The sequence below is a fragment of the Cydia splendana genome, chromosome 10 (genome assembly GCF_910591565.1).
Source record: "Cydia splendana chromosome 10, ilCydSple1.2, whole genome shotgun sequence".
Lineage (NCBI taxonomy): Eukaryota > Metazoa > Arthropoda > Insecta > Lepidoptera > Tortricidae > Cydia > Cydia splendana.
The window spans coordinates 21,041,195-22,142,808 of NC_085969.1; the positions used below are offsets into that span (position 1 = coordinate 21,041,195).

General features: G+C 37.8%; 26 protein-coding genes, 1 long non-coding RNA gene, 1 other non-coding gene and 1 pseudogene across 31 annotated transcripts; 15 read left to right on the top strand and 14 right to left on the bottom strand.

Annotated features, from left to right (window-relative positions):
- Window positions 1-22,000: 22,000 nt before the first annotated feature.
- On the top strand, window positions 22,001-62,200 carry LOC134794459 (calmodulin). Of its 3 annotated transcripts, none has more exons than XM_063766274.1 (4): window positions 22,001-22,279; window positions 30,413-30,587; window positions 57,680-57,922; window positions 61,324-62,200. In XM_063766274.1, the coding sequence occupies exons 1-4, from the start codon at window positions 22,277-22,279 to the stop codon at window positions 61,350-61,352; spliced, it is 450 nt and encodes a 149-aa protein (XP_063622344.1). In that variant the 5' UTR covers window positions 22,001-22,276; the 3' UTR covers window positions 61,353-62,200. The 3 variants fall into 3 exon arrangements, with proteins under 3 accessions (XP_063622344.1, XP_063622346.1, XP_063622343.1); XM_063766276.1 differs by lacking the exon at window positions 22,001-22,279 and adding an exon at window positions 22,707-22,839; XM_063766273.1 differs by lacking the exon at window positions 22,001-22,279 and adding an exon at window positions 28,817-28,928.
- A 459-nt stretch (window positions 62,201-62,659) lies between these two features.
- Window positions 62,660-82,785, bottom strand: LOC134794445 (cytosol aminopeptidase-like). Its single transcript, XM_063766260.1, has 13 exons — window positions 82,534-82,785; window positions 81,253-81,362; window positions 80,524-80,656; window positions 79,744-79,877; window positions 78,291-78,453; window positions 76,971-77,170; window positions 76,137-76,242; window positions 72,959-73,066; window positions 71,990-72,095; window positions 69,125-69,274; window positions 65,714-65,787; window positions 65,055-65,228; window positions 62,660-63,778 (listed from the first exon to the last, which is right to left on the bottom strand). Exons 1-12 carry the CDS (start codon window positions 82,678-82,680, stop codon window positions 65,055-65,057), a joined length of 1,605 nt encoding a protein of 534 aa, XP_063622330.1. The 5' UTR covers window positions 82,681-82,785; the 3' UTR covers window positions 62,660-63,778.
- Window positions 82,786-83,291: 506 nt separating this feature from the next.
- LOC134794638 (alpha-ketoglutarate-dependent dioxygenase alkB homolog 6) lies at window positions 83,292-84,154 on the bottom strand. 2 transcript variants are annotated; one of them, XM_063766441.1, is made up of 2 exons: window positions 84,022-84,154; window positions 83,292-83,938 (listed from the first exon to the last, which is right to left on the bottom strand). In XM_063766441.1, the coding sequence occupies exons 1-2, from the start codon at window positions 84,052-84,054 to the stop codon at window positions 83,300-83,302; spliced, it is 672 nt and encodes a 223-aa protein (XP_063622511.1). In that variant the 5' UTR covers window positions 84,055-84,154; the 3' UTR covers window positions 83,292-83,299. The 2 variants fall into 2 exon arrangements, with proteins under 2 accessions (XP_063622511.1, XP_063622512.1); XM_063766442.1 differs by having other exon boundaries at window positions 84,096-84,123.
- Window positions 84,155-84,696: 542 nt separating this feature from the next.
- Window positions 84,697-108,746, top strand: LOC134794455 (ubiquitin domain-containing protein 2). The gene is made up of 6 exons (XM_063766270.1): window positions 84,697-84,919; window positions 84,996-85,276; window positions 95,533-95,622; window positions 96,170-96,277; window positions 96,976-102,963; window positions 105,006-108,746. The coding sequence occupies exons 1-5, from the start codon at window positions 84,835-84,837 to the stop codon at window positions 97,120-97,122; spliced, it is 711 nt and encodes a 236-aa protein (XP_063622340.1). The 5' UTR covers window positions 84,697-84,834; the 3' UTR covers window positions 97,123-102,963; window positions 105,006-108,746.
- Window positions 108,742-131,406, bottom strand: LOC134794466 (cytochrome c oxidase assembly protein COX15 homolog). The gene is made up of 10 exons (XM_063766283.1): window positions 131,255-131,406; window positions 130,687-130,850; window positions 128,121-128,253; window positions 126,911-127,043; window positions 121,935-122,121; window positions 119,294-119,478; window positions 118,616-118,689; window positions 113,552-113,707; window positions 111,332-111,444; window positions 108,742-110,423 (listed from the first exon to the last, which is right to left on the bottom strand). Exons 2-10 carry the CDS (start codon window positions 130,843-130,845, stop codon window positions 110,283-110,285), a joined length of 1,281 nt encoding a protein of 426 aa, XP_063622353.1. The 5' UTR covers window positions 130,846-130,850; window positions 131,255-131,406; the 3' UTR covers window positions 108,742-110,282.
- A 1,151-nt stretch (window positions 131,407-132,557) lies between these two features.
- LOC134794450 (tubulin alpha chain-like) lies at window positions 132,558-134,411 on the bottom strand. The gene is made up of 5 exons (XM_063766265.1): window positions 134,270-134,411; window positions 133,987-134,200; window positions 133,424-133,896; window positions 132,989-133,345; window positions 132,558-132,903 (listed from the first exon to the last, which is right to left on the bottom strand). Exons 1-5 carry the CDS (start codon window positions 134,276-134,278, stop codon window positions 132,646-132,648), a joined length of 1,311 nt encoding a protein of 436 aa, XP_063622335.1. The 5' UTR covers window positions 134,279-134,411; the 3' UTR covers window positions 132,558-132,645.
- Window positions 134,412-134,684: 273 nt separating this feature from the next.
- LOC134794419 (3-oxoacyl-[acyl-carrier-protein] reductase FabG-like) lies at window positions 134,685-135,858 on the top strand. Its single transcript, XM_063766229.1, has one exon. The coding sequence runs from the start codon at window positions 134,872-134,874 to the stop codon at window positions 135,634-135,636; it is 765 nt and encodes a 254-aa protein (XP_063622299.1). The 5' UTR covers window positions 134,685-134,871; the 3' UTR covers window positions 135,637-135,858.
- A 1,857-nt stretch (window positions 135,859-137,715) lies between these two features.
- Window positions 137,716-165,485, bottom strand: LOC134794457 (protein takeout-like). Its single transcript, XM_063766271.1, has 6 exons — window positions 165,327-165,485; window positions 142,955-143,183; window positions 142,195-142,325; window positions 139,558-139,695; window positions 138,793-138,947; window positions 137,716-137,891 (listed from the first exon to the last, which is right to left on the bottom strand). Exons 1-5 carry the CDS (start codon window positions 165,382-165,384, stop codon window positions 138,796-138,798), a joined length of 708 nt encoding a protein of 235 aa, XP_063622341.1. The 5' UTR covers window positions 165,385-165,485; the 3' UTR covers window positions 137,716-137,891; window positions 138,793-138,795.
- On the top strand, window positions 147,447-509,020 carry LOC134794442 (solute carrier family 22 member 3-like). The gene is made up of 8 exons (XM_063766255.1): window positions 147,447-147,456; window positions 266,125-266,348; window positions 266,843-267,059; window positions 267,754-268,009; window positions 268,305-268,922; window positions 269,364-269,545; window positions 271,258-271,465; window positions 509,001-509,020. Exons 2-7 carry the CDS (start codon window positions 266,185-266,187, stop codon window positions 271,450-271,452), a joined length of 1,632 nt encoding a protein of 543 aa, XP_063622325.1. The 5' UTR covers window positions 147,447-147,456; window positions 266,125-266,184; the 3' UTR covers window positions 271,453-271,465; window positions 509,001-509,020.
- On the top strand, window positions 178,187-191,415 carry LOC134794420 (protein takeout-like). Its single transcript, XM_063766230.1, has 5 exons — window positions 178,187-178,321; window positions 184,351-184,570; window positions 188,887-189,014; window positions 190,231-190,383; window positions 190,995-191,415. The coding sequence occupies exons 1-5, from the start codon at window positions 178,267-178,269 to the stop codon at window positions 191,144-191,146; spliced, it is 708 nt and encodes a 235-aa protein (XP_063622300.1). The 5' UTR covers window positions 178,187-178,266; the 3' UTR covers window positions 191,147-191,415.
- Window positions 207,709-217,470, top strand: LOC134794639 (uncharacterized). The gene is made up of 5 exons (XM_063766443.1): window positions 207,709-207,841; window positions 212,943-213,162; window positions 214,658-214,788; window positions 216,548-216,703; window positions 217,304-217,470. The coding sequence occupies exons 1-5, from the start codon at window positions 207,787-207,789 to the stop codon at window positions 217,453-217,455; spliced, it is 714 nt and encodes a 237-aa protein (XP_063622513.1). The 5' UTR covers window positions 207,709-207,786; the 3' UTR covers window positions 217,456-217,470.
- Window positions 241,511-250,299, bottom strand: LOC134794640 (organic cation transporter protein-like). Its single transcript, XM_063766444.1, has 6 exons — window positions 250,068-250,299; window positions 244,484-244,700; window positions 243,625-243,880; window positions 242,770-243,393; window positions 242,296-242,477; window positions 241,511-241,809 (listed from the first exon to the last, which is right to left on the bottom strand). Exons 1-6 carry the CDS (start codon window positions 250,232-250,234, stop codon window positions 241,603-241,605), a joined length of 1,653 nt encoding a protein of 550 aa, XP_063622514.1. The 5' UTR covers window positions 250,235-250,299; the 3' UTR covers window positions 241,511-241,602.
- Window positions 258,420-263,545, top strand: LOC134794532 (organic cation transporter protein-like). The gene is made up of 7 exons (XM_063766344.1): window positions 258,420-258,579; window positions 259,326-259,563; window positions 260,522-260,781; window positions 261,254-261,661; window positions 262,276-262,556; window positions 262,783-262,964; window positions 263,333-263,545. Exons 1-7 carry the CDS (start codon window positions 258,434-258,436, stop codon window positions 263,543-263,545), a joined length of 1,728 nt encoding a protein of 575 aa, XP_063622414.1. The 5' UTR covers window positions 258,420-258,433.
- LOC134794644 (GS homeobox 1-like) lies at window positions 295,725-297,025 on the top strand. Its single transcript, XM_063766445.1, has one exon. It carries the CDS (start codon window positions 296,153-296,155, stop codon window positions 297,023-297,025), a length of 873 nt encoding a protein of 290 aa, XP_063622515.1. The 5' UTR covers window positions 295,725-296,152.
- LOC134794467 (uncharacterized) lies at window positions 308,316-667,883 on the bottom strand. The gene is made up of 3 exons (XR_010144672.1): window positions 667,767-667,883; window positions 361,619-361,896; window positions 308,316-308,416 (listed from the first exon to the last, which is right to left on the bottom strand). It is a non-coding gene; the product is annotated as an uncharacterized LOC134794467 (long non-coding RNA).
- Window positions 422,527-429,194, bottom strand: LOC134794421 (uncharacterized). Its single transcript, XM_063766231.1, has 3 exons — window positions 428,982-429,194; window positions 423,901-423,988; window positions 422,527-422,802 (listed from the first exon to the last, which is right to left on the bottom strand). Exons 1-3 carry the CDS (start codon window positions 429,177-429,179, stop codon window positions 422,588-422,590), a joined length of 501 nt encoding a protein of 166 aa, XP_063622301.1. The 5' UTR covers window positions 429,180-429,194; the 3' UTR covers window positions 422,527-422,587.
- On the top strand, window positions 443,808-443,881 carry Trnav-gac (transfer RNA valine (anticodon GAC)). The gene has a single exon. It is a non-coding gene; the product is annotated as a tRNA-Val (tRNA).
- A 41,471-nt stretch (window positions 667,884-709,354) lies between the features above and the next one.
- On the top strand, window positions 709,355-742,225 carry LOC134794422 (uncharacterized). Its single transcript, XM_063766233.1, has 7 exons — window positions 709,355-710,373; window positions 712,978-713,081; window positions 720,512-720,695; window positions 721,496-721,555; window positions 735,518-735,707; window positions 741,289-741,469; window positions 741,884-742,225. Exons 1-7 carry the CDS (start codon window positions 709,542-709,544, stop codon window positions 741,923-741,925), a joined length of 1,593 nt encoding a protein of 530 aa, XP_063622303.1. The 5' UTR covers window positions 709,355-709,541; the 3' UTR covers window positions 741,926-742,225.
- A 23,602-nt stretch (window positions 742,226-765,827) lies between these two features.
- On the top strand, window positions 765,828-780,970 carry LOC134794434 (formin-binding protein 4-like). Its single transcript, XM_063766247.1, has 10 exons — window positions 765,828-766,127; window positions 767,658-767,792; window positions 768,065-768,221; window positions 768,750-768,996; window positions 770,053-770,874; window positions 773,318-773,451; window positions 776,693-776,810; window positions 777,115-777,267; window positions 779,918-780,097; window positions 780,814-780,970. The coding sequence occupies exons 1-10, from the start codon at window positions 765,953-765,955 to the stop codon at window positions 780,907-780,909; spliced, it is 2,217 nt and encodes a 738-aa protein (XP_063622317.1). The 5' UTR covers window positions 765,828-765,952; the 3' UTR covers window positions 780,910-780,970.
- A 10,901-nt stretch (window positions 780,971-791,871) lies between these two features.
- Window positions 791,872-793,296, top strand: LOC134794533 (uncharacterized). The gene is made up of 2 exons (XM_063766345.1): window positions 791,872-791,921; window positions 792,380-793,296. The coding sequence occupies exons 1-2, from the start codon at window positions 791,903-791,905 to the stop codon at window positions 793,294-793,296; spliced, it is 936 nt and encodes a 311-aa protein (XP_063622415.1). The 5' UTR covers window positions 791,872-791,902.
- Window positions 793,297-799,798: 6,502 nt separating this feature from the next.
- On the bottom strand, window positions 799,799-855,658 carry LOC134794423 (uncharacterized). Its single transcript, XM_063766234.1, has 5 exons — window positions 855,468-855,658; window positions 828,974-829,060; window positions 808,630-808,780; window positions 801,929-802,050; window positions 799,799-801,030 (listed from the first exon to the last, which is right to left on the bottom strand). Exons 1-5 carry the CDS (start codon window positions 855,540-855,542, stop codon window positions 799,879-799,881), a joined length of 1,587 nt encoding a protein of 528 aa, XP_063622304.1. The 5' UTR covers window positions 855,543-855,658; the 3' UTR covers window positions 799,799-799,878.
- A 95,145-nt stretch (window positions 855,659-950,803) lies between these two features.
- Window positions 950,804-959,957, top strand: LOC134794426 (uncharacterized). The gene is made up of 4 exons (XM_063766236.1): window positions 950,804-950,947; window positions 955,222-955,355; window positions 955,729-955,863; window positions 959,162-959,957. Exons 1-4 carry the CDS (start codon window positions 950,945-950,947, stop codon window positions 959,334-959,336), a joined length of 447 nt encoding a protein of 148 aa, XP_063622306.1. The 5' UTR covers window positions 950,804-950,944; the 3' UTR covers window positions 959,337-959,957.
- On the bottom strand, window positions 959,893-966,348 carry LOC134794424 (uncharacterized). Its single transcript, XM_063766235.1, has 3 exons — window positions 966,199-966,348; window positions 963,800-963,872; window positions 959,893-961,051 (listed from the first exon to the last, which is right to left on the bottom strand). The coding sequence occupies exons 2-3, from the start codon at window positions 963,870-963,872 to the stop codon at window positions 960,309-960,311; spliced, it is 816 nt and encodes a 271-aa protein (XP_063622305.1). The 5' UTR covers window positions 966,199-966,348; the 3' UTR covers window positions 959,893-960,308.
- An 8,193-nt stretch (window positions 966,349-974,541) lies between these two features.
- Window positions 974,542-976,241, bottom strand: LOC134794534 (uncharacterized). The gene is made up of 4 exons (XM_063766346.1): window positions 975,973-976,241; window positions 975,750-975,800; window positions 975,279-975,674; window positions 974,542-975,021 (listed from the first exon to the last, which is right to left on the bottom strand). Exons 1-4 carry the CDS (start codon window positions 976,096-976,098, stop codon window positions 974,542-974,544), a joined length of 1,053 nt encoding a protein of 350 aa, XP_063622416.1. The 5' UTR covers window positions 976,099-976,241.
- Window positions 976,242-992,525: 16,284 nt separating this feature from the next.
- Window positions 992,526-999,503, top strand: LOC134794428 (superoxide dismutase [Cu-Zn]). Its single transcript, XM_063766238.1, has 4 exons — window positions 992,526-992,733; window positions 993,499-993,549; window positions 998,127-998,297; window positions 998,765-999,503. The coding sequence occupies exons 1-4, from the start codon at window positions 992,668-992,670 to the stop codon at window positions 998,942-998,944; spliced, it is 468 nt and encodes a 155-aa protein (XP_063622308.1). The 5' UTR covers window positions 992,526-992,667; the 3' UTR covers window positions 998,945-999,503.
- A 338-nt stretch (window positions 999,504-999,841) lies between these two features.
- Window positions 999,842-1,000,957, bottom strand: LOC134794427 (ribonuclease P protein subunit p40-like). The gene has a single exon (XM_063766237.1). It carries the CDS (start codon window positions 1,000,864-1,000,866, stop codon window positions 999,847-999,849), a length of 1,020 nt encoding a protein of 339 aa, XP_063622307.1. The 5' UTR covers window positions 1,000,867-1,000,957; the 3' UTR covers window positions 999,842-999,846.
- A 60,400-nt stretch (window positions 1,000,958-1,061,357) lies between these two features.
- Window positions 1,061,358-1,063,018, bottom strand: LOC134794536 (sucrose-6-phosphate hydrolase-like). The gene has a single exon (XM_063766347.1). It carries the CDS (start codon window positions 1,062,948-1,062,950, stop codon window positions 1,061,358-1,061,360), a length of 1,593 nt encoding a protein of 530 aa, XP_063622417.1. The 5' UTR covers window positions 1,062,951-1,063,018.
- A 1,878-nt stretch (window positions 1,063,019-1,064,896) lies between these two features.
- Window positions 1,064,897-1,078,443, bottom strand: LOC134794537 (organic cation transporter protein-like; annotated as a pseudogene).
- A 2,191-nt stretch (window positions 1,078,444-1,080,634) lies between these two features.
- LOC134794449 (organic cation transporter protein-like) lies at window positions 1,080,635-1,090,037 on the top strand. The gene is made up of 6 exons (XM_063766264.1): window positions 1,080,635-1,080,804; window positions 1,081,766-1,081,988; window positions 1,086,370-1,086,625; window positions 1,087,108-1,087,731; window positions 1,088,758-1,088,939; window positions 1,089,825-1,090,037. The coding sequence occupies exons 1-6, from the start codon at window positions 1,080,698-1,080,700 to the stop codon at window positions 1,089,984-1,089,986; spliced, it is 1,554 nt and encodes a 517-aa protein (XP_063622334.1). The 5' UTR covers window positions 1,080,635-1,080,697; the 3' UTR covers window positions 1,089,987-1,090,037.
- The last annotated feature ends 11,577 nt before the right edge of the window (window positions 1,090,038-1,101,614 follow it).

Below are 1,101,614 nucleotides of genomic sequence, written 5' to 3' on the forward strand. Positions count from 1 at the left end.
GGATGCCAGTTGCTCGAAATAGCGCAAATATTCTCGTAATTATGTTTTATTGCAACTTTATGCGAATGACAAGTAAGAAACTCAATACTATTATACTTACTTATATATTGTACTAGCGACTCGCCCCGGCTTCGCACGGTTTACACAAAACCTTAACAAATTGTACACCTAAACCTTCCTCAATCACTCCATCGATAGGTGAAAACCGCATGAAAATCCGTTCATTCGTTTTTGAGTTTATCGCGAACATATAAACACACAAACAGACAGACGCGGCGAGGGACTTTGTTTTATAAGGTGTAGTCTTCGAGCAACACGGAAGGCGGCATTCGCACTATTTCCCCTCTGCGTAGGTACAAGATGGACTGATCTAGCGCGGGTAATAAAACTAGTTGCGCTCGGATTTTCAACTAGACCGAGTCCAGTCACGCGAGTGAACACAGCAGCAGAAAAAATGCCTAGTTGCTAAGATATCGCTTGGGCCCCTCCCTTCCGACGTGTCGGAAGCCGCGCGGTGTTGCTCGAAGGGTGTAGTGATCGTTTATATTCTACTTTATAAGGGTCTATGTTCAGCAGTAGATTAGGCAAAATGAAGTGAACACGGGGAATGCTTGGAACGGTTTTTAATAGCTCACTGAAGCGGACCATTAAGGCTCCATCTTCACAAATAACGATAAGGGTGGAGCCATATACATGGCGATATGACATTTTTACACGTCATTCTTATACTGTAGACTGTAGCACAGAATAAATAATAGTACTAGGTACAGAAGACTCACTCTCTAACAAAACGCGTCTGTTAGGATCAGCACAGATATGGCCGCTAGGTGGCGACAGCGCCACGCGCGGCTTATGGCTTTCCCCAAAATTGGTGTGGAACGGATGTACTTTTAGCTACCTGTAGCAAAGCGACCTGCGCGAACTTCGAGTCAGCAATTGGCGAGAGGTCGCACAGGACCGAGAAAAGTGGCGCTGTCTTGTGTCGGAGGCCAAGTCTCATTTTGGGTCGCTGAGCCAACGGAGTAAGTAAGTAAGTAAATTGTGGTAAAGGTCACTTTAGTGGACTAAACATCAAAAGTTAACGACCCGCCTCAATGTTATCCATTTTATTATTATTGACAACGACGGGACTTAATTGCGTAAAATTAAGTTTTAATTGTAAGCTAATAAACAAGACCAAGTGCGGGTAGTTCGAAACGCCTGATGTTAGATGTTAACTTTAGCCAGTCTTCTCCGAGACCACGGGGACAACGCCGTCCTCAAAACGTCGGACTTAAATTAAAAACTTAATTTTACGCGATTAAGTCCCGTCGTTGTGAATTAAGGATGACTCACGTTAGACCGGGCCGTGTCCGACCCGGAGCTTCCGGAGCTTCGTTTTCTATGGAAAGCATCACGTGATCGCCTGTCATGTCATAGAAAAGTAAGCGCCGGAAGCTCCGGCCCGGACACGGCCCGGTCTAACGCGAGTCATCCTTTAATGAGTAAAAATCGTGAAAGTTTAAATCAGTATCCCTTTTACTTTATAGTAAACGAGCAACAGCCGCTTCGCTTATCGCTGACAATACGACCACCGCCTTAGCTAAGAAATTAACACTCAAAGGGGGATGATTAAACAATTCACTGTGAGTAAACAAGGCACAAAGTTACTAATTTACATACATATTTCATACCCCCGGAGGTGAAGTTGGTGAAAAGCCTGTAAATTGTAAAATATAGGGGTTTCGGGCGAAATTGCCAACTTAACCCATAACTGCGGGTACCTACCCTTTCCAGCCGCGAGGGAGTTTACTAAAAGATGACAAAAAAATCAAGATTCGAATCGATTAAGTTACTAAAGAATTTAGAGAAAGGCCTCAAGATTGCTAATTAATAAAAAATTTTGGCAACCGTAACCGATTTCTAAAAAGCGCTACGATTTTTCAAAAACTCTGCTAGCTTAACCTACTGGCCCCGTGGCCCTAAACCACTCTCAACCCAGATGATACCAGTATTTAATAGGGGATATTACTGCAATGTTCTGCCGCCAGAGTGCAGCACTAAGCTAGCTAATAAACCATAGAGTAACTTATGCATACCGTGCTTTAAACTGATTTTTGACAAGATTTCACAGACAATAAAATCTGACATTTATGTATCAAGGCGGTTAGCGGTGTTAACAAGGGCCTACCGGGAAACGCGAAAATCGAAATTTAGTTAGAGTCAGACCGTGAATAGTCTGCAGCGATTTTGATAGCCCACGCAGTGCACGTGTCATTTTAAACGTCAAACTTCTATGAAATTATGACGTAGAAATAACACTTAGACATCGGTTACACGCTAATTCTGGCGTCAGTTCAGTCCATCAGTCTGGTCAGACTGACGGGAGAATTATCGTGTAACACGCGGACTGATGGACTGATGGTCTGGACTGATGAAAATTTAAATTTTTAGATAATTTTCGTCAGTCCATTTTGAATGACAGAAAACTGATAGGAGACTGATCGTGCAGATCGTGTAACCTGTTTGTGTCAGTCACCATATTAGACAAGACTAAATGACTGTGTTGCGTTCTGTGTCCAAACGGCGACTGTGTCGTAATTTTATCAGTCTGGACTGATCGTCTAACCGTGTCCATTTTCCATCATTCTGGCATCAGTCGAAACTCGAATGGACTGATGGACTGAACTGACGCCAGAATTAGCGTGTAACCGATGTCTTACACTGCGTGGGCTATCAAATCCGCTGCAGACTTTTCTTGGTGCTACTCTATCTGCCTTTTTATCGCTCGAATATGCAAGAGTGATAGAGAGGTTAATAGTTAACGAAATTTCGATTTTCTTGTTCGCGAGAGACAAGATTGTGGTAGTAGCGCTCCCTACGCAGAGTTTCGCGTAATGTTCCCTATTGTCCACTCAAAAGCAGTGAAAAGGTCTCTTTGTTACAGTAATTGACCCGAAATTACCCCGTTTCTATTGCGAATTACTACTGAACCATGTCCCCTTGATCATATCGAATACAGGCCCCAAATTACATTTCGATTTAAGACAAAACCAAAATGTCCGGTCCCCAGGCGAATCCTACACAAACTACTCCCGGAGTCCGATTCAGATGCAACGGTTTTCGATCGATATTCGTGATATCGATCACAATCATCAGTGCAGGCGAAATGTAGTGAAAGTAGTAGTAGTTCTACTCTTTATTGTACAAAAATACATACTAGTAGCTCGCCCCGAACTGAGAACTCGCAGTTAACCAAAAATTATTATAAAGCGATTGACTTTGTTGCACCTACTTAGGTATCGTATAGTGCGTCATAAAATAGCAGAAAATAAATGAGAGCACCACTTTCTACGTAACTGACACATTTTTGTCGTAAAATGGCAACAATTTAGTATGGACATTTTTGAGTTCCATTTTATTAAATTTCTACTATTTCATGTCGCACTATATAGGCTGCAATGGATCAAAAATCGGCTGGATTTATTGCAAGGTCTGTGGAGCCCTTGACTGATAGATTTAAGCAAAGAGTAGTATGTACATATAATATATAGGATAAAGAGAGCCCTCTCGTGGAACTTTGCATCCATTTTGAAGTGCCATCTGTAATTCTTAACCAGAAATCAACGTCAATATCAGGGGGGGAGAAGTATAAATAGCGTCTAAGTATGTTGCGAACGTAAAAACCTTTGACTTTCAAGAAAGGCTTCAGGATATTTATTAATACACGAAAACAGATTAGATACTTTTGACTGTTGATGTAAATAAATTACCTATCATACACGGCTGGAATAACAAACAATTGACCACGAAACACAATTACACGCAGCAGGTTGTGAATCTACCCGCCATAATTTTTCTAAATTTTTTGGTAATAAAGTTCTCAACTGTCAACTGTGATGGCGTATGAAAACTTTGTTTCTTTTGACATTGTAAAACTGAAAGGATTTTTATTTATCTGAATTATGTCGTAGTACAGACAATAAATGGGGTGTTTTAATAACAAAACTTCCGTGAGTGACCCGTATTAATATATTTAATAAATGGGGTGCTATAATATTTTGAGTTTTATTTGACAAAGTTGTTTTTTGTGACAATCGCCTCCATGGCAACGATGTCCATAAATAATCTGTTCTAACAGATGTTTTTTTGTTTGATCCATGCCTTAGATACAAGACTTTTAAGACGTTCTGACGAATTAAGTGAAGCCATATTAAAAAAAAGTTTAGCGTTAAGTAATATAGATGTCGCTATTTTTTCGAATAAAGTGCTTTATATACGACTGTCCCTCCCCTGCATTTAAGTCATCATAGAAATCATAGAGATTAAAATAAACTGTATCTGTGCTAAGCCGAAATATTTCCTATCAAATGTCAAATGTCAAATATTATGTTATCAAACTACACAACGGGAAAAATCGTCAGGTGAACAAGTCTGCCGTGGCTGAGCATTTGCTGGAGTCAGGACCAAACCACTGGATTGAGCTGCATAACCCTAAAATCCTTTCCAAGGATCGCCATTTCTACAGTAGAAAAGTGCGAGAAGCCATTGAAATCAAAAAACATTGCAATTTTAATCGGGACGAGGGTTTTAAGATCTCATCCACATGGAATCCAGTCATTAGCAAATGTAAGCGGAAACGAATATCGACAGTCGATAAATCGAATATCGTTAGTGTTGTGTGTCGACAGAGTAACATCCCTAGTGCGCAAAACGTTCAAACTGATAAACAAGACCAAGTGCGGGTAGTTCGAAAAACTCGCGCGGCTAGAAGATGTTGATGTCAACTTGAGCCAGTCTTCTCCGAGACCACGGGGACAACGTCGTCCTCGAAACGTCGGAGGTAAATCTTAAAACTTAAATACGCGATTAAGTCCCGTTGTGTAGTTTGATAATGTTTAATAATCGTAAAAGTTTAAACCTATATTATGTTTATATTATTTTATTTTTATCTTGCTAATTATATCAAAAAGGTAAATTTAACCCTTAATCAAATAACGGGAAATTATTTTTCACCTCAGCAGCTCGAACAAGGGTACTTTGCTTCTTAAAAACAGTGAGCAAAATGCGATTTTGCTCACTGAGTCATTTTGTCTCACTCAGTGAGCAAAATGCGATTTTGCTCACTGAGTGTGTCTCACACAGTGAGCAAAATGCGATTTTGCTCACTGAGTGAGACAAAATGACATTCAAGTGACCTTTAATGTCATTTCAACATGCGGGGTCTAATACAAGTTCGATATACTTGGGTTCTATTATCTCTGTCCCTCTAGGTATGTTCTCACTGCTTAGGGTGAAAAATTTTGTGTACTACACGAGATCAAAGTTATTTACATCTCGTGCGCTTTTGAATCCCTTACTACGCTCAAGATTCTAAATTAGATTCACTCGCTACGCTCGTGAATCTATTATAGAATGTTTCGCTTGCACGGGACTCAAAATAAGCACTCGAAGAAATATCAAACTTTGATCTCTTGTTGTACAAATAACTATTCCACTTCATTCTAATTTTATGAAATATTTTTTATCTTTTTAATGGCAGCACTCAGCGATACCAACCAAACAGATTTAAAATTTTAGTAACATTTAGAATTTAAAAAATGGTAACACTTTTCTAATGGCCGCCATTTGTGACCATACCTCAAAGTCAATGTCAGTTGTCGTGATTTTTTTTGCAATAACTACAGTTTTTTTAGTGTTTTGAGGTTAAGTGCGAAAAATATCTGGTAAGTGCATACACTGAATACTATCATAAACTAGACTTATTTTCCCTGTGTTTTTTCTCGAAAAGCATTGTGACAACGATATGATTTAAGCCAAGATTTTAAGGTTTTAGTAAGTGGGAAATTATTTCCCATTGTTTGTTCCTGAACTTACGATTTACAAAAAATTGGTAGGTTTTTATCAAGTGGGAAATTATTTTCCAGTGTTTATTCTCCACCTAAATTTTAATTTGTTTCTATGTATAAAAATATATGCTCGTTTGTCTGTTACACAAAAAATCTGTCTTCTTTTTGTTTTCTTTTTTCTTCCATTTATTTCTTTGATTTTTGAACATAACGTTAAAAATCATACTTGAATTCCAGGCAAAGCCGGGGGCAGCTACTAACTAGTAAAAAGTTCGTAAACGTATCGGACAATGGGAAACTATTTCCCACCTCAATCAAAATTTTGCTATTCCGTAACGGATAACGGGAAATTATTTCCCACCGCAAAACCCCCCTTTCCCCCCACTTAAATTTTTTAAACATATTTTTTCGTAATCTACGCACCCAAATTACCTAAAAACCATTCTTAGTTTTCAAAAATCTCATAAAAAGTGTTCCGTTTGATTAAGGGTTAAAAACGATATTATAAAAGTGCAAACCGAGCACTTTCATTTGATACTAAATTCGACCATGTTTTTTGCAAATAAAATGACCAGAAGGCCTCTCACAAACAGCTTTTTGGCCTTCTAAGCTCTTCTACCTCAATAATCCCTTGATCGGGCCTGCTCATAATTTAATGACTAAAATATAATGCCCTCAACTACACGTTTACCCAATTTCATTTAAATTAGAACAAATTTACTTAAGTTATTGAGTATCAAACTATCTTCTGACAGTTCAGCTTAAAAACATCGAAATGCCGGGACGTGCCGCTAGCCAGCCGCGTGATCCAAGTCGAATGTAAGAACTTCGCTTCGCTTCGCTAGCTCGTTCGATTAAAGATAACATAAAATCGGTAAGTACAAACGCGAACTTATCCCTTTAAGGGATCTCTTCCAGTTAACCTTTGAGTATATGAGAGGAGAGTGAAAAGAGGATGACAAATGTAAAACAAGGTACCAGAAAGATAAAGGATATAAATACATACAAAATTTATAGGATAAACATATATTACACAAAAAGGAATGGGTAAAATACACTAAAAATTAGAAAGATTTATAGCAACTATATACAATAGAAATATAGACAAATTAATCAGTCAGTTCAGATAACCATAGCTTCTTTAACCTCTCCTTGAACGACGCAACCGACCGCGACCGAACCGAAAGTCGCGCGTGAGATGCGCGCCAATTATCAAGGTCTTATCAAAACCAACGGGTCTTGAACTCAAAACCATAACAAATTGTAAATTAGAATCGATTTCCTTATATTTAACGGTCCCGATATTTAACAGTAGGTACTTAACATGTAAATACACCTATATCTGTACAAAGTTTCAAACTCCCCGCAGCATTAAGTCATTTTACTTTCATGACTTGTTAAGCGATCACTCTTCTAATTACCCCGTCCGTTGCTCGCTGCGTTTGCCTACGTGGCAGGGATAGGTTTTCGAGAGGAGATGTAAGGTGAAATTTGGGTTGGGTCGATTGGGGGGTTGAGGCCCAGAGGAGGGGTGTGGGAAAGCTTTCGATGGCAAATAGTCGTGCGGTGCAAAGCACAAGCATAGTTTTTTATGTACGTCAGCCGACAAGAAGACAAGCCTGATGGGAGGCGGTCACCATCACCCATGGACATAAGCAACATCGGAGGAGCCACTTAAGCGTTGCCGACACTTGAGATCCCTGAATACCCGCTTCTTGAATAACCCCTTGTCGTAGCGCAAAGGAATACGTCAGGAGGCAACAGATCCTAGTAGGTTAACGATACATCCATCATCAGGATGAGTTTATTTGGCTATAGATATATGGCAAATTGGCCACCAAAGTAAAGTACATGTTGTGCAAACAGCAATCTTACTCTTAATTGTCCATCGGTGGACCTTATGCCGTTTGTAATAAGGTTTACGAGCTGTCAGTGAACAGTGTGAGCGATGGTACTTAAGGTGGCCACTGACGAGCCTTCCAACAGTCCAAATAGCGTGGCTGCAATACAAAATCGGTCCGTGAATGTCAAAAACGTACAATGTTTAATATTAGGATGCCGTCCATTTGGATGAATCCATTGTAACGGCATCCATTTGGAAGGCTCGTCAGTGGGCTGCTTTAGTGATAGGAGACGGTGCCGACTTATCTGCCTAATATTATATTACTACCGTAATGGCAGAAAATTTAAATTTTAGCCACGTTTTCTTTTGTTTAATCTATTTTTAAGACCTTTTAAATGAAATTTTATTGTATTTAATACGCTTGCCGCTCAACACTCGAGGCCTCCAGTAAAGGACTATGAAAGCGAATATTATTGAATTTGAAACGTCCGTTTTAAAGTTACCGCTGCATCGATCGAGCTCTTCTGCAAAGTTTGAGGAGTAAAGGATGACTCACGTTAGACCGGGCCGTGTCGCCGTGTCCGGGCCGAAGCTTCCGGCGCATCGTTTTCTATGTAAAGCATGACGTGATCGCCTGTCATGTTATAGAAAAGTAAGCTCCGGAAGCTCCGGCCCGGACATGGCCCGGTCTAACGTGAGTCATCCTTAAGGCAGAAGTTAGGTCGTGTAACTTGAACCTACACAAGGTAGGTGAGGCGTATTAAGCCCGGTGGGTAGCAAGGCCCAGCATTAAAAAATAACAGTTGCACCAGTATTATTCGTTCAACACTTTACGCACACATAGAAGTAGCAGATACAAAGAGCTGGCAACAACGACTTGCTTCGGATGCGTCGCTATGTTGTCAGCAGCGTCCATACGGCGTCCACAGTCAGAACGGGACGTCGCGACTGCCCTTGATGTAATTTTGTTACAAAAACAAAGTTTGTATTTGTTGTTTCTTGATTTATTTATTTTTATACCTAAACAGGATATATTTTATATGAAGTAACAGATAGGTACTTCAATTTTGGAATATTTCTTTTGCTCGGGTTAAACAATAACTTTACGCCCCTGTAAAACAAATAACTATTCTTCTATTCTAATAAAGAGTCTTTATACGAAGTTCAAGTCTCGGTTATCAAATCATTTCCGTTGCAAATTGTCATCTAATTTAGATCCCATCAGGGGATGAACTTGCAAGGACACTGAAATCACTCTTTTTGTGGGGTCCCTAACCAAAATAAATTCGTTCCCGATTCCCGATACAAACTACTTTTACTACCTTAAGGGGAAAAAATTCTTAAACGCTGGAATCACTTTGCTTGTATTTTAATAAAATGCAATCAAATTCCAAGGCACAATTACAATAAAGTGGAGACGTTCACCTAATGCGATCGAATCAAAGCGTTGGGTTTATTTTGATGTTATTGTTTGATGCAAACAACCCGGATACGACGCAGTGTAATTGCCGCCATAACACTATAGGTAATTACGCTGAAAATTGTCTTCATTTTATCTGACAAGCCAATTCGACCGTACACTCCTGTACACTCACATTCGAATGACATATATCACTACCTTATAAAATAAAGTACCCTGACGCGTCTGTCTGTTTGTGTGTTTGTATGTTTGTTCGCGATAAACTCAAAAACTACTGAACGGATTTTCATGCGGCTTTCACCTATCAATAGAGTGATTCTTGAGGAAGGTTTAGATGTATAATTCGTTAAATAATACGTAATAATTAAGAATTAATCATAATTGTTTAGTTATCGTGCGTCTGGCCCACTCTAATAGAGGTACATGTTCTGATTGTACGGATAACTATGACCGAAATACACGATATTTGATTGACATCAGTTAGATGTCAGTCTGGTATCAGTGTACGTTCGAATTGACCTGTAAGTCGAGTGAGTTGTCATACTTCAGAGCGCATGCGTGGGGGGGGGGGGGGGGGAGGCGCTAATAAAATAAGCTACTTCCCCCCGGCCGAGCAAACTTTGAGAAGCTATGCATTTTAATACTTTGCATCATGCTTTAAATGCAAACAGTTTTAATATACCTTTTTGTTTTTTTTCTCAAGTCGTTTTATGCACGCAGTTCAGACTGCAGATTCTAATAGAATAAAACCGGCCAAGTGCGAGTCGAACTCGCGCACGAAGGGTTCCGTACCATCACGCAAAATATGGCAAAAAAACCACGTTTGTTGTATTGGAAGCCCCAGAGGAGCCCCACTTAAATATTTATTTAATTGTTTTTAGTATTTGTTGTTATAGCGGCAACAGATATACATCATCTGTGAAAATTTCAACTGTCTAGCTATCACGGTTCATGAGATACAGCCTGGTGACAGACAGACGGCCAGACGGCCAGACGGACAGACGGACAGCGGAGTCTTAGTAATAGGGTCCTGTTTTTACCCTTTGGGCACGGAACCCTAAAAACAGCTTAAGTAGGTTGTCACGTTAAAACTAACATACGGTTTGTAATAAAAGTCCATCAGCAAAATAAAGTTATATTAAGAAAATAAATTCTACACTAACCTCCACTTAGCGAGCTTAACTGCGTCGTTTAAAACGGTTATTACTTCTTAAAACCAAAGATTCACTGATTCTTTAAGATGTGTAAAATGTCCGTGCTTCGAATTCGACAGCTTCTTTATGGGGGCCTAGCCAAGGTGATAATCGTACAGTCAGCTGCAGAGAAAAGGTAACAGCATAGAAGTTTGTATGCAAAGGTGTTAAGCGAATCAGATGCTACCAAAAATCCATACTAATCCATACATTATTTAAGTTTTTATTGGCATTTTCTATCAACGATTGTCATCTTGGCTAGGCCCCAGTTCTAGTCTTGCTCGAAGGGGTGAGTTTTTCCTTTTCTCCTTAATTTTGAAAAACATTTTTAATAATATCACCCGCAGACGCTTGGTACAAAAATAGTTTCTAAAAAACATATTAGATAGGTTTTTTAGTCAATTCAGATTATGTTTTTTTTTTTTAAATGGCGGAGCTCGCAATTTACAGAGACACTATTTCTTAGAGTTTACACTTCTTTTACAATCAATGCATCTTTGTTAAAACTAACGCCCCAGAGTAACTAATGGGGGAACCGTGTAGAGCAACGGATTTATGGGCCAAGTTCCAGATCCTGCTCCTAGCGGGATACCATGGAATTATGCTGTTAAGGAAAAGTATGGTTAAAATTATGAAAGTACTTAAGGGATTTAAAAACACCGTGACGGGATTAAGGTTGATTCTAATTTGGTTTTTCCTTTGTTATAATTAAGGGTTTTTTTAATGTTAACGTTAATCCTCGGCTTGCACTGTCACAAATGTTTCGCACCAATGAATAGGGGGCTTCTGTGCTGCCGTCTACAGTTCACGCACGCTCCCTACAGAAATTCCCAAGATCATAGAAGCCCAACAATCGATGGTGTGCATGCCGCGGCCGCTGCTGGAAATAGGAACCATTGCGAACGCGGACTTCTGGCCGAAGGGTGTGGTATTTCGGCGGTTCCGTGGAAATCTGCCGAATCCTACACAGAACAGGTGACGCAGCAAAAAACAAAAAAAGCAAAGTTTTGTCGCCAAAAATATTTTTTGATGATTAGTTGTTCAATGTTGCTGCTAGTTCCATTCCATTATATAAAACATACTTAGTTCAAGCCAGCCATTTCCGTCAAAAGAAGAGTTGACTTTAAAAAATGTAGGAGCGATTGTTTTCGCTTCTTTTTCTACTGACAAAGTGAGTTTGCCAGAATATATTTCGTAATTTGCTCATGTGAAGTAAATATAACATGCACCAATTAGGCAGAAAGCTGGAATTAGCGTAATTGCAGGCGCGGCCGGTGACGCCAATCTCTCAAACGGTCGCGAGACATGCGTGCCCAAATATTACATGACTAACGTAAACCCGCGGCTTCGGCTGCGTAGGGTTCTTCAAAATAAGAAACTACTTGTCCGGTTTTCCGGTACTAACTCTTATAAGAAATAATCTTCTATTAGGCCCAGCCATACAAATGAAAATGCAAATTTGCCACTGAAATGTGAACCTATAAATCAACTATAGTGTAGGAAATAGTTGATTTTGCGTTATTAAAAAACTTAACGAAACAAAGCAAAAGCAACTCTGTTCCAATTGAATATGATTTAAATTTCATTGAACTGAATAAGTACTTTAGGACCTTGGACCTTAGGAGGATAATACCTTAGACACTAGCCTAGGAAACACTAGTTTTCGCAGAGTACCTAATATCTTGCGCAACGAAGCGTGCCATGACAATAATATATTTTTATATGATACTTTGCAAACAAGCAAACAAACGAGGCGCCTTATGGAAAGCGGTCACCGTAGCCCATGCACATAAGCAATAACAGAGGAGCCATTTAAGCGTTGCCGACCCTTGAGATCCCTGAATACCCGCTTCTTGAAGAATCCCATGTCGTAGCGCAAAGGAAATACCTCAGGATGTAACTCATTCCACATTTTGCATGTTCTGGGAAGAAACGAGCGAGATGCCTGCAGCTAATAGGTACTTCTTATTTTAATGAGTAAGATATTATTGTAGGTGACCAAGATGAGTCTTCGCCGAGTCATAGGGCGCGGAGGGCTGCGGCCCGCAGTCTGCGCCGGTCCGTCAACGCAAGCTCCTGATGATACTCCTCGGCACGGAGTGAAACATGCAGTCGAGCGTTTTTCGACTAAAATACGTGAGTGAACCGTTTTAAATATATCTTTAATACGATGGGTAGTTGCAACGATTTTGATAACACACACACATGTGTTATTGTATCATAATTTCATAGAAGATTGACGTTTAAAATAACACTTGCACTGCGTGTACTATCAAAATCGTTGCAGACTTGTCTTGGTCTAACTCTATTACATTATTATTGTTTGACCTAGGAAAAGCGTAAGAATAATCGTATCATACGAGTTAGTGTAAACAACAAGCGAGACGGATAAGTGAGGGCAAAGGAGCGAACTAACAAAAACAAGTTGGTAAAGTTACCGCCAAGTCCGGGGACAGCTTGCTGTCGTGAAGCTTTGCAGCCATGTTTCTACCAATCAATTTACTGTTTTCCTGTGATTGTTTTATTTGCTTTTCGTTTATCAACTGTGTGTCGTTGCATAATAGTTGTCGTACCGCAATAAAAGACTACACACTAGTATTTTATAAAATCGTTATACAATGGAGAGCTTTTCAGTCGAGTACCGTGTTAAGACCACGAAACTTGCTGAGTGCTGGTCTTAATGGGTACGAGATTGAAAAGCTTGATTATATCACTATTGTATACTATACTTTTTCTACGAGTCAACCAAAATAATACTTTAAACTAGTAGGTACTATCATAATATTTAGATAAACAAACCAAAAGTATACAGCTAAGATACTCGAGCAGCCGCGATACCTTCATTTCATACTCGTACGCGCCCCGGCCGTCCTCTTTCGTCCTCTTGACCACGGCGAGCTGTGTTTGGTCAATTACATTATAGTTGACTAAACCGTTTCGAAATGAATATTATAGACATTATAGTTGAGTTAGCCCATACATTAAAAGTACCCAATGGTATACGAAATCTTAATTCAAGTATTACAGTCGACGAGTAGAAAAAACCTTTTCATATCTCATGCTCTGAAAGTGGGTCGTTGTTGTTCTAAAAGGTGCGCAGAAAGTGATACGTTTATGCTCTAGCGCAGAAAAGTAGTGTACTCCTCTGCGTCCCCGTCCCACGAACAACTGGGTGGAAACAAAATGGAAAAATAGTGTCTTTATTTCCTCGCTTGGAACAATTGGTAATTGTTTAATTTTACTAATCCCACGTTGATCCTTTTTTTATAAAAAATGATGTAAGTAAATTGTTAAAAACAATTTTTTCTTGTTTCTTTCGTTGAACTTTCATAACAACTGCATGTTCGGAACCTGAATACATTATGTTTGCTGACGACACATGCATAATAATTAACGCAGACAATTTTAATAATTTAAAAATAAAAGCCAACAAAGTTATGCATAAGATTGCCCAATGGTTCTTATCTAATGGCATGCAACTGAATATTGACAAAACTAATATTATGCACTTCCAACTGCGTAAAAATGTCGAAAGTCAATTTAATATTGTTATAAATGACGTTAACCTACCTCAAGTTGATCAGGTGAAATATTTAGGTTTCACGATGGACTCAGGTCTAACATGGTCACCCCATATAGACGCAATTTGTGACAAGCTAGCATCTGCTTGTTTTGCTTTATCTAGACTTGCACCCACCCTCACACCTGACAACCTCAGAACCGCCTATTTTGGGTACTTTCACTCAATATTAATCCAAGGTGTTGAGCTATGGGGTACGTCAGCAGACTGCGACAGACCGTTTAAACTACAGAAGCGGGCTCTTAGAATATATCACCGTTTACGATCTAGCTGTAATCTCACGCTTACTATTCCGCCTAATAAGACGCGAACATATGCAAATTCTTTTACGGTGCGCGCTGTGAAGTTGTGGAACGAGTTGCCCCTGTCGCTCAGGCGGTCCCAGTCTGTGGCGTCACTCAAGGCTAATCTGAAGAAGCTTTGGCTTTCCAATCAGCGTGATCTGGTTAAGTACTAAACCTTTATTTCTACTTTAAACTTGTATATATATATATATATTGTATTGTATGTATGTATGCTAGTATGTATTTTATGTATTTTTATTCTATAATATTATTTATGTATTTTATGAGTTGACAATACGTTAGTTTACTTTTTCTAAATATTACTGTACATCCCGTAAGTTTGTCTATCTGACCTGACTGGAGTTTTCCTCTCATCTAATCGAAGGTTAGCTGGAAGAGATCCCTTATAGGGATAAGTTCGCCTTTGTACTTCCATTACTGTAATTTATTTTTGTAAACCTGTGTTGTGTACAATAAAGTGATTACTACTACTACTACTACTAATATCTGGTAAGGCCTACGATCATCCAGCTCAAGCATTATTTAAGGAGCATAAAATCCTCACCCTGCCTTGTATCTTCATATTGATGGCCTGCCAGCATGTGAGGTCCAATCTGGACCAATACACAACGCGCGGTCAGTGTCATGGTAGAAATACCCGGGGTGCACACCTGCTACTTGTCCCGCACCGCAGACTCGCTAAAGCCCGAAAGTCACTCGCTGTCCTAGGTGTCAAGATCTATAATACCTTACCTAGTGACTTAATTACCTCAGCGAGCGATAAAATATTTCTTTATAAACTTAAAAAAATGTTGATTGACCTGTGTTGCTGCAGTGTGAATGAATTTATTTTAAGAAAGTGTGAAAAATAACATTAGATAAAAAACTGAGAACTTAATGAGTAAATATAATAATTGTATTCATGATAATTAAAAAATTGAAATTCTATTTACTCGATTTCGTAAGGCGGGAACCAACAGGAATACACCAAAAATATTTTTTTAAACCTTACACTTGCGTAAATTAGCAAAGGCAAAATCTTATACAGCCACAGTTAAACCTTTGTACGATATTAAATTGGTTTTTAAAGTTATTTAGCACTATATTCATGAAAATAAAATAAAATACAAGATAAAAATTTTGTTATATTATTAATGAAATAGTTATTTAATATTTAAAATACTTTTATTATGTTATTACGTGGTGCGGTGCGGTCCGGTAGCCTGTTGCGGCTTTTAGAACGAAAAAGTATAAAATTAAAAAGTAAGAGGCAATCTCGCTGATTTTCATACTATAATGTACAAACCATTTTAAAATTACTGCAGTGTGTTAAAAAATGTGTATTTTCGTAAATATTGCAATCTAAATGATTTTCGCTAGGGGTTATTAATCTTTACACTTGTAAAGTCTCCGATTGCAAGTAAGTCCTAATGAAAAAAATCATGGCCGTAGGTCTATTAGGTACTTCAAGTGCTGATTTTCCGAAATTGCCTTGTCTTGTTTGGTTTCCTCGCATTCGATATGAAAAGTAGAGTGTTTAACTCGGGTGAAAGGCACCATTTCCGTCTCGGACTATTGGCGCTCTCACTGCGTTCGAGCGCCAAACTACCTCGACAGAAATGGGTGCCTTTCAACCCTTGGTTAACAATCTACTATTGACAGTTGCCAATCCCATTCTTATTGGCGCTGCAATATTTTGCCGTTGCCAAATCGATGTAGAGTTACTCCTCCTCCTGACACCTGTCTATGTCTAATGTTACTGTTCTATGTAAATTGGAAAGTGTGTGAACCGCCTTGTGGAACGAAGGTCGACACACCCTCGAGTACATGTAATTATTAATTATGTATTGTAATTTGTACGTACCCGTACGTGGGCGTTTGTGGGGCGTAAATAGAACACAGCACCTACTTGGTGGCCTTTTTAAGGATCCGTATCCGTAACTGTTTAACACAGCAGACAGATACCGCCTTGTTAAAGAAATAGGGCCCGAAAAACATTGTACCTAGTAGTCTAAAACACGTTTGATCGCTTGTCTGGCGAGGCTCCCGACCGAGCTGCCAGCGACCATTTGGCCGCGAGCCTTCCCTAACAGACTTGGCCACCAGAACTATGGAATTGACAAAAAAATATTCTCATATTGTAAACTGGTACTTAGTACATTTTGCATTTGGTTAACTTTGAGAGCGGAATAATTTAGAAAATGGTGAATATCTACTAAACTAGAAAAGCACTTTCTACTGTAGCAACGGTAATATTATACTTGCAGTAGTGTAAGTGTTGCTAATAAAGTGGATATGTAGTGCTTCAGGTTTTATACATACACGGTCATTTTTGGACCGTTAGCCATATTGTGCGAGGTGATTAGGTAGGCCATACTGAACAACTTTTTCTATGGGACCAACTCTCTCATAGATTTTGGTCGAGTGGATGTCGACGTTTTTTATGGGAAGGCAAAATTTTTTTTTGGAATTTAGGGGTTGGTCCCATAGAAAAAGTTGTTCAGTATGACCAACCTAATCACTTCGCACAATATGGCTAACGGGTCAAAAATGACCCTGTATTTGCCATTTTCAAAATGACCCCGCTTTCGAAGTTACCCCAAACATCGTATAAGTACCTATGCATGTTTAAAAGTAGGTACCTAATCATCGGATATGAATATAAACAAAGATATAACTTTTCAAAACAATAGGTATAATGTCTTATTATTTCGTAAAATAAACTTTGTTTGAAATCTATTTAACCTAAATAAAAACTAAAAAGTTATAAATGTTTTTACTTTAATCTAAGAAATTCCTATACAGAACTCCCAGCGGAAGGCCACAAAAGCCCAAATCTTCGCGAACATTCATCAGATTCAAAATCAAACTTGGCCGAGCCGAGGGATATCTACTCGTAGTGCTGAAAAACTTCGTCGTCTGCAACATTCATTAGGTACGTTTATTCAAATACTCTCTTTTATTTGTGTTCACTTCCATAGACTCCGTATCTTGAAGAATCAGTAAACCGCATACGTTACATGAACACCCCACTGTCCTCCTTAGGGTTGTGTTTTAATTTATCGCCACTCGTTGCAAATTTCCTATTTTTCCCACTTGTATCGTCTTTGTTCTGCAGAAGATGGCTATTCGAGCAATATACAAAATGAACCATAGAGACTCACTTAGAGATAAATTTAAGGAAATTGACATAATGACAGTGCACTGTCAATACATTTATGAGAATATTCTGTATGTACATAAAAATATTGTAAATTTTAGGAAAAATTGTGAAATTCATAATATTAATACTAGAAATAAACATAAGCTCGCAGTGCCCTTCACTCGGCTCCATAAAATTAAAAAATCATTCATGGATAATTGTGTAAGATTTTATAATAAACTTCCAAACCATATTACTGAATTATCTATTCATAAATTTAAGAATTATGTAAAGCGTAAACTTATTTCTATAGCATATTATACCACACAAGACTACATGAATGATATTACAACGTGGGATTAATTGTTATTCGAAATGATTATTTATTTATTAGGTATATTTGATTATTGACGAGGAAATGGATATTCCGATGTAATACTATCTACTTCTTTTGTTACTTATGCTTTTTTTTTGACATTTAGATTTTATTCTAGAAATTCTAGACTAGTATTTTTTTTATACAATCTTTTTAATGTTTGACGATCCTTTTGTGAAATTTTTAGTGTTAAATTTGATGATGATGATGTATAATAATCCAATTTTATTATGGAATAATATTAACATCAATAAATTGCTCTGATAATTAGATTAAGATTAATTACGATTCATAAGAGCTTGTTGCTAGGCCTACATGAATAAAGTAAATTTTGTTTGTTGTTTGTTTGTTATACTATTTCAATACAACGCGATGTTTTGACTAACTTTTTTAAACTAATACTTCATGTGTAAAATTGCAATTTATCCTGCAAGGACCAATGACCAAGGACCTACTTTAAATTCTTGTAGACTTTAATTTCTTGATACCTATTTAAGATCATCTCAAAAAGCAACTCAACTCAAAATTTATGGTTATTGAGATTTAAAAAAAGTACCTATCCTTTAATTTTTTTTTTCAGATGCGGCCGAATTGCAGGCACCATGCGAAGTGGTCTGTGTTTCTATTATATCCAATGCCGCATTTGAAGGCGTGTCACGTGCGTCAGGGGTAAATAAAATTACATACACGAATAAATTTTATTTACTACATCGCTGCAGGCCTGAACGCTTTTCTAAACTTTCCATACATAGCTCTCAATGTATCGTGCATATCACGCAGCCTCACGTCTTAGAGGAATGTCTACGTCAGGGACTAGGAAATAATGAAGACTGGTAGCTCGAGGCGGCCTCTAAAGCGGAGGCCGTGGGTTCTAAATTTAAATCTGAAAATCTTTATTTCAGGCAACTAGTGGCCCATACTTAAATAGGTACCTTAAAACTAGCATACATATTATAAAAATATATTTTAAAATTAAACACCACAAATCACATTATGCTTGCGATGCATACGCAACCCCGCAGTGTCAAGGAGCCGAAAAAGAAAAAGTAGAAAAAAATGGCGCGGAATTCATATTTGTTACGGGAGGACAATCCTTGGCGTCTACATTTTTTAAATTTGCCGCCTTTTCCTACTGACGGAAACGGCTTGCCAAACTATATTTCGTTGTGAAAGCTGCAATCCCTTGTATATACCATCACGCTCCGCGATTGTTGCGCCGTTTAGGGTCCTAGCTAAATTGGTTGTTCAATACTTACGCTATAGAATTTCCAATTTAGCAAAAACCCTATATGGCATAACAATCCCGTGTGGTGACTGTACATACAATTTTAGGAGGTAGTACATAAATGGGCATATAAATTTTCTCTATTAGTACATATAAACTAGTTTTCCTAAATGCCTTGGTTAAATATAATTTTAACTGAGTTTTTCAGTCAAAACTAGCAGACAGTAGGTACATTAAATATTGATAGCTCAGTATTAGTACCTACTGTAAATGATTACGGTGTGAGGAAATCAAAAAGTTATACCAAATTACCGGTATGCAATAACTATAACTGGGTGCGTAGCCAATATGCCAATCGTTTACGCTCCGTAGCGAACGAAACGCAACTGTCACTGTCGCAGTAATATGGAGGAATGAAAGAGAGAGATGACTACGCTACGCTACGGAGCGTTAACGGTTGGCATGTTAACTAAGCACCCTGACCTCATGTTAGCCGGTCTGGTGCTATGCTGCAAGATTTTGTCAATTGAACGTTCTTAAACTAACTTGTCTCTGTCCTACATAATACATTATGTCTGTGTATAAAAGCTAGGAATTCCAATATGGTGGAATGCCTTTCGTGCAACGCTAAATTGTTCGGCTGCGGCCTACAAACACCACTATTGCGACACCATGTTTCAAATATTGAACGGTAGTTATATAGCCCGCTCCACACTCGTCCGCGAATCGCGGCGCGAAGCCGCGAACGCGAGTGTGGAGACTGTGGAGTCTAATTCGCAGATCTGCGAAATCATTATAGTTTTATTATAAGTTATAGCACTAAACAGAGAAGAATCGAATGGAAAAAGAGGGGGGAGGTCTTCGCCCAGCAGTGGGACACAGTGGGTTCTGAATAATAATTATAAATTACTAAGAAAAAAAAACGTAATTTTTTCACAATTAAATGATTTTCGTATTGAAATCTTTAAAAATCGGACTTATATTTACCCGGGTCTAATTATTCGGTTTCTTCTGCCATTTTCGATATATAATTGATAAATAATTTTATATGATAAAGCACATTTTTGAATTAGTATCTGAAATTACTACTTTTGATGAAATGAGTAATTACTGACACCTATTAAGTCATAATTATGTTTACTCAATCAAAATTATTTATACGTAATAAAACGGTCGAGATTCGCAATTATAATTGCTATAGCAGCACCTAAAAAATCTAATATGATTTTAAACCAATAATGTTTATAAAATGATACCACATAATGGAGTCTCAATTACCTACTGATCGTCTTGGCTGATCTTAGTCTTCGGCACGTCGAAGTAAAAAAATAAAAAAACTATGCGTTTTCTAAAAACGAATTGACTCTCTTTACGTACTGAAATATCCCTCACAATGGTTATAAATCACATTGCAATCGCATGAGTAGAGCCGGAGCAGCTAACAACTTTCGGATCAGCCCTCGTATGTTTTAACCCGTGGAGCGCCCTAAACAGACACGTGTGCTGGTAACTAGTATAGGAGTTCCATACTACGGTAATTCTGGGGCGCTCCAGGGGTTAATTAAAAAGTTTACGAATCAAAAACTTAAAACGTAATTTGTTACAAGAGCCATCTATTGGTGAATAGTAAAGTTAATCTGCAGCTGTCAATGCAAGCTGTTTCTACTCGCCGACAGAGTGCACTAGCAGTAACACCACTAAACAAAACAAACTTATGGCGGTTATAAATAACGTCATTAAGTGTCAATGTCAATAGAGTTGTAAATATCGATTGAGTTAAACTTTGTTTATTGACTTATCGATTATTTTTAGTAGCCGGTTCAAATCGATTTCAAATAAAATAAATATATAATAATCACATTTACAGATTTTTTTTTAGGTAATGACTAATGACGTAAAATTTCGAAACTGTTTTAATTAATAAATAGCTGACTTAAGGCTAGTATCAGCTATATATATGCATCATCATGTCGACCAATAGATAGATCTTGATCGATAGGCATTCATTCCCTGGCCCTGGACATATACTTAACCTCTAGCTTGGCTTGGTCTGACTCTAATCTCTTCAACGCATCGAATACGTTTACAGCTTTATAAAACATGTGCGCTGAGCTAACGTTTGCATATTAACTTTAGTATGGTTTTCGTTACTTTTAAACTTTCGTACAGCCATTTCAAAAATGTATCGTAATTTTCGAGCCACTATCTGTCACTCTAATTACGCCTTAATTGGAGTAAAAGAGAAAGATGCTCGAAATTCGCGAACTTCTGTGATCGCGGTAGGCCCTCTGATGACCGTCTCGAAGATGCGGGCTGTGAGCAAAGTGCGTGGGTGTGGGTGGTAGGTAGGTGCGACGTATTTATTCGCGTATGTAGGGAAAAGTTTTCGAGTTTACAACCCGCACGTGAGGTTCCTAAGTTTCACGTTGAATAAAACGTGACATACCTACAGCAAAGATTCCATTGGGATATATTTTATAAGCTGAATCCTTAATCTTTTGTTTAAGTAATATTGAGAATCGTTGATTTCAGCAAGTATACATTTAAGGAATCTGCCAAAATAAGCTTACAAGTAAGGGTGATATCAAGGCTAAGGGTGCCGTTGCGTCGGCGTACAATATTATTCATTAGATGAGGGTATAAGAATATATTATGCCGTCGCGCGACAAAAGCTTTACGAGTAATTGATTGAGTGAAGACGCGGCGTCATAACAGTCGTAACATACGGCGCGGCATTAATGGGGATGTAATGTCGGCCTCGGCCGGCTGCAGGGTGCAGGGTGCAGGCCTCGGCGGCGGGTGGCGGTGCGTTATCTCGTTAGCTCACTGCGGCGCTCGGCGCGCCCTCGGGCCGCGGAAGTAGGGCAGCTCGGGCCGGGCGCCGCCGCTGCCGGCGGAGTGGCGGAGTGGCGGAGGTCCCGCGCTGGCGCTCGACACTCGCTCGGTGCCGCACGTCCCGCTCGAGCCCGCAGTGACGCATTGCAGGTGCGCCCCGGCCGATCGGCGCGCGCCGCTTGCCCGTCCGACCCGCACCCGCCCGATATAAAACCGACTATCCTTTGCGGATCAAAACTAATCCCGTGCCGTGCGTCCCGAGACATGGACTTCCACGTTCGCGAGATCCGCATCTGAAAGGAAATTACTATAGTGATAGTGCAGTGCGAACGATTCCTAGGAAATCGGATATGAAAATACGGTGAATCGAATACGATATTCGGAACGATTCGCGGCCGAGTTCGGAGCGCGCCGTCGGGAGTTTCTCGGCGCAGCCGCTCGCGCGAAAGGGGGCGGCAGTATCGTTTCAACCGTCGGTCCGTGCGGTCGCTTTTGCGGCGTAGTCTGTGATTTTTTTAGTGTAGCTCCAGATAATCCAAGTTAATCTACAATGGTGAGTGTTATTTTCACTCGGAGGTGTATAAAGTGAATTCGGGGGATCTTTCCGCACCAGGATCAGGGTATATTTCGGGGATGTGGTGTATCGGTGTTTATAGTGATGACGGCCTCCATTATTGTGACGGCCGTTTTTTACCGCATTGCGGATCGCCGATTTCGCCGGGCTGGCGGCCGGTTCGGGAGCCGGTCTGGAGCGAACGGGAGGCCTGGCCCGGTCAGGAATCCGGGACGTTGGTCCGCTAACGACCGTTACTGTCTCGAGAACTGTCGCCATAGTTCCGTAGGTGGTGCCGGTGTCGTGACGTCGCACTCTGTCAAAACTGGTCAACAGCAGCTCTAATATGGCGTTCGCGGTGTGAAACAAGTGGTTCCGTGCAAGAATCTACGAGGCTGCGTCGCGCCCTAGCGGCGGATCGATCGGACGGCCCAACTGTCAAACGCCCGTTGACTCATCGCTCGCACTGTTCCAACCGATATTTTCATACGCAATTCGTTATTAAAACTAGTTCTGCTGTGTATCTTCGTCGTCCGAGCGAACCGCGGCTCTGAACAATGGTAATGTTTATGGAAATGTTGTTTTGTGGTTAATTGCGTTGACGTTTGGTTGTCATGCGAGGCGGCCGGTTTCCTGCCACTAAACCAAACCGTTTCGTATTGTTTGGAGCTTTCTCTGTCATGGAAAGTCGTTGACAGCTCCTCGTCCATATTTTACTCTTAAAAATCCATAACAATCCCTAAATCATGGTCATTTAACTTGCAATCCAAGGTAAACTTGTTTTGTCAGTATATAGACGGCTTATTTGGAAACATGATTCATATTACAAGTTGATATGTAGAATTGGTTGAAGTTTCCTACTTAAAACTTACTCTGCTAGGCTCTAGTTGTCATATTCTTATTTACAAGTAAATATATTCAAAGGATATCAGTACATTGTTGTAGGAAGGTCACAGAGGATTGTTATGCATTCATGGCGGTCGTGAGAGTCAGATAGAGCTAGTTTTTGTTGAGCTAACAATGATTCTAGATGGTTGTAATTGTTGGGCTGATAATTGTACTGGTTGTAGATTTGTTGACGGACTTTTTGTATTGGGAGTCTTCGACAATTCTATTGTCATTTTACTTATCGAAGCCAAAATTGAAGGATTGATATCCCTTTCCTGTTTAATTCACTGTAGCGTGAACCCTACTGAGCTGGTTTTGATGAAAAAGGTCTCATTTGAGTAATTATTACACCTCTAGTGGCACAGGCTATATTTTTAATCTTTCATATGTGTGTGGTCAAAAATCGTGAAACTTGGTTGTGCTGTATAGAGCAGAAAAAAGAAATAAATGCTAAAAGATGACTAAAAATTTAGTCAGGAACCTTATTATACATACAAGAGTTAATACACTTCCAAAAAGGAGGAAATAGGGTATTTCATCAATTACTGGCCACACTGGTTATTGAACAGTGGTTCAATAACCAGTGTGGCCAGTTATTGACACCTTATACTAAAATGAATTCTGTTTATAGGTGATTAGAATTCGTTTTTAGTTTAGGGAGTCCAGTTCTTAACCAGTGGGCAGTAATTGACGATTTACCCTAATATGTCTAGTTGAATTATACTTTTGGTCTGGTTTATTTGTTAGGTTCAAATATGTATTTAACGGCTAACAAACATGTTTGTAATTGCAGTGATATCATGCATGATTCAACCACATGAAATTTGTATGTGTGACATTCCAGGATGTTTTCATATTTACACACATATAGTGATTCATTGTCCATTTCTACTGTAATTTTTTTTAAGAATCTAAACACACACTGAAACTGGCCAACAGTTGACAGTGGTTTTAACTATAAAACTCCCATGAGACGAATTATATTAAAACTAATGTGTTAGGGTGGTATTCCACCTGTCCAATGTGTATTTTGCCTCACATTTTGCTTGCTGAGAGAGTGAGATGCAATGACATTGGACCGAGATATTTGATAGATGGAATACCACCCTTGCTCACATATTATCCAGTCAATTAAACGCTCAACACATTTCTACAGTCGCTGATTCTCAAAAGCGGATCAAAACATGTCAATTTCGTTTTTAATAGTTGATAGTAGTATTACATTACTAAAATTTTCCTAAATATTATCATGCTAAATGAAAATATGACATCATTCTAATTTGTTACATTGTTAATCATCTTTTTGGAATGTTTAATCAATTTACTTTTATCAGTGCCAGATAATGGATTGTTGTAATGGAGTTATGAGAATAATATAATATATATAATTTTGGGAATACCAAATTTTTCTGATACTGTAGAGTTGCTAGAGACGAATTAACCCTTTAATGGTCCAGATTCAAGAAAATTCTCGATTCAAGCCTGATTGCCTTTTTAAAGTCCTAAAAATCTTGCATAAAAAAAAACAAAAAAAAAAAATGTTATAGGGTGGTAATTTTTGTCATATAATATCTAAGTGTGCCCCATAAAGGATTAAATGCCCCATTCTGATGTAACCAAGTGTGTACAGGAGACTCGGATTAAAACACTAATACACCCAAGCATAGTAGGAAACAGCTACTTAACAAGAGCCCTGTAGTTGCAAAGAACACTATTAGACGGTGCAATCTGTATAGTGGTATTTTCTGTTTAGAAAACTTACATAGTTATCTGTATGTTTCTGTCTTGTCTTGATTTATGGTACAAATATCATTCAACCTTACTACACTTACCATTCTCATACCATAGCGCACACTGGTAACTGTACATCGGTGGACCTTATGCCATTTAGTAATAGTAGTAGTAATAAGGTCCACCGATGTACAGTTAGGAGTGTTGCTGTTTGTACAACAATCTGCCCAGTATGAATATGATGGTTGTTCTTGTTTATGTGACAGCATGATAAAACAGTGTCCATCACTTTCAATGCCATGGTGTTAAAAAGTGACGGTTAAAGCCTTCCATAATGTCTGCAGTTAATAGTGTTATCTTAACAGACAAGCGTTCATGAGAATATATTTGTGGACGATGTTGTTGGTCTCACACTTTATTATCCTTTGTACTCTATTTCTGTGTTTGAACCCTGTGTGTTACTGTTTTTTGTCCCAAATAAATTAAAAAAAAAATATATAGATTTGTCTATCACATATTCATAGTTTAATGACTTCTCAGTATATTTGTCCAGTAAGTTTTGTCATACAATGACCAACTGTTGCGTTTTGTCAGTGTTTTATCTTGACTGTGGTCTCCTTCTATGAAACTCTTTGTGACTTGAACTTTCAAAGTGGTGGTTGCTTACGCTTTTTTTTTCTAGACTATTGAGTGTCCCACTGCTGGGCAAAGGCCTCTCCCATTGACTTCCACGACTTCCGATTTGGTGTTTCTTCTGGCCAGTTGTTCAGGAAGCTGTCCAGGTCATCCCGCCTTCTCCGTTAACACTTATCTTGAAATAATGATCCTTTCATAACCATGTTGCTAGTCATCATAGCAAGCATATAGGCTTGCAATAACTATAGTCCGTCTGTGAATATTTGCAATTTCAAGCTTATATATCCTCTAGCTTCTAGCTGCACAGGCATCAAAACTTGCCAACACCATTGCAATTTTGATTCATCAATATAAACATTCTAATTAGAATCCTCCCATTCGGGAGACCTTCCTATAGGTCTCTGGGCTATAGGTTTTAAAACTTCTTTTTATAGAATCCCATACTGTATTCTCTTGAGTATATCAAACAGCAGGTAGACCTTATTATTATTACAAAAGGCATAAGATCTACCGATGTACAGTTAACAGTGTAGGTGATGGTACCTTAGACTAGCAATTAATGTAAATGTAGCTTTAGCTTAATAAAGGTCTCGTAACCAGGCCATTAAATTAAAAAATAATGTGCTTATTAATAATATTCAGAACGAAAATCCTAGTTACTATTAAAATGAGGTCATATAACTCATTATTTATGACTAGGTACATAATTATTCCTTAGCATTAATGAAGCTAAACATTCTGGTTAATATTATTATATATGTGACGTTCCACGGGAAAAGGTACCTTATGAGGGTTTCTAGTTTCGGAGATATGAAATGTTTTGTAAAGAGGTGAAAAAATGCTCAATTTTTTTTTATTGTGTGATCTGAAACCTTAATGCGTAACGTTTGTTTACCTGTTTTTATTTTTGTTATAAGTTAGTTATAAGCCTAGTAATGTCGTCTCAGAGTTTAGTAGAAAAGGTACCTTATGGAAAAAAGATTAAAAATTCCCAAAAAAACTAGTCAATACGGGAAAAGAAGTTTGGTAGAGAACTGTATTAGCATTCTGCAAAACTAATTTGATAATTTCAGTTCTGGTTGGGGCGCCTCGCAAATATTATAACCGTACATAGACCGACATCACAAATCCAAGTAGCCTGCTATTATACCAAAGCTACTCTCATCAAGTCTTTCTTAACTAGAATAATCTTCATTTGGTTTGGTCGCATGCAGTAAATCAGCCATTGGTTGGTGCTGAAAAATGCCAATATCCGACGCATTACCTTATGGAATATCTGAGGTCATTGAACCTCAATGCCGCTTATCTTCAATAGCAACCGAAATATATTATTGATAGGAAATAGACGATTTATACCATCTTAACCCCAAAATATTATTAGTTTATCCTAACTGTTCCATCATCATCATGCCTCATCATGTAACTTAATCACAAGGTACCTTTTCATTACATACAAATTATTGGTCTTTTTTAAGATTATTATGACGAAGAACTAATTAAATTTGGGGCAGTTTAATGTAAATTAATATTTTCTATTCATAAAAGATAAACTGTAATATGATTGATATTTTGTAGTGATGTATTATTAGATTTATTTCCATAAGGTACCTTTTCGTAAATGTATGGAGCAAATACTGTTATTGTTATGTAAGTTTAAAGTGGCATAAGGGGTTTAATATAGTATTTAGTTGCGGTTTTAGGATTTATTTCATTTGAATGACAGAATTTCTTTCATATGTGCTCAGAAAAATTGATTGTGTGTCACATTAAAAGTAAAAATATTCAATTTTGTGATTTTATATGAAAAAGTCAGAAAATACATTTTCACCTCTAAATCGGTATTGTTTTTTGCTTAAACTGTCTGTCAGTGTCGTTTTCTAATAGATAAAATTTAAATCTTGAGAGCGCATTGCAATCAATCGTGAAAATTAAATAAAACTTTATTTTCAAGAGATTGGTTAGTATACACATAAATCAGTCGATATCAAAAGTTTCTATTGGCATTACAGAACAAGTCGCAATATTTTTTTAATCTCAGATATATAAGGTATTATTATTTGTAGTCAACTATGTAACTTACTTCAGGAACATAGTTTTTTAGGCGGCTAAACTTAAAACTTCTCTATCGTAAAGTTGCTCATTTCACAACATTATTTTCAAAAAATCATATCTCTGTAACTACGCAACCTAGAAGGTTGATCTTTTGTGTTATCGATAGCTTATTTATTGTAGATTACTGGGGTATGCATAACTCCATACCCGCCATAAGGTACCTTTGACCGTGGGACGTCACATATTACCTACAAAAACATACCCAATTATTTTGTAGGTACCTAATTATTTTAGCCAACTAAATTAAAATAATTGTTAGTTCAACTCTAATAATCAATATAGGTACCTACCTAAGTATGTAACATAATGAATGACTAAAGAGGCAAGAATAAATATTACATATTCCATTTTATATGGTTGGTTAACTAATATTTTTACAAAAAAATTTCCATGTTTATAAATAATGTATTTAAGTTGTCTTTACATTTTGTAACAGCAATTTTTAAACACAGTATGTTGGTTGCATTCAGCTGAAATGTGGCATCCTTATGTAAAATTGGTGACAATATTATACCTGATACGATGATGGAGATGTGGCCACACACATTCGGATGTGGCCATTAACCTTTTGAACGCCAAACGGCGCATCCATTTGCCGTGCCACTGACGCCACGGGTGTGAATGAATAATGCCAACCTAAAAGTGGGGTGTTTTTCAGTAGATTTTCATCAAAAAACGATCGACGTCAAATGCCGTCTTTGGCGTCGTTGTCACGATTTTGCGTTGACGTCAATTGCCGTCTGTGGTGTTCAAAAGGTTAAAACTTGATGAAACAATGCAACCTCATTGAGTTTGAAATCTTAAAATCATTCGTTTTAGACAAATTTTCAATTTATATTCCTCAATAAAGCCGGCAACGCACTTGCAGCCCATCTGGTGTTGCAGGTGTCCATGGGCCACGGCAATTGCTTACTATTGGGCGATTTGTCTGCTCGTTTGCCTCCTAAATCATAAAAAAGTCAATACTAAAGAGAACATAATAGTGTTTTACAGTAAGTAAATTTGTCTTGATGATTAGTAGATGAGAAGCTCAAGTCAATAAATTCCTAAATATCATCCTACCACGTATTCTCCGTAATTCGCAACCTAATCCTGTTCATATCAAAATTATCAAATATATTATAAAATACGATAGTGTTAATAACGATGCAGTGCCCGCTATCAAAACGCCGCAGTGTGACGTGTTGTAATTACCCCTGTTATCTGGTTCTTATCAGATAGCTAGCCGTCGGCTGTGCGGTCTGTTTCAAATACTCCGGTACTAGGGATGGTCGTCATGGTTGTATGTATTTTTCATTATTTTATTGTATTTGTTAACCTCTGTGTGATAATGATAAGGCCGAATTTTTAGTGATCTTTTTGTATTTTTGTCGATATCAAATTTTCCTGTTATACTTTTATATACTACGTCGGTGGCAAACAAGCATACGGCCCGCCTAATGGTAAGCAGTAACCGTAGCCAATGGACGCCTGCAACTCCCAGAGGTGTTACATTCACAGGGCCCATACTTCTCTTACCTACTCGGCGCGACTGAGGTTAGAACTCGCGGTTTTTGACCACCAACACATAGGAAAGATTAAGCCCATTGTATTAGATGCGTAGTCCACGAAAAAATATAGTTTGAAAGCTAAGAGATGGCGCTGTACTGCCCCCATACAGTCTGTGGGGACTGGAATGTCAAACGTTAACTTTTGACAACCGGTGTTAGAACAGCCGTACAGCGCTATCTACATTAGCTGTCAAGTCAAGAGTTGAATTTTACTCATCTAGTACAATCTTTGATTACTGTAATTGGAAACATTCAATTACTTGACAGGATAATCCAAATAGTTTGTTACTTCTATTGCTTGAAATTAAGGTGACAAGTATCGGGACAGTGTCCGAGACTGGGACATTTTTTTTTCCTGTTGTCATATCACTCATATCAGTAGATCGTCATCAGTTTTTAATCTGGAATTCGATTAAAATTCTTAAGTTGTTGTTATCTGTGATCACCTTGAAAATGTCATTATCTTGATATGAATTGCTTTTTCTTGGAATGTTCATCTGCAGTGTTAATTAACCATTATTGTTGACGTGGTCATTCTTGATAAGAAAAACTGTGGAGGAATCTTTGTTGAAGTGTGAAAATTGTTATTGAATGGTCCGGGAAGTTATTTGTTTTTGTCTGTTGTGCTCAGTTTTTCTTACGTACAGTCAGCTGCAGAGATAGTGGAGTTGAGAGTTGATGCGGAGCGGGGGGGGGGGGGGGGGGGGGTCAGTTATCTCTGTAGCTGACTGTACCTTTCCAACTTGTACTTTTAAGGTCTTGTTTCAGTAATATGGTTGTCTAATTTCTGACTTGTTTAAGTGCAATTGACGTATAGCGTTTTTATAAACCTTTGTCTAACAAGCCGTTGATAGTTGTGTGTACCTATCTGTCTTTTTGACATGTGTTTTTTTTGTTACAAAGAGACGCAAACTGAGGTTTGCTAAGTATGGTCAGACTCAGATATGAATAAAGGGGGGTAAACATTAAATTACATACTAAGACTTAGGGATCTACTGTTTCTCTAGATTAATATACTATGCTGATTATTCTAGTTTACTACCAAGCATATGCCTGTACTATTTAAGACACGCAATTCGATTGATCACTTGCGTGGATTGTCATCAAACCTAGTCTGAAGGTGTAAGACAATTTGAAATTAAATGCTCCTTTTTGAATATGAATACTAAATAGACACGTGAACAGTTGAATAACTAATATTATCTCAATTTTCCAGGCTGACCAGCTAACAGAAGAACAGATCGCCGAGTTCAAGGAGGCGTTCTCACTGTTCGACAAGGATGGCGACGGCACCATCACGACCAAAGAGCTCGGCACGGTCATGCGCTCCCTAGGACAGAACCCCACAGAAGCCGAGTTACAAGACATGATCAACGAGGTCGACGCGGACGGTAAGTCTAAATATCATTCGGTAGGACAACGACTAAAGACTCCAAAGAGCTCGGCACGGTCATGCGCTCCCTAGGACAGAACCCTACAGAGGCCGTGTTACAAAATATGGTCGAAACGAGGTTGACGCAGACCGTGAGTAGCTATATAACTATCACAAACACAGCTCGGCATGGTGATCCGTTCTCTGGGACAGAACCCCACAGAGGCCGAGTTACAAGACAATCAATGGATCGACTCGACAGTCGACACCGACGGTGAGTACATTTATCATGACCAGTACGGTTACCATCAGTTTGTCACTGACATAAACGCCGTCGAGAACGTAATTTACTTTCTATACATCCCGTTTGCACTAATATGCGAGTGCGAGCGAGATGTATAGAAAGTAAATTACGTTCTCGACGGCGTTTATGTCAGTGACAAACTGATGGTAACCGTACTGAGCGCTGCACAGTAATAAGCTTGCTACAACAGAACCCCACAAGAGTCCGAACAAGACATGATCATCGAGGTTGACGCAGATGGTAGGTACAACTATCACCACATATAACCACAGCTCGGCGCGGTGATGCGCTTACGAATATATCGTTTTTAAGAAAGAGTCAATAAACTTGCATTTTCCGAGTAGATTAATATGTTCTAGTAGAACGAACCACTCAAAACACAACGGATAGTTAATGCAGCGTTTTTAACCTTCGACAGCTTACTTACCTAACTACTTAATAACGATTTATTATCTACCTTACCTAGTTCCATACTTTATTTTATATTCCGATCACTATCGCGTATTAAGATAGCGACACAAATACGATTCTCAGTAAGCACGTACTTCAACGTACGTGGTGTTAAACACTTATGAATGAGTCAAATACGATATGACAAGTGCTTAATCGATTTAATGTAAAATAAAAATTCCTATCATGTTGCAAAATGATGTTTTGCTTTCTTTACTGACCGGTCTGGCCTAGTGGGTAGTGACCCTGCCTATGAAGCCGATGGTCCCGGGTTCGAATCCTGGTAAGGGCATTTATTTGTATGATGATACAGATATTTGTTCCTGAGTCATGGTTGTTTTCTATGTATTTAAGTATTTATATATTATATATATCGTTGTCTGAGTACCCACAACACAAGCCTTCTTGAGCTTACCGTGGGGCTTAGTCAATTTGTGTAAAAATGTCCTATAATATTTATTTATTTATTTATTTATTTATTTACTTAACTTGCATACCACAAACACCTATCAAATATGTCAAATAGTTAAAATTGAGCGGATGTTATGGATTATGGAACTCAAAGGACGCGTCACATTCGTTTTGCCATTGAATTTTAGTCATGGTTACGACTCATAGGAATGTAAACTTATTTTTATGGCTTTGAACGTAAAAACACTACCTTATTACTTTTTACGGGCAGTTTTCTGTTAAGATTAGCTATTAGAGGTGTTAATACCCGTGACTAAAGTATTCGGTAGGCGTCCTCGATCGCAAGATTGCTTACTCGTATCAACACGATAATTGCTAATGCCTGCAACTTGACAATTATACGTCTGCCACTTATCACCCGGTTGGCAAAGAATTAAACTAAGTAACTAGGTTAGCCCCCAAAATATTGGTATTTGAAGTTGGATGATTGGGTAGTAAATTGGCCAATCAAACCGTCATTATTATATCTTTATAAAAACTATGATAACTGTCCGATAATTATCTTAAGCAGTATAATTTTCTTGATAATTTCAAACTTTAAATTACGAAGGTGGACGTCATGAATAAATTCCTTGTAATTACTATTACATTTCTGACCCAAACAATTGTTTTGAACGTCAAAAATGGCGGCAAACCGTCTTGGGTCCCTAAAGAGCTGTTCCTTTGTTTAGTTCCCTGCGAATATCGAATGATCTCCTTCTCAAGGGTCCAACGATTTTGCATCTGCGTTTCTTAAACCATGAGAAAAATATAGGCCAAAGAATAATTGACCTTTTTCTTAAGCATTAGGAGCTTTTTTGCTTTGGAAATCGTGTTTTGTCGTTGTCTTATTATTCCTATTTGTTAGGGAGCAAACATTTTGAAGAATAACGCTAAACTAGTTTTCAATAACGGCCGATTACACCAGACTGCACAAGCAGTTTGCAAAGTTCGCAATTGTAAGTCGGATGTCACATCGCTTGTGTTTATGCGCTCTTCTTGCGTCTTTTATTACACCGTACCATCGAATTATTCATCAGTTCTTACGAATGAGCAGTCAATCTATTAGTAATACCCTGGTTAGTTAGTTATACTGGTAATTTTCCGCAAATCGACACCATTGTGCATCCTGGTTGACATTTAGCTACTTATTTCCCGGACTTTAAAAAGAGAAGGTGGTTTTATTCCAAAGAAATCGACTACGCATAGTCGGAAAATATCGGCACTACTTTGAAAAAATCTCGTATTTCCACACTGCTGCTACTCAAAGTTGAAAGGCAGTAAGTAACTCTGTATACATTCCCATACATGGATACCACATTTTTTAGGGTTCCGTACCCAAAGGGTAAAACGGGACCCTTTTACTAAAACTCCGCTGTCCGTCCGTCCGTCCGTCTGTCACCAGGCTGTATCTCACGAACCGTGATAGCTAGACAGTTGAAATTTTCACAGATGATGTATTTCTGTTGCCGCTATAACAACAAATACTAAAAACAGAATAAAATAAAGATTTAAGTGGGGCTCCCATACAACAAACGTGATTATTGAGCGAAGTTAAGCAACGTCGGGCGGGGTCAGTACTTGGATGGGTCACCGTTTTTTTGCCGTTTTTTGCATTATGGTACGGAACCCTTCGTGCGCGAGTCCGACTCGCACTTGCCCGGTTTTCTTTTGACTGACAAAATAAGAACACAAGTTTTTTTCAAAGTAGTGCCGATATGTTTCCTTATTGTTATGAAGATTGTAGTTGTCATTTACATTTTGTTATAGCACTACACCTTATAAAACAAAGTCCCTCGCCGCGTCTGTCTGTTTGTATGTTTGCGATACACTCAAAAACTACTAAACGGATTTTCATGCGGTTTTCACCTATCAATAGAGTGATCCTTGAGGAAGGTTTAGGTGTAGAATTTGTTTAGGTTTACCCGTGCGAAGCCGGGGCGGGTCGCTACTTAACACATTCATTGCCACTAAGTGCTACGGGTTACGCTTGTAGCGCGTAACCACGGTTTCGCCGTATGGAGCGCTTAGTCGCTACGAACAGTGTACCCGATAGTCGGGTTCTTGGCCCTGAATGTGTTAAAAACATAAAATCGACACGCGTGTAGTGTAGGTGACACTTGTATGTGACTAAAATCACGTGACACTATACAAATATTGATTCGGCAGCTAAACAAAGAAGACTTAAACCGTGCTGTTGAACCTACGTGATACTCGTACTTAATGTTTGATACACAATGTAATAAAATATACTACGCACTAGTTTTAATACCTAGTTAGGGATTATTGTCATGAGAGATATCATATTACTGTAGCTGCTGATGTATTTTTATATCAAGACAGCAAACGAGCATACTTACGAACCATATTCCTAGATAAAATGACAATTCGGTTGCCCCAATTTGGCATTTCATTACAAAATTGTGACAAAATCAGGATTCGGTCGTCAATTTTTGTTTTTTTGCCAATTCGTAAATTTAATTTGAGTATTTTATAATTACGCAGCTTATAAATTCAATTCACTCGTTTTTGATAGTTCACTTGTTTTTGGGTACACCTTGCAGTTTTCCGAAGTCAATATGTACACACAACACGAAAACCTAACCTTTTGGGCTACTTTTATTAGTTAGATTAGTGTGAGTTGGTACAATAAAAAGCTTGACTAGAAATAGGTACATTTTTACATTTGGTTACATTCTTAATGCTGAATCATCTTATTTTTCCAAACTTTTTATTTTGTGTTAAAGTCTCGGTCACAAACAGGAAAAAATCCGCCATCAACACGCTTCGCCACAGTAAATATTATTAATGCAGGAACTGATATCGTAGTTTGCCGTAGTAAGCCGGCGCACCGTGATACGCCTTATCAGGCGGCTCGGCACTGCTGTAAATATTTAGCCATATGTACATTGTTGGGACGAAAGGTGCCCCGTGTTTGACTGATTATGAAGTGTGAATTACTGCAATGTTCTGCCGCCAGAGTGCAGCACTAATTTGCTTAGTAAACCATAGAGTAACTTATACATACTAGGCCTTAAACAGTTTTTTGACAAGTTTTCACTATGACATTGATGCACCAAGGCGGTTTTTTTACAGGTGGCCTACCGCGAAACGCGAAAATCGAAATATCTTTATCTGCCTCTCTATCGATCAAATAAGCAAAGGTGATAGAGTGGCAGAAACCGAACTTTCGATTGTCGTGTTTCACGGTAGGCCATGTGATTGACCTAGTGACGCATGATGCCGTGTATGATGTCATGATGTCAATGAGGTTTGTTTACTGTATGTGGTAGTGGTGCCACCTACGCAGAGCTTTGTCTAATATTCCCTATTAAATAAAATTAAAAACTAGAACAAAAGTATAACAACGCATGCTAACGAGATGTGCCGTTACCCTACATACCAGTAAAGGGTTTTGAAAATTGAATACGACATTAAATAACTATTTACTTGTTAATATCCTTTATGAATGTCGGTAAAAATAGCACATATGTTGTATTTTGTAAACATTACACCTGAAAACCTAGTATATAGGTAGAGGGCTACTTAGGCACCTACTAATAGCAGGGAGTAGGTACGCTATGGAAGTCAGCACTAAGCAATGTGACGTCTGACTTATAAATCGATAGATTACCACCGGTGTCAGCGCGCACGTCTAAGGCCGGAGCCCCACTGCTGCGCACGCTACATCCACGGCCCACGTTTTAATACAAACCGTGGGCAAGCCCACGAAATTTTGTATAGGAACGTGGGTCGTGTACATAGCGTGCGTAGCAGTGGGGCTCCGGCTAGTGATCCAAAAGACTCGAGCCTTTGGAGCTCTTTTTTTAGGGCTCGCCTCATCTCTTGACGCCTAAAAGGCTAAAAGCCTATTTAGCTCTTTAGCCCCCGAGCCTAGTTCTATTTAAGAGCCTAGACTCTTGGGGCTAATAACCTTATTAAGCCCCTAAAACAAGCCTATTTAGCTCTCGCCCCCGAGCCTAGTTCTATTTAATAATAACCTTATTAAGCCCCAAGAGTCTAGGCTCTTAAGTAGAACTAGGCTCGGGAGCTAAAGTGCTAAATAGCCTTTTAGGCGTCAAGAGAAGAGGCGAGCCCTAAAAAAAGAGCTAAAAGGCTCGAGTTCTTGGGATCACTAGCTCCGGCCTAATGCCATGTTGCATACGCATATCGTGTAGTAGCGTATTCTTAAAACGCGAATAAAATCTCCGCTTGCGTTATTGTTATCAATACTAATTTTTTCCTAGTTCGGTGGTATGGCGTAATATTCAGTAGTAAACAAAATAGTAGCTGCAATTTAAAACTCATTAGTGATTGTATTTGGACTAATAGAGCCCATCAAGCTTACCAGGATAACTGACACAAACAACACTTCTCTTAACTGTCCATCGGTGGACTTTATGCCCATTGTAATAAGGTTTACGAACTGTCAGTTAACAGTGTGGACGATGGTACAGTCGACGTCAAAGATATGTTTACACTTTTGCACCTTACTCCTTTGTAATAAGGCGAAAAATGTAAACATATATCTGACGTCGACTGAACCTACTGCGCATGTTATTTACAAAAATAAAATTTAATTATTAATGACCTGGCTGAAATTCTTCGTCCTTTGCCCTTGACATTTAGAAATGAATAAAATATAATACAATAAAGCAATTGGGAAAACAAATTATGTGCCAGTCTGTCATGCCACAATTTATATGAGTAAAGACGTGAATGTCGACAGGCACATATTCGTGCCAGTTTCGTTTTAAATGATCTGTCTGCTCTCTCTTAACTACACTGAAAAGAAATGATACCGAGTCCTTTTACGCAAATTTTCAAACGATACTGAATTTTCAGTTTCTCACTCTTTCGAAACTCGAGTTCCTTGCACCTTGTAATAGACCCGAGCCTTTTGAGTTGCGCTTAAAAAAGACTATCAATGGCTCGACTCGGGACTTAATAGACTCGGAAGTCTTTTTAGCGCAGTCTCGTAAAAACGAGTAAATTCAAACTCAAAAGACTCGAGTGCCTAACAACACTGTATATGAGTAATATGAGATATAACTTCAGTTATCATTCCGTTTGACGTACCTATGTCACATTAACCGTGATCGTCTCTGTACTTTCTGTATGCACATCACATCTAAATATGTGACGTTCCACGGGAAAAGGTACCTTATGAGGGTTTCTAGTTTCGGAGATATGAAATGTTTTGTAAAGAGGTGAAAAAATGCTGAATTTTTTTTTATTGTGTGATCTGAAACCTTAATGCGTAACGTTTGTTTACCTGTTTTTATTTTTGTTATAAGTTAGTTATAAGCTTAGTAATGTCGTCTCAGAGTTTAGTAGAAAAGGTACCTTATGGAAAAAAGATTGAAAATTCCCAAAAAAACTAGTCAATACGGGAAAAGAAGGTTGGTAGAGAACTGTATTAGCATTCTGCAAAACTAATTTGATAATTTCAGTTCTGGTTGGGGGGCCTCGCAAATATTATAACCGTACATCGACCGACATCACAAATCCAAGTAGCCTGCTATTATACCAAAGTTACTCTCGTCAAGTCTTTCTTAACTAGAATAATCTTCATTTGGTTTGGTCGCATGCAGTAAATCAGCCATTGGTTTGCTGAAAAATGACAATACCCGACGCATTACCTTATGGAATATCTGAGGTCATTGAACCTCAATGCCGCTTATCTTCAATAGCAACCGAAATATATTATTGATAAGAAATAGACGATTTATACCATCTTAACCCCAAAATATTATTAGTTTATCCTAACTGTTCCATCATCATCATGCCTCATCATGTAACTTAATCACAAGGTACCTTTTCATTACATACAAATTATTGGTCTTTTTTAAGATTATTATGACGAAGAACTAATTAAATTTGGGGCAGTTTAATGTAAATTAATATTTTCTATTCATAAAAGATAAACTGTAATATGATTGATATTTTGTAGTGATGTATTATTAGATTTATTTCCATAAGGTACCTTTTCGTAAATGTATGGAGCAAATACTGTTATTGTTATGTAAGTTTAAAGTGGCATAAGGGGTTAAATATAGTATTTAGTTGGGGTTTTAGGATTTATTTCATTTGAATGACAGAATTTCTTTCATATGTGCTCAGAAAAATTGATTGTGTGTCACATTAAAAGTAAAAATATTCAATTTTGTGATTTTATATGAAAAAGTCAGAAAATACATTTTCACCTCTAAATCGGTATTGTTTTTTGCTTAAACTGTCTGTCAGTGTCGTTTTCTAATAGATAAAATTTAAATCTTGAGAGCTCATTGCAATCAATCGTGAAAATGAAATATAACTTTATTTTCAAGAGATTGGTTAGTATACACATAAATCAGTCGATATCAAAAGTTTATATTTGCATTACAGAACAAGTCGCAATATTTTTTTAATCTCAGATATACAAGGTATTATTATTTGTAGTCAACTATGTAACTTACTTCAGGAACATAGTTTTTTAGGCGGCTAAACTTAAAACTTCTCTATCGTAAAGTTGCTCATTTCACAACATTATTTTCAAAAAATCATATCTCTGTAACTACGCAACCTAGAAGGTTGATCTTTTGTGTTATCGATAGCTTATTTATTGTAGATTACTGGGGTATGCATAACTCCATACCCGCCATAAGGTACCTTTGACCGTGGGACGTCACATATAGACGTTGGTGTGACTAATTAAAAAGACAATTACAACTGTCGATGCACATAACACCAGCGGACATAATTAATTGTGACAAGTTATTAACTGGCGTAGGTACGTAGTTGACACATGTCACGGCTTATTACGGTTAGGTTTCAACCCGTACCTATGTTCCTGACATAATGTGTTATGATATTAGTACGTAACAGATCATGTCATATAAACTTATTTTTATTTAGCTTTTATAGCCTAGTCGGTAGTGACCCTGCCTACGAAGCAGGAGGTCCCGGATGTGTTCAGTTCATCATATCATCACAGATATTTATTCCTGAATTGTGGATGTTATCTATGTATTTAAGTATTTTATCTATACATATCATGATATTATATCGTGGTCTGGTACACACATGACAAGCCTTACTGAGCTGACTGTGGGGCTAGATCGATGTCTGCGAGCGAGACTGTCCCATAATAATTCATTATTTATTTTGAAGCTTTTATCCAATCCAATCTTTAAAGCTTTTCACCGGTTTTACCTGTTTGTTTTTATTTCATGTCCGCCGTGGAACATTTTGCTTAAGCACTGCAAATCCATTATCTTGGTCCCTGTTGGTAATGTTTTCTGCGTTAATATTTACTATGTGGCAAGTTGGCAACTGGGACGGTGTTAACATCCTCACAATGCTACGCACGACGTGTAAAATGCAGTGGAAACAATGCAATATTGTGGCCCGAGCGTTTCAACTTGGGAAAATATCTTTCGTATAATAAAATAAACACACACACACACGAAATAGTCTAGACCTAGATGAACCCATGTAAATTAAAATAGAAAAAAAGTTGACCGTAATTTTAGTATGTAGTTCAAATGCAAAAACATATACCTACTCACAAAATATAAAAACCAAAAAGTTTCGTTCGTTCAAAAGATTCGTTCTAGACGTAACCTCTGTGAAGCCAATTTTTCATGGTAATTTTCATTTCTAGAGCCTAATCACGTCCATATCTTGTGCGTATTCAGAACAAGCCCGCTTTACATAATAATATATCATTAACTCGTTAATGTCAACCACATCACACAGTAGCGTGTTATTCCACGAAACTCTAGTTTAAAAACACCTTATTGCTTTGAAATAAGGTATACATTTCTTCTACAGTTGCAGGTTATTAGTTTTGAATCTTATTGTCCAGGGAATATGGTTCAAAATTGCTTGCAAACTGCAAAGCGTCAGTTGCAGAAAGGATGAACAAATGCGGCTTGACGGGGAAGCAATGAATAATAAGTAGAAAGCTTTCGAGCATTAACATGCTTCGTATGTGCTCGTATTGTTAGGCTGCCTTTTCACTGAGGCAGAGATGAGAGACGTGCGGGAATCAACCAGTTGCATGACATCTACATTACATTACAACCAATTACAAGTAAGCCGTTGACTCCCGCATCCCGCTCCCTCTCCAGACAAAGAATGAAGGACTTTGGAGCAGGCTATCTGGAACCAAAGGACTTCAAAACGCTACCCATGAGCTCCATCACCCGGCACATGGATATGGTGGGAAAAGCTCTTGAGAAGTTGACGGATCTTTTCTATACAGGGGGTAATTGCTCAAAAATCCCTATGGGTCGAAGTGTGCAAGGGCCCCCGAAAACAATAAGATAAAAAGATAAGATAAGACTCCTCCTCTCATCTGCGCCTCATCTCATCAGGCAGCCTTAGACGGTCTTTATGCGAATTCGCCCACTGTATGTTATGTACTACAATAAGTCCGGAGTCCGGTCTGTAGCTGACCATAATAACTTACCTATCGGCTCAGTTAAACAGTAGACACTAGTTATGGGGCCCACTGATTAATAGTCCGCCGGACGGTATCGGCCTGTCAGTTGTTCGAAACTGTCAAAATTTTGTTCTAACTGACAGGCCGATACCGTCCGGCGGACTGTTAATCAGTGGGCCCCTTTAGGCTAAATGTCATACTTGTCGCTGTGACAGGGTTGTCAAAATATTGCTGATTTGCTATTTATTTATTCTGTTGTGTTTATTCATTCTCGTAGACATTGTCTGGAGGATACAGCCGGTTGCCAACTGCAACAGACGCCTACGCAACTGATGAGTGTTGTGTTGTTAAGTGCTTGTAATAAATCGTATTGGATAAATTGTCAGCAATGTTCAATCTATTTTTCCAACCCAAACATTACATGTCTTCTTTATTTGAGACATACACAATAAAATGTATTATATATCTTACGTAGGTTTGCCCGACATTTCGTAGAATAATGTTTTCCGTAATAAAAAGTTTGCGCCCAGACTCTTCATTGTCATCTAAAATAATCTAAATCATTTAAGGACCGATACATACTGACTGCAACTTGTATGGGAACCGCACACTGGCGATGCAGTTGGGCGTGCAGTCGCGAAGCGTGTAAGCGTGTAGAGGTACTTAGGAGTACGTAGGACTTTTTCGCTTTTATATTAGTAAGAATTTTCTTGACCTTTCATGTTTGTGGCAGTAAAAAATCGGTTGTGCTGTATGAAGCTAGCAAAAAAAATACCTTGAAAATAAAAATACAAAAAAATGACTTAAAATTCAGTTAGGATCCTTATCATTTACAGACAAGAGGTTAATCCGGACTGACAGTTCAAAAATGACAATCGAACTCATTGAGTATAAAACACGTTTGAAGTGCCGCATCATGTGGTTGCTAAGTCTGATAAGATGATGATTATTACTGCTGGTACCAATCGCAAGCCGAGCGCGCCTGAACGATTGCGTGAAAAAATGCTTTAGATGAGGGTATCTTTTCATCGTTTTTCTCCATACAATTTACACCTTCCACTGACAATTTCCTGTACATTTCTGGGACGGTAAGTAACGACAGCACTTAGCGCCAATGTTTACTTGCTTAACAAGCAATGTGCGGCTTTTCAGCGTTATGAAACAGGCGTGGTGTTCGTGTGATGACCTTCAGGTATCTCTAAAAATCAGTGAAAATACGATTGTAAAATAAAAAGGTCTCGTTTAAGAACATTAGTTTATAATATACTTAACACAAATAAACACTTAAATAACGATAATTATGAAAATAATGCATAAATATCAATCACAAAAAACGTTGCACTAAAACAATTTGCCACTTATGGAAAATAGTGATGTGCGTCTAATTATCGACGCATTTGTCGATATATCGATAACCTAGTAAATGTAAAACTGAAATTTAACTAGTTATGATTGTGGTGAAATAATTCTTTATTCATTTCTCATCTTAAGTTAGGTTATTTTATAATATGAATATAAAAGTAAAATATAAAAACACTTACAAAACCATAAAAAATTATATAAACACATTATAAAAAACCTAACCTAGGGTGCCGCCAGCAGCGGGGCAAGGCCCAAGCTACCGGTGGTCAGGGCTGCAGAGAGAGGAACCGGCGGACTATCCGCGCCGTGTCCAAGATCACCGCCTTCTGCATCTGACCCTTGATCCAACCACCTAGCGAGAGTCTCTCAAGGTGTTGGTCGAGACTCTTCGCTATTAGACCGTTTACTGAAACGACTATCGGGACAATGATCGTCGAATCAACATCCCACATGGCGGTTATCTCGTGAGCCAAGTCTAGGTACTTACTGGACTTGTCCTTCTCGGCCTTCACGAGATTCTCATCATGGGGGATGGTGATGTCAACGAGCACGGCCCGACGTTGCGATCGATCTATTATCACAATATCAGGCTTATTGGCTACAATAGTCCTGTCAGTGATGATAGATCGATCCCAATAGAGCGTGGCACGACCATTCTCGAGAACAGGCGCAGGTAAGTACTTGTAGTACGGTACTTCGCGGTCCACAAGGTCATATAGAAGAGCAAGTTGCTGGTGAATAATCCTGGCTACGAGATTATGTCTGTGCAAGTACTCGCCGTTAGCAAGATGAGAGCAACCGGAAATGATATGCCTGAGTGACTCTCCGGGACGGCGGCATGCCCGACAGATGTCGACCGTACCGTCCTTCAGGATATATTTCCGATAGTTGTTCGTCATCATCACTTCGTCCGCAATTGCACAGGCAAAACCCTCGGTTTCTCCGAAGAGGTCCCCGAATCGTAACCAGTTCACCGACGCGAGCAGGTCCACATCGGGTCCCGTGAGGGCCTTGTAGAACCGCCCGTGTAGCACCTTACTCTCCCATGCCGCCTTGCGATCCGCAGTACTTAGTACCACAGGTTTGCGCCAGTTCTCGTTTGCCAAGGAAAGCGGCGTGAGGTTCCTATTTACTGCCACCACATCACGATGCATCCCACACTCGTTGTTAAGGAAATAGTTCCTGAGATTGTACACCTCGTGGTTGTGGAGATCCTTGGCGTTTAGGAAGCCTCGGCCTCCACACTTCCGTGGGATGTACAATCTCATAACTGACGAGCGTGGGTGTAGCATGCGATGTGCGGTGAGCAGTGATCGGACCCTCCGATCCAGGGCGTCCAGCTCGGTCTGAGTCCACCTTAGTATGCCAAAGGAGTATGTGAGTAGGGGCATTACCCAGGCGTTGAAGGCGCGCACTTTGTTGCCTCCTGACAAAAGACTGTTAAGGACTTTTGTGAGCCGACTGAAAAAGCGCTCCTTCACCGACCGTCTAATACCCTCGTCCTCAATACCCAACGACTGTGACATACCAAGGTATTTATAGGTTTCTGATTCAGAGATAGATCTGAAAGACATTGTCTCAGAAAGTTGTAAATTTGTTGAATTTACAACCCTCCCCCGCTGTACATGCATAACCGCACATTTATCGACACCAAACTCCATGTGGATGGCACTACTGAAGACTTCGGTGGTTTTCAGTAGCTCCAACAAGTCTTGGCTATTGGTGAAATTATTATTAGGTGCAATGGTACCTAATAATGATTTTATAACATGTTAAATTCCAATATTTTAACCAAAAACGGTAAAAAAACACTAAAAATAACACTCCAAACACTCCCCCGCCATACTCTCATATCGACAACAAGTCGATGAAATTTGAAAACAACACTATTGTCCGCCATATTGAATTCAATTATTAGCACCTCTGCAGTACGGGTGTCAACTCCAGTTGCCAGCAAAAAAGCGGTAATTTTAAAATTATGTTAATGTCAGAGCCATCTACCGAAATATTATGATATTTTTTTCTTTGTATCTATACTAATCACAGTGCATAATGTGACCGCTATTACCAAGCCACAAGGTCTCGTTTTGTTTTAAAAAAATGTTGAACACGACCATTACTTCGATCAACTATAGTTGACACCCGTACTGCAGCGGTGTTGCCTTACTGGCAACTCTGGTTGACACCCGTAGGTAAAGGGTTAAATGTCGAAATTCAAGTAATCTTCTGCTACGCTGAAAAACATGAGTATTACCCATGTATTACCTAATACTTTTTTATATGAGACGTGTATTATGACCGGGACAACTTAAATGACTGGTACTGGAGTTACGAGAAGTATGCATCAACGAGGGACGAGATCTATGGAATTTAGTTCCCATTGGTAGTCCCCGATTTCGTTGCTTTTGGCTCCGGTTTTCAGTTGTCACAATCTGAACTTGGATATTTGAGAAGAAATATGGAACTTTTTCGTTTCGGTTTATTGAAATATTACAAAGAATTAAAATAGCGTTATTTAGGACCTGGAAAAACCATTTGCAGAAAGATTGCCTACCCAAGTCCTAACTGAAGTTTTAAGAGAAAGAATAAAAACCTCCACAGGAAGCTGTAGTAGACAAGAAAACTCAAGCAGATCAGACTAATTTACCTAGAACATCGGCCTTGATAAATGTAGGAAGAAAACCAGTTTCACCTCACCGACTCCAACACCGAACTAGATCCAAGACCAAACGCTCAATTACTCTAGTCCTGTATCCGTAGATTCAGCGAAAACCGCGGTAATTGCGTCTATAGTTGAGTCAAACACTCGCTGCTCGCGAATACGTAGTTTGCTCTCTGTCACACCTACTTGTGCCAGGCGGCGTCCTGTCTCTTTTTTACTTGCAGCGGGATTTTAACTCGACTATAGTTCTTTCTGTCGAGTCGTAAAGCGTCTACGAATAGAGTTTAATTAAACAGGTAAATCTAAATTGCTATTGCGGAGATTCGTTCAAGCTGACAAATTGCTTTCTCGCTGTAACTTCGTTCCGACGAATACTTACGGTAACGCTTCGATGAGTTAATATTGAACGATAAATATTACCCCGGGCAAACTTCCACTGGTAATCAACGGCTTGTAATTATTTAATGTTCCCGGAGATTACTCAACTCGCGCCCACAATTTATTTAATAAAACATTGCCACGTTATCGGATTTGTAAACTTTTGTAAAATTCGTCTGTTTGCCTCTAGGTATCATTATGTAAGAGCAAAGACATATGTAACTTCGTATAAGACGAATAAAGTCTAAGGAAAAAACGTGCCTCGGAATTCCAGTAAAAGTCATTCTCGAATAGGTGGCGCACACACCTTTAGCCTATCCTCGGCTAGATGGCGTGACGACACCGTTTCATATTTAACAATTTTAACACATAGATATCAGTGAATGAACATGGATCAAAATGATATAAAAATAATAAAATCATATATACATTTTTTGATAACTTTATACGTTTTCATTTTGAGTTTTAGTCGTGTGTCGATAGATGGCAGTAAATTTACAGTGACTACAAAATTTACAATGACAGGACCCCTCTATACTATCTATTCTTTTTGGTTGTTTTTTTGTTTTGTTTTTATATGTTCTTTATTTTAAAATATATATACAATATACAAAGTAATATGCTGTACATTAAACCAAGCACTTACAAATCACGGATACACAAAATTACTTTCTCAGGCTAAACACCTATAAAAGTTTATAACATACATTTTTGGATATATTTGTTTAACATGGAATAAGTATTTAAAAGAAACTAACTATAATATAAAGGTATGAACTTATTAGTAGTAAGTTCACTTATAGCATGACACTTTATTTCTTATGGATTAATTTACGCAATATAAAAGCAATGCAATAATTTTTACTCATTGACGGTTAGCGAACAAAAATGCACATGCCACGCTACTCGTCCAGTATAAGATGAGCTGCTTCCATTACCACGGTGCTATGCGTGTAGCCGTTGCGAACGGGGGTCTTATTGCACCGGACGTGGCGCGCTAACCCTCGTCGCTACTACAATCGTCAGGCGGGAAGAGAGAATAGTGATGGGGCAAGCGATAAGTACCATACCTTTTTTCTATTCTATTCTTATATATATCTTTATTCTTTTTGGTAAGAGTGAATGAGATGCAGATAAATGGGGCATTATCTATGAAAAGGGTCCTTATTGTCGATGGCGCTTACGCCGCACTGCGGTGCGCGGCATTGTATTTATATCGGAGCATCGTTAATAATGGCGTAAGCGCCATCGACAATAAGGTCCCTTTTCATAGAAAACGTCACAAATATTTACATTTTAGATTCTTGCGGTAGGTTCTCCCCAGATGACCATCAGGCGGACGTCTTCTGTCGCCGGAACGTGACAAATGATCTCGCCTAGAAAGCGCCTGTGCAATGTCGCCAAAGTCAGTTTGACTTTCACACAACCGGCGACGTCACACTATTTATTTTGGTCGCGTTAACAACCAATGATTTTTCGAATTTCGCGTTGGCGTCCGACTCCCACTGACCGATTTCCGCAGAGGCCCAGTTGCAGGCAAGTTTCATTGACCCCTGCAGCGTTTTATGGCGTTTCGAGTGCAGTTTTACGCGAACGCTGAACCGCTCTGCGCAGCTGAGATTCCTGGATGTTAGCTGCGGAATGGGGCCAGACCCGACGGGGTAACTTTATCCGAAATTTACTGCGACAAACCGCTTCCGCGAATGTATCTTTTTTCTACAAGTCCCTGCTCCCTAGTTGGCAAGGTTCTTGCGGTGATGTCACTGCGCGCGATAAGAAGTCGTTCACTCGCGATGCGCGGGCCGGCGCTATTTGTGGATCCCGGGGGACGTTAAACCGGCATCGACAGCTGACCGGGCTCTTCGGCTTAAACACCTAATAAATCCCATGACCTTCGCCGCTAATGACATGTAGGAAAGAATCTGCTGTCCATAATCTCAAACACAAATTACGCTTAAACGACGCCTACGAATCTGTTGATTGAACAGCTCAACTCTGTTCACTGGAGACGTGTAATAAAACGTAGCTAAAATAAAAACGCTTGACGTAATTATGAGCTTAGTAAAGAGCTGTCTCAACGAAGATAACTCTTAACGAGGTGATAAAGCACGAGACCGCGACTCGGGAAACAAGGATTCGTGGATAGCAGGGAGGGGCAGGCGATCAATACTGGCACGTGGCTTGAGCCCTCTCGAGAGCGTGAGGCGCTTCCAGAGGCTTACCGAGATACAAACCAGTATAAAGGTTCGTTCCAGCATAGGTTTTTCGGGGTCACGTTACACTGGTCTTTCGTGACTTGTGGAACAAATGGGAATATACACCTGCAGCCGTGCTCTAGGTAATCCTCTCGCCCAAGCATTGGATTTCTGAGCGGGAATGTAAACTTGAAAACGTGGGGTTGACGTTAGGGAGAATTCTGAAATCCGTTTCGATTTTTCAATGTTCACCTGAGCTCGCTAACGTCTAGTACGTTAATATAAGTTGATTGACTTTAAGGCAAAGTAGGTATTAGCTTTTAAAGCCTTCTGAATGAATTAAACTGAATGTAAATATTTGTAGTAGTAGTAGTAATCACTTTATTGTACACAACACAGGTTTACATAATGTTTACAGAAATAAAGGTACAAAGGCGAACTTATCCCTGTAAGGGATCTCTTCCAGCTAATCTTCGAGTAGATGAGGGAGACTTCAAATTAGATAGACAAACTTACGAAATGCACAATAATACTTAACCTAACCAAAATGACCAAAAGTAAATAAAATACATAAATAATAATAAGTAATATAGTATACTAGTGTAATAAACTAATAAAGTATAGTATAGTAGTGGTGGTACTGGTGCTCGACGCGGTCCCAGTACATGTCATCTTGAAACTTAAGTCATTGTCAATAGAGGCGACAGCAGTCATCTATTGGGCATTAGCATGTCGAGCACTATTACGAGCCCCGATGCACATGTTTTCGTCTAGTGAGACCATTTTTTGAGGTTCTCGCGTTTGTTCAAAAATAATGTTTTAGTTTAAAAAATACTAATATTTGAGGCTTATACTAATGTAATTTAATTTTATATGGTAATACTCTGCAATAACTAAATCCAAATACAAGAAATACCGTTTGTACTGAAAGAAAAAAAATAACGATTTTTTATTTTTTTATTGACGGGTAGGATTACAACATATGTGAAAAGGGCTATTACTAGGGAAAGCAACAGGGCTCTGCTAATGTACTGACAATTTTGTTTCGAGCCCATGCATGCAGCAGTGCTGTGTAGGAGAGGACAATAAGATTTGGACAACGTTTTTAAAAAGTGCGTTTTTTCAGCAAGTAAAGTCTCATGCAATTTTATTAACGAACAAAATAAACTACATTAAACATTACTATTATGGTACCCATTACTGGGTCATTTTATGTTCATGTGTAAAATTTATTAAAATAAACAAAATTGTTGCGTGGAACTAGACGAAATAATTTGCATCGGGGCTCGTAGTTAGGGTTGCCAGATCGAAAGGCGCTATTATCGGGAAACAATATAAATTTTTCGGGATTTTGGGACTTATGTCGGGAAAAAAATACATTCAAATTAAAGTAATTGTATTAAAAACAACGATATTTTACATTATTGGCACTACGTCAGCTCGCTCTCTCGACGACAGGTTCAGAACTTGAAATTATTGTTTTATAACGTGAAGCTGTTTTTCGGGACAGTTTACACTTTGTCGGGAATCGGGAACACCTGCTAAAAATCGGGAGAATCCCGCCAAATCCCGACCATCTGGCAACCCTACTCGTAGTACCTTAGTTGTTAGATTTGTTAATTTCACGCAACTGTCGTCCTAAAGAAGGTTGTCAAACTTGCTAGTTGCTACGCAAACATATTCCAGCGTAAATAATACCTATTTTTTTATATTGCTAGAGGTCAGTCCACCAATGCCAACGTGAAGTTATCCAATTGGAGTCTAAGTATATCTGTGCTCGTCGAAATCTGTCAAACGGCTAATTTATATGCCAATATATCAAGACATCACTCACTCAATGATAAACGTAATGTTTTCTTCATTAACGCCAACTTCAGTAAACCGATTTGCACACCCAACGCGGTTTTGCTATAACCTGAACAACACTTTAAACCCTATTTAAATCTACTCCGATTAACCATGCTAATACGACACACAGCTCCATTCATAGCTCAATCGCCTGCATAAAAATGCAAATAGCCCACAGGTGTGCACCAGTACCTACGCCAATTAGGCTGACTGCGCCGAGTCGGAGCGATCTACTCTGACTTGATTGACCTGAATCGACCCCCATTACTCAAGTCGGGAACATATCGATCGACACTCGTAGCAGGTTGACCGAGTTTACAATTTTCTACCTTTTCACTTAGAAAGTTAACGGGTTCGTTATAATAGAAACTGTTATCGATCTAGGGCGCATCGGACTAGCTAGGTTTTTATTTGTGGACGTATTCAAGAGATAAAATACGAATATTTAGGCAAATACTATCAAATGAGCATATCCGGCCTTGCAACATATTGAAGACTACAATTTAGACGATTTGCTTGTTGATGTCTGAAATTGATTCACATAAGACGCTAAATGTTTGAAGATGTTGACATATAACCAGCTTGGATACCTTTCAATTCCTTTCATACTATAGGCCGACTGCCGTAGATCAGTTTGACAGACTCGTGTGACGCGAACAGCAACGCATGCGCCTGTTTATAGTGTTTATGCTTCTAATCCGGGATCACAATGGAAATAGGTTGTCGGTCAAGCAACTCGCGATCGATCGCCGTCGACTCGGACCGCGAGGCGCTCTCTCAAGCCAGGCCACGCATTTTTAAAACCTGAACTATTTCCTTTGACATTTATCCAACTTTCAAGAGTTTCAAGGTTAATCTCATGTCTGTGTATGATAAGGAGCCTGGAAACTTTTTTAGTCATCTTTCTTTTTTTCGAGAACATTTTTTTGTGCTCTTTACGACACAATCGAGATTTGAACTGACGATTTTTGACCGTCACACGCATATGAAAGGTTAAAGGAACACCCATCATAAATGAGTAACAGTATTTCATAAAGTTTGGCCATGCAACGCCGGATTGACAGAATTTCAGTTCGATTAGCGACGCAGTAACGCATAGTTCAAAATGGCAATGTATTGTGCTGTTGCCTGTCCTAAGAAACTTTTGACATTGCTGCATATCCAGACAGACACTAAAACGTTTTCCGTACTATACTATCTCCACCATGAAAGCCGTGGAAGCACAATTCCAGAGTAATAGCCTTTCGCCTCTCATAAAGAACCTCAGTCAATTTGCTCCGGCTTTATGGAGGCAATGCATCAAGGGTTGACCTCTCATCGGCATTGTTATTCGCGCCCCGATGCCGTCATTTCCTCTGGCCATTCGTTTTCCTAGTGGCTTCATGCCTCCGCTATTTTTCAGGTCCAATTAGTGCCAGCTAGTCAACAGGCTATTAGTTTCCTTCTACAATCATTTACCTTATTTGTTATACTGTTACACTATCCTGTTTGTAGTTGACTTTAATTATTTTACAAGCTTTTATTTTACTTACAATGCTTATACAAATTAGACCTACTTCCCATTATTCGATTAAGCGGAAACTTCACAAACATACCTATGTAACTTGGCTGATCTAATGATGGACACAGGATCAGAACAACGCAACCTAACGCTTGGTTTATTATAATTGTCTCGATGGGTATTAGTTGCCTGATGAAAGAAAATGAAATAAAAAAATACGTATTTATTCGCTAATTGTGTAGGGCTGAGGAATTTTGTAAGCGCTTCTGGTTCATGTCGACTACGATGGTATAAATCAGTCAAGATGGCGGGCGAATGAACGGATAAAATAAAAGCGACAACGTGAAACTTGGAGTAACATTCCTCGCTCGTGTTCAATGTAACCAGAAGCGATCATTGAAATAGACGTTGTGGCGACGCAAAACCGCAATGCGGTAATCAACTAGCACACTGAAACGAAGCCTTCGAACCCATTGAAGCGTCCGCAGTAATTTCACATAACACATTAACATCAGTTGCACCAAGTGTAGCCGTCAGCGGGCAAACTGTAGTGTTAATGGTTAGGATTTGGCCGGCCGCCAAGCTATTTATCGGGCCATCGGATTGTCGCATCGCCCCCCGTGAGCTCGCCTAGATAGCTGACCCATTGTTTGTCCTAATTGCTCCCAGAGTGCCCTTTGAGAAACTGAATCACGGACCAAATTACTCCAACAGACTATTTGGACCGGGGCTTTGGCGACAACCGACGCATACTAATCGCATTGATTCGTAATTCGAGGGAGCGTTCGGACGGAATTCATTCTAATTGAAGCGAATGTACCGTTAAATAAAGGGAACATTCTCCAAGTTGGCAAGATTTGCATAGAAGTTTGGAGATAATCCGCGATAAACATTGTTGACACCGAGCAAAGCGCAGCGTCTGGAATCGCAGATTGCAAATGAATTTGCATATTCCTTTTGGCGTAGCGCCAGTCGCGATCGCGTGGACCAGACTCGTGTACTCGTAATCGCTTGTCGGAGCACCGTCTACTTAATTTGATGTGTTTATTCTTACAACATGGAGACTTGAGCGGTCTTATCTCCATTGCTGGAGCTTGCTTTGATGTTTTTCAGTCGTAAATTCGGCGCATAACGCGAACGATCACCTTTAGACGTGATGTTCCGTTCGCTCTAGCCAAATCTATTGTTATATTTTTAAATCAATAATTAAGATTCATTATTCTGGCATCTTACAATAATTAATAGTTATATAGGTGGCGTTTTAATCTGGTATTCGCTCATCTAATTGCCAGTCTTATAAGGAGTGTGCGCTGACGTTATGTTGAGTCATTGCGGCCTTGTATACCAGTACCACATTATGTGCAAAATACACGTAGCTTATGTATACCATAGCCGTTTACATTACGTGCTTGCTGAAGCGGAGACTATTGTTTCATGTTGCCCTGAATATATAGCATAAAACATTGTACTTTCAGTATACTTTTTGGGTTTGATTTAAACCAAACATCCAGCTAAACAGCCCCTCTTGTCGGTCCTCCTGACCGAATCTTGACTCGTCTTTTTGCATTTTTGCGAGAACAATTTTGACCATCACACACAAGGTAAAAGGTTAAATCATTTTTGACGTTACCTGCCGATATACAAAACACAATTTAAACCCAAGGAGCATCTTAAAAACTCGCGTAAGTACAATTTAAAAGCTGGTTTTGATAATACGCATTTTCCTTTCATTACCATTAATCTATGAGTAATTAACAATAAATCTTAACGCTTGATACAACTTGGCTCAGGGCATAAACTCTGCTGAATAATGTATTTTTCAAGACAATGAGAGTGAGTTCATCTCTCCTTATAGCCGTGATAACGTGCGCGTAGGCGTAACGGCGTATGATCAAACTGATTACACAGGGTCTTACGTCATTTTGGATGTAAACGTTCTATACCTGTGTACGTAATATTCTAATCGTTTTGGACGTAGGCAAGCGATAGCCGCTTTCAAGCCAGCATACACAGTCATCGAGTACGCCTAGTGAACTCAAATCTCAGAGAGACTCCCAGTCTTTTGAGTGTCGGCGACTGACTAGAAAAATGGTGTCGCTGCGCATTTGTGCCAATGTTGCGGCCAGCAGCAGCCATAGAGATGTAGCCATGGGGTCTCTCTTATGGTTCACTGTTTTTTAACCCCCGACGCAAAAAAAGAGGTGTCATAGTTTCGAGTCTTAGGTATACGGCGGGAATAATCGATCCCGAAACCGACTTTCCCCGAAATCGTGTGTTTACAGAGTTGCTTTTAGATTGTCGGTTTGATTGCGGCGGACCGCTTCGTTGCCATTTTAATCGACTCTCGCTAGATTTATGATGATATCACGATGGAGATTGATTTGACAAGCAAAATATTTAGATAGATTTATCTGTGGGATTGAAAACTATTTATAACCTACACACAGCCAAAGTGGCCAAATATATCGTGACACACCTTGTCGTCTATCACGATATGTTTGATGTTGACTGTACAGTAAAACCTGCTTATAAGAAGATTCTAAAGGGACCACGCCAAAAACGCGTTCTAAGCGGTAAAAAGAGAAAAAAAATATATGAAGAAGTCTGTTGAAAACCGGTTGCACCGGCGTTAAATGGCATATCACGTGGTAAATCGTTTTAAAAACATTCTGTATAGGACATTTGACATACTGATTAAACCATGACTATCAATACATTGTAAAGAAGACATCACACACATAGTAACAGAAGAGAAAGTAAGACGGTCGTCATCTAAATAAGGTGCAATAATGAGATTGTACAGAATTGAAGCCTCACCCGGCCGACGTTATTCACGCAGTATCGACCAAGGGAAGCCAAGCGAGTCCGCGGCCTACAAACACACTTCGACCTACGTACGTACAGCGATGACTGACCACTGATGATCCTTTTGTCGTTGCAATAAAGTTTATTATCAGTTAAGTGTTAGTATGAACAGACGTGGACACGGCTACGATGTCAATCGAATCGATTATTCTAGTATTATCTGTACCCATTTTAATAAAGTGCATTTTCATGTTTAGGGGGCGGAAGCCAACGTTCCAAAAATATATTTAAACGCCACTAAGACACTGACAAATAGTATCACCAAATATGTGTACAATGTACAAAACGCGAGACTTTAAATTTAAAGTTTTATACTTACTGACAAAATGGTCAACGGTGGCTTGTAAAATGTTTATGAACTTGACTGTACTTACCAAAATGACACACGAGTTAGTTATTAACTTATTACGTTAATGGCCTAAGATGACTTAAACGTACAACTTAAAATCAAGGTCAGCACCATCAGTTTTCGAAGTACTTACGAGTATCTGCTTAAGCCAAACGTTAGGAATGGTATAGAAAGAGTTTCTGAATATTTTAAACTTTCTGAAACATTACATTTAATTTGCAATATTATATACCCTTACAAAGAGTCATAACGAGCTCGACTACATGAAAACGACATGTTACTCACAGCATGTAATAATTTGCGGTAACTGTTTATATCCTGTTTGTTCACTCGTTTATGATCCCATTATCCTCACTACACCCGGCGGGAATTCCTTAAACAAGTATCCTTAAAACCGCACTTGTCCTTGACTAAACGGGTTTTTCATAAACATTCTGCTTAACAATACAATGTGGTGTTTGTTATTAATAACTACCCGGAGTTTCCAAGGTGTGGGAAACTATGCAGAAACAAACGTTCTTACTTCAAGGCAACTCCATTCCTTCGCCCACCACCCTTAAGAGCACCATATCACTACACCTTATAATATAAAACAAAGTCCCCCGCCGCGTCTGTCTGTGTGTTTGTTCGCGATAAACTCAAAAAACTGAACGGATTTTCATGCGGTTTTCACCCAATAGAGTGATTCTTGAGGAAGGTTTAGGTGTATAATTTGTTAACCCGTGAGAAGCCGAGGCGGGTCGCTAATTACAGGGTAGAGACGCTATAGTATATAAGGAAATCGTTTTAGTGCGCACTGCGCACGACATGTCTGCAAACACGTCGATTTGTGTGTCCTCTAGGTTCCCTAGGGCATGTCAACCGCGATGTTTCTGGACCGATACGACCTTTAAACCATCAAGAAAAGAGCATACTCCCATATTAAAGGCCGGCACCGCACTATTGTAACCCCTCTGGTGTTGCAGGTGTCCATGGGCTACGGTAATTGCTTACCATCAGGCGATTCGTCTGCTTGTATACCTTCTTTTATCATAAAGACGGAGTGGAGCGTCGCCATTCTGTATGAAATTACTCATTCTGTGCCACCGCCCACCACCCTTAAATGGCAACGCCATATCCTGGGAATCGCCTATTGTGTTCAGCGCAAATACTAACGAACTTCACCCGGACACGATAACTCAATTGATAGTTCTTTCCGCGCGCGGAATAATAAAGTGACTTGACTGGGATTGGTTCAGGTTCATCCCTACTGCAGACTTCCATAAACTGAAACGTCAATCGCCCTAAAATTGGTGATGCGAAATGATTCCGCTATATAGAAATAAAGCCTTCCGCTATATAAAGATGACAGGGGGAGGTAATTATGATAGGCTCAGGCCGAAATCGTGATTGTTTGTTAATACAGACGACGGCGACGCGACGAACTTGGCAAAAACAATCGAGTATCACGTTCTCTGCTTCCGCGTATGCATTAAGCTTCCTAAACGTTTTCATTGTGCAATTGATACTGATCTTCAGAAGAGAAGTAAATAGGTTTCAAAGAAATGGTGTTATTTATTAACGAGCCCATAGTGACTTAGTGACCCACTACTGCGTCCCTCCTATCCATCCAGGTATCCCTGTGACGTCTCCTGGAAATGTCTAAAGGCGTCAAACTCGGCTGGGTGATGGATATTCCGGCCCACATGTCATCCGTAGGTGTCCCCTGCTATTATTGCACGCAATGCAATGTTTGTTTACGGATGATAATGACCATTGCCTACCATCTGGCTAAAAGAGCGCGTTGACAAATGATCTGGGCCCAGGTGCTAGAACAAGTGACCGGAATGCGGCTGCATTCTCGAAAGTTCGTATCGCGCGGCCGGTATAAATAGCCCGCGGTCCACCTCGCAAAGGTTAACCCACAATTAGACGCGCCAAACTTAACCCCAACTTATTTTTGCACATTGATTGGAGCGTTCACCCTGATATCAACGCCAGGTACGATCCTTTTGGTCTTATGCAAGAATGTACATGGATATAAACGAGAAACTGGTTTTGTAGAATACAAAACTGCAGAAATTCACTTACCGGAATCAATATAATGTAAAAAGTAACAATTGAACTGAACCGATTGAATTGCGAAGAGGAATATTGCGAGATATTATGGAGGATCAAAAATATATTGGGAAAGGCAGTGTGGATAATTAAATCCTCGTATCTATTTGTTACAAACTAGTAAGTTTTTATTAGTAATAAGCATTTTAGAATTTTAATGAGCATCTAAATCCCTCCCGATCTTGCTCGTAAATTATTCTATTTCGCGGTTTCGCCGAGATGCGGTCGTGCGGATCACGCTCCCCGCCGTATTGTTACGGCTGTGAATTATTCAAACATACGCCTTACACCGGATGCAAATCCGCGGGCTTATCCGAGACGGAATCTGAATTCGGCCCTTGTCGAGACTGTAACCGTAAAAATACGCTCCCAATGTGGAAATTTTCCCCTATGTTAGCATGTTAAAAATGCAACGCGCGTCGCAGATTGTTTGTCCACCATGTGTTGTCCAAACATTTCAGCGCGGAATTTTTAATGGCTGCGCCCTCGACAAGCTTTATGGATGTGTTAACGCTGATAACACTGACACAGCAAACAACTCGCCATGTTCGCCCAAAATTCGGCCGTTACTGTGAGGATGATTTAATCAACGGCCGGCAATGATGTCACTGCCATACCAACATGCTTCATTGTGCAAAACGCTCGTCACTTGCCAAAATTACTCCTTTTAGTAATTTTAGCCCAACGCTAAAGCTTACATAGTCGCCTGTATATATTTTCATGGCGCATTTATGGGCAATTCGAATCATACGCCTTCATAAGTCTTTATTGCGCCGTAAATATAACTCGTGACGTTCCAGAAACCTATTGTTTCCTTGATGCCCATCGGGGCATCCATATTGTTTCCCGGAATCGTCGGCATTAAAGCGATTTGCTGCAGAAATGTCGACATTTCAGAGTATGATTGTTTCCCGGTTTCATTATAGATATAAATTATAATGCTATCGGTGTTTATGAAACAATGGGCCTGTCCCAATTGAAATGGTCTATCCGGTCTAATAGCTTCGGGAGCTATTGAGACACTAATCTATCGTTTGTCTCCGTCTCGCCTGATTGAATAACCCCATCGTATGGCACCTCATTTCCTTATTCTTTCAACTTTATTATGAGTAACTACTTCCCTTCTGTTTCCAATTTTATTAGCATTTATTTCTGGATCGTCAATTAAGATCTCTCATATCCTTCGTTGGCGTAAACAAAGCTTGCTCTAGGAATAATATTTACCGTATGAGAAAATATTCCATTATGCCAGGTGCCAAGGCTGGCTCCGTGAACTTCGATGCTGCTGATGATATTAACATGCGGATTGATTAATGAGTACTAATTAGCGTTGCGTCATCGTTTACGAGAAACGCTCTCCTTGGGTGTTCTGGACTAAATATTGAAAATGTTTTTAAATTTAGGTTATATTTTACAAACATAGAGTAGGTTGACATAGAATTTTTACTTCAATCATAAAACCCTGTGAAATTTAACACGTCATTGATAATATTTTGTCCCTATCTGTCATTGTGACATTTTTGTTTGTTTGAGACATAACTTAACAGAGGTATGCAAAATTTTATGAATGAGGTTAGGCTTTAGGTATACAAGACGGAAGCATATTAGATGATGTCAGTCAGTCAGCACATTGTCTTAGTCATAAAGGCCCCTTCTTTAGGTACGACTTCCGGTGAACATATAATATGACTAAATCGATCGTTACAAGTGAAACTTCAAGGCTGCCTAAATGAAATTGCTTTATTATTATTTCAATGGAAACAATTGATAATAAATAAGTTGACGTGAGTCACGCCAACCAAAACTTGTTATTATGGACTTGGTGAGACTTGGATAAACGCGTGAATTTCTTACTAACATTTCTTACAATACACTTAACTTTTATAGTTAAATCAGTACATGCTGGCGGGAACATGCACAAAGCCGTGACGAGTGGCGAAAGACAGGGGAGGCCTTTGCCCAGCAGTGGGACACAATATAGGCTATTAAAAAAAAAGTTAAAACAGTAATTGAATTGCCCTTCACTAAACTCAATGGCTTGTGTTTTTGGTAGTTAGAAAACAACCAAATATTTGTATTCATCACTCAAAACACTTACCGGGATTCGAATCATTTGATTTGCTTACATATACAAATTCACTATCTAGGCCAGAAAATGTGTTTAACATACCGAACAACATCCAACGAATTGCGAAAGTAACCCTTACTCTTATCGTTTCCAGGCAACGGCACGATAGACTTCCCCGAGTTCCTCACAATGATGGCTCGCAAGATGAAAGACACGGACAGCGAGGAGGAGATCCGCGAGGCGTTCCGCGTGTTCGACAAGGACGGCAACGGGTTCATATCCGCGGCCGAGCTGCGCCACGTCATGACCAACCTCGGCGAGAAGCTCACCGACGAGGAGGTGGACGAGATGATCCGCGAGGCCGACATCGACGGCGACGGACAGGTCAATTACGAGGGTACGTACATACAACACTACTATGGCTCATAGGATATGTAATGCGGGCTGTACACGCTCGCGGAGAGACCTCGAGACAAGTGTGTACATGCTGCTCCCTTCTCGTCTCGCTCTTCCTTGTTTCGTCTCACGCTTCTTCGATTGGATCGACGAGTGTGTACAGCCGACAACAAAATAGGGCAAGCAATCTCCAAACTTCCCGAAAAAGAGCTGAATTCCATGCAATCCGGTCCGCGAAAAGGAAGCGTAAATTGCTCTCGGTTCAAAAAGTTTGGAGATCCCTGGAATAGGGAATGCTCCCGGTACTGATTTTGTGTGGCGAGAACTGATAATACCTGGTTCTGTATAGAAATCGTACTGGGAGTACACCCTGCGACAGAACTGGCACAAGCTTTCCGCTGGTCCTATTTGGTCTCACTGGAAACACTTAATCTGAAATTAAACGTTGAAATTGTAAAACCATAAACTAATAATAAACTCTACTCTCGATTGAGAGCGAGTTGAAATATCAAGGCATTCAAGGAAAGCTTGTGTAATGTGTAAGCACTTGAGCTCTGAAAGATCGTGCTGTACCTTCTGCTTAAATTTGAAGAATTACATAGTTACATATTGGCTGTTGTAACAGGTGTGATATTATGCGATAGTCATACAAGTGAAAATCAACTAGATAAGGCAAGGGGAGATACAGCACGATATTACGGCAAGTGAAATCAACACCCTTCGGACCTGGTGGGTTCAGTGGCGGTTGTTTTTTTGTATTAACACTGAATAAAATTTAAACCGCGCCACTGAAAGAAGAGCTCTGGTCATCTTAAACAGACTTAAATCACGTCATGGTCTTTTTAAATAAAGTATCCCATATCTTTCGCGCATCATTTACAAATAGAAAAAGATGCGGATACTAAAACTGATGCCATAGTAGGTACTTGACCTACAAGTGAATGAAAATATCGTAGAAATGGCTTCGTAAACACAATACATAATATAATAGCGTCTAATATTCTGGCACTTCATTGACAACGCGTCACAACATGCCACATTCATACCATACTGAAATCTATGATAATGTTCTAGCTTGATTTAAGACCATATAGCCATTTGTTATGTCAAAGAATGTATTGTCTTTGTCTGTCAATGTCATAAATGTTTGTACAAAAGATGTCCAGAACCTTCATTTAAATATGTAGTACTGTAAAAATATTACAGCCCTCCCTATAGATGCGATTCAAAAACAATGTTATGGCTGTTGAGGCTCCTCCTAAACTGTGGAATGTCTCTGGCGCCAAGCCTTTGTTGTCTCGATGCTAAGCCAAAATGACTGGAAAATGTGGGTACAATGAAGACCATAGAGGTAGTTTTGGCTCAGCAACATGTATAAATGGTCATAGTATGTGTAAGCTAGGAGAATACCACCCTCTAGGCTCCCCGCATGCCGCGCACTAACCCTGTGGTGGAGCTATTTCCACTCCAGACTCGATAAATTTCCCCCCGCGAAAAGTTTACTCGCTTCCAACGTTTATGATACTCGTGATTTAGGAACCTCCAAAATTTTAAATAATCCGAATCCGTTTGATACTCGTAAATTACCGGAGCGCTTACATACCGTCATTAAGTTCAGAGGAACGAACGTTGATGCTGTAAATATGGCAGCCATGAATGTCATGATCCTCCGTGGGTTGCGCGATATTGCGTATTATTATGGTACCGGTTGAAACCTCGTCACAAAATCGCATCACAAAAACAAGTAAGCGCAGACATGTAACAAAGAACTCGACATGTATACGGGTAAGACGAGCGCTGCATGGATACAGTGTAATGTTTCTGCAATTATAAAAAAGCGTTGCGTTTGGGCGCGCGCCAACGTCACGAGGCGATGCGCCGGTTGTCAACAACGCGTACGAGAGTAGGTAAATGTCGAGTCGAGGCGAATAACACCGTATTCTGAGCAAAATTTGACGCAGTTTTCAAACCCAAAGAGTTTTCAAACAGCGCGAATTCGAATTGACCGTGCAGAGTAAAAAACGCCGTAAGGTCTTGACCTTACAAATTCATATTCATATTCTCTAAATTTAGATTCGTGGTTAGGTAAACAAGCGCTGGTTAGTAGTTTTTTGTTTTCCGCTTTTTATTCGCGGTCTTGTGTTAATTTGAGGCATGAAATTAAGACCAACGAAAACCGAACGAGCATCTTGCAAGAGAGCTTAGTATCATGCAATAATATTCTACACGACGAAACCCGGAAAATATTTAACACCGTCGATTGCTGAGTCATAAGAACGTATATATTTTTAGGAGTTTCGTTGTGTACAAAATTATTTCAAATTCTGTAGAAATCCCTTAAGAATGCGTAGTTCCGTGGTATTCCACTAGTTGATGTTGCCTGTAGTATTCGGGCGGGCCAAGCTACAGCTGGTTTCTCTCTTGCAGACTTCCATGCCCTCGCCAAACTCGTATTCTCGCGAGCCGCCGACCAAACCCCCTCGTAACTAACCGACAATAACGCTGTGATATACCTTGTAGTACGGCCTACGACAATAGGTACCTGTTCTGAATGGTTTGATCTTACTGTGCCTTCACCCTGTTAGCTGCCCCGCCCACCCGCATCTCACTCTTGGGTCCTCACATTACGATCCGGCAACCGCATCTGTTGCTGGCTCTGGATTTTAGTAGAATTGTCGATTGTAACTTTGTCGATTCATTAATACCCCTTGAACGCCACGTCTATCGTGCGCCGTGCGTTATCGTAATATCTTTGATATTGAGCCTTTCGCGTCAGTTGACGTCTTTGCCGGTCAAAAGTTAAGCTCGGATAATGATGGTCGCTTTTATGTTTGGGGATAAAAATAAACCTTCCATCATGTTCTGATAAATTATTAAACTAGTGCAAAGACGTTATAGGGCATTTTCATTTTAACGTGTACTTTAAAGCGCGACTTATATTGTGTGTCATGACAATTGCTAATACACAGTTAAGTGAAAATGCCCTAACAACAAGTTACGTAGCGACAAAGATACAATCGAAGTTCTACAATGGGAAATTTAGGACGTTTTTCTGTTAATACTGGTGCATGTGTCTAATATCTGTATAGCGTTTAGTTGTGGAAATACCACGGAGGGTGGTATTTCTCCCGACCCCGTAGTGGCATGACCAGGCGAATGTTACCGGTCTGTATGTTGTTCGTTTCGTACATCAGCACACCTGTCGTCACTGTCCATCCGAAGGGTTTGAAACTATCGATTTATCTATCTATCGGACTGTCCTTAGCGGCCCTTCTAGTGCATCTCAAATCGTATCGGTTAATTTATCTGTCGTGTTTAATTATTCGTACTAACATGCCTCGCCACGCCGCTCGGCCTCCAAGTCCGCCTCCACTGATGCAATGTTTGTTTGTTTGTTTTCAGAATTCGTCACCATGATGACGTCGAAGTGAGCCGCCGGCTAGTGTGTGTGTAAAAAGCAGAGAATTCAAATATACATTTTGTTTCATGACACACAATATTACCATCGTATCGGACCTGCATTTCTCTAGTGTTTGCGATAAATTTAATAATTGACATCGTTTCAGTCGAATGTTATTTAACGCAGGCGCGGCGCGCCGGCGCCTCCGCCTCCTCTTTATTTAGATTTTAAACTATTCCGTTAATTTTACTATGTAAGAAACAATTTTAACTGTAGCGGTACAAAGGGAAACGAATAGGTGTGAAACGTCGCAATGTGATGGTAGCGGCGGCTGCGTGCAGCGTGTGGCTCGCGTGTGGCGTGCGTGCGGCGTGCCTGTCGCGTGCGTGCGGCGTGCCTGTCGCGTGCCAGCGGCGTGCGGCTCGCGTGCACGCCGGCCGCCGCGTGCGTGCCTGCTGCGTGCTTGTTGCGGCCGGCTGTGTCGCCGCACCCGATACATTTTAATGTCATTTTTTTTTTCAAGTATGAGATATTTATAAAGTACGTGATGAATAAAAACTTTAAAAAAATCCCAAAAAAATATACTATACTGTGCCCGTAAGTCCGTAGCGGCGAGCGCTCGGCTCCCTGTGCGTTCGCGATCATAATAAATGTTTAAATTTAACTAACTCGGTAAACGAAATTAGATTTATTGGTACTGCATTTGTAACTGTAAATGACTTGATAAATATTATATTTCTATTGTTGGTGAAACTTATTCTATCGAAATGGAAACTCCGCTCTGTTATCCTATCGACACACTTGATTCATTCTGTTATTAAATTACTTATACAAAAGACATACTGAAAATAAATGTTTCTTCATTTTTAGGTCAATAAGCATCGGTGTTTCATTTCCAACCGGGTACGAATGATTTCGCCTATTACCTATACATATAACCTTGTTTATAATTTTCAGATACTGAAATGACTATTCAGTGTTGCCTGTGTTTTGCATTGCTTACCTAAATAGTGATGTGATTATATAAACGAGAGTAATCTCATGTGTCTTTAGATCTTAATCGAAAATATACACGTCATTTCCAGTTAATGGTTCTACGAAATAGAAAATATTATTTCATATCGTAGTAACCGAAAACATCATATAAAGCACTATTTGGCTTAAGATCATTGTAAATTTGACATTTATCTGTCATATTAGTATCTGAAATTTAGAAACACTAGTCGCCTCCCGATCACTAGACCTTTTTCTATATACCTCTAATAGAACACAAAACTGTACTTATTGTAGCCTGTCATGTGTACATTTCTCAAATCTATGTAATGAAGTAACACTCTGTTAGTATTTCCAAATTATATTTATTGCATAAAACAATACATTCTGAATGGCTGTAACGTGTGTTGTCATTGTCTGATCCCTGAGAGTACTACTAGTACATACACTTGTGGTGTGTGAAAAGGTTTATATGGTTATATATTATGCTACTTGACAAAGAGAAATGTTAAATTCTAAGCTAATTATGTAACTTAGCAAGCGACAATTTGAATGCGAAACTAAACACGTCAAATTCTTATAGAAGACGTTTTTAGAAGCCAAACTTTTTTGCTACCAATGTTGATAATAATAATTATCTTAGAGCAAGCAGAATTTTAAGCTAGACTTGTTGCTTATGGAGAACAGTGGCACAACTCAAATGCTATCTCATTTAGGTAATATTATATGTTATAACATATAATGGTAAGATTTGAAATCGAATGGCATTCCATTTTGTTTTGTGCCACTGTTCTTATAAGCAGCGTATATTATCAGTTTACGTACCAGCGTTCTAGTTCTAGAAAGGTATTCCTCGTTTCGAGGTGCAAGTTTAATGTAGACTTATCCTTGACTAACAGTTCACTTAGGCTGTTAATCCTTTACCAGGCTAACATTTCAAAACTGACAATCGAATCCGTCAGTCTTACTCATCTAAAATAGAACACATGTTTGAAGTGCCGTATGTGGGAAATAAATGTCCCTTAGCCTGGTAAAGGGTTAAAAACCAAACCAGCCAAAGTTCTCTGAAGCTAAAATATAGAAAGTCTTATGTAATTTTAAAGTAACAAAGCAAACTAGTACAAACAGCAATACTTCTAACTGTACATCGGTGGACCTTATTCCTTTTGTAATAAGGTCCACCGATGTACAGTTAGGAGTGTTGCTGTTTGTACTAGTTTGTTTGTAACAGCGTGGGTGATGGTACGTTGACTGCTTGAGTCTTACTCAAAATATTTATAGATGTTTATTCTCTTGGAGAAGTAGCATAAGACACGTTATGATATCGTTACTTCAAAACTAGCCAGCTATCAAGACAATTTTTCACACATCACAGCGTCAAGTTACAACTACAATACAATTAACATCCATCCTGTAAGAGGTAGATGTGTTGACAAACGAAGGGTGCTTGTGTGTGCCCGAATCCTGTAAAACAATGTACCTTTAGGAAAACCCTATTACTACATTAAAAAATTAATTCTGTTGCGGAAACTAAAGGCCGCATTCGGATTGTACCTACTCGATACTGCAGGAGAGATGTCACAGTCAATTTCCTTGATAAACTACGTTGCTGTTGCCGCATTGCTGTCGACATTGGAAAAATTTCAACTCCTCACTCATTTTGTTAAGGAAATTGACAGTAACCCCCACCCCAGTCACTCATTTTGTCAAGGAAATCGACAATAACCCCACCCCAGTCACTTTTTGTCAAGGAAATTGGCAGTGCTGTCGCCATCCGAATGTAGGTAATTTAAACGTTCACATGCCTCAAGTACTAAAGCTATCAATCGTGTGTATTTAATTTATCAGTTATTTTGAAATGATTGTTCAAAGTGGGAGGCTTGTTAACCGTTCAATGCCCAGTGACATAATTATGATAAGAAAATTATATTATAAATGCCTGGGTTGCAAAGGGTTAAATTTTATCGGAGCTATAGGAGTAGACAAGTTGTAAAATAACAGCGCAATTCATTCCGTGGTTTGGGTTTGCGTAGCGAGTTTGGCATACAAACATACAAGATAACACAAAAAAAAGATATTACTGTACAGTAACACAATTGTTTAGACAAATCCCGATTACAAACCACAAAGTGAAATGACAGCATAACAAAAATTGGTGTTTCGCTTTTGTCAGCTTGCATAGATGGCGCTGTACGTGACATTATGCGGTAGGTAATCCGTTAAAAGTTGATATTTGACAAACCAGGCCGCGTAGCCAACATGCCAATCGCTTCGATCGAAACGCAACTGTCACTGTGTGATAGAGAGACAAAGCGTTTCGTTGATGTAGCTATAGCAAAGAGAATTTGAAATAGAGGAATATTGTCAAAGTAAATTATGTAGTCAGTACATTTACTGCAATCTTTCGACACAAATGATTAACTTTTAGAACGCCATTTGACTTTGATCCTTATTTTTTCATTGATACGTGTTAAATTTGTTAAATGTCAAAAAGTGTCGCCATCTAGTCGGAGAGTAGGCCTAAGGTATGGCGCCATCGCTCGAGAATGGCGCCATACCTTTGGCCTATCGTCGAGTGGCGTTCTAAGTGGTAATCATTTGTGTCGAAAGATGGCAGTAAATGTACTGACTACATAATTTACTTTGACAATATTCCTCTAAATTCTCTTTGGCGATAGCGATTGTCACCTTGGCTAGGCCGGCTGTTAGATTTTAGAAAGAGCAACACTGGTGTACACACCTAGTGACTCTTGGCCCTGCACTCTTCATGCGTGGCTATGTTGATGAGGGTGTGCGTCAACGCTCGTGTGGGCCGGCCGCTCATTCGCTTCGAGCATAAGTATGGCGGCGGGTCGTGTGCCAGTTTACCCACACCAGTGATGTCGAAGTGTAGCCAATCGGTGCACACGAATTGCTGAATAAAAGGATATAGTTTTAACCTGAGAATCAGTAGCCAAGTGGCAATACGTTTACAATACAAAATAAGACCAGCACATGCACATATATCGAACCTTCACTCCTACATTTTGACGCAAATTTCCAACGATAAAATTGGCTTTAGCAAAGAGAATTTGAAAGTTAGAGAGTTACTGTCATGGTAAATGATGTAGCTACAGTACCTACATTTACTGCCATCTTTCTACAGAAGATTAAAACTGTTAGAACGCCATCTACTCGAGAGTATCTAGACTGAAGGTTATGGCGCCATCGCTCGAAAAAATTGCACCATACCTTTGGCCTACAGTCGAGTAGATGGCGTTAATATTTAATAAGTTAACACATATCAGTGAAAGAATAAGGTTCAAAGTCAAATGGCGTTCTAACAGTTTTATCTTCTGTCGAAAGACGGCATCAGTAAATTTACAGTGGCTACATAATTTAGGTGCTAATATTATGTACCTGTAGGAAAGCCGCACCAATGCAAGGCGTCGCTTTTCCTGATCCCCGGTTCCTTAAGTCCACAGATGGATCGTCTGAAACATGCGTAAATTATTTGAAAAGGTATCGTACATTATAGGTAAGCAATAGGACGGACTTGGTCTAAAATAAGAGATCATTCAGACAAAATTGGGGACATTCAAGTGTCATTTTAGTCATGGTATAATAATATACTCCGCCTGGTACTCTCTTCCCGTTTTTTCTAGGTCACCTGACACAAGCCTACGTCATGCGACAGCGCTATATGATAATATGCGATAGCGCTATATATAGCAGCCATGTTATTGTGACCAGGGCCGGATTAAGCATGTCGGGGCCCCTAGGCAGTGCAAGGCTCGGGGGCCCCTTACAGTCAATTCTGCATACAGCATGTTCAGTTACAGGGAAAAAAGTTTGCGTTTTTAATTTCAATCTTCAGCCGAGCCGATCCGAGTCTAGTCAGAACGATGTCTTTTTCGCACTTATTGCTTGGACATAAAGCTTTTTTCTAACACCGACCATAAGACAAAACGCCGAGCCACTTTATTAGGAGCTACATGGTAATAAAGAATTTCCATATGTTAAAATTATTAGTGTTAGACCAAGATAAGTCTGCAACGATTTTGATAGCACACGCAGTGCAAGTGTTATTTTAAACGTCAAACTTCTATGAAATTCATCATCTTCCCCGCGTTATCCCGGCATTTTTGCCACGGCTCATGGGAGCCTTGGGTCCGCTTGGCAACTAATCCCGAGTGCGTAGGCACTAGTTTTTACGAAAGCGACTGCCATCTGACCTTCCAACCCAGAGGGTGAACTATAGGCCTTATTGGGATTAGTCCGGTTTCCTCACGATGTTTTCCTTCACCCAAAAAGCGACTAGTAAATATCAGATGATATTTCGTACATAAGTTCCGAAAAACTCATTGGTACGAGCTGGGGTTCGAACCCGCAACCTCCGGATTGAAAGTCGCACGCTCTTAGCGCTAGGCCACCAGCGCTTCAAACTTCTATGAAATTATAACGTATAAATAACACTTGCACTGCGTATCTTATCTAAATCATTGCAGACTTTTCTTGGTCTAACTGTATTAATTCATCAGTCAAGCTAACATGTAGATAGAGGGCCAACCAAAAAACTTAGCAAAAACGCGAGCGCAGCGAGCGCAATTTTTTTTAACAATATCGCAAATTGTGAAAGCCTGTTAAAAGGCCAGGCCGGGTACCGATCTTCACCTGGGCCTAAAAGTCCGAAGTGCCCCAGTGAGGCGAGCTTTCATGCGAACTCAAAGCCGTTCAGGCTTCGGGATAGGTAGTTGAGCACAGACACGAACCAAATTCCATTGTATTAAAAAGCGAGACCGCTGGCCGAGCTAGCCGCAGCGAGGCCAAAGGCTAAGCTGAAGTAGAGGAGATGAGAAACACATACCAATGGTAAAATGAGGTAAAAAGTGAGGCTGAAGTAAAGGTAGAGCTCAGCAATCTCCGCATTGCTCGACAAGCCCGAAGCGTTTTTTAGCGAAGTGAGCTTTCATGTGAGGCAAAAGGCCAAGCTACTGAAATCAATGTTGATATTTCTTAAAAAGCGACGCCGAAGGCCGAGATGTAAGGAAGGAGCGCTCTAACATGAACCAATCGTCGAAATAGGTCACTTTTGTGACGCATTTTTACATACATACATTTTGTATGGACCGTCACTAAACTGACACCCAAAATTCGTACGAAAAACTGGGGACACTTTTTTTCTTTGTTTTAATCAATAGTCCTCGTGATTCTGAGTCGATATAACCCAGGAGTTGTTCGAAAAAAAGTAAATGTTAACATTTTTTCAGAAAACCTTTACAACAGGGCCCCGTTTCTCAAAAGCTTGTAACTTGTAATACAAGCGGATGTCACTTTTTGACAGCTTTTGTTAGAAAGGGACTTCCACTTGTATTACAAGTTACGCTTTTAAGTTAAGCTTTTGAGAAACGGGCCCCAGGTACGCATATATGCCCCGCAAACTGTAACGTATTGCTTCCATTTTTATTATAGTTTCATTAAATTAAAGAATGGATCGAAAAAAAAACAATAACAAAGCATACTCATTATTAATAAGAACAAAAAATTTACGCGTGAATTTTGACCCTATGAAACATTTTTTTTTGTGATGGTGCGCTCTGAGCCGCCGGGGCCCCCTAGCCGAGGCGGGGCCCCTAGGCAGTTGCCTACTTTGACTTAGGGTTAATCCGGCCCTGATTGTGACGTAGGCCTGTGTCACTCTGGGAAGAGAAGACCATGTTTTATTAGACTATGATTTTAGTATCTGCGATATAAAACATGTCATACTTAGGTAGGCATTGACATAGATATCTAGGGACTGGCTTTACGGACAATAATAATGAGGCATGACAGGGGCCAGTACAGCGGTGCGACACCGGTACAACGCGATTGGTTGATGAGTTCGCACAAAACCGAAGTTTGACAGCGGTTCAGGGACGAATCATGCTGTCCCTCTCTAATGTGTGGCACTATCCCTTTCGGCTATTTAGGGTTGTCAAAATTCAAGTAATTATCTTATCTGTGGTTGTGCACGCAAACGGACGTTAAAGGGGCCCACTGATTAACAGTCCGCCGGACGGTATCGGCCTGTCAGTTAGAACAAAATGTTGACAGTTCCGAACAACTGACAGGCCGATACCGTCCGGCGAACTGTTAATCAGTGGGCCCCTTAAGTCAATAATTGCTCGGAGCAATGCTGACTCGAACGGAGCCGAGAATGCCCGAACGCTCTAGTTTCCTCCCCCTGGTGTAATTGTAAAACGTCTAATTTCAAAGTTTAGAGCATAAGTAGACTAGGAATCCTCTAGACCGAGTTTAGAGCAATTATTTCATGCAACCGATGATGCCAAAAATGCGGGGGTGCGCGGGACGAGGTGAGCGAAGTCCCGTGCCGTGATTGGTCCGTTCAAACGACGAACGAGTTCACGGACGTCACACAAAGACACTTCCGACACAGAATAATTAATAGTACTACCGTACAGAAAGGAAACTTCCTACAAAAACGAAGTTTGACAGCGGTTCAGGGTCGAATCATGCTGTCTCTGTCTAATATATGGCACTATCCCTTTCGGCTATTTAGGGTTGTCAAAAATCAAGTGATTATCTTATCTGTGGTCATGCACGCAAAAGGAAGTCAAGTGGTGCCAACCCTAATAATTGCTCGGAGCAATGCTGAGCCGAGCGAAGCCGAGTTTGACCGAAGTCAGGAGTTTCGCACCCCTGCTTCCGACTCGAACATGGAGTAAAATTACCGTATGCGTGGCAGAGGGGGTAGCGCGACTATGCTAAGTCTGGAGGATGTTTTGTCTGTGGTTTAGAGTTAGCTTAGAAGGAATCTAGTTAGCTACATACCGACAATCTGTCTCTTGTAATAGTCCCAGAGTGGGAACCTCCAGGGCCGGTCGCCGGACGTGGCGCCGGCGCGCTTGGCGCAGTCCCACAGATACTCCTTGTTGGCGAAGCAGCCGTAGCACCCGCCGCCGGTCGCCATCTTGATTCCGTCTGAAAATTACAATCTAATTCAATAATCAAATTACACTATTACGCTACCTCATACGGTATTAAGGGGCCCACAGATTACCAGTTCGCTATGATTATCATTACGATATCAGCCTGTCAGTTGTTCGGAGCTGTCAAATGTCTGATATCTTCCGGCGAACTGGAAATCAGTGGGCCCCTTTACACTAGTAATCACTGTCTATAAAACGGGTGCATTACATTTGTTATAATTACTTTTCATATATTATAGTTTGATATATCGTTATTTTGAATAACGTAATAAGTGGCATACTACCGTAATACCTAATTAACGGTATACATAATGTTATTATTGGTATAATGGTCATAAGGTATATTTACACTTCGTCTAATATACATTGCTATATTTATTTAATACTCTAAAGCATATTATTTGTTATAACAAGTGACATCACATAATTATTTATGTAGCATAATAGTTGCATGACATAAATGGGTTAGGTTAGGTTGGAACTGCGACTCCGCACAAACGAATAACTACCTAACAAAAGGAGGGTTAGGTTAGGTTAGAACTATGACCCTCTGTAGAATAAAATATTCTATCAAAAAAGTGGTTTAGGTTAGGTTTGAACTGCGGTCCCCGCAGAACAAAATCCGTGAAAAAATACGTTAGGTTAGGTTAGAACTGCGACCTCCCTAGAATAAAATAGCTAGCAAAAGCAGTAGGTCTGCGGACTAGTTATAAAAAGTATGTAAAACTTTACGTTATCAGTAAATGAAATATGACAAAAAATTTTATACGATATATGTATTTATACTTGATAAAATTGTATGAAGTATTACGTTATACAAAAATATAATATAACAAATGTCATTATAAAACATGTCTATATACTATTTGAAAATTATATTACATTAGGCATTATATCAATGAAAGTTTAGATGAAATCACTATATAATAAAGGGAACGTATAATAAAAATTACATTATAACATACAATAATATATCAAATGGCGTTATAACAAATGTATGATAGTTTTTTTATAATTATATTAAACATTACACACCCGCGCACCCGAGCTGCATACATCGCCATTCGCCTGTAAGTAGTAGCTCGGTACTACTTACAGGGCTAGCGTGTCTTATTTCAAATGTTTGTGTTGGGTGTAAAAGTCTGTATCGGCCCTAATGTGTTCTAGTGCGGTGTCAGCATTTACGCAAACATCAAAGGCATCGGTCCACTGTTACTTTTTACACTGTAGTGTAATGCGCTTTATCGCACTATGACATTTTTTGACGATCGTCAGAGATTGGTACTTTTGCCGGGTTGGCCGGTCGAAGTATTGTACAAGGAACATGAACTATAGGGGGCAGCACAGGAGCCCCCTGTTTATTGGCGCAAAGTGTAAAGGGCTCATCCATTAATTACGTCACACGATTAGGGGAAGGGGTCAAGAAAATGAGACAAAGGGGAGGGGGGAGTCACAAACTTTGTGAAGTCACCTTAACTACCTACATCTGTAACCGAAAATGGTTTAATTTGATTTTTTTATTCACTGTTAATAGTTAAATAACTAGTTTTTGCAATGATAATCATTTTTAGGGTTCCGTACCCAAAGGGTAAAACGGGACCCTATTACTAAGACTTCGCTGTCCGTCCGTCCGTCCGTCCTTCCGTCCGTCCGTCCGTCCGTCCGTCCGTCCGTCCGTCCGTCCGTCCGTCTGTCTGTCACCAGGCTGTATCTCACGAACCGTGATAGCTAGACAGTTGAAATTTTCACAGATGATGTATTTCTGTTGCCGCTATAACAACAAATACTAAAAACAGAATAAAATAAAGATTTAAATGGGGCTCCCATACAACAAACGTGATTTTTGACCAAAGTTAAGCAACGTCGGGAGTGGTCAGTACTTGGATGGGTGACCGTTTTTTTTTTGCTTTTTTTTTCGTTTTTTTTTGCATAATGGTACGGAACCCTTCGTGCGCGAGTCCGACTCGCACTTGCCCGGTTTTTTTTATATATTTTTATTCCTAATCGGCTTCGTGTTATAAATTTGTCAATAATTATTATTTTTGTTAAAACAAAACTAATTTAAATTGTTGATTTCATTGAAAACAAAATTGTCAAATATGTGACGTCACACCAGGGGGGAGAGGTTAGCCAAATGTGACCAGGTGTGACAAAGAGGAGGGAGGGGTTAAAAAATCTTCAAATTCGTGTAATGTAATTATATAATGGATGACCCCAAAGGTCCAACTTACGTGTGAGCGTAGCGACATCGACGACGATGTAGGGCCTGTACCTGGCCTGTCCGTACACCAGCGCGTCTGCCATCATCAGCCGCCCTTCCATGTCGGTGTCTTCAATATCTAATACTTACGTGTGAGCGTAGCGACATCGACGACGATGTAGGGCCTGTACCTGGCCTGTCCGTACACCAGCGCGTCTGCCATCATCAGCCGCCCTTCCATGTCGGTGTCTTCAATATCTAATACTTACGTGTGAGCGTAGCGACATCGACGACGATGTAGGGCCTGTACCTGGCCTGCCCGTAGACCAGCGCGTCTGCCATCATCAGCCGCCCTTCCATGTCGGTGTCTTCAATCTCTAATACTCACGTGTGAGGGTAGCGACATCGACGACGATGTACGGCCTGTACCTGGCCTGCCCGTACACCAGCGCGTCTGCCATCATCAGCCGCCCTTCCATGTCGGTGTCTTCAATCTCTAATACTTACGTGTGAGCGTAGCGACATCGACGACGATGTAGGGCCTGTACCTGGCCTGCCCGTACACCAGCGCGTCTGCCATCATCAGCCGGCCTTCCATGTCGGTGTCTTCAATCTGCACAATCACAGTCAAAAAAAATTATGTGATAGCAAACGAGCAGACGGGCCGCCTGATGGAAAGCGGTCGCCGTCGCCTATGGACATCGGAAGAGCCACTTATGCGTTGCGAACCCTTAAGAACCCTAAATACCCGCTTCTTGAAGAACCCCATGTCGTTGTGAAAAGTTACAAATAAGATAACATAAGGGCAAAGAGAATTTAGTATAGAGGCGTACGAAAGATGACGGCATACCTTTGGCTTATACTCGTGGAGATGGCTACACCTTTGCACTTAACACATGAGTCTCTTAACTTCAAACTCGGGTAAATCCATCTGTCAGATTATGCGATTCTGGCATTAAGAAAAGGTAATACGGTAGATATTTGCTGAGAGGGTCGAATGGATTTACCCGAGTTTGAAGTTAAGCGACACACTTATCAGTGAAAGAACAAGGATCAAAGTCAAATGGCGTTCTAAAAGTTTTGATTTTGCGTCGAAAGATGGCTGTAAATTTACTGTGACTACAATTTTTGTTTTCATCAAGTTGCCAAAATGGATAACGTTTATTTCATAACAAAAATAACACATAATCTAAACATAAAACTAAACTACTTACATATGTATAAAATAAATTACCTACTGAAGCCCGTCTTGCGCTGGCCCCGACGTAAAGGTGCCCATCACGCTCGCTGCGTTGCCGCGTTGGATTGCGATAAACACCTTTGTATCAGGAAAAACCCGGAGGAAGCACTTACCCTCAGCGCCCCAGCAGCCTGAAGTCTCGATAGCGAGGGGGACGAATATTTAAATACCTGCTCAGCGCCGAGTATTTATTGACAATACGCCTCTGTTTCAAATTCTCTTTGATAAGGGTGTACCTGTATGTTGACCCCGTTGAGCGCGGGCACAATGTCGCCGACTTTCATACACTGGCCTGAGATCATGTTCTCGCAGAGCGGCACCACTAAAGTCACGTTCACTTTTTCCTGTAACATAAGACCTACATAAATAAAATAAAATATTAAATAAATCAGTATAAGGTTTTTATGATGGGGCCGTGTCGTACAGCTGCGTTCGTGACCCACAAATGGTCTCACCGGAAGATCAGCGCTGACTTTTGGGTTAGCATTTATGCTGAGGCGGGACCATTTCGTGGTAAACTATTTATTTATTTTTATGTTTAACTTTCTTTGTTGTTTCTTTACTTGTGTATGTTATAGTTTATCACGAATAAATGAGATGATTTATGACTTAGTTTAGTTTAGTTTATGGATCTCTCAATACAATTTTCATAGTTAATGCAATCGAATACAGAAGCAATTACTTATCGTATAGCGATCGTCAGGATACAAAACAAAGAAAATAATTAAATTACAATTGATATTATAGTTGAAAAGTAGTTACATATATACAATGGTATATAAATATATCACAAAATATTAGTAATGTCAAAATATAAAAAAAGAGCAAATTATACAATGTCAAAGATAATAAATGATAATAATAAAAAAAAAAAACAATTTTAATATAGTACTACAGAGTACCTATCAATAAATAATTTAAATTTTTAAACAATGTCAGACATGTCAAATTAGAAAAAAAAGGGGACATCATAAAACGTTGTTACTTGATCCCGTTCTGCTAAGCGAAAATGTTTATTAACATTTAAATATTTACGAAATAATTATTACATTATTAGCATTACATTTTTTTTTGGAAAAATATGGTACTTAAGTAAGTAGGTATAAGTAATATTTTTTTCACCACACCAGCTGGCAAAGGCTCTCTTGATTGTTCAAAAACTGATAAGAAAGTTTCATTTTATCCACATGTGAGGCAAAGTAATCAAAACCAAATTTTGAGTAGTTTCCTTATGTGGGCTGGTAGAATTGACTGTCTAATGATGATTTTGAGTGATAAATATTTAATAACATTCATTTCAAATGGGTTTGGTTTGATTTTGTTTGATATTTTACTAGTATTTTCCTTGCATTGGTGTGGTAAAATTTTTTTTTTCACGTCACCTATTCGAAAAAGGACTTTTGCTTCCTTACTAGGAGGGACCACAGTAGCACTTTTCTTCCCTGCTAGGAGGGATCAAAGTTAAATTTTTCTGTTCTAGGACACTATTTTTTTTGCACAATGAAAATGAGAATACACATTGAACGTGATTTCCTCACAGCTGATGTGAAGAGCAGTATTGTGTCTAAGGCTTCCAAAATTACGGATATGTCAATTACGTAATTAGTTATTCCGTAACTGACTGAATGTTTTAAAATAAAACAAAAGTTTCATATAATTGGTGATCCTTAATAAGAAAAGAATGAAACAATGAAAGAATGATACTTTTTTTATTAACCGACTTTAAGATCTCAATAGAATGAGGACCTCAATTCGGTTGTACTTATGTTTTTTGTGATGTTTGTAATACACACAGATTGCGACCAGCATTTTGGTCAAAATCCAGTTCCTATGATGGGATCCATATTGGATTCGAGGGAGCTCCTCAAATCTTAAAGGCATACATACTTATAGTACAGTTACAGAAATGTATTTTCATCAACAAATCAATCATTTACATTTAAAAAATGCGACATTTGATGAAGTGGATTTGCGGATTATGATCAGAACGGAACTCTTCAATGACGCATAGTTCAAGTTCGGATATTTATCCTCTTAGTTATGTTTGTTAAGCATGTTCGTTTTTTAAGCTACATTTTTATCAAGCGCGGGCTCTGATGATGGGATCTAGGAGGCATCGAGGGAATTCCTCAAATCTTAAAAGCACACTTATAGTGATTTTTATATTTTCATCGACAAATCAAGCATGTTAAAAAAGTGACATTTGATGAAGTGGAGTTGCTGATGATGATTAGAACGGAAACACAAGTTAGGTATTCAAGTCATATTTTTGTCAAGCTTGATTTCTGATTATGGATTCTATTAGGAATTGAAGGAACTCCTCAGCTCTTATTATCACATTTTAGCGGCTTTTTATTTATGTTTAAATAGTGCTATTCGGTGAAATGGAACTACTCATGAAGACCAGAATGGAACTCCTCTACGACAAAATGTTTATTAAAGTCTTTAGGGTTAACTGGCAGAAGAAAAGGGCCTCTCGGCTTCAATACTTGCGGCTTGCAGGTACAGATAATAAATAATTGTATGCAGCTGTCAAGTAGACTTCTCTTCCACCACCAGTAGACAGTAGTAATATCACCAAATAATAATGCGCTAATTTAAAATGTCGTTTTATGTAAGTCCAGGCTAAAATATCGCACATATCTGATTATATTATTTTATTGATAATAATTCCGTAATTACGGGATTGTTCCTTTTAATTACGTAATTATTTAAAGTTCAATAGTTATTCGGAATTACGTTATTACGGAATTACGTAATTACGGAATGGAAGCCCTAATTGTGTCACATGGTAGCAAAATTATTTCCACCTTGGGCGTTAACACTTGAATTCCTCGCTACGCTCGGGATTCTATTTTAGAATCCTTCGCTTCGTTCAGGATTCAATGTTCGCCCTCGCCGTTAATATGTAATTTTGCTCCCTTGTAACATAATCTCCTATGACAAACGATTCAATGTCTTTCGGGGATCAAAGCTTCATACAAACTTAAGTTAGGTCACAATCAATTTTGTTAGTAAGTAGTAAAATATTGATTAAATGGTGTCCTGTACCATCCCCCGCACTGTTAACTGACACAGTTCGTAAACCTTATTACATGCCTTGCATAAGGTCTGTAGAAGGTAGAAAGGCAATAGAGAGTACTCTCTCCAGGCGGGTGTTATGCCTGGGGACCGAAGTCCGTTGAGAGTTGGTCGGAAGTTATATATATAGAAACTGACATTGTAACTCCGTTAGCGCGATGTAGGTCTCACATACTAATTGCGTTCTAGACGTAGTATCTTCTTAGCAGTTTGTGCGTTCTAGCTTCCTAACGCCATCTGTTAGATTATTATGGCACGACGTTGGCTGTGACAGCTAGAGGAGACGCCACAGGTCCACCGACGGGCAGTTAAGTGTTGCTGTTTGTACTGTACCTTGAGCTCAGCTAAAGCCCGTATCGCACCGAGCGCACAAGCGGCGCCGGCCATACTTCCTCTGTTCTCGATCATATCCGAAGGCTTCTTGAGGCACAGGCCGCCGCTGCAACAAACACGTAGAGGCTGCTTTATTTACAAATCCAAATCATGCACTTGAGTTCCTATTATATCTAATATTGTGATACTTTAATTCAGTGCATAGTTATTTGTACCCAGATTTAATTTTACCACTAGGGGGAAAAAGTTACCTGTATCTACTTTTGAGGTTATAAAATACCTAATCTGAAAAATAAACGGACCAAGTATAGTCTGGCAAACCAATATCTATTAGATATTGATATTATCTAACATAAATAAATAGGTACATGCTTTGAAAATCACACATCTGGCCGCCATGGAAATAACATATTATTACGGCGTTGGCTTTTTTTAATAGTCTACTCGCACTCCAGAAAGATAAGGGGTTCTGAGGAACTCTTTACTAAAAAGAAAGTGCATGTTATTTTAGCCTTTAGCTGCCATAAGAATAACATTGCCGTTATACAATCCTTTGTACTAGAAATGTGGGGGTTAGCAGGAACCCCTAACGTTAGCTTACCTATCAAATGTTACTCCTATAGCCGCCATGAGAATAATATTGTCACTGTCCAGGCAGGAACCCCTGGCCACGGTGAGGAACGCTTACATCTTAGCTTACTTATCAAATGTCGCGCATTTAGCCGCCATAAGAATAACATTCTCACTATCCAGTCCTTTATACTGCACTCGAGAAAGATGGGGGGTTCGCAGGAACCCCTGGCTACGGTGAGGAAGGCTTGAATGTTAGCTTACCTATCAAAAGTCACACCTTTAGCCGCCATCAGAATAACATTGCCGCTATCCAGGCCTTTATACTCGCACTCGAGAAAGATGGGGGGTTCGCAGGAACCCCTGGCTACGGTGAGGAACGCCTGCATGTTGTTGGCCTCGATCCAGTGCTGGTCGTGGGCGGTTACTTTGACGCCCAGTGGGCAAAGTACGTCTATCGCTTCCTGAAAACAATATTACAAATTATACATTGAATGGGTATTAAGTATTGTAAAAATGACTTTACCTTTTTAACTTACGTTAGTAATATAAGTAATAAGAAATTCTTATTTATAATAAAATAATAAAAAATATATATATTATAGGACATTCTTACACAGATTGACTAAGTCCCACAGTAAGCTCAAGAAGGCTTATGGTGTGGGTACTCAGACAACGATATATATAATATATAAATACTTAAATACATAGAAAACAATCGTGACTCAGGAACAAATATCTGTGTCATCAAACAAATAAATGTCCTTACTGGGATTCGAACCCAGGACCATCGGCTTCACAGGCAGGGTCACTACCCACTAGGCCAGACTAGTCGTCAATGTAGTAGTAGCTTTGATAATGTAAGTAGTCGCTTTGATATTAATTATATTCTGTTAAAATAATAGCTGCAACATCAGTATTCGGTATTTTTCTCTAAGATTCCCACGATACAGGCTGAGCCTAGTGTGGGGATCACTGTACTGCTTTTATTGAAATTTCTGTATTTCTTGAAATAAATATATTTTGAATTTGAATTATAATGGCCACATTCCAGCCTGATTGCATAGTGCATACTAACCGAAACAGTATGATGAGCAACGCAATGACAGTGTGTATTGTGCATGTGCAATATTTAAGTATATGGGTGTTTCTCTATTTCAATAAATAATTATAATTCTTTGAAGTACATATTTCGTTTCCGTTGTACCATCACGCTCCGCGATTATTGCGCCATTTAGGATCCTACCTAAATTGATTGTTCAATACTTACGCTATAGAATTTACAATTTAGCAAGTCGGGTAAGTGTGATACATCCATAATTTGGTATCGTCTTGGGTCGTCCCATTCGTTTTTCGTCAAGTTCTTAAATTAGTCCTATTCTGCTTTCGTCATCATACTACATTGAAAGCCACCGACGATTGTGACGAATGTAGAATGAGTGACGAAAGCAGAATAGGACTAATTTAAGAACTTGACGAAAAACGAATGGGACGACCCAAGACGATACCCGTAATTTAAACAAGTATCTTGTTAACTTTAGCAAGAACCGTAAATGGCATAACAATCCTGTGTGGTGACATTACCTGTGCTACGTCAGTAGGAGTCATTTTATTGGCAGGCATGTCTGACAGATAGCGCGCCCAGTTTTGAGCCTGGCCCCGAACCACTCCCATCTTCCCTTCATCAGTGTCGATCGAGGGTTGACCCGCCGGCGGAAGAGGCGGATAGTGTCGGAACTTGTCGAATCTGAAGGTAAGATAAGATATATCAGGCATCAAAGCACTCAAAGCTGTTTATGCAAAGAGTAAAAAGCTATGGAAACATAGCAAAAGACAACTCCAAATTATATAATGAGAAGGACTTTGGAGCAGGGATGTTGCGGAAGCAGATTTTTAGATATCCGCGGATGCGGTTGCGGGTATTTAAAGGCTCACATCCGCGGATGCGGATGTCAAGATTACTTAAAACGTCAAATATTACATTTTATAATTTTATAAAAAAGAATCGTTTAGTATTTGAGCAAGAATATAGGGGCGTTACATTTAATCAACAGTAACTTGGCCGACTTTTCTGGATCAAGACGATTTCGTTATGGGTAATAACGAAATTACCTAGCACTTAAGTCGCCTTATTTTGAAAATAATGCGGAAGTTCCGCGTATGCGGATACGAATATTCGCAACATCCCTGCTTTGAAGCAGGCTATCTGGAACCAAAGGAATTCAAAACGCTACCCATGAGCACCATCATCCAGCACATGGACATTAATGGACATGGTCGAAAAAGCTAGTAGTAGTAGTGTAGATTGACGGATTATTCTTAAGGGGGTTTCCGCAAGGGCTCTCAAAATCATAAGAAAACCGGACAAGTGCGAGTCGGACTCCCCCACCGAGGGTTCCGTACTTTTTAGTATTTGTTGTTATAGCGGCAACAGAAATAGGTACATCATCTGTGAAAATTTCAACTGTGTAGCTACGACGTCGGGTGAAGTGGCGCGACGTTGCCAAACTTCGCACGACATGTCTGACAACAGCGCGCCACATATATAGGCATCTGACTTTTTTATGAGGCAGGTTGTACAGTCAACAACAGAGCTATGAATACAGGCAAAGTGCCAAAAATATGTATACACGACCTTAATGTACAGGCAATAAAGTACTGTAGGTATACATACTTTTGACACTTTGCCTGTATTCATAGGGGCTATTCATAAATTACGTCATTTCAAATTAGGGGGGGGGGGGGGGGGGGTCTGGACATCGGATGACGGTAGCATGAAGTAGGAGGAAATGGGGTCATTTGAAGCATGATTTTTGGATGATTATAGGGGGGGGGGGTCAAAAATCGTCAAAAATCGATGACGTAATTTATGGACAGCCCCATAGCTCTGTTGTTGACTGTACATATATATGCACTCCGAGCATATATATGGCTACGCGAGCCACATGCGAGCACACGAACGTATACAACAACGGAGCTGAAACAGTCGCCGTGGTCGAAACCGGCCGGGAGAGTATATATATATATATGCACTCACTTCCACTCGGCGAGCGTGAGGGCCTCACAGCTGGCGTCCCTGTGCACGCTAGCGTCGTACCACATCTGCCATTTTGCAAAACCGTAAGGATTCAGGACTCTATATCCAGCGCCTATGCCCCAGCGTATGTTCTCCTGCAAAAATACACATTACATTTAACCGATTTGGCCAAACAGCTGGTTGCAGTCACTGGGGACAAAAGAGCTGGCAGCTTCCTCGAATAAGCGTTGCGTTGCGGTTCAGCGAGGAAATGGTGCCAGCATCCTTGGCACTAAAAAAAATCATTTATTCAGGCGAAATAAACCCTATTTGTACAGTTTTTTCTTCTGCCAAACTGAAGGACAGTTTGTTGGCACAGATATAGATTTTTATTTTTTTAGGTACTAGCCGTACTAGTTTTAGTTTTGTAGGTAAGGTAGTTTTAATATTAGGTTAATTTTATTGTAAGTTTGTTTAAATATATCTATATGATATTATTAATTTGTAATAAAAGTTTATTTCTGAAAGATGATTACTCCATCGTAATAAAAACCTACGCGTAAAAGGGAATTTTAATTTTAACTTGCACTTTAAAGCGCGACTTAAGTCGTGTTTCAGTAACGTCTAACCGTTACATTCCTGACAAAATGTATGGGATTTGACATTGACCGTCAGTTTTGTAACGATTGCTAACCGGCCGTTAAAGGTGCACAGTTAAGTGAAAATGCCCTTAAAACAATCTCGGTAAAATTTTAGTTTGGCAAATACCCGTAAAACATGAAACATCAGACAAATCCTTACCCTCCCTTCATGAAGGCCTTCCAGTTCATTCTGTTCGGCGTCCTTGGGCCCGAAGCTGGTGAGAGCGACCGCCTCGAACTCGCCCACGTCAGTGACCACGACCGCTTGGCCCACTTTAAATTCAGGGCCCAGCCTACATAACGAAACAAGACAATATAATATCCCATCAGAAATGTGAAATGAGAGCCAAGTACAATATTAAGAATATTCGTCGTTGTTGACTTCGTTGTTATTTAATGGATTTTGAGTTACGCAGGGGTTAAAAGTGGCTCCAAATGGTTCGTGTAATATATTATATAACACACGGCTGCTCGTCGCCAGTTCTTTTTTCTTTTGAACTTGGCTTGTCACGCATCCGCGTTTTTATATGGCGTATAACAGAAAAGAAAGGCCTAGTGGTAAGCCTAAGAGAAGGTAGGTAGCCTGTGTGGAAGAAGATCTTAGGAGGATGAGGAAGTATACCAACTGGAGGAAGGTTGCCAAGGATCGCTACAACTGGAGGAAGATAGTGGAGACGGCCAAGACCCACATTAGTAAGTAAGTTTTATTTTGGTATTGTCAAAATTCGGTCACGTGTAAATTGTCTATGTGTCCTAGAAAATAGGGCATATTACGCGAAACTCTGCGTAGGGGACGACGCGAGGGAGACGCTAATGTGCGGTGGCCCTAAGTACCTGTTACTGTAATAGAACAAGCTGTACGAGTTAAAATAAGCATGTCAGTCCCTACACGTTGAGATGCTGGGTGAGCTTATTACTGCCCTTCCCATCAACTTCCTGACCATACGAAGTCAGCTCAAACCGGCCGTCTGCAATATACACGCCGCATACTGCCGCTTTCTGAAACCAAAACACAAGATTAGATTAGATTTATTTATTTTATAATATGAAATTACAATATAAATTATTTTGCACTAATCTATACGAATTTATATTATGATCGTCAAGTAGGGTAGGAAAATACAATTGATTATAGTTATAGAAATGTCAATCAATACACAATTTATAACCATTATAAGCAATCGATTAATTAACTAAATTTTTAACAATGTCAAATTAAAAAATTAAAAAAAAAACAATGTCAATACGGCTAAACATGGATATCTCATCTGATGATGATGATTGACATTGATTACACACATATCTTGGGCCCCTGTTTCACCACATGTGACAATAGGCTATTCTACATTTATTTCAAATATATGTATTTATAAATGTTCTTATAGCTTTGACAGCCAACTGGCCCCTATTTCACCACGGTGACAGGTGCGACAATTCGACAAATGTCACTATTGCTGACGTCACAGGCATCCCTGGACTACAGTTACCGCTTACCATCGGGCAGGCCATATTCCTGTTTGCCACCATCATTGTATTATTTAAAAAAACTTTATTATATTGGCAATAAACAGGTATTTCACTTGCGAAGTTTATGATGATGATGATGACAACTGTCACAAGATTTAAAAGAACTGTCGGTAATTCTTGACAGGAAATGAGTTCTGTTTCGGAATTTCGTGACAATTGTCGTGTTTCTTGTGACAATTGTCATTAGCTTCGCAAAATAAATACTTATTTATTGGCGATTATAATGGATTTTTTTTAAATTAAAATATTGGTGGCAAACAAGCACACCGCCCGTCCGATGGTAAGCGGTTACCGTAGCCGATGGAGGCCTGTGACGTCAGTAACAGTGATGTCGACAATTGTGGCTCTGCTCTACATCGGAATAACATCCGCTGTGCTGTTCCTTCATAGTGCCCATAATCACAGATTAGGTACAGAAGGTTCACTCTCTAACAAAACGTGTCCATTACGAGAGATAGGTATAAACGCAAGCACAAGCAGGCGTCCGTTCTGTAGCGGTGTGCTGCAACTACTACTGCTAGACACCAAAATTAGTGTGGGCCGCATGTACTTGTAGCGACGCGACGAAATCGCGCGCATATGCCTGGTATGACATTTATACTGGCCATAATATTGGTATTGTTAATATGCCAAGATTCCTTACCGCATTTACGACACTTTTTCCTGATTCCTTATTACCACTGCTCTCACATGGTGAGTGACCGGCTTCGGAGGCCAACAGCCTTCGGCCCATGTACCCTGCCCCATTCTGCAGATATCTAGAACTAAACAATAATTTAGACAAACCCATGACAAAAAAATATACAAAAATAATGTAAAATAAAAGTTAAATACACATTGTGTATGGTAAGAAAATTGAGCCAACTAGATTTTGGGAAATTGTGGTTTATGTTTTTGTAATTTTGAATCTGGAAGGGGATCATGGAGGATGATTGAATATTAAATAAATAATATTAAGGATTACAATCTTTTTCATATTTGAGTGATAATATAGTGCAATTTGTGGTATTAATTATTCAAACATTTATAAAATACTAACATTTGTTTAAACAGCTTAAGTCTTTTTCATTACAATGAAATAGTTAAAATAAAGTAATTTATCCGTATTTAAGTAATAAAAAAAAAACCACACTTAGTTTTACAACAATGAAATATTATTTATTTAATAACATTATTACAACTTTACAACAAAACACTAAAACTTATAAATAAAAAATTTGCCCTAAGTCTTGGTCCGTCAAATGAAATAACTATTAAAAATAAAATTATGCATGTATTGAAAATGGAAATCAACTTACTTACCTAAATAAGTTTTTAGGGTGAAAGTATTCTGAGTTAAAATAATTAACCAAATTCAACAAATAAGGTTGTAATTGTGTGCAAACTTAATAAAATTAGATATCAAAATGTTATCTTTTATTTCCAATATTAATTTTAAAAGCACTAGTTTTAGGCACATGTCTAATTGTCAGCGATATCCTTGTCTCCCTTTTGACAGCAGATCCTTTTACATATCTATCAGAGCACAGTCCTAAATTTACGACTGAATCATCCAAACTATCCTCATACACCTCCTCAATACAGTGTAAATAAAGGCTGAAAAGCTTGTCTTGAAGAACCAATAAGCTTCTAGGTTCCAATAGGAATGAGAACACAGGTTTAGGAACCATTTCAGCTTCACTGGGTTCCAAGAACTTCAAAACAGTGTGAGAACCTACAGAAATAGTTGTTATAGTTGGGTAGAATAAAGAACCATCTAAATGTGGCATTATTCCTTGCCCTGCTAAATATTCATTTACTAAAACGTGGTTAGGTCTGTGTCCTCCCATGACGTTCAAATTATGAATGGTCTGTAAGCAGGAATCCAGCCACGTTGGAATTGTCTCCGCGATCATGCCTTTACTGTGCGGGATCCCGCCCCAGTTTTGAAGTCTTCTGTTACTAAGCTGCGTCCATTTCGGCTTCGGAGACGCGTAGATGTTTGACAGTATAGACTTTTCTTCATCCTCTGATATGAATTCGTTTATATAGTAAGCGGTAGGAGGAGCCTGGAACAAGATAAGTTTTGATAACTTTTATGTTTTGTCTACATCGTGTTATCGCATGGATATGTAAAACTAGGATGAATTACCGATTTAATCCTGTGCTGTTCCATAACATGCATATCTCGCAATTAAATTGAGGTGTATATTTAATTTATACTACTAAAACCATCCCAAAAATATATTAAGTTTGAAAACAATCCACAAGCCACAATCGACAGATTTAAAATGTCAAATAAATTGGCAATGTCACACACACCGACGTCAAATTTTGAGGTGCCATTAGATACGTGTCAATTCTGCTTGAAATTGGATAAAAAAAATGTGATTATGAGATGCTAATTTCTACAGCAATGGATATTTCACCAGTAGGATTCATCTTTAACTTTTATTGTTATTAACGAATTGGATTCGTATTAATATTTACAATCTTATGAAATAGAATTATGTTTTTTATCGTTGTGATAATTACTTATTTAATATTTAAATTAGAGGTTTATTCTAGTAACTGGCAACACTTTACGTTTCTTTTTATTTGAGATATGGGTAAAAACGCTGTTTTTGAAAATAAATAAATTTAGCACAACGGTAAAAACCTTTGCTTGATATATCGTTGACGATGCGTTTAGATTTATCACAAATTGAGAAAAAAATCAATAAAATAAAGTACAGAATGACATACTACATGACTAAATGTAATAAATGGGAGATAAAGTGTAATTTTAAAAATATTGTTCAATAATAATATTGTTCATAGGTATTTCTTAATTTGTAATACCAATATCCGATGCAATAACAGAACCAATACAGCTATAATCCTTTGACATTAGAAGATAAAATGTTATTTGTTAATATTTTTTTGTAAATATTTGTTAAATGGGCAATTGTAGAATGTGATCAAAATGGGCGGCTGCATCGGAATAACTAGGAGCAGAAGCGGGCCCGTGGGCGAGGAGTCTTCGGGGACTGTGTCTCGGCCTAATTCCGGTCGGTAGTAGCTCTGTCGCCGTGGTGACGGCTAATGCGTGGTCTGAACTGTGACTAAACGGAGGCATTCTTTTAGGTGGTTTAAGGAAGAACCAGTCGCTGTGCCATGAGACGATCAGGTGGAAATCGGACGTGCCGCTCACGGAGGGCCAGTTGCGGAGTAAGCGGGACGAGTTTTGGGACACGGCGCCCGCGTTCGAGGGTCGGAAGGAAATCTGGGATGCGCTGCGAGCTGCGGCCGTGGCGGCTGAGGCGATGGACTTCCAGCTGGCGCAGGCGATCCTGGACGGCGCTAGTGTGTCCGTGCCTAATGGGTATCTCACAGAGTGCTATGATGAGTGGGGTACTAGATATCAGGTGAGTCTAATATTTTTATCCCATTTCGACTAGTGATAGTGTATCTGGCAGACTTTAAAACAGATGTCACTTATATGGACAATAAACAACTTGTGTACATATAAGTAATGATTATTATAAAGTTAATAGAAAAGCAATACCCCTTAAGTTTTGCTCTCTCTACAGAACAGATGGGAACTGAATTGTGTATGACTATGACTTAGGTCAGTTATGATTAGAAATTTATGATAAACTTATAACCTTGCCAGTACATCTGTTGTGCATCATATGTGGCTTTCCATCAGAGAAGGGTCCTTATGCTTCATGTGCAATGAGGACCATACTTCTATTCGAATTTCAGATAAAAAGGTCCTTATTGTACTTGATTGTTAAGGACCCTTTGTGATGGAAAGCCACAAATTATTACTATTTTGGGAGTCCAAAAATCAATTTCTCTCTTTGTTTCTTTTACTATGGTTAATCCAGTGATATCTAATGTTTTATTGAATGAAATTGATCAGGTTGAACTTGCTATGAAAACTACTCAAGAATAACATTTATTTATTTATTTGAAAACATAATATACAGCATTACAGTCGAGACCAAATCACTGTACACATCAGATTACAGAATACATAATGTATTTACACAATTTAGGAAAATCAGATCACATCTTAATTCATGTTAAATGATGATAATGGTGATGCTAACCTTGAAAACATATAATTTCAAGTAATATGCAATTAATATTGACATTCTCTTTTTAAGGTCAAAAACTTGCCCAACTTATAATGGCAATATTTGTACTGTTTTCGGCAAGTAGTGATCTTTATTCAAAAATGATACCTTTTTGCTACTAATCTCTTTTTATTTAGGGTTGCATACCTCAAAAGGAAAAAACGGAACCCTTATAGGATCACTTGTGTGTTTGGCTGTCTGTCACAGCCTATTTTCTCCGAAACTACTGAACCAATTAAGTTGAAATTTGGTACACATATGTAAGTCTGTGGCTGGGACACGGATTAAACATCAGAAGTGCATAGAGATATTTTTTTTCTATGGTGTCTTAAAACTTAATGGATTTATGACCTGATACACCAAATGTTGCAATCATAGTTTATTAGTATTTCCTTGTGTGAAGAGTTGAGTTCTCTTTAGGAAGACACTATTAATTGAATGTTAATTAGATTTCAATTATGCATAGCCTCTTAAGAGTCTTAAGGCCCAAGGTACTACCTATAGTACTTATTCAGTTCAATGAAATTGAAATCATATTTATTTATTTATTTTAAACTTTATTGCACAAGAATAAGTAAAAAGACAAATGGCGGACTTAATGCCTTGAGGCATTCTCTACCAGTCAACCACTGGGCCAAACAGAAATTAGAAACAGAATCATATTCGATCGGAACAAAGTTGCTTTTGCTGTTTTAAACAACGCAAAATCTCTATTTCCTACACTAAAGGTTCAAATTTCTGTGGATAATTTTACATTTTTCTTTTGTTTGACTGGGCCTCAGGAGGATAGTGCAACCCACCTTTAATTGACCGTCGTTATGCAGAAAACGACCAACTCAATTTTTTTATCAATGCAGAAAGCGACCAAAGCTACTGAGTTAGGATGTAAGTCACTTTGACAAAAATAAAAAGTTGGTCGCTTTCTACAGAACTATGGTCAATTTCATGTAGGTGTTGCATAACCGATACACATTAATAAAAATAAAATAAAAAATAAAAATAAAAAAGCCCTTTATTCATTGTAACGTGTTTACATAAAAAATTTAAAATAAAACTATGCCTTATTGACCGAAGCGAAGCGAAGGTCTACGTTTTGACTCGGGCATTTTGCTTTCGTATGTCCGGATGTTCTCCTCTACAGGTCGCAATTCTTAACCGATTCTCGTGAAATTTTGTGACCGAATTTTATGACTAAATAAAATTTTTTTGTCAATCCGGTTTTTGGAAATTTTTAAAAATGGCGGAGTCGTGATACCTGGCGCCTAAACAAATAGTCGTATCGATATCATAAGACTTTTTTCTTTTTGAAACATGTTTACAGAGTTAATAGCAAAAAATGCAGAAAAAAATTATCGCTGGTTTAGGCGGTATTTAGATATTTAATTTTAACTAATTTTAATTTGAGAAGGAGTAGCTAAATTTCGTCAACTCATCTAAGAACTATTTGGCTCAGTTTGTAAACGTTCGCTTTTTCTGTTTGCACAGAGGGTCTGGGTTCGATCCCCAGTAATTGTATGCTGGGATATTATAACTTTTTGTATTTTTTTACACATAAATTTCGTATTGTTTTTCTTTAATTTACTATACACCGTGTTTTTATTGAATTCCGTTAACTTCGGGGTATAGTTAAGTACGTTTATAAGAACTAAATGGCATAGCTAATTTTCAAAAAAAAAAAATTTTTTTGTTTTCTTTTTTGTTTTTTTTTTTGTTTAAAAAGTAATTAAATGTAGCATATAGCGTTGTTGTAACACGGGCATTACATTTAACTCAACCAAACAATTGAAATCTGTGACATATCAATGTCATTTCGTACATCAATCGACCGAGATTGTACTTAAGTTTAGTAGCAAATGTATGAACTCATTCTAAACACTAATCAATATGTAAGCCGGCCCTAAGGCAAGTGTACACGCTTGTAGAGGCCTTATAGTAAAAAAATAAATTATGGATTATCTCCGAAATGGACTTAATTAGAACATCGGTGTCTTTGAGAAAGTTACTTGATTTAAGCTCAGGAATGCACCCTTGAAATTAACGGAAATCAAAAAAAAACACGGTGTATTTAAAGCTCTTAGCACCATGTTATTTCAAGCTCTGCTCGCGAGGTCTACAGCTCACAGAGCCACTAGTACTATGTGTTGTTACTAATGAATCCCTAGTGGGTAAAGGCCTCCTCCATTGCTGCCCATTTGTCCCTGTCTTGTGCTGTCGCCATCCAGTCTGTGCCGGCTGTTCTTTTTAAGTCTTCCTCCCAACGCATTTGTGGTCTGCCCCGGCCTCTTTTGCCAGATACACATTACCAAGGGCTAAAAGCAAGATTGAATTCTAGACCAAAGATTAGATAGTTTGCACTGATCTGTTGAACAACCTGAATGTCGACTTTGGTGCAAATTATATTGTGTAAACTATACTACGCGCAATATTCTGACTGACTCATAATGACAATATCCCATCAAGAACATTTTCATGTAAAATGTTGCCAAGACGAAACCATATGACTCACACTGCCAAAAAGTTATCAGGTCTCTTGTCGAGCCAAGCTTCTAACTCTACAAGCCCGAACTTCACTAACTCTACACCTTAGTCATAAAAATATGTGGATTTGCATATTTGGCAGAACCTGCCCCCTCCCCCTCCCCCTTAACGTATGGTGCACATTAATTAGTAATTGAAAACAATCATCATCATTACCAGCCTAGCACCTCACTGCTGGGCAAAGGTCTTCTCTCAGGAATGGGTTATATAATATAGACCCCAGCACAAACACCTAAAACCTGTGAACTGAAGAAAACTGTAATCTTTTGAGAAAACTAAGCATTGTATCCATCTTAAAATATCAAATGGAGATGTAGATATGCATGTTTACTCACAATGTTTGAAAATAATACTTAAATAACATATTTAATTAGCAATGTAGTTGCAATTTATCCTGTGTTATCTCTCAGTTGCTTGGGGCGAGGTAACACTTGGATAATTAAAGGAAAATTATACTGAAAAATACCAAGCTAAAGGGCATTTTCGGGTGCTTAAAAACTAAGCCGCTTTTTTAGGGTTCTATACCTAAAGGGTAAAAACGGGACCCTATTACTAAGACTCCACTGTCCGTCTGTCTGTCACCAGGCTGTATCTCATGAACCGTGATAGCTAGACAGTTGAAATTTTCACAGATGCCGCTATATTATATAATTTTGCCGCTATAACAACAAATACTAAAAAGTACGGAACCCTCGGTGGGCGAGTCCGAGTCGCACTTGTCCGGTTTTTTATTTATATTTAAGGGGGACTCCTACAAACAAAATAAATATGTATATTAAACCTTTAAATTTTCATAATTATGTGTTAATGGTTAATCGTAGATAACACTCCGACTAATTACCGGATGCTTAAAGCCTACGCCATCCCACTGGCTCCCCATTCTGGGCAACATAGCTCCTGCACACCTCCGTAGAAACAATAGCCTTCACCGAGAAGCCATCAAAACGCACAGGTGCTCTAACCTTCCCATCCACCGAGACCTCAACGAGATGAGTAATCAAAGGCTGAAGTCCAGAAACCCTCATGCTCTACAGATGCCCAATCAACAAACCACTTGGAGTTTGGTGGAGGCGTGGCAAGTAGAATGGGAGCACCATATGGACCAAATAAACCCTCTCATCCATCTCACACCTCAAACACCTCCTACCGGCTTCAAACAGCCCCGCCGCGTATGGTCCGCCGTTAATCGCTTTAGAACCGGAATTGGTAACTGTGCACCAATGGGGTTGGAGCGCCTCTCCTGCCTGCGAGTGTGGACACCCAGACCAGACCATCAAACACATAGTGCTGGAATGTCCCCTCACAAAATATATGGGCAATGTGAATGACTTCAACATCCTGGCTGAAGAAGCGGCTGCTTACCTGAGTAGGGCGAAATTTTAATTATAAGTTGTTAGCATACTTAACAAATGTTTGTATCCAGTGACATGTAACAAAGCCATACGATAAATAAATAAATCGTAGATCAGAAATCGAAAAAAATGCAAAAAATAAATCAAAATTCGGTCAGGAACCTTATCATACGCAGACAAGAGGTTAATTGCAATTGCAAGTGTCCATGGGTGACGGTGATTGCTTACCATCACTTATCGTCTGCTTGTTTGCCTCCTATATCATTAAAAAAAGTGAACACCGCTTATTGCGTTTGGTAGGTATTTTAATCCATCATTGGTGTTCCATTAGTATCACATCCCGTGTCCTTTTAGAGCGGTATGTCGCCATTGTTGTGACATAGAGGGCTCAAAGCGAAAGTGGAATCGAGTTTGATAAAGTCATTGACACTTAATTGACTCATGATACAGTCAAGGTCATAAATATCTAAACATTTCGTCATCAAGCTTAGGTTTTCTTAAGGACTTTAGAGTCAGTATGAGGTTTAACAATCCCACCCACTACACCGTATCATACCATGGCCGTGCTGTGAATGTATCAGGCACGGAATGTAACGCGATACGGATTACTATGCCCACTACACCGTGTCCACATTGTTTCATATCCGTATAGTGTAGCATCTGCCTATAATCCCCGTAGCATCCGCGTTTCATCCCCTTAGTACCCGCGTTTTATTCGCGAGAGCAATACTCGTCAGAAAGAGCGAGCAAATAGTTATCAGACTGGCAAGAGCGAGCAAGAAATATGGCAACGCGTTTATAACGGGCTTAGAACAGTCACCATAAGCGGTTATAATCCGTATGCTCACCGTTTCGCCGCCTGCAAGCACCGTTCTTGCAACGTTGCGTGCCGTGCACGGAGCGTTCCGGTATGGTCGGTGACGGAACGGGCTAGTGGGCATCATAGTCTCATACTTTTGAATACAAAGAATATTTTTTTGCCTGACACGTTCCTACTACGGTCATGGTATGATACGGTGTAGTGGGCAGAGACCTTAACAGATTCTTAAATGGTAGCAATTCGCATATTTCATCCATAGTTTTCATACTCATACACATAATCTTTATTGCATATCACATTGTATCTTAGTTTTAGTGATTTCCGTAGCCGTAAACCATGCTAAGCGCGTACTATCAGGCGGGCTGTATGCTTGTTTGCCACCAATGTGGTGTTAAAAAAACCTTGACTCACAGCTAATATAAAGGTTTGTAATACGAAAATTAATATGCTTGGGTATTTTACCTTATGCGCTTATACACTAAAAATGCTAAGTAAAATTGAATCTCTCTCTCTTCCGGGCTATATATCCCACATGGTGATGGGGTCAGCTTTCCGTGTTATTTGCTTCCACTTCGCCCTATCCTCGACGTCGTTTTCGGACACTTTGCACTCAATCATATCTTTTAGCACTACGTCCTTCCATCTTGTTTTCGGTTTACCTCTGCCTCTTTTACCGGGGATGGAAAGTCGTAGTGCTAAATTTCCGACGTAGTCTGGTGGTCTCCTTCTAACGTGGCCATACCATCGCAGCCTACTCTCCTGCATTTTGTCGGCGATGTCACGCACGCCCAGGCTGCCTCGCACGTACTCTAAGTAAAATTGAATAACATCTATAATATATTCAATATCTATATTTGTTTATTCAATATCTTAATCTTTGTACCCATACTAGCATACTACCCATCAGTATCTGTATTTATCTATATGAATGTACATATCGCGTTTCTTATCTTATCCAAGACGCGTGTATCTAATCTACTTACTAAGAATCTAAGGCGGCCTTTCCACTGAGGAAGAGATGAGCGGATCAGCGGAAATGAGAGACCTGTGTGAATCAACCAATACCATTGGTTGTATTTGTAAATTTGTACCTATTCCTGAAATTGGTAGAGAACTAATTTGATTCCCGCACGTTTCCACTCATCTCTCATCTCCGCATCAGGCAGCCTAGGCTAAATAGGAACCACTGGATTTTGGTAGAACTCAGATTTTGTACTTATATTATATTATTTATATTTTTCTTTTTGACACCAGTTTGAAAAATGCCAGGGTAAAAGCGATGAGAGTTTATGTAGTGTCAGGATGCTCGATGGGGGTGTATTGGTAACTGGTAATTAATTAATACCAAATACAGGATCTGTTAACTATTATTTATTTAATTAAATGTTAAGAGTACACCTTAGTTGTAAACTGTCTATCCCCCAAGAGAGAGAGAGGGCGGGGGGGGACAGCGTTTAGTTACCACACTCTCCCCCAGCCCATTTATAAAAGAACACTTAACTTACAGCGAGCGCTTAAATTACACTAATTACTTAGAGCTAACATTTGGTTAACGTGGCGTTTTATGCTTCGCCCCTCCACATTTACCAAATATGTAACCCCTGGTGTCAGACACTCCTTAATCTCTCCCCCAATCCACTTTCGTTTTTTATCTCTATAATCTCTAACCATGACTTTCATCCCCACATCAAAAGTCACATTTGGATTTCCCTTACTGAACTCTACTAGTTTTTCATAATTAATTTGCAACCTAGCACTTACAGGCTGTGGTCTAAGTAAGGAAAATCTAGTTCTCAGCTCCCGCTGATACATTAGTTTCGAGGGGCTGACACCAGTAGCTCTATTTACACTTGTTCGATAATCAACTAAAAATAAGTTCGTTGCGTCTTCCAGTGACTTTCCACTGGCTATAATTTTCTTTACATGGCTTTTAAAAGTCTGTACAAAGCGTTCGGCGGCTCCATTCGTTGCTGGGTAATAAGGTGGGGCCGCCGAACGCTTCCCATCCTCGTCGCCAGTGTAGTGTCAGGATGCTCGATGGGGGTGTGTTGGTAACTGGTAATTAATTAATACCAAATACAGGATCTGTTAACTATTATTTATTTAATTAAATGTTAAGAGTACACCTTAGTTGTAAACTGTCTATCCCCCAAGAGAGAGCGGGACAGCGTTTAGTTACCACAGTTTATTATTTCCATGTTTGTTTTGTGTAATTCTTTGTAATAAGTTACGCCAGTTACGGTATCGTCTTGGGTCGTCCCATTCGTTTTTCGTCACGTTCTTAAATTAGTCCTATTCTGTTTTCGTCACCCATTCCACATTCGTCACAATCGTCGGTGGCTTTCAATGTAGAATGCGTGACGAAAGCAGAATAGGACTAATTTAAGAACTTGACGAAAAACGAATGGGACGACCGAAGACGATACCTAAGTTACCAAGTAAGTAGTAGTAGTTCGTGTAGTTAGTTAGTGTTTGTGTTTTAAGTTGTTGTGTTAGTTTTAATTACCTAGGTACTTAAAATTTTATTTTTCCCATAAAGTAAGAGTATGCTGATGGTTATGGCGCCATCGATCGTTCGAAAAGATTGCACCATACCTTTGGCTTACAGTCGAGTAGATGGCGTTAATATTAATATTTATCAAGTTAACACATATCAGTGAAAGAATAAGGACCAAAGTCAAATGGTGGTCTAACAATTTAATCTTCTGCCGAAATATGGCAGTAAATGTACAGTGGCTACATAATTTACTTTGACAATCCGCCTCTATACACTCTATTCTCTTTGCTATAACCGACGTTATTATAGAGCTAAGTATTTTGCTCGATTACGTATAATAACCGAGTGATATAAATGAGCAGACTGAATGAATGTGATCGGGTATCGATTTGAGATAATTTGTGTGACGGCGCTGACTCATTGTTGTAAATGTCACGTGGAACGCTTACTATTCCCATCCTGACTTTAATAATATTATACCCACTAGGTCAGACCGGTCGTCAGCCATTCACAGATAAACGTTCCGAGTTTCCTTGGTACAGTCAGCCAAGAAAGTGGTCTACCACTTTTCGACTCTATCAATCAGATAATAGAGTCGAAAAGTGGTAGACCACTTTCTTGGCTGGCCGTACCTTATGTAACCCCGGTACCAATGAGATTTTCGGAACTCATGTACCAAATATTATTTGATATTTCGTACGAAATATCATTTGATATTTACCAGTCGCTTTTCGGTGAAGGAAAACATCGTGAGGAAACCGGACTTATCCCAATAAGGTCTAGTTTATCCTCTGGGTTGGAAGGTCAGATGGCAGTCGCTTCCGTAAAAACTAGTGCCTACGCCAATTCTCGGGATTAGTTGCCAAGCGGACCCCAGGCTCCCATGAGCCGTGGCAGAATGCCGGGATAACGCGAGGAAGATGATGAGGAAGTCACATGGTGGCAGCGACGCAGCCAAAGAGGCGTACTAAGTTATTACAGAAACAAATTTTCATAAGAGTTATCATTATCTCTAAGGGTCGTATTCCACCTGTCCAATGTCATTGCGTCTTACTAACTCATTGAGCTAAATTGTAAGACTAAATACACATTGGACAGATGGAATGGAATTGGAATACCACTTTAAAACCAGTTCGATTTCTGAAAACTTTGTATGACATTTTAGTCTTTAAATGCGGTCAAGAATACACTTTAAAATCTGACGGTTTTTATCAGCCCACTGTGTAGATTGTCCAGCTTGGACAAGACCACGAGTATTCTAATCTAACGAACCCAACCAATGAAATATTTTCGATACCCTAGTTCACACTCGTACGTGCTCGATGCTCGTACTAATTACAGGAAATCTTTGGATTTAATTTGTCAATGAAATAGCTTATAAAATATATAAGTGTGTTGGTATGTACGGGAAACTATTTACACAGAAGATACTTTCTCTTCTATTTTTATAAAATCGACCAACCTCGTTGGGTACCCATTGTGTATGTCGCCATTACAACAGTGTGTGGGTGACCCCCATTCTTATTATTTATAATTCAATCTTTTTTATAGTATATTCCATTATTTCCATTTCCAGGTCAATCGTACAAATAATTTAGTCGTAGGTGTTATTGATTCTGGTAAATTGAAATGGATGACTTATACTCCCTTATTCATAAAACTTAGCAAGCGTTTGTTAAATTTTGTGTAACCAACACAAATGGCTAAGGGGCTATTCATAAATTACGTCATTTCAAATTAGGGGGGGGGGGTCTGGACATCGGATGACGGTAGCATGAAGTAGGAGGAAATGGGGTCATTTGAAGCATGATTTTTGGATGATTATAGGGGGGGGGGGGTCAAAAATCGCCAAAAATCGATGACGTAATTTATGGACAGCCCCTAAAGGACGGACGAACGGACAATTATCAACGGCTTGTTAGATTTGACAAATGCTTACGAAAGAGTTCAACGTTTAATTAATCTCCAATGTTTTTACGCCCGCATACAGTCAGCAGCAGAAGTTGCTAAGCGAGCGAGGTGTTCAAAATTACCTTGCCACGCTCTTATTCTCTTAACAATATAGTCGCGTCAAGATCATTTTGAACACCTGGCCCGCTTAGCAACTTCAGCTGCTGACTGTACATATAGGTAGGGGGTTTTCACATTATAGTCTACCGTTTAACTAAGGCGGTTGGTAAGAAGTTACTTATTATATAAACTACTTCTACTTTTTTTGACCGCTTGAGATAAGTAGTTGAAATACAATACCGAGAGCGTACCCACGTTGACCCAAAGCAGGTTGGAGACTTCATGTACCTTTGAATTAAAAACAATTCTGTATATGTTCCAGGTCCCTATCTACTGCCTGTCGCCCCCCATAAACATGGTGAAGGAGGCGAGTGGACGTGACTCACCCGCAGAATGGTCGGAGCCAGTGGAGGTCAGTATTTACAGCATTTACCCTAAGTAAATTATACTAGAGTGAAAATAAAATTCCTGGATTTTATTGTTTAAATTTTATTTTTTTGAGAAAAACATTAGTGCCAGCCTTGTGTTGCTAAACGGACTCGCATTACTCGCTTGTTTAATCATACTCGCCTGGAAATTATCACTTCCTGGCCTTTGTATCATTTGCGTAAACATATTTGGCGAAACACGATCCCGACCTACCGACCTCCCGGCTAACCGGTACGCGAAATTCAAAGATCCATAAATTATGAAAGGAGTTTAGTTTTAGACGAATTCGTGTCTGAAAATCGACAATAGATGTAGATGGCGCTATACTAACTCTGGATGTCAAAATGACGTTTGACAATTTAGTATTTAGGTTCGACTTCCAAACTAGGGGGTACGGTTTTTTCTTAGATTTTACTTATGTATTACAATCAATAACTTTCACTTCTCAAAAAACTTGAGTCTGCACCTGCAGGTCCGAATTCCCAAGGCCAATAATGATAAAATAACGTGAAACCATTTTGTATTTGCAGGGCGGCGCGGAGGTGGCTCTGCGCTTGCGTCTCTCTCACACATGTCGCGACGTGACGCTCGCAGCCACCGCCAGGCACAGCATAGCGCAATGCAAGAACAAACTACACGTAAGTAAACTGTCGACACTATTTCCTGATTTTAGATCTACCACAGAACTGACACTTCGTTCACATGGTCTCATCAAACATCGAGGATCCACCATATTTTTTTAATCAGGTGAGTAAATCGCTGCTGGATATCGACATCTCTGGCAGACACAGCACCGTCTTTACCATAAGGGCACACGGGGCCCGTGCCGAGGGCCCCCATCCTCAGGGGGCCCCGAAGGACAGACAGTAACAGTATATTTGACTACCCATAATAAATAGATCATAGTAGAAAATGTTGGATTATCTAATTCGGTTTTTTACTTTCCAAAAAGGGCCCCAAATTCTTATGTGCCCAAGGGCCCCAGCATAGTTTAAGACGGCCATGCCGCAGACAATATAAAATACAATAACGTCCACTAATCTTGTCGATTCTCGATCCTCGCACATAAGAATGTCAAGCGTGAGTAGGTTTTAAAAAAAACGTATGTAAGTTGGGTGGCAATGCAATATCGAGCTGGTCTGATGATGGATACAGGAGGTGGCCACAGGAACTCTGTGATAAAACAACACAACCTTATTGTGTATGGGTTTGTTAGAATTGTCTCGATAAGTATTAGTTGCCTGTTGAAAGAAAAGCACAGTCAGCTATAAAAGCTTGTATCAAAAATTAAATTTATGACAAATATGTAGTTTACATCAATTTATTTTGTCCCCAGGCTCAAGAGGACATAGAGCCGTGGCGCCAGCGCTGGTTCTACGGCGGGAAGCTACTCGGAGACCGACTCCTCATCGAGGAAGCCAAGATCACGCCCGGCTACGTCGTCCAGGTCATCGTCAGCACCGAGCCGCAACCGCCGAGCTAGGTCTAGACAGATGCCCTAGGTCTCCTGGGTCAAGTTCTCAAGTTAAGGTAGGGCTCGAACAGTTCCGGTAAATGTAGGGAGACTGAAATGATATTTATCCATTTCAAAATCACCCAAGTATAACAGAAACACACTAAACCAGGGGTCACCAAATGGCGGACCCCGGTCCGGATGCGGACCGCCGACCTACATAATTTTAATACATATTTAATAAACTCAAGTAGAAACGGACCGCGATGGTCACGTTATTTTAAAAAATCGGACCCCTGAAAAAACTAATTGGTGACCCCTGCACTAAACTATAGATGACCTCAGGCGTTTGCTAAAATTTTATTTGATGATTTGTTTAGTAGAAATAGCTGAATTTTGAGCAAATTCTTAGTACAAATTACAGCTTCATGCAGCCAACCCTTCCACCTATCCGTAGCGGGCCGCAATAACTCCTTTACCAACGGTAGTATACATCGATACCCTAGTTAACGATTGTACTAATTAAATAAATAAATAAAAATCATTTATTTCAGAAAACAGGTTCCATAATATGGTTAGTAACTCTTAATTTAAGAACTATGTAATTACGCGGAAAAATTGGTTGTAATAACTTTATGTTTGTGCACTATGGTACTAATTACAACATTTTTCTCCCCACGATTGTGAACTAGGGTATCGATATATAGACCTTATGTTGCGAATGGTCGGTTTGGAGTGTTGAAATTGGTAAATGTTATCGAAGTTATTGTATAGTTTACGAAAATATCTAGCATGATTTTAAGCAACTAAGAAAACTTAATATGCTTAATATTTTCATAATACGTACCGCCATCTACAGAATAAGATGCTAAAATAAAATATCTCAAATCTTATGTGATATGTATAAGATTATCAAAAGAGCTTACATAATCGAACTGCCAACAATACAAATCCTAGAGTTCATTGTTGATGGCTTTTCGAAAGTACAATGCAACTTGATGAGGGTAAGCCTCAGGGGGTTGTTACAATTTGGTGCCCGTGCCCAGGATTTATAACTTTGATGTTGATATTACAAGCTAATTTAGGTAGATATGCGTTTAAAATCATTGCAAATTAATGCGTATTTATTAACCAATAATTATGAAGAAGTTTTGAATTCGATTTGAAAACAGACACTGATATTACAAATGCGGAAGTCCTGTCTTTTACTACCTTTTTCACGGTTATTGGTATGTATCGTTTACCGGATTATCATGAAATTTAGCATTTAAAAAAGAAAGCATAACTCATAGGGATGGACATAGATGCTTTAGAAAACTAGTGGTTTTTAAATGTATGCGCCAACCGTGTAATTTTTTTTTTTTTTCAAATATGTTCAATAGTTGACTGTGACTTCACTGTTTGCAAGCCCTGCGTTAACTTTCAATTCTAGGGCGCTATTGAAACTGTTTCACTGTCCTATTTTGAGCCATTTTACTAATGTTACCATTTTTTTTTCTGATCAATTTTTTCATCATCACGAAGATGTCTTAAATTTGGCCGTGTGTAAAACCGAAGTGCAATACACTTCAAATTATTGCACAAAATATTTTATCGATAGATGTACTGATTCGTACAGGTATGATTTCTGCCTATTTTCTGAGCTAATAAATTAGGCTAGACTAAAAAGCTTATATAAATAAGTGTTCCGTGAACAAAGTTTTGTACGGAACACTAAAAATCACGGTATTCACGGTACTGTATATATCACAACACTTTGCCGATACAATTTGTCATAATCCTTGTAAATAAATAGTATGTTGACAGTATATATGTGTAATTTATCATGGCAATTGTTTAGGCAAATATTGTGATTATTAGACTTATGAAAAATTTATTTTGGAGCTCAAAATATATTAATTTATGGGTCTAACCATGTGACAATCAATTATAGAAAACGCTAATCGAAACTTAAATGCGTGGAAATGATCACGTGACTCTTCGTTCTGTCATATTGATACATATTGCTTCATTGGCGTTTGTCGACGAACGATTGTCTGTAGCCCTTGGCTACGGTCCCAGATGGTTATTTTTCACCTTATTTCAAAGTGTTATGAGCTATTGTCGATTGACAAACTTTGGATTGGTATGAGGTAAATTTTCTTAGCAATACAGTTGGGATACTAGACTATTGTGATAACCAACAATTTTAAGTACTATTTTGAAGGCTTGTACAAAGTCGTAAGACTATTATGCTTACAGGGTATTTCGTTATTATCGTTATGTATAACCATTCTCTGAGAGGTATATATGTAGGTACTTATGTACTTTTACTAAGCGACCAACTCCGAAACCGTGATAAAAAACTGCAATGCCGTAGAAAATCGACGAAACAGCTGATCTTTTCATGTTTTCTGGATTAGCCCCATAGCAAAAGTTGTTAGTATTACCTATTTACATTCTTACCACACGAAGTATGGTTAGATATTTAAAAAATCAACCTGTATAATGATTAGCATTTGAAAGCATTCTACATTTGACTGATTTGGTTTTTTCATCAAAATAGCTAGTATTTCATAATTCTGTAAATACCTTTGACGAAAAGGAATTACGTATGTATGTAAATACAAAATGTGGCTGTCCAAGGCAAAAGGTCCCCTTGGTTTATTTTGCATTGGAACGTTACAAAAACGTTGATAATAATGTATGTATGTCTTTCGTTGTGGATGAATGTCACCAGAGGCCTGAATGTTGGTTGGTATAGAACATTATTAATTTGAATTGTGCTTAGAGTTTAGTACGATTATTTATTAGGGTGGTATTCCATCTGTCCAGTGTGCATTGCGTCTCACTGTCTCATTAAGCAAAATGTGAGACGTAAATACACATTGGACCAATATATTGGATAGATGGAATACGAGGGTGGTTTGAGAAGTAACTTGGTTCCATAGAAATTTAGAATATGGTTTTAGCTGGAAAAAGAATAAAAGTACGCGAATTAGATGAAGCCTGCATCTCAACTGAGTGAGTTCGACTTTTTTCATAATTAATAAAGTACACAACATTCCCCTACACATTTGTTTTCAGGTCGAACCAAGTTACTTATCAAAACGCCCTAGTACCACCCTTAGGTCCTTAAAAATAAAGATTAAATTCGATGTTGCGTTTCGTTTGATTTTTTTCCAAATTATTACGATAACAAAAACTTGAGAAAATGAGTGGTTATTGTGAGAGATTTCGACGCAAATAGAATTTAATAAGGTTTATTTAAAAAAAAGATTTTATTTTTCAAATGAGCTACATTAAACGTAATTTACATAACAGCAAATTTATAGTATATTTTACACAATTTATAACCTTAAAACGCAAAATCTGGCAAAATAGTACTGAGATGACATGTGTCACCGTACCTATGCTGTAAATATACTACAACTTCAATCTTGAATATACATAATATTAGGACTCTGTTGAGTAACTTGAGTACCATTGTCTGTTTTTTCGCTGTCGCATATTAGTAACGCTAAAGCCCCAATATTGTAAAACAATGTTTTTATATCTCAAATGTTAAAATGATAATTCCATTGCACGATCTATTACCCACCAATCTGTCTGGTTTTAGCATAGACATGGCATGGTGCGCCATGAGGGACAGAACATACGCAAAGCGAAGAAGTTAAAAACACGTTTTAACTTTCCTGACAATTAACATACCAAAAACAACCTACGGAATTTAGTCGGGTTATTGTTATATTTGTTACCCACCAGGAACCGGTGGACAACAACAATATGTCTACCGTTGACGTGGCACTTAGAAGTACCTAGGCACAAATGAAAAGTGAGACTATGACAAGGCAAGGACACACAATACTAGATTTGAGCAACACGGAAGAGAGTCTACATTCGCACTATTTCCCCTCTGCCGAGGTTCAAGATCAACTGTATATGCACACAACTCATACGTACACAATAAAGAGATCGAGGCGTGCAAGATTTGTCTTTGAAGTGTGTCATTTTCTTAGTATTTGTGTCATCATTACTGATTGGATTTTGTATGTAGCGAGTGAGAAGTGCGACTGTGTGCACGTTTCCCCCCGCAAAAAATGGCAGAACGATGTGTACGGTAAGATATCGCTTGGGCTCCTCCCTTCTGACGTGTCGGAAGCCGGTGCTACTCGAAGAATAACAGCGATTTCTCTGCTACTCCTAGCTCCTAGACTCCTATTCAAAGCTCAATAAGACTTTCACGTTCGGTCATTTCCCCCCCCACATGGGGTCTTATCTTCTTCGTGGTCGTGACCTCATGTCTGAGGGACGTGACTCCTATGGGTAGTAGTATTCTTCCTACCACTGCTCTCCAGGCCTCTCGATCTTCGGCCATCTGCATCGTTGCCTGGAGCGAAGTCTGGGTAATATTTTGGACCACATCTGACCATCTACTGGGTCTTATCTAGTGACCTATTCATGGGTTTTTAACAATATAATGACAGTTCAGGTTCAGTTGGATGATCGGCAATGTCAATCTGAATTTTAGTATTTGAGATGTAACAAAGTTTAATTTTATTGTGAATTGTATATTATATGAACTGCCACTCTATAAATTGCAGCAATTCTAAATATAATAGACTTAATAAATTTTAATACTGTGAAATAATCATATTGTATATGTATCAATATTAATTTATTAACGTAGTGGTTGTAAATATGGAAAATAAATATATGATAAAGGTCGTTGCAATGTGACTAGAAAATAATAGAAGTGCGTTGGGGTAAGTTCAAAATCGGGGTAAGTTCGAAAATGACGAATATCTACTAAACTAGAAGCACTTTCTACTGTAGCAAGTGTAGCAACAGTAAGGATTGTTAAAGTATGTAGTGCATTTTTAATATTATCCAGCTTTTGAAGCTATCCCCAATGCAAGTTATAGCTTTCGGAAATTTCCTAATTATTTAAATTTTAACTATCACTTATTTAGAAAACTTATATTTTTTAATTAAATTATTTTAATACCGTCAATAAGCAACGATCTCTAACTTGAGGCAGTCTTCACATTGGATCCGACCCGCACGCCGCTCTGGTGTGCAAGCGGGACGTCTATAGCGCAGTCTCGCCTGCACACCGGAGTTGAGCGCTGCATCAGTGTGATAAGGCGCTTTTACTGGTAACTTAGGAAAAATAGCGCCTAAATGACCAATAAAAATAGGTCATCTTAATAGGTCCGTTTGTGTAGGTATTGTTGTGATTCGTACAAAATTACAAATATTTGTATATTTATTTATATTTCTAGTGTGCGTTAGCGGACTATAATAAAGTGTTATCCTGTACAAATGGACATTTTAAAGCTTCAAAATCACCCAATGATATTATTTTTTGTTTCTTTTTTAACTGGCCAGTGACAATAGAAATTCAACTAAGTATTTATTTAAATTTCTTAATTTTGTCACAATAGAGTTTATTTTTGATTAAGTCAGGACATAGAAATTATAAAAACATGATATAACTAAAGGTTTGGAAAGGACTCTATACGTAGTAGTATAGGGTCGAATTTAGATATTTTACTCTATGCCCTCACATATAAATATTCAATATTAGTACAAATCATATTTCAGTTTTTGACATCTAAGAACGGAGTATAGATAACATACCTAACTAACAATAAAAAATACTGGTACAAAATATGGTTTTATATGTTAGTTCACCGCAACCTTACCTAAAATCTATAGATCGTCGATTCTTTATATCGATGACTTCTAGATGTCAAGATTGTCAAGTGATCGATGATTGACCGACAAATCGTTTGGTGGGACAACACCCTTAATTTACTCATTTCATATCATCCATGTTTCTATATTATACCAAAACCTGGCCATTAACAGTGATAGTCGATATAGACGGTCAAGCAAATTTTGTCAGTAAAAAAACCGGCCAAGTGCGAGTCGGACTCGCGTTCCAAGGGTTCCGTATATTACACAATTTTTAACAATCAGTGCCGGATTAAGATATTTTGATGCCCTAAGCATTTCTAGGTGCCCCCTCTCCCTAGGGTCATCAAGATTACATTGATTTTTTGGTAAATTGAGAGAAGTTCATTGCCGCATTACAGCTGAGAATGGAAACCAGTCACATCATTTTATCACGAAAATTGACAGTGCCGCAGCAGTAATGTTGCAACAGAGTACCTAATGCTGTTGCAGTCGCCACCCGAATGTCACCTTTATCATAGCGTAGAAAGTAATAGAAACGCGAGCGAAGCGAGCGCGGAAATTTTTCGATATAAAAACGCAATATGATAGACAGTTGTACATTTTTACTTTTAGTATGGAAATCAGTCACATCATTTTATCACGGAAGTTGACAGTACTGCAGCAGTAACGTTGCAACAGAGTAATGTTGCTGCAGTCGCCACCCGAATGTCACCTTTATCATATATCCTTATAAAGTAATTGAAAACGCGAGCGAAGCGAGCGCGAAAATTTTTCGATATAAAAACGCAATTTTAATTTTAGTCCCAACCAGGCGCGAATCCAGGATTTCATACAGAGAAGGGATGGGACAGTTTTCTATCAGCCTAGCTTCACATAGGGCTCGATATTTAAGGGTCTCAGCGAGGTTGTTTTCATGCATAATATTTGCAAGAAAGCAGAGAGCTTGGAATTGAATTGGCGAAGTGTGAGAAAGGCAGTAGGCCCAGCTGCGAAAGAGGAAAGCTTGGATTTGGATCCACGCCCAAGTGTAATTAAGGCAGAAGATCAACTTTGCCGTAAGGCAGAAGGCCTCGCATAAGACCTAACGCCGAACCGCAAAAGAGTGGGTTGAAATCGAATCTATGCATGTAATCACGACTCTCCTACTGCTACCGATTGTTTCCCAAAGAATTACGCGCCATTATTTTTGCAAATTAGCTTATGGACAGCTAAAAAAATCGCGTGGTAAAAACGATGTGTCTGTCCCTAATTTGTTCACCTTTTTCAACCTGGCATTTTGGTGCCCTCCCTGGACGTGGTGCCGTAAGCACGTGCTTGTTTTGCTTATTGGTTACAAAGTCTTTATTAATTCAACCATTAAAGTCGACGAGTACAAAAAACTTTAAGCTAGCTCTCAATTTAACATTTTTTTAAACATTATTTTTAATTTGACCTTACAATTACTCGTAAGTAGGTAAGACCGTTAAATATTTAAAATGATTATCTTATCAGAAAATTATCACCAATTACTCTAAGAAAACTACTACTCTAAGTAATCCGGCACTGTTAACAATGTATTTTTTATGTGAAACGTGAGTGAAATCTCTTTAAAAAATCCGTAGGGGTCGGATTAAAAACTGTAATTAAGTCCGACTCACGATTGACTGTACATTTCTAATAGGTTTTCCTGTCATCTATAGGTATAGACCTATTTTATGTATTTTTTTCAAAATTTTAGACCTAGTAGTTTCGGAGATAAGGGGGGGGAATGGTCATTTTTTGCCTATTTTCTTGAATAACTTCTAAACTGTTGATTCGAAAATTATAAAAAAAATTATTTGAAATCCTTACAATAAGCTCTTTCATTTGATATGTAACATGATATTCGTTTCAAAATTTTTTTTTTTAATTTTTTCATTTACACCCCAAAAGTGGCCCCCATGTTTAAAATTCATTTGTTTACGTTACATGTCCGTATTCGGGTCACAAACTTACATATGTGTACCAAATTTCAACTTGATTGGTCCAGTAGTTCCGGAGAAAATCGGCTGTGACAGACGGACAGACAGACAGACAGACAGACAGACGCACGAGTGATCCTATAAGGGTTCCGTTTTTTCCTTTTGAGGTACGGAACCCTAAAAAGGCGCGAAATTCAAATTTTGTATGGGACGATATCCCTTCGCGCCTACATTTTTCAAATTTGCCGCCTTTTTCTACTGACAAGATCTGCTTGACCAAGTATATTTTAGAGGCATTTCATTTTTCAATTTATGTTGCACTGCATGCTCCGTAGCCATATTATACACGTCCAAATTTTAATTAGAATTAGTATGATAACTTTACCGAGCATGACTCTCTTCTAAGGTGCTTTGGGGTAATGCTAGATTGGACACCATTTTTTTTCTTTTAAATATTGGTGTCCAGAATAACATTTATACACTGATATTTTATTTTAAAAATATGGACCCCTGTTTCATATTTAATTTATGGTCACCAATAGCGGTGAGCGTGAAATTATCTCATAGTTGACGATTTTAAGAACTACTGAGTACAATAGTGCAAAAGAGATGATTTTCGGTAAACTTAACATGCTAACGTTACATATTAATTATTATATTATTAAACAATATTCTAAATTTTAAGTTGACGGTCTAGGCTATATAAAATTATAGTAAGTGAAATTTTAATATCTAGCTGTAAAATGTTAGGTTAAATTTGTATTCATACGACTATATGATAACACAGAAAGGGAAGAGGCTTAATACAGAATAACAATATATAAGATTTTATACTAAGATTATAATTATGTCACTATTCATTGACATGTGAACAAATACATTGAGCATTTTATGATACAAATATCGGAGTAATATTTTATTTACTGTCTTGAAAAACCATTGAATAAACTTTGCAGTAATACCCATTCAATTTTATTGCTTTCGTGTAGGGTTTAGTGACTGAAAAATTTATTGGCCCCTTCTTAGTGATTGGCCACTCTTTTTTCTACTGCCTTGTTTGTTTCTGCCTTACTTTGGAGTGGCCAATTTCCTATGGAAGGGCCAATAACTATAGCATTCTTTTGGTTTTAATTTTTCAAAATCTGCAAATGCTACTCAATTAAAGTATTGATATGGATTCAGAAATGCTGTTGACTAAATTGTTAATTTAATCTATATTGGTATTGGGTTATGACTTTTCTGGAGTTACCCCAATGCACCTTTTTTATTTGTGACAGTGAATAGTGGCATTTAATATTGTTGAATTCCGCCATGTTTCGTTACCAGTAACTCATTCACATATGTATTTTTTTTTTGTCAAAGGCACATAACATAATCAATTTAAAGTTACTCGCCAAACTGCTTATGCAGTTTGTATGTATATACGTATGCTAACGTTGACTTTACATATGTACTTTACTTTATATCCGTACATTAAACTCATAGTTTAGATATGCAGTAATAAATGTGGACAGATTCGACATAGCTTCATGGTCTTATTGTCATATCATAGACAAATAAATACTAAGGCGCGTAAAATAATATAGTAGCAGCAAGTTTATAAGCTAAAGTAGATGGCGCTGTACGCCCTTACATTTTGTTATGCGTTTGACAATCAATTAATCACAATAAGTAAGTACGTATGGTGTTGAATAAAACCATCTAATTAATATTTGCGGTTTTAAGAATATGTTAGGCTTCTTAGTATTTATATGTCTAAGATTATACAGAATATTGCATGGTGCTAAATGGATATAGCCAAGCGTTCCGCCTCAAATCCTTTAATTATAATTATACATTTGAGTTTTATAACCACTCCTTTTTAACATGTGGTTTTTAATACATAAACCTTATATTTATTTAATACATAAACCTTATATTTATTTACATTCGGTACTCATTTGAAATAAGACATAAGAAAATGCAAAGATTCCACTGATGTAAATTTTGAACATCAATTTGAACTCTATGTAAAGGACGCAAGATTGCTATTCGTCTACTCTTATATAAATAGACTGTTTTGTATCCAAGATACTTAAATGACAGTTCGACTGCTCTGATTTGCCAGATCCATCTGACATTTTTAGTATTTTAGATATAAAAACTAATTAATATGGTGTCCGCTTGGCTATTCTACAATTAATACTTTTGTAACCCCATTAATTTTCTTCATATTCAACAGTTATCTTACCTCCAAATATCAATAATACATAGGTTTGGATTATGCCTGTATTTAATATAGATGTAGATAGATAGATAACAAATTCACTATGAAGTAATACTAAGGATTGTATATGTTGAATGTATCTAGGCTTTCACACACCGCCGTTTGAGTTAAAAAAAATATTATTTTCGCCCAAAAAGTATTCTAAATTACCTACCGGCAAAAATTTCTTGATTGAAGAGATGTTAAGTCTAAGAAAAAAACGTGACCCCGAGTTTGGTAGCTGAAGAAAATGGCATATCGCTCGTAATCGGCTGTCAAATTTGCTTTCCGACCAAATGGGCGTCAAGTTCTTAAATTAGTCCTATTCTGCTTTCGTCACTCATTCTACATTAGTCACAACCGTCGGTGGCTTTCAATGTAGAATGAGTGACGAAAGCAGAATAGGACTAATTTAAGAACTTGACGAAAAACGAATGGGACGACCCAAGACGATACCGTCCGCACGGCGTGATTTAATCGGACAATTTAATCAGATTGGGGAAAAATTGTCCCCGTCTGGAATGGGCTTTATGTGGTAAATGAAAATAGACATTTCAGAGGAGGGTAGAGAAGGAGAAAACTCAAATATCTATAAAAAGTCTGACCGACGACCGGTCTGGCCTAGTGGGTAGTGATAGTGACCCTGCCTATGAAGCCGATGGTCCCGGGTTCGAATCCTGGTAAGGGCATTTATTTATATGATGATACAGATATTTGTCCCTGAGTCATGTTTGTTTTCCATGTATTTAATTATTTATATAATATATATATCGTTGTCTGAGTACCCACAACACAAGCCTTCTTGAGCTTACCGTGGGGCTTAGTCAATTTGTGTAAAAATGTCCTATAATATTTATTTATAAGTTCCAAATCTCTCCAGAGTAGCGCTAGAGTAGCTAAGAATGTAGCCGTTATTGACGGAGTGAAGTGCGCTGTCAATGATTTGAGATCTTTTATCAAAATATTCTAGGTATTGTAGCGACACCTATTTAAGGTTTTTTGATAGACATTATTTGATACATTGTTCTCCTTACCTCTACCCTCCATAGAAATGTCATACGTCAACATTTGACAACCAGAGTTAACGCCATCACAGCGCCATCTGCATAAACTGTCAAATTCGAAGCATGAATTTGTCTTACACATTACTTACCTTATTCAATCATAGAATATTAAAAATGCGTCTCGTTCTAAATTGTTTGCACTCGTTTGCGTACAAAATACCATTGTAATTGTAAATTATGGTGACTTTCATTAATAGTACCATTGCTAGCCGCCTGTGGCGCCACTGTACACGTTTAAGATTTAAATGTTGATTATATATATTTTGCGTCAAATTGAAAGGGACATTTTATTATTTAGAGGGAGATTTGTATACTGTAAACTCTATGAACAGGCCTAAGTACCTCTATAGCAAATTCTGTTGTAAAATGCATATAATTAAGTTCTGTTTTTATCTCTGAAATAAAAAACTGTCAAAAATACTGTTTCTATAGGGAGCGTGCATGAAGTAGGGGGCAGCTGTCAGGTGGCTTGTTTACTGCAAACTGTAAATGCCAAGTTTAAGTTTCCGATTTTGGCCACAAGATGGCAGACCCTATCCAACATGCACGGTCATTAAAGTTAACATTGTATGGTAAAATATTAATCTTGGAATAAATTATCTTTGTTGAACGAATTAACACTAATTTCAAAGTATAAACTGGCAATTTTGTATATAAAGAGTTTTCAGTGTGTAAGCAATATTAGCATTTTAAATTTTCAAATAAAACCACTTGTGAATAATAGTTCGTCTTTTATTCTTAGTTAACGACCTTATGGCATATCTAATAAAGGTGATGCTGTGAAGTGCAAAATAAATGCGTCTTAAATACTGATAATCAATTATGACCCTTAAGTACTTAAATTATACGATAGTATTCTATTTCATGTATGATATTCTACTCATACACATCAGTTCAAATGAATGACAGTCGTTTTGATGAATTTATGAGCGCAAAAAAATATTATATCATATAGGCTTGTGCCTGCTCGGTCACTACAGAGAGCGCTCCGCTCTCGGTCAAACGAACTAGTTCGGTCTTTTACTTCCTTTAGTTCAATTCGGTCGTTGAGAGCTGGAATGAATATGAATCGATTTTACAGTAGTTTTTTTAATCTTTGGCAACTGAATTACGATTCAAGTTGTACGATACTATAATGACGGAAACATTAAAAAGTTTAACACAATAGAAACAATTATTTGATTTTCCTTCATACTTTTCAGGTTTAGGGCAGTCTGTCACTCTTTTATCTCGTTCGCACTCGTGCCAGCGTCATTGTGAACATTTCGTTCAGTCTATTTTCTGTTTCACTCATGTCAAGCGCTCACCAATCCCACTGAACTAAAGGACCTAAGAGCGTGCAAAAAGATTCAGTTCCTTTCGGTCCTTTATGGGATTTCATTCTTAACAGTTCTTCGTTCATGACCGGCACAAGCCTAATATCATATGGACTAGGAACGTAAGGTCTATCATTAAGGCGACGTGGGCGGAGGCCGATACATCATATTATCGACGATTATTTTTGTACAGTCAACGGTAAAAATATGGGTGTACAAATCATCTCAAAAATATGTCCCATAACTCTTATGTCAGTGAATTAAGAACTATGGGACATATTTTTGAGTAAGTTGTCTACACCCATACTTTTACCGTTGACTGTAGTAACCAATAACAATAGGTCAAGATCAAGAGTAAACTTACGAAATTGTTACAAAATTATTCGATAATACGACCACGGGATGTCAGACCAATGAAACAAATATCTGTAGATGTAGTGCATACTCCTTTACAGATGTAGTGCATGATTGTTTTCCTTGGTATTTTCTCGCAAACGTACGTATTTGTCATGCTACTTCAATCAACCTCAGTACTTTTTGTACCGAGACTGCCTGAAATAGCAAGACACATTCGTACGGTTCCGTGAAAATACGAAGGAAAATAATTATGCACTAATGTACCATCGTATTTTCACGGAAACGTAGCAACGTGTCATGCTATTTCAGTCAGTCACAGTACAAAAACTACTGACTCTGACTGATGTAGCACGACAAATACGAACATTTTCGAGAAAATGCGATGGTATCTATACCAGCTTGGTGTTATTTTCAGAATGTTTGCAAACGCAACGTATTGAAATATCTTTCACTAAACTAAGCAAAATTAAAAGATGAAACATCATATTCCTCATGTGTAATTACATTTTCTGTAATTGGTTTTATTTACATTAACTTATGTTTGCCTCTTACTTGACTTATGAACATACCACATGCTTGGCTGTGTTCATTTAGGTATGTATTTGAGTATCTTGACTTCGTGTGTGAGCCAGATAGCTAACGTGAGTAGGAGTAGAGAGCCGGACTGGTGGCTCGCGGCTAGAGGAGTTGGGACGTAGTGGAGTAGTGTGGCGATGCCCAGCCCCACCTGTGGGAACATATTAATAGTCAGTTGACTAACAAAATTCATTCATCGATTGCTATTCTCATCGATGTTTTATTTAAAGTTTTTCGCTTCAAACATGTAGAGATGTAGTGCATAATTAATTTCGTATTTTCACGGAAACGTACGAACGTGTCTTGCTATTTCAGTCAGTCACGGCTCAAAAAGTTCTAAGGTTGACTGAAGTAGCATGACAAATACGAACGTTTGCGAGAAAATACGATGGAAAACAATTATGCACTATGTTATGTTCATCTATAGTCAATTATGTGTCTAATGTTTTCTTAGATTAATTCATCTTGCAGGAAAACTATCAATGAATTTTACCACGGGTGACCCTTTTACCACGTGTTTACGCTGTGAAGTGGATTGGTCAAAAATGTTTGGTTGTTTTTCACATTAAATGTCGAAGTAACATTTTGTAAGGGTTTTTGAAGTGAAAACTTCTTTAGCGGCGCTGTGCACTTTTTGAGGTGGGGAAAAAATGATAAACTCGAGACAGCGTAAGGCGTAACGCGTAAGGCGTCTTTCCTCTCTTTCTACCGCACGGCAAAAATGTATGCCTGAGCCTGCTGTTTCATGTAGGCGGCGCAGGGCGCTTGCGTGACTTATGTTATGTGTGACGGTCAATGTCATTGTTTTTTTATTTAAATGCCATCTAGTGAGTTTCCCAGGGGCGTATTTTGAAATTAGGCGCCCCGGGCCAATACGTTTCGTCGCACTAGAAGTCAGAAAAACAAAATGCAATCCTCCAGGGACGCCACGCCCGGGGGGGTTGGCGCCCCGGGCTATGGCCCGGATGGCCCTAGGGTAAATACGCCCCTGGAGTTTTCCTCGGAGTGCAACCCGTTGTTTTTTTGCATGTGTATGCATGTTTCGTGTGGGTATGTTACCTGCATCCACGCCATAGCGCCGACGGCGTAAGCGACTCTCCTCGCAGCCGGCGACAACGGCGCACGACGACACTTCAGGAACAGCGCCGTCGCCAGCGCTAGCGTCGTCGTACCTGCACGTTAAAGATAAGCTTTAACACATTCACTGCCCCCGACGCACATGTGCGTCCGCCGTCATACAAGTTTGTTCCTAGGCCACGCCCCCTGACAGTGAATGCGTTAAACATTATTAATTTGTACAACGGGACTTAATCGCGTATTTAAAATAGAATTGGTCTTGAATTGGACTGCGCATATATTTACAGTGTTTAACCTTAATTTTTAATTTTTATTTTATAGTTTTAAATTTTAATCTTTTAATAATTAATGAATTTTATTATTACCTATCAATTAATGCCAAGTTATTTTATCAGTTATCATATGTTAAGTTTAATTTGATTGTAATGTCTAGTCATGAATCTTTAATGTTATACCTATACCTAATTTTTATATTTTTAATTTTATCTTAAATGTATACTATGGATCGATGTTGTCTGGAATAAATGATTTATTATTTATTATTATTATTTACTCTTTATTCATTTCTCATCTTAAGTTAGGTTATTTATAATATGAATATAAAAGTAAAATATAAAAACACTTACAAAACAATAAAAATTAATATAAACACATTATAAAAAACCTAACCTAGGGTGCCGCCAGCAGCGGGGCAAGGCCCAAGCTACCGGTGGTCAGGGCTGCAGAGAGAGGAACCGGCGGACTATCCGCGCCGTGTCCAAGATCACCGCCTTCTGCATCTGACCCTTGATCCAACCACCTAGCGAGAGTCTTTCAAGATGTTGGTCGAGACTCTTCGCTATTAGACCGTTCACTGAAACGACTATCGGGACAATGATCGTCGAATCAACATCCCACATGGCGGTTATCTCGTGAGCCAAGTCTAGGTACTTACTGGACTTGTCCTTCTCGGCCTTCACGAGATTCTCATCATGGGGGATGGTGATGTCAACGAGCACGGCCCGACGTTGCGATCGATCTATTATCACGATGTCAGGCTTATTGGCTACAATAGTCCTGTCAGTGATGATAGATCGATCCCAATAGAGCGTGGCACGACCATTCTCGAGAACAGGCGCAGGTAAGTACTTGTAGTACGGTACTTCGCGGTCCACAAGGCCGTATAGAAGAGCAAGTTGCTGGTGAATAATCCTGGCTACGAGATTATGTCTGTGCAAGTACTCGCCGTTAGCAAGATGAGAACAACCGGAAATGATATGCCTGAGTGACTCTCCGGGACGGCGGCATGCCGACAATTATTATTATGTTCTTGTTGGATATCACGGGCCTATAATCCCGGCTTTTTGATAGGCTTGCGTGGGGACACAGATCCAACACGTAGAGGCCCCTTGGAGAGCTTTTATGTCATGTAGAACGCCTGCTGGAACCCGTTCACAGGTGCTACAATAGACACCCATGATTATTATTATTATTAAATCCCAAGAATTACCTCCGACGTTTCGAGGACGGCGTTGTCCCCGTGGTCTCGGAGAAGACTGGCTAAAGGTGACATCAACATCTTCTAGCCGTGCGAGTTTTTCGAACTACCCGCACTTGGTTTGTATAGCGTTAAAAACTAGAGATGCCACGAATAGTGATTTTGGCCGAATACTGAATAGTTGAGAGGCCAATATAGCGTCCGGTATCCGGTTGTCACCCATTTTGTTAGTCATATTTAAATATCCTAAGTATAGTTATAGTTACCTAACACACGACGGTCGAATTTCAGAGGTAGTATTTTCGGTAGTTTCTCGCAGTAGGGGGGTAAAATATCGTCCGGTATCCAGTTGTCACCCATTTTGTTATAGTCGTGTATAGTTGCCCAACACACGATGGTCGAATTGCACAGTGGTAGGATTTTCGGTAGTTTCTTGCAGTAAGAGCGAAGGGCAAAATGTCGTCTGGTATCCAGTGCTCATCTTGTTATAGTTAAATATCTAAGGTATAGTTATAGTTAAGGTATAGGTACCTATGGTTATATGTAGTTAGAGGCACAATCCACCTAACGATGTCGTCATGGCTCCCTGCTTCAACTGCCACAAATGCGGTCGCAAATGCCGGTCCCGCATTGGCTTTTACAGCCACGAGAGACGTTGTTCCTCGCTTACAGCCGCTGCATAAATCATCTGTCAAGATGTTAAAGGCCTGATGAGTTATAGTTACCCAACACGCGATGATCAAACTGCACAGTGGTAGGGTTTTCGGTAAAGTTTCTCGCTGTAGGGGCGAAGGCCAGAATGTCGTCCGGTATCCAGTTGTCTCCCATTTTGGGGAACGAGTTGTAGACCAGGCCTGCGTCTAATCCCGCTACGAAAGCACCTGTAATAAAAAAAACATAATGTATTATGGATAAGTACTTTAAAAACGGGATTTTTTTTATGGGTGGGGTTTTAGAGCTCAAAATGAAACTAATAATCTTCGAAGACCTTTTCTAACTTATGGTGTACTGCCATCTCGCCGAAATATTTTTCGCCTAATTTCACTTCCCAACCAACTTATTGCAGTACTTTTAGTTGGCAAACCAATGCTTAGCATATTATTATTTAGCATAATTTTTATTTGAACACAATTTTATTTAGCAGATGTTCATTTTACCACGATTTATTTAGAAAAATAGTTACTAAGCAAATGTTTTATTATACCTAACTATTTATTGTTAAATAGCGTTTGCCCAAATTGAAATTTCGCATACTTTTTATTGGATCACAACTATATTTAGCATTTTTTTATGACCCGTAAAACGAAACTGCTCCCAGAGGTAGGTAGGTTATGGTTATTTTTTTTATGACCCTAAAAACGAAATTGCTCCCAGAGATTGGTAGGTTATGGTTATTTTTTTTTATGACCCATAAAACGAAACTGCTCCCAGAGATAGGTAGGTTAGGGTTATTTTTTTTAATGACCCTAAATACGAAACTGCTCCCAGAGATTGATCGGTTAGGGTTATTTTTTTTGGTGACCCTAAAAACGAATCTGCTCCCAGAGATAGGTAGGTTAGGGTTATTTTTTTTTTGATGACCCTAAAAACGAATCTGCTCCCAGAGATAGGTAGGTTAGGGTTATTTTTTTTTTGGTGACCCTAAAAACGAATCTGCTCCCAGAGATAGGTAGGTTAGGGTTATTTTTTTTTTTGGTGACCCTAAAAACGAATCTGCTCCCAGAGATAGGTAGGTTAGGGTTATTTTTTTTTATGACCCTAAAAACGAAACTGCTCCCAGGGATAGGTAGGTTATTCACAATATTAGGCGAAAAATAATTTATGCCTATCAATACATTCGACATAACAATAAAAGACATTTTGAAACATGACCAACTAAATATTTTGCCATACAATAATATTGTAAATAATCATTTGCGACATGTTATATATGCGAAACATTGGTCTGCCATCTGATAGTTTTGCCAAATGATACTATGGGAAAAATAGTTTGGGTAGTGATAATTTGCCATACAATTTTCGGCCACATATTAGTAAACCCTAACTTATCAATAGTTGAAAATTGGCATTAATAATTGGTAGGTAAGTAAGTAAGTAAACACTTTATTGTACGAAAAGAAAGGAATAATGAATGAATGAAAATATTTCATTCATCATCATCATCATCATCATCATCATCGAAAATATTTATTTTCAGGCAACTATAGTTTGTTCTTTTTTGCATTAGAAAGAACTTGAAAGAAGGTAAGCGATTTTGACATGTCTTTTAATTGAAAAACGCTTTTTAAAAATCAAAAACTATTACTTATGAAAGCAGAAGAATATAAATGATCATATTAAATTCATAATTGTTACATATTTGCCGTAACTTATTTTTAAAATGTGTTTTTCAATTAAAATACACATCAAGATTATTTACCTTATTTCTAATGCTAAAAAAACGAACTATATTGGCCCATAGATAAATACCTTAAAACTAGCATACATATTATTACAAAATATATCATAACTAAAAACACACAATAATGTAAGCGTCAGGACCCCTGGACCACTTGAGATATTTGATGTTTAGATAATATCAAAATACACTACCTTTTTGCTACTATTTGGTACCTAACTTCAAATAATTAGTACCTCGATTGACAGCGAAAACCCGAAGAACTAAAGTGGCCATACATTCTGACGTCAGGATGTCTGGACCATTTTTTTTCCATGGTTTGTGACAACACAACTACATGACATGTTAGTAAATATTTACTACCTTTTTAGTACCTCAACATATATTTTATTTTTATTTTTTTGGCGACCCAGAAAAAAGATACACTTAAAAAAGAAATCTTATAATACTCATAATTTTATAGTCCCTGGTGTTCACTTAATTATACGGCAAATGATGATGATGGAATTTCCTTTTGAAGAGTTGCTCCTTTTAACTCACAGACTGATTTGGGAAGGGGAGCCAATCGAATTTTTGATGCAAAATTTTGACTTAAAGGGGGGTACCCCCCAAAATTAATAAAAAAAAAAGTTTTGCTATGTGGTCAAGTTTGGTGTCATTTTCGTGTAACACAAGGATGCTAAATTCGTTTCTGATATTTAATTTATACGGTTTCATACAGGGTGTCCCTAGCCATTGGACAAAGCCGAAATGTACATATGCATTAGGGTATTTAGAACCAGTATACAAAGTATCATAATAATCGGTGTAGCGGTTACGAAGAAATTAACAAATTATGATTTTTTTACTTTGGAGCAACCTGTATGTGTTAGTAGATCCTGAGGTAATAAATAGTATGAAATCTTCTTCGACCATTTTGATTATCTTTTTATTTATGACATTAATAAGATTCTGACTTTTGACAAATGTCATGCCGCCCATTGCCCATTGCCGCACATTTTCAAAAAAATTGTCAAAAGCACTGCCAAAGATGTATGTTTCTTTTTGTTGTCGATTATTGGAAATACCTTTTGTTTGATAATTTATCTTTTTATCTTTTGATCTAATTTAAAAAATATTACCGTTAGAGCATTTCTTAGAAGTAACCCTACGTGGGATTTCAGGGTTTCTCCAATGGCTATATCCTGTATAAATAATTAAAAAAAAAATACAAATAAAAATTTGGTATTTTTATTTTTTTCGAATAAACCTGAAAAATAAAAGCCTGTAAAATAAGAATATTTTTATATGCACACAAAAATAAAAATTTCATGAAAAAGCCCAGTAAGGCTATTTTTTTATAACGAGGAATTACTATTCCTCGTTATAAAAAGTATACATATGGCATATTTATGTTACATTAATGTGAACAAAAAAAATAAATATTTGGCAATGACGAGCATAAGCAATGTTAAAGAGTGTTTACAAATATATAGGTAGTAAAATCTTTAAAATACGAAATAATGTAATTATTAGTCTATTTCCCTTTTTTTTCTTTTGATTAACTCGATAATGACTTCAAACTTAATGCAGAAACCTAAACAGATGCTTTCATAAATTTATGATTGTATGGGACAAATCATCCACACCGCACCAAAAATCAAGGTGGCTCCCGTTTCTAAAATGATCGAAGGGTTCTAAGGACTCACTATGCTAAAGGGTATCTCATCATTATGAAACGCCGTAATTCTTATAGCTGTAACTCATCTTTGTATACTATTCAGTGAGCTGGTAGTCCAAAGTAAGTCTGCATTTCATTTTTTTTTCTCTACATTTTTATAAATAAATATGCCATGTGTATACTTTTTATAACGAGAAATAGTAGAGCTTTTTCATGCAATTTTTATTTTATGTGTATATATAAAAATTAGAAAAAATTAGGCATTTATTCGGAAAAAAATAAAATGGCAAATTTTTATTTTTATTCTTTTTATGAAACCGTATAAATTAAATATCAGAAATGAATTTAGCATCCTTGATTTACCCGAAAATGATACGAAACTTGAGCACATAGCAAAACTTATTTTTTTACAAATTTCGGGGGCCACCCCATTAAGTCAAAATTTTGCATGAAAAATTTGGTTGGCTCCCCTTCCTAAATCAATCTGTTAGTCAAAAGGAGCAACTCTGCAAAAGGAAATTCCATCATCATCAATTGCCGTAAATCGCACTTTTTTGTCGTGAACGCCACGGACTATACTTAAATATAAATATAAACTAAATAATAATGACGAACAAAAATTAATTAAACTAATAACTAAAAATACTAAACTAAAACTACCGAAAAAATAAAAAAAACCTACAAATAAAAGGACTATTAATCTTATAAATATCAAGTGACAAGTATAAGTATGTAAACCGCGTTAAAATCACGCCAAGAAATGTGGTTTTTATTATTAAATCATGTACAAACAACAACACTTAACTGTATATTGTTGAACCTTATTACAAAGCCATAAGGTCCACCGATGTACAGTTACCATGCAGTGTGGGCGATGGTACTTACTTTCAATTCTAGTTAATAAAATGATTCTTTTTATTTAAGTGTATGATTTTATAGCCACAATCATAAGTATATTATGTATACTTACCCCAAAAACAAAAGCTATACATAGCAAAAAAAGCCTAATATAAAATTCCTTTTTTGAACATACTTTTTTTCTGGAATACCAAAAAGGATGGAAAAAAATATATGTTGAGGTACTAAAAAGGTAGTAAATATTTACTAGCATGTCATGTAGTTGTGTTGTCTCAAACCATGTAAAAAAAATGGTCCAGACATCCTGACGTCAGAATGTATGGCCACTTTAGTTCTTCGGGTTTTCGCTGTCAATCGAGGTACTAATTATTTGAAGTTAGGTACCAAATAGTAGCAAAAAGGTAGTGTATTTTGATATTATCTAAACATCAAATATCTCAAGTGGTCCAGGGGTCCTGACGCTTACCACAATAATGGTACAACAGATAAAATATAAATGTGAAGTACAAAGGTGTATTGGTAAACGTGTCCTTGTAGTACATTTTCATACATTTATTTTTTAAACAATATTACTTTAGGGAAAGATTCATTGTTTTGATTTTATTAAATGTGTACACATGATTTGGATGGTGTTTAGACTGTTTAGCAATAATGTGTCAATCCACATTAATTACCCAATAAGATGTCAACTCAAAAAAAGACCTTTAAAGTTGACATTCTATTGCAAAATGAATGTGGGTTGACACATTTTTGCTAAACACCATCTATTTATTCGTGACGGTTTATATAGATGGCGCCGTAGCTACACGTAAATGTAATTAAACTTTCTTTCTCTTAATCTCTCTGTCTGTTTTGGCTCTTTTCTTTAATTACCTGATAAAGCAGTGAAGAAAGCCATCGCCTTTACGGAGTGCGCCAAAGCCGTCACACTTTTCAACTCCGTAATCCTGCAATAACAAAAAATCATATTTATTCAGGGACCATACTTTTATATCCGCAACACACGCTTAGTCAGGTGAACACAAACTTACAAACAGCTACAGGCCTCGTCACAAAAAACTACAGCGGTAAAATATGCAACAGGCTTCGTCAACTCACTTACTCTAAAAGTATACATTAAAAAAACCCTACAAATAAAATACACTTTTGACATCACCTATTCGACAAAGGGCTTTTTCTTCCCCGCTAGGAGGGATCAAAGTGGCACTTTTCTTCCCTGCTAGGAGGTATCAAAGTTGTACTTTTCTGTTCTAGGACACATTTTTTTTTCAGTTTTACATACAATTTTATTAGCTTAAATAGTGTTTTGATACATGATTTGATAATTTCCTCATTTATTAATTTTTTATTTTCCTCATAGTTGATGTGAAAAGCAGTATGTGTCACACGGTATCAAAATTATTTCGTCTTGGGCATTAACACTTGAATTCCTTATTACGCTCAGGATTAGGTATTTTCAGGTAAGCGTCGTGCATTTCCTCTAGAATACAATAGAAATTTCGCATTTGATGAAGCGGTACTGCTGTCATTTCTGATTAAAAGTATACCTACTTCTGTAAAGTGCCCGGCGGGAAGGGGCGGAGCACCCTTAAAGCCCCTCCAAGAAGGCCTGTGTATAGAATGAACGCCAGCCCCAAATGTGCCGCGAGCCGGTACTGTGACACCCGGGGCACGTCTGACGGACCTTGGAAACGGTCTTCGAGACCGGAGCGGACCATGTACCAGCCCATCAGACCCTGGAAAAACAATTCAAGTTCATTATCAGTGTATTTACGTATAGTCTGTTCGCTTTTCTAAGATCAAGTATGCCATAGTAAATGTATGGCGAACTTGATCTTAGAAATCGGACAGGCTATAACTATAATTCACGGAGCGCGCCTTTTTAGATGCAAACATTTTAAAATGTAATAAAACTGTTCAGCATCACCCACATGTTTGCAAAATTAGGAAAACATCGTGAGGAAACCTGACTATTTTCAATAGGTAAGCCCTAGTTTCCTCCCTGGTCAGTTCAGATGCGACTGCAATCTTAAAAAAACGGACTAGTGCGCCTCGCCCACCGAGGGTTCCGTAGTGTTTAGTATTTGTTGTTAAATAATTTGTGGCAACAGAAATACATAATCTGTAAAATTTTTAACTGTCTAGCTATCACATGAAGATCCAGCCTGGTGACAGCCAGACAGACGAACAGGCGGACAGTGGAGTCTTATATAGTAATAGGGTCCCTAAAAACTATGGCAGTCACTTCTAAAATACCAATCAAAATGAGCATTTGAGTTTTGAATCCGAAATGAGTATCTATTTGACGCTTAAAATGAGCCTTTTGATGCATCTCCTTATGCCATGGTGTTGGGCTTATCTTATGTACGAAATATCATTTGATATTTGGTATTTCGGTGTAGGAAAACATCGTGAGGAAACCTGACTAATCCTAATAAGGCCTAGTTTCCCCTCTGGGTTGAAAGGTCAGATGGCAGTCGTGCTATGCCTGCCTACGTGCATACGTCAATTCTTGGGATTAGTTGCCAAGGGGTGTCATTCTGAATCCCTAACAACGTTTGTCCTAAAGTCACTTGCCCTAACTGGTTTGTCCTAATGGGCACATGCCCTAACGATAAATTATCATAACGATTATTTTCCATAATGTAAGGTTCTGAAAAATGGTTAGGTTTTAGAACATGCTGCCACAAAAGTAGGTTAGGTTAGGGTTAGAACTGAGACCCTCGCAAAAAAGAAAATATGCTTAATAACATTAAGATAAGTAATCAATAATAGGGAAACCAAAATTAGGGTTTTTAGTGTTAGGACAACTGATCATTATGACAAACAATATTAGGGAATGCAAAGATAGGAGAAAAGACGGGATTCAGATATAGATCCGTTGCCAAGCGGACTCCAGGCTCCCATGAGCCGTGGCAAAATGCGGGACAACGCGAGAAAGAAGATGGTGTTGGCTTTTCTATACAAACAAAAGTTTCCATTAGATATTTTTCTCACCTGAGCAGCGACTAGAGCACAGTACACCCCCACCCTGACCTTCATCCCCTTGTCGAGATACCCCCTCATCCAGAAGAAGGCGGCGGGCAGGAACACGGCCGCCCCTATACAGCGCCCCTATAGTTACTGTTCTCACCTGAGCAGCGACTAGGGCACAGTACACCCCCACCCTGACCTTCATCCCCTTGTCGAGATACCCCCTCATCCAGAAGAAGGCGGCGGGCAGGAACACGGCCGCCCCTATACAGCGCCCCTATAGTTACTGTTCTCACCTGAGCAGCGACTAGGGCACAGTACACCCCCACCCTGACCTGCATCCCCTTGTCGAGATACCCCCTCATCCAGAAGAAGGCGGCGGGCAGGAACACGGCCGCCCCTATACAGCGCCCCTATAGTTACTGTTCTCACCTGAGCAGCGACTAGGGCACAGTACACCCCCACCCTGACCTTCATCCCCTTGTCGAGATACCCCCTCATCCAGAAGGCAGCGGGCAGAAACACCGCCGCCCCTATAGTTACTGTTCTCACCTGAGCAGCGACTAGGGCACAGTACACCCCCACCCTGACCTTCATCCCCTTGTCGAGATACCCCCTCATCCAGAAGAAGGCGGCGGGCAGGAACACGGCCGCCCCTATACAGCGCCCCTATAGTTACTGTTCTCACCTGAGCAGCGACTAGGGCACAGTACACCCCCACCCTGACCTTCATCCCCTTGTCGAGATACCCCCTCATCCAGAAGGCAGCGGGCAGAAACACCGCCGCCCCTATACAGCGCCCCTATAGTTACTGTTCTCACCTGAGCAGCGACTAGGGCACAGTACACCCCCACCCTGACCTTCATCCCCTTGTCGAGATACCCCCTCATCCAGAAGGCAGCGGGCAGAAACACCGCCGCCCCTATACAGCGCCCCTATAGTTACTGTTCTCACCTGAGCAGCGACTAGGGCACAGTACACCCCCACCCTGACCTTCATCCCCTTGTCGAGATACCCCCTCATCCAGAAGGCAGCGGGCAGAAACACCGCCGCCCCTATACAGCGCCCCTATAGTTACTGTTCTCACCTGAGCAGCGACTAGGGCACAGTACACCCCCACCCTGACCTTCATCCCCTTGTCGAGATACCCCCTCATCCAGAAGGCAGCGGGCAGAAACACCGCCGCCCCTATACAGCGCCCTTTAGTTACTGTTCTCACCTGAGCAGCGACTAGGGCACAGTACACCCCCACCCTGACCTTCATCCCCTTGTCGAGATACCCCCTCATCCAGAAGAAGGCGGCGGGCAGGAACACGGCCGCCCCTATACAGCGCCCCCACGAGCGGTGCGCGAACTCCATCCACCAGATCCATTTGAATTCTGACAGGATTATGTGCTGGTTTTTACTGAAACAAGGATATGAAGTTGTCAATGCAGTGTGTACTGATCATCATAGAAAAAGAATCAGAAACTGTTTGTACTAATTAGAGACGACTGCTAGCGAAATTACAATTTAATAATTAACATAAAAGAGTAATAATTCACCGCTTCAAGCAAGATTCGAACTTGCGAGCTTTTGGAACACCGTTTGACCGTTTCTCTCTGACTAATTGTACCCAAGGGAGATATCGACGTTTACTCGATCCTTATGGTGTTTCTTTCTGGTGACTCTTTCCTATTTTACTTCAATAATAAAGAATACCTAAGGTACATATAAAGAAAACAACGGCTCTTGCTACCTGTTGTTTGTAGTCAAGTATTTACACACCTAAGGGCCTGCGTGAAAAACCAATATCGAAATTTTAATAACAAAACTTCCGTGAGTGACTCACTGACACATACATATTAAATATATTGAAAACGGGTCATTCACGTATTTTAAGCAGGGACCGTATAACCGGTTTTATTAAATACCTGTATAAAAACTGCCAAACGAATACCGGTTAAAATGTTAAACCTGTATTTGAATTAGAGGTATTGCTGTCATTCCGTTTTTGTCTTTATCGCTATTTGTACACTATTTGACATAATCAACTACCGGTATTCATTAATACCTCAATAATAACAGGTATTCAGAATACCGGTAATGGTCTTTGTATTTAATACCGGTATTCACTGCACGTGATCAAAGAGTAAAGACCAACAACTTAGCGGTTGTAAAACAAATAATTATTACAAGAGGTTAAAGTTGTTGTTAAGTCCTCATGCTAATATTGTTCGCTGTGCAAGCGAAAGATTTCATAATTTAACCACGAGCGTAGCAAGTGGTCCGAAAACTGTAAAATTGAGCGTTGCGACCGTTTCAAGGCACGAGGTTAAAGGATGACTCACGTTAGACCGGGCCGTGTCCGGGCCGGCGCTCCCGGCGCATCGTTTTCTATGAAAAGCATCACGTGATCGCCTGTCATGTCATAGAAAAGTAAGCTCCGGAAGCTCCGGCCCGGACACGGCTCGGTCTAACGTGAGTCATCCTTTAAACAAACTTTGCTACCGAGTGAAACGACACGCAAGGAAAATACTAACCAAGAAACATTACGAATTAAATCCAAATGAATGAATGAATTAATGAAAATAATTAATATTAGAAAACATTTCCATATGAAATATAAGCGCCGCGCCGGCGCGCCGCCGTCGCCGCCAAAATTTTCGTGCCGCCGCCGCCGACGCTGTGCTATCGGCGTGGCATCGGCGTGACCTTGTTAGATATTAGAGTCTGTCTAAGCCAGTGGTTCCTAACCTTTACAGTCCGGTCACCCCTATGACTAACTAGGGAATCTGATTTACCCCTCCTCCCAATGGTAATAAAAAATAAAATGTGTACGTTTGTTGTATTGTTATATTAGGTTAGCTTATTACCCCCGTAAAATACCAGTTTTACCCCCACGGGGGTAATTACCCCCAGGTTAGGAACCACTGGTCTAAGCTAATTCTGCACCAATTAGAACAGAACAAAGTGAGGGAGTGTTATTAAAATATAAACGTCATATTTTCATAGAAATTTGACATTAACGATGACATTTCCAAGACGTTGGCGTTGCAAATGCTGTGCATATTAGATTGATCGGGAATTTATTGTTTTTATATAAGGTGCTAACAAATTAGCTACCGATATTTTAAGAGATGGTACTTCATATAAAAACAATTAATTTTAAATAGAAATCAAGAAAACTTTTCATATCATATTTTAGTTTTATTTACCGAACAAAAAAATAAATTAAAATTATATCTAAAAATAATCATTATGTGCATTTAACCATAGAGAAAAAAATACATAGAGTGCTCACTCCATACATCAGTTTTGGTACCAAAAATACTATTATTTTCGTAGACAACATCGGCGGCGGCGTCCGATGATTATTTCACCGGCGGCGGCGGCGTGATCGGCGTGAAATCGGCGTAGCAAAATTTTTGATACTGCATGAGAACGTGGCTGTGTAATAGAAACTCTACATTAAAGCCTTCTGAGTATTTACTAGGCTATCCAAAACATATTACGCGTTTTCTAAATTATTGCCGTAATTAAATTACCATCATGTCATTTGGCAACCATTTCTTACCAACCTAACGATTACCAACGGTATGTTTAAATATTACTTGATATAAAAAAGACACTTTAAAACACTACATTTTAGGCAGTATAAAAACTTTGTAATACAAATAAAACACAAAAAGATTTCTTTATAAGTTAGGTCGTACTCAATAAAAAAAAAACTATATTGACTTTTCCCAGCCACTGTCGTGTTGTTTGTCCTACCTATGATTTGTTATGAAATAATGATGAAATACTTTACATTTGTCTGAACTGAAGTTCATTAGAAATGAATTCGTGCGAGGCCAACGGCTGAGCTGCAATGCAGCTAAGATCGGACAAGGACCAATGACCAAGCGTTTTAAAAAGCGAGGCCGAAAGTTGAGTTCCAAACAGGGCCAAAGATTGAGCTGCGAGAGAGCAAAGCTTTGAAATTTGAACAGTGGTTTGCATTTATCATTGATATTTTAGGATTATATGGACCTTTTGAATGCCTATAACCTATTCTGAGTAGCGCCGTTAATGATCTAAACTCGGTTAAATATCTATTATCTGATTCTGATAGTAGTAGTATCTAACAAGGTCACGCCGATGCCACGCCAATAGCGCAGCGTCGGCGGCGGCGGCGCGCCAGCGCGGCGCTCATATCTAATAGATATTATCTTTCTCTTTTTTTTTCTTGATACTTTCTCTTGTCTATGCTGAAGCTAAACAAGTGGCAGTAGTTAACGATTCGGTGGCGAGCCAATAAATAAATAAAAAATGCAATGAAAGCAATGCAATAAATAAGAAATAGGTGATATGGAGCTTAACCTACTACGTCTATTCCAGAACATATCCTCAACAATTGAATGTAAAGGTATGGGCACCGCACACAACAACAAAATAATGTAATGACAGCGAGATTTTGAAATTAATATTCTTTTTAGGGTTCCGTATTTCGTACCGATATCAAGTTGAACCGCCAACTGCAATAAGTTTCTTGAAGGTTTTTTTATAGGCTTTTAATATCGTACGCTTAAGTCACATTCACTCATTCATTAATTCATACTATTTTTGCGATTAGTACTCTGTGCGAGCAGTGTGTGTAATCATTCACCTCGAACCTCGACTCTCCAAGCGATACGTACATATAATAACTATTTTATTTGACTATAGCTACACGCTCCGACTTCGCACGGGTTACACAAAACCTTAACAAATTGTATACCTAAAGCTTCTTCAAAAATCTTTCTATTGATAGCTGAAATCTGCATGAAAATCAGTTGAGTAGGTTTTGAGTTCATAGCAAACATACATTCATATAGTTACAGACAGACGCGGCGGGGGACTTTGTTTTATGAGGTGTAGTGAATTAGTGATAGATTCAATTAACAGTAACCGCCCTTCCACACATCGATTGAAACCCCTTTTTCTACCCTACCTATGTATTATCTAATCCTTTGCCTATGTATTACTTATGATTGCTATAATAAATGCTTGATACTAACAGTAACCTCACAATATAAAGATGTTCATTATGCTGCTTATCTACAGTTCATGCCATGAAAAACTTTTTTCCTACCATAATTCAATATATAATCCTTGAAATTAAAATTTCGCTTATTTTATAATGTTTCAAAGGCAAAAAAACATGTTTTTCCAGCAATTTTTTGGTTTGAATTCTTTTCGCATAAATCAAGTTTTCAAGGCTACGCCGCCGATTCGCCGCCACTGCCAACCAATTTTGACCGGCGCGCCGCCGCCGGCTAAACGCCTATCGGCGATCGGCGCTCATATCTTTGAGATTACAAACTACATATGTACATAATAATATACAATTAAATCAACAAAAAAAAACAAATAATTGAATCAAATTAACGCTATTAAATATTAATAATTCAAAATCATCAACTAACAGCTAATTTCACCAGACAACATGGAAACGGGCATTCTAAGATTCGGATCTTAAGATTCTTAAGTATTTACAAGCGGGCCGAACACGTCCTTGACGAGTAGCGAAGGAACGAATCGTGGTACTACTACAACCGGTATTGGCACTTACTTATTACCGGTAATAGCTTTAGGAGTAAACTATCAAATAGTGGTATTTGTTGTCAATTGGCTAAACCGATAACACAATTGAATACCGGTATTCGAATACCTCTATTCGGAGGTTTAGTGATATAAATACCCAAATTCAAATTACACCGGTTATACCTCAATAATAACCTGTAGTCAGAATACCGGTAACGGTCCCTGATTTTAAGTCGAAATACGCTCGACATGTCGTTTCACTGCGAGAGGCTCTTCGGTACGAAATTTCGATTTTGAAAACGGGTCTTCAAATACGTGAGTGACCCGTTTTCAAAATCGAAATTTCGTAATCTGCCGTTCTATCGATCTTGCTTATTCGAGTCGAGTGATAGAGAGGTAGCTAAAGAAATTCCGATTTTCCATTTTTCACGGCAGAGTTGGTAGACCTACCAACTTGACTAAGCAGTTACTTAAATAAATGATAGGTTCAGATTATTATGCTTAAATACTAATGTGATCTCATTTAATCTTAGAAGGATAAACTATTGTAGTAGTTTGATATTTCATTAGCTATAAGATTGCTGCGCCCTTGCAGGGTCCATATTATGTAACACCATGTAATATGTTCGCATTAAATGCTTTTGACTCACTATTTATATTCTGGGAACTGTTGGTACGTGTTGAACTCGGCCTCCCACTCCGCCTCGGTGGTGGGAAGTTTTTCCCCAAGCAGTTTCCACGTCACCATCGACAAACCGGATTCTGTCAGACGCGTCACACCACCTGTACACAAACCTTATATTAGGCGGAGAGAAAAATCCTTAAAGGTGCAGGGAGACAATTTCGACTGCGGGGTGATTTCAACTAATCGAAATAACTTCCATGTTTTACATTATTAACTGGAGTCACACACAACACATCTTTTTCGCTATCTGGACATATATGGCACACTAGAAATTGTCCCCCTGCACCTTACTTCTTTATGAAGTAGTAATTTTGGAATCATCTTTTAAGGCTCTATTTGTGTAAACCGCAGGGTCGGTAGGATTATGAGCCTAAAAGCCGGTTCAAAATGTTCCACATTACCATTTTATTTACTATAGATTTGATTTTAAATACCCCAGCTGCTTTTCTACCATATTACGGTATCTTACGAAATGCGAACATATAATATAATAGTTCGTTTATAATATTACCCTGCACTTATTATATTGTCTTTACAATATAACCCCCAGGTTGAAAAATTAAAACAAAAAATATTTTTCAACGTTTTTATTAACAATAATTTAAATTTAAATACATGTATCACAGATTATTTTCAAACTTTAAATGATAAACATATTCTTCTAATTCTAACCAGTTCATCTCTAACATTTAGGTACCTGACATTGACTTAAAATCTTATTAAAAACTACTGCTAAAAAATCCAGGAAAGAGTGACCTGGCATTGGTAATAATAGGAATAATGGACACTTTTACTCAAAGCTACCTTTATAATTATCCAAAATTAAATAATAATCAACCAATCAATCAATATTCATTTATTTCGAACAAAAGTCCATAATGCCCAAACAAAAATCCTATTCCATAGACCAAAACAAATCCTATTCCATAGACCAGCTAGACTAGAGAATTTATAAGTAAAATCGTTAATCTCAGCTATCGGTATGCAGTACCATCGCCCACACTGACAGTTCGTAAACCTTATTGCAAAAGGCATAAGATCCACCGATGGACAACGAGTGTTGCTGTTTGTATTACGACCATTCTGTACCTACTTGCTACCATTAGTCCTACTGAGCGCCACATTAACAACATAATAAACACAGTATAGCAATATAATATAACCGGCGACCATACCTAGCACAACGGCAGTGAACACCATTCCCGAACAGCCGAGCAGCCAATAGCCGACCGCCTTGCTTTGTTTGGGCTTCGGTGGTGTGGAGCAGAGGCGGGCTACTATGTTGTTTGATTTCAGGAGCTCACTTATCTGCAATATAAAGGAAATTGCTAGAGTTTGTGATTTAAATCCTCATGTGTCAATGTCATAAATGAGCCATTTGATTTGAGTTTAGGCTAGTGCCCACATTACAAGCCTTAATGCCTATAATATTTATTTATGAAACTAAAAATATTTTTTAAACTATTTTTTTTTTAAATTATTAATTAATATTTCAAGGCTCAAGCGGTTAGGGTTGAAGATGTGGCTCGGCTTAAAGCGGCAGGACAACCTGAATCGGGGGCCTGGTTGCAGGCACTGCCTTCGCCACATTTGGGGACCCTACTCGACAACGACACCCTGAGAGTAGGAGTCGCCTTACGGCTGGGTTCCAAGGTGTGCGAGCCCCATCGCTGTATATGTGGAATGGCGGTGGAAGCGAATGGGCACCACGGCCTGAGCTGCTCCCGGGCTGCGGGGCGGTTCCCGAGACACCATGCGATCAATGAATTAATACGTCGTACCATGGTCTCGGCGAACGTGCCTTGCATTCTGGAGCCTCAAGGCTTGAGCCGTACAGACGGGAAGCGCCCGGACGGCTTAACGCTGGTTCCGTGGGCCAAAGGCCGCTGCTTGCTTTGGGATGCAACCTGCGTGAGTACATTTGCGCCTACTCATCTGGCTCCCACTAGCAGGTTGGCAGGCGCAGCCGCGGAAAATGCCGCGAGGCTCAAACGCGTAAAATACGCCAACCTGGAACCAGCGTACGATTTTGTCCCAGTCGCAGTAGAAACCGCTGGGCCGTGGTGTTCAGAGGCAAAAAAGTTTTTTAGAGACTTGGGGCGGCGTCTACGTGACAGAGGGTGCGATCCCCGGTCAGGCTCCTACCTAGTCCAACAGATATCGCTTGCCATCCAGCGCGGTAATGCCGCTAGTATCTTTGGCACTTTTGGGCTGGGTGGGGGTCGGAATGGGGCTGATAGATTTTAGTAATGTGTTTAGATTTTAAGTTAGGTCATTTATTTTAGGATATATGTAGATTATTAAGTAGATTTTAAGATTGATTTATGTTAAGTTCGATCTGTTATGTCAATTTGTAAAAATATTTGGTAAATAAACGGTTAATTTAAATTAATATTTAAAAGAAAATAGTTTAAAAGTTTAAAGCTCTAAATGAAGAAGCTGGTCACCCACAGGGGAGAAGATATTAAAAAACTATTTTTAACAATTTAGTTTAAATGAGTCCTCATGGTGGATTGGACAAGACACATGTCCATGTTATTCAATTATCTTAAGTAAGACGAAGAGCTTTAGAGTGATTTGTACAAACAGCAACACTCCTAACTGTACATCGGTGGACCTCATTACAAAGGCATAAGGTCCACCGATGTACAGTTAACAGTGTTGGTGATGGTACAGCAATGTACAGCAGGTACAGCAATGAACAATAAACATGTTTGTTTTCCTGGTAAGTTTTAAGTATGAGTATAACAAGCTTGAGGTCTCAGATGAATATTGATCAGTATGGAGTCACACATTACTATTTTTTACAATTATGTACATAAAAATAAGCATGGTTTCTATAAACTTCTTTTAAAACTGGACTTCTGACTCCTTAATGTTAGAAAATGATAGTTTGTTAATATTTACTGTTAGTCTATGCCAGCTACTTTGTTTGTGTAGTAGTTGTAAAAACCCCCTTCACTCAAATAAAAATCGGGCAAGTGCGAGTCGGACACGCGCACGAAGGGTTCCGTACCATATAAAAAAAAAAAACAAAAAAAAAAGCAAAAAAAACGGTCACCCATCCAAGTACTGACCAGTCCCGACGTTGCTTAACTTTGGTCAAAAATCACGTTTGTTGTATGGGAGCCACATTTAAATCTTTATTTTATTCTGTTTTTAGTATTTGTTGTTATAGCGGCAACAGAAATACATCATCTGTGAAAATTTCAACTGTCTAGCTATCACGGTTCCTGAGATACAGCCTGGTGACAGACGGACAGATGGACGGACGGACAGCGAAGTCTTAGTAATAGGGTCCCGTTTTACCCTTTGGGTACGGAACCCTAAAAATTGTAACCCTTATAGCACTGCATATGCATTTCAGGATAAAAATGTGTCCTTTGCTATAGTTCGTTTTTTTAGCATTAGAAATAAGGTAAACAATCTTGATGTGTCTTTTAATTGAAAAACACATTTTAAATATAAGTTACGGCAAATATGTAACAATTATGAATCTAATATGATCTTTTATATTCTTCTGTTTTCATAAGTAATAGTTATTGATTTTTAAAAAGCGTTTTTCAATTAAAAGACATGTCAATATCGCTTACCTTCTTACAAGTTCTTTCTAATGCTAAAAAAAACGAACTATAGGTCCTAAACTATATGGGTGAAAATTTAATAAACATTGTTTTTTTTTTTTTGCATTAAGAATAAATACACAAACTTTAACAAGTATAATATTAGTTGGATACATACCCTAAATACTCTATTTTTGCTGCATCCCAAGGTAGAACTTGTCCGAGCAGGAGCCAGCTGCCGGGCAGCTAACTGTGTGAATCCATTCCGTCCGCCGGCCACCACGAGCGACGGCGCCCGCAGGGCCGAGCACCGGCACAATTGCGCCACACTCCACATTGTCACTGATAAAATTTTAGAAAACATTGAGTTTCCGAATTATATTATGAACTTATATTGAGGAAAACTCATTTATTGTAAAATAAGTGTTATAAAATGAATACAAAACTAAAATTAAGTACAACTAAAAACTAAAGCTAAAAATTAAAAATATTTATCAAAACTTATATTTGTAGGTAAAATCCTTTAAGTTTTTTAGTTAATTGACTAGCACTTAGTCCAATATATGTTTTTTTAGATATTATATTAAATTAATGTTAAGTAAACATTCATGTGTTTAAGGACAATGTATGAATAAATACATCATACATGACATGCATGTATTGACTAGCTAACTTGTAGCAGTTGCAATTGTTAGATAAAGTATAGTAAACATTTTAATAGCATAAAGGAAAATACATTTACTTACGCAAGCGGTATTATCTCGTATTATGAAATATGACTGGCACTTTAACTAAACTAGATCAGCGGTTTGTTCACTACTGATCTGTCAACTTTACTTGCCTTTTTGGACTCGAAAGATGAGAACGAATTTATATTTATCAATAAAAATAAAGAGTTCTTTCGAGTGAATCTCTGAAATCGCAAATGTGTGAAATGTGACATTGACAACTGTCACGTCAACGTCAAATAGAAACACATAGTAGTGTTGCCACATAAAAATATATTGATAATGTTGCCCTTATTGTACTACTGTTATCGATACTCATTTAAAATCGAAAATAAATAAAAATAGGGAATATTACGCAAAGCTCTGCGTAGAGGGCGTCACTAGCACAATCACAGGGCCTACCGCGAAACAAGAAAATCGAAAGGTCGGTTTCCGCCTTTATCACTTGCCTATTCGATCGATAGAGAGGCAGATAACGAAATTTCGATTATCACGTTTCGCGGTAGGCCATCTGTAAACATACCGCCTTGATGCATCAATGTCAGTGAAAACTTGTCCTAGTCAAAGGGCTAGTATGTATAGCCGATCAGACAAGTTTGTCAGTAACAAAAGGCGCGAAATTCAAATTTTCTATGGGTGATTACCGTTCGCGCCTACTTTTTTTAAATTTGCCGCTTTTTTCTACTGACGGAAATGGCTTGACACACTATATAAGTTACTCTATGGTTTACTAAGTACACTAGTTATGCACTAGTACTGCACTCTGGCGGCAGAACATTGCAGTAATACTCCCTATTAGTCGGATTCTTACAACTCTTCTTCTTCTTCTTCTTCTTTATATTTAAGAGCTGTGCTCTTGTCGGTGGAGCAATCTCCAATTCGTCCGGTCCTCTGCCAACTCCTTAACCTTCTGGTATGACACGACCTGAACCTTTTCTTTTATAGCTGGTCAAGCAGATCTTGTCAGTAGAAAAAGGCGGCAAATTTGAAAAATGTAGGCGCGAAGGGATATCGTCCCATAGAAAATTTGAATTTCGTGCCTTTTTTTACTGACAAGATTTGCTTGACCAGCTATATTTGGTTGAAATAATTTATTCTCGGTCTTCCTCTTCCTCTCTTTTAACTCTTACAAGTTGTTATTTTAAATGCCTCTAATATTTTAATTTAGTTATCCAATGAGTTGATGGCTACGGTATCCCACCTATATACAATATATATTTGCATCTTTAAGGGTGTTTACACGCGGGTTGCTCACCCTTACAAAACCAATGATATCCTATGAATAAATCTATTGAAGAACGCGTAATGAAATCTAAGTTAATGCATTTCAACAGTTTATTTACGGCACATAACGCCACCATACAGCATAGGTACATGTAAGATAATCCACTTCAAATCATTAATTATAATCAGCTTTCCATTTCTGCATAATCATTTGACAAAGCTTTAACATTCTGAAGAGCATTTTTTAATTCTCCCTCTTCCAGTCCTTCGCCGACATAATGATGTACGAAGGCTCGTTTAGCGTACATCAACGAGAACTTCTTTGTTATTCGTTCCCAGGCAACTTTGATGGCTGAAGAGTTTGATACCATAACGACTGCTCTTTGCAAGGCCGCTAGATCTCCTCCAGGAACAGTTAACGGTGGCTGATAGTTTAATCCAATCTAATAACAGAACAAATATATTGATTAAGAATACATTCCTTCTTGATTATGACCTTCATCGAAAAAAAACCAGAAGCGCATCCACCTTAAATCCTGTAGGCGACCATGAAACAAATCGAATATTTTTCATGCTTTTTATTTGATTGATAGACGAATTGATATCATTTGGGTTAACATCTCCCCTAAATAACAAACAGCAAGCCATGTACTTTCCAGTCCTGGGATCACATTTGACCATTTGGTTGGCCGGTTCAAAGCAGGCCATCATGAGCTGGCTTGTTGACATTGTCTCGTGGTAAGCGCGCGAAGCTGACACGAATGGAGCAAAAGTAACTAAGGGGTAATGAATTCTAGGATAAGGGATCAGATTTGTACGAAACTCCACCAACTCCACGTTTAAAGAACCTTCAAAACGCATTGATGCCGTCATGCATGAAACCACCTGTAATTCACAAATACATTAAATATTAAAAAGCTCGAGCAGAGTTGTGTCTATCATTTAGTATTTTGTATCAAGCACCTGAGCTATCAGTCTATTTAAATTCGTATATGTAGGTCTCGGCACATCTAAACATCTTGCCAAAATATCATACAAAGCTTCGTTATCAAAAATAAAACAGACATCCTCGGTGTTCATGCAAGCATGAGTCGTTAACACTGCATTGTAGGGCTCCACAATTATAGGCGATATTTTAGGAGAAGGATATATCGCAAATTCGATCTTGGACAGCTTCCCATAGTCTTTGACCAAGCCTTCTAGCAGTAACGCAGTAAAGCCTGATCCAGTTCCTCCTCCGAAAGATCGAAAGATTATGAAGCCCTGGAGATGTTGGCAGTCTTCTGCTACTAAGCGAATCCTGTTCAGAGCCAGATCAATCATTTCTCGACCTACGCCAAAGTATCCGCGTGCAAAATTACTTGCAGCATCTTCTTTGCCGGTAATCAAACTGGTTGGGTGGAACAATTCACGATATGCTCCAGTCCTAATTTCATCTGAAATCAGTAATGATAATAAACGGGTAAGTAGCTAGGCAGTGAGTTAAATGCCAGAATTTTTCGAAAGTAATAATGATTGCTTTCTACCTATAGGAGTTGGCTCCAAATCAACCATGACTACTCTTGGAACAACTTTCCCAGCTCCTGTTCCACTGAAAAATGCATTGAAGCCTTGGTCGTTGTTGTCAGGGTAAGCCATTATGCCGTCAGCTCTAATGCCATGTTCTAAGGAGTACAGTTCCCAGCATGCATTCGCTATCTGCACACCTGCCTGCCCGATGTGAATGTGGATGACTTCTTTCTAAAAACATTGTTGAAGAAAGTACTCATGTTGGGTGCAAGTAAGTCATATTGTTAATCTTCTACTCACAGCTCCCATTGTTTAATTTATTGTTTACACTTGAAATTTGGATTGTAATATTTTTTTTTGTATTTTCTACATTGTTTACATTATAAAAATGCTATCAAATGATATGTCATTGTTAATATGTCAATCTTATCTAATCAAATCAACATCCATTAGGTTATGGCACTTATGGCGAATCTAAAGAGCCTTTGTTGCAAATATGAAATATCGATTCCACTTCTTCAAAAGGTACAATCGATTATGCTTATTCCGATTTCATCAAGTTGCTATTGGTCAAGGTCAGTGACATTTATGACATTTACGTGATTCTAATTGGTTGGTTGTCTTTGCGGCAACTTCTCATGAATAAAGATTTCAACTTTGGATCGACTTTTTAATTGGTTCGAATTAAAACATTGAAAATTATGCTTCTGGTTGATTAGTCAATTTTAAATAAATTTATTTCACATACTTTCTTGTAAATTAGAACGCGCTGAATATGTTATTTAATAAAACTGGAAACAAGTTTTGTTGGTTATTTTCGTGTTATCTATTTATATTCAGATAAGATTACTACTTGATTCGCCGGGCGCGTTTTAAATCAGTGCAGTATTGACTATTATACAATGAATTTCGCCGGTAAAGTTGTGATTGTGACCGGTGCCAGCTCCGGCATTGGCGCGGCAACGGCTGTGTTCCTCTCGAAACTCGGTGCGAAGCTATCCCTCACCGGCAGAAACGTGGAGAACCTTCAGAAAACCGTCAACGACTGCGATAAGGCCGCTACTCCGTTCTCCATCCCCGCCGATTTGACGAAAGAGAGCGATATCGAGAACATTGTGAAGAAAACTGTTGATCATTACGGTCAGATCGACGTATTGGTGAATAATGCTGGTATTATCGAGACCGGAACCATTGAGAATACTTCCCTGGCGCAATACGACAGGCTTATGAACACTAATGTACGCTCACTGTACTATTTAACCATGCTAGCGGTTCCTCATCTTCTAAAAACGAAAGGCAACATCGTCAACGTCTCCAGCGTGAATGGTATCAGATCTTTCCCCGGCGTCCTGGCCTACAACGTGTCCAAAGCGTCCGTTGATCAGTTCACTAGGTGTGTAGCTTTGGAGCTCGCTCCGAAAGGTGTCCGAGTGAACTGTGTGAATCCCGGAGTCATTTTAACTAACCTGCAGAGGCGTGGAGGGTTAACTGAAGAGCAGTATAAGGCGTTTTTGGAGAGGACCAAGGAAACTCATGCTTTGGGAAGGCCAGGGAAACCGGATGAGGTTGCGGCTACCATTGCCTTCCTTGCCAGTGATCTGGCAAGCAATATAACCGGTGCCAGCGTCCCAGTAGACGGTGGCCGTCATGCTATGTGCCCCCGTTAATGTCTAGAGCTGCCATTTTGGTTTTTTAATTGTTGTTAATGTTTAAGCAAAATGTAGTCAGATATATTTTTACACATTTTTATGCATTTATGATACCTACTTGTTATAAAGAGATATTAATTGAAATGATGTTGTTTTACTTGTAATCTCCTGTAATAAATAGGATTTTAATTATAGATGTAGCATAGCACACTTTATAATAGCAAGATATTAAAATGAAAAGCAGCTGTGTTTTTTATAACTTCTCAGACAAAACTGACAATTTGATTGGCCAATTTCCTACCCAATTATCCTGTTTTATACCAATTTTTTACTAAAATGACAGATTGAAGATGAAAACAAAGATTATACATAGATATAATTACACATAAGAGCATACTTTATTAAGAGGTAAATTTGAATGAAAAACGACTTAATTCAGTTGAAATTTTAAATAAAACCAGTTTTTAATTCTTAAAACATTTATTACATAATAATCAATACTTAAAGCCAGACTTACATTAATTATCACATTAAACCCAAAGTTCAAAGTTTAACATTCCTAAACTTAAAAAGGTGCATTGGGGTAACTTCCAAAGGGGGGTAATTGACAACATTTCAAATTTTGTAAAGTGGCTAAATCAAAAACCATTTCGGTAAACATGCTATCTGTATGTAACAAGGCAGTTATTTTATTTTTTCATCCGTTAATTCCTGAGAAAAACGCGAAAAACTGTAAACCGGAAATGTGACGTAGATAGTCCGTACATAGACAATCAACCAGAGACAATATTTAATCTATAAAATTTTTATTGTATCCGGTTGTCCCGTACTGTCAAAAATGACCACTATTTGACAGTGACGTAAGCGTCATGTCAATCAACTGTCACCAATCCATTTTTTTAAAAGCAAGGGGCAAAGGAAAATACGTACTCGTGACGTCATACTGTCGTTTACGACCTTTAAACCATTCACAATTTTTTCACTTGATATTTTTAAATAAAAATTAGCTTTTTAGACAAAATAAAAAACACGTATATCTTAGAATTTGGTCTTCTTTCAACACATAACATAAAATAGCCCACTTGAAAAAATGAAATGTTGTCAATTTTGAAATTGACAAATATCTATAAAACCAGAAGCACTTCATACTTTAGCAACACGTACGCTACTGCAACACTTACCAAGGCATCTTGCTTACCACAGAAATAAGAATAAGGTTATTCTTATTCTTATTTCTGTGTTGCTTACTGTTGCTACTGTATAAAATGCTTGTATTTTAGTAGATATATGCCATTTTCAAAATTATCACGAATTCCAAGTTCCACAAATACCACAATGCCCCTTATATCCAAATTAAGTAGTATATAAAAGCCTCACACCTAAATAAACTCAAGCATCAACAAGTCAATGTGCACTCTAAGTTTAAGGGGAAAAAGTTCCAAATAGATTGTGTGGACTTGTGCGATCCGTAAAATTATGCACTGTGATGCCCATTTATAGACCTGAACTCTGAAGTAATTCATAGGAATAAGGGTTACACATTGCATTCCACATACATACTCGTACTACAACAATTTTATTTTCATACAAATGGAGCTTAAGTACCTACATAAACTTAGTATAAATTTCATGTAGAGTAAATGTAAAAATATAAATTAAATTAATATAATTTAATTTGCGCCCAAATACAGTCACTCATTGGAGACTTGAAGAACTTGGAGAAGCCATACCATAGGTAGGTACCTACTACGAAATATCTGTGCAGGTTCCTAGAATCCACCTAAGCTTTCACTACACTTCATCGAGTGGTGTCAGAGTCAAAGTGGTGTGGTGCCACTATGACATAAGTATTTGACAGAGAAATTTGACGTTTATGGCGCCACTTCCACAGTTTGTAATTGCAGATTAGTCGTGATAAAGTTTAATTTCTAGCTTAGATTTCTTTTCTAAGCGCCTGATAAAGTTGAATAGCAAAATTGCCGTAGTTAATCACATTGTTCGCGCGATTGTTGTGTTGATTGCACGCGCAGGAGACATTAGAGTTGGACTAGTCTAAGTTTTCATGCCAAGTGCTACGTCAAGTAACGAAAAGGAAGTTTTAAATTTAAAATTGAAGAGGAATTAAGGCAGTAGAAGTTTGTCAGCTGGAACAGCGGCGAAGAGTTTCTTGGACTCGTTGACGCAGGCGCGAATGATGTGGTCAAAGCTAACGGTTGCGAAGTCACGGATGACAGCCTCCCAGTGCTCGTTGATCACGCGGTGGATCGTGTCTCCTGCGGAACGACAATTGTTAAAGAAAAGAAATGGTATTACTAGTTAGAGACAGCGATTTAGGATAACTCCACAAAAATGAATTGTCAGAATGACCAAAAGTTGTATGTTTCACCACAAACGATTTCTCATTTATGGCTTTTACGTAAAATGCTAGAAAATAAGTAAATGATAAGGAACGGTTAAGATGCTATTTAGGCATGGAAATGTTAGGATGAAGATCGATGTAATGTAGTTTTTAAAGCAAGTTATTAGACTAGAGTTCATTGATGCACTTCCTGATGATGCTTAATTATAATTATCATTGTTGACACATATCTATGAGGGCCCTCAGAAAGCAAAGGACCAAGACTGCTCCACAAAATTATACGATAAAATGAGTAGAGTTAGTCAAACAGCTTTCGTAAAGAAATTTGATAATAATAGATACATATCTATGCTAGAACGTTGCCAGGATGAAGCGCAATCTAGCATCCCACAGCTCCCAGAGTTATTCTTCAATGATACTGAATGATGGACGTAGATAGTTTAGAGAAATATTAGGACAAAGTAAAGTAGCTTCCCAAGTTTGACAATTTATCCAACGTTTCAGCCTTCAGCAGCTCCGAGCAAGAATAGCAGCGAAAAATTTCTTGACTTCGTCGATGCATTTTCTGGTGACATCGTGATGGCGGGCGGCGCGATTGATGCTCTCGAAACAGGATTGCTCCACATAGTGATACAATGTTAGAATGTTTTAGAATGAAGCGTTATCTGGCATTCACCGTTTGCAGAATGATTCTTTAATGATGAAAGGAATGATGGCTGAATAACGACTTAAAGGCAGTGAGACGCTAAAGGTTAACGTCAGAAATGTTAGGACAAGAAGCTTTCCCCAGTAGGTACTGCCAATTGACTGCCAACCGTTCACGCTTTCAGCAGCTCCGCAGCAGGAATAGCAGCGAAGAGTTTCTTGACTTCATCGATACATTTCCTGATGATCTCCGTGATGGCGGGCGGCGCGATCTCTTGCATGATGATGCTCCAGTTCTCGTTCGTAAACCTGTTTGTCGTTTCCGCTGCAAGTAGAGTGTGAGGTGTGTTTATGTCATGTAAGAGTTATAAACTGGGTGGGGCTTTCTTGAAGGAAAACAGCGTGTGATCCATCGAGGAAGAATTTCAAAGAAATATTTGAAGCCTTCAATTCGTATTGAGCTAGAATTATTGGGATTATAAACTAAGAGGGCGTACAAATTGTTGTAGGTACATATTTTACAATCTATTCTGAATTTTCATAGGGTACCTATGTTGCAAATTTAAAAACAGAATAACTGCTTCTGGGTCTCAGGAGCAATAGTGTACCTAAACGTTTTGTATTAAGGTGATATGTAGGTACCTACAGGCAAAATACCTACCTAATTTTGTTATGATGACGTATTTCAGTCCAACATTTTTAGATTCGGAGATTTGTTTTAGTTCTTATAATCTTACAATACAATACACCGTATTTATTCGAGAAATAAATGTTGTAGTCCAATATTTAAGAAGCGAGATCGGATTAGGCAATTTTTAAAGTTCTATACTTGCTTAGGAAAAAAGTTGAGGTTTTTTACTTGGACACTTGGAGATACCGAAATATCGATAGCTTAGTCATAGTGAATGCGAAGCTCGAGAATGTATTAGTCTTACCTAGCTGTTTGTTTCCCCCGAAGAGATTAGTGAACTTGAACTGGGCACGGTCCATCTTGTACGTGTCCTTGTAACCGGTGACCACCCAGTGGCCCTGCTTGGTCTCGTAGTCGTATTTGATCACGATGTTGAGGTTCGCTGGAATACAAGTATTACATAAACTTTAATGAAACAGTAACACAGACAAAGGTAAGACGGTTGACCTCTTGACCTAACTTCGTTGATGCCCTTTTTTAAGTAGTTCATAAAATCTAGGATTTTTTTTGAAAAGACGCCTTGAATTTACACAATAAAGATCTTTCGCAAAATCTTTCGATAGACATCAAGTAAATCAAGTTCTACCAAGTGTCGCAAACATTTCGACAATGTTGACGCAGATTAACTTCCATTAGAAAGCATTGCGTAACAAAATGCATTGGAATCTAACCTGTTAACCCTGAGCAAAGATGAGACAAGGCATCACACACCGGTGCATCAGACAAGGACACATTTATTTGGTGTAGTTTAAAACTGGTCGGTGACCTTACCGGCCGGCGATTGGCCAACCGGGTGGCTTTGACCTGTCGTCAATAAAGAAAGGCACGTGTGATGCACGATTTCTTGACACGCGACTTAAGTTTGGAAAGGCATTGATCAGGTGTGAGTGACAAATAAATAAAGACGTAGCGCAAAACCGCGCTAGATGGAAATTGAGGACAAGGAAGGCCGACCCGAAGTAAATGGGAAGAGTAGACCTCTTCCCATTTACTTGGACGGAAGAAGAAAAGATGTGAGTGACGAGTGACACAATCTACGGTAAAAGCAGCGGTGCTATTACATGTTATCCTTTCGCCGGAATTTTTTTGCTATCTTACTGCTAAAAGGGACAGGGAAACTACCTATATACCTACTTTTCAACCGACGAAAAAAACGGAGGAGGTTTTCAAGTCGACGCGTATATATATTTTTTTTCAACCGACGAAAAAAACGGAGGAGTTCTCAAGTCGACGCGTATATATATATTTTTTTTATGTATGACCACGCATAACTTTTTACAGAGATGTTCGATTTTGATAATTATTTTTTATTGGAAAGGGTATACCTCAAAGTTGGTCCCATATAAATTTAGAAAAAAAAAAACCAACCTTAAGGGAAGGAAAATAGGGGATGATTGATTTTTTCACTCACCGATTGTAACGTATGACCACGCATAACTTTTTACAGAGTAGTCGTAATAATAATAAAAAATTGGAAAAAATCCTACCCTAAGAGTGGGAAAATAGGGGTAATTTATTTATATTACAGAACAAAATAATAGTTAAAGTAGGATTATTAATTATTAATATAACAGTTAATAGCTAAAGCAAGGTAGGTAGCTATTTTAAAAGTAATTAAAAATTAAGCATGTAATAATTTGTATAAATTTAAAAAATAAAAACTTTTTAACAAAAAAAATAACCGCCGAAAAAAAACTAAAAGGAAATAAAAAACAACCGGCACTAACACGAAACGAGTCGACCAACAAAAACAATAGCGCGCTGAAATGAAAAAAATAATTATTTTGTCTTCAATAACGCAAGTGAATACGGTGCCAGCCTCAAACAAACTTGAGCACCTTAGTGAAGCACCTGCACCGACTCCAAAAATAACAGATTGTAAATATATAAATACGCAGATTTGTGTGATTTATTTCAGAAGTATGTATATACATAGTTCATAGGTAAGTATTCACTTGCGTTATTGAAGACAAAATAATTATTTTTTTCTTTTCAGTGCGCTATTGTTTTTGTTGGTCGACTCGTTTTCTCGGTCCCTCTCAACAGAGTGTCTGGAAAAAGTATGGATTTAATAACGCATTAAAGTTTTTGGCTCTCCTGAACGCAACTACGCTTACGTAACTTGACAATGAGGTATGGGGTTATATTTTGGGGTACCTGCGTATTGTACCAGAGATTTATTGTTTAGAGCTAAAAAATATGTAGGTACAATATTGCTATTTATGTGCTTCAAATTGAATGTGATTCTGTGTAATCCTACTATAATTATTTATAATTGTCAGTATTTGTATCTAGGTAGGTACTTTACAGATTTTTTCCCTTAACTGACACTGAATAGTTTGGCAAAGGGATTGGACGTTTGGGGAATTGGACATTCGAGGCCACAATCCAATTGTCTGTTGTAAAAATAAAAATAATTGAGAGCGCACTATTCGCCAACAAACTGTCTACAGTTTGGCTAAACTTTTGTATACCTAGACATAAGTATATTTTTTGAAATAAATAAATTAATAAATTAATTAAATTTTAAATACTCAAAATTCAAAATGTGTTGCAAATCCAATTTATAAATTTGCCGCTTTTTTTTCTACGGGCTAAGTTATCAGACAATAGGGACCGTGCGCATAGACCCTCCAACGCCATCTTGTGGTCTGAATCGGAAACATATGTGCACATGTACATTGCCAAAGCAAGTGCTACCATCTACCGTTATCGTCGGTACGTTTCCTTGTGCATAGTAGGTTCTGCCATCTTGTAGGCTACACCGAAAGCATAAACGACACATTTACGCCTTGCGCCAAAAATCTGACGGCTCCTATTATGCTGCCCCCTATAGTTCATGTACGGGGGCTATAGTCTAACATTAACTCAATTTACTTACTAATTTTGATCTTGGCCTGTCCGTTGCCCTTGATTGGCAGGATGAGCACCTGTCCGTTCATGTCGTAGTGCGCTTTCAGCGTCACGTTGGCGGTGAAGTCGAAGACCGCCTTGCCCGCGTCAGGGTGCATTCTGGAACAGACGTTCTCACGTTTAAATAGGTTCGAGAAGGTCCAAATCGACCAATTTTGACCGGTGTAGTCGTGATCCAAGTGAGGTGTCCGGCTGGGTGGTATGTAGGTAGTTATGCCGGTTATGGCATCTACCGCAAATGCAGAAGACGCTTGATTCCAGCCCTGGTCCTGGGCCCAGGGCTTATTATTGTAAAACAGTAGCCGCGTGGTTCGGAAACCATGTGGTATACCGTCACGCGCTAAATTATTGTTCAGTCACTTAGGGTCCTAGCTAAATTGGCTGTTCAATACCTACTTACGCTATGGGATGTCCAATTTGTTTCCGAACCACACGGCTACCTACCTACTGTCTTACAAAAAAACCTTCAAGGCCTTGGTTGGCCAAGGGCTCAACAATCACGAAGCGTGACTGTTCTAAAATACTATATACCACCATATTCTACCATATAGTGTTTTAGTTACCAACCTGGACCTGGAAAGTTCTATTAAGTCTATCTTCTTTCAAGACACTTTCTGCTAAGAGACACAGAAAAAGGAACATGTTATTTCCCTGTCACGCTTAGTAAAAAGATAACAGAAAGTGTCCGGCATAATGAAAAATCCCTTATGAAGTGAAAGAAGACTTACTTGAAAGAGTTAACCCTGAACCCGCTCAACCCAGTAACAACAGTCTCGGTAAACGTGATCCTCAAGCTGGGGTTGTTCACCAGCACCGTCCCCAGCTGCACGGGGTCTAGTGGAGCTATGCCCAGCGCTGGGATACCCTGGGCGAACGTTGGGCCGGCCAGGGCGATGGACTTCTCGATGCAGCTGTTCAGGTTCGGGTCTGATGCTGAGCAGGGGTGGATGAAGGACGCTGTAACAAGACGGGTGAGGTGGCGTTAGCTTCATCTTAAGGCCCCAGTACACAGTGGTCAAGAATGGTCCATGACAGGCCATCCTCATTGTGTACAGGGGCAATGGTATACAATGGCGAACGACTGGCCATATCGTGGTGCGCAATCAGGAAGTTGTCGGTTTTTTTTGTAAAGGAATCGTGGCGTACCTAGTATTCACAGTCACACAGTCGCCAATGGCAGTGGCTTGGCATGGCCCATTAGTTAGCCACTGCATGTGTAATGTTGTACTAGCTATAGTCAAAATTACTTTAGGTAAAATTTTCATATTCAATATTCATGTCCATTCATAAACGTAGCTCAATTGGTTAAAAGCGATTGGACTTGTGTTCGAAACGTCGCAAGTTCGAGTCTTGCCGGAGGCGGTAAATTCTTCAATCTTTCCTTTAATATAAAAACCTAAGTAGACGTTGATTTATATATAGGTACAATAAAATTATCGTCTAGACTTCTAGAGTATGACTAACATATGTCATTGAAATTCGCAACACATAATCCTCCTTATAACGCTCCCTGGAAACAATTGACAGTCCATCATGGGCTGCTAATGATCAAGCTTTGCATAGGCTAATTAGCCAGCCTGAATGTAATTAAGAGCCCATCAACTTGCACACTAGCGCCACTGCTAAATAATCGTGATTATTAAAAATTAACGAAAGATATTTTAAAAAGGGGGCCGCTACGTACTGTATTTTGTATTTAAGTACCTTTTGAATACATCAGTTTTTATGTTGCTGGATTCGTCGATCTATGAACTCAAAACAAAAACGGACGTTTTAACATTGGCCGCATAGATTGACGAATCCAGCAACATAAAAACTAGTTTGATGTATTCAAAAGGTACTTAAATACAAAATACAGTAACGTAGCGGCCCCCTTTTTTAAATATCTTTCTATAAATTTAAATAATCACGATTATTTAGCAGTGGCGCTAGTGTGCACGTTGATGCGCTCTTAAACATGTTGTGTGTAATGTGTAATGAATAGGTATAACGTTTAGCTAATAAGGACCGTCTTGTTTGTGTGAATGTTCGGATAGACGTGCCATATTTGAAATGTGACGTAAGGTGTGTAGATTCATTATTTACTTAGCTAACTTTGATTAAGAGTCCTACGAACAGAAAAGGACGCTGCGCTACAATCTAAGAACGCTCTCATTTTAAAACGATTTGCTTAAATTAAGTTAAATGAAACTTGGCATGGACATTTACTTAACATATATACCTATCTGTTATCTACTATAGCAAGGCTCTCCAAACCCCGGCCCGCCGACAGCGGCGGCCCCCGGGAGCCAGGCTCCAGGTGTTCAGCCCTAACAGCAGCAACCAGATCCCTAATAGCATTTTCTTGTAGGGATTTTGTTGGGCCTTTGTTTACGTATTAGTTGGGCAACCGTTATATTTGGCCGTACGATTTGCTGGAGGGCCCTCGACAAAGGCCCTCCCGAAGATTCCCAACAGAGGGCCATAAGAGTAATTTTTTCGTTGGGCCTATTTAAATAAATCATACAATTATTCAACGGTGGTGGTTTTGGTTGGGCCGTGGTTGGGCCTATACACATTTGTTTGATGGTTGGTTAATTGTTACATTTGGCCGTAAGATTTGCTGGAGGGCCCTCGTCAAAGGCCCTCCCGAAGATTCCCAACAGAGGGCCATTAGATTAATTTTTTCGTTGGGCCTATTTAAATAAATCATACAATTATTCAACGGTGGTGGTTTTGGTTGGGCCGTGGTTGGGCCTATACACATTTGTTTGATGGTTGGTTAAGAGCGCTCTTACAAGAAAAGTCGAAATAATGCAAAATTGATGATACTAGTCGACGAAATTCAGGACTTTGCGCTCATTATTAGAAACAATGAGTACTTGTTCCAGTAAAAGCGTCTTCTTATCTTTATAAATATCGTTGTAAATATTAGAAAAAGGACTTATTAAATTAGTAATGATTTTTTTTCTGATGGTCGTTTCCGAAAAACCCCGTGAAGCACTGAATGGCGAGCTCTTATTTGGAAATGTTGAGAATTTTACTCTGCTAAACCTGGCTATTTTGTATTACTAATACCCTGTACTTTAGGCATATCAAACTATATTTTTCCTACATACCTTTGAGAAAGAGAAAATCAAAGTAAAACGAACTCGATTTTCTCTCCGAAACAAGTGTCAATTCCTACGAAAATCTACTTAATATCGAAGTCATTTTCATACTCAAGCAATCTGCAACGTTTGCTTATACTGTTGGTATACATTAGTGTTTATGAAATTCTACTATAATTTTTTGGCAATTTTTTGAAAACTACTCTATATTACCGATGACGCGCGCTGCGCCAGCTCAGTGCCGCGGCAGAGCTTGTAGAGGCAGGACGTGTGTCGGTCGGCTCCGCACATTTTCAACGGCGACGACGAGGTTTTTTATCATTGTGTGCGGCGGGCGCCGTGTAAAACGCTATACTGTGTGCGTGTAAACCGCAACGAGAGACTTTGATCCTAGCACTGTTTTTATAGTATTATAATTTATAATGGTACAGTTTAATAAACAACCGGACAGGATTAAAAATATTTGAAACGACCTGACATTCTATATGTATTTATTTGACTCAAGATAGTACTCAGGGTCTGATGATGGAGCCGGAAGGTGGTCACCGGTACCAATCAACCATGCAACTAAACCACTTCGTGTTTAGGCTCGTTTTATTCGTCTCAACAAGATCTTTGACTTAAGATAGTACTCAGGGTCTGATGATGGAGCCGGAAGGTGGTCACCGGTACCAATCAACCATGCAACTAAACCACTTCGTGTTTGGGCTCGTTTGATTCGTCTCAACAAGATCTTTGGCACAAGATAATACTCAGGGTCTGATGATGGAGCCGGAAGGTGGTCACCGGTACCAATCAACCATGCAACTAAACCACTTCGTGTTTAGGCTCGTTTGATTCGTCTCAACAAGATCTTTGACACAAGATAGTACTCAGGGTCTGATGATGGAGCCGGCAGGTGGTCACCGGTACCAATCAACCATGCCACTAAACCACTTCGTGTTTAGGCTCGTTTTATTCGTTTCTATAAGATCTTTGACACAAGATAGTACTCAGGGTCTGATGTTGGAGCCGGAAGGTGGTCACCGGTACCAATCAACCATGCAACTAAACCACTTCGTGTTTGGGCTCGTTTGATTTGTCGCAACAAGATCTTTGACACAAGGTAGTACTGAGGGTCTGATGATGGATCCGGAAGGTGGTGATCGGTACCAATCAACCATGCAACTAAACCACTTCGTGTTTGGCTTCGTTCGATTCGTCGCAACAAGATCTTTGACACAAGTTAGTACTCAGGGTCTGATGATGGAGCTGGACTCCACCCACGGGTACCAGTCTACCCTGTAACTGAACCACTTCGTGTTTGGGCTCGTTTGATTTGTCGCAACAAGATCTTTGACACAAGGTAGTACTGAGGGTCTGATGATGGATCCGGAAGGTGGTCACCGGTACCAATCAACCATGCAACTAAACCACTTCGTGTTTGGCTTCGTTCGATTCGTCGCAACAAGATCTTTGACACAAGTTAGTACTCAGGGTCTGATGATGGAGCTGGACTGTGGCCACGGGTACCAGTCTACCATGTAACTGAACCACTTCGTGTTTGGGCTCGTTTGATTCGTCGCAATAAGATGTTTGACACAAGATACTACTCAGGGTCTGATGATGATAGACAGGTACCCGTCGCCACCTTCGCGCTCCATCATCAGACCCTGAGTACTACCTTGTGTCAAAGATCTTGTTGAGATGAATAAAACGTGCCTAAACACGAAATGGTTTAGTTGCATGGTTGATTGGTACCGGTGACCACCTCCCGGCTCCAACATCAGATCCTGAGTACTATCTTGTGTCAAAGATCTTGTTGAAACGAATAAAACAAGCCTAAACACGAAGTGGTTTAGTTGCATGGTTGATTGGTACCGGTGACCACCTTCCAGCTCCATCATCAGACTCTGAGTATCACCTAGTGTCAAAGATCTTGTTGAGACGAATCAAACGATCCTAAACACGATGTGGTTTAGTTGCATGGTTGATTGGTAATGGTACCTTCCAGCTCCATCATCAGACCCTGAGTACTGTCTTGTGTCAAAGATCTTGTTGAGACGAATCAAACGAGCCCAAACACGAAGTTGTTTAGTTACATGATAGACTGGTACCCGTGGCCACCTTCCAGCTCCATCATCAGACCCTGTGTATCTTCAGTGTCAAAGATCTTGTTGAGACGAATCAAACGAGCCTAATCATGTTACTACATGGTTGATTGGTATCCGTGACCACCTTAATCATCATCAGACCCTCAGTACCAGTTCGTTTTTAAACCCTCGTTGATACAAACTTTACATCCTATAGGTACCAAATGCAATGACGAAACATGTAAATAAGCGAGTAGGTACCTATAATTTCTTTCGAGTAATATACCTTCATAAGTACGAGTATGGGGCTATTCATAAATTACGTCGTTTCAAATGGGAGGAGTGGGGGGGGGGGGGGTCTGGACATCGGATGATGGTAACATGACGTAGGAGGAAACAGATTCATCCGAAGCTTGATTTTTGGATGATTTGAGGGGTGGGGGGGGGGGGGTCAAAAATCGTCAAAAAAGATGACGTAATTTATGAACAGCCCCTATGTACATTTGCACTGCATTTAGTATTTTCGTACTTACCAAATAACAGTTTTAGAACTTTAAAAGTTAAGTACAGTTAGTGTTGTTATGGTTGATTTCAATATGCTTCGCGAAGGATCAAGAATGTTTAATCCATCATTGTAGTGCGAGTGTGGTAGAAGGGATCGGCGTACTGAGCTCGCACGGCCTGCCGCAGCGCGTAAAATACCTAAACTCGCTCAACGCCGAAATGTAATAGCGCTCTTAATTGTTACATTTGGCCGTATGGCTTGCTGTAGGGCCAACTGCAAAAAAATAAAAAAGGGCAATTTTTTCGTTGTGCTTCTGTTTGCAAATTCAACAATTACCCAACGGCAAGTCAGGTAGGTCGGTAGGTAGTCGTGCACCAGGTTGAAGGCCCAACACAGCTTGTCCCACAAAGGGCCAACATTGTAACTTTAACGTTGGGCCTTGTGTAGGATTCTTACAATACTACCGTAGGTAAATAGTTGTGTAATTTATAGTGTGCCTACAGTCTAATTATGTAATGGGCTTTTGTTTACGAGTCCTACAGTTACCCTACGTTAAGTAAGTGGTTGTGTAATACGACGTTGGGCCTTTGCTGATAAATATTACAATTACACTACGGTAGGCATTGGTTGTATCCACATGAAGGCCCTAGGCTAGGCAGCAGTTGTTGTTAATCTTCTCTGTATCGTTCCAATTTTAGTATATGTACTGCCGAAGCAAGTACACTTACTATACACTCTAATTTGTATATATACTAACCGCACTTCGAAACTTCGTAAGCGAGATTTATGTTTTTTGAGATTTAAATTGAGAAAATGTTGGTAAAATACAATTTTTTAAATTTATGTATAAATTTTATAGTTATAGCTATTAGATTTATAAGTTACTTTTAAAAAATATTATGATTATATCCGGAATAATCGAGAAAATAACTATAACTTCGATGTTTGGAGACAGTAACGCCATCTAGTGACGCCACAAGCAAACTCAATTGGTATTGTTGGGCATCAGTACCACAGCCAATGTTGGTAAATGCGATATTTGTGCTCACTGGGCCAACGAATGTTATCGTTGTTTAGCCACCGGTACCAAAATACACAAAGGCCCATTGTTAGGCGTCAGTGCCACAGCCAATGTTGGTAAATACGATATTTGTCATCATTGGGCCATCGGAAGATATCTTTGACTAGCCAACGTTACCAAAATACACAAAGGCCCATTGTTGGGCATCCGTGCCACAGCCAATGTTGGTAAATGCGGTATTCGTCACCATTGGGCCAACGAATGTTATCGTTGTTTAGCGAACGGTAGCAAAATACACAAAGGCCCATTGTTGGGCCTCAATGCTACAGCCAATGTTGGTAAATGTGATATTTGTCGTCATTGGGCCATCGTATGATATCGTTGATTAGCCAACGTTACCAAAATAAACAAAGGCCCATTGTTGGGCATCAGTGCCACAGTCAATGTTGGTAAATGCGATATTTGTCATCATTGGGCCATCGGATGATATCGTTGATTAGCCAACATTACCAAAATACACAAAGGCCTATTGTTGGGCATCAATGCTACAGTCAATGTTGGTAAATGCGATATTTGTGCTCACTGGGCCAACGAATGTTATCGTTGTTTAGCCACCGGTACCAAAATACACAAAGGCCCATTGTTGGGTATCAGTGCCACAGCCAATGTTGGTAAATGCGATATTTGTCGTCATTGGGCCATCGGATGATATCGTCGATTAGCCAACGTTACCAAAATAAACAAAGGCCCATTGTTGGGTATCAGTGCCACAGCCAATGTTGGTAAATGCGATATTTGTCATCATTGGGCCATCGGATGATATCCTTGACTAGCCAACGTTACCAAAATATACAAAGGCCCATTGTTGGGCATCCGTGCCACAGCCAATGTTGGTAAATGCGGCATTCGTCACCATTGGGCCAACGAATGTTATCGTTGTTTAGCGAACGGTAGCAAAATACACAAAGGCCTATTGTTGGGCATCACTGCCACTGCCAATGTTGGTAAATGCGATATATGTCATCATTGGGCCAACGAATATTATCGTTGTTTAGCCAACGGTACCAAAATACACAAAGGCCCATTGTTGGGCATCTGTGCCACAGCGAATGTTGGTAAATGCGATGGTGGGCCAATACAAAATTAATGTTGGCTACGGAACGAACCTCATCCCAACGTTTTCCCTACCGTTGGCACCGTGGGCCCCAACGAAAATGCTACTAGGGATACACCCCCCCGTGTGCAGTGGCCCGCGCGAAAATTCTGAGGCGCAATATGGCCCTCAGGTAAAAAAGTTTGGAGACCCCTACATCATATATTTTTTTTAGTTTTATCATTCTCTTATTTTAGAAGTTACGGGGTGGGGGGGGGGGACGACACATTTTACCACTTTGGAAGTGCCTCTCGCGCAAACTATTCAGTTTAGAAAAAAAATATATTAGAAACCTCAATATCATTTTTGAAGACCTATCTATAGATACCCCACACGTATGGGTTTGATGAAAAAAATTTTTTGAGTTTCAGTTCTATGTATGGGGAACCCCCAAAATTTATTGTTTTTTTTTCTATTTTTGTGTGAAAATCATAATGCGGTTCACAGAATACATCTACTTACTAAGTTTCAACAGTATATATAGTTCTTATAGTTTCGGAAAAAAAGTGGCTGGACATACGGACAGACAGACATGACGAATCCATAAGGGGTCCGTTTTTTGCCATTTGGCTACGGAACCCTAAAAATATCTACATCAAACGGTCTTTGAAAAAAACGCATTTAACCGATTTTCAAGACCGAACGAAGTGATCCCATAAGAGCTCCGTTAACAGTTTTATGCGGAGTTCTAATAGAGCGTAATTTCTATGTAATTTCAATTTATAGCAACGAAAACTAGTAGGAACCAGATATATTATGTTACTTGAATGTCAAAATGTCAAATGTCATGTTATTTCAGCATGTTCGTGTAAAATGCGACCGTAAAATCTATTTTAGGTTCATTCGACTCTTAATTCATGAAGATTAAACAGAATTGTTGACGTCATTTATCACTTCGTGGTGTCAAATTCTTGGGCAAAAGTAAATTTTGGCAAGGACTATACGCAATAGGAGTAAACTTTGACAAGGACTGAGGCGAAGCTATACATACTCGTATGTAGGTGGTAGATATTTTTTTAACACACTTAAAAAAAGGATTCTTTATTGCTTTTGTTTTGAGGCCTGTTGGAGTTTTATCGAACGAGCGAGCGAAGCGAAGCGAAGTTCTTACATTCGACTTTGAACACGCGGCTGGCTAGCGGCACGTCCCGGCATTTCGATGTTTTTAAGCTGAACTGTCAGAAGATAGTTTGATACTCAATAACTTAAGTAAATTTGTCCTAATTTAAATGAAATTGGATAAACGTGTAGTCGAGGGCATTATATATTAGTCATTAAATTATGAGCAGGCCCGATCAAGGGGTCATTGAGCTAGAAGAGCTTAGAAGGCCAAAAAGCTGTTTGTGAGGGGTCTTGCTATTCTGGTCATTTTTTTGCAAGAAACATGGCCGAGTTTAGTATCAAATGAAAGTGCTCGACTTACACTTTTATAATATCGTTTTTATATTTACCATTTTGAAATAATTAGCAAGATAAAAATAAAATAGAATAAACAATATAAGTATTTGACATTTGACAGGAAATATTTCGGCTTAGCACAGAGATACAGTTTATTTTAACCTCTGGTGGTGACTTAAATCCAGGGGAGGGACAGCCGTATACGAAGCCCTTTATTCGAAAAAATAGCGCCATCTATATTACTTAACGCTAAACTTGTAAATGGCGCTTCAAAATTGATGCAAAAAAGCAAACCTGTCAGTAGAAAAAGGCGCGAAACTCAAATTTTCTATGAGACCATATCCCTTCGCGCCTACATTTTTTCTACTGACAAGATCTGCTTGGCCAACTATATTATACATACTACCCTTTGCTTAAATCTATTAGTTAAGTGCTCCACAGACCTTGCAATAAATCCACGCGATCTTTGATCCATTGCCGCCTATAGAGCGACATAAAATAGTAGAAATTAAATAAAATGGAACTCAAAAATGTCCATACTAAATTGTTGCCATGTCGTGTAAGCATTTTACGTCAAAAATGTGACAGTTACGTAGAAAGTGGCGCCCTCATTTATTTTCTATAAAGCGAGTACCTAAGTAGGTGCAACAAAGTCAATCGCTATATAATTTTTGGTTAACCACGAGTTCTCAGTTCGGGGTGAGTTTGTTACTCAAGTTTGAAATTTGCACTGACTTGGCACTCTTGGATTTGACGTGGACCGTGGACCTACAATTACAATGTAGGTACCTAGATCCAATTGTAGAAGCTAACTCTACATGGCATTTGCATAATTGTCAAACGGCCCGATTAGAACTTTAAGATACGTCAATTAACAGATCTAGAAACGATATGGAATAGACGTCCGGTCTGGCCTAGTGGGTAGTGATAGTCAATCAATCAATAATCATTTATTTCAAATAACAAAGATTCATAATACATAGTAATACATGGTTAGTAACACAATAAACTTATTATCTAGGTTAGTATTCTTATATCTATGGTATTTGTACATTAATAACTAAATAAATACTCCATTGCAACAGTGCGCACATCACTCGACCACTTGTGCATAGTTAGTGATGTGCAAACTGCAGCAATGCCGTATAAATGGACAATCAATCCTATCCGCTATCATGGCCAGGATGCTGTTGCGGCTATCCCGCACCCTCCGCACCAGGGACGCGCATTTCTTTCTAATTGTTGCATAAAAGCAGTCAACTCTCGCCTCTGCAAACATCCCCGATGCGCTGCAGCAGCGGGGCAGCCGCATCAGCATCCTGAACGCATTATTATATTGTACGCGAAGGGCTGAGTACGTTTTTCGAGTGTAGTTTACCCACAGGCTGCTCGTGTAAAAAGATGTGCAATAAGCTTTAAAAAGCGTTTTTTTAACTTCGTTGGAGCAACGAGCAAACCTGCGGGCTAACATATTGGCTCTCACTGACAGCGCCCTACGCTCCCTTTCCATATCACTATCGTCTTTAAGACTCGGAGTAAGTATATGCCCCAAGTATTTAAATTGCTGCACTCTATTTAGTGGAGAACCATACAATTTAACCTCCGGCACACTAGTAGGCACTTGATTCCCCCTGCCAAAAACCATGTATTCGGATTTATTTACATTATATATCAACCCATGATCTGAGGCATACTTTTCACAGGTACTCAGCAATTTCCTTAACCCACACACCGAGGCGCTCAGCAGGACCATGTCGTCCGCGTAACTTATATTGTTGACGGCTACGTCGTCCACATGGCAGCCAACATGTTGACCGCTAAGCTCCTCGATGAGTGAGTTAATATATACATTAAAAAGCGAGGGTGACGTCAGCCCCCCCTGCCTAACACCGCACTCCAGCCTATACCAGTCAGAGTATGTACCTGCCCATCTAACAGCGTTGACCTGATTTCCATACCAGTGTTTGAAAATTTGTATTAACTCCCACGGAACATTAATTTCCTTGAGTTTTTTCCACAAGATATCGTATGAAACCAGGTCAAACGCCTTCGACAGGTCAAGGAAACAGGCATAGATAGGAGTTTCTCGATATGTGTAGTATCTGACGACATGCTTTAAACACAAGATGGCACTTTCGGTGGAAAGTCCGGGCCGAAACCCAAATTGGTTGTCATGCAGCTGCAGGTGTTGTTGCAATCGTGCGTTCAGCATGCCGTCAAACACTTTAGCTATGATAGTGGCCAGGGATATCGGCCTGTAGTTACTAGTATTGGACAGATCTCCCGTCTTATTTTTCACAATAGGCACCACTACCGTGCGTATGAGCTCAGGCGGTAAATATGAGTGGCTTACACAGAGGGTATAGAGCATAGCAAGTGTTCCTGCGAGGTGGGGACCCGCGAACTGGAGGTGCTCGACGCTGAGACCATCATGACCCGGCGATTTTCCTTTTGACATAGATTTTATCACTTGTCTGACTTCAGCCGCAGTAAAACTTGTTCCCAATATGTCACCCTGATTCTCAGCGTCGAGCGTCCCAGCAGTCGGACCCAAAGGTGGCATAACCTTAAAACAATCTTTAAAAATATTAGCTATTCCTCTTGGGTCACTAACCCCCCCCACGCTCATCGGAAGGCCAGGTTTACTATTTAACTTCTCTGTACATTTCCAAAACGCACGAAAATCATGATTTGTATGATGAGCCGCTAAGATGTCCATTTTGATCTGATCTTGGTGGTTTTGGCACCACCTTAATCGGGACTTAAAAATCTTCCTACTCTCACACATTTGATTGAATATGGTACCTGAGGGGGGCTTTCCGTGCAAAATCCATGTTTGGAACTTTATACGAGCATCAGCATGGGCTTGGCTAACGTGCTTATTCCAGCCGACTATCTGCTTTTTCTTCCTACGCCTGCTTACAATTCGACTGGCTACGGCAGATTCACACAAGGCAGACACGATGTTAGTATACATGGTATTAATTATTTTTAAATGTTCAGTTTTATGACATTTATGATCGGAACATTCTCTTAGGGCCGCCGGGAAGTCAATGAGTCTTAGTTTATTATGACATTCTTGCCTATACCTATCAATCTGTTCTTGACTTCTAACCCCCCATAACACCCTATTATCCAAAAGATTATGACTAGTTATTTTTGGCATTAGTACATCTAACTGACACTCTAATATCAAGGGAAAATGGTCCGACCATTGCACATCATACTTAACATACACCTTGATAATAGAATTTAAACAAGATTCCGTCACTACAGCATGGTCCAACCACCTCCTACACCCGTGCACATCTATATCTATACATATAATAAAGCTGAAGACGGTCGAAAGTCTGTACATGGAAGATATTTGAAAAAAAGTTGGCTGGGGATACTTAGAATCGATAACAGAACACGTTCCAAAAGTTTTTAGAATTTTTGACTGTTTGTCTGTTTATCTGTTTATCTGTTTGTCTGTTTATTTGAACGCGCATCACGTGAAAACGGCTGAACGGATTTTGATGAAAACTTTACTAATCTGTCGAGAAAATCCCCGGTCAGGTTATAGGCTATAAAAATTCAACCCCTAAAAGGGGGGGTAGCTACAATACCCAATTGACTTAAGTTTGCCCCTGAATCTTATGGCGCTACTTAGGAAGGAGGGGCAAACTTTTTTCAAATATGTGCTACCACTATTGAGTACCCTGGTAAACTAAAAGATGGCGCTGAATTTAATACGCTGTGGCATGAATAAGCCACAAAGGAAAGATTTTGCCAAATTAACTCTAAGTTTAGAAGACACGGATATCAACAATAATTGAATAATTATGTTGATTTAATAAATTAATAATATATCGAAAAATGTTCGCGCTCGCTTCGTTCGCGTTTTCAATAACTTTCTAAGATATGGCGACTGCAGCAGCATTACTCTGTTGCAACGTTACTGCTGTAGCACTGTCAATTTTCGTGATAAAATTATGTGACTGACTTCCATACTGAAAGTAAAAATGTACAACTGTCTATCAAATTGCCTATTTATATCGAAAAAATTTCGCGCCCGCTTCGCTCGCGTTTTCAATCACTTTCTATGATATGGCGACTGCAGTAGCATTACTCTGTTGCAACGTTACTGCTGTAGCACTGTCAATTTTGGTGATAAAATGATGTGACTGATTTCCATACTAAAAGTAAAAATGTACAACTGTCTAACTGTCTATCAAATTGCATTTTTATATCGAAACATTTTCGCGCTCGCTTCGCTCGCGTTTTTTAACACTTTCTAATATATGGCGACTGCAGCAGCATTACTCTATTGCAACGTTACTGCTGCAGCACTGTCAATTTTCGTGATAAAATGATGTGATTGATTTCCATACTAAAAGTAAAAATGTACAACTGTCTATCAAATTGCGTTTTTATATCGAAAAATTTTCGCGCTCGCTTCGCTCGCGTTTTTTATCACTATCTAATGTATGGCGACTGCAGCAGCATTACTCTATTGCAACGTTACTGCTGCAGCACTGTCAATTTTCGTGATAAAATGATGTGACTGATTACCGTACTAAAAGTAAAAATGTACAACAGTCTATCTAATTGCGTTTTTATATCGAAAAATTTTCGCGCTCGCTTCGCTCGCGTTTTCAATAACTTTCTAAGATATGGCGACTGCAGCAGCATTACTCTGTTGAAACGTTGCTGCTGCAGCACTGTCAATTTTCGTGATAAAATGATGTGACTGACTTCCATACTAAAAGTAAAAAGTTACAGCTGTCTATCAAATTGCGTTTTTATATCGAAAAATTTTCGCGCTCGCTTCGCTCGCGTTTTCGATTACTGTCTAAGTTATGGCGACTGCAACAGCATTACTCTGTTGCAAAGTTACTGCTGCAGCACTGTCAATTTTCGTGATAAAATGATGTGACTGATTTCCATACTAAAAGTAAAAATGTACAACTGTCTATCAAATTGCCTATTTATATCGAAACATTTTCGCGCTCGCTTCGCTCGCTTTTTTAATCACTTTCTAATATATGGCGACTGCAGCACTATTACTCTGTTGCAACGTTACTGCTGCTGCACTGTCACTTTTCGTATTAAAATGATATGACTGATTTCCATACTAAAAGTAAAAAGGTACAGCTGTCTATCAAATTGCGTTTTTATATCGAAATATTTTCGCGCTCGCTTCGCTCGCGTTTTCAATTATTGTCTAAGTTATGGCGACTGCAACAGCATTACTCTGTTGCAACGTTACTGCTGCAGCACTGTCAATTTTCGTGATAAAATGATGTGACTGATTTCCATACTAAAAGTAAAAATGTACAACTGTCTACCAAATTACGTTTTTAAATCGAAAAATTTTCCCGCTCGCTTCGCTCGCGTTTTCAATAACTTTCTAAGATATGGCGACTGCAGCAGCATTACTCTGTTGTAACGTTGCTGCTGCAGCACTGTCAATTTTCGTGATAAAATGATGTGACTGATTTCCATACTAAAAGTAAAAATGTACAACTGTCTATCAAATTGCCTATTTATATCGAAGTTTTTCGCGCTCGCTTCGCTCGCGTTTTTAATCACTTTCTAATATATGGCGACTGCACCAGCATTACTCTGTTGCAACGTTACTGCTGCAGCACTGTCAATTTTCGTGATAAAATGATGTGACTGATTTCCATACTACAAGTAAAAATTTACAACTGTCTATCAAATTGCGTTTTTATATCGAAAAATTTTCGCGCTCGCTTCGCTTGCGTTTTCAATAACATTCTAAGATGTGATAAAGGTGACATTCGGGTGGCGACTACAGCAGCATTAGGTACTCTGTTGCAACGGTACTGCTGCCGCACTGTCAATTGTCGTGATAAAACGATGTGATTAATTTCCATTCTCAGCTGTAATGCGGCAATGAACGTCACTCAATTTACCAAAAAAATTAAATGTAATTTTGATGACCCTAGGGAGAGGGGGCACCATGGTCTAGAAATGCTTAGGGCATCAAAATATCTTAATCCGGCACTGGTCGTTTGCGTAGTCAAACGATTTGGGACTCGCATTTTATACGCATTACCATGCATTCCCGAAAACAATCGAATCATTCCCGAAAGTCTCGCTACGCATTGAGGTTACAAGGGGCACGTGGTCTTCCTCAGGAGTCTGAAGAAGACCACGGTGAGTGGCGGTCTAGCCAGGCAGGCCGCTTCGCTTTCGCTCGCGCGCGTATACCTTACTGTATCGTCCGATATACACCTACTAGGTACTCTGTCGTTTAAATCACGTGTAAAATTTGAATAAGGGCGAAAAAACTAATGACTTTGGAGTTTAGTTTTATTTAGTGGTACCTAATTGTAAAATATTTTATCTGGACTACAGTCCTCTAGCATATCCATCTGTCAACTTTACTTCAAGTTCCGCCTCCAGGGGAGAGGGAGAGAAATTAGGATTAGAAATTAGCCGCTTACTGACACAGACCGAATTACACGCGGGCGGAGCCGCGGGCACAGCTAGTCACTAATAAAAGTGTAGGTATCCGAGTTCAAACCTAATTTCTCCATATCAACACAACTCCATCTCTGGTCGTCACAAAAATTCATGAGTTCACTATAAAAAGGTTCGAAAGGATGAGCGTTAGTGACCCTGCTTGCGAAGCCGATGGTCCTGGGTTCGAATCCCGGCAAGGATATTTATTAGTGTGATGATTGACGTTTCTTCAAACAAAAACGTCACTTTTGACACTGACACATCTAATCCATATCGTTTCTAGATCTATTAATTGACGTATCTTAAAGTTCGAATCGGGCAGAAAGTGTGCAATCAGCGTCATAAATGTAATATTCTCTGAAAATATGACGCTTATAATGACACTCCCCCACTTTGCAACTGGTGCTTAAGGCTGAATTTTAACGGCTCAGTTTTCCACGAGCCCATTGTTCGTCAGTTTTCCTCAAGACCTCGCCACGAACCGGCCAAGGCTCGCGTCCATCTGTCATTTTAATCACTGCGCACACGCTGGCTGCATAGCAATACGGTTCATACAATTATGTATGGCCCTAGGGTATTCGTGACCCTTTGCACGGCAGAAAAATACCACCGCCTAGCCAAGTTACCATCGTTTATGGAAAAAAACAAACGAAATGAGTTTCGTTACCTCTACGACTAACTAAACTAGGTAACTAAAAGACTTAACGAAACTTAGGACTAAAGAAATGATCACGGTCACTTTTCGTTAACAATTTGGACGAATAACTTGTCTATTGTTTGTTGCCGGTCCCAGATTGGGATACCGTCCTCCAATTGAGGGGGGACTTCAATCTTCTCGAGGCAGAGGTGTAGGCAAATAGTATATGGTATATGGTTGGAGCCAGTGTAGCTTTATTTGACGTTCATAAGCGCATTGTGATGTAATATTGGATTTTGACTCTTGGAGACCCTATGCATCTCTAAGGATAATTTGATAAACTATATAATCTAATAGTTCTGTCTGACACCTAGAGACATTTACACCTCTAAATATTATAGATTTTACTTGTGTTTTTGTTATCTGTATTTTTTTTATATTATTATTATAGTTTTTGTTTATGTAATTCGACACTAAGAGACCATATACATCTCTAAGTAATTGTAATACGTTAGTTTGAATTGGTAGTTGCAGTTAGTTGTATTTTATAAAATTGTTGATGTATTCTTATTATTTTTGCTTGTATGTAAATTCAATGTTGACGTGTAAAAGTGCCCTTGTGGCCTATTTGCTGAATAAATGTTGAAGTTTTTGAAGTTTTTTTTTTCAGCTCTGATGACGAATACCTACGATGATACCTGAGCGCCGAAGTAAGAACTTTGATTAAACAGGTGACTTGAATTACAATGATGGCCTTTTCTGGAAATAATTTCGCTATTATTCATGAATTCACAACGATATAAACTAGTCTTTAAATTCGTCCTGTTTATTTTGGTTCGAACGGTGCATCAGAAGCCATGCATCTATTGCAACAGATAGATATACTGAACTAGGCTGGCATTGACCGCACGTTGGTTATCCTTGCGGGTTGCATAACGCCTTAATGTTGGCTGAGGTAAACTACTTCAAAGTGTTTGGCATTTTGTAAGTCACGTATAGTTATTAGTTAGCGGTTATTTTGTACTTACATAAATATACGTAATACTTACTCAACTCAACTTATATTTAGATATGCATAGTGCTCAATTAATACCTACCTAATAAGGAAAATAATAAGTTCTCAAGAATTGCTCAGTAGCTCTGGTCAGTATATGTCGAAGATTCAGACATTACAAAAATTATACATGCGAATGCAACTCTGTCTGTCGGTGTTACCTAACCGATACGATGATATGATTTTGTTATGGAGTGGAGATAGTTTGAGTCCCGGAGAAGAACTTTGTTCAGAACTTTAAGAAGATTTATATTAATGAAACTTAAACTTCCAAGCAGCAGGGACGAAGCCGCGGAGGAGGAGTTAATAAGGTCAATATTTCGTAATTCCGTCCACTAGCGTTTTTCCTCGAACAACGAATAACATTGATAATTTCGTCGACAAAGCAGCGATTACTTTTAGTTCCAGCAATCAAAAGCAAATAGTTTTTCTTCCTACGATTGAAAATCAAAGAAATATACGCTCGTGGACGGAATAGTCCCTACGACGGTATTAGCCACATTGACCTTAATACAATAAAAATAAAGTAGGTACTGTAGGTACCTAAATAACAAAATTAATCATTGACTAAGGCCTCCAGTGCCCGAGGTCGGATACCAACCGGTATCTGCAGTCTGCAAATGCAAGCAGTTCATGACAGTTTCAACTTAATAAACAATTGTGCATAATTCCTTTCAAGTTTTTCCTTTAGTACCGCTCACAGACGTTTCTGCTTGATAAAAAATGGTTTAATAATTCCTTTCGCCTTCACTGCTTCCATGAGTTTTCTAGACTATTCGGTCTAGAAAACGCGATCGCATCCAGTCGGATCGAGTGGCGGGTTGCCTTTACGCGTTGTTGGTTTATTTAGTAACTCATGTTAATATCCTTGTGAAATTATTGCTACAGTTACATGTAACTGTCAGACTGTGTATAATACAGAACAGAATAGGTAATCGTATTTCGTACAGAACGGAATAATGGATACGCTCCATCCAACCTACCTGAATGGAATCACCCGGCGATGGCAGATTGTCTATATATGAATGAATGAATGAATGAAATTAATTTATTCCAGAATGTGAATCCATATGTGATTAAAACATTTAAAACTAATTACATAATAAAATATTATGATTAAATTAAATTAAATTAAAGACGTACACAAACACAACAATTAATTATAAGGACCGGAGTCTCGGGTCACCCCGACCCCGATACGACAGGCTTGTGGTAGGCCCTCCATCGCTCGTGCAGCGGACTGGCGTCCCACTCTCTGACCGCCGACAGTAGAGTGTTGGTGGAGAAGTAGATCGCCTTTCTGGCGGTGGCGCTCCTTACGCGCAGCAGCGCGTCCCAGCCTGGCGCGCGCCCTTCTGCGAACATGGCGCTCGCACTGCACCAGCGCGGCAAACGGAACAGCGCCCGCCACGCGTTGTTGTACTGCACACGGAAGTCTCTGATCGCCGCGCAGGTGTAGTCTGCCCATAGCTCTACAGTGTAGACGCTTGTACAAAAACTGAGGAACAGCTGCCTTTTTACTTCGTTGCTACACTTGGCGAATCTTCTAGCCAGCATATTCGCCCGTACCGCTGTAGCTCGCCTTTGCCTTTCTATGTCATCCTGGTCTTTTAGATTAGACAGTAGAATATGGCCAAGATATTTGACCTCGTGCACTTGACGCAATTGAACCCCATCAAGCAGCAGCGGTGGTATGTGCACGGGCATATGTGCCGCCTCCATAAGCATAAACTCCGACTTGTCAGCATTGTACGTCATATTATGCTGCCTGGCGTACCTCTCGCATTCTGCGAGTAATTCACGCATAGCTCCCACGGATGGCGCTAGTAGGACCATATCGTCCGCATACGCTATGTGGTTGGTCATTATGCCATTGATGGAACATCCGACCCCGGTCCTTGTCAGAGCCTGCGACAGGTCATCCATGTAGACGCTGAAGAGTGCCGGGGACATACTCCCACCCTGCCTTACGCCACAGTCCGCTAGCTGCGGACAGAGTAGATTTCCATCTTACGACGTTCATCTGCTGGGAATACCACTTCTCCAGTACCTTAACAATTAGTGTGGGCGTTTTCCGTTCATGTAATTTATTCCACAGCAGTTGGTGGTCAACCCTGTCGAAGGCTTTGCTAAGATCTAGGAAGCAGGCGTACACAGGCGTTTTTCTAGATTTATAATAGCCTATTATCTGCTTAAAGGCATATATAGCCGATGTTGTTGAGACGTCACTCTTAAACCCAAACTGGTTATCGGCACTGTATAAATATGGAGCTGCGAGTTGATGCAGTACCCTTTCCAGTAGTCTGGCTATTATATAATGAGATAGCAATATCACTTGCTCCCTCTAACGCATAAATGCGTCCCTTGGAGTGGCCGGCGATGGCCCATTGTGTACTGGGGCCTTAACATATTGTTCTACAGATTAGCTAGCCATACACGTACGGATTTGCCCGCCGGATCTGCCTGAAAGATGTGTCTGACGGGCACATCGCGATCCGTTGGTTTTTAGCACGGACAGCGTGCAGCGGACAGACATCCGGCGGACAAATCTGTGTCTATTTCTCGCCACACATTGACGGATGTGCTCGTCAGACACATCTTTCAGGCAGATCCGGCGGGCAAATCCGTACGTGTATGGCTAGCTATTGACTAATTCAAACGTACAGTAGGTAAGCTGGGTTTCTTTTATACCACATCGGTGGCAATCAAACGGCCCGCCTGATGGTAAGCAGTCACCGTAGCCTATGGACGCCTGCAACTCCAGAGGTGTTACATGCACGTTGCCGACCTTTTAGAAACCTGTACACTCCTTTTTTGAAGAACCCCATATTACGTATCAATTGTTCTTTTCTTTTGTATCTTTTTACTGAGGTGTGCCAATAAAAAGTATTCTATCTATCTATCTATCTATCTACGTAGACCCTCGGGAAAACCTCGGAAGGGGGCTCATTCCACATGGGTTAATAACGGGGTTTGTTCATAATACTCTATGGTCTATGTGTGTAATTCCATTAACTCACCTCTTTCTCAAGACTCATATCTATATGGAAAACGCCAATGGAAATATATAGTCACGTTACCTTTTGGCGTTTGTCGATGTCTTCTTGGGTTACCGTGTTGTTGTTGTTATGGAATCACACGCATGCGCGTTAACGTTACGACCTTGACCGGCGCGCGCCGGCCGGCACCCTGAGATTCACCCGTGAGATGAATAAAATTATAAAAAAGTTGTAAGCCTCCGTAAATACATACAGGGTGCTTTTGTTATCATATCACTGACCAAACTCTGTGGGGTGAATATGTAGGTCACACTGAACCACTTTTACTATGGGGCCAAGCTAGAAATCGTGAAAAAAATGAACGAAGACATGCGAGAATCAACCAATAACATATATAACTAGTGGCTCTGTGAGCTGTAGACCTCGCGAGCAGAGCTTTAAATTACATGGTGCTAAGAGCTTTAAATATAGTAAATTAAAAAAATAACAATACGAAATTTAAGTGTAAAAAAATAAAAAAAGTTATATCCCATTCCCAGCATACAAATACTGGGGATCGAACCCAGACTCTCTGTGCAAACAAAAAAAGCGAACGTTTACAAACTGAGCCAAATAGTTCTTACATATGCTGACGAAATTTAGCTACTCATTCTCAAGTTAAAATTAGTTAAAATTAAATATCTCAATACCTCCGAAACCAGCGAAATAAATTTTCTGAAATTTTGGCCATTTAATCTATAAACATACCTATCTCAAAAAGAAAAAAACTCTTATGATATCGATACGACTATTTGTTTAGGCGCGAGGTATCACGACTCCGCCATTTTTAAAAATTTCCAAAATCTGGATTGACATAAAAAAATATTTAATCATATAATCTGGTCACAAAATTTCACGAGAATCGGTTGAGAATTGTGACCTGTAGAGGAAAACATCTGGACGGAATCCGGACGGACATACGAAAGCAAAATGCCCGAGTCAAAACGTAGACCTTCGCTACGCTTCGGTCAATTAACATAGCTTGTAATCCACATTTCTTCTCCCTCCGTTGGATCAATTACTATTACCTACCAATGCTATTAGTCATAGTCATAGTCATAATAGTCATATAGGTATTTAATAATATTTATTCAAAAAACAATACAGGTATTGTGTTTGGATTGAAATACGGTTGATTCCCGCACGTTTCATCTCCGCCGTACCGCCACTTGCACCATCCCACTAAAGCAGGGCTCTCCAAACCCCGGCCCGCGGGCCAAATCCGGCCCGCGACGCGTTCCAATCCGGCCCGCCGACACCCAAAGCGTCCGGCCCGCGGGAGCCAGGCTCCAGGGGTTGAGCCCGTTAGGGTGAGGGTTAGGGGGTATCAGGTTGCTGCTGTTAAGCAGCAACCTGATACCCCCCGGGGCCGACGGTGGCCCGCGCGAAAGTTTCTGAGGCGCAATATGGCCCTCAGGTAAAAAAGTTTGGCATGACTCAAGTCACGTTAGACCGGGCCGTGACCGGGCCGGAGCTTCCGGCGCTTCGTTTTCTATGGAAAGCATCACGTGATCACCTTTCATCTGTCATAGATAAGTAAGCGCCGGAAGCTGTGGCCCGGACACGGCGTGGTCGGCCGGTCTAACGTGAGTCAACCTTAACCCAGGGTTAATCGGTTAAACCGTTAACCCAGTGTCAAATTGTACTGGTAACCATGGTAACTCTAGGTTTAACCGGTTAACCCCGGGTTAGTGAATGGTGCAAGTGGCCCTTAGTGGAGAGGCAGCCATAGGTACCTTTCAGTCCTTCTCAGCAGAAAGTGTCCTGAATAATACCGTCTGATGAAAGTATTCCGCCTACCCGATACACGTACGAGTAACAATCGTGTAGTAACACTGGAAGCGGACGTGTCGTAAGCGACTCCGGCGCATCCAACAGTAAAGGACGCACTACACTATACATTTCCGATTTTTCTACCTATAATTTATTTCGAGGACAGGAAAACTAAGTCAACCAATTTATTCCATTCATTGCCATGGTTAGGGAATGGGGTTGGCCTGTCGAAGTATTTTACAGATGGTGCCAATGCGCCATTTAACCTGTCAATCCTACGAATAGTGTCAAATTCTTGTTTATAAATTTAAATTTTATGTCCTTGATTGCCTTTAAGCCAAATCCCATATAACATATCTAGAAACAGGGGAAATCTATGTTAATGCCATCAAATAAAAAAAACCTTTAATGACAGTTGCCAATAACCTCATTCTGGGTCGCCGTAGACAGGGCGTTCATCTTCAAACACTGGACCCTAAATGGTCGCACAACGTCGGATTCAAAGGAATTTCCTTCCGCTCCGGATGTGGAATAAACTTCCTGTCGAGGTTCTCTCGAGGGATCTTTAAAACAGAGGGCTTACCGCGAAAAACGAAAATGGAAATTTCGATATCTGCCTCTCTATCGCTCTTGCATACCCGTCAACGTCCGTAGGCTATGGACACCGCTTAGGTACTATCAGTGGGAATAGAGTTTTATTGATGCCCCTGCACGTGTTGTGCTTTTAAATTTAATTTAGTCAGTAGCTAAACAAAAATATATATTTATAGGTACTGTCTTTTATTAAACTTTTTCATATCTAACTTAAAAATCCCGTCACCAGAGAAAAAACGAGTTTTTTTTAAATCCTGTCGTCCTTTTAACAAAATAAATAAAAAAAACTCACGCAGCGTATCCGCCCTCACTCCCGCCAAACAACAAACCGCTATCAAAAACGCGCGCATCTTGAATTTTGACACTTTGATTTTTTAAATCGCAGCAAAGACCGATCTCGTCGCATTCAGCCTTCCAACTGCAACGATTTAAGGTCGCGGAGTCTTTTATATGTTGTGCAACTAGTCGCACGTAAATATTACCACAGTTTTATTTGGTCTTTACTCGCATAGGATTTCTGTGGATCAAGGTGTCTAAATTAGTTGGTGTTTGTAGAGTTTGTTAGATGATAATAATTGAGTTGTCCTGTAAGTTCAGGGGTTTGTTCAAATTCAAATTCAAAATATACTTTATTCATGTAGGCCTAGCAACAAGCTCTTATGAATCGTTATTAATCTTAATCTAATTATCAGAGCAAATTATTGATCTAAATATTATTCCATAATAACATTGGATTTTTATACAGATCAAATTTAACACTAAGAATTTCACAAAGAGATAGTCAAACAAAAAAAAAATGTATATAAAATACTAGTCTAGAATTTCTAGAATAAAATCTAAATGTCAAAAACATAACAAAAGAAGTACATACATCGAAATATCCATTTTCTCATAAATAATCAAATATACCTAATAAATAAATAATAACTACGAATAACAATTAATCCCACGTTGTATTATCAATCATGTAGTCTTGTGTGGTATAATAAGCTTTAGAAATAAGTTTACGCTTTACATAATTCTTAAATTTGTTAATAGATAATTCAGTGATATGGTTTGGAAGTTTATTATAAAATCTTACACAATTACCCATGAATGTTTTTTTAATTTTATGGAGCCGAGTGAAGGGCACTGCGAGCTTATGTTTATTTCTAGTATTAATATTATGAATTTCACAATTTTTCCTAAAATTTACAATATTTTTATGTACATACAGAATATTCTCATAAATGTATTGACAGTGCACTGTCATTATGTCAATTTCCTTAAATTTATCTCTAAGTGAGTCTCTATGGTTCATTTTGTATATTGCTCGAATAGCCCTCTTCTGCAGAACAAAAATGGTATTTATCTCTGAAGCACCACCCCACAGTAAAATACCATATGCCATAATGCTATGGAAGTAACTAAAATATACTAATCGAGCTGTTTTCACATCAGTTAACTGACGGATTTTGCTCACTGCAAAAGCTGCAGAACTCAGTCTATTCGAAAGAGTAGCAATATGGGGACCCCACTGGAGTTTAGAATCTAAAGTTATACCAAGAAAAACTGTACTATGAACTAATTCCAATTCCTCATCCTTTATAATGACACTTGTTTGCACATGCCTTACGTTACTGCTGGTGACAAACTTAATACATTTAGTCCTTTTCTCATTTAACAATAAATTATTAACATTGAACCAATTTACTACTTTTGAAATAGCATTGTTTACATCATTGTAAGCTTGTTGCTGTCGTTTGACTTTGAAAATAAGTGAGGTGTCGTCTGCAAACAATACTATATCATGGTGGGTCTTAACAAGGAATAGCAAGTCATTTATGTAGATAAGGAACAGGAAAGGCCCCAATATTGACCCCTGTGGTACACCCATAGATACTAATGACCCAGGTGATCGCTGTCTACTCACATCGACCCTTTGTATTCTACCATTTAAGTAGGACTTAAGTAAATTCAGTGCCGATCCTCTAACTCCATAGTAATGAAATGATAATGAAATTTGCGGAAAAAATAGTACCTACTTCAATTCTATTTTGCATGCAATTATTGTTTTTTTTTTTTAAATCCAAGATGGTTTTTGTTATATTCCAAGTTTGAAAAGGTGACGCATATTAAAACAATACTCTGCTTAACCAGTGTCTATCAATTCAGATCACATAATTTTTTTCTACGATATTGTAAACATTCTCCTTTTTCTCAAAAATATTATGATAACACTTCCACACGCTGTGCTATGAAACGGTGCACGGAGTTAGCTTGGAGCCATGGACTATCTTATTTAAGGGTCATAGGGAGGGCTCGCACACTGTCTTCTTGTACATTTAGGATGTACCACTACCACAGTTATGTTTCCGATCAAACACTTCCAATTAGGGATTTGTCCGGTTTCCTCACGATGTGTTTCTTTCACCGAAAAGCAACTGGTAAATATCAAATGATATTTCGTACATAAGTTCCGGAAAACTCATTGATACGGGCCGGGGTTTGAACCCACGACCTCCGATTGAAAGTCGCACGCTCTTACCGCTAGGCCACCAGCGCTTCAGCCCAGAACATTATCATTCATCAATCGTCCATTTTGTTTGGTTAGTCTTAGCGCCTTCTCTTTTCGAAGAGCAATTTATTATTTAAGTTAGTGAAGTTAATGTATTGGAAGGCATTGGCAGCTTAATAGATAATGATAAAAATACACTTACGAGTAACTAAAACGGATAACTTTATAGACATTTTTAAAAATTTTAGCCAGCCTTCTCCAAACTTTTTAGTACAATTTTTTTAGGACTTACTATGTACAGAATGGGAACTCTTTGGAGATATATAGATATTATTATTCATCAAATATCATCGCACGGCAATAGAAAAAAAAAATTGGTCAACAAGTGACATAAAATTCGGCCTATTTAGGTATAGAAAATTGCACCACAAATAGGGTAATTCGCCTAAATTCGGTATTCGGTAAAACTAAAAATAAATTCTATTCACATATAAACGGAATTCATTTTAGTATTAGGTTTCAATAACTGGCCAGCTTTTAATAACTGGCCACCTTATAATAAAATGAATTCTATAGATGGTCAAGCAAATCTTGTCAGTAGAAAATGGCGCGAAATTCAAATTTTATATGAGACGATATGCCTTCGCGCCTACATTTTTCAAATTTGCCGCCTTTTTCTACTGACAAGATCTGCTTGACCAAGTATATTTATCATCATCATCATCATCATCTCAGCCATAAGACGTCCACTGCTGAACATAGGCCTCCCCCTTGGACCTCCATACGTGCCGGTTGGAAGCGACCCGCATCCAGCGTCTTCCGGCGACCTTAACAAGATCGTCTGTCCATCTTGTGGGTGGACGTCCTACGCTGCGCTTGCTAGTCCGTGGTCTCCACTCGAGCACTTTTCGACCCCATCGGCCATCTTCTCTGCGTGCAATGTGGCCTGCCCATTGCCACTTCAGCTTGCTAATCCGGTGGGCTATGTCGGTGACTTTAGTTCGTCTACGGATCTCCTCATTTCTGATTCGATCACGTAGAGAAACTCCGAGCATAGCCCTCTCCATAGCTCGTTGAGCGACTTTGAGTTTTGAGATGAGGCCGATAGTGAAAGACCACGTTTCGGAGCCGTAAGTCATCACTGGTAACACACATTGATTAAAGACTTTCGTCTTGAGGCACTGAGGTATGTCGGACTAAAAGACATTACGTAGTTTCCCGAACGCTGCCCAACCGAGTTGGATTCGGCGGTTGACCTCTTTCTCGAAGTTGGACCTACCTAATTGGACTACTTGTCCTAGGTAGATGTACGAGTCAACAACTTCGAGTACCGAGTTCCCAACAGAGACTGGGATGGGCACAACATTGGCATTTGACATAAGTTTCGTCTTGTCCATGTTCATTTTCAAGCCCACCCGTTGTGAAACTCGGTTGAGGTCATCGAGCATCATGCTGAGTTCCTCCATCGACTTTGCCATGACTACGATATCGTCGGCAAACCGAAGGTGAGTGATGTATTCGCCGTTGATGTTGATGCCAAGTCCTTCCCATTCCAGGAGCTTGAAGGCGTCTTCCATTACGGCAGTAAACAGTTTCGGAGAGATAACGTCTCCCTGCCTTACGCCTCTTCGCAATGGAATCGCCCTCGTGCTCTGCTCCTGTACTCGGACCGACATGGTGGCGTTACTATACAAACACTTCAACACTTCGATGTACCGATAGTCAATATGGCATCGCTGAAGAGACTCAAGCACCGCCCATGTTGCCACCGAATCGAAGGCTTTCTCATAGTCCACAAACGCTAAGCATAATGGCAAGTTATACTCTTCGGTCTTCTGTATAACTTGCCGCAGCGTATGGATGTGGTCTATGGTACTATAGCCTTTTCGGAAACCGGCTTGTTCGGGAGGCTGGAAGTCATCAAGTCTGTGTTCGAGACGGTTCGTGATGACCCTTGAAAACAGCTTATAGACATGGCTCAGAAGCGTGATGGGTCTGTAGTTCTTCAATAGGTTGTTATCACCTTTTTTGAAGAACAGCACCACCTCGCCTCTACTCCATGTTTCAGGCGTTATGCCCTCGGACAAGACGGAATTAAAGAGCTTCTGGAGGACTTTAAGTACCGGTGTTCCACCCGCTCTCAGAAGCTCTGAAGTGATTCCGTCTTTGCCCGGCGCCTTGTTGTTCTTAAGCTGCTTCAGGGCCATCCTAATCTCGTACAGACTGATGTCCGGGATATCTTCGGTATAATGTCGGGACAGCTTGGCTCTTGGATCTCCTACCAAGCTGTCAACGGGCTTTGCGATCGAAGTGTATAACTGTCCATAGAACCTCTCGATCTCACCTAAAACCTCCGCTTTGCTCGACGCTATGCTGCCATCTTCCCGTTTCAGCTTTGTCAGCTGGCTTTGCCCAATAGACTTGTCCTTTGCGAACACTTTGGAGCCTTGGTTTCGCTCAATAGTCTCTTTAATACGGTTAGTATTAAAGAGACGCAGATCATGTCGCAGGGACTTAGATATACGTCTATTGAGCTGCCTATATGACTCCGCGTCATCGGGAGACTGCAACTGTAGCGAGCGTCGTTCAGCCATGAGGTTCAAGGTTTGCTCGGTCAATTTCTGAGGTCTATCTTTACGGCGGGATCTAAAAAACTTAGACCCTACTGTGTGGACAGTTTCCACTAGCCCGTCGTTGATTTCGTCCACCGAAGCCAAGTTCTCTAGGCAAGCAAAGCGGTTAGAGAGCTCGAGTTGAAAGCTTTCGGGGTTTTGAACATAGGCTCGAGTAGGTCGGAGCGTAGACTTCATCAGGCTGGACCTTTCAAGTTTAATATTGATATTCAGTGTGCCTCTTACGATTCGGTGATCACTACCGGTCTTTACCCTGTTGATCACAGAGACATCACTGAATATCCGTTTCTTGTCGGTCATGATGAAGTCTATCTCGTTTCTCGTGGAACCGTCAGGACTCATCCAGGTCCATTTCCTGTGAGGCGGCTTCTGGAAGAAAGAGTTCATCATGAAGAGTTCCTCTCTCTCCAGAAAGTCGGCCAGCCTCTGACCCCTAGGGTTCCGTTGCCCATACCCAAATTGCCCCACTCTCAACTCATCCCCGCTTCTCTTGCCCAACTTTGCGTTGAAGTCCCCCATAACAACAGTAAAGTAGGTTTTAGAAGTATGTATGTATAGTATATTTATAGGTGAATAGAATTAATTTATAGTTTCGGGCGGCCAGTTACTAAAAGTGGCCAGTTACTCGCGAATTACCCTACATAATATTTGATAATATTAAACAATGTTAACAAAGTACACCCCTCCTCATGTTACTTGTTTTTTTTTCATATTGGCGAGCAATAAATAATATTTATTTTGTATTGTATTGTATTTTACACCCATACACAATAGATTTAGATCAGTTAGATCACACAGGCAAACCTTGGACGTTGGACGTAGGTAGATCATACAATACTAATGGACCAAGAGTAAAAAGTCCTTATTTGATTACTTATTAGTTTCTGCTCGCGACTTCGAGAGCGTGGGGTGATGATGATGATTGATAAAATGAAAAACTATCCTAATGTCTTTCCTCAAATTATATTCATAGCAAATATCATGTAATCAGTTCAGCGGTTTAATAAGCAATTTTACACATTTTTTTATATCGTGAAGAGGTAACAGACAGACAGACATCAGACAGATAGAGAGAGAGTCACTTTTGCATTATAATATTAAGTACTTTATGTAGGGATTGTGGTAGTTTTGGAAGACTTGAAACGGGAGACCAAATTATATTATTGTCATTCCTTCGTGTCATTCCAATTTAAATAATATTTTATTTTATTCCAATCACTATACACTGTCATTACATAAAAGTAAATATGCCGCTAAATCATCAGTTGCCCCGTTTCCCTACCCGCCCTTGGTGAAATAAAATTTCTAACTAATAAAATTTCTAACTAAATGTATGTCCCTCCCAGGTCCCTCCCCGTCCCCTTGGCCATAGGCTTCGAGCAACACCGGCTTCCGACACATCGGAAGGGAGGGGCCCAAGCGATACCTCACCGTACAAATCTTTCTGCCATTTTTCGCGGGGGGCGAAAGGTGCACACAGTCGCACTTCTCACACACTTACATACAAAATCCAATCTGTAATGACGACACAAATACATAGAAAATGACACACGTCAAAGACAAATCTTGCCAACCTCGATCTCTTTTTGTGTACGGACGAGTGACAAGTGTCACATCACAACACGCACACTAACACATTTTCGTTGAAGTATGTTATTGTATTCTGAGAGATGAGAAGTCGGATTTGTCGCTCGACCGATCCGCAATTTGTACTGAGCGAGCAAAATCGATAAATCCAACAATTACATGAGACTAAAATATAATAATTGTGTTTGAATGTAATTAAACGTATGATATGTAAAAAAAAAATTACATGTGAAATGTAACACTTTCTTTTTGTAAATTTGATGTCCCCGACCTCTTTTTAGGGTTCCGTACCTCAAAAGGAAAAAACGGAACCCTTATAGGATCACTCGTGCGTCTGTCTGTCTGTCTGTCTGTCTGTCTGTCTGTCCGTCTGTCACAGCCGATTTTCTCCGGAACTACTGGACCAATCAAGTTGAAATTTGGTACACATATGTAAGTTTGTGACCCGAATACGGACATGTAACGTAAACAAATGAATTTTAAACATGGGGGCCACTTTTGGGGGGTAAATGAAAAAATGAAAAAAAAAAATTTTTCAAACTATATCATGTTACATATCAAATGAAAGAGCTTATTGTAAGGATTTCAAATATTTTTTTTTTATAATTTTCGAATCAACAGTTTAGAAGTTATTCAAGAAAATAGGCAAAAAATGACCATTCCCCCCCCCCTTATCTCCGAAACTACTAGGTCTAAAATTTTGAAAAAAATACATAAAATAGGTCTATACCTATAGATGACAGGAAAACCTATTAGAAATGTACAGTCAAGCGTGAGTCGGACTTAATTACAGTTTTTAATCCGACCCCTACGGATTTTTTAAAGAGATTTCACTCACGTTTCACATAAAAAATACATTGTTAACAGTGCCGGATTACTTAGAGTAGTAGTTTTCTTAGAGTAATTGGTGATAGTTTTCTGATAAGATAATCATTTTAAATATTTAACGGTCTTACCTACTTACGAGTAATTGTAAGGTCAAATTAAAAATAATGTTTAACAAAAATGTTAAATTGAGAGCTAGCTTAAAGTTTTTTGTACTCGTCGACTTTAATGGTTGAATTAATAAAGACTTTGTAACCAATAAGCAAAACAAGTACGTGCTTACGGCACCACGTTCAGGGAGGGCACCAAAATGCCAGGTTGAAAAAGGTGACAAATTTTAAAATTAGGGACAGACACATCGTTTTTACCACACGATTTTTTTAGCTGTCCAAAAGCTAATTTGCAAAAATAATGGCGCGTTATTCTTTGGGAAACAATCGGTAGCAGTAGAAGAGTCGTGATTACATGCATAGATTCGATTTCAACCCACTCTTTTGCGGTTCGGCGTTAGGTCTTATGCGAGGCCTTCTGCCTTACGGCAAAGTTGATCTTCTGCCTTAATTACACTTGGGCGTGGATCCAAATCCAAGCTTTCCTCTTTCGCAGCTGGGCCTACTGCCTTTCTCACACTTCGCCAATTCAATTCCAAGCTCTCTGCTTTCTTGCATATTTTATGCATGAAAACAACCTCGCTGAGACCCTTAAATATCGAGCCCTATGCGAAGCTAGGCTGATAGAAAACTGTCCCATCCCTTCTCTGTATGAAATCCTGGATTCGCGCCTGGTTGGGACTAAAACTAAAATTGCGTTTTTATATCGAAAAATTTTCGCGCTCGCTTCGCTCGCGTTTTCAATTACTTTATGACTACGGTTACCATCAGTTTGTCACTGACATAAACGCCGTCGAGAACGTAATTTACTTTCTATACATCTCGCTCGCACTCGCATATTAGTGCAAGCGGGATGTATAGAAAGTAAATTACGTTCTCGACTGCGTTTACGTCAGTGACAAACTGATGGTAACCGTAAAGGTATGATAAAGGTGACATTCGGGTGGCGACTGCAGCAACATTACTCTGTTGCAACGTTACTGCTGCAGTACTGTCAACTTCCGTGATAAAATGATGTGACTGATTTCCATACTAAAAGTAAAAATGTACAACTGTCTATCATATTGCGTTTTTATATCGAAAAATTTCCGCGCTCGCTTCGCTCGCGTTTCTATTACTTTCTACGCTATGATAAAGGTGACATTCGGGTGGCGACTGCAACAGCATTAGGTACTCTGTTGCAACATTACTGCTGCGGCACTGTCAATTTTCGTGATAAAATGATGTGACTGATTTCCATTCTCAGCTGTAATGCGGCAATGAACTTCTCTCAATTTACCAAAAAATCAATGTAATCTTGATGACCCTAGGGAGAGGGGGCACCTAGAAATGCTTAGGGCATCAAAATATCTTAATCCGGCACTGATTGTTAAAAATTGTGTAATATACGGAACCCTTGGAACGCGAGTCCGACTCGCACTTGGCCGGTTTTTATAACAAAAAACCGAGCAAACAGGCATTTTTGTGCAGCAGTGTTCACGCGCGCGTCTGGACTCGGTCTAGTGAAAAATCCAAGTGCAACTAGTTTTATTACCCGCGCTAGATTAGATTGACGCGCTAATCTTGTACCTCGGCAGAGGGGAAATAGTGCGAATACCGCCTCCCTTCCGTGTTGCTCGAAGGCCATAGGCCATATCGCTGCCCCAATATTACAGTGTTCTATGTTACATTTTCAAGATAGTTGAAATTCGACTTTTATGTCACTATGACAATGTTCAAATTTCAGTTCGATAACAGTGAAACATTGAACCCTGTAATATTGGGGCAGCGATATGCCAACTTTTTAGCATGAGTTAAGGTACCCACAGATTACCAGTTCGCCGGACGATATCAGCCTGTCAGTTGTTCGGAGCTGTCAAATTTTGCTTTTAACTGATAGGCTGATATCGTCCGGCGAACTGGCAATCAGTGGGCCCCTTTAAGGTTTCGCGATTTCCTGATAAAATCACTGCGCCTTTAACTGCCACAGCGGTCGTTAAATACAGACATTTGGACGATCAATGACAATGTTAATGTCAAATTTAAATTAGCTTAATTAAAGTATCAATTAAAGTTTATATGTTAATATAAATCTTATTATATTACTGTAATGTTTATTTATCTTTTCACTTCTCATGCTCAAAAAGTGCACCTTTATGTCGTGCGTAGACGACATAAAATCGCATTTCATGCTCTAGAGCATAAAGTAAAATCATCTATTACGACCCTTATTGACTTAGCAATAAAGTCCAAATTCTGCCATACAAACTGCCAGCCCTGCCGGCGCGCCCCCGACCGGCGCTCTCCCGATCGGCGTGCCCCGCGCCTCCGACCGGTAAAGAACAATTTTCTTTAGTCTTGAATAAATACGTTAAAATAACCTAAAAGTATTTGATTTTTTGTATATTTTCCTCGCAATCGAAGTGAAAAGCAGAGTGTACAACAAGGGCATAAATGTCCATTTTTACTCTCGTCTACTATTTTGTTCTTCGCTTCGCTCAGACCAAAAAATTGCCTCGGGTAAAAATGGGTCACTTTATGCCCTTGTTGTACAATCCATGGTCTTCTATTCCCAGAGTGACACGGGCCTACGTCACAATAACATTGCCACTTTATTTCAACATAACATGTTCCATGGGTACATTATACCTATGGTTAATAAGTTAAAATATTTCTTTATAATTTTATAATTTTCATTTATATGTATTTTATCTTAAATTTTACAATAACACGTCATTTTTAATTATTCGTTAGCATTATCTTCCGATTCACGACAGAAATTTCAGACGTTCGGGTAATTCTGTTTACACTACTGACAACACAGGATAGCGCTGTCACATTTGACAATTCGGATCTAGATAACTTCATGCCCTGACCGTCATCCTTGTCGAACGCGTGTTAATTATTATTTCCTTCTCGCTCAGTGTCAGCAGTCGCAGTGTTTTCCAAACTTTTCACGCCGTAAGCTTGGTAATTAATGTGTAACTATGAATTCGTTTTTCAAACGTTTGTCTTTATTTATCTATACAAACGTTTAATTTAATACATTAGATTTGTTTTATTTTACTATGTTTCTACATGAATAACTTAAAATTAATGCCGTTAAAATAATTTTCACCGTTGGTTAAAATTCTCCCACATTTTAAAGTTTGAGAACCTGTAAACAGCATGATGACGTAGGCCCGTGTCAGTTAGGTCATACGCGAATCTCGGAATAGAGTACCAGGCGGAGTATATTATTATACCATGGTACAATCTACTATTTATTACATATGTATAAAAACGTGCTAAAAACAATAAGAAACAATAAACACATCATAAAAACTTTAACCAAGGATATGGGCAGCGAAGCGAAGCAGCTGCCGTTGGTGAGGGACGCAGAGAAGGAAGCTTTTGGACGATGTCGGTAGTGACCCTGCCTATGCAGCCGATGGCCCTGGGTTCGAATCCCGGTTAGGACATTTATTTGTGTGATGAGTTCCTGAGTCACGGGTGTTTTCTATGTTTGTTATTGCATATTAGTTTTTCAAAATAAAGCGTCAAGAAAGAAATACATAGTACTTATAATATTTAGGATTTGATCGCCTTTGTACAGTCGCCATCAGATATATCGGGGCGGATAAGGCGCTCACAAATATCTGAACACGTCTCTATTGTCAAGGCGTTAGAGTGCGTGTTCAGATATTTTTGAGCACCTCGGACGCTCCGATATATCTGATGGCGACTGTACATATAGGTACTTACATCTTTAACTTATTTTGCCTTTTTTGTGTAGGTACTTGTTTATGTGCATATATGTATACATACATACATTTAAATAATAAAATCTAGTGTTTGTAAAAAAGACCTTTGATGCACTTGGATGCACTGTCCTCTAGATGTGTTTAGATTATGTCAATGCATAAAATATATATACTTAATATGATAAGTCATTCAATAAAATGAGAAAAAATATCCTAGTGTTGTCATCTTAGTGATGTGCCGAATTACTATTAATTTCTGGCAATATTCCGGTAGAAAATATTGCCAAAAATTCTTATGTCAACGACTACAATAGGACTCGTAACATAGTGCACCAGTTTAATAGTAATAGTTTTACTACTACATTTATATAAAAAATAAACTGAAGGGCTTGGTCACTTTTCTGCAGTAAATAACATCTAGGTATTTCAGCTTATAATAGCGATGACCAAAACAAACAAAACCCCTAGATAAAGAAACAGGATCTTATTTTTAGTTGTGTATCTTTTAGTTGACGTATTCTCGTTAAATGAATCTACTAAGAGGCCAATTCGAACGTAGACTGACATCAGAATGATATCTAAATGATATCATTTGCTTATCGTGCATTTCGCTCGTATTTGTTCGTACATGTATCGGCGCGAGCGAGACGCGCGATAACTAAATAACATCATTTAGGGATGTCAGTGTACGCCCTAAGTGGCCTGTAGGGTCAACAATAGGATCATATACAGTCGACGTCAAAGATATGTTTACACTTTTGCACCTTATTCCTTTGTAATAAGGCGAAATACGTAAACATATCTTTGACGTCGACTGTAGAAAAGGCAACGCGTGACATGAAGCTGTTAAATCATCCTCCAACAGATGGAACAAATTGTATGTATGTATGTAAACACTTTATTGTACATAAGACAGGTTAAATTACGATGAAACAAAATATACCTAATATATAGGTAATGTACAAAGGCGAACTTATCTCTATAAGGGATCTCTTCCAGATTGTAACCGATACAAATGATACAATAGGATATATTTTATCATGTACATTGTAGGTCACTGTGACAAGGTAGAAAATGGTATAGAATTCATATTTTTTGTACCTGCGAAATTAATATAAGTCGTTAATTCAAATAATGAAGCGTCTTTTGTCGACTATAAAAAATATAGGACTATCTTTCATAAATCGTCACAGTAAGCTGAATTAGGCTTGTGTTGTGGGTACTAGACGACGGCATATAAGTTAAAAAAACTTACACAAATGATATAAAAAGAAAATGTCCATACCATAAAAATATTCGTGGTAAACACACAAATAATTGCTTATACCGGTATTCGAGCCTAGGACCTGCTGCACACACCTGTGTTCCCATTTGTCCCCGCCCTACGTGACTGCCGCCATACATGAGGCAGGGACAAATAGGAATACACCGGTGGGCAGGGACTAATATCACCTTTGTTAGGTGGCCCTCCCACGCTTCAATTCTAATGATAAACTCATGATTTGTTTTTGAAGTGAAAACTTCTTTAGCACTTTTTGTGATGGGGAAAAATGTTAAACTCGCGACAGGTCACGTGACCGTAAGATTCGTAAGACGTAAGACGGACACGTAACCTGATCGAAACACTGTTACAATGTCATTGAGTTTTTACTTCTGCCGGCACTCCCGGAGTGCAACCCGTTTTTTATCATTACTAAAATTGATAATATACTTTGACCGCTAGCTCTGAGTCTAAAGATCGTCTCGTTACACCTATAATGACAGTAGTTAGCGCCGTATAAAAGCGGCGGCGCGCGCGCAGCCTCCTCGACATTGTTTACTCGAGACGTATCGTTAAGGTGTTAGGCGAAAATAAATAATGAAGTTCCTGATCGTGGTTTGTGTTTTGGCGTGTGGTGCCAGTGCTAATGTTGGTAAGATACAATACAAATATCTACAAAATGTATTTATTGTGGTATGTTAATTAAAAATATAATATAATATCTTATCAGTTCGATATGATCTGATTCGCTGTCTTGCAGCATACTTACAAATAAATGAAATTAATAATATTTAATTAAATTAAATAATTAAATAGGAAAATCCTGATTTTTGGTAATGATATAGTCGATTAAAATTCATCCATGTTTTATTTGAGTCTTATTTCTGTTTTTGTACTATACCTAGTTTTAATTGTACCAAAATTGCAAAATTATAAGGAACTAGCTGTGCCCGCGGCTCCGCCCGCGTGGAATTCGGTCTGTGTCAGTAAGCGGCTAATTTCTAATCTTAATTTCTCTCCCTCTCCCCTGGAGGCGGAACTTGAAGTAAAGTTGACAGATGGATATGCTAGAGGACTGTAGTCCAGATAAAATATTTTACAATTAGGTACCACTAAATAAAACTACACTCCAAAGTCAATAGTTGTTTCGGCCTTATTCAAATTTTACACGTGATTTAAGCGACAGAGTAGTAGGTGTATATATCGGACGATACAGTAAGCCGTAAGGTATACGCGCGCGAGCGAAAGCGAAGCGGCCTGCCTGGCTAGACCGCCACTCACCGTGGTCTTCTTCAGACTCCTGAGGACTCCTTGTAACCTCAATGCGTTGCGAGACTTTCGGGAATGATTCGATTTTTTTCGGGAATGCATGGTAGTTAATGCGTATAAAATGCGAGTCCCAAATCGTTTGACTCCGCAAACGACCAGTGCCGGATTAAGATATTTTGATACCCTAAGCATTCCTAGACCATGGTGCCCCCTCTCCCTAGGGTCATCAAGATTACATTGAATTTTTTTGGTAAATTGAGTGACGTTCATTGCCGCATTACAACTGATAATGGAAATTAATCACATAATTTTTTTATCACGACAATTGACAGTGCCGCAGCAGTAACGTTGCAACAGAGTACCTAATGCTGCTGCAGTCGCCACCGAATGTCACCTTTATCATATCTTAGAATGTTATTGAAAACGCGAGCGAAGCGAGCGCGAAAATTTTTCGATATAAAAACGCAATTTGATAGACAGAGTTGTACATTTTTACTTTTAGTATGGAAATCAGTCACATCATTTTATCACGAAAATTGACAGTGCTACAGCAGTAACGTTGTAACAGAGTAATGCTGCTGCAGTCGCCATATCTTAGAAAGTGATTGAAAACGCGAGCGAAGAGAGCGCGAAATTTTTTCGATATAAATAGGCAATTTGATAGACAGTTGTACCTTGTTACTTTTAGTATGGAAATCATTCACATTATTTTATCACGAAAATTGACAGTGCTGCAGTAGCAACGTTGCAACAGAGTAATGCTACTGCAGTCGCCATATCTTAGAAAGTTATTGAAAACGCGACCGAAGCGAGCGCGAAATTTTTTCGATATAAAAACGCAATTAGATAGACAGTTGTACATTTTTACTTTTAGTACGGTAATCAGTCACATCATTTTATCACGAAAATTGACAGTGCTGCAGCAGTAACTTTGCAATGGAGTAATGCTGCTGCAGTCGCCATACATTTAGATAGTGATAAAAAACGCGAGCGAAGCGAGCGCGAAAATTTTTCGATATAAAAACGCAATTAGATAGACAGTTGTACATTTTTACTTTTAGTACGGTAATCAGTCACATCATTTTATCACGAAAATTAACAGTGCTGCAGCAGTAACTTTGCAATGGAGTAATGCTGCTGCAGTCGCCATACATTTAGATAGGCATAAAAAACGCGAGCAAAGCGAGCGCGAAAATTTTTCGATATAAAAACGCAATTTGATAGACAGTTGTACATTTTTACTTTTAGTATGGAAATCAATCACATCATTTTATCACGAAAATTGACAGTGCTGCAGCAGTAACGTTGCAATAGAGTAATGCTGCTGCAGTCGCCATATATTAGAAAGTGTTAAAAAACGCGAGCGAAGCGAGCGCGAAAATGTTTCGATATACAAACGCAATTTGATAGACAGTTAGACAGTTGTACATTTTTACTATTAGTATGGAAATCAGTCACATCATTTTATCACGAAAATTTACAGTGCTACAGCAGTAACGTTGCAACAGAGTAATGCTGCTGCAGTCGCCATATCTTAGAAAGTGATTGGAAACGCGAGCGAAGCGAGCGCGAAATTTTTTCGATATAAATAGGCAATTTGATAGATAGTTGTACATTTTTACTTTTAGTATGGAAGTCAGTCACATAATTTTATCACGAAAATTGACAGTGCTACAGCAGTAACGTTGCAACAGAGTAATGCTGCTGCAGTCGCAATTTGGCAAAATCTTTCCTCGGTTGCGTATTCATGCCACAACGTATTAAATTCAGCGCCATCTGTTAGTTTACCAGGGTACTCAATAGTGGTAGCACATATTTGAAAAAAGTTTGCCCCTCCTTCCTAAGTAGCGCCATAAGATTCAGGGGCAAACTTAAGTCAATCGGGTATTGTGGCTACCCCCCCTTTTAGGGGTTGAATTTTTATAGCCTATAACCTGACCGGGGATTTTCTCGACAGATTAGTAAAGTTTTCATCAAAATCCGTTCAGCCGTTTTCACGTGATGCGCGTTCAAATAAACAGACAAACAGACAAACAGATAAACAGACAGACAAAAATTCTAAAAACTTTTGGAACGTGTTCTGTTATCGATTCTAAGTATCCCCAGCCAACTTTTTTTCAAATATCTTCCATGTACAGACTTTCGACCGTCTTCAGCTTTATTATATGTATAGATAGATTTAATGTCACCATACGAAACAGTTAATTAGATAAACTCCGTCAAGCTATTTCCGTCAGTAGAAAAGAGCGGCATATTTAAAACATATAGGCGCTAAGGGTTATCGTCACATAGAAAAATTGGATTTCGCGCCATTTTCTACTGACACACTTGTTTGACCAGCTAATATTTGATAGATATTAGATATAGGTTGAGAAAATTTGTGCTGACAATTTGAAAAATTTGGTGAAGGGGCCATATAATCAAAATAAGGGTCCTTTGTGATTTTTGAAGTTCAGTGCAATACCAACAAGTGCTCAATACGATATTACGAGAGCTAAAAATACGACATATCAAAAAAACTCCTGATGTCTAGTCTTAATAAAATAAAAATATTGTAAGTATATAACAGCAACACTCTTAACTATCCATTGGTGGACCTTATGCCTTTTGCAATAAGGTTTACGAACTGTCAGTTAACAGCGTGGGCGATGGGACATATTAACGTTAATTTATGCGCCATAACTGCAAATGTTATGCGGAGACGCTCCCAGAACAATAAAACTATAAAAAACTATAAACTTGTCAACTCCATAACTGACATTCCTGATTGTTTACAATGATTAGGTAATTAAAAAATATCCTCACTAATGGTTATAGTGCTATAAATTTACACAATATATGTATAATTAAGTACAGTTAACTTAGTTTTATTCATCCGCGTAATAGACGTTATTTTTAATACATTTCTATAGTTTGGTAGCTGTGTTTTTGAAATTTATTTTATACCACAATACACAAAGTAATAGGTACGTAATAAAGATTCTTTAAGATTTTATACATAAAGTTTACTCATATAAAATAGTTAGGTACTTACATATGATAGGACTCCATATAGGTAGTCACAGGTAGTGTTAAAGTAGAGTTTACACACATTCGTATTAATTCTACATTTGAATTAAATAATAACAACTGCCGTCTTAAATTAAATTACATCTTACAATTTTGCAAAAAACAAGACAATAGGTGGAAAACTCCTACAGGCATTGCATCACTAAACTACCTATTTACATTAATCAGCAAAGAATGAAGAAAGCCTTCAGTAAGTATTACAGTTATTGCCAATAATACTTGTTCGTCTGTTGAGGTCATTGTTAATAGGTCACCATTGGTTAAGTAGTCTGGAATGTTCTGTATTGTTACCGTTGGCAATATTGTATTTTCCGGGAATATTCCTTTCGGCAATATTTCCGAGAAACTGCAACTTCGTTATGATTATGGAAAATTAACGATACTATGATGTACGATCACATCTGTTTGTTTTCTATAATAATGCCATGCATGTCACAGGTGTAAACTTGTAAAGTACATATTTAACAAGTCATTCGAAAATAATCCATAAAGTACTGCAACGCAGGTTTATAATTTATAAGTCAGTAAGATGTTACGTCTTATAAGGAAATACTTTGGCATCCTTATCCTTAAGTTTAATTTTGGAAATTCGGACGAATTACCACGATTAATTCCCAATGAGATCGACAATTGACATCTCTCATTTCATAACCAACGCCCTACATCACATCTTACAAGAATTATCGGTTTTCTGCTTTCATATCCAAACGTCCCGTAGCCTGATATGGATTTGAATTTTTTGTTCTGGAACTGTTGGGCCCCATACATTCCACGACTCTTCTCTTTCCGCACAGACTCTATAGATTTGATTTGTCAGCTATCAAAAAAAAATTTGTAGATCAGAAATGTCACTGTTGATAGCTGACAGGTCAAATCTATAAGGTCGCGGACCATTTATACTTTATAAATTTGGTCAAATGCATGTCAGTGGTTCCTAAAGGGCTGCACTCACCTTACAACAAATCGCATGCAACTTTTGATACATTCCGGCGTCGATTTGAATTTATTGCACCTAATTAGTCGGTAATGTATCGAATTGCATGCGTAGTTTGCAAGGTCCGTGGAACTCTTAGGCAGACTTGTCATATTTGTGAGTTTTGCTATAAATTCTAGCTTTAACATCAATATAAAGTTTATGTACGTACAGGTATGTCAAACGTAAGCTAAAACGGTCTTGAGAATACTTGTAATGATCTTAGATAAGCCGACCCAGATTTAAGAAAAGGACTATAATAATATGTATAAGGATAATGATGTAATTTGTGCCAGTGTTGTTCCAGTTAGTATTATTTATTTATTTAGTCTTTTCGCACAGGAAATAAAGTACAAACGGCGCACTTAATGCGCGAAGGCATTCTCTACCATTCAACGATTAGACCAAACAGATAATAGGTTTAGGTAAAAGAGGGGTGTATAACAATAAAAAGTTAAAACAACTTAAAATTTGTAATCAAATTAATAAATATACATTTAAGAATACATACAATACATTGTATTACAAATTATTATATAATTTATTTTTATTACGTTCATCACCTTGGGCTCTAGGAATATAGAAAGATTTATTGCACCTTTCTGAATTCAAAAGACTGTACGCTTTGTTACTGCATTTTATGACTTACATACATTAACAACAACGAGCTTTAGAGCTTATAACAAATTACTACTACTCCATATTTACTTCTATAAATATATAATATATCGATTTTAGAATCATATATAAATAAGTCATGTTCCATTTAGCTACGGATATACATACGTATATACATAGGTTTGACTAAATATATAATAGATCTGCGGCAGAGACATATCATGTCTCGCCATCTCGCCATACTAATATTGGCCGACTTTTCCGCAAGTTTATTTATTAATTTAAACTTTATTGCACAACATACGAAAATATTATACAAATGGAGTAATATTTAATGCCTAATGACATTCTCTACCAGTCAACCATCGGGCTAAATAGAGACATAAAAATGGGGCAAGGAGGAAAATAAAGAGATATTTATTAGATACTAGCGATCCGCCCCGGTTAACAAATATTACACCTAAACCTTCCTCAAGAATCACTCTATTGACAGGTGAAAACCGCATAAAAAACCGTTCAGTAGTTTTAGAGTTTATCGGGAACAAACAGACAGACGCGGCAGGCGGGGGACTATGTTTTATAAAGTGTAGTGAAAAACTATCAAAAACAATTGAATAACCTGATAAAAATACATTAAAAATACTGGAATTTAAACCATTAATATTCTTCTACATATTTCATACATACTCAATAATATAATTATATTGATGGACGCTACTCGAACTCTCGATAACTCAAACTCTTCCTTCCAGCACCCTTCCTGACAGCTTGCAAGGCGTCAGACGCAGCCTGCCTGCTAGCTTCAGCCAAGAAGGCTATCCCCTTCGTCACGGCCGGGGTCCCAGAGCTGGGTCTGCAGCCCCTGGACCCCATGACCATCGACAAAGCGGGATCGCGAGAGGCCGGTCTCGAACTTGACATGAGAGACACCACTGTTAAAGGGCTGAAGAACTGCGATGTTCCCAATTTCAAGTAAGTTTTATTTACATTATATTGCAGCTGGGCGTACAGTCAAAGGAATATAATAAAAAATGACATTTATTGCAGATCAAAGATCCATATAATGTTAGTAACAATTTTGACTTAATAACTAAGTTAGTAGGTACAGAAAATATACAAAACATGACAAATTGGCCCGCGTTTGGTCGCGGCCTCATCCTATTTGGCCCTGCCGATGGCCACTTCGACCCAGTATTTAATTTCTATTCAGTGACAATCAAGATGACAGCCGCTAGGGATCTCATAATATAGCTAACTCACAGTTCTCACAGTTAAGGAGGACACGCTAGAACGGTCCGGGTCCGGGTCGAGGAGTCCGAAACTTTATTTCCTATAATGGATGATCGGAGATCACGTGATGGTTTTTATAGAAAATGAAGTGTCGGATGCCTCGGCCCGGACCCGGACCGTTCTGGCGTGAGTCATCCTTTAACTCACAATTCGTAAAGGTGTTAAAGTGGTTAGTAAGCACAATAAATACTAACACGTTCTGTCAACCGTTGTACCTATAAAGTGTCGTAGCTGACAATAACTTTATATTATAGGTACAACGAGACCAACAACTTTCCTTCTTTGTTATAAGAAACATTTTTCAGAAAATTTTCCTCTTGGGAATGTTGCAAATGACTCTAAGCAGGAAAATTATCTGATATCAGAGCGGGAAAAAAACAATTCAGTACCATCAATAACTCATGAAACGGATCTTATAATTTTATGCCAAAGGTTATTTTTTAATATTCGATTAGCAGCAGGTGTCATGACTTTTATACTTATCTTAATATACAGTATTAGTTACACTAATTATCTGTATGGCATTACATAGATCCTAATACGTAATTGTTATAGCGTGTACAGGCCCTTAAGGAAAATGTTTCTTAAATTGGTCTACTATTACCCAATGACAGTGTTTTAATAGTTATGCAACAATGACGTTACGAGGATGCTTAGTGTAAATTGGGTATAAAAAATGGCAGGATTACAATGGCAACTGTTTCTTATTATGCCTCAATTATACTTTATTGCTGTAACCAGTTCCGTGTATTGTTATTAAGTACTTAGCCTTTTTCTATTTCATCCTAGATGGACGAGAACTAATAATAATTGTCATGAGAACTTAGTCATTTGAAAAGAATAAAAAACAATAGTGAAGGTAATTTTGAAAATGAAGAGTAAATGGCCCCGAATACAAAGAACTAGGTAAAATGACTAGGAAAATAAAAGTGTTATGTTTAACGCCAAACTTCTATGAAATGATGACGCTTAAGAGCGTTTTCTAAAATAAATATCGAAAACCTGATTCTCACAGATCCTGGTGTTTTTGGGTTCTTTCAACTCAGAATCACTAGCATATTCAATTCTGATGATAAAATAAAATGTCCCAAAACTTTGTATGAAAATTGTACGTTCCATTGCGTCACGCACATACAAGTGAAAAATTTTTTTTACTAAAACGTGACGTAATTGAATGAACATTTTGGGACATCTTTTTTTAATGATGGGATGGAGAATGCTGTCGATTCTGAGTAGAATGAGCCCAAGAACGTTCATATTTGAAAGAATCAGGTTTTCAATATTTATTTTAGAAAACGCCCTTAAAATACAAAACACTTGCACAGTCTGTGCTATCGAAATCACTGCTAAGTTAGCTTGGTCTGACTCTAGACTAATCTCAGTTATATTTTTGAAACATTTTCTTATTAGTAACATAATAATATTGTCATAATTATTAGTGTCTTGCCATTTTCCTAAGGCCCACCCTAATAAGAAAACAAAAATTAAATTTGCCAGTGTACACCGGTATCCAGACGGGCCTGATCAAATCGGTCGATTTGATCAGGAAAATAATTGGCGCCAATCTCCAATTTTAGATTTATGGTGATATTAGAGCCCTCTAAATTAAAAAAAATGCCCCAGAACGAAAATACTGGCGTCACAAATTGGTATTCTTGCGGCCGCACCTCATTTTATCGGTAATATCGGTCATTATCGGCGGTTGAATTCGGAGAGCCAAATTGGCGCTTGCGTCCGCACGTCCTGATTCGATCGGGAAATATAATCAGATTGGCGAAAAACTGACTATTGACCCTATAGTGTAGGAAATGGAGTTGCTTTTGATTTTGTTTTATTGAACGGATCAAAACAATTGCTTCTAAGTATTCTGATTTTTTGATTGAAAATGATTTTCATCGAATTTAATATAAATAAATACTGTAGGTAATAGGCCCGTAAGTAGGATATTGCTGACAAAATAATAATTTCTAATTATGTACATATGTTGTCACCCTTAAATTAACAAAAAGGAATGATTAAAATAAATGTTGGATTTAGTTTCATTCTTGATGATCGTTAAATTATCAGTAGGTACCAATACAATTAATTTCTTTATATTTTCGTATGGTCATACGATTTAAAAAATGAATGTTCTAAAACAGTTGGCAATATTACCGAAATATTACCAACTATTTCCGTCAATTTACCGGTGACAAAGACGGTGCAGCACTAGTCATATCAATCTGTCAGTCTAATACACGCGATAAAATAACTGTCAATTTTTAACATCGCGGGATAGAAAGTGACGGACACCGTTTTATCGCGCTGTCACGTAGATAAGAATCCATCATATCCGTGCAGTACAAAAATATTATCTTATTTTTATCATTCTAATTAAATGGTTTAAATCGGATTGAGTTCAACAATTATAGAACGATTATAATTATTTTGGGTTTTTTATTACTGACTCAATCTATATTAGTTTTCTATATCACACCCGTTAAGTGTTCCTCTATTCTGGTTAAATTAACGTTACCACAAAATCTTCATCAAAGGATTTAATATAGTTGCGGTTATAATTGGAATTTAATAATGCTCGTTAGGGTTAACACTTGAAATTGACAGAATTAGGTACAACCGGTTTTTTATACCGATAATACAATAAAATTAGGAAATCTGCAAGTTCCGTGGGGAAGACCCATTAAAGTGTAGTTTGAAGGTAGATTAGAAAAAGTAACGCGCGCGTAAGCTCGTGAAAACCAAGTGTAGGGAAATGTAACGCGCGTATAAGTTCGTACTGCCGCTAGTCTGAAACCGCCCGTAGTTTAGAACGAGGGGCAAAGAAAAGTCGCTTTGAAGTTGCCAGATGTTGACAATACACATTCCTGTTCGCCTGTTAGCAATTATGTTAGGATTAAGATAAAAACGTGTAAAAAAAATTGCAACACGAAGGAATAGTTTCAGCTGTTTTGGAGGTCCGAACTCTCCGAAGCAGGAACTAGGAATTAATTCAAATAAAAATATTCTAAATTTTCCAAAAAAGATTTAAAAACATTATGTTGATATGAAAAAAGTTGTTGCAAGAAACGAGGTATCTGATACTTCTAGTCTAATTGTCAGTAATTTAGTTTTCCTCCTAGATAAGTACTTATAGTCATTAGTGGCATGACTATAACATTAAATAGGGGTTAACTCAGGGCTATAATTTTCATGTTGTCGTAATTTTATAAGATAAGGCGGTGTTAGGATTAAAAGTGGCAAAAGCCGTGTATCTAGATAATGTTCAAGATTAAGTCACAAGAACAATTAATAAGATTATAACAATAACAACTACTTAACACACACATACATATTTACATACACATTACATTTGTTTCACACCCTGCATGAAATTTACACTACTAACAAATCGCTAACAACTTCTAAGAGTAGGTAGCTAATTTGACAGTGACGTCGCATGTCTGTCTTTCATTTAAAATAAACACCAATTTTAATAATCGATTCTACAATTCGAAAAATTAAGCTCATTAGACTTATCGATCGAAAAAATTCAATTAAAAGTATCAAAAGACTGCATGTGTCCACATTTATGGTATTTTGAACAGTCAAATAGGTAGGTATTAAGATATAGTAAAGATCCGGAAACATAGTCAAACAGGTGACTCTGCGGTTAGCGGACACCCGGCGTTTTGTCACGTACGTACCTCCACGACGTGTGACAGTTTACGTCTCTGACGCGAATGCGTACGTGACAGTTTGGTGTCAAAAACATGATAATTATGTATGCTAACGTGTATCGATTCTAAGAAAGTGGTTATTTACTAACTCGATTGTTAATTTTTATCATTCATACCTATCTATCATAATCCGATCCGAAACCCATGCGATAATCCGTTAGAAAAAGTTTTAAAGTGAATTGATTCCTTTAGTAAGAATATATGAATAAATATAATAACGACAGCGTAACACGCCCAGTCGCCTATTTATACCCCCCGTGTTAATGCCATTTGTCGTTTCAGACGCAATGGAAGAAGAATGAACCTGGATGTGAAATGCCCCAACCTCCAGCTAACTGGGGACTACACCCTCGGGGGCAAGCTGCTGATCCTGCCCATCGAGGGCAAGGGCAAATACAAGATCAAGATCCGTAAGTGCCTGCCGCTATATGGAGATGTTGTTCCTTATAGAAATCTTTGCTATAAAAATATCGTAGGCGTTTATTTTTATTATTATTATTTTTGTGGTTTTCATATACTTTTACAGTCTGGCAAACACAACTTATCAGTAAGTAAGAATCAGGAAAATTATGCTCTTCCCTTTCTTTTGGGTGCTAGTACTAGCGTAAAACAAAGACAATATGATTATCTCTGTCATGTTTAAAATAAGAATTTATTTATTGACGTATCTTAAAGTTTGAATCGGGCTGAGAGTCCTGGGCCAAACTATATGCAGAAGGTACATGTTCACCTATAGCAAAATTTTTTTTTACACTATACAAATACTATGATTGTTGATTTTTTCGACTTTTTCCGTCATTGAATAAAGCAGAAAAATAAACATACGGGAATATTTCTGATTGGCAATATTTCCCGAAAAATCCAGGAAGGCAGAAATACAAATAATGGCACATCACTAAGAATGTATTGACTTTATTAGCTTTTACAGGGGATAAATTCTACATCTTATCGCTTTTCTCGGCTGTATCCTAGCGGAACCGAGGTCCGAATATGGCAACCTAATCCCAAGAATTGGCATTCGTTTTTAAAGTTCCTTGCTTCTATACTTTGCTTATTTTAACATTAGAAAAAGTGTAAACAATCTTGATGTGTCTTTTTATCGAAAAACGCTAAAAAAAGTAGCTAGGCGTCATTCGTTTATTATCAATTTATCACAGGAGAGGGGGTAGGCAATGACCTTTTATTTATGTAGACGTGTGACGTTCATAGTTGACAAAACTAAAATTTGATCCAACGATTTTGACAACTTGACAGGTTGGCGTTACCCATACGACTAACTAAATATAGGTTCCGGAACCTATATTTGATGGCTCACGATCGTGCGCCTGGTACCCTACCTCTTTTTACTTACATCCATGGGGATAGGCCTATTCTTATTTTTTCTTACATTGGGAGGGGTCCAAAAACTGTCGAAAATCGTCTTACGTATTAAATGAATGGCGCCCTATTACTTATGGAACCAAAAGAATGTAAGTGATCAATGAATGAATAGAAAAAACATGAAAATCCCAAAAACTATAAAAAATTAAAAAACGTAACTAAAACGGCCTAGGTTTGAAAGTTGCTTATGCTTTCCACTAAGCCACCAATGCTTTCACAACGGTCACAATATTACTCCTTCTCCAGGCGACATCCTGGTGAAGATCCAGATCGAGACGGCCGACGTGGAGAAGAACGGAGACAAGTTCTGGAAGGTCGCCAGCTGGAAGTTCACAACCGACGTCCAGACCAACGTGCATTACGCCTTCCAGAACTTGTTCAACGGGAACCAGCAGGCTTGTAAGTGTTTTAGTCTACACATCAGACCAATTTCTATCGCCTGTCGCTATGCCCGTCACTTTCGCACTTACATATACTTGTTAGAACGTGACAGAGGCATGATTGGCGACAGGCGATAAAAATGCGACCGTGCTGCCGTGCTGCGTATCGAGCGCGACTCCATATACATCTAGCGCGACTTCAAGTATGGACCCGCGTGCGAGAACCCAACTCATGCTAGCCGGTCAGTACCTACTGGTAAACCCAGCTGGAAGTATACGTCATGTTTTATACATCTATGAAATTAAACATAATATACGCGTATCAGACATGCCGTAAATTTCCGTTAGTAAGAAACGATTTGACTCTCATTTCTGACATTAATATTATTTTGATAGAATTGGTCGCTCACAAAAAAACAGGATTACTTGATGCCGTCACCACTCACCATTCGTTTTAATGTATAATAATATACAGTTTTCGTGGTATAGGTATGCTACATTTCAGCCAAATCTATTGACTGAGGAACAAATTACGTACTTATATCTAAACGTACATATTTTCAATGTATAAAACAGTAACCATCAGTAATATTAGTATCTCGCCATTGACATAACTATTTCTCTCTCCAGCCGACACCATACACCAATTCGCGAACACCAACTGGAAGGAGATCTACAACGAAGTCGGCACCCCCGTTACCAGCGCCATTGTCAGCAGGATCGTGAAAGCCATAGAAAAGATGTTCGAGAAAGTGCCCGTGAAGGAAATCAACATAGAATAGTTTAGTTACCAAAATTGATGGTAGATGGCGCTGTGACGTCGACTACATTGCGCTGTTAATTTTTCTACAATTCTATGTAAGGTCAAAGAGAATTTTGCGATTTTCTAGAAAACAAGAAAGCGTTTGATTAATGATTACATTTAGTAACTGTAGTAGTTCCTAAACGTATGGAAGGTAAAGGTAAGGAAAACAATCTCCATGTATAAAAAAGTGTCAGTCAAAAAACCTTAAATAGGTGGCGCTACAATACCTAAAATATTTGATAAAATAATTTAAATCATTGACAGCGCACTTCTCTCCGTCAATAACGCCTACGTTCTTAGCAAAGACATATGTAACTTCGTATAAGACGAATAAAGTCTAAGGAAAAAACGTGCCTCGGAATTCAAGTAAAAGTCATTCTCGAATAGATGGCGCACACACCTTTAGCCTATCCTCGGCTAGATGGCGTGACGACACCGTTTCATATTTAACAATTTTAACACATAGATATCAGTGAATGAACATGGATCAAAATGATATAAAAATAATAAAATCATTTATCCATAGGTATATATACGTTTTTTTGATAACTTTATTCGTTTTCATTTTGAGTTTTAGTCGTGTGTCGATAGATGGCAGTAAATTTACCGTGACTACAAAATTTACAATGACAGGACCCCTCTATACTATCTATTCTTTTTGGTTCTTAGCTACTCTAGCGCTACTCTGGAGAGATTTGGAACGTTCTATTATTTACAGCTGACTGTTGGACACTTTTGCAACTGTTCTACCATAAGAGATTTCACTCTTTTTACTCTATACTCCAAACCTAAAAGTTAAATATTGACTAGTTGGGGATAAGGGGTAAAAAAAGAGGCCAAGGGGACCACCAAAACCGGAGAAAAGATGTTCGAGAAGAAAGTGCCCGTCAAGGAAATCAATATAGAATAGTTTAGTTGCCAAATTTGATGGTAGATGGCGCTGTAACGTCGACTACATTGCGCTGTTAAGATTTTTCTACAATTCTGTACAAAGGTCATACATAATTTTGAGTATAGTTTGTGACTTCTTGAGAACTTAGTTCTTAGCTTTTGAATAAGTTTATAACTACGATGTATGAACAGAACAGTCTTAGGGTCGGTTGCACCAAACTGTTCGTATCGTTAAAGAGTTCGCTAAATTTTTATGTATGGAAAGTTTCATAGTAAAGCGCCGGGGCGCGCCGGCTGACGTTGATCAGTCTGTCAAATGTGGTTGGTGCAACTGGCCCTTAGACAAGTCCAGTTTAATATTTTAGGAGCCGTTAAGAAGATCAATTTCACTAGTTTACCTTAGTGACCATTTAGTGACGTTTTATTTGACTTGGGAATATGACAGAAGATGATATATGCCCACATTGCCATACCTACTTAATTTCTACTTTCGTAATAGGGGATATTACTGCAATGTCCTGCCGCCAGAGTGCAGCTCTACCGACTCTAGTAAATTCATAGACTAACTTATACATAAGTACTGTGCTTTAAACTGTTTTTTGACAAGTTTTCACAGACAATAAAATATAACATTGATGCATCAAGGCGGTTTGTTAACAAGGGCCTACCGGTAAACGCGAAAATCGAAATTTAGTTATCTGCCTCTTTATCGCTCGAATATGCAAGAGTGATAGAGAGGCAGAAACCGAACTTTCGATTGTCGTGTTTCACGGTAGGCCATGTGATTGACGTAGTGACGCATGATGTGTCATTGATGTTTGTTTACTGTATGTGCTAGTTGTGCCACCTACGCAGAGCTTTGCCTAATATTCCCTATTATACCTAATTGACTTTACATAGAACTACTTCTCACGCGGGGTTCCACCACAAAGCTTTTTCTTGTAATTAATTATTGTTTGTGGTCGCTATTAATTATTTATCATGCAACGAATGCAAGTTTTAAAGGAGGGATAAATAAGAAATATTTGTTTGTTATAATTAATTGTATGTATTTGTAAATAACCTTGCTAAAGGGACAGATTGCCATAAAATCTAATTAAATAAGATTTTATATTATTAGTTGTATTATTTAGTTATTAAGTTACACGCCACTTACTTTACATTTTAATTACATAACAGATTATAGTCCACATTACTATGTACATACATCGTAAATTTTATATAAATTTTGGTGAAGCAGAGTGGTGTTAACGGAATTGGTATAAACAATTTCAACCCTAATTATTAATTAGCGTTAATTACGTTAATATTAACCTTAATTTACCATTTCATTTGGAATTATCTATACCAATTCCGTTAACACCACCGCTGCACCAAAAATGCTACAAAATTTACGATGTCTGACTATTTACATGTTTTAGAAATGCAATCTACTATAGGTCCCTTATAAAAGTTGTTTCGTGTGACCTACATATTCACAGCATCCCTGTAATTTTAAAGAAATATGTTTTTATTAATTAATTTAAGAAATATGTACGGGCAGCAGCGTCCCTCAAATTCGGTGTACTCGACTGCGATCGCCAACCCGCCTGCCAAGCGTGGCGATTATGGCATACACCCCCCAAAGGGGGAGGCCTATCTTCAGCAGTGGACGTCTTATGGCTGAGAAGATGATGATGATGATGTTTTTATTAGTTAAATGTTACGTTTCTAAATAAATGAATGTGCTAAACTTCCAAAAAATGTCTACAAACATTTTACGTGACAGCTACGCAATATAAAAATTAACTGTCATGTGAGAGGTACAATCAATCAATCAATCAAATTTATTTCAGGCAAAAAATATACCCATACAAAATATTAAAATTAAAATTATTAAAATTAAAATATTATCATATAAAACTTAAAATTAAAAATAAACTTAAAAAACATGTCAACAAAAATTACAATAAACAAAAATTACATTAAAATTAAATTAAAATCTACATATATATTTACATTAAATTATACACTACGCCTCTGGATCCCATATGTAGGTCATTCCAGTGCCTCCAGAGTGTACCAGCAGGATCCCCAGGAATGAGCTGAAGCAGACTGTTGGAACTGTCACGTACTCGGCGCATGAGGGAGGCAGTGCGTTTACGGATTATCGCAATGAACGAGTCCACTCTAGCCTCCGCAAACATCCCCGAGGCGCTACAGTAACGTGGCAGTCCCATCAGCATGCGGAAACCATTATTGTATTGGACACGCAGGGCATTGAGGGTCTTTTTTGTGTAATTTTTCCATAGGCTGCAGGCCTCCAATTTTGCCATAGGTACAGTATGACTACCTATGGCTTGAAAAAATACCATGTCGCTGCTACCCATAGCACGGATATGATGGTCGTTCTTGTCTTCGTGACAACGTGATAAAACGGCGCCCGTCACTTTCAACCGCCCGTTGTTAAAAAGTGACTAGTGACATAGAGAAATATAGTAAGAATAGAGTGCTCACTCCATACATCAGTTTTGATACCAAAACGACTATTATTTTCGCAGTCGACATCTAGCATCGAGTAGCGGAATTATCAGTACCGCTACTTGATACTAGAATTCTCTAGTGTCGCGACTCACGAAAATTGTATTGAACAACAATTTACAAAATCTTAAAAGCAGAAGGAGTTGAAAATAGAGTTCCGGTAAATCCGGTTATAATATTAGCTGAACATTGTTGAGCATGAGACTTTTCGGTCGTCGGAACATCTATTGTCAAGTAGCAGGCCGCGTAGCCAAGATGCCGATCGCTTACGCTCCGTAGCGATCGAAACGCAATTGTCACTGTCGCACTAATATGGAAGAGTGATAGAGAGACATAATGCTTTTCGTTGTCGAAGCGATAGCGATTGTAACCTTGGCTAGGCCGGCTGTACTGATAATTCCGCTATTAGATGTCGACTACGAAAATAATAGTCGTTTTGGTACTAAAACTGATGTATGGAGTGAGCATTCTATGTATTTTTTTCTCTATGTTAGTGACTACGTGCACTTTAACCCTATTGTTTCCGTTCATTTAAGCCTAAACTTCTGTTATATGTAAATATCTTTGTTAAAGAGTAAGCCTCGGGGAAAACCCTCGCAACCTCGACCATGTTTACTTGTTTAACGTCTTTTCACAGAATTCATATGTTTATAGGTAAATATCCGCGATTTTCGCATTCGTTGTCCTTATTGATCCACCTATTATATTAAGTGCATTTATTATGTCATAAATCACATACAACTGATATTTTAAAATTTTAACCAGTGAGTGAATAACCGCAAATTATAAGACCATGAAACACAGTTCGCGCGCTGTTTGGTCACGATTAACATAAGACGTTTTTCCTGGCTTTTCGATTTCTGTTTCACATAGGTAAGTATGTAATTTTTCTTCTGATATAAACGATTCTCGCAATGCTAACCCCCCGGGGCTACATCTATAGACGTGCAAATAGCGATAAGATCAGAAGAGCTAAGATGGCCGGCTCTTTATCATTTGTCACCATACCTCACATGCCTGTCACGTTCTAACAAATATGTAAGTGCGAAAGTGACGCATGACATGACAGGTGATAAAACGCGAGCATGATACCGCTGCAGGAAAAAAATCATAGATAATTAAGGAAACTTTTGTTTTGGGAACGTAAAATTTTGATAACGGAACTTAGGAAACTTTCCGACATCCGTAGTTACATGCTATCACGTTCTCTATCCCTTTTCGGAAATACACACCAGTAAAATTATGTAAGGCACATACTTACATAGTCATAATCATAATGTAGTTGTAGGTATGTGCCTTGCCTTCAACTGGCTTATTAAAGTTATTATACTCGAAGACAAATTGTCGCGACGTCAAGACAAGGCTACTGGTCGCTCGTCACGTAGCTGCGCGACGCATCGCTTGACGTCACCGATCAGATAACTTTTATCAATCGACAAAAAACCGGCCAAGTGCGAGTCGGACTCGCGTTCCAAGGGTTCCGTACATTAAGTCCGACTCACGCTTGACTGCACATTCCTAATAGGTTTTCCTGTCATCTATAGGTAAAGAACTATTTTGTGTGGGGGGGGAATGGTCATTTTACGTCTATTTTTTTTTAAATAACTTCTAACCTATGTATTTTGAAATTATAAAAAATATATATTTGAAATTCTCAAGATGAGCTCTTTCATTTGATATGTAACACAAATAGTTTGAAAAACTTTATTTTTTAACTTTCTCATTTACCCCCCAAAGGTGGCCCCCATGTTTAAAATTCATTTGTTTACGTAAGATGTCCATCTTTGGGTCCCTAATTTACATACGTGTACCAAATTTCAACTTAATTGTTGACAATGACGTTTGACGTTGAATGACGTTTTGCTACAGAAGTTAGCTGGGTTCGGATTCACGCCTAAGCTGATAAATTTTTTTGCAGATTACCTACGTGGTCGTAGTCAGTACGTAGCATTGTCCGGATATCAGTCCCAGCCATATTACACCCGATCAGGTGTTAGTCAGGGCAGCACGTTGGGACCGACTCTGTTTCTACTGATGATCAACGATCTACCGAAGTTCGTCAGTAACTCTAGGTGCCTATTATTTGCAGATGATCTCAAGCTCTTCCTGCAGATTGGTGAACGGGATGACTGTGCCAAACTGCAGAAAGATATTGAGGCTGTGGTAGATTGGAGTGATGCTAACAAACTGCAATTTAACGCATCTAAGTGTAAAACCGTCACTTTTACTAGGGCTCGTTCACCAGTGTACGCTGCATACCATCTTCGAGACGTTCCGCTTGAAAGAGTCAGTGAAATATCTGATTTGGGACTCAAACTGGATGTGGAGCTGGACTTCCGTACACATATAACACAGACGTGTAAAGCCGCTACGAAAACGCTCGGGTTCATAATGAGGGTATCCGCGCAGTTTAAAAACATCAGGGTAGCGATATTGTTGTACAATGCTTACGTCCGGAGCAAGTTAGAGTTTGGAGCCATAGCGTGGGACCCCAGGGAGGAAAAATACCAGTTAATGGTGGAGAGAGTCCAAAGACGATTCGCCCGATACCTGTACAAGAGGCAGTATGGATACTACCCTCTCCTGTATCCTTCGCTTTTCGTCTCGGGTATGGTGGGGCTTCATACGCTGGAGCTCAGGCGGAAACTGTTGTTGTTGTTACACTACTATGGAGTAATAAACAACACAGTAAATAATCCGAGTGTACTGGCTCGACTCGGCCTGTTCGTCCCGGTGTGGCGTCCCTGTCCCCCGGGCCTGAGCGCGCTGCCCGCGCGGCGCCCGGCGCGCCTATTCGCGGGGTGCCCCGCGCGCACCCGCCGCGCCGCTAACTCGCCCACGGCTCGGGCTTTAGAGCTTCTTAATGTCTTGTCCAAGTTTGCCCCGCAGATCGACATATTCGCGGATAGTGTTGGTAGTTTTGACAAAGAGCTCTCAGTATTCCTGAGTCGTTATCTGACCAAAAAATGTGTGACATGAAAAATTTTATAATAATTTTAATTTAATTTTTAATTTAATGAAAAAATGGATGAAGAAGAAGTGTATAGCTAGTTTGTAAGCGATTTAGTGCATCTGTTATGCTTATGAATGTCTAATAAATAAACAATTAAACAATTAATTGGTCCAGTAGTTACCGAGAAAATAGGCTGTGACAGACGGACAGACAGACAGACGCACGAGTGATCCTATAAGGGTTCCGTTTTTTCCTTTTGAGGTTCGGAACCCTAAAAAACGAGTTTAATCAATATTCAAAAAATATTTTATTGAATATTCACTCCTATTGGCGATCGCTCCTTTCTACCTACGTACAGCTTGTACGGTGATATTCGGATGTCTCCTGCGGCGTCACTGTTGCTGGGACAGGAGTAACGAACAACATAATTTGATAATATATTTTATAATATGTCAAAGATACAGTAAGTCAATGATATTTTGAGTAAAAAAAAGAGATCCCTGAAAACTTGTCTGATCCGTTGTGACTCGACACTGCATAGGTACATTTAAGCAACAATCTTCATTCCAAAACAGGCCAGTCCCTATGCAAAAACCACGCAAAACAAACCTTTGTTTCGCCTTTTATTAACGGGACTTCACATTTTATTAATTCTGGTTTTGCATAAACCAACTCGGCAGAGACACAACTTGATGCTGAGCAAAATATTGATGGTATCTAGACACGCAGCAGCGTGTCAAGCCAAGTTCAAAAGAAAAAAGAACTGGCGACGCAGCGGCCGTGTGTTATATTACACGAACCATTTGGAACCACTTTTAACCCGTGCGTAACTCATAATCTATTAAATAAACATATGACCCTTAAGGCTAACTAGAACCTCAAATTTCATGAATAGCTCGACCGGTTGTTAAGATATAAACGTCTAAAAATCGGGATTTTTCTGACTGACTCACGTACGTACGTACCTATCATCAAAAACCTAACCCACTTCCAGATGTTTGTGTTTACATACTAAGCGCCTAACGATTTTGTAATAGCAAAAATAAATTTTAGTTTCGAAATAAACTATGATGAAATACTAATAATTTCCGTACAAAAAGTAATGATATCCCATCAAAAACATAAATGTGACATGAGAGCCAAGTTCAATATTTAAGAATATTTGTCGTTGTTGACTTCGCCGGAAAAAGAATTGAGATCTATATGGGTGCCAAGTTCTAGTTTGCTTGGGGTGTAATTAAAGTTCAGGATTTGTCTTGCCTAGTTTATATACCAAGAAACTAAATTTTAGAGAAGTAACAGGATAAATAATATAGCGTGTACAAGTACATAAAAACTAGCAAAGACAAATCCTGAACTTTAATTACACCCCAAGCAAACTAGAATTTGGCACCCATATAGATCTCAATTCTTTTTCCGGCGAAGTCAACAACGACGAATATTCTTAAGGGGCTACCCGAGGTTTTCATCGATTTTTGACAAGTTTTGAATCGTATCTCCTTTTTTTGCATTACAGATAAAATTATAAGACAAGCGGTTATCGGTTTTTGAATCGTTTATCTCCGGTTTTGTCCACCGGATTTTGAAAGAAATGAATACCGTAAAACGGGGTCAACAGAAATCGCGGAGTGAATAGAGAAATTTTGAACTTTTTCTGTCAAGTTGTTATATTTAAAAACGTACATCTCTAAAATTAGATTTTTAGGAATACGTATTTAGTAGACTATTTATTCTCTATTTTACACTCTATTTTTTTTGACTCTAAAGTAAGGTCTTGCAGAGGTAAGAAATGAAGCCTGTCTGAACTTTGTTCTAGCGGTAAATGTTTTGACATTACCTAAGTAAAAGTTAGCTAACCTGGTAATATAGTATCTGTAGTACTTAAATAATAATACTATCACAAATTTTCTCTATATTGAAGCATTTTTTTGCAAAAAACTATTATAAACAAGCAATTTTACGTGATAAAGGGGTCAGTGGACACGCATATGGGGTGAATAGTTACGCCTTAGGGGGTGATTAGATACAACAAAGGGGTGTAAAGACACGCCTTGGGGGTTAAAAACCACGAAACAATAATTTTGTGTCAAATAGCTGTTTAACAGATATATATACCATTTGCCAATAGAGTATCAACATAATAATGACCAAATTCGATGCCTATGCCGACTAAAACTTAATATTTCTATTCACCCCTTTATTGTTTCTATCGACTCCATTTTAAGGATATGGAGAAAACAGGTAGTTTTCTTTGATTTTCTCTGAATTGGGTAGGTAAAAATTTATTTCACAAATGCAAAATTGAAGAACTAACCAAGACTCATAAAATTATATCAATTTTTTTTACTGTTATCATATGGATTATTGGCGAAAATGGTCCTTGAAGTTGAAAATCGTGTCTTTTCACCCCGTTTTACGGTACTAATTTTTTTATGAATTTTGAAATATTGTCTAAAAAAACACTTTGTTTGTATCTAGTTTGCAGTGAAGATCTTACATGTACGAAATCTACATATACTTATTATTTGGGTTCGTCTTTGACGACTCGAAAAACGTGTCCAGGGTTTTAATTTTAAACTAATTAACACAAAAGTTATGGCCAGAAAACCAGTTTCTTAGCCTAAAAGTGTTCAACTTTGATGCCAAATAATGAACTTTGAGGTAAATATGGGATACTATGTATATTGCTTAAAGCTGTTGCTGTTAATATAATAAGCTACAAAAAACATTAGAAAACTAAGGGATTCAGATCGAAGGTCATTGGCGTGGGGTAGCCCCTTAATATTGAACTTGGCTCTCATTTCACATTTATGTTTTTGATGGGATTACAAATTCTAAATATTATAGATAGTCAGTATTTCCGTTGAAATTAAAGTAGAGTTGGAGTGAGCTAAAAGTTTTTAATCTTATAGGTTCTTCTTGAGCTAAGTTTTCCATTATCAAGGATAAATAACTTGTTTTAAAGAACGTCACATATTTTGCACGTGTAAGACTCGAAAATTGTTGCCAGTCTGGTTTAGTTGGATTACGATTTCCGTAAACATAAAGGGCACATTTGCGAAGAACAAAATATGTTAGTAAGGCACTGCTACTTACTTTAATTGTAGTTAAAATACGGCCCGATTCTAATTTTAATAAACGACAAAAATATGTTCTGTGTCAAAAAAAAAATATCGATATATATTATGGATCGGATCTGTCAGTGTCACAAATTAACGTTTTTGTTTGAAGGAACTTCACTTTTGTCGTGCTTTTAACACAGAGAGATCCGATCTATATCGCGTCGAGATCAAAATTTTGACGTCAATTAATCGGAACCGGGCGGCGCGAGCAGCACGAGGCACGAGCGGTGGTTCGCGTCGCGCGGCACAATCAAAATGTAGGTACCTATGCGTCCAGTTCGCGGCCTCAGCAGGCGTGGCTCACTCCGCGATTTCGTCGCTTTGCTACAGGTAGCTAAAAGTACATCCGTTCCACACCAAATTTGGGGAAAGCCATAAGCCGCGCGTGGTGCTGTCGCCACCTAGCGGCCATATCTGTGCTGATCGTAACAGACGCGTTTTGTTAGTGAGTCTTCTGTACCTAGTACTATTATTTATTCTGTGGCCTCAGTAAGTATCTACTATCGAGTAGCTTGGGCGAAAATCCTATCGTATAAATAATAAATAATAAATATTAGGGGACATCTTACACAGATCAACCTAGCCCCAAACTAAGCAAAGCTTGTACTATGGGTGCTAGGCGACGATATACATACTTATATAGATAAATACATACTTATATACATAGAAAACAGCCATGACTCAGGAACAAATATTAGTGTTCATCACACAAATAAATGCCCTTACTGGGATTAGAACCCAGGACCATCGGCTTCGCAGGCAGGGTCACTATCCACTAGGCCAGACCGGTCGTCAAATCGTATGGCCGGCTGTTCTCCCCTACAGGTCCCATTTCTCAATCGATTATCGTGAAATTTGGCGACCCAGTGTAGTAGGTAAGTAGAAGTTTGCCTATTGAGAAGGATCGGGTTAAAGATTAACCCCCTTATTCATAAAACTTTACGGGCCTGATTTAGTTAAACTAGTAGTTCGCCCCGAACTGCGAACTCGCGGTAAACCGAGCACTTTCATTTGATACCAAACTCGACCAATTTTCTTGCAAATAAGATGACCAGAATAGCAAGACCCCTCATAAATAGCTTATTGGCCTTCTAGGCTCCTCTAGCTCCATAACCCCTTGATCGAGCCTGCTCATAATTTAATGACTAAAATATAATGCCTTCATCTACACGTCTACCGAAATTCATTTATATTAGAACAAATTTACTTATTAAGTTATTGTGCATCAAACTATCCTCTAACAGCTCAGCTTAAAAACTTTTAAATGCCGGGACGTGCCCCTAGCCAGCCGTGTTCCAAGTTGAATGTAAGAACTTCACTTCGCTTCGCTCGCTCGTTCGATTACGTTATATCCTATTCTTACAAATACTAAGTCAAAATGACAAACATAAAGGACACACGATAATTAGCTAATTGCGGTTTGTAGCGTAAATAGTTAGTGATAAATAAAAAAACCGGGCAAGTGCGAGTCGGACTCGCGCACGAAGGGTTCCGTACCATAATGCAAAAAACGGTTACCCATCCAAGTACTGACCCCGCCCGACGTTGCTTAACTTCGGTCAAAAATCACGTTTGTTGTATGGGAGCCCCACGTAAATCTTTATTTTATTCTGTTTTTAGTATTTGTTGTTATAGCGGCAACAGAAATACATCATCTGTGAAAATTTCAACTGTCTAGCTATCACGGTTCGTGAGATACAGCCTGGTGACAGACGGACGGACGGACGGACGGACGGACGGACGGACGGACGGACAGCGGAGTCTTAGTAATAGGGTCCCGTTTTACCCTTTGGGTACGGAACCCTAATAATAGGGTCCCGTTTTACCCTTTGGGTACGGAACCCTAAAAAGTGACAAGTTTAGTGTCTCCGGGCTTTTCTCGGGGGCACTATTTACTTTGCAAAGAGAAATAATGTAATGAAATGACGCTATCGCTAGTATTTTGAGAGAGGAAAACTACACACATAATTTCCTCAAAGTTACCGTCATTCACCGAATTACAGTTTGAATATTAATTAGATTTGTGTTTACATTTGACTACACATACCTACGTAAACAAAAACAAATCAGCCATTGTAGAGGTTATTACTCGCTTGGAGGTCTAGGCCGAATCCCCTCCTTACTTAAAAGAGACGAAGCTTACGAGATTACTGTAATAATATGGGCATTTATATTTAAAGTTGTACACATACGTATGCGAGGGATACTCCAAATTTTATATTAAAGGAAAAATGGACCTATTACGGTTCGGGCAGGACTGTTACTGGTGAATTTCCAAAACAACTTGGGACTCCGGTGCCGTTAAAAGATGTAATCGTCTTTCATTAGATGTCGCTTTACACTACCCCAAAGGCATGTATACATACAAATAATAATAATAATTTCAGCCTGAGAATCTCGTGAAGGCCGAGAAGGACAAGTCCAGCAAGTACCTAGACTTAGCTCACGAGATTACTGCCATGTGGGATGTTGACTCGACGATCATTGTTCCGATAGTTGTGTCAGCGAACGGTCTCATAGCGAAGAGTCTCGACCAACACCTAGAGAGACTCTCGCTGGGTGGTTGGATCAAGGGTCAGATGCAGAAGGCGGTAATTTTGGACACGGCGCGTATGTTTTCCTTCACCAAAAAGCTAGCTAGTGATAAATATCAAATGATATTTCGTACATAAGTTCCGAAAAACTCATTGGTACGAGCCAGAATTTGAACCCCCGACCTCCGGATTGAAAGTCGGACGTCATATCCACTCGGCCACCACCGCTCTCCCAAGCCGCAAGGGCAGGAATGAAATTGGCAATATTTGCGAGGTTCTGGTAGTATTCCGTAGCTCAATTGGTTAAGAGCATCGCACGGGTTGCGGAGGTTGCGGGTTCATGTCACTACCCGCAATCTTCCGAATCTTCTTCTTCCAGTGCCATCTCCTACCGGAGGTCGGCTATCATGAGGGCTATACGAACTTTAGACACAGCTGGCAGCGTGTGCTCTGTTTGAACCATGTTCGGAGATTTTTGAGCCATGAGTTATACGTCTTCGTCCGGATAATCTTCCGAATGTTCGATCCTAATCCTGACCGTACCGAATTTTCCGTACGGAATGACATGTGCAAGCGAGACAGCGCTATACATTTGTAGAGCGACATCCCAGGACCGGGGCAAGTGGTCGTGTACCTACTCGAAGAGAGGACCATGCTCGGCAGGCTGATATGATGATCAGGATCGAAATAGCTCGTGATTTTGAGTGGAAAAAAAAAACAAAATCTAAAATATAAGTTGGGAGTATAACTGTAAATAGAAATGCCCGCCTGTGTCTCTCATATCATATTATATGTATGTAATTGTTACAATTCACTGCATAAAGGCTCCTACGTGCATAGCCGCACGAACCTTTATTTAGTACAAAGTTACCAATACAGTCGGTATTTTTTTAAACTGTCAATCTCAAACTAATGTGTTCTTTTATATAATGAAAGAGTCGCTTTTCACCCGCAAATACAAGTTTGTATTTTAGAGATTCCGTCTCCCAACAAGTTTGGTGTGGATTTTTATTTGAACCAGTTTTTAATGAAAACTACCTACAGGTTATGATGATGAAGCTGCCCTATTTGCATATTGGTCCTACTTGTTTCGGTACTTAACTGCGCCGGTTGATAATTTATTGGTGCGAAGATTTATTTGAAGTTTCGTTGGTACAAAGTCTATTTAGTCTATTATATGTAAGTCCGTACTTGGTCCGTACCTACGTAATAGCAAAAAGAATAGATAGTATAGAGGGGTCCTGTCATTGTAAATTTTGTAGTCACTGTAAATTTACTGCCATCTATCGACACACGACTAAAACTCAAAATGAAAACGTATAAAGTTATCAAAAAATGTATATATATGGATAAATGATTTTATTATTTTTATATCATTTTGATCCATTTCATTCACTGATATCTCTGTGTTAAAATTGTTAAATATGAAACGGTGTCGTCACGCCATCTAGCCGAGGATAGGCTAAAGGTGTGTGCGGCATCTATTCGAGAATGACTTTTACTTGAATTCCGGGCCAAGTTTTTTCCTTAGACTTTATTCGTCTTATACGAAGTTACATATGTCTTTGGTAATAGTAATGTGACTCTGACACATACGTAGTTGTAGCGTGTGCAAGAGGCTTAAGCTCCGGTACTTCACCGATGGACTCTCGATCGAGCTCCCTTAAAGGCCACTCTGATGGACGCTTGGAAGCCCAAGCTGGTCCCGTGAACCACAAAGGATGATCCACTAGCTTAGCAGGCGTCCGTCCACGGGGCAGGCAATGAAATAGAATCGTTCCCATAAATCCACAATATGGGGTAGAGGAGTCTCATCCCAGTCGCATTTAATGAACCAAATAACAAGTCTACGTACGAGATATTTTTATATTAATATTTATTTTAATTGGTATCTTGGTCTGGGATGAAAAATAGCGCTGCAGTGTCACGCATGCTGAGTTGATGCTGTCAGCATTATACCGACGCCCAAACCATTTGCCACAGCAAATGTTTAGTTATTGTAACTAAATAACTAGTCTGGTTAAGATTATAGGTATAATGTTTATAGGTTAAGTAACTTTTTTTTGAATATTTAGTTTTCTGCATTCGCTGTTGTGGCAATAAATATACATCTTTCTTCTTTCTTTTTTGTTCATATATTTTATATTATTATTCTTTTTCGTTATATGTAGCTTTTTTCATGCATTTTTGAAATAATCAAGATGTTAATGTTATGTTTGCACGCTTAAAATAAAGTCACTATGCTAGACAAAATCCTCAAGTTTGCTGCCAATTACATACATTTATTGCAACTATTGTGATCTAAAAAAGCGCTTCTATTTTTCAAAAAATCCTTTCTCTGAACCTAGGGCACCAAAAAGCTTTAAGCACTCGTGAGTCGTGGCAACATTTTATTCGGTCTCTGCCACTTTTGGAGGGATAATTCCTGTCTGACAGCTGTCTAGCATTGCGAATATTGCCATGCTATTTAAGGATTATCTTATCTTTTCTTTTTTCCCTTCGTTTTCCAATAGGTTAAGAGTATCGGAGACTAGTTCTGCGGGTTAGTGTTGACATTGCGATGTTTTTTAACCACGTGCTGGATTGTTGATCGCACGAGTTTGCTGTAGTTTGTTGGTGTGGCTATACAGGGTCAGATGGGACACAGATTAAGAACTGTCGTCCGCGGTATTTCTGGATCGATACTGCCTTCAAACATTCAAAAAAGGAGCGTACTCCCATCTTATGGCTTTTCTACACGATGGGTCACCATACTGGCCCACAAAGAGGAACTAGCGTGTAGAGAGGGTAGTGGTGTCGGTAGGCTTGCGGCGGGGTGGCGATGGGATGGCCACGGTGTTGGATTTTCGTCCGCACATCAAAGGTATAGTGCGTGCTCTCAACCATTGCATGGCCATATCTCTGGACCATCGCTGGGCCATCGTGTAGAGGAGTCATAACCATCTCATGGCCATATCGCTGGTCCAGCGCTGGGCCATCGTATAGAGGAGCCATTAAACTGGCGTCGCACTGGCAACAGTGGCAACCCCTCTGGTGCTGCAGAGTCACCAGATATGGGTGACGGTAACTTACCATCAAACGGCTCGTCTGCTCCTATATCATAAAAATCACCAACTTTTGCATACACTGAAGGCCCGTCTGGTCATTACCAGAATTATACCTGAATAAATTAATATGAATTGTAGTACTTATTGATCGCTGAGTATTGATTGTTGTTCCTTTCTAATTGTAAATAACGATGTATGATTTGTGATGATTTGTGTGTTTATATTATGTGGTTGAAGGAAACTGTTGGCTTGGCTTTTATTATAGTCACGTTGAAAAAGTTCGTAACCTAACCTTTTGACCGGTTATGTGGTCAAGGTTAGGTACTAATACTACCTGTATGTACCATAACCATAACATTATCTACTTATATGTATTTTAGGGTAGCTGATTTGACACTAATATTCTGGCAAGGAAAACATACAAAAAACGATAGATAAAAACAAAAACCATGACGATGTTAATTATGTTAATTAACTACCACTGCTATACCAGCTTAAAAAAAAAGTTCATAGTGCATGTTTCTAAAGGAGTGTTCATAATAAATCATTCGCTGGAGCCACTGGAGGCCTTGGAAATGTTTTCCTGCGTTTATGACATTTATTTTGGTTTGTAATTACAATAGTAGGTATATACCTAGTATGTCTACTTGAAATAACACAAATTAAAATATTTTCATAGAAAATAACTTTATTTGTTTTTGGAGTATTCATAATGTTCATTCATATTTCACCGCACCGTGTGCTATTAAAACCCGACAGATTTTAAAGGTGTATTGGACCGCATTTAGAGACAAAAATGTCATACATATTACGATGTATTTTTTTCAGAAATCGGTCTTGTTTTAGAGATAATGACATTAACAATTCGTATACAAAGTTTGTGTGTATAATAACTTAGTAAAAAACGCTTTTGGCTGGTACTGCCACTATGTGACTTGGTTTAGACAGAGTTAGACCAAGAAAAGTATGCAACGATTTTGATAGCACACGAAGTGCAAGTGTTATTTTAAACGTCAAACTTCTATGAAATTATGACGTATTAAATAACACTTGCACTGCGTATGCTATCAAAATCGCTGCAGACTTTTCTTGGTCTAACTCTACCTACTGACAGACATTAAAGTTTTAAAGGAAACTCGCAAATTTTATCTGTAAGCAAAAAAAAAAACTTATTTATTCGTTGTAATGTTTTTTTTTCCAAGACGTAAAAATAAATATTAAAGTGTCGTGTGGAATTTTTCGGACTTTTCGGAATTATCGGAATACACCTCACAATTACAATTATGTGAGTGTTTTTACACAATTAAATATGGACGAATTAGTGAACTCAATTGAGCCTGGCAAATATGGTAAATGGTTTTTTTTTCTATTCACCAATATCCATCCTGTATAAGCTTTAATATTATAATATATGCACATCTACAAATTTACAAGCAGCGAGGACGCGGCCATAAAAGCTTGCTCTTGGCCTTGTAGCCACCATACCCACTGGACACTTTGGCCACAACGGTCCTGTTTCATTCGTCCTTTTATTTTTATTGTATTCAACAATGTTGAGGTATTTTTGCTTTTTGGCGGTGATTTTGGGGGTGAGATCGGCTTCCGGTAAGTGTAATGTGATTTTTTATTTTTATGAAAATGTTGGTGGACTTTCAGTTTTTTGATATATTTTTTTTATGAAAAATTTGATCAATTCGTTAAAATAATAATATACTACGTTGTGTAAGTAATACTAGTAAATAATTATGGGACAAAAAGTCTTAAGTAATATTATTTATAAAATAAAAATGTTGTCTTGCTAAGTATTTATTGATAATAATATGCAAAAGTGATGATAATAAATTTCTTTTTTGTGCAATAAAACAAAACTATTGGGTAGTAGTAGTTGGTAGTAGTAAATGTAGTAATTCGATAAAAACGACCTAACTTAAATAAATTTCACGGGACAATTTTACACAAATCGTAAAGTACCTAAGCTTAATAAAGCTTGTCTTGTTAATAGGTCTCTCTACTCTAGATCTAGACTACGATATAATATACTTTCCTAAGTTAATAAAATATATTTATATAAAAACTGAAATACATTAAAAGACAACATTATTTTTGGATATTGGGGCCGATTTTTAAATTATTGTGTTTTTTTCGTCAGATTTCGATGAAATTTGGTAAGTAACTAGATAAGAGTTCCCTATTCTAAAATATTAGACAGCAATTTCATCGTATGTCATAAATTATTTTACAGTACATATGGTCCTATTTTCCCGCACTAGTGCGTAAAATAGCACTTTTCGTGCGATGTCAAAAGGTTAAAGGGCCATATGTACCTACTGTAAAACGTTGTACGATACACGTGCGAGTGCGAGTAGGTAATCGCAACTCGTGTCGATTTAAAACACTCCCTTCGGTCGTGTTTTAATTTATCGCTACTCGTTTCGAATTTCCGCACTTGTATCGTAAATAACTATTCCGTTACGAAAACGTATAGATTTTTGTAGATAACACAACATACCTAAATTTTTTCGGAATTGAGATTTTGTGTTTTATTCGCCCAAAATGAAAAGCTATATCACGACACCTTATAAAGCAGTCTCCCGCCGCGTCGCTCTGTTTGTGTGTTTGTTTGTATATTCGCGATAAACTCAAAAACTACTTAACGGATTTTGATGCGGTTTTCACCTATCAATAAAGTGATTCTTGAGGAAGGTTTAGGTGTATAATTTGGTAACCCGTGCGAAGCCGGGGCGGGTCGCTAGTTCAAAACAAATTGAAGAACAAATAATTTGAAGTTTGTTGGTCTAAGCTAGTTGTGTGATCACGGGTCAACATTTTATCGACCTTCTAACCATTGATAATTTCTTTGTCAAAAATCACTGAGTCATACGTTAGGTTAGGTACCTTTACTCACGATCTCAACTTTGTATAGGTAATTCGTACATGATGTGCATATATTATTTGTTTGTTGCTATCTCGACAAGCATTCGTACCAAGGTACGTGGAATTTTTAATCAATAAGTTAAATATGTAGGCAGTAGTATATCCATTCTCTCATTGAGTAGGTCGGTGTACAGTCACCTGCAATAATATGTTACTCTTCGAAGACCGCAAAAATATGTGGCACACTTTTATGGCTCTACAAATAAGATCGTGTCAGATATTTATGCGGCCTTTGCTGTGTAACATATTATTGCAGGTGACTGTAAAGTAAGTCACTAAGTAGATAATATATTCATTGAACGTGCGTATGCGTACGTTACCAAACAAAATAATTTGAATAACGTGATTTTGAATGTCTTTTCTATCCTGATTTAAGAAAAACCTGTTGCATTCATTATAGTGGGGTTTTTTTTTCATTTGTTACGACTACAGTTTGTTAAAAAATACGTAAATACAATATTAAATAACTCGCCAGAGAGCGGTGACTACTTCTTTTACGTGAAGCTCAACCATGCTAAATTTTCAAGCTCTAGGCATGAAAATTTAGCATGGTCGTATTTGTCGGACTCTATATAAATGTCCCTTTCCAGTTTTTAATTTCTTACCGGAAAACGCCATCTGTCAGATCTATAAATGTGCAAGTTGCGGAAATATAAAAAAAAAATGGAAAAGTTCTCGGGTTTTTGTATCGGAAAAATTGGATCTCCATACGAAAATGTGAGAAGTTGCCGATAGTTTATAAATTTCGCAATTTTGGAAAGTTTCCAGCGGCACATTAGTAGTCGGAGCATTGGACTAAGAAAGTAAACAACGTATCCGTACCATGAGTTACAAACAGTGTCAAAACTGACATACGGCGCGATTCGGGAAATGAATTAGAGATTCACTAGATATGAAATAGTAAAGATATGTGACGTTCCACGGCAAAAGTTACCTTACGGCGGCCGCAATAATATTGGAGCGCCGTTAACAATTAAGCGCCAACCTCATAAGGTACCTTTTGCCGTCGAACGTCACATATCTTTACTAATTCATATCTTGTGAATCTCTAATTCATTTCCCGAATCGCGCCGATAAACGCTAACGTCTACGTAATTTACTTTCTATACATCTCGCTCCCACTAATAGGTATGCGAGTACGAGCGAGATGCATAGAAAGTAAGTTACGTTGTCGATAGCGTGTGTGCCAAACTGGTGGTAGCCACACAACACACCAGCTACCACCAGCCATTGTTGGACACGAGCTATTGTTGTGGACAAACGTGTCCGTGTTTGAGTTTGCATCAGCAATGTTTGTTTGCCCAGACGCGGAAACTTACATCTTTTAGCAGAGTGCCAATAATGGAGAGATATTTACAAACACAACATAAATAAGTTAAATAACTGACTATTTGTTGGTTGTATTTTACTGATCCGTACAGAACTTTGTTTGAAGAGCATTTATTGAGATAATTTCGGTCTTAAAAGAGGTGTCAAGAGTGTCCGCTTAGTAAATTGAACAGTACGTCTACAACCAGTTTTTACATCGACATAACGCTCACGTCTACGTAATTTACTTTCTGTACATCTCGCTTGCACTAATATGCGAGTACGAGCGAGATGCATAGAAAGTAAGTTACGTAGACGTGAGCGTTATGTCAATGTCAAAACTGATGGTAGACGTACAGGTCTTACAAATCGGTAAAATGAGTTTTTCCCAGAGACCGTTTGTCTAAAGGGGCCCACTGATTAACAGTCCGCTGGACGGTATCGGCCTGTCAGTTGTACGGAACTGTCAAAATTTTGTTCTAACTGACAGGCCGATACCGTCCGGCGGACTGTTAATCAGTGGGCCCCTGAAGAGAGCTAACATTTGGGGCAGTTAACGCAATCACCATCACAGTTGAAACCACATATTTCATTGAAATTCGTTTAAAGCAGTATCCTGCAGTAACCGTGCGATTTTGTAGGTCTGCTTCCTTGTGACCTAAATAGAAAAAAATAAAACAAAAAAAATCGACATAAAACTGCAGTAATTGTAAGGTAGGCCCTCCATTTTTTAGCCTAACTCGAAAACTTGACGTTGATACTAATACCAAAAAGAATAGATAGTATAGAGGGGTCCTGTCATTGTAAATTTTGTAGTCACTGTAAATTTACTGCCATCTATCGACACACGACTAAAACTCAAAATGAAAACGTATAAAGTTATCAAAAAATGTATATATATGGATAAATGATTTTATTATTTTTATATAATTTTGATCCAAGTTCATTCACTGATATCTATGTGTTAAAATTGCTAAATATGAAACGGTGTCGTCACGCCATCTAGCCGAGGATAGGCTAAAGGTGTGTGCGCCATCTATTCGAGAATGACTTTTACTTGAATTCCGAGGCACGTTTTTTCCTTAGACTTTATTCGTCTTATACGAAGTTAGATATGTCTTTGCTAATACTTAGCACCAATAAATTAGGGAACTCCTCTATTAAATTAAAATATGTTTAAACCTGACATTTTCAAGTAAAATCATAAAATTAAATATTTTCTACATTTAATGTAACCCCAATCAATTTTTCCGAGCACATAGGAAAGAAATTCTTTTATTCAAATGAAATAAATCCTAAAACCGCAACTACAACGAAATATTAATATTTCTTTTTAAACCTTGTTTTTGTACAAATATGAATAAATTAAGAATAGGTAGAGTCATGAACTATGTCACATTTACAAAACCAAAGGTGAACAAAACAATTAGTAATAGATCGGTTACAAACAATACTATTTTCGTGTTAAGTTGGTACAGTCAGTCTACTATAGCAAAGATGTATTGATTGTATGAAATGTTTATTGATTTGATCGTGAAAGTCCAAAATCCGATCAATCCTGCCCGACCTCGCCTCGCTCTCCAACTCTTGAACATGTTTGGGATTATAAAGTATCTACCTATCAGCTGTATCGCGCGGTCAAGGGAAACGGGGGCATTATTGTATTTAATCACACCACACGTATATTTGCCTATATATAATAAACAAACATGATTACAGGAATTATTTTTTTACCTCAGTAGCAATAGTATTGGATGAGATACTCAATTAACTTTTACAAAAAAAGGTTATGTCCATACCCTATAGCCCTATACGTGGAACAACTAGACTGCGGCATATAATATACTTTTGGATGCAAACTTTAATTTTGTATGAACCAACATTACTCTTGAAGAACTAAATCATATTCACTGATTAATCGCGTAAAAAATCATATTCTTCTTATTTAATAGAGTGATAAGGCCAGCCAGCGTAATTTCAACTGTTTATGGGGCAAATGCAACCTATTTAAGTACTCTAAAATACAAAAAATCTAGAGCTAGAGTCACTTTAGCGCATAGCGCAGTTTCGCCAGTCATAAAACTTATAAAAGAGAGATCACCCCATGGTATAATTGACTCTAGTTCTAGATTCACTTCTTTCATTTTTAGAGTAGTTGCATTTGCCATAGTTAAATTTAATAACACTACTTATTTGTCTTGCCTTTTCATAGGTGTCTCATTAGGAGATTAATTAGTACCCATAAAGTCTTTAATTATCAAACTTTCGTGACACTCAGGGCTATAACCGCGAGAATCGAAGTTCGCAAATTGCGGGCATCTTTCTCTGTCACTCTATATAATTACGCCTTCATTGGAGTAAAAGAGAAAGATCCCCGCAATTTGGGAATTTCGGTTTTCGCCCCAGGCATAGTCAAATGTGGTATTAAAACGGGTTTCTCACGGTATTTAATTTTTTATTCCAGCCCCCTTCATCACACCCTGCAAGAAAGGCGACAGTGCCTGCATCATCCGTTCCGCGCAAGCTGCCGTGCCCTTCCTCGCCGCCGGCATCCCGGAGCTCAACGTGCCTTCCGTGGACCCCATGGTGCTGAAGGTGGTCAAGTCTGAGGAGGCGGGGTTGAGGCTCACGCTCAAGAATACTACGGTTACCGGGATGAAGGATTGCACCATTGAGGATACTAGGTGAGGGCACGGAATAAATAATAGTACTACCGTACAGAAAGGACACTTCCTACAAACCCGAAGTTTGACAGCGGTTCAGGGTCGAATCATGCTGTCCCTTTCTAATATATGGCACTATCCCTTTCGGCTATTTAGGGTTGTCAAAATTCAAGTGATTATCTTATCTGTGGTCGAGCACGCAAAAGAAAGTCAAGTGGTGCCAACCCTAATAATTGCTCGGAGCAATGCTGAGCCGAACGGAGCCGAGTTCGACCGAAGTGAGGAGTGTCTCCCCACTGGTGAGGGGTAGAATCTTTCCTGTAGCCTACCCTGTAGGCATCCCGTATTTTCTAATTGTATTCACGTTTGTCTATCTCTCGTACCTACTAGTCGCGACGCACTCGTGCGCAGATCGCTAATTGTTTGCGCGGTGATAGCGGGAAACGAGAAATGTTACTGAAAATGTTCCTGTTAAAATCACAGAACAAGTAATAGTACTACCGTAGGTACAGAAAGGAAACTTCCTACAAAACCGAAGTTTGACAGCGGTTCAGGGACGAATGCTCACCCTTTCTAATGTGTGGCATTATCCCTTTGGGTTGTCAAAATTCAAGTAATTATCTTCTCTGTGGTTGTGCACGCGAAGGGACGTCAAGTTGTGTCAACCCTAATAATTGCTCAGAGCAATGCTGAGCTAAACGGAGCCGAGAATGCCTGAACGCTCATATTAGTTTCCTACTCCTGTTAAAATTTAAAATGAGTGACTGAATTTTGACACTGAGCGCACAGAGAAAGAGAGGGTGGTAATTTAAATGAATGTATTTTAACCCTTCAAGTGGCGCCAGCGAAAACGCGAAAAGTAGTCAAGTGGCGGGGCCCCGGTGGGTGGTCAGCGCAGATTAAGAAAATTTTACAAAATCGTCGTTTTAAGCTATGTTTGAAAGTATATTAAATCACATATTGTTAGAATCAGCGTTATATAGGCTATTTGAATATAGCAATTAAATTATTCTAATGTTTATACATTTGGCCAGACCTAATCAAACTCGGGAAGAATGACAGTTTTCCAGCTTCCTTGTTAAAAATGACTACCACCATAAAACTAATTGATTATTGGAGGTAATTGCTATTTAATCATCAAAGGAAGACTTTTATCTTTAAGATTAAATCAATAAACGGGACATAAGATACAATTTCTTTTACAAAATAACCTCTTAAAAAACGAGACTGACCTCAGACTAGCCCGAATCAATGGTCACCTCACCTACAAATTTTATACCAAGTGTTTTTGTGTTTCTTATGGTATGCTATCCTTCTCTAACTCGCTACCTAATTTTGGGCGCTAGAAGAGCGTAACTATACTTAAATGCGTTCAATTTCACCTCTAAATACGTCAACACCTCATTAACCACTCACTGGTGGATGACAGTTTACTGGTTTTCGCGTCGACCATTCACGGGTTGACCGCCACTTGAAGGGATATACCTTATTGCTTATTGAATGAACTTGTCACTAGGCTGAACGAGGCAACAGACAAGCTGGACGTGGTGGTGCGCTGCTCGGTGGTGCTGCGAGGCTGGTACAAGCTGCGAGGAACCATCCTCGTGCTGCCGATCCGCGGGGAAGGCAAGGACACCATCAAAATCCGTAAGTTTCTCTTAAAACTAGGGAACAATAGTACATTGTGCAACATGGGGCGCAAGTTGAATATTGCAAACGAGAGTAAGTTAAATCGCGACGGCTTGCCGGAGCGATTTATAGACTCGAGTTTGCAATATTATTACGCCCCGAGTTACACACAATGTTTTTCATCAGACTTGCGATACAAAAATTAAGTATAAAGATAAAAAACTGTTAACTATGGCACTAGGAACTTCATAACTCCCTAGGGAGAACTTTCTATAACTCCCGCTATACCTGCGTGCGATTCCACATTTACTGAGCGAGTGTGATGAAAATTATATTAGTTTTGTTAAATATTTTAATTTGTATTTTAACTAATTAAAACGAAGTAATATGTACATTATAAACTGAAATAAATATGATATTATGAATAAAACATTGACACAAAAGTGTACTCCTTAGGCACCATGCGCAGGGTTGACGACTTTAGTATTAAAAACTGTGTGCCTCCCTTCAAACAACAGTAGCTAAGAAGGCCAGGTATCCACAATCATCGGCACATATTGTTGAGCACTTCGCTAGCCAGCTTTTCAAAAGTCAGCAAAAGTTAGTATTTTTTTAATTTTGAAACCTTGCCAGTGGTTTCTACTGATGATAATGTATACACCTGATACACCGTATAGCTTATACCTCAAGTACGCTTTAGTAGGCCTATGTCAGGGTTACGTGAGACCAAGGTCCGGTCGGCTACACACCGGACCGGTCACTTGAGCAATGAATTTGTTTTGAATCGTTTAAGGTGTGATATTCATATTGAGAATTTTATTAATTACATTGACATACCAACACATACCATGCATAAAAGGAACCGAGTATGTATACCATACTACCAATAGAATGTAAGAGGATAGCAAAAAGTTTTATAGCAAGAACAGCAGATGTAGTAGCAACAGTAGGTATTCAGATTAAAAGGTTACAGTGGCATACGTACGCCGTATAGCTTAAACCGCAGCTTTAGTAGGCCTATGCCATGGTTATGAGAAACCAAGGTTCGGTCGGCTACTTAAAAGCGCCAGCTTTAGTAGGCCTATGTCATGGTTACGTGAGACCAAGGTTCGGTCGGCTACTTAAAAGCGCCAGCTTTAATAGGCCTATGTCAGGGTTACATGAGACCAAGGTTCGGTCGGCTACTTATAAGCGCCGGTAACCGGTCACTTGAGCAATGCATTTGAACTTGTGTTTTGAGGTGCTGAAGTTGTGACATTAACATTAACATCTTTAAACTTTTTATCACTACGTAACTACGTACGTACACCTTATAAAACAAAATCCCCCGCCGCCGCGTCTGTCAGTTTATGTGTATGTATGTTCGCGATAAACTCGAACGAATGATGCGGTTTTCACCTTTCAATAGACTGATTTTTGAGGAAGGTTTAGGTGTAGGTATGATTTATTAAGGTTTTGTGTAACCCGTGTGAGTTATGTGGCCAGTTACACTAAACCGTATAGAGCTAAGCTAACCAAGCTAACTCTGTATCGCATTTGCAATAACAAAGTATATTCATAGTTTCTGGCGTTTCTGCTGAGTTAAGCTGGTCAGTTCGTTGATTGTGATTGATGCAACTGACTTCACATAAGTTGAACCTAATTGTGATAAGCACACAAATGTCCTTGCCGGGATTCGAACCCAGGACCTCCATCTTCGAAAGAACCGGCTAGGCTAGGAAGCCGTTAAATTTATATACGCTGAAGTTAGTTTTGACCTTTAAAATTTCTATTCCAGGTGACATAGTGATCACAGCCAACACCAAACTGGCCACAGTGAAGGGAGCCGACGGCCAGGAGCACTGGCACATCAGCAAGTGGGATCATTCCTTTGATGTTCGCACTAAGACCACCTTCGACTTTGAGAACCTCTTCGATGGGAATAAGGCACTATGTAAGTATTATACTTAACTTAATGAAGGAATAGGAATACGACCCTGGCCACAGCGAAGGGAGCCGACGGCCAGGAGCACTGGCACATCAGCAAGTGGGAGAATTTTTCCATGCCCGGACTAAGACCACCTCACTACCTACTAGGCCAGACCGATCGTCAAAATCGGCGTTTGGTGTGGTGGAGCGTCGCACTACATGTGAAACGACGCCATACTTGTGGTTGACCATGAGAATTTTCTGTTTTTCGAGGATAACTTTTTATGATGTTGACAAAGCATAGTAAAATTTGGGTAGGATAGTCCTGAACAAATTCCCAAGATCATAATTTCATAAATTTTGGTTCAGACAGTAAAAAGTTATCGTGGAAAAACTGAAAATTCTTTTCCACATTCGAAAGAAAAACGAATGGGGAAAAAGTGCGTTGTGCAGATTGGCCTTCTCTCTTTACGGTTAGGTCCACAAATTTCCAATCAGAGGGGCGAAAGAAAATTATTTAATTAATGGAAAAGCAAACAAAAATATAACCTTAAAGAGGAAGTTTTTTTGTCACCAAGGGGCAACAAATTTCATATATTTTAAATTTTTTTTATTGCATTTTCAGCGGATCCTGTGGACGCGATAGTAAACGCCAACTGGAAGTTGGTGATGACAGAAATAGCGCCCCCTATCGTCCGCGCCATCACCGAACGCGTCGTCGCCGCGGTGGACGCGTTCTTCGCGGCGGTGCCCGCCAACGAGCTACAGATATATTAATTTGTGAAAATATAGATAGTACATAGTTAGAGGCATTCCAACTTTCAGCCTGATTCAAACTTTAAGATACGTCAAAAAGATAAAGATACGATATGGATCTTTAGCAAATTTTTGACGTATCTTAAATTCTTAATTAAAGTTTGAAACAGGCCGTTTGTCAGTAAAAAAGGTGCGAAATTAAGATTTTCTGTAGGAGGACATTTCGCGCCTAATTTTTTTTGAATTTGTCGCCTTTTTCTACTGACAGAAAAGGCTTGCCAGACTATATAAACACAGGTCTTGTGTAAGCTTAGCAATAAATTAGGATAGCGAATTGTGATAATAAATTATTATTTTTAATTTTTAAAATTTGGTTTTATTTATTGCCTTGCAAATGAATAAATGAATGAACAAAATAATGAAATAATCAATTAATAATTATAAATGACCTGTCTGTAGGTTAGAATGTTTGAATCTCTCGCTTGCTCGGGTATAAACGGGCACGAGGGGTTAAACAACAACTTTGCCCTTCTCAAACAAATAACCATTTCACCAGGATAGTTCTTGTCTGCTTACTTTTCTATATTCAGATATTTCACAAAACTCAGTTCAGTATCGTTACCACGAGTTTGACACCGACATGTTCGCTAGCGACCGCGTAAACTAACTCACAATGCAACTCCCTCGCACTGATATTGGTGCAAGCGAAATGCGCTGCGTTTCAGTTGCGTAGTCGCTAGCGTTTAAGGCCGCGTAAAACTCATGGTGAGGGTACAGTAGTTTAGTCGTGAAGGAAAGATTTCTGTAACCTGTGATGTCATTCAGTTATCGTGCATTTCGCGCATACTTGTCCGTACACGTATTGGCACGAGCGAGACGCACGATAACTAGGTAAGTACATGACATCATTTAGATATATTTTTATCATATCATTCTCGGCGCGATTCGGGAAATGAATATTAGAGATTAACTAGATACATATAGTAAAGATATGTGACGTCCCATGGGAAAAGGTACCTTATGGCGGTTGGCGCTTACGCTACTATTAACGTCGCTCCAATATTATTGCGGCGCTATGCGATGTCAGCGCCAGCCGCCATAAGTAGCTTTTGCCGTGGAACGTCACATATCTTTACTATTTCCTATCTAGTGAATCTCTAATTCATTTCCCGAATCGAGCCGTCTGTCAGTCTACAGACTAACGTCTGTAGTCTCACACTAATTTATGGAGTATTACCCAAATATCAAAATAAAATAATATTTAGGTTTTCAGTGATATTTGCGCCCTCGGGGTTATGCATATTGAAGTTCAAGCAACGATAGAGGTTGCGCCATTTGCTAGCGAGCTGTGGCATAAGTTGTATAAAGATTTCACAGATGGCGTGGTTAAGAGAAAAATATAATATATTTATATTTATAAATTTGTTTTTTGACAAATAATACATACTTAATATTGTTATTTAACAAGGAAATATTTACTTAAATTAATTATAAAATCTTGGTTATTTAATGTCCACAATAAATTGCAGTTATGAAGGAAAATGATGGTGATGAAAATTTCTACATGTAATCCTTTTTCGAAATCCGTATAATACAACTAGGCCAAGAAAGGTACGCTCGGCTAGTATGGCGGAATGGAAATAATTAGTAATAGCTGAAATTTTCGGTGTATGGGACAGATAATAAATCTAGTGATTACGTCGACACATAATCCAAATAAATATATTACATTTAGGTATTTAAAAAAAAATGAAAAAATATAAAAAATCACAGAAAGTTTGTAAAAAATATTAATAATTTTTTTTAAATTTATACTCATAGAGAAATATTTGCTTTATGACATTAAGCATGAATCACACAAAAAATAATTCTGTATCCTACATTTAAAGTAAGTAACCTACGGTTATTATTAAATTCAGTATATTTCCGTCCTCAAAAATGGTAATAGGCTATTTTTTCTCTCATTATTTCCAAATTACAATAAGTACAAGCGTTGCAATTTAATCGTACACTAAATAATACCGTATGGTAGGTTTTATGGGGTTATGCATTAATTGCCTGGTTAAAAATGGTAATAGATCAATATCATATGGGATTTTCATTATGAGTTCTCTTTCGTCGAATACTGTAAAAATCGGCTTGAAATATGATTCGTAACACAAAAAACCATCAAAAACGTTATCGTTGCTTTAAAGTTGCCGCGCACGAGCCAGCGAGCTAACGCGATTGGTCGTTGCATGGAGCGGGGCGACGGAACGATGAAACTTCCATCGCCCCGAGCGCGAATATTTAAAAAAGTATTTAGTATATTTACTATTTACTCGGTCAAAACATATGTACCAGTGAACGTAAAAAATATGGGAGACTAGATTCGAACTAATTATCAGCTTTAATCTGGGCAAGAGTGCTGTAAATAAGAAAGTAAATTTTACGTAATTGCAGGCTTTCCGTCTCTGCGTGCGCGTTAAATTTAATACAATAATAGGCCAATTATATAGGGCTATTATACTGACACACACCCAATTTGATAGCAGAAAAAGACGCGAAATTAAAATTTTCTTAGGGAAATCAAATCTTCGCGCCTATAAGTTTAAACCATTTAAGTACCACCCCTCACCACTAAAATGTAATTATCAAAAACGACAGTTGCTAATGTTCCCCAAAGTAAGCATGTCTAATTATTGCTGCAATACAGTGGTACCGGGCACCTTGCGACGCAAGGCCGAGCAGGAATCGCAAACCTTAAAATATTTGCACTAATTAATTGAGTTAGGATTTTGTTAGTACTCTTTAATTGAATAGCAAAAAATATAAGTTATGTATTAGAAATACCGTTTTTATTCGATTTTTAATTAAGTAATTATTGTTAAACTTATTTTTACCGTGTGGTGTCGGTTAAAATTTCACTAGTAACATCATTTGGCGACTAGGGCAATAAAAGTCGACACCATAACCAACAAATTAACAAACAACAATAACCAACAAATTAACAAACAACAAAAATTTGCAGTAATATTCCAAAACTCGACTGAACGCAAGCGCACCGAACCGTGTCGCTCCCCTGACGCGACTCAGTGTCATAAAACGTAAGGCCGTGGTATTAACGACAGCGGATAGCTGAGCGGCGAGCGGTGACTGCAGGCGGCAATAAGGTGTTCAGTGAATGTTTTTATAATTTGAAATGACTTCGTTTCCATGTAGAAATAACCAAACAGACTTTAGAAGCATTTAATATTTTATTTGTGGCCGTATAAATTATGTTTTATTGGTAAATTAACTACAATTATTCATATTTGTGGATAAAACAATATACATACTATAATTAATACTAAATTAACATTAAATAAATACATTATTTATGACATAAAAATACATTGCGCGTATTTAACTACTTAGCACTGTTTAATTACGATACTTGCAAGTAAGTAGTAAAGTATATGGCTCCATCCTATCCTGTACCACGATATACAAGCGATAACATTTTTGCGACAGTTTTGTATAGATAATGGATTTGTCGCTAGAAAATTACGATATCGAGATAAAAGTCAGGTCTCTAGTCAAGCTGAATGTGTTTCACTATAGAATAGTAATCGAGTTGGTTCAGATTTAACGTTTAATGCATATAAATAACATAATTAGTAAATAACATAATTTTGGACTAAGTACATTATACATACCTACATGACATCAGGCTATGGTTTGGCGCACCGTGACCCTGAACGGCGCGGTAATGTGTTACGGCTGTTAAGTGAAGTCCAGACGGGATGATCAAATCGACCGATTTGATCAGAAATGAAATTGGGGTCAATCTCCAAATTAAACAACTGTACCGATATTTGGAACCTCAGAATAATATACCCGGCCGGATACCAGATAGTAACTTTGCTTGATTTCAGAGTAAACAAATTGGATTTAAGAAACAGTCACGGTCATATTGTACATTACTCGTTTATTATTTCAAAACAATTTAAACATCCACTCACTTGCACGCGTAGGTACCTACTCATTTCCAACATAGAAATGAGTCCGCGCCAACGTTCACCACGAAACAGGTTAAAACCTGCACAATGCGCACCTAAAAACCGAAATGTAGGTATTGTTAAATTTAGTTTGTAGTTAATTAGTTTTTTGGTGTAAGTGTATGAACTTAGGTGTTAGGTCTGAAATAAATGATTTTTTTTTATTGTTCCGCCGGCCGAAGATTCGGCGGTCGGATACCGAATATTTGGCCGACGGTCAGGCCGAATATCCGGTATCCGACCAAACAACTATCCATTGCATTTCCAATTGAGAGTGGCAACACTGTCGTAGGTCGTATTGCCCTTTTCTAGCATATACGTCCCTCGCTCCTACACTCCCACCACACAGGCAGGTTGCTTTGTCAGTTATACAAGGCAAATTTTCAAGTCATTGGCTTGCTGTTTTTCCATCTGGAAGGTCGTGAAGCTAAACTGCTGGTGAGTTTTTGAATTTGTACCTCAGTTTAGATGACTATATTGAAATAGTTATTTATTTTACAAGGGGGCAAAGTTGTTGTTTAACCGCTCGTGCTAATATTGATACTTGAGCAAGTAAAACATTCGAAACATGGAATCTTGAGCGTTGCGAGGGTTTCAAAGCACGAGGGTTAAACAAAATTTGCCCCAAGTGAAACACAAAATGTTTCACCACACCAACCCAAAGCAAATATTAAATGTAAAAATATCATACAAAATCAAACACAAATGAATTTTATTAAATATTTATGATTTAAAAGTCAATTCTACCAGCAAACATAAGAAAACAACTCAAAATTTGCATTTGTTTCCTTTGCCTCACTTGTGAATAAAATGAAACTTTGCTCTCAGTTTTTGAAGTGCAAAGTAAGCCTTTCCGAGCTGGTGCGAAATAAATAATTAAATTTTTCACGCCACTGTTCGGAAATGTGGCACTAGATGGTCTAAAACCAAGCTGGAAAGTAGGCAATAGCTGTAGCACCTGAACCACCACTACTACAATGTTTCATTATTATCATCATCTGTCATTGGTGACAGTTCGCTACAGCAATGAGTATAATTTAAAACATAAAAATCAATAAAAGGTCTTTTTTGGCGCAACTTTTTCCTTCAAAAATAAATTTAGGTTATTTATAGGACCAATTTCTTGTTTAAAAAAAAACGAAATGTCAAACTATTCATTCATTCAGTCAGTTCATTCGATTCACGCTTAAGGCGTTTTTTACTTTTGTAGCTGTTTGTGGTTTTTTTAGCAAAAACGCTTCTAAGTTTAGAGTCGGTTTGAAGCAAACAACATAAAAACGCCTCTTAAATGTGATAAAAAAGAAAAAAGGCGGGATCGGAAAATTCTCACTGAATTGGATAGTACTATAAAATATAAGAAACACGTATCTACGCTCGCTATAAAAATGAGTTCTTCTAGTGAAGAAAATGATATTCTTACGCTGACGCCTACCGAAATTCAAGAGACAGCACAGGCAGTGGCTAGTAATTTGCTACCAGAGAAATCGCGTGCTAGTACTTATAGTTATGCAAATGTTTCCTTATTTCCTCGCAGTAGTCGTGAAAAGCACTATGTAATGCCTCGGCCGGAAACGCTAAAGATGGAGTCGTATTATTCGAGGGCCTCCACCAACGTGTCGGCCCTCAAACTCACTCGTCCATCTTTTAGCGGTTTTCCGTCCTCTCCTACAATGTACTACAGTTGTCCGTTTAATTATTTAGCAAATAAAAACGATCCGGAATAGTGATGTGAAAGTGCAAGAGAATATTAGAAAGAGAGATGCCTAAGAGTAGCATACCATAATGAATACATGTGTCTTAGCTGTATATTGTATTGTTATAAATAATGTTAAAAATGCTTTATGTTGTTAATGTGTTCCAAATTGTGCCGCTTTGGCATTAGCTGTAAGGTGCAATTTGTTAATTTTACAAAATGTACCTATCAAATTGTATACTTTACTAAATATCTCTCTCCTCACAGGTGTTACAATAAAGGGTGTACGTACTACATAATTAATTAAACACTCATAATATAATTATATTACATACACATAATAAGTATATCATAGGATATGTATAATCACATTGGTTTGGCGTCTTCCTACCACCAGGCGATAACAAACATGTTTCAATATTATTCTTAGGTTCCGAATATCGGTACAGCTGTTTAATGACAGCATTTACACAAAAATAAAACGCTAATTAAATAACTTATCATATTCGGAACTACAGATGCAACGGATAGTTGTTTGGCCGCATACAGGATACCGGATGTACGGCCTGACCATAGGCTGAATATTCGGTATTCAGCCGCCGAATATTCGGCCGGCGGAAATATTCAGGTTTTTCAGGTGCGCATTGTGGAAGTTTTGGCCTGTTTCGTAATGAACTTTCGCGCGGTATATAGGTCTATCACTAGGTACGAAATTAGTGCACGAGCTAGTGAATGGAACGTTTAAATTGTTTTAAAATAATAATCGAGTACGATTATATTCCGATATCAAGCATAGTTATTTAGTACCCTTATTTTAGTATCCGGTATCCGTCCGGATATTAAAATAAGGGCGAGATAGGATACCGGATAGTAACCGAATATCCGGTGCATCTCTATTCGGAACCTAATGTTTTAATCCTGCATGGTGCAAATATGTATAATTTTGAGACAATGACTTGAAAATTTGTCTTGTATAACTGACAAAGCAACCTGCCTGTGTGGTAGGAGTGTGAGGGAGAGAGGGAGGTATATGCTAGAAAAAGACAATACGACCTAGGGGCTGTCCATACATGACGTCATCTATTTTTGACGATTTTTGTCCCCCCCCCCCCTAAAAATCATCAAAAAATCATGCTTCGAATGACACCGTTTCCTCCTGCGTCATGCTACCATCATCCGATGTCCAGACCCCCCCTCCCCAAATTTGAAATGACTTAAATTTATGAATAGGCCCCTACGACAGTGTTGCCACTCTCAATATTATTTATTCTTAGGTTCCGAATATGGTAAGTTATTTAATTAGCGTTTTATTTTTGTGTAAAACGCTGTCATTTTAAAGCCGTACTTTTCGCCTTATTGCAAAGGAGTAAGGTGCAAAAGTGTAAACATATATTTCACGTCGACTCTTATTATACTATGATATACTTATTATGGAACTTAGTATGTTATACTTATTATGGAACGTAAACTATGAATTGAAAGAGCACGAAATAGTCAATATAATACGTTTGTTGAAAAAAAAAGTCTACAGACGCTTAGGCGCGAAGGGTTATTGTCTCATAGAAAATTTGAATTTCGCGCCTTTTTCTACTGACAAAGTTGTTGGATAGACGTTAATATCAAATTAAAGAGTGGGCCTACACACTTCGCTGTGACAGAATGTGAAAGTGTCACCAAAACTGTCAAATGACTACGATAATAAGTATTCCTTTTATAATGCCACTCCACACTATGCCATTCTGAAATTAAATAAGAACGATAGATAGTCATGCGCAATTTTTATTTTTGTAGTGGGTCATAATTGACGTATATAATTACGAATATAATTTGAACATCAACCAATAATATTGGAAATGATATCAGTTATTTTTAATCAGCTATCATTCACGCGCGCGTTCATTTTGCTCAGACTTGGCCGCACAAATATTTGGTGCGATCGAGACGCCCGCGCACGTTCGAATTGGCCTGTCACTTGTAGCAACTTGTAGGTAAGTACATACTTACCTACATACTATCCACGCGTCCTTGGCACGAACTCCCGCCACCGCCCCGCATTGAAACTGTCCCCGCGCGCCGCAAGGAAATGTAATCCTTAGCATTAGCGCAAAGAGTTCAAATTTGGTAGTTTCATTTAGCGAATTTGTTAAAATGCACATATTTATTACATTGACCATATTTTTGTGCGATTATGTATTGAATATCACTTTGAACGTTATCAGAACAAAGTCTGCAAGAAATTATATCTATAACCATTTTTTCTAGCATGTTTAAGGCGTAAATATATATACAAGTGATACAAATAATATTGATGTCGGATTCTCGGATAAATAGATTAATGAGGTAGTTTTATGGTAATTCAATCAAAGACCTAATTATTACTTTTTTTTTATATCAAGTTACGACGTATATCCGTGAGGCCCCGCCATTTATTGAATTAGTTATTTTCCGTGTTAATATTTTGACTGATTCCATTGTCGACTCATTATAAATATTATTTTCGTCACGTTTACGAACTAAAAATACTATTACTATTTTTAACAAACAAGAACGGCTCTTTTTTTTTACTATTTTTTTTTACCTACTTCCGGACAGAAAGTTTGTTGGATTCGAAAATAAAGTATCTTAAAATGATCTAAAGAACAGGAATAAAAAAAAAATTGCCTATTACTAATTAATGTTTAACGTAACCGTATCTTTACTGGAGTAAACCTAAGCAAACCGTTCTAATAAATTGCAATTTAAACTACAGAAATGCAAGCGGCTGTTCGGGAAACAAGATAAATTGAATTCGACGCCTCATTGCTATTCGCTGCGGCAGGCGCTGCTTTAATTGTGTTTCTATTACGGCCTGTCGAGCTCACGTCTCTTCTCTTTAAAGAAAGCAAAACTTGATCAGTCTGCTGCAGTTTTCTGCGGTTTAATAATTAACGGTTGAAGCTGTAAAATTGAATAAAGTGTCATTTAGTGTTGGAACGGGACATTAAAACAAGAAAATAAATGTTTTTTCTTTGATCAAAAGCAACAAGTAGCCTTTTTAGTTGTACAGAATGTTAATACTGATAAAAGGGCATTAAAAGAGCTTATCAAAACTGCCAATTAAATTCTAATTTATGCTAACTGCCATTAATACATACCTAATCAAAACCGGTCCGCTCCACAAAACACTTTTCTCTACTTAATGGTTACTAATTGATATTTTGACAAATAAGTACTTATGGACTTTGCGATCAACTATCCATTAAGTTAGTTTAGACTTTGCGATCAACTATCCATTAAGTTAGTTTAGACTTTGCGATCAACTATCCATTAAGTTAGTTTAGACTTTGTGATCAACCATCCAAAAATACAGAAACTTGTCCCAAACAATACCATACTTGTGTTAGGTATTCATTTGAAATGGAGTTATTCCGACGAACTTAAGCCGACCACTGACTAACAGTCCGCCGGACGATATCGGCCGGTCAGTTGTTCGTTACTGTCTAATTTATGTTCTAACTGACAGGCCGATATCGTCCGGTGGCCTGTTAGTCAGTGGTCGGCTTTACGGACAAAAGTTGGGTTATAAAATCCATCCATACTTCCATACTATCCATACTAATATTATAGTGTGTCTGCTGTCTGTCTGTTACATCTTCACGCTTAAACCGCTGAACCGATTTAGTTGAAATTTGGCATACAGATAGTTTGAGTCTCGGGAAGTACAATAAGGACATATCTAGGATAGTTTTTATGTCGGAAATCATCCCTCTTAAAAGAGTGGTGGAATTGAGAGAGTTAATGAATTGCCTGATAATTGATGTAAGTAATTATGATTATACTCAAATAAAGTGATTGCTGTTACACTTTATCCAGGCGCTATACTTACTCTAGCTGCTGTTACTGATTCCACGCAGACGAAGTCGTGGGCAAAAGCTAGTCTTTGATATTCCCAATCATTTCCCAATAGCGCAATCCGGAATATTTACTCAAATTTACTTCCTCTATTTGTGCTGCAATTCCCCTCTCAATTAAATTATCCTCATGCCACGTGTCCAGAGCATCCGAATTATAAACATTTGTGTACTCGTACCTTTCAATAAAACCTATTATTCTTATGTTCACTCACTGAAGTCTGAACCTTATTGACTATGGTAGAAATGTCAATGTTGCTTGATTCGGTTCGATATTCTTGGGCCTTTAGGAAGAAGAGTTAGTAGATTAGCTGTAGTTTGTTATGACGTTGCCTGAGGCGTGACGTCATTGCAATTTATTAAACTACTAGCTTCTTGTTGCGACTTCGTCTGCGTGCAATGATGATGATATAAAACTATGTCCTTTCTCGGGGCCCAAACTATCTCCATATCAAATTTTGTCCATCTCGGTTCAGTTTCAGCGGTTTTAGCGTGAAAAGGTGACAGACACACTTTTGCATTTATAATATTAGTAGGGATATGGATAGTATGGATGTAATAAAAAGCGTCTACCTACCGCGAGTGAATTCGCCGCTAGGGGCGTCACAGTGACCCGAGTCACTGCAAATCATCTTCAGATACCTACATTTCTTACGAAACTTTACGAAAGTTCGTATTTATTTTGCAAATTGTGCATCAGCTATGGTTCTTAGCCTCTTAGGTACAGGATTAAATTTTTGATCACGAGTTTTTAACTTAAATTATAAGCCCGTAAAAGTAGGTACCTGTATTTTAGAGTTATTATCTTTAAACCCGATAGGTTTATAATATACAAAAAAGGCTTTTCTAGCGCCTGTCAATAGTGAGGTAATTCCGGTGATTACCGGGTGATGAATGGGATGAGGGGCAAATCCGTCATCGGTACGATGACAGGTTAAACAGAAAATATGAAAATTGTTGTGAGTAGGTACCATCGCCCGCACTGTTAACTGACAGTTCGTAAACCTTATTTCAAAAGGCATAAGGTCCACCGATGGACAGTTAAGAGAGTTGCTGTTTGTACATGTGCTATACGTATTCATTTACAGTGTAGGTAAGTATTTCAGGTCTTGATACTAAGAGATGTAAAAGGAGTGCTTTTGAAGGGAAAATAATTATGGTTACCAAATTATGCGGCAGTAATGCGGCCGCGAACGTCACTTATTTTATCAAGCAAATTGACAGACAGCGGCGGCCTTAACGCCGCAGCAGTAAAGTCGCAACACTCGCAACAGTATTGCAGCTGTTTAAACACCCAAAAACCGAACGCTTCTAATTTCAAATTTACGTAAATTATCACATTTTTAGGGTTCCGTAGCCAAATGGCAAAAAACGGAACCCTTATGGATTCGTCATGTCTGTCTGTCTGTCTGTCTGTCTGTCTGTCCGTCCGTATGTCACAGCCACTTTTTTGAACCGCATTAAGATTTTCACACAAAAATAGAAAAAAAAAACAATAAATTTTGGGGGTTTCCCATACTTAGAACTGAAACTCAAATTTTTTTTTTTTCACCAAACCCATACGTGTGGGGTGTCGTTTATATGTCTTCAAAAATTATATTGAGGTTTCTAATATAATTTTTTTCTAAACTGAATAGTTTGCGCGAGAGACACTTCCAAAGTGGTAAAATGTGTGTCCCCCCCGCCGTAACTTCTAAAATAAGAGAATGATAAAACTAAAAAAAATATAATTATGATGTACATTACCATGCAAACTTCCACCGAAAATTGCATGGTTTGAACGAGATCTAGTAAGTAGTTTTTTTTAATACGTCATAAATCGTAAACCGCAATTTTATTATCTTACTTGCTGCTACGGAACCCTTTATGGGCGAGTCCGACTCGCACTTGGCCGTTTTTTTAATAAATTCCAATGACGTCACGTCACGCCTCAGTCGACAACTAATTTTAATAAAAAACGACAGCTAATTTTCTAACTCTTCTCTGTAAAGGCCCAACAAGCAACACTGACATCTCTATCAGCTCCAGTTGACTTCCGAATGTCACCTTTACTGCTGCAGTGTTGACGCGGGCGGTGCAGTGTAACTTTTAATCTCCGTGTCAAAATGTGATGACTTGAACGCTGTAGTAAAGCGGCCACGACAGCAACGCAATATATATCATGGCTCCTCTACACGATGGGCCAACGCCGGCCACTCCAAGGGACGCATTTATGCGTTAGAGGGAGCAAGTGATATTGCTAAGGTTTACTCGGATAATTCCGAAAGAGACTTTTATTATGATGGAATTCAGGGTGATTTTCATCTGAATTTCGGAATTATCCGACATTCGGTAATACCCGAATACACCCTATCTCATTCTACCGCATGGCTGCGCCATCAATGAAATTAACAGTGTCGTCCGCGTTAACGCGGCAGCAGTAACGTTGTCACAGTAATATTACGTTGTCATACAAATGTCACCTTTAGGCATCCACTGTCAGTAACGTCACTATGACGTAAACACTAGAGACTTAGGGAATGAGGAATTCAAACCCGGTATTCTGCGGGATTGTCATTTTCAGACCCGCTGGATCCCGGTATTTGCGGGATCCCGCAAGTTAGTATACAATTTTACGAATTAGAACTAAATTTGTAGGATTAAAACAAAAAGTAAAATAAAATTAGAAATACATAGTACATTTTGTAGTAAGGGTAAGATATACGGTATAATTACGGCAACCAAGAATTTACGAACGTGAGTGAAGGCTTAATTAACGCGACTTCGTAATTCCTGTACCGCCCGTGGCACACACAGTGTTTTTTATCACACCTGTGAGGAAAAAAAGAGCAAAAAAAATTAAACTTCTGTCTAATTTCGGACGTACCTACATGACAGCACAAAGTAGGATTTACGGACGGCGTCGCCTACGTGAAATAATACCTTTTACGGGAAAGTGTGATAAGAAAAATATACAAATTCGGGCGAAATGCTCTCCCGTATCATTTCCCCCTTCCTTCATAGATGCAATTAGGCTCTGTGAAGATTTGTCGCCAGTAGGCACGCGCCCCAGCACGTAGAAACATGTCGCTCTCCAATCCCGCAAATACCGCGGGATCCCGCTTAATTTACGAGCGGGATCCCGGTATTTCGGGATCCTGGTATCCCGGTATTGCTTTCCTTACTCGAGACGCCTATGGCTATATGCTATATCATTATTTCGCAGGCTGGATTGGTATTAGCCCAATGGCCCGTGAAATGTGTCGTTTACGGACAAAATACAAAAACGTGCGTCACGACAGCTGTTTATATCGCTATTATTATGAGCTGTAGGAGGCGCGTAAAATTATTGTGCTTATTCAAATTGTATGGGTGGGACAAATTTTTTTTCGTTGTATTGTTTCTGAATATCTTCTATGTTGTAGGTAGGTACTTTACCACAAAATATTATATTTTTACTTATATTTGACTGGTTCTAAGGTGCGCATATTGTGTTCGTGATTTTTTCTATTGAGCGACAATCAAGAAATCTGGTTACGGATCGATGAAGTTACTAGAGAAAGGCCTCAAGATTGCTAATTATTTTTTTGGCAACCGTATTGAGATTTAAAAAAGCGCTACCTACGTGTTTTCAAAAACTGTGGTGGCTGGCTACTTAGCCTTTTCTCCGCTAGCAAAACCGCGCGCGAAGGCTTGTTACTTACCTTAATATTTACCTACGTATAAACTGTATAAAGGGTTTATTTGGACACTGAATCTTAAGAACAATCTCGAAAAGTAACAAAAGGAATCCAATCAAACATCTAGAGCGACTAAACATTCACAATTTCTTCTAAATGAAAATATTATCAATATTTTAACACAAAACAATTCTCCCCGTCCGGGGTGAACGTTCGATTTGAAGAAATCTAGATTTGTTTTATTTCGGACATACTTATTTATCTCCTTGAGGCTGGTTCTGATTAAATTTAACAATCGGTTTGTAAACTTTTTAAAAACATTAAAGAATTTCATGCACACCAATAAGTGCGAGTGAGATGCTTTATGAAGGGGCCCACAGTTTACCAGTTCGCCGGACGATATCAGCCGGTCAGTTGTTCGGAACCTTTTGCGTTTAACCACAGAATGAATAATAGTACTACCGTACAGAATTTAAAGGACACTTCCTACAAAAGCGAAGTTTGACAGCGATTCAAGGACGAATCGTGCTATCCCTTTCTAATGTATGGCACTATCCCTTTCGGCTATTTAGGGTTGTCAAAATTCAAGTGATTATCTTATCTGTGGTCGTGCACGCAAAAGGACGTCAAGTGGTGCCAAGCTGCCAACCCTAATAATTGCTCGGAGCAATGCTAAGCCGAACGGAGCCGAGTTTGCCCGAAGTCAGGAGTGTCTCCCCACTGGTTTAACTGACAGGCCGATATCGTCCGGTGGACTGGTAATCTGTGGGCCCCTTGAGACGTGACTGCATTTCGCGCACAACACAATAATCAGCGCGAGCAATCAGTGTCGTTTCATTATTACCACTAGCTTTTGCTTTCGTATGAGGAGATTAAAAGACTGGCCCAAGAAAGAAATGATTGGCTATTACTCCACCGACAAGAGCAAAGCTCTTATTAAGTAATGAATGATGATGATGCTTTTGCCCGCGACTTCGTCTGTGTGGAATTAATCATTTGGATCCAGTATCTTGTTTATCCAATCTGCTTTTTATTGATTGCTGCACTCGAATCGAATAACCTCTGGTGTCTCTCGAATTTCATCATCATTGGCCTGTAACATCAATAAGATGATGGTATAAACAGCATCCATAAGAGTGCGGCACTTCCGCAAATGACTATTAAGACCAATGAGCGAGCGGCAGCCGCGACCGCATAGCTGGCAGGAGAATGCCATGCCCGGTGACGAAGGTGGGAGAGCGGCGCGCTGGTGTCTCAGTTTTCCCCTAAGTAGTGTGAAGAAGGCTAAACCACGCTTCATCGTGTGCAACTACCCCGAATACATACAAACATAACATTGCTAGTTAAATAATCACTTGTAAAATTCAAAACAAACATTTGAAAGCTTCTAAAATTACAATAAAATCCAATGTAACATTTTCATTTAAGGTCCCTAAAAGAAATTACGATCCCATTCGTAGATAATCGCGGAAAGCGTCGGAGAGACGAGAGCCGTCATTTTATTATTCAGTCTGTAAAGTTCGCGATATTCTCCATGTTTAGACGAGCTTTCAACTCGCAGGCCAATTCGAGTTATTCGATTTGATACTGATCTGTCAGCGTTAAAAGTGACGTTTTTGGTTGAAGAAATGTGAATTTGACACTGACAGATCAGTATTGTATCGGAAACAGATCGAATAACTAAAACTCGAGTGGGCCTGTCAGGAGAATTCATGGGTCCACCGGAATGGGAATCCACCGGTAATATTGCTGCCGAGTGCATTGCTGTCACAATTGGCATTAATCCGGGCAGCAACATTCATCTTAACAATTGCCACAGCAATGCAGTAGGCAGTAATTTATATAGCGCTGCAATACTGGAAATGCAGCCGGCTGCATTGCTGCAGGAAACGTCAAAAATTACATTTTATCGAGTTACTGCAGCAGTATTGCAGCTTGACATTCCTGACGAAGCGTCGAAGAGCCGGCAGCAGTCATTTTATCATTCAGTCAGATAAAGCTCACGACATTCTTTAAATTTACCAACCGAAGTGAGCTTTCGGCTCAGAGGGCCTACCACGTTTACCCAAATACGCAAATTGCAGGCGGCGATACTTGACTCCGGGGCTACTATTATATGATCTGTGCTCCGGGGCAAAGACTGCTACTATATAAATCGCAAGTCAGATCCCATTATGGAATTATGGAGTACTGTTCCCACATTTCAGGAGCACCTGGATGCCAGCTTGGACCCTTCGACTCAGTCCAAAGGCGCACTGTGCGAATCGTCGATGATCCCAAACTCACAAGCGGTATTGAACCTTTAAGTTTAAGGAGGCTGACTTATCTCAAATTGTAGTGTTATAAAACTGTGTAGGTATGTTAAATAGGTATTACGAATGCGGTGGACCGCGGCGATTTTGCCAATGCTCGGTAGCGGTTAGGAATAACATTAGGTACCTACCTATACAGTCTGTAGAGATTAACGTTTACATTCTTACAAGAAATCCTTTATTACGGCACAAGACGGTTATAATGTTGACAGCCCTTCCAGCCAGTTAAGTACGAGTTTAACAAGAATCCTGTTAAAACGATGATAGCTTCTGAGACGATTGATAACCTCGCGACCTTGACCTGAAACTGTATAGGTACAGTCAGCAGCAGAAGTTGCTAAGCGGGCGAGGTGTTCAAAATTACCTTGGCACGCACTTAAGGCTTGCGCAAACCGGCGGAGCGTAGCGCAAATCACTTTAAAATTATCAATGTATTTTCTTCCCTATTTTAATTACCTTCAGGTATAAATTTAAATGCTTTGAGACCGAAGTCGGAGCATCACGGAGGATTGTTACTCCGCGGCATCGAGGAGCATGCTAGAGGATACCGCGGCGGTAGGCGCCGGCATGCCGCGGCATCCCCCGGCATGCGCCGAGGCCTCCCGAGTGCGCCGGAGTAGCGCCGGGACGACGGGGGAGAACTCGTGCACACTAGTCACTAATCCCTTGTCATAGAGTACACGCGGCGGCATGCCACGGCATCCCCCGGCCTGCGCCGAAGTGCTCCTTGGTGCGCCAGCCGCCAGCGCTCGGGCTGGCGGGCGCTCGCGGTATCGCGGGGGATTTTACCTCGCCGGTGTGCGCTGCGCGGCGTAAATCCTCCTCGGTGATCTGCGCTGCGCTCCGCCGGTTTGCGCTAGCCTTTATTCTCTTAACAATAAATTAAGTCGCGTCGAGATCGTTTTGAACACCTGGCCCGCTCAGCAACTTCTGCTGCTGACTGTACGTCGCGCGAGTGACTAACAGGCCAATTCGAACGTGCACTGACATCAAACTGATATTAGAATGATGTTGGAATCATATCAGTTACCTGTCATTCGCGTGGGCGTCTTGCTCACACTAATACATGTTCGGACAAGTCTGAGTGAAATTATTACGGACTCTACTCTAGTCTATTCATTTTCATTTTCATTTCATTTATTTAACCAACTTACATTTACAGCAGATTGCCAAACATGAAAGTTATAGGTCACATTACAAAAATATAAAATTATTAATTACATAAATAGCATTTTGTTAAATTATAAAATAAACACGATCGATAATAAACGCGACGCGCGCGAATAGACGCGACGACGATTTTATAACGTTAATTTAGATTTCTAGAAAATATAGGAGTAAGTACCTAAGTAATAAAAATACTTTAAAAAAGCCAAAGTGCCCTTTTGTATTCCCCCCACACGTAAAACATAATAAACTAATTAAACACATTTTAGATCACTCGGTCAACCAATGGGAAACATGAAAAAAATTAAAAGTTTATTTTCTGGTCGAGTAGCCGCAGGTGGCGAGCTGACGAGTGCGGTTAAGGTATTCCAGTAGCTCGAAGGGCGAGTTGATAGATAGATCAACCAGTATTAATGTCCCCTTTCATTAATTTGTTTCTTTTTAGCCCATTGCGCTCAGAGCTCACGTTACACTGGTTATACTGAGCGTTTGACTAGACGCGCGCGTAAATAATACTCGTCACGTCGGTCACCCCCGTGGGTGATGAGTGTGATGACTGTCCATCGCATGTCGATCAAAGTCATGTCACGGTTTATTGACTGCTATTAGTGTAACGGTCACGTGTGGACGCGATGGCTTTTAATTTTGAGATTAGGGCCGCGTAGTCACTATGTCGTAAAGACAGATCAGATAATTGTCAGTAAATATAAAAGCCACGACAGGACGATTAGGCTAAGCTTACCTATGCTGAGACGCAGGCGACGCAGCGTAGTGCAGAGCAGATTTTGTAAAGTATGGAAGATCCGCAGTGAAACTGCTGCGTCGCCTGCGTCTCAGCATACGCTTAAGACGAAACGGGAGCTGAGCTAAAAGTCAATTTTGAGATTTCAAGCTGAATATACCCGTCGCTCTGACGGGGCGTGAGAGACTGTATTTGTGTGTGTAATGCACGCACACAGATGCGTACGCTTGCACCCGCGCGCGCCTCATTGCCGACACTTTGCAATGTTATTTTTCGTGCGTTACTGCCACGAGGCGTTCACTTATTACTTACTGTGTTGCGATTGAATTTTTTGACCCGGCTTACGTTTACGGAACTCGATAATCTTTCTACTACTGTGACTTGGCTTTGTTTACTTGACTTTGCTGATCAGCTTATTGTTTTGGACTCCGTGAGTTGTGGTTACCTATTGGACCGCACGCAATTCATCTACCTTTATTCAAGTAATTAAGCGTAATTAGCCGAAACCTTTATAAGAGTGTAATTCATAAGAAGTACATAAGATATAATTTATGTACTGGTTTGCTGTTAGCTTTTAATTGTATCACTTTACATATATGTTACTCAAATAACTAACACGGTTACACTGTTGTAAGAACATTATTTTTCAGGTAGGCCTTATTATACCTACTATAGGCCTTATTACCTCCTAGTACCTTAGTAGTACTAGTCCTACTACGGAAATTGATTCAAAGACTCAAGACTGACTTAAGTGGCAGTAGGGTGTAGGGTTTTTTCTAGGCTTAATGAGTTCGCTGAAGCTTATTTTTTATACTTAGCGCACAGAACCACTAGTTTAACAGTATCAGCTCTAACCACATGTCACCATTTTGTCCTTTACGTAACAAGCTCAGGGGCCCAGAATATCCGATGTACCTATCAAATCAAGGTTCTGTACCAAATAAGGCCCGGTTATTATAGTTCGTTATTTTTTAGCATTAGAAAGAAGGTAAACAATCATGACGTGTCTTTTTATTAATAATTATTGAAAAACGCTTTCAAAAATTAGTTTATATTACTTATGAAAGCAAAAGAATATAAAAAAGTATATGATTAATACATACATACATACATACATACAATCACGCCTATTTCCCGGAGGGGTAGGCAGAGACCACGGATTTCCACTTGCTACGATCCTGACATACCACTTTCGCTTCCTTCACATTCATAACATTCCTCATACACGCTCGCCGGTTTAGGGTGCTCTTGCTCATTAATATGATTAATATGATTTATAATTCTAACATATTTGCTATGACTTATTTTTCAATGGTAATTTTTAATAAGACATGTCAAAATCTGTTACCTTAATGCAAAAACTAGGGTTCCGTACATAAGTCCGACTCACGCTTGACTGCACATTTCTAATAGGTTTTCCTGTCATCTATAGGTAAAGAACTATTTTGTGTATTTTTCAATATTTTAGACCCAGTAGTTTCGGAGATAAAAGGGGGTGAATGGTAATTTTTTGGCTGTTTTCTTAAATAACTTCGAACCTATGTATTTTAAAATTATAAAAAAAACATTTCCATCTTTAGGTCACTAATTTACATATGTGTACCAAATTTCAACTTAATTGGTCCAGTAGTTTCCGAGAAAATAGGCTGTGACAGACGGACAGACAGACAGACGCACGAGTGATCCTATAAGGGTTCCGTTTTTTCCTTTTGAGGTACGGAACCCTAAAAACGAACTTTAAGCGTGCTAACTTTCAAAATTTCATTTTTTATAAGATAGTATAAGTAGATGGGCAAAAATTTTGCGTCCATGTCCACCAGTGAGTAAGTGATTGAGATACCTAAACATTTAACTTTATAATGTAAAATGATATAATTTACTAACCTACTCGTTTAATTTCAGGTAGGTTGAATAAGGAACCAAGTAACCATGGGGAGGAGCAGTATTTACTAACATTTTCTTTTTGGGTCTTCAGAGTGTATCGTTTCCTTTTTTTTGCACATATTACACTTAAATATATATTCTCTGTGTAAACCCTTACGTCTTTCAATGACAAAGGCAAGATCAGCAAATGTACAATTTGTATGATCGTGCCTGATATTTGAGATCACAGAAAATAAATATTTTAAATCCACTATTCTGCGACCTTCTAAAATTTTGTTTTATCATGATTCATGATCAAAAAGCTCGGATTCAATAGTCATATCAAACGTCGATTATGCAGTTGATGATGAGCTTGCATTTTCTACCATTGGTGCTGCAAATGCATCAAACGGTGGCGATAAACTTTGCCCTCTTGTAAAACAAATTACTATTGTGATTGTGTCCAGCAAAAGGCCAAAATTCGGTTTACTTTCCTGTTTAAAATATTACTAATTTATTCATATTTCAGATTAGGTACATAGGTAACTGTCTGAATGTTACAATGCCAGCTGGCAAATTCTATCACATTTGTTTGTTTGGTAGTCATGGTAACATTCACTTACATTGATATCCTTATTAAGATCTGTATCTTATTATCCAGACCTTAAAATATTGCCACCGTTGCCCTTTAAAAAAATACTGTTTAAATAATTGGCTACTCAAACAATGCTTCTATAGTATAAATAATGACTACACAAAAATGGGTAGTATTGTATATAATGCACGAAATAAGGCCCGATTCTTAAGCGGGTTTAAATTTTGAGGCCATGTCCGCTAATACTATAGACAAAATATCAAGTTTAATAAACACAAAAAAAAACATTGATGGGCCTTATTTTATAATTTAGGCCTTACTTTGTAATTTAAAGTAGAGTTAGGCCAAGAAAAATCTATAGCGATTTTGATAGAACACGCAGTGCAAGTATTATTTCAAACGTCACTTCTATGAAATTATGACATATAAATAACACTTGCACTGCGTGTGCTATCAAAATTGCTGTAGACTTTTCTTGGTCTGACTCTAAAATATTCTTTATTACACCACAAACATAAAAACAAATTTAAAAAAAACCGGCGAAGTGCAAGTCGGACTCGCACACGAAGGGTTCCGTACCATTATTTATAAAAACGGTCACCCATCCAAGTACTGACCCCGCCCGACGTTGCTTAACTTCGGTCAAAAATCACGTTTGTTGTATGGGAGGCCCCACTAAAATTTTTATTTTATCCTGTTTTTAGTATTTGTTGTTATAGCGGCAACAGAAATAAATCATCTGTGAAAATTTCAACTGTCTAGCTATCACGGTTCGTGAGATACAGCCTGGTGACAGACGGACGGACGGACAGCGGAATCTTAGTAATAGGGTCCCGTGTTTTACCCTTTGGGTACGGAACCCTAAAACCGATTTACAATGTAGATAAAGGTAGCAACAGGCGGTCTTATCGCTGTTAGTTCTTATTCTTCGTTTGTTTAGCATTAGAGTGAAGGTGACGTGTCTTTTTTAAGCATGCAATCGTATAATTATTTAGCTTTTTTTGTAATAGTTATGTACTTAGTGGTTAATATTAGTATTTACTATTTTTTTTTTTAATAATGCTTAAAAACGAAGTATAGACATGACAACCAAATATTAACGCCATATTGTAGGGCAGGATATACAGAACATGAATCATTAGTACTGTCACGCTCCGTGATTGTTGAGCCATTTAGGGTTCTAGCTAAATTGGACATTCCATAGAGCACGAGTAAGTATGGAACAACCAATTCAGCTAGGACCCTAAATTGCTCGACAATTACGAAGCGTGCCTGTAGGTACCTAAAAATGTTGTTAACCCATTTTAACCATGCAATAAAATATTTTTGATTTTGATTTCTAATTTGAAATATTAGAATCAAAAAGTTCATAATAGATTGTATATCATAACTACAAAAATGTGTTCCCTACTCTCAACCCAAAACCCCTTGTATCTTAGGATCTAGATATTTTCACACAAGACGGTTTATCGATAACTTCTTACATCACTAGATTATCGACATTAAATGTCGACTATTGCCCATCACTTTTCTGGCTGTGTACGTATTTAGAAACTTGACTCCGCCCCTAAAATTAGTGCGATAGGGACAACTGCAGCTGAGGCGAAAAATCCTGCGTAAAAATGACAAAAATCGAGGTTTCGTAGTCCTCTTTTTCCTCCCCCAAAACTTAACCAATCGTAACCAAATTTGGAAATCTAAATGATTATGAAATTATCTGTGTCGGACCGTTTTGCTTTTTTGGCTAATTGATATCAGTTTTGAATACCACGCCTCTCATTGCGGCATAGTCTATTAGGCCATTTTGGCCGTTTTTGAAGGGCTCTAGCGCCTTAAAAAACAAAAATATCAAAAAAAGCAAAACGGTCCGACACAGATATTGACAATATTAATCTGTGTTGAAAAAATCATTGCTCTAGCTTCAAAAACCACGGAGGAAAACGAGGACTACGTTTGTATGGAGGAATGACCACTCCTGTTGGCTCTTAAGGTTCCATCAGACAGGCGCGTTTTCCGGGCGGGGTGTGAGCGCGGCGTGAGCATTTTATATGTAAAAGCGGCGCGCCCCGCTCACGTGCCGCCTGCAAAACGCACCTGTGTGACGGAGCCTTTGCCTTACCGTTCTAAGTGACCAGTGACCACCTTCAATTAAATGCACAGGCCACGACGACGACACACGACTATCTGAGTTTACGACATAGTGGGAAGGCGACCTGTTGGTAGTCGCTACGCTGACTCAAGCAAAGTTTTACGTTTTACGTGAAGTATGGCGCGGACAAACAAATAAAAAATACCTACCTATACTATACATATATGAGTATTATTGTCGATGCCAGTTCTGGTTCTGTTGGTCTTAGGGAGCAATGAGTGATTTCTCATATAAACATGCGTCTCGATACTGATGGACCTGATTCCACCCTTAAAAGATTCCGCCCCTAAAATTTACAATTTTAATGCCCTAATTTTTGACATTGGCAGCAATGTAGTCGACAGCAATATCGCTCTGCAATACTGCTGCAGTAATGCTGGTGCAGTCTGAATTCAAACGGTACTTTAAAAAAAGTTTTTAGTGGAATGACCTACAAAGAACCTTGAAGACCTACCTACCTTGAAGAGCGTGGCTAAATGTAGACAAAACATGAAAACACTCTATTCACGTGCATTTTGTTCAAATATTAATTTGTATTATAATCTTAATACAAATTTACACGTCTTTCAAGTTCATTGTCATCACATTTGTGTACAAGTACGTCATTAAGGCGTAAGTACATAATTGTCATACTTGATAAAAACCATATCTAATTAAAAGAATACGTCTGTATGAAATACACTGCGAGTATACTGCGGGTAGATTCAAATGGCTCGATTCGGGAAATGAATTAGAGATTAACTAGATACGATATAGTAAAGATATGTGACGTTCCACGACAAAAGTCACCTTATGGCGGCTGGCGCCGCGATTCGGGAAATGAATTAGAGTTCACTAGATATGAAATAGTAAAGATATGTGACGTTCCACGACAAAAGGTACCTTATGGCGGCTGGCGCTTACGTCGCATAGCGCCGCAATAATATTGGAGCGGCGTTAATAATAGCGAATCGAGCCGAAAGTCGATATTCGATATTTGGTAGGGCGCCTAAATAATTAGTGTTACGATAGCAGTAACGAACTTTTGATACCTATAACTATAATGGTAACATTCCATTTCTAACCGCAGCTGCACTACCGGTACTGAACGCGTCGCTGTCATTGTCAATTTCCATAGTAAAATTGACAGTAATGCAGCTGCGGTTAGAAATGGAATGTTACCGTAAATTATTACCTAGGTTATATGTTAGGTACTAGGCTAAATCATAACATTTTGGTATTGTTGGGCATACTCGTAACTTTTAATTGAAAGGTCCCTGAGATTCTTTCATAAGTAGGTATACAGCTTATTTCATAACTATACGTAATACTTAGTAGTTTTGGTCCTATCCATCGAGTCACTAATTGTGTTATTGAACGTAAAATAAGTGTCAAGAGTTGGAATATCAAAAGTAAAAAAAAAACACGTTTCATTAGAGACAAATCAATACATACAAATCCTCTTTGTTGCACAACCTCAAAATAAATTGTAAAGGAACACATACTTATAGTACATAAAGACAGTAAAAAATAGGCGGCCTTATGGCTAAAGAGCGAACTCTTCCATGTAAACTAGTGCAGAAAAGAAAATGTTAACTAATTAGGAGGTGCAAAAACTAAATTGGAAAGTAAAAGCTAAACTTAATGTACCTAATAGCTATAGTTCTGTCTAAACCGTCGAATAACTAGTTCATAAATAGATAAATACAGTATGTATCAGAACGAAAGGCCAAGAAAGTGACCCATTAATGTTTAGGCCATACTGAGCAACTTTTACTATGGGACCAACCCCGAAATCGCCGAAAAAAAATTGACTCTCCCATAGGAAATTTCAACATCAAGCCAGGAAAATGTATGAAACATCCAATTTTTTTCCGCGGTTCGGGGTTGGTTCCATAGTAAAAGTTGCTCAGTATGACCTTAACATTAATGGGTCTCTTTCTTTGCCTTTCGTTCTGATACATACTGTATATACATAAATAAAGGTACTAATGATAACAGCATCAGGAGTCCAAATTCATAACTTATTGAAATTCTTCTTGAATGAGGCAACAGACTGTGATTTCCTAAATATTACCTAACTAAATAGTCCTTTCTAAATTATTTAATTGTATAACTTTTGCTCCTAAACATTAGCGTCTTCAACCACTGCAGCACAGGAGACTCCTTGCCGAGGTTGGCAGCCTCCTCCATGGAGTCTGGTAAGGGTGCGCCGAGGGTCTCCGGCGCCAGCAGCACCAGCAGGCCGGACACCAGCGCCATCACGCCGAACACCAGGAACGGGAGGTGCACCCACACCACTGCTGCCTGAAACATTGTCAAATTAGCCAAAAGACCTGCCGCAAACCCATAAGTAAATCTTCAAGCTACTGAGAACAACTAGACTTCGCCTAAGCTCAATCTTTATCAATTAATCCCTGCCGCTTCTTTTTCGCTCTTTTGGCTCTTCACCACTTAAATGGTTAGCAGTCCTCAACGGTGCGTTTCTCTAGAAACTTCCTGTCTTACACAAAAAAACTGTGGAATGAACTGCCGTCGGCGGTATTTCGGGAACGATACGACCCTAAAACCTTTAAGAAGAGGGCGTACCTAGGTACTCAGATTTTAATCGCCGGCACGCAATACACTTGCAACCCCTCTCGTTGCAAGTGTTCATGGCCGGCGGTAATTGGTTACCACCAAGGTGCTCGTTTGCATCCTATACCACAAGACCTCTAAACTCTTCTATAACTTCTATTGCACATTTAATGTACCACCAACGTCTAGCATTCCCGAGAAGGTCCTGATACTCACAACTCCAGGCATGAGCGGCGCTAAGATACCCCCAACTCTTCCAATCATGGAGGAATACGCGAAGAGACTGGACCGGTACCGCGTGGGATACAGTTCAGCGGTGTACACGTACAGAGACGTTATCACGCCGGACACGCACATCTTGCCGATCAGGTATACTGTCAGGGAAAGCCAGTAGTTGCCTGGGAAAAAAAAAAATTGAAGTTCAATGCTTGGTCATAATCGTAGAACGGGCATGTCAATTTCGTATTTATTCTTTTACTACTATTATTTTGTATGGGTCATACAGATATTTTAAAACATTATTGTCACTACTGTTGGCAATAGTAAAGTGAATAGATTATAGACAGAGATGTTAACAGGATAATATAAATGGGGCACCCCTTTATGCACTATTTTTAGGCGTGAATTAGGTCTTCATCAAAAAATTGTGTATAATCCATATAAGAAAATAAACAACTGCTTCAAGCTTACCGTCAGATACAAATATAAAGGCAATCTGACAGGCTCCACTTATCAAAAATCCTGCCGCCAACACAGCCTTTCTCCCAATCCTGTTCAAAAGCAGCACGGCGGTCCAATACCCCGGGATCTCGATTGCGTTGCACGCTGAATAGTTGATGTATCTGTTCCCTGATATCCCCACAGAAGATATCGTCAGACCGTAGTACATTAGAATACAAGTGATCCACCACACCGGTGTCACCAAACAACGCAATAAAATTGGTTTATGTCTGAAAACTAGACATATTAACCAAGGTTCCGTTGTATCTTTTTCCTTCGTCACAACATCTTTTAACTCCGAGAACTCTTTCAAAGTCCTTTCTGACAAAGCACTTCCATTCATTTTAGCAGCTTTTTTCAAGATGGTTAAGGCTTCTTCATACCGGCCTTTGCTGATCAGCCATCGAACAGATTCCGGTGCGATCCAAAAGTAGATTACGAAAATGAATTGTGGCAAGTAGAGCATGAGGATTAGATGTCTCCAATAAGGTTCCGTCCAGGCTATTGCACCCAAAAGTGTTTGTCCTACTGCAAGGCAAGTGCTCATAGTGACACCGGTTGCTACACGGTATTTTGGCCCCACATATTCCACAGCTGTAATGATAAAGCATTTTGTCAAAAATACTTTTTAGACGTTTTTATAGCCAAATGTCTCTTTTGCATGCCTGTATCATGTACTCTTCGAAGAGGCACCGGGATTTGGTTCAAATGTAAGTTACAAGAAGAAATCGTTTGTAAAAACTGGCATAATTATTGATTTTTGGTTGACGATGTGAAATATAGAATAAATTTGCATAATGTATAATGCATACTGAAACGTCTTACCTAAAATATAAGCACTGGAAAAAGTACAGGCTCCAAACAGAGCCTCTACAAACGATATAGATATGTAACAGTTGTAGGAGCCAGAGAAATACGCCAGACTTCCGATCCAAACGGAGTTGAAGGTGGTAAGGGCGAGGGCGAGCCGCCGGCCCCAGCGGTCGGAGATGAGACCCATCATCGGTAGGCAGAACATGTAGCCCAGGGTCCTGGCCGAGCCGATCAAAGTTGGGCGCCAGTCGTCGCAGGCCAGACCAAACTGTAATAATAAAATTTGTTGATAAAACTACTGCCTTCATAATGGGAGCATCAACTTTATTTATAAATCTTCACTGTGGTTACGTTTTCTATGCCGCTGTTTAACATTCATTGTTTATATAATTTCAATTCACATTCATCAGTGGTCGTGTACTAAGCATAAACAAATTTACGAGTATAACGTGTTTTCTAACGGTGTTACAGTTGTCTCCTTAAAAACGGAACAAAAATATTTGCTCGATCACCTATTGACATTGCCATTCGCTGACTAAGAAAATAATCGGGCCAATGTTTTATTTGTTGTTGAATTTTATTAGCCAGTTTTTGATAAAATTTGGTAGGTATACCCTAAAAAATCTTTCTCGTATCTTTTTCGTATGTAAATACGAAAATGTAAGGTACTTTCAACTCAGCGGAAAGTTACATACTGACATTTTTACTGAGACAAATTGGGATTTCGTTTTTATTCCACACAGAATAAGGAGCTCTTCAAACCTACCAAATTCTATCCAAATCTAAAGAATAAAAAACCGGTCCAAAAACGGTACTAGAAAGGCCGCGTGAAACAATTACGAGTAGAATAAAATGTTTGAAATATAAATACCTCGTAATAAGCCGAATTCTTATGCTCATAAACATAATCCTCGCATTGCACCGACGTGTTCCTATCAAACAAGTCTGCTGAACAGGATTCGCTGTTCCGTGACATGTTCGTTGTAAAACGATGGCAGTTGTCGAAGGAGTCCCCTGACGACGGCACCGCGTTCAGGATCCATGGCGGGGAGAACAGGGGGGTGTCCACACATTCGGGGATGAGGCATCTGGAATCATTTGGGTGTGTAATGTTTAATATAATTATAAAAAAACTATCATACATTTGTTATAACGTCATTTGATATATTATTATATGTTATAATGTATTTTTTATTATACGTTTCCTTTATTATATTGTGATTTCATCTAAACTGACATTTATATAATGCCTAATGTAATCTAATTTTCAAATAGTATATAGACATATTTTATAATGACATTTGTTATATTATATTTTTGTATAACGTAATACTTCATACAATTTTAACAAGTATAAATACATATATTGTATACATTTTGTTGTCATATTTAATTTACTGATAATGTAAAGTTTTACATACTTTTTATAACTAGTACGCAGCCCTACTGCTTTTGCTAGCTATTTTATTCTAGGGAGGTCGCAGTTCTAACCTAACCTAACCGATTTTTTCACGGTTTTCGTTCTGCGGGGGCCACAGTTCAAACCTAACCTAAACCACTTTTTTTGCCAGAGTATTTTATTCTACGGAGGGCCAAAGTTCTAACCTAACCTAACCCACCTTTTGTTAGGTTGTTATTCGTTTATGCGGAGTCACAATTCCAACCTAACCTAACCCATTTATGTCATGCAACTATTATGCCACACAAATAATTATGTGATGTCACTTGTTATAACAAATAATATGCTTTAGAGTATGTAATAATTATGACAATGTATATTAGACGAAGTGTAAAGATACCTTATGACCATTATACCAATAATAACATTATGTATACCGTTAATTAGGTATTACGGTAGTATGTCATTTATTACGTTATTCAAAATAACGATATATCAAACTATAATATATGAAAAGTAATTATAACAAATGTAATGCACCCGGAATCATTTATATCTTGAACCAGTGTATCTGAATAAATAGGTAGTAAACTGGCTTAAAGTTAAGTATTGGTTTTCGATACAGAAACAGTACTGGAACCGGGAATTCCTGGTTCTCTCCGTACGAATTCAGTAATTCTAATAAAGAACTGCACTCGGCTTATCGTGATGCTGTCTACAAAATAATAAAGTGACCGGGCGTGTTGTATCAGGAAAGGAATAGTCTGGTGTGAGTCATCCTTAAGTCCAGTTACTACGCTTAGAATAAAAAATAATCAATGGTCTTCAGCTGTTTCAAAAAGAGTTGTCTCTCTCCTTCTTCCTTGTCTACTTTCACAACCTACTCGGTATCAGAATATTTTATCTAACTTAACATCAGGCCCCAATTTCACCACGGTGACAGGTGCGACAATTGTAAAATCACTGTTGCTGACGTCACAGGCATCCATGGGCTACGGTTACCACTTACCATCGGGCGGGCCGTATTCCTGTTTGCCACCATCATTGTATTATTTAAAAAAACTGTATTATATCGGAAAAAAAAACGGATATTTCTTTTGCGAAGTTTCTGACAATTGTCAAGATTTAGAAGAATTGTAGGTAATTCTTGACAGGTAATGAGTTATATGTCGGAATTTCGTGACAATTGTAGTGTTTCTTGTGACAATTGTCATAAACTTAGCAAGAGAAATATCCGTTTTTTTTTCGATATAATAAAGTTTTTTTTTAATAATACAATGATGGTGGCAAACAGGAATACGGCCCGCCCGATGGTAAGCGGTAACCGTAGCCCATGGATGCCTGTGACGTCAGCAACAGTGATGTTTTACAATTGTCGCACCTGTCACCGTGGTGAAATTGGAGCCAGGAATTCTTAATTAAAAGGATGAATGCGGTATTTTTAACCGACTTCCATTTCATAGAAGGAGGAGGTTCTGTATTCGGTTGTGGCTATGCTTTTTTGTTTTTTTGACATTGGAAATGTCTTTTCGTTCGCTCCAGTATACGGTCCGATTTCACGAAAAAGTGCGACCCCCTTATATCTCGGAAAGTTGTGAAGATATGATATTAAAAAATAGGCTCAAAAGACGCATAATCACGAGAGCTGTAAGGTGCAAAAATAATTATTCGAGAAAGTCAAAAACAAAAAAAGTTATGGTCGAAAGAGTGAAAATAAAATTCAATTTTTTCCGAATTTTTGATTTTGGTGCTCGATAATTTGGAAACGAAGAATGCTATCAAAAATTTGAGAAAAACGGCTCTGGACAATTTAGTCAGCTACAATTTGAGCCTAAAACAAAGACGATCGGGTTAAGGGTTTGCCCTGTAGCCTAACCTTAAAATAGTCAAAAAGTCAGAACGACATTTTTCACAGGACATTTATGACTTCATGTTTCGCAGAGTTCGTTATCGGTGTTTGTTGAGAATTATCGGGATTATGACGGCAGAATAACACTTGCACTGCGTGGGCTTTCAAAATCGCTGCAGATTTTTCTTGGTCTAACTCTATCTATCCTGTTTGAGACGGGCGTAGATAACGCACTATTCGACAATTTAATCGGAGAGGGAGAGGGAGAGGGAGAGGGAGAGGGAGAGGGAGAGGGAGAGGGAGAGGGAGAGGGAGAGGGAGAGGGAGAGGGAGAGGGAGAGGGAGAGGGAGAGGGAGAGGGAGAGGGAGAGGGAGAGGGAGAGGGAGAGGGAGAGGGAGAGGGAGAGGGAGAGGGAGAGGGAGAGGGAGAGGGAGAGGGAGAGGGAGAGGGAGAGGGAGAGGGAGAGGGAGAGGGAGAGGGAGAGGGAGAGGGAGAGGGAGAGGGAGAGGGAGAGGGAGAGGGAGAGGGAGAGGGAGAGGGAGAGGGAGAGGGAGAGGGAGAGGGAGAGGGAGAGGGAGAGGGAGAGGGAGAGGGAGAGGGAGAGGGAGAGGGAGAGGGAGAGGGAGAGGGAGAGGGAGAGGGAGAGGGAGAGGGAGAGGGAGAGGGAGAGGGAGAGGGAGAGGGAGAGGGAGAGGGAGAGGGAGAGGGAGAGGGAGAGGGAGAGGGAGAGGGAGAGGGAGAGGGAGAGGGACTTATACAGAGAAACATAAAAAAGAAAAAGTGCCATCCCGATCACCACTTCTCCAGTTGACTACGGATTTGCCGTGTAATAATTTTCGTGTACTTTGAACATTAACATTAACATATCCTGCTTATTAATCGAAAAATGAAATATGTACCTATACTTATGCGCCACGGCGACAATTATTCAAACTTGGATACGCGTGTGAAAATTTTGCAATTTGTTTGTTCACATGCGTTATGTCCAGGATACTTGTGTTAGTCTAAGGATAAAGTAATTATCATTCAACGTTGTCGTTCTATTTTGTAACTTTTTCCTTATCCAGACTTTCTCGTCGCTCAGCGACAATATTTTTTCGAATTCCGTAGATTCATTTCCAATGTGCTCGATAGTCGTGTGAGGCACGAAATCTGTGAATTTTTTTTATGTATGTTCATCGATTACTCCGAGACCCATGGGCCGATTTGAGGAATTCTTTTTTTGTTCGAAAGGAGGTACTTCCATGGTGGTCCCACATTAATCTGGTGCTGTTCTGATGATGGGATCCATGAGGAATTGAGGGAACTCCTCAATTTTTAAATGCACATGTAGGGTGATTTGGGTGTTTTCTTAAGCAACTCGAGCATTTTCTCTCGAAAACCATCAATTTGATGAAGTGGACCTGATGATGATGATTGTTTTGCAGATAATCATGACGATTTCTTAAAATGTACGACGTTCAGCGATTATTCCGAGACCCGTGGTCCGATTTGAGCAATTCTTTTTTTGTTTGAAGGGAACTGCCTCCAAGAGCGTCCCACATTAATCTGGTGCTGTTCTGATGATGGGATCCGTGAAGAATTGAGGGAACTCCTCAATTTTTAAAGGCACATGTATGGTGATTTGGGTACTGTCTTAAGCAAATCAAGCATTTCCTCTTAAAAACCACTAATTTGATGGAGTGGACCTGATGATGATGATTGTTGATGATAAATGATGATGATTTTATAAGTGTAGATTACTCCGGAATCGTGGTCCGATTTGAGTAATTATTTTTTTGTTTGAACGAAGTTACCTCCAAGGTGTTCCCATAATATTGTTGGTTATAATCTGGTGACGGAATTCATAAGGAAATGAGGGAACTCCTCAATTTTTAAAGGTACGAGTATGGCGACATCGTTGTTTTTTATAGTAACTCAAACATTTCCTCCCGTTAATAACCCATTTGATGAAGTACAACTGTAACCTTACCACGAGTTTGACACTACATCTTCGGTATCGTCTTCGTAACTTACTTTCTATACATCTCGCTCGCACTAATAGGATGCCAGTACGAGCGAGACGCATAGAAAGTAAGTTACGCACACGCTAAGCTAATATGTCAGTGTTAGACTTATGGTAAGACTACTGAGGAGTCGGGAAATGGATGGCGGTTGAAGGGTTGGTGGTTCAGGCTTCAGGGTCGAGGGGTTCCGTGATCAGGGGTTGATGTCTCACAGCAGTGATCTGGGGGTTGAGGGATTGGGTCAGTGGCGGGGCGGAGGATGGATTTTGTGTTTGTGCACTGTAGTGACAGGAATGAAACCGAATTTAGTGATACGCATCATTATTATTTTCATTCATGCGTCACGCGTCACTCATAAGCTGTTAACAATGCCTTACAATTAAAAATGGAAAAATAAAAACTTTTACAAAAAAAAAGAAAACCGACTTCAAAAAGGATAAAATAAAATATAATCCGTTTTTAAGTATATGCGTTACTAACTGATATGTTTGAAGTCGGTGCCAAGACAAATAGTAACAATACCGGTCAAAAATAATCAGCTTTATGTCTATAAATCACATTACAACTGTACTAATAGGTATTATAATAGTGAAAGTAATTCTGCCTGTCTCTTTGTCACCTTTTCAGCTAAACAACTGCCATGTAAACTGGTGAAATTTGCCATGCAGGTAAAAAGTTAAAGCCCTAGATGGTCCTTGAATTGTTTTATATTTTGAATTCAAGTTCTCTGGATAAGAGGCGGGAAATAACTCAGTCCCAATCCCACACCTGAGTACTATGGACAGTTCGAAAATTAGTAAAAATTGCTGTTTAAAAAACATATCGGCAATCGCATTGGTTTTATACTAGTACCGACAAACATGGTACGGACTGCGCCAAGGTGGATTGACAGTGGGTTCTTAGGTATCTACAGAAAGTATGATAATTGCTGTCGTGTAAGGCAATCTTTGTTATGGCAAACATTGTTACCGGATCGCCCTAAAATCATGGTATGTTTCAAATTTGGCTTGGCACCGACTTCAAACATATCAGTTAGTAACGCATATACTTAAAAACGGATTATATTTTATTTTATCCTTTTTGAAGTCGGTTTTCTTTTTTTTGTAAAAGTTTTTATTACAATCTAATTTGTATCACCTATTTTTTTTTCATTTTCTTAATTAAATATTTAATTGTTCTCAATCAGTAAACTAAGCTTACCTTGTTTTGACCTTCACAACAGTAAACAAATACGCATAGCATTGCACACTCCCTATCAAAGCCACCAGGGCACACAACACCACGGCTCTGAGCTGGAACCGCCCCCATTGACCGATTTCTTCCACTAGGATCCGATCCAGATTCATCTCCCTTTTATCCACAGACATTACGAAGACTTGTACTGAAAAGGTGCGAACTAGCTTACATTTTTTGGCACATTGTCTTGCTAAAGTTATGATTATGACAGGTTTATACACTTGTCAGTACGTCTGACTTTAAAATATTCCGGCCTGCATTTGTTTGTTGTTTCGCAACTTAACGTTTGTTCCAAAAATGACGGATTTTCAGAACGGTCACAAATCTAATGGCTTCAACAGTCGACATCAGATATATCGGAGTGACCAAAGTGCTCAACAATATCTGACCTTTGACGATTATAATAGAGGCTTTGTTTACATGTTTGTGAAAACCTTGGCCGCTCCGTTATATTAACCACCGACTATACAAAAGGCTCTTTTCACAAACATAATATTTTTTTTGAATAATTTTTCGAGATTGCGATAGGATACCGTTACTGCTACGCGTATCGTAAGCTAATGAAAGATTGAACGGAGCTGTAGTCTTTACCGTGACCAACGTTTGAACACTTGTTTTTATTAAAGGGTGATACCAGCTAAGTCAATGATGAATCATAGGTAATTCATAAAGTCTCTCATATAAATATTTTCCATGCGGTTTATTCATAAAAAGATTGCAATTAGTTTCGTGAACTTGCTTTTTAGTTAAGGTGACAAGAAAGTTAATGGTCAAACTGACAAATGAACCCAAAGTCTAAATCTTGCTTCTAACAGTTCTAACTACTAAATTCATTAAATTTAGTAAAGTGACTAACAGTTTAAAATGCTTTTGGCAGGCCGATAAAAATGCTACGTGAATACGATTCAGATTTATTTTTATATTTATGCTTCGCACGGGTTAACAAATTATACACCTAAACCTTCCTCAAGAATCAATCTATTGATAGGTGCAAAACGCATGAAAATCCGTTCAGTAGTTTTTGAGTTTATCGCGAACAAACATACAAACAGAAAGACGGCGCGGGTGACTTTGTTTTATAAGGTGTAGTGATAGTGATTGAAAATTAGTAGAACCATCAAAATAAAAGTAACTTTAATTAGGTACGAAATATTCTTAGTTTTAAATTATCGCGTAAAAATAAAAGTATAGGTAGGTACGCCATAATCATATAAATAAATAAAAGAAAAAGTCATTTATTGTCGCAAACAAAACATACAACAACGAATCAGACAAGAAAAACAGGTTACAATACAAGGTTAAAGTCCAATAGGGTTGTTGACTGTGAGTATATAATATTTCATTTTAACGAGATATAGAAAGAGAACGTGAACGTGACGTCGTGTGTGCGTTTTATATACACTCCATAGTCGCTAGAACCGTTCCGACAGTTCGAAAAAAACCGGGCAAGTGCGAGTCGGACTCGCGCACGAAGGGTTCCGTACCATAATGCAAAAAACGGCAAAAGAAAAAAAGGTCACCCATTCAAGTACTGACCCCGCCTGACGTTGCTTATTTCGGTCGAAAATCACGTTTGTTGTATGGGAGCCCCACTTAAATCTTTATTTTATTCTGTTTTTAGTATTTGTTGTTATAGCGGCAACAGAAATACGTCATCTGTGAAAATTTCAACTGTCTAGTTCGTGAGATACAGAGTCTTAGTAATAGCGTCCCCGTTTTACCCTTTGGGTACGGAACCCTAAAAAAGAGAAATTGATTTGACTTGACAGCCAACCACCCTATAAGGGCAATAAGCGTTAATTACAGCATAAAATACACGCCTAACGTCATTTTACTTTATTTACCTATGTCTGAATATTTTCTTATCTTTCGTGTTACACTAAACTAAAGAGCTCACCTTCACCAAAGGTCGTCAAAACAAAACATTCGCCTCCACACAAATCGTTTTATCTAAACAAGTTCTCCAGAAAAGCAATCTACAAAATAACACATAAATAAAACATAAAACTAATTAAAACGCAATAGTGCCCATAACGCTCGCTGCGTTGCCGCGTTGGATTGCGATGGACAACCTTTACATCAGGAAAAGACCGGAGCGGGGGTCAAGGCCCCTTTCAAGCAGGCGACGATCCAGCTCCCGGAGGAAGGACTTACCCTCAGCGCACCAGTAGCCTGAGGTCTCGACAGCGAGGGGGACGAATAAATACCCGCTAAGCGCCGAGTATTTCTCTAAATGAATATAACTCACCAATATTAATCAATTGTAGAGGTGTAAGTATAGCACTCTCTCTCTTCTCAGCATTATTATTCCCATCTGATTGTGGGGTCTGCTTTTCTGGTCTTTTCTCTCCACTTCGCGCGATCGGACGTGTCGTCTACTGAAACGTCGCAGGCCCTCATGTCTTTTGCTATGGTGTCTGCCCATCTCATCTTCGGTCTGTAAGTATAGCACGTAAGTACTAATGTTTATATGTGTGTAATCTCTAGTATATAAGGCTAACGTACACCAAATAAAGGGAGTTCATCTATGACTTTCGTTGTTATCACTTGTCTCCAACTCCCGTCCCTACATGGCGATCCTGCCAGTAGCCGCGGTGAGCGCGTGTTTTAGTGTTAAATACCGCGGAATAGTTTGGACAATTAAATAAAATGTGCGGGACAAATTCTAAATAAGCTTCTGACATGAAGCAATGGACATATTTTTGTATGTTTGTGTTTTTGTAATAGTTAAATAATTGTTTAATTGACCGACTTACTTATCCCGATTTAGCGAGCTCCACCACAGCCCCAACTGACTTTAATCCAATTTAAATAAACATGGTTAAGGAAGAATTAACGTAAAGCCTTTATCGCCACAATAATCTTGTAATCGGAGAAGCAGTAATAATCCTTTCGCCAGAGGATTACATCGTTATCTCGGAATGAACCTGCTTTTATATTAAGGCCTGCTTTCGAACTTTAAGATACGTCAATTAATAGATCTAGAAACGATATTAATTAGATATATTATGTCAGTGTCAAATGTGACGTTTCTTCAAACAAAAACGTCACTTTTGACACTGACACATCTAATTCATATCGTTTCTAGATCTATTATTTAACGTGTCTTAAATTTCGAATCGGGCAGTAAATCCGATTAATACTGAACCATTTTGTGGATGATACCTAAGTTTTTTCATACAGTTGTCACGGAGCGAGAACTGTAGTTATAATCATATTTTAGTTAGTGCTTGACATAATAATAATATACTTAGAAAATACTTTTATCGATAATTACCTACCTACCACTAAAAGTCTACGAATACGGAACATATTATAAAGTATTCGTTAAAGTAATAAAATATTCATAATATCTCATTAAAGTAATCTCAATGCATTAAAACTGGGAAACTCGTTCCAATTTATTCCTCTTGGTAAATAATCTAAACATTAACATTTTTACATATTTACCTATTCTGGAGTACCTATGTAAATATGTACAGTATATATTCATAAAACTTTACGGGCCTGATTTAGTCAAATTATGTTTTATCCCTTTCTTGCAAATACATAAGTCAAAATGACAGATAAAGACAAACGATTCATAGCTAATTCAGGCCAGTAACGCATTTATGAATAACGCCAGTCTTATAAATTGCTCTTTTATAAATGATATTGAATAACCTACTTTATTTCATTAACATACATTGATTTCACTATATACATATATAATAATGAAATTGGCTACCTATAATATTTTTTATACGAACGTACGAAATATTCCATCTACCTTTACATTGGAACCCTGATTGTTATATAATAATATTTCAAACGTGTCACATAATGTGTTATAAAACGTATAAACTATCGATAAACTCTGAAGTCACTAGCACCTAGTTCGTGCTAGAAAAAGTGTCGATAACACACGTATTTCACATTTAGAGTTGTACATAGCCCAGTAGCATAGTGAGGCATCGTACACGTGCAAATATGTCCGAAGAAATTTATCAGTGTAAGCCAGTGTAAGGCGTACGTGTTTGTCCGCAAGTCGGAAATGGAATGTTACCTTTACTTTATTCCTAAGTTATGTTAATTTTTTATATATATTTAGTCGATATAACGATTGAGGAACATAATGCACTTTTGCTATAACAATACATGGTATATTCGCTCTTTAGCGATAAGACCGCCTGTTGTCTGCCTCTACATTTAATCAATTGTACTTTTCTTTTGTATCTTTTTACTGAGGTGTGCCAATAAAGAGTATTCTATCTATCTATCTATCTATATTCTTAGAGAGTCTAACTATCGTCAAGTATAATGAACTTGTAATATAACAACTTCTAATCTAACATTAACAGCGTATAACGTATATGTGATATAATTATGTTTCATATAACACTCAGTTGGCATAATGTAGTACTGGTATAATTTGTAATATTTACTACTATTATAACAATCTACGTATTCGAACTTAAGGCAGGTCTCAGTTAGGTACGACGACGAGCGAAGCGAGGAGGAGTGTTAGGTAGAACTGCGACCCTACAGCGCGCGAGCCGAGCGAGCGAGCGAGCGTGCCGCGGTAGCGGCCGGCGAAGCGCCAGAACCGACTTTTGACATTGGAAATGTCTTTTCGTTCGCTCCAGTATACGGTCCGATTTCACGAAAAAGTGCGATCCCCTTATATCTCGGAAAGTTGTGAAGATATGATATTAAAAAATAGGCTCAAAAGACGCATAATCACGAGAGCTGTAAGGTGCAAAAATAATTATTCGAGAAAGTCAAAAAAAAAAAAAGTTATGGTCGAAATAGTGAAAATAAAATTCAATTTTTTCCGAATTTTTGATTTTGGTGCTCGATAATTTGGAAACGAAGAATGATATCAAAAATTTGAGAAAAACGGCTCTGGACAATTTAGTCAGCTACAATTTGAGCCTAAAACAAAGACGATCGGGTTAAGGGTTTGCCCTGTAGCCTAACCTTAAAATAGTCAAAAAGTCAGAACGACATTTTTCACAGGACATTTATGACTTCATGTTTCGCAGAGTTCGTTATCGGTGTTTGTTGTGAAGTATCGGGATTATGACGGCAGAATAACACTTGCACTGCGTGGGCTTTCAAAATCGCTGCAGATTTTTCTTGGTCTAACCCTATCTATCCTGTTTGAGACGGGCGTAGATAACGCACTATTCGACAATTTAATCGGAGAGGGAGAGGGAGAGGGAGAGGGAGAGGGAGAGGGAGAGGGAGAGGGAGAGGGAGAGGGAGAGGGAGAGGGAGAGGGAGAGGGAGAGGGAGAGGGAGAGGGAGAGGGAGAGGGAGAGGGAGAGGGAGAGGGAGAGGGAGAGGGAGAGGGAGAGGGAGAGGGAGAGGGAGAGGGAGAGGGAGAGGGAGAGGGAGAGGGAGAGGGAGAGGGAGAGGGAGAGGGAGAGGGAGAGGGAGAGGGAGAGGGAGAGGGAGAGGGAGAGGGAGAGGGAGAGGGAGAGGGAGAGGGAGAGGGAGAGGGAGAGGGAGAGGGAGAGGGAGAGGGAGAGGGAGAGGGAGAGGGAGAGGGAGAGGGAGAGGGAGAGGGAGAGGGAGAGGGAGAGGGAGAGGGAGAGGGAGAGGGAGAGGGAGAGGGAGAGGGAGAGGGAGAGGGAGAGGGAGAGGGAGAGGGAGAGGGAGAGGGAGAGGGAGAGGGAGAGGGAGAGGGAGAGGGAGAGGGAGAGGGAGAGGGAGAGGGAGAGGGAGAGGGAGAGGGAGAGGGAGAGGGAGAGGGAGAGGGAGAGGGAGAGGGAGAGGGAGAGGGAGAGGGAGAGGGAGAGGGAGAGGGAGAGGGAGAGGGAGAGGGAGAGGGAGAGGGAGAGGGAGAGGGAGAGGGAGAGGGAGAGGGAGAGGGAGAGGGAGAGGGAGAGGGAGAGGGAGAGGGAGAGGGAGAGGGAGAGGGAGAGGGAGAGGGAGAGGGAGAGGGAGAGGGAGAGGGAGAGGGAGAGGGAGAGGGAGAGGGAGAGGGAGAGGGAGAGGGAGAGGGAGAGGGAGAGGGAGAGGGAGAGGGAGAGGGAGAGGGAGAGGGAGAGGGAGAGGGAGAGGGAGAGGGAGAGGGAGAGGGAGAGGGAGAGGGAGAGGGAGAGGGAGAGGGAGAGGGAGAGGGAGAGGGAGAGGGAGAGGGAGAGGGAGAGGGAGAGGGAGAGGGAGAGGGAGAGGGAGAGGGAGAGGGAGAGGGAGAGGGAGAGGGAGAGGGAGAGGGAGAGGGAGAGGGAGAGGGAGAGGGAGAGGGAGAGTGAAGATGCCGATCACCACTTCTCGAGTTGACTACGGATTTGCCGTGTAATAATTTTCTTGTACATTGAACATTAATATATCCTGCTTATTAATCGAAAAATGAAATATGTACCTATACTTATGCGCCACGGCGACAATTATTCAAACTTGGATACGCGTGTGGAAATTTTGCAATTTGTTTGTTCACATGCGTTATGTCCAGGATACTTGTGTTAGTCTAAGAATAAAATAATTATCATTCAACGTTGTAGTTTTATTTTGTAACTTTTTCCTTATCCAGACTTTCTCGTCGCTCAGCTACAATATTTTTTCGAATTCCGTAGATTCATTTCCAATGTGCTCGATAGTCGTGTGAGGCACGAAATCTGTGATTTTTTTTATTATAACCTCAACGTATTTTTATACATTTGTAGTAGTAGTAGTAGTAGTAGTAATCACTTTATTGTACACAACACAGGTTTACATAATATTTACAGAAATAAAGGTACAAAGGCGAACTTATCCCTGTAAGGGATCTCTTCCAGCCATTTGAATACATTATACCGTAAATACTTATAACAAATATTCATTATATCCAGTAAACGTTATATCGAATAGCTTTTATATCGATTAAACATTATACCCCATGAAAATAGTTATTTTGTTGTTATATCAAAAGTTCATTATACCGGTTAAGTGATTATACACCACAAAATTATATCAAAAGTTGTTATATCTTTTGAAAATATATCAAAAATTGTTATACGGATCATTACACACCCGGTTTACCACCGCTCTATAACATGAATTAATTACGGTAGGTTCAGAAAACGGATATTAAAAAGTCGTAGCGCTTTTTTGGATCACAATACAACTGCCATAAATATAATTAGCAATTTTGAGGCCTTTCTCTAGGGATTGTAGCGATTCGAATCCTGAGTTTTTGACTTTCGCTCGATAGAAAAAAATTACGAACATAGGTCTAAAATGCACTTTAAAAAATTATAAGAAATTTTGCTCCAAAGCTAAACTTATATATGCTTGACAACTCAGCGATTATTTTTTTTATTTTAAAAATAGGTACACAAAAATATTAAATTAAAAACATAATATCCGTGCTCCCGGACACGCACTTCTATCTCGTTCATGCCTTCGTTCAGTGAGAGTGAGAGAAGAACACGAACTTACTGCACTTTAAATAGCATGTACTCCCGTAAATCTAAGAGCGTTTTCCCATTGTCCGATCCGATATCGGATGTAGGGTCCGACAGCTGACGGGGCTCCGACATGACTATTTTATCGGAAGCGCCTTTCCGATATCTGATGTCGGAAGGCGGCTATGACAAAAACAACTGCAGAGTGCCATTGGCATTAAGTCCGCCTTATATGTGTTGTCTGTCGTTTTTTAGTAGCTAATAATGATTTATTAAATGTATAAATAAATACATAGAAACACATATTTCTTACATTTTACTTCAACAATGTGAAAACGCTCTAAAGGTGACATCCGGTTGCCGACTGCAACAGCGTTTCTAACTCCTGCAGAGGTCCAGGTGTAGGGGTGCAGCATCGGGAAATGGGTGTTGATTTTTTGTTTTATTTTAGAATGGGTATTTTTTATAACAGGAGGCAAATGGGCAGACGAATCTCCTGATCCTAACGAAGCGCTTACCATCCCCCGTGGTCACCCGCAACACCGATCAGCCGTCATAGAAAATGACATATCGGACGCACGGCCCGGTCTAGCGTCATCCTTAATACAGCTGCAGTTGGCATCAGAATGAAACCTTTAAGAGTCACAGAACAAATTTACTAAGTAAATCATGCGTGTAATTTTTTCAGTCCCACCATCGTCGCCGCTACACCCGAAAATTCAAGGTTCCTTATTGTTTCACATTGTAAGAGAAAATTTACATAGCATCCTCACCATTAGTTTTACGTGGCCTTAAACGCTGGCGACTGCGTCAACTCGGACTGCGTCAACTCGCTTAAAAATATGAGAGAACATTTAAAAATTTCCCTCTTACTTAATACATAAGTACAGTGTAAAATACCAGTACCTTAGTGTCTTTCAGGCTAAGATTACAACAATGTCCGTTGACAAAAGAAATATGAATTTAGATCGTATTCTTGTGGAGGAAGTGGGGCAATGGGGAAGATTCCAGCTCAGGGCCGTGGTGTTATGTGCCTTAGTGATCATAATGGGGGCACTCCAGTGTTATGCGTATTTGTTCATTCTTGTCAAAGTCAAAACGAGGTAAGCGGTATGATCAATGTATTGGTTTAAGCAGTGGTCGAGTCTGTGCGGAAAGAGAAGAGTCGTAAAATGTAGGGGAGTGGATAGGTACATTCTACGACTCTTCTCTTTCCGCACAGACCCTATTTTGCTGTTGTTTGGGCACAATCGGCTTAGGGGCCCAGCTAAGATGATGTACAATTAATTGTATATCGACAAACACCAACGGAAATAAAAAATGTATTGGGATGACAGATGCTACGTAAAGTCCGCTACGTGACTCCATTATTATTATTTTTATTCAGGTAATTACAACACAATATCTAAACTTAATTACAAAAGTATCGTTAAACTAGTACTGTTTGTCTCGATACTCCATCCGCGGTAGATTTTATACAACAATAGAATATCTTTTAACAACAACTTAAGAAACTACTTACATATTCATAACATGCTCAATTTAATCTATCATTTAAATTACAACAACCGCCACCACTGCACTGAGCGCTAAATAAATAATATTTTTCCTTATCCTATTGTTCTACCGACTGGCCGCTCTGGCCGGACCGCACTGCACTCATCTGAGTACAGGATAGGTATGTACCTAAAATAATGTTATTTAAGGATCGATTGGCGTTTTCTATTGTTAATGTTATATTGGCTAGGCCTCATGGACTGTTCAACTGGACTGGACATTATAAGTACAACTACATATTAAGGGCCGTTTCAAAAGAAGTTTTTAAGCCATGGTCTGTTTGTGTCGGTTAAACTGATTTCAGGTGCGTTATTCCTGAATGTGAGAACAGTTCCACGGCCACCTTCGCTCCACCTTGGATCCTGGACGCAGTGCCATCGTCAGGTGACTTTCTGGACAACTGTCACCGTTATGTGACAACAAGTATAGCAGGAAATACTTCCGACTGTCCAGCAGAATTGTTTGACACCAACTCGACTTTGCAATGCGAGGAATATGTTTATGAGCACAAAAACTCCGCTTTTTATGAGGTATATCTAGTTAATTTGTAAGCTGAATTTGATTGTTTTCATTACAATTTAACAGAATTTTGGAAGAGAGAAACTTTGATTTGGTTTAAAAGTTAGCTAACATTAACCAGGAAGCAAAAATTAAGCATTGCAGATAAATGGAAAAAACTTAATAAGTTCTTTTTTTTTCTTGAGATTTGGAAGCCGAGATTTTTTTATGTTCATACTAAATTTATTCGGTCAGATCTTGGAAAATTAACAGACAGAAAAGCAAAGAGTAAAAATAGGTGATATCGTAGAATAAAATACAAGATAATATATATACAGTGGTACTACTAAACGAAATTAATAACTAGAATAAGTACCATTGTAGGCATATCTTTTTTTATTTTTAACAAGCAGAATTCTGCTAACGGTGCTATTAAGCTATTAACACTGGAGTATCGATCCAGAGGCCGCGAGTTCAAGTCTTATCCAAGACAGTAATTTTTCCACTTTAAAATTTAAATTTATTAAAAATAAATTCACTGTATATCTTGTATGTAAATAAATGATTTTTACAACTAGTATACAATTAGAAAGTTTATGCTGCCGAATGTTTGGATATAATGACCTTTTTGACGTTTCCTGCAGTCGGCAGCTTTACAGCTGCATTGAAGCGGAGTGGAATTGCTGCCCACAGCATTATTGCCGCAAATGTCAAAATTTCGGGCAGTAACATTGATTTTGACATTTGCAGCAACATTACTGCTGCAGTAAATGCTGGTATAATTAGTCAGAACCCGACCGGTAACTTGTTATAATCTTAAGGCTGTAACACACTATCGCACTGCACCGCGACCTTGGTGCGTCGCACCCATAAGTGAGAGCGAGAAAGAGATAACAGATATCTCTTTCTCGCTCTCACTTATGGGTGCGACGCACCAAGGTCGCGGTGCTGTGCGATAGTGTGTTACCACTTTTAGAACAACTATTACAGTTTAATCTGGCTTGCGACGACTTCCTCCCGACCCTGGTCGGCTCCGTGAACACCCTGGGCATGATGGTCTGCCTGCCTATAACAGGGCTCATCTCCGACCGCTACGGCCGGCGGCTGGCGCTTGCGCTCACCAACTTCAATCTAGCTTGGATTGGGACCTTGACTTATTTTGCGGGCTCCTACACAAGCTACATTTCTCTGTCATTTCTGACCAATCTTTTTGGATCTTGTTATTTCTCCTGCGCTTATATTTTAGGTAAGCTATGAGAAAATAATGTGTATCTAGCCAATCATTTGTATTTGTTTTATTATTTCTTGTTTTGTGTTATTTGTTTGTGTCGTTGTTATTTCATATTTCATTGATTGCATAGTCATGAACATAAATTACATAATAAGATGTTACAGTTAAGTTGGCCAATTCATGACACCCTGTTAGGGCACACAATATTTAACTTACTAGCTAATTTAACCTATTAAACATTTCATTATAATATATCTACCGTATAATTAGCGTGTATAAGAAAAAAAGGGGAAGTCCAGGAGACTTGTTCTGATGGTACTGGTGGTCGACTTGAACCATTCAATGTGGATATAATAAAGAGAAAAATACCGGAATTTTTATTTTTTGGCATGCAAGTGTCATGCCCGAATAGTTATCGTTAGGTACCTAACATGGGAGTGCAGATTTTGTTTATTTTTTTTTAATAAAATGGTTCAAGTCTCCCACCTGAGCAAATTTGCCGTACTCGCCAATCTCGCCATACAGTGTATTATTGTAATAAAGTATATGATTGCAGCCTTGGAATATGTTGGACCCAAATACCGAGTAGTAATTGGTAGCAGCATGAGCACATGCCTCGCTATAGGGAAGATGCTATTGGGCCCGATAGTCTGGATGGAACCTTACTGGAGGCATCTGATCCTCATCATCTATTTACCTCTATTTGTGTTCGTGATTTATTTCTGGATTGCGCCAGAGTCGGTCCGCTGGCTGATAAGTAAAGGCCGTTATCAAGATGCCCTGGACATCTTGATAGGAGCTGCCGAAATGAACAGAAGATCTCTGAGAGAAAAAACTATAAATTATTTCAAGGGCGTAAAAGATATTGAGACGAAAATAGAAGATATTTCTGAACCATGGTTAGGATGATTCACTTTTGTATGGAGAAAAAAAAGTTGTAATATTTTTCCTGACTTTGCTCACCAATGGAGTCTCCCCACACTAAAAACTATCTATTTCAATTTTCAAAAGAATCGAATAACGTTTAGAGGTTGCACAAGTTGAAAAGGTAGAGTGAGAACCCCATACATTGCGTGAAAATGAACTATGTTCTAAAATGACAAAATATAATGATCTAATACTAAAATCGAATGAGAAAACTGAATTTTGCGTCTAAAACACGATAAAAGCACTTTTCCTTTGGAAACAGGTGGAAAAACTGGAAAATCTTAATTAGAACATTTGTCGAGTAACCAAAATCCAAGTTTACTACTAATTTTAAAATTTATTTATATGTAGAAGGTTGAGTATCACACTACTCTCCGCTTTGATGGTAGCCGCTTAAACCATTTTCTACCCTCTGATGTAGAGTCGTTGGTTATTTGAAAAATCTTTGTTGAATTTGTGCAACCTCTAAATGTTTACCGATTTTAATTTTTTTTAACGTATAATATTTTCTTATCAGTTAGAACAAGAATTCGAGCAAAGTCAGATGAAAATCGAAAATTCGGAAAAATGAAACACCCTAACCATGGTTAATTTGTCTGGTCTTCAAATATAAGCCAATATTATTACGTTGTGTAGTGACACCAATATGGTGGATTTCATCAATTTTAATGTATTACGGCTTAACGATATGTTCCATAGGGATATCTGGAAATAAATACCTTAATTATTCTGCTACGATTGCCGTCGAAATCCCAGGTTATTGGATCGCTGTTTTGCTTCTGGATAGAATTGGGAGGAAAGCTGTATTAGTGACAGGATTTTGGATAACTGGAGCCTGTCAAGTTGCATTTATATTTATATCTAAAGGTGAGTTTGCCTCTTGTTAGAATATTAGTTGTATTTTTGGTATAAGAAATACACATAATCTTTAAAATCAAGTGTCCTAAATTTATCAGACTGTTGACTTGTTCTATGGTTAATTACCTACTTTATTTTTGCCACTGGCACAGAAGTACATGACGTGAGATGCGGACTGTACACAGAATGCAGACGACATTTTATCCGTTTATCCAGGATTGGTATTTAATTTTAGGAAATTATTGGCTGTCCTTGTCAGTGTACCTGATCGGCAAGATGTGTATCGCCGGCGTGACGACTTCTCTCTACGTGTACACAGCCGAACTGTTCCCCACACGATACAGATCCAGTCTGCTGTCTTATTGCTCTATGATGGGACGGGTTGGTGGCATATTAGCTCCGCTGATGCCTGGCTTAGTGAGTATAAATTCGGGAAATTTATATGGTATATTTCTGGAGGGATTCGCAGGGGGATCCTGTCCCCTACAGCCCAGACACGTCTTCGTTAGAAAATATGAAAGTATTAAGAATGACTGACACTAGACCGGGCTGGGGCCGGGCCGGAGCTCCCGGCGCTTCGTTTTCTATCGAATCCACCACGTGATCACCGATCAGCCGTCATAGAAAATGACATGTCGGACGCCTCGGCCCGGGCACGGCCTGATCTAGCGTGAGTCATCCTTTATGTGCTCCAGGTGGCTGCCTTATGCGATTGATTGGCTTTATGCGTTCAATCTGATATGCAAGATATTAACGCATTAAGGTGTGTGTTGGAACTGTTTCAGGCAGCAGTGGTGTGGGTGCACCTCCCGTTCCTGGTATTCGGCGTGCTGGCGCTGGGTTCCGGCCTGCTGGTGCTGCTGGTGCCGGAGACTCTCGGCGCACCGCTACCTGATTCCATGGAGGAGGCTGCCGGACTTGGCATGGAGGCACCTGGGGTCATGCAACATTTGAGGACTCTTGTGTTTAGAAGCAAAAGTTATACTATTCGATACTAGTTCTATTTCTATTTATGCCAGTCGCCGGCTAGGACGTTTCCCATAAATCACATAAATTCCTCACGAGTCCCTTTATCAGAACTATATATGCACCTTATCATACATTTTTGAAATGACGGGGTTTGGAAAAATAAATAAAACTGACCATGAAACATTCACCTTAATCTTGTTTTGAAAACATGAAGTCGTTGAATGATAAATAAACCGGCTTTCGATACTGTAACCCTGTACTTAATGATAAACTTTTCACCCGCTGCGATTACGAGTGTACGCACTGAAAACAGGTCACGCCGAAGACTAAATATTATAATTATAAGCATCATAATCATAATAATTTATTAAAAGTTACATTCGAATTAAAACTACACCAGTGTTACTACTGCAGCAATGCGGCGCGACATTACTGCCAACTGCATTGCTGCCTCAAATGTCAAAAATTCTGGCTGCAACATTGACATTGACATTTGCGGCAGCCATGCAGTCTGCAATAATATTGCAGTAATGCAGTAGGCAGCATTACTGCAAGAAACGTCAAACATCATTTTATTGAGAGATTTTGAAATTTGTCGTTGTCTCGGCAGTATTCCTCGATGTTGCTGCCCGGATGTTTGACATTATAGCAGCAATGTCGCGCCGCATTCTGGAGCAGTACTGGTGTAGTTTGTCTCTGAACGGTACCTTATATTCGAGTATATTACAATACAATCGAGCATATCGCTACTGTGGTTCCGCCACCGTTACACTTCCAACAGAAAATTCAAGGTTATATATCCTACCCTACTAATGTAAACAAAAGCCGTAAAAGCCATTGTCATACAAATATGAATTTGGAACTTATTGCCCGGGAATAAGATATGTAATGGAATGCGTTTTCCAATGGATGTTATGTCAGTTTAGCACATCTGGGGCTTATAAGGCTGTTGATACATGTTGCATTTATAACATAATCTAGTTAAATTAGCGTTATCTGTCGTCGCGGCTAATTTTATTTGCAATATGATAAATTAGTCAATTTAAATTAACAGTTATTTTGATTTGAAAAATAATCTGTAATAAACTAAAAATTGGAGCTCAAGTAACGAAAAAAATGTATTAAGATCAACGTTGCGAAGACTGGCATATAGTTTTTGACGTGATAACGTCTTATAAATCGATCAACATCGGTAGCATGCACGAAAAAGTGTCACGTTGTGGACAAATCTCCATGGTAACATTGTGAACGGATCTCCATGGTAACGTTACTGTAATTAATGTAATGGTAATGTTTTCTTATGACGTTATCACGCAAAATTATCCTCCGTAAACCAACTTTACAGACAACCATATGTTCCTCTTTGCTCTATCGACCTTCTGTAAGAGTAGTATGTGTTCAAACGCAAGATTTACATGCGACGAAAGAGCTTGTTGACAGTCTATCTGATAGACTGTCTTCTCCCCAGTGACCTTATACAGGTTGGAACATTTCTAGAGACTGAGCTGTAAGGATTAGTGATCTACAATCGAGTTATTATAAACGCAAAGCAGGATTAAAAAGAAAAACAAAATCATTAAAATTAAATATTGTTGTATCAGTGACCCTACAAAGTCATTAACATTTTAAATTGACACATGTCATGTCATTTAATAGGATCTACTTTCTAGGGTTGAAACAGATTTATGCACTAATGTTTAACAAACCGTATCTAAAAAACGGTTAGAAATATTAACGTCATTAATACCTATGTGAATAATAAAGTACGTAACCTAAACAATTCCCCGTTTGCGTATAAGTCCTTCCTTCTGTTCCACCCGATATACGTAAAAGCTTCCACTACCCATTTCATTTATTTTATTAATTATAGTAATTTAACCATTTGCCCTCGACTCTTGGTACCATTACATTTCACTATTTCATCGCGAAAAACGATTTCCAGAGAGACGATTAATTAAGGGTGATTAAGGTTTATATTACTGTTATTAACCGTAACTCTAACTAATCATTCCAGCTGAAATTGAAAAATTTACGACGTCTGCATATCAGGAAGTTTGTGATATTACCTAACAGTATTTACCATACAATTATGTTATTTACATAGCTAGGTGTTATATCATTATTTTATAAGTTAATTGTATAAAGATTAACTACGCCGAATGACGTTTTAGTTTAAAACATAGTTACTTGATCATTAACGATTGCAAACTGATAACCGTTACACGCGCCGACATAACTATTGTTTTAAATATTAATGTAGCAAATGTGTAAGTGTATTCAATTGTGTTTTAAAGGTCCTATTCGAACAAATTAACCTTTTATTTATGTGATGGTCAAAAATAGTGGGTTCAATCTTCGTGGTGTAAAAAGCGTAAAAAATCGTTCTCGAAATAAATCCAAAAATATGACCTACAAAGTCAAGATTCTTGTCATGCACAGACAAGATGCTAGTATAAGGACCAGATTCAACATCAAAATTGATATCCTCTTTTGATATTTGGTCAAATTTACGTCTTAGAACAAGAACGATTAATGTGTCCAATGTGTTAATGTAATAAAAAGTAAAAAAAAACTGTGTCTTCAGGATCCGATTAGATCAAAGTCAAAGGACTTAACAACAAAATTGATATATTTTGATATTTGGTCAAACTAACGAAGTCTTGTCACGATGACTGAAGATAAAAGGATGAACCTAGATCGGATCCTAGTTGAAGAAGTGGGTCAATGGGGAAGGTTCCAGCTCAGGGCCGTGGTGTTATGTGCCCTAGTGACCATAATGGGTGGATTGCAGTGCTATGCGTATCTATTTACTGTTGTGAAGGTCAGAACAAGGTAAATTGTTTAAGAACCCACTTTTAAAATAAAATATTTGTTATTCAGCAAATAACGTAATTTTATTTAAATAGAAAAGAACGTATTTTTAAATAGAAAAGTAATTTATAGTTATCAGATTTTTCCCAGTACTTGTAGTGTTAGACAATATTACTTGCCAAATTTCATAGTTCTAGGGCAACGGGAAGTACCCTATAAATTTTGATTCCCTTGAGAGTGTCGAAATAATATTTTTTTGCGGCAAAACTTACGTTAACGTAACGTAACGTTAACTTAATAGATTGACTTTTTCACAGCTAAAAGGGACATAGTTTTAATTTCAACTCGATATCTCAACCCGTTCCCGAGATATCGGGTCTTGACAGACGGACGGACAACAAAGTGATCTAATAATGGTTCCGAACCTCAAAAAGAAAAAAAGGAAACCTAAAATTCCAAAATTTCGAACTTCTTGCCTACTCACTCAAATAAACAGATGATATAACTGATTCCAGGTGCCTCATCCCTGAATGTGAGGACACCCCCCAGTTCTCCCCACCATGGATCCTGAACGCGGTGCCGTCGTCAGGGGACTCCTTCGACAACTGCCACCGTTTCCCAGCCAGGACATGGAACTCCTCTGACTCTTGTCCTGCTGACTGGTTTGTGACGAACTCGTCGGTGAGATGCGAGGAGTACGTTTATGAGCATAAAAACTCCGCTTATTATGAGGTACCTACTTATATAATATACTTACTTACTACTTACTTACTTGGTTGGCGCGGTGACCCAAAATGAGTCTAGGCTTCCAACACAAGAGCACGCCACTTTGATCGGTCCAGAGTGGTATCCGCCAGCTTTCGCAGACGCCGAGCTCACGGAGATCTGCCTCCACTCTATCTGCCCAACGGTATTTAGGATGACCAACAGGACGGCGCCCAGTTGGTCGACCCAAGTAGGCCCTTTTGGCTGCCCGATCTTCACCCATCCTTTCGAGGTGGCCAAGCCAGCGGAGACGATGCGCTTTTGTATATTGCCCTCGATCTATTTTCAATTCTATCTTCAGATGCTGACTTGATGACGATGAAATTAACTGGAAGCAAGTTTTGATTGTAATAACGAGTTATGAAATTGTGATATTTCTTCAACCAGAATTTATGCCGCTAAGAAATTATATCCATAAAAAATCCAAATCAAATTCATAACGTATTATTACACTCAGAATACCTACGCTTCATGTTATAATACGAACAAAATTTTATTTCATTCCCGATATATCAGGGAGCATACGAAACACTATCATATGGTATTTACTCGGTATTTATCTGTGCTAGTTGCTTTCGGTAAAAGATACAATAAAAGGAGATCAGACGTATGGTGACTAGTTACTAATGATAAATTGATAAATTAAATATGATAATTTCAGTTCGGCTTGGCTTGTGATGAATGGCTCCCAACCTTGGTCGGCTCCGTGCGAACCGTCGGCTACATGATCTGCCTGCCCATCATGGGTCTCGTAACGGATCGCTGGGGCCGAAGACTGGCGCTATCCTTTACAGCCTTATATGTGGCTTGTGTTGGGTCCTCGACGTATTTTGCTGGATCATATATCAGCTATATAACCCTGTCATTTGCTGAGCAACTGCTTGGAGCGTGGGTGTTTCCGTGTTCTTACGTTTTAGGTAAGTTGATTTTATAAATGCTTGTTTTATTAACTGCAAACAAAATTGCAAAATTTTCACATGGACAAAATTTCGGTAACTTCTGTTATTTTTGTATGAGAGTTGAAGTTTTCTATTTCCAAAATGAATAGCAGTTCCTGAAATTCTTTGAAATTTTGCTTTAAATATTTTTAGTCAGAGGTGTACAAAAAATATGTTTCCTTTTTCATTGTCAATGCGCGACTTAAAAAACATGTAAATTTACTTTTTATTGAATACCTACAATTATGTACAATCGACTACTATTTTATTACAGCTGTGGAGTACGTGGGGCCAAAATACCGAATGTTCACTGGTGCTTCTATCAGCACCAGTCTCGCCGTCGGAGAAATCCTTCTAGGCTTCATAGCCTGGCTGCAACCTTATTGGAGACATCTGTTCCTCATACTCTACGTGCCTGAATTCATCTTCATCATCTACATCTGGATCGCACCTGAATCGGTTCGGTGGCTGATGAGCAAAGGCCGCTATGAAGAAGCTTTGACTATCTTGAAAAAAGCAGCAGAAGTTAATGGCAAAACTCTATCGGAGAAGACTTTAAAAGAATTCTCAGAAGTCAAGGTTGAGACTAAAGAAAAAGTTTCCGAGCCTTGGTTAGTGTGTTTGATTTTCAAACATAAGGCGGTTTTACTACGATGCTTGATAACTCCAATATGGTGGTTAACGTCTATTTTAATGTACTATGGGCTGACGATAGCATCAGTGGGGATATCGGGCAACAAGTACTTGAACTACACGACGTCGGTGGCCGTCCAGGTGCCGGGCTATTGGGCCGCCGTACTGCTGATGGACAGGATCGGGAGGAAAGCTCTAGTGTCTATCGGATTCTTGATAAGTGGAGCTTGTCAAATTACATTTATTTTTATTCCGGATGGTAAGTTTACGTCAATATTCCGTGCCCCAGCAAAGAGCATGACTCATCACGCATTTTTACATTCTTAATCTCATTGTAAAGTTTCATGCGATCTAAAAAATGTATCAAATTAATCCCGGTAACAAATGACTAACAAAAAAATGTTATAAAGTTTTTAATACTTTTGAGGTTCAAGTTTGAATATATTAAAGGTCAGATGAGGTAACAGGTACTCAGGAGAGTCCGGAGACGGAGGAACACATATTGTACTGTATGGATTTTTTGCACTGTATCTCGTTTTCCGGGTTCCCGGAAAAATATTCTGTTTCTCTTACTCCGCCTGATTGTAATTAGTAGATGTGTCTGCTTGCCAGTTATCTTTTACTGGCGTCGTTTAAATATTTGTTCAACCAAGACTCATCTTTAACCAGAAGTTACTAATTAACGATTGTTGTCTTTCAGATAAATATTGGCTATCGCTCTCAGTTTATCTAATCGGAAAAATGTTCATCGCCGGTGTGACGACGTCTCTTTACGTGTACACCGCGGAACTGTACCCCACGCGGTACAGGACCAGTCTGCTGGCGTACTCTTCTATGATAGGAAGAATTGGAGGGATCTTGGCTCCCCTGATGCCTGGATTAGTAAGTATTGCAGTAAAACAATATAATTTGCTGAACACGTATAATTTAAAAACTTTTTATCAAAAAAAAATAAGTTTGCGGTCGCACCCTATATAAATTTTAATTTTTACATAATTCACCAAAAACACTATTTTGATCGTTTAAACTTATTTAAAACACAGTATTAATTGTCTGCCTTCCGCATAAGGGGTAAACAAGAGGAAAAAAAAAGAATTCGGCCGAAAATTTAGCTGGAAAGAAAAATGTATTAATGTGGCGAATAGTATGGACGATGATGGTTGACACGTTGGGTGAATGTTACCTAAATTTTGAACCAATTATTTATACCGCCCGTCAAAAGAGGCTATTTGAATTTTGAGGATTTGTAATATGCGGATAACAGATATTCAACAAATAATTAATGGCAAAACAAAAATATGGCACAAAATACACAACAAATAATTAGCTGGTTATAAACATTTGAATTGGAAAACTAGCGTTAAAATTTTAAAATACTACGGTCTTGAATCTCAGTCAGGAAAGGGGATAGAGGCGGTCTTGAAGTTCAGGGGCAAAAAGGGTAAAGGGGACGAATGTGGAAGCACACGCAAGGGTGCCGGCAGCTGGATTCAAATTCACCTGTGCAACATGGATGGCGCACAAGCCGGTGTCCTCAAACAGGCCGACGAGGCAAGCCTCACTCGCCTGTCGAGCGCGTATGGCAGCAGACCCGAGGTAAGCCTCACTCGCTTCCTGGCGAGCGCGTATGGCAGCAGACCCGAGGTAAGCCTCACTCGCTTCCTGGCGAGCGCGTATGGCAGCAGACCGGGCGGCAACGATGAGGCCCCTTCACTCCACCAGCGACTAGCGCCGACCAACGCACGGCTTTGGCGGCCAACCGTTTACGAGGAGCCTCACCTCTCCGGGCGCCGATTCACGCGCGCCCCTGGCGGCCAACTGTCTACGAGGAGCCTCTCCTCACGTGGATTCCCGCGCACTTTCAAAAACCTCGTATCAAATATCAAACTGGTTATAAATTGCAAATCTGGTTAAAAAAACATCGCGGGAACTCAAAACGACTTTTCCACTCAAAATCCACAAACCATCTGCCTAAAAACAATTTCAATCTTTTCTTTCTCGAACATTCCATAAAAATTTAAATTCAAAATAAGCGCAAATATGCACATTATTTAATACAAACGGCCAGGAATTGTTCGTAAAAAGGTCGGCCTTTTTCGAGTTTTTGATATAAGCGCCATGTACGCGTATTCGCGTGAATCAACAACAGCGAAACACGGCCTGACAGAAAAACTGAAGCCAAGAAGACACGGCGGTAGTTCCACACAGATGTAGACAGATGTAGTAGCGTTTTGCTACAGTATCTACTTAATGTCATTTAAGACATTTGACATGAATATTTGATAAAGTTGTCTATAAGTTCGGATCTTGAAAGCAAATGCTATAAAATACGAAAATAAATATTTTATTCTAAAAAAAGCTAAAAAGTGGCTGCCTCAATATGGATAGCATAGATAGGGCAGGCCCTTCAGATGAAGGGACAATAAAAAGAGATTCAGCAACTGGCTAGAAGAATTCTTGAAGCTTCTGTTATATTGAGACTTGCCACTGGGAGCCTTTGATCATTCGTGGAACACATAGTCTCATTAAAAGCATATTAAGGGTATTTTACATGTCAAGATTTTATGTCATTAATTCGTGTAATATATTTCCAGGCAGCAGTGGTGTGGGTGCACCTGCCGTTCCTGGTGTTCGGCGTGCTGGCGCTGGTGTCCGGCCTGCTGGTGCTGCTGGCGCCGGAGACCCTCGGCGCACCCTTGCCCGACTCCATGGAGGAGGCTGCGGAACTCGGCACGGCCAGCTCGTTCAGTCTGTGTAGGAGTAGGAAAAAGTCTTATAATGTTAATTGATTATTAAAGCTAAGTCTTTTTTTAATTTTTGCTACAAATTACCTGTAAATCAATGTTATGTGGTTAGATTTCAAAGAGCCAAGGTTGAGTTAGTAAGCAAAATGGCTTAGGTGCAAATATTCTAGAGTGAATGGTTGCTAAGGTTGGTGTATAGATTTTTTGGTGTAGATATAACTCAGTTTTAAATCAATCTCAACAACATTGCGCTCTTGCTTATTTTTAGATTAGATAGGTTACAGGTAGGTAGGTATCAACCTGAACACATTCACTGCCAACGTTTTCGTAGCGCTACGCTCGTAGCCGATCCCAGCGTTTTCCCGCGTTGTAGGGGAAAGCAACTGCGAACAGAGAAGCGTATACAATATTTCTGTTACTCATCTCCACCTGATAATAGGGAATATTACGCAAAACTCTGCGTAGAGGGCGTCACTCGCATACTCACAGGCCCTACCGCTAAAATACGAAAATCGAAAATTCGGTTTCTGCCTCTCTATCACTCTTGCTTATTCGATCGATATAGAGGCAGATAACGAAATTTCGATTTTCGCGTTTCGCAGTCGGCCACCTGTAAACAAACCGCCTTGGTGCATCAATGTCATAGTGAAAACTTGTCAAAAAACTTTTTAAGGCCTAGTATGTATAAGCTACTCTATGCTTTTACTCTATGTTTAGTGCTGCACTCTGGCGGCAGAACATTGCAGTAATACTCCCTATTGTTCACAATCTGTTAAAAAGTTAAAAATTACCGTCCCTTTTTAGCACTGGTTGAAAGATACAAACACAGTCATTATCTAATTATCCTAGTAATAAGAAAGTTTTAAGTTTAGTAAGTTTTTTTGTCTCTGGGCAGTTAGTTGTGCCTATTAATTTCGACGGAAACTAGCGAATCCCGCCCCAGGTACCAGGAGAGCATAAAACATGTAGAGGCAACAATCCCATCCGCGCTATTGCTCCCTCGACGCGCGTGAAGCGTTGTCGACTGCATTACTAAACGCACAGTGTGTTGCCATTTTACGTTTGCCAACCGCGTGTGTACTTATACAGGATGATTCATGAGACGTGAACAGGACTAATCCTGCACACTCAGTAACTGATAATTGATCGATCACCGTCGTATTTAGGTGAAACAACCACACTTTTTCCTATTTTTAACTTTTTGGTGAGGGCAAATTTAATTCTCTACAATCGTGGTCACCCTACAAGACCTAATTAATAAACATAAAACCTCTTTAACCGTAATGACAGCATTTTGATTACGAAAAAAATAAACTGTCAAACTTGAGTGAGATACGAGTTTTCAAAAGTAACCAGACCGTGATGACAGTGATGACATTCAATTTGACACAGAATATCGGTAGTTTAGTATTCTAATTGTAGGGTGACCATGCATGTCGTAAATAAATTTATAACTTTTTTTTTCCAACACGACTAGAAAATTAACGTTAACCTCACTAATACTGATACGAAACGGTTGCTTATAATTTACGAAATGCGCAGTGTTAGTCCTGCTCACGTCTCCTGAATCAAAAAAAAATATATTGAGATAGGAAATGCAGAACACAGAAGAGAAAAAGCGCTGGTGGCCTAGCGGTAGGAGCGTGCGACTTGCAATCCGGAGGTCGCGGGTTCAAACCCCGGCTCGTACCAATGAGTTCTTCGGAACTTACGTACCTACAAAATATCACTATGATATTTACCAGTCGCTTTTCGGTGAAGAAAAACATGGTGAGGAAACCGGACTAATTCCTATAAGGCCTAATTTACCCTCTGGGTTGGAAGGTCAGATGGCAGTCGCTTTCGTAAAAACTAGTGGCTATGCCAATTCTTGGGATTAGTTGCCAAGCGGACCCTTGGCTCCCATGAGCCGTGGCAACATGCCGGGACAACGCGAGGAATATGATGAAACGCTATAATTACAAATAAGTACAAATGAAACCGTACCAGTACAAGAAATGTTATATTTCCATACTAAAATATTCTCGTTATTCAAAAAAGGAGAACGTTGACTGAAACTGAACTCAGATCCAATTGCATTTGTCGCAGTATATGAAATTATTCAATCCGTAAACATTGAGTTTAACCAAACGGTAACCTCGTTTCCCCTGCCACACCAAAACAAACCTTATCACCGTTAAGTAAGGTTGAAATGTGTCGAATGTCGTAATGCGAAATTCGTACGCAAACGAGATTGAACGTAATTGGAAAGAGAGGAAATGCAATAAGAAACGGAACAGCGCGATGAAATTGTTTCAGAAGTGGCAAACGTCGGGTTGGGGTCGTTCCTGTTCTGGACCGCGATTTTATGACATACATTAAAATATAGAGTTAGACCAAGAAAAGTCTGTAGCGAATTTGATAGCCTACGCAGGGCAAGTGTTATTTATACGTCATAGTTTCATAGAAGTTTGACGCAATCAAAATTGCTGCAGACTTTTCTTGGTCTAACTCCCCACTACACCTACAACTTATAAAATAAAGTCCTCTGCCGCGTCTGTCTGTCTGTATGAAATCTATATGTATGTATAGTGTATTTTATCATTGTAATAATTATATAAGTGCCTCTGTCCTTATTTTTTGCTGCGCCCAACAGGGTACATAACGTGATCTGTAATTATAATAATATGTATGTATAATGTTCGCGATAAACTCAAAAACTACTGAACGGATTTTCATGCGGTTTTCACCTATAAATAGAGTAATTCTTGAGGAAGGTTTAAGTTAAATAAATAAATATAATGCGTTTATTCGTTTTATTGAGTCGCTGGCTTGCACCGGAGTGGACCTCATTTCGTTATTCATGTAAACGGAGCAGAAAGAAGTCGTTGCAATTTCCTTGTAATGACGTCAATATGCTATGTCGTCTACGTTATACTTATTGAGAAATATTTAATAATAATAATATTAAGTAGGTACTAAATGAAATATGAAACTGTTTGAAATGAGTAAAATATGACCATTAAAACATTTTGTATGACAGCAAAAATCATAACCCTTTTTTAGGGTTCCGTAGTCCGTAAGTTTACTGACTTACTACCACCTTACTACGGTGACGCAACGGCCCAAAGTGAGTCCTGGCCTCCGACACCACATGCCTCTCGGCCTTGCGATAGCTCTCGCTTGTCGCCAAGATCGAGATTGAGCAGAGGGCCTACCATGAACCAGAACCACATTCGACACGTGTTGCCTCTCTGTCGCACTTGTAAATTCGTACGTAAGTGTGACAGGGAGGCAACACGTCGAACGTGGTTCACGATAGGCCCTCAGGTCCTGAGCTAGTAAGGAATTATTTGTATTTATCATAGCAGAGTAAAAAGAAATCTAGGTGTAACTTACTGAGAAACTCGCGCTTTCTCAGTAAGTTACACCTAGATTTCGTCGTTTCAATTCGGACAAAAATGCTTTCATATGTTCAGCTGCCATTCCACAGAGGCGGAGATGAGATGTATAATACAGGGTAATTGGCAAACAAAGATAATTGCAGTATAACGTTACCATACTTAGCTCTTAATTCGACATGACAGGTGTGGACTAGGGTTACGTCAAAATCTATTTCACAACCCTCAATCTATTATAATTGTAATAAACTCCAGTTTTATTAAACCAACTAAGCGTCTAAACACTACAATTCTAATTAGAAACTTATTGCTTTAAACATGAGGTTGAAAATCGATAAGTAGAATTTCTAACTTATACTCTTATTAGATTGAGCGAAGTTCGTATGTGCTGTTATTGGAATTTTAACCTTATCGTCAACTAAACAAAGTTTAATTTTAATCGCTGTATTTTATAAAAGTGTGTTGATATTAGAAGACTAATAAGTTTATTGGTTATGGCAGAAGGGTTATCAATACATTATAAATTACACGCTGAATGGTTTCGTTGTTAAAATTATGGTTGATCGATGGATTTTGGAGAAAATAATGCATTTTAACGGAACTTTACCTTCTCAAAGTTAGATAAAATATGCCGCAACAATGTATTTCGTTTTACATGGAATTTACTAAAAACAATAAATACTATCCGATAATAACTTCAGTTTAAGTTAGTTTATAAGTATAGTAACAATTTACAATCGTATTTCAATACTTATTAGGTACTTATATATGTAGTAGAAATATGTAGTAGTAGGTATCTATAATATTAAATAATATACCTATTTACAACAAATGTAAAACTTATGTTAAATTAGCTAGCTCATGCGTAAGTAACTAATAATGTTAAATTTAAACTACACATTTCAAGAAATAAATAAAATAAAAGGTAGATGGTAGATTATAACGATTCATCATATTAAAAAGCTTTTTAATTTTGAAGATTATTTTCTCAGCATATTATACATAAATTTTGCCTTTGTGTAAGTAAATACATACTTAGTTACTTAGGTAACATAAATAATAAAAAATAACTTGTGTTGTAATAATAAATATAAATCACCTTCAGACAACATTTGCGTTGTGTACTCGCAAAAATAATTGAAATAAAATTACATTTTGCAATATTTTTGAGAACTTTCACGAAATCTTATCTTTCTTTAACTTCCATACTTCAAAATTTCTTGCCACTACAGTATTATTTCTTAAATCTTTTATCATTTGTGTCCAAATGATTGAACACACTATTTTCAAAATCGGTTAAGTGCTCTAAATCTTACACTTACAATCTATCCCATTCTTAAAGAACAATAAATACAAAAGTACAAGCACCAAGACGAATTGCCCATTGAATTACATGGATCTATAGATCCCCGCCATTTTGATCGAGGATCTATGGAGTGACGGTGGGCGCGGGCACATGACGAATTGATCTTTTGTGTCTGCGGGTTGTTTCGGTGTCAATGGATCATTTATCGATCAATAATTTTGATAATGCGTTTAAGTATGTGATTTATGTATAACGCTACGCGTAAATTCGATCGAAACGGAAATTGACTATTTATTGTGAGATAAGTCACAATTTTCACTTCTCAGATTTTTTTCTATACTAGCTTCTGCCTGTGACTCTGTTTGCGTGGAATGATGATGATGATTGTAACAATCTATACCCTATACCCTTCTCCGGGCTTGAAACTATTATATATGTAACAAATTTCATCTGTGTAAAGCGGTTTAGGGGATTAAGTGTCAAGAGGTAAGTACCTATGTACCTAACAGACAGAAAGACAGACAGAGCTACTTTGGCATTTATAATATTATAATATAGTAGAGATATGTACTTACACACAAAATAAATAAGTTAAATAGTAATACTGTTTCAAATACTATCATTCAAGCATCATTCACTTTTATCACAAAAAGTAAAAACCCTAAAAAAATCGATTCTGCTTGAAACTCGTATAAAGCTTTTAATGCGTTTTTTATCTCCACCGCTTTAACACGTGATAAATGTTTATTTTATCGAGGACACCTGTGTCCTGCCGATATAGCTCCAATAGCCTATAACAGGGAATCCGGTCATAAACGTCCCTTTGTACCTTTTAGTGCCTAGTCGCATTAAAATTGATAAGTAAAGTTAATCATGAGTTGGCGCGAGTCGGCCTCCTAGCCCAGTCGGTAGTGACCATGCCTACGGAGCAGGAGGTCCCGGGTTCGAATCCTGGTACGGGCATTTATTTGTATTTATTACAGATAATTTGTTGCTGAGTTATGGATGGTTTCCATGTATGTAAGTATTTATCTATACCTATTAGTTATTGTAATACCTATATATTGGCGTCTAGTACCCACAACACAAGCCTTACTGAGCTTATTCTGGGACTAGGTTGATTTGTGTAAGACTGTCCCATAATATATTTGTTTGAAAAGCGCGACACTTTGTAGGTAAGTCTTTTTCTAAATTAAGTGTTTTAATTACGTATATTATTTTGTCTACGGTTGACAATAACAATGGCGACGTAGAAGATGAAATATAATCCACAACACGTGAAGCACTTCATGTAGATAATTGATCCCAGTGTCATTATCCTGCACAGACAACTGTAATTGGCTTCCATTTCTAATAAACAGGGGTTTGTTCTAGCCTACGGTATGTATCTGTTGCTTAGACGGCATTCAATGAAGAATAAACTCTAAGACAATTTGTTAAGGATGAAAATGAAACAGTGGGTTATGAATGTTATGATACTTATGATAATACAGACTACAGAACCTACTTATGAAATAAAGGGCGGAAAAATAAAAGCCGTGACAAAGGAAAATACACTCTAAAGCATGTAGGGGATGATAGAAATTCAAATGATTGTGGTCATATTGATGGTATTAGATTTTGCAGAAAAAAGAAACTAAAAGCACGTGTAAAAATATGCTTGTAAGAATAATTTATATTATTTCGCACTTCTTTGGGACAAGTGTATCCCAAACGTCGACCAGGAAATGTTATATAATAGCTAATGTACTTATACCCTATAAGGGGTCATCTATTAATTACGTCACACGAATTTCTAGGTTTTTTTACCCCTCCCCCCCTCCTTGTCACACTTGGTCACATTTGGCAAACCCCTCCTCCCGGGTGTGACGTCACATTTCTGCAACGAAATTGACAAATATTTATTTAATATTTTATCGGAATATTTTTGACAAAAGAAATATTAGTAATTTTATAACCCAAAAGTAATTTAAAAAAAATTAAACGAATAAAAACGATTATCGTTTCAAAACCTTGTTATTTAAATGATAATTAGCGTATAAAATAATTTAAATACATTTTCGGTTACTGGTGAAGTTAAAGTGACGTCACAAAGTTTATGACTCCCCCCTCCCCCTTGTCACAACATGTCACATTTTCTTGACCCCCTCCCTCCCCCTAAACGTGTGATGTAATTAATGGATGACCCCTAATGGACGTGGAACCGGTAATGGGACAAAAAACCACAAATCCTCTAAAATAAGTATCTAAAAGTAGTTTATAAACACCGGCTATATTTTATCATAAATAAGAGTCCTAGGGCTGCTTCAGTTTGAATTTTTAATAAATTCGGTTTTTTTTAAGAAATTGGAGTCAACCCAAAAGTTGTCGTGTCACTGAAAAAAAAAATATCACTAAGAATTCTTAACAACTTCGCTAAAAGAGGTGAGTTAATTTATTAAATTTTAATTGATTAATACTTGATGAAAACTAGAATGTGTTTTGTTAATTGCATTTACCATGAGATAAGGTATACAACACACTATGTTGTGACTCCACAGATGTAAAAAATAGTGATATTTGGCCCAATCCCATTATAGGAGCTGTAAAACTGCATACCTCCTATGATGGGACAATTTACATAATGATGCTTGCCATGCCATAATTTCATGTTTAAACAATACAGGAGGTATGCTCGGACTTCGGATAAATTAATATCGTTTTTCCAAATTTTTATTTAACTTGCCCTGTTAGTGTGGGTCAAATCTTGGTAGCTGAATTTGACCCACTTTGACATGACATTTGGATACGTAATTAAGTATGCAAATCGGATGATAATGCAATATTATGATAACATGGACCTGATCTGATGATGGAGACAGGAGGTGGCAATGGGAACTCTTCGAAAACGCTAACTTATTAGTTATTGTGTTTGAGTATATTAGAATTGTCTCGATGGGTCTAATACAATAATAATTGTCTGTGGAAAGCAAAATACATTCAGCGATAAAAGCATATAACAATAATTGATTTTTTTGCCATAACTTACTCCCTATTTCAATATTTTATACTGATAGAGCAATATCCATTATAGGGGGCCCATTACTGGATCCTCGTCCATTACCGGGGTTCCATTACTGGAGCTTTGGTGTCCATGGCTGGAGAAAAAAAACATAGTTTTAATTTCTTAAGTATCTGGAAACTTATTGCAGTATCTTTGATACAACACGCCTGAAACATGAAAGACGGATAGGACATTCATCTTGTAACACGCTAAGCGGTAGACCATTTACATGTATCAGAGAAATATCACAAATACTCCAAATTTCCTCTTAAATGTCCCATGACTGGTGCTGTTACCTTAGGTATGTATATTTACAAATTTAATTATTTTTCATATCACCTCTTTAAAATGTTCACTTTTTGCTGTCTCGGCCACCCGAGGGCTTGGTCTCTTTTTATTTAATATGTGGCATATATTTCACTTTGTATATCGTTTCCACGATTTATAAAGATTTAGTAAAATAACTTGAAATGAATAAGTCCAATCATGAACCTATATCATAATAATATATATGCATATTTAACTGCATTAGACTTCTTTAACTGCATTAGACTTCTATTTAACTGCATTAGACTTCTTTTTATGAAGCGCTGGTGGCCTAGCGGTAAGAGCGTGCGACTTGCAATCCGGAGGTCGCGCGTTCAAACCCCGGCTCGTACCAATGAGTTTTTCGGAACTTATGTACGAAATATCATTTCATATTTACCAGTCGCTTTTCGGTGAAGGAAAACATCGTGAGGAAACCGGACTAATCCCAATAAGGCCTAGTTTTCCCTCTGGGTTGGAAGGTCAGATGGCAGTCGCTTTCGTAAGAACTAGTGCCTACGTCAAATCATGGGATTAGTTGTCAAGCGGACCCCAGGCTCCCATGAGCCGTGGCAAAATGCCGGGATAACGCGAGGAAGAAGAGAGAACACTTCTTTTTATGTTTTTGCTCCTATCAAAATTAAAATAAAATTACAATAAACACTATTTATGTTTGTACTATGCGCATAAAACTATCAAAATAAAATCACCATCGCCGTATCGAATCTGATCAAAACTTTTGCAAACACGAAACAAACTCAAATCCCTATTTATCAAACATCAAACCCGTTCCTTTCGTTACGCCGCCAAATGATATTGCATTGTACTCCGATTCCCATCTGGATATAGCAACACTAACAAATACAGACGTAAGCGCCTAGGCAAAATTCAATGAAGAATCAACTATAAGACAATGTGTTAAGGATGAAATTGAAACACTGGGTTCTGATAATCCAGAAGCTGCTAATAAAGAAAAGGGTGGAAGAAATAAAAGCGGTGGTAATGTAAAATGAACTCTAAAGCTTGTAGAGGATGATAAAAATTCAAATAATGATGATAATCTTGATGGGTGACATAAGTTTTGAGAGCCGTAACCGCAGGCCGTAACCTATTAACAGTGACAAAACACACGGTTGTCAGCATGATGCTGGATTTATTGGATACACGCCTTTGTATTCTGTTGGTCTTTGATCTCGACGTCTTTATTCAAAGTGAATAAAGTTGAGATTTCAATGATTTTTGTTTTGATGATGGTAATAAAATTTGCATTGTAGTTGAATTAAATAATTACTGTAACAAGCACTTAATGGTAGTAGCGTTCGTTATAGCTGACGTTGCATTTACTGTAATATTAAATGGAACTTTATTTAAAATTGGAGAGTTCAGGTTTTGGAACTCGTCAAGCGATAATAATTAAGTTGTAAATATTAAGATTTAAAAAGACACAAATTCGTGCGTGAAGGAATAAAATCGGGAGCAATGCTCTCAATGCTTTTATCATGAAACTTTCTAGGGTCAAGATCTAAATATATTATATGTAGTCTTCAAATGCACTCAAGTGGTAAAAGGTAACTTTATTTGTGTAATACACTCACAAGGATTTCATTGCTAAATAAACACATTAAAGAATAGGTTTCTCAATTTTATTTGTTTTGGGTTCGATGAACATAACATTATGTATTTTCGTTTTAATTCTAATTGCTAAAATGTAGATATATATGTTTTTGTGGGAAGGTAGTTAGCTATTATTGTTTATTGGAAGATGAACTTATTGTAGTACCTTTTTATTTACTTGTGCAAAAACTTCTGAGCATGAAGATTTGATAATGACGGCTCAATTCGAACTCTAAAGTCTATTTCAATAGAACTTGCTAACTATGTAAACAAACAACGTAACTTTGTTTTAGCACTGTTTCTCTTTGAATTTTCACACCACCTCATCAAATACTATTGAAACCATACACATATAAACCATTGAAACGGTCCGTTCCATAAAATACATAAATATATAACAGTATCTTGGATATTTAATTAAAAGTTTAAAATGGGTTCATAAGTTAGGTTATTAGGACCTGAAGGAATGACGGTTTTGTTTCTTTTAAATTCTACAATTGTCTATGATGGGTAGTGTTGTGACTAAAGTTTGTGATATAAACCCGCTACACACTACCCAACCCACGCTCTGTACCTACCGCCGCGGTTATAAAATACATCAATACATCATTCTTAAGTATTCCGTGACCACAGCTGGTGCAACTCAGCTGAAACGTCGGAATTAAAGGTAAAAACAATGAAATTATATCGCAGTAGACCCGTTTGTGTAATTAAATAAGTAACTACTTGTTTTGTACTTTTGGTATTTTATTATTCGATATGGTTTGACATTAGTAAAGTAGTAAGTAGGAGTCTTGCCCATCACTAGTAAATTCATCATTCAGAGACAATTTCAATATGGCGGTTTGTTTACATAGTTAGCAAGTTCTATTGAAATATACTTTAGAAACGATATGGATTAGATTATGTCAGTGTCAAATGTGACGTTTCTTCAAACAACGTTTGTTACTTTTGACACTGACACATCTAATTCATATCGTTTCTAGATATTTTAATTGACGTATCATAAAGTTCGAATCAGGCAGTGAGTGAAGTATTGATTTTAATATCAATCGATGGTAACAAAATATCTCCTATACTCTTTGTAGTGAAAATCAAAGAGAATTAAATCACTACGTTTTAAGAGTCGGCACTTTCGAACAAGCCTTGAACCGAACTATGAATGTACATTGTGCCAACACACCAAATACAGGCTTAAACAAGTCGCATCCAGGCCATAATTGTTAAAAAAATAAACAACGCTAGGGCTCGACCCTTCCAGTACCTACTGTTAATCGATATCGATAAAAGTGCGATACGTGCTGCTGTATTTACTGTACTACTGTAACAGTACATTTTGAGAATCACGTGGATTAATAAAATTGTATTATTCAATTAGGCATATTACAATATGCACGTATGAATTCGCGCGCATTCTTTTTTAATCTGGTCCCTTTTTATTGAAGGCACTGGATGGAGAATGATTTCCACAAATGAACTTGTTTCCTTTCAGCTTTTGAATACATAAATAAATACGCCAATCCTCATTTCCTGTTATTTTTGCCCATAATCGACATCTGAAATAAAGAGATTAACGATAAATTGGTCGTACACTATTCGTGTCTTAGGTTACTTTTTTACTTAAAAAGACTTTATTCACAAAATATTTTCGTTTTCATCATGGATTGTAAACGACTAAAACTAAATCAAACTAATTAAATTAGTAACTGTTAACGATAAAAGTACAAAATGAAAATATTGCATTCTAACATCAGTTTACCGACCTGTTCGGATCAAGTGGAAATCTGACCAAAAATACGTCACTAGTACTAACTACTAAGAAGCTACTTGTAAGAAGACTACTTCTTACACGCCCACCACAAGCTTCACATTTCCTTAAAGATTTGGCCCCCATTTAAATAACAGCTAAAGTTATTTTATCTAAATCACAATAAAAAATAACCACGTATTTACACGTTCACGACAATTTAAAATGACGTTGTTGACGTTTGACTACCGATCATACCAACCTAAAGAAAAGTAAGTATAATACGTCTATGTTAAAAGCAAGTATGGTATGTGCTACCAAAATGCAACAGCAGTCATTTTAATTCGATAAGATTATTTCTATGCCTCAATGTTGGTAACAAGTACGTTCCTAATTTATCATTACTGGAGCTCGATTTAAATTTAACAACTTTTAAAGATTTCGAACTTATTTTAATACGACCTTCAAGATCGATCACCGAGATCACGCAGTCACCGAGACGATCGTGAAGATCGTATGAAAACTGTAACAAGTTGTTGAAATCTGAATTGCGCTCCAGAGTACTCCAGACCAGACCTATAACATACAATAACATATTCTTAAAGCCCCATTTAATTGGCTTGTTAGCGATACAAACATAAATCAACAAACCGTTTCCCACCCCTCTCGAACTCTGACCGAAAATCCTTCAACAAATATCGCAATGATAATAGGAAACACACTTAATGACAGCTCATTCGTAAAGAAGAACTGGCTGATGAAAAACAAATTCAGCATTCGAACGGATTCCAAATTCAAATAGATACCAATGAAAAGAACGCGTGGCGATATGAGCTTTAACCAACTTAACTTTGCTGCTGCTAAAACAGATAACAAACAATTTTAATACTTGTCATCTTAACAATAGGGTGGTAATGTTATTTTTGGGGCAGCAAAATAGTGAAGTTAGATAATATGGCGGCCACGCGGCCGCGCGTCCCTCCATAGATAATAAATGCTTTTAGCAAATAATTACGTTATTTGATTTTAGATGGATGATGGTTGTTAGGCAAACAGCGGATTTCGGGAGTGCGTGGGAAGCCGTCGCCGGCAGACGCGTGAGTTTGAGTCAATAGAGTAATTGCATCGAGGACAGAGGTCAAAGATCTTCGTTTACTGATACTGATAGGGAAATAATTGCGCCATAATTATAGCAGTCTTATGAAAATATTTTCAGTAGTACTTGCAAGATGGCGCGCGTCAGAGTATGTAATCTAATCTAATATTTGATTGAATGATCTCTATTAGTAGAAGTCAATGCACATATAAATGAGTAACTAAAGTTTATGTAGCATGTATAACAATTTTTTTTATTAAAGGATTAAATGTTAAAACTTTGTACTTAATTTAGCACCATTATTTTTGTAGAAAATTGTTCATTGTAGTGTTCACGATAGTTTTGCATTTAAAATGACAGTAGCAGGTTATTAATTCACATTTTAAATCAGTACCAACTCTACCTAACTTTAACCTAACCTATCCCAAGCTACAAGAAATATCTAACTCACCCTAATTAGCTTTTTAATTTTAACCCATAATTAACCGTAAGCCAAACTGTTATAAATTGGATTACAAGCAAAGTTAAATTTTATCTAAATCCTCTCTAAACTTGTTATTTTCTATTTAACACAATTATTTTAAGAACCCATTCTATTCATTGTTGATGTACAACCTACATAAATCGCATATTTCATTCACACAATATTACCTTAAAAATCTTTGCGATTCCGGCTACAGTCAAAAATAAACTGTAACACTAAGCCACTAAAAATTATGTTCAAAAACACTTGACAAGGTATACCATTACAACTTTACAATAGCAATTCATTCATACCGTAGATAAACTATGAATGAACGTAGAATTTTATCAATGGGCACAAGTGGAGCCCGTAGTCAGACGCGCTGGCACCATAGAAACAAAAAAAAACGTTATTTGGAAAAAGAACGTATTTAAAAGTCATCTTTTTGTATGAAAGCATTGTCCACTTGAGTTCGGCAGGTGGGCTTTCATGGTTTAAAGTCATTTCCGTTGCTTTTTGGTGGATGTTAGAATGAAATTTAATTTTAGTTTAGTTGAGTGACCATTGAGTGTTATAGATATGCTATTTAAATAGTATCGAGGGTGTAAGAAGGTTTTGTTAATGCAACGAATTATTTTTAGATTAATGTAGGTATGTAAGTTTTGTACACATATCACACGATCATCGCTTTTAAATCAGTAATGTATGTTGGCATACCTATCTATTCCATTTTATTTGCAATTTTACCTACCTGCAATCTACTGTTTTTTTAATAACAAAAAAATGCAGTTATTAAAAACATAAGAGTTTTAGACAAAAACCTTGTAATAATTACTTATTTGTTAAAATCATTAAGTATCAAACTTCAATACGAAAATACCTAATAAAGAAGTTTTTATAAATTTTAGGAGAAATAAAAGTCTACCTATTGTATATGTACCTGTGATATACCTACAAACTAAGTGTATGTGTAATTGTATATTTAAGTGTAACTTCGATTTCGACTTTAGGATTGCAAACAAAAAATGGTATTTTTTGTTGTACAAACTATTTGTTATAGTTTAAATATAGTTTTCTCAATGCAATTCAATTTTCTATTAAATTATCTCTGCATTGCATTCAGCAAGGTCCCGTTCCCTATAATCCTGAACCTTGGTCGAAGCTAAACATCAAATGTAGGACGCGTCCCACATTCACAAATTGGATCACCTTTATCTTGTACATATAAATAAGACAATTATTCTCATTAAACTTAATTCACGGTTTAGTCCACATGTTGTAGATACTGGAGTGACATGTTTCGGAGAACCTAGGTCTCCATTTTCAAGCACCAACTTTTACACGCACTGCTCATCTCATTTAAATTAAATAATAAACATAATACATATTTTAATTACAAATTTTAGCCTTTTCATTAGAGTTCTAAATAGAATTTTAGCCAGTAAATTAAATTAGTTAAGCATAATATAAAAATAATAGGTATGTAACCTAAAAGAAGAGTGGCGCCACCTAATACTAGTAATATAGGTATTTTCTTGGTTACCGGGTCGCTCCATCGCCTTATTACATTACTAGCTGTGCCCGCGGCTCCGCCCGCGTGTAATTCGGTCTGTGTCAGTAAGCGGCTAATTTCTAATCCTAATTTCTCTCCCTCTCCCCAGTCTCCCCTGGAGGCGGAACTTGAAGTAAAGTTGACAGATGGATATGCTAGAGGACTGAAGTCCAGATAAAATATTTTACAATTAGGTACCACTAAATAAAACTACACTCCAAAATCAATAGTTTTATTCGCCCTTATTCAAATTTTACACGTGATTTAAACTTAGAGAATATAACCAAACGGAGTGGTCATTAACAGGCGTTCCCCTCTGTCGAAAATAGGCGGCCAATGGTCAACCGACGTTTATCTGACATGGCTATGTTTACGTTACGTAGGTACACATTTGATGTGCTCCTCCCCCGCAAAAAATGCCAGACTATATTGTACCGAAAATTATAGACATGGTCTCCGTTGGTTATATTCTCTAAGGATTTAAACGACAGAGCAGTAGGTGAATATCGGATGATACAGTAAGGTATACGCGCGCGAGCGAAAGCGAAGCGGCCTGCCTGGCTAGAGCGCCACTTACCGTGGTCTTCTTGAGACTCCTGACTCTCCTGAGGAAGACCACGTGCCCCTAGTAACCTCAATGCGTTGCGAAACTTTCGCGAATGATTCGATTTTTTTCGGGAAGGCATGGTAATGCGTATAAAATGCGAGTCCCAAATCGTTTGACTCCGCAAACGACCAGTCGGCCGGATTAAGATATTTTGATGCCCTAAGTATTTCTAGACCATGGTGCCCCCTCTCCCTAGGACAGTGGTGGGCAAACTTTCTTCATGGGGGGCCAGAAAGTTCAGGAAATTTAAGTGGAGGGCCAGAATTGTAGCCAAATTTCTTTTTGATTTGTGATAATCGTGAGCCAATGCCATATAGCCCACATACTAATTATTTCATAGGACCGGCGGCGGGCCGGATAAAATACATTCGCGGGCCGCAGATGGCCCGCGGGCCGTACTTTGCCCACCACTGCCCTAGGGTCATCAAGATTGCATTGAATTTTTTTGGTAAATTGAGTGACGTTCATTGCTGCATTTCAGCTGAGAATGGAAATCAGTCACATCATTTTATCACGAAAATTGACAGTGCTGCAGTAGTAACGTTGCAACAGAGTACCTAATGCTGCTGCAGTCCCCACCCGAATGTCACCTTTATCATATCTTAGAAAGTTATTGAAAACGCAAGCGAAGCGAGCGCGACAATTTTTCGATATAAAAAAACGCAATTCGATAGACAGTTGTACATTTTTACTTTTAGTATGGAAATCAGTCACATCATTATATCACGAAAATTGAATGTCACCTTTATCATATGTTAGAAAGTGATTGAAAACGCGAGCGAAGCGAGCGCGACAATTTTTCGATATAAAAAAACGCAATTTGATAGACAGTTGTACATTTTTACTTTTAGTGTGGAAATCAGTCACATCATTTTATCACGCAAATTGACAGTGCTGTAGCAGTAACGTTGCAACAGAGTACCTAATGCTGCTGCAGGCGCCACCCGAATGTGACCTTTATCATAAACATCTTAGAATATTATTGAAAACGCGAGCGAAGCGAGCGCGAAAATTTTTCGATATAAAAACGCAATTTGGTAGACAGTTGTACATTTTTACTTTTAGTATGGAAATCAGTCACATCATTTTATCACGAAAATTTACAGTGCTGCAGTAGTAACGTTGCAACAGAGTAATGCTGCTGCAGTCCCCACCCGAATGTCACCTTTATCATATCTTAGAAAGTTATTGAACGCGAGCGAAGCGAGCGCGAAAATTTTTCGATAATTTTTGGTGCCCCCTAGATCTGGTGGTGCTCTAAGCAAGTGCTTATTTTGCTTAAAAGGGTTAATCCGGCACTGCAAATGACAGAGGTCAATGTTTTTTTTTCAAAGGACCCACCTTCGTGGCCATTATTAAGTGCCTAAGGAGGCGAATATGGATTTGATATGGATGCGATATAATTACGATTAGGTATAATTCATGACGGAGAAAATAAATAATTTTATGCAATTATACGCGTGTTGATATGTGTGTTTATTTTACCACTACGTAACAATCTAAACCCATTTTTAGTTTTCTTGGTTACTTAATGTTTACTCAGATCCCCAAAAGATGGCACTGTGCAATGAGGGGCAATTAATTTATTGTAGTTTAATTTTGTTGTATTATTAAATCAACACAATTATTAAATTAAATTTGTTGATATCCGTACGATTGATTGAAATTTTAGAAGAGGGGTCTTCTAAACTTAGAGTTAATTTGGCAAAATCCTTCCTCGGTGGCTTATTTATGTCACAACGTATTAAATTCAGCGCCATCTGTTAGTTTACCAGGGTACTCTATAGTGTTAGCACATATTTCAAAAAAGTTTGCCCCTCCTTCCTAAGTAGCGCCATACGATTCGGGGGCAAACTTAAGTCAATCGAGTGTTGTAGCTACCCCCCCTTTTATGGGTTGAATTTTTATAGCCTATAACCTGGCCGGGGATTTTCTCGACAGATTAGTAAAGTTTTTATCAAAATCCGTTCAGCCGTTTTCACGTGATGCGCGTTCAAATAAACAGACAAACAGATAAACAGATAAACAGACAAACAGACAAAAATTCTAAAAACTGTTGGAACGTGTTCTGTTATCAATTCTAAGCATCCCCAGCCAACTTTTTTTCAAATATCTTCCATGTACAGACTTTCGAACCTCTTCAGCTTTATTATATGTATAGATAGAGAGTATCTTACGACATAAAATATTTTTTTATTTTTTATTTAGAACTAATCTTAGTGGTTAATGATATACATAATTCGTGCGCTGCGCGGCTAGCAACAGTACTTACGCGGCTCGCGGTCAGACATATACCAAAGTTCTCGATATAAGTACAGCAAAAAGCAGAAACTTAAGCACGATAATTATAAATGAAGAGATCAAAAAAACTATAAATTGCAATGTGCAAGGTTTTTCGTTAAATCGTAAACCTTGGGCGAAGCAAAACACCAAATGTAGGGCGCGTCCCACATCCACAAATTGGATCACTTTATCAACGTGTTTGTGGGATTAGACGATATTTCGCGATACAAACAACAGACAACAGAAAAACGTGGCACAATTTTGAGGCGACAAAATGTGGTGTGAACTTATAATAGATAATTAGGTACCTACAGTCGCCATCAGATATATCGGAGCGGCTAAGGCGCTCACAAATATCTGCACACGCTTTTATGGTCAGGGCGTTATTAGAGTGCGTGTTCAGATATTGTGAACACCTTGGCGGCTCCGATATATCTGATAACGACTGTACGTGTTTCAACAGCTTTCATTTTCCAGTCATATTCGTACAAATGAAAGGTTTTATGACCTATTTTAACGTATTAATATGAAAGTGTTCTCAAAATACACGGTAACACTGCAGAATACATCTTAGTAAGAAAATTTACCTAAAAGCATGTAGGTAGGTAGGTAGGTAGGTACCTCGAATTAAGGCTCTCATTTAAAAAAAAACATGCTTAATTAAAACAGAAATATTACTTTGCTAATCCGCGAAAAGATAATGTGCTTGTCAATCAGTGCTGAACCATTATACTTACTTGCGTATTTTTTGCGTTCTTTTTTATTTTTGCGTTGGTAGGGTGGGAACATTAATTGCATGTAAAAATAAGCAAGTACTCGTAAGTATAACGGGTTAGCACTGATTGACTAGCACATTATCTTTTCGCGGATTAGCAAGTAATATTTTGGTTTTAATTAATATGGATTTCCGCAAAGTAACGCCTGATTCTATTAATTAGACATGCTTAAATTACGTGAAACTTGGCGTGAATATTTACGAAACATATATCTATGTCTGGGCCTAGTTATTGTTTCTAAAAATTGTTATACAAAGAAAATCGAGACTCTACACAGGATAACGAATGAGGAGGTGCTAAGAAGAGTGAATTAAAGGAGAGCTATCCTGAACACCATTGCAAATAGACGCGGAAAAATGATAGGACACTTAATACGTTACGACCACTTCTTTAAAACTATCCTGGAGGGGCGGATAGGACGCAAGCGGGGAAGAGGAAAACCCAGACGCAGCTTTTTGGAGCAAGTGAAAGAAAAAGTAGGGGCCGTGTCGTATCAAAATGTCAAAGAGCTGGCGCTAGATAGAGAAAGCTGGAAGATACTCCACCGACAAGAGAATAACTCTTAAATTGATGATGATGATGACAGACACTAAGGTATAGTCAGCAGAAATAGTAGCGGATAGAACAACGACGATAAACGACATATTATTATCTGACATCCTCAGATATATCGTGTTACATACATAGGTTTCTGTTCAGTTGTATCTACTACAGCCTAATTGTTTATCATAATCATAACTATTATATGTAGAGACATACCGCTTTTAATACAGCAATTAGAGAGCGGTAGATACTATCGGCGAGTAGTCTTATCCGCTACCTAGCTACAAAAGTATAAAGCTTCTATGGTTTCCAATCTGTTTCAAAACACACACCATAATTCGCTCACGCTTTCCTATTATAAATCTGTCTGTTTGCTCGCAAAACGATTGAAAAGGCTTCCAATTGTTAAAAAATCTGACAGACCCCGGAATCATCACGAAATCAACGAACAATATGGACAGAGCAAACAATGGAATAAAAATAACAGTAGCGAAGCTGTGGTGGCTTATTAAAAGGGATGAAGATTGATTTTGGAATGACGCCGCCCTCGCAGAATAAAGGGTTTATTATCTCCGGCCAAGGGATCGTAATTTGCTGCCAGGTGAGATTCTGCGATAATTTCGTTCATTTTGCAATATCGCTCTTAACTTAACCGTATGTTTATGTGTATTATAGTGCTTAAAGGCCTTTTGGTAATGAAATAAGAATGCAGAGGATATTCGCTGATACATAAGTGAAAGGAAGAGATTTTATCCAGATTTAACATTGCTGGGATTAATTTAAGGAAGTAATTTACTAAGTAAATGTTAATTTTAAAGTTGGTGTCTAAAATAGATATGTACTTATTAAGGAAGGCGAGTTGGAAATATGCTATTTATTTTCAAGACAATGAAAGTCGGTGTTTTCCTTCCTTCCATCCTTAGTAAGTAGGTACAGCTAAAGTTCTATTTTCGCAATGTTGTCTCAGGTGAGCCACACTTGTCTTCTTGTTGAACCAATACCATAATACATAATGTTGAAGGTTCTCAATGTAATAGTAGGCACCTACACACAAGGTACCAATAATTTAATCACTTAGTAAAACAACAAGTACTGCACGATATAACGTTTTACAATTATAGCTAAGTATGTACTTACCATTTTATTCAAACCTTAACACTACTTATTTTACTCGGTCTTTGGTTTTTAAAAACTTCGCTAACTGTTTAGTTATTCACTTAAGAGCGCTCTTACAAGAAAAGTCGAAATAATGCAAAATTGATGATACTAGTCGACGAAATTCAGGACTTTGCGCTCATTATTAGAAACAATGAGTACGTGTTCCAGTAAAAGCGTCTTCTTATCTTTATAAATATCGTTGTAAATATTAGAAAAAGGACTTATTAAAATAGTAATGATTTTTTTTCTGATGGTCGTTTCCGAAAAACCCCGTGAAGCACTGAATGGCGAGCTCTTATTTGGAAATGTTGAGAATTTTACTCTGCTAAACCTGGCTATTTTGTATTACTAATACCCTGTACTTTAGGCATATCAAACTATATTTTTCCTACATACCTTTGAGAAAGAGAAAATCAAAGTAAAACGAACTCGATTTTCTCTCCGAAACAAGTGTCAATTCCTACGAAAATCTACTTAATATCGAAGTCATTTTCATACTCAAGCAATCTGCAACGTTTGCTTATACTGTTGGTATACATTAGTGTTTATGAAATTCTACTATAATTTTTTGGCAATTTTTTGAAAACTACTCTATATTACCGATGACGCGCGCTGCGCCAGCTCAGTGCCGCGGCAGTGCTTGTAGAGGCAGGACGTGTGTCGGTCGGCTCCGCACATTTTCAACGGCGACGACGAGGTTTTTTATCATTGTGTGCGGCGGGCGCCGTGTAAAATGCTATACTGTGTGCGTGTAAACCGCAACGAGAGACTTTGATCCTAGCACCGTTTTTATAGTATTATAATTTATAATGGTACAGTTTAATAAACTACCGGACAGGATTAAAAATATTTGAAACGACCTGACATTCTATATGTATTTATTTGACTCAAGATAGTTTGACTCAGGGTCTGATGATGGAGCCGGAAGGTGGTCACCGGTATCAATCAACCATGCAACTAAACCACTACGTGTTTAGGCTCGTTTTATTCATCTCAACAAGATCTTTGACACAAGATAGTACTCAGGGTCTGATGATGGAGCCGGAAGGTGGTCACCGGTACCAATCAACCATGCAACTAAACCACTTCGTGTTTGGGCTCGTTTGATTCGGCTCAACAAGATCTTTGACTTAAGATAGTACTCAGGGTCTGATGATGGAGCCGGAAGGTGGTCACCAGTACCAATCAACAATGCAACTAAACCACTTCGTGTTTAGGCTCGTTTTATTCGTCTCAACAAGATCTTTGACTTAAGATAGTACTCAGGGTCTGATGATGGAGCCGGAAGGTGGTCACCGGTACCAATCAACCATGCAACTAAACCACTTCGTGTTTGGGCTCGTTTGATTCGTCTCAACAAGATCTTTGGCACAAGATAATACTCAGGGTCTGATGATGGAGCCGGAAGGTGGTCACCGGTACCAATCAACCATGCAACTAAGCCACTTCGTGTTTAGGCTCGTTTGATTCGTCTCAACAAGATCTTTGACACAAGATAGTACTCAGGGTCTGATGATGGAGCCGGCAGGTGGTCACCGGTACCAATCAACCATGCCACTAAACCATTTCGTGTTTAGGCTCGTTTTATTCGTTTCTATAAGATCTTTGACACAAGATAGTACTCAGGGTCTGATGTTGGAGCCGGAAGGTGGTCACCGGTACCAATCAACCATGCAACTAAACCACTTCGTGTTTAGGCTCGTTTGATTCGTCTCAACAAGATCTTTGACACAAGTTAGTACTCAGGGTCTGATGATGGAGCTGGACTGTGGCCACGGGTACCAGTCTACCATGTAACTGAACCACTTCGTGTTTGGGCTCGTTTGATTTGTCGCAACAAGATCTTTGACACAAGGTAGTACTGAGGGTCTGATGATGGATCCGGAAGGTGATCACCGGTACCAATCAACCATGCAACTAAACCACTTCGTGTTTGGCTTCGTTCGATTCGTCGCAACAAGATCTTTGACACAAGTTAGTACTCAGGGTCTGATGATGGAGCTGGACTGTGGCCACGGGTACCAGTCTACCATGTAACTGAACCACTTCGTGTTTGGGCTCATTTGATTCGTCGCAATAAGATGTTTGACACAAGATACTACTCAGGGTCTGATGATGGAGCTGATGATGATAGACAGGTACCCGTCGCCACCTTCGCGCTCCATCATCAGACCCTGAGTACTACCTTGTGTCAAAGATCTTGTTGAGATGAATAAAACGTGCCTAAACACGAAATGGTTTAGTTGCATGGTTGATTGGTACCGGTGATCACCTTCCGGCTCCAACATCAGACCTTGAGTACTATCTTGTGTCAAAGATCTTGTTGAAACGAATAAAACGAGCCTAAACACGAAGTGGTTTAGTTGCATGGTTGATTGGTACCGGTGACCACCTTCCAGCTCCATCATCAGACTCTGAGTATCACCTAGTGTCAAAGATCTTGTTGAGACGAATCAAAATCAAACGATCCTAAACACGATGTGGTTTAGTTGCATGGTTGATTGGTAATGGTACCTTCCAGCTCCATCATCAGACCCTGAGTACTGTCTTGTGTCAAAGATCTTGTTGAGACGAATCAAACGAGCCCAAACACGAAGTTGTTTAGTTACATGATAGACTGGTACCCGTGGCCACCTTCCAGCTCCATCATCAGACCCTGTGTATCTTCAGTGTCAAAGATCTTGTTGAGACGAATCAAACGAGCCTAATCATGTTACTACATGGTTGATTGGTATCCGTGACCACCTTAATCATCATCAGATCCTCAGTACCAGTTCGTTTTTAAACCCTCGTTGATACAAACTTTACAACCTATAGGTACCAAATGCAATGACGAAACATGTAAATAAGCGAGTAGGTACCTATAATTTCTTTCGAGTAATATACCTTCATAAGTACAAGTATGGGGCTATTCATAAATTACGTCGTTTCAAATGGGAGGAGTGGGGGGGGGGTCTGGACATCGGATGATGGTAACATGACGTAGGAGGAAACAGATTCATCCGAAGCTTGATTTTTGGATGATTTGAGGGGGGGGGGGGGTCAAAAATCGTCAAAAATAGATGACGTAATTTATGAACAGCCCCTATGTACATTTGCACTGCATTTAGTATTTTCGTACTTACCAAATAACAGTTTTAGAACTTTAAAAGTTAAGTACAGTTAGTGTTGTTATGGTTGATTTCAATATGCTTCGCGAAGGATCAAGAATGTTTAATCCATCATTGTAGTGCGAGTGTGGTAGAAGGGATCGGCGTACTGAGCTCGCACGGCCTGCCGCAGCGCGTAAAATACCTAAACTCGCTCAACGCCGAAATGTAATAGCGCTCTTAAGTATTTGTTAACTCTGCGGATTTAATGAATATTGCTAAAATTAATGTAAAGCTATGTTTATTTACTTTAACAACTAACAAATAATCGTCAAATTTTATATTTTATATTAAAGGAAAAATGGAAAGATTCATCACTTCGGGGCTTTCCAGGCAAGACGCAAACTTGCACACAGTGCAACCTTGGAATACCTGTTGAATATTTAGGTACCTATTGAACATTGCAGTAACGCTCGCATGCGAATCTGCTTGATAATTTTTTTTAAATCGTCAGTATTACAACATAACCTTTTATTACAAAGTCGCCTAATCAAACCTTCAAAACATATCTCCATTAGCTACCACTTAGACTACCCAAATTGATACTGACATGATAATAACATTACGTACAGATCCACAATTAATGTTATTCCCTTTTAATATTTCATAAACTAGTTCGGGGCTCAGATTTAGGGGCGGGGCGAGTGCAAGGGGAGGGTAGCCCCAGCACTGGAGGAGTCACGCGAGTGGCATACGGTGCATATTACGGGGTATTCATACTTAATTGATGCATTGGGGATGGAGCAATCTTGATTGCTGGGTTTTGATACTTGGTCAAGTTTGGAATTTGCTTTTCATATATGCGTGGTGGTCAAAATCGTGGGTTCAAACCTCGGTTGGGCTCTATAGAGTATAGAAAATATCGTACTCGAAAAAAATGCAAGGATATGACTACAAATTCGGTCAGGTCCTTATCATCAAAGAAACAAGATTAAAGAAATTTTCTGAGAATATGTGAATATTGTGAATGGTTGACAGATTAAAATAAGCTTCTATAAGTAAAAATAAAAACTATAAAGAAATCATGGCTGTATTCGCATAGTAACTTACCTTATTGGATATCGATAAAAATAATAAATAGTTTTGATGCTACGATACCGACATACATACGTTTGACACATTACATTTGCACTTTGTCGAAGCAAAATAACCTAGGTAATTGTCACTAAGTGTCACAAATGAAACTAAATTCAACTTTACCCGCAACAAATTCATGTGGCTTGAATTTCTGATTGCTTTAAATCTAATTAGTCCCTCATCAAACAACCAACTAGCAACCACTCACTAATGTATTTCACATTAAAACAGTTTTGAATTAAAATGTCCTTTCAATAAAAAAAACTTACAAAAAACATCTCTACTTATAACCGTCATCTATACAAAATTTAACTTCTATTTTCAAAATCGTTATAAAACCGGTTACGCAACTAAAACAGAAACCAAATTGGTTTTAATGAGATAGACATTAGGGATGTTACCGTCCCATACAAAATTATTCATAGCTACTAAAATACTCGCATTACAATGCGTTTTTTTTCACTAGCACTGGGGATGACGGCCGACAAAAGGGTGGGCCGGGCCAAATAATTGCCAAAACGCTTCGAGAGTCCCATTGTGTTTATTTACAATAGGGTGCACTAAGTGGGGGTAGTTTTTGTAATTGTAACTTGCGGAGCGATCGCCCTTCAATACCAGTTGTAGATCCACCGCCGAGCGACAAACATGTCTCGATCATTCCTAGTTGATACGTTAATCAGTGATACTAAAGACAAGACCAACATGCCTAGTGACAACCCTTACACATTACTGCAGCATATGGACACCAGACCAAAGTTCCTACCGTACCCATACCCGAGCAATTTAAACAATTTGCTGGGCTTGGGTCTGCCGCCGCGGACGCCTGAACTCTTCAGACCTTTCTTAGAGCATCTGAACTTCCGTTATCCTTTAATGCAGCAGCTCCCACAGCCAGAATTATACGAGCGCAGTGAACCAAGACCGTTTTACTTGAAGACTGAAGAGCAGGAACCTATAAACTACGTCAACAGACGGAAGAAGTCAGTGTCACCGTATTTACATCATCCGTACAAGTCTGCGGCAACCTCTCCTTCAAAAAGTCAAGGTCAACGTTCCCCTTCTCTCTCTGGTGACAGCAGAAACGGTACACCAAGTCCGCCGCTTGCGCACCCTGAGGAACTCCTCCCTGGATACTCTAAAGATTTGAAACGTATGCCGTTGAAAGAGGACTCTAGTAAGCGTATCAGGACGGCTTTCACTGGCACGCAACTTTTAGAATTAGAACGCGAGTTTTCCATGAACATGTATCTGTCGAGATTGAGAAGAATCGAGATCGCCTCAAGACTGAAGTTGTCTGAGAAACAAGTGAAGATCTGGTTCCAGAACCGTCGTGTTAAGCTCAAGAAGGAGGAAACCCCGGCCGCTGCCGACGGCAGGGTCAAGAAGTGCTGTTGCTCGAAGGCTTCTTGCAGTTCCAAAACCCAACCGGAGGCGGGTTGTGACAACGACCAAGAACAAATTGACGTAGTCAGTGATAACGATAGTTTTGAAGTTCAAAAGTTAACGCAGTATTCCTAAAAGTTCAATAGTGTTTATTATAACCAGGCTCCAAGTTTTAATTTGTCTTAATCTGATTAGTAAGAACGGGATAATACATAAAATATCTAATAACTGAGGCTTGTAAAGTTTAATGAATTAGGGGATAAGATAATTATGATAATAATGAACAGTTTTATTGACTTGAAGTACAATTTAGCATATTGATCATTCTGCAAAGATGTTATTTGGTAAACAACCCTATTATTATAATTATAAGCATAATTTGAGCCAAGAAGCCGAGGTTGTAACAAAATAATGAAACGTTAATATTAACATAAATTGCTAATTAGGTTGCCAACAAGAAGGATAATTCTGTGAATTAGAAATTAAGGAAAATTGTAGATATTTGTTTGCTTATTGTTAAGAATTGTAAATAATTATTTATGGGAGACGATGTGGAAATATATTTTTGTACCGAATGGAAATTTTGTTAGGCGTAATAAATTTTATATTGAAATATTTGATTTGTTTGATTTCAACACATATTCATAGTCATAGGCATTTTGGAATGTCGATATTATTAGGGGACCAATGTCAAGCCAATGTCATAAGAGGACAAAGAATTTTAAGTCGAGGGAGGAAAATATTTTCATTCCTCGTAACAGCTTTTATTATGGACAAGTTTAAATTAAATAATGCATGGAATTCGTACCAGAGCAAAATTAAATTAATTTATAATTAGGAATGAATTTATAAACTAAGTTAATTAAAAAATTCTGCCGCTAACAAGGTACCTACCAACCTACCAGGCTACCAATGCTAATTTAAAGTATTTTTCCATTTGAGAGTTAAGATGAATTAGCATTCGTTAATAAATTAGAATGTATTCGACTTAGACCAATTTTTTTTGACCCTACTCTAAATTTTTACATACTATAGCGATCCGCCCCGGCTTCGCACAGGTTACACAAAACCTTAACACCGCAAAATTATACACCGTCCTCAAGAATCACTATTATTGATAGGGGAAAACAACATGAAAATCCGTTCCGTAGTTTTTGAGTTTATCGCGAACATACGGACAGACAGACGCGGTGGGGGACTTACTGCCCGATTCGAACATTCATCATCATCATCATCTCAGCCATAAGGCATCCACTGCTGAACATAGGCGTCCCTCTTGGACCTCCATTCGTACCGGTTGGAAGCGACCCGCATCCAGCGTCTTCCGGCGACCTTAACAAGGTCGTCTGTCCACCTTGTGGGTGGATGTCCTACGCTGCGCTTGCTAGTCCGTGGTCTCCACTCGAGCACTTTTCGACCCCATCGGCCATCTTCTCTGCGTGCAATTCGAACATTAGGATACGTCAAATATTAAGTCTAGATACGATAAGGATTAGATGTGTCAGTGTCAAAAGTGACGTTTTTGTTTGAAGAAACTTCACATTTGACACTGACATATCTAATCCATATCGTATCTAGCCGTAATATTTGACGTATCCTAAAGTTCGAATCGGGCCATTAGTTTTATAAGGTATAGTGTCTAATGTCTATCTATTCATTTGAATGAATGAATAAATGAATGAATGAACGTTTATTCACAAGAACATATGGTACAGTACAGTGGATGTTATAAATTTACAATGTTGACCCTTAGTTCTGCCATAAGGCATGTGAAAATTGTTTTTCCATGACATGACAAAGCCATGTATGTGAACATTATCTGCGTGCATGCAAGATCTTAAGTACTAAGCATATTATGCTAATGTAACCCTTAATATCTAAGTAGTAAATGTTGCAAGTCATGCATATTATTATTACATTAACTTTCAAATTACAATTGTCGAATGTCAACGGTTCTATATAGGTATAAAATTATATGGGTAAATACTAAAACTTATAACTAAAATATTCGTCAAGCGTGTAGCGTGCGTTACATAATATGTTTTTGAATGAATTTTAAACTCGGCATCTGGAAGTGACTTAATAGATGCGGGAATATTATTGAAAATTCTGATACATGAACACAGAGAGGTGCCCTATACCGACCCTTTTAAACATTAACAAGGCACCAAGTTAGCACTAATATTAAATCTATTCCATAATGTATGCACACAAAGGGCAATGCAATTTTTACCCTTTTACCAGTTAATGGAAGGCTCACTCCGACATCAAAGCCTAATAAATTGGGAGCCCCAAGACGAAACATCGCAACTCGCTTTTTAGCAATTTTACTAACGATAAAATTGCTTGAAGAGAACATTTTAAATCAAATAGAGGTAATTTAAGTGTAACATCTTTACCCTATATTTAGCTTTAGATTCACTAATGCCTGCCAATTCATTAGTTTTTAGAATTTTAGTTATTCGATCTCTTCACAATATAATAGTTACTGATCTGTCAGTGTCAAAAGTGACGTTTCATTCATTCATTCTTTTAAAATTATGGCTTCAGTCCAGTGGGACTATTTCGCCAGTATCAAGGTATAAGGAGCTATATACGACGACTAAAATTGTACGGTTAGTACAAGACAGTGTACGGTGATTTTATTCGCTCTTTTAAAGCGATAGCTGGACTTTACAAGTAGCACGTGGACTACCGGCCGTTGACTCCAAAATGGTGGTTAAACGCATTTCAAGATTAATTCTTCATTCACTGCACACCACCACATTAGTTTACTGTATAATATTAATAAGCTATCGGTATTACACTTTAAACTATAATTATTAATGACCTAAAAACAAAGCGAAATTTAAATTTTCTATGGGACGATATCCCTTCGCGCCTACATTTTTCAAATTTGCCGCCTTTTCCTACTGACAAGATCTGCTTGACCAAGTATATCAAGATGGCGCTCGAAACGGAAGTCAAAAAGTGACGTTTTTGGTTGAAGAAATTTCACCTTTGACACTGAAAGATCAATATTATATTGGAAACTGATCGAATAACCAAACGAACGTACACTGGCAATATTAGATATTTGAATCATATTATTTAGTTATCGTGCGTCTCGCCCGCGCTAATAGATAAACGGGCAAGTACGAGATAATGCACGATATTTGAACGACATCAGTTAGATGTCAGTCTGATATCAGTGTACGTTAGAATTGGTTTGGCAGTGTCTATCGACTTTCCCTCCTGTAACACCAACAAGTTAATAAAGTGCATTACCAACCCTTGCACGGTGCATGTGCACCCCAAGGGACATTATTAAACTACCTCATACATGTTCCGCACACAAGGGTTGCGCTGTAATCTAATGGAAGTTTGCTAAATGATGCGAATGTTTTTATTTAACTGTTTCGAGTTGATTTGCAGTTTACACGGTGAAAATGAATGTTTGAATCCTTTTTAGATAATTTACTAGTCGAAACATTCTGGACGACCGGTCTGGCCTAGTGGATAGTGACCCTGCCTGTGAAGCCGATGGTCCTGGGTTCGAATCCTGGTAAGGGCATTTATTTGTGTGATGAACACAAGTATTTGTTCCTGAGTCATGGGTGTTTTTCTATGTATACATATAATTATGTATTTATCTATATAAGTATGTCATGTATATCGTCGCCTAGCACCCATAGTACCAAGCTTTGCTTAGTTTGGGGCTAGGTTGACTTGTGTTAGATGTCCCCTAATTTATATACTTATTTATTTATTTATTGAGTTGACTGGCACGGGCACGCTATACCTTGGTATATTATCCAACGAAAAGAGGCGAGGTGATAGCTGAAGTCGCCAATTCAAATCTAGTCTAAGATTTCATCAATGAAGAAGTGATCAAGACTTTCAGTACGGCGGTTCGAACCAGAGTAGTAATTCAGTACCGCTAGTATAAATTTAATTCGATAGCGCGACGTGACATATAATTATGCGTTTGCGTGAAGTATCATTTTGTATAAGATTTTGAGTTTCCAAATCGTCCCGCTTGGCGCGCTGTTCAAAATCCTATACAAAAATAGACATAACGCAAACGAGAACGCCCGTCACGCTATCGGATGAAATGTACACTAGGGATTCAGCTTTTGCGGTTAACACCATAATCTCTGAGATCACCTGGTTTCCTAATTTCTTGAGCCATCATTGAGCTCAGTACGTGTGCACTGTGCAGTGTTATTTGTGCTGTCTTATGTGAATGTAGCTATAATTATGTGAATATGTAGTCACATAATTATAGCTACATGTTTGGGTTTATACTCATATAATGTAGGTAAATATATATTTTTTCCATTAAACAAATTAAATCGTAAATTTACAGTAGCGAGAAAACGTTGACTTTTTCAACATAATTGTGACTTATGCAATTTGTTTTGTACCAACATGTTTGCTTTTGCTGCCATTGCCTTTCGGTGACTGCACAATTTCGTTGGAAAAGTTCAAAAATAAAACCCAGTGGAAAATTATTGTGCCGATAATAATTTACAAACGTTCGGAGAGAAGTCGTTTAAATTCATTTCTGAGTTCCAGATTTTTTATGATGTTCTAATTAAAAGTTTAAAAATAAAATTAATTATGGTGTGTATTCATTTAACGTTTTTTTGTTATTTTTCTATGCCGTCAGCGTTTAAGACAGCAATTGCAGAAGTTGATAGAAGAAATGTGTTTTAACACGGTTGTCCTAGTAACATTCAGTAGAGTACAGGGATGTAGTGCCTAATTATTTTCCATCGTTTTTTGCGGAAACGTACGAACGTGTTTTGATATTTTAGTCAGTCTAGATACAAAAAGTACTGAGGTTGACTGACGTAGCATGACAAATACGAAGGTTTCCGAGAAAATACGATGGAAAACTATTATGCACTACATCTGTACTCATTTTGCAAAGCGACTATGAGAATGGGAAATATAAATTTAAAATGGATACGGTATAACCATAGTAACGAGTGCCAAGAAATAGTCGATTCACTCAATAACGCATTTTAATAGCCAAAAATAAGACTCGCACCGTTTTTTCTCTGGACTCTTTATAAGAGCACTCTTACGTTCCCAGGGTCCATGGACACTAAGGGTTTAAAACCACGATATAATACAGCAGTACAACGCTCTGTCAAATGTGAGTGCCTCTTGAGACCCTTAGGATCGAAGAAAGACCCTTTGGGGACGCCGCGGTTTGAGAAATCAAAATACGAATGGATTTTATAGTTTTATGGAATCTTGGTAACATATAATATTATATAAACGTATTTCGTATTTAATTAAATTAATATATCATTTGTATGTCTTTCCCATCACGGAACAATGGTGTTCCGGACCTTTGGGAGGCGTGCGCGGAGCCGAAGCCAACACGTAGAGGCCCTTTTGACACTTTAATGAAATGTAAGGGGTACACCGAGCGGAGGCTGCCCTTGCCCGTGTCATGGGACGCACGCAGAGGCAGCACCCGCCAGGGTGTAAGGACTATTGAGAGTTGATGGAATCTAAAATGAACTAGGTTATTGGGTGAAAGCGATGGACTAAGAACTGAGCTATGGGGTAAAAAACCGGACGCCTGCCTAATAAAACGGTATGCAATTTTATTTCCGGCAGACGGTGACTCGCCCTCACAAGATGGGCCCCCACAAAAAGCGACATCTAGGATGGCTCAAGGGCAACACCGGTGTGAGCGGCTCAGGGGTGTCGAGAGGTGTGCGCCGCTTTCTACCCAGTGGCTGTTAACAGCCACTGTGCCAACTCGCGTCTTATGCATATTTCACTTCCACCCCTGGAGCTTATAGCTCTAACGACTCCACTCTGGCCGGCCGGCTAAGGCAAGCCAGAGGCAGAGAATCCTGTCCCACCCACCCTCCTTGCGGGTAACAGAACTCCCCAGGAGCACTCGGGTACGTGAGGTCGCTAATCCCCAACAGCTCGCCACAAGCTGCCCTGCGTTGACTGATTGCACTGGTAAAACCAGCGGGCGATGGGGTCGTCACATCCCTACGCCTTTCACATCCCTACGCCTTTGATATTATTATTATTATTCATTTATTTATTAACATAAAAATATACAGCTTATACAAGTACAGTGTCCCACAAAATAGTTTACACAGTTTGACTGTGGGATCGTGTAGTCTCTACTCTCTTATAACAAAATAGTTTACATCCATCATTACTAATAATGCTCAACAATTACTAGACGCGATTTACGAGGTAACTACGCAGCTTTTTACCAAATTTTATTTTATTGGCTTCCTGTCTGATGTCAGAGGGCAGGCTGTTGAGTATGTAGGGAAGGCGTTTATGAAGACATCTATCGCCGTAGTATATACATATTTATTGATAATATAAGTAAGATTTTGCGCGAACTTTTCCCGTTGATATGAATCAGTAGGTATAACAGTTATTTAGCGGGTGTCTATAAAATTAATAATTAGGCATTGTTTTCAAAAATACGATCACATATTTCAAAAATGTATACAACATAAACAAAAAAAACCTAAAACAATACGGGCAATAAATTGAATTGGAATGAGCCGACGGCAAAGGCCGGGATAACGCCAGGAAGATACAGAGGATGACACACTTAAGCAGTTAAACCAGTAACTCAGTGTCAAATTGTACTGGTAACCATGGTAACTCCAGGTTTAACCGGTTAGCCCCGAGTTAGTTGAAAGGCGCAAGTGCATTTTATAAACCAAATACATCTCGCTCCCCATAAACGTATCAGTCACACAATCACGATCAAAACTATTATTTCCATTGTGGTATTCATGTTCCACCAAAACTCGAGTTTGCCTCTTAGCTCCGTTTCTTTTGATCGAGTGTGTTTTATGGTCCCTAATAAAAATCCCTTCATTAGATTGATGTGGTGTTTACTTTTATATAAGTAAGTTGTTTCTGTAATTAAGTATCCGATTGTTTGTTTATTTAAGCAAATTAGTTGGTTTACGAAAAATAAATAACCATACCGTGAAAATAAAGTAATGCCACCATGACTAAATCACAACTAATAGGGTAGGGGATTGTAGTAAAAAAATTTTTTTAAGTATATTAACCAGTAGATAAATAGTAAATACTTATTGGGAAAATCTTACTCAATTCGACCTACAAGCATGTTCTGATTTTAATAACAGGTAACAGGTTTATTAATTAGATATAGATCGGATCTGTCAGTGTCAAAAGTGACATTTCTTGACCAAAAACGTCTTTTTTGACATTGACAGATCAGATCCATTACTAATCGAGATCTTATTCATAACCTGTTATTCAAATACGCCTGCTAGTCCGACGAAACGAGTAACATAAACACTTGAAAATATACACAATTATTAATCAACCATTCACATATTTTGGTGCTTTCTTCGATTTAGTTAATGAGAAATAAGAGTAGGTAGGGATCATTTTAGTACCTACTGTAACTGAAACATTATGAATGCCTGTAGGTCATTCATATAAATGACTGACGGACCGGAGGAACTGAAACTGACGGATCGTTTTTAATATTTAGAAAACCGGCCAAGTGCGAGTCGGACTCGCGTTCCAAGGGTTCCGTACATTAAGTCCGACTCACGCTTGAATGCACATTTCTAATAGGTTTTCCTGTTATCTATAGGTAAAGAACGATTTTGTGTATTTTTTTCAAAATTTTAGACCCAGTAGTTTCGGAGATAAAGGGGGGGAGGGGCGAATGGTCATGTTTTGGCTATTTTCTTAAATAACTTCTAAACTATTCATTTTAAAATTATAAAAATATATACTTGTAATACTTAAAATGAGCTCTTTCATTTGATATGTAACACGATATAATATGTAGTTTGTAATACTTTCTTTTTTAGCTTACTCATTTAACCCCCAGAAGTGACCCTGATGTTTATAATTCCTTTGTTTACGTTACATGACCGTCTTTGGGTTACTAATTTACATATGTGTACCAAATTTCAACTTAATCGGTCCAGTAGCTTCCGACAAAATAGGCTGTGACAGACGGACAGACAGACACACACGAGTGATCCTATAAGGGTTCCGTTTTTTCCTTTTGAGGTACGGAACCCTAAAAAGTACCTGATTGGTCTTGTTACTTATTCCATTTCCCTTTTTTATTTGTTATAACACGAGAAATCAAAGACCAAGTTAATACAGGACGCGTTCCGTGACAATATTAAATATAAAAAGTTACGCTAATGCCTTCAGTAGGTATATGTGATTTTACCTTCCAAAGATTTGCAAAGATGTTAATATGTTTTGTCCAAATCTTGTTACGCGGTGAATAGGATTCCCAAATCAACCGGAAGGATAACCCTATTCCATAGTTACCGAACCCAGAGTCGAACAATAGGATCAACCAGCATAACATGCGACACAACTGACAACCGCCGTGTCGCCGAAATAATTTTTAGCTTGTAAGATTTTTACTACTGTTTGTATGTTAGTTTGTAAGGTATGTATCTATGGGCCTTAGTTGCCTGATAATAAATGATATTTTTTTTTTTATTTTTTTTTTTAATTGTCACCTCGAAAACAGAGAGCCTGCCGCGAAAAACAAAAATAGAAATATTGTCATCCGCTTCTATTCCTTTTATATATATATTCGTGCGATAGAGAGGCACATTACGAAATTTAGATTTTCGTTTTTCACGGCAGACTATCAGACATAATGGAACGCTTATGAAAAGCGTGAGGTCACGCTGTTTTCATTTTGTCTGAGGCATTTTAATTTTAGAAGTTATTTCAGTTGACCTCTTTTACACAACTGCTGCATAAAATACTACACTTAATGACGATCGGTTTCATTAAAAATATGTGTAAGTATTGATGCGTAATAAATTAATAATCACAGTATCAAATACGTGAATTAAACTGTAAAATTAGCCGACCTATTATAAATACATAAACGGGTGAGTTTAAACGTTTCAATTTTATGCGTTAATATTTTTTATGCGGGATTATTGGTAAGCTAGTATGTAATTATGAATTCATAGTAGTTTTACCAGTTACCCGAAAAGTTGGAGTTAATCGACGCGATTCGGAAAATGAATTAGAGATTAACTAGACACGATATAGTAAAGATAATATCTTCACTATTTCATATCTAGTGAATCTCTAATTCATTTCCCGAATCGCGGCACCAGCCACCATAAGGTACCTTTTGCAGTGGAACGTCACATATCTTTACTATTTCATATCTAGTGAGTCTCTAATTCATTTCCCGAATCGAGCCGAATATCAAATACTCGTAGTCATCCCATTTTACTATGCTTTTCACCCAGCGCTCTGAGTGTTGGACTCGCACTCGCCGTCGATTCGGTAACATTTGTAACCTCACCAGGAAGGGATCGCCCTGATCCTAACCCTTTCGGCATCCGGTGCAAATAGCCGAGGGGCTCCGAAATTGCCAGTGACATTAATAGAAAGGAAAAGTGTGTATTCAAAGTCTATTGGTTGTTAAGGTTAGGTTAAGAAGACAGTTGAACAATTTGGTATAACATAATGTAAAGGCGGGAATGCGTGGGGATCGAAGGCAAATAAAACATTTCTAGTAGATCTGTTTGATTTAACGACCGCCACTTTATCTTTTGAGAACTAAATCTACCATGTGACCATTTATAAACTGGGTAAGTATTAGTTTAAAAAAAAAGGAAAATGGAGTTTGTAACAAACATAAATAAGTAAGTCTACCTTTACGGGTGTTTTAAATAAATAAATATTATAGGACATTTTTACACAAATTGACTAAGCGCCACGGTTTTAAGAACAGAGTATGTAGCCAACGTGCAATCGTTTACGCTCCGTAGCGAACGAAACGCAACTGTCACTGTCGCACTAATATGGCAGAGTGGTAGAAAGAGATGACTAAGGGTCTTCCCAGATATGTCGACGCGCATTCGGCAAAATCCGATAGGAAAAAGCTTTATGTCCGCGCAATAAGAGCGAATAAGCCGTCGACGCGTCGGCAGGCGCCGGACGATGCGAGCCTAGCCGAACGACGGCTTTTTCGCTCTTATTGCGCGGACATAAAGCTTTTTCCTGTCGGATTTTGCCGAATGCGTGTCGACATATCTGGGGAGACCCTAAGATACGCTACGGAGTGTTAACGATTGGCACGTTGCTACACGACCAGGGCCCTATTTCACCAACGTGACAGGTCCGACAATTGTCGACATCACTGTTACTGACATCACGGGCCTCCATAGGCTACGGTAACCGCTTACCATCAGACGGGCGGTGTGGTTGTTTGCCACCAACATGTTAATAAAAAAAAACTCCGCTATATCGCCATGTTAACAAGTATTTATTTTGCGAAGCTAATGACAATTGTCACAAGAAATACGACAATTGTCACGAAATTCCGACACAGAACTCATTTGCTGTCAAGAATTACTGAAAGTTCTTTGAAATCTTGTGACAATTGTCATCATTGTCATCATAAACATCGCAAGAGAAATACCTGTTTTTAGCCAATATAATAAAGTTTTTTAAAATAGTACAATGATGGTGACAAACAGGAATACGGCCCGCCCGATGGTAAGCGATAACCGTAGCCCATGGATGCCTGTGACGTCAGCAACTATGAGACTTATCGAATTGTCGCACCTGTCACGTTGGTGAAATAGGGGCCAGGTATTCCTCCATGGCTGTCTACTTCTGACGTCTAATTTGTGGCCACAATAGTTTGAACTACTTTACTCGTCTTCTATTGTTCTATTAATGGCCTCAATATCTATATCAAACAGGTGTCTTTCGCGCACCTTGAGCCTCTTCCATTTAAAAATAAACCCACAATCGATATTCGATACCATTCGTTCCGCCGGCCAAGCGTGACCGTTATAATACTACCCACAAAATTACAAATTTCCCAGCCATTAGGAGTTCCATTAAACTGGCTAATAAAGTAATAATCTTGGTCACTTCCGGTAAAACCGGATGTGCCGCCATTCCGGTGTGATGTGAAATTCATTTAATCCTGGTTTGTCGAGCGTGTAAACTGGCTGTTTTGATGGGAATTTGGTGGTGAAATGATTAGTTTATTTAATGCAGTGGAACCTTGATAATTGGAATCTACTTAATCCATTGGCTCAGTGACCCACAATGAGACTAGGCCTTTGATACAAGACAGCGCCACTTTTCTCAGTCCTCCGCTAGTTCTCGCCATTTGCCTCCACGCGTATGTCGCGTCAATCTAGATAAAGCGGCCAAGTGCGAGTCGGACTCGCCCATGAAGTGTTCCGTAGCAGCAAGTAATATAATAAAATTGCGGTTTACGATTTATGACGTATTAAAAAAAACTACTTACTAAATCTCGTTCAAACCAATTTTCGGTGGAAGTTTGCATGGTAGGTAATGTACATCATATATTTTTTTTAGTTTTATCATTCTCTTATTTTAGAAGCTACAGTCGGGAGGATGGGGGGGGGGGACGAAAAAAAATATTAGAAATCTCAATGTCATTTTTGAAGACCTATCCATAGATAACCCACACGTATGGGTTTGATGAAAAAAAAATTTTTTTGAGTTTTAGTTCTAAGTACGGGGAACCCCCAAATTTTTTTTATTTTTCTATTTTTGTGTGAAAATCTTAATGCGGTTTACAGAATACATCTACATACCAAGTTTCAACAGTCTAGTTCTCATAGTTTCGGAAAAAAGTGGCTGTGACATACGGACGGACAGACAGACAGACAGACAGACATGACGAATCCATAAGGGTTCCGTTTTTTGCCATTTGGCTACGGAAACGTAACAATCTAAAAAAGGCGGAATTCTCGTTGGCACGAAATTAAAAGCCCAAAGCCTATCAGGTCAATTAGAACATACAATATCAAAACGATATCCAAATGATGTCAGTTAGTTATTATTTGCCCGTTCATTTATCTCGCAGTTGTCCGTACATGTATAAGCGCGAGCGAGACGCACGGGCGAATGACAAGTAACTGACATCATTCAGATCGTTTTGATGTCAAGTTTTTGTGCGAATTGGCCTCTCTAATTCGAAATACAACATTGACATTTATCTTGATATTTGTATTATCGAGGTTTCACTGCAGTATATCGCCGTTATTGGATTTAGCAAATACTGCAAACTAGTCCATTGTGATCTCATCACGTACATTAACTAGGCTGATCAATGAATTATACCTATTAGAGTTAGACCAAGCTAAGTAGGCAGCGATTTTGATAGCCCTGGCCCCTACTTCACCACGGTGACAGGTGCGACAATTGTAAAACATCACCGTTGCTGACGTCACAGGCATCCATGGGCTACGGTTACCGCTTAGCATCGGGCGGGCCGTATTCCTGTTTGCCACCATCAATGTATTATTTAAAAAAACTTTATTATATCGGCAAAAAACAGGTATTTCTCTTGCTAAGTTAATGATGATGATGATGACAATTGTCACAAGATTTCAAGGAATTTTCGGTAATTCTTGACAAGATATGAGTTCTGTGTTGGAATTTCGTGACAATTGTCGTGTTTCTTGTTACAATTGTCATTATCTTCGCAAAATAAGTACTTATTTATTGGCAATATAATGGAGTTTTTTTTTTAAATAAAATGTTGGTGGCAAACAAGCACACCGCCCGCCCGATGGTAAGCGGTTACCGTACCCTATGGAGGCCTGTGAAGTCAGTAACAGTGATGTCGACAATTGTCGCACCTGTCACCGTGGTGAAATAGGGGCCAGATAGTGCAAGTGTTATTTAAACTTCAAACTTCTGTGAAATTATTACGTTTAATCTATCTGGCTATCAAAATCGCTCGCTATGAATTCCTCTAATCCGCGAGGGTGCAACAGTATAAAGCGATGATGTTGGTATTATTGGAGCGACCGAGCCACTGTTTAAGCTGATCCACTGTTCCCGCCTTGACCCTTCAGACAAACAGTTGGGCAAACAAAACATCGATTTACAATAACTTATGAAAATATTGACCGCTCACCTTGCACCATCTCTTATGGATAGCCCTAACAGTGAAACTAAAAGCTAGAATAATACCTAGATTCTAATATTAAAACAAGACAAAACAATCGCTTAGGTATATGAATACCTAAAGTACACAACACTTAATACTTCAAATTCTTCTAGTTTTCTCAAAGAAAAGTTTGGAAAATAAATTCTCCCTACTTTGTGGGCTCTAAGGACGAAGTATGAATTATTTATTACGTGTAAGGATATTTTATGGATCGGTTGGGGATTTATTTTGGTGATTTGCGAGATTTGCATGAGGTCTGGGTCAGATATATGCTGCCCTTTTGGTAGGAATTGGATACTAAAATATTGAAAATATAGAATAAAGATCATTTAAGAAGATACGTAATATTATACTAATATCATGACCACTTTGAGTCTATATTACCTTATTAAATGTAATAAAGATTTGAAACACAATCTTTTTTTTATTGATGGGAACTTTTGCACTGAAAACGAAGGAGCAGCCTAATTGATGTTACGTTACATTACATGTTACATTTGTGACTATTTAATAATATTATTACTTTTTTTTTCTAGCCTCAGTACAGTCAACGTCAAAGATATGTTTACAATTTTCGCCTTATCACAAAGGAGTAAGGTGCAAAAGTGTAAACATATCTTTGACGTCGACTGTACATATATCTGATGACCCTATACCGAGAGGTACCTTAAGGCATTGAAATTTAAAACCTACCTAACCAAAAAAGTGGATGTCCTCGCGAACGTAGATTAGTCATATCGATATAGTATAAAATAGACTAGAGTATAAAATAAATTTATTAATAATGATTATTAAAAGACAAACAAGAATATAAAACTAAAACTAACTACAATTAAAATAACTAAAAATTAAAAATACCTATCAAAATTTGGTGCCCTCGGGAGGGTGTCCAACACGCAGGCAGCGTTCCCGCGCTGGATTGCAATTGAAATTCTCTGCGCGAGAAAGCTGCCCGCGCGTGGGTCGCCCGTTGCCTCCCTCAGCCGTTTCCCGAGCGCCTTATTAGACCAGCGGTGGAACAAAAATGGGTTTTGATAACATTAAAGTTTTTTCTTTTTTGATATGTTATTGCATGCATGTTAAATAACATTTATGTAAAATATTAGAAAATTATAGGTGGAGCGTTCGGCCATATTTAAATATTTCAATTTTGCTAAATAACTATGTGTAGCCGAGATAAATTGAGAGCAACTTACATAAATCCAGCAGCACCTTGGCGTACCACGTGGTGGTCTATGTATGATGATTGGGAAATCCTCTGCTTTATCGACAGCTGCATATATCCATAAGGGGCACTGGGTCACTAATTAGTCTCTGGTTGATTTTCACTTAGATCGCAGCGACGGGAACCGATATATGAATTATTTTAATCGGAGCGCGGATCGAACGCGGCCATCTCGTTTTAACGGCAGGTGAAGAGCTTTTTATCCTCGCTAGGTGGCGCGGTTGTGTCGCGCCGGAAGGGCTTTTGAGATAAATGCAGTTGCCAGTTCAAATATCTAGCTACTACACGAAAATATATTCTTTCCTAATTGTGTTGCTTTGTATGTAAGAAAATACCTATTTACATATGCATAGAAAGTAATTAATACTAATCTGTTCCTCTACGGAACATGCCGCTCACCTTAAAAACACGTAGTGTCTTTTAAAAGAACATGCGAAAGTTCAACAAGATAAAGAAACTTATACCTAACTTAAATGCTAACATTAAAAGTCGTAACGATTGTAGAAATTATTCTAAGGGTAAGGGACAGACCTTAACTACGGGTCGTTTGAACAATGTGTTCCCACTTTTTAAAGTTACGACGCGAATAACTTGATCAGTGCCCGGATGGACAGCATGAACGCGCGCGAGTTTCCACTGTAACGGCGGCAAGTGGTCATCGCATACCACAACAACAGTGCCTTCACGGATGGCGGGACCGCGATCTTGAAGCCACTTTGTACTCTGCTGCAGTTGATGGAGATATTCACGACTCCATCTACGCCAGAAATGCTGGACAGCTTGTTGTACCCAGCGCCAGCGCGTAAGACGACTAGGGTTTTCGTCGATCAAAGAAACGTCCGGTAGGGCCGTTAAGGGCTCGCCGATTAAGAAATGAGCCGGCGTAAGAGGTAACGGATCGGAAGAGTCTGAACTTAACACGCAGAGAGGACGACTGTTAAGTACCGCTTCGATTTGACAGGTCAGCGTGTGCATAGAATCATATGTTTGCGGCTGTGTACCTATTACGCGATATAAATGGGTTTTGAAACTCTTAACAGCCGCTTCGAATAGTCCACCGAAATGGCTAGCATACGGTGGCTGAAAATGCCAAGTTAATCCTTGTTTTAAAGTTTGTTGGTTGAGAGCGCTCATGACCGAATCGTTACGTAAGAACGCGTATAATTCTTTAAGGTAATTATTACAACCAACAAAGTTACGTCCGCAATCGGTATATATATCTGTACAATATCCTCGGCGGGACGTGAAACGTCGCAACGCAGCTAAAAAACCTTCTGTGGAAAGTTCGGAAACTAATTCAAGATGTACAGCCTTAACGCTCATACATACGAAAACCGCAACATAACATTTTATTATTTTTGCATTACGAACTTTATTAGCGCGAACGTAAAATGGCCCGCAAAAATCGCACGAAGTTTTACTAAATACGCGCGCGGGGCGCAAGCGGACCGAGGGAAGCATGCCCATGCGAGGTTGCACGCGGGTAGGGCGTGCGCGGAAACATGGAATACAACGATGCACGCGTAGACGCACAATATCGCGAGCTGAAATAATCCAATATCGCTGTAAGAGCGAGTTTTGCACGCACTGCGGACCGGCATGCAATTCGTGTATATGAGTATCGTCAATAATAAGATTTGTAAGAGGATGTCTTTTAGGTAAAATTAATTGATGTTTTGATTCATAAGGTAAAAATGATTTATGAATGCGTCCGCCGACGCGTAATAATCCCTCACTATCTAGAATAGGCGCGAGACGCCGCAAACGTAAGGAAGGGGATTTATTTGACGAGATATTTTTTATGTCGTCTTCGAACACTTGTTGTTGCGTAATCAATATAAGTCGCTTTAATGCAAAGTGGTACTCTGGTACGGTGATGTACTCAGGGAGCGTTTGTTTATGTTTTCTACATTTGTGGTAAAAACGAAATGTTAATGCCGTGACGCGAACTAATTTACCTAGCGACGAAAATCGCGTAATAAGAGTATCATCGTCCGGGAAAGTAGGCAATGTGGAAACACATGCGCAATTAATATTTGTTGATTCAATTTTATTCCGTTTTTCTTCCGTTGTGTTTACTACCGGTTTTTGTATAGGCCAGGAGTCGTGACTTTGTTGGAGCCATGTAGGACCATGGAACCACAAGTCATTTTGTACGAGCGCGGCGGGCAGCAGACCGCGCGACGCCGGGTCAGCGCTGTTGTCAGCTGACGGGACGTGACGCCAGCAGCTCGCCGGGACACGGGACAAAATCTCACTGGTGCGGTTAGAGACAAACGTTTTCCATTCGTGCGGGGGTGACTTAAGCCACGCGAGCGCGACGGAACTATCTGACCACGCGTACACTTGATCGGGGCGAATGCGATCACCGTAAATGCGCATTACTCTTTCTATCAATTTTGACAGGATCACGCATCCCATTAATTCCATTTTCGGAATAGTAAGGCAAATCCGAAGTGGAGCTACGCGGGTTCGAGCTATGACTAAATAAGTTTGAACCTTACCGGTATTGTCCGTAAGACGTATATAAACACAGGCGGCATACGCAATTTGACTTGCGTCTGCAAATCCGTGAATTTCGATTGAATCGAAGTCGTCAGTATTAAAAATATGACGAGGAAATGAAATTTGAGATAAGAGCGGGAGCTCGCTAACAAAACTCGTCCATGAGTTAACTATATCGATAGGGGCTTCGGAGTCCCAAGGAACCTTTGCTAACCATAGCAATTGAATTAAATGTTTGGCAAACAATGTCACCGGAGATAACCCGAGTGGGTCGTAAATTTTTGCAATTTCCGAGAGAATAGCCCGCTTCGTACAGGCCCGAGAAGTACTTTGTACTTTGAAACTAAATGAGTCTGATCCCGGATTCCATTGAAGTCCAAGGACTTTGACCCCTTTGTCATTTTCCATTTCGGCAAAATGAACATTTTCGCGCCGCTCACCATGAGAATCTGGGGATCGCGTAACAGCGAGAATAGCTGGCGAGTTACTTTGCCATTTACGTAATTCGAACCCGGCCGTGGCACAAATACCTATCAGCTCCTGCTGCAGAGCGAGAGCCTCGGCTGTGGTATCTGCACCGGTTACCACATCGTCAACAAAGACGTCATTGAGTAAGACTGGGGAGGCGCGCGGGAAACGCTCACCTTCGTCGTGAGCTAGCTGTTTAATTGTGCGCAAGGCGAGATAAGGGGAACTACTTATACCGAAGGTAACGGTACGAAGCCTATAATCGCGCAGAGGCTCCTCGGGCGATTGGCGCCAAAGGATGCGCTGAAAATCTCTATCACTTTCACGCACAAGAATATTGCGATACATCTGTTTGATGTCGGAACAAAATGCAATGTTATGCACTCTGAATTTTAGAAGAACGTCAACAATGTCTAAGTGTAACTTAGGACCTGTTAACAAAGTGTCATTTAACGCGTGTCCACTTGTCGTGCGACACCCAGCGTCGTAAACTACGCGTGTGCGTGTAGTTTCGGAAATTTTTGACACACAATGGTGGGGTATGTAATAACTCGCGCCAGCGGGGGGGTTATCGTCCGCGAGCTCCATGTGGTTGAGATCCACGTACTCCTGGAGGCAAGTGTGATAATCCGCCTTCAACTGGGGGTTACGTTCTAGACGGTATTCCAATTTATGGAATCGTGCTAGGGCAATTTGCCGAGACTCGCCGAGCGGCGGTGCATCGGGCTTAAATGGCAGAGCGACCACGTATCGCTCTGTTTCATCACGCGTATGCGTCTTTTGAAAAAAGGATTCGCATAGCTTTTCTTCGGGAGTGTAACTCCGCAACTCTGGTACTGACTCCAGCTCCCAAAACTTCTGAAGATTGTCGTTGTCAAACGACGTAAAGCAAGTATGGCGTGGAGTCGAAACATTGGAAGTAAAGTTCACTTTACCTCCTAGCAAATAACCAAACACACTATTAATTGCGGTGGGCGTGCCAGGTTTACCTCTGACAATGCCATCGCGAACAATATCCATGAAAATGTCCTCGCCGAGTATCATGTCGACCGGCTGAGGTTTGTGAAATTCAGGGTCGGCTAAAGCGAGTCCCTGCAAATGAGGCCAATCAGCGAGAGGTGCTAGTGGTACACTAGGCATTTGACGGGTTAACTTCGCCAGAATAGACGCCTCTAACGGAATGATTGGATTTTGTTTGCCCTTAGGCGAAATTGAGCACACGAAGGTACCCCTAGGTTCCAGCGGCAAGTCGCCGACACCGACCAGCGGCTCGCTAACATGTTGTCGCGGTAAATTGAGTCGTTGCATACACGATTCTGTAATCAGAGCTGCTTGTGAACCCCCATCTACCATACATCGAATCGTCGCAACTTTGTTGCCTTCGTAATAAAGGTCAACCAACGCCGTTGATAATAAAACCGTGCTAGGTTGTTTCCCTAAACTACCTAAACTCTGTTCATTCACGCCGTGAACTGCTGACGGGCTGCTAGGGCCGGGCTGCTCCGTAAGAGCGAGCGAGACGGCAACTGATTCCGTAGCTTCATTGATAATCGGCTGCGGAATGTTTGATTCTAAATGAATTAAAGTATGATGTCGTTTATTACACTTACGACATTTAAAACTTGATTTACAATTCCTTAAGTCGTGCCCGGGGCATAAACAATTGTAACATACATTATTTGTTTTAACAAATGCAAATCTATCTTTCACCGATAGGTCTAAAAATTCTAAACATTTATTGAGGGAATGCATTCCTTTACACTTCAAGCAAGATCGAACCTTATTTGTATCGTCGTAAGGTCGACTTTGAGCTGACGCCGTACTTGTTGCAAAAACACGCTTGGGTGTTATTTGATTTGAATTTATATTTGTATTATTTTTACTACTTAAGGAATTGTTTCGAGTGGACTGTGTATGGGAAACTGAAATCATCTGTTCCGCTGAAAGTTCGCGTTCGAGGAAAGTAATTAGGCCCTGAACTTTAGGTATTTCGCCCGGGTTGGTTAAGGAACGTTCATATTCTTTTCGCGTATTCACGGGAATCTTACGTAATAATAAATTTAACAGAACGAAATCCCATTCCTTAACCGGAAAATCCATGACTTCGAGCGCCTTTATATTTTCGTGATAAACATTAAGTAAATTTCTCATGGCAACAGCTGATCGCGCGGAACAAATATCTATATCGAACAACTTATCTAGATGTTGTGATGCAATAATGCGTTTATTGTCATAACGGGATTTTAGAATATCGAGCGCAATTGCATAATTACTTTCCGTTATGGGAATTGACTTAATTAAATTATGTGGCTCGTTTTTGACAGAAAGGAGCAAATACCTAAACGTCTCCGCATCCGTGTAAGCATTGTTATTGTGTACCAGCGATTGAAATAAATCTAAAAAGGCAGGCCAACCAGTCGGTTCGCCGTGAAATTCGGGAAGCGATAATTTTGGTAAATTTCGACGATCGTTGCTAAGCGTTTCGTTGGGGGTAAGCGCGCGGCTCGCGCGACGCCTTTCTACGTCTACCTCCTTTAGGTTATTTAAATGTGTAACTATCGCGTAATACAAGTCATTAAAATCGTTACGAATCTTAATATTGGCTTCTTTGTTGAAGCTTTGCAATTTAATTAACGCTTTTTCGATTTTAGTTTGAATCTTAGTAAACTTTCGCTGATGCACTGTTAAATCTGTCGTTCTTGAACGAAATTGATCTGTATTTGTCGCTGCGAACTGTAACGTTCTCTTTAATTCGTCGAGAATTAGATCTCGTTCGAATATGTCTTGTGTAATACACGATGTGTCGGCTTCAGTATTGCCGTCTGTAGGGTTAGGAACCATTTTGCGAGACAAAGATGGCGACAATGACAATACTAAATTGAACTACAAACGTGTCTAAACAAAAAAACTGGGTACGAAATACCGCAAAAATCGCAAATACAAGAGCAACACAACCAGAGAAAGAAAAATCCGGATCGAACGGATCAAAAAACTATGTAGCCGAGATAAATTGAGAGCAACTTACATAAATCCAGCAGCACCTTGGCGTACCACGTGGTGGTCTATGTATGATGATTGGGAAATCCTCTGCTTTATCGACAGCTGCATATATCCATAAGGGGCACTGGGTCACTAATTAGTCTCTGGTTGATTTTCACTTAGATCGCAGCGACGGGAACCGATATATGAATTATTTTAATCGGAGCGCGGATCGAACGCGGCCATCTCGTTTTAACGGCAGGTGAAGAGCTTTTTATCCTCGCTAGGTGGCGCGGTTGTGTCGCGCCGGAAGGGCTTTTGAGATAAATGCAGTTGCCAGTTCAAATATCTAGCTACTACACGAAAATATATTCTTTCCTAATTGTGTTGCTTTGTATGTAAGAAAATACCTATTTACATATGCATAGAAAGTAATTAATACTAATCTGTTCCTCTACGGAACACTATGTAAATATAAAATTAAAGTTACAAAAAACTGTAACATGTTCAATAACACTTTAATTTATTCACAATATTCGGTTTTTAGAAATCTGGAACAGCTGCTTTCTGGTGAACGTAAAAACACGAATTACTTTGTGAATAAAGAATTAAAGTAGCTGATATTGTAAAATTACGATATTATCTATCAACTTAGTATACTTGTAAAAAGTTAGAAATGTAGACAATGTGCTTGTCTAGATATTGATTTCTGGTTAAGCAGTATAGCCAATATTGAATTAAAGTTTGTAAAGTTAATATTACATGGTCATAATAAAGATCTTAGTTCCCACACAAAATATTAGAAATATAAAATCACGGCGACACTAAATACTGATACGTAAGTATGCATTCCGCGCTTATATTGAGTTACATTTCAAACGCGCGGCGTTTTCGCGCGCCGCGCTGTGCGCCGCGCCGTGGCAGGAGGCAGCGATCGACGGTGGCGGGCTAGCGATTAGCGCGGTGCCCGTAAAAAATACGCAAAACGTTTATAAAATTATTATCAATGGTAAATAGTTTAGTAGGTACAGTAATGGAAACTTACCTACACTTATTTATTTCTATATGTACTAGGGATTGCCCGCGGTTTGGTTTACGTAGAATTCGTTATCGTGTTAAGTATAGAAATAATAGATACATTTGAAAATTATTTTAGGTGCATTGTCATACAGATAACCACCCTTGTTAAAGTATTCTTCAAATTCAATAGACAGGTGTCATTTCAATATAATTTTGCGTAATTTGGCGCTTTTAGGTTATAAATGACTAGCGACATATATTTTTTGTTTAAGAGCGATATCCGATATATATATCTCCGATAATATTTACTTTATCATTTAAATCAATTTCAAACTAACGTTATTCAATATTTATCATTTTAAAGTCAATTTTACCAACCAACTGAGCTTTACGAGTATACCTACGGAAACAACTCAAAATTTGCATCAAATTAAATGCCACTCTTCTTATCCGTTTCGAACAATCAAGAGGGCCTTTACGAGCTGATGTAGTGAAAATTTTATTTAACCCTCGTCCCTTGAAACCTTCACTACGCTCGAGGTTCAACTTTACGAACCACTCGCTACGCTTGTGGTTCAATTTTAGAATGTTTCGCTTGTTTGGGTATCAATATTAGCACGATTAATCAACAAATTTTCCCCTTGTAAAACAAATAAATAAGGTAGGTGAGGTGCAGGCATATGAGGCCCGGCGGGTAACTGGCCCAGCATTCAAAAATAGCAGTTGCTCCCTATTATTCTGAATTTGTACTTGTTGCAAAGAAGATCCACTGTCAGTGCAGGCAAAAAGGTCCAGTCCTGGGCCTTATTGAACGTATGAGATGAAATAATAGATTAAAATATTTTAAGATAATTTTGAATATTTTAAATCTTTCATTAATAAGGCCGATTTGAAGAAACTTCTATGAAATTATGACTTATAAATAACACCTTCACTGCGTGGGCTGTCCAAATCGCTGCAGACTTTTTTTGGTCTAACTCTAATAATTTTTCACTTGCTTTATTGACCTAAAGACGTTTTAAAGAATCAAAAAGTCTAATAACATTTAGACACTTATACTTTTTAAAGGCAGTAACTACTTACTTATATAGGTAACTTTTTTTATTAATACATTGCAAAATTTCTATTTTTCGCACTTCTATCGTAAATAACTATTTACGATAGAAGTGCGAAAAATAGAAATTTTGCAACGAATGACGAATTTTAAAACACGGCCAAAGGGAGTGTTTTAATGTGCTTATTATAGCACCGGTGTCGTAATGTAGCACCAGGGCCCTATTTCACCAACGTGACAGGTGCGACAATTCGACAAGTCTCATTGTTGCTGACGTCACAGGCATCCATGGGCTACGGTTATAGCTTACCATCGGACGGGTCTTATTCCTGTTTGTCACTATCATTGTATTATTAAAAAAAAACTTTATTATATCGGCAAAAAACAGGTATCTTTCTTGTGATGTTTATGATGATAATGATGACAATTGACACAAGATTTCAAAGAACTTTCGGTAATTCTTGACAGTAAATGAGTTCTGTGTCGTAATTTCGTGACAACTGTCGTATTTCTTGTGACAATTGTCCAAGTCCCAGCCCCCCCTTTGCTACAGTCCAACCCGAAAGGCACCTTAGGTCGGCGCTTACGTCATTATTACCGGCGCCCCAATACTAATGCGGTGCTACGCGACGTAAGCGCCGACCGCCATATTCAACGTGGTTTTTGTCACATAGTACCCTGTAAAGGTATGATTCCAGGGATAAAAAATATGTTATAACGTTATCCAGCGTATAATGGAATTCATAAAAGGTAAATGAAAAGTAATTGAGTAATTTAATTACTAATTAATGTAATCACAATTGCAAATTACACAGAATAATTAATTACATGTAATTAAATTACAAACATTTTAATTACATGTAATTAAATTGGTAATTAAATTACACGAGTAATTAATTACGCCCAACACTGGTTGGTGGCAAACAACCACACCGCTCGTCTGATGGTAAGCGGTTACCGTAGCCTATAAAGGCCTGTGACGTCAGTAACAGTGATGTCGCACCTGTCACGTTGGTGAAATAGGGCCCAGATGTACAGTAAAAATCATGTTAAAAGATAATACTAACTGTTACGAATAAATATTTATACTGTAAAAAATTATCCCACCAAAAACATTTTCATGTAAAATGTTGCTAAGACGAAACCATAAGCCTAAGACTCGCACTGTTAAAAAGTTATCAGATCTCTTGTCGAGCCAAGCTTCAAACTCTACAAGCCCCTTCACTAACTCTACACCTTAGTCAAAATATGTGGCTTGGCTGTTTTGCTACCGCCACATGGGCATAAGGTGAAAAACTTATTATAATCATTATTTTTAGGGTTCCGTACCTCAAAAGGAATAAAACTGAACCCTTATAGGATCACTCGTGTGTCTGGCTGTCCGTCTGTCACAGCCTATTTGCTCCGAAACTACTGGACTAATAAGTTGAAATTTGTCTATAACCCAAATACATACATGTAAAGTAAATATGTAATATAAATTTAAATAAAGGGGTCACTTTTGAGATGAGAGATGAGATGATAAATAGAAGAAAAAAAACTATATCTTTGTTATATATCAAATGAATGGGCTCATTTTAGAATTAGAATCTCAAATATATTTTTTTCATAATTTTAAAATAAATACTTTAGAAGTTATTTAAGAAAACAGGCAAAAAAATAACATTACCCTTATCTCCGAAACTACTGGGTCTTTTTATTATGAAAAAAATACACATATTAGCGCTTTACCTATAGATGACAGGAAAACCTATTAGAAATGTGGAGCTAAGCGTGAGCAGGCCTATGGAACTCTCTGCGCGAGCTCGGATTAATACCTACGAATCTGCTCCCGTTCACGGTAGAAAAGAAAGCCAGTTGGTTGCCACACGCGCTCACGTACGCACGTCACCGCGCGCCGCACTGTCAATTTTTACGATAGTTACACGTACGGCGGGATTCGGGAAATGAATTAGAGATGCACTAGATAAGAAATAGTAAAGATATGTGACGTTCCACGGCAAAAGGTACCATTGCCCCGACTGAATATTGGAGTGGTGATAATAATAATAATTCGCGGGGTTGCGAACTGCATCGCAGCCATAATTGTGTTTTTAGTTTTAAGATATATTTGTTGTAATAATATGTATGCTAGTTTTAAGGTATTTATCTATGGGCCAATAGTTGCCTGAAAATAAATGTTTTCATTTCAATAAGCGTAAGCGCCAGCCGCCATAAGGTACCTTTTGCCGTGGAACGTCACATATCTTTACTATTTCATATCTAGTGAATGTCTAACGGCGCGATATCTTAAAGTTCGAATCGCGCGGGTAGTAGGTACCTACCTACTATTGAATTTCTTTAATTAAACATGTAATGTTTAATATGTGTGACAAATGTATAGATTTAGATATCTATCTATTTGAAATAGGCAGTAAATTTTTAATTTATTTTAACGACAGTAAGTTTACACCGGAAAGTGCCTACTCATTTTTGCTCTGGTTAACTTATAATTAATTACCTTTATTCATGGGGTTTCTATTATTTTTCTTTACTATGTAACATTAATCTCTATCTGGTTTTAAATTACACGAAGTTTTAAAACTAATTCTTGCTGGGATTATTGCGCGGTTTATAAAACGGCGTAAACACTGCGGTTACTGCAGGGACATATGACCTTTTAAAATGACTATTTCGCAAACACTAAAGCATAATCGGAATATTAGGTATAATTTAAGATTTAGCTTTCCTTTTATTTCACTCCTCTGTTTAAGTGGGTATTTATTTATCATTTCTAAGCGTCAGCAACCCTAGCGTTGTGCCGGTGCGCGCGGTGCGGGGAGCGGCGCGTTGAAGGTCACTCCATTGTATTTTTGTGTAGGTATCAAAACGGTAGGTATTTGCGTTTTGTTTGAGAGATAAGTATCTGTTCGTAAGAACTATTGTATAATCTGTGGCGTGAGTCGGACTTAAGTACTTAGTTTTTGATCCGATCCCTACGGATTTTTAAAAGACATTTTACTCACTTTTCACTAAAAAAACATAATTATTGTTAAAAATTGTGTAATGTACGGAACCCTTGGAACGCGAGTCCGACTTGCACTTGGGCGGTTTTTTTATTATACATACAATAGTTCTTGTAGAAACGAAACGGCCGAGCCACATACTTTGACTAAGGTGTAGAGCTAGTGAAGTTAGGGCTTGTAGAGTTAGAAGCTTGGCAAGAGTTTGATCTGATAACTTTTTGACAGTGCGAGCCTTATGGTTTCGTCTGGGCAACATTTTACATCAAAATGTTTTTGGTGGGATTTCACTTCTTTTTGTAAGTTGCTTATGACAATCTTCCATCCCCTAATTTAAAGGGTTGGGGGTGATTTACTATTAAAAATCCTGAAATAAGTATCTGGGGGCATCTGTTACACAATGTACTTCTCACTGATTCCCCATATAAACCCTTCACCCCGTAAGGGTAAACTTTGGGGTTGAAATCTGCCTTCAGCCCGTAAGGGTAAACTTTGAGGTTGAAATCTATTCTATATCCTTCCCCATAACAATACCTATCTACATACCAAATTTCAACTAAATCGGTTCAGCGATTATTGATTCCCCATACAAGATTAAACCCCCTCATCATCCCCTTAGGGATTAAAAAATTCAAGTTTTTGAATTTATTTGTTGTTTGTGTACTAAAACTATCTTACATATCAAATTTCAGCTTCTTAGAGGACTTCAGGAAGTACCCTAAAGGTATTGATAATCATCAAGTGAGTGAGTCAGTGACGAATCGAAGTTTTTAGATATGAATAAAATCTAAAGTATAAGAGCTATGCAATTGATATGCTTAATAAGTCAGAGAACTTTGTTTATCTAGTATAATCCAACCCCAAGTTATGAGGGTTCCAAAAAACGACGAAGCGCTTCGAGAAAAGGTAGATAGTGCCCTTGCGCTTTGCTCGTCTTGGCGGGGGCACTGCCGTGCCCCCAGATGTTAAAACATAATAATAATAAAGATTTATGTTTAGTGACTTTAGTTACCTACTATTTTCGCGTAAACTAGACAATTTTTATATCTTTAGTTAATAAGGCCCAAAAGAATTATTTTTAACTTATTATAAATATCCTCTTGTTGCGAAGTACCAAATATTGTTATTTGTATATGTATAACTCTTAAGTTAAAAACAATAAAATCTGTTATTGTCTATTGTCAAAATGATTATTTTTTGCGGGATTAAGTAATACCCTGCTAGTGTTCAATAAGGCCCACAATAGGACTTTTATAAAAGGTATATTTTCCAAGAGTATCGTAATATTTTTATAACTATTTTGGTATAATGAAGAAACTTCAATAAATAAGATACCTATTTGAGTGAGTTTTTCATACTTAATATCCTGTTTATTAAAAAAAAAACATTTTAATTTAAGGTGGGCCGTATATAGGCATATACGGCCGACACGGAATATACAATAAGGTGAGGTCACTTACCTTATTGTATATTCAATATGTATACGTGTAATATTGAGCAGTTGGTTTATAATATACACAATATGATATTGACGTTGAATAGGACAGGACATGACAATAGGAACCAGAAATAGGTATAGTCGGTCAAACCAATTTGTCAGTAAATAAAAACAAAAAACTATATTCATCCTTTTCTTTTGGGTGCTAGTACTAGTGTAAGTCAAAGATAGTATGATGATTCTCTCTATGTTTGAAATGAGACAGTCCTTTGACAAACTATGGTAAAAAATAGTTGTGAATATCATGTACATCTTTATTACAATTTCGAAATTCAAATGTTCTTCCTAATCAACTAGGCCACTAAACTATAGATGGTCAAGCAAATCTTGTCAGTAGAAAAAGGCGCGAAATTCAAATTTTCTATGAGACGATATCCCTTCGACTCTACATTTTTCAATTTTGCCGCCTTTTTCTACTGACAAGATCTGCTTGACCAAGTATAACTGATAATTTGGTATCCGATCCGCTAACTCGGCGAATGAATCGCCAATTCGCCAACTCTCCGAGCCGAGTCAACGCTATCACACTGCTACTAAGGCCATTCAAAAATAAACCTTAATTCGAGAGCCCGAAGGTTCTTATATGACAAACAATACATTATGACTTAAAACTTTATGGGAAACAAAGGGACCCCTTTAATTTCACGTAATGTCCGCATCTAATTTATATATGTCCACAGTAAACAAACAAATGAATGATAAGAAAAGACAGACAGTGCTGTGAGCGGGAGGTGGGGCGAGGCGAGGGGCGAGGTATAGTTAGGCTATGATAGGCTCTCGGGCGCCGCGCCGGCGACACTGACGGACCAGCGCGGCGTATGTATGAATTTCGCGCCTTTTTAAATATATTTTACTATTACAATGCAAGCTACACACCGAAATTTCTTATTTTCCATAATATGGCTGCGTATATTATTTTATAGTAATAGACTTATTTTTACAGACTCTAATTCAATATTAGATATTATAGGACAAAAAACGCATATTAATTCTAAAGCATATATCTTATTCTTCTAAATTTTTAGCTTGCCTATTAACTTAAGAATTTAGATATGTTGTTGTGGATTTATTAAACTTTAATTCAATATCGACAAAATAATAAGCTAATTTGTAGTTTGACTAAGAAGCACGTTAAAAAAATTTCTAATAATTTTACATTATAAAGCGTCATACATATTATAAACGATGGAACTTAAACATTGCACTTTAATTCAATATTAAAAAATCATTACTAAAAATATATAAATACCTAATTTATATCTAACGCTCGTTCTAACTTTTCGTCATATTTTACAAATATGCTTAAAAATATGTCCCATGTCAGATAAGTATCACTTTTTCATCTTTAGAATTATCAAAACTTTTAGTGCAAAAATCCGGTCCCACTATTGGTCTATATGGAGCATCTGTGCGCATCTGCCCCACGAACCAAGCGTCTCGACGCCAAACGCGACGAAGTCGTATTGGGCGCCGAGACAGCTGTACTTGGCTACCTTTTGACGCTCCCGAGTGTCCGCCGCCGCGCCAGCACGCCTGTTGGTCGATGGGACGTAGGACGCCGCTAGCGTGTCAGCGCAAGTGGCGTCCCATACCAATGCACGACCCAAAATAAATGCTCATATAAAACTAAACAAATCGTCAGCGTATCGAGCTAAGGGTTGTCAACGGGGGTGGGCATAATTAAATAGCCGATGTTGTACGCCAAAATAAAATTAGTCGCGCACTCGTTGCGTACTGGCAACTTATGGTAGAGTCCGCCCAAGCTAACTATGCACCGATTTGGACAGAACAAAGTGTCATTATAAACGTTGTATTTTCATTGCAGTATGACATTGCCACACTTTGTCATTGCCGTGCAGATTTAGCTTGGTCCGACACTAGCTGAGAATTTTAATTGGTTTTATAGAAAATAAACTATTTTGTTAAATTTTTCTTCTCTGGTTTTTGCGTGAGCTGTAAATAAGAAAAATAAATAAATGTTGAATTTCTGGCGCCTTTTTCAAAAACTTGACGATTATTGGGTAGGTAAGTAAAACCTAGCATCAATGTTTACTTATGTATTGAATCAGCATGTAAGATACGGTGAATTTGTCATTGTTATGTGACAATTGTTAACGTGGTGAAAGTAGAGTTTGTTGGAAAGAGAAGAGTCGTCGAATTATTGGGCCCCATACATTCCACGACTCTTCTTTTTCGCACAGACCCTATCAAAGCTGATTTTTTTACAAAAAAACTTATTTCTTCTTGTCTACCTGTCATAATGATCCATAATACATCGATACCACAAAGTAAATGCTAATATAAAATTAAATAAATCTACCCCTGATTATCGAGCCAGACCAAAGTGAGGGTGGTAGCAAATTAAATAGCTGATGTTATACGCCAAAATAGAATTAGTTGCGCACACTCGTTGCGCAGTGTCATGTTTAGGGGACAATAATGGTGTTAGGAAATAGGCATTTGAATTTGGCGCGTCATGTCTAATGATAAGTCCATGTTGTCAGCGCCATGATTTGAATGAAAAAAACCGGGTAAGTGCGAGTCGGACTCGCGCACGAAGAGTTCCGTACCATAATGAAAAAAAAAACGGAAAAAAAATGCAAAAAAAACGGTCACCCATCCAAGTACTGACCACGCCCGACGTTGCTTAACTTTAGTCAAAAATCACGTTTGTTGTATGGGAGCCCCATTTAAATCTTTATTTTATTCTGTTTTTAGTATTTGTTGTTATAGCGGCAACAGAAATACATCATCTGTGAAAATTTCAACTGTCTAGCTATCACGGTTCGTGAGATACAGCCTGGTGACAGACAAACGGACGGACGGACAGCGAAGTCTTAGTAATAGGGTCCCGTTTTACCTTTTGGGTACAGAACCCTAAAAAGGGCTGGAAAAATACACTGAAGATTATGTTCGGATTACGACGGCACCAGTAATGGTGTAGCGTTACAGAAGCTGGATATGAGCGAATTTATTGTACATTTTCGTGATAATTAAGTAGCTTTCGAGGTGCAGCAGCACACAGAATGTAGGCTTAACTTTGCCGCTAGAGCCTAATTTTGTCTCTAAAAAAATACATCCCGTTTGATTTTGAAATTCAGGTCTGAGTAACTGAATATTAAGCAGTGCCTTGTAAGTAGCGAATACTTTGATTATGAAACTTAAGAATCACTACAGACATTCACACCGTCCTAACAACAATAAACTTTACAACAATAGTACCTACAATACCCGACATACTCCGAAAATTACTCCAAAGTACCATTTCATTGAATACTTTCGATACGGCCTCTCCAGAACATTCATTCATGATTTGAACGATAGTCAGTTATTCTAGAGTTAGCATGAATGACTGAATGATTTGAATGAGTGAATGGGACAAAGGCAGTGGTGTGTAAAATATCACCGTATTTAGGTAGCGGCATCTTTGACGCGTGAGATGGGTCCTTGTAAATATGTGTGTGGGGCCACGATTTTGGCGACGAGCGATATTGTGCATAGGCGTATTAAAATTCTAGTGAATATTTTGGTTGACTGTAACCAACGTACAGCTTCACTTATTGAATAAAACGTAATATCTATACTTATATAAATCAGTCAAAACCTAATGTCAAACACACTGGTCAAAAAATGCAAAATTATCTGAGCGCTCTTACGTCATAAAAGTTTGTTTACTTTACACATTGTTTACTTATTACCTATCCTACATCTATAATTCATCTAAAAATGGAATACTCCTAGCACCCTGTCAAATTTCAAATTCAATTTTTTCTCCTAACTAGGATCCTAAGCCTTCAAATTATTTACCTTTAAAATTATTTTTTCAATAAATTACACCATTTCTAAATTACAAATCGTACATTTAGTAGCCTCCCAACATTCTTAAATGCAAGTCGTAGTAACAAAGCATCTTCGCGGCAGCCCCGCCCCCTCTAATTGATTGCATAACTGCCGGCTTTCATTCACACATTCATTCATTCATTCAAATCATTTGACACGAGGCGACAAATCGGCTCTGAACTCTATTGTCATACGAATCGCTTTCAACATACAAGCATCGCATTTTATACTTTATAGGTTATATTTTAACCTTGAGATTTAATTGTGTTTGTCAATAGATTCTCAGTTATCTTATAATGTATTATAGAAAAGAATTTCACGCTTGCCTCTTTTTTTGCAAGTTTTCCAGACATATTGTCGCCTTTATATCGTCTAGTGCTACTTGTGTCATTGTCAGAATGAATGGATAACATTTGCTATGGTGAATGGTTGGTATGAGTGAACTTATTTTGGCTATTTAGCGATTTGTGATGTTTTTTCTTTTGAATTTGGAATTTTATAACGTTTGCTTAATGGTGCCTGGAGAATTTTTGGATGACTTTAAAAGGCAATCGCGATACCAGGCATTTCTGACTGCAGTTATATTTAATAAAAATAGTTCCAGGTATAGGTTTACCTTTAGACAGGTGTCATGTCATGTTATATTTCTTATGACAATATTATATAAATTAAATTTAATATTATAATTGTTTTAAAACAATTTAAAGTTAAGTTAATTTGTAGGTAATGTTTGATAGTTTAAATTGACGGTCCATTTTTAATAAATTAAAAAAGTCACATAATTTTTCGTCTTTAGTTGACCATCTTACAATTAAGAAAATTTTAACTAAAATAATGACATCAAATTCAACTGTAAATAATATTAAAAAAAACACTTAAATATTCCGAGATAATAATCAATAGTCAGTCAATTGTGACACTGTCAGTGTCAAAAGTGACGTTTCTTCAAACAAAAAGTACATAGTATAGTGTAGGTACGTAAAGTACCTCATACACTTAGAAAAACAGTTACCCTGCGTCTATTAGAGATTACAAAAGTCAGTTTTCCTATAAATTCAAAATTGAAAAGGAATTTGTCCGCTAAAGTCACTACAATGGCAATAAAACGGCATATAAGCGGAATCTGAAGTCAAAATCAATAAACGTCATATTACGATAATTTACGGCTTATCAATGTGATGTCCAACCACGACCAATTTATACATGCGGCTTGATATTTATCCATATAACTTTGCTTCTAAGTAATATTTCTACAGTCCAGAAGAAAAATGAAAGTAACTGTATGCTTATTTACTGGCTGGTATGACGTTTCGTGTTTAAGAAAAAAGCTTTTTGATACGACGGGTGACAGCAAATGCAAAATGGCGGCTGCGCGCGCCGACCAGCTGCCCGTTTTTGCTCAGACATCATTTGCCGCGTCATTTGCCGTCTCGGCGTCACGCTTTCCACTTATTATCCATTTTTATATCATTTCTACAATAAATTTTATGCCAAATAAAATTCCTGGCCCCTCCCTTTTCCAATAAATAACTGGAAAAAGACAAATTTTTGGACAAAAACAGGTTTTTTGCCGCGCGGACCCCCTTTGCGTGAAATTGTCGATCTTTTGTCACCGGGAAGAGCGGGGAGCTAGTTTTGCGATGAAATTGCGTTTAATGTCAGTTTTTATTTGGATTTGTGGTTTGGTTGGTTTTTTGGAGAGCTTAAGTGCGACATTAAGTGAGCCGGATCATTTGTCGTAATTTGGCGCTCGAAATAAATGACAGGGCTTGGAGTAAGCTTTAAGTGTCCATTTTAATGCGGTTTTGTAGTTTATTGCTTTGAAAAGATTAGTTAAATCTCATTTTTTGAAAGTATGTTAAATTGTAACATCACTCATTAATAATACTGTTTACAATCTCTATAAAAAATAAGGTACATTTCGTAACATTATAAAAAATCTTGCGGGTTCTTTTTTTTTTGTACCTAGTTTATTTTCCAAAGGTCACATACCTGTTATTACAAACAATATACTTACACATAAAGGTCTTAGGTACTTAGATTAGTCCGTATTTATTGATATTATACTGCACATACCTAATAAGAGTACAAAAGGCGGACTAACGCATTTTGGCAATCTATTTAGACATTGTGTAATTGTCAATAATAACTGAACATTACCCGAGAATCAAACACGAGACGCCTCGGGCGACGCCCGCGCTGCGCGTGCGTTGCACGTGGCTGAAGCACTGATTATACGTCATATAATTATTATACTAACTTCAATAATACGCCAAATTTAAGATCATGAACTATAGTTGAATATTTCAAAGGATATTCAACTATGATATCTATTTTAAAAGGAATAATATCGCTTGAAAATTTTCATTGACTTGTTAAATGTGATAAGAAACTCGATATAAATATAACGCGCCTATTAATTATGGAAAAATATACCCTAACTTATGATAACAAGGAATATAATCATGTTGATAGAAAAGTGATAATTTGAATAAATATTAGGATTAAAATACAAATGAGGATGTAGGTAAAGGGATTAGGGGGTATCGTTTTGACAGATGAAGCCTGCGAATGAGTGAATGGGAATGAATGAATTACATTTGGTAGCTGTAATCAAGCAGAATAATAATTAGCCATTTTTATATAGTTTTTGATAAAATTTTGTGAGTTTGAAGGGCGGAATAAACAAAAGACCCTGATTTAGGACAGAAAAAATGTGTTGTGTGTGTATGTAAAAATGTATGTGTGGTTGTGTGTAAATGTGTTGTGTGTATGTGTAAATGTGTAGTGTGTAAATGTATGTCCTGAGTTAGGACATACTTCCGGTGAAATCGCGCTAGCTTATAATGTACAGAATAGGGGACTCTATCTATCCACCCAATTTTCTCGACTGACGAAAAAATAAGACAATAAAATAAACAGAGTTTAGCATTTTCGTTATAACTGAATACTGTTTTCTTGAGTACCTATTACGACCTTAGGAACAGAACTCTTTACCATAATACCTTCAGTTTGGCCTAAAAAGCCATTTCCATTGAGTTAAAAACACTAGAACAATCAAAACAATAACCACTCAACAAACCCATGTTTACACAAACGATTTAATTAACAATGTAAAACTGTCATTTCGAAAACTGTCACTTTAACCCGATTATATAGCCCACTACAAAAAACACAATGAAACAGTACTTACCACAATAACAATTAATTGTATTCATGTACCCTTAGTACTTTTACAAAAGCATTTTCATTACGCGTTAAGTATTCCGCATACTTTTCTATGATTTCAATTCTGTGAGTGTACTTTTTTAATTAACAATCACTTTCCAACCGTAACACATTTGAGTTAGAGTTGAAATTTTATTGGGTTGGTATTGTCTCTTATGATTTTATTCCACTACTATCAAATTACCCTTATGCAATTCTTATGTCAATCGAACTTTAACTTTATTTCGATATACAATGAGTCTATTTTAGTTATCAGAATTGGCATAGGTAGGTTTTGATTCGTGACGCAATTTACCCTTAAAAATATACATTACATTTATTAATGCAGTTGGCTAAATAGTTTCCCGTTCGATTATCGCACTTATCGTTAAGAAAATATAGTCCATATGTTTTATTTTCGGGTGCAAAATGGTTTGTAATTTCATAAAGCTATCGACACACCGCGTCGAATTCAACCAGTTGGTGTTTTTGAATTAAACATTTAATTTGTTTTCTTTATTCTTTGCCGAATGCATTAAGTTTGTGTGGATGGTGACAAAAGTAATGATTTGATACGCCGACGTCGTTATTTTAATTAGTGACAAACAGAAATGGCAGTTACACAGGCATTTGTATTCATTTATTTCGCTTCAATGCCAAATGTGCAATTTCTCTGATATGATATGAAAAAAAAACATTGCCCATGGTATGGCATGGTTAACCGAAAAAAGAAACACTTTAAATGAGTCTGGGATAGCCATAACTATTACAAATTTCACATCGATAGCGGGATATTTAAATATTTTTCGTATTTTACACAATTTGATGTACAAAACGTACTTGTATATTTACAATAATATACCTTACTATTAAACATATTTATTCATTCGGTTTTATCCACTGAACATCAATAATGATATGCCTAAAATGTGTGCAATCTGCCGAACAATTATAGCGTTTATTTCATTACTTATATAATTGTATTATTAATTATTAAATGAAAATTGCATTCAATATTGCTGCCAATTCACTTATTAATATCACAAATTAGGTTTTAATCCATCAATTATCAGTACTTTGTGATACATATAGAGTATTTATTTATTATTACGTACATACGATCAAGGAATTTAATTTCAGTAGGTACCATTTCGTACCTGGTCACATTGAAAATTTACAGTAATGAGGTCCCTAGCCACTGTCATATAGATTGTCACCGTGGCAAGGTACGTAATGGTACTGAAATTAAATTCTGTGACTGTATGTACCTAAATATCATTTGGGACATTCGGGTAATTCCGGATGACTTTCGAATATCGGATCCTTTTTTTTGGTGATTTTCGGAAGTAACTCGGAATATATAATATCTTAATACTAAATATATAGTGGCTCTGTGAGCTATCGACCTCGCGAGCTTAGCTTACAACTGAATGAACTGAATAAATGTATGACTACGCCATTTTTCCCAAGCTGAAACGAACACCTTCGCTAACCTCTCGGTCAATAACTTTCAGTAGAGCATGAGGTCGATTCTAATTAAACAATTTGTTATGGTTTTGATACGACATTGACGATATTTTTGGTGATTGGCGCATATCACGCACGAATTTCACTCCGTTTCGCGTGCACAAATCAGCGTGAGCGATCTTCAAGATCACAACCGTAACAAGTTGTTAAATCTGAATTGCGCTCCTGGCTCGTGCCACTGAGTTTTTCGGAATTGATGTACGAAATATAATTTGATTGTTTTATTGCTTTTCGGCGAAGGAAAACATCCTGAAGAAACCGGGCTTATGCCAATTAAGGTTAGTTTCCGTTCTAGGTTGAAAGGTCGGACGGTAATGCTTTTTATATACAGGGTGTTTGGTACATCGTTTGCCAAATTGAAACGGCAGACAGGTTGAGTCATTTGCTATCTTCCCAGGCCTAGAAATTTTTAATTTGGCGTACGTTTTTTTTTCAGATCTATGCCAGTTTTTCGTAAATTACAATTTTTTTACTTGCGCAGTAGTAAAAAAAACCATGGCCAATTTTTTTTCTAGGCATGAGTAGATAGTAATGATTCAACCTATCTGCCGTTTTAATTTGGCAAACGATGAACCAAACACCCAGTATATTAATACATTTTACGGGACAATCTTACACATATCTGCTGTGCTATCGTAGAAAGTTTAGTGCCTACGCCAATTCTTGAGATTAGTTGCCGCCCCCAAAGTGAGCTAACTCAAATGATGACAAATTTAAGGCAGGAAAACTAAAGGGGCCCACTGATTAACAGTCCGCCGGACGGTATTGGCCTGTCAGTTAGAACAAAAATTTGACAGTTCCGAACAACTGACAGGCTGATACCGTCCGGCGGACTGTTAATCAGTGGGCCCCTTAATAGTATCAGACAAAGACATATTATTATGTTACGTTAATGTTCATGCCAAGTTTTATATGATTTCAGCAATTCGTTTTAAGATGAGAGCGTAACTAAGATTGTATGGCGGCGGCAAATTTTGTGACTCTTAAGTCGAACTATGATTAACACTTGACATTTCCGTCACGGGCTGTCAGTCGCGAGCCAATCAGAATCGAGCATAATTACCGGAATCTGCATTTGAATGTTTGCGGCAGGTGGCGCCTCCATACATACTGATGAGGCCCATTCTGAGTTGACAATTTGGCATGGTTTTGAAATTTATATTGATTTATTTATATATGATCTTGAGTCGTGTCCTTGGTCATCTGAAGCGCACCAATAAGTGTAAGCAAGATGCCTCATTCAGCGACGGAATACGAGCCCCGATGCAAATTAGTTCGTCTAGTTCCATACAACAATTTTGTTTATTCTATTAATTTACACATTAACATAAAATGACCCAGTAATAGTAATGTTTAATCAAGTTTAATTTGATCGTATAATAAAGTTGCATGAGATTTTTATTGCTGAAAAAATGTACTTTTCAAAAATGTTGTCTAAATCATATTGTCCCTTCCTACAACATTGCTGTATGCATGGGCTCGAAATAAAATTGTCAGTACATTGGCAGAGCCGTGTTGCTTTCCCTAGTAGTTAATAGCCCTTTTCACATCTGTTATATTCCTACCCGTCAAATAAAAACAAAATCGTTATTTTTTTTCTTTTTGTACCTACAAACGGTATTTCTTGTATTTGAATTTAGTTATTGTAGAATATTACCATATAAAATTAAATTAGTATAAGCGTTAAATATAAGTGATTTTTAAACTAAAACTTTATTTTTGTACAAACGCGAGCTCCTCAAAAAATGGTCTGATTGGACAACATATGCATCGGGGCTCGTATGTAGGTACGAGTTTGTTGCCGGTCCCATATTGGGATACCCTCCTCCAATTGAGGGGGGATTTAAATCTTCTCGAGGCAGAGGTGTAGGGTTGAAGCCGGTATAGCTTTATTTGACGTTCATAAGCGCATTGTAATATGCCTACTTGAATAAACTATTTTTTATATTTATCTTATCTTATAGACGAAGTATAATAATATTTGTCGTTGGCAACATGCGCGCAGTATACCTAGATCAGTCGCTCGCGGCACAAATGGCACAATGCACGTGGGGTAATTTTTTAGCTTTAGTAAGCACCAAGCGTGAGTCGCTAACGCTGTTTGTACCTACTCACTCATGACACGACTCAAGGTCGTATGAAAATGAGATGAAAACCATATCAAAATGTTAAAATACAATCGGCCCCTTGACATCGTTGGGATTCAGGTGACACGGGAAACTAAAACATACAAATTACAGTACGCTTATTCTGGTCGTACCGTAAAATGGGGTAAGTAGGGTTCGCGGGGAGAGTTGGGTTATGAATGGGGAGAGAAGGGATGAAAGGGGGGTGAGATGGAATTTTAAGGCTACTGCTACAAAAATAATGTATTCTAATTTAAAATGGAGTTATAGTAATACTCATAATAAAAAAGAAATCAATCCAACAATCTTCCAAAATCACTTTTGTATGATAACCCATCTCACCCCTACGGGGTGAGGTGGAATTTCCTGTTTATGCTCAAAGTTATGAAATGGAACTACCCAAAATAAAAACTAAAATACAAACGTCCGGAACACTTACTATATACACCATTTAGTTTACATATGTAAAAATAAAATGTTATCGAGGTTCGAATGTCAGTTTTGCGCCTACTCACCCCATTTTACGGTACCCTAAATTCGCCTTTAGTACATAACTTCGACTAAACTAGAATTAAGACAGAATTCCTGTTTAAAACTTAGGAATTGGAATAGTATAGGTCATTTAAGTCATTTTCATAATGAAAAATGATTATACGGAGTTGGGGGAGTTAGGCGAAGTTAGGACTACCTTAGAATTTTTATTTTATTTACTTTTAAACTATTTTTATGCAACACAGTTTATTGCGAATTAAATAGGTACGTATCTATTTGTTGGTAAAATTATTATTTTAATGTTTTACCTGGGGTTACTTGGGCAAAGTTGGGTACCAATGGTAAAGTTACATAATGTAAATGGTTGCCTACGGTAGACATTTTGGCAACCCTGATTTTCAATTAATTGCAACATTTTTAGCATTGATAACGGGTTTGATGATATTCACCAAATAGGTAGGCTAGTCTCAAGGTATAATTGAGACTCCGGTGCCGTCAAGATAGAAAATTCTTAGGGTCTACCCTTCTACTTCTAAGGTCTACTTCTAAGTCACTCTGCGCCTCCCTAATTCGTGAAAACAAAAGGAAGTAATGAAAAAAATCGTACGCTTCTGGTAAATTTCGGTAGCTCAGTTGGTTAAGAGCGATCGGACCGGCGTTCCAAAAGGTCGCAAGTTCGAGTCTTTCCCGAGGCGGTGTTTGCTTCCATATTTAAATTTAAGAATTTCATAGTGACGCGAGCTAAGTAATTTTAAATCAAGTTCTTAAGCGAGGTTTAGACTAGCAAGAAATGCATGCAATTTTCATTACATTGCGGTATCTGATCAAGCTTTTGAATGCAGTTTACCTTAGTAGCCGGCAATGTAACGTAAATTGCATGAAAGTTTTTGCTAGTCTACGCCTCGCTTTATGAACAATATCTGGGAGACCGAGCTTTGCTCAGAAAAGACATAAAAATTCAAAATGCGCGTTTTCCCGAGACAAGACCTATTAGCTAGATCGATTTCTCGCCTCCCAAAACACCCATATAGCAAATTTCATCGAAATCGAAGGGCCCACTGATTAACAGTCCAGACGGTATCGGCCTGTCAGTTAGAACAAAATTTTGACAGTTCCGAATAACTGACAGGCCGATACCGTCCGGCGGACTGTTAATCAGTGGGCCCCTTTTTTCCGAGATCCCCGAAAAATATACCTATACATACATATGTACGTACAAGAATTGTTCGTTTAAAGGGGCCCACTGATTAACAGTCCGCCGGACGGTATCGGCCTGTCAGTTGTTCGGAGCTGTCAAATTTTGCTTTTAACTGACAGGCCGATATCGTCCGTCGGACTGGTAATCAGTGGGCCCCTTAAAGGTATAAGATTCGGTCCCACTGTATTTGTGTCCAGTGTTTCAGATTGATATTCAAGCCAGCAGGCAGATTACTTTTCCCGGTCTTTCGCTCTACGTATTTTAAATTATTTTAATCAAGCAAAAAGCTAACTCTTACTCTCTAATTACTACGGGAAAACTCTCAGTTTAATTAGATTACGATAATGTTATTTAACCTTGTTTATCATCATCATCATCATATCAGCCAGAGGACGTCCACTGCTGGACATAGGCCTCCCCCAAAGAGTGCCACAATGACCGGTCTTGCGCCACCCGCATCCAGCGGTCTCCCGCGACCTTTACCAGGTCGTCAGTCCACCTTGTTTATACTTAGAATAAATTAAAATTATAAAAACTTGTGCTCAGCCGGCGTATTATGGATGGTTTTTATCCACGTGATAAAATAACTGTCACTTTTAACACCGCGGGATAGAAAGTGACGGACACCGTTTTATCACGCTGTCACGTACTGCCGTATTCGAACTTCAAGATATTCACAAGAGACGACATGTACTAGATCCATTCTAGATACGTTATAGTTTAGATATTAACTAGTTCTCTTTTGCAGCGCAATTCGGGCAACCAATCTCACTTTTAGATAGCGTAAGATATCTATTAGATGTGAATTGGATCTCTAGGTCATATCCTGTGGAAATCGTTCAACAGTATCTCCAGAAACGCGCAAATGTCAAATTTGACAGGTTAGATCTTAAACATATCGTTATCGTATCTTAGTGATGTCTAAAAGATATCTAATAGATGTCTAGTTCAAAATCCGAATCGGGCCCGTAGACAAGAACGACCATCATATCCGTATAGCAATTATCCGTATAGCTTATAATAACTATAATAACTATAATAAGCACTAGTTGATACGGAATAAATTAGTCTGACAGGCCAATTCGAACGCACACTGATATCAGAATGACATCTAACTGATGTCATTCAGTTATCGTGCATCTCGCTCTTACTTCTCCGTATATTTCATATTGGCTCGGGCGAAACAATAAGTAAATAATATGATTCAAATATCATTCTAATATCGGTATACATTTGAATTGGACTGTTAAATCTGTCTGCCAAAAATACCTTTTAATAATAACCCGCGGCCCCTAAAAGTAGAATTACCAAGAGAATAAATTTTCCGAGAGCTACGATCTAGTCATGCGATGCAAACATAAAATATCATTCATTTTCCAGAAAAAGTTCAAATGTTATATTAAAACTGGTGGCCATGACAAACTGTGACAATAAAACACAAAACACAAGCTCGGAGATTCAGCTCACTGAATGAATGAATGAAATTAAATAAAAAAAAGCAATCCTATTAACGAATGGCTGCGCGGAGGAAAGTTATTTGCCTTTGGGGATGTTTGAGTGTTTATGAGATCTTTCGCCTAAGGGAAAAAGACTAGACTGAGACTTTAGTAGGTACCTACCTATGTAGAAACACAAAATTTCGATAGAAAAATCGAATTGAAAATCGGTGCGATAGAAATCAGAGGCTTAAATATCATGTCTAGATGGCCTATTTAAGGATGACTCACGTTAGACCGGGCCGTGCCCGGGCCGGAGCTTCCGGCGCATCGTTTTCTATGGAAAGCATCACGTGATCACCTGTCATGTCATAGAAAAGTAAGCGCCGGACTCTACGGCCCGGCTAACGTGAGTCATTCTTTATTCGAACTTACTGATATCAATGTTTTTATCATTCCTGGGTGCATTTCGCTTGTACTGTTTCGTCTATATGTATTGGATCAAGTGACATCATTTTGACATCAAAATGTAAATTCGGATCGACCTCTAGATTTGCAAAATATGTTTCTAAAAGTCAGTCGATAAATCTACCTGAGAGCTAGAGCCCCCTGCAAACAAGTTTCTACGCAGTAAATAGTACCTAGTTTAATTTTGATGTAAGGTCTGTGATATAACGTTTGGACGTAATCTCTGTGATGAAATGATTCCGAACGTCTATTTTGTTTTATATAGTTGTAGCTCAGAAATAGCAATAATAGAATATTCTCACCATTAAAATACAGGTTGAAATGAGTGAAGAATCGAGGTTCGCAAAGGAAAGCCGCTAGAACATGTCATGAATCAAGTGGGTTCGCAAATGTGTAGCAATTGTAACTAAACTACCTGCCCGACGTAAAGGTGTCATAAATTACTCCACCGCAACACAAAAACTGAGCCTTCGAACGAACGGACAATGAATGAATGAACGTAAATGAATGGACAGTGAATGAATGAAGTCCCAGACACTCTGGCGTCGTTTATTTGATCGTTTGGACCTTGCAGTTTTTTTGCCTGTTATTTTTTTGATAGCGAAAGTCTTTTCATGTTTAGATATTAGTTTTCGGTAGAGGTTTTGTTGCAATTAATAAAATGGCGGCCTATGAGGGCTGTTAAAGCTTGTGTCAATATTTATTGGCTGCCTTTATGAAAAAGAGTGGTTTATATGATTCTTTATAATATGTTGGTATTAAAGTTTTTCGTGTGTATTTTTATAGCCTTTTGAATGTGTGGGAATAGAACATTAATAATTATTCTTAATAACTTTTTATTCCATAAGTTTTTACTTTAAAAACTATGCTCTACAGAAATCTAGGAATATATAAAGTTTTAAATTGTAACTACGTTGCTACCCTAAAAATACTTATACCTAATGAACTGAACTTCCATTTTCGCTCGCGAAATACCGCGGCAACGTTCCTCAAATTGTTTAAAAACTTTCGGCGAAACCTCACAAAAGTTTTTACATCGTCGGCACTTCTGAGAGTTCGCTATTGTCGGCGATATCTTATCTTTCATATCAGATAGATCGATGAAGATCGATGGTCAGATTAACCCTTCAGAGTCAGGCTGTAGTTTGGGAACGCACGTATGACAAACGTAGATCAAAAGTGCCCAAAATACAACCTTATTACTTTAAAATAAAGTTTACAAATATACAGCTAAAACTATTTTTGATACGTGTCAGGTAGAGGTAGGTAACTATTTATGCGATTTTTAGGGTTCCGTACCCAAAGGGTAAAACGGGACCCTATTACTAAGACTCCGCTGTCCGTCCGTCCGTCCGTCCGTCTGTCAGCAGGCTGTATCTCACAAACCGCGATAGAAATGCATCATCTGTGAAAATTTCAACTGTCTAGAAATTTTCACAGATGATGCATTTCTGTTGCCGCTATAACAACAAATACTAAAAACAGAATAAAATAAAGATTTAAGTGGGGCTCCCATACAACAAACGTGATTTTTGACCGAAGTTAAGAGCCAACAGGAGTGGTCATTTCTCCATACAAACGTACTCCTCGTTTTCCTCCGTGGTTTTTGAAGCTAGAGCAATGATTTTTTCAACACAGATTAATATTGTCAATATCTGTGTCGGACCGTTTTTCTGTTTTTGATATTTTTGTTTTTTAAGGCGCTAGAGCCCTTCAAAAATGGCCAAAATGGCCTAATTGACTATGCCGCAATGAGAGGCGTGGCATTCAAAACTGATATCAATTAGCCAAAAAAGCAAAACGGTCCGACACAGATAATTTCATATCCATTTAGATTTCCAAATTTGGTTACGATTGGTTAAGTTTTGGAGGAGGAAACAGAGGAGTACGAAACCTCGATTTTTGAGATTTTTACGCAGGATTTTTCGCCTTGTCCTTATCGCACTACTTTTAGGTACCGCTTCCGTTAGCGAGACGGGTATATTTATATTTACCTAAAATATTTAAAACTCAGCTCCTGTTTCGTCTTAAGCAACGTCGGGCGGGGTCAGTACTTGGATGGGTGACCGTTTTTTGCATTATGGTACGGAACCCTTCGTGCGCGAGTCCGACTCGCACTTGCCCGTTTTTTTTCGTTCTGTTTTGATACCGGCTACCGTTTGATGCGCCGAAATGATGGCAAAAATGGTCGGTTGTGTACAAACTTTTTATTAAAAGATCTAGCCGGCGAGTAATTTGATAAATGTGATTGTATTTGTTCGCGCAGATAGAAGTGAATCCTTTAGTTTAGTTTTTCAAAGATGGGAAAAAATGTGGTGTTTACTGTTTATGCTTGTGAAATTGCAAATTGAGTCACTTGTCTTGGTTGGTCTGAAGGTAAATAATAAAAGATTCTAGAAATAGGCTAATTTAAGGTTGCCAGATCACTCCAAAATTTATGGACACTCAAATAACTTGCAATTCCTATTAAACATTAAAAAAAATTAAGCCTGTCATGTTTTTTGGGTTTAAACAAAGCGGTTGTCATAATTTTTCATAATAAATTTTAACTTCAACATATTTTTAACGCATTCACTGCCAGGGGGCGTGGCCTAGGAACAAATTTGTATGGCGGTGAACGCACATGTGCGTTGGGGGCAGTGAATGTGTTAACAAACGTCGATAACGTAAAGTAGCCAAAAACATGTAGGTACAGTCAGCAGCAGTAGTTGCCAAGCGAGCGAGGTGTTCAAAATGATCTTGACGCGACTTTATTGTTAAGAGAACAAGAGCGTGTCAAGGTAATTTTGAACACCGCGCCCGCTTAGCAATTTCTGCTGCTGACTGTACACAGGTAGTTATCGTACACGCCCTATCTAGATGCCGGTTTTCCCAAACCGTTTTTGACCCATGCAGGGTTTAAGGCCCTTAGGGTCTAATCTTATTTAGATGTGATCAGTCATACACGGGTTGATTACCGACCCTGCGCTTGAACCTAATAACAAAGTGTTCAGGATGACTCATATTAGAAAGGTCCGGGTCCGGGCCCAGGCATCCGACACTTCGTTTTCTATAGAAAGCATCACGTTACAACCGGTCATAGAAAAGTGTCGGTTGCCTCGGCCCGGACCCGGACCTTTCTAGCGTGATTCATCCGGGTCCATATTGGGTTGCATACAAGTTTAAGTCATATCTTTGATGCGCATAACAACTTGTGTCATAATCATCATTGCGCATACAAATTAAAAGCCATATTATATTGTGTCATACATTTTTAGCCATAATATTTGATGACATACTCAGCAGTTTTTATATATTTTTTGTGCATATAGGTTTTGATTATAATGAATCAAATGTCATACAAGCTAAAAGCATATTTATCGATACTTATAAGGTTTTTACGTATAACGTTTTGTTGCATAATAATTTACAACCATAATGATTTACATAAATAATTTAAGAAAATAATTTTAGCCTCTCAACAACTCCTCGAAAAAACCTTTTCCCTAATCTCCGACCAAACACTTAATTCGACGGAGCCCCGCTCACGCGGGGCTCCTATTTCTGCGTATCGGGCATCTAAAGAAACCTAACGAACCTAACCTACCTACTATGATTAGTTTCATTTATAAAACCGTTTCTGCTACTGAACCCGGCTCCTATCCTTCGTAGGTTGCTCACAACCATACATATTTATTACTAGCTGTGCCCGCGGCTCCGCCCGCGTGGAATTCGGTCTGTGTCAGTAAGCGGCTAATTTCTAATCCTAATTTCTCTCCCTCACCCCTGGAGGCGGAACTTGAAGTAAAGTTGACAGATGGATATGCTAGAGGACTGAAGTTCAGATAAAATATTTTACAATTAGGTACCACTAAATAAAACTACACAGAGTAGTAGGTGTATATCGGACGATACAGTACCTAAGCCGTAAAGGGGCCCACTGATTAACAGTCCGCCGGACGGTATCGACCTGTCAGTTGTTCGGAACTGTCAAAATTTTGTTTCTTCTTCAGACTCCTGAGGAAGACCACGTGCCCCTTGTAACCTCAATGCGTTGCGAGACTTTCGGGAATGATTCGTTTTTTTCACGCATGGTAATGCGTATAAAATGCGAGTCCCAAATCGTTTGACTCTGCAAACGACCAGTGCCGGATTAACATATTTTGATGCCCTAAGCATTTCTAGACCATAGTGCTCCCTCTCCCTAGGGTCATCAAGATTACATTGAATTTTTTTGGTTAATTGAGTGACGTTCATTGCCGCATTACAGCTGAAAATGGAAATTAATCACATCATTTTATCACGACAATTGACAGTGCCGCAGCAGTAACGTTGCAACAGTGTACCTAATGCTGCTGCAGTCGCCACCCGAATGTCACCTTAACATATCTTAGAATGTTATTGAAAACGCGAGCGAAGCGAGCGCGAAAATATTTCGATATAAATCGCAATTTTATAGACAGTTGTACATTTTTACTTTTATATAGTATGGAAATCAGTCACATAATTTAATCACGAAAATTGACAGTGCTGCAGCAGTAACGTTGCAACAGAGTAATACTGCTGCAGTCGCTATAGCTTAGAAAGTGATTAAAATCGCGAGCGAAGCGAGCGCGAAAATTTTTCGATATAAAAACGCAATCTGATAGGCAGAGTTGTACATTTTTACTTTTAGTATGGAAATCAGTCACATCATTTTATCACGAAAATTAATAGTGCTACAGCAGTATCGTTGTAACAGAGTAGTGCTGCTGCAGTTGCCATATCTTAGAAATAGATTGTAAACGCGAGCGAAGCGAGCGCGAAATTTTTTCGATATAAATAGGCAATTTGATAGACAGTTGTACATTTTTACTTTTAGTATGGAAATCAATCACATCATTTTATCACGAAAATTGATAGCGCTGCAGCAGTATCGTTGCAACAGAGTAATGCTGCTGCAGTCGCCATGTCTTAGAAAGTAATAGAAAACGCGAGCGAAGCGAGCGCGAAAATTTTTCGATATAAAAACGCAATTTGATAGACAGTTAGACAGTTGTACATTTTTACTTTTAGTATGGAAGTCAGTCACATCATTTTATCACGAAAATTGCCAGTACTGCAGCAGCAACGTTGCAACAGAGTAATGCTGCTGCAGTCGCCATATCTTAGAAAGTTATTGAAAACGCGAGCGAAGCGAGCGCGAACATTTTTCGATATATTATTAATTTATTAAATCAACATAATTATTCAATTATTTTTGTTGCTATCCGTGTCTTCTAAACTTAGAGTTAATTTGGCAAAATCTTTCCTCGGTAGCTTATTCATGTCACAACGTATTAAATTCAGCGCCATCTGTTAGTTTACCAGGGTACTCAATAGTGGTAGCACATATTTGAAAAAGTTTGCCCCTCCTTCCTAAGTAGCGCCATAAGATTCAGGGGCAAACTTAAGTCAATCGAGTGTTGTGACTACCCCCCCTTTTAGGGGTTGAATTTTTATAGCCTATAGCCTGGCCGGGGATTTTCTCGACAGATTAGTAATGTTTTCATCAAAATCCGTTCAGCCGTTTTCACGTGATGCGCGTTCAAATAAACAGACAAACAGATAAACAGATAAACAGACAAACAGACAAAAATTCTAAAAACTTTTGGAACGTGTTCTGTTATCGATTCTAAGTATCCCCAGCCAACTTTTTTTCAAATATCTTCCATGTACAGACTTTCGACCGTCTTCAGCTTTATTATATGTATAGAAGATTAATGCTTTGTAACATTATGAAAAAAAAAAAACAAATTATGACAACTAAATATATGACTTAATTTATGTCTATATTAATACTATGCACTGCAATACTTCGAACAAAAAATACTTATGGATATCAAGCAGCTGACATAAAATTTTATGCAAATTAAATTAATGACTAAAAAGTATGACATAACTCATTTATGACAAAAACTCAGTTATGCTCAGGAATAATTCTGACTAAAGATTTTTATGACTTACAATTTTATGCATAAAGTGTTATGACAATTAAAAATATGACAAAAGTTGTTATGCGACCAGAGGGAGTCCCGATTAATCCTTGAGGAGTCAGTTTCAAATAACAAATGTATATTGTTTCTCGGCTTCAATGATCTTTCTTGATTATTGGGGGCCTACCGCGAACACTGAAGTTCACAAACTGCGGGCATCTTCCTCTTTTCCTCCAAATAAGGCGTAATTAGAATGACAGAGAAAGATGCCCGCTAGTTGCGAACTTCGGGGTTCGCGGTAGGCCCTCTTACCCTGCTCAACGCGTGAATCTAATTACCAAGGGTTAGGGGTCAGTCTCAAATGGCAAAATATATTAAGTGTTTTCTCAAATGCCCTATGCCGACCCTACTCAAATGTGAACCTAATTAGAAGGTACCAGGGATCAGTTGGTCAATAAAGATTAGAGTCCGGGTACAATTTGCTAAATGTCGATTGTATTGAGTGCTTATTGTCTGTAATTCAGTGGTTGTTAACCTTTTCTGTCCAGCCGATAGTCTGGTTTATTTTGTAAGTTGTGTTGGTTTTTACAACTTTAATAGAAAAAATAGGTAAATTAACATGTTTTCTTCTAATCAAGTGTTTCTTGTCTTATAGGAGTGGGTATAGGTATCGTCGTCACGTCCTTTACTAATTAGAATTGATGTAAAAAAGAGAAAGATTTTTTGACAAGATTTTTAAGAGATTTTCAATTCTAAATAATACGATGGAATAAATACAATGGTATTTTAAAACTACAAATTAATTTGTACGAAAAACCAATAGTACCTCGTTAAATTAAGAACTGCAAAAAATACAACTCAATCAAGGCACAGTGTGTAAGCAAATTATTCAAATAGGGGCACGATTTTAGGGACCCGTAAACTACTCTCTCTACTGAAAGGTTTATCTGTAAGTATCCGTACCTAAAGTACATATTTAAAATTGTAAATTCAGTTGCTCTTTAATACTGAATATAGGATCCGCATAAATTTTATCATTTTGAAATTTTATATTTAAGTTGACCGAGATAAATGATTCTTTTTATCTATTATGTCCGCATAATAATGTTATGTATGTATGTTTGTACATTGGGCTAGCGTGGGGACTATAGCCCAAGCCCTCTCGCGCATGAGAGGAGGCCTGTGCCCAGCAGTGGGACGTATATAGGCTGAATTATTATTATTATTATCTATTATGTCACTAACTCTGACATAATATGGAATAAAAAAATCTAAATAAAAACGCCAAAAGAAAGGCTTTTTTGCAATATTTTTGACAGCGTTTGATTTAATAATTTATTTGTATTTTATGAGTGAAATATGAGCCCAGTATTTATGTTGGTCTATCCCAAAAAAATGTGGTTTACATTGCTATTATGAAGATAAACTATGTAACCATGTAGTACCTAACTAATATTTTACGAATTTTTTGGAACGTACAATAAAGAATGTGTGCTATATGTAATTTTATCCCCTTACTCATATCAAAAAAATCAAAAAATCAATCAAAAATATACTTTATTCATGTAGGCCTAGCAACAAGCTCTTATGAATCGTAATTAATCTTAATCTAATTATCAGAGCAATTTATTGATGTTAATATTATTCCATAATAAAATTGGATTATTATACATATCAAATTTAACACTAAGAATAATAAACGCGCTACAAACCTCAATTAGCTAATAATCGTTTGTCCTTATCTGTTATTTTGACTTATTTATTTGTATGAAAAGGATAAAACATAATTTAACTGAATCAGGTCCGTCAAGTTTTATTAATAAGGAGGTTAGTCGTTAAACCTAACCTACCACATCCCGTTTCGCGCTTATCCATTTTCATTTGCACGACGTAAATTCAAAAGCATGCATCACCAACCCGGGCAGAGCGTTGATTGAACGTGATTGTAACTGTTTTATTAAGGGCCAAAGGTTGTCGTCAGCTGGCTGTTTCCCGTCGACAATGTTTCTGCGGAATGGACGGTTGCATTAAAATGTTGCCGATTTCTGGAAAATGAATAAAATGTATTTTGGGAGTGTGAACTGAGAGTTACACTTTTAAAATATTTATAGAGGTAACAGTACGTCTACCATCAGTTTTTACATTGACATATACGCTCACGTCTACGTAAATTACTTTCTATGCATCTCGCTCGTACTCGCATATTAGTGCAAGCGAGATGTACAGAAAGTAAATTACGTAGACGTGAGCGTTATGTCAATGTCAAAACTGATGGTAGAGGCTCAGGTTCGAGTCTCGGGTTGTGTATTGACCTTTATAATTGGTATAAATATTTACTAAATCAGTCAGATATTTTTGCATTGCAAGGCTCACAACAAAGCAGCCTTAATTTAACATAATACTTTACTTGATAAAGAGCGATCTCTTCCAGACAATCTTATATAATTTTAATAAGTTTTAGTTTCTTGGGAGTTTCATAGTTAAAATATTGAACCAAAGTTAAAGTTCCACTTAGGCACGAAGCTTTGAGTTACAAGACCTAGTAATGCTCAATTAATATTCAGGTCACATCTTCTGCTCCTAGTCCTAGGACGTACCTACTAAGATGATATAGGTACTAAGAAATTTTTACTGCGATATATGTATTTTTGGAAGATCCTTTTATATGAGCACTAGTTTTGCCCGCGACTTTATCTGCGTGAAATGATTACACAAAACCTTAACAAATATAGCTTTCTCAAGAATCACTCTATTCTATATACTTCTACAAACAAAGAGACGCGGCGGGGGACTTTGTTTTATAATTATAAGGTGTAGTGAGTGATGTAAGTGAAAGTGAAACTAAGTAGAGTCGGACCAAGAAAAGTCTGCAGCGGATTTGATAGCCCACGCAGTGCAAGTGTCATTTATACGTCATAATTTCATAGAAGTTTGACGTTTAAAATAACACGTGCACTGCGTGGGCTATCAAATCCGCTGCAGACTTTTCATGGACTGACTTTAAAATAGTAAATTAACGAAGATGGCGCCGTAAATGCATAAGATGTAATGTTCTTCAAGATAAATATACAATACTGTATTAAAAAAATACAAGTTAAACTGTATAAAAAGACTCACCTATCACACATACATTCAACAACATGCATGATATTGATATAATGCTAATTCTATACGTACGGCTGAAAACAAAACGCTACAACAGAAATTAACCCCTTTTTAGCAAAAAGGGCGTGTCCGGGTCGCCATGGCAACGCCCCGCCCACGGAAGGGTGAACAGATGCGCAGGAGTTCAAGCGATGACAGATAAGACGTGACACTTTGTATCTGACATTTCGTTGCGTTTCTTTTGTTTGCTTGTTCTTTTTTTAATCGTCCTCCCCAGTCCCTTAACTTAGATGTTTATGTATTCCATTAAAATTAAAGTAAAAATATTTTGCAAGTACCTAGGCCTCAAGTGCTGAATCGCAAGTGGCTTAGAAAAAATTATAAAGTGGAAAAATTACTGTCGTGGGTGAGACTTGAAACGCGACGCAGTCGTTTTTCTGCTTGTTAAAAAATAATTTTGATTATTATATTAGTTTTACAATAGATGTCGCTAGTGCAAGCACGTACTGCTCGCCCTTAGCACAGAATAAATAATAGTATGTACAGTCGCCATCAGATATATCGGAGCGGCCAAGGTGTTCACAATATCTGAACACGCGCTCTAACGCCCTGACAATAGAGGCGTGTTCCGATATTAGTGAGCACCTTGGCCGCTCCGATATATCTGATGGCGACTGTACTACCGTACACAAAGAAAACTTCCTACAAAAGTGAAGTTTGATAGCGGTTCAAGGTCGAATCATGCTGTCCCTTTTTAATATATGGCATTATCGCTTTTGGCTATTTAGGGTTGTCAAAATCCAAGCCCTTATCTTATCTGTGGTCGTGCACGCAAAGAGACGTCAAGTTGGGTCAATCCTAATAATTGCTCAAAGCAATGCTGAGCCGAACGGAGCCGAGTTTGCCCGAAGGTAGGAGTTTCGCACCCCTGTCCTTTAGTTGGTCAAAGATGCCTAGTCTTTCTAAACTTGCTGACTGTACGTAATATGCCATTTACGTACAGTCAGCAAAATTATTAGTAGAGATGCCTCGAATATTCGGTAACTATTCGGTATTCGGCTTATTCGGCCACTTTGCCGAATATTCGGTAAGTATAGTCGCCAAATAACGTCCCCTTTTTGTAAAATTAAAAAAATATTACGAGTAGAGTAATAAATAAAACATCAAACTTTAGGTAAACATTTCTTAATAATCAAAAACTAAATCAACTTACTTTTTCTACAAAAACAGCTTTTACAAAAATTGAAAATATAAGATTTTTATTGGCTCCTAATTACGTCCCGGGGACGATATTGAGATCACAATAATCAGTACGTAAACTTAAATTGTATTTCTAACAATAATTATCAGTAATCATTATTGTAATATCTAATCAGACTTTTATTAATCATCGGTTTAGTTTAAGTAATTTTAATTCTCAAAACCAATCACACAAATAAAATTAGCTCTTGGATTAACACAATCAACACAATCCTCATGCATCCATTGGAAAAATTTTGTGCACCTTATCCATTTCTCTCCCTTTTTATCTCGAGAAAAACTTTTATGACAAACTGGGCATTCAGCGTCATCATCGTCACTATCTTCTTCGTCAGTAGAAACTAAAATTGGGTCGTCATCATCAGACGTATCCTCATCAGAAGATAGATTCTTATGTTGCTTTTTGGTTTTCTTTTTGTTGTTTCCTGTCGTATTTTTTTTTACATTTCTAGCTCTTTTTTTTTCCTGCTTTTCTTTCTTCTTTTTCCTTTTTTTTTGTTTTCTGCATCTATTATTTCTTGTTTATGCGGTGAAGCCGTGACTACCATGGCTTTACCTCGCCTAGTTGACGTTGTAGGTGGCTCAACCACTGTAATAGGTCGTATGTCAGCTGGAACTATAAATGGAGATGAAGAATTGCTTAACCGTGGTGATGCAGTTGGTGTTCTTGGTCTTGAGCTTGTGAAATCCAAAGGAACGGGGAGATCATTTACCACAGATGCCGCGCTGTTTGCATTGGTAGAAAGAGGAGTGTTTGGTGAGTCAAAGAAAATGTTTTCATTGAGTGGAAATATTCCTGTTTTCCGGAAGCCATGTACAACTGTATCAATTTTACATGCTTTTGCATAAGCTCTCCCAAATATTTCCCCAAGTTGGTAGTGAGTAACGACCCGTCCTGGATGGTTTGTTAACCAACGTTCTATTTCTGGGGCATAAAAAGTTTTCAACGGAAACATAAATGAAACGTCCAAAGGTTGCATATGATCAGTTGAATGAGGTGGTAGGCAGACTACAGACACGCCATTGTCACGTGCAATGTCAATCACGTCTAAATTTCTTATGTGGCTGTAATGACCATCCAACACCAGCAAAACAGGGTCCTCTTTTGATGGTTTTACTATAGATACAAAATGTCTCAGCCATTTTGTGAACAACTCAGGCTGAATCCACCCCGACGGATGACATCCACCAATGGTGCCTGGAGGTGCTCCATCAAGTAGTTCCGCTTTCATATTTTTTCTTGGAAACACCATTAATGGAGGAATGAATTGACTTGAAGCTGACATACAAGTCACAATAGTCATTAAGGCTCCCCTTTCAGCAGACGATAATTTGTGAACTGCTTTCTTGCCATGACCGTAAGGATTTCTTTTTTTAAATATCTCAAGACAGGAGCTACATTCCACCGCCAAACTTTTGCAATGGCTGACTGACGTAAGTAACTTTAGATTTCAAGTATTTAAACTAGATGGCGTTACTTAGAAAAAGAGAAACCGATGGGGACGAAATTAGGCTTGGGGACGAAATTTGGCGACTGTATCGTATTCGGCCGAATGTAGCCTACTATTCGGCCGAATACTGAATATCTATTGCACCTACCTAAAAAGAAAAAACCGGCCAAGTGCGAGTCGGACTCGCGTTTCTAGGGTTCCGTACATAAGTCCGACTCACGCTTGACTGCACATTTCTAATAGGTTTTCCTGTCATCTATAGGTAAAGAACTATTTTGTGTATTTTTTTCACAATTTTAGACCCAGTAGTTTCGGAGACAACGGGGGGGGGGATGGTAATTTTTTGGCTATTTTCTGAAATAACTTCGAACCTATGTATTTTAAAATTATAAAAAAACCGGGCAAGTGCGAGTCGGACTCGCGCACGAAGGGCTCCGTACCATAATGCAAAAAAAAAAAACAAAAAAAAAAGCAAAAAAAAAAAACGGTCACCCATCCAAATACTGACCACTCCCGACGTTGCTTAACTTTGGTCAAAAATCACGTTTGTTGTATGGGAGCCCCATTTAAATCTTTATTTTATTCTGTTTTTAGTATTTGTTGTTATAGCGGCAACAGAAATACATCATCTGTGAAAATTTCAACTGTCTAGCTATCACGGTTCGTGAGATACAGCCTGGTGACAGACGGACGGACGGACGGACGGACGGACAGACGGACGGACGGACGGACGGACAGCGAAGTCTTAGTAATAGGGTCCCGTTTTACCCTTTGGGTACGGAACCCTAAAAACATGTCCATCTTTGGGTCACTAATTTACATACGTGTACCAAATTTCAACTTAATTGGTCCAGTAGTTTCCGAGAAAATAGGCTGTGACAGACGGACAGACAGACGGACGCACGAGTGATCCTATAAGGGTTCCGATTTTTCCTTTTGAGGTACGGAACCCTAAAAATTACACAAAAGATAACCAAAAACTAGGTATAGGTATTTAATATTTAAAATGTATTCTTCGAAAGTAGTGAAATACAAAGACACGTTGAGCATTTGTTGATTACAAAATATATTATATTTAACTTGGATCTAATTTGATTGACTCTAACTACATTAATTAATTCTGTTCAACATAAAAATATATCTTAGCAAACGTTGTGCTTAGTTAGCGAACAGTTTTCATAATAATTGTGACTCAAAATATTCGCATGTTATGCCGAATATTCGGTCGCCAGATATTCGGTATTCGGCCGAGCGAGGGGCCGAATATTCGGTATTCGGCCAAATTCACTATTCGGGGCATCTCTAATTATTAGCTTAACACCCCTGCATACAAATCTGAGAAATTGTAATGTGAAATAATAATGAAATTAAAATAATAATGTGTGAAAACCGCGAAAGTTTAAATCAGAACTTAAAAGCAAGCTATTGTTACATCGCCAGGTATTACAAAGTTTTACCAGTTTTTAGTTCGTGATGAAACGCAGATGGAGTCCATTAGCGATAGTTTTAATGGCCATCGTTATCGCCATCAGCAGCCGTCGGCACTTCAAAACAGATTATATTCAACATTACTCTGATCTTTCGTGATTAAGCCAGATATATTTTCTTGCTAATGACTTTATATTCTATAACTATATCATTTGAAGTTTTTATCAATGAAATATAACAACTAGAGGCTCTGTAGCGCCATTATTTTGAAAAACAAAAACTGAAAAAGCCGTATGATAAGCGGTTAAGAAATGACACTTGTAGAAGAGAACAGCCGGACATACAAAACCATTTTTCAAAGTTAAATATATCGAAAATATAGCTGTACCAAAATAATAACAGAGAAACAAGAAATTAACAACTAGATTTTTAATATCGGGAAATCGTGTATTGAGTAGAGATGCACCGGATATTCGGTTACTATCCGGTATCCGGCCTATGCGGCCGTTATTTTAACATCCGTCCGGATACCGGATAGACACCTACTATCCGGCCGGATACAAGATAGTACCTTTGCTTGATTTCGGAGTAAACAAATTGGATTTAAGAAACAGTCACGGAACGGTCATAATCATACTTGTTTATTATTTTAAAACACTTGCACGCGCACTCATTTCGAACCTAGAAATGTTGCTGCGCGAACGTTCACTACCTACTTAAGAGCCAACGGGAGTGGTCATTTCTCCATACAGACGTACTCCTCGTTTTCCTTCGTGGTTTTTGAAGCTAGAGCAATGATTTTTTCAACACAGATTAATATTGTCAATATCTGTGTCGGATTGTTTTGCTTTTTTTGATATTTTTGTTTTTTAAGGCGCTAGAGCCCTTCAAAAATGGCCAAAATGGCCTAATTGACTATGCCGCAATGAGAGGCGTGGCATTCAAAACTGATATCAATTAGCCAAAAAAGCAAAACGGTCCGACACAGATAATTTCATAATCATTTAGATTTCCAAATTTAGTTACGATTGGTTAAGTCTTGGAGGAGGAAACAGAGGAGTACGAAACCTCGATTTTTGAGATTTTTACGCAGGATTTTTCGCCTTGTCCTTATCGCTGTTCTCTGCTGCTCTTATTTTATAAACTGGAGTTTTTCACTACTATAAACCCGTTAGACCCGTAAACAATCGCACTACTTTTAGGTGCCGCTTCCGTTAGCGAGACGGGTATATTTACCTAAAATATTTAAAACTCAGCTCCTGTTTCGTCTTAAGGGTCAAAACCTGCACTATGCGCACCTCAAAATCGAAATACAGATATAGGTATAGTTCCCCCGGCCGAATATTCGGCCAATGGTAAGGCCGATCATCCGGTATCCGGTATCCGGCCAAAATACTATCCGTTGCATCTCTAGTATTGAGTAATATTAAAAGTTGCCGGTGCGGTGGGGTAAGTGTCAGTCATATTATCGTTTGTCGAAGTCAAAAATGTACCGAGAGCTTCGTCTAATACAGTGTGTAAATTCAATACGGGTGAATATATAAACCGTGGCTAGCATAGGACCTAAGAAATATAGTGTAGGTAAAAAAAAATCGGCCCGCTACGCCGCTATACCGACACAAGTTACGAGCTTTTTAAAGTAAGTGTCAAAGTTTGTTGGTGGTTATTATAAAAAGTTCGTATCTCGCAATGTCATGTCATGTTATGTTTCTTAATATTTGCAGTACATTGCTGCTCGGTAAATAAAATATGAGGTCACAATTAAGTATAACTTAAAAAAAAACTTCCTAATTAATGATAACACGCCGGATAAATGCTATATCTGTTTAATTTATCGCCCGTATTGGATTTACACACTGTATATGTATATTCCGTTCCGTCGCTGTACTGGAATCATAAGGCATCCCGGCAATAGCGTATATTTAATTAAAGTCAACCGAGATGGACCATAAAGAAACCATAATGTATTTAAGGCCATTAAAACTTTATGTTAAAGCCATTATAGTAGATTTATTATGCTCTGAACTTTCAATAGTTTTAAACAGCACTATAAAACGCGGTTGGAATCTTATTTCAGTAATTTTATAGATTAGCAAAATATTAAATTACCTGCGTTATATTTATCTATACATATAATAAAGCTGAAGACGGTCGAAAGTCTGTACATGGAAGATATTTGAAAAAAGTTGGCTGGGGATACTTAGAATTGATAACAGAACACGTTCCAAAAGTTTTTAGAATTTTTGTCTGTTTGTCTGTTTATCTGTTTATCTGTTTGTCTGTTTATTTGAACGCGCATCACGTGAAAACGGCTGAACGGATTTTGATGAAAACTTTACTAATCTGTCGAGAAAATCCCCGGCCAGGTTATAGGCTATAAAAATTCAACCCCTAAAAGGGGGGGGTAGCCACAACAAAGAATTGACTTAAGTTTGCCCCTGAATCGTATGGCGCTACTTAGGAAGGAGAGGCAAACTTTTTTCAAATATGTGCTAACACTATAGAGTACCCTGGTAAACTAACAGATGGCGCTGAATTTAATACGATGTCACATAAATAAGTCACCGAGGAAGGATTTTGCCAAATTAACTCTAAGTTTAGAAGACCCCTTTTCTAAAATTTCAATCAATCGTACGGATATCAACAAATTTAATTGAATAATTGTGTTGATTTAATAATACAACAAAATTAAACGACAGTAAATTAATTACCCCTCATTGCACAAATGCACAGTGCCATCTTTTGGGGAGCTGATTAAACATTAAGTAACCAAGAAAACTAAAAATGGGTTTAAACAGTTACGAAGTGGTAAAATAAACACATATCAACACGCGTATAATTGCATAAAATTATTTATTTTCTCCGTGGTGAATTATACCTAATCGTAATTATATCGCATCCATATCAAATACGTATCGCCTCCTTAAGCACTTAATAATGGCCACGAAGGTGGGTACTTTGAAAAAAAAACATTGACCTCTGTCATTTGCAGTGCCGGATTAACCCTTTTAAGCAAAATAAGCACTTGCTTAGGGCACCATGTCTAGGGGGCACCAAAAACTATCGAAAAATTTTTGCGCTCGCTTCGCTCGCGTTTTCAATAACATTCTAAAATGTTTATGATAAAGGTGACATTCGGGTGGCGCCTACAGCAGCATTAGGCACTCTGTTGCAACGTTACTGCTGCAGCACTGTCAATTTTCGTGATAAAATGATGTGACTGATTTCTACACTAAAAGTAAAAATGTACAACTATCTATCAAATTGCGTTTTTTTATATCGAAAAATTGTCGCGCTCGCTTCGCTCGCGTTTACAATAACTTTCTAAGATATGATAAAGGTGACATTCGGGTGGCGCTGGCAGCAGCATTAGGTACCTACTCTGTTGCAACGTTACTGCTGCGGCACTGTCAATTTTCGTGATAAAATTATGTGACTGATTTCCATACTCAAAGTTAAAATGTACAACTGTCTATCAAATTGCGTTTTTTTATATCGAAAAATTGTCGCGCTCGCTTCGCTCGCGTTTACAATAACTTTCTAAGATATGATAAAGGTGACATTCGGGTGGCGCTGGCAGCAGCATTAGGTACCTACTCTGTTGCAACGTTACTGCTGCGGCACTGTCAATTTTCGTGATAAAATGATGTGACTGATTTCCATACTAAAAGTTAAAATGTACAACTGTCTATCAAAATGCGTTTTTTATATAGAAAAATTTTCGCGCTCGCTTCGCTCGCATTTTCAATAACTTTCTAACATATGATAAAGGTGACATTCAATTTTCGTGATATAATGATGTCACTGATTTCCATACTAAAAGTAAAAATGTACAACTGTCTATCGAATTGCGTTTTTTTTATCGAAAAATTGTCGCGCTCGCTTCGCTCGCGTTTTCAATAACTTTCTAAGATATGATACAGGTGACATTCGGGTGGCGACTGCAGCAGCATTAGGTACTCTGTTGCAACGTTACTGCTGCAGCACTGTCAATTTTCGTGATAAAATGATGTGACTGATTTCCACACTAAAAGTAAAAATATACAACTGTCTATCAAAATGCGTTTTTTATATCGAAAAATTTTCGCGCTCGCTTCGCTCGCGTTTTCAATTACTTTCTAACATATGATAAAGGTGACATTCAATTTTTGTGATATGCCTGATTTCCATACTAAAAGTAAAAATGTACAACTGTCTATCGAATTGCGTTTTTTTATATCGAAACATTGTCGCGCTCGCTTCGCTCGCGTTTTCAACTTAGATATATTTGTATACTTAGATATATAACTTTCTAAGATATGATAAAAGTGACATTCCGGTGGGGACTGCAGCAGCATTACTCTGTTGAACCGTTACTGCTGCAGCACTGTAAATTTTCGTGATAAAATGATGTGACTGATTTCCATACTAAAAGTAAAAATGTACAACTGTCTATCAAATTGCGTTTTTATATCGAAAAAATTTCGCGCTCGCTTCGCTCGCGTTTTGAATACCTTTCTAAGGTATGGCGACTGCAGCAGCATTACTCTGTTGCAACGTTACTGCTGTAGCACTGTCAATTTTCGTGATAAAATGATGTGACTGATTTCCATACTAAAAGTAAAAATGTACAACTGTCTATCGAATTGCGTTTATTTATATCGAAACATTGTCGCGCTCGCTTCGCTCGCGTTTTCAATAACTTTCTAAGATATGATAAAAGTGACATTCCGGTGGGGACAGCAGCAGCATTACTCTGTTGAACCGTTACTGCTGCAGCACTGTCAATTTTCGTGATAAAATGATGTGACTGATTTCCATACTAAAAATAAAAATGTACAACTGTCTATCAAATTGCGTTTTTATATCGAAAAAATTTCGCGCTCGCTTCGCTCGCGTTTTCAATACCTTTCTAAGGTATGGCGACTGCAGCAGCATTACTCTGTTGCAACGTTACTGCTGTAGTACTGTCAATTTTCGTGATAAAATGATGTGACTGATTTCCATACTAAAAGTAAAAATGTACAACTGTCTATCAAATTGCGTTTTTATATCGAATAAATTTGTAGCGTTAATTGTTTAAAATTCGAATAGAAATTGTAAAGTTACCTTGCAGACCTCGCATCTAAATATATTTGGTCATGATATTTTGAGTTTTATTCACCAGTACTAGAGTTCACTTTTATTAGCGATTTCATCAAGATGTAGCTTTATTGAATTATATTTGGTGATATAAAGTTAGAATGTAACTGTGAGATCCTCGTATTTCAACCCGTACAAGATTAGAACCTTTTTCATGCAATGTAATTGAGTTTTTCTTTATTGATTTAAATGCCATCTAAAGGAGTGGCCATCTAAACGTTACGGTCACGTGATCGCGTTACGCTGTCTCGAGTTTATCATTTTTTCCCCACCTCAAAAAGTGCCCAGCGCCGCTAAAGAAGTTTTCACTTCAAAAATCGATCCAACAATCTTCCAAAATCACCTTTAACTCACCCCAAATACGAGGGACTACGGGGTGAGGTGGGATTTCCTGTTTATCGTCAAAGTTATGAAATGGAACTACCCAAAGTAAAATAAAAACTATAAAAACTTTTTACAAAAAAAATTAAACCGACTTCAAAAAGGATGAAATAAAATATTATCCTTTTTTATGTCTATGCGTTACCAACTGATATGTTTGAAGTCGGTGCCAAGCCAAATTTTGAAGCATACTATGACTTTGGTGCGATTCGATAAGGATTTACCTACAATAGATTGCCTTACACGGCGACAATAAACGTACTTTCTGTAGGTACAGTCGACGTTAAAAATATGTTTACACTTTTCGCCTTATTACAAAGGAGTAAGGTGCAAAAGTGTAAACATATCATTGACGTCGACTGGACCTAAGAACACACCTCAGAACACACGATCAAACCTTCTTGGCGCAGTCCGTACCATATATGTTTGTCGGCACATTAGTGTAAATATAAATGCATTTTTTTGCCGTCGTATTTTTTAAAGAGCATTTCTTACTAATGCTCGAACAGTCTATAGCACGCAAGTGTGGGATTGGGACTGAGTTATTTCACGTCTCTTATCCGGAGGACTACATTTCAAAATATAAAACAATTCAAGGAATTTACCTTCTTGCCAAATTTCACCTAAAGCGGTTCAGTTGTTTAGCCATGAAAAGGCGACAAAGAGGCAGACAGAATTCTTCACACGTTTATAATAGTTATTAGTACAGTTCTAATGGGATTTATAGCCATAAAGCTGATTATTTTTGACTGTTATTGTTACTACTTGGCTTGGCACCGACTTCAAACATATCAGTTGGTAACGCATAGACATAAAAAAGGATAATATTTTATTTCATCAAGTCGGTTTAATTTTTTTTGTAAAAAGTTTTTATTTTGCCATTTTTAGTTTTAACGCATTGTTAAGAGCGCGACGCATGTAGGGAATGCAAATCGGTTATTTTCGGTTATTTTTTGTATGGAAATTATCGGTTATTAACCGAAACCGCGGTTATTTCCATAAAAAAAATAACCGATTTGCATTCCCTAGACGCATGAATGAAAAACAGGATCATGTTTAACACTAAATTCGTGTACCTATTACTTTAGTAAATATGTAATCAGGAATTTTCTCGAATCCGTCTGGGAAATTATAATTCCTGTCAACTAAATCCATCCGCCCGCCCCGCCACTGACCCAATCCCTCAGCCCCCCGATCACTCAACCTCACAGCACATCAACCCCTGATTCAGGAACCCCTCGATCCTGAACCAGCAACCCTTCAACCGCCATTACCCGACCCCTTAATCCTTGACCCCTTAACTCCTAACCCTAACCCCCGATCAGTAGCCTTACCAGCTTACCACGAGTTTGACATTGATATATTCGCTAGCATGTGTGTAACTTACATCCTATGCATCTCGCTCGTACTAACCTTAGTGTGAGCGAGATGCATAAAAAGTTACATTTAGATGCATAAAACGTTAGCGAATATGTCAATGTCAAACTCGTGGTAAGGCTACAGTTGCAGTACATCAAATTGGTGGTTTTCGGAAGCAAATGCTCGAGTTACTATAGAAAACCCCGAAATCACTTAACACGTGCCTTTAAAAATTGAGGAGTTCCCTCAATTCCTCATGGATTCCATCATCAGACCAGAACCAAAAATAATACGGAAACACCTTGGAGGTAACTTCTTCCAAACAAAAAAAGAATTACTCAAATCGGATCACAGGTGCCGGAGTAATCGCTGAACATACTTACATTTAAAGAAATTATCATCATTATCATCAAAATAATCATCATCATCAGGTCTACTTCATCAAATTGGTGGTTTTCGGGAGAAAATGCTCGAGTTGCTTAAGAAAACGCCCAAAACACCATGCATGTGCCTTTAAAAATTGAGGAGTTCCCTCAATTCCTCATGGATCCCATCATCAGAACAGAACCAAATTAATATGGGACCAACTCGGAGGTAGCTCCTTTCAAACAAAAAAAGAATTACTCAAATCGGACTACGGATGTCGGAGTAATCGGTGAACGTACATAGAAAAAAAAAAAAAAAAAAGATAGCCACAACCGAATACAGAACCTCCTCCTTCTATGAAATTGAAGTCGGTTAAAAATACAAACGTCCGGAACACTTATTATATACACCATTCAGTTTGCATATGTAAAAATAAAATGTTATCGAGGTTTGAAACTCAGTTTTGCACCTAATAACCCCATTTTAACCTCGTAAGGCCCAAGCTATTTTTAGGACGTTTATCATATCTACCCAACGGCCTAATTTTAGGTACTTATACTAGCGGCCCAGACCTTCTACTTGCTATAAAATCTGAAATTGGCATATTTTTAGCTGAAGTCTTATTAAGTACTGTAAATGTAAGTATTATGAATAAAATTAATTTAAAATTACTCGAAAAAAAAATGTCCTATTTTTAGGTCACTGGGATTATATTTTGTGAATATTTGTTATTTTATCTAGTCACTACATTTGCAATAAACCAATGAAATAGCTGTGAATCATTAAATAAAAACGAACATACATATTTCATAATTATTTTTATTTATGTAGGTAGTACATTACAGTTGTACAAAAAATCTAAACTTATGTATTCTAAACATCAACAAAAAGCACTTTCTTCTAAAATATTATCACATCAGCCTCAACTTTGTTTAACAATTGCACTTTAGTCTTTATTAAGGATGAGATCAAGTTTCTCACATTACTTATATAAACAATTAAACACATAAAAAAGAAATTCGGGTCCTTGAATTTCCACGAGAACGGCGTGAAATGTGAGATTCTGCAGGCGTGACATTTTTAGTTCCAACCGAAGCAGTAACCATCTGGGTCTCTGGAGGAACTAGTTCATTTTCATCTTCAGATGACGAAGATGTTGAGGAGTAAGAAGGCTGATCACGTCTCGGGGGTTGAAAATCCGCATCAAATATGTCATCATCGTAATCACTTATTTCTAAGTCGGATTCGATTAGATTTAAATAATTTTCTAATTCTGCATCCCTCAAGCCTGTAACAATGCAACCCTCGGAATAAACGCCCGAAGTCCCAATTTTATGACAAAACAATTATATTGTACTAATGCAATAACATTCCATCGACTTAATTTTAGGACATCGAAATTTGCTCGCATCTCCTGCTCGAAATAAATAATAACGGAAAAACATTTTTAGTGATCGTCATAATACACAGCTTAAATAAGTATTTTTAATTAAATTTAGGTTAAAATAATTTAAGATTCTGGTGAAAAAAACGGATTTACTTACAACGTTTTCGCGAGGACGCCATCTTCCCAACATCCGCGTGCCAAAAGACTGTCATTTGATTGTCAAACGTCAAACTGACAGGTAATCATAATAGCTGCGTTCAGTTCCGCCATATTTAAGAAATAAAGGTTTCTTTACACGCAAAGATTTAGGATCGGTACATGTCAGAAGTGAATGACCTAATTTTAGGACTCTGGGCCGCTAATTGATAAATTAATATAGTTGCTTGGGCCGGAAGGACTACATTTCTCAGTCCTAAAAATAGGACGTTGGGCCTTACGAGGTTAAGGGAAATGCCATCTTGAAACTTAAGTCATTGTCAATAGAGGTGACAGCAGGGTGTCATCTATTTGAGCAATACATGTCGAGCACTAGTACCACCACTATAGTTATTAATGTTATTATTTTCATTTCATACTCAGTTATTGTGTTCTAATGGCTTTTAGCCATGGCTCGCTTTGGAAACCTCGGCACTGCTTGGCGACCTAATCCCAAATCTGATGCCGTATTCTGTCGCCAGGTATCATAAAGTACCTATCTGTATGTACGAGTATTAAATAACAGCTAGATCATCAGACAATAACAGTCGAGCAAACTCACCAACATTTTAAGTATAATAAATACTTAAAAAATACAGCCAAAAGATCCAACATTTTGAATGCTTTTAGATGCAATATTCAACCGCCATTTTGGCTACATAACACGTGCGCTTCATCAAAAGAAGTGTCACTAACTCATTTTTCAGCTAACACTATTGTACATTCCTTGAATACTTTATTTCCTTATCGATAAGGTTCAAATATACTTGGTTCCATGAATAATATAAATTTGTTCCATATTTACTGGAATTCAATCACTTTTTGTGATACGAATACGTTCCTTAAGCTAATAGTAATAAACACGTATTTTGGACAGTAAAGATTGTAGAGTTATGAGAGTGGGTGTGCCTCTTTATGGTTAATTTAGTTTTATTAATGGTTAAAGCCAGGTGGGAGACACGAGTCAATGAAAAAAGTGATCGAAAGGTGATAGTTTTTTTCGTTTTATAACTAAAACATTTTTTTTATATTTGAAAGGTTAAGAGTCAACAAGGCGCAGGCAAAAATATCTACGTTATATTTTAAAAGTTACAAAAACCTAATAGCCGCCTCCTTACAATAGAATTTACGCTCTCATTTTAAAACGACTTTCTGAAATGATATGAAACTTGACATGGACATGGTAGTTTCAGTCAAATCTCACAAAATTTTAGTATGATGTAGGTGAAAGTCTCCTGATATTTTTTTTATAAGGGCGCAACTTTCTCCTCAGGAGTATACTTTCAGAAATAATAAGGTAGTTGTTTTGTTCTCTTTGGAGACCTTTCAAAGAGACTCAGGGACGCAACTGGGGACCCAAGAGCTGGCAGTTACCTCGCTCAACGCTTCAGTCTGGCAGTTCAGCGGGGTAACGCAGCCAGCATCTTGGGGACCTTGCCACAGGGGCCTTTTTTAGATTTAGTTTAGTTTAGTTTAATTTTATTTTAGAATAGTTTGTATTTAGTTTAATTGTAATTTTAAGTTATTTTATTTATTGTTTTTTGACTTGTTTTTGTACCATATATATGAATAAACTCCAATTTCAAAATCCCCATAAGGTTGTTATTGTTCTTTTTCTGTGATGATGTGAAAAAAAAGCGGCCAAGTGCGAGTCGGACTCGCCCATGAAGGGTTCCGTAGCAGCAAGTAACATAATAAAATAGCGGTTTACGATTTATGACGTATTAAAAAAAACTACTTACTAGATCTCGTTCAAACCAATTTTCGGTGGAAGTTTGCATGCTGTAATGTACATCATATTTTTTTTTAGTTTTATTATTCTCTTATTTTAGAAGTTACAGTGGGGGGGGACACATTTTACCACTTTGGAAGTGTCTCTCGCGCAAAATATTCAGTTTAGAAAAAAATGATATTAGAAACCTCAATATCATTTTTGAAGACCTATCCATAGATACACCACACGTATGGATTTAAAGAAAAAAAAAAATTAGTTTCAGTTCTGGGGAACCCCCAAAAATTTTTTTTTTCTATTTTTGTGTGAAAATCTTAATTTGGTTCACAGAATACATCTACTTACCAAGTTTCTTATAGTTTCGGAAAAAAGTGGCTGTGACATACGGACGGACAGACAGACAGACAGACAGACATGACGAATCCATAAGGGTTCCGTTTTTTGCCATTCGGCTACGGAACCCTAAAAAACAGATAAAAAAGGTAGGAAGATCTATATATATTTCGTTTTATTTAAGTGAAAGAAAGGAAGAAAGATTTATTTTCATTCGTGATATTTAGAAATGTATTTTAGGCGACACTCTGTGTAAATAAAATCCACATTACAAAGCTCGTAGGCGGACGTCGCGTTAAGCAATCATCCTGAACAAGATATACACCGTGGGTCTCAATAACCGGACAAACTTGAACTAAATATTATAAACCTCAATAGATGTCTATGAAACACTAGAGAAAAAGTGACCAAGCCCTGGAGTCTTCAGAACCCCTAGTGTAAATGTCATTCGATAGCGAGACGGATTACGTACGCGTTTGCGTTAAGTCTCATTTTGTATGGGATTTTGAACAGCGTGCCAAGCGGGGCGTTATGGAAACTGAAATTTGGACGTTTTGTAATCTGTGTTAAACACATATAAATAAATGCCTCCTGCCTCATATGTAGAGTCATTACAGTTTAGAATAGAGGACCGTTTAAAATAGTTCCTTGTAATTTTTTTTATTACTGGCGGAAGTAAGATGTGTATATTAATATTTGAAAAACCAGTAAGGTTATTTTTTTGAATATAAAAAAACTTTCGACTATCAGAATCAGACCTATGTTGAAATCAAATTATTAAAACGCTTAAAAACTGTAATCAGGTATATCCTTAACCTCTAGGCGCCCAAAATTCTATAAAAAAGGTATCCCCATTCTATTGTAATTTGAAACTTCATTTTGACATGTCAAAATTGCATTTTTACTGGCGAGTTTTGATTCTTAAGCGGCTAGAGGTAAATGTTTGTCAGCTTCTCGGAGTAATTAACAATGGAGCCGCCATTAACAGGCGTTCTCCTCTGTCGAAAAAAGGCGGCCAATGGTCAACCATATGTCAACCATATGTATGGATTGACGTTTATCTGACATGACGTACGTATACATTTGACGTGCCCCTCCCCCGCAAAAAACGGCAGACTAGTTTGTACCGAAGATTTTAGACATGGCGTCTCCGTTGGTTATATCCTCTAAGGTCAGCTTACTTGCGACACGGTGTATAAGCTCGCGCAATAAGTAATATAAAACGTACATTTCTGTAGGGTTACCTAATGGAAGTGTCAGTAAACGTCGCAATACGTAAGATTACGGGCTTACAGACATTTTGTCGCGTAGGTGGGCTTACATTTCATATGACATGTGTTATAAAAGGTTTTTAAGGTAAGCACTTGGAAAAATGATTTTTGGTGATTAATGGTTTTTAGAAAGGTTAACTTATGTTAAAGGTAAGACTTTTCATAAAACTTTACGGGCCTGATTAAGTTAAATTATGTTTTATCCCTTTCTTACAAATACATAAGTCAAAATGACAGATAAGGATAAACGATTATTAGCTAATTGAGGTTTGTAGCGCGTTTATGAATATGGTGGTTACCCTTTTTTATTTTTATTTTTTAGGGCTCCGTACCCAAAGTGTAAAACGGGACCCTATTACTAAGACTCCGCTGTCCGTCCGTCCGTCCGTCCGTCTGTCACCAGGCTGTATCTCGTGATCTGTGATAGTGATCTGAAATTTTCACAGATGATGTATTTCTGTTGCCGCTATAACAACAAATACTAAAAACAGAATAAAATAAGGATTTAAGTGGGGCTCCCATACAACAAACGTGATTTTTGACCGAAGTTAAGCAACGTCGGGCGGGGTCAGTACTTGGATGGGTGACCGTTTTTATAGATAATGGTACGGAACCCTTCGTGTGCGAGTCCGACTCGCACTTGGCCGGTTTTTTTAGTTATTTAGGCTTTTACTACCTGGACGCCGATTCTATTTTTACCAATTTGTTACGATTGTTAACTGGTTTCGTTACGATCTTGACAATCATCTTGTAGACTCGCCCATCTCACACACGTGACACACGACTTTACTGCATCTCTACTTCTCTCCGATCGTAGCGGCTATCCGTTCCTTTGGAACAAGAGGGGTAGGGACAAGAGGGTGCGTCTGTGCTTGCGCGAGCACTTACGCACCATAATATATCCTGCCCAGCGGACTGTTTCTGGCAAATGAACACTACTTTCACTTCGTTTTGCATGCACCAATCAGCATGAACAACCTTCAAGGTCGTATCGAAATAAGATCAAATCTGTAACAAATTGTATCATCAGAATCGGGCCCCCAGGTAGCCCCCAGCTAGGGTTGCCAGATTTTTTTTTGAGTTATATAGTATTTGGCGATTTAAATTTAAAGGATCAAAAAATAAAGTATACACAGAAAAAATAAAGTATTTCTTTATTTCTTACATATTTTTTGCTTGTTCTAGTTTCAGGTTAAAATAAAGTATTTTAGCTATTTTATGTGTTTCGTCTTTCATAAAGTATACGGAGGCCAAATATAGTAAAATACTATATATTATAGTATGTCTGGCAACCCTACTCCCAGCCTAATTGAGCAAGCTCTTGGCAACAGAGCCGTGTGCATTCTGAGCACTTCCCGTAGCTCCCCGAATGTGCCGTTAACTAGTTACCTTCAAATGTCCCGGCGGTGCAAACTGTAGGGGAGGCAGGGGTAATCAAGTTGGAGCGAATAAAAAAAAAAGAGCCGATTATTTTTTCAGATTTCCATAAAATTGCGTGGGTTGATGTTTTGCGTAGCCAAATGGCTAAAAACGGAACGCTTATGGATTCGTCATATCTGTCTGTCTGTCCGTCCGTATGTCACAGCCACTGTTTTTCGAAACTATAAGAACTATACTGTTGAAACTTGGTAAGTAGATGTATTCTGTGAACCGCATTAAGATGTTCACACAAAAATAGAAAAAAAAAACAGTAAATTTTGGGGTTCCCCATACTTAGAACTGAAACTAAAAAATTTTTTTTTCATCAATCCCATACGTGTGGGGTATATAGATACGGATAGGTTTTCAAAAATTATATTGAGGTTTCTAATATCATTTTTTTCTTAACTGAATAGTTTGCGCGAGAGATACTTCCAAAGTGGTAATATGTGTGCCCCCCCCCCCGTAACTTCTAAAATAAGAGAATGACAAAACTAAAAAAAATATATATGATGTACATGCAAACTTCCACCGAAAATTGGTTTGAACGAGATCTAGTAAGTAGTTTTTTTTTAATACGTCATAAATCGTAAACCGCAATTTGATTATGTTACTTGCTGCTACGGAACCCTTCATGGGCGAGTCTGACTCGCACATGGCCGCTTTTTTGTTTAACAGTCACAATCTCACGATGAAATCCCTTCATTCCGTTGATTTTGATTTATTTAACTAAAATATTTGACATAATTAAGGATGTCTGGAAAAGATCGCTTACAGCGATAAGACCGCCTGTTGCTACCTTTATTTACATTGTAAATCTGTTATTGAATTTTTCTTTGTGGTGCAATAAAATGTACATATTTACTTTACTTTAATCATAAGTTTAACTTAATACAGGTCTGTTATGACCAAAATATGATTTAAATGTCCACGTTTCGAGTCAATTTTACCTACTATCCTTTAAGTCTTCCCTTCCTTTTCCATTCCCACTTAGCAATCCTAGATTTAAACTAACGAGAAAAACTCACTTAAATGCATTTTCTTTTAACTAGGACCAGTATTAGCACTTAGAGCTAATTCTCTTATTTCGTTAACCGTACGTTCCGCCCTACTGGGAATAAAACTAGTAAACAAGTCCGTTTCTGCCGCACCTCCCCTTCAACTGTTCCATTGAGGATACTAGAGTTGGTTAGGTGATTCTAGGAATTGCAGTGTGGACTGTGTGTTGTGTGTGTGTGTGTGTGTGTGTGTGTGTGTGTGTGTGTGTGTGTGTGTGTGTGTGTGTTACGGTCGAGCTCACAAACTTCTTTACAAGCCAACGTCGACACGACTGTACTAAATGCACTTGCTTTACTTATAATTTAAAGCGAAGAGAATTTGAGATAGAGACAGATTGTCAAAGTAAATTATGTAGCCACAGTAAATTTACTGCCATCTTTTGACAGAAGATTTAAACTGTTAGGACGCCATTTGACTTTGATCCTTATTCTTTCACTGTAATGGTAATGGTGCAATCTTTTCGAGCGATGGCGCCATAACCTTTGGCCTACTGTCGAGTTTAGTTTAGTTTAGTTTCTTTATTGGTAAAAAATATTTTACAGGTCACACAGGTACAATTGAAATAAGATAGTTATTTTACAATTCTAGATAAAAATAATACATTGGTCAAAGTTTACAAATCTCTAAATAATGAATAATGATCGTGCAATAATTGTTAATACAGTAAAATTTACATATTACAGTAGATGGCGTTAATTTCAATATTTAACAAATTAACACATATCAGTGAAAGAATAAGGATCAAAGTCAAATGGCGTTCTAACAGTTTTAATCTTCTGTCGAAAGATGGCAGTAAATGTACTGTGGCTACATAATTTACCATGACAGTAACACTCTATACACTCTATTTTCTTTGATTTTAAGTATACCTTCAATAAAATATCTTGCATAACGCATAACATTATGCTCATAATTATTGGTATCTATTTAGATTTACAAACCATGCTTATACATGCTTTTTCTTCACTCCTTAGGAATATTGTACGAGGCGAGATTATTATGGCACTCGAAGGTCATAATAATTAATTTTCACTGTTCTGGAATCATTTATAAAACAGTCGGTCTTTATTTATTTAAACTTTATTGCTCAAAATATATATAACAATGTACAAATGGCGGACTTAATACCAAATGGCATTCTCTACCAGTCAACCATAGGGCCAAACAGATACACTTAAAATTGGTGCAGAGCGAAAACAAATCAAGTACCTATGAACAGTAAGTAGTAAGTATGTAAAATGAAGTATGGTCACACAATAAAATCTGTTAATTCATGAAATCATGAAGCAAAATGGCGCTAATTTTTAGCTTGACACGGCATGGCAGTGAAAGCTAGTTATTAAATCAACGTTATGTTTATAGCGACGATCCGATAGGCTTCAATGATTAGGTGCCGGTGCCGCGCACTGTAAGTATAATTGGGAAGCAGTCGTCGGCTCCTGTTACACGCTGTATAATAACTCCGGAGGTGTAGGTTGAGCGATTCAGTTTGAGCGCTCCAGTTTTACAACAACATTAAACGACATTTACATTATTCACAACATTAAACGTTGAAGAGCGATGGCATTATACAATCGTAAATTTTTAGAACGTAGGAATAAAGTGATGTGAGAGATCCGTTTTTAAATATAGAAATAAAATATTCTAGGACGCTATATTCACAGTGTAAAAAGTAACAGTGGACCGACGCCTTTGATGTTTGCGTAAATGCCGACACAGCACAAGAACACAGTAGGGTTGTCACGGACTTTTACATATCAACAAAAACGTCAAATATTTCAAATAAGACACGCTAGCCCTGAAAGTAGTACCGAGCTACTAACAATGGCGATGTATGCAGCTCGGGTGGACGTCAACTTTGTAAAAAGATATTTTATTAAAATACAAGAAAACTGTTTTAAGAGTTTTTGAAAATTCATCCCCAAAGGTGGTGAAAAATGGGTTGAAAGTTTGTACGGAGATTAAAAACTTTTTTGAGTGCGGGACTTGAAACTTTGTACAAAGACATAATTATTATTAGAATAGAAGAAAAGTAATTTCTGCGTTTTTAAAAATTCATCCGGGGTAATAGGGTTAAAAAGGAGATGAAAGTTTTTATGGGGTTCAAGTTTTGAGCTAGGAACTTGAAACTTTGAAAGAAGAAAAGTGATTTCAGCGTTTTTAGAAATGTATTCCCTAAGGGAGTTAAAATGGGTTGAAAGTTTGTATGAATCCCCTACGTTGGTTAAAAAAGGGTTAAAAATTTGCATCGGGAGCGAACATTTTTTTTAATAGTGGACTTCGAAATCTTCTGAGGGGATTGAGACGCATTATAATCGAGAACATTTTTTTTCAGTTAGGAGATTGAAACTTTGTAGGTTGTAACGAACAAATCTCATGCGTTATATAATTATTGACAAATGATTAACCGTCCCCACCGTGCTGTCTCTCTCACTCTCTCTTGCTGCATAATGTTCTATGGTCAAGTAGAATATATAACCACCAACATACAAATCCACGCGTTCGTACGCGGGCAACAGCTCGTAATGGCATATTTATGATGATTTCATATGACACAAAAGTGTGCTCGTAGAGTATGACGTTGATCGGTAGTTGTTTTTAGTAATCTGGCAGCTGGAATTTGCTAATACGATGGATTTCCAGGTGTTGACTAAATAATGGCTATATACACGTTTCAAGAATAATTTTTCATTAGCTGCACACTTCCCTTCCTTCATTTAGTACCTACACCGCATAATATTCATGAGCAGAGAACGAAAAATTATTCTCGAGATGACTTCGCCATTTTAAAGTTAAATCGTAAAACCTCACCCCAAGCACTTATATTTAATGCGTCACTTTACTCCCTAGAAATGACGTTTCGCACCTCTCAAGTTTCAAATGTTATGCCGACGCAATTTGTATGAATGTATGTATGAAAAGGCGTCGAGTTACTCATTGTGTTTGTATGGCGGTAATCGTCGCTTAAACGCCGTTTGATCGCTTATCGCACGATTTTATCGCAATTGTTACAGTAATAGTGTAATAAGAGTAATTGTTGTATAATTTATAGCTCTTTTTATTGGTTTATTCAATTGCTTTACGTGTGTCCTTTGTGTATATTTTAAGTGACTATTTCGTAATAGGTGCCTACCCTTAATTTTATTCGTAAGTATTCATAAAGTAATCATTATTCTCTTTTTGTTCGCCATAATTACTGTATAATATGCTGTGATATTTCCTGTACGCATATTTTACTAGTTTAAGTGAATAATATTGTCTAAGTAGATTTTTTACTTTGGCGATTTGGTGTGACAGAGAAAATCGAACTAAACCATTATCTACTTATTTTGCAAACAATGTATAAAAATAGGTACCACTTACGAGTTCTGCTAATGGATCAACATTTTTTTTACGTAACTCATTATGCTCATACTATTTTTCGCTAACCCGCTCCATGCAACGGCGCCAGCGAGCGGTCGCACATTCTGCACGGCACGGCACAATGAATAGTGCACATCCATCCGGCGCCGGACGCGGCTAATGCACACATCTCCGGCTGCCGGTGGCAGTACCGGGGAGCCTGAAAGCTGTGAGCTATATGTAAGCTCACTGATGTGCTATGTTTACGATTGGCGAGGCATGTAACGTGGCACTTAGGCGTGGAGGCGATTGAATAAAAGGCATGCATGTGTATTCATGAACGGTTATAAATGTTATTATAAGACTGAATTAAAATCTTACTCACGCTCCTATCACAGTGATCGTACATTTTCCAGCATTTTTGGTGCAGCGGAGTGGTGTTAACGGAATTGGTATAAATAATTTCAACCCTAATGATTAATTAGCGTTAATATTAACCTTAATTTACCATTTCAGTTGAAATTATCTATACCAATTCCGATAACACCACTCTGCTGCACCAAAAATGCTGGAAAATGTACGATCACTGCATCACACATACATCCGAGTTAGCTTATACTCGTACCTATATACCTACTCGTACTTATATTATTATCTATGCACACCTCATTACTCGTACTCTGTTGAAATGTTATTTAGTGATGTGTGTGTTTTTGAGTAATGTATGTTTTAGATTAAAGTGCGACATAAAATAGTAGAAATTAAATAAAATGGACTAAAAAAATACCATACTAAATTGTTGCCATGTTTAAGCATACTTCAAAAATGTGACAGTTACGTAGGAAGTGGCGCCCTCTATAATTGTCTACAATTTCTTGTCGGACTATAGGTACCTTAAGTTGAAACCAATTCATTGTAGTACGCATTGTTATTTTCACGTAGGTACCGATTTCCCATTTAATTTCAAATATTTTTAAGATAAAAATATATTTACTAAAAATGTTACAGTGTACACACAATAAAATTCTTTCAAAATGAATCACTTCAACCGTATTTCTCAAAAGTATTTTTTAGGCCAACCTATAAATATGAAACGTTGTAGGTATTATTATCACTTTCTTATCATTTCTTTTATTTTACCACAATTTGTAATTGGATGACTCTGCTACATAAATGTTTATAGGATTTTTTTTCTGTCAAAGAAACCGAAACGGTTTGTCAAAATTCTATAGAAGACAGGTGCACGGTGTATACTCTAGTGATGAATTCGCAACAAAATAAATGATGTTTTAACGAATATCGCGTGTTGCCCAGCCGTTTGCTCATACAAGTAAATACGGAACGCCTCCAACACGTTACATAGTCGATTGTAAAAAGTATTGGTTCACACCTTCCCGGGTTTAATACAGATGGACACGCGAACTGTCGATAAGATGTTTTGCGATCGTAATTTATTTTTATTTTTATTATTTAATTTATTTTATGTTAATTTATTTTGTGACTTCACATACACCTTTGAATTTCTTCGCAGATGTATGCAGGTTTCCTCACAATGTTTTCCTTCACCGAAAAGCTAGTGGTAAATATCAAATGATATTTCGTACATAAGTTCCGAAAAACTCATTGAAATCCGGATTGAAAGTCGGGCGTCATATCCACTCGACCACCACCGCTTGCCCTCTCGTGCTTGAGAGGAGGCCTGTGCCCAGCAGTGGGACGTATATAGGCTAAATTATTATTTTATTTTGTGAACCTCTGGACCTTTATTGTTTGTGTTTTGTAATTTATTTATGTTGTATACCGGGTGTGGCCTGTAACATGAGCAAATAATTAAAACATAGATTGTACTCCTCAAACGGCGACACTTTTGTTCAAAACTTTTAAAAATTATGAAGTATTTAGAGTCCCTATTTTTTATACAAAATAAATATTTTCTTCAATGGACGCCATCGCTACGCCATATCATTGTGATTGACGTTGCTTGTCACGCCTTAAACATAACAAAATTCGCAATACATTGCGTCTTAGAATAAACTATAAAGTGTATTAAAAATCAAACCACAAGTTATTTTTCAAAGTCGCTGAACAAATGTTGGTCAGTATGAGGAGTATAGCTCGTATTACAGGCCACACCCGGTATAATATGGGTATCTTGTCCGAAATAAAAGCTTTTTTAATTATTTTTTTAATTTAGTTTTCACCTCATCAGTTCGAACAAGGGTAATTTGCCACTTAAAAACAGGGAGCAAAATGCGGATCTGACCAAACGTATCAATGTATCATACTACATTTATTGAATGCTGGCTATAATTTCTCTCTGCTTTGCCTTAAGGTTGACTGGTAGAGAATGCTTTTGGCATTAAGTCCGCCTTTTGTACGATAACGTTTCATTTGTGCAATAAAGTTTAAATAAATAATAAATAAATAAATATAATTTGTTTTTCAAAACACACAATTTGACCGAATCGTAAAGGAAGACTACCACTCACGCTACCTGGCACCGGGCCGAGCCATTGTGCCATTGACCATGTCATTTTCTATGACGGCTGATCGGAGATCACGTGGTGCTTTCCATAGAAAATGAAACGCCGGAAGCTCCAGCCCGTCCCCGGCCCGGTCTAGAGTGAGTCATCCTTAACAGATACGGCATGAAACAATTAGGGTTGCCAGACATACTATAATATATAGTATTATACTTTATTTGGCCTCCGTATACTTTATAAATACGAAACACATAAAGTATGCTAAAATACTTTATTTTAAACTGAAACTAGAACAAGCAAAAAATGTGTAAGAAATAAAGAAATACTTTATTTTTTCTGCGTATACTTTATTTTTTGATCCTTTAAACCACCAAATAATATATATCTCAAAATCTGGCAACCCTAGAAACAATATTAATTATATCAGAATGCCGCCCTCTAGAGGCATATTGTACAAACCACTGCTGTCACTTACATGATCTAACAGCAATAGCGACGCTCGAGTGGTCTCGAGTGGTCTCTAGTGGTCTCGAAACTCTCGAGTAATTAGAGTACGAGCCATAAGTGCGGGCATATAAAGCTATCTTAAAAGTATACTTATATTAAATGTAACTATTATCACTAGTGAACAGTCAGGCTGTGATGTTTTTCTTTTTCATTTAATTGATTTTTCGAATATCAATAATTATACCTAGTATTAATCTGCTGTACTAGATTTTATCTAATTCAGCCGAAAAATAAATTTACTTACAACAAAAAAAACAACGGGTGCACTCCGGGAGTGCCGGCAGAAGTGAAAACTCAACGACATTGTAACTCAAAATATTAATAACAGCGCCATCTAGTGCAAAATGCCTGCATCACTATGTATAATTGAGGTTAACGCCATCTAGCGTTATTTCGTCGCATTACTTGAAACCCCTAAGCACATCACTGTGAGTAATAGAGTTATATTAATACCAGTTTGAGGGAAACTCACTAGATGGCATTTAAATTAAAAAAGAAAAACGCAATGACATTGTAACAGTGTCCGTCACACATGACGTCACGCAAGCGCCCTGCGCCGCCTAAACGAAACAGCATACATTTTCACCGCGCGGTAGAAAGAGAGGGTTACGTCTTACGTCTTACAGTCACGTGACACCTGTTACAAGTTTAACATTTTTTCCCCATCACAAAAAGTGCTCAGCGCCGCTAAAGAAGTTTTCTCTTCAAACATCGGCCTAATTAACTTCCGACAGAGGTCTTTATCTTTATCCAGCACCGACTAGACATGAATATTCCGCGAACTGCAGTTTCAAACAAATGTAAATTAAATAGGCAGCCGTACGTTTTCATCCGGTTTTTAGTATGATATTTTGTTGGTGGCCTAGCGGTAAGACCGTGCGACTAGGGATTGCAAATATTCGAAACTTTCAGGTATTCGAATATTCGACTTTTTCTGTCGACATATTCGAATATTCGAATATTATAAAAAATAAGAAAAATAACGAGAAATCGGTTTATTATCGTTTTATTCAAAAGCTTTTTTCACATATTGCTATAACTAATGATATTTTGCAGAAATCCACTTAATTAACTAGATTTTATCATCCTACTATGAGATGCCCACATTTATAAAAACAAGTAAAACGCCAAAATAAGACGTATTCAATATTTCTAGATAAAACTTTTATTATAAATGCGTCGTTGCTTGAAATAATATAACTTTAACCATCCAAACACCTAGGTACCTATGTAAGATATATTTTTTAGTAGTTAATTATTTTCTGATTTAAATTAACTTAGTCACTCAGCCTGTAAAAAGGCCTTTAATTCCATTGTATTTGAAATCTTTATTGACTTTACTTATTTTGGCAAGTTTTTATTCCTAATGCTCGACTTAATTATATAATATTGGAATATTTAAGGGAAAAAGTTGACTACTGGGTGGATTATTCGTCAGCTAAAGGTGCATAGTTAGATTATCTAGTTGGGCAGGTTTAGTATGATCAAATTTGAGAATTGGGATAAGTGCGGGCAAGGTTTTGTCTTCAAAAAATCGCTTAACGTACGCTTACACTGAATAAACAGAATGACCCTTTAACTTAAAACTTACGCACCGTAAAATAACATACTTTTTGATTTCGTTTTCTTCCAAATTGAGTTAAGTTTCACTGTACTCAGGAAGTCTATCGAGAGGAATACAGTAAAAAATATTATTTCCTTCGTATTTGGGTACCTACCGTTCCTCATTCACTGTAAATACCCGGAAAACACACAGAAACTGTAACTACAGCAGCGGATGAAATAGATTTTTTATAGTAATAAAAAATATTCGAATATTCGAAAACTGAGCGGCCGAAAATTCGAATAGCAAAACAGGTCGAATATTCGACAAATTCGAATATTCGAATATTCGAATTGCAAGCCCTACGTGCGACTTTCAATCCGGAGGTCGCGGGTTCAAACCCCGATTCGTACCAATGGGTTTTCGGAACTTATGTACGAAATATAATTTGATACTAGTTGCTTTTCGGTGAAGGAAAACATCGTGAGGAAACCGGACTAATACCAATAAGGCCTAGTTTACCCTCTGGGTTGGAAGGTCAGATGGCAGTCGCTTTCGTACAAACTAGTGACTACCTCAAATCATGGGACTAGTTGTCAAGCAGACCCCAGGTTCCCATGAGCCGTGGCAAAATGCCGGGATAATGCTAGAAAGAAGTTCATGAGAATCATGAGTACCTAGGTATAAAAGACATTTGTTGGAACTTCTAAACAGGGTTCGAATCCCGTTTAGAAGTATGAAGATTTTCAGCTCTTTTCCAAGATGTAAGGCATTTTTGGCATAAAATGGTTTAAAATTTTATGATTAGAGTAGGGGGTTTAATTTTTATTGTAATAGTTATTAAAATATGAATGCGGTTTCTGATATAGTACGGTTATAGTGTATTGTCCTCTTGCCACATTAACAAACCAACTGCTGCACTGCAATTACCGGAGACCACTGGAGACCACTACGGACCACTCGAGCGTGGTTCTGAACCGCATCGTTAACGCTGCACAATCATCATATGGATATGATTATTTTAACGGAACGAGACTAAGTATATCATGAACTTACAATTGTAAATTTGTTATTTTTCGTTTGATTTTCTTTTTTAATTATTTAACTATCTCTTTATTCATCATCCTTCTTAGGCTAGGGTTTTTATAATATGAATATAAAAGTAAAATATAAAAACACTTACAAATCAATAAAAAATACATATACCTAAACACATTATAAAAAACCTAACCTAGGGTGCCGCCAGCAGCGGGGCAAGGCCCAAGCTACCGGTGGTCAGGGCTGCAGAGAGAGGAACCGACGTACTATCCGCGCCGTGTCCAAGATCACCGCCTTCTGCATCTGTCCCTTGATCCAACCACCTAGCGAGAGTCTCTCAAGATGTTGGTCGAGACTCTTCGCTATTAGACCGTTTACTGAAACGACTATCGGGACAATGATCGTCGAATCAACATCCCACATGGCGGTTATCTCGTGAGCCAAGTCTAGGTACTTACTAGACTTGTCCTCGGCCTTCAAGAGATTCTCATCATGGGGAATGGTGATGTCAACGAGCACGGGCCGACGTTGCGATTGATCTATTATCACAATATCAGGCTTATTGGCTACAATAGTCCTGTCAGTGATGATAGATCGATCCCAATATTATAATTATTTTTATTTTTATGGCTGGGCCTAAGGGGTAAATGTTCCTAATTCTTATAATAATTATAAGTTCGTTAAAAACGAACGAAATGTTGAATTATTTCCAGGGTGACCAAGAAAACCTAAAGAGAGTAATTAAATCGCTTACACTGACTTATAAACATCTGATCAAATTATGTTTTTTTTTTATATTTTCTCTATAAAAAAAGCAAAATCCTGTTTGGTCCAGATAAATTAAAATCAGATTCAGTTTTAAACGAAATTCATTAACAAATTTCAGAGTAAACCGTATCCGGCTTTTGCGAATAAAATTATCATTGTGTTCGCTATATTGCGAACTTTCCTGCAACATTTTAATGAGATTTATAAAATTAATTTATTATATTCATATTCAACAACCTTCATTTTGGGAAATTTGTAATTTAATCTCGAAGTTTGTTTAATAAGGGAAGTATCAGTTTAATTATTGTTGTTTACATTACTTACTTTTAACTTATTATTTGATAAGTTTAGTAGGTATTAAAGATAACTTCGCGCTAGAATGGCTTTTTTAATGTCCCTACTATGTTTTATTTTCTGCTAGTAGGTACCTAATGCAGAGACACCAAAATGATTATAATTGTAAAATTATGACTACGCTTAACAAAAACGGTTACAATACTTATAAAACATGCTGTAAACAGAAAAACGCTAAACCAAGCGGAAGCGATTAAACGCAATATTTGACCCGGGAACAAAAAGGCAAAAAATTGCACACGCCAGAGGGCAGGTCCCAAAAATCGCAACAGACAGACAAACATCCTGCCCCTATTATAGGATTCATATTTTGTTTAATGTTCTCACAGAAGCTCTGGAATTATTAAAGTATCTGGTTATATGTGTCGGGGCTGAGAATCAGCGGGACTATAAGCGGAGCGTTTAGCGAGAAAGTTATGGAAAAGGTCAACGAGTAGATAGGTACCTACATAATGTTGAATGCAGTAATCAATAGCAATACACAAAGAAAAATTAAATTAGTTCAAAAATAATGAAAATGACAGGGTTTTTAGAAATCGACTGTAATTACTCGATGATTAAGTGAATACATACCCAGCTGCAAAATTTCATGGTATCATTATGAATGAATTCAATTCATAATGTGTCCATGAAATTGTACAGCTCGCTGTAAGTTCCTAGCTATTTATTTAAAATTAGGTGGATATAATTAGTAGAAATTTTAAACTGATCCAGAAAGTAGTAAAGTTGATTGTTTTATTTATGACAGGCATGTTCAACCGAAAATATTGTATACTACTAAATATTCTGGCACAAATTCGTACCGATAATATTCATCGAAAAGGTTTATTCATTTATCTGCTACTTATCGTAGGAATATATTTGCTCTGGAGTGGGACTGTCAAAAAGGCCAACAAGCATGCACAAAATTAAACTTACACACATACCCAAATCCACCCAAAGGTTATCTGGAAGAGATCGCTTTTTAGCGATAAAACCGCGTGTTGTTACCTAGGTAGTTACAATTTCCTTTTAATTTCTTTGTAAATTTACATGTAAAATGTAATGTTATTGGTGCAATAAAGAATATTTACTTACATAATAAGCGGTTTTATAATCGCTACCTCCCTGGCCCCAGTTCATAAATAGCGGTCATATTTCACTCGCAACATCTCAATTGTGACCCCATTTTAGTTGAAACGTATAATACTCTTTGAATTATGGCAAACATACCCGAATGTTAATACAGTAAAATATTACTCGGTAAATAAAGGATTATAAAGAGTTTAAACCTCGTAAATGGGGTAATACCGTTTTGAAATTGGCTTAACATAATATTAATATGAGATGCATAATATTCTGTCAGATTAGCTACCTTTCAATAGCTTATAATAATTTAACTGATTTTTAAAAGACGTCATAAAAATACGTTACCTATTGCTTTTTACGTCTCATCCCTGAATATTTTTTTATTTTCAAGAGTGTAAATTCTATTATTATCTAATTGCAAACATCTTTGATTTATCCGGTATCTAAATCCGGTCTCCCTGCAAGTGTGGATGGCGTTTGCGAGCCGGTGCATACAGCCAATTTTATGGACCGGTTTAGGGTTCAAAGTCCACTGGGAGATGTGTCGCGGGTGCTCGATGCTGAGGTTATTTCGAATGAGGTGCCTGTCCGGTTCACTTTTAAAGAGGTTAAACGTGTGATACAGTCGATGACGAGAGGGAAGTCACCGGGACACGATGGTCTCAGCATTGAGCATCTGCAGCATGCAGGTGATCACCTACCACGGGTACTCAATGTAAATATTAATTTAATGTAAATATATATGTAGATTTTAATTTAATTTTAATGTAATTTTTGTTGACATGTTTTTTAAGTTTATTTTAAATTTTAATTTTTATATGATAATATTTTTATTTTAATAATTTTAATATTTTGTATGGGTATATTTTTTGCCTGAAACAAATTTGATTGATTGATTGATTGATTTATTATTATAACTGTAAATTTCTGACCTCTGACAAATACTCAAGTCATCCTGATAATAATTAAAATTACATTATATATTATTCACTTAATTTGATTGTAAATGCGATAATAATATTTGCAAATTACACGACGGTACCTACTGTCTCAGATTCAGATTCTTTATTTGTAAACATCCAATAATAAAGTTTACATGTCTCATGTTTGTATATCTTATATTAACTAAGAAGCAAAGTGAGGAAATGCTGCCAGCATCCTTGGCACTATGCCCCAGGGGCCATATTTAGATGTAGATTTTTTGGTTGTTTTTTGTTTCTTTTTTAGGTTTAGTTTTAGGGTTGTAGGTAGTTTTAATTTTAGGTTACTTTTTATTGTAGGTAAGTTTGGTTTTAGAATGTAATTTGAAAATAAATTACATATGTTCTATCTGACGTAGAAGCAAAGTTACATAGAATAATTAGAATTAATTTTGCATGTTTAGTTATTAAGTTGAAATAATACACCATGTTTATATTCAATTGACATAACACAAGTTACATCAAGAGTTAAACTAACTGCCATCAAACTGTTTTGCAGTTTAGCAGTACTATTTCAATGTAACACCTATGTACTTACCGTGTTTTATGAAAATAAATCATTAAACAAATAAAATTGAATTTATCAGTGATGCGTTTATTTACATGTTTACACGAACCAACAGTAAAGTTTCACTCCAAATATGAGTATGAAAATAAAAATTACGAAGGTAAAAATTTACATCATAAAAATCTTTTTTTTATTTAATTCAACCATGATTTTTTGTTACACATATGTGTGACACAAACAGCCATTCTTAAAGCGTCGTTCCAATCAGTTTCAGCACAATAACCTCACACAACCCTATCTGTTACGAGATCAAAACAGCATTCTCACAGATTCGCAACTGTTTACGCTGCTGCCGCAAAAACTTTGTAAAAACTTCCGACCAATTGTTATTGCTCACAACGTATACAAACTAACAGACGAACAACCAGTAGTGAATGAACTTTCTCATATTTTCGATTTACATTAAAGTGACTGAACTAACTGCACTATAATTACTGCTGCAGTACTGCAGCGCGACATTACTGTCGACTGCATTACTACCGCAAATAATGGTAACATTCCATTTCTGACCGCAGCTGCACGACTGGTACTGAACGTCAATTTCCATAGTAAACTGAACAGTAATGCAGCTGTCGTTGGAAATGGACTGTCACCTTAACAAAACCGATGCTGCTGGAATTTTGACATTTGCGGCAACAATGCAGTCCCGTCCGTGGTGTTCGCATTTAGACTGCACCAGAAATATTACTGCTGCAGTATTGCAGCGTGACATTAATGTCGACTGCATTACTAGCGCGAATCACAAAACCGATGCTGCCCGGAATTTTGACATTTGCGGCAACAATGCACTTATCGTCGAAGGTAGGAGCTTGAAATTTGAAAGGCATCAAATATTGTAGAGCTCTACAACATTTTCAATTTCAAAAAACCGTTTCGTCATGACTAAGAAAGGGTTTTTTGATAAAAAATGGGAATGAAAATTGTTAACGAATAATGGTGATGAAGTCTCATTTTATTTTAGATAGCAGTACCGCAGTACGCTCGTTTCTTGAAGGTGTATTGTCATTCAGTATTTTGAACCGCAAGAAAATAACTTTGATGGGTTAAGTAGTTCGCCCAATCTCGCGCAACGTAAACATCGTGGGAAATAACGCGGTGCACGGTCTGCAAAAAATATCGGATTCATATCGCGGAGGGTGTGCAAAAACGCGGTGTTTACGTTTGTTGAATTAGGTAAACGAGTCGAATGTCAGCAGACGCCTGATGTTATCTTTATTCGATTTGAAGGGCTACGGTAACTCTTTTACTGATTTTATCGCCGAAATTGCATATACATACTATGATACTACAAATAAGCATATACAGACGCCATCAGATATATCGGAGCGGCCAAGGTGCTCACAAATATCGGAACACGCCTCTCTATTGTCAGGGCGTTAGAGCGCGTGTTCAGATATTGTGAACACCTTGGCCGCTCCGATATATCTGATGGCGACTGTACATTACTAGCGACCCGCCCCGGCTTCGCACGGATTACACACAACCTTAACAAATTATACATACACCTAAACCTTTCTTAAAAATCACTCTATTGATAGATGAAAATCGCATGAAAATCCGTTCAGTAGTTTTTGAGTTTATCGCGAACAGACAAACATACAGACAGACGGGGGACTTTGTGTAGTGATTTATTCAAATTGTACACATTGTAGGGTTAAGCAGTAAGCACAGATCGATAGGTACACCGCAGCAGCTCGCTGGCCCAATATTACAGGGTTATATGTTTCACTTTTATCGAACTGAAATTTAAACATTGTCATACTGACATTAAGGCCTGTATTCGGATTTCGAGATAATCACAAGATCTTGAGAACGATTTAGAGATCAACTAGATCTACATTAGATATCGACTAGATGTGACTTGGATATCTAAGTCATAACTTGTCGAAATCGTTCAAGAGGACCTCCAGAATCGCGGAAGCGTCAAATTTGACATATCTATCTTACAAATATCTTTAAATTATCCGTATCGTAACTTGTTGAAGTCTAGTAGAAATCTAATTCATTTTCCGAATCGAGCCGTAAGTCGAATTTCGAGTATCTTGAAATTGTAACATAGAACTCTGTAATATTGGGCCAGCGAGCTGGTAATGTCGCAACTAGGGTTACGACATTACCAGAATAACCAACCAGATAGAAAGGCGCTAATATCGGGAAAAAATATCAATTTTTCGGGATTTTAGGACTTAAGTCGGGAAAAAAAAAAACATTCAAATTAAAGCAATTGTATAAAAACAACTATATTTTACATTATTGGCACGAAGCTCGACGTGGGTCACTCGCTCGCTCGACGACAGTTCGGAATTTGAAATTATTGGTTTATAACGTGAAGCTGTTTTTCGGGACAATTTTCACTTTGTCGGGAATCGGGAACACATGCTAAAAATCGGGAGAATCCCGCCAAATCCCGACCATCTGGCAACCCTAGTCGCAACAGTAATGTATAATTGTAGAAAATTATTGAGGGCGCCACTTCCTACGTAACTGTCACATTTTTGACGTAAAATGCTTAAACATGGCAACAACTTAGTATGGCAATATTTTAGTTCCGTTTTATTTCATTTCTACTATTTTATTTCGCAATATAACGTAAACGTACTGGTGCTCGACGCGGTCCCAGTACATGTCATCTTGAAACTTAAGTCATTGTCAATAGAGGTGACAGCAAGGTGTCATCTATTGGGGATTAGCATGTCGAGCACTAGTTCGTTTACTTTATGTTGCCATCCGAATGTCACCTAAGCACTTTAAAAAAGCGCACTGAATTTTGTATGCCGGCCGGTTTTATTATTCTAAGTTTGTACAACAAACATTTGCAACGTACAAGAATGTACGCAGTAATCCAGGAGGTTCCCTCAGCTCTAATAAATAGGCGGTCATATATCACTAGGCTTTGCCCAAAAAAGAGAATTATGGACCTTTGTAAAAATTTAGGTCCTTTAGTGAGCTGCGTAGGTACCTTGTTCTTAATTTTCGTCGTTCTACAACTCTTAGCGCCACTTGCACCATACCACTAACCCGGGGTTAAGCGGTTAAACCGTTAACCCAGTGTCAAATTATACTGGTAACCATGGTAACTCCAGGTTTAACCGGTTAATCCTTGAGACTGGAAAACAACAAGAAATCCATAATCTACCATGACATTTTTTTAAACTAATTTGATCAATCAATACACATTTTTCGATTTCGTTTTTTTCAGTGGCATTTATTAGAAAATAGTTATTTGTTTTACAAGGGGGCAAAGTTGTTGTTTAACCGCTCGTGCTAATATTGATACGGTTTCAAAGCACGAGGGTTAAACAAAATTTGCCCTCGAGTGAAACACAACAATTTTCACCACACCAACCCGAAGCAAATATTAAATGCAAAATATCAAACAAAATCAAACCAAATCAAATTCAAAAGAATGTTATTTAATATTTATCATCAGACATAGAAGTTTTTGTGGCAAAATGAAATATCGACATGTCTGCTATCGATGTTACTTACCTTAACATTATACTTTTTTTTTAAACACACAAATTATAAGCTTTATTACTAGAAACATAAAAACTAGAACATCTACAACTAGGACATTATACTTAGATATTTATAAGAAGATACTGATATAAGAAGCTAGCGCAACACAACACGTTCGATATCTTCTTCTCTTTTGATATACTCGTATTGTTAGTTTTCTATTTTTTCGGCACTGTATACTACGGTTTACGTGCTAAATATATATCGTATTATTAAAGAAATTATGTAGCTACCGCTTTCGAAATTCGAAATTTCCCGGTAACTTACCTACAGCCAGTACGAATTACATATTTTAAATAAATAAAAGATTTATCGATGTTTCATTTTGTCAATCACTAGATTTTCCCACAAAAACTTCTATGTCTGTTTATCATCCAAAATCATCATTTAAAAGTCAATTCTACCAGCAAACATAAGAAAACAACTCAAAATTTGCATTTGATTACTGTGCCTCACATGTGACTGATAGCAAAGTGCAACTTTGCTATCCATTTTTGAAGTGCAAAGTAAGCCTTTCCGAGCTGGTGTGGTGAAAATATAATTAAATTTGTTTCATTTTCAAATCGGACGTAACAAAACAAAGCAACTCTGTTATTTAATAATGATTATTGATTTAAATTTCACTGGAGGTAATTTGTACTAGTAAGTATTAAGCCGACCACTGACTAATAGACCGCCGGACGATATCGGCCGGTCAGTTGTTCGGAACTGTCAAATTTTTGTTCTAACTGACAGGCCGATATCGTCCGGCGGCCTGTTAGTCAGTGGTCGGCTTTAGGACCGACCGAGGGACCCTAGAGGTTAAATAGGCATATTTGTTTTAATAGTAAGAGTTAGCGTTATTCTTCTTCTCTCGTGTCGAGGTTCCTCTAAAACTCTAAACAGTGGATGCCCAGAAAGCAGCGGTGCTGACAGTCCTGACGAAAAGTGTTCTGAAGATGTGCCTGACGATGAAAGCATTACTAAAATGTAATTACCTAAATCGTTTCGCCCGACATCCGAAAAAAAATAATTTCGGAATCTTGACCCATCTACCTGGTTTACTATCCAGTATCTTTGCCGTAAGTTACGTGTTCCATTCAAAATTGTGTGTATAAGTTAATCATTTCGTATTTTGGATAAAAATCAGGTTAAAAAGTTCCCCTAAAGATTCAAAATGCATAAGCCACGTGCTCACAAAATGGGGTGATAATCCATAATCCCTCCAAAAATATCCTATAATTTGGCAAAAAGCCCCAAAATGCGCAGTCCATTGTGATGTTTCCCGAATCACGGAAACTTGACAACAATGTGATAATGATTGACAATTACCCGATAAAGATTGTCAATTACGCGGTAATCATTGGTGACGGACGTTAATCAGGGCGTAAGCTGGATTATCAAATAACGATGGTGACGGAATGACGAGATAAAATAGGGGTTTTTGGGCCGATTGTTATTTTGTTTTAGTTTTTTTTCGACAGAGTTTGACTAGTGCCTACGTCAATTCTTGGGATTAGTTATCAAGCGGACCCCAGGCTCCCATGAACCGTGGCAAAATGCCGGGATAATGCGAGGAAGAAGAAGAGTTTGATAAAGTTTGGTGGATAGAGTTCTGTACAATATATATAAGGCCGTCGGTGGCCGCTATGAAACCCAAAAGTGTACTTACCGGAAACAGATCTAATAAGTAAAACTCGTATTGGTCTGTAGATTAAGTGGCCAATCTTGTGTCGCGGCAGGGGGCCCTGAAGATCTTATAAGAGTCAAGATCACGCAAACCTTAAGTAAAAAGAAATAGTTTTATAGAAAACGCCAAACAAAATTTACACAGACACAAACAATTTTGTATGGAATTATCACGGCACTTTTCTTTGCGTTTGTCATCCCGATGCATTTTAAATTTTTGATTGACGTTTATCGATATACAATTAGACTGGGCCCTGGCATTGAACTATTATTACTACGTATATAATTAGCACTGAGAACCAGTATTTTGCGCCATGAGTTGTTATTGTTTCGACAACAAACCATAGACGCGGAGCGTAAATTCATACGAGTATAGCGACCTAGACGCGTAAGCGGCGCTTGTTGGATTGTGATTCAGATTCAGATTATTTATTGGTAAAAACAGATACAATGCTTTTATACGTCATATATTTAGGCAGGTACATAATTTACATATTGGATTACATTGATATCATATTAATTAACTAACATTCGGAACATTCTCATAGTATAAATTAATTGATATTATAACATGCAAGTTCACTGAGCAAGCTCTTTAACTTTTTAGTGAAAATTGCCTCACTAGTGGAGTTTTTAATATCGTTTGGAACACTATTATACAATTTAGGCCCAAAGACGTCAAAAGATGCACGAGCCTCGGCCAGCCGCCTTCGCGGGGGCGCGAGGAGATTTTTCGCGCGATAGGTACCTTTCGCTTTTGAATCCGTACGCCAAGTATTTATGCTGGTTAGCTCTTACGTACTTGCAAGCCATTAAGATGTATACACTGGGCAGAGTCAAGATTTTATAACGTTTCAACAGGTTCCTTGCGGGGTAATCAGCTGGCTTAATTAATAATTCGCAATGCTCGATTCTGAAGCTTGAAAGGTCTGTCACGGTCAGCAGATGTGGCCCACAGATTCGCTCCTTGTATCAAGATGGAGTGGCTCCAAAATAAGCTTTCTTGAGGTTATCAATGGATAGTGTAGGAGCTAGTCTAGATAGTGCATAACACGCTGAGGCTAGTCTGTTACATACATGGTTGATGTGGGATGCCCACGTGAGTCCGGAGTCTATCATGAAGCCTAGGTACTTAGTCACTTGGACTTGAGGCACTGGAATATTATCGATGGCAATGTTTAACAGAGCGTCCTCTTTATGCTGTTTGGTATGGATTCCCGATAGTAATAAGAACTCAACGGGCCCTGGTGCATGATTCTTATTAGAAATACATTTTCTTCCTATACACAGAATATTCTTATTAGAGTCCCTTAATAAATAAAGAACGGGGCTTACACGATTCAAGGCCCTCGTGGCCTAAGAGTTACATAACTCTTGAATTCGTGACAATAATTACAAATTGTACTTATACGTCATGATGTCAAGCTCACCCTTTCTCGTATCTTAGAATTTAAGGCTCTTTAAGGCCCGGACACACTGTCTTACGCGGTGATCTAGGTAGAGTTAGACCAAGAAAAGTCTGCAGCGCTTTTGACAGCCCACGCAGTGCAAATGTTGGTCTAACTCTATTTAATTTAGTGATTTAGTTTAAGAAGGTGACAAATTATTTTTTTAATCTTTTTTCTTGATGGTTATGGATTCTTAATAGCCTGGATACTAACCCTTTCTCAACCTCATTCTAGCAACACGTATGACCGTAATTTGCCAACAATTCAAATCGGTAAGGATAACGAACGTGACGCAGCCATACAATACAATGCAATAATAAACTACACAGTAAACAGCTGCCACAAACTAACCTTATAATAATCTTATCCTCGTAAGACCCACCATATAAAGTTTTCGATTTTATAATTTGAACCTTATTGAATAAGTAAATTAGAACGAATTTCGTTTGTTTTAAAAAGCAATGAAACAAAAGAAATGCTACTTTATATGGTTTATCAAAGGTTAAAATTAGATTGCACGAATATGTAGGTACATTGTAATGTATATTTAGTCTCAGGAGGTTAAAATGTATTATAAGTAACTTATACATGTTTCTTTTTATCTTATAAGAGGTTAAAATACTTTTTAATAGTTTTTGTTTTTCTAAAATAATGGGGATTAATTTTAGTTTATAAGAAAGCAATTAATTTTAGTTTATAATAAAGGTGAAATGTCTAGATCATCATTCTGGTAAAGAATTGTTGTGTCTTATTTTGACTACATTTTGACGTAGTTCTGCAAAAAAATAATTATTGTTTTAACAGTTATTCTACTTTTTACACTTTTGTGTCATTTTACATTTTTAACCGACTTCAATTTCATGGAAGGAGGAGGTTCTGTATTCGGTTGTGGCTATTTTTTTTTTTTCTATACGTGGGTCGTTCTCTCATTTCGTGCAAATCGTGATGTTCTCTCGATTTGTAAATTTTCTTTTAAATGGTAAATTTTTGGGTTTTCATGCATTGTGGATTCATTTATTGACACTTTTATGCTAAAGGCACCTTCGTAACCTTATTCCTTTTCATTTAATAAGACTGGTGGTAATGAACTACGCGCTGGTAATGAAATGGGCATGGATGGTAATTTTATCAGTGGAGGGTAATGAAACAAACTTATGAAATCGCAATAAAAAAACTTTAGTTAATGAAAATTAACACCATTAATATAATGAACAACATTAAAATCACGTGTCTTAAGCGCTGTGCAGACGATCAAGCCGACTTAACAAATACTCCGGCTTGACAATCGCGACTTATGATTTACCACCTAGCTTGTAGCGATTGTCAAGCACAATTTACGTGATTGAAGACGTATTTCGTATTGTTTATTTATTTAATGATTACACAGCACTACATCAGTCTTGTCACCAACACACTGAGAAACTACATACTTTAATTTAAAATTAACATCCAAATACACTCGACTGCCAATCCATCCACCGTAGCTCCATAAACTCGCAAAATCTCAAGCACTCATGAGTTAACAGGAGATGCACCAGGAGAAGCCTAAGGGTTATATTTCTAATGTCCGGTACAAAAAGTCTTACAAGCCTCTCTACTAGTTCAAGGCAGCCAGAGTCTCCACGAAAAGCCCAACAAGCTAAACGTAGTAGGCTTAAGTTGTGCCTCACCTGACTCACCTCCAAAGAAATGAAGCACAGGGTTCCTAAAATAAATATTTTTAGGTAATACATCCTAAGGAAATTCTTTTGGACCTTTTCCAATAGTAGAATGTACGTTGACTCGTAAGGGATCCAGGCTAATGCTGACGCCTCCAACTTGCTTCTGACCAGAACATTGTAAAAAACTTTTATGGGGCAAGGGTCATGGAATTCTCTGACAATGCAAGTGACAAAGCCTAATCTACTGAAGCTACAGTACCAAGTGCTTTGATATGGTCGTGAAATGTTAGCCGCGTATCGAATATGACCGCAAGATCCTTTACCGAGACGACTCTTGAGCATGTGTAGGAAATAGGGTTTGATTAAAACTACACACTTGACACTTAGCCGCATTGAAAGTCAGTTTGTTACCCCGACTCCATTGGCACAGAGATGATGAAACATCCTCCTGCAGCAACTTACAATCCTCCTCCTTCTCAACTCAATATACCAATTTAAGATCGTCGGCGTAGAGTAGACAACGAGCGTTATGGATAACCGAGGGCAGGTCATTGACCATTATTCTAAATAGGAAAGGCCCCAAGATTGAATCTTGGCTGTCACCAGAACGAGTATGGTACGGATCTGGTACGAAGTGGCCATGCTGGTCGTTGCGTGCTGCGGTTTATCACGCAGATAACTGGCAAAAATGTTAAGCAAATGTGGATTGAACCCAATAGCGTCTAGTTTGTGTAGGAATACATCGTTACCCACAAGATTGAAGGCTTTTCAGAAATCATAATACAGGACGTCTATCAGGATACCCATATCCAGATGCTCTGAGATGGTGTCACTGTCAACCAAGGTCAGGTTAGTTTTCACAGACCGTTTCACTCTGAAACCATGCTGAGTGTTGCACAGGCATAATGGTTTCACTTGTTTCGACAACGTGCCATGGAGTATGGACTCAAACAGCTTTGCTAAAGCTGAAAGAAAAGAATACCTTGACTTTGGGATCGGTAACGTCTTACCCGTGAAATCTTCCAATGGTGATGATATGTACTTGTGGAGAGTAGGTACCAGATTAAGCATGGAGTGTATTGGACCATTCAAATGCTCTAAACACCCCTTTAAGATATATGCAGGTACCTAAGTAGTCTGGACCAACAGTATAGAAGCCCGATAAACTTACTTTGGTGTTAAGACCCCTTATGCAGGTACCTAAGTAGTCTGGACCAACAGCATAGAAGCCCGAAAAACTTACTTTGGTGTTAAGACCCCTTACATTTTGGTAAATTAGATCCAGTGAAGGTTTCAAATCAGGATTCCGAACTAAGTATTACTGGTTGGTTTTTGTCTGACTCCCATTGACGTTGGATTTACGAAATGACCACGATTATCGGGCTACATAGTTGGAAATAAACAGGATTCATACATTGTCGAAGGTACTCCTATTTTGAAAGTCTTGGAGTCCCCTTTGAGCTTAAGTTCATCGACAGTGCACCATGAATAACAGCAGATATGCCCGTATGTCCTCCGATCCTCAAGCTATATTCCACAGATGGATGAACTTGCGATGGTCCACCGCCCTGAGAGGGATTTTACACCGCTTTTTACTGCTGGTATCAGTTTTCTGAGATTTATCACGCACGGATTGGGAATTGTCGCTTTTGACGGCGGAGGCACTATTATTGTTTATCGGCCTGTGTTTATGTTTCTGTAGTTTCTGCCCTTTATTCCAAACATTTGCCCCGTTCTCTACCTTATCGTCGACAGGTATCAGATGATTCCAACTCACTTAGTCTCTTAGTAACGTGTCAAATTTCTCAGCACAGTCCTTGAGTGCGGTCTGGTATTATATATAGAGCGGCAGATTATGTTAATCTACTGCGCTCTAGTTAAATCCAAAAAATCACCAGTTGGGCTCCCCTATATATTATTACATAGTTTTAAATGTTTATACCAACATTCTATTTATAATAACTTAACCCTCTTTCCATGAAATACACTGCCTCATATACATTATCATTACCTTCTAAATTCGTTCATTACCTTCCCTGGCAAAATTGGAAGGAAAAGAAATGAATGAAACAGATATGAATGAAGTTTTGGAAGTTTTCGTCGCCTAGGTCGGTTGATATCAGACCTTGATTTCGCAGAATAAGCTACACGAAAGGCAACTCTAAAACACATCAATTAGGTATAATTTTAATAATGTACAATTGGTACTTACTGTATAAATCACTAGAAGGCGATGAAGATTTATCTGAACCACACTCCTTCCCGACACGAGAGAACGTAGGTATTTTCGTCAAAAGCAACATACGGACGACCGCTGTGGTAGCACGCGGCCAACTGACTGACGAACAATGTGTTGTATCCGCGGGAAGTGCTATATACCCTTGCTATATAGCAAAATATAGCTAATCCATTTCTCGCGTCGGTAATGAAGAAATTGCTTGGACCATCACTTATAAGGCTGTATAGTTTTATTGTTAATTTCTTAGCGTATAATATTATAGGATATAAAACATAACTAAATTACTTGTTTACTGAACCAACAACAAGTTTTCTATTTTTAGTATCTTAAGGTTCAAATGGAGGTCAAAGTTTAACTTCACGCGTTACATGCAGAGAGGAATGAAAATAGTGGGGGTTAATTGTAAATATAAAGAAAATAACCACCTTTTTAGAATTGTTCATGGCGGGCCAATATATTTTAGGTCCTATGTTACAACCTTGCATTAACAGATATTCGAAAACACCATCACATTTTTGGTAAATTGCAAATAATACCGATTTGCACGAAATGCGAGAATGACCCACGTTCACCGATTACTCCGACATCCGTAGTCCGATTTGAGTAATTATTTTTTTGTTTGAAAGGAGCTACCTCCGAGTTGGTCCCATTTTAATTTGGTTCTGTTCTGATGATGGGATCCATGAGGAATTGAGGGAACTCCTCAATTTTTAAAGGCACATGCATGGTGTTTTGGGCGTTTTCTTAAGCAACTCGAGCATTTTCTCCCGAAAACCACCAATTTGATGAAGTAGACCTGATGATGATGATTATTTTGATGATAATGATGATGATTTCTTTAAATTTAAGTATGTTCAGCGATTACTCCGGCACCTGTGATCCGATTTGAGTAATTCTTTTTTTGTTTGGAAGAAATTACCTCCAAGGTGTTTCCTTATTATTTTTGGTTCTGGTCTGATGATGGAATCCATGAGGAATTGAGGGAACTCCTCAATTTTTAAAGGCACGTGTTAAGTGATTTCGGGGTTTTCTAAAGTAACTCGAGCAATTGCTTCCGAAAACCACCAATTTGATGTACTGCAACTGTAGCCTTACCACGAGTTTGACATTGACACATTCGCTAACGTCTTATGCATCTAAATGTAACTTTTTATGCATCTCGCTCACACTAAGGTTAGTACGAGCGAGATGCATAGGAAGTAAGTTACAAACATGCTAGCGAATATATCAATGTCAAACTCGTGGTAAGCTGGTAAGGCTACTGATCGGGGATTAGGGTTAGGAGTCAAGGGGTCAGGGATTAAGGGGTCGGGAATGGCGGTTGAAGAGTTGCTGGTTCAGGATCGAGGGGTTCCTGGATCAGGGGTTGATGTGCTGTGAGGTTGAGTGATCGGGGGGCAGAGGGATTGGGTCAGTGGCGGGCGGGCGGATGGATTTAGTTGACAGGAATTATAATTTCCTAGACGGACTCGAGAAAATTTCTGGTTCAGGGTCGAGGGGTTCCTGGATCAGGGGTTGATGCGCTGTGAGGTTGAGTGATCGGGGCGTTGAGGGATTGGGTCAGTGGCGGGGCGGAGGATGGATTTAGTGTAGTAGTGACAGGAATTATAATTTCCCAGACGGACTCGAGAAAATTCCTGATTACATATTTATTAAAGAAATAGGTAGGTACACGAATTTAGTGTTAAACATGATCTTGTTTTTCATTCATGCGTCGCGCTCTTAACAATGCGTTAAAACTAAAAATGGAAAAATAAAAACTTTTTACAAAAAAAAGCAAACCGACTTCAAAAAGGATGAAATAAAATATTATCCTTTTTGAAGTCTATGCGTTACCAACTGATATGTTTGAAGTCGGTGCCAAGCCAAGTAGTAACAATACCAGTCAAAAATAATCAGCTTTATGGCTATAAATCCCATTAGAACTGTACTAATAACTATCACAAATGTGTAAGTAATTCTGTCTGCCTTTTTGTCGCCTTTTCATGGCTAAACAACTGAACCGCTTTAGGTGAAATTTGGCAAGAAGGTAAATTTCTTGAATTGTTTTATATTTTGAAATGTAGTCCTCTGGATAAGGGACGGGAAATTACTCAGTCCCAATCTCACACTTGCGTGCTATAGACTGTTGGAGCATTAGTAAGAAATGCTCTTTAAAAAATACGACGGAAAAAAAATGCTTTGGATTTCCACTAATGTGCCGACAAACATGGTACAAACTGCGCCAAGAAGGTTTGATCGTGTGTTCTGAGGTGTGTTCTTAGATACAATCTACGTCAAAGATATGTTTACACTTTTGCACCTTACTCCTTTGTAATAAGGCGAAAAGTGTAAACATATTTTTAACGTCGACTGTACCTACAGAAAGTACGTTCATTGTCGTCGTGTAAGGCAATCCAACGTAGGTACATCCTTATCGAATCGCACCAAAATCATGGTATGCTTCAAAATTTGACTTGGCACCGACTTCAAACATATCAGTTGGTAACGCATAGACTTCAAAAAGGATAATATTTTATTTCATCCTTTTGAAGTCGGTTTGCTTTTTTTTGTAAAAAGTTTTTATATAGGTGTAGGTATCTCTTTTCACTTTTTATCACGTTTCACGTAATGGGTGCTTGCCTGAAATAAAATCAATTTATTTATTTTCATTATGTAAAATCGAGTCGAATCTTTAAGACATCCAAAGGCTCGAAACTTTATCAATTATCATGTTCAAATAAGTGTATCCAGACCTTTACCTTGCTTGCTCCGACATACCTACATCACGGGTCTACATTATTCACGGGGCGTCTCATACTGGAACCATTACCTCTATATCTGAACGAGTACGTGTATACCTCATGCGTTAGCTGTCTTCAATATTTTCTACTCAGGGATAATGAGAGATATTTATGTCAAAAATTCATAGGATACGGTTCGCAAGTTATGTTACTGAACTTATTTTAAGCACAAACGTTTAGATTTAGCTACGAAAGAACTATTTTAATAAAACAACGAAAAAAAAATATCACCCAAGCGAAGATTTGGACTTCCAATCTTGACTTCGAACCGAATTCAGTTTTATTAATCAACTGAGCTGCCAGGCGCTCTACTAGCACAATAAGATTTTATTACGCTTTTTGGCGATAAGGCGAATCCATGATGAAAAACGCCAATCAAAATTTTAAATACTATATCGATGTGATGTAGTCACGTGACTTTCCGTAGCATAATTTTATATGGTAGAAAGAAGTCTTTAAACTTTAAATACATTATAAAGTACCTACGTTAGCATTCAATTACTTAACTTAAAATTTAACTACCTACACTTTAACATCGAATTTAACTTCCACGGCTCAAAAGCAAAAGTTATTAACATGAAATCCCGAAATGGTGTTTTTACAACAGACACTTAAACCTGATTTTCGCCGTAAAGCTGCCTTTGCTGAGTGTGTTATTTTATTGCATATTAAATCTAGACGCATAACAACAAAACAAGCAAAATTTTAGGGGCCTGAGAGGTTCAAAATACCTATCTTGTTAAGGATGGCTCACAACTGAACGGTTCGAGCATGGACTTTGTATGAGTATAGCATCACGTGATCACCAATTACCCGTCGAACAAAACGCAGTGTCGGAAGCCTCGGCCCCGACCAGGACAATATTATTCCTACTGCTTGAGTCATCCTTAAGAGATATATTGTGTAGCTCTTATAAAAAAGAATAAGTAGTGAAATAGTAGATACTGCCCTGCTAAGCCAAAAAGCGCTAATCTCAAAAGAAAATTCATTACTAACTTATACTCCCGAGTCACAGGCTCTGACCTAGTTCGGGAGACAGAGGCTCGACCTTGGTGAAACTGTCACAAACCTAATTATGAGCTTTCTGTATCTAGCATAATATCGACACTCTGTACTATGTTAGGTTTTAAGTGAATAAGTGAATAAAGATTTATTATTATTAAATACTTTAGTTTCTATTACTGAGAATTCCATTTTCAAAATCATTTGATTTTGAGATAGCGCTATTCGGCTTAGGAGGGCAAGATAGGTATCATTGTCATAATATCATGAAGTGACTAAGGTAGTGCCCAGGGCTTGAACTGAGACAGCATGTTCTGCATTCGCGGCAGATGCATTCAATAGCCTAATTATATGATAACAACCCCCGCCCCCCTTGACTCCTTAGTTTGTAAGTTCTACTAATTAGAATATGTGTCCATGTGTTACACGAAGTAAAAATATTCAAACATTCATTCCGTCATTCATTCATAACGATTTACCTACATAATGTTGCGTAGCGTAGGTACCTATACCTACAACTTTACTCGGGAATAACTTTACTCGGCGTCACTATGCAACAACATGTATGGGAACTGCACGCCCTTTGCAGTTAGCGTGCAGTTCCCATACAAATTGCAGTCGGGTTGCAGTCCGTCTGTATCGGCTTTTTTCGGTTATCTCTTTTGTCAAAAAGTATGCCTAAAATGGCCTGAACAACTAAGAAGTAAACGCTACGAGTAAGTATAAGTGACAAAAAACGTAAACATTACAAAGCTTTGTACAAATTTATGCTTTTTCTATATTCTCTCGCCATCTTTATTACGAGAAACAAAAGATATTTGCATCTCCGCTTCATTAGAGCGGATGGTTTTAAAATGTAATCAAACAAATATCATTAAAGCTACCGCGACGGGCTGTGAGTTGTGGCCACGAAATCCGAAGTTAGAAAAGTTATTAAAAATTATTACTTGAGGTGAGGGTCATTATTTGGGATCTCATATTTTTATAAAGCATTTCTGTGTGGTTAAAACCAAAATATTAGTTTGCTAATCCGCGAAAAGATAACGTGCTAGTCAATCAGTGCTAACCCGTTATACTTACTTGCGTATTGTTTTTTTTTGCGTTTTTTTTCTTGTTTTTTCTGCGTTATCTTTTCGCGGATTAGCAAAGTAGGTAATAGGTACATATTTTGGTTTTAATTAATATGGATTTCCGCAAAGTAACGCCTGATTCTATTCACTATTTCTGTGTAGAATTTTACATAATCATTATCCCTATTGATGTTTAATGCTACATAACGGTTGTGAAAGCATTGTTGTACATTGAACACTTGTACAGCATTAGAGCAGCGGGTAACGGAAGATGTCACTCTAAATTTACTCGACATGAGGTTGAGGAGTGACGGAGTGAAAAATCGCGATGCGGCAGTTAACATGACATGCGGATAACGACTGCATCTGCGTTAATACTCTTTCCACATTACTGCAGCAGCGTTGAATTGATGTGGGATGTTACTGTTTTTGTTTTAACCGCTCCCACTTCAATAGTTTGACGACCGGTCCCTGTCTGTGAAACCGATGGTCCTAGGTTCAAATCCCGGTAAGGGCATTTATTTGTGTGGTGAACACAAATATTTGTTCCTGAGTCATGGGCGTTTTATATGTATATAAGTATGTACCTATTTATCTATATAAGTATGTACCTATATCGTCACCTAGTAGCCATAGTACAATGGGAGATGTGACATTGAACCATCGCACTGGGAGACTTCGGCACAAGATCGGCCGAAGTGGAGGCATACATTGACTGCAAAAGTGCAAGCCTTTGACGAGCAGAGGCGAGTGGAACTCGACGCGAAGCGTGACGAATTAAGGCCCGACCTGCGGTGAGTGTGGACGTACATTCACCGCAAAAATAGGCTACGTCAGCCACCCGAGAGCTCACGATCGTCGCTCTCACTAGCCAGTGCATACCCAGTCGCCGAGTCCGAAACCGGCTAGGGCAGGATGATAGTAGAAGCTTTGCTTAGTTTGGGGCTAGATTGATCTGTGTAAGATGTCCCTTAATACTGCGGAAGTAGATTTGAAATAGTAGTATTGCTTCTGCAGTCGCCAGCCAAATGTCGCCTTTCAGGTAAGGTTTCCTGTAGCGATGTGCCGTTCTCGAAATTTTCCCGAGAACAGAAATATCTATCGGAAACGTTCTCGGAAATTTCTCGGAAATGTTCTCTGAGAGTTTTACCCTTTCGTCGCAAAAGCGATGAATTCTTTCGTTTAATCGCTTAGTGTAGGAGATGTAACATGCTTAACTGGTATTTACCATGGAAGCTTACAGGCAAATACTTGGCACCAGTCATAGCAATATAAAAAATAATACTGATAAAAAACCAGGAGTAAAACAACACCAAATTTCCCAAACAAATTATTTGAGTCAAAAGGTATAAACTTAACAAAAGTAAATATGTCATTCCATTAAAAAAATTAAGATTGTTCATAACTTATTAATGGGTGCGTAACGGTCCATATAACAACTTTTGATATATTTTTAGTCGATATAACGATTGAGGGACATAATGCACTTTTGCTATAACAATACATGGTATATTCTTAGAGAGTCTAACTATCGTCAAGTATAATGAACTTGTAATATAACAACTTCTAATCTAACATTAACAGCGTATAACGTATTTGTGATATAATTATGTTCGATATAACGCTCAGTTGGCATAATGTAGTACTGGTATAATTTGTAATATTTACTACTATTATAACAACCTACGTATTCGAACTTAAGGCAGGTCTCAGTTAGGTACGACGACGAGCGAAGCGAGGAGGAGTGTTAGGTAGAACTGCGACCCTCCAGCGCGCTAGCCGAGCGAGCGAAGCGAGCGTGCCGCGGTAGCGGCCGGCGAAGCGCCAGAACCGACTTTTTTTAAGATAAATGTTTTTTAAGTACTGACAAACCTCAACTTATTTTTATACATTTGAATACATTATGCCATAAATACTTATAACAAATATTCATTATATCCAGTAAACGTTATATCGAATAGCTTTTATATCGATTAAACATTATACCCCATGAAAATAGTTATTTTGTTGTTATATCAAATGTTCATTATACCGCTTAAGTGATTATACACCATGAAATTATATCAAAAGTCGTTATATCTTTTGAAAATATATCAAAAATTGTTATACGGATCATTACACACCCCTTATTAATGCTAATATGAGAACGTTCTCGAGAAAGTTGGAAAATTTCCGGAAATTTCTTCGGATAGGAATTCTCAGAAACGAGAACGTTCTCATCGGCACAATCACTACCTGTAGGCATACACATACACAACAGGAGCGCGTTTTGAGTGCGACCGCTGCACGCTATTCTAGTGGCCCAAACGAGCGAAGCGCAGACAAACGATGTTTACGCTCTACGGAGCGGAGTTTGCACCTCCCTTTAGTAAGAAACGTACCCGATTCGTTCAGCTCAACACCGGCCAGCAAAGAAAAATAGAAAAATATTTATGGAAGCTTGGAAAGATACCTAGAAAGGATTTATCTGATAATTATGTTTCTAGTTAACTGAATAGTGGAAAAACAGCTTTGCGTGTACAAAGTCTGTTGGAATATAAAAGGGTTAGCAAAGGAAAAATAAATTTTGAAAAACGTCATGAGAGCTTCTTTGAATCGCCTTTGTAATTAGAAAAGGAATAACATTTAGAGGGAAAATCAGAAGTCGCTGGGATAAGTTAAGAAGTTGACTCGAATGATAGATGTATTGATTGGTAGAGAATGCCTACAAATACAAATCTTTATCTAAGTCCGCCTTTTGTGCTTTATTTCCTGTGCAATAAAGTTTAATTAAGTAATAATTAAGCAGGTGGTACAGTCAGCAGCAGAAGTTGCTAAGCGGGCGAGGAGTTCAAAATTACCTTGACACGCTCTTGTTCTCTTAACAATAAAGTCGCGTCAGATCATTTTGAACACCTGGCCCGCTTAGCAACTTCTGCTGCTGACTGTACATATGTTCTTAATGACGCGTCGAGTACTATGCCTTCGTTATTAAATGGCTCGGAAGTGTCCGTGCTTTGATCGTTGTGGGAAATTTGAAATTTGATGTGAAATTTAGCGAAATAATCAAAAGAGTGCGTCTTTGTATTCATCAGAATGGGACTCATTTTGAGCATTTGATAAATTAAATTGATTCATTTTGAATTTAAAATGTTTAAATGTATGGTCTTCCTTTTATTTCTGACACTATGTTATTTATCAAAAAATAATCCTTATGATGAAGCCTTTCGATCGGTATGATAAAGCTACAGGGTAATTTTTTTTCTCGTATAGCGGGCTCGATTCCCGGTTCAACCGTGTAATTATTTAAAAATGTATGAATGTAGTTTAAATTGTTTTTTAAATTAAAATAATGTCTACTTTCAGTAAAATGTTCCATCTACAATATTTAGGGTACTTTTCCTTTATGTGGCCTAGCCGTGGGACGCCCTGCATATTCGTCACGTTCTGACACGTTGTAAGTGCGAGACGACGCTGATGTGAAAGTAAACATATTTGGGTTATTATTTAGGTGTTGAATGTTTATTCTTCAGCCAGCAAATTTTTCAACAGTAAATAAGGAAAGTCGCCTCCGATGGTATGGCCATATACGCCGCAGACCAGTAGACTACGTCGGAAATAGATGCCTCAACCTCACAGTCCAAGGCCCTAGATCACGCGGCCGCGGTAGACCTAAGAAGCGCTGATGGGACATCGTGACAGCAGACATGGAAGAGAACAATCTCACACCTGAGGATGCCGAAGACCGGGCAAAGTGGAGAAGATTAAGCAGGAAATAGACCCTGGCGCTAGCCTAAACGCTAGGTTGAAGAAGAAATAATATTCTAAACATCTGGCATTTATTGCTATTTTGTGGAGATCCTGTTTCTACAAGATAATCGAAAAACACTGTAAATATATTGCAGACGTTTCCACGACTACGTTTACTTTACCTGGGTATCTGCAGAAATGCATATTCTAACTAGAAAAATTAACCCATACAATCGAAGTTACTCTCTCATTTTAAAACGGCAATTAGAAATAACATGAAACTTGTCATGAACATTTAAGGAATATATATATTTATATCTAATTATCTACTTATGTCTGGTATTAGTTTTATGCTAAAAATTGTTGTACAAGTAAAATAAAGGGAGATATCTATATTCGCGGAGACCACACATTTATTTCCCTAAAACGTACGTATTAGTACCTATCTTTATTGTACAATACATGTAAACCTAGCAACATTTAGTTGATAAAAAAATGACGTAACAAGTTATCGCTGATTTGCTGCCAATTATCCCCAGACAAAGTCTTGTTTAATATCAATTATCAATTTATCAGTCATCTAAGATTCAAATCAAATAACCGCAATCTATAGTGCACCTTTATCAAAAGCAAAATCACGTCAAGATCCGGAGATCCGGATGTATAAATAAGGAAATTTGTTTCCAAAAATTAACATTTCATCATGTTCCGTCTACTACTTATAACCACCATTTGCATATTTGCTGTGTTCCAAGATGTTTTGGCCGACGAAGTGTCAGAAGAATGCCGAAGGACCTACAACAACCAACTTAGCAACGACTTTTTAGAAGGCGTTTGGTACGAAGTCGCAAAATACACTTACTTCGGCGGGTTGGGGCCTTCTACCTGGTGCACTACTAATACAATATATAAAGCTACTGAGGAGAGACTAGCAGCTTTCGAATCAGCATACGGCGTTAATATATCGCGAGAAGATAACCCCGTGCTTATAAACTACGCAAATTATGCTCTAAATCTGCTCACTGGGAACGTCGAAGCCAAGGATCATTATGTACAGCCTGGGTTCGCTCTACAGCAGGCGGTTTGGAACTACAGAAGGTTGACTGACGACTACATAATGGTTTGGCAGTGCGCTCTGCGCGGTATGACCATCTGGGTACATTCGCGTATACAACATCCGAGTGATCAGGAGATAGCGTCGGTGACCACTGGCGTTCCTGAGTTATCGAGTTTGGTTATGGAAAGGTATTGTTGGGCTTGAAAATTGGGAAGACAACGGGCATTAAAACCTTAAGGGGCCCACAGATCACCAGTTCGCCGGAAGATATCAGCCTGTCAGTTGTTCGGAGCTGTCAAATTTTGCGTTTAACTGATAGGTTGATATCGTCCGGCGAACTGGTAAATTGTGGGCCCCTTGAGTGCTGCTGGATTTTTACGGAACTTAACCTTATGCATTAAAAATATCAATTACTCAGTGTATTTATCTGTTACGTACTTGATCCTTCTGCTAAAGTTTATTTATAGATTATAGTCGATCGAAACTTGTTGAACGTTAATTCGACTAATTCGTATCCCATTTAAAATCATTTTAATCTTATTTCCTTTTCGTTTATACCCCTTTTTTCTTAAATAGGACTTATGCTTGTTTACAACCGTGGTATAAAGAAACTATATTGCCATTATAAGAGTATAATTTAGCCAGAAGCAATAAAGGTATTAAAGGGGAAGGTGAGTTAACGTGCCATTTTATCTTCCATAGCCATTGGAGCAGACACTGGAAGTCTAAAAGGTCTAGCATGACTGTTGCGCGATTTTTTAGAAACTAAGTAGGCTAAGGGATCCCTTTGAATTTAACAGGGGACCTGATTAAGATTTAAAATTGTTACGGTTTGGAACTGGTGTCTTCTTCTTCTTTCCATCCTGTTACCCTCCTGCTGGGGTGTGGGGCTCGAATTAGGGCACCTTATTTAACGAAATTCCCCGCCGCGTCTATCTGTCCTTATGTTCGAGATAAACTCAAAAATTACTGAACGGATTTTCATGCAGTTCTACTTATCAATAGAGTGATTCTTGAGGAAGGTTTAGGTGTGTATAATTTGTTCAGGTTTTTTGTAACCTGTGCGAAGCCGGGGCGCGTCGCTAGTGCAAAGACTTCAAGCCACGAGGGCATTTTATAGCAGCTGTTTTCTCTCCAAAGGCAACCGACATCCATCCATCGGATCGGACACTATGAAAACGCTCTTAGGCGGAGCATGCTAGGTCCCCAACCCGCTCAAAAACGCTCGTCACGCTCCGGGAACGTAATTAAAGTGAAGCGGTGCCTGATAAATGGCTCTACACGGTAACGTGTGTAACTTCTACAGTTGGAACATTCCTGCCTCCATCATCATCATATCGCTTCAGCAATTCTGACCAAATGGCCATCAGGAAAATGACTTATGTTCGTAAAACTCAATCTCTTAGTTTTTTGCTCAGTCCAGTCAAGTAAATATATTTTTCTACTCGTCGACTGTAATTCCTGAATTAAGATTTCGTATACCAAACTGCATTTGGGTAGTTTTAATGTATGGGCTCCCAGCTCAACTATAATATTAATTTCGATACAGTTTAGTCAACTATAATGAAATATTTTAAACTTTCGCGTTTTGAACACATATTAACTCACATTTATAGACGGGTCTAACGCGAATTTTATTCAATTACCTTGATTTACCGACGTTTCGACACAGGTTTCACTGGTCGTGGTCGCGGCTGACTGATATTTTGCTGGGACATCAGTCAGCCGCGACCACGACCAGTGAATCACAAAACCATAGCTCAAATTAATTAGGTACTTATTTTAGGTTGTATTGTAGCAACAATTGCTTCATAAGTCAGAAACGCGCATGTGACACCCTTAATATAGGAACATCCATAGACTACGAAAACCGCTTAGCGTTACTTGTTAGTCTCCATAGGATACGGTGGCTAAAATCGAGAAAAAGACTGTTTAAAAATTGAATTTAGCAAGGAGCAAGTACCAGAGCCTCATGAGTTACGAGAAGGTGTCGTTGACCAAACCGCCGGGACGCGGCCGGAGAGCGTACGAGTATGAAGGTATCGCGGCTGCTCGCGCATTTTAGCTGTATACTTTTGGTTTGTTTACCCATATGATACTACTATTAGTTAAGAGAGCGTTTCGTAACTTACTGTTGTAACACGCATTTGTTTTTCACACCTCTGCAATGGAAAAAGCCTTTTAACATTTGAACCAGAATACAGGTCTAAGCTTACTTTAGGAAGATAGAGATACCATAAGACTGGGTGTGTAATGCTTAATATAATTATAAAAAAACTATCATACATTTGTTATAACGCCATTTGATATATTATTGTATGTTATAATGTAATTTTTATTATACGTTGTCTTTGTTATATTGTGATTTCATCTAAACTGTCTTTGATATAATGCCTAATGTAATATAATTATCAAATAGTATATAGACATATTTTATAATTATATTTGTTATATTATATTTTTGTATAACGTAATACTTCATACAAATTTATCAGGTATAAATACATATATTGTATAACATTTTTTGTCATATTTCATTTACTGATAACGTAAAGTTTTACATACTTTTTACTACTAGTACGCAGACCTACTGCTTTTGCTAGCTATTTTTTTCTAGGGAGGTCGCAGTTCTAACCTAACCTAACCAATTTTTTCACGGTTTTCGTTCTGCGGGGGCCGCAGTTCAAACCTAACCTAAACCACTTTTTTTCGTAGAGTATTTTATTCCACGGAGGGGCCAAGTTCTAATCTAACCTAACCCTCCTTTTGTTAGGTAGTTATTCGTTTTTCGCTTTCGTTTTTGTTAAGTAGTTCCAACCTAACCTAACCCATTTATGTCATACAACTATTATGCCATATAAATAATTATGTGATGTCACTTGTTATAACAAATAATATATGCTTTAGAGTATGTCATAATTATGGCAATGTATATTAGGCGAAGTGTAAATATACCTTATGACCAATATACCAATAATAACATTATGTATACAGTTAATTAGGTATTACGGTAGTATGCCATTTATTACGTTATTCAAACTAACGATATATCAAACTATAATATATGAAAAGTAATTATAACAAATGTAATGCACCCCATAAGACTATAGGATGTATTAATATTTTGACTGTGTAGGTAAGTAATATGAGTTCAGAATTGGTAGCCTAGCCGTGAGGCATGAGGATACTTTCAAATCCCGGTTCGCATCAATCAGTTGTTCGTAGCCTGTTCGTAACATACCTATTCGATACATTACTCGTATTTGATAGTTACCACTAAACTGAAATAGATGTCATATACCACAGAAAAAGTTACCACCTTCAGTGCCCAGGGCTGGAATCGAACCAGCGTCCTCTGCATTCGCCTAGACCCTCGCCGAATGGGTGAGCGTATGTCGAGTGGTCTAGGCATCTGCCGCGAATGTAGAGAACTCTCGTTTTATAAAAAAATAAAATCCACAAAACAATTTACTTAAAAATTCTGTTTCAATTTAATATACCTTTTCCTGCTCATACCCAAACACCACTTTATTAGTTAAGCATTATTTACCTGTACTTAGGCTACTTCTTATTTTTAAAAGTAAGGAGTCGTCGACATCACTTTTCTCTTATAACAAAATCTTTGCTTGCCGTAACCTTCTAATTCATACAATGGCTTCAAAATCTTCTCCAATTCTTCATCAGTCTGATCCCGTTTCTTCGACATTAAATACTTCACGTGACCTCTCATACTGCAGTCGTAATATATCATATAGTCACTATTCACAGGCTTATATGTATAAACTTCGTACATACCGCTAAGGCGCATTGAAGATTTCGGGTCCAGAAAGTAATATTTTGCTGTTTTGTTCCCAGCAACTATACCTTTTAGTGGCGGGCCGTAGCCTTGATCTTTTGCACTCAACAACGCATCATCGAAAGTGAATGTTTCGTTTTGAAGATCATATTTCGCTTTGTATCTATCCAAATCTTCTTTCGCCGGTAAAGTGAAGTTAGTGGTTCCGCAATTCTCGTATCCGACGCCAGTGAGGCCTTTGACAAACTTGTATATAATATACCAGGTTCCTGTTAAATAATTAACATCTAATGTTTCGTTGTTCATATAAATGCAGTATTTCACATTATGTGTGACTTTATCGAAGGTTGTGAGCGGCGTATGGTAATCGTTGACGTCGACCAAATATTGTGTACAGGAAACCGATTTGATGATCAAGAATAATATGAATAGTTTCATTTTCAATACGTGCACTTGTCTGAGTGAAATGCTTATTACTGAATGTTTTAGTTATCTTGGTAATGGTATCGTTAGGGTTAAATGTCATTGATATGATTGTGGCACAAGTAATAAAAGTAAATATATGCTAATTAAGAAATCAAACATAATATTATTATTTTGTGTTGTTCCCTTATTAAGTTGAATTCAAGGTTGAATATTATTGCCAAATATTGTAAACGCGCTTATGCTCGGGACGATACGAAAAGAAATAGGTAAGTAATCCACATCAATCAGTATCCACGTAAATGCTCATTGACACCACCAGCATTGCCATTCAGCGGCGGCGGCCAATGTAGCCAGCATTATGGGCTCCCTTCCGTAGGGATCAGACCTGGGGGACTATTTTTGTTACTTATAATTTAATTTTTATTTAACTGTAATTTATTTTATAAGGGCAATTTTAGATATTAAGAATTTGTCAATGTGTTGCAATGTATTTTCTGAAATAAACTTTAGTACCTACCGATACTATTTAAAAAAAGTAAATCATAATAAAGCACCCTAAATTGGTATTATCTGGGTTTTACCTGCTGCTAGATTTATTTTTGCAGGGCAAGTGGGCGTAAGGTAGGCAAATAAATGCAAAATGTCAGGAAAACTATTATTCCGGGGCCAACCCGGTCCCGCAGAAGCCGAAACACAGTCGAAACTATGTTAATTTTACTTTGATTTAGGAAAGGACGCGTTATTTGTGGAAAAGTGCCTGTTCCCGTGAAATACGAAAAGTTTTGGGTTTGAAAAATAGTTTAGCTGTTGTTAGGCTGTTGATTTGATTGATGATATAGATACCTCTATCCAAGGCGAGGACTTACACACTACAACATGTAGAAAGTTTTAGGTTGGAAAAAATGCGTACCCAAAACTCGCATTAGTTCTTAATTCCACTATAAATTGCATCATGGGATTCCTAGGCGTGTTCAACATTTGGAGTAAGTTTTAGCATAAATATAAATAGGTATAGATATGATCAATAGGCTGTCAAATAGGTCTCAAATAATCTAAAATAGCCTTAATTTCTTACATACCATTTCATCGAGACTCCCCAAAAGGTAGTCACTTAACTTAATTATTTCCTTGGCATGCAACCGGCTAAAAATAACCGGACTATACCGGATAACGGAAACGGATAGAGTTGTCCCACAGACCACTTCCTGCAACGACATTCAAATTCAAACTGGTTTTCCAGATTTAGCATCCATTAACCACTCATTATCTTCTCCTAGCCGTTTTCAGCCACAGCGACTGCGTTTTACCGCTAAATGCGTTGCTAAATGTTTTCACCCTACGCAATTCCCACACAACCATCAGGTTAAAAATTTCAACAAAAATAGAGTCCCAAGGCGTGGCTCACTCCGCGATTTCGTCGCGTCGCTACAAGTACATGCGGCCCACACCAATTTTGGTGTGTAGCAGTAGTAGTTGCCGCGCACCGCTACGGAACGGGTGCCTGCTCGCGCTTGCGCCACCTAGCGGTCTGTCGAAATAGACGCGTTTTGTTAGAGAGTGAACCTTCTGCACCTAGAGTTAGACCAAGAAAGTCTGCAGCGACTTTGATAGCCCACGCAGTGCAAGTGTTATTTTAAACGTCAAACATGTATGCAATTATGACGTATGAATAACAGTTGCATTGCGTGGGCTATCAAAATCGCTGCAATCTTTTCTTGGTCTAACTCCTAGTACTATTATTTATTTTATTCTGTGGTAACACTAACATTAAAAACGTTTTGGTTGTGGAGTTTACCTCATGGGGAGTCTATTGAATTAATCTATGGTTGACCCAGATGTCGATACGTGCCGATGGCCGGCCTGAATTCCCTGACCCCTCTGACCCCTTTGACCCCTTGACCCCCACTTAGTAGATACAATCACAGCAAACACGGGTAAACACGAGAACAGGTGGCATGTACAGTTTATTGAACAGGTACCTAAATATTAAAAATAGGTAGGTGATCAATCTCCAAGAAAGTCCTACCGTGAGGTCGGGATAAAGCCCTAAATCACTCTGTATGTGTATGAGACGTGAGCAGAATCAACCCTACGCATTCAGTAAATGATAAGCTGGGTACCATTCATCTTTTGTGTTGAAAAGATTTTTGTAGACTTCCAAAACAAAATATTTTAAATAATTTGCGACATTCATGGTCACCCTACAATTTGAATACTTCTGTCTTCGAGCAACACCGAGAAGGAAGGCGGTACTATTTCCCCTCTGCCGACGCACAGGTACAACGGTACAAAGGTACAACTCATCCGTCCACACAAAACCGGCCAAGTTTCAACTGTTGACAGACAGACAGACGGACGGACGGACAGACGGACAGCGGAGTCTTAGTAATAGGGTTCCGTTTTTACCCTTTGGGTACGGAACCCTAAAAAAGATCGAGGTTTGCAAGATTTGTTTTTGACGTGTGTCATTTTCTATGTTCTTGTGTGTGGTTGAAGACTTCTGTCGAATACCGGTACCATTTGCCTTATTCATGACAACTGACAAACCGATTGCCAATTCGGCTACGGAACTCTAGAAATTTTGAAAATACGAAAAGTAAAGTGATTTCTTGAAAGAAAGAGACAGAGCCTTAAGTGAGACGAATGGACGTCCGGCCATGATTAATGTTGGGCCTAAAAACCGATCTCGCTATAACATGGAGATTACTCAATAGAATACCTAAGGCTTTTATTCAATTTTGAAATTTAGTTCGTTAGGTTTTGTCTCATGTTTGAGTTTCATTATTTGCAATTGTTTCATTATTTTCACAACTTTTTTGTTATTTGTTTTGTGAGTCTTTTGTGTTTTGGGAGTTCATTTTTGACTTTCCTTTCAATCCAATTCAATAATTTAAAGTCAAAAACGCATATCTAAAATTACAATAAAAAAAATACACAACTTACACTTAAGTAATTAAAAAACAAACTACATTTAGAATGTGACTGGGGACCGTAGGGCTGGCAGAAGATAATAGTATCTTTACTATATCGTATCTAGTTAATCTCTTATTCATTTCTCGAATCGCACAGACTGTCTTGTACTAAGCGTAAAATTTTAGTCGTATTTAAAGCTTCTAATAACTTGACATTATATAGGAATGTCCCACTGGACTGAAGCCATAATTTTAAAAGAATGAATGAACACGAAAAAAGGATCGATAACCGAGTTACATAATATTAAAATACCTTGACTGTTTTTAAATTTTTCACTTTTAATTCGATACCAGGCGGCTTAGCACGGTCGCGTTTTTATCCCTTGTCACCATGCCTGTCACGTTCTAACAAGTATGTAAGTGCGAAAGGGACGCGCATAGTCATAGTCGATAAAAATGGAACCGTGCTGAGCCCGCTGGTTACAACTCTTAAATAAAATCACCTACTTACAAAATCCAACGCAATTTTGTTGCCTAGCCTATGTCGCCATAACTGACTAACCTTTGGTTTTGATACGACGCGCCAGAAATAACATTTTTTTCTGTTTTTGCCTTCACTTCAGCTATAACCCTTTGAGCGACCTCGTTCCGACGACCATCAAATAAAACGCGGCTCCAGGAACGGCATTTTGATTCCATAAATCATTTCCGGATTTGATATTGATTCATTCGTTCATTGACTATGTTCTCGTAATAAAAAATATTGATTGATTATTATTTTGAGTGCATCCCGGTCGAACAAATATAGAAACGGGTCGATTTTTATTTTGTTGTAAATATTTTTCGTGACATTTCGTTAAACTTTGGTGGTTTGTTAGAGTTCCGTAGAGGTCCGTTCATTTTAATTTTAACATAGGGCCTAAAAATCTTTCACTGCGTTACGTAACCGTATTTTATTTCCGTAACTCAACGGCTAATTAGGTACATACTCTTTTTTCGGGACAGTATTTGAATCCGTTTTTAATTTTATTCCGTCCAGAATGAGTAGCTGTGCAAACCAGCTAAATGACTAAAAAAACTAACGAAAAAAAAAGTTCGAGAATAAAATGCCCATTATTTGCAGTGCATCTCGCTCGAACAAACATATAAATACGAACACGAGGAACGACTAGTAAACTTCATTTAAATATTAAACCAAGATTATATTTATAAAATTCGAATGCCACCCCAGATCGTACCTACGCCATAGAATCACGTGTAAGGTGTCGTATTATGAGTTTGGGCTCAAATTTTTATCAAAAAGTGTAGGTACCTTAATGGGAAGTGAGATTTGGAAGTTGTGTTTTTCTCAAAATTTGTGATAGAGAAAAAATATTTTGTTCCATCGAGAATACCTACTTGCTAATGACGAATGAAGTTTTCCAATGGCTGTTACGGCGATGCCGATGGTATGGGTTGACAGGAACCGCATGTTACGACCGTCATTGCAACATTTGATCACACACTCAATAAAACGTCATCTCGACTGATACTAGAAATGACTATGTTTTTTTGTTGAGATGTTCGAAAGTTGAATGTCATTATTAAATCGTTATCGAGGCTATTATTATGCAATAATGACATTGACACGTAACAGTGTGTTGAGGAAGTATTTGTATTTGTTTTAAAAAAGCGGCGACCCCAGGGTCCGGCGCATATTTAGTCCAGCATATTTCGCTGGTTGTTCAAAGAGGCAACGCCAGGCACATTTACCCGGGTACCTAGGTACCTATCGACCCTAGTCTGTAAATTTCTATAATATTACTTTTTATATTTGTTATATAAATAAAAGTACCTACATTCTGTTTATTTGAAATGTTATTTAATTTTATCTCATCATCATTAGGCCTTGTGCATCTTTACAGATGATTTAAGCAGCATCTATGACTGATATATATGTATGTTGAATAACTTTATAAAATGACTGATGTATGTAATGTGCGCTGTCGCTAGATAATAATATATATATATATATATATATTAATTCTGATAAAAACTAGCCAAGTCAAATCTAACCTACTTTAAGATCTCACATTTTTTTTAATAACAGCAATTGTATTGCATATTTAATTGCATAGAACTTGGCACTCATTTACATCTCCATTCTTTTTGCGGCGAAGCCCACAGCCAAGCATAATTTTTGTATTGTACTTGGCTCTCCTTTTTTACATTTATGTTTTTGGTGGGATATCATTACTTTTTGTAAAGAAAATTAGGCAGGTATTGAGATTTAATGTTTTTTCTTGCGTGTTGGCCGGTTGTTTAGCGCGTATTACAAGTTTTTTGTATGGGGACACCACTTATTTTTTACTTAAATTTATTTTTATATTTCTGTTATATAGCAAATATAATAATACATATGTGTCGCTTAACTTCAAACTCGGGTAAATCCATTCGACCCTCTCAGCAAATATCGACCCTATTACCTTTTCTTAATACCAAAATCGCATAATCTGATAGATGGATTTACCCGAGTTTGAAGATAAGCTACTCATATATTGGGATAGTTTCAAATATCTGCTTGTAACGGTTCCAACGCTACAATTATTTTTTTTTTGTATGGGGACCCCCCTATTTTTTTATTTATTTTTTATTTTTAGATTTTTTCTTACGCTTACACACAATAACCGAGCTGGATTCCAAATTTCATCCTTCTAGATCATCTGGAAGTTGGTTAGGTTTAGGTACTATTTATGTCAGTGACTAACTGCGTGCTAACGTGCTAAAATTTACGACATTTTGACCTTCATATCTTTATAACCGTTTGAGCTAACTTCACGAAATTTGGGCTTCTAGATGTTCTTATGGATATAATTAAACACACGTAGTTTTATGTGTTTACGTTAAAGAGGTTTTGAGTTATAGAAGGGTCAAAAGTGGCACCAAGTGGTTCGTGTAATATTACACTCGGCGCTGGCTAGCCAGTTCCTTTGCTTGAACTTGGCTTGACACGCTGCCGCGTGTCTAGATATGACATTCAAATTCTAGTAACAGTCGAGATGACGTTTTATTGGGTGTGTGATCAAATGCGGTCGTAACAGGCGGGTCCTGAATACACCATACAGAGATTAAAATAAGTGTGTACTTATGTACTTAGGTATATCAGTGTATGTAGCTGTACTTATATTGATAATTATCGATAATACATAACAAGGAAATTCTTACTAGGTAGGTACTTGGAAGTAGGTACTAAATATTTCTCACAGCACATTATTATCTCATTCTCAAAACTCCGCTTCTCTGCTTTCGCTTTTTTGTATTATCCACCTTCAGTTCTATACAACTAAGTAGAAAATACCTTAACATAATTGACTAAGATATGAGTTTGTCAATTTAGTAGGTTTATGCTGCCTTTTGGCTCTTACCTACTGCTCGATTATTTATCTATTGTCCACCTTAAGTTCTATACGACAAGGTCGAAATTACTTCAACAAAAGTGACTAAGATACGAGCTTGTCGATTTAGAGGATACACACTGCCTATCGGGTCTTAAAGGAACTTTTAATGGTCTAAGTTTCTTCCATGAATACGAATTAACATTTTCATTCTTCGTTTAATACAACTTTTTTTGAAATAATATAGGTAAAATTTAACGCTTTTCTGTGAAAGAAAATGACTGAAATAATAAACGAAACGTTTTTTGATGTTTTGACGTCCACCACGACCAGACGTTTAGCCTAGAGTTGAATTCTGATTGTATATCAGGCTGTGAATTTGATCTGGAGGGGTCCAGATATGTGGATTCCTTCCTCGCGCAATATGGCTTAGGTACTTCAGACAACGCAAATTGTGTATGAGGCCAAAAAACCGATCAACCAACAGTCACTATGAAACGGCGCGATTTCGGAAATGAATTAGAGATTCACTAGATATGAAATAGTAAAGATATGTGACCTTCCACGGCAAAAGGTACCTTATGGCGCTGGCGCTTACGCTATTATTAACGCCGCTCCAATATTCAGCCGGAGCAACGGTACCTTTTGCCATGGAGCGTCACATATCTTTACTATTTCATATCTAGTTGTTGCGGACGCAACCTTTATTTGCCGTATAAAACTAATGCAGTAGCTAACATAGATGTAAGTAAATTGTGGTAGATATGGTACCAGGCGCACGATCGTGAGCCATTAAATATAGGTTCCGGAACCTATATTTAGTTAGTCGTATGGGTGACGCTAACCTGTCAAGTTGTCAAAATCGTTGGATCAAATTTTAGTTTTGTCAACTATGAACGTCACATGTCTACATAAATAAAAGGTCATTGGTAGCTAAACGCAGCCGTCGGGCTCGGCTAGTGTTTGGAAGCTTTTTCTAAAGCACCAATAGGAGCGCTCCACATACCATGTATCGCGGCCAATTAGAGGCACTTAAATCTTAACCACCATTTCGGACATTCAAATTATGCAAATCAGCACTCTTTCATCAGCCTCCATACGATTACCACACCACTTCTACATTTAACCGTTTTAGTCAAGAAAGCCCATGGAACCAGTACCTATTGAAAATTATAATAGTTTACTTCAAATCGAAGCTTTTTATTTGAGTCGTCACGATCCTGACCTGCACGGCGGCTACATAGTGATATGAATATCTAATTCATTTCCCGAATCGCGCCGAAAGTCGCTAGAGACCATGGTATAATAATATACTCCGCCTGGTACTCCATTCCCGTCTTTTCTAGGTCACCTAACTGACACGGGCCTACGTCATCATGCGACAGCGCTATATGATAATATTGATAATATGCGATAGCGCTATATATAGCGGCCATGTTGTTGTGACGTAGGCCCGTGTCACTCTGGGAATGGAAGACCATGTTTTATTAGACTATGCTAGAGACCTTATAGGTACCTACTATTGTCACTGTGACAAAGTACAAAATGGGTAGTAAATTAAATTCATTGACTGTCCAATAATAATCAGATTAAACAATTTAGGGTCAATGTGGCTAATGCCGCCATAGGGGCTATTCCGTCCACGTCACTAGGGAAAAAGTGAAATTTTCCTTTGCATTTTGCATTTCTTAAAAAAAACTTCTATGTAGGTTTGCTGCCAAAGGAAGTCCTTTACTTTATTGAACCCAAATAAAACGCAAACCACTTACCTGTATAAACACATGTTCTGAATGGAAGGTATTTTAAACTCTAAATAACGTAATTTTTGTCTTATAACATTATACTTACGGTTGGTTTTCGAATGGCAGTAATATTGTAAATGAACTTTGGTTTTAAAATAGTTTGTTTACAGAAATGATGAAAGAATATAGCAAATATTGAGTTTGTATCGAATCACGTCGGCTGCCCTAAGCAGAAAACAAGTAACCCAGTTTTGACAAATTTTTGAGGAGAGCAAAAAAACGTAATGTGTCAGTTTTGTTAGGTATTTGGTCTAAAATGTAACATCTGTTTATACCATTATGTTAAAGGCTATAAAATTAAGTATATACAGACTTTATTTTTTGTTATTCTTGTATATTAAACTTTGTACAGGCATAAAATGTTTTCTGTGTAGTTTACTCCCCGAAAATCTCCGAACCATTCTACACAAATTCAAGTATCTCGTGTTTAGCTTGGAAATAGCAAGCACTTTAGCTTCTTAAATACTAAACATATTTGGCTCTCCGCTCAATAACTTTTCCAATTTTCATGCAATTCTGAAGGATATGGTACCAAATGAAAGCTAATAACATAAGCTACCGAAAACTGATTTTTATTTCTTTCAGGTTTATCGACTTCAAAATCCCTGTTAGATATTAAACGCTTGAAAAAAAATTATATTTTTTTATATATTTTAAAGTTCTTTTCTATTGGAAAATAGACTGTTTTTAATTAGTGATTGATGTTGCCATCCTCGTACCTTCTGACACATGGTTATTGGTACCTATTTCATCGATTTTATTTATTTTCAGTGATTATTTTGTGATACAATGACCCATTCCTTCAACAAACCCTCTGTCTTCGTGGATGGGTGGTACCTACAGGATCCTGCTTCCGAACTTTTCTTTTATAGGGTTCCATACCTCATAAGGAAAAAACGGAACCCTTATAGGATCACTTTGTTGTCCGTCCGTCCTCCGTCCATTTGTCTGTCAAGATCATTTGTCTCGGAAACGCGTGGAGGAGGTATCGAGTTGAAATTAAAACCATATACTCAGGTCTACATTCCCTTAAAGATGTAGAAAAAAATCAAACATCTACATTAACGTAAAAAAAAAGATACGGTGGTTTATGCCAAAATACGTAAGTATATTTCGACATTCTCAAGAGATTCAAAATTTAAAGGGTACCTAAGTAGGTGGGTAATAGGTAGCTAGGTCAACGAGAAGTCCCGTTGCCCTAGAACTATGAGATTTGGCAAGTAATATTGTATTACATTATAAGTACAGGGAATAATTTGAAAACTATAAATTTGTAGAAAAAAAAAAACAATAACTAAATTTGTAAGGAACGCTCGGTGGGCGTGTCCGACTTGCATTTTTTTATAGTCCTATTTGACAGACGTGTTTGATAGGAATGAGGCAGGTGCATGGAATGGTGAGAGCTGGTGAGTTCATAAAAATCAATATTTGGGGACAATCTTACACTGGTTGACCTAGCCCCAAATTAAGCAAAGTTTGTACTATGAGTACTAGGCGACGATATATACCTACATACGTGTATAGATAAATACATACTTAGGTACATAGTTACTTTATTTACAATTTAACTTTACTTGTAACAAAGTAAAAATCTAACTAAATCCTTCAAGTCAGTTTTAGCTATTTCTTATAAAACCATATCGATCTGAAATTTTGCTGATATACACCTATTAATATGGTAAGTAATTAGTGGATCTCTTTAGTGGCTAGAGTTAAACCAAGAAAAGTCTGCAGAGATTTTGACAGCACAAGGTCAATCTCGAGAAGTCTATTAGTAGAGTTAGACCAAGAAAAGTCTGCATAGATGTTGAGAGCACACCAGTGCAGGTGTTATTTTAAACGTCAAACTTCTATGAAATTATGACATAAATAACACTGGCACTGGTGTGCTCTCAACATCTCTGCAGCCTTTTCTTGGTCGAACTCTACTAATAGACTTCTCGAGATTGACCTCAGATGATTCACTTTACCACATAATAAGTGTCTTTATAAAAATTCAAATTTTGGCATTATTCCTGGATTAAATATTTCCCTTTTGGTCAATTGAATACAGTCAGTTGTTGTTTGTTTCTAATTTTTTCCAAAACCTTTGGCACGGATACGGCATAATTATGATTTCCTCTTTCTTTGGCGTATTCTAGTGTTCTGTTTTCATTACTGTAGAGTCTACAGTATAGACAATACATATATTTTAAATTGTTGTAACAACACTTTTTCTTTAAACTTAAATTTCACAGACTTTTCACCGTTGACAGGAATATTTGCTAAGCAAATTTGTTTTCTATGTATGTCTTTAAACAAAGGTACCTTTTGTATAAACTATGTAACTAATTTCTAACCTCAATCGCAGATTGTGTTGGGAGATACTTGTTTTACCATTGTAATAAACTAACTCGCAGCTACGAACATCTACGCTAAACTCAAGTATCTCGGTCATCTATATGAATTACAAGTATCTCTGTTTAGTTACTTGTCTTTAGCGTAGAAATGGGACATATACTTGAATTTAGCGTAGAATACAGGGTCAAAAAAAGATACTCGGATTTTAAAAACATGAATATTTTGAAAACTACACATTATTTTACAATTATTTTTTTGGTGAAAGATGCGCCTGAAATTGTAGATTCCGAAAATCCAAAAAAACCGTTTTTGAAAATTTTCGAGTTACTTGTTTTCTGCTTAGGGCAGCCGACGTGGAGGCTCTTATGATAAAATAAAATCTTTTGGTTTCAGGGCAATTTAATTTTGTTACACTAGTATTTGATAATTCTGTTTCTTAGAGCATTTAGTAACTGGAGACGCCTTGGCTGACATTTTCTGTACAAAACAGTCTGCCGATTTTTGCGGGGGACACATCAAATGTATGGTTATTTGTAAGTACATGATTTGCACTGCACGTAACGTACAAAATTAAATAGCCATGTTAGATAAACGACAGTCCATACAATAGTTTGCACAATTGTGCAAGGTTTTGGAAAAGGGGTAAGCTCTTTAAGAGACTCCGGCTATTAAATACTCTAAGTTCTGTTTAGATAAGTTTTTCTGTGAATTGCTGTGATTACGAAATAAGTCTTCAATATACAACAGAGAGGTGCCTTAATACACAATCATAATCGTTTACTGCAACCATGGTACCTATTACAAGATGTTCTTTTATTTTAAACCATAATTAATCTAAAACTAAAGATAAGATAAAGATAATAATATAACATAATATTTCAAACAATACACATAAAATTATAACAACTAAGCACCGTCTGAAACTAGTACTTGAGCTATAGTATAAACCATGGTATAATAATATACTCCGCCTGGTACTCCATTCCCGTCTTTTCTAGGTCACCTAACTGACACGGGCCTACGTCATCATGCGACAGCGCTATATGATAATATGCGATAGCGCTATATATAGCGGCCATGTTGTTGTGACGTAGGCCCGTGTCACTCTGGGAATGGAAGACCATGTTTTATTAGACTATGGTATAAACAACATTATTTGCGGTATTTGACACATTATGACTGACGTATATAGAGATGTAACTAACGCAAATCGATTGTCACAGCAAGCGATTACGATTGGATGGCACGTAGACTGAGGTATCGAATTGTGACGTATAATTAATTTTTATTTGAGATTTAAATAAAGCTAAAATTATATGTTTTTCCCGCAATGTAAATGCATTTAATACATCGACCGAGTAGGTCGCACCTATCGTCAATTGCGACCTAAAATGAAATATTCATATCGATTTACTTAGACGACTACCGATTCATAACGGTGGTGTCCGGCCAACCCTAAAACGAAAAAAAAAAAAAGACGTAGAACGTAAACGTTCGCAGTGCAGTTGTTTTCCTTTGTGATTTCGATGTGCAAGACATTTTACGTAGTATTGCTGTTGTGAGTGACAGACGTCAAATACCGCAATATGTTTATACTATAACTGTCCATGAACTCTTGTAGAGTATATATATATGTTTAGTTTAGTTTAGTTTAGTTTAGTTTAGTTTAGTTTAGTTTATTTATTTCATAATGATAAATATATGGACATGGACATTCAATTAAATATTAGGTAGGATTTTAGTTTATTTACGAAGGTTGGGTGGGAAGACAGTGTGACGGCGGATCTGCTTCAGCTTCGCGTCAGTAACTGGCAGGAAGTTGCGCAGGATCGGGACAGGCCGCGTAGCCAAGATGCCAATGTGACACTAATATGGAAGAGTGCAGATAGAGAGACGTAATGATTTTCGTTGTCGAAGCGATAGCGATTGTAACCTTGGCTAGGCCGGCAGGTGGCATGCTCTCGTTTTGGAGGCCAAGATTCTCTTTAGATGGCTGATCCAAAATAGTTAGTTTTACCAAGGTTGGGTAGTTGGTTATGTTCTTTATGTTCAGAGGTATTCCGTTATATTTATTATTTTATTCGTGTTTATTAAGAGATTAGCTGGATGAGATCTTCATCATAACATTTTATCATCGCTTTATCGCCCCTGCTGAGCATAGGCCTCTCTTCCAGTACGCCATTTGTCCCGGTCCTGAGTTAATCTCATCCAGAAGTGACCCGCAATCTTCCGGATGTCGTCCACCCATCGAACCAACGGATGCCATGCACTCCTCTCGTTCTGTTAACGCCACTGTCATCATTTTTGATAGCAGTGGGACTAAATGGCACGGAATGACAAGATTGCCATTTTAGTTTGGTAAGTCATTGCCTGTCCTAACCTACGGTGCTCAAACGTGGTTAACGTGGTCACTCACCGAGGCGCAAAAGACCAAACTGAAGGTTTGCCAAAGAGCTATGGAGCGCAGCATACTAGGAGTAAAACGGATTGACCGAATCCGTAACTAACGCTGCGCTCAAAAACGCGCATTACTGATGTTGGAACTAAGACCGCTAAGCTGAAATGGGACTTTTATATCGAAAAATTTTCGCGCTCGCTTCGCTCGCGTTTTCAATAACTTTCTGACATATGATAAAAGTGACATTCAATTTTCGTGATATAATAATGTGACTGATTTCCATACTAAAAGTAAAAATGTTCAACTGTCTATCAAATTGCGTTTTTTTATATAGAAAAATTGTCGCGCTCGCTACGCTCGCGTTTTCAATAACTTTCTAAGATATGATAAAGGTGACATTCGGGTGGCGATTGCAGCAGCATTAGGTACTCTGTTGCAATGTTACTGCTGCGGCACTGTCAATTTTCGTGATAAAATGATGTGACTGATTTCCATACTAAAAGTAAAAATGTACAACTGTCTATCACAATGCGTTTTTTATATCGAAAAATTTTCGCGCTCGCTTCGCTCGCGTTTTCAATGACTTTCTAAGATATGATAAAGGTGACTTTCAGGTGGGACTGCAGCAGCATTACTCTGTTGCAACGTTACTACTGCAGCGCTGTCAATTTTCGTGATAAAATGATGTGACTGATTTCCATACTAAAAGTAAAAATGTACAACTGTCTATCAAATTGCGTTTTTATATCGAAAAATTTTCGCGCTCTCTTCGCTCGCGTTTTCAATAACATTCCAAGATGTTTATGATAAAGGTCACATTCGGGTGGCGCCTGAAGCAGCATTAGGTACTGTGTTGCAACGTTACTGCTGCAGCACTGTCAATTTTCGTGATAAAATAATGTGACTGATTTCCATTCTCAGCTGAAATGCAGCAATGATCGTCACTCAATTTACCAAAAAAATTCAATGCAATCTTGATGACCCTAGGGAGAGAGGGCACCATGGTCTAGAAACACTTAGGGCATCAAAATATCTTAATCCGGCCGACTGGTCGTTTGCGGAGTCAAACGATTTGGGACTCGCATTTTATACGCATTACCATGCCTTCCCGAAAAAAATCGAATCATTCGCGAAAGTTTCGCAACGCATTGAGGCTACAAGGGGCACGTGGTCTTCCTCAGGAGTCTGAAGAAGACCACGGTAAGTGGCGCTCTAGCCAGGCAGGCCGCTTCGCTTTCGCTCGCGCGCGTATACCTTACTGTATCATCCAATATTCACCTACTACTCTGTCGTTTAAATTCTTAGAGAATATAACCAACGGGGACCATGTCTATAATTTTCGGTACAAAATAGTCTGGCGTTTTTTGTGGGTGAGGGGCACATCAAATGTGTACCTACGTAACGTAAACATAGCCATGTCAGATAAACGTCGGTTGACCATTGGCCGCCTATTTTCGACAGAGGGGAACGCCTGTTAATGACCACTCCGTTTGGTTATATTCTCTAAGTTTAAATCACGTGTAAAATTTGAATAAGGGCGAATAAAACTATTGATTTTGGAGTGTAGTTTTATTTAGTGGTACCTAATTGTAAAATATTTTATCTGGACTTCAGTCCTCTAGCATATCCATATGTCAACTTTACTTCAAGTTCCGCCTCCAGGGAAGAGGGAGATAAATTAGGATTAGAAATTAGCAGCTTACTGACACAGACCGAATTACACGCGGGCGGAGCCGCGGGCACAGCTAGTCTGAAATAAATGTAAGTACATCTTAGTATTTAAGACTAATGCCTTGAGTATAATAACGAGGACCAGCAGCATTATTCAGCACGGCGCGTATAAAAACTAGAGATCTGAAAGAAATGTATTAGCATGTATTAGTAAATGAGACAAAGTAAGTCATAGTACAATTGAACAAGAATGGTATTGTACTAAACAAGCTTCATAGTTGAAATGATTAAACAATTAAGATTCAAATTGAACAATATCTTAGTTCAGGCTAATAAAATGCATAAGTCGGTGTAATCAGGTTCTTAGTTGATCTTATTTGGGTCAAATAGTTAATACAGTAATTTTTCATGTTAACATTGATTTACATCTTAGTTAAACTAACTTGTTTGTTTTAGTTGGTACAGTTACGTATCATGATAATAATTATCAAGCCCTTAGTTGATCTTACTAGGATCAATTAGTTAGTATAATTATTTTGACATTGGAAATGTCTTTTCGTTCGCTCCAGTATACGGTCCGATTTCACGAAAAAGTGCGATCCCCTTATATCTCGGAAAGTTGTGAAGATATGATATTAAAAAATAGGCTCAAAAGACGCATAATCACGAGAGCTGTAAGGTGCAAAAATAATTATTCGAGAAAGTCAAAGGAGAGGGAGAGGGAGAGGGAGAGGGAGAGGGAGAGGGAGAGGGAGAGGGAGAGGGAGAGGGAGAGGGAGAGGGAGAGGGAGAGGGAGAGGGAGAGGGAGAGGGAGAGGGAGAGGGAGAGGGAGAGGGAGAGGGAGAGGGAGAGGGAGAGGGAGAGGGAGAGGGAGAGGGAGAGGGAGAGGGAGAGGGAGAGGGAGAGGGAGAGGGAGAGGGAGAGGGAGAGGGAGAGGGAGAGGGAGAGGGAGAGGGAGAGGGAGAGGGAGAGGGAGAGGGAGAGGGAGAGGGAGAGGGAGAGGGAGAGGGAGAGGGAGAGGGAGAGGGAGAGGGAGAGGGAGAGGGAGAGGGAGAGGGAGAGGGAGAGGGAGAGGGAGAGGGAGAGGGAGAGGGAGAGGGAGAGGGAGAGGGAGAGGGAGAGGGAGAGGGAGAGGGAGAGGGAGAGGGAGAGGGAGAGGGAGAGGGAGAGGGAGAGGGAGAGGGAGAGGGAGAGGGAGAGGGAGAGGGAGAGGGAGAGGGAGAGGGAGAGGGAGAGGGAGAGGGAGAGGGAGAGGGAGAGGGAGAGGGAGAGGGAGAGGGAGAGGGAGAGGGAGAGGGAGAGGGAGAGGGAGAGGGAGAGGGAGAGGGAGAGGGAGAGGGAGAGGGAGAGGGAGAGGGAGAGGGAGAGGGAGAGGGAGAGGGAGAGGGAGAGGGAGAGGGAGAGGGAGAGGGAGAGGGAGAGGGAGAGGGAGAGGGAGAGGGAGAGGGAGAGGGAGAGGGAGAGGGAGAGGGAGAGGGAGAGGGAGAGGGAGAGGGAGAGGGAGAGGGAGAGGGAGAGGGAGAGGGAGAGGGAGAGGGAGAGGGAGAGGGAGAGGGAGAGGGAGAGGGAGAGGGAGAGGGAGAGGGAGAGGGAGAGGGAGAGGGAGAGGGAGAGGGAGAGGGAGAGGGAGAGAAACTTATACAGAGAAACATAAAAGAGAAAAAGTGCCATCCCGATCACACTTCTCGAGTTGACTACGGATTTGCCGTGTAATAATTTTCTTGTACTTTGAACATTAACATATCCTGCTTATTAATCGAAAAATGAAAGATGTACCTATACTTATGCGCCACGGCGACAATTATTCAAACTTGGATACGCGTGTGGAAATTTTGCAATTTGTTTGTTCACATGCGTTATGTCCAGGATACTTGTGTTAGTCTAAGAATAAAATAATTATCATTCAACGTTGTAGTTTGATTTTGTAACTTTTTCCTTATCCAGACTTTCTCGTCGCTCAGCGACAATATTTTTTCGAATTCCGTAGATTCATTTCCAATGTGCTCGATAGTCGTGTGAGGCACGAAATCTGTGAATTTTTCATGTAAATATTGAACAAGATCTTAATTGGTTCAGTTACATAACAATAGTAATAGCAATCAGAATTACCTTGTTTGATGTGTCTAAGTTCTTGTTAGGCTCGTATGGAATCAAGATGCTTGATTACAACTATCAAGATATTGATAGGGCCAACCAAATTTTTTTTAGAGTGCACTGGCTGCTTGTAAACACCACGCACCCCTTCTTACGTTAATAGTAGACAAAGGAATCTGCGGTGGAGACGCATACCTATATGATAGTTGCATTTCATTCCTTAAATCCTCTATCTGACCTTTCGTGGCATAATTATCCTTAATAGTGTTGATTTCATCCTGGATCCGCAAAAGGTCCTTTAAAAGCTTGGAACAGTCAAGATGATCAAACGTCAAAGAGGGTAGTTTTTCAAGCTGGTGTGCCACGAAAGTCGGAATTATGTCAGGTTCCGTGGCTTTAAAAACACGTATTATATCACGAAGGTCTCTTTGATCCTTGCCTTCGCCCTTTCGCTTAATATTCCGCTCATTTGTAGGCAGATAATCGAATAACAATGATTTCGATTTTTGAATTTCGTCAACCGTAAACGATTTTTCACATATTCGCACTAAAGTATCTTCGTCACTAATTGAAATTTTATTTTGAATGTAGGATAACATTTCGTCAATAATAATATTGCACGTATTACACTTTAACGTGTTCGATAACATTTTTAAACGACACAGCGGTGACGCGTATTGAAAGCAGTGCGCGCGCACGAATGAGCGCTCGCGCAAGACTGAGATTAGGTAGGTTAGGTTCGTTAGGTAGCTTCAGATGCCCGAAGGGCAAACTGCCCAGAAATAGGAGCCCCGCGAATCTTGCTAAGTTGTGAACTAAATGTTTTTTGAAAAACAAACTCTAGTGGGGAAAAATGCGACCGGGACTAATGCTACGCGGAACTAACGCGAGTGGGGAAAAACGCGATCGGGACTAATGCTACGCGGAACTAACGCGAGTGGGGAAAAACGCGATCGGGACTAATGCTACGCGGAACTAACGCGAGTGGGGAAAAACGCGATCGGGACTAATGCTACGCGGAACTAACGCGTTTGGGGCACTGATCTAGCTACTCAGGCGTAGTACATTGAAACCTGGATAATTGTAATCTCAAGGGACCGGCAAATTTTTGTCAATTAACCAGATTTTTCATTTAAGCGGGTCGTGCCAATTGACGAGGTTCAAAAATCGTGTCAATTATAGAGGTTTTCATTCATAGAGGTTGCGTTCTGAAAACTTCTTTTATGGAGGTGCAAATAACCATTGAAAGTAGATTTACAAGCTTACGTTCTTGGTTTCTGGTCTATAAGAGTATATTATATAACTTGCACTTTTACACTACATTAATTACTATTTTATTTTCTTATTAATCATTTGGATTAAAAAAAATCCCATTTATCCAGGTGCCAATTAACCAGGTTTCACTGTATGTATAAGTTACTTTATGGTTTACTAAACAAATAGTGCTGCACTCTGGCGACAGAACATTGCAGTAATATTCCCTATTCAAATCAAAGAGAATAGAGTGCATAGAGACGGACTGTCAAAGTAAATTATGTAGCCACTGTAAATTTACTGCCATCTTTCGACAGATGATAAAACTCTTAGAACGCCATTTGATTTTGGTCCTTATTCTTTTACTGATATATGTTAACTTATTAAATATTAATATTAACGCCATCTACTCGACTATAGGCCAAAAGTAGGTTTATTTCAGTACTATCACGTACTATGTTATATTGAACTTCAACAAGTTTCTCAACGGTAAAATTTTGTCGAAGTTCATCTAGCTACAACATGAATATGGTACGTCATATCAAATAAATGAATATAACCTCTTTTTTGTTAGGAATTTAATAGTGATTATTTATTAACTTTTAAGTTAAAAGTGCGTAAAGCACCATATCCAAAAGGTATCATACTACATTCATTGAATGCTGGCTATAATTTGTTTTTCAAAAAACACAATTGGACCTAATCATAGGTAGAAAAACTCCGCGAGCCCTTACAAAGCTCTGCTTTTTGCTAGTATATGCTATTGCAAAATGTGAGAATGGTCTTTACAAAGTGCAAATCGTCTCGAACACGCGTAAGTAATAGTAAACCGAGATCGTCTGAGTCTGCGTCCGCTGGAGATGTCGCGGCGATCGTGGGACTGGGCGTGTGATTTCTCAAGATGTATGGCATCGTTGTCTCGCTCATCTAAAGTCAAGAAGCATGAACCTACTGAAATCAGGTATGGCCAATGGCATTGACTTCAATAACTCTGAGTTCAAACAGTGTATTGCTTGCATTGTAGGGAAACCCCCTAAGTTACCGTTTCCAAAGAAATCGTTTACGAGAGCGACTGAAGTCTTGGGGCTCATACCTACATACTCACGTTTGCGGGCCTATGTTGGTTCGAGATATATGCTACTTTTTGGAGATGACTTTTCGCGTAAAACGTTTAGTTGTTTTATTAAAACGAATAAAAACCGGGCAAGTGCGAGTCGGACTCGCGCACGAAGGGTTCCGTACCATAATGCAAAAAAAAAAAAACTAAAAAAGAGCAAAAAAAAAACGGTCACCCATCCAAGTACTGACCACTCCCGACGTTGCTTAACTTTGGTCAAAAATCACGTTTGTTGTATGGGAGCCCCATTTAAATCTTTATTTTATTCTGTTTTTAGTATTTGTTGTTATAGCGGCAACATCTGTGAAAATTTCAACTGTCTAGCTATCACGGTTCGTGAGATACAGCCTGGTGACAGACGGACGGACGGACGGACGGACGGACGGACGGACGGACGGACGGACGGACAGCGAAGTCTTAGTAATAGGGTCCCGTTTTACCCTTTGGGTACGGAACCCTAAAAATGAAGTTTTTAGTAAAGGACCCCGGACCTAAAGTATGGAAAATATGGTTTCAGTTAAATATCTTGAGATTTTGATATGTTATTTCAGAGTCCTGAACAAAAGTCTCTAGGGGTGCTACCACTGTTTCCGAGTGCATTTCAGAGATTCGACTGATTTTGAACTAGATAACATTATAAACGTCAAACTTCTATGAAATTATGACGTAAGTATTAAATAACACTTGCACTGGGTATGCTATCAAAATCGCTGCAAACTTTTCTTGGTCTAACTCTAGAAGAAATCTTTAAAAGATGCACGTGTAGGAAGCATTCAACAAGGTATTAATAAATGAAATTCACCTGAATTTTAACTTTTTATTATCTATTATTAGCCCTCGTGGTAGGGCTCCCCTCGTCGTCATTCAAGTGTACCGCAGGAGCTCGCTGACCACGCGCTTCTTGCAGACGAAATGTGTAGAATGTAGTTCGCTATAATACCGCGTATCATAAATATCGCTAAAACAAAAGTCGTCATAGTAGTGGACGTCGTACTTGCGAATGGAGCCACATGTCCGATACTGGTGGCCGCTGGGCCGGCCAACCGCCCACGGCGCGAACCCCTCGTCCAGCAACTCGTCTGTAACATAACATACACCGGCTAGGCTCCAGGGTCTCGAGCGATCACTATTACTATGGACACCGGACGATATCGTGGCTTTTTCCTTTTAGTAAAAGGGATTCATGTTAATACTTATATCCAAATGATAAACAGATTGTTAAAATTTTGTAGGCTAAGGCCCACTTGCACCATTCCTCTAACCCAGGGTTAACTGGTTAAACCTGGAGTTACCAGTACAATTTGACACTAGGTTAACAGTTTATCCGCTTGACTCCGGGTTAGTGGGATGGTCCAAGTGGGTCTAAGAGGTGGATGACCGCTTGTCCATACACACGTAATTTATACCGCTAGCACGAGTTGCGTTCTCGCGCGCGAGTCCATACCTACTTACTTGAAGTCGCGCTAGATGTATGGAGTCGCGCGTGAGAACACAACTCATGCTAGCAGGTCTGATCTTCCTCTTTGGATAATGGCATTATGGAATTCCTTTTTCGATTTTTTATAAAGAATTATAGGAGCGAAAAAAAAAAATCGGTAGCTCCTAATTCTTACATAATAAAACAAGTTGAAACAGTCAAAAGAGGACTTATTAACGTACCTACATAGAATTGTGTATTTTTTCCATATTGTTAATATCCAGAGAGGAAAATGGAGACTACGTGCAACGCGCATGTAACACCCCTGTACCTGTAGTTGCAACAGGCGTCCATAGGTTACGATGACTGCTTACCATCTGGGGGGCCGTATACTTGTTTGCCACCGACGTTTGTCCGATTTTTTTTAAATTAAATCAAGTGGGATAAACTGTCATCCATTAGAGAATGGGCCTTATGCTTTAATAGGTACTGACTGTCCGCGGTGTACCACACGCGGTTGGCGTCAGGCTAGAGGCCCACATACAGGAACCTCGTCGCCTCCCCATACTGCCCTCTGTCCTGCCGACACAATAACAACAAGATGCTCGTGTTGGTACTGGTACTGACTGTCCGCGGTGTACCACACGTGGTTGGCGCCGGGCTAGAGGCCCACGTACAGGACCCTCGTCGCCTCCCCATACTGCCCTCTGTCCTGCCGACACAATAACAACAAGATGCTCGTGTAGGTACTGGTACTGACCTTCCACGGTGCTCCACACGTAGCTGTAGTAGTCACGGCTAATGCCCACCCACAGCACGTCAGTTAGCCTATTATAAATATCTAAGTTCTGCCGACACAACAACAATAACATATTTAATAACATATTTTTTAATAATTATTATTTGATCGATTGATTTAATTCGTAGTACTTTTCTGTAGTTAGCTTAGAGGATATAACCAAACGGAGTAGCCATTAACAGGCGCTCTCCTCTGTCCAAAATAGGCGGCCAGTGGTCATACACTAACACATTGTATGGACTGACGTTTATCTGACATGGCTATTTTTACACGTTACGTATATACATTTGACGTGCCCCTCCTCCGCAAAAAACGGCAGACTATTTTGTACCGAAAATTACTGACATGGCGTCTCCGTTTGGTTATATCCTCTAAGGTAGTTAGCAATGTATTGAATATTGCATTGTATTTCTAGCGCTTTGTAAATGGGGGGTTCACCAGCACCGTGGCCTAGCTAGCTAAGTGCAATATTTGCTACTAAATGCAAGTAGTAGGTAAATGTATTTGTTGACATTTGTATTATTAATTAAATTATATTTTAATGTTCATAATTATTAAACAATACAATGTTCGACACAATAATATTATAGGGGTGTTGACAATTTTTAGAACTGTTTTCATTTTATAGGTAGACACGTAATTATTACATAAAAGTACTGACTCCCGAGTCACGACACTCACGTATAGTTGAATTATCGAGAAGATGGAATTGCATTTGTAGTGGTTGTATGCTGATAGTACAAGAAAATAGAAAATTCAAATATAGAATGCCTGTAAACAAACAATACTACTACATATGCAATTCCACGCTCTCGATGATACGACTATAAGTACGTACTGACTGACCTATCATCAAATGCCTAACCCACTTCCAGATGACCTAGCAAGTTTTAATTTGGCATCCAGCTTGTTAATTGTGTGGTTATGAAACTGAGATACTTAAAGAAAGAGTGTATTTTTTACGATTTGTATAATTGACCAAAAATCAGTCTGTCTGTACATACTAAGCGCCTAACGATTTTGTAATAGCAAAAATAAATATTAGTTTCGAAATCAACTATGATGAATACTAATAATTTCCATACAAAAAGTAATGATATTCCATCCAAAACATAGATGTGAAATGAGAGCCAAGTTTAATATTAAGAATATTCGTCGTTGTTGACTTCGCCGGAATAAGAATTGAGATCTATATGTGTGCCAAGTTCTAGTTTGCTTGGGGTGTAATTAAAGTTCAGGATTTGTCTTGGCTAGTTTTTATAAGGTCACTGTGAGCAAGACCGTCTACTAGGCAAGTCCGTCAATACGTTATAACTTTTGAATTTGAAGGCGTATGCCGCTTTGGAGTCCAGTTGATTAAGCAGTTGTTCGCGCTAGTTCCCACACTGTAACACAGATGGCGCTGTGACAACCAACTTCAGAGCAATCCGCCGAAAGAAGTCATTTCAAGTCCGCAGAAAAAAAATAGTTAAAAATAGTTTTTGAAAAGATTGTGCATCAGAAAGTAACTACGTAAGTAGGCATAAGAGCCAGCTATCTTTATTCTGTGTTTAAAATATCAGAAATTGGCTTAGTTTTGTAATTATACGTTCCACCATTTATCACATTAAAATTTGAACAAGTTGGAAAGTCCGTCTATTATCTACAAGGCAACTCCGTCATATCGGACTTTTGTTAAATCAGAGATTACCAACTGTTTTTGCGACTTTAATATTATAACGATTTGATAAGGTGACGCATGATGTTACTTAACTAAAATTTGATCTCAGTAAATTAAAAGAAACGATTAAAATTAATTTTACAATTACTATTAATCTTTTATTTCGGAATTACAAAAAATAATTACGCGTAATTATTTGCCAATAAAGGTTCACCACCCCATTTTCGTAGTATATCGGCATATACTTCGGCTGCCGTGTCACGCCAAACTCCGTTAACTCGAGTTACATGAGTTACGGTTAACCAGTCTAAATCGTCTTAAAAACCATTAAACATATATCTTCAAAAAGTAAATTTTGAAAATCCTCATTATTTACTGAGAAAAGCATATGACTAACTCATGTAACTTCATTTACATTGCCAATGGCGTCAGACACAACTCAGTTAATTTGAGTTGCATGATATAAATGCATGACTGACACAATCAAAATATCACCAACATTTCTTAAGTTATCGGAGCTAGGCATGACTGGCCGAGCGCTTGGTTTATACGACAACAATATTATTTCACTTGATTATGAAAAAATTACACATTTTATCTAGTAAATACGATATGGTTTATGCGCAAGCGGAATTATCCTTTGTGCTTAACGCAGGTATTGGTTATAATCTACCTACTCCAACGCCTCGTGCAGCAATATTCAATAAAATTAGTATGTGACAATTGTAACGGTGCGTAATAAGTGCAACAGTAACTAATGTAATGTAATAAAAAAACAACGGGTTGCACTCCGGGAGTGCCGACAGAAGTGAAAACTCAATAACTAGTCCAAAATGTTTGCAGCACTATGTATAATTGACCCATCCTCCTTTCTATTGAAAAACTTTAGTTCCGAAATTGCTGGCCAGTGAACTTAAATTTGTAGCGTTAATTGTTTAAAATTCGAATAGAAATTGTAAAGTTACCTTGCAGACCTCGCATCTAAATATATTTGGTCGTGATATTTTGAGTTTTATTCACCAGTACTAGAGTTCACTTTTATTAGCGATATTTCATCAAGATGAGACTTTATTGAATTATTGAATTATATTGGAGTGATATAAAGTTAGAATGTAACTGTGAGATCCTCGTATTTCAGTCCGTACAACAAGATTAGAACATTGAGCTTTATTGCTTAATATAAAAGTCCAGTTTTAAATAATTGACCTGATTATGATACGTTATGACTAAAGTTCTTTGGTGAATAACATTGTCCGTCACACATGACATAAGTCACGCAAGCGCCCTGCGCCGCCTACATGAAGCAGCCGGCTCAGGCATACATTTTCGCCGTGCGGTAGAAAGAGAGGAGAGACGCCTTCGCGTTACGCGTTACGCTGTCCCGAGTTTATCACTTTTTCCCCACCTCAAAAATTGCTCAGCGCCGCTAAAGAAGTTTTCACTTCAATAATGTAATTTAATGTAATGCCATAAAGATTCATTTGGAACCTTATCAACAATCGACAAAGTGGTACCTTTTACTAAACTCAAGCACAATTCATGACATTTTATGCGTAACACAAAAGGATCAATTAAATTGTTGACAAATTTGAGTTCGACGAAGACTTGAATCAGGTTGGTAAAGTAATACGTGTCACGTCTGATCACGCGTATGTCATGTAACTTGACTTACATGACTTCGTGTGACCACTATAGTATGGAAGAGTTGATCATACGGAACCATTTAATTCGAATGAAATGAAAAATATTCAATTATGCGAAAAAAAAATTAAAGGGCCTATTCTGTGCCCATATTTCCTACATGTAGATTAGAAAAAAATAACAAATTACTATGAACCGACAACGATAACAGCATTTGAGTCTTTAAAACTTTAAACGTAATTATCTCGAAACTCAACTTTTAAAGTTACATGAGATGCGCGTGACACGGCAGTCGGCGACTTGCCTTTGTTTTAGAAAAATGGTGTTTATTTTGAATCTGAACCCTATATTAACAAATGTTTAAAGTAGGTATACTTTTCATTGTCTAAATTACTAGACGGACTTCCCTTAAACTACACGGGAAGTCCGTCTACTCGCCGAATTTAAAAAATACTATTATTTTTGCTTAATTTGTGATTAAAATGGTCTGTCACTTATAGCTAAACTATTAAGTATGAAATTCTTCATCGTATGCGATTACAAACGGTGACGTAGATGAATGCCGGTCTTGCCCACAGTGAAAACTAAATTTTAGAAAAGTAACAATAGGAGAAATAATATAGCGTGTACGTAAGAACTAGACAAGTCAAATTCTAAACTTTAATTACACCCCAAACAAACAAGAGCTTGGCACCCATATAGATCTCAATTCTCCCCTCCCTGTCCCCCGCCCCCTGTACTGCTACAGCACGTGCGGTAGAGCCCCCTGTCCCCCGCTCCCTGTACTGCTACAGCACGTGCGGTAGAGCCCCCTGTCCCCCGCTCCCTGTACCTGCAGCACCGCGTGCGGTAGAGCCCCCTGTCCCCCGCTCCCTGTACCTGCAGCACCGCGTGCGGTAGAGCCCCCTGTCCCCCGCCCCTGTACTGCTACAGTACGTGCGGTAGAGCCCCCTGTCCTCCCCCCCAGTACTGCTACAGCACGTGCGGTAGAGCCCCCTGTCCCCCGCCCCTGTACTGCTACAGCACGTGCGGTAGAGCCCCCTGTCCCCCGCCCCTGTACTGCTACAGCACGTCCGGTAGAGCCCCCCGTCCCCCGCCCCTGTGCTGCTTGCTACAGCACGTGCGGTGGAGCCCCCTGTCCCCCGCCCCTGTACTGCTACAGCACGTGCGGTAGAGCCCCCTGTCCCCCGCCCCTGTACTGCAACAGCACGTGCGGTAGAGCCCCCTGTCCCCCGCCCCTGTACTGCTACAGCACGTGCGGTAGAGCCCCCTGTCCCCCGCCCCTGTACTGCTACAGCACGTGCGGTAGAGCCCCCTGTCCCCCGCCCCTGTACTGCTACAGCACGTGCGGTGGAGCCCCCTGTCCCCCGCCCCTGTACTGCTACAGCACGTGCGGTAGAGCCCCCTGTCCCCCGCCCCTGTACTGCTACAGCAAGTGCGGTAGAGCCCCCTGTCCCCCGCCCCTGTACTGCTACAGCACGTGCGGTAGAGCCCCCTGTCCCCCGCCCCTGTACTGCTACAGCACGTCCGGTAGAGCCCCCTGTCCTCCGCCCCTGTACTGCTACAGCACGTGCGGTAGAGCCCCCTGTCCCCCGCCCCTGTACTGCTACAGCACGTGCGGTGGAGCCCCCTGTCCCCCGCCCCTGTACTGCTACAGCACGTGCGGTAGAGCCCCCTGTCCCCCGCCCCTGTACTGCTACAGCACGTGCGGTAGAGCCCCCTGTCCCCCACCCCCATGTACCTGCACCAACACTTCGCGCACAATACGCCGCTCGTTCTCGCTATCGATTATTAGCAGTTCCGCGAATGATAGATAGCAGTCATCCCTGGCATATCTCCATGCGTTCACATGCCACGGCGAAACCCAGTAGCAGTTGCCCGTCTCGGCGATTTTGTCCACGTATATTATTCCCGCTGAAGCGATAGGAGAACCATACATTTCATTTAATAATTATATCATGAAATCAGCCCTAGCCGCATCATATACCTTAGTGTCTAAAGAAGAGACAAGTTCCATATAGATTTTCGTATGTTGACATATCTATTGCACTCTCATTATTATACCGGGTGTTTCCTGTAACAGCAGAAATACATTAAACAGTATTAAGCTGTACTCTATAAACTGACCAACATGTGTTCAGCAACTTTTAAAAATAATTTACGTTTTTTATTTTTATTACACTTTAAAGTTTATTTTAAGTCGCAATGTATTGCAAATGTTGTTATGTTTAAAGCGTGACAATAAGGAACGTTAAAACACTGATGTCAGCGTACATTGAAGGCAATATTTATTTTGTATGAAAAAAGGAAGTCTAAAAGATTCATAATTTTTAAACTTTGTTGAACAAAAGTTTTACAGGTTGAGGAGTATCGTGTTACAGGAACACCCGGTATAGCTGACAAGCTCGCACAGTGACATTGACAACCGGCAGCATTGGCGGGACAGCAATATACCTAATTATGCGAGTGCAATAGAGATGTCAACAGACGGGTCAATGTACGAAAATCTATATTGCACGTGTCTATGCTTTAAGAGTAATTCTCAAACAAGTGGCATCTTAACCTGTCATCGAGTTTTTGAATTGAATGTATGCTCATTTGCTCTTTTTCATATGAAACATAAACGTTTATAGATAAACAACAACAATGTTTATCAAGGCCAAGTCATTATTTTTATTTATATTGAATACTTATATTTAAAAAAAAAGTACCACTTTTCACTGTAACCTGTCTTGTCCAAATGCACCGCTCTTCCAGTTTTAGTTATTTAGATTTTATAAGCCCCAATTAATGTTAATAAAATATCATGCTATATAATAACATAGACAATATCTTTTAAAATGTACGTTGCACGGGTTTCATATATAATTTTTGTACAACAATATGCACGCACGAAGATTGTCCAATGATAATGTTCACTGTAACCTGTACATCCGCGGTATCGCATCTCACTCACACACACAAAATTATATCTAGATCATAACTGTGACAAAATATTAGCTATGGGCATCGCCTGAGACTAAAGTGCATGCTAATGACCTTACTCAACCTACTATTAATCACTTGTCTGTCCGAAACTACGACACTTGAGTCATAATGGTTCCTTACGGTCATACGGTGATTAGTCTGATACTTAGCTAATATTTTGTCACAGTTATGATCTAGATATAATTCCTTCCTTACATTTGTGTTCCTTACTAAACCTAATTAAAGACAGGAATCTGAAGTAACAAAATGTTAACTTTTAACTTTTGACTTTGGGCATAGTTCCATTTGTATGGAAATCGTTACCGCCATGCGCTATAAATATTTTTTTTATTACGAAAAAATGTATGAATGCCTACTATAAAGTGATATTTTTTAGAATAAAGAATACATGGGCTACATCGTCCAATTTTTATTTAGTGCAAATCGCCACACGGTGATTGTAACATCCAAAATTGACACAAAAAATTACATACAAGTTTCATTTTTTGTACAAAAATCATTTTTTTTTGTATGGAAAGGTATAATAAATATTTCAAAAATAAATTCCTCGTCCCTAAATTATACGAAAATGATATATAACTTGCCCTCGTTGCTAAGACTAGGAAGGAATATAGCATAGATTGGACCTGGGGAGCCGACCCTTTCACCCCCCCCTTTTTGAGGGGTCTGCATGGTACGATCTCCTGGCTACCGGGCCAGATCAACTTTGTTTGACCTAAGGAACAATCGTGCCAAGCGGCATCGCCTGAGACTAAAGTGCATGCACTTCCATACATTTGTGTTCCTTACTAAACCTAATTAAAGACAGGAATCTGAAGTAACAAAATGTTACCTTTTAACTTCTCTCGATTATTTTACGAAATTGGTATGGGGCATAATGTAATAATATTATTTTAATATTGTATGAAGGTATATATATTCATCTATGCTAAAAGTGAGACATTCGTATTATTATCCGTTTAAGATATAAAATCTAAAAGAATGTATTTTTCACTGTAACCTGCTTTACTTTAACCTGTGATCAATGTAGAGGTTAATGTAAATCTTGACAGGTGATTGTGTCTTCTGACTCGATACATATATGTACAAGACCTTTCAGTCTATATATGTCCGCTTTCACTAGCATAATAACGTCAGCTCGTGCTGGCCGTCTGGATGTTCACACAGGAAATGCAGGACTGATTTTAGACTCTTTCAATTTGATTATAATTAATATTGTATATTAAAACTCACTTTAACATGCTACATTTCCCTCCTAACCTGTGTAGTGTAACTTTAACCTGTAAATCAAAACTTCAACTCGCCATAATTTCGTTCCCTTTTTAACCGACTTCAATTTCATAGAAGGAGGAGGTTCTGTATTCGGTTGTGGCTATCTTCTTTTTTTTTTCTATGTACGTTCACCGATTACTCCAACATCCGTAGTCCGATTTGAGTAATTCTTTTTTTGTTTGAAAGGAGCTACCTCAAAGTTGGTCCCATATCAATTTGGTTCTGTTTTGATGATGGGATCCATGAGGAATTCAGGGAACTCCTCAATTTTTAAAGGCACATGCATGGTGATTTGGGTGTTTTCTTAAGCAACTCGAGCATTTTCTCCCGAAAACCACCAATTTGATGAAGTAGACCTGATGATGATGATTGTTTTGATGATAATGATGATGATTTTTAATGTAGTATGTTCAGCGATTACTCCGGCACCTGTGATCCGATTTGAGTAATTCTTTTTTTGTTTGGAAGAAGTTACCTCCAAGAGGTTTCCGTATTATTTTTGGTTCTGATCTGATGATGGAATCCATGAGGAATTGAGGGAACTCCTCAATTTTGAAATGCACGTGTAAAGTGATTTCGGTGTTTTCTAAAGTAACTCGAGCATTTGCTTCCGAAAACCACCAATTTGATGTAGTGCGACTGTAACCTTACCATGAGCAAGACACTACCTCCGATCAGTAGCCTTACCACGAGTTTGACATTGACATATTCGCTAACGTCTTCGTAACTTACTTTTTATGCATCTCGCTCGCACTAATATGCCAGTACGAGCGAGATGCAAAGAAAGTAAGTTACACACACACTAGCGAATATATCAATGTCAAACTCGTGGTAAGCTGGTAAGGCTAGTGATCGGGGGTTAGGGTTAGGAGTTAAGGGGTCAGGGATTAAGGGGTCGGGGAATGGCGTTTGAAGGGTTGCTCGTTCAGGGTCGAGGGGTTCCTGGATCAGGGGTTGATGCGCTGTGAGGTTGAGTGATTGGGGCGTTGAGGGATTGGGTCAGTGGCAGGGCGGAGGATGGATTTAGTGTAGTAGTGACAGGAATTATAATTTCCCAGACGGACTCGAGAAAATTCCTGATTACATATTTATTACAGTAATAGGTACACGAATTTAGTGTTAAACATGATCTTGTTTTTCATTCATGCGTCGCGCTCTTAACAATGCGTTAAAACTAAAAATGGAAAAATAAAAGCTTTTTACAAAAATAAGCAAACCGACTTCGATCGATTCGACTTTGATCGTGTGTTCTGAGGTGTGTTCTTAGATACAATCGACGTCAAAGATATGTTTACACTTTTGCACCTTACTCCTTTGTAATAAGGCGAAAAGCGTAAACATATTTTTAACGTCGACTCTACAGAAAGTACGTTCATTGTCGTCGTGTAAGTCAACGTAGGTACATCCTTATCGAATCGCACCAAAATCATGGTATGCTTCAAAATTTGGCTTGGCACCGACTTCAAACATATCAGTTGGTAACGCATAGACTTCAAAAAGGATAATATTTTATTTCATCCTTTTTGAAGTCGGTTTGCTTTATTTTGTGAAAAGTTTTTATTGAAATTTGGGTTACCTACTTGAAGTATTAAAAAAATATTTTCTATCTTAAAACTGAAAAAAAAAAACACAAATAATGTTTTTTTCATTAACTTTAACCTGTAGATGCCACTATTTTGAGAATCACTCTTAACATGTCTTAATCAGTTCTAATTAGATACAACAAATTTGACAATAATTAAACCAACAAAATCTCTTCAGTACTCACCGGATTTAGCTGCAACAAAAACAAATTATTTATCTATTTAGGTAGGTTATATAATATAATCCATCAAAAATTCATGCAATATCATCAATCCAACATATCCAAAATATCTATTTAATGCTGACGGTCCGAGATATCAATTATTTTATTTTGCGAAACATAAACTGGCTACTTTTTACACATTTTTAAGGATGGTACTTTAGAATGTCTAGAGCAGTCCGGGTCTGTCTGGGCCGAGCCACCCGACCGATATGATGGGTGACTGGGCCGAGCCACCCGACCTATATGATGGGTGACTGGGCCGAGCCACCCGACCGATATGATGGGTGACTGGGCCGAGCCACCCGACCGATATGATGGGTGACCATAAATAATAAATACTTAATATTCAATTAAGTCTCACAGTAAGCTCAATAAGGCACATAGAAAATACTATACAGAATGATTCATTGAGTCGTGATCAGTCATCAAGATTACATTGATTTTTTGGTAAATTGAGAGAAGTTCATTGCCGCATTACAGCTGAGAATGGAAATCAGTCACATCATTTTATCACGGAAGTTGACGGTACTGCAGCAGTAACGTTGCAACAGAGTAATGTTGCTGCAGTCGCCACCCGAATGTCACCTTTATCATACCTTATAAAGTAATTGAAAACGCGAGCGAAGCGAGCGCGAAAATTTTTCGATATAAAAACGAAATTTTAGTTTTAGTCCCAACCAGGCGCGAATCCAGGATTTCATACAGAGAAGGGATGGGACAGTTTTCTATCAGCCTAGCTTCGCATAGGGCTCGATATTTAAGGGTCTCAGCGAGGTTGTTTTCATGCATAAAATATGCAAGAAAGCAGAGAGCTTGGAATTGAATTGGCGAAGTGTGAGAAAGGCAGTAGGCCCAGCTACGAAAGAGGAAAGCTTGGATTTGGATCCACGCCCAAGTGTAATTAAGGCAGAAGATCAACTTTGCCGTAAGGCAGAAGACCTCGCATAAGACCTAACGCCGAACCGCAAAAGAGTGGGTTGAAATCGAATCTATGCATGTAATCACGACTCTTCTACTGCTACCGATTGTTTCCCAAAGAATTACGCGCCATTATTTTTGCAAATTAGCTTTTGGACAGCTAAAAAAATCGTGTGGTAAAAACGATGTGTCTGTCCCTAATTTTAAAATTTGTTCACCTTTTTCAACCTGGCATTTTGGTGCCCTCCCTGAACGTGGTGCCGTAAGCACGTGCTTGTTTTGCTTATTAGTTACAAAGTCTTTATTAATTCAACCATTAAAGTCGACGAGTACAAAAAACTTTAAGCTAGCTCTCAATTTAACATTTTTTTTAAACATTATTTTTAATTTGACCTTACAATTACTCGTAAGTAGGTAAGACCGTTAAATATTTAAAATGATTATCTTATCAGAAAATTATCACCAATTACTCTAAGAAAACTACTACTCTAAGTAATCCGGCACTGTTAACAATGTATTTTTTATGTGAAACGTGAGTGAAATCTCTTTAAAAAATCCGTAGGGGTCGGATTAAAAACTGTAATTAAGTCCGACTCACGCTTGACTGTACATTTCTAATAGGTTTTCCTGTCATCTATAGGTATAGACCTATTTTATGTATTTTTTTCAAAATTTTAGACCTAGTAGTTTCGGAGATAAGAGGGGGGAATGGTCATTTTTTGCCTATTTTCTTGAATAACTTCTAAACTGTTGATTCGAAAATTATAAAAAAAAATTATTTGAAATCCTTACAATAAGCTCTTTCATTTGATATGTAACATGATATAGTTTGAAAAATTTTTTTTTTCATTTTTTCATTTACCCCCCAAAAGTGGCCCCCATGTTTAAAATTCATTTGTTTACGTTACATGTCCGTATTCGGGTCACAAACTTACATATGTGTACCAAATTTCAACTTGATTGGTCCAGTAGTTCCGGAGAAAATCGGCTGTGACAGACGGACAGACAGACGCACGAGTGATCCTATAAGGGTTCCGTTTTTTCCTTTTGAGGTACGGAACCCTAAAAATATCCCAAATATCTATAATATATAATTTAGCCTATATACGTCCCACTGCTGGGCACAGGCTTCCTATCTAGCACTAATATAGTCCCAAATTTTTTGTTGTACTTTTTATTTTACCATGTTGTAGGCATAATTGATTTTAATATCCACGCCAAATGGTAGCTTTCTAGCACTAATGATAACGGAGCAAAGCTGCGGGCTGACAGACAGATAGACGGCCTTGGCGAAACAATGAGTTACAGCCTGATAGTCAAAGGGCTGGGTCAATTATTGAAGGGGGTGTTTTTTCGACATTTGTATGGCAATTTTTTATTTTTGAATAATCTGATGTATAATCATCGTTTTAGGAAGGGTTCTTAACAACAAAAAATATACAGTACGAGGCACCTCTGTACTTTTTATAGTTAGCTAGATATGGATGTTTAAAGATCGACATTTGTATGCCACTATTTAGCCATTTGTAAGGCGCTTTTGACATGTATAATGCATTTTTTCAACATTATATGGCAGTATCAACATGTATATGCCACTATTTATTATTTTTGTTGCATTTATAAGACCCTGACGACGTTTGTATGGCACCTTCTCAACATCTGTATGACACTATGTCGACATTTGTATGCCACAATCGACATTTTTACGGTCAAAATAGCCGTATAAATGTCGCCATACAAATGTCGCGACATGTCGCTAATAATATTTTTAGCGATATTTCCTACACAATACAACCGATTCACTTATTTATTTTACTATATAGTTGAACACTATATTTACAACTATTATTATAAAATAAACATTTTTATTTCAACTATGTACCAACGTATTAAGCGTCCATACAAATGTCATTGTAGTCGTACCAAAATACATCGAAAGAGATTCTTACCTGTTTTTAAATAAATTAAACTGTTTCCGCGTCTACATTCGATGTCAATCGATACCCAACTAACCGCACTATTGCGTCGTAAATTTAATCTAACCGTTATTCAATAGACAAAGAAGATTATAGGGGGTATATTTAAGTCATAACAAAACAGGTGCCGCGCGGGACAGCGATAAAAAAGCTTCCCTTGTTTTATTAAATAACGCATTAATTTATCAATATGATTAAATCAATTCTCTAGAAAACGCTCTTTATAAAAATACAAAGTTGTTTATAATACGTTGCCTACATCCAAAGTTATGATTTTTTTTTATTGCGCTATGCCGCCACTGGAACACGCGAAAAACGGCAAATTTCGCCGTTTTTGAAACTTCAAATGCGATTTTGTCAGGAACTAATAATATTTTAGGAACATTTGTGTATGATTTTTAAAGCTTATAATACATTGAATGAAAATATATACATACCCAGTCTATTAGTCCTATGGACTTCGAGTTTTAGCCGTGGGACAGCAAAAAATGCCTATTTGAAAATTGACCCGGCTGATTTAGACGGCGCGCGAACTCGCATGCAATTTTAGTTACATTGGGCACTGTTGGTTTCGTCCTATTCAATCGACCGATCAAAAACCGCAATGTAATGATAATGAAACTCGCATGCGCCTTATCGCACCGTCTAAATGAGATATATTAGATACGTTATAATTATATGGCCGACAGTTACCGATGCGCCTGACGGACCGAAACTCATATTTTATGAAAGAAAATATGTTCCTGAACTTAAATAAATTGGGTTGCCTAAAAAAATATGGTCAAGGCTATTTTTAATGATTTTTTGTAAAACCAATATTTTTTCAAATTTCAAGGACTTGTCTGACGAACGAAACAAGTCCTAATGGAAAGTATACAAATTGTACAACATGAATCAATTAGGTTGCCTATCTTTTTCCGGTCACTATATCGAGAACATTTTTTTTTTCAGTTAGGGGCTTGAAACTGCGTATGTTGTGACAGACAAATTCGTTGCGTTGTACAATTATTAATAAATGATTAACTGTCCCTACTCCTGCTATCATTTGCTGCTTAATGTTCTATGCTCATGTAGAATATATACCTAACCACCAACTTACTAATCCACGCGTGGGTACAAAGTTGCGGGCATGCAGTTTATTACTAAATAAACACTGCACATAGGTGCCCCTATGTGCAGTGTTTTAGCTCCGAATTTGTCTCTTCTAGCTCAGAATCAGCGCTACCTATGTCAGCGGCATATGCAGTTCCGAATAATGGCTACTTTCGTCTACCTATACCTACAATGATATCAAAGTTACAGAGATATCCATATCCGCACCGCGCCATAATAGAGAATAATTGATTGTACTAGCGTTTTATATATGTATATTAATAGTTCTATATATATCGGATTAATTTCGGAACTAAAGTTTTTCAATATAAAGGAGGATGGGTCAATTATACATAGTGCTGCAGACATTTTGGACTAGTCATTGAGTTTTCACTTCAGTCGGCACTTCCGGAGTGCAACCCGTTGTTTTTTTTAAGGCGCTCTAGCGTAGAGCGCCAAAATGGCCTAATTGACTATGCCGCAATGAGAGGCGTGGTATTCAAAACTGATATCAATTAGCCAAAACGGTCCGACACAGATAATTTCATAATCATTTAGATTTCCAAATTTGGTTACGATTGGTTAAGTTTTGGAGGAGGAAACAGTCGAGTACGAAACCTCTATTTTTGAGATTTTTACGCAGGATTTTTCGCCTAAGAAGCTGCAGTTGTCCCTATCGCACTAATTTTAGGGGCGGAGTCAAGTTTCTAAATATGTACAGTCGCCATCAGATATATCGGAGCGGCCAAGGTGCTCACAAATATCGGAACACGCCTCTATTGTCAGGGCGTTAGAGCGCGTGTTCAGATATTGTGAACACCTTGGCCGCTCCGATATATCTGATGGCGACTGTACACAGACAGAAAAGTGATGGGCAAGTTATCGATATACCGCCTTGTGTGAAAATATTTAGATCCTCCTAAGACACAAGAGGTTTTGTTTTGGGTTGAGAGGGAACACATTTTTGTAGTTATATATGTCGTAGTCAGATCGTATAATCCGCCGTATTACATTACGGCTAGCCGTTTTCAAAAACAGGGGCGTTTTGAAATGCGGCGGTTCGACGATTAGCCGGATTGTCATTGCGATACGTTCTTCAATGAGGCGGCCTACGTTTAGCCGCATCGTACTACTATTTTAGATTGTAGAGTGACCAGTTCTTTCGGTCGCCTACATAACCGGAGTTTGACAATGTTTGCAATTTAATTTATTTTTACCATGGTCCCACCGCACTACATGTGTTTCTTTTCCAAAACATTTCCTTCACAACTTAAATAGACGGAGCCCCGCTTCGGGGCTCCTATTTCTGGGCGGTTTGCCCTTCGGGCATCTGAAGCTACCTAACGAACCTAACCTACTTACCTACCTACGCTTTTTTCCCCAAAGTGTAATGTTTTCACGGACGTCTCACTAAATCAATAGGTAGGTAGGTTAGGTTCGTTAGGTAGCTTCAGATGCCCGAAGGGCAAACCGCTCAGAAATAGGAGCCCCGCGAAGCGGGGCTCCGTCTAGTTAAGTTGCGAAGGAAACGTTTTTTGAAAAGAAACAGTCCGACGAACTCCAGATTTGATGGACACCCCAGCGTTTGTCAGGCAGCGCTACGGGTGTTAAAAATGGGAACTAAAAACTGTCAAAGCGGCGGCTAATGACTCGCTGTAATACATTACGGCTAGGCGTGTTGAAGAACGTATAGCGCCGAATACATTCCAGCGGATTCTCATTCAGCCGCATTCAATCCGGCTAATCGTTAAACCGCCACATTTCAAAACGCCCCTGTTTTTGAAAACGGCTAGCCGTAATGTAATACGGCGGATTATACGACCCGACTGCGACATATATACAATATATTTTGAACTTTTTGATTCTAATATTTCAAATTAGAAATTAAAATCATAAATAATTTATTGCTTGGTTATGGGTTTACAAAATTTTTAGGTACACTACAGTCACGCTCCGTAATTGTCGAGCAATTTAGGGTCCTAGCTAGGGAATGCAATCTCGCACCAAGATTGGCGATTCGAGATCTCGCACGAAAAATCCGAATCGAGATTGGGTATTTTGAGATCTCGACAGTCAGACTTTCGGGATCGAGAAGACAATGAACTTCAAACACAAGCGCCTGTCGATATAATCTGCCTTACTGAGCACTGGATGCAGTGTAATCACATATCTTTAATCAACATACTTAACTACAACCTGAGAGCCCAGTACTCAAGACAAACTAAGAAAGAAGGAGGAGCCTGCATATACGCCAAGTCGGACATGATCACAATAGAACGCAAGGAGATCACAGACATGTCAGTGGAAGCCCACTTCGAAGCCTGTGCAATTGAGTGTGTTGGATTAGACCTCGTGATTGTGTGTATTTATCGACCCCCCAACGGTAATGTACCCCTTTACTTTTCGAAATTAAATCAGCTACTTACTAAGCATACAGGCAATTCAAAACTATAATGTCAAGGTGACATTAACATTGATTTGATGGCTAAATGTTCTAACTGTAAGTACCTTATTAACACCATCAAACAATATAACTTTAGGCAGTTTGTTATTACACCTACAAGGGTAACAGTCACGTCAAAAACATGTATAGATCACATATAATTATACAAATTTACATAGCAGAATCAGAAAAGTATTCTGTGAAGATAATCACCTATCCGATCATATGAGTGTTAATGTCATCATAAACGTTCAAAATAGTGTATCTCCAGTGATGCATGCATTAAAAAGAACATTTTCGACACACAATATTTCTAGTTTTATATTAAGTATTGAGTCGTACGACTGGGAAAACATACTTGCTAAAAATCAATGTCCAAACAATAGAACCTCATCGGTAATAAACGTTATCAAACATTTTTATTATACTAATTTTCCTATTAAAAGACAACCGATTAAAAACACTGTTAGCACATGGGTCAATGACCGTGTACGTCAGCTGTGATACAATATACGTAGGACTAAAGAGAAATTATCGAATCAACTAAATGACAGCGAGTTACGTTTGAGCTTATCTAAACTTGAAATAGCATTCTGGGCAACATTACGAAGCGAGCGTAAGGACTATGTAAATAACAAAATAGCGTGCTGTGCCGAAGGCCATGTGAGTCGAGCTATATAGAATGTTATTTCTTCTGAGACATGCAAGCGCAGCAACAGCAAAAGCGGCCCGATCAATGTGCTCGTTAGCCGGTCGGCTGGCGACTGCGAGCGCTCCCGTGCCGCGGCCGCACTCAAGCAAATAACACTACATTCAAGCAAATAACATTGCTACACAACCGTGCGCTGATGATGCGCTTGCATATTTGGAACAATACTTAACTAGTTTCCCACCTACATTAGTTTTTGATCGGTTTGAAACGTTAAATGATATGATCAGTGCATGCAAAAACATAAAACGCAAACAGTCAAAGGACATAAAAGACATGTCAACGCATATATTAGACCTTTTTCCACCTGTAGTAATATCATTGCTCCTTTTCTTGTTGAACGAGTGTATTAGCGCCGGCTTGTACCCAGACATCCTTAAGTTGGTGAAAGTGCAGCCTATTTACAAGGGAAAAGGAGAAATGCATTTACCAAAGTTCTACAGACCAATATCGCTCATTCCTGTGGTATCTAAAGTTTTTGAGCGTTTGTTGAGTGCAAGATTGATGCAGCATTTCACCTCAAATAACCTTTTAAATAGGCAGCAATACGCCTATCAGGCGGGCCGGTCAGCGAGGGATGCGGCACGCGATGTGTTCACCCGGGTGATGACGCACCTCGAGGGCGGGCGGCAGGTAGCAGCGATATTCTGCGACCTGTCGCGCGCCTTCGAAATGATCGATCATGCCATACTCTTAAAAAAACTAAATCGCTACGGCTTCGAAGGACATTTTTTGAACACAATTGCGTCATTATTGTCTAATCAACAGCAGAGTACTTCTGTTCTTGGTGCAAAATCAAATCTCGAGCCTATCGGGGGTTGTTCCGTCCCCCAGGGATCCGTAATGGGGAATAACCTTTTTTAACGTTAGTTAATGACATAACAACTGCATGTTCGGAACCTGAATACATTATGTTTGCTGATGATACATGCATAATAATTAACGCAGTCAATTTTAAAAATAAAAAATAAAAGCCAACAAAGTTATGCATAAGATTGCCCAATGGTTCTTATCTAATGGCATGCAACTGAACATTGACAAAACTAATATTATGCACTGCCAACTGCGTAAAAGTGTCGAACGTCAATTTAATATTGTTATTAATGACATTAACCTACCCCAAGTTGATCAGGTGAAATATCTAGGTTTCACGATGGATTCAGGTCTAACATGGTCACCCCATATAGACGCAATTTGTGACAAGCTAGCATCTGCCTGTTTTGCCTTATCTAGACTTGCACCCACCCTGACACCTGACAACCTCAGAACCGCCTATTTTGGGTACTTTCACTCAATATTAACCCAAGGTGTTGAGCTATGGGGTGCGTCAGCAGACTGTGACAGACCGTTTAAACTACAGAAGCGGGCTCTTAGAATAATATCTGGTAAGGCCTACGATCATCCAGCCCAAGCATTATTTAAGGAGCATAAAATCCTCACTCTGCCTTGTATCTTCATATTGATGGCCTGCCAACATGTGAGGTCTAACCTCCTGCCGCCCAAAGACCTATTAAAATACACAGTCAATCTGTGTAACATGATCTGTCAGTTTTGAAGTAATATCCAAAACAATGACGGGGGGTCGAGGACGTGGTAATTTAATCGATGATTTTCTTGGCTATCTCGGCAGATTCCTTATATGTATTTTTGTTGTAAATGGTGTCTAATAAGTTCGTCTTTGTTTTACCACATTTAACTTTGTGTGAACCTAAAAAAGGCCTCTGGGCTAGTATCTCATCTTTGACGAAAAAATTCTGGGCGGCAGGAGGCTAATCTAGACCAATACACAACGCGCAGTCAGTGTCATGGTAGAAATACCCGGGGTGCACACCTGCTACTTGTCCCGCACCGCAGACTCGCTAAAGCTCGAAAGTCACTCGCTGTCCTAGGTGTCAAGATCTATAATACCCTACCTAAGCCTCTACCATCAGTTTTGACATTGACATAACGCTCACGTCTACGTAATTTACTTTCTGTACATCTCGCTTGCACTAATAATACTAATATGCGAGTACGAGCGAGATGCATAGAAAGTAAGTTACGTAGACGTGAGCGTATATGTCAATGTAAAAACTGATGGTAGACGTACTAGTGACATAATTACCTCAGCGAGCGATAACATATTTCATAATAAACTTAAAAAAATGTTGATTGACCTGTGTTGCTACAGTGTGAATGAATTTATTATAAGGAAGTGTGAATACATTAGTTAAAAAACTGAGAACATAAATGTGTAAATATAATAATTGTAATCATGATAATTAAAATTGTAACCAATAGAACTAAGAAGACAAATCTAATATTGTAATGTTACCTATATACTTAAATCTATTTATAATAATATGGTTGACACTGTATAGTTTATTATGTTTTGACGTGTAAAATTTGTACAATTTTATCAAGAAATGTATCATATCTTATCTAGCAGATCGTAAAATCGGGCATATCGAGATATTCCTAGGCATATCATGAAACGCCGCCATTTCATGTTTTATTATTGTGCATTACTTATTAGGTGTCATCTATTAGGCATTAGCATGTCGAGCACTATAGTACGTTTACCTTATAGAAAATAAATTACGTAAACGTTAGCGTATACGTCAGTTCTGACACTGTCAGTGACTCGGTGTACGGATACTGTAGAGAACAGTCGGGCATACAAAAGGATGTTTGCCCAATCTGAAAGTCAGACCTTTCGGTCGCGCTTCGCACTCGCTCGGTCAATAAGAATAGTACTCACCGAATGTTTCGTTCAGGCCGCACTTTCTGGAGTTGGTTAGATCTGCGAAGGAAAAGTTTAATGACACAATATTAAAACCAGCAAACACAAGAACAAAAGTCCAAGGACAATAAAAATGGGTCATCTCTTTGCGGACGATCCCACGAATTGTCTATCGAGTGACATTGCATTGCATTGTAATAGTATGTTTACGATACAAGTGCGAAAAGTAGGAAATTCGCAATGAGTGGCGATAAATTAAAACGCGACCGAAGGGAGTGTTTTAAATCGACACGAGTTGCGAATTACCTTTTCGCTCGTGTATTGTACAATGTTTTACAGTACATATGGTTCCTTAAATTTTCGACATACGCACGTGTAGTGCTTGTTACCGCACTAGGGCGGTAAAGTAGCACCATATGTACTGTAAAATGTTTTACCTTACCCAGCCAGCCAGCCAGTCGATTGACGGATGGCCAGCTGACCAACTGTCAATCAACGCGAATTTAGTATTTGCAACTGTGACAACGTCACCAGCGACATCTGCATGTCCTCAGAGGTGGTCAAGGTTTACACTTAGAATGCAGATGTCGCTAGTGACGTTGTCACAGTTGCAATGCCAAAGTCGCGTTGATTGCCGGATGGTCAACTGGCGGAATTGGTAACGCATTGGACCGACAATATCCAAGGATGTGGGTTCGAGTCCCACGTTGGCCAGAGTTGATCAACGTTCATTTTTTCATTGGCATCTGTTCTGATTGTCATCTGTATTTACAATTTATGGATTGAAAAGTAGAGTTTTAAACTCGGGTGAAAGGCATCATTTCAGCCTGGGACCATTGGCGCTCTCACCTACCTCGGCAGAAATGAATGCCTTTTATCCCTTGGTTAACAATCTACTATTTCATTTCTCATGCTCTGAAAGAGGGTTATTGTAGTTCTAAAAGGTGTGCATGTGCAGAAAATGCTACGTTTCTGCACTAGAGTATTTTACGTTTCAAGTACGATTATTGAAATATTTTTACGATAAGCATTTGAAATTTAGATTTAAATGGATTTGTTATGCAATGACCATTCTGACATTTAACTACCCATTCCATGATTATGGTTATGATTACATAACGATATTTGTGCCTAAATTATTTATTGAAAGTACCCTCAAGAAATACTATAAAAATTATGCTTAGTCATGTTAAAAAAAACAGATGCATTTTAGTAGAGTGTTTAACTCGGGTGAAAGGCATCATTTCAACCCTTGGTTAACAATCTACTAGAGTTAAACCAAGATAAGTCTGCAACGATTTTGATAGCACACGCAGTGCAAGTGTTGTTTTAGACGTCAAACTTCTATGAAATTATGACGTACAAATAATACTTGCACTGCGTATGCTATCACAATCGTTGTAGACTTTTTTTGGTCTAAACTCTGAAGAAGTGCAAAAAGGCATTTTCTAATTCCTGCAACATTAAGTTGGGCATTTGAATTTATACCTACATTAAAATGTCGTCACCAATTACACTGACTAGAGAATACAATAAACCATAACGTACTTATAATAATTATGAATTAGGATTCCACACTGCCTCTCTGAAGATGTTAGGGCGGTTACAGACGGACTGCAAGCCGACTGCAATTTGGATGGCAACTGCAGGCCAACTGCAACGTCGGCGTGCAGTTCCCATACAAATTGCAGTCGGGTTGTAGTCCGTCTGTATCAGCCTTTAGAATTACTTTTGTAGTTTATGGCTCGATCGTATCGAAACCCAGCTAGTAAGCGACATTCTGGTGGAATGCCTAGCAATGAAAACGTTACAATACATATTTATATTAACTATTTACACTATTACAAATTATTAGCTACTTATGACTAATAAGATTTCTCAACACGGGATACTGATATTGATACCTCGCTCCGACTACCGCGGCAGATATGATCTACTCTGCCTATAGTACATCGCATGCGCGGCATTCCGCATTATTTACGAGTGCCTACATAATGCAAGCGATGTAATGCGATTGCATTATGCACACCATGTGTATCGGCCTTAAATCTACAACACGGAACAACACTGTGTGATCACTAAAGTCCCTAATAGCATGTGTTGGCTTCCTCGATGGTCCGGTCGCGATGATTCCCGTCGAGTGTCTTCCGCATCAGTTTCATCTTGAGACGGAGGCTTTTCTTTGGGATGTGTTCGTAGCTTCTTCACATTCATAAGCGCACTGTAATAAATAATAATAGCACAATCAAAATAAGGTGAACCTCGAAATCTCTAGAACAGTCCTGAAATGTCACCATTTGGGAACCTCGAGGAACCGCAGCCATCTTGGAAAGTGTGTACCATCCTGGAGAAGTTCACGTTTTACTCTGAATCTACGGGCTCTATAAAAATATGTACATACACAATGTACATATTTAAAATATCAATAAAAATATAACTTACCTATAAAATGATAAAATAATTCTTAACATAACTGCATCCTTCTCTTTTTTTCTACTAACAATATAATTAAGTCAGTTTTAGTTATTTTATTTTATAAGGTACTTAAGTATTAAGTTTATATTATTTTCGTTAAATAAATGTATCTTAAAGATTACTTCTAAGCGAGCTGTCACTGTTAAGGCCGTAACACACTATCGCACAATGACCTTGGTGCGGTGCGATAGTGTGATATCACTATTACCACTTTTGTTTTGTGTACGATTAACAATGTGGCCCACCTTGCTGTAGCCATGTCGATAAAGTCATATCGATAAACTATCGACATTTCTTGCAATTTTAATTTTACTTCAAAGGTTTAACGATACCTAAAATGAACAAAAACGCTTTTATTCTTTATTAAGTCACGATTGTATGTAAACATTTAACTCAATATTAAGTAAGAGTTGAGTGCGGGGCGCTAACAAACTGGTTACTCCAGTTTGGCGCATTTATTGTACACAAGCTGTGCCCGCGGCTCCGCCCGCGTGGAATTCGGTTTGTGTCAGTAAGCGGCTAATTTCTAATCCTACCCTAGTAGCATTTTCGTTGGGGCCTACGGTGCCAACGGTAGGGAAAACGTTGGGATGAGGTTCGTTCCGTAGCCAACATTAATTTTGTATTGGCCCACCATCGCACTTACCAACATTCGCTGTGGCACAGATGCCCAACAATGGGCCTTTGTGTATTTTGGTACCGTTGGCTAAACAACGATAATATTCGTTGGCCCAATGATGACATATATCGCATTTACCAACATTGGCAGTGACAGTGATGCCCAACAATGGGCCTTTGTGTATTTTGCTACCGTTCGCTAAACAACGATAACATTCGTTGGCCCAATGGTGACGAATACCGCATTTACCAACATTGGCTGTGGCACGGATGCCCAACAATGGGCCTTTGTGTATTTTGGTAACGTTGGCTAGTCAAGGATATCATCCGATGGCCCAATGATGTCAAATATCGCATTTACCAACATTGGCTGTGGCACTGATCGCCCAACAATGGGCCTTTGTTTATTTTGGTAACGTTGGCTAATCGACGATATCATCCGATGGCCCAATGACGACAAATATCGCATTTACCAATATTGGCTGTAGCATTGATGCCCAACAATGGGCCTTTGTGTATTTTGGTAACGTTGGGTAATCAACGATATCATCCGATGGCCCAATGATGACAAATATCGCATTTACCAACATTGACTGTGGCACTGATGCCCAACAATGGGCCTTTGTTTATTTTGGTAACGTTGGCTAATCAACGATATCATACGATGGCCCAATGATGACAAATATCGCATTTACCAACATTGGCTGTAGCATTGAGGCCCAACAATGGGCCTTTGTGTATTTTGCTACCGTTCGCTAAACAACGATAACATTCGTTGGCCCAATGGTGACGAATACCGCATTTACCAACATTGGCTGTGGCACGGATGCCCAACAATGGGCCTTTGTGTATTTTGGTAACGTTGGCTAGTCAAAGATATTATCCGATGGCCCAATGATGACAAATATCGTATTTACCAACATTGGCTGTGGCACTGACGCCTAACAATGGGCCTCTGTGTATTTTGGTACCGGTGGCTAAACAACAATAACATTCGTTGGCCCAGTGAGCACAAATATCGCATTTACCAACATTGGCTGTGGTACTGATGCCCAACAATACCAGTTGAGTTTGCTTGTGGCGTCACTAGATGGCGTTACTGTCTCCAAACATCGAAGTTATAGTTATTTTCTCGATTATTCCGGATATAATCATAATATTTTTTAAAAGTAACTTATAAATCTAATAGCTATAACTATAAAATTTATACATAAATTTAAAAACTTGAATTTTACCAACATTTTCTCAATTTAAATCTCAAAAAACATAAATCTCGCTTACGAAGTTTCGAAGTGCGGTTAGTTTATATACAAATTAGAGCGTATAGTAAGTGTACTTGCTTCGGCAGTACATATACTAAAATTGGAACGATACAGAGAAGATTAACAACAACTGCTGCCTAGCCTAGGGCCTTCATGTGGATACAACCAATGCCTACCGTAGTGTAATTGTAATATTTATCAGCAAAGGCCCAACGTCGTATTACACAACCACTTACTTAACGTAGGGTAACTGTAGGACTCGTAAACAAAAGCCCATTACATAATTAGACTGTAGACACACTATAAATTACACAACTATTTACCTACCGTACGGTAGTATTGTAAGAATCCTATACAAGGCCCAACGTTAAAGTTACAATGTTGGCCCTTTGTGGGACAAGCTGTGTTGGGCCTTCAACCTGGTGCACGACTACCTACCGACCTACCTGACTTGCCGTTGGGTAATTGTTGAATTTGCAAACAGAAGCACAACGAAAAAATTGCCCTTTTTTATTTTTTTGCAGTTGGCCCTACAGCAAGCCATACGGCCAAATGTAACAATTAACCAACCATCAAACAAATGTGTATAGGCCCAACCACGGCCCAACCAAAACCACCACCGTTGAATAATTGTATGATTTATTTAAATAGGCCCAACGAAAAAATTACTCTAATGGCCCTCTGTTGGGAATCTTCGGGAGGGCCTTTGTCGAGGGCCCTCCAGCAAATCGTACGGCCAAATGTAACAATTAACCAACCATCAAACAAATGTGTATAGGCCCAACCACGGCCCAACCAAAACCACCACCGTTGAATAATTGTATGATTTATTTAAATAGGCCCAACGAAAAAATTACTCTTATGGCCCTCAATTGGGAATCTTCGGGAGGGCCTTTGTCGAGGGCCCTCCAGCAAATCGTACGGCCAAATATAACGGTTGCCCAACTAATACGTAAACAAAGGCCCAACAAAATCCCTACAAGAAAATGCTATTAGGGTAATTTCTCTCCCTCTCCCCTGGAGGCGGGACTTGAAGTAAAGTTGCCAGATATACGGCGGACTGTAGTCCAGATAAAATATTTTACAATTAGGTACCACTAAATAAAACTACACTCCAAAATCAATAGCTTTTTCGCCCTTATTCAAATTTTACACGTGATTTAAACGACAGAGTAGGTAGTAGGTTGTATGTATATCGGACGATACAGTAAGGTACGGATCTATATCTGAATCCCTAAAATCTTTTCTCCTATCTTTGCATTCCCTAATATTGTTTGTCATAATGATCAGATGTCCTAACGCGCGTATTCCCTAATTTTGGTTTCCCTATTATTGAATGGGCGATTTTTTTTTGTCCTAATATCTTTTTCCCTAATGACACTTTCCATATTGAGTATTTATCCTAATGTTATGTAGCATAATTATTTTTTTGCCTAATTATTGTTAGGCCTAAAAATTATATATCCTAACCATCATGTTACCTAATTTCACTTAGCCTATCGTTGCTTGACCTAACACTCGTATGCCCTAATTTTGATTTCCCTATTGCGTTTCGTTTTTACAATGGTCGCAGTTCTAACCTAACCTAACCCACTTTTGTGACAGCAGTTCGTTTTTGCGAGGATCACAGTTCTAACCTAACCTAACCCACTTTTGTGGCAACATTTCGTTTTTACAATGGTCGCAGTTCTAACCTAACCTAACCCACTTTTGGGGCAGCAGTTCGTTTTTGCGAGGGTCACGGTTCTAACCTAACCTAACCCACTTTTGTGGCAACAGTTCGTTACCATTCATTATGGAAAGTAATTGTTATGATAATTGATCAATAGGAAAAGTAACTGTTATGACGATTGATCATTAGGGTAATAGCCATTAGGTCAAAACAGTTAGAACATGTTATTTTATGCCAAACATTGTTAGGGATTTCGAAGAATATGGTAAAAAACATTAGGGATCTTGATAGTTATGGTACAAATGCTTAGGGCAAATGAGTCTTAGGCTAACCATTACATTATGGAAAATAATCGTTATGACAATTGATCGTTAGGGCATGTGCCCATTAGGACAAACCAGTTAGGGCAAGTGACTTTAGGACAAACGTTGTTAGGGATTCAGAATGACACCCTAAGGTACGAGTATACGCGCGCGAGCGAAAGCGAAGCGGCCTGCCTGGCTAGAGCGCCACTCACCGTGATCCTCTTCAGACTCCTGAGGAAGACCACGTGCCCCTTGTAACCTCAATGCGTTGCGAGACTTTCGCGAATGATTCTATTTTTTTCGGGAAGGTATCATACCTTACCATAATGGTAATGCGTATAAAATGCGAGTCCCAAATCGTTTGACTCCGCAAAAGACCAGTGCCGGATTAAGATATTTTGATGCCCTAACCATTTCTAGACCATGGTGCCCCCTCTCCCTAGGGTCATGAAGATTACATTGAAATTTTTTGATAAATTGAGTGACGTTCATTGCCGCATTACAGCTGAGAATGGAAATCAGTCACATCATTTTATCACGAAAATTGATAGTGCCGCAGCAGTAACGTTTCAACAGAGTACCTAATGCTGCTGCAGTCGCCACCCGAATGTCACCTTTATCATATCTCAGAATATTATTGAAAACGCGAGCGAAGCGAGCGCGAAAATGTTTCGATATAAAAACGCAATTTGATAGACAGTTGTACATTTTTACTTTTAGTATGGAAATAAGTCACATCATTTTATCACGAAAATTGACAGTGCTGCAGCAGTAACGTTGTAACAGAGTAATGCTGCTGCAGTCGCCACCCGAATGTCACCTTTATCATATCTTAGAAAGTAATTGAAAACGTGAGCGAAGCAAGCGCAAAAATGTATCGATATAAAAAACGCAATTTGATAGACAGTTGTACATATTTTACTTTTAGTCCCAAGCAGGCGCGAATCCAGGAGTTCATACAGAGAAGGGATGGGACAGTTTTCTATCAGCCTAGCTTCGCAAAGGGCTCGATATTTAAGGGTCTCAGCGAGGTTGTTTTCATACAGAAAAAATGCAAGAACGCAGAGCTTGAAATTGACCAAGTGAATTGAATTGGCGAAGTGTGAGCAAGGTAGAAGGCCCAGCTGCGAAAGAGGAAAGCTTGGATTTGGATTCACACCCAAGTGCAATTAAGGCAGAAGATCCACTTTGCCGTAGGTAAGGCAGAAGGCCTCGCATAAGACCTAACGCCGAACTGCAAAAGAGTGGCTTGAAATCGAATCTATGCATGTAATCACGACTCTTCTACTGCTCGCTCTTTGGCTTCACTCGAAAGAGTCGAAAGCGCTACTTGATAGGATGCTTTTAGTTTTCGGCTTTCACGGCTTTGCCCTTATAACACTTTGACAGTTAGGTCTCAAGATCGCGGCTAAGGAGCAACTCGGCTTGGCCGACAAATCTAGCGTGCAAGAGAGCAAAATTCGCTATAAAATCGGTAACCTATGTCGAAAAAATCGGCTGGCCGCAAGCCCGAAAGCAAGATTTTTTTCCATGACTTTAAGGGCCTCCCTCCGCGTAAGGTCAAATCGAAAGCCTACGTTGGAAATGTTCTTACATACCCTCACTCTCTTACTTGATCCCTACAACCCTTCGTTATTAGGTGGGTACTTGTACACGTATAAAAGTTTCATGTAGGTACCTACTCCACGAGACTGCTAATTCTAATCTAATTCTAAAAACTGTTGGAACGTGTTCTGTTATCGATTCTAAGTATCCCAGTCATTTTTTTTTCTAATATCTTCCATGTATAGACTTTTGACCCTCTTCAGTTTTATTTTTCCTGGGGGTTGCAGTTCTAACCTAACCTAAGCCACTTTTCTGGCAACAGTTCATTTTCTTGAGGGTCGCAGTTCTAACTTAGCCTAACCCACATTTTTGGTAACAGTTCGTTTTCTTGGGGGTCGCAGTTCTAACCTAACCTAACCCACTTTTCCAGCAACATTTCGTTTTCTTGGAGGTTGCAGATCAAACTAACCTAAACTACTTTTTTGGCAATTTACATGAATACTGGGTGAAAGGTAATTTAGTAAAAAAATAATTGTTGAAATCAATATTCAATGAACTTTTAAATTAGTGTCGTACAAGTAATACTCGATGAATAATATTGAATAATGACGGCGAGACTCCGCTCGACTAGGTATTGTGAGAGCATTAATGTTTAAATATATCGCGACAAAATCTAAACCATTTGAGTAAATGAGTATTATTCAAATTTTGATATCACATTCAAACGTGACTGAGCTTACTAAACTCGACTAGGTTTTGGCGTGAATAATATTTGAAAATATGTATGCAAAAAGCTAATACATTTCAGTGATTACTTTTTACCGAAACGGTATAGATATTGTCAAGAAATATGCATAAACAAAAGCTCACCTATTAGAATCTGAGTCGTGACTGAAATAGTATGGTTTTTGTAAATTCGCCACCCGGGCGCCGTCTTTACCGGTCACGCACACTAAAATAAACACATACCACACTAAAATAAACACATACACATACCTACGCACACAAACAAATATTATCGGTCTGACAGCTGACGGGGGGCGCCGACATTGGGTGAATTTATCGGAAGCGCTTTCCGATATCGGATATCGGAAGGCGCCTATGACAAAAACAGCTGCAGCTAGGAGAGTGTCATTGGCATTAAGTCCGCCTTTTTTGTGTTGTCTATCGTTTGTTAGTAATAATGACTTATTAAATGTAGGGTAGACCGAGGCGATTCGGATCACTGGGGAAATCGGATCAAAATAAGCATTTCTGTAAAATTTTAAAGATCGCGGTTAGTTACAGCCAGTCAATCAGCGTCCCGCGTTCGCTCTCGCATGTCGCCACAGTTACTGCCATTGGAAAAGACTCACGAGTCGGTCACGGTGACACTTCCCGATGAGTCGCTCGTACAGGTGTATTGTGATTTTACCGCCGATGTAAAAAATGTGCGAATACAGTCCGTGATAAAAGTTAAACGCAAAAGGCTAAAGGTTTGTAATTGTTGTTACTTATTGTTAATGCCGCATAGTGTTTCCTAATTTGATTTTGTTTTTATTGTATTTAAAGGTATATTTCCGTTACGCGAAAATAATTCAAACATATGGTATGGGGTTATTCGGATCATCTGATTGGGGGCGATTAGGATCACATTATAAAACAAGGTTTTCGGACCTTTTTTTTGGCTTATTTAATGTTCGCATGTTTTAGATGGTGCGTACGTATAAAAACTCGGAGTAAGAGTATAAAAAGAAGAGGTATCAGGGGGAATGGTCGGGAGAAAATATGACTACAGCTGCTAATAAGGTTTTAACGACACCGCTGTCCCTACGTAGAGTCTTTTGTTACCAACAACTAATTTTCTCATATGGGGTGAATCGGATATGTGTGATTTTTCATGTTTTGGTTTGCAAAAGTTTACAGTTTTTGTTTATTTTCATTTAAGTTATTCGATTTTGTTGCTAAACGGCCATTAGCATGTTTTGGATTTATTGTTAAAATATATAGTAGCATATAGGAGTGATATTATGTTGCACTTTCTGTAGGTGGCGTGATAAAAAATTGAACTAGAAAGGAGGAATAAAAGTAATGCTCAAATGCAACATTAAAGATACCAATGATAGTTTGATGTCAATTATTTGACCTTTGTGATTCTTAATCATATGATTAACATTATTTATTAAGATTTTATGACAGAGTTTTTTTGATCCGTTTTACCCCTTAAAATGAGGCGAATCGGATTTTTTAAGAGGTCTTGTATTTTATTTTTCATAAATCATATTTAAGTTTGATTTTATGTCTGAACCTTGGATTCTGTTCATTAATAAATAATTTATCCAACTGAATATTAATAAGAACAGTATCACCTTAAAAATTGTATTTATTGACCGTCAAACAAAAAATTACCCGATTCGCCTCGGTCTACCCTATAAATAAATACAGAGAAACACTTATTTAATTACACAAACGGGTCTACCGCGATATAATTTCATTGTTTTTACCTTAAATTCCACACTTATTTCTTACATTTTACTTCCTTCCGACATCCGATATCGGATCGAACAATGTCAAAATGCTCTTACATGCGTTTTTGTGGAAGTGGTCGAAAAACGGCAAAATAGTTTTGTGTTTTAATTGGATTATTTAAGAATACCAGTAAAATTATGCTTTCTTATTGTTTTTTTCCATCCACACAGTTTAGTAGTCAGAGTTCAGTCGACGTCAAAGATATATTTACATTTTTCGCCTTATTACGAAGGCATAAGGTGCAAAAGTTTAAACATATATTTGACTTCGACTGCACCATTACACGACGTGTCTTAAAAGTGTCAAAAATATTTTTCGGGTGACCTGTTCATCAGTTTTCCACCCTTTTTAGGGTTTCGTACCTCAAAAGGAAAAAACGAAACCCTTATAGAATCACTTGTGCGTCTGTCTGTCCGTCTGTCACAACCTATATTCCCAGAATTTACTGAACCAATAAAGTTGAAATTTGGTAGACATAATATTATGTAGGTCCGTGACCCAAAGATGGACCATGTGACGTAAATAAAATACTTACTTTTAAATATAGAGGCCATTTTCGAGGGCAAATAAAAATCAAAAATAAAGTCTTGCAAACTATGTATTGTGTTATACATACGCATATCAAATGAAATGGCTCATTCTGAGAATCACGACTTAAAAAAAATTAAGATAAATAGAGATATTATATGTTATTTCAAAAAATATAGGCAAAATATTACCCCCTCCCCATCCCACTTTATTTCCAAAACTAATGAGCGCAAAACACAGAAAATACACAGAAAATAGAGTTGCCCAAGATAAGTCTGCGAAGGTTTTGATAGCACACACAGTGCAAGTGTTATTTGAAACGGCAAACTTTTTTGAAATTATGACGTATACTATAAGTAACACTTGCATTGTGTGTGCTACCAAAATCGTTGCAGACTTTTCTTGGTCTAACGTTATTTACCTATAGATTTGGTATAGGAAAAACTCTATAAAAAGTCAGCAGTCAAGCGTCAGTCAGTCTTAAGAAAAATTGCAGTTAGGCTGTACCTCCGCAACTACACCTAGTCATGATTTTTGTTAAAAAAAATCTGGGTCATAATGCTCAATAAATAAAAATGTTATTTATAGACCCCTATTTATTTTGAAAGACCTATCCAACAGCACCCCACACTATAGGGTTGAAATGAAAAAAATTGTCACGCACATTTAGTTTCTTTCAAAATGATTATGATATAAAATCCTCTTTAAACACGGCAACCACATAATAGTGACCGGAAAAAGATTGGCAACCTGGTTGATTCATGTTGTACAAGTTGTATACTTTCCATTGAAACTTATTTTGTTCGTCAGACAAATCGGTGAAATTTGACGAAAACAATTTTTTTTTTTCAATAATTAATTAAAAATAGCCTTGATCATATTTCTTTAGGCAACCCTATTTATTTATGTTCTGGAACATATTTCCTTTCATATTTTCATAGTTCCATCCGTCAGACGTATTGGTGAAGGTCGACCATACATCTCGGATCTTAGACTATTATTTGCTACGCTGCAGTCTGCTACATGTGCCGTACTCAGCGGATAAGAATAATATGTAGTTCGTAGTTTATAGATATAGATGTAGTAATATTCGTAGGTTTAAGTACTAATAGATAATTTAGAATTTTTGTTTTACTAACCAAGATATGAGTGTTACCTTACTCGAAATAAATGATTTATTATTATTTATTATTACAAGCAGATTTTCTATAAGAAGAATGTCACGAGTGTCACGACATTCGGTTCGCGCTAATACTATGCAAGATCGGATTCCGCTATACGTTTGCACAGGGAATGCTATCTCGATCTCGCAATTTCAAGATCTCGCGAGATCTAGCACGAATTTTCAAGATTAAATCTCGTTGACAGGAAATCTCGATTTTAGCAATCTCGGTCGATATCTTGATTAATATTTTCGAGATCTCGAATGAGATTGAAAGATTGATCCGTGTGAATTACTTTGTTTTGAGTAATCTTTTTGACCTTAGGTTCATATTGTTCAGGCAGTGCTATTGTATGCGACCGGCTTTAGCTGACAATAATAGCACTGTGGCGCGCTCTGTGCGGAAAAATCGGACGAACTTAACGTACCCAATTATTTATGATTTTTGCTCGCTTACCCTACATTTTTTTGTAAGTTGTTGAGTGCTTGTCAAAAATATTAACTGAGCATGTCACTGCCTCTGCTTACAATTTTGTAATTAATAGGTACTTACTACTTTTTCATAATTACATGCAAATTAGAGCTTCATACATATATGTCGGAGAATGGCTGAAATGTGCCATCTATCGCCTTCAAGAGGCGTTTTGTCATGCAAACCTTGACAAATAGAGCAAACTAGGGTGTTACGTACACTTGAGTGGCGTTCGACGCAGTTCCGCCAAGACGTCATAGAGTGCGCTGTTAAAACAATTGAACTCCAGAACAATTGAAGTTATGCTGTCAATCTATCTTCAGAGAGCACGATGAGAACGAACGGGAGAAGATGACGTCTGTGGCGGCTCCTGGGTCTAATCCACTGGTTTGCTTAAGATAAGAAACGTATCGCGTGCTGTGATTTGTAATGAGTCTTGTGCAGTAAAGATTGTGAGTTGAACAACGTATTTCATTGAAGGCCCTCGTCATCCACGATTGAAGGTTCTGATGTGCTGCCGATAGTATGATACGCCCACAATTCCCGACATATATTATATGTTTTTTTATTAAATGTTGATTAATTTGTTGATCTTCAAAATAAAACATGACGTACTCTAAATAAGTAGTAATATATACGAAATTCTTAGAGATATTTGGTCATAATAATACATTTTTAATTACTTTGTCAAATCTCGATCTCGTCGAGATTAATCTCGATCTCGAAAGTGTGACGGTCGAGATCTCGAAACACTCTATCTCGATTCAGAGTTTTCGTGCGAGATCTCGAATCGCCAATCTTGGTGCGAGATTGCATTCCCTAGTTTGCAGTCAAAGTAGGTACCTACTCCCCTGACGGTGCCGAGGTGATAGTCGTTGATTTTTAGGGTTCCGTACCCAAAGGGTAAAAACGGGACCCTATTACTAAGACTCCGCTGTCCGTCCGTCTGTCCGTCTGTCTGTCCATCTGTCTGTCCGTCTGTCTGTCCGTCTGTCTGTCGGTCACCAGGCTGTATCTCATGAACCGTGGTAGCTAGGCAGTTGAAGTTTTCACACATGATTTATTTCTCTTGCCGCTATAACAACAAATACTAAAAACAAAATATAATAAATATTTAAATAAATAAGTGGCGTACACGAAGAGAGGCCTATGCTCAGCAGTGGGCGACTGAAGTCTAGAATGATGATGATGATGATAATAAATATTTAAGTGGGGCTCCCATACAACAAACTTTATTCTTTTGCCGTTTTTTGCGCAATGGTACGGAACCCTCCGTGCGCAAGTCCGACTCGCACTATAATTTGATCTTATTAAGCACGTATATGAGAAGGGTTCTAGAAAGCGACAAAATTTTACGATAGTTATTTATACATTTTATTCGATTTCAATAAAGAAGGAAGTGCAAGAAAATGTTGTTAACTAACAATTGCCTAACTTCTTGAAAAAATAACTTCTAGTAGTACATTTGTTGACGTGTTTTAAATACACCATATTATTTATACATTTTTCAATGAACCTTTAAAATTATATTTAATGTTACGTAATCGCTTTTTCTCGCCGCGCGCGTTTCCCGGAGATGAGGCGCGGAGGGCTGTGTTCAGCGTTGATTAAAAAGTATAAATAATGGAGATACAGTTCTACATGTATAAAATGTTTTATTCGAAATATCCTCCTCTTTTATAATATTAATTTTAGTTTCTTAAATATTAATACTTTTTGACATATTGGAGAAATAAAAAAAAATCTACCTTTTCCCCTTATTTTTGTTTATAAGTTTTGTTATTTTTTGTGTGCTAAGACACGCTTCGAGCACATTGTTCTATTAGGCATCCTGACGAATCTAATGAGGTATCACACGTATTTTTAGGAGTAGTATCTCTATTTTTCACCGTTTTCAGGTTCTCGAGTAGTCTATGTGTACCTAACTTGTTACTAACATAATATGGGACTTGTTCTGAAATAAATATTATTCATTCATTTATTTTTTCCTCAAAGGCATATAGGACTTTTTGCGTAGAATTTAATGAGCTTTAATGCTTACATCATATTCTCATAGAGCACGTAGATTCAGAGAGAAACAAGAAATTCTCCAGGATGGTACAGATGGTACATCTTGGAATGGCTGCGGTTCCTCCAGGTTCCCAATGGTGTGGATATGACAAAAGGAACTTTAAATGATATAGGTACATACTTACCACATTTCAGGTGTGTCCCAGAGATTTCGAGGCCCGTCCTTTTTCGATTGCGCCATCAATGTAGATCTCTGTCTTGCCTTTGATCTTTGCGCTGCGTACACGCAAGGAGTCCGAGCTATAATGATATAAGTAAGTAGGCACTAGACAGTATCTAAGAATTAATGAAAGTAATTATACATTTTCACGGTAGAGATCATTTAAATCATTATTTTTATTATTCAATCTTCTGATAACATTTTATCTTGTAATCACATTGTTATTGCGTTACATGATCCGATATGGTTATTAAAGGTTCAATTAACTTGGTACAATTTAATTAGATTGGCACGTGGATTAATCATACATATCCGTGGTTACTGTATTATGTAACTTTTAGAGTAGGTACCTACCTGCGCCATTTATGAGAGCTAGGTACTCTTCGACCTTTACCGAAACCCCTTTTTAGGGTTCCGACTTCCGTACCTTAACGGTAAAAACGGGACCCTTAATACTAAGACTCCAGTGTCCGTCTGTTTGTGTCACCAGACTGTATCTCATGAACCGTGATAGCTAGACAGTTGAAGTTCACAGATGCTGTATTTCTGTTGCCGCTATAACAACAAATACTTAAAAATACGGAGCTCTCGGTGGGCGAGTCCGACTCGCACTTGTCCGTTTTTTAACAATTTGTCACGTTATAACATCAAATTCGTACAAAGCGTAGGTAACCAAATTAGCAATAAGATTACAAAATGGCTGTCTGAAAATTGCTTTTAGTGTGAGGGACCTATTAAAACACAAATTAGTTACAAATTAATAAACAAATACTTAGTTAATTTTACGTAGCAGACATAATTTATATTTCTAGACATTTTAATTATTATTTTATTTTCTAATGACATAAAATCCACTTTGTACTTTTGATATGAAATTATAATTCAATGATTTGTTAATAGTTTTATTAATTCTTGTCAATTTATTACTCGTATTTAACATTCAATAGAGTTAGACCAAGAAAAGTCTGCAGCGATTTTGATAGCACACGCATGCGGTGTAAGTGTTATATTATATTATAGACACACTTCTATGAAATTATGACGTATAAATAACACGTACATTGCGTATGCTATCCAAATCGCTGCAGACTTTTCTTGGTCTAACTCTGTATTACCCACAGATTTTTATGTGATGTGGCAATATTGGTATTTGCAGAGTCCGACGGAAAATATTGTTGTATGTTTTTAAAATTAGTATAAGTACCTATTTCATTTTTAGCTTTGGCTAATCCAGTCGCGACATATTTGTATTCGGTATTTCTCTAAGATTCCCACGTTACAGGCTGAGCCTAAAGTGGGGATCACTGTACTGCCTCTCTCGGAATGCTAATTTCTTGAAATAATTATATTTTGAATTTTGACATTCAACCTGATCCTACCCGATGCTGCAACAATTCATCTGCAATAGATGATGTGGAATTTAGTTATTTGTTAATTTTCGTCTCTCGGGGGTTAAATACACCATAAATCGTCTGCAATTCACAAAAGTGCCAATAATTACTGATACCAATTCGGATAATTCATTCAATACCAAACAAACAAAGCTGATTTCAATATAATTTTATAGCGCTCGATCTCATTATAAGACCATTAAATTGACACACTTATGTCGCTAACAAGTCTTAATAGAGAGTCCAATAAAAGTTGTCGCGAGGGAATTTCTTAATTAAAATTATGTCGAGGCGTTGACATTTTGCCGAGGCTCCGGTAAAAATGTTTTTAGACATGCTTATTAAGTTATTTCAGTATAATTACGTTGTCACTTTGATACTTACTCAATTAGTAAGTAGGAAAAATAAAATGTACCTACGTTAACGTTACCTACTACCTATTTTAAGTTTTTTTTTGCTTTTTTTAGGGTTCCGTACCTCAAAAGGAAAAAACGGAACCCTTATAGGATCACTCGTGCGTCTGTCTGTCTGTCTGTCTGTCTGTCTGTCCGTCTGTCACAGCCGATTTTCTCCGGAACTACTGGACCAATCAAGTTGAAATTTGGTACACATATGTAAGTTTGTGACCCGAATACGGACATGTAACGTAAACAAATGAATTTTAAACATGGGGGCCACTTTTGGGCGGTAAATGAAAAAATGAAAAAAAAATTTTTTCAAACTATATCATGTTACATATCAAATGAAAGAGCTTATTGTAAGGATTTCAAATAATTTTTTTTATAATTTTCGAATCAACAGTTTAGAAGTTATTCAAGAAAATAGGCAAAAAATGACCATTCCCCCCCCCTTATCTCCGAAACTACTAGGTCTAAAATTTTGAAAAAAATACATAAAATAGGTCTATACCTATAGATGACAGGAAAACCTATTAGAAATGTACAGTCAAGCGTGAGTCGGACTTAATTACAGTTTTTAATCCGACCCCTACGGATTTTTTAAAGAGATTTCACTCACGTTTCACATAAAAAATACATTGTTAACAGTGCAGGATTACTTAGAGTAGTAGTTTTCTGAGAGTAATTGGTGATAATTTTCTGATAAGATAATCATTTTAAATATTTAACGGTCTTACCTACTTACGAGTAATTGTAAGGTCAAATTAAAAATAATGTTTAAAAAAAATGTTAAATAGAGAGCTAGCTTAAAGTTTTTTGTACTCGTCGACTTTAAGAGCGCTCTTACAAGAAAAGTCGAAATAATGCAAAATTGATGATACTAGTCGACGAAATTCAGGACTTTGCGCTCATTATTAGAAACAATGAGTACTTGTTCCAGTAAAAGCGTCTTCTTATCTTTATAAATATCGTTGTAAATATTAGAAAAAGGACTTATTAAATTAGTAATGATTTTTTTTCTGATGGTCGTTTCCGAAAAACCCCGTGAAGCACTGAATGGCGAGCTCTTATTTGGAAATGTTGAGAATTTTACTCTGCTAAACCTGGCTATTTTGTATTACTAATACCCTGTACTTTAGGCATATCAAACTATATTTTTCCTACATACCTTTGAGAAAGAGAAAATCAAAGTAAAACGAACTCGATTTTCTCTCCGAAACAAGTGTCAATTCCTACGAAAATCTACTAAATATCGAAGTCATTTTCATACTCAAGCAATCTGCAACGTTTGCTTATACTGTTGGTATACATTAGTGTTTATGAAATTCTACTATAATTTTTTGTCAATTTTTTGAAAACTACTCTATATTACCGATGACGCGCGCTGCGCCAGCTCAGTGCCGCGGCAGAGCTTGTAGAGGCAGGACGTGTGTCGGTCGGCTCCGCACATTTTCAACGGCGACGACGAGGTTTTTTATCATTGTGTGCGGCGGGCGCCGTGTAAAACGCTATACTGTGTGCGTGTAAACCGCAACGAGAGACTTTGATCCTAGCACCGTTTTTATAGTATTATAATTTATAATGGTACAGTTTAATAAACTACCGGACAGGATTAAAAATATTTGAAACGACCTGACATTCTATATGTATTTATTTGACTCAAGATAGTACTCAGGGTCTGATGATGGAGCCGGAAGGTGGTCACCGGTACCAATCAACCATGCAACTAAACCACTTCGTGTTTAGGCTCGTTTTATTCATCTCAACAAGATCTTTGACACAAGATAGTACTCAGGGTCTGATGATGGAGCCGGAAGGTGGTCACCGGTACCAATCAACCATGCAACTAAACCACTTCGTGTTTAGGCTCGTTTTATTCGTCTCAACAAGATCTTTGACTTAAGATAGTACTCAGGGTCTGATGATGGAGCCGGAAGGTGGTCACCGGTACCAATCAACCATGCAACTAAACCACTTTGTGTTTAGGCTCGTTTGATTTGTCGCAACAAGATCTTTGACACAAGGTAGTACTGAGGGTCTGATGATGGATCCGGAAGGTGGTCACCAATACCAATCAACCATGCAATTAAACCACTTCGTGTTTGGCTTCGTTCGATTCGTCGCAACAAGATCTTTGACACAAGTTAGTACTCAGGGTCTGATGATGGAGCTGGACTGTGGCCACGGGTACCAGTCTACCATGTAACTGAACCACTTCGTGTTTGGGCTCGTTTGATTCGTCGCAATAAGATGTTTGACACAAGATACTACTCAGGGTCTGATGATGGAGCTGATGATGATAGACAGGTACCCGTCGCCACCTTCGCGCTCCATCATCAGACCCTGAGTACTACCTTGTGTCAAAGATCTTGTTGAGATGAATAAAACGTGCCTAAACACGAAATGGTTTAGTTGCATGGTTGATTGGTACCGGTGACCACCTTCCGGCTCCAACATCAGACCCTGAGTACTATCTTGTGTCAAAGATCTTGTTGAAACGAATAAAACGAGCCTAAACACGAAGTGGTTTAGTTGCATGGTTGATTGGTACCGGTGACCACCTTCCAGCTCCATCATCAGACTCTGAGTATCATCTAGTGTCAAAGATCTTGTTGAGACGAATCAAACGATCCTAAACACGATGTGGTTTAGTTGCATGGTTGATTGGTAATGGTACCTTCCAGCTCCATCATCAGACCCTGAGTACTGTCTTGTGTCAAAGATCTTGTTGAGACGAATCAAACGAGCCCAAACACGAAGTTGTTTAGTTACATGATAGACTGGTACCCGTGGCCACCTTCCAGCTCCATCATCAGACCCTGTGTATCTTCAGTGTCAAAGATCTTGTTGAGATGAATCAAACGAGCCTAATCATGTTACTACATGGTTGATTGGTATCCGTGACCACCTTAATCATCATCAGATCCTCAGTACCAGTTCGTTTTTAAACCCTCGTTGATACAAACTTTACAACCTATAGGTACCAAATGCAATGACGAAACATGTAAATAAGCGAGTAGGTACCTATAATTTCTTTCGAGTAATATACCTTCATAAGTACGAGTATGGGGCTATTCATAAATTACGTCGTTTCAAATGGGAGAGGGGGGGGGTCTGGACATCGGATGATGGTAACATGACGTAGGAGGAAACAGATTCATCCGAAGCTTGATTTTTGGATGATTTGAGGGGTCAAAAATAGATGACGTAATTTATGAACAGCCCCTATGTACATTTGCACTGCATTTAGTATTTTCGTACTTACCAAATAACAGTTTTAGAACTTTAAAAGTTAAGTACAGTTAGTGTTGTTATGGTTGATTTCAATATGCTTCGCGAAGGATCAAGAATGTTTAATCCATCATTGTAGTGCGAGTGTGGTAGAAGGGATCGGCGTACTGAGCTCGCACGGCCTGCCGCAGCGCGTAAAATACCTAAACTCGCTCAACGCCGAAATGTAATAGCGCTCTTAATGGTTGAATTAATAAAGACTTTGTAACCAATAAGCAAAACAAGCACGTGCTTACGGCACCACGTTCAGGGAGGGCACCAAAATGCCAGGTTGAAAAAGGTGAACAAATTTTAAAATTAGGGACAGACACATCGTTTTTACCACACGATTTTTTTAGCTGTCAAAAAGCTAATTTGCAAAAATAATGGCGCGTAATTCTTTGGGAAACAATCGGTCGCAGTAGAAGAGTCGTGATTACATGCATAGATTCGATTTCAACCCACTCTTTTGCGGTTCGGCGTTAGGTCTTATGCGAGGCCTTCTGCCTTACGGCAAAGTTGATCTTCTGCCTTAATTACACTTGGGCGTGGATCCAAATCCAAGCTTTCCTCTTTCGCAGCTGGGCCTACTGCCTTTCTCACACTTCGCCAATTCAATTCCAAGCTCTCTGCTTTCTTGCATATTTTATGCATGAAAACAACCTCGCTGAGACCCTTAAATATCGAGCCCTATGCGAAGCTAGGCTGATAGAAAACTGTCCCATCCCTTCTCTGTATGAAATCCTGGATTCGCGCCTGGTTGGGACTAAAACTAAAATTTCGTTTTTATATCGAAAAATTTTCGCGCTCGCTTCGCTCGCGTTTTCAATTACTTTATAAGGTATGATAAAGGTGACATTCGGGTGGCGACTGCAGCAACATTACTCTGTTGCAACGTTACTGCTGCAGTACTGTCAACTTCCGTGATAAAATGATGTGACTGATTTCCATACTAAAAGTAAAAATGTACAACTGTCTATCATATTGCGTTTTTATATCGAAAAATTTCCGCGCTCGCTTCGCTCGCGTTTCTATTACTTTCTACGCTATGATAAAGGTGACATTCGGGTGGCGACTGCAACAGCATTAGGTACTCTGTTGCAACATTACTGCTGCGGCACTGTCAATTTTCGTGATAAAATGATGTGACTGATTTCCATTCTCAGCTTAAATGCGGCAATGAACTTCTCTCAATTTACCAAAAAATCAATGTAATCTTGATGACCCTAGGGAGAGGGGGCACCTAGAAATGCTTAGGGCATCAAAATATCTTAATCCGGCACTGATTGTTAAAAATTGTGTAATATACGGAACCCTTGGAACGCGAGTCCGACTCGCACTTGGCCGGTTTTTTCTGTTAGTTACGGTCTAATTTTTGTTACCTAAAATAGACTGCTGAGTAGAGATGCAACGGATAGTTGTTTGGCCGGATACCGGATACCGGATAGTCGGCCTGATCATCAGCCGGATATCCGGTATCCGGCCGTCAAATATTCGGCCGGCGAAATTATACCTAAATTTCGGTTTTTCAGGTGCGCATTGTGCAGGCTTTGATCTGTTTCGTAGTGAAAGTTCGCGTGGAATCATTTCTAGGTTCGAAAATGAGTGCGCTTGCAATAGCGGAATGTTTAAAATGTTTTAAAATAATAAACGAGTACGATTATGACCGTCACTGTTTCTTAAATCCAATTTGTTGACTCCAAAATCAAGCAAAATTACTATCCGGTATCCGGCCGGATAATAGTTCACTATCCGGTATCCGGCCGGTTAGTAAAAAGAGGGACGGATAGGCCGGATACCGGATAGTAACCGGATATCCGGTGCATCTCTACTGCTGAGCTCTCGATGACTTTGGTTCTTAGGCGAATCTCCTCATTTACATAAAGTCGGATTCGTACCAAAAACCAGAGTCCACAATACAGCTAAGTTCCAAATTTAATCAAAATTTGAGTAAAACAGCTCTGACATACAGATAGGTGAACATTAAAGTCAGACCAAGAATAGTCTGCAGCGAATTTGATAGCCCACGCAGTGGAAGTGTTATTTTAAACGTCAATCTTCTATGAAATTATGACGTATAAATGACACTTGCACTGCGGGGGCTATCAAATCCGCTGCAGACTTTTTTTGGTCCGACTATACTAAATTTTTGCAATGTTGGCCAGGAATCCTAAAAAAGGAAACGTTTTGATTTATAAACTTTGCCAGTTCTATATTTGAAAACACGAAACCGCTGGTGGTTTAGTTGGCGCCGTAAATTAATAATTGACGTCATGGCTATGGAGTTTAATGAAAAAAAAAACAATATAACGATTGATAATACAGTAAAATTATACATTTTGCGTTTGCGTCAAATCCGGTAGTTCTGATTTTTTGCAGACTTGTTTATGATGTTGGCCGAACGCAACTTTGTCAAAAATCGAATAAACCGAAATATTTTTTAGATTTGGGCGATTATAGAGAGGCAATTAACCTAATAAGGGGCTGTGCATAAATTACGTCATCGTTTTTTGACGATTGTTGTCCCCCCTCCCCCTAAAATCATCCAAAAATCATGCTTAGAATGACCCCGTTTCCTTCTACGTCATGCTACCATCATCCGATGTCCAGACCCCTAATTTGAAATGACGTAATTTATGAATAGCCCCTAAGGTGGAATTTATATATGGCCATTAGAAACCATTTTGAAAAAAATCGATAAACATAATTAAAACTAAATAATAATCAAAACAGCATTCTAAATACGCGCATTGATTTTGCAATATATACCTAAGACGTTAATCTCATTGTTAACTTTTAGGGTTGGTATCTTATTGCAGGGTTCCCCTCTTCTGGCATAATATTGTTTGTCAGAAATACACTTCGCATAACATGTATCGCAGAAACACTTTTAGTAGAATGATAATTAGGCATAAATATTACTTTGCATAATATTACTAAGCATACAATACATTTTGCAGCATATTATTTAGCAGAAGATTACTTTTGCAGACTTTGGTTTAGCATAATTTAATTTTATGTACCATAATCATCCTGCAGCATACTTTCATTATGGCATAATGTTTTTCTACTTGCAGAAAAGTGGATTACGTTAAGTAAGAACTGTGACCCCCAAACAAAATTGAACCTGTGCCAGAAAAGATTATGTTAGGTTGTAACTGCGGCCTCCTGTATAAAACGAACGGCTCCCAGAAAAGTGGGTTAGGTTAGGTTAGAACTGTGACCTCATACCAAACGAACGGCCACCAGAAAAGTGCGTTAGGTTAGGTTAGAACTGCGACCTCCTACAAAAATGAATAACTGCCAGAAGAATTGATTAGGTTAGAGCATAATATTGATATACGTACTGGCTATTATAAATAAATGGAGCAATTTTTTAAAATATTATTTTATTACCCGACAGACTTTATACTGATTCTTTTACCATATACACATCTATACATATAATAAAGCTGAAGAGGGTCGAAAGTCTGTACATGGAAGATATTTAAAAAAAAGTTGGCTGGGGATACTTAGAATTGATAACAGAACACGTTCCAACAGTTTTTAGAATTTTTGTCTGTTTGTCTGTTTATCTGTTTATCTGTTTGTCTGTTTATTTGAACGCGCATCACGTGAAAACGGCTGAACGGATTTTGATGGAAACTTTACTAATCTGTCGAGAAAATCCCCGGCCAGGTTATAGGCTATAAAAATTCAACCCCTAAAAGGGGGGGTAGCCACAACACTCGATTGACTTAAGTTTGCCCCTGAATCGTATGGCGCTACTTAGGAAGGAGGGGCAAACTTTTTTCAAATATGTGCTAACACTATAGAGTACCCTGGTAAACTAACAGATGGCGCTGAATTTAATACGATGTGACATAAATAAGCCACCGAGGAAGGATTTTGCCAAAATAACTCTAAGTTTAGAAGACCCCTCTTCTAAAATTTCAATCAATCGTACGGATATCAACAAATTTAATTGAATAATTGTGTTGATTTAATAATACAACAAAATTAAACGACAGTAAAATAATTGCCCCTCATTGCACAGTGCCATGTTTTGGGGAGCTGAGTAAACATTAAGTAACCAAGAAAACTAAAAATGGGTTTACATAGTTACGTAGTGGTAAAATAAACACACATATCAACACGCGTATAATTGCATAAAATTATTTAAAATTATTTATTTTCTCCGTCATGAATTATACCTAATCGTAATTATATCGCATCCATATCAAATCCATATTCATACGTATCGCCTCCTCAAGCACTTAATAATGGCCACGAAGGTGGGTACTTTGAAAAAAAAAACATATTGACCTCTGTCATTTGCAGTGCCGGATTAAACCTTTTAAGCAAAATAAGCACTTGCTTAGGGCACCAATGGCACCATGTCTAGGGGGCACCAAAAATTATCGAAAAAATTTCGCGCTCGCTTCGCTCGCGTTTTCAATAACATTCTAAGATGTTTATGATAAACGTGACATTCGGGTGGCGCATGCAGCAGCATTAGGTACTCTGTTGCAACGTTACTGCTGCAGCACTGTCAATTTTCGTGATTAAATGATGTGACTGATTTCCATACTAAAAGTAAAAATGTACAACTGTCTATCAAATTGCGTTTTTTTATATAGAAAAATTGTCGCGCTCGCTTCGCTCGCGTTTTCAATAACTTTCTAAGATATGATAAAGGTGACATTCGGGTGGGGACTGCAGCAGCATTACTCTGTTGCAACGTTACTGCTGCAGCACTGTCAATTTTCGTGATAAAATGATGTGACTGATTTCCATACTAAAAGTAAAAATGTACAACTGTCAATCAAATTGCGATTTTATATCGAAAAATTTTCGCGCTCGCTTCGCTCGCGTTTTCAATAACATTCTAAAATGTTTCTGATAAAGGTGACATTTGGGTGGCGCCTGCAGCAGCATTAGGTACTCTGTTGCAACGTTACTGCTGAAGCACTGTCAATTTTCGAGATAAAATGATGTGACTGATTTCCATACCAAAAGTAAAAATGTACAACAATGTCTATCAAAATGCGTTTTTTATATCGAAAAATTTTCGCGCTCGCTTCGCTCGCGTTTTCAATAACTTTCTAACATATGATAAAGGTGACATTCAATTTTCGTGATATAATGATGTGACTGATTTCCATACTAAAAGTAAAAATGTACAACTGTCTATCAATTGCGGTTTTTTATATCGAAAAATTGTCGCGCTCGCTTTGCTCACGTTTTCAATAACTTTCTAAGATATGATAAAGGTGACATTCGGGTGGCGACTGCAGCAGCATTAGGTACTCTGTTGCAACGTTACTGCTGCGGCACTGTCAATTTTCGTGCTAAAATGATGCGACTGATTTCCGTAAAAAAAGTTAAAATGTACAACTGTCTATCAAATTGCGTTTTTTTATATCGAAAAATTTGCGCGCTCGCTTCGCTCGCGTTTTCTTTCTATATTTCGCTATAACTTTCTAAGATATGATAAAGGTGACATTGGGGTGGCGCCTGCAGCAGCATTAGGTACTCTGTTGCAACGTTACTGCTGCGGCACTGTCAATTTTCGTGATAAAATGATGTGACTGATTTCCATTCTCAGCTGAAATGCAGCAATGAACGTCCCTCAATTTACCAAAAAAATTCAATGTAATCGTGATGACCCTAGAGAGAGGGGGCACCATGGTCTAGAAATACTTAGGGCATCAAAATATCATAATCCGGCCGACTGGTCATTTGCGGAGTCAAACGATTTGGGACTCGCATTTTATATGCATTACTATGCCTTTCCGAAAAAAATCGAATCATTCGCGAAAGTTTCGCAACGCATTGAGGTACAAGGGGCACGTGGTCTTCCTCAGGAGTCTGAAGAAGACCACGGTAAGTGGCGCTTAGCCAGGCAGGCCGCTTCGCTTTCGCTCGCGCGCGTTAACCTTACTGTATCGTCCGATATTCACCTACTACTCTGTCGTTTAAATCCTTAGAGAATATAACCAACGGAGACGCCATGTCTATAATTTTCGGTACAAAATAGTCTGGCATTTTTTGCGGGGGAGGGGCACATCAAATGTGTACCTACTTAACGTAAACATAGCCATGTCAGATAAACGTCGTTTGACCATTGGCCGCCTATTTTCGACAGAGGGGAACGCCTGTTTATGACCACTCCGTTTGGTTATATTCTCTTAGTTTAAATCACGAGTAAAATTTGAATAAGGGCGAATAAAACTATTGATTTTGGAGTGTAGTTTTATTTAGTGGTACCTAATTGTAAAATATTTTATCTGGACTTCAGTCCTCTAGCATATCCATCTGTCAACTTTACTTCAAGTTCCGCCTGGAGAGAAATTAGGATTGGAAATTAGCCGCTTACTGACACAGACCGAATTACACGCGGGCGGAGCCGCGGGCACAGCTAGTACACCATAAACACTTTAAAAACGAGCCATCCGATGGCTGGCTGAATTCTTCAATCACATTTATAACTCCGCCACCCTGCCTTCTGTTTTTATGAAATCTAAAGTCATAGCGATTCTCAAGCCTGGGAAAACTCCTGACGATGCAGCAAATTATCGACCTATTACTCTTCTAAGCGTTACATATAAATTGCTGGAACGCCTTTTGTACAATCGGCTGAAGGGTATGGTAGATCAAGAAATACCAATCGAACAGGCGGGTTTCCGGGCTGGTCGCAGCTGTGCAGACCAGGTTCTCGCACTCACCAGCCATATAGAGGCGGGTTTTCAGAGGAACCAGAAAACCCTCGCAGCTTTCGTCGACCTGAGCGCGGCATACGACACGGTCTGGACAGACGGTCTGCTATACAAGTTTAGCGAAGTAATACCATCGGCAAAGACCCTCCGCCTCCTCAAAAGTATGCTAGGCCCGCGCAAAATCAAGGTCCTTCTTGGAGACAGGGAAAGTCGATATAGACTGTTGAAGAACGGACTTCCTCAAGGATCGGTGCTGGCTCCTCTCCTCTTTAATATCTACACCCGGGACCTGCCCGCTACGAATAGTGACAAATTTTTGTACGCTGACGACTTGGCTCTCGCAGTTCAAACAAAGGACTTCGAAACTGGAGAAATGCTACTGACGCAAGATCTACAAACTCTCCACGAGTACTATACCAAATGGAGACTCTGCCCAAACCCCACAAAAACCGAAGTAGCCGCCTTCCACCTATCTAACAGCCTAGCACGAAGAGAAGTAGACGTCACGTTTTGCGGAAGGAGACTCCAGCATAATTTCTACCCGAAGTACCTGGGGGTCACCCTCGACCGATCTTTGACCTACAAACCCCACCTCGAGAATCTAGGTCAGAAGTTAAAAACCAGGGTGAATCTAATCAACAAACTCGCTGGAACAACCTGGGGAGCAAGAGGCCGTGTCTTGCGCACCTCTAGCTTGGCTCTTGTCTACCCTACAGCCGAGTACTGCGCCGCAGTATGGTACAAAAGCGCACACACTGGTAAAGTCGACGTCCAGCTCAACCGTGTTATGCGCACGATAACGGGTTGCTTATTACCAACGCCTATACAATGGCTCCCTGTTCTATCCCATATTGCGCCGCCAGATATACGCAGAACACACGCCGCCTCGAGGGAATGGGAGAAATCTAGAAAAGGAATGCTTCCCATTAACAAAACACTCGATAACCTCCCCAACGCGCGCCTCAAATCTCGTAGACCTATCTGGTCAGATTCCCAAATCCAAGGCCCTGAAAGTTTCTGCGTTAACTCGGAGTGGACGGAAAGCTGGAACTCCTACAGTACACAAACTCAGTTTTCCAATAACAGCGACATCAACCCAATAGAAGAACCACCCGGCCTAGATGAGCCACGTAAGATCTGGGTTACACTCAACAGAATAAGGTCTGACGTCAGCTGCTGTAACCACAACCTCCACAAATGGGGCTACAAGCCCTCACCAAACTGTGACTGTGGCGCGCCAGACCAAACAACTGCGCACATAGTGAAAGAATGCCCCAGGAGACGTTTTCCGGGAAGCATGAAAGATCTGCATGCAATAACTACGGATGCCAGGGATTGGCTGTCAAACCTAGATATTAAGCTATAGATACACAGACACATAATGATAACCTTTGTAAATTTTTTCAATAAAGCCATACGATAATAATAACTTTAAAAACTAGTAAACAGCAATTCCATCATAACTCTGTCCGTCAGTATGTTACCACTTCGCTAAAGAGAATAGATTGAAAGTCCTCAAATTACATAAAAACAATTTCTCAAAGTACAAAATTATTAGGTACCTATTAATTTAAATTATTAATTTCTCAAAGTAGGTAGGTATATTAAAACGTTCATAATAATAACTAAGCTAATTTTAAATTAGCACCTATTGCCTTCAACAAGCCGATTTTTGTGTAATCGTTTCGGTTATTTAGAATTGATTCAATGCGTTGCATTTTATCTAAGACACTCTTTTTTTTCGCCGGCGGCGGGACACCAATGCTCAACTTTATGCTACCTAAATATTATGCAATACATTTATGTGCGAAATTAATACTCGTTTAAAAGACTATTATGATCATCAACAGTATGCCAAAATATGGTTCTGGATTTTAAAACTCTGCGAAATGATTGTATGCTAAATGATATATGGGAAAGGTAATTCTGCCAAACGACATTTCTGCCAAGTAACATTATGCGATACAAAAATATGTCAAAAATCTTTCTGCAACACATTAGTAAACCCTTATTGCAAAATGAATGTGTGATTGAGTATTGCTTAACAGCATTTTATTAAACCTACTCACAAATTTTCACGAGAATTAATTGAGAAATGCGACCAGTAAGTAGGTACGTAAAAGAGAACAGCCGTCCGGCTTTTGTCCATACGAGAGCGTTTTTGAAATGCGACCAGTAAGTAGGTACCTAAAAGAGAACAACCGTCCGGCTTTTGTCCATACGAAAGCGTTTTTGAAATGTGACCAGTAAGTAGGTACCTAAAAGAGAACAGCCGTCCGGCTATTCTCCATACGAAAGCATTTTTGCCCAAGCTGAAACGGAGATCCTTTAATTGTCACTAATAAGGTATTGTTCGGATTAAGACTACACCAGCATTGCTGCTGCAGTAATGCGGCGCGATAATGCTGCAGTAAACGACAAATTTAATAAAAATGTCTGGATAAAATGACCCCTTTGGCGCCGCAGTCGGAGAAAGATTAAAGATTCAGATTAAACGCCAGGTTATTTGGGAAAATATTTCTTTTCCAATAATTTAATCGATCATTTTCAATATAAAGAGAGAAGTCTTCCGTGGAATTCTTGAGGAGCATTGCGTAAAAACTGGAAGGGTCTTTAAGAAAGCTTTTTTTAGCTACGACAAAGCTACGTCGCGTAAGCGTACAAGTACATGCAGCCCACACCAATTTTGGTGTCTAGCAGTAATAGGTAGTTGCCGAGCATCGCTACGGACAACGAACCAGAACTTTTATCTCTCGTATTAGACGCGTTTTGTTAGAGCGAACTTTCTGTACCTAGTGCTATTATTCATTCTGTGCTACGACTACAATTTGTAGATAATTTCTCTTTATTATTTTGTCATAAAAAAGAAAATAGTAATCCTGACAAATGGCATAGGTAGAGTGATATTACCGGTTTCTAATAAGTCGCTAAAATATAGACGGTTTATAAATTATTTTAATTAAAAAAGTGAAATATTTATGTTATGGTCTAAATTTATGACTTTATTATCCTTACTATGCAGTATTGCTGGCGGCAGCATTGCCAGCGGAATTGTCAAAGACATTTGAACATCTAGCGACCTTCACCAAGGAGGAGTTTTGGCCGAATGGTGTCTAGTTTCGGGGTTCCGCGGCCGGCTCCCTGACACTGCGGGGTTGCGTCGCAACCATCATGTGATTTGTAGTGTTTAGTTTAGTTTTAAAATATATAATTATATTTTTATAATATGTATGCTAGTTTTAAGGTATTTATGTATGGGCCACTAGTTGCCTGAAATAGAAAATTTCATTCATTCATTGACATTGAAAATGCTTTTCAATCTTGAATGACGTCTCTTGCGAAAATGTAGCCGATAAACGCTAGCTGATGGGATGCCGCGAGAGACGACGATGGTAGGCATGCCACGAATATTCGGCAACTATTCGGTATTCGGCCTATTCGGCCAGTTTGCCGAATATTCGGTATTTGGCCGAATGTTGCCTACTATTCGGCCGAATACCGAATATCTGTTGCACTTACCCAAAAAGAAAAAATATAGATAAAAATAATTAAAAACTAGGCATAATAAATATTTAAAATGTATTCTCGGAAAGTAGTTAAATACGAAGGCACGTTTTTGCATTGCATTTGTTGATTACATAATATTTTATTTTTATCATGGGTCTGATTTGATTGATTCTAACTACATTCATTAATTCTGTTCAACGTATAAGATATATCTTAGCAAACGTTGTGCTTTGTTGGTGAACAGTTTTCATAATAATTGTAAGTCAAAATGCTCGCATGTCATGCCGAATATTCGGTCGCCGAATATTCGGTATTCAAAATCAAAATCAAAAATATACTTTATTCATGTAGGCCTAGCAACAAGCTCTTATGAATCGCTTGAATGAAGCTCTTATTTATTAGGTATATTTGATTATTGATGAGGAAATGGATATTCCGATGTACGATTACATCGGAATATCCATTTCCTCATCAATAATCAAATATACCTAATAAATAAATAATCATTTCGAATAACAATTAATCCCACGTTGTAATATCATTCATGTAGTCTTGTGTGGTATAATAAGCTTTAGAAATAAGTTTACGCTTTACATAATTCTTAAATTTATTAATAGATAATTCAGTAATATGGTTTGGAAGTTTATTATAAAATCTTACACAATTACCCATGAATGATTTTTTAATTTTATGGAGCCGAGTGAAGGGCACTGCGAGCTTATGTTTATTTCTAGTATTAATATTATGAATTTCACAATTTTTCCTAAAATTTACAATATTTTTATGTACATACAGAATATTCTCATAAATGTATTGACAGTGCACTGTCATTATGTCAATTTCCTTAAATTTATCTCTAAGTGAGTCTCTATGGTTCATTTTGTATATTGCTCGAATAGCCCTCTTCTGCAGAACAAAAATGGTATTTATCTCTGAAGCACCGCCCCACAGTAAAATACCATATGCCATAATGCTATGGAAGTAACTAAAATATACTAATCGAGCTGTTTTCACGTCAGTTAACTGACGGATTTTGCTCACTGCAAAAGCTGCAGAGCTCAGTCTATTCGAAAGAGTAGCAATATGGGGACCCCACTGGAGTTTAGAATCTAAAGTTATACCAAGAAAAACTGTACTATCAACTAATTCCAATTCCTCATCCTTCACAATGACACTTGTTTGCACATGCCTTACGTTACTACTAGTGACAAACTTAATACATTTAGTCTTTTTCTCATTTAACAATAAATTATTAACATTGAACCAATTTACTACTTTTGAAATGGCATTGTTTACATCATTGTAAGCTTGTTGCTGTCGTTTAACTTTGAAAATAAGTGAGGTGTCGTCTGCAAACAATACTATATCATGGTGGGTCTTAACAAGGAATGGCAAGTCATTTATGTAGATAAGGAACAGGAAAGGCCCCAATATTGACCCCTGTGGTACACCCATAGAGACCAGTGACCCAGGTGATCGCTGTCCATTCACATCGACCCTTTGTATTCTACCATTTAAGTAGGACTTAAGTAAATTCAGTGCCGATCCTCTAACTCCGTAATAATGAAGTTTCCTGATTAATGTTTCATGACTAACACAGTCGAAGGCCTTAGATAAATCACAGAAGACACCTAAAGCATCTCATGACTCCTCCCAGGCATTGAAAATATGCTTAATTAGCTCAACACCGGCATCGGTTGTTGAGCGACCCCGTGTAAAACCAAACTGCTTATTATGCATCAAATTATTAACGTTAAAATGTCGTACTAATTGAGAAAGAACTAATTTTTCAAAAATCTTGCTAAATGTTGGTAGCACAGATATCGGTCTAAAGTTAGTGGGGTCAGAGCTGCTACCAGATTTAAATAAAGGAATTACTTTACTATGTTTCATTAGATCAGGAAACTCGCCGCAATCAACACTGTTGTTAAATATAACTACCAAGTCAGGCGCTACAATTTCTACTAAGGATTTGACAGCATGGACAGAGACTCCCCAGAGGTCATTAGTTTTTTTGACATTAATTGATTTAAACGCCTTTATTACATCTGAGGTACAAACATGTTCAAAATGAAGGTCTCCACAACACTCTGGAGCGTTATGTTTTAATAATGTAACACATGAGGGTGATGAATTTAAATCCTTAGTTGTGGATACTGGTACCTCAATGAAAAATTTTTCAAATTCTGTAGCTACTTCTAAATTGGAATCTATAATTTTGTTATCAATGTTTAGTTTAAGCTCTTTAATTGTGTGTTTAGAGCGACCAGTCTCCACATTTATAACTTTCCAGGTTGCTTTAACAATGTCGGAACTACTTTTTATTTTCTGACTTAGATAATTTCGCTTAGCTATATGACAATCTACTTTAAACTTCTTCGAATACTCCTTCACATATTCTTTAAATTCATCACTCTGATTAAACCGCCGTTCCTCATATAAGGCATACAGTTCACGTCTTCTTTGATGTAAGTCCGCAGTAGCCCACTCACTAAAAACTGATGCACCACTAACTACGGCCGATTTTGAGGTGAATATCGCATTATAATGATCCATAAAAGTGTGAAAGAATGAATTATACATACTATTAGGACTCATATCGGAAGACAAAAAGGGTAGCGCCTGAACTAAACTTAGCTTCATTCTTTCCACGCGGTCCGAGGTTACTGGTACAAAAGTTATTTGTTTTCTCATGGTATTTTTCCTTAATGCCTCAAATACCATTCATTGACCTAATTGGTCTGATTCTAAATTGCTGATAACTTTTTTAGCAATAGGAAAAATATCTGTGAAAATATTATCTATACAGGTTGCACTAGTAGCAGTCACTCTAGTGGGCTCCATAAACATGTGGTTGAGATTACAAGATTTATAAAGATTCAATAATCTACAAGACATTGTTGATTTTTCCATAATATTTACATTAAAGTCGCCGCATATAAGCAATTTCTTACTAGAAGATGATATTTTAAGTAGGGCAGATTCCATTATGTTTTCAAATAATTCAAAATTACTTAATGGCGGCCTATACACACAGACAACAATAAATTGCTCTAATTCTACTGCACTTAGTTCTATAGTCCGTTCAACAGACATGGATACAATGTCCTTACGTTCCTTAAATTTTAACTGACTATTTAATATAATTAATGACCCACCATGTATGGAACTAAGTCTGGTGAACGAACTTCCTGCCTGGTGATTATTAAATTGGGGCATTAATTCATTATTATTTAACCAATGTTCAGTAAGACATAAAATATCAATATTAAAATCATTCAAAAAAAGTTCTATCTGTAAATTTTTTCCTCTAATACATTGAATATTTTGATGCACCAGGTGGATATACTTTCCATGTTTGCAGTATTTTTCATTATATTTATTTAAAACTAAATTGCCAGAGACAGAATCTTTTGTCTTAACACCTAGTTTAAATCTATTAAATCATTGGTTATGACTAGAACCAATTCCATGTTCATACTGGGCTGCTCAATAGGAGCAGAATTGTCTGCCAAATTCTTGGCAGAAATGTCAAGTAAATATGATAGCGATAAAGCTATTTGTCTTTTGTAATAATTTGAAAGGCAACACTTGCCTTTAGTCAAAAACACCATAGGCATATGGTATTTACTAACAAAATTGTTAGTGTCAATTATGCTAAACTTACTACTATATGTACAAAGATTATATAGAGATATATTTAACTTATGTCTAGTGGTATTTTCTGCCTCTGACATTTGCTCACAATAGGGGAATGTGAAAAAAATAATTTCATGCACTGCAAGCGAGTTTAACTGTTCAAAGTATTTAATTAAATTATTTTTGTTCACATTACCCCTATTCCCCATAAGAATAAGCAGTGTTGTCTTAGAATTAATATTACTGTCATATTCGGCCGAGAGATGGGCCGAATATTAGGTATTCGGTATTCGGCCAAATTCACTATTCGGGGCATCTTTAGACGATGGGGTTGGCAACTGTCAAAGGTTGCATAGATGGCGCCATCATAGCCTGCCCCTTTTAAAATTTCATTAAAAAACAAAATTTTGACACAATTCGAGAGATTGACAGGGCAATCTATGCTAGCGCCATCTGCTAAATAGTTCGACCGGCCATTTATTAAGGACGTTGACAATGACAATTCGGCTTGATTATTTTACCTAAGTCTCTATATTATCCTTAGAGCATTTAATAACTGGAGTGGCCATTAAGAGCTTACCCCTCTGCCGAAAAACTTGCACAATTGTGCAAACTTTTTTATGAACTGACATGGTAATTATACGTTACGTACAAATCATGTAGAAATAGCAATACATTTGACGTCCCCTCCCTCTCAAAAATCGGCAGACTGTTTCGTAAAGAAAATGACAGCGATGACATAATATATCCTTTCTAAATGCTCTAAGATATTATTCCTTTCCAGTAGTACAAGGAACCTGATTCCTTGTAAACTCCTTGCTAATCTCAGAAACATCCGAGGAGGCATCCTGTTACCGTCGTTCTAAATATAGCTAGTACTGACGTTGTACAATTTCCTGGCGCATTTATTTATCTGTGCCGCGTTTTATAAATGGCTTGTAAATCTGTATAATCACTATTATTTGCTTCACACACATATAGCTTCCATAGTGGCCTTTAAGCTAAAACTACGTAGGTGGCTCCTTGACAACACGTTTCATTCATTGAATGAGTTTCCGAGCTTCCAAGTCAATGAGTTTAATGATTATAACTTAAATTATTGTACGATCGTGATGATATAACATAACTACCTGTACGTATTTTTTTTTTTTTTTAATTTTACATATTTACTTATTATTTAACAAATTATACAACTAAACCTAAACCTGTACGTATTGTACATTATGATTTATGATTCATAATTTATGAAATAGGTACCTAATGTATTTCCTAGGCCTAAGCCTGACCTGTAACTTGGTGTTATAAATAAATTATTTGTATTTGCTCTCTTTCTAATTTGGTGGTTCAATGCGATAAATATGAAGATGAATGAGAAACAAACATAAAAGGCCTTTAACCAATACGTGACTGTACGCAATTAAATCACAATCACATTTTTACGTATTCTAAGCAGGATCTCGGCTCTCGGCGGAAGATTTGATCTAAGTAGGTATTTATTAAACTAAAATAAAGAAGGTTCCAAGTTTACCACAAGAAAAGCTCTGAGAATGTATTGCATAAATACACTTTCTAAACCTTCTCTGGAGGCTACTTCTTCCAGACGCTCTCAAACTCTTCACAGGTCAATGTAAAGCGTAATACCGTCAGTACAGGCTTCAACCATCTTCATGAATATTGATGAAGTTACGGGCTGTATTTAAAATTCAAGTGGGCGATATGCTCGTGTTCTCGTTAGTCGCGCGAGTGTCAAACTATTCGTGAACCAGTGTGACTATGAGATAAATAGGTTATTAGCACTCGCTCGACTGAAATCACACACTAACAGATCAGATCCATAACTAATCAAGATCTTACTGATCTTATTCATAACCTGTTATCAAAATCAGAATACGCTTATTAACTCACATTTATAGACGGGTTTAACGCTAATTTTATTCATTACACTTCCAACTTCCATACACTTTTCGTCGGGTAGTTGCACAAATCTCTGTTTTGACATTTTGCTGGGACATCAGTTAGCCGCGACCACGACCAGTGAAACCTGTGTCGAAACGTCGGTAAATCAAGGTAATTGAATAAAATTCGCGTTAGACCCGTCTATAAATGTGAGTTAATATGTGTTCAAAACGCGAAAGTTTAAAATATTATACAGAATACGCTTGTCAAGGGAACTGACAGTGACATCGCCCGCGTAAATGCTGAAAGTCAAGAGCATCGCCGTTGCATTTCTTTTTTCATTTATTTATTGCATTCCATGGTATTAACAAATGGTATTTTAAATTAAATTGAACAACATGGACCCTGAATAGGGTATGGCAAGTTAACCTTAATAGCTAAATACTTAAAGTTACCTTACAAAACATATTATGTATTGCTTAATATCTAGTTAATTTCATTACAGTAAATACTAAGTAAGTAAGTAGGTAAATAAATACACTTTATTGCACCACAAAGAAAAAATACAATAACAGATTTACAGTGTAAATAAATGTAGCAACAGGCGGTCTTATCGCTGTAAGCGATCTCTTCCAGACAACCTTGACTAATTAACACTAATGATAATCAATACAAATTTAAATGCTATACTTGTTTATATAGTGCAATGATGTCAAATATTAATAATCGAGTTTAAGCTGTCGTGAGTCATACTAGAGTCAGACCAAGAAGTGTCTGCAGCGGATTTGATAGCCCACACAGACGTTAAATATTTATAACACTTTCAATGCGTGGGCTATCAAATCCGCTGCAGACTTTTCTTGGTTCGACTCTAACACTAAGCGATACAATAACTAATAATGTCAATTCTATAATTATATAACCTTTAAGGTGACGTTCGGGTCTCAACTGCAGCTGAATTATTGTTGCGGCGTCGTTGTTACCGCCGCTGTTACTCTATTTCCTTGATAATACGAGTGACGTTTGCGACCACTTCATTGCCGCGATAATGACGTTCATTCTATCACTCATTTTATCAAGGAAACTGACAGAAACAGCGGCAGCAACGAAACCGCAACAGAGCAGCAGCCGCAGCTGTTCAGTTGACACCCGGACGTCATGCAACTGAATTAAAGTTCCAAGAAATAAGTTATTACGTTGGAAAATATGTTACATATTACTGGGAATCTGTTTCAATGCGTTGCTTCTATTTATATACAATACAATGGACCGACGTATTCATTGTTCGTTGGCATCATTATACCTACTGCACAGTATAAATAATACAAATATAGTGAGGTGTATTGGAGTTCTTGTGTTAACTATAAGTCAATAATAAATAAATAATAAATAAATATTGTAGGACATTCTTACACAGATTGACTATAGTATAAACAACATTATTTGCGGTATTTGACACATTATGACGTAAGTATATAGAGATGTAACTAACGCAAATCGATTGTCACAGCAAGCGATTACGATTGGATGGCACGTAGACTGAGGTATCGAATTGTGACGTATAATGAATTTTTATTTGAGATTTAAATAAAGCTAGAATCTAATGGTTTTCCCGCAAGGTAAATGCATTTAATACACCGACCGAGTAGGTCGCACCCATCGTCAAAATTGAAACTAACCGGGGATCTATTTTAAAGTTTAATTATGTTATTTCTCTGTCAAATTTGTTATCTGTTAGGTGACGATAAATATATCCATATTTACAGTTAATTATCCACCTTATCCTTATTTTTATTAAAAGAAAAATGAAAAATTCATATCGATTTACTTAGACGACTACCGATTCATAACGGTGGTGTCCGGCCAACCCTAAAATTAAAAAAAAAAGACGTAGAACGTAAACGTTCGCAGTGCAGTTGTTTTCCTTTGTGATTTCGATGTGCAAGACAGTTTACGTAGTATTGCTGTTGTGAGTGACAGACGTCAAATACCGCAAATAATGTTGTTTATACTATAAGTCCCACAGTAAGCTCAAGAAGGCTTGTGTTGTGGGTACTCAGAGAACTATATATATAATTTATAAATACTTAAATACATATAAAACAACCATGACTCAGGAACAAATATCTGTGTCATCACACAAATAAATGCCCTTACTGGGTGGGATTCGAACCCAGGACCATCGGCTTCACAGGCAGGGTCACTACCCACTAGGCCAGAACGGTCGTCAGATAACACACACACACACACACAATAACTATTAAATAAAAATAAAAACCCTACGCTAATCATAAGACTTGAAACCGTTTTACGTCTTACATCATTTTGGAAATAAACTGATACTCTTCAAACCGCTGAATCGGTTTTTATCAAGCATAGCTAAGAACCACCGCAACGAAACATGTTTTCGTGCAAATAAACCGCATTGAAATCGGTTTTTTGCGATAATGTATAAGTAAACAATTTTGCGGTGCGGTGTACCTTATTCCTAGGAAAAAATGGATTCGGAAAGTGATAAATAGCCCGATTCGAACTTTAAGATACGTCAAATAATAGATCTAGAAACGATATGAATTAGATATGTCAGTGTCAAATGTGACGTCACTTTTGACACTGACACATCTAATCCATATCGTTTCTAGATCTATTTAATTGACGTATCTTAAAGTTCAAATCGGGCAGAAAGAAAATTTATCGTGGTACTGTCAAGTGTAAAAATATGTGTGCACAAATCATCTCAAAAATATGTCCAATAACCCTTATGTCAGTGGATTAAGAACTATGGGACATATTTTTGAGTAAGTTGTCTACACCCATATTTTTACACTTGACTGTACATATAAGATATCTATTGCAAGTCTTCCTTTAGCCAGCGAGCGTTCAAAGGCACATGCCATCCCGTCCAGGCTATCATTCCGGCTCGCTTGGCGCGGACTCGGCCGACGTCCGTGTCTTTATTCATGTTCTTATATTTTAGATGTTCGATATTTTTCTTTCTAGTTCAATGTACCTATAAATATGTTATTGTGCCCATTTAGATACGGTGAAATAAAAACAAAGTTGTATTGCTCTGAAAAGGCGACATATTTTTACAAACAAATATGCATGTTTCATTGAACATTTTATTAAAGGATGACTCACGCTAGACGGGCCCGGGCCCGTCCCGAGGCACACGTCATTTTCTATGACGGCTGATCGGTGATCACGTGATGCCATAGAAAACGAATAGCGGGAAGCTCCGGCCCGGCCCCGACCCGGTCATCTATCTCTTATCTGAAAAGAGATGCAACATGTTTTGAATCTAATATTCCGCGTAAATCTTTACATTTTAAATCTGTTTCAATATTCCGTTATTTGCAGAAAATATTTCCTTTGTCATAACCCTTAAAAGCCACAGGCCACACCGGCTTGCGTGTGCGTGACGTGCGCGTGCGCGTGCGCTAAAATGTTGGAGCCGTACACGCACACGTCACGCAAGCTGTGTGCCGTCTGTCATAAGGATCTGTATACATACTGCATCACCGCACGCGGACGTGCACGTCACGCACACGTACGGCAGCCGGTGTGCACAGGTTTTAAAACAAATTCGCATCTCTACAATAACAATTGCGACAAGACCCGCCTGTTCCCACCTACTTTTATAAATTGGTATGTTTAAATTATTTCACACCATGCACGAAATAAAGCACCAGAAAAATATTAGAAAAACCTAGACCGCAGTTATTTTAAGACACTATTTCTATTTAACAAATCCGAAAGAACTGTAACAAGCGTTTTAGTCTTATTAAGCTATGGACTATTGGTGGTATTCAGGGTTCGTGGGTCTGACGCTCTATTGTCACACTACACGTCTGTGTTATTCCTAAAAATCTATTTTAGTAACTAAATTAATTTTAGAGAGAAAGAGTAAGCAGTAATATTGGGCGCCAGCACGCTATAGAGCGTACAGATAGGTAAGACTAAGATGAGATAAAGAAAAACTATTGTTTAAGCTCGAGACAATTAAATATAATTTCAAAGCTTCACACAAGGAAAACAGTAGTAGTACAGTAAAGCAATACAGAAAATAACCTTATGCTATTAAGTATACTAAGAACACTATGCTATCGGACTGGCTAGGCAGTCTCAGTTAAAGTTTATTAAGTCTATACACTAATTATGCACAGAGCACTTGAAGTTTATTAAGAGGCCACTATTGCGTGAAGCTAATTAAAGTCTATTGATACTAGCACACCTAAATCACGTGTCTATAGTAAAAAGGCAGTCTGGCTGTGTCCACGTGTTACGCCAGAGGCGCATAGGTCGGAGCCAAAAGCCGCGGTGACACGTGCCGAAACCGTCAGCCACGTGTCCAAGTGGCCGCCTATCTACCACGCCAACGTCGCGATGCGCAACAGTAATCACGAGCTCGAAAGAGCCAATAACAAATTAGATCTGACCACACCTGAGTCACGTGTCCATAGCAGAAGACGGTGAAGCCGTGGCCACGCACTGCTCCAGAGGCGCGCAGGGGAACAGCCAAGAGTCGCGGTGTTACATTTGGCGCCCAACGTGGGGCGCCAAATGTAACAAGCGTCTTGGTCTTATTAAGCTATGGACTATTGGTGGTATTCAGGGTTCGTGGGTCTGACGCTCTATTGTCACACTAGACGTCTGTGTTATTCCTAAAAATCTATTTTAGTAACTAAATTAATTTAGAGAGAAAGAGTAAGCAGTAATATTGGGCGCCAGCACGCTATAGAGCGTACAAAATAGGTAAAGCTAAGATGAGATAAAGACAAACTATTGTTTAAGCTCGAGACAATTAAATATAATTTCAAAGCTTCACACAAGGAAAACAGTAGTAGTACAGTAAAGCAATACAGAAAATAACCTTATGCTATTAAGTATACTAAGAACACTATGCTATCGGACTGGCTAGGCAGTCTCAGTTAAAGTTTATTAAGTCTATACACTAATTATGCACAGAGCACTTGAAGTTTATTAAGAGGCCACTATTGCGTGAAGCTAATTAAAGTCTATTGATACTAGCACACCTAAATCACGTGTCTATAGTAAAAAGGCAGTCTGGCTGTGTCCACGTGTTACGCCAGAGGCGCATAGGTTGGAGCCAAAAGCCGCGGTGACACGTGCCGAAACCGTCAGCCACGTGTCCAAGTGGCCGCCTATCTACCACGCCAACGTCGCGATGCGCAACAGTAATCACGAGCTCGAAAGAGCCAATAACAAATTAGATCTGACCACACCTGAGTCACGTGTCCATAGCAGAAGACGGTGAAGCCGTGGCCACGCACTGCTCCAGAGGCGCGCAGGGGAACAGCCAAGAGTCGCGGTGACACGCGGTGATACCGTCAGCCACGTGTCCAGGTGGCTGCCTGCCCGCTTCGCCAACGTCGCGCTGAACAGCACGAAGCTCCAGCCCAAGGTCCACAGCAACGCCCAGCGCCGACACGTGCCCGAAGAAAAAAAAACCCAGGGTAGAGACCGGCATTAAAGCTAAAGGAAAAAAAAAACACATATTGAAACCCAATATCAAAAAAAGATTGAGGTTACGCACATGTCAGACCTTGTCTTTACAAGTGCATTTGCTGCCCTATTTTCCACAGAAACCAGCTAGACCATTAATCAAATAGTTTGCCACGTGATCATTTGCCACACATGGACAAAGACAAAAAGGAAAACTACACTTTCTACAGTAAAATCACAATTGCTTACCCGGATTTTAAGTGAAGCGATTGGTGCTACACTGCTGACATTTAACAAAAATATTTCTTTAACTATCCCCTACAGGAATTTAGTATGGGACGCCATATTGTCTTGCATGCTGAAACAAAGAAATGAAAAATCAGTATAGACGAACGTCATAAAGACCGGGCCATATTTCTCCTGACACTAAACACTTTTACTGTGACATACCTTGCCTTTAGAAATGTAGAAGTGTTTCCATATTATCTGGGGTGGCCCCCGTAGAACAGATGAGACTTGGAAAATATGCTCGCCGCCCGCTCACATCGCTGCAGAAATCCAAGTGACTCGTCACGCTCGACAATCCAATTCCTCTTTTGTTATTTTTTTTTTTAATCTACATCCACGCTTTAGAGCAAAGGAATTTTGCCAGGCATTGCAAACGATGTCCCAAACAATATTTGAAAATTATCATATCAAAAGACTAACGATATTGAGTACTAATATTTTAGAAGAATTAAACCTAAATCTTTCAATCATTAAAGAAAATCTTTAATACTAAATAAGAACCATAAAGTTTCCTAGAGTAACAGCTTGCGACTAAGTGATCAAGTGCCATCTTGTGCGGATAGATGGCGCTGAAGACAATCCTGTGCGGTCTGTTCAACCACAATGCCGCTAGGTGTCGTTGTGAGTACCAAACTAAAAAAAAGAAATTTCCCCTGCTACGTTTGAAACGTAACAGAACTGTAAAGAGTAGGTTAACTTGACCGTGACGTCATTGTTCTATTTCATAGAGATTCCATAGTGGCTCATCGTTTTGACAGTTCGAAAAAAGAAACTGATTTGACTATTTACCCTATTGTATATCTGTTTTTACCCGACTACGGCAACGCAAAAGGAGGGTTATGATTTTTTACCCGACTACGGCAACGCAAAAGGAGGGTTATGATTTTTTATCCGACTACGGCAACGCAAAAGGAGGGTTATGATTTTGACCGGTATGTTTGTGGGTATGTATGTTCATCTGTTCCCTCATAACTTCTAAAGTACTCATTATAATTTAACAAACGATGTGTCATTCGAATCGTCTTAATCGTCCGCTGGTTATAGGCTATATGACGTCACATATAGCCTATAACCTATAAATGAACACGGCGCCCTCTAGAGGTCATAAAGTCACAAACCAAAAAAATAAAAATAAGTAATGATGACGTGTTGTATATCATTTGAAAGAGCTCAATTAGCACATTTCAAATTTGTACATATTGTTAGCTTTTGCACCCGGCTTTGCTTGCATGCACCCGATAAAACATTAAATTATCGGGTAGGTAATTCGAACTACGAATCTACAAGCGCTCTGGATTCTATCTATCTGCGTGTTAGGCGACTACGGCGATACAAGAAGGTTTTTGCAAAAGAAATTTTCATATCTCATGCTCTGAAAGTGGATCGTTGTTGTTCTAAAAGGTGCGCAGAAAGTGATACGTTTATGCTTTACCGCAGAAAAGTGATGTACTGCTCTGCGTCCCCGTCCCACGAACAACTGGGTGGAAATAAAATGGAAAATTAGTGTCTTTATTTCCTCGCCTGGAACAATTGGTAATTGTTTAATTTTACTAATCCCACGTTGATCCTTTTTTTATAAAAAAAGATGTAAGTAAATTGTTAAAAACAAATTATTCTTTTGTTGAATTCTATTTACTCGATTTCATAAGGCGGGAACCAAAAGGAATACACCAAAAATATTTTTTTAAACCTTACACTTGCGTAAATGAGCAAAGGCAGAATATTTTACAGCCACAGTTAAACGTTTGTACGATATTAAATTAGTTTTTAAAGTTATTTAGCACTATAATTATTCATGAAAATAAAATAAAATAGGTACAAGATAAAAATTTCTTATATTATTAATTAAATTGTTATTTAATATTTAAAATACTTTTATTATGTTATTACATGGTGCGGCGCACCAAGGTCGCGGTGCGGTCCGGTAGTCTGTTGCGGCTTTTAGAACGAAAAAGTATAAAATTAAAAAGTAACAGGCAATCCCGCTGATTTTCATACTATAATGAACAAATAATTTTAAAAATACTGCAGTTTGTTAAAAAATATGTGTTTTCGTAAATATTGCAATCTAAAAGATTTTCGCTAGGGGTTATTAATACTTCACACATGTAAAGTCTCCGATTGCAATTAAGTAAGTCCTAAGGAAAAAAATCATGGCCGTAGGTCTATTAGGTACTTCAATTACTGATTTTGCGAAATTGCCTTGTCTTGTTTGGTTTCCTCGTATTCGATATGAAAAGTAGAGTGTTTAACTCGGGTGAAAGGCACTATTTCCGTCTCGGACTATTGGCGCTCTCACTGCGTTCGAGCGCCAAACTACCTCGACAGAAATGGATGCCTTTCAACCCTTGGTTAACAATCTACTGTTAGTTTGAATTGTTAGTTTTATTTTATAAAATTGTTGATGTTATTATTTTTGCTTGTAATTATGTAAATTCAATGATGACGTGTAAAAGTGCCCTTGTGGCCTATTTGCTTAATAAATGTTGATGTTTGATGTACTATTGTTTGGCAGCTATTCAGATGGAGTTTTTTTAATGACCTGCGATATTTTATAACGTGAATAGGTATAGAAGTCCAGATCAGCCTATTTTTTTACGAGATCGGGTTCGGTCCCTTAGTAAAAGTTGCTTAGTATATTCACCTCGTAAAATTTTGCAGGACAAAAAAAAACTCCTTCGCAGTGGTCAGGCGAAGCATACTGAAATGTACCAATGTGACGCACCGGACTCGGTCCAAAAGGCGACACTAAAAGGGACAGGCGCAATCCGACGTACGAGGCACGCCGTATGCGTTCCAATGCCGGGCGCTTTAGGCGCCCTCATACTAATAGAGTCGAGCGTAGCCCGACGTACGAGGTACGCTGTACGCGGTTCAAAACCGGGCGCCTTCGACGCCCTCATATTAAAAATGCCGGGCGTAGCCCGACGTACGAGGCATGCCGTACGCGTTCCAAAGCCGGGTGCCTTCGGCGCCCTCATACTAATAGAGTTGGGCGTAGCCCGACGTACGAGGCACGCTGTACGCGGTTCAAAGCCGGGCGCCTTCGACGCCCTCATATTAAAAGAGCCGGGCGTAGCCCGACGTACGAGGCATGCCGTACGCGTTCCAAAGCCGGGCGCCTTCGGCGCCCTCATACTAATAGAGTCGGGCGTAGCCCGACGTACGAGGTACGCTGTACGCGTTCCATAGCCGGGCGCCTACGGCACCCTCATACTAAACGAGTCGGGCGTAGCCCGATGTATGAACCCCGCTGTACGCGTTCCAAAGCCGGGCGCCTTCGGCGCCCTCATACTAAAAAAGCCTGGCGTAGCCCGACGTACTAGGCTCTCTGCGCTCTACGCGTTCCAAAGCCGGGCGCCTAGGCGCCTGCATACCAAAGGAGTCGGGCGAAGCCCGATATATGCGGCGCTCTGCGTGCATTTCTATACTGAGGACTCCCTCGCAAAAGTAATACAAAGTGACTTCAAATAGTAACGAAATCCTGACCCCAAAATTAATTGAATAAAAAATAAGTTCAAAAACTAAAACCCGACTACTGCAAATCGCGTTCTAAAAAGTATGAAATCAGATTGAATTCTTATCTGAAACTATCATACAGGAAAATTATAAGAGTTATCTTTTTTTTATATATTTACAGAGATTCAGATGATAGCCGTGGTCGTATGCCACTTTACCTTAAAGTTTATAATCGTGGCATACGACCACGGTGATCCTTTGAATATCTCTGTAAATATATATAAAAAAAGATAACTCTTATAATTTTCCTGTATGATAATTTCAGATAAGAATTCAATCTTATTTCATACTTTTTAGAGCGCGATTTGCAGTAGTCGGGTTTTAGTTTTTGAACTTATTTTTTTTAATTGTTTTATTTTTGTGGTGAAATAATAGTATTTAAACACAATCGTGATATAATGGAGAGCTTTTCAGTCAAGTACCGTGATAAGGCCACGAAGCTTGCTGAGTCATATCTTCATAATGCAAAATCATATCTTCTAACCCCCTTATTCATAAAACTTTACGGGCCTGGTTTACTTAAATTATGTTATATCCCTTTCTTACAAATACATAAGTCAAAATGACAGATAAAGAAAAACGATTCATAGGAATATATGATCATTGTCAAGAGGGCGCTATTATTCTTATTTATATGGCAACAGTTCAGTATAGTCTGAACAAAGTGGATTGGCAACTCGTTATTTTGACTTACATACTTTTACTCACTCTAATCATAATCAGTATCCAAATATTCGGTGTTCACATTTTTTTATTGTCGGTTTTTACCGTATAAAATTCATGTAGGTACCTATTTTCTTACGCGTCACACATAGGTCAAAATTACCTTACATAGGGTCTGCTACATTGTCAATGAATAAAATTGATCGTCTCCAAGGCCCATAGCAAAGAGAATAGAGTGTATAGAGAGTTATTGTCATGTCACTAAAAATGAAAATCTATGTTATGTATATCTTTGCCCATAGTAAATATTTTTCAAACACATCTTTGTTACTGTACTTAAGTATTTCCTCGCTTATGTATAACATAACACTACAATGACCAAGTCGTAATAACCAGACTATAATGACATTTTGATTTGTTAACCTGCCAGCTCTGATGTTAATTTGGAAATGTTTCGTAGAAAATAGTTTAATTTCCCGAACGGTTCTTTTCCAGCAGTTTATTATTTACATTATTTACAATGTTTTTCTCTTGATTATGTATAGTTTTGGCCATTTTTTGTCATTTATTATTTAATATTCAACACTTAAGTATTATTCAAGTAAACCGCCACAATGACACTGACAACAGTGACAACCTATCATTAAAATTATTGCCAGTGTAAGAAATTAGTTCCAATGAAATTCCGCAACATGGCGCATGATCATATATTAATTGTCAGGCTTTAATTCAGTATCAGCGTTTATAATAACGCCATTAATGTCTACTTTCTTTGTGTACGCACTCTTTCAACCATTTCCATATCCGGGAAATAAAACCGGCCAAGTGCGAGTCGGACTCGCGCACGAAGGATTTCGTACCATTACGCAAAAATGGCAAATAAATCACGCTTGTTGTATGGGAGCCCCACTTAAATATTTATTATATTTTGTTTTTAGTATTTGTTGTTATACCGGCAACAGAAATACATCATCTGTGAAAATTTCAACTGCCTAGCTATCACGATTCATGAGATACAGCCTGGTGACAAACAGACGGACAGCGGAGTCTTAGTAATAGGGGTCCCGTTTTTACTCTCTAGGTTCGGAACCCTAAAAACTTACGCCTTGAGGTAGGTACTACTTAAGTAAAAAGTCTTTCCATGGTGCAATACCCCTCATTAGCAATTATGCTATTAATTGCATAATTATATGCACGCTTCTCTGCTGGTCAGCGATCTATTACCACTAATTAAGAGGGAAGTATGAGTAGTCCTCCAATTGAGGGGGGATTTAAATCCTCTCGGGGCAGAGGTGTACGGTTGGAGCTGGTAAAGGTTTATTTGACGTTCATAAGCGCATTGTAATATGCCTACTTGAATAAACTATTTTTTATCTTATCTTATCTTGAAGCTACTGACAATAGGTACTTTTTTCATACAATTTCCATTTCGGGAGAAAACGGTTTTATTAAAATCTTAACATATCACTTTGATTTTGATGTCGATCGCTATTGCATAATATATAATGTAATATTGGATATCGTAAATATGCCGCCGGACACCCGTATAAAGGCGATAAATAGCCTTTTCAGTACCGTAGTCTATTTTAAGAACATAACTAGATAATATATCAAAAGTAACCAGCTCCGTAAAGTGTCACAAGCATAACCCATAGCTTGTTACAGCGTTGATAAGACTTTATGGCCTTCAGCGTTGTTCCGCCTCACAGCACTCGTGCAATGCCACCCAGTATACTATCAAACACCGTCATTATTTTTATTATTAAAGGAAAAAACCGGACAAGTGCAAGTCCGACTCGCCCACCGATGGTTTCGTACTTTTTAGTATTTGTTGTTATAGCCGCAACAGAAATACATAATCTGTGAAAATTTCAACAGTCTAGCTTGCACGGTTGATGAGATACAGCTTGGTGACAGACAGACCGACAGAGAGACGGACAGTGGAGTCTTAGTAATAGGGTCCCGTTTTTACCCTTTGGGTACGGAACCCTAAAACGAACGAACGATCTTTCGACTTTTCGGAACACCGGGGCCGATTCCTAACAATGATTCGGTCAAATTGTGTTTTTTGAAAAACTAATTATAGCCAGCCTTTTATGAATGTAGTATGATACCTTTGGGTATGGTGCTTTACACACGCTAGCGTCCCCTTCCCTCCCCCTGCCGCAACCCCCCCCCCTTTTTTGCATGAAATATGTCCCGGTTCACAGTTTTTTCATTTTTTGGGGAAAGTATACCATATAGGAAAAAAGTGTCAATGAAAGAAATAATCCCTATTAAATTCTTAACAAAAAAGGTTATATTCATTTTTTTTATATGACCCACCATATTCATGTTATGGCTAGATGAACTTCGACAAAATTTAACCGTTGAAAAACTTGTTGAAGTTCATTATAGCATAGTACGTAATAGTACCGAAAGAAATCCTACACGGAGAATAACCTTGCAAGCTTATTCTCCGTATAAGATTTCTTTCAGTACTATCACGTACTATGTTATATTGAACTTCAACAAGTTAATACATGAATATGGTGAGTCTTACCAAAAAGTTGCATATAACCTTTTTAGTTTAGAATTTATTAAGGATTATTTCTTACCTTGATACTTTATTATTATTATTTGTATGTCTTTCCCATCACGGAACAATGGTGTTCCGGACCTTTGGGAGGCGTGCGCGGAGCCGAAGCCAACACGTAGAGGCCCTTTTGACACTTTAATGAAATGTAAGGGGTACACCGAGCGGAGGCTGCCCTTGCCCGTGTCATGGGACGCACGCAGAGGCAGCACCCGCCAGGGTGTAAGGGCTATTGAGAGTTGATGGAATCTAAAATGAACTAGGTTATTGGGTGAAAGCGATGGACTAAGAACTGAGCTATGGGGTAAAAAACCGGACGCCTGCCTAATAAAACGGTATGCAATTTTATTTCCGGCAGACGGTGACTCGCCCTCACAAGATGGGCCCCCACAAAAAGCGACATCTAGGATGGCTCAAGGGCAACACCGGTGTGAGCGGCTCAGGGGTGTCGAGAGGTGTGCGCCGCTTTCTACCCAGTGGCTGTTAACAGCCACTGTGCCAACTCGCGTCTTATGCATATTTCACTTCCACCCCTGGAGCTTATATAATAGCTCTAACGACTCCACTCTGGCCGGCCGGCTAAGGCAAGCCAGCGGCAGAGAATCCTGTATTATTGTTATTATTATTATTTTATTTGATACACTAGCAGCTCTTGGAGCTTGTATATCGAAGCACTTGTATTTTATTTTGCACTTTTTAAAGTTCTAAAATGTGTATCTAGTCTATTTTTGAAAGTGTTGACCGATGGTGCACTAACAACAGTTTCTGGTAGAGAGTTCCACACATTTACCACACGATTCGGCAGGAAGTGTTTTCTAGGGTTACTAGCACACGGAGGTTAACAAGTTTTTTAGAGTGCCCTCTCAACCTTACATTCCGGCTTGATGTGTATAGGTCCCCAATATTTGGAACATTTCTTTATTTCTTTATTCCTAATTCTAATACTTGTCTCAAAAATTAATCAAAACCGTCAACCGGGACATATTTCATACAAAAAGGGGGGGTTGCGGCAGGGGGAGGGAAGGTGGGTAAAGCACCATACCCAAAGGTATCATACTACATTCATAAAAGGCTGGCTATAATTTGTTTGTCTTCCCCATACATTAGAACACAACTTAACCGAATTAAAACTGAGTTACCAAAGATTATGCACCTACCAGAAGCGTTCGAATCTTTTCATTCCTTTTTCTTACACGCATAGCGACATCTGCCGTAACAATGCACAAAACTAATTTTTATACAGCAGATTTTTACGTCTGCGGGCGATACACTGACATACAAATATCAGCGTATCAATATTTATCGCCATGTCTGTCTGTTTGTGTGTATGTATGTTCACAATAAACTCGAAAACTACTGAACGGATTTTCATGCGGTTTCCACCTATCAATAGAGTGATTCTTGAGGAGGGTTTAGGTGTATAACTTGTTAAGGTTTTGTGTAACCCGTAGAAAGCCAGAACAGGTCGCTAGTATATAAAACGACACATCAAACAACCCCTTTTCGCAAGTCTATGCTCTAACCGCCAAACCAGCTATGGAAACAATTTGTATTGATAACTGAACGTGCCTGGCATCCTTAACACGGACGACAATCTTAATACAGTTTATAAAACATTTCTCTCCAAGGAATCCAGCGATTCCTTTGTGGTATTTCAACTTACATTTTCTAATAAAAACAACTATGCCTTTTCAAAAATGAACCTTATTTCTTAAGAATAAGATAACTTTTTGTTCTGACGAAGGAAAAAGTAAAGTTATCACACATGGGGAGTTGTGTGAGCTCTTCGCTGTTTCTGATGCATTTTGTGCCGTGTGAATGAGCTTTGGAACAAAGCTTATGAATACGGCCAAATCAAGTTTTATGAACTCAGGCAATATCGATATTACATATATTGTATGATAGCAGAAGGTCATTTTTTGTTTTATTCGGTTAGGAATTCAAATTAAAGCGGCAGCATTTCATTTTTATTATTAAGTCCATGAGGAAAGTTGCTCCATACAAATGTACCTGTACGGTTACCATCAGTTTGTCACTGATGTAAACGCCGTCGAGAACGTAATTTACTTTCTATACATCCCGTTTGCACTAATATGCGCGTGCGAGCGAGATGTATAGAATGTAAATTACGTTCTCGACGGCGTTTATGTCAGTGACAAACTGATGGTAACCGTACTGGTCTAGTCCTCATTTTACTCTCAGGATATTGACAATTATGGAAAATATTTGTACACAATTTGATGTATAATTATGTCGTAAAATGTTTGCTGTTTTATTAATGAATATCAGAGTTACGAGCGAAAAGCTACAACTAAACCAATTATTGGAAGCTCAATACTTTCAGCTTAAAAAAAAAGACGGCTAACTGATATGGTTTCAATAAATCCAATATCAGTTTGAATTGGCCTTGTAAACTATAACCCACATTGTATAAAGGCAGCGTTACAATAAGCCATTTTAAGGATGACACACGCTAGAGCGGACCGGGCCCGGGCCGAGGCGTCCGACATGTCATTTTCTTTGACGGCTGATTGGTGATCACATGCTTTCCATAGAAAACGAAGCGCTGGAAGCTCCGGCCGGCCCCGGCCCGGTCTAGCGTGAGTTATCCTTTATACTACTAATCGAGCCCTATCAAACATTGCTGACTGAGGGAAAGTATAAGGACCCTCGAGGTCAAAATCCATCGTGGCTCACATAAGGGCCCTCCTGATTTAACAGAAGGCAACTTCGGATCCTTAAGATCGACTGAAGGTCAAATTATTGATGTTTTTCCTCGTTTATTTTAAGATTGAAGTAACACAGTAATGTAATAAAATATGTCCATTATCGTAGATAAAAAAATAACACTGATTTAAACTTTCACGATTATTAAACATTATCAAAATACACAACGGGATAAAAAATACGGAACGGGAACGGGATAATGAGAAAAAAATACATAGAGTGCTCACTCCGTAGATCAGTTTTAGTCCCAAAACGACTATTATTTCGTAGTCGACATCTAGCATCGAGTAGCGGGATTATCAGTACTGCTACGCCACCCTGACGAGTGTCGAACACTTTATTAGCCATCTGTCAGTTGACAATTTTCAAATAGTATGAAATTTCAAAGGGCCACTTACACCATTCACTAACACGGGGTTAACCGGTTAAACCTGGTATTACCATGGTTACCAGTACAATTTGATACGGTGTTAACGGTTTAACCGGTTAACCCCAGGTTAGTGAGATGGTGTAAGTGGCGCTTGTTGTACCCAAAAATTTTCAAGGACCAAATTTAGCTCCCAAGATTAAAATAAAACAGACGATATGTCTCAGATATATAAGGTGCTAACAAATTAGTCACGGATATTTTTACAGCTGATATTACTCGGTTCTCGGAGTACATTTAAGTATGAAACATCATTGGTTTTGTTATGTTTTTTCGGAGAAAACTGGGAAACAAATTTGCTACGTGAAAACACCCTGTTAATAAGATAACTAAATGAGACCTCTTTAGACATTCTAGAACCTTTTTAAACTTGACGTGACGTGACATGACAGACAGTGTTAAACATCTTGAAAAGTACATAATAGGGTTGATTATTTTAAAAATTAATTATAATTTTTTTTTTGTTCGGTAAATGAAAACAAAAAAAATATATACAAAGGTTCCTTAATTACTGTTAAAAGTTTAATTGTTTTAATGTAACGTATTATCTCTTAAAATATCCGTGACTAATTTGTTAGCACCTTATATAATTGGCGAATATTTTGGCGGAAAACCTTAAGATTCTATGTGTAAATCAATAATGTAGGCGCCTACCTTATATTCTTGCCTCGTGTCAAGTACTGTATGGGGCCGATTGTGTTGTAACAATTTGATATTTATTTCATCTAATTTTGATACGACCTTCACACCAATAATTATACTTCGTTTTTTAGCATTAGAGAAGGGTAAACAATTTTGACGTGTTTATGTCACAGCTAGCAAATAGGTATGTAACAATTACATATTTTATATTTAATTGTTACATACCTACATATTTTATATTTTATATGATCATTTACATTCTTTTGGTTTTATAAGTAATAGTTACTATTTTATTATAAGCGTTTTCAATAAAAAGACGTTTCATGATTGTTTTCCCTTTTTCTAATACTAAAAAAACCGGCCAAGTGTGAGTCGGACTCGCGCACGAAAGGTTGCGTACCATTAGGTTGTTGTTATAGCGGCAACAAAAGTACATCATCTGTGAAAATTTCAACTGCTTAGTTATCACGATTCATGAGATACAGCCTGGTGACAGACAGACAGACGGACGGACAGCAGAGTCTTACTAATAGGGTCCCGTTTATGCCCTTTGGGTACCGAACCCTAAAAACGAAGTACCTACATAATATAGTATGAGCCGCTAACACTAATTGATATCACGATGTATTAAACTTATGAAAATATAAAAGTATGCCTTGTCCCGCATCCGGCACACACAATTTGGACTGTAATTGACAATTTCTAGGTTATTCATTCAGTAGTACATTTTTGACAAGGGCATACGAAGGGTTAAATTTGAATTGGTCTCAATGAGCAAATATTGGTGCGCTGGTGATGCCTGATTCAAGAACGTATCAAAATATCAAAACCTTATCAAATCTTCAAAACAGAATCGACCCCGTGTTCTCGGGTTGCTTTCACTAATGATAATGGAGGAAGCGGAGGGAATTCCTAATTATTTAGGTTCTCAAAGGTATATCAAATATCTGGGCTACGGGACAAAAGGCTTTGTGAATGGGGAATAGTTATTTACGAAATTACGATACAAGTGCGGAAAGTAGGAAATTCGCAACGAGTGGTGATAAATTAAAACACGATCGGAGTGTTTTATTCGACACGAGTTGCTAATTACCTATTCGCACGTGTACCATATACAGTGTGTTATCGGCATGCGGGCTTTTATTAAAACTGGTAATAATATGATCCATTAGCAGTTGTTTGCGTGTATTAGCAAATCATAATGATGTAAATTAACTGCTTATTTAAATTTCCAAAATTCACGCACGCAATGTAGTGGGTGTACTGCGTAATTGTCGTTAGTCATATCGCTAACGCACGTCGTACAAGGCATGTCGTGGTACGAGGGTAAAAACTGAGACAACTATCGTAAAATTATTGTCGTCCTTATCATTGGGTTCATGTATGGAGGTTTTAATACATTAATTAAAGAGTTTTTTGTCAACTTTGACATGACAATTTCAAAAGTCGTCAATACGTCGGGTTGTCAAAGCAAACCAAAAAATATTAGAAAAACTGGTATTAGCGTTTCTTTAAAATGGGTTACAATGCTCGAGAGTTGTTGATACACGTGGAACTGCAGCTCAAGGCTTAAGGCTTTATAGGAAACACTTCCCAAATTGACGACATCCACACAATGCTCGATTGATAACAGCGGCTTTTCAGCGAGTTCGTGAGAATAGGCCAATCGCCCCTGGTCGGCCTGACAGGGCCATGCACGGGATCATGCCAGTGCAAGTTGAGGAAAGGATTCTCGAGCCCTTCAGACAGGTACCAAACCAACGTCAAGTACTCGTATTATGTGGGGTTAATGTATTATTTTATTAAAATGTGGGGTTTGTATTTAAGTTTAATTTAGTTGGTAGTAAAGTCTTTATCAATGAGACCAGAGTGGCCTCAATTTGGCGTACTTATCTTAAGTGCATTTTGAAATAAACTTCGTGATAAACAAAGTATGAAGAGCTGTCATTAGCACTTACTTGTCAATTTACTGTGCTGTACATTGCCGGCAGTTAAAATTTTGTTAGAAAGTTAATAAAGTCTGAATCTTAGTTTATTAATTAAATTAAAGAACAATGTTACTTTACCCTGTTTTAAAAAAAGCCCACTTGCCGGTAACAGACTGTATACAACATTTTACACGAGGTACATATGATCCTTCAAACTTTCGACATAGTCACGGAAGGGTGGATTTCAAAATCCAGCGAAAACTTATGGTTCGGTCTTTATAAAAAAAACTAGTAGGTTGTGCGAGTTGCAACTTTTTTATATATTTTTAAGAACTATTATCTTCATGTTCCTTCAATTACCATCTCCAATAACTTAATAGTTTTTTTTATATAAAATGTTTTATGTGTCTAAAATCATCACCGTCGACCGGAAAAATCTGAACCTTTTTGTTTGCAGTGAAAATTATAGCATACCTATCGTACGATTGCGATTTTTCTTTTACTTATATCTTTTCCATGTTGTTGTTTAACACATGAAAAAATATGCCGTAATTCCTTCACCGAGAAAGTACATTTAAAAATATTTAAAATTTTGTCACGAATATTCGTCAACACCGTCATGGTAATGTCAATGTGAGCTTATCTCGGTGTATGAACAACGAAATACCGCTAAAGGTCCTTGCCCTATTTTTCACTTTAGTATAGAATGCCAAAAATGATTTCACTATAAAGTCACATCACTGAATCGTGAGAAATATTACGAACAAATTTGTAAAACGTAGTTTGTCACAACAGAGCATCATCACCGTTATGCTTTGGTTTAAAAAAGTTACAAATGATATATTAGAAATAATTACTGAAATGAATGGCAAACTACATGAAGTTTATTGTGTAGCATAGACATTAACTACTATTATTCGTATTCTAGAAATAAAAACAAGAAACTCTCAAATCGTCAACACCATACCCATCATCACCGGGAAAAAATGACGACCGGTGATGATTTCATGTGTATGGTGATGACGGTTCTCAGAAACTTTTCTAGTTATTTTTGCTATAATTCATTATGAAATTAAGCTGTATGTTTGAAAAACGTTCTCTATGTCTTCTAACACTATATAATGTCTACCTTATGTTTTATTTGTAAAGGAAAGACTTGGATATTAATTGGAGTTCTTTATTTTTAGGAAGCCATCTTCGATCACATTCTATTCCAAATTCTAAAACATATTCTAAACATAGACAATATATAAAAACTATAACACCATAGACAATATGGCCAGTATGAATCATGCCCCTTTTTTAATAAAAAATAAAACATCTCATTGACGTTGACGTGACAGGTGACATCTGACATGACTGGTCATACTGTAACATAAATTTACAAGTTGTTTTTAATCGAAACAATCTTTATAATTAAATACATCTGTGAATAAATGTTAACACAAGTTAAGTTAAATATGACATCAGTGAAAAAGTGATAAGTGTAAATTATACCATTGATATTGGACGACAAAGCAATGTTATAAGATGTACGGATTATAGAGTAACCCTGTATGGTTGTAATTCCTATTAAAGTTATAAATCTAATCGTTTTGGTTTAATTACTTGCCTTCCTGTTCTAGTAGTATAGTTACCAGTAGGCACTCTACGTATAACAGTGTCAGTTATAGGAATATTAGGAATATTGGGACTATTGGCACAATTAGGAATATTGGGACTGTTAGGTGCACAATTAGGTGGTGAAGATTGAAATGAATGTTGATTTTTGGAACTATTGGCGTTTGGTGTTGAACATAAAAACGAATGTTGATTTTGATCAGAATTAAAAGCATAAGAATCATGGTTATTATTTTCAAGATCTTTAGTATTATTGTAACTTATACACTCACTGTCAGAATCAAAAGGATAAGAATCATAGTTATCATCATTATTTTCAAAATCTCTAGTATTAGTGCGAGTTACACTTTGACTGTTCTGTGGACAATAAATATGTTGCTGATTGCGTCTATATAAAACATTATCACTATCTTTTATGACATATGAACGAGGATGATCAGCCTTAGATACTATTCTACCTTTATGCCATTTATTATCAGAAGGTTTTTTCTTGAAATAGACAAAATCATTATCATTCAAAGCAACAGACATCCTAGCATGTTGATTGTAGTAAGATCTCGTTTTATCTAAATTTACCTTCTTATGTTCCAAATGTTCTTTAAAGTTTACTATTTTAGGCTTTAAAATGGTGGCTTTAGCCGGTAGCTTTGTTCTTAATTGCCGCGACATTAGTAATTGAGCAGGAGAACTAAGATTTCCTCTCGGGGAATTCCTATACTGTAGTAAACCAATATAGGGATCTGTTCCTGATTCATCACATTTTCTGAATATATTTTTGACAATCCTAACACTAACTTCAGCGAGACCATTAGATCTTGGCAAGTATGGACTTGAGGTAATATGTTCAAATTCCCAATTGATTGAAAAAGCTTTGAAAGCTTGAGAGTTGAATGGTGGACCATTATCGGTAAGAAGTTGTAATGGAACACCATGGCGAGCAAAGATAGACTTTAAGTTAGTAATAACAATGTTACTATCACTGCCTTTCTGTAAATGAGCGACTTCAATGTAATTGGAGTAAAAATCCACAACAAGTAAGTACTTTTTGGACTTATAGTCAAAGAAATCTGCAGCTACCTTTTCCCAAGGATATATAGGTTGTTCATGCGACATCATTGGATCTTTAGGCTTATTACCTATTCATGAACATAAGGCAATGTTCACATTGTTTTATCTTGGACTCTATATCACTATTGATGTTAGGCCAGTAGACTGTACCTCTAGCCTGACCTTTGGTTTTCTCAATACCTAAATGACCTTCATGTAAAATAGAGAGCATTTCAGATCTCAAAGACATGGGAATGACAACACTTTGACCTTTAAAAACTAAGTTATTAATGACATGAATCTCATCTCTGATGTTCCAATATGGGGAGACAATAGGATCAATTTCCTTTTTAGAATTAGGCCATCCATTTTTGAAATAAAGTTTCAGTTTTTGTAAAGATTCATCTTTATTAGTGTGTTCAAGGATTTTATTCAACTTGTCTTTAGTAATAGCCAAATGAGAAGTTAATAAATTGACATGAATTTCTACATCTTTTTCTAAATCATTGAAATTGAATTCACAATTAGACTCATCTTGTACCGGAGCTCGAGATAAGGTATCAGAGATATACATTTCTGACCCTTTAGTATAAGAAACTACTAAATGATATGCTTGTAAGGCAATCATCATGCGTTGTAGTCTAGCAGGAACCTCGGCTAATGGTTTTTTGAATAAGGTCACCAGCGGTTGGTGATCAGTCTCTACATGAACAATGTTACCATACAAATACTGATGGAATTTCTTAGCACCAAATAAGATAGCAAAAAGTTCTTTTTCTATTTGTGCATAGTTTTCTTGAGACTTGGTAAGGGACTTAGACGCATAAGCTATTGGATTTCTCCCATGAAAAATCACAGCACCGACGGCAGACTTTGAAGCATCAACTGACATTCTTATGGGCTTCTTTAAATCAAAATGAGTAAGGACTGGTGCTTTACAAATTAATGACTTTAGCTTACCAAATTGTTTTTCATGAGATTGTGACCATTGCCAAATATTTTCTTTCTTTACCAAATCTCTAAGAATACTAGTTTCCTCAGCTAAATTTGGAATGTATTGACCTAAGTAATTTACCATTCCTAGGAATCGTTGCAGTTCCTTGACATTTGTTGGACTAGGCATTTCGGTAATGGCTTTTATTTTTGACTTATCAGGAGAAATGCCATGTTTGTTAAACATATGACCCACATAATACACTTCAGACATATTAAATTGACATTTTGACCTATTGAACTTGATGTTCACTTCCTGTGCTCTTTTTAAAAGATTGGCTAATCGTTCGTCATGTTCAGCTTGCGTTTTACCAAAAACTAATAAATCATCTATGAATATCTGAACACCAGGTAAGTCACCAAATAATTGGACCATAGTTCTATGAAAGATTTCAGAACTTGAATTAATTCCGAAAGGTAAACGAAGGAATTTGTACCTGCCAAATGGGGTATTGAATGTACATAAATCGCTACTTTCCTCGTCTAAAGGTATCGTCCAGAATCCTGAGCTAGCATCTAACTTGCTGAAAACTGTCGCTCCAGCTATATTTGATCGCAAATCGTTAAAAGTAGGAAACGTATAGTGAGGTCTTTTTATAGCCTCATTCAAGCTACGTGGATCTAAACAGACACGAAGGGTACCATTTGCTTTTTCGACTACGACAATAGAGTTGACCCAATCAGTGGGCTTTTCGATTTTTTCAATGACATTTAATTTTTCCATTTTATTTAATTCATCTTTTAGACGCGTTTGCAAAGCAAAAGGTATTCTTCTAGTGGCACTAATCTTAGGTTTGACACTAGGATCCACATCCAAATGAGCTTTTACGGGTAGACAACCTAGACCTTCAAATAAATTTGGATATTTATCAACGACATTGGGTACTGACCTTGATTTTGAAGATTTTAGACATGACTTTTTAGGATTTTGACCGACCTTTTGTTCTTCAATGTTTAATACCCTTTTGACTATCCCAAATTCATCAATGGTTTGTTGTCCAATAATGGTTCGACTTACAATATCTGCTACCACAAAATAGACCGTTGCTGTTTCATTGTTGGAAAATGTGCATTTTAAGTAGCATCCTCCAACAATGGGTATTTTGTTACCTGTGTAAGAATAAAGTTTATGATTAGCACTAATGATAGGTACATTTTTATCCAAGTCTTCTAGTACAAATAACATTGATTTCAGCACCTGTGTCAATCTTACATGGCACAGTTTTGTTGTTTACTTTTAAGTTCATTGTCCATTTACTTTTATAGGAAGGGTTATCAATGCTTGCTATGATATAAATATCATTATCCCTGCGGATGCTTACCATGTTGACATTCTTGTTGAAGAAACAGCATTTTTCGTAGTGGTTACTTCGCTTGCAAATTCTGCAAGTGACTCCTTTGGCTGGACACCTAAAACGATGTATTTGCCCACAGCGTGTGCATGTGCTCGTACGCGAGTTGCTGGGACTTCTGTTTTCACGACGGTAGTTGTTGCTGGGACTTCTGTTATCACGACGGTAGTTGTTGCCGTTTGACGTTGACGTTCTTCGAGACTGTGACATGCTTCTTCCAGTTGAGCTATTACGACGATGCTGCTGACGGTATGATTTTGAAACTGCATCAACTGTTTGATTTTCATTACTGTTTATCTTAGATGATCGTTCCTGTGATAATTTCATACTCTTTGCAATTTTGAGGCATTTTTCGATTGTTAAGTTGTCTTCTTGTAGCAGTCTTTGTTTTACTTTTTTATCCGATATCCCAATTACAAATTTGTCTTTTATGAGACTATCTTTTAATCTGTCAAATTCACAATAATTACTCAAGTTGGTTATTACCGTGACATACTCTTCGAAATCCTCATCGGAATTTTGCTGTCGTGAGAAGAAGTTATATCTTTCCACGGTTAGGTTTTTAAGAGGATTAAATTTGGCGTCGAATTTTTCTATCACTTCTCTTAGAGTGGCTGTTTTTCTATCTATGGAGAAAGAATTAAATATAGTGAGTCCTTCATCTCCAAGTAGGTTGAGTAATATGGCTACTTTTCTATTTTCTGGGAAGTCGTCGAGCTTGTTTGCTTCCGTGTAAATTTCAAATTTTTGTTTCCATATTCTCCATCTTTCCGGGACTTGACTGTCGATTTTCAAAGGTTTTATTGATCCAATTATTGAAGTATCTTTGGCATGGCGTTCATCTTCTTCATTATCCGACTTCTCATCTTCTGACACCATGTTTTATTTGTAAAGGAAAGACTTGGATATTAATTGGAGTTCTTTATTTTTAGGAAGCCATCTTCGATCACATTCTATTCCAAATTCTAAAACATATTCTAAACATAGACAATATATAAAAACTATAACACCATAGACAATATGGCCAGTATGAATCACCTTATAAATGTAGAATAAATGTAGAAGAAGATATAACTATTTCTTTCACACTAGAGGATGCTTAGTTTTTAATTAACATTTTAACTGAAGTAGGCAAAATTTAGGTCATTTAGAACTTAGAACATACAAATGTTTTTTTTTTATAATCTAATAATGTAAATCGTGCAACTTAGAGTCTGTAATTGCATGTTAGTCGTCATACACAAAGTATTTAAACAAGCAACATATATTAAGTTTTAAGCGACCATAGGCTACTGTACTGGCTCACTATCGTGATGGCTTTATGTTTTTTGATAATATTATATTAATTGATGTATATAATTACAGCAATTAATAATTATACCATTGGGTAGTCACCGGACCCAATACCTAACATTTTGTAACTTATGACATGCATTACAAGTAGGGGTCTTGCAACTTATATAACACTGATTATATATTAATGTTTAGCTATTAAACAACATATATATGGATTTAAATCATTATAGCTATTTTTAAAGTTAATTAATAAAACAACAAAAATACAAACTTGTGCAATGAATCAAACTATCAAAAAAAAGTAATATATCATAATAATTAAGCTCATTGGTAAGCCAGTAATTTTATAATATGACATAAATACCAAGTTATGCAGTAGATAAAAGAAGATGCGGGTTTAAACTGATAATAAGAGTACAATATTGTTAATACGATTTAACATTGAAAAAACCCAAAAAAATAAATGAATACATAAATTGCCTATTTCGGAACATAAATTATTTAAAATGATACAATAAAAATACTTGTTATATATTTATTTATATGAATAAAATGTATTTTTTATAATTTTCTAAAAATAATTTATGTAGCTAGTCTTATAGTGTTCAAAAACATGTTATTTGTAATGTTTATTAAAGTTCTAAAGTCTTACAATTAAAAAAAGTTTTTGTTTTTTTAATACGTTTTTAATACATATGTAAATTAGGTCCCAAATCGTCATTACCGTACATGCAGTGTCATTACCGTCTATAAAAGAGTCATTACCATACCATGGTTGTCATCACCATCTTGCGTTTTTATTTTCCGAAAGCGATAACTTCAAATATAAGCCACAAATGATTGTATAAATACCATACATATCCTCAATATACAGCCCCCCATTACTTTACCCAGCTAGAATCGTGTTAAATTAAAAATTAAAAAAAAAAAAATTTTTTGTATGGTGAAATTTTTTGTGCTGAAATCCACCCGGAAACATGTAAGAATACTAGTATAAGGTACAATGGGGCTGACATAATCATGTAACTGATTTAAGTCCCTAAATATAATAAAAAAGAATAAAAAAAAAAGTGCGCATTAAAGTAGCACCATATGTACAGTCACAGTCACCAGCAATAATATGTTACTCTTCGAAGGCCGCAATAATATGTGACACGCTCTTATGGCTCTACAAATAAGATATTTTTGCGGCCTTCGTTGTGTAACATATTATTGCAGGTGACTGTACTGTAAACATATTTAAAAATATGACCTCCTGAAACAACAATGTAAATAAATTTAAAAGTGGAAAAAACCCAGGGGTCGTGAGTTCAAGTCTCACCAAAGACAGTAATTTTTCCACTTTTAAATTTATTTTAAGCTTAATAGCATCGTTCGCAGACGTTTCTGCTTGTCAAAAATAAAAATTAAAACAATGTAAATCTTGAACGGTCAAAAACCGTTTCCTAACTCAATCCCACATGAACTCACATTCGCCGTATCAAATCGACCGCTATATTTTAGAGGTTCCATTCCCGCACCAGCGGGGTAATTTACGTGAGTGATCTGAGGGCGCAATTACCCCACTTATCCCAGTTACCCCAATGCCCCGCTCTGCCGTTTAACTGGGAAAAAAGGAAGTACTTTCTTGTAACCAGGATGGGTCTAATGAATCGGCGACTATTAGTTAACTTGAGTTAAGTGAAAAAGTTTGAGGTCGCGAAAACATGCACCATCTATACCAATGATATTCGGCGCGATTCGGGAAATGGTTTAGAGATTGATTAGATATGAAATAGTAAAGATATATGACGTTCCACGGCAAAAGGTACCTTATGGCGGCTGGCGCTTACGTCGCATAGCGCCGCAATAATATTGGAATGGCGCTAATAATAGCCTAAGGCCCAACGGCCATAAGGTACCTTTCTTCATACCGTCCTGGCCAGTTTCAACTGGTACCTTTACCCGTGGGACGTCACATATCTTTACTATTTACGACCGGTCTGGCCTAGTGGATAATGACCCTGCCTGCGAAGCCGATGGTCCTGGGTTCGAATCCCAGTAAGGGCATTTATTTGTGTGATGAACACTAATATTTGTTCCTGAGTCATGGGTGTTTTCTAATGTCTATAAGTATGTATTTATCTATATAAGTATGTATATCGTCGCCTAGCACCCATAGTACAAGCTTTGCTTAGTTTGGGGCTAGGTTGATCTGTGTAAGATGTCCCCTAATATTTATTATTATTTATTTATTTATTTCATATCTAGTGAATCTCTAAACCATTTCCAGAATCGCGCCGATTATAACTATAAATAGGTTATACGCGCTATATGCCATTAAGGGCCACCCAACAATAGCGTCTTTTGAGCGTCGGCGTCTAGTCAGCGCTATGGAAAATGGCGTCGATGCGTAGTTGCGCCAACGTTGCGTCGAGCAGCAGCCATAGAGATGATTAGCCGCCGACACTCGGGAGACTCTAGTGTGGGGTGGCCTTAGTAGTTGGATACTCTTAGTAGTAGGACTTCAATGTGACGCGCAAGTGACAAAAGACCTTGAGATTTAAATAGTTATTTGTACAACAAGAGATCAAAGTTTGATATATCTTCGAGTGCTTATTTTGAGTCACGTGCAAGCGAAAGATTCTATAATAGATTCACGAGCGTAGCGAGTGAATCTAATTTAGAATCTTGAGCGTAGTAAGGGACTCAAAAGCGCACGAGATGTAAATAACTTTGATCTCGTGTAGTACACAAAAGTTTTCACCTGAGCAGTGAGAACATACCTACCTATTAGACAACTTGAAAAATTTAATGCTTCATCATCACTTAATACCTGCACTCATGTTTTCTTAAGATATACAAACAATTAAGTTTAATTACCGCAATCGAACACAAAAACAAAACGTAATAATAAATTTCAGTAAAATAATATGGAAATAACGAACATCAACTGACACTTCAATCGACAACTTTTTTTTTGTAAAAAAATACTTTGTAAGATACGGTCCGTATGGCGGATACGTACTATTTGCCAACTATGGTAGAAAGTCTTAAAAGTAAAATAAATATTTTTGCGTGTTAATCTGTGTATTTTTTGTGTTCATTATTTTAATTGTACGATAAAATACCTAAAATAATATAGTATTTTATCAGTTTTTAGCAAATCTTAAACTTTATTTTTATTATTTTTTTTTTTGTTTTTTTTTTTTATTAATTAATTACTAAGAATTCATACTCGTACGTGGTTTGGAACGATGCGTTCTGAAGTTTTTCGGGGGTCTATTATAAACCGTCAATATACCGTTGAAGGTCGTTTTAACTTTTTTTTGTCTGTTTCTTTTTGCTAACAGTGTGAAAGGGACAGAGATAATAGAACCCAAGTAATTCGAACTTGTATTAGACCCCGCATGTTGAAATGACATTTGACTATAAAGGTCACTTGAATGTCATTTTGTCTCACTCAGTGAGCAAAATCGCATTTTGCTCACTGTTTTTAAGAAGCAAAGTACCCTTGTTCGAGCTGCTGAGGTGAAAATATTCTATTCACATCACCTATTCGAAAAAGGGCTTTTTCTTCCCCGCTAGGAGGGATCAAAGTGGCACTTTTCTTCCCTGCTAGGAGGGATCAAAGTTGTACTTTACTGTTCTAGGATACGATTTTTAGGGTTCCGTACCCAAAGGGTAAAACGGGACCCTATTACTAAGACTCCGCTGTCCGTCCGTCCGTCCGTCCGTCCGTCCGTCCGTCCGTCTGTCTGTCACCAGGCTGTATCTCACGAACCGTGATAGCTAGACAGTTGAAATTTTCACAGATGATGTATTGTATTTCTGTTGCCGCTATAACAACAAATACTAAAAACAGAATAAAATAAAGATTTAAGGCGACGGTAGCGGTGGGTAAAATTTCAGATTCTGTCAATTTACCCCATTTCACACACAAGCGCACTTCACGCACACTACCTCACTGTACTGGGACAGGTCAGTGACCCATCATGTTTTTTTTAAGATTGGACTTTTAGTTTAGTATTGACCACTAGCCTCCTTTGAGGGTAAAAGCGTTCCATTGAAAGATGAAAGAGAAACAATGCATTTAATCTTGCTTTCCTTGTCTGTTCATGTCACACGTGACGTACCTATTTAATTCATTTGATTGTTGACTGTTTTACTACCTAATATTGCTTTGTCGAGATACGCGTTTTGTACAATTAAAGCGAATAAAACAAGATGTCATTAAGTCAGATGTAAAATGTTATTTACTACTCTATACGGTTTTTCATAAGGTGCAAAATCCATTCAATAGGAATTTAAATAAATAAAGTTTTAGCAGGGTGGCAATTCCATTTTGGCGGATAAAGCGAAACAGAATAGTTCTATCGAACCTGCTTACAAATTTTCACGAGAATCAGTTGAGAAATGTGATCTGCAAAGGAGAACATACAAAAGCATTTTTGCCCAAGCTGAAACGGAGACCTTTGCTAACGCTCGGCCAATGATGGTTTAGGTACACCTATAAAAAATGGTTGTCCCTGCTGTAATTTTAATATCTTTATATTTCAACCGGTATAGTTTTACCTTCAAAAATAATCGGTATCGCTAAACAATAGCGGTACCTTACTACTTATACGTTCACGAAATCGGTATCTGCATAACTTGATTGTTAGTAAACTAACCTGAAAAATAATCTCAAAACCACCGAAACATTTATGTACAGTCACCTGCAATAATATGTTACGTCATTAGCGCCAACTTTGCCTCCAGGGAAACTTTGCCCAAAACGACAATTTTAAACAAATTCGTTAATGTAGAAAAAAATATAATAGTTATGGCCACCCTGCTATTTTTAGTAGAATATAGGTTATATTTCTGACAAAACTATATACCAAACTTGTGCATAACTTGACTTGGGAATTTTGAGTTTGAGCGAGTTGTCTAATATAGGGTATATTTCGGCGGGCAAAAAATTTATAAATAATAAATGCAAGTAGAAAAAATTGAGAACCCTTTGACAAATATTTCCGGGTTTGAGTTATAACACATGAAGCATAGATTATGTCTATTGAGATTTAAACTAAAAAGGCCTAAATACACAAAAGTTTTAGCGGTGGGCAAAGTCATCCGGTAATTTGGCATCCATACCAACATTGCCCACCACCAAAAACGGATTAGGGTTGTCACTTTCATCTAATTTACCCAACTTCGCAAGTAAAAGAAGGTTATGTTTGTACACTAAAATAAGTTTATAAATATATACTGTATTTAATTTGTCTTATTATCCTTTATTTAGATGTTTTATCCCGTTAACGAATGAAAAACACAACAAAAATCATATTTTGGCCATTAAACTATTGTAACAGATTTTCTCAAAAGTGACAATCCTAGCCTTTGTAAAATGCTTAGGCGAGCCTTATTTGGAAATGGGCAAAAACGGGTAGGCAACATTGCCCAGCAAATTTATTTTAAAGTGTTTACACTTATCGCTAAGTTGTTAACAGGGAATGGTAGGATTGCCCAAAACCTTTAAGTGATCCTTAGACATCATCATCATACGAGCTGTATTTGAATACCAAATTGACGTGGGCAATGTTGGCGAAAACCCCGGATATCTTTGCCCGCCCTCTAAAACGCAAAAAAATGGGTAAAAAATATATTTTTTTCAAATAAACTGATGCGTTTGATCACAATGGACGTGCTGAGCAAAAAAAGTCATATGATGTGATGTTTTATGTTATGAGAAATTCGTTTTAAAAAAAAAGCGGGCAAAGTTGGTGATAATGACGGTACCCTACTCTTCGAACGCCGCAAAAATATGTGACATGTTCTTATGGTTCTACAAATAAGATCGTGTCAGATATTTTTGCGGCCTTCGTTGTGTAACATAAATTGCAGGCGACTGTACATTTGGAATAATTATTTTATTTAGTTTCAACGAAAGTTTCAAGTTTAGTACGAAAATACTTCAGATATGCAATATGCACAAAATGTAGACCTAATCGAAATAAAACATTGTTTTTTATAGGTAATTTATAAAACATTCGATACATAGGTATACATAACAATAACTAGAGCGCCATTGGCCTGTAAGTTTCATCTCGGTCTCCAAAGCCGCAAAAACTCGCTAGTACTTTCAGAGAACAGCACGTACACGCATTATACATATAGACGGAACGAACGGCCTAATCATTATCATTTATTCGGCAATCCATGGTATTACAGATCTAGGTACAAGACTTTCAGGTATTACTTATACGAATTACATAACTCTTCCTGTTAATAGGCAATATTTTAAGATAAAACTTGTATAATATAATACAAGATTACAATTGTCATCAAAATTTATTGACGTACAGAAGTCAAATACGTTTTTAAACTGACGCAAAATGATACCAGCATAATAAAAAATTATCCCAATCAGTAAAGATGAGTCTTTAAACTTTTTTCATTTTAAGCGAGTTTTGAAGGAACATAACTGTAATCGTATTGTTTTAAGATAGTTTACTGCGGTTTTCAACCATTATAACAGCAAATCAAATTTAAATGAGACGCGAGCAGATATTTATGTACCCTATTTTTTGAAATACAATTTATCTACTGGTATACTTTCTCGTGTGCGTATATGATTTAATGTCAATATAATTGTCAAAAGCAAGAAAATCAAGCTGTCATTTTCATTTGAAGAAGTACACGTGTGCTCCGGTGTAGCCCCAACGGGCATCTGACTTGAAGAAGAATTTTGAGTGATGTCGTCAATGTATGGAAATTATTCGAAAGTTTACATTTGAGATTGAATTTCTGTGTTGTCTTTGTGAGTAAAAATATAAATCGATAATAAATTGGTAGCTGAATTATCTAGCTTTCAGAATCATACAATAATTCAATTACTGTCAAAGACAAAATTGTTTTGCTTCTGTCTCAAACGGAACTCCATATTTTGATTTTTTGATACTTTTAGTGTCGATTTGTAGAGAATAACAGCAAATTAAAAATATAATGGCACAAAGAGTCGGTACACGGTTTCTTCGTGAACAAATTTACGTGTAATTTAATGCAATTATTAAACACTTATTGAACAAATTATGGTTACAAAGTTAGGTCTAAATCGGAAACGTCATATACCGGCCCCTTAAGTGGGGCTCCCATACAACAAACGTGATTTTTGACCGAAGTTAAGCAACGTCGGGCGGGGTCAGTACTTGGATGGGTGACCGTTTTTATAGATAATGGTACGGAACCCTTCGTTTGCGAGTCTGACTCGCACTTGGCCGGTTTTTTCTTTCTTGCATACTATTTTTTTTTGGTCAAATATTTTGGAACATAACAATTTCCTCACAGTTGATATGAAAAGCAGTATTATGTGTCACACGGTATCAAAATTATTTCGCCTTGGGCGTTAACACTTGAATCCCTCATTACGCTCAGGATTCAATGTACGTCCTTGACGGAAATACATCATTTTGATCCCTTGTAACACAAACCACTATTGTTCCTAAGATGTTATTGAGTTCCAATAAGAAAATATTTATTGAAATTCAATCCAAATTATAAACAATATTATAAACAGAAGTTATTGTGGCAAAATAATGTGATTGACTAAATAAAATATCGACATACTGATTTAAACTTTCACGATTATTGAACATTATCAAACTACACAACGAGACTTAATCGCGTATTTAAGTTTTAAGATTTACCTCCGACGTTTCGAGGACGGCGTTGTCCCCGTGGTCTCGGAAAATCTTAAAACTTAAATACGCGAGTCCCGTTGTGTAGTTTGATAAAATATCGACATGTCTGTTATCGATATTAACTACCTTAACGTTAAATACTTAAATCATCATCATCATCATCATCTCAGCCATAAGACGTCCACTGCTGAACATAGGCCTCCCCCTTTGGGGGGTGTATGCCATAATCGCCACGCTTGGCAGGCGGGTTGGCGATCGCAGTCGAGTACACCGAATTTGAGGGACGCTGCTGCCCGTCCACCGGTGGTCTTGGACGTACTAGAGTTTAAGGACATACCCGGGTCCTGGACGTAGTTTAAGGACATACCCGGGTCCTTAAATATTTATTACATTTTATAAGAAGATAGCTACCGCGAAATACACAACACGTTCGATACCTTCTTCTCTTTTGAGTAACTATATATTGGTAGTTTTCTATTCTTTTGGCACTGTATACTACAGTTTACGTTTGAATTTTTAAGTACTAAATATTTCTAACAAAGAAATTATGTACCGCTTTGTAATTGATTTGCATTATTGAAATTTCTCGGTAACTTACCTACACCAAGAAGAAGTTACATATTTTAATTATTAATCTACCTATGACTTATCGATAACAGATTTAACGATGTTTCATTTTCTCAAACACTCGTTTTTGCCACACTAACTTCTATGTCTGATTATAAAATAATATTACCTACTTCGTCTTCTGTAAAACATGTTTTAAGCGACTTAACCGACTTATAAAATCAGTCACGTTTGACCTACTTGTTGAAAACATTAAGAGTGTTGTAACTAAATGACTTTAATTTTCGCTTATTTTCATGCGATTTTTCGTCGCAACGCTAAATCGTGGAAGCACGCTAAAATAATTGGTAATAACTACATATAAGTGGTTTATAACAACAAACACATGGGTACTAAGTGCTAAGTAAATCGCAGGCGTTGGCGTACTACAGTCACGGACCTGAATTGTTTCATTAACTATATTAATTTTAATACTCGTAGGTATAGAAGTTAAAATTTAAAATTCATTACGAAGCGGCGCGATTCGAGAAATGAATTAGAGATTCACTAGATACGGAATACTAAAGATATGTGACGTTCCACGGCAAAAGGTACCTTATGGCGGTTGGCGCTTACGCTATTATAAACGCCGCTCCAATATTATTGCGGCCGCCATAAGGTACCTTTTACATAATTTACTATTTCATATCTAGTGAATCTCTAATTCATTTCCCTAATTGCGCCGTAGGTATGTCGAACAGCCAACTAGGGTTAGAACTCCAAACCATAGTCTAATAAAACATGGTCTTCCATTCCCAGAGTGACACGTGCCTACGTCACAACAACATGGCCGCTATATATAGCGCTATCGCATATTATCATATAGCGCTGTCGCATGATGACGTAGGCCCGTGTCAGTTAGGTGACCTAGAAAAGACGGGAATGGAGTACCAGGCGGAGTATATTATTATACCATGCTCCAAACCAAGATAGCTACCCGAGAAATAGCTTAATGATGGCAATACTCTTTAATTCGAACGACTCGTTTTACCTATAGTCGTACCCAATATGTAATAAGTAACTATAATGTCTATGAAGGTAGGTGCCCTTACTAATATAGGTAGTTATATATTAGACATCGGGCTTGGCGGTCAAGGTCGCTGGGGTGAGTAGAAACTAATACTTATTATTAAGGGGCTCCCCCACGCCAATGACCTTCGATCTGAATCCCTTAGTTTTGTAAAGTTTTTTGTAGCTTATCATATTAACAGCAACGGCTTTAAGCAATATAGTATCCCATATTTACTTCAAAGTTCATTGTCTTCGAGATATTTGGCATCAAAGTTGAACAATTTTAGGCTAAAATACTGGTTTTCTGGCCATAACTTTTGTGTTAATTAGTTTAAAATTTAAACCTAGGGTTTTAATTTAAAACACGTTTTTCTAGACGTCAAAGACAAACCCAAATATATAGATTTCGTATATGTAAAATCCATCACAGAAAACTAGATACGATAAAAGTTTTTTTTAGACAATGTATAAAAAATTCAAAAAAAAATAAGTACTCATTTCTTTCAAAATCCGGTAGACCAAAACGGAGATAAAATATTGAGGAACCGATAACCGTTTGTCTTATAATTCTATCGGTAGCCCCTTAAATTAGGTACTGGTGGTTTCTTAAATATTAAATAGATATCGAGCCAGATAGATTTAATAACTTGTTATGTTTTTGAACTGGTTTTGACGATCGTTTTGGTGACTTTCACTTCATTTCGCATCGCACCAGCGAAGGATCTTCAAGGTCGTAATAAAATAAGACCAATACTGTACCATGACGACAGTCTTTAAGAATTATAATCTAGTTGAGGCACCATTTAAACAGGCATTCAATCATAATTCCTATATCTCTGTAAATTCCATCCTTCACAGTTTCTTTTTTATTAACTCAATAATAGGCCTGTTGCAAGTAACAAAGAATCATGGAAATAATGGTTTCAACGAAACATATATGTTAATATGATTCTAAAAAATGGCCCAATCTCAGTATAAACTGAAGGATTATTAATATATTCAATAAAATAAAAGTGCAAAATTCTCCAATCGGCCATTTTTACTGAAACGCCAATCAGAAACGTTCCAAACAGTGACGTCATCAATCCATAACATATTTCTTAGAGCAACATAGACAACCTCATTGACCGAAATCTATACGTGGGCACCAAAGAGTTCGAAAGGTGCAAAAAAAATGTTATTTCGCCACTAAACATTTATTACGTCCAAAAAATATTATTACACGATATAAAGTAGATATCTATTTGTTATTATTTAAATAAAATGCTAAATAATAGGATATTTCAACAACAAACTTTTTTAATTATTTGGCTGAATGGAACTATCATTGCCATGTTGGCTGTCGTAACTAGAAAAAATGAAAAATTAAAAAGTAAAAGCGGCGTTCGGTGATTTTCACTCAAAATTTACATGTATCTAAATAATTCATCTTAAACTGCAACCGTGTGAGTTTTTGTGTAAAATGAGTTATTGTGATAAATTTTTGTAATGTATTTATCATCCCTAATCGTAATATATGGTGCTGAATTAACAATATCATTCGGATTCAAGGGAAATTCGTAACTGTAAGTATGTAAACAATATCTACCACCCTACCACCAACTAAATGATGACGTCACAAATGGCATGCGAGGCGTTTTCGCGCGAAGTTTAAACTAGCTATAATAAAATGCAATTATCTATGTTAAATCTTATGAGTATAACTGAAATATAGTGTTTTTCGGGACTAATACAAGTGTACCGACGATATTAAAAGGGTTTTCAAAATTTGTCATCAGGCCTATTGTTTCCTTTTTAGGATTCCGTACCCAAAGGGTAAAACGGGACCCTATTACTGAACTGAAGACTCCGCTGTCCGTCCGTCCGTCCGTCCGTCCGTCCGTCCGTCCGTCCGTCCGTCCGTCCGTCCGTCTGTCCGTCTGTCCGTCTGTCCGTCTGTCCGTCTGTCCGTCTGTCCGTCTGCCCGTCTGTCCGTCCGTCCGTCCGTCCGTCCGTCTGTCACCAGGCTGTATCTCACGAACCGTGATAGCTAGACAATTGAAATTTTCACAGATGATGTATTTCTGTTGCCGCTATAACAACAAATACTAAAAACAAAATAAAATAAAGATTTAAGTGGGGCTGCCATACAACAAACGTGATTTTTGACCGAAGTTAGCAACTTCGGGCGGGGTCAGTACTTGGATGGGTGACCGTTTTTATAGATAATGGTACGGAACCCTTCGTGTGCGAGTCCAACTCGCACTTGGCCGGTTTTATTTTTATTTCAGAAATAAAACATTTGTATTTGTATATACTAAAAACAGTAGTAGACCTCTGATCTCAATAGTCTAAATAAGATTTAATATAAACAAAAAAACTCCTCCGCTATGCATATGCATAGCTAGGAAGGCAATCAATTTTATGTCGTTTTCGTCAGTAGAGTTTTCTGAAATTGAATTAAACAATTATATAACTCATTTCGTTAATTAAACGCGCGAGAAACTTTTCAACAAATAATTAGTTTTTCTTCGGGCAAAATAATTAATTATTTTTACGTTTGACGTACAAAACTGGTACCTAAGATACGTAATAGGCTACATACAATTCTTATTGGTTTTTATAGTGCTTATTAGATCCATACGGTCTCCGGGCAGTTACGAACGGGAGCCCATGGTATAATAATATACTCCGCCTGGTACTCTCTTCCCGTCTTTTCGTGGTCACGTGACTGACACAAGCCTACGTCATCATGCGACAGCGCTATATGATAATATGCGGTCAAGGGCCCAACGTTTTCTGTTCTCTTTCACGTCGCAGCAACTAGTATCATTTCTCTCTCCTCGCTCTTTTAAAAATGCCGTTTGTCAAAAAAGGACAACCATACTGTTGACAAGGTGGACTTCAAATCAAGTGTTGCCTTTCTTGATGCGCCCAGGCTGTGTATGTGTGCGTAAAAGCGTATATGTGTGCTCTTTTAGGGATGTGAAAAGTCGATTTTAATCATGTTATATATCGATAAACGCTACACAGCGGAACGAAATAGCGTTTAATTGAAGCTTCAATATCTTCGTTAAACATAAACATAATTGAAATGCTAATGGATAATGAATATATTATAATATAATAATATAATTCAATTATTGCGGAACACCTATTTTAGGACGTATTCATGTATTTTAATTAAATATCTGAACTTTCCCTTGGTTCCCTGCTGGGGCGTGACTATAAAATTGTGATCTGATAACCACAATAAAGAATAAAAGCGTTTTTGGTAATTTTAGGTATCGTTAAGCCTTTGAAGTAAAATTAAAATTGCAAGAAATGTCGATAGTTTATCGATATGACTTTATCGACATGGCTACAGCAACGTGGGCCTCATTGTTAATCGTACACTAAACAAAAGTGGCAACAGTGACAGCTCGCTGAGACACCGTCTCTATATATTATAAGTCTATGTATGCGGTAGCGCTATACAAAGTGGCAATGTTATTGTGACGTAGGCTTGTGTCACTCTGGGAAGAGAAAACCATGTTTTATTAGACTATGCGGGAGCCGATGTCGGGCCCGATTCTAGCAAGGGGGAAATTTGACACAAAAATAACATCTAAAATATGCTTTGGAGATACTTGACTAAGTATTTAATATGGGAATGAAAAAAAACCGGCCAAGTGAGAGTCGGACTCGCACACGAAGGGTTCCGTACCATTACGCGAAAAACGGCAAAAAAATCACGTTTGTTGTATGGGAGCCCAACTTAAATATTTATTTTATTTTGTTTTTAGTATTTGTTGTTATAGCGGCAACACTGCCGCCTTAAGAAAAAAAACCATAACTGACAAAAAGTAAGTTTCGAGAAAAAGCCAAAAAACTTTGCACTCCTGGTTCAAATAGGTTAAATTCAAAGTACAAAGTTGAAACTTTTGTTAATGAACAAAGTAATAGTGTAGAATTTTTATGCGTTGTAAATTATTCGATCATCTATTTATTTAAATAATTTATTTAGAAAAAATAGTTACTGCCTCGTGATATAAATAAAATAAAAATATCTTTACTAAAATTAAATGTCATAAGTGTGTACTTATGATTTTTGTGTTAGTTTTGCACTACGATGTCTAAGAAATAAAAACACAAGTACAGAGTTGTGCTCATGTTACTGACCGATCTCGAAGCTGAAAAAGCACAATTATGTACTTTATGTTTTTTTTGCTTAGTTAACGTTATCAAATTATGATTTATCTCGTCAAAGGAATTTATAAAAATACAACGAAGATTCAGGATTATTTATTAAAAGAAAACAAATGAGATATTTTTAGATATATTTGATTAATAATGTTGTATAAAACTAAAAAATTGCACAATTAGATTGCACTACCTAAGTACAAATGCTATTAGAGACCTTTAAAATGTCATAATGTAATACAAAACTGAAATGAGGTACAAGTAGATTGTACTAATAATTACTAGTCCTTCATTTATTGAGATGCTGCTGATGTTTGTGGGTCGACATTATTTTCTTGAATTTCACCTCTGGCCATAAGAAGCAACCGTCTGCTCCTACACGACTGCCGCATCATTACTAATCTGATAACCAAAACACAGCCAAGAAGCAAGCGCAAACAGCCTTTGAATTTTAGAATAAAATATGGTTAGAATTAGAATATTAGATACAGCTCAAACACTCAGAAAACTATCAATTATATTATATTATAACAAAACATGCAATCACAAAAATAACAACAAAGCGATACTCATGAAACAAACATAATGAAAAATAAATAGTTGGGAAAAGCCTGTTTCATGAACAAGCATGACTTTGGGCGGTGTATCCTGTACTAAATTAAGCCATGTGCCAATGTAAAACTGTACGTGTTTATACATAGGACTGAAACTTGAAGCCACGTTATTTTAAACCATTGTACCTTAAATTCGTCGTTAGGTTATGTTATAATATGTTTTAGGTAGTTATTCAACAGCAGTCCCAATAGAAAAGTTACTAACACCAATATAAATAAATAGATAATGTTAATTCCAGATATGCATAGGTATACTTACATTTGAATACGCGTCAAAATCTGGAATACGCGACAAGGTGAGAAACGTAACATGGATATAAATATAAGTATCCTTACGAATAATTTTTCACACTTATTACAATCACGTTTACACATTAAAACTTTCTAATATTTTAATTTTTAACAAGCAGAAACGTCTGCTAACGTTGCTACTAAGCTTAGAATAAATTTAAAAGTGGATCCAGAGGCCGTGAGTTCAAGTCTCACCCAAGACAGTATTTTTTCCACTTTTAAATTTACTTCATAGGCACAGGAGTAATTAATACGTGCGTCGTACGCGCAACCTCTTCCGAAGTAAAGTAACCAGGAGTGACGGCCGAAATCTGTCCTTTAGGGGACCGGAGGGGGACTGCCTACTAGCCTGATAAAGCATAACTGACCACAACGTTTAATAAATAAAGCACAAGTTTACATTTTTGAAACCGACACCAAGCAGAAAAAGTATAAGGAAGAGTCATACGAGATAGAAAAAACATAACGTGCAACTTATGTTTTTTCAAATTCCGAGGGATATGACTAATCATTATTTTATATTAACAAGAATGAACACTTCTGTCAACTTATGGTTTTTTTACATAGAAATTTTATAAAATACCAATATATGGTTTTTCTTCTTGTGAAATAATTGTTGGGCTCAAATTCAAGACAAAGGAAAAAAACACAAGTCGTCAATTTAGTACTTTTCTGTATATGAATATATACTTATGCTTTTTCTTTCTCAAAAAGGCAGTAATTTTACCAAAATAGCGTGTAGGTAGTTATGCTTGTCTAAATCGAGACCTGTTAGAGATACAGAAATAACTGCTAGATAGAAAAATCACATTTTTCTTCCTGATTTCGAGGGTGTCAATAACTCAATTTCGCAAAAATTGTCACTTATGGTTTTTTTTTTTAAGGCGGCAGAACAGAAATACATCATCTGTGAAAATTTCAACTCTCTACACGGTTCATGAGTTACAGCCTGGTGACAGACAGACTGGCGGACAGATGGACAGTCGGACAGACGGACAGCGGAGTCTTAGCAATAGGGTCCCGTTTTTACCCTTAGGGTGCGGAGCCCTAAAAAAACACTTAAGTACAGAGAAAAACATTGGTATGACCTATGATAATTATCATCTCATTCAAAAACACACGCCTCGCTCTTTCTTCTCAATCTTTAGGTACCTACTTTGTAAAAGATTGAAACAAAGATTTTTTCACGTTTTCGCATTAGGGAAAAAAATAAATATCCCGACAACACTTTTTTGCTCATTTTGTCAACGCCAAAGTTGTGGTCCAGATAACACGATGTGATTCCGCCGCGCCAGCTTTACGACCGAGCACAAACGACTAACACGTCTTTACTGGCACGCTATTTATCATTATTATAGTTGAAGACAATAAAAACACTATCTTCCTTCTCTCTTATTCTCGGGGCTGTGATGTAGGTTACAACCGGTGGTGGTTTATAACAACGTTCAAATTCAAATTATATTATTTATTCCAAGAAACAATTAATTTATTTCATAATTAAAATAATACATAAACTAAACGTAAAACTAATTAAAAACTAAACTTAAATATAAATATAAACTAAATAAGTTTAAAAAAAATGCCTACTGAAGCCCGTCCCGGGCTGCCCCCGACGCAAAGGTGCCCATCACGCTCGCTGCGTTGCCGCGTTGGACTACGATGGACAGCCTTTGCATCAGGAAAAACCCGGAGCGGGGGTCAAGGCCTCTTTCAAGCAGGCGACGACCCAGCTCCCGGATAGTGACGGAAGTAGTGTCATAAGGTGCAAATTTTGCTATCGGATGAATTCACTTAGCACAGAGCAGGCAGCCCCCTGGCAGGTAGGCAGGGGGGGCAGTCAAAGTAGTTTGTAATGGATTCAAGCTTTCAACTCCTTTTTAACCACGTTATAGGATGAATTTTTAAAAACGCTGAAATTACTTTTCTTGTATTCTAATAATATGCACATATAAAAAGATTCAAGCCCCACACTCGAAAAAATTTTGATTTCCATAAAATTTTCAACCCCTATTTTGCTACCTTAGGCGATGAATTTTCAAAAACGCTGAAATTAGTTTTCTTGTATTTTAATAGTATACCTTTTAACGAAGTTTGAAATTCCTAGCTTAAAAAAAAACATGAACCCCCTCTGTGATCCGGGTAATGTTGTCGTTGTTCTCCACGGTGCTCTAACTGTTTATGATAGAGTCTTGCGGCTAAACGCCCGTTTCCTTGGGCTACACCAGGGCTCACCCCCCCTCCCCCCCACGACGACGCGCCGAAAATTCTGAGGCGCAATTATGGCCCTCCTTCGTAAACTGTTTTACGTTTGGAGACCCCTGGGCTACACCATAATAATAATGAATTTCTGCATAATCACTAAGAGTGTAGTTCATTTTGCTGGGCAAAACTAATCCAAGTCACTGGGCAAAGATCAATAGTCCAAAACACAAGCACAGGTCGGTCGTAACGTAAGGCAAATCAATCGGAGTTCAGTTAGCACAGCAAGAAGATTTCTAAACAGAACGTAACGAATACAGTAGCAACACATGCGAATCTGACAAAAGCATTGAGCAACTATCACTGATAATACTAATTAGAGGTAAAGGGGTGAACTTATTAAACAATAGTGTGTATGGAGACAGCAGTCGGCGGGGTGGGAGCAGGTAAAAATGAACGCTTTGTAGATAACAACCCGCCGCGACACGGGTCCAGTTAAAGATAATGATTAAGCTTACCCAAATGATGATTCGCTTATCGCATGTCACAACATTGACTCACCGTGGTCATTTCTGTGTTTTATTAAAGTTAGGAATAATAAAACCGTTTTTTTTTGTGAATCACTAATTTGGGAACTTTCGACCGCAGTTCCTTTGAGTGCCGATTCTGTCAAAATTTGATTATTAAGTGTCACATTTTTTTTACCTTTTTGTAAAACACTTAGGGTCTATCAGTTTTTAAAATCAGCAGAAGTCCTTGTAACAGCTTGTATTTTTTTTTATTTAAGCGCAAAATCTAAGCTTGACATGCCTGAGCGTAAAAAAAATATTTCCGTCATGTTTTTTTACAACTTGTATCAACGTGAGGACGCTGACTTTTTTTAAATAATTAGTTCATTTATTAAGGAGTATGTTACAAAAAAAAACAATAGAAAAACTCTAATAGTTTTCTTTTTATGAGTAAATTACTTAACCCCCAAAATATTATCCAAAAAAAACTTCAAAAATTCATAACTCGAAAACTACAAAAAATCGGCTAATATACATGGGGTATATTCTGATAGCCCACGACTAGAGGAATCTAAAAAAAATTTTTGGACGTCTAGGTTTGGACCACCCTGTATAACTAAATAAATTCACAATTAACGTCTGGCACGGTACGGCAGAGTCGATACTCTCTCGATGTGTGGTGCACCGGTGCACCGTCGCCTCTAGCGACGGCAGCGGGGACTTTTTGTCGTAGCCGGAACGCTGGGTAGAGACGGGGCGTCGAAAGAGGCCTTACGGTGGGCGAAAACCGGCACTACGATGGGTAGATCTAGATTTACACAGGAGCCTTCGGGGACATCGGGAAACAATGAATTTGAAAGGGTCGTAATGCAATTTCAAACCGTAGAACATAATTCTTGCATTGCTCGTTTTCACATATAAGTACTATTTATCACAGATGATTTTCGTAAAACTGTTCCCCGAGACTTGAATTGTTGTATTTATACAATATTAACAAATTTAAATGAATTTTTCAATATGTGAAAAAAACTTTCGTGGCAGCTGTCAACGTCTTCATTTTAATTTTTCAAGAAACTGGGATTCCAAGAGAGGCAGTAATGTGCAAGCTAGGCCTGTAATGTGGGAATAATATATTATAATTAAAACTACTATATATATGCATGTTAGCATAAATAATCACATAGGTATAGCAATTTTACTGTAATATTTCTACGCCGATAGGGGCAGAATATGACGCACTTATTGTAATTTGACCATCATTGTACTACCATATTCTAAGAAATAAACATTTGTATTTGTATTTGTACTACATTATAAATAACAAAATAGAGTCTGGCTACTGAAATATTACATAATGTTTTGGCGGGAAATTCAAAAAATCTTGGACTGGTCACACATTGTGTAGTAGGAATTATTGTGAATAGAATCAGGCGTTACTTTGCGGAAATCCATATTTATTAAAACCAAAATATTACTTTCCTAATCCGCGAAAAGATAACGTGCTAGTCAATCAGTGCTAACCCGTTATACTTACTTGCGTATTTTTACATGCAATTATTATATCCCACCCTCCCACCGCAAATAAAAATATAACAAACCACCACCAAAAGAATAATCCTCGACACGTGTTTCGCCTCTCTACGAGGCATCCTCAGGAGTTGTTGACGGTCTGACGCCCGGCAACGGAATGACCTGTCTAGAATGGTCGGCCATATTTATACCTTGACCACTCCCCCTACTGTGCAAGTGTGAGTGAGATGGAAATCTCGATCTTATCTTTGCCATTGCAAAGCTTTGAGTGCAAAGTGTTATTTGTCTTAAAGGCCACAGGAATGTCGTTAGACTTTAAAATTTTGTAAATTGCATCAGACAACTTGCCAACATAAGTTATGCTCGCTTTATATTTCTCAACCGGTTCAGACGACTTACTTACTATTCCGCTTTTTTCTGATGATACCATCCACAACAGACTTATCGTAACCATTTGAAACTGCTAAGTGATAAATATTATTTAATTCAATCTGATAGTGTTCATCAGAAAGAGGCACAGTCAACATTCTATGCACATAACAATGAAAAGCAGCCAACTTATGCTGCCACGGATGCGTGGAAGAAGCCCGTATAACTGTATCGGTATGTGTTGGCTTACGGTAAATTATGAACTGATGCCTGTTGTTTACTTTAGTGATTGTTAAATCTAGAAAATTCAGTGAGTTGTCTTGCTCTAGTTCCCTATTAAACTTAATTTTTGGATCCTTACTATTAATTTCAGCAATAAATGCATCCAGCAGGCCCATACTACCCGTACAACAAATAATCAAATCATCCACGTATCTAAAATAGTATAATATATTAGGTCCTTACCTATGAAATTGGCGTTTTTGTTCATAGATATAAGTCTGATCCTAGTTTTTTTTTTTTTTTACAAAAGTACATACACAATTACAATAAAACTACAGTGCACTCAATAAACAACGATTTTACATACAATTAATTGTTATTTTTTATTGTTAAGTGTTCAGAATTAAGCCTTGAAAATAGGTCTTTTCATGTGCTGTCGGTTCGAGTATTAAAATTACTTATATTTTTCTAATGGTACCAATTTTCAAGAAATGGAGATATTGAAAACATACCTTAAAGGTGTCAAAAATTACTGGAAAAATTTGGTTTGGTTTGAATTAGCCATCAAACAAATATCCGCAAAATTAATTGTATGGAAATTCGTGTTTCGTTGAAATTCTCCGAACAAAACGCCAATTTCATAGGTAATGACCTAATATTATTGTTGCCACAATATGCTGGTTCCCAAAACGGTCCATAAAAATATCAGCCATTAAAGGACAGTGGTGAACCCATAGCCAAACCATCACTTTGCAAATAATACTGTCCCCCAAATCTGAAATAAATTCATACAACACAGTGGAGCATTTCGTCGGCCATTTAAACTCCATCCACCCAAAGGTAAAGTTTACATTTGAGATGGAGTGCGATAGATCCTTACCCTTTCTGGATGTAAAGTTAAGAGTGAAACCAGATGGAACCCTGGCACACTCCGTGTACAGGAAGCCCACACACACTGACAGGTACCTACAAGCATCTTCCCACCATCATCCGAGGCATCTACAATCCGTGGTCACATCTCTGGTTAACAGAGCACGAGACTTATGTGACGCGGAACACATAGATAATGAGTTAGCCCATTTTCAGGAAGTGCTAAAGAAAAATGGGTACTTGCAGAAAATCCCACGCACGACTAGGAAAAAATAAAGACATCCGGAGGTTAGTAGGCAACCAGCCTTTTTGCCGTATGTGAAAGGGATAACGGACAAAGTTGGATCAGTACTGAAGAAATTCTCCATTAAGACTGTATACACGCCGTTATCTAAAGTAGCAAGTCTTTTACGCAGCCCAAAGGATGTCATTCCGTACCAGAATCCGGGTGTTTACAAGATAGAATGCAGTTGTGGAAGTGCGTACATTGGCCAAACTAAGCGCAGCGTTCAAGAGAGGGTGAAGGAACACATAGCAGCTGTTAAAAATCGCCATGTAAACAAATCCGCAATAGCTGAGCACTTGCTGACAACAGGAACGAATCACTGGATTGAGCTACATAAACCCAAAGTCCTCTCCAACGAGCGACACTATTATACGCGGATCGTGAGAGAGGCGATTGAAATTAAAAAACACCCTAAAAATTTCAATCGTGAGGACGGGTACAAATTATCGTCTACTTGGGGACCAGTGATTCAAATGTTGAAACCAGCGGATATATCTTCGGACCAGTGTACGGATACTGTGAGTGTTGCGTGTCGTGCCGTGGACAATAAACATTAAACTTTAACGGGTAGCTGCAATTTCTTTGTCTACCCCGAACATTTTTATAAACTAATTTCGGGTAGTTTAGTGGTGTTTTATTAATATCTCCGTTGACATTTGTTGGGACGTCAGTCTTTCCGTGACCACAGCTGGTGCAACTCAGCTGAAACGTTGGAATTAAAGGTAAAAACAATGAAATTATATCGCGGTAGACCCGTTTGTGTAATTAAATTCATACAAGTCGAAAGAGCACAAAGATGTCTCATTAAAGTTATGCTTTAGAAGCCGTAGAGGCATCCTACTGCTGCGGGACGTCGGAGACGAAACAGTGTGGCCCCTAGACCTCCAACTAAATCTAAATTTGCTCTCTCACACACACAAACACACACACACACACACACACACACACACACACACACACACACACACACACACACACACAAACACACACACAAACACACACACACACAAACACAAACACAAACACACACACATACACACACACACACACACACACACACACAGAGAGAGAGAGAGAGAGAGAGAGAGACACGCACGCATGCACCACTCAGGCTCTAAACATAAAATTAGGAATTCTTAGTGTTACTAAACTATAAGTATTAGTTATTAATTGTAATTATTGTAATTATCCTGCTACTTTAAAAAAGAAGTATTTAGTTTTAGTTTTAAGTCCTAAGTATTACATTTATATACACAAACATATTGGTTTAAACCCTGCATTTTTGGAAGAGCGGGGTTTTCTGTCATAAGCATATCTGTTGCTTAAAAGAAGATCCCAACCTATATTGTAGCAATACTTATACAAAACCAATAAATATTTTTCATTTTTCATTTTCATTTTCAATATTTTGGTTTTAATTAGTAGGAATTATAGTTTTGATACTAGAAAATATTTTTGATTTTCTGTGCACACGTAAGGTACCTAAGGAAATTAATTAAATATAAGTACATTGACGTGCTTTCAAAGTCAGCGCACATAATTTCTACCACTATGTAAAGTACAGTCAACGACAAACGCACATGTTTACGTTCCAATGTTTTGATTTTATTGATATTTTCCAGAACTTCTAGTTTATCTGTTTCTTTACACACTTACCTTATCATGTTTATGAGATTCAGGTATTCACGTACTTAATCAAAGTTATAGGCAAATGTTACAACTAGTACTTAAAGTATCAAAATATATAGAGCGCCAACCTACTAAATTGTTTACGACTTGTTAACATTGTAGTTTTTCGTTATACCACGCTTCACGTCGACTTCGCACATCGTCGTTATTGTTTAGAACTTAAATAGCAGTTTGCGGACCTCACTCGGTATAGTCATTATTAATATTATTTAAAATAAGCCCCTTATAAACCGCAAATAATTTGAATGAATGACATAAATTGACAACTGACTTTTAGCTTTTTTTTAAATCATAGACAATTGGTGATACAAGAAGGAAACATCTGTCAACAATATTTGGCTAGCCAGACTCTAACAATAGGCCTGTTGCAAGTAACAAAGAATCATGGAAATAATGGTTTCAACGAAACATATATGTTAATATGATTCTAAAAAATGGCCCAATCTCAGTATAAACTGAAGGATTATTAATATATTCAATAAAATAAAAGTGCAAAATTCTCCAATCGGCCATTTTTACTGAAACGCCAATCAGAAACGTTCCAAACAGTGACGTCATCAACCCATAACATATTTCTTAGAGCAACATAGACAACCTCATTGACCGAAATCTATGCGTGGGCACCAAAGAGTTCGAAAGGTGCAAAAAAAATGTTATTTCGCCACTAAACATTTATTACGTCCAAAAAATATTATTACACGATATAAAGTAGATATCTATTTGTTATTATTTAAATAAAATGCTAAATAATACTATATTTTGTCATGGTTCTTCTAGTGGGTACGGTTACTCTACTATTAATAATACAACAATGGAGGTACTTGCAGTTACTCTGATCTGACCAATCCTTCACGATGTGTCCTCTTTGACCGCCTCAACCCAAGTGAACGAACTGCCCGAGCCTGTCCCACTGGCTCCGTGTCCCCACTACCTACCGTGTTGCCAGTAGTATAATGTTATTTTCCCAACCACCCCTGTATTAATCAGGGTAATGCAATAATGTTGCCACATTAAAATTATTATTCAACGCTATCTTTAATGTAAATATAAATAAATCATGACATTCGGCCATCCAACTTCGTGCATGACTCCGGCGCACGAACCTTATCACCAAAAGTTAGATTCGTTCTATATGTTCCGCCAATCATAAAAAATTAAAGCAGTTTCTAGTTCAAAGTTTTAAACGTAACGTATCACAATTTATATATTGACCTGATCAACAATTTCTTTTTTTTATTAAAATTATGATGTATATCCACTTGAAATTAATATCATGACATTCGGTCTTCTGTTCTGTTTATCTTTATTTAACTAATTAATTTCCGTATCTGTTTTTCATTACTATTATATACTGTGCGTACAAAATTTTCACTTAGGTTGTAACACTCGTTTTTTTTTTGTATCTCGTTTTTTTTTTGTACCTACGTAACATTCAATCTATATTAGACAATGTAATTTCAAAATACCTGTTGTTAATTTTCGTATAATAACTATAAAATATATATAAATAACAAAGCTCAGTTTTTATTATGCATATTTTGTTTCGTTTCCTCATAAATTTAACATTACTTATGTCCGTTAAAGCATACATGTCTTTTATTTAATTCAGTAGGTACTCTTTTTTTATACTCTAAAATTGTTCGACTACAACGTTTTCCAGTTCTACATATTTTAATATTCACTTCTTGTTTGACCCAACATTATATTAGGTATATTGAATTAATCTAGACTTCCTTTTACTACATTCATGTATTAATCGTTATAGTTAGAAGATAATATTTCTCCCCTGAAATTAGACGTCTACGTAACAATTTTCAAGACCACCAGTTTTGTGTTCAGCTCAAACTATTACGTTCAGTTTCAAATTTACACATCTACCATGTATGTCTCTGAATCCGTAATGTATGATAAAAAAAAAAAACATTATCACAACTTGCCAATAACAATCCTATTCTAATTCCTCTGATCTTTAATAGCTAGCAATACTTTGCTTCTCATCTCATAATTGTTATTTGCACTACAATATCATACGAAAATTTATTTCTCAGACAAAGAAAATAAAACGATATTTTGTAATCAATCAAATGCCACTTTGAATAACATCGCTTTCGCTGATTATCATTCAATATACAACTCTCTACATGTAGTGATACTAAAGTTGCCTTATGCACTCCACTCACTATCAGTAATCCAATTGTTTTGTCATTGTCATTACTTCAAAACTAAACTAGTTTAATAACTTCTTCATCTTCCGTCATTCTTTCTGTCATTTCTGATTCCATCATTTCCATCAATTCACTGTCAATATAGTAATGTTATTTCAATGTAAGTGTCATTACCTTGTAATAATAACTCCAACATTGAAGCAAGATGTTTAAATTAAATTAATTACCTGCCGTCATTCCTTCATGCCAATCCCTATACTATCACTAAAACTGTAATTTCTTCAAAGTAATGTCACTAGTTAGGCCCATATTAAGATAATAACATACAAAATGTTATGTCTTGTAACTTCAAAGTATGTCAATGGGTACCTACTAATTCTCACGAAAGTAATGACTTATTATTCTTTTCAAATCATTTCAATAATTTGTTAAAATTATAATTTATATAATATTCGCCAAACATAAGATGTCTGAATTAGTAATAATGAACTTTTAAAATACATAGTTAAGTCACTGCTAGATACGCCCTTACGTCAATGTAAGATATCGAGTGTCATCACTAAATCTTAACTTTATTTGATTGCAACAATGATTGAAACTGCTTAATCAAATCAAGTCTTAGTTATCAAGTCCAATGAAATCATTTTTTTTTATAATCTTTCTTTTAAACTAGGTATTATTTCTATGACATAGCGAGACGAGGAGACGGAGTGACTGGGTTCATTACTCTAAGTCCAAATTTTTATTAAGATTCTCGAGCCATAAACCTTTGCCAGCTTTTAGTTTTTACGTCCATTAACTTTTTGTTACTTATCTACAAATATAAATTTGAATAGCTTGCAAACCATAATATCTTTTCTAAAAAAAAAAACAATCACTATTCATATCAAATTCTGTCAAACCTTTGTCTAGTATTTGAGCGCAATGGTGATGATCGTCATGTATATATTATTAAAGCAGGGGTACGAAATTCCTCACTTTGATCAAACTCGGTTCCGCTCGGCTCAGTATTGCTCCGAGCAATTATTAGGGTTGGCACTACTTGACTTCCTTTTGCGTGCACGATCACAGATAAGATAATCACTTGAATTTTGACAACCCTAAATAGCCGAAAGGGATAGTGCCATATATTAGAAAGGGATACCATGATTCAACCCTGAACCGCCGTCAAACTTCGGTTTTGTAGGAAGTTTCCTTTCTGTACGCAATACTATTATTTATTCTGTGATTAAAGTAACTAACTAACTTAACCAAGCTTATTATGAATAATTTATTTATTATTTTACTGTACTCTGTACATACGTCACATAGATAGTTATGTAGGTCTGTACAATTATTTATTTTTATTGATATGCTTTTCACTGAATTATACTGGTCCATAATTGCAGTATTTGACTACTTCCACATTTCGATTATTATAATATACCAATTACATACTTAAATTTCAAAAACTACGTAGGAAACTTAAATGCTTTTAGTATATCTGAATCATATTTACTTTCATATACTTTCAACCTGCGAAGTCTTATAACCAAGTACTTTCGCGTTTAACTCAATTCTGTCTGAATTATTACTCCCTTCTCTCTCCTAATCCTCTATAGTCTACGTAATCTATAGGTATTTAGAGCATTGGCCGCCATATACACTCAAGTGCTTACTTTTTTCACTTGCTAGCATTTGTCACAATCCCATGAATACAGCAAATCGTTTACCGTACGTTCGATCTGTTGTTCACTTTCCATTCTCGACTACTCAAAAGTTTATTACCAGAGATGCCTTTTTACTGTCTATAAAGTCTACTCTGCATTATATTCGTGTTCTATGTTTAAGTTGTACAGTAAACATATTTCATATATTAGGTGTTTTATGGTATCGACATAAGTAAATGTACCTAGGTACTATCCCGTTAGCACTCAATCACTTTACATTGCATTCATCTGTTTTATTTAACGGAATATCTTGTTTAGTCCATGATAACTACCTCTGTTCTTTTATTTAATGCACTTCTATATCTGGCACCTTTTAAATAAAATAATGAATGTGCTTATTGCAAACTCATGGTAGTTAGAACTTGGGGTGCTTAAAACTCTTCAATATCTTGATAATAAAGTACTTATCAAATAATTTATAATCCATCGGAACATGAACAGGATTAACAATAACACAACAATTAACAATTATTTCAATTTCGCCTATAACAAGGAATTTCTTCGAATACTGATCATCAACAACACAACATCTAGACTGAGAAAAGTTTAATCAATTTCACAAACCCACTGTCACAAAAGGTTGCGACTTCAAAGTAGGTATTCACTCAATAAAAATTTAAAAGATCCAGTCAATATAGGATATCAACCTGTTATCACAATTCCATTTAATTATTTGAGATACTGTCAAATTCAACTTAGTAGTAGTCAACTTCAATAGTAAAAAGAAGCTACAACTTTCATACATTTATCTTTCATCATGACTGCGTACAGTATAGTCAACTGTGTTGTACTAAATGGATTAAATTGAACAGCTTATTTTCACATCTATAAAGCGCTATGTAAACCATCCATCTAAAATAAATTTTAATCTAATAGTTAGGGTTTAGCTTTCATTTCCTTTAATAAACTCGTGATCATCAAGTAACTTGAGTCAGTGAATTGTAAAAGATATCTCTTTTAAGTATTTGATAGAACACAGACTCCATAGTTCTTTTTTACTCGAATGTGTCTTTATATTCCTAAACATCGTTTAGTCTTCCTCTAAATAATAATAATGAAACAGCTTTGTCTTATAAAATATCCAATATTCCTCTCTATTGTTTTTGTCTACTTTCAATGACTTCGAGTAAGAATTTATATTTTTATTTTTAACTCCTCAACCTCTCAACGCCATGTCTCCGAAATCATGTATTTCTTATGACTTTCAAAAAAAATTATTCGTTATAAATTTATAAGTGTCTTTCGCAAACTAACACAACAAACAAACAAAGCTCTCATCTTGCGCTGACAAAATACAATAATTCTGTAGAGTTGTATAAAACAAACTCCCATTACTCGCTCTCATGTAAATAAATATATTATTTATTTTTGTCATACAAAAGATTGGGTAAACTTCTCTTAAGTTATCTTCACTTATGTTAAGCTACCATAATGCTCTCTCACATTGTCATTATACTTACATCATGTATCTATATAGCTACGAATCATACTTAGTAGATCATGTCGGATAGTAATTTTACACAAACTCATGTACTTACAATTATCATAAATTCTTTCAAAGTTCGATTTTGTCATTAAATACTAGTTAAGTAATATAGAATCAGCGCATTTAAATTTACACACGCTCGTATAAGTATAATATATCATAATGCATTATCACGTACATAATAGTGTCATTTAACCCATTTAAATTATCTCATTATCATCTCTTACATACACGTATGTAAATTTACTTATAGGTAACGTACTCTGAACGTGAACGTCATGACAAACTGTCATCTTCTAATGTACATACGCTCATGTAAATTTACCATAATGTACGCTTAAATTATGATCAACTGTCATCATCTTTTATACATATACTCATGTAAATTCACCATAATGTACACTCACTCTTGTATTATAAAGTACAATCATCATCAATTTTACATACGCTCATGTAAATTCACCATAATGCATGCTCACATTATGAAGTACTATTATCATCTAATTTACATACGCTCATATAAATTCACCATAATGCACGCTCACATTATAAAGTACTATCATCATCTTATTTACATACGCTCATGTAAATTCACCATAATGCACGCTCACATTATGAAGTACTATCATCATCTTATTTACATACGCTCATGTGAATTCACCATAATGCACGCTCACATTATGAAAACCTCTCATCATCTAATTTACACACGCTCATGTAAATTCACCATAATGCACGCTCACATTATGAAAAACTTTCATCATCTAATTTACACGCGCTCATGTTAATTCACCATAATGCACGCTCACATTATGAAAAACTCTCGTCATCTAATTTACACACGCTCATGTAAATTCACCATAATGCACGCTCACATTATGAAAAACTCTTATCATCCATGTAAATTTACCATAATGCACGCTCACATTATGAAGATGATATTTTATTTATCTCAATTAATCAACATACTCTCAAGTCCAAACTCTTAATATTACCTAATATACATGTTATTAAAACTTCATATTATGTAAACAAACTGTTTGTTCACATTATTGTGCACTAGCTTACTTGAAATAAGTATCCGTCTTTACTTATATTTTTATGCTAATCCTCTTTCAACTGTATAACTTTTATTAACATAAACTACGAGTATCGTAAAATTTTAGCTGATAAATTATAACAACAAATAACTGTAATATTGCATGCCCAAATTGAGTAACTTATCAAAAGATCAGTCTGTAATTTATCAATAAAATATTTCTATTATAATCTAATATTGTATTTTGACCACCTCTAAATCTTAAACTGCTCTGGTCTATCGAGTATCTTTATCCCGTCAAATGACAATTAATTTCTGTTATAATTGTCGATCATAATAAAACAAAAAGTTTATATTTCACAATATTTCTCTGTAGCCACTTTTAGAATAATTTGACTCCACTGATTACCGGTTTCTGCTTACCTTTAGTATGTACCTAAGTGTACTATTTTCAATTACCTGCTTAAAGGTAGTCAACCTTTCTCTCTTTGCTCATGGAAATATCTCTTTACTCAGAAGGAAAAAAAAAGTATAATCTGAGTTAGAATTCTGTCACTTTGCGAACTTACTACTACATCATTACTTACGACGGTGTAAATTGCTTACAATTTAACACTGAATAATGTACGAAAATCTGTCGTGCTATGGAAGTTAATTTAAGCTTCAGACGTCAGCTGGTCATAGTTTTAGGGTAGGGTAGGGTAGGTATACCTATTATCAAACGCAAGAGGACTTAATCAATTTTTAAGTATTAAACGCATTCATGTTCTTCAACTGGCTCAAGAACAAATAATATAATTATTCAAACAAATAATATAATTATTTCGAGTCGAAGTTAAAACAAATACTCAAATTGTGACAAAACATTGTTATGAAAAAAAAAACATTTATTTCAACAATACAATACAATTTCGGACAATACTCAGAATCATACAATATCTGCTCTCTATAGGTATACATACAACTTATATCTCTTTCCATTTTACCATTTATTTAAAAAAATCTACCTACCTAATAGTTTGTATTATAGAGCTCAACAGAGATCAAAATTAATTTCTTACTCGTAAATATAACGCTGTGTTACTTTTTAGCTACTTGTACGTTATCTTTTATTCCCGACAAGACCACTATAAGTTCAGTCACGTTAGGATATATGTATTAGATATGAACAATTCAAAGAAAATATTGGTCGCATTCTCGGGACTAAACAAACATCCGTCGCGTTGTCGCGACCTCGCATAGTCAGATCAGGTCCTTAGAAACTACTAGTCATACGACACTTTAAAATTTATCAGTCGCATGTTCGCATTAAATAATTCTCAATTTCAATGACGTACACTCACGTCAAAAAGAAACATTAATTTCATCCAATTCTCAACTACCTCGACGTACGCTCACGTCAAACGAAAATCAATCTTATCGGTTGTCTAAAAAATCGGTGTTATAGGGTCATCAAATATAGCGTTTACTTATTTATTATAAGCTCATGGTCACAATAATGGATGATACACAACCTTTAAATATCAATTCATCTTTAAAGCGGATTTTTTTTATTACAATACTAAACAAAAATGCGGCGGCCTCATGTTAGCCGGCACCGCAGCTTACTTTTAGCGCTTGCAACTTTAATGGAATTTACAACCTTATACATACATTATTTTAAACCATTTTACAGTATTATCATAACGCTGTAGTCATCTATATACTCGTAAGTTAATAATTGTTGTAATCACAACTTGGCTTTTCTAAGTTAAACGTTTGAAGATCCACATGAACCTTTCTTTCTGCATCATCTAATATCCGACAAAACGCTTTTTAAAACACACTATAGGTACTGATACTGATACCGGATGGACTATGGGACTATGAGGTCCATCATATAACGTTATCTCTATAGTCATTAATCCTTCATTTTCTTACTCAAAATAGCAAAAATGCAAATTAATTAAAATTCAGTTGCTAACGAAGAAGCAATGTGAGATACTTTTAATGACTATTATTTACTCGGGACTTTAAAGCTACCTGCAACTTCATCATGCATTCTTTTTGAAAATTTCTTATAAATATGTAGGTAGTTATGTACTGACATCAACCAACAAAAACTTATATGTGAAACATGTAATCGTCCCAAACTCATGAAATAAAATACTTTTTAATTCTATAACTTACGTTTCATAAATCGTAGGATTCAAAATAAACCTTAAAATCTCATTGTGGGTTAGTGGTACGTTAACACTTCTGATTTGTCATGGTTCTTCTAGTGGGTATGGTTACTCTACTATTAATAATACAACAATGGAGGTACTGGCAGTTACTCTGATCTGACCAATCCTTCACGATGTGTCCTCTTTGACCGCCTCAACCCAAGTGAACGAACTGCCCGAGCCTGTCCCACTGGCTCCGTGTCCCCACTACCTACCGTGTTGCCAGTAGTATAATGTTATTTTCCCAACCATCCCTGTATTAATCAGGGTAATGCAATAATGTTGCCACATTAAAATTATTATTCAACGCTATCTTTAATGTAAATATAAATAAATCATGACAATTTCAACAACAAACTTTTTTAATTATTTGGCTGAATGGAACTATCATTGCCGTGTTGGCTGTCGTAACTAGAAAAAATGAAAAATGAAAAAGTAAAACCGGCGTTCGGTGATTTTCACTCAAAATTTACATGTATCTAAATAATTCATCCTAAACTGCAACCGTGTGAGAGTTTTTGTGTAAAATGAGTTATTGTGATAAATTTTTGTAATGTATTTATCATCCCTAATCGTAATATATGGTGCTGAATGAACAATATCATTCGGATTCAAGGGAAATTCGTAACTGTAAGTATGTAAACAATATCTACCACCCTACCACCAACCAAATGATGACGTCACAAATGGCATGCGAGGCGTTTTCGCGCGAAGTTTAAACTAGCTATAATAAAATGCAATTATCATGTTAAATCTTATGAGTATAACTGAAATATAGTGTTTTTCGGAACTAATACAAGTGTACCGACGATATTAAAAGGGTTTTCAAAATTTGTCATCAGGCCTTTTGTAAGTGCATTATAACATGCCACTTTACCATCTAATCTAACAATGTAATCTATATTATTGTACGCTCGAATTGGGAAAAATTGTTAATAGGTACTTTTATGTAACATGTTATACTTTTTACACAATTTTGACAATAAAATATTAGCTTATGTTATTTTACCTTATAACACTTTAAACTCTCGCGTTTTGCACACATATTTAATTACACAAACGGGTCTACCGCGATATAATTTCATTGTTTTTACCTTCAATGCCGACGTTTCAGCTGAGTTGCACCAGCTGTGGTCACGGAAAGACTGACGTCCCAACAAATGTCAACAGAGATATTAATAAAACACCACTAAACTACCCGAAATTAGTTTATAAAAATGTTTGGGGTAGACAAAGAAATTGCAGCTACCCGTTAAAGTTTAATGTTTATTGTCCACGGCACGACACGCAACACTCACAGTATCCGTACACTGGTCCGAAGATATATCCGCTGGTTTCAACATTTGAATCACTGGTCCCCAAGTAGACGATAATTTGTACCCGTCCTCCGTTGTCCGTTTGTGTAATTAAATATATTTTACCTTATCTTTGCCGTTAGTAAATGCTAGCGAAATATTTTTTCATTATTTCCTGAACGTGCCAGTTTGCGTCGGCGGGGTGACAATTGATTGTTTCACGATTCAATTTGTACGGCTTAGTGACGAGAATAGCTCCCTAGTGGTCTAAATAACTTTCTGTAAAATAATCAGTTTTAAAAATAAGCCAATTTACTGCCGACTCTACTTACCCCACCCTGCGACAGCAGACCTACGAATTGACGAATTTTCTGTTCGATTTGCAACCAAAGTTTGAGATGCTGGTGCAAATAAAGTGCCAAATATGGATGCTTGTCAATTTCAAGTACTTATATAACAACTACATTTTTACCATATTGCCATTGTTTAGAATGCATGCATTGTGACGTCACGGATGGCCGATTGTCTCCGAAAGTAGCAAACTAACTAGTGGGATTTCGTTGCTCTATAAATTGCAAACCTTTTTCCGTAGCTAGCTCTTAGACCGTATGTAACGTCCGCCGACAGCAACCAACGGCAATCTTTCAAAATACATTGAACTACAATGTTGTAGTGTAATTTAATGCTAATTTATAAAATAAATCTATGTACACAAGTTTAAATAACAAGTTTTCATTGAAGATACAACAAAACTTGGAAAAATGTTATTATAATGTTCAAGACTTTTTGTGTGATAGCAGTATGTAATGAGATAGTGACATTTAAATTATTACCTAATTATTCCTAATTTTGATTGAATATTAAACTGAGAACATTGTAAGTTTTTATTACTAGTTTGTAGGTAGGTATATTATGTTAAGGTCAGTTGACATTTATAATTTTTAAATTTATTTTTCCAGTTTGTAACTCATATTTTAATTGTAAATAATTGTATTACTTAGCTACATTTTAAATATCGTAAGCCGTAAAGGTACATCATAGCTGCTGCATTGAAAAAACACCCTATCACCTGTACTAATGTATTTACACCTATGATGACGAAATAAAATTATTGATTGATTGATTGATTGAAGATCCACTTAGGCATCCCTGCACTACCTAAGGAGCCTAGGCCTAAATAGCCTAGTTTGATTACAACAGCTTGTTTCAACTGACTGCCATATTGATGCGTATATACAGGCATGTCGTGCTCACATAATACTGAAACGATTTCCGCATTACGTTAAGGTGACATTCGAATCACGATTATACCAGCCTGTTGCGACGTTTCGCTGCAGCGTTGACGCAGGCGGTTTCACGAGATATACAGGGTGATTCAGGAGACGTGAGCAGGACTAAGACTGCGCATTTCGTAAATTATAAGCAACTGTTTCGTATCAGTATTAGTGAGGTTAACGTTAATTTTCTAGTGGTGTTGAAAAAAAGTTATTGATTTATTTACGACATGCATGGTCACCCTAAAATTAGAATACTATTAACTAAACTACTGATATTCTGTGTCAAATTGAATGTCATCACTGTCATCACGGTCTGGTTACTTTTGAAAACTCGTATCTCACTCAAGTTTGACAGTTTATTTTCTTCGTAATCAAAATGCTGTCATTACGGTTAAAGAGGTTTTATGTTTATTAATTAGGTCTTGTGGGGTGACCAGGATTGTAGAGAATTAAATTTGCCTTCACCAAAAAGTTAAAAAATAGGAAAAAGTGTGGTTGTTTCTACTAAATACGACGGTGATCGATCAATTATCAGTTACTGAGTGTGCAGGATTAGTCCTGCTCGCGTCTCATGAATCATCCTGTACCTATATTATTTTCAGCATTAAACGAGTTTTCAAAATGCAATTTTTTTAAAGTTTCATACTTCTCCCCGCGACCATTTGAGGAAATTGCTGCAGGGAATAACTTTACCCCCTCTGAGACTATAATAGTAACATGAACTACTTCTCCCCCTTATTCCGTTGCAGTAAAGTCTACAATGGGCGGTTAAACGCCGTGTATTCCCTTTTGTACAGAAATTTGGGTTGAGTTGAATTTTTGGGAAAACCAGTCTAACGAGAGCTTGAGATCCACTTACTATGTCGAATTGTTGTATAATGCATTGGGGTGGCTTGCGTTTGTTTTAGATAACAATAAAACAAAAGAAATGCTACTTTGTGTAGTTTCTGAAAGGTTCTAATTAGATTGAAACAGAGTTTACAGTCACCTGCAATAATATGTTACTCTTCGAAGGCCGCAAAAATATGTGACACGCTCTTATGGCTCTACACATAGGATTGTGTATACAATTGTACATTGTAATGCACATTGGTCTTTACGAGGTAGTATTGTTGCTCTGAAAATAATTGAGTCCTCGACTCGCTGTTGCTGTAAGCAGTTTGAATGCCTCCCGACTGGACCGCAGACGCGTGAGATTGATCGAGTTGATCTAAACTTGGTTAGTTTGCTGCACTACGTATTCCAGTTTCCATTCTACGAATATCCATTGAGACGGCGAAGCATAGATAGGTAACATTATAGGAAGTGATGATCGATGGCCATAATGTTGTCCCAGTGCAATAAATTTATTATATTAATAATAAATACGTATAAGAAAAATCCTTAATTGTTTTCAATATTTTATTGTTCTTGTACACAAACATATTAATAAATTAATAACATAATATGTCAATAAAACGTCCATGAATAAAAAAAACAATGGCTGCTATTTAACTGATCACCAGATTTAGTAAAATTTAATACCAACAAAAAAATCTACTTTACCGCCCTAAAATAATAAATGATCACCAAAATTATAACACCATTTTAATGTGAAATGATAACCAAATTTTTACATCTTGCTATCCTATTAAAGCAAATGACTCCAAAATAATCATTGTAAACGCAAAAATAGTAAATGACCACCAAAATTGTAACCACATTTTAATAAAAAATGTGCAAATATTTAATATATCGTTATCCTATTAAATTAATGAATCCACTTCGTCACCTTTTTCTAACCTAACCTAACCCACTTTTCTAGTAGAATTTCGTTTCTGTATGAGTCGCAGTTCAAACCTAACCTAACCCACTTTTCTAGTAGCATTTCTCTTCTGTAAGGGTCGCAGTACAAACCTAACCTAACCCACTTTTCTAGTAGCATTTCTTTTCTGTAAGGGTCGCAGTTCAAACCTAACCTAACCTACTTTTCTAGTAGCATTTCAGTATACTACTAGAAAAGTAGGTTAGGTTAGGTAGGTATGCGGTGCGGGGTACGGGGGGTTGAGCGGGAGGGACTAGTAATTTTGGCATCATTTTACTTTATTTGGTGATATACATATATAAATTTTATGGTAATCATAGTGGTTTATTTAGGTGAAAATATCGCATTAATTTGGTCTTCAAGATTTGGTGATCATTAATGATTTTTGGTGATCATTCAATATATTTGGTATTCGAATACAATTTGAAGTGCAGTCGTAATTAAAACGGTGGTACTTTTGTAATTTTAGGCCTTATTTTTTTGGTATTCAGTAATTTTTAGGGTTCTGTACCTCAAAAGGAAAAAACGGAACCCTTATAGGATCACTCGTGCGTCTGTCTGTCTGTCTGTCTGTCTGTCTGTCTGTCTGTCCGTCTGTCACAGCCGATTTTCTCCGGAACTACTGGACCAATCAAGTTGAAATTTGGTACACATATGTAAGTTTGTGACCCGAATACGGACATGTAACGTAAACAAATGAATTTTAAACATGGGGGCCACTTTTGGGGGGTAAATGAAAAAATGAACAAAAAAAATTTTTCAAACTATATCATGTTACATATCAAATGAAAGAGCTTATTGTAAGGATTTCAAATAATTTTTTTTTATAATTTTCGTAGGGGCTATTCATAAATTACGTCATTTCAAATTAGGGGGGGGGGGGGGGTCTGGACATCGGATGACGGTAGCATGAAGTAGGAGGAAATGGGGTCATTTGAAGCATGATTTTTGGATGATTATAGGGGGGGGGGGTCAAAAATCGTCAAAAATCGATGACGTAATTTATGGACAGCCCCGACTATCAACAGTTTAGAAGTTATTCAAGAAAATAGGCAAAAAATTACCATTTCCCCCCCCTTATCTCCGAAACTACTAGGTCTAAAATTTTGAAAAAAATACATAAAATAGGTCTATACCTATAAATGACAGGAAAACCTATTAGAAATGTACAGTCAAGCGTGAGTCGGACTTAATTACAGTTTTTAATCCGACCCCTACGGATTTTTAGGGTTCCGTACCCAAAGGGTAAAACGGGACCCTATTACTAAGACTTCGCTGTCCGTCCGTCCGTCCGTCCGTCCGTCCGTCTGTCACCAGGCTGTATCTCACGAACCGTGATAGCTAGACAGTTGAAATTTTCACAGATGATGTATTTCTGTTGCCGCTATAACAACAAATACTAAAAACAGAATAAAATAAAGATTTAAATGGGGCTCCCATACAACAAACGTGATTTTTGACCAAAGTTAAGCAACGTCGGGAGTGGTCAGTATTTGGATGGGTGACCGTGTTTTTTTGGCTTTTTTTTGTTTTTGCATTATAGTACGGAACCCTTCGTGCGCGAGTCCGACTCGCACTTGCCCGGTTTTTTTAAAGAGATTTCACTCACGTTTCACATAAAAAATACATTGTTAACAGTGCCGGATTACTTAGAGTAGTAGTTTTCTTAGAGTAATTGGTGATAATTTCCTGATAAGATAATCATTTTAAATATTTAACGGTCTTACCTACTTACGAGTAATTGTAAGGTCAAATTAAAAATAATGTTTAAAAAAAATGTTAAATTGAGAGCTAGCTTAAAGTTTTTTGTACTCGTCGACTTTAATGGTTGAATTAATAAAGACTTTGTAACCAATAAGCAAAACAAGCACGTGCTTACGGCACCACGTTCAGGGAGGGCACCAAAATGCCAGGTTGAAAAAGGTGAACAAATTTTAAAATTAGGGACAGACACATCGTTTTTACCACACGATTTTTTTAGCTGTCCAAAAGCTAATTTGCAAAAATAATGGCGCGTAATTCTTTGGGAAACAATCGGTCGCAGTAGAAGAGTCGTGATTACATGCATAGATTCGATTTCAACCCACTCTTTTGCGGTTCGGCGTTAGGTCTTATGCGAGGCCTAACGCCGTGTAACTTGGGCGTGGATCCAAATCCAAGCTTTCCTCTTTCGCAGCTGGGCCTACTGCCTTTCTCACACTTCGCCAATTCAATTCCAAGCTCTCTGCTTTCTTGCATATTTTATGCATGAAAACAACCTCGCTGAGACCCTTAAATATCGAGCCCTATGCGAAGCTAGGCTGATAGAAAACTGTCCCATCCCTTCTCTGTATGAAATCCTGGATTCGCGCCTGGTTGGGACTAAAACTAAAATTGCGTTTTTATATCGAAAAATTTTCGCGCTCGCTTCGCTCGCGTTTTCAATTACTTTATAAGGTATGATAATGGTGACATTCGGGTGGCGACTGCAGCAACATTACTCTGTTGCAACGTTACTGCTGCAGTACTGTCAACTTCCGTGATAAAATGATGTGACTGATTTCCATACTAAAAGTAAAAATGTACAACTGTCTATCATATTGCGTTTTTATATCGAAAAATTTCCGCGCTCGCTTCGCTCGCGTTTCTATTACTTTCTACGCTATGATAAAGGTGACATTCGGGTGGCGACTGCAACAGCATTAGGTACTCTGTTGCAACATTACTGCTGCGGCACTGTCAATTTTCGTGATAAAATGATGTGACTGATTTCCATTCTCAGCTGTAATGCGGCAATGAACTTCTCTCAATTTACCAAAAAATCAATGTAATCTTGATGACCCTAGGGAGAGGGGGCACCTAGAAATGCTTAGGGCATCAAAATATCTTAATCCGGCACTGATTGTTAAAAATTGTGTAATATACGGAACCCTTGGAACGCGAGTCCGACTCGCACTTGGCCGGTTTTTTTGGTAAGCATGATTTTTTTTATTTAGGGTACCAAAGTATTTTTTGGTGGTCATTATATTTGTAGCCAAAAGAATCATGATAAGGCCGCCTAAGCTATCTTTGCAGTGCACTTAAGAATAGAATAGAAACACTTTATTGACAAACTGTGTACAGAAGATGACATTTATACAAGAACATTGTCCCAACAGAGGCAACAGTTACCCTTTATACTTACATTATTACCTATTTATTTATCGTATGGCGGCTACACACTGGTTAAAAATATACACGTATAATGCCCCTATTTCACCACGGTGACAGGTGCGACAATTGTCGACATCACTGTTACTGACGTCACAGGCTTCCATAGACTACGGTAACCGCTTATCATAGGACGGGCGGTGTGTTTCTTTGCCACCAACATATTAATTTAAAGAAAACTCCATTATATCGCCAATAAATAAGTACTTATTTTGCGAAGATAATGACAATTGTCACAAGAAACACGACAATTGTCACGAAATTTCGACACAGAACTCATTTGCTGTCAAGAATTACCGAAAGCTCTATTAAATCGTGTGACAATTGTCATCATCATCATCATAAACTTCGCAAGAGGTACCTGTTTTTTGCGGATATTAAAAAGTTTTTTTTTAATAATACTATGATGGTGGAAAACAGGAATACGGCCCGCCCGATGGTAAGCGGTAACCGTAGCCCATGGATGCCTGTGACGTCAGCAACAGTGACATTTGTCGAATTGTCGCACCTGTTGCCGTGGTGAAATAGGGGTGAAGTATAAAAAAATTACAATTATGCAGATATGAACTCGCATTCGTTGTTAGGTTTTTGAAATCTTCAGCGGGTCCGTTGTATTGTGACGGGGCACTCGAACACCACACGGTCTGTTCGGCATTTCCACACTCGCACGCATCGACGTATATATCTATGGACTGGCCTTACGGGCACTAAAAATGGTATTAGTTCAGCGGTGTTACTCACGAATTCCAGCCTATCGTGCAGTCTAGTTTTCCCAGGGATAAGACCTAGCTAGATCGATTTCCGATTCTTATTTTCGACCCCGAAAACCGGAAATCGTTAGAGCCGTTGCCTAGATCCCCCAAATATAATTAATTATGTATATATAAACAAGAATTGCCGACCGGCCGATTGTTGACGACCGGTTTGGCCTAGTGGGTAGTAACCCTGCCTATGAAGCCGATGGTCCCGGGTTCGAGTCCTGGTAAGGGCATTTATTTGTATGATGATACAGATATTTGTTCCTGAGTCATGGTTGTTTTCTATGTATTTAAGTATTTATATATTATATATATCGTTGTCTGAGTACCCACAACACAAGCTTTCTTAAGCTTACCGTGGGGCTTAGTCAATTTGTGTAAAAATGTCCTTAATATTTATTTATTTATTTATTATTAAAAAAAAAAATTGCTCGTTTAAAGGTATTAGATAGATTTATTATTAATAATTTAATTTATAGTTTTATGTTCCATATTGAAGTGGAGACGATCTATGGCTTGCGCCAACCATAACCGAAGGGACGGGTTAACTCAGTAAATATTATGGAGACTTCCATAATCGAGGGACGGGTTAACTCAGTAAATATTATGGAGACTTCCATAACCGAGGGACGGGTTAACTCAGTAAATATTATGGAGACTTCCATAATCGAGGGACGGGTTAACTCAGTAAATATTATGGAGACTTCGTCTGACTTCTTTGTACCGAATGTTAGGTATTGTTTAATTTACCTATTTATATTACGATTACGCTCGGTTTGATGAAATTCAAAATGCTAACATTTATACATATTATAAGTAATAAGTATTGCGATACAGCGGGGAAATGCTGCCAGCATCTACGGCACCATTCCGCAGGATAGTTTGTAATTATTTATTTTTAGATTAGTTTTATTTATTTTTAGATTTAGTTTTTAAGTTTTTAGGTTAGTTGTTTTATTATGTTTTAGGTATGGTATTATTTTGTTTCTAGGTATTAAGTTTGTATGCACTAATAAATCAATAATACGAAAAAAAAATACAACTACTTAAATACATAAGTACCTAATGTGTATTTATCCTTACGTGTCTTATCATGTAAACAAACATGACGTTAAAGTGTCATGCCAACAATACGATTCATGGACAATCTAGACAAATATTGTCATAAAAAATGTGAGATGTTTTTGAGGTGATCCGTTCGTTACTGCGATTATTAGCGTTGAAAATGTCGGAAATCATCAAATGATTTTTTTGGGAATTAATGAAATTTTCAATTTTTTTTTGTTTTTTTCGGATTTCAAAAGATAAAAACTAATAAGTCATTAATCACCAGCTTAAACTAATAACGCATAGACAGATAGTCCCCATACGGCTAACCTGTCAAAAGTGAAGCCGAAACACGATCGATGTGTGCGTGCGAGGCTTGCGTTTTACGCTCAGCAACACACACATATATACAAAAACGTGTGGTCAGTATATAGATATTTCCCTCAAAGTGGGGTATTTTAACCACATCTTGATTTGATTTTGTAGCAAAAGCTTTTTATGTTCCTTTTAAGGGTTTTTTGCATTTCTGTAGTTTTCAATAAAAAAAAACTGATACATTTTTACATATTTTTATTTAAAATGTGCATAATATTACTACATAATTTGAAATAAAATAATGAAATATTTAAAAATATATATTTTTTATACAATTATACAAAGAACTTCAATTAAGCGTATTCATTTTAGAATGTAAACGTCATGTCCCATTTTGAGGAAAGAATATTCACTACACTGGCAACATTTATAAGAAATGGCGGCTGTCGAAACATTGGATTTTTGTAGTTACGATTACGTAAAAATATCACATTAAACTCTATACTTACGCGTGAAATGTAATGTAAGTCGGTTTGTTTTTATGATATGATGCGTTGTGACACCCATTCAATGCACAAACAACCATTTTTCCTGTGTTTTTGATTTTTAAACGGGAGGTGTACACAAACCGACGTGACCTTGAGTACTGCCAGGGCCGATCGAATACGGTGACACGAGTGCGACGTGACGTCGCACTTGAAATGGCTTCACTAGCGATGTACGAACACTCAATCTATGCCTTATAAATCTATGATCACCAGTATTAAGAAAACTAACCGATTGAAACCTGTTTAAATCGATTTTTTAGTTTTTTTCGGAAAAATTGAAGCAGTAAATCTCATGGTTTTTTTTCCGTAAAAATCCGAAAAAAATGGGCCGTTTGGAAAGAAACGGGATTGTTTCCGGAAAGGACAATGAGTAATTTTGGTCCATATCCTCAATATTTATGAAACCTATGCCAAATGATAGCTTCAATGCTATCATTTATTTCATACTATGACAGTTAAGTCGAGGTCGCGGGCCAACATGGTCTTTTTTATATAAATAGAACCCAGTACGGTTACGGTTTCACCATAGTATGTTTTATTATAATGGAAAGAAAACGACACGTTATGCATTTTATTATCATTGTATGTATTTATATTACTCAACTGGTGACCGAAGAGCTGGCGGCTACCTCGCACAACGTATCAGCATTGCGATACAGCGAGGAAATGCCGCCAGCATCCTTGGTACAATGCCTCAAGGGCCTATTTTAGATTTAAGCTAGTTATTAATTTCGTTTAGTAGTACCACTGTATATAAATTGTATGTAAATAAATGATTTAAATCAAAAAATAACATAGGTATTATATAGGTATTAAATATCTACAATTAAATCGTCTAGATGAAGTGCCGGTGGATTAAAACCCACTAGGTAGGTAGGTAGGTACGTACGTAGGTAGCTATATAATACCTATGTTATTTTTTGATTAATATAAATACAATGATAATAAAATGCATAACGTGTCGTTTTCTTTCCATTATAATAAAACATACTATGGTGAAACCGTAACCGTACTGGGTTCTATTTATATAAAAAAGACCATGTTGGCCCGCGACTTCGACTTAACTGTCATAGTATGAAATAAATGATAGCATTGAAGCTATCATTTGGCATAGGTTTCATAAGTATTGAGGATATGGACCAGACTCCATACTAAAGTGCCCATGGTCCTTTTCCCCATACAACCATTTCCAGTCGCCGTTACGACGCGGTGTTGACACATCTTGTGTCGACACCGTCTGTTTCGGTCACAATTCCAGTCGCAGAGTCGTCGCCGTGTCGACACAGTTACCAGAAATGGGGAAGGGTCGACACATGACACAAAGTGACATAAAGTGTGGTCGCCGTGTGCACACATTGTTTCGGGTTTGCGACTACTTTATGCCAAAATCATTCGTTCATTCGTTCATTTTGTTCCTGTCAAATGGAAACTGTCAGATGGAAAAATACTTAAATAAAAATAAGTGACATTAATACGCCATCTCTAAAACGGATTACAAGACGTAATTATATATTGTTTGCATTTATATTACAATAGGACTTAAATTATTATGGGGAATTAAACTGCTCGAGTGATTTGATAAACTAAGTGTAATATAATCAACGCGCCACCACATTGTTGTAGTTTAGCCGGAAATGAAATTGTTTACTTCTCAGTGCCTGTGTTCATAACTATATTATTTGAAGCATTTTTAGTACTTCGATGCGTATACTATACTTAAATAACAGAAATAACGCTTTACATACTACGAAACTTGTTAATTATGATGTATAAATATGGTTTAAGGCTGAGAAATATTGCAGTCACAAAGTAGCTGCAATGTTTCGACTTTGTGTCGACTCTGTGTTGACACATGACACGCGCTGTCAAAAGTAATAACAAAGTTACTGGTATGTTACTGGATTTGCAAAATGGCTCCTTGTGTTGATTTGTTTTCAGATATTCTCAAAGTGTAAAAATTCCGTGGTCAGAGATGGGCATTAATCGATTAACTGTTTATTCGACTAATTAATGGAATAAAAAAAGTTAATTCTCAAATTTTAATCGCGATTAGTTTAGTCGACCTAACATAGATTGAAATTGAATTAATCTGAATATTAATCGAATAAATTATCGATTAAATCTCGATTGAAAGTTGACAGGGGGCCATTTTTGTACGTAAAAATAATAGAAATGTCTTGCATGCAGATGGTAGCAAAACACTTTGTCATAAAAGTCGAGATGGGTGTCGATATATAGGTTTTAGGGAGTGCCGATTTCGAAAATAATGACCATTTTGGAATCCGAAATGGCGGCCATGCACTGTGTCATAAAAGTCGTCATGGATGTCGTTTTATACGTTTTAGGGGGCCCCAATTTTGAAAATGATGACCATTTTGAAATCCAAAATGGCGGCCATGCACTATGCCATAAAAGTCGTCATGGGTGTCGTTTTATAGGTTTTAGGGGGCGCAGATTTCGAAAATGATGACCATTTTGGATTCCAAGATGGCGGCCATGCACTATGTCATAAAAGTCGTCATGGATGTCGTTTTATAGGTTTTAGGGGGCGCAGATTTCGAAAATGATGCCCATTTTGAAATCCAAAATGGCGGCCATGCACTATGTCATAAAAGTCGTCATGGGTGTCGTTTTATAGGTTTTGGGGGGCGCAGATTTAGAAAATGATAACCATTTTGGATTCCACTTTTATGACAAAATACGTAGCCGCCATCTTGGATTATAAAATGATCATCGTTTTCGAATTCTGCAATCTGCTTCTCCCTAAAACCTATAAATCGACATCCGTGACGACGCAAGTTATCTTTATTTTCAGATCTAACAAATTGCTATAGAATACAAAGGACAAAAAAGAAGCGAGGAGGTAATGAAACAAGCAAAAATACAGATGATTCCTCGACGCAATTGGGTGATTCTTAAATTGTGTCCAGATTTTTTTTGTCATAAAAGTTTTTATTTTTCACATATTACTCTCACAAGTTCCGTGACATTTCGACCTTGTAATTTTTTAAGTAAATGTTTATCTATGAGGATCTCACTAGAATAGTATAATCAAGGTATGTTTATATTTGATGAATGAAATAGTAACGCAAAAAAAAAAATATATTTGTGTCTTATATTCCTGCCGAAGACTTTTATTTTACCTTTTCCTTCTACACAAGTTTGGCCAAGTAATAAGAATTTAGGGCTCTCAATTTTATTTTGACTTCTACAACAGTAAAGCTACGAGGCCATGTTTGGTATCGTTTTCGTATAAATTCGCAGTACCAAATTTAGTTAAGGTATCACATTGACACCATTCCGAAGTAAAAACATATAAACTTATTAAAATACTTTCTTTTAAACTCCTCTTCACGCTTAAACTGCTGAACAGTTTTAATTTAAATTTGGTACACATATATTTTGAGTCCCGAGACAGGATATAATAAGTTATCTCAAAAATCATCCTTTAAAGGTGTGAAATGAGGTGTAGGGGGGAATTCAGAATTGACTTCTTGAAGTTAATACTGTTTAAGTTTAGGTTTGAAGTCATGTTTTTTCATCATTTTTAACTAAATCAAAGATGTAGAACATCCCAAATTTCATATAAATCGGTTCAGCGGTTATTGATTTCCCGTACAAATTTCCACGCCTTTTCACACCTTCAAAAGATGATTTTGGTTATAAGATCTATCCTATGTCCTGTTCCGGGACGCAAACTATTTCTGTACCAAATTTCAACGAAATCGGTTCAGCGGTTAAGCGTCAAGAAGAGTTTCAAAAAACCGGCCAAGTGCGAGTCGGACTCGCGTATTAAGGGTTCCGTACATTAAGTCCGACTGCACATTTCTAATAGGTTTTCCTGTCGTCTATAGGTAAAGAACTATTTTGTGTATTCAGACGGACATACATACAGACGCACGAGTGATCCTATAAGGGTTCCGTTTTTTCCTTTTGAGGTACGGAACCCTAAAAAGATTTATTTTTATTTTGTGGAATGGTGTCAATGTGATATCTTAAATGGATTCAGCACCCCAGATTTATACGAAAACGATACCAAACACGGCCTAGCACCTTCACTGATATAGATATATCAAGATAAAATTGAGAGCCCTAAATAAACTTTCAAGAGCGGATATCTCAAAAACTATTCAAGATATCGAAAAAATTGACTGAATAAACTTGTAACAAATTAAATTAACTTTCATTTTGTATAAGTGGCCATGTCGCTGAGATGCATAGTTTCCGAGATATAATCGAAAAACGGGAAAATGGGACCTTCAAAGCCCCCTCTCTCCCCCCCGCTCAAGGGCTACGGCCGGGGACTTTTGATATGTTCACCTCCTAACTTGTCAAACCGAGTTACGGAGTCAAAAATTGTGTTCCGAGCATTTCCCTCTACAACTTTTAGAGCATTCGTTGCCTGACCTAAGTAGCTTATTGAATTTCTTTAAAAACTTTTCTGTAAAAGGTTGACGGGTGTTGGGTGTTTATATGGTTTCGGTCGATTATTATCATTTGCATTGCCCATGATGACTTACTAGAATTACGAGCACACGAGACACTAATAGTAGTTTGACAAACCTTGGTTTTCAAGAGGTATTTTATATTGACATTTGCTGTCACAAATTTGCTGTCAGATTTAGTCGCAAACCGCACGCAAAGTGCACACAAATGTGTCGACACCTTGTTACGGAAAAGTGTAGACACGGCGACGACACTTTGTTTCGAAACAATTCTAGACACATTGTGTGGACTCTGTTACGACACATCTGACATTTAGTTACCACTTTGTGATTCTGCGACTGGAATGGTTATATGGGTCAACGCTAGCGATTATTGTTGAAAATCTTTTTAGGTATAATATTTTTCAGTGGTTATTTTTTTATTTCAATACTTTGTGAGTTTCTTTATGTGATGATTATTGTGTGATTTCAGAGAAAAATACGATAATGTCTTCGAGAAGTGTTTGTTTACATGATAAGACAAGTAAGGATGAATACACTAGGTCTCAAGGGCTCTTTCACAAGTCAATACAAAGACTTATAGTTAGGTGGTTTACGGTACCTACTATATTTCGGTTGAGTAGGTAAACATAAACATTATGGAATATAATTTATATAACATATAAGTGAGCTGTCGCGGTCGAGGAAGATAGATCTCGGCAGGAAATGGGTTGGAAGGGTGTCGCGGACGCAATGTACTTACCCCAAACAGTACCTTGACTTAATATTAATAAAGTACATTATGAAATGTACGACTGCATAGTCGTGATAAGTTGAGATAGACAGATCTGAGAACTTCAAGAAAGTGAGAAAATGTAACATGAAATTTAAATCCGGAGGAGGCCTACAAGAATCTGTGATGCCAAAGAAGTGTTGTTAAAATTTTATAGTCATCAAAAAAATTGTCTTTGAAGTTTAGTCTTCGACTTTTTATAAATAATTCTCAACATCACCTGATATCCATCAATGTAGGTAATAGGTACACCATTTTTTCAATAGCATTTCAGACAAAATTACGTATGTATGACATGCAACAAGAAATAATTGTAAAAGTTGTGTATCGGCTCGATTCGGAAAATGAATTAGATTTCTACTAGACTTCAACAAGTTACGATACGGATAATTTAAAGATATTTGTAAGATAGATATGTCAAATTTGACGTTTCCGCGATTCTGGAGGTCCTCTTGAACGATTTCGACAAATTATGACTTAGATATCCAAGTCACATCTAGTCGATATCTAATGTAGATCTAGTTGATCTCTATATCGTCTCAAGATCTTGTGATTATCTCGAAATCCGAATAGGCCTATGAGTTACGTGTTGTGCGTTACCTCACCCTTATGTAATCTAAAAAATATCGATAACTTCATTTAAGATCCTTTATAAATATTCTGTGTCCATGAATGTTTACGGCATTATTAGTCTGTACTATTAACGTCTGTGCTTTTCACTACAACTTGGCAAATTTTTTTAAAGCTTGTATTTTAAAGTTGCTCTGGTTTGCTTTGCACCTTAAAGTACTTTGTTTTCCGTCTACTGAGACAGTACAGTACAGACACTACGTGAATACTGATTCACGTAGTGTCTTTACTGTTTTTAATAAGTCACGGTACTGATTTTAATATTTTATTTAGTTTTCATTTACGACAGATTTAGTAGGTACTAAGACCGCTTTGCGGTTATTCTTTGGTTTTTGGAGGGAACAGATAAAATATTATTATATTGCTAATTTTATTGCAAGGCCAATGTCGCCCTTTTCAAGGGGAATTTTATATGACGCATAACCAAGTAGGTAGACTTCGAGAGATGATAAAATTAAGTGAGAGCACACTGGTAAAATATTTTATTTAAGAAGTACGAGTAGGTACTAACAATTTCTAAAACAGATTACATATAAGTACCTACATAAATATCAGTTCATAGCCCAAAAGATGGCCAGACGACAAATGATAATTTTATTGTACCTAAATGAAATAAATAAAATAAATCTCATTAATAAATGTGAAGGTGGGAGCCATTTATATAATTCAAATAGAAGAACATTTATGTATGTAACATTAGTTAAAAATGTTCTTAGAAACTACAATATTACACCTGGACAATATTATTTATAATTTTTTGTTATTTAGTTTGAGATAAGCAGCTTATACTGGTACAGTCACCAGCAATAATATGTTACACAGCGAAGGCCGCAAAAATATGTGACGCGCTCTTAGTGCGCTACAAATAAGATCGTGTCAGATATTTTTGCGGCCTTCGCTGTGTAACATATTATTGCTGGTGACTGTACTTACGTCTAAATCATAGTTCACTTAGCACGATTATACTGTTTAGATATAGTTTGTCAAGTCTATTAGGGTTCCGTACCCAAAGGGTAAAACGGGACCCTATTACTAAGACTCCGCTGTCCGTCCGTCCGTCTGTCACCAGGCTGTATCTCACGAACCGTGATAGCTAGACAGTTGAAATTTTCACAGATGATGTATTTCTGTTGCCGCTATAACAACAAATACTAAAAACAGAATAAAATAAAAATTTAAGTGGGGCTCCCATACAACAAACGTGATTTTTGACCGAAGTTAAGCAAAGTCGGGCGGGGTCAGTACTTGGATGGGTGACCGTTTTTTTTGCCGTTTTTTGCATTATGGTACGGAACCCTTCATGCGCGAGTCCGGCTCGCACTTGCCCGATTTTTTTTAAATTGATTTACACTCGTAGAGTTCTCAACTTTAGAGGGTAATTTGTTCCAAGCATTTACTAAGTATACGGTTTGCGATAAAGTTTTTGCCGATATTTGTTTTATTTAAATATCCACCATCAAAATAGTAATATATTAATGCCTAAAGGAACTCCAAGTGCAACGCATAATAAGAAAGGTTAGGATTAATTGAAGGTCTAGACTAAACTTATTTAGCATGTTTTTATATACAAGTTATCTCATCGTGTCGCTTCAGTAAGGATCAAACGAAAGCCTCCGATGGTTTTTGGTTTGATCTAGTTACGATTTTTCCAGTTATACAGCCATATTCGAACTTTAAGATACGTCAAGTAATAGATATGGAAACGATATGAATCGGATATGTCAGTGTCAAACAAGTGTCAAAGGTGAGGTTTCTGCAAACAAAAACGTCACTTTTGACACTTGTTTGACACTGACATATCCAATCTATATCGTTTCCATATCTATTTTTTGACGTATCTTAAAGTTCGAATATGGCTGATAGGTACATCAAATCTGTTGTCTCCCGAAGGAGCTCATTCGAAATTCGAATACGAAGCCAATTTCTCTGGCAGTCTAGCGTGATCGATAGTCTGCTAATCTTTGGAAGAAAAACGTCATATTCTTTAATCGTCAGTTATTATTGTTAAAGCACGTGAATACCTGAGAAGGGGGGTTTGGAATGCAGCCTTAACGATGTATATCCAGGTGAAGCTGCGGGCATAGACCAGTAACAAATAGTACTAGCCACATACGTCTTATTATTGTATGCTAATATGGTGTCCCACTGCTGGGCATAGGCCTCCCCCTCGATTTCCATTCGTCTCAGTTTTGAGCAGTCTCCGGCCAGTCGTTGAGATATGCGTCCAGCCCGGTTTATCAAAAGTTTGTAACTTGTAATACAAATAGCAGTCCCTTTTCGACAGCTTTTGTTAGAAAGGGACTTCCACTTGTATTACAAGCAGAGGTCGGAATTCTCGTAGCATTTTCGAGCTGTCATAGGGACTTCTCGTTTATCGACTTCCGATTATACATATGTATATCGATAAATACAGAATACAATATGTAAAATATGATTACGAGTAGAAGTAAACAACATGCAGTCTTATCGCGATGAGCGATCTCTTCGAGATAACCTTTGGATACCAACTTTTAGGAAATTATAAATAGAAATTTAAATAATAATATTTAATTGTTTCTTATAACCAATTTGTTTACTGCTTATGCCTTTTAAACATTTTTCGAAAGAAATTGCAGCGAGAATTGCATCGAAGTTGGTATCCAAAGGTTATCTCGAAGAAATCGCTCATTGACGATAAGACTGCATGTTGTTTACTTCTACTCGTAATTATATTTTACATATTGTATTCTGTATTTATCGATATACATATGTATAATCGGAAGTCGATAAACGAGAAGTCCCTATGACAGCTCAAAAATGCTACGAGAATTCCGACCTCTGATTACAAGTTACAAGCTTTGGATAAACAAGGCACAGGTCATCCCGCTACCTCCTGGGCCTACCAGATTCTCGCCCGTCCGACATACGTCTTATCGTTACTAAACCAAATACGATATTAGGTTACCACATGATAAATACCTTGTTGTGAGTGAGTGTTATCGATTTGTCTTCAGTATGCGTTGAAGATATTTGATATATTCCTTCAATATTGTAAATGGCTTCAGTCTGATACACTGCAGTGATTTAAACCCTCCAATATTACATATTTCACTGGCAGCAGCATTTGTGTGCGAATAAATCAAATAACTTGGAACAAAGTTATGTAGGCACTGCTTATAGTTAGGTATATACTTGCGCTACACTCAAGCGTATTATTATATACTCGTATATTATTGATTTGACATTACATTTGTCGGTGTTTATTTCGCGCTCCAATATGCACAACATAACAAGAATATACAATCTATTTACGGAATCCATAGAGAATTTAAATTTGTACAATAGGATGGTCAAGAAAATCTTGTCAGTAGAAAAGGGCGCGAAATTCAAATTTTCTATGAGACGATATCCCTTTGCGCCTACATTTTTCAAATTTGCCGCCTTTTTCTACTGAAAAGATCTGCTTGACCAACTATACTTTAAATTATTTGCTGAATTTGCTCGCTAGATGTCGCTTTTTAAAATGTAAACTCATTCAAACGAGATAAAGTGAAAGTGCAAATAGTTTGGCCGTAAAGTGAAGTGTTTAAGTGCGGATTTGGAACAGCCAGCTCCGCAAAAAATAATAACCAATCAAGATGAGCTATTTAAATTGCGAATAGATTTCCAAGTATTATTACGTCATCACAATACATAGCGAAAGAGATTAGGGGAGGGGGGCCGGAATGGGACCCCCATTTTCCGGGCAATCTAACAAAGTGGCGGAATGAGCGGGTTGTCTTCGGGATTTGTGCATATTTTATTACCTACTTTTCAAGAGCAAAAGGAAGGGTTTCAGTACCTATTTATTCAAATTATTAACATATATTCAATCCGCTGGTATTTCTTAAATATATATTTTTGTTCAATTAAAAATATATATTCATGATATTGTGAGAAAGAAGTCAAAATTTTAATAATTACAAGCTTTTTAACTATTAACTTGCAATGTACCTATGTATGTATGTACGGGTCAAATCTTGCAAGTTAAATTTGACCCACTTCCCGACTTCCAATGAAGCTGAAAATTTGCATTCCTACATATTATGTAAGTCGGGTGACAATCGGACTATGCAATATTATGATACCATCAAGCTGATCTGAATGATGAAGACAGGAGGTGCCCATAGGAACTCTGTGATGATATATATAACAACGAATCGTAATTATGTTTGGAGTTTTTAGAATTGTCTCGATGACTATTATTTGCCTGTGAAAAAAAAGGAGGTATAGTCAGCGATAAAAGCTTGTACCAAAAATCAAATTTTTGCCAAAAACTTATTTTGTTATTTATTCATACTAATGATGAAATATTGTATTCCTTCCACCACTCTCCAGCACTCTAAGCTTGCTTATTCCTCTATGGTGTGTTGAGATTTAAAATTGCCGCATAAATGTACATACTCTAAATTAATTACTGAATTGATCGCTAGATGTCTCTTTTTAAAATGCAAACTAGCTAACGGTATGTTTTCTAAAAACAATGGAGTCAAACAGTTTCCATGGTCAAGTCAGTAACCAAAAATAAAGTGACAGTGATACAGTGAAGTATAGTAGTAATGTAACAGTGCTTAGTGATAGGAAAGCGAACCGTAAAGTGCAGTGTTTAAGTGCGGATTTACATCAGCCAGGTGCGAACAATTGGTCCTATTCGAGTCGGATCAGGCTGTGACGCGAGTGATAGTGCAGTGCAAAGTGGACTCTATCGGATTGCACTAAGGACTATAATTGAGTAAGATCGTTCCGTTTATTTGGACTTGTAGAATTTCGCGAAGTGTACTTTGAACTTGTAAAATTTTCCGCGATATTTGGGACTTAAAATATTTCGTAGTGTTCTGAACATAGTCTAATTTTCGAAAGTTTGGAACTTAGAAAATTCTTGGAATTTGGACTCAGTCAAAATGGAAGCCTTATTCGTAGTACAAGCGGATAACTTACATCTTCTTCAGAAAACGGCTACAAACTTCAAGAAGTGTCCCAAGGCGAGACTTACCAAGTCATACTTGCAAGTCAGAGTGGAGAATTTAGACAAACTTTGGGAAGTTTTTCAAAACACTCACCGAGAGATAGTGAAGATAGCGACAACAGAACAACGAAATAGTCACGAATATTTTACGCAAGAGATATACGACAATGGAGAAGAGTTGTATATAGATACCAAAGCGGAGATACTTGCGAAATTAGAAGGAGAGCAAACGAGTCATACATCAGGAACGGAGAAGCAATCCATCAGACCACAGAGCCAGGAAGTTAAGCTACCTAAGATTAATATACCACAGTTCAATGGAAATTACAATGGTTGGGGGACTTTCAAGGATCTCTACACATCTCTCATTCATAATCAGAGTTCATTGAGCCCAGTGCAGAAATTGCACTATTTGAAGAGTAGTCTTAGTGGCGAAGCTGAACAACTGCTAAAGCACATTCAAATTACTGAGAAAAACCGGCCAAGTGCGAGTCGGACTCGCGTTCCAAGGGTTCCGTATATTACACAATTTTTAACAATCAGTGCCGGATTAAGATATTTTGATGCCCTAAGCATTTCTAGGTGCCCCCAAGATTACATTGATTTTTTGGTAAATTGAGAGAAGTTCATTGCCGCATTACAGCTGAGAATGGAAATCAGTCACATCATTTTATCACGAAAATTGACAGTGCCGCAGCAGTAATGTTGCAACAGAGTACCTAATGCTGTTGCAGTCGCCACCCGAATGTCACCTTTATCATAGCTTAAAAAGTAATAGAAACGCGAGCGAAGCGAGCGCGGATATTTTTCGATATAAAAACGCAATATGATAGACAGTTGTACATTTTTACTTTTAGTATGGAAATCAGTCACATCATTTTATCACGGAAGTTGACAGTACTGCAGCAGTAACGTTGCAACAGAGTAATGTTGCTGCAGTCGCCACCCGAATGTCACCTTTATCATACCTTATAAAGTTATTGAAAACGCGAGCGAAGCGAGCGCGAAAATTTTTCGATATAAAAACGCAATTTTAGTTATAGTCCCAACCAGGCGCGAATCCAGGATTTCATACAGAGAAGGGATGGGACAGTTTTCTATCAGCCTAGCTTCGCATAGGGCTCGATATTTAAGGGTCTCAGCGAGGTTGTTTTCATGCATAAAATATGCAAGAAAGCAGAGAGCTTGGAATTGAATTGGCGAAGTGTGAGAAAGGCAGTAGGCCCAACTGCGAAAGAGGAAAGCTTGGATTTGGATCCACGCCCAAGTGTAATTAAGGCAGAAGATCAACTTTGCCGTAAGGCAGAAGGCCTCGCATAAGACCTAACGCCGAACCGCAAAAGAGTGGGTTGAAATCGAATCTATGCATGTAATCACGACTCTTCTACTGCTACCGATTGTTTCCCAAAGAATTACGAGCCATTATTTTTGCAAATTAGCTTTTGGACAGCTAAAAAAATCGTGTGGTAAAAACGATGTGTCTGTCCCTAATTTTAAAATTTGTTCACCTTTTTCAACCTTCTTCATTTCCACCTTCTGGCATTTTGGTGCCCCCCCTGAACGTGGTGCCGTAAGCACGTGCTTGTTTTGCTTATTGGTTACAAAGTCTTTATTAATTCAACCATTAAAGTCGACGAGTACAAAAAAATTTGAGCTAGCTCTCAATTTAACATATTTTTTTAAACATTATTTTTAATTTGACCTTACAATTACTCGTAAGTAGGTAAGACCGTTAAATATTTAAAATGATTATCTTATCAGAAAATTATCACCAATTACTCTAAGAAAACTACTACTCTAAGTAATCCGGCACTGTTAACAATGTATTTTTTATGTGAAACGTGAGTGAAATCTCTTTAAAAAATCCGTAGGGGTCGGATCAAAAACTGTAATTAAGTCCGACTCACGCTTGACTGTACATTTCTAATAGGTTTTCCTGTCATCTATAGGTATAGACCTATTTTATGTATTTTTTTAAAAATTTAAGACTTAGTAGTTTCGGAGATAAGGGGGGGGGAATGGTCATTTTTTGACTATTTTCTTGAATAACTTCTAAACTGTTTATTCGAAAATTATAAAAAAAAAATATTTGAGATCCTTACAATAAGCTCTTTCATTTGATATGTAACATGATATAGTTTGAAAAATTAAATTTTTTCATTTTTTCATTTACCCCCCAAAAGTGGCCCCCATGTTTAAAATTCATTTGTTTACGTTACATGTCTGTATTTGGGTCACAAACTTACATATGTGTACCAAATTTCAACTTGATTGGTCCAGTAGTTCCGGAGAAAATCGGCTGTGACAGACGGACAGACAGACAGACAGACAGACCGACAGACAGACAGACAGACAGACGCACGAGTGATCCTATAAGGGTTCCGTTTTTTCCTTTTGAGGTACGGAACCCTAAAAATTATGAAGTAGCATGGAATACCTTACACAACAGATACAATAACAAGAGGATTATGGTTAACTCAATCTTGAATAGATTTTTGGGTCAAAAGAAACTGAGCGTTGAATCTGCCAAAGGTGTCAAAGAATTGCTGGATATTTCTACAGAATGTCTGAACAGCTTGAAGAACAATGACATTAGTATCGATAACTGGGATCCAATCATAATACATCTATTGGTGCACAAGTTAGATACGGAGTCACACAAGCACTGGGAAGAGGATCTGAAGACATTATCTGTGGAAGACTTGCCGACATTGGAACAATTCAGCAAATTTTTGGAGGGAAGATTTAGAGTTTTGGAGATGGTTCAAACTGCGCACCCAAAAGAGAAGCCTCAAGTTAGAGCCAAGACGTTCCATGCAACTGCTACGCCTAGCAGTACCACAGACTCCAACCATCAATGCGGTTTCTGTAACGAAGATCATTTTATCTACAACTGCAAGGAGTTTGCTAAATTGGATCCCGAGCAACGATCCAAGGAGGTTCAAACAAGGGGTCTTTGCTTCAACTGTCTACGGCCTGGACATAGCGTGAGATTTTGCAAGCGTAATACTTCATGCCTGCGTTGTAAGAGAAAGCATCACACACTATTGCACGTTACGAAACCTAACACTGTATCACTCGTAGAAAAACCAGAGAAAGAAAACAAAGAGCAAGCTACACCAACAATCAACATAGTATCTCACTGTGCCTCTCAGAGACGGGTTACTCTTTTAGCTACAGCACTAGTGAATATTATGACAAACAGAGGAGCACAAGTAGTTCGAGCACTCATAGATCCATGTTCGGAAGAGTCATTTATATCAGAGGAGACAGTTAACAAACTACAACTCAAACGAACAAGGGTGGAGGGTCAAGTGACAGGTGTTGCGAAGATGTCGACTCCAATCAAGCACGCGGCGGAGATACAAATTGTGTCGAGAATTAACGAGAGCTACAAGCTTAACTGCACCGCCTACGTGTCAAAAAAAGTTACTGACATAATGCCTGTTACGAAGATCAATAAAGAACAATGGACTCAACTACATGGCTTGGAGTTAGCTGATCCCACATACTACAATCCTGGAGAGATTGATTTGTTACTTGGTGTGCATGTCTATACAGACATTTTAATGAGTGGAGTCATCAAGGGCAAACCAGGATCACCGATAGCGCAACAGACGTTATTCGGATGGATAATTTCAGGTGGAGCACCCGCCGAAGAGCACGGGAAGAATGGAAGAATTGTTAGCATGCATTTGAGTGTGAGCCTAGACAACATGCTGCAAAGATTTTGGGAATCGGAGACGCTAGATAATGAGAGCAAAGACACTCTGACACCTCTAGAGAAAAGAGCTGAAGAGATTTATGAGAAAACACTAGCGAGAGATGAGGATGGAAGATTCATTGTTGGACTACCATTCGTACGAGATACACCGATTGTTCCCGAAAATTCCCGTTCAATTGCTGTCAAAAGACTTGAATGTCTAGAGAGGAAGTTAACACACAACAGCAAATTGAAAACTGAGTACGATAACGTGATTAAAGAGTACCTTACCTTGAAACACATGGAACCGGTAGGCAAGCCTGAGAAAGATGAGAAAACAGTCTACCTTCCACATCATGCTGTGGTTTTAGCCTGGATAAAAGGAGACCCTAACAGATGGACACCATATGTCAAGAATAGAGTGATTGACATAAGGAGCAATTTAGACACACACTGGTTATATGTCAATACCAAGGATAACCCAGCAGATCCAGCTTCCAGAGGTCTGTCACCCAGCAAGCTGAAACAAAATCAGTTATGGTTCAATGGTCCGGAATTCTTACGTGAACCTGAATTCACCATACCCGTCGACTCCATACCTGAAACAGAATTAGAGAAACGCTTGTTAGTAAAATGTAAGACAACAACCATAGAAACAGACTCTGAAAAGCTTACCTTACTGAAGAAATACTCGTCACTGCAAAAACTTCTGGACGTGATTTCGTATTGTAGAAGATGGCTGAAGATCCTGAAAAGAGAAAAGAATATTAGTAAACATATAACCTGTGAAGAAAAAGATGAAGCACTTACCTTGTGTTTAAAGATGTCCCAAGAGATAGAATTTCCTGAAGAGATTGATCACCTGAAAAGTGGAAAAACTATTAAGAAAAGCAGTCGTCTACTGCAATTCACACCTTATCTGGATGATAAAGGTCTTTTGAGATTAGGAGGAAGACTGAAACACGCAGAGTTGAGTATGGATCAAAAGCATCGTATTATTATAACTAAAAACAACGTATTGTTACCTGTTTTGTTGGAAGATTCTCACAAAAACACTCTTCATGGAGGGCCGCATCTCATGACACCATATTTGAGAAGCAAATACTGGATTATTAAAGGAGGTTCTTCAATAAGGCAGTTTTACAAGAAGTGTATAACGTGTGCAAGATACAATGCGAAAACAAATACTCAGTTGATGGGAAACTTACCGGAAGTTCGAGTGAAACCTTCCCGCCCTTTCCTTATCAGCGGTGTTGACTTTGCCGGTCCCATCACATGCAGAATGAGTAAAGGTCGAGGAGCTAAGACATACAAGGCATATATTGCTTTATTTGTGTGTATGTCTACCAAAGCCATACATTTGGAACTAGTCAGCGATATGACCACAGAAGCGTTTATCGCTGCTTTCAAAAGATTTGTGTCTAGGCGTGGTCATTGCAAGGAACTCTGGAGTGATCATGGTACAACATTCGTTGCAGCTGAAAAAGAACTATTGAAGATGTGGCAACAAGGTCGCAACGAAATCCCAGAAGACTTACTCAAAAGTTTAGACGACAGAGGAACTCGTTGGAGATATATTCCCCCTGGAGCACCAAACTTTGGAGGACTATGGGAGGCCGGTGTAAAATCGACGAAATATCATCTGAAAAGAATAATGCAAGACGCAACCCTGACGTTCGAAGAATTTTATACGGTCCTTTCGCAAGTTGAAGCGTGTCTTAACTCACGTCCATTGGCTCCATTAGGCGATGATTTAGATTATTTGACACCTGGACATTTTCTGGTCGGCGAACCCTTGATTTGCTTACCAGATCGCAGTAATGAGCAGAGTAACATATCCAGCTTATCGAGATGGCAGTTGACCCAACGAATGCTACGAGATTTTTGGGTTAAATGGCAAAGCGAATACCTTTCTCGTTTGCAATTGCGTCCAAAATGGAATACACCTAAGAAGGATTTAGAAATTGGAGAACTGGTATTGATCAAAGATGGAAGATTTCCACCAGCTAACTGGAGAGTAGGTAGAGTACTTAAGAAGTACCCTGGCACTGATGGATTGACTCGTATGTATGATATTCGCACAGCTTTCGGGATCACACAACGGCCGATTACCAAGCTGTGTCGACTTCCTAACTAGTAATCAAGGAATACTTCCTTGGCGGCGGAGGATGTTGAGATTTAAAATTGCCGCATAAATGTACATACTCTAAATTAATTACTGAATTGATCGCTAGATGTCTCTTTTTAAAATGCAAACTAGCTAACGGTATGTTTTCTAAAAACAATGGAGTCAAACAGTTTCCATGGTCAAGTCAGTAACCAAAAATAAAGTGACAGTGATACAGTGAAGTATAGTAGTAATGTAACAGTGCTTAGTGATAGGAAAGCGAACCGTAAAGTGCAGTGTTTAAGTGCGGATTTACATCAGCCAGGTGCGAACAGGTGAAATCTACAGAATGTTCATCACCACAAAGGTGACATTTGGATGGAAACTGTGTCATGGACGCGACCGCTGTAACTGATTACTGAACTAATTTCCTTCATAAAACGAGTGACGTCCGCCACCGCATTAGGGTAACATTCCATTTCTGACTGCAGCTGCACTAGTGCTGCTGTCACTGTGACAGCAGCACTACCATTCATTTTACTATGGAAATTGACAATAATACCGACGCGTTTCGTACTAGTAGGTCAGAAATGGAATGTTACCCTAAAGGTGACAGTCCATTTCCAACGACAGCAACACTACCATTCATTTTACTATGGAAGTTGACAATAACACCGACGCGAATCGTACTAGTAGTGCAGCTGCGGTCAGAAATGGAATGTTACCCTAAAGGTGACAGTCCATTTCCAACGACAGCAACACTACCATTCATTTTACTATGGAAGTTGACAATAACACCGACGCGATTCGTACTAGTAGTGCAGCTGCGGTCAGAAATGGAATGTTACCCTAAAGGTGACAGTCCATTTCCAACGACAGCAACACTACCATCCATTTTACTATGGAAGTTGACAATAACACCGACGCGATTCGTACTAGTAGTGCAGCTGCGGTCAGAAATGGAATGTTACCCTAAAGGTGACAGTCCATTTCCAACGACAGCAACACTACCATTCATTTTACTATGGAAATTGACAATAACACCGACGCGTTTCGTACTAGTAGTGCAGCTGCGGTCAGAAATGGAATGTTACCCTAAAGGTGACAGTCCATTTCCAACGACAGCAACACTACCATTCATTTTACTATGGAAGTTGACAATAACACCGACGCGATTCGTACTAGTAGTGCAGCTGCGGTCAGAAATGGAATGTTACCCTAAAGGTGACAGTCCATTTCCAATGACAGCAACACTACCATTCATTTTACTATGGAAATTGACAATAACACCGACGCGTTCAGTACCAGTAGCGCAGCTGCGGTCAGAAATGGAATGTTACCCTTACTGTCACGATTCGAACGTTCAATCCGATACCTACTTATTTTATCAAGGCAATGTCAACGTCGCAGCAGCAAAGTCGCAACAGTAATGCAGCTATAGAGTAAGCGAATGTCACCTTTATGAAGGCGTTTGAAGTGCTCAGATCAATACTGACAAGGGGGAGAATTGCAGGAAACGGATACAAATTATATATTTTTTCAGGCATGTCAGATGTGGATTGATGGTTCAAAAGTTCGACACGGATGTTACATCGTTTATTTTCACCATTACATGGTGTTTTTAGGTATAAATAATGTACTCTGCAGGGTATAAATAGGTCATAGGTCAAACGCAACCTTGAGTTTTAACTTATTAGAAATGTCTTTACAAGTAGTATTTAACGTTAAAAACCCAGCCATAAAATTTTCATTTCATTTCATTTATTCATTGTATAATCTAATCATGTACATAAAATCAAAAAGGTGTTGAATAATTAAATAAAGTCAGTCCAGGACGTCCCAGGCTTCAACCGCATCGCTGGGGCGATGCGGTTGAAGCGGACTTGCGCGATCTCCATGCCGATTACTGGCGGGAGATGGCACAGGATCGAGACAATCGGCGTGTACTCGTGTCGGAGGCCAAGTCTCATTTTGGGTCGCTGCGCCATTAAGTAGTAAGTAGACCATGACGCCCTGCTAGGGCACACAACATAGTAGTAGGTACGTATACGTCACAGGACAGACGTGAACCTAATTGTTGCGTGTGAGCCAACATCCTGCCAGTAATGTAGCACTGTCTGTCTGTTACCCCTTCACGCTTAAACCGCTGAACAGAGTAACCCCCTTCATAAACGCGCTACATACCTCAATTAGCTAATAATCGTTTGTCCTTATCTGTCATTTTGACTTATGTATTTGTAAGAAAGAGATAAAACATAATTTAACTGAATTAGTCCCGTAAAGTTTTATGAATAAGGGGGTTAGCAGTTAGTAGGTAGTAGAGATAGTTTGGGGCCCGGGATGGACATAGGGTAGTTTTTTAGGGTTCCGTACCCAAAAGGTAAAACGGGACACTATTACTAAGACTTCGCTGTCCGTCCGTCCGTCCGTCCGTCTGTCTGTCACCAGGCTGTATCTCACGAACCCTGATAGCTAGACAGTTGAAATTTTCACAGATGATGTATTTCTGTTGCCGCTATAACAACAAATACTAAAAACAGAGTAAAATAAAGATTTAAATGGGGCTCCCATACAACAAACGTGATTTTTGAACAAAGTTAAGCAACGTCGGGCGTGGTCAGTTCTTGGATGGGTGACCGTTTTTTTTTTGCATTTTGTTCCGTTTTTTTTTTCATTATGGTACGGAACCCTTCGTGCGCGAGTCCGACTCGCACTTGCCCGGTTTTTTAGCAATCATCATCGTCATCCAAGCACACGAAGTTGCGGGCAGAAACTACTATAAAATCAGCTTTTAGAAAAAAACCTATTGTTACATACATTTATTAGGTTCCTGACGCTACATTAGGACTTAACGGCCAAATACGCAATGCAAAGTCTTAAACCTAACATATTATATAAAGGTGTCTCAACCTCTTTTATGAGTCAAAAAGCATTCCCGATCCTTTCCAAACATTCTAAATTGAATCTTAAGTCGGTTCGAATAGAGTTTATATTCCCTGATACCTCGTATCGTCATTGTTAGGGGCAATCTCACACATTATTGTTAGTTTTATGTGGACACCTTTGCATGAATATCTAGCGGCCCCTAGGGGCCTGTTGAACCTTTTTTCTATGCGATCAAATTTAGGTCGACACGGATCTTTGACTATTGTTAAATAAAATCAGCTGGAGAAAAGAGAAAAAGACTCGAGAAAATTGTTCAAATATAACGAACTGAGCCGCTATGGAACGGATGACCTTAATTTTATTGAAGTGTATTCGAATCCGGAACGAATTCTAAATTCAAAATTTTCGATGGATTACATCTAAAGGTGACGTTGGGATTTCAACTGCAGCTTGAGTGACGAAATGAACGTCATAATGGCTTTCAGTAATGCGGCGGTGAACGTCACTCGTTTTATCAAGAAAATGATAGATTAGCGACGGCAACAATGACGCCGCAACAGCTATACAGGTGCGGTTCACATCCAAACGTCACCTTTCAGGTGACATTCAGATATCAACGGCAGCTGCATAACCGCGGTGCCATTACTGCTGCGGCGCGGCCGCGGACGCGATAACTGTCAATTTTAGGGTTCCGTACCCAAAGGGTAAAAACGGGACCAGTACTTAGACTCCGCTGTCCGTCTGTCCGTCTGTCCGTCCGTCTGTCTGTAACTCATGAACCGTGATAGACACTTGAAATTTTCACAGATGATGTATTTCTGTTGCCGCTATAACAATAATACATAAATATTTAAGTGGGGCTCCCATACAACAAACGTGATTATTTTGCCGTTTTTTGTGTAATGGTACCCTTTTCAGTATTTATTCAGTATTTGCCGAATGCCTAAAAGAAAGAGATGGAAAATGGTTATCTCCCTTTTTAAGGATATCATTGAGTTGATAAAGGTTCAAAGAAAATAAAATAGTGCAGATTGAAGTTTAATCAATTTATTAAAATAATTTTATTTTACAATAGGAGCTCCAATTGTTATTCCCCGGCTCGTATGCACGCTTGGCACCGTCTTGTAAAACTTCAAGTTAATTTTACTAAGTAGCAACGGATTGCAGATTTCCTAGTTTTAACTTATTTTTTATGAGGCTTTCGAAAGATGATAATAATTCCTATTTTATTGCAGGAAGGTACATGTGTCATACCGTAATCTGCATAACATGCTCAATAGCTTGACGTTATTTGCTCATTACTTTACTAGTAATTTCTTTTCACGACAGGTGGTCAAAGTCGAAACTAATGTTTCGCTGTGAATTTAATTGAAGATTAAACCAGTCCTTTTTTGCATTTTACATTGTTTATCGATAAAATACCTATTCTGTTATCTTAATTAACTATTCATGATGCCGTACACATAAAAAATCCTAACTTCGAGACTTTTCCGAGTGCACACTGGCACTAACAATGTTAAAACGGTCAAAATTCATGAAAAACCTTAATTTGGCAATAACTCGAAAACCGTACCACTTTTACTGGGGTCATGTTAAGTTGGTTTGGGTCCTCTTGGCCTGGTCTACCTCCAGTGTCACTGTGACGTGTCACTTATGGGACACCCTGTATATTAGATGTGAATTGGATCTCTAAGTCATATCCTGTGGAAATCGTTCAAGGGTATCTCCAGAATCGCGCAAATGTCAAATTTGACAGGTTAGATCTTAAACATATCGTTATCGTATCTTGGTGATGTCTAAAAGATGTCTAATAGATGTCTATTTCAAAATCCGAGTCGGGCCCTAAACCACAGGGCGGACACGCCATACATCAAAAATAATTTACGTTTATATGTGTGCGCGGCACGTTCTGTACACGCGTCATTGTGTATGTGTGGGTAAGTCGCATCTGGCGGACTTCTTCTGGCGTCCTCTCAGTAAAGCGACTTACCCACACATACACAATGACGCGTGTACAGAACGTGCCGCGCACACGGTTTACTAATGTGTTGCAGAAAGTTTTTTGACATATTTTTGTATTGCATAATGTTACTTGACAGCAGTGTTGGCCGAACGTTAATGCAATTGACCATTAAAAATTAACCATTGAAAAGGTTAATTGCCATTAACCATTAACCATTGAAGGGAAATTAATTATCAATTGCATTGATCATCAATTTGCATTAATATTAATTTATTTCGAACCACTAACAATTAAAAAGAATTAATGGTTATTGCTTTACAAACCATTAAAAATTAAATCAATTTTGAATGAAAATTAAAAATGTGATTGATAATTAACAATTAACAAGAATAAACATCGTAATTTTTGTCTCTGTATTTTTATGCAGGGTTTTCCCATATGTTCCCCGCGAAGACAAATGGGAATTCACCCATTATTGGTAATTATTGGTAATAATGGGTGCTTATTGGTGTATTCCCATTTGTCCCCGATTCGCGTGACCTACGCCATGCATGAAGCTGGGACAAATGGGAATGTTTTATGTGAATGAATATGAACGGCGGGGAACAAAAGGGATACACCCGATATTAGTGTTCCCATTTGTCTCCGCTCCAATGAGATGGGGAAAAATGGAAATATTTCTGTGCAGCTTCTTTTCCCATATGTTTCTATACACTCATTATAGGTGTATTCCTATTTGTCCCTGCCATATGTGAGTTGGAGACAAATGGGAAACGGGGACAAATGGGATTTATATGCAGAGCCTATTCCATCTGTTCCAGGTGGGAACAAATGAGAAAACATCGGAAAATGAAGTGTTCCCATTTGTCCCCAACGTATTGGTGTGGAGACAAATGGGAAACGGGGACAAATGGGATTTATATGCAGAGCCTATTCCATCTGTTCCAGGTGGGAAAAAATGGGAAAACATGGGAAAATGATGTGTTCACATTTGTCTCCACACCAATAAGGTGGGGATAAATGGGAATGTTTTATATGAATGAATATGAACGGCGGGGAACAAAAGGGATACACCCGATATTAGTGTTCCCATTTGGCTCCGCTCCAATGAGATGGGGAAAAATGAAAATATTTCTAGGCAGCGTCTTTTCCCATATGTTTATATACACTCATTATAGGTGTATTCCTATTTGACCCTGCCATATGTGAGTTGGAGACAAATGGGAAACGGGGACAAATGGGATTTCTTATGCAGAGCCTATTCCATCTGTTCCAGTTGGGAACAAATGGGAAAACATCAGAAAATGATGTGTTCCCATTTGTCCCCACCTTATTGGTGTAGAGACAAATGGGAAACGGGGACAAATGGGATTTATATGCAGCGTCTATTCCATCTGTTCCAGGTGGGAACAAATGGGAAAACATCGGAAAATGATGTGTTCCCATTTGTCTCCACACCAATAAGGTGGGGACACACGGGAAATATTTATATGCAGTCTTTTCCTATATGTTCCCCGAGGGGACAAATGGGAATACACTCATTATTGGTTATAATGGGTGCATTGTTGGCGTATTCCCACTTATCCCCTATCCACGTGTCCTACGCGATACATGAGAGAAGGGACAAATGGGAACACATCATTTTCCCATTTTTTCCCACCTGGAACAGATGGAATAGACGCTGCATATAAATCCCATTTGTCCCCGTTTCCCATTTGTCTCCACACTAATAAGGTGGGGACAAATGGGAACACTTCATTTTGCGATGTTTTCTCATTTGTTCCCACCTGGAACAGATGGAATAGGCTCTGCATATAAATCCCATTTGTCCCCGTTTCCCATTTATCTCCAACTCACATATGGCAGGGACAAATAGGAATACACCTATAATGAGTGTATAGAAACATATGGGAAAAGAAGCTGCACATAAATATTTCCATTTTTCCCCATCTCATTGGAGCGGAGACAAATGGGAACACTAATATCGGGTGTATCCCTTTTTTTCCCCGCCGTTCATATTCATTCATATAAAACATTCCCATTTGTCCCAGCTTCATGCATGGCGTAGGTCACGCGAATCGGGAACAAATGGGAAAACATCGGAAAATGATGTATTCCCATTTGTCCCTTCTCATGTATGGCGTAGGACACATGCATAGGGGACAAGTGGGAATACACCAATAATGCACCCATTATAACCAATAATGGGTGTATTCCCATTTGTCCCCGCGGGGAACATGTAAGAAAAGACTGCATATAAATATTTCCCATTTGTCCCCACCTTATTGGTGTGGAGACAAATGGGAACACATCATTTTCCGATGTTTTCCCATTTGTTCCCACCTAGAACAGATGGAATAGACGCCTCATATTAATCCCATTTGTTCCCGTTTAGGATTTGTCTCCACACCAATAAGGGGGGGACAAATGGGAACACATAATTTTCTGACGTATGTCCATTTGTTCCCACCTGGAACAGATGGAACAGGCTCTGCATATAAATCCCATTTGTCCCCGTTTCCCATTTGTCTCCAACTCACATATGGCAGGGACAAATAGGAATACACCTATAATGAGTGTATAGAAACATGGGAAAAGACGCGCTGCATAGAAATATTTTCATTTTTCCCCATCTCATTGGAGCGGAGACAAATGGGAACACTAATATCGGGCGTATCCCTTTTGTTTCCCGCCGTTCATATTCATTCGTATAAAACATTCCCATTTGTCCCCACCTTATTGGTGTGGAGACAAATGTGAACACATCATTTTCCCATGTTTTCCCATTTTTTCCCACCTGGAACAGATGGAATAGACGCTGCATATAAATCCCATTTGTCCCCGTTTCCCATTTGTCTCCACACCAATAAGGTGGGGACAAATGGGAACACATCATTTTCTGATGTTTTCCCATTTGTTCCCACCTGGAACAGATGGAATAGGTTCTGCATATAAATCCCATTTGTCCCCGTTTCCCATTTGTCTCCAACTCACATATGGCAGCGACAAATAGGAATACACCTATAATGAGTGTATAAAAACATATAGTGTAGAGTCTCATGTTAAAATATGTATCACGATCTGATAATTCACTGAAGCTTGTATTAATGGTTATTTTTATTTATAATTTTAATAGTTCCAAGCAAAAGTAACATTCATTATTAGTTTATGAAATAAATTATTTAATTCCATTAAACGTTAATGCAGATTGACAATCAATGTAATTAAACGTCTCAAACTTCAATTCTAACTAATTTTAATTATATTGATGCGTAATGCAATTGATTAATTGCGGAATTAATGGTTAATGCAATTGATTAATTGTTAATTAGAATTAACCATTACGGCCAACACTGCTTGACAGAAATGTCGTTTGGCAGAATTACCTTTCGCATAGTATCATTTATCATACAATCAATTCGCAGAGTTTTATAATCCAGAACCATATTTTGGCATACTGTTGATGATCATAATAGTATTATAAACGAATATTGATTTCGCAGATAAATGTATTGCATACTATTTTGGTGGCATAAAGCTATCAAATTTAATTAAAGGTATAGGTTATAAATGGTTTTAATTGACTTACCAATGTGCTGCAGTACCTAGTATGCTCTAAGATAATCTGTTTTATGGCAGCCGTTCGTTTTTGTACGAGGTCGCAGCTCTAACCTAACCTATTTTTCTGACGGCCATTCGTTTTTTTAGGCGGTCGCAGTTCTAACCTAACCTAACCTATTTTTCTGACAGCCATTCGTTTTTGTAGGAGGTCGCAGCTCTAACCTAACCTAACCTATTTTTCTGACAGCCATTCGTTTTTGTAGGAGGCCGCAATTCTAACCTAACCTAACCTTCTTTTCTGGCACACGTCCAATTTGGTGGGGTCGCAGTTCTTACTTAACCCACTTTTCTGCTAGCAGAAAAAATCATTATGCCATAATAAGAGTATGCTGCAGGATGATTATGGTACATAAAATTATGCTAAATGAAAGTCGGTAACAGTAATCTTCTGCTTAATGATATGCTGCAAAATGTATTGTATGCGTAGTAAATAGTAATGCCAAGTAATATTAGGTCATTACCTATGAAATTGGCGTTTTGTTCGGAGAATTTCAACGAAACACGAATTTCCATACAATTAATTTTGCGGATATTTTTTTGATGGCTAATTCAAACCAAACAAAATTTTTCCAGTAATTTTTGACACCTTTAAGGTATGTTTTCAATATCTCCATTTCTTGAAAATTGGTACCATTAGAAAAATATAAGTAATTTTAATACTCGAACCGACAGCACATGAAAAGACCTATTTTCAAGGCTTAATTCTGAACACTTAACAATAAAAAATAACAATTAATTGTATGTAAAATCGTTGTTTATTGAGTGCACTGTAGTTTTATTGTAATTGTGTATGTACTTTTGTAAAAAAAAAAAAACTAGGATCAGACTTATATCTATGAACAAAAACGCCAATTTCATAGGTAAGGCCCCAATAGTTATGCAAAATTATCATTCGACTAAAAGTGTTTCTGCGATACATGTTATGCGAAATGTATTTCTGACAAAAAATGTTATGCCAGATGAGGGGAACCCCCGCCAGATTCATGTCGCGGCCCGTCGCGGGGCGAGGTAATGCGAGTCGGGGCGGGGCGGTGCGTGGCCGTTCTGTATGATAATACTATTACTTATACTGTGGCTAAACTTTTAATCGCTCTCTTTGTCGCTGCGATGTGAAAACTGCCAGCTGCGCCGAATGGAACGGAATTAAAACGTTTTTCATTACGGGGATAAAATTTATAAAAAGAAATACAGCATTAGCAGTTAATCCACTTTCAGTCCAACGTTTAATAGAATGTAACGGTAAAATTCCTCGACTAAGGAAGGAAAAATATTATACTAATCTTAAAAATCTTTCGGGAATTTGAACCGTTTCAATCCTAAAGGGACCCACAGATTACCAGTTCGCCGGATGATACTTAGGGCATACTGAAAATTCCAGGAGGCGACTGAAAAGGCCAGCCACTTAGTAAAAATAAGTCGTCTCATATATCAGAATCCGGAAACTTTCAGTATGGTCCACGTATCAGCCTGTCAGTTAATCGCAAAAGGCGACAGTTCCGAACAACTGACAGGCAGAATATCGTCCGGCGAACTTAATTCCTTCACATAGGAAGAGTTTTACCTATCATCTTCCTAGCGTTGTTCATCACGGTTGACTTATGGAGCCTAGGATCCGTTTGGCAACATAAAGGACGTCTCACATGTTAATGTTCGCACTTTTGATATTTGACAGGAAATCTTGCACTCAAAATCTTGAAATCGTAGATCTGTGGTTGCGCCAGCAACTGGCATCGTATAAATCAGCTGTCAAATAGACCTCTAGCGACGGAAACAGGCTAGACAACTTGATAAACCTATTTCCTAAAATTTCCGAAACACCTCACGTCTGTGCCTGTGATTAATGACAGAAGGAACCCTATTCCTGTCCCGAAGGAACTATCCTTCTCGCCGGGAAAATTGGTAAGACGGCACTTTATAAAATATTCCCGTCTCCCGGGGCCGATCGCAGAGTTTCAGCACTATCGGGAATTAAGTTGTTGTCTAGCAGAAAAACAGGTACGAACGGCCTTCGAAGAGTTACCTACAATGGTATGTTACTCTTCGAAGGCCGCAAAAATATGTGACACGATCTTAGGGCTCTACAAATAAGATAGTGTCAGATATTTTTGCGGCCTTCTAAGAGTAACATACTATTGCAGGTCACTGTACAGCAGAACAGAAGTAATAGGTATTTTGTGGGTTTTTGATGAGAAAAAATAAGTTTGTGAACCAAACTTGGGCCTTGGGGAACTTTGAGTTTCCAAAACGTCCCACTTGGCGCGCTGTTCAAAATCCCATACAAAATGAGACTTAAGGGGAAAGTATTTTTTTCTACTCTAGATACTTTTTTCATGCAATTTACATTTCGGTACAAATCCTTTTCCACTAACTAAATCTTTCGCTTTTTTTTAATCTAAAGATTTCCTGTATTGCTAATTAAAAAAAAGGAAAACCTATACTTAAAACTAAGTGCAGTTTTTAATTGTGTCAATAACATACTAAAAATCATGGAGAATGGAAAATATTTAGAAGTGGAAAAACGTTTTCTCTTTTTGGTATGGACATTCACGTGCTATGAATTAGTATTTAATAATATGCTTGTAAATTTTAATTTTCAGGCTAGGATGTCCTTTCAATGTTAAAGGTAGTAATTTTAGGTCTTGACACATTTATTTGTTCAATTCAGAAAAAAGAATGGAAACATACCACAAAAATAAATATGAAAATACAAAATAAGGCCTATCAAACATTGTTCAATAAAAATCAGAAGAAACTTTTTAAGAAAAACGCAATTAAATAAAATACCTAATTTTAAGATGATTTTGGGCCTCAGACCATGCAATTTCCCAAGAATGCTGCGCAGAATCTTGTGCTTGAATTAAAGTGTTGCGTATTGCGTAATCAAGAGTATGTCTTTTGCAATTACTTCACATTCTTTGATTCTTAAAAATCTCGTATAAATTGGCTGTACTAGCGATAAACTAAAAAAAAAAGGAAAATTTGTACCTAAAATTATGATTCTTTTTTTTATGGACGAAGATGCCAGATTTTTTAATACTGAATATGCAGATAAACTAATTGTCGAGCGTAGTTACTGTGGGGCTCGCAGATTCCGAAGTCAGGAACTCGTACACGATGGCTGGAACGCGCTGGCTGGCTGCTGCAGATTACCTCCAGATTACCGCACCATTACCGGGGATGTGTAGGGTGTTTAATGAAAACACATTTGTTGATTATAAGAAAACTTTGGAGAATGTTGGGAGGCTGGTGCCTCTGTGGCTATTGATGAGTGAGTGACAAGCATCCAGGGTGGGCGCGTATATATAGGCGCGCTCGGCGCGATCCCCACCGTGGGTACTCTAGGCCACGCCTACTCAAGGCGTGGGTGTTACGTGCAGAGTGAGAAATTGTTTTATTCAACCAATAAGCTTAGTCTATTACATATTGTTCGTAATTAAGGGAAAAGGGTATGCAATTTATTGGGGAACAATTTACACTTAAAATTATACACATAACATAATAAAATTAATAAAAAATGGACACAAGTTACATGGTAAAAATAATGACAATAAACACACAGTAAAATACACGACAGAAATTATAATTATTTATTTACACGTTCTTTATATTTTACTTTACTAAAACCTATTCGCGACACTAATAAAGAGGTTGCCTAAAAGTAAAAAATAACAGGATACCTAAATTCCATGATATCATAGCGTTTCTAATTTCTTTTTGATTCCCCCTCGTACTACTCACTTATACCACAGAATAATTAATAGTACTACCGTACAGAAAGGAAACTTCCTACAAAAACGAAGTTTGACAGCGGTTCAGGGTCGAATCATGATGGCCCTTTCTAATATATGGCACTATCCCTTTCGGCTATTTAGGGTTGTCAAAAATCAAGTGAATATCTTATCTGTGGTCGTGCACGCAAAAGGAAGTCAAGTGGTGCCAACCCTAATAATTGCTCGGAGCAATGCTGAGCCGAGCGGAGCCGAGTTTGACTGAAGTCAGGAGTTTCGCACCCCTGCTTATACTTACTTACTTTATACTTTCTTCAGGATGTTGTTGGGGCTGTCCCATTTCTGCAGCGCATTGGGCATGTTTGGACAAGCTCGCACGGGTGACTACTATCGGCTCGATTCGGAAAATGAATTCGATTTCTACTAGACTTCAACAAGTTACGATACGGATAATTTAAAGATACTTGTAAGATAGATATGTCAAATTTGACGTTTCCGTGATTCTGGAGGTCCTCTTGAACGATTTCGACAAGTTATGACTTAGATATTCAAGTCACATCTAGTCGATATCTAATATAGATCTAGTTGATCTCTAAATCGTCTCAAAATCTTGTGATTATCTCGAAATCCGAATAGGCCTGTATGCCATAATACGCAAGAGATTTGCCTCGTTGCTCTGCAGAGTGCGGGCCAGCTCCAACCCCATCCTGGCTTGTGTAGCGGGCCGATACGACTCACCTATAATGCGGCATTTTGAGTGATTATTATTATTAAATAGGCTTAGGACTTTTCGTAGCATACCGTGGTTCTAAAATCCTTGGAGCGGCCATATGTTAAATTTTCGAAGTCAAAGTCAAAGTCAAAAAGTATGAAGTTATTTTAAAGGCTTAGGACTTTTTGAAGCATACAGTGGTTCTAGATTCTATGGAATTTTTAGTTGTAAAATAATATATAATAAAGTAAAAAAAGGATATTTAATATAAATAGTATACTGTAATTTATTAATTTACAATGCATTTTATAACGGTGATATAAAAAAAACCTAGAAAATATAACGTCTTTAACGTATATTTCAGTATCACACGCCGAACAATATATGTGTGACTTATCTTCGCTTACCGTTAGTTCTTCGTAAGGTTTTATCCAACTTAGGAGTATACTATTCTTATCACTGTTATTTTGATGAGATATGCTATTGATATGGTTCACAACAAACATTTGTTTGTCGCTGTAAAATATACATCACATAAGGAACAATGAACACTATATTTTTCTTCATTATATTTTAATTCCTTATCAATCAATCAATTTATATAGCTCTATCCAGTATTTAAACTCGGAAGTTGTAATATTATTCATTTTAAATAAAATCAAAAACCAATTTAAGAGGATGTATAACTAGATAAATAATATTGTAGCATCACATGTGATCAGTAATTAGTATTATTATATAGGATTATGACAAAATTTATTACGTTCGATTAAAATGAACTCAGTAACGATGTGACAGTATGTATAAATCATTATATTTAATATGACATCATACTTTTTGACTTTGACTTCGAAAATTTCACATATGGCGGCTCCAAGGATTTTAGAACCACGGTATGCTACGAAAAGTCCTAAGCCCAATTATTATTGCAATTGCTGTCTGTGTTTGTTTGTCGCTTTCTGATTTTGTTCCACTAACACTTAGTTTTTAATCTTAATTATTACTAACCATTATGGGCCATTGGCATTGTTGTATTTAAATAAATTGAAATTGAATTGTAACCCACACGCGTACGTCACGTCACCCTATCGAATGAAATTAACACTAGGGACTCCTATTTAAAATAGTGTGCAAAAACGACTGCAGTTTAATTTTTTTTTTAATGACAGTCGACAGTCCCTATCACTTGGCGCATACAACCACCAACCATTTATTTAATAACCCACGCTGTTCTTAATTCTTGATGAAGAAAACTCTCCAAAAAGCTCAGACGAAAGCTTAAAGCTCTTAAAGAACCTTATTAACTCCAGCTGCGTTTTTACGGAGCTCATCTCGAGCTCGGGCGGCATTATAACTCAACTTGATATGATACTGATTTTATTTTATTCGAAACTAGCGACCTACCCCGGTTTCGCATGAGTTAAACAAAACCTTAACAAATTTTACACCTAAACCTTCCTCAAGAATCACTCTGTTGATATGTGAAAACCGCATGAAAAACCGTTCAGTAGTGTTCGAGTTTATCGCGAACATACATACACACAAACAGACAGACGCGGGGCATTGTTTTATAAGGTGTAGTGATGCATTTAGTTATCATGCTATTAAATATGTAGAAGTGCGGATTGCACTAACCCTCGACGAAATACAACTAGCTCGATGGTTTTGAATTGGTTTGATAGTCTTGGTGATTAGCGCATCTCACGCACGACTTTCACTCTATATTTCGCATGCATCAATCAACTTTAGCAATCTTCAAGGTCGTATCTGTAGTGTATGGACGTCTCGAGCGCTTACGTCATAGTGACGTCACTGACAGGGTCAGTCGATGTCAGACTGCGAACTGAGTCGGTCGTGCCGAGTGATGTTTGTGTTGGCGAACCGTTGGAAATACATTATATTGTACAGTACTTTACAGTATCAAAATAGTAACAAGTTGTTTCATCTTAATTTGGCTCCCGGTTTTAAACAATGTATGGCGTTTCTGCTGTTTCGTGCCGAACAGTGCTAGTCACCATCGCCCACACTCTTAACTGACAGTTCGTAAACCTTATTACAACAAGCATAAGGTCCGCCGATGGAGAGTTAAGAGTGTTGCTGTATGTACTTCGGTCATGCTCAAAAAATATGTGCGATCTAGTGCCGCAATCAACCCATACAAAATGTATGAAAAGAGACTTGGCGATTAGACGCAACTGGAGACATATTCTCAGAGAATGACCCACTTAGTTTGAATTGTTAGTTGTATTTTATAAAATTGTTGATGTCTTGTTATTATTTTGGTTGTATGTAAATTCAATGTTGACGTGTAAAAGTGCCCTTGTGGCCTATTTGCTGAATAAATGTTGATGTTTGATGTTTGATGATGATGTTTAAAAGCAGATCAATATCAAATCAAGTTCACAATTTAAAAGTTCAAATACCTCTCGTGGATAAAAAGAAAGACCACTTGACTACGGATAGCGGCTTTTAAGTTAGTTTTTAATTTAACAGTTTAACCGACTACGAAGAAAATGGAATTGCTGATAAAATGAGAAAGTAATTCTTGTCTTTAAAGAGATAGTGAAGAACTTGCTGTGCAAGTAGAAATTGGCAAGTTAGCTTGTAAGTCAGGCGACTTAGCATCTCTAATCTTATAATAGGCCAGTCAAATTAGATCCAAAAAAGCGTTTTGAGGAATTAATTCCTAGCAAGCTGGAAATCATTTTAATACCTTCATTTGGTCCTGAATGCGTATAATCCGAGTTTGCTCCATTCCAGGAGGTGTGGATAAATTTTGGGAGCCTTGGGATATATATTACAATGTCACTACCACTACCAGCAAGGTTGTTGCGGATCAGACCAGATCAGAAAAATCGGATTTTAACACGATATTATAAAAAAAAAATTCAAAGTGGCGCCCATTTTTTTACAATCTTTGACTACGAATTCATGTTAAGGTACCTTCCGGATCCTCAGATGTCAATTTTTATCATGATTAGAGCAAAATTTTTCGTCGGACGTACCGTTTTTGAACTACAAGCAAAACACTGAAAAAGAGCAAAATATTTTCCACAACTCCTGGAATGGAGCAAACTCGGATTACACTAATTTATAATCGAATGAAGGTATTAAGACGATTTCCAGCTTGCTGGGAATTAATTCCTGGAAAAAATCTAATTTGACTGGCCTCTAAGATGTCATTTGGATAACGACAGTATTACTGTTGCATCGTTACTGCTGCAGCGTTAACACGGGTATTGCCACTGTCAATTCCCTTAAAAACTAGTGCCAGCCTTAGACATAAGTTACGTAAATGTTCCTCCCAAGTTTCATGTAATTGAAGCATGTCGTTGTATACTGATAAAGTAAGTACATGTACGGAAAAGTGCGAACGAAATTAGATGTCATTCTGGTATCAGTGTTCGTTCGAATTGGCCTGTTAAACGACATTCAGCAAACTAATCCCATTTGATTTACATAAAAGATATAGGTATACAATGGTACTACTAAACTAAATTAATAACTAGCTTAAATCTAAAATAGGCCCTTGAAGTATCAAGGATGCTGGCGGCATTTACTCGCTGTATCGCAATGCTGATACGTTGTGCGAGGCAGCCGCCAGCTCTTCGGTCACCAGTTACGTCAACCAGACGCTTCGCGATTTCTGCGAACAACTTGTGCGCGCTGGGACCCCATGGACCTAGAGTTTCAACTCCAAATGGTACAAAATGGTACTCTCTACCGAGGCTCTGTAATACTTATTTTTCTCCTAATAATCTTATATCAAATACTGTATTTTTCAAAGCCTGTTTCCACACGCAATCTTCGTAGCAAACAGGCACGTGTCTCGTGCTTTTGCTATTTTTGACGTAATTTATGCTTCTTCGTGCGCGTGGCGTCATTCCTATAGCATTGAGCCGGGGCGAGTCGGCCAACCAATACATATGATCTTTGCTTATTTAGGTACATATTTACTGTAAACGTAACAAAAGTAAAGGACTTAGAAGGATAATAATGAAACAGAAAACTTGCATACATAATTATTTAAGTTGGATGACAATGCAATATTATGGTACCAGCGCGCTGATCTGATGATGGAGACAGGAGGTAGCCGTAGGAACTCTGTGATAAAACAATGCAAACTAATTGTGTTTGGGATTGTAAGAAATGTCTCGATGAGTTGCCCATAATACAAAGTAAAGTACAGTCAGCGATAAAAGTTGCACCATAATGTTTTTTTTAATACAGTTGCTCAAAAAGTGCTACTTTACGTAGCTGTTTAGCGTGCGGAAAGTTGGTTATCTCGAACTAGTGCTTTTTACTTTTCCAATTTTTTTAAATTTATATTGTTCCAATTCACGACTACTTATTGATGAGTGTTAATATTAGTTTCCTTTAAACGTCGTAATCAGCATAAAAACCTACTGTTAATGTAAGAATGTGAAAAATATACATATTTCATATTTTAATACTTACCTCTTCATCATTATAACACGTTTATTTTTTAATATTGAATATTGAAAATTCCGTTCTTAATAAGTTGTCTGAATGGAACGGAATAGCTGCCAAACGCCCATAGATATAATATACTTAAAGACGACGTCTAAGCGAGCTGTCACTGTTACCACTTTTGTTTAGTGTACGATTAACAATGTTTTACTTATTTTTTCGCAACTGTATTAAAAAACGTCGTTCGATACACGTGCGGAAATGTCATTCTTCACTCGTCCCGAGTCTTGCCACTCGCCTGCGGCTCGTGGCAAGATATCTCGGTACTCTTGAAGTAATGACATACCTTCCGCACTAGCATCGAAATGTACTATTACAGTATATAGGGTCCTATTTTCTCGCACTAGTGCGTAAAATAGCACTTTTCGTGCGTATGTCAAAAGTTTAAAGGGCCATATGTACCTACTGTTAAACGTTGTATCTCGTGTCGATTTAAAACACTCCCTTCTGTCGTGTTTTAATTAGCCACTCGTTTCGAATTTCCTCTTTTCCGCACTTGTATCGTAATATTTATTTACGATACAAGTGCGGAAAAGAGGAATGCGAATTACCTATTCGCACGTGTATCGTTCAACGTTTAACAGTACATATGGCCCTTTAAACTTTTAACATACGCACGAAAAGTGCTATTTTACGCATTAGTGCGGGAAAATAGGACTCTATGTACTGTAATAGTACATTTCAATGCAAGTGTGGAAAGTATGTTATTATTTACGAGTCCCGAGATGTCTTTTATGAGCCGTAGGCGACACGGGACAAGTAAATAATAACACTTTCACACAGTACATTGAACGACGTTTTTTAATACATTTGCGAAAAAATCACAATAAAACAAATATTGGTAACATGAGTATTACACTTACATTCACGAATTTTCCCTTGAATTTGAATGGTGTTGTATATTATCTATTATTCAGCACTATAAACTACGTTCAGCGTTGATTTACATTGCCTAAATTAATCACAATAACTCATTTAATACAAAAACACTCTTACAGTTGCAATTTAACCCTTAAACAGGTTGTGTATCTATAAGTACCACATAGCAAATGATTTTTTTTTGGCGAGCTGAGTAAATACAACAACCGCAAAATGTCATTGCCGTAAAGTCTATTAAGTGGGTGATATCGGAACGTAAAAATATGACAGGTGTCAAAACAAATTTCTTTGAAAATTTAGTTGTCAAGTTCAAATCGACAACAAATGGCAGTTTTTGTATGTTTCTTCCGCTGTATAAGTTCGCTACGCCCAAAAAAAGTACTGTAAGTATTGTGTTTTGTATTTTTATGGTAGATTATTAGATAATGTATGTGTAGTAAGTCATAACTTACCTTAGTTATTGTTTTCTGATAAAACATTCGATCTAAAAGTTTGTGGTTCGTATGAAACCTCTGCCCGTCTGGGGCACGTTCGAGTGGTTTATAAGTGGCCTCTGCCCTGCCCTGGGAATTTACATGACATTGAAGGGTAAGATTAATTACTATTAATGAACCCTCATAGTACAAAAGTAATATATTTTCCTTTGGTTTTTAAATTAAATATTTATTCAACGGTCAATCTTACGAGCCACGACATCCATGCGAGCCAAGAAAGTGCTGGCAGTTAGTGCAATCTGTGACGCAAGTGTAAATGTGATGTGCACATGACTTGCCCTTAAAACTACTCTGTATGGCTAACAAGGCAGTGGCTATATGAGGACCACGTAGCACCATTGTTCACGAGCAGTGGGCATATAAAAACCACCGGGTTTTTTTTATTGAATTAGGGGTAATAAAAAAACACTAGAAATTACTTTTCTTTTTATGCTATTACCTACCCGAATCAGTAATCAAAAGTAAAGAATGCGTCAGGCCTGTTTAAGGGTTAAGATAATTATTGTGATACAACTAAATTTCAAGTGAAAATGGCGGGCGCCGGTTTTACTTTTTAATTTTTCATTTTTTCTGTTAACGTACAAACGCCAACGTGGCAATGATATAGTTCCATTCAGCCAAATAATAAAAAAGTTTTTTAGTGAAATATAACGTTTTATTTCTATAATAACAAATAAATATTTACTTTATATCGTGTAACAATACTTTTTGTACGTAATAAATGTGCAATGGCAAAATAAAAACATATAAAGTTTTTGAATATCCAAACTCTTTGGTGTGGACGTATCGAATACGGTCAGAATTAAATTTAAAAAAGCTGGAAAAGTAAAAAGCACTAGTTCGCAAAAAACAACTTTGCGAACGCTAAACAGCTACGTAAAGTAGCACTTTTTGAGCAACTGTATTAAAAATAACAATTTTTTGGCAAAAACTTATTTTATAAATGAGATGATCACTCGCTAGTGCTGGGTAATACAAGATCACGCGCCACGCCACGTCACGCCACGCCACGCCACGCCACGCCACGCCACGCCACGCCACGCCACGCCACGCCACGCCACGCCACGTCACGCCGCGCCACGTCTCACGCAGATATTTCACATCCGAGTTCCAGGAACGCTTTAGATAGCCGAACACGATACAAGAACGAAAATATAGCTCAAGAATGTCAAGGGTTGTGTATTGTTAAAGGGGCCCACTGATTAACAGTCCGCCGGACGGTATCGGCCTGTCAGTTAAAACAAAATTTTGACAGTTCCGAACAACTGACAGGCCGATACCGTCCGGCGGACTGTTAATCAGTGGGCCCCTTTAGGGGCAATGGAGATATATCGGTCGACAGGTGGTAATGCTAGATTTATGTACTTCTCCAAACCATTTAGATATGTAAAAAACGAATTATTATGGTAGCGTAAACACCCGTTATTATATTGGTAAAACGCGATTTCCCTAGTTAAAGATTGCAAAGCTATCCGTACATGCTGAGTTGTGACCCTTTTATGGCATTTTTCACTAATAAAGTAAAGTAATAAAGTGTTATATTTTTCACTAAATTTCACTAAATATACATTGTATATTTGTCAACATGTTTTTGTCATCTGTGTTTGTTTGTCATAAATAAATGTATTTCTATTCTATTCTATTCTATTCGTATCTTCTAATATTTTTTTCGCTTCGCTGAAAACGCGTATTCAGTGAGGCGATAAGGAAAACTAGTTTTTCACTGAAAATGTTTTTTTTTGCCGTGACAATATACCTACATGTACTCATAAAATTTACATTTTCATTATAATGGCATAACAACTAATCGAGGCCTATTCAGACTTACCTACATTTTGTCAATCGCCCTTACGTTTTCGCGCCAATATATGTGGCGTTATCCATGAAAAGGGACCTTACTGTCGATGGCGCTTACGCCATTATTAACGATGCTTCGATAGAAATACAATGCCGCGCAACGTAAGCGCCATCGACAATAAGGTCCCTTTTCATAGATAATGCCCCATATGGCAGGACAAGTACGAGCGAATTGAATACGCAATTAATAACTAGATGAGATCATTTTTAGATATCGTTTTGTTGCCAAGGTGTACGGTCGAATTGTCCTCCAGGCCGTTCATGTACCTACATACTCTTCGAAATAAATAATCCCGTACCAAACAGGTACATAAATAAATAAAATACATTCGACGCCTATAAATAATTCTCGCAAAAAATTAAGCTTTCATACCGTTTTATGCGTCATAATATCAAAAGAACGATCAAATTCAATGACAACACAATCCCAGCAATGAGAGAACACAATGGGTTTAAACGAAGACTTTTTTTACAGCCCTTTTACACATAAGAGTATAATATCCTTCTTATCACCTTTCAACATAACCCAATCATCGCTCCAAGCATATATTAACAATGCTTTATCGTAGAGCCCCTACGAATCAGTGCCTCTACGGGACGCGTCGGCTACGGACGTGCTACGCCGCGCGGCTACGAAACGGGCATTTCCAAGCGTTATTTTAAATTGTGTGTGTTTGAACATTTGTGACTGTGATTTTGGTGACAGACTTTTTCGTGTTTTGTTATTTGTGTTTTTTGATCGGCGATTGATAATGGTAAGTACTTAGGTGTTTATTAAGGTTCCATGAATTAAAGGCGAAGAAATAAGTAATAAATATAATAATTCACTGTGTGTATTTGTTTTTCCAGTAAATATATATAAGTTTTGTAATAGTACGGGCGAAAAAAAAAGCACAAAAATACAAACAAACTTATTATATACGGTAGGGGGTGCGGCTAGCGATCCTTTTATTACATTTAATAAAAAAAAAAAACTCTAGTACCTACCTATTCTAGAAAACTAAATAGCCAATGTAAATGTTATATTTTCTTGACATTATCTTGATCTAAGGATAGCTCAACTTACAGGCCTATTCGGATTTCGAGATAATCACAAGATCTTGAGACCATTTAGAGATCAACTAGATCTACATTAGATATCGACTAGATGTGACTTGGATATCTAAGTCATAACTTGTCGAAATCGTTCAAGAGGACCTCCAGAATCGCGGAAACGTCAACTTTGACATATCTATCCTACAAATATCTTTAAATTATCCGTATCGTAACTTATTGAAGTCTAGTAGAAATCTAATTCATTTTCCGAATCGAGCCGATAGTAGCAAGATAGCTTCGGCGAAATAATTTTATTCATTAATTGAAATGGATAAAAGTGGTTTTAGTACTTTAACCATATGTGTCGTATGTGTTAACATTTGATCATGCATGTAGAAGAAAAGTTTTTAATATTTTACATATTTAATTGTATAGAAAGCGTGAATGTTTGAGTTAAAGATTCTTTTTTTGACCGAGCGTCAGCGAGGGTCTCCGTGTCAGCTTGGACAAAAATGTTTTAGTATGTTTGGGTGTTCTCGTCTACAGGTCGCATTTTTCAACCGAAACTCGTGAAATTTTGTGAGCAGTTTCAAGAATTTTAAATAGTTTATTTTGTCGATTTAATTGTGATGCTCCAGATTTCGAAGGGATACCCAAGTTTTTTTCGCGATTTCGACATAGGTCCCATAATAACAGTTGTTCAGTACCTGGCTGGTGAATAAATTTCACCCTCTTCTTGAAATGTACAAACAAAATATTTTGTACTTGGCAGCAGTGTTTATCCTTATATAGATTTACACTTAAAGATTTATTAGTATTTTTGGTGATATAATAATTTTTTTTTTAGATTGAAAAGCTATGAAAATAAGAACACACTATTAGAATTGAAAATGATTTCGAATATCACCTGAAGCAAAATCGTCGAATAAAAATATATTTCTCACAAATACGAGTATCACAAAGCGTTTGTGGTGTCAGAAGAACGATAATTCAATAAAAGACGTCAAACTCGTCAGATACGAGAGGAAATATTCAGTGAACATCGCAAATATAACAAAATTGAGAATGACATAAATCCCAGTATAAAATATCTGGGAGACCGAGCTTTGTTCGGTAAACATATAAAAACTAAAAAATGCACGTTTTGCCAGAGATAAAACCTAGCTATATCAACTTATCGCCCCCGATATAGCCAATTTCATCGAAATCGTTAGAGCCGTTTACAAGATCCCGATTTCCCCGAAGTATATATATAAATAAATATACAAGAATTGCTCGTTTAAAGGTATTTTTTTTAATCTTTTATTACATACAAACAAGTTATATAGTGGTATTACTAAGCGAAATTAAAAACTAGTTTAGATCTAAAATTTTAAAGGTATGATTATGTGACTTGTTATCGAAAGAAAAATCGACAAATGTGTGAATATTTACCAAGGTAAATCAACAAATGAACATTTAGCATTTTTACTTACTTACTCCGTTGGCTCAGCGACCCAAATACCTCCGACACAAGACAGCGCCACTTTTCTCGGCATTTTTAGCATTTTTACCAGAGCTTTTTTGTCGTTATCCAAAAGAATTAAGAACTTAGTGTCTCTGTGAGTTGTAGATCTAACGAGAATATAATTTTTGTGTTAGAATTGGGAATTTTTATATTATTTCTACTTACTCAGAATCACGAGCTTTTCCATCTTTACTGGAAAAAAGTGTCCCCAAAATGTTTGGTCCGTTTGGTTACGGTATTCAATACAACCTTCTACGACCGAAACAAAACGGACAAAAAAAATTCACAGATTTCGTGCCTCACACGACTATCGAGCACATTGGAAATGAATCTACGGAATTCGAAAAAATATTGTCGCTGAGCGACGAGAAAGTCTGGATAAGGAAAAAGTTACAAAATAAAACTACAACGTTGAATGATAATTATTTTATTCTTAGACTAACACAAGTATCCTGGACATAACGCATGTGAACAAACAAATTGCAAAATTTCCACACGCGTATCCAAGTTTGAATAATTGTCGCCGTGGCGCATAAGTATAGGTACATATTTCATTTTTCGATGAATAAGCAGGATATATTAATGTTCAAAGTACAAGAAAATTATTACACGGCAAATCCGTAGTCAACTCGAGAAGTGGTGATCGGCAGCGGCCCATTTGCTGCAAGATATGAAATTTTCTTGACAGCAGTTTGACGCGACGAGAGATGACCATAACAGCGTTTGTCTATGTTGCACCAAACCTGAGTTCCAATAGGTACTACCAGGGTTCAGCATCAGCTATCTTGGGTAATGCTCATCATGACGAATCGGGTGTCCAAAACAGCGTGTGCCTATGTTGCACCAAACCTGAGTTCCGCTAGGTACAACCAGGGTTCAGCATCAGCTCTATCTTGGGTACTACTCTCCTAAGTGCTCATCGAGACGAGTCCGATGACCAAAACAGCGTGTGTTTATGTTGTATTAAACCCGAGCTCCACTAGGTACTGCCAGGGTTCAGCATCAGCTATCTGCTAGCAGCCGGCAGCAACATGCTGAGGTGAGACCATTTCGTGGCATTTTTTCTTTTTTATGTTTCTCTGTATAAGTTTTTATTTTCTGTTTCTCCCTCTCCCTCTCCCTCTCCCTCTCCCTCTCCCTCTCCCTCTCCCTCTCCCTCTCCCTCTCCCTCTCCCTCTCCCTCTCCCTCTCCCTCTCCCTCTCCCTCTCCCTCTCCCTCTCCCTCTCCCTCTCCCTCTCCCTCTCCCTCTCCCTCTCCCTCTCCCTCTCCCTCTCCCTCTCCCTCTCCCTCTCCCTCTCCCTCTCCCTCTCCCTCTCCCTCTCCCTCTCCCTCTCCCTCTCCCTCTCCCTCTCCCTCTCCCTCTCCCTCTCCCTCTCCCTCTCCCTCTCCCTCTCCCTCTCCCTCTCCCTCTCCCTCTCCCTCTCCCTCTCCCTCTCCCTCTCCCTCTCCCTCTCCCTCTCCCTCTCCCTCTCCCTCTCCCTCTCCCTCTCCCTCTCCCTCTCCCTCTCCCTCTCCCTCTCCCTCTCCCTCTCCCTCTCCCTCTCCCTCTCCCTCTCCCTCTCCCTCTCCCTCTCCCTCTCCCTCTCCCTCTCCCTCTCCCTCTCCCTCTCCCTCTCCCTCTCCCTCTCCCTCTCCCTCTCCCTCTCCCTCTCCCTCTCCCTCTCCCTCTCCCTCTCCCTCTCCCTCTCCCTCTCCCTCTCCCTCTCCCTCTCCCTCTCCCTCTCCCTCTCCCTCTCCCTCTCCCTCTCCCTCTCCCTCTCCCTCTCCCTCTCCCTCTCCCTCTCCCTCTCCCTCTCCCTCTCCCTCTCCCTCTCCCTCTCCCTCTCCCTCTCCCTCTCCCTCTCCCTCTCCCTCTCCCTCTCCCTCTCCCTCTCCCTCTCCCTCTCCCTCTCCCTCTCCCTCTCCCTCTCCCTCTCCCTCTCCCTCTCCCTCTCCCTCTCCCTCTCCCTCTCCCTCTCCCTCTCCCTCTCCCTCTCCCTCTCCCTCTTTTTTCACAACAAACACCGATAACGAACTCTGCGAAACATGAAGTCATAAATGTCCTGTGAAAAATGTCGTTCTGACTTTTTGACTATTTTAAGGTTAGGCTACAGGGCAAACCCTTAACCCGATCGTCTTTGTTTTAGGCTCAAATTGTAGCTGACTAAATTGTCCAGAGCCGTTTTTCTCAAATTTTTGATATCATTCTTCGTTTCCAAATTATCGAGCACCAAAATCAAAAATTCGGAAAAAATTGAATTTTATTTTCACTATTTCGACCATAACTTTTTTTGTTTTTGACTTTCTCGAATAATTATTTTTGCACCTTACAGCTCTCGTGATTATGCGTCTTTTGAGCGTATTTTTTAATATCATATCTTTACAACTTTCCGAGATATAAGGGGATCGCACTTTTTCGTGAAATCGGACCGTATACTGGAGCGAACGAAAAGACATTTCCAATGTCAAAATTGTATGAAATTTTGGGGACACTTTTTTTCTCGTATTAGGATCTAAATCTAAAATACAAGTTGGGGTTACAACTTTAAATAGAAATGCCCTTATAATAATATTATGAGCCTACATATGATAACCTAGTTTATTTTGAACACTGGAACTGAAGCTATCAACTGACTGAAAACTTGGTGTTTCGTAATTGGAACTAATCACGAGTGAAACACGATCGCTGGGGAGTTATCGCCGCTTGCTCGCACGCCACCCGCGCACTTATCTATTAAGTGGTAGCTTTAAACATTTCATATGTAATTTAATAGACAAATTTACTAACATCAGGTACATAATATGATATCGACATATAACGACATATAACGACACACTACATATAATAACTAGCGATGTACCAACTATTGATTTGGCCGACTGGCTGACTAGTCCGCTAGTCGGCCAGATCATTAGTTTGGTCTAAGTTCGGTTCAGATGCACTAATAAACTATCGTTTTACCTCTTTCGTCGCGCTATTTATCATATAAATAGTAACGCTAAAAAATAAAATAAATTAAAGAATCCTAAGGCTATGTACTTCATATGACGACCGTACAATCGGACATAAGAAAGCGACCACACGGTCAATAATTCGAACAAAAGTTTTCGTAAGCACTCTAATTCCTATAATTTGAGTAAAATAGGTGAAAAGCCTATGAAAATATGTGCTATTTTTTTCTTTTTGTCCTGTTTTTCTGTCCCTTATAAAATGCTGACTAATCGGCCATTTTTACCGACTAGTCGCCGACTAATCGCCGACTACAAATGAGGTCTGATAGTCGACTTTCCCGACTAGTCGGCGACTAGTCGGTACATCCCTAATAATAACTCTATCGTCTAGCGTTGGGAGGAGCTTGCTGGAAGAAGATCATCTTGGCGTTCTACCATCCATAACGGTGTCAAAATGTTTGAGGATAACCGCCTCACAAGCTTAGACACAAAATGCCAGTTACGGAAAGAGAGACCTAAGCTCTCCTACGTGTACACGCTCAACGCAGCTGGCCAACTTTATTGTCACGCGTGCAATAGAGTATTTAAGACCAAGTTCGGCCTAGCCAGCCACATAAAGGCTCATGCTAGACAACGTCCATAATGTTTACAATTAGGGTTGCCGTCATCGAAAACTTTATTGTCCTCAATATTCATCATTTATCATTTAGATTATTGGTTCAGATAAGTAGGCACATTTGATCATTATACCTTAGGTATCGCTAAATGTAGGTGACAAGTTTCTAAGCTAAGGCTCTTTATGTGGTTGAAATATTCGCTGTTATAAGTAAGGTCCTGGTAGCTCAGGTGGAAGAGCACCAGGCTAGCGATCCGGTGGTCGTGGGTTCAAGTTCCACCTAAGACAGTGATTTTTTCCATTATTAATTTGTTTCTAAGCTTCGCAGTATTCGCAGACATTTCTGCTTGATACAAAATGAATGTAGACGACAAATACAAGCACTTATACATTTTTTAGCGTAACACTGCTACACAGCCATGTTCAGATGTTTGTGATGCTCGCTCCGATATATCTGATGTAGACTATAATACGATCGCTGCCGAAGGAGCTATCGTAGATTGCAACACGCCATCGGACGGTGCTCTTGCCAATTAGAACTTTAAACATTTGATAGACAATTTCTAACGTAAAAATAAACATTGTAAGGAACACGATCAACTCATTAGCACAGTTGACCTACGAAATCGCTAAATACCTCGTCGTTTTTTAGATTGAATGACCTAAATTTGAAACGAGGCCCTAATTTAGCTAGCAGGTTTTTATTTGTGAACTTATAAAAAAATAATGAATGAAAATAGAACTACATATATAAATAAATATTCATACAGAAATTGACTAAGCCCCACAGTAAGCTTAATGGATGACTAACGTTATACCGGGCCGTGTCCGGGCCGGAGCTTCCGGAGCATTGTTTTCTATGGAACACATCACGTGATCACCTGTCATGTCATAGAAAAGTAAGCGCCGGAAGCTCCGGCCCGGACACGGTCCGGTCTAACGTGAGTCACCCTTAAGAAGGCATGTGTTGTTGGGTGCATAATATACATATTATACTACATATAAAACGATAGACATGATGGTGGTAACAGTTTTGAATGTTATGAAACGGTTTTGAACGGTTAGTTCAAAACCGTTTAGGATATGAAAACAATACAAAAACGGTCCATATCCCGGTCGATATGAGTCTAATGATGGTGGGAGTTCAATTAGGGATATTTTAATAATGTAAAATTATGTACTTACCTACCTATATTATCATAACTTACAAGTAAGTTACCGTAAAATGGGGTGAGTTGGGTTCGCGGGGAGAGTTGGGTTATGAATGGGGAGAGAAGGAATGAAAGGGGGGTGAGATGAGATTTTAAGGCTACTGCTACAAAAATAATGTATTCCAATTTAAAATGGAGCTATAGTAATACTCATAATAAAAAAAATCGATCCAACAATCTTCCAAAATCACCTTTGTATGAAAACCCAACTCACTCCAAATACGAGGGACTACGGGGTGAGGTGGGATTTCCTGTTTATCGTCAAATTTATGAAATGGAACTACCCAAAATAAAATAAAAACTAAAATGCATGCAAACGTCCGGAACACTTATTATATACACCATTCAGTTTGCATATTATGTAAAAATAAAATGTTATCGAGGTTTGAATGTCAGTTTTGCACCTACTCACCCCATTTTACGATATTTATTTATTTTTTTTAGTATAAGGATAACTTTAACCACGGTATAATTAAATTTGTTTGACAACTTTCAGTTCTTTTCATATTCTAATTTGCCTTTCAAAATGCATTATTCAGGCAAGGAGTTGACATTCAATTATTAAGCTAGAGAGCCCAATATTATGTCCATGTACATCCCTCGGGTCTGCCAGACATTATTATCCAGATTCATTAATATCTTAATAACTAGGGTTAGCGATATAGAAACCACATGGGAAATGACCTAGATATTAGATAGCCTGCCTTGTGGGACAAGCATCATTGACATACTTTAAAATATCGGTTGTACCTCGGAATTATTATAGGAAACTAGAGCTGATTTATTTATTGGTTATGTCATTCTGTAAATCGATTTGATTGGATTGCTTTATGGTCTATTTATTTATTTTAAACTTTATTGCACATAAAAAACACATAAATGGCGAACTTAATGCCTCGTGGCTACATTCCTTCTTAGTGTTACATTCAATATCTGGGAGACCGAGCGAGCTTTGCTCGGAAAACATATAAAAACTCAAAAATGCGCATTTTCCCAGAGATAAGACCTAGCTAGATCGATTTATCGCTCCCAAAAACCCCCATATAGCAAATTTTATCGAAATCTTTAGAGCCGTTTCCGAGATCCCCAAAATATATATAAATAAACTAGAATTGCTCGTAGGTATTACGAGTACATAGAGAGATAGATTAGATAGATTAATTTAATAGCGTCATTTCTCCTTGCATTTAATAATGGTCGCCTGGTTTTCTAGTTTATAATTATTATATTTTAACTAGGCAGAGGGGATCAAATCGATACGTTTGAAAAAATATATTTTGTAATTCATACGGATGCCTGCCTACTTATATTCTCTTTGACATTGTAGGGGCCATCTTCAATAATTGTTTACATCTGAAGTAAAATTAAAATAAGTACTTATATGTAAGAATGTTATCTATGTAAGTAAGTATATTATATCAATATGTACCTGTAGGTAGGTACAGCTATGTTTTGAATAGTACTATGTTATATTTGGCATATCCAAATATTTGTATTTAGTATTCAATTTCTCTTATACGTATTGTAATTTTTTCCCGCATCTATTACTATTTGCTCTCTGTTTGGCCCAAAGGTAGAGAATGCCTTCTGGCATTAAGTTCGCTTTTTGTACAACTTTTACTTTTAAATAATAAATAAAATCCAGATTAGGTTACTTAAAAGCAGAGCTACGGCACGATTCGGGAAATGAATTAGAGATTCACTAGATATGAAATAGTAAAGATATGTGACGTTCCACAGGAAAAGGTACCTTATGGCGGTTGGCGCTTACACTATTATTAACGCCGCTCCAATATTATTGCGGCAGCCATAAGGTACTTTTTGCCGTGGCACGTCACATATCTTTACTATTTCATATCTAGTGAATCTCTAATTCATTGCCCGAATCGCGCCGCTAGTCAGTTAAATTACAAGCAGTGGACGCGTGCTGTTACACAGTAGAAGCCATCTTCATACAAGCTTTCTTTATTGTTTACGTAATGTTTGGAGCAACACCGGCTTCCGACACGTCGGAAGTCGGAAAGGAGGAGCCCAAGCGATATCTTACCGTACAAATCATTCTGCCATTTTTTGCGGGGGGAAACGTGCACACAGTCGCCCTTCTCACTCACCACATACAAAATTCAATCTGTAATGACGACACAAATACATACTGCCGTATTCGAACTTCAAGATATTCATAAGAGACGACACGTACTAGATCCATTCTAGATACGTTATAGTTTAGATATCAACTAGTTCTCTTTTGCAGCCCAATTCGGGCAACCAATGTCACTTTTACGTTAGATAGAGTAAGATATCTATTAGATTTGAATTGGATCTCATATAAGTCATATCCTGTGGAAATCGTTCAAGTGTATCTCCAGAATCGCGCAAATGTCAAATTTGACAGGTTAGATCTTAAACATATCGTTATCGTACCTTGGTGATGTCTAAAAGATATCTAATAGATGTCTATTTCAAAATCCGAATCGGGCCCATAGAATATGATACACGTTAATGACAAATCTTGCACACCCAATTTTTTTATTGTGTACGTATGAATCACAACACGCACCGCACTAGTTGTGTGCATGCACAATTGATCTTGTACCTCGGCAGAGGGGAAATAGTGCGAATGCCGACTCCCTTCCGTGTTGCTCGAAGACGCAACGTTAATACATCGAGGAGACCTCGAGTATAAGTACGTAGAAAACAGAATTTATACACTCAATTGGACTTTGGGCACATAATGCGGTCGCCACACCACAGCCTCGAACGTGACATCATACTGGGGCAAGTTGAAGGCAAGCGCGCTACAGGAAGAGCCCCTGCAAGATGGTCGGATTCCATAAAACAAGCATGTGGTTCCATGCAGAGGGCAGCCCACATAGCCCTTGTTCGCGATAAATGGAGGGACATAGTTATTGGTCACGATCCTCAGTCATGAGGGAACGACGAAGAAGAAGAAGATCAGAATTTATACAGTAGACGCCATCTTCATACAAGACAATTGTTCGTTATTGTTTACGCTGCGTCAATACATCCGTGGGGCCGACAAATCGATATCTTTGAAATATTGAGCGTCCAACTTAATTGGTAACCGGCGCTGGGGAATAGGGATCGTATTACTTATTCCAGACAAAATACTTCTAATTGGCTTTAGTTTTAAGATTGTTATATACCTCCTTTGTAGAAAAGACTATTTTAATGAGCATTATGAGAATAAAAGATTCTTAATGTATGCATATATATTTTTCGTCTTTATATATGTATTATTATGTAATGACTCGGCGAACTTCGTTTCACCTACCTATATTTATCTCTATCTAAATTTTTTTGCACTTTCTTATTCTTTTGTCCCAGATGGACAGACTGACAGACAGATAGCAGATAGCAATGCTACTGCAGTAACGCCTGTGCAGTATCAATCCGAATGACACCTTAATGGTAACATTCCATTTCTGACCGCAGTTGCACTACTGGTACTGAACGCGTCGGTATTATTGTCAGTTTCCATAGTAAAATGAACAGTAGTGCTGTTGTCGTTGGAAATGGACTGTCACCTTAAGGCCCCATTCGCACGACAGCTTAAAAAGCGTTGCGTTAAAACCCGACGTTGGCGCTTTTTTACCATTTCCAATATTTGTGTTCATATGAACGCTTAAAAATCACTTGTGAGTCGTACTGCCACGTACGCATCTCAGAAAAGCCATACTTTTTTGCTATTACTACTAATATAGCTTGAATATTTCAGGAATTTGTAAGCATAAGTTGACATTTTTAAGGTGAAACTAATAATAATCTTGACGATTGACACCAAAAATTGACACTTGACAGCCAACTGACAGCAGCGCCGGCGCTTTTTCAACGCTTGTGAGAACAGATACACGGATTTCCGTATGGTCTATTCAGTTTGACGCCAACGCTCAACGCCGAAAATCGATCAGTGCTCGATAAAAAAGCGCCGCGCTTAAAAACCGCCTTCGTGTGAATACATACATGGTTATCCATTTGTGTCATTCAGACGCTTTTTTAACGCGCGTTGAAAAAGCTGCCGTGCGAATGGGGGCTAAGAGTCTAATATCTGGGAGACCGAGCTTTGCTCAGAAAACATAAAAACTCAAAAATGCGCGTTTTCCCAGTGATAAGACATAACTAGATCGATTTTTCGCCCCCTAAAATCCCCATATTAGCAATTTTCATCGAAATCGTTAGAGCCGTTTCCGAGATCCCCGAAATATATATATATAAATAAACAAGAATTGCTCGTTTAAAGGTATTAGATTATAGATCGATTAGATAGATAAGAAGGCTTTGTTCAATTGTATTAACACAAATTCAAATAGAATTTGAAGTTAGTTGTATGTTCCCAAAAGTTCAGCCCGCCGAGCTCCTACACAGCGACAAATGTTGTTTAACTTAAAGTACAGGCGCGATGTGGGCTTGTACAGTCGGCAACGATAGTGGGGGATAGAACAACGCACCAAAATATATCATCATCATCATCATCTCAGCCATAAGACGTCCACTACTGAACATAGGCCTCTCGCTTGGACCTCCATTCGTACCGGTTGGAAGCGACCCGCATCCAGCGTCCTCCGGCGGCCTTAACAAGGTCGTCTGTCCATCTTGTGGGTGGACGTCCTACGCTGCGCTTGCTAGTCCGTGGTCTCCACTCGAGCACTTTTCGGCCCCATCTGCCATCTTCTCTGCGTGCAATGTGGCCTGCCCATTGCCACCAAAATATATGCCACCCTCTAATTATTGACCGAGCTAGCACGAAACGCGACCAAAGTGTCTCGTTTCAGCCCTTTGGTTTTATTGCACTGTCCTGCACCTGAATATAATATAATAAAACCATCTTTATTTATTCTAAACTAGCGACCCCCCCCCCCCCCCCCCCCGGCTTCGCACGAGTAAATATTAACAAATTATACGAGTATACATAAACCTTCCTCATGAATCACTCTATTTATTTGTTTTTTTTAGCCTATTAGTGTGCCCCACTGCTGGGCAAAGGCCTCCTCTCTTTCCCGCCACTTGTCTCTGTCTAATGCACACTCCCGCCACTTCACTTCACGGTTGTCCCGCCATCTCCGTTTGGGTCTTCCCCTGCCCCGAGATCCATCCTGTGGGATCCAGTCCGTGGATACTTTAGCCCAGCGTTCTGGGTGCATTCGGCAGATGTGCCCTGCCCAGTCCCATTTCAGCTTTCACCACTTACTCTATTAATACGTGAAAACCGTTCTGTAGTTTTTGAGTTTATTGCGAACATACAAACAGACAGACGCGTCGGAGGACTTTGTTTTATAAGATGTAGTGATTTTGAAAACAACTTAGTCCCAAAATACGTAAATGTCAAGAAGGAAAGATCTTCTTAAGATGGCCGAATGTCATCAAGAATTCTATTCACTTAGTCCCAGAACCCCTAGTGTACATTTCATTCGATACCGTAAAACGGGGTGAGTAGGTTTCGCGGGGAGAGGTGGATTATGAATGGGGAGAGAATGTTTGAGAGGGGGGTGAGAAGGAGTTTTAAGGCTACTGCTACAAAAATAATGTATTCCAATTTAAAATGGAGCTATAGTAATACGCATAAAAAAAAATCGATCCAACAATCTTCCAAAATCACCTTTGTACGAAAACCCCTCTCACCCCAAATACGAGGCACTACGGGGTGAGGGGGGTTTTCCTCTTTATAGTCAAAGTTATGAAATGGAACTACCCAAAATAAAATAAAAACTAAAATACAAACGTCCGGAAAACTTATTATATACACCATTCAGTTTTCATATGTAAAAATAAAATGTTATCGAGGTTTGTATTTCAGTTTTGACCCTACTCACCCCATTTTACGGTACCTTTGATGCTGACTGTACTCGCGCGTATTTACTCAGGCCACACAAACATGACCCAATATCGACTGTAGGGCTACCGCCAATACCGAAAATCGTCAATTGCGGGCATTTTTCTCTGTCACTCTAATTACGCCTTCATTGGAGTAAAAGAGTAAGATCCCCGCAATTTGCGAATTTCGGCTTTCGCGGTAGCCCCTCTGGTCATCGGATTCCTCCGTGGGTGTACTCGTAGCTTTATCGACGAAAATATTCCGCGTTTTGAACCAACTGTCGAAACGGAGCGATTTGGTAACTACATTACCGCCACTTGCACCATACCACTAACCCGGGGTTAACCGGTTAAACCGTCAACCCAGTGTCAAATTATACTGGTAACCATGGAAACTTCAGGTTTAAACCGGTTTACCCCGGGTTAGTGAATGGAGCAAGTGGCCTTTATTGTTATCTATACATATAATAAAGCTGAAGACGGTCGAAAGTCTGTACATGGAAGATATTTGAAAAAAAGTTGGCTGGGGATACTTAGAATCGATAACAGAACACGTTCCAAAAGTTTTTAGAATTTTTGTCTGTTTGTCTGTTTATCTGTTTATCTGTTTGTCTGTTTATTTGAACGCGCATCACGTGAAAACGGCTGAACGGATTTTGATGAAAACTTTACTAATCTGTCGAGAAAATCCCCGGCCAGGTTATAGGCTATAAAAATGCAACCCCTAAAAGGGGGGGTAGCCACAACACTCGATTGACTTAAGTTTGCCCCTGAATCTTATGGCGCTACTTAGGAAGGAGGGGCAAACTTTTTTCAAATATGTGCTACCACTATTGAGTACCCTGGTAAACTAACAGATGGCGCTGAATTTAATACGTTGTGACATGAATAAGCCATCGTGGAAAGATTTTGCCAAATTAACTCTAAGTTTAGAAGACACGGATATCAACAAAAATAATTGAATAATTATGTTGATTTCATAAATTAATAATATATCGAAATATGTTCGCGCTCGCTTCGCTCGCGTTTTCAATAACTTTCTAAGATATGGCGACTGCAGCAGCATTACTCTGTTGCAACGTTGCTGCTGCAGCACTGTCAATTTTCGTGATAAAATGATGTGACTGATTTCCATACTAAAAGTAAAAATATACAACTGTCTATCAAATTGCCTATTTATACCGAAAAATTTTCGCGCTCGCTTCGCTCGCATTTTTTATCACTTTCTAATGTATGGCGACTGCGGCAGCATTACTCTGTTGCAACGTTACTGCTGCTGCACTGTCAATTTTCGTGATAAAATGATGTGACTGATTTCCATACTAAAAGTAAAAAGGTACAGTTGTTTATCAAATTGCGTTTTTATATCAAAAAATTTTAGCGCTCGCTTCGCTCGCGTTTTCAATTACTGTCTAAGTTATGGCGACTGCAACAGCATACTCTGTTGCAACGTTACTGCTGCAGCACTGTCAATTTTCATGATAAAATGATGTGACTGATTTCCATACTAAAAGTAAAAATGTACAACTGTCTACCAAATTGCGTTTTTATATCGAAAAATTTTCGCGCTCGCTTCGCTCGCGTTTTCAATAACTTTCTAAGATATGGCGACTGCAGCAGCATTACTCTGTTGCAACGTTGCTGCTGCAGCACTGTCAATTTTCGTGATAAAATGATGTGACTGATTTCCATACTAAAAGTAAAAATGTAAAACTGTCTATCAAATTGCCTATTTATATCGAAAAATTTTCGCGCTCGCTTCGCTCGCGTTTTTAATCAGCTTCTAATATATGGCGACTGTAGCAGCATTACTCTGTTGCAACGTTACTGCTGCAGCACTGTAAATTTTCGTGATAAAATGATGTGACTGATTTCCATACTAAAAGTAAAAATGTACAACTGTCTATCAAATTGGTTTTTATATCGAAAAATTTTCGCGCTCGCTTAGCTCGCGTTTTCAATAACTTTCTAAGATATGGCGACTGCAGCAGCATTACTCTGTTGCAACGTTGCTGCTGCAGCACTGTCAATTTTCGTGATAAAATAATGTGACTGATTTCCATACTAAAAGTAAAAATGTACAACTGTCTATCAAATTGCCTATTTATATCGAAAAATTTTCGAGCTCGCTTCGCTCGCGTTTTCAATAACTTTCTAAGATATGGCGACTGCAGCAGCATTACTCTGTTGCAACATTGCTGCTGCAGCACTGTCAATTTTCGTGATAAAATGATGTGACTGATTTCCATACTAAAAGTAAAAATGTACAACTGTCTATCAAATTGCGTTTTTATATCGAAAAATTTTCGCGCTCGCTTCGCTCGCGTTTTCAATAACATTCTAAGATGTGATAAAGGTGATATTCGGGTGGCGACTGCAGCAGCATTAGGTACTCTGTTGCAACGTTACTGCTGCCGCACTGTCAATTGTCGTGATAAAACGATGTGATTAATTTCCATTCTCAGCTGTAATGCGGCAATGAACGTCACTCAATTTACCAAAAAAATTAAATGTAATTTTGATGACCCTAGGGAGAGGGGGCACCGTGGTCTAGAAATGCTTAGGGCATCAAAATATCTTAATCCGGCACTGGTCGTTTGCGGAGTCAAACGATTTGGGACTCGCATTACCATACATTTCCGAAAACAATCGAGTCATTCCCGAAAGTCTCGCTACGCATTGAGGTTACAAGGGGCACGTGGTCTTCCTCAGGAGTCTGAAGAAGACCACGGTGAGTGGCGGTCTAGCCAGGCATCAGGCCGCTTCGCTTTCGCTCGCACGCGTATACCTTACTGTATCGTCCGATATACACCTACTATTAGGTACTCTGTCGTTTAAATCACGTGTAAAATTTGAATAAGGGCGAAAAAACTAATGACTTTGGAGTGTAGTTTTATTTAGTGGTACCTAATTGTAAAATATTTTATCTGGACTACAGTCCTCTAGCATATCCATCTGTCAACTTTACTTCAAGTTCCGCCTCCAGGGGAGAGGGAGCGAAATTAGGATTAGAAATTAGCCGCTTACTGACACAGACCGAATTCCACGCGGGCGCAGCCGCGGGCACAGCTAGTACCTAATAAAGTGTATTTATAAACCTGTGGTGTCAATATTTTTTTCTGTAGAGTTGTCGGTGAGACGTAGGATGCAATATTTAATTTAGTTTGTGTAGTTCAGTGTAGTAACTAGTGTTTAGTGTGGATGTAGTTTAAATTCGATTTAGTCTGCTTTTAAAGTCACAGACATTTTTCTTAAGGACTTAAAATGTCTTCTTCATAAATAACTTGAAAGTTTCTTAATAAGTTGATAGTAAAGAGAATAGCTATAAATATATCCTTCTAAATTAGTAAAATATTATGTCCCCCTCTTTAGCAGTTTAACGCGTGTCCAAAAATACGAAGATAATAAAAGAAAAATACGAAAATCATAAGTTACGAACCGTAGCTTTTAAATAAGCATCAAAATATGTTCTCCTTATTATAATGACTAAGTGTCATGAAGATACATAGATATGTTCTTATGTTAGTACGTTTTTTATTTCAGCTTTTTTAAAGTCTTATGAAGATGGAACCCGCTATTGTGTATACAGAATACAGACTTATTGGTAAATATAACACAGTACATTCTACACGTCATGTGTGTGTAAGCAGGCGCGGCTCACTCCGCGAATACATCGCGTCGCAACAAGCAGCTACAAGTACATCCGTCCCACACCAATTTTGGTGGCTAGCCATAGGCCGCGCGTGGCGCCTGCGCCACCTAGCGGTCATATCTGTCCTAATCGTACCAGACGCGTTTTGTTAGAGAGTGAATCTTCTGTACCTAGTACTATTATTTATTCTGTGGTGTAAGGTGACATTGTATCCAGTTAACTTAAGAATTGAGACAATTGAGACTTTCTAACAATGTTAGGTATATTATATTCCTTTACCTGCTTGTGTAGGATTTTAATATTCGAGGAAAAATGAACCCTTCTTAGATTTCTCCTTTGCGTCGGGCTGTCGGGTCCGATTATCTTGATATATTATTAGATTCTGCGATGTGCGTCATGTTCACGTTCATTTACGTTTAAGAAAAAAAGTCTAAAAATAATATTCATAATATATCTCGAAAGTGGAGTTGGTTGAAAATTTTATTCAAAGAAAAGGTTTCTACTTAGATCTGACACTGGCGTGGCGGGAGACTGCGCAAGATCGAGACAACTTGCGTTTACTCGTGTCGGAGGCCAACTGCCCGGATAGGTACAGTCAACGGTAAAAATATGGGTGTACAAATCATCTCAAAAATATGTCCCATAACTCTTATGTCAGTGAATTAAGAACTATGGGACATATTTTTGAGTAAGTTGTCTACACCCATATTTTTACCGTTGACTGTACGTCAATTAATAGATCTAGAAACGATATGGATTAGATGTGTCAGTGTCAAAAGTGACGTTTTTGTTTGAAGAAACATCATATTTGACACTGACATATCTAATCCATATCGTTTCTAGATCTATTAATTGACGTATCTTAAAGTTTGAATTGGGCCGAATGACTCGTTTTAGGTCGCTGCGCCATTAAGTAGTAATAGTAGATCTGATACTATTTTTATTTTGACTTTTTAGTACTAATTCTGCCTAATTAAAATACTTAGATCTGATACTATTTTGACTTTTTTGTGCGATATATTTTTATCTATCATTTTATCCAACGACGGAAAATTTTAAATGATTCTAACGTTTAAAGGATGACTCTCGCTAGACCGGGCCGTGCCCGGGCCGAGGCGTCCGACATGTCATTTTCTATGACGTCTGATCGGTGATCACCGTCATAGAAATCGTGCTTAAGTATGTGAAGGCCAGCCACACTTACTCGTATGCCACACTTATCCGTACGAAATAACATTATATTTTGTTATTATTGTGACTGTTGTAATTTTCTCTATATTTTGAATAATTGATGACTAAAATACGTTTAAAATTTTCCCCAATCAATGCGCCCAAATTAAATTTAGTTCTCAGTAACTCACTAGTCCATTTTCCATATCAAAGCTAGATTAAAATAGCCCAGCCGTAACTATTCGGTTGCTTTTTCGAACGAACATTTGGAATAGACTTGCCACTAGCTTTTAGAAACAAATTGGTTCGCGGAAAACTACCCACTAGTTGTTACAGTGAAAATATCACCTCAGTTCAAAAATAAAGCTAGCCATTTGTATGGTACTTTGAAATTATTTGGTGACAATGTTCACCGGGTTGAAATGCTATTTGATAGAAAATAGAGAAATACATAAACGGAGGGAGGAATATGTATAACAGTTTCATTATAAAGATACAGAACAAGATCGAGACAACTGGCTTGTAATCGTGTCAGAGGCCAACAGGCCTATTCGGATTTCGAGATAATCACAAGATCTAGTGACGATTTAGAGATCAACTAGATCTACATTAGATATCGACTAGATGTGACTTGGATATCTAAGTCATAACTTGTCGAAATCGTTCAAGAGGACCTCCAGAATCGCGAAAACGTCAAATTTGACATATATATCTTACAAATATCTTTAAATTATCCATAAATCTAATTCATTTTCCGAATCGAGCCGCAAGACTCATTTGGGGTCGCTGCGCCATAAGTAAGTTCCTAAGTAAATGTAGAAATCCACTAATGACAGGAGTTTTTTTTATTGAACCGTTAAGTGGCAAATGCGTTGAATTTAATGACTTCTACGTGAACGAAGACATGGGAGGAGGCTAGTACCTACTTTATAAATACCACATTTATATAATGCCACGTGTAGAAACATTGTATGAGTTATTATTCTACTTTCTAAAGACAATTGTAATATGTATTAATTGCTTGTGCGAGGACGATTCACCATGGCGTGAATGGATCGATTAAGTGATAGGTAATAGACATGTGTACATATATGTTCTTCAATATACTGTATTTCAGCGGTCGGCAACATTTTAGCAGCCAATAGGGCCACATAGTAGTTAACGAAATTGACGCGGGCCGCGTTTTGTTAATATTTGTGACTTTATCAGACATTGTCGTTTGCCAATATGACATACAAAATAGCCAGGGGGCTCGCGGGCCGCCTGTTGCCGACCGCTACTGTATTTGATGACAAAGCTTTTATCTTCAGTTTATTTTTGATTTATTTTTAACTTTGTTCTGTTAATCATAAAGTCGGTTATTATTATATAAATATCAAACAATTGAACGACAATTTCTAAACGTTGAATTGTATTGTTATGTTAAGATCAATCAAATGATAAACGTTTACGGTGCGTCGTTTTTTGAGCAGCGGTGTGTTATCCTTATAATAATATAAAATGTCGTTCAGTGAACGCTAAGCGTTATTACGCTTTCCGGAGCGTTAGGCGTGTTTACGCTTCTAATACATTATAAAATATATCATTTTTGCTTACCTTTTCTAAATAAAAAATATAATGTCACTTGTACCTAGAGTTAGACCAAGAAAAGTCTGCAGCGATTTTTATAGCCCACGCAGTGCAAGTGTTATTTTAAACGTCAAACTTCTATGAAATTACGACCTATAATTAACATTTACATTAGGGTGTTTCATTTTTCCGAATTTTCGATTTTCATCTGACTTTGCTCGAATTCTTGTTCTAACTGATAAAAAAATATTATACGTTAAAAGAAATTAAAATCGGTCAACGTTTAGAGGTTGCACAACATCAACAAAGATTTTTCAAATAACCAACGACTCTACATCGGAGGGTAGAAAATGGTTTAAGCGGCTACCATCAAAGCGGAGAGTAGTGTGATACTGAACCTTCTACATATAAATAAATTTTAAAATTAGTAATAAACTTGGATTTTGGTTACTCGATAAATGTTCTAATTAAGATTTTTCAGTTTTTCCACCTGTTCCCAAAGGAAAAGTGCTTTTATCGTGTTTTAGACGCAAAATTCAGTTTTCAAAAATCAGTTCATTATATTTTGTCATTTTAGAACATAGTTCATTTTCACGCAATGTATATGGGGTTCTCACTCTACCTTTTCAACTTGTGCAACCTCTAAACGTTATTCGATTCTTTTGAAAATTGAAATAGATAGTTTTTAGTGTGAGGAGGCTCCATTGGTGAGCAAAGTCAGGAAAAATATTACAACTTTTTTTTCTCCATACAAAAGTGAATCACCCTAATTTACATTGCGTGGGCTATCAAAATCGCTGCACACTTTTCTTGGTCTAACTCTACCTAAGTTTGAGGCATGGGTTGTTCTTCATTGCTAGAACTTACATATTACTTGGTTATACTTAAGTACATATTTCAATGAATTAAAGAATACACGATGACAGCAAGATACCTATCGGTAAAATACTATTAACCAAAGAGTAATTTATAGTAGAAGAGGTGGTAACTCTTTGAAAATAGATGTCTCGTTACGGCCCTGTAGATACAGTACCTAAGGAATTTGATTTCACATTATTTCGTACCTTATCACAGTGACAATCAATATGAATCTCGTATTATACATACATGTATGTAGTTAAGTGATGATGGTAGAACAGTTTCTTCAACTCTCTTTTAGTTGGAATTAATTGAAAAAATAATTGAGGAAATAATATGTTTTCACCAAAATTTTATTACTAAATGTTACATTTGTAAATAAATTTGTGAGTTAAACTTCCACAAAATGTCTACAAATATTTTGTGTGACAGCTACTGCATATAAAAATGATATGTCATAGGGACCATCACACGACGCGCAAGGTATACTTGCGTGCAGTTTGCAGTAGGTACCTATACCTACACGTAGGATAATTGTTGAACTCTAGTCAAACTTATATACATATACCTAAGCGCCACTAGCACCATCCCACTAACCCGGGGTTATACTGCGACATAAAATAATATAATTTAAATAAAATGGAACTAAACAAATTCCATACTAAATTGTAGCCATTTTTAAGCATTTTACGTCAAAAATGTGACAGTTACGTTGGAAGTGGCGCCCTCAATAATTTTCTACAATTTCTTGTTGGACTATAACTGGTTAAATCATTAACCCAGTGTAAAATTGTACTGGTAACCATGGCAACTCCAGGTTTAATCAGTTACCCCGGGTTAGTGAATGGTGCAAGTGGTCAGTTATGTTAGTTCATTAGTTACCACAAAACATAACTCGTCTAATTGGCAGTAAAACTCGGGGGCTTTTTTCTTTGACTGTACCTCTTCAACAACCAATGACTCTTTGCTATTAACAGATTAAATACGGGACGTTAACCCACATTACATACGTTTACGGCGCGGCGTCGGCTTTATTTACCGGTTCGATCGGCACTTTAACGATTATTGGAGGAACGTAACTACGTTTGTGCTGATAACTATCGGTCGACATTACCGATTTTGTATTTAAGACACAAGCACGACACACGAGCCTAGCCGCAGCCGCCATTCAATCGAATTTGTACGTTCTACTTTTAAAACGATTTTCTGAAATAACATGAAAGGCCATAGTTGGTTTTCCATAGTAAGTTGGCCCTTAAGTCAATTTGATTCGGGTTTTTTTTTGTGAGTACCTCTTATGGTGAAGGATATTTTTGCTGAGTATCAACATCCTACTAGTGACAGTTTTAGACTTATGATTTTATTATTTTTTTTATATGACAACTGGTATTCGTTTTTTGAGTATCGATGCATACCTAAATAAAGAACACTATTTAAAAAATTGAAGCATATCGCTTGAATACATCCCGAAAAACAATACATTAAAGAAAAAAAATAATAAAATCATAAGTCAAAAACTGTCACTAGTAGGATGTTGATACTCAGCAAAAATATCCTTCACCATAAGAGGTCCTCACAAAAAAAACCCGAATCAAATTGACTTAAGGGCTTGATATTAACATTTAAGTAACATATATATGTCGGATACTAATTTTCGTTAGTAAAAATTGTAATAGGGTGACTGCTATCGCTATAATAATATTTTATATTGGCCCCTCCATAGCAATTGGCTACTCCGTACAAGACAGAAAGAAACAAGGCATATAAGTCTTATTGTTATGAGAGTTCAATTACTATGGAGGGGCCAATAACTATAGCAGTGACCCTATTAATAAATTACTGCGTGTACGTTTTAGGTACATACAAAACTTCTACTCGTTCTATAACGCAGCTATTATCCAATATTTATAGCTGTGAAATTTCCTGCTATTAAAAGGAACGTTAAATTGGTCCATAAAAGTATTGATTGGCTAAAATAAAAATCTATATGTCGGCGGCAGATCGTAAGATCAGGCATATCGTGAAATTCCTAGGCATATCGTGAAACGTGAAAATCTTTGACTCGTTCCCTGAGTCGACGAAGCCCCGCTACGCGGGGCTCCTATTTCTGGGCAGTTTGCCCTTCGGGCATCTGAAGCAACCTAACGAACCTATCCTACCTATGTATTGGTTTAATGTGACTATCGTCAAAACATTACACAGGAACATTACGATCTGCCTGATCTTACAATCGGCCTACGACATATACACTGATTTAAACTTTCACGATTCTTACACATTATTAAATTGTAAAACAACGCCGGTGGTTTCTTCTCCGAGACCACTGGGACAACGCCGTCCTCAAAACTTCGGAGGTAAATCTTAAAACACGGATTTACAATTTAATAACATTCTATATTTATGTCGAAACTCTTGCGCGGCATTCAAAGCGGCATTACAATATTCCATAGTCTAATAAAACATGGTCTTCCATTCCCAGAGTGACACGGGGCTACGTCACAACAACATGGCCGCTATATATAGCGCTATCGCATATTATCATATAGCGCTGTCGCATGATGACGTAGGCCCGTGTCAGTTAGGTGACCTAGAAAAGACGGGAATGGAGTACCAGGCGGAGTATATTATTATACCATGCAATATTTGACGTTTTCAATAAGCCGCGCGCTACTACGGTTGAGTCGCTAGCGGCACGTGGGGTCATTACTTCATTAGGGTAACATTCCAGTTCTAACCGCAGCTGCACTACCGGTACTGAACGCGTCGCTGTCATTGTCAATTTCCATAGTAAAATTGACAGTATTGCAGCTACAGTTAGAAATGGAATGTCACCATTACTGTCATTAGTCTGACTTCTATACTTCTATAGTTAATACCATGGTCTAATAAACTTGGTCTTCTATTCCCAGAGTGACACGGGCCTACGTCACAATAACATTGCCACTTTATTTCAACATAACATGTTACATGGGTAAGCATGGGTACATTATATATGGTTAATAAGTTAAAATATTTCTTTATAATTTTATAATTTTCATTTATATGTATTTTATCTTAAATTTTACAATAACACGTCATTTTTAATTACTCGTTAGCAATATCTTCCGATTCACGAAAGAAATTTCAGACGGTCGGTTAATTCTGTTTACATTACTGGCAACACAGGATAGCGCTGTCACATTTGACAATTCGGATCTAGATAACTTCATGCCCTGACCGTCATCCTTGTCGAACGCGTGTTAATTGTTATTTCCTTCTCGCTCAGTGTCAGCAGTCGCAGTGTTTTCCAAACTTTTCTCGTCGTAAGCTTGGTAATTAATGTGTAACTGTGAATTAGTTTTTCAAACGTTTGTCTTGTATAGATAAATAAAGTTTAATTTAATACATTAGATTTGTTTTATTTTACTATGTTTCTACATGAATAACTTAAAATTAATGCCGTTAAAATAATTTTCACCGTTGGTTAAAATTCTCCCACATTTTAAAGTTTGAGAACCTGTAAACAGCATGATGACGTAGGCCCCTGTCAGTTAGGTCATACGCGAATCTCGGAATAGAGTACCAGGCGGAGTATATTATTATACCATGGTTAATACCTATTGTAGTTCGTTGGTTTACACAAAGCAAAATTATGACCTTATGCTTTTTGTAATAAGGTCCGCCAATGTACAGTTAGAAGTGTTGCTGTTTGTATGACTCGTATGGAAATTGTCAGTTTTGTCAATCCCCTTGCCCCGTAACCTCGATAAAAACGACAAAAATAAAAGGTACCTGCCGGCCTAGCCAAGGTTACAAACGCTATCGCTTCGACAACGAAAAGCATAATGTCTCTCTATCACTCTTCCATATTAGAGCGACAGTGACAGTTGCGTTTCGATCACTACGGAGCGTAAGCGATTGGCATCCTGGCTACGCGGCCTGTATTCCGTTTTACCAGTATCGTAAAAAATAACGGTGTTCGTTCCCTAGAGGAAGGAAGAAGGTATATTCGTTTTTCGGAGATTCGTTTGCAAAGTATAAAAGTCGTTTTCAGTATATTGGCGAGAATATAATCAACTGAGGGTTATAGAGCACCCGCTCGCTGGCGCGGGTGCCACTGTAGGTAAAATCCGCCACACCCGTCCGCGTCAGTTATTCGGCGCACATAATATTTGGGCCCGATTTGGATTTTGAAATAGACATCTATTAAATATCTTTTAGACATCACCAAGTTACGATAACGATATGTTTAAGATCTAACCTGTCAAATTTGACATATTTGCGCGATTCTGGAGATACTCTTGAACGATTTCCACAGGATATGACTTAGAGATCCAATTCACATCTAATAGATATCTTACTCTATCTAACGTAAAAATAAGTGACATTGGTTGCCCGAATTGCGCTGCAAAAGAGAACTAGTTGATATCTAAACTATAACGTATCTAGAATGGATCTAGTACGTGTCGTCTCTTGTGAATATCTTGAAGTTCGAATACGGCAGTTTTTCGTTAACCCGCTCATCCACTACGTGCACCCGCGCCTGCTAGCGGACACCCATAGGCTCTGTTCAGACACATACATACATCAAATGCTATCACCTAGAGTATATGATGGCCCAAAATACGTTGATATTTTTTTTTTTATTATATAAATCATCATCTCCCTCGCGTTATCCCGTCATTCTGCCACGGCTCATGGGAACCTGGGGTCCGCTTGGCAACTAATCCTGAGAATTGGCATAGGCAGTAGTTTTTATGAAAACGACTGCCATCTGACCTTCCAACCCATAGGGGAAACTAGGCCTTATTGGGATTAGTCCGGTTTCCTCACGATGTTTTCCTTCACCGAAACGCAACTGATAAATATCACATGATATTTCGTACATAAGTTCCGAAAAGCTCATTGGTACGAGTCGGGGTTTGAACCCACGACCTCCGGATTGCAAGTCGCACGCTCTTACCGCTAGGTCACCAGCGCTTTTTTACTGCACTATATAAATAAATATATAAAATAACTATTGCGTTTGTATATCAAAACATTTTGAGAGGATGTAGTTATCAAAACAAAGAGTTACTTAATTCATAATGTGTCTATCCATTTTGCAACTCGCTGTACCTATGTACATCTGATCTGAAACATAAGTTTATTGTGACATGTATTGTAGTCATACACAATAATAAACAGCCAAACTCAGTACATGCACTTCAAACTATCCATTCACTTGCTTTTGGTAAATCCGTTAACCAGCCATCTCCCTAAAATTTAACGAAAAAAAGTAGAGTTCAGAAAAGTTTCGAATTTCGTTTTTGCTGCAACCAGCGCTCTTTTATTTGCGCTGCCACGAAAGGTTAAAACGAGAAAAAAACTTCGGCGTTGAAATTAAAGCTTTGTGCAGTGGAACTACGGTCGATTTTAGTTTGAAGTTTTTCTTCAGATTTACGGCAGCAGTGTAAAATGGACTAAATACTAGTAAGTGTAGGTGGTTAGTGCCGTTACTTGTTAGGTAAATAACTAGAGCATGAATTTTATGGGAGACTGTTAAATAACTGTACCTTGTTTTCACAGACTACACAGACACCGCATTATGAAAGAGGTTACAAAGAGCACAGGTCACCACACATAGGTGCAATTTTATAACACATCAAAATGATTATTATATTATGTTACTCAGAACTTCTAATAGTATAATAATTAATAACGCATCCTGTACACATCATTGAATCCACCTTCTTTCAATTAGTTTTTGTCAATTTTAAAATAATGTGCATTTACGTTTGATCTTGTTAATTCAGTGTAGGTATTTTTCGGACGCCTTGGCCCTGACCCGGACCGTTCTTGCAGTTGCTTCTGAATGCTGAATTTTATCTAGACATTTGGCAGTCACAGCGCGCGCATGCCGCATATGCCGCAACATTAATGCAGCTACAGAGCTATTCGAATGTCACCGGTTGTAGGTAAGCGACGTTTAAAAAAACCTGACAAGTGCGACTCAGACTCACGCACGAAGGGAAAAACTACATAAAAATCACGTTTGTTGTATGGGAGCCCCGTATTTATTATATTCTGTTTTTAGTATTTGTTGTTATATCGACAACAGAAATACATCATTTGAAATTTCAACTGCCTAGCTATCACGGTTCCTGAGATACAGCCTGGTGACAGACAGACAGACGGACGGGCTTCTACAGAAATTCAAAGTCCAAAGGTCCTGTGCCTACCAGTGGGATATTTTATGGCAGACAATCTGAATCCCTGAATTTGTTATACTTAATGGAAAAACGTATACTCGTCATGCGTTGCGTTGTGTGACAAGTATGTTTCCAAGCATACAAGTTTCAGGATTCAGATTATAATAATAAAATAAAATTAATAAAATAAAATATCTTTATTTCAGAATATAAAAATTCCATACAATATTGTTAGTACCATAATACATTACAGCTAGATGTTAGTAAGTACATTAAAATTAATCATTAACACAATATTTTGACAATGAGATCAAGATTTATAATAAAATTATAAAACGCATTGAATACGTTGCGTTCTTACGGCCCGATTCGAACTTTAAGATACGATAAATATTACGACTAGATACGACATGGATAAGATATGTCAGTATCAAAAGTGACGTTTCTTCCATGTCATTTTTGACCCTGACATATCTTATCTTATCCATCGTTTGGCTCTATTTGTCCCTGCCTGTATAAACAACGTATTTTAATAACGTATCGTCTCTCCGTCTGATCTTTGCCCCAACGCCATTAGTCACAATCACAAGTATCACAACGCAAACGCAATAAACGAATCGATTTCTTCGTCGCCGACTAACTTCGGCCACGCAACTTATCCTATTGGAAATGTTTTTGTTCGAAAGCCACCAAATATACGGCTGCTTTCACGAAACGGGTTTTTATCACTTTTAGGTGTAATTAAGCTTGCGTTTGACTCCATTTTGAAATTGCGACTTGTAGTCGTTTTTTAAGTGGAAATTGTTGTGCAAAATGACTCTTAAAATAATCCGTTTTTAAAGCGGGTCCTCAATTCGACATTATTTTTTTTTTTACCTACGTATGTTCCTTTACTGTCGAAAACTGATGAACCAATTTTAAAGATTTTTTTTCTTTTTACAAGCTTTTATTTAGTTTCACCTGACCGTTGTCTGTCGGTCTGTAATCAAATCTTGCAAGTTAAATTTGATCCACTTCCCGGTTTCCGATTGAGCTGAAATTTGGCATGCATGTATAAATCGGATGACAATGCAATATTATGGTACCATCGAGCTGATCTGATGATGGAGACAGGAGGTGGCCATAGGAACTCTGTGATGAAACAGCGCAACCTAATTGTGTTAGGGGTTTTTAGAATTGTCTCGATGAGTACTAGTTGTCTGTCGTGAGAAAAGTACAGTCAGCGATGAAAGCTTATACCAAAAATGAAATTTTTGCCAAAAACTTATTCTATTTTGTTTCAAAATTGCGCGAGTTAACATTATAATTACAGCTAATAGCAGTGTAGCTGAATTTATGAAGCAATGAAATATGATAGCTAGCAAATTTAGTACCTAGTATTAAGCAGAGGTGTTCATTAAGAGCTGTAATCAATTTAATTTATACGTTAATAAGTATGGCATCACTGTATTGAAAGGCTTTAATGATTTCGAATAAGTATGCATAAGTACTTATTGCATAGGTAAGTATTTCATATTTAGTGGTGATTAAAGGTGTTTTTCATTATTTTAGGTCACAGGTACAGTCGGCAGTGAAGTCGAGCTGTAATACAGCTGCAGATTAGCTTTTATTAGCATTGCTGCAGGAAACGTCAAAAAGATAATTAGGGTTCCGTACCCGAAGTGTAAAAACGGGACCCTATTACTAAGACTCTTCTGTCCGTCTGTCTGTCTGTCTGTCCATCTGTCTGTCACCAGGCTGTATCTCATGAACCGTCAAAGCTAGACAGTTGACATTTTCACAGATGATGTATTTCTGTTGCCGCTAAACACTAAAAACAGAATGAAATAAATAAATATTTAATCACGTTTGTTGTAGCCCTTTTTAAAGAAAAAGATTTCCCATACAACAAACGTGATTTTTTGCCATTTCTTTGCGTATTGCTACGGAACCGTTCGTGCGCGAGCCCGACTCGCACTTGGCCGGTTTTTTTTATCCAGACATTTTGTATTAAATTTGGTTCCTTTTCTCTGTTCTACACATCCCTCGGGGCCTCAACACAAACCGCGTACGAAAGAATTAAATTACACCCGCCACTGACTTCCCACGTTTCCTGCAACGTCGGGAGTAATGAAATCTTGAAAAACTCCTTCCCGTTTAGAATTATCTGCTGTGAGATAAAATGTGAGGATTAAAAGCAACTTGGCGGAAAATGTACATTTTTGTAAATTCTGTCTGTCATAGTAGTAGTAGTAGTAGTAGTAGTAGTAGTAAAACACTTTATTGTACCAAAAAGTCACATTTTTTGTGTATAAATAAAGGCACCGTTTGGATTCAGACTGCACTAGCATTACTGCTGCATTAAGGTGACGTTCGGGTTTCAACTGCAGCTGGATTAAGGTTACGTTCGGTTTCTGACCGCAGGTGCTGTGTTGCGTCGTTGTTGCCGCCGCTTTATCTGTCAATTTTCTTGACAATATGAGTTACTTTGTTTTCTTTTTTACGAGCATTGGCAACACGGCCATCAGCTCAAACAAAAATCACAAAAAATACATTATAATACAAACTAGAACCTTAACTACTTAAAAATACACAAACAACTTAAAAACTAATAAAAACCGTCGAATTAGTGCTGCGATTATGGCGTTCATTCCGTCACTCATTTTATCAAGGAAATTGTCAGATACAGCGGCGGCAACGACTACGCCGCAAGAGTAATGGTAACATTCCATTTCTAACCGCAGCTGCACTACCGGTACTGAACGCGTCGCTGTCATTGTCAATTTCCATAGTAAAATTAACAGTAGTGCAGCTGTCGTTGGAAATGGACTGTCACCTTAAGGCCCCATTCGCACGAGAGCTTAAAAAGCGTTGCGTTAAAACCCGACGTTGGCGCTTTTTTACCGTTTCTAATTGTGTTCATATGAACGCTTAAAAATCACTTGTGAGCCGTACTCCCTGCCTTTTGAACGTGTAGTAATAAAAACACGGTTCATTTTTAAGTAATTTATTTCCGTATTCCGGTAAAAATAGGGTATTATACTGTATTTAAAATAAATTATTTTACACCATGCATGAAATAAAGCACCAGATAATTATTAGAAAAACACAGATAGGAGTTATTTTTAAACACAAGTTGTATTTAATAAATCGGATAGAAATATAAAAAGTAGGTGAGTTGACCGTGACGTCACGATGTAATGTTTCATATAAATTCCATATTAGCAAATCGTTTTGACAGTTCTAAAAAAGTAACTGATTTGACTAGTAGGAAAATGCCCTATTTAACATAGAGTAATAATGGTCGAGACTCGACTTCTAGAATTAAAAATTCGGGATCGCTCTTCCAAATAGTCATTTATTACGAACGGTACGATATACGCTATTATGCATTCAAACGCATCTCAGCACAACCATGGCGATTGACACCAAAGATTGACACTTGACAGCCAGCTGACAGCAGCGCCGGCGCTTTTTTAACGCTTGTGAGAACAGATACACGGAGTTCCGTATGCTCAATTCAATTAACGGTCAACGCTGAACACCGAAAATCGAACAGTGCTCGATAAAAAAGCGCCGCGCTTAATAACCGCCTTCGTGTGAATACATACATGGTTATCCATTTGTGTCATTCAAACGCTTTTTTAACGCGCGTTGAAAAAGCTCTCGTGCGAATGGGGCCTAATGCAGCTGCAGTTGACATTCGAGTGTCACCTTTATTGCGGAGCGACCTTTCTGTCGACTGCATTGCTGCCGCAACTGTCAAAACTCCGGCTGCGGACATCCATTTTGACTTTTTCTATTAACGCTTGTTATCTTGGCTAGGACACGACATCAATTTTAACACCAATGTCAGTTCCATTATTTAATTGATTACGGAGATAAAGGTAAATGATGCTAAAACAACTTGGAGCACCCTTCTAAATAATATTCAGCCGTTCAACTTTTGAAACTGGGAAACTTATAATGAATTCATTTTATTTTTAACTTTCGTCATTTTTTGAGTTTGTATTTTTATTAGCGTATTACGGTGCTTTGACGCATGTTTGCAAGGCGTTATGCTATATTATATTATGCTCTTAAATTATGCATGAATATAATATCAATTACCCTAAAAATTGCATTTTACAAGTAAGGCTCAAAATTTTATGATTTACCCCTATTTCCAATTTGTTAGATACGTAAGTATGTAGACTTGAGTACCTAAGTAGACTGCATAGATTTTTAACACAAAATTATTACTAATAATAAAAGTAGGGATGCAAATTTATGTAAAGGCAATTGTAGAGATTGATAAGAAGAGGTAGAACTCGTAATTAAATGAGAAGTAGGTGAAAAATATCCATTTAGAATGAGATTGAAATATTTGATTCTTCAAAATATTTTATTAGAGACTTATTAATGTACACTTTACTATCTTGAGAGAGTTTACTGCAACTACAACCTTCATATTTATACAGGTCGGGTTGTTGACCAATATAGGCGTTTAGACTTATTTTTAGCCATCATAAATAAATCTAGTTAAAATATCCCGCCTAAAGATTGCATACGGCTCACAACAACAGTTCTCATAATATACCTACATGACCCGGGATTTGGGTGCGGAAATGATTTCGTGCGTTTATATCTTTGTTTACCGTGAAATATTCAGTTACCAAAAATTAAAAACAGGTAGTAAGCCCTAACTGTCCTTAGAAATGTTCAATTCATTTGTTTTTTTTTTGAGTTTTTTTACCTATTTTTTGGCTAGTGTCACACATTCCTGCATATAAAACCCGAGATATGCTCAAATATTTAAAGTATGTGGGATATTATCGACCATTGTGGCACACCGTGTAACGGTATTAAACTTCTTCAAGAACTTCAAATGCGTGGGACGGATCGAAGAACAAAGAACGTTTTTGAACAAGTTTCTTGCGAACTCTAAACTGTTTTTCCGTGAAAGTTCTCTGATTTTTGTTCCGGGCTTCCGGCGGTTTGTATATTACTTCGCTTTGATGGTCGGAACACTCAGGCGTAAATTGAAAATGGCAATTTTTAGTGAGATTGCTTTTCGCCAAAATGTCGTAATACAAAGATCAAAGTTTTTAGATTTATACGATAAAATCAGAAGTATCATATTGCAAGTTCGAAATATGTTGTCCCGCTATTCGTTTGCCATTTTTTTTATTTCGCCGAACGCGTTTTTTTCATGAACCGTAATTTTTTTAGAGGCATCCTGAAGAAGCCTTTGCATTAGATTAGGTTAGAGTACCTACCCTTCTAAAAACTCAACGGTTTAAAAATAACGCGTTCGTTCTAATGAAAATTTGGCCAATAAAACATCGGGGAAATAATATTTCGAAGTTGCGATGGGTACCCTAATCGTTAAATAGACCTTGTAATTCCGATAAACTGCCTTTTATAATAATAAACATCCATCCTAAAATAAAGATTATCACGCCAAATCGAGACAATCTGCCCGATTCGAACTTTAAGATACGTCAATTGCTTAATAGATTTAGAAACGATATGGATTATAGGTGTCAGTGTCGTTTTTGTTTGAAGAAACGTCACATTTGACACTGACATATCTAATCCATTTCGTTTCTAGGTATATTAATTGACGTATCTTAAAATTCGAATCAGGCCGAATATTAAATCGGACAAATGAGCGAAATCAGTTTTTATTTCGAAAATAATATTTACATTAAGTGTAAATATTTTCTATGCGCTTCTTTCCCTTCTTTTCTCTTCTTCTTCTTTTTTTCTTTTTTTTTCTTTTCGATTTCTTTTTTCTTTTTTTTTGCGCTTTCTTTTGCACCCACCTTGACATTTTTCTGTTTGCAAGCATACCAGTCATAGCCAGCAGTGGTTGACTGGTAGGGAATGATTATTATGAGGCATTAAGTCGGCCTTTTGTACCTTTCTTATGTGCAGTAAAGTTAATAATATTTTTTTATAATCGATTTCATTATCGCGCTTCAGCAATTGACTCGGCGGGCGCCAGGAATTTAAATATTGAAATTATTATCTGCGGCTTCGTCGTCATTCCACTCGATAGACTTTTAGAAAACTAATTTACTACGTTGTGGACTTAACAGGCATATTAATGACACAAACCTACAAATATTGGAACGAATTGCTGTTTTCTTAGATCGCTCACGGAGAGAAAATAATAAAATTAAGAGTTACTTACACGAATCTAACCGCCTCCGTCCAGTCGAACTAACGCTTCCATTTTTAAAAAGACATTGAAATATGTAACATAAAAATGAATGCACATGAACGTTCAAGTAACAATTATCTGTGACTGGAACTAGTTTACGTTGCTCCTCCTCCTTGAATCGTATTCCTCATAGCTGAGGGTCGTGACCTCTTTAAATTACTTTTCGAACGATTGCTTTCCACGTGTTTCGGTCTTCGGCAGTGTGAATGGCCTAGTGAACTTTCTTGCCAGTTGTCACTGATTTGATCAGTCCATCGCATAGGACTTCTTCCTCTTCGATATCCCTCTTTTTTTCCTGGCACCAGCATTTTCTCCAGAGTGCCGTGTCTTTTGGCTATGTGACCGAAGAAGTCAAAGATTCTGCGTAGACAGATCGTCGATAGTCTCAGGGTGATTCCCACTTCGCGTAGGATAGACACATTCGTACGGCGGGTTGTCCAAGGAACGCGTAACATTCTCCTCCAGCACCACATTTCGAATGCGTCAATCCGTACGCGGTCAGCCTTTTTGAGGGTCCAAGTTTCAGCCCCATAGAGGAAGATTGAGAACACCAGTGTCCTCACCAGCCCAACCTTTGTCTTTAGATAGATTTAGGTTGCTAGAAATTGTAATAAGCTAAAAAGTACAAATTAGTACAAAGAAATTAGAGCGAGTAGTGGTGTTACATACTTACCTACAATCGTGATACTTTATTTTGTTTGCTAAAAATATTATTTATTCCCCGAATAACAAGTAAAGTTCTTTCATCATCATCATCATCATATCAGCCAGAGGGCGTCCACTGCTGGACATAGGCCTCCCCCAAAGAGTGCCACAATGACCGGTCTTGCGCCATCCGCATCCAGCGGACTCCCACCTTGTGGGGGGATTACTAGTACTTTAAATCAAATATTATAAAAAAGGAAATATCAACGGCCTCCTAGCCTAGTCGGTAGTGACCCTGCCTACGAAGCAGGAGGTCCCGGGTTCGAATTCTGGTTAGGGCATTTATTTGTGTGTTTATCACAAATATTTGTTCCTGAGTTATGGATGTTTTCTATGTATATAAGTATTTACATATAATTATATATTATATATATCGTCATCTACTACCCACAACACAAGCCTTATTGAGCTTACCGTGGGACTAGATTGATCTGTGTGAAATTGTCCTTTAATATTTATTTATTTATATATCAAATTAAATAAAAGTAAAAATATAATTATTCCCACTCTTGATATGTAGAATTGTAGATCAAGTCAGCAGGCACGTTCTTAATGTGAATTCCGATCAGCGTTGGCGCTTGCCCTAACTAGTTCTTCGTACATTTCTGAACTAGGTTAAGTGAAGTCAATTTGCTGGATGGTCTATTACAGGCTTTATGGCGTGTAATTTTAAATACATATTGTTGTTTATAAACCACTCGGGTTATATTGGTAATTGTAATTCTTCAAACGTCAACAGGAAAGTTGAAACTGTATAAAAAATATATTAACTACAAAGGTAAATTACCTTTTATAAAATGTCACTGTTGCTGATGTCACAGTCATCCATGGGCTACGGTTACCGCTTGCCATCGGGCTGGCCGTATTCCTTTTTGCCACCATCATTGTAGTATTAAAAAAAAACTGAATTATATCAGTAAAATACAGGTATGTCTCTTACGAAGTTTATAATGATCATGATGACAATTGTCGTGTTTCTTGTGACAATTGTCATTAGATTCGCAATATAAGTACTTATGTATTGGTGATATAAAGGAGTTTTTTTTTTATTAATATGTTGGTGCCAAACAAGCACACCGCCCGTCGATGGTAAGCGTTTACCGTAGTCTATGGAGGCCTGTGACGTCAGTAACAGTGATGTCGACAATTGTCGCACCTGTCACCGTGGTGAAATAGGGGCCTGGATCCCGGGTTCGAATCCTGGTATGACATGTGTATGTTTATCACAGATATGTGTTTCTGAGTTATGGATGTTTTCTATGATGTTCCTATATATTAAGTACCTACGTCTAGTGCCCATGCCCACAACATAAGCCACAACTAAGTTTCATGGGGGACTAGGTCGATCTCAGTGAAATTCTCCTGTATTATAAATTTTTATTCAAAATCAAAGCAAATCTAATTTACCAACTGTGTGAGATTGCAATTGGTATATATATACAGGATGATTCATGAGACGTGAGCAGGACTAATCCTGCACACTCAGTAACTGATAATTGATCGATCACCGTCGTATTTAGGTGAAACAACCACACTTTTTCCTATTTTTAAACTTTTTGGTGAGGGCAAATTTAATTCTCAACAATCAGGGTCACCCTACAGGGCCTAATTAATAAACATAAAACCTCTTTAACCGTAATGGCATTTTGATTACGAAGAAAATAAACTGTCAAACTTGAGTGAGATACGAGTTTTTAAAAGTAACCAGACCGTGATGACAGTGATGACATTCAATTTGACACAGAATATAGTAGTTTAGTATTCTAATTTTAGGGTGACCATGCATGTCGTAAAAAAATTATTAACTTTTTTTTTTCAACACGACTAGAAAATTAACGTTAACCTCACTAATACGGATACGAAACAGTTGCTTATAATTAACGATATGCGCAGTGTTAGTCCTGCTCACGTCTCCTGAATCAACCTATATATATGAATATCAAATCAAGGTGAGATATTTAGTTTGAATGCAGCAGCTCTATTTAACTCTTCGGTGAACATTTTTCAAAACTAGGTTAAGTGAATTCAATTTAATGGAGAGGTTGTTCCCGGTTATTACGAGAGGCTCCGGGGACTTCAGTAACCGCTTCATTTCAATTTCGTTCATGAATGGATCGGCTGTTAACTAAATCTGAATTTTAAACGACCAATAGTGTCTTAATTAATCACAGGACATAACACACTAAACAAACACCTACATAATATGGGTAAAACAGACAGCCCCATGTGCAGAGCGTGCATGGAGGAAGAAGAAAAAGCAAAACATATCCTCCTACACTGTAAACAGATAGAAGCATACAGGAACCAATACCTAGGGACTCCGTGCACACTGAAGGAGGCAGTTAGCAACCTGAAGACACTGCTAGGTTTCATGGAAGAGCTGGGGTGGCTAGAGTAGTGCTACCTCGTTTTCACGCAAAATAGGCACAATGGTTGTCGATTTGCTGAAAATGCCCAGTATAACTGACTACCTAACTAGTGTCTTAATTTAAAGTTCGGCAAGTAATAGCATATTTACCTACTGTACAGGAAATTAGAACGAAAAATATTATTACTTTACTAATCCGCGTCATATTCCGCGAAAGTGCTAACGCATTATAAATATAGTTGAATTATCGAGAAGATGGAATTGCATTTGTAGTGGTTGTATGCTGATAGTACAAGAAAATAGAAAATTCAAATATAGAATGCCTGTAAACAAACAATACTACTACATATGCAATTCCACGCTCTCGATGATACGACTATACTTTGCGTTCGATACATATATGTATTGAAAACCATTCTATAACTTAAATGCCGTACTAAAAATTCTTAAATAATTTACAAATACATAAAAATAGGTTAACTGGAAGAGATCCCTCATAGGGATAAGTTCGCGTTTGTACTACACATTTATTTTTTATCTGATGTAATCAATATTCCTTACTTTTCGTATAATAAAGTGTTTACATACTTACTTACTACTTGACACACCCAAGTAACACACAAGCCTGATAAGAGTAGGTACCTATAATATAATATAAGTTGTATGATAACTTTCACATCACTAGGTTGACAAATATTACGCTCGACCAATATAACTGAAATTAATAAATATTATTCGACAATCTAAAAAATACGTAGATATAGTCCCACAGTAACAAATAACTTAATAAGCAATAACTTGAATTGACGAAGGTCATATTTGCCTACTTTTCGCCCTAGGGACCAACGAATTAATTTAGTTCTAAGACTATTGCTGTGCCCTACCAGGGTCCATGTGAAACTCACTATTACTATGTAACACCAATGTAACAACCATGGATGCAATAAATAAATTATGAAATTAAAAATATTATGAAATTATGAAAATATTTCATAAGTCATAACTGACATTTATTTTGTTCCTAATCAAAGGTTACTATGACTTATTCTGTGTCAAAGGTACCTAACATCAGTCAATTATAAAATATTACACTAAAAAGAAAAATAAAAGCCGGACAAGTGCGAGTCGGCCTCGCCCACCGAGGGTTCCGTACTTTTAAGGTTGCGTACCTCAAAAGGAAAAAACGGAACCCTTATTGGATCACTCGTGCGTCTGTCTGTCTGTCTGTCTGTCTGTCCGTCTGTCCGTCTGTCACAGCCTATTTTCTCGGAAACTACTGGACCAATTAAGTTGAAATTTGGTACACATTATGTAAATTAGTGACCCAAAGATGGACATGTAACGTAAACAAATGAATATAAACGTGGGAGGCACTTTTGGGGGGTAAATGAGAAAGTTAAAAAATAAAGTTTTTCAAACTATATCGTGTTATAATATCAAATGAAAGAGCTCATCGTGAGAATTTCAAATATATTTTTTTATCATTTTAAAATACATAGTTTAGAAAAATGACAATCCCCCCCCCCCTACAATTTTGAACACATACACAAATAGATGACAGGAAAACTTATTAGAAATGTGCAGTCAAGCGTGAGTCGGACTTAATGTACGGAACCCTTGAAACGCGAGTCCGACTCGCACTTTGCCGTTTTTTTTAGTATTTGTTGTTATAGCGGCAACAGAAATACATCATCTGTGAAAATTACAAGAGAACTGTCTAGCTATGACGGTTGATGAGATATAGCCTGGTGACAGACAGACAGACAGACAGACGGACAGACGGACAGACGGACAGTGGAGTCTTAGTCTTAATAGTGTCCCGTTTTTACCTGCGTATAGCACATTAACTAGTAAATAGATTTTCGGTCAGCAGTTCACCTAGTATTACAAATCGATGACCCCGCGACAATACTATCGATTTGAGGGCGTTACCTGTCTCTCGTTATATGTGTTAATGTGTACATTACTGACTGTAGTCAAGTGTAAAAATTGTGGGTGCACACATCACACATGTATCATTGTACCCATAGTGTGTGTATCGTCGGATTTGCTAGCCAGTAGCGATATAACTGGTTATTGTTAAATACTCCAATGTATACATATACGTCCCACTGACTGCCGGGCACATATATGCATTCGTCTCATGCGCAAGAGGGCTTGGATTATAGTAACCACCAGCAACTAGAACCAGGATTTGAACCGTGACCTACGACACGTGTCACGTTGATAATCGTACTGGGATTCAGTCATGTCTTCAGTCAAATTGCTGCCGAGGAGTAAGGTAACTCCATTCAGGTCATTCTGTATGAAATACTTTTATTCCGTGACCATACAGAAGAAGCGAAACATATACATTTATATCAAAGAATTTTTGCATAAGAGATATTAAAGCTTAACAAATGCATTACTACTGTCCAATATATTTAAACCCATTTTCTCATTCGGCATTACAATAAGATAGCTACATAATAAGATAAAACTGCGAGTGCTGATCCAGATAAAAGGCAAAATATATCAAAAAAGCCTTTGAAACGACAGTTCCAATCTTTAGATACCTAAGTGGTATATAATACACTAGCTGTTTTGTTACTTTCAAAGGAGCTGAAGAGCTTCAAAGAAAGTTTATTCAGTACAATAGTTGGAAGCGGTGATACTTTATACTTATTGGTTATTTGAGAGTCGCGGAGCGTGTGAGATTATGTTACTGATTCTGAGTATACTTATTCATTGGATAGGATTGATCAACATTAGTGGTAGCGGATAAAATAACGAAGAAAATGTATCTGCCATCCTCTAAGTAATAGTTTTCAAACTAGATATACTTAGGTATATTTGGCGGTTAAAGGTGCTGTTTGGATTCAGGCTACACGAGCAATGCATAAAAATCTGTTGCTGCCTCCGGGCTGCAGCAATGCAGCAGTGACGTCGCGCTGCACACTTCAGCCGTGTATAGGGATTATGTTACTGAAAGCATAATATGGTTATTTTTTTCTAGTCATTTGGGGCATAAGCCCTCTCTTTTTCATAAGCTTAAACAGTAATAGTACATTGTGCAACGTGGGGGGTAAGTGAAATATTGTACGAAAGTCTATATATATTCACGACAGCCGCAAGCTGGAGTCTATAACTCACGAGTGAGTGAGAACAATATAGGCCTTTGTCCTTCAGTACACCTGCATGAAATAAGATCTTTTTCAAGCAAGTGTGATGAAAAATTATTTTTCCCATGTCGGTGAAACAATACAAAACGTCATTAGCTCCAGCAAATAGGGAGCGGCGTTTATTCCCCGCTGCGAGGAAGATTGCGAACAAACATCCGTTATTTGTATACAATTACTGAAACAGAAACACCCTGCTGTTTGATCGGTTGATCATTTCCCTCTAACAGCGAATTCTTCATATTACTGTATAACTACAGAGGTTAGTGTTCTCTAAATGTTTATCGGTATAGACATACATAAAACACATAAACCTTCAGTTGACCCTCAATTCACTTTTCCTAGTTGTATTTCTCATTGGAAGGGTTCAACGATAAGCCATAAGGATAGTGGCAACATAAGTATTACAAGATATCATGCAAACTAATCTAAAAAAAAACCGGACACTTGGAGTCGGACTCGCCCGTCGAGGGTCCCGTACTTTTTATGTAATACTACAACAACAGACACTATCAACAACACAACAGACTATCTAACAGAGGCTATCGGCAACAGAAATACATCATCTGTGAAAATTTCAACTGTTGAGCTAGCACGGTTCTAGAGATACAGCCTGGTGACAGACAGGATGGTCAGACAGACAAACAGACGCACGCGTGATCCTATAAGGGTTCTGTTTTTTCCTTTTGAGGTACGGAACCCTAATAAAAACTGGGTCTTTCGAGCCTAGTGGTCACTTATAAAGCTTACGTGGGGGTATAGATAGATCCAACACGTGAAAGCAGTTTGTTGTCACATAGAACGCCTGCTCAAACCCATTCACGACTACAACAATAGACACTCGACACCCATGCACTGTTATTATTATGAGCTCAACAAAATAAACACACTACCTGAATTATTTTCCTACACATTCACTCCTACGCTCCAACGATTCCATTAAAAAATGTTACCAATAACATTAGAACACATTTATGTTTATAGCATTAAGACTATTACCTACTGAAATATTAACCCAACGAAAGGTTCTAAGAACGGTCTTAAAGGTTCGTAGAATAATCAAATATAAGTCGGGAAAGGGCTTTTGCGTTTCTTTTGATGTCCGTTTTAATATATTTTAGGGGTTAAAAGTGTTGAGTTTTTGTAAAAGTCAGAGGTTTGTTTATGACGATTTGTTATAGGTATGTAGGCGTTAGTAGGTGTCAAGGGAAGTGTGAGGTCGACTCATCGGAACCTAAAAACCTGTGACGCATGTTGTTGCTAGATAGTTAATTGTAAAAGTATAGTTTTTTCGCGTTAATAATGCAGTAATATCATGATTGTCCGCCTGCCTAGCGATGCTCGTAACCAATCAAATCGTTCTGAATAAGAAAGTATGCCTTCATGCAACTTTACTGGTCACTTTGAACTTGACTTTAATTTGAAACGATTTTAGTGGCGGGTAATGAAGATTATACTGCATGCTTTCTTGACCCGAATGAAGGAGAATTAAAGCTAAAATTTTAAGGATGCGTCACGGTAGTCACACACGGTCACATTTGGTACATGAGAGAAGATAATATATACTTATTTGACGTATAGGAGAAAAAGATAAAAGGGCTACTTGAAAAGTACGACACAAAAAGTTGAAATTTTGTAAGAATAGACTGTAATAAGATCATAGACAAATATGAGTAAAAAAAAAAGAAAATAAATAAAATTTTGTTGACGTAGACGGACTTATGCCAGAGAATGAGATGAATTTATTAATGTTTTTAATTTGAAACTCATGTAAGTGCAGCAAATTTTCTAATTATTATGTCGCACTCTACTTGCACTCTACGTCTGTTTATATAGGTATACTATGGCAGAGCGACCTTGTCAATAGAAAAAGGCGGCAAGTATAAAAAATGTAGGCGCTAGAATTGATTTACCATAGAAAATTTGAATTTCGCGCCTATTTTATAATGACAAGTTGGGTGTGTTTCAGTATACCTATACTGGGTAGGTAGGTATATCCATACTTATATTATAAAGGCGAAAGTCTGTCTGTCTGTTACCTCTTCACGCTTAAGCCGCTGAACCGATTTAGTTGAAATTGGGTATAGAGATAGTTTGAGTCCCGGGGAAGGACATATGATAGTTTTTATGTCGGAAATCATCCCTGAGAGTGCAAAGGGGGGTGGAATTGAAAGAGTTAGTGAATTGCCTAATAATTGAAGTAAACAATGCGCGAATTGAATGATTGCTATTAGCATTATCCAGGCGCTATACATACTTTAGCTGCTGTCGCTAATTCCACGCAGACGAAGTCGCGGGCAAAAGCTAGTTACTGTATATGCCCATTAAAGTTTACCCAATTTTATGATTGATTAATGTTGTCGCATTGATGTAGCCATAGCTCTTAAAATATGGCGCGGCGTGGCGGTGACAGCTTAATTCGAAGTTTGATGAGGCGGCGCTTATAAAAATAATCACGCTTGAAAAGCTTTGAACTCGAGGAAGTTTGTCGTCGTGAGCTGTCTTATCCAAACCCGTTAATTACTATCTATATATTTATAACTATAGCATTATAGTTAGTATTACCTAAATAGGTATTAACTAAATTTAGTTGACTCTTAGGAATTAAAGTATTGTAACATACAATAGTGTTAAGATCAAGTTTTTCAATCTCGTACCTTATTTAGGCCACTCAGCAAGCTTCGTGACCTAAACACGGTACTCGACTGAAGAGCTCTCCATTATGTCACGATTGTATAAAATACTATTTCGTGATTTGGGGGTTAGTCTTATAATGAAAGTTGCTCTGTATCACATACATATACGAGTATATTCACCTCGCAAATATTGATTAAGGGTAAATCCGTATTACTTTCACTATAAGCTCATATTACATTGGCCCGTGGATGAGAATATGCAGACTAGAGCGTATTGCATACCGATCCTTTTGTAATGGAATTAATGAATACGTGGATTCGTTCCAATATACTCCAAATCTATGTCATTCTGTACTCGGTATTACAAAAACTGCTTTTAATAAACAATATTTCTGTTGAGCAGTTTGGACTTTCAATTCAATACTTAATTAACTTGACCCGTTGTGTAGGTAACAAATGACAATTCTAATTCAATAAATAATCTTTAACGGAAAAGAACGCTATTCAAAAAAAAACTAACATTTTATGCGCATTTTATGAGCTTCTGAATAAACTTAAACTTTACCAAATAGTAGGTACTTTCCGTATAGGAAATTAGGTAGGTATAGTCACCTGCAATAATATGCTATTCGAAGGCCGCAAAAATATGTGATACTCTCTTATGGATCTTATTAGATCGTGTCAGGTATTTTTGCAGCCTTCGTTGTGTAATATATATATTATTGACTGTACACTTCATATTATATGATGGTTGATCGGTGATCATGTGATGCTCTCTGTAGAACACTGAAGGGTACCAAGTTAGGGTAGCTCAAACTCACATAGGTGATGATGTCTACTTTAGCTAGTCTCTCCATTTCACATTCAAAAGTTTTACACCGAAAAAATAAGTTTGTACGCAATAAATACAGCACCTTGTCTCTTCAGTGGCAATAATCAAGGAACAAAGCTTCAGCTTAACGGTTCAGTCTTTTAGCGAAGTTAGGGGCAATTTTACGCTCCATCGCGCCCTCTAGCGAGACCGACATCAATTTAAATTACGACGAACATCTATAGCGGTGCTTAAACGAAAACAATCACTTGCGGTACCTAAATTTATTTAAGTTTGTTTCTTAATTCAATTTCAATTTAAGTCGTTTTCAAAAATATTTCTTAAATTAAGATCTGGAATTTCCTTATCACTACACATTATAAAACAAAGTCCCTCACCGCGTCTGTCTGTTTGTATGTTTGGAATAAACTCAAAAACTACTGAACGGATTTTCGTGCGGTTTTCACCTATTAATAGAGTGATTCTTGAGGAAGGTTTAGGTGTAAGTATAGTTTGTTAATCGATCGCGAACCCGGGGCGGGTCGCTATATAGTTGTATATAAATTGCAGTCTATAAACAACAAAAACATAATGTAGGTAGGTACTAGGTAAGGTATACTCACGAGAGCCGGTGCAAGATTTGTACTGAACTGTCAAATTTACTATATAAAAAAAATCCTCGCCAATTTTAGTGAATCGACCCACAGGTCAGTACAAAAGTGTGTAGAAATTAATAAGTAGGTAGTGACATAATTACCGGAAAGTGACATAAGTTATGAAAAATGTTCGTTATAGTCGGGATTCGAACTTGGGACCTTTGTCAATAGAATGCAGGCCGTAATTACAAAGGTCTGTGCTCCACAGATTACTTCCCTACTATAGGTTTGACACGTAACTGAAACGTTTGTAAAGATGATTAAACTAATACTGACAATTTTGGGAACAAATCAAATTACTTTTTGAAATATTACGATTTATGTTTTCAAGTAGTCGCACAACTATGTACAAAATTATAAACTGAAAATCGCATAAAGGGCCCGACAATTATTCCCACCAATATTTTAGAGACTTTATTCTTTATTATTAAAGGTGTTTGGATATTTGCAAGTTTGTTCCTTAGGTATTTCAAGACCGATACGACCTTCCACCTCCAAGAACTCTACTCCCATTAAATATAGATAAGTATGATGCGGTGGTCCATGACTTGCACCGCTCGATGACATTCCAACGCGGACTATTGTCCGATGTCCAGCAAAGGGAAGGAATGCTGAAGGGCCCAAGCCTATTCACAAGACTCAACACTCTGGGCTCGACGATAATCCTACCAATATTTTAAATACCTATAATAGGTGTCTGAATATTTGCAAAGTAAAGTTTCCATACATATACTACCTTCAAACCTTCAAAAAAGAGCGTATGGGAGATAAGTATGATACGGAGTTTGTGCGCGGTGGTCTACGACTTGCACCGCTCGATGACATTCCAACGCGGACTATTGTCCGATGTCCAGCAAAGAGGAGGAATGCTGAAGGGCCCAAGCCTATTCACAAGACTCAACACTCTGGGCTCGACGATAATCCTACCAATATTGTAGATACCTACCGTAAACTCGGGTAACTATAGGCCCCGTGCATGATCTATAGGGGGCAGCATAGGAGCCCTCAGATTTTTGGCGCGAGGCGTAAATGTGTCGTTTATGCTTCAGATGTAGCCCATAAGATGGCAGAACCTACTATGCACAAGGAAACTTAACGACGAGAACGGTAGATGATAGCACTTGCTTTGGCAATGTACATTGTACTTGTGCACATATGTTTCCAATTCAGGCCACAAGATGGCAGACCCTCCAACGCACACGGTCCCTAATTATTGATTCATTTCTTAAATCGTGTGTCATTACTGTAAGGATAATTGTCATATTTTCATACAAAGTGATTTTTTTTTAAAGAATAACAATGAACAATGTCGAGAAAGCGCCATCAATTTATTTTTTATTTTATTTAAACTTGGGAAACAAACAGGCAAAATAACTATTACAACAAAATAATTAATTTAGATAATACATAGCCAAAACAGTTTCCACTTATAACTAATAACATTTATGTTTGCCCACAAAGGACTTAACTTATTAGGTTACTACAATGCATATTATTTTTTAATTCATGCATTACATATTATATTATGTACATAACAGAAACAGAGTATATATATTCTAAAACTTTAACATTTTTGTCTACTTACAATCTTTTTTCCTTTTTTTTATCGCAGAAACAAACTGTTGAAGAGACATATGATTTATATCATAATCAATGTATTTTTCATTATAATTTTTACAAGCTCTGATTAGGAACCTATTCCTTGCATACGCTGTACGACCTAACGGGGTAGCAAATAAGCCTACAGAACGAGTACGCCGATTTGGACATGTATATGATATTCTTGAGAGATTTGCCTCCATTGTCATTAATAATGGACCCCAATTTACAGGTTGTGACTTAAATCCTGTACTTTTCTACCAAAATTGTGAACATTTCTCCCAGTGCTGAGGCTCGTGGCGCTGGTGCTGGTGGCCTAGCGGTCGAGAGCGTGCGACTTTCAACCCGAAGGTCGCGGATTCAAACCCCGGCCTCCAATTCGTACCAATGAGATTTTCGGAACTTATGTACGAAATAAACCATCAACCAAACCACATTCACACTTTAACTGAATTGCTAAGGGACGGAGTTATAGCTCCGTCCTTTAGCAATTCAGTTTAGGTCTTAAACAGAATCGCAATAAGGACATCATGGTAAGGCCCCTGGTAAGCTTTCTGAATAGCGGCTGTACTCCCTCGAAAGGGGTCTATTGTAATGACAGGGTTGGACTTTTGATTATGAGCTGCGTAGTCGTATTAGTTCCCATTCAAAGGAACGGAATGATTGGATTCGTGTAGCTATGTTCGTATTAAATAAAAGCACCGATACAGTGAAGCGAAAATCCGAATTAGATGTTTTATTGTAAAGCAAACCACGATTCGCAATTATGTATGATAACTTAGTGATACGTTTGAAAAGTTATACGTTATACTAACCTATACCAAAAAGAATAGATAGTATAGAGGGGTCCTGTCATTGTAAATTTTGTAGTCACAGTAAATTTACTGCCATCTATCGACACACGACTAAAACTCAAAATGAAAACGTATAAAGTTATCGAAAAATGTATATATGTATATGGATAAATGATTTTATTATTTTTATATCATTTTGATCCATGTTCATTCACTGATATCTATGTGTTAAAATTGTTAAATATGAAACGGTGTCGTCACGCCATCTAGCCGAGGATAGGCTAAAGGTGTGTGTGCCATCTATTCGAGAATGACTTTTACTTGAATTCCGAGGCACGTTTTTTCCTTAGACTTTATTCGTCTTATACGAAGTTACATATGTCTTTGCCTATACGTATCTACATACACTATAGGTAAGGCGCATTACATAATAATACATAATCACCATTTATTGAAGAGTGAATCTCAATAAAGTGGCATCGACAGGTTAAAGTTAACGATAAACATTTTTTTTGCATTTTTTATTTTATTTTAAGGAATGAAAAATATTTTTTAGTACTTCAAGTAGGTACCCCAAGTTTTCAAAAGGGAACGGAAAATGAAGAAGTTTTAACCCTGATTCAAATGATGAAAAAAATTATCTCGATACGATATGGATCGGATAGGTATGTCAGTGTCAAAAGTGACGTTTTTGTATGGGATTTTGATCAGCGTGCCAAGCGGGGCGTTTTGGAAACTCAAAATCCCATACAAAATGACACTTTATGCAACGCGTACGTCACGTTACGCTAATCACGCTATCGAATGAAAGTTACACTAGGGGTTCAGAGCCTCTCATTTAACCTTTTGGACACCAATGACCGATATATCCACAACGTAGGTCCAATGCCAAAGACCGATTAATCCGTCATAGACCACAGAGTAACATAGACCACGTGCATATGCATAAAGTTCAATTTCAGTTTTGACACTTCGGTGATGTGGCGTCCGAGTGACAGCTTTTGTGTTTGACACGGCGTCGAAAAGGTTAATTTGACGACCGGTCTAGTGGGTAGTGACCCTGCCTATGAAGCCGATGGTCCTAGGTTCGAATCCCAGTAAGGGCATTTATTTGTGTGATGACACAGATATTTGTTCCTGAGTCACGGTTGCTTTCTATTTATTTAAGTATTTATATATTATATATATCGTTGTCTGAGTACCCTCAACACAAGCCTTCTTGAGCTTACTGTGGGACTTGGTCAATCTGTGTAAGAATGTCCTATAATATTTATTATTTATTTATTATTATTATCTATTAATTTTATTATATATTGCAAAGATACTAAACCTCCTTATTCATAAACGCGCTACAAACCTCAATTACCTAATAATCGTTTGTCTTTATCTGTCATTTTGACTTATGTATTTGTATGAAAGGGAAAACATAATTTAACTAAATCAGGCCCGTAAAGTTTTATGAATAAGGGGATAAATTATTTCAAAAATAAAATACTCAAATATCTGTATCCATGAATTGAACGACTCAATTTCCCTTTCTAATTTAAGTAAGAGCCGCAAACTGAATTAAGATAAAATACTTTACTTGGGGGGCTTTTCTATCTTTAGAATTGTATTGCGTAGGAGCTATTTGCACTCTGGGGCTATTTTAAGCTTTAAGTGAAATAAATAATCTTGTTTTTAGCACAAGCCCTTAGGAAAATAATACACGTGTATATAAGTCCGCATTTTTAGCTGTACCTACCCCTGTACGTGTACCACCAGTTCTGACATTGACATAACGCTCACGTCTACTTAATTTACTTTCTGTACATCTCGCTTGCACTAATATGCGAGTACGAGCGAGATGCATAGAAAGTAAGTTACGTAGACGTGAGCGTATATGTCAATGTCAAAACTGATGGTAGACGTACTAGTGTAATTTAATTCGATAACGAGACGTACGCGTTAGCGTTGTCTCATTTTGTATGGGATTTTGAATTTTCAAAAAGTCCCGCTTCGCGCGGTGTTTAATCGAATGAAATATATTAATATACACTAGGGGTTCTGGAATTGTAGGTACATTCAACGAAATGGTACACAAATTGCTTGAACGTACATAAAAACTTAAAAAAACCGGCCAAGTGCGAGTCGGACTCGCGCACTAACTGTTCCGTACGATAATGCAAAAATCGGCAAAAAAAAACGGTCACCCATCCAAGTACTGACCCCGCCCGACGTTGCTTAACTTCGGTCAAAAATCACGTTTGTTGTATGGGAGCCCCACTTAAATCTTTATTTTATTCTGTTTTTAGTATTTGTTGTTATAGCGGCAACAAATACATCATCTGTGAAAATTTCAACTGTCTATAGCTATCACGGTTCGTGAGATACAGCCTGGTGATAGACGGACGGACGGACAGCGGAGTCTTAGTAATAGGGTCCCGTTTTAGCCTTTGGGTACGGAACCCTAAGAATATCATTGTTGAATAAGATTTGATTTCACAAGCTTTTGACCGACGAGTGCGAAGTATGAGGTTATGAGCGAAGCGTCTCCTTTTCAGCTTGGCTAATAATTAGTTTCCTATGTCGGTATATCCGTCTGTTCTCAGTGTTCTCTTCTACAGGTTGCAGTTTTACTATGGTCCTTGCTGTATCATAAAAAATAGAACCCAGACAATCTAAGTCTGGGTTCTATTAGGCATCCATAAAATACGATCATAATAATTATTATACCTAGTTAATCTACTACTAGTCAATTCAGCGAAATATTCATTCAATTTCAGGCACGCGTGAAATAGCTATGTGGAGCCAATAATGCTAAGTGAATGTCGTTCGTCTGACATTCTGACATCGATCCTATCTGACCTTTATAAATATCATGTTTAAGGGTTATGTCTCACTGTACACACGTCGTTCCAATTTAAACCTTGCATCTATATTAATAGGTTTGAAAATCGCTTTAACGGTTCCGTTTTGATAATCACCAAATATCATTTTGCAGTCGGATTCAGCCTGTTGCTTCAGGCTTTGTATAAGAGTTTAATTTGATTAGGTGAATATTTAAATTAGTTTTCTTGGAAACCTATGGTATGTTTGCTTACATAATTATTGAGGTTGAGTTTTCGTAAGTAAACTATTGTTTGGTTTGTTGGCGTACCCTTTAGTAATAATATAATATGATTTATCGCAAAGGGAATAATTAAATCGAAGTCCCAGGGAAAACCGGTTTATAAGTTCGTATAGCTATTGTAACATACAGGGTGATTAGGTAAGAATCTTAGTCTGATTTTGTACGTTATAATAGTCGTTAAATAAATTTAATGCATGTATTGTGTACAACAAAACTTTGGTGTGTTGAGGAGGTGCTTAAAATGTGTAATCATAATAATATTTAAATAATGTTAAGTACGAAATAAACACAATATCTACGATTGTCTGTCTTTCCCGGAACATTGGCATATTGACATATACATATGTATGACAAAACTTCCGTGAGACACAGACATATTAAATATATTAAAAACGGGTCACTCACGATAAAATAACTGAGTGACCCGTTTTTAATATATTTAATACATATGTATGTTTAAGGTGTATTTCTTTCTAAAACCTTCAAACAACACATTTTATTCACGCCAACATTTTCACATAAATGATGACACCTCCATTACCCCTGACATTGATGAATCATTAAACCACGAATCGTGATTTTGTACCGTATCGATCCCTATCATCAGAGCTATTTCTGAATACTATTAGCCAAGATTGATGATTCTGTGTTCATGTTCTTGTAACCTTTATAGCTTTAGTAATTGTAATAGCTTTAGTAGTTACTCTCTTCCTAGTACCTACATTGAAACCTTAAATACCGTAAAACGGGGTGGCTTTCAAATGCAGGGGTGACTTTGAAATTTTAGTTTTTAAGCCATAATATATTTTTATGCGAGATTGTTTACAGTAGGTGAACACAATATGGATGTATTTGTCCGAATTAAATGCTTTCATTTCATTTTATTTCATAGTAATCTAACTACATAGTTAGGTAGCTACACGAACAGATTCAATAAATAATGGATAATGGTAATTTTATGCCCATTTTAAAACTATCAAAGTAAACCCAAATTTTCCTAAAACCACCCCGTTTTACGGTACCTACTATCTAAGTCAAATAAATCTTATAGTTAACTAGTGCTAGATGTCGTAATGTATTCAGCATTGAATAGTAGTCTATTATGGAATTTACTGTGTAATTATTATAAGAATAGATTTAACATAGATACAACGTCGGCTGAGAATACGTTTGTGCCATACGACACTTACAGTCATGGTTTGCAGGAGAGCGAAAAGAAGCAAAAAAAAATCTTTTTCGGGTAGTTTTACATTTAGGAAATATTGAACGTATATATCATTTAGGCATATATGTTTACTATTTATAGTTTTTCAAAGTGTGCTGCGTTGCTCATTATATAGGTACACTCGAGGACATATTGTGCGCGCAAGCTGAAAGCGAGCGAGAAATAACAAAGCCGATGTGTGTAATGAGCGAAGCACCCGTGTTCCATACGAGGTTATTCAACACACTTGCGAGGAACACTTCAACCACAACACACTTGCGAACAAGCCTAACAAAACTCTTCACTAACAAAGGGTTCTTCATAGTCTAATTCTCATCATCTTTTAAAATCGGTTAAAATTGACACCTACTTCACCAAAATCTTCCCCGAAATAGGGTAAAACCATACTTATCTACAATTCATTGCTGCATTTATGTATTCAAAGTTTATTGCATAAAAATATGTAGTTACCAAAATGTATGTAGAAAAATTGCATGACGTCAAAAATATGTTTACACTCTTGCACCTTACTGCTTCGTAATAAGGCAAAAAATGTAAAAATATCTTTGACCCCGACTGTACCAATTCTAAATGGTAACAAATTGCAAAGATTAGCTATATTCCAAATCTCGCCAATTTTATTACTCTTGAATAAAAGTTCCTACTGTATTTAATATACTAATAAAGAGTACAAAAACCTAATTAATCTCTTGTTTTACGCTAATGGAAGCTGGAGCACCTTTCCTTCGTTAGGCCCGACACTTATTAAAATGGTGTAATTTATTGGACCAAGTGTGGAACCCTGCGGGGTCCCGAGGGACAGCGGCGTAATGTAAGTAACTCAAGAATCTGCTGAGATGAAAATGGGGAGTAATGTCTAATCTAATATACTGCAAGAGAAAAATATGTCGATTTTGTGAAGAGGTTTATGCGTCTATTTTAAATTATGAAGGATGATTCGGATTTGAAGACAGATGGGATACTTTATGACTGTGAGAGAAACTTTACACTTTCATAAGAATTGTGAGTTTGCTACCAGCACGTACGTATATACGTTTTTCTTAATATGTAGTGACTAATTACTATTAATAGTGTTAGCGGTACATCCCGAAATCCAGTAAACTGCTGCAAATGGTGTTAAAGGTATGAAAATCGATAAGATTGATCTTTAGACAATTTAAATCATTTTGCCCCGTAGCACCAAGCATTTTTTTTAATACATAAAATATATGATGTCATAACTCCTCCCTTTTTTTATTTTTTTGTGGTACGGTTCAAATTGATTCAAATGGCCTAAAGATCAATCGGACCGATTTTCATGCTTTTAACACAATTTGCAGCGTTTTTTTAGCGTACCGCTAGCACTAGAAAGGTGAATAGCTTGACGCAGAGGTCGATTTTAATTAAAAAAAATTGTTTTGACTGCAAGGTCATATCTAAATAAGATTAAAACCGTAACAAATAGTTAAATCTACATCTGGCTCCTAGTCAGAGTCCATAACAAAGTCACCCTGTAGGTATAGGTATCTGTCTACAGTCAAACCCCGGAACTAAGCAACCTCAACAAGTCAAACTCAACAATCAGCTCTGGAATTGTAGTTCGTGGTCTTCTTGTTTGCCCGTGTACCAAGTTTCATAGTTCCTCTATCAAGCTGCTAGTTCCTATATTAGGAACAATTCTGTTAAAGTGGGGCTTGTGTAATACTCCTATATTATGTTAGGACCACACTGATAACTGTCCATCGGTGGACCTTACGACTTTATTTTATTTATTAATCATAACCACATCGTATGTATTACATAATTATGTTGCATTACAATAGGGAATATTACGCAAAACTCTGCGTAGAGGGCGTCACTCGCATACTCACAGGCCCTACCGCTAAAACACGAAAAACGAAAATTCAGTTTCTGCCTCTCTATCACTCTTGCTTATTCGATCGATAGAGAGGCAGATAACGAAATTTCGATTTTCGCGTTTCGCGGTAGGCCACCTGTAAACAAACCGCCTTGATGCATCAATGTCATAGTGAAAACTTGTCAAAAAACTGTTTAAGGCCTAGTATGTATAAGTTACTCTATGTTTAGTGCTGCACTCTGGCGGCAGAACATTCCCTATAGTCGGCGCGATTCGGGAAATAGTATAGAGATTCACTAGATATGAAATAGTAAATATATGTGACGTTCCACGGCAAAAGGTACCTTATGGCGGCTGGCGCTTACGTCGCATAGCGCCGCAATAATATTGGAATGGCGTTAATAATAGCGTAAGTGCCAACCGCCAGGTACCTTTCTTCATATCGTCCTGGCCGGTTTCAACTGGTACCTTTACCCGTGGGACGTCACATATCTTTACTATTTCATATCTAGTGAATCTCTAAACCATTTTCCGAATCGCGCCGAGTGTCAAAGTACTTCACCTGCAGGTACAATACGACTTGTGTAATAAGGTCCATCGATGGACAGTCAAGAGTGTTGCTGTTTGTACAATTCACAGTCAATGAAAAACGAAGTAGCATGTCAAAAACCGTTTGCAGTTTGAGGGCTTGAAAGGTACAAACAGCAACACTCTTAACTGTACGTCGGTGGACCTTATTATAAAAAGCATAAGGTCCACCGATGTATAGCTAACAGTGTGGGCGGTGGTACCGTTTGGATTAAAACTACCTACACCTACCTAGCTACAGCATTTGAAAGAAGAAAGAAAGAAGAGAATACATTTGTCAAACACAGATGACAAAAACATGTAGACATATACAAAGTATACCATTTAGAACAAAATGCCATAAAAGGGTCACAACTCAGCATGTAGCTGGCAAAGCCAAAGGCAAATTCCGTTGTGACCCAGGCGTACCTACACCGTTCGGCGAAAAGGCGGCTATGCTTTAATTAACTAAACTAATTAAAAACTAGAACTATAACTATACATAAAATTGAAACTTAACTATTTATACACTGCAAGACTGCAACATTGCGGCTATTGCCGTATCTAGAACAGCCCTAGTGACAGCTGCCCGCCACATTTGCTCACAAAGATTCACAATTCACGAGAATTGGTTGAGAAATGCCCCCAGTAGAACAGCCAGATGAAAGCATTTATATCCAAGGTGAAACGGCGATGCTTCGCTAGCATTTGGGGCTTGTCCGGTCAATAAAGCTGTCACAAACTTAAATAAGTTTTACATTAATATTTACTTTGATTTAGTTAAATCTTAAAGCAACTTATAAGTAGAGATCCGCAAAACGCTTCACTGAGGTGAAAAGATTGATTCATATCTTTCGCTCGCGGTGATATACAAGGTGTCCCAAGAAGTAGTGATATACTGAAGCTGGGAGGTAGAGGACCTAGAGGGCTATCTGAATCACCCCCATAAGTGCGACCAAGATGGCGAATCACACGATAGATCCCGCCATGTTTTTCCGACACCCTCCGAATTCTTTCGAACCGCTCCGAAACCTATTCGCATAGTCTCACTCGCTCCTGACTCTCAGCCGGCTCATTCGAATCATGAGTGGGAAAGAACGAGCAAGGAACACTGAGCGACTGAGTTACTGAGCGAGTTAAATCATCAGTGAGTTGAAGAGTGATTAAGTTCAATCAAAAGATAAAGTTTATTTAAATCACTCACTCGTGAACGACACATGTCTACTTATGTATAAGTACTCGTACTGCAAAAATTGTTTTCCTATTCAGCTACTAAAAATAGAAAATATAAGACAGGACAACGCCGCATGATATCAATGGTTTTGAATTTCAATGGAAACCTTTCGACCTTTCAACAGGAAAAGTAGTCTAATAACTTTGTTTTATTTTATAACGAAGCTATTAAAAAACTACCTTATTCCCTATTGGTAAATGATAAAAATGTAATGGCAAAAAACAATTGTAAGGTCGAGTTTCGTATTTTCAAAAATAGCTATCGGTCAGATCTTATTTTGGAGGCACTCGTCATATCCCTTGTCAAGGGTCCTCGTGGACAGGAGGGCTGCTTTTGTTTGTAAAGGTCACGGGGTTGTTTGTTGGTAGTTTCAATGAAAAAAAGCCGGAAATTGACCCTGGAGGATGGAATAAGCCATGGATCTACCGATCGTAGGAAAGCAGGAAGTCAGGGAACCACAGCCTAATAAGCTTGCTCATTTTCTATTCTTGCAAAATTTATTAACTAAGGCTGCAAAATCGTCATTTCTACCTAGTTTGCCCTTTTTTGAACGACTTTGTGGGTATAGTACGAATTGATATATGTGGGTATTCCCAGATTTGAATAAATCAGTCTTTGTCTCGAACTTGTGTTTGTGTAGCCGCCGTGCAGGTCAGGATCTCGACGACTCAAATAAAAAGCTTCGATTTGAAGTAAACTATTATAATTTCAATAGGTACTGGTTTTACAAGGGTTCCTTGACTAAACGGTTAAATGTAAAAGTGGTGTGGTAATCGTATGGAGGCTGATGAAAGAGTGATTTGCATAATTTGAATGTCCGAAAATAGTGGTTAAGATTTGGGTGCCTCTAATTGGCCGCGATACATAATAATTGTGGAGCGCTCCTATTGGTGCTTTAGAAAAAGCTTCCAAATACTAGCCGAGCCCGACGGCTGCGTTTAGTTACTGTATTATACAAATAAAGGTTGCGTTCGCAACAGTTTGACTTACGTGTCCCAATGCATAACATGGCGCAGTCGGTAGGATACGAACCTTCGCTCCCAAAGGGAATCTGAGTTCCAATCGTAAGTTTGTAAGCTATGAAAAAAAATCTGGTCCTGCTACCTTTGTCGATCGATAATGCAGTGCCAGCAAAATTGCAATTATTTTGCAGGATCTTCCTCATATATGCCAATATGTTAAATATGTAGTTCTTGGTTGTCACTTTCTTGCATCAATTAATTTTAGACCTAAATATGGTTGACAGGGTATTTTTCATTGTTTATCCCAGAGTTTTCACAGTAAAATCTATAAAATAAAAAATCTATACAATCTATAAATGTTTTTACAAATTTACATAAAAACCAGCGTCCGTAAGGGTAAATTATAGAATACATACACGATGTTTACTGACAAAGTGTGTACGAACACAACCACGAGCCAAGTATAATCAAGTTGTTATGTTAACAATACAATTTGACTTCTTGGCAAAGAGATTACAGATACCCGAGCTTCCTATACGCCCACACATTAGTCTCAGAGCTGGCCCCGGAAAAGACAAACAAAATGGGAGAAAGCAACAAAACTTTTTGTAAAATCAATAAAATTTAAGACATGCAAATAAGAAAGTTTTTGGCTTTGAGCTTATTTGGGCAAAGATTAAAAAAACAGTTACGACTAAATATTATGTTTTAAGGTTACCTCAAGCTAGAACGGTCCGGGCCCGGGACGAGGCTTCCGACACTTCTTTTTCTCTGACAGGTGATCGGTGATCAGGATCACACTGATCACGTGATGCTTTCTCTATAAAACTGAAGAGTCGGGCGCGTAGTCGGGTAGCGTGAGTCATCCTTAAAGAATGATGATGTATCTATATTTGTGTGTGGATGTTGTTGTGTTGTGGGTTCCATCGTACAAAGCACTGAGCCGATTCCAATTGTCGATTAGTCTCTATGACACGGATAAATTATGCTACAATTTGTATAGATTTAAAATCCCTTTACTGACCTGCTACTTTGACCTGCGATGAGCGGCTACCAGACGGATCAAGTAACAAAGTATTATAACAGATTAGATTAGATTCATTTATTTCTTGTTGTAAATATACATTAAATTTCACACGTCAAAATATAATGCATTTCACAAAAAGATCGTCACAACAAAAAATATCAATAATAATAATCTAAAAACAATAAAATAACAGTAATACAATATAAAACGACTTTCTATAAAATAGAAAAGAGTAGGTAAAATGTAAAAATCAGTCAAATTATAAAGAATATAAAAAATAAAAATGTCCAAAAAAAATAATTAAAATATTTAAAATATACGACTAGCCTAGGTAATGTCTAAAGGTCAAAATTAATATATTACAATAATAGGAAATGTATGTCAATTGTTACTAATTTATAAAAATTAAAATATACTTATTAAAAAATTAAATAGTCAAGATTTTATTCTTTATATTCTTTGACAGAATAGAGGGTTTTATTTAATAAAAGTTCCTTCAATCGGCGCCCAAATACATCATCCGATGATTCATTTTTGAGAGTGGCGGGTAGACGTTCATAAAACGCCGGGCCTATTAGTCCGGTGGCCGGCTGCATGAAACAAACCTCATCAAAAAATAGAATATACCTACCCTGTAGAGGTACCTGACATTTAGTAGCTTCCAACGCACTTGGTCGGCCTAGGCTTAACCTGGCAGATTTTGTACAAATGGCAAAAACGTTGGACAAAAATTCATCAAAAAAAAACCTCATCGAAAAATAGAATGAAACTTGTATGGTAGTATACCTGACCTTGAGGACAGTAAAAAAAAAGTGGTCGGCCTCACCTTAGCCTGGCAGTTTTTGCAGTCCGACCAGATTTATTGGGTCACGTGAGAGCTACAATTTACCTCATCGAAAAATAGAATGAAACAAACGGATTATAATAGCTAAAATAAGCCTGTTGACGTATGTCTTGGTCGGCCTCACCTTAACCTGGCAGTTTTTGCAGTCCGACCAAATTTATAAAAAAATCATCAAACATTTTTTATCGAAAAATCGTATGAAACTGGTATGGTACGATGGCTGCCTTTAAGGACAGTAAAAAAAAAGTGGTCGGCCAAATCCTGTGTTGGCAGGTTCCTGTGTCCGACCAATTTTGTGGTACCACGTGAGAGCTACAATTTTACCTCATCGAAAAATAGAATTAAACAAACGGATTATAATAGCTAAAATAAGCCTGTTGACGTATGTCTTGGTCGGCCTCACCTTAACCTGGCAGTTTTTGCAGTCCGACCAAATTTATAAAAAAAACATCAAATTTTTTTATCGAAAAATCGTATGAAACTTGTATGGTACGATAGCTGCCTTTGAGGACAGTAAAAAAAAAGTGGTTGGCCAAATCCTGTGTTGGCAGGTTCCTGTGTCCGACCAATTTTGTGGTACCACGTGAGAGCTACAATTTACCTCATCGAAAAATAGAATGAAACAAACGGATTATAATAGCTAAAATAAGCCTGTTGACGTATGTCTTGGTCGGCTTCACCTTAACCTGGCAGTTTTTGCAGTCCGACCAAATTTATACAAAAATCATCAAAAAAATTTTATTGCAAAATCGTATGAAACTTGTATGGTACAATAGCTGCCTTTGAGGACAGTAAAAAAAAAGTGGTCGGCCAAATCCTGTGTTGGCAGGTTCCTGTGTCCGACCAATTTTGTGGTACCACGTGAGAGCTACAATTTACCTCATCGAAAAATAGAATGAAACAAACGGATTATAATAGCTAAAATAAGCCTGTTGACGTATGTCTTGGTCGGCCTCACCTTAGCCAGGCAGTTTTTGCAGTCCGACCACATTTATAAAGAATAATAATTTCTATATTGAAAATATGGTTTCTTCGCAGCTTGAACTTAACTTAATAATGCTAACTGAAAAAAGTCATAAGTAAATGAGTCCATGGAGGTCTTAGAGGGCTTTAAAAAAAAAGAAAACATTCAGTTCAAATTTTATTCATAAATCTATCTAATATCTAAATAACGTTTTCTAACTACTGACGTGGTTTCAGAGTAACACTTACGTTGAGATGATGTCTCACAGATGTCAAAAATAAAAAGGTTTTCATCGATTTTTGACAAGTTTTGAATCGTATATCCTACTTTTCCACTACAGATAGATTGAGGAGGCATAACTGACATTTTATCACGCCAGGTGGCGCCTCCATAGTGGAGTTGCTGTCACTGTCAAATCAAATACATTGTTTCCAATAAATTGTAAACATTCTCCTTTTTTAACCGACTTCCAAATCCCAAAGGAGGAGGTTATCAATTCGGTTGTATGTTTTTTTTCTCCACAATACTGCAATAGTGTGCGACAAATTGTGGAAATATACCTATAGGATCTCCCTTTTTTCCCAAGGACCCGATATGCATAAATCGGTGAGAAAAAGCTTTGAGTACCAAATACTAAGGCAAATGACAAAGACCGTTTGTGTAGGCTGCATTTTAAGGAAGATAAATATTTTGGAAAGAGTAAATACACAGGTAAGCTAAGTTTTAACGAAGTAGTACATAATTTAGGGCATAATGGCTTGGCCACACATGCTGTATTCCATACGCATCATGACTTTGTGTACTTACCTATCTGATGGGCGGGCGTATATGAAACGCGTATATGAAACATGCAGGTGATCCAGGTATACACCAAAGCTTAGTTTTCAATCGAACACTTGTAATATAAGAGGAAAAACTGCACGTGAGCCTTCCAAAATTTTAATAAACGGTAAAATACACAAGATAACCTCACATATATTAAGTGATTATCTTTGCATCAAATCAGCCTTTTTTCCATCAACTGTAGCATTTCTCCTTCGAAGCTCGGTTTGTAGAAAAGAAATTCCCACCTTTTACCAGTGGTAACTACTGGGAATAAAAATTCCCAGTAGGTACCACCAAACCGAGTTGGTGATAACTACTAGGATTTTTTTTTCCCAGTAGTTACCAGTGGTAAAAGGTGGGAAAATAATTCCCAGTAGTTACCACTGATAAGAACTTGGTGGTAACTAGTGGGAATAACCCTTTTATTGTTAATAATTACTGTTAATCATAATCATCTTCGGAGTCGAAGTCTGACGAACTTTCCCCAGACTCCGACTTATCTATTGTTATTTCTTCGACTAGCAAAGGCGTTATGTGTCCTTCAAACCATTTGATCTTATACATTTCATCTCTTAATGTCCAGCCACAATGTGTTGCATCAAATTTGATGCAAGTGAATTCTGCCGCACACTGCCACATTGAATTTATGAAAGCCGTCCGTAACAAGCCATACGTCAACAGGTTTATTTTAGCTATTATAATCGTTTTTTTTTTCATCATATTTTCGATGAGGTAAATTGTAGCTGTCACGTGGTACCACAAATTTGGTCGGACTGCAAAAACTCCCAGGCTACGGTGAGGCCGACCAAGCCATACGTCAACAGATTTATTTTAGGTATTATAATCCGTTTGTTACATTCTATTTTTCGATGAGGTAAATTGTAGCTCTCACGTGGTACCACAAAATTGGTCGGACACAGGAACCTGCCAACACAGGATTTGGCCGACCATTTTTTTTACTGTCCTCAAAGGCAGCTATCGTACCATACAAGTTTCATACGATTTTTCTATAAAACATTTTTGATGATTTTTTTATAAATTTGGTCGGACTGCAAAAACTGCCAGGTTAAGGTGAGGCCGACCAAGACATACGTCAACAGGCTTATTTTAGCTATTATAATCCGTTTGTTTCATTCTATTTTTCGATAAGGTAAATTGTAGCTCTCACGTGGTACCACAAAATTGATCGGACACAGGAACCTGCCAATACAGGATTTGGCCAACCACTTTTTTTTTACTGTCCTCAAAGGGAGCTATCGTACCATACAAGTTTCATACGATCTGTCGATAAAAATTTTTTGATGTTTTTTTTATAAATTTGGTCGGACTGCAAAAACTGCCAGGTTAAGGTGAGGCCGACCAAGACATACGTCAACAGGCTTATTTTAGCTATTATAATCCGTTTGTTTCATTCTATTTTTCGATGAGGTAAAATTGTAGCTCTCACGTGGTACCACAAAATTGGTCGGACACAGGAACCTGCCAACACAGGATTTGGCCGACCACTTTTTTTTTACTGTCCTCAAAGGCAGCCATCGTACCATACCAGTTTCATACGATTTTTCGATAAAAAAATTTTGATGATTTTTTCATAAATTTGGTCGGACTGCAAAAACTGCCAGGTTAAGGTGAGGCCGACCAAGACATACGTCAACAGGCTTATTTTAGCTATTATAATCCGTTTGTTTCATTCTATTTTTCGATGAGGTAAATTGTAGCTCTCACGTGACCCAATAAATCTGGTCGGACTGCAAAAACTGCCAGGCCAAGGTGAGGCCGACCAATTTTTTTTTACTGTCCTCAAGGTCAGGTATCCTACCATACAAGTTTCATTCTATTTTTCGATGAGGTTTTTTTTGATGAATTTTTGTCCAACGTTTTTGCTATTTGTACAAAATCTGCCAGGTTAAGCCTAGGCCGACCAAGTGCGTTGGAAGCTACTAAATGTCAGGTACCTCTACAGGGTAGGTATATTCTATTTTTTGATGAGGTTTGTTTCATGCAGCCGGCCACCGGACTATATTACGCGTGGGTTTTTGTCGAGCATCGCGAGGCGCCGCGGCACGGACTGTAATCGGCCGGTCTGGCGGGTTATTCTGCCAGGCATGTCTATGCGTTTAAATAAACGAATGTTACGGCGTGTGAACATAATAATTTCATAGACATAGAGAGAGTAGTGCGTCATTATGTTATATTGCTTGAAGAGCTGTCGACATGAGTGTCTAGGATGTACACCCGCTAATACACGTAAGGCCTTTTTTTGTAATTTGAACACCCTCTCTGATTCTGTGCAATTTCCGTATAAAATAATACCGTACGCCATGAGTGATTGAAAATAGGAGTAGTATACTTGAAGCAGCATATTTTTTGAAATAATTGTATATTGTATATAATTGTATAATAACAGACTAATTAGAGCGGGGTTTCTGCTTTCAAAATATATTTTCACCACACCAGCTCGGAAAGGCTTACTTTGCACTTCAAAAATTGATAGCAAAGTTGCATTTTATTCACATGTGAGGCAAAGTAATCAAATGCAAAGTTAGAGTTGCTTTCTTATGTTTGCTGGTAGAATAGACTTCTAAATGATGATTTTGGATGATAAATATTTAATAACATTCATTTGGATTTGATTTGGTTTGATATTTTTCATTAAATATTTGTTTCGGTTTGGTGTGGTGAAAATATATGTACTCGTATTTTTCTGGGACTACCTTTTGGTGTATACGATGCTGTTTAGCATATCGTTACGCATTCCCATTTATATTTCAGCAGGCTGTACTGCGAATTAGGGTAGAATAACAAAACTTGACTTATGTGTTATGTGTTTGTTTTGTGCTTTCAGCGTACATATTGTTTGTTTTAATTTTGAAACTATAAGGTTAAATTTCTGGGTAACAATTAATATTTCCTTACATTTATACTGGAAAGCTCGGAAAGGAGTTATTTGAAATGTAGGTAAAATTTGGTTTTATGATTATCTTTAATTTTATGAATACATTATTTTTGCCAACAAGCACCTATTAACCCTACGTGTTACAGATAGCCCCCTCTGCAGGCCGTGCAATGGGGGCAGATGAGATGAGGTTCAATTTTGGAATCTTTCGCTTGTCCCAATATTAGCACGAGCGGTTAAACAACAACTTTGCCCCCTTGTAAAACAAATAACTATTTACGTTTACGGTACCTATAGTGTGAATCAAGCGATCTGAGCTAGTTTACTCAAAGAGTCTCAAGAATACAATACCATTGAGTGGTAAACCACAAATTAGGATAATCCCCTCGTAGTAAAAGCAGATTATAACCGCCTTGAAATGTTAGTATAGATTAACGACTCTATTTCTTTAAACAATAGACTACAAAATACACTAACTAAATAATGGCTAACCCAACTTTTTTTGCATTTAACAACCATCGACACCTGTCGTGGCTAAGGTGCATGTGACTTTCCAAAAGATTGAATATGATATTATCTTTTTAGACCATTTTAACCCCATTCAACAAGAAATAAGGTTTAGAATTCAATATACATGCAATGTACTTCTAACTTATTTTGTAAGTAAATTGGTTGGCGCCTACGAGAACAAAAGCAGATAATAGGATTGTAATAGAACAATGCCATTGTTAGTACAGGTAAGTGAACAAGCTCAGTTGAAAGAATTTTATCTATACCTACATATTCGAATCATGTTGTTGGCAAGGTGTCAAGGTGTCAACCCATATTTCTTGCCTTTTAGGCATATAAATCCTACTCAAATGATAGCTGTCACTCGCACGGCATGGAAAATTCCCCTTTTTCCCCAACTAGATTTTTATTTCTTACTCTTGTGGGGCCCCATGTTATAAATATTTCATAGTGTTTGGACTCTGTCCATGCTATAGGTACTAAAGTTAGGAGATAAGATTTCATCGAGCATCAATGAATGAGAGCACTTTATTTATTTTATCAGGTACAGTTAGCAGCAGAAGTTGCTAAGCGGGCCAGGTGTACAAAATGATCTTGACGCGACTTTATTGTTAAGAAAATAAGAGCGTGTCAAGGTCATTTTGAACACCTCGCCCGCTTAGCAACTTCTGCTGCTGACTGTACTTACGTTTTTAACCGACTTTAGAAAGGAGTACTTATCTGTCTTTTTTAGGAAAGACGTGGATCGATTAAATTTTTTGACATATTTTGCTCGTGCTAATGTTTTATTGTTGTATTAAAGGTACTTATCCTAGATTGGATAATTATTTACTACCTACGTAACGTAGGTAGGTTTCCAACGTAGGCTACGTTAGAAAACTATTCGCCTCATAAGAAAATTTCCTAAATACCCAATCGCGATAAGGCCGATAAGCTTTCCGTGTCTAGCCGCCGTAACAAACACAACTTACTTCTCTTCAGTCTTAAATGTACTAAGATTGTACTAGACATACGCTGTATTCAAAGTAAGAGTCGTTTTATAGCCCTTACTTTTATTTCGTCGTAAATATATCAAGATTGTACTGCACATACGCTGTTATAGAAGTAAAAGCCTTAAATATAAAGCTTACTTTAATTTTGGGCGTAATTGTACCTGGAATATATTGGACATATGCCGTTTTGAAAGTGATACTATTTAGTAGGCCTTCCGTCCGTTTAGAATTAGATAAAGTAGGTTGCTGCAATCATTTCCAACTCCTCGTAAGGCCCACCATACAAGGTTTCCCTGTTTATAAATTGAACCTTGTTGTATAGAAGTAGATAAGGGTGACTTTCGTTTGTTTTAAAAAACAATGAAACGAAAGAAATGCTACTTTATGTAGTTTTGAAAGGTTCGAATTAGATTGAAACAGAGTGTACATTCTAATGGTAACATTCCATTTCTACTCAACGCGACGCTGTCATTGTCAATTTCCATAGTAAAATTGACAGTAATGCAGCTGTCGTTGGAAATGGACTGTCACCTTAATACACAGTGGGCCTTACGTTGTTAAAGTAAATGTTTGCCTATTAAATCGAAGCTTTGTTTACTTTTTCGGGCGTAGAATGGTGGAGAATTATGTTTGACTTGGACCTACCTTGAAGTTTATTTTAAACTTAAGACTAAATTAAATCATGATTTTAAGGACTTGACAAGCCTTAATAACACCATGACCGAATGGAATAGTAGTTTATATAGTTCTATGCATATTGTCTCCAAATATGGCAAACCAATTTTTGATCACTTCAAGTGATTATTCAAATAAGCTAAAATGCATGTATAACAGTGAAAAATCAGTAAGAAGCAATTTTAATGAAGTGTAGGTATTGTTGATGGAGGCTGAATATAGCCATACCAGAGCCATACGAAATAAGTACCTAGGTTATAAAAGGTTTGTTAGAATAATCTCGACGCATTAACGCCACCCTACTAGCGTCTTTTGAGCTTCGGCGGAAAATGGCGTTGCTACACAGTTGCGCCAACGCTGCGTCGAGCAGCAGCCATAGATTTGGCTACACGCCGACGCTCGGCAGACGCAAGTGTGAGGGCCACCCCAAGAGAGCCATCTTATGGCTCCTCTACACGATGTAGAGGAGCTATTAGGCGACTGTTGAATAAAAAGTAGGTACAGTTGCCGATAAAAAACAAATTTTATGATCGGTTACATAACTATCTTTCACTACTGACATTCAGCTGAAATGTTATTTACTCGCATGACCCACAAAACCGCTCAAAATATCAATTACCATCAACATCATTTTCACTTAATTTAAAATACAATCTGTTATGAACTCATGCAAATTCGAATCGCTAAAGGTTATTAAAACACCAGTTAAATGTAAATGAAATTTTCAAGATGGCGGCGAATACACAGCCATGGACGAATAAAATAAGAAGACTGACAATGAGATCGCTTTTAGATATCTGGTTTCGGGTTTGGATTTCGCCATATATTGAACGGAAATACATATGTTTGCAATAAGAAATCCGCAACGCAGGCTTCGTCCGGTGGCTACAAATGCAAATCAGCAACATGCCTCGTCCCAAACATACCAAGGATGATATCCGCAACAGGCTTCGTCATTATGAAATCTAAGTTAAACAATATTTAACCGTCACGAATCGTACCTGGCTCAAATGTCCCTAGCCTCCACAGCCCAAGGTCCTGCAGTCTCGACTGCAACTGGGTGGGACAAAGTCGTACATTGGTTGGAACGGAAATTGAGATATTTTGAAACAGGTCTCAGATACATTAGTTAGACCTCCATAGGGCTTAACTGAACTTGCCTTCAATAGATGGCGCTGAATATTGTAGCAACTCCTTTTTTGTATAGGCGTATTGTTAGTCTCCTTGTTTTATTCGTCATCGGTTCAGATATTCGCTCAAATGATTATTTATTTCACCGCAGGCTTTGCAAGTTAACAGTAGGGCTTCAACCGATTGAGGAATGAAAGGTCTTGGCACTTTGCAACATAGGCTTGACGTTGCGAGAGATGACTATTCTCGTGTCAAAAATAGGTTCTTCGCTGCTCTAACATAAATATAACAATGTGAGATTATTTCTAGAGATGCAACGGATAGTTGTTGGGCCGGTATCCGCCACCTAATATTCGGCCGGCGGAACTATACCTACATTTCGGTTCTTCAGGTGCGCGTTGTGCAGGTTTGACCTGTTTCCTAGTCAACGTTCGCGCAGACACATTTCTAGGTTCAAAATGAGTGCGCGTGCAGCCGTGCAAGCCTGTGGAATGTTTCAATTGTTTTAAAATAATAAACAAGTACGATTATGACCGTGACTGTTTCTTAAATCCAATTTGTATACTCAAAAATCAAGCAATGTTACTATCCGGTATCCGGCCGGATAGTAGGTCACTATCCGGTATGCGGCCGGATATTAAAATAATGGCCGGATAGGCCGGATACCGGATAGTAACATTGCTTGATTTTTGAGTATACAAATTGGATTTTGGTGCATGTCTATTTATTTCCCTCCCGCTGCGGGAATTCAGCACACGCAGGGTTATGTATCTATCTATTATGAAATTATGAAATTATTTTGATTCCATAATCAACATTTTTAGGGTATTTTCCGTTGACCTAGGACCTAGAACTATAAAATTTGGTACGTAATATCGTCTTACACTACAAGTAAAGTACCTATAGGGAAAAATCTGAAACCCGTAAATTTGTAAAAAAAAATACTTAAATTTGTACGGAACCTTCAGTTGTCGGTCCGACTCGCCGTTGTCCGGTTTTTACCATTCAGAGAACTTTTACTTTAAAGTGCTGTTTAGTACGTATGCTGCATAAGTAAACATGTCCATTACAATAACCACGATACAAAACCACTTCAATTAGCACGCGCGCTCGCTATGCAAATTGAACTGTGCATAAACAACGTCCATAAAAGTAATTTAAAATATCCTTTTACCTATCGAGCTTTATTTTTATTACCTGAACACCTGGGCCACCTAATTAGCCAGCTGCCGAATTCACAGATTAAATATTACTGTAAGATACTTCATAAATGAATACCTTTCTGAAGTATACTGCGCTAACCCATGATTACGGCTATTATTCTTCGGGATATGTTTCGCTCGTTGCTTCCAAAGACATGCAAAATGTGGAAAGAGTTACCTACCTACCTCCTGAATATGTGGTACCTATTTCCTTTGCGCTACCTGGGTATTCAGGGTTCTCAAGGGTCGATAACGCATAAGGGACTCCTCCGATATTGCCTTAAATATGTCCATGTAACGGTGACCACTTCCCATCAGGCAGCTCGTCTGCTCGTTTACTGACTATCTTCTATACATATAATAAAGCTGAAGACGGTCGAAAGTCTGTACATGGAAGATATTTGAAAAAAAGTTGGCTGGGGATACTTAGAATCGATAACAGAACACGTTCCAAAAGTTTTTAGAATTTTTGTCTGTTTGTCTGTTTATCTGTTTGTCTGTTTATTTGAACGCGCATCACGTGAAAACGGCTGAACAGATTTTGATGAAAACTTTACTAATCTGTCGAGAAAATCCCCGGCCAGGTTATAGGCTATAAAAATGCAACCCCTAAAAGGGGGGGTAGCCACAACCCTCGATTGACTTAAGTTTGCCCCTGAATCTTATGGCGCTACTTAGGAAGGAGGGGCAAACTTTTTTCAAATATGTGCTACCACTATTGAGTACCCTGGTAAACTAACAGATGGCGCTGAATTTAATACGTTGTGACATGAATAAGCCATCGTGGAAAGATTTTGCCAAATTAACTCTAAGTTTAGAAGACACGGATATCAACAAAAATAATTGAATAATTATGTTGATTTCATAAATTAATAATATATCGAAATATGTTCGCGCTCGCTTCGCTCGCGTTTTCAATAACTTTCTAAGATATGGCGACTGCAGCAGCATTAATCTGTTGCAACGTTGCTGCTGCAGCACTGTCAATTTTCGTGATAAAATGATGTGACTGATTTCCATACTAAAAGTAAAAATATACAACTGTCTATCAAATTGCCTATTTATACCGAAAAATTTTCGCGCTCGCTTCGCTCGCATTTTTTATCACTTTCTAATGTATGGCGACTGCGGCAGCATTACTCTGTTGCAACGTTACTGCTGCTGCACTGTCAATTTTCGTGATAAAATGATGTGACTGATTTCCATACTAAAAGTAAAAAGATACAGTTGTTTATCAAATTGCGTTTTTATATCAAAAAATTTTAGCGCTCGCTTCGCTCGCGTTCTCAATTACTGTCTAAGTTATGGCGACTGCAACAGCATACTCTGTTGCAACGTTACTGCTGCAGCACTGTAAATTTTCGTGATAAAATGATGTGACTGATTTCCATACTAAAAGTAAAAATGTACAACTGTCTATCAAATTGGTTTTTATATCGAAAAATTTTCGCGCTCGCTTAGCTCGCGTTTTCAATAACTTTCTAAGATATGGCGACTGCGGCAGCATTACTCTGTTGCAACGTTGCTGCTGCAGCACTGTCAATTTTCGTGATAAAATAATGTGACTGATTTCCATACTAAAAGTAAAAATGTACAACTGTCTATCAAATTGCCTATTTATATCGAAAAATTTTCGAGCTCGCTTCGCTCGCGTTTTCAATAACTTTCTAAGATATGGCGACTGCAGCAGCATTACTCTGTTGCAACATTGCTGCTGCAGCACTGTCAATTTTCGTGATAAAATAATGTGACTGATTTCCATACTAAAAGTAAAAATGTACAACTGTCTATCAAATTGCCTATTTATATCGAAAAATTTTCGAGCTCGCTTCGCTCGCGTTTTCAATAACTTTCTAAGATATGGCGACTGCAGCAGCATTACTCTGTTGCAACATTGCTGCTGCAGCACTGTCAATTTTCGTGATAAAATGATGTGACTGATTTCCATACTAAAAGTAAAAATGTACAACTGTCTATCAAATTGCGTTTTTATATCGAAAAATTTTCGCGCTCGCTTCGCTCGCGTTTTCAATAACATTCTAAGATGTGATAAAGGTGATATTCGGGTGGCGACTGCAGCAGCATTAGGTACTCTGTTGCAACGTTACTGCTGCCGCACTGTCAATTGTCGTGATAAAACGATGTGATTAATTTCCATTCTCAGCTGTAATGCGGCAATGAACGTCACTCAATTTACCAAAAAAATTAAATGTAATTTTGATGACCCTAGGGAGAGGGGGCACCGTGGTCTAGAAATGCTTAGGGCATCAAAATATCTTAATCCGGCACTGGTCGTTTGCGGAGTCAAACGATTTGGGACTCGCATTACCATACATTTCCGAAAACAATCGAGTCATTCCCGAAAGTCTCGCTACGCATTGAGGTTACAAGGGGCACGTGGTCTTCCTCAGGAGTCTGAAGAAGACCACGGTGAGTGGCGGTCTAGCCAGGCATCAGGCCGCTTCGCTTTCGCTCGCACGCGTATACCTTACTGTATCGTCCGATATACACCTACTAGGTACTCTGTCGTTTAAATCACGTGTAAAATTTGAATAAGGGCGAAAAAACTAATGACTTTGGAGTGTAGTTTTATTTAGTGGTACCTAATTGTAAAATATTTTATCTGGACTACAGTCCTCTAGCATATCCATCTGTCAACTTTACTTCAAGTTCCGCCTCCAGGGGAGAGGGAGCGAAATTAGGATTAGAAATTAGCCGCTTACTGACACAGACCGAATTCCACGCGGGCGCAGCCGCGGGCACAGCTAGTCACATAATAAATCTATTAATTTATATAAAAACAGACACTTATTTCTCTGATTGAGACTCAAAGCCAACCTTGGTTTGACATAAGAGAACGTCCTGCGTATAAATGACCCGATTATTTCATCACGAATAATTATTTTATGACAGGTGTGACAGTGTGACCGCTTGCGTTTTTATTTTGAAGTGACGTATCTTTATATAATTGTGTAATCTGAGCCCTATTTTCAATTGAGAATACGCCAGCCGACAGTCTTTTATAAAGGAGTTGAGATTTTATGGAATCTCATTAGAGAATAAGGAAATAAAGCTATTTAAGTATTTGAATTATATAATAAATAAAGTAAAAAATAAACTAACTAGTAAATGTTATTTACAAACATTTTGCATGTTGGCTTCATGTCGACTGAATACTGAATCTAAAACTGTATTAAGACCTAATTGTAACGTATTCTGGTAAATAAACATTTCTATTCTATTCTATTCTAATTGTTATTATTTAATAAGGCTGTAGGTAATTGCGAACTTCGATAAGTACAACTATATAAAATATAAAAAAGCATAAATATGACCGTTCTTTTATCCAATTAACTAAGCGGAGAGTAATGAATTAAAACAGATATCTGAGATCATATAACAATGAAAAAGTGGCCAAGGCCTCCAAGCACCCACGCTGGAATCAAACAAGCGTCTTCTGCATTCGCGGCAGATGCCTAGACCGCTCGGCAACCCGGCCCATGGCGTCCTTGGTCGAATTTTCTCAAGAATATGCAATAGCCGCAATAGAGTGTTGCTTATTTCGTCGATATTAAAATTTTCTACGTCTCACCTCACCCCTTTAATGTAGTACCTATCTGCCATTAAAACACCAATGTAGATTTATTTAATTACACAAACGGGTCTACCGCGATATGATTTCATTGTTTTTACCTTAAATTCCGACGTTTCAGCTGTGTAATTAAATATGTGTACAAAACGCGAGAGTTTAAAGTGTTACAATGTAGATTTTTTTAGAATTTTCAGTCACGTTGAGGTCGCTACCGCACTTTGAAATTTTGGACCCTTCATACAATACGTAGTAAGTTGGGAACGAATTAAGGTGAGGGGCTCATCATCGTGAGCGATCTTCAAGCTCGTATCAAAATAAAATCAAAACCGGTACAATTTGATAAATCAGAATCGAGCTCGTACAGTCAGCAGCAGAAGTTGCTAAGCGGGCGAGGTGTTCAAAATTACCTTGACACGCTCTTGTTCTCTTAACAATAAAGTCACGTCATGATCATTTTGAACACCTGGCACGCTTAGCAAGCTGCTGACTGTAGACATGTAGCCTAATTGCTAAAACACAATAGGAGGTTGATTATAGTTACCCAATTGAGCAAAAACGCCGTATAATTATTAAATAAATATAAATAAATAAATAAATATTATAGGACATTTTTTACACAAATTGACTGAGCCCCACGGTAAGCTCAAGAAGGCTTGTGTTGTGGGTACTCAGACAACGATATATATATATATATAATATATAAATACATAGAAAACAACCAAGACTCAGGAACAAATATCTGTATCATCATACAAATGCCCTTACAAGGATTCGAACCCGGGACCATCGGCTTCATAGGCAGGGTTACTACCCACTAGGCCAGACCGGTCGTCGAAAATAGCAATGTTTGACGTTACGACGTTTATGCCCTAGCTCGGAAACCTAGATTTGTCTGATTACTACATAATACTAGGATGATTAGTGGCCTAATTGAGGATTATGGTGGAATACAGCTATTTCGAGGTTTCATGCACACTGATTGCCTCGGTAGTTGGTGAAATAATTAGTAAATTAACTAGGGATGTACGTACAGATGTGTATACCGGAAATTGGGCGCAGGGTGTGTCTATGCCCGATTCGAACTTTAAGATACGTCAATGAATAGATCTAGAAACGATATGGATTAGACGTGTCGTTTTTGTTTAAAGAAACTTCACATTTGACACTAACATATATTATCTAATGCATAATATCGTTTCTAGATCTATTAGTTGACGTATCTTAAAGTTTGAATCGGACCGTCTGCCAGAGATCTGCCGGCCTAGCCAAGGTGACAATCGCTATCGCTTCGACAACGAAGCGCTTTGTATCTCTCTATTACTCTCCCATATTAGTGCGACAGTGACAGTTGCGCTTCGATCGCTACGGAGCGTAAGCGATTGACATGTTGGCTACGCGGCCTGGCCAGGCTCATCTGCCAGACACATATATATGGCTACAAATATAATGACCACCAAAAAATACTTTGGTACCCTAAATAAAAAAATCATGCTTACCAAAAAAAATTATTGAACACCAAATAAATAAGGCCTAAAAATACAAAAGTACCACCACTTTAATCACGACTGCACTTCAAATTGTATTCAAATACCAAATATATTGAATGATCACCAAAAATCATTAATGATCACCAAATCTTGAAGACCAAATTAATGCGATATTTTCACCTAAATAAACCACTATGATTACCAGAAAATGTATACATATTACCAAATAAAGTAAACTGATGCCAAAATTACTAGCCCCTCCCGCTCAACCCCCCGTAGCCCGCACCGCATACCTACCTAACCTAATCTACTTTTCTAGTAGCATTTCGTTATGCTACTAGAAAAGTAAGTTAAACTGCTATCAGTTAAGTGGGTTAGGTTAGGTTAGCACTGCGACCCTTACAGAAACGAAATGGTACTAGAAAAGTAGGTTAGGTTAAGTTTCAACTGCTACCCATACAGATACGAAACGCTACTAGAAAAGTGGGTTAGGTTAGGTTTGAACTGCGACCCTTACAGAAAAGAAATGCTACTAGAAAAGTGGGTTAGGTTAGGTTTGAACTGCGACCCATACAGAAACGAAATGCTACTAGAAAAGTGGGTTAGGTTAGGTTTGAACTGCGACCCTTGCAGAAAAGGAATGCTACTAGAAAAGTGGGTTAGGTTAGGTTTGAACTGCGACCCTTACAGAAACAAAATGCTACTAGAAAAGTGGGTTAGGTTAGGTTAGAACTGCGACTGTTACAGAAATAAAATGCTATTAGAAAAAGGTGACGAAGTGGATTAATTAATTTAATAGGATAACGATATATTAAATGTTTGCAGATTTTTAATTAAAATGTGGTTACAATTTTTGTGATCATTTACTATTTTTGCGTTTACAATGATTATTTTGGAGCCATTTGCTTTAATAGGATAGCAAGATTTAAAAATTTGGTTATCATTTTACATTAAAATGGAGTTCTAATTTTGGTGGTCATTTACTATTTTTGGGTTTACAATGATTATTTTGGTGTCATTTTCTTTAATAGGATAGCAAGATGTAAAAATTTGGTTATCATTTCACATTAAAATGGGGTTTGAAATTTGGTAATCATTGACTGTTTTTGGGTTAATAATGATTAGTTTGGTGTCATTTCCTTTTAAAGGATAGTAAAATGTAATAAAATTGGTAATCATTTCACATTAAAATGGTGTTATAATTTTGGTGATCATTCATGATTTTAGGGTGGTAAAATAGATTTTTTTGGTATTAAATTTTACTAAATCTGGTGATCAGTTAAATAGCAGCCCATATATATTATAAATCATTATTACTAAAAACAATAGATGACGCAAAAAAAGACGGACTTGATGCCATATGGCACTCTCCTGCAGCTGTTTTTCTCATAAGGGCCTTCCGACATCCGATATCGGAAGGGCGCTTCCGATAATTTCAGCCATGTCGGAGCCTCCCGTCAGCTGTCGGACCGATAATATTGTTTGTGTGCGTATGCATAATGTTTGTTGTAGTGTGCGTGACCGCTAAAGCCGGCGCCCGCGCCTCCGCGGCCTGACTACCTACGCCATAGACTAGGAATCCTCTAGACGGAGTTTAGAGCAATTATTTCATGCAACCGATGCTGCCAAAAATGCGGGGGTGCGCGGGACGAGGTTAGCGAGATCCCGTGCCGTGATTGGTCCGTTCAAACGACGAACGAGTTCACGGACGTCACACAAAGACACTTTCGACTCGAACATGGAGTAAATTTACCGTATGCGTGGCAGCGGGGGTAGCGCGACTATGCTCAGTCTAGAAGATGTTTTGTCTGTGACCTACGCGGATGTCGGATCCTACATCCGATATCGCATCGCACAATGTGAAAACGTTCTTACGTCTTTTTAGGTCAGAGTGATAAAATTACTGTTCGCGTAATTTATTTCATTATTGGCCCGTGACTGTAACTTCTGTGAGTTAAAGTTTCTTTCCGAAGTTTACAAACTCGCAGCCATTAGATGAGTTACGCGTCCCGGATGACAATTCAAACTTACATTTTGATATCAAAATTATGTCTAAATGATGTCATTTTGTTATCCGTGCGTCTCGCTCGCGCCAATACGGGTACCGAAAGGAGCAGCGAAATGCACGCGCGAATGATAACTTAATGACATCTTTTTTTTTTTATATAAAAGAGGTTAAATTTTATTTCATTGTAAAAGACAGTAAAAGGACAAATAAATAACTTATGAACTAAATACATCTATGAATAAAACTAAATTAAAACTAACAACCCTAAATATATCTAAAATAAAACAAGGAATATATTAAAAACTACTGAAAGAGGCCTCCCCGCGCTACCCCCGGCGCAAAGGTGCCCATCACACTCGCTGCGTTACCGCGTTGAATTGCGTGCGATGGACAGCCTAATCTTTATTCTCTTCTTAATCTAATACATTTAATGCTAGAGTATAACTTCACACAGCATATCAAAGAACCGACACGAGTCACAAACACTTCGTCAACTTGTTTAGACTTAATATTTACAAATTTTAAAAACAAATGCCTCAACACGCACGTCCTTGATTTCAGATTTTCTGACCACAAAGGCACTCTTTTACACACAAAACTTACGAATGAGAATCAAAAAAGGGATCTTACCGTCTGGAAAACACACAAGCGGTGGTTTAATACGTATAATATATCCAAATTTAAATTAGAGCTACAAAAAATCGATTGGAAACTAAAACTACAACCTAGTAATGACGTTAACGTAAATTATCACATTTTCGAAAGTACATTAAAAGAAACGCTAAATAAATGCATCCCAAAAAAGCTAACAACAATAAAGTCAAAACCTAAAAGAAAATGGCTTTCTAAAGGGATAAAATTGTCATGTAAACATAAAAGGCTCTTAAGAACTTTAGTTACTTATACAAAAAATCCAATCCTCATAAGACACTACAAGCAATATGCAAAATTACTAAAACGCGCCATTTCACAGTCTAAAAAGAATCATTATATAGCAACACTACGAAATTCCGAGAACGTATCTATAGCCATGTGGAGAATAATAAAGGAGCGCACAAACAAAATCACCAAACGGCCACAACATAATATTGAATTAGCGATCAATACTAATCTTACGTCTGACCCGAAACAAGTAGCAAACGCGTTCAATGCATTTTTTGCATCCGTCGGGCGAGTTACCGGGGGAGAGGAGCCGCGCGGGCGGCCGGGTCCACGCACACTCAACACCATGTACTTGCGACCGGTCGAGCCGAGTGAAATAAGGGCGATAATTCGGAACTTAAAAAACAAAAGTAGTTACGGCATCGATGAATTACCGCCTAAATTAATTAAGAGCTGTGCTGATGAACTGACCTTACCTTATTATCTGCTCGTTAACCAATCCTTTTTTGATGGAGTATTCCCCGACAAACTAAAGACTTCTATTATAAAGCCGATCCATAAAAAAGGTACTAAGTCAGATCCCAACAATTACAGACCTATTGCCCTACTACCGACTTCATCAAAGATCTTCGAACTTGCAATGTGCAAACGTCTGAACTCATTTTGCGAAAAATATTCAATTTTTAATGACAGTCAGAATGGTTTCCGAAGGAACCGTTCAACGGTACTGGCCACATATAAATATATCCAAGAAGCGCTAAATATTTTAAATAACAAACAATATGCGGTCGGTATTTTACTAGATATGTCGAAAGCCTACGACAGAGTACAATACAAAATTCTCCTAGACAAGCTATACGAAATAGGTATAAGAGGTACAGCTCATAAATGGTTCACCTCGTACTTAGAGAACCGTAAACAATACGTCGAGATACAACACCTAGACTACCAAACTGGAATGATCGATTATGTTAAATCGGATTCTCAATCAGTCCAGCATTCCATTCCCCAAGGATCGTGTATCGGATGCTTACTATTTTTAATATATATAAATAATCTCCCTGGGAATTTGGATGACCTATGTATACTGTTCGCGGACGATATTTCGATTTTAATGTCATGTCAAAACGACCAAAACCTGCAAAACGACATAAATAATATACTCACAAAACTAACTGACTGGTTGACAGACCATAATTTAGAGATCAACTTTACAAAAACCAAAATAATTCAATTTAGACCATATCAAAAAAACGCGTTAGATATTAATTACTCCTTTAACGGACAAACAATAGAATGTGTAGATACATTCACCCTCCTTGGTTTGAATATTGATATGCACATCAATTGGAAATCACATATCCAGAAATTAGCCAGTAAACTTTCGACATTTTTATATGCTCTAAGAGAATTAAAACGATCAACGAACTTCGAATGCGCTCTGGCGGCTTATTACGCATACGCCTTTTCGTGGCTTAATTACGGGATAATCCTTTGGGGAAATAGTACAGATATAGAGGAAATATTCATATTGCAAAAAAAATGCATACGCACACTAGCTAATATCACAGTACCGGACAGTTGTAGACCCTATTTTATTAAATATAAAATCCTGACATTAACATCAATCTACATATTTGAAATTTGTAAGTTCGTCAGAAAATATCCTCATTTTTTTCCAAAATTTGCCGACCGTCCTCGACGATATGAAAGTAGGTACAAGCATAACCTGGCGCCACCCGAACGTTCAGAACTACAGCTACACAAAACAAGCCCAAAAATGATGGCCATTAAAATATACAATAAACTCAGCGACGACATTACACTTCAGACATCAGATAAACAATTCAATAAACTGTTGAAGAACTTATTAGTTAACAAGTGCTACTATAAATTGGATGATTTCTTGGAAGACAAAAATGATCACGAATGTTATTAGCTTTAATTATTACTCATTTTATTATTTTTATTTCATTTATCTTTTACATATTATGATTATTAAACATTGTGTGACATACAATTTCTTAATCTTGACATAACTATTAAATAAATTAATATTATATACTTACCTACCCTACAATTTCAATGTTAACTTCAATTATCAATAATATCTACCAGACATTAATAAATTTGTGCTATTAAAATTTAAATTACAATCTCCTAACCATTGTTATAAGACCTAAATTATATAACTATTTCATTAACACTGTCTAGTACCTAGCATAATTATTTTAGATTTAAGACTATTGCTGTGCCCTACCAGGGCCCATGTGAAACTTACTTTTACCATGTAACACCAAATGTAACCATGGATGCAATAAATAAACTGATAAACTGATAAGCCTTTGCACCAGGAAAAACCCGGAGCGCGGGTCAAGGCCCCTTTCTTGCAGGCGGCGACCTACTTCCCTAAGGAAGGTTTTTGCCTCAGCGCACCAACAACCGGACGTCTCTACGGCTACTGGGACGAACAGGTAATTGGTGAGTGCTGAGTACTTTTGGTGTTTTTGTAGGGCCGCCACCTCAGCGGCTGCGCCCGCCGTCCGGATGGTGCGACAAAGATGTGAGGGGGCAAAAGTGCTTACACACGTAGCGTCCCATAGTAAGCACTTGCCTTTTTCCCATGGCACCAGTGTCAGACCGTCAGGCCTTTTACCACCGACCGGCTGAGGCCTGGCGGTTCTAGCGTGGAGGGGATGTTTGCCGACACTAATGCCCTGCGGATGATGTCGTTCAGGGCATGGTGTCGTGGGAACCTACCAGCGCAGCGGCAACAGCTCAGTGCGTAATTTATAATTATATCCTTTTCATGTCAAAATGTACGTTCGAATCGGCGTCCCATTTGGTTTAGCAGGCGAAATGCGAGTCGAGAGTTTTGTCTGACCAATGTAAACAGTCAGTCGAACAGGAGTATTACAATTTCAATTATAAAATGTGATTTCAATCTGGATTAGATATGGATCGGTATATATTACTGTCAGTGTCAAAAGTGACATTTCTTCAATCAAAACCGTCACCCAAATAAAAACAAAAACTTATCAATTTACAACGATATTCTGATATAACGATGTTATAAAAATTCAAGTATCATTTTTCACACCTATTTCTATGTCTGGTACTTGTTTTCGTTGCTATACATATGTGCCATCACGCTCCGCGATTGTGGTGCCATTTAGGGTCCTAGCTAAATTGGTTGTTCAATACTTACGCTATAGAATTTCCAATTTAGCAAGAACCCTGAATACTTATAGAACTTCCAATTTACCAAAAACCCCAAATGGTATAACAATTACGTGTGGTGACTGTATATTTGTTAATAAATTAAGCGAGTAATTTTCCTTTTCAAATCATCCTCCTAGTCCTAGCCTAGTCGGCCGTGCCTACGAAGCAGGAGGTCCTGGGTTCGAATCCCGGTAAGGGCATTTATTTGTATTTCAATTATAAATATTTTGTTCTTGAGTTATGATTGTTATCTAAGAAGTGTTATCTAAGTGCAAGCTTTCTTTAGTTTGGGGCTAGGTCGATCTGTGTGAAATTGTCCCAATGTTCTATTGGTTTATCCGAGTGTTCGACTCACCCGCACTCTTCAAGCGATTACAACAACACTAAAGAACCGAAGTCGAAGCTATTCCATTAGATTCCATTCACGGGGAGTGAACGATTGAACTGAACGAATGAATGGTAAGATCGAGTTTGCATTTTGTGGCTTATGAGACGATTTGTATGATGAATTCTATTGATGTTTGGAAGAGCGGGAAAATGTTTTTACCGCAGTTGTTCATAAAAGGTGTTTTTTCAACGCAGGCGTACAGAAACCCTACCTGTTTTTTTTTGAAGTGTAAACTTCTTTAGCGGCGCTGTGCACTTTTTGTGATGGGGAAAAAATGTTAAACTCGTAACAGGTCACGTGACCGTAAGATTCGTAAGACGTAAGACGGACACGTGACCTGATCGAAAAACTGTTACAATAAATTGAGTTTTCACTTCTGCCGGTACTCCCGGAGTGTAACCCGTTTTGTTTTAAATAGCAGCTTTGTAAGGGTACCTAGCTGACTTTTACTAGCTTCATCAGTCGGCCACCGGACTAATATCAAAACCAAAACTGAATTTAAAGTTGAATACCGCGCCGTGCACTACGAGTATTCTCATGTAAATCATTGTGCGCTAAAGTTTGCATAAAGCATTTGAAAGGCAAAATGCAGCACGGAGCCGACTTGCTGCTTTAGATTTGATGTTTTTATCATTCTCGTTACTATCCACCTGAATATTCTAGAATCTAAAAGGATAATATATGCAGTTTTTATTATACACATTTGTACATTAGACTGTGACTGAAATTGGGTAAATTTAGGTACTCTGCTGGGCACAAAGGGATTACCGCGAACATCGACATTTTGATATTTGCCTCTCTGTTGCTCTAGCTAGTTTATTTGAGCGATAGAGAGGTTGGAACTACCGCAGCATTTTCCGATTTCTAAGGCTTTTCTTTTTTGTTCCAGGTACTGTTGGCGGCAAATCCTGCTACACTTATCTACTTTACAGTAAAGCATAAGGGTAACATTCCATTTCTGACCGCAGCTGCACTACTAGTACGTACGCGTCGCGCGTCGGTGTTATTGTCAATTTCCATAGTAAAATAAATGGTAGTGCTGCTGTCGTTGGAAATGGACTGTCACCTTTAAGGTCCAATAACACCGACGCGTTCGTACTAGTCGTGCAGCTGCGGTCAGAAATGGAATGTTACCATAAAGGTGGCATTCGGATGGCAACTGTAGCTGCATTACTGCTTTAGTGTTAACGTGGGAGCTGTCACTGTCAATTCCCTTGATGAGTTGCGTTGATGTTGTTGCCAGATTGCTGTCCCGCTTATAACGTTTAATATGTCACTAATTTTATCAAAGAGATTCTGTCATCGCCATTGTCAACGCTACAGTATCAGCAGTGTCAATAAATACTGCTACTAGCGGCCTGATTCAAACTTTCATTCATTCATTCATTCATTCTTTTAAAACTATGGCTTCAGTCCGGGGAGACTATTTCGCCAGTATCAAGGTATTAGGAGCTAAATACGACGACTAAAATTGTACGGTTAGTACAAGACAGTGTACGGTGATTTATTAGCTCTTGTAAAGCGATAGCTGGACTTTACAAGTAGCACGTGGACTACCGGCCGTTGACTCCAAAATGGTGGTTAAACTCATTTCTAGATTAATTCTCCATTCACTGCACACTACCACATTAGTTTACTGTATACTGTATAATAAGCTATTATACAGTAAACTAATGTGGTATTACACTTTAGTAATATCGTAATATTAAAGGAAAGCAAAAAAACAAAGGAATTAATCACGACGCATGACTATCAGATGGCGCTCGAACCGGAAGGACTATTCGAACTTTAATATACATCAAAAATTTTATATGTCCGTGTCAAAAGTGGTAGCTATGATGATCTTGAATATATACAAGATCAATGAAAATATCCCCTACCTGGCCTACTACCTTCATCATACTCGTATTGTTTAGAATTTCGAAGTTAACATGAACCAGACAGAATTTCCAAGCCGACATGAACCAGTTTTAAATTCTTTCGAATTTGAGTTGATTTTACCCCTATTGCAGATATACCTACCATATCCCTCTACCATAAACTTTACACTAAGCCTACTCAAAAACGTCGTATTTTCAATTTTTCAGATAGTTTCTATACGACATACGACGTTTTAAGGTAAGACTAGATTTCGAGTTTGAGTCAGTTATGGACACAAACTTGGAACTCGGTATCGAGATTTTGGATCGGAATTCGATGTTTGTTTACAGTTTCGATGTGGTTTCTACATCAATGTTCCAGTCGCTAGCAGAATGTACCTACGCGTGTTCCGCTTCAGTGTTCCGGAGAGACAATATAAGATCTTACCTATTGATTCGGTTAAGTTATGTTCTAATGTATGGGGAAGACAAACAAATTATAGCCAGCATTCAATGAATGTAGTATGATACCTTTGGGTAGGGTGCTTTACGCGAATATAATCTATAGGGAATCCTCTCCAAAGAGTCTGCTCTGAAACCAAAGTTGTCTTGATGTGATCTGTTATTGAGTGTTATGCTGGTTTTTCCAAAATGTCGAGCCGCGTCTTCACAAAGTACACAACACAACCAATAAGTATAACAAGAATGTACGGTTGGCGTTGATCAAGATTGAGAGAGATTGATGTAAGTCGATTTAGTTGGCAAGTTTTTCGGGCTTCGTTCGGATCATTTCACTTTAGCTTTCATTTGATTTGGGTCGTGATTTTTTGGAGGATTTCTTTCTTAGCCAGCTTGGGTTTTCACTTACAAAATACTATGAAAAATATTTATTAATCAAAAAGTTATTAAAATCAAAGTTGATAAACATTGGTATTTAACCGCACTAGGCACGCCTGTAATAATACATATATTATGTATTATGTTATAACAATAATTTAAAAATATATGGTGCATTTTGGCGTTATAATAAAAAAATATCTTTATTTCAGAACATTAAATTTCACACAACATTCAAAACATATAATATAATTATTATATTATAGAAAGCGGGGATAATTATGAAAATGCCCAAATCTACCAAATCAGAAGTACTACATTTTTCCGCTTTGGAAGTTACCCCAATGTACTTTCAGTTTATAATAATGATATTTAACTTCTTGCTACCAACATGGTCGCTCGAGTTCCACAAATATTTATTTCACGCTATCCCTTCCGGGTTATTTTTTGTGTTATATTTTCCAATTTCACTACACCTTATAGAATAAAGTCCCGTGCGCCGCGTCTGTCTGTGTGTATGTATATTCGCGATAAACTCGAAAACTACTGAATGATTTTTTTATGCAGTTTACACCAATCAATAGAGTGATTCTTGTGGAAGGTTTACATCACTTCAGATGTATAATTTGTCAGAGTTTTGTGTAACCCGTGCGAAGCCGGGGCGGGTCGCTAGTAAGAAATATCGAAAACTTCTAACACTGGGCCCGATTCGGATTTTGAAATAGACATCTATTAGATATCTTTTAGACATCACCAAGATACGACAACGGTATGTTTAAGTTCATACCTGTCAAATTTGACATTTGCGCGATTCTGGAGATACACTTGAACGATTTCCACAAGATTTAGAGATCCAATTCACATCTAATAGATATCTTACTCTATCTAACGTAAAAGTGACATTGGTAGCCCGAATTGCGCTGCAAAAGAGAACTAGTTGATATCTAAACTATAACGTATCTAGAATGGATCTAGTACGTGTCGTCTCTTTTGAATATCTTGAAGTTCGAATACGGCAGTTAGTTGACTAAGCACCCAGGGGACCGATTTTTGAATTTCGATCGCTCGATTTCGTCACTCGAAAATCGGTGGAAAACGGAGCAATGATAATTTTTGAAATACCTACGAGCGATCGAAATTTGGAATCTATTGGTATTGACCACTCGATTTCAATTCTATTAGTAGAATTTAAATGCCTAGTAGTGGAGATATTATTTAACGAAATACACGAAATCGAGTGGTCGAAATTCAAAAATCGGCCCCCTGGCTCCAATTTCACCACGGTGACAGGTGCGACAATTGTAAAACATCACTGTTGCTGACGTCACAGGCATCCATATGGGCTACGGTTACCGCTTACCATCGGGCGGGCCGTATTTCTGTTTGCCACCATCATTGTTTTATTAAAAAAAACTTTATTATATCGGAAAAAAACATATTTCTCTTGCTAAGTTTATGACAATTGTCACAAGAAACACTACAATTGTCACGAAATTCCGACATAATATAACTCATTACCTGTCAAGAATTACCTACAATTCTTCTAAATCTTGATTCTTGACAATTGTCAGAAACTTCGCAAAAGAAATATCTGTTTTTTTCCGATATAATAAAGATTTTTTAAATTATACAATGATGGTGGCAAACAGGAATACGGCCCGCCCGATGGTAAGTGATAACCGTAGCCCATGGATGCCTGTGACGTCAGCAACAGTGATTTTACAATTGTCGCACCTGTCACCGTGGTGAAATTGGGGCCTGATGGTCGTTCTCAAAGCAGGGATCGTCAAACGTTAACTGAATAGCTAATGATTAGGTACGATATACATATATGAATATCAAATTATCATAATATCGGCCATAATCAATTCGAGTATGACCATTGAAACAGGATATTCGATATTGCATAATCCAGGTTGTTCCGGGAAATTAATGTAAATTACATTTGATTACCGGAACTTGGGTCTAATTATCCAGCCAATTTATACGACTATATACACCGTGTTTTTATTGAATTCCGTTAACTTCGGGGTATGGTTAAGTACGTTTAAGAAAACTAAATGGCATAGTTAATTTTGAAAAAAAAAATTTTTTTTTGCTTTTTTTTTCAGAAAAATTAATATTAAAAAGTAATTAAATGTAGCATATAGCGTTGTTGTAACACGGGCATTACATTTAACTAAACCAAACAATTGAAATCTGTGACATATCAATGTCAATTCGAACATCGATCGACCGAGATTTTACTTAAGTTTAGTAGCAAATGTATGAACTCATTCTAAACACTAATCAATATGTAAACCGGCTTTAAGGCAAGTGTACAAGCTTGTAGAGGCCTTATAGGAAAAAAATAAAATTTTGATTATCTTCGAAATGGAGTTAATTAGAATATCGTTGTCTTTGGGAAAGTTACTTGATTTAAGCTCAGGTATGCACCCTTGAAATTAACGGAAATCAAAAAAAACACGGTGTATACAAGTGATACGCAACAGTAGACATTAATCCTTACATGTCTACAGTATGGACCTACAGTCCACGTATACAGTGCGACATAAAATAGTAAAAATTAAATGATGGCGCCACTTTCTACGTAACTGTCACATTTTTGACGCAAAATGCTTAAACATGGCAACAATTTAGTGTGGAATTTTTTTAGTTCGATTTTATTTCATTTCTACTATTTTATGTCGCACTATAAATGAGCAGTGTGGATTTGGGCTAATGACAGGCGCCAATTAAAAAAAACAGCTTACTTATTATAAAGCGAAAAACATAAAAACAACGTAGTTCGATACAAAATAAATTAGATGAGAATTTCGGGCCAATTCGAGTTTTGATTATTCGATCTGCTTCCAATATGATACAGCCGGCCTAGCCAAGGTTACAATCGCTATCGCTTCGACAACGAAAAGCATTATGTCTTTCTATCACTCTTCCATATTAGTGTGACAGTGACAGTTGCGTTTCGATCGCTACGGAGCGTAAGCGATTGGCATCTTGGCTACGCGGCCTGATATGTCAGAAACCAAAAACATCACTTTTTACACAGAACACAACAATATCAACAACAACACATACAACACAAACACAGAAACAGATCGAATAACTAAAACTCTAATCGGCCTGTTTGACTCTTTGCCTGCAACTTGGTGAAATGACATGAAACTAAACTTGGCATCGACATTCAAGTATGTACTGGATACTAGTTAAAACACGTATTAACCATGCAAAATATTAAAGCCAAACTTGACAGTTGAAATAGGTACTTGAAATAGATGAAACTGTGACTTTAATTGTTGTTAGGGTCTCCCCAGATATATCGACGCGGAATCGGCAAAAGCCGATAGGAAAAAGCTTTATGTCTGCGCAATAAGAGCGAAAAACTCGTCGTTCGGCTCGGCACGCATCGGCCGGCGCCTGCCGACGCGTCGACGGCTTTTTCGCTCTTATTGCGCAGACATAAAGCTTTTTCCTATCGTCTTTTGCCGAAATCGCGTCGATATATTAGGGTTCAAGCTAATTTGGTTGTCTAAAGGTTGAAATGTCCAATGTAACGTAAACCCTGAATGAGCCAACAATTAACGTCCGTGACTGTACGCTGTGCTAAATTTGTGGTTACTGGTTTTCTAACGTTAGTGCTTGCTAAGCTATTTATAACCTTTCCTTCAGGACATAAGATTGCTTTTCGGTTATCATCGAAAGTGGAGTTAGGTTCTTTTTGTAACAAACATCTCCATGTTATCATTTGAATGAAACGTATTGCGAAATTAATCAATTTCATCTTGTTTTAACATGTATTGGATTGATTAATAGCTTTTTGTATTCGGATGATAAATTGAATTTTGTATTAATTAATCAGAAATCATAAATAGGTATATTTATTAGATCTGTTAAGTATCTTCTATACATATAATAAAGCTGAAGACGGTCGAAAGTCTGTACATGGAAGATATTTGAAAAAAAGTTGACTGGGGATACTTAGAATCGATAACAGAACACGTTCCAAAAGTTTTTAGAATTTTTGTCTGTTTATCTGTTTGTCTGTTTATTTGAACGCGCATCACGTGAAAACGGCTGAACGGATTTTGATGAAAACTTTACTAATCTGTCGAGAAAATCCCCGGTCAGGTTATAGGCTATAAAAATTCAACCCTTAAAAGGGGGGGTAGCCACAATACCCAATTGACTTAAGTTTGCCCCTGAATCTTATGGCGCTACTTAGGAAGGAGGGGCAAACTTTTTTCAAATATGTGCTACCACTATTGAGTACCCTGGTAAACTAAAAGATGGCGCTGAATTTAGTACGTTGTGGCATGAATAAGCCACAAAGGAAAGATTTTGCCAAATTAACTCTAAGTTTAGAAGACACGGATATCAACAAAAATAATTGAATAATTATGTTGATTTAATAAATTAATAATATACTTATCGAAAAATGTTCGCGCTCGCTTCGTTCGCGTTTACAATAACTTTCTAAGATATGGCGACTGCAGCAGCATTACTCTGTTGCAACGTTACTGCTGTAGCACTGTCAATTTTCGTGATAAAATTATGTGACTGACTTCCATACTAAAAGTAAAAATGTACAACTGTCTATCAAATTGCCTATTTATATCGAAAAAATTTCGCGCCCGATTCGCTCGCGTTTTCAATCACTTTCTATGATATGGCGACTGCAGCAGCATTACTCTGTTGCAACGTTACTGCTGTAGCACTGTCAATTTTGGTGATAAAATGATGTGACTGATTTCCATACTAAAAGTAAAAATGTACAACTGTCTAACTGTCTATCAAATTGCATTTTTATATCGAAACATTTTCGCGCTCGCTTCGCTCGCGTTTTTTAACACTTTCTAATATATGGCGACTGCAACAGCATTACTCTGTTGCAACGTTGCTGCTGCAGTACTGTCAATTTTCGTGATAAAATGATGTGACTGATTTCCATACTAAAAGTAAAATTGTACAACTGTCTATCAAATTGCCTATTTATATCGAAAAATTTTCGCGCTCGCTTCGCTCGCGTTTTTAATCACTTTCTAATATATGGCGACTGCACCAGCATTACTCTGTTGCAACGTTACTGCTGCAGCACTGTCAATTTTCGTGATAAAATGATGTGACTGATTTCCATACTACAAGTAAAAATTTACAACTGTCTATCAAATTGCGTTTTTATATCGAAAAATTTTCGCGCTCGCTTCGCTCGCGTTTTCAATAACATTCTAAGATATGATAAAGGTGACATTCGGGTGGCGACTACAGCAGCATTAGGTACTCTGTTGCAACGTTACTGCTGCCGCACTGTCAATTGTCGTGATAAAACGATGTGATTAATTTCCATTCTCAGCTGTAATGCGGCAGTGAACGTCGCTCAATTTACCAAAAAAATTCAATGTAATTTTGATGACCCTAGGGAGAGGGGGCACCATGGTCTAGAAATGCTTAGGGCATCAAAATATCTTAATCCGGCACTGGTCGTTTGCGGAGTCAAACGATTTGGGACTCGCATTTTATACGCATTACCATGCATTCCCGAAAACAATCGAATCATTCCCGAAAGTCTCGCTACGCATTGAGGTTACAAGGGGCACGTGGTCTTCCTCAGGAGTCTGAAGAAGACCACGGTGAGTGGCGCTCTAGCCAGGCAGGCCGCTTCGCTTTCGCTCGCGCGCGTATACCTTACTGTATCGTCCGATATACACCTACTAGGTACTCTGTCGTTTAAATCACGTGTAAAATTTGAATAAGGGCGAAAAAACTAATGACTTTGGAGTTTAGTTTTATTTAGTGGTACCTAATTGTAAAATATTTTATCTGGACTACAGTCCTCTAGCATATCCATCTGTCAACTTTACTTCAAGTTCCGCCTCCAGGGGAGAGGGAGAGAAATTAGGATTAGAAATTAGCCGCTTACTGACACAGACCGAATTACACGCGGGCGGAGCCGCGGGCACAGCTAGTAAAATAATATTAAGTATGTCGTTGGAATCTGATATTGACGCACAATAGAATATTGTGTAACAAGGGGGGTCATGTGAAATATGTAGTGAATCTATAGTCTCTCGTTTTTGTAAACGAGAGTCTATAGAATCACGACAGCCGCAGGCTGCATTCAGCCAAGATTGAAAATTGTGTAAATATTTTAAACGGCCAATAAATTAATAAAATTAAATATTTCTTAACATAAACAAAATAATTATTTACGATACAAGTGCGGAAAAGACAAAATTTGAAACGAGTGGCGATAAATTAAAACACGACCGAAGGGAGTGTTTTAAATCGACACGAGTTGCAAATTACCTTCTCGCACGTGTATCGTACAACGTTTTACAGTACATATGGCCCTTTAAACTTTTGACATACGCACGAAAAGTGCTATTTTACGCACTAGTGCGGGAAAATAGGGCCATATGTGCTGTAAAATGTATAAACGAGAGTAGGTACATTTTTTAAAAGTAAAACTTACTTATGCCTTGACTTGAAGTATTTTACTTTTTATATGGATGCCTTGTCACCGGTAAAGTAAAACAAGTGCGAGTCGGACTCGCCCATGAAGGGTTCCGTAGCAGCAAGTAACATAATAAAATTGCGGTTTACGATTTATGACGTAGGTATTAAAAAAAAACTACTTACTAGATCTCGTTCAAACCAATTTTCGGTGGAAGTTTGCATGGTAATGTACATGATATATGTTTTTTAGTTTTATCATTCTCTTATTTTAGAAGTTACATGACACACATTTTACCACTTTGGAAGTGTCTCTCGCGCAAACTATTCAGTTTAGAAAAAAATTATATTAGAAACCTCAATATCATTTTTGATGACCTATCCATAGATACCCCACACGTATGGGTTTGATGAAAAAGAAATTTCGAGTTTCAGTTCTAAGTATGGGCAACCCCCAAAATTTATTGTTTTTTTTTTTTAATTTTTGTGTGAAAATCTTAATGCGGTTCACAGAATACAACTACAAACTTACCAAGTTTCAACAGTATAGTTCTTATAGTTTCGGAAAAAAGTGCCTGTGACATACACGGACAGACAGACAGACGGACAGACATGACGAATCCATAAGGGTTCCGTTTTTTGCCATTTGGCTACGGAACCCTAAAAACACAATCAAGTTTTTTTTACTCGGTAATACATAACGACTATCGTATCGGCTCATTCAGATGATGTCAAACGTTATAAATTGAAAACGTTGCCGTACAAAACATTTCAGGCATCGGTGGCCACCGTAATTTGATTTGTAAGCGTTTCCATATTTCGAATATTACGTGGAGGCGTAGTTAGGGGATTTCAAGAGAACATTGCGTAGTGTTTTAGCCTGAAAACTCTCATGTTTGGAACTTACTCGCAAATTTTAAAGAATATCTCATAATATATTACCACGTGTAAACTCTTTACCTACAGTACTATTGATTACATTATTCCTAATTTAATATGTAAACTTGACATTGTACGTACGTTCTTATTACTAGTTGTAGGTAGGTAGGTATATTATATCAAGGTTGGTGTGCAAATTAAATTTCTTTAATTTTTTTTCATTTCATAATTGTAAATACTTAATCGTATTTGTTAGCTATATTTTAAGTATCGTACGCCGGACGGGAATGGTAGCTACTTACATCATTCACAGCAGCTGCATGTAAAACACCCTATCACCTGTACTATAGCTGCATGTAAAACACCCTATCACCTGTACTATATAATGTAAATATTTACACCTATAGGTAACGGCGAAATAAAATGATTGATTGATTGATTGCGACTCCTAAACCAACACCATCAACAATACTAGAGTAGGTATATATAGGTACGATAAATATCGACACCACAAAATTAATCACCCTACCCTCGATAGGAAACGACAGTCAACATTCACCGCACCTGCCGAACCCTGATTGCGGTTCCGTAGATACGGGACCCGATACGGACCCGAGATATGGAACCCCGATTTAGAACGCGAACTACGCAGTTTCTGTAGGGAAGGTATCATCGCCCACATTGTTAACTGTACATCGGTGGATCTTACGCCTTTTGTAATAAGGTCCACCGATGTACAGTTAGGAGTGTGGCTGTTTGTACCTATGGCATAAAGATTTAAGTGGAGGTCGATTCGAAATAATCTTATTATGAAACGGCTACGCCCAAGACCACCGGTGGAAGGGCAGCAGCGTCCCTCAAATTCGGTGTACTCGACTGCGATCGCCAACCCGCCTGCCAAGCGTGGCGATTAGGGCATACACCCCCCAAAGAGGGAGGCCTATGTTCAGCAGTGGACGTCTTATGGCTGAGATGATGATGATGATGAAACGGTTATGGATATGATTTGTCTGCTTTTAAAAGTGACATTTCATTAACAACGAATGTTTCTGTTTCTACTAAAACTAAAATAATGTAGGTCATAGTATAGAGTAGCTGCCGCTATTTTTAATTTCAATCGGATCGCAGTAATGATTAAAACTACCAAATTACTGACAATATATCATTAATGTTATATGAAGCCTAAGCATTTGACCTAGGTACTAGATCAAAATCTTTAACGGTCATAAATATGGCAAATATATTTTACTTAATGACCCAAGTTTTTCCTGGTATAAAAACGTCAAATGCCAATCGTATAAAATAAAGGCAAAAAATGCCATGAAAGGAAGTTGTTAAGAATAGCCATTACTTTGCCATTACCATCCATTACTCCAATACTGAAGCAAGATTTAAATTAATTTAATTAGTTACTTGCCGTTATTCCTTCCTTCCAATGGCTACACAATCACTAGTAGGTAATGTAACTTTTTTTAAAGTAATGTGATTACTTGTGATAGTGTCTGGCCCATATTACAGTCTAGGTAATTGTTCTACATACCTAACTCTTTTTATTAAGGTACGTACTTTTGACCCGTAGTCTGATCCGCTACTTTTGATGCTGACTGTCACTCAACTCCAAAACTCCGAAGTCAAACATCCTGTGAGCGCCGACGCCGATTCAATTTCCGAAACTAAAAGACCGAGTTTGGAGACTTTGGAGTTTAATTACTTACAAGTATGTATATGAAAACCTTGAGGCGATAAATCTGTCTTAACTGACTTCAAAAAGTAGGAAGTTTTTTAATTCAAATCATTTTTTACTAACTTTCCCCGGTTTAAGGTCTCCCCCATGTATCGACGCGGAATCGGCAATAGCCGATAGAAAAAGCTTAGCAATAGGAGCAAAAAAGACGTCGACACAAAGCTTTTTTCTATCGGCTGTTGCCGATTCTAAGTGGATAGGTACGAGTAGATGTGGGAGACCCTTATCGAACTGAACAGGCCGCGTAGCCAACATGCCAATCGCTTACGCTCCGTAGCGATCGAAACGCAACTGTCACTGTCGCACTAATATGGAAGTGTGATAGAGAGACACAAAGCGTTTCGTTGTCGTAGCGATAGCGATTGTCACCTTGGCTAGGCCGGCTGATTTGCCAGTTGGACCCGTCACTACCGTCACGTCATGATCAAATCAGTTCCCGTAGAACCTATAACAGTTGGGATAAATAGGATTGCTAATTTGAGACATATTTGCCCTTGCCAGTATTTAAATCAGGGATCGCTACAAAACATTTCATCCTAATTCGCTTTTTCATACTAATAAATAAACTGTTCATACTTGAAATTGCCTAGTCAAATCTTGATGAGATTTTTATCCTAATTTGCGTCTCAAGCGCACACTTACTAGGTTCAGCAAATAATTTTAATATTTAAGAGACACTTTACTACTACACATATAACTTTATGCAAACGACGTCTCATTATCTACGCAATTTAACTAAAAAAATACTTTGCGATGAAAAGACGTTAGAAATCACGTTTACGCTATTTTTATAATATTTACTTATAAATACCAAAAAAAATTACAACATTGCCTAAATTAGGATTGCCGATATTTGGTAGGGAAAGTTGAAAAATTTTACTAAATCCAAATTATTTATTTTATTAAACTAGTTAGGTTAGGAATAACACTAGGCCTTAAATGTACTTATAATAACGTAGGGTTCGCCATAGAAGACTTGTAGCGTGCATTTACAAACGAAAACTTAATAAATATGAATACATTAAAAAAAATACACGACAACTTAAAATTAAGAATATAAAATTTCCAGAGTCCGACAAAAAATTTTGAATTGACTGTAGTAAGCTTTGTTTATTAGAAAATTATACAACATTTATTTCAATTTCTTCATATTAAGTAGCATTCATTCTTAAAGTCTCCTTCAGTAATAAATAATATACAATATGGTAAGAGAAACAAATATTACATATTTTTAAAATCTTGATAAAAAAATCATTGCGCATGTTTAAATTACTTACTCTTAATTACATCACTATTTGGTGGCATTCTAATGTGATATTTTTTCAAGTTGCATAAGATTGAAATTACAATTAACAACTTATTTAACTAGACCTTGTAAGGCCCACGCCATGCGACTTATTTCTTAGATTACGTGAAAAGCGTACGTGTTGTGACCCGACTGTACACGATATTTGCATTTAATTTAAACCTTATTATGACAGCTATATGTATGGTTGTAATTATTTTAAGCAATCTTATCAAAGTGATTGAGATTTCCTGCTTTCGATTTCAACATGGAACTAAAAGCGCTTAATTTAAAGGTACTGTTCAAATACAGACTATACACGAGCAGTGTTGCAATGCGACGTTAGGCTGACGGCATTATTGTCGCAAATATTAAAAATCCGAGCATCAACCTCTTTTTGACATTTGCGGCAGTAATACAGTCGACATGTCACGCTGCAGTCGACTGCATTGCTGCAGAAAGCTGCAGAAATTTATATGAAATTTACTGCTGCAGTAATGCTGGTAGGTGTAGTCTGAATTCGAACGGTGCCTTAAGCGTATTTATATTTGAAACAACTTTTTTCGCGCCTGATAAAATGAAGAACGTAAAATGAATTCCCTTTTTTCGTTTATCCTGTTAATGTTATCCTTATTTTACATAACATTAAATATTAAGGGCTGTGATAGCAATGATTGATGAGTATCTTTTGATAAACCGGATACACCGAAGCCCAAAGAGGTATAAAAATGTGGTTTTTATTTTTATACTTATTAAGTGTACTGCGTTGAAACTGAAAAATTAATGAAGTGTCAAGAGTGTTCAAAAACGACAAATTTTCGTTAAGCTGGCTCGACATGATCAACCACGATTGATCGTTTACAAGTTTTACAACGGTTGACGTTATTGTTAATCGCAATTACGTAATTGAAAATTGCGCTTCTGTGAGGCGATGGATAAACGGAAATCTACTGTAATCTATTAAATCTGTTCATTTTTTGTACTAGTGGTGTTTTGATATTTTTTTGTAATCATAATCATAATCATTTATTTTTGCAGACTGCAATGGTCCACACAATACACATAATATTACACAGAATACAAATTATATTAACATAAAATTAAAATATACATTACAATCAAAATTAAATTAAATTATATAAAATCTGCTAGTCAATTACTGGCACGGCACGGCAGACGGCACCCGTACGTGCACACTTACACAGTGATTCATGTAGGGGCAGTCCAGCCGGTCCGCGATCATGGCTAGGAATATAAAACAATCACGATTGTCGTAGGCTACTTCTCATAGCCAATCGCTATTGTCGTTTCAGGACGTCTTTGAATTAAATGTGAAGAAGAAGTTTACAGTACGCAGATATCAGAAAGCCTATTCAGTCAAATAGCTTCTGTCCAGCCAGTATCAAGGTAGGGAGAGCAAAATAATATGGCGATTTCGCCAATATCAAAAGTGTGCTTTTAGAGCAAGACGTCGTACGGTGATAATATTAAATCGGTAGTTGGACTGTACAATCAGCCACGTGGGCTGCCGGGTGTTGACTAAAATCTTAGAGCATTTAGTAACTGGAAACGCCTTGGCTGTAATTTTCTGTACAAAACAGTCTGCCGATTTTTGCGGGGGAGGGGCACGTCAAATGTATGGCTATTTGTACATGATCTGTACGTAACGTACGTAACGTACAAATAGCCATGTCAGATGAACGTCAGTCCATACAAAAGTTTGCACAATTGTGTAAGGTTTTCGGCAGAGGGGTCAGCGTTTAAAAGCGACTCCGGTTTATTAAATGCTCTAAAACTAAAATGGTTAAAGGGCGTTTCAAGATTGATTCTTCCTTATCTGTACACTTTCACATTAGTTTACTGCATAATAAGCTATAAATTTAATAAGCTAACACTTTAAACAACATTCATGACCAAAAAACAAAAAAAAAATTCACGAGACGCCATCACCATTATGGAGCTCAACCGGAAGTCTGAAGCCTATTGAGATAGTAGGTGATTCTTGAATTTAGGATATGGTCCGTCAGCTGTCAACAGTGACATTTCTGGTACCTAGTATCCCACCCCCCTCGAACTGAACCTATACCTACTCTCTATACCTAGCGCACATAGCTTGTGTGTCGTCGAGGAATTGAGTGGCCATGTTCGTCCGCATCCGACATGCCTATCCGACTCAGCAGATAAATGTGCACCCTAGATATCGGCTCGAGTTTTTCGGATTTTTTTTCCGATTGACAAAGAAAAGGGGCGAAATTCGACATGTACAACTGTCGGATTTCGCGTCAATTGAAATTCAACTGTTGAAGTTCATTTGAAGTTCATCAAGTGCGGAAGTTCATTTGGTACAACCAATAATTTTACATGTTTACATTATGAACCTCCAGGTCTGTTTTTATATATTTTTGTAAGTTATATCTATATTTTTATGTATGACTGTATGTGTTCTGAACAATAAATAAAAAAAAAAAAAAAAAAATTAACAAAAAACAGCTTTGTTTTATTATTACTTTAAGGTTTATAATGGTTTAGTTTGGTCGTCACCTAACTGTAGATTTCTAATGTCAAATTTTGAAAAGTAATGATTCGATTCAACGGAAGTTCAACATGCGACGTCAAAAGTGGCATGTCGAATAAGGCCCAAGGTGTCATTCTTAGGTTTCTTTTCGACGTCTTGGTCTACGATTTCTATTGTGGACTGTGCCACTATTTTTCAAATTCACGTCTTTGAAGTTATTACTTAGAACAAATTAATACTAGGTAACTATTTTGAACGGGATCGAAAAGATAATTCTGTGGTCTTGTATTTCCTATACATACACAAGATATATGATGGGCTGGTACCTACTTAATCCATGATTTCTTATTTATCTTATTTATCATGATTTTTCTTTTTACAAATATGTGTTTATTATGCTTCCATTACTATCTATGGTCTAAAATGAACTCAAATATCTTCGTTCAGGTGTGACTATTGTTTGAAAGTCTTACTTATTAGTATAAATGGAAGAAAAATTCAGACAAAACCTAAAAGAATATTGGTACTTATATATACTTAATTAGGTACGTGGACCAGAGTGTTGCAGTACTGGACTAAAGTTGGGTAGGTTTACAGTAATATGAGAGAAACAAGAACTCATCAAATTAATTAATAATCCTTTATTCTCAGAACGCAATCATGAGCCTTCCTCGACCCCTTCGCTGTGAATTTATAGCAAAAACAAAACGAACAATTATGATTACTCTGTTCGCTCTTGTGGACTAAGCCGCTTAGTTGGTAGGAAAATACGATTATAATTACGAAACATGACTTGGATTATGGGTTTTGGTTCCAGAGAAACAAGATAAATTCACTTGAAACGATTTATTTAACATATGACCGATGCACATACAAGAATACAAGTTCGCTATCTACCGCACAGACGGAGGCGCCATCTCTGGGTGGCAATGTTAAAACTTAAAACTAAACGAGTATTTGTGTGGCTAGTGTTCAATTTTCACATTATTTCAACACTCCCACTAAAATTTAACACTATAAAATAACAATTGGACCCTTTAAACCAAAACAGAATAGGGCATTTACCCAAAAAAAACTACATACATCAATTAACAATACATCTCAGTCTGGCTTAGTTCAACACACTAACAGGTTCACAAAACTTAACTAAACAAAATTTGATCTCTTAGATAGGTAAAAGCTTGAGTGGGCAAAGCTTTTGTTAAAATATCTGCTAATTGACTTTTACTTGGTATATAATTAATTTTAATCAGGCCCAACTCTACCTTTTCCCTTATAAAGTTATATTTGACATCTATATGTTTTGTTCTTTTATGATAAACAGGATTATTAATAAGCTTAATTGCCGACTGATTATCAACATATAGTACAACATGATCAAATTGTTCACCTAATTCTGACAAAAGAAGCTTTAGCCACAGAATTTCCTTTGCAGCTTCACAAGCCGAGACAAATTCTGCCTCGGTCGTGGAGAGAGCAATGGTCTTTTGTTTCTGACTGGACCATGTGATTGGACCATTATTCATTTTAAAAATATATCCCGTAGTTGACTTGCGTGTGTCTACGTCACTTGCAAAATCAGAATCTGAAAAACCAACAAGATCATTACTTTCACTTCCTCCATACTTTATACATAAGTCCCGAGTATTAATTAGGTATCTAATTATGCGTTTAACAGCGTTTACATGCTGTTGACTCGGATTATTTACATACCTGCTCAGTACATTCACAGCATATGAAATGTCAGGCCTCGAGACTGAACACAAAAACAATAAAGAGCCTATAGCTTCCCTATACGGAAAATCCACAGTATTTTCATCTATATTTTTAGTTATAATTACATTAACATCTGCAGGGGTACTAGCCGGATTTGCAGAACTCATACAAAACTTATCAATTATTTGCCTTATATACTCTTTTTGATGAATACATATATAGTCATCAGTTCTTTCAATTTCCATGCCAACAAAGTATTTCAAATTTAATTCTTTTATTTTGAAAGCTTGTTTTAAATAGTTTATTATTTCTTGAATAATCTTTTTATTGGAGGAAATTACAAGAGCATCATCAACATAGATGATTAGAAACACTTTGGTGTCATTAAAAACTCCTATATATATACAATTGTCTGCCTGTGATTGTATAAATCCATATTTAGTTAAGAAATGGGTAAACCTTTTGTTCCAGCAACGAGAGGCCTGCTTCAGACCATACAGAGATTTATTTAATTTTAACACAAAATTCTTATTTAATGGAACACCGTCAGGAATTTCTATAAAAATATCTTCATCAAGGTACCCGTTAAGGAAAGCAGTTTTTACATCAAATTGCTGAATTTCTAATTTATATTTTGCTGCAATAGACAGAAGTATTCTAATAGAGTCATACCTTGTTGTCGGAGAGAATATTTCTTGATAGTCAACATCCTTGATCTGGTTAAATCCCCGAGCACACAAGCGAGCCTTATAACGTGTCTGATCATTTTCAGTTTTCTTTATAGCAAAGACCCATTTAGTAGTAAGGGTTCGTTGACCAGACCTTTCAACTGGACTCCATGTATTATTCTCCTTGTGAGCCAACAATTCTTCTTTAATGGCTTCTGACCATTCTTTTCTTTGGGGGCTCTGCAAGGCTTCAGCATATGTTTGAGGCAATGACAGCTCGACGAGATTAGCTTCCAAGTTTCTGTTATTTCGTGGTCTCAGAAATATATCTCTACGTGGCATAATTTCTATTTCTTCAGACTGCTCATATGGTGAATCATCACTGTTACAACTTAGTATGCTGTCCGATCCTGATGTAGAGGCTCCCACCAGTGCGTCATCCATCACTTCCTCAGTCTCCTCATAGTTCTTTTCTTCACTATCATCCTCAAGACACATTTGAACAACATTTTTTTTTATTTCCGGTACCTGATTCTCGTCAAAGATGACATTTCTTGATACTTTCACTGTCTTTGTATTCATGTCATACATTCTGTAGTTAGTGTTGTCATAACCAACTAGTATCATTTTCTCACTCTTCTTTTCCAGCTTCGTTCTCAACTGATCCGGAATATGGACATAGCCGACACTACCAAATACCTTCACATGGCCTAGCTGAGGTTTGGTGCCATTCCACAGCTCAAATGGTGTTTTCATTGGAGTCTGGCTAGACGATGTTCTGTTTAATATGTACACTGCACAGTTAACAGCTTCTGCCCACAGGTATAGTGGCACATCTCTTGCGTACAGCATAGAACGAGCAGCTTGAACAATTGTACGTAGCTCGCGTTCGGCCCGACCATTCTGTTGAGATGTGTAGGGGGCAGTGCGCTCATGAATTATCCCCTCTTTGTCCATATAATCTTGAAAAACTTTATTTACATACTCTCCACCATTATCAGTATGCAAATATCTAACACTGTGCATGTATTTATTTTTCACAATATTATTATATTTCTGGAACATTTCTATGACATCACTTTTGTTTTTAATAAAATATACATGCCTGTAACTTGTAGCTGCATCTTTGAATAACACAAAGTATCTCATTCCTTGGGCTGAAGTGTGGCTCATGGGTCCACATACATCACTGTATACTAAATCACCAGGCTGTAGTTCTCCTCTTGCAGATTTGTGAAATGGAAACTTGCATTGTTTCCCATATGCACATGCCTCACAAACAAAGTCAGTTTTTTCACTGTCTTTTATTTTTAAACCTTCTACAACACTATTTGCACACATTGTTTTAATTTCTTTTAAATTAATATGACCTAAGCGTTCATGCCACTTTTTAATGTCATTTTGGTCTTTTAGCACTAAATTACAAGTCTCTGGAACCACTGTTTTTATATCTAACACATACAAATTATTTTCTGTGATTTTAGCTGTCATAACTACTTGATTGTCTTTGTAAATTAAAGCACTCGCATGTTTCTTTATGATAGTGTAAGATTTTCTTACTATCACACCCTCAGAAAATAAGTTTCTATGTAAACTTGGTACATACAGCACACCTTGTAGTTCACTATTCTCCCACTGTCCATTGACAAGTCTTTTTATTAACACTTTGCCGATACCGCACACATCAACAGTTTGTTTGTTCCCTAAAGTCAATTTTTTCTGGTCGCACTCATAAAGTTCAGAGAAGTAGTCCTTCCTATAACTAATGTGAGCCGATGATCCACTGTCCAAGATCCAAGTGTTTTCTTCAGCATGAAAAAAGCTGTCTTCTATATTAAATGCTAACATGTCTGTAGCATCTTTCTGTGATTTCCCATTCTTGGATTTTCTTGGAAAGCGACACTCTTTTGAGAAATGACCCCGCTTTCCACAGTTATAACATTCAAAACGATGTTTTGTGTTTCTATTTTGGTTTGTACTACTTCCAGTAGCTTGTGGCTGATTCTGTAATGGTACATCTCGATTCTGTTTAGGTTGATTCTTCCAGGTCTTCCCAGCTACTAGAAGAGCTGTCTCTTGTTCTTCTACAGATGCCAAGCTTGCTTCTTCATCTAATAGACGAGCCGTTAAGTTATTAAGAGTTTGTTTATCAGAAGATAATGACATCCAGGCTTGACGCAGCGATCTATATTTAAGAGGCAATGTCCCAAGTATTTTAGTGATTATTGCCATATCGCTAACAGTTTCACCGCTTTCTTTTAATTGTTTTGCTAAGGTCTCCACTTTCGAAATGTGTTGTGCCACACTATCACCCGGTGACATTTTATACTGATAAAACTTCTCGTGGATTAACATTTTGCAAAGTTCACTCTTTTGCTCATAAATTGATTCAAGTTTTGACATAATTTCTGAAGCAGTTTCACAGTTTTCTATTAGTGTAATTTGCTTGAAGTCCATCGAAGACGTAATTATATACATGGCCATGCCGTCATTTTTTAACCACTCCTTCAACTCCTTGGCTTCTGTAGTTGGTTTTGGAGTTGAAATGTCGATTCCCTTCGCCTTTAATGCACATTTGACTTGAAATCTCCATTGTCTAAAGTTATTTCCATCAAATTTCTCCAAATTCATTGGGCGCGTGGGGTCCATTTTGAGGTTATGTCGCCGACAATGAACAACACTTTTTTGAACTTTTCTTTGTAGTTTTCTTCGGTATTTCTATTTTCAGAGTTTCCTGGGCCCATAACCACTTGGATTATGGGTTTTGGTTCCAGAGAAACAAGATAAATTCACTTGAAACGATTTATTTAACATATGACCGATGCACATACAAGAATACAAGTTCGCTATCTACCGCACAGACGGAGGCGCCATCTCTGGGTGGCAATGTTAAAACTTAAAACTAAACGAGTATTTGTGTGGCTAGTGTTCAATTTTCACATTATTTCAACAGATATTTAATTGGTTTCTACTTCTTCTTCTTTGCTCATTCCCACATTAGGTGGGGTCGGCTCTCCTAATTTTTCTGCGCCATGACATTCTGTCTAGGGTTGCTCCTCCTTCTTTAATAGGCTGGTCATGCTGGTCCACCACGTCGTTGGGGGCCTGCCTCTACCTCTTAATTTATTTATTTAATTGGTATAATAAAGAATTAGAATGGAAATTAAATTGCTACAGAAAACTATGCCTATTGACATTGACCTTTCCTTAGGTTGTAAATATATACACAAACATTTTAAATATTTAACAAGATGGCAGTATTTACGCAAAATGAATAAATTTATGAACTAAATTCGAAGAAACATCTCAAGGCATCAGACTTTACCCAATTATAAAAAGAAAACAATTCCACAAAATTGACTTCGAACCGAAGTAATATTTCAGAAGATAAGTTTTATTTTGATGAAATTAAAAACAACAAAACATCATTTGCCAAACCAATTTAAAACCTAAAGTTAACAAAACAAGGTGTGTATTGGCTAATCAGAAATGTCTGCAGGGAATGCCCAGTCAAGATGAAATTTCGTAAAGTTAGGCTTATTACGACAGTGTACCTAAATATTTCTTTCCTGAGGGCCTAGCCAAGACCATTATGCCAATCGTTTGCGCCGTAACGAACGAAACGGTGATCTCTCTCTGGCACTCTTCCATATTAGTGCAACAGAGAGACATTAGCGTAGCTAAAGTTGATTGGTGCTCACGGTCAAGGTCGTATCCAAACAAGATGAAAAACATCAAATTGAAATCTGAATCGGCCACTTGTATTCTACTTTTAATTGAATTGTAACTTTCCCATCTCAAAGTGAAATGGAATCCGAATAATTCAATTGCTTTTCAATGATTTTACTTACCTTTTGAGAATTTTGTGATGATGTGACAGGGGTCGGATGAACGAATGAATGAATGATAAATCAGGAGAGTGAACGGACGGTGTGAACCGTAAAAGGGTCCAGATCAGATACGTTTTTTTTTAAGATTCGGAAAATGTAAGAGCAGTGACGTGAAATTTCTTATCTAGGTAATTTGAATAATACTTTTAACGGTCTCTTTTTTTACAAATAAGGGTAAGAGATACTTTAATAAGGTCAAAGATTTGGCATGCCCCATTTTGTAACACTTCAATTATTTCGCGCTTCTTCTTAATACATTTATGTCGATTTGGCTCCTTATACAGGTGAAATTTTAATCACTATTAGCCATATATCAAACAGCCAATTTATTTTCGCGTTTTCGGCATTGGTCCCATAATGAAAGTTGTTCAGTATAACCTATAAAGTCACTACGCAGAGTATGGCTAGTGATTAAAATTTCAGCCTGTATATATAGGGTATTTGACTGTATTTAATAGTAGTTTATGTGACTGCTACATAATGAAAGGCATTAAAATACGAGTGTGGGTTTATGAAACGAATGAAATGAGTTTCATAATAGTATCACACGAGTGTTTTAAAGATAAAGATAAAGATAAAAATCAGTTTATTCAAGTAGGATCTGTTGGATCGCTTTTGCATCGTCAATGTCTACATTTTATGTTAAACATGCACAGTTACAATAAATTTAATTAAAAGGAATGTCAAGAAAATCGCAAATAAGAATAAATACATTACAATTTGGAAATGATGAAAGGAAAGTACCTACTTAATACTAAACTAAAAATTAAAACATGCAAAAGTGCGATTACCTAATGGTAGTTATGTCATTGTGTATTTACAATAATTTAATTTCATGCAACATCAAAATATATACAAATTATAAATTATACCTACCTAGTTGTATAATGGCTGAATCAGCATTTTGCATCGTCAAAAACAAAATTATAAGCGCAATAATCAAAAAAAATCTAACATATAATAACAATTTTCAATAATTTCCAAAACAAACAAGAGAAGAAGTTTAGGTACATAACATTAAACAGTTATTTAAAGATCTAATTTCTATAAAAATAATTAATTACTAAGCCTCATGCAGTCGTTCTTATTTTGGTTCAATTTAGGCCAAGCAGTTTTATCGTTAAGGTACTCTTCGACACTGTAGTATCCTTTTTTCATTAAGGAGGTTTTTAAATATTTTTTTAAAGTGAGCATTGGCAAATTAAGCACCTCTTTGGGCAATTTGTTATAGAATAATATACATTGCCCCAAAAAAGATTTATATATTTTACGCACACGAAACTTGTGCATTGCAATTTTATGCTTATGTCTAGAACTACTCATTTTCTTAAACGAATCTATGTGCTTTAGAGCATAAACAATACACTCGTAAATATATTGAGATGCTGCTGTTAAGATATTTATTTCTTTAAATCGATCTCTTAATGATTCTCGAGACCCCATCTTGTAAATAGACCGGATGGCTCTTTTTTGTAGAACAAATATTGTTTGTATATCTGCTGCCTTACCCCACAGTAAAATTCCATATGCCATTAAACTATGAAATTGGCTGAAATATACTAAACGTGCCGTCTCTACGTCAGTCAACTGCCTTATTTTCCTAACTGCAAAAGCTGCAGAATTTAATTTGTTAGCTAGTGACGATATGTGAGGACTCCACTGCAAATTAGTGTCCAAAGTTAAACCTAAAAAGATGGTTTTATCTACTAACTCCAAGCGGTCTCCATTCAAATGAACATTTATGTTGTTGTCAAGCTTAACATTAGGTAATGTGAATCGCATACACTTGGTTTTTTGGGGATTAAGTAGCAGGTTGTTCTTTGTAAACCAGTTTAAAACTTTCGAAAGAATATCATTGATGCTATCGTAATCAATTGTATTTCTATTCACTTTAAAAATTAAAGATGTGTCGTCTGCAAATAGAACAATTTTGCAAAAGTTTTCGACAATAGAGGGCAAATCATTAATATAAACTAAAAAAAGAAAAGGCCCTAAAATAGAGCCTTGAGGCACTCCTAATTTGACAGGCGCTCCGCTAGATTGTGTTCTATTTATGACTACTGTTTGAGACCTATAACTAAGATACGATGAAATTAATTTTAACGCATTTGCAGACAACCCGTAGTGCTTCAGTTTTAATAGAAGAGTACAATGTTCAACGCAGTCAAACGCCTTTGAAAGGTCGCAAAATATGCCTATTGCGTCGCAAGAATCCTCCCATATGCTATAAATATATTTAATAAGTTCTGAAGCAGCATCAGTTGTAGAACATCCCTTCCTGAATCCAAACTGTTGGCAGTGAAATAGATTATTGGCTTTAAAATAACTCTGTAACTGTTCCAGCATAATTTTTTCAAAAACTTTACTCAATGCGGGCAGAATTGATATAGGGCGAAAGTTTGTTACGTTGTTTCTTTCGCCTGATTTGTATAAAGGTACAACTTTGCTAATTTTCATTAAGTCTGGAAACACTCCCTGTTTCACACAAGCATTAAAAATATATGTTAAATAAGCAGAAATTACATCTATTACGTTACCAAGAATTTTCACAGATGTTCCCCACAAGTCTTCGGTACTTTTTTTCTTAATTGTTTTAAAATGTTTGATTAATGTAAATGGGTCAACGGTATTAAAATCGAAGATATTATTACACTCCTTAACACTTGAGCACATCAGAGCTTCAGCCTGCGCAGATGATGACTTAAGAGCCTTAGTAGTGTTACTTGCTATATTTGAGAAGAACTCTTCAAATGTCGTTGCCACTGCAAAATCTGAATTTATGACTTTACCGTTGCTAAGAAGGTTAAACTCACATTTTTTTCCCTTACATTTACCACTTTCACTATTAATGATTTTCCAAGTCATCTTGGTTTTATTATCCGATCTTAACAGCTGCGATTTAATATAATTTGATTTTGCGGCAGTACAAACTTTTTTAAAGATACGTGAATACGATTTAACATACTCGATGAAATTATCGTTTTTATTATATTCTCTCATGCCATATAGCTCATAAAGCCTATCTCTACTTTTGCGTATACCCGCAGTAGCCCAATCACTAAACTTCTTAGTTTTGCGTCTCGAAGTTGTTTTTAGCTTAAATATTCCATTAAAATTTTCAATTATTACATCCAAGAGAAGTCGGTATGCTTCGTTACAGTCGTTGTGGGAAAGGGTTTTAATGCCTAATTATGTACAGTTACATACTCGTACACTGCTTTATCTACACACATATTATAAACTTTCTATGATATATTCACTAACCTCATATTACAACCGACATTGGGGCACTTTCCTCTCTGGCGGAACTCGCGGATATGAGGTGGCGTCTCCAAAATATCTTTATCGCATATTTTACACGAAACTTTTGTTATAGTTACTTTAAAAACAACAAAACAAATAATTTTTTACTTACAAACTAATTAAAAGATAAACTGTACGTCAAATGGCGGCAAATGAAAACTTTTTTTCACGCATGTCACGCATCCGTAGTTTTTTTTTAATTCAGAGACAAACTAGAGTCGGGGTCGATTACCATATCGTCCGATACCAACTTACATGCGAGATTTGTTAATATTGTATGCAATTGTCATTTGATTTCGAATATAACGTCATCTCGACTGATATTAGAATAGGGGTCAAATCAATTTGTTTTTCTTTTCAGAAATTTCCAAAAAATTAATGCATTACCAAATCGATTTTGATATAGTAATGAAGCTCCCATAGGAAACAGGTCCGTACCGCAAGGGTCGAATATTGGAAATAACATGTTCCTAATTCTAATGAATGACCTTCCGTTTGACTCGCCAATAGTAGACTTTATAATGTACGCTGATGATATCTGCGCCATTATTAATGCCGACACCAGAGATCAACTGCTTGCAAACGTTCGCTACGTTATAGATAACCTCTCTGAGTGGTTTGCAGTAAATGGAATGCTCCTAAATCTCGATAAAACCAACCTAGTCGAGTTCAACTTAAAGAAAAGTCAAGAACCTGCTGAGACTAATTCAGTACTTGTAAAAAATATTACAATCCCGATTGTCGACCATGTCCAATTTTTGGGTTTCACTTTTGACTGTGGTCTAAAATGGCAACAGCATATCGACAGGATGTGTACGAAACTCCATTCTGCCTACTTTATAATAACCCGTCTCATGCCTATCCTATCGAACGAAAACCTTTTAATAGCTTATAATGCTTATTGCTACTCCGTACTAACATATGGCATTGACCTGTGGGGCCTAGCTGCTGACAGGGATCGTCCATTTCTTATTCAAAAGGAAATCATTAGAAAAATAGCACGTGTTGCTCCGGACACGCCGGCCCAGCAGTTATTCATACAGCTCAAAATCCTGACATTACCATCTATTTTCATTCTGGAAGTTGGCAAGTACGTCCGTCAGAATCTCGAATCGTTCAGTAAGAAAAAATGGAAAAGCGGTCGTTATCACGAGAGCAGACAACACGACCTGGATGTGCCAAGGCACCGGCTTGCTAAGGCGGCCAATAGCTTGCACGTTTTGGGTCCGCAAATATTTAATAAAATCCCTGCTACCATTAAAAGCACTAAGACACACTTGGGCTTTGCCCTAAAATTAAAATCATTGCTGTTACAGAAGGCCTACTATTCCGTCTCTGAATTTCTATCCGAATGAAGTTAAATAACTTAGACATGCATAATTGTGTGTTGTGTCCCATATTAGTGCAGCATTTTTTATTTATTACCTTTATTTTATTTTTAATTTTTTTATTATTACTTTTTTATTCTCTTTATTTATTTCTCATCTTAAGTTAGGTTATTTTATAATATGAATATAAAAGTAAAATATAAAAACACTTACAAAACAATAAAAAATAATATAAACACATTATAAAAAACCTAACCTAGGGTGCCGCCAGCAGCGGGGCAGGGCCCAAGCTACCGGTGGTCAGGGCTGCAGAGAGAGGAACCGGCGGACTATCCGCGCCGTGTCCAAGATCACCGCCTTCTGCATCTGACCCTTGATCCAACCACCTAGCGAGAGTCTCTCAAGATGTTGGTCGAGACTCTTCGCTATTAGACCGTTCACTGAAACGACTATCGGGACAATGATCGTCGAATCAACATCCCACATGGCGGTTATCTCGTGAGCCAAGTCTAGGTACTTACTGGACTTGTCCTTCTCGGCCTTCACGAGATTCTCATCATGGGGGATGGTGATGTCAACGAGCACGGCCCGACGTTGCGATCGATCTATTATCACAATATCAGGCTTATTGGCTACAATAGTCCTGTCAGTGATGATAGATCGATCCCAATAGAGCGTGGCACGACCATTCTCGAGAACAGGCGCAGGTAAGTACTTGTAGTACGGTACTTCGCGGTCCACAAGGTCATATAGAAGACCAAGTTGCTGGTGAATAATCCTGGCTACGAGATTATGTCTGTGCAAGTACTCGCCGTTAGCAAGATGAGAGCAACCGGAAATGATATGCCTGAGTGACTCTCCGGGACGGCGGCATGCCCGACAGATGTCGACCGTACCGTCCTTCAGGATATATTTCCGATAGTTGTTCGTCATCATCACTTCGTCCGCAATTGCACAGGCAAAACCCTCGGTTTCTCCGAAGAGGTCCCCGAATCGTAACCAGTTCACCGACGCGAGCAGGTCCACATCGGGTCCCGTGAGGGCCTTGTAGAACCGCCCGTGTAGCACCTTACTCTCCCATGCCGCCTTGCGATCCGCAGTACTTAGTACCACAGGTTTGCGCCAGTTCTCGTTTGCCAAGGAAAGCGGCGTGAGGTTCCTATCTACTGCCACCACATCACGATGCATCCCACACTCGTTGTTAAGGAAATAGTTCCTGAGATTGTACACCTCGTGGTTGTGGAGATCCTTGGCGTTTAGGAAGCCTCGGCCTCCACACTTCCGTGGGATGTACAATCTCATAACTGACGAGCGTGGGTGTAGCATGCGATGTGCGGTGAGCAGTGATCGGACCCTCCGATCCAGGGCGTCCAGCTCGGTCTGAGTCCACCTTAGTATGCCAAAGGAGTATGTGAGTAGGGGCATTACCCAGGCGTTGAAGGCGCGCACTTTATTATTTTTTTATTATATCCTTTATTCAATTAGGGTCTTAGGTTAGGATTTTACAATGTGAGTATAAAAGTAAAATATAAAAACACTTACAAAACATAACAAAAATATATAAACACGGCAAGGCCCAAGCTACCGGTGGTCAGGGCTGCAGAGAGAGGAACCGGCGGACTATCCGCGCCGTGTCCAAGATCACCGCCTTCTGCATCTGACCCTTGATCCAACCACCCAGCGAGAGTCTCTCTAGGTGTTGGTCGAGACTCTTCGCTATGAGACCGTTCGCTGACACAACTATCGGAACAATGATCGTCGAGTCAACATCCCACATGGCGGTAATCTCATGAGCTAAGTCTAGGTACTTGCTGGACTTGTCCTTCTCGGCCTTCACGAGATTCTCATCATGGGGGATGGTGACGTCGGCGAGCACGGCCCGGCGCTGTGATCGGTCTATCAGCACGATGTCAGGCTTATTGGCGACAATAGTCCTGTCAGTGATGATAGATCGATCCCAATAGAGCGTGGCACGACCATTCTCGAGAACAGGTGCAGGTAAGTACTTGTAGTACGGTACTTCGCGGTCCACAAGGCCGTATAGAAGAGCAAGTTGCTGGTGAATAATCCTGGCTACGAGATTATGTCTGTGCAAGTACTCACCGTTAGCAAGATGAGAACAACCGGAAATGATATGCCTGAGTGACTCTCCGGGACGGCGGCATGCCCGACAAATGTCGACCGTACCGTCCTTCAGGATATATTTCCGATAGTTGTTCGTCATCATCACTTCGTCCGCAATTGCACAGGCAAAACCCTCGGTTTCTCCGAAGAGGTCCCCGAATCGTAACCAGTTCACCGACGCGAGCAGGTCCACATCGGGTCCCGTGAGGGCCTTGTAGAACCGCCCGTGTAGCACCTTATTCTCCCATGCCGCCTTGCGATCCGCAGTACTTAGTACCACAGGTTTGCGCCAGTTCTCGTTTGCCAAGGAGAGCGGCGTGAGGTTCCTGTCTACTGCCACCACATCACGATGCATCCCACACTCGTTGTTAAGGAAATAATTCCTGAGATTGTACACCTCGCGGTTGTGGAGATCCTTGGCGTTTAGGAAGCCTCGGCCTCCACACTTCCGTGGGATGTACAATCTCATAACTGACGAGCGTGGGTGTAGCATGCGATGTGTGGTGAGCAGTGATCGGACCCTCCGATCCAGGGCGTCCAGCTCGGTCTGAGTCCACCTTAGTATGCCAAAGGAGTATGTGAGGAGGGGCATTACCCAGGCGTTGAAGGCGCGCACTTTGTTGCCTCCTGACAAAAGACTGTTAAGGACTTTTGTGAGCCGACTGAAAAAGCGCTCCTTCACCGACCGTCTAATACCCTCGTCTTCAATACCCAACGACTGTGACATACCAAGGTATTTATAGGTTTCTGATTCAGAGATAGATCTGAAAGACATTGTCTCAGAAAGTTGTAAATTTGTTGAATTTACAACCCTCCCCCGCTGTACATGCATAACCGCACATTTATCGACACCAAACTCCATGTTGATGGCACTACTGAAGACTTCGGTGGTTTTCAGTAGCTCCAACAAGCCTTGGGTATTTGGTGCAAATAATTTGAGGTCATCCATGTACAGAAGGTGAGAAATAACTTCACCCTCTCTCCGAAGCCGGCAACCTAGTCCCAAATCCTTCAGCAGGGTGCTGAGGGGATTCAGAGCTAGGCAGAACCATAGCGGACTCGGACTGTCGCCCTGAAAGATTCCTCGCTCAATCCTTATAAAATCCTGTGGGCCAGGTTGGTCATCCCCGCCTCCTGGTTGACGAAGGACTGTGGTCCACTGCCCCATACACGCGCTTAGGAAGGCTCTCAAAGCTGCATCAACTTTGTACAGCTCTAAGACCCTCCCCAGCCATGAATGAGGCACCGAATCATAGGCCTTCTTGTAGTCAATCCAAGCGGCTGAGAGGGCCCCCTTGGTCCGCCGGATTTGTTGGCAGATGGTCATGTCTATGAGGAGGAGCTCTTTAGTACCACGGGACCCAACCCTACATCCATTTTGAGCAGAGGCTAAAATATTGTTTGCGACAATGTGCGCGTTGATTTTTGCTCCCAAAATGGATGTAAGGAGCTTGTAGAGTGTAGGCAAGCATGTGATGGGTCTGTAGTTCTTCGCTTCCGTGGTACTACCGGACTTATAGAGCAGAAAGGTGACACCAGTTGTTAAGGAAGGTGGGAGAGAACCAAGCTCGAGGGCTTGTTGAAATTGTGCTGCCAAGCAGGAGTGCGAGCATCGAAACCATTTTAGCCAGAAGTTGTGCAATCCATCCGGCCCAGGACTTTTCCAGTTCTGGGCCGTGCGGATGGCACAACTTACGTCATCGGGGCTGATGGTAACTGCCCCCATAGGTTCGATGGACTCGCACTCACGCTCGATAACACTCATCCAACTCCCCTCGGTGTGTCCGACAGGCATCGACCAGATGCTACGCCAGAAGTCAGTCATGGCAGTAGCATCCGGCGGCTGCGTGTCGGGCGTACGAAGGTTGGTTTCCTCCCACTTTCGGTACACCTTCCTTTGGTCACTTTGAAAAAGGCGATTCTGCTGGAATCGCTCCACACGCTCTCTGTAACGGCGAATACGGTTTGCCCATGCATAGACTTTCTGCTTTAGAAAGTCGATGCGCTCTGTGACATTGGCCATGTAGTCGCGGGGCCTGATATCCGTCCCCGCGAACGCCTGGTTCACAAAGCGCATTACTCGGGGGCGATTGTTGCCCCCCCTGAAGCAGATTAGCTTTGCGATGAGAGTCCTAAACGAGCTGATACGTCGCTCGATCCGCGCTTGCCATGCAGGGACACCTCCGACGGTCCTAGGTGCACGTTCAGCGTCCGGGAACTTGACGCGAGCAACACGGCACGCCGCGATGGCTCCGCAGTACAAGATCGAGTGCGTATCATCTAAATCTTTACTAGTCCGTAAATGTGGCTCTAGTAAAGCGTTTAGGGCTCCCATTAGCGCTAGATTGCGTCTATTCATAGGCAGACGTGGTAATCGTGGCCTAGAGTTGGTTGTGGCGCGATATTGCGTAATCACCTCTTCCAAAGTCCTCCTCAGTTGCTCATTAGCAGTTGTACTCACATTCTGACTCACGAGGTCCCCCTCGTCGGTACAGAAATCAACCCGTGGCGCCCCCGGTGCCAGGTCGGGTGCGGGCACCGGATCCGGCGACGTGGCGGGCAGATCCCGCACCGAGATGGAGTCCGCGCGAGCAGAGAGAGCCTCCTGGCGAAGCCGATCAAGTGTCGCGTCATCCAAGCGCTTTAGCCGCTGAATGACGCGCACCTGATCCGATAATCGCTGCTCCGACACGGTGATGGTGGGTTCAAGAGTCTGAAACAGAGGCAGTATTCTCGAACGGTAGGCGGACAGCTGTGTTCCCCCCTCTGTAGCCCCATAATAGGCGCGCATGACATTCTCGTTCATGTCTCGAGTCCATCTCATGCGTCGCACTATACCACCGGTAGCGGGAGCCGTGGGCGGGGCAGGATGTCCCGCAGGCCCCAAGCGTGCCGGCAGCGGTGGCCGCCCTCGTCGCGCAGGTGGTCGTGGCGGCGGCGGCGGCGGCCCGCTCTCGTCACTGGACCCGTCTGTGTCAGGCGCCGTTGCGAACTCGTCGCCTGACGACGATGTGGACGAGGAAGTGGACGAGGCGGGCGGGGGTGGTGGGCGTGCGCTTGTTGTTACCGCTTTAGCTCGACTCCTTGTAATCATTTCTAATTTCGTTCGTAGTTTTGCCGGTGGTGTATGACAAATGTCAACATGGTATTAATGCGACTGCAACCCATGGTTGCGGTATTTATCAATTATATCAATTGTCCGCATGATTCACTACTAACTGGGTTCACACATGAGTAAATTATCAGTCTTTTAGGGCAAAAACCACATGTAAAAATATATTATATGAAAAGAAATGTAAAAGGACGTCTGTCAGTGTCAGCGGTTTTTTTTTTTTTATATTATTATTATTATTTTTTTATCTTTCAAATTGTAATATTTGGCTAGACTTATATCGACCAGGATCTGAACCGAAACTCTGAAAACTGATGTAATATTTGAATTTTTAAATACTTAAATTGACCAAACCTTAATTTATATTATTACTATCTGTACATATTATTGTTAATGTTATTATCTGTTTGACAATGTATAATCATTACTGAATAAAGGAATATGAATATGAATATGAATATTACCACATTTTCACAGATAAGAAATTTGCTTTAACAAAACAGTTTATCGTAATGTGGGCCATTATTTACGGATTTTGAAGGCATCATAGAGAGTTTATGATATGTGTAGATAAAATAATTAATTTTACACCACGCATGAAATAAAGCACCAGAAGATTGATAGAGAAACGTAGACAGCAGTTATATTTAGAAAAAAAATCTATTTTAAAACCCGTATAAAACTATAAAGAGTAGGTAATTTGATCGTGACGTCACATGCTAGTGTTTCATATATTATTATAAATTCCATAGTAACAAAATCGTTTTGATAGTTCGAAAAAAAGAAACTGATTTAACTAGTAGTCAAATACCTACCCTTGTCCTTTGTTTTATTGTGACTTTATTGAATATTTATTTTGTTCTAGTTGTCGACCTTACAATTTTTCTTTAAATTTACTTAGTAATAGGCATCTATTATAACAATAGTACCTTGTGCAACGAGGGGGGTAAGTGAACTATTTATTTTCGCATATTTATTTTCGCTGTGGGTGGGTGATAAGTGTGATTAACATTAATAGCATGGGAAAATGCGCAGGTGCCTACGTATAAAGAGTTGGCACTAATAGACTAGCACAAGCAGGTGCCCAGAAGGCTGGCCGCATTGCCCCGCTGGATGGCAATGCTGATCCGTTGGGCAAAATATTGGCCAGTCCTCCGGTCATCGGAAGCCTCCATGAGGCGCTTTGACAGCTCCTCATTTAAAAATCAATCCCAAATCAACTGAAAAATAAGAATTCAATTTAAGAACCGGTTTAAAATCGGTTCAAAGCTTTACAGTGACTTTGTCGGACGATCCCGGTTATTGGTTGGAACTAATTGGGAATAGATGGGAGTCAGCTGTTACAGTTTATTACAGTAGCAAAGAGGGCTGGGAGACGGGTATCGGGAATATTCAGATAGGAATATTAGGAATGTAGTTTTTGTTACCGTTTTGTAATGTCATTCCTAAGCACCCCTACGTGTATAAAAAATAATGCCTTAGGGCTAAATAGAGAGGTAAATAAAAAAGTGCAAAAAGTACTTATTCGTAGAATTGTACAATACTTGCAAACAACTCTCAGAGAATCTATAAAGGGATATGATATGAAATAAAATATCTTTGTCAACCTAGGTACTTATTTCATTAATAAAATAATATTATATTATTTCTAAACCACCAACGGCCAGATTCGAACTTTAATATACGTCAAAAATTTGCTAAATATACGATATGGATTTCTTCAAACAAAAACGTATCCGATCCGTATCGTCATCATCATCATCATCAAAATTCATCATGGCTCTTGTCGGTGGAGTATGCTCCAGTTTTCGCGGTCCTCGGCCAGGCTTTTTAGGTCCCTGTAAGACACGACATTTGCTTTTGCTTTAAGTTGTTGTGTATAGCTTGCTCGCGGTTTTTCTCTTCCTCTCCTAGCTTCAATCTTGCCTTCTAATATAGTTTTAAAGAAAGTGTCGTGTCTTATCAAGTGATCCATCATTTTGCCTCGTCTATTCTCTATGGTCCTCAGTAGGTTTCTCTTCTCTCCAACAATTATCCATATCGTATCCTTAGCAAATTTTTGACGTAGGTTATATTGAAGTTCGATTCGGGCCATAAGTATCTTCTCAAAGCAATATCCGCAAGCAGGTAATTTTGCTTGTCGAAATAAATTCGTCGTCTCCCCGAATTGCTCCAACTCGATACCGAAACCTGATTTCAAGCCCCAGCGGACATCTTACGAGCATTTTAATATTACTTTCCGAATTGCCGATTAATATCCAAGTGTTATTAGTCAAATTGGAAAATTTGTAGCAGCCTGTTTGAAATCCGTGTTTGGAATTTGAAATTGGACTCTGCTCAATAATATAACGGCTATTTAATTTATTTTAATACCTACTGTCTTTGGGAAATACTTATTTTCAATCCGGCTTTACACCTATTTTATAAAAAAACCGGCCAAGTGCGAGTCGGACTCGAGCACGAAGGGTTCCGTACCACCTACGCAAAAAACGGCAAAAAAATCACGTTTGTTGTATGGGAGCCCCACTTTAATATTTATTATATTCTGTTTTTAGTATTTGTTGTTATAGCGGCAACAGAAATACATCATCTGTGAAAATTTCAACTGCCTATAGCTATCACGGTTCATGAGATACAGCCTGGTGACAGAGAGACGGACAGACGGACAGCGGAGTCATAGTAATGGGGTCCCGTTTTTACCCTTTGGGTACGGAACCCTAAAAAATAAAAGATTTCAAACTTGTCCGTTTCCCAAGTCAGAAAATCCGTAGGTAGGTATAGAAGCAAATATTAAGTTAAAGTTCGTGCTCAAATAAGTGAAACGGTTCGACCCTTCTACGCCAGTTGTTGGAGCCGACACCTTGAAAAGGGACCGAGACTTTAGCTAACAATATAACAATTTCATACGCCATCCGAAGATATCCTAAAGGTATCGTTTGGATTCAGACTTTACCAGCATAATGGTAACATTATATTTCTAACCGCAGCTGCATTACTGTCAATTTTACTATGGAAATTGACAATGACAGCGACGCGTTCAGTACCGGTAGTGCAGCTGCGGTTAGAAATGGAATGTTACCATTAGGTACTGATGCAGTAATGCGGCACGAGTGGCACAACATTACTGTCGACTGTATTGAAAGAAAGAAAGAAGAGAGAAAGAAAATACATTTTTTACGTCATACCAAACCAGTTAATTACAAACAAGACATAGATCAGATGGACGTTAAAAAGGACCCCCAGGCCACTCAGCATAATGCTACGGTAAGCCGCAGCGCAGATTTTCAGTGGGGACCTAACATATAATTAACTTAAAGCTAAGCAATACAGACGATAATGAAATTAAAACAGACAACACAGAGGCAAAAATAAATATAACAGTAACTAAAAGATAACATAAAGTACTGCTGCTGCAGATGTCAAGAATTCGGGCGATGGGTGGTATTTGCGTCAGCATTTTATCAAGAATTTTGTATTAAATTTGACGTGGCAGCATAACTGCAGCAGTATTGAAAAGCAACATTTTGGAGTGTATCAAAGCTGCGGTCCGCATTTTTGTCAATGTCGTGCCGCAGTAAGCTAGGTGCCTACCATACAATCGGATAGCGACTGCAACAACGTGTCTGCTACAGCTTTTATGCGGGCAATCTCTTTGTTAATGTCCTTGATCAATTGAGCTAATGTCGCTGCCGCATTGCTGACGCGATTAGAACTTTCAATACCACACTCATTTTGTCAAAGAAATTGACAGTGATATGAGTGAACGGTCTAGCAGAGTGATGTGCATAAAGCTAAAAAGATGCATATAGAGATATGATGCCCGGTTTTTTTGTCGTAAAAACTCATCGTTCGATCTAACAATGTCAGAACCGTCCAAACTCCCAAACGGCTCCCGGCGGCCTAACTTCCGTTCCTGTTCATATCCAGTTACGAACAAATACGGCGGCGAAATATTAGATAAAGGTATTTGTGGACTCGATAAATTGGATAAGCTGTACGGTGACTTCCTTTAGCGGTTGTCCTATTACGCTATTTTCGTACATAGTCAATCATTTATAAAACAAATGTCGTAGACATGGCTAAACAAGCTAGCTAAAGATAAAAAAACTAGGCTATGTAGCCCTTAATTTTTTCGGGAGGTGGAAGTTCGAAAGAAAAGAAGGAGTTCAATGGTATTTTTTTCAGTTCAATAATTGAAGATGTTGTAAGTACATGTGCATAGATGTAAGATAGATAGATAATGCCTTAATGTTTTTTTTTGTCAATTAAGCAATTAATTTGTTCTAATATGTACTTCTAATAGTATTGATTGGCAGCGACATCTCTCTCGCTAACTCGGTAGGTATCACCTGAGATGATCCAGTTAGAAGGTCCGAACCATACTGTTCTACCTTAGGGATGGCCAGGGGGAGCCATAAGCTTTCAGTAGGAAGTGCATATACTTGGAAAAATTCGACCTATTGCCGCTGTGGCCCGGTGGCCGAATGGCACAGGCACCTGCCGCGATAGCAGAGGACGCTGGTTCGATTCGAGCCTGGGGCACTGGAGGCCTTGGTCACTTTTTCTTAGTATATGACATTTATTTCAGTTTATGTATGTAAGTACTTGTACAATAAATTATTTTTGTATTTTATATATTATTATAACGTGTTAATCCAAGCTCACTCTTAAGATATTGTATAAAATATAAGAGGAAAGGAGTAGTAGGCAGATAGTATAATGAAGTAAATTGAGTAGGCGGTGAAATTGAGTCAGAGCGACCGCCGTGTCCCCGGGGCTCGATGGTACGGTCCGCGTGACTAGGACGAGCGTATAATACTGAATTCGTTTGTACCATCGGCCGCAAAAGTGCATGGCGACTTTATCAATTAATTCATTCATAATTTCTCCATACAATTTCGCAGCTCACTGTACGTCTAACACGTAACGTTTTGCATTTTCAGTCAAAAGTTTATAAAATCACCTCGAGACACTTTTGAATATAATCTTTATGTGTCTTCTGTTTTCTCTATGTTTTATCTGTATACATTTATTAAATTGTTAGTTCACCATAATGTTAATTTATTTCGGCCTGTTGTATGTTTAATCTTTTTTTTTTGTTATCTGTCATGATTGTTTCACTCATCGGAAGATCAACGCTAGAAATCACCACTGTCACCATCTCTTGTTTTCTCAAATGATTATAGCGTGGGAAATGTTTTTAATCGCGGCCATTAGACATAATACGAATATAGAGTTAGACCAAGCTAAGTTGGCAGCGATTTCGATAGCCCAGGCTGTGCGTTATTTCAAACTTCTATGAAATTATGACATTCATTCAAATAACACTTCCACAGTCTGGGTTATCAAAATCGCTGCCAAATTAGCTTGTTGGTCTAACTCTACAGTTCACAGCGCATTTACATATTGGTACTTAAAACGATTGGTGGTCGTACGAGTAGATAACTTTGCCACTGTGTCCTTTACTATTAATGCTGACTGAACAATATTGCAAACGACCACCAACTTACAATTTACCCTCTGTGTTAGCATATATAACAAGGATAAGCGTAAATATAACATATTATTATTTAGCATATAACAAGCTTAAAGGTCACATCAAATCTGCCTGTAAACATGCCCTCGCTTTAAATTCATAAGACGTCAACTTCGCAACAACATGCTTGCTACATTTACTCTAGAAGTTTCTCATCTCGGTAATATTATAAGCGCTTTCATTAATTTCCACACTAGCTGCAAAATGGCTTAACAGACAAAGATTTTACACTAAAAAACGCTTTTTATTTTATATATTAGGGTATTATAAAAATTCTGAAAGTTAGGTAATCTTTGGACTAAAAAAGTTAGGTCGTTGGAAGTTTTTACGAGAAATTGTGCGCCAATTTTTACCTTTACGACATTGTTCTTGATAACCTATTTTAAATGACAGGACAAATTGATAATAAAATTTGCAGTTTGAATTTTGATTTGCTGCAGTTATTGTGTATTTATACTTAGCTGAATTTCTTCGCTGATGTATGCAGGTTTTGCTTCACCAAAAAGCTAGTAACTTAAAATAATTTTGAATAATAAGTGAAAACTAACATTCTCCACTGCACTTTGCGACAGTTAGTTTTGACGTTTTGGAAAACTAGTTTTAACTAGTGAAAACGTGTTTTCACCAAGGCGTTACGGAAACTAGGTAACTAAAATAACTAGGTAGGGTAACATAATGTAAGTAATACTAGTGGCTCTGTGAGCTGTAGACCTCGCGAGCAGAGTTTAAAACTGAATAAATGTATGGTTCCGTTGTTTTGAAGAATTTAGAGAATCTAATTTGACCATAAAAACTTAACTATCAATTGCTTACAAAATTCGGGAATTGGTTTAGATATGCGACCTGTAGAGTAGAACATATGGACATACGAAACAATTTTTGGCTAACAGGCCAATTCAAACTTACACTGATATCAGAAAGACATCTAAGTAACTGATGTCATTTAGTTATCGTGCATTTCACTCGTTCTTGTCCGTACATGTATTGGCGCAAGCGAGACGCACGATGACTACTAAATAACATGATAAAAATATCATCCCGATGTCAGTGTACGGTCGATGCCCCTTAAGTATACACGTCGCCATACTAATTGTATAGAAAAGTGGATAGAGTTAGACCAAGAAAAGTCTGCAGAGATTTTGACAGCACACGTAGTTCCAATGTTATTTGTGCCAGTGTCAAAATCTCTGCAGACTTTTCTTGGTCTAACTCTACTTATGTTAGGAAACCAACATTACCTTTGAATTAACCTGTAAACTGCAACTAAGAAGCTTCGTGCGCGAGTGTGGCCCATAATTTCCGAAAATCATTTTTTCTTCGAGGCAATTACTCCGTTCTCATATTTTGCGTTGCCCATAATTTCCCGAAATCATTCATTCTCGGTAGCAATTACTCCGTTCCCATATTTTCCCAATGGTTTTCTTCCGCAATCGCCTATTTTTAATATTTTTAAATTAATCTTTTCCTTATAGTTTTCGTTCTTTTAAATATCTAGGATAATATTTTCTTGTTACTGTATGTTAATAGTGTAGTAATTATATTTGTTACTTGTAGGTATTTCACATACAACAAATATCAAAAACACTAAAATTAAAACATAATCTAAAAAACTACAAGTAAAAAACCAAACGCTGTCAGCCAATAACTCTAACCTACCTATCTCTGGGAGCAGATTCGTTTTTAGGGTCATCAAAAAAAAATAACCCTAACCTACCTATCTCTGGGAGCAGTTTCGTTTTTAGGGTCATCAAAAAAAATAACCCTAACCTACCTATTTGAAAAAAACCTGGTTATTTTTACCACTAGCATTAAAAAAAAGAGAAAATATGGAGATAGAGAATATTTAGTTAATGAAAAAAAACCTACTGGTTATTTTAACTACTAGGATTAAAAAGAAAAGGGAATAAATTGAGAAAAGGAAAATTTAGTTTATGAAAAAATGTACACGAAAAATTTAATAAAGCAAAGAAATTCCACTGGGAAAAAATGAGAACGGAGTAATTGCCTCGAAGAAAAAATGATTTGCGGAAATTATGGGCCATTTAAGCGAGGCGATCCAAATTAAAAGGCTCAAAGTCTAACTAACATTATTGTTAGTTAGACTTTGAGCCCGGGAAAGCGCAACGTACGAGCAACCTACAGCTAGTTCCCTGAGCCCAAGGTCGACCACTACCCTAGGCAATGTTAACCCCTGCGATTTATGGATGGTGACCGCCCATGCTATAAACGTAAGTGGAAATTGACTCCTGGAACAGCCATGCCCTTGAACTAAAACCGCTAAAAAAATGTTCATACAAAAACTCAAACCAATACGCTTACCTCGCGCTTCGCGCTCGCTTGATCAATCAGCAATACGATGTTTAAGTGAAAAAAAAAATAAAAAAAATTGCATTTACTGGGGATCGAACCCGGTACCTATCCCATATCCTTGCTTGTAAGCGTCTTTCCAACTGCGCCATGATAGCATTTAGATGAGCTGACGAAATTTGGTTACTTATTCTCGAGTAAGAATTTAAATATCTAATCTAAAGAGAATAAAGTGTATAGGGGACGTGCATGAACTATAGGGGGCAGCACAGGAGCCGTCAGATCTTTGGCGCGAAGCGTAAATATGTAGTTTATGATTCCGATGTAGCCCACAAGATGACAGAACCTACTATGCATAAGGAAACGTACCTACAAGAACGGTAGATGGTAGAACTTGTTTTGGCAATGTACATGTTTCCGATTCAGGCCACAAGATGGCAGACCCTCCAACGCGCACGGTCCCTATATGTAGTAGAGGATTATTGTCATACTAAATTTTGTAGTCACAGTAAATTTACTGCCATCTTTCGATACAGGATTAAAATGAAAATGAAAAAAAAAATCAATAAATGTATATATGTATGGATAAATGATTTTTTTTATTTTTAGAACGCCATATGATTTTGACCCATGTTCTTTTACTGATATGAGATGATGAAAAATTGTTAAGTATAAAATGGTGTCGCCATCTAGACGAGCATAGGACAAAGGTATGGCGCCGTATATTCAAGAATCAAATTTTCTTTAAAGCGCAAAAAGCCATCATCTCTTGCAAAAAATAAACGAATGCGCTTAGCCCGCGCTTGATAAATAAAAAATACGATTTTTTTCATTTTTTCAAAATAAAAAAATAAAATAAAAAACAACAATTGATACGAAATTTAAAAAAGTTATGTAGCAGCATACAATTACTGGGGATGGAACCAGGGACCTCCCTATGCAAACAAAAAAGCGAACGTTTGCAAAATGCGCCATGATAGTTCTTACTAAAGCTGACGAAATTTAGCTACTCATTCTCAAGTAAAAACTAAATATCTAAATACCGCCGAAACCAGCGATACAAATTTTCTGAATTTTTGGCCATTTAATCTATAAACATATATCAAAAAGAAAAAACTCTTATGATATCGATACGACTATTTGTTTAGGCGACAGGTATCACGACTCCGCCATTTTTAAAAATTTCCAAAAACCGGATTGACAAAAAAAATTTATTTAGTCATAAAATTCGGTCACAAAATTTCACGAGAATCGGTTAAGAATTGCGACCTGTAGAGGAGAACATCCGGACATACGAAAGCAAAATGCCCGAGTCAAAACGTAGACCTTCGCTTCGCTTCGGTCAATAATACGAACTAAAGATATACATTATTATTACAACATAATATTATTCTAGACATTGTGTTCGAGAATCCATTGGCAAAATGTATAATTAATCAATTTATCATAAAATATCTTACTGTAATTTTGATAAAAGGTTCTAAAAGCTTTTATTATATTAAATACCGTAAACCGGGGTGAAAAGACACGATTTTCAACTTCAAAGACGATTTTCGCCAATAAATCAAATGATAAAAGTAAAAAATTTGATATCATTTTTTGAGTCTTGGTTAGTTCTTCAATTTTGCATTTGTGAAATCAATTTTTACCCGCCCAATTCAGTGAAAATCAAAGAAAACTACCTGTTTTCTCCATATCCATAAAACGGGGTCGATAGACACAAGAAAGGGGTGCATAGAAGTATTAAGTTTTAGTTGTCATAGACATCGAATTTGGTCATTATTATGTTGATACTCTATCGGCAAATAGTAAATATATCTGTTAAACAGTTATTTGATACAAAATTGTTTTTTCGTGTCTTTTAACCTCCAAGGCGTGTTTTTTCACCTCTTTGTGGTATCTAATCACCCCCTATGGCGTAAATACTCACCCCATATGCGTGTCCACTGACCCCTTTATCATGTAAAATTGCTTGTTGATAGTTTTTTGCAAAAAAAATCTTCATTATAGAGAAAATTGGTGATACTATTTATTATTTAAGTACTACCGATACTATATTACCAGATTAGCTAATTTTTACTTAGTTAATGTCACAACATTTACCGCTAGACCAAAGTTCAGATAGGCTTGATTTCTTATCTCGGCGAAGCCTTACTCTAGAGTAAAAAAAACTAACTTTTAGGCAGTTTGATGAAGCTCTTTTGGTATCAATGTAGAGAATAAATAGTCTACTATATACGTATTCCAAAACATCTGAGTTCAGAGTTGTACGTTCTTAAATATAACAACTTGAAAGAAAAATAACAAAATTTCTCTATTCACCCCGCGATTTCTGTTGACCCCATTTTACTATATTTTATAGAATAAATAATCAAAAACTTGCGGTTAATATCTTAAGAACTATAAAAGCAAAAATTTTAAAGTCATTAAACTTACCTTTAGTAAGTTAAATTATTTCAAGAAAGAGATTCATGTTTCAGTATCGTATTGGATAGGATTTATTATAAAATAAACATAGCAAAAACGTACCCGTGCTCATTATTCCTATCCTTTGGAAGATTGTTGGATCGATTTTTTTTATTATGAGTATTACTATAGCTCCATTTTAAATTGGAATATATTATTTTTGTAGCAGTAGCCTTAAAATTCCATCTTACTCCCCTTTCATCCCTTCTCTCCCGATTCATAACCCTACTCACCCCATTTTACGATACATTCCCTCTTTTGTTCACATAGAACATCTACCACTACGCTTCTTGTACGAGTTAACGATGGCCTTACGTTAACGAAGATTTTTAACAGTTACGTCATTTTGATGATACATAATTGTAAAAAATCTAATGAGGGACCTTTTTGAATACATTTTGTTTCAGTTAAAATGATAATTGAATTTAAATTTTTAATTACATTCTTTAAAAAATGTGTAGTAAGAAAAATATTCTTCATTTTTTTGTCAACGTATTTGGGCTACTCTGCAGTCAATCGCAAGGTGAAGGTAGCTAGGGGCATGGCACACTGCGTCCGATTCGCACGTCGTGCAAGCAGGATGTCGCTATAATACACGCATAGCGTTGTCTCGCTCAAACTTCGGAGCGGCTTGCGAATCGGACGCAGTATAAGTACCATGCCCCGTACAGTCAGCAGCAGACGTTGCTAAGCGGGCCAGGTGATCAAAATGATCTTGACGCGACTTTATTGTTAAGAGAATAAGAGCCTGTCAAGGTAATTTTGAATACCTCGCCCGCTTAGCAACTTCTGCTGCTGACTGTACTCTTAGTAAAGTACTCTGTTATCGCCGCTGGTCAGACAGCTGCTGTATGCTGTACGAAGACAGCAATTTGTCTCAGTAATAGGATCGTCTGCCGGCGGCCATTGTGCAATGCTACTCAAAGACCCAATCACAGTCTATACATAGAGCCCTGGACGGTTATTCTCATTGCTTCCTTCATTTGTCTTTCATAAGTATACGGAGGCTAGCAACAGAGATATTTCGTCGCTTCCGGTTTAAACTTTAAGGCCCCGTAGGTTCGTGTTCTTCTCTCAGTCTCACTGATGACGCGTGAGCGAGATGGATGTGCGGATATCATATTTTTTAATTGTTGTAAGTTTTAACAAAACAAAAAGTACCTAATCGATGATTCCGTTAAAAAAAAGCGTATTTTTAGACGCAATTTTCATATTATTAGCTTTTGTGAATAAATTGTTACAAATTTTTTAAATGCGTTTTAGATTATTCGTGATTATTTATATCGAACGAAAACCAAAAAAACAGATGTCGAATCGCTGAAGTCACTAGAGAAAATCCGCAAGTTTGCTAATTAAATTTTTAGCAACCGTGTTGTGATCTAAAAAGCGGTACGATTTTTCAAAACCTCCGCTCTTTGATCACTTTAACAAAAGAATAATAATGAGTAATATTTACTTGCTATCACGGCATTATGTGCACTTATAGCTCCTCCGTAGTGCGCACACCGCGACCGCTGCTGGAGCATTCCATGAAATTGTCTACCGTTTGTCCCGTACAAACGTGAATTTCCTGAAGATTTACAGGTATAACTAGAAATGGGTAACTACCCGGGTAAATACCCGAAAGCGGGTATTTACCCGATATTTACCTACCCGCGGGTAAATACGCGGGTATTTTCGTTTTTCTTCTAAATTTGATGTGTTTTATGGTATGTGAGTATAAATAAGATTAATTTAAATATTTTTTTATAATGTTACATAAAATGTATGTTCAAACTAATTACGAAAAGGTTGCTATGAGGTGAAGTTCGATTTTAACATATCAGTCCTATTATGAAAATCGTGTTAAATCATTCCCTGGCTTCCGGAAATGTTTTAAAATGCTTTTAATATAAGTACATTAGAAAGATGAAAATAAAGAATACTTATGAATGATAATAAAAAAAAATTGTGCAGTATCCCAACTTGTGAAGCTTATAAGTCAAACACAGTTAATTTTAGGACAATAATGTATATAACCTATTTTGTAGAAAATTATGTCTCCTTTAGTTTGTACATACAACAACTTTCGATATTAATGACAGATTCCAAGAAATATGAAAAAGTTCACTTTTGCCCCCCTCCCCCTAACCACACCCCCCGCCGACCGAAGTTGGAATGTGTATTATCAACGTATAAGTACGATAATTTATTCAAGTCTAAAAAAATACTCTTATGACGGCCTTTCTACAACTGCAACTGCAACTAAACCATTTCATTTTAAATGACACACAATAATTACAGCCATTAACTCGGTTTATATCTCCACTTTAACACAAATCGACATGTGCAACAAGAAATGAATCTACCCGTCCATTTGGGTTGATATGGGTAAATACCGGGTAGATGGGTATTTACCGGGTATTTACCTGGGTGGGTAAATTGGGTAAATACCCGCGACCCATCTCTAGGTATAACAGTTTCCTATTCTATGACAAATGGTCAAAAATATGCACAGAAAAATAATCGCCTGCTTTAAATGCCGGAAAGAAAGTCGCAACACAGGAAATAAAATGCGTTTGTACGGTACAGCCCGTGGAATGCTTCTTGTGGAACCAATCGCGCATCGCGACTTCGCGAGCGCGGACTTCTGGGGCCCGTTTCTCAAAAGCTAAATACAAGCGGATGCCACTTTTGACAGCTTTTGTTAGAAAGGGACTTCCACTTGTATTACAAGTTACAAGCTTTTGAGAAACGGGCCCCCGGTCAAAAGGTGTGGTATTTCGACGGTCCCGTTTGAATCTTATCTGCTAAAAAAGATAACGTATCGGAAAACAGCGTCGCCGAAATAATTCTTCATTTAAAAAAATATTATTTTTGTATGCTAGTTTGATATGTATAGCCCTGAAAATAAATTATATTTGATTTGATTTGTATGATAATTAAGAACTTTTGAGTCACCTTCAAGAAAAGTCTCATCTCTAAACAATATCGCGTTAATGAATGCCGAATCACAAACTTGTAAAATTCTATAATCTTAAACCATTAGGTTTAAGAGTTTCTAATCTCAGTAATAAACACTAAATTTTACAGATACTTATTATATTTCAGCATAAACTCGCTCATTAAACACTATTGTTTAAAGTTAATAATATTTAGCTCCTAAAATATCCATTTTAGCATAATTTCGCGCGAGTTTAGTTAGCCTTATATAGTTCGCAGCAGAAACAATAGAGGGTTTTCGTGTGATTAATACTTATTCACTTACTAGCTGTGCCCGCGGCTCCGCCCGCATGGAATTCGGTCTGTGTCAGTAAGCGGCTAATTTCTAATCTTAATTTCTCTCCCTCTCCCCTGGAGGCGGAACTTGAAGTAAAGTTGACAGATGGATATGCTAGAGATGGATATGTAGTCCAGGCCCCAATTTCACCACGGTGACAGGTGCGACAATTGTAAAATCACTGTTGCTGACGTCACAGGCATCCATCGGCTACGGTTACCACTTACCATCGGGCGGTCCGTATTCCTGTTTGCCACCATCATTGGTTTATTAAAAAAAACTTTATTATATCGGAAAAAAACAGATATTTCTTTTGCGAAGTTTCTGACAATTGTCAAGATTTAGAAGAATTGTAGGTAATTCTTGACAGGTAATGAGTTATATGTCGGAATTTCGTGACAATTGTAGTGTTTCTTGTGACAATTGTCATAAACTTAGCAAGAGAAATATCTGTTTTTTTCCGATATAATAAAGTTTTTTTAATAAAACAATGATGGTGGCAAACAGGAATACGGCCCGCCCGATGGTAAGCGGTAACCGTAGCCCATGGATGCCTGTGATGTCAGCAACAGTGATGTTTTACAATTGTCGCACCTGTCACCGTGGTGAAATTGGAGCCAGATAAAATATTTTACAATTAGGTACCACTAAATAAAACTACACTCCAAAGTCAATAGTTGTTTCGGCCTTATTCAAATTTTACACGTGATTTAAACGACAGAGTAGTAGGTGTATATATCGGACGATACAGTAAGCCGTAAGGTATACGCGCGCGAGCGAAAGCGAAGCGGCCTGCCTGGCTAGACCGCCACTCACCGTGGTCTTCCTCAGACTCCTGAGGAAGACCACGTGCCCCTTGTAACCTCAATGCGTAGCGAGACTTTCGGGAATGATTCGATTTTTTTCGGGAATGCATGGTAGTTAATGCGTATAAAATGCGAGTCCCAAATCGTTTGACTCCGCAAACGACCAGTGCCGGATTAAGATATTTTGATACCCTAAGCATTCCTAGACCATGGTGCCCCCTCTCCCTGATTTTTTTTGGTAAATTGAGTGACGTTCATTGCCGCATTACAACTGAGAATGGAAATTAATCACATCATTTTTTTATCACGACAATTGACAGTGCCGCAGCAGTAACGTTGCAACAGAGTACCTAATGCTGCTGCAGTCGCCACCGAATGTCACCTTTATCATATCTTAGAATGTTATTGAAAACGCGAGCGAAGCGAGCGCGAAAATATTTCGATATAAAAACGCAATTTTAGACAGTTGTACATTTTTACTTTTAGTATGGAAATCAGTCACATCATTTTATCACGAAAATTGACAGTGCTGCAGTAGCAACGTTGCAACAGAGTAATGCTGCTGCAGTCGCCATATCTTAGAAAGTTACTGAAAACGCGACCGAAGCGAGCGCGAAATTTTTTCGATATAAAAACGCAATTCGATAGACAGTTGTACATTTTTACTTTTAGTACGGTAATCAGTCACATCATTTTATCACGAAAATTGACAGTGCTGCAGCAGTAACTTTGCAATGGAGTAATGCTGCTGCAGTCGCCATACATTTAGATAGTGATAAAAAATGCGAGCGAAGCGAGCGCAAAAATTTTTCGATATAAAAACGCAATTTGATAGACAGTTGTACATTTTTACTTTTAGTATGGAAATCAATCACATAATTTTATCACGAAAATTGACAGTGCTGCAGCAGTAACGTTGCAATAGAGTAATGCTGCTGCAGTCGCCATATATTAGAAAGTGTTAAAAAACGCGAGCGAAGCGAGCGCGAAAATGTTTCGATATAAAAACGCAATTTGATAGACAGTTAGACAGTTGTACATTTTTACTTTTAGTATGGAAATCAGTCACATCATTTTATCACGAAAATTGACAGTGCTACAGCAGTAACGTTGCAACAGAGTAATGCTGCTGCAGTCGCCATATCTTAGAAAGTGATTGAAAACGCGAGCGAAGCGAGCGCGAAATTTTTTCGATATAAATAGGCAATTTGATAGACAGTTGTACATTTTTACTTTTAGTATGGAAGTCAGTCACATAATTTTATCACGAAAATTGACAGTGCTAAAGCAGTAACGTTGCAACAGAGTAATGCTGCTGCAGTCGCCATATCTTAGAAAGTGATTGAAAACGCGAGCAAAGCGAGCGCGAATTTTTTTCGATATAAATAGGCAATTTGATAGACAGTTGTACATTTTTACTTTTAGTATGGAAGTCAGTCACATTATTTTATCACGAAAATTGACAGTGCTGCAGTAGCAACATTGCAACAGAGTATTGCTGCTGCAGTCGCCATATCTTAGAAAGTTATTGAAAACGCGAGCGAAGCGAGCGCGAACATTTTTCGATATATTATTAATTTATGAAATCAACATAATTATTCAATTATCTTTCCTCGGTTGCTTATTCATGCCACAACGTATTACATTCAGCGCCATCTGTTAGTTTACCAGGGTACTCAATAGTGGTAGCACATATTTGAATAAAGTTTGCCCCTCCTTCCTAAGTAGCGCCATAAGATTCAGGGGCAAACTTAAGTCAATCGGGTATTGTGGCTACCCCCCCTTTTAGGGGTTGAATTTTTATAGCCTATAACCTGACCGGGGATTTTTTCGATAGATTAGTAAAGTTTTCATCAAATTCCGTTTACCCGTTTTCACGTGATGCGCGTTCAAATAAACAGACAAACAGATAAACAGATAAACAGACAAACAGACAAACAGACAAAAATTCTAAAAACTTTTGGAACGTGTTCTGTTATCGATTCTAAGTATCCCCAGCCAACTTTTTTTCAAATATCTTCCATGTACAGACTTTCGACCGTCTTCAGCTTTATTATATGTATAGATATGTATAGATAGAAGATATTCAACAATACTCATCCAAATGCCTCAAACGCACTCTATTATATTAAATAGATTATTTGGGTACAAATATGTAGGTATAGCGTCTCTCGCGTCGAATGATGTCAAATTGAAACTGGAACTAAAACTGAAAATTGTATTTATAATTGAAATAACTAACGGAAGTAGAATGTGTCTCGAGGCTTAGGATTCCCTAACTAGAATAGCATCTTTCCCTATATAACCTTCTCATAGTTTCAATAATTCAGACCTATTCAACAATACATACGATACTTCTTATTTATTGCTCATTGCTCATCTCTTTAAAAATATTACACTTGTATTTCCCTCTCACGTTCAACAAAACACTTGACGTAAAAATTCACATCATTCCTCTCTTACGATTCGACAAAACATGAAAAAAAAACAATAATTCACTTCATTGTAGCAAAGCTTTGATCTCGAAATCTCGACTCAAAGACTTGTTAGCAGCCCCCGGAACCCTTTGAGTGGCAATGAGGCCGCATAATAACCGCTAATTGCCTGACTGTCGAACACAATAGCGGTGACGGCTGGATTGCAATGAATATTTCGTTTAGGCTGTCTGTAAATAGCATTAGTTTTGCAAGACTTAAGGCACATAAGAGACTAACCCATACGAGCGTACGAGATGCCCACAACGAACATAGTAATGTGGGTAGGTCAGTGTGGCAGGCCTTCACATTGGGGCCAGTGGGCTGATTTTTGAATTTCGAGCGCTCAATTCTACTAAGCAGGAATCGGAACCGGTTTTTGGCAAAAACTTCGAAATAACCATATTTTTCGTATTATTTTATACTCGAAATTCGGTAAGGACTCGGTAGTGTATTTAGGTAACGACTTTGTATTATTAGATTGCCCAATTAGAAATGAAATAATTAACAAAGAACGAAAAATATCGTTTTCGTTCCCGTACAAAAACTTACCGGGATCCGATCCCTGCTACTAAGTAGTACATTTTTTTTAGATGCCTAGTAGTGGAGATTAGGCCAATCAAATTAGATTTTTTCCAGGAATTAATTCCCAGCAAGCTGGAAATCGTCTTGATACCTTCATTCGGTTATAAATTAGTATAATCCGAGTTTGCTCCATCCAGGAGTTGTGGAAAAAATTTGCTTCTTTTCAGTTTTATGCTTGTAGTTCAAAAACAGTACGGCCAACGGAAAATTTGCTCTAATCATGATAAAAATTGACATTTCAGGATCCGAAAGGTACCTTTATATGAATTCGTAGTCAAAGATTGTAAAAAATGGCCGGCACTTTGAATTTCTTTTTTTTTGGTAAAATCGTTTTAAAATCCGTTTTTTTTTCACCAGTGTCTTGATCCATAACATCCTTGCTGGTAGTGACATTGTAATTGATGGTGGGTTCATTCCACATCGAGTGGTTTTGTCAATCCAAGGTAAAATGTATCTCCCAAGGCTCTCAAAATTTATCCACACCTCTTGGGATGGAGCAAACTCGGATTATACGCATTTAGGACCAAACGAAGGTATTAAAATGATTTCCAGTTTGCTGGGAAATTCCTCAAACCGCTTTTTTTGGATCTAATTTGATTGCCTTAACTGAAGGGAGCCACACGAAATCAAGCGCTCTGGCTCTCTGCTTACACATTGATTAGTGTGTATTGCGAGTTATACAATTGCCACTAAACGCAAGTAGCAAATGTACGAACTCGCAATAAACACTGGCTCTAAAGCTATCTTTGTTTACAAGCCCGCAAACGACAGAGGCACCCACGCAATGAGGCAACATAATAAAGACTACTAATTGCCCTACTGTTGTAGCGCTATTGTTGTGTTAGTTGTGTACAGTAGCGCTTAGGGCTGATTGTTACGACTGTTTCGTTTAGTCGACTGTCAACGGGGAGATTAGTTTTGTACCGCTACAAAAAGCCGATTTGCGTCAACAAGCGTTTCCAAAATACGTGCCTTTACTTTAGGTAGGTGTATATATGTACCGATATATTTACGTACGTCAGTGTATATTTATATATCTGTCAGTGTCAAAAGTGACATTTCTACTAGGAAAAATGACACTGACTAATCGGCATCGCACCGTTGTGACTTCTTATAAACATTGTTCGAATCGGGTCGACAATGAGGGATGTAGCTCGGAGCAATTCCGAGAATAACTATTCCATTGGGAAGACGCCACTTCTGTGCTGTTTCCATTATAACGGGACACTATTTGTAATTAGTTGTAAACAAACTTAATGACTAGCTTCATCCTAAAGGTTACATTCGAATTGAGACCGCAGCAATGTTATTCTTGCAGCGTTCGTCGCCGCATTACTGCCGCAATCATGACGTTCATTCCATCACTCATTGTATCAAAGAAATTGACAGATACAGTTGCGGCAACAACAACGCTGTAACAGTAATGCACCTGCAGTTGTCATCGGAACAATACCTTTACTATTGCAGCGGTAAACGGGATTTAAAACGTTATAATCGGAACAGTAATTAATGCGGTGTCAACAACGCAACTTATTGAGGAAAATTGACATTACCATCTTCCTTTTTCCACTACAGTTGCATCTACAAAATAAGAATATTATAATTGTTATACTGAAACATTTCAACTGAACCTTAATTAACTTATTTAATATTAATTTCCCGATACTGAATGAAAATGTCTCCGCAATATTGTAATGTCTTCCCACCGACCCACAGGACGCCGAGATAAATTAGGCTTGATTAGGTACCGCAAGTTTCAGCTCACTCGAGTAATCTTTTGATTTACAACGGAAGCACGGGAAAGTTTAAATTGATGCCTTAGTTTGCTTACCAACTTATTTAGATTGAAAATGAGGCTAATAAGTTTTTTTTTGTTTCAGATTCATAATTAAACAAGGAGAATCAAGATAATCTACCCGGACTATGTAAGAAGACAAAATGCTGCACAGAACTTCCTCTTCTTCACGGCGCCGCCGCGCGTCCCGAAGCGCAGCGACGTCTCCACAAGCTAGATCCCCTAGATCATCAGCTCAGCCCTCAAGAAGGGCGTCACTAGCGACCACAGAGACTGACGATGAGCTAGACACCCCACCTCCACCGAGAAGCCCTCGGGCCAGCTTAGCTCCAGACGCTGCGGAAACCTACCATAGAAGCCCCAGACATTCCTTAGTCCCTGACGCTGCCAGATCTCCAAGGGGCTCAATAGTACCAGAATCAGCACTCCAACCAAGGAACAGCCTAGCGCCAACCAGAAATAACCTCGGCGTCGACATCCCTTATGGATCCAGACTAAGTTTAAACCCTCAAGACTTCAACAGAAGTCCGCGTAACAGTTTAATTCCAGACATGAGCGCGAGGAGTCCTCGTCGGAGCCTCGTTCCAGAAGCAACTGGCTGGAATCAGCCAAGGAATTCACTAGTGCCTGATGTTGGAAGAAGTCCACGGCATTCCGTCGCGAGCATACAAATAGACCCAGCGAGGAGTCAGAAAGAACTGGGTCCTAGTCCAAGAACGAGTCCTAGAGGGAGTATAGCTGAAGTTAAAGAGAAAGAGGAAAGACCAAATAGGACACATAGAGGTTCCTTAGTGCCAGATCCTCAGAGGAGTCCAAGGGGAAGTATTGCGCCTTCAGAGAGGAGTGCAAGAGGGAGTCTGGTGGCTGGAGAGCTGGATGCAGCCAGGATCAGTCCGAGAGGCAGCCTGACGTTGACGTTCCAAGAGCCGTTGGTGTCAAGGGAGAGAAGGGCGAGCGAGGATAGCCAAGCTGCTGGTAAGTGCATTACCTTAGAACCTTTGGAAGTGAGAAACATTATTACCATATCATCAGAAAGACAGATACAGGCCTCCCTCCACACATTCATAAAATAAAGATACTTTTTCGGAGAGATGATGATGCCTAAATTACCGAGTTACCTTGGCATTTTTGGATTTATTTTTATATCCTCATGATGTTTTCCTTCAATAAAAAGCTACGCGTATATCAGACACATTAGTACAATATCTACCGGAGTTTAGACGCCATAATATGGCATATTATGTTCAGCTACCAATTCCTGTAGAAACCTTGCTGACATAATATTACTTTCCTTTAAACTTTTCCATCAGAACTGTAAACACAGTGTGACCGTTACTTATAATTCTGCCCCACCACGCACGAAAGTTGTAACAGCTATTGTCAGTTTGAATTTGGAATCTATTATTCGATAATAGAGTGTAAAATGTAATGTCTTTTACAATGGCAGTTACGTCTGTTATGAGTGGGGCAGTCGAGTTTCGCTGAAACAATCAAACTAATAACAAGTTTGAACTAGTTTTAATACCGCCCCGTATTGGCTTTTGAAAATTATAAATACACTATTACAACTTGAAGTTATTGTGAAATTCCTTTATCAACTATCGATTTACACGTGTTTTCTGTGCCCTAAAACAGTGTAAAGCTTAGTAAGTAATAAAGGCACTTTCACATGTTAAGCGCGTTTGACGCGCGATCTTCCTGCGTTTTATTTTCGTGGAGCTTACACATTGACGTTGAATTTGCATTGCTTTCTTGATGCGGTTATGCCGCGCGTTTGTAGTCAGCAGCAGAAGTTGCTAAGCGGGCGAGGTGTTCAAAATTACCATGACACGCTTCATTCGCTTAACAATAAAGTTGCGTCAAGATCATCTTGAACACCTGGCCCGCTTAGCAACTTCTGATGCTGACTGTATGCGAGTATAACGACAGTAGGATTTAGAAGTGTTCTGACCACGCCGGTAGGCTGCAGCCAGAGAAAGTCTTCAACAAAGCGCTTCGAGCTCGCTCGGTCAATAATTTCATTTAAAGAACAAATGCTAAGCATGAGGAATTTAGTCAACTGACCCACCTGTTCCTATCTCTATCGGCATCGCACGCGCCTAATTATATTGCTGTCGCGCTCGACCAACGTCATTGACCACAGGCATCATGGGCAATTATGTGCCTGCTATAGGGATAGGAACAGGTGAGTCAATGTACTTCTTCTTCTTCTTCTTCTTCCTTCTCTTATCCCACCTATGTGGGGTCGGGTCTCCTTGTCAGTTTGCGCCAGAGTGGTCGGTTCTGGGTTGTCTGTTCTTCGATGTTCAGGTTCTTCAGGTCGTTTCTAACATTGGACCACCACGTGGATTTTGGCCTGCCTCTTCCTCTAGGGCGTTCAGGAAGGTTAAGCGCAATTTTTACAATATGGTCATTTCCTCTTCTTCGAGTGTGGCCGTACCATCGTAGACGAGATTCAAGGAGTTTGTCTTGAATTGGTGCCACTTTGAAACTTCCGCGAACGTACTCGTTTCTTATCCGGTCTAGTCTTGTGACACCACCAGCCCAGCGTAGCATCTTCATCTCATTTACGTGAAGGGTTTGCTCGTGGTATTTCTTTATGGCCCAGCACTCAGAGCCGTATAGCATGGCAGGTCTCACGGCAATTTTATACACCTTTCCTTTCGCTTTAATGGGCATACGGCTGTCACATAGAACCCCTGATAAGCTTCGCCATTTGAGCCATGCCGCTTGTGTTCTGTGGGAGACGTCTGCATCTATATTGGCATCGGATGAGATGACAGATCCTAGGTATTTAAACCTAGTTACCTTAGGTACAGGATGTTCTCCGATGCACAGGTCTCTGTCGTCTTGGACTTCGGTAGAATGTACAAAAGAAGGTGATTCAATGTACAAAATTCCTTATTGTGCCAAGCATCCTTTCTTCAGGAAAAATCCCTATAACAATGCGCACTAAACGCACCTTCACCGCCTCTCATGTGAAAGGTCCCTAAAATGACCTACGGCGCTGAAAATGCCTCAAACCCTGTTAAGGGTTGTATTGAATGTCGACAGGTTCCCTTCCGGGGTATCACGTACGGTCCTCGCATGTTATCCTTTTGCTCTAATTATTGATTTATTTGCCTATTGAATGGTGACATGGGTCCGGACCTGGCTGGTTGAAATGCTGAACATTGTATTTGAATAGTAAATTAAGGTTACTTTTGACAAAGAGCTCAAGGGTCTATTTTGGTATTGCCGGGCTGAAAAGTAGTGCCGATGTCGTTACTTCGGCGCAGTACGGTTCCATTTTTATCGCCTGTCACTATGCGCGTCCCTTTCGCACTTTCATACTTGTTAGAACGTGACAGGCATGGTGACAAGCGATAAAAACGCGACCGTGCTACGCCACCTGCACCTGTAATACTTATCATACTTATCCCCGTTACAATTTATTTTCATGCATTCACTGTCGGAGATGTCACACCTTAATAAACAATACATGAGATTTTGGTCTATAGATAATTTAAAAATCAATTACCTATCTGGTTATAGTTTTACAAGTCGATAAAAGATTATAATACATGTTAATGTGTGCAGGGTCACGAGGCCGCAGCGTGTCACCCTACAGGGCTTCGCTGGCGGGCCGCCAGGGCGGAGTCTCCGACTCAGGTTCTAGGAGGGCCTCCAGTTCGGTCAGTCAGGTAAGACAGCTCTTAGTCTTAGCACAGAATATTAATTTTAGGTACACTATACACACTACCTAATGCCGGCTACACTCGTCGTGAGACCCCGTGACAGGCCGAGATTAGATAGTGAGAATATCTAATAATATGAGCGGAGCCGAAGCCAACACGTAGAGGCCCTTTTGACACTTTAATGAAACGTAAGGGGTACACCGAGCGGATGCTGCCCTTGCCCGTGTCATGGGACGTACGCAGAGGCAGCACCCGCCAGGGTGTAAGGACTATTGAGAGTTGATGGGATCTAAAATGAACTAGGTTATTGGGTGAAAGCGATGGACTAAGTACTGAGCTATGGGATAAGAAACCGGACGCCTGCCTAATAAAACTGTATGCAATTTTATTTCTGGCAGACGGTGACTCATCGCCCTCACAAGTGGGCCCCATAAAAAGCGACATCTATAGGATGGCTCAAGGGCAACATCGGTGTGAGCGGCTCAGGGGTGTCGAGAGGTGTGCGCCGCTTTCTACCCAGTGGCTATTAACACATTCAATACCACTAAGTGCTACGGGTTACGCTCGTAGCGCGTAGCCACGGTTTCGTCGTATGTAGCGCGTAGTCGCTACGAACAGTGTACCCGACAGTCGGGTTCTTGGTGTTGAATGTGTTAACAGCCACTGTGCCAACTCGCGTCTTATGCATATTTCACTTCCACCCCTGGAGCTTATAGTTATAACTCTAACGACTCCACTCTGGCCGGCCGGCTAAGGCAAGCCAGAAGCAGAATATTATCATTATGACCGACACATCCATCTATCGGAATAGCTAAGCAGGGCTGAAAAAGCAGTTTTTATTAACGAAAAATTAATAGTGGTGCGAGGTGCGAGTAATAAAATATGAATATCAAATCAATAACATAATATTCTAAAAATTCGAATACCATACCAGGTGTTGGCCAACTAGTCAGAAAGTTACGCAAACTATAACAAGATGTACTCGTATGTCGCCTCAGGACAGGACACTGATGTTATTCCTACTTCTTACACCCGAGTCGAACATACAAATACAATACTCTTCTAATTTTGAATCTTAAATATGTATATGTCGCAGTCAAAAGTGTGAACTGGCCAAAAGAACTTTTAAGCGACAAAAACAGGCAAAACTGCTTTTGACTGAGCATGTTGGTCAAAAGTAGTTTTACCTGAAAATCATTGGTTAATAGTAATTGTGACTGTTACTATCAGTCAAAAGTACTCGCAGAAATAGGTAGGTTAGGGTTATTTTTTTTTTGCTACGCCCTAAAAACGAAACTGTTCCCAGAGATAGGTAGGTTAGGGTTTTTTTTTGCTACGCCCTAAAAACGAAACTGCTGCCAGAAATAGGTATGATTTTCAGGTAAAACTACTTTTGACCAACATGCTCAGTCAAAAGCAGTTTTGCCTGTTTTTGTCGGTTAAAACTTCCTTTGACCAGTTCACACTTTTGACTGCAACATATATACCACGTAAGTGCTTTGGTGCTGTACTGTTAACTTATGTGTAAAGTTTTTAATAAATAAATAAATACAAAATACAAATAGAAATATCTTTATTCAGTAATAAAGGACACATGTTAGCTTACATATTAGTTAGCCGCTAAGTGCAAAGAAAATAACGACGTAGTTACCACAACACACAACACAATACAATATAAGTAGTGGTCTAATTTTCTTTGGACGAAAAATATGTGGGTACAGTCGCCATCAGATATATCGGAGCGGCCATGGTGCTCAAAAATATCTGAACACGCGCTCTAACGCCCTGACAATAGAGGCGTGTTCAGATATTTGTGAGCGCCTTGGACGCTCCGATATATCTGATGGCGACTGTACCTATACAGTGCCTGCCGCTTCTTTCTGCCATCGCTCTATGCGACAATATTTCCATCTTAACCACTCAGACGGTAGGCAGTCTCAACTTTGCATTTCACCAGATACTTCCTGCCTCGCTCAGCTAAAATGTGGAATTAACTCTCACCCGCAGTATTTCCAGACCAATCTTCTTCCAGTGCCATCTCCTACTGGAGGTCGGCTATCATGAGGGCTATACGAACTTTCGACACAGCTGCGCGGAATAATGAGCGTGTGCTCTGTTTGAACCATGTTCGGATATTTTTGATCCATGAGTTACGTCTTCGTCCGGATGATCTTTTCCCTTGGATTTTTCCTTGTATAATGAGTTGAAGGAGTTCTCGTTTCGCATGATATGACCAATTGACCAAGGTACTGTAGCTTGCGTCCAGACCAATACGACCTTCCAATCTTCATGAAACGAGGGTACTTCCATTTTAAAGCACATTTTAAACCCCTCTGGTGTTGCAGTTGGCCATGGGCAACGGTAATTACTTACCATCACACGATTCATATCCTCGTTTACCTCTTTTAATATAGTAAAAACTTAGCATATTTGAAGGAGAGCATATAAAGATAGATGGAAAAAGTTTTTGCATAAACTTAGTCACCAGTTGAGCAAATGTAGTGGTGTGGTCGACTCACCTAGACTATGAGAATACGTGACCAAAATGTTATTTCACAGAGTCAGCAGTCACTTTCATACCCACCTGACATGACAAGGACCGTTGATAAACTTCCCACCTTAAATCCCGCCCAACTCCGAAACTATGTTGTTGCGGCTTTTAGTTTCGGAGTTCCGAATCCGGTAATATTGTGATAAAATAGGTATTTGGGTCAATCAATTTTTTCTTGTCACTGGTTGCCATGGCTACTTTCCCCTGGGTCAGTCTTAAAACTTTAGTTTTATGGTTTTAAATTACACAAACATGCATTTTTGTGTAAGTAATAAACCCTTTATAATTATATGTGACGTCCCACGAGTAAAGGTACCTTATGGCGGTTGGCGCTTAAGCTATTATTAACGCCGCTCCAATATTATTGCGGCGCTATGCGACGTAAGCGCCAGCCGCGATAAGGTACTTTTTGCCGTGGAACGTCACATATTATATTTGGCTATTAAAGGATGACTCACGCCCCCAACCCCGGCCGCACAAATCCCAATAAGGCCTAGTTTACCCTCTGGGTTGAAAGGTCAGATGGCAGTCGCTTTCGTAAAAAATAGTGCTTACACCAATTCCTGGGATTAGTTGCCAAGCGGACTCCAGGCTCCCATGAGCCGTGGCAAAATGCCGGGACAACGCGAGGAAGATGATGATGAAACAATGACTCACGCTTAGGGTTGCCAACCGTACTATATTATATAGTATTGTACTATATTTTGGCTCTCTGTACTATAAACTTTTGGAAAAATATATAGTACGCTAAAATACTATATTTCCGATTAAACGTATATTACACTCATGTTTAGTATTTTATCTAAAAGTACTATATTTTTTTGAAATGTTCTATATTTTTGATGCCTTATTCTGGAAAATACTATATTCCACCAAAAAAAAGTTGGCAACCCTACTCACGCTAGACCGGGCCAAGCCTGGGCCGAGGCGTTCGACATATCATTTTCTATGACGGCTGATCGGTGATCACGTGGTGCTTTCCATAGAAAACGAAGCTCCGGAAGCTCCGGCCAGGTCTAGCGTGAGTCATCCTTAACTCACTAAGCAAGTTTGAAGAGTGATACAGATACAACAATTTTCATCTAATAAATTTTGCTATTATAATAATATCATCTAGCTAACAAGCAAAATAACAAAAAGAAATACACACCCATTTGCGTTTCCATTCTCATTTTGGTAAGTTTTATTTTACCAAATTGAATGACACAATAACATTTCGACACAGAAAATAATTTCCTAAATAAAACAGTTGACAATGTGCTGAACAATCTCCAAACAACAAAAGCAAGACTTAGTAGCTATATTATATTTATTGTACTCGCAGCTCGTAGAAGGTGACATTGCAAAATCGTAGGGACAGGGATGATGAATGGCTTTCGCGACCACACAATGAGATATGAAGTCCGACGACAAATAGGTTCGTGATTAATTTAATATGTCGAAACCAGGGTGGATCAGTACTTGAGACCAGGCGTGGCTCACTCCGCGATTTCGTCGCATCGCTACAAGTACATGCGGCTCACACCAGTTTTGGTGTCTAGACATAGTAGTTGCCGTGCACCGCTATGGAACGGACGCCTGCTCGCGCTTGCGCTTGTATCTCTCGTAATAGACACCTTCTGTACTAGTACTATTATTTATTCTGTGTTGAGACTTTGTATTCCTCGTTTTTAGGACTTTGGTTTATTTTTAAGGTTTCGTAATCATTTTTAGGTACACCATGTCCGGCATGTTACGGCGGTTTCAAGGATGACTCACGTTAGACCGGGCCGGAGCTTCCAGCGCATCGTTTTCTATGGAAAGCATCACGTGATCACCTGTCATGTCATAGAAAAGTAAGCCCGGAAGCTCCGGCCCGGACACGGCCCGGTCTAACGTGATTCTTCCCTAAGGGCCCGAAATAGGTACTTTTACCCATTTTTCACACAAATTTTCGTCGTAGTTCGTATGTATGTAAGTTGCCTGACACGATTGTATCGATATTATGTGTATCGGATGTCGATAAATGAGAACTCCCTATGACATTTAAAAAATGCCACAATAAATCCTCTGATGATAATACTGTTACTGATATCCGTGCCGATAAGTTCTGAGCTCTAGTCAGAAGTTAGAATGGCAGACTGCAAGGTACTCTGCCCTTATGATGTGAACTTTAATACTGGAACAAGTACGTGGGAGGAATAGCGGCTTTATTTAACTTTAACTATATTCTGTTCGTAAACTAAAAGTCTTTACAGTGTGCATATGTATCTGATTTTCTACGAGATAAAACTCTACGATGAACTTTTATGAAACTAATAAATACGAAATAAAAGTTACTAAAATAAAATTATATATTATTGTCAAATCTCTTGCGCGGCATTCAAATATTCGAGGTTACCATTGCATCTCTCGCGGTACAGTAACTATACGTAGCTTATTGAGCTCTATTCAAACTTCCATAGTTATCCTAGTTAACCTAAATCTGTCATTGACCTACAGCACACCTACAGCTACATTTCTATACAGGGTGGCTAAATCATAAGTGCATTCTCGTTGCCAGAGAGGTTTTGGGATTATACTGAGTAACTTTTCAATCGCGAAAAAAAGTTTGGCCTTTTCATACATTTTGGCTGGTCTATTTTCTATGGGAGGGTAAAATTTTTTTCGCGATTTCGGGATTGGTTCTATATAAAAGTTGCTCAGTATAATCCCAAAACCTCCATGGTAACGGGAATGCACTTATTTTTCAGCCACCTGTATAGTCCCAAAGCTAAAAAGTGCTAGTAAAACCTGTCCCATTTTCCTCCTGACATTTTCCCGCCCTACACCACAATTATAATCGATGCAATAATCGGCCGCCAGTAGCGCGTTAATGCAATCGAATCGGGTACTAACGCCTGTGGGCGTTTAATGATTCCACTCGAATCGGGTCACAAGTACCTACACTCGGAAATATTGGTGAAGTGGTCGCAAATTAGGAAGCATGCTCATTTAATTATCGGTTTCTAATCGTTGACTACAATGTATAGCAATGATATTATAAATACAGATAGGGTAGCGTTACAAAATTGAAGCGCTTAAGTTGTACATATTGTACAATTGCTCTTTAGTCGCGCCTACTGCTGCACTCCCGCACACCACAAGATAAAGAGACAGACTTATGTCCAGTGCCTTTTCTGTGCCACGACACATGGCTTCCTAATTTTTTAATGTAATACATAGTTAATAGTTTTTAGTAATTAAGTTGTTTTGCATGTTCTTATCTTGTACTTTGTCAATGCCGTGTATGTTGTATGGTATGAATAAAGAAATTATCTTCAACAACGAGTGTAAGAAGGATGAATGGTATGCGAAAATTTATCAACAAAAACACATTTATTCGTAGGTAACGAATTAAATATAGAAGAATGTTTTGTACTCACACAGTATAACATAATATTAGAACGATTATTCGAAGATGTCGTTCTAATTTCTAATGCTACTCAACCACGCATTAAATTACAATTTTATTGTAACAGCTATTGGAAAACCAGTTTGAATTTGGAATTTGGCCGGAGAATACGGAAAACAATTGAATGTGTTTTCCAATGGCCGTTAGGGCTGTAATTCGTGGTGAACAGAATTGATGGTGTACTCTAAAATAATTGATAAATGCGGTTGCCATTAGGTAAGAAATGTTAGGATGGTTGAAAGAACATCTCTTACTCGTAAGTAACAGAATGTTAGAACGCTTATTCGATTATGGCGCTTAAATCATTCATGGTGTAAAATACACCTTGAGGAGGAAAGGAGGGGGAGATAATACTCACAATCTCTCTGATGTTGCGGGTGTCCATGGGAAACGGTAATCGCTTACCGTATCTTCATCTGCTCGTTTGTCTCCTATATCGTAAAAAAATGACAAATGCGGTCGCCATTTTAGTAAGGATGCCTAAAATATCCGTCAACACTTAATGGCCGCATTGCATTAGTGTATACCGGGTGTGGCCTGTAACACGAGCAAATAATTAAAGCATTGATTGTGCTCCTCAAACGGTGACACTTTTGTACAACAACTTTTAAAAATTATGAAGTATTTAGACTCCCTATTTTTCATACAAAATAAATATTGCCTTCAATGGACGCCATCACCACGTCATATCATTGTGATTGACGTTGCTTGTCACGCCTTAAACATAACAAAATTCGCAATACATTGCGTCTTAGAATAAACTTTTAAGTGTATTTAAAATCAAACCACAAGTTATTTTTAAAAGTTGCTGAACAAATGTTGGTCAGTATGAGGAGTACAGCCTACAGTTTAATTTTTTGCTCGTATTACAGGCCACACCCGGTATAGAATGCGGGTTGACTTATCAAGACCTTTTGGACATAATAATATATGCTCTATCCTTTATCGTATATACTCGTACTAAGTATTTCTTCTTTGCCTTGTTATATATTGGAAGCAAGATTAAAACCAGCTGTCAATGTCTGACTAGACAGAAATTTAGCGCAAACAATATTATGATCCGACTATGTAAACTAAAGATGCAAAACAACGCCACCCCCTTAAGTTACGTTTTTAAAAGATTAATACAGTCAACAATCAAACTTGTACTAAATTAAACAGGGGTTGTTATTAATATAAATTACTAAAAGTCATAAACAGGAATATAAAACTAAAACTAACTACATTTAAAATAACTAAAATTAAAAATACATACCTATCAAAATTTGGTGCCCTCGGGATAGTGCCCAACACGCAGGCAGCGTTCCCGCCGCGCTGGATTGCGATTGAAATTCTTGCCGCGAGAAAGCTGCCCGCGCGGGGGTCGCCCGTTGCCTTAAATTAAACATGTTTTATTGTCAAAATGAACATATATCTCATGCGATCTGAACTTGAATATTTATTGTTTCCCAGGTATCAGGCGACGAGCAGCGTCGCCTTTGCGGAGAACAGGCCAAGTACAACGAACGCAGCCTCGGACTTGGCGTCGGTTTGACCACGTACGGCTCCGTGGCGTACCAGCTGAAGGATGCCAACATGGAGGCGTCGGGGACTATGGACTTCGTGTGCCGAGCGGCTAAAATTATGAACAGGACAAGTAAGTAACATAATTATATTATTATTGATGTTTCTCTTCCTACCCATCCAGGTACAGAGACAATTGAAAATGCCACGACTTCGTGAGCCAAGCGGTTAAGATTATGAACAGGACTATGATTTATTTCTAGCTCTACTTACAGATTAGTCGTAATTCTTAGCTCAGGCCGCGTAGCCAAGATGCCAATAGCTTACGGTCCGTAGCGATCGAAACGCAACTGTCACTTTCGCACTAATATGGAAGAGTGATAGAAAGACATAAAGCTTTTCGTTGTCGAAGCGACAGCGATTGTAACGTTGGCTAGGCCGGCAGGCCTCTCAAAGACAAGTTACTCCAGTTAAAACCTAAAATTAACCTACTAACATTTGGTATAAGAAATATAAAAACAATTCACTTTTGATATGGAAATCGAAATTTTTCTTTTCCAAATAAAGTCTCCTTTGTTTCGTGTGAATTGTTTTGGAAATTTTTGAGGACTGTTTCAGCTTTTTGGATACTTTTTGCAACTTGCACATCTGTAGTCTTACCTCAACACTGCGGAGAATGAAGCAAGGAGGAGGCTATACATAATAGTTACCTAGTTCCTTTCCTACTAAATAAATATGTTTCTATCAGTGTACCATGGTATGGTATGCACCACAGATGGAATTACAGTGCTTTAAGTTTTTTTTATTCTTGTTTTATTATTTCACAACATACAAAAATAAATAAGTACGGTCCGGTCCACACACAAAAAAAATTATTAATAACTGATTATATATTTTTATTATTATTGTATATTGTTAGTATGTTTGTTGCAGTTCTCATGACTGTCTTCCTGGCTTGTCTCTCCACGTTGCCCGTCATCATGATGATCATGGGTGAGTCCTCTTTAATATTATTAATGAATCTTTATGAAAAATACTCCAAAAATCCCTACACGTTCGTAGTTTAAATAAAATAAATAAATAAATATTATAGGACATTTTTACACAAATTGATTAAGCCCCACAGTAAGCTCAAGAAGGCTTGTGTTGTTTATAGATACCCACTTGCAAAAATACAAATTTACCTACCAAATTAACTGTATTAAGGAAAATTTTAAAGGATAATATTGAAATTGGTGGGATAAATATAAATGCTAAAAATGTATACACGCAGTCATTAAGAAAAGATTTATTATACCTGATTATACCCACTGTAAAATACTGAGAATAATTAAACAACATGCTATTAATAAAACGCGTTGAGCTACCACTGAAAGCGATAATTCTGACCCATGTAAAAATCCATGTATATTCGTTAAGCTAATTCCCTAAAACTTCTGACCAAAAGTAATCCAGCGTTAATTAAAGCCCCACAAAAACTCAATCCTTTTCATACGGGTTCGAAAAACCCTTCTGCCCTTTCGGGGTCGAGGCTTGCAGGTGGGGGGTTAATTTTTCGAGGGCATTTACAAATCGTCGGGCACAGAGATCTACGGCGCTGAAAGGGTTAAGCTAAAGCTAAAGTCTAAATAAGTAGGGTTTTTCTGTAAGTATATATAAATTTACAATGTGTACTATTTTATTTAACTTTTAACTAATACCTATGTTAGGAATGTCAACTAACAATATTCGATTAGATTTAATATAACATGGGAACTTGTTTGATATATTCATTTAACATACTGTGACATCATTTACCAAGGTTTTGTTGATAATTTAAAGTTTGCATACTTACTATCAAATACAGATTTCTTAATCGCAAACATAAACTTGCCCGATAAAGTTTATTTTTCAAAAACTGAGGTTCAGATAAAAATTGCACATATCTTTTTAAAGTTTGAGTTTTGAATTTAAGTAATTGAAATGGTTCGTTCACTTTCTATGCCAGGTTGAATGAAAGCACAACTATTTTGAATGAAAAGAACATAAAGAGCGCGGGATGTAAAGGATTTCGTATACAAAGGCAAGCTTGAAATGCTTCAAACCAGTACCTATGGAATAAAAAGAGCATAAATTGCCGGTATGATGAATGAAACTGAATACAGGGCCCGTATATGGCCCTTTAAATTTACGACATAGGCACGTATAGTGCTAATTACCGCACTAGGGCGGTAAAGTTGCACCGTATATACTGTAAACGCTTCATAGTTAATGCGTCTGCGCCGTCTGTGTAGTCTGTGCCTTAGCCATAAAACTAGATTATTAATTTAATTTAAAATCATGAAACAAAGGATTTTCTTTAGAGCTGATTGAAAATTTTAATTATTAAATTAATGAACTTTCCAATTGTTTAATATTTTACGAGACGGTAATAAAATATGAACTAAGTATTTTTAATAGGTAGCTTAGGTACATTTTTATATTCTATTATTTATTATATGTAGGATTTTTTTTATAATTTTACATTTTTGATGGATACTTAAATAAATTTCTCATATATACGTAATTTAAGGCGGTAATGTAACAATAAATAAATATTTATTTACTATTTTTATAATATGTAGGAATATGCCACTCACCTACCTTACATATTTTGCACAGCAAACCGTGAAAATAAATCACAAAAACCCGCCGGCAAAGAGCCGCTCCCATACAACCGCAGTCACGCTCTCATTTTATAACGAAATGGTTAAATTCATGAAACGTGGGATGAACACATGTAAATATATACTAAAAACAAAAGCTTATTGCTGCCTATAAATCTAAACTAGTCCTATCGAATGAACAATACATTTTGTAGGCGACTCAGACAGATTACATTTCTTAACCCTCGTTCAGAAATTCTTTATTTTATTTTACTGTTTTTTCGTATTTTAGTGTCTTTAATCAATATAACTACTTAATCTTCTTCTTCTTCTACCTAGCGTTATCCCGGCCTTTGCCAGGGTCCGCTTTCCTACTTGATTTCCTCCACTTTGCACGATCCTGGGCGTCGTCTCGTGTGAGCCCGTCCACGCTCATCTGCTTTCACGACATCGAGCATTCGCTTTTTTGGTCTGCTTATAATATAACTACTTAATGTATAACAATATTTGTTTGTTTTGCAAAGCTATTGTTTAACTCTTAGTGCTAATTAAAACCAAAATATTACTTCGCTAATCCGCGAAAAGATAACGTGCTAGTCAATCAGTGCTAACCCGTTATACTTACTTGTGTATTTTTCTTATTCTTAGTGCTAATATCCCTATTGATCTCTTAAGCGTGGCTACCGAGTGAGTCACGAATAAAACATTACACATCAAATACAAATGAACGTTTTTAAATATTTATCACTCAAAATCAACACTTAAAAGTCAGTTCAACCAGCCAACCATATTATAAGGAAAAACCTTAAACCTTTGCATCAAATTACTTTGCAAATCTTGTGTATAAAATGCAACATTCATATCAGTTTTTGAAGAATAAAGCGAGCCTTTACGAGCTGGTGTGGTGAAAATAACTTTTTTCACTTGGTAAAATTCGTCTTTATCATTATATTATAAGTGTAGGCTTTTATAGGACCAAAGTTTTAAAATTAATGCAACAGTTATATATTTCAACTAATCAAAATTTTATTAGTTGAAATATATTCAATAAAATCATAATGAAAGAGAAAAATAAAGCAAAAAATTTCGACAAACGTACATAATAAATATAAAACATTGTTTTTATAATAAAATTATAAAAACAAGTTTCTACTATAAGCTTACCATTTGGCTATAAACACTCAGTTCAAGTAGACACAACTTCGAAAAGGAAGCCAATAGGAGGATTCAGTTTGATTGGACAGCGTTTAGGAAGTTATACCACATATTTTCGACGGATATACTAGTAGAAGAAGAAGCGCTGGCTGGACGTCGTGACAGCGGATATGAAAGAGCACAATCTAACACCTGAGGATGCCGAAAACCGGGCAAAGTGGAGAAGATTGAGCAGGAAAGCGGACCCTGGCGCTAGACCGGGAAAACGCTAGGTTGAAGAAGAAGATACTAGTAGAAGATTACGTATGAGTAATTTAAGAAGGCTCCATCTCCATACATAATTATTATTAGCGCAAATGTGATGAAAAATACCATTATCGCATCAGAGATAGGGATTACCTAGATAGATAATAAAATAAAGTAGGTATGTTCTTAATAGAAAAGTTAAGCGAAGTAGCAAATGAAAGTAATGACACTAATGACTGTAATTCACTTTCAAATTGTCCTATACCTAGGTATTGATTGAGTTTTCACTCAACCAAATGTACTTCGGAAAGGTCATCCAATCTTTTATTGTACTTTTTATACACCCTAGTTTAGCATATATTCAGATTACGCAACTTAATTACGCCCCGGATTTTCAACGAAATAAAATTTACGTCCATTTTGATTATTTTGGGTTTGATAATAGAACGAATATTTTTATTAAATTATTATTATGCTCGTAAAACAAATTTGTTATATTTATAGAGTCTGTGCGGAAAGTGACTAGCCCGGGAAGTATGACAGACAGTTAATTAACTGTCATAAGGTGCAAATTTTGGTATCGGATGAATTCACTTAGCACCGATGTAATATACGTAAAGCTAAGCTAATTGAGCCCGGTAGACATCCGCCACCCCCTGGCAGGTAGGCAGGGGGGGCAGTCAAAGTAATTTGTAATGGATTCAAGCTTTCAACTCCTTTTTAACGCCGTTAGAGGATGAATTATTAAAAACGGTGAAATTATTTTTCTTGTAATTCAACGAAGTATCTTTTACGAAGTTTGAAATTCCTAGCTTAAAATAAAACATGAACCCCATACAAACTTTCATCCCCTTTTCAACCCCCTTAGGGGTTGAATTTTTCAAAATCGCTTCTTATCTCTTGTACACATTATAAATGTAACATGGTGTGCAAATTTCAACTTTCTAGAATTTATAGTGTCGGCTGATAATAGTAATAGTTGAATAACAAAAATTGCAAACCGATTGTGATTTGTTCGTCAATATTTTTATTTTTTCTATTAAACTGTACAAAAATTAATTCCTCATGCCCGATTTATCTGGAAATTATACCAAACTCGAGGTGGTAGGTAAATAGAAGCCGATATGCGGCGTGTAACTTTGGTTGCCCCCCTGCCTACCCACCAGGGGGTGGCGGATGGCTACCGGACTGGATTGGCTTAGCTTCACGTATACTACATCTGTGCCAAGTGAATTCATTCGTTACCAAAATTTACACGTCCCATACATTGGGTGACACTACTTCCCTCACTAGACGTATCGTAGAATGTATTAGGCCCCATACATTTCACGACTCTTCTCTTTCCGCACAGACTATAGGATCAGACCAACAATCAGACAGATTAGCGTTAGAAAAAACAAATTGGGGCAATTTTTTTATCTGTAGGTTTTATAAGTTTTGTTATGTTTGTTTATTTATTTCTTTGTTTTTATGAATAAATAAATAGTTCAATTGAAAAAACATAAAGTTGAAATTTAAAAGCTTGAAGGAAAAATTATATGGATATTTCTGGCGAATTGATTCATTCGCTGCTATTGATGCTGATTTACTTACATTATACATTTTTTCTCACTAATAAAGTAAAATTGTGAATAAGCTTTCTCGTTATGGGCGCTCCGTCAAAAACAATAGCTGCCACTCACACGCCACGTCAACGTAACGTCAAAACGTTAATGTTGACATATTTTCATCTGCGGGTTTTGACGGATTACTTATTATTATTATTAAATGACGTTGAAGCGATGTCGGGAATTTTGCGTAGAATTTATATAAACTTTAAAAAATATTTGGAATCTCCTACAAAATTTTTGTGTACAATTTTACATCGTGCAATAAAGCGTACATAAATATAATTATAAGTTTGAAACTGGACCGATTTAGATATATATGAAGATTGTTTGAGCCTTGAGGAAGGACAGAGATAGTTTTTATTAGGTACCTATATAAAACTTTTTCATTCCTATTAATTAAATATATAAACAAAGTACGTGTACCTATGTAAATCTGATCTATTAAAACAGGAAAATAAATTTAATACTTCGTTATAAATAAATCCTTTACAAAATATCTAGGTATGAATAACTACCCTTTACATCCCGAATTCATTAAAACTCAAACAAACTTATAACATGACTCATCAACTGAGACCCACGCAGATTTATTATACGATTATATATCCCGTAGACCCCCAGGCCAATTCGAACTTGCCTGACCTGACATCAAAACGATATCGAATATAGATTTTTTTTGATACCTATAATACATATCTTCTATCTATACATATACATATAATAAAGCTGAAGACGGTCGAAAGTCTGTACATGGAAGATATTTGAAAAAAAGTTGGCTGGGGATACTTAGAATCGATAACAGAACACGTTCCAAAAGTTTATAGAATTTTTGTCTGTTTGTCTGTTTATCTGTTTATCTGTTTGTCTGTTTATTTGAACGCGCATCACGTGAAAACGGCTGAACGGATTTTGATGAAAACTTTACTAATCTGTCGAGATAATCCCCGGCCAGGTTATAGGCTATAAAAATTCAACCCCTAAAAGGGGGGGTAGCCACAACACACGATTGACTTAAGTTTGCCCCTGAATCTTATGGCGCTACTTAGGAAGGAGGGGCAAACTTTTTTCAAATATGTGCTACCACTATTGAGTACCTACCCTGGTAAACTAACAGATGGAGCTGAATTTAATACGTTGTGACAAGAATAAGCCACCGAGGAAAGATTTTGCCAAATTAACTCTAAGTTTAGAAGACACGGATATCAACAAAAATAATTGAATAATTACGTTGATTTAATAAATTAATAATATATCGAAAAATGTTCGCGCTCGCTTCGCTCGCGTTTTCAATAACTTTCTAAGATATGGCGACTGCACCAGCATTACTCTGTTGCAACGTTACAGCTGTAGCACTGTCAATTTTCGTGATAAAATGATGTGACTAATTTCCATACTAAAAGTAAAAATGTACAACTGTCTATCAAATTGCGTTTTTATATCGAAAAATTGTCGCGCTCGCTTCGCTCGCGTTTTTAATCACTTTCTAATATATAGCCACTGCAGCAGCATTACTCTGTTGCAACGTTACTGCTGCAGCACTGTCAATTTCCGGATAAAATGATGTGACTGATTTCCATACTAAAAGTAAAAATGTACAACTGTCTATCAAATTGCGTTTTTATATCGAAAAATTTTCGCGCTCGCTTCGCTCGCTTTTTCAATAACTTTCTAAGATATGGCGACTGCAGCAGCATTACTCTGTTACAACGTTATTGCTGTAGCACTGTCAATTTTCGTGATAAAATGATGTGACTCATTTCCATACTAAAAGTAAAAATGTACAACTGTCTATCAAATTGCGTTTTTATATCGAAAAATTTTCGCGCTCGCTTCGCTCGCTTTTTCAATAACTTTCTAAGATATGGCGACTGCAGCAGCATTACTCTGTTACAACGTTATTGCTGTAGCACTGTCAATTTTCGTGATAAAATGATGTGACTCATTTCCATACTAAAAGTAAAAATGTACAACTGTCTATCAAATTGCGTTTTTATATCGAAATATTTTCGCGCTCGCTTCGCTCGTGTTTTTAATCACTTTCTAATATATAGCGACTGCAGCAGCATTACTCTGTTGCAAAGTTGCTGCTGCAGCACTGTCAATTTTCGTTATAAAACGATGTGACTGATTTCCATACTAAAAGTAAAAATTTACAACTGTCTATCAAATTGCCTATTTATACTGAAAAAATTTCGCGCTCGCTTCGCTCGCGTTTTCGATCACTTTCTAAGATATGGCGACTGCAGCAGCATTACTCTGTTGCAACGTTACTGCTGTAGCACTGTAAATTTTCGTGATATAATGATGTGACTGATTTCCATACTAAAAGTAAAAATGTACAACTGTCTATCAAATTGCGTTTTTATATCGAAAAATTTTCGCGCTCGCTTCGCTCGCGTTTTTAATCACTTTCTAATATATGGCGACTGCAGCTGCATTACTCTGTTGCAACGTTACTGCTGCAGCACTGTCAATTTTCGTGATAAAATGATGTTACTGATTTCCATACTAAAAGTAAAAATGTACAACAGTCTATCAAATTGCGTTTTAATATCGAAAAATTTTCGCGCTCGCTTCGCTCGCTTTTTCAATAACTTTCTAAGATATGGCGACTGCAGCAGCATTACTCTGTTACAACGTTATTGCTGTAGCACTGTCAATTTTCGTGATAAAATGATGTGACTCATTTCCATACTAAAAGTAAAAATGTACAACTGTCTATCAAATTGCGTTTTTATATCGAAAAATTTTCGCGCTCGCTTCGCTCGCTTTTTCAATAACTTTCTAAGATATGGCGACTGCAGCAGCATTACTCTGTTACAACGTTATTGCTGTAGCACTGTCAATTTTCGTGATAAAATGATGTGACTCATTTCCATACTAAAAGTAAAAATGTACAACTGTCTATCAAATTGCGTTTTTATATCGAAAAATTTTCGCGCTCGCTTCGCTCGCTTTTTCAATAACTTTCTAAGATATGGCGACTGCAGCAGCATTACTCTGTTACAACGTTATTGCTGTAGCACTGTCAATTTTCGTGATAAAATGATGTGACTCATTTCCATACTAAAAGTAAAAATGTACAACTGTCTATCAAATTGCGTTTTTATATCGAAATATTTTCGCGCTCGCTTCGCTCGTGTTTTTAATCACTTTCTAATATATAGCGACTGCAGCAGCATTACTCTGTTGCAAAGTTGCTGCTGCAGCACTGTCAATTTTCGTTATAAAACGATGTGACTGATTTCCATACTAAAAGTAAAAATTTACAACTGTCTATCAAATTGCCTATTTATACTGAAAAAATTTCGCGCTCGCTTCGCTCGCGTTTTCGATCACTTTCTAAGATATGGCGACTGCAGCAGCATTACTCTGTTGCAACGTTACTGCTGTAGCACTGTAAATTTTCGTGATATAATGATGTGACTGATTTCCATACTAAAAGTAAAAATGTACAACTGTCTATCAAATTGCGTTTTTATATCGAAAAATTTTCGCGCTCGCTTCGCTCGCTTTTTCAATAACTTTCTAAGATATGGCGACTGCAGCAGCATTACTCTGTTACAACGTTATTGCTGTAGCACTGTCAATTTTCGTGATAAAATGATGTGACTCATTTCCATACTAAAAGTAAAAATGTACAACTGTCTATCAAATTGCGTTTTTATATCGAAATATTTTCGCGCTCGCTTCGCTCGTGTTTTTAATCACTTTCTAATATATAGCGACTGCAGCAGCATTACTCTGTTGCAAAGTTACTGCTGTAGCACTGTAAATTTTCGTGATATAATGATGTGACTGATTTCCATACTAAAAGTAAAAATGTACAACTGTCTATCAAATTGCGTTTTTATATCGAAAAATTTTCGCGCTCGCTTCGCTCGCGTTTTTAATCACTTTCTAATATATGGCGACTGCAGCTGCATTACTCTGTTGCAACGTTACTGCTGCAGCACTGTCAATTTTCGTGATAAAATGATGTTACTGATTTCCATACTAAAAGTAAAAATGTACAACAGTCTATCAAATTGCGTTTTAATATCGAAAAATTTTCGCGCTCGCTTCGCTCGCTTTTTCAATAACTTTCTAAGATATGGCGACTGCAGCAGCATTACTCTGTTACAACGTTATTGCTGTAGCACTGTCAATTTTCGTGATAAAATGATGTGACTCATTTCCATACTAAAAGTAAAAATGTACAACTGTCTATCAAATTGCGTTTTTATATCGAAAAATTTTCGCGCTCGCTTCGCTCGCTTTTTCAATAACTTTCTAAGATATGGCGACTGCAGCAGCATTACTCTGTTACAACGTTATTGCTGTAGCACTGTCAATTTTCGTGATAAAATGATGTGACTCATTTCCATACTAAAAGTAAAAATGTACAACTGTCTATCAAATTGCGTTTTTATATCGAAAAATTTTCGCGCTCGCTTAGCTCGCTTTTTAAATAACATTCTAAGATATGGCGACTGCAGCAGCATTACTCTGTTACAAAGTTATTGCTGTAGCACTGTCAATTTTCGTGATAAAATGATGTGACTCATTTCCATACTAAAAGTAAAAATGTACAACTGTCTATCAAATTGCGTTTTTATATCGAAATATTTTCGCGCTCGCTTCGCTCGTGTTTTTAATCACTTTCTAATATATAGCGACTGCAGCAGCATTACTCTGTTGCAAAGTTGCTGCTGCAGCACTGTCAATTTTCGTTATAAAACGATGTGACTGATTTCCATACTAAAAGTAAAAATTTACAACTGTCTATCAAATTGCCTATTTATACTGAAAAAATTTCGCGCTCGCTTCGCTCGCGTTTTCGATCACTTTCTAAGATATGGCGACTGCAGCAGCATTACTCTGTTGCAACGTTACTGCTGTAGCACTGTACATTTTCGTGATATAATGATGTGACTGATTTCCATACTAAAAGTAAAAATGTACAACTGTCTATCAAATTGCGTTTTTATATCGAAAAATTTTCGCGCTCGCTTCGCTCGCTTTTTCAATAACTTTCTAAGATATGGCGACTGCAGCAGCATTACTCTGTTACAACGTTATTGCTGTAGCACTGTCAATTTTCGTGATAAAATGATGTGACTCATTTCCATACTAAAAGTAAAAATGTACAACTGTCTATCAAATTGCGTTTTTATATCGAAATATTTTCGCGCTCGCTTCGCTCGTGTTTTTAATCACTTTCTAATATATAGCGACTGCAGCAGCATTACTCTGTTGCAAAGTTACTGCTGTAGCATTGTAAATTTTCGTGATATAATGATGTGACTGATTTCCATACTAAAAGTAAAAATGTACAACTGTCTATCAAATTGCGTTTTTATATCGAAAAATTTTCGCGCTCGCTTCGCTCGCGTTTTTAATCACTTTCTAATATATGGCGACTGCAGCTGCATTACTCTGTTGCAACGTTACTGCTGCAGCACTGTCAATTTTCGTGATAAAATGATGTTACTGATTTCCATACTAAAAGTAAAAATGTACAACAGTCTATCAAATTGCGTTTTAATATCGAAAAATTTTCGCGCTCGCTTCGCTCGCTTTTTCAATAACTTTCTAAGATATGGCGACTGCAGCAGCATTACTCTGTTACAACGTTATTGCTGTAGCACTGTCAATTTTCGTGATAAAATGATGTGACTCATTTCCATACTAAAAGTAAAAATGTACAACTGTCTATCAAATTGCGTTTTTATATCGAAAAATTTTCGCGCTCGCTTCGCTCGCTTTTTCAATAACTTTCTAAGATATGGCGACTGCAGCAGCATTACTCTGTTACAACGTTATTGCTGTAGCACTGTCAATTTTCGTGATAAAATGATGTGACTCATTTCCATACTAAAAGTAAAAATGTACAACTGTCTATCAAATTGCGTTTTTATATCGAAAAATTTTCGCGCTCGCTTCGCTCGCTTTTTCAATAACTTTCTAAGATATGGCGACTGCAGCAGCATTACTCTGTTACAACGTTATTGCTGTAGCACTGTCAATTTTCGTGATAAAATGATGTGACTCATTTCCATACTAAAAGTAAAAATGTACAACTGTCTATCAAATTGCGTTTTTATATCGAAATATTTTCGCGCTCGCTTCGCTCGTGTTTTTAATCACTTTCTAATATATAGCGACTGCAGCAGCATTACTCTGTTGCAAAGTTGCTGCTGCAGCACTGTCAATTTTCGTTATAAAACGATGTGACTGATTTCCATACTAAAAGTAAAAATTTACAACTGTCTATCAAATTGCCTATTTATACTGAAAAAATTTCGCGCTCGCTTCGCTCGCGTTTTAGATAACATTATAAGATATGGCGACTGCAGCAGCATTACTCTGTTGCAACGTTACTGCTGTAGCACTGTAAATTTTCGTGATATAATGATGTGACTGATTTCCATACTAAAAGTAAAAATGTACAACTGTCTATCAAATTGCGTTTTTATATCGAAAAATTTTCGCGCTCGCTTCGCTCGCGTTTTTAATCACTTTCTAATATATGGCGACTGCAGCTGCATTACTCTGTTGCAACGTTACTGCTGCAGCACTGTCAATTTTCGTGATAAAATGATGTTACTGATTTCCATACTAAAAGTAAAAATGTACAACAGTCTATCAAATTGCGTTTTAATATCGAAAAATTTTCGCGCTCGCTTCGCTCGCGTTTTTAATCACTTTCTAATATATGGCGACTGCAGCAGCTTTACTCTGTTGCAACGTTACTGCTGCAGCACTGTCAATTTCCGAATAAAATGATGTGACTGATTTCCATACTAAAAGTAAAAATGTAGAACTGTCTATCAAATTGCGTTTTAATATCGAAATATTTTCGCGCTCGCTACGCTCGCATTTTTAATCACTTTCTAATATATATTGACTGCAGCAGCATTACTCTGTTGCAACGTTACTGCTGCAGCACTGTCAATTTCCGGATAAAATGATGTGACTGATTTCCATACTAAAAGTAAAAATGTACAACTGTCTATCAAATTGCCTATTTATACCGAAAAAATTTCGCCTCCAGGGGAGAGGGAGAGAAATTAGGATTAGAAATTAGCCGCTTACTGACACAGACCGAATTCCACGGGGGCGGAGCCGCGGGCACAGCTAGTTATTAATAATATCTTATCTTTAACATCTTTTTTTTTTTTTATTTAAAGTGTTTTTTTGTTAGCTGTAAATTCAATAAGTATTGGATCATGTTATATTGTTAATGTTAAATGATATCTGTATAACGTCAAGTTAGTCAAATTTAGCTCGGACTTGTCCGAACGTGTATCGGCGAGAGCGAAACGCACGCGCGAATAATAACTAACTGACATCATTCAGATATCGTTATAAAGTAAGCCGCACGTTCAAATTGGCCTGTTAGTTTCTGTTTGGAAAAAACAACGGGTTGCACTCCGGGAGTGCCGGCAGAAGTGAAAAGTCAATGACATTGTAACTCAAAATATTAATAACAGCGCCTGTGCAAAATATCTGCAGCACTAAAGCACTATGTATAATTGAGGTTAACGCCATCTAGCGTTATTGCGTCGCATTACTTGAAACCCCTAAGCACATCACTGTGAGTACTAGAGTTATATTAGTACCAGTTTGAGGGAAACTCACTAGATGGCATTTAAATCAAAAAAGAAAAACTCAATGACATTGTGACAGTGTCCGTCACACGTGACGTCACGCAAGCGCCCTGCGCCGCCTAAACGAAACAGCAGGCTCAGGCATACATTTTCCCCGCGCGGTAGAAAGAGAGGGTTACGTCTTACGCTCTCGCGAGTTTAACATTTTTTCCCCGTCACAAAAAGAAGCGCCGCTAAAGAAGTTTTCACTTCAACAAAAATCGTATGTTGGTCTGACTGCCTTTTCCGATTTGTTTTTTTTTTCTGTTCTTTATCGAATACAAAATAAAAGCAATGGAAATTTTGTTATTAGCACTGCGTCGAGCTGGCCTGATTGCCGGTGTCGCGTGCCGGTGCCGGGGGCTGTATCGCAAACATTTGCCCTCAACAAATCGACTGGAAGCAAAACATTTGCTCCGTTCGATTAAGTCTTTAGTTTGTTGTAACTACACAGGGATTACGACCCGCCCGGCTTCGCATGGGTTAACAAATTATACACCTAAACCTTCCTCAAGAATCATTCTATTGATAGGTGAAAACTGCGTGAAAATCTGTTCAGTAGTTTTTGAGTTAATCGCGAACAAACACACAAACAGACAGACGCGGCGGGGGATTTTGTTTTATAAGGTGTAGTGATTATACTAGGGAACGGCATGTTCAATAATCTAATCATTTCAATTTAATTTTGAGCTTACTACTCGTATCATATATTATTTGATTTCAAACGGAACTCTGTAATCTCACTATTCATGCAATTTCAAAAGCAAAGGGCGTGCCAATGGTCCATTGCACTGAAATTACAGTTTCAGGCTAATAATGTATTCCGGACGCGGACTGAAGCCGTAATTCCGGCGCGATCTATTATGTAGAGCAACAATCAACAGTGAAATACTAAACGGACGGGAGGTTTAGTCTCAATCATTCATGAAATTATTCACCATAAACTTCAAGATCCCTGACATACAATGAAAATAATACAGTGTATTTCTATATAGGCCCCGTGCTTGAACTATAGGGGACAGCATAGGAGCCGTCAGATTTTTGGCGCGAGGCGTTAATGTGTCGTTTATGCTTCTGATGTAGCCCACAAGATGGCAGAACCTATCTACTTTGCACAAGGAAACGTACCGACGAGATGGTAGCACTTGCTTTGCAATGGCACAGAATAAATAATAGTACTAGGTACAGAAGACTCACTCTCTAACAAAACGCGTCTGTTACGATCGGGACAGATATGGCCGCTAGGTGGCGACAGCGCCACGCGCGGCTTATGGCTAGCCACCAAAATTGGTGTGGAACGGATGTACTTGTAGCTACCTGTTGCAAAGCGACGAAATCGCGGAGTGAGCCACACCTGGCAATGGCAATGTACATGTGCACATATGTTTCCTATTCAGGCCACAAGATGGCAGAGTTGGCAGACCTTCCAACGCGCACGGTCCCTATACCAAACAGCGCATTAAAAAATGGTGCTACGGCTTTGCAAATAGCATGATAAAAGTCACTGTCAATGTCCTTCATAAAACGAGCCAGATTTGAGCGCTTCAATCGAGTCAGCCATCTGGCAACGACTGTAACTCAATTTGTCAAGAAAATTGACACTGACATAGGCGTTTCGTGCTGCTGCAGTCACAATAGGGATGTAACCTTTATCTATGCTGTATACTCAAGTTCTGTTGTACTCTGCAGGTGTTCAATACATCCGCGACTGCCCCGCTGAGCCTAGGATCCCTGTGTACATGGTGGTCGGCGGCGCGGCGGGCGGCGCCGGCATCTGCTGGCTGCTGTGGGCTCAGCTTGCAAGCAGATCTTCGACGTCTGATGCCAGCGTGCCAGAGAAAATACTGGGCTATACCTTGACGATATTCCTCATGGGATGGTAAGTACCTATTTTTGATTTACTGACTGCCAGGGTTGCTTGTAGGTCCAATGGCGACGTGAAAAAGATATTGCCCAGAAAAAGATATTGACCTATCTTTGATGTGAAGGTTGGTTACTGTGGGCACAGCTTGCTAGAAGATCTACTTCTGATGTCAGTGTTTCGGAAAATACTGGCGTATACCTTGACAATATTTCTCATGGAGTATTAATATAGGATAACTGATTGTGAGTCAGCTTGCCAGATACAAACATGAAATTAGTCACAAAAGTTCGGTATCAAACATTTATATTGAATTACATAATATGTACTAGTCTGCCGAAGGTATTCTGGCCGAAACCCTTTCTACGTACATAATTTATCAATACTCATGGTCAAGGTCGTATCAAAATGATGAAAACCATATCAAATTGTCTAAACAGAATCGATCTCTCGTCTACATATTATGTAAATATTATTTTACTTGGATGTTATTATTTTATTCATAACGGTGTGTAGGTATAGCCTATTAAAACACCGAATATAAGGCTTACGTCAACAATACCCGGCCTTTGACATCCGAGTTGTGTATACAAATAGGATTGGCCGGGGGAGTTTTAGGGGTTTTACGTCGAATAGGATCGCTCCCCGATAATAGGATATAATGATAAGCCTGTTTCTAGGATTCTTTTGTTAATAAAGGTTACATTGATAAATATTTTGGAACGTGGGTTCAAAGACTACTTAGTTGTTTTTTTAAATAAATACATTTTTTATTTATACTATATGTGAGGGGGCAGCTGGGAGGAGTCTCACTCAACAGGGTGTTGTAATAAAAATGCAGGTACCAGGGACGGCGATGGGTATATATTTATTGAGATAAAAAGGCACCTGTAACAATACAGGTCAAGTGTTAACCCTCTGACTAAATAACACATATGAACACTTTCGTGGATTACTTAAACATTATTAAAACTTACAATATGTGCCTTTATGAAGTAGGTAGTCTGGGCCACTAAATGAGCACTACAGCACTGCACAGCACTTAATATATTATTTCAATAAATATTTTGATCACAATTACTAGATGAGCGACTTTAAGCCGTATTTAGGAAGTACAATACGTTAGAAATATATTTTACGTTACTTACGTTAAAAAGATGTTTATCGATCGAAGTTTTGGATCGAACTGAAAATAGAAGTCAGCAAAAGGAATTCCAAGAGGCATTTGAATTTCAAAAGAGAATTTAGAATTTGTATGGTGCCAGAAATAATAAAGAACTTTATAGTGTAAAGTTCCGTTATACGCACCGTTACTCTAATAGCTTCTGCCCACGACTTCGTCTGCGATGAATGATGATAATGATTATATTTATAATTAATAAAAATTATCCTATATCCTTTCCCGTGTCTCAAGCTATCTCTATACCAATTTTCATCTCAATCTGTTCAGGGGTTTAAGCTTGAAGAGATAACAAATAGACAGACAGATTTATCAAACTCCACATACAGCGTATTCCCGCGACTCACAAACATCACGTTTCAATGAAACCAATACCCCTTCATGAATGAACAGTACGGCTACCACCAGTTTTGACATTGACATAACGCTCACGTTTACGTTACTTACTTTCTATGCATCTCGCTCGTACTCGCATATGCGAGCAATAGTGCAAGCGAGATGTACAGAAAGTAAATTACGTAGACGTGAGCGTTATGTCAATGTTAAAACTGATGGTAGAGGCTCAGAACCGCAAAACCGAATAAATACGACCGCAGGAGCTCATTAAAAACTTCTGCCGGTATACCATTTTCCATTAGGTAACTCATGTAATTAACTAGCTATTTAGCTAGATAGAAGTAAGTTTGTACACATATAGATTTGACCTCTATACCTATATTTAATAATACTCGTAGGTACACCACCGCATGCTTCAATCCTCAATCATCATACATACAATACTGTTATGAGCTTGACTAGATTTCTACTGATGATAATTCCATTCCTGGGAATTTGTATTAAATTTCTATTTTTAAAAATAATGTTATTTTTCTCAAAGTGGCTCAGAGAGGCCACTTCGAATTCGAACAACATGAAGAAATATCAATTGTTTTTAGCAACCCGACTTACTCTTGGAGGAGGGAGTAGATGTTAGTGTTCGAATTTTGAGGGCTTAAACAGTACGTTAAATTGATTTGAAGAAGTTGAAACCGGATACCTCGCCGACGTACTTATTGTGTGTGTTTATTTACAATTTATTTTTTATTCGAGTATTGATTGACGCCTTCAACAATTATTTATTTTTACGTAGTTTGTCAATATCATCGACATTTTAAAGTCAACAGAGATGAGTGACCTAATATACACACGTTTCGATTTCCTAGAGGGAATCAAATTTGAAAAAGGCAATAACGTGAAAGTGGGAGTTATCCCACAAAAGGCATATCACTAGACCTCTATAACGACCCAAATTACTCTCCAAACCTTATGTTCAAACTAACAGACCATTCCGACCGATCCCTATTCACAATCAATCCACCAAAATTGTTGCTAACAACATAACAGCAGTAACGGACAGAAAAGTCATTCGAATATTTACCGTATTCAGCTGCGATAACTTCCAAATTCAAACTGTTTATGGCTATCAGTATCAGTATTGCATTAGACTTTCAACTCAAACTAACATTTTTGCCATTGTTGGGCATAGGGCTATTACTTGGAAATGGATATTGAAACGGTAACGTTTGGGAATGGGAAGTAAATTATATAACCAAACTCCAATGAAGGGAAAATGTAAACAGTCTAAACTCCAACATTGAGGATGGCTTTACTTTACCACCAGCTTGAGATCCAGTGGTCGATCTGATAAAGAAACACACAAGACTGGGCAAATATGTAGTTGTAATGTGTAACTAGATTTATCAGCCCATCTAGCATGTGTAACGAAACTTAGTTTTGTAATATTTATTTGTATGTGGGAAGTTTTTCACTGTGTAATTTTGAAAGAGACTATTATCTTATGATATGTTTGTAATACCCGTCTAATATCCGTTGACAACGAGCGATAATAGAGCTTGAAACATTGGGATGCAATTTTAAATTCATTAGTAGTGATATAATTAGTTTAAATAGTGTTACCTATTACAAGAACAACGGATAACAGAAACCGAAGGCAATATTAAGTCAATCTCAAATCAAACTCACTACGTAACTATTTCCATAGAAATTATATATTACTTAGAGAAGTTGCCAGACCGTGATTCGCTAATTTGCCTTGACGTGCAATGTTTGTGTTGTTAGTTAATACTCGTACATCGTTCTAGCTAGATGATAATTCACATGCCAATAGATCCATCTAAATAGATTGCAAGTTTGCTTGCAGTCAATGACTTTAGAACTTGCTAGCTGCTTGAAATTGAATTCATTTATATGCATGAATATATAAAATTACTAGACACAAGACATTGCTATTTTACAAGCATAAATTTATATCTTACGTTCACTTTAGTAGGTATTTATATGCCGCGTAATGTTTAACTTCTTTAAAATTTATTGCGATAATATGTAGGAATAACATAGGTATATCCTTGTTTTAATACGTTGTAATGCTATATACTTGCACATGCACACGCATGACACGCACTACACGCAGCGTACAGTTCATTCATAAAAGTAGTTCAAGTAATATTTCTTAATGTAGTAAATAAATAAGGTTATAACGTCGTCTTCGATTCATCTAAATAATAATACATAGTTCAAGTGGTACGAACCGCTTTCAAGCCAGATAAATTTCTCCATAATATAATTCCGTAAGACTAGATTGGCTGAGTGTATCTATAGTAAATTGATTAAAATGCCAAGTCTGCATGCAGAGAACACTTTGAAGTCGCGTAAGTTTCCCCGCAATGCAATTCTATAAGACAAGATTAAATGCAAAATATGCGAGGTATAAATATGTATTCGAATTATGCTTTAGGGTTACCATTTTTAAGATATTCACAAAATCCTAGAGATATATAGTCACCGTGAAAACGCGTTTTCCCCAGACATAACTAGTTTCCCGTATCTCCTCAGTGAAAACGCGTTCAAGTTCGCGTTTCGTGTTTTCAAATTTATTTTCAAGATTGATTTCGGATCGAGCATTGCTTTAAATTAAAAGTGACGGAGCTTGTACCCCTCAAACTGCAAATTCATGCTGAATTGACGGAATCTCAGCGCAAATTGCTGAATCCTTTTATTTGCTCGGCCCTGTGGGTCCAACTTAATGAACCTTTACATTTTTCAAGTCCTTAATTTGTTTACTTTGTACTTGTAGAATAAATCGGTATTCCTGCCCAGCTGCGGTCAGCGAAGCTCGAGTTATAAATATTTTTGACGTCCCGACTATCTATGTCAGATTTATAGTATTCTTTATATTTCTCAGAAAAAATTTAACACAAATACGTTTTCTAGTTAGGTACGTACTTGAGAAATCTCAACCGATACCACCATAATCCGGAAAATTCCCTAGGTGGGATTATTCCCGGAAACGTTCCCGGGAAATTTCCCATATGAAGGGAAAGTAGGGGAATTTTGAAATTTCGCATAGATATACTATTTTATTGTCAAAAATTCAGCCAACACTTAGCATCTTAAACATTTTTTAAAAACATTATAAACTGGATCTCATCCGCCTACGTAAATTCCCTATACGCCCGGGAGATTTCCCATTCTTCCCGGGAATTTTCCCATTCTTCCTGGGAATTTTCCCATAGTTGCTGGGAATGATTCCCCGGCCAACATTTTTTTTGTCACAATAATTCGTCATTATTCAACAAAATCGACACAAATCATCACAGTTTTATCAGGGTCAAAATAAGTTAGGCACTAATAAGAATAGTGGAGTTCCGTAAGCTTTTTACCAAGAAACTCTTCTACATACGAGTGTTAAGGACGGCTTCTTGTGAATGTTTTTGCATTACATTATCAAAATATCCAATAAAAAAAACTGTAGACATAATTTCTTTAAATTTTAAAAAAAATTGTATCAATTTGTATGGAGAAAATTTCGAAATGGTCTGACTTCGTTAAGATTTCGCATTCAGGTACATCGGGGGCTTAAAGTGATGCCATTTTTTTTTTAAACATCCAAAGTGGCAAATGTTGTCAGCAAATCCACTTTCCAAGTTTTTATTGGGAAGCCACTTTGCATTATACGGTTTTTGGCTACTTTATTTTACTAAACGCAGTTACTTGTCGTTATAGCTAGCTTTAATTAAAATTGTAATAATACACTTAATCTATATTTCAATATTCCCCTGTTTGATGAATATTCCCAGGAACACTGGAAATTTCCCAGGAATTTCCCATATGGGAATATTCCTTGTTCCCGGGAAATTCCCACGGCCCATCACTACCGGGTGGCCTAGTGGTTATGTCATCAGCTGCCGCGAGTGCAGAAGACGCTGGTTTGATCTCAGCACTGAGCGTTAGAGACCTCGGTCATTTCGTATATGATATCTATTTCAGTTTACGTTTTCTAAATCCGACTGTATAGGTACGTACACCGATATGAATGAAAATATCACCAAATGGTCAACTAATAATCCTATTTCTCCCCAGGTTTGGATTCGGCAACCTCTGGACGCTCGGCATTATGTGGCCGGACTTCGCGCCGACGCTCTTCGAGCCCAACAAGTGGTGCCATCCGACGCTGTACGTGTTCGCGCTGACGCAGCTGGGCGTGGTGTGGGGGGTGCTCGCGTTGCTGGTGCTGCTATTTATGGCACTGGTTGTCTGCCAGGTAATTGTAACCTAAATAAATTAGGAAATATTGTGGAAGTAGCCAGGTTTTCACATGTTTGCCTGCACAGTGCAACTGAAAAATTACAAAATATATTTTATCAATCTAGGCTTCGTCAAAATTATAACTGATTAAAAATACTATTCTGTACTGTAGCTGGCTGAATTGCTAAAGAGATGTATTGGACCAGATACGATCCAGGACGTTGATCTCAACCCCTATCTCTAAATCGAAGACCGAAATTTTTACAGTCAAATAAATTAACGTTTGGACGTTTCACTTGTGAAACTTTGTTTGGTTTTAAGATCTTGATTTTCGTCACCTAAAAAGTATCTCAACATTCCCATTCTCTTATTTTTGATGGTAACTGACCACTCCAATGTCATACTTTATCAACTATTTTCTGTTGATCAGGTATTCGGTTGCGGCTGGCTCGGCCCGCCTCGGTACAAGTAGCAACGGCGGAGCGTCGTGCTAGAGCTCTGGCACCGCAACATCAACAACACCATGGACGTGGCCGGCGCGCTACTCCCCTTCACCCAGCTAGCTCGGCCCGAGCTCACAATCCACGTCCAGGAGGTGCTCACCCAAGCCGACAGAGACGCTAAAGTGATCCCACAGATCAATGAACCTGAGAGTGAGAGAGTGAATAAGCAGGCCTGATGGTTGCTGGTCGTGTCGAAGCACGTGCATTTTGAGGCGCGCGATCAGATTTATTACTTCTGAGTATGCTTGCTCAAGTTTATTTGCGTGGTGACAACTACAGCCCGGCAAAAAAGAGTAGAAATTAAAGAGTGGCAACACTGTCGTCCCCTTCAAATCAATTTATATAAGAGAACGGGATGACACTGCAGTGTTGTCACTTTTTAATTTCTACTCTTTTTTGCCAGGCTGTAAAAGCCGCTGGAAGTTGCACGAGGAATAATAAGGGTTCCTTTTGTACATTTTTGGTACGGAACCCTAAAAACAGTCAGCTTGGAGTTTCCCTTTGAAGTAAGCTAGTTAGGAAACCAACAAAAAGGAAGCCGAACGCGCTACAAGGCACAATTAGCTAGTAATCGTTTGGAGAAAGGGGTAAAATACAAATTTACTGATTTAACCGAAATTGAATTGAAATTAATTCAGGCTTGCAAAGTTTTATGAATATTTAATATCTATGGGGAAAGAATCGGAAAATTATGAGTGATATAATTCAAGGTCGTATTGCTTCAAATTTTTGTTCTTCTTCTTTAACTTCTAGTGGTTCTTCGTGTAACTTCTAGTGTTTTTGTAAGTTTCTTGCTGGGATCGAACGTAGTTTATATGTACAACGAATATTTAATAGCGTTAGTTTTGTTGTAAATAGTAGCTGGATTAAACCAGCGATGTAAATTTGGATTATCGGTATTAAAAACATATCTAGAGTGTTATTTATAAATTATATATTATTATAGTTTTGTATAGATTATTTTGTGTGCACCAATATTTGTATACCCACCTCGAAGCCCATTCAGATGTAACCACTTGTTACAGTTTTGATCTCATTTTGATACGACCTAGAAATTTGAATCAGTTGCGTGTCACGCTGACACGTGAGATTCAAGGTCCTTGGTTCAAAATAAAGTGAAAGTCGAGATGCGCGCCAATAGGGAATATTACGCAAAACTCTGCGTAGGTGGCGCTACTACCACTATCCATCACAATCTGGGGGTCTATCGCGAAACAAGGAAATCGAAATTTTGTTATCTAACCTCTCTACCACTCTTGCATATTCGAGCGATAAAGAGGCAGATAACTAAATTTCGATTTTCGCGTTTCCCGGTAGGCCCTTGTTAACAAACCGCCTTGATGCATCAACTTGTCAAAAAACAGTTTAAGGCACAGTGTGTATAAGTTACTTTATGGTTTACTAGCTAGCTTAGTGCTGCACTCTGGCGGCAGAACATTGCAGTAATGCCCCCTATTACAAAGACGGTCGTGAAGGTCGCATCAAAACCAGTTCAAAATCACAACAAATGGTTGATTTAGAATCGGCCTTGTATCGATATTTTTGAATGTGTGTCTGTCTTTATCTTAATGTTGTCAGATTTATCGTAGGTCGTGATGAAGATTACTCGAGATACTTTTATCTCTAACGTCTGAATGAATGTATAATCTTTTTACAATGAAATTTCTTTATCTGAAAACTTTCGTAATCTTGAATCTTTTATGATTTAGATTTTATATTCATTGACTGATTAAAGTTAAAACTATTTTGAATCACAAATATCACTTAGGTTAAAATTTAATTCATACTTTTCGTAGATTTTAGTATCTCGAGATTGATCAGAAAATCGCAAAAAAAACTGCATGGAAACAGGCTTTAATAGAGATTTCGTGAATATGACTACATATTTTTATATAGAAAAATATATTATGTCATGTAAAGCGTTGGTGTGCTTTTTAGTAAAATTTCATTTTGAATAAATTGAGCACAAAATCTCTACTAAATATGGCATTGACATGAATATTTATAGTGTAATAAATGAAACTAATTAAGCCCAAAAAATATATGTGTTAATTTATAACACATTTTCAAAGCTAAATGGCCTTCACTGAACAAGTATAATTTCGTACATTGACCTCTGTAACTATCTGTCTTTATTACTCACACGTAATATTATATTACTGTCGCATGTGAACGGTCGCCCACATTGTTAACTGACAGTTCGTAAACCTTATTACAAAAGGCATAAGGTCCACCGTAAGGTCAACGTAAAGAGATAGAAAACATAAACATATTTTTTTTATTTGAAGACATTATTGTCATCTGTCACTGAACACAATTTTCACAGGAATCAACTTGATCAAGAATGCTGCACAAATGATGATATTCTCCGTACCGACTAATAGCGTATGAGAGATATAATGACAAAATATAATAGGGGAGACTGGTGACACTTGATTCTAGGGGAGACATGACCCCCTAAAATATAAAGTTATAATAATATTTCATTTTAAACAAATTTTAAAATACCACTTTTAACTACATATAACTATTCTATCGTTGTCAAAATCAGAATAGGCAATTGCCTCATCTAAATAACACTTTAGATGACCAAATCTTCGCTAGGACCAAAACTTCCCAGTCTCCCCTTACAGTCAGATCGCTTATAATAATATATTCTTTATCACGTTTCGTATTAAACGCGCGAGTGCAATGGCAACATTATTTTAGCGAGCAAATGAGAGTAGTTCAATGTACGAAATTCTCTGTACTCTTCATAAACACTGCATATAACTTTAAGCACAACTCATCCTCCATTCAGATCGTCCCAAAAAGACCAATTTTCGGAGCAAAGCTTTTTATAACCTGTATAACGCGTTTAGGCGTACGGAACCAAATCTCTCAAGGACTTTTGGCTTTTATGGGTGCTGCTTTAATTCCCTATCATAGAAAGTAGAATAAAAAGCGTGTAAATATTTAATTACACAAACGGGTCTACCGCGATATAATTTCATTGTTTTTACCTTAAATTCCGACGTCTTTCAGTGACCACAGCTGGTGCAACTGAGCTGAAACGTCGGATTTGAGGTAAAAATAATGAAATTATATCGCGGTATACCCGTGTCTAGACCCGGTAGTCGTGTTTCAGAGACAGTGTGGAGCAAAGCATAAAGGAGCAAAAGGTTCGTTTACGTCTACATAACATTGTTCAAACGTACCGACTAACGCATAGTACCTAGGTACTTTAGTTGCATTTTTGTAACTACTTTTTTATTGATTTTATTTGGAAGACTATAAAATTAATAATATGTATATAATTCTATTTTTTTTTAATATTATTAAAATTATTATTTTATGGTCAGATGAAATCAGATGACTAAGGAGGCAAGAGAAATTATTTGTCAAACTTTTTTTCAAAGGCACTTAAAATTCATGTATGTACGAGGATTTTATTTTTTACACTTATGTCAGATGCTGACATGGTTACGATATTTATGATTTGAAAATTCTGAATTGGTTTCTAGACTCGGACCAAGCTAACTCTGGACGGCAGTTGCAATGACAATGTCATCGTTAATGTCAAATTTCTATGAAAATATGACGTTTATATCGATACGACCTCCCTTTGATCTGTTCAAGCCGGTGCTAACCGACTGTATCCAGATGCAATGTTACTGTAGATGTAAACGGATATAATAGTTTTATGTAAGTATACTAGTTAATATATATAATAATAGTTGACAACAATACGAGTATCTGATTATATAGCTCATGGCTGCATTAGATGTAGAAAAATAAAAGCATTTTAGACATTAACGGAACACTGGATTCGGGAACATAGGTATTCCTATAAGTAGTATTTTTATAGAAAATATTTAACATGTAACTCTCTAGATTAAGGAAGACTTACAAGATAATATTAGAGGCCTTAAAAGGCATAGAACTGTATCTCATTCATATCCTTACATATTTGTAGATATCTTTAATATCATATCATATTCACAGATTGATGTAATCTTCAAATCTTAATGACTTCAAAAGTTACAATAAGTAGTGTGTTATTAAATAATTGATGTGCGATATTTTTTGTAATTACGAGAATCGTAAGCTTCTAGTCTAGATATATTTTACATTCGCAATGTTTTTTTATAAGTGTACATTTGAAACATTTATTTTATCTGTAGTGGTTTAAAAAAACTTGGATCCAACTATCCCTGAGGTTCGAAATAGCCCTACATTATCCTATTACTATTAAGTTACATTCTTTAAAGTGACCTATCAATCAAAAGGACTGTCCATAGTGTCCATATATTATGAGCGTTTTTTATTGTTATAAAGCAGTAACCCGAATTTTGGAGGAACGCGAGTTTGTATAGACAGTCTTGGTCTTCTTGTTTTGTGTGCCCATAGTGTTATTGATGGACGAATTTTTGGTTTATTATAATACTTAATTATATCCATTTATATTAAATTGTGTAAGGTTTCAAAATACCGAATAATATGAAAAAAAATTATGCATGTCTAATCCCTCTCAAATTCCTTCTTATCTTGTTTTCACGATTGACTAGGTTTTTAAATTATTTGACAGCTCTGATTCAATAATGGAAACAAACAATTTCTCATTTTCTCCCTTCAATATCCGGTTTCCAGAAAATATGTTTCATTTTAATGAAATTAAATTTATCTGTCCACTGAGTATTTGTGTATTTAAATTTAATGAGTTAATGATATCGCTCCATTTTATTTATTCTAATTTTGTGAGCAGCCGGCTTTTCTTTACGAAATTTAAACTTAATTGGATCTGTGGGCGTTTTATGGGCGTCCCAAAAAAATATTTGGGTAATTCATGAAATTCAAGAAGATGACATATTTAAATTATTTTTAACGATAACAAGTCTTGATTGCACATAATACACTTGAAATATTTCCACTTTTCAAGCGTGATATTGAAGAATGTAAAAGTGTAAAAATTGTGAATAAATCTATACCTACTTAATCCGTTACTTAGACAACACACAACACACAACACACAACCCAAACCGTAGAAGACAAGCCATACTGTTTAAAACTCATCCATCAGATGTAGTGGTAGGGGAGCCCAAGAGGGGATTTTTGTGTTTACTCGAGCGCGTCAGATTAAGATATGAATGATATCTTGCTACCCCGTGTAGTCTACCTTTACCCCTTTTAGCCATCTATGTTGAACCCTTGGTTGGTGGGGGATTCAACAATTGTTAAGCAGATTATGGATTTGGTCATTTTAGTCCAAATTAACGCTATAATTGTGCTATTACTAAATCTGATAATTATTTGCACGCATTTCCTTAATCTGACGGTTACAATGTAAAAATTAGGCGTCAAACTTGTGTTCGTCAGATTAGGAAAATGCCTACAAATAAGTGTTATATTAAGTTATAGAAAAAATATTGCATTAAAGTGGACAATAACGACCAAACCCACAAACTGTTATAACGATTTTTTAACCCTCCACCAACCTCCCGAAATTAAAAAAATATTGTAGACGCTTTCCGGCTCGCTGGAAAAACAAGACTTTATATGACTTTTTTTTCTTCTTATCATCTAATATTTCGATTCCAATAGGAGGGTTAAAAATTAGGTTGAAGGTATTTCAAGATGCCAATGATCTCCCGGGCGAAGGCTAGACAGTGTGAAAGAACCAAACAAATTAATAGGATAGATGAATAGACAATGTGAAAGAACCAAACAAAACAACAATTTTTTTTCTACATTAGGACTGTTTATTTTCGCTAAGTAAAACAAAGTTGTTTTCGTAAGAACGATGCTGTCACGTTGAGCGAGCTACGAGCTAAAAGCGCGCCGTCACAACAATTATCATTAATCACTGAACCTAATTAATCAGGGTTACAAACTAATCCATATTCATGAAATTAGGAAGACGCTAATTCGTCTTTAATATTCTAAAGAAATTACGTAACTTTGAATAAGTACATTATGTGATTCAACTTTTGGAAACATGATTTAATTTTTATTGAACTTCTATTTTTCATTTGGTTGACCCTCTTTTTTAACCCCCTTTTAACCCTCTGCAATTGTGGGGAGCTTTTTCGAGAGATTCTACTGATGTGGTGTGGAGATTCTATCAGACGTCATTTTCGATAATTCATTTAAAATAAACTAATGGCAAAATGGTAACTATTGTTTTATATAACTATCATTCCATTTATAATTAAATAAATTCAATTGTAAAATAGGTTTAAAACAAAATACATAAGAAATATATAATAAATTTTAATAAGATCACAGTTTCTTACAATTTGTACTTAGGCTAACAAAAAAATTAAAAAAAAAACTTTACAATCAACAACTTCAAGTAACATCATTAATTTTCCTTCTTTTGAACATTATATTTATACTTTAAAAAAAATAGAGATAATCTAAAGACAGAATAAGGCACTAATCAGTCCTGAAGTTGGTACTTATTTTAAAGGATTTTCGTCGATCAACCATGTAAAATATAATTATTTATGTGGTTAGGTCTCTCAGACACTATAGAAACATTAGATACTATTTATTTTTGTGAGGTGACGTCTGATAGACACCATAATTACTATGAACAAGTACATATTTTTATGAGGTGAAGTCTGTCAGACCCAGGACTTATTGCTGTGCTCACGTCTGAGGGACACCCGCAGCTCATATCTCCGGGTGCATGCACCACGTTGCCACTCGGGCATCACTGTCCGACGCCGCGAGTCGTTTGAGGAAGGTAATGAGCGAAGCAGAGCTATATCGCGCCGTACGCCGACATAGCAACAAAAAAAATATTTGGCGCTGTCTGATAGACCGCACATCAGTCGCAGAGGGTTAAATAAATGAAACAGATATCAAAAACATGTTCCACCTAGGAAAATTAGTAAATAACAAAGCATTATTCATTTCTCATAGTCTGAAAGTGGATCATTATTTATCTATGAAGTGTGCAGAAAGTGATACGTTTCTGCTCTAGGGCGTTTTACTTTCCAAGTATGTTTTTTTGTCTTCACTTATGATTAGAAATTAAACTTGATTTTAAATTGTTTTGTTCTACAATTTACATTCTGATATTTAACTCCCCATTCCATAATTACGAATATAACGATACTTTTACCCAAATTGTTAATTGAAAGAACCTTCAAGAAATATTACCTACTTAATACTACTTATACTTAGTGATGTTTTTTTTTAATAGGTACACATGCATTGTACTTTCCTCGTAATCAAAATGAAAAGTACTTAGGTTAGTAGAGTGTTTAACTCGGGTGAGGCATCATTTTGGTTAACAATGTACTAAATTTACTTACCTAAGGGCCACTTGCACCATCCCACTAACCCGAGGTTAAGCGGTTAAACCGTTAACTTAGTGTCAAATTGTACTGGTAACCATGGTTACTCTAGGTTTAACTGGTTAATCCGGGGTTAGTGGAATGGTGCAAGTGGCGCTTAGAATATCTCCTTGCATCGGACTACCCCTGCGCGTTAACCCTTAATCAAACGGAACATGAGATTTTTAAAAACTAAGAATGGTTTTTAGGTAATTTGGGTGCGTAGATTACAAAAAATATATATATAAAAATTAAGTGGGGAGGAAAGGGGGGTTTTGCGATGGGAAATAATTTCCCGTTATCCGTTACAGAATAGCAAAACTTTGAATAAAGTGGGAAATAGTTTCCCATTGTCCGATACGGTTAAGAACTTTTTACTAGTTAGTAGCTACCCCCGGCTTTGCTTGGAATTCAAGTATGATTTTTTAACGTTATCTTCAAAAGTCAAAGAAATAAATAAAAGAAAAAAGAAGACAAAAATAACGCACAGATTTTTTGTGTAACAGACAAACGGGCAAATATTTTTATATATGGACACAAATTAAAATTTAGGTGGAGAACAAACACTGGGAAATAATTTCCCACTTACTAAAACCTTAAAATCTTGGCTAAATCATATCGTTATCACAATTCTTTTCAAGCAAAACACAGGGAAAATAAGTCTAGTTTATGATACTATTCAGCGTATGCACTTACCAGATTTTTTTTCGCACTTAACCTCAAAACTCAAAAAAAACTGTTGTTATTGCAAAAAAAAATCACGACAACTGACATTGACTTTGACGTATGGTCACAAATGGCGGCCATTAGAAAAGTGTTGCCATATTTCAAATTCAAAATTTTACTAAAGGGGCCCACTGATTAACAGTCCGCCGGACGGTATCGGCCTGTCAGTTGTTCCGAACTGTCCAAATTTTGTTCTAACTGACAGGCCGATACCGTCCGGCGGACTGTTAATCAGTGGGCCCTTTATAGGTACATACGTATGTTAAGGTTTTAGGTACTTACCATAACTTATCTTAACCCTAATCTTCAACTGACACCTGATACCTTCAAAAAACTTGACCTTTCGTAAAGGGCATCGGCGACTAAAGGTCAGATCGAGATATCGAGAACTAACTTCGCAGTATATAAGTCTTCACGGATAATTAAAAAGTCGTTTTCTTTGGCTTTCAGTTATTCTAAAGTTTAGTTGTTTATTTTTAATGAAAACTTTTAAGGGAGACTGTTTAAGTGCTTATTATGAACAGTAGAAGTAGACATAACTTTAGAAAATGTGTATTAAAATGAGTAAGGGCGTCTGCTAGCTGGCGCGAGTGCACGGAGGGGGCGCAAGCACATGGGTGACATTCGGCCCGATTCGAACTTTAAGGTACGTCAAATATCACGGCTAGATACGATATGGATTTGATATGTCAGTGTCAAAAGTGACGTTTATGTTTGAAGAAACGTCACTTATGGCACTGACATATCTAATCCATAACACATCTAGACGTGATATTTGACGTATCTTAAAGTTCCCATCAGATTGTAGGCAAAACGCACGCGTCCGCGTCAGTTAGCGTTGCTCATAAAGGTAGGTAAGGTAAACGTACCTACTAGTGCTCGACATGCTAATGCCCAATAGATGACACCTTGCTGTCACCTCTATTGACAATGACTTAAGTTTCAAGATGACATGTTCTGGGACCGCGTCGAGCATTCAGTTAATTTACACTATTTCATCCGCTCCGTGCACCCGCGCCAGCTAGCGGACGCCCTAACATGACATATCCTTTTTTTGTTATGTATGACAACAAGGGTTACTTCAAGACAAGAGCTCTTTTGATGTAGCTTATGTCCATTTAACAATAAATTGATAATTATATTGGGGAGAATCTAAAGCCGTCCACTGACTAACAGTCCGCCGGACGATATTGGCCGGTCAGTTGTTCGGAACTGTAAAATTTTTGTTCTAACTGACAGGCCGATATCGTCCGGCGGCCTGTTAGTCAGTGGTCGACTTTAGGTACGACATCTAATAGGCGATGATATACATACCTACTCTCAGATAAATACATACATTATATATTTGAAACCCGTGACCATGAAATTTACATATCTTATTATTTACATCTTCAAAATCAAAATTTACCGTAACCTTATTTCCATAGTATACTTAGCAATTATTAGAAACGATATGATTTATAGACAATTTTATTTATAATTAAAAACATTATCATAATAATTATAATTATGTAAAAATATAACGATGTCATTATTGTGATGGAGAAAATAAATAAATGTCTTTTTTTAACTGCTTTATTAATTATTCTTAAATAATTCCCCTCTATTTTATTAGGATAATACGAACTAGGGAGATAAACCATTTTAAAACTGCTCGCCAAGGGTCGGCAACGCGTATGTAACGCGTATGTGTAAGTGGTATAAAAAAAAGCAAGTAGGTACTATCACATTTAAAGATCTTTTAATAATTTGTTGTGTTTGTGTGTGCAAATATTTTCCTAAATTGGCCAAAATACTTTCCTAATGAATAAGTATAGGTACTTACCTACAAGTACTAAATAAAAGTAGAAAACCTCAATTAGTCTAGTTTTCAATAAATTACAATTTTGAAGTTCGTTATTAGAAAGTTCGAATTCGAAATAAATGTTCATAATTTATGAACAACGGGTCTTGTTCAAACATTTATTAATTTATTATAAAGAACTTATTTATTATAAAGACAAATAAAGTGTGCTCTGATATGAGTTATAGGTTTATAATTATGATACAGTCAGAATCAAAAGTTTTCTCTGGTAGCCTACCAAAAAGAGATAAATGTAGGTATATAATATATACTTACAGAACAATATAAGTGTTGTAGGTACATACCTACTTTTAAACACGAACTGTCGAGATATAAGATTATAACTCTAATTCGAAAAAGTATTAGACGCGACGGCGGCAGAATAGATACCTACTGTTAGCGCGTTGTTTCATACGCTACTGTTGATGCTAACTGTACCTACATCGTAGTATGTGTAGAGCGTACCGTAAAATGGGGTGAGTAGGTGCAAAACTGACATTCAAACCTCGATAACATTTTATTTTTACATTATGCAAACTGAATGGTGTATATAATAAGTGTTCCGGACGTTTGTATTTTAGTTTTTATTTTATTTTGGGTAGTTCCATTTCATAACTTTGACGATAAACAGGAAATCCCACCTCACCCCGTAGTCCCTCGTATTTGGGGTGAGTTGGGTTTTCATACAAAGGTGGTTTTGGAAGATTGTTGGATCGATTTTTTTTTATTATGAGTATTAGGTACTATAGCTCCATTTTAAATTGGAATACATTATTATTGTAGCAGTAGCCTTAAAATCCCATCTCACCCCCCTTTCAACCCTTCTCTCCCCATTCATAACCCAATTCTCCCCGCGAACCCTACTCACCCCATTTTACGGTAGGTACACAAGATAGTGTGTGTACAGTATATTAACAAATGTCAAAGCCTGATCTCATTAGCCAACTTTCATACGTATTCTGATTTTAATAACAGTATCTGGACTAGATCAGACCCATATTTAATCCAGATCTAATTCATATCTTGTTATGAAAGTCAGAATACGCCTGTTTAGTGTGTGCTGAGATTTGCGTTCACAAACATTTCTCAAGATAAACGGAATTAGAGCAAATTAGAGCAAGTTCGCGTCAAGGGAGCGAGTCATTATTGTGATCAAATTTCGAGGTGGCTTATTTGTGTTAGTTGTCCTACTGTAGTCAACCTCAAGATTGGCAGTATTTTGACAGTGAAAAAGGACGATTTTCCGAATTTAAGAGAATACATACTGAAAAAAAGCCGAATTCATTGACTTATTCCAAAATAACTAGAGTTAACTAATAAAGATATACATTTTGATCAATATCTGAAAACCGATTTTGTTGGTACAAACCGGCTAACACACCGACACAGCTAACTGATATAGAATAGAATAGAATAGAGAATAGAGAGCGTTTATTAGTGACAAAAAATAAAAGAAAACAACAACAACATGATGGTCACGAAATGGTCCCGACTCAGCAGAAGCTAGCCTGGCTAGGTTAAATGATTCCAATATTATTCAAATATCGGTTTAAAGTCTACACGTTCGAATTGGCGTGCTACTGAAAATTGCTCGCCTCTTACAACGGTTTCCCACTGTTACCATACTGCATGTAGTAATTTTACTGTGACGTTTACCCACGAGTTTATATTATTATCAACAGTGGGTAAAGTTGGAAATATGAGTTTGAGTTGTATATTGTTACGAGTTGCCGCAAGTTTAGCCGAGTAAAGGATCTTCAACACCGCCAGTATTTGGGGGAAACTATTACAGATTGTGTGGGAGTTATATTGGTCTTAATGTATCATGTTTTACTCGAAACTTGTTATTCAAGTAATCCAAGGTTATTCAAGAAAAGCATAAAACATGTAAGTAGGGAAAATAAACAGTTAGAGATACTTTAAGATTATTATAATGTACCGTTTACCCAGGTATTGGCTGCTTTATTTATAAATGTTGCTATGTATTTTTCATATGTACCTATAATTTTAAATGTTTGAATTTTGTATTTATGTTATTATAATGTATGTACTTTAAATACTAAATATTGTATAAAAACTTATAAACTAAAAGTATCTAATTATTCTAAATTAATAAAAATAAAACATCCCTAAACCTACCTAACTACAATAAAAAATCACCCTCCGGCCGTTTTGGCAACTAAGTTTCGCAACCAGTTGTTGAAAAATAAGAAATAATCTTGTTACGCAACTAGTTGCCCAAAAAGAAATTCTATTCCTGATCCACAACTACCGTATATGACAGTGGAGTTTCGCAACCAGTTGACGAAAAGGAAATAATTGTCTTTGTTTACAACTGGTTACCGACTGGTTAAATTGCAAAATTGATATTGTCCTACGTTTAGCTGACCTTAGCTTAAAGAGTCTAACGTGCGAAATGTTATTTTCATAAAATATTCCCTTTACAACTTAACTAGACGGAGCCCCGCTTCGCGGAGCTCCTATTTCTAGCCGGTTTGCCCTTCGGGCATCTGAAGCTACCTAACGAACCTAACCTACCTACCTACCTACCTAGGCTTCTTCCCCCAAAGTGTACTATTTCCACGGACGTTACACTAAACTAAATCAATAGGTAGGTTAGGTTCGTTAGGTAGCTTCAGATGCCCGAAGGGCAAACCGCCCAGAAATAGGAGCCCCGCATAGCGGGGCTCCGTCAACTCTGGGTAAGTAGGAAATGTGCTCGGTAATATTGATTTAAAATATTTAATATAATATATATTTTAAATACAAACTAGTCACATTTTCTCTAACTGTCTGAGCTCTATTCTTCGTTGGCAACTGGATGTCAAACAGGAATAGATATTCTTTTTGGGCAACTAGTTGCCTAACACGATGATATATTCTTTTTTGACAACTGGTTACGAAACTTGGTTGCCAAAACGGCCGGAGGGAAAAATCACCCCTCGGCAAGGTCCCGAAGACGCTGGCAGCATTGCCTCGCTGAATTGCAATACTAAATTAAATGATAAAACCAACTAAGAACAAAACTAATGCATAAATAAAGTAGGATTTTTCTGATACGGTTTCTTTTGTTCCGAGCAAAATAAACTATGTACAGAATGTAGTGCATCATTGTTTTCCATCGTATTTTCTCGGAAACGTTCGTATTTGCTTTCTAATTCAGTCAACGTCAGTACTTTTTGTACCGAGACTGACGGAAATAGCAAGACACGTTCGTACGTTTCCGTGAAAATACGACGGAAAACAATTATGCACTACATCTGAACTTATGTTTCCTATACCCCACCTTACCTATACATAATATGAGTACGTATACCACATACTAGACGAACCTACCTTCTCGATGATTGATCGCATGCAAACACATGGAGCCCGGAGTGAGTCGTACCGCTTCGATATTGCTAATATCCACAATATTACATCTACATAATTATCAGATATATCAAATATCAACATTTATTAAGCAAATAGGCCACAAGGGCACATTTACATGTCAACGTTGAATTTACATACAAACAATAGTTATTTGTACAACAAGAGATCAAAGTTTGATATTTCTTCGAGTGCTAATTTTGAGTCCCGTGCAAGCGAAAGATTCTATAATAGATTCACGAGCGTAGCGAGTGAATCTAATTTAGAATCTTGAGCGTAGTAAGGGATTCAAAAGCGCACGAGATGTAAATAACTTTGATCTCGTGTAGTACACAAAATTTTTCACCCTAAGCAGTGAGAACATACCTAGAGGGACAGAGATAATAGAACCCAAGTATATCGAACTTGTATTAGACCCCGCATGTTGAAATGACATTTGACTATAAAGGTCACTTGAATGTCATTTTGTCTCACTCAGTGAGCAAAATCGCATTTTGCTCACTGAGTGAAACACGCTCAGTGAGCAAAATGCGATTTTGCTCACTGAGTGAGACAAAATGATTCAGTGAGCAAAATCGCATTTTGCTCACTGTTTTTAAGAAGCAAAGTACCCTTGTTCGAGCTGCTGAGGTGAAAAAATAATAACAAGACATTAACAATTTTATAAAATACAACTAACAATTCAAACTAACGTATTACAATTACTTAGAGATGAATATGGTCTCTTAATGTCGAATTACATAAAAAATACAGATACAAAACACAAAAAAAAAAATCTATAATATTTAGAGGTGTAAATGTCTCTAGGTGTCAGAACTATAAGATTATATAGTTTATCAAATTATCCTTAGAGATGTATAGGGTCTCCAAGAGTCAATATCCTGTATAATTAACACATTCATTAAGAGAAAAGAATGAGGCGTCTCACTGTAATTAATTAATAAAAATAAAGTTACTAAGTATAATAGCTCGTGTAAGCTTAAACAGACCAGTCTCCACTGTACTGTGGAATGAAGTGTCGGCTGCGGTATTTCTGGCTGGACCGATACGACCTTCAAACCTTCAAGAAAAGACCTTACTCCCATCTTAAATGCCGGAAGTGTACGTACTGCCCCTCTGGTTTTGCTGGGGTCCATCAACACCATCGGGTGCCATCAGGCGATGCGTCTGCCCGTTTGCTTCCTATATCATTAAAAAAAACGTAAACTAGTAGGTTGAGTAAGGTCATTTAGCATGCACTTTAGTCTCAGGCGATGCCGCTTGGCACGATTGTTCCTTAGGTCAAACAAAGTTGATCTGGCCCGGTAGCCGGGTGAGCGTATCATGCAGACCCCCCAAAAAGGGGGGGTGAAAGGGTCGGCTCCCCAGTAGGGTGGTTCACGTTTGTATGGGAAAAATTCAAACTCTAGCTAGAAGAATCGGCACCCTCTCATTTTGTTACACTTGTTATGTTGACAAAATACGCCAAGTTTTGTAATCTTATATCAACTACAAGGGAGTGCTCATACACTTTGAAATATTTCAAAGTTGTATGAAATCCAAAAAAATCAAGTTATTATTTTTTAGATTTTTATGGAATTAATAGTTTTCACATTATTTGAATTTTTTTTTGGGTTTCATATACAACATACAAAAATTTCAAAGTGGTTGAGCACCCCCTTGTAGTTGAGATAAAATTACGAAACTTGGTGTATTTCATCAGCATAATAAGAGTAACAAAATAAGGGGGTGCCCCGTCGGAAAATAAAAAAAAATGTTGTTTAAACCACCCTACTCCCCAGGTCCAATCTATGCTATATTCCTTCCTAGTCTTAGCAACTCGGGCAAGTTATATATCATTTTCGTATAATTTAGGGACGGGGAATTCATTTTCGAAATAATTATTTAACCTTTCCATACAACAAAAAAATATTTTTGTGCAAAACATGAAAATGTTTCAATGTAATTTTTTGTGACAATTTTGGATGTTACAATCACAGTGTGGCGATTTGCACTAAATAAAAAATGGGACTATGTAGCCCATATATTATTTATTCTGATAAATACCACTTTATAGTAGGTATTCATTCAATTTATAGCGCATGGCGGTAACAATTTCCATACAAATGGAACTATGCCCAAAGTCAAAGATTAAAAATGTTTACTAGTTAAAACACTGAATTTGGCATTTTAAGTTTAACTATTATGTTTTAATTATTTTTCCACGCATTATTACCCTTTTTTGGTACAAATTTGTTGTTGTTATTCAGTCACTGCAAAGTCTATGCACAAATTACCACAGTCTGATTTTAGTTTCGCGAGGCCCTAAACGCGAAAAATTAAAATCGTAACTTATTTATCTGCCTCTTCGATTCGATTCGAGCGACTCGAATATGCAAAAGCTACAGAGAGGCAAATATCGAAATTAAAATTTTAGTTTTTCGCGGTAGACCCTCAGAAGTGAATATTTTCGGAAAAAATCGCTCCGAAAGTCCAACTTAATGAGTAATTTCGTCGCTACATAAAAACGTACATATGTACAACACAATATCCCAGTTCCCACCTTGTATAAATGTACTTATAGATTGTTAAATTCATTCGCTTTGCCGTAGTCGGGTAAGTAAGTGAGGCGTCAAGAGAAATGGAAATAGTCTGGTATTTCGCGAATATTCGCCGATATTACGAACGATCCATTTACCAGTTTAATGAAAGAGAAGCAATTACGGAGGCCGTAGAGTTGGAAAAATTCGAGTCTAATGAGTCTAAGGGTGCAGAAAAACGAAGATGGTGTTCTATTTAGCAGAAAGTTAAAATATCTGATTGCCTGCCGCGGACATCGAAAATTGAAATTTTTTGAGGCCTGCAAGTACCTAAAGTTTATATTTTCGATGTTAGCGGAACCTCTATGCTTAAGTCCGTCTTAAATTAGATAACTTTGCACCGAGTTGACTAGAACAAAGTGAGAGAGTGTCATTATAAACGTAAACACTGTGACTTTTATTGAGTCTAGTTTTAAAACTAAATCGAATCCTAAAAATAGACTAAATAGAGTCTTGCCATCACTAGTTGTGTTTTATGCGACAGTCTAGTTTAAAAACTAAATCGAGTCCTAAGGATAGACTCGATAGACTCGAGTCTATCACTAGTCGTGTTTTATGCAGCCGCCGGCGACAGAGCTGGCTTCAGATTCGAACTCGATGATTGATTTGATCTCTCAAAGGACACCGGTAAATAGTTAATGTTCTGTGAAATGCTGCACAGTGCAACGATGAGGAAGGAATCGCCAGACAGAAATGTTAATTATATTTGATTAATTAAGCAAGTAGTTATAAGTTATAAACAACTTATTGAAAAATACGGCCGGTATTTTAGAGGTGAGTACAAGAATCTAGCCCTAGCCGCCGACATACAATCGCAGTTACCCATGCATCTCACTTTAAAACGACATTCTGTCATATACCTGTACTGTACATGAATTGACATGATACATGTATAGTAGATTGTTAACCAAGGGTTGAAAGGCACCCATTTCTGTCGAGGTAGTAGGAAATGGTGCCTTTCACCCGAGTTAAACACTATACTTTTCATATCGAATGCGAGGAAACCAAACAAGACAAGGCAGTTTCGTAAAATCAGTAATTGAAGTACCCAATAGACATACGGCCATGATTTTTTTCCTTAGGACTTACTTGCAATCGGAGACTTTACATGTGTGAAGATTAATAACCCCTAGCGAAAATCATTTAGATTGCAATATTTACGACAACACACTTTTTAACAAACTGCAGTATTTTTTTAGACCGACGTTTTGGTTCATTCACTATTTCCCATTTTTCCTGTAAATAGTTTCAATCCTATTTTGGGCCCGGTGCCACTAACCCTGCAGCGACAGAGGCAGACTTTCACCCTATTCATCGCTTGAACAGACTTCGCATTATATCGGAAGAATACTCGCTGTTAAGACAAAATGGGACCCTGATATAAGAGACGCGTAAATAATAGAGTTTGCAAATGTCTGTATATAAAGGTTTTCACGTTTCAAGGTCTCTCAGAGTGATAAGATGACGATTTAATGCGGAGGTCAAAACCTCAAAAGCTTTCTGTCTGATCTGACTCATGAATTAATTAAGATCTGACAAGCGTTAAATATTATTTCATCGGAATATTGGCGAAGATGGGTTATTTTATTTACTTTTTACTTTGACTATATATTACACACATAATTTTATCGTGAATACAATGCATATTATGTTAGCGGCTTTCCAAAAATAACAGTTACAACATTGCATTTTTATTTACATACTTGTGTTCATTTATAAAAAGTAATGTGATTGGACTTGCCACTTTAACTTTAGTTAAAATGATTGAATAATTGTGGCGTCAACCCGGCCAACCCGGATTCTCAATGAATTTCAACATTTCTAAGATATCCACCCCTAAATGAGAAATGAAAATGTGAAGGATAATGTAACTTCTTCGCCATCGAATCGTTTTGTGTCTCTCTATCACTCTTCCATATTAGTGAGACAGAGCGTTAGCGACTGGCATGTTGTCTACGGGGCCTGGCAGTCCTTATCTTTTTCCTATCTCTACTGATGCCATACGTAGATATTTGTGCTATTCAGTATTCTGACAAGGACGAGGGTCTCCTTGCCAGTGACATCCCTGATTACTCCTTCACAACTTTACATTTACCGCCCATGAACGAACTAATACAGCTTATAATCTAAAGGATAGAGTGCGTTTTTGCGTAGCTGGGAATTTGGGGAATGAATTAGAGGGTGGTGGTTGTAGGTCACGCGAAAAAGATTCGTTATTTCCCTGTAATTTGTAATTGTTCTGGCTATTTCCGGATATCAGAGGAGTGATAAGTGATTTATACATGATTAGGTATTACTTTCGTATGATTAATAATAATTAATTATATTCTAAGAAGTATTTGTCACATCGCATTACGAGTATACGTATCTATGTCGGTTAGAGTAAGCTGCAGAGTTAAGTGAGCCTCCCCCCCCCACCCCTGCAAAAAAAATATATTACAATTTTCTTGTAAAAAATGTAATAACCTTGTTTTCTGTTAAGTTTTTGTCAAAATGCGTACTAGTCCAAAAGAGTGTTAAGTAGGAATGTCTTGATAAAGTTTTTTTATAGTTTATTGTAGCCTACCTTCCCTCGGCTCCACCCTGTTTAATACTTGACGCAACACTTGGATCCAGTTTTATTCCTGGTTTAAAGCGTCATAAAGATCCGAATCAAATGTGCACAATCACAGCCAGACCATGAAATACCTAGTTGATGGAGTCGTTACCACGAGGAGCATTGCCGACTCTCTTGTGTTTTGTTTTGCAATTCTTTTAGTGTCAATCAATCTGTAATAACCATAGCTTAAGGTCCAGTAGGTTCGTGTTCTTCTCTCACTTTCACTAAGCGTGAGCAAGATGGATGCGCGTGCTTGGGACCGCGGATATCATGTTTTTAAATTTAAATTTTTTGTGACGATAGTGCAGAAGGACCATGCCGAATATGTTAGGGGAGGCGGTAGAATCTGATTTGGCGCGCCTCAAAGCCGCTTCTAGGGTTGAGTCGGGAGCGTGGCTACACGCATTGCCTTCCCCCTCGCTAGGCATACTTTCAGATAACGATTCTTTGAAGAATCGCGGTTGCCTTGCGATTGGGGTGTAAGGTGTGCGAAGCGCATCGGTACATTTGTGGGGTCATGGTTGAAGAAGACGGGTACCACGGCCTTAGCTGCATGAAGTGCGCGCCAGTGCGCGGGCCATTTTTCCAGGCATCATGCCATCAATGATGTCATCCGCAGGGCTTTGGTGTCGGCCAATATTCCTTGCGTTTTGGAGCCTCCAGGGTTGTCCGGCACGAATGGCAAAAGGCCTGATGGTCTGACATTGGTTCCATGGCAGAAGGGACGATGCCTTTTGTGGGATGCAACGTGCGTGAGCACATTTGCGCCTTCCCACTTGAGTCTCACTGTCAGGTCTGCTGGGACAGCCGCGGAGTATGCCGCCAAAATGAAACATGCCAACTACTCTGCCCTGGAACCAATGTACGACTTTGTCCCAGTTGCAGTCGAGACTGCAGGACCTTGGGCTGTGGAGGCTAGGGACTTTGTGAGGAATTTGGGTCGGCGGTTGAGGGACAGGGGGTGCGACCCTAGGTCCAGATCGTACCTGGTCCAACAGATCTCATTGGCCATTCAGCGCGGTAACGCTGCCAGCGTAATGGGGACATTTGAGCCAGGTACGATTCGTGACGGTTATATTATTTAACTTAGATTTTATAATGACGAAGCCTGTTGCGGATATCATCCTTGGTATGTTTGGGACGAGGCATGTTGCTGATTTGCATATGTACCTAGCCATCGGACGAAGCCTGCGTTGTGGATTTCTTACACATTATTTTATACTTATAAATTATAATGTAAATATCTGATGTTTATAGCCTTATATTAAAAAATACATTTTATATTATTTTTTGTGTGTTTTTATAATAAAAAAGGTAATCGCTAAGTTTTATAAATTATTTTCGTATTTTTAGTGTTTGTGCAATTTTCATTATAATTTTTTGAAGTGGATTTTAAACTTATCTTCGTGATTATTTTTCTATCGAGCGAAAGTTAAAAACTCAGGATTCAAATCGCTGATGTATCTAGAGAAAGGCCTCAAGATTGCTGATTACATTTTTGGCAACCGTATTATGATCTAAAAAAGCGCTACGACTTTTTAAAAACTTGGTTCTGAGCCTACCGCACCTTAAGGTAAGAAAATGCGAAAAGCGACGTCTGTTAAATAAATATTCTGCGCCGAGGCAATAATCTCGTTCATCTTTATCGCGGCCTTTACGTCGCGCGATAAACTGGCCGTAACCCGCTCGTGACGTCATCCTCGTTACGACACTTCATGGCATCTTCATGGAGCGTACCTATACTTACCTATAGCTATGTCATTATAGCCATTTTATACTTAGCCATCAGCCATCAACACGGGGGGGACTTAATGGCTCGAATTTCGAATAAAACAGGCCTATTCGGATTTCGGGATAATCCCAAGATCTTGAGACGATTTAGAGATCAACTAGATCTGCATTAGATATCGACTAGATGTGACTTGGATATCTAAGTCATAACTTGTCGAAATCGTTCAAGAGGACCTCCAGAATCGCGGAAACGTCAAATTTGACATATCTATCTTACAAATATCTTTAAATTATCCGTATCGTAACTTGTTGAAGTCTAATAGAAATCTAATTCATTTTCCGAATCGAGCCCTAAGTCAAATAACCCGGTTTAGTAACTAAACTTTTTCCTTTGGTCCGTTTTCATAACTATGGCTTTCGTAACTGGCTGCCAAAGAAGATTTATTTTTCCTGTTTCATAATTAATTATCAAACAATAATTCACTTTCTGCTTTCATAATCGAGTATTTTTTCTTCGTTCGTAATTAATTATCAAAACTTATTACTTTTTCTTTTTTCATAATTGGACATTTTCGTGTGATACACTTAGTACCTTTTTCGTGTAAAACGACACAAAATAACTACCGGGCACTGCGTTGAGATTATTACTCCATTTATGTATTAAATTAGACTAAGAAGAATTATTACGAAGTGAAAAATATATTTTTTGTTAAAGGAAGTTAGGTCATATTTTTCTTTTATTTTACTGTTACTAAGGGTACTCTGTTTTAACAAGCTTTTGTATCTATACAAATCTAGAAAATTAAAGTAGATGATTTACAATATTCGTATTTTTATTTTCTCTAATTTACTGTAGGGATATCTATGTAGGTACTTTTATTGTATCTAAGTTTTTTTTAATCAAAATTGGCACAGAAAGAGCCTGGATGTTGCTCTCTTCTCTTTTGTAGTCAATTTACCCAGTCAGTCACTCACAGGGTAAATTGGCAACAAAAGGGGAACTTAACTTCCAAAAAATATATCGAAGTTAATAACGAAACTCGATTACTAAAAGAGTAATAAATTCTTGTTTGATAACTAATTACGAAGCAGCGAAAAATAATTCATATTTCGTAGCCAATCCAGGCGAAAACAGAAAAAAAAATCTTATTTCATAACCAGTTACGAAACTCGATTACGAAACCAGAAAGTAAATTCTTGTTTGATAATTAATTATGAAATAGGAAAAATTAATCTTCTTTGGCAGCCAGTTACGAAAACCATAGTTATGAAAACGGACCAAAGGAACTTTTTAACTAGGTAATGACAATGACGTTGTTCATTCGCGCTACTAGCCTCGATTAGCTAGAGTTAATTAGACCAAGAAAAGTCTGCAACGATTTTGATAGTACACGCCGCATGTGTCATTTATACGTCATAATTTCATAGAAGTTTGACGTTTAAAATAACACTTGCACCGCGTGGGCTATCAAAATCGCTGCAGACTTTTTTTGGTCTAACTCTAAATCGTTTGTCTCCAACAACATAATAGGTATATATCTCTTTCTCTGTCCTTCTCAGAATAAAGTTTCCTGAAAAAAGATAGATCTAGTTAACCCTACTATTTTAGAGCCTCTGCAGAGATATCTGAATACAACTTATTTAATACAACATTTGGTTTTTATTGACTTAGCTGGCGCCTGGCCAATTATATTTTCTATACATTTCCGGCTTGTTATTCCTCGTTCCCTCATTGCTGAGGATAATTTCCGGCTGAATTCAACCGTTCGATAATTGCCATACTTGTGCGCGAATCGCGGCGCGATGCCGCTAACGTGAGTGTGGAGCGGGCTTAACCCTTAAATTGGCAAGACATAAAAGTTACAAATAATGTAGTTTTCACTGATAAAAGCGACTAGACATAGTCCAAGCTGCCCTGGAAAAATAGAAAAAAAAATCCAGGTTTTTCAGATTTTCAGAAAACCTATGTACCACACGTGTCACAGTGCCAACTAACCAGTGAAATGCCCTGTCTGGTGAATGTGCCTTGTGTGTAGCGTTGCCAAGAGGTTAGTAAAACAACAAATTAAAGAAAAATGCACTTTATTACTATGAAATCTTTATAAAATAAGTGTATTAAAACTCTATTTTTGGTGAAAAACGCGTGTTGTATTTGTATTGATTGTACAGATGGTGATAAAGCATTATATATCGAAGCAGGAGATGGCAAAACTTCGGTGCACAGGGGGGAAAGCGGTGCAGTAGTTAGTGCATTTTCGTTATCAGAATCTACTTCGTCTGAGCTGCTTCCTAGTATGTTTAACCTCTCTAGTGAAGAATTGATGGATGGTGGATCAGAGCTTATGTCTTGATCTGACAGTTCATGAGATTTTAGTAAGTTTGATTCATCTTCAGAATCCGACCCATCATCCGAACATGCATATTAAGGTGTAGGAACCAAAGCCAAGATTTTGTGCGCTCGTGTTAGTTTTAAGCACTGTCGACAAAGAAACACAACAATACTGTAATTCATGCCCAAAAATAAACAAAAATTCATAAAACCATGCAGTTAATAAACAAAAGTATATTTCGGACAAGTTGGCGATGGAACTCGTAAGTACCCGTTCGCAATTTTCTATGTAATTGGCAACGGTACTCCTGTGGTACATACAAATGTTTCGTTTGCCTGACTTTTGAATTAAGAAGGAAACAAGTGATCGTATAATTATTCCTATAGATTAATATTTCTAAATGAAATTCCACACATGTCAGGTAAAATCAGCACACCAAAAACTTCAAAATGTTAGTATAACTTACCGAAGTTGCCGGCAAATGTTTCCTTCTCGAACTCATTTTGACACTGACAGTTATAGCTCAGTGTTGCTAGTGTTATTTATTTTTTCTACTATAAACTATAACACAATTGACGAGTTGCCAGTAAAAATTGTACAAACAAACCTTTAAATCAGGTTCAGTATTTTTTCAAAGTCAACGTGTCACGTGAGTCACGTTGCCAATTTAAGGGTTAAAACAAAGTCCCCCGCCGCGTCTGTCTGTTTGTGTGATGATAAACTCAAAAACTACATACTGAACGGATTTTCATGCGGTTTTCACCTATCAATAGACTGATTCTCAAGGAATGTTTAAGTGTATAATTTGTTAACCCGTGCGAAACCGGGGCGGGTCGCTAGTAATATAATGTAATCAATTGGTAATTAATTAGTACTGTTTAACATGCACTTTAAACTCTCGCGTTTTGTACACATATTATATTTAATTACACAAACAGGTCTACCGCAATATAATTTCATCGTTTTTACCTTAAATTCCGACGTTTCAGCTGAGGTTAGGTTAACACAAATAGTCCCCCAGATCCGATCTCTGCGGAAGGGTAATACAATTTATTTATTTCAGCTGTCCCGCCATATTCCCTATGTATGTAAAAACCTTTTATGGTAATGACTCTATGTAACCAGTTCTAGTTTTCGAACGCAACCACATTGCGATAAAAAAAAAACTTATTGATAGTCTATTGAGTCTATGGTTTTATTTGCCGTGCCAAAAGTATGCTTTGTAAACTTTGTAATAAAACTTGAACCTTAACTTAAAGGCATAAGAAAAACTGTTTAGAAAATCAATTTTCATATTCGCATTTAGTAAAGTTCGTGAGTTCTTCTTTGTTTATTGGAATAAGCTGTCATAATCATTGTCAAGTTAATTGTCAAAAAAATCACGCTTGAGTCAGTGCGAATTGTGAGAAATGTTTTGCAAAAATAGTCGAATCTTTGAAACGTGTGTGTTTACGTGTTATTTTCTATAGTTCGCCTCTTTTTTGATAAACTAGAATGAGTAAAACAAATCCTTTAGTTGGATTGATTGGGTACGGAGACTCTGATGACAGTGACGATGATGTGCCTTCAAGACCTGTTGAGAAGTCATCAAGGGCCCAGCCTCCATTACCGAGCCCAGCGGTACATGAACCCAACCCAGGGGTGCACCCTGCACCTATACCTCATTGTGGTAAGTGGCAGTAAAGATCGGTTTTCCTAGGATAGCGGTGCCGTCATATAGCGGCCGTCTCCATACTAAATAATACGGCTAAATATGGATGTCGTAGTATTTGTATGGAGACGGCCGCTAGGATAGCGGTGCCGTCATATAGCGGCCGTCTCCATACTAAATAAAACGGCTAAAATATGGATGTCGTAGTATTTGTATGGAGACGGCCGCTATATGACCACACCGCTATCCTAGGAATCCAGAGCATAACAGCGTGTATAGCTTGTCTTGTACACATAGAATGTATTTTTGTCGTGTAAAAACTGTACCATCAGACCATGCTAACTTTTCATGCCAAGTGCTACATCAAGTATGGAGCTTATAGGGAGATGTATGCATCCTTACTGCCAAGTTTATGAAAAGCTAGCATGCTCAGAGTCTAGATATCATAATATGTTGCAATCTTCTACAACATTCTATGTAAATTGTGAGTTGTATTGAATAACAATATTACCTACCTACCTACCTAAACATTGCTCTGAAAATTCTTTAAAAGAGTGTATGTTAGTTTATAAAAGGTGAAATATTTGCATCAAGACTGAATTTAAACAATTATTGCATGTTATAAGACAAAATGTGTATATTATGAATTTACTGACGAAAGTGCTTTAGCAGTTATTCTTTTACTATTGTGTAACATTAAACCTGTAAAATATGTAGAACCATTTAAATGTACAAACAAACATTAGTTGCTGTGCCATAAGTCTAAAAGTTTGACTAAGTAGGAGACTTACAATCAATCTTAACACTTTCGGTGCCAGGCACCCCGTTTCCAGTACAGTACATGCGTGTTCTTGGCAGTGAATGTGTTAATTTCAACAGAACATTATTTTCATGCTGTTCAAGTCATTTATGGGGTCTTTTGTAAAATTTCTGTTGTTAATTATCTGTAAGCTTCAATTTGTAAACATAATTCTAGTAAATAAACATTTTGTATTTGTAATTGAACTGGCACTTTAACATAGCTTTGACATTATAATTTTCTGCTTATTTATGTGATTTTAATTATTTTTGAGAACACACTCAGTCTTATAATAATGTCTAGAGTTATTTACTTTCACAATATTATGTTGGTCATTGGAGCAAACTAGTCACGCAATGGTACCCAAGAGATGGAAACAGAAAGAAATCTAGACCAAAGAGAAGGTGGGACGACAACATAAGACAGGTCGCAGGAATAACATGGGGTAGAGTGGCCATAGAAAAGCCAGAATGGAGAAGATTGGAGGAGGCCTTTGCCAACTGGCAAACGGACACACAAAAATGGAAAAAAAGTGAAATATATATATGAACATGAATAAAAGACGAAATATATTGTCCGACTAAAGGCACATACAATAATAAATACTAATAATGTTGGTCATTGTCATTTCTATTTCCAAAAAATGTGAAAAGACAACAGTTTTAGTATGAAACAAGTCTGTGTTCAAAATATAATGAATAAGACAAAATGGTGTCTTTTTTATAAGACATTTTTAAATATTTTTACAGCCTGGTCAGCATGTTACGATGAGAGCAGCGGGTTCACCTACTACTGGAACCAGCACACTAATGCGGTGACTTGGGAAGCCCCGCAGGAATACTTGATGGCATTGAAGTTGGCACAACATCAGTTGCATGCTTCAGGTAAAACTTCTTCTATAAAGTAAAAGTAAAGTTAAATTTTATTTTTAAAATCAGTCCGATACATTTACACTTTGACCTATATTTAAAGACGAGCCTTACAGGCACTAAGAATGGTGCTAGTTCAGTGGTGTCACTTACAAATTCGAGCACATTGTGCAGTCTACCAGATACCTGCTAACATTTGGAAAGAAATTCAAAGGTGACAGTGATTATGACAGAAAAAAGACTTGAGTTTCCATTTATACACATTTGTTGGTGTTAATCTGTTCTAGGTTCAGCAGAAGTATCAGCCGAAGAGTGGCAGCTGTACCAACAGACGCTTGCCGAGAAGAACACACAGGCCAAAAGCAAGAAACCAGACCAAGCCAAACCAAAGACTGTAGTTAAGAATGGTGCCAAGCGGAAACCAGGCAGTGATGATGAACATGAGTATGACATTTTTCTTTTTTAATTTGATTAAACTACAGTTAACATCCAATAGACATTGAGGAATAAAGAAGCCAAATTTATTGGCACATCTCATTATTTCTATGGGTTTCATTAGTTCTGAATAGATAGTGGAATATGTGGAGGTTTTCAGTAAAAATGTTACCACTTACTTTTTTCGAAAAACCATCAAGTTTTGGCTTATTTAGACTCGGAATAATGAGACAAAAAGTGTTCCCAGTTTTTCATACAAATTTTGGGTGTCAGTTTCGTAACGGTCCATACAAAATGTAGAAAATGCGTTACTAAACTGTAATTTTTTTTGGGATACATTTTTCTTTTTAAAATCGGTAGTCCTCATGATTCTGAGTAGAAATAACCCAAAAGTGGATTTTCGAAAAAAGTAAATACCTACACTTTTTAGTGAAGACTCGAGAGGATAAAGTTATTTTTAATTTTTTTTTTATTCAAACTAAATTATTAATAGATTTATTTACACTCTTTTACAATACATTTTTATTTCCTTTACAGAAAAATAGAACTAATAACATCCTACCACAACTCAGACTCCGAATCCAACGATGAAGAAACCCCAGCCAAGGCCCCCAAGCCTATAGCCAAGCCAGCCAAGCCAACAGTCCCAAAGAACCCACACAAGAAACAGAAGACCAAGCCTGTTGAGTACGGACCGAGCTTGCCCAGCAACCAGAACTATACTGTGCCGATTGGCCCTGAGCTGCCTCCGGGGATGGCGGTTGAGCCGGCGGTGGACGATAAGGTAATGTTATTGAGGATTGAGAAGTAGGGCAAGCATAGGATATTTGAATATGTTCTTCGCTCAGGCAGAAAGGAAGAGCTTTGCTCCTTTTGCTCTACCGACCTTCTGTGAGTGGAGTATGTATATTGTATACAAAGGCAACAATCGAAAGCGACGAAAGAGCTAAAAGACGGTCTTCTCCACATTGACGTCGTACTTAGTAAAATTTTGATGCTTTTGCTATCAAAACAAGAAAAGTATAGAAAGATATTTGGGTGGGTTTTTTGTCCAAAAACTTGTCATGTCTTGATTTAAACTAGATACAAAACACCAATGATGACAAAGAAAACTGAAATTGCTAAAAAATAACAACTTTATATCATTGAACACCTCAATAATTAATATTTTCATTATTACTAATTAATTCCTCAACAAATGTTGACCCTCGTGTTGTCAAGCTAATCATTCAACTACTTTGGGGTTTTCATTGAAATGAGTATGTTATATATAAGCACTATGATGGTTAAAGTTTTCAATCTGAGGTGTTAGGGGTCTGTGATGAGATGCCCGTTAGAGTCTCCAAGTGTATGCACTGTTGAGATTCATGGGCTGCTGAGACCATTTCCTGTACCTATCTAGATGGGCCTTAAACCACATAATTCCTTCAAAATACGCCATTAAGGTTTAAAAGATAAAAAATAGTTTATTCAAGTAGGCATATTACAATGCACTTATGAACGTCAAATAAAGCTATACCGGCTCCAACCCTACACCTCTGCCTCGAGAAGATTTAAATCCCCCCTCAATTGGAGGAGGGTATCCCAATATGGGACAGGCAACAAACTCGGCGGGACACATCTTTTCAAAACATTATTACATCTAATAATTAACATGCATTACGAGTAAATAAGAAAAATACAATTTAAATGACTATAGAATTCATGCAATTATACTCAGTAGGTATATAACTTTATAGAAATTTTATTTAAAAAAAAAACATATACTTATGTGCATGAAATCAATAATATTGTTTTTTTAAATTGTTAATACCTAATATTGTTTTTTCAATTGTTTCAGACACAAGCAAAGACTCCGCCTTTAGCAGAAAATGATGATAGCTTAGAAGAAAAAACATTGTTCATGAGATTAAAGGAAAAAGCCAAATTATTAGAAAAACTTGGTGGAGAAATACCAACAGAATTACAGAACATGATCAAAGAAGATACAAAGGTCGCATCTCCTAAAGTTGTGGATGAAACTAGCAGAGACAGTAAAATTGACAATATTGATGATTTGTTAGATGAGATTGAAAAGAAAGAGTTGCCTAAAGTTAAGTCTAAGAAGACTGATATGTTTGGTGAAGATTCAAATAGTGGTAAAAATACGCCTGTAGGTACTCCACCTAGAGAAGTGAAACCATTATTCCCAAGTAGCAAAGCTATAGAAGAGACACCACCACTGCCACCAGTTCCTGCTACTACTGTAGTTGAAAATGGGGTAGAAAAACCAGAAATACCAGAAAAGAAAGTTAACTTATATTTGGCTGACACAGAAGTAAAAGAAAATCGCAAAAAGCTAAGAATTGATAATTCCATCCTTCCCGAAAGAAAGAAACCCGAAGTCCCAGCTTATACCACAAAATATTCACAATATATAGAAGGATTCTCAAGTGAGAGAACCGGATTAGGTTTTAAAGAAGATGACAGCGAAAGTCCAAAAGTGGCGACTGTCAGTTATGGAAACGGTTTGTCATTTACTAAAGGGGAAGTTCTGAATGAAGATAAGCGGGATGAAGATTTGGATGCGATGTCTGACTTGGTGGAAGCCAAGTTGAAGTTTCTAAACGAGGTGCAACCTTGTCAGGTGCCTCCCGTGCAGGAGATGTTGATACAATGGCAGGTCAGTAGCTTGTATTTCAATTTAGTGTTAGTCTGAGGAAAAACTCCTCTTTGGTCTATTATTTTCCTGAAAAAACTTCAGAAATCTATTTTGTGCTTAGTGCTGTCTTAGTGCACGTAACCACTATTTCATTTCTCTTTATTGCACACCTCACCAACGTACCAACCACGTTTGTATAATAATATTAATAATAAATTATATTTGTGAATGGTTACGAGTTACGAATTCGTACCAAATTCGAAAATTGGTGTATGTTAATTGTGTTGCCTATTTGATGCTGTTGAAATGAAACATATGAAAAGATGGAGGTCCCATAGTAGGGCCTTGTGGTACTCTGAGCTGTATATTTAGTATTTTAGTTTCGTAGCCGTTATTAAGATTTAGTTTGATTTGAAATTACAAATGTGTTTGAATAAGCTAACAGATGTATAAACATGATTCAGTTCAGGGCTTCAATTCAATTGCTCGTCGTCTTAGCTTGTGTCATGCTTTACACAGTAAAATGCTTTGGAGAGATTGACAAAATAATCTTTAGTAGGTATTTATCAAGTGTCTCAGAGTGTCTAAAGTAATTTAAATTAGCGACCCACCCGGCTTCGCACGGGTTAATAAATTATACACCTAAACCTTCAATTCAATTCAATATCTTTAATGTCAAAAAACACATGTCAAAATATACAATAGGTACACAATAAAATTAAAAATACATAATCCACACAAATTAAAAAGGAATATATACAAATGTCAGAGTACATAATATATACAATGTCAAAAATAGTGGTATATACAAATGTCAATAAAACTAACAAAAAATTAAAAATTAAAATATACAAATGTCAAAAAATATTACTAGACTCATTTTACATTAAATTTACAATAAAATTCTTTTACAGTGAAAAAAGCCTGGTCAATCAAAAAATCTTTCAACTTTTTAACAAATAGCTCATAAGAAGCCGCCTCTTTTATTTCACGGTTCAGGCTGTTATAAATTTTAATGCCAACTACCCCCAGCGAGTTGGATGATTTTACGAGCCTGACAAGGACAGATTTAATATCGCGATCTGTTTGCCTTTGATCAGGTCGACGCATAACAAAATCACTCTTGTGCTTAAACATATATTTTGCTACCTCAAAAATGTATAAACAGGGCACTGTTAGAATTTTTAATTCCCGGAAATACTCTTTTGTTGGAGTGAATGGCGGCACCCCAGACAACATTCTAACAGCCCTCTTCTGCAGTATGAAAACTCTATCCCTGTCGGCTGCCAGCCCCCAAAGGTCAATACCGTACACAAGGATCGAGTTTACATACGCGTAATATGCCATACGGAGGTTCTCACGTGAAAGTGCAGGAGCAAGCCGAGACAGCGCAAACGACGCTTTGGCAAGTCTACTAGTAAGTGAATCAATATGTTTATCCCATTTTAAGCCGCAATCAAATTCAAACCCAAGAAACCGCACGTTCTGCACCTGTGGAAGCGTAATATTATTTATTGTTATGTCAAGGGGAGTGGGATACGGTCCTCTTAGCCAGAAATGCATTATCGATGTCTTATTAAGGTTAATCAAAAAGCCATTTACTTGGAACCAACATGTCAATTTTAATAATGTATTCAAAACGTTCCCCCTTAGCTCCTCAAAAGAATCACCGGTAACAATGGCACATCCATCATCAGCAAACATTATAAAATTACCATCTTGAAACAAACTAATGAGGTCATTGACCATCACCAAGAAGAGGAAATTACCAACCGCTGAACCCTGAGGGACAGAACAGTCATGTAGTGTCCTCATCTCAGACTTAGTGGCCCCCCCATCAACCGACACTACCTGTTCCCTGTCCTTCAAAAAAGATTTAATAAAATTTAAAAGACTAGCTTGTACACCATATCTTTGCAACTTATGTAATAATAATTTGTGATCAACCAAATCAAACGCACGGGACAAGTCACAAAAAACTGCTGCAACCATTTTCCTGCTGCAACCTCAAGAATCACTCTATTGATAGGTGAAAACCGCATGAAAATCCGTTAAGTAGTGTTTCAGTTTATCGCGAACATACAAATAAACACTCAAACAGACAGACGCGGCGGGGGACTTTGTTTTATAAGGTGTAGTGATGACGTATTTCACATGCTTGTGATAGATTCATCTCTTCTACCAGTGCCATCTCCTACCGGAGGTCGGCTATCATGAGGGCTATACGAACTTTAGACACAGCTGCGCCGAATAATGAGCGTGTGCTCTGTTTGAACCGTGTTCGGAGATATTTGAGCCATGAGTTACGTCTTCGTCCGGATGATCTTTTCCCTTGGATCTTTCCTTGTATAATGAGTTGAAGTTCATACTTCTCGTTTCGCATGATATGACCAAGGTACAGATAAGGTGTGATAGATTAGCATTCAAAATGGCGTTATGACTGGTTTGTGTCGTTTGTACCTAGACGTTGGTGTCGGCGTTCCGCGGCGGCGCGCTCTCGGCCCCGTACTGGCGGCGCTGGGTGCGCGCCGGCGAGCAGGCGCTGCGCCAGCTCGAGCAGCGCGCCGCGCCGCCCGGCTGGACCACCGCCTTCCAGAGGTACGATACCTTCCGGGAACGGGACCCTGCGAGCCGCCGGTTATCATGCAAGACAGATTTACATATTGGCCTGTCGCACTGTATAAACGCAACCTATCTGTATTTTAAATCTCAATTTAATATGAGAAGTTTTTAGTAGGAAAGAAAGTTTATCGACATAACCTTATTGAAAAATAAATGCCTCAAAAATGACGCAGTCGTGACATTCGTGTAACACTTTTTTACACTTGTTACAAATATTTATGACATTAATACTATTTTAACATGCACAAACATAACGATCATTTCATCACGCACTTGTTTGCCAAAAATTCTATAATCAAAATTTTAAACAACGAATCAATCGATAAACCAGTTTACTTGATGATTTTTTTCCATACAAACGTGAACCACCCTAACCACCATTGTATGTCTTGTAACTAAACTATTTAAATTTACACAATCCTAAAAACTGTCCATTATCTATTTATACTCTAACATTACTAGGCACAATAATTTTACTGTCCTAATTTGAACCAATTCTGGAAGGGGAACAGACGAACAGGGTAACCGGGAGAAATAGACGAAAGAGGAACAGACGAACAGGGACACAGACGAACGGGGAAAGCGAGGGAAACAGACAAACGGAGACACAGACAAACGGGGAAACAGTCAGAAGGGGAACAAACAAACGGGGAAACCGACGAACTAGGAAATGACTCACTAGACGAACAGGGAACCAGACGAAACAAACCTAGACCATTTGAACTTTTGCAACTTCTATTGTCATCAAGTCATCATAAAATATCCCCATTAAGTTTTAACCTACACAATTTTAAAGCCAGTGTGACAGCCAAGTTCTAAATTCTATTTTTGTAAAACTGTCTTGCGTTGTAAACGTGCAATAAAATCAAAGTGACGAACTGTTGGTGATAATCGAAAACTTTTTAGTGTTCGCCGTGAATTAAATTTGCGCTGTGCGTTGCATTTAACAGATTATTGTTTAGTGAAACAACCTTCTAAAATACAACGCACAACGCAAACACTACTATATTTTTTTTACAGCGAGTAACTTGTGTGGCTTTATAAGATGGACGCGTTTATGGCTAGAATCTTTTTAAATTATTTATTTTTATTTTTTTATTATATTTTACTCGTTTGAATACTCATAGGACCTTTGAATATCCTCGTTTTTATAAACAACACGTACGAAGGCGACAGCTATTATATGTAATTATATAATTTCAGAAAACTGTATTTGTGCGCAACCTACACAAAAATAGAATTTACAAGGGTTTTATGTCTCACGCCGATATTTATAAAGCCACATAGCGTCATATTCTGTAATACAGCGAAACAGATAAAATATTTTTCCAGCAAAAACTTTATTCAATTTTATTTCGATTTACATATCGCAAAATGCAACGCGCAGCGCATATTTTCCCAAAAACCATTGCGGCGCCTCTGTACATTTGTACAGTTTAGGACTGTTGGTGTACACTTACTGAGAGATTTTTAGTTCTTCTGGCGTCGAGTTTCCTACCATTCATGTTGTATTTTATTTGTATACATGTTATTTTTATTGTAATTCGCCTCTGTGTAATATTTTACACTATCAATCAAAGTGTTGATTCTCTAAACAGTAAGAACATGACGTACTTTGCTTATGCTTATGTCCTACCGTGCATATTATGTACATAAAAGTAAAGGTTTAATGCTCAAGTAAAACTAATTATTTATTTATAACTTTCTAAGTATAAAAGTTATACTTTGAAACATATTAAATTGTATAGCTTTTTCTCATTTTCTCTAAACAATCTGTGATCAATATCTGTGATAACTTGTTAATAAAATGTTTAATTATATTCAAATAGTTTACTTCAAAGTAACCCTAAACTTAAGAATTTATTGTTTCAGTTTTGTTTTTACTAACATCACATTATGTCATTAATTATCATAACATTTATAACATCTTAGGCCCATTTCACGAGGCCTTACAAAATACTGATATTAAATAATTAAAATATAATACTGCACAATAGTCAAATTCTCAGTTATGTATTCTCTAGGTTTATATTTGTTATTTCTTATATTGTAACATTATCTAACAATAACATTAAATATAAAAGAAGTGACCTGAAGACAGAAGACTGAACATGAAACGTCAAGACGGGACGAGTCAAGACTTCGCGCCGAGGACACGGGTGAGAAAAATGACATAACTCACTAATTTCAATTTTCAAGATAATGCACTTTGATCTATTTCAGAAGCTGACAGCTTGGCTGACTACCTTGGCATCTCTGCCTCGGTCATCACAATCATACGGGTGCCTTTGATATTTACTTTTAATGGAGAATCGTGCTTACTGGTCAAATGAAATAACTTGTGAATCTTCTTTTACAAATATCTTGACAAGATATTTAATTTGATTTGAAAATTTCAGCTAATAGGTAGTATTATGTAGCAAACCAATTCAATTGCATTAGTGAATCAAAATACTGTTACTTTATACAAAGAACATTTATCAAGAAACTTCGTACAACATAACCTAAAAATTATAAGCCTTAAGTTTTTCCGTTTAAGTTAGCTCGATTCTTACATTAAAGTTTCAAAACTAAGGCACCCTAAATCGCTAACATCTTCAAAGGACCAGAAACGACACTATGTCGTGAATTGTAGAAGAATATTTTCTGAAATCACGACATAGTATCGCGATTATGAGAATTAGGAAATGGGCAAAGGACCAAGGGATTAAGTATACGGTTTTCTTTTGACTGAGTTGCTTAATTTTAAGTATTGCCTGTAGTCGTTGGGAATTTAAAGTGCAGAGTGTCAGTTTATCTGAAATAAGACTAATCAAGGTATGAAACCAATTTGGTGATTCAAAAAACCAAATCTTAGAATAATAAAAAATAAATTTAATTATAAAACATGAATAGGTATTCGTTAATAAAGGTATATTAATTAACAATTAAATAACTGACTGCAGTTTTAAAATAATATATTTTTTGGTAGACCATAGACATTTCTTTGTATAACTGGTATAATTTCAATTTCAGTCTCAATGTCCGTTATTTCCATGATTTAAATTCTCAATTCTTAAATTTGAACAATCATTATAATGTAATTATTGTACTATGACTTGCACTATCAAATTTAATCAACCGAATACGTAAAAAATCTCAAACGATTTTAAATTCCCACCGACTATCGGCCCCTACCCGCCCCCACTACCTTTACTTGTACGTCCGTCATTTGCAGGTCCGAGGGGCGCTACCGCTACCGCCGCGAGGCCGACGGCTTCACGCAGTGGGAGTACCCGGCCGCCGAGACCATGGACATGGAGATATGCACCACACCACCACCCGAGGAACCTAAGGTTAGTTTCACTGGGCATTTTCTACAATTCTACAGCGCGCCAGGCGGGTGCGAGGCCGAAATCACAAGACTAGCGGAGCGAGGCCGACGGCCTCATGCAGGGGGACTACCTGGTCGCCGAGATCACGGATAACCCACCCCCCGAGAAATCTAACAGGCCGGAGCTTCACGCACTGGTACCCGGGAACCGTACCCATCGATAAGGGGATATGTAATCACCTGAGAAATCTAAAGAAGCTAGTCAGTTTTACTGGTCATTCTGTGCAAATGTAAGTTATCTTTAATCGATACTTTTTTCCTGGCAGGAACCGGTGCAACCCCCGCTGCCGCCGGCGCCGCCCCCCGCGCACCCCGCGCCCGCGCCGCCCGCCGCCGCCCCCCGCGTGCGCACCCCGCCCCCGCCCGCCTGGCGCGACCCGCCGCCGCCCGGCACCGCCGACCCGCCGCCGCTGCCACCGGTACACACAACCCGACCCGCCCGAGCGAACCGATACCCACAGATCGCCGAAAACGTAACCTGGCGTACGCGGCTCCAGCCTCATTATCGACCTTCGAGCGTTTCGACAAGGAACACTGAAACGTGCCACACGCGATAGACGTAGCGTTCGAAAGGTTAAGAATCCGGTGGGCACGGACGACCCGCCGCCGCTGCCGCCTGTACCTCGAGTAGGGAATGCGATCTCGCCCCAAAATTGACGATTCGATATCTTGCACGAAAAATCTAAATCGAGATTGGGTGTTTCGAGATCTCGACCGTCACACTTTCGAGATCTAGATTAATCTCGACGAGGTCGAGATTTGACAAAGTAATTAAAAATGTGTTATTTTGACCAAAAATCTCTAAGAATTCCATATACACTACTTATTTAGAGAAAGTCATATTATATTTTGCAGATAAAAACAACAAATTAATCAACGTGTAATTAAAAAAACAAGTTTTACTAAAAAAAACAAGAAATATATATATATAGCTCTAATTTGCATGTGGTTTTGCATGAAAAAATGTTAATAATTATTTTTATTATACATAATTGTAAGCAGAGGCAGTAACATGCTCAATTGATATTTTTGTCAAGCACTCAGCAACTTTAAAAAAAATGTAGGGTAAGCGAGCAAAAATCTATACATATAATAAAGCTGAAGAGGGTCGAAAGTCTGTACATGGAAGATATTTGAAAAAAGGTTGGCCGGGGATACTTAGAATTGATAACAGAACACGTTCCAACAGTTTTTAGAATTTTTGTCTGTTTGTCTGTTTATTTGAACGCGCATCACGTGAAAACGGCTGAACGGATTTTGATGAAAACTTTACTAATCTGTCGAGAAAATCCCCGGCCAGGTTATAGGCTATAAAAATTCAACCTCTAAAAGGGGGGGTAGCTACAACACTCGATTGACTTAAGTTTGCCCCTGAATCGTATGGCGCTACTTAGGAAGGAGGGGCAAACTTTTTTCAAATATGTGCTAACACTATAGAGTACCCTGGTAAACTAACCGCTGAATGATGTATGGCGCTGAATTTAATACGATGTGACATAAATAAGCCACCGAGGAAGAATTTTGCCAAATTAACTCTCAGTTTATAAGACCCCTCTTCTAAAATTTCAATCAATCGTATGGATATCAACAAATTTATTTGAATAATTGTGTTGATTTAATAATACAACAAAATTAAACGACAGTAAAGTAATTGCCCCTCATTGCACAGTGCCATCTTTTGGGGAGCTGAGTAAACATTAAGTAACCAAGAAAACTAAAAATGGGTTTACATAGTTACGTAGTGCTAAAATAAACACACATATCAACACGCGTATAATTGCATAAAATTATTTATTTTCTCCGTCATAAATTATACCTAATCGTAATTATATCGCATCCATATCAAATCCATATTCATACGTATCGCCTCCTTAAGCACTTAATAATGGTCACGAAGGTGGGTACTTTGAAAAAAAAAACATTGACCTCTGTCATTTGCAGTGCCGGATTAACCCTTTTAAGCAAAATAAGCACTTGCTTAGGGCACCATGTCTATGGGGCACCAAAATTATCGAAATATTTTCGCGCTCGCTTCGCTCGCGTTTTCAATAACATTCTAAGATGCTTATGATAAAGGTGAAATTCGGGTGGCGACTGCAGCAGCATTAGGAACTCTGTTGTAACGTTACTGCTGCGGCACTGTCAATTTTCGTGATAAAATGATGTGACTGATTCCATACTAAAAGTAAATATGTACCTACAACTGTCTATCAAAATGCGTTTTTTATATCGAAACATTTTCGCGCTCGCTTCGCTCGCGTTTTCAATTACTTTCTAACATATGATAAAGGTGACATTCAATTTTCGTGATATAATGATGTGACTGATTTCCATACTAAAAGTAAAAATGTACAACTGTCTATCGAATTGCGTTTTTTTTTATATCGAAAAATTGTCGCGCTCGCTTCGCTCGCGTTTTCAATAACTTTCTAAGATGTGATAAAGGTGACATTCGGATGGCGACTGTAGCAGTATTAGGTAAAACTATTGATTTTGGAGTGTAGTTTTATTTAGTGGCACATACCTAATTGTAAAATATTGTATCTGGACTTCAGTCCTCTAGCATATCCATATGTCAACTTTACTTCAAGTTCCGCCTCCAGGGGAGAGAAATTAGGATTAGAAATTAGCCGCTTACTGTCACAGACCGAATTACACGCGAGCGGAGCCGCGGGCACAGCTAGTCATAAATAATTGTGACTAAATTTGCCCGATTCTTCCGCACAGAGCGCGCCACAGAGCTCTTATCGTCAGCTAAAGCCGGCCGCACACAATAGCACTGCCTGAACGACATGAATCTAAGGAATTACTCAATACAAAGTAATTCACACGGATCTCTCAATCGGAATCTTTCAATCTCGTTCGAGATCTCGAAAATATTAATCGAGATCACGGCCGAGATGGCTAAAATCGAGATTTCCTGTCGACGAGATTTAATCTCGAGAATTTGTGCGAGATCTCGAAGTTGTGAGATCGAGATTGCATTCCCTCACGACTTGGTCATCCATAAATGACAGAGTTTTACATAGTCATCATACGATAAGTTACGTAACACATTATATATCACAGGAACCGAAGAAAGAGATAGGCGACGAGCTCCTCTCGTTCTACAGCGACATCGCCGAGCTAGAGAAGTCGACCACGCCCCCGGCGCCCGCCTCCCCCGAACGGCCCCCGCTGCCGAAGGAACCGGTGGAACTGAAGGAATCTAAAGACAAAGAAACTAAAACTACGAAAAAGAAATCTAAGGTAAGCTTCATCAGATTCATCAGAGAATATTGGTAGTATTTTAAGTCCAACCCGCCCACGGTACCCAATTTTTTCGAACATCCCCCGCTGCCGAAGCAACCGGTCGAATCGACCGCTCGGGACCGTAATACATAGATGGCATTTATAAACTGTTATAAGTAGTCATGTTTTTAATCGATTTTGTGTAACCTTATTTTACTTGTTTTTTTAGGGTTCCGTACCCAAAGGGTAAAACGGGACCCTATTACTAAGACTTCGCTGTCCGTCCGTCCGTCCGTCCGTCCGTCTGTCACCAGGCTGTATCTCACGAACCGTGATAGCTAGACAGTTGAAATTTTCACAGATGATGTATTTCTGTTGCCGCTATAACAACAAATACTAAAAACAGAATAAAATAAAGATTTAAATGGGGCTCCCATACAACAAACGTGATTTTTGACCAAAGTTAAGCAACGTCGGGCGTGGTCAGTACTTGGATGGGTGACCGTTTTTGCTTTTTTTTTTCGTTTTTTTTTTTTTTGCATTATGGTACGCAACCCTGCTTGCGCGAGTCCGACTCGTACTTGCCCGGTTTTTATTTCACATTTGTAATCTAATGATACGGACGATACGGTACCGTATGGTACCATAATTTTGATTAAAAATAGATTTAGTTCACATTTTTTTTATTGAACCATTTCGCTAAAAATATATTAAAATTGCTGTTTACTTTTCAGGTGAAGATATCATCCTCGATCGGGCTGAAACACAAGACGGTGTCAAGCATGGTGGCCAAATGGCAGCAGGTCGCCGACGAGATACACTCCGACTAGACTACCCACTCATATGTCTATTATTATATTATGTATACGGTGTTTCAACATTTACTCGTAAGGGCCACCCCACACAAGCCTCTTTTGAGCGTCAGCGTCTAGTCAGCGCTATGGAAAATGCGCGTTGCATCGAGCAGCAGCTCTCGGGACACGCTTATGTGGGGTGGCCCTAACCCTTTGAACGTCATCGTGCGCGTCGCATCGTGAATCTTATCTGAATATACGAAGGTTGATATTAGGATGTAGCCGCGCGCGTCAGTCAGGGTGTTTTTTCAACAGTTAGGTACCCATATTTTGCAAGGTGATCAAGTAGGTCATACTGAGAAACTTTTACTATGGGGCCAACCCAAAATCGCGAATAAAAAAAGCAGACGCACTCATCACTCATAAAGTTAAATCTATTTGGTCATCACATGTAACAGTTAAGTGACAGTATATTGATTAGGTGCAATTGTATAGTTGTGTTCCCATACTAGGTACGTAGTCTGTACGATAGCGCCTATTTGTGGTGGCCAAAAGTTGTCTTTTATACTCCTTATTGTAAGTATTGTAACATGTTGAGCAAATTTTATTATATTACCACATGCTAAATGCCGAAAATAATTGTCTGTCCCTTAGGATTAGGACGCAGAAATTTTTATTTTACGAAATCGGGATGGTTCCATGCTAAACGTCGATCAGTATGATTTGCAACAGGTATTATGTACTTTCGTCAAGTGCGACTAACGTTAAAAAACACGATATACTTATAAGTATTTTCTTTTTTTTTTCAATATTATTTTATGGCATCTTTTTTGTTTAACCACTTGCAGCAGTAAAGTAAGTAAAGCGGGGAATATGTATTTTATATCTTTAGATACATATTCAAACAATGTAGTTATCTGAAGACCTTAGTAATATTGTAAACATTCACACAAATGATAGGCTGCTATTTAACTGATCACCAGATTTAGTAATATTTAATACCAAAAAAATATATTTTACCACCCTAAAATAATAAATGATCACCAAAATTATAACACCATTTTAATGTAAAATGATTACCAATTTTATTACATTTTACTATCCTATTAAAGGAAATGACACCAAACTAATCATTATAAACCCAAAAATAGTAATTCAAACCCCATTTTAATGTGAAATGATAACCAAATTTTTACATCTTACTATCCTGTTAAAGAAAATGACACCAAAATAATCATTGTAAACCCAATAATAGTAATTGACCACCAAAATTAGAACTCCATTTTAATGTAAAATTATAACCAAATGTTTAAATCTTGCTATTCTATTAAAGCAAATTACTCCAAAATAATCATTGTAAACCCAAAAATAGTAAATAACCACCAAAATTGTAACCACATTTTAATTAAAAATGTGCACATATCTATACATATAATAAAGCTGAAGACGGTCGAAAGTCTGTACATGGAAGATATTTGAAGAAAAGTTGGCTGGGGATACTTAGAATCGATAACAGAACACGTTCCAAAAGTTTTTAGAATTTTTGTCTGTTTGTCTGTTTATCTGTTTATCTGTTTGTCTGTTTATTTGAACGCGCATCACGTGAAAACGGCTAAACGGATTTTGATGAAAACTTTACTAATCTATCGAGAAAATCCCCGGCCAGGTTATAGGCTATAAAAATTCAATCCCTAAAAGGGGGGGGTAGCCACAAAACTCGATTGACTTAAGTTTGCCCCTGAATCTTATGGCGCTACTTAGGAAGGAGGGGCAAACTTTTTTCAAATATGTGCTACCACTATTGAGTACCCTGGTAAACTAACAGATGGCGCTGAATTTAATACGTTGTGACATGAATAAGCCACCGAGGAAGGATTTTGCCAAATTAACTCTAAGTTTAGAAGACACGGATATCAACAAAAATAATTGAATAATTATGTTGATTTAATAAATTAATAATATATCGAAAAATGATCGCGCTCGCTTCGCTCGCGTTTTCAATAACTTTCTAAGATATGGTGACTGCAGCAGCATTACTCTATTGTAACATTGCTGCTGCAGCACTGTCAATTTTCGTGATAAAATGATGTGACTGACTTCCATACTAAAAGTAAAAATGTACAACTGTCTAACTGTCTATCAAATTGCGTTTTTATATCGAAAAATTTTCGCGCTCGCTTCGCTCGCGTTTTCTATTACTTTCTAAGATATGGCGACTGCAGCAGCATTACTCTGTTGCAACGCTACTGCTGTAGCACTGTCAATTTTCGTGATAAAATGATGTGATTGATTTCCATATTAAAAGTCAAAATGTACAACTGTCTATCAAATTGCGTTTTTATATCGAAAAATTTTCGCGCTCGCTTCGCTCGCGTTTTCAATCACTTTCTAAGATATGGCGACTGCAGCAGCATTACTCTGTTGCAACTTTGCTGCTGCAGCACTGTCAATTTTCCTGATAAAATGATGTGACTGATTTCCATACTAAAAGTAAAAATGTACAACTGTCTATCAAATTGCCTATTTATATCGAAAAAATTTCGCGCTCGCTTCGCTCGCGTTTAGAATCTATTTCTAAGATATGGCGACTGCAGCAGCATTACTCTGTTACAACATTACTGCTATAGCACTGTCAATTTCCGTGATAAAATAATGTGACTGGTTTCCATACTAAAAGTAAAAATGTACAACTCTGTCTATCAAATTGCGTTTTTATATCGAAAAATTTTCGCGCTCGCTTCGCTCGCGTTTTTACTCACTTTTTAAGCTATGGCGACTGCAGCAGTATTACTCTGTTGCAACGTTACTGCTGCAGCACTGTCAATTTTCATGATAAAATTATGTGACTGATTTCCATACTGAAAGTAAAAATGTACAACTGTCTATAAAATTGCGTTTTTATATCGAAATATTTTCGCGCTCGCTTCGCTCGCGTTTTCAATAACATTCTAAGATATGTTAAGGTGACATTCGGGTGGCGACTGCAGCAGCATTATAGGTACTCTGTTGCAACGTTACTGCTGCGGAGTGCCGCAGTGACAGTGGTCAATTGTCGTGATAAAATGATGTGATTAATTTCCATTCTCAGCTGTAATGCGGCAATGAACGTCACTCAACCAAAAAAATTCAATGTAATCTTGATGACCCTAGGGAGAGGGGGCACCATGGTCTAGAAATGCTTAGGGCATTAAAATATCTTAATCCGGCACTGGTCGTTTGCAGAGTCAAACGATTTGGGACTCGCATTTTATACGCATTACCATGCATTCCCGAAAAAAATCGAATCATTCCCGAAAGTCTCGCAACGCATTGAGGTTACAAGGGGCACGTGGTCTTCCTCAGGAGTCTGAAGAAGACCACGGTGAGTGGCGGTCTAGCCAGGCAGGCCGCTTCGCTTTCGCTCGCGCGCGTATACCTTAAGGGGCCCACTGATTAACAGTCCGCCGGACGGTATCGGCCTGTCAGTTAGAACAAAATTTTGACAGTTCCGAACAACTGACAGGCCGATATCGTCCGGCGGACTGTTAACCAGTGGGCCCCTTTACGGCTTAGGTACTGTATCGTCCGATATACACCTACTACTCTGTAGTTTAAGTCACGTGTAAAATTTGAATAAGGGCGAAAAAACTATTGACTTTGGAGTGTAGTTTTATTTAGTGGTGCCTAATTGTAAAATATTTTATCTGGAGTACAGTCCTCTAGCAATCCATCTGTCGACTTTAGTTCAAGTTCCGCCTCCAGGGGAGAGGGAGAGATATTACGATTAGAAATTAGCCGCTTACTGACATAGACCGAATTCCACGCGGGCAGAGCCGCGGGCACAGCTAGTTTAAAAATATATCGTTATCCTATTAAATTAATGAATCCACTTCGTCACCTTTTTCTAGTAGCATTTTATTTCTGTAACATTCGCAGTTCTAACCTAACCTAACCCACTTTTCTAGTAGCATTTCGTTTCTGTAATGATCGCAGTTCAAACCTAACCTAACCCACTTTTCTAGTAGCATTTCTTTTCTGATAGGGTCGCAGTTCAAACCTAACCTAACCCACTTTACTAGTAGCATTTCTTTTCTGTAAGGGTCGCAGTTCAAACCTAACCTAACCCACTTTTCTAGTAGCATTTCGTTTCTGTATGGGTCGCAGTTCAAACCTAACCTAACCCACTTTTCTAGTAGCATTTCTATTCTGTAAGGATCGCAGTTCAAACCTAACCTAACCCACTTTTCTAGTAGCATTTCGTTTCTGTAATGATCGCAGTTCAAACCTAACCTAACCCACTTTTCTAGTAGCATTTCTTTTCTGATAGGGTCGCAGTTCAAACCTAACCTAACCCACTTTTCTAGTAGCATTTCTTTTCTGTAAGGGTCGCAGTTCAAACCTAACCTAACCCACTTTTCTAGTAGCATTTCGTTTCTGTATGGGTCGCAGTTCAAACCTAACCTAACCCACTTTTCTAGTAGCATTTCTATTCTGTAAGGATCGCAGTTCAAACCTAACCTAACCCACTTTTCTAGTAGCATTTCGTTTCTGTAAGGGTCGCAGTTCAAACTTAACCTAACCCACTTTTCTAGTAGCATTTCTATTCTGTAAGGATCGCAGTTCAAACCTAACCTAACCCACTTTTCTAGTAGCATTTCGTTTCTGTAAGGGTCGCAGTTCAAACTTAACCTAACCCACTTTTCTAGTAGCATTTCTTTTCTGATAGGGTCGCAGTTCAAACCTAACCTAACCCACTTTTCTAGTAGCATTTAGTTTCTATAAGGGTCACAGTTCCAACCTAACCTAACCCACTTTTCTAGTAGGATTTCGTTTCTGTAAGGGTCGCAGTTCAAACCTAACCTAACCCACTTTTTTAGCAGCATTTCGTTTCTGTAAGGGTCGCAGTTCAAACTTAACCCACTTTTCTAGTAGCATTTCGTTTCTGTATGGGTCGCAGTGCTAACCTAACCTAACCCACTTAACTGATAGCAGTTCAAACTGATAGCAGTTTAACCTACTTTTCTAGTAGGAGTAACGAAGTGCTACTAGAAAAGTAGGTTAGGTTAGGTAGGTATGCGGTGCGGGAACGGGGGGTTGAGCGGGAGGGGCTAGTAATTTTGGCATTAGTTTACATTATTTGGTAATATGTATACATTTTTAGGGTTCCGTACCTCAAAAGGAAAAAAACGGAACCCTTATAGGATCACTCGTGCGTCTGTCTGTCTGTCTGTCTGTCTGTCTGTCTGTCTGTCTGTCTGTCCGTCTGTCACAGCCGATTTTCTCCGGAACTACTGGACCAATCAAGTTGAAATTTGGTACACATATGTAAGTTTGTGACCCGAATACGGACATGTAACGTAAACAAATGAATTTTAAATATGGGGGCCACTTTTGGGGGGTAAATGAAAAAATGAAAAAAAAAAATTTTTCAAACTATATCATGTTACATATCAAATGAAAGAGCTTATTGTAAGGATTTCAAATATATTTTGTTTATAATTTTTGAATCAACAGTTTAGAAGTTATTCAAGAAAATAGGCAAAAAATGACCATTCCCCCCCCCTTATCTCCGAAACTACTAGGTCTAAAATTTTGAAAAAAATACATATAATAGGTCTATACCTATAGATGACAGGAAAACCTATTAGAAATGTACAGTCAAGCGTGAGTCGGACTTAATTACAGTTTTTAATCCGACCCCTACGGATTTTTTAAAGAGATTTCACTCACGTTTCACATAAAAAATACATTGTTAACAGTGCCGGATTACTTAGAGTAGTAGTTTTCTTAGAGTAATTGGTGATAATTTTCTGATAAGATAATCATTTTAAATATTTAACGGTCTTACCTACTTACGAGTAATTGTAAGGTCAAATTAAGAATAATGTTTAAAAAAAATGTTAAATTGAGAGCTAGCTTAAAGTTTTTTGTACTCGTCGACTTTAATGGTTGAATTAATAAAGACTTTGTAACCAATAAGCAAAACAAGCACGTGCTTACGGCACCACGTTCAGGGAGGGCACCAAAATGCCAGGTTGAAAAAGGTGAACAAATTTTAAAATTAGGGACAGACACATCGTTTTTACCACACGATTTTTTTAGCTGTCCAAAAGCTAATTTGCAAAAATAATGGCGCGTAATTCTTTGGGAAACAATCGGTAGCAGTAGAAGAGTCGTGATTACATGCATAGATTCGATTTCAACCCACTCTTTTGCGGTTCGGCGTTAGGTCTTATGCGAGGCCTTCTGCCTTACGGCAAAGTTGATCTTCTGCCTTAATTACACTTGGGCGTGGATCCAAATCCAAGCTTTCCTCTTTCGCAGCTGGGCCTACTGCCTTTCTCACACTTCGCCAATTCAATTCCAAGCTCTCTGCTTTCTTGCATATTTTATGCATGAAAACAACCTCGCTGAGACCCTTAAATATCGAGCCCTATGCAAAGCTAGGCTGATAGAAAACTGTCCCATCCCTTCTCTGTATGAAATCCTGGATTCGCGCCTGGTTGGGACTAAAACTAAAATTGCGTTTTATATCGAAAAATTTTAGCGCTCGCTTCGCTCGCGTTTTCAATTACTTTATAAGGTATGATAAAGGTGACATTCGGGTGGCGACTGCAGCAACATTACTCTGTTGCAACGTTACTGCTGCAGTACTGTCAACTTCCGTGATAAAATGATGTGACTGATTTCCATACTAAAAGTAAAAATGTACAACTGTCTATCATATTGCGTTTTTATATCGAAAAATTTCCGCGCTCGCTTCGCTCGCGTTTCTATTACTTTCTACGCTATGATAAAGGTGACATTCGGGTGGCGACTGCAACAGCATTAGGTACTCTGTTGCAACATTACTGCTGCGGCACTGTTAATTTTCGTGATAAAATGATGTGACTGATTTCCATTCTCAGCTGTAATGCGGCAATGAACTTCTCTCAATTTACCAAAAAATCAATGTAATCTTGATGACCCTAGGGAGAGGGGGCACCTAGAAATGCTTAGGGCATCAAAATATCTTAATCCGGCACTGATTGTTAAAAATTGTGTAATATACGGAACCCTTGGAACGCGAGTCCGACTCGCACTTGGCCGGTTTTTTGGTAATCATAGTGGTTTATTTAGGTGAAAATATCGCATTAATTTGGTCTTCAAGATTTGGTGATCATTAATGATTTTTGGTGATCATTCAATATATTTGGTATTTGAATACAATTTGAAGTGCAGTCGTAATTAAAACGGTGGTACTTTTGTATTTTTAGGCCTTATTTTTTTGGTGTTCAGTAATTTTTTTTGGTAAGCATGATTTTTTTATTTAGGGTACCAAAGTATTTATTGGTGGTCATTATATTTGTAGCCCAAAATGATATACGAAGACGCTAGATTTAAAATAAGTACCGTGAGTTTTTGTAATACTACAAGCGCATGGCGGATGCATTTTGTACAGATATTTATGATAATACGTAACTTTGTAGTTAGGAATGTAAATATTAATAAATGAACGTAATGACTGAGAACTTTGTTTAAATTTTTAGTAACACTTTAGTTTAAAAACAAAAAAAACTCGCTCAAAGATTAACAGCACAACCCCACAATTATTTTATAACCCCCGACACAAAAAGAGGGGTAATATAAATATGTTTGACACCAATGTCTGTATGTCTGTGGCACCGTAGCTCTAACGGATGGACCGATTTCGATGCGGTATTTTTTTATTATCCTGAAAGCGAGTTTCCTTCGGTGGTTCTTAGCAATGTTTGATAGAAATCGACCCATTATTTGAAGAGTATCAGTTCTTTTAATTATGTAAGGCATTTTTGGGGTATAGCGATTTAATGGTTAATACGAGAAAAATGGGGACGACGTTTGTATGGAGAGTCGGTCGTCCCTTTTCCTCTTAGGGGCATGGCACACTGGGCTATAACCGCGAAAATCGAAGTTCGCAAATTGCGGGCATTTTTCTCTGTCATTCAACCGAAGACGATTTAAAGTTTACAAGGCAGCAGTACACGGAATGATGCCGTCTCAGTCACACATTTAGAGCCCACAGCAAAAACTAGATTTTTTATCTCACTCGCACACTCCTGGTGGTGGTGGAAGCCGGGGCTCGCGCCATTACGCGTTTCTGTGCGGTCGAAGTCACACGTATCTTAAAAATTAAGCTACCGTATTCCTTATTTCAAATACGCACAAAAAGATTTACGCCATGGGGAAAAAGAAAAGGTCGCGTTCTAGGGACGACGATTACGACAGTATATTAAGAAAGGTTAAGAAACTTGAACAGCGGTTAAAAAATCGTCGACGAAGTAGTTCGCGCTCGCCGTCTATAGAACAGGAAAATATAGATGTGAATACCCTAATAGCATTTTCTTGTAGGGATATGGTTGGGCCTTTGTTTACGTATTAGTTGGGCAACCGTTATATTTGGCCGTACGATTTGCTGGAGGGCCCTCGACAAAGGCCCTCCCGAAGATTCCCAACAGAGGGCCATAAGAGTAATTTTTTCGTTGGGCCTATTTAAATAAATCATACAATTATTCAACGGTGGTGGTTTTGGTTGGGCCTATACACATTTGTTTGATGGTTGGTTAATTGTTACATTTGGCCGTACGATTTGCTGGAGGGCCCTCGACAAAGGCCCTCCCGAAGATTCCCAACAGAGGGCCATTAGAGTAATTTTTTCGTTGGGCCTATTTAAATAAATCATACAATTATTCTACGGTGGTGGTTTTGGTTGGGCCGTGGTTGGGCCTATACACATTTGTTTGATGGTTGGTTAATTGTTACATTTGGCCGTATGGCTTGCTGTAGGACCAACTGCAAAAAAATAAAAAAGGGCAATTTTTTCGTTGTGCTTCTGTTTGCAAATTCAACAATTACCCAACGGCAAGTCAGGTAGGTCGGTAGGTAGTCGTGCACCAGGTTGAAGGCCCAACACAGCTTGTCCCACAAAGGGCCAACATTGTAACTTTAACGTTGGGCCTTGTGTTAGGATTCTTACAATACTACCGTAGGTAAATAGTTGTGTAATTTATAGTGTGCCTACAGTCTAATTATGTAATGGGCTTTTGTTTACGAGTCCTACAGTTACCCTACGTTAAGTAAGTGGTTGTGTAATACGACGTTGGGCCTTTGCTGATAAATATTACAATTACGCTACGGTAGGCATTGGTTGTATCCACATGAAGGCCCTAGGCTAGGCAGCAGTTGTTGTTAATCTTCTCTGTATCGTTCCAATTTTAGTATATGTACTGCCGAAGCAAGTACACTTACTATACACTCTAATTTGTATATATACTAACCGCACTTCGAAACTTCGTAAGCGAGATTTATGTTTTTTGAGATTTAAATTGAGACAATGTTGGTAAAATACAATTTTTTAAATTTATGTATAAATTTTATAGTTATAGCTATTAGATTTATAAGTTACTTTAAAAAAATATTATGATTATATCCGGAATAATCGAGAAAATAACTATAACTTCGATGTTTGGAGAGAGTAACGCCATCTAGTGACGCCACAAGCAAACTCAACTGGTATTGTTGGGCATCAGTACCACAGCCAATGTTGGTAAATGCGATATTTGTGCTCACTGGGCCAACGAATGTTATCGTTGTTTAGCCACCGGTACCAAAATACACAAAGGCCCATTGTTAGGCGTCAGTGCCACCGCCAATGTTGGTAAATACGATATTTGTCATCATTGGGTCATCGGATGATATCTTTGACTAGCCAACGTTACCAAAATACACAAAGGCCCATTGTTGGGCATCCGTGCCACAGCCAATGTTGGTAACTGCGGTATTCGTCACCATTGGGCCAACGAATGTTATCGTTGTTTAGCGAACGGTAGCAAAATACACAAAGGCCCATTGTTAGGCCTCAATGCTACAGCCAATGTTGGTAAATGCGATATTTGTCGTCATTGGGCCATCGTATGATATCGTTGATTAGCCAACGTTGCCAAAATAAACAAAGGCCCATTGTTGGGCATCAGTGCCACAGTCAATGTTGGTAAATGCGATATTTGTCATCATTGGGCCATCGATGATATCGTTGATTAGCCAACGTTACCAAAATACACAAAGGCCCATTGTTGGGCATCAATGCTACAGTCAATGTTGGTAAATGCGATATTTGTCGTCATTGGGCCATCGGATGATATCGTTGATTAGCCAACGTTACCAAAATAAACAAAGGCCCGTTGTTGGGCATCAATGCTACAGCCAATGTTGGTAAATGTGATATTTCTCATCATTGGGCCATCGGATGATATCGTTGATTAGCCAACGTTACCAAAATAAACAAAGGCCCATTGTTGGGCATCAGTGCCACAGCCAATGTTGGTAAATGCGATTTTTGTCATCATTGGGCCATCGGATGATATCGTTGATTAGCCAACGTTACCAAAATACACAAAGGCCCATTGTTGGGCATCAATGCTACAGCCAATGTTGGTAAATGCGATATTTGTCGTCATTGGGCCATCGGATGATATCGTCGATTAGCCAACGTTACCAAAATAAACAAAGGCCCATTGTTCGGTATCAGTGCCACAGCCAATGTTGGTAAATGCGATATTTGTCATCATTGGGCCATCGGATGATATCCTTGACTAGCCAACGTTACCAAAATACACAAAGGCCCATTGTTGGGCATCCGTGCCACAGCCAATGTTGGTAAATGCGGTATTCGTCACCATTGGGCCAACGAATGTTATCGTTGTTTAGCGAACGGTAGCAAAATACACAAAGGCCCATTGTTGGGCATCACTGCCACTGCCAATGTTGGTAAATGCGATATATGTCATCATTGGGCCAACGAATATTATCGTTGTTTAGCCAACGGTACCAAAATACACAAAGGCCCATTGTTGGGCATCTGTGCCACAGCGAATGTTGGTAAATGCGATGGCGGGCCAATACAAAATTAATGTTGGCTACGGAACGAACCTCATCCCAACGTTTTCCCTACCGTTGGCACCGTGGGCCCCAACGAAAATGCTACTAGGGTATAGACGTGCATCAATCGGAAACGCAGTCGCCGTTGCGGGATATGGAATTTACCGAAGCAGGTAGGTTGTCTTGACTATTTAGTGACCTACCGCTAGAAAAAACAGCATTGTTGCCGTAAAGTGAAAATAGCTTCGCATCCAACTTTGAACCTTAACGTATTGGATTAGGGTTTCTTGCCACCTAAGTGCATATAGACGAAGTTTAGTATTAATTTATTTTTTCATACTTCGCTGTAGGTACGTATTGGCTCACGTATATCGTGTGGCTTAATACAAGTTAACTTCCTATATGGAATGTTAAATCTCCACTATTAGTGTCGAGTAATTGACCGAACATCCTATATGGATTGTTATATGAGTATTTTCCGCGTATATCGCGTTGATAAATAAAGGTGCCTTTATGGCCCTTAAGACTGGTGATCGCAAAACTAGCCGTACGCTATAAGTGTGCAGTCTGTTTGCTATATATATATATATGCATGTCAGCGCTTTGTTTTTTTTTTTTTTTTGCATTGCAGATAATAATGACAACGTGAATGAAGCTTGTTTAAATAACAAGAGTGTAGATAACGCTGAACAGACTACAAACGTGGAACCCGAGTTGGACCCTAATATTTTAAGCATCTTAGGAGATGACCCCCAGAACGAGAATACTTTTGGTGAACAATTACACAAGGATGTTTCAACTAGATGGCAACATCTTTTGATAAACGGGTTACAAAAAGAAGTGAAATCCGAAATAATAAAATTATATCCAGTTCCTGAAAACTGCAGTAGCTTGAAGGCGCCGAAACTTAATTTAGAAATAAAGGCGGCCCTTACCGAAATGAACTTGAAAAAAGATAACTTTAGCGAGAATAAACAAAATCAGTTATCCAGCGGTATTGCAGCTCTAGGCAAAGCGTTAACCGTCGCATTTAGTAGCAACCCGTCTTCTCAAGACCTAATAAAATACTTGAGCGATGCGGGACGCTTGTTGTGCGATTACCATTACAGAGAATCTCAATCGCGTCGATACTCTATCATAAATACTTTAAATAAACAGACACGCGATACTATTAGGGATACTAAACTGGACGAATATCTCTTTGGGTCTGATCTTGCCGATCATTTAAAGTCATCCAAGGCGATTGAGAAATCGGGATTAGAATTAAAGCCCGTGTACACGCCGCGGGTGCAACCAAAAGTAGATCCGGCCGTTCAACATCAACGAGGGGCTTTAAACTCACGGGGGGCGTCGCGGACAGCAGCCTCAAGACGCGCCCGTACGCCGCTGCCCGGAGATCGCCAGACATCGCTCCGACGACCAGGGATCGCCGACACGAACCGTCAACGAGCCGCTCGAGCTACTATCATCGTCAGCGAGAGAGGAGACGCTGAGCACCGCGTCGCAGGTACCTACACGACTACAACATCCCAGTTGCTGATAGAATAAAATATTTTTATGTAAATACTCGTGCGAGCTAACACACGGTTACATGATTTTATCTTGGATCAGGGACTATTGTACCCTTTAAGGATAAGCCTTCTCAATCTTCGATACCTACTTACCGATCGATCATTTAAAAAAAAAAATGTTCTTTTTGCCGAATTTACCGTTGGATTGATAATATCGATGACTATTATTGTCCTTTATATACCTACTCGTACCTAATAATAATTACGAACTTATAATTTTTACTGATGCTAGTCTTAGCTTGCATCTTGGAAACTTAATTGTACCTCACTCTGAGGTAATAGATGCCTTCACTTTAAATTGGAAAAACATGTAATTATGTTTATGCTTTTCCGGCCTTTTGCCTAATTTTAAAGGTCTTACTTACACTTAACCTTGATTATTGTCATTAATGCCGAAGTGTTTTTTAGTAGTACCTAAATGGTCATCACAGGCATAGTACTCGCTGTGGCTGACTAATATTTGATCCTCACAAATATTTTTTGCATTCTCCTTTCAGATTCTGCCACCCGCTGCACTCAAGCCTTTCCCTGGCGGCCGCGAGGTTATCGGGCAATCGTTTGCGAAAAGAGGCACACCTCATAATTCCCTAAAAATTATCATGGCCTCATTTTCTAACAATACTATTTCTCAGTATAGTTCATCATTAAGATCATGGTGGGCATTTTGCCAAAAGAATGATTATGATTTTTACGAAGCTACACCTTCTCAAGTTTTATCTTTCTTAACAGAGGCGTTTGAGAATGGTGGCAGCTATAGTACACTTAATACTCATCGATCAGCATTATCGATTGTCCTTGGGAAGGAGATAACAATTAATTATTGTATAAATCAGTTTCTTAAGGGAGCGTTCAGATTAAATCCTCCTAAACCCAAATACGATCAAACATGGGATACTGTTAAAGTTTTAAATTACCTATCAAAACTGTATCCCTACAATAACATTTCCATTAAAGACCTAGCATTTAAGTCTGCCACGTTGCTGGCTATCGCTTCCGCACAGCGGATGCAAACCTTGAGTCTGATTAAATTAAATAATATTTCTATTGATAATGATGCAATTGTGATTAAAGTACCAGATTTAATAAAAACATCTCGACCTGGAGCTTTTCAACCAATCATAAAATTACCTTTCATTCGCGAAAATCCAAATATATGCCCTGCGCTCGCAGTACAGAATTACATTGAAAAGACGGCAAACTTTCGCGAGCAGTCTGACGATCACCTCTTTATAAGTATCCAAAAGCCATACAAAAAAGTTGGCTCTCAAACAATAGGCCATTGGGTTAAAAAGACATTGGGTGACAGTGGTATTGATGTGAGCGTGTTTGGGGCGCATAGCACCCGCCACGCCTCGACGTCAGCTGCTCATAAGGCTGGTGTTAGCCTAGATGTATTGAGAAAAGCTGCAGGTTGGAGTGACAAATCGAATGTATTCTTAAAATATTATAAAAGAGATACAATCAACTGCTCCAATAACGAGTTCGTTAATGCAATTTTTGATGTACAAGCTACAAATTGATTTAAGTACTTATTTATGTATGCAAACTTCAAGTGAATCAATATTGAGTTACGCTGAATAAAATTAATTGATTATTTAAATATGTAGTTTTGTTTTTTTTTTTTACATACAGTAACTCTAAACATCTGCCTTGTAAACTTTAAATCGTCTTCGGTTGAAGCTCGAAGTATAATTAGGAATTAAACGAACTTACCTTGTGAAGTTCAATTCCAATTATGCGAGAGCTTCAACCGAAGACGATTACACTCCCACCCATAACCCAAGTAATAACCCAAAAAAAAAAAAAACAAAAAAACTACATAGGTAAAACCTCTAAAAAGTAATGGCGCGAGCCCCGGCTTCCACCACCACCAGGAGTGTGCGAGTGAGATAAAAAATCTAGTTTTTGCTGTGGGCTCTAAATGTGTGACTGAGACGGCATCATTCCGTGTACTGCTGCCTTGTAAACTTTAAATCGTCTTCGGTTGAAGCTCTCGCATAATTGGAATTGAACTTCACAAGGTAAGTTCGTTTAATTCCTAATTATAGCGACACCCCGCTCGCACAGTGTAGCCATACACCTTAAGTAGCAGTTATTTTTAAATTGCTCAACCAAATAAATAAGAAACATAATTTGTAAAATATTTTAATGGTAATAGGCACATTTTATACAGAAGTTTTATAGTTATGAAACTTTACAAAACTATGTATAAATAAATCTAAAGCTGACTTCGTCCACATTGTCATGACTGTACATTTATATCTATACTTAACAGTTATAGGTCTTGAGTGGGTTTTACAGTATATAATTACTACAAACTATACCTACACAAAAGATTATTAAGATGATTAAAAAGAACCCAAAATATTGTAGCTACAATCGTTAAGCAATGCGAAAGATTCCAAAATGGAATCTTGAGCGTTGCGAGGGTTTCAAAGCACGAGGGTTAAACAAAATTTGCCCCGAGTGAAACACAAAAATTTTCACCACACCAACCCGAAGCAAATATTAAATGTAAAATATCAAACAACATCAAACCAAATCAAATCCAAATGAATTTTATTAAATATTTATCATCAAAAATCATCATTTAAAAGTCAATTCTACCAGCAAACATAGAAAACAACTCAAAATTTGCATTTGATTACTTTGCCTCACATGTGAATTACTGATAGCAAAGTGCAACTTTGCTATCCGTTTTTGAAGTGCAAAGTAAGCCTTTCCGAGATGGTGTGGTGAAATAGTTATTTGTACAACAAGAGATCAAAGTTTGATATTTCTTCGAGTGCTTATTTTGAGTCCCGTGCAAGCGAAAGATTCTATAATAGATTCACGAGCGTAGCGCGTGAATCTAATTTAGAATCTTGAGCGTAGTAAGGGATTCAAAAGCGCACGAGATGTAAATAACTTTGATCTCGTGTAGTACACAAAATTTTTCACCCTAAGCAGTGAGAACATACCTAGAGGGACAGAGATAATAGAACCCACATATCGAACTTGTTGAAATGACATTTGACTATAAAGGTCACTTGAATGTCATTTTGTCTCACTCCGTGAGCAAAATGCGATTTTGCTCACTGAGTGAGACACACTTAGTGAGCAAAATGCGATTTTGCTCACTGAGTGAGACAAAATTACTCAGTGAGCAAAATCGCATTTTGCTCACTGTTTTTAAGAAGCAAAGTACCCTTGTTCGAGGTGCTGAGGTGAAAATACAATTTTACCGTTGAAATAAATGGCGCACGGTCAAGGAATATAATTTCAGGACCATTTCGTACCTCGTCACAGTGGCAATAATATGAGGTCCCTAGCCACTTTCATATTGATTGCCACTGTGACAAGGTACGTAATGGTACTGAAATTAAATTCTTTAAGTTCTCGATTGCAATATTGGCACTATTTTACGCGTCTTAATATTCCTTTCTTCATACTAGGTAAGTAGGTATACATTAAGCTTATTAAATAATGCATTTGAACTTTACATTTGGGTTGATACTATATGTAGTATTACATATATGTGACTTTCCATCGGAAAAGGGTCCTTATGCACCCTTCTCGATGGAAAACCACCATTTTAATTTATGTAATTTTTAATGAATAAAGCCGTCATGACAGTTTTTCAGTACCCGCTATATAATACAGGGTGCAACAAAAAAACTTACAAAATGCTCGTTTAAAAACTATTTTACTTTATTTGTCATTTTAAATTATGTTTTATTGATTACGACATCTAATTAAACAAAACAGCATCTATATTTTGCAAATATCCAATCTCGGTAGAGTTTTTGGACCCTGCATCTCGAAAACTTAACAATCATCTATTTTACTCTAGCGCGTACATACCATGCAAACGATGCATGGCCAACGAACACTGTCCAGACCGGCTATAGGATGAGCTAGCACGAGTTGCGTTCTCAGACCGGCCAGCATGAGTCGCGTTCGCGCGCGAGTCCATACTTGTAGTCTGCATCTGTATGGTGTCGCGCCCGCGAACGCAACCAGTGGGAAGACACTCCACCTTTCGGGTATTCTCGGCACCGTTCGGCTCAGCATTGCTCTGAGCAATTATTAGGGTTGGCACAACTTCGAGGTCCCTTTGCGTTCACGACCACAGATAAGATAATGACTTGAATTGTGAGAGCCCTTAATAGCCGAAAGGGATAGAACCATATATTAGAAAGGGACAGCACGATTCGTCCCAAATCGCTGTCGCGGTTTTGTAGGAAGTATCCTTTCTGTACGGTCGTACTATTATTTATTCTGTGACGCAACTCATGCTAGCCGGTCAGTAACCGCCATATTGCCTGTCATTCAGCACTTGCTTGCCTTGTGTGTACGCACTAAAGTATCACTGAGTGTGAGTAACTCCACGTTTTACTATAAAGATCGTGCGTGTGGGAGTCTGCCACCTTGTGGCTTAAATTGAAAACTAAAACTTGACATTTGGGCAAGTAGGTGTTGCCCTCTATAGTTCACGCACGCTCCCTTGAGGGTATAACACCTAATGTTGTAAATCGGAAACTTAAAGAGTCACACAAATCCGCCGCCAAAAAGCCGCTCCCATGCAATCGAAGTAACGTTTTTATTTTAAAACGACATGCTTAAATTACATTAAACTTTTTTCATTTAGAAGTGTACCTAGGGTTGCAATATCCGCCCATTTTTTGTATCCGGATATTTCGAATAAGTATTTATCATTTTACTATCCGGATAAAACGTATAATTTGAATACTTGCTTTTTATTTAACAAAACTCACATGATCTTTACAAAAAGTTTAATAGAAATAAATTTTACGTATAAAAGGTTGCGTAACAGCAAGTGTTAAGGTATTTTTAGGAGTTCTACCTTTTCGTCGAAATTTTACTGTCCGAATTCACTTGGAAAAATATTTCACTGAAGCTTTACTGTGACAATCAACCTTCGGCAAATTTTATTTATGAGAACGGTATTATTTGCTTCAGTTTTGTAATCGGAATCGGCTGAGTCAAACTATATTTGTAACAATTTATAGTTTATGGAGATACTTACAACCCTCCGCTTAATATTGGCAGCCTGCGCTGCGAAATTCATTTGATAAGTGACTTCAGATGATCACAAGAAATTTGGCGTTATTTCATGTAAAATTTATAACCATGAGTTATAATTCTAGTCAAACTTTTCTTCAGTTAAGAAATTGGCGTCTTATTGACATATGGTACTGACCGTGGTTTTGATGATATTTCGAGACTCGAATACGTCTTCTAACTGTTGAGACAGTCTCTTCTTGTTGAGATATTACATTTCATTTAAGGTCAACCAAGGTTTTAATTACAGATTTATTCAAATGCAGAATGCTAACTAACTTTCTTATCATATTTGCTAAACAGCTACTACATCTTGATCGGCAGTTCAATATCAACCGAAGTCCTCCGTTGGACCTATTTTAGGTGTTTTTGCACGTTATTAATCATTATTATGTATTCAGACGCTAACAATAATGCAGTTCAGCTCGTTTGACAGGAACACGGTACAAAGTACATTCAAAGTTACTTTGTACGTTTTATGGAGCTAGGTCGATCTGCATAAGAATGTTCCCAAATATTTAAAAAAATAAAGGAGTAGTCGGCAATCAAGGAGAAACACTTAAATAAACAGTTTTTATACCGTAAAAATGTATCCAATTAAGCCTATAAATCAACCGACGTCGTTTACGTTATGATTTTCAACGTTTTTAAAATAGTTTTCTTAAAAATTGGAATGATATTTTTGTCATAAATGGTATTCGAATTATTCGTTTTATCCGGATATCAACCTCATCTAAATCCGGATAGTAAATTGGACGGATATCCGGATAAAACAGTTATCCGGATTGCAAGCCCTAAGTGTACCATTTACTTTTTTTCGAAAATCCATCACTTTTGGGTTATTTCTACTCAGAATCACGAGGACTATTGATGTAAAAAGAATAAAAATGTGTTCCAAAAATAATGTCAGTTTTGTAGTAGTAGTAGTAGTAGTAATCACTTTATTGTACACAACACAGGGTTACACAGGTTTATAGGTTTTGTAACGCATTTTCACATACATTTTGTATGGACCGTTATAAAACTGACACCCAAAATTTGTATAAAAAACTGGGGACACTTATTCTTTGTCTCATTCAATAGTATTCGTGATTCTGAGATTTCTGACTCTAAATAACCCAAAACCATGGTTTTTCGAAATAAAGTAAGTGGTACCATTTTTTCTGAAAATCCTCATCTACGTCTTATACTGTACTAGTTTTCGTTGCTAAAAATACAGCTTCTACCTGTTACAATTTCCAGCAATGAAAACTAGTACCATTCATAGGTATAATGATGTTACTTGAATGATCATGAGTAATTTCATCTTATTTTAAAATGTCCTTTAAAATGAGAGCGTAACTTCCATTGTTTGGCGGCCGCGAGGTACGTGTGACTCTTAAACTTGACATAAATAAGTACCAGTAAACTGTTGTTACAGTGCTGACTTCTAATATATTATATAGTTCACGCACGCTCCCTAATGAAGCTTAAACTACATATATGGCCGCGTGAGTTACCGCTTTACCACACAGGGCTCGCAAGTCCCAGGCACCACGTACGCGGGATGGCATTGAGGGCATTTAGGGTTCTCCCCATAACTTGCCCTTCCAGGCCTAGACACCTTCACGCTGAAGGAAGTTTCGGCATTCTCATCATCATATCCTGGATGAGGCTTGTCTAAAGGAAAGACATAGTCAGGAACGAAGTAAGAACTAATGTTATACTCTGTGTTTCTAGCTGTCACGTCTACTTCTACTGGTGTTGGTCTAGTTACTGTGCTAAATGGATTGATTTTTGCTACGTTTCTACCTTCAGGAATCACTGTGTCATTGTTGTCATTAGTTATATTGCCTAGTTTAGGAGGCTCCAAACCGAAAGCTGGCACTGCCCATTTCCATTCATAATAAATAGGAGGTCCTATAGTTGATGTTGGTGGATCGGTACTGTCGTGTTTAGGTGGTTGGAGTTCTTTACTAGGCGCTAAAGGGTCGAAAGCGTCAGTAGGCTTGATGTTAACAGTATCAAATCTACTGCTTTCTGTCACACCTTTACCTTGGACTTCTATTCTATTAGCATTATTTCCATTAACTTTATTCCTTCTTGGTGTCCGATCTTCTTCTGAACTGACTTGAGCATCAGGTAATTGCTGATTCAGACTAATAATCTCAGTTTTCGTCATAGAAGTTTTATGTGAATCGGGAGAGTTGGGGTCGAAGCGGTTGATAAAATTAACTACTGGATCCACTGTGTCTTTCATTCTTACATCAAGCTCAAATTCTTCAGAGCTAGCTTCAGTAGTAGAAACTGGAGAAGAATCTTGGAATGTTGATCCGGTGTTTTGAGTGTTTACGTTAGGCTGGAAGGTAGGGCTTGGTCTTTGAGAGGCGGCGCCAGTTATATCATCGTCATCAGGTAGATTAGTTTGCACGTTAGGAGTAGGTCTTGGTCTTTCTACAGGACGATTTTGGATATTTGACGGCCGTTTTGAGCTGGCTCCAGTGAAAGTGTCTTCTGTCTGTTGATTGGTAGGTCGGTTTGAGGGTCTGCCGATACCTGTGGACCAGGAGGAGGGTGGACGGTAGTAATGCTTGGCGCTGTCGAGCCCGTTGTTGGTGGAGATGGTGTCGGGGATGCCCACGATGCTGTTGCTCGGGTGGATGGCATACTGGAACAGACATTATGCAAGTTACAATCTTAGGTTAGGTCATAGGATAGGCTTTTATTTTTATGTTAGTGTTGATTAGAAGAACAAAGGCTCGGAAAAACGCCCGTCAGAGTTGAAAATGTTCGTTAACAGTCTACGGACGTCATTGGGACATTTAATCGTTGACATTAATTTTTGTGTCTGGTGTGGTTTGGACAATCTATAGCTGTAAATTTAGAATATTTATTTTCCCTTTATATTTTCATTTCATATTATCATATTATGTCCATTTACTTTAAGTTAGGCACTTCAAAGCTTTAATACGACGTAGGTACCTACGATGGGACAAAATGTTATTAACTTCCAAATGGATGGCTTCCTACACTGGCTCTGGCTCTGATTTGAAAGTTCGCAAAGCAAAAGGTCACTAGCTCTGAAACTGTTGAAAGTTAACATTTAAATTGTTAATTATTGCTCACGCCCTTGATTTGGCAAAATAAAAATAAAATTTTACAGCCAACGTCGTGGGAAGCGTTAAGCAACCAAATATCTCGATAAAAAAGTATCGAACTTTATTCAATTTTAAAGCATGCTGTAAGAAAATTGCTTAGCGGAACATTCTGGTGATTTTTAGTTTTATAGAAGTTTTATAATATAGAAGGCCAACGAGCTGACGCATCGCCTGATGGTAAGCAATCACCGTCGCTCACTGACACGTGCCACACCAGAGAGGTTGCAAGTGCATTGCATGCCTTTAAGATGGGAGTAGATTCTTGAAGCGGGCGACAGTTAATTCCACAGTTTTGGTGTGCGAGACCGGACGTTTCTGGAGAAACGCGCAGTTGAGGACTGCCAACCATCTAAGAATGGAGTAAGTACCTAATAAATACGGAGGACAGTCAATAATCCACGATAATACCTTAGATTCCGCCTCTCTCAGGCCATCAAAGTAGTTGCTGTTAGGAGGCACGGAGAGTATGTCTGGGCGAGGGGTCCGCAGTTGCATGTCGTGCTCTGACACGAAGGGTTTGTCACGCTGACCTGGAACGAGAGAAATATTAAATTAGGACACTAAAGCAGTAGGAAGAGGGTATCATTGATAATGCGATGAAGAAGGCAATTGCTGGGTAAGCATTAATTTATAACGGGCGATCTTGGCAATCAGGCTTCAAAAAGTTTAAATAAGAGTTTCGTGGCGCCTATTGTGTGCGGCGTGTCATCGTGAACCTTGATATTCGGCTGCTTAGAGCGTTTTCACATTGTCCGATCCATTTAATAAATCATTATTATTACTGAAAAACGATAGAGAACCCAAAAAAGGCAGACTTAATGCCATGACACTCTCTTGCAGCTATTTTTGTCATAGGCGCCTTACGACATCCGATATCGGAAAGGCGCTTCCGATAAATTCTGCCATGTCGGAGCCCCCATCAGCTGTCGGACCGATAATATTTGTATGTGTGCGCGCCCCCGCGGCCTGACTACGGGGATGTAGGATCCTACTCACCCTACATCCGATATCGGATCGGACAATGTGAAAACGCTCTTAAGTCTGTAGCCGCGGGTGTCAATAGACATCTTTGGTAGCCAAAGCATTGCCATTGCCACTGCCAGATCAAATATACTTAGTGCTTATTTCAAAAATACTAAAAAGATAAATTTTTCAAAACAAATTACATAGTCAGAATAGTTAGATTTAATCATGATATCATGATTCACTTGCAAGTAATTGTAATTTAAAAAACGCCAAAAGAGCAAGGCTTCACCAAGGATGCACTAATAACGATAATATAACAATACATTCAGCCATTACACATGCAAACACTTTACGAGGAAGTCTATCAAGTTTTTTTTAATTGCGCCATTAATGTGATACAATCATCCCGATTACGCCGAACACTTATGGAAAATTACGAATATTTAGGTTGCGTGCACAGTATTGCTCTTCGATCGTCTTTATCCACTGAAAAAAAAAAGTGAAGTTATAACTGTTATTAGAGTTAGACCAAGAAAAGTTTGCAAAGATTTTGATAGCATACGCAGTGCAAGTGTTATTTATACGTCATATTTTCATAGAAGTTTGACCTTTAAAATAACACTTGCACTGTGTGAGCTATTAAAATCGTTGCAAACTTGTCTTGGCCCGTCTCTAGGTTTATTCAACCCTTAGCCATCCACAAATCACGAAATACCTATAAATATAACTTCGGTGCAAAAAGCATAATTAAATATAAACCTATATAGGCGTTTCACTTTGCGGATGTATGAGGTATGAGACGTGTGTGCACGCACCTTTAGGATGCGTTCGGAAGTAGCCAATGCCCGGTCAAGGGCGCGACATTGACACTTGAATGCATCTATTCAAGTTTCCGAACGTTTCAGCTGTTACATAAAAAGTGCGCGTTTATCTATGGCGCGGAATTTAAAATTTAGAACGTTCAATGGACATTGATTTACCTACATGACGTAGCGTGCGTGGGTAGAATTGTTTGGTGTTGAATGTAATTATAGCGCATTGAAGTGGCAATCATTAATCATAATATATGTGTGCATCGCAGCTTTGACAATGATGAGGTGACCTTAGCTTTGTCACCTGTTTGATAGGGCCTTATGCTTATTTTTGAACTTCGATGTCTTTAAATTTCAAGTTATAGAATGTATTGAAACGCCAGGTCTTTAGAAGGAACTCCCTTTTTCCTAAGGATTATACATAAAGTTAGCTATGTCCCTAGCAGATAACTCCTTTTGATACATGCCAATAGTGCTTTACACTTGCTTGCTTGCTTGCTTTTGTAAAAGGATTGCCAGACATACTATAATATACTTTATGAAATACGAAACATACATATAAAGTATACTTGGTCAAGCAGATCTTGTCAGTAGAAAAAGGCGGCAAATTTGAAAAATGTAGGCTCGAAGGGATATATATCGTCCAATAGAAAATTTGAATTTCGCGCCTTTTTTTACTGACAAGTTTTGCTTGACCGTCTATAGGTATGCTAAAATACTTTATTTTAAAGTTAAACTAGAACAAGCAAAAAATATGTAAGAAATAAAGAAATACCTACATTATTTTATCTGTGTAGGTATACTTTATTTTTTGATCCTCCAAATACTATAATTATATCCCAAAAAAAACTGGCAACCCGTCATGGTTTTGTTTAATTTAAATTCAGCACTTGACCGTTTTTTTTTAATTTGTCGCCCTTATCTACTGACGGAAATTGCTTGATAGAGTATAGGTACTAAGAACCTAATTATTGTAAGTTAATCAGGTGACAAGACAGGCGTCTGAAGTTGATAGCGCTGGTTGACCGCAATGTCTACTAGGTATGTAGTAAGTAGTAAGTCATCATGACCGCAACAATATGTTTTTTTATTTTAAGTAAGTATATAAAGTTAGTACCTAACCATCACCTTGCCACAAGGTGTTGGTGTCATATCGTCTTACCGGCGCTCAGGCGTGACAATTACGATATAACTTACCCAAGTAGTCTGATTATCGGCCCGATTCGAACTTTAAGATACCTACGTCAAATATTACTTCTAGATCGATATGGTTTAGATATTATGTCAGTGTCAAAAGTGACGGTTTCTTCAAACAAAAACGTTACCTTTGACACTGACATATCTAATCCATATCGTATCTAGACGTAAGACTTCCGGTTCGAGCGCCATCTTGATGGCACGCGTCGGGATCAATTGTTTTGGTTTTTGCTCATTAATATTGTTTAAAGTGTAATATCGATAGCCTATTATACAGTAAATTAATGTGGTAGTGTGCAGTGAATGGAGAATTTATCTTGAAGCACGTTTAACCATCATTTTGGAGTCAACGGCCGGTTGTCCACGTGTTTCTTGTAAAGCCCGCTATCGCTTTACAAGAGCTAAATCACCGTACACTGTCTTGTACTAACTAGGGCTTCCAAATACCGGACTTCTTTCAATACCGGTATTAATATCGAAACTGTCTTTATCAATACCGGGATCCCGGGATCCCGGTATTGACTATAAATGGCTTAAAAAAATTGAGTTTTTTTTTAAAGGCTCACTTTTACACCAGATATGTATGTCCTTAGCTTAGGATATTAAACAATAATCGCCATCTGCAATAATTATGTGAACCCTCCAGGTTGGCAATCATTTTATCCGCCTTGTTGACTTCACAAGTCACATTTTTAGTTCAACCTAATAATCAGCTAATAAATATTCTTTGGCACCAATAATTCGTATGCCATTACAATTAATTTCTTTCTACTTTTTGATAAAATTTTAAGAACTAATTATATTAAGGGGCTACCCGACATTTTTGACAAGTTTTGAATCGAATCTCCTATTTTTTCTAAAAAAAAAACCACTTTTTTCGTATCTAGTTTGCAGTGAAGAATCTTACAATTACATGTACGAAATCTAAATATTCGGGTTCGTATTTGACGTCTCGAGAAACGTGTCCAGGTTTTTCATTTTAAACTAATTAACACAAAAGTTATGGCCAGAAAACCAGTTTTTAGACTAAAATTGTTCAACTTTGATGCCAAATATCTCGAAGGCGATGAACTTTGAAGTAAATATAGGATACTAAACTGTAAAACGTAATTCAAGACCAAAAAAAGTAAGACAATGTTGCCACTGCAATAACTTGTTTGTAAAATAGTAAATTCCGTTTGATAAATAATCACGCTAAGATAATTTATTTATTAGTAATTATACTCCTGCGATTTAAAAAAGTACTTTTATATACTTATTTTTGTATAAATACAAGACGCGCTTGTAAAAAGTGGCAACATTTTCTTACTTTTTTTTGTCTTGAATTACGTTTTGCATTATATATTACTTCAAGCTGTTGTTGTTAATATAATAAGCTACAAAAAAACATTAGAAAACTAAGGGATTCAGATCGAAGGTCATTCGCGTGGGGTAGCCCCTTAATATATCCTGAACATCAGAATTCATCACCAAATATTTATCTAACGCATATGCACAGATCTTGTTTCAATTAAATGATCTTCTTTAATTAAATTGGCAAGTTATCTTCTTGATACAGCCGAATTTGACCATTTTAATACATTTTAAACGTTATAATAGGCACATTTTCCTTGTTTTTGAAAATACCGGGATCCCGGTATTTCATTAAAAAATACCGGTATTGAAAAATCTGTTTAAACAGACGGGATCCCGGTATTTCGGGATCCCGGGATCCCGGTATTGGAAGCCCTAGTACTAACCGTACAATTTCAATCGTTTTTCCCTGCTACTACGACCTTGACACTGGCGAAATAGCCCCAATGGGCTGAAGCCATAATTTTAAAAGAATGAATCTAGACGTAAAATATGACGTATCTTAAAGTCGAATCGTTCCGATGTCAATTCAATGTGAAATGGGGCTAATAATAAGTTAGGGAAGCAAACAAGCGTTGGTAGCACTATTGGACATGTATGTACTTATCAGAACTGGTATCAGAAAGGGAAGAGATCGATCCTCGCTTGACGTTATGAATATTTCCTTTGAAATGGATGAAAAATCTCAATTAAAAGACTACAAGCCCCATAAACCTTGTTGTCGAATGTCCATTGTCCTTAAAAAATCGATTTTTTAATTTTTAATGAAAAATATAATTATGCTAAAAGAATGTCCAACTTCGGTGAAGGTCTGTTCTGGATTTCCACTCTCTATAGTCTCTTTCCCTGGATAGCTGTTAATTATTTTCGAATTAAGAATTAGTAGGTATTTATTCTTGCAGCTCCATTATAATAAATAAATAATAAATAAATAAATAAATAATTACACAAGCTAAGATGACACAGTGAACCCAGCTCAAGATGAATTATAAATCTAGGTAGTCTCAACTCAAAGCGGGCATAATGCGGCGTTCTCACTATCTAATTAATTATTGAGTCTTAAGTACCTATATTAATGCGTTTTTTTAATTTATTGAATAATAAACAAATTACAGTTAATATTACTACTAGACCCATCGTAAGCAAAACCTTGAGTAAAAACAGAGTGTTTTTTAAAGTTTATTGCGAGGTGAAAGCGTAGGCCATAGTTAAAATTAAGACTTCCTATGTTGCTAGACTTTCGAAAATCTTGTAAAGCAATCTTGTTACCCAAACTAAAATAAAAATTAAAATACAAACGTCCGGAACACTTATTATATACACCATTCAGTTTTCATATGTAAAAATAAAATGTTATCGAGGTTTGAATTTCAGTTTTGACCCTACTCACCCCATTTTACGGTATCTTTACATATATCAATATGATGTGAATGTTTTCTACGATCCAACTCAAATATATGAAAACGCATTTTTTATGGTTTCGGGGATGGTCCTACATTTTCCACTAAGTTACGGAAAACGTATGGAATTTTCCGCAACTCAATGGGAATTTTCGTACATTTTTTTGTCCATAATTTGGATTTAGTGTTTATTCCGACCAGAATAAAGAGCTTTTCATACGTACCAGTTTTTATCAAAAACTGAAAAAAAAAAATGGCCCACACCAGGTCTAACCCGATACCTCTGCCCGAGAAAATTTAAATCCCTCCTAAGTTGTACGACTGTATCCCAATACCGGCTAGAAACTCCAGAATCGAGATGTTTGCCTAAGGGTTGTTCATCAAGTGCCGGCAGTTCCGCGGCCGGCTCCCTGGCACTGCGGGGTTGCGAACTGCATCGCAGCCATAATTGTGTTTTTAGTTTTAAGATATATTTTGTAATAATATGTATGCTAGTTTTAAGGTATTTATCTATGGGCCAATAGTTGCCTGAAAATAAATGTTTTCATTCATTCATTCATTCATAGGATCGCCACTTTATATCTGACCTTTTACTTGTATATGAAAGGCTAGACTCGAACCGGTTCACTTGGAAATGTCGTCGAATCATTGATCAAATGCGTATTTGCAGTCTGGCTTACTAAGCATTAGCATTACCACTCAAGCCATTAGAAAAATTAATAAATAAATAAATATCAGGGGACATCTTACACAGATCAACCTAGCCCCAAACTAAGCAAAGCTTGTACTATGGGTAAGCCCATTCATAATAAAAAATAAAAAAAATAGATAGAAAGAGAACAATAACATTTAATTTAACCCAGCGCTAATCACGACACGTTGTCCTTTTGCCTCTACGAAGTATTTTCGCTACATACGGGGGAACCCATCGGCTACGATGTAGTGCTACGACCGTAGCTCAGCGGTGAATGTGAGATAATAAAAGTATTATTATAGTCACGTGCCAGACGAAAAATCTTGAACAAAATAATGTACTAAAAACAGGTACCACGAAATTAGATCTTTATAGAAAATACAGTTAGCTGTAGGTCGGTACGTAGGTAGGTAGGTATGTTATTATGCAGATAGAACAGATAGATGCAGTGTTTATGTTTTTTGTTTTGCTAAACACTCATATTAGTAGATTGGCCTAACAGTCCGCTTTGCTGGTGGAGCACCTAGTTTACCAGGCATACCGGTGATCGACGGTGGCTTCAGGGTGCCTAGCCAACGTGCCAATCGTTAACGCTCCGTACGTCCATATTCGGGCGACAGAGACAGTTGCGTTTCGTTTGCTACGGAGCCTAAACGATTGGCATGTTGGCTAGGTGACTAAACTTACCTATAAGTAGATTCGCATCATAATCAGCTTCGCTGGCAGAACAGTTGACCATGTACCAATGGTCGCAGATCAGCATTCTCTGCTGGAAGAGTGTGGTGTTCGGGCAGGTGTAGCTGAACTGCCGGCCCAGGCCATCGCACATGTGGTACACCTGGAGACAAAGGGAAACTTTGATACACTAGGTTTTCTTCCTCGCGTTATCCCAGCATTTTGCCACGGTTCATGGGAGCCTGGGGTCCACTTGACAACTAATCCCAAGAATTGACGTAGGCACTAGTTTTTACGAAAGCGACTGCCATCTGACCTTCCAACCCGGAGGGGAAACTAGGTCTTATTGGGATTAGTCCGGTTACCTCACGATGTTTTCCTTCACCGAAAAGCGACTGGTAAATAGGTATCAAATGATATTTCGTACATAAGTTCCGAAAAACTCATTGGTAGGTACGAGCCGGGATTAGAGCCCGCGACCTCCGGATTGAAAGTCGCACGCTCTTACCGCTAGGCCACCAGCCTCAATAGGCCTAAATAAGTAGTAAGTTCTAATAGGGGTCGAGTGTCTGAATCGAGAATCTAGATGCATAGTAAAGCTTAACCTGAGTGTCGAAACTGGAAAAAAATCAACTATGTAGATGTTGTAACACGAATATTATTAGCCACGGTGTGGATCAGTGGACGCACTTGTGTGACTTTCTATACAAAAATACAAAATCCGTTGCGTGCGATGCGGCCCTGTGGACGTGTACCTGAATAGGACGTTTTAATTTAATCGTCTAGGGAAGATGAATACAAGTAAAACTAATCACGGCACTGTTAAAATAAATGCAAAAAACATGTTGCCATTGAAAAGCCTATTCAGACAAATTATTGGCATAAATTATAATTGTTACAAAACTTACGCATACGCGGAACACACGCTACAAAAACTCATTATATCCTATCGATTACAACTCATTTAAAATTACATGTGTTACATTAATTGACTGGCATTAAGATGTAAAACTAATGAAATCTTAGGATGCGTGTCTTAAAGATTAAGGAAGTGCTTACATTATTAAACAATTTGTTGATTATGATACAATGAATCAAAAATATTTTTTTAATTAGTAAGATAACATTGCTTGTCTAGGAATTTGTAGTTATTAATTCCTTTTGAATTTTTATGTGTGTTATTGAAAAAGCAAATAAAATGTTTGAGGTTTTTAAATCGACAGTGTTTTGTTTAAAGTAAATTGTACCGTAATACCTGTAGCTTTTTGAAGTTAGTTACCTATTTGTGACGTTCCACGGGAAAAGGTACCTTATGAGGGTTTCTAGTTTCGGAGATATTAAATGTTTTGTAAAGAGGTGAAAAAATGCTCAATTTTTTTTTATTGTGTGATCTGAAACCTTAATGCGTAACGTTTGTTTACCTGTTTTTATTTTTGTTATAAGTTAGTTATAAGCCTAGTAATGTCGTCTCAGAGTTTAGTAGAAAAGGTACCTTATGGAAAAAAGATTGAAAATTCCCAAAAAAACTAGTCAATACGGGGAAAGAAGTTTGGTAGAGAACTGTATTAGCATTCTGCAAAACTAATTTGATAATTTCAGTTCTGGTTGGGGCGCCTCGCAAATATTATAACCGTACATAGACCGAAATCACAAATCCAAGTAGACTGCTATTATACCAAAGTTACTCTCGTCAAGTCTTTCTTAACTAGAATAATCTTCATTTGGTTTGGTCGCATGCAGTAAATCAGCCATTGGTTTGCTGAAAAATGCCAATACCCGACGCATTACCTTATGGAATATCTGAGGTCATTGAACCTCAATGCCGCTTATCTTCAATAGCAACCGAAATATATTATTGATAAGAAATAGACGATTTATACCATCTTAACCCCAAAATATTATTAGTTTATCCTAACTGTTCCATCATCATCATGCCTCATCATGTAACTTGACCACAAGGTACCTTTTCATTACATACAAATTATTGGTCTTTTTTAAGATTATTATGACGAAGAACTAATTAAATTGGGGGCAGTTTAATGTAAATTAATATTTTCTATTCATAAAAGATAAACTATAATATGATTGATATTTTGTAGTGATGTATTATTAGATTTATTTCCATAAGGTACCTTTTCGTAAATGTATGGAGCAAATACTGTTATTGTTATGTAAGTTTAAAGTGGCATAAGGGGTTAAATATAGTATTTAGTTGGGGTTTTAGGATTTATTTCATTTGAATGACAGAATTTCTTTCATATGTGCTCAGAAAAATTGATTGTGTGTCACATTAAAAGTAAAAATATTCAATTTTGTGATTTTATATGAAAAAGTCAGAAAATACATTTTCACCTCTAAATCGGTATTGTTTTTTGCTTAAACTGTCTGTCAGTGTCGTTTTCTAATAGATAAAATTTAAATCTTGAGAGCTCATTGCAATCAATCGTGAAAATGAAATAAAACTTTATTTTCAAGAGATTGGTTAGTATACACATAAATCAGTCGATATCAAAAGTTTCTATTTGCATTACAGAACAAGTCGCAATATTTTTTTAATCTCAGATATATAAGGCATTATTATTTGTAGTCAACTATGTAACTTACTTCAGGAACATAGTTTTTTAGGCGGCTAAACTTAAAACTTCTCTATCGTAAAGTTGCTCATTTCACAACATTATTTTCAAAAAATCATATCTCTGTAACTACGCAACCTAGAAGGTTGATCTTTTGTGTTATCGATAGGTTATTTATTGTAGATTACTGGGGTATGCATAACTCCATACCCGCCATAAGGTACCTTTGACCGTGGGACGTCACATTTTAGTAAACAGCCGTAACATTTTAAAACCCATGTATATAAATCATTTTAAAATGTAGCTTAATTTCGATTTTATGGCGGCGCCTAGGTTCGTATTAATCTTAAGAGAATAAAAGCGTATATATTGTAGGTCATTTTGGACAACCCTTTTATTTCTAAAAATGTATGTTTTGAAGTTTTGAACTATCAAACTACGGCCACTTTACATATTATTTGACGCTAAGAGTTTTTCTGACGTTGACGTACTTGCATCGATCTTTCCAGTAAACAATGATTCGTCAAGTTAAACTCAAAGTCATCTCAAAATAGCACAGATTACTTGTTTTTTGGCACTTTGGGGTTTTTCTGAACTCAGGTTATTTTTACAATTTTCCATGCAATTATGATTTTTCTTGCGATGTTTTCAACAAGAAAAAAACTAACAAAAAATGCGTAAATAAGGTGTTTTGCTAAATTTAATCCGCTACTCAAACCGTGAGATCAAATCGAAGGAGCACCTAGAAACAAATTCTAATCATATCAAATATTGGGTAGGTATGTTGATTCTGTACAGTATACAATCGCGAATAGGATGTAAACCGGCCAATACCATGTCGGGTCATGCTCAGTATAGCGTTCCGTTTCCTACTTCGGCAGGGACTACCGATACCGCCTAGACCAAACCGGTCGTCAAAATACATACAAAGCATCATACAAAATATAGATACATGTATAAAATATATAATAGCTAGACTTAACACGGGATTGTATGCGCAAAACAAATCGCTACTTAATTTCCTTGTAAGGAATCACATTTTCTTCACGATTTACTGCGTCTCAAGAACTTAATCAATGTAATTTACACGTATACCTTAATAAGTGAGTACCTACTTATTCGTTCTTTTCATTTTAGTACCTAGTTCATTTGTTTTTGTTCCCCGATTTTATATATTTAAAGTACATACACTCTATGAAACCACTTAGTTATCCAGGCAAGAAAAACTTATAAGGTACACCGACTTATTTCTTTATAGCGAGGGCCATGATAACAAATTAAAAGCACGACCAAAATTATTATTAATGTTTGATATCGTACCTCGTAAGTGTGTTAAATGTTTCCCTTCATATATATATAAACAGACACACCTATATAATATTCTGAATATTGCTTTCCGCCCATTTGGTCTTGATCTGTCGCTAACTTCAAACAGATCAACAAAAACTACCAGCGTCTTCATCGGAATGAGGAACTTCATATAATAACATTAGGCAGATCGTGACGCCCCTTATCTGAGTGTTTATTTAAATTGGTTCTCAACTGATAATACAGAGAAGTTCCAATCCTGTCACTCAAGGTCTGACGTCTGACCCTCGACCTTAGAGTAACTGAGTTAGATCTTTATTTGTATTGTATTTAATGCAAATAAGATTGTACAACAAGATGCCTTGGTGAATACCTAGGTACGAGTAGGTAGTGCATCTATCTATACAGGATGATTCATGAGACGTGAGCAGGACTAATCCTGCACACTCAGTAACTGATAATTGATCGATCACCGTCGTATTTAGGAGAAACAACAACACTTTTTCCTATTTTTTAACTTTTTGGTGAGGGCAAATTTAATTCTCAACAATCATGGTCACCCTACAGGACCTAATTAATAAACATAAAACCTCTTTAACCGTAATGGCATTTTAATTACGAAGAAAATAAACTGTCGAACTTGAGTGAGATACGAGTTTTAAAAAGTAACCAGACCGTGATGACAGTAATGACATTCAATTTGACACAGAATATCGGTAGTTTAGTATTCTAATTTTAGGGTGACCATGCATGTCGTAAAAAAAATAATATTTTTTTTTTTCAACACGACTAGAAAATTAACGTTAACCTCACTAATACTGATACGAAACAGTTGCTTAGAATTAACGGTATGCGCAGTGTTAGTCCTGCTCACGTCTCCTGAATCACCCTGTATAGATCTATCTATCTATCATATATGAACAGATGAGATGAGTCAGTGACTATAATATAATAAGTATTATAGGTTACGTACAGATGCCTAAATAGTCGTCAATGTCAAGTAATATGTGAGTTTGTGTAAACTATATTAATATGTATCAACAATTCAACACTGATAAATGCAAGAGCGGATGTAGGGTCATGATTGTTTCAATTTTTATGCACAATTTGGCCACAAAACATTTATCTATCTATAGCCATGTTATGCAATTTAATTGTACATAATTGTTGACGAGTCGTGTCTTCTCAGCACGCACGTCGAACATCAGTGTGATTGCCTTCTAATTCATATAATTAGCCTAAACGCGTAAGTGGGCAGCTTGAGACTTGTTTGTTTTAGAACTAAAAGGATTTAGTCGTAGCAGGCCCCAATTTCACCACGGTGACAGGTGCGACAAATTGTAAAATCACTGTTGCTGACGTCACAGGCATCCATGGGCTACGATTACCACTTACCATCGGGTGGGCCGTACTCCTGTTTGCCACCATCATTGTATTATTTAAAAAAACTTTATTATATCGGATAAAAACAGATATTTCTCTTGCGAGGTTTCTGACAATTGTCAAAGATTTAGAAGAATTGTAGGTAATTCTTGACAGGTAATGAGTTATATGACTTATATGTCGGAATTTCGTGACAATTGTAGTGTTTCTTGTGACAATTGTCAGAAACCTCGCAGGAGAAATATCTGTTTTTATCCGATATAATAAAGTTTTTTTTAATAATACAATGATGGTGGCAAACAGGAATACGGCCCGCCCGATGGTAAGCGGTAACCGTAGCCCATGGATGCCTGTGACGTCAGCAACAGTGATTTTACAATTCGTCGCACCTGTCACGTTGGTGAAACAGGGGCCTGGTCGTAGTTATAAAGCCCAATAGATGACAGACTTGACTTAAGTGCAAAGATGACATGTACTGGGACTATGACGAGCACACCGATGTCTGCCACTCATGTATGGAGTAAGCACTCTAGGCTTACGTATTTAATTCTCTATGCCCACAATAGGTCAGTCAAATTAGATATCAAAAATCGTTTTTTAGGAATTAATTCCCAGCAAGCTGGAAATCATTTTAATACCTTCATTTGGTCCTAAATGCGTATAATCCGAGTTTGCTCCATCCCACAAGGTGTGGATAAATTTTGGGAGCCTTGGGAGATACATTTTTCCTTGGATTGACAAAACCACTCGATGTAGAATGAACCCACACCGTTAATTACAATACCAGCAAGGATGTTGTAGATCAAGACACTGGTGAACAAAAAAAATCGGACTTTAACACTATTTTACCAAAAAAAAGAAATTCAAAGTGGCGGCCATTTTTTACAACCTTTGACTACGAATTCATATTTATATAGGTACCTGGCGGATCCTGAGACGTCAATTTTTATCATGAGTAGAGCAACTTTCCGTCGGGCGTACCGTTTTTGAACTACAAGCAAAAAAACTGAAAAGGAGCAAATTATTTTCTACAACTGGATTGGGTAAACTCGGATTACACTAATTTAATTTATAGCTAAATTTATAACCGAATGAATTTAAAACTCGCTGGGAATTAATTCCTGGGAAAAAATCTAATTTGATTGGCCTACAAGCAAAAGCCAGGAGATTTAGTTTACGACAGACGATACCGTAAAATGGGGTGAGTAGGGTCAAACCTGAAATTCAAACCTCGATAACATTTTATTTTTACATATGAAAACTGAATTGTGTATAGGTATATAATAAGTGTTCCGGACGTTTGTATTTTAGTTTTTATTTTATTTTGGGTAGTTCCATTTCATAACTTTGACGATAAAGAGGAAAACCCACCTCACCCCGTAGTGCCTCGTATTTGGGGTGAGAGGGTTTTTTTACAGGATATTGACTCTTGGAGACCCTATACATCTCTAAGGATAACTTGATAAACTATATAATCTTATAGTTCTGACACCTAGAGACATTTACACCTCTAAATATTATAGATTTTTTTTTTGTGTTTTGTATCTGTATTTTGTATGTAATTCGACATTAAGAGACCATATACATCTCTTAAGGGGCCCACTGACTAACAGTCCGCCGGACGGTATCGGCCTGTCAGTTGTTCGGAACTGTCAAAATTTTGTTCTAACTGACAGGCCGATACCGTCCGGCGGACTGTTAATCAGTGGGCCCCTTTAGTAATTGTAATACGTTAGATTGAATTAGTTAGTTTTATTTTATAAAATTGTTGATGTTATTATTTTTCCTTGTATGTAAATTCAATGATGACGTGTAAAAGTGCCCTTGTGGCCTATTTGCTGAATAAATGTTGATGTTTGATGTTTGATGTTTTAATACAAATGTGATTTTGTAAGATTGTTGGATCGTTTTTTTTTATTATGCGTATTACCATAGCTCCATTTTAAATTGGAATACATTATTTTTGTAGCAGTAGCCTTAAAATCCCTTCTCACCCCCCTCTCAAACCTTCTCTCCCCATTCATAACCCACCTCTCCCCGCGAAACCTACTCACCCCGTTTTACGGTGTTAGAAGCGCAACCAGCCTACCACCGTATCTGTGCAGTTCAAGTTTTCATTCCTTCAAACTTTACTTTTTATTATTTGAATACAGACGAAGAGTTAGGCTGCCTTTCCACTGAGGAAGAGATGAGAGGAGACGTGCGCGATTACGACCAATGCTATTCGTTGATATTATCTCCCCCTCAGTGGAAAGGCACTGATTTGCAAACCTATTATTTACAATCGCAATTACATAACTCAAATGCAACATATTATTTTTGACCCAAATTTACAACTCCATAAAAATATTCAAACGTAGCAATTTCGCTTTTAAATTGCTATTAACCCGTCAAGACTCGTTTCATTTACTACTTCCTGTCCTATTTAAATTATTTATTGCATATTAAAGAGGTTTTTGGACCTTCAAAATATTTATCTGAACAATTTTTTTTAACTACATCATTCTCGAACAACTGACATTTGCTCTACTAAAACATATCCTGTTCGAGTTATTTAGGAAAGAATTTATGTAAATAGGCTAGATTGTTTTTGACATAACCTTGGGATTTACAAAAAAAATTGAAGTATGTATAGATTTCAGCACGTTAGAGTCTAAATTATACTGCAGGAAAGTCCCCCAACTGGCGTGAAGCTATTTATTTATTTATTTTGTGATGATGTTTTTATTTTTATTATAACCTGTTTGCTCATTCATAGAAGAAGAAGAGAAGATGATGCAGTAGGAGATATAAATTAATATAGGTAATGTTCGACGACGATCTTGTTAAGGTCGCCGGAAGACGCTGGATGCGGGTCGCTTCCAACCGGCACGTATGGAGGTCCAAGGGGGAGGCCTATGTTCAGCAGTGGACGTCTTATGGCTGAGATGATGATGATGAAAATTAATGTTAATATTAATGTACGATATACCAAAAAAATATATACCACGTCGGTGGTTAACATGCGTACACGGACCTCCTGTGGCGGTAAGAGGTCATCGCCGTCTACTCTATCTACCTACCTATACATTTGGTCTCAGTTAATGATATAAGTCTCTTCTTTCAAAACGAAGTATCTGACGGTCTTAACTGCACTTAAGTGACCCTATTTTGTAGTTCTAGGGTCTGCTCGATTACATTTGAAGTCTAGTCGTACCGACTTCAAATTTGCAAGAGCATGTTCGCAGTTCGCTACCTTTTAAATTTTAATTCACCACAGCAGTTTCGCTTGAGTTGATAGCTCGATATCAGAGGCTCTACCGCTACATCATTCGTTCTATTTGCCTCTTTATCGCTCATATGCTAGAGCGATAGAGAGGTAGATATCGAAATGGTGTGGAGGTAGATAAAAAATGTTACGGTAGACTCTCAGCATGGCGGTGGCCGTGACCCGAGGAATGCGTTCGAACCAGGGCGAATTTAACAATGGCACGTTTCAAACTGTAACAAGAGTTTACGTAACGGATTCAAACTTTAGTCTGTGTCCTTCTCTTTTAAAGGCCCTACATCTTAGGCCTTTTGTAGTGGAGAAGATAGCAGGATATAGCGGACCCTGGTGCTAGGCCGGGTAAACGCTAGGTTGAAGGCTCTACACGTGAAGCCTACGCGCGCGAATGTGGACCCGGGCCCGGGGGCGTATTTGCATTGTAATAACAGATTATGAATTTGATCTGAATTTGTTGTGGATGGATCTTTCAGTGTCAAAGTGACATTTCAACCAGAAACGTCAGACCCAAAATCCAAGGTTCTACATGGTGGCTAAAAATAAGTAATCTGCATTACCGTTGCTGGAGGTTTTGGGATTATACTGAGCAACTTTTACTATGGGACCAACGACCAAGCCCGAAATCACGAAAAAAAAATGGCTGTATCATACATTTCGACTGGTCCATTTTCTATGGGAGGGTAAATTTAACTGCGATACCGTTAGAGTTAGACCAAGAAAAGTCTGCGACGATTTTGATAGCACACGCGGTGCAAGTGTTATTATAACCGTCAAACTTCTTTGAAATTATGACGTATAAATAACACTTGCACTGCGTTGGTCTAACTCTAGTATTAATCCTCGAATTTGTAGGAAATGCTGATATTCTCGTGACGTGTCAAAAAAACTCGCTGTTTAACATTTTTATAAAACAGGGTAAGTACCTATATCACCGTATATTTGCAAATAATTAACATATTTAGGCTACGTCTGCTTAATTTTTAGTTGTTACACTTCATTATACATGTAGGTATATTAAGTCATGTGATACAACGAGTTCGTGTACTCTTTTTTATCTCAAAATCATTTGGTCTAATGTTGAAAGACATTTCAATTCACTAACGACGTTTCGACGAGTTCAAAAAGTTCAATAAGTTTTTGTCAATAATTAAATTTTTGTACAAGCTTTTATCGCTGACTGTACTTTTCTTACGACAGACAACTAAGTAATACTCATCGAGACAATTCTAAAAACCCCTAACACAATTAGGTTGCGTTGTTTCATCACAGAGTTCCTATGGCCACCTCCTGTCTCCATCATCAGATCAGCTCGATGGTACCTTAATATTGCATTGTCATCCGCTTTATACATGCATGCAAAATTTCAGCTCAATCGGAAACCGGGAAGTGGATCAAATTTAACTAGAAAGATTTGATTATAGACCGACAGACAGACAGACAACGGGACAGGTGAAACTAAATAAAAGCTTGTAAAAATATTTTAAAAATAAAGTGTGGCCGATTATCAGCGGAAAAAACGGAATAGTAATTTGCAATTTGACCTTTTATTGGCTTGAAATATTTATCACAGATGTTTCGTTCACCAATTGGGGTTGACAATATGGCTGGGTAATAAAATAAATTAAGAAAGGCCTTGACATCACTGAATATACTCGTAATGGTGACTTACACTTGTTGATTTGCACATATTTTATGATAAGAGATTCCATTCTTCTGAAACTGTTTATTTGGCAATTAACATAATCATACTTTCACTACTTTATGATATAAGTAAATCCTTAAAAAACACGTCTATGAAGTTTGCAGAAAGTTTTCCGAAATCGAACCGAATAGGTACCTACGAGTTTAGTTTAATTTAGTTTTGGTTGGAATAGAAATACTAGTCACGCCTGAACGAAGATATTTGATTTAATTTTGGACTATAGTTGGGAGCTTTTAGACTACTGTACGGTTACCATCAGTTTGTCACTGACATAAACGCCGTCGAGAACGTAATTTACTTTCTATACATCCCGTTTGCACTAATATGCGAGTACGAGCGAGATGCATAGAAAGTAAATTACGTTCTCGACGGCGTTTATGTCAGTGATAAACTGATGGTAACCGTACTGGAAGGTAGTATAATCGACGCCAAAAATATTTTTACAGTTGTTTGCACCTTCCTCTTTTGTAATAAGGCTAAAAATGTCTCTGGCGCCGACTGTAGGTAGGTACTATCAGTAGTAGTTTAAGTTTATTAAACATGTTTCTTCGGAAGTCGTTTACATTACAATCGATACCGCGTTCCGCTCTCACTGGCACGCACCTCAGTTACGTAAGCAGCGAAAGTTCAAGGTGAAGTACCGACTCAAGACGCTCTCGTTCTGAACTGGCACAAAAAACTATGTTGAACTTACCGCTGAGTAGGTAAAAGGGCGTAAGTGCCAAGTATCTTACTATGGAAGTGTGGCATTTTGGTGGTTAGGTGGTGGTGTAGTTGTGCGTAACGATGGTTTCCGTTTAAGCGAAAATAAAAGTAATTGTTTGTATTGTAATGATTGTTGTGGTTGGATGGGTAAGTTAATATGTAGTACCTACGTAGTTAAAACATGTTAATTATAAACAACGGTCAGTATAAATTGCGTCAGCGTATAAAAAATACGAAGGGAGCATATATAATGATTAATGACGTGTCGGACGCCTCGGCCCGGGCCCGGCTCGGTCTAGCGTGAGTCATCCTTACTACGTAAACCTCGCGCAATCTGTCAATCTCAAAGTCAAGCCATCTAGCCTAGCCTCTTCTCCTCAATTAATATGTACCATGAAACTTGCATATGTTTTGTCAAACCGTGCAACACGTATACGTTATTGTGCACGTGAATCATATTTCCTTTGATTTTCTTATAAATAATGTTGTGAATGACAGCGGCGCCACAGAACAAGCAAGTGACACCCACAAGATTGGGTAAGCGGTACAATAACCCGACACAATAGGTGCTATAATCGAATGGGCTAAATTGCTGCTCGAATGACTTTGACACACGGGGCAGTTGCTAAATAGTTCATTATGCCAAACGCTGCACTTTGCTAGGGTTAGAGTTGCAATTCGTCAGGCAAATGGGTAAAGTGAAGTGAAACACAGTAGAGTCTGTTCGGAAAGAGAAGAGGTGTGGAATGTATTGGGCCTCATACATTCCACCGATTCCACTCTTTCCGCACAAACTCTAACACTATGTTTATATGTCTGCAAAGCTGCTGGTCTGAATACGAACAGCGTTGCTTTGCACAGTCATCAAGTCATTATGTATTGCAACTGATCGAGATGATTGTTAACGAGTTAATGAGCCCAAACGAGCGGGTTTCGTTGTTTTATTACAAAGTTCCTTATTCATGAGCTCCTTCCGGGTCTATTATCAGATCAAGTAGCTTAACGACAGAAGCGCTGGTGGCCTAGCGGTAAGAGCGTGCGACTTGCAATCCGGAGGTCGCGGGTTCAAACCCCGGCTCGTACCAATGAGTTTTTCGGAACTTATGTACGAAATATCATTTGATATTTACCAGCCGCTTTTCGGTGAAGGAAAACATCGTGAGGAAACCGGACTAATCCCAATAAGGCCTAGTTTCCCGTCTGGGTTGGAAGGTCAGATAGCAATCGCTTTCGTAAAAACTAGTGCCTACGTCAATTCTTGGGATTAGTTGTCAAGCGGACCCCAGGCTCCCAAGAGCCGTGGCAAATTGCCGGGATAACGCGAGGAAGAAGAAGTAGCTTAACGACATCATAATATGTATAATTATATATTGTAACTACACTACTTAGGTTACAACTACAATACGTAGTTATCTAACTCATCAAATATTCAGGTTATTCAACACAGTAACAACAATAAAATCGCTATGGTGACCACTGATTGATTGATTAATGATATCCTGTTATTCCTCATCAGGGACATAGGGCTCTCAGAAGGGATTTCCATTTTTCGCGGTCCAGCGCGGCCTCCTCCAGCTCCGCCCGGCCGAGGCCAACTGATGCAGCCTCTTTTTCCACTGTGCGCCTCCAGGTGATACGTGGGCGACCTTGCCCTCTTTTTCCGGGAATTTTCCAGGTCAGCCCAACTCAAAGCCTACTACTACTCCTCAAAGTGACTACTACTCAAAGGATAACTACCAATCCCCCCTATACCAAGCAAACCACCAACATAGACGGCTGAAAGTTGTTAAGGTAGATTTCCACGGGGTAGCAAGACATCACTCATAACTTAATTTGACACGCTCGAGTAACTAATCCCCTCTTGGGCTCCCCTATATATTATTAAATTATTATCAAGTCTCATGCCAAGATTACCAAGTGCCATTATTCGTGGAGTAGATTCAATCCAACTAGAGTCGGACTAAGATAACTCTGCACGGCATTTGCAATGTCAAAGTATTGCAACGTCATCAATGTCATCATTAATGTCAAATTTCTTTTAAAATATGACATTGAAAATGACACAGCTTCACTTCGTTTTATACAAATCGGTGCAGACTTGGCTTAGACTGACTCTACCATGCTGTTATAGCATTACATTCATGCAACAGCGAACACATCAACATTCTTCAGGAATGTTGACAACGATTTTAGCACATCGTGTTTCAACTGACAGCGATTTTGGCACATCGTTTGGCATTTCAAAAATCCGGGTCGGCTGACAAAGGTTAGAATCAGTTTAAATGTAACAAGTGTGTATATAATAATGCCATTGCGGGTCAGGGCTCGACGGTAGCGTGCGAAGGCATTGTTTGAGGTAACACTGGTAATTTATTGGGTGCGTGAGGCAGGCTGCCACAGAAACTTTACTTTTCAGGAGTTAAACGTGAAGATATGTCGTGGCGAGATATTAGAATTGATCATTTCATGATGTGGCAATCATTTCATGAAACGATCGTTTGGCCAACATCATGAAAAACCAGGGCAACCCGGGGGACTTGTTCACCCTAGACCCTAGACAAAAATGTCATCCAATGGATCCAGCAATTGGGCGTACTGACGTAATATAATATGTATACTCGTACATACCTGTTACCTATATTATATGAACGATTGTATTTTTGCCATACGGATAAATAATAATCAAGAAACAGTCTAACCAAACCTTAACATATCATGAAGTGATCAATTCTAAAATGGCATTACATGAAATTATTAAATTCTATGATCTGGCCACGACAGATACAAACAAAATGAATAATTCATAAGTACAGGCTGCCTTTTTACTGAGGAGATGAATGGAGATGAGAGACGAGCGGGAATCAATCAATTGGTTGCTCTTCTCCGCATTCCGCATCGCTGAATATTTAAATGTTCATTCCAAGTTTCATGTTATTTGAGTTTGTCGATTTAAAATGAGAGCGTAACATCGATTGTAGAGGGTTCGTAAGACTCTTAAGCTGGCCATACACACTAGAGTATGCCTGCGCAGCTCGCAGTTGTGCCTATACAGTTTAACTGCACAGTCGAATGCCACATAGTTACGCTCCGTTTTACCTGTGCCGTTGTACAGGCAAAACTGCGCAGACATACTTACCATAGTGTGTATGGCCAGCTTTAAAAAAAAATGCATTTATTTAAGACAACATGGTCCATTTTTAAGGTCTAATATATTATTATTATGCATCATTAATCAGTACGAGAGTCGTTTATTTAGTGTTTGTGTGAGCCACCGGCTTCACTCGTGGTAATTCATGTGACTGAGTAGCTTTAAATCGCTGTCCGAATAGCTCAATTTAGCTAAACGTGTACAAGCTGCTTCAGCAAATTTGCCTTTTTACCCGCCTACGAGACCGATTATTATATTTATTATAATTATAACTTTATACCTACTCGTCAATGCTTACTAATAACAACTAATAATAACCATGATCTAGAGTTACACCAAGAAAAGACTGCAGCGATTTTGACAGCCCTCGCAGTGCCAGTGTTATTTTAATCCTCAAACTACTTCTATGAAATTATGACGTATAAATAACACTTGCAGTGCGTGGGCTATCAAAATCGCTGCAGACTTTTCTTGGTGTAACTCTACCACCGTTAGCGTTAAAATTATTGATTCAAATTTAGTGAATGAATTGTCAATCAATTCGTTTTTATTTTGCGGGTGACATAAAATACAGGTCGTTTCACGAAAGCTGGCACGAATGGAATGAACGAAACTTTCTTTGTGGCATTTGGATGAGTTACACATGTATCGGTATGCAGTCAGAGTCGCCATTTTATTCATTAATGTCATACAAACATAGGATATTAATTCACTCATTCCTTTGTGCCAGTTCTTGTGAGTTGACCTGTAAGTACCTATGTGTGACTATATAGGTTGATTAAAAAACGTTAGTACGACCCGATGCTTAAAATATTTCAAAAGTATGATCCCATCTCACAGATTGCACTTTTTTGCATCTGGATAAGCTATATGCATGCTAAGTTTGATGTTCAGTGCACATGCATCGATCACGTGACCGCCCGCGACCCAGTTTGGTATGGCGATGCGGCCGTCTGCCCAATCAATGCATTTTATGGCATTGTCGCGAATGCATTCCAACATTTGTAACACCTTATTAACCTTAACATTTTAAAATTAACATTAATATTGCGAAACTTTAGAACATTTATTATCTTTCCATTTAATAACAACCACCGCAAGCTGGCATCCTCTATACAAGGTGTATCAAAATTTGTGAGGATCCGTTTAAGTCCCATATACGGTATCGTGTCCTGATTATGAACAGTAGCAGAAATTTTTCTTAAAGCAAAAAAAAATTGGGCTTTATATGGTGTGGAGAATTAGCCGACGATCGACCTGCTCCATAAACATTTTTTTCCCACTCAAAAAATGTTTCTACTTTTTCTTAATCAGAACACTAGACCGAATATGCCCTTAAACGGATCCCCACTATTTTTGTTGCATCCTGTATATGGTCCTTCGAGCCGGACCACACGATACATACATACTTTGAGTTAAGAACTCAGACTCAACGTTTAAATGACTTGTCATGACCAACTGCTTCCCAACCTTACTTACTTTGTTTAAAAACAATACGCCATGTTAACTAACCGTTAGTATCTATTGTGGCATTGTCTTCAAAGGTAGTTAGGCTAGGTGTTAACTGTGTTATATCTCTTAAAATATAGAGTTGCTGCGGGGAACGTCAAAAAGGTCATTTTATCGAGAAAATTATATTTAATTTGACGTTTCCTGCAGTACTGCAGTCGGCAGCATTACTGCAGCAGTAGGTATTGCTGCGCGATATTAGACATCGGTGACACGCTAATCTTGGCGTCAGTTCAGTCCATCATTCCATTCGAGTTTTGACTGATGTCAGAATGATGGAAAATGGACACGGTTAGACGATCAGTCCAGACTGACAACAGACTGATAAAATTACGACACAGTCGCCGTTTGGACACAGAACGCAACACAGTCATTTAGTCTTGTCTAATATGGTGACTGATGCGAGAATGACACAAACAGGTTACACGATCAGTCTCCTATCAGTTTTCTGTCATTCAAAACGGACTGATGGAAATAATCAAAAAATTGAAAGTTTCGTCAGTCCAGACCATCAGTCCATCAGTCTGCGTGTTACACGATAATTCTCCCGTCATTCTGACCAGACTGATGGACTGAACTGACGCCAGAATTAGCGTGTAACCGATGTCTTACTGCCGACTGCATACGCTAACGTCAAAATCGATGCTGTTGCCCGGATTTTTGACATTTGGGGCATCAATGCAATCAGCAGTAATTTAATTTCGCACCGCAGTAATGCTGCACGCTGGTGTAGTCTCAATCCAAAGGCACAGAATAAATAATAGTACTAGGTACCTACAGAAGACTCACTCTCTAACAAAACGCGTCTGTTACGATCAGCACAGATATTCATAATTCATAATTCATAATTCATAATTCTTTATTGCAACCATGGTACAGTATAGATGTCAAATATAATATAATATATGTACAATGTCTCACATGGACCCTGTAAGGGCACAGCATAACTTACTTATAACTATTATAATTTTATTGTATTGTATGTATTACATTTTCTCAAAATCAGGTTCAGATCTGTAATAAATGTATTAAAATAAATTAATTAATGTACAATAGCATATCATAAAATTAATTTTAGTTATAATTTAGGTAAATATTTGTAAATGTCATTGTTTTAATTATAATAAATTATTTAGAAGGTGTCTGTAACATTATCATCGAAGAAGTCCTTTAGGTCGTAATAACATTTATTTATTAGAAAGTCTTTCAACATTTTATTATATTTTTTGTAATTTGTTTGAGCTTTGATGTCGTTTTTAAGGTGATTATATATTTTAACTGCCATGACGTTTGGACTTGTACTATGAAGTTTTAGTTTAGAGGTTGACGGCAATGCTAAATCATGCTTAAACCTTGTTTCGAAGCGTCGGGGCTGGTCTACTAACTTTGTAAATAGGTCCGAATGTTTTCTTACGAATTTACAAATTTCGAAAATATACATCGAAGTTAGGGTAAGAATTTCGTACTTGATGAAGTATGGTCTACAGCTCTCTGGGATCCTAATATTCGCGAGGATGCGTATGCATTTCTTCTGGAGTAAAAATAAATCGTTTACGTCTGTGCTATGTCCCCAAAGGATAATACCGTACTTGAGCCAAGAGTAGGCATAAGCATAATATGCTATTTTTGCCGATTGTAGACTAGTCGATTTTTTTAATTCTCTCAGGGCATAGATGAACTTGAGCATTTTATTTTTGATTTTCGTAACATGTGCTTTCCAGTTTATGCCTGTATCAATATCAAAACCTAGAAGGGTGAAAGTTTCTACACATATGGCCGCTAAGTGGCGACAGCGCCACGCGCGGCTTATGGCAAACCCCAAAATTGAGGCCGAACGGCCGAATGTACTTTTAGCTACCTGTAGCAAAGCGACGAAATCGCGGAGTGAGCCACGCCTGCCAAAGGTACCAAAATCAGACTTTGTAATATTAAATTATGAATAAAAGTTGATTGAATGTTCCTGGAAGGCAGGATTGAAAAGACAAGAGAAGAAGGGTGACCTACAATTAGGTACTTATCTCAGCCAAATAAAAAATAATGCGTCGTCTGAGGACATTAAAAGACTGGCCCAAGAAATAAATGATTGGCGATTACTCCACCGACAAGAGCAAAGCTCTTAAGTTATGATGATGATGATGAATGTTCTGGATTCATTCTCATATATATCATATACTTTTTTATCTATTTTATCTGCTCTCTGTTCTCTGTCTAATTCAAAATACGACTTTATCATCTATCGATACAATTATAATATCGGCACAAGTAAACAATAACATGTTTACATAAAGTCGTATGTAGGCCTCGCCTTGACACCCAGCCAAAGCCATAGTAATTACGATTATAATTGACATCTACATACACATTAAAATGAACCTTATGCATATTCAATGAGGTTTAATTTACAAGGGACTTTGCCAAGATGTTTAATTGTGATTTGTATACTGTACATAGAGTGCCTTGGTTCTTTGCGAAATTGAATTTTATTTGCTTATGCTTAAGGTGTATTTTTGAATAATTGTTTAAAATAACTGTTATTAATGCTTTTATTGTTGTCATTACTCATTAGGCTTCTGTGCTACTCGAAGCTTTTGTTCTAAGTATGAGGTTATTTTTAATTGCATGTGTTTATGTGAAATTATACGTTTATAATTATGCTGTGGGGCCTTGGAAAAAATAGGAAGGATTTCGTAACATCTTTACAATAAATTTAATGTATTATAAAAGTAAAAACACATGTTAATTGATTATTGTAAGAAAATTCATAAGCCTGGTCTCACTCAACGTATTTCGCTTTTATATGTTGGAACTGAGTAACAAATATGTTTGTATCGAGTACCTACTTATTAGATATGCGGTTGATATTGATAGTTACTTAACATAACAAAAGAAAAATTACAAAACGCCTTTTAAAAATCCGTCAAAAAAGCGCGCGGTATTTAGAAAGCACGTGATGCTTTAAATTTCTCATCAACGCATCGATATTTCACAATTGCAGGATGGCATTCAGACATAATCTGACAAAAAAATGTTAACCCTGAAGCCTGAGGAATAAGGTACACTTTCGTTTGACTTATAGGCTTGCGGTCGCCATTTACCATAAATATAAGAAAATTATGGGGTATTTTTTATGTGCATTGATTCGGCAGTGATCCTCCTTCCCGTCCTCATGAAATCAAAATGACTTAATGTTACTGGGATTTATAAAAATGGTTGAACTTTACGACTACCACCAAATTGACACTGACATATTCGTTCGCGTGTGCGTAACTTACTTTCTATGCATCTCGCTCGTACTCGCATATTAGTGCGAGCGATATCTAAAGAAAGTAAGTTACGCAGACGTTAGCGAATATGACAGTTTGAGACTGCTAAGGCAGCCGTGGTAAGGTTACTGGTATCCTTTTTGATAAACGTTAGTTTTTTGTAAGACTACAGTAGGTACCTATCGCGACTTAAAATAACTTAATAAATAATTTTACACCAACTATTTGATCGATATAAAAGGTCTAATAGGTTCGACATTTAAATGAAATCAACATAACAAATGACATAAACCAATTAAAGATCATTAAAATAATTACATCCATTCCTTCCCTACCAAACTGGTACAACTAAACATCGATAAAACATGAATTATGACTAGTGCTGCGCGACGTACCGAAATTTAATATCGATAAGTAGGCGCTCCCGATATGGTGCGGCCTTCTGTGAGAATCGTAGGCATATCGTGATTCATAGGTATTTTAAAATGAAAAGGGATTAAATCCAAGAGCAATGACATTTTGTATTGAATCTTAACGCGGTGAAGTTACGTTGAAAGTAGAAGTGACTTTCACTTTAATTTAAGCACAAGTTACTCACTTTATTACATAATTTATAATATTGAATAGTCACAATAAACATTATGTTACTGAAATTCGAATTTTACAGTCACATACTTAAACATTCTAGGTACCGCTTTTCACCTGAAAGGTATTTTTCGAGTGTATGCATATAGGTATTTGTATTAGTGTCGTTAGTCGGATTTTCTAACGAAATCAAAACGGAAACCGAATGTTGCTCTACTTTGGGTCGAAACATGATTTTATGCCGAAACTTGCCGAAACCGAAACATAGGTCGGACACAACCAAACGTACAGATTTTTTGGACTTGATTTTTATGCGGAAACCGAAACTTCGATCGGACACTAAGAATTATACGCCCGAACCAATTTCTGGATGATTACATTAATTAGATAAACAGGGTGATGATTACATTAATTAGATAAGCGCGCGGCTCCGCTTCAGCACCACTGTTCCGCAGTGAGCACGGTAAGCATCACGTGCTCTTAATCGGCAGTTGTGTTCCGCGAGGAACCGGACGGCGGAGCGGCGCCTGCTTTCGTTTTCAATTTGATAAGGTCTCACATCACAGGTTACAGGCAATACTACAACGGTTGATTGTTATGCCTGGGCCACACTAAAGGGAAACGCCTTTGATTATCGCTATAATCCCAATTTGGTCGTATGAAAATTGTCCATTATCGCGATGTCCGAGGTTTCAACCCAGAACCACTGCGTGGGTTAAACCGGCCAGTGTATTGACACCAACAGATAAGTATTTAATCAATCGTAGTTAGTTAGTTACGTTGTTTTAAATGGATTTTTATAGAATTAGGGTCATCATTATAGCCACTTAAATATCCAGAATAGACCAATGAAAGGAGGCCTAGGCCCCGTTTAGAGGCAAATTACTAGCCTTGCAAACAAGAACTAAATGTTACCTGGCATCCTGCCTCCACGTCGGCGTAGTATCCTGAAGTTCGGCCGACACATGTGAATCTTGTCCTGGGTATGCTCTTCGTCCGGTCCTGGAAAAAAAAGAAAACCAATTTTAGTATTATGATAATTGATAACAATAATGATGATGGAAGTGGATTCTCTGCCTCTGGCTTGCCTTAGCCGGCCGGCCAGAGTGGAGTCGTTAGAGCTATAAGCTCCAGGGGTGGAAGTGAAATATGCATAAGACGCGAGTTGGCACAGTGGCTGTTAACAGCCACTGGGTAGAAAGTGGCGCACACCTCTCGACACCCCTGAGCCGCTCACACCGGTGTTGCCCTTGAGCCATCCTAGATGTCGCTTTTTGTGGGGGCCCATCTTGTGAGGGCGAGTCACCGTCTGCCGGAAATAAAATTGCATACCGTTTTATTAGGCAGGCGTCCGGTTTTTTTACCCCATAGCTCAGTACTTAGTCCATCGCTTTCACCCAATAACCTAGTTCATTTTAGATTCCATCAACTCTCAATAGCCCTTACACCCTGGCGGGTGCTGCCTCTGCGCGCGTCCCATGACACGGGCAAGGGCAGCATCCGCTCGGTGTACCCCTTACATTTCATTAAAGTGTCAAAAGGGCCTCTACGTGTTGGCTTCGGCTCCGCGCATGCCTCCCAAAGGTCCGGAACACCATTGTTCCGTGATGGGAAAGACATACAAATGATGATGGAAGTTATAAATCATAAATAAATCAATAAATATTAAATGGCACAATATATTACCTAGCCCCACAGACAGCTCAATAAGGCTTGTCTTAGTGGTACTTAATGACGGTATATGTATAATAGATAGATAAAGACAAATACTTTTTAAGCTACTTTTTATGATCATTTAGATTTTAGAAGATTGCCGATGAATTCTTTAAGTAATCTTTTGTTATGAATATGAACCAAAAATACAAAACAAATTCTCAAACTGTATCACATGACTCGTTTAAAGGTCACTAGACTTATACCAAATAGACCAATAGGTAAGTCACCGAAGACAAAAATGCGAAATGATTGAAGAAGAGAATGGCCTTGAGACAGGCTAAGTTTATGATTAATGCCGAATAAACGCGGCTACATGATATGTATTAAATAAAATATTAGATCTTCTAGAAAACATAATTTATTTGATATTATGAATATTATTTCAACGTATAATTAATTAAATGATTGCATATATACAAAATAGCTCAATTTATAATAACATTTAGAAATTAAGTCTAACTTAATAATGTTTATTTCTAGTGTATATACATTGATGATGATGAAATAATAACTTTAGATTTTAAGTACATAATATTAATAACATATTCACATTTAGTATGAGGTTCTTTAATAAATTATATGATGCACTTAATCTACTCGTAAAATCTAATAATAAAATTATAGACGACCGGTCTGGTCTAGTGGATAGTGACCCTGTCTGCTAAGCCGATGGTCCTGGGTTCGAATCCCAGTAAGGGCATTTATTTGTGTGATGAACACTAATATTTGTTCCTGAGTCATGGTTGTTTTCTATGTATATAAGTATGTATTTATCTATACAAGTATGTATATCGTCGCCTAGTACCTATAGTACAAGCCTTGCTTAGTTTGGGGCTAGGTTTGATCTGTGTAAGATGTCCCCAATATTTATTATTTATTTATTTATTTATTTATTATTTATATAATTAATAAAGAACCTCAGCTATCAATTCGGCTAGCTAAGATATATGCGCTGCATAAGCCATTATAATAATTATGAGTATTGACATAGGATTATTGAAATAACAGTTATAATTGTATTGTCCATAGATGCGAGCCTTTTCTAAATTGCGTTTGACCCGGTATGGTGTCTGATATAAAATATATTTATTTAATCTAAGCTTGATTCATCTGATGCTAATGACTTTGATTGATTACTAAACGATAATTAAAGTAAACTTGTAACACTGCAGTTATCATGAATGTACGAGCAAAGTTAACATTGTAACACATGTTGTTGTCAACGGAGACGATCAATCATGTTTAGCTGAAAGACCTTTATTAAAATGTCATTTGCGCAATTTAACAGCAAATGTAATTAGTTATTATTGAAAATTAATGAAGATACCAAATAATAAAATATTAAACAACATTCACCCGCCTTGATTGTAAAAGTATTAATCAAATCCTAACTTGTATTGTTGTATAGCATTTAATTTATGATGTAGTTAATTGTAGGTCATTGACTTTAGTGAAAAAAAAAACTTTTTTATATACTTTCCAGCTTTCAGCTTTCGATTAAAAGCCAGTTTAAAAATAGTGACTTTGGTAACTTTTGCACCAATAAATTAGTATAAATAATTTCATAGGACAATCATCGTAATAAATTATTATTTTAGATATTTATTAAGAGATGTTTAATCGTATGCCACCTATTTTCACATCTACACGAATTTCATCCATACCACAATTATATGTACCACCAAAGCGGTACAGTACAAATTACCCCGACACTGACTGCCGGGTTCCTAACCTTACGCAAAGTACTTTATCGGCACAGTGAATAAATCGGTGCTTTAGTACGCATTAATGCAATTCTATTGTGAATATGGTACAGCTATCCATCACTGTTTATCTAGTTTATAACTAAATAGTAAATAAATTGTGAAAATCTGAAGTCGAAATACCTACTCTAAACATAAAATATAGGTATGTACATAGTAGGTAGTTATTGTGTTATATGTAGGTTGTACACATTCTATATTTGAAATTTGTAATACACGTAAAACGTAAAGTTTGCAAACACATTATTTACGTAGGTTCTCTAAGTATTAGTAGTTTGAATAATCCCGTCCACTTAAAATTTTAGTGTCACGAAAGTTAAGCACAAAAAGTTGTCAAACTCAAGTATTTTATTTACGTATTTTTGTAAACTGTACATAATGCAAGCATTTAGAGTCGGACCAAGGTACTTAACCCCCTACACAGACACGTGTGCTGGTAACTAGTTATAGGAGTTCCATACTACGGTAATTCTGGGGCGCTCCAGGGGTTAACTATCCATGGCATGTGCAACGACAAAGTGTGATCATGTCATCATTAATGTCAAATTTCTATTCAAATTTAACGTTTATATGACATATATAATATGACATTTCCTCACACGATGTCTAACTTTTTACCTTATAGTGATGTACCACAAAGTGAACACAAACATTTGGCAACTTTTTTGTCACACATGCTTTTGTGGTCGCATAATAATTATATTCTCGTTCTTTAAACTCAAGACCACTTAAGAGTGCTAATGATAGATTAGCATATACATAGAATAACAATATAAGTGTCCTTAATACGAATAACACGAGCATTTCACAACGTAGACAAAGCCATGACACGCCGTTTTTGGTCAAGATTAACATTTATTTGCATGGGAAGCTGATCATCTAACATTAACAGTATTAACACTTGCACAAACGTACATTAGCACTAATCTTACCATAGGTTATGCTTATGAAGCAGATAGACAAGCCTACACAGCTTAGTAAGTAAGTAAGTGTTTTATTTGTAAATATAGGTAGAATTACAGTGGTGGTCAGTTTATATATGTACAGTTTCACTATATTTTACCAAACGGCGTACAAAAACATTGAACTTAATACTTTATTTTTGAACTGAAAACTTCTTTAGCGGCGCTGTGTACTTTTTGTGATGGGGAAAAAATGTTAAACTCGCGAGAGCGTAATACGTAAGACGCTTCGTAAGACGGGCACGTGACCTGATCGAAAAACTGTTACAATGCCATTGAGTTTTCACTTCTACTGGCACTCCCGGAGTGCAACCCGTTGTTTTTTTTTTGTTGGACCCATATTGGAGCATTATAGGTTCGACTCTTCTACTAAAAGCTGAATATTGAAAGCATTAGTTGGCCGATTTTTATTATGTCGATAAAATTTGTACAATGAGGAGCTCTTCAAACCAGCCAGGGAGGGGGTCAAGAAAATGTGACATGTTGTGACAAGGGGGAGGGGGGAGTCATAAACTTTGTGATGTCACTTTAACTTCATCAGTAACCGAAAATGTATTTAAATTATTTTATACGCTAATTATCATTTAAATAACAAGGTTTTGAAACGATAATCGTTTTCATTCGTTTAATTTTATTTCTTAATCAGTTTTGGGTTATAAAATTACTAATATTTCTTTTGTCAAAAATATTTTGATAAATTATTAAATAAATATTTGCCGATTTCGTTGAAGAAATGTGACGTCACACCAGGGGGGAGGGGTTTGCCATATGTGACCAAGTGTGACAAGGAGGGGGGGAGGGGTAAAAAAACCTAGAAATTCGTGTGACGTAATTAATGGATGACCCCAAATCTAACGGGTAAAAACAACAAAATTATTATTATACTGAAACCAGGATCATAAAAGGTTTTGACAACGTCTGCAAACTGGTGTTCAGGTTATTTGCGTAATTAGGTACACTCGACGTCATCGATATGTTTACAATTTTCGCCTTGTTACTAAAGAGTAAGGTGGTAAAGTGTAAATAAATCTTTGACGTCGACTGTACTAAAACAAACTAAAAACACATTTCAGAACCTGGGCAAAATTATGATCTATCGAGTGATTCAAATTTGGCGTGTGACCGTGTGTAACAGCTTCCTCTGAAATGATATTTCAGGGTCCGGAAAACTGTAATATTGGATAGAAATCCAATATTACAGTAAAGTAATTGTTAGAGCTCCCCGTTTGAAACGGCCTAAACCCTACAAAGTGCGAAAACACTTGTCACAGAGTGCGAAATATATTTATATAGGTCACAAGTTAAAAATAATGTGCTGTATCCAATGAACGGACATTGAGCCTTTAAAAAGGAAAGAGAACCCAGTTCAATAATAATAGTTACAATCTACAAGTGTACTTTTTTAATTACTCTCATTTTTTTCATCCATTTTATAAATATTTTTCCATTCAAATACGACATTCGAACAATAGTCACATCTGTACGTCTACCATCAGTTTTGACATTGACATATACGCTCACGTCTACGTAACTTACTTTCTATGCATCTCGCTCGTACTCGCATATTAGTGCAAGCGAGATGTACAGAAAGTAAATTACGTAGACGTGAGCGTTATGTCAATGTAAAAACTGGTGGTAGACGTACTCTACGGCTACCATCAGTTTGTCACTGACATAAACGCCGTCGAGAACGTAATTTACTTTCTATACATCTCGCTCGCACTCGCATATTAGTGCAAACGGGATGTATAGAAAGTAAATTACGTTCTCGACGGCGTTTATGTCAGTGACAAACTGATGGTAACCGTTCTGATGTGTGGCTACCTCCAATTTGGTACTGACATAAACGCTATCGAGAACGTAACTTCTATGCATCTCGCTCGTACTCTCAATTACGTAGACATTAGTGTATATGTCAGTTTTGACACTATCAGTGACTCATGGTACGGGTACAGTCAGCAGCAGAAGTTGCTAAGCGGGCGAGGTGTGCAAAATTACCTTGACACGCTCTTATTCTCTTAACAATAAAGTCGCGTCAAGATCATGTTGAACACCTGGCCCGCTTAGCAACTTCTGCTGCTGACTGTACTGGACGAAGATATTCGAGTTAATTTTGGACTATTGCTGGGAGCTTTTGGACTAAGTGGCATAATGGTACTCTTGCATCTTGCACCGCTTGTATTACAAGATTAGGTAATACCAAGTAATACATAGTTGCATCAATACGGACGTTCCCAAACAACAATGGAACAGTGTCGGCTATCTCACCATCTACTAGCCACGCTACATCTAGACATAGACAAAGGCACGTTTCCCTGTTTATTTTAACCTACATTGTGATTTACTGGCACACTGACCAAGTAACAATAACTTTTTATCGTCACACACGTTATGGAATAATACGTATGTACACTTGTACAGTCACCAAAAACTTTGTCTATGTCTATCCTATTAATATTATAAATGGGGAAGCAACTCTGTCTGTCAATTACTTACCTCCTCAGGCTTAAACCGCTGAACCGACAGAAGCTATTTATTTAAGTATACCGTATGTGGGCTGCAATAGACGAAGGAGTCAATGATGAATAGCCGATATAAAGTCCTATGAAAAAATATGTGATACGATTCAAAAACTTCAAAGTCTAATCATAAGTTTCGATAGCAAACTATCTAACCTAAAAGCCGGGTGCTTTACTGCCCGTTAACTTTATCAACGATACCTTTAAAATTAGGTTCTTTATTTTTATTCTTTTAGTTTTTTTTTAAATTAGCCTTGAGTACAGAAAAAAGCCTATTGAAATTGAACATATGGAATATAAAAGACATACAATAAACCACAAAACTAGGTAGGTATATTGCGAACAAACCATGTGACACTATAATTTTAAGTGACTTCCTCGAAAAGGATAATTCGTGACAACCACACCGTGACAGCAGCGTTAATCATCTTGCCTTATCTAAACGCCTACTTGGTCAGTTTAATTAAATATTTAAAATAGTCACTTTATACACGGTGTAACAAAAATAGTGTGGATCCGTTTTTTGGGCATATTCGGTATCGTGTTCTGATTAGGAAAAAGTTTTCCCAAGTACCTACTGACAGATAAAACACAGCCAAAACCATAAAATTTAAAACCTTGAAATGTTGTAGAGCTACAACCGAATACAGAACCTCCTCCTGAAAACTGAAGTCGGTTAAAAAGGATTTACCACGAACGAAAGTTAAAAAAAGAAACCACGTGGCCATAAGTTGACGACAACCAAATCAAATCCATTAAATTACATAATTCAAATTATCAACATGGCCTTGATCTCTCAGTCTAACACCTTGTGTTTGTGATTTGATTACGTCGCCAAATGTTTAATGCCATTTTCGTCAGGGGATCACAAATGATGAGTGAAGGCCGACCAGATAGATCTGTGGGTCGGTAAAAATAAAAGTTGCATTTATTAATAGCTAATTGATTGTAAATTAGATTTTTTTCGTACGTAGACAGACAAAGGTCAGGAAGATGGTTAGATAAGCAGCAATTTCGATCGTTTTTTTGTGAATTAGTAACATTTTGACTGATTAGAATTTTGCATTTTGATAGCATACAAATTTTGCGGGCTCCGAGCTCCAAAGCAACTAAAACAAAATAAAACGAACGATTGACGACCGGTCTGGTCTAGTGGATAGTGACCCTGTCTGCTAAGCCGATGGTCCTGGGTTCGAATCCCAGTAAGGGCATTTATTTGTGTGATGAACACTAATATTTGTTACTGAGTCATGGTTGTTTTCTATGTATATAACTATGTATTTATATCTATACAAGTATGTATATCGTAGTACCCATAGTACAAGCTTTGCTTAGTTTGGGGCTAGGTTTGATCTGTGTAAGATGTCCCCTAATATTTATTTATTTATTTATTTAATTTTTGGCGTTATCAAGCTGCGTGTAGTACAGTTGAATCGCTCGCGGCATAGTAGGTAGGTACACTGGGATCATTTTTGAGCTCTTAGTCTGACTTCTATAGTTAATCTGAGTCACGGGGTGAAACGCATGTAGAGGCTATAAACTATAGATAATTGATCTGACAAACGAGCAGTCCTAACTGAAAATCCCCATTCCCATGGTCCTTGTGCAAGTTGGTTATTACATTGCCAATAATTGTGATCCCAAATGATGAATCGCATTTTTTACACAAATTACTCGCGATTACTCACGATTTACTCATATTTTGAAAGGTCACCTTTAATTCAGTTACATAATGCGTAAGTTGACGTATTTTTTGTTTCGTCACAGAGATGGGATCTCAAAACCAAATAGCATAATTCCACAGTTAAAGATAGCATTTATAGGCTGAATGACCGAACCAAGTGAATTCACGTGGTATTGTTTACCTTTTACGAAAGTGGGACCAACATGCAGGACGTTATACATGCATTTAAAGACATCGTTTATAATAATTTCTACCCATCTTTTTACCCATGTAGGAACGATGTAAGTATCTTATTTACATATATGCATTCATACTATTTAGAAGTTTGACGTTTAAAATGACACTTGCACTGAGCAAGGCCTATTGACTTCCTTAGAATGACGTGACCCTTCATAATTGTACATGTGTGCTCCGTTCCTAGAGCAAGATTGCCAGTAATTACCATAAAAATATTTTACTACAGCAACATTGCTAGAACTGGCTTTGTCTATACGATTTCTAGGAACAAATCCAATTAATTTTATCAAATATATTTTGATTCGTAATTCAAAGTCATATGTAAAGTATTATTTATTTTAAATATTATCTATTTCAGTTTGTCTTTGTCTATGTTCATAAAATCTATGAAGGGTAGACGTGCCTCTACCCTCCTTGATAATTTTTTTTAAAAATCTTTGTCAATAGGCCTCTTTGATAGGCCTTGATTTGGGTCTGGCCGGTAAGAACATAGACAAGACAAAAGTCTGTAATGTCAATGCTGTCATTTAAGTCATTTAACGCAAAATATCAATTTTCATATAAAACGATTAATTCACTTGAAATATTATATTTATTTACCTATTAATTTAAAAATAAAAACTATTCATATGTACGAGCAACATATCTAAATGCGTCTTCGCACAGACGTAGTTAGATTTAAACCGTTGTCTCTCTTCCTTCCTTGCTGTATGTATCCGGCAATGGCGACTTCATCAACAATTCTTATCCGGATTATGGAAAGCCCTAATGTGTGTTTGGAAACCGTTGTAGTAAACCAGAAACAGCGATAATTTCAAGGTAAGAAATATATTAATCTTTAAATAAAAATGAGCGTGCTAATTACCAAGTTCAAATATAATAATTTAATCTTACTATCCCCGTAATTCCCGCGGACGCTATATCGCGTCCGAAATTATAATCAAAATTCAACATAGATGTAAAACCCCACATTGTTTAAGCTGGTAAATGTAGACCCTAGGAATTAGCGACGTTAGTAATTAGGAAGATAGATTATATTGTTTAATTTGTGACTATTTTGTTTTAGAAAGTGAATCAGCAGATGGCTTGAGCGTGAGATAATAATATAATCCTGGGCCGTCATATGATTTCTTGGAAAAAGCTCAGAAGGGCACGTATCTGCCGCATATCCAATCCAAACTAGTTTCCCGGTGACCAAGAACGCTGCGCGGAGCTGTGAAGCAGAAAATGTCCGATAACCGGATAGATGTAATAACAACTTGTAACCATTTGCCATATCAGTGTATGTATTCATATGTATTATGAAAATATTTATATCTTAATATTACGTAACTTTTTGTTACCTTTTATATTTCACGAATTTCTGAATATAGTACCTAATCATTATCTTTTAACGTATTTTTTTACTTATATGTGAAATGCTAACTTAAGAGCCCAACAACGTGCACACTAGCGCCACTGCTAAATAATCGTGATTATTTAAATTTCACGACAGGTATTTAAAAAAGGGGCCGCTACGGACTGTATTGTGTATTTAGGTACCTTTTGAATACATCAAACTAGATTTTATGTTGCTGGATTCGTCGATCTATGAGCTCAAAACAAAAACGGCCGTTTTAACTTTGGACGGGTAGATTGACGAATCCAGTAACATAAAAACTAGTTTAATGTATTCAGCAGTGGCGCTAGTGTGCACGTTGATGGGCTCTTAAAAACCTGACCCCAACAAAAAAGAAAAAAATACAAAAAGAAATTCCCTCTCTGGGATTCGAACCCAGGACCATTAGCTTCCTGAACTGGATTACTGCCAATACCCGCTAGGCTAAACGGGCTGTCAATTCTAATTGCAATGGTATCCTACCAGAGCGCTAGTAGTATAAACGAACTTTTGAAAGGGACATTTTTTTGTATGGAGTTATCGTTCTTCTCCTAGTGAGTATTATATTCTTTGGCACTGAGTGTGCTATCAAAATTTTTGCAGACTTTTCTTGGTCTAACTCTATTATTGTCTCTGTATATAGAACAATTAAACTGTTACAGATACTTTTGAACGCGAACTGTCGAAATCTGTCGAAAGAGATATAACTATTTGAAAAAATAATCGAGGGTGGCAGATAAGAGAATTTTGGTACGTTTTTTCTTACGTTACTATTGATGCTCACACTGTACTTACTTACTGAACCTCATAAACAAGTATTTTAATATCTTTCCAGCTAACTCTAACTACAAAATAACTCCCAAAGAATCCTGTCCCGTCCACTACGATCTCCATTCCTTGAAGATCCTAACATTTACTTAACCGTGGGCGTCATCCTTGGCCATTACATTAAAAACTCGAAGTCGAGCATGTGACTGTATGTATGTAATAAAACAAACCTACGCTTCGCATAACCTCTTATGTAGGTATGTAATTATTTATGATGTGCACCTTATTGGCTGTATGGTAAGAGTTGTTGTTGAATGAACATATATTTTTTTAAAGATATGACAGGACGAAGGCGGTGCGGCTAAAAATACGGTCAATTGCTTTAGTCTGGGACTTAAGCAATCTTTCTTTGCAGAAATATACCTATGAAACATGTGCTTAAATACGAATGAAAAAATTAATAAAATGTTGGACACCAAATCTTGACAATATGTACAGTCAGCTGAAGAGATAACTGACCCCACTGCACAGATATTTGTTCGCAGGGAGGGTCAGTTAATTTCTGCAGCTTAATGTACTCTTTGCCAAGGGTTGCCAAAGTAAATAACTTGATTCCCGTCGGTTTATCTAATTTCTTGGAATTAAGTGCCTTCTTGGAATTAAGTGACACGGTGGACAGAAAATAACTGCATTCCCGTTGCCAGGGAGGTTTTGAGATTATACTGAGCAACTTTTACTATGGGACCAACCCCAAAATCGCGAAAAAAAATGTACCCTCCCATAGAAAATGGGCCAGCCAAAATGTATGAAACAGCCAAATATTTGTCCTTACCGCCCGTTCTCAAATGTTAACATTTTTCAATATGATACATATATAAATACTTTTCAAAATTTATCCTTACAGTAAGATGTGGGCGTAGATCTCATATTTTTTGAGTTTTTACCTCAGTCCGTTACAAAAGAAACGTGTCAAGAGATGAGCATGTCCACATTATCCAAATTTGGATACAAATTAGCCAATGTACGGTTTGTGAAGAATTGTGAAAGGTAGTTTTGGTGGAGTTGTGACATCGCTAAAACCACTATCCTTCAGAAATATAAGTAAAGGTACCTATCTAAAACTTAACACATTCACTGCCAAGAACACGTATGTCACGTATGTGTGTTCATTTTGTACTGGAAACGGCTGGTAGTTTCCGTTGCTAAAAATATTATTCAAAGAACATAGAGCGATTTTAATTTGTGTATGTAAAACTTCTATTCGCTCTAATTTCTTTATCAACGTAGCACCAATGGTTTGCATTGATAACTTCACTCCTAGGGGTGTAGCCAATTCAAGATGACAATTGCTGATAGAAAACGCATCGGAACATTTGGAACAAGTTCGGAACTTAAATAATATATTGGAAATAGAGTTAGACCAAGATAAGTCTGCAACGATTTTGCAAACGCAGTGCAAGTGTTATTTATACGTCATAATTTCAAAGAAGTCTGACGTTTAAAATAACACTTGCACTGCATGTGCTGTGTGCTATCAAAATCGTTGCAGACTTATCTTGGACAAACTTTAGTCAAACTCCGTAGCGTACCTGTCATCTGGATACATTTTTTTCTTTTCATTTGTTTTATCTTGGCTAGGCAACCAGCTTTATTTTGTACCAATAGGTAAGTGCCAATAGGTTGTGTTGTGCCAAGGACTGGTACCTACTTTTCATGAATCATTGGATAGTTTACTGTATTACCAAATGCGGAACCGAACCCGGCTCAATTCGAACGAACACTGGGCTGTTATTATTGCGTAAACTAATTGTGTGTCTGTCTCGCCGCCCCGCAGCCTAAACGCAAGGATTGACAATAGTTGCATAATGTCTAGACAACTAGACTTTGATGAGATAAGAGTAATTAATTAACTATAGTACTCTTTGTTCGAGAGATTTATTTCGATTTTATGTAAGTACCTTCCACATGTAACAAAATAGTAAAATGATACAGATGTAGCGCATAATTGTTTTCCATCGTATTTTCTCGGAAAACTTCGTATTTGTCATGCTACTTCAGTCAACCTCAGTACTTTTTGTACCGAGACTGACTGAAATAGCTTGACACGTTCGTACGTTTGCACTACATCTGTATGTCCTTGTAATGATGTTGTCGTTGTCTCGATGGAAGAACACAAACACTTCGAGTTTAGGCTCATTAATAAGGCCTTGAGAAGTACTTGATATACCTGTTGTATGTGAAGTACAGTCAGGAATAAGTGTCACTATTTTTGATTAAGTACTTGTTTACAAGAACCATTTCAAGGAAAACCTATTTAGCCGCTGTTATCTCTTTATCTTACTTTAATGTAAATGGTTAATTTAGCCTATGTCACAATTACAACGTGTTAAATGTGTATATTTATCATGACATAATTGCCCAGTCTGGCAATACGGTGACAACCTATTGCCAGACTAAAGACGAAAAATGTAAAATACCAAGTAATTTAAATGTAGGTACCTACTTGATCTTATCTTAAACTAAAATGAACAAATGACGACCGAGTACCTCTTAAGGGCCAGTTCCACCAACCACAGTTGACGAGTTGATCAACGTTACTTAGCAGTGAATTATTAAATATCCCATACAATAAAATTTTTCTAACGTTTTAACACGTTTGCTGCGGCCCAATGCAAGTATGCAACTGCAATGTTAACCAATTGCCGCAGCGATAGTGTTAACGACGCCGGGCGGTTTGGAGAATTTGTAGCAACCGCGAAATGTAAAATAAAATTTAAATGCGAATATATTCAGTAAGAATTATATTAATTTTGTGCCTTTGAGAGTCTCATAATCAGGTATGGGTGTGGCACTGTCAAAAGTGTGTGATAATATGGCCAATGTCATATGTAAGTGTGAATATAACGAAGGATTGAAATTAATATTAATGTAATTCATTACTGACAGTCGGCCCGATTCGAACTTTTGACACTGACATATTTATATCTAATCCATATCGTATCTAGATCCTAGGCGTAATATTTAACGTGTCTTATAGTTAAAATCTGGCCGAGTGTCTGGCCCGCAATTAACGCATTGAATGATCTTAACTACTGTGTGTTAGTCCGATCCAAATAAACGCACTTAAAGTGCAGTTATTTAGTCTGCGCTGCCTTCCGCTCCCAGTCAGACGGCTCTAGTTGGCGTCTCTTCATATGTCTTTTCAGAACATCCTTATATCGTAAGTACTGGCCACCGCTTTTACGCTTACCATTCTGGAGTTCTGAAAAGAAGATACGCTTCGCCACTCTGTCTTCTGACATCCGAGACACGTGCCCACACCACCGCAGCTGCCGCCTCATCAGATACACCTCAATGCCTCCGACATTTGCGCGCCTCAGGACGTTTGTGTTTCTGACCCGGTCCGTCGGAAATGGATTTGATGTTCATAATATCTCGGAGGCATTTAAGGTGGAATCTGTCAAGTGTACGTATATGCTTACGTTAAAGGACCCATCTCTCAGATGCGTACAGCAGGTTCGGCAGCACCGCTGCCATGTATACACTAATTTTAGTGGAGAGCTTCAGGTCATGGGAGCGAAATACCTTTGGCCGGAGATTCCCGAACGCCACAGCTGCAGCATCAATTCTAGCATTTATTTCAGCATCTAGGTCGTACTTTGCTGTTATCGTGCTACCAAGATACCTGAACCTCTCCACCCGCCTCAACATCTCGTCACCGATACATACACTCGCATTTGGTTCGTTGTCAGTGACGTTGGCCATGACTTCCGTCTTTATTTATTTCATACAAATCCAATGAGCTAAAGATTCATTTAAAACTACACCAAATAGTATTTTGTACAAAAACCTTGAAAAAACGTTCAATGACTGACCAAAAACATTATGACACAAATATTAACTGCAATTATTCAATTTCGTGGCAATTTGACACACTTTTCACAAAGCATTTTGACGTAAACACGTCTCAAAATCAACTTTTGCATTATTTGTGTATTTTTAAGTATTCCTTACGATATGACATCTATTTTAGTTTTTATAACATAATTATCTTATACATTTAAACGAGTAATTCTTGTATATTTATTCATATTTATATTTCGGGTATCTCGGAAACGGCTCTAACGATTACGATGAAATTTGCTATACGGGGGTTTTTCGGGGGCGAAAAATCGATCTAACTAGGTCTTATCTCTGGGAAAACGCGCATGTTTGAGTTAATATGTCTTCCGAGCAAAGCTCGGTCTCCCAGATATTATGTTATAATACTTATAATCTTTCCACAATTTAATAATACTTTACATTTGTCACATGATCAAACTATGCAGGCGTTCGCACGACCTTATTCACAAATGAAACCGCACAATCTTGCATATCGTGAGAGCATTTTGCGCAATATCACCTAGACTTTGGGCTTAGCAGTTATAATGTTTATTAAGATTTGACTTTGGGATGGTATATCGGTCCTAGTAATTGACGATCAAATAGTGGTGTACATACCTATAGTACCTATATAATGCTATGTTTCTCAAAATTGTTTAGGTCCGGCTATAATATTTATTTTAGCACATATAGTGTAGTAAATGAAGCAAGTTGTTGTATGGAGACCCATGCATTAATTTCTCAGTCGATGAAATTTAGCTTGGTTATTGTATAGTATGAGCCGAGACTAACATTATAAATATCCAAAAAAAAACACTCCTAAGTTAGGTAAAAACACAAATCTGATTATATATTGAACCGAGTAATTCCTCAGTCCAAAATTATTTTACAAAATAACTTATTTGTATCAGTATGTGATACTAGAAAAAAATCTAAAAGTTTTGTCAAACATGAGAATATTTTTTTATGATACTTCCTTTTTTTGACGCTCATTTTCATCGGAAAATTGCTCTGTCATTTTTTTCTTCTTTCAAACAAACAAACACAAACAAACAATATCGAAATGTATGTATTATAGAACTATTAAAAACTGAGAGTGGAAAATTTTTAGATTTTCATTTTGTAGGTATAAAACGGCAATAAAATGGCATTCCAGTGAAAAAATTAGACTGAGCAATTTTCCGGTCCAAGACACGCCAAAAATTTTTATTTTATTAATACTGGTATTTCTGCTGGGATAATTTTTTGATATTTCATATATTGTTGCAATACGTTACATGAATATGTCTGGTGAAGAAAGTTTGAACGGAGCATTTTTCCGTAAAAAGATATTAACGATTTAAGACTTTAGGTATTTACTTTAATTCTATTATTATTATTCTTTGGAAATTTATACAATACTTTTTATTTATTGATACTTTATCATACTGTAAAGTTTTTTCTGGCTGAGGAATTACTGCGGGGTCCACTACCTTTATTTACTACACTAATATGTACGAATAGTAGCTGAAGCTGAGAATAGAAGCTGGGTACCGTAAAATGTGCCTACTTTGCTCCAGATTTTGCTCAAAAATTCGAATTTATAAATTATTTAAAAATATATAGGTATACATAATAATATATTGTGGTACATTGTATCTTGTGGTATCTTGATACATTGTATTAAGTATATCGATTTAAAGTAGATGTTTACCTAAATGATTTTGTGATATTGTTTATACTTACCTTAACTGTTGGAGCACAATTACCCAGTGGGGAGCAAAGTAAGCACATTATGTCAGGTAGCTATTGTAATTATTAAGATTTTTTAGTTAAATTAAATAACCTAAGTACACTTTATAGGATTAACCTTGAGCATATAGACTTTGAGTTTAGCAGTTTGTGTTTATATAAATTTGACTTTGAGATCGGTCACAGTCGATGTTGGTAATTACAGCTATGGATATAATGACTAACTGCCGTATTCGAACTTCAAGATATTCACAAGAGAGTACACGTCCTAGATCCATTCTAGATACGTTATAGTTTAGATTTCAACTAGTTCTCTTTTGCCGCTCAATTCGGGCAACCAGTGTCACTTTTACGTCAGATCGTGTTAGATATCTATAGATGTGAATTGGATCTCTAAGTCATATCTTGAGGAAATCGTTCAAGAGTATCTCCAGAATCGCATAAATGTCAAATTTGACGGTTAGATCTTAAACATATCGTTATCGTATCTTGCTGACGTCTAAAAGATATCTAGTAGATGTCTATTTCAAAATCCGAATCGGGCCCTAAGTACCTGCATATAAAGATTTACCAAAATATTACTTAAAGATAATGGTAAAAACTAGATAAATAACATACTTTTTAAATTTTATTTTGATAGATGAAACTCTATTCTAATTATTTTTAAATAATAAAACTCAAGTTCATTTTTGGTTATTTTATTTTGGAAAATTTAATCAAATCATTATTTTTCAACTTCATTCGTAAGTCGCATGTAAATATTGTAGTGAAGTTTTGAAGACATAAACCAATAGCTCAGATCTATCTAACTTGAGATGATTTTTTAGGGTTCTGTACCCAAAGGGTAAAAACGGGACCCATTACTAAGACTCCGCTGTCCGTCCGTCCGTCCGTCTGTCACCAGGTTGTATCTCATGAACCGTGATAGCTAGGCAGTTAAAATTTTCACAGAGGATGTATTTCTGTTGCCGCTATAACAACAAATACAAAAAACTACGGAACCCTCGGTGGGCGACTCCGACTCGCATTTGTCCGGTTTTTAAGCTACCAAATTTTAAAACGGCATTTTCTAATTAGGCAATATTACCAGAAACGTATTGCAAAGTTGACAGCCGCTTGGCAAAGTGGCATTTGGCCAACAAGTGCGTAAAATCCTACGCGAGAAATAGACCGAAACTATGCAAATTGACCTTACACTTCGACCTAGAGGTGTTTTCTCTTTCAAAGCACATAGCAGTGGACAATACAAATAACACGCATTAAAGGTCTTTAAATTGTAGAATGATGAGGTTTGAGTAAAATATTGAATGCATTTAAAACCGATTATTTATTATATGATTTATTTTACAATTTTAGTTTTTAGGGACATAACACATTTTAAGTAGTTGTTAGTTAATAATTATTCCCAAAAAAAAAATGATTAAATTAAAAGAACAACGAGGGCCTTGCAAAATAACGATCGAAATAGAAAACGCCAATAGAAAATTAAGAACTTTTACGTAATTTTGGAAATTACTTAACACGTGGTTTTTCATACCAAATTTCATTTTTATTTCTTTTTTGAAAAAACTTACACTAATAATTTTACAATAAAAACTTGCCAAACTTTTTACAATTTTAAGGATGACTCACGTTAGACCGAGCCGTGTCCGGGCCGGAACTTCCGGCGCATCGTTCTCTATGGAAAGCATCACGTGATCGCGTGTCATGTGATAGAAAAGTAAGCGCCGGAAGCTCCAGCCCGGACACGGCCCGGTCTAACGTGAGTCATCCTATAGACTGGTTAAGCGGTTTATACCTAAGCGTGAAGAGGTAACAGACAGACAGTAACTTTCGCATTTACAATATAGGCATGTATTATATTTAGCGATTATAATTCATATACCTAGTAAACAAGCTTAGACACAAATCGCCAGTAACGGAAAGAGAGACCTAAGCCCTCCTACGTGTACTGTACACGCTCAACGCAGCTGGCCAACTTTATTGTCACGCGTGCAATAGAGTAATATTTAAGACCAAGTTCGGCCTGGCCAGCCACATAAGGGCTCATGCTAGACAACGTCCATAATGTTTATTTGGGTCGCCGTCATCGAAAACGATGAGGAGGACTACATAAACAAGCACGTATATGTTCGTGTTTTCTTTACAACGTCTTCGTTTCAAGTACAAAACAAAGAAAACTTTCGCGATCCTTTTACGCTGACACTGCACAGCTAAGCCATTCGTGAAGCCGCGTGTCACGACGATCCATTAACTGTCAACTCAACTGTCAAGTCCGGATCGATATAATCTTTACGACAATGTAACTTTTACAAGCGTGGACGGACATTTTTACAACAATCGCTGACAAAGTAAGGTATGGTCAGAAAATAAAACTAAAAATAAAAACTTTTACAAAAAAAAAAGAAAACCGACTTCAAAAAGGATAAAATAATATATTATCAGTTTTTAAGTATATGCGTTACCAACTGATATGTTTGAAGTCGGTACCAAGCCAAATTTGAAGCATACCATGATTTTAGGGCGATTCGATAACAATGTGGCTATATGTATGTACGTTGGATTGCCTTACACGACAGCAATGATCATACTTTCTGTAGATACCTAAGAACCCACTGTCAATTTAATTCACCTTGGCGCAGTCCGAACCATGTTTGTCGGTACTAGTATAAAACCTATGCGATTGCCGACATGTTTTTTAAAGAGCAATTTTTACTAATTTTCGAACTGTCCATAGGAACACTTGGAAAAATTTGACCGATGCCGCTGTGACCCGGTGGCCGAGTGGCTTAGGCATCTGCCGCGATAACAGAGGACGCTGGTTCGATTCCAGCCTGGGGCACTGGAGGCCTTGGTCACTTTTTCTTAGTATATGACATTTATTTCAGTTTATAATTTATATAGTAGTGTTTCTACTTGATAAAAACAAATTAAAATATTTTTCTGAAATAATTTAATTTGTTCAAATACTTTAGTGTCCATAGTACTCAGGTGTGGGATTGGGACTGAGTTATTTTCCGCCTTTTATCCAGAGAACTTGATTTCAAAACACAAAACAATTCAACAACCATCTACAGGGCTTTAACTTTTTACCTGCATGGCAAATTTCACCAGTTTACATGGCAGTTGTTTAGCTGAAAAGGTGACAAAGAGACAGACAGAATTACGTTCACCATTATAATACCTATTAGTACAGTTGTAATGTGATTTATAGACATAAAGCTGATTATTTTTGACCGGTATTGTTACTATTTGTCTTGGCACCGACTTCAAACATATCAGTTGGTAACGCATATACTTAAAAACTGATAATATATTATTTTATCCTTTTTGAAGTCGGTTTTCTTTTTTTTTTTGTAAAAGATTTTATTTTTCCATTTTTAATTGTAAGGCATTGTTCACAGCTTATGAGTGACGCGTGACGCATGAATGAAAATAATAATGATGCGTATCAATAAATTCGTAATCATTCCTATCACTAATACAGTGTACAAACACAAAATCCAACCTCCGCCCCGCCACTGACCCAATCTCTCAACCCCCAGATCACTCAACCTCACAGCACATCAACCCCTGATCACGGAACCCCTCGACCCTGAAGCCTGAACCACCAACCCTTCAACCGCCATTTCCCGACTCCTCAGTAGCCTTACCATAAGTCTAACACTGACATATTTGCTAGCGTGTGCGTAACTTACTTTCTACGCGTCTCGCTTGTACTGGCATCCTATTAGTGCGAGCGAGATGTATTGAAAGTAAGTTACGAAAGACGTTAGCGAATATGTAGTGTCTAACTCGTGGTAAGGCCACAGTTGCACTTCATCAAGTGGGTTATTTTCGGGAGGAAATGATTGAGTTACTATAAAAAACAACGATGTCGCCATACTCGTACCTTTAAAAATTGAGGAGTTCCCTTATGAATTCCGTCATCAGATTAGAACCAACAATATTATGGGAACATCTTGGAGGTAACTTCGTTCAAACAAAAAAATAATTACTCAAATCGGACCACGGGTTCCAGAGTAATCTACATTTATAAAATCATCATCATTATCATCAACAATCATCATCATCAGGTCCACTCCATCAAATTAGTGGTTTTCAAGAGGAAATGCTTGATTTGCTTAAGACAATACCCAAATCACCATACATGTGCCTTTAAAAATTGAGGAGTTCCCTCAATTCTTCACGGATCCCATCATCAGAACAGCACCAGATTAATATGGGACGCTCTTGGAGGCAGTTCCCGTCAAACAAAAAAGAATTGCTCAAATCGGACCACGAGTCTCGGAATAATCGAATGTCGTACATTTTAAGAAATCGTCATGATCATCATCAAAACAATCATCATCATCAGGTCCATTTCATCAAATTGGAGGTTTTCGAGAGAAAATGCTCGAGTTGCTTAAGAAAACACCCAAATCACCCTACATGTGCATTTAAAAATTGAGGAGTTCCCTCAATTCCTCATGGATCCCATCATCAGAACAGCACCAGATTAATTTGGGACGACTGTGGAAATACCTTCTTTCGAACAAAAAAAGAATTACTCAAATCGGCCCACGGGTCTCGGAGTAATCGATGAACATACATAAAAAAAAAAAAATAGCCACAACCGAATACAGAACCTCCTTCTTCTATGAAATTGAAGTCGGTTAAAAATTGGTCCCTTAATGGCAGTTAACCCCTTAAATTTGCATTAGAGTGGTTCTTATTTTTTCGAATTTCTCAATTTTCGCAAGGCATTCGATTATTATGATTTTTGTAAACATAAAAAAAGATTTAAGTTTCGCTACTTGTTCAGTTATATTTACAATAATTTATTTAGGTAAGTTGTATTTTTGGTATTAATAAAAGTATGTGTACCTAAGTATTAATCGTAACATTGGTAACATTGTCCCATAATACTGTTTAATTTTTATGGCAAGTTTGACTAGGATATTACCTACGGAACCGAAACTTATTTAATAAAATTCGAAATGCCGACTGTACAGTGACTTGTGGAGTGACTTGTAGAGTGACCAGACAAATATCAGATCACGAATCGTGACCGCACGTAACTCATTTGTCCGTTTTGTAAGTTTTTTAAGCGCCGGCGCAGCGCGGGAGAAATGGACGTGCTTACAATTATGCTGATGAAAACAAACGTGGTCGGCTTTTTACAGCCATTACCTTTATAAACTAGCTAGGGCCAAGATAAATGTAAGGGTTTTGAACATTTATTTTTGATAAAGTTCGGAAATAATCGCTTCCAAAATCAAGGACAGTTTTCCAAATAACTAACCCTAGTTGCAAAGAACTGAAACTCAGTAATTAAATTCAAACTGTCTACCTCAGCCTAACTAAAATAATATTTAATTTTGGGCTTAGTTAGAAACACACGAACTCGCCACCAAAAATCTTATCCCACACAATCGAAGTTAAGTTAAGGTTAGGTATATTTTTTATTCTAATTTTGTAATTTAATTTATTAAGTGTGTTTTAGGTGTGTGTGTACTATAAAACCACATTTTAAAACGACATGCTTAAATTTACTAATCCTAAATGGCATAATATATCTGATGCTAGTTTTCGTTGCAAAAAAATGATTTTATCAAAGAAAATAGAGAGATGTATGTAAATCTGAATCAGAATCGGATGATACGGAAATCTAAAAATACGCACAATCACACTATTTTACATGTAAGTTTGTACATAAATAACGTAAATTCACTTGTGCACGACCTAGCACCCAAACAGTTTCTAAATCCCGTCTAGAACCAAACTGTACAAATACATGTAACCTCTCACCTTTCATTGTTGAGTTATGGTCGATTCATATTTCATATCTGTGATGAAACTGTTACGTATCGAGCTGTAAATGTGCTGTTTGTGGGGCTGGTGATTAGGGTGCCTAGCTATTAGGTTATGTGATTAGACATGACATAACAGGCTGGCGACTATTTCATTCTACCTTTCCTAATAAGATTGCAAGTTACTCGGCACTCACGAATCTCATGATTTGTATCAATTGTTTACTCTAATTATAATATATCTATCTTTTAACTGAAGAAAGCTACCAAAAAGCTTAAACAAATTATATATACTTAGTTAATAAGTAACAATTACGCAAGACTACAACAACAGAAGAAGTCGAAAAATCTTTTTTAATTTCATGAAATATCATTTTCTTCTCGTTATCAATAGATAACAATATGTAGACTGCATGTGACTTATCGGAGCTAATTATGACTCTACGTTCAAAAGTAAATAGTTAGGTACATAGGTATAATATTAATTTTAGACTAGGAGGAAATATAAAATTTTAGAACAAATTAAAAAGGGACTACGACAAAAATAACTTAAGTGTATTAACTATTAATAACATCGATGGCGAGAGGATTATAATAATCTTGAAAAGGTAATATATTAAAAAAATACATTATATAGTAATATATATTTTTATAATATGTATGCTAGTTTTAAGGTATTTATGTATGTAAAGTTTCATTCAATGGAACTTGCTAACTATGTAAACAAAAGTCACTAGTAAATTCATCATTCTTAAGATTTAATTTCAATCAGTTACGAATTGCATTCGATTTGGTTTATTTATTATTATGTCTAGCTAGCAACAAATTTGTTTATTTAACACAATTTGATATTTAAATCAGGGTCAGATGTTATCTAAGTGGAACAATGCCATAAAGTTTGAGTACAGAGTACAGTCCGCATCTACGTCCTCGAAAATATCTTGATACGCTTTGTATAATTAATGAGAGTATTTGTAGCCGAGTGTACACATTATTTAAGTTTCAGAATATATAGATGCGCCCGCAGACTTGCCGGAGGGTTCGGTCTGTTGAGTTTCACCGTTAGGCTACCTTTCCACTGAGGCGGGGACCGCGGAGATAAGCGGAGATCGAAGGAGACGTGCGGCAGTCAACCAATAGCATTGATTGTAATTACTATATATAATTTGTTTATTTTATTCTGTTTTTAGTATTTGTTGTTATAGCGGCAACAGAAATACATCATCTGTGAAAATTTCAACTGTCTAGCTATCACGGTTCGTGAGATACAGCCTGGTGACAGACGGACGGACGGACGGACGGACGGACGGACGGACGGACGGACGGACGGACGGACGGACGGACAGCGAAGTCTTAGTAATAGGGTCCCGTTTTACCCTTTGGGTACGGAACCCTAAAAAAAGGAAGTTGTGATTTTTGCGATTCTTACGGCGATCATCTGAAAACCTTGACAAGGTGAATGAACGAAAAAATGTAAATGCTTTACCGATCCAATTATTTTACAAGTAAATGCGACCTCGATATGAATAGGTTGTTGTTCCAAAGAATACACCGCTAATGCAGTAGGGTTGCCTACAACAAATATTAATGGAAGCTCATTTTATTAAAATAGGTCATTGAGCTGATTTTTATTTTGTTGTTGAATTATTATTTTTAACATTAAATTTGGATAGAATTCGGCATTTTTGGTGGAAATCAAAACTTGTCCCGAAAAAAAATTAATTTTCCGTTGACTCCACCACTTATAAGCCTAATTTCGCAATATTATAACTTATTTATTAAGTATCCCATCACTGGGAAAAGGCATCCCTTCTACCTCTCCATACCTCAGTCCTGCCCTTCCATATCACCATCACCAGTTTTTTTTATTTAACTTCAAATGCGTTTCTAAAGTAGAACTTTTTTTAATTGATATACCTATCTCATTAAATATTTTCCATTTAATTATTATAATTCTATTAGTCTTAATAAATAAATGATTTGTATCGCAATACCGCGAACATCTAGGATAAACTACATTAGAACTAGTTAAGTTTACGAAGATGTGGCCGGTTTTCAACCCGACCCTTGGTGGCAAGTGACAACCCTATCGATCGAGGGACCGAGAGAAAAGGTCGCGCGCAGGCATTCGAGGCAGATTCGCAAATGGAAGCCGGCGACATTTGACCTACTCTACCATCCTTCGATTTTTAAATATACATATATTTTTTTTTATCATAATATTATTATTGATTCGTTTTCTTTTTCGATTTCACGGGCCTATAAATCCCGGTCTTTTGAAAGGCTTGCGTGGGGATATAGATCCAACACGTAGAGGCCCCTTGGAGAGCTTTAATGTCATGTAGAACGCCATTATTGATTCGTTATTATTATTACTCGCAGCGCATATCTCGCCAAATACTTACCATGATGAGGTCAAATATATTGTATCTTAAGCTTAGGCAAGAAGTTCAAATCGAAAGAAAAATGACTTGAAAAAACCGGACAAGTGCAAGTCGGACTCGCCCACCGAGGGTTCCGTACTTTTTAGTATTTGTTGTAATAGCCACAACAGAAATACATCATCTGTGAAAATTTCAACTGTCTAGCTTTCACCGTTCATGAGATACAGAGGTCATGGAGTCTTAGTAATAGGCTCCCGTTTTTACCCTTTGGATACGGAATCCTAAAAATTGAGGTAATTTATGTCCGTTTGTTTTAGGTAATTTAAGTCCTATACGTTTGAAAAGCTTGATAAATTATGATTTCTGAGGAGTGATTAGATTACTTATAAACATAGGTATAATGTATATGTAACTCTTCTTAGATTTGATGACTTTTTGACGATGTGAAGAACCTAATAATATATTTATTCAAACTTATGAGAAGCATAATCATTTATTACACTTCCTCAAACCCTAATAGGTAAGTATTTTCATTAACAATGTAGGTACACTATAATATTGATTTAAACTTAATGACACTTCCTGAAACCCAAATAAAATAAGTAAATAGTGTGTAAACAATGTGTAGTTAACCCCGGGTTATCGATGTATGTAGTACGGCGCAAACATGTTGTTTCTGTGTCTCGGTCAAAGATCCGTGTACGTACATACTTGAAATTAATAGTTGTAAAGAAATAAACCGTTTCTACCATGATTTTACAAGCACAAGCTACCATACCATAGTACAAGTTTCGCTTAGTTTGGGGCTAGGTTGATCTGTCGTGTAAGATGTCCCCAAATAAGTATTTATTAATTATATCCCGGTGGAAGAAGGTAGAGGTATTAAATATAAGTTTAACGTGTGTGTTAGTCTGTCTGTGACATCGTATCACAGATGAATTGATTAGGGTGCGGTTATTTATACAAATTGTTCACTGAAAGGTGCCATTTTGTTAGGTTAGTTAGCTTTGGTTACTTGGACACCCGCAACGCCAGATGCGGAGCCGGCCTCTATGATGCACGTACCACCACGTACGCTCTTCTTGAAAGTCTGATGGTCGTATCGAACTGGAAATTCCCAGTTAAGCTTTGTGAGGCAGAAAGATTCTTGAGAAACGCACAGTTGAGGACTGCCAACCATCTAAATGGTGAAGATGGAAATGTTGTCGCGTAGAGCGATGGCGGAAACAAACGACAGGATTTAATCCGAATATTCCTCCCAATTCTACTACTCACCAAATTATTCTACTTGCCAAATGTAAGACCAAAATGTACAAATGAGCATAATTACAATGGAATAAATGATATGATATGATATTCTACGACTGCTGCTGCTTTCGTCAATTCTAGGGATTAGATTTTTTTTTTTTTTTTATTCAAACAAAATGATAGTTGCCAAGTGGACCCCCTGTTTGGTTTGCATGAACTGTGGCAAAAAGCTTATTTTGATGTGGTAACACCGTTCAAGTAGTTCAGGCTAATGGCACAGTAGTGTCTGACCTCCTTCCATAAGTTCCTGGGTGAGTGACAGTCGCCTCGGGGTCTCTATCGCACTTCCTTTTCCTCGACGTGAAAACTTAGAGTCACGTGCTCACGTAGTACTCAATAATAAAGTGTTGTGCATACAGACCTCTATTGAGGTAGTGCATTGTTATGTCACGAGAAAGGCAAAATTTAGATTAGGTACAGCTTGGTTCAGAGAAATAAATAGCACCTATCTTCTTCCTCGCGTTATCCCGGCATTTTGCCACGGCCTGGGGTCCGCTTGACAACTAAACCCAAGAATTGACGTAGGCACTAGTTTTTACGAAAGCGACTGCCATCTGTCTGTGTGTGTCTGGGTGTTTTCCTTCACCGAAAAGCAACTGGTAAATATCAAATGCTATTTCGTACGAACCCGCGACCTCCGGATTGGAAGTCTCACGCTCTTAACTGCTAAGCCACCAGAGCTTTTTAGAGATAAATTACCTATGTTTAGTAAAATTATCACTATTATTACTTTACAAAATTTATGAGACTGTGCTAAGTAATGCAAGCAATACAAGCTTGTTTGTAAACATTCACTTCGCCCTTTGATTTGAACTCGGAGCAAAGATAATTATCATATTCTTGCTTTTTTTCTAGTCAGTTTATAATCACATAGTCAGGTTAGGTTAAAAATAAAATATGATTGCCGAGCCAAGCTAACACGTCATGTTTCGATAGAAATTCGACATTTATGTTGACATTTCCAGACTTTGTAATTGCAAAATACATATGTGTAAAGTTAGATTGATGGGTAACTCTATTCACTAGCCGCATCGTCCGGTCTCATGAATGCCGTTGTCATATTTTTGTTTTATTTCGTAGATAGATCCTGCCAAACCGATAATCCTGTCTTGTCAAAAAACGCGCCAAATACAAAACATGTGCTTTGAAGATTTGCATTCCAAGATTTTTTTCAATTTCGTTCCTATTTTACTGACTAATTATTATAGTGAACGTATTATTATAGAGTTAGTAACTTAACCGTTTATTAGAGTAAACATGGGGTGAATTATAAAAAATTCCATACCTGTGCTTGTGCAATTATAGCCAAATACAAACACGCCACCGCCACACACACTGACAAAAATTGTCTACAGCCCATTATCACTTTTCACTTTACAGTACCCAAATTACAATAACATCCCCCACACGCCAAAATATACTGTCTGTGTCTAATTCTATATCTTTATATCTAAATTAACAGTAAAAAGAATGTCATCATCAAAAACAGACAATTTAAAAAACTTGCTAACACTTTAATCGATATTTTCTACGGTCGCATCACTAGTTCGAAATAAAAAAGTTCGTTATTCGCATTCGATTTTTTAAATAAGGAGCGCGCGCGCTCTGCCGAGTGGTTCGTAAGACTGGCTGGCATTTGGTAGTGTTGTGGCTCCCACCCAGCGTTCGTCCTTGATCGATACATTGTTCTATGGTAGTTGAGCATCCGCGGGTAATCTCGAGTGCATAAATTTGCTGTCACATGGTATTTTATTGGTTGCAATCTTGCGTGTTACATGCGCTAATGCGTTGATTTAGATCTAAACATCAGAGGAATAATGCGAGGCTGACGGCCCGATTCGAACTTTAAGATAAGCGATTAATAGATCTAGAAACGATATGGATTAGATATGTCACTGTCAAATGTGACGTTTCTTCAAACAAAAACGTCATTTTTGACACTGACACATCTAATCCATATCGTTTCTAGATCTATAAATCGACGTATCTTAAAGTTCGAATCGGGCAGTGAGGCGTTTGAATCTAAAATAAATAAACATCGAAACTAAATCTAAACGACCAAAACTTCCGTGACACATATTAAATATATTAAAAACGGGTCACTCATGTATTTTGAGTTGAAGCTCCTGAAGACACTACTAGCTTAATCATCGTTTATTGCGAATAAACTGTCATGCCCCAGGTATGAATTGCGATAATCATGTGAGAAAATAGGTCAAGAATGCAGCTTATAACGACCGTAATGAGTTCTATTTTTACATATATATTTTTAATACACTTTTCCCGATTGGATTAAAACCATTTTTAGTGTTTGCCGGATCAGATTCGTTAGTTCTAATAGAACTAGGTAATATTAAAGTGAGTTTCTTTTTTTGGAAAATTGAGTTTTTAGTGCGTCACTCTCTCTTTTACGGTAAAGCTATTGTATTTATACAGTATTTTATTAATAAAGACGCCACGAGTATTTTTTGACTCAGTTAAACAACGTTGCATACAATACTTTTTCTACGACCAAGCACTTACCTACTTTGAAATAAAATTGTAAATTTAACAAATATTTTTCACGTCATTTAGTGGACTTGAATGAATAAATGAAATTAAAAAAAACATGTCTATGGTTGACTTATTTGTCAGAGATGATATTTAAAATAAGGTTGGCAACAATGTATTTCATACAATATTTTTTAAGTGGTCATTAAGTACACGAAGTATCGAAAAGTGCCAAAAAGATACTGCGTGTATGCACAAATGCGTTTTTGGGGAATAGACTAAAGACTCTTGACAACTATAAGGTAGGTTTTAAAGATGTGTGCACGACCCTTTATATGACAAATAAAAGTACAGGACTAGAAAAAATAAATAATTATATCCGAGTAGCTACAATTAGAATATAAAGTAAGTATTTATATTGCAATGATTTCAAAAGTATGTATAGGTAGGTATTTATTATTTACATACAATATATATACAGTGGTACTACTAAACTAAATTAATAACTAGCTTAAATCTAAAATAGGCCCTTGAGGCATTGTACCAAGGATGCTGGCGGCATTTCCTCGCTGTATCGCAATGCTGATACGTTGTGCGAGGTAGCCGCCAGCTCTTCGGTCACCAGTTACGCCAACCAGACGCTTCGCGATTTCTTATTATTTCTTATTTATTATTTAGTAGTTGATATTTGCCAACTGACGGCGTATTCAACTATTGTTTAGGTAGCTTTTGACCCCGACAGACGTCGACACTCGATGTTTATGTAACTTGGTTTCAGCTTACTCTTGCAAAAGGAAGGGTAATGTTTATGAGTCTATTAGATGATTCTCTACGTCTATTTTTGAAATGAGACATTCCCTGGCCAAACTATATATTTTTGATTATTTTTCATTCTCTAACCCTTATTGTAGCGCCGTTTTGCAACCTAAGGTAATATTTGATTTTGCCTAAACCGAGGGTATCATTGGTTTATTTCGGGATTAAAACTCCTATTTTTAGAACATTAATAAAACCTCCGGAGTAAACAAACGGTTAATATAAGTCTCTTTTAACCCTCATATTTAGCGTCTAATGTAAATTGAGTTGTATAGTATGGAATTTTGAGTTTCTAAAACATCCCGCTTGATGCGCTGTTCAAAATCCCATACAAAAATACCTAGACATAACTCAAACGCTCGTCAGGCTATCGAATTAAATTCTAACTAAGGGTTCTGATTTTCATGGGAAAAAACATTGATTGACAATGACATATTGTCTATTGTCACGTGACAAATTATTTGTGCTAAACAATTAATTGACTAGACATTCAATGCGACAGGATGAAATATATTTACGATAAGAATTCTTTGTTGTTTGTTTAATGGACTGAAAAACTTCATATTCATAGCTTTGTTTGTATCACAAGCCAGGGGGCTTATGGGCATAGTATGGAGGGCCATCATCCTGTCCTAGCCGGTTTCGGCCTCGGCGACTGGGTATGGAGGGCCATACTATGTGCGTGAACCGCTGCGCGACTTCGCGGCGAGAACATATCGCGACGTTGACGTATGACTCCACAATACTGTACTTATTCTGTGACTCCACACTCGCAAAACTTCACGGGGATTTCGCAGTCGGGTTCGCGGAAAAGCATCAGCTGATCGAATTTAACTATGAGTTAGCTACGGCAGCATTCCCATATAACCATTCCAGTCGCAGAATCACAAAGTGGTAACTAAATGTCAGATGTGTCGTAACAGAGTCCACACAATGTGTCTAGAATTGTTTCGAAACGAAGTGTCGTCGCCGTGTCTACACTTTTCCGTAACAGGGTGTCGACACATTTGTGTGCACTTTGCGTGCGGTTTGCGACTAAATCTGACAGCAAATTTGTGACAGCAAATGTCAATATAAAATACCTCTTGAAAACCAAGGTTTGTCAAACTACTATTAGTGTCTCGTGTGCTCGTAATTCTAGTAAGTCATCATGGGCAATGCAAATGATAATAATCGACCGAAACCATATAAACACCCAACACCCGTCAACCTTTTACAGAAAAGTTTTTAAAGAAATTCAATAAGCTACTTAGGTCAGGCAACGAATGCTCCAAAAGTTGTAGAGGGAAATGCTCGGAACACAATTTTTGACTCCGTAACTCGGTTTGACAAGTTAGGAGGTGAACATATCAAAAGTCCCCGGCCGTAGCCCTTGAGCGGGGGGGAGAGAGGGGGCTTTGAAGGTCCCATTTTCCCGTTTTTCGATTATATCTCGGAAACTATGCATCTCAGCGACATGGCCACTTATACAAAATGAAAGTTAATTTAATTTGTTACAAGTTTATTCAGTCAATTTTTTCGATATGTTGAATAGTTTTTGAGATATCCGCTCTTGAAAGTTTATTTAGGGCTCTCAATTTTATCTTGATATATCTATATCAGTGAAGGTGCTAGGCCGTGTTTGGTATCGTTTTCGTATAAATCTGGGGTGCTGAATCCATTTAAGATATCACATTGACACCATTCCACAAAATAAAAATAAATCTTTTTAGGGTTCCGTACCTCAAAAGGAAAAAACGGAACCCTTATAGGATCACTCGTGCGTCTGTATGTATGTCCGTCTGAATACACAAAATAGTTCTTTACCTATAGATGACAGAGATGACAGGAAAACCTATTAGAAATGTGCAGTCAAGCGCGAGTCGGACTTAATGTACGGAACCCTTAATACGTGAGTCCGACTCGCACTTGGCGGGTTTTTTTGAAACTCTTCTTGACGCTTAACCGCTGAACCGATTTCGTTGAAATTTGGTATAGAAATAGTTTGCGTCCCGGAACAGGACATAGGATAGATCTTATAACCAAAATCATCTTTTGAAGGTGAGAGAAAAGTGGCGTGGAAATTTGTATGGGAAATCAATAACCGCTGAACCGATTTATATGAAATTTAGGATGGTCTACATCTTTGATTTAGTTAAAAATGATGAAAAAACATGACTTCAAACCTAAACTTAAACAGTATTAACTTCAAGAAGTCAATTCTGAATTCCCCCCTACACCTCATTTCACACCTTTAAAGGATGATTTTTGAGATAACTTATTATATCCTGTCTCGGGACTCAAAATATATGTGTACCAAATTTAAATTAAAACTGTTCAGCAGTTTAAGCGTGAAGAGGAGTTTAAAAGAAAGTATTTTAATAAGTTTATATGTTTTTACTTCGAAATGGTGTCAATGTGATACCTTAACTAAATTTGGTACTGCGAATTTATACGAAAACGATACCAAACATGGCCTCGTAGCTTTACTGTTGTAGAAGTCAAAATAAAATTGAGAGCCCTAAATTCTTATTACTTGGCCAAACTTGTGTAGAAGGAAAAGGTAAAATAAAAGTCTTCGGCAGGAATATAACACAAATATATTTTTTTTTTTGCGTTACTATTTCATTCATCAAATATAAACATACCTTGATTATACTATTCTAGTGAGATCCTCATAGATAAACAAAAACATTTACTTAAAAAATTACAAGGTCGAAATGTCACGGAACTTGGGGGTCATCCATTAATTACATCACACGTTTAGGGGTAGGGAGGGGGTCAAGAAAATGTGACATGTTGTGACAAGAGGGAGGGGGGAGTCATAAACTTTGTGACGTCACTTTAACTTCATCAGTAACCGAAAATGTATTTAAATTATTTTATACGCTAATTATCATTTAAATAACAGGTTTTTGAAACGATAATCGTTTTTAAATAGAAATAGAAATAGTTTATTCGTGGCATAAAAAATTATTCGTTTAATTTGATTTTTTATCAGTTTTGGGTTATAAAATTACTAATATTCTTTTGTCAAAAATATTTTGATAAAATATTAAATAAATATTTGCCGATTTCGTTGAAGAAATGTGACGTCACACCAGGGGGGTGGGGTTTGCCAAATGTGACCAAGTGTGACAAGGAGGGGGGAGGGGTAAAAAAACCTAGAAATTCGTGTGACGTAATTAATGGATGGCCCCTTGTGAGAGTAATATGTGCAAAATATAAACTTTTATGACAAAAAAAATCTGAACACAATTTAAGAATCACCCAATTGCGTCGAGGAATCATCTGTATTTTTGCTTGTTTCATTACCTCCTCGCTTCTTTTTTGTCCTTTGTATTCTGTAGCAATTTGTTAGATCTGAAAATAAAGATAACTTGCGTCGTCACGGATGTCGATTTATAGGTTTTAGGGAGTGCAGAATTCGAAAACGATGATCATTTTATAATCCAAGATGGCGGCTACGTATTTTGTCATAAAAGTGGAATCCAAAATAGTCATCATTTTCGAAATCTGCGCCCCCTAAAACCTATAAAACGACATCCATGACGACTTTTATGACATAGTGCATGGCCGCCATCTTGGAATCCAAAATAGTCATCATTTTCGAAATCTGCGCCCCCTAAAACCTATAAAACGATATCCATGACGCCTTTTATGACATAGTGCATTGCCGCCATTTTTAAATTGAAAATGTTATCATTTTCGAAATCTGCGCCCCCCAAAACCTATAAAACGACACCCATGGCGACTTTTATGACATAGTGCATGGCCGCCATTTTGGATTCCAAAATGGTCATCATTTTCGAAATCTGCGCCCCCTAAAACCTATAAAATGACACCCATGACGACTTTTATAGCATAGTGCATGGCCGCCATTTTGGATTCCAAAATGGTCATCATTTTCAAAATTGGGGCCCCCTAAAACGTATAAAACGACATCCATGACGACTTTTATGACACTGTGCATGGCCGCCATTTCGGATTCCAAAATGGTCATTATTTTCGAAATCGGCACTCCCTAAAACCTATATATCGACACCCATCTCGACTTTTATGACAAAGTGTTTTGCTACCATCTGCATGCAAGACATTTCTATTATTTTTACGTACAAAAATGGCCCCCTGTCAACTTTCAATCGAGATTTAATCGATAATTTATTCGATTAATATTCAGATTAATTCAATTTCAATCTATGTTAGGTCGACTAAACTAATCGCGATTAAAATTTGAGAATTAACTTTTTTTATTCCATTAATTAGTCGAATAAACAGTTAATCGATTAATGCCCATCTCTGACCACGGCATTTTTACACTTTGAGAATATCTGAAAACAAATCAACACAAGGAGCCATTTTGCAAATCCAGTAACATACCAGTAACTTTGTTATTACTTTTGACAGCGCGTGTCATGTGTCAACACAGAGTCGACACAAAGTCGAAACATTGCAACTACTTTGTGACTGCAATATTTCTCAGCCTTAAACCATATTTATACATCATAATTAACAAGTTTCGTAGTATGTAAAGCGTTATTTCTGTTATTTAAGTATAGTATACGCATCGAAGTACTAAAAATGCTTCAAATAATATAGTTATGAACACAGGCACTGAGAAGTAAACAATTTCATTTCCGGCTAAACTACAACAATGTGGTGGCGCGTTGATTATATTACACTTAGTTTATCAAATCACTCGAGCAGTTTAATTCCCCATAATAATTTAAGTCATATTGTAATATAAATGCAAACAATATATAATTACGTCTTGTAATCCGTTTTAGAGATGGCGTATTAATGTCACTTATTTTTATTTAAGTATTTTTCCATCTGACAGTTTCCATTTGACAGGAACAAAATGAACGAATGAACGAATGATTTTGGCATAAAGTAGTCGCAAACCCGAAACAATGTGTGCACACGGCGACCACACTTTATGTCACTTTGTGTCATGTGTCGACCCTTCCCCATTTCTGGTAACTGTGTCGACACGGCGACGACTCTGCGACTGGAATTGTGACCGAAACAGACGGTGTCGACACAAGATGTGTCAACACCGCGTCGTAACGGCGACTGGAAATGGTTGTATGGGTTGTTATTGTTATGTAGGTACTGCAGCGATTCCATTTCGTTTTGTTGTAAAACCGTAAAATATAGCCGCTTAATATAATATAATCAATATTTATGACACAGATGAGCCAAAATATTGTGTAACATGGAGTCTTACAAGTTCGCGCTTCGCGCCACCTTTGATGCGGGCCAAATTACCGACAAAAAACGAGGAACAAGGCGCGAAGGCGTCATCAATTTGCGAAATTGACGCCACACTTACGTTCGCGGTTTTGCGCATGAGTGTGGAGGGCCCTACTGATCTACAACGTATAAGATTGCCTGTCAAATATCAAAAGTACGACCAAAGTCGGAATGATGTCAAGTGTCTTTGGAAGTATTGAATTCAGAAATAATATGTGAGTGCCAAAATTATTTTCTTTTGCCACAGTATAGATACATAATATATTCTAAGATATAACACCCACCGTGACTTTTGTATTCGCTACACCACAGATTTTTGTTCACTATGAAACTCGAAAATTGACACATTTTTTCATGACACAAGTCTCAATTTATCGAATATACGCATTTAAGTATGTATTTTTAAAATCGGTAATATTATCAGTTGGACATAATACTTCTTAATGCGACTCAAGCTGTCATTTCAGACAATCAAAAGTTAATAAGCTTTTTCTCGCATAGTGTCAGTTTCCCACGCGTCTTACGCACAAATCGCACAATGCATTCCTCGTCTACCTCTTGCTGACAGACTGACACATATGGATATACATAATTGTTAATGGCTTATGCGAATTCCGACGGCAAGAGTCAGTGGGTCTGATGGCATGTTTAAATCTTCTCAGTGACATTGCCATCACCAGACGTCGTTAGGGGAGAAATTAAGTCACAGGGTGGTTCAGGTAGGTTCACACTGTCCAAAGGTATCTTTCCGCGAATAACTGTGCCAGAGAGGAATAAACAATATATAAGAGGAGGATTCCCCATCGCTTTTGATGACGACAACTCTAAAATAAACAATAATAAGTGAACTGTCGCCCGCGTTATTTTCATTTGTTAGACAGCGATCGTGGCCCACAAATGGTCTCGCCGGAAGATCAGCGCTGACGACCTTCGGGTCAGTATTATGCTGAGGCGAGTCCATTTCGTTGTAAACTTTAACGCTTACGAATGTTATGAATATTTGTAGTTTTTAGTTATACTTACTCTTGTATGTAATTTTAGTTTTAAGTTTATCACGAATAAAATACTTGATTCTGATTCAGTGGCACCAAAGTGATCATACATAGCAAAGAATATAATACTCACTAGGAGAAGAACGATAACTCCATACAAAAAAATGTCCCTTTCAAAAGTTCGTTTATACTACTAGCGCTCTGGTAGGATACCATTGTAATTAGAATTGACAACCCGTTTAGCCTAGCGGGTATTGGCAGTAATCCAGTTCAGGAAGCTAATGGTCCTGGGTTCGAATCCCAGAGAGGGAATTTCTTTTTGTATTTTTTTCTTTTTTGTTGGGGTCAGGTTTTTAAGAGCCCATCAACGTGCACACTAGCGCCACTGCTGAATACATTAAACTAGTTTTTATGGGTCAAACAGATCACTGTGTTATGTCTTTCCTGTAGACATACACAAGAGTTAAGGGCTATAAAGGATAATTTTCTTATTTAACCCTTATCCACGTGAAAAGGTCCTCCTTTTATTTAAAGAACTATGATAAAATCATTACTTACATGCCCACAAGCTGTTAACTATTGCCCACAGGAGAGAAAACTAGCGTGTTATCGCGAACAGCACATTTTTCTCTCCTGTGGGCAATAGTTAACAGCTTGTGGGCATGTAAGCAATGATTTTATCATAGTTCTCTAAATAAAAGGAGGACCTTTTCACGTGGATAAGGGTTAAATAAGAAAATTAACCTTTATAGCCCTTAACTCTTGTGTATGTCTACAGGAAAGACATAACACACTGATCTGTTTGACCCTTATGTTATTGGATTCGTCAATCTACCCGTCCAAAGTTAAAACGGCCGTTTTTGTTTTGAGCTCATAGATCGACGAATCCAGCAACATAAAATCTAGTTTGATGTATTCAAAAGGTACCTAAATACACAATACAGTCCGTAGCGGCCCCTTTTTTAAATACATGTCGTTAAATTTAAATAATCACGATTATTTAGCAGTGGCGCTAGTGTGCACGTTGTTGGGCTCTTAAATTAGCATTTCACAAATAAGTAAAAAAATACGTTAAAAGATAATGATTAGGTACTATATTCAGAAATTCGTGAAATATAAAAGGTAACAAAAAGTTACGTATTATTAAGATATAAATATTTTCATAATACATATGAATACATACACTGATATGGCAAATGGTTACAAGTTGTTATTACATCTATCCGGTTATCGGACATTTTCTGCTTCACAGCTCCGCGCAGCGTTCTTGGTCACCGGGAAACTAGTTTGGATATGCGGCAGATATTACGGGCCCTTCTGAGCTTTTTCCAAGAAATCATATGACGGCCCAGGATTATATTATTATCTCACGCTCAAGCCATCTGCTGATTCACTTTCTAAAACAAAATAGTCAAAAAATTAAACAATATAATCTATCTTCCTAATTACTAACGTCGCTAATTCCTAGGGTTACCAGCTTAAACAATGTGGGGTTTTACATCTATGTTGAATTTTGATTATAATTTCGGACGCGATATAGCGTCCGCGGGACTTACGGGGATAGTAAGATTAAATTATTATATTTGAATTTGGTAATTAGCACGCTCATTTTTATTTAAAGATTAATATATATCTTACCTTGAAATTATCGCTGTTTCTGATTTACTACAACGGTTTCCACACACACATTAGGGCTTTCCATAATCCGGATAAGAATTGTTGATGAAGTCGCCATTGCCGGATACATACAGCAAGGAAGGAAGAGAGACAACGGTTTAAATTTAACTAACTCTGTGCGAAGACGCATTTAGATATGTTGCTCGTACATATGAATAGTTTTTATTTTTAAAATTAATAGGTAAATAAATATATTTCAAGTGAATAAATCGTTTTATATGAAAATTGATATTTTTGCATTAAATGACTTAAATGACAGCCAAAGAGCATATCAGTGGCGAGAAACTCTCTTACTACGAACAAACGTATAGCAAAGATATTTGTCATAATTAGTTCAGCGGCGTGGCATTGGCGGCAGCACTGTTGAAATGCCAACTTGACATTATGCGTATACGAGCGGCAACCATTTTGAAATACAAAATTTACATAATTCGTGTGCAAATTTTGCAAAATAATAACAGTTTTCTAAAGTTGAGTTTGCTTCTCCTGAGTTTTGTGGTGATTTGAAACAGAAACCCGTACCTACTGTTGTAAAATAGTACAATGGCCGGCAAAAACCGATATTGTGAAATATGCGGTGTCTGAGAAATCACTCGAGGAGGATTCTTTGCCAAATTTCTCAAGGATGAACAGCGGTAAGTCTACAAGTTCCGAAATACAACTACCAGGGAACAAATCAAATTATTTTATTAAACATTTTGATTTATCAGCCGCGTAACAAGCTAAAGACCGACCGAGACGCCGGTTCGAATCCGGTCTCCGCCACTCCGTAATAGGAGGAACAAGCACGTATTGCTCGCCCTAAATGTTATTTATTTAATAAAATACAGAGGTATTCTTAAAAATAGTCATAGCCCAGCAAAACTCAACAATGAGTTTGACTGTGGGGTCATCAGTCTCTAGTTATCAAAGTTGTTGGTCAAATACTTTCCAGGCATTCAAAGATGACGTCTATTTCAATTTATAAATTCCTAAAAATGTTATTTGCTACTTATGCAGTGTATTATTTGAATTTGCTATGTTTGCTACCTGTAAGTCTCTTCTAATAGTTAGGGCACAGGGTACTTATTAGACCGACACAACGCACGTTGTTTATCATCATCGAATCTCTATAATCTCCATTTCTTTTTCAAATATGACCTTTTATTACTATAAAAGCTTACGTGTTATTCAATTTCATATTTTTGTTATCTGAAAGTAGTCCTGCATGAACCCAAATGTCGCAATCACTTTAAAGCACATACTTACTACTACTCTGCCCTCCTAAGCTAAAAGGCAGTTTTTCGACATTTTGCCAAAATTGACTTTTTGTGATATTCGTAATGTAGAGATCGAGATGCATCGACCACTTTGGCCCGTTTTCCGATAAGTGGCTTAGTTTTCGAGAAAAATATCGTAAAAAGACCGTATTTGCACTAATTTTCTAAGCGTTCCTAGTCTAAAAAGCGACTATTTGACAAAGCCAGGCTAAAACAACGTATATGCAGCTATACGTTTTTTTACGCTCTGGTTTGCGTAAAATCTTATCCACTATGTCTAGCCTAAAATAACGTATAAGCCAAAAACTAGGCTAAAAATACGTAAAAGACGCTATACGCGCTTTAAGATTAGGATCTTTAGCAAAATTTTAGATCTGATACTAGTCTAAAAAATCGTATAGTATTTTTTTTTGTTTAAATGTCTCATACGTCATTTAAGCCTAGTATCACTTAACTTTTTTACGTCACCATAATAGTCTTCAGAAAAGTATAAATGTTATACGTTCTTCTTATTTTGTATGGACGTCGTATTAAACGCAAACAAACTTTTATAATGGTTGAAAGTGCGTCTAACTAGTCTATAACGCAGTATATGCTCCAACCTTCGTCATGCTCCCCGCGCGCCGAAAAACACCCTTATGTTAAGTAAAAGCCGTCAGCCGCAAGCGCAGGCTTGTGGCTGCCGGTATGCGAGCGGAGGTGGCATTTTGCGCGTGAAATATTGACCGAACGCCAAAGTAAGAAAAATACTTTATTATTGCATTACCATCATATGTTATCAATAATATGTAGTGTTTACAATCAGTACCTTCGAGTATTATCATTTTTATCAAGGTATATACTTTAAAATTGCCTCGCAAATACTTACGCTCGACAGCAAATACGTCTTTCTAGCGTAGTTTGTGATGATGAAATTGTTCATACGTACTTTTCTACAGCAAACGTTGTTTAAGTTTTATTTTTTCATTCGACGGTTTGACTGCTTTTATTTAAATAAAATCAAATTTATATTAGAGCTAATTGTATCGGGTTTAATTCCCTATAAGCCAAGTAGGTATTTGACATTACGAAGAGTTTAAATCTTATTGAAAAATATTTTAAAGGGAAATTTAATGAGAATTCTTATGGACGGAATAACATTTTCCGCCTAAGTATTTAGATAACCAGGACAAAGGACCATGGGCATCTTTGTATGGAACCTGGGTCCATCCAAAAACCAACTGAGAGTTATATATATATTAGGTCATTAAATACCTAAGTGGGTTTTATAAAAAAACAATATGTATCTTAAAATAAGTTGGTATGTTTGTGTATTAGGTAATAGTTGTATGTTAAAATAGTAAAAGCTATGAGTTTGTAATCTAATAGAAAAAATAATTTTATTAAAATTAGAATCTGATTTTTAATTAGGTACAACCGCTAAAATGCGTTTTAGAATTAAATAAATGACAGAGTATGTGCAGGAATTAATACGAGTTTAATTTTATTGCTAATGTAGACTACACAACTCGCTAACGTCTTACCATGCGATGAAACTCTCGATGATTCGATGCCTATTGATAACAAACTAAAATAACTATTAGAGATGCCACGAATTCGGTAAAACATTATGTATTATTGTGAGTTACGTGTATGCGAAAACTGGTCACCTACAAAGATAGATGGTTGCTAAGATTTAAGTCAGCAGCAAGCTGAGATCTCCATACAAACGTAGTTACGCTCTCATTTTAAAACGATTAGGTAGATTGCTCTAAAACTTTGTACTCACTAAAGGATAAGGTATATCTATGCCTGTAATTAATGTGTAGCTTCAGATACATAATAAAAAAATACAGCGAATATAAGTTTTTCATACACAACTTATTTTTCCTCTATTTCATTAGTTTTGTTGGAATATAAACTAATTAGGTACTGGTATAGATACACCTTATGTTATTGTATGTGCAATTTATTACAATCCAACACGTTGTTTTAAAATGAGTACGAATCTCCGTTTTTATGGGAAGTAATAATTCGGCTGAGCTTATTGCGGACTCTTTTAAGTTTCGTTGCTCATGCTCATTAGAAGTACATGTAATGTCATTAGTAGAGTCGAGTAAATCTAGCCTATGATACAAATAAAGACTGTACACATTAAAAATGTGTACATATTATGGGGTTATTCCCACCAGTTAGGTATCTACCACCAAGTTGTTACCAGTGGTAACTACTGGGAATTTATTTCCCACCTTTCTTCCCAGTAGCTACCACCAACTCAGTTTTGTGGTAATTACTGGGAAGTTTTTTTCCAGTAGTTAAAATTACCACTGGTAAATGGTGGGATTTTTTCCCTAGTAGTTACCACCAACATTTTTTTACAGTACAATTTAAATGTCTTTTATTATATGAACAAAAAACACTATACTACTAAGCTTTTATTAAAAAAACGAGGTCCAGCGATTACTTTTTGCATTATAATCTTAATTACCATACAAAATTAACATATAAATCGGGTTATTCCCACTAGTTACCATCAATTTGTTATAGTTAAATAGTAATAAAAACAGTATAAGTAGAATACTATAAAAATAGAGGCTTTATTGAACCCTAACAAAATTGTAGTAACTACTGGGGAAAAAATCCCACCTTTTGGTGGTAACTACTGGGAAACAAATCCCATTAGTTACCACTGGCAAAGACATATGTAACTTCGTATAAGACGAATAAAGTCTAAGGAAAAAACGTGCCTCGGAATTGAAGCAAAAGTCATTCTCGAATAGATGGCGCACACACCTTTAGCCTATCCTCGGCTAGATGGCGTGACGACACCGTTTCATATTTAACAATTTTAACACATAGATATCAGTGAATGAACATGGATCAAAATGATATAAAAATAATAAAATCATTTATCCATATATATACATGTTTTGATAACTTTATACGTTTTCATTTTGAGTTTTAGTCGTGTGTCGATAGATGGCAGTAAATTGACAGTGACTACAAAATTTACAATGACAGGACCCCTCTATACTATCTATTCTTTTTGCCACTGGTAACAACTTGATGGTAACTAGTGGGAATAACCCAATTTATGTGTTATTTTTGTATGGTAATTAAGATTATAATCCAAAAAGTAATCGCTGGATCTCGTTTTTTAAATAACAGCCTAGTAGTATGGCGTTTTTTGTTCGTATATAAATAAACATTTAAACTACGTGTCTATTTTTTATTCCCATTTCTTCCATAAATACTAATGTATAAAACCGTATATTCGGTGTTTTTGGTGGTATACGTTTTTTTACACTAGCACGCTAGTCGAAAATCTGGACAAAATCTTAATTTTTCCTAGTATACTAACCAAAAAGGCCGAATAGCTGCTATAAGGTCTTTTAACTTAGGATTTCAAGTGGGAATTATTCATTGTTACTAAGCAAAAACGCAGCATGTGACATATATGGCGTTTTTACCTAGTTTCTACTTCGTAACTAAGTTAGAACGCCGCATAACGCATGTTTACCGCCTTCTTGACTAGTACGACCTACACATTTTTAAGCTTAATACTAATCTAAAGTGTTTTTTATAAAATTAAAAAAAACTGAGCTGTTTAGAAACATACTATAAATACCTAAAATAAGTACATATATATACCTACCACATACAAAAAGAAAAAATGGAAAAAGTTTTTCCGTTTCGTAGAAATTCAAGAAAGATGTTTAGGTTGGTTTTTTGCGATTATCTCGAAACTAGCTTTTGTCGAAAAACTGCCTTTTAGACTAGGACGGCAGTACTATCTTCCTCTTATGTTTGCAATACTTATTTTAATTTGCATCATTTGTGTCCCTCAATATTATGTTTACAGTACACAATGAAAAGGAAGCCAAAACCACTTTGCTTACAGGTGTATAACTTGGGTTAGATAAGCTAGACTGGAAAAGAAGATCTCGTTCATTTATCCATAGAAAAGTTGCAGAAGATTCGTCACGTTTGTGGCGATCATTTTGAACGGAGAGACTTTGGCAAGACAGAAAATAAGCTACATGTCGAGCCATGCTCAATTGCTCAGTGTAGAGTTTCGTAGTTACGATTCTGTCAAAATAGGCCAAACGGGGGATATTCGTAAGTATCATGTAGGTACATTATAAATTACAGGGAGTACCTATTTGCAGCGCTTTGTGCGTCTTTTTACTAAGAAAAAGGAGATTTTTAGCAATAACTCAAAAACGACTGGACCGATCATGATGTTTGCTATAGTTTTCATTGAAATTATTTATTAAGCTTTTGTTTCACGATTTTTGTCATACTTTTTGGACCCATGGTTCAAAAGATAGAGGGGTGGCACATATTTTTTTTCTTTTGGAGCGATTATTTCCGAAAAATTTACTATATCAAAAAAGGGTCTCCTTATTCGTTTTGAAAGACCTATCCAACGGTACCCCACGCTATTGGAACAAAAAATTTTTTTTATAGTTTTTAATTTATCGCTGCCGCAATGCATGATATATGTACCCATGCCAAATTGCAGCTTTCTAACACTAACGATCACGGAGCAAAGCCTCGGACAGACAGACATGGCGAAACTATAAGGGTTTCTAGGTGACTACAAAACCCTAAAAAGAGCCTATCCAAAGTTAAATCTTTCCGCACCTCCATGCACTGTCGGAATACCATTTATTATGAGAATTTCCTCAACATGCTGCAAGTAGACGAGGTAACTTTCTATTAGCCATAATTAGTAATTAGCCTTAGTTGTAGCCCACAGGGCCACTTGCACCATTCACTAACCCGGGGTTAACTGATTCAACCTAGAGTAACCATGGTTACCAGTACAATTTGACACTAGGTTAATGGTTTAACCGGTTAACCCCGGGTTAGTGGTATGGTGCAAGTAGCACTAAGTGATTAGGTAAGGAATAAACATTTTATCGTAGGTAAGTTTAAAACAGTCCAGCACAGCAACAGATACATTTTAAATTATAAAGATGAAGTTATCCCTTCATCCAGCTAACCCCAAACAAACTTTGTACCAAGACCTAATATTATAATTTAAAAAACCGGCCAAGGGCAAGTCGGACTCGCGCACGAAGGGTTCCGTGCCCATATGCAAAAAACGGCAAAAAAATCACGTTTGTTATAAGGGAGCCCCACTAAATATTTATTTTATTTTGTTTTTAGTATTCCTTGTTATAGCGGCAACAGAAATACATCATCTTTGAAAATTTCAACTGTCTAGCTATCACGGTTCATGAGTTACAGCCTGGTGATAGACAGACAGACAGACGGACGGACAGCGGAGTCTTAGTAATATTAGGGTCCCGCTTTTAACCTTTGGGTACGGAACCCTAAAACATGTATAAACGGCATACACTACCTACCTTCTAAGGAGGAGGAATTTTACTGAGTACCTAATATAGGTACTGTAAACAATTTGTCATATAATTGGGTGTTTGTGAGGTTGGATCATAATGACATCTAACTAATGTCATTCAAATATCGTACTTTTCCGTACATGTATTGGTGCGGGCAAGACGCACGATGACTAAATTTAACAATGAATGCATGATGATGATTAAAATAAATTATTATTCTGATTTCAGTGTATGTTCGAATTGGCCTGTTTTTGTGCACATCACGGTTATTCCAGTCCAGAGTAGGTACTTACAGCTATTTCATTATTTGTAATTACTTATTAGTATTACCTACCTATTTTTTGATGGAAACAATGTCCATCTAACAAGAAACTTCAATCAATAGGTACTAAGTATGCTATGCTATGAGAGATTGAATTGAAGGTACTTATTTCAATTTCAACAACAGTATTCTTATGACATTATTCATAAACGCTTTTAAGCCCTTGATAATCGATTATCTTTATCCGTCATTTTGTCATTTGTGTTTGTTAGAAAGGGACAAATTTAACAAAGGTAGATGCTAAGTTTTATGAATAAGTGGTTTAATATATAAGTCAGTACGTCTTTCCCATAAGGGCACACGGGGCTCGTGCCCAGGGCCCCCATCCTCAGGGAGCCCCGAAAGACAGACAGTAACAGTAGGTATATTTGATTACCCATAAAAAATAGATCATCTCATCATCATCATCATCATCAGTCGTTCCCTCAATGCTGAGGATCGTGACATCATGTCCTAATGTTAAAAATATTAAAATAATTTTTCACCAGAATTTTAAATTTCAGCTGCAAACCTTTACGTGCCAGACCATCGACATCGAACAGTGTAGGTAAATGGTATTATAGTTGGTCAAGCAGATCTTGTCAGTAGAAAAAGGCGGCAAATTTGAAAAATGTAGGCGCGATGGGATATCGTCCGATACAAAATTTGAATTTCACGCCTTTTTCCACTGACAAGATTTGCTTGACCATCTATATATGCTAGTTATCTTTAAAAGTATTTTCACACAGACTTCAGAGGGCCTACCGCGAACCACGTTCGACGTGTTGCCTCTCTGTCGCACTTGTAAATTCGTACGTATGTGCGACAGAGAAGTAACACTGCGAACGTGTTTCGCGAGAGGCCCTCAGTTTACCCACGTTTCTCTTCGAATTGGTTAGTCCGAATTGTGATCGTTTTCAGGGTTCCGTCCGTAGCCAAAATGGCAAAAATGAAACCGTTATAGTTTCGTCATGTCCGTCGGTCAGTCCGCCCGTCCGTCCGTCCGTAGATCACAGCCATTTTACTCAAGAACTATAAGATATAAGGATATTAAAATAAACATAGGCTTTTCTATATAAGTTATATAGGAGGCAAACGAGGACACGAATCACCTGTAAATAAGCGATTACCGTCGCACATGGAAAGTCCATGAAGATCTTTTTTTTTTTCTAGATAAATTGCCGCTCCCAACCGCGTTATTGCGGTGCACGGCGTATGGAGTTATACCTAATAGTACTTAATCTAAAAATGTTAAATTAAGGTAGAAGTACTAGTGCTCGACGCTGCACTAGTATTCGACATGGGCACTTTATGTCAAAGTGACAAGGATTAAATTTGAATACAGAAAAATCTTCGCTGTTCAAATTTAACCTATATTACTTTGACATAAAGTGCCCATGTCGAATACTAGTGCAGCGTCAAGCACTAGTACTTCTACCTTATTTCTTTTACAATAATTTAAATTTCAGCTGCAAACCAGATTCAGATCAGATCTTCACATGCCAGAGTACCTCTGTCAACATCAAACAGTGAAAATGGTAATTATGCTAGTTTTGCTTTTAGGTAAAAGTATTTTAGTTTTCACACAGATCTCAAGTAGTTTGTCCACGTTTCTCTTCGAAACCGATAGTCCGATTTGTGAACGTTTTTAGGGTTCCGTGGCCAAAATAGCAAAAAAAGAAACACTTATACAGTAATTAACAGTAATGCACTTATGCAGTAATTGTTAACAGACGACCGGTCTGGCCTAGTGGGTAGTGACCCTGCCTGCGAAGCCGATGGTCCTGGGTTCGAATCCCAGTAAGGGCATTTATTTGTGTGATGAACACTAATATTTGTTCCTGAGTCATGGGTGTTTTCTATGTATATAAGTATGTATTTATCTATATAAGTATGTATATCGTCGCCTAGCACCCATAGTACAAGCTTTGCTTAGTTTGGGGCTAGGTTGATCTGTGTAAGATGTCCCCAATATTTATTTATTTATTTATTTAATATTACTCCAAAACTATAAGATAAGTATAAGGGTATTTTATTATTACATTACAGTCGCAACACCGTAGGGGTTGTAATTTCCTAATTTCGATGCTGGCCTCTTTTCTTGAAGGTTTGAAGGTCGAAACGGTCCGGAAATACCGCACGCGGCAGTTCATTCGACAGTTTGTCTGTGCGAGGTAGGAAGTTTCTGGAGAAACTCATACTTGAGGACTGCCAGCCGTCCATTAATGGACGTTAATTAATTGGTGTTGATGTACTTACTTTACGCTTCGGTACGTAGTTTAAAATATACTCCATGGGTAGGTAAATAAATAAATAATAAATATTAGGGGACATCTTACACAGATCAACCTAGCCCAAAACTAAGCAAAGCTTGTACTATGGGTGCTAGGCGACGATATACATTACATACTTATACAGATAAATACATACTTATATACATAGAAAACACCCATGACTCAGGAACAAATATTTGTGTTCATCATACAATGCCCTTACCGGGATCCGATCGGTTTCACAGGCAGGGTCACTACTTACTAGGCCAGACCGGTCGTCGTCGTATGAAACTAAAATTGTTTTTTTCTTGAGAAATATCAACATAAGCACATCATTCGATAGGTCTTCGAAATTACTATTAAGCAAGTTAAGGTTTTAAGCCACATTTTTGTTAAGCTCGAGTAGGTACCTACTGATGATGGGATCCATGAGGAATCGAGGGAACTCCTCAAATCTTTAATTAAAGGCATACATATAGTGATTTTTGTGTTTTTATCAACAAATCAAGCATTTACATTGAAAAAAGTGACAATTGATGAAGTAGAACTGATGATGGCCAAGAACGGAACTCTTCAACGACGCATAGCTCACGTTTTTAAGCCACATTTATGTCAAGCTCGAGTTCTGAACATGGGATCCATGAGGAATCGAGAGAACTCCTCAAATTTTAAAGGCATACGTACAGAGATTTATGTATTTTAATCAAAAAATCAAGCATTTACATTAAAAACTGTCACATTTGATGAAGTGGAACTGCTGATGATTATCAGAACAGAACTCTTGAACGACGCATAGTACACATTTGGCGATTTCGATTTTGTGGGTTAGGTTAGGTAGGATAAAACTGTGACCCTTAGAGAAACGAAATCATCATTATCATCATCATCATCTTCCTCGCGTTGTCCCGGAATTTTGCCACGGCTCATGGGAGCCTGGGGTCCGCTTGGCAACGAATCCCAAGAATTGGCGTAGGCACTAGTTTTTACGAAAGCGACTGCCATTTGTACTTCCATTCCAACTCAGAGGGTAAACGAGGCCTTATTGGGATTAGTACGATTTTTTCCTTCACCTAAAAGCGACTGGTAAATATCAAATGATATTTCGTACATAAGTTCCGAAAAACTCATTGGTAGGTACGAGCCGAGTTTGAACCCGCGAACCTTCGGATTGCAAATCGCACGCTCTTACCGCTCGGCCACTATATAGCGCTTCTTAGAGAAACGAAATGCTACTACGAGTATAAAAGTGGGTAAGGTTAATATTAGGTTAGGTAAGAACTGCGACCCTTACAGAAACGAAATGCTACTAGGAAAAGGTGACGAAGTGGATTACTATATATGGTGATCACTGTGATCAGTTAAATGCCAGCCAATAATTTACATATATATATAAAAAATATATATAGGACATTTTTACACAAATTGAATAAGCCCCACGGTAAGCTCAAGAAAGCTTGTGTTGTGGGTACTCAGACAACGATATAAATAATATATAAATACTTAAATACATAGAAAACAACCATGACTCAGGAACAAATATCTGTATCATCATACAAATAAATGCCCTTACCAGGATTCGAACCCGGGACCATCGGCTTCATATGCAGGGTCACTACCCACTAGGCCAGACCAGTCGTCATTCATATATGGCATTTCAGACTGTTTTGAGAAGTCGGTTTTTTTCTATTAAATATTTTTGGCATAGGTACATTTATCTCAACTTAGTAGGTTATTCAGTGGAAGTTTTATCAAAACCGGTTTATCACTAACGTTCTAATGTACGTGTACGTATTAGTATGATAATCTCGCTTATTGATAGGTACGAACTACGAGTGTGGTATAATTGGGAATTAAGAAACGGGGCAAAACATCTTAAAGTTCATACCCCATGCAAGTTTCATCGAAACCGGTTAAATGTGTGCGTCCGCTTAAGGATTTATACGGGGATGGTCTTCGCATGCTCTTTAATAGTTTACTTGAGGATTCTTTACCTACTAGGTATTCGGTAGTATGCGAGATTTGCTCTCACGCGGACGCCGATATGCATGTCTTCAAGCAGGTCATTAGTATCAGCTATTACTAGGTAAAACATAGATCGGTATAAAACAGATAAGAAGTTCAAAGTAAGGTATTTAAACGGTCTAAGTCTTACCTGCTTGGTTAACAGCTAACTACGACTGACAAATAAAAATAAGTGAAGGTACTAACTATTAATGTTTAATGTTGGTACCTATAGTGCGTCAAGCAAATCTTGTCAGTAGCAATGTAAAGCAAACTAAAGTAGGGCAACACTCAAAGAGTAGAATTGCGCTAAGAAAAGCAGCAATGTACAATGTACATCGAACCAAAACTTTTTTTTCATCACACTTGCTCGGAAAAGATGTATTTACACGTAGGGCTTGCGGGCGGGAAATTGAATTTTTCGCCCTAGGGCGGAAAAAATCTTTTCCGAGCAAGTGTGATGAAAAACACTTATTTACACGTAGGGCTTGCGGGCGGAAAAGATTTTTTCCGCCCTAGGGCGGAAAAGTGTTTTATACAGAAGTTTGTTTTTATTAATTCTCCTTTTTTTCCTTACAAGTGTGATGAAAAACATTGTGTGTGCCACGGGCGGTAAAGAAATTCCGAACTCGTGAACATTTTAAGCCCTCGCTTCGCGTCGGGCTTAAAATTGACACTCGTTCGTAATTTCTTATTTCCCGCCCTTAATACACAATGTACTATTTCATCACACTTGCTCGGAAAAGATGTATTTACACGTAGGGCTTGCGGGCGGGAAATTGAATTTTTCGCCCTAGGGCGGAAAAAATCTTTTCCGAGCAAGTGTGATGAAAAACACTTATTTACACGTAGGGCTTGCGGGCGGAAAAGATTTTTTCCGCCCTAGGGCGGAAAAGTGTTTTATACAGAAGTTTGTTTTTATTAATTCTCCTTTTTTTCCTTACAAGTGTGATGAAAAACATTGTGTGTGCCACGGGCGGTAAAGAAATTCCGAACTCGTGAACATTTTAAGCCCTCGCTTCGCGTCGGGCTTAAAATTGACACTCGTTCGTAATTTCTTATTTCCCGCCCTTAATACACAATGTACTATTCCGCTGAGCGCACCCGTCAATTCAAATTGTCACTCGCGGATTCTCTATTGAAAATGTTTGAAATTGTTATTAATAGGTATGGACGGACAATTTAAATGATTGGTGTGTGATGTTGATAAAAATGATTAACTAATTTGAAGATCTCAAAATAAAATTAGAAGTGGACTATGCCGTTAAACAAGAATGTATGAATAAAATCATTGCAAGCAGGTAGATGTCCTACTGGATTTTAATATTTTATTAGATTTCTCAGTTGGCACTGTAGGCATTGTAGGCATCTTAGCTTTGATTAAGCACAATCTTATTTAATATATTGGTATTTAATGGTGACACAGCAGAAATATCTCTTGAAATAGAATCGATTCAGAATGTAAACAAAGATGATGGCTGTCATTCGCGATCCACATTCCACAGATAAAACACAGATGACACGCGATTTTCGAATTATTCGAACACAGTGTTGCTAACCCGCGATTTTTCAAATTTGCCGCCGTTTGCTACTGACAAGATTTGCTTGACCCAGTATATGTTTGTAATTTATTTTTAAAATTTATTTTAACGTGTGAAATGTTCCAGCACAAACTTCAGCTACTGCATCTACGAGTACAGGCCAAGCTTGTCTAAAATCTGGAATAAGCATTCGACCGGATAAAGGTAAGCGTAGAATTGAGAAAAAAAAACCGGGCAAGTGCGAGTCGGACTCGCGCACGAAGGGTTCCGTACCATAATGCAAAAAAAAAAAAAGCACAAAAAAAAACGGTCACCCATCCAAATACTGACCACTCCCGACGTTGCTTAACTTTGGTCAAAAATCACGTTTGTTGTATGGGAGCCCCATTTAAATCTTTATTTTATTCTGTTTTTAGTATTTGTTGTTATAGCGGCAACAGAAATACATCATCTGTGAAAATTTCAACTGTCTAGCTATCACGGTTCGTGAGATACAGCCTGGTGACAGACGGACGGACGGACGGACGGACGGACGGACGGACGGACGGACGGACGGACAGCGAAGTCTTAGTAATAGGGTCCCGTTTTACCCTTTGGGTACGGAACCCTAAAAATGTTATTGGCTCAATTAATGCTATTGCCTATTGAGCATGCGACTTGTCCACCGAACAAGAAATGGTTATGGTTTAAAACCATACATTAGACCAGACAAGTAGAGTCCGTATAATAGTGAAGCCTGCAGTGAAGTATGTAATTTAAGTACAAAGGTATTTAATTTATAGGACTTGACCGATTATAAGGTTATTTACTATAAGGGCCAGGTGTTCAAAATGATCTTAACGCGACTTTTATTGTTAAGAGAATAAGTGCGTATCAAGATGGTATCAAGGTAATTTTGAACACCTCGTCCGCTTAGCAACATCTGCTGCTGACTGTAGGAGTATCAAAAAAACTCTACCTATGTTGACGAGCTCTTATTTATTACTAACTTACATTCCATGCTTGATACGTTCACGACAGCACGGTCATGGTATGATACTGCATGGATGGGTAGAGCATTTACGTATTTTTAGTCACTCGCGCGACGGGTTTCCGAAAGCTTCATCATCATCATAACCATCATATCAGCCGAAAGACGTCCACTGATGGCCAAAGAACTCCCTCAACGATCTCCACAGCGGCCGGTCACGCGCCGACCCCATACAACTCCATCTTGTAGAGGGCCTTCCCACGCTGCGTCTTCCGGTCCGTGGTTTCTAGAGCTTATAGGTCTCCATTTTTAAGTAGGTAGGTACTAATACTACTAATAAAGAGGCGAGCAGCTAGTACCTCTATAATTATGCGGATTATTTGATTTCAGCGGCAATACCAGCGAAACGCACCCGCTTTGCTGACAAACAACCTGGCGGATCTAGGGATTCTCTAGTTCAGCGGTCGGCAACAAGCGGCCCGCGAGCCCCCCTGGCTATTTTGTATGTAATATTGTCAAACAACAATGTCTGATTAAAGTCACACATATTAACAAAAGTGCGGCCCGCGTCAACTTCCTTAACTACTATGTGGCCCTTGGCTGCTAAAAGGTTGCCGACCGCTGCTCTAGTTTACGCAGCGAGCAAATCAAAAGACTAGGTAAGTGAATATGGTATTGTTACTCGTATTAAAAAAATATGTTTATCTCTCAGCAGTTTGAAACATTAATTCCAAAGTTATTGGTTAATATTTACGCACAGTATATTATTATCTCATCTTCGTTTTAAAGGATGTATACGGCGGAATAGTACCAAATAATACTTTTTAATCTCTGCCTGCATACATACCATTGCTTAAAACAAGCCTAATTTCATCCACTTGGTAAAAGGTTCTCATACATCTTTTAATTTTTCCGCGGATGTACTAATGTTTGCATTGTACGAATGCATTTAAGAGACCAAAGATTTCTACGGAGTTTCATTTAAATTAATTTTACTTGTTACAGATTACAATACAACGAAGAAAGAATTGCTGAAGAAGCTCATGAAAGTGAAATCGAGTTTACTTTATTAAGAGTCTGCCTAATAGGTAGCTTAGGACTTTAACCAGATAAATTGTTTTTAAATCCATCTTTGAAACATGGTATCAAAGAGAATTTTAAATAGAGAGTTACTGTCATGGTAAATTATGTAGCTACTTACAGTACCTACATTTACTGCCATCTTTCGACAGAAGATTAAACCTGTTAGAACGCCATTTGACTTTGATCATTATTCTTTCACTGATATTACAGAATAAGTAATAGTATTTGATATGTGTAAACTTATTAACACCATCTACTCGAGAGTAGGCCAAAGGTATGGTGCAATCTTTTCGAGCGATGGCGCCATAACCTTTGGCCTACAGTCGAGTAGATGGCGTTTTTCAATATTTAACAAATTTACACATATCAGTGAAAGAATAAAAGGGCTCATTTAGTCGATGCGAGAACTCGAGTGAGTTTCATTACATTGCGGTTTTTGATCGGTCGGTTGAATTGGACTTAACCAACAGTCCGCAATGTAGCTAAAATCGCATACGCTTCGCGCGCCGTCTTAATCAGCCTTATGGATCAAAGTCAAATGGCGTTCTAACAGTTTTAATTTTCTGTGGAAAGATATTGGCAGTCAATTTACAGTGGCTACATAATTTACTTTGACAATCCGCCTCTATACACTCTATTTTCATTGATGGACCATATTTAGTACAGACTATGTAACTATGTTTATACGGGTCAAATCTTGCAAGTTAAATTTGACCCACTTCCCGAGTTCCAATGAAGCTGGAAATTTGTATACATAAGTAAGGCGAGACAGGAGGTGGCCATAGGAACTCTGTGATAAAACAACGAAACCTAATTGTGTTTGGGGTTTATAGAATTGTCTCGATGAGTATTAGTTGCCCGTGGAATAAAAGTACAGTACTTTGTTACCTACTAATACTACTAATACTTCGTTTTGTAGACAAAAATATGGATACTTGGTGTCTGAAATAAATATTTTCATTTTCATTTTCATTTTCATTTCACAGTCAGCGATAAAAGCTTGTACCAAAAATTTATTTTTGCCATAAACTTATTATATTGGTTAAAGTTAGATATATGGGTTCGTTTTGGTAGGGTCTTAACTGAATGAGTTTTATTTTATGCGTATTAACTTGGAGATTGTGATTCTGTAGCCATTCTGCGTCAGGGGTTAATGAGGATCAGCTCATAGCGTAATAATTAACACACACACTATCACACACAGCCCACAGCTGATACGGCTTAAAGTATATAATAGACCTAGGTATATATAATTTCGACTGTTGAGTTGAGTGTGTGACGGTAATTCAGTTAGTTCCTACTTCCTTTTTACAGTTATATTTGTGTTTACCTTATCCTATTTAAATATATTAATTCAAAGATTAGTTTTTGAAAAATCTTTAGACAAACATGTTAGATTTTGTAACGAGTACAGTGTATCCGTTTGTAAATTCTACCAGAATATATTTTGTACAGTTCAGTGTTTAAAAACATAGGTACAGCATATTTGTACATTCAGTATTGAAATTGTGCAATAAGAACAAATATGTATATATATATATATACCATATATTAAGTCTGGCTATTAATTCAGCTATTCATAGTCTCACGTTCATACTGGATGTTTGGTACCTGGACGACGGCACCATCAGCGGAGACTCACATACGGTTCTGGCAGACTTATCCCTCTTCTTCAGTCGGTCCCTCAATACTGAGGATCGTGACATCATATCCTTCTGTTGAAGACCAGGCTCCTCCATAGGGTTCTGTTCTCCGCCAAGCGCATGGCCTCGTGCAGTTTTAATAGCATAGGTGCCGTAATTTGAGCACACCATCTAGTAGGAGGAGGGCCCTGAGGTGTCGTGCCTTCAACTTTTCCCGTTATTATTACTCTTTCCAGGCTATCCGGAGAGCGACGTGACTTATCCCTAGTTATACAGAAATTTAGCGCCATTGACCTGAAACTTAACTTCGACAAATGTGAATTGTACATTTCCGAAAACGTAGAACCCTCTTTAGCAGCCCAGGTACTTCAAAGTTTTTCGAGTTTAGATCAGATTCAGATCGTTTAGTCAAAATTAGTAGCCATTCGGCCTTATTTATTTTAAAATGTTGTTGTTGGTTCCCAAATTTACGTACTTGCTCCGTTGCTGCGCTATCTGGAAAGTCGCTAGTTTAGTCCAACCTATCGATAGTCTCCTTAAGTCACAACTGGAATCGATTTTGAATGTCCGTTTGAATGAACCGGCTTGGACCCAAGATTCTTTGCCCATTAGGTTTGGCGGTTTAGGAACACGCAAAATATCGAGTATTGCTCTGCCGGCATTCTTGTCCTCAATCCATAGCACGTCTGATCTCGCAGGTAAAATCCTTAAAATAACAAACTGCGAGGTCGCGTGCTTGGATGAGGCCAAGAAAGCCTGGCTAGCTAAACTGCCAGATGTGCCACCTAGACCCGAGAGGCAATAAGGGCCTGGGACAACTTAGCCCCCACTGCCGTTCTAAAATCCCCAATTGACACTTCGTCGGGAAGGGACCACGCAAGGCTCCTAGCTGTGACCAGAGTCTGGACAATGACCCTTTCGATTTCCAACTTCTGAACTCTACGCTGAAGCTATGGGCCTGACTGTTCGACAGTTATTTTTGCACAGTATCGTTTTGCTTACACACAAATCGTCTACACTCATGACTTGTTACGTCTCGCTTCTCAAAAACCGAATCTTTAACCTACCTGTTCCAGAAGTCTTCTCCGCCTTCGGTAAACAATTTGGGGACCACCTTAAGGCTTCAACCTACAGCGCCATGCTAAAGCATTGTTATCTCAAATCAAAGACAGATCAGTTATTGAGGCCAAAAAGCTTACCTACACTCTTCTTCAATCACTTAACTACGTGGAAACAGCTAGAAGCTATACTAAGTAATATTTTATAATGTATACGCAAATATTTAAGTGTCATTTTTAGTAATTTTGTAACTTGCATGCTATACCTATTAAGTAACTAAATTCAGATACTGTACAAATCTAAAGGCCCCTGTACGCAATGGGCCAGCGCCGGCCAGTCCAAGGGACGCAGCCATGCGGTAGAATGAGATAGCAATATCACTTGCTCCCTTTAACGCATAAATGCGGCCCCCAGAATGGCCCACGCTGGCCCATTGTGTACCCCTGTACACAATGGGCCAGCGTGGGGTCATTCTGGGCCCCTGCCTTAAATGGTTCCCCGCGATACAGAGGGGCTACCGCGAAAACCGTAATTCGCAAATTGCGGGGATTTTTCTATTTTACTCCATTAAAGGTGTAATTAGAGTGACAGAGAAAAATGCCCGCAATTTGCGAACTTCGATTTTCGCGGTTATAGCCCAGTGGCCTATTTTATAAAGCTACAAGTTACAATTTACAAGCGGAAGTCTCGTTCTAACACATAGGGTTAGAAAGAGACTTCCGCTTGTAAATTGTAACTTGTAGCTTTATAAAATAGGCCACAGGTCTCACCTAGTGCGGGGGCCCCTGGTAAATATGTATACCATAGTTTATTGGTAAATACATTATTTTATTTAACTAATTTTATGGCTGCACGCCTATCCATCACCCAACAACGGCACTTTCATCGAGCCAAACACTCAGAATTGCTATCGGACTCCGGGTCGGGGCCGATGTATGTGTGGACCACAGCTGTGCCTCTAGTGGGGCCCCTGTTGATCGCCTTGGCCACCACGGACTCGCCTGCTCCTCGGGCGCCGGCCGCCTATCCCATCATGCCGCGCTCAACGACATCCTGAGGAGAGCGCTCGTCAGCGCCGACGTCCCTGCGGCTCTGGAGCCCCAGATCGCAAGGGACGACGGCAAACGCCCCGACGGGATGTTGTTGATCCCCTGGCGGATGGGCCGGGCGCTGGTGTAGGACGCCACCTGCGCAGATACGCTGGCGGTGTCCTACATTTTAGCCACCAGCAAACAGGCCGGGGCGGCGGCTGACGTCCGAGAACTCTTCAAGGCGAATAAATATAGTTGTCTCGGCGCATACTACGAATATGTAGCCTTTGGCGTCGAGACACTAGGTCCATGGGGTAGGGGGGCTCGGGGACTCCACAAGGTGCTCAGTAAATTCCTAAGGGAGGCCACAGGTGATCCTCGCGCAGGCAGCTTTCTCGCGCAAAGATTGGCCATAGCAATCCAGCGCGGGAACGCTGCCTGCGTGATGGGTACCCTACCAAGGGCGCAAAATTTTTAGCTTCAGTTATCTTAATTGTAGTTAATTTTAGTTTTATATTCATTTTAGAACACTTATTATTTATAATAAATGAGTTTTTGTATATACCAAGTATCAACTTAAGAAATTAATAAAGTTTGTAATAAACTCACAGGTGTTTTATTTTCTAAGATAAAAAAATTGAATGAGTTTAGGACGGTTTTTATCGGTTTAGGAAATCACTATTATCGATTTTTCACAGCACTACTTTCTATCATGTCGGTTATTATCGTTTCGAGAACTCACTATTATCGATTTTTCACAGCACTGCTTTCTATAAACCATAGATAAATATATAGATAATATATTTCTTTATCTGTGCTATAAACAATTTTCTTTATGTTGGTATGAATAGATGCTCATCAGTCATACATCAGTCAAGTCCTGTCAAAACCAACCGTTTGACAAAAACGTACTATGGAGTTCCTTCTCTTAGAACGTAGTGATTATATGCTCTTTGGAGCATATAATCACTAATGACAGCATTGACATTACAGACTTTTATCTTGTCTATGTTCTTACCGGCCAGACCCAAATCAAGGCCTATCAAAGAGGCCAATTGACAAAGATTTTTTTTAATTTTATCAAGGAGGGTAGAGGCACGTCTACCCTTCGTAGATTTTATGAACATAGACAAAGACAAACTGAAATATAATAGATAATAATATACATATATCAAAAAATAAATAATAATTTACATATGACTACTTCATAAAATACAAATCAAAATATATTTGATAAAATAATTTGATTTGTTCCTAGAAATCGTATCCATAGACAAAGCCAGTTCTAGTAATGTTGCTGTAGTAAAATATTTTGATGTTAATTACTGGCAATCTCGTCTGGGAACGGACAACACATGTACAATTTTGAAGGGTCACATCGTTTCAAGGAAGTCAATAGGCCTTGATACATAGCTTGTAAAGTGAGAAGTTCTGAAGAAGTATAAAACAACCTTCTGTTTGACATTGACAGGAGTCGTGTTTCCTACAGCAAACCGGGTTGAAGCAGATGGCCGCCATTGCGTAACGGCGCGCGCGCGCAGGAAGGAGCGCGTGATCCGTGACATTTCACCGGCGGAAGCTTAAGACGAAAGTGGAGGACCCGCGCGAAATCGCCTTTTCATACCAACGTAGTCCTCATTTTCCTCTCTGGATATTAACATTATTGGAAATATTTTGACACAGATAGTTGTATATTAACCACAGCTATGCCCCTACCTTTGATTTATTTCGAATTTTTAATTATTATAAAAGTTACGAGCATTTTGAAAAAAATTATGAAAACTGTTTTTCGCTCCTAATTTTTACAATAATCAAAAAATCTAAAAAAGTCAAACGTAGGGGCATAGCTATGGTAAATATACATCAAATTATGTAAACGTATTATATTCCATAATGTCAATATTCCAGAGAGGAAATGGGGACTACGTTTGTATGGAGAAGCGGCAGTCCCCTTTCATCTTAAAGAATTAAAGGACTGAGCGAGGGAGACTACTTATTGGTGTCCCGCTTGCATTGAGCTTTTTTTTAAACAAAACTAAAACTGGCGGGCCGCTGTGGACAAGATGAGTAATGATTTTATCAAACAGGTTAATAGAATCCCCCATCCCTACTACCTAGTAGTCTAAATCGGCATGCACATAGTGGGTACATTCCGTGCATCACTAGTATCACTACCGTTCAGGTTCTGGCAGAATACCAGCAGTGCGGGTCTCCGCAGCTTTATGCTGCGCTGCGCCTGCTCCTATTCTTCGCACTATCACATCGCTCGACCCATTTTCATACTTTGTTTAGGAAATAAAATATTAAATTAATGCATGTTTTTTTTTTTAGTTATTTCTGCATGTTATCATTATCTGTCACGTTTTAAAATTACGTTTTTAATTAATAATTTCGGCCACTAAAACCATGTGAAGGACATGTAATGAGGAGAATAAACAAATAAATAAATAAATATTATAAGTAGGACAATTTTACACAGATCGACCTAGTCCCACAGTAAGCTCAATGAGGCTTGTGTTGATAAATAACTATTATCTATCAAAGTAAATAAGTAAATCGGTGTTGTCATATTGTCGCGGACCGCATTCCGCCGCCCGGGCATGTCATGACTCGGCTTGAATGAGTAATTCGTATCTGAAAATCGGTTTCGTCAACTGTATATAGGTTTACGTAGGCTAACTGCAGCATTGGAACTGCAATATATTTAAATAAAAGTGCATATTCACGTCGGCTACAATTTTACAACTTTGTCATTCAATTTCAACTTTGTCATTCAGTTTTAAATTTCATTTAAAGTTTACTTATGATCTTGCAATGTTAGGTACATTACTAGATTTAATAGTATATACAAATATCAAAATGTACTACCTATCTAAATCATCAGTTTCAAAACCAATAGGTAAATGAAAGAAATCATTCGATGAAGTTTGAAATCAAGATCATAAGTTGAAATCTCAGTTGATGTAGGTACATTCGCTAATACATATCAGATATATCGGAGCGACCAATGTGCTCACAAATATCTGAACACGGCTCTATTGTCAAGGTGTTAGAGCGCGTGTTCAGATATTCTTCTGCTATTTTGCTTTTTATTTTGTTTTCTTTTTTGCTTTTTTTATTCTTCGTACAACACTCTAAACTCGCCTAACGTATAACGGCGTCTATTATGTTCGTGCACACATTCTCTTATATTTAAAATATCTCTCATGAAATATGAGCTGCTGTCGAGGCATTGAAGAGCCACTTCTGACAAAGACATTTTTAACCACTTGAGTACGTCCCATTCGCTCGACGCCGCCGGGTGGATTTCATCACCAAAAATTTCACCATACAAAAAAATATTTTTTTTTAAATGTTTAATTTAACACGATTCTAGCTGGGTAAAGTAATAGGGGGCTGTATATTGAGGATATTTATGGTATTTATACAATCATTTGTAGCTTATATTTGAAGTTATCGCTTTCGGAAAATAAAAACGCAAGATGGTGATGACAATTAAATAATTAATTAAATATTACAGGACATTTTTACACAAATTGACTAAGCCCCACGGTAAGCTCAAGAAAGCTTGTGTTGTGAGTACTCAGATAACGATATATATAATATATAAATACTTAAATACATAGAAAACAACCATGACTCAGGAACAAATATCTGTATCATCATACAAATAAATGCCCTTACCAGGATTCGAACCCGGGACCATCGGCTTCATAGGCAGGGTCACTACCCACTAGGCCAGACCGGTCGTCAATCATGGTATGGTAATGACTCTTTTATAGACGGTAATGACACTGCATGTACGGTAATGACGATTTGGGAACTAATTAATATATGTATTAAAAACGTATTAAAAAACAAAAACTTTTTTAATTGCAAGGCTTTAGAACTTTAATAAACATTACAATTAACATGTTTTTGAACATAAGACTAGCTACATAAATTATTTTTAGAAAATTATAAAAAATACATTTTATTCATATAAATAAATATATAACAAGTATTTTTATTGTATAATTTTAAATAATTTATATTCCGAAATAGGCAATTTATGTATTCATTTATTTTTTTGGGTTTTTTCAATGTTAAATCATATTAACAATATTGTACTCTTATTATCAGTTTAAACCCGCATCTTCTTTTATCTACTGCATAACTTGGTATTTATATCATATTATAAAATTGCTGGCTTACCAGTGAGCTTAATTTTTATGATATATTACTTTTTTTTTGATAATTTGATTCATTTCATAAGTTTGTATTTTTGTTGTTTTATAAATTAACTTTAAAAATAGCTATAATGATTTAAATCCATATATATATTGTTTAATAGCTAAACATTAATATATAATCAGTGTTTTATAAGTTGCAAGACCCCTACTTGTAATGCATGTCATAAGTTACAAAATGTTAGGTATTGGGTCCGGTGACTACCCAATGGTATAATTATTAATTGCTGTAATTATATACATCAATTAATATAATATTATCAAAAAACATAAGGCCATTACGATAGTGAGCCAGTACCGTAGCCTATGGTCGCTTAAAACTTAATATATGTTGCTTGTTTAAATACTTTGTTTTAACACGACTAACATGCAATTACAGACTCTAAGTTGCACGATTTACATTATTAGATAAAAAAAAATAAACATTTGTATGTTCTAAGTTCTAAGTGACCTAAATTTTGCCTACTTCAGTCAAAATGTTATTTAAAACTAACCATCCTCTAGTGTGAAAAAAAATAGTCATATCTTCTTCTACATTTATTCTACATTTATAAGGTAGACATTATATAGTGTTAGAAGACATAGAGAACGTTTTTCAAACATACAGCTTAATTTCATAATGAATTATAGCAAAATAACTAGAAAAGTTTCTGAGAACCGTCATCACCATACACATGAAATCGTCACCGGTCGTCATTTTTTCCGGGTGATGATGGGTATGGTGTTGACGATTTGAGAGTTTCTTGTTTTTATTTCTAGAATACGAATAATAGTAGTTAATGTCTATGCTACATAATAAACTTCATGTAGTTTGCCATTCATTTCAATAATTATTTCTAATATATCATTTGTAACTTTTTTAAACCAAAGCATAACGGTGATGATGCTCTGTTGTGACAAACTACGTTTTACAAATTTGTTCGTAATATTTCTCACGATTCAATGATGTGACTTTATAGTGAAATCATTTTTGGCATTCTATATTAAAGTGAAAAATAGGGCAAGGACCTTTAGCGGTATTTCGTTGTTCATACACGGAGATAAGCTCACATTGACATTACCATGACGGTGTTGACGAATATTCGTGACAAAATTTTTAATTTTTTAAATGTACTTTCTCGGTGAAGGAATTATTGCATATTTTCCCATGTGTTAAACAACAACATGGAAAAGATATAAGTAAAAGAAAAATCGCAATCGTACGATAGGTATGCTATAATTTTCACTGCAAACAATAAGGTTCAGATTTTTCCGGTAGACGGTGATGATTTTAGACACATAAAACATTTTATATAAAAAAAACTATTAAGCTATTGGAGATGGTAATTGAAGGAACATGAAGATAATAGTTCTTAAAAACATATAAAAAAGTTGCAACTCAGACAACCTACTAGTTTTTGTTATAAAGACCGAACCATAAGTTTTCGCAGGATTTTGAAATCCACCCAGTGGCGCGATCGAAGCTGGAACACCCTCAGCGTGTGTTTAAGTTTGAGCAATCAAATACATATATGAAACAAAACAAAAACAGACGATCGCCAACAATAACGATATAATCGAATTAAACAGATAACGATCAAAGGAAATTAGAACAATAGGTACTAATAATCGATATGTTGATCGATTTGTCTTCAAACTGGAAGCGATTGTACAATAGATTCTATTGATCATGAATGTTGGAAATGACTTATGTTAAGAACTAGATGCGTTCCAATGCGGACCTTAAAAATAGCGTCGTTAGCATTAATAATTAACCTAATTTAATCCTTATATTCAACGTGATACAGTTTACTATTGGACGCTACAATGTAATATTATATTGGTATAGTATTCGGTCGAAAATGGTCTAAAGTGAGTTTGTTATCTAGAATCGATTTGTTTGACGTGTGCACACGATTCAATAGTGATAGTTGTTCCGGTTTATTAGATTGTGAAAGGGTTCGAAAGATGATTCGTGAATTTTAAAGAAACTTTTTGCAATATGTAATGGAAATACATAATTATAATAAATTGAGGTCGCCTCTCATCCATGCTTTTGTTTGGCCCTTAGGTACAACATACTTAACTATTTTAACTGCATAAACAACTTTTAAACAAGGGATTTTTTTTTTACAAAATAAAATATTTTCTAAAAGGTGTGTACCATTTAGTGATGTGCCGAGAGTAAAATACCATTACCGGTATTTTACCATTTGGGAATATTACCAGTAAATTACCATTCTTCCCGGTAATATTCCCAAAAGCGGGTAATATACTCGTACTTGAACGCTTACGTTATAAATGAATTAATTTAATTTAAAACATGTAGAAATGGCTTAATTATGTCACTAAATATATAAAGTAAATAAAATAAAATAAATAAAATAAATAAAATAAATAAAATAAATAAAATAAATAAAATAAATAAAATAAATAAAATAAATAAAATAAATAAAATAAATAAAATAAATAAAATAAATAAAATAAATAAAATAAATAAAATAAATAAAATAAATAAAATAAATAAAATAAATAAAATAAATAAAATAAATAAAATAAATAAAATAAATAAAATAAATAAAATAAATAAAATAAATAAAATAAATAAAATAAATAAAATAAATAAAATAAATAAAATAAATAAAATAAATAAAATAAATAAAATAAATAAAATAAATAAAATAAATAAAATAAATAAAATAAATAAAATAAATAAAATAAATAAAATAAATAAAATAAATAAAATAAATAAAATAAATAAAATAAATAAAATAAATAAAATAAATAAAATAAATAAAATAAATAAAATAAATAAAATAAATAAAATAAATAAAATAAATAAAATAAATAAAATAAATAAAATAAATAAAATAAATAAAATAAATAAAATAAATAAAATAAAATAATAAACAAAAAATTAAAAAAGAAACAAATATACACGCTCAAAATAAGAATATAATTATATCAATTAAGAAATAAAAAATTAATGAATAAATAACGTATAAAAACAATGTCATTGAACTACACCTTACCTACTCATAAAAATGTGATGATTATTATTAAATCAATGTGATTTTTACATTTTCGTTTTAGTTTTACTAAAATTCTAGTATTATTCATTGAGTGGTTTTGACTGGAACTGGTTTTGACTATGCCCACTTGCCCAGACAAGGGGAATACTTCCTAGTAATATTGGTAAAATACCGAGTAACATTGGGAAAATTACCAGTAGTTTTGGGAATTTACTAGAAAAGTAAACCTATGTTGATTTTTTGCACTTCGTATGATGCATTTGTTGACAAGTAATGATTTAATGTAAAACAACTTATGTTGACATTTACTTAATTTGAATATTACCGTAAATTACTGATTCTGGGTAATATTACCGGTAACATTACTGGGTATTTTACCACCTTGGGTATTTTACCGGTAACGGCACATCACTAGTACCATTTGAATGAACCCTGCAAACTCGTAAAGGCGATGATTATAGTATCGTATTCTAACAAGGAACCGAAAACCGCGATAGTAAATTTATTTATTTTCTCCATAATCTAAATAGGCACGATACGGTTTATAACCAAATTTTAAATTTAAATAAAATGTAACATTAAAGTTGCTACTGACTCTTGATTAAATTAACATGGACGACCCTTTAAATAATCTTTGAATCAGTCCATAACTGGCCCAAAAAACGTTTTAAATTGGAAACCTCCTTCTTAGACAATTAATTATAATAATTTAAAGAAACATCGTTGACTATTATCAACGTAGGCGTCACAGGAAATTGATCATTTAGAGCGGCGGTCGGCAACCTGCGGCCCGCGGGCCGCATGCGGCTCGTGAAACTGTCACTGCGGCCTGCGAGCCTCTCTGGCTATGTAATATTGAGAAACGACAATGTCTGATAAAGTCATAAATATTAACAAAGTGCGGCCCGCGTCAACTTACTCATCGTTAACTACGCTACTAAAACTACGCAAAAAAGGTTGCCGATAGTAGGAGATCTAAGGTCCACCACCTTGCATTTTGGAGACAAAGCAAACCGCTTGGAACAGGTGTTCCTGGGGGTGATCTGAGCTGATTAAGCCCGGTTGCCAAGAGGTTCCCCCCAGCAGGTGGGCAGGGGAGGGGGGGTAAAAGTGCCTCCGGCGCGCCTCACTCTAAGCTTTATATCTGCATACATCTCGCAACTATATCAAGTTTGGTGTCTTTTTCGTGTAATTCGAGGATGAAGAATTCAGTTCTGTGACTAAATTTTCACTCACCCATACAAAAAATTCGAGAAATTCAAAATTCAAAAAAAATCTTTTAATTTTTTTTTTCCTAAATCCTCTAAAAAATTTTAACTATGAGGATTTGCTCTAGAAAAAAAATACCTGTGAATAGCCCAGTTATCCTACTATACAGAATAGTAAACTTGTCAAACATTTTTTTTCATAACTCTGTTAAAAATAAATGTTTTGTGTCGCGCGGCGTACCTGCATTGTAAGAGCGGTATGCAGCGTTTAGGATTTTTAAGTATGTTTAGATGATTTCTGATAAGTTGTTATTCTTCTGGTTGTAGATTACATTAATAAATAACTTCTGGAAGTGATATATATACAAATATAAATTAAATATATAAATAAAGATGTTGGGAAAACTTTCGCCAACAGAGTTAAGTATTATAAATGTGATAAAATTAACATTATTATTTGCATGTCTTTTCCATATCTATTTCCATATTTCCATGGGGTCCCGGACCTTTGGGAGGCGTACGTGGGGACGAAGCCAACAGCGCAGAGGCCCTTTAAGGCACGTTAATCTAAAAGCAAGGGATACATGTGGTGGATACTATCCCCGAACGCACAATGTGATACATCCGGAGATGGTCCCCGCCAGGTGCAAAGACTATTACAGTGCAGCACTTTTGTGCTGCGATGGGAACTAAGGTCATGGGCTATAGATTTGAAAGTTGGATGGACTGGATAATGGGCTATGGGAGAGACTAGCGGACACCTGCCGTGACAAACAGTCTCAAAATTGTAAATGACAGGTGGTGACTCGCCAACTCATTGAGTGGGCCCCGCAATGGCCGCACGCACAGTGCGACAATAGGGCAACACTTTGGAGTGGCTGTGAGGTTGTCGAGAGGTGAGTCTGCGGTAGCCAGATCCCGGTAATCCGTTCAGCAGGCCGCCGGCGTTATGACATTTTACACTTCCAACCTGGAGCATAGGTCCCGCTCTTGCGACTCCATTCTGGCCGGCCAATCAAGGCAAGCACAGAGGCGAGGGCCAGATGACAGGGCCCTCTGGAATAGGGGTCGGCGGTGTCGTCACTCACCGTCAGCTCGCCACAAGCTGCCCCCGCGGGACATTATTATTATTATTGTGGTGTTGTGGGCCTTTGAGTGTCGCATTCACCAGCATTGATTTATTGTGACGGCCCTTTAAGTAGTGTCCGACCGAAACATGTTTTTTTGCCGAAACCGAAACCGAAACCGAATGTTCGGCTTTGGCTCTAGTTTCGGCCGAAACCGAAACCGAAACCGAACCTTTTGTAGACTTGTTAAAATCGTTTAAAAAATGTCATAAAACCGCTTTTACACACATATTATGGAGCTGTCAACACCCAATGTCCTTGAAATTGATGTTACTTAAGCAGTTTTTTAAGAAAATTACTAGAGTTAGACCCAAGGTAATTTTGCAACGATTTTGATAACACACGCAGTGCAAGTGTTATTTTAAACGTCAAAACTTCTATGAAATTATGACGTATAAATAACATTTGCACTAGTTGCACTGCGTATGCTATCAAAATCATTGCAGAATTTTCTTAGTCCAACTCTATTCATTCACCAGTCAAGCTAACATGTAGATACAGGGTCAACCAAAAACGCGAGCGCAGCGAGCGCGAAATTTTTTGTTAAAATATCGCAAGGCCGGGTACCGATCTTCACCTGGGCCTAAAAGTCCGAAGTGCCCCAGTGAGGCGAACTTTCATACGAAGTCAAAGCCGTGCTTCAGGCTTCAGGATAAGTAGTTGAGCACAAACTCCAACCAATGTCTATTGTATTAAAAAGCGAGATATTTCCTTGAGCGCTGGTGGCCTAGCGGTAAGAGCGTGCGACTTTCAACCCGAAGATCGCAGGTATAAACCCCGGCTCGTACCAATGAGTTTTTCGGAACTTATAGGTATCCGAAATATCATTTGATATTTACTATTTGCTTTTCGGTGAAGGAAAAACATCGTGAGGAAGCCGGACTAGTCCCGATAAGGCCTAGTTTACTCTCTGGGTTCGAAGGTCAGTCTGATGGCAGTCGCTTTCGTAAAACTAGTGCCTACGCCAATTCTTGGGATTAGTTGTCAATTGGACCCCAGGCTCCCATGAGCCGTGGCAAAAATTCCGGGATTACGCGAGGAAGATGATGAGTTTTCTTATTATTCCTTTGCCCAGGCCCAGTAACATGCGACAGTGCTATCTCATTTACTCCGATACAATTAGATAGTGTGCGCGTTATAGGTATTAACAGCCTCTTAAGACTGCGTCTAGTGGCGCCCTCATTAGTGGAATTGTGTTTTGATAATAAACCAGTTAATTACTGTACCTATACATGAATCAGTATATGTAGGTACATATTAATATTGTTGTCCTACTTATTCCCCAACTTTTGGTCTTTGTCACATAGTTTAGTTTCATAGTACGAAGTACCATTTCGTAAGTTTCGGCCCGGCCGAAAGGTTCGGCCGTTTTTTGGCCGAAACCGAAACTACAGCCGAAACATGATTTTTTGGCCGAAACTGGCCGAAACCGAAACCGAAACCGAACCTTCGGTCGGACACTACCTTTAAGTTCATTACTAATGCCCGTTGCATCCAGAAAGTTCCAGATTCTTTGGGCCGTAATGTTTTGTACCTCATAGGGTTGCACTACGTGTCGCCCTAGGTAGGTACTTCTTTTTGACATTAGTAGTCCACAAGAACAGCGAATGTGCATTGCAGTCTCCTCTGACTCCTGACAGAACCTGCATGTCGCATCTTGTTTCTTGCCAATTTGAAACATATATGTTTGTTCAACTTGCAGTGTCCAGTCAGTATTCTGGTCACCGCGCAGGTTTTGTGCCTTTTGAGTCTTAAAAGCTTCTTAGCAGTTTTGCTGTTGAACCCTTTGATCAGAGCTTTCGAGTGTTCTTGTCATTTAACGAACTTCCACCAATCGATTGCTCTCGTTTTTTCTAAGTTGCTGAGCAGAGAATATGCATCTCGTTTTGTGCTTCCACAGAAGGGTTCCTGGCCGACCAGGGGTGTGTCTGCGCCCTTTCTAGCAAGTTCGTCCGCTTCTTCGTTTCCGTTAATGTCGGAGTGCCCTGGTACCCATCTAAGTGTAACTTTGTTGGAGTAAACCAGTGCATTTAGGTTTGTTTTACAGTTCTGGACTAGTTTTGAGTTTGACTCAAGGGATTCTAGTGCCAGCGGAGCAGCCTGGCTGTCTGAGTTGATGTAGATAAGCTGGTGTCTTAGGTTTCTATCCAAGTTGATCTCCGCACATTTGTTGACGGCGAAGACTTCTGCCTGGAAGATTGAGGCCAATGTGCCCATGCTGACGCTAGCTCTGAGCTTAGATCTCTCACCATAGATCCCACATCCTACATCATTGCCTTTCTTGGAAGCATCTGTATATCAGATGTGGCTTCCCTCTTCGACGTACATTTGGTTGTTGATCCATTTGTCTCTAGGAGGTATTTCTACTGTGTACAGTTTGGTGAGATGACATTCGGTGTGAGCGTCATCAGTGGGCACGCTAAGGGCTCTATTCGCAAAAACCCAGGCCTTTAGATTGGTTAATGCCTGAGAGCGCCATTTTGGCCTGTTTAGCGTGCATATTCTGTAGACGCACTGCTTGGCCTCCTTTTGCACCTGCAAGTGGAGTGGTATGATGTCCAGCAGTGCATCTAGGGCCGCTCCCGGTGTCGAGGAGTAGGCGCCTGTTACTGTTAAACAAGCCGTGCGTTGCAGGCTGTTTAGAGTGTCTATTGCTGTCTTTTGGCTGGTTTTGTTACACCAGACTGCGGAGGCGTAGGTGACAATTGGCCTCACTACCGCTGTGTATAACCATATAGCAATTTGGATCTTAAGCCCCATCTTGCTCCTGCCATTCGACAGCATGATCACATGGCCATTTTCACTTTTTGTATAATGTTTCTCAGGTGAGGGTTCCAAGTTAACTTTTGGTCAAAGGTGACCCCTAGATACTTGACCTCTGCCGAGAACGGTATTATTTGTCCATTAAGTCTTGGTTTTGTGAGTTTATCGAGCTTCCGTTTCCTTGTGAATGGTTAAATGGCTATTACAGTCTTGCTCGGATTAATGGACAAGTCATTTTCTCTACACCATTTGAATATTGTGTTTAGAGCTCCTTGCATTAGGTTGGATATTGTGTTGAGGCAAGGGCCTTTGACGATGACTACAAGGTCGTCGGCATGTCCTTGTGTAGGTATCAAAGTTTTGGCCTGACATGATTGCAAGAAGTTGGTCCACTGCTAGGGTCTATAATAGTGGGGATAAAACGCCTCCTTGTAGGCACCCTTTAGTGGTATAAAATTCATGCTCTATATATAGTATTGATGGTCAGAGTGGCTACTCTGTTTGAGAGCATGCTATGTACCCATCTGGTGGTTTCGTCTACTCCCTTTGATTTCATACCATTGAGTATGGTCTCTGTGGGCGTATTGTCGAAAGCACCTTCAACATCAAGGAACGCACATAGAGCGGTTTGCTTTGCCTCTAGGGTTTTCTGCACCTTGTCAACCTGGTTGAAAATTATTTCGGCGACACGGCGGTTTTTGGCGCACGGCGCGATTTGGTCTTTGTTTGGGGACAGATTATAGCCCCTCAGCAACAGCCACCATGCCCTGCTGACTGGGGCTGGTCCAAACAACAAGGTTATTGGGAGCCCATATGGACAAGCCTACCTGCGGCGGCTGCTGCTTGTTTAGAGCTTATTCGTTGCCGCTGCAAAACAAAATGCGCAGGGAGGTGCAACTGCGTTAAAAAAACCTAAAATGCACAGTCCCATGGGCATGTAATGGCAATTACGAACAATATAATATCTTATTTTAACCCGCATTTTTTGTCAGACATCTCCTATGTTAATTTTATCACATCTATAATACTTAACTCTATTAGCGAAAGTTTTCCCAACATCTTTATTTATATATTTAATTTATATTTGTATATATATCACGTCCAGAAGTAATTTATTAATGTAATCTACCACCAGAAGAATAACAACTTATCAGAAATCATCTAAACATACTTAAAAATCCTAAACGTTGCATACCACTCTTACAATGCAAGTACGCCGCGCGACACAAAACATTTTTTTTAACAGAGTTATGAAAAAAAATGTTTGACAAGTTTACTATTCTGTATAGTAGGAGAACTGGGCTATTCACAGGTATTTTTTTTCTAGAGCAAATCGTCATAGTATACATTTTGTAGAGGATTTTTGAATTTTGAATTTTTTGAATTTTTTGTATGGGTGAGTGAAAATTTAGTCACAGAAATGAATTCTTCATCCTCGAATTATACGAAAATGACACCAAACTTGATATAGTTGCGAGATGTATGCAGATATAAAGCTTAGAGTGAGGCGCGCCGGAGGCACTTTTACCCCCCCTCCCCTGCCCACCTTCTGGGGGGAACCTCTTGGCAACCGGGCTTAATCAGCTCAGGTCACCCCCAGGAACACCTGTTCCAAGCGGTTTGCTTTGTCTCCAAAATGCAAGGTCCCCTTAGAAAACGGGACCTTAGATCTCCTGCTACGACCGCTGATTTAGAGAATGATTCGAAGTTACAAATTGAGGTAGGTAAATTGGATTTCATTTTGACATCATATTTGTGTGCCACTTTGTAGTTTTTCATTGTTATTAGAAAAATGGGTGAAGTTACAACAAAACTGATATATAAAATCGTCTATTACTGGACACCTCATACCTTATACTAAAATGGCTAAAATAAGAATTCTATTTATTTCTGCACACAATTCAAGTAAACAATAACCTTAGTTCTGAAAATTTTTTGGATTTTCTAAATATTAAACAGAATCTTTTTAGGAATACTGTTTTATAAATAATAAAAAAAAAATTAACCTAAAAAATAATTTAACCTAAAATAATTTAGCCTATATACGTCCCACTGCTGGGCACAGGCCTCCTCTCATGCGCGAGAGGGCTTGGGCTATAGTCCCCACGCCCTAGCCCAACGCGGATTGGGGACTTCACATACATCTTTGAATTTCTTCGCAGATGTATGCAGGTTTCCTCACGATGTTTTCCTTCACCGAAAAGCTAGTGGTAAATATCAAATGATATTTCGTACATAAGTTCCGAAAAACTCATTGGTACGAGCCAGGATTTGAACCCGCGACCTCCTGATTGAAAGTCGGACGTCATATCCACTGACTACTACTGAATACTTTTGAATACTTTTATAAAATAAATAAATAAATAAATATTATATTACATTTATTATTTATTTACGACTAAGCTATCTGTAACAAAAAATCAACAACATATTTTTGAAACACGAACTGTTCTTTTGGACACGTCGCCTTATAGGGTTGAGCCGTGTGATGTAACCTCGGCGCCATCGGCATGCGTACACGCAGACATAAATGTCGCATACTTACATCTATTTCAATTTTTATTATAAACCTGATTTGTAAAACCAGCACCACTGGCTCGCGACTTCTTAATTTCTCACCACTGAAAGAACCTCAACAGGGAGTTCATTCCACACCCGGAACGTGCGCGGGGGAAAAATCTCTGAAACCGTACATTACGCGACCATTTGTTATTTGGTAAGTTTAGTGAACTAGTAAGTTTAATAAACTTGATTGTGGGTCTATAATCGATGAATAAACTTGGGAAATATTTTGTCGGAACTTGTGGTTTTGTGCGAGGAAACCGGTCCGAAGTGAGTAATAGGAAAGGCTGACACCATCATTTAGCTTAGCGCCATGCGCCATCGCCATTCGTACTTGTAGTAGGTACGTGTTTGACTAATGGTTAACAATTCATAGGTACAGTCTTGGACAAAAGTATTAAGCACACATGACAAATGTAGCCACATATTTGTGAAAGATATTTTTTTATAATCGGTAATTTCAATTTAAATGAAATCGGAAAAAAAATACATAATAATTGCAGTTCCATTCGAAGGAGTGTTTTTTTCTTCTTCTTCTTCTTCTCTTTAGTTTAATTACTTACCTACCTATGTAGGTTTCTTTTCATCTTTCAAAGTTAAATAAAAAAATAATGCTTGAAGGTTTTTGCCAAAGCTGTATGTAGTTATATTATTGTTTATTTCAGTTTTTAAAACTAACTTATATCAGGGACTTCTGTTTGCTTCCATAGAAAATTAGTTTCATTGTTACGCTAAATGCCAATGTCGGGTAAACAAAACTGACCAAATTTGACAACACAATGGTGGCAATAATCGTGATAGACAAGAATGGTCAACGATGATTGTTGATAAGTGACTGACAATGATGGGCTATTATAAGGAGTTCAGTCACAAAAGGTGCGAATGTTTGTAGAACTAGTTGCCACTTCCATACAGTTCGTTCGGACAAAGAATGTGTGACAATTAAAGGCAAAAGATAATAAAAAATCCCAAGTTTTTTTAGCAGGCGTCTTTAGTTGTCCTGCTCATAGCTTCAAGAACTCCATATAAAGGTTATGGGCATTATGGCATACGTTATCAACAGTGATCGGCGGTGATTTGGTTGCAACGCCGCGGGATCTAGTAGATTTATTTGTATGGATACGGGAGTAAGCCCGCAATATGGATTGAATTTTTCACAAAAACGTTATCTTAATATTTTTGAATTACAATTACCTACTAAAACATTTCATAAGATAAAAAAAAACATTATTTACCCCTAGTGGCAACCAAATCCCCGATCACTGGTTATCAAAGTAGATATCATGCTGTCAATTAAAGTTTGTATGTGCTAGCTTTCACAATGACATTGGCTTGCCATGGCGGCCAAAATGAATGCATCCCTATGTAAAATACGTTGATATTTCACACGGTTGAGACTGAAAAAAGGACCTAGAAATTTGGTAATGTTCACAATTAATCTCTACATAAAGTGTATTCCTTATCATGTCTTTCGATACCTATAATTTAATTTAATTAGACATAAACATACAAAAATTCAAATTCTGGCATCAAACTGTCAAAGTAATTACGTAAATAATTACTGAAAGCATTTTTTGTGATGTCCAGTCATGATCTGTCATCACTTGTCTTGCACGTGCCACGATGCATCCATCATCTCATCACACGAGGTATCGTATTTGGTAAATCAATTAATGATTGCGTGGTTTTATTATTACGTACCATATAAAAAAAAAAAACAAAAAAAAAGCAAAAAAAAAAACGGTCACCCATCCAAGTACTGACCACTCCCGACGTTGCTTAACTTTGGTCAAAAATCACGTTTGTTGTATGGGAGCCCCATTTAAATCTTTATTTTATTCTGTTTTTAGTATTTGTTGTTATAGCGGCAACAGAAATACATCATCTGTGAAAATTTCAACTGTCTAGCTATCACGGTTCGTGAGATACAGCCTGGTGACAGACGGACGGACGGACGGACGGACGGACGGACGGACGGACGGACGGACGGACAGCGAAGTCTTAGTAATAGGGTCCCGTTTTACCCTTTGGGTACGGAACCCTAAAAACAACGGGTTGCACTCCGGGAGTGCCGACAGAATTGAAGTGAAATTGACCCATCCTCCTTTCTATTGAAAAACTTTAGTTCCGAAATTGCTGGTTAGTGAGCTTGTTTAAAATTAGAAATTCAAATTTGTAGCGTTAAATGTTTAAAATTCGAATAGATGTAAAGTTACCTTGCAGACCTCGCATCTAAATATATTTGGTCATGATATTTTGAGTTTTATTCACCAGTACTAGAGTTCACTTTTATTTGCGATTTCATCAAGATGTAGCTTTATAGAATTATATTTGAGTGATATAAAGTTAGAATGTATCTGTGAGATCCTCGTATTTCAGCCCGTACACGATTAGAACATTGAGCTTTATTGCTTAATATAAAAGTCCAGTTTTAAATAATTGACCTGATTATGATACGTTATGACTCAAGTTCTTTGGTGAATAAAAACGAAACAGCAGGCTCAGGCAAACATTTTCGCCGCGCTGTAGAAAGAGAGGGTTGCGCCTTACGCCTGACGCTGTCTCGAGTTTATCATTTTTTCCCCACCTCAAAAAGGGCACAGCGCCGCTAAAGAAGTTTTCACTTCAAAAACCAAATACGCTAGTACCTATTTCTATTTTCTGTTCTCGACTCCTTGTGACTCCTAAGTAGCGTGATAATTTATAGAAAAAAAAATACATTTGTGTAACAAAATACGTAATACATAAAGGAAAAAAAGACATGCAGACAAAAAACACTGGACGCTACATATAAATAGGATCCACACAATCCGTGGCGCTGTTATCAATATCAAACTCTTGTCATTTTTTTCCACCATCAAATTATTATTTAAACAAGTAATTTTTGTGTTAAATATTACCAAGTAAAAAAAAATTTAGTTTTATACATAGGGATTTTATTACTACGCTTCTTATAACTTTATACGACAAATGTAGTCGTCTGAAAGACGATTGAGACATTCGTCAAAATCGGCACAGTAATTTCTGCTACGCTGGTGAAACACATAATGGCTCCTCTACACGTTGGCCCAACCTATTGGTCCAATATGTTGGGACAACGTGTAGAGGGGGTATTGGTGTCGGTTGGCTTATTGCTATCTCATTCTACCGCATGGCTGCGTCCCTTGGATTGGCTGGCGTTGGCCCATCGTGTAGAGGAGCCATAATAGAAACATTGCCCTTCCTTACAGAATACAATTATAAAGAGTGTCCCTTGATTTTAGTGAATACAGTGTAACCAAAGTTGGAGAGGTCGCTTTAGGCATGGTCTGACCGAGTGCGCCCCCGCACCGCCTTGGCTAGTTACTTACAGGTACACTCACCAGCAGTCGTAGCTGTACATATCTTCATATTTAAATCATTGTGGGTTAACCCAGAAATCGTAACAATAATAGCCATTCTCGTCTTCGCGACGGCAGTTTCAGGGGCCCATCTAGTCAGCGGCGAGTCACCGCCTGCCTCGATGACGGTGTTAACATTGTTATGGCAGGTGTCCGGACCTCTTTTACAATAGCCCAGTCTCATTGTCCACCCAAACATCAATCCATAGACCGGTATACTGTTCACTTTTTCTACAATAGTCCCAATGCCTGCTGAGACCGGTTCATGGGTGGCTATTGTTGCGCCTGTGAACGGGTTCCAGCAGGCATTCTACATAACATTAAAGCTCTCCAAAGGGCCTCTACGTGTTGGATCCCACGCAAGCCTATCAAAAGACCGGGATTTATAGGCCCGTGAAATCCAAAATAGCCATTCCATACTAAATACCTACCGAAATATGATTCACTCAAATCTATGAAACAGAACACCATATGGGTCATTCTCAAAAAATATGTCTGCGCTGCAGTCTAATTGCCGTGATCCATACAAAATGTATGAAAAGAGTCATGGCAATTCGACGCAATCGCAGACATATATTATCAGAGAAAGACGAGATTCATAATATACCCAGGTACCCTATAATTATCATTGCAAGAATATCGTTCGAGTGCTTTGTGGCTGACTGTACAAGTGTGTTGTGAATATGATATAGGTAATATTATGTATGATGGGCAGAAGCTGTTTATATTGTAAGTGAACTAATAATCGGAGATCTTGGCCTACTTTATATTTATTTATACAACATGCGTACACTTTTTGTTTTATTTTTTTAATGATATATTGAAAGCTACCACTACCACCCATGTTAACGGTTAAGTGCTAACACGTAGGTTTTGACACTTTCGACGCAATGTTTTCCTAATCTAAAGACTAATATGGAATGTCTAACTAGAAGTATTAAAATAACGTGGGACGTATATATTTGCTAATGTATTATCTGTGTATAATATAGGTTTATATACTTATTTGGTTTTAGGACTCCACACCTTTAATAGATCCTTATTATAGGATCTTTCGTGTGTCTGTTTGTCTAGCCTTCCGACCTATCTAGTTGAAATTTGATAGACACATGTAAATTGATGAATGATGACCTAAAATACGGTGGTGTAATGGACTTTAAACATTTTTTGGAGGTGAATACTTAGAAAAGTAAAAGAGAAAGTTTTACAAATAATAATGTGCGACATATCAAATGATATACCTTGTAAAAATATTTAAGAAGTTATATTTGTTTACGCTTGAGTCAAATATTTATAAATAAATCATAAATCATAAATAAATCACAAATTATTTATTTGCGTGAATAGGGTCAGATTACAGTTGTTATATATAGGTACATAAAGTTCCTCCTAATTCAACATCCACAAACAGCATGCAAATATTTGTTGTATTTCTTAAGCTAAGCATTTATTACATTATATACATTATGTACTACATTATATCATTGAAATAATCGTGAAGTGAATAAAACATTTTATTTAACAGCCATTCATGTAACCATTCATGTGAATTCATGTATTCATGTATACTTTACATATCACGACTAAAAAATCATCCTTCAGAACAAATAATACTAATTTCCCTTCAGGCAAGTTAGGTATCTAGTGCAACATCTAACAAGGTATTCTAAGCCCTAAGGCTGCAATATAATGCATTAGTGTTAGAAATCCCAAGTCGGAATGCATCAAGAGTTGCTTCACTCGTCGCTCGAAGCGTCGGTAATTGTTATAATAAATATACCTACTATTATAATAAGAGCATTTTGATATTTATCTACTTCGGATCAATCGTATTATGATTTAGTAAGGGGAGTTAGATATTCGCATTTGGACAGACATTTTGCCACAAGCGATATTTCAAGCCATAAATCAGGCTCCATGTTTCTTTTCATATTATTACAAGTAGTAAATTAGTTGTAGGTAATTAAGTCGCACGACTTTTTGTCTATTTTGTAAAGTTCAGATGTGACCTGACCTGCTTAGTAAAACTTAAAGCTTTTTTGTAAAAATATAGTAAACAGATTTTGTGAAACCAGTAAACCACGGCCAGGCGTGGCTCACTCCGCGATTTCGTCGCTTTGCTACAGGTAGCTAAAAGTACATCCGTTCCACACCAATTTTGGTGGCTAGCCATAAGCCGCGCATGGCGCTGTCGCCACCTAGCGGCCATATCTGTCCTGATCGTAACAGACGCGTTTTGTTAGAGAGTGCGTCTTCTGGCCGCGTAGCCAACATGCCAATCGCTTACGCTCCGTAGCGATCGAAACGCAACTGTCATTGTCGCACTAATATGGTAGAGTGATAGAGAGACACAAAGCGTTTCGTTGTCGAAGCGATAGCTATTGTAACCTTGGCTAGGCCGGCTGTACCTAGTACTATTATTTATTCTGTGCCACGGCAGATAATATTTATTTCACTATGTAGAAAGTAAAGACTTTACTCTGTCCAGGCGGGTGTTGTGCCTGTCCACCGAAATCCACTGAGAGTTGGTAAGGATTTGTATTTGTAGTAACTGACATTCGGAACTCCGTAAGCGCGATATAGAACGTGCTAACGCCATCTGTTATAAACTTGTGCCACGACGTTGTCTGTAATCTGTAACTGACAGAGGAGACGACGCCACAGACAATTACAACTTTTAAAGTGGCAATCCGCCAGTAAAGTAGTTCATGCACAACTGGCAGATCTACTCTACCTAATTCTCTTTGGCAATGCTTTTCGAAAAGCCATATTGTCTTTTGAACATGCGCAGAGTCCCTTCAGCTAAGTACCCAATTCCAAAAGTTAGCGTAGGCACGCAGTATTAATAGCAATGCAATTCAGAACAAAAAATCCTTTATCGGCGATCTATGACTCCCTTTCATCTGCCGATCCACTTAGCCGACAAAGGAGCAATTATGGCGGTGACGAAAGCTATTGTTTGATTGGTCAACCCCTGCCACAGACTACGACTTATAGACCCCGCTTTATGAAACAGTTACGAATACTGTCAGATACTACACAAGCGGTACCAGTCATCATCATCAACAAATCAGTAGTACGAAGTCCACTGCTGGACATAGGCCATCTCCATAACGACCGGACGTGCGCTGCCCTCATCCTTCAGCTCCTTCGTTCTTAACCAAATAGTCGGACCAACTTATTCTCTCTCATCATCTTTTTCTGCTGCGTTTCCCATACCAGTCAGTTGAATTCAAAACCATTTTTTTCTACAACAGACCATATATTATTATTTTCCTATAAAACAAATGTTCGTTTGACATTTATAATACGTTCTATCATTGATTTCGAATCTCATTCCAATTCAATTTTTAGAGTGGTGAGTTAGACCAAGAAAAGTCTGCAACGATTTTTATAGCATACGCTATCATGCATACACTGCATGTGCTATCAAAATGGTTGCAGACTTGTCTTGGTCTAACTCTAGTTTTGCTTTACTGTCGCTAAGCTTAAGTAAGACTGGGATGGACACATTTGCCGAATACCAAACGACTTGAGCCAACATGCAGTGCCGAATCAACCAATATGCAAATTAAACACTTGATTGGGGTGACATACCTACATGCCTGGCATGGCACAACAATTTCAGGGCTTAATTAAATCCTATTTACGACTCCAGACAGAAAATCGCATTGGTTCGTTGATGGCTTAATGCATCAAAATGCCTTAATCCGACATTGGTAACATTTGCAGTCGGGAGGAAAACTGCTAAATGTGTGGTGACCGCTTTGCTTCATCTATAAGAAGTGATCTGCAACTCCTACAGTCCATACACCTACAAGATGGTGCAATATTGCAATTGTGATTCCGAGATGCGTCTCAATAGAACAAATGGAACAATTAGTTTGGCCAAATATGGAATGGAAACTATTGAAAAAGTGTGTTCGGACTTTCGTATATGTACCTTAAGTAATGTATGTAGGTAAATCGGACAACTTGATTCCTGAACCACTGTTAAACCATGTCACATTTACTACGTCAATGGCATTTCATTGATTTAAAAATTGAAATAATTATGACATTATGAAAACTTTCTATTATAGGATTTGTAGGTCACAATTAGTTTGTTGAATTGTACCTACCTCAGCATACTTATACTTTCTACACGCGACTTGTTTTTCTGGCAGTGCGCTGTAGATTTGATCAGTGTTGAATCGTGCGTCAGCTCTAATTTAACTTTAGTATTGCTAATCAAAATGTCAGACGTAGGTATATTGTCAAAAACTGTCTGTCACAGATAACAATCTGCCATTTGATTTGCCTTCAAAATATTAAAAGGCTGTGAAAACTGGAGCGACCGCGATAAGTAACAAGCTGGACATAATGTCAGCTGCTGTATCTGTCTGAGTCATCGGCTGTCGTTGTCGATACGATAAGATAACGACAATAGAGGTATTAAGAATGGCACAGTCTAAATATATTACTCAGCAGCACTGAGGTTTTACTGTTGGAAAACTTGTAAAAAAAATAATCGTCTACGAAACAATTGACAATCCAATCGGGCGGTCCAGTAGTTGATTTGATTAGTTTAGTCGTCGTCGTAGACAATTATCGTCACTCGTCCCTATTCATTCTTTCCACCATCGCTCTACGCCAGCGGTCGGCAACAAGCGGCCCGCGGGCCGCATGCGGCCCACGAACGTCTCGCTTGCGGCCCGCGAGCCCCCCTGGCTATTTTGTATGTAATATTGACAAACGACAATGTCTGCTAAAGTCACAAATATTACCAAAGTGCGGCCCGCGTCAACGTCGTTAACTACAATTGTGGCCCTTGGCTGCTAAAAGGTTGCCGACCGCTGCTCTACGCGACAACATTTCTATCTTCATCACTTGGATGGTGGGCAGTCCTCAACTGTGTGTATCTCCAGAAATGTCCTGCCTCACACAGTTAACACATTCGGTGCGGCAGCGCAAAACCCAAACTTACTGCCAGTGCGTTACGAGTCATATACTTCCCGTATTGAGAAAGCCAAATTTGCAGCACGACCTCCATTTTCCCGTACCATGTCCTGACTTTAAAGGTCCCTACTGACCTGGAATGTTATCGATTTGAACTAAAAGTCACTCTGATCAATAGACTATATCCTTGTGTATATACAGCTGCCGTCGCCCGCGGATCTGTATAAAATTGTAAAAGATATGGGCATTTTTTAAAACCCTTAATTTTACGGGAATATACTTCCCTTGCCGCACAGGCCGTATATAACACTAGTGATGGGATACTATGGAATCGATAACGATTTTTATAATCGACAAAATATTCTAAGGTCAACTGGTAGAGAATGCCTCATGGCATTAAGTTCGCCTTTTGTACACTAAGTTATTTCTTTTGTGCAATAAAGTATAAATAAATAAATACAAAAATAAAATATTTTTTATAGTTATCGTGTCTGTACTGTGTTCAAACTAAATATTATTCATCCTCATATAATTATAAAAAGGGGTCGGACTTTTAGAGTAGGTAATTTTCAAAATAGATGTCTTGAATTATCGCATTAATAAAATTTCGTATCGACGCGGAAACGTGAACAATGCGCAGCACTATGACCAATCTGAGCGCTGCGTACCCACCTTTCGGTGCGGTACGGGGTGATGGATTACGGACAAATAGTACCCGTGCCGTGCTAAAGAAATAAAAATACCTTTTAGTGCGTTACGCAAAAATACTTCCCGTACATTTTTTCTTTTGAAATAGAATATACTTGAAGTAAGAATATCGGGAGTATAGTCATCTTCTTCTTACTCACACGAGAACATAGAAAAACCACCGCCGCACCGGGGGTAAGACGAGCGCAGATAGCTGCCGCACCGGCGGAAAGTCAAATACGGCCAAATGCTTCCCGTAACGCAGCGAATGTGTCAAATTGTGGAATGAACTGTCGCCCACGGTATTTTCGGACCTACACGACCTTATGAAAACCTTCAGGAACTCCCATCTTAAAGGCCACAACGCACTTGCAACTCCTCTGGTGTTGCAAGTGTCCATGGGCTATGGTAATTGCTTACCATAAGGCGATTTGTCTGCTCATTTGCTTCCAATATAAAAACAAAACTGTAACATTAAACATGTTATTTAACTGTTATTTGTCAAACATAACTAGAGTTAGACCAATGAAGTCTGCAACGATTTTGGTAGCACAGTGTAGCACACGTCATAATTTCATAGAAGTTTGACGTTTAAAATAACCATTGACGTATATATCTATAGTTCGTTTTTTTTTGCATTAGAAAGAACTCCACAGAAGCAAGCGTGTAGTTTTTATCAGGCTCTTTAATTGTTAATAATTCTTGAATTATCTAATGTAGCATGGTCAATACATATAATTTACTTCAAATTATTACGGCTAAAAGTGCCGGGTTTGGAACCACAAGCTTACTTCTGCGAAGAGTGCGATGTTCTTTCTAATGCTAAAAAAAACGAAGTATAAGGTCTGGCCTTACGGGCACTAAAATGGTACTAGTTTAGCGGTGTCACACTGACCAATAGCGAGCGTGATGCGAACTCATCAACAAATCGCGTTGTAGCGGTGTGACACCGCTGTCCTGGCCCCTGTCATGCCTCATTATTATTGCCCGTAAGGCCAGTCCCTAGTTATCTATGTTAATGAAAATAACACTTGCACTGCGTGTTCTATCAAAATAGCTGCAGACTTTTTTCGGTATAACTCTATTAGATTTCAAACGATAGTCTCTATACTGTAGGTATATTGTATCGTAGTCACGCTAGCGCCGCGCCGCGGGCTTGAAGATCGGTAACTCAGATTTAGTGCATTGAGAACTATTATTTTATAAAGTTCTCAACTCGTTCTTGTTTTAACTTGATCTGTTGCCTTGGGAATATAATCAATTTGCTATTAATTTCATTCATTATTAGGTATTATATAGCCTTTTGTTGATATTATGAATACAAAACCACGCTTTTAATTTTTTATGCTGTATTTTTACAGTTAATTAGATAGACTTATGTGTTTTTATGCCATCATGAGGTCATTTTTCGGGTCTGTGATTTCCAAACTCCAAAAGACAAAGCTATGAAATCAAATTATGAATAAGTTTCGAAGAAGAAAACCGATTTATTTCAAACAGATTTGTAAAAAGGTGAATCAAAGAACGTTATTTGCTGTAGCATGCATAGTAGGTACCTATCTGACGACCATAAGATTTTTATTATAAGGTACCTATATACTGGTATACTTAGTAAGATTGGGATAAGTGGAATAAAGAGAAAACCTTTTCCCAGCTGTGGGATACTCGTGTATAAAATAAGTGTCGGTTATTATCATGTTTTACATGATATAGCTAGTTTGTTAGTGCACGACACCTTGCACTTTGTGACTATGCGCTGAAACTTGGCACAGTTGATTCTTAGCTGGTCATGAGCAGATACAGACCGGGAGACCTCGAGAGCCACGTCTTATTTAGTGGGGGGGAGGAGGGGAAGTTCGACGCCGCCGCGCTTCACTTGGAGCAACATTTCTCTAAAACTGTACCTATTAGGGCATGTGATATATCATTTTCGGTTAAATTAAGGATGAGGAATTTTTTTTTGGAACCAAAACAATGCACTTTCTAACAAAAAAAAAAACATAAAGTAGAAAAGACAAAAAAACGTATCTTGGATTTTTTCACAATTACCAATTTTTTTTTAAGTGTAGTAGGAATCTGAAAACAAAAAATATAGTTGTAAAGCTACACTTATTACGTTTAAGAAAATATATAGTTTATTATACAAAACTGTTGATAAATGGGAGATAAAAAATAATATTAAACGTGGGCCAGAATGATCTCAATACAAAATATTATGAATGTGGGAAAGTTACTTATAATTTGTTCTACAATCGTTTATTTTTTAGTTTTTCGTAAATAACTCGTAAACGGTAGCCCACAGCAAAAAAATATCTTTTACGTAAATAATCTGTTTCAGATTTCTTATAAAATAAGTGCTCCTTTTTTTCGCTAAGGTCAATATTTAAAAAAATATTGAAGGGAGAAAATAAATACTAAGGTCCTCTTTTTTAGTCATTCGTAAATAACTCGTAAAGGATGTCCAATAGCCAAAAATATTTTAACACAAGAATAATTAGCATAAAATTTCCTACAAAAAAGGTTATTCAAACTTTTTCGCTAGGATCAATATTTAAAAAGGGGACCTTAGAATTTATTTTCTCTCTTTAATATCGTTTTTAATATTGATCCTAGCAAAAAAGTTCGAATGACCTTTTTTGTAGGAAATTTTATGTAAATTATTCATGTACTAAAAATTTTTTTGCTATTGGCCTTCGTTTACGAGTTATTTACGAATGACTAAAAAAGGGGACCTAAGTATTTATTTTCTCCCTTCAATTTTTTTTTAATATTGATGGTACCGAAAAACAGTAGTACTTATTTTATAAGAAATCTAAAACAGATTATTTACGTAAAAGATATTTTTTTGCTGTGGGCTACCGTTTACGAGTTATTTACGAAAAACAAGAAAAATAAACGATTGTAAAACAAATTATAAGTAACTTTCCCACATTCATAAAATTTTGTATTGAGATCACTCTGACCCACGCTTAATATTATTTTTTATCTCCCATTTATCAACAGTTTTGTATATTAAACTATATATTTTCTTAAACGTAATAAGTGTAGCTTTACGACTGTATTTTTTGTTTTCAGATTCCTGCTACACTTTAAAAAAAAATTGGTAATTATGAAAAAATCAAAAATACGTTTTTTAGTCTTTTCTACTTTATGTTTTTTTTTGTTAGAAAGTGCACTGTTTTTGTTCCAAAACTAGATTCCTCATCCTTAATTTATCCGAAAATGATATATTACATTCCCTAATAGGTATAGTTTTAGAGAAATGTTGCTCCAAGTGAAGCGCGGCAGCGTCGAACTTTCCCCCTCCCCCCTCACTAAATGAGAGGTGGCTCTCGACGGCTCCCGGTCTGTGTCTGCTCAAGACCAGCTAAGAATCAACTGTGCCAAGTTTCAGCGCATAGTCTCAAAGTGCAAGGTCCCCATACAACGGTGTGCAGTAACAAAGCAGCTAATATGCGATTACCATATCACTAACCGTGAAATTTCATATTAAGTACATCACTCGGAAGAGGAAGCATCAATCATTACTCGATACTAGTGCGGCGAGCGTTGCCAATATGCTAATTGTATTTTAATAGCATTTCAGTTAAAATTTTAAATAAGTAGCGAATAACTCTTTAGAACAAGCAATGTAGGTAAAATGCAAAAAAAGTACTTAAGTAGCTCCATTTACTACAAAATGATAAGGCACGTAGGCCACTTGGGTAACAAAAGAATATATCAAAAGACATCCAACGATGTTCTCTATCGCCGAAAATTAACTGGAACTTATGCTGAAATGAAATAAAAGATCCTCTTAGAATTTAAATGTATTTATTACTTGTAAACGTGCAAAACGATTTCGCGCATCTACTTCGTTAGATACGGCCCATGACTCGCACAGATTAGACATTATTATTATTACATACCTTTACCGTAGCCAACCATACTTTATTCAGATTTATAGTTCTTAATCGTATTATTAATGTGCTCATCTATTGCTCAACATGTCACAATTTACCCATATAAATGTAAAGTCTTTAAGGTAATGCATGTAAGGTTGAAATTTGCTTGTTTTTAAATAAGTAAATGGATCATGGAAACCCCATGAGAAACTATAACAAACGGTCCTAAAAGACTTGCGCTTCTGTTGTAAGCGTGGTACATCATGGAAATATGTTTCCATAAACAAAGGACATTGTTTTTGTGCGATTGTAGCGATAGGTACCTACTACAGTAGTACCTATATAATATGAGTATCTACATGAATGAATGAATGAATGAATGAATGATGCTTTTATTGGAAACACACACATACACAACAACATTAAAACATGCTTAAGTCTAGGTAAATTTGAAGTTACAGTGTTGCGAGAGGTTCCAAAAAGGATAACACTCAGCATGTGTCGCAGCACATGAATAGTTAACACTACATCACGACGCTGATTTTCAGTGTACCCATTGACACGTAAAACAAACACAAAACAACACAGAACATAGAAACAAAACCGAAGCAGAATACAACAGAATGTGCGGTTGACACGGTAATTTATTAACAAAATAAGAAAACTGAGACATGTTTATGAATAAATACTTACATAATACATAAATAAATATATAGACTCTAAAGCACAGTAGTCGGTACAAATACAGGTGGATGTAGGTAGGTATAGGTCGGCTAGGTGGGGATCGTTTGTTCCTCGAGTAGGTGCAGTTTCAGTCTGGATTTGAACATGTATAGTGAGCTGGCATTTCAACATGGGATATTTATTAGCCTAAGAAAGAGATAAGTTTTTTTATTTATTTCTAGTTGTCGACTTATGTTATGTTATGTTATGTTTGAATTAAGTAGTCGAAAAAGAACAAGAAAATAGCGTACCTACACCAAGCGAAATGGGTCAGTCAAATAATCTCAGAAAAAGTTTAGGTACTTCTGTGGACAAAACGTCAAAAATTTAAGGCCCGAGTACATGTCACGTTTTTCTTATTTGGGTCTCAAGTCAAGTACTGAAAAAATGTATCCCGCCTGTTGAAAAATTAGATAAATATGACCAACATGAGTTTTATTTATTTATTTGGATATTTCATTTCATTTATTTAAACCACATGCAAGTTTACAGTGCTGGACCAAAACACTTACACATTAGTTGTGACGTCCCACGGTCAAAGGTACCTTATGGCGGGTATGGAGTTATGCATACCCCAGTAATCTACAATAAATAAGCTATCGATAACACAAAAGATCAGCCTTCTAGGTTGCGTAGTTACAGAGATATGATTTTTTGAAAATAATGTTGTGAAATTAGCAACTTTACGATAGAGAAGTTTTAAGTTTAGCCGCCTAAAAAACTATGTTCCTGAAGTAAGTTACATAGTTGACTACAAATAATAATACCTTATATATCTGAGATTAAAAAAATATTGCGACTTGTTCTGTAATGCAAATAGAAACTTTTGATATCGACTGATTTATGTGTATACTAACCAATCTCTTGAAAATAAAGTTTTATTTCATTTTCACGATTGATTGCAATGAGCTCTCAAGATTTAAATTTTATCTATTAGAAAACGACACTGACAGACAGTTTAAGCAAAAAACAATACCGATTTAGAGGTGAAAATGTATTTTCTGACATTTTCATATAAAATCACAAAATTGAATATTTTTACTTTTAATGTGACACACAATCAATTTTTCTGAGCACATATGAAAGAAATTCTGTCATTCAAATGAAATAAATCCTAAAACCCCAACTAAATACTATATTTAACCCCTTATGCCACTTTAAACTTACATAACAATAACAGTATTTGCTCCATACATTTACGAAAAGGTACCTTATGGAAATAAATCTAATAATACATCACTACAAAATATCAATCATATTACAGTTTATCTTTTATGAATAGAAAATATTAATTTACATTAAACTGCCTCCAATTTAATTAGTTCTTCGTCATAATAATCTTAAAAAAGACCAATAATTTGTATGTAATGAAAAGGTACCTTGTGGTCAAGTTACATGATGAGGCATGATGATGATGGAACAGTTAGGATAAACTAATAATATTTTGAGGTTAAGATGGTATAAATCGTCTATTTCTTATCAATAATATATTTCGGTTGCTATTGAAGATAAGCGGCATTGAGGTTCAATGACCTCAGATATTCCATAAGGTAATGCGTCGGGTATTGGCATTTTTCAGCAAACCAATGGCTGATTTACTGCATGCGACCAAACCAAATGAAGATTATTCTAGTTAAGAAAGACTTGACGAGAGTAACTTTGGTATAATAGCAGTCTACTTGGATTTGTGATGTCGGTCTATGTACGGTTATAATATTTGCGAGGCGCCCCAACCAGAACTGAAATTATCAAATTAGTTTTGCAGAATGCTAATACAGTTCTCTACCAAACTTCTTTTCCCGTATTGGCTAGTTTTTTTGGGAATTTTCAATCTTTTTTCCATAAGGTACCTTTTCTACTAAACTCTGAGACGACATTACTAGGCTTATAACTAACTTATAACAAAAATAAAAACAGGTAAACAAACGTTACGCATTAAGGTTTCAGATCACACAATAAAAAAAAATTGAGCATTTTTTCACCTCTTTACAAAACATTTAATATCTCCGAAACTAGAAACCCTCATAAGGTACCTTTTCCCGTGGAACGTCACAGTTACATTTTTAACATAAAAACATTTAAAAATTCAATACATTCAATATTTTGAAATGAACAAATGACTCGTTAACTCCTGATATAAAGGGCTGTCCATAAATTACGTCATCGATTTTTGATGATTTTCGCCCCCCCCCCCCCCCCCTATAATCATCCAAAAATCATGCTTCAAATGACCCCATTTCCTCCTACTTCATGCTACCGTCATCCGATGTCCAGACCCCCCCCCCCCTCCCCCAATTTGAAATGACGTAATTTATGAATAGCCCCAAGGTAACAACTTACAGCTACAGCTTAGTATAGTCTATAATTATTATGTTAGTAACTACTCGAGTTTTTTCGTGTGAATACGAGTTCTGCTTACAAATCTTACAATTGCCAAAAATCGCACCACGGTTGCCAAATGGCTAAATGTTACATTAACAGCTTACGCGCATCTATGTCTCAGATCTGAGATAAGCCGTGGGATCCTACCATTGTTGACACAATCAGCTGATCTGATGTATCCCTTATTGCCCCGAGATAAGATCTACCAATGATCAGGTAATTGTTGCTACTAGAACAGTCGTCATCAGATGCCAAGGTGCCCACCCAAAATATCTGTACACGCACTCTGGCGCCTTGACAATAGAGGCGTGTTCAGATATTTGTGAGCACTTTGGACGCTCCGATATATCTGATGGCGACTGTACGTGACGAGATCTGATAAGGATGATTACAGGAAACACTGGACACTTGGAGTATAAACAAATTGGTTGTAAATGTTGCTAGTGCAATTAAACCTAATTTGCTGCTAAAAGACTGGTTAATTACTTAAATAAGTACTTAACAAAAATAAAAGACAAAGTTTTGAATCTGATTGAATCTATTCGTAGTTAGATTTTCAAACGGATTTTCTCTACCCCTAAACTAAAACCCGCAACTTGGGTGATGAAATCCGAGATAAATTTGCAAATCTAGCTGTTTTTGTGAGATGAAAACATACAAACTTTCACTAGTATTTATTATTTATACGTTTAAGCAGTAGGATTATAAGATTTGTACAAATTAATTTGTCAAAATACGTAATTGTAAAGGAAAATTATTCCAGATATATCAAGTAATTAATTCGCAGAATGCATCTTCACTGACGCTTCAAGATGGTGTCCGATTTTTACGTTCTTTCATTTATTTTAGCCTCACCTTGGCCTGGATTAAGTCATTATTTCAATAAACAAATGGGAAATGCTTACAAGTTGGGTTCCGCAGGTAATAAGGGAAACCCTATGCCGTTCTTAACATCACATGTTTTTTTTTAACCGACTTCCATTTCATAGAAGGAGGAGGTTCTGTATTCGGTTGTGGCTATGTTTTTTTTTTTATGTATGTTCATCGATTACTCCGAGACCCGTGGGCCGTTTTGAGTAATTCTTTTTTTGTTCGAAAGGAGGTACTTCCAAGGTGGTCCCACATTAATCTGGTGCTGTTCTGATGATGGGATCCATGAGGAATTGAGGGAACTCCTCAATTTTTAAATGCACATGTAGGGTGATTTGGGTGTTTTCTTAAGCAACTCGAGCATTTTCTGTCGAAAACCACCAATTTGATGAAGTGGACCTGATGATGATGATTGTTTTGATGATAATCATGACGATTTCTTAAAATGTACGACGTTCAGCGATTATTCCGAGACCCGTGGTCCGATTTGACCAATTCTTTTTTTGTTTGAAGGGAACTGCCTCCAAGAGCGTCCCACATTAATCTGGTGCTGTTCTGATGATGGGATCCGTGAATAATTGAGGGAACTCCTCAATTTTTAAAGGCACATGTATGGTGATTTGGGTATTGTCTTAAGCAAATCAAGCATTTCCTCTTAAAAACCACTAATTTGATGGAGTGGACCTGATGATGATGATTGTTGATGATAAATGATGATGATTTTATAAGTGTAGATTACTCCGGAACCCGTGGTCCGATTTGAGTAATTATTTTTTTGTTTGAACGAAGTTACCTCCAAGGTGTACCCATAATATTGTTGGTTATAATCTGGTGACGGAATTCATAAGGAAATGAGGGAACTCCTCAATTTTTAAAGGTACGAGTATGGCGACATAGTTGTTTTTTATAGTAACTCAAACATTTCCTCCCGTTAATAACCCATTTGATGAAGTACAACTGTAGCCTTACCACGAGTTTGACACTACATCTTCGCTATCGTCTTCGTAACTTACTTTCTATACATCTTGCTCGCACTAATAGGATGCCAGTACGAGCGAGACGCATAGAAAGTAAGTTACGCACACGCTAGCGAATATGTCAGTGTTAGACTTATGGTAAGGCTACTGAGGAGTCGGGAAATGGCGGTTGAAGGGTTGGTGGTTCAGGCTTCAGGGTCGAGGGGTTCCGTGATCAGGGTTTGATGTGCTGTGAGGTTGAGTGATCTGGGGGTTGAGGGATTGGGTCAGTGGCGGGGCGGAGGATGGATTTTGTGTTTGTGCACTGTAGTGACAGGAATGATTACGAATTTAGTGATACGCATCATTATTATTTTCATTCATGCGTCACGCGTCACTCATAAGCTGTTAACAATGCCTTACAATTAAAAATGGAAAAATAAAAACTTTTACAAAAAAAAAGAAAACCGACTTCAAAAAGGATAAAATAAAATATAATACGTTTTTAAGTATATGCGTTACTAACTGATATGTTTGAAGTCGGTGCCAAGACAAATAGTAACAATACCGGTCAAAAATAAGTCATTAGTCATAAGTCATAAGTTATTTATTAGTAAAACCAATTTACACGTTATAAATTATAAAACATAATTACATATGCCGTAAAAATACACAAATCAATATGAAATAACCTTAATCATGACATATTATTAATAAATTACCTATACAAATATAAATTATTTCACATCCTTTTCGTGGAAATTTATGAATTCATTATAATCGTAAAACGGGTGCTCAATAAGCCAGCGTTTGAGGCGACATTTAAAAATGACCAAATTTTGGGCGCTGGTGATGCTATCAGGGAGGTTGTTGTAGACGGCAGGTCCCATGACATGGGTGAGCTTGGACGACTTGGTCAACTTGCGTCCCACGCCGACGAGCTTATGGGCGTTACGCGTATTGTATGCTGTTAGGTTTGACCGCACATACACAGCCACCTGTAGGATGACTATAGCTGGTAAGGTCAGTATTCCCAGTTTTTTAAAGTAGGGTCTAGCAGGAGTGTTGTGTGGTACTCGGGCGATTATTCTAACCGCGCGCTTCTGGAGACGGAAAACCCTTTCCCACTCGGCACAGCGTCCCCATAGCTCCGCACCATACTGGATCAGCGAGTGCACTGTGGCAAAATAGCACGAGCGCGCGACCTCATCTGACACCAGCCTAGTTACCCGTCCTAAAGCAAAACACGCGCTGCCGATTCTTCCGCTGAGTCTATTAATATGATGGTCCCACTTTAAACAGGTATCTATTTCGAACCCTAGGAATCCGGTGGTGCTTAATTGGTTTAGAGCGGTCCCATTTACAGAAACAGCAAGCAGTCTCGTGCTGCGGCCCGACAGGTTGAAAACTAGGTAATGGGTCTTCTTCAGGTTTAACGCTAGACCATTGGCATCAAACCACTGTGCAAGCTGCGCCGCGGTTTCGTTTAGTTTTCTTTCGATAGAGTCCACCGATTGCGCTGTGACGATTGCAGCAACATCATTGGCGTACATGAGGATCTCTGCAGCCTTTATTGCATGTGGCAAATCGTTCAGCAACAAGGAGAATAGTATATTTGACACCGACGAACCCTGGGCTACGCCCATGGTGGTTTCTAGTGGGTCCGACTTAGCCTTTCCACCGTCTCCGATCACAATTTGAGATCTTTGCTGCAGAAGGCTCTCAAACAAGGAAAGTGTCGGGCCCTCAATCCCATAGTGCCTTAGCTTGCTGGTAAGGACTGCATGGTCTGCGACGTCAAAGGCCTTGGACAGGTCGCAGCACAATAGAGCAACCTGTTGCTTCCTCTCTCTCGCGTCGACCACGCATCGGACCATCTCACGAGACAGTGTGGTTGTAGAGCGGCCCGCACGGTATGCGTGTTGTCTATCGGATAAGGCGCTAGTCGACTCCAGAAAACTCGTCAAGCGGCAGCTGAGACCGTTTTCAAAGACCTTTGCCATCGCGGGGATAATAGCGACGGGTCTGTACGCATCCATATCCCCTCTTTTACCCTTACCTTTAAAGATTGGAGCTATTTTGCTGATTTTAAGAGATTTAGGGTAGGTGCCCTCCCTTATACAGCGATTGAATAGTTCCGCCATGGCGTAGGCTAAGGGGGTTGGAACAGCCCTCAGAAGCTTCATATTTATCCCGTAGATGTCCATTGAGGCTTTAGAAGGTATGAGTGAGGTTATCAAACGATATACTTCATCCACGCTGAATGGTCGGAGCCTAAGGGAACGATCCGCGGCCGGCAGCGCGGCGCGCAGCTGGCGTAGGGCGCGGGCGCCGTCAGCGCGCGGCGCGCCGCACGCCGCCGCGGCGCTGAGGAACCTGGTGTTTAGCGCATTGACCGCGGCCCTCTTGCTTGTGAACTGCGACCCATCGGTGTTTACAATCACCTCTGTGACATCCAATCGTGGGCAGTTATTTTTTCCCCTTTCCTTGTTCACGACATTCCAAAGCATTTTAGATTTATTGTTCCCGGTTTTAATCATGTCGCTATAGTAATTTGTTTTTTTATTCCTAATTATTATTTCATAATCAGCTTTATGTCTATAAATCACATTACAACTGTACTAATAGGTATTATAATAGTGAAAGTAGTTCTGTCTGTCTCTTTGTCACCTTTTCAGCTAAACAACTGCCATGTAAACTGGTGAAATTTGCCATGCAGGTAAAAAGTTAAAGCCCTGTAGATGGTTCTTGAATTGTTTTATATTTTGAAATCAAGTTCTCTGGATAAGAGGCGGGAAATAACTCAGTCCCAATCCCACACCTGAGTACTATGGACAGTTCGAAAAATAGTAAAAAATTGCTCTTTAAAAAACATATCAGCAATCGCATTGGTTTTATACTAGTACCGACAAACACGGTACGGACTGCGCCTAGGTGGATTGACAGTGGGTTCTTAGGTATCTACAGAAAGTATGATAATTGCTGTCGTGTAAGGCAATCCTTGTTATGGCAAACATTGTTATCGGATCGCCCTAAAATCATGGTATGCTTCAAATTTGGCTTGGCACCGACTTCAAACATATCAGTTAGTAACGCATATACTTAAAAACGGATTATATTTTATTTTATCCTTTTTGAAGTCGGTTTTCTTTTTTTTTTGTAAAAGTTTTTATTTGTATATAAGTCCCGTCGTTGTAAATAATAAAGAACTATAACACTTTAAACTCTCGCGTTTTGTACACATATTTAATTACACAAACGGGTCTACCGCGATATAATTTCATTGTTTTTACCTTTAATTCCGACGTTACAAACAAAGAAATAAAGAACTGTTTTGCAAATGGTAATTTTCAAAGTTATATGCGGAACAAACCACAACCAGAAATAAAATATTAACAACCCAAAGAGCCATGGAACGGAGCATTCTGAATGCTCACAAAGACACAGAAAGAGAAGCACTGACATAAGAAAAACAACAAAGTTGATTGATGCTCTAGAGCACAGCAAACGATTAAAATGGAAGTGGGCCGGTCATATTGCCCCTATGAACGAGGACAGGTGGGGCCAAAAAGATAACATCATGGAAGGGACCGGCAGGCAAGAGACCCAGAGGCAGACCTGCGAGAGAAATGGCTCGATGAGATTTGGACTGATAAAGCGAATGACAGATCTATGTGGAGAAAAATGGAGGAGGCCTTCACCCTATGAAGAGGTCCTTGATAAAAAAATGTTTTATATATTATTTGTGTTGTAATTGTTTTTATTATTATTTAAACTAAAATGTATAAAATTGCATGCACTCAAATCACAATATCATTGTAAATCAAATTATATTAAGGAAATAAAAAGGCTTAATTAATAATTAATGCGGAACAAAAATCCATACTAACCAAGCATAAGTACCTACCATGAGCTTGCTGATGTCCCTTTTTAAAAAAAAAATACTATGACTGTCTCGAATACATTATATAACGATAGGTAACGATGTAAACAATTACGCTGTATTTCATTGAGTATTTTGGAAGATTTTTTAAATTGACACGAACTTTCCGTTTCATATACATTATGTCATAGATATTAACGGATAAATTACAGCACCATATACGGAACACTCAACTAAACCTCCAGTAAAGCATTCTCCATTTTTGGGCAGTATCGGAAAGATCGGACGTTGGAGAAACGTCCACATCCGCGGTCAGAGGTCGCGCCAATAATGGAACAATTAGACGCTTGCGCAAACAATTTGACAACGGAAAAGAACGGCTAGGGTGACCATTAGATTAGTTAAGACGGGATAAAATAAAGTTTAAAGGAATTCAATTTTTTTATAATACATACGATGTAATTAAATAATGGTAGTAAACCGATTAGAGTATTAACTAGGTCTAAAAAAAATACCTATTGGAAAAATAAGCGATGCTAAAAGTCGAAAAAATAAGCATAATTTTGGCGTAATTTTGGTTCAGTTTGATTAATTACGCTAAGTTTACACTGACTTTGATGACACTCTTGGTACCGTAAAACGGGGTGAGTAGGTTTCGCGGGGAGAGATGGGTTATGAATGGGTAGAGAAGGTTTGAGAGGGGGGTGAGAAGGGATTTTAAGGCTACTGCTACAAAAATAAATTATTCCAATTTAAAATGGAGCTATAGTAATACGCATAATAAAAAAAATCGATCCAACAATCTTCCAAAATCACCTTTGTATGAAAACCCCTCTCACCCCAAATACGAGACACTACGGCTTCTGGTGGGTTTTCCTCTTTATCGTCAAAGTTATGAAATGGAACTACTTACCCAAAATAAAATAAAAACTAAAATACAAACGTCCGGAACACTTATTATATACACCATTCAGTTTTCACATGTAAAAATAAAATGTTATCGAGGTTTGAATGTCAGTTTTGACCCTACTCACCCCATTTTACGGTAGTGATAATGCATGGCCGCACCATGCTTCATATTGACCTTTCATTACCGGGATAAATGCGTCACTTGAAGTAAATGCGTCTATTGAATATATCTTACGACAAGTAACATATTTTACTATTATAGCCGCCTACATTAAAAGTCCGGTGACCATACTTCGAACATACAGGGTTGCAATAGTTCTAGTGTACACCTGTGTATTGCTGCCGTAAGGCGTACGCTCTAGTATGCGACAGCAATGCTGCATATCCATGCTAAAGGTATTATTCGGATTTAGTCTTAGTTTGTTATTTCGGATGACCATCCGGTCAGGTCAAGTCTTGACTGTTTCATGTCAAAATGAACTCAAAGATTGATTAGGAGCTATAAACCAAAATTGTCCGCGAAAACTCCTAATTCAAGCCCACCTTAATGATTTAGTACATACTAATGAGGGCAGTGACCCTGAACTGCTGACACCGACTCCCGCGCATCCGCCGCGCCGGAGCGATAGCACAACAATACTTATTGTACGCGGTCGGTAAAGGCCAACCTATCTATACGTCTCTGTCTTGTTCATTTAGCATTTGTTTGGGTACTATTACTTAATTAAATACACTAGATAATGAAATGCTGAAATACATCATGCATAAAGCCCTGTTATTGAGGGTAGACACAAAATAAAAAATCCTTCGTATTTTTCTTTACCGAAAATGATATTCATTCAAATTGAAGTTTGTCTTTTCACATCGGTGGCAAACAAGCATACGGCCCGCCTGATCGTAAGCAGTCACCGTAGCCTATGGACGCCTGCAACTCCAGAGGTGTTACATGCGCGTTGCCGACCTTTTAAAAACCCGTACACTCCTTTTTTGAAGAACCCCATACTGTAGACCCTCGGGAAAACCTCGGAAGGGAGCTCTGCCGCTTCTTTCCGCCATCGTCGCTCTACGCGACAATATTTCCAATTTTCCACACACCACTTAGATGGTTGGCAGTCCTCAACTGAAATTTCCCGGTTCGCACAGCTAAACTGTGCTATGAATTGTCGTTTGCGGTATTTCCGGACCGATATACCTTCCTTCAAGAAGAGCGTACTCCCATCTTAAATGGCAGCAACGCACTTGCGACCCCTCTGGTGTGGCAGGTGTCCATGGGCGACGGTAATTGCTTACCATCAGGCGGTTCGTCTGCTCGTTTGCCTCCTTAGGTATTATAAAAAAAACCCTTTGGGAATTAAGTCACAAATATGTTTGCGGACAGATCTCCGGCATAGATGTTTTTTATTATTCCACGTCGGTGGCAAACAAGCATACGGCCTGCCTAATGGTAAGCAGTCACCGATACAGATATGATTTTAGTAATCAATCAATCAAAATCAAAATATACTTTATTCATGTAGGCCTAGCAACAAGCTCTTATGAATCGTAATTAATCTTAATCTAATTATCAGAGCAATTTATTGATGTTAATATTATTCCATAATAAAATTGGATTATTATTCATATCAAATTTAACACTAAGAATTTCACAAAAGGATCGTCTAGAATTTCTAGAATAAAATCTAAATGTCAAAAAAAAAGCATAAGTAACAAAAGAAGTAGATAGTATTACATCGGAATATCCATTTCCTCATCAATAATCAAATATACCTAATAAAGAAATAATCATTTCGAATAACAATTAATCCCACGTTGTAATATCATTCATGTAGTCTTATGTGGTATAATAAGCTTTAGAAAAAAGCTTACGCTTTACATAATTCTTAAATTTATTAATAGATAATAGTAGATATGTATACCACATTTGTACGTATTTATATAAGAATTAACTTACCTTTAATCGTATCACGACTCCCTTTCGTTACAGTCTACAATAATCAGACAAATTATACGCTTATTTACCACCAATGTGAGATGCATTTAACCGTATACATTTCAAGTGTAACGTATTGTGCAACGTTCTCATGGCATTTGCGTATCATTAGCTGACTGTACCACGTCTGATTACGCACGGTAATCAATTAAGTGTACAGTCCGACATATATTTGAACTTTACATTACATTTTTTATTATTTACGCGTGCACTTGCTTACAATCCAAATCATGAATAAAAATATATAAATAGGTACCTTATTTAATATCTAACGCTCGTTCTAACTATTCGTCATATACTACAAATACCTATGATAAAATGTCCCATGCCATATAAGCATTACCTAAGCATCACTTTTCCATCTTTAGAATGATCATAGCTTTTAGAGCAAAAATCCGGTCCCACTATTGAGCTATTATTAGTCCTAAGGTGACGTTCTTCAGTTCAGTTTGGAATTTTATGATCTTTACATACTTACTTAATATTTAATGAGTTTTTTCGATGTCTCCTGGATCCCATCATCATAGCCTAAAGTGATGGCAATGGGACCAACTGTCAATTTAAAAAAAATGGTTCTGTCCAGGCATTTTCGAATTATCGAGTAAATATATATGATATATCTAGTGGGTAGGTGGCCAGGATTTTAATTGAATGTCGTAATAACACCTACAAGTGTAAGTCGGTTGTAAAAATGTCAAACAGCGAGATAAGCGGTGGGAACAGACAGATTGAGATCGTGCGTGATACAGTGATGCAAATTAACTTTATTGTTGAGAACCATTCTTTGAAAATGGGTTTCGATTGGATGCCGAAATCAGCGTTAGGTAGGTACACACAGCAACACTCTTAACTGTCCATCGGTGGACCGTATGCCATTTGTAATAAGGTTTACAAACTGTCAGCTAATAGTTATAGGTAGTGGGCGATGCTACTACCTAGTACTTACCTACCGTATTTTGTTGTTGAACTGCGCTTTATCGTAATCTGTTTGACTTTGTGAGTGCAATAATCATTTCTATAGACTGATAAGGATATATAATCTGATAAAGAAGCCAACAATACGTGTGACTCTTATTTTTTTACTGACTAATACCGTGTGGTGGAAAAACAAAATGAAATACCTACCTAAGTAGGTATAAATAAATTATAAAGCACTCCTCGTTTCTCAGTTTAGCACTGTGAAATAGACTGCCATTTCACCCCAGGAAAAAATATGAGCGTTATTGGGATGTTAAAATATTTCTTATATTAGAAACGTCGGTCGGCCTGTTTATGCATTTATTGTGTTTATTGCAAGTCCATACATTTGCCTCTTGCTACTTGAGCTTAAGACCACCATACTAGCGTCTTTTGAGCGTTGGCGTCCAGTCAACTCTATGGCTGCTGCTTCTCGACGCAACGTTAGCGCACCTGCGCAGCGACGCTATTCTCCATATCACTGACTAGACGCCGACGCTCAAAGACGCTAAGTGTGGTGGCCTTAAGCGCAAGTAGCAAGTAGCCAATGTATAAATTCGCAATTTTAATGTGTAAACCTACCAACAACCATAAAAGATACAAAAAGTTACAACAAATTTAAATCGCAATTAAAAACATACATAAAAGACAATATCCAATAATAACGCTTTAGTTACCTGTACCTTATTTAAAATCGCCTCACATAAATACTCACTAGTACTTCCCAATTAAGCTAATTTTGTGTTCAAATTTAAACAATTAACATCTGAATTGATACAGAATCCCAAACCAATTCATTTGTACTTACTATAGCAAATATTAATCTTTAAAGATTTAACTAACCTATCAAATAAGTCTGCATGCTTGCTTACTGCTAATATATGTATTGTTAATGTATAGTTATATAATTGTTGTCTTATAAGTGAAATTTTGTAATTTCTTTAGACAATAAATATTCTTTAAACCGAAACAGGCTCTAATGTGAAGGCCAGCCATACTTTTCCCAATCCCACACTTACTCGTATTAAATTTTTTGCGGTCCCAGTATAGATCCCTGCAGTAGTCCCGATTAGTAACGGCTATAGTAACTATCAGCTACTTAATGAAGACATCATTAAAGTAAATGATCATCGTGATCTTGCTCACCTTCAACTGACCAATTTTAGTAATGAAACTTGTAAAAAGCCTAAATTGAATTAAACTACCGAATCATTACAATTTGCGTGTGGATCTCACACAGGTACAATTTTAACCTTACGAAATGCTATCTTATTAGTTGATACCTGGTTGGGCTATTGCCATAATCCCTCTTCATAATCATAATAATTTATTTGTTGCAAACCATGGTATTACAGATGTTCTTAATATGAAATAAGTACAGTCATGGACCCGACTAGGGCGCGGAAACATGTTTATACGTACATTGGTACACAATTATCTATGGCACAGAAGATAAAAAAGAGGTATTAACAAACAGAAAAAAAAAATTTCAAATGTTTAAAATTTATACATTCAAAAAAAATATTTAATTACACAAACGGGTCTACCGCGATATAATTTCATTGTTTTTACCTTAAATTCCGACGTTTCAGCTGAGTTGCACCAGCTGTGGCCACGGAAAGACTGACATCCCAGCAAATGTCAACGGAGATATTAATAAAACACCACTAAACTACCCGAAATTAGACCCGATTGTATAATTAAATATTATGTGTACAAAACGCGAGAGTTTAAAAAATTATATAACATATATGTTATGTTATATTTTATTGTACATGACATACTCGTACCCTTTGACGTACTCGTCGCTAAGGAGCTTTTAGGACTCAAAAGGCACAAAACCTGCGCGGTGACCAGAATACTGACTGGACACTGTAAGTTGAATAAACATATGTTTCAAATTGGGAAGAAACAAGATGCGACATGCAGGTTCTGTCAGGAGTCAGAGGAGACTGCAATGCACATTCTCTGCTCTTGTGGACCACTAATGTCAAAAAGAAGTACCTACCTAGGGCGACACGTAGTGCAACCCTATGAGGTACAGAACATTACGGCCCAAAGAATCTGGAACTTTCTGGATGCAACGGGCATTAGTAATGAACTTTAAAGGGCCGTCACAATAGATCAATGCTGGTCGATGCGACAATCAAAGGCCCACAACACCACAATAATAATACTCGTACCCTCGTACCAGTCGTACCTATTTAGGTAATTGTCCATAAACTCTTGAAGAGTGTATGAGCATTCAGTTAAAAGGTGTCTTGAGATTATTTACAAAGTTACCATTCTCATTTATATTTTCTTATATATTGGGAGATGTAGTTATATAGGTATACCTATTCGAATGAACATCGAGTAAGGGCCTTTGTTGAAAATATGGTAGGATAGCCGCTAAAACAGCAGGGATCTTAGGTTATTAAAATGTTTGGAAGCTAAGGTACATGGGGAGTTGCGATGTCAAATTAAAACAACCTGCAATTTTGAGTTCCTCATTATTAATTAATCTGTTGCTTTTTGTCTCAAGTAATTGCCTACTTTACCTCACTGATCAATCATGTGCCGTGCTTCTGACAGTTTGCGTGTGCAACGTGTATTGTTCAAGAAATTATTGTATTAATATCTAAATAGGTCTTACTCATACGAACAGTAGGCATCTCATCATCATCACTCATCATTATCAGCTACTGATGAGCTTCGATAGGCTTTTTTTTGAGTGTGACCCTCGCCTCGTTCCTGAGAATCGTATACATTTGTTTTTTTTTTGTATATAATAGTAATTTATGTGACTGCTACATAATGAAAGGCAAATACGAGTGTGGGTTTACTATAGCAGCATAAAGGCATTTATATCTGTAACCTATAGCCGCCCAGAGACCTATAAAAAGGTCTAGCGGACCATTGGCTTTCAGATGTTACTTTGGCTAATCAAAATTGCATTTGTCTTGGCATGTTTTAATTCGTGGGCGGCTAAAGTTGAAACCAAGTTCAGCCATAAACTGTATTAAGGTCTGCAATTTCTTCATCGTGCGTATTATTGCACATTCTATCATATTATTACCTGCGGGAAAAGACACGTACTAAGCCTATTACACCATTTACTAAACATTTCCTTAGTCCATAAATATTTTCATATTAATTTGCTCTTTATGTCTTAAATATTAAGCTTTAAAATTCAATAAATGTATCTTGTATTTAGGACGTTCTTCTTTGTAGTTTTATTTTTAGCACGCAACACTAAGACAATGCATTAGGTATAACCAGTAGCTTATAGGTTGAACCGTAAATGGTTGATAATATCTGAGATACCGAGGTCTCTTTATACTGGTAATTACATGTTAGCCGACCGTGTGCAATATTTACTTTAATCTCATCATAGTTGTGCAAGAAGAACAACTTCCCAAAATGGACGGTTACTCAAAAGCTTAGAAGATCGTGATTCTTGTTTGTGGTAATTTAAATTTTAACTTTTAAGAGAAAAGGTCGTTTTTGCTTAAACATCTTGTAAGAGTTTTTACAACCTTCTCCAAATAAGTTATGCAGTTTTGCCAATATTGCTAATTTGCTTTTGAAAAGTAAACAAAAGCTAATATAATGACAGAAATGCGAATTTATTGTATGTCTAGCTTAGACTAGATAATTGAACAAATAAAAGAATTAGTATGTATGTTGAAACCCTAAAAGAAAATACAAAGATTGCAAAAATTTTATTAAAAGTTTTTAAACTTATAAGCTAATGATCCATTAAAGATCTGTGGAAATTCACATACTTACTTAGGTACATACTTAAATATAATGAAATCCTAAAGAAACCAATTGCCTTTGAAATAATCACAAAAACTGAGCGAAAGCGTAGTCTTAGGTAGGTCTAAAATTAGTAATAAAAAGTTAGGTCCAAGCTAGAAGTGTTAATTAAATATCGACAGTTATTAATTATGAGGGCGTAAAGCCAGGAAATTAGAAGCGAACAAAAGATATATATAGCTCGCCGCGCAAAAGTTGCAGCAGAATATGTAGCCAAAACATGGCTATCGCGCGGGTTTCAAAGTTTTTTTGTACAGATTTTTCTTTATTTATTTATTTAAACTTCACTGCAAGGTATTTACAACAATGTAAAAATTTCAAATGTTTCATATCTTTACTCATTGTCTCTGAGCTTCTATAAAAATATGGAAATATTTTAATTAAATGTCACTTAACTTGAAGCTTGACAGATGCATCTGAGTTCTCATTTGTTTTTCTTTAAATGCACAATTACAATAACTGCCTCAGAAGAATCCAGACACGGATGCGATTTTAAATTAGCATAGTGACCCGCCATCTTGATAGTACCTAGTTGTTTACTTGTTTTTATCTTACTTTTAATCGTTTCTATGTATTAACAATAGGTAGGTACGTGGGCAATCCTGAAAGTTTCCATAATGAGCCACTTAGAGATCCGAAGTGAAAGAAGAGCTTTATTTATTTGGAAACTAGTGACCCGCCCCGAATTCACACGGGTTACACAAAACTTTAACAAATTATCCACCTAAATCTTCCTCAAGAATCACTCTATTGACAGGTGAAAACCGCATGAAAACCCGTTCAGTAGTTTTTGAGTTTATCGCGAACATACATAATACACACAAACAGACAGTCGCGGCCGGGGACTTTGTTTTATAAGGTGTAGTGATATAACCTTGTTTTGTATTTTGGGGTAAGTATCTAATGTACAATTTATATGGAAAACAAGAAAATGGCTAATTTGTGAATACGTAGTTTTTGTCCACATTTTTTTAAATAAAATGTAAGGAATCAAATAATGGGTGCCAGTGTTTTGATTTTTTTTTAGAAGTAGGTAAGTATAAAAAATATTTATAGTTTGAACCTATGAGGTCTAGTATTTTTTATAATTTACATATTTTTTAGTGTTCACTTTATTGTGACATATTGCTCATTTGCTATCCATTTAACTAGAATTTGTTGTCATATTCAAAATGTGTCATCATCCCAATTGTCATTGTAATGTGATAGGCTGATAGGTATTGACTGATTTACATTATGACCAGACATATGTAGAAGTTTTTGTGGCATAAACGAGTGTTTGAGAAAATGAAACATCGATAAATCCGTTATCGATAAGTCTGTAACAGATTAATAATTAAAACGTGTATCGTCTACTTGTTGTAAATTACCGACAAAATTTAAGAACGCAAATCAATTACAAACTGGTACATAATTTCTTTATTGCTATATTTAGTGTAAGTACTTAAAAATAAAAACGTAAACTGTAAATAGTATACAGTGCCAAAATAATAGAAAACTAACAAAATATCAAATATAGATATCAAACGTGCTGTGTAGGTACTTCGCGGTACATGTCGATATTTCATTATGTCAATCACTTTATTTTGCCACAATAACTTCTATGTCTGATTATATTATGACATTTATGACCCACATGAAGGCCAACAGCTGAGCTAGTGGCGAATCCGAACTTACATTTTTATCTCAAAGTGATATCTAATCTAAATGATGTCATTTTGACATCAAATGTATATTTGAATTGGCCTCCGGGGTTTGTCGACCAAACTTGACCGACAGACCGATTCTGATATGTTACAGTTTTAATTTCGTTTTGATACGACCTTAACGATCGCACACGCTGATTGGTGCAAGTGAAATGAAATGATATTCGGCATCTCACTCGCACTTATTGGTGCGCTTGAGATGCCTACTGCCGATCTTACATTATCCAGTATCGGCTATCCACAGAATCGGCTTTCAGAGGTCTTTCACAAGTTCTTTGAGAAATATACTTCAACAAGCCATTTCCGTCATTAGAAAATGGCGGCAAATTAAAAAAAATGTAGGCGCGAAGGGTTGACAAATAACTATACTCTGGCAAAAGTGGTTTTGCCAGAGTATAGTTATTTGTTTTACAAGGGGGCAAAGTTGTTTAACCACTCGTGCTAATATTGATGCCCAACCAAGCGCAAGATTTTAAAATGGTTTGAAAAGTGGAATCTTGAGCGTTGCGAGGGTTTCAAGGGTTAAACAAATTTTTCTACCGAGTGAAACACAAAATTTTTCACCACACCAACGCGAGGAAAATGCCTATAACTGTAAAACATTACAAATCAAATACAAATGAATACTGTATTGTGAGCTGGTGAAAAATAATGAATCATGGTTGCATACAGAAAAATAAAAACAAAGTTTTAATACATGTTTATTACAAAAGAATTAAAAATACATCTGCTATCTAAAAAAATAAAAAACACGTTTAATGAAAATATAAATGTAGCAGGTATTTTTCTTCTTCGGAAATTACTTCTTTCCTTTATAGCTGGGATTGTTGGGGTTGCTTTGATTGGCGTGGTTGTTCGCATCACTCTGGTTGCCCTTGAAGCCAGCAGCGTGCCCCGGGCCTGACGGGGTGTGGGTGGGGTTGCACTGGTTGGTGCGGTTAGCTTGCCCAGACTTGTCCATCTGTAAAAAAGCAATAATCCATTAATCATTACCTAGGTACATGAATTCAAAACGTTCTGGAAAACTGGCGTCCTTTCTGAGGGCAAGAAGAAAGTAAACGATTTGGGTATATTTTACTGAGACTTTAATCATACTGGGGGCCGATTTTTGAATTTCGACCACTCGAATTCGTGTATCTCGTTAAATAATATCTCCACTACTAGGCATTTCAATTCCACTAATAGGATTGAAATCGAGTGGTCAATACCAATAGATTCCAAATTTCATCGCTCGTCTTTAAAAAAATAGCATTTCGCCGTTTTCCACCGATTTTCGAGTGACGAAATCGAGCGATCGAAATTCAAAAATCGCCCCCCAGCATTTAAAAAGTAAAAGGTTGGAGCATGCCTACAAGGACCCGGCAAAAATATGACTGGCAAAGTAGACGTTGTTGGTTAAAATACAGGTGGCGAAGCACACTAAACTGCAAAATTGCATGGACACATTTATAAAGAGGCCATGCAATTTTGTGGCTGGGTGTACAGTCGCCATCAGATATTTCGGAGCAGTCAAGGTGCTCAAAAACATCTTAACACGCACTCTAACGCCTGGGTAATAGAGGCGTGTTCCGATATTTGTGAGCACCTTGACCACTCCGATATATCTGAGCGTGACTGTACATAATTTTTATACGGTCAAAATTTAAAAAGTTAATAACATTGAAGTATCGATTTGCCCGACATCGTTGCATACAAATTGCATTATTAAGCGTGGTCCAAACTTTTTTAAAACGACCTTATAAATAGTATAGGTTTAGGTCCTATTTAGCCAAAGATGTCAACCAACCGCGACTCTTTATTTGTGTTAAAATAGTTTAAATGTGCAGAAAATAAAAAATACAAGATACACTTGTAATACACTTGTAATATTTTTATGGAAATAAATGGCAAAAATCGTAAGTAAATTGATTTATAAATCACTGGTTATTAATTTTACAAGGGAGCATAATTGCTGTTTAACCCCTCGGCCTAATGCATGGAGACCCGAGCAAAAAAAATATTATAACACTTGTGGTTCTAGAGTGAAATTCTGAGCGTTGCGAGGGTTTCAAGACTTTCAATGCACGAGGGTTAAGCTCAATTTGCTGCCAAGCGAAACACATTTTTTCACCCACATACCGTAAATGGGTCAAACAGATCACAGTGTTATGTCTTTCCTGTAGACATACACAAGAGCTAAGGGCTATAAAGGTTAATTTTCTCATTTAACCCTTATCCACGTGAAAAGGTCCTCCTTTTATTTAAAGAACTATGATAAAATCATTACTTACATGCCCACAAGCTGTTAACTATTGCCCACAGGAGAAAAAACTAGTGTGTTATCGCGAACAGTACATTTTTCTCTCCTGTGGGCAATAGTTAACAGCTTGTGGGCATGTAAGCAATGATTTTATCATAGTTCTCTAAATAAAAGGAGGACATTTTCACGTGGATAAGGGTTAAATAAGGAAATTAACCTTTATAGCCCTTAACTCTTGTGTATGTCTACAGGAAAGACATAACACAGTGATCTGTTTGACCCAAATATTATACAGGCACATTCAGGAAAATACTACATACCGTAAAACCACGCAACTATACTATAGTCCAAAAGCCCTCAATTATGGTTCAAAACTAACTCGAATATTCGTTAGACGTGACTCTATGTATTAGGTATTTAAATGTTGCTATAAGGAAAACTGAATTCATAAATGTAAGAATAAAATTCACACCAATAATAATGTCATACAAAAACCAATAATAATATTGGTGTTGCTACTTATTTACGTATTGAACTTGTGGACCGTATCATAGTTGTAGCGTTGGACATTGGACTAGAGTTGTTGAAAATATGATTTACTCACTTTAATAATAATAAAGATGCAGTTGACACTTGTAACTGAATGAGGTTGACCGTATAGCGACGAATGCCGAATGATCTGTGCCCGCACCCCGCACTCTCTTTATTTATACCCTAATAGTCCAAGAGCTGACCCCGGAAAATTATACATGGGTCAAACGTTCGAAAAATTGGCGTATTTTCTGTGAAAAGTACAGAATGTAAGGATTTGGATTTTTCTAAATCTTCATCATATAACTTTTAAAAGGTTTAATATGTAAAGATAAGTTAGAAATTTTATTTATTATTCAAATAACCTCAGATCAGATCCATGAATGTTACTACCTATATTTAACGAGTACAAGTACCTACTTAAATTTAAGTTTAAATTTCCACGAAAAGGATATTAAATAATTTATATTTACATATACATATATAATATTAATAATAATGTCATGTTCAAATTTATTTCTTATTGTTTTGTATATTTTTAACGTCACATTTAAATACGTTTACATTTTTTTTACATTTATTTATTTTTTACATTACATTTACATTTAAATACATTTAAATACCAGTTGACCAATATCAGTGAGAACCAATGTGGTTTTGTAGCCGGAAAGTCCACTACTGATGCTCTCCACACACTCAGGTTACTGATTGAAAATTACAGAGATAACAAAGCCGACCTCCACATGGTACCTATTCATCGATCTGGAGAAAGCTTTCGACCGCGTGCCCAGAAAACTCATTTGGCATTCACTACGCGCCAAAAATGTTCCAGAATACTATATTTCTATAGTGATGGACATGTACAAAGACGTGAAGTCAACCATCCGAAGTCCTGCTGGCAATAGCGATGAATTCCATGTGGGGGTGGGTGTCCACCAGGGATCAGCTCTCAGCCCGTTATTATTCAATTTGGTGATGGACCACCTCACGTCGCACATACAACGTCCACCCCCATGGGATTTGCTCTACGCAGATGATATAGTTTTGATAAGCGAAGACGTAAAAGAGCTGCAAAACATTCTAGAAACCTGGAGAGCAGCCCTGGAGGACGGCGGACTGCGAGTAAGCCGACAGAAGACTGAAATGATGCACTGCAACTTCAGTGGTGCCAACATCCGCAGCACAATTAACTTGGACGGCAATCCTCTGAACGAAGTAACGAGCTTCAAATATCTTGGTTCGAACATGCAAAACGACGGATCTATAGATGCAGATATCGTTAACCGTATCAACACTGGATGGGTGAAGTGGCGTGAGCTCTCGGGCGTTCTTTGCGATAAACGAATGCCAGTTCGTATTAAGGGCAAAGTTTATAAGGCAGCTGTGCGCCCGGCAATGACATACGGCTCTGAGTGTTGGCCACTCAAAAAAGACCAAGTCGCTAAACTGCATGCAGCGGAGATGAGGATGCTGAGATGGGCTGGCGGAGTAACGCTGTTGGATCATGTTAAGAATATCCACGTTAGAGGCAGTTTCAGAGTAAGGCCAATCGAAGAAAAACTCACCGAAAATCGACTCCGATGGTATGGCCACGTCATGAGGCGCCCACCAGACCACATGACGAGAAAGGTGCTAGAGATGAGTGAGAAGCCTAGGGGTCGCGGGAGGCCCAAGATAACATGGATAGGTCTTGTAAAAAAGAACCTTAAAGAAAAAAGAATACCACCAGAGACGACCCAGGACAGACGCTCCTGGCGACGCCATATAAGGAGAGCCGACCCCAAGTAAATGGGATAAGGCTAGGAAGAAGAAGAAGACATTTAAATACGTTCTATAACGTAATTATAACTTGCAAATTGATTTTTATTCATAAATTACTTATGACTTTTATACACTAAAGAAATATAGCTAAAATACCTAAAAAATAATAAACGTTACTAATAATTATATTTTCCGGGTACTAGCTCTCCGCCTATGCAGATTCGGCTAGGGTTGCCATATATGTCAGGATTCCCCCGGGCATGGCAGGATTTTTGGTCGTTTGTCACTTTTGTCAGGGTTGCGGCGGAACTTGGTGACTGTCAGGGCTTTTTGAAAACCTCAACTAACCACTAGAAGCTTCGAAAATATACCTAGAAAATTTCTTAGCCAAAATTGTAGTTAGTAGAGCTAAAAAAACTAAAGAGTTACAGAAGATTTACAGTTAAACAAAGAAGAAGAAAGAAGAGGAGTTCTTTTGAAGAAATTATCGTCCAGGCCCCAATTTCAGCACGGTGACAGGTGCGACAATTGTAAAACATCACTGTTGCTGACGTCACAGGCATCCATGGGCTAAAGTTACCGCTTACCATCAGGCGGGCCGTATTCCTGTTTGCCACCATCATTGTATTATTAAAAAAAAGTTTATTATATCGGAAAAAACAGATATTTTTCTTGCTAAGTTTATGACAATTGTCACAAGAAACACGACAATTGTCACGTAATTCCGACATATAACTCATTTCCTGTCAAGATTCACCGACAATTCTACAAATAAGTCGACTAGAAAAAATAATTCTTGTTTCACAACATAATTGTAATACATACAATTGTAGCAAAATGCCTGTCATGTTTGTAAGTATTTCTATAGAAAATATTTTATAAAATTGTAATATGTCACCTGTCGCTTGACAATTGTCGCTCGACATATGTCACTGACAATTGTAGCCGTGGTGAAATTGGGGCCAGGAAATATTTTTAGAATGATTTCGGGACTTTTGTAAGGGTGTTCTATTTTTTTCATATGGCAACTATGGCAACCCAGACTTCGGGGTATTTACCGAATAACATAGTTATCAACGTGCTGATTTCATACTTCATAGCACGCATATGGTTGGCAGATAAACCAACACGTGCAAATGTGCTATATATTATTTTTTGCTTTACTATAAATATTACTTAGGATTATTATTACCTCCCGCGTGGAATGATGCCTTCCTTCTATCCTATTTTAATAGGGCGTAATTTAAAAAAAAATGTGGAGGAAATATATTTTACCGTATTTTATTACTTGAATGTTATATTTATTATTTAATTAATTGATTGTGCTTAACTTCCAAAAAAATGTCTACAAAAATAGCTACTGCATATAAAACTGAACGGTTAGATTCGACGCGATTTTTTTATATTTTATAATTTTAATGAATAAACTCTGATTTTTTTTATACCACGTCGGTAGGAAACAAGCACGGCCCACCTAATGGTAAGCGGCCCCCGTTGCTTATGGATGCCTGCAACTGCAACGGCGTGGCAATCGCATTGCCGACTCTCTAAAAGTATTCACTTGATCAAAGAAACTTATTTAGAAACTTTTAAAACGCCGATGTTAGACGGTGTGACAAAATATCATAAAAGATGATAAAAGAAACTTTATATGGATAAGTGGATTCTGTAAATGTCCTCCTTCTTTAAAAATCCAAGATATTCCAATTTTAGTGTATTTTTGCCAACCATACTGTGCAACGATATCAGCAGACAAACACGTTGATAACGCTCCTTATTTCGCCGAACACTTTAGTGTGATTGTGCATTCGAGTCTCATATTATATTTGCACCGATGATTTTATTTGTTTATGTCTGCATGCCAGAGTATAATGACAGGCAGCGTCCGTTTCATTCTTCCGGTGTTAAAAATTGACACGTAAATAAAGCCATTCATATCTAATAGTAGGTAAAATAAGTATATTAGGTAATTCGTCATATAGCCTGATTTGAACATTAAATATACGACAAAAATTAGTTCTAGATACGATATGGATAGGATATAGCAGTGTCAAAAGAGACCTTTTTGTTTAATTTCAAGTAACGTCACTTTTGACACTGCCGTATCCGATCCATATCGTTTCTAGATCTATTAATTGACGTGTCTAAAGTTCGAATCGGACCGATTCCCGGTGCAGAGATAGCTTAGATGGACTCTAATACGCCTGCTGGGATGAAGTACCCACCTATACATCGTTATAAACGTTATAATAAATCACACACTTACTCATCAAATCGAAATCATCGGGCCTAGCCAAGTTGACATTCGTTGGTATTCTCTCTTAGCCAATCAATTTATTTGCCTTAAAAAAGGTTCATATACTTACAAGTTATATCTGTAAAATAGTTATGCATTTTCAAGTCCCATATTTCTTAACTGACTATACAGTGTGGAAAAATCGAGTGCCACATGGATGACAACTACCTTAAATATTGTAAATAGCACATTTTGTGTAAATGAGAATTTCCTTTGTTTTTAAAAACAATAAATTCTGCATTTAAGGATTTATGAAAAATCGCTTGCCTCAGTCGGGACTCGAACCGGTCAAATGTGACAAAAAATAACGTGCCGTATTTTATGATGCAGATTGAAAGGTTTACTGATAAGGTTCATTTTTCTCTAAATAACAAATACAATCAGAATAACGGAAGGCCATGAAAACTGTTGTAATAACTGGCTAATCAAAATTTGAATTTATACTTCTTTTTACACGACTGCCCAAACAAAAAGAGTGTATTGTACACATTATGTATTCCATTGATGTATGTTGTCACTTCAATAAACTAAGTCAACTAACAACATACGTTATCAGCACGAATTTATATTTTAAATAGATTTACACGTTTAGAAACTGCGTATTCTAGTATAAAAAGTGAATCGGCAAGTTTTTACAATATGTGCGTGTATGTTTTGTGAAAATCCGTGAAGATTTAACAGTTCACAAATTTTCCGATATTTTCTGTTGTGACATTGGAACAGCTGTAATCATGTCAAATAATTCTCTTAGTGCAATAAAACCACTTATAAACAGAGAGGGATATTCATCATGGAAGTTCAAAATCCGTATGTACCTCATACATGAAGATTTATGGGAGACCGTCATCGGATACCCTGAAGGTAACAATATCTCAGCTGAGAAGAAGTTGCCTAACGATCAAAAGGCGTTATCAAAAATATGTCTCACTGTAGATGGCTATTACCCATGTAAGGTCATCTAAGACAGCCAAAGAAGCTTGGGATGCCCTGGCGTCCGCTTACGAGGACAAAGGCTTAGGGCGACGTATAAGCCTCGAACGGAAGCTGTACAGGTACTGCCTTGATGATTTTGACTCTAATATAGAGACTTACATAAATGCTGTCATGTCAACTGTGCAAGATTTAGCTGATATAGGCAAAACTATAGAAGATGCTTCAATAGCTGCAATTCTTCTTGGAGGCTTAAGTCCTCAATATGCACCCTTAGTAATGGCTTTAGAAAACTCGAATATAGACATTACTGTTGACCTTATTAAGACGAAATTATTGAATGAATTGAATAAGCCAGTCTTAGATAACCCTAGTGCTTTTCGAACCCGAATGAACCCGATCAAGCCTCAATCGAATCAAAAGAAGCCGGTAGTCTGTTATGATTGCATGGAGCCAGGACATAAGCGGCCAGATTGTCCCCATAAGAAGGATAAGAAGAGAAAACCGGTTAATCATAAGAATTTTCTATGTGCGCTGAATGTTAATGACGGCTTTCAGGATGATAAATTCTTTATTGATTCTGGTGCTTCAGCACATATGTCGTCAAGAGTAGATTGGATGGAAAACGTAAGAGGTTCTTCAACTGGGACCGTGACCATTGCAAATGGTGAAGTATTACCCAGCACAGGCGTTGGAGATATTTCTATTACCAGTAGCGGTCACAATACTGATATAAAGAAGATCACGGATGTGGTTTACGTACCGAACTTGAAGTCTAATCTTATTTCAGTCAAGAAGTCGGTTGATAAAGGCTTTAGCATAGTTTTTGATAAAACTGGTTGTAACTATTATGATTCTGATGCTTTTTCCTGTAAAGGTGATGTAATTTTACATGGTTCTGTTTGTGGTGGACTGTATTCTTTAGACTGTACAGTCAACCCACCTCGTCAATTATCCGCATTTGAGACACACTCCGATGTTTCTAGCTTTACGCTTTGGCATAGCCGTTTAGGTCACCTGTGCCGCATTGGAATGGATCAGCTAAAGAAGGGTCATGCAGTAGGCGTCGACTACTCAGCGGTAGACAAGGAACCATGCATTTCCTGCATCGAAGGTAAGCAAAGTCGAAAACCCTTTAAAAAGGTTTCTCACAAAAAGTCAACCTCAGTTTTGGAACTTATTCATTCAGATGTCTGTGGTCCCCTGCCTGAAACCTCATTTCAAGGCAATAAATATATTTTATTTTTTATAGACGATTTTTCTCGTATGACTTTTGTGTTCTTTATTTCTTCAAAAGCTGAAGTAAAGAATAAGTTTTGCATTTTCCAGTTATCAGTGGAGCGGGAAACTGGAGCCAAAATCAAGACACTGAAGAGTGACAATGGAAAAGAATATGTTAATGGTGAATTTTCGAACTACTTACAAAGTCAAGGAATTCGACACCAAACTACAGTTCCGTATAGCCCACAGCAAAACTCGGTTGCAGAGAGAACGAATCGTTCTATTGTAGAGAAAGCCAGATCAATGCTTTCTGAAAGCTCTCTTTCTCAGGCCTATTGGCAAGATGCTGTAGAGACGGCAGTGTATCTCAAAAATAGATCACCCCATCGTGCTCTCGAAGGGAAGACGGCGTACGAGAAGTGGTATGGTAAGATACCAAATTTGTCTCATCTACGCGTTTTTGGATGTAGAGCTTTTATTCAGGTCCCCAAATGCCATCGGAAGAAACTGGACATGAAAGCGTCTGAACACATTTTCGTCGGATATTCAGAAGATCCACGTAGCTATTATTTTAGGGACGTTTGATATCCCAGAAAAATTGTGAAAAGCAGAGACGTAACTTTCTTTGAAAACCATTTTCGGGATTTAAAAGGTAAAGATAGTAAGTCTGGTGTTGATTTAGATGAACCAGCACCTATACCTCTTCTCCTAAGTTCAGAAGTGAACTCGTCAAATAGTTCAAATGAACTTACACCTCAGGTAAGTACTGTCACCGATGAAGAACATAATCATCCAGATATTACACGTGTATCAGAAAATATTGTCTCTAACTCTGAAGTTGCAGAACCGTGGTACAACGCTACTAATGAAGTTGAACAAATTGAAAATGATTCTGCACAATCAGAAGATGAAGAGTATGATAATGAAGCTGTGGAACCAAGGTATAATTTGAGGCCCAGAAACCCTAAACCTGCTGCCAATTGTGTATGCATGCAGTCTTCATCCCTTAAGATGATGAATGAACCTACAAGCTATTCGCAGGCTATGAATGCAGAAGATAGAGACATGTGGTATCGAGCTATGCAAGATGAATACCAATCACTCCTTGAGAAAGAAACGTGGGTTCTCGTTAACAGGCCAGATAAAAAGGTTATACCTTGCAAATGGGTCTATAAGCTCAAGAAAAATGCACATGGTGACGTAATTAAATACAAAGCAAGGCTTGTAGCCAAAGGCTTTAATCAAACTTATGGTGTTGATTATTCTGAAACTTTCTCTCCAGTCGTTCGTAATTCTTCACTGCGCATGCTTTTCGCGTTGGCTGCTGAAAAAGGTATGAAGATGCATCATTTAGATGTGGACACGGCATTTTTAAACAGAGATTTGGAGGAAGAGGTGCATATGAGTCAGCCAGAGGGATTTGCTAAACCTGGACAAGAAGGTAAAGTATGCCTACTAAAGCGTTCGCTTTATGGCCTAAAACAAGCACCGAGGGCTTGGTTTAAAAAATTAACCGAAATTTTACATCGTTTAGGTTTTAACCAAACTCCTTCTGAAGCATGCGTTTATACTAAAAAGGTTGGTACCGAGTCTATAATACTCGCCTTCCATGTCGATGACATTGTCATATTCTATAGAGAAAATAAAACGTTAGACGTCATAACTGACTTAAAGAATTATTTTAGCTTAAAAGTGTTAGGCCCGTTGAGCTATTATTTAGGTTTGAATATTAGTTGCAAACCTAATGAGATTAAATTATCTCAAGAAACTTACATTAAGGATTTGTTGCGAAAGTTTAATATGTCGGATTGCAAGTCTGCACCTACGCCATTGGAAGCAAAAAAGTTGTTGCCGTGTGAAGATGGTAATGTAAACAATTCTTCGTTATATCCTTATCAGCAATTAATTGGGTCACTGATGTTTTTGGCTGTAAATACGAGACCAGATATCGCTCATGTGATATCGTATTTAAGTCAATTTAACACTAAATATGACAAAAGTCATTGGATTGCCGCAAAGCGAGTGTTGCAGTATTTAAAAGGCACTATCGATTTGGGCATTATTTACAGGAAAGGCGGTGGATGTCTACATGATTATGCAGATGCAGATTGGGCCAACTGTCCTGTAGACCGTCGTTCCTACACAGGATTTTTCTTCACCATGGCCGGTGGCGCTATCTCTTGGGAGAGTAAGAAGCAGTCCACCATTGCCCTTTCATCAAGTGAAGCGGAATTTCTGAGGCGGTTGATGTTTGAACTTACTGGTAAGTTGACAACTATACCAATTTATAATGATTCACAGTCTGCTCAAAAACTGGCACTGAATCCAGTCCACCATAACAGAACCAAGCACATAGATACCAGATTATACTTCATACGTGATTTATTAAATGACAATATTGTTAATGTCATTTACACTCCTACCTTGGAGATGTGGGCTGATGTGCTAACTAAGCCATTAGCTCGTACAAAGCATCAGAATTGTGTAAAAGGTATAGGTTTATTTTGATTACGGGGGAGTGTTGTAATAACTGGCTAATCAAAATTTTGAATTTATACTTCTTTTACACATTATGTATTCCATTGATGTATGTTGTCACTTCAATAAACTAAGTCAACTAACAACAAAAACTAACAATTACCTTTTAAATTTGTTTTTTTGTCACATTTCACCGGTTCGAGTCCCGACAGAGGCAAGCGATTTTTCATAAATCCTTAAAAGCAGAATTTATTGTTTTTAAAAACAAAGGAAAGTCTCCTTTACACAAAATTTAGAATATTTAAGAAAGGTAGTTGCCATCCATGTGGCACTCGATTTTTCCACCCTGTATTATGCAGCTCAGCTGCAGCATGCCAAGTCAAGGTATGTAGATTAATGGACCTTATGCCAGAGGCATACAATAGATTTCTTTGTGACCTTTGACCCACGGCCCTTCAGGCAAGGTTACAATTACAGTCCGTCCGTCCGTCATCTTCCAAATATATTATGGCATTGATATGTAGTAATTATCGCGGTGTTATGATGGGGTCTAATGATACACGCATTTGTTCCCATGGTGTACATTCCATCAGATATATCGGAGCGGCCGAGGGGTTCAAAAATATCTGGATACGCATTCTAACGCCTTGACAATTAATATATATTTAAATATTTCCGATAAATAAATATCAATATTTATCATTGATAAATCATTTAGCTATATTGACACCACTCAATCAGCACCAGAATTAGCACTACTCGTAACAGATTCCCTTCAAACAACATAACAAACAGCAATCAATTTCATTTCAGCCTTAAGTTCACCTTCAAACTAATTTAGTAAACATTGCCTCTGTTAATGATTGTCAGTTAAAAACACAATAAAATCTAATATAACGTGCATCACGACTGCAATCGGTTTGGATTAATTGTTGTAAGCAATCATCATAAAAGAACGTTGTTCCGATGAGCTAAGGGTTAAATTAGTAATTTACTTAATTAAATATATATTCATTATTAAAGTTGAAATTATTTAGTCTTCCGGCTTACCTACCTGAACAATTTTTATTTTTAGTAAATATTTAATGCTAAAGTAATAAATAGTAAGGCAAATCATTTTTCTCCGGTTGCGTCAAATTGATTTCATTATAGGTACGGTTTTGAAGTTTAGTCAACAGTAATTACCTACTAGCGTAATAAAACTGTAGGTACCTGCCTATTCCTATAAGTACAATAAAAAATCCAATTAATGTGGAACAATTCATATTATAAAGACAAATATTCATAAGTAATTATATGAGTAGGCCTCGAGGGCTCTTTCACATGTCAATAAAATTCGTGTGGTGCCATTATGATTTATAGCTTGTTAAAACCGTAATTTTGACGGATAGATCATTGAAATATTTTAGAGTGACGTATGGGAGTTGGGACGCAAATATGCGCTTACGATCGACCGTGGCATCTCAATGTTGAACCAAACAATTACATAAGTGTTATAGGATACGTAATGTTTAAATAAATTAAAATACTTCTGGTGTTCGAGCATGTCTGACCTCCGAAACACATAAAATATGGGTTTGCGTTGCTATCATAATATTAAATTCATAATAAATATTTTAACATTTCACAATTGGGTGTGATTCAAGAAATATTACGACTTTCGTTATCACACATATTAAAATACATATTTCCAATTCTACGTCATTCAAAACTAATGTTATACAAGTTACTTATTTTACAGAATTTGTGGTATAAATACCTATGTTACATTATATATGCCACGTCCATTACCTAAGTACCTATATAAGGGATTTTACCATATCGCATTATGTAAATTAATTGCATAATATATATTTATTTATAAAACAGGCTTTTAAGTATCAATCGCCATAACAACTGAGAACTAATCTATCTCAGACAGAAGATTCACCACGGAGCAATGCGGATGTACATAATGCACACATGATTTACATGCCCGGGGCGGGGCATGTAACGACACCTATTACATACGTTTTACATATATGCCTACATCTGATTAGATGATATTTATTGTACAGAATTGATGTGCTGTTTACATTGTAGGCAAGATTAATCAATGTTATGTTATATTATTATTATTTATATAATGATAAATTGTTTATGTGATTAAGTGCATCGATTATGTGATAAATAGTAATTCCGCTAGTATTAAAATTAAAAAAACAAGCCCTATCATACATTTTTGTACATTGCAGTTTACTAAGTTAGTAAAATTGTTTCACACTAAAGCAAAGTTGTTCTTAAAGCTCTAATACATTATTGATACACGCTAATATTGATAGCAAGCTAAATATTTCAAAATTGAACGAGACGAAAATACTAATTGTAAAAATATTACATACAAGATAATACAAAAAGCCAACAGGCGCCTACTATAAAATAATAGCAACAAGTATCGCTTCGTGAGATTTGCGTAACAGTTATGTCATCAAACAACAATCAATGATAATGACTAATGACATTCATAAGTTTATTGACCATTATATGTGGCTCGCTTTACCTTGGTTTTTAATAAATATTTGAATTAGGCAGTTTAGGCTGCATCTCCTCACGTGATCTTCCTGTGTTTCATTCTTACAAATATTATAACAATCATAAATTAGGTAAGAGATTCCCATAAATCATTAAAAAGAAGTGTTATTTTTTGATTAATAAATAATTATAAATTATAAACTGAAATAAATGTCATATACTGAGAAAAAGTGACCAAGACGCAATGGCGGCCCAGGCTGGAATCGAACCAGGTTTTTTTCTTAGTAAGTACTTGTATGACATTTACTTATTTCAGTTTATAAGTTATATAGTATTTCTACTTGAAAAAAAAACAAATACAATGTCCTAATACTTCTAATAGAATTATACATTAAATTCAAGATTAAGAAATATATGTACTTACTGGGTAAAGGTTAACTACCTTATAAATAGTACAATAAATATTAATTTCTAGATTAGCAAATATACAGGATGGAAATATAAGGGATTATAAAGGTTACTATTACTCGTATTAAATTGTTAATATAATTATAAGTATATATTAAGTATGTACATTTTTTAAATAGTGGGTTTAATAAACATTTAAATAGTTTATTATTTTATACAAATAAGAATATAAAAAACAGAAATAGCTAATTGAAAACTAAATTAATATTAAATACAACTACTTAAAAATTATATTAAAATTAAATATTGTTAATACTTAATTAAATTAATACTCTATGTTTATATGTGTACAATTTTTTTTTCATAATACATTTTACAACTTAATCCATAAAACCAAATAAAACGAATGTCGTCTATGTCAAAAAAAAAGAGCACGGACGGACGGTGTTTCAGTCTAGTCAAGTCTAGTTTTATCAAGAATCAACCTCCAATTTTAATACTTAGCATAATTTCGCCGACTTTTTCACCGGGGGTGTAGCTCAGATGGTAGAGCGCTCGCTTAGCATGCGAGAAGTACGGGGATCGATACCCCGCACCTCCAACTTTGAAATCCACTTTTATTTTTTGTCTTTATATTTATTTACAAAACCCAAAAACATGAATTTAATGGTTATCATTAAATAGATATTATATTTGTAATGTTAAACTGTATTGTGCCCCATTAATTAAGTATTAATTTATATTTGTCCTTTTTCTATTTTAAACGCATTTATAACATTTAGAATTCAATAGAATAAATACCCATAAGTCATTTTAAAGATTATCTTCAAACTATTTTTTTATTACTTGCAATTACCATATTATCAAATACTAATAAATTATGTTTAATTTACCAGAAAGCTTTTTAAATAGCATCGCCTTGAGGCAGATCGTTATATTCGTATTATAAATTAGGTTAATCATGAATTAATCGTTGGCTGCACCGATTTCGATGCAGTTAGTGAATAGAGTGATCTAATTTCGGCCTTGCGTGATTCTAATCTAGAATTGAATGTTACATTTAAGTTTAAGAAGGTTATAGGGCGGAAGGTTATGGCTGTTGATTAGTTACAATCATGTAATATACAGGGTGGAAAAAATAAGGGGTTATGAATGGAAAATAGTGAAATAATTAGTAGTTCATTTTATTTTTAAACGTTTAGTATTTAAAATTCATCATATTATGTAAAATGTAATATTATTCTAAACGGATTTTTTAAGCGTATTGGGTAGGTTATAAATAATTACACACTCGTTCTATGATAATGGTTGCGTCGAAAGAAGCATGAAAATATTAAAAAATCAACAAATGTACTAAACTTTTCTCTTAGACCGCATTTCAGAAATAAAATCAACTAATTTTCAATTCATCAATGTATGATTTATGTTATGTTCTTATGTTACATTATAATTAGTCTAATCTATCTAAGTCTAATACGCCAATTAATATATCTAGAAACGATATTATGGATTAGATGTGTCAGTATCAAAAGTGACGATTTTGTTTGAAGAAAAGTCACATTTGACACTGACATATCTAATCCATATCGTTTCTAGATCTATTAACTGACGTATCTTAATGTTCGAATTGGGCCCGAATTGGGTTCGAAGTCAGATAAAAAATAACGGTAAAAATACCTTACCCGGATCAAAGAACATTGAGATATACGGGTTGACTAACCTTATTTTTATAACTTAATTGAATTAAACTGTATAAATAGTCGTGTCAGCAAATCCTTATCGATTGTTAATAGGTATAATTAATGCCATGATAAAACGCATTCAAACTTCAAGTTAAATAGCGTAGGAGTGTCGCTCGTGCGCGCACTAAATACCTGCAAATGTCGGCGCCCGGCAGCCATCTTTGAATACGTTAACGTGTTCCATTTTCAAACTCATTCATTAGGTGAATGTATGAACATTGTCTTAGCTTAGAGTAATGGCGTGTTATTAATTGGTGTTAGTTGAGCCCGTTTTAAAGTAAAGAAACGAAGAAAAACATTGTAAAATAAAATGAAAACGTATGAGTTGAGTGTAAGTATAATACTACTTTTACATTCTTGCTCTTCGTTTTAGCGTTTTCCCGGTTGCCTCTTAAAGAAACCCGGCGTTCACTTTGCAATCTAGTCCCAAGAACTGACGCAAGCAAAATTTTTACTATACGAGCTACCACCATCTGACCTTCCAATCCGGAGGAGAAACTAGACCTTAATGGGATCAAATTAACTACATACATAACATACATGATTCTACTAACTACCATATGTGTGATGATCAAAAATTGTGGGTTCGAATCTCGATTGTGCTGTATTGCCGAAAAATACATTCTCGAAAAAAATTCTATAATATTACTATAAATTCGACCAGGGGCGCGATTTTTGAATTTAGATCGCTTGATTTCGCTACTCGAAAATCGGTGAAAAACGGCGAAATGCAATTTTTTTAAATACGAGCGATAGAAATTTGGAATCTATTCGTATTGACCACTCGTTTTCAATTCTACTAGTAGAATTTGAATGCCTAGTAGTGGAGATATTATTGAATTAAATACACGAAATCGAGCAGTCGAAATTCAAAAATCGGCCCCCAGGATCCTTATACACAGACAGAAGTTTAAAGTACAATGACCCTTGCTGTTATTTAAAAAACGCATCAGATCTTTATAAGACTTACTAATGCAAAAATACGCTTTTGGAACAACACTTTAACCTTGCATTCATTTAGTTACAAAAAGGAAAAATATCTGACCATAAGACCTCATTTTTCAAATTGACATATAGATCTTAACATATAAAACGAAGTTCAACAATAGATAAAGAGGTGCTTGGCACTCGAGTCGTCACGAACTTTGCCACTTTTGAGCTTTAGTTGAATGAGATTTTGATTTAAAGCGCGTGCGCCATTCGTTAATGTACGGAGGGCTTTTCTGGGGGTTTTCAGAAAAAATGGGTACCATATACTTGTTTTCGAAAAATCATCAATTTTTGGGTTTTTAGATTCAGAATCATGAGTACCTACTGTTGAATGAGACAAAGATAAAAAAGTGTCCCCAGTTTTCATACAAATTTTGGGTTTCAGTTTTTTGATGGTCCAATGGCGGGAGAACCTCGATACATTCTGTGTGGAGTGGCGGGAGTGTGCATTAGACAGAGACAAATGGCGGGAAAGAGGGGAGGCCTTTGCCCAGCAGTGGGACACACTAATAGACTAAAGAAAAAAAATACAGAATTTATGTGAAAATGAGTCACAAAACTGTAATTTTTTTGGGCCACATTTTTCGTCTTTTTTAACCCTTTACCTACGGGCTATTGAATCGCTCCGTCACCGCCCAATACGGGCATGTTTTGGCGAGAGTCAGCGGTTAATCATAATTTCACTTACTTGTAACTTTTGAAGTACTATTACAGCTACACACTTGAAACTTCACACACACAATAAGTATAATGTGTTTAATCGATAAATAATCACTTGGAGTAATAATATTCACTATCTTTTCTGCTATCAAGCAATATACCAGTCACTAAGAAATTGAAGATTTTTAAGTTACTACTCGCGGATTTCACAAGTTTACGTTTAAGAACATTAGTTTATAATATACTTAACACAAATAAACACTTAAATAACGATAATTATGAAAATAATGCATTAATATCAATCACAAAAAACGTCGACGCATTTGTCGATATATCGATAACCTAGTAAATGTAAAACTGAAATTTAACAAGTTATGATTGTGGTGAAATTATTATTAGGTACAATAGTACCTTATAAAGATTTCATAACATGTTAAATTCCAATATTTTAACCAAAAACGGTAAAAAAACACTAAAAATAACACTCCAAACACTCCCACGCCGTACTCTCATATCGACAACAAGTCGATGAAATTTGAAAACAACACTATTGTCCGCCATATTGAATTCAATTATTAGCACCTCTGCAGTACGGGTGTCAACTCCAGTTGCCAGCAAAAAAGCGGTAATTTTAAAATTATGTTTATGTCAAAGCCATCTACCGAAATATTATGATATTTTTTTCTTTGTATCTATACTAATCACAGTGCATAATGTGACCGCTATTACCAAGCCACAAGGTCTCGTTTTGTTTTAAAAAAATGTTGAACACGACCATTACTTAGATCAACTATAGTTGACACCCGTACTGCAGCGGTGTTGCCTTACTGGCAACTCTGGTTGACACCCGTAGGTAAAGGGTTAATCGATAGTCCTCGTGATTCTGAGTAGAAGAACCCAAAGTTGAAGGACTAAGAAAAAAAAAATCTACACTTTAAAGTGAAAATGCCCTTCTAAATACAACTTTAAAGGAGTAGGTATGTATACATATATATACATATACAGAAATACATCATCTGTGAAAATTTCAACTGTCTAGCTATCACGGTTCATGAGATACAGCCTGGTGACAGACAGACGGACGGACGGACGGACGGACGGAGCTGTAGCTCACATCGTTGTATCTTGTTCAATGAGTAGTCGAAAGTAATTTAATTTTTATTGTTCACATTAATGTAAAATAAATATGCCATGGTATACTTTTTAGAACGAGGAATAGTAGAGCTTTTTCATTAAATTTTTATTTTTTGTGTATATATAAAAAAAAGAAAAATTTTGGCATTTATTCGGAAATAAATATAATAGAAAAATTTTATTTTTCATTTTTTTTTCATATTATTTATATGAAACCGTATAAATTAAATATCAGAAATGAATTCAGCATCCTTGATTTACCCGAAAATGATACCAAACTTGCGCACATAGCCAAACTAAATTTTTTACAAATTTCGGGGTGCACCCCCCCTTAAGTCAAAATTATGCATCAAAAATCCGGTTGGCTCCCCTTCTTAAATCAATCTGTGAGTCAAAAGAAGCAACTCTGCAAAAGGAAATTCCATCATCATCATTTCCCGTATATCACACTTTTTTGTCGTGTACGCCACGGACTATGATGAAAACTAGGCATTTTTTCCTTTGATTCCAAATAAATTAAATATAATGGCAACAATAGATCATGGCCTTTGAACAAAGAATCTTAACTACCTATTAAACTCATTTCAAACGATTTAAATCAATGTCATTGCAACATAACCTTAAATTTCGTAACTCGTCAAAATCACCCGCCCACTGATTTGAAAAGGTGTAAAATACTTCAATTAAAGTTCCAAGTAATTTGGCTTAAGTCAATAGTTCATGGTTCAAAAGCCTTAGTTTAAAGAACAAATAAACTGAAAAGACAAATTTATTTTTGTGGGTGGCCAAATCCTAAACTAGTGCAGTCACGTGATTATTCTGAGCTAAGAATAGACAGTAGCGAAACTAATGACGGCAACGGTAACTTTGTCCAATTGCACTGACATAGTCAAATTACATTTAGGAACAATTGACTGCTCGGTTTAGTAACTATGGCAACGGTGTATTATGATTGCGGGAACAAAGGAATTTCGACCTTAAGTTAATTGAGTAAGGTTGTAATGAAAATAATTTATAGAAATAAGATAATAAGTTGCTGAAATTGTTTTCCGCTGAATTGTTATAGTGATTGGTGTCAGGCTAAATATTCGAGTAAGTCACATGTGATTTGCTCATTTGTATGAAAGTCACGGTATCTAGTTAAGAAATCAACTGAGCTGGAAAAGCTGATGTTGGACGTATAAAATGTCACCCTGTATGATCATTACGAATTACGATGTTACGAATCTGGCTATGTTCACAACTATGGCGCTGCTTGTGTTTTCTTCGATACTTTCGATAGTATTAAACATTAAACACATGTCAAACAGTAAACAAATTTAGCCCGGGATTTTTTTTGCGTTGGTACGCTGTCATGGCGTAGGTATTTTAGGTTGTTATTGATTCTAAAAATATTAATTTCACAGATATGTCGACGATTGGATATGAATCTGTTGTTTGCGCACTGATTTACATGTGTAATCGCACGATGGAATGATAATTTCAATAATCTGAAGATAATAATTGAAAAATTACACACCGGATGTAGGTTTTAGATTTTCCGCTTTGCTGACGTTGAGCAGCTTCAGCAACTTCACACGTTGACAAAATTTGTAAATAAAAACCGGCTATGTGCGAATCGGACTCGCGCACGAAGGGTTCCGGACCATTACGCAAAAAACGACAAAAAAAACACGTTTGTTGTATGGAAACCCCACTTCAATATTTATTTTATTCTGTTTTTAATATTTGTTGTTATAGCGACAACAGAAATACATCATCTGTGAAAATTTCACATCATATTTAGCTGTCACGGTTCTTAAGATACAGCCTGGTGACAGACAGACAGACGGACAACGAAGTCTTAGTATTAGGGTCACGTATTTACCTTTTGGGTATTGACATCTGTTTTTAGTTCATAAAAGACTACTGTCCTGAATTTATATTTTTTTATGTTTTAAATAATATTACGTACCTACATTTTTGTACATAAGTAATTGTAATTATTTTATTTTTTATTAATGTGGGTAGGTACACAATAGACGTGTGCTAGTAAATGGATGGCTATGGAGTGTTTCAAAGATAAGTTGTCAGATGGTGTCCTTATCGTTATCGTTATCAAGTGATAAGTAATAAATGATAAAGCAGTCAGTGAGTAGTGTTCCTTGGCTCGACACGCATCATGCCGCTTTGAACTATGGTGAGATTTTTATTTATTGATAATATTTACTTAACCTAACATAACCTCCCTCAATTTAATATTTTCACGCGTGATATTCTTTATTTTAGTACAAACTGGTATTTATTGGTATTTAATGAGGAATATGCTGATTGGTCAGAACCTCTTAATAGGTTTAAGAGTAGGTATTAGGCTGCCTATCCACTGAAGCGGAGATGAGAGGAAGCGCGCGGAGATCAACCAATAGCATGATTGGTTGAAACCCGCACGACTCCTCTTATCTCCGCTCATCCTCATACCCTCCTCAATGAAAATACAGTCTTGCTATAAGATGCAAAATGGCAGCCGTAAAATTAAGAATGATTTCTTAATTCATTTAAAGCCTATACCTATATATTTTTTTTCTAATTAATGGTACTTACCTAACTTATTTTGTACAAATGTAGTGCATAATTATTTTTCGACGTATTTTCACGGAAACGTACGAACGTCTCTTGCTATTTCAGTCAGTCTCGGTACAAAAAGTACTAAGGTTGACTGAAGTAGCATGACATTATACGAATGTTTTCCAGAAAATACGATGGAAAACAATTATTAGGCACTACTTACATCTGTAAACCATTTGCTGTGAATTTTGAAATCATTTATTTACATACAATATATATACAGTGGTACTACTGCTGTGAATTAAATAAATTAGCAATAATCCAATGTTATAAATATTGTCGTCATAGAATTAGGTGCCTACTTTTACATTTTCATTAGGATATCTAGCCCATTTTCACATAATGTCTCATTAACAAACAATTGTTAGTTACATACATATACATTGCTCGCATAAAAACGAAGGCGTTTGTTTAAATAAAAACCGGCCAAGTGCGAGTCGGACTCGCGTTCCAAGGGTTCCGTATATTACACAATTTTTAACAATCAGTGCCGGATTAAGATATTTTGATGCCCTAAGCATTTCTAGGTGCCCCCTCTCCCTAGGGTCATCAAGATTACATTGATTTTTTGGTAAATTGAGAGAAGTTCATTGCCGCATTACAGCTGAGAATGGAAATCAGTCACATCATTTTATCACGAAAATTGACAGTGCCGCAGCAGTAATGTTGCAACAGAGTACCTAATGCTGTTGCAGTCGCCACCCGAATGTCACCTTTATCATAGCGTAGAAAGTAATAGAAACGCGAGCGAAGCGAGCGCGGAAATTTTTCGATATAAAAACGCAATATGATAGACAGTTGTACATTTTTACTTTTAGTATGGAAATCAGTCACATCATTTTATCACGGAAGTTGACAGTACTGCAGCAGTAACGTTGCAACAGAGTAATGTTGCTGCAGTCGCCACCCGAATGTCACCTTTATCATATATCCTTATAAAGTAATTGAAAACGCGAGCGAAGCGAGCGCGAAAATTTTTCGATATAAAAACGCAATTTTAATTTTAGTCCCAACCAGGCGCGAATCCAGGATTTCATACAGAGAAGGGATGGGACAGTTTTCTATCAGCCTAGCTTCACATAGGGCTCGATATTTAAGGGTCTCAGCGAGGTTGTTTTCATGCATAAAATATGCAAGAAAGCAGAGAGCTTGGAATTGAATTGGCGAAGTGTGAGAAAGGCAGTAGGCCCAGCTGCGAAAGAGGAAAGCTTGGATTTGGATCCACGCCCAAGTGTAATTAAGGCAGAAGATCAACTTTGCCGTAAGGCAGAAGGCCTCGCATAAGACCTAACGCCGAACCGCAAAAGAGTGGGTTGAAATTTGAAATCGAATCTATGCATGTAATCACGACTCTTCTACTGCTACCGATTGTTTCCCAAAGAATTACGCGCCATTATTTTTGCAAATTAGCTTTTGGACAGCTAAAAAAATCGTGTGGTAAAAACGATGTGTCTGTCCCTAATTTTAAAATTTGTTCACCTTTTTCAACCTGGCATTTTGGTGCCCTCCCTGAACGTGGTGCCGTAAGCACGTGCTTGTTTTGCTTATTGGTTACAAAGTCTTTATTAATTCAACCATTAAAGTCGACGAGTACAAAAAACTTTAAGCTAGCTCTCAATTTAACATTTTTTTTAAACATTATTTTTAATTTGACCTTACAATTACTCGTAAGTAGGTAAGACCGTTAAATATTTAAAATGATTATCTTATCAGAAAATTATCACCAATTACTCTAAGAAAACTACTACTCTAAGTAATCCGGCACTGTTAACAATGTATTTTTTATGTGAAACGTGAGTGAAATCTCTTTAAAAAATCCGTAGGGGTCGGATTAAAAACTGTAATTAAGTCCGACTCACGCTTGACTGTACATTTTTAATAGGTTTTCCTGTCATCTATAGGTATAGACCTATTTTATGTATTTTTTTCAAAATTTTAGACCTAGTAGTTTCGGAGATAAGGGGGGGGGAATGGTCATTTTTTGCCTATTTTCTTGAATAACTTCTAAACTGTTGATTCGAAAATTATAAAAAAAATATATTTGAAATCCTTACAATAAGCTCTTTCATTTGATATGTAACATGATATAGTTTGAAAAATTTTTTTTTTTCATTTTTTCATTTACCCCCCAAAAGTGGCCCCCATGTTTAAAATTCATTTGTTTACGTTACATGTCCGTATTCGGGTCACAAACTTACATATGTGTACCAAATTTCAACTTGATTGGTCCAGTAGTTCCGGAGAAAATCGGCTGTGACAGACGGACAGACAGACAGACAGACAGACAGACAGACAGACAGACAGACAGACGCACGAGTGATCCTATAAGGGTTCCGTTTTTTCCTTTTGAGGTACGGAACCCTAAAAATCAAATAGGTATCATTTATTATCAGGCTACAAAAACCCTAGATTCCAAGATTCACACCTTACGGATCATAAATGGAATAATTATAATCTTAGAAACTAAACATCATTTAACTCTAAATTAGATGTGCGTTAACATAGAAATAATTGAAATACCTATTTCTCTAAGCTCTTTTTCTAGGCCGATATCGCGTCTTGATTGAAAGGTTGCATGTGTTGTAAATATAATATTGTTAAATTTATATACCAACCATAAACTTTATTCATTTTCATTTTTCAGTTATGTACCTATACTTTTGCTGGTTTTGCCGAATAATATTGCCGGTAACTGTACCTAATACACAACTTCGTAGAATGCTCCAGATATCGCGTCTGTTATCTCTTATCATCTTATCACCGCCATCCGAATTCCAGGCTAATCTCACGGATATACAGACAACACAACATTAGTCAAGACTTTCTCACTTGGCTGTATTTGAAAATAACGCTTTCACATAAATAACCCACTACATAAAACCAATTCAAATGCCATCTTTTTATTTATAAGCATCAAATATGTTTGTTGAAAGAAAAACTAGTACGATAAGCGGTAAAAAATTGTATTTTTAACAAAATAACTTAATGAAACTAGTTATAATATTTAATTATAACATATTGAGATACGTATGTCAATTATTTGTTTGAAATAAAATCATTGTACTTATCTAAAATATTTGTAATTGTAGATAGTTATATAGTGCTGATAAGAAAATAATAGACTTTTGATTGAAACAAAATCTATTAAGATCTTACAAAATAACTCCATTAAGTAAGAATCTATTATCTTATTATTCATCCTTATCAACTTAGTCACACTTCATGGAGCCCGTGCCGATGTCGACATTTCATTACACTCAAGACCAATGTAAACAGGCCTTTTGGATATAATTCCTATACAAACGGACCTCATTATTCTACCTCAACAGCGGATCTACCTACCATCCTAACCTACGGTCAAGTTTAATTTATTTGATTGATTATTGTGATTGGCAAGCTCAATTAATTTAAGGTAAGGTGGGGTAAGACTATTACCGGGGTAAGAATAGCACTTGTATGGAATCCTCATACTGTTTGTCTTGCCCCGAGCAAAATAAATTACTTAGATAATTTCATTGAGATATTGATTATCAAATATAGTAAATGTGTAAATGCACTTAGTAGATAAAATCAATCAAAGAAACATGATGTTCAAGGTGCATTGCCTTTATGATTAATGTGACATAAGGTTTACTCGGGTAATTCCGAATGTCGAAAACTGTCGGATAATTCCGATAAGAGACTTTTATTATGATGGAATTAAGGGTGATTTTCATCTGAATTTCGGAATTATCCGACATTCGGTATTACCCGAATACACCTTATATGTTGATGAGTTGTAAATTAAGTTTTTCGTATGCGACCAGACTTGCACTAAGCCGTTATTTAAACCTTTTTGTATTTCTGCAGGAGTTGGACCTGTTGATCGTGACGTCGGTGCTGGGCGGCGTGTCGCTGCTGCTGCTGGTGCTGGTGATGGTGCTGTTCCTGCAGCTCAGCTCTCTGAAGAGGCAGTTGCGACAGACTCCGTCTATAAGAGTGCAGTTAGTATCTCTTACCTTTTTTATGTGATAGTGGGGGACTCTAAGCTCAATGTTCATGGGAGAGGGCTCCTTAAACGATGGATCACTGGTATCTTGCCCAGCGTGCCCACAAGCCTGCTCTGAGCACCTTTGCGATACGACAGACAGGGTATTAAGTGTTGCTAGGTTCTGGTCCCGCACGGTGAAACCATCGACACGAGAAGATGTGGTAGTAAGCAAACGTGCAGACGAGCCGCCTGATGGGATGGTCACCGTCGATGGACATTAAGCAACATGGGTTTGAAAACACTCTTTTATTTATTGACGATAGGTATAATTTCAACTATTTCTTTACTAAAACTCGGTTTATAATTTCATCTATTCACACTTGCAGAAAACTCAGGATGGACGACAAGAACCACGCGTTCCAGAACCCGACGATATCGCCTGACGAGGAGCTGTCCCGGCGAGGCTACTCCATGTACGTGCCCGACGACGCAGAGAGGGGCGCCGAGAGGGGAACAGAACGGTACGTTGTCGACTTTCAACGTCTTTCATTGTCATCATATCAGCCCTTTATCACTCACGGCTGAGCATTCAGCTCAAGAAAGTGGCATCGACAGGTTAAAGATAATGAAAAAATGTTTTTTGTATTTTTTTTACTTTTAATAATGAAAAATATGTTTTACCACTTCAAGTACCCCAAATTTTCAAAAGGGAACGGAAAATGAAGAAGTTGTTTTCAAGACATACCTACAATAACCTATACATTGAACACAGGTTAAAGTTAAGCAGGTTACAGTAAAAAATACATTCATTTTTATTTTTTCCCTTGAACGGATAATAATACGAATGTCTCACTTTTAGCATAGATGAATAAACCTTCATACAATATTAAAATGATATTATTACATTAGGCCCCATACCAAATTCTTAAAATAATCGAGACAAGATAAAGTTAACATTCCGTTACAAAACCCCAGATGTCTGCCTTTAACCACTTGTCTCTACGAAATTACGACACTTGGGTCATAATGGTACCCTACGGTGGTTAGCTTGATACTTACCTAATATTTTGCCATAGTTATGATCTAAATAATTTTTTCTGTGTATGAGTCAGATGCAATACCGCGCATGTACAGGTTGGTACAGGTTAACAGAGAAAATATCCTTGGACAAACTTCGTGCGTGAATATTGTTGTAAAAAAAATATATATAAGGCCTGTGCAAAGTACATTTTAAAAGGTATTGTTTATGTTATTATATAGCATGATATTTTATTTACATAAATTGGTGCTTATAAAATCTAAAGAACTAAAACTGGAAGAGCGATGCTTTTGGACAAGACAGGTTACAGTAAAAAGTGCTACTCTTTATTTTTTATAAATATTAGTATTAAATTTAAATAAAAATAATGACTTGACTTACTTGACTTATTGTCCTATGTCCCCTAGGTGGGGCAGAGGGCGTCCACAGTGCGCCGCCATCTGGATCGGTCTTGAGCTTCGTGCTTGAGTTCGCTCCAAGTCTTCCCGATAGCCTTCGCCTCTGCAACAATAGTCCGGCGCCAGGTCTGTTTTGGGCGGCAACGTTTCCTCTTTCCTTGGGGATTCCAGTCGAGGGCTTGCCTCGGTATGTGGTCAGGATCCCTTCGGAGTGTATGCCCAATCCAGCTCCATTTCCGGCGCTTGATCTGCTGGTCGATCGGGGTCTCATTGCAGCATCTCCACAGGTTGGCATTTGAAATTTTCTCGGGCCAGTATATACCGAGAATGCGGCGGAGGCAGCGGTTAATACAAACCTGAAGCTGGCGCGAGATGTCTTTTGTGACCTTCCACGTCTCGCATCCATATAGCAATACGGTTTTTACGTTTGACCGGAATATTCTGAGCTTGACTCTCCGTGTCAGTTTGCTTGATTGCCATACGGGGCGGAGCTGTGCGAAGGTTGCTCTTGCTTTGGCTATTCTCGAAGCGATGTCCTCTTCGGTCCCTCCAGTTTCCGACACGACGCTTCCGAGGTAAGTAAATTTGTGGACTTGCTCCACAGCCTCTGTGCCAATAAGGAGCGGCACGGTACTTGTGTCCCTGCACCTCATCTCCTGTGTCTTCCGGGTGTTGACTTTGAGTCCCGCCTTCATTGCCTCACTTCGAAGGTCGTCCAGCTTGGCTTGCATATCAGCGCGTGTGTGGCTCAGCAGGCATAGGTCATCGGCATAGTCCAGATCTTCTAAGATGTTGGACAGTCCCCACTCTATGCCGCGGCGCTTATTGTCAATCGTTTGATGCATGATGCCATCGAGAACAACAAGGAAGAGGAGAGGAGAAAGAAGACACCCTTGTCGCACACCAGCATTTACTTGAATATCCTCCGAGACGAGGCCATTGTGCGTCACTCTACAAGAGTAATTCTTGTAGATAGCCTTTATGAGGTTAGTGATTTTCTCGGGGACACCAATTTCACGCAGCCTGTTCCAGATACTAGCCCACCTTAGCGTATCAAAGGCTTTTTCAAAGTCTACAAATGTTAGGTACATTTCCCTCTGCCATTCAGTAGCCTGTTCTAAAATGATACGCAGTGTGTTGACTTGATCCGTGCATGATCTGTGGGGTCGGAATCCAGCTTGCTCTTTGCGTATGAGAGGTTCAACGGCCCTCGACAACCTATCCAAGATGATCTTGCAGAGCACCTTAGATGGGGTCGAAAGCAAAGTAATGCCTCTCCAGTTGCTACAATCGCTGAGGTCTCCCTTTTTTGGCACGGTGATGAGAAGTCCCTTGTTCCAGTCGTCCGGTAACTCTTCAGCAAGCCAAATGCTATTCAAGAGTGGTGTAAGGGCATTCACGGCGGTCGGCAAGTCAGATTTTAGCATCTCCGCTGTGATGAGGTCGACTCCTGGGGCTTTGCCGTTTTTGAGCGATTTGATGGCATTCGCTACTTCTTGATTCGTAGGTGGAGACACGTCGATATTCAGTCTCAGCAAGGGCGAGCTGTCTGCGGGTGTGTTGTCAGTGCTGGGGTCGTTGGGGACGCGGAAGATATCCTCAAAGTGTTCACGCCAGCGTTCTAGCTGTCCCTCGGATGTCACAATCAGTTGGCCTTCTTTGTCTTTCAGGGGTTTCTTCTTGCGCTTCTGGCTTCCGGCTAAGACTCTTGTTGCCTTGTACATCTCCCTGAGATTACCGGAGTCTGCAGCACGTTGGGCGGTATCGGCAACACCATCTGTCCAAACCCGCTTATCATACCGGGTACTACGGTAGATTCGCCTGCGGATCAGACGGTATTGCAGCTTCAGGTCTTCTAATAATATCGCGTCGCTGGTCGCCAGGATTTTAAGATGAAGTTCCCTTCTTTCTTCAATGAGGTCCCAAGTCTTCTGTGACATCCAGTCTTCTCGTTTGTGTGTTTTAAGTCCAAGAACGACGGAGCTGGTTTCTTGGCTCTCGATAAACAACCACTATTTTGAGAATCACTCTAAGCCACTTGTTCCGGTCCTGAGCTAATCTCATCCAGAAGCGATCAGCAATCTTTCGAATGTCGTCCACCCAACGCGCCAATGTTGATTCACATGCCATCACTCTGCCTAGCAGCGTGTCCCGCCCATACAACTTTATACACTTCGTTACGGAAGAACTTAGATTTTCAATAGATACCTACAATGCAGACTGTATCGTACTATATCTGCAACAACCTCTCACTGAGTTCAGTTAGACTGACTCTTATTGTTATTGTTAACAAATTATTGTAATCAAACAATACAAATGCATTATTATTATATTCACGTCATTACTTATCTTATAGATACATTAACGCTCTTATTCCTCCAGGCAGACGGGTGGGCAGTTCGTAGAGGAACTCTCTCGGGAGCTGGACCACCGGCAGCAGCGGCAGTCCACCACGGCGCCGCCGTTCCTGCTGCAGAGCATCCAGGAGAACAAGAGAAAGAGCCTTACCAACCCTGCGGCCAGGCAGAGCGAGACTAACCCGAACTTCATATACTAGAACAGCAGAAAACCAAGATTCTGGTCCTTCCTTCCATTTTTAAACCCGGAACGCAACCGAAGCAGAGCGAAACGAACCCTAACGTGCCTACCTTATATAGGTAAGGCATTCTGTTTACTGATTAATTGGGTGTTCTTTTAATTTAAATCAGTGTCCGAAATCAGTGCCGTTTTAGGCAACCAAAAAACCCAAATATATATAATAGATATTGTTCAATTGTAGTGCATGAAAAGTACATGGTGTGAACATGGCCATTGCAACATTCCTCTGCCATAAAAGCATGCGTGTGGCAGAAAAAACATTTTACAAAACCAACAAGAATGTAAGAACAGTTCTTATCTAAGCAGTTCCGCTGTTCTAGATTGCAGAATTTACATAATTCTGCATGCATGTGCCAATATAAACTCCAATATTTACAAAATGCCTGTGAAACTTGTTTTAAACTGGTATTGTCTGCTGTTTGAGCACACGAGGACGCATCAGTGCGCTCATGCACCACACAATGCCGACTGTGAGTGAAAATGCTTTTTAACCAGCTTTCGAAAGAAAACTACGGTTCAAAAAGATAATAATTTATTTTAAGGTTTACAATTAAGTACGATTAAAGCTACTCTACATCTTGTACTTGTTTTAATTAATAAATTAACACAACCCCTTAAATATTAAATAACAATACTGGCAGCATGCACAATTAAGGTTACATTAGGATTGTGACCACAGCAGCAAGCAGCATGTTGCAACGATACTGCTACAGCGTTAACGCGGGTGATGTTACCTACACGGTGTGTCTCTTTGAGCAGTAACGAACAGCAATGCTGCTGCTGTCGCCAACCGAATGTCACCTAATAATATAAGAACACATTTTTCTGGTCAAATCTTACAATAAATTACGAGTATTATTTTTATTTCTAATATGGTGATCTTAATAAGGTGTATCGAAATACATTTATCAAACTACTCAGGCTTAAAAGTTTAATCAGAAATAATGGTATGCTTAATCTTCCTCAAAACAGGCCCTGTTCTGACTCTAACCGAGGTGTTTCTCTGGCGACAGCGTCCAGACACACATCGTGGTTTCTGAAGATCATTACTGTGTATAAACCTTGGATTTGAAGATGGCTTCTTCCTTCTACTTTTCGACACTCCATAACTCACATATTTAGCCAAATTCTCATGCTCATTATTCACCTTCTTATTTCCTTTATTCCCTTCATGAGCGTCTAAAATATCCTGGATACTCTTATACCCCTCTGTGTCTTCAGGGCTGGTCGCGTAGCTAGAGAATTGTGCGAAATTATTGACTGCTAAGCTTTTTAGAGCGTCGATTTTCTTTTTCTTCTCTAACAATTCCAGCGTTTTATAATAGTTATAAGTTGCTGGATCATTAGATTGGCTGATTGGCGTGAAATCATTGTAAGGGATGAATTTGAATGATGGTTTCGTCGGCTTTGGATCAAACGCTTCTATATTCTGTTTTGTCAAAAGATTATTATAGTTATCGAAAGAATATAGGCTTGGTTGCTGGTCCAAGTCTCTGTCTTCTCCGGTGTCGATGTACCGTTCCTTTTTCTCTGAAGCCTGGTTTCTTAAGGGACTTAAGTCGACGCCGAAGGACTGGTTAGGAGGTAAGGTGGACCCGTAGAGTTCTCGGTCGGAGGTCTTTCCGTAGATTTGTTCGAAGACTTTGTAGTCGTCAGTCCAAAATGGCGACAGACCTGGAAAAAATATGTTTTTATATTTAATTAAGTTTAATTTCTTATCACAAAAAGAACAAGCAGAGTTTGGTTTGGTTTTTATAGCCGGTCTCAGCGTTTTCCCGTTTTGTAGAGGAAGCGACTACGAACAAATAACCCGCCAACCCGGTTCCCGGCACTCAATGTGATTTAAGCTTGACCATAAAAGGGTTAAGTCGTTTAAGTCGCTTTTTCGTGACCTCTAAGAAAGGTGAACAGGAATTTAGCTCTGTGTCACACTCATCACACAAATACATTCCCTTGCCGGGATCTGAACCCAGGATTGTCTGATCCTGGACACTACAAGGTAGAATAGGCGAAAAGTTTGTAAAAAATAGAGTCTAAATTCCATCAGAAACTGTCTCCACAAAACTAACATAAACCAGTTTGTTTGATCGCAAGGCAATGAACTTAAATCTGAAATGATTACAATGATTACGAGTGAGGCGAAAAAGCAAGTTTCGCAATTTCTATATTGACATCAGAGACAGGTAAAATTAAGATTGGTAATGTCTATACAAAGTCGCGTCGTGGTCTCAGTTTATTAATTTTATATTTTTATGAGTGCCTGTCCAGCGAGCTAGAAGCATAATAAATTTGATGTGGCAATTATCATAGAATAATTTAATATTTATCATGCCATTTATCACGCCATGTATTAACAATAAATTGTTTTATCTTGTCATCGTGGAAACCTGGATTACAACATTTTACTCCACCAATGTAGCTAGCAATGGTGCACAGACTCGCTGGTGCAGTCTGAATAAAAATGTTACTTGGATAGGGGCCATAACTATACTTATATGGAACTGAAACTTCGTTATAAAGGCGACAACTACAACAATCATGTGTTACACACATTATTGCATATGAAGACTGTCAGTCTTTACCGTTACCTCGTCTCTGATTGACATGCAAATAACAGTATTAAATAAGTATATCACCGTTCGGCGTCCGGAGACGTAATACTTTCGTTTTCAACATTATATCGCTACGTTAATGTGTTTGTGTATGCAGCTGGGTTGACTGATCTGTTGTAAACCTTATTGCAAAGAGATAAAGCCTATATGTTATATGGTTAGTTACGATGAAAGGGGACGAAGCGTGACCGCTTTTCCGTACAATCGTGGTTTCCATTTTCCTATGTATATTAACAATAGAAAATATACTTCCTCCTCCTTGCTTCGTTCTCCCCAGTGCTGAGGTTCGTGACCTCCTAGTGGAGCACATGATTCCGGATCGCAGATTTCCAGCCTATCCGATCCCTTGCGACTTCTAAGGCATCATGGACCTCCATGGATAGCGATTTGCTAACCTGGTCGGACCATCGCGTTGCAGACAAGCTTTTCCAGGTTGTCTCCCGTCTTCCTGGCTATGTGTCCGAAGAATTCAAGTACTCTCCGGAGACATGTGGTTGAGAGCCTGGTGGTTAGGTACTCCGAGCTGAGTTGAGGCGTTGGTCCGGAGTTCGGTCCATGATATGCCGTTTTCCGCCAGCACCACATTTCAAAGGCATCAATGCGTTTCCTATCAGCCGATTTCATTGTCCAGGGAGACCTGGCTCTGAGAAGAGGCATACAGAAAAATGGAGAATACGAGCGTGCGCACTAGCTGCACCTTGCATATCATGAAGTGATCAAAATCGAAGACCTGGCCACGATAAAGTAACAACAGCCTCCGATCAAAAAATCGAAAAAGTCAAACGAAGGGGCAAAGCTATCGTTAATAACTTGTATACAATTATTTTCCATACTGTCAGTATCCAGGGAGGAAAATGGCCTCATCCTCTGTTAAGTAGGTAGATATGTTCCGTATGTTTGTGTGTTTGTTCATAATGTTCGGGTTCATCACTTTTACCGTGACTAGGGAATGCTCCCGGTACTGAGTTTGTATGGCGAGAACCGGGTATTCCCGGTTCCGATACTGTATTTGTATAGAAAACCATCAGTACCGGGAGCACTCATCCCTAACCGTGACTAAAGCAATTTTCTTATAGGAAGTGAAGGTAAAGGTATGGCTGATTAGTACAATAAGCTAATGTGCGTAATGAGAAAATACCTAAGTATTGTGTAAAAGTTTATTTGCGATATGAACCGGCTTAGCTTTCATAAGAGTAATTTGTTATTGTTACATTGTTATATATCGATAAAAGAGATGAATGGCGAAATAGCACAACTGATATGATAGGTGAGACTAAAACACATCGCCTCCGCTAGCTTGGTCACCTTGAAACAGGGGTCGGAAACCGGTATTTATTCCATACAAAAATACCGGTTTTATTACGTTCTTTTTCGTTCTTTGCTTCATTATTTCATTTTTAATTGTACAATCTTATAATACAAAGTCGTTAGCCAAATATATGATTCAGTCTTACGTAAAGAGCATAAAATAATTCAAAATATTGGTCTATTTTGGGGTTTTATAAAAATGCCGGTTCCGAGCCCTGCCTTGAAAGGATGGGAGAAGTTCAAGTTCAAGTTGCAAAAACTAGGTAAGTATATTTTAATATTTAAAATGTATTCTTGGAAAGTAGTTAGACACGAAGGTACGTTTTTAAGCATTTGTTGATTACAAAATATTTTATTTTTACCATTCAATGCCTTAAAAAAGTGGATTAGCCAAACCAAAATACTATATTATATTAGTGTTTTAGTAAGTAACTCTTACCTTTCGGCTGGTAATAATGTGTTTTGCTAACATTTTTGCTGTATTTCTGGTTGATAAACTTACCAGGTGTTTGGGTAACTCCACCGCCACCGTGCACCGCCGCGGTCAACACGCAGATCGCGCTTAGCCACTGCATCTTTAATAAGTAATAATATTAAATGTAGGTAAGTAGGTACTTAAATAATTTATTTTTCACCACACCAGCTCGCTCGTAAGGGCTCTCTTGGTTCTTCAAAATGATGTGAAAGTTGCATTTTATGTCTAGGTACATGTTATTTAAAATAATGGCTCAGCCTTTTACAACCCAATTACTAAGTAGGTGTAAGTATAAGAAGGTCGCATGAATTTATAGATAGGTATTCCTACCAGAGACTAGTAAATATGCGTAGTTTTCATACGAAAATAACTAAAATATGAAAGATAAATTATGTTCGAAAATATTATGTTTTATATGTAGTCTTCTTCCTTTACTAGATTCTGCTACAGCTACAGTGGATATATAAAGTGTGAAAGTATTAAAGACCTTTTTATCGGCCGCGATAAACGATAGATATGATGCCAATCAGCTCAGCAATCTGCAAAAACCGTGGGAAAGATGGTATCGGAACTAAACTGAATGGCTGAAATAAACGCCCTAACGAGGCAAACAAAGTAGTAGTTTTTCTACCACTTAGAGACAAAGAGGTGAAGCGGAAGAAGTGACAGTGATCAATTTTCTATTTATATAAATAAAAAGTATAGGTAACTGATAAAAATTTCCTTGTGTGCGTTGCGTGCATAATTTCCCTATCTTTGCCCTGCCGTTAGGAATCCTGTTTGAAATTGAATTGTTATAAGAAGCTCTCATGAGTTCCGTGAATGACAGTCGATAGTGAGAAAGAGGAAAATGTATGGAGTAATTGAGTTTACATGGCTGTAACGATATACCTATACCTACCGAGACAAACCAATTTAGATTTGTTTGAAAAAAATAGACTACCTACCTATAATAAGTTGGAAATCTTTCTTTTACGTTTTACGTTTATAGTTAGCATGGTGGATGGAGGACGGGGTAGTGGACATCTACGATCTGCTGGGTAGAAATTATAAAGATGGCCTGGCAGAGATCTACACATGCGCCTATTATTAGGAAGGCGGAAAATCGTGCAGAATATAGGTACTTAGAGCTTTCGTGCACAAGTGGTGGCCGCGAGACAGTCATGAGGAAACGAGGAAGAAGAAGAGGGTTGTAAGGTTTCAAAGCACTATCGGCGCGATTCGGGAAATGAATTGGAGATTCACTAGATATGAAATAGTAAAGATATGTGACATTCCACGTCAAAAGGTACCTTATGGCGGTTGGCGCTTACACTATTATTAACGCCGCTCCAATATTCAGCCGGGGCAATGGTACCTTTTGTCATGGAACGTCACATATCTTTACCATTTCGCGCCGTACTTATAAGATTAAACAAACTTTGATACCGATGACTAATCACTAAACTTTGATTAATCATTCAAAATCATCACTTAAAAGTCAATTTACCAGCCGACATGAGGAAGCAACTCAAAAGCAACAAATTACTTCGCCATTTCTTGTGTATACCTATCTAAAAGCAACTTTCTTTTATTTTTGAAAAATAAAGAAAGTAGGTATTTATATGAAAATTTCATTTTAATTTCACAAGGACGCAGTTAAACATTTTCGAATTTCATTCTGGATTTTTATACTCTATAATTATTTAAGAAAACTAAATTCACCGTTGGTGCCCAACTTCGCCCAAGCAATTTATTAAAATAATAATTTACTTCTTCCTCGAGTTATCCAGGCATTTTACCACGGCTCATGGGAGCCTGGGGTCCGCTTGACAACTAATCCCAAGAATTGATGTAGGCACTAGTTTTTACGGAAGCGACTGCCATCTGACTTTCCAACCCAGAGGGGAAACTAAGGCCTTCTTGGGATTAGCCCGGTTTCCTCACGATGTTTTCCTTCACCGAAAAGCGACTGGTAAATATCAACTGATATTTCGTACATAAGTTCCGAAAAGCTCATTGGTACGAGCCGGGGTTTAAACCCGCGACCTCCGGATTCAAAGTCGCACGTTCTTACTGCTGGTGGCCTAGCAGTAATAATTTTACCGAGAAATAGATCCATTCAATCCACAACAAAAAGAGCTGCATACAAATAGTTTAAAAGTAAAAAAATAAATAAAAATTTTAGAACAACCTATCTTCGCCACTCGTCCTCAAATTCGCATTATCTTTCTTTTATTACGAAAATTATACTAAAACTTATTTCAAAACCTAAATATTGAATACACCCATGAATCCTATAGTGAAATTATGATTAGATGCTTAGTTAAGGCGAAGTTACGTAGGTATTAAAGGCTTTGATTTCCAATGAATCACAACATTGAAAACGGGGTTTGTTTATAACTTTATAAGAATTAAGCAAGTGTATATGTATAGGGTCAGCTTACCTCGGCTCTGGTTACAGCATCGCGGTACGGTCGGCAATGAAAGTGATCTGGATACGCTGGCCGCTATATAAGCTCTCGTTGAGCCGGAGGCTGACTCATAGCGACGAATTTGAAGGAGGAAAGTTGCGCGACGAATGTTCGTTCGCGGGAGTAGGCATGTAGGGTGATGTAATAGGCAATCAATCTAGCCATAGGTAGGTACCATGCCATGCAAATGCAACTATTCCAGTGTTGTGAATAACGCTTATTTTTAGGCTTAAATACTCTAGCCCTCAAGACTCGTAAGTCTTGAAGACTCGACTATATTTGAGAATGGTATTTATTTATTTTACGCGTATGGATGTAAGAAATCGTCTTTGCCACCTTTGAGGCGTTAAGCCTCGAGAGTCTTAAGAGTTCGAGTCTTTAAGCCTCGAAATGAGCGTTATTCACAACACTAAACTATTCCAGTTGATGAGTAGATAATGGCTTTTTCATCGAAAGGTAATTTCCGTAGCAACGTCCCACTTCGCCATAGTAGGTAGGTACCTAGCTGTAAAGAAAAATGCATAGGTACCTACTAAACTTATGTTAGGGAACCGACTGTGCTAATATTAATATTAAATAGTAATCTCATTAAAAGCAAAGTTTAAATAAATATCACATAAGTGTAAGCACGTGTACCTAAGTAAATAAGAAAATCCGCGCTACGAGGCCGCACCGCACGCAGCGAGAGGGAAAGTCAAGTTCAAGCTCCTGCGCGTCCTGCTTCCTACTGCTACCGGCACCGGATACCGGATACGGGATATACTAGAGATACCTACTGATTTTAAGAGGGAAGAATACCTACCTACTACGTAGGTACGTACTCGTCCATACAAAAAGGGAAAATGTTTGTTTTTCCACTTCTAAATATTTTCTATTCTCCATGAGTTTTTGTACCACGGAAGAAAGAATGAGCGCGCCGCTGTTTAGTAGGTACCTACACGTTACTGACGCAATGAATAGGTTTATAAGTTTTCCTTTTTTCAAAATTTGAAATTAAAAAATTTTTAAAGCGAAACCTATAAACCTAGAATATATACTAGCCGGTCAAAGAAGATTTTCAGTAGTAAAAGGCATTCAAATTTTCAATAGGACGATTATCCTTCGCGTCTACATTTTTTTAAATTTGCTGTTTTTTTTCTACTGACGGAAACAGAGCTCGGAACCGGTATTTTTAGAAAACCCCGAAATAACCCAATATTTTGAATTACTTTATGCTCTTTACGTTGGACTGAATCAAGTATTTAGGTAACGAGTTTGTATTATTAGATTGTCCCATTAAAAGTGAAATAATAAACCAAAGAACGAAAAATAACGAAATAATACCGGTATTTTTGTATGGAGCAAATACCGGTTTCCGACCCCTGGACGGAAATGCTTGACAGACTATATTATGCTGAAGCGATCGCCTTCAAAGTGGTTTCTTAAGATTTAGTTAGTGAAAACCCTTAGGATCGCAAAGGTATTCTTCCCTCTGAAACTGCGCGCCCCTCAGAGCACCTGGTAGGTAGGTATGTAGATGGTATGGGGCTATTCATAAATTACGTCATTTCAAATTAGGGGGGGGGGGGGGTCTGGACATCGGATGATGGTAGCATGACGTAGGAGGAAACGGGGTCATTCGAAGCATGATTTTTGGATGATTTTAGGGGACGGGGAGAAAAATCGTCAAAAATCGATGACGTAATTTATGGACAGCCCCTATGTAGGTAGTTTATACGAGTACTCGTAGCGCTTGGAGAGAACATAATGAAACGACAGTTTCTTTCTCCCTTTGATATAGGTACTTATAGTACCTAATGTACCTATTTTGTTTTCCACAATTAGCCTGTGTCAGATCTCGGCCATCCTGCATCTGTAGCGGATCTGATTCCTCAGATGAAGCTACCTTATTCAAATATCCTACGTTTATTCAACCTGTTTATGTATAAATTCAAATTTTCTATGGGACGATAACCCTTTGGCGCCTACCTTTTGAAATTTGCTGCTTTTTTCTACTAACTGAAATGGCTTGACAGACTATACCTCTCAGATTCAGCGTTTTAGCAGGCACGAGGGGTTTCAAACCTCAGTACTTATACATAAGCAAGAAAACACGTAACAAACAGCGGAGGGTGCGGGTCGAGGGGGAAGGTCGAAAATGACTGATTAATTAAATTTTCCTATGCTTATATATTCCTTTATTCTTTGATTGATGCTCAATGAAGCTCAAATCAATCGTATCTCTCGGATCGCGCAACTTTCTATGGCGTGCGTGTTTTTGTAGCAAACGGGACCGGGCCCATTACTGCGATTGGAGGAAAATTGCTACGTGAGGGCGTTCACTTCACTGTGGGTATACTTAGTATAAGGCAGGAAATACCTGCTGGAGCACTCGAGAGGTTTCACTAATGTATCTTTAACAACAATAATAAATAAATAACTGATGGAGTCGCAAGAGCTGCGTTCTCGAGGGTAGATGTGAAAAACGTACCGTAGGATGACTCAAGGGCAACACCAGTGTGAGGGCTGAGAGTAGAGAGTATTATTCGAACCCAGGACCTGCGATTTGAGTGTCTCAAGCCTGTACTACTAATCCAAGTAACACACAAGCAGGATAATAGAGTAAAATTATCATCTTATTCAAATTAAGATTGCATAAATTTTGTGCATAAGCGGTGGAAATTACTAAATTCGGAATAAGAAAATATGTGGGCCTAGTGGGGCCTATATACCAATAAATGCTGAATAAATTTTGCATAGTATCGGTTTTGCATATTAAAGCTGAATAATAATTATTTCTTACACAGTTAGTCAGACATTATTCAGCTTAAAGCATTTGTGGTTACTAAAAGCTGCATAATAGCAGCATTAGCAGCAATTAGCTGTATATATTTTGTGTCGGGAGAGCGGTGGTAGCCGAGTGGATATGACGTCCGACTTTCAATCCGGAGGTCGCGGGTTCTAATCCTGGCTCGTACCAATGAGTTTTTCGGAACTTATGTACGAAATATCATTTGATATTTACCACTAGCTTTTCGGTGAAGGAAAACATCGTGAGGAAACCTGCATACATCTGCGAAGAAATTCAAAGGTGTATGTGAAGTCCCCAATCCGCATTGGGCTAGCGTGGGGACTATAGCCCAAGCCCTCTCGCGCATGAGAGGAGGCCTGTGCCCAGCAGTGGGACGTATATAGGCTGAAATGATGATGATGATGATTTTGTGTCGTGAGATATTAAGCAGACAATATTAAGAAAAATGTGATAGTGGCTACTAAATGCTGAAAAGAAGCGTCGGTTAAGACTTTCAACTGTATAAAAGCGGTTGCAGTTTCTGTTTTAATGCTAGTTTTTGAATAAAGGTGGACGCTATTACTGGAAGCTGTAATGAAATCCACATATTATTTGTTATTCAGTAGCTGCATATATGGGTTAGTTATGGCTTTTATAGACATAACGTCTGAATAATAAATACTAAAACAACACTTATACTTAAGTTATAGCGATTTTAGTACACATATACTATCTTTTCTTGCTAAAAGCTGCAAAATGAACGCAATGAGCAGCGCTATTCAAACTACTGCTTAATATCAACAAATGCGCGGTGGAGAGGGTTCCGTAGCTTTATAAGTTTATACACGGTCAACAGTGCTACTTGAGCCTGTTTGCTTTGAGCTTGAGCGTGTTTTTATTTTATTTTGAACGCATCTTGCGTATATCTTCTTTAATCCAACCATTATTTAAAAAATCGAGGTTTAGTTTTCTTAACAATTCTCTTCGATTGGTTATTTTACACAAGATGCATTGTCGTTTTAATGACGTAAAACAATTGCTAGCTACCATCGTAAACACTGTTAACTGACCATTTGCATACCTTACTGCAACGAGATAAAGTTTACCAATGGCCATTTAAGGTTGTTGCTAGTTTGCAAACAAGGTGGCAAATGCTAGTTATTGATATTGTTGCATTAAAAACTTTTAGACTCGACTGGGTATGAGAAAAATTAAATAATCACCCCCATTAAAATATAGCGAAATCGATTCTCCACAATCGATCAATCGATTTTGAACAGACTGTTTTTAGGTTTCAAGTGGGTCTACTCATACCCATCCCACACTATACTCGTACTCATACCTAAACAATACTGCCCATACCAAACTATACTTGTACTCATACCCGTGATACCCGCTACTAATATACCCGCACCTTCGCACCTATACCATATTCATATTCATACCATACTCGTAACCACACCATACTCATACTATACACATCTTCGTACTCACTTCGTACATCTTTGCGTATACCTTTACCTACTACATATTTGTCGGAACTGATAACGGAAAAAATAACTGTGTAGTCTGCCGTGCCCCCAGATTTATCATATAACTTAAATATTATATCGCGTTTATAATATTAGTAGGAAGTAGGATTGAATATTGCCCGTGTTACATACCTATAATGTTTCTCATCAAACTAGTGAGGATCTATGTGGTTTTTACCATTTGTGTATAGAACCCTAATATGCTTTAAGATTGCGAAAACAATTACTATTATACTGATGTTATTCAAAACTTGTTGTTCTAAAACCATTATTATCTAACATGTACTTAGCTTAGTAACGCGAATAATGTGAATGCCTATTCAGAAATTTAGCACGTAATAGCTGTGGTAGCAGCTTATATTCAGCACAGTCGGACGCCATTACGGTGCTCATATTCTAACCTCTAAAATTAAATAGGAATTTAAAATGAACTGAAAAACCCATTTATATTCATTTATAAAACTAGTTTTATCGTAGCATAACTTGTTAAAGTACATTTTCTATCACGAAAACATCTAAACACCGCAAAAAAATTACAAATTTAAAAGTGGAGTACTACATTTTCTATATTTACTTTCTAAACAGTGCATTATTTACGCGGCGCTTTAAAATTTTAAATAAAATGTATATATATATTAACAGTAAAGTCGCATGCGCAATGAAATTGATGTTATGTAAACATCAAATCAATATATGGGTAATGTCCTCCTTATTTTGTATTCACTTCAGACACTACACTTTGACACGAGTTCACAAATTAAAATGGAAGACAAATCATACACAAATAGCTGAATATATTTTCTGTAACAATGCACTTTTGAACCAAAAGCTGCATAACGTGTGACTAACTGAGTCATTCTATACAAATCTGGATAACTTTGGTTTAAAAGCGGTATAGAAGCTTTTGACAGCCTCTATACAAGTGTTATTCAGCGATTCAATGTGTGGGCACACACTTATACAGCTATTACATTACTGTTATTCAGTATTTTCAGTAATAAGCGGCGTGGGCTAGCCCACTTTGCGCCCAAACCTTCTGTATAACGTCTGTATAAGCGCTTAACAGACGTTATACAGCTACCTTATTCAGCATACAGTACGGAATGCTCTATTATTCAAACAATATTCAGCTACTTTTGTGTTACTTGGGAAGCTATCAGTTCCTTGTCAACACATCTAATGGCGCAACAATTTACTGTAAACACAGCAATCATTCGACATTCTCTTTCCTTGTTCAAATACGTATACTTTACATGTTTAGCGGAGTACAGTCAGCTTCTTTATAGAGCAAAATATTCTGAATATTTAAGAAATATAGATTTACTAAAATACATCTTATTGCATTTTTTTTTCGAGCACGATTCTTTCTGCTCTATACAAGCACAAGAGCACAACGTGGCACAACTAAGGTTTCAACCCATGTTTTTTTTGTGTGTGCAGAAAGGGAAGAGTCGTAGTTGTAGAATATAAGGGTACCTACTAATAGATACATTTTATGACTCTTCTCTTTCTGCACAGATTGTTATGAGTAGTAGTTTTAGGGTTCCGTACCTCAAAAGGAAAAAACGGAACCCTTATAGGATCACTCATGCTTCTGTCTGTCTGTGAAATTTGGCACACATTTGTAAATTAGTGACCCAAAGATGGACATGTAACGTAAACAAATGAATTTTAAACATAGGGGCCACTTTTGGGGGGTAAATGAAAAAAATAAAAAATAAAGTTTTTCAAACTATACCTATCGCGTTATAGGTAGGTATATCAAATGAAAGAGCTCATCTTGAGAATTTCAAATATATTTTTTTTATAATTTTATAATTTATAGGTTCGAAGTTATTTAAGAAAATAGCCAAAAAATGATCATTCCCCTCCCTCTTTATCTCCGAAACTAAAGACCGTATCGTTAATTATAGGGACAACTTTACTTAGCCGTGTTTTTTTGCTATTATATTTTTATTTCAAAATTACGCATGTGTTTAATTAGTGCTTTAATAAGGAACACATTTCGTCCTGGGACCTTGACGTAAAGCATAATGGTTTGGACAAAATTTACCCAATCCTCTCGAGTAACAATTACGAGTGCTGAGAAATACTACAAGAAAATTTGGGGTTTCGAACAAGACAATATCACACAAAAAAAATCGTACTATGTAAACAGCAATTACACATGCTTCGTATAGCGAAACATCTGGACATAGTCTAAGCATTTCTTTTCATTAAAAAAAAAGTTTAGGATCTGTGCATGGTGGCCTTTTAGAGAATATGGCATGTTGCTTACGACAACTCTGACTTTGACAACTAATATAACTATCATGGAGCTTTTCTATCGACCCGCTCTAGCGATGGATCAACGCCATGAATGTCCGTTAGCTTATTCTTCTAGCTGTCTCCGTCATTTCGCTTGCATCAGAAATTGAAGGGATTCCAAAACGTGGGGTGAAAAATCGTTTTTATGTAAAAATAAAAATTCACCACATTTATTCCGCAGCTGCTCAATTGAACAATCATGAAGAGGACACTTAGATAACATGTTTTGGCAGCCTATTAACCTGTTGTTACTTTAAATCGTACCAAAGAGTCAGAGAAATAGTCTCAAATTCAGCTCGATAGGCTTGTCCGGACTGTATTTGCTATACGGTATTAAAAGCATCATAAAGTCCCTAAAATAAAAAAAATTACAAACCTTCTTAAATCAGATATAGCTTAAAAATACCCTCAGATCAAACTCTTAGAACATAGTAATACAAAATAATACACATGCCAACAGTTAGACCAGGTTTTATCTGTCCCTATACTTAACAATACGGTCTTTACTGGGCCTAAAATTTTGAAAAATATAAACAAAATAGTTCTTTACCTACCTATAGACAGGAAAACCTATTAGAAATGTGCAGTCAAGCGTAAGTCGGACTTAATGTACCCTTGAACCCTTGAAACGCGAGTCCGACTCGCACTTGGCCGGTTTTTAGGATCAGATTTACGTACATATTTTGATAAGTTCCATATCAATTAAACTCATAATTTCCGACATTCACAGAGATCTATTCTCAATTATGGGATCTATTTTTATGATATAGGAGGCAAACGAGCAGACCAATCGCCAGATGGTAAGCGGTTACCGTCGCCCGTGGACACCCGGAACACCAGAGGGGCTGTAAGTGCGTTCAACAAATTACTCAAAATTGTGGTTTTTACATTGAATTTTTACACGTTTTAATCAAAGTTAGACCAAGAAAAGACTGCAACGATTTTGATAGTGTTATTTACTCGACGACATAATTTCATAAAAGTATGACGTTTATAATAACACTTGCACTGCGTGCGCTATCAAAACCGTTGCAGACTTATCTCGGTCTAACTCTAGCAAGCAAACTTTTTGCAAGGGCAAATAACAACCAAAACCTTAAAAGGTCAAAGTTGAATCAATAGAAAAAAAATCACAAAAATATATCTTATTTTCATCTATATTCATACCATACCTGCATACCATAGCAGTTATATAGATATAGCATGGAGATCTGACGAGCAAAAATTTATATCTTCTGTCGCAACTTTCGCGCGACGCGCCATAACTTTTGTGTCCTTATTTCCTGAATTTACACTCCTTTTATTATCAGGGGCGTATTTTGAAATTTGGCGCCCCGGGCCAATACGTTTCGCCGCCCCAGAAGTCAAGGAAGAAAAACAAAATGCAATCCGCCGGACAAAGTGTGGGTTGGCGCCCTGGGCCATGGCCCGGATAGCCCTAGGGTAAATACGCCCCTGCTTATTATAACAGATTAGATATCAAATCTGGACCACATTCACTTGTTTCTATTTGCCGTACCATATTCAAAACCGGGCCTTAGCATTCTCTATGGATCTGTAACTTTGTCTTCTATCCTGACTGGTTCATTTGTATCAGACAGTGTTGGCCGAAAGTTAATGCGAATTGAAAATGTTGGCCATTAACCATTATAAATTGAACCTTAAACCGTAACAGACGATTACAGATTACGGTTCAATTTATAATGGTTAATGGCCAGCATTTTCAATTTGGATTAACTTTCGGCCAACACTGGTATCAGATAGTTTTTTTAATGTAGTTAATTCTGTGACAGTTAATTCTAGGGCAGCTGATACTTGGGCAGTTGGTTCTATAACAGTTGATTCCTTTGAGGCAGTTGGTTCTATAACAGTTGATTGCTTTGAGGCAGTTGGTTCCTGTATAGCAGTTAGTTCCTTTGAAGCAATTGGTTCTTTTGGGGCAGTTGATTTCATTGTACTACAAATTGGCTCCATTGCGGATGGTGGAGCTAAATTGATAATTATCGCAGTATTCTCTGCATTTATGTTCATAGTTAGACCTTGAGGTTCATTTTCTTTAAGTAAAGCCATCTCTTCTTTCCGCAGGAGTTGTATTCCGGACATGTTTTGCAAGGTGTTGAGATGTTTGATCCACTTCTCGTTGCGGATACATGATATTTCGTCTTCTTCTTCATAGGTTTTTTGGAGCTGTTGAGAAATGTAAAATTTTTAATTGAATTATAACAGTTATTTCTTCAATCTAATTTATTTAAAATATGTGAATTTTTTGTGATTTTGAAATTAGAATTATATGTGAATTGTCAGGATTGTTATTTACAACTAAAAAATATAAACCATACTTCAAAAAAGAAGACTTTTCCAAATAAAAGGGTACTTGGTCAAGTTTTAAAAATAAAAGGGTACTGCTTAGTATTTAAATAAATATGGAAGAAACAGCAACAAACCTGCACATTCAACTTCTTAATATCTTGAAGGTTCTTCTTTGTCTGTAGATCTGCCTCCTTCTGTTTCAAGACCTCTTGCAACTTGTCATCCCTGGCTGCATCGATCTGGTGCGTCGGAGTGCTACCAGGTTCCTCCGAGTCCAGACCTTTGTTGGATCTGTCCATTTCTGACCAAGCCATTGTTGATATAATTGACTCAGAAGGGGGCATAGGGCCATATGTCATGACCTTGAGACTCTCAACTTCTTCATCAACAGAGAGGGCCTCGTCATGTTTCAAGCATTGAGGCTCTTCGTAACCGAAAGGCCATGAGCATGTAGTGTTCTCACACATGACTACTTTTTGATTGAAGTTCATGAAGTAACAGCGTACAGCACTTTTGCATACTGGACAGTCCTGAAAAACATATTATTTTAGAGATTTTATTCATTTTAAAATAACACTGGACAAAATATTTATTATGTATACTACCTTTACATATTGGCCAAATGGAGATTCTTCTACTTCAGGTACTTGTAATATCTGAAAACAATAAAGGAAAGGTGTATCAGTAAATCAATTAAAAATCAACTTTAAAAATATGATGAATATTCTGAGTTGTTGTAAGTTTATTTTTCCTTTTCGATGTACGTATATTTATTGATTTACTTAGGTTAGAATATAATTTTATAAACGAGTATAATTATAATCTCACAGCTTCTATTTCGTAGTCAAGCCCAGGTAAGGCCGCTGGTGTCTCTCCGCCGATTGCCTCAAGCATTGAAGATTCTTGCATTGCATTATCTACAGACGCAGGTTTATCTGATGAAGGATCTCTCATTTTGCAAATAATGTATTTGATAGTTGTTATATTTAATTCGTGAAAAACTCTTGATTTTATGAGATAGATACTATCTATAACTACTTTTCCTAGCAATTAGTACACATCTATTACTTATAACAACAGATTGGGCCCGGCAAGACGCACACGCCTAAGTTTTGATTTGACACTTTTGAGGCTTTTGACAGTTTTGACATTTGATTTGCGTTTTTTCTCTATCTGTGCATTCGAAACTGAGGGGCTACCGCGAAAACCGAAATTCGCAAATTGCGGGGATCTTACTCTTTTACTCCAATGAAGGCGTAATTAGAGTGACAGAGAAAAATGCCCGCAATTGACGATTTTCGGTATTGGCGGTAGCCCTACTGGCTATCAAAGTTGATCAAACAGTCAATAGTTCAATATATTTTTTTGTGTAAGGCCAAGCCACGGACCTAGAGAGTAAACCGGACAGAGTACATTAGCCAAAAAGTGTGTCCACATGAGAAGTCAAGGTGGGCCGTTGCATCTCTTTCTAATTAGGGTGACCATAAGTCATATGTATGTGGGATATTAGGATAACATTGAATATATAGTTTGGCCAGGATCTTTTCTTATTCGTGCATAGTTATAGATAATCATACTGTATTTTCGCTGTACTAGTATTATGGCCTGAAAAGGGATGGATATAGTTTTTTTTCTCTTCTGTAAAACGCTTCACACAACCTTAGGCACTTAATTTAGTTGTTCTAAAAGCTGTTGCTAATAGGCGCACTGGACCACGAACATAGTGGATCGTCAGGAATGTGGTCCGCCGTAACGTCTGTCAAGAACACGGGTATGAGTGAGAGAGATAGAGAGACAGATATGGTGACAGAACCAGAGGGTCTACCGCGAACCAAGTTCGACGTGTTGCCTCTCTGTCACATTTACGTACGAACTTACAAGTGCGACAGAGAGACAAAATGTCGAAAGTGGTTTGGGGTAGGCCCTCAGGGCAGTGGGGGATTTACAGTATTTGCCGTCCTAGGCCCCAGGCCCTGTAGCAAGCACTAGACGCCCCTTTCTCAGCACCCATCATATAGACTGCCACCCTAGGCCCGGGCCTACTCGGCCTTAGAGCAAATCCGCCACTGCCTCAGGGTCGCGTGGATCCGCTACGCCCGTTTGTTATAGTTTTTAACTAGGACGCTTATCACTGGAGCATAAATTAAATTAAAAAAATAAATATCATTTATTATCAGGCGACTAAGGCCCATAGATACATACCTTACAAACTAACATACGTACAATAGTAAAAATCTTACAAGCTAAAAATTATTTCGGCGTCACCGAAAACCATAAACACCGAAGTTCGCAAATTGCGAGCATCTTTCTCTGTCACTGTAATTACTCCTTTATAGGAGTAAAAGAGAAAGATGCCCGTAATTTGCGAACTTCGGTGTTCACGGTGGTAGGCCATCTGTGCGAAAAGAGAAGAGTCGTGAAATGTAAAGAAACTAGTGATGTGCCGTTTCCAGTAAATTTTCCAAAGAGGGTAAGCCCTCATTCGCACGAGCGCTTTTTCAACGCGCGTTAAAAAAGCGCGTTAGAATGAAACAAATGGAAACATGTGTATTTGTTCACACGATGGTGGTGGCGCTTTTTATCAAGCCTTGTTTTTTTTTTCGACTTTAAGCGTTGGTCGTTAAATCGAATTTAGCGTGTGAACGGATTCAACCCCTTTTGTAACGCGCGTTGAAAAAGCGCTCGTGCGTATGAGGGCTAAATTCCCAGTAACGTTTCTGGTATCGTCCCAAAAGTCAGTAAATTACGATAAACTTCTATTTTTCTTTTATTATCTATGTGTTTTTTTATTATTATAACAATTTATAAATGTGTCTGTAATGTTTAAGGACTTTGGATTTCAATTTTTGCAATTATTTATTCTGTATTGGCTCTCATTTCACCAATTTAAACATGCCGAAATAAATACATACCTATTTATGAAAACTTACGTTTAAGTACGTAATAAGAATTGTGTAAAACCATAAAGGAAGTGGTAAAACTGGTTCTCATCGTGCCGACATCATGGTCACCCTAATGAGTTTGACAATGTCTAACTTGTATTTTTATCGTAAATTGTAATAATTGTGGCTTCCTTGTGAAACGATATTACACAATTAGAAATTATTTCACTCCCACAACCTTTAACGCAACATTTCTTCACCATTTTTAAGAAATTTTGCATTCACGTGTTTTGTAAATATGTCATCAGGTTAGGGATACCAATTAATATTCAAACTTACTACTACAATGTCTACCATATCAAAATTAGTGTTTTTTATTGTTGTGCACATGCTTGGTTAAATCAGTTAATAATATTGACATCATAATTATTTACAAATTTCCTAAAAGATATCAGAACCGTACTCTGAATATAGCACTTAAATAATATAAGAAGGTATTTAATTTTAGTAGTATATTGATATAAATACTACCACAATGGTATATTTTTAACATTGGCAACATGTGCGAGTGAGACACCGCGGCCCACCTTTGCTATCTCAAGTGGACCGTTTTCTCTGTACTGGTACGAACGTCTTTCTGGCTCTGTGATAAGGTTCAATTTAGTATGGCAAAAAAAGTGACAGTTCACTCCTTATAACTCCATGGGCCAAGCGCGCACCACGATTTTAATTTTTGCGACACGATTTTAGAATCGCGCTGTAATATATCGCAGAAAATTCACTGCGCGCACTGCGATAAAAAAGTCGACGATTTGTTCATTCTCAACATGGATTTCGTACCAGTCGTTTGTCATGAAACGTGTCTTTAATATGCGATCGCCGTATAACTTTGAGTATTTATACCACAAAGGTGATCTCCTTCTATTTCCATAATTAAATGGTCAACATCTAGCGTCTCATCTTGAGACTCCATCGGAGAAGCAGGTTCCGACATGTTGAGGCTTGGAGACCGAAGTGCCGACTGAGGTCCGGGGTGCGATTTTATTATCGCAGTGCGCGCAGGGCCATACAACTCCGTATGCTGCAATTCACTTTGCGACAATCGCGTCGCGAGCATGGAGTTATAAGAAGGAGTGAACTGTCACTTTTTTTGCCATACTAAATTGAACCTTATCACAGAGCCAGAAAGACGTTCGTACCAGTACAGAGAAAACGGTCCACTTGAGATAGCAAAGGTGGGCCGCGGTGTCTCACTCGCACATGTTGCCAATGTTAAAAATATACCATTGTGGTAGTATTTATATCAATATACTACTAAAATTAAATACCTTCTTATATTATTTAAGTGCTATATTCAGAGTACGGTTCTGATATCTTTTTAGGAAATTTGTAAATAATTATGATGTCAATATTATTAACTGATTTAACCAAGCATGTGCACAACAATAAAAAACACTAATTTTGATATGGTAGACATTGTAGTAGTAAGTTTGAATATTAATTGGTATCCCTAACCTGATGACATATTTACAAAACACGTGAATGCAAAATTTCTTAAAAATGGTGAAGAAATGTTGCGTTAAAGGTTGTGGGAGTGAAATAATTTCTAATTGTGTAATATCGTTTCACAAGGAAGCCACAATTATTACAATTTACGATAAAAATACAAGTTAGACATTGTCAAACTCATTAGGGTGACCATGATGTCGGCACGATGAGAACCAGTTTTACCACTTCCTTTATGGTTTTACACAATTCTTATTACGTACTTAAACGTAAGTTTTCATAAATAGGTATGTATTTATTTCGGCATGTTTAAATTGGTGAAATGAGAGCCAATACAGAATAAATAATTGCAAAAATTGAAATCCAAAGTCCTTAAACATTACAGACACATTTATAAATTGTTATAATAATAAAAAAACACATAGATAATAAAAGAAAAATAGAAGTTTATCGTAATTTACTGACTTTTGGGACGATACCAGAAACGTTACTGGGAATTTAGCCCTCATACGCACGAGCGCTTTTTCAACGGGCGTTACAAAAGGGGTTGAATCCGTTCACACGCTAAATTCGATTTAACGACCAACGCTTAAAGTCGAAAAAAAAACAAGGCTTGATAAAAAGCGCCACCACCATCGTGTGAACAAATACACATGTTTCCATTTGTTTCATTCTAACGCGCTTTTTTAACGCGCGTTGAAAAAGCGCTCGTGCGAATGAGGGCTTACCCTCTTTGGAAAATTTACTGGAAACGGCACATCACTAGTTTCTTTACATTTCACGACTCTTCTCTTTTCGCACAGATGGCCTACCACCGTGAACACCGAAGTTCGCAAATTACGGGCATCTTTCTCTTTTACTCCTATAAAGGAGTAATTACAGTGACAGAGAAAGATGCTCGCAATTTGCGAACTTCGGTGTTTATGGTTTTCGGTGACGCCGAAATAATTTTTAGCTTGTAAGATTTTTACTATTGTACGTATGTTAGTTTGTAAGGTATGTATCTATGGGCCTTAGTCGCCTGATAATAAATGATATTTATTTTTTTAATTTAATTTATGCTCCAGTGATAAGCGTCCTAGTTAAAAACTATAACAAACGGGCGTAGCGGATCCACGCGACCCTGAGGCAGTGGCGGATTTGCTCTAAGGCCGAGTAGGCCCGGGCCTAGGGTGGCAGTCTATATGATAGGTGCTGAGAAAGGGGCGTCTAGTGCTTGCTACAGGGCCTGGGGCCTAGGATGGCAAATACTGTAAATCCCCCACTGCCCTGAGGGCCTACCCCAAACCACTTTCGACATTTTGTCTCTCTGTCGCACTTGTAAATTCGTACGTAAGTGTGACAGAGAGGCAACACGTCGAACTTGGTTCGCGGTAGACCCTCTGGTTCTGTCACCATATCTGTCTCTCTATCTCTCTCACTCATACCCGTGTTCTTGACAGACGTTACGGCGGACCACATTCCTGACGATCCACCATGTTCGTGGTCCAGTGCGCCTATTAGCAACAGCTTTTAGAACAACTAAATTAAGTGCCTATAGCAGGAGATCTAAGGTCCCGTTTTCTAAGGGGACCTTGCATTTTGGAGACAAAGCAAACCGCTTGGAACAGGTGTTCCTGGGGGTGACCTGAGCTGATTAAGCCCGGTTGCCAAGAGGTTCCCCCCAGTAGGTGGGCAGGGGAGGGGGGGTAAAAGTGCCTCCGGCGCGCCTCACTCTAAGCTTTATATCTGCATACATCTCGCAACTATATCAAGTTTGGTGTCATTTTCGTATAATTCGAGGATGAAGAATTCATTTCTGTGACTACATTTTCACTCACCCATACAAAAAATTCGAAAAATTCAAAATTCAAAAAAAATCTTTAGATTTTTTTTTTCGAAAATCCTCTACAAAATGTATACTATGAGGATTTTCTCTAGAAAAAAAATACCTGTGAATAGCCCAGTTCTCCTACTATACAGAATAGTAAACTTGTCAAACATTTTTTTTCATAACTCTGTTAAAAAAATGTTTTGTGTCGCGCGTCGTACTTGCGTAGAGTGGTGAATGCAACGTTTAGGATTTTTAAGTATGTTTAGATGATTTCTGATAAGTTGTTATTCTTCTGGTGGTAGATTACATTAATAAATTACTTCTGGACGTGATATATATACAAATATAAATGAAATATATAAATAAAGATGTTGGGAAAACTTTCGCTAATAGAGTTAAGTATTATAAATGTGATAAAATTAACATAGGAGATGTTTGACAAAAAATGCGGGTTAAAATAAGATATTATATTGTTCGTAATTGCCATTACATGCCCATGGGACTGTGCATTTTAGGTTTTTTTTAACGCAGTTGCACCTCCATGCGCATTTTGTTTTGCAGCGGCAACGAATAAGCTCTAAACAAGCAGCAGCCGCCGCAGGTAGGCTTGTCCATATGGGCTCCCAATAACCTTGTTGTTTGGACCAGCCCCAGTCAGCAGGGCATGGTGGCTGTTGCTGAGGGGCTATAGTCTGTCCCCAAACATAGACTAAATCGCGCCGTGCGCCAAAAACCGCCGTGTCGCCGAAATAATTTTCAACCAGGTTGACAAGGTGCAGAAAACCCTAGAGGCAAAGCAAACCGCTCTATGTGCGTTCCTTGACGTTGAAGGTGCTTTCGACAATACGCCCACAGAGACCATACTCAATGGTATGAAATCAAAGGGAGTAGACGAAACCACCAGATGGGTACATAGCATGCTCTCAAACAGAGTAGCCACTCTGAGCATCAATACTATATATAGAGCATGAATTTTATACCACTAAAGGGTGCCTACAAGGAGGCGTTTTATCCCCACTATTATGGACCCTAGCAGTGGACCAACTTCTTGCAATCATGTCAGGCCAAGACTTTGATACACAAGGATATGCCGACGACCTTGTAGTCATCGTCAAAGGCCCTTGCCTCAACACAATATCCAACCTAATGCAAGGAGCTCTAAACACAATATTCAAATGGTGTAGAGAAAATGACTTGTCCATTAATCCGAGCAAGACTGTAATAGCCATTTAACCATTCACAAGGAAACGGAAGCTCGATAAACTCACAAAACCAAGACTTAATGGACAAATAATACCGTTCTCGGCAGAGGTCAAGTATCTAGGGGTCACCTTTGACCAAAAGTTAACTTGGAACCCTCACCTGAGAAACATTATACAAAAAGTGAAAATGGCCATGTGGTCATGCTGTCGAATGGCAGGAGCAAGATGGGGCTTAAGATCCAAATTGCTATGTGGTTATACGCAGCGGCCTCCGCAGTCTGGTGTAACAAAACCAGCCAAAAGACAGCAATAGACACTCTAAACAGCCTGCAACGCACGGCTTGTTTAACAGTAACAGGCGCCTACTCCTCGACACCGGGAGCGGCCTTAGATGCACTGCTGGACATCATACCACTCCAGAATATGCACGCTAAACAGGCCAAAATGGCGCTCTCATTCATTAACCAATCTAAAGGCCTGGGTTTTTGCGAATAGAGCCCTTAGCATGCCCACTGATGACGCTCACACCGAATGTCATCTCACCAAACTGTACACAGTAGAAATACCTCCTAGAGACAAATGGATCAACAACCAAATGTACGTCGAAGAGGGAAGCCACATCTGGTATACAGATGCTTCCAAGAAAGGCAATGATGTAGGATGTGGGATCTATGGTGAGAGATCTAAGCTCAGAGCTAGCGTCAGCATGGGCACATTGGCCTCAATCTTCCAGGCAGAAGTCTTCGCCGTCAACAAATGTGCGGAGATCAACCTGGATAGAAACCTAAGACACCCGCTTATCTACATCAACTCAGACAGCCAGGCTGCTCCGCTGGCACTAGAATCCCTTGAGTCAAACTCAAAACTAGTCCAGAACTGTAAAACAAACCTAAATGCACTGGTTTACTCCAACAAAGTTACACTTAGATGGGTACCAGGGCACTCCGACATTAACGGAAACGAAGAAGCGGACGAACTTGCTAGAAAGGGCGCAGACACACCCCTGGTCGGCCCAGAACCCTTCTGTGGAAGCACAAAACGAGATGCATATTCTCTGCTCAGCAACTTAGAAAAACGAGAGCAATCGATTGGTGGAAGTTCGTTAAAGGACAAGAACACTCGAAAGCTCTGATCAAAGGGTTCAACAGCAAAACTGCTAAGGAGCTTTTAGGACTCAAAAGGCACAAAACCTGCGCGGTGACCAGAATACTGACTGGACACTGCAAGTTGAACAAACATATATGTTTCAAATTGGCAAGAAACAAGATGCGACATGCAGGCTCTGTCAGGAGTCAGAGGAGACTGCAATGCACATTCTCTGTTCTTGTGGACTACTAATGTCAAAAAGAAGTACCTACCTAGGGCGACACGTAGTGCAACCCTATGAGGTACAAAACATTACGGCCCAAAGAATCTTGAACTTTCTGGATGCAACGGGCATTAGTAATGAACTTAAAGGGCCGTCACAATAGATCAATGCTGGTCAATGCGACACTCAAAGGCCCACAACACCACAATAATAATAATAATGTCCCGCGGGGGCAGCTTGTGGCGAGCTGACAGTGAGTGACGACACCGCGGACCCCTATTCCAGAGGGCCCTGTCATCTGGCCCTCGCCTCTGTGCTTGCCTTGATTGGCCGGCCAGAATGGAGTAGCAAGAGCGGGACCTATGCTCCAGGTTCGAAGTGTAAAATGTCATAACGCCGGCGGCCTGCTGAACGGATTACCGGGATCTGGCTACCGCAGACTCACCTCTCGACAACCTCACAGCCACTCCAAAGTGTTGCCCTGTTGTCGCACTGTGCGTGCGGCCATTGCGGGGCCCACTCAATGAGTAGGCGAGTCACCACCTGTCATTTACAATTTTGAGACTGATTGTCACGGCAGGTGTCCGCTAGTCTCTCCCATAGCCCATTATCCAGTCCATCCAACTTTCAAATCTATAGCCCATGACCTTAGTTCCCATCGCAGCACAAAAGTGCTGCACTGTAATAGTCTTTGCACCTGGCGGGGACCATCTCCGGATGTATCACATTGTGCGTTCGGGGATAATATCCACCACATGTATCCCTTGCTTTTAGATTAACGTGCCTTAAAGGGCCTCTGCGCTGTTGGCTTCGTCCCCACGTACGCCTCCCAAAGGTCCGGGACCCCATGGTCCCGAGATATGGAAAAGACATGCAAATAATAATGTTAATTTTATCACATTTATAATACTTAACTCTGTTGGCGAAAGTTTTCCCAACATCTTTATTTATATATTTAATTTATATTTGTATATATATATCACTTCCAGAAGTAATTTATTAATGTAATCTACAACCAGAAGAATAACAACTTATCAGAAATCATCTAAACATACTTAAAAATCCTAAACGCTGCGTACCGCTCTTACAATGCAGGTACGCCGCGCGACACAAAACATTTTTTTTTAACAGAGTTATGAAAAAAAATGTTTGACAAGTTTACTATTCTGTATAGTAGGATAACTGGGCTATTCACAGGTATTTTTTTTCTAGAGCAAATCCTCATAGTTAAAAATTTTTAGAGGATTTACGAAAAAAAAATTTTTTTTTTTTTTTTTAATTTTGAATTTCTCGAATTTTTTGTATGGGTGAGTGAAAATTTAGTCACAGAACTGAATTCTTCATCCTCGAATTACACGAAAAAGACACCAAACTTGATATAGTTGCGAGATGTATGCAGATATAAAGCATAGAGTGAGGCGCGCCGGAGGCACTTTTACCCCCCTCCCCTGCCCACCTGCTGGGGGGAACCTCTTGGCAACCGGGCTTAATCAGCTCAGATCACCCCCAGGAACACCTGTTCCAAGCGGTTTGCTTTGTCTCCAAAATGCAAGATGGTGGACCTTAGATCTCCTGCTACTAAGGTTGTGTGAAGCGTTTTACAGAAGAGAAAAAAAACTATATCCATCCCTTTTCAGGCCATAATACTAATCACACAATAATACGCGACGCGATTGTCGCAAAGTGAATTGCGGCATACGGAGTTGTATGGCCCCGCGCGCACTGCGATAATAAAATCGCACCCGGACCTCAGTCGGCATATCGCTCTCCAAGCGTCAACATGTCGGAACCTGCTGCTGAAGACGCTAGATGTTGACCATTTAATTATGGAAATAGAAGGAGATCACCTTTGTGGTATAAATACTCAAAGTCATACAGCGATCACATATTAAAGACAACGTTTCATGACAAACGACTGGTACGAAATCCATGTTGAGAATGAACAAATCGTCGACTTTTTCATCGCAGTGCGCGCAGTGAATTTTCTGCGATATATTACAGCGCGATTCTAAAATCGTGTCGCAAAAACTAAAATCGTGGTGCGCGCTTAGGCTTACATTTAGTTTCTATTTTAATTTTTTTTTATCACTGTTGTTTATTTTAAAATTTAAGAATAAAACAAAATAATTAAACTAAATATTAAAATTAAAACTAAAATTAAACTCTAACAACTATATACACATATTTACAAATAAAAAATGGGAGCTAGCTCTGCGCCGGATGGTAGGGTGCCCAGAAGGCTGGTGGCATTGCCGCGCTCAATGGCAATGCCAATTCTCTGGGCAAGGAAGTACCCAGCCCTTTGGTCACCCGTAGCATCATTGAGACGCTTCGCTAGCTCCCTAAATATGGAATGTGCTCCGGGTCCCCAATGCCCGAGGGTCTCCACCCCAAACGGCTCAAACATGCAACCAGAATCAATGGCTGCATATTTGCGCCGTTTGAGGTGCTCGGCCGTTGCGGCGGCCGTCCCGGCCTTGGTCGAGGTCCCTGGGAGGTGGGACTGCGCCAGAGTGTCGACACACGTGGCGTCCCAGACTAGGAGCCGGCCCAGCCTCCAGGGAACAAGAGTCATGCCGTCGGGCCGTTTGCCGTCGTCCCTGGTCAGACCTGTGGGCTCTAGGACGGCTGGTGCTCCGGCACTGGTAAAGGCCCGGCGCCACTGACTTAATATTAGAAATAGACACACAGAGCGGAACAAAAACGTCAACAAAATGTGGGTCAGAATGACACTAGCGGCAAATTTGCATTGATGATAAAAACGCTTACGTAAATTTTGAGTCTAGATAAATGTTTTGTACGGAAAAGAACTTACTGTCGTAAGTATTAAGTGTCAAATTTGCAAGCATACGTACCAACACTTTTAAAACTTTTAGTCCGATGGCACTAAACGTAACTTCACCTTTGTATTTACGTCAAACGAGAATAATGAACGAATGGAGTCACTTTGGTACATTTTAATAGGTATTACTGTACAGTAAAACGAAAGTAATAAATAAATTTAACTTGATCGGGAGCTCAAATAAAATTAATTCATGGTAAAAACCCGTGTAAGTTATCATAAAACAAATTTATTTTTTAATAAGTAAATATACGTTTTTAAATACTAAAATTTCATTAGGGTTAAAATTATTTATACCAATTCCGTTAACAACACTTTGTGCACCAAAAATGCTGGAAAATGTACGATCACTGTTTATTAGCATTTACAGTTAGTCGATGTAAGCCCTTATTGGTTGTGTATATGTCGCAAACAGGGAAATGGGTCGAACACACAAGTGCCGTTTTGCCCCCCCCCTATCACACATCACCCCATCACCCCTATCTCTTGCTATAATAGCAGTCCACTACACGCACACACGCACTACACGCAGTCCACGTCGCATAGGTTTTCTTGGAAATCTTGAATTTAAACATAATATTATATCTAACGAATTAAATTTAAATTTAAAAAAAAATTGACCTCATATCGACTCATTAGATTTTTGTTCCTTGACATCCCTTCTTTGGTACTAACAAAATAATTTATTAAAAACCATGAAATTACTACCAGATTACATAAATTATGTAATGCTATCCAAAGAACTAAACCAAAAGAAATACATTCCATGCTTTTTCCATGTATTATCATTGTTATTTTTGCATATTTTTACGACATTGTTGACAACTTCACATTTGAGCGGTCCATACAAGACTAAACGAGAAAGTAACGCGTGATCTGTTTTAACGTTACTTTTGCGGGGCCATTTTTTTGCGGCTGATTGGGTATCCAGTTCTTATTCTATATCAATGCCCGGCGCAGAATGTCGTTAATGCTAGCGTGGCGTGTGATGATTATTAATGGCTGCTATTTAACTGATCACCAGATTTAGTAAAATTTCATACCAAAAAAATATATTTTACCACCCTAAAATAATGAATGATCACCAAAATTATAACACCATTTTAATATGAAATGATTACCAATTTTATTACATTTTACTATCCTTTTAAAGGAAATGACACCAAACTAATCATTATTAACCCAAAAATTGTAAATGATTACCAAATTTCAAACCCCATTTTAATGTGAAATGATAACCAAATTTTTACATCTTGCTATCCTATTAAAGAAAATGACACAAAAATAATCATTGTAAACCCAAAAATACTAAATGACCACCAAAATTGTAACCACATTTTTATTAAAAATGTGCAAATGTTTAATATAATACTATTAAATTAATTATTCCACTTCGTCACCTTTTTCTAGTAGCATTTTATTTCTGTAACAGTCGCAGTTCTAACCTAACTTAACCCACTTTTCTAGTAGCATTTCGTTTCTGTAAGGGTCGCAGTTCAAACCTAATCTAACCCACTTTTCTAGTAGCATTTCTTTTCTGCAAGGGTCGCAGTTCAAACCTAACCTAACCTACTTTTCTAGTAGCATTTATTTTCTGTATGGGTCGAGTTCAAACCTAACCTAACCCACTTTTCTAGTAGCATTTCCTTTCTGTAAGGGTCGCAGTTTAAACCTAACCTAACCCACTTTTCCAGTAGCATTTCTTTTCTGGAAGGGTCGCAGTTCAAACCTAACCTAACCCACTTTTCCAGTAGCATTACTTTTCTGTAAGGGTCGCAGTTCAAACCTAACCTAACCCATTTTTCTAGTAGCATTTGGTTTCTGTAAGGGTCGCATTTCAAACCTAAGTAACCTAACCTAACCCACTGTTCTGATAGCAGTTTGGTTCTGTAAGGGTCGCAGTTCAAACCTAACCTAACCCACTTTTCTAGTAGCATTTCGTTTCTGTATGGGTCGCAGTTCAAACCTAACCTAACCCACTTTTCTAGTAGCATTTCGTTTCTGTATGGGTCGCAGTTGAAACCTAACCTAACCCACTTTTCTAGTAGCATTTCGGTTCTGTGAGGATCGCAGTTCTAACCTAACCTAACCCACTTTTATAGTAGCATTTCGTTTCTGTAAAGGTCGCAGTTCAAACCTAACCTAACCTACTTTTATAGTACCATTTCGTTTCTGTAAGGGTTGCTTTCTAGTAGCATAACGAAATGCTACTAGAAAAGTAGGTTAGGTAGGTATGCGGTGCAGGGTACGGGGGGGTTGAGCGGGAGGGGCTAGTAATTTTGGCATCAGTTTACTTTATTTGGTAATATGTATACATTTTTTGGTAATCATAGTGGTTTATTTAGGTGAAAATATCGCATTAATTTGGTCTTCAAGATTTGGTGATCATTAATGATTTTTGGTGGTCATTCAATATATTTGGTATTTGAATACAATTTGAAGGGCAGTCGTAATTAAAACGGTGGTACTTTTGTATTTTTAGGCCTTATTTTTTTGGTGTTCTGTAATTTTTTTTGGTAAGCATGTTTTTTTTATTTAGGGTACCAAAGTATTTTTTGGTGGTCATTATATTTGTAGCCATTATTAATTAATTCGCTTTTAAGATGTCTGGCTTTCAGTGAAAATTAAAAACAAACTCTAGATACGGTAAATAAATCTCGTTTAGTCGGAACCATGAAGTTATAAGATGGAGTGAACTGTCACTTTTTTTGCCATACTAAATTTAACCTTATCACCGAGCCAGAAAGACGTTCTTACCAGACTAGAGAAAACGGTCCACTTGAGATAGCAAAGGTGGGTCGCGGTGTCTCACTCGCACATGTTGCCAATGTTAAAAATATACTATTGTGGTAGTATTTATATAAATATACTACTAAAGTGAAATACCTTCTTATATTATTTAAGTGCTATATTTAGAGTAAGGTTCTGATCTTTTAAGAAATATGTAAATAATTATGATGTCAATATTATTAACTGATTTAACCAAGCATGTGCACAACAAAAAAAACATTAATTTTGATATGGTAGACATTGTAGTAACTTTGAATATTAATTGGTATCCCTAACGTGTGATGACATGTTATCAAAACACGTGAATGAAAAAATTCTTAAAAATGGTGAATAAATGTTGCGTTAAAGGTTGTAGGAGTGAAAGAATTTCTAATTGTGGAATATTGTTTCACAAGGAAGCCACAATTATTACATTTTGCGATAAAAATACAAGTCAACATTGTCAAACTCATTAGGGTGACCATGATGTCGGCACGATGAGAATCAGTATTACACAATTCTTATTACGTACTTGAAAGTAAGTTTATATGAATAGGTATGTATTTATTTGGGCATGTTTAAATTAGTGAAATGAGAGCCAATACAGAATAAATAATTGCCAAAATTGAAATCTAAAGGCCTTAAACATTACAGACACATTTATATACTTGGTCAAGCAGATCTTGTCAGTAGAAAAAGGCGGCAAATTTGAAAAATGTAGGCGCGAAGGGATATCGTGTCTAGAAAATTAGAATTTCGCGCCTTTTTTTACTGACAAGATTTGCTTGACCAGCTATACATTGTTATATACTTCGTCAAGCAGATCTTGTCAGTAGAAAAAGGCGGCAAATTTGAAAAATGTAGGCGCGAAGGGATATCGTTTCATAGAAAATTTGAATTTCGCGCCTTTTTCTACTGACAAGATTTGCTTGACCATCTATAATAATAAAAAAACACATTGATAATAAAAGAAAAATAGAACTTTATGGTAATTTACTGACTTTTCGGACGATACCAGAAACGTTACTGGGAATTTACCCTCTTTGGAAAATTTACTGGGAACGGTACATCACTAGTTTCTTTACATTTCACGTCTCTTCTCTTTTCACACAGATGGCCTACCACCGTGAACACCGAGGTTCGCAAATTGCAGGCATCTTTCTCTTTTACTCCTATAAATGAGTAATTACAGAGACAGAGAAAGATGCTCGTCAAACGATGCAAACTTCGGTGTCTATGCTCCAGTGACAAGCGTCCTAGTTAAAAACTATAGCAAACGGGCGTAGCGGTCCCACGCGACCCTGTGGCAGTGGCGGATTTGCCCTAATGCCGAGTAGGCCCGGGCCTAGGGCGGCCAGATATTTTAAGCGGCAGTCTATATGATGGGTGCTGAGAAAAGGGCGGCTAGTGCTTGCTATGAAGGGCCTGGGACCTAACGCGGCAAAGACTGTAAAAAGCTCTCAGGACATTGGGGGTGTCCTGAAAGCCTACCCCGAGCCGCTTTCGACGTGTTGCCTCTTTGTAGCACTTTCGTACGTAAGTGTGACAGAGGGGCGACACGTCGAACGCGGTTCGCGGTAGACCCTCTGGTTCTGTCAGCATATCTATCTCTCTCACTCATACCTGTATTCTTGACAGACGTTACGGCGGACCACCTTCCTGAGGATCGACCATGTTCGTGGTTCAGCATCTACGCCTATTAATAACAGTTTTTAGAACAACTAAATTAAGTACCTAAGGTTGTGTGAAGCGTTGTACAGAAGAGAAAAAAACTATATCCATCCCTTTTTAGGCCATAATACTAGTACAGCGAAAAGACAGTATGATTCTTTATAACTGATATAACTATGCATGAATAAGAAAAGATCCTGGCCAAACTATATATTCAATGTTATCCTAATATCCCACATACATATGACTTATGGTCACCCTAATTAGAAAGAGATGCAACGGCCCACCTTGACTTCTCATGTGGACACACTTTTTGGCTAATGTACACTATCCGGTTTACTCTCTAGGTCCGTGGTCGGAACATGATACAAACGAATATGCTTCGAGCAACACCGGCTTCCGACACATCGGAAGGGAGGGGACCAAGCGATATCTCACCGTACAAATCTTTCTGCCATTTTTCGCGGGGGGAAAGGTGCACACAGTCGCACTTCTCACACACATACATACAAAATCCAATCTGTAATGACGACACAAATACATAGAAAATGACACACGTCAAAGACAAATCTTGCAAACCTCGATCTCTTTTTGTGTACGGACGAGTGACAAGTGTCACAACACGCACACTAACACATTTTCGTTGAAGTATGTTATTGTATTCTGAGAGATGAGAAGTCGGATTTGTCGCTCGACCGATCCGCAATTTGTACTGAGCGAGCAAAATCGATAAATCCAACAATTACATGAGACTAAAATATAATAATTGTGTTTGAATGTAATTAAACGTATGATATGTAAAAAAAAATATTACATCTGAAATATAACACTTTCTTTTTGTAAATTTGATGTCCCCGACCTCTTTTTATAACAAAAAACCGAGCAAACAGGCATTTTGGTGCAGCAGTGTTCCCGCGCGCGTCTGGACTCGGTCTAGTGAAAAATCCAAGTGCAACTAGTTTTATTACCCGCGCTAGATTAGATTGACGCGCTAATCTTGTACCTCGGCAGAGGGGAAATAGTGCGAATGCCGCCTCCCTTCCGTGTTGCTCGAAGCGAATATGCGTTGAACGAAACCTATTCTAAGAGGTTTTCAATTTTTGTTAACTGCAAGCGTGCTTGTTTGGTAACGATTTATTTTTTAACTTTTTAAATTGTTAATTACATGGATATCCGAATAGCTGGCTAGGGGGGTAATTTTGATTAGTAAACTGATAGTGAAAGAGATGAATTCGCAATGTCGCGTCGTTGTAATCACGATTTCTTTATAAAACGTTCAACATTGCAAGCATTTGGAATATGCTTGAGGTAAACATAGCTAAAAACACCCTAGTTCATATATTTTTTAATTTTTTTTTTTCATTCCAGCCAAAGTCCGTACATTCGACGAACGTATGTACGTCATTCATTATTCTATTCAGTCAGTCGCCATAAAAAATAGCCCTAGTTACTCGTTTTGAAATAGTATCCCAGCGGAAATATTGATTATAAAGCTTTGAATTATTCTACTTTGCAGAAATAACAACAAAATGCCAGTTAAAGCAGTCTGTGTGCTCAACGGCGATGTCTCCGGGACGGTGTTCTTCGATCAAAAAGTACGTTTTCCGGTTTTTCTTTCTATTATATCATTGGTCAACCTTACATTATTTTGACCCTGTATTTATCGATCGTAATTAGATGTTTCTCTATATGTTAATGCTGTGTAAGTAAATATGTTCTGTTATCTATCTTTAACCGGTTAAGGTAGGTAAGTGGTGCATTCTAGAAGATTTTCCTATTTGTGCACGGTGTTTGCTTCTTAGCATGATTCATAATTCACACTTATGATACATTTCCTTACCCACCTTTAAGGATAAAAGCATGAAAATCTTTGCTAAGAACCTAAACTGGTCCACTTAACAGGTCTCTTATTAGAATGAGAATCTCATGAACTCATGATGTAGGCATACATAATTATTCTGGTAGGTATTGAATTTAATTGCACATATAATGATGTATATTATTATGGTGTTACCAACTACTTGAATATGAAGTTGTTATCTGTTTCTACTGTTCTTTAAGGACAAACATTATTGTTATGCAATTCATTTTTATCACCTTTTATAATAAACAAACCTTCTTACCTATTGATACAAATGAATGTTTTCATTTACTGTTTGTACTTATATTTTGCACAATGTACAACATTTAAATGTCACAATAACTTCTAGCTGCCCAGAAGCCTATAAAAATGTCTCCTGTTCCATAATTTTTTGGGAATATTTTGACAAAATCAAAATTGCATTTTTTTTCTCTTTAAACAGGCAATAGTGTTAAAAATATTTAAATTTGTCCTTTAACTGTTCTAATATCTATTTCAGGATGAGAAGTCACCGGTAGTGCTCTCGGGTGAAGTCAAGGGGCTCACCAAGGTAAGTGTTTTTACCTTAATCATTAAACATCAATCTGTAGTGTAAGTTTATTTGAGTGTGGCCGGGCCATCAACGATGTAGCCTACATAGCACATGCAGGCTACTCTATCTCATATATTGTGTTTGTTTACTTTAAGAGCGACCCCACACTGAGTGCTGGCGTCTAGTCAGCTAAATGGAAAATTATGTTGCTCCGTAATTGAGCCAACATTGTGTTGAGCAGCAGCAATGCCAATGCTGGGGAGATGCTAGCGTGGGTCTCTCTAAGTTGTAAATAGATAGAGGGATATTATAGTAGTCATATAACAAATTAAACTCATATCCAGAAAGAATAAACTGTCATTGTTCATTTATCCAGATTAATACATTTTCTTATTAATCTGTGTTGGTGGACATTGTCAGTATGGACAACATTACCTACAAAATTAACTTAAAACAATGTACTGTTGCCTTGACCTATGATTGTAATTATGAAAGACAAACATAGAGCTATATTATAAATATATTGTCTGATAGAGTACTATCACAATAAAATTGATCATAATAAAACAACTTAAAAGATAAGTATATCTTTTAAATTGTTTTATTGTGATCAAGTTTAAATATTTTTGGATAGAACGCAGCTAGCTAATGATAAGCAGCATCTGAAGCCGATGACCCAGGGTTGTCACAGTCATGCTGCATTCTTTAGAAACTTACACATTAATACATTATAATATGTACCTACTTATTTTAAGCACCTCCATAATTTTTCTTTGGTGTTTTATTTCACATGTCAAAAAAACAAGACAGAGGCAGAGAGCCTACCGCGGGCATCGAAAAGCGAAATTTTTATCCCTATTGCTATTGCATATTTGAGCAATAGTATCGTTTCTCGATTTAAAGAACCCCCATAAGTGAAATTTATCTTTTTAGTTAGCTCCTTATCTTAATCAAAGAGAATTTCAAATAGAGAGTTACTACTTACTAGTGTCATGGTAAATTATGTAGCTACAGTATATTTTCTGCCATCTTTCGACAGACTATTAAAACTGATAGAACGCCATTTGACTTTGATCCTTATTCTTTCACTGATATGCGTTAACTTATTAACATTAACGCCATCTACTCGACTATAGGCCAAAGGTATGGTGCACTCTTTTCGAGTGATGCGCCATAACCTTCAGCCTATTCTTTTTATTTCGTTTTTCGTTTTATTTTCTGTCGAAAGATGGCAGTAAATTTACAGTGGCTACATAATTTACTTTGACAATCCGTCTCTATGCACTCTATTCTCTTTGTCTTAATGATGACGATAATGTCGTCATATTATGTCAAAAAGCCAGGTCAGAAAGGCAATATAGGAAACAGATGTAAATGTATGCGTGCGTCGGTAAACAGGCCGCGGCGCGAGTCACCGCGACCTTCACTGATAATTATTGAGTAAGAATGACTTTAGCTTTGGAGTTTGTTTTATTCTATGTCACGACGACCGTGTACAATGAATGTATAGGTATATTAGATTAGATAATCCCTACTAATATTATGGTTACATATCAGAATACCGAAAATTTATTTACCTAATGTCGAATCACCTATGCTCGATTCACCTATTTTTAAATTGCCTAACGATCATTTTACCTAAACATTGAATGACCTAAGTTTATAATACCTAAAGTCACTTAACCTAATGGATGAAACACCTAATGAACCTTTTACCTAATGCACATTTTACCTAACGCACGTTTTACCTAAAGCTATTATACCTAATGCATGAAACACCTAAAGCTGACATACCTAATGGACGATCCACCTAAAGCTGATATACCTAATAAACGATATACCTAAAGTTGATTTACCTAATGGATAAAATACCTAAAACTGTTATACCTAACGAACGAAATACCTAAAGTCGATATACCTAAGGGATGAAATACCTAAAATCGATATACCTAATGCATGTTATACCGAAAGTCGATATACCTAATGGACGATATGCCTAAAGTTAATTTACGTATTGAACGATATACCTAGAGCTAATATACCTAACGCACGTAACACCTAAAGTCAATATACCTAATGCTCGAAATACCAAAGGCTGGTATATGTTTTAACGAACGAAATACCTATAGCTAATTTTATCTAAGATTATGCCTAACTACCTTCAAACAGACAGGTAGGGTACCTATATTATTTTTATATTATTAATATTGAATATTGAAAAACCGTTCTTAATAAGTTGTCTGAATGGAACGGAATAGCTGTCGAAACGCCTCTCCTGTCAAAGAAGAGGCGTTTTTTCTTACTGCATGTTTTAAGTTTCACATTCTAATTTATTTTTCACTGCGCATAAACATTAAATTTAATCTGAATTTAATCAATAAATGTATAGATTTTATAATTTTTAATTTAATAATATTTATTATAATTATCTATTAATTACATATAATATTATTTTTATCTTTCTTATTAATGCTATATTTAATTATATTATCTGCAGTAAATGATTTTTTATAACGACTTAAGGTATTTCGTTCATTAGATACAGTCAACAGTAAAAATATGGGTGTAGCCAACTTATTCAAAAATATGTCCCATAGTTCTTAATTCGCTGACATAAACATAAGAGCTATGGGACATATTTTTGAGATGATTTGTGCAATGTGCATCCATATTTTTACAGTTGACTGTACCTAATAGGTATATCAACTTTATGTGTTACGTGCATTAGGTATATTAACTTTAAGTATTTCGTTCAATAGGTAAATCAACTTTAGGGATATCTTACATTAGGTATATCGACTTTCGGTATTACGTGGATTAGGTATATCGACTTTAGGTATTACGTAGATTAGGTATATCGACTTTAGGTATTACGTTCGTTAGGTATAACAGTTTTAGGTATTTTATCCATTAGGTAAATCAACTTTAGGTATATCGTTCATTAGGTATATCAGCTTTAGGTGGATCGTCCATTAGGTATGTCAGCTTTAGGTGTTTCATGTATTAGGTAAATCGGTTTTAGGTATTTCAAGCATTAGGTGTATCAAGTTTAGGTAGATCGACCATAGGTATTCTGAGCTTAGGTAAAACAATTGTAGGTGAAACGTGCATTAGGTAATTCGCTCATTAGGTGTTATGAGCTTAGGTTAATAAACCATTAGGTGTTTAAAAAAATAGGTGAATCGAGCATAGGTGATTCGACATTAGGTAAATCAACTTTCGGTATTCTGATATGTAACCAATATTATAAATGCGAACCTAACTCTCACTGTCTGTTACCTCTGCAGTTCTGCTTGCTGAAACAGCTGAACCGATTAAGATGAAATTTGGTATGGAGTTAGTCATAGGCCCGAGGATATAAGATAGTTTTATCTAATACACCCAATAATAGTATTAGTAATTAATATTTGAATAGTAGTAGGTTAGGTAGTTGTAAACTTACTTAGCACACAACACAGCAAGATTACAATGAATGTGTATTGTGTAGGTACAGAGGCGAACTTAGGTATCTCTAAAGGTTTCCATCTGTCCAATATATTGAAAACTAATCGCAAGTGTTATCAGTGTTCATTAATTAAATAGTAATTGTGATATATTCTATTTTGTGCATGGCAACTGGCCGGTTGTCACTATTACCGCTAAAAATAATGTCATCTGTCATAAGAAGGACTAGGATTAAAAGTAAGCATTTCCCTACGTTTTGTTTTATTTGAAAACCTATTAGTAATTACAATACCTTCTAGACTAGGTGGTGTTCTTATGTTTTAATGAGTTCTGTTGTATGTGATCCTGCAAGCGAAGTGTAGGTATACGATTACCTACTTTAATTACCTATTTATCGCCGTCGCAGTGCGATAAAAACAAAGTCAAGGGTGCGAAATAATCGAGTCGAGCACTTGTTTAATATTTTATACCTTAATCACTTGAAAATAAGTACAACTACTGAGTGAGTGGTAAACGAGAGGATAATACATTTACTCGTCATGTAGAAGACGGCATAAAACGCCGCGTGCCGCCGTCATTTGTTACAAATGACGCGGTTCATGTTTACATCTTAGCGTCGTGCAAGACAACTGGCATTTTACTGGCTACTTAATTTTAAAACGCAAAATTGTACTTAATTGCCGTTGTTACGAAATGTATACCCAACGTAACCCAACTGCAAAAGTGCACCCTTAATGTTAAACCCTCTTAAAGACACCTATCAATAGATGTCGCTGTACTTAAATGAGGAGGTTTTCTCGAGGATGGAGTACCAGGTTTTTGAGGGGGTTCTGGGGGGGCTCTGGAGTTGCAGGCGTATATAGTCTTATATACTATAAGATACGGTTACCGCTTACCATCAGCCGGCCCCGGGCCGTATGATAGTTTGCCACCGATGTGGTATAAAAAAATATTCTTGAATTGAAAATAATAGCTTTCAGCATTTTGCCCCTTTCCTGTCGAAAATAATAATTTAGACATAGACATCGATAAATATATAGGTATTTTTTTAACATCAGCACAAACACCCGCATTAGGTATGGTACATTCAAACATAAAATCTTCAACATTACTAAATACACGGTAAAGTTATGTTGACATGTCATTTTCAGGGCAAGCACGGTTTCCACGTGCACGAGTTCGGCGACAACACCAACGGCTGCACGTCCGCCGGGGCGCACTTCAACCCGGACAAGCAGGAGCACGGCGCGCCGGACGCCGCCGTCCGGCACGTCGGGGACCTCGGCAACATCGTCGCTACCGCTGACAAGGGAGTCACTAAAGTAGGTCTATGTTTATGAGTTATGACACTGATCGAACAGGAACGCAGCATAAAGACGCACAGCCAAGTCTTTAAAAAAAATGTGCTCTGAACTAATAAAACTCTAAACGAAACCATTGTAAAAAAAAACAGATCTCTACTGTTCAAGGATATTTTTAGATAAATTTAACCAAAGAGACCAGTTCGTCGGTTATCGAGTGCTGCAATAAAATTCCTAAGTGAGATTCCTAGTTTTGCCTCAGGTCATTTATTGACAACAATTATCAATAGCATAAAGGGCTGCCTTTCCACTGAGGCGGAGACGAGCAAAGATGAAAAAAATCAACCAATAGGATTGGTTGTGATCCGCTCTGCTCTTCTGGATTACATTACAACCTCTTGGTTGGTTCCTCTCTGCTCGTCTCCGCCTCAGTGAAAAGACAGCCTCAAGGTACAGAACGACCCCTAATTTAGTCCTTAAAATGTCAGGTGTGCGTCCAAGACTCTGCGATCTCGCTGGTGGGGCGCAACAGCATCATCGGGCGCACGCTGGTGGTGCACGCGGAGCCCGACGACCTGGGGCTCGGCGGCCACGACCTCAGCAAGACCACCGGCAACGCCGGCGCGCGCATCGCCTGCGGCGTCATCGGCCTCGCCAAGTCCGACTAGGCGTAACCTCTAAATTTTAAGTCGCAATGGTTTTTCTGTTGCCGGACGACTAAATAACGTGTTTATTTGGTACGTAACCTCAAAATGTTAGGTTGAATCGTCTTTCTGTCGCAAATAAGCATTTATTTATATGAAATTGATCCAGATGGCTTTTCAAATCATTGGACTTGCAGTCTGAATAAATAACTGATATAGGTACTTAACCTGAAAATGATAGGTTAAAACTGCCATATTGCATTTAAAGATTTTGTAAAATTATAAGCAAGTTGTGAAGAGAATGATTGAATATTGAAAACTACATTTTAAGGTTATGGTACCAAATAAATAGAATTTGGATTTTCTAGTGTACCTAGGTAACGATCTTTTAAAGAACAACTACTTAAACATGTAAAATATAAGTGATCTTTGCCTATGAATGATGTTGGTTATGCCAATGTTTTTGAAATTGTTACTAAATAATCTATCTCTATGGCATTCCCAGTGTTTGTTTTTCTATATTTTTATTGGTGCAGGGAACATCAGATCTGCATTTTGTTTCAATAAATATAATTAAACTTTTTTATGTTTTTATTTTCTGTTTTCTAATTCCTGCATGAATACAAAAAAATATCCTATAATTATTGAAGTAATTGTCAATGCAATATATCAAATGTAATAATTAGATTGTGTAAGCTTTAAATAAATATTTATTCTCGGAAAACATTTCCTTTAATCAGCAAAATTATTAACCCAAATAACTTGTCAGGCAGAAGTTTTCTATTTACACTAGCGAGTCACCCTGGCTTTGTACAGGTTAACAAATTATTTACAACTAAACCTTCCTTAAGAACAGGTATTGCTTACTATTGGGCGATTTGTCTACTCATTTTCTTCCTATATCATTAAAATTAAAGAAACAAGTGCTATGAATATTTTATTTGGCCAACACTGTGCTCCGCTACACCAGTATGGCTAAAGAACAAGTTGCAGGAAGAATCATGAGCCTGGAACATCCTAGGGCTGCCCCGACTCCATTGCCACAAGCAGTTTTCGAAGCTCTGTACACTCAGCGATGCCCAATAGTGCTCTGTTTCTCTGCTCTTTACATACTCCTCAACTTTCCTGCATACTCGCTCCACAGTTACTGGAGTGAAAAACCCTTTAGCAATAAGAACAGTTACTCTTGAAGATTTCAATGCATTTTCACTTTCAGGTGTGCTGTATGAACTAATATATGTCTCTGTCGGGTTTGTATCAGCATTATGTGCGAGCATACCAATCCATTCTGATATCTCATCTAACTCTGCATCTAAAGCGGGTATTTCTTCAACTGAAGGAGATACATGGTGAAACTTTACAGTACATAAAGCTACATTGATATCATTATCGTAAAAATACTTTGCTATTGATGATGGGCACACATCTTCACATTTTGGCTCCCATGACACAAAAAAGTCGAATCTTTCCAATTTACTAAGGCTAGATACCATTTTGGCATTATGTTTTAGATGACTCAAGTCTATTTTTACTTCATAGAAGTTATGTGGACGTTTTGCGCCTTCCAAGCCTAATTGTTGGTAAATGAAGTCTAAAACATGTAGAGTTAGTATACCGTCTGGTGTTATCGCAGCACAATTTTCCACAACACAGTTCCTAACTACACTCATACAATGTAAACTTCCTTTCTTCACAAAGTTTTCAATGAAATCCACCTTTATGAATTCTGTAAGAGGACAGTTGCTGACTTTGTAATATTCAGTGTCTTCTGTAATTACTTCTTCTATGGAGCTTGGAGCGTGTATTTCATCAGGGCATGTCACAATTAAACTTTTATAGAATGTGTTTGATCGAATGGTGCTCATTGCGACTTCAAAGTTTCCATGCTTCTTGGACGAGGATATTATTTTCGGGGAAGGAAAATTGTATATCTCTGGACACAGCATTGTTGTGGATATGTATTACTATGTTAAAACTAAAAGGCTGCTCCGAACCGGCTATAACTTTTGTTTTTTACTTCTTTCTAATTCACTAACCTCAAAAATCTAAATTGTTTTGACGCGGCATGTCAAAAATGGATTTGACAAATTGACACTGACATTAGATCATTAATGAATCTAGTGGGATCCCTTTGTTTCCCATAAACTTATTGTTTCGAATTTCGATAGTCAGAAATTGATATCCATATAATTTATGGACATAAACATCAATAGTCATAATTTTTGTTAAGTATAACGTTTCATAGTTCTAATGTTAAACATCTATAATAGTAAACGCTATAATCACAAAAGTTATAAAATTGTTGAGTATAACATTCAAAGGTATATCAATAATTATTCAGAAATATTTTAAGGCATATATTTTATCGGACTAATGGTCGTTAATCATATCGTTTTAATGTCGTCTCTTTGTTTCCCATAAACTTACTGTTTCGAATTTCGATAGTCATAAAATGATATCCTCTAATATTCTAATATTTAGGATATTAGAGGATATAATATTAAACATTATGACTTTCAATAATTATGTCAAACAAAGGGCCATTTTTAATGACATCCGTCATATAAAGAAAAATGAAATCTGTTTCCTCAGGTAGGTTCGTTAGTTACCTTGTGTCCCTCAGAGCGGAAATAGGAGCCCCGCGAAGCGGGGCTCCGTCGACTCGTTGGCGGGATGAAATGGCTTAATAAACTACATGAAAAATAAGAAATGGCGGGAAATCAGTAAACCAAACAATAAAACATCTGATTCCTCAGGTAGGTTCGTTAGTTACCTTGTGTCCCTCAGAGCGGAAATAGGAGCCCCGCGAAGCGGGGCTCCGTCGACTCGTTGACGGGATGAAATGGCTTAATAAACTACATGAAAAATAAGAAATGGCGGGAAATCAGTAAACCAAACAATAAAACATCTGATTCCTCAGGTAGGTTCGTTAGTTACCTTGTGTCCCTCAGAGCGGAAATAGGAGCCCCGCGAAGCGGGGCTCAGTCGACTCGTTGGCGGGATGAAATGGCTTAATAAACTTCATGAAAAATAAGAAATGGAGGGGAAATCAGTAAGCCAAATAAAAAAAATCCCCAGGTAGGTAGACAAGCATGCAATTTGTTTTGTTTAATTTTATAACTATTGACAATATGACTAATAAAAATTGTGATGGAAAACGATATGGTCTAAAAAAATCGGAACTTAAAATTTAGAGAATGCAATAGATCCCCTACTTATCATTATAACCTGCAATAAAAGACCTTACAACGATTATTGTAAGCAAGTTTATTGCCTTCAATATTATGTAATGGTATACCTTCTGGACTTTGAATATTATGAGTAACAAATTTTATGACTAACAATAATAGTGACCAGCAAAAATCGGAACTGCAATTTATATTGTTAAAATTTATGACTATTGACAATATGACTAATAAAAATTATGATGGAAAACGTTATGGACTGAATAAATCGGAACAAAAAAATTATGGGAACCAATAGAGACCCGAATCTAGTACATAGCATGGTCTAATAAAACCATGAAGTTATATTGTTTAAACTGGAGCGAGTTGTCAGTTTTTTTGCCATACTAATTTGAACCTTATCACCGAGACAGAATGTTGTTCGTACCAGACTAGAGAAAACGGTCCATATGAGATAGAAAAACCTGAGCCCTGTGTCTCACTCGCACATGTTGCCAATGTTAAAAAGATACCATTGTGATAGAAATTATATCAATATACTACTGAAATTCATTACCGTCTTATACTATTTTAGTGCTATATTCTAATTACAGTTCTGATATCTTTTAAGTAATTTGTTAATTATTATGATGTTAATATTATTAACTGATTAAGCCAAGCATGTGCGCAACAAAAAAAACAGTAAATTGAATATGGTAGAAATTGTAGTAACTTTGAATATTAATTGGTATCCCCAACTTGATGACGATTAGGGTCACCATGATATCGGTACGATTTGGATCGGTCTTACAAAATTGTTATTTTCTACTTAATGTAAAAATAACTTTACCTAAATAGTATACTAATAAATAAATAAAGATATACTTATTTCGGCATGTTTAATTATTCGGTTCACGTAATGAGAGCTACATAATTGCCAAAAATTAAATCCGAAGTCCTTAAATTGGACATTACAGACTCATATTTTTATACATAGTATTTAATTACTGGAACGTTCATTCTAACTATTTATATATATGTAATCGATTCTATATTAGGTTGGGCCGACATTTCCGTCAGTATACAAAAGCGGCAAATTTGAAAATGTTGTTTCAATTACAGATCTACGATGACGCTTACGCTTAAAGAATAGCTAAAGTATGCAAAAGGGAAGTCATCACGTATATGAACACACCATGAGTATGATATTGATAGTGATAGGTATTTTGTTAAATTATGAATTATGAAGAGCATAAATAGTGTAGAATGCCGGTTTACACAGTTAAATGTAAGTTTTTATTTCGTCGTGTGCTAATATTTTATCATTTTAGTCAATAATCAAGATAATTTCGTGTAAAAACATAAATTGTTACGCTACGCTAGGGCTTCACAAAATGACTAGTATCGATAACCAGTGGGCATAGTAATAATATAAATTTATTTGCGTTGCAAGTGTTGAAAGTATACTTGGTCAAGCAGATCTTGTCAGTGGAAAACGGCGGCAAATTTGAAAAATGTAGGCGCGAGGGGATCTCGTCCCATAGAAAATTTGAATTTGTCGCCTTTTTTTACTGTCAAGATTTGCTTGACCAGCTATAGGAATTAAATTCGCAACGAGTGGTGATAAATTAAAACACGACCGAAGGCAGCGTTTTTAATCGATACGATTTGCGAATTACCAAGTACAACTACAACGTTTTACCCGACCCTGGATATTTGTCTCGCTCTCTCTTATAGCTGTCTTTGATAGAAATAGAAAATATTTATTTGGCGTACAAAAACATACCTACATTACGGTAAGTACACCATAAAGTTAACAATACAATAAACATACACCAAATAGGATGCCGCTCAGCATAAGCAGTGTCTGTAAGACACTACGCTGGTTTTCACCCAATACGTACGACGGACGTACGGCGGACCACCTTCCTCACAATAAACCATGATCGCATTGATCGCGATCCAATACGCCCATCCCATCTGTAACAGCTTTTATAACGACTAAAAGCTTTATAACGACTAAATTAAGTAAGGTTGTGTGAAGCGTTTTACAGAAGGGAAAAAAACTATATCCATCTCTTTTCTGGGGCAATTATACTAGCATAGGGTAAATACAGTATGATTCTCTCTGATTATGCACGAATGAGAAAAGATCCTGGCCAAACTATACATTCCATCTTATGCTAATATCCCACATATGTGACGTTCCACGGGAAAAGGTACCTTATGAGGGTTTCTAGTTTCGGAGATATTAAATGTTTTGTAAAGAGGTGAAAAAATGCTCAATTTTTTTTTATTGTGTGATCTGAAACCTTAATGCGTAACGTTTGTTTACCTGTTTTTATTTTTGTTATAAGTTAGTTATAAGCCTAGTAATGTCGTCTCAGAGTTTAGTAGAAAAGGTACCTTATGGAAAAAAGATTGAAAATTCCCAAAAAAACTAGTCAATACGGGAAAAGAAGTTTGGTAGAGAACTGTATTAGCATTCTGCAAAACTAATTTGATAATTTCAGTTCTGGTTGGGGCGCCTCGCAAATATTATAACCGTACATAGACCGACATCACAAATCCAAGTAGACTGCTATTATACCAAAGTTATTCTCGTCAAGTATTTCTTAACTAGAATAATCTTCATTTGGTTTGGTCGCATGCAGTAAATCAGCCATTGGTTTGCTGAAAAATGCCAATACCCGACGCATTACCTTATGGAATATCTGAGGTCATTGAACCTCAATGCCGCTTATCTTCAATAGCAACCGATATATATTATTGATAAGAAATAGACGATTTATACCATCTTAACCCCAAAATATTATTAGTTTATCCTAACTGTTCCATCATCATCATGCCTCATCATGTAACTTGACCACAAGGTACCTTTTCATTACATACAAATTATTGGTCTTTTTTAAGATTATTATGACGAAGAACTAATTAAATTGGGGGCAGTTTAATGTAAATTAATATTTTCTATTCATAAAAGATAAACTATAATATGATTGATATTTTGTAGTGATGTATTATTAGATTTATTTCCATAAGGTACCTTTTCGTAAATGTATGGAGCAAATACTGTTATTGTTATGTAAGTTTAAAGTGGCATAAGGGGTTAAATATAGTATTTAGTTGGGGTTTTACGATTTATTTCATTTGAATGACAGAATTTCTTTCATATGTGCTCAGAAAAATTTATTGTGTGTCACATTAAAAGTAAAAATATTCAATTTTGTGATTTTTTATGAAAAAGTCAGAAAATACATTTTCACCTCTAAATCGGTATTGTTTTTTGCTTAAACTGTCTGTCAGTGTCGTTTTCTAATAGATAAAATTTAAATCTTGAGAGCTCATTGCAATCAATCGTGAAAATGAAATAAAACTTTATTTTCAAGAGATTGGTTAGTATACACATAAATCAGTCGATATCAAAAGTTTCTATTTGCATTACAGAACAAGTCGCAATATTTTTTTAATCTCAGATATATAAGGCATTATTATTTGTAGTCAACTATGTAACTTACTTCAGGAACATAGTTTTTTAGGCGGCTAAACTTAAAACTTCTCTATCGTAAAGTTGCTCATTTCACAACATTATTTTCAAAAAATCATATCTCTGTAACTACGCAACCTAGAAGGTTGATCTTTTGTGTTATCGATAGCTTATTTATTGTAGATTACTGGGGTATGCATAACTCCATACCCGCCATAAGGTACCTTTGACCGTGGGACGTCACATATGACTTATGGTCACCCTAATTAGAAAGAGACGGAGGGCTCAGGTTTGACCTCTCATGTGGACACACTTTTTGGCCAGTGTACACTATCCAGTTTACTCTCTACGTCCGTGAATAAAACATGGTCTTCCATTCCCAGAGTGACACGCGATTACGTCACAATAACATTGCCACTTTATTTCAACATAACATGTTACATGGGTACATTATACCTATGGTTAATAAGTTAAAATATTTCTTTATAATTTTATAATTTTCATTTATATGTATTTCAGCTTAAATTTTACAATAACACGTCATTTTTAATTACTCGTTAGCAATATCTTCCGATTCACGAAAGAAATTTCAGACTTTCGGGTAATTCTGTTTATACTACTGGCAACACAGGATAGCGCTGTGGACATTTGACAATTCGGATCTAGATAACTTCATGCCCTGACCGTCATCCTTGTCGAACGCGTGTTAATTGTTATTTCCTTCTCGCTCAGTGTCAGCAGTCGCAGTGTTTTCCAAACTTTTCACGTCGTAAGCTTGGTAATTAATGTGTAACTGTGAATTAGTTTTTTAAACGTTTGTCTTGTATAGATAAATAAAGTTTAATTTAATACATTAGATTTGTTTTATTTTACTATGTTTCTACATAAATAACTTAAAATGAATGCCGTTAAAATAATTTTCACCGTTGGTTAAAATTCTCCCACATTTCAAAGTTTGAGAACCTGTAAACAGCATGATGACGTAGGCGCGTGTCAGTTAGGTCATACGCGAATCTCGGAATGGAGTACCAGGCGGAGTATATTATTATACCATGGTACATAGATACTAGCAAAAAGCAGAGCTTTGTAAGGGCTCGCGGAGTTTTTCTACCTAAACGTACCGGACCGCGACATTGATCCAGTCCGACGCTTGTTCCATGTTCGATCGAGTGGGTAGGTAATGCTATAAATGAGAACAAGAAAGAAATATACTAAACGGACCCCGGTCGCTGTCCGGTACGCCTGTCTGTTAAGGCCCCAGTACACAATGGGCCATCGCTGGCCACTCCAAGGGACGCAGCCATGCGGTAGAATGAGATAGCAATATCACTTGCTCCCTCTAACGCATAAATGCGTCCCTTGGAGTGGCCGGCGATGGCCCATTGTGTACTGGGGCCTTTACAGCTTTTACTTTGTCCATTAAAACGTGTCCAGACGACAAAATCAAATTGCCAATATCATCCACACGTAATATACAATTTCATAAGCGCTTATTACATCCTACACGGTCGCCCAGTACTTTTTGTAAGGAAGCCAACTGGCTTTCATACATAATTTTGGTCAGCGAGCCAATGCCCTTGAATTTATTTTTGCGTCCACAGCACACAATTGAGCGAAAAACTATCCCGTCTGGACACCTACTGGCGGTAACCACGCTGCTCCGCATATAAACACACATATAATTTGCTCTCCTAAGTGCTCATCAAGACGAGTGAAATTACCAAAAGAGCGTTTGCCTATGTTGCAACAAACTTGAGTTCCAATAGGTACTGCCAAGGTTCAGCATCAGCTCTATCTTAGGTACTACTCTCCTAAGTGCTCATCAAGACGAGTCGGATGACCAAAACAACGTGTGCCTATGTTGCACCAAACCTGAGTTCCAATAGATACTGCCAGGGTTCAGCAACAGCTCTATCTTGGATACTACTCTTCTAAGTGCTCATCAAGACGAGTTGGATGACCAGAACAGCGTGTGCCTATATTGCGCCAAACCTGAGTTCCACTAGGTACTGCCAGGGTTCAGCATCAGCTCTATCTTGGATACTACTCTCCTAAGTGCTCATCAAGACGAGTTGGATGACCAGAACAGCGTGTGCCTATATTGCGCCAAACCTGAGTTCCACTAGGTACTGCCAGGGTTCAGCATCAGCTCTATCTTGGGTACTACTCTTCTAAGTGCTTATCAAGACGAGTCGGATGACCAGAACAGCGTGTGCCTATGTTGCACCAACCTGAGTTCCACTAGGTACTGCCAGGGTTCAGCATCAGCTCTATCTTGGGTACTGCTGTACCAAGAGATCATCATGACGAGTCGGATGTCTAAAACAGCGTATGTCTATGTTGCACCAAACCTGAGTACCACTAGGTACAGCCAGGGTTCAGCATCAGCTCTATCTTGGGTACTGCTCTCCCAAGTGCTCATCAAGACGTGTCGAATGACTAAAACAGCGTGTGCCTATGTTGCACCAAACCTGAGTTCCACTAGGTACAGCCAGGGTTCAGCATCAGCTCTATCTTGGGTACTACTTTCCTAAGTACTCATCAAGACGAGTCGGATGACCAAAACAGCGTGTGCCTATGTTGTATTAAACCTGAGCTCCACAAGGTACTCCCAGGATTCAGCATCAGGTATCTTGGGTACTGCTCTACCAAGTGATCATCATTACGAGTCGGATGTCCAAAACAGCGTATGTCTATGTTGCGCTAAATCCGAGCTCCACTAGGTACTGCCAGGGTTCAGCATCAGCTCTATCTTGGGTGCTACTAGGGCGGTTTGATAAGTAACTTGGTTCGACCTGAAAACAAATTAGTTGAGGAATGTTGTGTACTTTTTATGAAACCAAGCCTTATGAAAAATGTGAAGAGTTCACTCAGTTGAGATGCTTATGGCTTCATCTAATTCTCATTATTTTATTCTTCTGCTAGCTAAAACCAGATCCTGAATTTCTATCGAACCAAGCTACTTCTCAAACCACACTCGTACTCTCCTAAGTGCTCATCAGTGAATATACAGCAAGATTGAATGTTCCGTTCCAGTATTCACAGAAACGTTTAATTGCTAAATTGGGAATCAATCCGAGCGAAGCGCGGTGGGTCAGAATCCAAAATATTAACCGACTTTTGTATTCATCGTTGTTAATGGCGTAAGCACCATCGACAATATTGAAATTGAAAACACCACATTAGGTATCGTTGTTTGAGTGAGTACCCACAACACAAGCCTTCTTGAGCTTATTGTGGGGCTTTACAATTTGTGTAAGAATGTCCATTTTTTTTACTACTAACGCCATCTGTCAGAAAAACAAATAATTAGGGCGAGCGAAGCGAGCCCTATCACTAATCGACGAACTATGCATTCTTGTGGTACACTTTACGGAAAAACTACTGCACTGTTAGGTTTGAAATTTAACATAGTAATTTAAATTCATGTCTAGATGTGTTATCAAACATAAAAATATCATTTTATAAACCTAAAAAAATAAAATAAAGTAATAACACTTTGTATCACTACTAGCGCCATCTGTTGGCAAAATGATGAATTAACATTCGTGCTAATGTTAATTATTTCTTTCTCTAACAGATGGCGTTAGTAATAAATAAATAAATAAATAAATATTGGACATTCTTATACAAATTGACTACTTAAGAAGGCTTGTGTTGTGGGTATTCAGACAATACGATACCTATGTGGTGTTTTCAAGTTCAATAATGTCGATGGCGCTTACGCGCTTAACAACGATGAATACCAAAGTGGGTACAATTTTGGATTCAACCCACCTCTCTTCACTTGGTTTGATTCCCATTTTAGCAATTAAGTTTTTGTGAATACCTACTAGAACAATATTTACTGCGGAGGTCAATTTACTCGTATGTTTTGTGACGCTGACGATGTGATGATCAGTCATGTTGTGTTAGCAAACTTAAATCGGGTATTTTCAGTTCGAGATACAGTTTTGGCGCCATTCATTTATTACGTAAGACGATTTTGGGTTGGAGGGGGGTCGAACATATCTTATTTTTTCTTACAAGGGGGTGGGAGGGGGTTTTCATAGTTCTTTTTTTAAATTTCTATGAAATTATGACGTTTAAAATAATACTTCCACACTCTATGCTATCAAACACGGTGCAGAGTTAGATTAAACGACCTCAAGTACCTTTGTACAGGTACAAATAAACATTCATAAAAATATTTTTTTGAAAATAAATTATATTGGTGGCTGGACGGGGTCAGCCTATTCTTATTATTTCTTACATAGGGTTGGGAGGGGGTCAAAAGCTGGCAAAAATTGTCTTACGTAATTAATGAATGGCGCCTTTAGTGTTACTATTGCTTGGAACTGCTAAAATTATAAATAAAGATAAGCATAATTAATACAAATTTCAGTGACTTAGGGCCGATACAGACGGACTACAACCCGACTGCAACTTTTATGGGAACTGCACGCCAATCGAAACGTCGGCGTGCAGTTCAGCAAAATGACCCAGTACCCTGGCAGTACTTAGCGGAACTCAGGTTTGGTGTAACAAAGGCACATTATGGTTTGGTTATCCGACTCATCTTGATGAGCCCTTAGGAGAGTAGTACCCAAGATAGAGCCGATGCCGAACCCTGGCAGTACCTAGTGGAGCTCGGGTTTGATGCAACATACATAGACACACGCTGTTTTGGATATCCGACTCGTCATGATGATCACTGGGTACATCAGTACTTTCAGTACCCAAGATAGCTGATGCTGAACCCTGACAGTGCCTAATGGAGCTCGGGTTTTATACAACATAGGCACACGCTGTTTTGGTCATGCAACTCGTCTTGATGAGAACTTAGGAAAGTAGTACCCAAGATAGAGCTGATGCTGAACCCTGGCTGTACCTAGTGGAACTCGATCAGGTTTGATGCAACATAGACACACGCTATTTTGGACATCCGACTCGTCATGATGAGCACTTGGGAGAACAGTACCCAAGATAGAACTCATGCTGAACCCTGGCAGTACCTAGTGGAACTCAGGTTTGTTGCAACATAGGCACACGCTGTTTTGGCCATCCGACTCGTCTTGATGAGCACTTAGGAGATTAGTACCCAAGATAGAGCTGATGCTAAACCCTGGCTGTACCTAGTGGAACTCAGGTTTGGTGCAACATAGGCACACGCTGTTTTGGTCATCTGACACGTCTTAATGTGTACTTGGAAGAGCAGTACCCAAGATAGAGCTGATGCTGGACCCTGGCTGTACCTAGTGGAATTGTGTGTGTTAGTTTATGTGCGGAGCAGCGTGATTACCGCCAGTAGGTGTTCAGACGGGATAGTTTTTCGATCAATTGTGTGGAGTGGACTCAAAAATAAATTCAAGAACATTGGCTCGCTGACCCAACATTATGTAGGAAAGCCAGTTGGGTTCCTTACAAAAAGTACTGGGCGACCGTGTAGGATGTAATGCACTTATGAAATTGTATATTACGTGTGGATGATATTGGCAATTTGATTTTGTCGTCTGGACACGTTTTTAAAGGACAAAGTAAAAGCTGTAACAGACAGGCGTACCGGACAGCAACCGGTTCGGTACGTTAAGGTAGAAAACCTCCGCGAGCCCTTACAAAGCTCTGCTTTTTGCTAGTTACTTAACATTATAGCACGAATGTTAATTTCACCACTTCTCCAACAGATGGCGTTAGTAGTAATACAAAGTGTTATTCCTTTATTTTATTTTTTTAGGTTTATAAAATGATATTTTTATGTTTGATATGATAACACATCTAGACATGAATTTGAATTACTATGTTAAATCTCAAACCTAACAGTGCAGTAGTTTTTCCGTAAAGTGTACCACAAGAATGCATAGATTGTCGAATAGTGATAGGGCTCGCTTCGCTCGCCCTAATAATATAGGTACTTACAGTTTGCTTAAAGATTACGTCTAAGCGAGCTGTCACTGTGACCCACGGACGTAGAGAGTAAACTGGATAGAGTACATTGGCCGAAACTCGGAGTAATTAACAATGGAGCCGACATTAACAGGCGTTCCCCTCTGGAAAAGTCCGCGGCCGCCGGTCAAGGAGGTTATATAAAACTAGTTGCCACACGTCATACGCCATTTAGCAAACGTCAGTCTAAGCGGAATGATAGGAGCTGAAAATGCCGAATTGCAGCGTTTTCTCGTGCAAAATGAGATCGGAAACGTTTAGCGTACAAAAAGAACACGTTTATTTTCATATGTAAGCACTATCACATCTAAATATTATCAAATAGTGCACAAACTTTCTAAAAAACATTGTCAATCTGAAAGTGATACCACTTAATGATACTAGATCTAATTTAGGGTAATTTTAAAGATGACTTTCTAAATATTAATTAGGTATAACTTCGGATAGGAAATATTACGCGAAACTCTGCGTAGGGGGCGCTACTACCACAATCCATCACAGTCTGGGGGTCTACCGCGGAACAAGAAAATTTAAATTTCGTTATCTAACCTCTCTATCACTACTGCATATTCGAGCGATAAAGAGGCATATAACTAAATTTAGATTTTCACATTTCGCTTGTTAACAAACCGCTTTCATGCATCAATGTCATATTTTATTGTCTGTGCAAAACTTGTCAAAAAACAGTTTACTCGTAAGGCACAGTATGTATAAGTGACTCTATGGTTTACTAGCTAGCTAGCTGGCGGCAGAACATTGTTTATATAACACATTATTTTTATATACCTAACACCTTAGTTTTATATCAACCTAATCTATTCAATCAAATAAATAGTATTGATCATAAAGGCTTGTGCACTATTCAGGCGAGGCTCGATAGGAGGGAAGGGGGTTTTAGAAAAAGTTGATCACGTTGGGGGAGGGGGGTATGTTAAATTACCGATAGACTACTGTTTGAAAATTCATTTTTCCTTTAGTTCTACATAATATATATTTTTATTTCACATGCCAAATATTGTATTTATTTTAAGGAATTTACGGCTGTCACTTTCCATAAATAGGCACTTTTAATTTATTACTCTGGTATCACCGTACCAAAGTTAGAGATGGGACACCATAAAAACCAATATCGATAAAATGGATATAAATAAATTATAAACGTTATGAATATATTTTTATTTTTATTTATTTTTCAGATTTGACTTGCAAAAACAGTCACACAAAAGTATACCAATATTAGGATAACTTATTTATCTAAAAAGACTGACCCTAAGAAATGCATTAGGCACATATACACAAAACTTATTCATTTTAAGTATCAATAGAATTTCATTATAATATACAGGATACAGGGTGACCTTAGCCATTGGACAAACCCTGAAATCCTACGTAGGGTTACATCTCAGTAATGCTCTAACGGTAATATTTTTATAATTACAACAAAAGATAAAAAAATAAATTATCAAACAAAAGTTATTTTCAATAATCGACAACAAAAAGAAACACACTGTATTAATCATTGGCAGTGCTTTTGACAATTTGTTTGAAAATGTGCGGCAATGATGACATTTGTCAAAAGTCAGAATCTTATTAATGTCATAAATAAAAAAGATAATCAAAACGGTCGGAGAAGGTTTCATACTATTTGTTACCTCAGGAGCTACTAACACATACAGGTTGCTCCAAAGTAAAAAAATCGTAATTTGTTAATTTCTTCGTAACCGCTACACCGATTGTTACGATACTTTGTATACTGGTTGTAAATACCCTAACCTACCTACCTACACATGTACCTATGTACCTATGTACATTTCGGCTTTGTCCAATGGCTAGGGACATCCTGTATACAAATAAAAGATTTTATAAAAGTTCTTTTTTGTTGTTTTATAAAAGCTGTTATTTCCTTTAAAAAAATGTGTAAAACTGTTCTGCCTGAGCTTAAACTGATTCAGACCAATCATCCATGTGAAAAAAAATGATTATTTTAATAGTCTTTACAAGATCGTTTGTTAGAGGTTGTCCATTAATTAGTGGAGGGGGTCTGAAATAAACAAACATTAGAAGAATTAATATTTCTATACATTCTTGTCATATTAACCGGTTTAGAACAACAAAAACCGGTTTCTTCCTATGTCGGTGTCTTTGTTTCCGCCGCACACCCAGGGTTCGGGAACCATTTTATTTTTCAAACCGGTTTCGTTCATTCACCCGGGAACGAAAAGGATATCGTATCGTATACCAAGTGTAGGTATTTGTGTTCCTTACGGTATGCTATCCTTGTCTAACTCGCTACCTAATTTTTGGCGCTAGAAGAGCGTAACTATACTTAAATGCCTTCAATTTCACCTCTAAATACGGCAACACCTCATTAACCACTCACTGGTGGCCGACAGTTTACTGGTTTTCGCATCGACCCGTGAGTGGTGGGTCGCCAGTTTACTGCTTTGTTTGATCCGACCATTAACGGGTTGACCGCCACTTAAAAGGATTGTTTAAACAACAGATTGCATCAGCGCATCGCGCTGATCCACGCAGATCAATCTAGGGCATAAGCCAGCAGAAACATATTGTCTTAGTTGCACTTTACACGGATAGAATACAAATAAGATTTACATATGTGTGCTATAGGTAAAGTTGTGTATATAAAGAAATGCAAATTGTAAATAAATCAGCCGGAAAGCTAACATCCGCAACTGTGTTAAATGTATACGGTATAAGGCGGCCACTGATGCATCACAGAAGATGGGACACCCATATAACCATTCCAGTCGCAGAATCACAAAGTGGTAACTAAATGTCAGATGTGTCGTAACAGAGTCCACACAATGTGTCTAGAATTGTTTCGAAACAAAGTGTCGTCGCCGTGTCTACACTTTTCCGTAACAAGGTGTCGACACATTTGTGTGCACTTTGCGTGCGGTTTGCGACTAAATCTGACAGCAAATTTGTGACAGCAAATGTCAATATAAAATACCTCTTGAAAACCAAGGTTTGTCAAACTACTATTAGTGTCTCGTGTGCTCGTAATTCTAGTAAGTCATCATGGGCAATGCAAATGATAATAATCGACCGAAACCATATAAACACCCAACACCCGTCAACCTTTTACAGAAAAGTTTTTAAAGAAATGCAATAAGCTACTTAGGTCAGGCAACGAATGCTCCAAAAGTTGTAGAGGGAAATGCTCGGAACACAATTTTTGACTCCGTAACTCGGTTTGACAAGTTAGGAGGTGAACATATCAAAAGTCCCCGGCCGTAGCCCTTGAGCGGGGGGGAGAGAGGGGGCTTTGAAGGTCCCATTTTCCGGTTTTTCGATTATATCTCGGATCTCTCAGCGACATGGCCACTTATACAAAATGAAAGTTAATTTAATTTGTTACAAGTTTATTCAGTCAATTTTTTCGATATGTTGAATAGTTTTTGAGATATCCGCTCTTGAAAGTTTATTTAGGGCTCTCAATTTTATCTTGATATATCTATATCAGTGAAGGTGCTAGGCCGTGTTTGGTATCGTTTTCGTATAAATCTGGGGTGCTGAATCCATTTAAGGTATCACATTGACACCATTCCACAAAATAAAAAAAATCTTTTTAGGGTTCCGTACCTCAAAAGGAAAAAACGGAACCCTTATAGGATCACTCGTGCGTCTGTATGTATGTCCGTCTGAATACACAAAATAGTTCTTTACCTATAGATGACAGGAAAACCTATTAGAAATGTGCAGTCAAGCGCGAGTCGGACTTAATGTACGGAACCCTTAATACGCGAGTTCGACTCGCACTTGGCCGGTTTTTTTGAAACTCCTCTTGACGCTTAACCGCTGAACCGATTTCGTTGAAATTTGGTATAGAAATAGTTTGCGTCCCGGAACAGGACATAGGATAGATCTTATAACCAAAATCATCTTTTGAAGGTGTGAAAAGTGGCGTGGAAATTTGTACGGGAAATCAATAACCGCTGAACCGATTTATATGAAATTTGGGATGGTCTACATCTTTGATTTAGTTAAAAATGATAAAAAAACATGACTTCAAACCTAAACTTAAACAGTATTAACTTCAAGAAGTCAATTCTGAATTCCCCCCTACACCTCATTTCACACCTTTAAAGGATGATTTTTGAGATAACTTATTATGTCCTGTCTCGGGACTCAAAATATATGTGTACCAAATTTAAATTAAAACTGTTCAGCAGTTTAAGCGTGAAGAGGAGTTTAAAAGAAAGTATTTTAATAAGTTTATATGTTTTTACTTTGGAATGGTGTCAATGTGATACCTTAACTAAATTTGGTACTGCGAATTTATACGAAAACGATACCAAACATGGCCTCGTAGCTTTACTGTTGTAGAAGTCAAAATAAAATTGAGAGCCCTAAATTCTTATTACTTGGCCAAACTTGTGTAGAAGGAAAAGGTAAAATAAAAGACTTCGGCAGGAATATAAGACACAAATATATATTTTTTTTGCGTTACTATTTCAATCATCAAATATAAACATACCTTGATTATATTATTCTAGTGAGATCCTCATAGATAAACAAAAACATTTACTTAAAAAATTACAAGGTCGAAATGTCACGGAACTTGTGAGAGTAATATGTGAAAAATAAAAACTTTTATGACAAAAAAATCTGGACACAATTTAAGAATCACCCAATTGCGTCGAGGAATCATCTGTATTTTTGCTTGTTTCATTACCTCCTCGCTTCTTTTTTGTCCTTTGTATTCTGTAGCAATTTGTTAGATCTGAAAATAAAGATAACTTGCGTCGTCACGGATGTCGATTTATAGGTTTTAGGGAGTGCAGAATTCGAAAACGATGATCATTTTATAATCCAAGATGGCGGCTACGTATTTTGTCATAAAAGTCGTCATGAATATCGTTTTATAGGTTTTAGGAAGTGCCGATTTCGAAAATGATGACCAGTTTGGAATCCAAGATAACTGCCGTGCACTTTGTCATAAAAGTCGTCATGGATATCGTTTTATAGGTTTAAGGGAGTGCAGAATTCGAAAATGATGACCATTTTGGATTCCAAGATGTCTGCCGTGCACTTTGTCATATGACCCGTCATGGATGTTGATTTATAGGTGTTAGGAAGAGTAGAATTCGAAAATGATGACCATGATCAACGTGCACGGCAGACATCTTAGATTCTAAAACGGTCATAATTTTCGAATTCTCCACTCCCTAATACCTATAAATCGAGATCCATGACGACTTTTATGACAAAGTGTACGGTAGACATCTTGGTTTCCAAAATGGTCATCATTTTCGAATTCTGCACACCCTAAAACCTATACATATAGTAGTTCGCCCCGAACTGTGAACTCGCGGTTCGCTAAACAGATCAATTGAATGCAGTGCTACTTAGTCTGAGATGGGCATTTCGTAATTGATTCCTGATTCCACGATTACTTGAAATTACTTTGTAATCTGATTACCGATTCCTAGATTACTTTGTAATCTAACAATACCGAATTACTAAGTACAATTCCATTTGAGGAATCAGGAATCAATTTTTCGAATACTACAATTACTAGTAATAGAAATCAATGTCGATTCTTCATTAGGTACAGGAATATATATTACTTGATTCCTTTCAGATTACATTTCGTACTACTACATAAGTACTATCAAAAGTACATTTCGATAGTAGATATAGATGTTGTTGACTTACTAGGATGCATCTACCGATACCTTATTTGAAACAGGTGTGCAGATTTTGAAATTGATGACCATGACCAATAAAACGACATCCATGACGACTTTTAACATAGTGCATGGCGGCCATCTTGGATTCCAAAATAGTTATTATTTTCGAAATCTGCGCTCCCTAAAACCTATAAAACGACAGCCATGACGACTTTTATGACATACTGCATGGCCGCCATTTTGGATTCCAAAATGGTCATCATTTTCAAATTCTGCGCCCCCTAAAACCTATAAAACGACACCCATGACGACGTTTATGACATAGTGCATGGCCGCCATTTTGGATGTCAAAATGGTGATCATTTTCTAAACCGGGGCCCCCTAAAACCTATAAAACGACATCCATGACGACTTTTATGACATAGTGCATGGCCGCCATCTTGGGATCTAAAATGGTCATCATTTTCGAAATCTGCGCCCCCTAAAACCTATAAAACGACACCCATGACGACTTTTATGACATAGTGCATGGCAGCCATTTTGGAATCCAAAATGGTTATCATTTTCTAAATCTGCGCCCCCCAAAACCTATAAAACGACACCCATGACGACTTTTATGACATAGTGCATGGCCGCCATTTTGGATTTCAAAATGGTCATCATTTTCTAAATCGGGGCCCCCTAAAACCTATAAAACGACATCCATGACGACTTTTATGACATAGTGCATGGCCGCCATCTTGGAATCCAAAATGGTCATCATTTTCGAAATCTGCGCCCCCTAAAACCTATAAAACGACACCCATGACGACTTTTATGGCATAGTGCATGGCCGCCATCTTGAAATCCAAAATGGTCATCATTTTCAAAATTGGGGCCCCCTAAAACGTATAAAACGACACGACATCCATTACGACTTTTATGACACAGTGCATGGCCGCCATTTCGGATTCCAAAATGGTCATTATTTTCGAAATCGGCACTCCCTAAAACCTATATATCGACACCCATCTCGACTTTTATGACAAAGTGTTTTGCTACCATCTGCATGCAAGACATTTCTATTATTTTTACGTACAAAAATGGCCCCCTGTCAACTTTCAATCGAGATTTAATCGATAATTTATTCGATTAATATTCAGATTAATTCAATTTCAATCTATGTTAGGTCGACTAAACTAATCGCGATTAAAATTTGAGAATTAACTTTTTTATTCCATTAATTTGTCGAATAAACAGTTAATCGATTAATGCCCATCTCTGACCACGGCATTTTTACACTTTGAGAATATCTGAAAACAAATCAACACAAGGAGCCATTTTGCAAATCCAGTAACATACCAGTAACTTTTGACAGCGCGTGTCATGTGTCAACACAGAGTCGACACAAAGTCGAAACATTGCAACTACTTTGTGACTGCAATATTTCTCAGCCTTAAACCATATTTATACATCATAATTAACAAGTTTCGTAGTATGTAAAGCGTTATTTCTGTTATTTAAGTATAGTATACGCATCGAAGTACTAAAAATGCTTCAAATAATATAGTTATGAACACAGGCACTGAGAAGTAAACAATTTCATTTCCGGCTAAACTAAAACAATGTGGTGGCGCGTTGATTATACTACACTTAGTTTATCAAATCACTCGAGCAGTTTAATTCCCCATAATAATTTAAGTCATATTGTAATATAAATGCAAACAATATATAATTACGTCTTGTAATCCGTTTTAGAGATGGCGTATTAATGTCACTTATTTTTATTTAAGTATTTTTCCATCTGACAGTTTCCATTTGACAGGAACAAAATGAACGAATGAACGAATGATTTTGGCATAAAGTAGTCGCAAACCCGAAACAATGTGTGCACACGGCGACCACACTTTATGTCACTTTGTGTCATGTGTCGACCCTTCCCCATTTCTGGTAACTGTGTCGACGCGGCGACGACTCTGCGACTGGAATTGTGACCGAAACAGACGGTGTCGACACAAGATGTGTCAACACCGCGTCGTAACGGCGACTGGAAATGGTTGTATGGGGGTCTCGGCTATCAAAAGCGCTGCTAACTTATTTAGCTTGGTCTCCCCTAGCCCTAGCCCCTCAGACCAAGGCTTTTTCCCAAGTCAATAAAATATTTATAGTAGCATAGAATCGTTTTTTATTTCATTTATTTACTATGATGTTTAAGTTTAAAGAACTCAGTCTATTCGAAAGAGTAGCAATATGGGGACCCCACTGGAGTTTAGAATCTAAAGTTATACCAAAAAAAACTGTACTATCAACTAATTCCAATTTCTCATCCTTCACAATGACACTTGTTTGCACATGCCTTACGTTACTACTAGTGACAAACTTAATACATTTAGTCTTTTTCTCATTTAACAATAAATTATTAACATTGAACCAATTTACTACATACTTTTGAAATAGCATTGTTTACATCATTGTAAGCTTGTCTGCAAACAATACTACATATATCATGGTGGGTCTTAACAAGGAATGGCAAGTCATTTATGTAGATAAGGAATAGGAAAGGCCCCAATATTGACCCCTGTGGTACACCCATAGAGACCAATGACCCAGGTGATCGCTGTCCATTCACATCGACCGGTTCCCCTTGTATACGCATAATTTATTTTGGAATAATTGTAAATTGAATACGCAGTATTGCCATAATTGTTAATACACAGAAACTAATCCCGCATAATTATATTTCCCAGAATGCTATCACGCATATCAAAACTAAGCCGAATGGTTGGTATGCATAAAGTGGTAAGTCCTAATGGTGCTAAGCCAGAAAATTATTTACGCATAAATTAATTAAGCAGAAAGTTACCATCGCATAACATAAAGTCGCAGAATTAATAAACTATATAACCTATGGCATTACAACGACAACATTGATTTTCTACAACATTGCTCAGGCGATTTTAAAAGGCACTTTTACCAAGTAATATAATTTATAATCTAGTTAGTGGGTAAGTTTACAATTAAAAACTGAAGTGCCGGTGCCCATCTAATTGTTGCTTGCAGTGTTTAAGCGTGTTTAAAATGGAAAAAGCAAACGGAACCCAAATAAAAGTGTTTAAAACTGTACGAGGTGGATTAAAATTAGACATTGATGGGTTTGTTTACGAAAAAAACAAATCTAAAAACAATAAATATTACTGGGTGTGTGAACTACGGCGAAATAAGAAATATATGTGTAACACCAGAGTAATTACGTTGTACAACGAGGAAAATTCATCGCATACACTAGTACACAACAATATTTTAGAACACAATCACGATCCCGATGCGGTGAGGTCCAAAGTAGCAGAAATTATAAATACCATGAAGCAGGATTCAGTACATCACGTAAACAAAAAACCAAGCCAAATCATAAATGACTGCATATCAACAGCGTCTGAAACTACATCTGCACATTTGCCAACTAATAAAAATTTGAAACAAATGATATACGCAATTAAAAAGAAAAACCAACAACCTTTAGTGGAACCGGAAAAAATTGATTTCAAACTGGATATGACATCATTGCTTTGTGTGAATTTTGAAGAGGAGGAATTAATTGTACGGGATAATTTAATAAATGGAAAACGAGTCATAATGTATACTACCAAACAACTATTACATCATTTAAGCTCATCAAAGTTTTGGATTTTAGACGGTACGTTCAAGATTGTACCCATTATTTTCCATCAATTATATACTATAGTAACAGCACCAGTCATGGGACATTTAAGAGGAAATTTGGAGTATTTATGATATTTCCCTTGTACATGTAAATGGTCTTCCGCTTAGCGTGTTAAAAGATGAAAGTCCTATCCGCCTTTCATGTTTTAGGCGTGATGTATCAAAGATACTGCAATGAGTTTCCACATAATTAACAAATTAAAACTATGCTTTTTTTCTCCAGTCATGGACACCAAAGCTCCAGTAATGGGCCCCCGGTAATGGACGTGAATCCAGTAATGGGCCCCCTATAATGGACATTGCTCTATCAGTATAAAATTTTGTAATGGGGAATAAGTTATGGCAAAAAAATCAATTTTTGGTATAAGCTTTTATCGCTGAATGTATTTTTCTTTCCACAGCCAATTATTATTGTATTAGATTCATCGAGACAATTCTAATATACCCAAACACAATTAGTTAGGGTTTATTGCGATAAAGTTCCCATAGCCACCTCCTGTCTCCATCATCAGATCAAGTCCATGTTATCATAATATTGCATTATCATCCGATTTGCATACTTAATTACGTACTTACACAAAATTTCAACTGAATCGGACATCGAAAAGTGGGTCAAATTCAGCTACCAAGATTGGACCCACACTAACTAACAAGGCAAGTTAAATAAAAGTTTGGAAAAACGATATTAATTTATCCTAAGTCCGAGAATACCTCCTGGTTGACATATTTCGTAACTACATTTTACTTCTGTATTGTTTAAAACATGAAATTATGGCATGGCAAGCATCATTATGTCAATTGTCCCATCATAGGAGGTATGCAGTTTTACAGCTCCTATAATGGGATTGGGCCAAATACCACTATTTTTTTACATCTGTGGAGTCACAACATAGTGTGTTGTATACCTTATCTCATGGTAAATGCAATTAACAAAACACATTCTAGTTTTCATCAAGTATTAATTAATTAAAATTTAATAAATTAACTCACCTCTCTTAGCGAAGTTGTTAAGAATTTTTAGTGATATTTTTTTTCAGTGGCACGACAACTTTTGGGTTGACGCACATTTCTTTAAAAATAACCGAATTTAATAAAAATTCAAACATAATCAGCTCTAGGACTCTTATTTATGATAAAAATATATCCAGTGTTTATAAACTACTTTTATATACTTATTTTAGAGGAATTGTGATTTTTTGTCCCATTACTGGTTCCGTGTCCATTATAGGGTATACTACTATATACATGGATCAGTGCACCATAATATTACATTCCCTATGGTGATGGCATTGCTGACTAATAAGGACAAAGTAAGCTACGACTTGCTAGTTGAAATGTTATTAGAGTGCAGTGAATCAGCTGGTGTTACTTTGACCCCACGTTATATTATTATGGATTTCGAAAAAGCCCCACAAAACAGTTTACGAAAATATTTCGACAATATCATTATTAAAGGATGCAATTTCCACCTCGGGCAAATTATATATAGAAAAGTACAAGAAAGCGGCTTTCAAACATTATACGGAAATGATGTGAAATTTGCCCAAGAAATTAAATGCTTGTTTGCACTTTCCTATTTATCACCAGAAGAAATTCCAGTACATTTTGACGAATGGCGTGCGAATATATCCCCAGAAGCTGAAATTATTGCTCAATGGTTTCATGACAACTACGTCTGGGGAACAAATTCACACCCACCTCAATGTGAACCACGTCACTGGAGCACTTCAGAATTAATTGATAACAATATACCACGAACACAAAATAATGCAGAATCCTGGCACCACAGAATAAATTCAATTGTGGGCAAAAAACACACCGGTTTTTACAACCTTTCAAACAATTTAATAAAGGAGCTAAAATATTCAATGATAGAAATTCAAAAGCTAAATATAGGCGCCTCACCACCATCAAAAAAGAAACGAGTTCTAGAGAGAACCAACCGTATAAATCAAATTATACAAAATAAGTCTGATTATACAAGAGTTGGATTTTTGAAGGCAATTGCGGCAAATTTAAAATTAGTATAGCATTTTACCTGAAACTGTCATGATGTAACAAAATCCATTTAATAATAAATAAAGCATGATTATACAATTCCAGTTTTTTTTATTATACTAAGTACCTATAGTCCGTTTTTGTTAGCATTAGAAAGAACTTCGCAGAAGTAAGCTTGTGGTTCCAAATCCGGCACTTTTAGCGGTAATCATTTGAAGTAAATTATATGTATTGACCATGCTACATTAGATAACTCAATAATTATTAACAAATAAAGAGCCTGATAAAAACTGCACGCTTGCTTCTGTGGAGTTCTTTCTAATGCTAAAAAAACGAACTATATACTATCGTACAATGTGCGCCTGCTTTTTAATGCGGGGGGCTGAGCCCCCCGCGCCCCCCACCCTTTTCCCTCTCACATAAGTGTATTAGAGTCCGGTTAATACACGACCAAATAATGTACAGCCCAATAATTGGCGTCCACTTTTTTGGATGCGTATTATTGGGTTGTACACTACTGCCCTGTTAAAAGAGTGGCTTCATATTATTGGCACGGACCGAGCTTGTACACCCTGATAACGCTCAACCCAATAATACACGACCCAATAATACGAATCCATTTAGTGGATGCCGAATATTGGTCGCATATTATTGGCCCGTACCGAGAATGCTCGACCCGGGATTGCTCAACCCAAGAATGTACAGCCCAATAATTGGCGTCCACTTTTCGCTCCACACCACAGACTATAAATATTTGACACATAGAGTGATATTCTAGGGATGGGCGATGATTTTTAAGTTTACGATTCAATAATGTTGCCATGCGCAAAAAATAAGCAGATAATGGTAAGGTTAAGTAGCTAATATATTATCGCACTGCACCGCGACCTTGGTGCGTCGCACGCATAAGTAAGAGCGAGAAAGAGATATATTTTTCTTCCAGACGGAAACAATTATTCTCCGATCCATGAAATGTATACTTGGTCAAGCAGATCTGGTCAGTAGAAAAAGGCGGCAAATTTGAAAAATTTAGGCGCGAAGGGATCTCTTCCCATAGAAAATTTGAATTTCGCGCCTTTTTTTATTGATAAGATTTGCTTGACCAGCTATAATTAGAATAAAATGACAGAGAAAGGTGCCTGCAATTTGCGAATTTAAAGTAGTAACACACTATCGCACCGCACCGCGACCTTTCGCACCGGTAAGTGAGGGCGAGAAAAAGATATCTGTTTCTCGCTCTCATTCATGAGTGTGACGCACCAAGGTCGCGGTGCGGTGCGATAGTGTGTTAGCTACTTTACAGGGTTTTAAATGAGTATAGTTTTCCTGGTTCTTAGGCCCCGTTCGCACGATAGCTTTTTCAACGCGCGTTAAAAAGCGTTTGAATGACACAAATGGATAACCATTTATGTATTCACACGACAGCGGTGGCGCTTTTTATCCAGTGTTGTTGGATTTTAGACTTTAAGCTTTGGTCGATAAGTCGAATTTAGAGTGCGAACAGATTCAAGCGCTTTTTAACGCGCGTTGAAAACGCTGTCGTGCGAATGGGGGCTTACTGACTGTCAAATTGGTTTGACGAACTATACTTAAGTCTTCGTCACACAGGAGCGTTTTACGGGTGGCGCGCGAGCGGGTCGTGAGCGTTTTATATGTAAAGTAGCTATAGGTGGTCAAGCAAATCTTGTCAGTAAAAAAAGGCGCGAAATTAAAATTTGCTATGGGATGATATCCCTTCGCGCCTATATTTTTCCAATTTGCCGCCTTTTTCTACTGACAAAGAAAAGAGATATACGTTTCTCGCTGTCACTTATGGGTGCGACACTCCAAGGTCACGGTGCGGTGCGATAGTCTGTTAAGCCCCCCATTCACACTCCTACCTTGTAGTCCGCCTCGTAATCCGCCTCGTTGGGTAGGATTGTGTATGGGGGTTGCGGACTACGAGCCGTTCTACAAACTCAAGTAGGATGCCACTTGGGTCCTACAAATCCTACAAGCCCCGCCCACCGCTGTAGTCCGCCGCGTAGGATTGTGTGTGGCTTGTCGTCCTACGTTGAGGACTACCGTGTTTGACGTAGGTATAACAACAGTGCGCGCCATTTTTTTGAAATTTATAAAGGAATCGCTGTTTTTGGGACCAGAAATCACCCAATTACTCCAACAAACAATGGAGGAATAGGCATTGCAACAATTATTACCAATACTTAAGAAATATGACGTTCTCTGGCGAAGTTTAGCAGTTTCTTTTCCCACACTCTTTTTTATTTTTATCCAAAAACAAGAAAATACATAGCAAAAGAGCTATTTTCTTTTTTTAAATTGCACGTAACATTTTCAAGAGTAAGTAGACCGACCACAGACCGACACTTGTGAGAAACGAATCAGTACGTGATGGACGGCAAAACAGAGGGCCTACCGCGAACCACGTTCTACGTGTTGCCCCTCTGTCGCGCGTGTAAATTCGTACGTAAGTGTGACAGGGAGGCAGCACGTTCAACGTGGTTCGCGGTAGGCCCTTAGTACCGTGTGTGAGCTATTTCTTGCTCCGTAGTCCTGCGAGGCGGACTACAACGTAGGATGGTGTGTGAGCTATATCTTACGCCGTAGTCCTGCGAGGCGGACGACAAGGTAGGAGTGTGAATGAGGGGCTTTAGCTACGCGGCGCGCCCCGCTCACGCGCCGCCCGGAAAACGCGCCTGTGTGACGAAGCCTTTACAGAGAATTCTTATTAATAGTTTTTAACAGAAGTAGACCGTTGGAGCTGACATAAGTTTCTGAGTTACACACTCTCTTTTTGTATTATTTAACGAAGACTTCCTTATTCCTTCGGGACTGATCGAATCGGTCGATTTGATCAGTAATGAAATTGGCGTCAATCTCCAATTTTAGATTTATGGTGATATTAGAGCCCTCTAAATTGAATAAACGGGTATGTCCTTAAACCACGTCCAAGACCACCGGTGGACGGGCAGCAGCGTCCCTCAAATTCGGTGTACTCGACTGCGATCGCCAACCCGCTTGCCAAGCGTGGCGATTATGGCATTCACCCCCCAAAAAAGGGGGAGGCCTATGTTCAGCAGTGGACGTCTTATGGCTGAGATGATGATGATGATGATGAAATTGAATAAATGCCCCAGAACGAAAATACTGACCTCACAAATTGGTATTCTTGCGTCCGCACCTCATTTTATCGGTAATATCGGTCATTATCGGTGGTTGAATTCGGTGAGCCAAATTGGTATTTGCGTCCGCACCTCCTGATTCGATCGGGCAATTGAATCAGATTGGCGAAAAATTTACTAATCTGGATATGCCTTTAATTGACAAGAGTTTAAAGGATATCATACAAATACGACGGAATAAAAATAAACTTGCTTATACTGTTGTGTATTGCTATTGAATAGCTTGGATTGCTCACGATAAAATTAATCTTGATTGAATTTCTTTCAGATCAAAAATCAAGCCTCAACATCGCAATCCCTCAACTCAAAAAAAGATTCCGATTGTTGACGCCAGAGATATAATTATTTCCAAAAAGCGTGCACAAATAACAGATGCACGTGAAATATTAGCTGAACTAGCTCACAGATTAATAATATTTATAGAGGATAGGTCGGTTATTTGTAGAAGTACCAGTCAAGGCCTAGCACAAGGGGACCCTATGTCACCTTTTCTTTTTAATTTGGCAACCTTAAATATTTGTAAGACCGTCAAAAATTACGAGGATATACACATCTCGCAGTATGCTGATGATTTCGTTATATTTGTTACAGGCAATAAACTAGGTGAGAGTATACAAAAATTGCAAGCCGCGCTTGATATCTTTCATGATTTATTAACATGTATAGGGTTGGACATTTCGGCATCAAAGAGTAAAGTTTGTGTGTTTAAAAGAGGTTTCTTAAAGGATCCAATTCGTCTTAAAATAAATGGTACACTTTTAGAGCTTGTAGACGATATAAAATATTTGGGCCTTTGGCTAGACCGGAATTTAAATTGGAACAAACACATAAAGGTTATTGTAGAAAAAGCTTTCCGATATTTAAATGTTTTTAAAGTTTTAGCTGGTCCTGGATGGGGTATGCATCAGACTTATTTAAGGAGACTATATATCGCATCTATTCGTAGCCGAATGGACTATGCCAGTTTTTTATATGATACTAGTGCCAAAAAAAGTTTAAGCAAGTTAGATAAATTGCAGAATCAGTGCATGCGTACAATAGGGGGATTTATTAAGAGTACAGCAATACATGTTATGGAAAGTGAACTTCTCCTCCCACCGCTTTATATCCGTAGATTCTATTTGGCGAGTAAATACTGGCTCAAAACGAAATCATTCGATCCCACTGAAAATATTGGTATAGTAGACCACCTTGCCGCGAGCACTCAAAATCGGTTCTGGAGGCGGAAAAGGAAGCCATTATTAGTCGAAATTCATGAGTATCTCAAATCGGAACAAATGTATACAACTAGTCAATTGGAGATATTTTCCTTAAACACGTGGATCAGCGATGTGGATTTAACCGGGGTTTTAAAGTATAACATTAGTAACATGAATGTACCTAAACGCCAATGTAACCGAGTCAATTTACGAAAAACGTGTACTGACTTTATTACATCGACCTACTCAAATTACTATCACATTTATACGGACGGTTCTAGGGATACCAGTGACTCCGGTCTGGCTGTGTTTGATCCTCAGATAAATAGTAGTATTAAGTTACAGTTGAAGGTCACGACGTCGTCTATGAATATTGAATTGCTGGCAATCGCTGAAGCCCTGTCTTACATTGAATCGTTCAATACTGGTAGGTTTGTGGTGTTTACAGACTCAAGAAGCGGTTTACAACACCTGGCTCGTTGCACCTCGAACTATCGAGGCGCACCGATAGCCTATAGCATATTAAGGTCAATTCGTAACTTGCAAGCAAATAAAATTGCCATAGTTTTGCAGTGGGTACCATCACATATTGGGATACTGGGTAATGAGGAGGCAGACCGACTCGCTAAAGAGGCGGTAACGGACGGACTTGTTACTAAGTGGTTGCCATGCCATAGTGATTTTTTGTATGCAGTGAAACAGAGATGTTTTGATATGTGGAAAGAATATTTTAATGAAAGATCACTGAGCAAAGGTATCTGGTATCGGACTATACAGCCTAACCTGCTACGTATCCCATGGTTTGTGGGATTGAACATGGCCAGATCAAATATTGTTACTGCTCTCAGGCTGCGAACCGGACACATTCCACTAAATAGTTTCGGATCCCTTATGGGTAAGGTCCTGTCCCCCAACTGTTCCGAATGTGGAGTACGGGAAGATGTGTTCCATATCTTGGTGGAATGTGTCCGTAACGAGCCTGAGAGGGTACAATTCATGAAGAAATACAATTGTAATTTTTATGACTTAGGCGAAGTCAACTCAATCTTAGCCTTCCCACATTCAAAAAAGGCAATGAAAATTTTCGAAATGGTCAATATAGGTATTGGACGTAGGTAAACATTTTATGTATGTTACTCTATGGTAGATAATAAGAGTTGATTTGTTTTGCTTTGTCACAATAAGGGTGACATTTTCACATGTGAAAAAACCCTTCTTTTTTCAATAAAGATTAAAAAAAAAAAAAAATAATAATATGTGTCTACAGATTAGTATAGCCGCCCGTCATACTTTTTTTTTCTATTTATTTTTAGAGCTTGTCACCGAGGTGAACTTGTCGCTCCATAAAAAACTACAAATGTATACATTCTAACTTATTCTATATACTAAAGCCTTTCGTACAAGCTGCAATAGCGCCATGGCAGCATCCGACGAAGGAGCAGCCAGGACACTATTGCAGCCCCCAACATAGCATTATGGCTTACGCCCGTCATACTGGGTCATACTGAACAACTTTTTCTATCGGACCAACCCCGAAATCCCAAAAAAAATATTGGCCTTCCCATAGAAAACGTCGACATCCATTCGATCAAAATGTATGAAACGGCCAAAAAACTTAAGTGATTTCGAAGTTGGTCCCATTATAAGTGTCATAACTGAAAAATTTGAATTTGATAGCGGTGATTGCTAAAGGGGCTTAGCCCCCATTCGCACGACAGCTTTTTCAACGCGCGTTAAAAAAGCGCTTGAATCTATCCGCACTCTAAATTCGATTTAACGACCAAGGCTTAAAGTCGAAAATCCAACAACGCTTGATAAAAAGGGTCACCGCTGTCGTGTGAATACATACATGGTTATCCATTTGTGTCATTCTAACGCTTTTTTAACGCGCGTTGAAAAAGCTGCCGTGCGAATGGGGGCTTATACTCGGCTTCAACATAGAACACGGACCTAATGTAACGATGCATTTTTACAAATCGGTCGTTACACCCGGTCGCAACGACGGACTCTAAGCCCCCATTCGCACGAGAGCTTTTTCAACGCGCGTTAAAAAAGCGCTTGAATCTGTCCGCACTCTAAATTCGATTTAACGACCAATGCTTAGGTAAGTCGAAAATCTAACAACGCGTGATAAAAAGCGCCACCGCTGTCGTGTGAATAAATACACATGTATCTATTTGTGTCATTCAAACGCTTTTTTAACGCGCGTTGTAAAAGCGCCCGTGGGAATGGGGGCTAAAGGCGTATCCTGACCAGATCCTGACTAGTAAATTTTTCGCCAATCTGATTAAATTGCCCGACCGAATCAGGAGGTGCGGATGCAAACACCAACTTGGCTCGCCGAATTCAACCGCCGATATTGACCGATATTACCGATAAAATGAGGTGCGGACGGTTGAATACCAATTTGTGAGGACTGACGCCACACTGTGGGCTGAAGTTAGGCTTTCTTTAGCCCCCTCCAGACTATGCGCGTGAATCGCGGGCGAAACCGCGAACGCGAGTGTGGAGTCGATTTCGCTGTCTGCGAAAATCGACGCCTCACTCGCGTTCGCGCACGAGTGAGGAGGGGGCTTTTGACATAGAAACCGAAGTTGTTTTTTTTTTTTATGGCATCGCGCTCCTGGCGCATTCAGCCAAACGAGTATCCATTCAGTTCACGCTTAAGGCATTTTTTACTTTTGTAGCTGTTTGTGGTTTTTTTTAGCAAAAAACGCTTCTAAGTTTAGAGTCGGTTTGAAGCAAATAACAGAAAAACGCCTCTTAAAAGTGATAAAAAGAGTAAAAAAGGCGGGATTTGAAAATACTTACTGAATTGGATAATGTAAATTGTGTTTGACTAAAAAAATACAAGAAACGCGTATTTACGCTCGCTATAAAAATGAGTTCTTCTAGTGAAGAAAATGATATTCTTACGCTGACGCCTACCGAAATTCAAGAGACAGCACAGGCAGTGGCTAATAATTTGCTACCTGAGAAATCGCGGGCAAGTACTTATAGTTATGCAAATGTTTTCTTATTTCCTCGCAGTAGTCGTGAAAAGCACTATGTAATGCCTCGGCCGGAAACGCTAACTCGTATTATTTGAGGGCCTCCACTAGCGTGTCGGCCCTCAAACGACTCGTCCATCTTTTAGCGGTTTTCCATCCTCTCCTACAATGTACTATTGGTCATGATATTTTGAGTTTTCACTTTTATTAGCGATTTTATCAAGATGTAGCTTTATTGAATTATATTGGAGTGATATAAAGTTAGAATGTAACTGTGAGATTCTCGTATTTCAGCCCGTACAAGATTTATTGCTTAATATAAAAGTTCCAGTTTTAAATAATTCACCTGATTATGATACGTTATGACTAAAGTTCTTTGGTGAATAACATTGTGCGTGACACATGACGTCAGCGTTACGTTACGCGTTATGTGTTACGCTGTATCGAGTTTATCATTTTTTCCCCACCTCAAAAAGTGCTCAGCGCCGCTAAAGAAGTTTTCACTTCAAAAAAATGTATGGAGCAGGAACAAGAAATCATTATTACTTACTCAAGAAACACAAAACAAACCGTAATATCTTCGCAGGTGGTTATACTACGAATTATTTGTGATTTTTTGGCATACTACATATATATCCGTCACGGGTGCGGCTTTTTTTTAAATCATTAATTGTTTCTATGGGAAAAGCACAAAAACCAAAGTCAACATATTAAGATTTTTGTGACTGAAATGGGTTTTGCCCAGTATGTTTATGCTAAGTTGTAAGTTTCAGACGATTTGAGTCGAAAATACTAGTTATGATTTTTTTTTCAAACAAAATGTATGGAGCCGGTACAAAAAATCAAAATATCTCAACAGTTGACTTTGGTTTTCGTGCTTTTTCCATAGAAACAATTAATGTTTTTTTTTTTTAAAGCCGCATCCGTGACGGATATATGTAATATGCCAAAAAATCACAAATAATTCGTAGTATAACCATCTGCGTGGATATTACGGTTTGTTTTGCGGTTCTTGAGTACTTAATAATGATTTCTTGTTACTGCTCCATACATTTTTTTGAAAAAAATTCGTGACTCGACAATTTTCATTCCAAAGCGTGTAAAATTCATAGAGTCGGACCAAAAAAAGTCTGCAGCGGATTTGATAGCCCACGCAGTGCAAGTGTCATTTAACGTCATAATTTCATAGAAGTTTGACGTTTAAAATAACACTTTCACTGCGTGGGCTATCAAATCCGCTGCAGACTATTCTTGATCTGACTCTAGGTTACCATAACAAATATAACAATGCCTAGCAAAACCTATTTCAATCAAGAAAACATAAAAATAACAACTTCGGTTTCTATGTCATTGAGAGACGAATTTCAGCCCACAGTGCGCCAGTATTTTCGTTCTGGGGCATTTTTTCAATTTAGAGGGCTCTAAAGGCCCCTGTACACAAGGGACCAGCGCCGGCTACTCCAAGGGACGCAGCCATGCGGTAGAATGAGATAGCAATAACACTTGCTCCCTCTAACGCACAAATGCGTCCCTTGGAGTGGCCGGCGCTGACCCATTGTGTATAGTTCGTAGTTTTGTAACAGAGCCCGGCGGCTAATCCTATTGTTTATCGTTAAGTAAAACCGCACGTGCTACTTTTCCTGCAAAAAAGGGTCATACTTATTCTATTTGGCACCTGAGCGCGGGCTAGTCCAACGCTCAAAAAACCAGTGTAGGTGCGCTCTCCGATAACGCGCCTTTGTTACGCATCTCGATGACACATTTTAGACTGGATCTGTAGTGTTCGACTCGCCAGCACTCAGTAACCGAAGTACGCAGGTTTTTATGCAGGTGGTCGTGGCACGTGGCACGAGCGGTTTTACTTAACAATAGACAATAGGATTAGCTCGGGCTCTGTTACAAAACTACGAACTATACAGGGGCTTTAATTAATATCACCATAAATCTAAAATTGGTGATTGAATTGGAGATAGACGCCAATTTCATTTCTGATCAAATCGACCGATTTTATCAGTCCCGTCTGGATACCACTTAAGGCTGGCGTTTGGTTTCCAGGGGGCCCACCGCGAAAACTGAAATTCGCAAATTGCGGGGATCTTTAACTTTTACTACTTCTTCTTCTTTAGGTGCCATATCCTCTATGGATATCGGCTACCACAGTCCGGAACTCTTCTCTATTCGCAGCTTTTCTGCCATGGGGGCTAAAAGTTTTCTTTAGATGTAGTTCAGAGTACGCTGGAATGCCGCTACACCGTTGGTGACCCCGAACTGATATACCATGGTACATGGTACCATATAATTTACCGTTTGCTTCAAACGCGGTGTATATTCGTTCTTTTTGTAGAATAGGTACTACTTATACATAGGTACTTATACAGGGTGTCCAGTAATTAATGGACAACCTTCCAACCATCGGCAGGGCACCTTAGGCTGGTCCAGAAAATGCACTTATAGGTCTAGTAAAAGTTTCGTGGTTTTCGAGATAATCGTACTTTTATGTCTTTTTTATTAGTTAGCACCATACTTCACTTTAATCACCATCTAGGCCATATCTTTGTTTGTAGAAATGTAAATAGCATGTGTGATACCATTTTAGAATCAGTATTAGATAAACTATTTTTAAGAACGTTGGGCACTCTGTTCTCCATACATTTATTTTTCACCACAAGCGACCAGACTTCTTGAAAATGTTAGAGTACAATGTAATTTTTTGTAATGTAATCGACAGGGCCGATGGTTAGAAGATTGTCCATTAATTACTGGACACCCTGTATACTTGAATGGTGATAAGCAATTTGACTGAAATAATTGTATTGTGCTGCTTTTGCGACAATTGTTTCTATTTTTGGCAATGGTAATGCATCCAATTCAGTATAGGGTCATTGTGCTAGTTTTCGTCCGGTGTCAGTTTCCGTCCATTTGACGAAATTTGAATATAAACCTTCATTGCAGCACAAATTTGGACTTATTGCATCCTTAATAGTGAGTATTATATTCTTTGATCCTTAATACCTAAACAATTTTATCTATCTACATAAAAATATATTTCGCAAGTAGCAAATTATAAATAAATGAAATTTATTATTTACTAATCCGTCAAGTGGACGGAAACTGACACCGTACGATAAACTGACGCAATTATAGTCGCACCAATAAAAGTCTGCAGCGGATTTGATAGCCCACGCAGTGTAAGTGTTATGTATAAGTCATAATTTCATAGAAGTTTGACGTTTTAAATGACACTTGCACTGCGTGGGCTATCAAAATCGCTGCAGACTTTTTACGGTCTAACTATACCCTATTTGATAATCGTTTGAGAATAATCGATTACCATCCTCTTCTTATGTAGACCTCCACCGGTTTAGAGATTTCAGTTTTTATGAATAGCTCGTCATCGTCACTATGGCGCCTGGACCGGACCGCAATGGGTTTTGTGTAGTGTCCGACCGAAACTACTAAAAAGGGCAGCAAAATTAAGCCTACCAAAAATAAACGAAGTATTAAACACATTGGCTGCCCACCATCCTTCACCTAAAGTGTATCTCCCACGCCCCTTACAAATTTAGTGATCCCAGCATCACTATATTACTGAGGTCAATAAAGAGGTCACGAGCTTTCGATTCCACTGGTGATGCTCATGGGCACACAGAGAAGATTACGTGATCCCAACGGTGATGTTCAATGTTCATGGCAGCCAACGTGTTAAAAGATTAGCCTGCCAGGCTTTCCAGTTATATTAGGCTATATTGGTGTACATATAAGTGAAACAACGACATATGTGCAACGTCTTGTAATATATTGATAATGATAGTAAATATATTTATGGAAGCATAGATTAAGTACATTTAATGTAGGCAATGACTAATGACATTCATATGTTTATACAAATTAATAATAAAATAGTACATTTCGATGCTAGTGCGGAAGGTATGTCATTACTTCACGAGTACCGAGATATCTTGCCACGAGCCGCAGGCGAGTGGGAAGACTCGGGACGAGTGAAGAATGACATTTCCGCACGTGTATCGAACGACGTTTTTTAATACAGTTGCGAAAAAATAAGTAAAACGTTGTTAATCGTACACTAAACAAAAGTGGTAACAGTGACAGCTCGCTTAGACGTCGTCTTTAAGTATATTATATCTATGGGCGTTTGACAGCTATTCCGTTCCATTCAGACAACTTATTAAGAACGGAATTTTCAATATTCAATATTAAAAAATAAACGTGTTATAATGATGAAGAGGTAAGTATTAAAATATGAAATATGTATATTTTTCATATTCTTACATTAACAGTAGGTTTTTATGCTGATAACGACGTTTAAAGGAAACTAATATTAACACTCATCAATAAGTAGTCGTGAATTGGAACAAGTATTAATTTAAAAAAATTGGAAAAGTAAAAAGCACTAGTTCGAGATAACCAACTTTCCGCACGCTAAACAGCTACGTAAAGTAGCACTTTTTGAGCAACTGTATTAAAAATATCATTTAAAGTACATATCCTATTTTCCCGCACTAGTGCGTAAAATATGTCTTTTCGTGCGTATGTCAAAAGTTTAAAGGGCCATGTACTGTAAAACGTTGTACGATACACGTGCGAATAGGTAATTTGCAAATCGTGTGGATTTAAAACACTCCCTTCGGTCGTGTTTTAATTTATCGCCACTCGTTCGAATTTCCTCTTTTCCGCACTTGTATCGTAAATAACTATTCGCCGCCCTAGGCCCCAGGCCCTGTATAGCCGCCTCTTTCAATAGCACTTGAAAGAGGGTTCAATGAGGTTCATGTTGTTCTAACTAAACAGTGATAGTGATACGTTTCAGCACTAGAACATTATATTTTTCACCACACCTACTCGGAAAGGCTTACTTTGCACTTCAAAAACTGACAGCAATGTTGCATTTTATTCACATGTGAGGCAAAGTAATCAAATGCAAATTTTGAGTTGTTTTCTTATGTTTGCTGGTAGAATTGACTTTTATGATGATTTTGGATGATAAATATTTAATAGGTAACATTAATTTGGATTTGATTTTGTTTGATATTTTACATTTAATATTTGCTTCGGGTTGGTGTGGTGAAAAATTTTGTGTTTCACTCGGGGGCAAATTTTGTTTAACCCTCGCGCTTTGAAACCCTCGCAACGCTCAAGATTCCATTTTTTTAACCACTCGCTACGCTATTGGTTCAATTTTGGAATCTTTCGCTTGCTCGGGTATCAATATTAGCACGAGCGATTGAATAACAACTTTGCCTCCTTGTAAAACAATAGTTATTTGTACAACAAGAGATCAAAGTTTGATATTTCTTCGAGTGCTTATTTTGAGTCCCGTGCAAGCGAAAGATTCTATAATAGATTCACGAGCGTAGCGAGTGAATCTAATTTAGAATCTTGAGCGTAGTAAGGGATTCAAAAGCGCACGAGATGTAAATAACTTTGATCTCGTGTAGTACACAAAATTTTTCACCCTAAGCAGTGAGAACATACCTAGAGGGACAGAGATAATAGAACCCAAGTATCGAACTTGTATTAGACCCCGCATGTTGAAATGACATTTGACTATAAAGGTCACTTGAATGTCATTTTGTCTCACTCAGTGAGCAAAATCGCATTTTGCTCACTGAATGAGACAACTCAGTGAGCAAAATCGCATTTTGCTCACTGAGTGAGACAAAATGACTCAGTGAGCAAAATCGCATTTTGCTCACTGTTTTTAAGAAGCAAAGTACCCTTGTTCGAGGTGCTGAGGTGAAAATAACTATTACTGCGGGGCGGGGGGCGGGGGGCGGGCGCGGGTGGCCGAGCTGCTCCCGCTGCTGCTGGAGGGGGCCTGACAATAGGGCTGTTGACATGAATCACGAATATATAACATGTTATATGTTTACCATAGCATAATATTAGAATGCTGCAAATTATATTTGCAAGTGTAAATATGCTTAACAAATTATTTAAAAATATTAATCAAAAATTATCATGATAGTATTAAGGTTCAAATCTATGTAACAGCTCATACGAGTTAACATGTTTTGGTAATGTATTTAGGACGATCGACCACCTCAATGTAGACGAGTTGAATCTTAATACTATCACGATACAGGATACGGATTTAAAGGACATTGTTGCTTTAGCACGTGGCTAGGTATAATAGAGGTAGGTACGGGAGACAAACCGCCCGTAGGTATAAAAGAAATAATGGTTTTTGTTAAAAGCTTAGGGTCTTAGGCGTAAAAATAAGGCATAGGTATATACTATAATAGTAGATGCAAATAATCCAATTAGCTCTAGGATGGTAGTGTAACATGTGGTTCGTATGCGTGCATGTGCCTCCATCAATTGGTTGAACAAGACAGATTCGAACTGTCGACCTCCGTCTGTGGTGATGTGAAGAGCATCAAGCATGCCAAACCGAGAGATCTACCAAAACCAAACCAATCTACTAAAAGTTTGCAAAGCTAACCGTTTCTACTTCTACTACTGTTTTAACATTGTTCTATAGATAAATTACTTGGCTATCGGTATGGTATTTGCGGATTCCTGAATTCGACGCCACTTTTATTCTACACGTCGTGAAAAATATTGCGGCGTCGATTTTGGCTTCCTTTGTGTGACGTAACACAAAAAAAACACATACATTTTCTTCATATTGTGTTACATTCTTGCATATTTTTGTGAATATTCCATTGTGTTACCTACACTTTTTTGCAATTCACTCGTTTACGGGTTTTACTAGTGCTGCACTCTGGCAACAGAACATTGTATTCTCTATCGCCATAATTTGTGACGTTTTCAACCAAAGTTTTCAACCAAAAGGTTAACATTGTCGGTTGTCGACGAGGCTGATTTCAAATTGAAGCTTTATGGAAATAGCGCCTTATTGACAACAGATAATAAGTACCCCTTTGGTTGAAAATGATACATTTGTCCCTATTAACATAATTTAGCCATAATTATAAACGTATTCATGAAAGCATTTTTCAGCTTTAGATGTGCATATGCAGTCATGCACATCTAAAGCTGGAAAATACAGACTTATAAATCGAAATGTAATAAGTGACTTATGAACATATTCCGATTGATCAAACTTTAATTCTTCTATGTGCGGCAATTAGCCCTGTACGTAAATACATACCTATTTCGAAAATTTTACCGGCCATATGTAAGTACTTACTGCAACTACAAAACGTTGTGCGAATAGTTAAGGTGGTTCGCTTTCCATACAAAAAACAATTGCGTTATATTAAGTAATTACACACTATTAGGTACTTAATTGTTTTTTGTATGGAAAGCGAACCACCTTCATTGCCAACGAGAGGCGATAAATTGAAACACGATCTAAGGGAGTTCTACTTTTCGAACATGTATGTTTGGGACTGCTTCTAACTCGACCTAGCAGAGATACTATTTTCTTGCGCATGATTGCCAGAAAACTTCTAGCTTCGCAAAACATGCCAGATGCACTACATCTACGAGGTAAGCCCAACAGCATTCTGAATGCATTGTTATACTGCACTTTTAATGCATTGTAGGCTCGCTTCGTATAGTTAACCCACAGGCCGCTCGAGTAAAAGGAATGGCAATATGATCTAAAGAGCGTTGTACCTTGACATTACTGATATTATTAACATAAAAGGTTTACATTTGCTCCATGTGAAGCTGTTGGAGGAAAGAAAATTATAAAACTCATGAACATTCCTTTTCAATATTTTACTGACAGGTGAATAGGTTCTAAAAATGTAGTGCAATTTCCTTTACCTTCGTATTTTCACGGATACGTCCGAACGTCTCATATATGCTACTTGTATTTCAGTCAATACAAACAGCTAGTACTGAGGCGAGGTTGACTAAAGTAGCTTTTATACCTAACTATTCGTATCTTCTCCTGCAATTGGCGACTGACACGAAGACGTCAGACGCCCGAGGCGCGCGACGCACGTCCGGCGCCGGCGACTCAGCAGAGACTCATTCTGGCTGCTTGTATCAGCTCCTGAAATTTGAGAATAATTATATTTAGAATATTTGTTTAAAATGATTTTATCAGTGCGACATAAACTTTAATTCACTTTCATAACTTTCCTGGCTTATTATATATAGGCCCTACATACATAGATGGCGCTAGAAATAGGTACGTAACTTTTATGAAAACCTAAATGTTAAATGTTTTAAAATTATGCCTGCTTATATGACCTTGTATTATCGTAGTTTATATAAACTGATATGTCGTTTTTACAAACACTCCCTCAGTGGGCTTGTTGTACAAAGTAGCAACAAAGGTCTTTCAAATTCTGAAAGTGTCATTACGGGATTGTCCATATGAGTATGACACCAACGAAACGGCCAAGCCGTACTGTTTGACCAAGATGTTGGCTTTATACTGTTAGAGCTTATAAAGTTAGGAATGACAGAGTAAAAGTCTTGGTACCTACTACGGGATCTGATAACTTTTTAGTGTAAAAGCTTTATGCAACTAGTCTTGGCAACACTTTACATTAAATGTTTTGGTGGGTTGTTCTAACCTCAAAAGTAGTATACTAGAGGTAATTGAGGTAATCTGAAAAAAAACCCGCCAAGTGCGAGTCGGGCTCGCGTTCCATATATATGTATATTACACAATTTTTAACAATCAGTGCCGGATTAAGATATTTTGATGCTTTAAGCATTTCTAGACCATGGTGCCCCCTCTCCCTAGGGTCATCAAGATTACATTGATTTTTTTGGTAAATTGAGAGAAGTTCAATGCCGCATTACAGCTGAGAATGGAAATCAGTCACATCATATTATCACGAAAATTTACAGTGCCGTAGCAGTAATGTTGCAACAGAGTACCTAATACTGCTGCAGTCGCCACCCGAATGTCACCTTTATCATATCTAAGAAAGTGATTGAAACGCGAGCGAAGCGAGCGTGAAAATTTTTCGATATAAAAACGCAATATGATAGACAGTTGTACATTTTTACTTTTAGTATGGAAATCAGTCACATCATTTTATCACGGAAGTTGACAGTACTGCAGCAGTAACGTTGCAACAGAGTAATGTTGCTGCAGTCGTCACCCGAATGTCACCTTTGTCATACCTTAGAAAGTTATTGAAAAGGCGAGCGAAGCGAGCGCGAAAATTTTTCGATATAAAAACGCAATTTTACTTTTAGTCCGAACCAGGCCCGAATCCAGGATTTCATACAGAGAAAGGATGGGACAGTTTTCTATCAGCCTAGCTTCGCATAGGGCTCGATATTTAAAACTCTCAGCGAGGTTGTTTTCATGCATAAAATATGCAAGAAAGTAGAGCTTGGAATTGACCAAGTGAATTGAATTGGCGAAGTGTGAGCAAGGCAGTAGGCCCAGCTGCGAAAGAGGAAAGCTTGGATTTGGATCCACGCCCAAGTGTAATTACTTAAGGCAGAAGATCAACTTTGCCGTAAGGCAGAAGGCCTCGCATAAGACCTAACGCCAAACCGCAAAAGAGGTGGTTGAAATCGAATCTATGCATGTAGTCACACCTCTTCTACTGCTACCGATTGTTTCCCAAAGAAATACGCGCCATTATTTTTGCAAACTAGCTTTTGGACAGCTAAAATAAAATCGTGTGGTAAAAACGATGTGTCTGTCCCTAATTTTAAAATTTGTTCACCTTTTTCAACCTGGCATTTTGGTGCCCCCCCTGAACGTGGTGCCCTAAGCACGTGCTTGTTTTGCTTATTGGTTAATCCGGCACTGTTAACAATGTATTTTTTATGTGAAACGTGAGTGAAATCTAACACTTTAAACTCTCGCGTTTTGTACACATATTTAATTACACAAACGGGTCTACCGCGTTTGGACGCGCGTTTGGTTGGCGTTTGTGGGTTTGTTGGGACGTCAGTCTTTCCGTGACCACAGCTGGTGCAACTCAGCTGAAACGTCGGAATTAAAGGTAAAAAAACAATGAAATTATATCGCGGTAGACCCGTTTGTGTAATTAAATATGTGAGTGAAATATCTTTAAAAAATCCGTAGGGGTGGGATCTAAAACTGTAATTAAGTCCGACTCACGCTTGACTGTGCATTTCTAATAGGTTTTCCTGACATCTATAGGTAGACCTATTTTATGTACTTTTTTCAAAATTTTAGACCTAGTAGTTTCGGAGATAAAGGGGGGGGGAATGGTCATTTTTTGCCTATTTTCTTGAATAACTTCTAAACTTTTTATTAGAAAATTATAAAAATATATATATATATGAGATCCTTACAATAAGCTCTTTCATTTGATATGTAACATGATATAGTTTGAAATTTTTTTTTTTTTAATTTTTTCATTTACCCCCCAAAAGTGGCCCCCATGTTTAAAATTAATTTGTTTACGTTACATGTCCATATTTGGGTCACAAACTTACATATGTGTACCAAATTTCAACTTGATTGGTCCAGTAGTTCCGGAGAAAATCGGCTGTGACAGACGGACAGACAGACAGACAGACGTACGAGTGATCCTATAAGGGTTCCGTTTTTTCCTTTTGAGGTACGGAACCCTAAAAAGGACTATAATTATTAAAATCATTTAAATTAATTAAGGTAAATGTGTGGAAGACTGTCAGGTAAGACGACAAGCTCTTTCAATCCTTCAACTCTTGCACTTGTACATTCTCTACTTACAGAAGTTTTGTAGAGCAGAATAAGCGAGGCATCCATGTAGAGGTAGTGTAGGGACGCTCGGCAGGAAGCAGGTGGGCTGTCGATCACGTGTTGCGTTCATTCAGCCCAATTCCCTAGAGTTGGAGCTGCAGCTAGGTTGTCCCGGCGGCATTAAGTGCCACACCATTCTCCTCGAATCTTCTTGTCTTCCTGCAGAACAGAAGAACATCTTTAAGTTCGTTTTCTTTCAGTGTGTCTTTACCGAATGTATTATATCGCGGTGCCGCATACATGAATTACATGATAAGTTCGCCTTTGTACTAATGATGTGTGTTCTTTCATGTTTTATGTTTCTTTTTGTACAAGGACTATACCAATTTTAATAACAAAACTTCCGTGAGACACAGACATATTAAATATATTAATAAAAACGGGACACTCACGTGTTTGACAATAATGCCATAAATGAGGGTAGTTTCTCGCCCCCCTTGCCGCCACCGGCGCCTGCGCCGAGATATCGGGCGCGGAGAGCTGCGGCCCGCAGTCTGCGCCGGTCCGTCACCGTAAACGCAAGCTCCTGATGACACTCCTCGGTACGGAGTGAAACATGTCGAGCGTTTTTCGACTTAAAATACGTGAGTGACCCGTTTTTAATATATATTTAATAAGGACTATACTAAACAAATTTAAGAATATCCACAAATGGCTCAAAAACAAATGAAGGGACCGGATGTGGTGTCTTCTCGGAGGACCTGAACATATACATCTCAAAACCCCTGGGTTACACTGGGAACACAATACGGTATTCCAAGCTGAATGTGTAGGAATAATAGAAGCTTGCAATGCGATAAAAAGACGAGAAGTAAAACAAGAAAATATACTAATACTGTCAGACAGTAAATCAGTACTGCAAGCACTAGGTAGCTACAAACTTACATCGGAAGGGAACTCATACTTGAATGTCATCGAGGCCTCACTGAAGTGAGCAAAGAAGGCAACAAAGTAACAGTATAATGGATAAAGGGGCATAGTGGATCAAGAGGAAACGATGCAGCGGATGAACTGGCCAGGAAAGGTTCAGAAACCAGCTAGACCAACATCACAAACAGCTTCACAATAAGTACTGGACTAAAATGAACACCTGTAAGCAGACCAAAGAACAAAACTACAAGCTTACACCAAAATATTACTAAAAACACCCAGACACCAACTACGCAAAATAGTAGGATTAATCACAGGACATAACAGACTAATCCAGCGGTCGGCAACCTTTTAGCAGCCAAGGACCAAATAGTAGTTACCGAAGTTAATGCGGGCCGCACTTTGTTAATATTTATGACTTTATCAGACATTGTCGTTTGTCAATATTACATACAAAATAGCCTAGGAGGCTCGCGGGCCGCAAGTGAGAGGTTCGCGGGCCGCTTGTTGCCGACCGCTGCACTAATCAAACACCTACATAATATGGGTAAAACAGACAGCCCCATGTGCAGAGTGTGCATGGAAGAAGAAGAAACAGTAAAGCATATTCTCCTACACTGTAGGTAGAAGGTAGAAGTATACAGGAACCAATACCTAGGGACTCCGTGCACATTGAAGGAGGCAGTTAGCATCCTGAAGACACTGCTAGGTGTCATGGAGGAGCTGGGGTGGCTATAGTTCGTTTTTTTTAGCATTAGAAAGAACTTGGAAGAAGGTAAGCAATCTTGACATGTCTTTTAGTTGAAAAACGCTTTTTAAAAATCAATAACTATTACTTATAAGAATAAGAATAAGAATAATTTATTTCTAAAAACTGTTACAAACATAGTTACCAGGGGCCCCCGCACTAGGTTACACCTGTATCGCGGGGAACCAATTACACTTGTATAACAGAGTTTCGTTATCGTGTGCAGGTCATACTATTAATATAATATCACATAATAACATTAAAACTTACATTTAATACTTAAAACTAAAAATTAACAATTAACATAGTCTAAGGTAAAAATTACAGTGAAGTGACACTTTGCAAAATAGCTTCTGTCTCTGTGTAACTCAGTGATTGAAGTAGCTTATAGGTAGTGTTTTTGGCCTCATTTGCAGTGCTTCTTCTTCTTTTCTTCTTCATCTTTTAAATCACAGTGCTTGAGAATGGCGTTGTAAGTTGCTGCCTTTATGTAGTCCCCGAAACGTTTAGCAAATGCAGGTGATACTTTAGGTACCGGTAGATTAAATATGCGCTTTTTTTAAGGAGCGAATTGTAACAAGTCAAGTGTTTAGATGATACGAGTATATGGGTGATCACAACTATTTTATGCAGAAACAGTTGACGAACGGTAAGAAAGCAGAAGAATATAAATGAACATATTAGATTCATAATTGTTACATATTTGCCGTAACTTATTTTTAGACTGTGTTTTTCAATTAGAATTACCTTATATTTTCTAATGCTAAAAAAAACGAACTATAGAGTAGTGCTACCTCGTTTTCATGCAAAATAGGCCAATGGTTGTCGACTTGCGGAAAATGCCCAGTATAACTAACTAAGGGGATCCACCAACATAGGTATGTATCCTTTTGTAGTTTTGCTGAACCTATAAACACAATATTTTTTGCTCTTAAGTAGTCGTTTTTGATGATGTTTGATCCATTGATCAGTGACCCAGTCTCAGTTTTTCTGATAAACAGCTGTCTTAATGGACTCACCGATGTGTTTTGCAGAAACCTGCACCTTGTAGCATACACCTTGTTTTCTCAGTCAATCTCAATATAAATAAATATATTGGGACATTTTTACACAAATTGACTAAGTCCCACGGTAAGCTCAAGAAGGCTTGTGTTGTGGGCACCCAGACAACAATATAATTATTCAATATACAAATATCTGTCTCATCAAACAAATAAATTCCCTAACCAGGATTTGAACCCAGAACCATCAGCTTCACAGGCAGGGTCACTAGGCTAGGCACCCACTAGGCCAGACCGGTTGTCAAATATAACCAAGATATTCTTTTGAACAAACTGCCATGTCACTGCTGGTTTCAATCTATGCCCTTCATAATCTACATACTTACTGCTGTCTGTCTCTCATGCAGTCTAAAAAAATTAAGTGTGGGGTACAAACTTTGTGTCGGTCGAAAGTCGAAACCCTCTTGCCTTATCTCCTGATCCACCTTTCAGTACTGGTCATCACTCAAGTAATTTTCCAAATTTCTGGGAATACTTCTAGCTCGAGACAGAGGTTAAATATGTGCCATAGCGGCTCCGCCAGCACCATGCTGTACAGTCCATACGCACGAGGGAATACCATGCGGACACGAAGATTTTTTTAGCTTAAGTTGTTGAATTGCGGCACTTACCTCCAACTTCGGCTTCTCCATTAATTAATATTTTTTCAGTACCTCGTACCTCTACTGAGTCTACTGTTTCTTTTATTAGAATTCATTTATTGTATTTGTAAACCAACAAGTGTCAATACTGTCAATGTCACTGAAAGATGGCACTAGAAAAAACCGATTATTTTTAAATTGTCAAGAGCTAATGTCAGAACGTCCCTACTAATTTTGACAGCTCCCTTAAAAAAAAGAATGTCTCTGGTGGTGGCTTCCAATTATTGGGTCGTACATTATTGGGTCGGGCTTTCTCGACCTGTACCAATAATGCGCAGCCCAATAATTGAAAGCCAAGGGACTCAAATTAGTGGACGCGAATTATGGGGTCGTACATTATTGCCCTGTGAAAAGAGTGGCTTCGTATTATCGGCCCGGACCAATCTTGCGCGGACCGAGAATGCTCAACCCAGGAATGTACAGCCCAATAATACGCGTCCACCATGGACGCCAATTATTGGGCTGTACATTCTTGGGTTGAGCATTATTTGGTTGTACATTAGTGGCTCCCTAATATGTTGCCTATATCGCTTCCAGTCTACATCGCGAACGGTGTACAACGCAAAATGACAACATTATTTTTTTCGTTTTATCTTTACGTCAGCGATGTCGGCGGAGCCCCGCTGCCGCGGGGCTCCTATTCTGTACTGTTTGGCCTTCGGCCATCTAAAGGTAACTAACAAACCTAACCTACTTAGTAATATAAAAATGTGGTCATTTTGCGTTCTAGACCCCTTTTTTGCTTAAAAAAACCTAACATAGAGTGCCTTACCATTGATTATTATTATAATCAAAAATAATACGTATATTGTTGTTTCGGACATACTTTCTGACATAATTTCGGCCTTTCAAAAATCTGCTAAATTAGAGATATCCTACGCAACAGTATGCATGTTAAAATTCGACCATGTCAATATTATGCTAATAGCATTTTCGGGTAAGCAACTAATCGGCTAATTACTAATTATGCTGAATAAAATTTCAGCAAACCTAACATTCGTCTTAAATAAATTATGCGAAACTTGGTATGCCAAATACGTTTCGGACATAAAAAACTATGCCAAATAGATGGCACCCCACATCGACCCTTTGTATTCTACCATTTAAGTAGGACTTAAGTAAATTCAGTGCCGATCTTCTAACTCCATAATAATGAAGTTTCCTGATTAATGTTTCATGACAAACGCAATCGAAGGCCTTAGACAAATCACAGAAGACACCTAAAGCATCTCGTGACTCCTCCCAGGCATCGAAAATATGCGTAATTAGCTCAACACCAGCATCGGTTGTTGAGCGACCCCGTGTAAAACCAAACTGCTTATTATGCATTAAATTATTAACGTTAAAATGTCGTACTAATTGAGAAAGAAATTAATTTTTCAAAAATCTTGCTAAATGTTGGTAGCACAGATATCGGTCGAAAGTTAGTGGGGTCAGAGCTGCTACCAGATTTAAATAAAGGAGTTACTTTACTATGTTTCATTAGATCAGGAAACTCGCCGCAATCAACACTGTTGTTAAATATAATTACCAAATTAGGCGCTACAATTTCTACTAAGGATTTGACAGCATGGACAGAGACTCCCCAGAGGTCATTAGTTTTTTTGACATTAATTGATTTAAACGCCTTTATTCCATCTGAGGTACAAACATGTTCAAAATGAACACTGTAGTGTTTATCGATATATAACATGATTAAAATCGACTTTTCACATCCCTAAAAGAGCACACATACACGTTTTCACGCACACATACACAGCCTGAATGCACCAAAAAAGGCAACACTTTGATTTGAAGTCCATCTTGTCAACAGTATGGTTGTCCTTTTTTGACAAACGGCATTTTTAAAAGAGCAAGGAGAGAGAAATTATACTAGTTGCTGCGCCGTCAAAGAGAACAGACAGCGTTGGGGCCTTGGGACTCCATATACTGGTGATGGCCGGCAAAACAGTACCGTGTGTAAGCTATTTCTTGCTCCGTAGTCCTGCAAGGCGAACTACAACATAGGAGGGTGTGTGAGCTATATCCTACGCCGTAGTCCTGCGAGGCAGACTACAAGGTAGGAGTGTGAATGGGGGGCTACACAATTGATTGTGAAAATCGTAGCAGACGGGCGTACAGGACCGTTACATTTTGATTGGCCTACGCTGGCCCAATATGTGTACTTGGCATTTGGTCTTGCACCTGTGATATGTGGTGTGGTGTCAGTGATTACTGATCACATATGTAAAACATGCATCCAGTAGGTACGTGTTTTAAATGTAAATATCCTGTGAAATGTAACACAATGGGAAAAAGCTTTAAGTACACATGTTTCTTTCTTGAATAATATACCTACAAACTTTATTTTTTTGTTTTATATTAAAATATTAATCCAGTCATTATATCCAAAAAACCGACCCTATTCGTGAATAATCAGTTCTTGGATTTTTTTTTCGTAGGTCCCTCGGGGGGGTCACTGGGAGTGTAAATTCAAAAAGTAGACTGAATCAGGCTCCTGTGTATATTCGAAAAACGGTTTTTCTTGAATAACTCGGCCATTTTTGATTCTACAGTAAAACCGTGAGGACAAAAATTGTTCAGAATTTGATTCTCTACAACTTTGTGTCTCTTCATTTATGCCGTAAAGCGTGGAACATAGGAGATAATGATAATATTTGAGTATGTCGCGTTTTTCAGGTTTAATTTCTAAAATATCGATTTTGGGGGAAAAAAGGTAGGAACCAAAATTGTTCAGAATTTGATTCTCTACAAGTTTAGTCCTCTTCATTTATGCCGTGAAGTTGAAAATAAACGAGATGATGAAAATATTTTGAATTTGTCGCTTTTTTCAAATTTAATTTCCAAAATATCGATCCTAGAAGAAAAATTGTCAGGACCAGACTTGTAGAGAATCAAATTTCCTACAATTTTTGTCCTCACGGTTTTACTGTAAAATCAAAAATGGCCGAGTTATTCAAGAAAAACCGTTTTTTTGGAAAAAAACCATTTTTCGAATATACGCAGGAGCCTGATTCAGTCTACTTTTTGAATTTACACTCCCAGTGACCCCACCCGAGGGACCTACGAAAAAAAAATCCAAGAACTAATTATTCACAGGTCAAAATCTATAATGACTGAACTTTACCCCCTGGTGTGACGTTACATTTCTTTAACGAAATCGGCAATAATTATTCATTTAATATTATATCAAAATATTTTTGACAAAAGAAATATTAGTAATATTATAACCCAAAACTGATTAAGAAATAAAATTAAACGAATAAAAACTATTATCGTTTCAAAAACTTGTTATTTAAATGTATATTAGCGTATAAAATATTTGAAATACATTTTCGGTTACTGATGAAGTTAAAGTGACGTCACAAAGTTTGTGACTCCTCCTCCCCCTTGTCACAACATGTCACATTTTCTTGACCCCCCTCCCCCTAAACGTGTGAGGTAATTAATGTATGACCCCTATTGAGTCAAGAACTTATATGATGTGCCGTCGAAGTTTCTAGAATTGCAAAATCATCGCATGGGAACATTTCGGAAACTTCTTATATTTTTGTATGAGAATCGAAATTTGCCAAATTAATTTTGTATCAAGCAGAAACGTCTGTAAACGACACCACAGTGTTTAGAATCAAAGGAAAAGTGGAAAACATACACAGGTGCATCTATCTTCTATCTTCTATCTATACATATAATAAAGCTGAAGACGGTCGAAAGTCGGAAGATATTTGAAAAAAAGTTGGCTGGGGATACTTAGAATCGATAACAGAACACGTTCCAAAAGGTTTTAGAATTTTTGTCTGTTTGTCTGTTTATCTGTTTATCTGTTTGTCTGTTTATTTGAACGCGCATCACGTGAAAACGGCTGAACGGATTTTGATGAAAACTTTACTAATCTGTCGAGAAAATCCCCGCCCAGGTTATAGGCTATAAAAATTCAACCCCTAAAAGGTCTATCAAATTGCGTTTTTATATCGAAAAAAATTCGCTATATCGTAATATAGAAGTAGACTGGATTACGCGAGTGCACTTTTTCACAATAGCGCCAACAGACACATCTATGAGCTTGAAAAATTTCATAACCAAGGTCTAAGGGTAATCGGAGGCTTTATCAGGTCTACACCGATTCATGTTATGCAAAGTGAACTAACTATATCTTGTGCCATTGCATCTCCGTAGATGGTACCTGGCCACTAGGTTTTGCTTGAAAACACTAACCTGGTCAAATAGCGCCCCTTTGATGAGGTTCTGGAGTTGCAGGCCTCATGCCAAAGAGGGTACTGGACTAAGACATGGAAAAAACCTTTGCTAGCTGTCGTAAATGAGGAAATCTCTGAAGAAAAAATTCAGTCGTCATTCCCATTACCAAAAAGAATAGATAGTATAGAGGGGTCCTATCATTGTAAATTTTGTAGTCACTGTAAATTTACTGCCATCTATCGACACACGACTAAAACTCAAAATGAAAACGTATAAAGTTATCAAAAAATGTATATATATGGATAAATGATTTTATTATTTTTATATCAATTTTATCCATGTTCATTCACTGATATCTATGTGTTAAAAGTGTTAAATATGAAACGGTGTCGTCACGCCATCTAGCCGAGGATAGGCTAAAGGTGTGTGCGACATCTATTCGAGAATGACTTTTACTTGAATTCCGAGGCACGTTTTTTCCTTAGACTTTATTCGTCTTATACGAAGTTACATATGTCTTTGCCATTACCAATGTTTTAATTAGATGTTTGGGTGTCAAAAATTGAATTACATGAAGTCTTGTACAGCGGCTTAAGGGGCCCACTGATTAACAGTCCGCCGGACGGTATCGGCCTGTCAGTTAGAACAAATTTTTGACAGTTCCGAACAACTGACAGGCCGCTACCGTCCGGCGGACTGTTAATCAGTGGGCCCCTTTAGAATCTGTTGTTTGTGCAAAACACAAACACAACGTCGACACAATAGAATATATATCAATTTCTATAGAATATTCACTGATGCATCGAAGTGCGATAAAAAAAATATGGGCTACCTTTTTTGATCCTTTTAATGCCACAAGAGCACAATACAAAATTTCATCTGGAGTTTCTATAATGACCGCGGAACTCAGTGCGATTTTCAGGCTTTAGTGTTTGTTGAAAATCAAAATTATCCCAATGTGGCAATTTTCACGGACAGTAAAAGCTCCATTCAGCATTTGAGCCGGTGTGCCTCAGGCAAACGGTGCTTTTCACTGGCGTACAAAATCCTAATGCAAATTTTTAAGCTCCGAAATTGCGGAAGGTGCCTGTTTGAAAATACAGTGCATGGGTTCCGTCACATATCAGCCTGGTAGGAAACGAGGAGGCTGACCGGTTGGCGGCAGCGGCTGCTTCTGAGGGAACTGAGGTTGATGTCGCTCCAGACTTCTCAGAAATACTCGCAAAGTATAAAAGTAAAATGTATTGTTAGAATTACTCTTTTAATATACTAAGATTTATCATTAATTTGGTAATGTATTGATGTTCGTAATAATTTAATTAGTATTTGAATTGTTATCGATATTCTAGTCTCCGCCAACGCATACGTCACAGTGGCGCCATAGTTGGAGGCACCGTCCGCTGACGCCGGCCGGCGGGAATTTAGAGTTTTAGAGAGAGACAGTAGACGTTGGCAGAGACATGGTATAATAATATACTCCGCCTGGTACTCCATTCCCGTCTTTTCTAGGTCACCTAACTGACACGGGCCTACGTCATCATGCGACAGCGCTATATGATAATATGCGATAGCGCTATATATAGCGGCCATGTTGTTGTGACGTAGGCCCGTGTCACTCTGGGAATGGAAGACCATGTTTTATTAGACTATGGGCAAAGACAGACGCCACGCTTGTTGGTTACTAAAATTATAACTGAAATTTTGTGAGCTGATAGCATAAATAGTCTTAATAGTAATTGTTAGTTATTACTAGTGTCCGACCGAAACATGTTTTTTTGCCGAAACCGAAACCGAAACCGAATGTTCGGCTTTGGCTCTAGTTTCGGCCGAAACCGAAACCGAAACCGAACCTTTTGTAGACTTGTTAAAATCGTTGAAAAATGTCGTAAAACCGCTTTTACACACATATTATGGGGCTGTCAACACCCAATGCCCTTGAAATTGATGTAACTTAAGCAGTTTTTTAAGAAAATTACTAGAGTTAGACCATGATAATTCTGCAACGATTTTGATAACACACGCAGTGCAAGTGTTATTTTAAACGTCTAAACTTCTATGAAATTATGACGTATAAATAACATTTGCACTAGTTGCACTGCGTATGCTATCAAAAATTGCAGAATTTTCTTGGTCTAACTCTGTTCATTCACTAGTCAAGCCAACATGATTGTAGATACAGGGTGAAACAAAACGCGAGCGCAGCGTGCGCGAATTTTTTGTTGACAATATCGCAAGGCCGGGTACCGATCTTCACCTGGGCCTAAACGTCCGAAGTGCCCCAGTGAGGCGAACTTTCATGCGAAGTCAAAGCCGTGCTTCAGGCTTCAGGATAAGTAGTTGAGCACAGACTCCAAGCAATGTCCATTGTATTAAAAAGCGAGATATTTCCTTGAGCGCTGGTGCGACTTTCAATCCGAAGGTCGCAAGGTACAAACCCCGGCCACGTACTCTTGACGTACTCGTACCAATGAGTTTTTCGGAACTTATATACGAAATATTATTTTGATATTTACCTACTATTTGCGTTTCGGTGAAGGAAAAACATCGTGAGGAAGCCGGACTAGTCCCGATAAGGCCTAGTTTACTCTCTGGGTTCGAAGATCAGTCTTATGGCAGTCGCTTTCGTAAAAACTAGTGCCTACGACAATTCTTGGGATTAGTTGTCAATTGGACCCCAGGCTCCCATGAGCCGTGGCAAAAATTCCGGGATTACGCGAGGAAGATGATGCGTTTTCTTATTATTCCTTTGCCCAGGCCCAGTAACATGCGACATTGCTAATATCATTGACTCCGATACAATTAGACAGTGTGCGCGTTATAGGTACTAATATTAACAGCCTCTTAAGACTGCGTCGACCGTCTAGTGGCGCCCTCATTAGTGGAATTGTGTTTTATAATAAACCAATTAATTTCTGTACCTATACATGAATCAGTATTAGACGTGTGCGCCGCGCCGGCGCGCCGCCGCCGCCGGGCTTTTTGACCACGCCGCCGCCGCCGATAAATGATCGGCGTGAAATCGGCGTGACCTTGAGTGTTGTTAATTAGCTATTCCAAGTTGGTTTTTGGATTAGAATCCATATTCTAATCTCATAAAAATTTCTAATAAATTATGTGTATATTTAATAATTGTAACATAAATAATACAAAAAAATCCATATTTTTTTGTATTATTTATGTTACAATTATTAAATATACACATAATTTATTAATTAAATTAAACTGAATAGCCAGTTGCAGAAACTATTTGACACACCAATAATTGTCACCTGTTAACGTTAACCGTCAACTGTTAACAAACGAACGAAGACTGCTGCTTATACCTCGGACAGCTAGATGAACAAACCCCTCCATTCTCAGAGAACTATATATCACCACTCAGCTCTTCCCAACATGCCATAGGTGAACCCTTACATTCTTCGGACATATTATTAAACGCATAATGTGGAGAAATGAATGGCAAACGTGCTCGAATTGCAGCATGTGTGAGATGGTCGAACGCTATGAAGAGGTCCGCTTGCGGCAGTCTGCACCGTGCAGTCCATACGGCTTATGACGCCACGAAATGAAGACAAATTACATGTGGTCGCGATCCTCAGCAATGAGAAAACGAGAAAGAAGATACGTCTTGTGAGCCTGATGCTTGTACGACAAGAAAACCATAGCAGTCCTCTATGTCTAGCAAATTTCAAGGATATGTGAAGTTCTGTTTTGTTAAAGAACCTCATTTTTAATAGGATAAGCCATGGAAAGCTTGAGAAAACGGAGAGTTACAGATCGAATCGAAGGTGATTGGGACCAGGTAACCTCTTAATGCAAGCCAGTTACTAGGGAAATCAAGTTATTGAGTGATTCTCAAAATAGTGGCATCTTAACCTGTCATCGAGTTTTTGAATTGAATGTATGTTTATTTGCTCTTTTTCATATGAAACAAAAATGTATCTAGATAAACTAAAACAATGTTTATCGAGGCCAAGTCATTATTTTTATTTAAATTTAATACTTATATTTATATAAAATAAAGAGTAGCACTTTTTACTGTAACCTGTCTTGTCCAAAAGCATCGCTCTTTCAGTTTTAGTTCTTTAGATTTTATAAGCACCAATTTATGTAGATAAAATATCATGCTAAATAATAACATAAACAATACCTTTTAAAATGTACTTTGCACAGGCCTTATATATATTTTTTTACAACAATATTCACGCATGAAGTTTGTCCGAGAATATTTTCTCTGTTAACCTGTACCAACCTGTACATGCGCGGTATTGCATCTGACTCATACACAGAAAAATTTATTTAGATCATAACTATGGCAAAATATTAGGTAAGTATCAAGCTAACCACCGTAGGGTACCATTATGACCCAAGTTTCGTAGTTTCGTAGAGACAAGTGGTTAAAGGCAGAAATCTGGAGTTTTGTAACGGAATGTTAACTTTAACTTGTCTCGATTATTTTACGAATTTGGTATGGGGCCTAATGTAATAATATCATTTTAATATTGTATGAAGGTTTATTCATCTATGCTAAAAGTGAGACATTCGTATTATTATCCGTTCAAGGGAAAAAATAAAAATGAATGTATTTTTTACTGTAACCTGCTTATCTTTAACCTGTGTTCAATGTATAGGTTGTACGTCTTGAAAATAACTTCTTCATATTCCGTTCCCTTTTGAAAATTTGGGGTACTTGAAGTGGTAAAACATATTTTTCATTATTAAAAGTAAAAAAAAATAAAAAATAATGATTTTCATTTTCTTTAACCTGTCGATGCCACTTTTTTAAGAATCACGCTATTATACCTATCCTATATTCATTTACAAACCTTATTTTACTCACAGCATATTCAAACTATACGTAGTTCACTAACCAGCAACCTGGATTGAGCAAATTTTCAAGAAAAACAACAAATTAATGATTTTTCTTAAGAACACATATTAACTTGTCAACATGTTTTTGTCATCTGTATTTGTTTGTTATAAATAAATGTATTTCTATTCTATTCTATTCTAACTCATATTTATAGACGGGTATAACGGTGGTTTTCTCAAGAAACCTGGAAGTCAAGGTCACGCCGATTTCACGCCGAAATCACGCCGCCGCCGCCGATTTTTCGGCAAACGCCGCCGCCGATCATTGTTTAATCGGCGCACACGTCTATCAGTATATGTAGGTACATATTAATAAATATTGTTGTCCTACTTATTCCCCAACTTTTGGTCTTTGTCACATAGTTTAGTTTCATAGTACGAAGTACCATTTCGTATGTTTCGGCCCGGCCGAAAGGTTCGGCAGTTTTTTGGCCGAAACTGAAACTACAGCCGAAACATGATTTTTTGGCCGAAACTGGCCGAAACCGAAACCGAAACCGAACCGTCGGTCGGACTCTAGTTATTACAGTAAATAAAAGATATTAAAGTTCCTGAGTCTTTTCCTTCTTGAAGCTCGCCGTCTTACAATTCAGAAGAAAGGGATGTAAAGGAGTTGTAAGTATCCACTCCTTGAGTCGAACCAGTGGTTTGAACAAATAATAAAACGTAAGTAAGTATTGGTGTGATTCTATGATAGTTTGGTTTAAATTGTGTTCAGTGGTTTTAAATCCATCAATAAAACAGTATACGCGTTTACGACTTTGATGCTTTTTGTTTATTTATCTATTTATGTCGTAAACTTTATTGCACAATACTTATATGATAGTGAAAATGGCGGACTTGTTTATAAGTGCAAAAATATGATAAATAAAAGATACAAATCAATTTGATATTTTATAGTTATACTATTGTTACCATTATTTTTCTTTTGTATACAATGTATACTATACATGGTGTATTTATTATGGTATTTGATGGAACTTAGTAAATAGTATATTAGGTGTAAAATGAGCCGTATTTTTTTCTCTCTCTTTGCACTTTTTGCTTTATTATTCTTATTATTTTTAACGGCAATTTACAATACAACTATTGAAGTTTTTTGTGTTTGATTACGAAACAAAAAGCAAGGTTGTTAAACAGGGATAAATTCTTGTTTATTTACAAACAGTTATTTATTCAATTAAATCTGATATAATATGATATTTCTTGCTAATATTATTACATTAATTATGTTATATACACTATGGAATTGTTTTGAACTACTAAATCATTTTTCTGTGTATGGGTTTCTTGTATTTTACATATGACTACATACATATACTTATATAATTACCTACGTAGTAGTACTAAATAAAACTGTTACTCTATGCCGTGTATGTTGGGTTTTGTGGTGTATCTCTTATAATGCTTGTTGCTTCATGCCACCGTCGTTTTTATGTTGGTTCAAAGACAGAAATTTGTGCTAGAAATGTATATTTCAGGAAATGGAGCACGAGCAGAGAAGGTCGCGTGTACTGACGACGCCACCTTCTGGTGAGCACCAGTCACGCAGCAGGACCAGGCATGGAGAAAGACGAGGAGGTGGTCGCTCGCGTATTAGTCGAAGCAAACGTCGGACACGCGACCGAGCCAGTAACTACCGTTCGCGCAGTCAACGTGGCGGCACGCGACGGCAGCGCAGCCGGAGCAGTCAGCGGACACGGGAGCGTGCCAGCAGACGCCGGTCCCGCAGCGATGGCTGCGACAGGCGTCGGACACGCAGCCGTAGCAGTCACCGGGGGCGCGGTCGTCCAAGCAGGTCTCGCTCGCGCGGCCAGCGGCAGCGTAGCGAGAGACGATGGGCTCACAGCAGGGCTGCGGCCGTGTCATCCTCGCTACAAGGGGGCCGACGCGAGAGCGGACCTGTACGCGAGAGCGGACCTGTACGGGAGTCTCCGAGTCCTCTGCCTGTTCCCAGTAATAATGTTACAATTTTACAACTAGTAGAGGCTTTGCGTACCATTGGTTTCTAGGGTTCTAATGAAAAATTGTCGAATCAAAATACAATACCAGAATTTGATCCATCTTGTAAGGAACAAACAATCGCGATGTGGATACACAAAGTGAACGAATGCGCAGTTATATATAACTGGAACGATCGTCAAACCGTTCACTTTGCGTTACCAAAACTTAAAGGTTTAGCTCAAAAGTGGTACGCTGGCCTCTCGACTGTTATGTTTTCCTGGCCAGAATGGCAGGATAAATTAAAACTAGCATTTCCTAGCGATGATAATCATGGACAGTTACTTACGACAATGCTCGCAAAGCGTGCTAGGTTTAATGATTCGTTAGAGGAATATTTTTATGACAAGATAATGTTGCTAAACCGTTGCGGTATTACTGGCAAGAAAGCCGTTGATTGTTTAGTGTTCGGCATAGATGATCGTAGTGTCCGCTTAGGGGCTGAGGCGGCTCGTTTCGGCAGTCCAGATCAGTTGTTACCTTTCTTAAAGAGCGCCAAGAATACTTCGTATGGCGATCAAAAGGCTAAAGCTAGGACCGAGGTTAAATCAGATTTAGGTAATAATAATAAGAGCATACCCAATAGTAGTTATAAATCGATAAAGTGCTTCAATTGTTTAGAAGACGGTCATTATAAATCCCAGTGTCCTAAACCTGTATTAAAATGTGGCAAATGCATGCGTCATGGTCACTCCACCGAAAATTGTCGGACAAATAACAATAAGAACTTTGACAGTACTATCAAAACATCATAACCGCTTACATGTAAAAGTGACTGATACAAAATTAGCTAAGTACCTACCTAATACATTTAAGCGAATAATATATTTAATATATAATGATGTTGGTTAATAAAAATAGCTTGCGAGTGTTTTTTGAGTTCGGGAGCGAGGAAACATCGAGCAATATAATTCTAACTTGTCCAACTCGTAGTACAAAAGGATAGTAAGCATAAGCAGTAATTATGCCTTCATATCTCGAAAGGTGTTCTTTCTGATTAGTACTTAGTAAATAATTAAACGATATAATTTGTATAAATTAGTAATATAAAAACTTATTTACTTAAGCTGCAAATAGTACTTACCTCAATACACAACTTTGGGAACATTTTATTTAAGTAATATTTTGATTTGTGTTTTTTTAAAAGTAGTCCACTACTGTATCCGGCCTTTACCACTCTGGAGGGCTTCGTCACTTTTTATTTAATATTTGACATCTATTTCAGTACCAAAATAAATAAATAAATGAAGATAAGTACAATAAAAACACCTTCTCCACACCCGGAGCGTAGTTGAATGCATGCACTTATTTAGCCACTTCCATACTCTTTTCTTTACATTCGCGCAATCTGTTCGTTTACTTACTAGCGGGGCACGATTATACTTAATATTTTGCTCACTAATTTAATTTTGTAGTTGATTGTTGTGAATATTCTTATTTTATGTGAATAATTGTCATTCTTTTGAGTAATAAAGACCTTTAAACCGAAAAAGACTGATGGTAATAATAGGCGTGGTATACAAACTTTGGCGATTCCCGATGAGAAATTCGAATTTGGCCAATAACTCCGGGCCTAAGGCCAATAAAGGCCAGAGCGCGTGTCTACGTACGCACATCCGATGTACACAGGCCTTAACGCGCCCTTGACGTTCCTTCCCTACGTATGATCCATCGACTTTTATATTTATATTAATTACTTCTTACGGGCAGTACGAAGTGGGCCAGTTCGTTGGTGCACGTGTTTGCTAGGAATTATATGTATGGGCCGGTCTTTACTTTTAATATGGTCATCATATCTGGGTATGATCTCAGTGTAAAGCACAGCTAGCAAATTATACAAACAAAGACAGTGCCTTGCTTTGCTAGTAAACTAACGTCAGTTTATATGCAAAATGTTGCAATATCTAAGTATTTATAATAGTATTATTATAGGATTGGTTCTAAAATTATTATAAATGCGGTACTGACACTTAAACACAAAGTGGAAGTGTAGATTATCTTGGGTTTGAATTAAACTTAGAGATGTATACTAGGTGTTTGTGAAATACAGGGGGTACAGGATTTATATCAACATCGCAATAATACAGTACAAGGCAGTTTGTAGGCTCTTGTATCGTAGTTTCTTTTGACGTTTTGTGAGGAACTTTGCAGTCATCGCAAAGACACTTTTATAATATTCAGTCATTGCATGTTTTCAACTCTCTGGGGGACTCTGACAGTTATGTTATGTTATATTGTACTGTACAAAGCCCGGATTTAGAGATTTAAAGTATTATTAACTTTTTCGACGCCGTGTCAAACACAAAAGCTGTCACGCTCACGCCACATCACCGAAGTGTCAAAACTGATATTGAACTTTATGCATATGCACGTAGGTCTATGTTGCTCTGTGATATGTGACCGATTAATCGGTCTTTGGCGTTGAACCCACGGTGCGGATATATTGGCGTCTAAAAGGTTAATATTGTTACAGAATCGAGAATCAGTGAATGTCGTATATATGTTTAAGACAGAATAAGAGGAAATACGCGACTTGTACTGCATTTGAAAAGTTTATATAGAATCAGTAGGAGCAGGCTCAAGGTAGACGAGACTTGGACTGCGCCATGATTGAGGTGGTTTCAAGGTAGTAGCGACTTGTACCACTAACTTGTGTAGTGTTAGATAAGTTTGTTGCGGTTTCAAGGTAGAAGCGACTTGTACCGCAATTGAAAAGTTTGTATAGTCAGTAGGAGCAGGCTCAAGGTAGACGAGACTTGGACTGCGCCATGATTGAGGTGGTTTCAAGGTAGTAGCGACTTGTATTGTACCACTAACTTCGTGGTTAAATAAGCTTGTTGCGGTTTTAAGGTAGAAGCGACTTGTACCGCATTTGATAGTTTTATATAGAGTCAGTAGGGGCAGGCTCAAGGTAGACGAGACTTGGACTGCGCCATGATTGAGGTGGTTTCAAGGTAGTAGCGACTTGTACCACTAACTTCGTGGTTAAATAAGCTTATTGCGGTTTTAAGGTAGAAGCGACTTGTACCGCATTTGATAGTTTTATATAGAGTCACTAGGGGCAGGCTCAAGGTAGACGAGACTTGGACTGCGCCATGATTGAGGTGGTTTCAAGGTAGTAGCGACTTGTACCACTAACTTCGTGGTTAAATAAGTTTGTTGCGGTTTTAACGTAGAAGTGACTTGTACCGCATTTGATAGTTTTATATAGAGTCAGTAGGGGCAGGCTCAAGGTAGACGAGACTTGGACTGCGCCATGATTGAGGTGGTTTCAAGGTAGTAGCGACTTGTACCACTAATTTCGTGGTTAGATAAATTTATTGCGGTTTCATAAGGTTATATAATAATATTTTATTTAGATATGCGTATAACATCAAAATGTAAAAGATTATAGCTATGTAATATTATATATTGTGGCGGCCTGTTAGGAATGATTTTGTGATATTGATCAATGGCTCAATTTACTTCTCTTGTACACGGGGCGTGTACATGTTGCGGATGGCCGAATTGTTAGAATTACTCTTTTAATATACTAAGATTTAAGTATCATTAATTTGGTAATGTATTGATGTTCGTAATAATTTAATTAGTATTTGAATTGTTATCGATATTCTAGTCTCCGCCAACGCATACGTCACAGTGGCGCCATAGTTGGAGGCACCGTCCGCTGACGCCGGCCGGCGGGAATTTAGAGTTTTAGAGAGAGACAGTAGACGTTGGCAGAGACAGACGCCACGCTTGTTGGTTACTAAAATTATAACTGAAATTTTGTGAGCTGATAGCATAAATAGTCTTAATAGTAATTGTTAGTTATTACAGTAAATAAAAGATATTAAAGTTCCTGAGTCTTTTCCTTCTTGAAGCTCGCCGTCTTACAGTATGGTCGCTGGAAGGAGTACTTTGATGAAAGATCGCAAGAGAAAGGAATTTGGTACAAGACCATTCAATGTGAGCCTCCTCGGATACCCTGGTGGGAAGTGGCTGACCTTAAACCGGGCGAATATTGTACGTGCTCACATGCTTCGGTCCGGTCACATTCCATTAAATTAGTTTGCTCGCTAAAGAGTCGCCCAACTGCGATATCTGCGACTCCGTCGAGGATGTACAGCACTTCCTAATGGAATGTGTTCGGACTCGAGACAAGAGGGCACAACTATTTGAAGCTAGCTAGGGGCTATACAGTAACTGATGTTGGGGTTTTTCAATCGATATTGGCGGAACCCCTGTCTGAAACTGCAAAATTCGTGTACAGTTTTTTTTGACATCTAGTAACACTTATTGAAACTCATGTAGTCCGAGCAGTGAGTCGTGTCACAAAAAAAACGCGGGAATTTCGATAAAAACCGCACCTGGCAATAAAATTACTATGAAATTAAATAACAGCTTGAAACTGACAACTTATTTGATAGGAAAAAAAGTTGCCATATAAAGAATTTAAACATTAGCTTGTGACACGACTCGCTGGTCAGACTCTAATGTCACACCCCGGACACTGGCGATCAACAAACGCGTTCCTACGCACACAGTCTAAGCTCGTGTAGGTGAACGCGTACCATGCTTGTGTGAGTGAGATAAGACGTGCTAGGGTTCCCGCCATTTTGTTGACAAGTTCGATGACCTCAATGACCCAAAATTCATTGCGCGAATTAGGAAGAAATAAGAATCATATTATGCTGTAAGGTGGGTATCTAAGCTCGATTTATACAATAGTTTCCTATTTTGAATCAGTATAAACGAAGTAACAAAATTTTTGTAAGGAAATTCAGGCCACCAAAATATTACGTAAGTTGAAAACATGATTTTTTGTTCATATACGTAGATATTGTGTTGTTTTCAGTGTGATCTGATAGGTTTAGGTCTAAAACAGATAGGGTAAAAGAAATACTAAACATAAGTACCTACTGTAAGTTGGTATTCTACTAAAACATAAAACACTTTAAAAATAACTGGTTATGTACTTGCCTTGATTCATACAATGGGAATCTGTGGAACTTTCTTTAACTTTGTCGTTTATAGAGCTTAAACAACCATACACAGCACAACACACGCCCATCACAAAAGGATTTGTAAATAATTGTTTAATATTTTACGTGGCCTCCGCTCTGCGCACCGCGTCGTCGCGTCCTTGCCAGCCGGTAACTGAGAGGTAACCGAGAGCGGGTGGGCAGCACTTTCAACGGGAGGCAGGGAGTGTCCATACTGTACGTTAGTACTATTTATTATACTGTGCTAATGTAGAGGCCCAACGGAGCCGACATGTATCATTGATAAAGGCTCCTTTTAAATATGTAGATAAAATAAAAAATCATTAAGTATAACACGTTTATTTTTTAATAGGTATTGAATATAGAAAATCCGTTCTTAATAAGTTGTCTGAATGGCAAGGAATAGCTGCCGAAACGCCTGTCAAGAAGAGGCGTTTTTTGTTACTGCAAGCATGTTTTAAGTTTCCATAGGCAACATTCGATATTGTTTTTATAAATATACGATACACAAATAATCGTAAATAACGATACTTAGATAATAATAGTAGCTACAATGTTTTATATTTACAATTGTTTATGTCTTAGGGGCTGTCCATAAATTACGTCATCGATTTTTGACCCCCCCCCCCCCCCCGCCCTAAAATAATCCAAAAATCATGCTTCGAATGACCCCGTTTCCTCCCACGTCATGCTACCATCATTCGATGTCCAGACCCCCCCCCCCCCTAATTTGAAATGACGTAATTTATGAATATTAGCCCCTTATAAAACATGCAATTGAAAAAAAAACTTTCATTGGAGTGGGTTCAACAATTTCTAATAACAAAATCCATTGTAGTCGAATAAAAGCTAAAAAAAAAACACCTCTTCATAATGTCAAAAATTTTCACTGCGAAAGATCGAACTTACAACGACTTTGTTTTCCAATCTTAAGTTTTCAAAAAGTTGCTTATAAAATGAGTGAATCAGAGTTTGAAATTGATTTAACACCGCCAGACATTTGTGAGAAGGCTGCAATTGCAAATGAGAGTGCTTTGCCAGAAAAATCTAAAAATGCTGCTGTTTACGAACTGTTTTTCTTATTTTTTCGCAACTGTATTAAAAAAACGTCGATGCACTTGCGGAAGCTTCAGCCTTCACTAGTTCCGAGTGTTGTGGCAAGATATCTTGGGACTCGTGAAGTAATGGCTGTTCCGAGTGTTGTGGCAAGATATCTTGGGACTCGTGAAGTAATGGCTTACTTTCCGCACTAGCATCGGAATGTTTTGTTTCTAACGGTCGAGGCATAGTGCGTAGTATCTCGTTTACCGTCACTACCGCTGCTCCACGTTCGGAAATGACCACGGCGCCCTCAGGGAAGAATCGGCTCGAGAAAGTCACCTCGCCCTCTCCGCAGAACAGCTCAATAGAGCTCGCGTCCACAAATATTCTCCATTTCAGCTGCCCTCGAGGTCTCCAATCCGTGCGACGAATACTGTCGGGGCCTCCGCGGTCCAACGTCAACTTGCCGTTCGCTGCATCGTAAGATATCGTCACTTTGACATTTTCCGATTCAATGCACAGTTGAAAGTTTCGATAACCGTCGGCAAGAACATTAACTTCTCCGGCTTTGTCACTCAGAACATAATATCCGTTTATCGTCGAAACTTGTCTTCCCCTGATGCTAGAAACTTCTGCTATGGGTATCTGTACAAGCTTGCCGTTTAATAGTCTGAGCTCTCTTGGTATGGTCATAGTACCAGTGAAACCATCTTTGCCTTCAGGGTAGTTTCGATCCCACATATCGAACCAACCTACCACGATACGGCGCCCAAAATTATCTAAAGTGGTCTGAGTAGCGTAAAAGTCATGTCCGTTGTCGAGTTCCACAAACTCCGACGTCGGAGTAAACTTAAGAGTCGAATAGTCAAAGTCGCCAATTAGGTAACCCGTTTGGAATAAGTTTTGGTATCTGTCCCCCGAAGCCTCAACACCTTGAGGCGAAAACAGAAGCACGTATTTGCCATCAAGTTCAAAGAGGTCGGGGCATTCCCACATGAATCCGAATGTGCCGTTCGCTTGCGCCAGAACAGAAACGTAGTTCCATGAAAACTTATCGTTTGAAGAGTAAAGAAGGATGCTGCCAGTGTTTTTACGAGTCTGATGATCATTCAGAGAGCTGCCCAATACCATGTAATATGTACCTTCGTGTTCCCAAACTTTAGGGTCTCGTACATCCGGCGTGTCTATATAACCAGTGATGATGGGGTTGTTCGCATATTTAGTAAAGGTGACGCCGTCCGTACTCCAGGCTAGGGCTTGACGATTCTGGTGATCGGGTGACTTTCCTGCGTATTTTTTATTTCCAGTGTAGAACACGTACATGGTGTTATCTTCGACTAGAGCGCTTCCAGAGAACACGCCGCATGAGTCGTACGGCTTATCATTGCGCATGGCGATCGGTTGATGTTCCCAATGGAAGAAGTCTTTGCTTTTCGCATGTCCCCACTGCGCGGTGCCGCATTCGACGCCGCTGTCCGGATTGTGCTGATAGAACAGATGGATCTCGTTGTTGAAGACGCAGAATCCGTTGGGATCGTTCATCCAGCCAAACGGCGGTGCCAAGTGATAACGGGGATAGTACCTATCTTGCACCTGCCCATTAGTATATGACACAAATAGGAGTAGAATTACCTTTAGTAAGTCCACCATCTTGGCTCTCGTTTGAAACTTCCGTGTGACCGAATTTTATCGCGCTACAACTTTTATACCCGATTGATCGCGACGCGACCTGCGAGTTTACACAGTTGTTCTACTAATGTCGCTACACGTGTATAACTAGGTACCTATTTAAAAAAAAATATACATTTACCTTTTTCATTGCATGCTATATTTTATCTTTTTCGTCAATTTAAAAAATACTGCGTTGATTTTTAGGGTTTTGTACCTCAATTAATCACTCGTGTCGTATCAGGGCTATCAGGCTGTCAAGGAGAAGGCAGAGGACCGACATGCATGGAAAACGCTCCACCGACAAGAGTCTAACTCTTAAATAAATGATGATGATGACCTCAATTAAAGCAAAAAAACCGGGCAAGTGCGAGTCGGACTCGCGCACGAAGAGTTCCGTACCATAATGGCAAAAAAACGGCAAAAAAAAACGGTCACCCATCCAAGTACTGACCCCGCCCGACGTTACTTAACTTCGGTCAAAAATCACGTTTGTTGTATGGGAGCCCCACTTAAATCTTTATTTTATTCTGTTTTTAGTATTTGTTGTTATAGCGGCAACAGAAATACATCATCTGTGAAAATTTCAACTGTCTAGCTATCACGGTTCGTGAGATACAACCTGGTGACAGACAGACGGACGGACGGACGGACAGCGGAGTCTTAGTAATAGGGTCCCGTTTTACCCTTTGGGTACGGAACCCTAAAAACGGAACCCTTATAGTATCACTCGTGCGTCTGTCTGACTGTCTGTCTGTCTGTCACTGCCTATTTTCTCCGAAACTAGGTACTGGACCAATAAAGTTGAAATTTGGTACACAATACACATACGAGTATGTATGTGACCCAAAAACGGACAATATGTAACGTAATGAAATAAATTTTAATGATTGGGGACACTTTTGGGGGGGTAAATGAGAAAATTAAAAAATAAAATTTTCCAAAATATATCGTGTTACATATCAAATGAAAGAGTTCATTATGAGCATCTCAAATATATATTTTTTTTTTATAATTTTAGGATACACGGTTTAGAAGTTATTCAAAATAATAAGCAAAAAAAATGACCATTGCCTCACTTTATCTCCGAAACTACTGGGTCTAAAATTTTGAAGAAAATACACAAAATAGTTCTTTACCTATAGATAACAGGAAAACCTATTAGAAATGTGCAGTCAAGCGTGAGTGTGACTTAATTACTTAGTTTTTGATCCGACCCCTATTATTTCACTCACATTTATAACTAAAAAAAAATAGTTAAAAATTGTGTAATGTACGGAACCCTTGGAACGCGAGTCCGACTCGCACTTGGCCGGTTTTATTTTTTGTAAAGGAAAAACAATAAAATATTATAAAATGTATATAGGTACTTACTCTAGACATTTCTCCTCAAATACCTAAGTACTTATATTAAAATTACATTTAAAGAAACGTTAACTGAGTTTTGTTTTAATGCCGTTTGGCCATAACTATTAGCAACTATTAGGAAGGTTTGTATTTGTTAGGAACAACCATTACATCAATATTTGTCGAATATCAAGGAGAAAAACACAGTGTATAACTTTTTTACAAAAAAAGAAACCGACTTCAAAAAGAATAAGATAAAATATGATCCTTTTTAAGTACATATATTTATTTATTTATTTATTATTACAATATATTTACACAGCATTACAGTTCGCACCAAAGCGCTGGCAAATTTATACATGCAAATAGCAAAAATAGTACATAATGATTGAATTATAATTTAGTCATGCATGTGTAATATGTATGTGTTACCAACTGATATGATATGATATGACTGTTTAAAGACGGTGCCAAGCCTAATTTTGAAGCGTACCATGACTGTTGTGATGAGATCATATTTAAGGATGTAAATAAGTATTGTGTGGAATTTTTCTGAAATCAAGTTTGGAGCGTAGTATTAGTTAACAGCAAGATAATTTTTTCCCAATGTCGGCCGCCTCCTTCATAGTGTCAGGTAGCTTGGAGCCGAGTGTCTCCGGTGTGACGAAGGCCAGAGCCCCGGACACAGAGCGAAGCCACAGAACAGAGCGAACGGCAGCTCGGCCCAGCCGCTCGACGCACCCTGTATATTAAAAATGTTACCTTAAGAGCCAACGGGAGTGGTCATTTCTCCATACAAACGTACTCCTCGTTTTCCTCCGTGGTTTTTGAAGCTAGAGCAATGATTTTTTCAACACAGATTAATATTGTCAATATCTGTGTCGGACCGACTTTTTTTGATATTTTTGTTTTTTAAGGCGCTAGAGCCCTTCAAAAATGGCCAAAATGGCCTAATTGACTATGCCGCAATGAGAGGCGTGGCATTCAAAACTGATATCAATTAGCCAAAAAAGCAAAACGGTCCGACACAGATAATTTCATAATCATTTAGATTTCCAAATTTGGTTACGATTGGGTAAGTTTTGGAGGAGGAAACAGAGGAGTACGAAACCTCGATTTTTGAGATTTTTACGCAGGTTTTTTCGCCTTGTCCTTATCGCACTACTTTTAGGTGCCGCTTCCGTTAGCGAGACGGGTATATTTAGTTTACCTAAAATATTTAAAACTCAGCTCCTGTTTCGCCTTAATAACGACGAACGAAGTGGTTTCGATACAGGGCCATAGGGTCAATTTCACCAAACGAGCATTTTTGTCTAATTTTACGGGGCGAATTCGGGCATAAATTATAAATTAGTCGGCAAATATTTTTGGTTGGTTGGTATCATGGAAGAAAAGGCGAACAGACTGTGGCGATGCTTGGTGTAGTTGCCGGTCAGGTATACTAGAGACAGCCCGTCGCGTCGCGTCGTATCCTGGACAGAATGAAGTTTGTCCTCACCATAGCAGGGGTGCGAAACTCCTGACTTCGGCCAAACTCGGCTCCGCTCGGCTCAGCATTGCTCCGAGCAATTATTAGGGTTGGCACCACTTGACTTCCTTTTGCGTGCACGACCACAGATAAGATAATCACTTGAATTTTGACAACCCTAAATAGCCGAAAGGGATAGTGCCATATATTAGAAAGGGGTAGCATGATTCGACCCTGAACCGCTGTCAAACTTCGGTTTTGTAGGAAGTTTCCTTTCTGTACGGTAGTACTATTATTTATTCTGTGACCATAGCAGGCGTAAGCGGCGACAGAATGGATACCAGCCTGCCAACCATGGATGAAAAGGCGAACAGACTGTGGCGATGCTTGGTCGGGTACAGCTCTGAAGTATACACGTATAGCGTCGTCATCACTGTTGCGTTGCAGTAGTTGCCGATCAGGTATACTGCCAGCGAGAACCCGGCATATCCTGGAATTAAATTGTAAAGAATTAAGGTGATATTCGGATGACGACTGCAGCAGGATTAATTTACTGTTGCAGCTTGGACGCGGGTGACAATAGGTATCCTTGATAAAATGAGTGACTGATTGAACGTTCTAATCTGGGCAACGAGATGGCAAAGATTTAGACCATAGGGCTATTATTAATTGAGCATCACATCCTATATATCTTCAGTTTGCCTAATGGACATGTTTGATGCAGCGTCACTGGACTAGGTAGTTAACTAAGAGGGTCGGAAAAGTCAAAATAATGTACACAGTCTCTTACTTCGTAGACTATAATGTTATGCTATACATACTCTGTTTGGAGATGTTGCTGTCTCACAAATCTTAATGAGTATATAGACCTTCTAATTTTCTGTTATAGTCAACATATCAGAGGTAATACCTAAATCAAAACGACCTAGAAAAATACTATGACGATCCTGACATGCATCGTGTTTACGGGTACACTACATAATTCCGAAATATTTTATGCCGAATTTTAAAATATCGAATTTTATTATTCCGATTTTTAATATAAATGCTCGACCCATCATAATTCCGATTGTCGTAATTACCGAACGATGAAAATCACGAAGTTTTATATTTCCGAATAGAAAAACCGACGATTTTTTAAATTCCGAACCACATAATTCCGAATATAACAATTCCGATAGGGAGAAACACCGAATTTAACATTTACGATTTTTGATATCACGAATTCCGAATTGTCATAATTCCGAAATTTTGAATTCCGATTTGACGTGATTCCTATTTTTTAAATTCCGAATAACGATATTCCGAATTTGTTGTTAATAAATAAAGGTACCTACGTTTCTACGGGGGGTAGCAGTTCTAACGTAACCTAAACCTACTTTTTTTAAAACAGTTATTTACTGTAGGGGTCGCAGTTCTAACCTAACCTATACTTACCTACTTTTCTGTAAGCAGTAAGTTTCTAGGGGAGGGAGGGTCGCAGTTATAACCTAACCTACACTTACTTTTCTAGTAGCAGTTAGTTTCTGTAAAGGTCGCAGTTCTAAGCTAACCTAACCCACTTTTCTAGTAGCAGTTGGTTTCTGTGAAGGTCGCAGTTCTAACCTAACCCACTTTTCTAGTAGCAGTTGGTTTCTGTGAAGGTCACAGTTCTAACCTAACCCACTTTTCTAGTAGCAGTTGGTTTCTGTGAAGGTCGCAGTTCTAACCTAACCTAACCTACTTTTCTAGTGGCAGTCGGCTTCTGGGAAGGTCACAGTTCTAACCTAACCTAACCCACTTTTCTAGTAGCAGTTGGTTTCTGTAAAGGTCGCAGTTCTAACCTAACCTAACCCACTTTTCTGGTAGCAGTTGGTTTCTGTGAAGGTCGCAGTTCTAACCTAACCTAACCCATTTTTCTAGTAGGAGTTGGTTTCTGTGAAGGTCGCAGTTCTAACCTAACTTAACCCACTTTTCTAGTAGCAATTGGTTTCCGTAAAGGTCGCAGTTCTAACTTAAGCCATTTTTCTAGTAGCAGTTGGCTTCTGTGAAGGTCGCAGTTCTAACCTAACCTAACCCACTTTTCTAGTAGCAGTTGGTTTCTGTAAAGGTCGCAGTTCTAACCTAACCTAATCCACTTTTCTAGTAGCAGTTGGTTTCTGTGAAGGTCGCAGTTCTAACCTCACCTAACCCACTTTTCTAGTAGAAGTTGGTTTCTGTAAAGATCGCAGTTCTAACCTAACCCACTTTTCTAGTAGCAGTTGGTTTCTGTGAAGGTCGCAGTTCTAACCTAACCTAACCCACTTCGCTAGTAACAGTTGGTTTCTGTATAGGTCGCACTTCTAACCTAACCTACTTTTCTAGTAGCAGTTGGCTTCTGTGAAGGTCGCAGTTCTAACCTAACCCATTTTTCTAGTAGGAGTTGGTTTCTGTGAAGGTCGCAGTTCTAACCTAACTTAACCCACTTTTCCAGTAGCAGTTGGTTTCCGTAAAGGTCGCAGTTCTAACCTAAGCCACTTTTCTAGTAGCAGTTGGCTTCTGTGAAGGTTGCAGTTCTATCCTAACCCACTTTTCTAGTAGCAGTTGGTTTCTGTAAAGGTAATAGCAGTTATAGCATGTCGAAATTATTTAAATGCATTTTTTTTTGCAGATCAATTTTAAAAACGGCTGACCATTTAATTACTTCCCTTTTGAAGATCAGGAATTTCATTATTCCGAGTTTACAAATCGAATTTCTGAATTCCGAATTATTTTATTTCCGATCGGTCAATAATTTTTCGGAATAGACAAATTCGGAAAAAAAGATTTCGGATTATTTAAAAATCGGAACGTTAAGCTTTCGTTCATATGACAATCGGATTTTAAGTATTCGGAAATAGCGCAGTCGTGATTTTCTTCTTTCGTGGTTTTCAAAGTCGTGATTTCGATATTTCGGACGTATAAAAAATCGTGATTATGAAAATCGAGGTTAAGAAAGTCGGAAAAACATATTTCGGAATATTTGGGTGTTCCCCGTGTTTACACGTACGGAAGCAGGCATGATGGACTGGTCGGTGCAGCTTACATAATTGACTATCCTGATGGTAGAAACTTTATGAAAAAGCTAAAACTACATAGTAGCTGCACCGTTTTCCAGGCAGAGTGCCTTGCGTTGGAACAGGCATGCCGTAAATCTGCCGTGCTAACAACATATGCAGTAATCGCAGTTGAAATGTCATTCAATTGTTTACCTTGTTCTCTTTGAATAAGTTCTTTATTTAAACGATGACTTTCGTGCAAGTACTGCACATAGAATAAGCAGGGCAGAAATGCTTCTCCGAGAAATTGAGGAAGGTCACCATTTTCTCAGACTCCAAAGCGGTACTTATGGAACTCTCCAACCGGAGCAGTACCAACAGACATATAAACAGTATTCACAAAATCATCCACAACATTAAGGAGTCTGGGGAAATGGTGATCAACTTCTGCTGGATCAAGGCCCACGTCGGCCTGGATGTTGCCATCCAGGCCGACCGAGAGGGCAGATCTCGCGGCCAAGCATGCGGCCACACTGCGGAAACCACCTGATTTTGACTATTTCCCCGTGTCGTATCATAAATTACAAATGAGATCCAACACATATGCCACACATAATAAATCATATACCTACAGATAGCACAACAGGGAAACATGTAAAACAATGGCTACCTACTTTAGATGACGTCAAACTTCTCCGTAAGCATACCAATATCACATTTCAGTTAACTCAGATACTTACAGGCCATGGTTACACGAAATATTATTTAAAGCGCTTTCATATAATTAATAACGCCACCTGCCCATGCGATAACGACACCATATAAACCATTGAACATCTAATTAAATATTGTCCCAGATAATATGCATATGCCAGATGTGACCACGAAACTATCTGTGGAAAATACCAGGACATAGAACCGTACACTATAAAACACATTATCGGGAAAGAAGACCCACTCAATTCCTTTATCAAATATACAAAATATATAATTGACACCTTAAAAACCTTTAAATAAGACCTAATAAAATTGCTTACCTGACTTACACCATGAAACCACCAATCCCGGCGAAGACCTGGAAACTTAGGACAAGGCCACCCGTATTCGCTACGGGGACCTGCCCCAACAAATCTGTAATATGCGCCTACTAGACACATCACATATAGCAACCGGCCGCCCGAATTTCTAGCGAGGACCGATTGACTCACACAAATGTTACAACATAGAAAAAAAAAACCCTTCAGAACCCTCTATTCTACTGATTAAAGGAATGAACCTTTATATTTCCTTGTACACTTCAGGTTAACGTTTTCTACGGAGCCTTTTGAAGGAGTTTCTGATAGAAGTGTACATGTAATTATAGAATATTGTCTTAAAATTCTTAGAAAAAATGTAGTACAATGTACAATTAATTCTACTTTAGTATCCGAAAAAATCGCATTAACAAATGTTCAGAATTTACCTATAGATAGAGTATGCAGCATATATAGCATAAATTTCATTAGACAACCCTGAAATCAAAATAATAAGTCAAGTATTAAGATAAATGTTATTTTTAAACCTGATTTAAATTAATAAACCGGAGTTTTTACAAAGTCTTGGCTTTAAAATGCCATACCTTTTGCTGTTTGTTTTCACTCAGCTAAAGGATTATAGATCATCAATTTTTATGAAATAGTTTATAAGTTTATAGTCTTTAAGTTAGTGCCTCAAACAAATCGTTAATTCAAGTTATTTCTGCTTGAGTGGTGTGAGCATTAAAAATTGCACGCCACACATATGCGTAAGAAAAAATACCTACCACATGAGTAGATACTTTTTCTCGGTTTCGTCACTCCACACTTCAAAATAGCGAGTCGTCAATCATCACATTCATAACGAAAATAGAAAAATAAACATGATTTACTACATTTTATTTACATATATATTACATTACATATACAATACTATTTATCTTAAAATTAGGTCGATGGAAAATATCTAAAAATACACGTGAGGTTGTGTGGGGGAGGGGGGGTAGCCAAAAACCTCACCAAATATCACCGAGGGGATGGAGGGGGTCAAATAGTAGCCGAAAACACCTCGCGTGATTTGTGCACAACCCCTTATCCTGTACAATTCGGAAAATATTTTTAGTTTTGCTATATCTGTTAGCCGCATTCAGGGCTGTATAGTTATCAAATATTTTATGTATGATTTTTGTTTATTTATAATTCTTACCTACTGATTAAATATACCATTAACACAGCGATTTCTGCTGCTAACTGAGACTACTGAAAGTGAGTGAGTGCTGTATGTGAGGGTATTTACTGTTCGGAAAAAGTAGGTAAAAATAAACGGCACTCTTTTTCCTAAAATTTTGTCCTTCTTAAAAAAAAACAACGGGTTGCACTCCGGGAGTGCCGGCAGAAGTGAAAACTCGATGACATTGTAACAGTTTTTCTATCAGGTGACGTGTCCATCTTACGAAGCGTCTTACGTCTTACGCTATCGCGAGTTTAACATTTTTCCCCATCACAAAAAGTGCACAGCGCCGCTAAAGAAGTTTTCACTTCAAAAACCCATATCCATCAAGTTACCTACTTAAAACATACTCTACCAAAGCAGTGATGATGAATGTCAAGTACAAGTACCTTCTGGCATGAAGATGTACGCGATCTGGCACGCAGCGCACAGCCAGAACCCGCCCACTAGCACCGGCTTCCTCCCAACCCTGTTCAGCAGCAGCACCGCCGTCCAGTACCCAGGGATCTCCATCGCCGCCACCGCCACGTAGTTCAGATACATGTTCCCCGACATTATAACAGCATTCACCGCCAAGCCGTAGTAGATGAACGTAGTAGTGATCCACCAAACAGGTGACACTATACAGCGCAGCAGAATCGGCTTATGTCTGAACACTTGAACGACCAACCACGGCTCGGCAGCCTTCTGTGCTGCGGCTAACATACTGTTGTTCCTTTCCTCCTCAACAGATTTCCTTAATTCCATCCTTGTCTGCTCTGACAACGTCTTCCCATTAACACGAACGGCTTTCTCAAGGACCGCTTCGGATTCTTCGAATCGTCCTTTGCTCATGTACCAGCGGATGGATTCAGGCATGAGCCAGAAGTAGACTATAGCTAACAGCATAGGACCGTAGATGGCTCGGTGGAACCAGCGCCAATGCGGAACGCCCCAGGCTATGAGTCCAGCGCATATTTTGCCGATTGCGAAGAACATGTCTAGAGAGGCGCCGCATGCCACGCGGTATTTTGGCCCCATTAATTCCAAAACTGCAAAAAATGATTCTAAATTAACGGAGGCATGTTATTCTTTCTGTTAGTAATTCTGGCGACTGCATTACTGCAGGAAACATTAAATTCAATAGAAACGTCTTCATAAAATTACCTTTTTGACGTTTCCTGCAGCAGTCGGTTGCATTAGGTACTGCAGCAGTATTGCAACGCGATATTACTGCCGACAGCATGGCCGTCTCAGATGTTAAAATCGAGGTTGCTGCCCGGATTTGTGACATATGCGTTGGCAATGCAGTAGGTGGAAATGTCGCGTCGCATTACTGCGGCAGTAATGCTGGTATACCTAGTCTGAATCCAAACGGTACCTTAAAAGTTCACGGACTAATAGACTCCTATCTACGAGTATGATAAGTTTGGCAGTGACAATGTGTGGGAGCACCATACATACGATACACCGAAATCTCACGTAGCACTTGGCGTGAAAACTTATCGTGACGTGATGGAACAGTTTTGGTGATTAACGAATTTTAATTATAGATAAGTATATCAAATTCTTAGTTAATAAAGTCTAGCTACAAAAGCTTATTATCTACCTATAATATAAGCGCAAGAAAAGGCTCCAAAGCCGAAGTTAGCCTGCAAGAAGTGCAGGATGGTGAAGCCGACGTAGGTGTTGGTCCAGGAGCGGACCAGGCCGAAGCAGCCGCGGATGAAGGCGGCGGCGGCCAGCGCGGGGCTCCGGCCCCAGCGGTCCGATACGAAACCTATAATTTTCAAGTTACTATTATTAGTATTATTACACTAAGTATTACAGCACACAGACAGTTAAAGCATCAACGAATAAAACAAGAATACTGACGGTGTCTACCTATTGGCTTATGTTCTCATTACGTTGTAGACTTGTACGTATAGAGGTTAGACCAGTGCCCTGTTTATCAAAAGCTTGTAACTTGTAATACAAGTGGAAATCCATTTCTAACAAAAGCTGTCAAAAAGGGACTTCCACTTGTATTACAAGTTACAAGCTTTTGATAAACAGGGCACTGTTCTGTTATTTTTTTCCTTTCGATCAGAATTAAACATGCCAACGAAATTCTTCCAGGTCTTCCTTGATGACGTTTCTTTCCACTTCCAACCAAGTATAACGATCATATATATATTTTTTAATTTTTGCTCATTATAGATCATTAATTATATCCAACTTATCTAGACACGCCGCAGCGTGTCAAGCCTAGTTCAAAAGAAGAGAACTGGCGACGCCTTCGGAGCAGGGTTGCCAACTCCAAATTTTTTTTACCCCTAGAGCTCAACTTAAAAACCCCTAAAACTGTACTACTATTTTGGAAAAACCACTAAATAAAAAAATAAAAGAAATTATACGTTTAATTAATTATTTATTTATACATTTTCCAGAATTTAGTACATTATTATGATTTTCAACCGGTTCCACATTTTTTGATCATACATATGAACGTTAAATAGTTTTTTCATTTCTCATGCTCTGAAAGAGGATCATTATTGTTATAAAAGGTGTGCAGAAAATGACACATTTTTGCACTAGAGCAGTTTAGTTTCCAATCCAAGTAAGATTTTATATTTTTTTTTTACGATAAGCAATTGAAATTTGGGTATAAAATTTGGGATTTGTTATACAATTTCCATTCTGATATTTGACTCCCCATTCCATAAATAACGATACTTTTGCCTAAATAATTAATTGAAAGTACCCTCAAAAAATACTATAAAAATGTATATGTAGTCATGTTTTAAAAAAAACACATGTATTTTACTTTCCTCGTATTCGAAATGAAAAGTAGAGTGTTTAACTCGGGTGAAAGGCATCATTTCATCCTCGGCCAAACTACCTCGGCAGAAATGAGTGCTTTCATTCCTTGGTTAACACTCTACTATTAACTATAACATTTTATTTGTTGGAGTAAATATCACGCAAGATTACACCATATATATACACGACACTTTTGGAGGAGCCCAACACCTAGATCAAACTTATAGCCGTAATAGACTACCGCACGTATAGAAGTACCCTGCCTCTCCCTGCTCCGCCGTAATTGCTTGCTTTTAATTATTACTTATACATATGCTTATACAATAAAGATTATGATTATGATACATACGGAGTTTCCATTCGTCTTCCATATGAAATGACATGTGCAAACGAGACTGCTCTACGAATGTGTATAGCGACGTCCCACGTCCCGTTCACACAGGTCATTTCGTAAGGAAACCGGGTAAAAATTCCGTATGTATGTGGCCGACCTAACACCTCCCGACCCGACAAGGGGGCCCGACCAAAAGTATGGTCTAAAGCGACGAAAGATCATACAACCACGTTACAAATCACTGTGTAGCGTAAATCCGAACATTCAGTCGTGTATTTCCTTCTCAGTCGAACTTGCGAGTTCAAACAACACAGAGTGGTATACTCTATGCCCTATGGTATCGATAACGTTTCATTCCCAGTATAGTATGTAGCTTTTCACATCGCGAACACTTTTTCCATATCACAAACATGGTATAGAAAAATCCCTAAAAAAACCACTAAAAATATTTAGCCCCTAAAAAAACCCCTAGCTGGTTTATTTCCCCCTAGATTTAGTGGTAAAACCACTAAGTTGGCATCCCTGCTTCGGAGTGGTCATTAACAGGCGTTCCCCTCTGTCGAAAATAGGCGGCCAATGGTCAACGACATGTCAACCACATGTATGGACTGACGTTTATCTGACATGGCTATGTTTACGTTACGTATACATTTGATGAGCCCCTCCCCCGCAAAAAACGGCAGACTATTTTGTACCGAAAATTATAGACATGGCGTCTCCGTTGGTTATATCCTCTAAGGGCGACGCAGCGGCCGTGTGTTATATTACACGAACCATTTGGAGCCACTTTTGACCCCTACTTAACTCAAAGCTATTAAACATAATAAACTTATGAAATTTGGTTCATTTATTAAAACCCTTACGGCTAACTAGAAATTTGATATCCAAGATATAAATGAGCGCCAAGTTCAATATTAAGATAGGTAGGTACATATGCGTCGTTGTTGGCTTCGCCGGAAAAAGAATTGAGATCTATATGGGTGCTAAGTTCTACTTCGCTCGGGATGTAATTAAAGTTCAGGATTTGTCTTGGCTAGTTTTTAACCGACTTCAATTTCATGGAAGGAGGAGGTTCTGTATTCGGTTGTGGCTATTTTTTTTTTTTTCTATGTACGTTCACCGATTACTCCGACATCCGTAGTCCGATTTGAGTAATTCTTTTTTTGTTTGAAAGGAGCTACCTCCGAGTTGGTCCCATTTTAATTTGGTTCTGTTCTGATGATGGGATCCATGAGGAATTGAGGGAACTCCTCAATTTTTAAAGGCACAAGCATGGTGTTTTGGGCGTTTTCTTAAGCAACTCGAGCATTTTCTCCCGAAAACCACCAATTTGATGAAGTAGACCTGATGATGATGATTATTTTGATGATAATGATGATGATTTCTTTAAATTTAAGTATGTTCAGCGATTACTCCGGCACCTGTGATCCGATTTGAGTAATTCTTTTTTTGTTAGGAAGAAGTTACCTCCAAGGTGTTTCCGTATTATTTTTGGTTCTGGTCTGATGATCGAATCCATGAGGAATTGAGGGAACTCCTCAATTTTTAAAGGCACGTGTTAAGTGATTTCGGGGTTTTCTAAAGTAACTCGAGCAATTGCTTCCGAAAACCACCAATTTGATGTACTGCAACTGTAGCCTTACCACGAGTTTGACATTGACACATTCGCTAACGTCTTATGCATCTAAATGTAACTTTTTATGCATCTCGCTCACACTAAGGTTAGTACGAGCGAGATGCATAGGAAGTAAGTTACAAACATGCTAGCGAATATATCAATGTCAAACTCGTGGTAAGCTGGTAAGGCTACTGATCGGGGATTAGGGTTAGGAGTCAAGGGGTCAGGGATTAAGGGGTCGGGGAATGGCGGTTGAAGAGTTGCTGGTTCAGGATCGAGGGGTTCCTGGATCAGGGGTTGATGTGCTGTGAGGTTGAGTGATCGGGGGGCAGAGGGATTGGGTCAGTGGCGGGGCGGGCGGATGGATTTAGTTGACAGGAATTATAATTTCCTAGACGGACTCGAGAAAATTTCTGGTTCAGGGTCGAGGGGTTCCTGGATCAGGGGTTGATGCGCTGTGAGGTTGAGTGATCGGGGCGTTGAGGGATTGGGTCAGTGGCGGGGCGGAGGATGGATTTAGTGTAGTAGTGACAGGAATTATAATTTCCCAGACGGACTCGAGAAAATTCCTTATTACATATTTATTAAAGAAATAGGTAGGTACACGAATTTAGTGTTAAACATGATCTTGTTTTTCATTCATGCGTCGCGCTCTTAACAATGCGTTAAAACTAAAAATGGAAAAATAAAAACTTTTTACAAAAAAAAGCAAACCGACTTCAAAAAGGATGAAATAAAATATTATCCTTTTTGAAGTCTATGCGTTACCAACTGATATGTTTGAAGTCGGTGCCAAGCCAAGTAGTAACAATACCAGTCAAAAATAATCAGCTTTATGGCTATAAATCCCATTAGAACTGTACTAATAACTATTACAAATGTGTAAGTAATTCTGTCTGCCTCTTTGTCGCCTTTTCATGGCTAAACAACTGAACTGCTTTAGCCGAAATTTGGCAAGAAGGTAAATTTCTTGAATTGTTTTATATTTTGAAATGTAGTCCTCTGGATAAGGGACGGGAAATTACTCAGTCCCAATCTCACACTTGCTTGCTATAGACTGTTGGAGCATTAGTAAGAAATGCTCTTTAAAAAATACGACGGAAAAAAAATGCATTGGATTTCCACTAATGTGCCGACAAACATGGTACAAACTGCGTCAAGAAGGTTTGATCGTGTGTTCTGAGGTGTGTTCTTAGATACAATCTACGTCAAAGATATGTTTACACTTTTGCACCTTACTCCTTTGTAATAAGGCGAAAAGTGTAAACATATTTTTAACGTCGACTGTACCTACAGAAAGTACGTTCATTGTCGTCGTGTAAGGCAATCCAACGTAGGTACATCCTTATCGAATCGCACCAAAATCATGGTATGCTTCAAAATTTGACTTGGCACCGACTTCAAACATATCAGTTGGTAACGCATAGACTTCAAAAAGGATAATATTTTATTTCATCCTTTTTGAAGTCGGTTTGCTTTTTTTTGTAAAAAGTTTTTATTATATATACAAACAAATTAAATTTAAGAAAAGTAATATCGAGACAAATATATTAATTGTAGCGTGTACGTAAAAACTAGCCAAGACAAATCCTGAACTTTAATTACATCCCAGGTGAATTAGAACTTGGCACCCATATAATAGATCTCAATTATTTTACCAGCGAAGCCAATAACAACGCATAGGTACCTATTCTTAATATTGAACTTGGCTCTTATTTCACATTTAAGTATATTTTTGATGGGATAATATTGAAAGAAACTCTGACCTGCTATGGGCATGGCGGTGAGCGTTCCAAAGATGTGTACGGAGCCAATCAAAGACCGCAGCCACTCCTGACACGCCAAACCAAACTGTAAATACAATGTTACATTATATTATATTGTCATAGATGGAAGTACTTTTCCAGCCCTATCGCAGGAATATCGAAGGGCAGCAATAGGCCCTCAGAGTAGAGCCTAAGAAGTAGCACACTGATTCAATAACATCATATTTATTTTTACTTTAAAGATACCTAGAGCGTCGATACGGTCTAACAAATCTGACCGATATCCAGAAATAGACTGTAGAGGTTTAATATAGAAGAGAAGGAAAAGTTACAGAACCTGAATTATAACTACTCACATCATAAACAACAGTGTTCGTATGCTCATAAACGTACTCCTCGCACGGCACCTCGCTGTCCCTGTCGAAGATATCAGCGGGGCAAGTGCGGAGCGCGGGGGTGGAAGCGTTGAAGCGAGAACATTGGTCGAAGGACCCATCGGTAAACGGTATCGCGTTGGCCAGCCAATCGGGAGAGAACTCGAGAGTCGAAGATATTTCGCATTCGGGGATCAGGCATCTAAACAAGCATTTAAACATTTAAGTCTTAAAGAGGAAATTGTAGTTGCGAGGTAGTCTCTCACAGGGAAAAATATTAATTTTATTTTTGGACTACCTACCCACTAAACCCAGTATATAACTGTTGACACTTGAAACAAATATTTTTCATGATCAATCAATGTTACCTTGTGTTAATCCTAGCAGTAGTGAAGACGAAATCACTGGCGGCGATTCCAGCCCAGGTCACGGCAATAGCTGATAGCAGAAGCACTCGAAACTGGTGCTTCCCGAACTGACCCAGCTCCTCGAACAGAATCGCGTCTATTGCCCTCCTTTTCAGTCCATCTTCTGGCCTTTTCTCCATCTTTACTCAGCACAAAAAATATTGGCAGTTGTTAAGAAAATATCCTTAAAAACGCTAAATCTATTTTGGTTTCGATTCCAAGTCTTTCAAGGCGTCTTTTATTAACAGTTTAGGTTCTCAAATATATAAATACATCTTAAATAGAAATATTATTAAAAATATGCAAGTCCGTGAGATTCGAGTTCAGCGCCTTGCTGTAAATAATTATCAAATTTAAGCACTCTAGATTTTTAATACATACGCTAGTTAGATAAAATGTGATAAGTAACTATAAGCTACCTACTTAATAGATTTAAATTCTCTCGAGCAGAACGGTGACTTTATATGTACTAAGATTAGGTCGTAATCTCAGATTCATTTTAATGCGAAGAAGCTAAGCCAAGTTTTCTATAATGAATAAAAAACATTCATAAATATCAATTCTTTAGTACTTACCGTAAAATGGGGCGAGTATATAGGGATTTCGGGGGCAGTTGTATATAGGGAATGGGGTGAGGAGGGATGGTAGGGGGGTGAGATGTTATTTTTAGATCAGAGTTATCACATTGTTACGTTACCTAAATACGTTATTCTCTTGAGAAGTCAAGCTATTGTAATATGGTGTCAAGTCTAGCAATTGTCCCATCTCACTAAATTTTCCCCCTAAGCCCCTAACCCCGACTACGGGGTGAGCTGGGATTTCCTAATACTATTTTGTGTTTATCGTTGAATCTATGAAATGAAACGACAGATTATCATTGAAAAACTAAAGTTCATACTACCGGAATACTTTTCAAGTATATAAATCAACGTGCCACATATAAAAATAAACTTTTATTCAGGTTTGAACTTCGGATTTGTCCCAACTCTCTCATTTTACGGTATTGTTATTGTTAATTATTTTGCCGTTGTTTGTCGTGTGTTTGAGTAAGCGCTGGTGGCCTAGCACTCCTAGCAGTAAGAGCGTGAGATTTTCGGAAATTTACCCGTCGCTTTTCGGTGAAGGAAAACATCGTGAGGAAAGCGGACTAATCCCAATAAGGCCTGGTTTACCCTCTGGGTTGGAAGGTCAGATGGCAGTCGCTTTCGTAATAACTAGTGACTACGCCAATTCTTGGGATTAGTTTCCAAGCGGACCCCAGGATCCCATCATGAGCTGTGGGAAAATGCCAGGACAACGCGAGGGAGATGATGATGTTAATTACTTATAAAAACTGCAAAACGTAATTCAAGACCAAAAAAAAGTAAGAAAATGTTGCCACTTTTTAATAGCGCGTTTTGTATTTGTAAAAATAAGTAAATAAAAGTACTTTTTTAAATCGTAGGAGTAAAATAACTATAATAAATAAATTATCTTAACGTGATTATTTATCAAAAGGAATTTACTATTTTACAAACAAATTATTGCAGTGGCAACATTGTCTTACTTTTTTGGTCTTGAATTACGTTTTGGTAAGTTTTGGTATAATAATAATTTATGATTATTTCGCTGTTGAATCAAAATCGTGGAAGGAGCTTTTAGTAGGCCAGCGTAAGCAATGTGCCAAAAAATTTTCAAAATCTTATGTAAAATGTAGATTGGCGTGTATTTCGATTTATAATTGAAATAGACGCCAATCGAGTGACGTAAATAGGTCTTTAATGAAATAATTATGAACAATAAGTAATAAAATAATCCCTAATCTGATTTTCATGAAAGTTTTCAGAAACCTTTTCCGTGTAACCTGGGTTCCTGTTTCCAGTTTAGGTAATATCTAAAATAGGCCCTTGAGGCGTTGTACCAAGGATGCTGGCGGAATTTCCTCGCTATATCGTAATGCTGATACGTTGTGCGACCAGCTCTTCCGTCACCAGTTAGGTCAACCAGATGCGTCGCGATTTCTGCAAACAACATGTGCGCACTGGGACCCCTTGGACCTAGAGTAGGGGTTTTAAAAAGCGTAGGTACCCAATTAAAAAATATCTTAAAGGATTTGATTAGCCACAAAGCAAGGAGGCGTGTTAAAATTAGATAAAAGATATCAATTATTATGACAATCTATAATCCGATATCTTTTCAATGCAAATTATACGCGTAGCCAAAGCTTATCTTGACATTATCAGTAACGAAGATTTGATAATGAACAAAATTTACTTTATTTAGTAGATATGCCAGTAGGTCGTAGCCCTGGAAATGGCGAGCGTGCAAAAGCTTGAAGATGGCGCCCCACAGAAACCAGGGACACCTGGGAAGGGGGTGGACCTAGACCAGATCCTCGAGGAGGATTTGGGGCAGATGGGCCGGTACCAGATCGTGACGTTGGTGCTCGCTGCGCTGCCCATCATGTTCTCTGCCTTCGCTTCGGGAGAGTACATCTTCACTACAGCTAGGATACCTACCAGGTAAACAGGGTTTTATTTAAATGGACTTGGAGATCTCGCTGCGTCCATGTGTTCTAAATCGTAATAAATATTTTTTCTAAGAAATAAGATTTCGTATACCAAACTGCAATTGGATATTTTTAATGTATGTGCTCCCAAGTCAACTATAATATTCATTTCGAAACGGTTTAGTCAATAATGAAATTGACCAATCACAGCTCGCCGCCGTCAAGAGGACGAAACAAAACCATAGCTCAAATTAATTATTTATTTTAGGTTGTATAGAGAAACAATTGCTTCATAAGTCAGAAACGCGCATGTGACACCCTTAATATAGAAACATCCATAGACTACGAAAACCACTTAGTGTTGCTTGATAGTCTCCATGGGCTAACACGGTACTCGACTAAAAAGCTCTCCATTATATCACGATTTTATAAAATACTATTTACTTCTTGTCTATAATTTCGTTATTGCCGTGAAATGTTGTACATCTACTATAGGTACTACATATAGTGGCTCTGTGAGCTGTAGACCTCGCGATAAGTTCAGGTAAATGCGACCTGCAGAGGAGAACATCCGGGGTGTGCTGTGCTGTTTCTACTCCCTCTTTGATGATGAATGTTTAAAGGTCAGTCCTTTTATGACCTACATTCACGAATCCTGGTCCTGGTAACTCAGCAATCTCGGCATGGCATTTGCAATTACAAGATGTGGATTGCCACAATTCTCATTTTCATAGAAATTTGATATCAATAATGACAAACTTCTATGAACATTTACGTTTATAATGACACTCCCTCACTTTGTTCTGTTCAAGTCGGTGTAAAGTTAGTTTAAACGGTATCTATATTTCCTTGATACACGGAGTATGGGTGACAGAAGAAGTCAGTATCAGAACAAGTTTATTAAGGTAAAGTTCCAGTCTACACTTATCTTCTGTTTATCGATTTCCTTGAATAGTCTTACCTTTTTTCCACAGATGCGTAATCCCAGAATGCGACGGGAGCACCCCAGAGTTCTCACCAATCTGGAAGCCGAACGCGATCCCGCGCACAGAGAGCGGCTTCGACAACTGCAACCGTTACAGCAACAGTTCGGAGAACCATGCTGGGAACACGTGCCCCGCTTGGCTCTTTGACAGGACTCGTACGGAGGCCTGCGAGGAGTATGTCTATGAGCACACCAATAGCGTTGTATACGATGTAAGTAACAGATAAGTGCAACCGTTACAGCAACAGTTCGGAGAACCATGCCGGCTACACTTGCCCCATTTGGCTCTTCGATCGAAATCACAAAAGAGCTGCAAGGAAGTCTTTGAATTCGTTGCATTCAGTCGGATTATAACGAAAATAGCATACGATTTGTTGTAAGGTCTATGAACCTCTTATGAGAACAGAATACAGAATATCGTCGTTTACGATGTGAGTAACAGAGCCCCTGGCTCTTTGATCTCATGTGCACCGAGGACTGCGAGGAGCTCGTCCAAGAGAACATAGCGTCGTCTTCTATGTGAGTAACAAAGATAGCTGCAATACACCGCATTTGCAACTTGATCACAGCTGCAAAAGAGCTTCGAGGATTTTTTCCATTTGATGTACAGTCACCACACGGGATGGTTATGCCATTTAGGGTTCTTGCTAAATTAGAAATTTTATAGCATAAGTATTGAACAACCAATTTAGCTGGGACCCTAAATGGCGCAACAATCGCGAAGCGTGATGGTACCTAAGTAAGTAACAATTAAAGGTCCATGTCCATACCACACTCCTACATTTAGCGGATCGACCATAATTTTATTAGAGCTTAAAGTAAACTTTTCGTTTTGGGCTGGTGGAGTGAAAAAGTTCACCTAATATTAGCTCGGCTGTATCTAAGTATTTATGGTAGGGGAGCCCACGATGCTAAATCGGGATTTACTCGAGCGTCATAGAGACATATTGGGTTGCAAAGCTTGATGATGATGATGATGATGATGAAAAAAAAAACTGTTGCATGGACATACTCGAGCGCGTCAGATATTGATATCATCCATGTCCTACGTATTTAAAAAAATGTACGTATGTTAATCTGATTGTTTCCATGATGGAAGAAAAAAAATTTATTATCGAGCGCGGCAGATTTTTTAAAGAGATGTTAAGTGAACCTAAATAAAGCTCTTATATAATAATCTGACGATTTGGATGAGACGCAAACTCGCGGCCATTATTAGAATGTGCAAAAAAATTCGCCATTTTGAAATACTCAAGCGCGTCAGATTAAGATATACAGGGTGTCCCTACCCATTGCACAAAGCCGAAATCTACATATGCATTAGGGTATTTAGAACCAGTATACAAAGTATCATAACAATCGGTGTAGCGGTTACGAAGAAATTAACAAATTACGATTTTTGTACTTTGGAGCAGCCTGTATGTCTTAGTAGCTCCTGAGGTAATAAATAGTATGAAACCTTCTTCGACCGTTTTGATTATCTTTTTTATTTATGACATTAATAAGATTCTGAATTTTGACAAATGTCATCATTGCCGCACATTTTCAAACAAATTGTCAAAAGCACTGCCAATGACTAATACAGTATGTTTCTTTTTGTTGTCGATTATTGGAAATAACTTTTGTTAGAAATATTATTTTTTTATCTTTTGTTCTAATTAAAAAAATATTACCGTTAGAGCATCTCTGAGAAGTAACCCTACGTGGGATTTCAGGGTTTGTCCAATGGCTAAGGTCACCCTGTATATGGTTCATCTTTATGCCCTAGACGTGCTGTCTCATAATCTGACGATTATCTGGAGGGATTCGCTTCATCTGACAATTCATTTATTTAATTTTTTTAAGTCATTAAACTTAATTCATTGAAAAGCTCAGGAAATAGCATGAAAATAAAAAAGTGTATGTTTTTTTTATGTAGAATACTTGTTTTTATAAGAACATAATTATTAAAAATTATTTTTTTTGAGTATTTTTTTTAATTATCATCTTCATCTGTGGAATCATCTTCCTCCTGTGGCTCGATTTCATCCTAGTTATCGTCCCATAGAAAATTTAAAATTCGCGCCTTTTTCTATTGACAAGATTTGCTTACTCGACTTCCTTAAAACTGCACACATACACGTTTATGGAATGGGGAGTCAAATATCAGAATGGAAATTGTATAACAAGTCCATTCATACCCAAATTTCAAATGCTTCTCGTAAAAAAAAATCGTACTTGGAACCTAAAATACTCTAGTGCAGAAACGTATCATTTTCTGCACCCCTTTTAGAACAACAATGACCCTCTGTCAGAGCATGAGAAATGAAAAATATTTATTATTTTCAAGTGGAGTAACATGCTGTCAGGTGATAAAATATAAAAATGGTACGCAAATCGCCGGATGAGTACGCGAGTACGCAAGACCATAAAATAGTACGCAATGCGTACTATGTATTGCGTACACATCTGGCAACTCCGGTCCAGAGTGGGGACGGAGTGAGAGAGTAATAGATAGAGAAAGAGTGAGAGAGGAATAGAAACGCGGAGAGGGGAATATAAGGCATCACGTCACGTAGCTGCACGCATTCAACTTTATCGATGAAGTTTTGTTACTTCGGCTTGTGGAAATCGTCAGATTATATATTTTTCGGCTTCCTTGAATTATTCCCTTCAAAATCAAAAAAATTAGCCACGCTCGAGAATGTCGAGATGACATTTTTTTTACAACTTTTTAGCCCTCCCCCTTCTTTACAACGTCGCTCTCAAATTGTCAGATTAGTGGAATATACACGTTTTAGCATGTAACTAACTCACCCTACCTTAATCTGATGCGCTCGAGAATTTCAGATTATCAATTTTTTTTTTACTAATCTGATCCTTTATCCTTGATGGGCGGCCATACATATGGGGCTCATATTTGGTGGAAGTACTTAACCGGGTACAAGGTATCCCCCTGTATAAATATTAATCTGCCGCGCTCGAGTAAATCCCCTCTTGGGCTCCCCTACTATTACGTACCTACCTATAATATTATTTCCTCAAATTGATAGTAAGTATCACTTTATTTATTACACGTTAAACGCATGTTATCAGGTTGATCGTTACGTATTTATATATAGTCTTTTACAAGTCTTTTATGATGATAATGGAATTCCAAAACAATAATCTCACTTGAATTTTATTACAATACTAGCGACCCGCCCCGGCCTCGCTCGGGTTACACAAAACCTTAACAAATTTAAGTGTAACCCGCATGAAAATCCGTTCAGTAGTTTTTGAGTTTATCGTGGACATAGGTACCTACATACAAACAGACAGACGCGGCGGGTGACTTTGTTTTATAAGGTGTAGTGAAAATTAACCTGCACTTCACCCGTGACTCTATCCGCATAAAAGTCGTTTCAAACTGTCAGACGAATTTTCACCCTCCTTAAATTGGGGTTGAATTTTAAAAAACCTTTTTTTTGTGAAGTTCTGCGAGTATATCATTTGACGAATATATTTCAAGGATTTTGGCAGTAAGTACTTTGTCCCTCAATAGCTAAAATGGACAAAAGTGTTTTTAATTGATAACATCAGGCAGAATTCTAAAGTTTCTTAAATAATGCAAGTATTTTTAATACTGGGCATAGCCATTATATACCGGGTGTGGCCTGTAACACGAGAAAAGAATTAAAACATTTATTTTTATTTATTTTATTGATTCATAAAATTTACACAGCATTACAGCGGACTAATACACTGTGAAATTTATAATAGACAGTATTTATACAAACAAGGTACATGATACAGTCTAGAAAGGACAAACAGAACAAAATGTCAGAAAGAAAAACTAATACAAGACAGATGATTCACGCTTATCCAACGCCTCACAGAACTTCATACATTCTTTACACAGATCCATCCAACTACTTGCAAATACATCACATTCCGGTGCTGATGCGAGGAGCGCATTGATATATTGTAGTGCGCGGACAAGTGGTGATTTGCCATGGGACATAGTGCGTGTTTTAGGCACATCTAACAGGTGATGACTTCGTGGTCGAAAATTAAATTGGGCCTTCTTAGCCATAGATGGAACGAACAGGCGTACGAGCTGTGCAACCAGTTCATTCATAGATTCATCAACATAGATTGTACTCCTCAAACAGTGACACTTTTGTTCAACAACTTTTAAAAATTATGAAGTATTTAGACTCCCTATTTTTCATACAAAATAAATATTATCTTCAATGGACGCCATCGCCACGCCATATCATTGTGATTGACGTTACTTGTCACGCCTTAAACATAACAAAATTCGCAATACATTGCGTCTTAGAATAAACTTTAAAGTATATTAAAAATAAACCCACAAGTTATTTTTAAAAGTCGCTGAACAAATGTTGGTCAGTATGAGGAGTACAGCCTACAGTTTAATTTTTTGCTCATGTTACAGGCCACACCCGGTATACTTGCCTACTTACTTATTTAGTTAGGTATGTAAATAGTCAGCCTGCCAACAGTGCGGACCCTACACACAGAAAAAATGAACTGGTTTTGCTATGAAAACTTCGCTTTGATCTTTCTTCAAAAAACGAACTATTCCTACCTTTATCTCATCTGTTCCAGTTCGACATGGCCTGCGATGAATGGCGTCGCTCCCAGATCGGCTCCATCCGTACCATCGGAACCCTCCTCGTACTGCCAATAACAGGGTACATCTCTGACCGATGGGGCCGCCGCGTGGCGCTAACTATCAACGCCTTCAACACGGGCTGGATAGGACTTGTGCGGTCGTTTGTGAACAGTTACGAGTGGTTTCTGACGCTTGAGGTGCTGGAGTCCACGGTTGGCGCGGGATGTTACTCGTCTTGCTATATTTTGGGTAAGTCTTCTTAAACATAGTCTACGTGGTGTTTCCTCAAAAGTGACTCTATCCACCCTTCTACTCATGTCAAAAAGTAGTGATCTCCCATGGATAGGATAAGAGGGATAGTTAAGATCAGTTTTATTATGTATGTTGCATCTCCCTGAAAATTTTAGCTCTAACATCAGCTTCATCGACCGGAGTGGTTTATCGCGCGCGTCACCATTTAAAACTATTTGTTGTCTCTGTTGCTAAAACGTGATTAGATTCAGCTATAGCTAGAGGTACATTATATTTATTTATTTATTTTATTTATTTATTTAACATTTTAAATTAGGAAACAAGGCCCATATTACAAATACCTTACAGACTAACATATATATATATGCATTATATGTTGCTGCAGAACAAGACTTTGTGCTACAGTACAACACACCTGTACTTTTGTTCTTTGGATTGTATTAAAATTAACAACAGCATGTACCTATGCTGCATTTCAGTGACGGAACTAGTCGGGCCTAAATACAGAGTGGTCGCCGGCGCCACCATCTCCACTCTCTTCGCGCTCGGCCAAGTGGCGCTCGGCTTCATCGCCTGGGGCGTGCAGCCCTGGCGCACCCTCACGCAGGTCCTCTACGCACCCCAGCTCCTCGTCGTCTGCTATTTCTGGATCCTTTCCGAATCCGTCCGCTGGCTCATGAGCAAAGGACGCTATGAGGAATCTGAGCAAATCCTTAAGAAAGTTGCCAAAATGAACGCAAAAGAGCTATCGCAGAAGTCTTTAGAAGCACTTAGAGCTTCCGCTGAAGCTGAGAAGAATAAAATAAAGCCTAAAGAGCGATGGCTGCCGATTTTAGTCATCAAATCAAAGACGATCCTCTCAAGATGTCTGGTATCTCCTATCTGGTGGATTACGAATACGCTGGTGTACTACGGGATGAACATTAACGCCGTGAACCTAGTTGGTAACAGTTACTTGAACTATGTGGCGGTGGCCGCGGTGGAGATCCCGGGGTACTGGACGGCGATCCTGCTGCTGGACCGGATCGGTCGCAAGCCGGTACTCATCTGCGGGTACTGGTTGTGCGCGGCTTGCCAGTTCATATTTGCTTTCATGCCTGACGGTAAGTAAAAAATGTTTGTTAAAAAATGTTTCGAATTTCTTTTAGTATACTAAACTGGGTTCTCCATAAAATCTACAAACAGTTTAGCTTTCCATCAGAGAAGGGTCCTTATGCTTCATGTGCAATAGGGAGAGGGACCTTTCTATCACAATTTCTGTTGGAATATCCGATAAAAAGGACCTTATTGCACTTGAAGCATATGGACCCTAGAAAGATAGCCACAAATGCAAGTAGGTACCATACTATAAAGCAGTTATCTATTTACGGTTAGTTGAACTTACATAATAGTTATTTGTTTTTTGCAAGGAGGCAAAGTGGTTGTTTAACCGCTCTTGCTAATATTGATACCCGAGCAAGCGAAAGATTCCAAAATTAAACCACGAGCGTAGCGAGTGGTTCGAATAACGGAATCTTGAGCGTTGCGAGGGTTTCAAAGCACGAGGATTAAACAAAATTTGCCCACAAGTGAAACACAACATCTTTCACCACATCAACCCGAAGCAATTTATTTATTTATTTAAGCCATTTAATTATTTCCCATCACATGTTATTATTTACCCGAAGCAAATATAAATTATAAAATATCAAATACAATCAAACCAAATTAAATCCAAATGAATTTTATTCAATATTTGTCATCGAAAATCATCATTTAAAAGTCAATTCTACCAGCAAACATAAGAAAACAACTCAAAATTTGCATTTGATTACTTTGCCTCACATGTGAATAAAATGCAAATTTGCTATTAGTTTTTGAAGTGCAAAGTAAGGCTTTCCGAGCTGGTGTGGTGAAATAATAGTTATTTTTTCCACCACATTACCACATTTTTTCCTGCGAAGTCAGAAAAGCGGTAACTTATTAGACGTACCTATTACCTACTCTACTTGTTCACTTGTACAGTCAAACCGTGTAAACTGTTTTGTGGGACATTGTATTTGTATAAGCTGTATACTTTTATGTTAATAAATAAATAATAATAAAATAATATCTTGTTCATATAATTATACATGTCCGCTGGTCCCCAGGTCACGACAGCCTCTCCATGTCCGTGTACCTGATCGGCAAGTACTGCATCGCCATCGTGATGACGTCGGTGTACGTGTACACGGCCGAGCTGTACCCCACCAAGTACCGGCACACCCTGTTCGCGTTCTCCTCCATGATCGGACGACTGGGCTCCATCACCGCGCCGCTTACCCCATCATTGGTCATTTTACATTTTACTGTGTAACTTTCATAGACATCCTCATGAAATGTAATTTCATAAGAACCCTGACCCTTACCTTCTGCTAGATGGCCTAGCCAAGAGTCACACTATTTTTAGAAAAAAGGTCGTATCTCGTTACTTCTGTGTTGCTTTACATTGCGGGCCGAATTATTTGGTATGGGTATTTTTTTCATTAAGTACCTAAGTAAAATTATTTATAAGCAAAATATATCTGAATATACTTCTTAGGTATCATGCTAACCACCGTTTAAACATTCGCCCGTATAGGATTTACACACTGTAGGTATAAAATAAATGAAAAAGATCACGTGACTTTTGTCGCATCTGTCACTCCTCACTCACTTTTCGATTGGTGTTTGTCGAGATTTGACCAATACCTTCGAGCAACACCGGCTTCCGAAGACCAATACAGTTATATTAGCTACACAGTAGGAGCTTTGGTAGGTTAAGAATATCATCCATCATTGTTAACTTTAGGATTTTAGTGTCTCACAGTAACACCACACACTAACATGTAAAACAGTTCCGCTTAAATAGCTTGAAACGCTTTAGCTGGTTTTAGACCGCAGTCCCATTAATAGGCCTTTGATTTGTTATAATCAGTGGCGGATTAGGCAAAAGTAGCAAATGCCACGGGCCGCGTTTGGAGGCCCCGCGCGTTTGGGGGCCCCGCGCTCCTACGCATTGTGGCCGTAAAAACCTAAGTTTTACTTCGTTCAGCGTCCGACAAAATTAAAACAATCCATGGGCCCCATGATAGAACTTGCTATAGGTACGCGCTGGCTTAATGCGGTACTGGTTATAATCTTATAATCATTTAATTATACACTTGTTTATAAATAACAAATCCAATTCGTCGCGCAGGCTACGGAGGTTTGGGCGCCCTTCCCCTCAGTGTTGTTCGGCAGCGCGGCGCTACTCTCCGGGGGACTCATCTTCACCACGCCGGAGACGCTCGCCACCAAGCTGCCTGACACCATCGAGGAGGCTGAACAGCTCAACAATAACAGGAATACCAATCAATAACTGTACGACATAATAATAATTGGAAAACTAATAGCAATTTACCTAATACTCCAGTATACTTAGAATTAGAATGTAATTTATTAATAAAAATTACAAACAAAAAAAAAACTACAATTAAAAACTAAACTTAAAAAAATATATAAGTAAATAGAAAATCTGCCCCAAATCGCCGTCTATTGGCAGCGTGCCCAGAAGGCTGGCAGCATTGCCACGTTGTATGGCAATGGCTAGATATGACCCAGTCCTCTGGCCCCTATTTCACCACGGTGACAGCTGTGATAATTATAAAATGTCACTGTTGCTGACGTCACAGTCATCCATGGGCTACGGTTACCGCTTACCATCGGGCGGGCCGTATTCCTGTTTGCCACCATCATTGTATTATTTAAAAAAACCTTTATTATATAGGCAAAAAACAAATATTTCTCTTGCGAAGTTTATGATGATGATGATGATGACAATTGTCACAAGATTTAAAAGAGCTTTCGGTAATTCTTGACAAGAAATGAGTTCTGTGTCGGAATTTCGTCACAATTGTCGTGTTTCTTGTGACAATTGTCATTAGCTTCGCTAAATAAGTAGGTATGTACTTATTTATTGGCGATATACCTAATGGAGTTTTTTTAAATTAATATGTTGGTGGCAAACAAGCACACCGCCCGTCCGATGGTAGGCTGTTACCGTAGTTTATGAAGGCCTGTGACGTCAGTAACAGTGGTGAAATGGGGGCCTGGTCAAGCGACCATTCCACTAACCAGCGGCTACATTTATTGAGAACCCTGTGGTCGCTTTGCCCCATAGTCTCAATCCAAACGGCTCAAATATGCAACCACTATTTATGGTTGCATACACAGATATATAGCTGGTCAAGCAGATCTTGTCAGTAAAAAAATGGCGCGAAATTCATATTTTCTATGGGATGATATCCCTTCGCGCCTACATTTTTCAAATTTGCCGCCTTTTTCTACTGACAAGATCTGCTTGACCAGATATAATTGCATACTTGCGCCGCTTGAGGAGCTCGACCGAATTGGCAGCCGAGCCAGCCTTCACTGCTGTGCCATACTCCAGTATGTTTTCAAGCAGGCAGGCATGGTTGACCATGCTACCAGAGATACATACCTACAGGGTCACACACCTAACACATGATAAGCATCCACGCAACACGTGACCAAAGTTTGATCACTTGTTTTTCTGCTTTTTAGGGTTCCGTACTCAAAGGGTAAAACGGGACCCTATTACTAAGACTCCGCTGTCCGTCCGTCTGTCTGTCACCAGGCTGTATCTCACGAACCGTGATAGCTAGACAGTTGAAATTTTCACAGATGATGTATTTCTATTGCCGCTATAACAACAAATACTAAAAACAGTATAAAATAAAGATTTAAGTGGGGCTCCCATACAACAAACGTGATTTTGACCGAAGTTAAGCAACGTCGGGCGGGGTCAGTACTTGGATGGGTGACCGTTTTTATAGATAATGGTACGGAACCCTTCGTTTGCGAGTCCGACTCGCACTTGGCCGGTTTTTTCCATTTACATTTAGCAAACATGAGATCATCTATTTCGTCGATTGCTATGCAGAATATAAAACAAATGGTAAATATGTATAATAAAATGCAAATAAATTACTGTTAATATACACAATTGTTATATTGCGAATAGGCACACCTGTACACGTTTTACCCGTTGACGCAGAATAAGTAATATGTAGGACCATTGTTACATGTCCCCGGATATTTACATTTAAAAAACCGGCCAAGTGCGAGTCAGACTCGCGTTCCAACATTACCCAATTTTTATTAACAATGTATTTTTTTTATGTGAAACGCGAATGAATTTCCTTTAAAAAACCCGTAGGGGTCGGATCAAAAACTAAGTGTAACCGGGGATGGTCATAAGGGGTCCTGTGATTCACACAAAATAAGTAGAGAAGGGATCACTCACTGAAGATTGTCGTGTCGGTCGCGTGCGTTGCATCTCGATAGGCAAACGGAGTCGGACTGCCAGCATGGCGCACGCGAGGTGATTGAGTGATTGGTTGAGTGAATGTGATGAATGGTGAGTGTATGAAGATTAGGGGGTTCACAGACGTGTGTATGAGGGTGTGTCTACACGTCTGTGTGGGAACTAAGGGCTGTACTACATAAGTAATTAGTCCGACTCACGCATGACTGCATATGAATGGTAATTTTTGGCTATTTTCTTAAATAACTTCTTAACTATTTATTTTAAAATACGAAATAAATATATTTGAGATTCTCAAAATGAGCTCTTTCATTTGATATGTAACACGATATAGTTTAAGAAACATATTTTTTTAATTTTCTCATTTACCCCCATAAGTGGCCTCTATGTTTAAAATTCATTTGTTTACGTAAGATTTCCGTCTTTGGGTCACGAATTTATATATGTGAACTTAATTGGTCCAGTACTTTTGGAGAAAATGGGCTGTGACAAACGGACAGACAAACAGACAGACAGACAGACAGACAGACGCACGAGTGATCTTATAAGGGTTCCATTTTTTCCTTTTGAGGATACGGAACCCTAAAAAACCTTACTTTTAATCATGTATTGTATGCATGTATCACACGTGATCACTGACACCACACCACATGTGTATATTGTGTATGACATGTGTAAATGCCGTGTACACATATTGGGCCAATGTAGACCAAACTAAGGGACGCAGCGATGCGGTGAAACTAATAATACTAAAACTAAATATTTTAGAAATTAATTTCTTGGGGTTAGATATGAGGATATTGGGTATTACTTGAGGTATATTTTACAAAAAATAATTCAACGGTTTCGTATCTGGAGGAGCCCAAACTTGGTATGTTGTGAAAATATTTTTATTTTAATTGAATGGTGATTGAATGCAAGTGACGGAAATATAATAATGTGTTTTAGAACCGGCTCAAAATGCCCTTTCATTTAATACCACACACGATAGGTTTCTAAACAATTTTTTTTTCATACAATAAAAGATGACGTCATAACTCCTTTCCGTTTGTTTTTTTTTTTGGTGTTACGGGTCAAATTGATTCAAATGGCCTAAAGATTAATCGTGCCGATTTTCATACCTTAACACCATTTGCAGCTGATTTTGGTCAACCGCTAGTACTGTAACAATTATGAATCGAATACGATCATTTATATTATTTTGCTTTCATAAGTAATATATATATATACAGGGTGAAATTTAAATCACTGGCCATATTCATTCCAGGCACCAGGTTACACTTAAGGAATCTATTTAGCGAAAAAAAAAGAGTACATTTTTTTTTAATTTTCATTTTTCAATTTTTAAATACTTTCTACGAGTCGTGGTCACCCTATTACCACAAATGTAAACAAACCTAATAGTAGGTTTTAGCAAAACCCTTACCTGACCTTCACTAAACCTTATAATCGTTGCAATAGGGTCCACCCAGTTAGTGTTGGCGATGGTAGGCAGGTTTATCAATTTCGAGGGTAGTCTAAACCATTCCGCGCTAGCGGTAAACATAACGGTTAGCATAAATGATTAGTCACTCGTCACTCGCCAACCTTTAAAATAATAATCGCGCGCGTACTAAGGTTTAAAAAAATGTTTTCGAACCGGGAATATTAGGAAATGGTACGGTGTTATTTATTAAGTGGTGAGTGTTTACGTGGTGCACAAAGATTATACGAAATGGAATCCGTTCCACGCCTTCGCAGACAAGGATTGAATCCAAGAGTACCATCTCGTGGGACTTTCGTTAATTGCGTCGACTTTTAATCAAATGTAAGTACATAAGATGATTCAATTTTTTAAATACGCCTGAATGCAAAGATTCCTGACCTAGTTTTTACTCATTGTTTTTAAGCCACGGGAGTTTTGTTAATAATCATTAGTCAGAAATAATATTTTAGATTAAAAATGGGTTGCCTTTGCATTTTGACGGCTCTAAGCCCGTTAAAGTATGAAGGAAAAATTAGCAACTTATGTAGGTAAGCGTCTTATCTCGCTGCAATAGGGTTCATAATTGGTGACGCGATTGCAAACAGCGGGAGGGGCGGGGTGTCAATGACCTTAACTGATAAGAGAGAAGCGGGTGTAGTGGGTAGTTGTCGGTTCACCATAACGTACGAGGTTTTTAGGACAACTTGATGATGAGTTATTTCGAAAAAAATGTACTGAGCGGTATTAAAAGAAAAAACACGTGTTTAATATTTTTTCGAGTTCTTTCGGGTGTTTCAATTTGGCCAGTGAATTAAATTTCACCCTGTATATATATTTTTTTTTTTTTTTTTTTTTTATAATAATATTTTAGTAATATAATAGGTACTGATTTTTAAAACGCGTTTTTCGTCTAAAAGGCATGTTAAGATCTTTACCTTCTTTCTAATGCTATAAAAACGAACTATAACACTTGGAAAATATTATTTATGTTAAGGTAAACGTACTGTTGCTCGACGCGGTCCGAGTACATGTCATCTTGAAACTTAAGTCATTATCAATAGAGGTGACAGCAAGGTGTCTACTATTGGGCATTAGCATGTCGAGCACTTGTACGTTTACCTTACTTACTAACACAATGATCCTCGATGGTCTTAAATAATTAATTTATAATTTTAATATTCTCTTTATTTATTCTTCTTCTTAAGTTAGGCATTTTATAAGGCACGTATTTAACCGGTCAACTAATTAATCGAATTTGGGTAGTTTAAAATAATAGAAATGGGTACTAAAATTATTAGTTTGGCAACTAAAATGGAGCCTTAAAATATATCAATATGAGTTGTATTTTAATGCCGTTACAGCTTTTGTTTATTTTTACGCAGGTACCAAATATTTATTTGGCAACTGAATAATTATATATTGGAGACTATTTATGAAGCACATTTTAAAAAGAAAACGGCTATCTATTATTTTAAAAATGAAGTTCTTTTAAAATATTACGTTTGGTCACTACACGGTCAACCTAACACGCTCCTCCTCGCTTCGTTCGTCGTCGCACCTATCTTTTGACTCTGGCAGAACACAGTGGTAACTATTGAAATTAGTAATTAAAAATTTAAAGACCTAATGGTATAATGGCCATTAGGTGTTTCATGATTAGGAATTTCGACTATAAGTATAGTAAGTATAGTAGGGTATTATACGATTTAGACGTAAATAAATTTGTGGTATTTTGTGGATTAGGAAATTTGTCAATTTAAAGTACTAGGTATGCATATGTTTAAATTTAAATTATTTAAAAATGGAGTATTTAAAGCTTATGTATATAGGTAGGTATCTTAGGTATTCTGTTTATGTACAAAAAAAATAAACAACCAAATTTTATGATCGCTTTACAATATTAGTTGCCAACTTATTATTTTAGACGCCAACTTATCAATTCAAGTTCCCTATAATTTTATTGGGTGGCTTGATTTTGCTGCCAGTTTTTTAATAATATGATGCTTAAATTTGAGGCTAATATAAATTTATTGCTGCTAAAAAATTAATGCGCAGCTAAATTATATTATTATATGCCCAGTGAAAGTTCCTGTTTAATATTTTAGTTGCCCGGTTAATAATAAGCCATTTTATAATAGGTATGAATATAAAAGTAAAATATAAAAACACTCATAACCCAATAAAAATACATGTAAACACGTCATTAGAAAAAACCTAACCTAGGGTGCCGCCGGCAGCGGGGCAGGGCCCAAGCTGCCGGTGGTCAGGGCCGCAGAGTGAGGAACCGACGTACTACACGCGCCGTGTCCAAAATTACCTCCTGCATCTGACCCTTGATCCAACCACCTAGCGAGAGTCTCTCAAGATGTTGGTTGAGACTCTTCGCTATTAGACCGTTCACTGAAACGACTTAATTTATTATGATTATTAAATTAAGTGTGGCAATTTCATCATTAATACCAAATTTCTATGAAACGATGAGAAGTATGAAACTTTGAAGTGTGTGTGTTTTATTTTGTAAAATATAATTAAGTTTGAGCCAAAATAACAAAACACGTGTCCATTATTTTTTCATGTTCTCCAACATATATTCAAACCAGTAATTAACTAGCAATGTGCTTGAACAAAACTCTCTACAGAAGTTAAAGTCAGGCCGTAAAAAGTCTGCAGCGATTTTGATAGCCCACGCAGTGCAAGTGTAATTTTAAACGTCAAACTTCTATGAAATTATGACGTATACATAACACTTACACTGCGTGGGCTATCAAATCTGCTGCAGACTTTGTTTGGTGCGACAATAGAGGGTTTTGTCACTTTTCAGTACTTTGGAGGCCAATTCTTCCCAGGATTGGCAGGAGGGCAATTTTTGACAGGAGGATATTTTAAACTACTCTATAATATATATAATATTTTTTAAGAAACAAAAACCGACTTCTATGGGGCCCGGTGAAAGATTGTGGTAGATGGTGCACTATGTAGAAAAGGAGGTAATACCACCCACTTTTCTAGTAGCATTTCGTTTCTGTAAGGGTCGTAGTTCTAGCCTAACCTAACCCACTTCTCTGATAGCAGTTCGGTTCTGTGAGGATCGCAGTTCGAACCTAATAAAACCCACTTTTCTAGTAGCATTTCGTTTCTGTAAGGCTCGCAGTTCTAACCTAACCTAACCCACTTTTGTTCGGTTCCGTGAGGATCGCAGTTCAAACCTAACCTAACCCACTTAACGGCGCATGCGATGCGATGTACGGGGATTTGAGCGGGAGGGATTTGGCATCATCAGACTTTATACCTACATTTTATGGTAGGTACCTAATCATAGTGGTTTATTTAGTTTAGGTATCATAGTGGTTTTCCGGGTCAAGGTCCCGGTCTAAGTCCGAGTCCGGGTCCGAGTCCGGGTCCGAGTCCGAGTCCAGGTCCGGGTCCGAACCGGATCCGGGTACGAGTCCGGGTCTCGGTCCGAGTCCGGGTCCCAGTCCAAGTCAAAATCGAAATTCGAAATCACCAAACGTGTAGGTACTATGCGTCGTTGAAGAGTTCTGTACTGATCATCATCAGCAGTTCCATTTCATCAATTGCGACAGTTTAAAGGAGTTCCCTCGATTCCTCATGGATCCCATCTTCAGAACTTGAGCTTGACATAAATATGGCTTAAAAACCTAACTTGCTTAACAAACATAACGAAGAGGAAAAATCGCCAAACGCGAGCTATGCGTCGTTAAAGAGTTTCGTTCTGGTCATCATCAGCAGTTCCACTTCCTCAAATGTCACTTTTTTGAATGTATATACTTGATTTGTTGATAAAAACACAACAATCACTATGTGTATGCCTTTAAGATTTGAGGAGTTCCCTCGATTCCTTATGGATCCCATCATCAGAACTCGAGCTTGACAGAAATGTGGCTAACTAAACTTGCTTAACAAACATAACGAAGAGGAAAAATCGCCAAACGTGAACTATGCGTCGTTGAAGAGTTCTGTTCTGAACATCATCGGCAGTTCCACTTCCTGAAATGCGACAGTTTTTTAATGAAAATGCTTGATTTACTGATGAAAATACAAAAATCTCTCTCAACAGTCACTATGTGTATGCCTTTAAGATTTGGGAGCTCCCTCAATTCCTCGTGGATCCCATCACCAAAACTCGAGCTTGACAAAAATGTGGCTTAAAAACTTAACTTGCTTAACAAACATAACGAAGAGGACAAATCGCCAAACGTGAACTATGCATCGTTGAAGAGTTCCGTTCTGATCATCATCAGCAGTTCCACTTCATCAAATGTCACGTTTTTGAATGTATATGCTTGGTTTGTTGATAAAAACACAAAAATCACTATATGTATGCCTTTAACATTTGAGGAGTTCCCTCGATTCCTCTTGGATCTCATCATCAGAACTGAACATCAGAATTTGACAAAAACGGGACCAATCTGTATGCATATACATACAATCAAAAAAAGAACTTTCAAAATCGGTCCAGTAATGACGGAGATATGGAGTAACAAACATAAAAAAAAAATAAAAAAATAATAATAAAAAATAAAATAAAAAAAACATACAACCGAATTGATAACCTCCTCCTTTGTGATTTGGAAGTCGGTTAAAAATAAATCGGAGCCGGACAGTTGAGTACCTACCCTTAGAACAGAAAAGTGCCACTTTGATCTCTCTTAGCAGGGAACAACCCTTTTCCGATAGGTTATGTGAAAATAAAATTGTATGATATTCGTTCAATAGTTCTTTTACTAAAGAAGATCAACGCACGCAACGTACTTTTTGAATTGACGACTAATTAATGTAAATTATAGCATGAAATCAGAAAGGCAAACATCGTTTAACCCTTAATCAAATAACGGGAAATTATTTCCCACTTCATTCTAATTTACGAAATATTTTTTGTCTTTTTTATGGAAGCACTCAGAGATGGGCGCCGTTCAATTTTAATACAAACATTTTGCATAATTACATTTAACTACATTTAAAACTCATAATAAACATAATGTATAGAAACAAAATCCATAATATTATTCATTATAATAATTAAATTACAGAATGTTCTATAATCATAAAAACGTTCTTTATAAAGATGATTAGGAATAATTTTACTTGTTATAACATACAGTTAGTATTATGATTAAAATGTAGAACTATGTTTTAACGAATGATCGGGTGACATAATATAATATGACATAAACTATAAAACAACTTACAAATTCTACCTTAAGGCAGGTCGCCGTTAGGTACGATGACGAGCGAAGCGAGGAGGAGTGTTAGGTAGAACTGCGACCCTAAAGCGCGCGAGCCGAGCGAGCGAAGCGAGCGTGCCGCGGCAGCGGCCGGCGAAGCGCCAGAACCGACTTATTTTATAATAGTACACATTTTATTACCCTCTCGATCATGAGAGGGTAATAAAATGTGTCAAAATACGCCAAGTCGGACATGATTACAATAGAACGCAAGGAGATCACAGACATGTCAGTGGAAGCCCACTTCGAAGCCTGTGCGATTGAGTGTGTTGGATTAGACATCGTGATTGTGTGTATTTATCGACCTCCCAACGGTGATGTACCCCTATACTTTTCTAAATTAAATCAACTACTAAGTTTACAAGCAATTCAAAACTATAATGTTGTAATTGTAGGTGACATTAACATTGATTTGATGGCTAAATGTTCTAACTGTAAGTACCTTATTAACACTATCAAACAATATAACTTTAGGCAGCTTGTCGTTACACCTACGAGGGTAACAGACACGTCTAAAACATGCATAGATCACATATATACAAACTCACATAGAAGCAGAATTAAAAAAGTGTTTTGTGAAGATATTCACCTATCCGATCACATGAGTGTTAATGTCATCATCAACATCCAAAATAGTATATCTCCTGTGATGCATACATTAAAAAGAACATTTTCGAAACATAATATTTCTAGTTTTATATTAAGTCTTGAGTCATACGACTGGGACAATATACTTGCCAAAAATCAATGTCCAAATAATAGAACCTCATCTGTAATAAACGTTATCAAACATTTTTATGATGTTCATTTTCCTGTCAAAAGACAACCGATTAAAAACACTGTTAGCACATGGATCAATGACCGTGTACGTCAGTTGCGATACATTATACGTAGGACTAAAGTGAAATTATCGAAACAACCAAACGACAGCGAGTTACGTTCGAGCTTATCTAAACTTGAAATAGCATTCTGGGCAACATTGCGAAGCGAGCGTAAGGACTATGTAAATAATAAAATAGCGTGCTGTGCTGAAGGCAATGTGAGTCGAGCTATATGGAATGTTATTATGTTTGCTGACGACACATGCATAATAATTAACGCAGACAATTTTAATAATTTAAAAATAAAAGCCAACAAAGTTATGCATAAGATTGCCCAATGGTTCTTATCTAATGGCATGCAACTGAATATTGACAAAACTAATATTATGCACTTCCAACTGCGTAAAAATGTCGAAAGTCAATTTAATATTGTTATAAATGACGTTAACCTACCTCAAGTTGATCAGGTGAAATATTTAGGTTTCACGGTGGACTCAGGTCTAACATGGTCACCCCATATAGACGCAATTTGTGACAAGCTAGCATCTGCTTGTTTTGCTTTATCTAGACTTGCACCCACCCTCACACCTAACAACCTCAGAACCGCCTATTTTGGGTACTTTCACTCAATATTAATCCAAGGTGTTCAGCTATGGGGTACGTCAGCAGACTGTGACAGACCGTTTAAACTACAGAAGCGGGCTCTTAGAATAATATCTGGTAAGGCCTACGATCATCCAGCTCAAGCATTATTTAAGGAGCATAAAATCCTCACCCTGCCTTGTATCTTCATATTGATGGCCTGCCAGCATGTGAGGTCCAATCTGGACCAATACACAACGCGCGGTCAGTGTCATGGTAGAAATACCCGGGGTGCACACCTGCTACTTGTCCCGCACCGCAGACTCGCTAAAGCCCGAAAGTCACTCGCTGTCCTAGGTGTCAAGATCTATAATACCTTACCTAGTGACATAATTACCTGAGCGAGCGATAAAATATTTCTTTATAAACTTAAAAAAATGTTGATTGACCTGTGTTGCTGCAGTGTGAATGAATTTATTTTAAGAAAGTGTGAAAAATAACATTAGATAAAAAACTGAGAACTTAATGAGTAAATATAATAATTGTATTCATGATAATTAAAATTGTAATAGAGAACTAAGAAGACAAATCGAACATTGTAACGTTACCCATATACTTAAATATATTTATAATAATATGGTTGACATTGTATAGCATAGTAAATATTATATGTTAAAAGAATCCACATTGAATTGACGTGTAAAATTTGTACATTTTTATCAATAAATGTATCTTATCTTATCTTATCTAGAGGAGGCCTGTGCCCAGCAGTGGGGCGTGTATAGGATGGATTATCATTATTATTTTGTCTGTCTCTTACAAATTCTCAGGACCATGAGGTTGAGGTCCCGGACATTTGGAAGGCGTGCGTGGTTTTTATGGAAAAAAAAACGTTATGAGCATTAAATAGTATAAAAAGTGATCATTATACTGATTGGCTGTTATGCAAATACATTACTATGCAACGGAATTATTATTATTTCTGAAATTATGCAATTTGTTCTTATTCATTTTGTTTTTATACTAAATAATCATTTCTGCATTTCAAAATTATGCAAAATGAAAATTCGAAAATAGCTGTTATTAAAAACATTACACACCCCTCAGAGATACCAACCATACAGATTTAAAATCTTAGTAAAATTTGGAATTTGAAATATGGCAACACTTTTCTCATGGCCGCCATTTGTGACCATACGTCAAAGTCAATGTCAGTTGACGTGATTTTTTTTGCAATAACAACAGTTTTTTTTGTGTTTTGAGGTTAAGTGCGAAAAAAAATCTGGTAAGTGCATACGCTGAATACTATCATAAACTAGACTTATTTTCCCTGTGTTTAGCTTGCAAAAAAATTGTGATAACGATATGATTTAGCCAAGATTTTAAGGTTTTAGTAAGTGGGAAATTATTTCCCATTGTTTGTTCCTGAACTTACGATTTACAAAAAAATTGGTATGTTCTATCAAGTGGGAAATTATTTCCCAGTGTTTGTTCTCCACCTAAATTTTAATTTGTGTCCATATATAAAAATATATGCCCGTTTGTC

Excerpts from the sequence above, each read along its gene's own strand:
- LOC134794422 (XM_063766233.1), top strand. The coding sequence starts at position 709,542 with ATGCTGCACAGAACTTCCTCTTCTTCACGGCGCCGCCGCGCGTCCCGA. Across the intron at positions 735,708-741,288 it reads ACGATATTCCTCATGGGATG|GTTTGGATTCGGCAACCTCT; the intron begins GTAAGTACCTAT and ends ATTTCTCCCCAG. Across the intron at positions 741,470-741,883 it reads TGGCACTGGTTGTCTGCCAG|GTATTCGGTTGCGGCTGGCT; the intron begins GTAATTGTAACC and ends TCTGTTGATCAG.
- LOC134794639 (XM_063766443.1), top strand. The coding sequence starts at position 207,787 with ATGTTGAGGTATTTTTGCTTTTTGGCGGTGATTTTGGGGGTGAGATCG. Across the intron at positions 213,163-214,657 it reads TGCACCATTGAGGATACTAG|GCTGAACGAGGCAACAGACA; the intron begins GTGAGGGCACGG and ends ACTTGTCACTAG. Across the intron at positions 216,704-217,303 it reads CGATGGGAATAAGGCACTAT|CGGATCCTGTGGACGCGATA; the intron begins GTAAGTATTATA and ends TTGCATTTTCAG.
- LOC134794455 (XM_063766270.1), top strand. The coding sequence starts at position 84,835 with ATGGGCGGCTGCATCGGAATAACTAGGAGCAGAAGCGGGCCCGTGGGC. Across the intron at positions 84,920-84,995 it reads TGTGTCTCGGCCTAATTCCG|GTGGTTTAAGGAAGAACCAG; the intron begins GTCGGTAGTAGC and ends GCATTCTTTTAG. Across the intron at positions 85,277-95,532 it reads AGTGGGGTACTAGATATCAG|GTCCCTATCTACTGCCTGTC; the intron begins GTGAGTCTAATA and ends TATATGTTCCAG.
- LOC134794420 (XM_063766230.1), top strand. The coding sequence starts at position 178,267 with ATGAAGTTCCTGATCGTGGTTTGTGTTTTGGCGTGTGGTGCCAGTGCT. Across the intron at positions 178,322-184,350 it reads TGGTGCCAGTGCTAATGTTG|CACCCTTCCTGACAGCTTGC; the intron begins GTAAGATACAAT and ends TCTTCCTTCCAG. Across the intron at positions 190,384-190,994 it reads CAACGGGAACCAGCAGGCTT|CCGACACCATACACCAATTC; the intron begins GTAAGTGTTTTA and ends TTCTCTCTCCAG.
- LOC134794644 (XM_063766445.1), top strand. The coding sequence starts at position 296,153 with ATGTCTCGATCATTCCTAGTTGATACGTTAATCAGTGATACTAAAGAC.
- LOC134794466 (XM_063766283.1), bottom strand. The coding sequence starts at position 130,845 with ATGTGGAGTGTGGCGCAATTGTGCCGGTGCTCGGCCCTGCGGGCGCCG. Across the intron at positions 128,254-130,686 it reads GCAAAAATAGAGTATTTAGG|ATAAGTGAGCTCCTGAAATC; the intron begins GTATGTATCCAA and ends TTTATATTGCAG. Across the intron at positions 110,424-111,331 it reads GCGCTATGGCGTGGATGCAG|GTGGGGCTGGGCATCGCCAC; the intron begins GTAACATACCCA and ends ATGTTCCCACAG.
- LOC134794450 (XM_063766265.1), bottom strand. Across the intron at positions 133,346-133,423 it reads TAAATAGACTGATAGCTCAG|GTGGTTTCATGCATGACGGC; the intron begins GTGCTTGATACA and ends TGTGAATTACAG. Across the intron at positions 132,904-132,988 it reads GGTCGCCTACAGGATTTAAG|ATTGGATTAAACTATCAGCC; the intron begins GTGGATGCGCTT and ends TTCTGTTATTAG.
- LOC134794449 (XM_063766264.1), top strand. The coding sequence starts at position 1,080,698 with ATGGGCCGGTACCAGATCGTGACGTTGGTGCTCGCTGCGCTGCCCATC. Across the intron at positions 1,081,989-1,086,369 it reads CCAATAGCGTTGTATACGAT|TTCGACATGGCCTGCGATGA; the intron begins GTAAGTAACAGA and ends CATCTGTTCCAG. Across the intron at positions 1,087,732-1,088,757 it reads ATTTGCTTTCATGCCTGACG|GTCACGACAGCCTCTCCATG; the intron begins GTAAGTAAAAAA and ends GCTGGTCCCCAG.
- LOC134794534 (XM_063766346.1), bottom strand. The coding sequence starts at position 976,098 with ATGAGAGATCCTTCATCAGATAAACCTGCGTCTGTAGATAATGCAATG. Across the intron at positions 975,801-975,972 it reads TTGACTACGAAATAGAAGCT|ATATTACAAGTACCTGAAGT; the intron begins GTGAGATTATAA and ends TATTGTTTTCAG. Across the intron at positions 975,022-975,278 it reads TTAAGAAGTTGAATGTGCAG|CTCCAAAAAACCTATGAAGA; the intron begins GTTTGTTGCTGT and ends ATTTCTCAACAG.
- LOC134794459 (XM_063766273.1), top strand. Across the intron at positions 30,588-57,679 it reads CAACGAGGTCGACGCGGACG|GCAACGGCACGATAGACTTC; the intron begins GTAAGTCTAAAT and ends TATCGTTTCCAG. Across the intron at positions 57,923-61,323 it reads CGGACAGGTCAATTACGAGG|AATTCGTCACCATGATGACG; the intron begins GTACGTACATAC and ends GTTTGTTTTCAG.
- LOC134794638 (XM_063766441.1), bottom strand. The coding sequence starts at position 84,054 with ATGCATGTTATGGAACAGCACAGGATTAAATCG. Across the intron at positions 83,939-84,021 it reads AACAGCACAGGATTAAATCG|GCTCCTCCTACCGCTTACTA; the intron begins GTAATTCATCCT and ends ATCTTGTTCCAG.
- LOC134794421 (XM_063766231.1), bottom strand. The coding sequence starts at position 429,179 with ATGTATGGTTCTCCTATCGCTTCAGCGGGAATAATATACGTGGACAAA. Across the intron at positions 423,989-428,981 it reads TGCGCGAAGTGTTGGTGCAG|AACTTAGATATTTATAATAG; the intron begins GTACATGGGGGT and ends TTGTGTCGGCAG. Across the intron at positions 422,803-423,900 it reads CGTGTGGAGCACCGTGGAAG|ACGAGTTGCTGGACGAGGGG; the intron begins GTCAGTACCAGT and ends GTTATGTTACAG.
- LOC134794426 (XM_063766236.1), top strand. Across the intron at positions 955,356-955,728 it reads ACTCCGTCTATAAGAGTGCA|AAAACTCAGGATGGACGACA; the intron begins GTTAGTATCTCT and ends TCACACTTGCAG. Across the intron at positions 955,864-959,161 it reads GCCGAGAGGGGAACAGAACG|GCAGACGGGTGGGCAGTTCG; the intron begins GTACGTTGTCGA and ends TTATTCCTCCAG.
- LOC134794457 (XM_063766271.1), bottom strand. The coding sequence starts at position 165,384 with ATGCGCGCGTTTTTGATAGCGGTTTGTTGTTTGGCGGGAGTGAGGGCG. Across the intron at positions 139,696-142,194 it reads ACAGGCCAAGATCAAAATTA|CGAACCTCAACATCGTGATC; the intron begins GTAAGTAAATTG and ends CTTGTATTCCAG. Across the intron at positions 138,948-139,557 it reads CGGGGGAAACAAACAGCTAG|CGGAAACGACAAACAGGTTT; the intron begins GTAAGACTAATA and ends CTCTACTTGCAG.
- LOC134794424 (XM_063766235.1), bottom strand. The coding sequence starts at position 963,872 with ATGCAGTGGCTAAGCGCGATCTGCGTGTTGACCGCGGCGGTGCACGGT. Across the intron at positions 961,052-963,799 it reads TGGAGTTACCCAAACACCTG|GTCTGTCGCCATTTTGGACT; the intron begins GTAAGTTTATCA and ends TATTTTTTCCAG.
- LOC134794532 (XM_063766344.1), top strand. The coding sequence starts at position 258,434 with ATGAATTTAGATCGTATTCTTGTGGAGGAAGTGGGGCAATGGGGAAGA. Across the intron at positions 259,564-260,521 it reads AAAACTCCGCTTTTTATGAG|TTTAATCTGGCTTGCGACGA; the intron begins GTATATCTAGTT and ends CAACTATTACAG. Across the intron at positions 261,662-262,275 it reads GAAGATATTTCTGAACCATG|GTTAATTTGTCTGGTCTTCA; the intron begins GTTAGGATGATT and ends ACCCTAACCATG.
- LOC134794640 (XM_063766444.1), bottom strand. The coding sequence starts at position 250,234 with ATGTCTGTGGATAAAAGGGAGATGAATCTGGATCGGATCCTAGTGGAA. Across the intron at positions 244,701-250,067 it reads GTTGTGAAGGTCAAAACAAG|ATGCCTCATCCCCGAATGTG; the intron begins GTAAGCTTAGTT and ends AAATGATTCCAG. Across the intron at positions 242,478-242,769 it reads CTTTATATTTGTATCTGACG|GCAACTACTGGCTTTCCCTG; the intron begins GTAAGCTTGAAG and ends TTTTTTTCCCAG.
- LOC134794442 (XM_063766255.1), top strand. The coding sequence starts at position 266,185 with ATGACTGAAGATAAAAGGATGAACCTAGATCGGATCCTAGTTGAAGAA. Across the intron at positions 268,923-269,363 it reads ATTTATTTTTATTCCGGATG|ATAAATATTGGCTATCGCTC; the intron begins GTAAGTTTACGT and ends GTTGTCTTTCAG. Across the intron at positions 269,546-271,257 it reads CTCCCCTGATGCCTGGATTA|GCAGCAGTGGTGTGGGTGCA; the intron begins GTAAGTATTGCA and ends ATATATTTCCAG.
- LOC134794434 (XM_063766247.1), top strand. The coding sequence starts at position 765,953 with ATGAGTAAAACAAATCCTTTAGTTGGATTGATTGGGTACGGAGACTCT. Across the intron at positions 768,222-768,749 it reads GGCAGTGATGATGAACATGA|AAAAATAGAACTAATAACAT; the intron begins GTATGACATTTT and ends TTTCCTTTACAG. Across the intron at positions 768,997-770,052 it reads AGCCGGCGGTGGACGATAAG|ACACAAGCAAAGACTCCGCC; the intron begins GTAATGTTATTG and ends CAATTGTTTCAG.
- LOC134794428 (XM_063766238.1), top strand. The coding sequence starts at position 992,668 with ATGCCAGTTAAAGCAGTCTGTGTGCTCAACGGCGATGTCTCCGGGACG. Across the intron at positions 992,734-993,498 it reads CGGTGTTCTTCGATCAAAAA|GATGAGAAGTCACCGGTAGT; the intron begins GTACGTTTTCCG and ends TATCTATTTCAG. Across the intron at positions 998,298-998,764 it reads CTGACAAGGGAGTCACTAAA|GTGTGCGTCCAAGACTCTGC; the intron begins GTAGGTCTATGT and ends TTAAAATGTCAG.
- LOC134794423 (XM_063766234.1), bottom strand. The coding sequence starts at position 855,542 with ATGGGCTGTAGACAATTTTTGTCAGTGTGTGTGGCGGTGGCGTGTTTG. Across the intron at positions 808,781-828,973 it reads ACGTGGAGGCAGGATGCCAG|GTGTACCACATGTGCGATGG; the intron begins GTAACATTTAGT and ends CTTTGTCTCCAG. Across the intron at positions 801,031-801,928 it reads TGAGAGAGGCGGAATCTAAG|TATGCCATCCACCCGAGCAA; the intron begins GTATTATCGTGG and ends TGTCTGTTCCAG.
- LOC134794419 (XM_063766229.1), top strand. The coding sequence starts at position 134,872 with ATGAATTTCGCCGGTAAAGTTGTGATTGTGACCGGTGCCAGCTCCGGC.
- LOC134794445 (XM_063766260.1), bottom strand. The coding sequence starts at position 82,680 with ATGGGTTTGTCTAAATTATTGTTTAGTTCTAGATATCTGCAGAATGGG. Across the intron at positions 73,067-76,136 it reads GGGCTTTAGCTGAGCTCAAG|GAAAAAGTGAACGTGACTTT; the intron begins GTACAGTACAAA and ends CTTATGTTACAG. Across the intron at positions 72,096-72,958 it reads TCAACGGGGTCAACATACAG|ATTGAAGACACCGACATGGA; the intron begins GTACACCCTTAT and ends GTGATTGTGCAG.
- LOC134794536 (XM_063766347.1), bottom strand. The coding sequence starts at position 1,062,950 with ATGGTGGACTTACTAAAGGTAATTCTACTCCTATTTGTGTCATATACT.
- LOC134794427 (XM_063766237.1), bottom strand. The coding sequence starts at position 1,000,866 with ATGCTGTGTCCAGAGATATACAATTTTCCTTCCCCGAAAATAATATCC.